Source organism: Eretmochelys imbricata, chromosome 1 (genome assembly GCF_965152235.1).
Source record: "Eretmochelys imbricata isolate rEreImb1 chromosome 1, rEreImb1.hap1, whole genome shotgun sequence".
Lineage (NCBI taxonomy): Eukaryota > Metazoa > Chordata > Testudines > Cheloniidae > Eretmochelys > Eretmochelys imbricata.
This window is the reverse complement of record NC_135572.1, coordinates 107,920,422-109,073,854: the sequence shown is the minus strand read 5'-3', so window position 1 is coordinate 109,073,854 and position 1,153,433 is coordinate 107,920,422. Positions and strand designations below refer to the sequence as shown.

The 1,153,433-nt window shown below is 41.9% G+C and overlaps 2 protein-coding genes across 4 annotated transcripts; one reads left to right on the top strand and one right to left on the bottom strand.

Moving 5' to 3' along the window:
* Positions 1–129,359: 129,359 nt before the first annotated feature.
* Positions 129,360–160,669, top strand: IRS2 (insulin receptor substrate 2). Of its 3 annotated transcripts, XM_077813359.1 has the most exons (3): positions 129,360–132,892; positions 149,962–150,007; positions 158,294–160,669. In XM_077813359.1, the coding sequence occupies exons 1-3, from the start codon at positions 129,472–129,474 to the stop codon at positions 158,319–158,321; spliced, it is 3,495 nt and encodes a 1,164-aa protein (XP_077669485.1). In that variant the 5' UTR covers positions 129,360–129,471; the 3' UTR covers positions 158,322–160,669. The 3 variants fall into 3 exon arrangements, with proteins under 3 accessions (XP_077669485.1, XP_077669504.1, XP_077669495.1); XM_077813378.1 differs by lacking the exon at positions 149,962–150,007; XM_077813369.1 differs by lacking the exons at positions 149,962–150,007; positions 158,294–160,669 and adding an exon at positions 133,838–135,789.
* A 304,636-nt stretch (positions 160,670–465,305) lies between these two features.
* Positions 465,306–939,851, bottom strand: MYO16 (myosin XVI). The gene is made up of 34 exons (XM_077807065.1): positions 939,596–939,851; positions 897,792–897,862; positions 892,614–892,757; positions 851,496–851,604; positions 833,025–833,149; positions 821,162–821,287; positions 781,695–781,770; positions 768,984–769,137; positions 755,136–755,286; positions 741,907–742,017; positions 736,390–736,455; positions 731,706–731,833; positions 714,796–714,901; positions 706,665–706,782; positions 687,568–687,715; positions 645,100–645,211; positions 638,377–638,494; positions 637,498–637,569; positions 636,759–636,900; positions 624,119–624,191; positions 602,655–602,807; positions 601,870–602,070; positions 592,313–592,388; positions 587,864–588,039; positions 582,665–582,745; positions 582,210–582,415; positions 547,775–547,877; positions 534,774–534,870; positions 527,938–528,184; positions 525,760–526,067; positions 521,180–522,379; positions 499,867–500,025; positions 493,932–494,023; positions 465,306–465,539 (listed from the first exon to the last, which is right to left on the bottom strand). The coding sequence occupies exons 1-34, from the start codon at positions 939,819–939,821 to the stop codon at positions 465,306–465,308; spliced, it is 5,709 nt and encodes a 1,902-aa protein (XP_077663191.1). The 5' UTR covers positions 939,822–939,851.
* Between the last annotated feature and the right edge of the window lie 213,582 nt (positions 939,852–1,153,433).

Sequence of the window (1,153,433 nt, the reverse complement as noted above, 5' to 3'; positions counted from 1 at the left end):
GCTTAACTTCTGCTCAGGCCTTCACATACTGACCAGTGCTTTGGGTGAGGGCTTCTATTATATCAGCTATACACAGAGGGCAATTTAATTGCTGCTTCTGTGTAGCCTGAATGAAGGGTGCTTAGCACACCCATCAGCTTTACCCAGGTCTGTAACTGATGATAACCATTTATACCTGCCAGCGTAATAGGTATAAGAAGCAGTCTCCAGTACTGCTCTTCACAGGCAGGGGAAATTTCTGTGTTGCAGAATAAATGGCAATTTCTGTGCAGTTGCCCATTTGCCTAAACGCTTCTGCTAGTTTGAACAGAGTCAAACGTCACAATACTGAAACTGGAGATAAATGTTAAAATTAGATTGGTAAAGTATCATCTATTTGTTTATCATTAAATCATATAGATCAATTATTGGTCCTTGTATGTCATTAGACTTTCTCAAACAAACATTTAATTAAAACCCCTCCCTTTAAAAGAAAATCTATAATAAATATTTGGATTCAGTCTCCCCTCTGTTACACACATGCAACCAGTTTGTCAGATACCATGAATTTGAATTCAGCAGAATAACCCTCGCCCCTTCCAATTCTGAAGATCTTTCAGATCTCACTTAGGGTTGCTTTTTTTAAAGTTTCTACATCTGACTCTTCTATAACTACAGAAACTATGATTGTTACTCTAGTGTCATTGTGGGATAGGGATCAAATATGTGCATTATCTGGAAAGGAATTGGAAAGGAAACATTCAGTCTTAGAATAAAAAAAGATTTTATATTTCCACATACTAGTAAGATTATCCAACCATGGAGGAAGGCACTTCTAATGCTTCACTCTTAAATCTCGTTTATTGAGTGCCTGTATTGTTCCCTGCAAAAAAACTTAAAAGTTAAAGATTTTTAAAAGCACGTCTGTATTATGTCATGATGCTTTTTTTAAATTAAAACCAAATGAGTAAAAAGGATGACTTGTTTAATGAAGATGGTCTTGAAGATTATTTATCGATTCATCTTGACTTCCTGGTTATGAACAAATATCTATTATTAAATATGAGTTTGTGGCTAATGGTTTACTTTTGGAAAGGTAAATTTATATGCCAGGATGCAAAGGTGAGTGTCCTAGTGAGGATGTTTTTATTCTTTTTTCTTCTCATAGTACCTATGGGTGAAATCTTGGCCCCAATGAACTAATCACACACACAGAGACACACACAGAATTCTCTGGTCGCTTTAAATTTGTTTTGCACTGTGTAAGGACACTATTCAGCTCTGATATAGTGCTTTCACCAGTGGATCTCAAAGCACTTTACAAAGGAGGTCAGTATCATTATCCCCATTTTACAGATGGGGAAACTGAGGCACAGAGATTAAAGTGCAAGGTGACTTGCCTGAGGTCACCCTCAGGCCTGTGACAGAGCTGGGAATAGTACCCAGGTCGCCTGTTGAAATTACAGATGTTTCAATATGGAAAATTCTGTAGAAATGCATTAAAGTACTTTGAAAGTGGAGGGATTGTAGTGAAAATTGAGTAAGCTTTCTGTTTACACAGCAGGTGATCACAGTGACCATAGCTAGCCAGTCTCTTATGTAGCTCATCCATTTCAATTGGGAGATGGCTACTGGCACATATCATCCACCAGCTTAGACTTGTCTTCACCTTTTAAATGGTAATGGGGTATGATGCCATCTCAGCTCTGTTCTAATAAATATCCATCAGGATATTACTTAAAAGATTCTTCCGTTCATAATCCCCCCTAAATGCTCACTGTCATGACCAATATTTCAATAGCAAAGCCATAACAAAATGTACAATATTCTACAAGGGTGAGTCAAATCAAGTAGCCCAATTCATTTCTGTTACCCTATGAAAATGATGAAAGAAAACATGAACAGTTCACAGAACTAAGGAAATCTAGGGTTCATTTTTATTGCATCCTATGTGAGTGCTAAATAATTGTCAGTGGTGCATCATGTCCTTAGCATTCTGGGCCCAGATCCCCAAAGTTATTGAGGCATCTAATTCCCACCAAAATCAATGGGAGTTAGGCACCTAAATGATATCTTTGAGATATGCCACACACCCTCGCTGTGTGAACATGTGGAGCTAAAGAATGTGCCATTTCATAAACCCTGTAGATGTGTCACTATTGAATAAGAATTATATTTCATTATATTTGAGAAGGTAAGATTAATTGTAATCCATGGCTCTTACTACATGTCTTGTTCATGTACTGTTTGTTTCTTCTAAAAATGGAAACACTAGTATGCCATATTGCTAATAATCTAGTTTTTTTAATTCATTTTATGAGTTTAACAATGTATAACAATTACACAGAGGATACAGCAAGGACCAGTTGGAGTTTATAGATCAAACAATCACTGAAAATAACCTTATAACTTTTTGTAAGGGGACTGGTGCCCCCTTACTAACATTCAGTGGGGGTGTTTTGGTTGGCTAGCTCCCAGTACTAAAAGGGAAGGGTCTATGGGAAATCTGACAGTCCCCAGGATCAATGGGGAGAGGCCAATGCTCCAGGTCAGCCTGAATGACAGGGCGGGCAGGCTAATCAGAGAGTCAGGAGGCCAGGGAGGTCCCATCCTCCATGTGATCTGGATTTGCCTGGGTCAGAGTGGGGCCGAGCTAAGGAGAAAGCAGAGGCCCAAGCTGAGCTGGGGAGCAGAGCTAGGCCAGATCCAGAGAGAGCAGACCCTGTCCTGGGAGCAGAGCAGCAGCAACCAGAGCGGCCAGAAAAGCAGCCCAGGAAGCAGGTCAGTGCTGGGAGCAGAGTCACAGAAGCAGCCTGCAGAGTAGACCTGTCCTGGGAGCACAGCTGCAGCAACCAGAGCCAGAGGGGCCAAAGAAGCAGCCCAGGGAGCTGGAGGCAGAGCAGCAGAGACAGAGTGGTGGAGCTGGGGCTGGAGCAGTCCGGAGCTGGGTACGGTGAGCAGCTGGGGAGATCGAGGGGGACCCTGAGCAGCAGGCCCAGCACAGGGAGACACCTCAGCCAAGAGGCTCTGCAGGCCAGGCTTGGATCGTAACCCCAACAGGGTGGGGGCAACACTGGGAAAAAGGGTCCTACCACTTAGCCTGACAGCGTGTGGCCACCACCAGAGCAAGTGTCCAACCCACAGCATCCCTGCAGCACAGCCAGGGCCTGAGAAGGAGGCCTGGGACTTACAAGGAACAGACTGTGAACTGCCCGGACATTCCAGAGACGCTGTTTGTGATGTTCCCTGCCACAGAGCGGGTTGATGTGTTTCCTTTAACCTTTCCCATTTCCCCTTATTCTTTTTAAAATTAATTGTTGATTAAATAACTTGCATTTGCTTTAACTTGTATGTAATGGTCAGTGGGTCAGAGAAGTGCCCAGTGCAGAGAGAGTACCCCGAGAGTGGGGACACCCTAGCCCCTGACCTAGGTGACCACAGCAGGGTTGGGGGTTGAGCACCCCAGGAATCCTGGGCCCAGCCTTGTTGGGATTACGAGGACTCTACCAGACAGGAGAATGGAAGGGGAGTCCTCAAGGGCAGGGAGGACACTGGGTAAAGGAAGTGGGAGTGAGGACCCAGATCCTTTTGCTAGCCCACTTCACTGGGGTAATGCAGAAGCCATTCCCCCGGTTACATTTTGCAATGTAACTGCCATATGGGTAATGTCTTCACAAAGTGTCACTGGAACAATGTTTTCCTTAAGTCAATCATTTTTTATAAAGAGAATAGTTGCTACCAAAAGATAGCTATCACTTGATTAGTACAACAGTAAAACAATAATATATATAGCTATTTAACAGCTAAACCCTGGCCAATACCCTTTATATTCTGTACTATGCAGCAAACTGGACCTAAATTCTGTAGCAAGACCAGGCCTGGTGACAGAAATTCCGGGCCCTAGGGCCAGGACCGTCCCTCGGGGGACGGGACCCTGAGCGGAAGTGATGAATCCGTCACTTTTGGAACTTTCCACACAGGCCAATCACGCCAGCCCGTGGGGCCACCCAAAGCATGGGACCTGGAGCAGTCTCACATGCCAAGGAGTCCTGTGGCCAACCTGCGTGATTTAAAAGGTCTTGGGACTCCCGGCCGCTGCTGCTACTGTGGCAGCAGCTGGAGGGGCCCCCGGGCCCTTTTAAATCACCTGGGTCCCTGGACAATTGCCTCCTTTGCCCCTCACCCCCCCCCCCAGTGGCAGGCCTGAACAAGACTTGAGGACTTTGTAGCATTCTGGTGTAGCAGATTAGAAATTCTAAGGCAGTGTCACTTGACAAAGTGGTTTGTAATTGCATTTATTTTCATATTTAATCAATCAGTGCAGGAGTCCCTGTGTTATTACTTTTGATATTAAGTTCAATGGAATTTAAACTACCACCCACATTTTCAACTCTTATTCGTCATCAGGACAAAAACCTATGGACTATTAACTTACACACAACCACCTGTCTTCACTTTCAAGGCCCTTCATGGACCATCTTCACCCTACCTATAATTTATTATACGCTAGCAAGATGTTGACTCTGGCCTTCATTCTGCCAGTGATTCCAGCCTTCATCATCCACTTGTTATGTACATTTCCAGCAAGATGAAAGTGTTAAGTTTTCATACAAGCACTTTCATACTTACTTCCATGCTGCCCCTCCCAGCAAACACACACAAAATTACTTCCTTGTCTTCCTTCAGATCATTCCTTAAAACCCTCCTTTGTTGTAATGCCTACAAAAACTTGGCTATGGTTAGGCTGTTGGCATGCTAAGACCTCTGTCTATAATTCTGATCTATATTGTCTCATTGTCTCCTTATACTCTCCCTTCTGTTTCTCTGAATCCATCTGTTCTCTCTTGCCTTATACTTAGGTCTGGTCTACACTATAGACCTATATAGGTATAACTACCTTTGCCCACTTGTGGTATCTTTCCCCCCTATAATGTAGATATCTGGTTGGGTAATTACTGTTTTTATATATATTAAGCATGAAAAGATTTTGGAAGGAACATATTCCCAGGTCACATTAAGTTATGTCAGCACTCTCTCTGTTCTTGAAATGCAGTGTGTTGGTGGAGTAGAAGAATATTTTTATGAATAGAATTGGAATGATTCATCTGTTTGGTGTTTTGGAATGTGTTGATTCTATGGTGCTGTAGCTCCATGTAAGTAAATGAGCACCTTGCAAACTTTTTTATTTTAAATGTATTGTGTAATAACTAACTTATATAGGTCTGGATTCTCCTCTCACTTGTACTGGTGTAAATCAGGAGTAATCTGGGTATGGGCCAGGTTTGGCACAAGATCTGCTGCCTATCCTACTCTTCTGATGAGATGATGTGAGGGGTTGGTTCTCCATAGCAGGATCCATGTAGAACATTTTCCCCACAGTGTCCTGTCCCACAGGTTCCCATGGGAGGGTGTGATCTAGGAATCCAGGGAGACACAGAACATAAAGCCTTGTAATTTTATATTTATAAATGATGTGTTTATCTTTGTACCTTACAAAAAAGCCTTGATCAGCCTGTGCATCTATATTCCTACAAAACCTACTTTAAAATCTTTAAAAACTTTAAAATCTTCTGCTGAAATCCCCTGTTAATTCATCTAGTTCTTATCAGCATCAGCCAGGAACAATGTAGGTGCCATGTTCAGGAGAAAAACATGTTTTGAACTTAATCAGCTTGCTGATCAAATTAGTGATATTTGGATCCACACAATGGATGCCAGATGTATTTTTTATATACACCATGTACCTCCTCTCTCCCCCCCTCCCCTTTTTTCTTTCTTCCACATTTTATAGCACATATCTTAATTTCAAGTATTTTAAGTGTTGAGAGACAAAGTATTCTTACAAGGCCATAACAGAAAATATTTCAGGCTTCCTGGGAAATCAATTTATTTTGTACAGAGCTGAAATCCCTTTATTCTGCATCTGATTATTTCAAAACTTCGTGCTTAGTTGGATCATAAATAAGGTCGAATGCTACAATTATATTTTTTATTGTAAGCCGCAAATTTCAAATATTAGACCAGATTGTGCCAATACTTTTTAAGTAACACTTCCTCCTGAGATCAACAGGGATTCTGAGCTAAACTCCTGTGGCGCATATATCCACCCTTATTCATCTTTACTGTGAATAAAGGTGGCAGCTTGGGCCCAAAGTGAATTTGATATCAGCAGAAGCTCTTTGTATAGAAAATCCCAATGTAACAAGGTTACACATGTATAATATTTAGGAATTTTTTTGTGATTGTCAGTGCACATCTGTGTGCATCTACCAGATTTCTAACATATAGCTTTTACATTTCCAGCAAGGTGAAAGTGAAAGTGTCTTGCAATAAAGTCTCAAGACAAGCAGAAAAGCCAAAGCCAAAATAATTGGACAATCTAGGCCACTTTTCAATATTTCACTGTGAGGAAGACAGCTATGAAACCATAGATTTTTAGACCTGTAGCTTTTTACGGTTGCTAAAGTATTTTAATGAAGAGCTGAGTAAAAGCCTGGGGCGAATAAATTGTTATGAAAAATCATTACTGAGCACATACAGAAGCCAAATTAAAAATAGTAATATCACCACTGTATTAAAGTCATATTTTGAGATTACTGCAGGCAGCAGTTCACTTATTTTTTGCCTAAGGACCAAATGCTGTTTCAGTATGCAGTAAGCTCCAAACAGGTGCTTATACAGGTTTGCAAACCAGCTTTATAAGATGTTCCCATATTCTGGAAAGCAGCAGACCTTCCTGTTTTCTCTGGTAGAATTTATTCTTTCTGGAAGCCTAAATAATCAGTGCAGGGATCTGTATACAGGCCATTTCCAAAGTAAGAGTGGGTATATAAGAACATGGCAATCAAGGCTTCTGAATCTTAAACTCTGCCTGGAAATCACCTTTATGGCTTCTGCTTTGTGTAGTGCTGGGGATTTCTAGGAAGGGGAAGCCAACTTTTAGCCTGCACAACCCCTGCTTGGCACAGGTGGGTGCTTATATGTAATGTCTTCCAGAATTTTGGCTAAGGTATTGGGCACATTTTGGTTTGTCACTTGTCACCTGTGGCAGGGTACCAGGGCACTACTTTGTCCCCAGAACATAAGGGGATAGTTTTCGGTTTGCCTTCCACAGCTGATGTGGAGAAGGAGTACTAAAAAGGGTGGGTGGAAAGGCAAGGAAAAGATAGCACGTGGGAAGGCAGGGCTTCACAGACAGGTGCCCAGACTGGATGAGCCCCAGACTGAGGAATCTTGTTGTCCTGTTTTCATATGGCAACTGGTTCTGCTTATTGTAATAGCAGTAATCAGCTGGAGGAAAGGCCTAGTTTATATTTGTTGAGTCCCCCACATGTCCTTTGTCACCCTGTCACACAGTCCTGGTTACAGGCAGCAATGTTTTATGCTGTTACGATGAGTCACCAGACGGCACTGTTACACAGTCTTACAAATTCTGTTTCTTCATGCCGGAGCATGGTCCGACTTTGGAACAATGCTGAGTGGTTGGTTGTATGATACACTTTCTTGTGCGGAGAGCTGTTGCAAGCAGCAGAAGAGTTAGGTCTCTTCAACAGAGTCAGCTCTTGGGACACAGTTGCTTCCTGGGAACTAGGCATTTGGGTTTTGGCTGAGATTGACGAAATAGGGGATTTCCTGCATGCAGTTAGTGCCCAAATTCTGTGCAAGGACTGGTGTTTACAGTGAAAATTAAACAAGTTGCTCTAAAAATATATCCTGACTCTACATCACCGATTTGTCCTCCAATGGAGAGCCAACCTGCAATGCCCTGGAATCTGCTGCTGCTTGGCAGAAGGCGACAGTACTAAACTCTAAGGGCAAAACATAATCTGAAGGCTAAGACATTACTATGGAGAAAGTGCAAGGAAAAGCAATCCACTAGTGTGCTACAGTGGATTCAGTATGTTTGCGGAGGTCTTTTGAGATCACCCAGGTATCAAATAAGAGAGACGGTCTGATTACCTGTCTGTATCATGCGACCGGCATTATGGTATCTAAGTGCATTCAAAATTACAAATAGGAAAACAGTCTCCCCATATCTTGCATCATGCTGTGAGAGTGTATGGTAATGGGGTTTTCTTTAAGGATTTTATTTTTGCAAGAATAAGGGCTTTACTGTGTCTCTTGGCTAAGCAAAAATGGAGTGAGTTGCACACGGCCTGTATATTACCCGAAAGTTGCAATTGGATATGGATATTTTTCCTTTGACTGTTGGAGAGTTACTGTGCGCTGCTGAAAGGCTACTCTTCTACCCCCGGAGGCAGCTAAATTTCAGTGATTGGATTTAAGTTAGTCCTGTGTAGACCTCCCTGTGTAGACACTCCCGTCTGGAGTTTTGTTTTAGGTGAAGGCACTAAATAGCTTCCGCAACAGCCCAGTAGTAGCAGCTGTGAAAGTAACCTGGCAACTCATTCTTGCCATTATTCCTCCCTTGCACAGGAGGCCAGGGTTCAAGCCATGCAAGGACTTTCTTTACTCCAATGGGAAAGATGATACCACAGTTGTGGAGTACTATTTGTACTAGGGAAGGTTTGGTATGCTCCGGTACAAAGGGAAATGGATAGACAGATCACCTCAGACTCGTGGGAGCACTAACTTCTGGTGGCTTTCCCTGCACTAATTGCACTGGTTTCAGAAGGGAGCATGCTTCAGAGCAGTTGCTCTCTGGCACTTTGTCCCTGCACCTGTCCCTATTCCCCTACCCAACCCTATGGGATATGGAATCAGGACTACAGGGAGATGACATAGTGGGGTCTTCCAGGAAAGGAGTAGCAAGTCATGTTGCCTCTACTCTTTCCTTCCACTTCTGTTGGGGCTGCTGTGGCCTCTTTTACTTTCTTCTGCCCTCTGCCTCCCAGCCAAGGGAAGCCCTGGAGCCTAGTCTGTAGTCAGTTTGTAAAGTCTGAAAAGCCCTTCAGGGGCAAAGGGGCTGTGTAAGTGGCAGCCATAATTATTCCCACACCTGAGAAGGTACCCCAACAACAACTCATCTTGTTCAGAAGAGCCATTGAATTAATGGGTGGCTAGATGGTTAATCTTAGCTACAATAAATATTTACAGTTTCATTCAGTCCAGAGGTGGAAAGGAAGGGGGGACAAACTGCCAATGAGGGCAACTGTATCAGCAGGGGCATTCACCGATGAGGTGGGTGGGCAACATGTCCACTGCCAGCCCTCCTGGCATTTTGGCCAAAGGGAGGCTCAGCTGGAGCCCTGCTGGGGAAGTTGCACAGGTGATAGGTTGAATCAGCATGTCTCCTCTCTCCTGGGTGCCCTAGTCACACGCTCCATAAGCAGAGTTATAGGCTATCTCCAGGCCCCATAGCAGAGCAGGAATCCTAGTCCGCTTGCACTGCTGTAACCCCCCAGCTTTCAGGCAGGCTCTTTATTGGAAGCCCATAGCCCAGATTCTGCTCATGGGACTAAGAATATAAAAGGAATTCTGTGGATACAGGATACGGTAAGTAATGCCCCCATGGTATTGAGATGAATGTGTTCTGTCTGCCAAACGTTAGAAAAGAATTTCTTTTGGGGGGGGGGCACGCTGCCCTCAGTGCACAGCCATCCACAGGGCCAATTTGGACAGCATGAATAAGGTGGCTGTGATAAAGGCAGCATAATGTAGTTAAGAGCTAAATTATAATGTCATCACCATGAGATCCTGGAAACAACAAACATGATTTCTACACTACAGTTTGCAACTCCTACTGAGAGGTAAGATCAGAGAAGGTATTAAACTGGATGAGAGCTTTCATTATACAGTCCTCTTTCATCTTGTCAGATGAAAATACTTGATGAAGATTTAGGTGTACTGCATAGCTAACTTTTTCTGAAAAGAAGAGAGGATGTCTTGCTTTGAGACTGAAGTTTAGTAAATATATATTATGAGTTTTCCAGTGGCTTTGTCAATTAAAACATAGAGTTTATATAGAAATCTGAAATCTGTAAATATTTCTGTATTTGGTGTAACACGAAGGTAGATGGCCTGTTCTTGTATTAGTACAAGTAATCCTTTCAGTAATGGCAAGGTTACATAACTGCAGAGAAATGTAAAGCTGATCTGTTTGCTCTAACAAATGTAATATTGGTACTCTGTCAGATATGACTCAAGTAACACAACACTATAGCTATATTGAGTTGTGTGTCACCAGAAGTGTTGTTTCATACTGTATTTCGTTACTTGCTGAGGGAAGGAGAGCAGCAAAAACGGTTTTGTGAGCTGTGGGTTTCCATTCCCTTTGACTTGGATGTACTGTAATATGAGGTGACTGGCTTTCTTATGAAAACACTGCACCTGAGTAACTCTGTTGTTCCTAGAAAAGAACTTCAGTGTAAACAGTGCTCTTTACTGTAAGCACAGGCAAGGAAGGTAATGAGGTCATAAAAATGAACATCAGAGAAAAGGGGTTCTTGGTGGTTGGTTTTTTTTAAGCTATTTATTTAGGAAGAGTTAACGAGTGTACATATCCTTGCCATGTAAATATCAGAGACAAAACAATTACAACAGTAGAGAAAGAAAAATCCTTTTTTAAATTAAAACCCCTTTTTTCGGATCTGACAACTGTATTCGTGTATGTCTCTTTAAAAAAAAAAAAAAAAAGGCTAAGTGACCAATGTGAGAAAATTAACTTCCCCACTCTACCTTGCTGTTGGTTTTCCTACAGAGGAGCCCTGTCACGGGAGACCTGCCATTGTTCCGGCTCTTAACCACTGCAAAGCCACTCTACTGCTGGAACCCCTCAGCCTCATGACAATCCAGAATCTATTTGCACTTTTGGTTTTCTTTACTGGGTGCTTGAGTCAGCTGCTATTTTAATTGGTATTTTATATTGGATGTTTTCTTAAGTTTCATTTTGGAGGGAAAATGCCTCTCAATTTTTTCCCCACCCACAGTTTTTTAAAGTGAATTTTATTCTTTCACTCACAGACAAAACTGTGCAATTAATGTTTATCCTTGGGTACCTTATTCTGGGGCATGCAACTCAACTTGCAGTCAGTGCTGCTAACCAAAAATGGCCCTTCAGGCACTCACATTTCTTCTTTCTTTGCCCTAACAGAAGCTTTCTCGCCTTCACAACCCAGACACATACTATGGATTATTACACCAGCTTCTAGTTCATTTAGGTGTTTTTGAGACCCATGTTACTATAGCATCTGTAACATTATTTATCTTCAACACCAGTGTGAGATAGGAAAATACTACATCCTCTTTTTAGAGTTGGGGAGACGAGGCTCAGCGAGACTAAAGTTATATCTACACTGTGGTTTAAAACCCATGGCAGCTAGTCTCAGAGCCCAGGTCTACAGACTGGGGCTTGTGCTAAAAATAGCTCGGTAGATGTTCAGACTCAGGTTCTGATGCTCACCCCACTCCCTGGCTTTCAGAGCTAGAGCTCTAGCCCAAGCCCAAATGTCTACACAGCTATTTTTAGTGCTATAGTGTGAGCCCCAGTCTGCAGACCCTGCAGAGATTCACTGCTGAGGGTTTCTGCTTGCTGTGTAGACATACCCTTAGTGACTTGCAGAGGATCACACTGGAAGACTATAGCAGAGCAGGAATTGCAGTTTCCTCTCAGGGCCTTAAACACAAAATCTTAGCCCATCCTTCCTTTCAGGGCAGTATGATAAGACAGCCTCACTGGGGGCAGACTGTGCCTGGTCCTTGCCATAGGTATGGAAGATGATTCAAGGAGATCCCCATTCTTACCCCCATGTGCCCTGCAAAAAGGCCACAGAGTCAGCAGTAAAACTTAAACCCTCTGAGCTTAATACCGCCGTGTAAAACCATTCTTACAAGGATACCCTTAAGCTTTTGCAAAAGGTTAAATCACAGTCTCAAAGCAAACCTACTTCACATCACCATTAATGGATTTAGGTCCTAATCCTGCTGTTGGATCCATGCAGATGGCTCCTTGAACACACACAAAGTCCTTTGAAGAGTTTCCCCCCATGCAAATCTGATTTCAGAGTCTCAGAAGGGTGCATTAGAACTAGACTCTGGTACAAACTCATTAGAATGTGGATATACATTGTATAACTGAAATAAGAAAGAAGAGTTCTGTTTTCCCCCACCAGTGTTTTTACTTGGGGCATTTGACAATTCTTTGTGGATATTTAGTCTTGCTGTTCCCCTGTACAGTCACTTAGGGTATGTCTACACTATGAAATTAAGTTGATTTTATAGAAGTCAATTTTTAGAAATCAATTTTATACAGTCAGTTGTGTATGTCCCCACTAAGCGCATTAAGTCAGTGGAATGCATCCTCAATACCATGGTTGGGATCAACTTACTGAGCGGTGCACTGTGGGTAGCTATCCCATAGTTCTCGCAGTCTCTGCTGCCCACTGGAATTCTGGGTTAAGCTCCCAATGCCCGATGGGGCGAAATATTGTCGAGGGTGGTTTTGGGTATATGTCGTCAGTCCTCCCTCTGTCTGTGAAAGCAACAGCAGACAATCATTTCACGCCATTTTTCCTGGGTTACCCGTGCAGACGCCAGACCATGGCAAGCATGGAACCTGCTCAGCTCACCGCTGCTGTTGTGAGCATTGTAAACACCTCGTGCTTTATCTTGGAGTATGTGGAGAACCGGGCTAAGAGACGCCAGCACAAGGGCAATTGTGATGAAGTCGTGGACACAGATGTTCCTGAAAACACAGGCTATGGCTATTGGGACATCATGGCGGCAGTGGGGCTGGTTAATACAGTGGAATGCCAATTCTGGGCCCGGCAAACAAGCACAGACTGGTGGGACCGCATAGCGTTGCAGGTATGGGATGATTCACAGTGGCTGCGAAACTTTCGCATGCATACGGCCACTTTCCTTGAACTTTGTGAGTTGCTTTCCCCCACCCTGAAGCGCAGGAATACCAAGATGAGAACTGCTGACAGTTGAGAAGAGAGTGGCGATAGCCCTGTGGAAGCTTGCAACGCCTGACTGCTACCGGTCAGTTGGGAATCAATTTGGAGTGGGCAAGTCTACTGTGGGGTTCTGTTATCAAGGGTAGTGACTCTGGGAAATGTGCAGGTCATACTGGATGGCTTTGCTGCAATGGGGTTCCCTAACTGTGGTGGGGTGATAGATGGAATGCATATCCCTATCTTGGGACCGGACCACCTTGCCAACCAGTACGTAAACTGCAAGGGGTACTTCTCAATGGTGCTGCAAGCACTGGTGGATCACAAGGGACATTTCACTGACATCAACATGGAATGGCCAGGAAAGGTGCATGACGCTCACATCTTTAGGAACTCAGGGCTGTTCGAACAGTTGCAAGAAGGGACTTACTTCCCAGACCAGAAAATTACCATTGGGGATGTTGAAATGCCAATATCCTTGGGACGCAGCCTACCTCTTGCTCCCATGGCTCATGAAGCTGAACACAGGCAGCCTGGACAGTAGTAAGGAGCAGTTCAACTATAGGGTGAGCAAGTGCGGAATGGTGGTAGAATGTGCCTTTGGACATTTAAAAGCTTGCTGGCACTGTTTGCTGACTAGGTTAGACCTCAGTGCAACCAACATTCCCATTGTTATTGCAGCTGGCTGTGTGCTCTATAATATCTGTGACAGTAAGGGGGAGACGTTATGGTGGGGTGGGAGGTTGAGGCAAATTGCCTGGCAGCCGATTTTGAGCAGCCAGACACCAGAGCGATTAGAAGAGCACAGCTAGGTGCACTATGCATCAGAGGGGCTTTGAAAACCAGTTTCATGACTGGCCAGGCTATGGTGTGACAGTTGTATGTGTTTCTCCTTGCTGCAAACCCGCCCCCTTTGTTGATTTTAATTCCCTGTAAGCCAACCACCCTCCCCCCTTTGATCACAGCTGGCAAAGGAAATAAAGTAACTATTGTTTTGAAACCATGCATGCATTCTTTTTCTTAATTAAAAAAAAAAAGAGAGATAACTGACAAGGTAGCCCAGGTGGAGTGGGGTGCAGTGCGGGAGGAGGGAAGGACAAGGCCACATTGCTTATTGTAGCCACACTACAAATCAAAACTGTTTGAATGACAGCCTTCTGTTGCTTGGGCCATCCTCTGGACTGGCTGGGTACCCGGAGCCTCCCCGCCCCACGTTCTTGGGCGTCTGGGTGAGGAGGGTATGGAACTTGGGGAGGAGGGCAGACAGTTATACAATGGATGCAGCAGGGGTCTGTGCTCTTGTTGGCTTTCCTGCAACTCCACCAGACATTTCATCATGTCCGTTTGCTCCCCCATTAGCCTCAGCATTGCCTCCTGCCTCTGCTCTTCGCGCATTCATTTTAAAATTGACCTAACGCGACTAAATGTGACCTAACCCTGTAGTGTAGACCAGGCCTTAGTTTCTCCTCTTGTCTGAGAGTCTTTCACATAGCAACCAGGGGAGGCAGTGTTTTTTTTTTAAAAAAAAACAACCTTTTAAATAGAAAAATGTTGTTGCTAAACCACAAAAGTTGACCGGGGTACACAGGGACAGCTGGTGTATCTGAAATTGTTTTAACGAAAGGTGTTGGGAACATTTTCAAAAGGCACCTAAGTAACTTAGGAGCCAAGTCCCATTTTCAGATGCTTAGAACCCTAAAGACTTGTCTACAAGCATGGAAAAACACACTAAAGTTTTTAACTCTAATTGCCCTATATAGGCCTCACTGACCGCTAAAAGTTACCTACTTCGCGCTAATCCCACAGGGTCTACATGGGGCAGTTACCACACAGCACTTTACACCCTCTGGCATGCTTTGCTCACCATGTGAACAAGCCCTTAGCCTCAGTGGAAGTCAATGGGACTTAAGAGCCTGAGTTACTTTTTGAAAGTGTGATTTAGGCTCCTGAATCACTTAGGTGCTTTTGAAAAATTTCCCCATAAACATTAAGTAGGCCACTCCATACTTTAAATAGCAACTTCTTACCTTCTTTTATGGCTTCTTGGGCCAGGTCCACACTACAGATTTACATCAGTTTAACTATGTTGCTCAAGGGTGTGAAAAATCCACACCCCTGAGCAACTTAGTTATACTAACCCCCCAGTGAAGATAGCCCTATGTTGACAGGATGCCTCCTCCCATTGACATAACTATTGCCTCTCGGGGAGGTGGATTCTCCTAGCGGATTCTCTCTCTTCACTAAAGCGCTGCCCTTGGCTTCTAAGTTGCACCACCTTAAGGCCTGATTTCCCCTCCCAGCCCCCATCTTGCACCTTAGGTACTAATTTACACCTGTGCAAAAGAAGTGCAAAAGCACTACCAAATCCAAATGTGAGCGTTTTATAGCCACTTCATGCTAGTGTAAGTGACTACACAGATGCAAGTCAGTGGGCATGGGGGTGGACCACCACAGTCTAAGGGCTGGTCTACACTACGAAGTTAAGTTGCCTTAACTATCTCACTCAGTGAAAAGTTTCACACCCCATGCAATGTAATTAAGCTGACCTAAGCCCTGGTGTAGACACCACTAGGTCAACGAATTTCGTCAATCTCGCTACTGCTTCTCAGAGAGAGATTTACTGTAGTGACGGAAGAACTGCTTCCATCACTGTTGTGGCCCAGCTGCAGTACTGTCGAGTTTCTAGTGTAGACATACCCTAAAGGCATGTCTGTACTGCTCCACAGTTCAAACTAAGTGTGAATAGCAATGTGCACGAAAAATGCTTCACTTCTAATTCCCTTGTGTGGATCCTGTAGGCACAAATGTAAAGGTCCTGAGTTTGCACTAATGCAGCTGGGACATTTAAATTTTTACCTGCAGCGTTCACACTTCGGTCACTCCTGTGCATGTTGCTAATCACACACCCCTATAGTCTGACCTGTGGGACAGCGTAGACATGCCTTTAGACTTCCTGTGGTAAATTCTGTTCCCATTGAAATCAATGGCAAAATCACCATTGACTTCAGTGGGACTAAGATATGGCTACCTTATTTCCACTTACCAGTGAGTAAGTACACATTATCTTGGGGTTTAGTTCAGTATCTTTTCACTACTATTAATCTTCAGGCTCTATTTTCTTTAAAAAAAACAAAAACCAAAATGTGCTTAAATTGCACCCATAAAATATGCACATGTGCAACCAAGAGATTGTTCATGAAAACAAATAAGTACACTGTAGGAAAAAACATAACTGTGTTCAAATGTATACTTGTGAGTGGAAAAAAAACCCCAGCTGGTTGTGCAGGTGCATATCTTACAGATCCAATTTAAAATTCAGTTCTAAAAATGCCTCCTCCTACATTTTTCTGTTGTCAGCCCTGCAGAAGTAACACAGATCTGACAGCATGAATTGTTTGTCTGGTTTTGTTTTTCCTGGTTTGGAAATCAGTGACAGAACTGTCCAGTTCATGCCTGGTCTACACTACAGAGTTAAGTCGATGCAAGGCAAGGTATGTTGACCTCAGTAGGTACGTCTCTACACTAAAATTTTGCTCCTGCCAATGTAACTGCCCCACTACGCTGACTTAACTCCACCTCCACAAGAGGCATAGAGTCAAGTTCGATGTAGTTAGGTCGATGCAGTGTCAGTGTGGACACTATGCTGCTTACATTGATTGTTACTGGCTTTCAGAAGCTGCCCCACGCTGACAATACAATTGGCACGAGTGCTCCTGGTGAGGACGCTCACCACTGACACAAAGAGCATAGCGTGGATAATTGATTTAATTTAATTAATGCGGTGGCAGCGTGCCGACCTACCTCAGGTCAGCATAATTTATTAGTGTAGACATCCCTTTAATTCTGCCCTTATTTACTCCTGTACAACACCACTGAAGACAATAGGTCTGTGTAAGTGTGAATGAGGGCAGAATTAGCAGACAGTTGGCTTGCACATGTGTGAACCAGGGCAGCATATGAGCTGCAAATTTTTTTTTTTTTTTTTTACTGATGATGCATAAGCCAGAAAGAGCCCAGCTTGACTCTATTTGCAGGACTGGCATTTAGAGAGAGAAATCAAAAGCTGAGCATGTTTGATCTGGAATCACTGATGCACAATAAATATGGATCCCCAAAATCCCATTATTACAGTGACTTTATAGAGTAAATACCATTTGAGTACCCTGTTAAAAAAATATTTAGCTTCAAATCTCTAGCTGGTACATATTGTGATGGCTTGTAACTGAGAAGGCTCTAAAACAGCCTGAGATTAAGCAAGATGACTTAATTGCTAGGAATTACAGTGCTATTCCACTGAAGCTTTGAGTCTACAGGTGTCCTATGAGTTTATAAATGGAAGCGCAGTGCAAGCAAATTCACACAGACTCCAAGAGCCCAAACAAAAAAGAAAAATTAGAATTAAGGTTGAAAATACATATCAGAGACCTATTGTTAAAACCTTTACAAAAAATTGTAGCTATCAGCAATGAATTAGTAAAATCTAGGAAATTCTGAGGTGAAGTTAAATTTATAAAAAGAAAAAAGGAGGACTTGTGGCACCTTAGAGACTAACCAATTTATTTGAGCATAAGCTTTCGTGAGCTATAGCTCACTTCGTCGGATGCATGTAGCTCACGAAAGCTTATGCTCAAATAAATCTGTTAGACTCTAAGGTGCCACAAGTACTGCTTTTCTTTTTGCAAATACAGACTAACACGGCTGCTACTCTAAAACCTTAAATTTATAAGAAACCAAAGTGCATGCTTCCCCTATCCCCCTGCTTTGCTTAATATTTTCCCATGAAACTTTGTTAACTCTGCCAGGTAATAGCTCTGGGCTATATCAGTTCATTCCATTCCGATCACTCATTCCTTCCTTGCTTATTCATTCGCTGATCACTCATCCACACCATGCCCATTTCATACCCACCCACTAACTACCCACTTCAAAATTACTCACCCACCCAATGATTCAGAGTGCGTGCAGAAGTCCTGCACTCTGAAGGCTGCCCCACTTCTATTGCAGCTTCTAAACTCCATGGGGCTTCCTCTCATATGCTGGGGGTGGAAATCTTGTGACACTCTAACCAGGGTACTCACCTCTTGAGCACTTCCTACAGCTGCATGCAGTACTGCAGGCCTTTTGCCACTGTGGTGCCCCCTGTAGGTTGTCAACCTCACTTGACACACCTTCAGTCACTCAACATTATAGCTCGGTCATGCAGTCAAAAATTAGCCCCTTCCAAGGTAGTGAAACTCCAGCAAAACTGTTTATTTGCCCTCACCAGGGTCTTCAGACCTTCACTTGGGCTTCCCAATGAGCCTTCTCCCCCTTCTTGGGGTTTACACCACTTTGCCAGTGCCTGATGTGGGAAACTCAGGCCCACCCACAACTCCAGGTTCCAACCCAGGACCCTATAAACAGCAGCCACATACTGCTCACTTCAATTTGTTCCTATGACTTCCCTAAGTCTCTTCACACCTGGCCCCTTCACCTTCACCCCTTACTTCAAGGTTGAAGTTCTCAGGTCTTCTCTCTCCCAGCGTAAGCAAATACAACCAGAACCAAAGTGTGGTTATCCCTTGAGTTCCTTTGGTGTGGGCCCTGGTCCCCAGCTCCTGGCTTGCAGCCCCAGTCCAAGTCAGGAACTGAGCTGCTAAACCCCTGCTAAACCCCTTTTATCTTAGCTTGCAAGGCTCTGATTGGCTGCTTCTGTGAGGCCTCTCTAGTCAGGCATGGAAGACCCACCTTCATTGCTCCTTTCCTCTGGTGGGGTATAGTAAGATCCCAGGACCTCCTGTAGGGAGCAGCAAAGGCCAGAAATACCCTGTCACAGGTGCTAAGGAGCCATGCAAGGCTGTAGGAACAGTCAGGATTCAGACTTGAAGAGAAGTGAGGATCCATGCAGAAACTCCTTATTTAGCATGCAGAGTTTTTAATCCTCACGTGTTCCCATCTCTGCAGATCTCATCTTGAGAACCTCAGAAATTCTTTGCAGAATTTAAATGTGGAATTTCCCATGTTCCTTGTGTTCCTCGAGGCCAGTGGCTCTCTACTAGGGAACTTATGATGTCTGTAATGTGGACAGGCAACAAACCAAAGGGTCATGAAAAGATCTGGAAGTTTGCATGATCCTAAGTTGTGCAGGAGAAGTGCTACAGTCGATGTATGGGACTCTTCTCATGGAATCACTTAGAACTCTTGCTTCTATGAGGAAGTAGGTTGCATAGATTGAGGTAACCTTTCTATTACTAACGGTTACCTTAATCTATGCAACCCATAGAAATTTGGCTCTTGAGTGCTCCATCCTGTTGTGCTGAGTATGGCGAGTGAATAACTGTCCATTGAAACTTTTTTGACAGAAAATTGTGTTTTCAACTAAACATTTTTGCAGAAAGTTTCTTTCCTTCCTTCAAAAATTTTCAACTTTTCAATGAAAAACTGAAAACCAATCTTTTTGGATGAAAACAATGAAAAAATTTGGGTGGGTGTTTTGGGGGTTTTTTTAGGTTTTTTTGTGGATGAAAAGTTGAAAATTTCCACTGATTTTTTTTTTTCGTGTGTGTGACCAGGTCCAAAAGTCCAGAGAGGACGCTAATCCATACAGAGTCTGGTGATATTTGATTTATTTCTTAAAATCCCATGTCCCCCACACAGCTGATTACATGAGAATCTCAGCTTTTATTTTTTAAGAAAGTAAGTTTCTAGCCTTTGTTTGCAGAAAAAAGCTTGAAAATGTTATCCCCTAAATGCTTGAAAACCAGAAGGCAAATAAAAAGAACCCCAAATTTACCATTTTTAAAAATATCATGATATTTAAGCCAGTCTTAGAATTTAGGAGCCTAACTGATGATTTTTTTGAGTGCTGCTCAGGTCGGTAGTGCCAACCCCTAGATAAAGCAAAGGGTCTCCAGCTTTAGGTAGTAGTGCAGATGTTTTTAGTTAGCCTTGGCTGTCCAGAATGCAGCTTCCTCAGGGGAAGGAGAAGCCTTGCAAGTCCATTTGCCAGGAGTGCTGAAGTAGGTCTTAGTAGCCTCTTCCCAGTGAGCTTGAGGTGACAACAAGCTCTCCTACGCACTATAAATGTGAAGTATACTCCCACCCCAGACTCTGGAAAGGTATCACTCTTTCCCAGACACTGGAAGCAACAATGAAACCCTAAAACAGTAAGGGCTGATACTTCTTTTTTTCAAGGTCCAAAGTACAAAATTCCTTTAAACATCTCAGATTTAGTCCTGTACTGTCTATTTCTCTGTGCCTCTAAACCTTACCAAAAAAAAAAAAAAAGAATTTTAAATTTTGATGAGCACATATATTTCATATCCTACATCCCAAAGAACTTGTTCAAATAACCTAGGCAAAGTGATTTTTTTAAAAAAATGTCTGCTAGCACATTTGAACCTGAAACGAATTTCACTGGGAATCTTAGTAAAGGGGCCAAAAATCAGAATGGAATGAAAAGACACAATCTGAACTATAGACTGGCCGCTCCCTTCATAATTCATTTCTGAAATAGAAAATATAATTCACACTTCTGAATCATAAAACTGTCTGCACCACAACCTTTTGAATAATCAGGTTTGCTTAGAATCAATTTATTGAATGACTGAAGCAAATATATGTCCATCATAGTCAATGTTATGCTATACTTCACATCTGTTGACAGAAGAGAGAACTCACATTTACAGATTTAAAATGCAGGCTTCTGTATATTTCCCGGTAAAATGTATATTGAGATTTGTGATTGCTTCAGCTCATAAATATGCTGATGAATCACTTCAAGGGGCCACGGGCAACATTTAAAGTTGATTTATAGATATATAAAAATAGTTTAAAAAGCATCCTTAAAAATAGCAAAGTAGATTAAGCTCATACATTTTCCTCAGCGTGGTGGCTGTGTTACACGTAGCATATACATGTACCCTGGAGAAAGGGTAATTAGCCACTAGGCACAAGCCTCTTGTGGAGGCAATGGGTGTGGGGTCGAGTGCCAGCTTTACCTAATACACAAACACTATCGGTGCCTTGGGTGGCAGAAGGCAGAAAAATAAACTAACTTCTTCCTGTATCTCCCCCTCTCAGTAGGAGCACCCTTCTCTGGCATTTGCCTGTTTCCTCCTCGGTGTCCTCCCTCCATCCTGGGTAGTCACTGCACAGCCTTACTCCCCGCAGCCTCCCAACTGCCACACCTTCTGCCTGTCTCAGCACAGACTCAAACTGAACCTGTGCTCAGCACCTAATTATTCTGAGACTGCACCAGCTAGAGTAAGCTGAGCCCTTGGCCCCAGACAAGCTGCCTACATCAGGGGCTGCAAGAAGGGTGACTAGAACCTGTCACCTGAGGATTTATCTGTCCATAGGTAGATGGATCCACCAGGTTTCTGGCTCTTTTGTACCGCTAGAGCAATGCAAATCTGCTGTGTTTAGCACAATGGTTGGGTTTTTTTTAAATGTTACATAATTAATTGTAAAACGTAGTGCCAAAATGTTACATTAAATAACCCTATAAAATAGTAAAGCATAGGTTAGAATATTGCAGTTTGCCTGGGGCAGCAAAATGTCACAGCCAGTTCTGTTAGAGCGCTGTGTAGGGAAATTCACCACAGAAGTCAGTAGTATGATAAATCACATAATAGCTTTGTGAAGTGTGCAGAAAGCGAGCAATGTCCAACTGATACAAGCGTGGCACAACTCTTACTAGACCAGCCAGGAGATGTGTCTTGTTTAGCTCACCTGGTAGAACTGCTGTCTATCGACTCTACATCTGTGCTGCAATAAACAACCTATGGCACGGTGTGGGAAGATCTCAGAACCCAGCTTCTAGCCCAAACATCTACACTGCAATTTCTAGCCCTGCAGCCCAAGCCTCGTGAGCGCAAATCAGTTGACTTGAGCTCTGAGACTTGATGCTGCAGGTTTTTTGTAACGGTGTAGATGCACTGGGGATTTAAGATTTAGGATTTAAGAATAAAATGTAGTTGTGGATTGGTCCTGCTTTGAGCAGAGGATTGAACTAGATGACCTCTTGAGGTCCCTTCCAACCCTGACATTCTATGATTCTATGATTCACTGAGGGTCCCAGTTTAACTGTTGACCGAGATAACTGCACACTGTGAGTTGCCACTAGATGAGGACGCTGCCAAGTCAAGACTGGTCTCTAACCCCTGGTTGGCATATGTAAATTGCTCCTCAGTGACCATGGCATTCAAAGTCAACAGACACTAATGTATATTTTAATTCCCTAGTATAAATTGTGGGACATTTGCAACCAATTATTTGCTAGGATTTAAGAATAATAACCTACTTCAGCACTTTCATAGTTTCTTTTTTCTGATCTTTCCTAAAATATGATATTGATTTGGTTTTGGCCTTCAACAGTTCAATTTTTATTTTTTATTTGACATCTGGCAGAACAAACTGGCTGCTGCTACTTCATATATGACCGTAAGAAAACCTTTGTTTCCCAAGTGAATGTTTTACCTCTCACATACATGCTGTAGTATTAGCAGACAGAGGGCCTGATTCTGCAAGGTGCTAAGCGCCCTCCATCTCCATTGCCTTCACCTGGAGCTGAGGGCATTCAGCACCTTGTGAGATTAGGCCCATAATTGTGAATGGTAGTCACTACGGATTGGCTATTGCAGCACTTACTGGGAGTTTTGCTGAGCCAAAGACTGCAGGAATGAGACCTATATTTACACTTCACTATCTCTAAAATCTGGACAGTGATTCTGACCTCCTTTGTTCAGCACTTTGCTGTATAAAGAGCTAGGTAGTATTATTTTATTACTATTATGGGAACACAGGTATAAAACCAGCAAAAGTGAGAGTAGAATTTGGCTCAGTTTCCAGCTTAAGAAAAAAAAAACAACAGAACCTGAAAACTGTAATCCAATGAGACATTCCTTAACAGTGCAGGTGATGTGGTTATTATTTTTTCTCCTTAATGAAAAGAATTCTTCAACTCTTACACTTTATTATCCACCTTTCTCCTTTTAAAATCTAAGTTATGACATGTTGACAGGGTTTATATGGGTTCAGTAAATGCATCAGCTTTAAATTGTTCATGTTCTTGTTGGTATTCTCATGGCATTGTAATCATAATTACCTTTTTTTATTCCTTCCTGTTGATAATCTTGACATGTGAGACGAGGACAACAAGTTCCAGAAAGTACAGTTATAGCCTATAGGCAATCTTTTGACACATGAAAGACAGCTACAACTCATTCAAATTAAAGGGGAATGGGATACAAACTCATAGGTAACTTGCAATTCTGTATGAACAGTGTCCTCAGGGTTGGTAATATTTATTTTTTATGTCTTATTTATTTGAATTTTCTGTTTTGTAGTAGTATTGAAAATGACATTCTCCTAGTGTGTATGCAGTGCTAACATTATGAAATTACTTTATAAATACTTTAATTTAAACAATCACTAATTATCCTAACTCAAATCGTGCTGCAAGAAAGATATTGGGTTTCATGTCTGCCCAGGCCAGAATAAAGAGAAGGCTGAAAGACAGGTGGCTGGCTCTAGGATTCAAGCGAACAATCCCACAATGGCTAACTGCTTCAAAATGGGTTCTGTCTCTTCCCTGCACTGAGGATCTGCCGAGACAATTATGCATATGTAATGGGTTTTTCTATACATATAATTTTTCTCCCCCCCCCCAAATTATGGGATCTGTCTTAACACTGGAATCTAAATGAAGAATAGTTTCAGTTTTTAACTGATCCAAATATTCATGATTTGAATCGTTTGGTGTATCACAAGAACTCTAAATCGTGAATTTGGAGATTAAAGGCCATATATTGCCTTTGATTTTTAGACAAAATTCTCATGTTTTAATGGGATTTCCATGCATGGACTAATAACAGGATATCATAGACAGAGAATTATCGAGAATTCTCCCTTCTTCTAATACATGTTCTTTGAGAGACTCTTCCAATGCCCATTAAAGTCAATGGAAATAGTTCCACTGACTTCAATTGGCTTTGACCAGGGCCTGCATTTCTCTTTTCTCTAAGAAACATCATGTTTGGTCTCAGTGAGTTAACTGCAGAATCCATGGCAGTTCTAACTTTGATTTAAATCTATTATCAACAGATAATCAGAATGAGAGATGAAAACCTCTGGATCAAATTCTCCTCTCAGTGGCTCCAGTGTAACTCCACAACCATACTGTGACACTCTGTGCCCCAAAGGGACACTCTGCACCCCATATTCACTATGGTGATATGATTATGATATGTTTTGTATGATACACCTCGTAAGGTATCATTCTAAAAGTTTTGATCTGTTGAACATCAATATCCTATTGGACTGTATGTGTTATCATTGTATGTGAAGTTATGACATTTTGCTATGGATGTATTACTGAAAGATAATACTATTGAAACTGGTTGAAAGACTCTGAATAAACATGGTTTTACAAAAGTTAGGTCGTGCCAAACCAACCTGATCTCCTTCTTTGAGAAAGTAACAGATTTTTTAGACAAGGGAAACGCAGTGGATCTGATTTACCTAGATTTCAGTAAGGCGTTTGATACCGTGCCACATGGGGAATTATTAGTTAAATTGGAAAAGATGGGGATCAATATGAAAATTGAAAGGTGGATAAGGAATTGGTTAACAGGGAGACTACAGAGGGTCCGACTGAAAGGTGAACTATTAGGCTGGAGGGAGGTTACCAGTGGAGTTCCTCAGGGATCAGTTTTGGGACCAATCTTATTTAATCTTTTTATTACTGACCTCGGCACAAAAAGTGGGAGTGTGCTAATAAAGTTTGCGGATGATACAAAGCTGGGAGGTATTGCCAATTTAAAGAAGGACCGGGAAATCATACAGGAAGCTTTGGATGACCTTGTGAACTGGAGTAATAGTAATAGGATGAAATTTAATAGTGAGAAGTGTAAGGTTATGCATCTAGGGATTAATAATAAGAATTTTAGTTATAAGCTGGGTATGCATCAATTAGAAGTAACGGAGGAGGAGAAGGACCTTGGAGTATTGGTTGATCATAGGATGACTATGAGCCGCCAATGTGATATGGCCGTGAGAAAAGCTAATGCGGTCTTGGGATGCATCAGGCGAGGTATTTCCAGTAGGGATAAGGAGGTTATAGTACCGTTATACAAAGCACTGGTGAAACCTCACCTGGAATACTGTGAGCAGTTCTGGTCTCCCATGTTTAAGAAGGATGAATTCAAACTGGAACAGGTACAGAGAAGGGCTACTAGTATGATCCGAGGAATGGAAAACCTGTCTTATGAAAAGAGACTCAAGGAGCTTGGCTTGTTTAGCCTAACCAAAAGAAGGTTAAGGGGAGATATGATTCCTCTCCTTAAATATATCAGAGGGATAAATACCAGAGAGGGAGAGGACCAATGTGGACACAAGAACAAATGGATATAAACTGGTCATTGGGAAGTTTAGACTTGAAATTAGATGAAGGTTTCTAACCATCGGAGGAGTGAAGTTTTGGAATAGCCTTCCAAGGGAAGCAGTGGGGGCAAAAGACCTATCTGACTTTAAGATTAAACTTGATAAGTTTATGGAGGAGATGGTATGATGGGATACCATGATTTTGGTAATTAATTGATCTTTAAATATTCATGGTAAATAGGCCCAATGGCCTGTGATGGGATGTTAGATGGGGTGGATCTGAGTTACTACAGAAAATTCTTTCCTGGGTATGACAGGTTTCAGAGTAACAGCCGTGTTAGTCTGTATTCGCAAAAAGAAAAGGAGTACTTGTGGCACCTTAGAGACTAACCAATTTATTTGAGCATGAGCTTTCGTGAGCTACAGCTCACTTCATCGGATGCATACTGTGGAAACTGCAGAAGACATTATATACACAGAGACCATGAAACAATACCTCCTCCCACCCCACTCTCCTGCTGGTAATAGCTTATCTAAAGTGATCATCAAGTTGGGCCATTTCCAGCACAAATCCAGGTTTTCTCACCCTCCGCCCCCCCCCCCCCACACACACACACAAACTCACTCTCCTGCTGGTAATAGCCCATCCAAAGTGACCACTCTCTTTAAAATGTGTATAATAATCAAGGTGGGCCATTTCCAGCACAAATCCAGGTTTTCTCACCCCCCCACCCTCCTCCAAAAACCACACACACAAACTCAGGCCCTACGCTACCAGCACTCCCAGCTACCTTCGAGACACCACTGACTTCCTGAGGAAGCTACAATCCATCAGTGATCTTCCTGATAACACCATCTTGGCCACTATGGATGTAGAAGCCCTCTACACCAACATTCCACACAAAGATGGACTACAAGCCGTCAAGAACACTATCCCTGATAATGTCACGGCTAACCTGGTGGCTGAACTTTGTGACTTTGTCCTTATCCATAACTATTTTACATTTGGGGACAATGTATACCTTCAGATCAGCGGCACTGCTATGGGTACCCGCATGGCCCCACAGTATGCCAACATTTTTATGGCTGACTTAGAACAACGCTTCCTCAGCTCTCGTCCCCTAACGCCCCTATTCTACTTGCTCTATATTGATGACATCTTCATCATCTGGACCCATGGAAAAGAAGCCCTTGAGGAATTCCACCATGATTTCAACAATTTCCATCCCTCCATCAACCTCAGCCTGGTCCAGTCCACACAAGAGATCCACTTCCTGGACACTACAGTGCTAATAAACAATGGTCACATAAACACCACCCTATACCGGAAACCTACTGACCGCTATTCCTACCTACATGCCTCCAGCTTTCACCCTGACCACACCACACGATCCATCATCTACAGCCAAGCTCTGCGATACAACCGCATTTGCTCCAACCCCTCAGACAGAGACAAACACCTACAAGATCTCTATCAAGCATTCTTACAACTACAATACCCACCTGCGGAAGTGAAGAAACAGATTGATAGAGCCAGAAGAGTACCCAGAAGTCACCTACTACAGAACAGGCCGAACAAAGAAAATAACAGAACGCCACTAGCCGTCACCTTCAGCCCCCAACTAAAACCCCTCCAACGCATTATTAAGGATCTACAACCTATCCTGAAGGATGACCCAACACTCTCACAAATCTTGGGAGACAGGCCAGTCCTTGCCTACAGACAGCCCCCCAACCTGAAGCAAATACTCACCAACAACCACATACCACACAACAGAACCACTAACCAGGAACCTATCCTTGCAACAAAGCCGGTTGCCAACTGTGCCCACATATCTATTCAGGGGACACCATCAAAGGGCCTGATAACATCAGCCACACTATCAGAGGCTCGTTCACCCGCACATCCACCAATGTGATATATGCCATCATGTGCCAGCAATGCCCCTCTGCCATGTACATTGGTCAAACTGGACAATCTCTTCGTAAAAGAATAAATGGACACAAATCAGATGTCAAGAATTATAACATTCATAAACCAGTCGGAGAACACTTCAATCTCTCTGGTCACGCAATCACAGACATGAAGGTCGCTATTTTACAACAAAAAAACTTCAAATCCAGACTCCAGCGAGAAACTGCTGAATTGGAATTCATTTGCAAATTGGATACTATTAATTTAGGCTTAAATAGAGACTGGGAGTGGCTAAGTCATTATGCAAGGTAGCCTATTTCCCCTTGTTTTTTTCTACCCCCCCTCCCCCCGACGTTCTGGTTAAACTTGGATTTATGCTGGAAATGGCCCACCTTGATTATTATACACATTTTAAAGAGAGTGGTTACTTTGGATGGGCTATTACCAGCAGGAGAGTGAGTTTGTGTGTGGGGGGGCGGAGGGTGAGAAAACCTGGATTTGTGCTGGAAATGGCCCAACTTGATGATCACTTTAGATAAGCTATTACCAGCAGGAGAGTGGGGTGGGAGGAGGTATTTTTTCATGGTCTCTGTGTATATAATGTCTTCTGCAATTTCCACAGTATGCATCCGATGAAGTGAGCTGTAGCTCACGAAAGCTCATGCTCAAATAAATTGGTTAGTCTCTAAGGTGCCACAAGTACTCCTTTTCTTTTTCCTGGGTATCTGGCTGGTGAATCTTGCCCATATGCTCAGGGTTTAGCTGATTGCCATATTTGGGGTCAGGAAGGAATTTTCCTCCAGGGCAGACTGGAAGAGGCCCTGGAGGTTTTTCGCCTTCCTCTGTAGCATGGGGCACGGGTCACTTGCTGGAGGATTCTCTGCTCCTTGAAGTCTTTAAACCACGATTTGAGGACTTCAATAGCTCAGACATAGGTGAGAGGTTTTTCACAGGAGTGGGTGGGTGAGATTCTGTGGCCTGCGTTGTGCAGGAGGTCGGACTAGATGATCATAATGGTCCCTTCTGACCTTAGTGTCTATGAAAAAAAAATAATAGGGGGGGAAATAGAGTTGACGTATAACTACCCAGACATCTCTGGGATATAAATATGGAAAACATAAATTTTTCAATAAATTCTTGGACTGTATTTAGGACAACTTTTTGTTTGAGAAAATGGAAGAAGTAACTAGGGGGACAGTCATTTTAGACTTGATTCTCACCAACAGGGATGAATTGGTTTGCTTGGTCCTGTCTCACTACATGTCATTGGATTTGATAACCTCTTGAGGTCCCTTCCAGCCCTACATTTCTATGACACTATTATTCTAAAGGTCGTATGTCCATGACTTCACTGGAGTTACTCTGGATTTCCATCAGTATACATGGAATTTTGGCCTCACCTCTCAGTTTTAAACTATTAGCAATGAAGCTGTGAATGATAGCCATGGAAGTGACTAATGCTCATATGCCAGTTGGCTTTTCTGAATTAGAAGCCAGCACAGCATGCTGACCTTCTGTTAATTTACCAACAAAAATGTAAACAATGGAGTTTGTGATCCAAGGCATCCCAGGGATGGGAGCCACTGGAGAAGAATTTGTTGGATATTTTATCTTATTTATAACCTCCCATGTCATCTAAAGAAATAAAACTGTCTTTCACTTTTTTTAGGCAATTGCTTTCATTATTATTTTTTTTAAACAAGACTCTATGTTCAATGTACATAGTATTTAAATTGTAGTATTTGAACCTGAAATGTACAGTTCTTAATAACAATAGCTGTATATGAATATGCATCATGAAAGTTTAATTTATGCAGTTTGTATCACATACATTCCCTAATGAACTCAAACAATATTCAGCTGTATACTTTCTGTATTTGGGGGAAAACAGATAATAAAGGCTTCATCATATGGTCATAACAATTTTTTCTCATTCCACACTTATTTCTGGGGGATGTTAGACAGAAGCTACTAAGGTTAGACATTTTTTATATTAGCAGGTTCAGATAACTTACATCTAAGAGTCTTAAAAGAGCTGGCTGAGGAGCTTGTTGGACTGTTAATGTTGATTTTCAATAAGTCAGTAATGTTGTGCCAATTTTTTAAAAGGGTAAGCAGGTTGACCAGGGTATTATAGGCCTGTCAGCCTGACATTGATCCTAGGAAAGATAACGGAGCAACTGTTATGAGACTTGATTAATAAAGAACTAAAGGAGGATAATGTAATCATGCAAATCAACATGGATTTGTGGGAAATAGATGATGTCCAACTAACTTGATATCTTTTATTGATGAGATTACATGTTTGGTTGATTAAGGTAATAGTGCTGATGTAATATATTTAGACTTCTATAAGGCATTTTACTTGGTACCACACAACATTTTGATTAAAAGCTAAAATGTAGGGCTGTCAATTAGTTGCAATTAACTCACTCGATTAACTCAAAAAAATGAATTGTGATTAAAAAAATGAATCGTGATTAATCGCACTGTTAAACAATTGGATGTTTTTCTACATTTTCAAATATATTGATTTCTATTACAACACAGAATACAAAGCGTACAGTGCTCACTTTATATTATTATTTTTTATTACAAATATTTGCACTGTAAAAATGATAAAAGAAATAGTATTTTTCAATTCATCTCATAAAAATACTGTAGTGCAATCTCTTTATTGTGAAAGTGCAACTTACAAATGTAGATTTTTTTTTTGTTACATAACTATACTCAAAAACAAAACAATGTAAAACTTTAGAGCCTACAAGTCCACGCAGTACTACATCTTGTTCAGGCAATCGCTCAGACAAACAAGTTTGTTTACATTTACGGGAAATACTGCTGCCTGGTTCTTATTTACAATGTCACCTGAATGTGAGAACAGGCATTCGCATGGCACTTTTGTAGCCGGCATTGCAAGGTATTTATGTGCCAGGTATGCTAAACATTTGTATGTCCCTTTATGCTTCAGCCACCATTCCAGGGCACATGCTTCCATGCTGATGACACTTGTTAAAGAAATAGTGCATTAATTAAATTTGTGACTGAACTCCTTGGGGAAAAATGGTATGTCTCCTGTTCTGTTTTACCTGCATTCTGCCATATATTTCATGTTATAACAGTCTTGGATGATGACTCAACACATGTTCATTTTAAGAACACTTTCACAACAGATTTGACAAAATGCAAAGGAAGTACCAATGTGAGATTTCTAAAAATAGCTACAGCACTCGACCCAAGGCTTAAGAATCTGAAATGCCTTCCAAAATCTGATTGGGACGAGCTGTGGAGCATGCTTTCAGAAGTCTTAAAAGAGCAACACTCAGATGCGAAAACTACAGAACCCGAACCACCAAAAAAAAGAAAATCAGCCTTCTGCTTTGGATTGTTACCAAACAAAACCTGTCAACAGCATGGATACGTGTCCTCTGGAATGGTGGTTGAAGCATGAAGGGACATATGAATCTTTAGTGCATCTGCCACGTAAATATCTTGTGATGCTGGCTACAACAGTGCCATGTGAACGCCTGTTCTCCCTTTCAGGTGACGTAAATAAGAAGCAGGCAGCAGTATTTCCTGCACATTTTAACCAAACTTGTTTGTCTGAGCAATTGGCTGAAGTAGGACTGAGTGGACTTGTACGCTCTAAAGTTTTACATTGTTTTATTTTTGAATGCAGTTATTTTTTTGTACATAATTCTACATTTGTAAGTTCAACTTTCATGATAAAGAGATTGCACTACAGTACTTGTATTAGATGAATTGACAAATACTATTTCTTTTGTTTTACTGTGAAAATATTTGTAATAAAAATAAAAATAAAGTGAGCACTGTACACTGTAGTCTGTGTTGTAATTGAAATCAATATATTTGAAAATGTAAAAACATCCAAAAATATTTAAATAAATTGTATTTCTATTATTGTTTAAGAGCGCGATTGTGATTAATTTTTTTAATCACTTGAGAGCCCTACTAAAATGACAAAAAATTAACATGGCACACATTAAATGGATTAAAATCTAGCTAACTGATAGGTCTCAAAATTTAACTGTAAATGGGGAATTGTCATCAAGTTGGTGTGTTTTCAATTGAAGCTAGATAAGTTCAGACCGGAAATAAGGCGGAAATTTTTAACAGAGTGAGTCATTAACCATTGGAGCAATTTATCAAGGTAATAAGTTTTTCTCCATCACTGACCATTTTAAAATCAAGATTGGATGTTTTTCTGAAAGACAATCTATAGGAATTATTTTTGGGAACTTCTATGGCCTGTGCTACACAGGAGGTCAAACTAGATGATCACAATGCTATCTTGTGACCTTAGAACCAATGATCTATAAGATATAAGTCATAAAGCAAGTATGGACCCAAATAAGCTCCCACTGAAATCAATTGAAAGATTTTCATTTTCTCCATGGAAATTGGGTCAAGAAGACCTGTGTAAACAATAGGCTAAACGTTTTCTATATCTGTTGTATGAGAATGTGATATAAAAGATTTATTGGCAAGAGTCTGAAGGATTACATTACTTTCAAATGGCAAAGCCACACAAGTAGTTTGTAGATTAGCCCAAATGAGTGCCAATAAATCTGTTATTAAAGCACAGGATGCATGTTTTATAGGAAGACTAGTTTGTAAATGTTTTAGAGAGTTCTAAAAACATTTATTGATACTGATCCTTTAAACTGTCCCTTGATTTGCTTAGTATCATGAATATGTTTGTGTATATTATGTATATCCAGTAAGTCTCCAAAATAATTTTTCAACTAACTGCAATAATGCATTTTTAAGGTTCACGAGCTCCTGATGATATTACTATGTGTATATATAGAGAGAAATAGCAGCCTGTAAGAAAAAAACATTCACAATTGGGTATATTATCTGAGTTCCTAGTAGAACATGCTAACTTTGGCTAATTTTTTCAGAAACTAGCAGTGTGAAGTCAAGCTTCTAAATCCATATTTAAGTGACCAGTTTTACAAAAGTGCAGAGCACCCAGCAGTTTCCATTCAGATCAATGGGAGCTTCTGGGTCCTCAGCACCTCTGAAAATTAGGCCATTTACTTAGGTGCATAAATAAGTTGAACAATAGGTACCAATTTCTGAAAACCTGATGTATTTTCCTTCCCATGGCTGCCCCACAGTTAGGCTAATGGTACTTTCTACTGTTGTTGGCTAGTGGTGATATCCTTTAGTTCAAATGGTAAATGCCTGTGGTTTTTTGAAGTTAAAGGACCAGTCTGTGTGATTCATAGTACCTGTCTATAGTCTGCAGAACATTAATCTATTTCAGCAGTTTAAAGACTATGTTGTGATACACAAATATATTTCAATATACTGATATACTCTTACTTTCTTAAACACTTGCATGCAAACAATGTGAGGTTTTGTTGCAGTTTTCAAAAAAGAGAAATCAATTGCTTACCTATTGTAGGGTTTTTGAGGACACCATAGCACAGTTTAGTACAAAGGAATCAAGCACTATCCACTGGGTATGCCTTCAGGTTTAATGCTTAAGTACAATACTGTGTAACTGATTCCTTTGTTCTAACTTGGGCAGTGAAAGAGTCTATAGGCATGGGACATGCTGTAATATAGTAAGCAATTGACTTAATATCAAATGATTCATTCTCTACAGATAGAATTCTGGAACACAGCACGTAATGTTCCCAGGATTGTAAAAGTAGCAAAAGTTCTGAGGCCAGAAAAGGTTTCAAAAGTAAACACAAAACTGTTTTAAAACAGGATTATGAAGTGGCAGGGGTTTGCATCCACTGTATGCATCCGATGAAGTGAGCTGTAGCTCACGAAAGCTTATGCTCTAATAAATTTGTTAGTCTCTAAGGTGCCACAAGTCCTCCTTTCCTTTTTACGGATACATACTAACACGGCTGCTACTCTGAAGCGGTGGGGTAACCACTTCACATTTAAGGTTGCTGTGACTGAAGAAGAAACTGACCCCTGCCATTTGACAGGCGTGTACCTTTTATAGCCCTGGCCTATGTCATGTGACTGAGTCCAGGCAAGAGTCTTTCAGCTGTTCTGTGTGCCATGCCTTTATTACAGTTGCACTTGAGTTTCTATGATGAACCCAATTCTGCCCATTCTAAAATCCATGAAAAATAATATCTGCCTCAAAATTGCTACATTAGGTCTGTGGCATTTTTCCTACCAAATTTTAAGGGAAATGCACAGGTGATCCTTCAGTTATGGACTCTATAAAAATAGAAATGTTCACCAGAATTCAAAGGGTGGGGGGGTATGTCCATTTTTAGCAAAAAAGGTGAGTGATAAAAGTTAGTTTACTGGACTAATCTAGCTGAGATCTAACACAATTTGAAGAGTAATTAAATTCACTTTCATTTTAAAAGCTATTAAGATTTTAAACAGTAATATCAAAATGGCTCATCAATCCCTAAGAGCTTAAGATAGGTTTTGAAGCTGGACTTATTTGTTACCTGCTACAAGATTCCCAAAGAATGTATTGAGGAAGGATTTGTTCTCAATTACATAAAAAGGTTCCATATTTCTTTGCCTATTTCTCCCCCCCGTGATCCTTTTAAACATATTTGCAAAAGTAATGGACTAGTGCCTTCTGAGATTGCCCCGTTGGTTATCATATTTTTCAAGCTTGCACTTTCTAATAGACTAGCTCATAGTCATCAGCAAACCAAGCATGGCTATTTAGAGTGAGGTAACAGACAGATCAGCTGAAAAAGCTCTGCAGAAATGACATGCTTGTTGTCAGAGAACCTAGTCACATTGCCAGTTTTCATAAACTAACCGTGGGACCTCTTGGTAGCAACTGGCAGAGGGCATGGGGGTGCCTAAGGGCTACAGGGATCCCCGGGATCTGGTCTCTACATAGTAGTTCATCAAAGAGAATCATGTAAAGTCTCCTGCTGAAAGCCAGTGCCACGCTGGTCCTCATAATCGCTGTGAAGTTTATGTACAGATAATGTGTAAGGAGTTGTGTATATACTGAAAATTATGTTCTTAAGATCGGTGACTTGGGGTTGGTCACCAAAAGATCAGAAACAGGTTTTTCAGGGAAGAGATGTTTATCCGGCTACATGTAACCTGACTATTGTATGGTTCACAATAGGTGCCCATTTACAGTCTGACCCAAATGCTATTCATGTGATTGCAAAGTCTCTAGGGGAGATTCTAGACAGGAAAACACAAGCAGAGGGGATTATCCTGTTTACAAGTGATGACAATGGATTTCTATACTATGACTGGAGGCCCAGACTCACTCTGTATCTTTCCACTGAGGAGGGAAGAGACGGTGTGATTTATCCCATGAATGGAAAGTCACAGGCAAGCCTAGCTGTAACATGCAGGATTTTGAGTGAGCTTTGGCTCTGTGACATGACAATGTCTTTTTAGTTAAGCTGAGGCTCTAGAAAGTGTGTTATTTTACATGCCACCATTTGTTTCCATTATTTCTACTTGCTTCTCGAATCTTTTTGTTAAATAAACGTTTGTATTTAATGTAAACATATCCAAGTGCTATGTGTTGAGTGGAGCAGTGATCCTGAGGTGCAGCTTGTAAGCTGTGTATTATTCCTTTGGCAGTAGCAGATCTGTGAATACTGTGAGTGTCGAGTTAGTGTGTGCCTATCATTAAACTTTAATGAGAGAGTGGGGCCTGCAGAGGCCTGGAAGGTAGTGTTTGTGTTGCCAGAGGCTGGTAGTTTGTGGGCTGACCCACAGCATGCACAGACAAGGCGTCCTCACACTAAGGGCAGATGGTAACAAGGTGCCCCACAAACCTAGATATCTCCAGAAAGCATCACAACTTGAAGATTAGAGAAATATGATCAATAGGTAAGTCCTCCAGTACAACAAAATCCAGAAATAATTCCCTTCCATGAGTTCTAGGTTCTGCCACCCTTACTCACATTGAGTAGCATCTTAATCTGCAGGTCCTCTTTGGTAGGGAATGGAGGAGTTGAATAGGAATCTGTACATATGCTATTGAAAACATAATTCCTATAGGCTTTTTTAGGGGGCTGTTTATTCAAAGAGCTTTATGTGTCAGCTGATGCAAACTTACACCAGTGGAGGATGTGACCCTATAAGGTAATATTTTCTTTGTTGTAAAGGTACCTTATTAGCTTCTGGCCATTTAGTTGTAATAAACCCAATCTATAAAGATTACAGAAACCCTGGACACCATGGTCAGGATTAGTGCAAGACTGTTTTTATTTCCTGTTTATGCACTCTTACTTCCTTGCTCTATCTCCCCTAATGGCTACTTTGAAGAGTGTCTCTAATTGACAACTAACACCACATCACCCTTTCTGAAGAAATGGGTGACAAAACTTTTATCCAAACGTTTAATTAAAGCACAGCATATAACAGGAATGACATATCAACACAAAACAAGAATAAACAGCCCTATCTAGAACAGGAGTGACTGCCTGAACCTTCAGTCTTGTGTTAGGGATCTATTCTGTCCTTTTAAGACATTCTGCTACTTGTCCTCTGACTTTCTTGAATTCTCAAGATCTTATGTAATACTCCAGGAATTCAGGAGGCTGTTTCTAGCTGGATATCTCCTTGCAGGGAGAGGAACTGGAGGACAGACTCGTGGTTCTCTGTGGACATATCCACCAGGTGTTGTTCACAGATTCAGTCACAGGCTACTGACCAAGGTGCGTTAAATGTCCATCTGGTGACACAAGATGAAATTGGTTCTGACAATGATTAAATCATAGAATACCAGGGTTGGAAGGGACCAGAGGAGATCATCTAGTCCAACCCCCTGCTCAAAGCTGGACCAATCCCCAATTTTTGCCCCAGATCCCTAAATGGCCCCCTCAAGGATTGAACTCACAACTCTGGGTTTAGCAGGCCAATGCTCAAAACACTGAGCTGTCCGTCCTCCTGATGCCTTAACACAGTAGGATTATGGAGTTCTGGCACATCTTGACATTGTCTCATTTTCTTGATAATCTTTTGCCCAAACAACCTCTTGGATTCAGAACTCTCAAGGATCTGACTATGGTACTTGTCAAAGTCCCTCTTCAGATGTGTTTTATATTGATCTTCTTTCTTCTGTAGTCTCAAAGTCAGTCAACAAGGGCTTAGGTGGAAAGGGATGGTTGGGATAGTGGACCTCAACTGCCTTCCCATCAACGTTTCTGCAGGGTGGAAGCCATTTGCTAGAGGTGTTGACTGGTATATTGATGGGGAAAATCAAGATGTGAGCATTTAGAAAGGAGTTATTTTATTGTCTTTACCTCATGTTCTGCTTCACCATTTCTCTGGGGGAAACCGGGCATTGGATGTGGGAAACTGTAGGTACCCACAAACCTCTTAAAGCTCAGAGGAAAGCTGATGACTAATCTCACAGATGACTTGCTCTGGAATCCCGAAACAGGCAAAGATGGGTTTTATCATCTCCACAAGTGCACTTGATGTGATGAGCAAGCTGGCAACATCAGCGAATCTTGAGAAATAATCAGTCATCAAAAAAAGATAGTATTTTTAAGCTAGAAAAGGTCTGTCCTAACTTTCCGCCGTGGCCTGTCTGGTAAAACAGAGGGTAGTAACAGTTAAGGTGGATGGTTCTTATGAGAGCACAAACATCACATTTCTCCACTCTGCTGCAACTGTTTGCTCAGCCAGGGCCACCAAACAGACTGTTTAGCTCTCCCCCTGCATTTTGTAATCCCTCAGACAGTCTCTCAGTGATTTTCTGTTGCACTGATGCAGGGATAACAAGTCTAGATCCTTTCAACAACAGACTGTGGTTTATGGTAAAATCCTCAGAAACAGCCCAAGATGTTTCTAACACCCCAAAGTTTCCAACTTTGTTTTGTCCAGCCCTCTTTGGAGCAAGTCCTGACTTAACTCAAATAATTCATCTGCCTCTCTGCTGCTTTTTCAGTTCTGGAAGGTGTTTTTCTGTGATTGCTACAGCATTGCGTACTACATCTACAAAACCTCTAAAAGCAACTCCTCCTGTTTGCTTTTGCTGTGTGTATCTGGGATCAGGGAGGTGGAGAATGCATCAGCTTTGGTGAGATTCTTCCAAGGTACATGAGCAACTGAAAACTCATTAGACTCATTAGTCATGAGATTCATTAGAAAACACTGCAGCTCTCTACCACCACATTCTACAGGCCATTACCCTCTGATCCAACTGAGGGTTACCAAAAGAAACTACACTATCTGCTCAAGAAACTCTCTGAAAAAGCACAAGAACAAATCCACACAGACACACCCCTAGAACTCCCACCAGGGGTATTCTATCTGCTACCCAAGATCCATAAACCTGGAAATCCTGGATGCCGCATCATCTCAGTCATTGGCACCCTGACAGCAGGATTGGCTGTCTGGCTATGTAGACTCTCTCCTCAGGCCCTACACTATCAGAACTCCCAACTATCTTTGAGACACCACTGACTTCCTGAGGAAACTACAATCCATTGGTGATCTTCCAGAAAATACAATCCTGGCCCCTCTGGATGCAGAAGCCCTCTACACCAATATTCCACATAAAGATGGACTACAAGCCATCAGGAACAGTATCCCCGATAATATCACGGCAAACCTGGTGGCTGAACTTTGTGACTTTGTCCTCACCCATAACTATTTCACATTTGGGGACAATGTATACCTTCAAGTCAGTGGCACTGCTATGGGTACCCGCATTCATCCACAGTATGCCAACATTTTTATGGCTGACTTAGAACAACGCTTCCTCAGCTCTTGTCCCCTAATGCCCCTATTCTACTTGCACTACATTGATGACATCTTCATCATCTGGACTCATGGGAAGGAGGCCCTTGAAGAATTGCACCATGATTTCAACAATTTCCATCCCACCATCAACCTCAGCCTGGACCAGTCCACACAAGAGATCCACTTCCTGGACACTACGGTGCTAATAAGCGATGGTCACATAAACACTTCCCTATATGGGAAACCTACTGACTACTGACCACTGTTCTTACCTACATGCCTCCAGCTTTCATCCAGACCACATCACACAATCCATTGTCTACAGCCAAGCTCTAAGACACAACCGCATTTGCTCCAACCCCTCAGACAGAGACAAACACCTACAAGATCTCTATCAAGCATTCTTACAACTACAATACCCACCTGCTGAAATGAAGAAACAGATTGACAGAGCCAGAAGAGTACCCAGAAGTCACCTACTACAGGACAGGCCCAACAAAGAAAGTAACAGAATGCCACTAGCCATCACCTTCATCCCCCAGCTAAAACCTCTCCAGCACATCATCAAAGATCTACAACCTGTCCTGAAGGACGACCCATCACTCTCACAGATTCTGGGAGACAGGCCAGTCCTTGCTTACAGACAGCCCCCCAACCTGAAGCAAATACTCACCAGCAACCACATACCACACAACAAAAACACTAACCCAGGAACCTATCCTTGCAACAAAGCCTGTTGCCAGCTGTGTCCACATATCTATTCAGGGGACACCATCATAGGGCCTAATCACATCAGCCACACTATCAGAGGCTCGTTCACCTGCGCATCTACCAATGTGATATATGCCATCATGTGCCAGCAATGCCTCTCTGCCATATACATTGGCCAAACCGGACAGTCTCTACGCAAAAGAATAAATGGACACTGACATCTGGAATCATAACATTCAAAAACAGGTAGGAGAACACTTCAACCTCCCTGGACACTCAGTTACAGATCTAAAAGTGGCAATTCTTCAACAAAAAAACTTCAAAAAGAGACTCCAATGAGAAACAGCAGAACTGGAATTAATCTGCAAACTGGACACCATTAACTTAGGCTTGAATAAAGACTGGGAGTGGATGAGTCATTACACTAACTAAAAACTATTTCCCCACATTAATTTCCCCCTACTGTTACTCATGCCTTCTTGTCAACTGTTTGAAAATGGCCATCCTGATTATCACTACAAAAGTTTTTTTTTTCTGCTGCTCATAATAGCCCACCTTAACTGACTGGTCTAGTTAAGAGTTGGTGTGGCAACCCCCATTTTTTCATGTTCTCTGTGTGTGTGTGTGTGTATGTATATCTATATCTATCTATCTATCTTCCTACTGTATTTTCCACTGCATGCATCTGATGAAGTGGGCTTTAGCCACGAAAGCTTGTGCTCAAATAAATTTGTTAGTCTCTAAGGTGCCACAAGTACTCCTCATTCTTTATCTTAGATGGTAACTCCTAGGTTTTCTTTGAACTTGGAAGAGTGACTAGTGGTCTGTGGTCAGTTGGGTCTTTATTCAATCCCACTCTGACACCACATAGAGATTACAGAGACAGGACACAGTAGTTGGGGTGAACACAAAATTGCCTTTATTTCCTGTTCACACTCTTACCTTCTTGATCAATGTCCCCTAGTGGCCACACTGCATAGTATCTGTAAACATTCACAACACCACACAGTCCTGCTTACAGAGGTACACACAGTTCTCAATTCTTACTGTTGTTGATGGAAACTAAGGGTACTCAGCACCTCAGAACACTGAACCTATGTTTTAGCAACTAAAATGACCCCTTTTATGCTCATTCCATACTTACTAGTAACTTGCTCTTACCTTATGCCTTGTTAGCTTCGTGAATCATACTAGGGAAGCTGTGAACACTGCCCTGGACCATTAATAAAATAGAGAGTTTTCATTAGTATTTTAAGATGGGCAGTGATGAGCCACATTCAGAATGTTGGGTTTTTTTTTAAACATTGTGTATCTTGTGTTGAATCTGCATGAGCTAATATTATTTTATAGCTACAAGTTGTAGCAAAAGTACATCTATTTAGACAGTTTTATTGATTTTCCTGGTTATAAATTTAGATGCATAGGACAGCCTATGCTTTTTATAAACTTTACAGCTTATAAGTTGTTGGAAAGCTGGCTTAAATCCACAGCTTCTATGTACTTTAGTAATAATTCTCATGCTGCTGTTCTGTGTATCAGGGAGTAGAATTTCTGCCAAATGTCTCCACAAAACAATTAATTTATTTCACGTTAACTTCAGTTGTTCTCTACATAAGTTTAGATATAGCCTTAAACTATGCAGTCAACATTGCCAATGATGTTTGGCAGCCTCTAATTGATTTGTTTATTTATGGAACTCTCTACTTTCCTACAGATTGCTCTCTCTCTCTCTCTCTCAACAATGTACTTAAAACAAACTATTTTGTCTGAAATGGCCCCAAACCCAACCTCTAGCCCCATTTGTTTGGCATAACTGATCACTGGGAATTGTAGAAATAATTCTGGAGCTGAATATATTGAAACCTGTTTTTTTTTTCAGTGACAAGTAATTTTCAGTGTCTCCATTTGAGTGCTCAATTTGAGACACCTATAAAGGGTCCTGATTTTGAGAAGAACCTTCTACACTTTCTGAAAGTCAGGGTCTGTAAGCTGTGTCAAGTTAAGCACCTGGAAATGGAGATGTTCAAAATCACTAGTCACTTCTGAAAATGTAGGTCTGATTGTTCTAGCATTCTGGAGATCATCTTGCACTGTTTTTTTCCAGCATTAATATTCAAATAAACTTTGATCTTTCAACTCGGTGTCCCACTACACTACTTAGTTTTAGAGCAAATGTTCTTGGGGTCTCCCCTATAATTATGAACGTGGAGTTTAGAAATGATAAATTGTGAAGGGGCTGGCAGGATCAGTGAATTGGTAATGTTAATATAGAACTTTTCATCCCTTAGCAGTGGGATTAGATTAAACTAAAAATGATAGGGACCAACATTTGTTAGCACCTGCTGGGTGCCTTTGTGAAATTAATTTGGCTGTCTGGATTTGAGATTGTAAACTCCGTGGGATGTGAATCCTCTCTTTGTTATATGCATGTATATTGTCTAACTTCAGGGCCTCTGGATGCTAATGCAATAATTATCATATAATTAATCATGTTATGTTATATTAGTGCCTCAGCACAACCATGATCAAGGCCCCATTGTTCTAGATAGCGTACAAACAGTAGATAGTCTGTTTTCCAGTGGCAGTTGTCCATATTGGGGTGGAGGGTGGGTCTGATCCTGTAACTGCTTACTAGTGGCCATAGAAGTCAAGGGGGCTTCTGAAATTAGGAAGCACTGTGCTAGGAAGTGTTTTTTAGGAACGGGCCCTGAATAGGCATAAAGGCTGAAATTCTGTACTGTGTCTCACTCTCCTGTAAGGAGAGTTTGTTCTGTCAAGTTGTTGAGGCACACTGGCAGGGTAATTTGGGGAACAGGGAGGCTTGAACTGCCATTGTCCATGCTGTACCTGTTTTGTGGCTAAATAAAGGACTTCAGTTTCTAGGGCTATGTCATCTCCACCCCATTCACAAACACTAAAGCTACAGTTAGACCAATCATAAATCTTGACTTATTTTTTTTTTTCAGAATAGCTTTGATAGGTCGAAAAAGACACTATCCCCAAATGGGATATAGAGAAAGACATAAAGAGTGTCCCCACAGAACAGCTAGATTGTGAATAGTAATGTCTCCTCATGCCTGGTCACACAAAAAATACAATTATCCTCAGCCTGTAATAGAAAAAGTACCAGGACAATTAGAAATGAGTAATTTATTGACATTGATTCTCCTCACAAAAGGATGTGAATTGATAGCTTTTTTCTGTCAGCCGGAGAACCTCTGCATAAGGCCCAGTCCCTAAAGGATTTGGACAACATAGTTCTAACTACATCCTAATTAATACCGTTAATAAACTCATTAGTCTCTATCTGTGGATTTATAGGACACTTGCAACATGACTGTTCATTATGAGAAAGCTGACACGAATAGATGAAATAATCTGTTTGCAAGTCTATAAGAGATGACAAAAGCATAATGTAAGCTAATGACATTTTACCAAAGATTTTTACAGCTGTATGATTAATATAGTAAATGAGTGCATGTTTTGAATTACAATTTTACGTGTTGTTGATACTTGTGCTAAATAAAGAAATTACAGATGGGTCACTCAAATGTTGGGTGGTGGAGTTGTTTACTTGACATACTGATGTCATTAAATGATTAGTCCAGATCACTGGGTAATCATGTAGACTTTTTACAAAGACGACTCATCTCTTTATTGAGTTAGTTGCTAATTCAATCCCTGAATTCATTTAGTTCCAGGTCTTTTTTAAGCACAACACATTTAAAAGTCCACACATGCATTTGAGATGCTTGCTACTTTTTGCGTGAAATAAAAGCACAAATGCAAATCCGATTTTAGGACCTGGTCCAAAGCCCATTGAAGTTGATGGAAGGACTCTCAATGACTTAAGTGATCTTTGGATCAGGTCTTTAGTGAATTGTTTAGTACTGGATCTACTTGTATGATATGAATGTTATATGAAATATACATACGATAGGCTATGATTTTCAGAGCTGCTTAGGGAAGCATTTACATTTAATGGAAACTGAGTACAAAATCTCTTACAGGGGCTTTGAAAATTTCAACTATTGGTTTAATCTCAAAAGTAAGATAAATACTGTATTGGTTTTGGCTGGTTGAAAGATAGTGCCATAGGTACCATGAGAATAATGTCTATAAATAAACTCTTTCTGTTAAGTTATTGCTATGGAACCATAGAGATAGCATTAAAATTCACTATTGTTCAAAAAGATAAAATCAACTCATTTCACAAAAATTAGGAATGAGCTGTACTCAAACTTCTTTTTGGGGTGAGCACTGTCAATTCAAGGCAGTAAGACCAACAGCTAGATGCACAAGGGGGATGTCAGCACCCACCTCCAAGTGAGGGCCCTGACCACTGGGCTGCAAAGTCACTTTCACTCCTTCTTGTTGAAACGGATCTTTAATGGCCCACAGCTGGGCAGATTGTTAGTGGTACCAGTGAAAATTCAGAAAGAATATGCTTAATGCATAGTAATTTATTTGAGAAAGAATCACACAAGCAGTAAAGGTTACATAATACGCATCTCCCTGATAAGCCTCAATTCCCCAAACATAAACCCTCAGTAACTATGTTGGCCTTATACAGTATCCTGATTGACAAACAAAGCAGGTATAGCTACCAGTGCTAGATGGAGACTTATTTTTTTCTTCTTTTCTTTCCCCATCTCAGGCACTTGGTCTGTCAAATGTCCTCCGAAGCAGGGTCTTGGTTACCCCAAGGCTTCTGTCTCACGGCATTATGGACCTCTTCAGATGTTAATTGGGGAACTAACTAACTAATTTACTCTGCTTAGCATTTATACCTTTTGTTCTCAAAGGAGTCACATGTCCCAGAAATATGCCCTGTGGGCATTCATTACTGGTTTTCTCTAATTAATATTTTAGAAGGGGACTGCAAAATGGAGACACACCAAAGCTCAATCAACATTTACTCTCTCATCAGTCACTCACTTGAGCTCTTAGTGTGATGCCATCCGAAAGGGTCATTTTGACCTGGGTCATCCTGTAGCAAGCCCACTGATCACATGTTTTTACATTTTCTTTATCTGGTGAGCTGGTCCCCCGGCTGATATATTCCAAAGTTCGATGTCAAAACATATGTGCAAATCGAGCCAGCTAAGCACTTCAGTAAATTTCCACACCATCTATCTAATGCTAAGAGAATCCCGCTCCCAGAATCCTCTAGAAAAATTCAGATGTACCAAGCCATACCAGACTCATGTTTATCACATTCATTCATATCAGCCACAGTAATTCATAATTTAGCACCATCCCAGCACCTCTCTGTCCCAATGATTATTTAAGTACTGTGATGGGATCCCTGGGGTGCAACCCGAGAGGGTGGGACTGCTGTTCCCCCTTATCTCTTCAGCCTGGGCTGTCTCTCACAATGTCTTGCTACTGACAAGCAGCAAAGCCCTCCAGGTGCTGTGATCACTCAGCCAGCAGCATGTGGAGCCCCACAGCCAGCTCAATTGCATGAATGCTCCCAGAGCCACTCATGAATCACACAGAGAAAGGCAACAGCCAAATTCCCCCAGCTCCCAGCCTTGTACCCTGGGGATATACCATCTTGCACTGCTCAAGGCCCTTTCTTGAGCAGTGCAAGTTTATTAATTGGTTCTCCACTTCATTAATGGAAAGTGGACATACACTGGCCTTTGAGACCTGAGCAGATTTACCAAACACTTCAGGCAAACTCACTGGAAAAGATAAACAGTAAAACATGTTTATTGATTACAAAAGATAGATTTTAAGTGATTATAAGTGCTAGGCAAAAAGTCAGAGATAGTTAACAAAGAAAACAAAATAAGCACACAATCTAAATCCTAAACCTGTAAGACACTAGGCAGTATTTGGTTAAGCAGTTTTCTCACCCTACTGGATGTTACAGTTTATAATACATAGGTTTCACCCTTGAAACCTGGGCCAGTCTGTTCCGTTGGAGTCTTCAGTCTTTTCCATCTCCTTGTTGCTTACACCATAGGTGGGGGAAGGAGAAAAGGTCGAACATGGGACCACTGTGTTCTGTTTTATACCTTTAGTCCATGTGCTGGGAGAACATAAGTCTAGGCATGTCTGGTGGGCATTGATGCATCACCAGGCAAGGTTGAGCAATTCCCCTGTTGTGGCCTTGTGCAAGTGAGTCATTGGGAAAAAAAATAAGTACATCAGAAACAGGAAGCCTGCTAAACAACCAGTGGGACCACTGGACAACTGAGATGCTAAAGGAGCACTCAAGGATGATAAGGCCATTGCGGAGAAATAAAATGAATTCTTTGCTTCGATCTTCACGTTTGAGGATGTGAGGGAGATTCCCAAACATGAGCCATTCTTTTTAGGTGACAAATCTGAGGAACTGTCCCAGATTGAGGTGTCATTAGAGGAGGTTTTGGAACAAATTGATAAACTAAACAGTAGTAAGTCACCAGGACCAGATGGTATTCACCCAAGAATTCTGAAGGAACTCAAATGTGAAATTGCAGGACTACTAACTGTAGTCTGTAACCTATCATTTAAATCAGCTTCTGTACCAAATGTCTGGAGGATAGCAAAAGTGATGCAATTTTTAAAAAGGGCTCCAAGGTGATCCCAGCAATTATAGGCCAGTAAGCCTGACTTCAGTACCAGGCAAACTGGTTGAAACTATAGTAAAGAACAAAATTGTCAGACACATAGATGAACATAATTTGTTGGGGAATAGTCAACCTGGTTTTTCTAAAGGGAAATCATGCCTCACCAATCTATTAGAATTCTTTGAGGGGAATCAAAAAGCATGTGGACAAGGGGGATCCCGTGGATATAGTATATTTAAATTTTCAGAAAGCCTTTGACAAGGTCCCTCACCAAAGGCTATTAAGCGAAGTAAGCGGTCATGGGATAAGAGGGAAGGTGGTCTCATGGATTGGTAACTGGTTAAAAGATAGGAAACAAAGGGTGGGACTAAATGGTCAGTTTTCAGAATGGAGAGAGGTAAATAGTGGTGTCCCCCAAGGGGCTGTACTGGGCTCAGTCCTATTCAACATATTCATAAATGATCTGGAAAAAGGGGTAAACAGTCAGGTGGCAAAATTTGCAGATGACACAAAACTACTCAAGATAGTTAAGTCCCAGGCAGACTGCGAAGAGCTACAAAAGGATCTCTCAAAAGGTGACTGGGCAACAAAATGGCAGATGAAATTCAATGTTGCTAAATGCAGAGTAATGCCTATTGGAAAACACAATCCCAACTATACATATAAAATGATGGGGGTCTAAAATAGTTGTTACCACTCAAGAAAGAGATCTTGGAGTCACTGTGGATAGTTCGCTGAAAACATCCCACTCAATGTGCAGTGGCAGTCAAAAAAGCAAACAGAATGTTGGGAATCATCAAGAAAGGGATAGATAATAAGAAAATATCATATTGCCTCTATGTAAACCCATGGTAACCCATATCTTGAATACTGCATGCAGATGTGGTCACTCCATCTCAAAAAAGATGTATTGGCATTTGCAAAGTTTCAGAAAAGGGCAACAAAAATGATTAGGCATATGGAGCGTCTGCCAAATGAGGAAATATGAATAAGACTGGGACTTTTCAGCATGGAAAAAAGATGACTAAGGGGTGATACGATAGAGGTCTATAAAATCATGACTGATGTGGAGAAAGTAAGTAAGGAAGTGTTATAGACTATAACAGGGTTCAAAAAAGAACTACGTAAATTCATGGAGGATAGGTCCATCAATGGCTTTTAGCCAGGATGGGCAGGGATGGTGTCCCGAGCCTCTGTTTGCCAGAAGCTGGAAATGGGTGACAGGAGTGGATCACTTGATGATTATCTGTTCTTTTTATTCCCTCTGGGGCACTTGGCATTGGCCACTGTCAGAAGACAGGATACTGGGCTGGATGGACCTTTGGTCTGACCCAGTATGGCCGTTTTTATGGTCTTATTGAACTATAACTCCTTGCTGGACAATGGCTGTTGATGGTTGTTCAACACCCGCCCTGGTGTTGATTAGCTCTCTTGTCCTTGTCTGTGGGGATCTAATATCTGGGCAATTTCCCAACTCGCGGCATATTTAGTGACAAACATGCAACAAATCTCATAACTTTGTGTGCACTAATGATGTACATATTGAGATAGAACAATGGCTTTCAGCAGATCATAACCTTTCCCCTGATACCTCACATGGCATGCTTTATGTGAAATATCACAATTATATATAAATGATAAATATGGGGGTTACAGGGCACTCCCCGACATATAGAGTGTCACAAGAACTTCATACAACATAGAGAAGATTGAACAGGAAACACTGTGAAAGACTCACCCCAAAATATCCTCTTATAGCCACTGGTCAATACACTCATCCATAAGGTGGGAGACCTGGGTTCAAGGTGGGAGACCTGGGCACCTGCTTTGAATCAGGCAGCATGGGAATTGGGAACTGGCTATTAGGTCTAAGAGGGACTTCTCCTCCTCTGGCTGTTTTTTGTGGCGGGGTAGGCATATATGGAGCACACCCATGGGCAGCGGGTAGAAGAGGCCAGGAGAGGCTAAGCCTACCCAAAGAGGATGCAGCGCACCTCCCCCTGGAGGCGCACCAGGCCACTGCCTTTGGAGCGCTGCTACCTGCACTCTGCCCTAAGGCCCTGTTCATGCTCATCCTCTTTGCTCATGGTCCCACCCACGTCGCTCCCCTTCCTGTCCCGGTACCACCTCTTCCTCCCGAGGTCTCGCTCCCACTCCGCCTCTTCCCCTGTGGCCACACCCACGTTACTCCTCTTCCCACCTCACCTCTTCCTCCAAGGTCCCCACCACCTGCTGCTTGTGCCTCTCCACCCCTGATGGGCAGGGGGGGGCCTTGCAAGAGGGGACAAAGAGGCACAAGCAGCAGGGGGGTGCTTGGGGGAGGGGGCAGAATGGGGTCTGAAGTGGAGTGGGGGGTAGAGCATGGGTGGGACCTCGGTGGGAGGAGGCTGAGCAGGGGTGGACCACAGGCCAGAGCAGGGAGCATGGCCCCCCACTTCTAGGGAGCTTCCGGCACTCGCGTCCAGCCTCCCCAAATGGGGGAGTCACACACAGCCCGTGCATACCTACCAGATCAGGCCTCACAGGCAAGACGGGCAGGGGAATTCCTAGTTTGTGAATCCTGACGGGGCTTAGGCATGAGTTAGGTGGCATCCGGACTTAGGCAGCTGCATGCATGCCCATTGGCACAAATCTAGGCACCTAGGGGACTGTACCAATGGAAATGTAGGCCCCTAGTGATCTCAGGTTCTTAAAGGGTTAGGTGACAGCTCAGTGATACTTTTGTGAATGCCAGTGGTGCCTAAATGTTGGAGTTAGGCACCTAAGAGTCAATTCGGCACCTGGGTTCCCCATGTGACTCTACTCTAAAGTGCCCAACGTTACATACTGTGCACCGGAAAGCTTGTGTATGGGTTCCCTCCCACCCCAGTGTTGTTCCATATGCTAAGTATGTAAATGTAACTGTCTGTCATTCTGCTGCAAATCCTGGTCTAAAATTCAGTTTTATACAGGCAAAAAATAGAAGATATCACTTGAGCCCACATGCAGTCTACTTGGTTCCTCTCAGAGAAGATCAAATTTTAGGTATTTTTTGTGATCCAGCACAATATACAATAAAAAAATCTTTAAAAATTAAAAAAAAATCAAATATGCAGAATTCTAGAAAACTCAACTTAGCTGTATTTTAAAACAAAACATTAAACCTTCTTTATAACACTGTGGTGTTTTCTCATCTTGATCTGAAAGATTTACATGCATAACTCACATTACTGCTGAAGGGACTGATACTCGCAGATCCCCATGCAATGAGCTAGGAATATATATGTCCCTAATATAGCCTTTCCTAAGAGCCTGTGACACAATGATAATACACATGACATTGTCATCAACAGATCAGAATCAAAGCATTTTTGGGATAGACAGAGCAGGTGTGGAGCAAGAGACCTTGTAGATTTATAATGGTATGTAGGATGTGGAAATCACCTTCTGGTAAAATGGGACAGCCTAGAAAACATTTTGTATTGGAGAATAAAATGTTAGGGTAAGTCGCAGTAAGGCAGACAGTGCCGCAAACTCATTAACATGGCCAATACCTTTTACCTAGGTAAGAGGCCACAGTCTCACTTTCTCTCTAGCACAGTAACATAATTGTATTGAAGCCAGCAGATTAGCAGCTGCAGTAATTGAGTCTACCGGCAGTAAATGTATGGAAGCTGAATCACTCATCCATTAAAGAGGGTGACTACCCTACCCATGTTTCTAGCTGAGGAATAGCTCAGATTGCACTGACAGTAATATGCTTCATTATACAATTATATTTACAATTTTGTTCATGAGATAAACACCTCATTTTCATGAGAGTCCCAGGGGAAAAGCAATCATCATTGAATGTTTATTCAAGCAGATGGTTAGGTTCAAAACAAAACAAAACAAAAAACATATGGCTCTCAGAATGACCCCAACATTCCTAACAAAATCAGCTGCCAAAAAGATCTGGCCTGTCAAAGTCCTAGAGCAGGAAAGCTCACTACTCAACATTTTTGCCAGTACTTTTCTGTCAAAAGCCTCCTGGTCAATGATAGCCATCTTAACCACGTTGTAGTCCTTTGCTTGCTTCTCACTGAGAGCTATGGAGGCTGCCTGAGTTTCCCTTGTTAAATAGGGTGCTAGCTATAGGGTCCACATTCCCTTATATTATCCTGCTCCCATAGCCATTCTCTCAAAGATGACCAAAAATGCATCATCTGTGGTCGCCCTTGTGATGGGTTCCCTGAGGCACAACCTGGAACTGGGGTACAACTGAGCCCTCTGGCTTACCGACCTGGGATCCCTCTCAGATCCCCAGCCTTGCACCCCAAAGCTGTGCCATCTTGCCCAGGGTCAGAAACTTACACTGGTCAGGTTTATTACCCAGTTCACCACTTTTACAAAGGAAAGTGGATGTGCATCAGCTCTGGCAACCTGAGCAGATTTCCCAAGCACTTCAACCAAAACATACTGTTGTAGGTAAAATACAAAACAGATTATTAACTACAGAAAGAGAGATTTTAAGTGATTATAAAGTAGTAAGTATAGAGATCAAAGTTGGTTACCTAAGAAATAAAAGTAAAATCACAATCTGCGTTCTATAAGATAGTGTGACAGGGTTGGGCCAGATGGCTATAGGAGAGTAATTTTTTTTTGAAGCAAAAGATGTTTTTTTTATTTGCATAACACACTTACAAAGTAAAAACAGCAGCATATGCAATGTGTAACATAGCAGCCAATCACAATTGTTTTTTCATTAGCTTCAGGGGAGGGAAGTGTTCAAGCTTGCCTGGGCCCAGAGCAGGGGGGCTTCCTCGACTCTCGTGGTCTTCCACCCCCTCGAGTTACCTGGCGCCACGCCCAAGTGTCACCAACAATTCCTTCCTCTGAAAGCACCCAACAAGAGGGGCAGGCTGTGGGGTGGACAATCCGGGGGGGGGTGTGTGTACACCCACGTGTGAAAGGACCCCTCTAAGTTGGTGGTATCCGCAGCAGCAATGGCTGGGGCTGGGGTCCCTTACTCTCTCCCCCAATCAAAGGGTCAAACAAAGGGACCTGGACGGGGACACCGAACAGAGAACCTCAGACAGCGCCCACCGCTCCTCAAAAGCATCAAGGGAGTCGGTGGATGCCGCCCAGAGGAACTCCGCCCAGATACGTGAACGGACCGAGGATCGGAAAATGACCCCCACAGTCACAGGAAACTCCATCGGCCAACCTCCTCTCTCTGGTTTTATAGATGGCCATTTTAGCCAGGGCCAGGAGGAGGTTAACTAGGAGATCCCGCGACTTTGTGAGGCCACGGATGGGGAGTGCATAAATAAAAAGGTGAGGGGACAAATGCAACCAAAAACGTAATAGGAGATTTGTGAGGAACTCCAAATATACGTGCACCAGGGTTTCCCTCACTCCACAAAAGGGACAAGTATCTGGGACGGGGGTGAACCACTCCAAGTACGTGCCCGTGCTCACAGCTCCATGAAGGAGCCGCCAACTGATGTCCCCAACGGGCCTCGGAACCAAGGTGGAATATAGGCTGGCCCACCAGGGCTGCTCACCCTCCAAAGGTGGCAGAAGGGCTCACCACTTTGTGTCGTGGTGGGACACTAGGGTGAGGGCGTGAAGGGTGTGGAGCACGAGCGTGTATAGATGTTTCCTTGGCACGGTTTGGAAGCGTACCGGCTGCAGTTCATGCAGCTGGCTCGCAGTGAAGGGGTGAGGGGGTCGATTGGGTCTGCGGGACAGGGGTCCAATTAAAAGGTCCGGCAGACCTGGGGTAGAAGGTGGGCGGGGCGTGCCCTCGAGCAGGACTCGGTCGAGGTAAGCTCAAGCAGAGGGCGGCAAAGCAGCCTTCGCCTCCTGAAGTACGCGCCGGGGGGTGCAAGGTCTGGAGAGCCCCATGCGCCAGGCAAGCGTCAGGGGATCCAGCCAGTCTCCCCGGTTGTAGTCCAGGAGGTCTCCGACTCTCGTGACTTCTGCCAGGATCAAGCTCTGGCGCACCGAGCGGGACTCCGCCACCTGCACATGGAGCTGGGGGTTGTGTAGCAGGGGCTCCACGAGGAGATCTACCCCCTCGGTGGCCACCACGGACCTGGTCATTAAAAACAGTTTCCAAGTCCGGAGGAGGTCCTGGTAGAAGACCGGCAGCCCCGAGAGGTCTCGCGGAAGACCTCCCGGCCGGAGATAAAAGAACTGCCGGTCATATTGGAGCCCTCGGATGCGACGCAGGATGGCGTGTGCCAGTGTGCTCCATGCCGAACTGTCTGCACCATAGAGGAGCCTCTGACCTGGAGGTGGAAGACACGGACCTGAGTGTGTAGACACATCAGGCCCTGTCCTCCTTCCTTCAGGGGTAGATGAAGAACCCCTACAGGGGCCCAGTGCGTTCCTGACCAAAAGAACCCCAGAACTGATGTCCGGAGGTTGGTCAGGAAACCTGGGGCTGGGACCAGGGTGTTGAGCCGGTACCAGAGCATGGACAGGACTAGTTGGTGAAACACCAGCGCTCTCCCTCGGAGGGAGAGACATCGTAGTAGTCCTGTCCATTTCCGGAGCCGCTCTATCACCCCGCCCTCTAAATTTTCCTAGTTTTCTGGTGGAGAGGGATGCGTGGCAGAAAGGTAAATGCCGAGGTAGAGCAGCGGACCCGCGCTCCACCAGATGGTCTGAAGCGCGGGTGGGAGGGAGCTCGCCTGCCGCCAGTCTCCTACCGCCAAGCCAAAGCTCTTGACCCAGTAGACCTGGGCGGAGGAGGCTGCCGAATAGATGGCCTGGCAAGGCTCCACCCACATCAAGACACCGGGGTCCTGGATCACGAGGAGCACGTCATCAGCGTACGCCGACAGGATTAGCCGCAGCTCCGGCTCCCGCAGCACCAACCCTGTCAAGCTCCTGCGGAGGAGACAGAGGAAGGGCTCGATTGCCAGAGCATACAGCTGGCCCAAGAGGGGGCACCCCTGCCATACTCCTCGCCCGAAGCTGACTGGTTCAGTCAGTGTCCACTTGAGCTTAACCAGACACTTTGTGGAAGTGTACAGCACCCGGAGAAAACCCACAAACGGGTCCGAAGCCAAACGCCCGCAGAGTGCTCAGGAGGTACCCGTGGTCCACTCTATCGAACGCCTTCTCCTGATCGAGGGACAGGAGGGCGAACAACAGACTGTCTCTACACCCGAGTTCCAAAAGGTCCCGAACCATAAATAGGTTATCAAAGATACTGCAGTCCGGGACGGTGTACGTCTGGTCTGGGTGGATCATGTCTGCCAGCACAGACCTTAGCCGCAGCGAGATTGCTTTCGCTACGATTTTGTAGTCCGTGCTGAGGAGCAAGACGGGACACCAATTTCGTACATCGCGGAGGTCCCCCTTCTTCGGCAATAAGGCAAGCACAGCTCGCCTGCACGAAAGAGGGAGGACCCCGCTCTGTAAAGCCTCAGCCCAGACGGTGACTAGGTCTGGGCCGAGGATGTCCCAAAACACGCGGTAGAACTCCACAGTCAGCCCGTCCATGCCTGGAGACTTATTAGTGGGCATATGACAGAGGGCTTCCGAGAACTCGGCCAGAGTGAGAGGCAACTCTAGCCGGTCTCGGTCGCTCACGCTGACCATAGGGAGCTCCTCCCAAAGCACTCTGCAAGCACTAGGGTCGGTCGGATCCAGGGAGAAAAGACTTGTGTAGAAGACTCGGGCCCTCCTGCACATCTCTGCCGGTTCCGTGAGGGGGGTGCCATCTTCTGCCAGGAGGCAGGTGACGTGTTTCTTAGCCCCCCTCATTTTCTCCAGGGCATAGAAGAAGCGGGAGCCGCGATCCATCTCCTGAAGGAGGCGGATGCGGGATCGAACAAAGGCGCCCCGGGCCCAATGGTTCTCGAGGGCACGGAGCTCACCCCGCTTCTCCCGGCACGCTCCACAGAGTAGCGGGTCTTCGGGGCTGACGACCAGATGTCTCTCCAGCTCTAAGACCTCCCATTCCAACTGCTCTATTGCCGCATTTCTCCGTCGGCTGGTGCCCCGGGTGTAGTCGCGGCAGAAGAGCCTGGCACGCACCTTCCCCAGGTCCCACCATCACCGCGCTGAGGGAAAGGTGTGCCGCTGCCCTCGCCAGGCCAGCCAAAATTCCCAGAAGGAGGTCATGAAGCCCTCATCCTCCAACAGGCTGTTGTTAAAATGCCAGTAGGCCGGCCCTGGCCTCTCCACACAGAGGGAGGCTGACATGGTGGCTAGGTGATGGTCAGAAAATGGGGCCAGCCGAATGCTGGAGGAGTGGGGTCGTGAGAGATGGAAGCGTGATAAATAAATGCAGTCCAACCGGGAGTGGCTCGATCGATGGGCTTTCACCCGGACAAAGGTGAATGTGGAAGCGTCAATCCGGGTGGTGGTCACGCCAGGTGTCCACTAGGGAGTGATGTTCAACTATCTCCCGGAGGGTGTCCGTGGCGGCCGGGCTCTGCTCAGTCCCCGAGCGGTCTCGCTCCTCGAGGGTGGTATTAAAATCCCCTCCTAGGACCAGGCACTCATGAGGATCTAAGGTGCCGAGGAAAAAGGACACCTGCTGATAGAATTGGAGCCGCTCCGGACCCGATGTCGGGGCATAGACATTAACAAGGTTAACCACAAGCCCCTCTATACGGACCCGGAGATGCAGCAGGCGACCCGGCACGGCCTTGGCGACCCCTAGCACCTCAGGCCGTAGGTCGGGGGAGAACAGGGTTCCCACTCCAGCCTGCCGAATCGTGGAATGGCTAAAGTAGACCCTGTCCCCCCCCTCCAGCCGCCAACTGTCTTTGGCGGTCAGATCCGTAAGGGTCTCCTGCAGGAAAATCACGGAGTACCCTCCTTCCTGAAGGAAGGAGAGCACCTGGGACCTGAGGAGAGCCATCCTACAACCCCGGGTGTTCAATGTTGCGATGGTGAGAGGTGTCATGGGGGGGACCGGGGGGGATCCTCACTGGCAGGGACGCTCACATCCCCCAGCGGGCTGAGCAACAGTCCTTGACCCATCCCGTAGGTGAGTAATTGGTCACAGAAGACGCGGACCTGCCAGTAGGCCGCGGCATCCTGCTTCCCCGTCCCTTTACCTTCCCCCATGAGGGCCCTTGTGGCCAGGAGGATTTGAAAAAAATCCCCCCATCGCTGGAGAGCAAGCTGTACCTTGTTGCGGGAGCCACGGACATCCTCTAAAAACTTCCGCAGCTCTCCTTGCAGCTCATGGGGGCGTGGGGTTACGGTTTCCCGGTTGTTCCCCGGCGGGGCCCTTGGTGCAGCCCTGTGGTCCACTAAAATGGACAAGCAGGGTGCGGACCCCCGACGGGGTGCCTGATGGGCTGGAGCTTCTAGGCCCGCCTCAAGCTCTGGGGCGATAGGGGGCAGCGGAGGGAAAATAGCAGCTCCTAATGGGTCGGGGCAGGAGAACACAAAGGCCGCTCCCTGGGGGTCATCAGTTGGGAAAGGGAAGGAGACATCCCCGGGGGCGGCAGTGATATTGCAGGAGGTAAATTGGATAGGGGCAGAGGCGAGGTTCTGGGTTTTGGGAGGCAAGCAGCTGGATGGTGGCGCCTCCCGATCAGGCTCAAGGGTTAAGGGGGTGGAGAGGGAGCTTTCAGTGACACTGGGCACGTGGTCTGTGGTGGATTTAGCGGCCACAGCATCGGGAGGTGGATTATCTTCTGTAGGGCCCCCGCCCAGGAAGGAAGTCGATTGCTCCACACCAACGGGGAGTGCCCCTGGCGACTCGTGCCCCGGCTGCGTGGCGCCGGCTGTCACCTGAGCAGGCTCAGTGGTCATCAGCGGGTGCCATCAGTGGCTGGGTCGGTGGAGGAGTCCAGGGGCTCCTCGGAGGTGGGAGCAGAAGCAACAGTTAAGGGGAGGGAGCATGGGGAAAAGAGGGGTGGAGTGAGGTCGCCCAGATCAAGATTTGCTGGCAAAAGGTCGTCATCCCCCTGGGCGACCGGGGTCAGATCTAAGGCCTCAATCTCCTCGAACATGGAGGAGAGGACACTTTCCGCCGCCCCGGGGTTCTCCCCGCTGGCATCCGCCATGACAGTTGTCTCAGGGTTCACGGGGGCTTCGGGTAGCGTCAGGACAGAAGGGGCTTCCTCGAGGGTCTTGGAGGGGAGGGTCTCCCATGACACGTCTTTCCCGGCTGACACCGGTGGATGGGACACACTCGTGGGCAAAGCCGGAGGCTTGGCATCGGTGCCCCCCTTCCTGGTCTTCCGGGGGGCCTCCACCTCAGGTAGATGAGGTGGAGCTTGAGCCTTCCGCTTGCCTCGCTTCCCCTGGACTAGGGCCCAGCCCTCCATGGCATCATCTGGGGGCTGGTTAGCAGGGGTCGTGTCAGGGGGTAAAGGCAATGGCTCAAGGACTTGGGGAGGGAACGGTGGGGCAGCATAAGGGAGGGAGGATTCTCCCTGGGGAAGGCTCTCTCCCATGCCTGGTGGTATCTCTGCCACACCCTCCTCCATAGGCCCTGCTAGATTGTCAGCAGCAAGGGTGGGGCTCTCCCACTCGTCTGGGTGTTGTAGGGAAGGTGCTCCTTGGGCCTGAGCAGGAGTAGCGGTGGTCCGAAGGGGGGGGGTGGGGCGGGTTCGGGTACCAGGAGGCCAGCGGCGTCGGCAATGACGGGGCCGATGCCCTGCTGGGTCTTGGGGATCCCAGGTGCCCCTCCTTGCCGGGCTAAGGGGCAGTCCCTCCGGACATGCCCCGATGCCCAGCAGAGGTAGCACCGGGCTTCCGCCATGGAAAAGTACACCCGGTAACGGGTCCCCTGGTGGGGGACTAGGAAGGACCCTTCGAGTGCCACTCCATCGCACGCCGCCGACGGCAATAAAAATTGCACTTGCTGGTGGAAGGAAAAAATGTGACGGAGGGTGGGGTCTTTGCAGCCCAACAGGAGAGGGCTGATAACAGAAACAGGTTTCCCCAGGGTGGAAAGGGCTGGTAGCAGGGCAGCATTGGGGAAAAAAGGAGGGACAGAGAGACAGGAGGGACAGAGGCAGATGCCCAGGTCCTCTAGTGGCTCTAGGGGGACAAACACCCCCCCCACCACCAGGCCCCTGTCCACCGCTTCCTGGGCGGCAGCCTCCGATGCTAAGAAGAAGACTACCTTCCCGTACATTTTGGAGGCTGCCACAATGGCTGAGGGCCCCACTACCCTCACCAACACCCGCACGTAGGTCTCCACATGGGGCGAGGCGGGCACCAGGAGGCCGTGCTTCCTTGTCATGGTGGGAAAGGGGGTCCGGCCGCTATTGATGGTGGCGGAGGCGGTGGGTGGGAGAGATGATGAGGCGGCAGGCGGGGGGGGGGCTGCTGCCGCCCGGGCATACGTCCTGGGGGCTGAGGGAGGGACATATGCAGAACTGGTGGAGGGGGCAGTGGGGGAGGATGCCGTGGTCAGTGGTGGGGTCGCAGCAGTGGGGGTGGCCCCTGCCATGGAGGGCCTGGTGGTTTTAGCGGGGCCCTTCCCCTTCTTGCCCAGCCTTTCCCACCGGCTGGAGGGGCTTCCCTAGAGTCTGGGGAGGCGATGGGCATGGCAGCGGTGGAGGTCACCCCGATGCCCTCCATTGCCTATGCCCCAGGGGAGCGGTGGCAGGTGGTTAATAGGAGTTGGGGTCAGATAGAAAGGGACAAGCTGTGGGGTGGGCAATTCATGGGGGGGTGGGGCACATAAACCACCATACGCTTGTCCAGAGAGTCCTATTTGGTTGGCTGGTGCTTCTGGTCCACGCAGTGGAATCAGGGCGAGCAGCTGAGTCCAGAGGCAGATGTTAGATAGCCAGCAAAGATGGCGGGGGGTGGGGCAGTGAGGAAGGTCATAGTGTGGGGATTGGGAGGACACAGATGGATTGGGGGGCAGCTCCGTGCCACACCCCCCGTGTCCCTGCAAACACAGCTAAGACACAGTCAAAGCCTCCCCCCACACGAGAGCACAGTTCGAAAGTTACTCAATCTTAGGCCCCCTCCACGGCGATTTGTAGATTCCCCAGGCGGTGTTCCTCTGGTGGACAGCTTTTTTTCCGTCTATTCCGGGTTTTCTTTTTTTCAGCAACAACATTCCAGAAATGCCGGAGTAAGAGATAAGAATCCTCTTGACCGAAAACGGGTCCGCAGACAAACAGCAAGCAGCTGGGTCTGGGGGCTGGGTCCTTCACTCCCCCGCTCTGGGGAGTGGGCCGGCAGCCCCCCCCTCCTCAGGGGGGAGTTTCAGCTGAAGCGGCAGCAGCGTCCAAGGGCAGGCGGGCGGAGGCTAACAGCCGGCCGGCAGCCGGCCAGCATTCTAGCAACAGCAGGAAAGAAAAAAAAAACAACAACAGAAAAAACAAAGGGAGAAGAAGAGGGAGGGAGCGTCTGGCCTGGTCGGAGGGGAAGTCAAATCAGGGGCAAAAAGCAAGAAAAGCCCAGGCCAGAGGGCAGCAGTAGGAGAGCAGGCTAAGTAGGTGCCTTTTCCCTGGGTAAGGTAACAGGGAAGGTTCCAGAACAATTAGGAACCTTCTGGAGACAATTAAGGCAGGCTAATCAGGGCACCTGGGTTTTAAAAAGTAGCTGACTTCAGTTCGTGGTGTGTGCGTGGGGAGCTAGGAGCAAGAGGCACTAGGAGCTGAGAGTGAGAACACGGACTGTTGGAGGACTGAGGTGTACAAGCATTATCGGACACCAGGAGGAAGGTCCTATGGTGAGGATAAAGAAGGTGTTGGGAGGAGGCCATAGGGAAGTAGCCCAGGGGGTTGTAGCTGTTGCACAGCAGTTCCAGGAGGCACTCTAGACAGCTGCATTCCACAGGGCCCTGGGCTGGAACCTGGAGTAGAGGGTGGGCCCGGGTTCCCCCCAAATCCTCCCAACTCCTGGTCAGACACAGGAGGAGTTGACCTGGACTGTGGGTTCATGAAAATGGCCAAACTGAGGGCTGCCGTGAAGCTCCAAGGTGAGCAAATCCGCCAATAGGCGCAAGACCCACCAGGTTAGAGCAGGAACTTTGTCACACTAGACAGGATTTGAATCAAGCATTCTCTCACCCTGATAGATAATACAAGCAGGCTACAGTTCTTCCATACACAGGCTAGAACTCTCCTTCAGCTTGGGACCACCTCTGCAGCTCAGCCTTTGTCCTCCAGACCTGTTTCCAGGTGTTGAGTTGTTTGGAGGACTGAGGCCCAGTGATGATGTCACTTTCCCTCTTTTATAGCTTCTTCCAGCTTGCTGGAAAGATCCCTTGAGATGACATGGGCTAAGCAGTCTCCATTGTCTATGTGCTATCTCTGAGAAGTCTCCATTGTAAAGGTTCCTGGGCTAGTCCTTTTGGGAGTGTGGATTTGCACCTGAAAGGCTGGTTGTGGGTGTGCCCAGCCTCACAACATATTTCAGTAACACACACGTAGCAATACTTCATAACTTCCCATACAATGATAGCGCACACGATCCAAGAGGATATTAATGTTCAACAGATTAAGACTTTTAAAATGGCATACTTTGTACAAAACATATCATAATTATATCACATTGGTGAATATGGGGGCTCCAGGGTGCTGCTTTGAAGCACATCATGCCACACCCCTGCATTCAACTGCCGATCCTCACTGCAAGATGTATTTTGTAGAAGTCATTGCTGCACCTGGACTTGCTCTCAAGTAAAGTCCTGCAAGCATTTTTGTTGCTCGGCCTGCAAGGACTCTTTCTCCAAGTGGTGGGACTATTGGAAGGTCTGCATAGTCTTTTGCATGTCCTTCTGCTGTTCAACCAGCCACCATACTTTTTCCTCCGTCTTCTGGCCTGCTGAACCTTCACACCGGCTCCCATTCAGGTTCTTTGTCTGTATGAATAAAGGCAGGCTTCTGGACAAGCCACCATTTGGACACCTTCTCTGCTTCAGTCTTCTTTGCTCTCACACAGGCCACTGAGAGACCTTCCTTTTGTAGATACCACTATAATTTATTTACAGGGCTTCACCTCATCACCTTTTACATACTCATGCAGGCATGCTATTTACAGAGTCATTCAGCTTAACTACCCCTTCTCCCAAAGGGTGGGAAAGGTCTCTCCATGCACAGAGCTCCCTTTGTTTGTTTGTTTGTTTGTTTGCTTGCTTGCTTGCTTCTGAGTGGTTCCTGCACCCATACCCCGTGCACTTCCTTCCTGTGCTCTTTTATCCAGTCTCCTTTTTAATAGGCTAATTAGCTCATTAGCTGCCCAGCCCCAATCTGATCTGGTAATCAAGAACTCCTCTCCTTATTCAGGTCCTCCCTGGGGGCCTAATTGGTTAAACAGTGACCAGAGGGCTGGTCCAGTTGGTGATTCCTAGCACTCTCTCACATTCTTCTATAGGATGGCTTCCCCAGGTGGCAAAGAGCTGGTACAGCCAAACCTGCCGCAACATTCCTGCCAGTGTTTGACAAAAAGGGGTGGGAATATGGTCAGAATGTTTCTTCAGGCTCTCTGCTGCAAAAAACATAAGGAACATAAATTAGAGCAGCCTCGATTTGCTCTAGAGATTATGCTGGGCACCGTTCTAATTCCCAGCGGGGTCTAGAATCTGGGGAAACTGCAAATGTAGTGTATTGCCCTCTTTCCCCCACTCTGAGCAGCACTGAGCTCATCTCAGCCAGGGCTCAGAATCAGGGCTACTATTCCTATTGCAGCACTAGCTGATGTGATCACATAAACAAGAAAGTAAATGGGGGGAGGGGAGAATGCAATCTTAATTTTCTTAATCCATTAGAAGCATCAGACAAAACCGAATGTTTTTTTTTTGAAAAACAGGAGAACAAGTGTTAAACCACAAAGGAATTTAAATTAAAAAGTACTTGGCAGTCCCTTTTCAGAAAGTACAACTGAAAGAACTAAATTATGAATGGCCTAGCTTCTCCCAGGGTTTGGGTTTAAAATTCCATGGGTCTAAACTGAACTGCAGAGCCTCATCCTGGAGAGTCTGCTGAGGAAGGAAGAGGGGTAACCGTAGAAAGTAGCCACAACTCTCCAGGGGAGGACCAGCACATCCCAAAGGAAAAGCACAGCTTGGTGCACTCACTGCCTTAGCTTGGGCTGGAGGCCACCCCTTCCTGTGAACTGCAAGAGAGGCTGATGGCTGTCTTCCTGCCCTCTCCTGAGGCAAATTTATTCATTTGGACCTATGTGTTCAAAGGTAATTTACAATCATCTTTAAGTAAAGTAGCATTGATGTGCCATCAAATGGACTATCTTTGCTCTGCTGATAGCTGGTCGAGCAGCATCCCTTTATGCTTCCTCTATCCACTCCCTGTGGAAACCGTCTCCCTTGCATTCACAAATGTACAAAACACAGCAGACAAAAATAAGAAAGTGAATGTATTCGGCAGCATTATCACTGACTCTAGCAGGCATCTCCACTTCCCCTTCAGCTTTCAAAAGGCACATTTTCTGGTCTGTTTTTATGCATTAGAAATTTCAGGAATGTCAAGCAAAGTCCACTCCCCACACCCCTTTTTTTTTGGTTGTTGTTTTATTGAAGGAGACTTGGATGACTCAGAAGCATGTATTAGCAGTTTCTTAGCCCTTACATGCAGAGAGTGTTGCCCTTAAGATTTAATTAATCAGGTGTTAATAAAAATTACAACAGGAGTTTTAAATAATCTAGATGAAAATCCCTTCCCCTCTCAGTTAGGCTTGATTTCCTTAGCACAGGTGATATAAATATTTGATTAGTTCTCCCATCATCCATAGGGTCTTCCAGAGGAGACAAGATCTGAATTTTTAATGTAAAATACAAGCAGAATCGCCTCTATATTAAAAAATAATGCTGAAAGACTTTATTTATTCCTCATAAAAAGATAAAGGACCCAAGATGCTTTCCTTTTCAGGTCACTTAGGAGTGATGTGTTAATAGGTAACATGGGCCCAGCAGATAAGGTGAACCACTCACAAGGGAAGTGTTAAGTATCAGCTCCAGTTCTTTTTGTTTGTTTTTATCCAGGAACATCACTGGGAGCAGGGAGCAGACATGAGCATTAGACTTGAATACAAACATATTTGCAAGAACTGATGCAAAGGCCAAAAGTAAAACTGGGTTAAAAAAAGAACTAGATAAGCTCATGGTGGATAGGTCCATCAGTGGCTATTACCCAAGATGGTCAGGATGCTCAGGGCAACCTTAAACCTCTGACTAACAGAAACTGGGAGTGGGATACAGGGGTAGAACACTCCATAATTGCCCTGTTCTGTACACTCCCACTGAAGCTCTGGTACTGGTCACTGTCAGAGACAGGATACTGAGCAAGATGGACCACGATCTGACCCAATATGGCAGCTCTTATGTTCCTATGTAACTGTGACTCTAAAATTCTTCTGGGACATTTTTTGACAGTAGATCAGATTCCAGATATGTAGAGCAGGAGTAGGCCTTAAAACTACATACTTAACATGGCAGATTTCTGTTTCTATCATTGTGCACCTACTGGTTGCTATATTTTTATGCTGATTAGTTTTCACTGACCTATAGGCATAGAAAATGGCATTCCTTTTATAGGAAAGACCAATAACATTTAATATAACAAACTGTTAAGACCACAATGCTTTTTCCCCCCATTGGTGACCATAGTGTCTCCCAGCTCTCCAGGCGTGAAAAGCTACTCAATTAACACACTATGCCCAGCTTCCATTTAGGGCCTGTCTACACTGGAGGAACTTTCTAACCAGCCTTAAAAGAAGTTTCAGCTAAACTGATTTTCAGTCTACTTAAAACAGCAGTATAGACTTAATTTTAGGAGTCTTAAGTCTTCACACTGATACAGTAAAAATGCATCAGACTATTTAAGCTACCTAAATCTGGATCTACACTATGGCTCTAACGAGTCTGAAAATCAGTTAGGCTTAACTCCCTTAAAGGTGATTTAAAAACTCCCCCAGATCAGAGGAACCCTTACGGCTTTCTGCCCTCAGATAGATCTTCCACTGAGTCACTGGGGGCTGCATCTAAGCATAGAATTTGGTCCTTCATTTCTGTACCTGTACAAATCACAGCAAGCCATCTTGCTTACAGAATGTTTGTTCTTTGTTCGTTTGATGGCTTAGCTGAACTTGTTTCCTTTTCCTTGCCATTTCCTTTGCTAATTTTGCTGAGACGCTGTTGAGGCTGCTGTCCGCCCCGTCCGCCCCCCCCTCCCCCGGCTGTCAACTATAAATGGACTGGTTTCAGAGTAGCAGCCATGTTAGTCTGTATCCACAAACAGAAAAGGAGTACTTGTGGCACCTTAGAGACTAACAAGTTTATTTGAGCATGAGCTTTCGTGATGCATCCGATGAAGTGAGCTTTAGCTCACGAAAGCTTCAAGTAAATTGGTTAGTCTCTAAGGTGCCACAAGTCCTCCTTTTCTTTTTATAAATGGACTGGTTAATCTAAAGTCATTCAGATACTTATTTGCAAAGTAGCAACTCCGGAAGAGAGCTGTATTTAAATGTGTATATAAAAGAAATCCACTCTCTCATTACAGTGCCAGAAAACCTAAGCATAACAAAAGAATGTATTTGGAATAGCGATCAAGGCAAGTTAAAACCATGTTATCATTAAGGAGTGCTTAACAAAAAGCAGTGGGAAGGACAAATAACATCTTACTACAGTAGGTGAGCCGTGGCTGCCTGCTCTCTGAATAAGGAATTGTTTGTACGATTCTTGTTTCTTTGTTAGAATCCCAGCCACAGACTGAATACACCCTTTATGGATATTTCCATGGAATGTATATGTAAATATTGTGTAATTCATAAACATGCTGGATTATTTATTCAAGCCCTCATCTCTCAGACGTCAGTTAGCTTCACACTCCCAAGCTAAAAAGAAGAAAGCAGTAGCCAAAAGAAGTGTGGTGCAATAAGTAAGCAAAAGACACTTATCATAAATGGGAAAAACACTTTTAAAAGGAGAATGCAAGGAAGGCTGCTGCAAATTCGACAGCCAGGCACAGCGTTCACACTCAAACCAGAAATCACATGACACCTCACTTGTGTTGTTAAAGATGTGTTACAAATTGAGAAATATTGCTAGGCTTTCCGATGGCATACATCACTGTAATAGCTGAGTGCTTTACAGACATTACTGAATTATATTCACAGCTCCCTGGTGAGGTTTTGAAAGTACTACTGGTTTGCCAGCTGCATAAGAGAAGGCAAGGACACTTGGTATGGGTTTTAACCGGGCCGCAACTTTATCAGTCAAATTGCATCGCAGGTTCCTGTCGGGGGGACAGCCCAGTGCAGTCACTTGCACCCCATTGATCCTTTGCCAATTCTTGGGGGCTTCCACAGCAGAGGAGCCAATCATCACACTAAAAAGAAAAGGAGGACTTGTGGCACCTTAGAGACTAACCAATTTATTTGAGCATAAGCTTTCGTGAGCTACAGCTCACTTCTTTGGATCCATCCGATGAAGTGAGCTGTAGCTCACGAAAGCTTATGCTCAAATAAATTGGTTAGTCTCTAAGGTGCCACAAGTCCTCCTTTTCTTTTTGCGAATACAGACTAACACGGCTGCTACTCTGAAATGAATCATCACACTGGGAGGGTCTCTGGGAGCCTCCACTAGCATTGTTTCCCCTGTCCAGGGTTGAGGCAGGAGGGGACCTTGACTCCCAGCCAGCACTGCCATCAAGTGTATTGGCTGGGTGGCCCCTGGGGTAGTGCCTTGACCCAGGTTTGCATTTGTCCCCAAGGGGTTAGGCATGATGCCCCCATGTCGTAAGGAGATGTCCTTGGGATGCCCACTATGTTACCTGTTTGGAACTGGAGCCTAAATCAGAGAGTTCCTGCTCTGGGCACCTGCCAAAAGGTGCAACAACTAAATGACTCTCATATAGGTCAAAACTGTGACCTCTGGGCGGATGAGAATTCCAGCCCTCCAGCTACCCAAATCCCAACCAGCCTCAGCCAATCTGGTGGTAGGGGGAAAAATTCCTTCCCAGCCCCAACAAAGCTACTAGCACAGCCTGAGTGACCTAGATAAGGGAGAGAGAGTGAGTAGAATGCTGGAAACCAGCAAAGAGGACATGGCTCTGAGCACATGGCTCTTATCATGGCTTCAAATCTCATGCCAAATCCTGCAAAACCTTATGGCTCCAAATCCCATGAGACCCCTAGCTTACCCCAGAAGTCCTCTGGGGGCTGGAAATCTCACAGCACCCAGGCCATCTTGTTCTTTTGCCCTCTCCCATTGTGGGAGTCACCCCCCCTTAGGGTTGGGGCCCTCTATCCCCAGATGAGGAAGAGAGGCACAGAGAATTTAAGAGACTTTCCCAAGGTCACATTGGACATCTAGCAGAATTGGGCCCAGAATCTAGTTCTCCTGAGTCCCTGCCCAGACCTGTTACTACATGACCATCCTACTTCAGAGTACCTGTGTTTAAGGAATAGTCTGCACACAAAATTGCACTGGTTTAACTAAAATGTGATTTTATACTGACTTAAATCACATTAGTGTAACTTTGGGTGTGGGTTAGCTTTCCTCTGTATGTTTAGACATGCTCACCTTTTAAATGACCAATATAATTTTACTTAAACTCGTGCAAGTCTGTTTGTGGACAAGCCCTAATAAGAAATGTGTGCAATCTTATAGCATGCAGGTTTATATTCTAAAGAACATGTCTGGGAACAAGTCAGGCCAGGTTTACTAAGGGCACGTTCTACAGTGTAAAAACTCTGTCCACGGACCTAGGTAAACACGGTTTGGTCTTGCAGCATAAATGGGACCAACCCATGTTTTAACTGTGTCCCTGGAAAATAACATAGCACTGCTCATTCTAGATAACCCTACACTAGCCTTTTTTCTTCAAATGTCCCCCTGCTGCTCTATCAGTGGTGGCAGCAGCGGTGTGAGCACGAGAGTAGACTAGCCATCTGCATTGTAACTGTGTTCTCCAACCCAATCCTAAAGGATAGAATGGAACTGGAAAAGGTTCAGAGAAGGGCAACAAAGATGATCAAGGGTATGGAATGGCTAAGGGGGGATATAATACAAGTCTATGAAATCATGAATGGTATGGGGAAAGTGAATAGAGAAGTGTTATTTACCCTTTCATACAATACAAAAAGGAGGGGGTCACCTGGGGTCGCCCTGGCAGTATGTTTAATACAAACCAGAGGAAGTACTTTTTCACGTAATGCACAACTAACCTGTGGCACTCATTGCCATAGAATGGTGTGATGGCCAAAAGTATAACTGTGTTAAAAAAAGAACAAGATAAGTCCATGGAGGATCGGTCCATCAATGGCTTTTAGCCAAGATGGTCAGGGATGCAGCCCCATGCTGAGAGGGACTCTAAACCTCTGATTACCAGAAGCCAGCAGTGGAAGACAGGGGTAGATCACGCCATAATTTCTGTGCCCTGAGGCTCTGGTACGGGGCAGGATACAGGGCAAGATGGAGGATGGTCTGACCTAACATTGCAGCGCTTATGTTCTTATGTACTCAAAGCAGGTCTAGACAGTACATTGGTTAAAAAACTTTGGTGGCTGCCTGTCTACACAAGTACTCCCTGTGGACCTGCATCAGGGATAGTGCAACAGTTGGCAATCTGAAGAAGAATGCTAGAGACGACATGACTTCTAATGCTGACTGAAGCATGATTTGGGAACAGGGATAAAACACAATTATTCCCTGTCTATACTATATAAGACCAAACCATGTTTTCACTGTGCTAGGGGAGAACGATGTTATAATCAGGTCTCTTGCACAGTTGTTTTTCTAGAGGAAGTGGACATTCAAGGTTTGTGAACCACACAGACAGATCAGGGCTAGCTGATGGTTTTCTAAGACAGGTGTGTGAAATTCATGTTTTTGCATGGTTTCAGGTTCAAGGGATAACCAATGAAGATCAGCCCTGAAATTCACTGAGTGCTTTTTGGGTTCACCTGAAACTGAAAACTTGGCTACACTAGAACAAAGTGTTATTTTAAAAAAATTGCACTAGCTAACTCCATTTGAAACACCATGGGCCTACTGTAGATGGAATTTAGCACCTTGAAAACCAAGTAAGCTAGTTGAGGTGGACCCTAAATGCTTCCCTCCAGCCCATCTTTATGAAGCCAATGTGAAACTGGAAGGATAAGGACCCATGATGACTGAAGCCAAAGCTCATAAAATTAGCCTGTCACTCACTCAAAGGATCTCAGTATTTATCTAAAAAAGCAATATTAAAAACTGAAAGGAAATACGATCAAATATTGCAGTTATTGACTGCCATTTGTAAATTAATTTTACTCATTTCTCAGTGCACACACTGAACAGTTGTGACCTTTCATTGTCTGCAAGATTGTCTAGTGCTTGCTGAAAGGCTTGCTTTATTCATTATTGGGCACTCAATGAAAAAACATGGAACCATATAAATTTTTGGTGTTAACAAAGATGTATCTACATGCAATTCCATGGGATTTTGCTGTACTTTAAACAGCATTATACTTACTGTTAATAACCTCATACTGTAAATTGTTATACGTTATGAAGTAGGCTTTTTATGTAGGACAGAACTCCATGTATAAACTTCTGTATCTTTGGTGTCAAAACCAGATTAAAGTGACTCCAGATAATGCATACTGTTGGCTAAGGAATGCAGAGCTAAAGAAGGGGATGTGGAGATAGAGGCAGTACAGTGTCAAGTCTGTTACTTCACACAGTTTTGCACAGAAAGCAGTCTGATTAAAAGCATGAATTTAGCAGCCAGGGGCTCTGTAGGAAGTTCAAATGGTAACAATGATCAGTGAAGCGAATAAAAAATGTTTTTTCCATATCTCGAAGTGGTTGGACAAAAAGTGATGATTAAGTGACTCTGATTCATCCCATCTTTAAGTTGAGAAGTTCGTTGTCTTGGACAGTATTGAATATCCTATGCACTGATAATTTTTATGTTAACTTTAGAAGCCAAAACTTTTGCTGATTTTTACAGAGTATCTATTTTTCCCAATATTAATTTGCCATAACAAAGCTTAAAATCAGACTGATGATTTTAGCTATAAATGCAACTATATTCCTTACTGCTCTTATTAAAGACCAATAGCTTTTTTTCTATTTTACTAATGGTATTGCATTTTATGGAAATAAAAGGGTTTATTCAGCTACCACACTAGGTTCTTGTTGGTATACGACTGGCATGCAGCCTGGACAGATGACAGTCTTTGAAAAAAATTATTACTCTGGCAGGAACACTTTCAGAAAAGTTGATTTTGGCCTTTTTCTACACAGAGAGGCCTGTTTTCAAAATAAAATAGTAAAACGGCATTTGTTGTTCTGAAACCAATTTTCTTTAATAACATGGCAGCGTCTGAGATTGCACAAGAATTGCTGAGGAAAGGAAAGACAGGCGAAGTACAGCCATCAGCTGAATATAGGGTAGGTTTACACTTACAACGGCATGTATAGTACCGACACTGCACACCCCCCGGCCTGGGTATAAATAGCAGTGCAGACGAGGAGGCACAGCTTGGATCAGTGGTCTCCAACCTTGTTATGTCCAAGATAACTTTTTGAATTTAAGGGCAACCCAGGATCTACCCAGCCCCTCTCTGAGACCCTGGCCCTTCCCCGAAGCCCCGCCCCATTCACTCCATTTCCCCGCACCTCCATCGCTCGCTCTCCCCACCCTCCCTCACTGTCACCGGGCTGGGGCAGGGGGTTAGGGTGCGGGCTCTGGACTGGGGCCGAGGGGTTCCCAGTGTAGGAGGGAGCTCTGGGTTGAGCCTGGGGCAGAGGGTTGGGGTGCTGGATGGGGTGAAGGGTTCCAGCTCTGGGGGGGGAGTTTGAGTACAAGAGGGGGCTCCAGGCTGGGACAGAGTATTGGGGTACAGGAGGGGGTATGGGGTATAGGCTCTGGGAGGGAGTTTGGGTACAGGAGGGGCCTCCGGGCTGAGGCAGAGGGTTGGGGTGCAAGAGGGGGTATAGAGGGCTGGCTCTGGGAGGGGGTCAGGGCTGGGGCAGGGGTTGCGTTGCAGGAGGGGGTATGGGGTGTAGGAGGAGGTGTGGGTTTCTGGCTCTGGGAGGGGCACAGGGCTGGGGCTTGGGGTACAGAAGGGGGTTCAGGGTGCAGGAGTGGGTATAGGGTGCTGACTCTGGGAGGGGGGTTGGGGTGCGGGCTCCCGCCGGTTGGCACTGACCTTGGGCGGCTCCCAGTCAGCAGCGCAGTGGGGCTAAGGCAGGCTCCCTGCTTGCCCCAGTCCCACACTGCTCCCTAAAGGGGGCAATGTGCCCCCACGGCCCCTGGGGAGGGGACACGTGGCTCTGTGCACTGCCCCCCTCTGTAGGCACCACCCCCGCATCTCCCATTGGCCACAGTTCCCCATTCCTGGCCAATTGGAGTTGCAGGGGCGGTAGTTGCAGGCAGGAGCAGTGCACAAAGACCATGTGGGGGCATGCTGACAATTCTGGGAGTGGTGTGGAGCTGGGGCAGGCAGGAAGCCTGCCTTAGCAGCCGTCCTGCTGCGCCACCAGAGAACGCGATTGACTGGGAGAGTGTCCAGGATCGACCAGTCAATTGTGATTGACCACTTGGTGATCACTGGCTTAGATGAGTAGAGTGAAGTGCTCTACATGCCTGAACCCTAGGGGATATACCCTACATGGCTTTCTACACACCCAAGCAGTGCCTCTTGCATCTATTCTGGTATTTTTAGCAGTGCAGTTTCCTGCTGCCTCCTCCCGCTGGAGCCTTTCTTTGCTGCCTTCCCGTTCCCCCTACCAGAGCCTGTCACTGCCATTGTAGTTGTACACTGCATGAGTGTGGATGCCCCAGTGCCTGGACCCCTGCTGCAGCCCTGGGACTGGAGGAGATCTCACTCCCTGCCACAGCCTCAGGGCTGGGGAGCTCTCACTCCCTGCTGCGGCCCTGGGGCCATGACGGAGGGGACAGAGCTTCTCCAGTCTTGGGGCGGGGGGTGGGGAGAGGCAGAAAGGAGCAAACAGGTTGTGGGGTCACAGTGGGTGGGGAGGAATGGGGCCAGACTGTGGATGGAACGGGGGGGGCCAATAGGGGAAGGGGCAAAACAGGGTGGGACCATGGGCAGGGCCGCAGGCAGAAGGGGCGGGATGGGGAGGGATTGCAGGCAGAACAGGTGGGGAGGGTGCTAGCCCAGGGCCCCATGAAACCTTACATCACCTCTGGCAAGGGGTACTGCGACAGATGTGTTGGGGGAGTTTGACGAAAGCATGAAATGGTGTTCTGTATTGGCTGCGGGTGGGTGTGTGTCATGCACCGATGTACTCAGACTGCCGTTCTATGAGGGACTTGAGCATCTCTGTCCAGTAGCTGTATCATCCACTCCTGTCCATCTATCATCCCTTCCTGCCCTGTCTCCTTCCCAGGCTGTACAGCCTGAGTTTTTCATTAACTGTCTTCCTCCATGTTCTTGTTTTGCTACCTGCTGTATATGTTGACTGCAGCACTTCTTGAAACATATCCTCCTTACTCTTCCTGGTTTGCCTCCTTATCTGACGGAGGTGCTCTGCCAGTGTGTAGGAGTTGGTCCTCAAGGGCACATCTAAATAAGACAAAGAAAAAATGAACAGAGATGGTACTGAGCGTGCACTCAAAGCCAAGAATGACAAAAGTTACACATACACCTCTTTCTCACTGTCCCTTGGCTAGCACACAGGTCAGCGAGACCCCCAAATATGGTGAATTCAGTGGGAGGCTGGGGAAGTGAGGATTGGGAAGGGGCAATGGGCAAGAAGGGACAAAGGGTCTGAGTGGCTTGTGAAGAGGGTCACTACATGCACCTAGGAAGAATATTTTGAATATTGGTACCCTTTTCTACAGGCTGGAGTAACCAAACCCAATATCTCACTCCTGAGGGTAACCTAGGGTGCATCTTCTGCATGCATGCAGCTTCAAACCAGATCAGTACGATGCTCGCCTGTGTGCCGGTTGGTCCCTGCAGAAATAATTGCCGGTTGGAGCAGCAAAGTTTCCTACAAGAAACAAGGCAGCTCTGCCACCGAACTTTTGGCAGAGGATTGCAGAGTAGCTACATGAAAGTTTCCTAGAGATGTCTATGGAGGATTCTTGGGAATAGCCAGTGTGCATTAACAAACTTTTCTCCTGGGCCTCCACTGCATAGCTGCATAGATTCTGTTCTTAATTTCTATCCCGTAACCCTCCTCTACCATATAACAAAGCAAATGAGACCTCAATTTCTTATCACTGTGCAGTATCAAAGCAAAATGTGTGCCTACCAGAGCTTGCCTCTCCTGCTTCATGCTTGCCTGAGCTAGAGTGCTGGGACTGGCTAGATTCCTCCGGGGTCAAAAATAGGTCCCGGCTTGCCATACCACCAGATGACCGCATTGCATAGCCCACATCCACTTCCAACTCCACTTCCTTATCCACCACTTCGTCCTCAGGGTTGACTCTGTTGCCTCCAGTCCCCCCAAAGAATTCATAGGCTCTTGGTGGTGATGGGGGGATTGCCACTGAGGATGGGGTGAAACTCCTCTTAGAAGCAGAATGCTTTTGGTGCTGCGCCAGAGTGATGGGTGGCCTCCCTTGCCTTCTGGAATGCCTGCCTCAGATCCTGGATCTTAGCACGACACTGCTGCATGTCGCTTCTCCTGCATGCCATGAGCAATCTGCCTGTAGATATCAAAGTTGCTACGGCTGGAGCAAAGCGGCAACTGCACAACCTATTCTCCCCACAGACCCAGCAGCTCCAGCATACTCCATGCGGGAGTACATCTGTTGCAGAAAGCCACCATGGTCAGCTGCGAAGATGTTGTGTGAACAGTCCATGTTGAGCAAACAGGCAGAGGAATTTCACAAATTCCCAGGCCTTTAAATGGGGGAGGGACATATGCCTGGGTACCTGCAGGGCAGCTGAGAGGAAACGGCCGCCCAGAGCGGTCATGATGGGCATTGTCAGACACCTCCTGGAGGCCAATTAGGGCAACATAAGCTAGCTCAGTGTCTACACTGACACTGCGTCATTCTAAGTACGTCGCAGAAAGCTCTTTGCCTCTCATTGAGGTGGTTTTATTTTTTTGGCGTAGCAGGTGAGTTACATCGGAGGGAGGAGTATTTTAGTGTGTACACCTCAACTGTTTTGTTAACAAACGCTGCCTTTTGTTGACAAAGCTGTGTGGTGTGGACAAGGCCTTAGAGAGCTTACAACAATGCAGCTGCGCCACTGGAAACTCTCTAGTGTAGCCATGCCCTAACTCAGAGAGAATAAGAAGTGTTTACCTGGGAAACAATTGCAAATGCATAAGTTGATGTGGTTGGATTACAGCTGTATGTGGGGGTGTCAGAAACAATATGCCAGCAGAAAGCAGTCAAACTCAGAAAAGCCAGGCGAAAGCTGGAGAATCACTGGTAATGTGGCTGTGGCAGGAAGCCAAGAGAGAGATGGCTGCTTTGGGGCAGAGTACTGGCTGGAAAAGCAGGCTTGGAATTGTAAACAAGGAAACGGCCTCCTCTTGTTTGTTTCTGCCGTGTACATTCTTTGTAAATAAACAGGATTGCACCAAAGAAATATCTGACTCATATAATCTGTTTCTCCTTCTAACAGACAAGCCAGCAAGGCCCTGAATATTGGCTATCTGCTCAGGCTAAAAGGGGCAACAGTACGATCACAAGGCATCGCCCTATTGCCGGTGCTTGAGAGCAGCAAGTGCTCATTCATTGCTGTGCAAACTTCCAAACATCTTGACTCCAGGAAGCGGGGCATTAAGAAGAACATCCAATATCACAGTGTAGGCAATACTATATGTTTACAACATTCAGAAAAGCAAAATTACTTCTTCATGTTAATGTTATTTCTTCATGAACACAGTTGACCAGATTCTGTTTTCATGTCTACGTGCATGTCTTCCACTGATTTCAGTGGGAGGATTGTCCAAATAAATGAAAGCAGAATTTGGCCTACTGAGTATAAATCAGTTCAATGTTTTCTATCTTTCTGATAGAGATTTTCTGTAACTCTTTTATTAAAGGTGAAAGCTTTCTTTTGCTAAAATTTATATTGGAACATAGAACAGGTATATCATTATTGGGCACCCATGCTTCTCTCCACACCACTGGCCCTGAGAACGGGTGGGATAGCTGACTGAAGAAGCAGCCTGCACCTCCCTCTCCATTCTCTCTAAAACAGAGTACAACTTGTGCACCCCCTTGTACATGCCTTCCCTCAGTTCCTGTAGTGTGATAAGTGGAAGGAGAGAAAGAGGCTCAGGTTTCAGGGGGGACCTAGTTTCGGTGTTACCAGGGAGCTCATAGATTTTTCAAGCAGATATCAAGCTGCTACCAAACTGTAGAGCCTCAGCATGTAACACTGTCCATGCAGCATAACTTAATAATACTTAATAAAGATTTCTTTTCTCTGCCTTCCTGCCAACTTATTTATTACTACTGAAATAGTTCCTACAGGATGGGTCTGACATTACCTCCCTCCTGCCACCGCCCCCTCTCTCCCCCCCGAGCAGGCCAGTGCATCCCAGCACAAGCTAGTCCATACTTTGAGCAACACTGCAGCCCTGCCCCATATACAGATTTTACCCTCTTACTCATATGGACTTCAGTGGGACCACTCATGTGAGCAATTACTCACCAGTGTGAGTAAGGGGATTGTAACCTGACACTTTGTGCTTTTATGCAAAGTTTCCTCACTGTCTTGCATATTATGTTACCCTCAAAGTTTTCATTAATTTTGTGAAACTGAATTTTACAATTGTAGCCATTTGAAAATAAAAGGGGTCTGAATAGTTTGAGGGGGCATAATCTCAAACCCTGTGTCCATGTGGGAGAGGAGCGATGTGGTGGAATTAGAACACTGTGAAGGTTGCAAACGTTACGTTACGTTATGAAATACCAGAATTAAAGTTGCCTGTGCAACCTTAATCCTGCCCCTTTGTGCGTATTCATTATTTGATGGTCTTTATCCACATGATCTCATACTATTTTTCCACAGGACCTTGCTTCATTCGGAGCACAGGACAGACATGCTCTGGGAATGATTCAGGGTTGTGTAGTGAAGGAGTCTGTTCTCTGTAGGACTCTTGCCACATGTTGCACAAGTTGGAAGATGAGTAAATATAATGCTCCTGAGAAAGTATTGAAAGAGAGATGGGAGACTCGTCACTGACCTTGAACTCTCTGGGTCAAGGATATACCGACAGTGTATCAATGGGGATATACGGCCATACCCAAGCGCCTGGATAAGATTTGAGGTCTTCTGCTGGGAAGAAATCTCAGCTGTGTACATTCTTTGTACCCAGCGCCCAAGTTGGCCTACCCCATGGTCTTGGGGAGAGACTGGTCAGAGTTCCAGGAGATCCTGCGGGACCATGGCCAACAACATTTGGGAGGGGAAGAAGCAGGATCACTGAGGGAGGAACTATTTGGCCACCCTTTGGAACCTGACCCCAGAGAAGAGCCATCTAAACCCCCTGACCTGCCCACTGAGTCCAATCCAGGCATGGAGCACCTTGTAGAAGATGCCCAGGTGAGGTTTGAGAGTGACAGGGACTTCATCCAAGAGCAGAGGGTGGACCAGTCCTTTACTCAAGCTTGGGAACAGGCAGCGACCCCAGACCAGGAAGGGGACAATACGCCACAACCTCCCCAGAGTCCCTGGTTTGAGATCTGGGAAAACCGCCTCTACCGAGTAGTGCAGGAACCCCAAACACATGAAGTTATCCAACAGCTCTTGGTTCCCCAGAGATTACGCTGGAGCCTCCTGCAGCTGGCTCATGCAGTACCCTGGGCAGGGCACCTGGATAAAGAGAAGACCCTCCAGAGGATAGCACACTGGGTTTTTTTGGCCTGGCATACACCAGGAGGTAAGGGATAATTGTGTCTCCTGCTCCGAGTGCCAGAGGACTGGACCGAAAGGGGTACCACTGCCCCTCCCCATAGTTGGCATATCATTTGAATGAGTTGGCATGGATTTTGTGGGACTACTAGAGAAAAGTCAGACAGGAAACCAATTCATCCTCGTACTTGTTGATTATGCGACACACTACCCCGAAGCCATCCCCTTACGCACAGCTACAGCCCCTAACATCGCGACGGAGCTAGTGAAGATTTTCACTCGGGTCAGGATACCCAAAGAAATCCTAACCGATCAGGGCACCAATATGTGCTCCAAATGGATACCTTAGCTGTGCCACCTCATGAACATTCAAACCCTCAGGACTTCAATGTTCCACCCATAAACTGATGGGTTAATCAAAAGCTTTAACGGAACCCTCAAGTCAGTGCTCTGCAAGTTCGTAGGAGATGATTCCTGACATTGGGACTCATTGTTGCCCATTCTACTGTTCACTGTGCAGGAGGTCCCCCAAGCCTCAACCAGGTTCTCCCCATTTGAGTTCCTCTATGGGAGACAACCTTGGGGCATCCTCAACCTCCTGAGAGAGGACTGGGAGACGCAAGAGACACAGGTCCTGGGAATTACTCATTATATGTTATGACTCTGTGAGCATCTCCAGGCCTTGGGTGCCTTTTCTCAAGAGAACTTGTTACGAGCCCAGCAAACCCAGGAGCAACAATACAATGAAGGGACTAAGGTACACAGCTTTGAGCCCAGGCACCAGGTTCTATTATTATTTCCCTCTACCAAGTTGAAGGTATTAGCCAAGTGGCAAGGCCCCTTTGAGGTGTCTCACTGGGTAGAACTAGTAGATTATGAGATCGGTTTGCCGGGGTGATGGAAGGAAGTATGCACATATCACGTGAACTTTTTGAAAGCCTGGAAGGGCAGAGAGGCCTTATTCATCGCACCTTCACCCCATGAAATGAGAACAGTTACAACGTCTCATACAGGACTTCCCGGACGTCTTGTCAACATGCCCAGGGCAGACCAATATCATAAGCCACCAGACTGCAACAACCCTGGGACAGAGGGTGAAGATGATCTTTGGCCCTTCCCCAGGAAGATGTGGGATGCTGTCTTCCAGGAATTGGAGACAATGCTTGAGATGGGAGTGGTGGAAGAATCTCAAAGTGAATGGCAAAACCTGAATGTACTGGTCCCGAAGCCAGACGGGGCCATCCAATTTTGCATTGATTTTTGAAAGGTCAGTGCTCTCTCCCGGATCAATGCGTATACGATAAAATGCATCAAAGAACTCCTGAAATGACACAGGGGAGCCAAATATTTGTCGACACTGGACTTAACAAAGGGGTATTGGCAAATACCCCTGACGCCAAACACCAAAGTGAAGACTGCCTTTCCCACACCATACCACCTCTTCCAGTTCATAACAATGCCCTTTGGACTACATGGAGCAGCCGCCAGCTTTCAGCGGTTGATGAACAGGGTACTGCAGCCTCATAACCGATACACAGCGGCTTATATAGATGACATTGTGATTTACAGCAGCAGTTGGGAGGACCACCTTCAGCATCTGGCCAGTTTTCAAGTTTTCAAGGCCCTTCAGGAGGCAGGCCTCATAGCCAACCCTGCAAAATGCCATTTCGTGCAGGAAGAGGCAACACATCTTGGGTATGTAAGCAGAGTCAGGATGAGCGCTACCCTGACATCTGGTGGTGAGTTGTGGCGGGTTGTGGAAAAGAACTTCAGAGGATGATCTCATTTGTATACCCACCCCACCTAGATGGTCACTTTGGCTGCTGTGGGATCCCCAGTTTCTCTTTTATTGGGTCAGGAAGAATAAAGTGTTATTATCCTGATTATGTGAATCAAGGAAGGTGGAAATGTACTTGGCTTTTTATTATGATGGATGGACTCGCCATCAACTAAGTAGCACTCGCTAGGCAAGGGGCATGGGTTCCAAAACTCAGTGAGTGGAGAGAGGTTGGGGGATAGGTATTTGTATTTTGTGGTATGGGCCTGTTTTGAGGGCCCTAAATGCACCTCTTCTATGCTCCACTGTATAATAGCAGAGCTAATTTTGATTCTGCTAGGAGTCTGGTTATAGATTGCTGAACTGAATTCACTTTGGGCCAAGGGTGCACCAGCACTGGGGCTCTGGTACTATGAGCTGAAATCAGTGCATACTGTGTTAAGTAGTAAGGGGCCTGAAGATATATTGGTGAGTGGCTTGCAGGATGGCTACCAGAGAGGAGCAGCTGGTAGAGTGTCTTGCAGGATGGCTACTGGGGAGGAACAGCTGGTGGAGCGGCTTGCTGGACGGCTACTGGAGAGGAGCAGCTGGCGGTGAAGGCTGCAGTAGAAACCCATGGAGAGGTGGGGCAGTCAGCTGTCGGAGCACGTAAGGTACCCCTTTACTCTCCCTGCCCCCATTTCCACACAGGCTGGGGTGGGGGGGAGGTTAAAACTCTGTAGATGAACTTTTGAACTCTGGACTCACCAAGGACAGAGACCGAGACTTTGGGGTTGCTGGACTTTGGGGACTTTGGGTGACTTTTGGGTTGCTGGACTCAAGAACCAAAGGCAAAGGACATGGCCCAATTTGCTTGGGGTGGGTTTTTGCTTATGGTTTGTGTTATGAATCCTGTTGGTGGTGTTTCCCCAACGTAATGCCACATTGTTTCTCTCTGTTATTAAAAGGCTTTTGCTACACTCAGACTCTGTGCTTGTGAGACGGGAAGTATTGCCTCTTAGAGGCGCCCCGGAGGGAGGGTGGTATATATTTATCTCAGGTCACTGGGTGGGAGCTCAACCCAGTTTTGAATTGTGTTATTGGGACAGAATCCCTAGATACTGAACCCAGCCCTTGTTGCTGCCAACTCTGACGGGCAGAAGGGTTACAGGTATATAGTGGGAGGAGGCTAGTTACAGCTTCTGATTGATAAGGTGCAAGCTCTAAGTTATACCCGACGCTGACAATGAATAAGCAAGTACACCAATTCCTGGGATTGGCTGGGTACTATCGGCATTTCCTGCCTGGCTTTGTGACAATAGCAGCCCCCCTCTCTGACCTGACCAAAAGTTCCCAACCCCGGAAAGTGCGGTGGTCCAGTAAGTGTGAGGAGACATTCCAGATCCTGAAGAAACGGCTAGCCCAGGAACCAGTCCTCGTACATCCAGACTTCTCAAAAGACTTCATACTGCAAACAGATGCCTCAGAAGTGAGACTAGGGGCTGTCCTATTCCAGGAAATCAACGGGGAAGAGCACCCCATTTTATATCTGAGCTGTAAGCTGTTCCTTGGGGAGAAACACTATTCGACGATTGAGACGGAGGCCTTGGCAGTAAAGCGGGTCATCGATGCCCTACGCTACTACCTGCTTGGTAGCACCTTCACACTGATTACCAATCATGCTCCCCTCCAATGGTTACACAGCACGGAGGATACCAACTCCAGGATTATACATTAGTACCTCTCCCTCCAACCATATGACTTCTGCATGTGTCATCGACCTGGTAAGGCTCACGCCAACATGGACTTCTTTTCTAGGCTGCAGGGGGGCGGAAGGGACACAGACCTTCCACCGGGGTCCCTCTTAAGGGTGTGTGTGTGTGTGACAGGGTGTACATACCCCACATTGGACAAGAGAGGGTTAACCCCACATTATGGGTGGCAGAAGTCCTGCCCCTCAGACCTTACTGGGCATGCTCCAACTGCTGCCTCAGTACAAAAGGGAGCAGCCCAGCCTTATTCTAGGCTGACCACCAAGGGGAGAAGACGCTTGGTGGTGGCTTCCGGCCAGGAGCTGCTATAGCCACAGACTGCAGGAACCAGAGAACCAGGGGACCAGACTGGTGAACTGCTATCTCCAGCGGACTGTCAGGAGTTGGACCCCCAGGGAGTTACCCCCTGCAGGGAACCTGGAGACCCCAGTGCTGTATGGACTGCTACCTCAAGAGATGCAGAAGGAAGTGGCCCAGGGAGGTGGAGGGAGTGGTATCTACCACCAGAGCAAAGTCAGTGTGTTGCGGTAGGATTCCCCACTGACTGTGTGGTGACTACTTCTGCTGCTGACAGGGCCCTGAGCTGGGACCCAGTGGAGAGGGAGGGCCCAGGTCCCCCTACCCAGCCATCACCCACCCCTAGGTGGTGGCCCACTTCCCTGACTCCTAGGGCAGCCACATAGACTCTGGCCACAAGGATGCACAGCCCTGACTCCAATGGCAATTGGATAGACTTTGGCCACTGGGCTGCCATATTGACTCTGACCTCTGAGCCATGTTGCTTTCAGCCTAAAGACAGTCCAATAGACTGTAATGGGTGGTGTCACTACCCCAACCCACCCCTAAGGAGGACGGGGTGTGCATACCACGCAACACATGCTAATCTCAATGGAGTCTCACTTATTGTGTCTCACTTTAAGTGCCTTAGTTTACTTCCAAATCATACCTTTCTATCACTCCTAATCTAACTTACACTGGTTTAGTGTAGGTACTGAAATTAACATTACAATACTAATGATAAGCAGCTTCAAAGAGAAAGTGCCACTCGTGACAGCTGGAAAGAGATGGAGTGAGATCAGATTAGATGTAAAAAGCCACTTGTATAGGGAGGATAATTGTTTTTCCTCATCCTGAACTAAATAAAAAACTACCTCACTTTATGTATGATCTTTTGGAAAAGATGCATGCATTTGTAAAGAGGGTATTTTCCACCAAAAAAAACATCATGCTGTTTAATAAGTGTTCAAATAGTTATGTGCCAAATAGTAATTTGCATGACAATCTGATTTTCTTTTTATTTTAAGATGCCAAATCAAATGAATTTTGGCAAACATTATGGAATCAGAAGAAGAATTAAATTTTGTATTTGAATTTTTTTAAATCCAAGAAAATATCAACTTTTTTAATTGAAAGAAAATAATCCTTCATGGGATAAAGTGTTTGCTTGCGTTATTTGACATTTATTTTCTTCTTGTTCATGACATAAAGCTCAATGAGTGGATGTCGCTGGTCTAGAGTCTCCCATTACTTCTCTACTTCTGAGGTATGGGTTTTAGCTTCTGAATAATTAATAATAATTAGCCTATTCTGAGTTCCAATCCATTGTTATAATATTGATAATTAGTACCTTTGTCTGATGTGCCTTCGTGTTAGAGAGGTCTCTTTTGTGAATCCAGTCCCATGTTCTTATTCTTTTCCAATAAAATTGGCAAACTTAGTTTCAAAAGGTATTTTAGATTCTGCAGAAAAAAAGCAAAATGAAAAGGTTAATTAATAGAATGCTCAACAATCAGTCATCTTCAATTAAAATTTAGCTTTAGTCCGTGTAGGCATGCAGTCACAAATTTGTCTCAGTTTCTGCACTCCGAGGACAAGCTGCATGCATAATGCAAATCTTCCCTACTTCTCTTCCTAATATTAATATTTATTCCTGAAAACTCTCCTGGTAGCTAAAGTTCCATATTTTATTTTCAAACAAAAATTCAAGGTTGCAGTTCTAGACTCTTCCTTTCATTTCTTTCCTTCCTTCACCAAACACTTTGGGGGACCAAGGACCCAATTATACAAATTTGTCAGCCCCGGAATACATTGAGCAGCCTTACAGAAATCCATGCTCAAGGCTGAAAATAAATGGCAAAAACTCAAAAAAAATCCTAACGGACAAATCACCTGACTTCAAAGAGAGCTGCTAGATGCTCAATGCTTTTGAAACTCAGGCGACTTATTTAGTGACCTTAATATGTATTTCGGAGGCTAATTGGTTTACAAAAACCAAGCCAAAGGCTCCTGTGGAGCCCTTTCCACAGCGCTTGTCTACCTCTAGTAGACATATGTGCATGCATAGCACAATCTTCCTTATTTGAACTATATCTTAGAGTTTTGTACTGCCACCCAGTAGTATCTGAGCACCTTTCATGTAAAATCAATAGTGATAGAGAAGTGACTAGTGGGCTCTTCTCTTTCTGGGTGTCCAAACTCTGCTTGGGGTAGGGTTTATTTTTGGTTTTTGTCTCAAGGTTTTTTGAGTTTCTTTGGGGGAGGAAAGGGATGTGTTTGGGTAGAAAGGGAGAGTCAATATTGTGTCATTCTTACTATGGTGGGAAGTCTTTTTCAGAGAGGAAGGATTTGCAGTTTTTCCTGCAGATGGCCAGATTTGACTCAGCTAATCTTGTCTGAAAGTTTGTTCCATAGCTGGATACCCTCAATAAAGAATGCTTTTTCTCCACCTCTTATGCAAGTCGTCTTGGGTTTTGTGATGTGCATTGTCCCAGTTGTGGTGGTGATTCATAGATTGAAATTCAATCTTTAATATAGCTGGTGCTTGATCCACTTAAATGCACTGATGATGGACCATGATCTGAAACTGGCATCTGACACTGACTGGGAGCCAGAGGAGTGCCTTGAGCACAGGCTTGATGTGATCATGATGGCCTAGAGACCATGGAAGAGGCTTTCCAAATTGACTGGAACACCCAAAGGTACCTCTCTTATCAGTGACATCTATTTCAATACCAAAGTGCATTTTTGTGCCCCTGCCCCATTCACTTCTGCTGTTGAACTATTCAAAATAATATTTCAAGAAAGGTTTATATGGGGGAATATATTGTTTTCCTTTTCCTTGTAGTTAAAAAAAAAAGGATGGATAATTTTCACTTAAATATTCCAAATATTTCCCCTTCAAGAACACACCAAAGGCCTTATTCTCCGCTGCCTTTACACCTCTGTAAAGTGTTGGCAGAGAAGGAAACTACTACAGTATTCTGACATATTAACATTTTACTCCCACTTTGCAGTATAAATGACTCCACGGGATACGGGGCAGTTGACCACCTGTTCCAAGAGCCCAAAAAGGGGAACCTTTTAGAATGTTATGAGCAAATGAAAACAGAGGATGAGAATGGAAACATATACAAACGTAGCTTGCAGTTGCTCCCGCTATAATTCAGATTTTCTACTTTCTTGGGAAGAGAATCTTTGGATATCAAAGCATGGACCCATCTCTAATCCCCTTTTCTTTGGGGAAAATTAGCAATCTAATTTAGACAAAATAAGTAATGGCTTCAGCTGCAGCCCAAGTGTCAAACTTTACCTGTGTATCACTTGAAGTTCAGACTGCTTTAGATACCATGGGCCTGAACTGCACAGAGCACAAGTCAAGGGGGAAGTGGGCAGAGGTGATTTAGGGTCCTATCTAAAACCCACTGTAGTCAGTAGAAAGTTTCCCATTGACTTTGCCTTATTTTGGATCAGGCCATTGAGACTCAAGTTTGCATTCCTTTGCATCCTGCTGCTGTTCTCTGATCCCCATCCCCTGTAACGGGTAGAGCGCTCTGAGGTTGAACTATTGCAAGTTTCGGGGCAGGTGTTAGATTGCTCTTATCAAAAGAGTTGCCATTCTGTGCTAATAGTGGACCAAGGTGTTTTTTACTCTTTTTACTATCTAGGGAAGACAGTGGTCAGTCACAGAGGGTAACACTATTTGCCATTACTGTTTCTATGATATCCGCTCATGTGAATGGGCCAAAATATTTGAATGATAATTAGATAAGGTACATGTCTGGGTGACTGAGCTGTTTGTCTAGCTTGCCTTTTATAAATATGTGAAATATTTTTGATCAGTTCATTATTTAACTTTTGACAGTGAAACAATGATCTAAACTGTGCTTATCTATGTTAGACACAATAAATGGATTCAATTATTTATTTTAATACACTGTGATAGTTACTTATCACTCCTGTGTGTTATGACATTCCCCATCTAAAAGGTTGTTTTGAAATTCAGACACTTTACTGGCAAGTTCTGGATTGAAAAGAAATGTTATATTCTGTGGGTAACTATAGCTGAGATTCATGAGACACAGTTATAAATCAAAATTAAATAAACAATTTTGGTTAGCAGGTAGAAGTTCTACCCCATGCTCCATAACCTTAATATTGATATTTTTTAATGTTGTCTCACTCTCTTTGACTGGCTCTCCTGCCGTGATCTGACAGTTTTCCATTTCTGTTTGGGCTGTGTTTCTCAGCCACTCCATAATGTGTTTTTCTTTCCATCAACACTGATTACTGTACAGTAGAACCGTGGGAAACTTTTTGCCCCAAACGCCAAACCTAGTCATGTTAACCAGGGTTAACAAACCTGTTAAAATTCTGAGCCAGATTCATGAAGGGCTTTCAAAAAACCTTGGGCCAATTTTGAGTCAACAGGATGAGTTGGGGTTTTTTTTGTTTTAGTTTCGTTTTGTTTTGTTTATTGAGTGGAAACCAGGTGAAAAGCAACATTTTTATTCAGAGCAAAACTCAGGGATTAGAATTCTACCAGTTCAAAGATCTTTGTAGGAATCCTTATGAACTGAATCTACTGAGTTGTCTGATCTCTTCTGTACAGTCTCTCTTTCCCCAAAATAACTAGAACAATGTTCCACATTGTTTCTAGTGACTATGGCTATGTAATGGACTATGTGAAGGAAGCTTTGTTTTCCTCCTGTGTTGAACCAAAACAAATGCTTAGTTGCCAAATAGGAGAATCAGTACACAGCTAATATTATTCCAAAGTACATTTCTGAGTGACATTTTGAATCATGTATTCATGCTATTGTGTCTAATCCTCTTCCAGTCTCTAATTGTGAGTCCCTTTTTGTGCATGTTAAGTAGTTTTTCATCTTGACTGAATTCTAATTTTATCTGAACTTTTCCAATTATATATGATAATTGTATAAGAAATAATTTTGCATTCATTTTGGAACTAGAACATAGCTTGAACAAAATATGTTGGTTTCATAAATGTACTTTCTGAATTATAGAAAAATGTCTGGTTTCAAAGTAAAGTCTTCTTTAAAAAAGTAACACTTTTTAATTTCTGAATCGTAGAGTAGCACATTCATTTAGAGCCATAAAACAAAATCTACTTTACAGAAATATATTTTTGTATATTTCTTTGTGCCAAATACAAATTTTTGGCAATATTCTAGAATAATTTTAATGCACTACTATGCAAAAAAAAATGACTATTTTTAATTTATAAAAGCGAGAATATATAATTCATTTTTAATTTTAAACAATTTTAAATGTCTCTATTCAACAATGGATTATGCGCATAGTAAAAGGTGTTTTAAAAATTGCAGAAAAGATAGTCTCATAATTATTTATCATATTGGAGGTGAGGTACAGTGAAACACAAAATATTACTTAATGGTTCAAGGGGTTAGTTGTTAAATTATTGAAAGTATAAAGGAAATAATGAATATTTTAAATCCATTTTAAATGTAATTGACCATTATCTCACCAATTATCCTGGTTTGCTACTATTTAATAATGTGAAATTCAATCTTGCATTAGAAAAGAAAAACATCTAAGTCATCAGCTGCCACACATAATTTACATTGGTTTTCAGTAGAGATAACTTGGTGGGGAACTGGGCAGAATGTATTGTTTTGATTAATTCTGAAGCTTTTGTAACATTATTGCAATAATTTAACTATGACAGTAATTAAAATATCTGTTGGCAAGTACATTATGTCTTAATTTGAGTTAATTGTAGCAATATTGAGACCTAAATTATCTTTTCTTGTGAATAAAGCTCAGACTGACCTCAGTAAAATGACAATGAGGAAAAGATTGGCAAGTAACTAATACTTCTAATGACAGCAAATATGAATGTTCTAACATCTTCCGGGTGACATACGGCAAGATGCTGCATTTCAAGAACTCAGGCAGCTCACATAGCCAGTTTTGACACTAACAAAAGTTAACTAAGATACCCAGACAAGTAGATGAAATGTGTTTCTAGAAGATTCTAGGGCAAGGCAATTATGACAAACTAAATTACAGTGCAACAGTAGCGGAAAAACAGACTAGAATCTGAATTATTTTCAGCTGTTAAATAGTAATTTAAACCCATTATTAAATAGCAATGTTAATTTAAATGTATTTAGCCCATTTCTTTACCATGTAAATTACAACAATGAACAATTTGTGGTCATTTTTAAAATCTCTTGAGACAGCCCCATGCAGTGCCAAGAGGCCACTCCAACTCCACATACCTGCTATTTGGCTACTCCTTTGGTGAAATCCTAGCCCACTGAAGCCAATGGGGATACCCTTGGCTTCAGTGGAGACATGATTTCAATTCTTGTACCTTAAACCTTACAGAGAACAGGACCTTACAAATCACCAACCTAATAAAGAACCCACTAGCTAAGGAGCAGTAGCAAAGACTATGAAAAAGATCCAAGAGATTTCATAAATTCCAGGTTTTTCGCCCTTTGTATTTTGCTTTGATGTATCTATTGCTGTTTGAATCACCAATGGCTGGAATGACACAGTAGAGTTCATTCTATACTGTTCCTAAAATGTCGTGGTGGAGTGGCTGATGTAGTAACATGAGCATTTTAGTACTAAGGGCTTGTCTACACTTGGAAATCTATCTACATAGATAGTCCAGAATAATTATTCCAAAATAGCTATGCTGGTAAATTTTCCAGTGTAGACAATCCCTTAAATGGGGCTTGATTCACCACTTCATTATGTGATGTACATTTAAAAGTTAAAAGCAAAGTTATGAATTTAAACTTCTAGGCTCGTCTTTTGAAGTGCCGTGCAGGTTTCTTTTGAGGGTGAGGACTGATGGGTCAGATATAGAGCAATCGCTTTGTGAACAGTGTTCACCCACAGCTGATAGGGTGTCTTTGTCTTTTATCATTTTCCTGTGAGTTCATTCCAGAGGTTTTAACTACAAAGTAGTTATTGGGGCATTTAGTGCACCGGACAAGGTACATACACCAGATGTGGTGTGATAGGCATGAGTAGGACCCATGGATCTAGAAAGGTGTGTTGTGGGGGATGTTGATCATTGTAGCACCGGAGATAGGTCTGCAGGTTTTGCATCTCTTGTTCTGGCAGGGTCTGGAGCCACTTTGAGTTGGTGTGTCCTAATCTATGAGAACCTTGTTTCTGATGATGAACTTGGAGAGATTTGGGTGGGGGTGGGAGGTTGTCTGAAGGCCAGAGGAGGTGGTTCTGGAAAGATTTCTTTCAGGATGCAGTCCACATGGAGTTGGGTTAGTTGTCTGATGATATCCTGTATGGGTTTCAATGTAGGGTGGTAGGTGACAACTAAAGCTGTGTGGTTGAAGGGGGTTTTATTTCTGTATTGAAGCAGGTTCTCTCAGGGTATTTGGGTGGCCCGTTCCATGATGTGATCTACTTCTCTGGTAGAATGTCATTGTTGGTGAAGGTGGCTTTGAGTGTGCTAAGGTGTATATTCCAGGCCACTTCACCTTGAATGGTCCCTTGAAATATGTGTTAACTACTTATTCTAAACAATCTGTTCCACCTTGTATTTAGCTGTGGCACTCTGAGTGAGTTTCCCAGACCTGAAGAAGAGCTTGTCTCTCATCAACAGAAGCTGGTTCAATAAAAGATATTACCTCCCCCACCTTGTTTCTCTAATATCCTGGGACTAATACAGCCGTAACAACACTGCATACAACAAAGGAAGATATCTTCAGCTAGTCAGTCTGAACTGTACTAATCAATGTGGATGGCTGGTGGGAGGGGAAAGGGGGAGACTGCCACTCAAGGATCCCCTCTTCCCCCCAAATTCCCAGGGGGGAGGGAGAACATGAAGCTTCAATCCAGAGAATCCAATCCCACACATAGGTAAAGAGAGGGAGCATCGTGTACCTAATGTGAGGGAGGAAAGAGACACGCCCCCCCACCCACACACCTAGAAACTCCATCCTCCAGTTGGTGATAAAAGAGGAGATCCTCCACCAGCAAATTTCCTTCCATCTTTTTGGTGTGGGGGGAGGGGAAAGAGAGAAACTACACCGCATGATCAGGGGAAAGTGAGGTACAACCCTCTCCTCAGGCTTCATGTCTTACACCCTTTCAGCCACAGGATCCCACACACATGCATACAGACACAGTCACCCGGGCTATCGCCACTACCTAGTCCCCAATTTTCCCCTTGCCAACCATTAAACCCCATGTCTTAGCTTTACAGTTGCCAAGGCAGCCCAGCAACACTTATTCCCTTCTTTTCCCATCCATGGAGGCGGTATGGGAAAGAGAATGAAGATAGTTGTGGGAGAAGCAGGGAAAAGGGCATCAAGGCTGGCATTACCAATGAAGCTAGAAGAGGAATGCAATAAAAGACTGTAGTTTGGAGAGGTTGATGGGAGAGAATTATGCAGAGCTTTGAAAGTAAAGCCAAACCATTTAAAATTGACAGCTTAGCTAAATATGAGCTAGTAAAGGGATTCAAAGACCAGGGTGCTATGGTCAGATTACTGAGCAAGAGAGAGATTCTAAGTGCTGCATTTTTGATGTATTGTGGGGTTTTGTTGTGTGTTAAATGGCCAAAAATGCTTTTGGAAACTCCTAAGTCCCTATGTAGGGTAGGAAAACGGATCCCATCTCCCCCAGCTGTGTTAACAAACATGTTATAATTAGAGGAAGCATGTTTTGATTCCACATTTTTAAACACCACTTAACACCTTGGGTAGACAGGCTTTAGGAACTTTAAAAAGACCTTTGTTGGTCATAATTTACCTTTAAGAAAGACTGACACAATTTTAAATTCTGTCTACTTTTGGTGTTGAGTGGTGTTTAAAAATGTCTGAATCAAAACGTTACATAACATGGCTTTTAAAAAATGTCTTTCCCTTATCTACACAGGGTTTGAGAGGATCCAAGCCTGGTCTACAGTTTACAGAAAGAGTCAAGGCTTGAAGACTAACAAGGCACATTTTCACTAACAAATTAGGCTATGATAGAATATGCCTTGAGGAGGCAGCTGACACAATGTTAAGTATGGCAATCCCTGTGTACTCTCAGTGGTTAAGATTGTGTAGGTTACCACAAATCCAAAGTCACGTTCTAGTACAGCATAGTATGCTAGGGAAATTGTCACTACTGTGACAAAAGCATTTCTGCAGGCCATCTACAAATGCTCCAAGGGCTACATTCTGAAGACCTCTGAGGTAAATTACCCGAATCATAAGCAGAATATCCTCGCTAGAAGACACAGTGAGTCCTATGAACATAACTGCAGAGCAACAGGAAAGGACTATTAAAGCACTGCAGGAGAAGGTTAATGCTCTTGAGGGAACAATATGAGATTCTGATTATCACTACAAAAGTTTTTTTTCTCCTGCTGATAATAGCTCATTTTAACCAATTAGCCTCTTGCAGTTTGTATGGCAACTTCCACCTTCTCTGTATGTGTGGAATATAATCTTATTACTATTTGTCCCATTTTATGCATCCGATTAAGTGGGCTGAAGCCCACGAAAGCTTACGCTCTAATAAATTTTAGTCTCTAAGGTGCCACAAGTACTCCTCTTCTTTTTGAGATTTGTGGGTCTTCCAGAGGGGCTGGAAAAAGGGAGCCTGTGGAATTTTTATCCACCTTGCAGCCAGTGTTTTTGTCTCTGTCCCCCGGATCAGAACTTAGATATTGAGAGAGCCCACTACTCCCTAGCCCCAAACCCCCCTCCAAATGCAAAGCTGCAGGCCATAATTGTAAGATTATTTAAAATATAATATTAAGGAACTAATTCTTTAAAAGCTCTGTGAATTTAAAAATCTAGAAATACGCAGTCCATTTGCCCTAAATATATACTTATAAGAAATACAAGAGCTAAACAGGGTAACGAAGCTTTCAGTTTAATAATGAATCTTTTCAATTCCCCAACTGTAACAAAATCTGATCTGCTAAAATCCTATCCAAGAATAATTATTGTTGCTGGTTATGATTCACCAAATTACTGAGAATATGTTAGTATGGGTCTGTCAGTTGTTTTTTCAATAATACTAGTTCAGGAGCTTTTCTTTAGATTTTATTTTTTTTAATTTGTTGAAATACATGTTATGTTTTACATAATGTTATGATTTGCATTGCTGATGTTATGACTGGGCTATGGCGTTCATACTATAATCCTGCCTGGACAAGGCTCTATGGGTCAAAGTTTATGCAGAATGTTCAGCCAATGAACCCTTATCTGCAAAATGATCCAGTTATGTTAGAATAAGGTTATTTAAACAATTTGTATAACTTATATATCAACTACAGACTTGTTCTTAAGTTATACACTAGCCTCCTTCCCCCTTTTCTGTTGCTGTTGTGAATAGTGCAGAAGCCATGCCCTCCCTTAACTTTAGACTATTTCTTTATAAATTTAGAGGGAATCCATTTATACCCAAAATGGGTCTTTTTGAGGGTGAGGTGGGGAGAATGAGTGAAAGGCACCCCCTTCTAAACCTCCTGTTTCTGCTGGATGAGAGTTACATATTTTTAAGTCAGGTTTCAGAGTAACAGCCATGTTAGTCTGTATTCGCAAAAAGAAAAGGAGTACTTGTGGCACCTTAGAGACTAACCAATTTATTATCTAAGGTGCCACAAGTACTCCTTATATTTTTAAGTGATCCTCGGTCAGTTTTAACCACTTTGTTTCTTTTTCTTAGTTTTTCTATCTGTTTCCCATATTATACCTATCTTTTGCCTTTCCTAACCTGCCTTAACCTCTCCCCTTTCCCCTCCCACTCCTGCCCTCAGGACAATTAGGGGAAACCCAGATATACCATTGCTAAATCTGGAGCTACCAGTGGCCCAAGCAATGACACTATTCAGGAGCCTGATAAAGAGATTTGACCTAAACACTTCTTGTGGCTAATACTATAAATTGGGTTTCCTGGAACATCAGATGGGTGAATCACCTGATAAAAGAAAATACTTATCACCCATCTAAAAGCAAGATAATATCTTCCTACAGGAAACCCACCTTAATGACTTGGAAGCGGAGAAATTTAGGAGGGAGTGGATAGGGGAAGGGAGGGATGTTTAACCATTTCTCCTCCGCAGCCAAAAGTGTAGGAGTATTGTTTCTCAAAAGACTCAGTTTACAAATTCTAGATATAAATAAAGATGACAAAAGTAGATTTTTTTGGGGGGCTGGTGAAGGCTAAGATCTCTGACTCTCTATATAACCTGATGAATATATATTGACCCTTTTTTTTAGATAAGTTTTTTCCAAATTAATATCCTATTAGACTCAATCATCATAGCATGAGATTTTAATGAGGTGTTGGAACTTATTTAGACAAGCCAGATCAGCCCAGCACACACAATCACGTGCTAGAAACATTATAAAAGATTATATGGAAGAATTAAGGTTAAAAGACGTATGGTGATTGCAGAACCCTACAATGAAGGATTTTACTTTTTTCCACTTGACAAATGACACATTCATGAATAGATTTTTCTGATTTCTATGAAACAGGTGGACTCAGACTTGATTTTATTATTGAGCACTATCATGATATCTGATCATGTACCAGTGCTACAAGAGTTTTCCCCACCTGAGACAGATCGGTCTTGTAAAAGATGGAGACTGAACTCTCTTTTGAAAAGGAGTACTTGTGGCACCTTAGAGACTAACAAATTTATTTGAGCATAAGCTTTCATGAGCTACAGCTCACTTCATCAGATGCATCGGATGAAGTGAGCTGTAGCTCTCAAAAGCTTATGCTCAAATAAATTTGTTTGTGTCTAAGGTGCCACAAGTACTCCTGTTCTTTTTGCGGATACAGACTAACACGGCTGCTACTCTGAAACCTCTCTTTGGAAAGATATACATTTTCCGAACTATGTCACAAAAGAAATTGTGACATATCCCCGATCCATGCTGGGATACACTTAAAGTTTTTATGAGAGGTAGGATCATTTCCTACTCAAGGGATAGGAAGAGGCTAGCCAGGCTCAGCTTCTGGAATAAACCAAACAACTAAGCTAGGGATTTAGAATGTGCAAACTACCCCTCCCCACAAAATCTAAAAAAATTAATCAGTCTTGGGTATGAAATAAATAAATTGACTTCAGCACAAAGCAAACTTACTTTTTTTAGACTCGAACATACCGGCAGTCAGGGGAGAGAGAGCAGGGGAAATTCTTCCATACAGATTAAAAGCGAGAGGTCAAAAGTCCCAGATAGTATCATTCAAAACTGAACAAGGACAGGTTATTACTTATCAAAAAAGAGGTCAGTGATCCATTTTTGAAATTCTATCATGCTATTTACAATAATGATTCACCACCTGACCCAGAAGAATTGAATTTTCTGAAAACTCTTAACTTCTCAAAAGAGCAACATGCCAGGCTGGGCTCTCGCTTGCAGAGGAAATAATCAGAGCCATGGAGAAAATGAGTCTGGGGAAGACCCCTGACTCTGATGGCTTACTGACAGAATTCTATCAAAGTCCCAAAGAAATTCTGGCTCCTAAGCTGTTATACATTTATGAAGATGCCTTAAAGAAAGGTACTTTACCTCCGATGAGGGACGCCCTACTTAGTGGGATTTATTTGAAAAAGGCGTGATTCAGCTAACACACGTCAGTTGATTATTGTTATGGCACTCCACCAGCATTCTAGAAATTCCCACACAATCATTTCACTTGACGCAGAGAAAGCCTTTGGCAGAGTGAACTGGCAATATTTGTTTCTTACCCTGGATACATTTGGGTTGGGGAAATCCTTTATTTAATGGTTGAAGCTGTTATATTCCAATCCCAACTCTCGCATCCTAATAAATAGCACAATATCCCTCCTCACTTTGATCTGTTTCGGGGAACTGGACAGGGATGATCCCTCCTGTTCCCTTTAGCATGAGAACCACGTTCAGTGTTATTTAGGGAACACCAACTATTCAAGGGATCAAATCAGGGTCTCAGGAGACAAAAATCCACCTATATGCAGATGATATCCTGCTATTTTTTTTAAAGTCCAAATCAACCTATTCCAAATATCCGACGGACAATAGATAACTTTGGCATATTATCTGGCTATAAGATAAATTGGATAAGTCAGAAGCAATGAAAATCTCATTGGATTTAGTTGGAAGTGGCTTTCCTATGAGGACATGTAGGTGGCAACAGATAAACCTCAGGTATCTTGGCATCCTGTTCCCCCATGAAATTAAAAACATAGTCAAGGTTAACCTAGCGCCATTAATCATGCAGTTAGCAAATTATTTAAGTAGATGGCAGGCACTAGCTCGCTCCCTTTGTGGAAAAATAAACACAATGCCCTTCCTGGGAGACTTTTTATTCAGAATTCCCTCAATATCCATATTCCTCCCTTTTATTTTACTAAAATCAACAACAGGTTCGGGTACTTCTTGTGGGGTGCTGGTAACAAACCCAGAATCTGCTTACAAAGATTACAGCTCCCTATCAAAACAGGTGGTTTTAGATTTCCCAACTTTAAAACTTTACCATCAGGCAATAATTCTTTGCCAAGCACCACAGTGGCTCAGTCTTTCGTGCTGTAGAGCCCTTGACTGGCTCTGGCTGGAGCCCACTGCCACTCACCAGAGAGGGGTGGAGAGTGCTGGAGAGGAGCAGCCAGGCGGAAAATGCCAAGCTTTTATATGCACCATGCAGGTTCCCAGCCTCCCACGGTTCATCAGTAATCTCCCTGGGGAGTCCAAGGGACCACGGAAGCTGATTATCAGATACCACCTCCTCAGCCGTCTGGGAGCCTGCATGGCGCATAATAAATAAGCAAAAACTTTCTGCCGAAGCCCACTCAGCAGGGAGGGGAAGAGGACCACAGCCCAGGCATCCGGCAGCAGGGGTGGTTGTGGCTGTGCCAGGGGAGGCTGAGCCTCTCCTGGCCTATTATACACGCTGCCATATTTCAAACCAGGGACTGTAGCTCATTTGTGAATATAAGTTTGCTTGCTTTAATCTTGTAATAACTCTTTCATTTGTTTTCTTAGTTAATAGATACGTAGTTAGTTTACTATAGGATTGACTACAAGTGTTGTCTTTGGTGTGAGATCTGAGGTACAAACTGACCTGGGCTAAGTAACTGGTCTCTTGGGACTGGGAGCAACATAAATCTTTTGTAATCTTTGGTGTATAGCTACCATCTATCCCTAAGACCAGCTTGCCGGAGTGGGGAGATTGACTGCATTGTCGGTGACTCAGACTGCTGTACTGCTTCAGGAGATCCCATTTGTTAGTGGGTTGGTGAAATACAATTATAGAACACACAATCAGTGTGCGGTCTCTGCCCTGCTTCTTAACTGTCTGCCTGAGGTTGGCACTCATGGTCATGAATGACTCCAGACAACATGACACAGACTTGTGGCCCAAGAGCCTCCGGCACATCTGAACTGTCATGGAAGGCTGAGATGGGAGACTGAGGGAAAGGTGGTGAATTACCTGAAAATGGTCAGTTGACAAAAATGCTCTCAAACTTGTAGAGTCTGTTAGGGCCCCTATGAACTCAATTTTCTGAGAGTGAACCAAATTTCCCAGTGTTTGGGATGAGACTCAGATGCTCTCAGTCAGGGCAATGTAGTATGCACATGAGAAAGAACTTCCTCACTGGATCTGTCCCTTAGTAGCCAGTTGTCCAGATATGAATTCACTTCTTTCTGAGGTACCCTATCACCACGACCATACATTTGGTTAAAAACCTGGGGGAAGAAGAGAGGCTCAGAGGAAGCACCATGTCCTGAAAATGGCACTTCGCCACAATGAACCAGAAGAATTTTCTTTGGTTTGGCAAAATCGCCTCATGAAAATAGGCATCCTAAAGGTCCAGAGCATCAATCCAGTCATTCTGAGACAACTTGGGGAGGATAGTTGATAGGGTGACCATTCAAACCTCATGTACCTGATATGTTTGTTGAGGCCACGAAGGTTGAGAAGGGATCTTACCCCTTCTTTGGATTTGGGAACCAGAAAGTACTGGGAATAGAAGTTCCAACCCTGGCGTTCTTCAGGAACTTGCTCCCAAAGCCCTAGAGAATGGACCTGCTTGAGGAGCAGTATCTTGTGAGGGGGTTCCTAAGGAGGGAGAGGGAATGAGGAGAAGGAGTGGACAGGAACTGGATAGCATAGCCTGATCTGATGGTGTGACACGCTGTACCTCAAAGTAAGCACCCTGGCATCCCCATATTCACCACTGTCATATAATTATGATATGTTTTGTACAAAGTATGCCTTGTGAGATATCATTTTATAAGTCTTGATCTGTTGAACATTAATATCCTCTTGGATTGTATGTGTTATCATTGTATGGGAAGTTATGAAGTATTGCTATATGTGTTAGTGAAATATATTGTGAGGCTGACAAGCGCCCACAGCCAGCCTTTCAATTGCAACAAAGGAGGGCTCAGGCAGTGTTATTGCCCTATCAAGAAAACAATCCACTATCACAGAGGTGCCTTAGAGAAGGCACATACGCAGTGGAGACTGCTTGACCAACAGGGACTGACTCACCCCCACATCAAAGCAGCTGGAAGAAGGTATAAAAAGAGAGACAGTGACATCATCATCACTTGTCCTCCTTCCCCATCCCCAACCCCCACAACTGGAAAACTGTCTGAAAGAAAAAGACTTGGAAGTGGGGTCCCAGGATGGAAGGGTGTCCAGCCTGTGTATTGAGGAATTGTAACCTGCTTATACCATCTGTTAGAGTGAGACATTGCTTGATTCAAGTCTTGCTTAGTCTGTTAAAGTTAGAATTAGACTGCAAATGTATATTTGTTTCTTAGGTAACCAACTTTGATCTCTATGCCTGCTACTTATAATGACTTAAAATCTATCTTTCTGTTGTTAATAAATCTGTTCCATATTTTACCTAAAACAGTGCGTTTTGCTGGAAGTGCTTGGGAAATCTCAGCTCAGGTTACAAAGACTGGTGCATGTCCACTTTCCTATGAATAAGTGGAGAATAGGTGATGAACCTAAACTGGTCAGGCTTCTGACTAGTGCAAGATGGTACAGTTCTGGGGTGCAAGACTGGGGAGCTGGGGGGAATTGGCTGGAGCCTCCCTATTGATGGTTCATGTATCTTAGTTTTGGGTGTGGAGGAGGCAGAAAAGTCTCCACTAGACCTGAGTGGTCTCAGTTGGTCTTATGTGACCTTTTTCCTCGGTGCATTGGACAGGGAAGAGTTCCTCCCTTTCCTCAGAGAGGCGCTGGCTCCAGAGCGTGAAACAGCAACATGGGTGACCTCTGATCTGGCGAAGGCCTTGGTGCCGAAGCAGGCCACATGGCCTGTTCAAGCAAGTGCTGCTTTAGGCGAAGGTCCCTAGCTTCTTGAGTCTGTTTCATGAACAATCTACAAATTCCACACCTCTCCTTGACGTGGACCTTGCCCAAGCACTGCATGTGGGGATCATTGTTGGGGATCGCTCCCCTGCATGATAGACAATGTTTAAACCCTGGCGAGGTTTCCTCCCTGGAGGAGGAAATAGTTAACTAACACTAAATCCAGCTAACACTAAGGGCACTAACTATACACAACTTGAAAAACACTAAGAGATAGTGAGGTTGAGAACCACACAGAGCTCTGGCCTACAGCCACAGGTGGTAAGAAGGATATCAGGGGGCTTGGGGCAGTGCAACCTCATATAGCCAGGGGGGAGGCTGTGGCCACAACTTGTGAATACCACCCTTCTATGGATACTACTAAGCAAAATTCTCCAGCTCCGGTGCCATGGGTGAGCACACACCTAAGAGGAATACACAGATGCATGTACTTACGGAAAAAAAGGGTTAATACAGAACTACCCAACATTGAGTGTAGTACTTTTTGTGACAGCAAATTATAATCTGTAGTTTGTAAAAACTTCAAGAACATTTTACTACAGGCAGAATGAAACTTCCAGCACATCTCCCAGAAGTCCACACCATAACACCATTTTTCTTTCTCTTTCATTCATTGATTTTGGTCACAAAAGCTACATGGTGTTGTTTCTCTTTCCTTTCTGGATGAACATAACTCTTATAACCCAGGGGGAGATTTGGAAAAGCAGCTGAACCTCAGAATCTCTCAGGAACAGGAATTTAAGGCTATTATATTTTCTTGACAATTTTGCAAGGCTGGACTATGAGTACATAATATAAATTATAATTATTTTTATACAAAAATGTAAAGTTTGTAATGAAATGGCTTTACATACACTCAAACATTTATTGTACTTATAATATGAATGTATTTAAGATAACAGTATGACAAAGAAATTAAACAGTTAATAATCTAAAACTACGTATAAAGAAATTATTCTCCAAATCATGCAATTATTGATGAAATTAAAATACAACTAGAACATTGTTTAAATGGGTTTTGTTTGGCTTGTTTTAACAGGGTATCTTGTTGCAAACACAAAAAAATGTAAAATTTAAAGTTTCAATTTCTTCTTACAGATTTAAGATGTGACTAATTTATATCCTTCTATAACAAAACTACAGTGGAATGGATGAGCCATAAATTACTCATTTAAATACAATTTAACAAATTGTAGGAGAATAACTTTTTTTACTTCACCCAGAAATCACTTTGGCAAAAACGTTCAAAAGGCTGAGGTTGGAGTTAGGAGACAAATTCCCCAGTCTGCACAAACAGTTCAAAATAAACAGTTAAAATGACCACATATAGCTGGTGGAAAATTGCCCTTGCACAGAGGAACTCTCTGCTGGTGGTAAAATGGCAGAGATACCCTCATAGAAACCTGATCTTGTAGGCCCCCTCTGAACACCCCTACCGAATCAGGCCCCACACACGACTTGGGCAGCTGAACACGCCTGTCTTCCCCTAGTTCATGAATCGTTCTGGTGCTTAGGCAGAACATAGGCATCTGGATGCCTAGAGGGAGGCAGTAGTGCATGGGCTCAGAGACAAAACATAGGTGCACTGCCCATGGAACTTTTACCCTGAAAAACTTGGGTGGTGAGTGAGCTTAGGCACCTACAGAGTTTGGCAGAATCACAGTGGAGCCAAAATTGTGAGGTAGGTGTCTAAAACAGGGACTTAGGCACCTAAGTACTTTTGTGGATTTCCCCTCCTACTCCCCAAACAAGGGGCCTGTGTGCTCTTGACCAGATCTCTGCTGCCAATTTCTCTCACCAACCACTGATTTCTTCTTCTGCCTTCTCCCCATGTTCGGTGGCTGCATTTACATAGCATGGTTGGTAGAGAGACTGGAAGTGCTCTGGAACGAAAGTGTTATGTAAATGTAAGATTATTTTTAGTAGCTGTTGTTATTAAATATTATGGCAGGATGCCAACATGATAGCAAACTTGTGCATGCAACAGCAAGATGATATTTTAAAAGCGGCTGCACGATACCCATTCTGATTCCCTTCTGAAAGATCCACAGTAAAACCATGCAATGCCTTGTGAATAACTTTAGTGATTCACTCCCATGTAGACCTCTTATTTTCCAATGCAAACATTGCATAAGGCTAACACAGTGCTCTTAAACATAAACCAGCCATAAACCAATTTCACTCAGATTATGTCTGTGTCATAAATAAGGCTCTGTATCCACTCAGTTCAAATCAGCCTTCTTAAGCAGGCTTACACTCGTTAAATCCTGTCTATGACCTCAGGCAGCCTGTTCTGAATGCATGACTCTTGCATGTGAAGAGAGAGGCTTGGAAAATAACCCTGAACTGAGCTAAGGATAAATCTATTTGGATTCATTACGTCTCCGACTTCTAAACCCACCTGTCTTTGCAAATAACGCTTGTTTAAATATATTTTCAGAGCCTTCACCTTTACATATGAAAAACAAATTGTGAATAAAAATTTTCATTAAAGGAAATTTACCTGAAACAAGAAAAGTTTAGTCACATAAACAGTGTGGACACATCTCCCATATTATTTTATACAAAATAAATGTTCAGTTGTCTTCTCCCCATCACCACACACACATTTTCTTCACGTCCTTCTTCCTCCACCACTCCTTTTCAGTTTCATGATTTTAGTTCCTGATTATGTGTATGTTTTGTGAGTATACCAGGGTATATGACTATTCTGTGAATACTGAGTGACAAGTCAGCATGCAGATCATTTAAGATGCACATTTTGTGTTTGATCTTGCACTCACTGACCTCTAGCCATTTTGCTGTTGACTTCAGTAGCAGTAGGATTTTGAGCACTGTGCAAGAATGAAAATTATGACACATAAAAGGGTAAATAATATGCGGGGGATTATGACCATTTTGTACTGGTGAAATAAATGGCTATGAAAGTTCTCCCCTCTAAAGTTGACCACAACCAGTTAACATACGTCTAAAGGTGTTGAACACTGCGTATACTAGCCTTTTTAGAAGTATTCGTTAAGATGTTTTAGCTAGCATGGTTTTAAACACAACCTATTTTTCTACTTTAGATATGGGCTAGGAGATTCACTGATAAGACGCCACTCTAGAAGCTCTTCACTTGTGCCCCTGACTTAATCATGCCTCTGTCATAAATTTTGAGTACCTGCAGCAGCTGTTAAGCATCCATGGATATTTGTGAAAACATTGCTTCGGCAGCCATCCCCATACAACAAGACCCAGTGATGGGAAGTTGAAGCTAGACAAATTTCCAGCTGGAAATAAGGTATACATTTTTAACAGTGAGGGGAATTATATAAGAATGGGCATAGTGGATCAGACCAATGGGCCATCTAGCCCTGTATCATATCTCTGGTAGTTGCCAGTGTCAGATGCTGAAAGAACAGAACAGGGCAGTTTTGAGTGATTCATTCTCTGTCATCCAGTCCCAGCTTCTGGCAGTTGGGGATTTAGGGACACCCAGTGTACGGGGATGGATGTCTGACCATCTTGGCTAATAACCATTGATGGACCTATCCTCCATTAACTTATTATTTTTGAACCCAGTTATACTTTTGTCCTTCACAACGTCCTGTGGCAATGAGTTCTACAGATTGATGTGTGTTGTGTGAAGGGGTACTTCTTTATATATGTTTTCAACATACTGCCTATTAATTTTATCAGGTGACCCTGCTTCTTGTGTGATGTGAAGCGATAAATAACACTTCCCAATTCACTTTCTCCACACCATTCATGATTTTATAGACCTCTATTAGATCCTTCCTTAGTCATCTCTTTTCGAAGGGTTTGTCTATACTAACTGCCTGATTGGCAGGCAGCAATCAATCCAGCGAGATCAATGTATCGCATCTAGTCTAGACATGATAAATCGACCCCCGAGCGCTCTCCCGTCGACTCCTGTACTCCAGCGCTGTGAGAGGCGCAGGCAGAGTCGACGGCGGAGCAACAGCAGTCGACTCACCGCAGTGAAGACACCGCGGTGAGTAGGTCTAAGTACGTCGGCTTCAGCTACATTATTCACATAGCTGAAGTTGCGTAACTTAGATCGATCCCCCCGCAGTGTAGACCAGGCCTAAGATGAACAGTCTGAGGCTTTTTAATCTCTCCTTGTATAGAAGCTGTTCCATACCCCTAATCATTTTCATTGACCTCCTCTGCACCTTTTCCAAATCCATCTTTTTTTTGTGATGGGGCGACCAGAACTGCATGCAGTTTTCAAGGTGTGGGTACACCATGGATTTATATAGTGGCATTATATTTTCTGTTTTATTATCAATTCCTTTCCTAATGGTCCCTAACTTTGTTAGCTTTTTTTCTATTATCTTTTTATTTATTTATTTATATAGTTTATATACACATAAAAAACTATACATAAACTTCTCATAATACATAAACTTCTCATAATATATTAACCAATTGCTGCCTAACCTGAGCTATACTTGCAACTTTTGATTATATATATATATATATAATCAAAAGTTGCAAGTATAGCTCAGGTTAGGCAGCAATTGGTTAATATATTATGAGAAGTTTATGTATTATGAGAAGTTTACATATAGTTTTTTATGTGTATATAAACATATATACATAATATGAATGGCTAAAGTAGAAATCAGTTATTTGTATTACACAATTTACAAACAAAATTTGTTTATAAAAATCCAACTAATTAAAGAAAAATTAAGTTAAGATAAAGAATAGAAGCAAAATTCAGGGACAGAGACGGGGAAGGAAAGAAGTGGGTAATGAGGCAGGGTCCCTGCATAGCATCCCATATGTCTGATCATTTTTCTTGGGTATTTCTGTTACAGTATATAATTCTTTCCATGGTGGCCAAGCTTACGATATATATGCGCCAGTCTTCAGCTGTTGGTCACTTCTTGGCTTTCCATTATTGTAGCACTAGTCTTTCAGCAATTATTCGTGCTCTGCTTAGCCATAAGTTCTTCAGCTTTCTCCAGCTTCCAGTTAACATTCATTAGGTTTGAAATTACATCTTTTGCTTGTAACACTATTTTATTTTATAGAAAAAAATTAACTTTCCAATTAGGTTCTGCCCAAAATATACAGGTGTAGGAGTATTCTCAGAGCACATGGGCTAAATTAGCACCTGCTGAATCATAGAACCAACAGGTAGAGCTGGCATTGGGGCCAAATTATAGGCGCCGACTCTGTGGTGCTCCGGGGCTGGAGCACCCATGGAGAAAATATGGTGGATACTGAGCACCCACCGGCAGCCGCCCTTTAAGCTCCCCTCCCCCCCTCAGCGCATTCTTTTTACTTTCACTTTTCATGAGCCATAAATATCTTCCAAGTGACTTTATGGTTACTCTTCATATGAATGTTCTTGAATACATCACACACACACTCCCTCCCCTGCCCCCACCCCCAGTATTTGCCTAAGGCCTTGTCTACACTGCCCCTTTACAGCTCTGCAACTTTCTCGCCCAGGGGTGTGAAAAACACCCCCCCCGATCACAGCAAGTTTCAGCGCTGTAAAGCCCGTGTAGACAGTGCCCCAGTGCTGGGAGCTACGCCCCTCGTGGAGGTGGGTTTTTTAGAGCGCCGGGAGAGCTCTCTCCCAGTGCTGCACTGCGACCACACAAGCCGTGTTAAAGCGTTTCTGTGACAATGCTTTAACGTTGCCAGTGTAGACGAACCCAGATAAAACAAAACTTAAATGTTACCTGATAGCAGGTGATAAAGATATAAGTAAGATTAATGAGTGAAGCAATTTACAAGCATAAACTCATTGTTATAAGTTCAACACCTATCTTAACCATACTAACAGGTGAAACAGACTGGTTTCCAGTAACAAATTTGTCAGTGTTTGGCTGAGGTCTAAAGGCTTGGCAACTGCTGGCCCCTGGTTTGCCAGCATCACAGTCCGCTGGGCCACAGATGGTCCAGTTTCCAAGGTTGCCTTTTCACTCCCTTCAAATGTGGCTCAGGACAGGTTACTGTCAGACTCGTCACTCCTAGTCTGTCTCCCTCCACTGGTCCTGGACTCCTTACAGTGGTGGTCATTTCTGGAAACTCTTATATTCAGTGTTCTTAGTCTGGCTCCTACCAACCAGGTCTGTTGTCACTGATGCCTCCATGGGCAGTGAATGGAGCACCCCTTTGGGGAGGCTAACCCCTGGCTCCACTCCTTCCATCTGAGCCCTCCCCATGGCCAGAGCTATGAGACCTCCTGCACCTTCCTCCTCCCCATCCCTGCCTGGAGAAGCCGGGAGTGCTGCCCCTCCCGGCCGCAGGAGCCCCGGGCTGGCCAAAGCTCCAAGCCTCTCCTCCCACCCACCTAACCCTGCCCAGCGGAGCCTCAGGCTGGCCAAAGCCCCGAGCCCCCCCTCCACCTGCCTAGAGGAGCCCTGTGCCAGTTGCCTCCTGGAACACACACTCCCCTTTCAGCTGGAGGAGCCCCGGGCTGGCCAAATCCCTGAGTGCCCCCACCCAGAGGAGCCCTGGGCCAGTCGCAGCCGTGCCATGCCTCCCATCCCCGGACCCAGCCCACCCAGGGGAAAAGTGTCAGTTAGAAGACACTTTTGATATGTCCCATGCAGGCTCCAGATTGGCTGAGGAGGCAGTATGTGCTTCCTCAGCTGCCCCAGAACCTGCATGAGGTATAATGAATTAAAAACTTCACCGCCAAACCCCACAACCGGGGGTCCAGCAGCCATGGTCTCGGCAGCGCCAGGGGAGGCAAAGCCTCCCCCGGCCTATTATACTGTCACCCATGGACGTCTCCCTGAAGGGCTGGGGAGCGCATGTGGGGTTGCTGAAAGTTCAGGGTCTGTGGTTAGATCCAAAGATCTCTCTGTATATCAACATACTGGAGCTTCAGGCTGTCACGGAGTCCCTGGGCGATGCTCTGGAACGGCTCCCTACGAAGCCAGTCAGGACTCTGGGGAAGTCTCCTTTCTGTGAGCAGACTGTCTGCAGGACACACAGCTCACACAACTTCCACCTTCCTGGGTCTGACCTTGGAGCATTCAGCATCCTCTGCCCCTCCGTGCGCTTCCCACAGTGAGTCCGCCCAGGCGCGGTCCTGGGGAAGTAGAGGGTCCTTCACCCCAACTCCGCAGTCAGACGGGACTCTCAGCCAGCCAGTAAAACAGAAGGTTTATTAGAAGACAGGAACACAGTCTAAACCAGAGCTTGTAGGTGCAGAGAACAGGACCCCTCAGCTGGGTCCATTTTAGGGGGCAGTGAGCCAGACAACCCTGTCTGCACTTCACTCCTCGTCCCCAGCCTGCCCCAAACTGAAACTCTCTCCAGCCCCTCCTCCTCTGGGCTTTGTCCCTTTCCCAGGCCAGGAGGTCATCTGATTCCTTTGTTCTCCAACCCTTTAGCTCTCACCTTGCAGGGGAAAAGGGCCCAGGCCATCAGTTGCCAGGAAACAGGGTGTTGGCCATTCTATTTGTCCAGACCCCTGCACACACCTGCCCTCTAGGGCTCTGCAATGATCATACACCCTTATTCCCCCACCTAGATACTTAAGAACTGCATAGGGGAAACTGAGGCACCCCCACACTATTCAGAGGAAACATTAAGAACAGTCCTGCTTCGTCACACAGGCCATCTTCTATTCCTTGTCATGCCTTTCTGCATACCATACAATACCAGGCAAGAGGGAGCATGGTCCAGGGTGCTTTGCCAAGAGGTAATCAGACTATGGCTGTTCTACATGGAGGAGAGTATCACTCTGATAGCTGATCACTTACCTGGGGCTCAGAATCATCTTGCGGACCGTCTCAGGAGGAATTTTTCCCTGAGTCACAAGTGGTCCCTAGAGATGAGCATCCTCTGGGTCATCTTTGCAGCGATCATTACACGTCATCCCAATCAATACACAGGTCATCCTCAGGCTGAAAGCAGATTGGGTCAAGCTCATCCTCATTGCCCAAGGCAGTGTTCATTCTCTGACCTTCTCATGCTTTCAATTCAGCCTCCCATATCCCCTTTCTCTCCATCCTAACCTACTCACACAGAATCACAGTCACACCCATGGGTGGCTAGCCCCCTGGGCCCCACCTCTTGCCCCCTGCCTGGTGCTTCTGCTGGGGCCCTGGGTCAGAGAGCTGGGAATTCCCCTGTCCACACCGTGGCTTCTGTGAGGGCTCCGTGCTTCTGCCATGCCATGGCAGATTTCTGCTGGGTCCTATTTTTACAGGGCCCCCAGTTGCCCGGGGCCCCTGAGCATGGACCCCGTAGGTCCATTGGATAAGCCATCACTGAGAAAATGGCATTCCTGGTTGCGCTAACATCTGCAGGGAGAGTCTGTGAGTTGCAGACTCTGATGGCAGATCCTCCTTATACACAAGTCTCCAAGAAGAAAGTGACTTTACAGCTGCACCCAAAATTTTTGTCTAACGTGGTCTCATGGTTTCATTTGAACCAGGCCGTATATTTACACACATTGTTTCCTAAGCCACATTCATCTCAGGGGGAAGCAGCATCTCTGTACATTAGATGTCAGATGATCTTTAGCCTTCTATCTGGACAGGACTAAACTGTTTTGTGCTTCGCCTCATCTGTTTGTGTCATATGGGGATCATATGAAGGGGCAAGTAGTCTCTTCAGAGAAGATCTCGAAATGGATAACGTCATTTATCAAGTTTGTGTATGGAATAGCTTTCACTACGCTTCCTGCGGGGGTGTAAGCTCATTCTACAAGACCACAAGCTATGTCAATAGTGTGCCTCAGGGCTTGTCTACACTACAAAACTATGTTGACTTAAGTTAGGTCAACCTATAGCCACTGCAGTAATTAAATTAACTGTTGGTGTCCACAGCACCCTCCTTCTGCTGGTGGTGCATGTCCTCATCAGGAGTGCTTACACCAACTGAAGTGGGGCATTGTGGGGCACTGACAGTTTGAGTTTGAGGCACTGACAGTAATGCAGAGCTCACAGCTGGAGCCCCACCCTGGTCTTGGGGCTGACAGCCCCTGCTGTGAGTCAGGCAGGAGCTCAATTTCACAGCAGGGAGCCTGTGGATAGTGAAATTGACATTCTTGTCAGTTTCACGGGTGCTATTATTTCACATTTTATGACTGGCTCTGGCTAGCCTGGCAGGGCTCTGGGCTGTCAGCCCCAGCAGCGGGGCTCTGGCCTGTCAGCCTGGTCAGGCTCCAGATGTCAGTCCCGGTGGTGGGGCTCTAGCTGTGAACCCCATGCAGGGCTGACAGCAAACAGGCAAAGTAAGTAACGCAGTGTCTATACAGACACTGCATCACCCTAACTACATCGACCTAAGCACTACGTCTCTCGTGGAGGGGGAGTTATTAGGTTGCTGTAGTGGGCGACTTACATTGGTGGGAGCACCATTCTTATGTCAACCTAACTCTGTAGTGTACATCAGACCTTAGTGACGTCTCAATAAGGGACATTTCCAAGGCTGCCATGTGGTCATCCATACATACATGTAAGAACCATTATGCCATTATTACAATATCCGGAGCAGATGCACACTTTGGGAAGGTGGTCCTGGAGTCCTTATTTAAATAGACCCCGAGCCTCACCTCCTATGGGTACAGCTTGTAAGTCACCTAAGTGGAATACACGGCTACATCTACTCAAAGAAGAAGAAACGGTAACTTACTGTCACTCTTGTTCTTTGAGATGTGATGCAGCCCTGTATTCCACGACCCACCCTCTGTCCCCTTGGCATCAGAATCTAGTCTCTGGGCATTTGGTGTGAAGGAACTGAGGGGGTCGGTATAACCCCACCTCAGATAGCTGGGGAGGGGCTATGGCCATGATGGGTGAATGCCAACCCTCTACGGTTACTGCTTGGAAAATTCTCTGGCTCTGGTGCAGTGGGCACGCACACACCTAAGTAGAATACATGTCTGCATCACATCTCAAAGAACCACAGTTACACAGTAAGCAACTGTTTCTTCTGATGCATAAAGATTAATTGATTGCATAACTAAAATTAGTGATTGCTTAGATACGTGTGATCATGACCTGATTACATTAATTATGTGTGCTCAGAATATATTCCCAATTAGTATTATAAAAGGCTACTTTGGTTAAAAAAAAATCCCAGTTTTTTACAACAAACAAAAAAAGGAGAAGTTGATATCAATTAATATAATGTATAAGTTAAAAATGCACTCAATTGATAGGGGAAGCTAAAGGTAGCAATAAAAATCTATGACCAGTAGAGTTAAGGACAATAAGTAATACTATATTTTGTAAATATATACAGAACTAAAGGAATCCTAGTAATAGTATGGGTCCATTTGTAGATAAAGATGGTAAAATTGTCAATAATAACGGAAAAGTAAAATCTTAATAAATATTTATGTTCTACATTTGGAAACAAAGTGGTGTAGTCATATTTTACAGTGATAATGAAATAGTAGCCCAACAGTAACTAAAGTGGATGTTAAACAACATCTATTAAACATTTTTAAATCAGCAGGACCAGATAACTTGCACCCAAGAGTTTTAAAAGAATTGACCTAGGAATGCTCTGAACCACTCATGTTGATTTTCTATAAACTTGGAATACTGGTGAATTTTGAGATGTCTGGAAAAAACTAATGTTCTGATATTTTAAAAGGCTAAACAGGATGACCTATGAACCTATGGTTAGCCTGACTTTGATCCCATGCGAAATAATGGAACTGCTGATATGGGTCGCAGTCAATAAAAAATTAAAGAAGGATAACATAATTAATGTCAATCAACAGGATTTTTTTTGAAAATAGGTCATGTCATGACAAAGAAACTTGATTTTTTAAAATGAGATTACATCTTGATTGATAAAGATCACTGTGTTGACATAATATCTTTTGGACCTTTGTAAGGCATGTACTTTGTACTTCCCCCATGCCAGGGGCTCTGTGTGTCTGCATATCTCTGACTCTTCCCCCATATTAGGAGCTCTGTGTGATTCTAACTCCTCCCCCATGCTAGGGTCTCTGTGTGTCTATGACTCCTCCCCATTGCCAGGGCCTCCGTATGTCTCCTTTTTCTCCCCTCTCCAGACTATGCTTCTCTCCCTCATCCTAGAATGGACAGATTGATGGCTGGTGCTTTCTCTCTTTCCCGCTCTTTCCCCCATTATGAAGTGTGCTTTGGGGAATCAGTGCACTAGGGTGGAAGTAGTAAAGAATGAAGCCTCCTCTCCCTCTGCCATCCCATTGACTAAGCAGCCGACAGCCGTTAGGTGGCTCTCAATACAGAGAACTTGGACCAACTGCAAGTGCAAATGTCTTTTCCAGTTTTCCGATTTTCATCAAAATCAATAGAGATCTGTCCACTAATGCTTAGAACATTCCCTCAAATTTTGCATTGTGTAGATGTGCTGTTCAGAATGTATTATATTATATCTGGACAGACAGTCAAACAAAGAAAAGCCACCAAGTTAAGTATTCCCTCTAATTTTTCCCACGCATGTGTGGCATGAATTCTCCCATTGACTCAAGTGTGGTGTAGAGACTGCAATAAGGCGACCTAAGCTACGTTGACTCCAGCTACATTATTCATGTAGCTGGAGTTGCGTAACTTAAGTCAACTTAACCCTGTAGTGTAGACCTGCATTAAGTAATAACTAGACTGTTCCTGACAGGTGTTTGTCCAACCTGTTCTTGAAAACCTCCAATGATGGAAATTCCACAGCCTCCCTAGGCAATTTGTTCCAGTGCTTAACCACCCTGACAGGAAGTTTTTCCTAATATCCAACCTAAACCTCCCTTGCTGCAATTTAAGCTAATTGCTTCTTGTCCTATCCTCAGAGGCTGAGGAGAACAATTTTTCGCTCTCCTTCTTGTAACAAACTTTTATGTACTTGAAAATTGTTCTCATGTTCCCCCTTCAGTCTTCTCTTCTCTGGACTAAGTAAACACATTTTTTTCAATCTTTCCTCCCAGTCTTGTTTTCTAGACCTTTAATCTTTTTTGTTGCTCTTCTCTGGAATTCTTCCAATTTATCCACATCTTTCCTGAAACGTGGAGCACAGAACTGGATACAATACTCTAGTCGACCCAATAGGGTTAAAAAAATGTGAAAACATTGATTAGTGAATAAACAAATAACAATGAATAAAAATGAATAATGAATAAATTTGAGGAAATCACAATTCTGCAGACAGAAAAGTAGACTAAATTTGTCGAATAAATTATCCAGCAGGAAATAGTCACTCATCTCTCGTGAAGTTGGACAATGACCATGAGGAGGTCCCACCAGAAAACAGTGATGGAGTGGGGCTCCATGCCACTTCTGGGGCTCAGGAGCAAGAGCTCTTCTAATTGCTTATTTCTGTCAGGGGATGGGAGGTGAGAGCAGCAGGAGCAGTGAGAGCCCACCTACGACTTTGCATACACCAGGGCCGGCTCTTGGCACCAGCTCAGGAAGCTGGTGCCTGGGGTGGCAACTCAGAAGGGGTGGCACTCCATCCGTTCTCGGGGTGGCACTCCTACTTCAGCAGCTTTTTCATTTTCCTTTCCTCAGTGGCACTTCGGCGGCAGCCCCTCGGTTTAGTTTTTCTTCTTCAGCGGCTGCTTTTGCTTTTTTTTGCTTCACTGCTTGGGGCGGCAAAAAAGGTAGAGCCATCCCTGGCATACACTAGGGATTTTTGCATGGATGTAGCTTCACCTCCTGCACAAATCCCTAGTGTGGATGTTGCACTAGTGTACAAGGTGATTTGAACCAGCAAAGCCTACCCTAATTTCTATGTAGCTATAGGAGGTGATTTCCTCTGCAGTTATTTAAAATATAGGATATAAATGAATTTACTAAAGTTAATAAATTAACTGACTCTCAGGGCAAATTTGATTCTAAATTTAAACAATGTAAAAGCACAGTTTTTATTTTACAGAATTTTACAGGGATGGTGTCCCTAGCCTCTGTTTGCCAGACGCTGGGAATGGGAGCCAAGGGATAGATCACTTGATTATATGTTTTATTCATTCCCACTGAAGCACCTGGCATTGGCCACTGTTGGAAGATAGGATACTGAACTAGAGGGACCTTTGGTCTGACCTAGTATGGCCATCCTTATGTTCTTAAATGTGTGGAGTTTTTAAATTAATTCAGAATTCAGACGGAAGCAGGGTTTTTTGTTTGTATGTTTGTTTTAGTACAGGGATCGGCAACCTTTGGCACGTGGCCTGACAAGGTAAGCCCCCTGGCAAGCCGGGCCAGTTTGTTTACCTGCTGCATCCGCAGGTTCTGCCAATCGCAGCTCCCAAAGGCTGCAGTTCGCTGCTCCAGGCCAATGGGAGACAGAAAGTGGAATTGATTATTAATCATAAACAAAAATGAAACAGAATAATCTACTTTTATTTTTCAAGTTGAGAAGAATGTAAAAAGAAACAGACAACATTAAGAGTAATAATTAAACTTGATTTATAAAATTATTTCGGTTTTAATAATTTAAGAAGTTAATAACATAGTTTATGTTAGGAAATGTGTTTTGTGTGTGTGTGATATTTTTAACCTGGTAGTATTCCTTTAAATATAATAAATATGTGAAAGTGGCTAAGGGCACGTATAAACTGTCATGCAGTTCAGACTACAGGGGTGTGAATATCAGTGCAAACTAAAATGTTGCACCGGAACTCCCCCGTGTGGATGATGCAAACTAAAAGGTTCCTATTTTGCATTAACGTTGTCCTATTTGAAGGGGAGTACATTAATGTCAACTAGGAACCTTTTCGTTTGTGCCTGCAGCATCCACTCAGGGAAGTTACAGCATAGCATTTTGTGCGCATTGCTATTCACATCCCGGTAGTCAGAGCTGAGGGTCTGAGCTAAGGGTTTTTTTCAACCAGATTACCCTGCAAGAAAATCCAGAGCCTTTACCCACACCTGTTTTTTTGTAAGTGTTCAACAGACAGTTTGACAAGCATCCACTGACTTTTAAACTCTCTGATCTTTCTACAGTCAATATGTTGTGGTTGTGTAATTTACACTCCTGGGATTTAGTTATATGTTGAGTTGAAACTGTTCTGGAGGATGGAATCTGGTGGGCAGATACACCAGATGGAGAAGGCAAAATAAAGCCCAGTTCAGTTACAGTTCAGTCCAAGGATCTTTCCTCCAGGCTGGCTTTACTGTCACTAAGGGATATTTTTATAAAACAAAGAAACTCAAAACACTTGGTCCCAAAAACCACAGTCCTTTTCATCTTTCTACAAGCTAGGAGGGAAAACACACTTTTCCTTCTGGGTAGCCATTTCTGACTATCTCCTAGGCTCTAGACAGGTCTCCAGAGAGGGGCTTCTCATAGGGTCTAACCTCAATTCTTAATTCAGACTGAGCCAGCAGCATTCTTTTTATATAGTCTCCAGCAGTCAGTCACATGACTCTTAGTCAACTAATCCATCTCTGTCACATGCCCTGTCTGAAGACTACAACTCCCAGCACCCCCTGGACTTAACTGCGCTATGTTCCTATAACAGTGTACAGGACGCTGCTCCATCGCCAGAAGCAATACCAATCCCACTTTTCTATGATAGCTCATAGTGGTTTGAGCATTGGCCTGCTAAACCCAATCCTTGAGGGGGCCTTTTAGGGTTCTGGGGCAAAAAAAATAAAATAAAATAAAATAAAAAATTGGGGATTGGTCCTGCTTTGAGCAGGGGGTTGGACTAGATGATCTCCTCAGGTCCCTTCCAACGCTGATATTCTATGTTTCTGTGATGTTATCTGAGTTTCTAAACTGTTCCAGATTATAGTACATCCTCTTTTATTACATAGCCTAAACTAATGAAGGAGGGACATTTCCTCCTCCCTGGAGGTATCTGGGGACAGTATTCTAAAATGTTCTACTCTGAACATATCAATAGTGCATTTTAGAAGTAAATTCTGAAGAATCAGAGAGGTGAATGGAGGGCAATATTGAAAGATAAAAATACTTACAGGTGAGCTGAATCACCTACAAACATGTTCCAGTTACATCATTCAGTACAATAGGTTCCATTAACAACATGTTCATATTCCATGACTGGTTCTTTCTCTTCTGCTAATAGTGCTGTCAAATGTATCTTGCATAATCAGCAGTTTAAATGAAGATGCACTCTTCTCCTGCATTCGATTTTCTGATCTTCTTTAATAATGAAAATGTAATGTTCACATTAACATTGCATTAAGTTTTAGCACCATTTTGTTTTATGTCTATGAGCATACAGTGCATCATGCATGAAACCATTAATTTTTGTGGAAATCACTTTGTACTATTAATTATATTATAGTATGTCATATTATGCTATTCTATATGGGTTCTTATACCACACGCATCACTGTTGTATTTAAGTGCCTTCAAAAAGAGCGGTAAGCAATGTGACTACATGTCTGTCACATGTTGGTTCTTCTCTCATCCTCTCCATAAGGGAGAAGCATGTGCAGTGGAGTATCTCATGTTAGTAGGATTTTGGCGGGGGAGGGGCAAGAGTTGGTTTTGTTTTGTTCTATATTAATTATTATTAGTAGTAGCAGTAGTATTTAGCCGTTTAAATTGCTACTTAACCATTGCAATGGTTGGTATAATAAGGTGTTTGGAAATAACAGTTTTTTCCTCTAGTGTCATGATAGTTCACCCTTCTGTTTGTAATAGTGTTTGTCACTGAGTAGGCTCTGTAGTCAAGTCATCGCTCACGTGGCTTCCCTGAACAACTGACTGTCCTGCAAAGCAAAGTTGTTTTTTTGCTTTGTCACATAAGTAGTCTATATTATGGGCAGGCTTGGCAGAATTTTATTTTTATTTTTTGTCCAATTTCAATTATTAATATTGATTTTTTTTTAATTTTTATTGATTTTTTTTCGTTTTTATTGATTTTTATTTTAAGGATTTTTTTAGTTTTATTTTTAAAGCTGCTGGAAATTAAGGAGGATAGGGTTGGGGCTGAGGTTAGGGCAGCACTCACAGTGGGGCTGCAGGGAGCTCTCTGCATGGCCAAGGGGCTCAAGACACTGGGGCACAAGTGTAAGGGAGGCTGTGGTCCTGGCCCTGCAAAGCAGAGACCCCTGGCCAGGGCTGCAAGGAGGAAGATGAGCCCCCAGCCATGGGGTGCTGCTGAACAGTTCCTGCCCAGGGACAGCTCCCCTCCCACACTCCTGGCTGGTGAGTAAGGGACAGTGGAGCTGCAGAGGGCTCCCTGCACTGCCAGTGACACGCAATCCCTGCAAGCGCAGAATGGAGAAGACTGCAGTCCTGGTGGGACATAGCAGAAGCCTCCAGCCAGGGCTGCTCAGAGAAGGACAAGTCATGGCTGTGGAGGAAACCACCCCACTAATGAATGGTTCCTGCCCTGGGATAAAACTGTTCAGCAGTGGGATGGCCTCCTCTGATGCTGGGGGCTCGACGTCCTCCTGCTCCTTGCTGTCCTGGCCAGGGTCTCCGCTCTGCTCTGCCCTGCCAGGCCCACAACCTTCCCCACATTTTCACCTACAAGGATTGGGTGTCAGCAGCCACATGGAAGCATAGCAAGCTCTTTGCAGGCCTGCTATCATGGGAGTGAGGGAGCCGGGCCATGACAGCAGGAGTGCAGAGGGCTCCCTGTGGTGCCACAGGGCCGGTGACACCTGATCGGTCTTAACCATTACTGATCGATATTTTTTTAATTGATTTCAGCAAGTCAGCTGAAATTGTCATTTACTGACAAATACTGATATAAATTGAATCCTGCCAAGCCTAATTATGGGACAATTGCTCTGTTTGGACCTGAGGTGTGTGCTGCAATTATGTTTCAGGCTTGATGAAATTCATTATCTTCCCCTGCATTGACATCTCCTGTAAGTTGATCATTACTTCTGTTTTCATCCTTCAATGTCCTCAAGGGCATATTCAAAGTACTTGTAGATAGAATTGGTCAATGTTTTTTTTAAAAAAAAATTTAAACTAAAATACTTTTTAAAAATGTATGAAAATTTTGCAATCCACCCTCCCATCTTTGGCCTTCACCCACACCTCATTTTTTGGCCAGCTCTAGTCCTAAATGTGTTCTAAAGTGACCTATGAGGTTGGATGCTGTGAACTGAGGCTCTGTGAATGCACATCATTACTTAGTTGCTCTATGACTAAACTAGTTGCAGTGTCCTGCATTTTAGTCTGTACAAAAAATCAGTTACAATAATAATAATAGGCTATTTTCCAAGGTTGATCTGGCAGCAAGAGTATGAAAAGATGGGCCATAGACTTTATTTGTCCCCAGCACTAATGCTGAGTGCACATCCTTTCCTCAAACAGTTGTTGACCAAACTGATCCAGAGTCCCATAATGCTCTGTGGCTAGACCAAAGGTGAAGTGGAAAACTGCTGCTTGAGAAACTATGGTTATACGTAATGCTAATGCTGCAGTGGTAGCTTTAACATATAAGAAATGGAATTGTACTAAAGACTGGGAAACTGGCTCTCACAAACAGATGTAGCCATCAAAACTAGTTAAATTGCTTTTTTGCTGTAACTACAAGTGTGACTGAATAAGGTGTGTTGTGCAGATAACAAAGTGGCTAGTAGTGAACAAGTAGGATATGTCATATCTTGTCAGAATGTTTTGTATTCATCCTAAGTTGTATAACCATGGATTGTATTCATGTTAAGCTTTTCCCAGAATGTTTTTTATTTTTGCTAAGTTGTTTAACCCAGGGGAAATGTGAAGTGTTGTAATTTCAGTGCTAGGGGCAGAAACATACCGAAAAGACAGGATAAGATAGATGATCTAGTTGATGCTAGAAGACATACACTCTGTACCAAGTATGGCTAGTGTTCATCTCTAAGCTTTGCTGACTTCTGGTATGCTATGTTCAAAACAAGATAGGATACTGGTAAGAACTGGTAATACATGAACTGTTCTATCAATTATTAACAAGTATGATATTTAATACAGTTTTAGCTCACACTTTGGGACAGACAAAGACTAAGCACTGCATGACTGTCTTCCAGACTGGCTGGTAATGTATTGACCTTTCTTTATAGTGCTGATCTATCTTTGATTAATACCCTGATTAAGCATAGGTTATCTGACATCTTATCAATAAAATAGTTGAACCCTAATACAGTGTATTAGGCTTCAATCTAAATAAAGTTAAAATATTCTTTATTAAAACTTATTCATAATATTAATATAAAAACTGACAAATGTTGTGGTTTATATTTAGCAGTATAGAGTTGGATTCACAAGGGGGACTTAGGCTGAGTGCTGGAGCACCTAACCTCTAGGCATCCCTGCCACTAAGTAGAATCCACAGTCCTGCATTAGGGGTTCAGGCTCCCTATACAATGCATGGGGAGAGACAGGTGCTTAAAAAGTGATTCAGAGAATCCAGCAAACAGAGCAGGGAGCCACATAAGCTAACAAATAGGAAATTCTGAGGAGGGGGATGTGGTTTAAGCCTCATCCACCAAAAAGCTTTAGGATTAGGAATAGGGTGATCACACGTCCCATCTTGGCTGGGAGAGTCCCATTTTTAAGCCCTGTCTTATTTTGGCAAAAATAAGCTTTTGTTCTTTTTGCTCTTGTCAACTGATCATCTGGGGTATGAAGGCAATTTCATGGGGGAGCGAGTGGTGACATGAGATACAAGGTGGCAGGACTCGAGCAGTCAGACCTGAGTGGTGTGGGACTTGGGTAGTCAGCCCCAGCCCCAGGCGGCACGGGGCTCAGGCAGTCAGATGCCGGTGGTGTAGGACTCGGGCAGTCATCCCCAACCCTGGCCAGTGCAGGACTCGGGCAAGCAGTGATGCCAGGTGACTTGGGCCAGTCCTGCCTTGGGGTGGGGGGAACTCAGGCCAGCCCAGAGTGGTGTCCAGTGTTCCCTCTAATTTTTCCCACCCATGTGCGGAATGAATTTTGTTATGTGCGCCAATATGGAGGTGATGTGTGACACATCACCTCCATATTGGCGCACATAATAAAATTCTTTGTTGCGGGTGGGGATGAGGGGTTCGCAGTGTGGAAGGGGGCTCAGGGGTGGGGCAGAGGGTTGGGATGCAGGAGTGTGAGTGCTCCAGCTGGGGGTGCGGGCTCTAGGGTGAGACCAGGAATGTGGGGTTTGGAGTGTGGGAGGGGGCTCCGGCAGGGACAGAGGACTCCCCCCAGCTCTCTCTCCCTGCAGCAGCACCTGTAAGGATAGGCACCCTGGCCCAGGCCCCAGCAGGTCTGGGCGGGGCTGGGTTTAGGTCAGGGGAAGGGTGCCCTGACCACACCTGGGTCCCGGCCGGGCTGAGCTGCCCTGCCCATATCTGGGTCTGGGATGGGGTGCTCCAGCCGTGCCTGGGTCCGGCCCGCGCTGTGCCACTCTGGCCACATCTGGGTCTGGGCCAGGCTGCACCGCTCTGACCACAGCTGGGTCCGGGCTTCCCTAGCCATGGCTGGGCCTGGGCCAGGCCACTCCGGCTGTGCCTGGGTCTGGGCCGCCCCAGCTACGGCAGAGCCAGCAGGTTGGGGACTGGGCTAGGTTGGGGCTGGGGGAGGGGTACCCCAGCCGCGACAGGTTGGGGGCCAGGTTAGGTTGGGGCCGTGGGAGGAGCGCCCCTCCCCTTCTCGGTCCCTAGCCACTGCTGGTACCTGGGCAGGTTCACTGAGCGCCTGTGTGGTGCTAAGTAGGCTTCTGCGTGGCCATGCGGCTTACAGGGAACTTAGGTGGTGTCCCATTTTTACTTTGGGAAATGTGGTCACCCTACTTAGACATCTAAGTCCAGGCCAGAGAGAGGCACTTCCCTGCACTTGGGATTCATAGCCATGAAGCTTGTCCTGGAGTTAGGCACCTAAGCCAGGTGAGTCCTTTCTCAAGAAAAAATGAGGATGCAGTACCACGTTTATACCCAATAGCCCAGTGCATCGAGCATTCCCCAAGAATGTGGGAGACGCAGGTTCACCCACCCCCCACTTGGCTTGACTGCAGTAGGAACTTGAACCCAGTTCTCCCCATGTGTGTGCTCTAAACTGGGGTTATGGGGCATTATGGGCGGAGGGGCTATTTCAGTCTCTCCTGTTGAATCTGTTCCACTTTTCTTAAAATATGTAGATATTCATTACAGCAGGGCCTGGAATCTGGGTATCCCACATGCCAGGGTACCACCCACACCACTAGGCTATAAAGTCAATCTTGCTCTAGCCCACTGAATATTTAATTATTTTATCCAAAGTGGAATGCTTTTAACAGGAGAAATTGAGAGAGATTCACATTAGAATAGATTAGGGCATTCTCCTGGGAGGTATGAGACCTGGATTCAAATTCTTGTTTGTTTCAGGCACAGTGAGAATTTGAACTTGGGTAAGTGCTCTAACCATTGGGCTGTGGAGTGTAAGGGGCACATCATCCTCTGCATCCATTTTGTGTTGTAGTCAGGCCATTTGTCCAGTTTTAAGCTGGACAATCCTGCTTTTCTAAGGCTTGTCTCTGTCCAATACTGAGACAAAACCAGACGTGGAATTGTAGGGGGACACCATTTTGAAGAATGTGCGAACTCACTACAGCGCACTCTTCAAAATACTGTCCCACATGTGGCCATGCAGCTGTGGGTGGGCCCACTCTATGCCCAGAAGTACTAGAATGTCCAGTATTCTGGGGATGTATAAGTGGCCATGCTATTGTGCAGTGTTTGATCTGTTAGACACACTATTTGGCAGCCTCTGAGCACATCTACTAGAATGGGCCCCACGAATGAAATAGGCAGATATTAGGCTCTGAGCTGCTTGGTGCTGTCAAGACTGAGCTGGTTGTGCGCACGCCTGTCAGCAGAAATGGGGGCACCTAGGGATTTTAGGTGCCTATATTGTTTGGCAGCTGCTGAGCCAGGGTTTTGTGAATGACAGTGGTACCTAAATGTGGGACTTATGTGCCTAAAGGGCAGTTAGGTGCCCAAGTCCCCTCGTGAATCCCACCCGTAAGGCATTTGTTGTCAAGATTCAAAATTATGTACTTTATATAAATCTAACAAATAAATATAATTTTTATTGCAGGTTACACAAACATTATCATTACTTATTACTATATAGAAAATGACAGGTTTCAGAGTAGCAGCCGTGTTAGTCTGTATCCGCAAAAAGAAAAGGAGTACTTGTGGCACCTTAGAGACTAACTAATTTATTTGAGCATAAGCTTTTGTGAGCTACAGCTCACTTCATCGGATGCATTCAGTGGAAAATACAGTGGGGAGATTCCAAATATACAAAATATTACTCATAGAAAGAAAATTGTAATAATCGACCGTATGAACATAACACTTTGGGGGGTTGCTGGTGGAAATATCAAGTATATTTTGTCAATATTTTTATTTATGTTTAAAGCAACACAGTCAATGTAAAATTCATATTTCTGCCTGAAAATTGTACATATACACATTTTTCAAGTAACACCTAAGGTTACGATACCCGAAAGAGGTTAGAGAACACAGTTTTCTCTTCTTTTCAGTTTGTTTTTTTCAGTTCAGTTGTTTGTGTCAGTGGTACGTCTACTGCTTTTTGGCCACAAAATAAAGCATGCATTAGTATTTATTTATTTATTTGTTGTCCTCTACTAGCTATAATATCAGTTCTTGGAGTTCTATTGTGCATTCCATAATCATGGAAAACTCTCATTGGTCAAATATAGTATTACTTGTACACCTAAGATTTCCAGTGAGATACATGGAAGTTATGGGGGCATAAAGAATGTAGGGGCCAAATCCTGTTTGCCTTATTCAACGCAAAACTTACCATTGAAATTTAGTGTGAACAAGATGAGCAAAGTTTGGCTCAGGACTGGGCCAACTGATTCCAATATTATATTATTTGTTATGTAGCGTCTAGGAACCCCATTCAAGCCTCAGGTCCCATTGTGCTAGACACTGTACAGACAAGTAACAAAGGGCCAGCCTGTGCTCCAGATAGTTTGTATCTGCATGTTGAACATGATACAAGAAGTTGACAAAGCTGATAAATGGGGTGGAGAAATGGTGAGAGGATGAGACTACATAATAAAACAATTAGTGTGTAGCAGGAAAGCCAAGGTCACAGCTCACCACTTGCGTAACAAATGCCACAGACATCACTCCGTAGGCATCTTGGCAATGTGAGGTTTTAGGAAGAAACATAAAAAAGAAGGTGGCAGCCTTACAAATTTTGCCAAGGAATTTTTCCCATGCATACGGGGCAGCATGAGAGAAAGCACATAGAGGTTGAGGGAAGAAATGGAATAACTTTTAAGTGGATATTTGGAACAGGCTTTCCAGACTCAAGTTTTAGATGGAACATCTCAAGTTTTAGATGCAATTGAAGGATTATTTAAATATCAAAACACAGTATTTACATAAAAAATGCTGAGATCAAAAATGTGTAAAACTTGCTATTGTAATGAGGGAGGATGGGTGAAACATTGAAGCTCATGGGCACGACATTCAGGACAAATGAAGCAGTTAGCTCCTTTTGGACATAAGACAGCTGAAACAATAAGGGCCACCACCCAAAACACAGGCCACATGCAAGACTGGTCCGAAGTGGAGCTATGTGGACAGAGGGGTTTCAGTGGAATCTGAATGCAAATGCAGAGGGATGGGTATTGTATGTGTCTGTGAGCAGCAGCTGCCAGAGCAGGCAGCAAGAGGAGCATTGATAAGGCAGCTGTCGCAGGTGACTGGCCCTTTTAAGAGGAGATTGGCTCAGCCATACCTGTGCCATAATTAATTAGCTGCTTCCAAGCCTGAAGGGGTGGGGCTAATGGAGTCAGGTGATAGTTTAAGGGACACCTGGGCCTTTGAAAAGGGCTGAGAGAGATCAGTTTGCCAGTGATACCACAGGGAAGGCCCTGAGTAGGGTCTGCAGGAGGCTGGGTACTCCAGAAGAACCAGCCTGGGGGCTCAGTGCCCTGTAGAAGAGCAGGGAAGGACACAAGGACTGAAAATGGTACTCCAAGGGAATCAGAGTGGGGGGCCCATTCCTCTATACCAAAGTCAGAGAGACCCACACAGGTAACCCAGAAAGGATCTGGGAACAGACCCAGAGGGCAGGCTGAAGGGAAGTCCCCAACGAACAGAAGAACCTTTTTGTTTGTTGGGACTTTTCAGTTTTGTTTCTTGCTACCCCAGCAAGGGTTAGGTTTGTTTATGACTTGGCCAGAGGGCTATGCCACACCTCACCGGTGCGTGGAGCTGAGGAGATGGAAACTAAGGCAGGCAGTGCCAGCAGTGCCATGTTTGGCCAGCAGAGGGAAGCACATGGCAGTCAGGCCCCAGGAGAGCTGCCCTGAGAGAAAGGAAGAGAGGGAGCTTTTGGAGCAGAGTGCTGGCTTGAAGCTTGGAACTGTGAGGAAAGAAACTGCCTCCCATTTGCTTCCTACTGCGACATTGTACATTTCTTTGTCAATAAACAGGCTTGCATCAAAGAAATGCCTGACTCCATCACAGAGTTCTCCTCCTAATCAAACAACCCTCAAGACTTAGAATACTGCACAACTCCTCAGGTCCAAAGGGGTAACAATATTAACTTCCTAGGTCTGTGAATATTGTATTTATTTTTGTATAAAAGTAAGTAATGTTTAAAATTATTTGTTGACATGGAAATATTCCTGCTGACTTGAATGGAAGCATGATCATGTCCTATATATGAGGAATTTCAACTAGCAAGAATTGTCTTTCAGAAGAGTACTTTGTTAACACTTTTCAGTGTATGGATATATAGTTCTTCATAAATAAAAGAAGGGTTAAATAGAGGCTAATCTCTTTCCTTACTCCCAGCCCTTCCCTACATATTCATGTCTAGTTTACAAAAAATGTATATTGAGAAAGAGACTCTAGTACACCAAATCACACCTGTACTAGTTGGAAGGACTCCTGTAAATAAAGAGTGCAGAAGCTGGGCGTTTGGAAGACTCATTGCCAGCTGGTGGCAGCATTCACAAGAGTGGTTCACATTTTCTCTGTTATCTTTAGGTCAGATTAGAAAACCAACTCTTGAAAACAGCCACCTCCTAAAACAGGTCTGGGAACTCCACGTGAACACCTACTGGGCAACTAAAGACTTCCTGTTACCTGCAGCCCAGTTCAATTACACACGGCGAGGCAGCTGTCAAGAGTCAAGAGGACGCATGTCCTGCTCTTTACCTCATCCACGCTGAGTGTGGGCAAACCGCGGAGGGGGAGAGGGATGATCGTGATCAGACACAAAAGAGGAGGCGGTGCACCAAAAGCAGTTCTCCGGTTCCCACCTTCCGTTAACAATCGTGGCTGCTTCTATTACACCCCCTTAGCCGCAGGCAGATCTAGCTGCATGTTACGTCCGAGGCGTATTTAGTTTCGTGTGATGACAATCTTCAGTTTGAGGGGCAGGCGAAAGCTATTTTGGGCTGAGCCGGCACACAGAGCCAGTTTCCAACTCAGCGACAGAAGCACATACGGCATCAATGCGGTCATGCAAGACGGGAGCATATTAAATTACAAGAGGACGTGCGTTCGAGATGAAAGAAAGATGTTCCAGGAAGAAAATCCTGGTGTTACGATTAACTGACGTAGATTTGGCTCCAGTGTGTAATTTTCACATCAGCCTTGGAGGATCTGGAGAGGAACAGGTCCTTTATAGCACAGCATTCAAAAAAGCTCTTTTTACTTGTTTGTTTTGTTCTTAGAGTCTGTGAATTTCCTTAGGTCACTTACATTTTACTTTTTTATTTGTGAAAACAAACAAAAATCCTCCATGGAAGATTATAAAATGAATTATTTACACAAGAGACTGAAACTGCACTGAATTGAGAAAGGTTTCAGAGTAACAGCCGTGTTAGTCTGTATTCGCAAAAAGAAAAGGAGTACTTGTGGCACCTTAGAGACTAACCAGTTTATTTGAGAAAATAAACACACATTTTTAGATTATAGTTTGTCCTTTCCAGTGCCTATGTTGTAATACACCATATTTATTAACCTGATAGAATACAAGCGCACACATTATTTCAAGACAAATTATGAGAAAGGGGCAAAGTTGCGTGAGCACATAGTATAATTACATATGTTCTATGTCAGGAGAGGGGGGGGGAGTGGAAGACATAATGGAGCATAGAGACCTATGAAAAGGACAGGGAGAGGAGGTTGAGGGGGAAAACCGCCCCACATAGAAAATGATGCCCCCCCGAACAACAGTTCGTTGCACTAGGAGCGAGATCCAAACCCTATTTAAGTCAAGGAGAGTCTTTCCATTGACTTAATGGATTTTGGGTCAAAACCTGTGAGAATATGTATTTATGTTTGTGAGAATGGACATGTGTTGATAAAAATATATTCTCAAAACAATCTTCTCCTGTACAAATTCACTACGTATTGCACTAAATTGTATTGCTGCAAAACATAGAACTATATTCTTTCTTTGTTTTCTTCCGGATAGTCACATGCATCCATGTATGAATTACTGAGTTATGAAGCTTCAGATGGGTAGCCGTGTTAGTCTGGATCTGTAAAAGCAGCAAAGAGTCCTGTGGCACCTTATAGACTAACAGACGTATTGGAGCATGAGCTTTTGCGGGTGAATACCCACTTCGTTGGATGCATGTCATGCATGCATCCAACGAAGTGAGTTATGAACTATTTTAAAAAAATAACACTATGGTTGCAAATATGCAAATACAAAACAGTATCAAAATTCCTACTCACGAAAAGTAATGAGAGAGAAATAATACATGATCATGATTTTCTCAATTTTGTTTCCTTTTTCCAATATGGATTTTCTGTATGAGAATTTCAGACAGATGTATTTTTACCTAATTTGTGATTATTTTTTTATAATTTTACAAATAATTAATTAAAAATGTGTAGTGGTTGCTTAAAGTACAAAGCTATTATAATTCTAATCACCGGAACAGGAGGAAAGAATTGCCACATACACACAATCTCTGTATGAGGAAGATTACAAATTTGAAACTTATTACAAGAATGGCCTTAAGTCAGAAAATGTAGAGAGAAACTTCCTAATGGGGAGTTGAAGTTGACTTCACACATTTATAAAAAAGTTCAAGGACATCAAAATAGAAATCAGTTTGTTCTTTTGTTGGAACAGATAACTGTGGTTCTGGTAGTATAAGCGAATGTTACTGATGCACATAATAATTCTCTGTCTTTTTTCTCATAGCTTGGCTACCATCTGCTTTAAGATCCCGACAACAGGTGAGAGGGCAACAGTCAAGCCAACATCCCTTACAACGGTTGTTCCTTATCCTTGAATACACAGGTATTTAAAAATGAGATCTATTTGGATTGAAATTCAACGTGTATGTGCATCCAGTCTTTCAGAAAGTGTTTGCAATAGCCTGACTGTGACCCTTGGGTAATATTTAAATATAGTTACATTTACTTAGGGCCTGAGAACCTAGGAGCCGCCCTTTGATGGAACTCTAATCAAAGTTGAGTTCTGCTGCAGTGGCCTGGCAGAATCAAGCTCTTTCATAGATTGGTCAATGTAGCTGTATATACTTTAAAATTTTTTTTGATAAAGCTAATGTCATTTACCTGATTAAATACATGTATCAATATTTAATTGCTATACAGTTAAACAATCTGCAAAGGCAAAATTCACCACTCACTTCAGAAGGAGTTTTGTCTGCAAAATGAGATGTTGCTGATCTTTTTGTCATTATTTATTATCCATAGCTATAACTAAACAGGTGCAATAGTTGTATTTGGAATATAAACAGATTTTTGAAAAACTGAATTGTCACATTTCTACTTCTGGAGTATCAGGTTGGTACAACAGCCATAGATAGACTAAGGAAATTTTACTGAATCCTAATATGAGGGTCAGAATCGAGGAAGGAAACTACAAATTTAAAAAAAAATCGGTACCAAGTTAATTGATTAGATTTGTTCATTATGAACAGAATACCACTGCCTGGTATTCTATAAATATATAACAAGGCAAAAGGTGAAATCCTGGCCCCACTGAAGTCAATAGTGAAACTTCCACTGACTTTAATGAGTCAGGATTTCACCTAAGATCTCTGCTTTGAATAGCTCACAATATATAAAGTTCCAATCCTGTACTGAGAATCCAAAATCCCTGCTCCACAACCACTGAGGTCAATAGGGCTCTGGGGCAGGCACAAGGGTCTGGCTGCATGGACTATGTCAGCTAAGTCTGAACTAAACAGGACCACTATTTTTAGGCCAGGTCTACACTACAAACTTTCGCTGGCATAGCTATGTCAGTTAGGGTGAGATTAGAGGTGTGATTTGTGACTGATAACAGTTTTTGCCAGCAAAAGACCCTAGTGTTGATACATTATACCAGCAAACGTGCAGTTTTGCTGGTATAAGTGCATTTCATTTGGAGATGCTTGGAATAAGCTACGCCAGCAAATGTGCAGTTTTGCTGGTATAAACAGTATCCATAGTAGGAGTGCTTCGCTAGTGTAGTATACAGGGATAGCCACACCAGCAAAGCATTCCTACACTAGACCTGGCCTTATTACGTTTAGATGAAGTTATCATGGGGTAAAGGGATGGGGCAGGAGAGGTGTGACAAAAGAAGGGGAAAGGAAGAGGTGAAATTAGGAGTGAAATTTTTCTTTCTTTAGCAATGAATTACTGCCACTGAGTTGCCTTGCTCACAGATTTTCTTTTCTTATTTAAATGTAAGTAATGTAATTAACATGCATGGAGTGGCACTGCCTATCATGCTGATCAATATTGACGTATTGTTTCCTTGTCCTCCCCTGTCTGTCTATCTGTTGTCTCCTGACTTATACATACATTGTAAGCTCTTTGGGGTGGGGCAGTCTTTTTGATCTGTGTTTATACAGTGTCTAACACAATGGAGTCCTGGTCAATGACTGGGACTCTTAGGCACTACCAGAGTACAAATAATAGTTAATATTTAATTACTGGTTGAAAGCAAGATGAAATAAGTGAGTTTTGAGAACAGCTGGTTGGACATTTTTGAAATTTCAATTAAAAACAGAAAAATTCAGGGAATATTTTTTACATTTTAACAAGCTCCTGTTTTGAGGGCCTGTAGAGAGGGCACATAATATTTACTATTGTCTCCCATGGAAAGGATACGGTATCATGTATGGTGTGAATTTAAAGTGCAATAGTTATAGTGGTATAACTCCTCAAGTGGATACTCTTATTCTGAAATGAGCGCTTTTTCTGGTTTAGCTTATATTGATTTGGCAGTGGTTAAAACTAAGCCAAAAAAACCCTCTTAGGCATGGTCTGTACTACAAAGCTTTGCCGGCATAGCTGTATCAGCTAGCAGTGTGGAAAAAAATCCCCCCCTCTGGACGACATAATTATGCTGGCAAAACCTACAGCATAGATGCAACTATACCTACAGAAGAGTGCTTCTGCTGGCAAAGTTAATGTCATTTGGAGAGGTGGGGTAACTATGCCAGCAGAGCTCCTCCTTCTGCCTTACACTTCATCTCCACCAAGGGATGCTGCCAGCATAGCTCACCAGCCAAGGCTCTGTAGTGTAGACAAGTCCTCAGACTGTCCTCACGGGGAGCTATACTACAGTGTTTTAACTACTTGTATAATTATACTGGTATAACTGAAACTTTCCCATATAGACAAACCCACAGGCACAAAGAAGCTATAGGAAGGCAAGACCACTGCAGAGAAGCTAAATTAATTCTTTGCATCACTGCAGATTATGTGGGGGAGATCCCCACACTTGAGCCATTCTTTTCAGGTGACAAATCTGAGGAACTTTTCCAGATTGAAGTGTCAAAAGAGGAGGTTTTGGAACAAGCTGATAAATTAAACACTAAAAAGTCACCAAAACCACCCAAGAGTTCTGAAGGAACTCAGATATGAAATTGCAGAACTACTAACTGTGGTATGTAAACTATGGCTTACATCAGCTTCTCTACCAGAGGACTAGAGGATAGCTAATGTAACACATTATTTTTTTTTCTTTTTTTTTTTTTTTTAAAAAGGCTCCACAGGCCATCCTGGCAATTACAAGCCAGTAAACCTGACTTCAATACCAGGCAAACTGAAATTATAGTAAAGAACAGAATTATCAGACACGTACATAAATATAATATGTTAGGGAAGAGCCAATGCAGCTTTTGTAAAGGAAAATCATGCCTCATCAATCTATTAGAATTATTTGAGGATGTCAACAAACGTGTAGATGAGGGTGATCCAGTGGATATAGTGTACTTGGATTTTTAGAAAGCCTTTGCCAAGGTCCCACACCAAAGGCTCTTAAGCAAAGCAAACTGTCATGGGATTAGAGGGAAGATCCTCTCATGGATCAGAAACTGGTTAAAAGATAGGAAACAATGGGAAGTAATAAATGGTCAGTTTTCACAAAGGAGAGAGGCAAAGTGTGGGGTTCCACAAGGATCTATACTGGGACCAATGCTGTTCAACATATTCATAAATGATCTCAGAAAGGGGAGTAAACAGTAAGGCGGCAAAATTTGCAGATGATACAAAATGATTCAAGATAGTTAAATCCAAAACTGACTGTGAAAAATTACAAAGGGATCTCACTAAACTGGGTGACTCTGGGCAACAAAACAGCAGATCAAATTCAATGTTGATAAGTGCAAAGTAATAGACATTGGAAAAAATAATCCCAATTATGCACACAAAATCACGGGTTCTAAATTAACTGTTACCACTCAAAAGAGATCTTGAGGGGAAGGATTGCTCAGTGGTTTGAGCATTGCCGTGCTAAACCCAAGGTTGTGAGTTCAATCCTTGAAGGGGCCATTTAGGGATCTGGGGCAAAAATTGGGGATTGGTCCTGCTTTGAGCAGGGGGTTGGACTAGATGACCTCCTGAGGTCCCTTCCAACCCTGATATTCTATGAACTCTATGAGTCATTGTGGAAAGTTCTCTGAAAATATCCACTCAGTGTGCAGCAGGAGTCAAAAAAGCTAACAGAACATTAGGAAAGGGATGGATGGATAGATAGATAAAACAGAAACTATCATAATGCCATTATATAAATCCATCATAAGCCCACACCTTCAATACTGAGTCTGGTTCTGGTTGTCACATCTTAAAAGAGATATATTAGATCTGGAAAAGGTACAGAGAAAGGCAATAAAAATTATTAGGGGTATGGAACAGCTTCCATACGATGAGAGATTAAAAAGAATGAGACGGTTCATCTTAGAAAAAATGATGACTAATAGAGGATATGATCAAGGTCTATAAAATCATGAATGGTGTGGATAAAGTGAACAAGGAAGTGTTACTTACTCCCTCACATAACACAAGAATTAGGAATCACCCAAATAAATGAATAGGCCACAGGTTTGAAACAAACAAAAGGAAGTGCTTCTTTGCACAGTGCACGGTCAACCTGTGGAACTCATTGCTATGGGATGTTGTGAAGGCCAGAAGTATAACTGGGTTAAAAAAAGAATTAGATAAGTTGATGGACAGGTCCATCAATGGCTGATAGCCAAAATGGTCAGAGACGTCCCCTCATGCTCTGGGTATTCCTTAACCTTCAACTGCCAGAAGCTGGGCCTAGACAACAGGGTATGGATCACTCAAAATTACCCCGTTTTGTTCATTCCCTCTGATGCATCTGGCACTGGCCATTGTCAGAAGATGGGATACTGGGCTAGATGGACCATTGGCCTGATCAAGTACAGCCATTCTTATGTTCTTAAGAGGTAAAGTGTGGCATGACGAAAAGGCTCAGAATCCTGCAGAGAAAGAAATGAAAACCACCCATGTAATTTTAAAGCAGAGATGTTTGTTGCTACAGTTTGTTCCTTGAAGCCAGTACCAATTATATCATATTTTTCTCATGGACTCTTGGACTAGCGCTTCCCGTACCCTGCACCAAAGATATATATTGCTGTTTCTTGGAAACCTACTAAGTTAAAATCCACAAAGCAAAAATAATTAAAATAGAAAAAATATTTATTGAATGTCACAAGTCAATCAGCACCAGAAAATTAAAAGTTATTACTGACATCTAACACTTACATAATTATAAAAAAAAATATAAAAAAGTAGCAATTTGTTATGCGGAAGTGTGAGATAAAAGGAAATTTCCTTCTTTTTATTGTTTTTGTTGCATCTAAATTGTTTAATAAACATTGATTCTGCTGTTATAATTAATATTTTCATTATTAAAATATGTTCATAATTATTACCCTTTTACAAATGCCAACTCTAAAGATTTGTCTGAGACCCCCAAATAATTAATATTTCATAACTTGCTGAAAAAAAAAATTCTACAGTTTCAGAGAAATAGTCTTCTGTATTTTTATAGATTTAAACTGTAAACCTCTTACTCATATTGGTGTGGAGTTACTCAGATAAGTACCAATTTGAGTAAAGGGTTCATAATCTGGCTCATAAAGATTAAAATTAGAAAACCAACCATTCCTGACTTTGCATAAAAAACTTTCCTCATTAAGGACTGTAATACATAGAAAATAAAAAATACCTTGCACTTCTACAGCATTTTAAACCACAGATCTCAACTTATTTTGCCAGAGTGGGTAAGTATTATTATCTCCATTTCCCAAATAGGGGTAGTTGAAGCACAGGGGTTCCTGGTTCTTGCCGTTGGTCATATGGTGAGTCAACAGCAGAGACTTCAGCGGCCATCCCTCTCTCTCTCCTGGAAGGTAATATCTCCGGTCTCCAGCAGCTGCCCTTCCCTTTTGCTGTGTTAAACATGTATTAATTTAAGCAAAAAACAACAAACAAACAGGTAAGAACCTTAATACTTAAAATGTGAACACCCAGTCTCCGAGGAAAAGGCGGTTCTTTTAAAAAAGCTCTCTACTGCAACCTGAGCCTGCTGAAATTTATAGCTGAGTCTCCCCTATTTCAGGTACAGGTATTGATTTCTAAATGAGTTATGACCGAAACCAAGGAGAATTTAAAGGACAGAGACTCTTCCTTAAATTTCTCTTGCATGGCGTGTGTATGGTGTAGCTTGAGCTATACGCTGTATATACTCTTGTGTGTGTACGTGTAGGACTGGGTCTAGACTGGCGGAGGGGATCACAAGCTGCTAGAGGAACACTGGATTGTTTTCGCTGCTTGCGCCCGCCCTCTGCCCTGCACTATGGAAACTATATTTTTTCAACTTTACATTCAAAACAGATGACTTCAGCTGCATAATATACAGACACATGAATGTCCCGATGGCATTCAGAACAGAAAATTAAAAACAAGGATGTTTGTCTGACCTCCTGCTCCCTTCTCCTCCCAAGGATATGCAAAAGGGAGACAAGCTTTGTGAGTGGGTCTAGGAAAGAAGAAGATGCGGCTGTGATTAAAAACAACCTGGGCTAGAGGTTTTCAATAAATACTTTTTTCTTTATCCCAAGACTCTTATTATGACTTTCCCCCTTTCCACCACGGTGTGTTTTATGTTGCATGCTTCAGAACGAGCAATGCTTTTGTTTTCCTCTATCACAGGGGCTCTACGTACACCTACCCACCACGGAGCTTGTCTGGTCCCCCTCTGTTTCCCCACCCCGCACTACACACCCAGAGACAGTACAGCTCGCCAGGCCCCCTCTTCCCCACCGGCCCCTCAGATCGTCTCTGGTTCCCACTCTGTTCCCCACCGCTACCGCCCCCTCCCCATTACACACATCACTGATATTCTCTGGTCCCCACTGCCCCCTCCCCATTACACACATCACCGATACTCTCTGGTTCCCTCACTGTTCCCCACCGCCTCCTCCCCATTACACACATCACCGATATTCTCTGGTCCCCACCGCCCCCTCCCCATTACACACATCACCGATACTCTCTGGTTCCCACTCTGTTCCCCACCGCCCCCTCCCCATTACACACATCACAGATCGTTTCTGGTTCTCACTCTTTCTCCACCCCCTACCCCCACACCCTACAGCTAGCCAGGCCCCCCTGTTCCCCACCGCCCCCTCCCTACATACACGCATCATAGAGCTTGTCTGGTTCCCCCCCCTTCCCCACACAGAGAACTGAGATCTTTGCGGGTCTTCGTGCAGCCACCTCCCCTCCCATACACACACACAAAAGGGGTGCAACAGGAAGGTAAATCACCTCCCGCTTCTACAATGCCACCCCCCCTTCCCTCCCATGTCTGTTGTACAAGCAAGGGGCATATAGATCCCGGCGTTTGTTGCTAGTTGTGCGTGTAAAGTCCAGTGAGATGACTAATTTTCGTTCTCGTAAACAAGCAGGGACCTCTGCTCATTGAAAGCCGTTCATCAACTGGGGCTTTGCACAAACAAGGGTGACTTTAGAGCCGGGATCCCATCGCACACAGATCAACCGTAAAACGTAGCCGTGGAAAACAGAGCCACACAACATAGGAATAGGGATTTGTAATGGTTGGAAAAACATGGACTCGTGCGCGCACCTTCGCCACAAGGAAAGCAGCCTGCAAAGCAAACACACACTGCAGCCGCGGCAGATTTCCAGAGTGTAAACACGGGGGGTGGGGGGTGAGGCTGCTACACTCCCCCTTCACAACTCATTACTTAATTGCCTCGATGTGCTCTAATCCCCCCGTGCGGCTGGCTTTGTTTCGCAAGGAAACACGAATGCTGCCCTTATACACAGCAATGCAAAACACAGCGATCAATTAATTTACTTAATTAAAAAATGAACAGCACACCCCCCCCCCACACACACTCCTCGTTCTTCACTCTCCAGGTGGCATTTCTTCGTTACACAGACCCAGCAACTATGGGGAGAAGGCAAACAAGCCCCTGATCAATGACAAACTAGCAGAAACAGCTGGCCACCCCGCTACCCCCTCGATTCTCCGTTACTTTGTGTAGGGCCGGGGGAGCCAAGAGCAAACGCCCGGGAGGAGGACCCAGGAGGTCTGGACTATGTTGTATGGGTTCAGGGGGAGCTAGCGGGAGGACTGGGCAGGGAATGCCCAGTGATTTAGGGAAGGCGGCTAGGAAGGCTCTGGATCCTGGGAGGGGAGAAGGCGGGGTGGGAGACTCAGCCAGTGCACCGTGAGGGAGGCAGTGGGGGCTGAACTAGCAAGCTCCGCAGTGTATGTGTCGGGGGGGGGCACTCCCCAAGGGAACAGGCACTCTCTAGCGTGGAGGCAAGAAGGGGGATCGGGGAGGGCAAGTCCCGATGTGGTGGCCCCCACAGAGGGGTGTCTGCGGCACGCATAGAAGGCAGAGAGAGCGATTGGGGGCGGGGGAGAGGGAGATGTTGGCTGGGGCCACAGAGGGCCCAAGACCGCTTGCAGGGGTGCGTGGAGCCGGAGAAGCCCGCTAGGACGGCAAACTTCGGGGTGTGTGTCGTGGGAAGGGAAACAAACCCCGGGGAGCCCTGTTGCCTGGGGGATACAGGGAAAGGACCAGGCAAGGCAACAGAGCTTTATTGCCATGACGAGCTACACAAACGTTACCAAAGCATGAAAACTAGATTCCGCTGGTACCTGTCCGTCTGTCCAGGGCAGGACTTCTTACTGCCTGGGCTTTGATCCCAGGCCCATTAGCATTAGCCGCGTTCAAGCCTGATGTGGGGCGGCCGGTTTGGCGGTGGAGGCGGCACCTAAAAAGGCGGCCGGTTAGATGGGGGAGAGGGCCATCTCTGGCACCCCCCCCCTCTCCTTTGGCCCATGCTGCAGCTTCTTGATTTTGAGGAAACCTGCCCATCGCTCTCGATCGCCGGCGGAAGGCTTCCCCTCCTCTGTCACACCTGGCGCAGTAAACCCCAGCCCAGCTCAGTTTCCTCCGTCACGCGCTCGGGACCCTCTGTCCCCCCCCCCCCCCTTTTTTTTTTTTTTTTTTTTTTTTTTAATTTCCCCCTCTAGCGTACGGTCTCTGGCTCTGCACTGGGCGCGAAGCTGCGGGAGCCCGCCCCCTTCCCCGCTTGGCGAGGTGGCCCGCTCATGTGCTCGCTCGGTGACAGCGGGCTCGGCAGCCCCCCGGCCACCTCGCGCTCCTGCCTGGGCTTCACGGTCGCCTGGCGTTTTCGGCAAGCTCCCGCACGTGTGTGTGCGGGGGTCCGGGGCCAGGGGAAGGGGGCAGGCGAGAGCCAGCGTGCGTAGAAGAAGGGAGGGTGTGTGGGGGAGACCGAGAGAGAAGAGGGTGGGACGCGCGAGCCACCCAATAACAACCCGCCTCCCTGGGCTCGGCGTCCTCCCCCCATCCCCATTGGTGCATGGCGCTGTCCTTTCCCCGGCGCCGCACCCAATCCCGTAGGAAGCTGGCGGCGGATTGATGGCCTCGCCCCCCTTTACTCTGGCTTTCCCCTGCTCCCCCCTCCCTTGGCTCGGTGTGTGAGCGTTTCGGCAACCCAGCGGGTCACGTGTTGTTTTGCTCTTTAGTTCAGCCCTTGGTGCGCAATGTGTTACTTACTGTGAAACTGTTACCGAGGCAGGCGGCGGCGGCAGCAGCGGCGGCGACCAGCTCCGAGGATCCGGAGAGCAGCAGCGCTCAGGGTCTAGAAGGACTCGGGCAGCAGCAAGCCCTGCCTGCACGGAGGAGCCAGGTCGGCAATAGCACCATCACCGCCGCGCTTTATACAGGAGCCGGAGATCACAGCGGCTCCGGGGACCAGGGGATTAGCGCCCCCCCCCCCCCGCCCCAGGGCGCTCGGAACTCAGCCCCCCTGCCCCGCGCTCTGGGCTGGGGATGGCGAGCCCCACGCTGCTGGGGCTGCTGAACTCCCCTCCCGGTCCCAACCTCAACAACAACAACAACCACCAGAGCGTGAGGAAATGCGGCTACCTGCGCAAGCAGAAGCACGGGCACAAGCGCTTCTTCGTGCTCCGGGGACCCGGCGGCAGCGGGGAGGAGCAGCCGGGGGCGGGGGGCGCCCGGCTAGAGTACTACGAGAACGAGAAGAAATGGAAGAACAAGTCGGGGGCTCCCAAGCGGGTGATCGCGCTGGATTCCTGCCTCAACATCAACAAGCGAGCGGACGCCAAGCACAAGTACCTGATCGCCCTCTACACCAAGGACGAGTACTTCGCCGTGGCGGCCGAGAACGAGCAGGAGCAGGAGGGCTGGTACCGGGCCCTCACCGACCTGCTCAACGAGGGCAAAGCCGCCTGCCAGGGTTCCCCGCTCCGCCACCTCTCCTCGCCCTTCTCCTCCGGCAGCGCCGCCGGGTCCTCCCTCGCCGGCGGCTGCGAGGACCTCAACTACGGGCTGCTCGCCCCGGCCAGTGCTGTCTACCGGGAGGTCTGGCAGGTGACGCTGAAGCCCAAGGGCCTGGGGCAGAGTAAGAACCTGACCGGGGTGCACCGGCTCTGCCTCTCCGCTCGCACCATCGGCTTCGTGCGCCTCAACTGCGAGCTGCCCTCGGTCACGCTGCAGCTGATGAACATCCGCCGCTGCGGCCACTCCGACAGCTTCTTCTTCATGGAGGTGGGGCGGTCGGCGGCCACCGGGCCCGGCGAGCTCTGGATGCAGGCGGACGACTCGGTGGTGGCGCAGAACATCCACGAGACCATCCTGGGGGCCATGAAGGCGCTGAAGGAGCTGTCCGAGTTCCGGCCCCGCAGCAAGAGCCAGTCCTCCTCGTCCTCCTCCTCCGGGGGCGCCGGGGGCCCCGGAGCCTCCTCCACCCACCCCATCACCGTGCCCGGCCGCCGGCACCACCACCTGGTCAACCTGCCGCCCAGCCAGACCGGCCTGCTGCGCCGCTCCCGCACAGACAGCCTAGCGGCCGGGGCCAGCGCCGGCACCAAGGGCAACCCGGGCCGGGTGCGCACGGCCAGCGAAGGGGATGGCTGCAGAGCGGGCTCGGTCGCCTGCAGCCCCATGAGCCCCGGCCCGGTGCGGACTCCCTTGAGCCGCTCGCACACACTTAGTAGCGGCGGCAAGTCGGGGGGAAAGCTGGGGCCGGTGCCCCCCGGGGGCGGCCTGCAAAATAGTCGCTCCATGTCTATGCCCGTATCGCACTCGCCCCCTTCCGCCACCAGCCCGATCAGCCTCTCCTCCAGCAGCGGGCTCGGCTCCGAGCCCCCCCACCCGCAGCGCCTGTCCAGCGGCAGCGCCTCCGTATCGGGCTCCCCCAGCGACCCCGGCTTTATGTCCTTCGACGAATACGGCTCCAGCCCGGGCGGCGACCTGCGGCCCTTCTCCACCGCCAGCAACCGCAGCAACACGCCCGAGTCCATCGCCGAGACCCCCCCGGTGCGGGACCCCGGGGGCGGCGCGGACCTGTACGGCTACATGGCCATGGAGCGGCCCCAGGGCGGCCGGCTCTGCTACCGGCCCTGCCCGGACTCGGCGGGGGACAAGGGCCCCAGGAAGCGGACTTACTCGCTGACCACGCCGTGCCGCCAGCGGGCCGCCCCCCCGCAGGTCTCCTCCGCCTCCCTGGACGAGTACACCCTGATGCGGGCCACCTTCGCCGGCAGCTCCGGCCGCCTCTTCCCCGCCACCTCCCCCAAAGTGACCTACACCCCCTACCCCGAGGACTACGGGGACATCGAGATCGGCTCTCACCGCAGCTCCGGCAGCAGCAGCACCAACCTGGGGCCGCCGGCAGGGGGCGGCGGAGGAGGGGACGACGGCTATATGCCCATGACCCCCGGCGTGGCCGCGGCGTTGGGGCCGGGCAGCCGGGGCGGCGCTGACTACATGCCCATGAGCCCCACCAGCGTGTCCGCCCCGCAGCAGATACTGCAGCCGCGGGCCGGGGCGGGCGGCGGCGGCTCGCCGGGGAACGGCAGCGGCGGCTACAAGACCAGCTCCCCTGGGGAGAGCTCCCCGGACGACAGCGGCTACATGCGGATGTGGGGTGGCTCTCGGCTGTCGGTGGAGAGCTCGGACGGGAGGCTGAGCGGCGGGGACTACATCAACATGTCCCCGCACGGGCCGCCCGCCGCCTCGCTCACCCCGCCCGACTACTTCTTCGCCCCGGCTGCGGGGGCCGGCGAGCCGCCCAAGGCCGCCTACGCCTGCAGCTCCCTGCCCCGCTCCTGCCCCAGCCAGGAGCCGGCCAAGGACAGCGACCAGTACGTCTTCATGAGCTCCCCGGGCAGGCTGGTCCCGGAGCAGCCGGCCTGCGGCGTGCGCCCCGCCGCCCCCTCCAGCCACACGGTGCCTTCCCCGCTGCGGCACAGCCGGACCGAGAGCTTCCTGAGCCAGCGGGGCCCGCGGGCGGTCCGGCCCAGCCGCCTGGCCCTGGACACCCTGCGGACGCTGCTGCCCAGCATGCACGAGCACCCGCTGCCGCCCGAGCCCCAGAGCCCCGGCGAGTACATCAACATCGACTTCGGGGAGCCGGCGGCTGCCGACTCGCCGCCCTCCCTGCCGGCCGACAGCCCGGCCTCCTCGCTGGGCTCGGGCGCCGGGCGGAGGCGCTCCCCCCTCTCCGACTACATGAACATCGACTTCGGCTCGCAGGCGGGCCCGGTCTCGGTGGGCTGCCTGGAGGCGCTCTCCCCGGAGGCCTGCGCCAGCCGCGGCCGGCCCGAGGGGCTCTACCTGCCGGCGGCGGTGGGGGTGGCTTGCCTGTCCAGCCCGCCCGACGGGGGGGATTACACCGAGATGACCTTCGGCATGGCCGCCACCCCGCCCCAGCCCATCGCCCAGAAGCCAGAAAGTGCCCGGGTCACCAGCCCCACGGCCGGGGTGAAGAGACTCACCCTGGCCGGGGTGGAGGCTTTCATCCTCTCCAGCCCGCCCCCGGACCCCAACCGCGGGGCCAAGGTCATCCGGGCGGATCCCCAGGGGCGCCGGCGGCACAGCTCGGAGACTTTCTCCTCCACCACCACTGTGACCCCCGTGTCTCCTTCCTTTGCACATAACCCCAAACGGCACAACTCGGCCTCGGTGGAGAACGTGTCCCTCAGGAAAAGCGAAGGCCTGGAGGAGGAGCAGGGCAGCAGCCCCATGTGCCGGGAGACCTCCGCTGGCTTCCAGAACGGCCTCAACTACATCGCCATAGACGTGGTGGATGGGAGCCTGGCAAACCGTGACAAAGTCAGACGCAAAGGCAGGCACGCCATGAATGGGGACATCAATGGAGTGGAGACCAGCGCCTATGCCAGCATAGATTTCCTATCCCACAACCTGAAAGAAGCAACTGCTGTGAAAGGTGAGCAGTAGGTCGCTTTCCCAATGTGCTATATTTGTATTTCTAGGGAATGTTGCCGTTTTGGGAGAGGTTTCTCTCTCTCTTTCTCAGCTTTGTAAGCTTTCCAAATAAAATATCTATACACAAGGAAACACTTAAATTAGTGAGTGTGTCCTCTTCACAGGAGCCCAGACTAGTGAGTACACAGTTCTATATTTTGGATATGCTGCAGAACTGCAGTTAGAACATTTTTCAGCGCGTTTGCTTAAGAGTTTATAAAGCTTTATAAAAGACAGCGAGGGAGCACATCAGATTACCGACAGATCCTTGGCCATCTATCTGAAAGAGTCAAAACAATATGAGGGTTACATATTGTTTTGCAAATTTTGTTTAAAGGCCTACCCAACAGCTAAGGGTAACTACACTGCAGCTGCTGGTTGAATCACAGTATCAATGGCCAGTGGGTTGGTTTGCTTTTTAAGTGGATAGCAAATGCAGGCTGCTTGAAAACAAAAAGAACCCTAAATAACCTAAAGCTTAATATGAGAGAGAATTTGTGTTTTAATCATGTAGCTGTTCCTTTCCACAGGTGCTAGTTGTGCTATAGAAAACTCTTCCTAGCAAGAGGGAAAGTCTGTGTTATAATTGGGGAGGCCAGGAACAGACAATATGTGAAGGTTTAAAAGTTAATCATTGAGACACCGCAGGGATCCTCTTTGCTATTGCACCAGGGCATTTTTAACCTGTATGTACCTATAAACTGTAGTATGTATTTATCGTCTAGGATGCTGAAATGACAAGGGTGAATAACCCACTCTAGGTTTTACTTCCATATTTATATAGTTTTCATACAGATAATCAGTTTTAAGTAAAAAGTGTCCATTTCTGACAGCCACTTGTAGAGATTTTTGTTCCACTTATTATTGGCTTGTTGATTTTGAAGAAGAAAATGTTCTTTTTTTATAGGAAGTGCAGAAAGATGGAAGAGATGAAAGTGGAGAAAGCTTTGAACCTAATTGAGAGGATTGTTGACTGAAATGTCAGAATTTTTACAAGATGAACACACTGAATGGTTTCAGAGTAGCAGCTGTGTTAGTCTGTACCCGCAAAAAGAAAAGGAGGACTTGTGGCACCTTAGAGACTAACAAATTTATTTGAGTATAAGTTTTCGTTAAGGACAGAGACAGACTTGTCAGTTATCTGTAGTTTTGCTTAAGCTGGCTTCAGGATTTACATGGTTTGGCATAAATCAGCGTGAATGCTACAATTATTGATTCCATTGCCTTATATAAAGAATGTTTGGCTGTAGCCTGTACATTGGAGTTATGTTCCAGTAAAATCTTGAGCTCTCTTGTATTTAGTTGTAAATTGAGTTTAACAAGATTTGAGTTTTGCTTGACCTACCTACAGCCCCCCCAACTGCATAACAAACCCACATTGGGGAAGCACCACTTCTACAGTATCCTCCAAACTGCTGACCCTAAGGGAAAGGGGTGAGGGGAAGGGAACTCTGCCTAGGGGGAAAACCTGGACTGGATTGAAATGCTCCCAGCATCCAGATTGGATTAAAGTGTGGACATTCCATTCATTTAGCTAATAAGGGGAAACTGGCGCTGCATCTCTGATAAAGTTAACAAAAAGATAGTATAAATATAGCAAAATGAATTTAGAGAATGGTGAATGGTGGGAACCATTTAATTCTAGTAATTATAAAATATCTGAAGATTATTCAGATACTTGTTTTATTTTAATATTTTCTTTTACGTGTGGGCTTTTCCTCCCTTTTTTATATGCATGTAAATTGCAGTGAAGATCAGCATCGCTGGGTGTTGAGCTGAATGTAGGAGGCACAGCTGATGACTGTTTCAGCCATTCTGTTTCCCTAAGGTTTCCTTGTTTCCCACACGTGCATGCCTGTTGCATATAATCACATTCACTCTATTCAGGAAGAACTGTAGCCAATTTCAGGACAAAGAGATAGGAAACACTTTGCATAACTGTTGATGAGTGTTCCAGGTCATATTTTAAAGTGGAGGCTGTATGTTACAGATATTTTTAGTGAATTAATTTGAACAGAAAGAGCAGTGTGATTAGGAAAGTGCAAGAATATTACCTTAGTAAGGGAATGCATAAGTACAGTAGTGGGCTATTGAGCGGAGCCATTAATATTTACAACTCCTGAGCTCTATTTTGGTTTTGTTTACATAACCACGTTGAAGTTTGTTTACAGTACTACTACCCTATTACTACTGCTGCTACTTAAAGATCACTGGTACTGTTCACAGTAGCATTCGAGGTTCTAAGAACTTTAATTTGTAAGATTAACAGGATTTTCATATTTTATGATGAAATACACATGTAGAATTACAGAAATATATGTATATGTATTAAGCATACTAGGTACTGGTTTAACTCTCATTTCTTATTTTAAGTCAGTGGCAGTTCAGAATGATTTGGCTAAACTTTATTGAAGATTTTTAATTGATGTTACTATATACAGTTTACCATGGAGGTAGCCTGTATTAGATGTGATGAGAATTGTTTACTTTTCTGTTTGTACTAATTGTTTACTAAATCACTAAAGCCACTGAATGGGAGCTAGCTTTATCCTTTCAAAGCTATGGAGAAATTAACAGTTTGGAGCAATTTTAAAACTGCAATGTTTGCTGCTTTAGAAAGAAGTAACATGAAGAACTCTTGTAAAAAAAACAAAACAAAACAAAACACCCCAAAGTTAATTCTATTTGGTTTATTTGGAAATTAATATTTCAATGTAAAATCATAGTCAGTTCAAATACTTCCCCATATCTATAGATATATTTTATTATGTAAGTAAATGTTGTGTTTGAGTTTTTGTCCCGTTAACAAAGAAAATTAATTATGTGACTTTAAAAATAAAGATGCATTGGTTTTCATCAGTAACTTGCCTGGCTGCTTTAAAGACTAGTGTGGTTTTTGGAATTTTGAACCAGTATCATCCTGTTACAACGAGAGCAAGCTAACAAAACCAAAATAGCTGAAAACAGAAAAATAAAAAGGTCATTCAGAATTTATCAGTTTATTTAGTTCTACTTCACTCTGAAAGTGTGCAGGCCTGTGAGAGTCTAACAAGTACTTGCCTTTTTCTGAAATATAAATAAAATAGTGCCTTTACTAGACAGCTGGAAACTCTTTTGTTGCACACTGATTATCAGTTAGCATTCAGCTTTCTAAGTATGAAATAACAACCCTTTGCAAAATAACATTAGTTCAGACAAAATTATGTATTTCCTTGCTTATGTAAACATTTTCACCCAGTTCCTCCTTTGGTGTAAATTGTTTATTGCATTGGAGCTGTGCTAAATTACACCAACTGAAGATCTGTCTTTTGGGTGAAACCCTGGCTCCATTGAAATCACTAGTAATTTTGGCTTTAATAGGGTCATGATTTCACCCTGTGGTTTTTGTTTTTGTTTTTATCCTGAAATCCTTAAGCAAAATTCCCATTAAGTTCAGTAGTAATTGTGCTTGAGTTTTGACTTAATTGGAAGTTTTTTGCCTGGTTAAGGATATTACGATTGGGGCCATTATATTTGTTTTATTCCAAAAGCAACATGTTTTCTGGAACATATTAAAGTTTTTCCAACTAGTGATGTTTTAGTTTTCCAAAGTGTGACAGCAGATACATGAGATTGAGGTCTGTTGGCTCCCCCCCCACTTTTACTTCTTCTTGATTTATTAAAAAAGGTCTTCAATTATAACCTATGATACATCAGTTTTAAATGATCATAAAGCAAGCTAGTGGTCTTTGAGAATAGGTAAAATGCTGTCTCACTAGCTCATAATTCTTGTAAGGATTTTATGATTATACTTAAACAGTACAAAAGTCATATCTAGATAAAATTCACACATTGTTAAAACTGAAACCCTGATTTCCTTTTTCCCTTTGTGCTCAGTTTGGACAATAAAACTAGAGAAGTCAGTTTCACTTTTTGATTCTTTTATACTGATTGCCACAAAGTTTGGTTCAGAATCTGCAAGGAAATGTTTTAATTGCCTGTATAAAAGTAATCTTCTAATCAAAATGTCTTGTTAATTTTATGAAAACATTCAAATACAGCTTTGTACATCTTTTTTAAAGCCTAATTTTTTTCGTATAAATTAGTACTAATTTATACGAAATTTATACTAAATGTGTAAATTAGTACTAATTACAAATGTAGCATTTGCTCTTACTGATCTAGTGCCATGCAGTGGGTTATATACCCCAGAATGAATAGATTCAAGAACTGGCCTACCTATTATATCCGATATGGCTGTGATTATAAATCACTTCACAGATAAAATTTAAGAGTTCCAGTTTCACCTTAGATGCTTGTTGGAAAATGTGGTACTGCTCTTTCAGATTCCATTCTATTAGAGGTAAAATGAAATGATTAGATATCAAATCTGGCAGCATAACCTATAAAATACAAACTGCAAACTATAAGTTTTGTAAAATTAAATGACAACTTTTACTTTTTTAAAAAAATTCATTTTCAATTGTTTTAATTATATGGATGTCAGATTTTTAAAAATGAGATAAAACACCAAAACCCATAAATGTATTTGGCTTTTATTTCTTATTATAGTTTAAATTATATTTAGTTGCACTAAACATTTGAAGATTGTCATGGTTACTTTGAATCATTTAAGATAAATAGTTATAGACTAAGTTGAATGGTGGGTTTGTTCTAACGTGAACCAGTGTAGTCATTGCTCAAGGCAGAGGAAATGCTTAGATTGATGATTGTTTCTGATAATTTGATTTCTTTCAAGATAGCTGCCGAGACTAACATTCACTTGTGTTGTAAGTAAAATACATAAAGGAATGTATTAGGACATATTTTGTATGAATTCCCCCCCTCCGCTATAAGGAGGAAATAATGTTGGATACTTTGTGCTGGTTTTACCATTTTTTAAAATATCATTATATTGAAATACTGAAGCTGGTTTAAAAGTTGAAACACGGCATGCGTACACTGTAGTCAATTTAAGTAATGGATCTCCTTCCCCATTAGGAAGTTAAAGTATTGTATATACAATCCAGGTATTTTCAGTTTAAGCCAGATCTTCTCAAAAGCAGCAAGAGCACTTAACAAAATGTCTGTCTTTTCCATCTATCGAACAAATCCTAAAGAAATGCTTAACTACTTTTTAATTTTTTTAAAGACATTATGCCTCATGAAGGTATGTGTGTGCATATACATACTTCACTTATGGACTGTATTTGTGTTCATGAGTGCACCTATTTTGTGTTTTTGAAATTGTGAAGACAGCATTTTGCTGAGTTAGTAGATTTTTCAGTATATTCGCAAAATGCATAAAATAAATCATCTAAAACAAATAGACAAAGTTTATCAAATAGACTTTTCTGTGTAGATTCATTTAATATTTAGTTGTAATTCTTTAATTCCTCATGGGATTTGCTTGAAAATGAACTCTTGAATTCTATCTCTAGGTCTGACCCTATGCTCATTGAAATCAGTAGCATTCACTGATTTCAGTAGTGCAGTATCAAGCTCTAGGTTCTCACTTTGGTACCCACAGCCCTGGTATCTGAGTGCTTATTTTTCTAAGTTTCACGTTGCTTCTCTGAATTAAAAAAAATAGCTATATTATTTTTTTTGTAGCTGCTTCTCTGTATGTGTTTTTAAGGTGGTCACCGGGGGCAGACTTGCACTAGGTAAACACAAATTCACATGAGTTGTAGGTTTTTCTGACCATGCAGCTCTATTAAAGCAAAATTCTTAATGAATTTAGTGTCTTTTTTCTTTTTTTTTTGGTGTGAGCAAGAGTTTCAGGATTAGTTTCTAAGGGCCTGATTTAAAGCTTACTGAAATAAATGGAAATTCCCCCTCCCCCTCAGTTCTTTATTCTGTCTGCATAAGGATAAAATACTTAATTGACTGGTAAACTGTCATAGCATGTATAGTAACTTTCTTTTTAGTTTTCCTGAAAGGTAGACAGGCATCCTGCCCCTAATGTGTAGACAGCTAGACACTGGTGCTTAGCATGTTGGTGGATAGTTTCTAATCAATATGCATGATTATGTGGAGACTAGTCTGCTAAGTTGCATATTTATTCATGTACACGCAAATGTGTTTCTGTTGGTATTGTAGATGAAAACGTACAGCTAAAAATAGCTTGATTTAATCAAAAGCGGAGAAGTTTGTTTTAAACTTGAATCTAATGGGCAACAATCTGGTTGGAAATACCTTTAAAGGAATACGGTCATGGATAACAGGCCCACAGTTTATCCTGTTTTTTTTCCCCCATATCAGTTTGTAAGGTCCATATAATTCTTTTTCCAAAACAAACATTTAAAATCTTTTTAGCGAAATGACAGTCGTCCTGCGCTATGTGGAAATGTACAAAAAATGCCAGTGTTTGAATGCAATGAAGGGTAAATGTGTTTTAAGGATCGATAGCTTCCATTGTTGTGTGTGGTGTGGTGCGGTGCAGTGCTGTTGGTCCCAGGATTTTAGAGAAACCAAGTGGGTGAGGTAATATTGGACCAACTTCTGTTGGTGAGAGAGACAAACTTTAGAGGAGAGCTCTGTGTAAGCTCGAAAACTCATCTCTCTCACCAACAGAAATTGGGCGAATAAAAGATATTGCCTCACTCACCTTGTCTTTCTTTTAAGGAAACAGATAATGATTTCAAGTTTTCGAGTGGGGAAATACTTTTGAAATGAATATAAATACCTCTGTGAATTTTTTAAAAACTATTGATAAATTATTTTCTTTTTCAGTTACAGATCTTGCAAGAGTATGTTCTGCTTGGAATTCAGATAGAGTTTTCACTGTCCTTCAAGATATTTTCTGTGTTAGATTATTATTTGTATTACAGTAGTGCCTAGACTAGAGTCTCCAACTGAGATCAGATACTGCACATAGATATCCAAAGAATTCCTACCCCAATGTGCATCCAATCAAACCAACTAGACAGACAAAGTGTGGGGGAAAGGTTTTGGTGAAGTATTAGTACTCTTCCCACATCATGGCTAATTCCAGTAACGTTCCTAAGAAATAAGCCATTAACTCAGTTGTAGATAAACTCATTAAATAGCTGACACTTAGATTTGCCTGTGCATAGGTAATTAACAGTTCAGTCATTGGAGCTGTAGTGTCTTTACCGGAGTTCATAATTTAACAAGTTCTACAGTTTTAAAAAAAGTAGCTCGTGTGTGTGTGTGTGTGTGTGAGGCACATACACTTACACAATAAACAAAGAATAGCTGTCCCATATAAGTGACCCATAAGAGTATTTTATTCTAATAAACAGCATATAGAAATAGTTAAACAGATGAAGAAAAACCCATATAACATCTACACTGCGAAATACCCAGTTATGTAATAGTTTAGGAGTGAGTCAGTGTTTTGTTTACAATCGCTTCAGCATCCTAGAAGAGAATACTTCCTTCCTGGCAGATGGCAGCCCCAGGGCCATGCACCTGCTATTACAAGCAGTACGCTGTAGTAACCAACCCCAGCCTCACTGTTGACAATGGGTTGTCAGCCCACTGTTGGGCTCACAGCCTAAAGAGAATAGGGAACATATTTGTCCTGCAACAAGGGACTGAAATATCTTAGGAAAGACAATAGAGATGGTACACTAAAGAATTGTACTACAGTCTAAAATATCCTTCTTGTAGAAGATGTGTAGTGAGCCACTTTAAGACAAATTATGATTGAAGATCATGAACTGTGTCATCAGGGAGAGGATTTTCTGTTCTCTCATCCAATAGAGTGATTTCCCACGTTGGATTTATTAGCTCTATCTAGGCAGTCAGAACACTCTCATAACTTAGCTAAATGTGCTTTTGCAATGCATCCGTCAGTAACCTGTATTACCCTCACCACCTTGTCTGTCTAGTAACCTGTAGTGGAATTCTTTTCAAGAGGATAGGGTTTTCCATGTGGAATTGTCTAACTTATTGTGGCTGTGAGGAGGCTGAAATAGTTAAGTACAGTCAACTCTGATACTGTTATACAGATCCACCAAAAGGTGTACTAAAAAGTAAGAATGTCTATTTCATTATACCTTAATGCTGTATTTGTGGCTGCAGAATACAGCAGAATCTCTGGGTCTTTTGAGTTGCAACACCATCTGTTACAATCATGTCATTGGGGCCATCTTCTGTTAATTTGACCGTCATTAACTTCTCTTATGCATTAAAGTTTTTTGTTTGTTTTTGTTTTGAAGATGGAGGATATCTTTAGTTTTAGTGGAAGGCTTTCCAAAGAAGAGGGTGTCCTTTTTAGTAGGCCAGGATATTCTTGCTAAATTTAAAAACTATCCAAATGTTACCCTAAGTTTGTATAGTATTAAACAGGATTATATGAGACACAGATTAGACATTGTTGAGAAGCTTGTTTTTGTTTGAAGGGGTAAGAAATGGAGGCTTTAATGTAATGCCAATATAGCAAATTTGCTGATACCAGAAACAGAAGAAATGTCTTAGAAACGGTAGAACATACTGACAGACTTTCCATTTTGTACAACTTCAAGTGATTCTTTAACAATATTTATGTGATTAAATGCTATGGTGATGAGTATAGAATATGAAATGTTCTGCTTTCACTTGGTGTTAATTTCTAAATCTGTTTCAGAGATATAGGCAATCTAAAGTTGATCTGCAATAATACTGTAGGTATGACTTAAGACAGAAACACATCAATAAGTAATTCCAGTAACAGTTGTAAAATCATGTCAATGAAAACTGTTAAATTGGATAGAATAAAATTTAATTAATCTTAGGTTTGCTTCTCTGATTCAGTTCTCCAGGGAGTGTATTTTTAAATAATAGCTAATGCAGTCATTCTGTAGAGATTAACACCTCTTAAAATTGGTTCTTAAAGGATATATTGTCAAACTATTTAAGGTGAGAATTTGGAGGCCTTTTTTGACAAAAGGTTGTATACAGCCTGATAGGAATAGATTAAAAAAATCCAATGAAACACTTTCAGGGGGCAGTTAAACTTAATTGTCCAATGGAGAAGACACAAACTACTTTTGTGCCATTGCTTGAGTACCAGAAAGTAAATGTGACTCGGCTTTCGTAGTTCAAGACAAGTGAAAATGTGAAAAATAAGCAAGTATAATAATTTGCCACATGACACTTGAATGTTGTTTAAACAGCAAGAATAAAACCAAAATTGTCTTATGGAAGTATATGATACTTGATATGATTTATGAGGTTAACAGTGTATTGTGTAATACTTTCACAACAGTATTGGATTTATTCAAACTATTATGTTTTCTGCAGTGCTTGAGTTATGTATCTAAGTAATTCTAGAGGAGGAGCAGTGATGTTTTTTCCTAATGCAATATCTTCTTTCTCGTGACTTGGAACTTTTTCAAAAAGGCTGGTGAGAAAGTTTTGTTTTCTTTCTCCTTATATGATAGTACTAGTAAATATCCATTAAGCAGTCCTTTGTGGTGTTGGTGTTTGTATCTTTTGCTGGCCCACATTTCAGGGTAGACTGTTTAAATGGATGAACAATTCTTGTTGTTTGCAGTGTTGTATTTGTATTGGTCCCAGGATATTAGAGAGACAAGGTGGGTGAGGTAATATCTTGTATTGGACCAGCTTCTGTTGATGAAAGAGAAAAGCTTTTGCGTGTACATAGAGCTCTTCTTCATATCTGGGAAAGGTACTCATGAGTGTGTCACAGCTAAATACAAGGTGAAGCAGATTGCTTAGCATAATGAATTAACACCCCTTGCAAGAGACCTTTCAAGGTGAAGTGGGCAGTTAACACTTCTGCAACACTAGGACAGAGGAGTGTTAGTGAGGTTACCCATCGTTGCAGTAAACCATAAATCCAGTGTCTTTACTGAGTCATAGTGAAGTTATGAATTTAAGCTCCAAGTTCATCCTCTGAAGGTGTTGTGCAGGTTTCCTTTGAGGACGAGGACTTAAGAGGTAAGATATGGAGTGATTGTTTTGTGAAGCACGTTTGCCCATGAGTGATAGGGTGCTATTGTCTTTTATCATTTTTTTTTTTGAGTTCTTGTTTACACTTTTAGGCTGTGGACTCAAACTCCTTACACAAGCAGATTTTTTCCACTTATGGTGAAAAGAAGGTTTTCCTGCATGAGAAGTATTGGATTGGGCCACAGCAGATGTAGTAATCCTTATGAAAGGCAGCTATTCAATTGTATTGTACCATTTTAACTCTTCATACAACATACAGATTTTAAAATGACGAAATTGCTTTATTGGGGATGTCTTGAGAAAATATTTCTGTCCAAATTTTAATCCTCTAAAATGCTGGATATATAATAGATATGATGGTTACAGCTGCTTGGCGTGACAAGAAGGAAAAGTCATGGGTTTGTCATAGCGGAAAATGCAAAACTCACATTCATTTTAGAAAAAAGCCATGGTGCTCTAGTTGATTAAAATTAACTCGTGTATGAAATGATGAGAAAGGTAAAATTGTTTTTATGAATGAAATTGTTTAAAAGTATTAATTATTTTAACTCATAATTTTGAACCATTTTAAGCCTATATTTCAGCTTATAGACTCAAAATTTGTAACACTTTAGGAAGGAGTCTGAGTCAGCAGTGAACTGCCAGGACTTCTTACACAGGCCCTGATTTTTTTAATAAAAAATCCTTTTAAATGTTGGGTGGCTTTGATTCCTTCTCCCCCCTCCCCGACCTCCCTAAACCAAAATGTTTCTTCCTGTTGAAGTCAATGGGGGAATTCCTCTAAAAAACTGATGGAAATCAAGTTTGTTAAAAGCATACAGTCTTAATATTAGTGCTACCAGGTATCATAGAGGAATGCAGGGAAAAGTTTGTGAATGAACATAAATATGCTGCACTGAAGCAAATACAGTTTCTACAATTATCTTTATGGAGTCATTTATAAACTTATAGTGCCACTACTGTAGCATTAAGAACTTTATTCAAGCATGCAGAAATGAACGGTAGGATGGTATTTTTTTTCCTCATTGTATTCACTTATAAAAGGAAATTTGTAATTACAATTTTATTTGAATCATTAATATCAAATTAAATGTCTGCCAAAGTAGCTAAATAGATAGTTTTGTACGATTTGATGACAGAGGTACAGTTGTGGGCTCCAATGAAAATTTTAAACTAAATAAAATTGCTAATAATCAGTTGTTGAATGTTGACCAATAGGATGTTTTCCAGATACACACACCGCTACAGTTTGATTCAACGCTGCAAGTCATTTATGGAACAAGTCTCATTTTAACCATTTGTGGTTGTACATTAGCATGAACACTGTAGAGACAATAAAATGAAAGGTACTTAATATATGGTAATATTATGTCATATGTGTGTTGTAAAAATAATGACCATACATTTTATAAGGGGGTCAGAACCTGGTTAAAAGAAGTCAATAGGAGTTGTTTCAGAGTAACAGCCGTATTAGTCTGTATTCGCAAAAAGAAAAGGAGTACTTGTGGCACCTTAGAGACGAACCAATTTATTTGAGCATAAGCTTTCGTGAGCATGCATCCGATGAAGTGAGCTGTAGCTTATGCTCAAATAAATTGGTTCGTCTCTAAGGTGCCACAAGTCCTCCTTTTCTAATAGGAGTTGTGCCATTGACTTCAGTATAGCTGTGATGTGGCCCTAAATAAATAAATGGACAAAGTAACATTTAAATAATTTTATACCTGACTTGGAGGAAAAAAACCAAAAACAATAGACAAAATCCTGCAGCCTGGGAAAGAGCGGTGAAGGGGCCTAATTGCAGCAAAACTCATGCAGATTTTGTACATAGGGAGGAGCATGTTGTGATGAGCCTGTGTAAAGTATTTCTGTACCCTTGTGCTGTCCCATGGCAGCCTAAACAACACTTGTGGGGAAGAGGCGAATAGGCGAAGGTTCAGCGAGGCAGCGTCTGGTGAATCTGAGAGTAGATCCTAAGAGCAAGGGCTTGCACGCTGCATCAGAGATGTTGTTGCAGCCTTTAGGCTGCGGTAGGGCTATGCCAGTGCTCTGTCCCCAAGTTGAGAGAGCAGATTCTGTTTCTCCCACATCTACCCTTCCTTACACACGGCTCTTATTCACACTCTGCTCTGTCTTAGCACAGTGATGAAGTTACCCATAGTATGTTTGAAAATCTTTTTTGAATTATCTGCATTTGTCTTGTATTCTCCAAGACTTGGGCTTGAATTCCACTTAATGAGCTTCTATAAGAGTGACTACTTCTGACTAAAGTTCATACAGTTACATACATATACAGTGTACTAGTTGTCTTCTTAGTTAGGCACAGAATAAGTAGAAGTCTTAATCTTTTCCTTGCATCCTCTTTTTTTTCCCCTGAACCCGAATAATAGTGCTTTTTTCTTCAGTAGAAGAATAGCTGTATGTTACTCAGGTATAATGTATTCTAATTCTTATTGTAAAATTAGCTTTAAAAGACAGAGTACTTTATAAGTATGTTTGACAGTTATTCTTTGCTCATCACATAAGTGATAGAGTTAAGCCTTGTATGTGTTCTTAAAAAAGGTGTGACAGGAACAAGGGCTAGATGAGAAAACAGCTGTTTTTACATTGTTAGGAATGTGGACAGAAGGGCTCTGGAGAATGACAGTACTGGCAGTCATGCCTTTAGGCACAGCTAACAGAGAGGAGTTTTTTCTTTTGGTATGTTACAAACCTTTTAGTAAACAAATAAAGGCTAATAACTTAATAATAATTTTACGAATATCTTTTCTCCAAGCCATGTTTTTATTTGTTGATCTGCGTTAGTTACATTACTGTTTCAATTTCTAGATTTGTATTACTGTTTAAATTGTTTTGCTTCTTTATTTTAAAATACATGCCACATTTGGCAGATTTGAAAAAAAGGTTATTGTGGTCATCAAAAAAGTTATAATTCACATTATATATAAACAAAGCAAATTCTTATCCAGAAACAAGAAATGAAATATTGTCAGTACATAAAAAGCATTCAAGTAATGAGAGATAATTTGATCTGACCATTGTTACATTGTATTTATGTTAAGTGGTTGTCAGCTAACAGGAAATACTTGGCCAAATTCTACTCTGTTTACTCTGTGGAAGTCAATGAGAATATGTGGTATGTAAATCAATGCAGAATTTAGCATAATGATACTTAAGTATCAGGATGGACCACATACGCATATGTCTTCTGATTTTAATCCTAGAGTTACGCTAGTCACTTGGGTCAGATGCTGTGCACACAGCTGCCTCTGGAACTTTTCATCACGAACATGTGAATTTCTCGTGGACTGTGGGACCTTTCTTATACTCTTCCTTAATTTAAACAGTTTTGCACAGTCTTTTTAATCCATCTAGGACAGGGGGTTTCTGTCTTCTTCTTCATAGCATGGGCTGAATGATTGATAAAGAACATGGGCCATTTCCCCTCCTATTCCTGATTGACTGAGGCCATCTCTCAGACCATTTGTGGTCACACAACATCCCCATGGAGCTATAGCAATGTCTCACTCTCCTGGCATTATTTTCCCATTTGCAATGTTGCTGTAGCCATGTTGGTCCTGGGATATGAGAGAGATAACACGGGTGAGGTAATATCTTTTATTGAGCCAACTTCTGTTGGTGAAAGAGACAGGCTTTCAAGCTTACACAGAGCTCTTCTTGAGGCCTCAAGCTCAGTGGAGCTCAACAGCGTGTCTCTTTCACCAGCAGAAATTGGTCCAGCTAAAGATATTACTTCACCCACCTTGTGTTTCTGTTGTTTGTCCTTGCATTTTAATGATGTTTAGCAACTGGAAATAGGGAGAGCTATCACCATGTGACCAGCCAGCTCTCACTACACCATGTGTGGTCTGCAAAAAGAACAGGAGTACTTGTGGCACCTTAGAGACTAACACATTTATTTGAGCATAAGCTTTCGTGAGCTACAGCTCACTTCATTGGCTGTGTGGTCTGTGGGCCATGAATGTGGGAAATTGTGAGCTATGGGAACTAATGTAGTTGAAGCGTACTCATACGTTATTATGTATGATTTTGAGGAATGTTTTTGCACTAGATGGATTTCATCCAAGTTTTCTATCAGTTGTATTTGTAAAAAGTAAGGCAAGCAGGAAGGCATTTCTGTGATCTGTTGCCAGAAATACAGACCGATTTCTTGTCTTGGTTGTTTTGGATGACCTGTCAGTTAGGTGGAGGCATTCATCCAGTAGCTGTGCTCAGAATTGCTGTGCCCTCTGTGTAAGGAGAACTGGCCTGCCTCTTGGTGCTCCAGCTTACTCCTCTGCATATGAACAGGCATCTTGAGACTGCTGCTGACGTATTTTGCTGTGGGAGCGGGGTGTTCGGGGGAAACATCAAGAGACAGGGTGGGGTTCTATACATAAGATGGGAACATTACAAGAGTAACACTTATTCACACTTTTCTTAACAGGTCTTCTTCTGGAAGACAAACCATATTTGGGTTACCTGATGGCAGAAAACTCATGGGCCTGTATTTGGGGCTCATGAACACAGAATACAATTAATGGGTGGAAATTTCCTTTTCCTAGCCAACTTTCTGAATGACCAAGTGACCTTAAAATCCTTGGGGAATCCTAATGTAGGCTTTCTACAAGCGAGATAGCGTTTATTACAGAACTGAATAACATCAGTTTTAGTTAAGTCTTGAATTGTGAAGCCAGAGAGAGTGGGTGACTGTAATATCCATTAACTTAACTTGCCTAGTATACTCCTCTTTCAGATTTTAGTATATGTACCTGTTTTATTAGCCTGAACAGTATTCTCAGGAACACACTGCTACTGTGTCAGGAATTAATTCTATGTAAATGTTCAGTGCCTTTAATTTTGCTCACTTTCACCAGTTTTAATAAGATTGGCCAGTTTAAATGCAAATGTGTCTATTTTTGGCTAACAGACTTGAAATTGGTCTGGTGCTTGTTGCATATTTGCATCAGCTGGAGATAGCTAAGTACTTCTGCTTGACTTGGATTGTACTGTGTCTAGTTAGCATATATGATGTACTGTATTTGTTCGGTAAATGTGAAATTAAAAAGGATTTGTGTATTGTTCCTCTGCTTGCACTGTTGTGTGCATTCTTTTAGATTATATTTCCTGGTCAATGCAATACATAAAGTTTGCAAGAGTGTCTGGCTCTTAGACCTTTGAGAGAACCTTATGCTGTAAAGACCCCCTGACATTCAGAAAAATTCTGAGAAATATGTATGTTGCAAGATATCCCCTGCTATATATTGTCAGTGGCTTTTATTCCTCTTTTTTTGTATGTTCTTGTCGCTATGATCATTTATAAAACCGAATCCTTGCCTTATGAGACTTCATCTACTGCTTATTTCCCTACATGAAGTTATAGTCCCTTGATGTGACATCCCAATAATTTTCATGGCAACCAGTCGTGGTGCCCCAAACTACTGTGACAGGGTAGGATATCTGCAAATTGATCCATTTTTATAAGAGCTCTGTACTGGGAACTCCCACTGAAATCTCAGGGAGTTCTTTCTGTATGCTGAGTGGTTGTGGGATTGGACGTGAACTCTTACGTAATAAAGATCCTATTTTTATTTGTTTGTATGGATCTCATCCTGCCAATAAAATAAAATGTTAAAAAGAAATACTTAGGTATATCTCCATATTAAAAATTAAATAACTATCTCATACAACTGGAAGGGACCTTGAAAGGTCATTGAGTCCAGTCCCCTGCCTTCACAGCAGGACCAAGTACCGTCCCTTATTTTTGCCCCAGATCCCTAAATCACCCCCTAAGGATTGAACTCACAACCCTGGTTTAGCAGGCCGATGCTCAGACCACTGAGCTATCCCTCCCGCACCATAATCAGATTTGTTGCTAAATAGAATAGTTTTCTCAAAGCATTGTGTGAGGCATCCGTGGATCTTTTTAAGATACTGATATCTTACAAGCATGTTTGCTCTGGAGCAAATTACAGTAGCCAAAAAACAAAACAAAACTAGAAAACCTTTTAAGTACAGAAAGAAACACATGAAATAGTACATTACATGGCCCCAGAGCTCTATTTTGGGCTGTACTTTAGGTAAACATTCACTGACAAATCCTGTATTTACAGAAGAAAATGCACTATGTTATGGATTTGTACTTTAGGACACACATAATACTAGGTTCTTAAACGTTAGTAAAATATCCTCCCCTTTCTTAAATAACGTTTAAGTTTTGAGAGGATTACTTTAGTCAAGTAGCTATTTTCATAGTTAAACAAAGGGTGTTTTTTAAAGGAACTGGACTTTTTAGATACTGATCTCACAGCTGAAAACTAGCACATAGAATATTTGCTGCTGTTGTTTGAACTGAGATTCCTCACTTGACTCCGACATTATTGCTCCTTGGAGTAGGTAACTTGGCAACTTTATATTCTCATTCCTTAACTACCTTTGTAAAAGTGAAGCTTTGGAGTCAGTTCGGTCTAGCAGAGCTAATGAATATGGGTTTGCTTCACTTTGTCTCTTCAGGAAGCTATTAGGTAAGAGGATTCGAGATGCATGCAGTGCAGCTAGGAATAATCTTAATTCCTTCAATACTGCTTGTGTGCTTTGCTTGAGATAGTGGACTGTGGATAAGACATTTTTTAAGATTTTAAAGATTGGTATTGCATTTCTAAACTACTTACCAATTTGTTGCCTCTGTTTTTAAAGGATATATTAGTTTGTCTTCAAATGTGACATGTAATGGGGTATTTATGGTGTTAATGTGACAACCTTTCAACCCTTAACAATATAATAGCTGCTGTATACAATACTACTGTATATAAATTTCAGAAGAGATTCTCATCTGTTGTGGATTCTTCTTGTAGAATCGTGAATGATATCAATAAGCAAATTATTGATATTCCTTTAACAAAATATTGCTTTAAATATAAGACCTAAATGCTGGCATACTATTAGACTCCAGAACACTTTTTGTAGGCATTATTTTTGAAAAAATACAGTTGAGGTGGGGGCAGGGAATAAGGGGATCTATATTGTAAATCAGAAATAAAAAATGTACTCGTCAGATATACAGTTGCTTTGGTTATTAATCTTAAATAAATTCTGATAATATACAATAAATTTTTATTTACCTGTTCACAGAAAGAAACAGGACTAATGCCTACTTGGGAGTTAGGTTGGAGAGCAGGTGAGTAGATGTTTTCAGATATTTTCATGGAGATCTGAAGCACTGCTGAAAATTGGCCAATAACCACTGAGTCAGTCTGTTTTCAATTATAGGTGTGCAACATTATTGAAGAAGAAATTAATGACATTGCAAACCTGTAAATGAGAATAGAATTTGTCCTCAATTGTTTGGGTCAGGAATGCTTTTTATAAATAGAGAACTCTGCGAGCCCCACGGTGCATCTGATGGCAGGAAAGAAACTTTAGGGTGAATTCAAACTGAGGAGGTACTGTAATGGTCAAGCAAATAGGATACCTAGCATCCGAGGCTAAAATCTGGCTCAGGTCCTCTTTTATGGGTACTGTACTTTAAAGTGTTATTAATGTCTGTCTCCCAGTGGTTTAATAATAGGAGTAGAACTTGTTAACTTTTGATTTTGAGTGGTGTGGATTAGATTCAGCACTTGTAAGGTAAATTTATTAGATGATGATGATCTAAGTAAGCACACTAAGGTCTGGTCTACACTAAAAAGTTAAGAATTCTCCCATTGACCTAGCTCCTGGTTTTTTGGAAAGGTGACTGGACTGCGCTGACTGGAGAACACTTCCTGTCGGCATAGGTAGCCATCTACACTGAAGCACTACAGGGGCCATCTTGACAAGGGGAAGAGTATTTTGCAGGAATGCTTAAACATTTGGACAAAGCAGCCTCCACGTTTTTTCTTGCATCATTGTTTCTATATTTGAAGGTCTCACAAGATAAAACAGTTTACTGAATATTCAATATATGTACCAAGTACTGAGAACCTATTAGATCAGTAATTGAAACTTATGTGTTAATGATATAGCAAGGAATAGACCATTTAGTTTTCACTTTCTTTTTAATTTCCTTACACTTTGCCTGGGAAGCCTGCCTTACAATTTTAGAAACGCTGTATTTTGAGTGAGGTAAATTCTGAGATTGGTCTAACTGGAGTGGCTTTTGGTGGAAAATATAATGGCAAGAATTCATGGGCAAAATAAACAAAGTAGTAAGCTTTGTCCAGACATATTGGAAAACTGTAGACATTTCTCCCTCTTTTGCACAATGCTGTGGGGCATCTTGCATCCTGTATAATCGAGTTTCCAGTAAACTGATAGAAACCTTTTCATTTCAACATATATTATATGGTTTTGATGCCTCCATAATTCTGCAAAAAATATTGGCCAACTTACAGAGATTTTCAACCCAAATCTGCAGAATTGTTCAGAAATGTACAGTAATCAGATGTTTATTTAGCTTCCCCTTTGTGCACTTTGATTCTAGATCACATACCTTTGAGGAGAGGTTGCAATCCCATTTTCTGACTCCCTATAGGTAGAATGGAAGAAGAAGAATATTCAAAGACATACATTGCTATGTCTGTACCTGTCAGCCCAGTAAATAAGCTCTGTCTGCTCAGTTCCCTATAGGTTTTCTTTGCCCCTTCTTCCTAGAAACATGTAGTCTGCAACCTCATGTCCAGCTTCTTCTCTCCTTCACTCTTCCATTTTCAGTCCCAATCTAAAGAAAATATAAGGACAGGACAGAAAAATGAAGAGTACCTCTTCTATTACCCTTTCCTATATGGCTTCTGTGTTTATAGAATTTTGCTTCCTCCCCTCCCTCCCCCCCTTCAGTCAACTTGTGAGATTATTTCTACCATCTCTTTGGGGTTGACACAGAAGGACTTGTGGAAACCAAACTGACATAAAATTGAAACCATTTTTCCAGTGTCCTGTTTTTATGTCTGCAGTGATAATAAAATCGAGTGGTAGCTCGTAAGGTGGGAGGCAAATGCAGTAGTGATGGTCATCAACCCCTCTTGTTTGTTTTTGATGTCTAAATTCTGTAGAGACAGTGTTTCTTTGGCTGGATGCCACGTGCTAATCTTTGTGGTGGCATATTTCCTATATAGTTTCCACCTCTGTTTCTTCATGTTCTGTCCCTGCTTCGTGGTTGTTTCCAGTTCAAGATCAAAGATTTGAAAGATTTTTCTGATGATTTGCTTGCTTGCTGTATGAGAAGTGACTTGATTTTATTCAGTTTCATTTAATATGTTAAGCAGGCATATATCCAAGCTGCAGGAGAGAGAGGGTGGAAATAACGGAACAAACTTCCTATTGTACTAAGTAGGCTTATTTTGACTAATTTATTACATCCATTCCAAGTTATTTAGTAATAGAAAATAGCAAAATCTCTGAATTTGAGAGGTATAGTACGAGAACTTTTTTTAACTAATCTGGGAAGTACAAACGTGTAAGTTTTTTTTGTTTTTTTTTAAATCTACACCTATCTTTTTTTATGGATGTGAGAAGTACCTATCAAGGCCCAGCATGTTAACTATAAATTCATTATAATGATATTTTTAAATCATTCTATAATTTATATAGAATTATATTTTAACGCACAGGTACTCATACTTGGAAGTCTGTGAACTTCTTGACAAATAGATACCGAAATACCATTTATACCAAGCTTAGAACTAGATTCTGCAAGAACCTAAGTGTAGCACTTACTACTATGTGTATTTCCACTGCAGGATCGACCCATTATATTGCAGTAGAAAATTCGAGTGAAAACAATCACTTTGTATTCTCAGCAAAGTGAGGCATGTAAATTTTTGAGCCGAGAAAGTTCATTTTAGTTAAAGAAATTAGTGTTTAAAATTTCCAGTTTGTACTGGGGGGGGGGAAACAATAAAACTAAGACCCAAAATTTGTCCTCCGATACCTGTGTACAATTCTTATTACTTTGGTATCTGCGGGTAGAATTTAGCGCGAAGAGTGAATTGTAATGTGTGTGCATGGCCTCAAAGAATCCTGGTACCCATCGTAGCCTCTAACGTATAGTGTCCACTATTAAGTGTCTGAAAATAATTGTAGTGCACTTGCAGGTGGCAGCACACAGCAGCTTTTCCAAGTTGTGCAGCAATGCGTTTCCCACTTCAGAAGACAGAATCTCTTTGTGTTTATATTCAAGCAATTAGGTTTTTTGTTTTGATTTAAAGTACTGTAACACTCATTTTAATGTAGATACTGGTATCTGCATAAACCCTGCTCTGCTTATTTAAAAGCCTGATTGGTGTATAGTTATAGATACAAATTCTTTATTTTGATTGCTATCGTGGGTCATAGCCTGTATTCACACAGTGCCCATTTTCCCCTAAATTTAAAAAGTCCATATTTAAATGACATTTTACTGTTTTCTTAGTAGAAGAACAAACCCCCAAAAGTGTGTTCGTTTGAGCAGCTTGCCTCAAATTATGTCCAAACATATACTTTTTTTTTTCAAAAAAGTTATCACTCTTTCATAGTTAAATTGTTTTTCCTTTGAAATATATATGTGTAACATCAGATTGATGGTGGTTGTGGACACTTTAAATATTTTGCACTAGGGGAAATGTACGTTGCTTTGGCAAATAGTTAAGCTCTAGTCTTAAATCTTTTCGTTTAATCAGGGGCCAAAATTTCTTTTCTTCCATGTGTAGTCTCATTAAATCCAACTTGCAGAGACCCCCTACTTAAGTATGTCTAACTATAAGCACATGAGTAGTCTTGTTGAATTCGCTTAAAGTTAAACAAAGTTAAAGTTAAGTAACTTGCTGAAGAAGGGCTGGAGGAAGGTCAGGGTTTGGCCCCTGATCTATATTTCTATGAACTAATATCATGGGGGGAGGAGTGATAAATACTGATCAGAAAGTTTAGACATTTGTTTTCATTTTCGTCCTTCCCTTCCTTTGAAATAATGTAATTCTAATACAGCGTGTCCGTTCTTAATTTATTGTTGTTTTTTATTTTGTATTATAGTAGTGTCTTCAGGCTCCAGTTCAGATCAGGGTCCAGATGTGCTAGGCACCATACAACCACAGAATACGAGACAGATCTAGCCACAGAGAGTTTACAGTCTATGGCTTGGATCCTACAAACACACACGTGCTTAACTTTACTATACTATCATGAGAAATTTCAATGATTTCAATGGGACTACTTATGGTGGAAAAAGTTATTTGTTTGCAACATACCTGACAAGACAGCTGAAGGATAGGAGGGGAATTAAAGGTACAGGAAGGTGAAGTGACATGTCAGAGGTCGCACATGAAACCAGTGGCAGAGTTGGGAATAGAACCCAGGTGTTCTAACTCCCAATCCAGGGTCCTGTTCGATAGATCACACTGCCTCTTGAGTTAATTTATAGGTTGTCAGTGACCAATAGCGTGTTTTGTATTGAGCCACATCAATAACTGTTCATTTCTATGCATATCAGTTGATGAGAATTATATTTATCTTTAGAACTTTAAAGACCTAGTACACTCTTATTCACTGCTTACAGACTGCAAATTAATAAGCAGATTGAATTTGTTTTAATTGGCAAGCCATTATTTCTGTACACATGGTGTTTGATAAGTCGCAATACTGAATTTTTTCTAGCTAATTTCATGTTAGTATTTATGGCTTTGTGCACTCAAGAGAAGCATTAAATGCAATTTGAATGAGTTTTGCCTTTGGTAGTTTTGGAAACTCTGATCCTGTAATTGCGGATCTCTTATTGATGTGCCCCAAAACCATTTGAAGTAAACAATTTAGATAAAGACAGTAGAAATTATATCAGATTTTGTATTTTGATAGATTTTCGTGTGGCCCTGGATATAGGGTTTATCGGCCTACTTCTCCAAATATTGTATTTGTTTAATACATACATAGACACACAGATTGGTCTGTTAAACATGCATGATTCGCTTCCTTTATGCAACATGCCCTGGTTTGGTTTACTGTCACTGATTATGATTTTTGTTTTGTTTTTTTTCCACTGGAAAACATGCAGCTCCTCCTGCTGTGTGTTACTTATGGAGGACCATATCTATGATGCTTTGATTAAGGTGTTTAACATTTTCTATTTCTGGAAGCAATCAGGAATCTATCCTGTAGCTTGCAAATTTTGGCCCAAAGTAAGCAGAGTTCTTGAACGTGCACCTAACTTTAAGCACCTGTGTAGTCTCATGGAATTCTATAAATGCTTAAGTTAAGCACATAGTTAAGTGCTGCTGAATTGGAGCCTATGATTACATACAGCATATTAATGGCCAAAGTTAAATTTAATAGATAGTACTTGTCAGGAACTGGCACCTTTATTTTAGGCAAATAGGTAAATGGCTTCCTCTGAATCTGCAACAAGAAGTTTCGTGTGGATCTCATGGCAACACACGTAACAGTGATTATTTTTCCTTTCCTCATTAAAAACCTGATCAAAAGCCCATTGATGTTAATGGAAACCATTTCACTGACATTACTGAGCTTTGAATCAGGCCTTAAGACCCCAGTTGAACAACATACTTAAGCATGTGCCCAACTTTAAGCATGTGAGTAGAATCATTAGCCACGTTTAAGTACCTTGTTGAATCAGGGCCTACAAGCACTTCAGATCATTGTACAAGTACAGTTTCTTATGGGTCAAATTCCTAAATATGCTTTTAAGTAAGCATCCTTAACAGGGCAATCAGATATACAGCTTACTCGCTGTTTGCATTATGATATTCATTAATACATGTAAACTAAACTGAAGTTTACAAAGGTTTATTAAAAAGTACAAAATAATTTAAAAGCAATATTTTTTTCAAGTAGTACAAAATCTAGACAGTGATAACTTCTAGCTCTTAACAGCAGCTGCTGTATTCGATCTGACCACTTAGACCAGCATCTGGTGTCTGGAAGCAGCTAGTTCTAGATGCTTCAGAGGAAGATGCGAGAAAACTCATGGACAATTTTTTGGAATAATCTGCCCAAAGCAGAAGTTTCTTCATCATTGGTGTACATATATCCTGAAATATGAGTGTTTATGCTCCTTTGTGTACAAAATTCCTAACTACTGTAACCAGGGATATTCTTCTTATCCATATAGGCTGTAGACATTTTGAATCCTTTTAAGCTATTGGCCTTAATTATATTGTTGCCTTGACGAGGAGTAGCCAAAATTCAGGCCTGGCAGGATGTTTTCTGCTCAGATAAGAGATCAATGACAGAGTCGTGCTATTTTTTAGCATAGTTTGTTTATTTACAAAGTGTACACGTAACACTTCTTGCTTCCCTAAACAGCAGTAGGAACAAAACAGCATGAAAGACAGTCTCTTTGCAGAAGCATCTGATCAGACCCTTGTGCCCTATCCCAAGAAGTGACTCTCTTGACTCAGAGTAGCTTCATGTGGGTTCTTAATACACCCATTTACTTTATTTAATAACGTCTGTGAACATCTTTGCTTACAAGACCCTGAAGGTGAGCTATTACACTTTGATCATAACATTTTCTTGTGGCTATGAGTTCCACAGGTTAATTATGCATGATATTAAAAAAATCATTTTTATCTTTCAATTTAAAGTTTCCTTGTTCTTGTACTATGAGAGAGCGTAAATAAGAGCTCCTCACTTATCCTGTATGTGCCAATCGTTAATTTGCATGTCCCTTCTAAAATTTGTAATCCACACCCAGATTGCTCTTCTTCCTCCATAGTAAGAACGTGTGTGGGTTTGTTTTGTTTGTGTTTAGAAGCTAGACTGTACTAGCCTTTTTTAAGGTTCGAAGCAGAGGTCAAAATTTTTGAATATGGGGGCATAAACTTAGGCTCCAAGTCCGTATCTGGACACCTAAAAAAGAATCCTGACTTTCAAAAGGGCTGAGCACTCAGTAGTTCCCATTGATTTCAACAGGTCACTTTTCTTGGATAAAATTGGTGAAAGTAGGTTTCCACAGCATATTGGAAAGATGTGTCAGCCTTTGATCTGTGTACTTTTGTAACAAGCCGTGGTGTTTGATTAATCAGGAATCAATACAGAGAAAATCCAATTATATGAATACTATACAGTATTTACATTTTTGTTAATTATCCAGATTTCATGTATAACTTGTTATGCATTGGCTTTGAATTTGATTTTACATGCCGAAATTAATAAATACATGATAAAGTACACTGACAACTACGTCCTTGATCTTATGTCAATACTCAGGAAAGCTAACAGATTTTTTTTTGCCTTTGGGATTGCTAGATCCAGGCCTGTTTTTCTGAACAGCTATATAATTGTTCCTTCCTGGCAAAGTGCAAGCACCCTTTAATTTTTGGCAAAAAATTTGCAGTTCACCTTCAAACTACAGATTCCTCTGAGCTTTTAAAACTAAGTTTTAAAACTAAAAATAAATTTAAAAAAAACAGGCACCATAAGGAGAACCTAATGTGAATACAATTTTGCATTCATATTATCTGATCTTGTGCTACGCGTACACTATTTTGTTTGCATGTAGAATTTACAAGGTCTCTGATTTCTGTTAATTGTTATATATGCTCAGCTACTATAAATAATAACAAGCTAAGAACAATTTATATTTAAAGTGACACATCAAGGAAATGTTTTTTGTTTTTTTAACAGCCACAATAAGAAACCTCCTAAAGTTGTGAGTTAAGAAATATGACAGTGTTGCTGTGTTTGAGTGGTACATATCTTTCATTATTTCTTTATAGTAAAAGAACCTGACACAGTTCAGCTAGATTCTTTAAAACAGCATAAAATGGGATTTTAAAAAAATATACGATATAATTTTGGTTGGCTGTTTCAGGCAGCTGTTTAGGCAACAGCCATTCATTCTGTGAAAGATAAAGAGGAAGATAAGTTTGTTTTGTTTGGGGATTGGGCAGGTTGGCCATTTTCCTTTCCAGCTACAGAGTTTTTGGTCTTCGTCATGCACAGTAGATTTCTTAGTAACTGAAATAATTAATTCATATGATTATCCATTATATACTCATTTATCTTTTGAGAAGACTTGCCCTTCGTACAAAATAGTGTCTGAATAGTCTTGTTTCTCACTGTCTGGAAGTAGACTCCACCAATTAGCTTCCAACTAGATGGAAAACTTTTGTTTCTATATATTTTCTAGAACTTGTACCTTGCTATTAATACAAACCAGTGCTGTTCAGAAGGAGGGGGGGGGGGAGGGAGGAATTTTTGCTATTTCCTCTCCCATTTTCCTCCCCAAATCTCGTTTGATGTCTTGAACAGTTATTATTGGTAGTCATAAAAACAAAATAGTAGTAGGTTAGAAAACGTGCCTTATCCCCTTTTCCTCTGTGTAATCCCATGCAAGATATGTAAGCATATTTTTATAGGTAATTTTCATTTCGATGATACTTTTGTTGTCATTAAAGCCTGACATAAAGGTAAAACAATCTCTTGATGGTTTTTAAATCAGTAACTTGATTTGTGTAACAGTATTTATTGACTTGTTTCATTTTGTTTTCCCCTCCAGAGTGAAGGAGTTAGTTTTATCACCATGACCTCAAACAACAGAGTACAACATTGAAAGAAGCTGCTTGGCTAATGTTTTTTTTAAATCGAAGCTGCTTAAGGTTTACTTTATTTTTTGTTGTTGGTCCGAAAGGTTGCTTAATTTTCAAAACAGTTATGGACTGTACTGGACAACAAATCAGCAAGGAAGGGAGAGCAACCTGCCTCACTCATTTCCTGTCATTGACATCTACAGTATCATTGTGCTGCTCTTTTGACAGACTTTATTCAAGATATTCTCTAGAAATTCGGAACTTTTCAACCGGCCTCTTTAACTTATGGCCAATGCCTTCATTTCCTTTTTCTGCAAAGACTCACTGTATTTATTCTTCAGCATATTAAGGGATTCTGCAAACACCTGCAAAAGCAGTAAAATCTGGTATTTACTGGCATAAATTCAAGCCTACCACGGTACTACCTCAGTTCAAAGTAAAGCCGGATTTGTATTGTTGGTGTATAACAGGACCTCCTTTATCACTATGCTGAGTATCTCTCAAGAACAGTCTTCAGCCTTACTTAACTTTTTAAAGTATACAGCTGCTGGTTGGTTCTAAATCACTAGCTGCAGTGTTTACTTATCAGACAAAGCCCAATGTGGGCACTGAAAAGTCTAAAATGAAATGAAACTTTGTGGATTGGACTTTGACGGAAGATTCCAAATAGTTATAAAGGGTGTAACTTAAGCAACGTAAGTTAAAATAATCAAACTGCATTGGAGGGTATCTCTTTTTACCTTTGACACTTGTTTAATCCTCTCTAAGTAGGTGTTTATGTAGGTACTTCAAATTGCAAAAGCCTTTTCTGCTATTTACAAACTCATACTTGTCAATTAACCCTGATCTTCGCTGCATGTCTCCTAACCAAAAATCCACACAGGCATGCAAGGATGATGATAATAAGTATTGGGCAGATTGAAATGTTAATTCTAATATATTACTATGCCATCCAGAAAGTCCTAATATTTGCCTCTGACCAGAAAAGTAGCATTCCAGCTAAAGGCATCATTAAAGGGAAAAATGAAAGTTGCAGTCAGTTAGCCAGAGTTCTTTACAAGGATGCCCATGTTTTTTAACATTTTCAGTATTCTGAAAATACTAGTGATGTGTGGTGGCCTACAGTTGTTGCACCAGACTAGCAGAATGATCTGCCACCTTGTTGCTCCTTTGATAAATTTAATGAAGAGTTCATATACAATTGGTTTTTAAGGGTACCTCCCCAGTGCCTGCTCTGGTAATCATGTAAGTATTACACTAAGTCATCTGAGTTGTGTGTGATTTTTTTTCTCTTTAATTCTCTGTGATAAGTGGAGAACCTATACATCACTATAAACAGAATGCATTATATATATCTCTATATATTTTTCTTTTGAGGAAGACAAGAGTCAATGTCTTACAAATATAATGGCAATGCAAAGTCTTCCTGCTTACATGCTGAACTTTTAGAACACAGGATTGTATTACAAGACAAAGATGAATGTAAACTAATTCCTTTTCCACCCCGCAACACAGGGTGTAATTTTTTTTTCCCTGTGTAATTTTCAGGGGTCTCGCAACACAGCAATGCATAGGCTGTACAATATTGGTCTAAGATCAATTTAAATGTGCTTATTTGGTTTTTTAAAGCCCGTTAAATGTTTCTAAAATGTTCTAAGTTAGTACTTGTTCAGTTCTGAAACTGAAACAAATACAATTATTGACGTTTGCTCTATGAACCCCCTGCCCCCTAACAATAGCACTGAATGTGGTACCTGCTGAATGCAATGTTTTTACTTCTATTTTGAAGTATCCCTCTGTACCAATTGTAAAATCATGCCACTATAACAAATGGTTAATATTCATACAGCAACTTTAAAAAAAAACTTGATGATGTACTCAGTTCTCCTCTATCCTGTATATTTCACAAAAGGCATATGCAATATTTACATTCTTGATTTAGTTTACAGAATGGAACCAAAATGTATAAATGTTATGTTTGCTAAAACTTCACAATGTATATTAGGTCTTTGTACATTTTGCCTGATTTACCTTAAATTTAAAATATTTTTTGCTATATAACCTCTATAGTTATTAAGCAGTGTTTTAATTTTGGTTACGTATTGTTTATGGATATCAAGATGTTAAATATATTTCTTGCTATTGTGATATGACAAGAGACTTAACTTATCTTGCTGTGTCTTCCAATGTACACGCTGTATATAAGGATAAATGTGATGCTGCTGGAGACGAGAATAAATGGAACTAGAGTAGTGTATTGTATTTAGTCTGTATTGATCATGGATGCTCTCCTTAATAGCCATATGCAATAAAATAATTATTTATTAAAGGAATAAAGTCTTTGAGGGCCTGCTTTCTGCAGGGTTTTTGTTGGGATAAAACCACTTTATTCTTGTTCCTTTAGCGTGAATCAACCTTTCTATGATTAAATCTTACTGCTCTACAGACACTCACTTGCCTTTCTGTTAACAGAAATAATAACTATGAAAATCAGTAAATGACTTTTAGTCATTTTTTTTTAGAATTATACAGGTTTTTTAAAAAAATTAGTATCTTTTTAAGGAACAAATTTTGCCCTCAGCAGAAGTGTAAATTAGGGCCTTTAGTTTTTAACTCCTATTATAATCTGATTAGGTTGTGAAACATTTTCAAAGCAACTGAACACATACTAATTTGCAAGAGGGGAATGTTTTAACTTTGCATTCAACCCTTGAGCGCTCTGTTAATGCTCAAAGAGGATGAGGCTCACTGGAAGGTGGTGAACTATGGGAGCCCCTCCACATGTTTCCTTTTAGGAGCAGACATACGCTGATTATCCTCTGCTATGCCCCTCATGTAGTTGTCTACACGTGTGGTCAATGAATATAAAACATTATCTAGAACTGGTCTCTTTGCTCTCTTGCATGCAGGGGCTTTGGAACACGGTAAGAGACTCCCCACTCTGGCAGTACTGGCTGTCCTAGGTTTCTGTTCTCCAGTATTATGCAGCCAAATAATGGCTGCGCTCTGCGTAGTCTCTTCTATGTTGTGCAGACTGGTATGGAGGGAGCAGTCTGAGGGGATTACAACTAGCACGTGTTTGGGGGCAGGTGGGAGCATGAAGGATTGGAAAGGTGCCTGCTATGATGCTCTGACCCATAAATAGCAAGGGACTTGTGGCAGGACATTCTTGGTTATTTATTGAATTACGGTCATGTCTAGAGAAACTGACTGAGATCAGTGCTCCATTATGCTAGGCACTGTACATATACTTACTGAGAAATTGTCTCCGTCCTCAGGAGCTTACAAACCAAATATAGATAAGTAAAGGGAGAAAGGAAAAACTTATCCCCATTTTACAGAGGAGAGCTGAGGTACAAAGAGACTCTGACTTGCCCAAGGGGAGGCAATCTAGTGGAACTAGGAAATGAACCTAGATTTCCAGTCTCACTGCAGAGCTTTAACCACACAGGGTGAGAACCTGCAACTTTAACCAGTACAGGGTGAGAACTCCAAGGCCCTGGACCTTGCTTTCTGCTTGGATTCAGACTTCTAATACAATATTCAAACAAGTACCTATCTCTATGTGCCTTAGATGTAGTTATAAAAAATATCAATCACGTCAAACTAGCTGCTTTAAAACCTAGCAGCTAACCCGCCAGCATTCCCCAGCAAACCAGAACTTTCCTCCTTGACAAATGTCAGTTCCCAGCTTGCCCCTCCGCCCCTCCTTCCCCCAAAGTCTAAGTAAACAGAGCATGCCCTGAAAGTCAAACATGGGCTGGTTCACACTAAGGGTGGAGGAAGGGTCCAAAGCCTGAAGGCCCATCTCAGAGAACATTTCACTGAGCACTCCCTCTCTTCAACTGAAGAGACTCCAGCATGGTGGCAGTATGGCCTGGGGACTCTCACTCTCTCCCAAGTAAGCAGGTCCCAAGCCATTTAGAGCTTTATAGGTTAAAAGAAATAACACCTTAAGCTCCATCTGGAAACCAATAGCCAGCTAATACGGATTCTGTAGCTGTAGTGTCCTCCTGGCAAGACATACCCCTTATGAAATAGGCCATTGCCTTCGCCTCAGCTAGAGCATGTTAGAGCAACCCATTTTTGAGGTGGCCAAGGCAGGGATCATGATAGCAACGTCTGCAAGCAAATGAAAGCCTCCAGTAGCAACTGGAGTTCCAATACAACCCCCAAATGGTGAACAAGAGTTACAAATAGTGGGTATGCTCCCCAAAAGATAACCTGCTATAATTTCCAGTCATGTTTTCTCACCTAGAAGCATCATCTCAGCCTTATGTGAGTTGAGGTTCAGCCAGCGAGTGCTGATCCATACCCCAACATCCCCACACAAATGCTGGCCCAGGTATTCAGCGGCACTGGCAGGGTCAGGTGAGAGAGAGAATAGAGCTGGATTTCATCAGAATACTGTAAGCACCGCAGCTCGTCCTTCTAACCTTTCTAATGATACCATATGTATGGAACCAAAAGGGAGAGAAGATGGAACCTTGTGAAACTCACCATGTCAGCATCCTTGGAAGAACTACTCCAGCCTCTGAGAATGCTCAGCAAGGAAGAAGCAGAGCCATTCAAGAGAAGCCCCTTCCACTTTTATGGACTATGGGCATAGTCCATAAAATCAGTATAGACACCCAGGGCCAGATTATCTGCTGTGCTTAGTTTCTGCTGAGCACACACAGTGGGAATCTGTCAAGGGGCTGGTTATGTCCCCCTGATTCTCTGACCCAGCTAGTTCAGAGCTGCCTAGGCACCACTCTTAATTGCACCATGTGACAACAGTCCCTGAGGGGCTATTTGCCAGCTGGGTATAACTGGAGAGGATTGCACTTTGGCTACAAATCTTCTCTGCCTCTCTTCACCCTGAACATTTTCTCTGCTTAGGAGTTTGTGGCTACACCAGCTGTATAGCTACTTGTGGTCCATTACAGCAGGGATATTTCCCAGCTGAGGAGTTACATCCGGTTTCCACTTCTTTTGAGCTACCTGAGTGGCTTGAAGAGAATGTCGCAGGCCTGAGAATCTGGCCCACAGTCTTCATCCAGTGAATGAAGTTAAAGTTAGTTAACACTTGTCCAAATCCTCCTAATTCCTTTTTAAAATAATATCCCCTCCCAAATGCTGTACTAGTTTCCTTGACAATGTTTTGAACTAAATGACAATGGTAGAGTCTCCCCAGACATTTTCTGGGATGCCTTAAAGGCATGCATTAAAGGTATGGTAATGAAATACATTACATGATCTAAAAAATCCACTTTGACAGAGCAGCTATTGGAAAAGAAATTAAAGTCTCTACAACATCAGTCTTTGACAACCTGACTTGGAAGCAGATATTCAAGAGACCTCAATTCAGTTAGATTACTTACTCTCAACTAAAGTTCAGCTCCTATGTTCAACCACCCTTCTCTGAATTTGGTAATAGAGGTAAGCAACTGTTAGCCAAATAAAGCTGACCGTTCCATACTTTTAATTCAGCACTAGCAATTATACATGATAACAAAAAAGGGTAAGTGTTATGACAGCCTTTCCTCAGATTTTTAAGAATGTCATTCCCCCAATAGGAAAGGAGTATTTGTGGCACCTTAGAGACTAACCAATTTATTTGAGCATAAGCTTTCGTGAGCTACAGCTAAAATTTATGCTCAAATAAATTGGTTAGTCTCTAAGGTGCCACAAATACTCCTTTTCTTTTTTGCGGATATAGACTAACACGGCTGCTACTCTGAAACCTTGCTATTCTCAATAGGAAATTCCAGCATAGCACAAATGCAGGTTTTTTTTGGTTTGGGGGTTGTTGTTTTTAAAGAAAACTAGGCCTCGAACAAATTACAGAAGAACACAAATTCCAGTTCAAAGATGAAATGTGAGTAAATGACTTGGAAACTAATAGTGGGACTACCTACAATAGTGGGACTACCTGCATTCCACTGGTCTTAGTGGTGAATTTTATAAAACCTTCAGGGAGGTCCTTTCTCATTGTATCCTCCAGGTGTTTCAGCATTTTCCAGGACAAGGCAAACTTCCAAATGCATGTCAAGAGGCAAGCACTGAAAAAGGACAAGTAACAGAGGGTGGTAAAGCAATTTTGCAAATTAACCTGTACAGCAATATACTTGTGAAACACCTGTCTTGCCAAACACCTGTCATTGATCTTGCCATCATTCCTTCATATTCATCTTTCTATGTGGCAGATCAACGAAGCACAAGTCAGGAGAACTCTAAATATCATACACTGCTGCAAAAGGGTGAACCCTGAGGGCCATATCCTGAGCTGGCATAAATCAGTAAAAGTCCACTGGAGTTACGCTGATTTACTCTAACTGAAGATCTGACCCAGAAGAAGTTGGGGTTTTTTTTAATCCATAGATGAAGAAAAGGTTTTTCGTTGTGTGTTATGGGGTGACCTTTTTGAAATAAGTGAGAAAATTAACTTCAGCCAGTGATTTATTTCTTCTGTCACACTATTCCATTACACATCAAAAGTCTCTAAGTATCCTTGTTCTTAAACGGGATATACTCAGAACCTTTTGCGTCAAGATGCAGAACCTGACATGGCTGTCCATTGTCTCCAAAGCTGCACTGTTTTTATATGATACTCTGGTGCACCTGCATGAAATTGGCAGTTCTGTTCAATGTTTCAGCGCAGCAGTCAAGGAATTGCCATGTCAACGTGGCCAAAACTCCAGCAATGCATTTAGCCAATGAATTGATAAAGCAATCCAATAGTAACTTCCATTCTAGATGGTCCTTAAAGATTTTAGATATATGAGAATTCAAATTTCACCTGATTTTTTGAAAGTGAGAATGTTGAAGGTAGTCTGCTTTCATTGAATTTTAGGATTAAGCCTTCCAAGGTGACATAACCTCTTTTTATCTCTGTTGGTTGCATTAACTCTCTTCAGGTTTTACCAGTAATTGTTCTAACTGGGCATAGGAGAGAACTGAACCATATCTGTGCTTCATTTATCTTGCAAGGCAACAAAACCCAGGATCCGTCAATTCTAAAGAAAGAAGGACAATGGAGGATTCAGCTTCCCTAGCTAGAAATCACAGGAGTCAGCAGATATGGCAAGGCACGTTTAAGAATACTTCAAAGAAACACAAGATAATACATCATCCCCATGGTAAAACATGCTGTGACGATGTGACTCAGCAGGGAGGGGGGAGTGTTGACCTGGGAATGTGCCCTGGGCATGGGAGACCTGAGAGCCTGTCACCTGAGCCGGGAGGGGGAGGGGGAGGGGGAGGTAACACCTCTGCCCAGGAATGTGGACGGAGACTGCAGCAGGGAACCTGCTAGGTGGGTTTAGTTTTCAGTTTGGGGCTGGGGAGAGGAACACAGGGAACCCCAGGGCTGGGGTCTAAGCTCCCTGCTTCCCCAGAAGGACGTGATTGAGGGGTCCTGGTTGTACCCACAAGCTCTGTTGTGGACTGTGTTCCTGTGGTCCAATAAACCTTCTGTTTTACTGGCTGGCTGAGAGTCTCAGTGGATCCCAGGAAGAGGGGTGCAGGGCCTGGACTCCCCCACACTCCGTGACAACTGGTGGTAGCGGTGGGATCTACTGCACCCCGTGAACGGCGCTTCCTGCAGTAAGTGACTGGGGAACAGTAAAACAAAGGGGAATTGACGGGGACCAGGCGTGCTGAAGATTCAGAGAGAGACGGTTTCGGGGGGCGGTTAACCCCTGGGAATGTGTGACCAGAGAGAAGGACTTTTGCAGTAACAGGGTCCCCCGGGGGATTGCAGCGAGCGGTCCCAGGGGCGGAGGAGTCTGCAGCTCGACCCTGGCAAAGAGGTGGTGACCTCAAGAAGGACTGGCACACTAAGGGCTTTTCCTGGAAACCGTGGAAAGCTGCCCGGCCTGCAAGTGGCCAGCAGGGAGATGTACGCTAAACGCCTTAAGAGCGACCTGGTGGAGCTGTGCAGGCAGAGGGGGCTGCGCATCGGGAGGTCCACCAAGGAACAGCTGATTGCCCAGTTGGAGGAGAGGGATCGCTTGGATGACCCGATCCCTGTCCCTGAGGGAAGCCGCTCAGCAGACGCAGCGTGGGCCCTGGGGCCTGACCGGGCTGGGAGGGGTCAGACTGCTGCCGAGGACATCCCGAGACCCTTCCTACCTATGTCTGGGGGAGGGGTTGGGGGAAGCCCAGCGAATACCGAGGGCACCCTGACCCCAGCAGCCAGCAGGGGATCCTCCCGGCGGAGCTCCCCATCCCTGGAGCTGAGGCGGCTGGAATGGGAGAGGGAGATGAAAATGAGGGAGCTGGAGGATCATGAAAAACAACGTCAACATGAGGAGAAACAACGTCAACATGAGGAGAAACAACGTCAACATGAGCAGGAGGAGAAGGAGAGGGAACGTCAGGAGAAGGAGAAACAAAGACAGCACGAACTGGAGCTGGCCAGGCTGAGGAGCAGTGGGGCCCCGGCTGTGGTGAGTGAGGGGGGACCCAAGACTGCAAGGAACTTTGATAAGTGCTTCCTGGCCCAGCGTAAGGAGGGGGAGGACATAGATAGCTTCCTGACGGCCTTTGAGAATGCCTGTGAGCTGCACAGGGTTGACCCTGCAGACAGGCTCCAGTTCCTCACCCCCTTACTGGACCCCAAAGCCGTGGAGGTGTACAGCCGAATGACAGGGCCGGAGGCAGGGGACTATGAACTGTTCAAACAGGCCCTGCTCCGTGAGTATGGGCTGACCCCTGAGATGTACCGGAGAAGGTTCCGGAGTCAGCGTAAAACGCCTGAGGTCACCTACCTACAACTGGTCAACCGGATGCAGGGGTATGCCCGCAAGTGGACAGCTGGGGCCCGAGCTAAAGAGGACCTGCTTGACCTAATTGTACTGGAGCAACTGTATGAACAGTGCCCTTCCGACCTGAGGCTGTGGTTGGTGGACAAAAAGCTGGAGAACCCCCAGCACGCAGGGCAGCTGGCCGACGAGTTTGTGAACAGTCGGTCAGGGGGTAGCCGGGAGGAGTCCCAAAAGAACAGGCCCCCCCCGATGCAGAGAGAGAGTCACCAGGGGGCCTCCCAGCGGGGAAATAGGGAGAACCCCCTCCCAAGGGGGACGCCTGGCGTCGGGCCCCTCCGACCTGCTCGAGGGGACCAACGTGACCTGAGCTGCTATCACTGTGGCCAGAGAGGCCACGTACGGTCCCAGTGCCCCAGGCTCAGGGACAGACTGAGCAGACCCAACCTACCCAGGGTTAACTGGGTAGGGACCCAGCTGGACGAGGGGCAGACGACCCAGGAAAGGGGGCCTACCAGTTTACCACCTGCTCAGGAGGGAAGAGTACCCCAGGCCAGCTCCGCCAGAGGGCTGGAGGCTCTGGACTCAGGGTGCTCGGTTTACAGGGTGGGCGCGGGGTTGTCCCTCCGGAGAGAGTGCCTTGTTCCCCTGGAGGTGGATGGGAGGAAGGTCAATGGATACTGGGATACGGACGCGGAGGTGACGCTGGCCCGGCCTGAGGTGGTGGCCCCAGATCGGGTGGTGCCCAACACCTACCTGACCCTGACAGGGGTGGGCGGGACCCCATTTAAGGTGCCCGTGGCAAGGGTACACCTGAAATGGGGGGTCAAGGAGGGCCCCAAGGATGTGGGAGTACACCACCATTTGCCCACTGAAGTTTTGATGGGGGGAGACCTAGAGGACTGGCCAAGCAAGCCCCAGACCGCCCTGGTTGTGACCCGTAGCCAGAGCCGGCGAGGGGCACTGCTCCCTGACCTCGGGGAGGGTACCGCACCGGAGGCGCAGGACTCTTCCCTGGTGGGGAGGGAGCGCCGAGGGGCACGGCTCAGAGAGGCTGAGGCCTCAGACCTGGCCACTGAGGGGGAACCGGGCCCCATCCCTTCCCCAGCCGCTGAGTTCCAGGCCGAGTTGAGGAAAGATCCCTCCTTGCGGAAGCTCAGGGACCTGGCCGACCTTGGTGTGGTACGGACCATGAGGAGAGGCTGCCAGGAGAGGTTCCTGTGGGAGAAGGGGTTCCTGTACCGAGAATGGGCTCCCACAAGGGAAGTAGAGTCCTGTGGGACCAGGAGGCAGCTGGTGGTCCCCCAGAAGTATCGCCGCAAGCTACTGTACCTGGCCCATGACATCCCCCTCTCAGGGCACCAGGGAATCCGGCGCACCCGGCAGAGGTTGCTACAGAACTTTTACTGTCCCGGGGTCTTTACCACGGTCCGGCAGTATTGCCGATCCTGTGACCCCTGTCAGAGGGTGGGGAAGGCCCGGGACAAGGGGAAAGCGGCTTTGAGACCTTTGCCCATCATAGAGGAGCCTTTCCAGAAGGTGGCCATGGACATCGTGGGGCCTCTCAGCAAGACGACCCGGTCGGGGAAGAAATACATTCTGGTGGTGGTAGATTTTGCCACCCGCTACCCCGAGGCAGTGCCCTTAGCTTCCATTGAAGCAGACACCGTGGCCGATGCGCTCCTGACCATTTTCAGCCGAGTAGGGTTCCCCAAGGAAGTCTTGACAGACCAAGGCTCCAACTTCATGTCGGCCCTGCTCCGGTGCTTGTGGGAGAAATGTGGGGTCCAGCACAACTGGGCCTCAGCTTATCACCCCCAGTCCAATGGGCTGGTGGAGAGGTTTAACGGGACGCTAAAGATGATGCTGAAAACCTTTATGAACCAGCACCCGCAGGATTGGGACAAGTACTTACTTCACCTGCTGTTCGCGTACAGGGAGGTGCCCCAGGAGTCTACCGGATTTTCGCCTTTCGAACTGTTATATGGCAGGAGGGTGAGGGGCCCCCTGGACCTGATGAGAGACGAATGGGAGGGGAAGGCCACTCCCGATGGAGAGTCAGTGGTGGAGTATGTCCTGATCTTCCGAGAGAGACTGGCTGAACTCATGGGCCTGGCCAGGGAGAATCTGGCCAGAGCCCAGAAGAAGCAGAAGGTCTGGTATGACCGCACGGCGCGGGCCCGTGCCTACGCCACCGGGGATCCGGTGATGGTTCTCATCCCTGTGAGAAAGAACAAACTACAGGCCGCCTGGGAGGGCCCTTTCAAGGTCGTCAAGCAGCTCAATGAGGTAAACTATGTGGTGGAGCTGTCGAACCGGGCGCACCACCGCCGGGTGTACCATGTGAATATGATGAAGCCATATTATGCCAGGGGGAATGTGGTGTTGGCCGTGTGTGGACAGTGGGAAGAGCAGGGAGATGACCCTTTAGTAGATCTATTCCCTGAGACCAGAGCTGGTTCCCCCCTGGAAACAATTCCCCTCTCGGATCAACTAACCCCTGCCCAGCAAGCTGAGGTCAGGGGGGTGCTGCATCCGTACCGACAGCTGTTTTCCAACCAGCCTGGACGCACTAATCTGACTGTCCACCGGGTGCAGACTGGGTCGCACCCACCGATAAGATGCTCCCCCTTCCGAGTCACAGGGAAAACTGCTGAGGACCTGGAAAGAGAGGTCCGGGACATGCTGGCTTTGGGGGTGATCCAGCCATCTGCCAGCCCTTGGGCCTCGCCGGTGGTGCTGGTCCCCAAAAAGGACGGGTCGGTCCGGTTCTGTGTGGACTATCGGAAGCTCAATGCCATCACTCTATCTGATGCCTACCCCATGCCCAGGCCGGACGAGCTCCTAGACAAGCTGGGAGGAGCTCGGTACCTTACCACCATGGACCTTACAAAGGGCTACTGGCAAGTGCCGCTGGATGCAGATGCCCGGCTGAAATCGGCCTTTATCACCCCTCTGGGGCTCTATGAGTTCCTGACCCTGCCTTTCAGCCTCAAGGGAGCGCCGGCCACCTTCCAGCGCCTGGTGGACCAGCTCCTGAGGGGGATGGAGAGTTTTGCCGTGGCGTATATTGATGACATCTGTGTCTTTAGCCAGACCTGGGAGGACCATGTGTCCCAGGTTAGACAAGTGCTGGACCGACTCCAGGGGGCTGGGCTGACTGTAAAAGCGGAGAAGTGCAAGGTGGGGATGGCGGAAGTATCTTACCTGGGCCATCGGGTGGGGAGCGGCCGCCTAAAGCCGGAACCAGCCAAGGTGGAGGTGATCAGAGACTGGCCCGCTCCCCACACCAAAAAGCAGGTCCAAGCCTTTATTGGGATGGCAGGATACTACCGAAGATTTGTGCCCCACTTTAGCGCCATAGCCACCCCCATCACTGAGCTATGCAAGAAGGGGAAGCCAGACAAGGTGGTCTGGACCGAGCAGTGCCAGGAGGCTTTCCGGGCGCTGAAGGAGGCTCTGGTCAGTGGCCCAGTCCTGGCAAACCCAGACTTTGACAAGCCCTTTGTGGTGTTCACCGACGCCTCCGACACGGGACTGGGGGCAGTGTTAATGCAGGAGGATGAAAAGGGGGAGAGACACCCCATCGTGTACCTGAGCAAGAAGTTGCTACCCCGGGAGCAACACTACGCGGCCATCGAGAAGGAGTGCCTGGCCATGGTATGGGCCCTCAAGAAACTAGAGCCCTATCTCTTCGGGCGACACTTCACCGTCTACACCGATCACTCTCCCCTGACCTGGCTGCACCAGATGAAAGGAGCCAACGCCAAGCTCCTGAGATGGAGCCTGCTCCTGCAGGATTACGACATGGACGTGGTCCACGTGAAGGGAAGTGCCAACCTGATAGCGGATGCGCTGTCCCGGAGAGGGGGCCCCGAACTTCCCCAGGTCACTGGTCACAGTGACCCCGCTCAGTTCAGTCTAGAAGGGGGGAGAGATGTGACGATGTGACTCAGCAGGGAGGGGGGAGTGTTGACCTGGGAATGTGCCCTGGGGATGGGAGACCTGAGAGCCTGTCACCTGAGCCAGGAGGGGGAGGGGGAGGGGGAGGTAACACCTCTGCCCAGGAATGTGGACGGAGACTGCAGCAGGGAACCTGCTAGGTGGGTTTAGTTTTCAGTTTGGGGCTGGGGAGAGGAACACAGGGAACCCCAGGGCTGGGGTCTAAGCTCCCTGCTCCCCCAGAAGGACGTGATTGAGGGGTCCTGGTTGTACCCACAAGCTCTGTTGTGGACTGTGTTCCTGTGGTCCAATAAACCTTCTGTTTTACTGGCTGGCTGAGAGTCTCAGTGGATCCCAGGAAGAGGGGTGCAGGGCCTGGACTCCCCCACACTCCGTGACACATGCATGCTTTATTCTTTCCACTAGTTGTTTTTGTTGTTGTGTTGTGGACACAGTACAAGGAGTACCCCATTGCCCATTTATACCTGCACTCCTCACTGTCCAGCCTACAGGATTACAGATTGGTGGTAATGTTCAGAAACCATATGTCTCTTTGGATTTTCCTTCAGCGCTCTATTGCCATAGATTAACCAGTACTGCTAGTGATTATTAGCCCCAGTTAATCTATCTTTTGATGACTGTGTCTTATTTTCTTAATCTTGGCACATAAAGTAGCAAGGTGCCTTGTCAGTATATGGGATGCTGTTAGCGAGATGAGCACTCTGTTGGTAAAGTTCTCCCAAGCAGTTGTTGAACTAACCAGTTCCTGTCTTCTCCACCATGACAGAATCACGGTGGAGAAAGCTCCCTCTTTGTTGGTGAATATTATGCAAAGCGCCTAATTAGACTTGATTCTGCACATGACATCCATAGTCACATCTTGGCAGGTGTCAGTGTAGAGAATGTCATGTATTTTGGGTGTTCTTTTTTGCCAATCCCAATGTGACTCTCTTGTACTTATCCCCTTAAATAGACGATCCAGAGGAAAAAAATTATATTGTATACATGAAATTCACAACAGACCCCTAAGGCTTGACACCTCTTAGAGTACAGTACTGACCTTCATGCCTCAGAACTAAAGCACTTCTTGTGGCATCTCTATTAGTATATTCATTTAGTATATCACATTAGTACATTTGAATCAGATTGAGTATGTTGTACATGGGTGAGAATATTCGTAAAGGTCTTTTTGAACTGCTGTCTAACTGCGTTAATTTGAAAGGTGGTACTATGGTGTGAACAATTTGGATAAAGAAAGTGTGTGTGTTTGTTTTTTAATATCCCCTATATTGTATTTTAGATTTTTCATGAACCTTTCCATAGAGGAAATAAAACGCCTGGCTAACGATTGAGTGGAATGCATCATTATACAAGAAACCCCTTTAGCCTGTATTTTGGTGGATACAGAAGCATAATATAAACAAACCCCGTGCTTTCCAGCCACTGAGATTCAAGAGATAATGGCATGCATCGTCCGTTTGTTTCACCTCAAGACGCTTGCTCTTAAATGAGCTGTATTAGTAGGGTTTGTCACAAAACATCAAACTCTACCTCCACTGATTCTTTCTGCCACTGTGCTCTACCCACTGAAAGGGCAAGCAAAGAATCCATGAGGTATTTTAGTGCATTCCTCAAAGGAAACTGCTAAAGTAAAACCAGCCACTTACAGTTCTAGTCTAGCAGAGAGAAAAGACAAGGCTGCATATATAGCTTCCCCTGCTGTGTGCAGCTCCAAGGCAGGTCACTTGCTGCTAATGTGTGTCACACAGCAATCATTTAGATTGTGTCTGCCTCATTTACAGCACTAAAGCGGCTTTATCAGCTGGTTTGCTGTGCTTTCTAGGATCCCTTGCTTAATTTCAATGTATCGCTCCTTAGCAAGAAACCAAGAGTTTGTTTACCTCTTAAAATAAAATTTATTAATATTTTTCTTTTCTAGTTTATTTTGGTATCATTTATACTGTGTAAGCAATTTTGATTTACTAGTACATGGGGGGTAGGTGATGTGTTAGTTTTATCACTATTATATTGGTGACTTTTTGATTGTTTGTTTTAAAAATAAGTAATTTATTGCTTCTATGCAGTGTTGTTGTAGCCATGTCCAACCCGGGATATTAGAGAGACAGAGGGCGGGCGAGGTAATATCTTTTATTGGACAAACTTCTGTTAGTGAGGGCTTGTCTCCATCTGCAATTTACAGCACTGCAATGTTCTTGCTCAGGGATATGAAAAACACCCCCCAGAGCGCAGCAAGTTTCAGCGCTGTAAAGCGCCCGTGTGAACAGTGCCCCAGCACTGGTAGCTACACCCCTCATGGAGATGGGTTTTTTTAGAGCACTGGGAGAGCTCTCTCCCAGCGCTGCGCTGCGACCACACAAGCCGTGTTAAAGCACAGCCGTGGCAGCTCTTTAGCATTGCCAGCATAGACTAGCCCTGAGAGACAAGCTTTCGAGCTACACAGAACTCTTCTTCAGGTATCGGAAACTCGCTCAGATACCATTCAAAGTGAAGTGGCCCGTTAACACCCTTGCAGACATATCTCCACTGCTACAATGATCAACACCTCCCACAACACACCTTTCTAGATCCATGGGTCCTACACATGCCTTTCACAACTTGCGGTGTACCTCATCTGATGCAAAAATTGCCCCAATAACAGTTGTGTGGGTGAAACCAGACAATCGCTATGCTCTCAAATGAACTCACACAGGAAAATAAGAGAAAACCCCCCTATCAGCTGTGGGTGAACACTGTTCACAAAGTGATCGCTCTATATCTGACCTATCAGTCCTCATCCTCAAAGGAAACCTGCACAACACTTTCAAAAGATGAACGTGGGAGTGGGAGCTTAAATTCATAACTTTGCTAGACACTGAAAGTCACGGTTTGTTCAACATCTTTATCAGTGATCTGGATGATGGGATTAATTGCACCCTCAGCAAGTTTGCAGATGACACTAAACTGGGGGGAGAGGTAGATACACTGGAGGGGTAGGGATAGGGTTCAGAGTGACCTAGACAAATTGGAGGATTGGGCCAAAAGAAATCTGATCAGGTTCAACAACGACAAGTGCAGAGTCCTGCACTTAGGAAGGAGTAAAAGGTTCCTTTGCAGGTTGCAAAAGGCCAAAAAGGAAGGAAGAGAGCAAGTTAACTCAACACTTTGGCTAGCTTGGTCCAAAGATAAGACGCTGGCTCCAGCTCAAGGCCACAGCACACAAGTGACGCTCGACGGCCTGGCAAGAAAGATGGGGGGAAGGCACGGGGGGCGGGGGGAGCCTGGATTCCAACTCCAACCAGCCGCAAAAAAAAAATTCAACTGCAAAAACCTGCAGCAGCCGCAAAACCAAGCAAAACAGTAAAGGTCAACAACAACAACAAAAACCCAACAACTAGTGTAGCATCCCTAAAGCCAGGATGTTTTAAAAAAAACAAAAAATCCACAAAAGGCCAGCTCGAACTGGTACAAAAAGCATGGGGGGGCAGAAGACCCAAACCAAAACGCCCCCCAAAAACCCTAAGGTTTAAAACCCTCCCAAAAGCTAAAGCAAATTGAAGATTGGCAGCGGACCATAAACAACCTGTGAGCACAGGACAGAACTCCCATCAACCCCTCCCCCTCTTCTTCTTACGTTACACCCAGGTCTGGCCAGCCTCAGGTAGTGCAGGTGTAAGTATAAAAGTGGACTAGGGGTTGGGGCACTAACACTTCCTTCCTCTGAGTAACATGGGAAGCACCCATTACTCTCCGCTGTTGTTTTATTATTTTATCAATAAAGCTTTAAAACTCAGTTGCTTGATGTACTCCGTCATCTCCCCACCCCCGCAACGATTGTGTTGCCTCAGCCTTATCACCTGATGCCTCAGGCAAATTGGTAACAAAAATCTTTCACAGTTTTGGTGGAGAACCTTTTATCCACACTCACACCTTTAACCCTTCCCAGAATACTTTGCAATGCCTACAACAGCGTTAGCAACATACAGTGCTGATCTGCCTTCCCAGGGAACCCCCTGGGGGAGGGGGCCATGGGGGTGTGACATTCCCCCCCTTGACCCTAAATCAACATTTTGTTGTGAGGGGTTACTACTTAGGTTTTTACCCTTCCTTTAAGTCACTGGGCAAGGGTTACTGTTGGTTTTTTACATAAACAGAAATACAGCATGCACAAAACTGTTAGGAACGCAACAATTGCATACACTAGCCAGTAGTGGCTTTGGCTTTATTAGTAACATAGCATAACATGTTTTTTTGTTGGCATAGATGCCCCACTCAAATGGCGGTGGTAAAGGCAGCTTTTTTAGATTAAATGTGTGTTGTAACACCGTGAAAGAGGAGGCATTTGTTTGGAAAACGGAAAGTTGCTTTTGGGTGTGCGCCAACTGGGAGAAACACATTGGGCATTATTTATGAAAAAATAAATAACTGTTCTCAGTGGTGGAAGATGACAGAACAAGAAGCGATGGTCTCAAGTGGCAGTGGGGAGGTCTAGGTTGGATATTAGGAAACACTGTTTCACTAGGTGGGAGGTGAAACACTGGAATGGGTTACCTAGGGAGGTGGTGGAATCTCCATTCTTAGAGGTTTTTAAGGCCCGGCTTGACAAAGCCTTGGCTCGGATGATTTAGTTGGTGTTGGTCCTGCTTTGAGCAGGGGATTAGACTAGATGACCTCCTGAGGTCTCTTCCAACTCTGATATTCTATGATTCTATGGTCTTAATAAAGACACTGGTTTTATGGCTTATTACAACAATCTGTAACCCTCTAACCTCCTTTTTTGTCCTATGACTGCAGGAGTGTTAATGGGCCTCTTCACCTTGAACGATCCCTTAGCTCAACACATATTGTATCTGTTCAATTTTATATTTAGCTTTGACACTCACAGTAGCTTTCCCAGACCTGAAAAAGAGCTCTGTGTAGTTCAAAAGCTTGTCTCTCTCTCCAACAGAAGTTGGTCCAATCAAAGATATTACCTCACTCACCTTGTCTCTCTAATTTATTGCCTGTTCTCTAAAGCCATGTCTACACTACCAGTTATGTCGGCAAAACTTATGTCACTCAGGGGTGTGAAAAAAACACACACACACCCCGAGCAACATAAGTTTAGCCGGCATAAGTGTTGGTGTAGACAGCACTATGTCAATGGGAGAGCTTCTCCCATCGACACAGCTAACACCGCTTGTTGGGTGGGGGGTGTTAATTATATCAACAGGAGAGCTCTCCTGTTGGCACAGAGCAGCTACACGAGAGATCTTACAGCGACACAGCTGCGTCAGTTCAGCTGTACCACTGTAAGGTCTCTAGTGTGGACATAGCCTAAGGGTTTTTTATTTTTAAATCACTGGGCCAAGTTTTGCTTATAGTTGTTGAAATCAGTGACATTGCATGGTTGTGACCGAGAACAGAAGTAAACCCACCGTCATTGATTCTACCCTCAAGCTTTCTCTAAAGCCCTGTTTACTTTGGCAGAATTAGTGCTTTTTATCTCAGTAACTGCCAGTCATGGTGACACTGTAATAGGACTAGCAGCAGTACAAGCACTAATGCTGTAGACTGGGCCAAGGCATTTCCACACCGGGTCATGAAAACATGATCGCCTGAGCAGGTTTAGACTGACATACTTGTAGAACACTTGCACTGTTGCTATAGCCAGTGGAGCTGCTCTTCTGGAGAATTACAGGTTTGATTTTTGCTAGTGTAGATAAGGCCTGAAAGGCTAGTCAAATACAGTAATAAGCGATTATCAGATTCTAGTAGTTTGCAAAACCTTTACCTATATTATCGTTTTACCTGCAGAGGGCCCAAAACTGTTGTGTAATGATGACTTGGCAATAAAAATAGCAGGACTCTTTCTTTCTGTCTAGTGGTTTTCTGAAAAACGTTCTCCATGGTTTTGTCTACAAACTTCCCAGATGTGCAAGTATCAAAAGGACTGCATTTGCCCACTCTGGGCTATGGATTTGTTTTAGAGCAGGAAGTAATGGTTTGTGCAGTATGCAACATTAGGATGGCCAGCTTTCTAATTTGTGAAAACTGGACACTGAGCGCCGGACCCTCCCCTGGCTCCACATCTTCCCCCAAGGCCCCGCCCCTTGCTCTACCTCTTTCCATTGAGGCCCCACCCCCCACTTCTCTTCACCCCCCCCCCACCATCACTGGCTGCTCTCTCCACCACCCTCCCCTGATAGCTGAGCAGGGCTGTAGGAGTGGAGGATGAGTGGGGCAAGGGAAGGGGGAGCCGTGCTGTGGGGGTGGGGTGGAAGTGGGGCAGGGACGGGGAGGGAGAGTTGCGCTCGGGGCAGGACAGGGGAGCCACCAGTACCTCTCTCCACCAGAGCCATTGCTGAGTGCTCACTGCTCCTCCAGGCTCCAGCCAGCAGCACCTGTTCTTCCTGCCTCCTGGTGGCGGAAGCCAGTTAGTGCCAGTAACCAGACTTCTAGTGTCCAGTCAGCAGTGCTGACCAGCATTGCCAGGTTCCCTTTTCAACCAGACTTTCAGGTTGAAAACCGGACACCTGGAAAACCTATGCAACATATTAAAAAGCAATCTGTAGCTCCCTGTGTTTTAGTGAGTCGGTCAGGTTAGTAGAGATCTGAGGCCAGACAGTCAGCATATTGCAAAGAATTACAGTGGTTTTCATTTGGTTGTTTAAGAAGAATAGGTTCACACACAGAAAAGAGTTACCAACCCTCCTGGTTTCGCCGGGAGTCTCCCGGAATCAGGTCCTATCTCCTGGAGTCTACTGAAGCCAAACCGGAAGATTTAGGCCGCTAAAAGTCCAGCACCGCAGCAGGGCTAAGCCAGCACTTCCCTTCAGCCTCTGGGGGAGGACAGGGGGTTCCGCGTGCTGCCCCCACCCCGAGTGCCGACTCTGCACCTCCCATTGGCTGGGAACTGCAGCCAATGGGAGCTTCAGGGAGCGGCACTTGCAGGCACGGGCAGTGTGTGGAGCCTCCTGTTGGCCACTTCCGGGAGCGGTGTGGGGCCAGGTCAGGTAGGGAGCCTGCCTTAATCCCACTGTGCTGCCGCCAGGGAGCCGCCCGAGGTAAGCGCCTCCCAGATAGAGCCTGCACCCATCATCCCCTCCTGCAACCCTGTCCTAGCCCAGAACTCACTCCTTCACCCAAATTCCCTCCTAGAGCCTGCACCCCAACCCCCTACCCCAGCCCATCTTCTTCATCTTGGGAAGAAATTGTTTTAATTATTTTCACAAATACATTCAGCATCAGATTTTGAGAGAGTGCTGATGAATAAATTAAGAAAGAATTATATTTAAGTGCAGTGCACTATCAATAAAAGGCTCTGTGATAAAGCTCCTTTTGCTATGCAGCCACAGTACTCTGACTTCTAATATTTATATCAACAACATTTCCTCATGCAGGACAGAAAAATCCTAATTGAGTGGCTCCCTTGACAAGAAGAAAGGCTCATCTAATTATCATGTCTGTTTGCTCTATTTTTAAGGTAGCAAACCATTACGTGGTGACATATTGTGGTCTTTCCTAATCTAATTTGATTGATAGAGTCCAAAACAGTTTTTATGAATAGAAATATAAGAATGATAAAAATATTGTATTTTCCAGCCTGTTCCACACCCAAGATGATTAGCACATTAATTTTAATTTATCAAGAAAATCCAGAATACTTTGATAAATAAAATAATAAATGTTCCAAAAATATATAAAATAGCTATGTCTACCTGGTCATCTTTGGTTAACTTTTTTAAAGCTGCCTCCTAGGTAACTAGAAGTGCTAGTCCCCTAACACACTCAGAGTCCTCTGAATATGGTCCAAAGGCTACAGAGCTGTTTTGCAATACATTAGACCTACCCTGATATTGGTCCATATTGTGAAGGCCTTCAGAAAAACAGAAGCTAGCCTTCAGCTCTGTTTCCTCTTCCCCCATTACACTTAACAGGAAAAAATTATTTTTGTATGATCACAGAAGCCATTATGGAGAATCCAGTGACAGCTCCATAGTTATGGAAGATATCCTCTCATCTATTTTTATTCTTCATCTTCGTTCTAGTCTTTACTCCTTTTCAGCTGTGTCATGTTTTTCACCCTAAATTATTGATGTATATTGTCACCATCTCAATGTAGTTTTTCAATGAATATTTTTATTCCTGAACATTTTATCTCCTGTGAAAGCAGACTATGAATGGCATATCTCTGTACTGTAGTCACACCAATTTGTGATGGGGCAGCCAGTTGGATATTCCTGATGTCAGTTCTGCTCCTTACGTTCAGACAATGCACATTAATAGCGTCTTGCTTGCCTGCCATCATGCCCATCTGTTGGGTTGATTCTATGCCCATTTACAAGTCAGTCAGATTAGGGCATAAAAGCCAAGGGAATGTGAGTTTAGAAAGGGAGCCTGCATAACATTGCTGGCAGAATTGCTTCAGCAAGAACCCCAGATGCCTCTGCTAACACTTATGTACCACAAAAAGGCTACAATAAGCAGAAGAAAGGAAGTCATGGAGTTGTTTCCCACGTAACAGTTAAAACAAACTGGGTGTCTGCAAGTATTCATCTTGAGAAATCCGTTCCAAAAGGCGTGTACTATAAGGTTACTCTGTATGAAGAAAAGTTCATAGCACAAGCTCCACGATGACTCTCAGAAAACTTGAGACATACGGTATACTTGCACTGGGAACTGAGCTGTCAGCTGAATGGACATAACTTGAATAGGCTAATAATGGGATTTACACGTCCTTTACATTTAAGATCTATACAAGATTTTGCATTTTTGTTCTGCCTGGGAAATACTCCTGATTATTCAGGGTATAGATTCAAAGATAAGAACACCTAAAATAGATCTTTTCTCTCTTAGCTGTAATCAGGTGGTGTAATGAAATAGATTAACACAGTGTGGAGTTAACCATTGTTGTCCAGATCTTGAAAATGCCAGATACATGAATACTGTCAGTCCTGTGCCATATGTATGTGTTTTGCTTCAGTTTGATCAGCTGTGGGGATGTCTTACTTGGGAGCCCAACTATGATGTCTGTTAATGTTCTTTATGACCATGCTCCTTTAATTCAGGCTAACAGGCTTTGGATTTGTGCCCATTTATGCCAGTGGAGAATCTGTCTCATTGTCATAATTCTGGGCTATCCTCTATATTTAGGTATCAGGAGAGAGGTGACTTCATGGTGGCAGGTGGGAATTTGTCAAAATGGAAGCCAGAGAAACAGCGCACTGCAGCCTAACACTTTCAGGTGCTCTGTACTCACAACTCTCCCGGATGTTAGTGGAAGTTGAGGATGTTCAGCACCTTGCTGAAAGTGCCTCATGACCTAGAAAAAATTTCAAAACCGCCAAATTGACTTAGGAGCCCAAGTCACATTTTCAAAAGTGACTCAAGTATTTATGCATCTAAATCTCATTGAAAATCAATGGGCTTAGGCTGTGATCTTCTTGGCTCATGCACTATCTCTAATAATAAAAACTCTGCAACTAGAATTGAGTTGAAATAATCTATTTTATGATGCACAGCCCAGAAAAGAACCCAAGTCACTCCTATAGCTGTTCTACAGTATGCACAGAGGTATGAAGTGGTTAGTGACATGTTTATTTTTGTCACTAAAATGACCTGGAATACCATTATGAGCCTGATCTACTGAGTAAAAAGGTACCATTTCTGACCATAACTGCACTGTAAGGATAAGGGATAGTGCTTGTATGATGGAGAAATTAACCAGATGAGAGAGAGAGAGAGCAGTTAGAGATAAAGGAGAAAAACAGAATGAGAGAGTTAATGAGGGAGGTTAAGAGTTGGGAGAGAGGTTAAAAGTATGTAGTAAGAGAGAACACTCAGAATCTGAGACTGTGGTGAATGAGCAGAGGCAGTTGAAGGTGGGAGATATGTGGATGGACAAGTGAGTAGTGGGAGAAGAACTCCATCTGAATCACAGCACTTTTACCCCTTGAAGAAACTCCCAGAGAGTGTTTGTTTGAGGAGAACAGAAGGCAGAGGAAATTGGCTAGGTACTGGAGGCACAGGAGCTGATCAGAAAGATTAAGGAGAATTATTTTGGAAGGAAAAGGGCAATGTTAAATAAAGAGAAAATGTATAAGCACGCTGCAACATGGAACAGAATTGAAAACTTGGATGCCAGAGGAAATCTAGAGTTAGTGGGGATGACAAAGAAGGCAAAGGTTGGAGTTGAAGATGGAGACTATGGAGTTTGCAGAGCATATAGAGAAAAGAAGGGGGATGGATTGGATGGATGGATTGAAAATGAAGGAAGAACATATGCTGAGCAGATAGATGCAGTGTTGTAACCAAGTTGGTTCCAGGATATGAGAGAGACAAGGTGGGTGAGGTAATATCTTTGATTGGATCAACTTCTGTTGGTGAGAGAAATTAGCTTTTGAGCTATGCAGAACTTTTCTTGAGGCCTGGGAAATGTATATTTAGCTGTGACACTGAGTACATTTCCCAGACCTGAAGAAGAACTCTGTATAGCTTGAAAGCTTGTCTCTCTCACAATAGAAGTTGGTTCAATTAAAGACATTAGCTCACCCACTTTGATGAGCAGATGGTCAGGGGGTAATGAGCTGAGATAAAAGGAGATGAGGCAGCTATCAGAAAGCGGGAACTCAGAGATTGAGAGAGCAGAAACTGAGCAGTGTTTGGTGAATACCAGTCAAGAGAGTAATCATAGAATGAATGAAGAAGGTGGCTCAGAGCTGGAGGTAAGCTGAGGTCAGGAAATAAGACACTGGTGTCAGATGGGTCATCAGCACTGAAGCTGGAGTCACCTAGGGTAAAGTTAGGGGACTGAGACAAGAGGAAGAGGCTAGACATCAAAGTCGAGGAAGGAGGAGGCTGAAGATCAAGGAGGATGTCAGATGACAGAAACATGAAGGGATAGCAGAGTTGATGGTGTTGACATTGAAGAAAGAAAAGGTGTGGGGAAAGGTGGAAAGCAAAAGGAGAATAAGAGGATCCTAAAATCATCACCACAGTTTTCACGGCAGGGAACATAAGTGTATCGGATTTGAAGCTGCCCTGTAATAATTTATGAATACTGTATGTTGTCCTGATTATTGGGATGCTGATTGTACAAATATATTGGGTTAACTCAATAGAGGGTTGTCTGGACTCAATAGAGGGCTAGCAGGAAGGAGAAGATGGCTCCAGATAGCCCTCTATCAACTGACACTTAAGAGTCATGAAGGGGCAATGCCAGAACAATTGGCTGTGAGGACTGTGTGGATCTCCTGCTGAGCCTACAGGGCTGGTTTAATAAGGAAGGTCAAAGTCCATGAACATGGAGGAAAAAAGAACTGTATCAGGGTTTAAAGAGGCACACTGGACTTAGGGCTGGTGTACACTGGGAACTTACATCAGCGTAGCTATGTCTCTCACACACATAGCTATACCAACCTAATCCCTGTATAGACAGTACTAGGTGGATGGAAGGATTATTCCAAAGACCTATCTACCGCCTCTTGGGGAGGTGGATTACCCATGCTGATGGGAGAACCAGTGTTGTCCACACTGAAGCACTACAGCTTGCTGTAGTGGTGTGGCTGTAGCATTTCAAGTGTAGATAAGCACTAGGATACAGGACCCAACTGGAGCGTCTGGAGAATCTGGGTCCATCTAGGTCAAAGGATGATATGGTTGTGAGGTGGTGGGCTCTGGCTCAGAGCTGAGATCCAGAGGGGCAGAGAATGTTGGTGTTCAGCTAGTGGAATGAAAGGAAGAGTAGAGTAAATGCATGAAAAATAGGAGAAAGGGAGAGGGAACGGAAGAATTAAAGGGGTTGGGGGGAGAAAGGGAACAGGGAGGAGAACCAAGCAAAGAAAAAGAAAGGCCAAAAACCAGGGGCAACTATTCTGGAACAAAGCATTAGTGAGGAGTTGAGGGATAGTTGGGACAATGTTGCAAAATAGCAGAGAAATCAAAACAGAAATGCAAAAAAGGATAGAATGTTGAAATTGTCTCCTGCAGTACAGAAAATGGCAGGCAGTTCAGAGACAAGAGGAAAAGAAGGGAAAGTTCATAGTTAATGCCACAAATATTAAAATACAAGCAGGCTGGTTTGTGGAGTCTTCCTTGTCATTAATACAGTCATAGTGCATTGTGGCAGAGTGAGAGGCCAAGATAATACCCACCCTCCCCTTTGCGGTCTTGGTGCAGGGAAGACAGGTGAGCAAGTGAGATTTCAGATCCTGGTCTTGATATCTGTATGACCAGCCCCTGCCATTTTCTCTAAAAGGTATTTCTTCGTTGGCTGATATTTTCCCTAGGGTGACGCAAGTAGTGCTCCTAATTGTTAGTTATGGGCACAGCCTTATATAATACTATAGCTACTATTTGCTCAGTAGAAGAGAAAATAATGAGCAGCTGATAGATAGAAGATTTAAAAAACAACAACAAAACAACCCCTCCCCCAATAAAACACCCAAAAGTTCATGTATGTATTTGTGGGGAAATCAGATAGTTGGCTGGAACCCGGGCTAGACCACCCTAGGAAGGGTGTCTTGAGTGTCTTTCCCAGCAACAAATAATCAATTTGGTGAATAAATTCTTATATTTCACAAAGTATTTATAGTCCAATGAAAGGCAGGGAAAAAGGGAGAACAATGAAAGTTTATACTGCAAATATTTATTTCTATTGTTGTAGTGATACTTTGTAGTAACATGTCCCAGAGAATATCAAAGTCAAGAGATTTACAAAAAATAGTGTTGATAATCAAGTGAACATTTACCAAGCACAATATTTTAGTGCCAGTGTGCCACAGTTCAGGGAACAAAGTAGCAATCAATGAAAACAGCCTTTTAAATATGAAAGCCTAATTCCTCATCTTCTCGTTTTGTACACTCTACACATATTTTTTCCAGCCGTTTATCTCCTGCTTTCTGGTCCCAGAAAATGTATGTTTTGTCTTATTAAATATTATTCAGAGTTTAGGTGGGAATAACAAATATGCTTCCAAACAGATTTTACCTCAGTTTCGGAAATGGCGCTGAGTACAATTATCTCTGTCTATGCTTTTCATCCAACACTTGTTCAGCAGCAATTCAGCTGTACACATTACCACCACCATTTTTCTACTTTAAACCTGTGTAACAGCATGCTGGTGGTTGTATCTTTTGCTCTTTGCACAGCAAATGTAAAATATATACTACGCTTGCCCTTTAAAAGTCCAGTGCTGTTGTCTTCTTATTTCAGCCAACAACATGTGATTGACAGTCTACCAGCTATGACAAGGCATTCTGGAGGATGTAGTTCCAAGAGAGATCATGGGAGTTGTAGACTACAGCAAGGCATGATGTCCCCAGGTTCTGGGTTTGGATCTCTGATTTAATGTAGTTAAAATATTTACAGAATCACATGGTGGCAGAGAATTCTCTATGGTCAACTCATTGAGGTGGCTCATACGCATTGTTTATCCAGTCAAGTTCATGGGATATATTACATGATATATATTGGAATGGAGTATATTTACATGCTCCTGATACAGTAGTTTGTATAATGGTTCAATAGGGGCTAACCCGTTCTAGCTTGGGCCAGTTTGCACTCCATTTTCATTCTCTTCTAGCGCATGTACCACAAGCATTCATATCTGTCCTAGTACATTTTTATAGGATTGCATTGACCCGGTGAAGCAACAGATCTGAACATTTACTGGGGAATTCATTCCTGTACTGGTGCTGAGCCTCATGCATGGAGTTGGGATGGGGATGGCTTGTGCCTCCCCTGTTGTAGGAATGCTGGCCCCTGGTCGAAATGACAACCCTGAAAACTGCCCAAACTTGAGCTCCAGCTGCAATGACTTATATGGGCCTCTCTGTTATGGGGGAATAGCCAGGTCATAGGCATGACCTAGATATGATTCTTCCTTCTCACAAGGCTCCTACAGGAGGTGGTGAAGAGCTGGCTATACTTGCTGTGCTGCTGATATAGGTGGATATTTCTCGTGAGTGGGGTTTTATAATGTGGCTCTAAGGCAATAGTAAATTTCCCCTGGAGTACCCAGACTGTTAATATTAGAGCTTCCTACTTCTCTCTCTCTCTTTTCAGAAATGAAATCAGGTTAGCATAAGTGTCTGAGGTAATACTGTGATGGACCAGAAAGATTACAATTTGACAGTATTCATAAATTGGCTTTATTTGCAAAGGTGCCATTTACACTGTGATAAACTTATTTCCCCCCTTGTGTTTGTAGAATGGGTCTCTGCAGCAGCTTACACAATACCTCTGTGAATGAGGTAACTGCATATGAGGCAAGGACTTGGAGACTAATTCTAAGGAACAATATGTGTCACTCTGCACAAAAAAGGAAACTCTCCAAACATTGCACAATCTATTACTTAAAAAAACCTCCAACAGTCCTGTATTTAGGGAAGTTACCAGGGACTTTATGGACTCAAGTAACGGCTCTGACAAATAACAAAGAAAACAGTCCCTGTTCTGGAGAGTTTATAGCCTAGGTGACAGGCAGGATGTGGAAACAGACAGATTGATGGGGGAGTGGGTGGGAGGTATGGTAACAAAATGAACTGTGTTTATCAGAGGTATAGAAGGCTTCGCACTGTGTGACAGGTGTGAGAGGGGAATATGTCCACTGCAGATATTTGACAAGTTCTATCACAGAGCTAAATTTTGTGTGGACAGCTATGGACATCATGTAGAACATCAGAACGGTGCTGGTTTTGCACAATTGTACTAGCCTACAGGCATCCCAGATATGAGGGAAACACTTTAATATATAAAGCAGCAGCAATAAGTTAAAATAAAATTAATTTATAAGACCCATCATTATTATCAGCACAGAGCTTGTGAAATACTGGGACACTCTATGTATTCCTGCTAAAGGAATACAAGTACTTTTATTTTTGAACGGCTTCTCCTGGCACGCTAAAGACCTCTTATTTACGCAGACAAGGGGAGCGAGGCAATATCTTTTATTGGACCAACTTCTGTTGGTCAGAGAGAGACTTTTCAAGCTTACACAGAGCTCTTCTTTGGGTCTGCGTAAGCTCGAAAGCTTTTGTCTCTCACCAACAGAAGTTGGTCCAATAAAATTATATTACCTCACCTACCTGGTCTCTGTCATATCCGGGGGCCAACACGGCTACAACAACGCTGCATCTTACTTACACACACATGAAGTGGCATTACTAGTTTTGTGTTTGGCAATCAAAGGAAATGTTTTCAAAGTGTTACTTTTTGTTTGCCATTCCATTTTGCAAAATCACTCAGGAATTCTCTGTGGTGCAAAGGCAATCATTTAAAAACATTTCAGGAAAAAATGACAGGAAGAAAGGCATCTAATTATTCTTGTGGTTCTCACTTTCTCCATCATTTTCCTTGCTCTTTCTTTGCCTGTGCTGACAGTCACTAATTTATGCCTTTAGATTTTAGGGAAAAGCCTGCTCCTATGCTGGTCAAGAAGCCAGTATTATTTTCTATCTGTAGCAAGAGGCCACATGTGTAACTAACTTCCTGCCTGTATATTTGAAATCACCAATATAATGCATTTAGTCACCAAGCTCTCAGGGGCCCTGATACAGCAAATCACTTAAACACAGTGCTTACTTTAAGACCACAAATAATCCCAGTGACCAGGGAATCCATAGTATGAATATGATTCAGTGTGCATATTTCTGTCTGCAGTGTATGAAGAAATGAGGGTTACATGGAGAACTGGTCAAAATGTTTCATTGCAAAGTGTTTTTATTATTTTTAAATGGCTTTTCAAACTATATACCAAAATGGTACATCATTAAACATTTTTAAACCTTTTGTCCAAAGGAAATGGGAAAAAAAAGTTTCAGTTCAAATTAAAATGGAAAAAATTTGGTTTTCACTATTTTTGGATTTTTTCCCCTTCCTTTTCCAATGGAAAAAAGGGAGGGGAAAAAAAAAGCAAAACTGAGCACTAAAACTATTTTGTTTTCATTTTTTATTTAATTTTGACAAAAAACAAATCCAATGAAAAATTTCAAATAAAATGACATTTTTTTTACAGCAAATACCATTTTTTAACCACTCTTAGGCTTGGTCTTCACTACAAACTTATCTCAGAAAATCCACCCCCGAGTGATGTAGTTATTCCAATCTAACCTCCAATGTCAACAACGCTCTGTTGATGGGAGGGCTTCTCCCTACTGACTCTCGGGGAGGTGGAGTACCTACGCTGATGGGAGAAGCTCTCCTGTCGACACAGATAGCATCTTCACTAAATGCTACAGAGGCACAGCTGTGCTGCTGTGGTGCTGTAAGCGTAGACAAGCCCTTAGTTGCAAAGTAAAAGTGACACAAAAAGAGGGAAAATGGCTGGCCCCAAGGCCCAGGGCCCTTGTGCCAGAGCAGGTGCTCTCATTTGGCCAATTAAAAGGGCGGGGCAGAACCTGCAGGCTATAAAGGACCAGGGAGCAACCCAGTGAGTCAGAGCAGCGCAGTGTGAGAGCAGGGAGACTGGAGGAGGTGCTGTCTGAGGAAGGCTGAAGGGAAGACAAGCAGCAAGTGGAGTTTGGTGGTTGACATCTCCAAGAGAAGCAGCGAAACAGGGAGAGCAAAAGAGTAATAAACCACATTGATGGACTAGAGGATAAGCTTGCAGAGAGTTAGTGGGAATTCTGAAAGGGGAAACGGAGGCAGGTGTGCCTGTCATTGTGGCCTGCTGCAGGAGGTTGCTCCAGGTTGGAGCTGCTATGACAGTGGGTTTGTGGGCTTTTTTCTTTGTGATGTATAAAGCTGGTCTGGGCAGTTAGGAATACCTGGTATGATCATTCCCACAGAGAGGACCTGATTCTCCACAGCAGTAATGGTCATATCAGATATTCCTAACCTTTTGGCTTTCTTTACAGACTGTTACCCATTCTGATATGGTAGCATTTTACACCTACTTTGCACAGCTATAAATGACTACGTAGGGTCCAAGGTAGTGGAGAATGGGGCCAAGAATCTATTCATACTCTCTTACAGTATGTCTGCACTGCAGCTATGGGGTAGATTGCAGATTGAATGCTATCTTGGGTACGACTACACACTTAGCAGGGAAGCCACAGCAGCACAGGCTTCAGTGTGGGCTAGCTGTCCCAGTAATTATCCAGAGTTCCCAGTGGGCTTGTACTGCTGTGGCTTTCCTGTTCCAGGACCTGAACTAATTCTTGATGCAGTGTAGACATACCCTTAGATACAGATCTACATCAGCAGCTGTGTATAGCTGAATGGTGTGTCAAGGAACCACAGTGGAGCAATAGTGCCATAAAGAAGATTCCCAATTTCAGTGCATAAGAAATGGAGCTGTCAGTGAAGAAGTATCTGGTATCTTTTGCATCAAAAGAGCCAGAGCGAGGTGTAAGCAGACTAAGCAATTGGTTAGGGCACCAAGCAATTCAAGGGGGGCCCCCCTTTTTGCTTTTTTAGTATGTATTGTGTGATGGGGGGCACCCTGCTTAGGCCCCCAATGGGCTAGCACTGCCTCCGATAATTGTTTTTTGGCACTGGAGATTTAGAATACATGGAAATAGATAATTGATTTGAACCTGCACTGATTTAAATAGGAAATCCTCCCATGAAAGATGTGCAGGATCAGGGAGGCCTGGGGCCCTTATTTTTTCCCTGAGGAGAATGGATAAAATTCTGCCCAGTTTTAGCCATCCTATCCACTAATTCTGCCCTGTGCATTACCTTTACCTTAGGTGGGTTAGCACAGATGTGAGGGTAGATTTGGTCCTTTGTATATATTCATGGTGCAGTTCAGGTGCACCAAGCAAGAATTTCCCAAGTTCTCCTTAAAATCCGGAACTTGCTTATTAGTGACATTCATCTTCCCTAGCTGGGTCAAGGCAGCTCTGATCAAAGCTACCTCTGCATTTTTTTTTTTTTTTTTTAAAGTATTTTCTGAACTCTGGTATGGGTGACTGACCTTTAGAATAAGCCGCAATACTGGTGCAATGCAGCTAGGAGTACCAAACCAGGGGCTGACAGATAAATGAAAAGTGATTGGCTTGGCTGAGGTATACCTGTCACATCAATGCTGCCCGTGCTGCGTGGGGTTCACATATTTTTCTATAAATCTGTTATATAAATTGCTGGGGAGATTTGCATCTACAGCTCTGTGCTTCATAGACCTCCACCCTCATATTTAAAGATACTTTGTTCCTTTCCCCCTCAGAATGTTCGCTCAAGGGAGGGTTTATGTATTAAAAAAGTAAAATCAAATCAAACAGCAGTGGCTCATTCTTTAAAGTACACAAAGCAAAGGCTATCTCTGTCAGCCACAGCAGAAAGTCAGGTGCATGCTGACAAAGAGAAGATTATGAAAGTATATCCCCTACAACAGGAGATTGAGGGCTTTTTTTAAAGCAGGAAATGGGGTTTTAAGGCTACAGGCTTTTTTCCCACATAATTTTTTCCTTAAAAATGTTAATATGAAAAATGTAGCTTCCTTTGCAAAAACTTTTTTACTACAATCCAGATTATGGGCAGGATTCGGAAAAAGGTGCTGAGCACTTACAGTTGCCATGAAATCAATAGCCCTGTGGGTACACAGCATCTCTGTGGATCCAGCCCAGCGTCAGGATGATTCAGTAACCAGAAAGAATTACTCCTAGATTACCATTAACGAGCAGTATGTTCGAAGCTCTAGATCCATTGGCAAGTTTGATATTACCCTCTAGTAAAGCTATTTTGCACAGTCGTATCAAAGGGCATTTAGCAAATGGCAGGATCTGGCCCACTAATGTGTACTTTGCTGCCTCTTGGAAATTAACCTTCATCTTCCTTTCCTGAGTTGATCAGATTCTCTGATTTATCTTTGGTTCCTGAGCTCTGTGCTAAATTATGTTATGTTCCGTTAACCTTTGTTATGCCAAGTTGTAAACAAAACCAGTGCAAAGTAATACAAAGGGACATCGTGACCATCAAAGCCAGGTGCTTTTTAAAGAAAATGGCAAAATATGAAAGCACTCCATTTTGCATCTATGCTGGTATGTATCAGATGGGTGTTTTGGTGCATAATTATACTCATTTCTTATTGCTTTATTCTGAGATTTTTGTTTTTGTTGTTCCTAGGCAGTCATGTTATTATCCAAGGGACAGAGCCTGGCCCCCTCTCTCTCTTTCTCTTCACTTCAGTGGTGTCAAGGAGACAGAGCTGCCTGAACAAGGCAGTTGGGAATTCCCCTAATGTAATGGAAAGCCTTGGGGGGCGGTGGGTAGCTAGCTCTGTGCCACCCGCCCCATCCTCACGCACAGGGGACTTTGCTGGGTGAGCTGGGGTTAGGAGGCAGTGGACGCTGTGTGCTGGAGAGATCTGGAGGGTGGAATGGTCCATAGGGGACTGCTCTAGCTAGTATAATTTAGAGCATCCCTAAGACTGCTTTAAATTATGCCAGAGGGTGGCTTGACTTATTGTTCAGACCAAGGATCCAAAGAGCAGAAAGATGGCTTACCACCTTTTATCTGCTCCCCTGTGGGTCCTTTGATGAGCACAATCTAGCTTCTGACCCCTAATTTCTACCAGATTGCAATGTGAACACAAATTTTTGACACAGACCACATCACACACTGAGATTTTTGTTCAATCAGACCCCATTCCCCATATTTGTCTTAATAACAAGAAGTCTTAAATGCATGTGAATAATTTCCCATTGGTTAGACTCTGGTGCAGTTTCATTCTCTGTTAGCTCTCATTGCTATCTCTACTAATGGAAGTCTCCTCGGTGGTGGTTGTTGTTGTTGTTGAATGACATAGTGAGCAGCCTTCAGTGAAGCCCAGCAGTAGATGTAGTAATTGTTGTCATGGAGCCACAGCTACACCCCAGCTTCGGAAAAGTTTCTTGGAGGAGCCCTTTCTGAGTGCCAGACCCCACCAGGGGGCTCGTTGTTCCTTCAGGGCAGCTAACGGGGCCTTCTGAGACTGAATCCCTGGGGCTTCAGCAATCCTGCTTCATGCTCTGAGTTTTGGTCAGTGAGTCCAAATGAGATATACTCCTGGTAGAGACATTAATCTTCAGGGATTAATGCACTTCAGCAAGCATTCACAGTGACACTCAAACAGCATTGTCAAAATAGTAGTGTTTATTAGTCAACTGGACCACAGCATAGGAAGTGCTTAGATTAGCAAAGAGAACTGAAGGTTAAAGCATAGTCCAAGTCCATTCTGGTTAGCAGAAAGCCCAGCCAAGCTATAGTGAACTCCATGTTCAGGCTCTCCCCTCAGCCTGACCTCTGCAGTCAGTTCCCAGGTAAGAGCCCTGACTCGTTCCAGTAGCCAACTCTTATCCCCCCCCCACCTCACACCTTCCCAGTCCTTTGTTCTCTAGCTGGGGGACTTTGCTCAGCTTTCCTGCTAAGCAGTGGGGAAATCTATCTTCCTCTGGGTTGTAGGTGCAAGGTCTGAATGTCCTGGTGATTAGGTTTTCCATTATCTTCTCAGATTCTCCATTTATACAGGGTTGGCCTCGGCCCATCCATGTGAGTGACTCATTCAGACTCAGACACTAGGTGACATTCCCACCAATGTCTCTTAGCCTGCCCTTTGAGCTAACAGTCCTTTTTCTCCCACTGGGTAGCCATGCACAATATAGGGGAAATTGAGGCACACATAGGGGTCATAAAAACATGACAGAAAATTCCTACTTCATCACAATCATATTAAACTTAGACCTGAGTACAGGAGTGGTCTTTATATAAGGTTACAAAGGCCTACTACTGCATGGTACTTTGTGCCCTTGGTTCCCATTGCATGATTTGAAGGTACAGTAGTATCACTAAGGAGGTGTTTAGCACCTCCCAGGATCAAGCTTTATGGGATAACAACCACATTTATATTCTTTTACTGGAGAGGTGCACTGGCTGCATTAATTAAACATGGCTAAGCTGTTCTTATAGCGCAGAAGCTGTTCCCAGATTTGGGATGAATAAGTGTTCATCATCATCATCACATGTTCTTGCTTTGCAAAAAGAATGCAAAATATTTAGCTTATAGAATTCAATATTCATTTTCTCTGTCTAGCTAGACCTATCTAGCTTCTTCCGACAGAAACCAAGAGCTTGGGAGGATTTACAAGAAAATGATATGAATAATAATGTTTGTTAGAAAAGATAAACACATTAGGGATCTAGACCCTCAGGCTTTAGGATATAGGTTTACCAATATCTATCTGGAATTCAGAAGAGACTTCTCCTATACATAGATTATTTCATGTCTGTCTTGCACCTTTTTCTGAAGCACCTGGTATTAACCATGGTCCGATATATAGTAGACTATATGGACCACTGGTCTGAGCTGATGGAAATGCCTGTTCTATTATGATTTATCATTCAAGCACCCAGAAATATACAAGTCGTCATACACAACAATGGTATGGTCCCCAATTCTAAGAATTGTATAATCTAAACTTGTTTACCACAGGATAACTTTGTGCATTAGCTGTACCTCTGTAAAAACATAGTGGAGACATGGCACTGTAGTTTCATCATGGGGTAACTAAGCAAGATCAACCATGGGTTGGGGGAATAGTGCTGACCTTGCCTAGGTACCTTGTGGAAAACAACACGAATGCCTTGTCACTTAAGGTTTTACAGCGAGTTAACTTGTTAATTATCTCGCTCTGTGTGTGTGGGCAGGACTGGGCTGGGGGGAACTATGTGCTGTTGAAGACATAGCCTAAGACCGATAGGATAAGATGTTAGGAAAGGAGGGCAGAGAGAGAAGTGGGGGGGAAAGAACGATGAAAATTGCTGGCCAGCTTCTTCCAGGAGAGGGTTACCAGAGAAGGACTGACAATATTTCCACAAAAGCTTTAAACCAATCCAAAGGTTTCTCTATCAGATCCCTATTTTTGTATTGAATTCTATATGTGTTTAGAGAAGCTCTAGAACCCTATTCGTTTTCATCCCAATTTAAAAATCGATAGGACTGTTCTATAAGAGGTTGTAAAAAATGAAAGAGGCCCAGTGCACAATATTTTTCCTGTAAGTAAAAGCATAATTGTCTGCTCAGCTTGAAGAAATTTTTTTGCCTTTCTTCCCAGGCGCCAAAGACCGTATATAAGCACTTTTCTATCTGTGACTACGACTTTTGTCCTTTTGCCCTTTCCCATAACTCACCACTGACCCTGAAGCAGGTTCCAAAAATAATTGGGGCTACTTTATGGAATCAATAGGAACAGCTGATTGCTTGTTATTCCTTGCAGGGTTGCTTTACTTCCTTGTTTCTCACTGTGCTCCAGTCCTATGGCCTTTTTTTTGTTTGTTTGTTTTTAAATGAACACAACTAACCAAGTCAGTCGTCTGTCTGGTGCATTTTTCTTTTAGTCAAAGAGAAATTCAAAATATGTGTATGTTTTAAATTGACAGGGAACAAAAAGAGTCGCATTGCTCCTAGACAGTGTCTGGATGGAAGGCACCAGAGCAGGGGACTTTCCTGCCTATAGTTGCGTTCATTTCCCTCTTTGAATCTTTTCCAAAAAACTCTCCTGCTAGGGATGACTGACTTTTACAACTAGTTTATAAAAAGCCTGATCTTGCAAAGTACAGAGCATCCTGTGCTCCCCTGGACGTCATGATATATACTGGATACCTGATCTGAACTTCAGTCATGACGACAGCGATCGTTGAGAGACCCGTCCCTGTGATGGTAGGGGAGGTGCTGGTCAGCAAAGATATATTTCAAGGGTGCGTCTACACAGCCCGCAGGAGCAAGCCTTCCACCCCGACTCCATCGTTTGGGGCTAGTGGTGCTTGTGCTAGCACTCTATAAATAGTTGCATAGACAGTGTGGCTCAGGATGTGAAATTGTGGCTCAGGATGGCGTTTGGACTCTGAAGCAGGGGGAGAGGGTGGGCTAGAGCCCGAGCTGCAGCTTCAAAGTCCTGTCTACATAGCTATTTTTAGAGCGCTAGCATGAGGCTTTCAAGCCCAAATCTGTCAACATGGGCAGCGAGGTCTTATTCTTGCAGGCTGTGTAGACGTACCCTTTAAGAGCAAAGGAGAAATCCTGGGCCCATTGAAGTCAATGAGAGTTCTTAACTGGAGCCAGGATTTCACTGCAGTGATTTGGCTTTTGAGTGTACTGGGTTGCATCAGATGGTAGGTAATTTCACATCTTTTCCTGGGCGTTAATATCTCTAGATTCCATACAAGAATGCTCTGCCCTCTTCCCTTTCAACCTGCATCTCCCTACAAGCTACTCACGTCAAAAACTGCTTATGGGTCTGATGTGAATACACCAATTAGACCAGCACAAATTCTGAGCCGCTAGTCAGTTTGTCTGCGTATGCTGGTAAGTTTTTATTTAAAACTGATTAAATAAAACATCAAGCCTGACAGCAAGTCTACTTATCATTTTGGCCCCTAGAAAAATAAACTGGACTCTAATTTCATTATGACTTTGCATCAGAATAATTTCATTCAGATTTATGACCTGAACTCATGTATATGTATTCAAGATATTAATCTTATCTGTCATTTAAAATGAATGTCTTCAAATCGGGTGCATGGTATATTTCTATTTGTACAGCAAATCTCCAAACCAATTCTTTCTGGATAATTAACAGATTTCAAACCAGTGGTGCAGTTATAATAATTTGTTCCAGAGTTCAGATTCATACTTGATTGACTTTAATATGTCGCAATAAGTTATATAATTTAGACATAATAAAAGCTTAAATGAAAGTGTCAATTTGTTCAGTACCACATCGCAAACTAGTGTTTTAGTATATCTCTTTTCTAAGGAAATTTAACTGGGGGGAGTTGTAATTTGGCTATCTGCCAAATATTCTTATGGCTATTTACAGTATACAATTCAGCTTGAAACTGACATAAGATATTCTCTAATATGCATGTCAGATTTGCATACAGAGAGAATGAGACATTTTTAATTGAGGAGGCCAAGCTCATGCTTGTAATTCCATCTGAATTGGTGGAGGAGTAACATTAGACATGACTTCAGCTCAAGGACTTTAAGTGTGAATGTAGAATCAAATATTTTTGTAGAGGAATTCCTTCTTCTAAAGAAGCCATGTAGATTCTGGACACATTGTTGATCATACATTTTAGATCTATTTCTCTGTCATGTACACAGGCATGTTTCTAGCTAAACTGCCAGATCCTGCAGAGAGCTATGTGGATGTACACCTTGCTAGGCAGTGTGTATCTACATGGGACAACGTGCCTTTGTTGGGAGAGCATTCTTCAACCTTGCATGGGCAACAAAGTTTCTGTCCTGTCTACTGTACACCTGTAAGGTGAAATCCTGAACCTATCATAGTCAATAGTGTGTAAAGAAGAAGAGATATGACTGTGGGTGGTCTTCCTTACTCCCAGTCCTTGCAGTAAAATTCCAATGCTCAGCATTCCCTTATTGAAAACTCCTATAGAAAATATTAATGTCTCTACACTTTATTTTGGACCATCTCTTAAAATACTGTACCTTTGATATAGAATTCTATAGCATGGCTTGAAAATATTCTAGGAGCTTTTACAGTCATTTCTTTAGAATCTTGTTACATTTTGATATTGGTTTTGTTGGTATTAAATTCTAAAGACCTATTACGTTTCCATAGGGTTTTTGTTTATACGTAATTGCTCTTGAATTCTGAGTAAGAGCTCAGATCCTCAAAGGTATTTAGGTGCCTAACTCCCATTGATTTTATGGGGATTAGGTGCCTAAATGCCTTTCAGGATGTAGACCGAGTTATTTACACAGCAAAGGTGCTGGTGCTGACCTCTGTTAACCAAATTAATCTCTGGCATAACTTCTGAGCTCGAGGATTCAATACATCTAGACCTATTGTGGTCAGGACAGGAAATCAGTATCTTGCCCTTGTACATATGAACATCTTCACTCTATTTTTCTCAGTCCATGATCTGTCCCCTTCTCCATAGAAAAGGAAGAACAGTGGTGATGCTCCTGATGGTGGCAATATATCAGAGGGCTAAGTTGTCACATTAACCTGTGCTGGTGGTCCGAGCCACTCTGTATTAGGGGCCAGATTGTGCCTTCACCCGAAAGGCTGTGAAAGTGGAGCTCTGAGTCACTGAGTACAAATAATAGATAAAATAACTAATTAAGTGTATCCTGAATACAGCACCACTGAAGTGCAGCCCCATCTAAGGGACTGGCTGGCAGAGAGGTAGGGCACAATGTGACCTGTGGTGCCTGGGGAAGCCTCACTGAAAATCCCAAGGTCAGGGCAGGCTGCAAAAGGGAGAGCAGATACTCCCAAGACTGGTGGGTAACACTGAAGTTAAGCCTCCGAACCAGTCACAAACTGTGCTTCTGATCCCCCCACACTGGTTATCAAGAAGCAAAAAAGAAATCTTACAGCTCCCTTTACTGCATTCTAGTTCTCGGCTCCCAATCAGCACCTAGGCCCAGTTATTTTAAAACACTACTGACTTATACAAAACCTTCTTCTGACCCCGAAGGCAAGGGGGGCAAGTTTGTATAATTTTTGATGGTGCCCAGAACGGGTCCAAGTCCCTCCCCCCCACACCTGCCTAAGGCTCTGGGAGGGAGTTTGGGTGCAGGGTCTGGACTGGGGCAGGGGGTTGGGTGCAGCACTCACCTTGGGTGGCTCCTGAAAGCAACCTGCACCCCCCTCTGGCAGCAGCTCCTAGGCGGGGGGCCAGAGGGGTCTCCGTGCACTGCTGCCCACAGGCACCGCCCCTGCAGCTCCCATTGGCTGCAAGTGGCAGAGTCAGAGCTCGGGACGGGGGCAGCATGTGGAGACACCCCCTCTTCCCCCCAGGGGCCGCAGGGATGTGCCAGCAGCTTCTGGAAGTGGAGCGGGCAGGCAGGAAGCCACCTTTAGCCCTGTTGCCCTGACGGTGGTGGTGATGGTGGCCCTGGGCCCTTTTAAATCTCCCAGGGGAGGCAGGCGGGCCTGGGGGGGCTGCTCTGGGGGAGGCACATGGGGGCGGCAAGCTGGGCCGGGGGACAGACCAGATCCCGAACTTTGGTGTAGCCAGGCTCCAGTGCTCTCATATTGGTGGAGCATGGGCACCATGGGCCCATACAATTCACTGCCCCTGCCCGAAGGGTCAGCCACATTACCCGTCAGTGTAGGTTTGGATCTCACCCAAAATACCATGCTACCAGCCAATCCTTTAGTGTCTAAAACTAAAGGTTTATTATAAAGAAAAAAGAAAGAACAAGAAGAGAGATGCGAAATGGTAAAACAGTCACATACATACAAAAACTTCATAGTCCATATATCAGGTTTCTAGCAGTATTGGTGAGTTTGCTGGCTTGAAAGTCCCTCTGGAACATGTCCACAGCTTGGATGGGTCATTCAGTTTAGAGCTTCTGTTTGTAGCAAAGTTTCTGCAGAGGTAAGAAGCAGGATTGAAGACAAAATGAAGAAGATGTAGCTGCCTTTTATAGTCTTCTGCCATACGGCCTTTGTTTCCAGCACAAGCTGCCCAGCACATGGCTTGGAAGGGCATGGCTATGTAAGCAGTGTCAGGATGAGCTCCACCCTGACATCTGGTGGTGAGGTGTGGCAAGTTGTGGAAAAGAACTTCAGGGGCCGATCTCATTTGCATAGGCACACCCACCACGCCTAGAATGAGACCATAGGTGCCCAAATGGTCACTTTGGCTGCTGTGGGATCCGCAGTGTCTCTGTTATTGGGGCAGGAAGAATAAATTGTTATTACCCTGATTATGGGAACTGTGCTTGGAACTGTACGTGGCCTTTTGTTATGATGGAGGGATTCACCATCAACTAAGTAGCACTCGCTAGGCAAGGGTCATGGGCTCCAAAACTGTGTGAATGGAGAGAGGCTGGGGACAAGTATTAATACTTGGTGGTATGGGCCCCTTGGTGAGGGCCTTACATGCTAATTGCACTTCCTCCTCTCTCCACTGTGGAATATCAGAGCTAATTTTGATTTCATTAGAAGTCTAGTTATAGGCTGCTGAGCTCACTTTGGGCTGACAGTGCACCAGCACTGGGGCTCCCCCTACTACAAGCTGAATTCACCTAAGAGCTGAAATCACTGAGTGTTGTGTTAAGTAGTGGGGGAGCCTGAAGATATATTGTGGAGCAGTTTGCGGGACGGCTGGTGAAGCAGTTCGACAGGGAGCAGTGTGTGGATGGCAGGAGCTGCTTGTGGGCCGTGGAGCTGAGTGAAGGAGTTCGTGGGGCGGCTGGCGGAGCGGAGCGGAGCGAAGGAGTTTGTGGGGCGGCTGGGGGAGCGGAGTGCAGCTGAGCGAAGGAGTTTGTGGGGCGGCTGGCGGAGCGGAGCGTCGCTATGGAGCGGTCAGCTTCAGATCATGTAAGGTGCCTCTTACCCCCGTCCCATTTCCACCCAGGTTGGGAGGTAAAGCTCCGCAGATAAACTTTCGAACTCTGGGGCTGCCCTTACCAGGGACAGAGACTTTTGGGGCATTGGACTTTTGGGACTTTGGGTGATTTGGGGTTGCTGGACTCAAGAACCAAAGGGAAAAGGGCATGCCCCAATTTGCCTGGGGTGGGTTTTTTTTGCTCATGGGTTGTGTTATGAATCCTGTTGGAGGTGTTTCTCCAACATAATGCCACATTGTTTCTCTCTGTTATTAAAAGGCTTTTGCTGCACTCAGACTATGTGCTTGCGAGAGGGGAAGTATTGCCTCTTGGAGGCGCCCAGCGGGGGTGGTATATATTTGTCCCAGGTCACTGGGTGGGGGCTCGAGCCGGTTTGCATTGTGTTATTGGAATGGAACCCCTAGATATTGAACCCGGCCCTTGTTGCTGCCAACTCTGACGGGCAGAAGGGTTACAGCTACACTTGCAGATGTAGAGCGCTGTGAGTTAAACCCGTCTTCGGAGAGCGCAGTAGGGAAAGCGCTGCAGTCTGTCCACACTGACAGCTGTAAGCGCACTGGCGTGGCCACATTTGCAGCACTTGCAGTGGCATTGGGAGCGGTGCCTTATGGGTAGCTATCCCACAGAGCACCTCTTCCCATTCTGGCGCTGTGGCTTGTGGGAAGGGGGTGGGGAGTGAGGGGCATTCTGGGTCCTGTCCCAACACCCCGTGATGAATCGGTTCGTATCCCAGCATTCCCTTTGCTTTCATCCACATTTGGCACCATCTTTCAATGGTTTTTGTACTGCACACTCTGTCTTCGAACGAAGCCCAAACTGCTGAGGAGTATGCTGACGAGTCTTGCCAGCATGTCATGTTTGGCAGTCGAGTTATTCCTTATGATCCAAAGTGACAGTGAGGGCTCCGACGATATCAACTCGAGTAATGCATATGACACGAGTTTGCTTGTGGCATTCACGGACATGCTCACCACTGTGGAACGCCACTTCTTCCCAAGCCCAGCAAGCACTGAGTGGTGGGATCACACTGTCATGCAAATCTGGGATGGTGAGCAGTGGCTGCAGAACTTTCGGATGAGAAAAGACACTTTCATGGGACTGTGTGAGGAGCTCGCCCCCACTCTGCGGCGCAAGGACACGCCATTGAGAGCTGCCCTGATGGTGGACAAGCGGTTGGCTATTGCAACCTGGAAGCTGGCAACTCCAGACAGCTACCGAGCGGTTGCTAACCAGTTTGAAGTGGGGAAGTTGACTGTTGGAATTGTGTTGATGCCATTAATTGCATCCTGCTCAGAAGAACCGTGACTCTGGGTAATGTGCATGACATTGTGGCTGGCTTTGCACAAATGGGTTTCCCTAACTGCGGAGGGGCGATAGATGGTACACATATTCCAATTCTGGTACCAGCCCACCTAGCCTCCGAGTATGTTAACCTGAAGGGGTATTTCTCGATGGTTCTCCAGGCGCTTGTGGATCACCGTGGGCGTTTCATTGACATTAACACAGGCTGGCCCGGAAAGGTGCATGCCACACGCATCTTTTGGAACACTGGCCTGTTCAGGAAGCTGCAAGCAGGGACTTTTTTCCCAAACCAGAAGATCACCATAGGGGAAGTCAAAATGCCCATTGTGATTCTTGGAGACCCCACTTACCCTTTAATGCCATGGCTCATGAAACCCTACACAGGGAGCCTTAACAGCAGCAAGGAGCGGTTCAACAACAGGCTGAGCTGGTGCAGCATGACTGTGGAGTGTGCTTTTGGCCATTTAAAGGGCTGCTGGTGCTCTCTGTATGGGAAGCTGGACCTGGCTGATGATAGCATCCCCTCAGTTATATCCAGATGCTGCAACCTCCATAAAATTTGTAAAGGAAAGGGTGAAAGTTTCACTCAGGCATGGAACTCGGAGGTTCAACACCTGGAGGCTGAATTTGAACAGCCAGAGAGCAGGGCTATTAGAGGGGCCCAAGCGCAGGGCTGCAAGGATTAAGGATGCCTTGAGGGAGCAATCTGAGGCTGAAAGCCACCAGTAATGTCTGGTGCCCTGCACGGGAGTGAATTGCAGTGGTTCCAATGTTAGTAGGAATCTGTGTTTGCTACACTGACTTGCAGTGCCTGTTTCTTTCCTGGGCTATCTTTTACTTTATGCAATAATAAAGAATGTTTTCAAAGCCAAAAAATCTATTTATTGAAAAGAAAATTCATTTATTGAAAAGAAACACAACTGCTTGGGAAACAGAAAGGGCAAGGGGGGCGGTGGGGAACAGTACAATCACAGATTTGCGTATGTCCTGTTATCATACTCAGCCTTCCTGTCTGGAGTGCTGTGCAATGAGTGCTGCACTTCAGGATGGCTATGCTGTATGGTGATGGGGGTTGAGTGCAGAGGGTAAGGGTCGTAGTTTTCAGGGCTGGGTGGTGAAGCTACAGGTGTTGGAGGCAGCTAGTGGCGGTAAGACCTCGGATGTTGGGGAAAGTGGGTTGGAGGTGACATGGGGGCACAAGGACTGTAGGGGGAGTGGCGGGCGCAGTAGGGCTCCGCCTGCATGGCTATGAGTACCTGGATCAAGTCCGCTTGGCGCTCCATTAAGCTTATCAGCCGATCTGTGCTTTGCTGCTGGAGCACCGCGCTTTTGTGCTGTTGCTCCTCATTCTGCTGGCGGATCCTCCTTTCACTGTCCCGCCACTCCTGCACTTTTCGATTTTCATTACTTGAATGCTGCGTTACTTCAAGCAACATGTCTTCCTTGCTTCTACATGGCCTCTTTCTGATTCTTTGGAGTCTTTCGGCCAGTGATAACATGGGCGGCTGAGATCTCAAGGTTGCATCTGTAAAGGCAAAATGCAACACTTAACAGAGGCAGCATTGTTCACACCAGACAGAGCAATGATTCCCCTGTACTTAAGAGCAAGCACAGTCAACACAATAGCATAATCTGCCCTTCGAAAAGCGAGCGCACATAACCCACGGGAGCCCCAAAATGGTGAGTAAGCACAGGGTCAAGTGTGACTGATTGTTTCATGGCTGTACTGTCCTCTGGGTTTCTGTGCCTTGGGGAGAGCCAACAGCGGCAGGGGGCCCCTATACTGAACACTATCCCCACATTTTCCACAGGAGTTCATCCTGGAAGATATTTCACTGCTGAGGGTGACCTGGGAAGCAAGGGAGGGTCTTCTACTGCAATGCGGATTCCGCCCTGGCCCCTAGGCAGCTTGCCTGTGTGCAGCCATGGTCCCCCCACCCCTCACGGCACAGTGGCGTGGACAAGTTAGCCTTACTGGGACAGGAACACAGTGGCTCTCCTGATAAACCTGCACAAGCTCATTGCCCAAGTTCTGGATGAGACCTTTGAGGAGATCACTGAGGCCAATTACCGCGATGTGAGAGAGAACATCCACACCCTATTCCGCATCTAGGCATGTATGCAGCCCTAACCCTCCTCGCTCCAAGAGCCCGCACTGAATAACTTCCTTCCCAAAATAAAAGCCGCTTACCGGGAACCTCATCTGGTGTTGTCCTTCTCCAAGCACTAGCCATCGCAACTGGCTATCTTCTTCCTGGCTTGAGAACAGCTCCTGACTGCATGCATCTAGGGATTCCGGGATGTCTTCCTCCGCCTCAGCACCCTTGCTCCTCATCCTCCTCCTCCTCCCCCAACCTTGTTGAACTGGGCTCTGAAGTGTCCACGGTGGTACTTGGAGTGGAGGTGGGGTCGCCCCCAAGTATTGCGTCCAGCTCTTTGTAGAAACGGCAGGTCACAGAGGCAGCACTGGAGTGGCTGTCTGCCTCTCAGGCTTTGCGGTGGGCATTCCGCAGCTCCTTCACATTAATCCTGCACTGCACTGTGTCCCAGTCATGGCCCCTTTCCAGTGTGGCCCTTGATATCTGCCCAAAGGTATCGTAATTCCTACAGCTGGAGCACAGCTGGGGCTGGACAGCTTCCTCCCCCGAAACAATGATGAGGTCCAACACGTTGCCACTGCTCCATACTGGGGCTCGCCTGGCACGTGGAGGCATGGTCACCTGGAAAAGATTCGCTGAGAGCACTCCACGCCTGGCTGAGCAAACAGGAAGGGGATTTTCAAAATTCCCAGAGAATTTAAAGGGTGGGTCTGACGGTTGGTCACCTGAGGTCCGGGCAGTAGAGTTCAAAGTGATGACCAGAGTGGCTAGCACAGGCATTGTGGGACACTTCTGGAGGCCAACCAGAGCACTCTAACAGACCAGGACATCCACACTGGCGCCATGGCGCTCCAGCGGGAGCGCAGCAAACGTTATTCCACTCGCTGAGGTGGAGTACCAGCAGCGCTGTAGCCGCAGAGTCAGAGCGCTCTACGTGCCTTGCCAGTGTGGACGGGTAGTGAGCTAGTGCACCCGCGGCTCCTTTATTGCACTGTAACTCGCAAGTGTAGCCAAGCCCTAGGAAGCCTTTTCTGTCCATAGGCATGCCCATGCATGCCTTGCTGAGTCATAAGGTGTATCCTCTGCCTTCTCTCAATGGGTCAGTTGTATAGGTGATGGCCCTTAATAGGCCATCAAGCAAGCTAAGCAGTGCTGATGACCAAACTGTCTGGGAGTGTCACCCAGAAGCATAGCCCAAGTTTGAAATACAGACATACATACATATCTATAATTCATAATACAGAGGTGATACAAACATATAAATGAGATTATCATATTTGGCAAATCATAACATTTTTGCAGATATCTTACATGGCATATCTGGCACAATTCGTTGCAATTTTACAATATTAATATTCATAATATCCTCATGTGTCCTCCAGATGCCATACAGTGTCACACACAGCACGCTGCACCACCTTGTGTCAACCCTCCATGCGTGGCCCTTAATACTTACTTCAGGGAAGACATTTGATCACAAAATAAGTGGGGGGAAAAAGAAGCTACATTTTCTTTGTGAAGAAGCAAGTGTTCACCTCAAAACTATGAGTCACAGAGTCTGGTTCTGATCATTGATGTTGGGGTACGGCTGGAGGAACTCCACTAAACCCATTGGCATTAGGCTGGTATAAAACTACCATGAGATCAGAATCAGCCCTCCACACTCCACACACACACACATTTAAACATCCGCTGAGCCAAGACTGTCTATATTTACTACAAACATAATTTATAAGATACTGTACCCCAATCTACCCTCTCCAGTGATTGGTCCAATGACATCAATTAAAGGAAGGAAAGTTATTTAGCATTCTTTGCTCAGAATAGGTCTGCGGCCTTAGGACCTAAAAACAGATTAATCTACAGGTCTAATGGTGAAAGAACAAAATTCTCTATCTTTACAGGCATGCTATTTCCTTTCTAACACTAAAAATAAGTTCTTGTAACATGGGAAAAACTGTCTACTTTATACCGCTGTACACCCTAATAGAAATCACCATTCAAGCTATCAACCTACCTGCCCTGTACAATGGCAGGAAATTAGTGGTGAGCTTTCTTTACTTTCAAGATTTTTAACCTAAGTGACAGAGTTAAGATCAGTAGTTTTTTTTCCAAATTCTTACTAATGATTGGTTGGAACAATCCCCTCTGCCCCGGTGTATTTTTGCGTGGATCCTACAGTACAATAAGGCAATTTCTTCATTTTGTTTTAACCAAAAAGTAACATAACTTCCTTATAATTTAATTTTTCAATGGTTTTTAAACTCTAGAAATCCTTTCCTTTCTTTTTTCCAACCAGCAAGAGTGCCCATTTTGCCAGGGTTGAAACCATCAGCTTTCTTCACTGTGACAATTAAGCTGTTCTGTGATTAGCAGCAGGTCATGCAATAACATAGAAGACATTGCACAGACTATTTCTCCTTTTCTCACTGGGGTAGTAAAGTAACCTGTCCTGTCACCAAGGACAGCAATCTCTTACCAATGCATTTAGAAAGTCACAGACGCCTGATGATAAACATAGATCAGTGGCCCTGGAGAAGATGCAATTGCCATAAATAACATTTGTTGTAGTAACTTTTAGCTTATTGCAAACAGCCATTTGGAGGAAAGGATTAGTTCTTGCATTGGAAAATATTCTTAATGAGCCTTTTATATTAATGTCCATTATTAATGTACTTCTAAGTACAGTGAAAGAAGAAAACAAGCAGCTTCAATAGGAAAATGAGTTCTTAGGGGAAAGAGAGTAGGGAATTGTGAATTAGGTGCTCAGATATTATAGAGATGAGTGCCAGAGCAATGCCAATGAATGAATGAATAAACAAACACACACAACATGTGTTCATTGCACAGATTTATTTCCTTGGTGGGTATTTACTTATGAGGAGTTTTATCATACAGCATAGTTTAGTGCCATATACTGTTGAGTTACAGCCATAGCCATTACAGCACAATATATAAGTTTATATCAACATTTCCCAGCTAGAACCTTGTTTTCCAGGATTCTATAACTTAGTTGTAAAACTTTCCCCTGAGCTAAATATTGACCAAAGTAAACCTCAACCTAGGAGCAATGTCTTTTAAAAAAAAAAATGAATGTTTAAACAACTTGCTGGATTTTCCACTTGCCAGCAGATCGGATGACAGTACTTTGGTACCATTCTTTTTAACATGGGAAGATATTTCTATCCCTCTTGCTTTCTCCATCTCAGATACTCTTCATAACATTAAAGACACCTTCTCTCTTGCTAATCCATCCTCCCCCTGCATGTTTGTATAGTTGGCATCAGAGGAGTTGGGGCTTGTGCTTTGATACCCTGGGAACCTCTTTCTCATGTGGGGAGCTCCACCGAGGTCAGTAATGTCACTCACATGGTTAAATACGGATTGACGGGATCAGGCCCTTGATCTGTTCAGCTCTGCTCTTGCTGCTGCTCTTGATTCTCTGGCAGCAGCATAACAACACAGTTATTGATCACACTTTTGATGGTTTTCCCTATCAGTTTGCCTGTTCATGATTTTTCATCTCATAACTGTTGCTGATTGTCCAGTCTGTCCTTTGCCTTCCCACAGGCTGTTTTTTAACAACAACGAAAACCCAGCTATAATGAATGAAAATGATTTATTCCTTTTATGTTTAATTATTGGACTGTGATTTCTTCTCTGAAGCTTGGTGTGTTAACACATGCTTTTTCCAGAGGCTTTCCAATCTGCAATTCCCACTCCCATTGCTCCACTGAGAATTATAATTACCACTGTAGTGTTGCTTCTCTGTTTCTTTAAATCTTCCATATGCCATGGGCATCCCTTTTGCATCAGGTTGCATCATGTGATGTCAGAGCGTGAAAGAAAACAAATCACATTCCCTAGTGCAAATACAGAAGTAACCCCAAAGGGCAGTGCCAACCAAAGTCAGTGGGAATTTGGCCACTGATTTCAGTGGCAATAGGCCTGAAAAGAGTATATCAGAATTAGTCCTGGGAAGGGAATTTACTATTTAACATTTAACGTTTGAAATTTTCTTATAAAATAAATAAATCCCCAATAGTAGTAAATAGAATATCATAAATTACTCAAGGCCTTCACACTTCAAGGCCTCCACTGTGTCCCATCTTATGGTGGGAGTGGACAGCAAGAAGGGGACACTTGTAGCTCCTGAGAAAATTCCTCTCTGTGGTGAGCCTTCCAGTGGGGAGTCCTGGCAGGTCAGACCTGAGCTGTGGCAATGTGGTGGGGACAGATGCAGGGGACTGGGGATGTGGAGGGGGGACATGGGTGCCGAAAAGTAGAGAGAGGAGCAGGAGAGGGAGCAGTTACAAAGTTTCCTCTGCATTTTGTCAGTGACAATAATATATTTCATCCAGTGGGGAAGAAGCCAGAGGCTCCACCCCTGTCATTTGCCGATATCTGAAAATAGACCCAGTTCTTGGGGAGATCCAGAGATGTCCAGGGGCTTCTCCTACCCCCTGTAGGAGCCATGCCACCAGTAGGTTTTCCTACAAAGTTGTCTCAGAGGACTTCTGAAGGGAGCGTCCACTCTGCAGTGGGTGAGGCAGTGCCTGATAGCTAGGGCCCTACCAAATTCGTGGTCCATTTTGGTCAATTTCACGGTCATAGGATTTAAAAAATAGTAAATTTCATGATTTCAGCTATTTAAATCTGAAATTTCACACTGTCATAATTGTAGGGGTCCTGACCCAAAAAGGAGTTGTGGGGTGGGGATGGGGTGGTTGCAAGGTTATTGTAGGGGGAGGAAAGGGGGGTTGCGGTACTGTCACCCTTACTTTTGCACTGCGGCTGACAGTGACACTGCCTTCAGAGCTGGGCAGCCGGATAGTGGCAGCTGCTGGCCAGGAGCCCAGCTCTGAAGGCAGAGCCGCTGCCAGCAGCAGCGCAGAAGTAAGGATGGCCTGGTAGGGTATTGCCACCCTTACTTCTGTGCTGCTGTCTGCAAAGCTGGGCCCTCAGTCAGCAGCCGCCTCTCTCTGGCCACCCAGCTCTGAAGGCAGCAGCGCAGAAGTAAGGGTGGCATGGTATGGTATTGTATGGTATGGTACTGCAAAGCTGGGCACCCGGCCAACAGCCGACACTCTCTGGCTGCCCATCTCTGAAGGCAGCACAGAAGTAAGAGTGGCAATACCATGACCCTCCCTAAAATAACCTTGTGACCCCCTTGCAACTCCCTTTTGGGTCAGGACCCCCAGTTTGAGAAACACTGGTCACCTCCATGAAATCTGTATAGAGTAGGGTAAAAGCACACAAAAAGACCAGATTTCACGGTCCTTGACCTGTTTTTCTGTGACGTGAATTTGGTAGGGCCCTACTGATAACACAGCCTGTCATGGGGAGAGTGAGAAGACACAGACCCACCGACCCCTGCTATGAACCCCTTTCAGTTGCGTGGAGCAGGAAATCCAAAGAATCCTAATGCCAGGGCTTCTGCGATTTGGGAGGGGAAGCATGTGGCAGAAGTGCAGGTATGAGCTAGGGTTGCCAAACCTCCAGGATTGTTCTGGAGTCTACAGGAATTAAAGATTAATCTTTAATTAAAGATTATGTCATGTGATGAAACCTCTAGGAATACATCCTACCAAAACTGGCAACCCTAGTACGAACACAGGACCCAGACATCTCAAGATTGGATGTTTTTCTAAAAGATATGCTCTGGTAGTTAGTTGGGTGAAGTTTGATGGCCTGTGCTATTTAGAAAATTACACTAGATGACTACAATAGTCCCTTCTGGCTCTGGCATCTATGAATCTCAACTTTCCCCACCCACAGACCTCAGCATACAATATCTACAGTCAAAAACAAACACCAATTTCATCTATGGAATGACCAGCAAATGGACACTGCTGTGGTCCTGCATAAACCCTACAAATCTCACATTCACCCTGAGCACCACCCTCTTCAAAATATATAAACAACTCTCTCCCTATATACTGCATTTACTGCCTCCCTGGACCCCAGCCTTTGTTTTCTTTGCTGTCAGTGGCTCCCTTTCTGAACTGTCTTGTCCCCTTGTATCTGGAGGCTAGATTAACAGCTGGTAGCCTGGAGCGAATTTACAGTGGTCCTAATAGCATGGATGCCAAATCAGGAGGCCCCAAGAGTCATGACAACTAGATAGAAGCTTCCAGAAAATCAGGTCATATAAGCTGCAGTCGTTGTGAACCCCTGCCATCATCATAAATGTATAGTTGCATAGTTTCCTAAATGCCTCAGTGAATGTATATATTGTAGTATTATTATTTATTATTTTCTAAGCTATTGGCTCCAGAGCTATTATTTATCTATGTAGGAAACAACAGAATTTGTAATAATTGTCAGCTAGCTATTTCTAGTATTACCACTGTCAAGGTTCCTTCCCCACTCTGAACTCTAGGGTACAGATGTGGGGACCTGCATGAAAGACCCCCTAAGCTTATTCTTACCATCTTAGGTTAAAAACTTCCCCAAGGTACAAACTTTGTCTTGTCCTTGAACCCTATGCTGCCACCACCAAGCGTTTTAAACAAAGAACAGGGTAAGAGACCACTTGGAGATGTCTTCCCTCAAAATAGCCCCCCAATTTGTACAGGTGAACACAGACCCAAACCCTTGGATCTTAAGAACAATGAAAAATCAATCAGGTTCTTAAAAGAAGACTTTTAATTAAAGAAAAGGTAAAAGAATCACTTCTGTAAAATCAGGATGGTAAATACCTTACAGGGTAATCAGATTCAAAACACAGAGAATCCCTCTAGGCAAAACCTTATGTCAAGGTTCCTCCCCCACTCTGCACTCTAGAGTACAGATGTGGGGACCTGCATGAAAACCTCCTAAACTTACTTTTACCAGCTTAGGTTAAAACTTCCCCAAGGTACAAATTAATTTTATCCTTTGTCCTTGGAATATCCACTGCCACCACCAAACTCTAACTGGGTTTACTGGGAAATGTAGTTTGGACACGTCTTTCCCCCAAAAATCCTCCCAACCCTTGCACCCCACTTCCTGGGAAAGGTTTGGTAAAAATCCTCACCAATTTGCATAGGTGACCACAGACCCAAACCCTTGGATCTGAGAACAATGAAAAAGCATTCAGTTTTCTTACAAGAAGACTTTTAATAGAAATAGAAGTAAAGGAATCACCTTTGTAAAATCAGGATGGTAGATACCTTACAGGGTAATTAGATTCAAAACATAGAGAATCCCTCTAGGCAAAACCTTAAGTTACAAAAAAGATACACAGACAGAAATAGTCATTCTATTCAGCACAGTTCTTTTCTCAGCCATTTAAAGAAATCATAATCTAACGCATACCTAGCTAGATTACTTACTAAAAGTTCTAAGACTCCATTCCTGTTCTATCCCCGGCAAAAGCAGCGTACCGACAGACACTGACCCTTTGTTTCTCTCCCTCCCCCCAGCTTTTGAAAGTAACTTGTCTCCTCATTGGTCATTTTGGTCAGATGCCAGCGAGGTTACCTTTAGCTTCTTAACCCTTTACAGGTGAGAGGATTTTTCCTCTGGCCAGGAGGGATTTTAAAGGGGTTTACCCTTCCCTTTATATTTATGACACCTTAAATTACAAAAAGACACAAAAACAGGAATATACATTCCATCCAGCACAGCTTATTTTACCAGCCATTAAACAAAAGGAAATCTAACACATTTCCTAGCTAGATTACTTACTAACTTAACAGGAGTTGTAAGGCTGCATTCCTGATCTGTTCCCGGCAAAAACAACACACAGACAGACAGACCCTTTGTTCCCGCCCCCCTCCAGATTTGAAAGTATCTTGTCCCCTCATTGGTCATTTTGGGTCAGGTGCCAGCGAGGTTACCTTAGCTTCTTAACCCTTTACAGGTGAAATGGTTTTGCCTCTGCCCAGGAGGGATTTTATAGCACTGTATACAGAAAGATGGTTACCCTTCCCTTTATATTTATATGACAACCATTATTATATTCCCTGCGGACACTCTGACAGAGATTTTAATGGTTGTGAACCAGCTATTTCTGTGCTCACAGTTATGAGTGACTCTCCACAGAGGAGCCAAAGGAGTTTTAATGGTCACAAATCAGCTCGTTCTGGGTTCATGGCTTATTACAAACTCCAGACAAATGCCAGTGAAGTTTATCATGTTCATAAACTGGCTATTTCTGTCTTACAGTAATTATAAACTCCACCAAGAAACTGAAAGACTTGGCAATGGTCACAAGCTAGTTCTCTCTAGGCTTGGAGCTATTATGAACTCTGATAAGAAGCTAAGGGAGTTCATAAAGTTCACACACTGGTATTTCTATGGCTTATGACAAACTCAATATAGAAACCAATGGAGTTGCTAATGTTTCTCAGAAAGCCGTTCTCCAATTCACAATACCACACTTACTGTATAACAGAGGTGCCCAACCTCTGCTGTACTGAGAGCCATCATGGCAACTTGCCAGGAGTCTGAGGGCTGCAACTCATTTATATATGCATTTACATAAATTTACATGAATTTTGTGTCAATCTGTATTCCCCTAGTGTCGCAATGAGCAATATACTGGTGTGAATAAATAACATATATTTGACTAACCCTAAAGCTATCTCTTTTTTTGCTTTTGCTTTTCCTGCCCTCCTTCCATTTAGCTTCCTATTGCCTCCTCCTTGGTTGAACTGAGCCCTTAGGCAGCTCATTTTCCTATCCCAATTTTGGCTAGGCACCAGGAAAGCAAAGACACCATCCTATTTTAATCAGATAAAAAAGAACCATAGAGCTCTGGATTTGACATACTGCTGACACGGCACACTTTGTAATACCCCCGCCCCCCATGGCGTCACATACATATTGAGCAGGTCAGGTGATAGAACAACCCCTTACAGATCTCCACAAGTGAAAGTCTCTGCAAAATTCACAAGGTTTACCTATTTTTTAAAAAAGTAAAGGTGATGGATCTATTTGTATTTAAAACAACTCTTAAAACAGAGCAAGCCATTACAAATATTTTAACTCACTAAATTCTTCGTGCAACAGAGTCATTGAATCTCCTTTGCTACAGGCTCTGTTTGGTGTTAATGGACTTTGATGCCACTTTGTGCCTTTGCCTTCTCTTAAAACGCACAACGTGTTTCATTATTTCTCAATAGAGCTTTCAACGAAAGGCACTATTTTTTCAGGTAATGATCTATATCAGCCATGAACTTGTATTTTACTTCCTACTGAGCACTTAAAGCCACTAGCAGTAAGATGGGAATAGTCCCACTTGTTGTTTGAGCTACATTTAAATCTTCTGTAATTTTGCCCCAGTCAGGTATCAGGTAATCTGCTTTTCCCACTAAAGGCTCAGTCCCGGTCTACACTTAAAATTTAGATCGACTTAGCTCCTTTGCTCAGGGATGTGAAAAATTCACACCCCTGAGCACTGTAGTTAAGTCGACCTAAGCCCCAGCGTAGATACAGCAAGGACGATGGTAGAATTCTTCCATCAACCTAGCTACAATTGCTCAGGTAAGTGGATTATCCACATCGAGGGAAAAACTCCTTCTGGCGATGCTGGAAGTGTTTATACTGTGGGCACTACATTCTCATAGCTGCAGCTCTGGAGCTGTGCCGCTGTTGCACCAGTAATGTAGACATGCCCTCACTGGCACACAAATCGGCTACAGCGTACACATCAAAAGTTCTCAGTGTTTTTTTCTAGTCTAGGGCTGCATCTACACTTAAAACGCTACAACGGCACAGCTGCAGTGCTGCGACTGAATGGCTGTAGCGCATCAGCATAGACACTCACTACTTTGATGGGAGGGGTTCTCCTGTCTCTGTGGGCAATCCACCTCCCTGAGGGACAATAGCTAGGTTGACTGAAGAATTCTTCCGACTCCCTAGCGCTGTGCACACCATTGGTTAGGGTGGCTTACACAAAATGGAGGAGGAGGAGGAGCTCCTTCATAACTTTTAGCCTAATCGCTAGAGTACTCACCTGAGATGTGGGAGACCCATCTCAATTCCCCATCTGAGGGGTAGAAGGAATTTGAACAGGGAGCTGCCACTTCTGATGTGGTGTGTCCTCAAGTCTCTCCTGTTGAAGCTGGGTCTTAATTTCAGAGAAGATCCTGGGAGAAGCAAGAGAAATGGACAAGTAATAACTCCTATTTACCTATGTAAAAGTCATGAATCGCTGACAGAATCTCCATCCTGGCTTTCTAAAATGCATGTTTTGGTATGTTAAGCCAGTTAGAAGATAAAAAGACACAAATGTCATTAGTTTCACTGCCAATTGTAATCATGTATAATTAACCAGGAAACCTGAATAGGTCTATGTGCACTGGTGTGCTGATTTGGATGAGATAATACAATAATTATACTTAACCAGCACCTTTGATCTTACGATCTCAAAGTGCTTTACAAACATTAATTGAATCTCACAAAACTCCTGTGAGGTGGATAAGTTTTCTCCTGGTTGTCAAGAGGGGTAAATTGAAGCACAGTGAGATTAGGTATAATAGGGAACAATTCTGCATTGGCAGGGAGATGAGCCCAAGGCCGTAGAATCATAAGGCAAGATTGTGCTAGGTCCCATGTGGGTGCAACAGGCTGTGGAGGAGAAGGTTATACGCCTTTGTGCAAGAGCCAGGCAGTAGTATGCTCTTTGGCTGCTGCAGGTACCTCCAGAGGAGGCTTGGAGGGGTGGAAAAGGAATAGGCCCTTTATACTGCTCCTCTCTGGACTGGACAGCCAGCAGAGCATTATGGGACCAAAGGGAAACAGAAGTAAAATTATTTTCAAGGCTGGCACAGTGGCTGTGCTCTAGGGTTACCATACGTCCGTATTTTCCCTGACATGTCCGGCTTTTTAATTCTTAAATCGCCATCCTGGAGGAATTTTTAAATATCTAAAAACGTCTGGGAAAATAGGGATGTATGGTAACCCTAGATGGGAGCTGCCGGAGCCACGGAGTGGGGCTTGCAGGCACCGGCAGCATGCAGGGAGCCCTCTGCCCCAACCCAACCCAACCCAACCCAACCCAACTGTAAGAGCCAGAGGGACCTGCCGGGGGGTGAGGTGGGGAGTCCCGATGGTGCTTACCTGGGGCAGCTCCTGGGAAGCATCCAGCAGGCCCCTCTGGCTCCTAGGGTCGGGTCGGGTCGGGGAGGTGGAGAGCTCTGCAGTTCCAGCAGCTCCCATTGGTGCTTTTCCCGGCCAATGGGAGCCATGGAGTTCGTGCTTGTGGCAGACGCAGCACATGGAGACCCCTTGGCTGCCCCTGATCCTTGGAGCCGAGGGACCTGCAGCAGGAGGGGTGAGTAGGCGAGCAGGGGGTGGTGGCGAAGAGGTGAGTGGTGAGGGATCCAGTGGCTGGCGGGTGGGTGGCCGGGTGAGGAGGCAAGTGGAGGGTGAGGAGGGTGAGGAAGCGGGTGGAGAGCCAGCGGCAGGCGGGGGTGTGTGTGAAAAGGCCAGCGGCGGGCAGTGGAGGTTGAAGAGGCGAGCGGTGAGGGAGCCAGCAGCGGGTGGGCGGGGGTGAGGAGGCAAGCGGCGAGCCAGCGGCAGGCGGGGGTTCTCGGGGTGGGCATGAGTGTTTCTGGCAGGGGAGTGAGGAGGTGAGTGGCAGGTGGGAGCAGGCGAGTGGTGTGTGGGGGACTGAGGAGGGATGCAGCAAGCCAGCGGTGGGCGGGGGGTGAGAAGGGGTGCGGTGGCAGGGCCGAGCAGGGAGGGACAGGGACCTGGGGCTGAGTGGGGGCGGAGAGTGGGAGGAGCAGGGATGGACTGTGGGAGGGACCGATAGCACCCCAATGTGAAGCGTCCTCTTTTTTGAATCTTCAAATATGGTAACACTACTGTGCTCCTCCACTCCCCAGAGCTCCAGGAGATACTGTGCCTGCCTCAGGCACCATGCTCTGCAATCTAGTGTATCTCAATACTGCTTCCAAAGTGGAGCTGGGTCTTAAGGGCTTTGTCCTGCAAGATGCTAAGTGCTCTCAGTTACAGTGGAAATTCAGGATGCTCAGTAATGTGCAAGGTTGAGCCCTGTAAACACATTAGAGCCTATGGATTCTTTCCTAATTTCATTCTGTTCATCCTAGTTATTTCTACACATTAAGGAACCTTTCTTGAAACTTCTGCTATGCACCCTGAACCCTAACGAAACCAGTTATCAGGAGGGAATGTTTCTCCGACTGTTGTCTTCCACAGATTTCCTCTCCTGGGCCATGCGGGGGAGGAAATTCAGTGATGATAAGAAAGACCCCTAGGGATAGTCTGCAGGGTTCGGCAATGCACTCTACAGGGGTGTGAGTTCTAAAGTGCACAAATGTGTTGTGCATTATGTGGTCTGTGTTGATCATGGGTTCTCACAAGAAATTTTTTAGTGGCCTTAGAATGCAGCCACCAACTCTTGCTGGTGGCCGCTCTGACAATTTTTCCTAAAATACTTAATTAACTTTAGGAAAAACAAATAAATATGCACATATCCATATCCAAATCATTGTCATTTATTTATGTAGGGTTTTTTCTGACTCAAAAATAAAAATAATGTAGAGTTGTCTCTATTCTTTACTGGATCTAAACAGATGCTTTGCACAGTCTTCTCTTTTTTGTTGTTTCTTTGGTTTTTTGGTTGCTGGTTTTTTGTTTTTGTTTTTTTAGACTTGCTAGCTAGTAAGTCTGCTCCTGTGAAAACTGATATTTGTAGGGTTGTTAATATCACTTTTCACAGCAGACTTACTCAGCCCTGGCAAGCTGGGGGACAAATTAAGCTCTGAATGGAGAGGTGGATAGGGAGGTAGCAGGGGCCAGGGGCAATGGAGGGCTGGGGAAGGCAGCGCCCATGGGCAATGTTGTGCGGGAGGTTGAGCCTGGGGCCGGAGCCCGAAGCCCCATGGCTGGGGGATGGAGCTTGAACCCCCGCGGCTGGAAACCAAAGCCCCATGGCTGGAGCCTGCGGCCCAACCCCCCAGGGCTGAAGTTGGAGGCCCAAGCCCCACTGTGTTATACCAATAAAATAAAAACCAGCAGGATCTTATTAAAGGGGAAAAGGCAAAATACCACATTTATTGTGAATACAGAAAGAATCATAGTAAGCAGTTAGTTATAGCTATAACATTCCATTCAATTTCATATTTATTCACACATTCATTCATACACACACACACACACACAGGTTCTACAAGGTTGTTATCATAATTACCAGCCTTAGAGTTGCTCATGCCAAGCCACTGGCCAGGTGGCCTGGACATGAGGAGGGACCAGGGCCTCATCAGATGTACATCTGATGCTCCAGGAAGTAGGTTTGCAGAATCAGATCCCAAAGTTCTCACTTTCTAGAGTCCATTTTTATAGGAATTTCTTCCTATGCCGGTCTATGGGAATTGCTTCATCATGCTGTCGCTGAATCAATCAGCAGATGTCACATTCCTGATGGCTCTGTGCTGCCAGGTGTTATCTTGTTCTTTGGTTCTCCCATTCTTGAGGCTGGCACCTCCCTGATCATTCAGTTATTATCCACACCAAGCATCCATCCACGTACATCCTCTATCTCTATTTTAATCACAATTGTTAACAAAGCGAGATGAATACAACAAAAGGGTGGGGAGTCTCTGGGTGCTGTTTCTATTGTTACAGAGTATTGCTTTGAGTCTCTCTCTGTGTGAGTAGTTGTTGTTACAAAGAATTGCTTCGAGAACAGACTCTGTCTTAGAATGCACTAACACAATTAGCAGCTTGCAAGTTTCACACATAGAGGGAGAGAAACAGTACCAAAAACCAAGAGACCTCTTAATTAGTAATACCCTGGAATTTAAACTATGGGGAATCAAGCTCATTTGTGATTTTAATACAGAACTTCTTTAATATGATCCAACAACTGCCCCTGGGAAAGAGGGGAACTCACACTGGCTGCCTGTTCCTCTGGTGTTTGTGGCTTCAGAGGGGGGAAGGCCCAACCCCCAAGGATGGCCCAGGAAAGGGGTGAATGCTTTACTGCCCCCACCCCCTTCAGTCACTGCCCTGGAGGCTGTGGCCGCAATAAAAACCCCTGGTGGCTGCATGCAGCCATGGTGGCCACATTTGAGAAATGCTGGTGTAGATCCTGCTAGTGTGCTTTCACATAGTGCTGTTTGAAACAGTAGTGAGTTAAAGCACACTAGGGAACCTTTGGTGTGCACCAGCGGGGCCTATATGTACCAACTGATGGTCCACATTAGTTCACTCTAGCAATCACACCCTGTAGAATCCATTATCCCACGGTGTAGTCAAGACCTTAGTTTAAAAACTGGGACACATGGCAATAGTCCTTCATTTAGAAGGAGCAACTACTAATTGCATTGAACTGCAGCCTATTGTTATGCATTTTGTTGCTACCATCACTGTTTTGTTGGGGTTTTTTTAAAGACATTTTTCTTGAGGGTTTCTGAAAGGCAAGCAACTTCTCAGGCTGTCTACACTACAGCTTATGTCAGCAGAACTTATGTCACTCAGGGGGGTGAATAAACAAGCCTCCTAAGCAACATAAGTTACACCGACCTTAACACCGGTGTGGCCAGTGCTATGTTGGCAGGAGAGTGTTCTGTTCTTGTGATGCCATTGAGTTTTTCTCATTTTGCCAGCAGTTTTCATTCTTTTCCCTTTAGGGCCAGAGCCTTCACTGGTGTAAACTGCTGTGGAGCTATGCTGATTTGCACCAATTGAGGATTTGGCCTTATAAAGGCTAGGTTTTGTTAAATTGAGTGTTAGCATAAATATATTTATATACATTACTATCATCTCTGTTGATTAGGAAAAGCCCCAAATAGGCAGTCACTCAAGAATAACTTCCAGGGAGATGCATTGCTATTAGACGTATTCTGTCTACGGCTTTGTCTACACTGAACTTTCGTCGGTAAAACTTTTGTTGTTCCAGGGTATGAAAAAACCACACCCCTTGGGTAACAAAAGTTTTACTGACGAAAAGCACGGGTATGAATAGCGCTCATTGGGGATGGAATTTTTTTGTGGGCGAGAAAGCTCTCCAGCTGAAAAAGAGCAGCTACACTGCAAGTCTTTTAGCAGCACAGCTGGTGCGTAGTGTAGACATAGCCTAAGATCCACTAGCTGGTAAGACCCACTCTCTCTTAGAAACTTGGAGGTAAAGAATGCTGTTTACTGGACTGGTATTTGATTTGAGGAAGAATGAAATCCCTACAGAAAATGACCCTGGTGGACATGCTGTTCTGTTCTCACAGTTATGTGTTCGACCATATTCAAATGAGAGTGTCATCACCATGGCATCACTACTAAGAGGAGATCAGAGAGGTTTACAGAGCATTTTGACACACAAAATAGCTAATCAGCTGGGCAGCCTCAGAGTGCCCATGATCAGTTGTAGCAGGTAATGGGATTACTGCCAACAAGAAAAAAAGGGAAAACAAATGGAAAACACAGTTCACAAACTGGGTACACAAGCGCTGCCATCAGAATTTTGTTGATATATTTTTCATAATCATCAGACTCTTCATGTTTCAACAATTTCACTAATTATTTCATCTTGAAATAATTAGCATATGGGACCTGATCCTGCAAGATATCCAGCACCTTAATAGGCAGCACTAAAACCCTCGTATGTTCACGCTTGAACTGACCAGCTGAGTGATTTGGAAATAATTCCAGCGATGAGCATTGTGCAGCATTATGTTTTGTTTCTTCCTGTTAACTGCTGTCTCTGTCCCTGCTTGGGAAAAGCAAGAAGTACAAGTGCGAAATGTTCAGTATTAATCACCTCGCCTGAGTCTGATGCAGATAATTTGCTTGCTCAGTCTAAGTGCTGGCTAGACTGGTTGTCGCGTGGCAACTCCTGCTAGCCGATTAGAATGTTACTGATTGCAGTTTATGTTATGTAATTCTCCTTTTGGCACTGGCTTACTAACTGTATGATGTGCGAACAGGACAGGGGGTACTTCACAATCTTTGGGCAGTTCCAAAGTTTCTGTCGCCTGGGCTCATTTCATGGTGCTGCTGGTAGGTGCCTGACCTCCTCCTCTTGGTGTGCAAAAGAATAAAGCTTGGTGGTGAGCTTCACTGAGACAAGGACTTTACCACACTACGGCAGTGGCTACCACACTTGAACTCACAACTAATTCACACTAACACAAGCAAACAAATGAAAAACAATAACCATAAACTTCATGTAAGGATTTGATTAAAGAGAAATACACAATCACTACAAATATTAAATATTTTAAATGACTAGATATATTAATAATGTTTTTTAATTACTACAGGCTATGCTGGCAAGCATACTAGGTCACATGACAACACACTCCTCCAAAGTTCCTAAACTTTCCTAATGTGTCTCCCCCCCTCAGGTCTGTCTGTCCCCCACGTCTCAGGTACCAGGTGGTACACGTGGAGACACATTGCAGGCCTGAATGGAGATGCTATTCGAAACACATTTTATTATGCTGGGAATTGGCAGTGTAGTTCTTCATGATCCAGGCAGATGAAAGACCTACGTGACAATGTGCCTTAATGGCGCATGATTAAACCATAGCTATCTATCTAACTACAATACAGGTTACTCACTCAGGTTCCTTTTCTGGCTGAGGGTGAGGACTGATGCAGGCAAGCAGCTCCTCCATGGGGATTGCAGAAGAGAGACTAGCCACCTGCCCATAGGCACCGACTCCGTGGGTGCTCTGGGGCGGGAGCACCCATGGAAAAAAAATGGTGAGTGCTCAGCATCCACCAGCAGCCCCACCGACCAGTTCCTCCCAGCACCTCCTGCCTGCCATGGATCAACGGTTTAGCAGGGTGCAGGAGGTGCTGGGGGTAGGGGGCGGAGTGAGGGGAAAGCGGCAGAGTGGGGGCGGAGTGTGGCAGGGGTGAGAAGAGGTGGGGTGGGGCCTTGGGGGAAGAGGTGGAGTGGGGTGGGGCCTGGGCAGACCGGGGGTTGAGCACCCCCAGGGAAATGAAAAAAAACCAGCGCTTGTGCTCCTGCCTCCTTCTGGAGCAGAGCTGACAGTCTTTAAAGCTTGGAACCCACAGGTTCAGTTGGAAGCAGGTTGGGTTTCTGGATCCAAAATCCCAGCTCTGGGCTGGGCTGGCTGCAGGCAGGGCAAGCAGGCTGTAGGCGTTGGCAGGAAAGACTGGCTGTCTCCTCCTGTTGCTAGCAGGCTGGTGGCAGGAGGAGTGGATTGTCCCCTCCTGAGGCTTTTCTGCAGGCTGAGGTTAGACAGGCCAGTTGGTGGGCTTGGAAATGCTGTACTGGCAGGTTGTAGAGAGATCTTCTCTCATCTCCACTCCCTGGCTGGTCTCTGCTGAGGGGAGGGAAAGCAGGACTGTTCATAGCCTAACTCCTGCTTTCCCAGGCATGCAGTGCTCTGCTCAGGGTCACTTAAAAAGGAGTTTTTCAACTAAGGACTGGGGGAAAGCTGACAGATGCAGACAAGCACACAGTTCAGATAGCCACATCACTTGGGGGAGAATTTGTTAAAGGAGATACTCTATATCTAGTAAAAAGGAGAGGATAGAAGTAGATAAATTAGACCAAGGAACTGAAGGGAAACAGTCAAACAAAAAAGAATCCCATTTAATTACCTCACATGAAGGCAGACACCTAAATATTGACAAATTTTATAAGTGCTTTAATACAAATGCTAGAAGTCTAAATTCTAAGATGGGTGGACTTGAGTGCCTGGTATTAAATGAGGATGTTGATATAATAGGCATCACAGAAACTTCGTGGCATTATGATAATCAATGGGACATGGTAATATCAGGGTACAAAATATATAGGAATGACAGAGTAGGGAGTGCAGATGGGGGTGTGGAACTATATGTAAAAGAAAGCACAGAGTCAGATATAGTAAATTCTTAAGTGAATCAAATTGCACCATAGAATCTCAATGGATAGAAATCCCATGCTTGAAGAATAAGAGTATAGCAGTAAGAATATACTACTGACCACCTGACCAGGATGGTGACAGTGATTGTGAAATGCTCAAGGAAATTAGAAGGGCTAATAGAAAATACACTAATAATGGGGGGGTTCAACTATCTTCATCTTGACTTGGAACACGTTACTTCAGGATTGGTTTCAGAGATAACATTTCTAGACACCATTAATGACTGCTTCTTGGAGCAGCTAGTCCTGGAACCCACATGGGGAGAGGCAATTCTCGATTTAGTCTTAAGTGGAGCAAAGGATCTGGTCCAAGAATTGAATATAGCTGAATATAGCTAAGTAATAGCAACCATAATATAATTAAATTTAACATCCTTGTAGGGCAGAAAATACCAAAGAAACCCACCACAGTAGCATTTAGCTTCAAAAAGTGAACTACACAAAAACAAGGAGGTTAGAAATTAAAAGAAACAGTCACAACAGTGAAATGCCTGCAAGCTGCATGGACACTTTTTAAAAACACCATAATAGAGACTCAAACTAAATGTATACCTCAAATAATAATACTTAATACTTAATCATAAAAAACAGTATGAGGACCAAAAAATGCCACCATGGCTAAACAACAGAATGAAAGAGGTGGTTAGAGGTAAAAAAGACATCATTTAAAAATTGGAAGTCAAACCCTACTGAGAAATATACAAAGGAACATAAATTCCAGAAAGTGTAAAGGTATAATTAGGTAGACCAAAATTTTTTTTTGAAGAGCAACTAGCAAAAGACACAAAAACAAAGACCATTTTTTAAAAGTATGTCTGAACATAAGAACAGCCATACTGGGTCAGACCGAAGGTCCACCTAGCCCAATAGCCCGTCTTCCGACAGTGGCCAATGCCAGGTGCCCCAGGTGGAATGAACAGAACAGGTAATCATGAAGTGAACCATCCCCTGTCTCCCATTCCTAGCTTCTGGCAAACAGAGGCTTGGGACACTTCAGAGCATGGTTTTGCAACCCTGCCGATCCTGGCTAATAGCTCTAAACCTCTGACTACCAGAGGCTGGGACTGGACATCAGGGGATGGCTCACTTGATAATTGCCCTGTTCTGTTAATTCCCTCTGAAGCATCTGGCACCAGCCACTGTCAGAAGACTGGACACTGGGCTAGGTCTGACCCAGTGTGTCCATTCATATGTTCTTATGTTCTTAAAATGCTTGCAGTCTGCCTGGCTGTCTTCTGCTCTCTAACTGGCCGCTGGGGGCTGCTGTAGTCTCCCCTCCTCCCACAGGTTGAGGGGTGAGGGTTGCCAGGGTGACGGGGGTGGGGGCAACAGTGCATCCCCCTACTCTTCCCTCTTTTGCTAGACCAGTCAACAGCGCAGGACTGTCGTGACCTGCAGGGGCCTAAAGACATGCCCGTTCTGTTGGGGCAAAGCCCCTTGCAAGGGGGTGGTGGGCTACAACTGTTTATATATTTCGGTGGAACAGTTAATGTCAGCACACTGACAGAAATAATGTCTTGTAATAAAAGGGGGAGCTGGAATGTTTGGGTTTATGGGATTTTTAATTACTTTCTTGTATAACATCATCAATTAATAAAAACAGAAGCAGTTTTGCTGTTGGTGAGAAGACACATTTTTATTTTTGTCTGAGGAGGAAGACTAGTAACAGCCAATTGAAAATGAATAAGTTAATGGATAAGGAGCTGTAGTTCCGAATTTGTACTTACGTGTCAGTAAATACATTTTCTTAGACATTTTTTTCTTATTGTTTTACAATGAGAAATAAAATCTCAGCATTGGTGCACTGCATAAAATATTTCCCTTGTGACTCTAATGTACTCTAGCTAGTCTGGATTGCCTTCTTACACATATTGCAAATTAATGTGCACTGCAGCTCTGTATTACCAGAAGGCTAACCTATTCTTTTGCAGGTATTTCTATTGCTTCAATTATTGTAGCATCTGAGCACCTCACATTCTTGAATGTATTTGTCCTGGCAACACCCTTGCGAAGTAGGTAAGTGCTATTGTCCCCATTTTACAGCTGGGACTATTATCTCCATTTTAGTGAGGGACAGGCTAAGGGCACACAAAGTCTGTGACAGAGCAGGAAATTGACCTGGGTTTCCCCTGTCCCAGGCTGGTGCCCAAACCACTGGTTCATCCTTCTTCTCTCTTCAGTTCTGGTATTTTTAACATACCTATCCCCATGGTATCTGAGCATAAATGACCAAGGACAAGATTTTAAAAAGTGACCAATGATTTGGGGTATTGCAGTTTTGGTACGCCCAATTTGAAACACCTTAATAGGGTCTGTTTTTGCAGAGGCAAGTGTCAAAAGAGTTAGTCCAGTGGTCTGATTGCTGATACTGGACAGTGATCTGACAGTGATGTGTGTTATACCTCTAAAATACAAAAGTATTAATGTAAAGTCACCTAGGCAACAAAACTCTATTACTAAATGAGATGCTGTAAGTGAACATAAATGATACTGCATTGCTGAGTTATTTAAAGCCAAGGGGGGGGCTGTTGTAACATAAATGTCTGATAGATACATTTCAGCAATAGCTGTATGTTAATGCATGCCACCCAAAAAGATGTGAAGACAAATGCTGTCTAAAATAAATAAGAAAATACCTAAACATGAGGAGGTGGATCAGTAATTTAGTGGGGTCTTTTCAGAACAAAGGGACTTTCTGAAGCCTTAGTGGAGTATCACCTAGAATTTAAGATCTCTGGTAGCAATTTGTTGTGGGGGCTCACCGTACATAGAAGTGATTAAGTGGAACCAAAGACATCAGCAGTATAATAGAAACCTCTCATGAATAAGATGCAATAAAGCATTTTACTCCTACTGTGCTGATTAGGTTATGAAGTTCAGTATAATTCACAAGGTTCAGCTCTCATAAACTCACTGTCTTCAGTATGAAGGCTTGTTAAAGATGAATAGCAATCTATTTTACAGCTAATCCATATAAATAAAGGGTTAATAAAGTCCAAGTTGCCACAGCTTATTTTCTCAGTTGTTTTCTGGGGCTTTTCATGTCAAAGAGAATTGAGTTGAAGATGGAAATGATCAAACAATTTTTCTGTGAAGACTTTTTATATATGTTTTGGACAAAATAACATGCTCAAGTACCCAGGTTTCTAAGGGTACGTCTGTACTGCAATAATATACCTGTAGCTGGCCCATGTCAGCTGATTTGGGCTTGTGTGGCTAAGGCTGTGGGGCTATAAAATCGCAGTATAGACATTTGGGCTTGGGCTGGGGTCTGGGACCCTTGCCGCTCGTGGGGCCCCAGATGCTGGGCTGCAGCCTAACCCCAGATGTCTACCCTGCAATTTTATAGTTCTGCAGGCTAAGCCCGAGTCAGATGACACAGGACAGCAGCAGGTGTTTTATTGCAGTGTAACCTCCACCCCCTCTTTCCACAAAGAAAGGGAACCATGCAGAAGCAGGGATGGCTTTAGTATCAGGAGAAGGGGAGTCTTTGCTTCTCCAAGGAATGCCACAGTGGTCCTCTGTGACAGTACAAAAGTTTTCAAGCATTCCCACTGCCTGGTGGCCAGGTTCTCCCTGCTTCTAGCCATGCCACAGAAACCGGGAGAAAGGTGAGTGGGTCAGGGATCGCTCTGGCAGCTGAACAGACACAATGTGGTGTCCCTTTCTAGTGAGGAGGCAGGTGGTTCACGGTCTTGATCAGAAAGTTCATGGAATGCAGAACAGCTACGATGTGACTCTCTTTCCCTGTTCCTTTCCCACTCTTTGCTGGATGAAGGGGCTAGGTTTCTTGACACAGAGGAGCCTGGTTTGGGGATGAGTGGTCATTTGCAGTGATTCACTTCTCCCCCTCCGTGCAGGCTCAGTCTGCTAGCTTAGAATATAGTCTATATCCATTCAAATTCCCTCCCAGTCCTGTCAGCATATGTTGGCAAATTTCTGGTGCAGCAGAAACTCCAGCTGGTTGTTAAGGTTCAATAGCAGCTAAAATGTTCTTGGTCCACCATCATAGCTCACCAAGCCTCTCCAGTTAGCAATAAGAAGAGGGATGACAGGAAGCACAAACATTTCTCAGGCATAGACTACAGAACTGGAAACCACCTCCTTTTTGCAGGCTGGTAGTTTCAAAACTACAGTGTTCTCCAACTGATGGCCAGCCTGAGAAGAAGAAATAGAGAATCCTTAATGTTGCCCCTGAAGCAAATTCACCTCACAGCCCATCAGCCCAGTCACACACTTTAAGATATTAATTTTTTAAAAACCATTAGTTCATCCTACCTGCCATTTTGGGCAGGTGCTCTTTTCTGGGTGAGCTGTGAAAGTCATCTGAAGAAACAAGGATAATGAAACAACCACATTCCTGAAATGCTGAAATGCTCGTGCCCTTCAACAGCAAAGTTATGTTACGTGCGGGGATTTCCTACCCACTTTCCAAGGAAATAAAAAAAAGGGAATGCTGCTTTTGTGACTGCACTGGCAGGACCATCAGCGGAGGGGAGCGAACCCATTCTGCCTGAGGATCAGGAGCAGCTAAACAGGGACAGCAGGGGCAGATGAAGAAGGACACTGGAGGACCTGCTTATTGGCATCCACAGAAAGAAACAAGAGCAGTTTGACTTTCTGAGGGAAAGGGAGGCACAGACTATTGAGTGGGAGCAATGGGGTATGCAGTGGGAGAAATGTTTCTTCCAAAGGCAGGAGAGATTAATGGTCAGATCCCTGGAGCAGGACTCATGCTTTAGGGAATGGGAGCTTGTTCAATAGGGGCTGGGAGTGTGCCCTGTAGCTGTCCCTGATACAAGTGGAAGAGATTCAGCTCCTGTCTCCAGCAATAGCCAGTGCCAGTATCCAAGAGCTGGTACTTCCTCCTCCAGCTACTCCTCCTCTGCAGCTGCAGTCCACTGTGGTGAAAGAGTGCATGATTGTCCCCCACTTTGGTTTTGGACCCCAACAATCGGTGCCTTGAGTCGCATAACTCTCCAGGGAAGAGAACTGCAAGGCTCTCTCTGTCCGTCCCAGAACCACCCCTAGCACCAGGTACATGTGGATATAAGTAAGCCAGAGACACAATGAAAGTGCAGTGTGCATGGATATAACAGGTAACTTTATTAACTGTGGCCAGGGGGAGGGAAGGGGAAGGAAAGGGCAGATAAACATCCCTCTGGGTTTGACAAAACAGAGAACAGGAACAAAGTGAAGTTATTGTGCCATCACATACTGAACAGTGCTGACGCAGCCCATTCGACACCCTCTTCCCCTGCTCCAAAAATGATGCCCACTTTGAACCATGGGTGTATCATGGTTAACAACTGGTAAGTGCCCTTATTTCCTCACCCAAGCATAATCACCAGAAACCATTTGTAAAAGCCCCGCCCAATCCCTTCATCAACAGTTCTTTACATCCTTCAAGCACTGAGTAAACTGTGGTCTGGCTAACAATTCGGAGCATTAGCACTGGGCACAGACCCTCCTCAGAAAAATCACAAACCTAAAACTGAAACACAAGTGAGAAGGAATGTTCCCTCTTGTGGTTTTACTGCAGCTGCCCACGGTGTGGCACTTTGTTTGGGACCAGGCTGAAGTCACCCCCTGCCCATCCACAAGATGTAGGCACAAATTTAATCCCAGGTTTTCCTGGCTCGCTGTGATCCAGCACCAGTATGAGCATTCATTGGATCAGGCTATCTCTAAAAGCTTTGCAAGCCAGTCCTGTCCTGTGCCCTCTCTGTTTTAAAGTACTTGCCTTTAGTCTCTCAAAAGTTATGAAGGGTACATCATGCCACAACAATTCACCACTGGCATTCAGCCAGGTCTGTAGGCATCTGAAAGGACATTCCACTGTCACCATGAAGCTGCGTAGTTTGTAGCTGAACTCTCATTTTGCTGGGTCATTGGTGTCAGGGTAGGATTTCATTAGCCAGGGTAGGAGTGGGGATGTGGGGTCCCCTGGAATAACACTGGGCACAGAGACACTGTACAGCACAGAGACACTGTACAGCACCACATCGTTTCTGGGGAGTAAAGTCCCTTCCTCCCACTTCAGGTACGGTAGTGATCTCAGCAACCTGGCATTATGAACCTTTCTTGTGTGTCCAATGTCAGTGTTCATGAACCCACCTTTGTGGTCCAAGAGTCCTTGAAAAATGAGAAAATAGTACCCTTTCTGATGCTCTCGGAGCGAAAAGTATGGGGATGTGGGTGCTATCAATGGCACCCACACAGATTGGAAATCCCATTGTCTGGAACCAGAAGTTTGGTTATGGCGACAAACCATGGGTAGATGAGCGTGTGTGGATAGCTTTGCACACCAACACCACCACAACCCCAACAGTGAACTTCCCTGCCCCAAAATGGTTTACAACTGATTGGTAGCTGTCCAGCATTGCCAGCAATAACCACCAACTTCAGCACTAGTATGGATCTCCAGAACTGAGTGTTTTGCCACTGTAGGGTTGAGGCCAGTTCCTCACAGAGCTTCAGGAGAGTCTGCTTCCTCATCCTGAAGTTCTCCAGTGAGTGACTGTCAGCCCAGGATTCCAAGATGATGTGATCCCACCAAACCACACTGGTTCTCCTGGTCCAGACGCAGCAGTTCACCCATGGACATACAGTCTCCTGTGTCTTTGTGTCATATGGTGTCAGTGGCCCTGATCACCTGTCTTTGGCTTGTGAGAAAGCCCATTCACCCAAGATTCTCATGTACAAGATGGTCAGGTACTGCAGTGCAGACATGTTTATCCTGCAAGAAATAGCAGGAGCAGAACCACATAATCAGACACTTGCTCTATGGATTCCACCAAATTGGGCAGAAGGGAGCAGTGAGCGGGAGCTGCCATCACCAAATGTGTGAAGGCATCTGCACTACCACCAACACACAGCAAGGAGGATCCTAGAGTATCTCCTGTAATACACAGAAACCTTGGATATCACCCCTGAATGTTAGTGCTAACCTCATGTACCAAAAAGGGAAATGTGGGACTGGGTATATTCAGGTCCAGAATGCGTACCCTTGTCCAGCACAACATATCTGGGGACACAGCCTGGGTATGGGGTACAAGGGTGAGCATACACAAGGCCCATTACTCTGTCCAGACACCAGTGTAGACATAGCTATAGAGGTTAGATGACCTCCTCAAGGTCATGCCTGAAGTTAGCAGCAGTTTTTGGCAATAGAAATTGTGAAGATTTGGGGGATTAGTCTATACAGTTTATGAATTCTGGCTGATCTTATGAAACTGCTGTGTCATTGAATACCTCAGCGTATGTGGAGTCAGCCATAAGCTATCATGGCTGTGTCATGTCCTGGATCAGGCTCATTGGAGGGTTGTTAAACCTTGATGGCTCCCATTCGAGTGGGAGCACCATAGGACTGTGGGTTGGCGGATGCCTAGGGAAACCAGTCTAAGCAATTTGGTCTGCAGGGCTGGGGTTTAGAACAGTGGAAAGCTCACATGTTAATGCTGCATCTTAAAAACCACGGCACCTGAGAAACCTGGGGGAACTCAGAGGGACTTACAGGAAGCTTGGGCAGAAGAGAGGAGCATACTTTTGTGGAAGAGGGGTCCTGTTTAACTGCAAGACCAGCTGAGGAAGATGGAAACTGGCTGCATGGGAGAGGGAAGCACTCCATGATTTGGAGGAGAAGCCATGTGCAGGTGGATGGATCCTAGATTCTTTAGTGGAGTCTGACCTAAGCCCAAAGAACACCCAAGAGTGGTGAAGAAACTGAGGCAGGGAAATGTGCACAGATGTGTTATTATTTTGTCTAGAACTGTGCATTTCTTGTCCTAGCTAAAGTAAAGAGTGATTGGTTGTTGGAACTTTTACAAAGCCTGGGTGTCTGTTTGCTTTCACGCTCTCATGTCCCTGAAAAGGTGAATTGTAAACCCAGAGTGCGCACAAGATTGGAGCTCTGGGAAGGGGTGTGCTTAAGGTACAAGCACTGGTCCTGGGGGCCTAGGGCAGCTGGAATGCATGGACCCATTTCTGTGAAAGGGTAAGAGCCTGTGTCTAGGAAAGCGGCAAAGAGTCCTGTGGCACCTTACAGACTAACAGACGTGTTGGAGCATAAGCTTTTGTGGGTGAATACCCACTTCGTCAGATGCATGTAGTGGAAATTTCCAGAGGCAGGTATATATATGCAAGCAAGAATCAGGCTAGGGATAACAAGGTTAGTTCAATCAGGGAGGATGAGGCCCTCTTCTAGTAGTTGAAGTGTGAACTCCAAGGGAGGAGAAACTGCTTTTGTAATTGGCTAGCCATTTACAATCTAGGAAGTATGCCAGAGAGGCCAAGGAAACAAATGGTGCTGCTGCTTACTGAGACCAAGGGAAACTTAACAGCACATGGGGCTAGTCAGTGTGTTGGGACCCAAATGCAGCAGCCTGATGAGTGCCTGGGCTGGGTGACCTCTACCAGGATTGTGTCAGAAACCAACTATCTTGAGCCCTACTCCTAGGCTTTAGTGACAAAACTGTCATCCTCCTCTACGGACCTGATTGAAACATAGTGAACTCAGTACACAGACGACCACTCATTTCAGCGGGCTTTGGATTAGCATTCACTGTACATATGCAGTCCATATGTCTTATTAATCTGTGGTTAAGGGATGATTGCATAACTCATGAATAGTGGAATTTGAATGAAGTATGCTAGTCAATCCCTAAAAAATTGGCAATTCACTCTCCTCACACGAGACCAAATTTCGGCTGGTGAGGCTCATATGCGCATGCTACCAAGCCTGTAGCTAACTGTGGAAACTCAAGATAAGAATTTATCACCCCAGATTCTGGCCAGCTCTGCAATGCAGAGATGCTGTTTCTGTGTGTCCCAGTGAGAAAAGCTGTAGAACAAGGTCGTGAAGCAGTCAAGGGGGACAGGGAATATGCTCTGCTTGAGAATACACCGGCTTTTTTTGACCTAGCAAAGACCATTATGCATTCTTAGTAGAAGTAGACTATGCAAACAGGATGCACATGGAGTTGCTTTTAGACAGCATACTCTCCTGATCATTGCTTTTGCAGCATATATGTACTCCATTTGGGATTGGTTATGCTAGTCCTCTCAAGTTTGCAGAATTGGGCTCCTGTTTTCTTCACACAATGTTACACAACATTTTCAGTCTTATGCAGTGTTTCCAAACCGAGTGCTGCAGGAATTTCTTAAGCCCATATCCATGAAATCGCCCAGCAGGACCATGTCTCATAAATTCACCAGATTTTTACAGGCACTTTTTTTTTATTATTATTATCACCTGGGGATGATTTTTGGAAAGCAGATGATCATGAAGCTTCCAGCAAATGCTGAGGGAAATATGCTAGTTCATCTCACATTTTTAACGAATACTTTGAAAAAAATATTCAAATATAACTGCATTTAGTGACATTGTGTGGAACACATTTTATTATTCTGAAGATTTTTAAATAATATACAGCATCCTTTTTCTGTTTGAATCAGGAATGAAGAGGTGAAGTAGTGTGATAGAAAATGTGAATGAAGCAAAAATATCAAATAACAGATTAGTTTTTTTTTTTTAAAAAGTGATTTACAAAGCAAACATTTAAGATGTACTAAAGGAGAAGAACAGCTTTATCCTACACTCGAATGTGTTCAGGGTAGGGAGGTATAATGATCTGCTGTTTCTTTTTTGTTATTTCAACATAAATGTGGGTTCTTGGTGAAGAATTTTAATAACATTTAACAATATTTGTTGTCTGTACTGGAAATATACAGGCCTGTTTGCAGGTTGAAGGAAAATATTTAGATCCTGGAAGACACCAAAAATAAAGAAAAGAGTGAACACTAAAGCTAGATCTATCTCTCTGTACAATTTTTCTGGGGAATCTACCATTCTTATGCCCTCCCTCCTGAAGTTCTTCAAATTCTCAGTAACTCCGAACTCTGTGTAAGCAACATGAGGTTATTGACACACATCCCATGACAGTGAACCAGAACTACTGGCACTGGAGGAAACAAGAAAGCATGCCTGCCAAAGTACAGAATAAATACTGCCCTTACACTTCAAATTCATCATGACACAGGAAGGTAGCTAATGGCAACACATTCTCTAACTCTCTCACACTTGCGCTCCCCAAAGTTCAATTGATCATTTAATACCTGTAAGTTAGTACCTGGTTAGAGCTTTGTACTATATGTATAACCCACATGGCTGCTGCATGCCATGAAGGGAAACAAACTGGATACAGCTGCAATGAGGGTGCATAGGAGAGAAAGGTGGCTTTGAGCAAAAGTTTCTCCCCAACATTCTGAATGGATGCCTCTAACCTTGTCTCTCAGGGGGAAAACATGGCTCTGTGGATTCAGGAGAGAAGCCAGGAAGAGAAGGAGTTAGGGAAAACCTGCTCCAGCCAATTTGTTCCCTCTTGCACAGACTCAAGAGTATGGGTCGATAACCCCACAATTAGTGCCATTGGCCAGTTTGATTAATTTAGAGACTAACAAATTTATTTGAGCATAAGCTTTCGTGAGCTACAGCTCACTTCATCAGATGCACACTGAATGCATCCGATGAAGTGAGCTGTAGCTCACGAAAGCTTATGCTCAAATAAATTTGTTAGTCTCTAAGGTGCCACAAGTACTCCTTTTCTTTTTGCGAATACTGACTAACACGGCTGCTACTCTGAAACCTTTGATTAATTTGTTACCTTCCACACCATTTTCCGCAGGAAATAGTTGGTCCTTAACAAACTGATATTTTGTTTAAATTTGGCTTTTTGTTTAGATTTGGGACCTTCACATTACATCAGTGATTTGTTGGACACTTTTTTAAAGAAAAGGAGAAAAGGAGAAAAAAGAAAAAATGGAAGGGAAGCGGAGGAAGAGAAAAAGGATAGAAAAGAGGACAGAATACCTTAGTTCCCCCACATCTTATTTGTTTCCCTCTCATTCTTTCACCAGTCTTCCTCCCCAGTCCTCCAAGAATTTTCCTACCTCCTCTTCTCCCAGTCTCTGTCAGTTCCAAATATTTGACCTCAACCTTCCTTCAAACAACACCTTTATTTTGCTTCTGCCCCCACTCAGTCCTCTAAAGCACCTTTCTTTCGCCCCATGCTATCCCTTTCATCTCAGCTCCCTCTATCACTCAATTTCTGTCCTTTATCCCTTCCCTCTCTCTGTAACTCTCCCTTTATCCGTAGCCCTTGCTTTTTGGCAGCTGCCTCTTTTGGTGGCCCTAAAAGACATTGTTCTAAGCACTTTCCATCTTCAGAGGTGGATGGGGTGCTTACATGATCTCTGATCAGGAGAGAAAGGACAACAGTAACACCATTCTTCAGCAGCTCTCTGACTGTTCTCCATCAACAAATCAGCTGTTCAGTGCAAAGATGACTTTGGTATAGCTGTTCTTCTGTTCCTAAGAGATGTCCACTTCACAGTGCAACTACTGATTGTCAGGCTGGCTGGTTAGGAATGGGTGAGAAGCCACCAGACTTTACAATTCTTGGATGTGACTGGGATCTTAACTTTATGGTGCAGGTTCATCTTTGCTACAATAAAATGACTGTCTTCTTTGTATGCAGATCATGCATGTAGTCATGCAAGATGGACTTCATGCAGAACAGTTTAACCAGAGTCTTGCCTTGAGGGGAGAATGTTTTCCAAACTGTGTGTATTCATTCTTTTATTCATTTAGATCTGTGTTTCTGTACTAGTGGTTAGGAATAAATCTTTATATTGTACTCAGAGAATAATAACAGAGGTCAGAATGCTGTCAGCAAAGTTTATTATGTACATTATTTATACACATATAGAGATCTTCAAACAGGTACATAGCCTGCACCAGTAAAATCCATCTATATGTGTGCAAGCAGGTAATTAAACATTCAGTACATTGTATATGTTAATTTTATTTATACTTTTCAAGGAAAATATGACACCTCTATATCATCACAAACAGCATGATAGAATAAACACAGAAAGATATAATAGTTCTACTGCACAGATAATACATTTATCTGCATTATCATACACACTCTCTTCCAAGCATTCAGTTGATCAGTGAATACCTGTTAGCATGGGTTAGAGCTTAATACAATCTTTATATCCTAAATACTCTACTGCATGCCTCAAGGGAACCCCTCCTGGTGTTAATTGTCAGGTTGGGGGTGGATTAAAAAGAAAGGCAGCCATTCTTTCTTTGCTGTCTAGAATGGCCCCCCAGAGACAGTTTTCAGAGACAATCTGTAACTCTTGATGGTGGTGGTGGTGGGGCATAATTTAAAGGATGGGGGGAGGGCATGTGACCGCTCTACATGTCACCTTTGGCCCCTTTCCCACTCCCCCAGCATCTCTCATACACGCTTCAAGCCGGCACCACATTGCCCCCATTCTCCTCACAGCTGCTTCCCCACTTACGTCTCCCATCATCTCCCCGCTGCAGGCATAGCACATGCCAGAGCAGTAACAAACTGCCAAACAAGTAACTGTGGCTGCAGGTGAGGAAGGGAAGGGACTCAGGGAGGTGTCCTGCCAGACTGGTCTTTCTCAGGTGCACCATTTCAGATTTGGTAGGGGAGAGCAACTTTAACACAATTCCATGGGCTACTTAGGCACCTGAAAACTGTTTTTTTAGGTTTTTTTTTGATAACTTAGAAATTAGCTGACCGGAGAACTATATCTAATTCCAATATAAAGAAAGCAAAAATATAGAAACACAAATGAAAGCCATATTTTAAATATATATGTAAGTTTAGAACAATCAGGAGATAATACAGCAAAATATTACCAATCCCAAACCTTGAGGTGGAGTCAGACCTGTTCGGCAGCGTCCTCCCATTAAATCATTAAGATCCTCGTTCAGCTCAGTCGGTGGAGGGCAGGAGCCTGTGCTTTGGGAATGGGAGGAGTCCATTTCAATCTCCATGGCCAGGATAAAGTCCCATATGAGGAGGGGGTGCTGCAGTCACTGAGGGGCGTGTTGCTCTCAGGGGAGAATTCTGGATTTGGGAATGACAGATCCCATGTCAGACAAGCCCGAGCAAAAACTGTGGAAGTTATGGTGTGGAAGCACTTGGTGCAAAGAGATTTCTTACGCTGATGTCAGAAGTAAGATCTGAACACCTGGGTCTGAGGCAAGCTATGTCTATCTAGGCAAGTGTGTAATGAACAGGGTGGTGTGCATGTGCACCCTGTACCACTCATGGTTCCCCTGGCGGTCATGGGCCCTGTACTGCTAACAGGTAGCAGAGATTCTCCGTTAGCTCAGGCATCAGCTTCCTGTGCTTTGGTGCAGGCGACGGGGGTTCTGCCCCAGCCACAGCTGTGAAGCTCTCCAAGGCGGTTGTGTGCAGCACAGTGACACAAGGCGGTTCCCACAGGCTGTGGGACTGTCACAACAGAGCAGTACCTCCCTGCGTTACTCCTGCACCATCCCGGGGCCCAGTGAGCTGCTCAGTGAAGTGAAAACTTTGTTACAGACTAGAACAGGGTCAAATAGAAGCTGGCCGCTGTAATCTGAAATCCACGTGTGAATGACAGGGCCACCATTTCATCAGCAGCTGTGAAAAATGTGCGTTGCCAGGTGCCTCTGCTGGAATTCCAGCCTGGGACTCCCCAATCCCATGGAGCTGAGCACACATGAGTGCCTGAGGGTGGTCGCCGCCACTGGGGCTCTCGGAGGCCTTTCCTCCTTACCCAGGCAGCTGTGCCAGGGTCAAAGGTTTGTCAACAGCCAAGGGGCAGAGGTTTTATATACTTTTTTATACATTTTATACTGCTTTTAATTAGACTTGCCCAAATCCAGGCAATCAGCAAAAATAAACAAATAAAATAAAATAAAATAAAAAGTAAAAAGTAAAAAAAATTCAACTGCCCAGCTGCAATGAAGAATCTTGTTGCTTCTTCATAAAATATTTCCAAGAGGACTACGCCTGCACGAAAGATTGCTGGAGTGTTGGAGACTGTTGTGGGCTTGCTGTTGTGGACCATGTGGCTGATCTCTTGGGATTAGAGGACCCTATATGTGACGAAATTTGTTTTCAGTAACTACCCATCATAGAGTCCAGTGTCTGGGTTGTGAGGCAAGGACTGGAATGCCTAAGGAGGCTGCATTTCTGACTTCTTGTTAGCCAGTGAGGTGAGACAGAAGTTTATTTTTGTACTGGCTTGGTATATCAAATGGAAGAATAGCCACGAGTTTGGGATGAGTGTGCCCTATTTCTCAGCAGTTTATCCTGAATCTGGTATCCTCAGCTGTGACCGACTGAGGCACGGTGACAATACCCCTAAGTAAGACCATGTCTATTATATTAAGATTGCTTGCCAATATAGCTATACCGGCATATTATACTGGCAAAATGCTCCTAGTATGAATGCAACTATACAACTGCATCCACACTAGGGTCTTCTGCTGGCTGCAGTCAGAGATCACACCTCTTTACACCCCGACCAACATAGCTATGCTGGCAAAAGATGTAGTGTAAATCTGGCCTTCGGGTTCATATTGTATAGTGTTCCCTAAGAACATCATGGCATTAGTATTATCATCAAATCTCTAGATTTCTCTTCCAGCCCAAATTTGTTTTGTTAATCTCACTAATAGCCTCAAGAAATTCTGAACATGAATCCTGATACCGGCAGTGACTTCACTTATAACTGACCAATATTATAACATCATCCTTTGACATACTTCCTGGGATGACTTCAGAACATAGCTGTAAAGACTGCTCGTGGACATCAAAATTAGGGTGTATTTCAATACAGCGTTAGTCAAAGCCAGATGTCCTAATCTTAGCAACTACCTTGAAAGTAAATTCTCAGACCAATTTTTACATAAAAACATTTAGGACTCTGTAATTTTCGTCTTTGTAGAATTTGCTGAAGACCCCCCTGGAAAGTAATGAAAGGATATTTTTCATTTTGTATGAAGTCTAATAAGTGATCCTACTTATAGCAAGTAACAGACCAAGTTACACAGTTTTCTTTTTATTAGCTGACCTCGCAAGCTAATAAATTCTTCCTGTATTTTTCTGCTACTGCCAATTTGCAGCATACAGGAAACTAATCTTGTACAATAACTACCTTCCTGTACTCAGTTCCTAAATGGAGTCAAATGGATTTGGTGGCGGAAGAGCTCCCCAGCAGTTCCTGTGAAACAGTGCTGAGCACAGCAAGAACTGATAGAGGCTGTTTGCTGTTATTGACTTTGACGAAGTAATTATGTTCTCATTTGGCTGCCTAGCACTTAAGAATAATAATAATAATAATGATATAAAAAATCCACTGTACAATGACTACAACAATTTCAACATCAAATTGGACATGAGATATGTATTTTTAATATGTTAAATATATAGCTGTTGCTTTTTAAGAAGGCAAAACTTGTTAGCAGCCGTCATTTACTGCACAGAGGTCTTGGACGCTGCTGCTGTAAAATTTCTTTCCAGTCACAGATGACGATGGTCAGTAATGAGTTAATAATGGAATTGTATTGTCATTAGAGAATCCGCTGCTGTTTTTAGAGTTAAAAGACCATTAATACATAGCACACAGCAAATGAATCTTGATCTCTTTCTAGCAAGTTCAGAGCCAGGCATTTTGCATGCGCTATTTTGCATGCACACAACAGGCCTTATCCTGCACCAATTGAAATCAGTTGCAAAGCTCCCATGGACCTCCGTGGTGCAGGATCAAACCCTAGCATGATGTGTACCTTGCCAGATGGGCTCCTGTCTAGCCAGGTATACATGCAAATTCTGTCTATACATGTTTGGTAGTATACGTACAAAACGGTTATTCTTACTTTTCATTATGTGGGGAAAGGGCCTTTCAGAGTGAGCTTTCTGCTTTGATTCAGCCAAGGTAATGGTCTGGTTGATATTAGAGAGACAAGGTGGGGGAGGTAATATTTTTTATTGGACCAACTTCTGGTGGTGGGAGAGACAAGTTTTCAATCTTACACAGAGCTCTTCTTCCGGTCTGGGCAATTAAGTCAGCATGTCACAGCTAAATACAAGGTTGATATGGCAATGAAAGTGAAACACAGCTTTATTTATTTAGTTATTTTGATGAATTGTCATTAAACATTTTTACAACAAGCTACAAATTCAGGAAAAATAATTGAGTGACATTTGTGGAAAATGTGTTTGATTATACCATTTCCCCACTGGCTCTCACTTATGTCTGACTCTCGCTTCATTCACACTTATAGAAAATATTAAATACTAAGTATTGTTCATACATTGTTCCCCGGGGACAGCGGGGACATGATAGCTTCTGTGCTGTGGCTGTCATTATTGTAAAGCATTTATGAGAAATCACACATGCTATTCCACTAAAATAGATTCACTTATCTGCAGCAACCTTTATTAGGGCTGAATACCAGATCTAGTTGTCAGTACAGCTATTTGGATAACACTGGACAAAAAAATAGTGTTCTAGAGGTGGACCTTTTAATGTGTGATTTAAAATGACATGTGGACAGTGGGCCCAACTTCAGAGCTCAGTGGTTAGTTATAGTGCTACTGCTAAATGTTGTGTTTTGTCCACTAGAACGGGCTCTTGGGATTACTATTGGATATATTTGATTGTATCCTGCCCCTTCACTGGTTACTGGTTATAAGCTTTCAGCATAAGGACTATCTCTGTATGTGTTCATACATGCACCTAGTGCATCCGGGCCCTGATACTGATTGGGGCCTTTGGGCTTTACTGCATTATGACAATCATTTAAAAAAAAAAATCCAGGGACATTCCCCCTTCATGGGTGTTATTCAATGCTTCTTTTTATCTTTATTCAGTGTGTGGCCCCCAGGCCTTAACGTTCTTTTAATGCACGTTTTTTATGTAGTTTCCTCACTGCCTAGACACCAACAGCAGGAGCATTGAGAGTAGACATGACAGTCTCACTGCTTCAGTCCTGGTGCAGCTCCCAGAAACTGAGAGCAGCGATTGCTGGGAAAACCCTGTTCCGTCCTTGCAGCTCTTGGATGCTCAGTAGCTGTTTGGGGATGGTGCTTGAACAATTCAGTTAAAGGTCGGAGGGGACGGAGCATGTTCAGTATGGACAGAATCTTCAGAGAACCCGCTAAACTATAATGATGCCACTCAGCATGTGTGAACTGCAATTTTTCAGTGGCTTATAATGTGGCCAAATCTGCGTGCATGTTTTATAGGGATGACAAAAGTTGTGTCTGTGACACCAAGGCAACATCCTTGCCAAATTTCAAACCTTTATTCTGGAGTATGGAGGCACCAGAGCTTCTCAGTAAAATGGTTGTTAAATAAACAAACAAACAACACGGTCAATGTCTATATCTATATCCATGTTCTTTGTTTTGGAAGTGGCCAAACCATTTTAGCTGAAACGTTCTTAAAAGAAAGGTAGACACCCAGCATGGAAAATTTCAGCTTGAATCATTAAAAGTTTTGCTAAGTTATAAATAAAGTAACTGAAAACAGCGTCTTATATGGAAAGTGTCAGGCAACCTTAACAATAGCTGGTATTAACGTCTTTGCCTATATCTATATAGTGCTTTTAGGTGTAGGCGCACATATAATAAATACACACCTGTCAAATTAAATGTACGTGTGTGCAAGATGTTACATATTTAACTTTCCCTTTCGGCAGTATATATTTACTTGTTGTTTTTGTCTTCATTGTTCATTGCATTTTCTCTATATGTTTTCAAGTGCTACAATATCTTATTTGATGTGAGCCAAACAAGAACAGAACATTATGTTTTAAGTGGAACCCTACCCGAGAAATGTATTATTCTCATCATTATCACATTTTTAGACTTAGAGAGTACCGGCCTGGAATGCTATTTTAGTGGTTTATTTTGATTTTTGGAGTCACTTTCACACGCACTACTACCTAGCTTGTATGAGTTATTATTTTCAAGAGAATAATAGTGCAACTGACTGCTTTTTGGTTTGAGTTAATCTTATTTGTTCCAGTGAGCAGTTTTAGAACAATGTAGGTAAATTTCTTCCTGCATAGCTGAATTTCCAAAACAAATCTCTGCATATTCTGACTAAAATTATGATTTAACTCAATGGCTCCCCACCAAATTTACAAAGATGTTAAAGTTCACCATTTTTTAGGCATTTATTTTGGTGCATTGGCATGGCAATCTAGGTAATTCTACTCACTTCAGTTGTTTTACTCCAGATTAACAGCAGTGTAACTGAGAAGAGGATCTGGTCCATGTACAATCTGGCAAAGATTTTAATCAAAATAAATAAAAAACAATTAAATAAAAGTCAATTTAATTATTTCCTACCTGTCTTCTGAGCATCTCGCAGTTACAGTGATCAGACAGATCAAAAGATCTCACGAAAAGCAAAAACACTTCAAAAAGAAAAGGAGGACTTGTGGCACTTTAGAGACTAACAAATTTATTTGAGCATAAGCTTTCGTGAGCTACATAAATTTGTTAGTCTCTAAGGTGCCACAAGTCCTTCTTTTCTTTTTGCGGATACAGACTAACACGGCTGCTACTCTAAAAACACTTCAGTGTTGCAACCCAAAACCTCTCTCTTGGAAACACAGGGTATGTTTACACTGCAATTAGACACCTGTGACTGGCCCATGCCAGCTGACTAATGCTCATGGGGCTCGGGCTAAGGGGCTGTTGAATTGCGCTGGAGACATTCAGGCTCAGGCTGCAGCTGACTCTCCCACCTTGTAGGGTCCCAGAGCCCTGGTTCCAGACCAAGCCTGAAGGTCTATGTAGCAATTAAACAGCGCTGTGAGCCCAAGTCAGCTGTCACGGGCTAGCTATGGGTGTCTGATTGCAGTGTAGACATAACCACAGGGTGGGGAAGGGAAAAACTCTCATCTAATCCTGGTGTTTAGTTTCAGATTAAAATTGCGCAGTCTGGCTCTGAATCTTCATTGCCTTGTACCTTGTATTGCAAAATTGCAAAAATAAGTGAAAAAGGCTACCATTTTTATTTGGTACAAACTATACACAGTGCAAATGGAGAATAAGGCCCCATCTCTTCTAATTGACCCTCATTTGCAGGCAGCAAATATTAGGCAGAGGGACAAATCTGCAGTTTTTTCTCTACATTAATTTATTTTTCTCTCTCTTCTTGACTACTGAAACCAGACTCATTCACTTGCAGTCTTCTGGAACCTTCTGTGAATTTAGCAAGTTGTCTGTGTTAGAAAACTGATCTGCTTTAACACAGCAGGATAGTCCTCATTTGGTCTTTGAGTCTGTTGGTTTGGAGTTAAGCTAAATTAATACAATTTTGCCTCCCTAATCTGGAGGTCACCTAAAATATGCTGCCCATTGTAGGACAGCATAGTTTTCGGGTTTTCTCTTTCGCTGGTAAATATTCATTTCACACAGGGGTTTTTTGGGGTTTTTGTGCCTTTCCTTTTCCTATTCCACCCTGCAAGGATCTTTTTTTCCAGTATCCTGATATGAATCATAAAGGAAGGTTTAGAAGTTTTGTTTCTGTATTTCTAGCTCTTTTCCAAACTCGCTCATATCTCCTGTATTTGAAGTGAAAACCTGGCTCCATTAAAGTCAATGTCAAAAATTCCATTAAAGTCAATGGGGCCAGGATTTCAATCTGGATCTTGCTGTCGCCTTGAGGTTTGCTCAGTTTTGTTTGTCACTTTGTGTATGTGCAGGAGGTTTTTGTGTATGAGGGAACACAATATAACAATGAGTGAGCCTCAAAAGTTCTGCAATTTAGTTCATTTCAGCAGAGGCTCACAAAATGCAGATGTTTTTGATTATTACCTGAATGCTGGGTTCCTTAAGGCCGAAATCCTGACACCAGCATCTAAGCCAAGTAACTGGACTAAGTGCTACTGCTAGAGAGACACCAGAGGAACAGGAGGAAAGAGTCCTGGCCACAGACCAGGGAATGGCTCCAAACTAATGGTTGAAGCAGCCTGGTATAATGGTATAAACTAGAGCATATGGTAAGAAAATGCACATAAACTTGCAACAAGTTTTATGGTGTAAATTCCTGACCAGAATATGCCCAACCTCTGAGACAACAAAACACTTTCCAGAAACAAAAGAATATTAACTTAAATTCTGTGTGTTAATGCAAATGTAGGCTAGGTGTTATGACTTTCTGGAACCAGTGTAGCAAGCTCTGAATTATGCATGAAATGATTAATGCCTGCTAATTCACAGCATACAAATGCTTCTGGCAACAGCCACATAGTGCTGGACAGAGAGAGAGATACTAAACTCAAAGAAATTACCCAGAAAAGTCCATCATAACCCAGAAATCGAAAACCTAAAAAACGCATTGCTTTTCCCCATCCAGAGCACACGAGCTAGCTAGAGCCTTTCGAAAAGAAGCTTCCTATTACAGAACCGAGATTCTACGATCTTGTACTATAATAGATTACAGTATAAATGGATTACAAACCGCCAGCCACAGAGATAAAAATCTTGCACACTCAACTTTTATTGAGCATTTTAGCTGGTTTTGTATGATCTTTTCACCTACACAATGCATAGGTCCAGTGTGGTTTCCCTCTTTCCCAATGACAAACTCCAGTAGGTGCAGGGAAGCACTGAAGAAATCAGGTATGAAAAGTACAAAGATTAAGGTTTGAACAGCGAGGACTGTCATATACGTTAGCAGAAAGATTCATGTTTAAGCTCACTTAGTATGAGTTGTGCAAAATATTTGCAATACAGTTTGAAAAACCTCAACATATGAGCATTTTTGCATGTCATTGCAAGTTTGAAATGGGTCCCATTTTCACATAATATTCATATTAAAATGGGATCATTTTCGGTTAAGTTGGGCCAATTTTCAAGTTTAATTTTTTTCTTAACCTTGCAGGCAGATTACTGTTTTGTGAAATTTTAATCGAACAGGAATTTACTGAAATATGGGAAACAAAATTTGGGAAAATGTAATGGAAAAGAAATATCCTCTGAAGTTTGCACAGCCCTATCACTAAATCTTTACTACTCTCTTATAATAAATATACCAGGTCTCATTCATGACTACATCACTGAAGCTCTATGCCAGCTGTAATGGAGTTACACAAGTTACGCAAGTTAGATCAGTTTAAGCAGTAATGTAGACCAGTAGTCAGTTACCTCATCCAGAATAAGGCTGTCCTAACACAGTGCAGGATCTGATTCTCTTCAACATTAGCCCTGTGGACAAGTGCTAGCCAGCCCATGAATTTGGAGGGGCTTGATCATGGCAATTCAAAGACAGTTGCTGACAGGGTAACATTCCTACTTGCTGCCTCTTATTATTGGCTCTGAGCTTCTGCCTCACATGGCTTGATCCTGCACAGCACAGGGGCGGAGTGTTGAACATATAAGTGAAAATTTGCTCAGTGTAAAAAGTGGAAAGAAGGGAGCATGGAGGAACTCAATGAGCACATTGGTGTACAGTTGCCAAGTTACTCCTGGCCTCATTAGGATGATGAGGGTCTCATGAAAGCCCATGTCTCCTTAGTCACACTTGGGTTTTTTGCTCATGAGCTACACCCAGTGAATGAAGGAGCAGGCATACAAGAGCTTGAAACTTAATGCCACCCAGAGTGGATGAGTATACCTAAGATTAGACTTTACTTGCACTCATACTTTGTTTGTACTGGAGTGGAGCTACCATGCACAACGTGCAGTGCAGTGCTTAGGACCAAAGCCTTAGTTAATAGAAATGGAAAAAAACCCACCTCCTTAATTTCTCTTACTGGTGAGCCCTTACCAATTGTCACTCCATATGGGGGGTGTATTTTAATAATTTCTTATGTATGTAGCATCCCTTCCCTGTACCATAGAGGCTGTGGAGTGCCATTTCAAGTAGGGAGCCATTGAGTCCCTCCCTTGCCTAACCATCCTCTTCCCCTCTCAGGTGCCCATCCTCACCAGCAGCCTGATCCCCTTGAGGCCATGAGCCCCTACACCCATCCCCTCAAAATCTGACTGAGTGACATTGGGACCTGGCACACAGGGTTGCAGTGCCGCTCAAGTTTGAATACTATAAAAGATGAAACGTGTGTTTCCTCAGTAATCCGCAAGTACATTTCAAGCTTAGAAAAGTCAAGGAGACTCGTTAGTTCTCTTTGCAGTTATATCCATAAAACTGTTTCATTTTTTCTCTTCATAGGAGATGTATAACTGTTCCTGAAATGTGGATGTTACCTCTGTCCCAGTTGAAGGAAACTACAGGGTTATGCTTGCCTTGTTTTTTTGCTAAAGTTTAGCTCTACTGTATAAAAATACAAGAAAAAAATTAATTGAAAATGTAAAATATATCATGTAGAAGTACTCTTCTTGCACTAGTTTAATTTTCCTAGTGCAATGTTCCTTGCCAGCAACGGATGCACTAAAACTTGTTGGCACCAAGAAGTTGTTATTCGCTGGTGTATGCCAATTTGAATTGACGGGATCTGTGGAATACTCAAAACAAAGACTGGGCTCTGTTTAGCAGAAAGCAGACATGGACTTCCACACTGTGTAGTCTGCAGGTCTCACTTCCATACTCAGCCAAGCTCTTCAGCAGGAAATTTTGCCAGGGCATGGGAGCCTTTTTTCTTTGTTTGGAGAGATTGCAGGTGCCTCGTGATGTAAATAACTGTTAAGGGTGGAGATTTCATTAAAATACTTGCTTTTCTTCCTTATCTTGATTTGCCAGAGCCCAAAATCTCACAGCACAAGAAGTATTTTTTAATGATCATTTTCAAAGTTAATCCAGCGCAGAGCAGGAGGAGGGATAGCATATCCCCTTAACCATAGACTCAGCTGTTCTGCGTTGACTGCTGTTTTGACATTCTTGGATGCAAATCCATCCCTTAATGCTCAAACGTGATGCACACACTGGTTCTCTGACATGCCTATGCCTATCACCATCAGTTGGAGTGGCATTATGCCCACTCATAAAATTTGATACCAACTTTAAGAGGGCATAGGTATCAACGAAATATAGATTTAGAAAGATAGCTAGCAAAATGCTACAGATGTCATTTTAGCTTCAAGAAATTCCTCTTGGTGCCAAGCAATCCTAAACTGGGTCCACACGTTTTAGAACAAAGAAGCACTTCACTTAAGTCTTGTGGGCACTGGATTATCATCAATGGCTTTTTATCCTGAACATCAAGAAAATAAGGTAAATGCCTCTAATTCACCAAAGAATGATAGCATGCTATACATTTATTCTTTCTTGAAAGACTCTAACACAGACTATTAAGTACAAAACCAAACAGACAAACAAACCCTGCTGACATTTTTCACTGTTGCACTTGATTATCTGACCTGTTCCTCTTTTAAAGTCAATGGATTTTCATGCCACTAGCGTTAGGGTGTGACTTCACCGTCAACGTTAAAGTGCCGGCTGCGGCAACACTTTACCGTGGCTGTGTGGTCGCGGCACCAGCCCTGGGGGAGAGCTCTCCCAGCACTGTAAAAAAATCACTCCCATGAGGGGAGTAACTACCAGCACGGGGAGCACAGTGCACTGTCTACACTGGCACTTTACAGAGCTGACGTCACAGCACGCAGGGGGTGTTTTTTCACACCCCTGAGTGAGAAAGTTGCAGTGCTCTAAAGCGGCAGTGTAGACAGGTCTTAGGCAAATACTGGGAATGGGGGGAGAGAGAGGGTGTGTGTGTGTGAAGTATTCAAGAATATTCATATGAAGACTAACCGTTAAGTCACTTGGAAGATATTTATGGCTCATGAAAAGTGAAAGTAAAAACAATGCAAATATATTTTGAAACACTTTGACATTTCCAAATGGAACTTTCTGTTCCTTGAAAAGGTTTTATATTTTGACTATTCAATCCAATTCAGGACAAAGCCAAATTTCAAAATAGTAGATTTTCCTGTGGGTCAGAAATTGTGGTTTTGAGACGGCTCTAACTGGGGCCTATAAGACATGCATATGTTACCACAGGCCTATCAGCGTTGCCCCATGCAGAAGTTTTTGACCATGCATCTGATACGGAATAAATAACAAACAATAGTAATAAATATTTCTACCAGTAAACAGCAGTCTGCAAACACAAGAAGGCAAAGACTCTGCTCTGCTGAATTTACATTCAAATGTGGTACATGGGAAAACCACACAGACAGAAGCTAGAGGAGATCAGTGTGGAGACCAGCATTGAAAAGCTTTGTGAAAAGTGGGTTTAATGGGTCGATTTGAAGGTGTGTTATGGATAAGAAGTGGGAGACAGTTTCAAGCACTGAAGTGAGAGTGGGAAATGAAGGAAATAGTTAGGAAACAAGACTGGGAAGAGGATGCCCAAGAGAAAGAGGTCACAGCAGTACCAAAGGGCTTGGCTAAACTTGTGTAAGTGGGGGAATAGTCCTGCTATTGTGGGGAACTTTCCTGGCTTCTGCACTACCCCGGTGAAGTGGACTAGCGAAAGGATCTGAGTCCTCGCTCCCACTTCCTTTACCCAGTGGCCTCCGTGCCCTTGAGGACTCCCCTTCCACTCTCCTGTCTAGCAGAGTCCTTGTAACCCCAACAAGGCTGGGCCCAGGATTCCTGGGGGGCTCGACCCCCAACCCTGCTATGGTCATCTAGGACAGGAGCTAAGGTGTCCCCACTCCGAGATACTCTCTCTGCACTGGGCACTTCTCTGACCCACTGACCATTATATACAAGTTAAAGCAAATGCAAGTTATTTAATCAACAATTAATTTTAAAAAGAATAAGGGGAAATGGGAAAGGTGAAAGGAAACACATCAACCCCGCTCTGTGGCAAGGAACATCACAAACAGCGTCTCTGGAATATCCGGGCAGTTCACAGTCTGTTCCTTGGAAGTCCCAGGCCTCCTTCTCAGGCCCTGGCTGTGCTGCAGGGATGCTGTGGGTTGGACACTTGCTCTGGTGGTGGCCACACGCTCTCAGGCTAAGTGGTAGGACCCTTCTTCCCAGTGTCGCCCCCCGCCCTGTCAGGGTTACAATCCAAGCCTGGCCTGCAGAGCCTCTTGGCTGAGGCGTCCCCCTGTGCTGGGCCTGCTGCCCAGGGTCCCCCTCGGTCTCCCCAGCTGCTCATCACACCCAGCTCCGGACTGCTCCAGCCCCAGCTCCACCACTCTGTCTCTGCTGCTCTGCCTCCAGCTCCCTGGGATGCTTCTCTGGCCCCTCCGGCTCTGGTTGCTGCAGCTCTGCTCCCAGGACAGGTCTGCTCTGCAGGCTGCTTCTGTGACTCTGCTCCCAGCACTGACCTGCTTCCTGGGCTGTTTTTCTGGCCCCTCTGGCTCTGGTTGCTGCAGCTCTGCTCCCAGGGCAAGTCTGCTCTCTCTGGGCTGTGCCTCTGGCTTTGGGGCTGCAGCTCTGCTCCCAGGACAGGGTCTGCTCTCTCTGGATCTGGCACAGCTCTGCTCCCCAGCTCAGCTTGGGCCCCTGCTTTCTCCTTAGCTCGGCCCCACTCTGTCTGACCCCGGCAATTCCAGCTCACATGGAGGACGGGACCTCCCTGGCCTCCTGACTCTGATTAGCCTGCCTGCCCTGTCATTCAGGCTGCCCTGGCACATTGGCCTCTCCCCATTGTTCCTGGAGACAATCAGTCTCAGGGTCCTGATTTCCCATAGACCCTTCCCCTTTTAGTACTGGGAGCTAGCCAACCATAACACCCCCACTGAATGTTAGTAAGGGAGCTTGCAAGTTATAGCGCATTAAATCAGCCCCAGGTGCTCTAACTCCTGAGGTGTCCACACTGGCAAGGCACTCAGAGCGCCTGGACTCTGCAGCTGGAGTGCTCCTGGTAATCCACCTCCACGAGAAGCATAAAGCTGAAATGCCCAGGTGTCAGTGTGGATGACATGTTGCATTACTGCACTGTGATTGGCCTCCAGAAATGTCCCATAATTCCCTGAAGTCAAGTGGCCACTCTTGTCATTATTTTGAACTTGGCTGCAGGCATGGGGATATCCCCTTTCAAAGCTCCGTTTCTGACAGCCGGCATGCGTATCTGCTCCGGGACAAAGCAAGCCTTTCCTGTGGAATGCTGCTGCTGTGAGTGTGTGTGTGAGAGAGAGGTGGGGAGGAGGGGGGCCTGCTGCTGCCTGAACTTACAAGACAACATGCTAACACACTCTCTGCCCCCCCAAACACACTGTATCTCCCCACGTACACACAACACACTCCCTGTCACACTCAACCCCCCCCGTTTGGCTGCAGCCACTTGCACACTGGGATAGCTACCACAATGCACTGCTCTCTGTGGCGTTGCAAGAGCTGCTAATGTGGCCACGCCAGTGCACTTGCAGCTGACAGTGTAAACACACGGCAGCATTTTCCTTGCCACGGTCTCCAAAGGCTGGTTTAACTCCCAGCGCTCTACATCTGCAAGTGTAGGCATGCCCGAAGCAAGTGGAGATGGATGAAAATGGATGAATTTTAGCAATATGGTAAAGGGAGATACAAGAGAGCTTATTAAAGGCCTGGATCATGTAGGCAGGAAAGAAAGAGGAGGGGGGAGTCAAAAAGGATACAGACATATCCCAAAATTATGAATCTAAAATTCACAAGGAATGTAAATAGGCTTGTTTCCTGAAATCCAAGCCCTCATCAAGAGGATGAACTTGAAAATGTTTCAATTCAGCCAGTTGTTCATATGGAATTTAAAAGTATTAAGAGCTCCTTAAAGGACTCTTTAGTGGTGTCATTTGCTTAGCCTATGAGGTCTTAAACCTAATATTTGCATGCATGTCACCAGGAACACGCTAGCTACGTGAGCCGTCAGTGCAGGCTCCTCAGGTTGGCTTTGCTTGCCTTTTCTTGGGTCAGAATTTGACCTTTACCTGCTCTTGCAAATTGGGTCTGAATCTGCCTTTACATGTCAGGTTTGCTTTCTCATTGGTCTAATTTCTGATACATTTACTAATGTTGAGTTGTATCTTATGCCCCAAGTAGTCCCACTGAAATTAATGGGGCAATTCCTGAAAGAGGCACTACTCAACAAAAATAAGTCTGACCATTACAGATGTCATCAGCCTCCACTGAAAATCATTGTCTCACATGTGGTATCCTATATTGTATCCAGAGGGTGAAGTTCTGTTCCGGTGAAGTGCTGGGATTATACTCAGAACTGGAAGTATAGAGGGGTAATGTGGCACGGAGCGTTTCTCTACTGAGTTCTTATTTAGATTTTACAGCAGGTGCTGATTCCAGAAGTCCATGGTGCTCACACAGCTGAAATCTGCCCAAAACATATATAGGGCTCACAAACCTCTTTTTATCTTAGAATGGGAGATGAATGCAACATGTTTGAATGCAACTTTTATAACAAGAGACCTAATTAGAACAATTAATTAAAAAGCCCCGGAGACAATGAAAGAGACCTGTCTAATGGAGAGAAATTATGAGGATGAATCAGTGACCTATTTCATTTTATCCATAACTGAGGCCAAATCCTGCCGTTCATACTCATCTTGAGCATGTGTAATGCTTCTCAGGTAGTCCCACTGATTTCATCCTGAGCAAGGGTGTCAAAATCAGGCCATATGGCCCTGATTCAGCAAGTTATTGAAGCATGTGAGCAGTACCACTGATGTAACTCAGACAGTTCAGGTGATTCCCTGCTTAAAGATATAATAAAGACAGTCCCTGCCCTGAAGATCTTATAATCTAGGAACTGCTTCAAGGAAGGCACATGCTTAAGTACCTTGCTGAGTCAGGGTCTATTGCAGTAGATATATTTTTAATTTTCAACAAGAAACTAGAATCAGTATTAATTTAAATTAAACGTCCCCAGAAATGAAAGGCTCAGCTACTATGACAAATGCCTGTGTCAGAAAAGAAAGAAAGAAAGAAAGAAAGAAAGAAAGAAAGAAAGAAAGAAAGAAAGAAAGAAAGAAAGAAAGAAAGAAAGAGAGGACACAATTTGTTGCAATGCTCACAACATTCTAACCCTGTCACTCACAGACACATGCACTGGCTAACATTTTCTCGGTGATGTTTGAGGGAAGCAACTGTGTAAGGAACAGAATTATCAGAAAGAACAAAGCCAACAAGCTATGGACAGGGAAGATAATTAGGACAAACTCCCACAAGGGTACAGTCTTTATTGTTTATCACTCTAGGAATAAATTGTGACAAAGACATTTGTTCAAGCAGCAAGTGGGAGAAAGCAACAACTCTATGCATATTTACAACACTCCTAATATGTAATCTTTATGAAGGGAAAACAGCAACAACTCTAGAGCAATTAAATATTGATGATGTTGACAGATGTCTTCCCTCTTAAAGCACTAGCAGAAATGTCTGGAAAACATAGTTGATGACTGACTTCCATTGCTCCCTGCCAGAGTAGCATGAAGTACATCTAAGGGAACAGGTGCCATTAGCCTGGGATTATGTCTTGTTACAGTCTATTTGCTTATCTTTGACCCACCACATCCTCACAAGGCTGTGTTGAAATAAGTATCTGCTTTAAACTATTGTTAAGCAAGTTTTATTTGACAAAACTGTCTATCAACGGAAATATTTTAAAGGTGCATTTACTCACCAAGGAACGAGCACAGAGTTTAAAATGTATAACTTCCTCATCTGAAGTTGTTTACAAATAGAATTGCATCCTCTGCATTAATTATTCTGTTGTAATGAGAATGGAATCAATATGAATCCAGCCAGGACTGTCTTGGAATAGTAGTGAAGATCAAATGATTGCTTTTTAAAAAGTAGTGTATAGCTTTTTGTGACAGTTTGTATAGAGGGTTTTCTATAACAATTGGAATGTTATTATTTGTGATATAAAAAAGTAAGATTTTTATATTTGTCTTAATACTTATGAAGGGGAAAAAACCTTCTGAATTATTCCTTTTAAAACAAGCAAACAAGAAGACTGAAAGAGATACGGCATTCTCAGGCTTCTCTCTATTAATGAGAGCTTTGTGCTTTTTAACAGCCAGGCACATTATAAATTCCTGTTTAAAAAAAGAACTGTTCATTACAACTCAAAAAATCAAGTACTAACGAAATATCCCAAGAAGCATATATCCCAAGAACCAAGCTACAACACATTAAATTCATTATGCCAATCCCAAATTTAATTATATAAATAGTGCATTTTTAAAGTCTGAAATACTTATTCATGTTATAGTAACTACCAAAGTCAGTGGGTTTGGGTCATAGTCCTATTGGGCAGTGTTTCTTATGATAGCACAATATTTTCTGTCCTATTATCTATCACTTTCTTAATTATTCCCAGCATTCTGTTTGCTTTTTTGACTGCTGCTGCACATTGAGTGGATGTTTTCAGAGAACTATCAACAATGACTCCAAGATCTCTTTCTTAGAATCATAGAATCATAGAATATCAGGGTTGGAAGGGACCTCAGGAGGTCATCTAGTCCTCAAAAGCAGGACCCATCCCCAATTAAACCATCCCAGCCAGGGCTTTGTCAAGCCTGAACTTAAAAACTTCTAAGGAAGGAGATTCCACCACCTCCCTAGGCAATGCATTCCAGTGTTTCACCACTCTCCTAGTGAAAAGGTTTTTCCTAATATCCAACCTAAATCTCCCCCACTGCAACTTGAGACCATTATTCCTTGTCCTGTCCTCTTCCACCACTGAGAATAGTCTAGAACCATCCTCTCTGGAACTACCTCTCAGGTAGTTGAAAGCAGCTATCAAATCCCCCCTCATTCTTCTCTTCCGCAGACTAAACAATCCCAGTTCCCTCAGCCTCTCCTCATAAGTCATGTGTTCCAGACCCCTAATCATTTTTGTTGCCCTTCGCTGGACTCTCTCCAATTTATCCACATCCTTCTTGTAGTGTGAGGCCCAAAACTGGACACAGTACTCCAGATGAGGCCTCACCAATGTCGAATAGAGGGGGACGATCACGTCCCTTGATCTGCTCGCTATGCCCCTACTTATACATCCCAAAATGCCATTGGCCTTCTTGGCAACAAGGGCACACTGCTGACTCATATCCAGCTTCTCGTCCACTTTCACCCCTAGGTCCTTTTCCGCAGAACTGCTGCCTAGCCATTCGGTCCCTAGTCTGTAGCTGTGCATTGGGTTCTTCCGTCCTAAGTGCAGGACCCTGCACTTATCCTTATTGAACCTCATCAGATTTTTTTTGGCCCAATCCTCCAATTTGTCTAGGTCCCTCTGTATCCTATCCCTGCCCTCCAGCATATCTACCACTCCTCCCAGTTTAGTATCATCTGCAAATTTGCTGAGAGTGCAATCCACACCATCCTCCAGATCATTTATGAAGATATTGAACAAAACCGGCCCCAGGACCGACCCCTGGGGCACTCCACTTGACACCGGCTGCCAACTAGACATGGAGCCATTGATCACTACCCGTTGAGCCCGACAATCTAGCCAACTTTCTACCCACCTTATAGTGCATTCATCCAGCCCATACTTCTTTAACTTGCTGACAAGAATACTGTGGGAGACCGTGTCAAAAGCTTTGCTAAAGTCAAGATACAATACATCCACTGCTTTCCCTTCATCCACAGAACCAGTAATCTCATCATAGAAGGTGATTAGATTAGTCAGGCATGACCTTCCCTTGGTGAATCCATGCTGACTGTTCTTGATCACTTTCCTCTCATGTAAGTGCTTCAGGATTGATTCTTTGAGGACCTGCTCCATGATTTTTCCGGGGACTGAAGTGAGGCTCACTGGCCTGTAGTTCCCAGGATCCTCCTTCTTCCCTTTTTTAAAGATTGGCACTACATTAGCCTTTTTCCAGTCATCCGGGACTTCCTCCGTTCGCCACGAGTTTTCAAAGATAATGGCCAATGGCTCTGCAGTCGCAGACGCCAGTTCCTTTAGCACTCTCGGAAACAGCTCGTCCGGCCCCATGGACTTGTGCACGTCCAGCTTTTCTAAATAGTCCCTAACCACCTCTTTCTCCACAGAGGGCTGGCCATCTATTCCCCATGTTGTGATGCCCAGCACAGCAGTCTGGGAGCTGACCTTGTTCGTGAAGACAGAGGCAAAAAAAGCATTGAGTACATTAGCTTTTTCCACATCCTCTGTCACTAGGTTGCCTCCCTCATTCATTAAGGGGCCCACACTTTCCTTGGCTTTCTTCTTGTTGCCAACATACCTGAAGAAACCCTTCTTGTTACTCTTAACATCTCTCGCTAGCTGCAGCTCCAGGTGCAATTTGGCCCTCCTAATTTCATTCCTACATGCCCGAGCAATATTTTTATACTCTTCCCTGGTCATATGTCCAACCTTCCACTTCTTGTAAGTTTCTTTTTTATGCTTAAGATCAGCTAGGATTTCACCGTTAAGCCAAGCTGGTCGCCTGCCATATTTACTATTCTTTCGACATATCAAAAGTGGTAACAGCTAATTTAGACCCCATCATTTTATATGTATAGTTGGGATTATGCTTTCCAGTGTGCATTACTTTGTATTTATCAACATTACATTTCGTCTGCCATTTTATTGCCCAGTCACGCAGTTTGGAGAGATCCTTTTGTGGCTCTTCACAGTCTGCCTGGGTCTTAACTATCTTTAGTAACTTTGTATCATCTTCAAATTTTGCCACCTCACTGTTTACTCCTTTTTCCAGATCACTTATGTATATGGTGAATAGGACTGGGCCCAGAACAGACCCCTGGGGGACACCACTATTTACCTCTCTCCATTCTGAAAACTAACCATTTATACCTACCCTTTGTTTCCTATCTTTTAACCAGTTACCAATCCATGAGAGAACCTTCCCTCTTATCTTACTCTGTGTAAGAGCCTCTGTTGAGGGACCTTGTCAAAGGCTTTCTGAAAATCTAAGTACACTATATCCACTGAATCCCCTTGGTCCACATGCTTGTTGACCCCCTCAAAGAATTCTAGTAGATTGGTGAGGCTTGATTTCCCTTTATTAAAACCATGTTGACATCCAGCACACATGTAGGCTTTTCAAGCAGGCTCTCAGATAATTTCCTGATGTTATCTGATAGTGTGGGGAAAGGGAAGAGAATGAAGGAACATGGAAGGGCCAGATACAGAGGCGTGACAATGCAGCAACATTTACATGCCTTAATTCATGCAGAACCACACTTTGCTCTGTGAAGAATCCCACTGAAGTCAATGTCACTACTCATGGAGCTGGGTCCTAGCCTGTAACATGATGAAGGAACAGGAAAAAGTTGGTCACATTTCTGGAGGGACCTTGTTCAGAGTGTTACCAAAGAGCTCAGGAATGCCAGCTGAGTCTGCTAGCTCTCAAACCATACAGCTTCCATATGTAACACTGGCCCCTCAGCATAATTCATAAAGAGCTCTTTCTGTCACAGACCTAACTGAGCTCCCCCTACTGGACACTCACCAGGTTGCTGTGTTTGGACCTATGCACTGGACCCATGTTCATGCTTTTCCGCTCCCCTGGGTCTGGGTAGGCTCTAGCAGTATCTCTTTCTTTGGCATATCTGGCAAATTTCCTGGGCACAGACTCTGTGTCTGTTACCTCTTCTCAGAAGTGGGACCTTGTGGTCCAGTCACCCTAGGCCCCCGACGCCAGAGCTGACCTCCTCCAGACTCCCTAGTAGCTTAAGGATATCGTTTTCCAGAGTTCTAACCCAACGGACACTCTGGTTTACTGTTCTCTTCTCCAGGAACATGTGACAGTTGACGTACATAACACGAAAGCTTTGCAAAAGGTTCCCAAACCGATCACTCTGTACTTTAGAAAGCACAGTACACAGATCTAGACAAAACAATAACATACTTTATGCCCCTCCCATGTCTCAGTTTCTTCTCCTCTCTGGAGCATTATTTGGGTGTGGGTCACAGTCCTCTTGGGCAGTGTTTCTCAACCTTTTTGATACCAGGGACCAGTTTGCTGCCTTCCTAAATTGTGTCAGGGAAATCTCAGGGAGTAACACTACTCTGGGGTGTGCCCAGGCTCCTCCTCTTTCTTCTTGGAACAGCCTTGCTTTCTGTTCCTGGTCTCTTCTTCTCACTAAAAGGCTGGTAAGAGTGTCCTCTGGAAAAAAAATGTACATAACTCTAGATGAAGCAATTTGGAAAGCAGCAGCTATAATTGAGATATCATCCCAGTTGCTGTAGCTCTTTTTAAAATGCTGTGAAACTGATGACAGTTGAACATGATACAGGGCAGTAGCCTCCCCAATGCTTGGTGGGGCATTTGACGCAGAGAAAGATGTACAAATCTGCAGATTTGTATTTTTAAATATCTAATTGATTCATATAGCTCTTACATCTCTATGATCTCTACATTATAACAACTCGTCTGCGTACATGCCCACACCTACAAATTGTAATGGTGAAAAAAAGATTAATTGTATTGCAAAAGTCTTTGAGAATTTGCTGAACCTCTGTATCATTGACATAAATCTTTTCCCCAAGTGCCTTGACTATCATTAACTTGAAAAATCAGCCAGGCAAAACCTTTATGAGTGGGTTCATGAAAATGGAGATACATATTTTGCAAGTACAGTATGCAGCAGACATCTGGCAGCAGGCAAAAACCTGCAGCATGATATTACACATTCTGCAATAATGCTTCATCTCTTTAGGATGATATTTATCTGAAGCCATGTATTATAGATAGCATGGCTTGTTTTCCTGGGGAGTGACAGCCTAATGTGAGGAATTGTTTTCATTTGCAGGTGGCTTTGAATTATGCAGATGAACTAATTTCCTTCTGTGGCCTCAAGGAGAATTCCTCAGCTCTCTCTTTTTTTCTCCCCAGGAATTCAGCATCCAGCATTCATTTAAATACACTTCAATTTCAATAGCAAACACTAATGGCATTTGTTTCTAGCCTTTTCTGCACTTAAGATCTTCTGCTATAGAAGAGATTGGGAATCCGCAGGCTGATAGCTAAAATATACATCCGAAAGGTTTGAGTAGATTTTGTTTTATGTAAGTGTTGTAGTCTTCACACCCAGCTTTCTTTGTAATCAGAGACCAGTTCTTCAATAAATGGCATGTTATTTAAATCCTAGCTTGTTTAATTTTGTCAAACTTTATAAATGTTTCCAGGGCCAGGTCACAAGCCCCTTGAAATTGAAGGCAAATCTTCCCATGGAAATCAGGGCCTGAAAGACTTACTCATTCAAATAAACTAAGTTAAATTAACAATTTAGGTGAAAAAAACCCTGAGTGTAGTTGTGGAATCTGCACCATGAAGAGACTTGCATTTTTGTCTGTTCTTTCCATGTTTATATTTCTTTTCTGCTCAAGGAAACGAGGACCTCCGCACTCTCATGATTCATGTAAATCCCAACTCTGTTTTCATTGCTAGACACCCCTCCCCCACAAATAGTGAGCAAATATGAAAAAACTTGAGGTGGTTTTATGAGGTATGTAATTGAGACTATGCTGCAATTTGAAAAAATCAAGTTTCTCAAGTAAAATCTGATTTACTTGGGAAGTCCTAAAATAAACTTTATCCCAAATTACTTGAGGTGAAAGCCTCAAATTTATTAATGTGAATTTAACTAAATTGCATTAAGGCCATTTTAATTCTGAATAAGAGTGTCCACATAGAGCTTTAATTCAGCTTAACTAATCTATTTGAAAAATTAATTCAGATTAACTTTCCTGAGTATCCCAGTGTAGTGAGAGAACCTGGATTTGTGCAGGAAATGGCCTAACTTCATTATCATGCACATTGTGTAAAGAGTTGTCACTTTGGATGGGCTATCACCAGCAGGAGAGTGAATTTGTGTGGGGGGGTGGAGGGTGAGAAAACCTGGATTTGTGCTGGAAATGGCCTAACCTGAAGATTACTTTAGATAAGCTATTACCAGCAGGACAGTGGGGTGGGAGGAGGTATTGTTTCATATTCTCTGTGTATATATAAAGTCTGCTGCAGTTTCCACGGTATGCATCTGATGAAGTGAGCTGTAGCTCACGAAAGCTCATGCTCAAATAAATTGGTTAGTCTCTAAGGTGCCACAAGTACTCCTTTTCTTTTTGCGAATACAGACTAACACGGCTGTTACTCTGAAACCAGTGTAGACAAGCCCTTAGATTTGTTATTGAAAACAAAGGCAAATTATTATGTACGAGTGTATTCTTGTAATATTTATGAATAGTTTGAAAGAAATACACCATTAATCAAGCAACTGCACCAGTTTACCGGCAGATACAGTCAAATACTGCAGAAATATTAGTCTAAGAAATGATTTGACATATACTGCTGTTATTCATCAAACAGTGTATTCAGCTAATAGCTTTCGACCAGCGATAGAGTTGCTCAATTACCATAAACAATTATTTATTGAACCAATTTTCCCATCAATTATAGCAATACTAACCAAATCATGTATTCACTATTCAGCCAGCTCTATTTATCGGGCTAGGGCCCTGATTTTACAATCAGATCCCCACAGATGCAGCCCTGTATTTAAGTGGAACCCCCTAGAGATTTGCATGTGTGGAGAAGTCGCCTATGTGGCTCTGGCTGCAGGATCTGGGGCTCTGATCTTAGCTATGCCAGTTGGTTTACTGTGGGAGCTCTACCTGTAATGGAGGTTGGGCTGCTCTAAACCCCAGCACTCCCTTATTGGTTAGAGCATGCACAGACGAATGCGACGTGCAAGCACAGGCTCATATTAAAGTTATGAGATGGAACAGTGAGTACCAATGGAAAAACCCAAAGGATCAGTACTGCTGTGAATTTCCAGGATTTCAATCATGCATATGACTCATGTGTATCTTTATCTGTAAAATGGCTTTCATGCTTTTTTATAAATAACTGATAGCAACTAATAGAACAATATTGTGACTAGCCCTGATGCGGATGTGCAGGGGAACAGCAAAGAATAAAGATTCCCCCCACCACCCCTCACTTATACATCTGCATTAGGACTATCTGGATTTTAGCTCTGGGTGCTGGGAAAAAGGCAATACCCATGAACCAGATATCTTCCCACATGGAAATTGTGAAGAGCAAGGATCCCCTCCCAATGTGCTGGCCTGTGGAGCTGGTTGTCTGTGCGGGAGAATTAAGCTGCCTTCTGAAAAGACCTAAAATAAATTAGTTCCCCAAGTGTAACCAGAGTGCCCTAGGGCTCCTCCTCAGCAAATGCAACATCTCTCATTCAGTGATGCACATGCATGCCCAGATCCAGCAAAATACTGAAGCACATGCTTAACTTTAAGCATGGGAGTAGTCCCCTTGCAGCATTGCTACCCCCAAACATTCCAAAATCAGCACTCAGACCCTCAGAAATGAGAACTTAAAAATCTTTTGATTTTTAAGCCAAAGAAGCAATGTGGGGTTCTTTTGTTTGCCTTCTGGCTTGGGGGTCTTTAGGTTACACTCTGGTCACACATCTAAGCTTTTCTTCACGACCAGAGAGCTAGAAACTTACTTCTCATTTGAAATGAAAGCTGAGATTCTCAGGTAATCACCTGCCTCCAGGAAGTGGGGGTTTAAGAAGAAAATCAAACATTGAGAGACTTGACATAAAATCATAAGAGTTGGCAACACTGCATCGACTGGCCATATTCTTTAAATTAAGCATGTGCTTAAGTGCTTTGCTGTCCTGGGGCCAGAATACACAATCTAATCCTATAATGACTTGGGATCATTATTTTAAAATGTACCAGAATAGCACGTTTCTACCATCCATAAACAATGATGCAAATGATTATCATCAATAAGATACTGTCATCCTAACGCTCAGGTAGATATCTAAATAAATATCTAAAAATTAGATATTTATTTTGTGTTCAAATAAATAAACCAGATAAATTTTTGGAGGTGTGTTATTTAAAAATACCAGAATCTGTTACTGAAATTGTCACCGATTTGCTTACTAGCAAAATACAGGAGGTCAATACATGACTTTGCCACTCTAATTCTTAGAGAGAGATAGACTACTGCCGCAACTACTCATATTCAGTATAATGTAAGATGTCTGTCAGCATCTGTTCTTTGGTTTTTAGAGGTCAAGGAGCATGACCTAAAACATGCAGCAAGGTCTATTAAGCACTATTGATTTTTAAAGGCACCTGAATGACACTGAACAGATGGTTCTGAAACACCTGGGGTCAGGTGAGAAAGCAAACTCCAGCTGAAAAGAAATCAGAAAATTTGTTAAATAAATAAGTTAAGCACCTGAACAAATTATGCTACTAAAACACTTCTTTGTGAGCTAACATATAACAATGACATTTTTTTTTTCTTAGGAAAATTTTAGAATCAGTTTGTAGGGTGTCAACAAAATAATATTACTTGGAACTCTTCGGTGTACAGGATTTCAGAATTGTGTGACTGGAATGTATTGGTGTTTGAAAGACTGTTTAATACAGAAACCATCTTCCATACTGGAGTCATTTCAGACCTCACTAAGGCAAATGCTTGAACAAGACACAGGAAACAAAAACTGTATTCTTTCGACCTAAGCTATTTTATATAGACAGAGAAACTCCTGGTAATTAAGCAGTCGTGTACTGTTAATGCATTTGATGTACAACATAAAAGTGTACTTTTATCACAGCAGAATAGAAATAAATATCATTATTATGTGTATTTGCATATATTTCAGTTAAAAGACAGAAGAAAGCAGAAGGATGCTGCATTTATAAGCTCATAATCCTCTTTATCCACAAGACAGGCATAGCTAAATCTCACACAGTACTGATCACAAAGTAACTAGCTTACAGTTACCATTACTACGTGGAACAGGAAAATTTTAAAATGAAGATTGATCTCTCTCTTTAATGCCCCTCTACATGTACTGTCAGCTTGTGTGTATATTTATCAGCTGGAAGTCATGTCTGATTCCAACAAGCCCTGCTGTACTGTGGGCCAATTTAAACTTTGTAAGTTGTTTGTGAAAAGTTCAAACACTTCAAAACACGTGCTACTGTATGACAAGTACAAAGGTCCTAATGTCCTTGGTAAATTATTAATCCTGAACTGTCATAAACAAAAATATTCTGTATTTTTAGTAAACAGATCTGTAAAACAGAGCAGCAGCATGAGCTGGAGAATTTAGGAACTCCTTAGTTCTACCCCTATCTCTGACGCTGGAACCTGGGGCAAATTACTTCACCTCTCTGCCTCAGCATCCCCATCTGTAAAATGGAGGTGCTAATACCTTACACAGGTTGCTGTTAACCTTTAGTAGCTAATGTTTGCTCAGCATTATGAACATGTTAATCCCTGTGTAAAAGGTAAGTAGTTATTACTGAGTGCAATAATGTAATACAGTGCAATGTAATAGCGCTTAGTATGCAAAGGGAACTTTATCTGCAATGTACTATTCATAGGGAGAATAAACAACAGCTTCCCATGTAGTACTGGTTCATTATTGAACAAATGAACAAAACAAAGTCATAGACAATGAGAGCAAAAACTTGAGTAGTTTAATTAGTCAACCAAATGTCAAGAGGGCTTTTTAGCTCCCACATTTAAAATTTGCCTTCCAAAATGTTTTATGTAAAAATGGCTCTGAATTACAAATTCAGATAAAGCAATCCCTTTCACGCCTAGTGTCCTTCCATTCTCTCACAACCTGATCATCTCCTTAATCTCATGTTCACTTTGCTTCTTTCCCTTGCACATTTTACCCCTTCCCTCTCCCTCACTTTTGTTCTTTGTCCTGTTTGGCTCTTTCCAACAGAACACTGGAGTGTCGGTGGATCTTATTCAGATCACTAAATAAGGCAGTCGTCGCAGGGGCTATCCATATCTCTAATCATGCTCATCTTCTGTCTCTGAACACCTTCTGTTTGTGCTATTTAATTTTACCACCAAAGGACCAAGTCCCAGGGTAGAGTATACACTGATGTACACAGTGGTTTTATAATAGTTTCAGTATAACTTTCTATCCTATTCCTTGTGCATTCTAAGAGCTTGTTGCTTTTTTGACCAACACATTTGAGCAGAGGTTTTCATTGAGCTATGCTCAGTGATGCCTAGCTCTTTCCTCTTCATGGTTAATTTAGGGTCAGATGAAAATTTCCTTAAAGTTTAGGGATTTCCAAATTGAGATAAGCTCTTGTCTAATTCACAGGTGGATTCCAGACTGCAGTGGCCTTTCATTAACATTTTCCTGGGGCACCATCAGTTACCCTCCCATTGCACTGGACAGTGAAACAGTTCCATGTCTGCTTGCTAATCAAAGCCAAAGAACCTTTTAGTAGAGTAGGTTATTAGTGGGATAAAAAACATAAAAAAGCAGAAGAAAATGAGAGTCCATAGGAACTGTTATCCTTCCTGGAAATGGTATGAAATGCAGTGGAATTCAGACTCTTGATTGTTCTTAATCATTTTAGTTTGAGTAAATTAAATTAGGGACAGTGAGAACTGCTGGCCAGGCAGTCCTGGAGAACAGAACTGGTACAGCAGAGGCCACAACAGTGTACGTTTCTTTCTTTATGCTGCCTTCTCTCCAATACTGTGCATCAGTCCTGAACTGGGTTGACCTTCTACATTGATGAGAGACTCCATGTCCAATCAATCCTTTGCACACTTTACTGACTATTCCAGTGTGTCAATTTTACTAGCTGTTTGTGTAATGAGGACATCTACCTGCTCACTAGGAACTAAACCGAGGCTATCAGTTCATTTAATGAAACCCACTAAATAGTCATCAGATGATAATAATTGTCATTAGTGACTAGGACTTGAGTCAAACCAACAACCTAGGCATGTAAGACGACATCCACATCTCGTTAGCTGTCACCCATTTCTAAAAGTGCTTATTGAAAATTCAGGCCACAGGTTGGAAACACAGACATGGCAGCTAAATTTCCTTGATGTGCCCAGAGATGAGTGAATTGTTACTCATTGCTAGGATAATATCTGTGCAGGGAAAGGTTTCAGTTTCACGATTAAGTGAGAAAGCTGAAAAGACTCGACTGAAAGATGATTTGCTTTATGATTTGTGAAGAGAGGGTTGTAGAAGAAATTACTTATTCAAAGTCTATGTCAAGAGTATCTCTTTGAAGATAAGGTGTTTTCCACGAATGCCCTATATATGTTCCCAATATAGAAAAAATAGCAGGTTTCCTTTCTGAGGTTGCTTGCAAAATGAAAAAAGAAGTCAATGAATCTTTGTGTAATGTTAAGGTAGCTTTTAACTTTTTCCTTATATTTTAATGTGCTTTCTCTCCAGTACAATTTGCCAGGCTCTATGTGCAGGTAACAGTAAATTCAAGGGAATTTACCACTTTTCTATGGAGTTAAATGTATAAAACAACCTTGCATAGAGAAATTGTAAAAACAAAATAATCTTTCCTTGTACTAAGGGAAAGAATGACACATGAAAAATCATGCTGCAGAGAAAGACATTGCCAGTTTTAATTAGAGGTGGGCCAGGATGGCCAAGTTCTGCTTTTGGCAAATCCTCAATTGCCTTGCCATTGGCAAAAACAAAATCACACTCCAAGTTTGGTTAAAAGCTATTAGCATAGAGTAATAGGGGCTATTTTACACTTTCCAGGTTTCCCCTTGCAACAATTCCAAGCTTTCCTCCTGCAAATAATCTGGTCCTGTTTCTAGGAACACAAAGTGAATACAAATGCTAAGCGTGTGTCTGTGGGACCTGTCTTGTTGGCTTGGATTTCCAAGCCCGTGCTTTGAGTATTCACACTTCTATGGACACTCGGGCCTCACAACCATGCTGGCGTGTCCATACTGCACTACGCAGACCTGAGTAAGAACATTAGTTTCTTGAGGGAAGAAAATGGAAGCAGATGGGAGTGGTTAGAAGGGTCTTTCAAGTGGAGGGGAGAGAGGAGAAAGTGGGTGAGAGAAGGAAGGGTTTTTTTTAGAGAGGAGGGAGGTCAGTAGGTGACAGAGGACGCATTGGGAAGCAGGAAAGGGAAATAAGAATATGGACATATCAGAGCTCATGAAGAAAGGAGAAGAAAGTACATAAGAACAATGTTTTCTTGTATTTCTTCCTCTTCAAATCCTGACAGTCCCTTGTGACAGAATCTGAACAGAAGCTAAAACACCAGGAGAAAGCTACAGCTAGTGCTCTAAATCAAAACACCCCTAACTTGAAGGTGCTGGCATTCTGGTCACTGCTAGGCTATTATGTTCCTATTGGTTTCCCTTCCTATTTCTTTTTTAATGAATAATTACAAACGGTATTGAGAAACAGTATAATCTTGAACAGTACATGCTTGGATGGGCACCGGGAAATCCTAGCTTCTAATCCTGGCTCCTGCAGAGACCCACAGCATGGATGTGATGGGGTCTACAGGCCTCCCATGGAACCAGGAATGTGAATAGTGCAATACTGGGCTAGGGAGGCCTGTAGGGTGAGCAGACAGCAAGTGTGAAATATCAGGATGGGGATGGGGACGGGGAATAGGCGCCTATATAAGACAAAGCCCCAAATATTGGGATTGTCCCTATAAAAATGGGGACATCTGTTCACCCTAGAGGCCCAGCTCCTCAACAGGTACAGGGAATGTTCGCAGTGGAGGAATAGTTTAAAAGGACACTGGTAGCCCAGGAGAAAAGGGAATGAACTGTATGTGGTACCAGGAAGCAAGGCTGAAGCTGAGAGCTGCTCACAGAGTGGCAGCAACTTTGTGAAGACTGTGATAGCAGCAGGGACTTGGGTTCCCCCTCTTTGGGAGCTGAAGCCCTGAGAGAAATGATCTAACTGAACTGGACAGAGAGGCTGAGGGGAGTCTGCTAAGCCCACAACCAAACAGCAAACTGAAGAGCTCCAGACTAGTAGGTAGTGGGGTAATGTAATTTGGGGTAGTTCAGTGATCGGGCTGGACACTTTGAGAGACCCCTCGGGCCCTGGGTTGGGACCTGGTGGAATGAGTGGGCCTGGATCCCCCTACATTGCCTGCCTCCCCCCCGCTTTGTAGTGATGAGCTCTGGGACAATTGGAGGTGATTGAGGGGGTGATTTGAGGCCACTGCTATTGGGATGATAGTGGGCCCCTGGGATGATTAGGCCAGCAGAATCTGTAAGGCCACAAGCTGACCACTAAGCCAGCTGGTCACTAGACCCTCCCACTACAATGGTCTTCTCCATGTCTCTATTTTCCCATCTTTCAAACAGGGATAACCATGTTTACCTACTCAGAGAAATGTTGTGAGGATTAGTTAATGTTTGTACAAAGCTTTCAAAATGCTAAGTAGGGTTATTATGTTTCTTTTTGCAAGAAAACATTTCCTTACTATGATCAAACACTTTCAACCACCACCCATCAACCAGTAGTGACTCACCGTCATCATGAGCCAAGGATATTATGTTTACTTCTGCAGGTTTGTTTGCAGAGAAAGAACAGTCTATAATTCTGAATGAGTCTGGCTGACTGCCCACTCCAGTGCAGTCAGAATGAGAAATGGCAAAGTCCAGGGGTCAAATTTTATGGGATCAAATTCTCTATGAATGTAGGTAGTGGAGCTGGGCAGGAAAGTGAACTGGCAAACTGAAGCAAGCAAATTCTTTCCGCTATCAGGTTTCAGACTTAAGCAGAAATGCCATTTGGAACCAACAGTCACAAGTAATTATTATTATTTATGGATCAAAGGCAAAACAATTATAGCAGATAAGTTAAGTAGCATGTAGATTTATGTGTGTGTGTTTGGGGGAAGGCTTTCAGATGAGACCTTCAGAACTGACATGGCCATAAAAGATCCCAGGATACTTTCGGTAAACTAGAGGTTTGCCCTGATGTACTTAGTCAAAATATTCCCATGCACGATAATTTAAGGATATGTCTCCATTTGATCTGGAAGTGTTTTTCTAGCTTAGCTTTGGTTGAGCTAGCACGCTAAAGATAGCTGGGCAGCCACAACAGCAATGGGACGGGATAGCCATCCAGAGTACAATCCCACCCAGGACCCTGGGCAGGTAGCCAGCCCATCCTGCATCTCCACTGATAATTTTAGTGCTGCTAGCTCATATTGTAACCCTAGACACCCCTATATTCACACCTTACTGAAACAATATTGTACACACTATGTCTTGTGAGACAGCATATGAAAGCTAATCACATGCTGGACACTACAGTGCAAATAAATGATGGTCACATAAACACCACCCTTTACCGGAAACCTACTGACTGCTATTCTTACCTACATGCCTCCAGCTTCCATCCAGGACACATCGCACGACCCATTGTCTATAGCCAAGCCCTAAAACACAACCGCATTTGCCCCAGTCCCTCAGACAGAGACAAACACCTACAAGATCTTTATCAAGCACTCTTAAAAGTATAATACCCACCTGGGGAAGTGAGGAAACAGATTGACAGAGCGAGATGGGTACCCAGAAGTCACGTACTACAGGACAGGCCCAACAAAGAAAATAACAGAACACCATTAGCTATCACCTATAACCCGCAGCTACAACCTCTCCAGCACATCATCAAGGATCTACAACCTATCCTGGAAAATGATCCCTCACTCTCACAGACCTTGGGAGGCAGGCCAGTCCTCGCTTACAGACAGCCCCCACAACCTGAAGCAAATACTCACCAGCAACTACACACCACACCACAGAAATGCTAAGGAACCAATCCTTGTAACAAACCCTGTTGCCTACTTTGTCCCCATATCTACTCTAGCGACACCATCACAGGACCCAACAACATCAGCCACACCATTGGGGGCTCATTCACCTGCACATCTACTAATGTGATATATGCCATCATGTGCCAGCAATGCCCCTCTGCCATGTACATTGGCCAAACTGGACAGTCTCTATGTAAAAGAATAAATGGACACAAATCAGTCATCAGGAATGGTAACATACAAAAGCCAGTAGGAGAACACTTCAATCTCCCTGAACGTTCAACAACTGATTTAAAAGTAGCCATCCTTCAACAAAAAAACTTCAAAAACAGATTTTAAAGAGAAACTGCAGAGCTACAATTCATTTGCGAACTTCACACCATTAATTTGGGCTTGAATAGGGACTGGGAGTGGCTGGCTCACTGTAAAAGCAATTTTCCCTCTCTTGGTATTGACACTGCCTTATCAATTATTGGGAGTGGACCACATCCACCCGGACTGAATTGGTCTTGTTATCACTGGTTCTCCACCGCTAAGGTAACTCCCTCCTCTTCAAGTGCCAGTATATCTATGCCTGTATCTGTAATTTTCACTCCATGCATCTGAAGAAGTGGGTTTTTACCCACGAAAGCTTATGCCCAAATAAATCTGTTAGTCTTTAAAGTGCCACCGGACTCCTCATTGTTTTTGTGGATACAGACTAACACAGCTACCCCTCTGATACTTGACATGCTGCTTATTAATATAATTGTAAAATGCGTATGTTAATACTATATGTGAAGTTATGATTTCCCTCTGTATGATGTTGCGAGAACATGTTGAAGACCAGCTAGCTCAGCCTGGGTAAAGGTGATAAATAGATCTATCCTCGCCAAAGAATGTGGGTTTACCTCAGTTTACATATTAGTAGTTAACAAAGCTATTGAGCTAGACCAGTAGGGGTTATACTGTTCCCCAGAACTCGAGAGACAGAATTAACATGTCTCCAGCACCCCAGAGAGACACAGGCCTTCTTGCCTCATAAGACAAAGACAATTCCTTTGGGAATACAAGGAACACTAGAGTGCAAATAAGTGACTCCATCTTTATCCTTCACCTTAAGAGGCAAAGAAACTAAGCGATTTGATCTCTGTGAGGGGTCCTGACAAGGCTGGCCAATAAAAGCCTGGAAAGGAGACTGTGGGTAAGAGAAACCATCTTGAACAAAGAGTGTATCTTGTTCAGGAGTGACAGAAACTCTCTAAACGTGTGGGGGGGGGAGGGCGAGGGTGCCTGAATCATGGCCCTGCTCCCCGCACCACCTGTTCCCCTGAACCCCTGCCCTCACACCACCTCTTCCCCATGAGACCTTCTGCCACACCAACTCTTCCCCCCAAGACCCTTCCCCCTGCTTGCTCCTCTCTGCCCCCTCTCCCCATTGCTTGTCCTTATTGCTGGTAGAAAGTGGGAGAGTCCAGCCACCCTGTTCCAGTGCTCCGATCTTGTTAGATTAAGTTTTAGACTTTTGCTGCAGGTTTTCCCTTTTATTTTGCTTGTAACCATCTCTATCTTTATCTCTTTTACTGGATATCATTTAATCCATGCTCTTTTGTTAATAAACTTGTTTTCTTTTACTATAAACCATCAGTGAACTTAATATTTTCTGTGAATGCACAGTGATAGGGGCTGTGCATTGCAGAGAAACGTCTCTGAGGAACTTTGGGACTGGACTTCGCTGATTGTTACGTGCTAGGTGAGGTTTGCGCTGGGGAAGCCTTGGGGAGTTTGCTGATGAGGAAGACAGACTGGTGTGGCAGGGAGCTGACACAAAGTCTAATCTCCAGCAAAGCTCACCTCTTGCTGAGGCAGAGAGGTAACACAGTGACTCACAACTCTGGATAGTCCCAGCAGCGTGTTACACACACACATCTACCCAAGCCAGAAACCACAGCTACAGCTGGAAGAGTGGACGTGTCCATAGTGTTAAGGCCAGAAGGGTCCGCCATGGTCATCTAGCCTGACCTCCTGTGTAACCCAGGCCACAGACATTTAATTCTATGTCTAACTCCCCCATGCATCTACATCAAGATTTGAACTCTGACGCTTCAGCATTGCTACCCAGATGGCTATCACGTGAGTTACAGGCACTAACTAACAATGACATCCTTAAATGTACTGTCTCCCAGCTGACACGTGAGGTGGAGGCCCCCCACAGCTCCCAGCCCCCACAGGAGCAGGGGAACCCCTCCACAGCTGCCCTGCTTCAGGTGGTGTGGGGACCCACAGATCCCCATTTTGTCACGGATATTTCTAGTAAAAGTCAGGGACAGGTCACGGCCTCCGTGAATCTTTTTTTTTTTTTTGCCCGTGTCCTGTCTGTGGTTTTTACTAAAAATACCCGTGACAAAATCTTAGCCTTACTGAGAGTACTTACCTTCCATTGTAAAGCATTTTGAGGCCTATAGATGGAATGCACTCTGCAGAGCTTATTATTACTGTTACATATGTATTAAGTTAGAGTTGCAGTATAGCTGCTATAGTAAGGGTTCAGTACAAGTGTAATGCTAACCCTGTTTTCATACGCTCAGAATCGTGTCTGTGCACATGTACACACACACGCTTAATCTCTGGAGAAATTTGGTTTCTGAAAGTTTGAGAAAAACGTGTTAAATGAGGGAGTTGATTATATGTTGAGTTAAATGAGGGAGAAACAGGTGCATGTTTCCCATCTAAGAACGTTCTACAAAAACTATTTTTATAGGGTCATAGCAAAAAAAACAGCTGAAATTTGAAACTGAACACCTGACATTCTTGGACACGGTCCTCATTAAGTAATAACATCTTTGCATGGCATTTGGATGTTGTGTGCTGAATATAAGCAATAGCCTATTACTTTAAATCTGGCAGTGTATATTTAAATGCCATGCCATATAAAGGTGCGCACAGGCAACTTACTATGCAGCTAATTCATGCACATGTATTTAAATAAACCATAGAAAATGGCCTCTAAAGTCTAAAATACTATCACAAACACTGTTTTAAGGTGAAAATCTTTCAGCCCACTTGAAAGTTAGTATTTTCTAGTCCTTTATATCATGCAAATGTTCACATATTACACTTCACTAATTGCGGGCAGGTCTACACTTAAAATACTGCATCGGTGCACTGCTGCAGATGCGCTGCTGTAGTGATTAAGTGAAGAAGCTTCTATGCTGACGAGAGAGCTTCTCCTGTCGGCATAGTTAATCCACCTCCCCAAGACGTGGTAGCTATGTTGATAGGAGAAGCTGTCCCGCTTACATAGCACTGTCTGCATGGGGGGGCGGGGGAAGGGAGGGGGGTGAGGTCAGTATAACTACTGTTACCAGATTTGCCCGTTACTTTGGGGTGCGCTCATTTATTAGGGTTACTCTTCTGGGGGATGGGGGGAGTTCTGTAATTCTATCCGTGTGCTGCTTGTGTCACTTGTGTTCTCGTATGGAGCTCTACTCCTCCCTTCTGCAAGTCCCCTCCCAGTGGAGCTATGCTGCAGGACCTAGGTTCCTCAGGGCTGGGTTCTTCCAGCCCCAGAATCAGATGAACACACACACATTAACAGAGCGCGTCGGAGAGGACCGGGTTAATCAGCACTCCCAAGCTGATTCCTTCAATGTCCCTGGACTCAGCAGGCTCGGTTGAACAGCATCTCCAAGCTGTCACCCTCCTATGCCATGGGTACTGCACCTGAATAGGGCATGCCTGAGCAGGCTGCCACCCTCAGATGTCCCAGGTTCAGCACGTCCCTATCCCCACTTGCACATTGCAATTGTTCTGGCAGTAACCCACTTGATGAGCAAACCCCACAGGATTTTTGGGTGCTGCAGGGATCTTTTAGCTTAGGTACGAGGAGAGTTGCTGCAGAATGAATGGGTAAGCCAAAAAAACACCCAAGGGGGGAGAGAGAGAGAGAGAGAGAGAGAGAAGCAACCAGCTTAACCATGAAAGTTATTTATTGCCAGGTAATAACCATACAAGGGGAGCCAAACAAACAAAACAGTTATAATATTAAATCTAACTTATATTTGATTATAAAAGTCAGGGTTAGAAAACTATAACTGATCACACAAGTCAGGGTCAGAAGGCTATACCTACAGAGAGAGAGAGAGAGAGATGGGTTCTCACCACTCAATGAAGCTTGAATCGATTGGGGTTCCCAGGTGGTGGTGGTAGCTGAGGGTCTGGAGTGCTGGAGACAGGCAGAGCCCCTAGCACGATCAGTCAGGAGAAGATGAAGTCCCAGTGGAACTGATGCAGATTTTGGATCCAGGCATCAGAGCACTTACTTGAGCATGGGTAGGGATTTTTGTAGGGAAAGAACAATGATTCAAGGGAGAACACTAGATTTATTTGTGGGTAAACTGATGGCTCAAGGGATATACCAAAGTTGTTTTGTTCAGGCTATACAATAGGAACTGATTACTCCTGGTTATGGGCGGTGTTCCTTCCAGGGAGCTCACAATACAATTAGGCAGCTTCAGTATTTTCTATACCAATAAAGGATTTATTACTAGAATTGATCTGATAACTACTGAGCTCGGTGTGTGCAGGCATGGGTTCATTAACATCTGGAGCAGAGATTCTCCATCATGCAGTGCTTTCCTGGTCCCAGAGTTCTTGCCTTGGAATTTCTGTTCTCCATTTTGTATGCTAATGGGAATGCCTCCCTGTCCCATCTTCGATAAAAATGAGGCTAGAGGAGTTTCCTTAATCCTGTCATCCTTGTCCGGAGGGGTTTAGGTGTATCTCCCACTGCCTTTTCATTTTGGTAAGTCTTTCTTCTGATTGGCTTTGGTTCAAGCAGAGGCTGGGGTGGGGGGGGGGGGGGGAGTCTTTCATAGGTCAGTCAGGCTGGGTACTGCGCCCTGGTTCCCCAAGAACACAGAGCCGATAAGTAAGACTACGTCACTCACGGGTATGAATTTTTCACACCTCTGAGCAATGTAGTTATACTCCCATAGGTCTGTAGTGTGACCTGGCCTTAGAGAGACAAGGTGGGTGAAGTAATATCTTTTGTTGGACCACATTCTATTGTAGAAAGAGACAAGATTACATAGAGCTCTTCTTCATGTCTGGGAAAGGTACTCAAAATGTCACAGCTAAATACAATGGTGGAACAGATAGGGAGTTAACACATGTCACAAAAGACCATTCATGGTGAAGTGGGTAGTTAACACCTCTGCAGTCATAGGACAAATACATATCAGATGTCTTTGGGGTAGATACCTGTGCCACTGTAGGGCTTCAGTGTAGACACTCATTACAGCTAAGGGAGAGGTTCTCCTGCTGGCATAGTTAATCCCCCTGAGGTGATATTTAGGTCAATGGAAGAATTCTTTTGTCAACCTATCACTGTCTATGCAGGAGTCTGGGTCATCTTAACTATAGCAATGTCTACACTGAAGCACAACAGTAGCACAGTTGGAGTAATGTTACTGTAGCATTTTTAATTGTAGACAAGCCCTGTGACACTCGGAGTATCTTCCCCAGACCTGAAGAAGAGCTCTGTGTAAGCTCAAAAGCTTGTCTCTCTCACCAACAGAAGGTGGTCCAATAAAAGGTATTACCTCACCTACCTTGTCTCTCTCTAATATCCTGGGACCAACATGGCTACAACAACATTGCAAACAACTTTATTAATTTGTTTAGTTATCTGGATTTTACAGTACTAATATTAGGCTATGATGGCTTCAAATTACTTGAACAGCTATGAAATTTAAAATCCACAGTTTACAATTTCACATCTATTAATAAATGAACTGGCACATAAAACGTCTTTTTTAATAGAGACCATAAAATATACAGAATGTGACCACAGGGCTGCATTACTGTTGCCAGCACAACGGAGCTGCCTTAGCTGTTGGAATTTCCTGACTTTGGGGTGATTGATCTTGCACCCTTAATCTTACATGAATGCTATTTATGTATGTGTTTACATGCAGAGAGAGAGAGATTCATCGGGACTGATTATGACTTTATAAGTAATGGGTTTCAGAGTAACAGCCGTGTTAGTCTGTATTCGCAGAAAGAAAAGGAGTACTTGTGGCACCTTAGAGACTAACGAATTTATTTGAGCATGAGCTTTCGTGAGCTACAGCTCACTTCATCAGATGCATACCGTGGAAACTGCAGCAGACTCTATATATACACAGAGAATATGAAACAATACCTCCTCCCACCCCACTGTCCTGCTGGTAATAGCTTATCTAAAAGCCATTTCCAGCACAAATCCAGGTTTTCTCACCCTCCACCCCACCACACAAATTCACTCTCCTGCTGGTGATAGCCCATCCAAAGTGACAACTCTTTACACAATGTGCATGATAATGAAGTTAGGCCATTTCCTGCACAAATCCAGGTTCTCTCACTCCCTCACCCCCCTCCAAAAACCCACCCCCATACACACACAAACTCACTCTCCTGCTGGTAATAGCTCATCCAAACTGGCCACTCTCCAAGTTTAAATCCAAGTTAAACCAGAACATCGGGGGGGGGGGGGTAGGAAAAAACAAGAGGAAATAGGCTACCTTGCATAATGACTTAGCCACTCCCAGTCTCTATTTAAGCCTAAATTAATAGTATCCAATTTGCAAATGAATTCCAATTCAGCAGTTTCTCGCTGGAGTCTGGATTTGAAGTTTTTTTGTTTTAAGATAGCGACCTTCATGTCTGTGATTGCGTGACCAGAGAGATTGAAGTGTTCTCCGACTGGTTTATGAATGTTATAATTCTTGACATCTGATTTGTGTCCATTTATTCTTTTACGTAGAGACTGTCCAGTTTGACCAATGTACATGGCAGAGGGGCATTGCTGGCACATGATGGCATAAATCACATTGGTGGATGTGCAGGTGAACGAGCCTCTGATAGTGTGGCTGATGTTATTAGGCCCTGTGATGGTGTCCCCTGAATAGATATGTGGGCACAATTGGCAACGGGCTTTGTTGCAAGGATAAGTTCCTGGGTTAGTGGTTCTGTTGTGTGGTATGTGGTTGTTGGTGAGTATTTGCTTCAGGTTGCGGGGCTGTCTGTAGGCAAGGACTGGCCTGTCTCCCAAGATTTGTGAGAGTGTTGGGTCATCCTTTAGGATAGGTTGTAGATCCTTAATAATGCGTTGGAGGGGTTTTAGTTGGGGGCTGAAGGTGACGGCTAGTGGCGTTCTGTTATTTTCTTTGTTAGGCCTGTCCTGTAGTAGGTAACTTCTGGGAACTCTTCTGGCTCTATCAATCTGTTTCTTTACTTCCGCAGGTGGGTATTGTAGTTGTAAGAAAGCTTGACAGAGATCTTGTAGGTGTTTGTCTCTGTCTGAGGGGTTGGAGCAAATGCGGTTGTATCGCAGAGCTTGGCTGTAGACGATGGATCGTGTGGTGTGGTCAGGGTGAAAGCTGGAGGCATGCAGGTAGGAATAGCGGTCAGTAGGTTTCCGGTATAGGGTGGTGTTTATGTGACCATTGTTTATTAGCACTGTAGTGTCCAGGAAGTGTATCTCTTGTGTGGACTGGACCAGGCTGAGGTTGGTGGTGGGATGGAAATTGTTGAAATCATGGTGGAATTCCTCAAGGGCTTCTTTTCCATGGGTCCAGATGATGAAGATGTCATCAATATAGCGCAAGTAGAGTAGGGGCTTTAGGGGACGAGAGCTGAGGAAGCGTTGTTCTAAATCAGCCATAAAAATGTTGGCATACTGTGGGGCCATGCGGGTACCCATAGCAGTGCCGCTGATCTGAAGGTATACATTGTCCCCAAATGTGAAATAGTTATGGGTAAGGACAAAGTCACAAAGTTCAGCCACCAGGTTAGCCCCGATAATGTCACGGCTAACCTGGTGGCTGAACTTTGTGACTTTGTCCTTACCCATAACTATTTCACATTTGGGGACAATGTATACCTTCAGATCAGCGGCACTGCTATGGGTACCCGCATGGCCCCACAGTATGCCAACATTTTTATGGCTGATTTAGAACAACGCTTCCTCAGCTCTCGTCCCCTAAAGCCCCTACTCTACTTGCGCTATATTGATGACATCTTCATCATCTGGACCCATGGAAAAGAAGCCCTTGAGGAATTCCACCATGATTTCAACAATTTCCATCCCACCACCAACCTCAGCCTGGTCCAGTCCACACAAGAGATACACTTCCTGGACACTACAGTGCTAATAAACAATGGTCACATAAACACCACCCTATACCGGAAACCTACTGACCGCTATTCCTACCTGCATGCCTCCAGCTTTCACCCTGACCACACCACACGATCCATCGTCTACAGCCAAGCTCTGCGATACAACCGCATTTGCTCCAACCCCTCAGACAGAGACAAACACCTACAAGATCTCTGTCAAGCTTTCTTACAACTACAATACCCACCTGCGGAAGTAAAGAAACAGATTGATAGAGCCAGAAGAGTTCCCAGAAGTTACCTACTACAGGACAGGCCTAACAAAGAAAATAACAGAACGCCACTAGCCGTCACCTTCAGCCCCCAACTAAAACCCCTCCAACGCATTATTAAGGATCTACAACCTATCCTAAAGGATGACCCAACACTCTCACAAATCTTGGGAGACAGGCCAGTCCTTGCCTACAGACAGCCCCGCAACCTGAAGCAAATACTCACCAACAACCACATACCACACAACAGAACCACTAACCCAGGAACTTATCCTTGCAACAAAGCCCGTTGCCAATTGTGCCCACATATCTATTCAGGGGACACCATCACAGGGCCTAATAACATCAGCCACACTATCAGAGGCTCGTTCACCTGCACATCCACCAATGTGATTTATGCCATCATGTGCCAGCAATGCCCCTCTGCCATGTACATTGGTCAAACTGGACAGTCTCTACGTAAAAGAATAAATGGACACAAATCAGATGTCAAGAATTATAACATTCATAAACCAGTCGGAGAACACTTCAATCTCTCTGGTCACGCAATCACAGACATGAAGGTCGCTATCTTAAAACAAAAAAACTTCAAATCCAGACTCCAGCGAGAAACTGCTGAATTGGAATTCATTTGCAAATTGGATACTATTAATTTAGGCTTAAATAGAGACTGGGAGTGGCTAAGTCATTATGCAAGGTAGCCTATTTCCTCTTGTTTTTTCCTACCCCCCCCCCCCCGATGTTCTGGTTTAACTTGGATTTAAACTTGGAGAGTGGCCAGTTTGGATGAGCTATTACCAGCAGGAGAGTGAGTTTGTGTGTGTATGGGGGTGGGTTTTTGGAGGGGGGTGAGGGAGTGAGAGAACCTGGATTTGTGCAGGAAATGGCCTAACTTCATTATCATGCACATTGTGTAAAGAGTTGTCACTTTGGATGGGCTATCACCAGCAGGAGAGTGAATTTGTGTGGTGGGGTGGAGGGTGAGAAAACCTGGATTTGTGCTGGAAATGGCTTTTAGATAAGCTATTACCAGCAGGACAGTGGGGTGGGAGGAGGTATTGTTTCATATTCTCTGTGTATATATAGAGTCTGCTGCAGTTTCCACGGTATGCATCTGATGAAGTGAGCTGTAGCTCACGAAAGCTCATGCTCAAATAAATTCGTTAGTCTCTAAGGTGCCACAAGTACTCCTTTTCTTTATAAGTAATGTAAATCAAGTCAGTGGAGTCACACCTGTGCAAAACTAGTTTAAGTGAGTTCAGAAGCAAGCCCTTATTATATAAACAAAAACTAGAGCACTATAAATATGAATTTACTTTCAGATTAATCAAATGGATTGTTAACGATAGTTATTAAGGACATGGATTCACAAGGTTCCTGAGCAAGCCAGAATACACTTATTCCTAAAAGAAACAGCTAGCCTGAGGCACCTTTTCAAATTTCAGTGAGCTAGGCAAAGAAATTATTTTCTTCAGACTGTTATTTTTTTTTTTTTGCTTTCCCTTCTGGGAATGAAAAACAAAACAGGAGAACAGTTACATGCTGGTTAATGGACTGTGCTGTGTCCCTAGATAAATATTCTGCACTCTAGAAAGGAACGAGCTGGTGTATTGAAAATGGATTCTCCCTGACCCCTGTTATCTAAAAGGAGGGCAGTGGTTTCTAATTAAAGTTTGCGCTATAAAACATACGAAGTTGCAAATGAACAGTGAAAGGAAAGTCAGAAATGTCGCTCTGCACTGCAGCCTGAACGGAAGGCAAGGAAAGAAGAAAGGCACCCAAGGCGGCCTATGCAATGAGAACCGTAAAGTGGGAAATGGCCAAAGGGGAAATAATAATGGTGTTCCCCCATCCTACGGAAATTCAAAACACAACAGAAAAGGGGGGTGGGGATAATAACAGGATCTTTACTGTGCATGAGAAAAGAGGATTTTATGTTGGTTGCACCATATAAGGATATTTGCTTGTGATTAGCTGCTTCTCACAGTCAGCAGATGATTGTAGATTTCACAAGACAGGATTTCAGCTTAACCTCTTTTTCCAAAGAGGTTGCTCACTGCAGTTTGCAAAATCAACTCATCTTGAATAGACACTGAAACCTGTGGCCCTCCTGCTATGAGGAGAGGATCTCTGCCTGAGATCGTCCAACCTTTTTTGTCTTCGGATGGAGCTGATATTCCTTTTCAGCTACATTTTGATCATTTTCTCACGTGTCACTATAATTGATCAGAAATACCTTGTGGGGCAAGAGTAATTTGCATTACTCCATTTGCAAGAAGGGACTCTTGGCTTATTGGGGGAGGTAGAAAGAAACCCACTGGGGAAAAAAAACTATACTAACGATGTGAAGAAGTTTAATCTAAGAACTGTCCTCTGACTTTTAATTCTGCTCACCCCATCTAGAGGATAAGCATGCTCATTAGCTGAATTAGTTGCTTTCTATTTCAAAAGAACACCATGATCATTCTGTGGGTGGCCATCATGCATCAATAAAACAGAGACAGTAACAGCTCTGCTCTTCCAAAGAATAATTGTTACTCATAAAGAATACATCATCTAGCAGGTGGAATTTTTTTAGTGCTGTCTGGACACAGTGGTTCTACATCAAGTCAGTGACATATAGCACCTTTTCTAAAAAGCATATTTACACAGTTGTCACTTGTGCGTAGATATCTGCACACTACTGTTTGTCAAGTCTCCCCTTCCTCCATTCACTACCTCACCATGATCATGGTAATAAAAATAAATAATCATTATACAAAATCAGGTACACTATTTATTTAGACATATCATTCCAGGATAGGCAAAATATACAATATACAATCCTGGATGCAAATCAACATCGTTACTTGAGGTAGTGTCTGTATCACAAACATGATACAGAAAAAGGTCCAGTACCACAGGGTACTTGCACATTCTCTGAAACAAATGAAATATTTGGAAAACAGGTGGGATTTAAAGTGTTGCTTCAAGGGAGACCTTACCAGTGCTCCGTAAATATATGGGGAGTGGGAGGAGGACCTCGTGCAAACAATATAAGCAATCGTCATTTGGAATTGTGTCGAACAAAACAGAAAGCAGGAAGAACAAAAATGGGTTTACATATTTAATGTTTATTGATTTTTTACTGGGTTTTAAGATGAATTGCTCCAGGATGAGACTACAGATTTGAAAGGATTACTCGAAAGTGAGCTGTTGAGCACCCCCTCTTTTTTCACTTTCGTCCTCGGCTTTTATCCCCTAAACTGTGCATCCCCCTAATTTTAAACAAACAAATGTTTGAGGTTCAATTTAATCTGAAACAAAAAAGCCATAGATACAGCTAATATAGTTAGGAACAGATTTTTTTCATAAAAAAACCTGTTTATCCACAAATCTCCTCTAGAAGACATTTGAGGATATGAGTGAGTATAAAAACAAACAGCTAAACTACTGCCTTCTGCGGGGAGTCCGGGTTATTATTTTTCATAAAAAAATATAAGGAACTGCATCTTATTGACTTAAGATTGTAAATGCCTCTTTTAGTGCAGAATTTTGCACAGAATGTACTGTGTTTGTTACTGGAAAATGATTGCAGGCTATGATTTAGTGAATGTAATCACTGTACGGTTCTTGGAAAAGCATAACTTTTCCATGTACATTTAACACCTTCTTACATAACTGGGTTAGCTTTTGCCTGAACAGGAAGCTCCTGATAGACACAGATTTTCAAATCTCACAGTGTCTTCTTGTAATATGAGCAGAGCATGTTGAGAATGGCTGGAGTCTGCCTGCCTCCCAATGTTCCAACAAGTCCCTCTGTGGCAACTACACAGTGGCCCTTCCCATTTCAGATTTAACGGACTCTGGGATAAAATACCCAAAATGCAACAGTCAAATCTGGTTTCTCCATTTTCACATGAGAGCCCAGGAGATTGGTAATTTTAGAGGGAAAGTGCAAGTCTCCTGGCTGGATCCATACTGAGTACTGGACGGGGATTGCAGACTGCTAGGACTCTCCTCAAGAAGATGCATAAGCAGGGTGATGAGGACAGCCCTTTTGTGCAAAGGATGTAATTTCAGGGGGAAATCACTCAAGAATTCTGGCTATAATTCAGACATGCAGCCAGACTATGTTGCTCTAAATTGGACACAAATGCCAGAAGAAGGATAGGTTCCTGGGGAAAGGCACTGGATGGTGCTTTAGCAGACCTGGGTTCAATTGCTGGCTCTCTGCTACAGACTTTCTGTGTGATCTTGGCAAAGTCACTTTCTTTCTCTGTGCCTCAGTTCCCCTTCTGCAAAATGAGAACAACAAAACTTCTCCTGTCTGTCCTTGTGTATTTTAGATTATCAACCCTTTGTGGCAGCTACTGTTTCTCATTATTTCTCAGTACTCAGATTGTTGGGGCTTCTCTCTGTTACAGTAATGCTCTGTGTTACTGTAATAGAACTAAACACTCCTTTTGAAGTTCATCCATCCCTACTTGTGAGTCCATGCCAAGATAAATCTATTTTTCTCCTAGCAAGATTCCCATATCTTTACTTGAAGCCCTTATACTATATCCCACCTCCTTACCCCTCATCCCAATCAGTTGACATTCCAGAGTGGAGTTCATCTCCCTATATTTCTCAATTGTTTGATCCTGCTCCCGAACTTCTCCTGATTATTGTGATTAGCCTGAGAACAGAACAAAGGTTGTAGATAGAAGGGAATGTAATGAGGGACAAATTAGAATTAAAAAAGGATCTTCAGATGGGAAGCATAGGTAGAGGCAGATCTGAGGCTAGTTCCTTGGAACTTTCTTGCGTGAGTTGATGCAAATAGGTATATGTTAAAAGAGAGAGAGAGAGAGAGGGAGAGAGAGAGAGAGAGAGAGAGCACTAGTGTCCTGGGCAAACTATCAGAGTTGAGATTAGGTCTGGATAAATACCCAAAAGTCTAGATGCTTCTCTGAAATTTATATAAACTATGTAAACTTGAACTGGAAATCTCCTAATAAAAAACTACTGTCTTGTAAATTCCTAGCTCTTCCTGTTCTCTGCAGGATGAAATCCACAAACAAAGTTGCAGAATAATGAAAGAAACTCCCCCTCCGTCCCCAACAATCAGTGATCTGACCAATTCAGTCTAAAAAAATGTGTTTTGAGTTCAGGGCTAGAAATGGGAGAAGTGTGACGTTATCTGTTTAAAATATGACCATATAGATCATTGTTGCAACCACTGTTATATATTTGCAGCAAATATTGTACAAAGTTTGTCGAGGGAGGTGTCTTTGAAAAGGTTGTGATTTGCTGGTTATCTGTATGCATGTATCATTTTTGTATGTGAAGTTATAAGTATTGGCTGTATACTTGGATTTCAAATGTTTGCTCCTGGGGGAACGCCCACAAAGTAATTAGCCAGCACATCTTGGAGGGACTATGCAGATGGAGTGGCCCATTTGCATAGTCCCGAAAGAACATTTAACTGACAGTGGACCATGGGAGACGTCCATCTATACTTAATGGAATATCCTGCTATGAGTAGGCGAAATGCATGGACATGGGACTTGTCCGTGTGACTCCAAACTCCATCTTGTTGCTGTAATTTTCCACAGTAAGAACAATGGGATGCCCCCCACATGAATAAAGACTATAAAAAGGCAGCTGCATCTTCTCCATTTTGTCTTCAATCCTGCTTCTTATCTCTGGAGGAACTTTGCTACAAACTGAAGCTCTGAACAAAGACTGAATGACCCATCCAGGCTGTGGACGTGTTCCAGAGACTTGACTTAAGCCAACAGTTTATTCCATCACTGCTACAAGTCTGAACCAAGAACTTTGCCATTACTGTATGTAATTGATTCCTTTAACAAATTTTAACTCTCATGTTTCTTTCTTTCTTTCTTTCTTTCTTTCTTTCTTTCTTTCTTTCTTTCTTTCTATGAATAAACCTTTACATTTTAGATACTAAAGAATTGGCACCAGCATGTTTTTTGGGTAAGATCTAAGTTACATAACGACCTGGTGTGTGGCTTGTCCTTTGGGATCAGAAGAACCTATTATTTGATGAGATTGGGTGTAAAGAACCACTCATCTCTGAATCCAGTGTTCTTGGTGGTGTTATAAGAACTGGAATGCCTGAGGAAACTGCCTTTATGTTTTCTTGTTATCCAGTGTGGTGAAACAGGAGTTTATTTTTGTGGCTGGTTTGGTATATCTTATAAAACCACCAGTTTGGGGTTGTGTTGGCCCTATTTTTCAGCAGTTTGTCCTGGATTTGGTATTTGGTATTCTCAGTTATGAACCACTAAGACACGGTTACAGGAAGGTTAGGGCTGGAGGCAATGTTTGTTATGGGAGCCAGTCTGCCCATTCATAGTAAAATGTGACTTAAATATTTGTTCATTTTTTTGGTGTCTAAAACAATTGAAAGGTTCCATCATACTTTCCTTTCAGATGGGAAGTCTGAATTTCAAGACAGTTTGGATCATTTCCCTTTACATTCAGGACTTCATTTATTTATATCTTTACATTTTCTTTTCACAGCAGAGGATGTTTAACTTGGGGGTAAAAAAACCATAAAAAGATAGCTTGACCCTTCCCCCACTTATTTGTGCATGCATTTATTATATGCTTAAAAGGCATTAACAAGAATACTGCTGTGTGTGCAAGTTTCTGAAGTCTCTTGTTTTGTTGCATAGTGCACAAACAAGTCATTTAGGAGAACAAAGTCTGAAAATGAATCATAAACGTGTGGTCTTTTAGCACAGTAGAAAATGTTTTTTGAAAACTCTCTCTGGTGGATGTGAAAACAGATAGCCACTATAGGACTAATGCTTAGGAGCACTAGCTAGAATGTAGAGGCATTTCAGAGGTGATTTCTGAGGACAGGTGGACAAAAATTTCTGTTGACTCTGTGCCAAGGATAATAACCTCATGCCTTAAAATATAACAGCAAAAAAATTTAGACTCTATTGAAAGGGACACAAGTAAACAGCTTTGTTTATCACCTCATTAATAAATGCAGTATAAGGGAAACATCTACCCAATGTAAAAGTCCTATGAAGTCTCAAATGAGCTGTCATATGATTAAACAGGAATGAAAAAAATATCTAGTTCAAAAAAAAGAGATCCTTTGTTAAAAAGAGGTTTGTAAAGGTGTTTGGGTTATTATTGGAGATTGGCACAAACCAAATCCCCATAGCTAAGCACCTCCCAATCCGGAGGGAGTTTGATTCTCAACCAACTTGAACTTTGCCCCTATGTACATAATGGTTCTAAGACAAAACTGCCAAATAAGAAGAGTCCTGAAATTTGGGGATGCTCACATCTGGCTCCAAGCTTTGGGTTTGATGTTTAAAATATGTTCCCAATATAAGAGCTTTTCCCTAAATCTATTAATTATGAGGTGGAAGACCTAGATTTAGTCCCTAGCTCTGCCACAGACTTCCTGCGTTACCCTGGGCAAGTCATTTAATCTACCCCACACATCACTTCCCCTTCTGTTCAATGGTGTGATATGGGCCATATAGCTACCTACATGGATTCACCTTTTGATATAAACCTGCCATTGCTGATAAAAAATTTTAACCCCTTTGTTTCTGAATTTTTCATCGGGACTAAAGGAAAAAGGAGAGAAAAACAGTGGCAGCCGGGAGCAGGTGCAGGAGAGAGCAAGATGGAGCAAGGGGAGAGAAATGGAAGAGAGGGAATCAAAGCAGTGAGGGAGAGAGATGTGGGAGAGAAGGAGTGAGCAGGGAGGAGAAGATCCAGCAGGAGGCACTGGGCAGGCAGGGAACCTGGGAGGTGACTAGTTGGCAGGTATTGAGCTAATGCAGTTGTGCTAGGGATTTGATGAGGGGAGAGGCAGATGTGCCTGTTAGCATGTACTTGGGGTAGGCTGTCTGCAGGTAAAGGGATGCATGTGAAACGGAGGAGCTCCAGAGCTGGCTGAAAGGGTCAGCTGTGTGATCAAAGGGTTTCAGCCATAGGTGCCCTTTTCTCAGTTGTTATTGTTATTATTTAGTTTTCAAGTGTCCAAAACATGTCACACAAACGGCTACAGAGCCAGTTCCTGCCCAGCCCATTGTACAATCTAAATATAACATGACACAAGCAAGGGCCATAAACAGGGACAGCTTGGGGAGGAAGGGTGACAAAAATAAGAGTAACGTTACTCAGCCTAATGGGCCAGGCACATCTCTTGAGAGCTGTGTTAATTTTATTTCCAGCTCATCCACACACATTTTTCCTGGGTGAGACAGCAGAAGTGAGAGTTTGGGACGGATTCGAATGAGGCAAGTGAGGTCACTTGGTGAACTGGGTTGGGAAACATTCTCAGCATAAAGGGCAGCGTGGACAGAGGCACTGATATGTTTGTGAGAGGAGCTGAAAGTGATACAGATTCACATCTTTGGCAGCGTGGAGAAAGGGGGAAGAGGAAGTAGATCTGGACAAAGATATAGGCAGTGTCTGGGTGAATCCAGGCCATAAGTTTAAATTCAATATGTTGTTCAATGGGCAGTCAGTGAAATGGCTCATGGATGGGTCTTCAGCTGTCTCAGAGATCGGCATGCACAGCTGAGAGCTTGCCAAAAGTTACCTTTGTGCTCTTCCAAACCCTGAGGCTGGCTTTGCATTTTACTTCTGTTTCTTTTTTTCTAATTTCAACAAAACAAATGAGATTTAGTATATTGTGTTTCAGGAGTTAAGAGACCCGTGAAACTGGAGTTAACATTGCAGCACGAGCAGGTTCTGAAGCTCAGATACTACAGTGATGAAAGTGGCATAAGAACCTGAATAGAATATAATAAAAGACATGTAAGATGATACAGGCATTGTTAATAAAGAAGAAGAGTATATTTGTGACTAGAATATTAATATTTTCATTGTATGTCCAAACCAGGGCCAGAGTTCATTCCAATTTCACTTATACCAGTTTTGCACTGGTGTACCTAAACTACCCCTACTTTGCATCAAGGTGCATCAGATCAGAACCAGACTCAAGGCTTTCAAAAGCAGGTTACGTTTGAGCTGCAAGCTCATATCTATCTCAGTAACAGGTGATTCTGAACACTCAGCTGGAACACCCTCCACTTGTGGAATATTCAGATTTGGAGCTGGATTTCAAACCCCCAGGTTAGTGAGCGTTTGGATTCAGGGTTTGCATTATGTCCACAATAGAGATATGGGGATTAGTCCTTGGGTAGAGTTGACGCTGGATACAAAGAGGGAGGATGGTAGCGGGCACAAAGCAGCTGAATCTGGGGCAGGATCTGATCTCAGGTATACCTGAGAAAATCTAGAATAATTCCATTTACTTCATTACAGCTAATCTAGATTTACATCAGTGTGTATTTGAAATCAAAATCTGGCCCATAACATTCACAACTTGGGCTCTGTGTGGTACGTGGATGGCGCTTGGAAGCTCCTTCCCTTTCTCCTCAATTTTATCCCTGGGATTGCTGGAGTGACCCTGAGCCTTAGTTCTCACTTCTCCATTTTCTAAAACTCTCTTTTCTTAAATAATCCCTTGATCCGCATTCACATGAAATTGCTACTGACCATCTGAACCAGTAAACAAGTACAGCAGGCACAAACAGTTGCTTTTTAAATTTTTTTGAAGGAAACTACTAGCTTTAACATATAAATGACAGTATATATAGCAGATTAACAGTGTATTAATACATGAATTCATTTAGAAATCATAAATGAATTTGCTCTAGAAAAGAGCATGTAGATTCCAAATATCGAACTATATCATCTTTAATAATTGTTTACACTAAAGGAATCAAGTAAATTAATGAACCTACACAGTTAATTTTAAGAGAAAAGTATTTATATACAAAGCTTTATGCCAAAAGCACATTCTATACAATTAAAAAAAGCACTATGCGAATGATGCAATGTAATTATTAGTGATGAGAGATAACATTCCATATTATGGTTTTTTTTTTTGTGGTTGGATGTAAATTAATGGGAATTCCTCATTACATGTGAGGTTAAGATTCAGAATTGCAGAAAATCTAATGACATAGGGCCAGAGTCTGATCTTAGTGACAAAAGTGTACATCTGAAGTAATTCCACGTTAAGTAAATGATGCTACTACAGATCTAGATCAGTGTAACAAAGATCAGAATTCAGCCTATAATCTCTTCTCTTGCTCACTAAAATGATTCCCATTACCATTAGTTGCATTAGGAATGAAATCGCCACGAGAACAGGAAGGAATGACTTTCCAGCTTGTAACCCAGCAGACAAAAGAAAGGCGGAGGGAAGGAGTGGAGGATCAATAATAGCCTAAGTGGGCAGCGTTTTATTATAGAGAAGGCTACGAGGTCTAGTACATATGGTGACATGGGGGATGGGCAAGGGGAAGGAGTGCATTCAAGATTATGGCTTATTTCTGCTTCCTTTTCTATGTACCAGTAAATCATTGAACAGATTCCTGCATTTTGTTTTATATTTGCATGTTTTAAAAGGACTTAATCCTGCAGTATCTATTCAGGTAAAACTCCTCTTGACTTCAGTGGGTGTTTTTCGTGAGCAAGGAGAGCAGGGTCAGGCATGTAATCGTGTTATTGTTAAGATATCAGTTAACAGACTATTTCTCTTTTCCTATATTATTTAGAAAATATTTGAATCTTGTGACCCAGTTACGAGGCACGCAGGGAACTGCTAAATAAGGAGGATCAAATTTTAAAAAGCTACTCACTCTGCCATGAGCAATAAATATATAAAGTCTATTGCAAATATTTTTTTAAAGGAAAGCATCTAAATTAAATCAGCTTTTGAGACATCATAACCTGTGCAAGAACTATTTCTGTGGGCTTTGCTCAGGTATTGCCACTGCAACTCATTTAATATACACATTTAACATAAGCCTAATGCCTCAGTGGCAATGCCTTGCATGACACGTGGGAGAGTCAGGTTAGAAAATGACTGTGTTTCAATGTCCCTGGGCTGACAGAGGCTGAATTTTTTACAGATGGGATGATTTGGTCTCCAGGGAGAGGTTATAGCCTTGTGCTGCTCTTAAGAATCCTTTAGAAGCTATAAATGCCATGTGTGCAGCTCCCGAAGAAGCAAGGGAGCGGTAAGAATTTCATTGAAGGGGCGGGTGGAAGGCAGCCCCAGAATAAAGAGGAGAGGTAAAATTCAGAGCTTTTACTGCAGCAGGCCTCCCTCTCCTCTGTCCATATTTGTTAGGGATGTAGTCCTGCTTCTGCTTGGAGGAGGAACACATGGTTGGTGCTCATTATTTAAAATGAAGAACGAAAAATGTTAAAATACAGAATCCTTATTTACTGCAACTCTGACCACATCTACTTGCCACAAAGGCAACCCATTCCATTCTGAATTAGAAACAAAGAGCAATAGACCACAACAATCACTGGAGCCAGATATGACGTGACCTTAAATATATGTGACTGAGAATGATGGTAGCAAAGCATCCCTCATGGGACTGTTGTAAGGCATCATCGGTTATTATTGGTACAGTGCTTTGAGTTTCTCAGATAAACATGCTACATTCTATAAGTGCAAAGCACTATCAATTTGACAATGCAGAAAAAATGGCTAATATATTATTTTAAATTAAAATCCCATTTAACTGTAAGCATTGATCATGTGATGGGCTTGAGTCTACTTTTATTTACAGGGGTGTTATTTGGGAATGATTCAACTGAAGTAAGAGAAGTTACAGTGGTGTGGTGTATGTGAGATCAGAACTATGCTGAATAGGTTTTTAGTTAATTGGATTAGTTATATCTTTTTCAAGACATTAAAATATGCAGAATTAATTTTAGCATGGAATATTTGAAAAACAAGTATAGACATAATGGGCCACATCTTTCAATGGAGCTATGCCAATTTATATGAGTTGAGGATCTGGTCCAAAAGCAAGAGTAGATTTCGAGTATAATGAGTTATCCATTGTGATGGAGATACAGATTGTGATGAAATATCAGGTAGATGTTTCATTTGGTTGAGCAAAAGTAGAACTATGCAGCAATTTATCTCTCACAATAATTAAATTCTGCTTAATGAAAAATCCCTCATCATTTTCACCTGGATCAGGGATTGGTTTATTTATATTGGGGGAGGGGAGAAATCTTTTCAAATGAGGATTAAAACGTGTTAGGGGGAAGGGTGTATTTTATTCTGACTGCTGATCTAATTGACAGTAATAATTGAATGTACTGGTAACAAAAGAAAACTCAAAAACAAACCCTACCGTTTCCTCTCCTCTCTCTTGCTTTCCTCCTACTTTCTCTCCTATTATGTTGGCCTTCCACATCCTCTTCTGTTACTCCCTTCCCCATGGGACATTTATCCTATAGCCCTTGCTGCTCTTCTCATTCCGTGCACTCTCTCTCCTGCCCCTGTCCTCCAAGGTATGCTATAGTCTCACCTTCACAACACAGCCCTGGGAGAAAGTAGACATCACATGCACAGCAGTTCAGGGAGCTGATGTTCTCGCCAAGTGGACCTGGGGCATGAATCTGCATGACTTTGTAACTCTGTACGTTACTCAATTTATCTACTTTGGAAGGAAGAATTCAGTGAACATTGGGGTCATACAAACCTATTCAGCCAAGAACTTGGGAGACCAACCCAAGTACTGGACCACTAAACCATACTCTCTACCTTGTTTGAGAAGGCTGCCCATGAGTGAAAGTCTCTTTACCGTAGGTTTGCACCCAACACCTTATTTCCAAAGATGATCCAAAGGTTTTATAAAATTCACTGTCACTATGTCAAGAAATAAGTGTTTCACTGTGAGGTAATTTGTACAGTTCTGTGAGATTCTGCCAGTAAAAATGATGAATGACCACAAGGATACTTTGGGCTTGTCTACACTTCATGGAAGATGATTCCTATGCTGATGGGAAAGGTTCTCTTGCAGGGTATGTACTCCACCTCCCCGAGATAGAATAGAATTCTCCCATTGACCTAGCACTGTCTACACCAGGGGTTACAGTGGTTTAACTGTTGCTCAGGGGTATGGATTTTTCACACCCCTGAGCAACGTAGTTATACTGACCTAATTTCCTAGTGTAGTCTTAGAAATGAATGTGGTGTAGCAGTTGTTAGAATCAGGGGGGTCATAGAGAAAAATACTTAGTAAGTCTGAAAAATAAACAAGCATTGTCTGAAAACATTAAAGAACAGTCCTAAATACCAATATTCTGGAAAATAAGAATAACTGTCAGAAATCCCTCTTTCTTCCTTCCCATCTCCTTCCCCCATCAGATAAAAAGCCAATTTTATCAGAGAGTTACATTAAGACTGAGTCTCAGACCACTTAAAATCAATTTTTACCTCCATTGCATAATTGAAAAACAGCCTAACCAAAATCACTTCTTGGATTCAAATGACGCTAAAAGTAACTCAATAATACAAGTGTTGGGCTCATGCTTCATGCCTGACTTTTCCCACAGAGGTGTTCGCATTCAGTGTAAAAAGCTTTCTCCAGGTAACAGAGGCCAAGTACATTTGATTTCATTTGTTTTCTGTTTCTTAGTTCTAAAACACGTGCCTTCTTTTTCAGCTTGATGCCTTAGTAACTGTTAAGACGTAGTGCTTGCATGAAGGACCTCATCAGCACCCTTGGAAAATATGATGGGTTTCTTTGGCATTTAGTACTGGTCTTGTGTAGTCTTTGGTAAAATACCAAGGACAGATATTTAGTCTTTACCTGCAAAAGTCACCTAGACAACAAAATTATGATCTGTATGTGGGAATTTTTCACAGACTAAACATGCATAAATTCTGGCTTTATGTGTTCCTCCCTGAATACTATTTTGTTTTCCAATGGAATTAACAAGTGTTGGTAGTTTACATATCACACTAAATATCTAATTACATGCACTAATTACCTCTGTTTTAATTTTTTTCCCAATAGGGCTACTGAGATAATAATAGTAATTTTTTGGTATTTTTCTCAAGCTTTGTTGTGACTTGACAGGCCCTTGGGCTGCATGAAGATTAGGGAATTACATTAATTTCTTTCCATCAAAGTAGGTGTATTTTTAAATGAGAGCCAAACCTGGCACTAAAAATAGCCATACTGTGTGTTTGAGTAAGAGGATTTTCTAGCATCTTACATTTTCCTGCCCTGTGAAATAAATCAAATAAGTTTGTTCTAGCTCCTGATGTTCTCCAGGATATTTCTGTAAAAGCTGGCGATTTCCCATTGCTTTCTTGTGGCACTTCAGACAAGTGGATATAATCCTCTCTTCCAGAAGGTGGAGACAGGACAGTGGTCACATCTGTCTCCCTAATGGAGGGAAATTGCTGGCCCAGTTACTTCCTCTCGGCTGGCTGTTAGGATTTTTTGTTAAGCCAGGATCTTCAGAGCTGGGACCAAGACCTTGCTGGTTAGTGAGTTTGTGAATGTTTTCCTGCTGATTGATTTTAATCTCTGCAATACTTTTCCTTTTACAGATAGAGTAACAGACAAGTGCTGAGGAGTGGGTTAGAGATTAGAGAAAGAGTTTCTACTTCTTTCCCAGTTCAGGGCGATGCAATTCCATCCAGAAGATGGTCCAGATGCTGGTCATCAGATCGTGTCACCTAGACTCCTTGCCCCCCACCTCCATGACCTGTGCAGTCATGAGTTTTCTTCCCTCTGACCTTGAATTGGGGACCAACGAGGACTCGAGCAGTCTCTTTGAAGCAGTGGCTACCCTTGTAACTAGTATTCCCTGCATGAGGCTCATTTCAACTGATGCCATCATGTCTCTTCCCCACTTTTTCATTGAAGACCCCAATTTTTGTACCAAACACAGACAAGCAGGGGGAAGTCCAATCTAGCAGCTGTGGGGACTCTGCGAGTTGGTTCCAGGACAGCGTGAAGTGTCCTCTTGTCCAGGGTGCTCTGAAAAAGGGCAGTCTGACATAGAGATTTGTGTTTGGAGACCACAGCAGCTATGATGGCAAGGAGGGTGCAGTAGAAAGCCCAGTTTTCAATGGCTAAGCCAGGATAGGCAGGGATGGTGACCCTAGCCTCTGTTTGCCAAAAGCTGGGAATGGGCGACAGGGGATGGATCACTTGATGATTACCTGTTCTGTTCATTCCCCGGGGCACCTGGCATTGGCCACTGTCGGAAGACAGAATACTGGGCTAGAGGGACCTTTGGTCTGACCCCGTATGGCCGTTCTTATGTTCCTTCAGTTGGGAGGATTCTAAGGAAGCCCTCTCAGAACTCCATATCTTTTCCCTACAGGATTAAAACATTTGCTTAGGTCCCACCTGAATGTTGTCCACACCAAAGTCATCAGACCGCTGGTCAGAAAAACTAAGGAGGCCTTTTCCCCTCAAACAAGGGCTCAAAATCTGATTTGGATCTACGATCCTAGGGACTATGCCATGGGTTCCTTGCCCAAACAATGTTCCATGTCTGAGAAAGAGCAGATCCTCGTTGATGAGGATTCAGAGTTTAATTAAGTCAAACTCTTTGGATAGACTTTACCCAAAAATTTTAATGGAGTTTTTTAAATTAAAAAAAAAATCAATTTCACTTTTTTTTTGGTCAGGGAAAAATAATAATTTTCTGACCAGCTTTAGATGTCTGTCCCATTGTTTCACTGGAACGCAGGTGACATAGGAATTTGGGATCATCAAGAGGAGGCCTTCTGGCAATTTGGGCCACCCCCATATAAGGCTTTGAAGAGGAGAACCAAAACCTTGAACTTGACCTATTCTTCTTTAGGGAGCCAGTGAAGACACTAATGCTTGGGGCAATGTGATCCCAGGAGCTGGTATTACTGAGATGTCAGGTAGCCATGATTTGAAATAATTGCTGCCTTTTTAAGGTCAGTGGTTTCATACCTTAATGCAGAATTATAACAAATAAGTCTGTTGCCCACAAATCTATTGCTTACCCAGATTAATTCCAAATCCATCTGATGAGGGAGCCAATCATCTTCTCAGCCACAGATGGAAAAAAAGGGAGTTTCTCATAGCAATAGTAATTTAGGCTCTAGAAGTGGTGAGGAGTCCTGGTGAACACCAGGGTTGCAGATTTTGTGAAATAATTATCACATGTTGCCCAAGTTATATTTGTATGTGACTTCCTTTAATATGTGCTTTGATAAAAAAAAACTGTTTTCACACTCAGGAAAGCTAATGGCTATGAAAGTTAATGACAAAACTTCCACTGACTTGTGTAGAAGCCAGATCAATATTTGTATGTTGTTTCAAATCAGTCCTGCATGTTGAAACACATCTTATAATTATCTAATTATAATGGCATTTCTTCCAACCACAGAATGTTATCTTAATTGCAAAGTATGTAGTTACAATACATTGCTAGACCTTCATTTATTTTTGAATCTGTGACTTACAGAGGAACAGTAAAATTGTTGTACAATGCTCCCATGCATCTATCACAAGAGAAATGGCCTTATGTAGTTCTATCAAAGTTGACAACTATCAGCTTTGCCACAAACGACTTTTAGACAAAATTAGGAAATGGAAAAAGAAAGAAGAGCTCTTAGGAACTTGTCATCACTAAAACAAACTGCACACATTTTAGATATCTCAGTTTAACAACACATTTAAATAACAGACGTCTAAGCTTCACAGCAGATGAAAACCATTAAAAAACAATCAAAATAAACCAAGTGCTCAATCACGGGAAATAACCTCTTTTTTATTCAAAGATACAAGGTTAAGGGTCTGGCTACTCCTCAGACAAAAAGCCAGAACTCCAGCTGAAAATGTACAGAGTCCTTTCAAGCGCTATAGAATCAGGGTTATGCTATTAATTATGGATGACAGGGTAGGGTTTAAAACAAATAGTTTCAACCTCACTTTTAGGCTCACCTCAAGATAGTTTTATTCCCAGTGATGAACACTACTGTCTATGATCCTGCAAGATTAAAAAAACAGAAGGGCTAGTACACCCCAATGGCAATGTTGACTTTTGACATTGACCTTCACAAGGCATGATTGTGAGCTGCTCTATTATTTAATGACAGGCAATAGTGAGAAGGCACTTTCTGGAGTTAGTATAAGGTTTCTTGAAAAGCTAAGTGCAATGCAGATATTGATACTGGTTCTCCACCATCTTGCTCCTTGTGCAGCTATTAACATGAATATAATAAAAATGAATGCAAAATAGATGTAAAGCTCTACCATTGTGATCTGGTTGTACTTTATACCCACTTTATGTAGCTGTAAAGGGATTCACAAGGCACAAAGCCATGGAAAATCAGGTCCATTGCGTAAACCTATGGAAATCATGTAGGTTTACACCCAACTAGAGCTCAAACTTTACTCTTAGTTAAACCCTTGAAGTCCCACTGAATTTGACCCTATCTGTGCTATGCCACAGGACCATCTCCATATTATCTACTACTTCCTGGAATTACGTTACAGCATAGTAGGTAGGTACATGAATAAAAGAAGGTCTACCAGCAGGTAGGAAAAGGCTGTAGTTATTATTATTATTAGTATATATTGCCATCATGTTTAGAAGCCTCACTCTAAGACCCTATGTTCATTATTCTATGCACTGTATAAATACAATGCAGATAAGTACAGTCTTCTACTATGCAATTTTCACTTCTTTTTGAGGGTATAACACACAGAGGAAATATTAAAATATTACAAAGAGGTGGCTGAGATCATTATGCTGGCAATGTGACTTACTTTTGAAGAAGTAGAACAAATCTCAGTGGATTCCACATGAAGTAATAGCTATTAGAATCTGACGCTTACAAGAAAGAACCCATGTATATCCCCTCTTGTATTAGAGCAAACTACAATTTGGGGAAACATCTCAATAAGAGAGCAAAACTTGTGAAGAGAGGAAGAAAGCTATCAAGAATACAAGTAAAAGATAACTAAAGGAATCAAAGATTACTGCTAACATTCTGCAAGTGGTTTAAGTGTGACAATGTATTACTTGAGCTAGTCCCATCAGTTGGAATGAAACAAGGTATTAATAATGGAACGATCTGATGCAGTCTAGTTTGATCATATTGCCTTTCTGTCCTGTGCCTAATCATATTTATTACAAATGTGTGAATTCTTCTATGAGCATCTTGTAGGTCTGGCCCACTGAGAATGGTCATAGCAATTAAGATAATTTAAAGTAAGGATGGTCCAAGTGACTTTTTGTTTCAAATTGTAACTCCATTTTATTTTTTTTAAAAGGTAAAAAAATACCAAGAAACGAAACATTTAGTCTGATCTGAAGTAAGTCAGATTTTTTAATGTAAATAAAATGGAAGTGGCATTAGAAACAAAAAAATCATTTTGACTCAAAAGTCACAATCTTTCATTTCAAAAATGTCAAAATTAAATGCTTTCACTTTTTTAGTTTTTTTTCTTTTTCGAGATGAAACAACATATCATACTTGACATGAATTTGTGAACTGTTTTGTGTGACCAGAATATGCATTTTTCGGAGAAAAAAAGAGTTTCATCTGAAAAAATTTCACCCAGCTGTATTTGTTTCCAAACCCTTATTAATCCTCAAAGGCCCATCTACTAAGGGTCTTTTGCTAGTTAGTTGTGGAGCTAGTGGACAAGCACAACCCACGTAACATTTTACAGCATAGTCAGATTTACTCATGTGAGCACTTTGGCTCACAGCTGCTGCATAACCGTTCTACATAAATCTGCTTCCAGGCTAATAAGCTGGGGAATAACCCTGGAGAACACTCAAAAAGAGCAGTGCACAGAATAAAATGGAGAAACACGCATGCAGATGAGATCAGCAACAAATCTACAAGTTCATATAATCCAAACAAGCAAGCTGCACACAAACCAAAATAGGAGGAACAGAAGCCAATGGCAAAAAAACAACAACAACTGCTCAGGTCTTTGGCTGCAGCACAGCGCAGCACACTATATATGGCAAATCTAAACCATTTATAGTACTAGTTGTTCAGTTTCTTGAGCGTAACCCCCTGAATATTCATCTGTAATATTAGTCTTGATAGATATCCACTCAATGACTGTTCACGTTCTCTGGGGGCCCTGGTGACTCAATGCCTCTTCTAAACTATTGATTCCTTCTCCTTACCCCTCATTCCAACATGTCTCTATCCATTCATTTTCCATAGACTGCAGTGAGTAGTTGCTGTGCTCTCTCTTCTGAACACCACTGGACCCTCAAGACTTGCTACCTTCATTCTCTCTTGATCCATCAGCAACCTGGAACTTCTCCCTGTCTCCATTTCCCTCTTTCCATCTTCCATCAAAGCAGTCTCTGGCCTCCTCTCTCTGTACCAAAGCATCTACTTACAGAGCCCCTGTCATAAATATAAAGGGAAGGGTAACAACCTTTCTGTATATAGTGCTATAAAATCCCTCCTGGCCAGAGGCAACATCCTGTGACCTGTAAAGAGTTAAGAAGCTCAGCTAACCTGGCTGGCACCTGACCCAAAGGACCAATAAGGGGACAAGATACTTTCAAATCTTGGGGGTGGGGGCAAAGGCTTTTGTTTGTGCTCTTTGTTTACGTGGTTGTTCCCTCTTGGGACTGAGAGAGGCCAGACAGGAATCCATCTTCTCCAACCCATCCTAATCCAAGTCTCCAATATTGCAACCAGTATAGGTAAGTCAGGCAAGGCAGATTAGTTTATCTTTTGTTTTGTGTGAATTTTCCCTGTGTTAAGAGAGAGGTTTATTCCTGTTTTCTGTAACTGTAAGGTTTTGCCCAGAGGGGGATCCTCTGTGTTTTGAATCTGAATACCCTGTAAAGTATTTTCCATCCTGATTTTACAGAGGTGATTTTTACCTTTCTTTTTTTAAATAAAACCCTTCTTTTAAGAATCTGACTGATTTTTCCATTGTTCCTAGATCCAGGGGTTTGGGTCTTTGATGATTTTGTAACCAATTGGTTAGGATATTATTCTCAAGCCTCCCCAGGAAAGGGGGTGTAGGGCTTGGGGGGATATTTTGGGGGAAGACGTCTCCAAGTGGGCTCTTTCCCTGTTCTTTGTTTAAAACACTTGGTGGTGGCAGCATACCGTTCAAGGACAAGGCAAAGTTTGTATCTTGGGGAAGTTTTTAACCTAAGCTGGTAAGAATAAGTTTAGGGGGCCTTTCATGCGGGTCCCCACATCTGTACCCTAGAGTTCAGAGTGGGGAGGGAACCCTGACAGCCCCACTAATCCAGGTTTTCCCTGCCTGTCCTTCCGGTGCCACAGCTATCAAATGCTTCATCTCGACTGGATTTTCCATGTTACAATCAAAATGCTGCTGCCACCACTTAGTTTGGGGTCTTGGGGGCGAACACTATACCTGGCCTCCTCCTTTGCTAGCTGTATTTAGTGAGGATTGGTTATAGACACAGGTCTGACATTGCTCAGTGGCTCTGCACTCTCGATTGTAACCAGGATTTTCAAGCCATTTCACAACATATTCTTACAAATGTGACAGCAGCCTTTTATCATCGTGTCTGTTTGTACCAATATAAATCTGGTTTTCACTGTATTCGATTACAGCCACTTATTTTCTATAGCATGGAATTTGGTGTAGAAGAGCACAGGCCAGGAGCAAATTTTTAAATTAATTTAATTATTATAGAATATGTATTCAGCACCTACTATGTGCTAGTTACTTTCTGGAATATGTAAAATACACAGATCTCACAGCTGTGACAATCAAGAATAACTCTACTGAAGTAACTTGAGCTATGCCAGTGTAAAAAACAGCATGAGTGATGTTAGAATATAACTAGGGCTGTTGGTTAATCGCAGTTAACTCTCATGATTAACTCAAAAAAAATTAATTGCAAATAAAAAAATTAATCACGACTAATCACAGTTTTAATCGCATTGTTAAACAATAGAATACCAATTGAAATTTATTAAATATTTTGGATGTTTTTCTATATTTTCAAGTATATTGATTTCAATTACAACACAAAATACAAAGTATGCAGTGCTCACTTTATACTATTATTTCTGAGTACAAATATTTGCACTGTAAAAATGAGAAACAAAAGAAATAGTATTTTTCAATTCACCTCATACAAGTACCATAGTGCAATCTCTTTACCGTGAAAGTGCAACTTACAAATGTATATATTTTTTTTGCACTCAGAAACAAAACACTAAAACTTTAGAGTTTACAAGTCCACACAGTCCTACTTGTTCAGCCAATCGCTCAGACAAAAAAGTTTGTTTACATTTACAGGAGATAATGCTGCCCACTCTTATTTACAATGTCACCAGAAAGTGAGAACAGGCATTTGCATGGGAGTTTTGTAGTCAGCATTGCAAGGTATTTACGTGCCAGATATGCTAAACATTTGTAAGCCCCTTCATGCTTCAGCCACCATTCCAGAGCACATGCTTCCATGCTGATGACACTTGTTAAAAAAATAATGCATTAATTATATTTGTGACTGAACTCGTGGGAGGAGAATTGTATGTCTCTGTCTCTGTTTTACCTATATTCTGCCATATATTTCATGTTATACTGGTCTCGGATGATGACTCAGCACATGCTGTTTGTTTTAAGAACACTTTCGCTGCAGATTTAACAAAACGCAAAGAAGGTACCAATGTGAGATTTCTAAAGATAGATACAGCACTCGACCAAGGGTTTAAGAATCTGAAGTGCCTTTCAAAATCTGAGAGGGATGAGGTGTGGAGCATGCTTTCAGACGTCTTAAAAGAGCAACCTTTTGATGCGGAAACTACAGAACCTGCACCACCAAAAAAGAAAATCAACTTTCTGCTGGTGACATCTGACTCAGATGATGAAAATGAACATACGTCTGTCCACACTGCTTTGGATTGTTATTGAACAGAACCCATCATCAGCATGTACGCATGTCCTCTGGAATGGTGGTTGAAGCATCAAGGGACATATGAATCTTTAGCGCATTTGGCATGTAAATATCTTGTGATGCCAGCTACAACAGTGCCATGCAAATGCCTGTACTCACTTTCAGGTGACATTGTGAACAGGAAGCTGGCAGAATTATCTCCTGCAAATGTAAACAAACTTGCTTGTTTGAACGATTGGCTGAACAAGAAGTAGGACTGAGTGGAATTATAGGCTCTAAAGTTTTACACTGTTTTGTTTTTGAGTGCAGTTATCTTTTTGTACATAATTCTACATTTGTTCAACTTTCATGATAAAGAGATTGCACTACAGTACCTGTATTAGGCAAATTGTTTTTTACAGTGCAAATATTTGTAATAAAAAATAAATACAAAGTGAGCATGATACACTTGGTATTCTGTGTTGTAATTGAAATCAATATATTTGAAAATGTAGAAAACACTCAAAAATATTTAAATAAATGGTATTCTATTATTGTTTAACAGTGCAATTAATTGCACGATTAATGACGATTAATTTTTTGTCACGCGATTAATCACAATTAATTTTTTTAATCATGTGACAGTCCTAAATTAAACCCTTGGTGACTGTTCCAATGAGAAGCAATCCAAGCACAGACAAGTTTAGTCAAGGCAAGGGATGGCAGTTAAAGAGGGTAAGGGGCTGGAAGCAATTAAATAATATGGCTGATTCGATAATTTATGCACACTTTATAGTGGTTATTAATGTGCTTACAATTTAAAAAAAATCAAAACTGTACTTTATTATAAAATAATAATAATAATAATAGTAATCAATATTAATTAATTAATCAATGAAATCTGCTAACCTGCATGTATCCCAGGGACGTAAGATAACTTTGATTTCAAAAATTAGGCTTAGTAAATGGTTATCCCATAATGGAGTCTAACTCAAAAGTCCTGCATCGTTTCTTTGGTTTTCTTTCATGAGGTAAATAATCATCCTTTGCATGAAAAATATTTTTTTTTAAAAATGCACCCTCTTCAAAATTATTAAATATCAAAAGCATATTTCAATAAGGTTTAGTTCATTACATAAACTAATGCAAATTGTGAGATTCAATGTTAAGACAAGATTGTCAGTTTCAGCTTTGAATTTCCAGACATTAATTAGTTGGGGTTATAATCTTAGGAGTCTATTCTACCCTCAGCATGTGCATGTAACTGCCATTATTTTTAATATGAATCAATACATGAGCACTGTGGAGAGGATAATGGCCTAAATGTTTCTTAACCATGACTTTGCTAGGCTTTTTTATTCTCGTTAATTCCCAGATCTATTGTGCAGTGCTTTGTTCCCAAGAACAGGCTACTAAAGGCACACACAGTCTGCAACTCCCACGCTTCTCTCCATAAAAGCTACCCAAATAAATCCATTTGCTGTTATCAACGAGAATAGTACAATTACCCAGCTGACATTTTAGCTCCTGTTCCCTTTTGGATATGTAGTACACTAGTTTTAGTTCCATGTCGCTAACTGGAAAGTTTAGTAAATGAGTATTTTCAGGCAAAGGTGCCAAAATGGGGCTCAATTCTGCTCCCATTGAAAACTCCCTTGGCAAAACTCTGACTGACTTTAGGAGTGTAGAATCAGGCTTCTCTCTTGTTCGTGGGAGTGGCAACAGGATGCCAGTTGTGTAATAAGGTCATTCTCCTTTTAAAAAGCATTGTATATTCCCAGACCTGATGTTCTAAGACTTACAACACTTAAGTCCATTTAACAGAGGGGTGAATGCCTGCATCCCTAGCAACAGCTGTATTTATGGATGCCTTAGTGTTTCCATTTTTTGGTCATTGATCAGGACATGCATGTGAGTGAGGACAGATGTAGGGGTGGATTTTAAATGGCAACTTTATGAAAATGTAACATTGTGGAGAGGGACACTATCTGCCCCATTCCCACCATACCAGGCATTAAGGTGGGTCCAGTGCAGGATTTACAAGGCAACAATCACATAACCCATAAACCCAGGGCAGTCTTTCCACTGCCTACCCCCAGGATTCAGTTTGCTCTGCTGAATTCTCTCACTTTCCTCGCTGTGAAGGGGACAGAAGGTACCAAAGAGGGACCAGGGTTTGCAAGAACTTCAGATCTCCCTTTTTCCACAGACCTGGACCAGCAAAATCTCATTTCTCTTATTTTCTGGTTGCTGGCCCTTTGGCCTTTTCTCCACACTGGATACTGGTCACAAATTGCGATGACCGAACATTCATACAATTCCTACCATTAAAATTCCTAAATTCTATACTTATTTAAACTAACTGTGTCTCCATGATACTATGAGGAAGGTGAAAAAGCCACTAGGCCACAGCTAATTTGGCCCTGGTAGGAAAAATTCTTCCCTGGCCCTTTAAATAGTGATTGGTCAGACCCAAAGCAACCTAAAACCACAGTTTTTATACTACTAACCAGAGTGAGTGAGGGTTCAGCAAAAATTTGGCCAAAAGGCCTGATAAACCCTGGTTCAAGGGTTAATTAAATTATTTTGGGAAGCAAAAGCCCATCAGCTTGCATCTCTCTAGCTGGCATAGCACCCAAAGGGCCTACCCCTGCCTACGCGCCTCCTTTTATCTAAAATCTGTCTGGCACCGTGCAGGTCCAATTAGGTTTCCCATTCATTAAATCAGTGGGTGGCATTTGTAGCTTTATGCTTAAAGGCTAAATTATCAATGCTCAGTTTCTGCCCAAAGATGAATATTTTTGGAAAGTCTGAGCAAAAATTTTTCAACTACATTTGCGTATGAGCAGTGTGTAAACTTGAACATTCCCATTATTTAAAAAAAATATATAATTATTGTCACATGATTTTGAAAAGCTCTAGTGATGAAACAATTGGGGTTAGAAAATTGTAATTTGTCACGTAGGCTCTTTGAGGAGATGTGCCTTTGAGCCTTCTCTGGTGGACACTCATTTTGATTTGACTTAGTTCGTTTATTATGATACTGTAGCACCAATCTTAAATGTTGAGCCTTTGAGAACTGGACTTAGTATACACACAGTGTGCTTAGTATGATTATTTTTAGCACTTTTGGCAACTTTTGGTGCTATAGTTTACTCAAGTGTCTTTGAAGCAATTTTCTCCTCAAGGCCATGGATAGATAGATCCTTGACAATCCCTCTTTTAAAAAAGAAACCAGATTTTCTGATCTATTATTGGAATAAGGATGATGACCTTAAAAAAACATACCCAAACAAACAAACAAAAACCCCATTATGTTAAACTCTCCATGGCACAATGCACTGAACCACCTTGCCCCCCTCCCACCCATCATTACTAAACCTGACACTATATTATTGATAACAAAAAAAAGCAAACAAGTCACATCTGAAAAACTGAATTGTCACAATCTTTTCATTATGAATCTTTGTTTTTCTGAGTTTATAAATCAGTTGCTGACATATTTCAAACACAGTCTCAAGTCTTTTCCCAAATCTGAACACAAAGTTTGATTTTGTTGCTTTCAGGCTATTAAACATAAAAGAGATAGTTGTTACACTGTAGGATCAGACAAAACAGAGACTGAAAAAGACCTAGCAGATAACTGTGTCTATCCCCCCTGCAAATTCGGGTTTTAGTGGGAACTGGGAAACCATTAGTAGCTAATGTGATCTAATCATTTTGATAAATGGCTTCTGCAAAACTTCTGTCTTTTTCTTAAAGATCTGCAAAAGGAGCCATTCCAATCCAATGACTCATAGAATCATAGAATATCAGGGTTGGAAGGGACCTCAGGAGGTCATCTAGCCCAACCCCCTGCTCAAAGCAGGACCAATCCCCAACTAAATCATCCCCGCCAGGGCTTTGTCAAGCCTGACCTTAAAAACTTCTAAGGAAGGAGATTCCACCACCTCCCTAGGTAACGCATTCCAGTGTTTCACCACCCTCCTAGCGAAAAAGTTTTTCCTAATATCCAACCTAAACCTCCCCCACTGCAACTTGAGACCATTACTCCTCGTTGTGTCATCTGCTACCACTGAGAACAGTCTAGATCCATCCTCTTTGGAACCCCCTTTCAAGTAGTTGAAAGCAGCTATCAAATCCCCCCTCATTCTTCTCTTCTGCAGACTAAACAATCCCAGTTCCCTCAGCCTCTCCTCATAAGTCATGTGTTCCAGTCCCCAATCATTTTTGTTGCCCTCCGTTGGACATTTTCCAATTTTTCCACATCCTTCTTGTAGTGTGGGGCCCAAAACCGGACACAGTACTCCAGATGAGACCTCATCAATGTCGAATAGAGGGGAATGATCACGTCCCTCGATCTGCTGGCAATGCCCCTACTTATACATCCCAAAATGCCATTGGCCTTCTTGGCAACAACGGCACACTGTTGACTCATATCCAGCTTCTCGTCCACTTTCACCCCTAGGTCCTTTTCTGCAGAACTGCTGCCGAGCCATTCGGTCCCTAGTCTGTAGTGGTGCATGGGATTCTTCCATCCTAAGTGCAGGACTCTGCACTTGTCCTTGTTGAACCTCATCAGATTTCTTTTGGCCCAATCCTCTCATTTGTCTAGGGCCCTCTGTATCCTATCCCTACCCTCCAGCGTATCTACCTCTCCTCCCAGTTTAGTGTCATCTGCAAACTTGCTGAGGGTGCAATCCACACCATCCTCCAGATCATTAATGAAGATATTGAACAAAACCAGCCCCAGGGGCACTCCACTTGATACTGGCTGCCAACTAGACATGGAGCCATTGGTCACTACCCATTGAGCCCGACAATCTAGCCAGCTTTCTATCCACCTTATCGTCCATTCATCCAGCCCATACTTCTCTAACTTGCTGGCAAGAATACTGTGGGAGACCGTGTCAAAAGCTTTGCTAAAGTCAGGGAACAACATGTCCACTGCTTTCCCCTCATCCACAGAGCGAGTTATCTCGTCATAGAAGGCAACTAGGTTAGTCAGGCATGACTTGCCCTTGGTGAATCCATGCTGACTGTTCCTGATCACTTTCCTCTCCTCTAAGTGCTTCAAAATTGATTCCTTGAGGACCTGCTCCATGATTTTTCCAGGGATTGAGGTGAGACTGACTGGCCTGTAGTTCCCAGGATCCTCCTTCTTCCCTTTATTAAAGATGGGCACTACATTAGCCTTTTTCCAGTTGTCCGGGACCTCCCCCAATCGCCATGAGTTTTCAAAGATAATGGCCAATGGCTCTGCAATCACATCCACCAATTCCTTTAGCACTCTGGGATGCAGCGCATCTGGCCCCATGGACTTGTGCTCATCCAGCTTTTCTAAACAGTCCTGAACCACTTCTTTCTTCACAGAGGGCTGGTCACCTCCTCCCCATGCTGTGCTGCCCAGGGCAGCAGTCTGGGAGCTGACCTTGTTTGTGAAGACAGAGGCAAAAAAAGCATTGAGTACATTAGCTTTTTCCACATCCTCTGTCACTAGGTTGCCTCCCTCATTCAGTAAGGGGCCCACACTTTCCTTGACTTTCTTCTTGTTGCTAACATACCTCCACTCAGGCCAGAGCTGCACTAACAGACCTATATTGGTATAACCACGAGGATTGTGAAAAATCCCATGTAGACAATGCTGTGTCAACAGGAGAGCTTCTTCTGCCAATTTAGCTACTGTCTCTTGGGGAGATAGATTAACTACGTGGCATAGGAGCATCTTCACTTAAACGCTCCAGGAGCACAGCTGCATTGGCGCAGCTGTGCTCATGCAGTATTTTAAATATCAACCTGCCCTTAGATTTAAAAACAATTACCTAGCTACAAATTTGCCAAGGAGATTGGCTACCTTCCACATTTCAGGTAAATAGGTGTTGTATTATAGACTCTATGAAAGAGTTTACAATCACTGAATTGGCTTACAGAGAAGTCCCCAGCTGTAAAAGTTTCTTCTTTTCCTAAACTTTGTTTTAAATATACCACATATGATATTTATGTGGGTGAGAGAGACATTTCTAAGCAAAGTTTCTCACACAGACTGTGTAAATCAGACCAACTCAGAATGTTCCGTCTCTGATTGGATTATGTATTCATTAGAAACTGACTTGATCAAGTGTGAGCTGTGTGTTAAGTGTACCCAGCATTCAGCGGCTTGGAGATTGATTCTTGTCATGCCAGTCAAACCTCCCATGTGAGTGAAAACATACATATCCTGCTATAGGACAATGATCAGAGCAGTGAGTAACTGTGTTTTTCCCCACACAGAATACCTGCAGCTTATACCTGTGCAAATCCTTACCCACAGAATATCTAAACTTTAGTCCTATTCAAATCCTTATCCCAAATCTACCTGGAACAGAACATTCAAATTAATTTTCTGTGTGTAGTCTAAGGAATTAACTGCCCTGCCCCCTAAACAGAGTTAATGCAGATCAGATAAGACAGTGGGAACCCCTTCTTCTACCAGGAACTAGTTGTATAAAAGCAAATAAGGTTGACTCATTCCAAATTATTGGCTAAATGAATGGACACGGGATCTGAAAAAAAATTCCATATTGAGTCATGATGGTGATTCAAGCCAAGTTAGAAACAGAGCTTTACTCTCTACACAGGATTGGATTTGAGGCTATAGTGATGAATCTTTAACTTTGTGTTTTTCACAAACCAAATTGTTCTAACTTCGCATATGAACGTAATTTTGATGCTGCAGATCCTCCACATATGGAGAAATCAAAAGCTAAAATGTAGGGGGAAAGTGCTTTCTCCCCTTCCCCAACTAGTTTGCAGATTAATTAAAGCATTCAGTAAACTGGAGATGGATTGGTTTGAATCTTTTCATGCATGTAGAGCTTGCTATGAAAAAGGGATGCAAGATATTTGAACTCATTCACTTTCTCATTCACCTTTTCCTTGCAATTCTTACTGTTTCTACTGCATTTTGGGAATAAAAGGAACCTCATGTGGCTAATTTAATACCTGTAAATTATTATAGACGATTACATAATCTATCTAGTGGCTATGCCAGATTCTGCATTCTTTCTTTCCTGAACTAGATGCAGGAAGAGATGGGGGGAGACAAAGGTGGCCCTAAGCCTCTAGACCAGCTAAGGGTCTGCTCAGCCTATGGGACATTCTACAGTTCTTTCACTGATTATAATCGTGGATGTTACTTGTAATGATAGCAGGAACCAGGGTTCAGACTGAAGCATGATGTTACAGTGGGTGAGATCTATGAAGGGACTTAAGTGCCAAAGTATTTAGGGGGATCACACTCAGTGTCCTTTAATATGTAATATATATGCACAAGAGGAAAGGGTTTAACTTTCACATGCCAGTTTAACCTCTTCATTTCCTAATTTTTGAGCACTTAACCATGCAACCTGAATGTTCCTTTAAAACAGGTTTTGAAGGACTAGCCGGCAGTTTGCTGCCCTGCTGTTACGTTCTTAGATCACCATAGCAAACCATATGTAAGCATATTGATTTAGCTTTAACTATTGTATTAAATTCTGTTTCTATTAATTTCTGGCTTTCATTTGTATTTCATTACATATCAGTTACAGGAAAGTGGGGGGTGTCTATCCTTCTATCTGAGCATCACACAATTGTGTAAAAGAAATAGTATGTTCTCCACTCCCAGAACTAACTAGAAATGGCTTTGAGTCACAAAGTTCTGACCTGAATACCAACTTCATTGGTAGGATATTACTGAGGGATGAATTGAGGGATATTCAAACTCTTGGTGTTTGTACAGCTCATTATAAAGATGTTAGAGAGCTGTGAATTTCAGATCAGAATGAAAATTTTACCAAGATTCTGGAGTGTTGAGATCTAAGGAGTTGGTTTAGGCTCATCTCTAGCAATAATGGACTGGCTCAAAGCACCCTCAGTTACAGTTAAGTGTGGTGGGGTTATTGCTCAGTAGACCTGATGTATCTAATCCTCTACCAATGCACATGTAGGAAATGGAAGAGGATGCTGTGGCAGATAGAAGAGGAAAAGACAGAAATTTGCATGAGAAACTATAGGAAAAAGATATTCTAATCAAATATTTTTAGAGGCGAAGAGGATGATAGAAAGTCTATCTTATTACTGGTAGGTTACTAGTACTTATATTAAGAGTTTAATATAGTTCTCTGATGATATACTGGTATAGATCGGTATCAGACAGGCTTCTCAGAATGTTGTGAGGTTAGGCAAGAATTCAGGAATTCAATGAGATCATCATTTCTACTTCTGAACATTGTGCACCCTCAGTACCCAAGTATTTCAGCTCTGTCCTGAGCTCATTTCCTTCAAGTACAGACAGATTTTCTTTAATTACTCAAATATTATTATTTCAGCTGAGAGCCCAGTGACTTGGTCCTTGAAAATAAAACCCATATAAAATACTAAGCCTGGCCAAAGATGGGAGCTTTGGGAAAGAGGGAGTAACTATAGGGGCCACCAGGGAGTGTGTTGGCAGGGAGAGGTAGGATTAGAAGGTGAGAGAATGAGAGCGTTGCAGAGTAGAGATCCACTTATCTAAGAAAATAATGAAGTACCACCTGTCACAGTTTCAGGGTAATTGAATCTGTGTCCCTCCTCTGTGGTCACTCCAGGAGCACCCACTCAGGTCTCAGGTCACCAGTCATCACCTGTCTCTGGGCAGAGACCCTTGTCCCACTCCATTCTGACCAGGGTTTTAAGGTTGCTCAGCTCCCTGCTCTGCACTGTGATATCCCCAGCAAGTCAGTCTTCCCAAAGGCTAAAGCCTGAGCGTTGCTTTCTTTCCAAGGGCTACGAAAAGTGTGTTGCCAGCAGTTACAAGTCAACACACAGCTCTTTCTAAGCAAGAACATATATTCTTAAGGTAAAAGCATTACAGAGGAAGTACACAGAAACAATAAACAAGTTTAAACACACACTATACATACCAGGAGTAACCTGTCTTTCCAACCCTTCTAAAAGGGTTGGGCCCCATCCCTTGAGCAGAGAGTCCTGTCCATTTTCTGGATCAGAAAGTAGGCCCTGAGTCAGTTTAAATTCAGCCTTTTTATATCAAAAGCTCTTTCTCTGTTGGCCTCTGGAAAACCCAGTTTGAACTGGTATATGCAAATCTCCCCTAGGAGAGATCCCCAAAATGATTCACCATACTCACGCCTCACTGTTTTTGGTTCCTAGAGGAGCTGTGCTAACTCTCCTTCCTGGAGTTGCATACAATCCCTGGCCCACAGTGATACATAAAATTCATACAATATAGTCCCCAAAGATATTGCATGTGGTTCCAATATCTCTCATGCCACCAGTGGAAACAGTGGGCATTATTTCCATTTTGGGATGCTGATAAATTTACAAAAAGTAAATTTGCCCCCTCCTGCACCCAAACTCCCTCCAAGAGCCTGCACCCCCTTCTGCACCCCAAACCCCTGCCCGCTGGTGAAAGTGAGTGAGGGTGTGGGAGAGTGAGCGATGGAAGGAGGTGGGATGGAGTGATAGGGGGCATGGCCTCAGGGAAGGGGGCAGGTAAGGGCCATGGCCTGGGGAAGGGGCATGGCCTCAGGGAAAAGGGTGGGGCAAGGGCTGAGCAGGGGGGTTTGAGGGTCGCCGAAAATTTTTAAATCAAAATGGGGATCCTCGGGTTGCTAAAGTTTGAGAACCACTCTTGTAGTACATTGGTGAAGTACTGTGGTTATGAATCTTTCACTCAGAGGCAATGCATGTGGGAGTATGCGGGATCACCTGCCCTCCCCCCAGATTTGCAGCTTGGCTTGTACTGAGCATGCTCACATGGACTGAGCATGCTCAGAAACACTGCTGAATCCAGCTGCCCTGTCTCTGCCACTTCCGTCACCCCCCCATCAGCACTATTCAAGTCATCTCTGCTTTTACTACATAAACAATTCACAATGATTTCCATAAACAATAAGACAGAATTATTTTCATGGTGATTTTGACCATTTCTGCTTATTTGCTCAACCCTTGTAAATACTTTAAATGTGGGAAGAATGGGATCACCTCCTTTTGCTTCTCTTTACAGTTCTAAGAAGGCATGGAGACAGCACAAAAACATTGTTACCTAAAGCATCCACATTTCTAACAGGCATGTGTTGACTGATTCAAGGAAAACATTTCATGCATGCGCTGGACCAAGCATAGCAAGTTGACCAACACATTTCAATCAGAGAATGTCTTTTTCGAACTTCACACTTTAATAGCACAAACAGGCACTTAAAGGTATTGAGACATTGATAATGGCTATTACCTACCAGTAAATTGTAGGTGTTCTTTGTTTTGAACATCTTTCTTCTGTATCCTGTTCGTATCTCTTTACAGCAGTGCCAGCACGTGAAACAAATACCCAGAAATGTTTAATTATTGAAGCAGAAGAAGTGCTTTGGAGGTGTAATTTTGCAGCATCACAGGAACTACTGAGAACAGTCTTACACAGATTTTTTTAAAAAAAACAACAACCCTTTTCACTGTACTCGCTATCCTATTCAAATAAAGCAAATCTATTTTCCTTTTGTCTTTGTAACGAAAAGTTACTCTAAGAATGACATGTAGTTCTGTGACCTGTGCAGTGTGTGATGGACCCCAGAGCATCACTTCAGAAATCCAAATCTTAGTAAAATAGAAATATAGAAATTAATTGCTATTAAAAAAAATAATCGCAATTAATCGCACTGTTAAACAATAGAATACCAATTGAAATTTATTAAATATTTTTGGATGTTTTTCTACATTTTCAAATATATTGGTTTCTATTACAACACAGAATAGAAAGTGTACAGTGCTCACATTATATTATTATTTTCATTACAAATATTTCCACTGTAAACATGATAAACAAAAGAAACAGTATTTTTCAGTTCACCTCATAGAAGTTCTGTAGTACAATCTTTTTATCATGAAAGTGCAACTTACAAATGTACATTTTTCTTGTTACAAAGCTGCTCTCAAAACCAAAACAATGTAAAACTTTAGAGCCTACAAGTCCACTCAGTCCTACTTCTTGTTCAGCCAATTGCTCAGACAAACAAGTTTGTTTACATTTACAGGAGATGCTACTGCCTGCTTCTTATTTACAGTGTCACCTGAAAGTGAGAATAGGCATTCGCATGGCACTTTTGTAGCCCGTGTTGCAAGGTATTTATGTGCCAGATGGGCTAACCATTTGTATGCCCCTTCATGCTTCGGCCACCATTCCCAGAGGACATGCTTCCATGCTGATGATGCTCGTTAAAAAATAATGCATTAATTAAATTTCTGACTGAACTCCATGGGGGAGAACTCTATGTCTTCGGCTCTGTTTATCTGCATTCTGCCATATAGTTCATGTTATAACAGCCTCAGATGATGACTCAACACGTTTGTTTTAAGAACACTTTCACAGCAGATTTGGCAAAACGCGAAGAAGGTACCAATGTGAGATTTCTAAAAATAGCTACAGCACTTGACCCAAGGTTTAAGAATCAGAAGTGCCTGCCCAAATCTGAGAGGGACGAGGTGTGAAGCATGCTTTCAGAAGTCTTAAAAGAGCAACACTCAGATGCGGAAACTACAGAACCCGAACCATCAAAAAAGAAAATCAACCTTCTGCTGGTGGCATCTGAGTAAGATGATGAAAAGGAACATGCATCGGTTCACTCTGCTTTTGATCATTATCGAGCAGAACCCATCATCAGCATGGATGCATGCCCTTATGGAATGGTGGTTGAAGCATGAAGGGACATATGAATCTTTAGTGTATCTGGCATGTAAGTATCTTGCGATGCCGGCTACAACAGTGCCATGCGAATGCCTGGTCTCACTTTCAGGTGGCATTGTAAACAAGAAGTGGGCAGCATTATCTCCTGAAAATTGTAACCAGGTTTGTTTGTCTGAGTGATTGGCTGAAGTAGGACTGAGTGGACTTGTAGGCTCTAAAGTTTTACATTGTTTTAATTTTCAATGCAGTTATTTTTTGTACATAATTCTACATTTGTAAGTTCAACTTTCATGATAAAGAGATTGCACTACAGTACTTGTATGAGGTGAATTGAAAAATACTATTTCTTTTGAGTTTTTTACAGTGCAAATATTTGTAATAAAAATAAATATAAAGTGAGAACTATGCACTTTGTATTCTGTGTTGTAATTGAAATCAATAAATTTGAAAATGTAGAAAACACCCAAAAATATTTAAATAAATGGTATTCCGTTATTGTTTAACAACGCGATTAATCGTGCGATTAATTGTGATTCATTTTTTTAATCGCTTGACAGCCCTAATAGCAAGCATAAATAAGTGCATCTCCGATGACACTTGGCTTGGGCTACAGCAGTTTACACCAGCTGAGGATCCGACATGATACTTTTATGTGAAAAATCTCAGTTGTTTATTATATATTCTGTGCTCACCCTTTTTACAGCATATGCTGGAGTTCTAGTGGATCAATTGAGGACTATGCAGCAGTGCACATCCGTGGGCGGGATTTTGCACTTAGTGGCAATTGCATCTCTCCCTAAAATTACATGGTTTAAATTTTGAAAACTGTATGGACATCCCTATTCACTGCTAATGCTAGCAATATACTCTTTTCTTGTTGCGTTTATTTTTACAGTTGAGAGAGTGATCTTTTTCTATGATTTTTTTTATATCCTCAAAATGGCCAGCTTCTTGATGAAAATTCATCTGATTAATTACTTATGACGGCAAATAATTTCTCATTTAACAACAGGCAGGTATGACATCTTAAACACCACACATATGCAAATACATAAGTAGCGCTGGTGGCAATATCTGTCTGCGAATTTGGAACTTCCATTGGTCACGTTACTGACATGCAGTTAATTCTCGAACACACAACACAACAACTTCAGTAATATTCAGATTGACATCATGAAAATAAAGTTGGCAGAACATAGGGTCCTGTTGCTAAGCAATATTTGGCAATACAACACATGCACATTATGGCACTCATGACACCCCAAGGAGAGGAGATGTTTTCAATTTGATAAAAATCATCATTTCAGGGGAGAAAAACAGAGAAAATGGAGCGGACCAGTGTCATGGGAGCACTTCCAGCCACCATATCCCCTTGTGGCCCTGCGGATACATTGCATTCAGCACCCCCTTAGGTTTCTTCAATCAGTTATTGAGACTAGATTGGTTCAAAACATGTACCGTTTTCCTGGGGTCTGAGTAAGTCTTTCTATGAAGACTAACTCATGTCATTAGTCATCCCAGTTCACAGCTACTCTGGGTCCATATAAGATTCCCTGTCTGCTCTTTTGCCTCTATTCAGGAGGCTCCCTCCAGCCTTCTTCCTGGAACTGGGGTTGTACTTTAAACAGTCACTTTCTCTTAAGCCAGGACTTCCCAGCTCTCCTTCCTGAAGCTGGGTTGTAATTCAAGCTAGCCACAGGGTGTTAGCCAAATTCTCCTTCCCCAATTCCTCCTCAGGCTCAGAGGGTGCACCAGGCAGCCTTCCCCTGCTGGTGTCTGCCCTGCTATGAAAGGTGAACCAGCATGTACTAGTCCCCCTCTCCCAGCTCATCCCCAACTAGTTGAGAGGGGAGCCTTGTCCTGCTCATTCTGCAGGGCTCCTGGTCCCAGGCCCTTAAAAAAGCAGGAACTGACTTCTTCCCAGAACATTACTTATTCCCAGGACCACTTCCTCTCTACCAATACCTTTGTTTCCTAGGTCTCTGCATATATCGGAACATCCCACAATCTTAAAGGGCCATGACACATGACTGGGGTGGGCAGGCTGACCCACTAGGCACCACCACCACCGTTATGGGGGCAGGCTACGCTGTCACAAGCAGTGACAAATGGGGTGAATGGATGAGACATATGGATATATAAGGCCAAATTCTGCTAACAGTTACACCAACATAAATCTAGTCACTCCATCGACTTCCCTGGAGTTACTCTGAACTCATTGTGGTGTAACCAAGGCCAAAATCTTCTGAACACCAACAAGCCTGAGTATCTCTGTGGGGATTTTAGGGAAAAGAATACTCCCCTTCCTCCACTGTGTTTCTAACCTGCTTCTCCACCACTTCCATGCTACAAAGTAGGAGGAGGGGCAAAACTGGCCTTTAACAAAGAATTTACCAATTGAGCTAGAGCAGAGGGTCTCAAACTGTGGGTCAGGACCCCAAAGTGCATCGCAACCCTGTTTTAATGGGGTCGCCAGGGCTGGCAATAGACTTGCTGCGGCCTGGGGCTGAAGGCGAAGCCCAAGCCCCACCACCTGGGGCCAAAGCCAAAGCCAGAGGGCTCCAGCCCTGGGTGGTGGGGCTCAGGTTACAGATCCCCCACCTGGGGCTGAAGCCCTTAGACTTTGGCTTTGGCTCCCCTGCCCCGGGGCTGTGGGGCATGGTCTTTGCCTCCCCCCATCCCCCATTATGGGGTTGTGTAGTAATTTTTGTTGTCAGAAGGGGGGTGTGGTGCAATGAAGTTTGAGAACCCCTGAGCTAGAGTTCAACCTGCTTTTGGTGTTGAGAACATTCCCACAGTTATTCCCCTCCCCCCCATTCTAGAGGGAAGTTTATTTATTTATTATTAGTTGTATTACAGTAACATCTAGAGGGCCCAAACTAGATAAGGAATCCATTGAGCTACGGACTGTACAAAAACAGGATAAGAGGCACTCTCTGCCCGCAAACAATGTACAATCTAAGGAGCCACGCCAAATGAAGGCAAGTATGTGGGGGAAGCAGAGCACGGAGAGGTGAAAGTCACACAGGAGGTCAAAATTAAGAGGATTCTGATTTACTGCCATTGACGCTGAGGTAATTTCCTCGCAAATTCTCTGGACAGAACCCTGCCAAAGCTGGATTTTTTTAAAGAGTCACACTTCCTGATCCTGGAACAAGGGCTCTCACCTTAAGAAAAACCCAACCCTTAGACTCATTAAGTGACTAATCTACTGTACTGTCATGGCCTCATCATGCCCACTGCTCAAACTGCTACTCTGACATGGCTGATAATAATTGCGAAAAAGCCAAAGCTTTATTTTTGTGTTACTCTTTTCATTATGAAGCTATATTTTTCTGAGTTTAGAAAGCAGGTGTGACACATTTCAAACATCATTTCAGCCTGAAAATTAATTCTTTTACAAATGCTGAGCACATTATTAGGTTTGGTGGTTTTCAGATTATTTGGGCATACAAGACAGTGAGTAAAATCCTGGCTCCAGTTAAGTCAATGGCAAAACTACCATTGACTTCAGTGGGGCCAGGATTTCACTCACAGTTGTTGCATTCTGAGATCATAGAAACTGCAGAGAGAAAAAGACCTATCAGATCATCAAGCCCATCTCCCTGCAAGTTCTGGATATAGTGGTAGTTGGGAAGCCATTATTTCCAAAGTAAGCCAACCACATTTGAAAAATGCTATTGCAAAACGACTGCCTTTTTCTTAACTAGCTATAATGGGAGCCAATTCCCATTCACTCAGGGGTTGGTCATGCAAGTTGCTGAGCACTCTGGCTCCAATCCAGCAACATGCTTATGCACATGCCTAACTTTAAGCATATAAATAGCTCCAGTGAAGCCAAGGCCTACTCATGTACTTAAGTGTGTCGCTGGATCAATGCTCCATGCCTTCCAGGACTGAATCTTGAGCACGTGATACACATTTGAAATGAATTTCTTAGCTACCTGTGTCCCTAAAAGACCAGCCAGCTGTCTTTCAGGTAAATATGTAAACGTGTTTATGATTAGTGAACTGGCTGTAGAAAGAGAAGACCTCAGTCATTAATAGTTTCCTCTCCACCTTACCCCAGTTTGTTTTAAATATACACGGTACATTATTTGTATGTGTGAGAAAAGTGTTCAAGTCACCCACTGTGTAACCCTAATGAAATCAGTGCGTTCTTTCTATGACTGGATTCAGTAGCTCTTTATTATATACTTATTTCCCTAGGTGTGTGTTATTGGCTGTCAGAGCTGTGGGTTAAATTTACACCCTGTTGAGCTGCTTGGAGATTCAGATTGTTCTCCTAAGCAGATGGACACATATATACAGAAGTACAGCTCAGGCCTAGTGATTGCTCTTGCCACTTATTACCAGGAACAACTTTTGGACAATAAAGGAAGGTAAAAAGAAAATCATCTGTGAAGCTTTTACTTTAGATTTTAATTGGGGAACATATAAGGAGATATAAGAAGCAGAACTGTGTTCTCTAACATTGTGAGAGCACTTGTGAGTACAACATTGTCCATATAGTAATTAAGCACTACATACTTTAGGTCCTGGCCTGTTCATTTCTTGCTGACTGATTATGTCTGCTGTCTGTGCCTGTGTCCCACAGGCTGAGAAGTGTGCTTCCAGTCTGATTCATCCTGCAAGTTGTCCAATTTTCGATCTTCCTCCTCTCTGCCCTTGGTAGTAAAAGGCCCTCCAATGGGTCTCTACTAGTGTGTGGGAAAGTGTGTGACAGCACTGGCCCTTATTGAGTTACCTAAGAAGCAGCTTCTCTGTTCTGTAAAAATGCCTTGCCTTATGTTTGAGTTCACACATATCCCACTTACATTTTCCCCATCCTTCTGAATTTTCCCTGTACCTTGTGCACCTTACTGCTTCTTGAGGCGGTGGATTACCTATGTCAATGGGAGAATCCTTCACATCAGCACAGGTAGTGTCTACACTGAAACACAGTTGTGCCACTGTAGCATTTTAAGCATAGACAAGCTTCTAGGCAGCTGCCTATGTGACTTATGTCTAAAGCAGGTCCTGGACTGACCTATTTTTGATCACACACTGAGTATCGGCACCTCTCCTCACTGCTCATTTCCCCTTCCCTCACGCCCTGTTGGCTGCCTCTCTACCTCTGGTTCCCAGATTCCCCCTCCGCTGTGCTGAGCACAACTCCCAAGACAACTGCAGGTGGCAGAAGCTGAGAGTGCCAGCTGCCTGCGGCTGAATGGAGCTGGCAGTGAGTAGGGGCAGGAGTCACGGAGCAGCTGCCTATCACACAGTCTGGGGACATTGACCAGGGCACCAGTTCCTTGGAACAAGTCCAAAACTTTGGCCTGCCCCAGCTCAACAAAAAGTACCGGCAGCTTTTACCGGTGGCTTCACTTCTCTGCCTCAACTCCCTCTTAATAGGTGTATCAATGTAGGAGGAGAGGAGACTTGTGGCAGGATCTCAGAGGGTATGTCTATGCAGCAATTAAATGCTCATGGATGGCCTGAGTCAGCAGATCTGGGCTCACAGGACGCAAGCTGTGGGCTTTAAAAATTGCTTTGTAGACTCACCCAGGGTCTGGGACCCCACATGGAAGGAGGATCCCAGAGTCCGGGCTCCAGCCTCAGCCCAAACTGCAATTAAACATAAACATCCACAAACCTGAGTCAGCTGATCAGGGCCACCCACAGCTGTGTTTTATTCCAGTGTAGATGTACCCTTAGTGCCTCTGTGCTGCCTTTGTGTTCCTGTGGCCAGTTCTCTGCTTGCTGGCTTTAGCCCCACCCCTTCTGCTGCTGCTCTTCTCCTCCAATCTCTGTTGGCCACTACAGTTGCTGCACCCACCTTCTCCCTCCACTTCCTGGGAGCCAATCAGAGACAGACACAAAGAAAGTGACCACCTTTGAAACTCAGACCCCGTTTGATTTTTTCCACCCAAAGTGTGCTGCAGGTTGAGTGTGGTCATATATACAGCTGGAGATGATGTGCTCCCATGGGGTCCCACCAGCTGGGAACCATTGCTGTACGTAAAGATGCAAAAAATAAACCAAGGCCACAGAGGTAAGTCCCATATTAGATATTGAAATATCTGATTATACAGTTAACTGTACAAGCTATATAGCGGTACAGCTATATACAAAGAGTTCGTTGTCTCTGGCTAACCAAACTCCACTAGTATTTAACAACAGTAATAAATGGATTTACAAAGCAAGGGTTTTCTGGGTAGATGCATAAGAACAAAAGACTAAATAGTTCAGAATCATAGTAAAAACAGGTTTGAGACTGAGTTGTGGCCATGCTCTAAAAGGGGAGAGAAATAAACTGTAAAGAACGAAAGCAAATATACCCTCTGAAAGAAAAAAGAGCAGGCAATAAGGTTGCAAAACTCAAAGCTCAATTAAAATCTCTCTGCTTCACTTATCAAATTTCTCAAATCAATTTTAAATGGAGTCCTGTTTCTAGGACCTCAATGAAGGAAAGCTGTAGGCCTCTCTAGGACTGCAATTTCAAAAAATCTTGTTTGCCATCCATTGGATAATAAGGATACAGATTCTCTAGTCAATTGATTTAGGTGGCTAATGAGTTTGGCCTGAGGCATGAGAGCTGTGAATCAGGACACTGCCTGAATAAAAACAATGAGGCTTCCAGACATATTCTACCAGAAATTTTCTCTACCTGACTCTTTAGGATAGACTGGGCTGTTTAACCTCTAAAATAAAAATGGAAAAGGACAATGGAGTAAGCAGATAAAAAGCACGATCTCCTAGTATAAATATAAACTCTATTAGCCCTTACGCCAACCCAATGCACAGTTGTACTGGCTTTCTGTATCTTTGTCAGAACCGGCTCTAGGCACCAGCAAAGCCAGTACGTGCTTGGGGCGGCACAATTCCAGGGGCAGCGTTCCTGTCCCCCCACCCCCCCCTTTTTTTTTTTTTTGGCTTGGGCAGTTGCGCTCTCGGAGCTTGGGGCGGCAAAAAACCTAGAGCCGGCCCTGATCTTTGTTCCATTTATCAGACAAAAGCTTTATTGCTTGTTTATCCCCATTCCACAGCAGTCTGAAAAAAAGCAGAATTTATGCAAAGTTCAGCTCCTTAATAAGTGATCGCTTCCTCAGTCTCTTTAAGGTCCTCAGGACCACAAGCTCTGTCTGTCTATGGAAAAACAAAATCGTGTGTTGAAAAGTGTAATACTGCACTGTAAGAACTCGCTTCCAAAGTACACATGCTCAGGGAGTCAAGGTATAAGAAGCTGCTATCTTTGGCCAGCTGGTGAATATGAAAAATGCTACATTCCTTCCACTTCTTGGACTATTTATATGTGAGGAGAAGGGGTCAGGGTTCATTCTTACTAGGGAAAAAGTGGCCTACATGCATCTCCAGAGTAAGTAGTGTGAGAAAATCTTAGTTAAGTGATATAGCTGAGACAATGTGGATGAAGGAAAGACATGTAGAAAGGGTTTTATAAATAGTAAGATCACACTCAACATACCATCTATTTTCCTGGTTAACTGAGCAAGTCATAAAGCCAGCTGGGTGAAGCTGATAAGTCAAACTGCACCACGTAACTAACTTCTGTAACTTTCATAGATTCACAGATTATAAGATCAGAAGGGACCCTTGTGATCATCTAGTCTAACCTTGATGAAGCACTGGTGGGAGACTCTCTGGGACTAAGGCTAAACACCTTCAACCATGGAGCTCCCTAAAATCAGAGACCAAGACAAATCTATATCTTGCTACTTTCTGGGCAAAAATGTAAGACTCGTCTCTTTGTGAAGTCTTCCTGTAATACTGCTGTTTGCAAAATGGCCTGGCACTGTTTGCCGTAGAGGTAATCAACAGGATAATCATACTTAAGAAACGGGCATAAATCAGTGTAGTAATGGAGTGTATGGTCTTCATGGATACATAGATGTTGTGCCTAGATACTGTAGTGAAGATTGCATTATAAATGCCTAGATTAATTAGATTAGCTAAATAGACAGCATTTGGTTGCAATGAATCAAAAGTTCACCAGCCACATCCTCATGTTAATCAAAAGTTTTCATTGTAAATTTCAAGTTCTTCTTTCAGTTTCTGAACTGGACAACATCCAGTCATGGAGGATAAATACACTTTCTCTCTGTGTCCGGATGTTTCATGGGAGGCATGTGTGCCTCCAACCTAGTCAGCATGGAGTAAATCATGAAGGCAGTATCTCCACAAATTACCACAGAGGGATGAGAAGTGGGACAGCAGAATGGGAAAAACCCTTTAATATATATCTCCAGTGGTCTAACAAAACCCATCATCGCCAGCAGGGAAGGATTAAAATTCTGGTTTAGTGCGGGTGCAATGGAATTTGGAAGGAATAAATCATCCTGGGCAAGATTCCAAGAGAATTCATAGGAAGAATGCCGCAGGAATAAGCGCCTGTCAAAAGACAAGAGCCTAACAACAAATTGATTCAGCTGTAAGTGCCAGGAGGGGCTGAATAAAGAGGAAAGTCTCTATCTCTCTGGGTGAAGCTACTGCCATAGGTCATGGGCCGTGAGCAAGATCTTCAAAGAGGGTAACCATTTGTAGCCACAGAAGTAAGAATATTCCTCTCGGTAACAGAGTGCAGCCTATCTCAGGAGAAGAAAAGAAAAATATTGAACTCCCCTCCCAACAAGATCTTGAAGCCCAGCAGAAGAGACAGGTTTTCTGATGAAGACTTAAAAAAAACAAAAATGAGATCACTGGAAAATATAACATACGGACTCCAGGGGATCTGATTCTGTGGAGCTGGCCAGAAGCTGGAGGTGGTCTTTATGGATTAAAATAGTTACTCCCTGATTTTAGAATTATATGCCACATTAAAGACCTTACCAACCCAGGCCCAGGGCAATTTCTTATGTTGCTGTGGAGAGAGACGAGTTCCTTGTAGAAACAAGCAATACATGAGTCTTTAGATTTGGACAAAAATCAATAAAAACAGCATGCACTTTATTTTATTAGAGAATCAACAACCATTAAAATAAAAATAAGGCCACCCAGCGGTGGCAACAGTGAGTGGATATTAATCCCTCTGTGAGAATCATCAAATATAAGTATCCATATGGGCCTGATCCAAAGCCCACATTGAAAAGACTCCAACTGACTTCTCTGGAGTTTGGATCAGGCCCCAGATATCAGTCAGGAAACATAAAATTTTCCTTCAGCATCTCAAAGGCATAAACACCAACATACCCAACACATCAACAAAAAGGTGTTTGTTAAGTTAGCATGGTTCGCATTCCAGCAGTAATGTTGGTACTTATAAAAAAAAAATGACCCAAAATCCCCCAAACCAGCCATTAGCAATAGCAGTAGCTATCAAAACAAAAGTGGAATGTGCTTGGGTTGGAGGCAAGGGAAGAAAAGGAAGGTCAACTACTCAGAAAACAGTTTGTTAAATGGGCCTAAGATACAAAGACCCTCTGGAATGGCCTACATACCTAGTTATGTAGTTATGCTGGACAAGGAAATGTCCACAGCCCAAAGGCACGAAGGGCTGATGTGTGATAGAGCAGTGGGAAGGTGAACTGAAACCCCCAGTAAATTTTGCATACCAAAGTTTCTATTCCAGACTTTTTACATGACTTTATGTGAACCATTCTCTGTGCCTCAGTTTCTCCAACAGTAAAATTAGGATACTAATTTTCTCCATCACAGAGATTTCAGGAAGCTTACTATGTTTGCAAAATACTTTCCTCAAATAGAAAGAGCTATGGAAGTACAAAGTAGGAAGGATGGACCAGTGGATAGAGTTCTAGCCTGAGCCTTGGGTTAAACTCACTCTTCTGCCACAGGCTTCCCATATGACCGTGGGCAAGCCACTTAGTCTCTCTGTGCCCCAGCTTCCCATCTGTAAAATGGGGACAATAGCACTTTGCTACTTCATAGGGGTGTTGTTGTGAGATTAAGTACATTAAAGATTGTGAGGCACTCAGATACTCTGATAATAAGGGACCATATAAGTATCTCTGATAGATCTGAGTTCTAATAAACAGAAGAAGCAAATAATGTACCTGGCTTAACAATAACTGAAACTCAAAGGAAGGAAGGGCAGGAATCCTAATGCTAACAGTGGACCAGGTGTAGTAGGCAGAAGTGATTGAAATAGTGGGTAAACGAACACTCTCATAAGTCCTCTCTCTGTTATCCACAATACACTGCAGTACAATAGTGTGTTCTTCTCTTCCTAATAGTTTCTTGCAAGGTTTCAGAATAATAAGACACAGAGCACAAACAATAGCAAAATGGTATATAGCCCAAAAACAAATTGATTCCCAGTATGAAATCTGAGGACCCCTCATAGCCTCTGACATCAGCCCAAGCCCAAATTCAAGCATTGAAGAAGGTATTGAGTATACATTTCACAGTAATAAATGTACAAGTGTAGAGCAGTTACACACACTACAAAGTATGTACAGCAAGAAATTAAATTAATGTCATATAAACAATGCTCCAAAGCAAACCTACTGTAGAACATCACTCACTACCTTTTGTCTCTTTTTCTCTCAGCCTCTGCAGCAAATCAAAAGGTGGGACTTCTTGTGATAGGATATCTTCAGCGATAGAGAATACGTAAGTGCTCTCTATTCTGTTTGCTCTACTCCACAGACTGTCTCTCAGTCTTCCAGAACTGTTTACCAGTGTGCTGGGGCTGCACTGAATAACTCTCTCATCTTGGAACTCATGGGAGCCTCTCTGATGAACAGCATCCAAGATTCTAACTTTGTCATCAAAGCTATGTAGGCAGATGATTAGCACGGGGCTTATCATCTGCATCAATAGAGTGGGTTGCTAAAGATCAATGAGCCTGATCTGTTTTCAGTCTGTCTTCAGTCCAAAAACTTCCATTAGCCAAAATGCAAATAGCTCTGTTTAATTCCTTCCATCCCTTCAGCCAGACTAATGTTCCAGAGGGATTACCTGTTTTTTTAATTTTCCTTTTGCTTGATTCTGAGAGAGACATGTCTTCCTCTAGCATGTCAATCCATCAAATACACTTAAGGGTGGGATCCTTCAGATCAGAAGCTCTTGCTTCACTGTCTGCACTTAGAATCATAGAATCATAGAATATCAGGGTTGGAAGGGACCCCTGAAGGTCATCTAGTCCAACCCCCTGCTCGAAGCAGGACCAATTCCCAGTTAAATCATCCCAGCCAGGGCTTTGTCAAGCCTGACCTTAAAAACCTCTAAGGAAGGAGATTCTACCACCTCCCTAGGTAACGCATTCCAGTGTTTCACCACCCTCTTAGTGAAAAAGTTTTTCCTAATATCCAATCTAAACCTCCCCCACTGCAACTTGAGACCATTACTCCTCGTTCTGTCATCTGCTAACATTGAGAACAGTCTAGAGCCATCCTCTTTGGAACCCCCTTTCAGGTAGTTGAAAGCAGCTATCAAATCCCCCCTCATTCTTCTCTTCTGCAGGCTAAACAATCCCAGCTCCCTCAGCCTCTCCTCATAAGTCATGTGTTCTAGACCCCTAATCATTTTTGTTGCCCTTCGCTGGACTCTCTCCAATTTATCCACATCCTTCTTGTAGTGTGGGGCCCAAAACTGCACACAGTACTCCAGATGAGGCCTCACCAATGTCGAATAGAGGGGAACGATCACGTCCCTCGATCTGCTCGCTATGCCCCTACTTATACTTATACTTCACTTGTCCATCACTAGTAAGCAGACCTAGCAATATTGATTTTGAAAAAATAGTTCTTGCTTTCTCCTGTGCGTATACATGTACTATTTCTGCTCCCTTTCATGAGAAGAGTACTTAGATTTAGTGTAGTTTTTTTGGGGGAAAAGTTTTGTGTGTAAATATATTTAGATTTATTAAAAGTGCCTATTTGAGATTGTAGATGCCTTGTATATCAAATTTGACCCAAACAACTACAAAATGATGTAAAAAGTGATTGTGAGTGGAAACCCTGAACAACTCCTAATAATAATAGTATTGCCGAGCAGCATATGTAACAGTCTATTTTAAAAAACAGTCCTTAAGGTATCTAATATTTTTATCACTTTCTCACTGTTTTTCTTTCCTTCGGGATTTTACAGTTTCTGAAATGATAGCAGGTAACCAGTGGAAATATTATTTTATAAGATGTTTTTTCCAAACAATCACTTGTTTTAGTGGCAGTGGGATTGCTCCAGGGTAAAAACCTGGAATGCTACTAAACCCAGTAAGTCTCTGTGGGTGAAATTCAGCCATCCAAAGGGCCAATGCAAAACTTGTGTATCAGTTAAGTGTCTCGGTCAGTTTCTCTGTCACACACACATCTGCTAACGCACATGCCCACAGATGTAAAACAGCCATAGCTAGAACTGGAGGCTGTACAAAGGAGTAGTTGCGGCACTTAACACTGGAAAGCATTTGGAGATGCAATTTATATGTTGACTCTGCACAAAATATTGTATCTATCATTTACTACATATCAGCTCTATGTGGCAATTATTCTATACAAAGAAACCCCCTTTGAACAACATAGATGTATGAACAGATATCTTTATCTGGATTAAGAAATAACTAGCAATCTGTGTCTATACACTACTGGAAAATGAAATGTATATTTAATATAATATCCTCTCCATAATGATCTTGGTAACCATTCGAAAATCAGTGTAGAGATGCTTACAAAGTGAAAAAGTGATGGTTTCAAAACATTGTGTAATAACACTATATAAAGATGCACAAGGAAGACCATAAGCTATATATATGATGAGTCTATTCTTTAATTATACCAGAGATATTAAAAGCAACCACCCACATATTTGAGAGTTGGGGCACATAAATGTATCCTGTCAGCGTAATAAGACAAATTCTCCAAATTTAAAACATAAATGTCAATGGGCCAGATTGTGAACCGCTTACACTGGTTGTTACCAAGGCTGCTGGAAACCAGTGTGTGACCTGTGTGTTGCTGGCAGGCTGCTGGGGTCAGAGCTGCTGGACCAGGGCTGCAGCTATATGCTGACACTCAGGGTGTGACCTCCATGCTGGTAGGCTGGTTGTGAGTGGCTCAATTGGGAGCAACTGCAGCAAAACATTGTGAGGCACCCAGGATTACAGGGTAGGCGGTGACAACCCCTCGCAGGTCTGGATTGCATTTCTGACTCCCAACTGGACTGTCACAGATACATTGGATTGTCTTTGGAAATTAACATATGTCTCCAGTTAAAAACTGGTTTCAGAGTAGCAGCCGTGTTCGTCTGTATTCGCAAAAAGAAAAGGAGGACTTGTGGCAACTTAGAGACTAACAAATTTATTTGAGCATAAGGTGTCGTGAGCTACAGCTCACTTCATCGGATGCAGTGAGCTGTAGCTCACGAAAGCTTATGCTCAAATAAATTTGTTAGTCTCTAAGGTGCCACAAGTCCTCCTTTTCTTTTTTCCAATTAAAAACTGTTTGTTTGGAAAACAAGTTTTGCATAGCTAAAGAAAATGGGTTCAGAGATTATTGCCATATTAAAGATACAGTAGGAGTGTTTTTGTATGAATATTCCAAACATTTTAAAGAGTGAAATTAACAATCTTTGATTCATGAGATATAAAATCAAGGGTCTGAATGCATGTGGGACTGCAGACCCTCTGGTACTTTCTGTGAGAATAGTGTGCTAATCCCATTGTCCAGGCCAAATTTCAGTTTGAAATGAACCAAATGGGTTATTATATTCTTCCTGCTCAAATTCCCTCTGCAGCTTTAGCTGGAAATGGTTTTCTTCATTTCCTGTGCTAGACCGTTGGGTTGTGCTGATGTGTGCTGCTCAGAAGATGCTAGGTTCTACCTCAATGGGTGCTGAACTTCAGTGATGACTAGAGGTTTTTATCTTGATGTCCTGATTCAGGGTCAGGTGATGCTCCCTCCACCCAAGACCTGCATCCAGAAAGACCTCCCATGTGTGGATGCAATCCCTCCTGCCTGGAAGGAGGCATCAGTGACTATGTTCTACTTTCACCCAGACCTCACAGAGGGCCCTCACTGTGTCAAGGGATTTTTACAAAGGGAAGTGGTGTGCAGTTGATTTTTACAAAGGGAAGTGGTGAGTCAGTAGTGAGCTGAGGGAGAAGTGGATGACCCTGGGTAGGGCTTTGTCCCCTGCTGGCATCACAAAGATCAGAGCAAAAGGAGAATGTACCTCCACACTAGGGGTACCAGGGCCAGCAGGAATGAGGGTCAGTATAGTTCCAATGGAACCATTTTCAGGGAGCAGGAGGAGAGAGGCATCAGAGACCCAGAGCTGACATGAAGGTATACAATCTCCACATAGATGGCCATGGCATCCCACTGGTTGACCAAGGTTTATAGGATTTGGAAGCCAGCTCTCCTGTTTCTGACAAGTTAAACCTTGCCCCCACACCAATATAAAGGAAACTCCTCTTGGAAATCTCATGTAGTTTCCTGGCCCCTAGTTTTTATTTAGTCCTTTATTTAGTCAGACAAGGAATTTAACAGAGAAAAGACTGAATAAGAGTAGAGTAAGATGCTCATGATTTGGCTCACAAATTGATAATGCTCTTTGAGATCCATTTTAAGAGGAAATGCACTGTGACCCTTCACTGTTCTTATATGGCCCGAACCAACTCCAGACTTAAACCAAAGAATGGGGCCCTTAAAGGAGTTACATCCATGTAAAAATTATGTAAGCAAGAGGCGACTCAAACTCTGCATGTGTTCTGCTAATTCAGGAAGTATGTTACTTGCAGGGTATGTCTTCACTGCAGAGTTAAACTGAGTGGCCAGTGTGATATACTGACAATATCTTGTATTATCCTGAACAAACCTTTTGGAATTAAGATAAACTTAATTGAGTTAAGGTTACTGAATTAGGGTTAACACCTTGGGGTTACACTGTATTGTAATGCAATTGCATATGTGTTATTGTGGCACTGTATGTACCTTCTCTAGTAGGAAGGGGGATGCTAATGTACTTCTCCTTTATCAACCCTTTGAACCTCCCCCCCCCCGGGATATATGCATAGACTAGTTCAAACTGGATTTTCCAGGGACCAACAGACAAAGAAAGGGGTTTTGGATACATAGCCTGTTTTTAAAGTGGCTCATAGCCTTCTTCCTGATCCAGCAAATAGACAGGAGCCCTGGTCGATGGAGGTCCCCAGTCCTTTGGGAATGACTGGAAGGACTGGGTGTTTGTTCTTAGCTGGAGATGTGATGAACTGGTAACTATAAGGAATCCCCTTGGGTGGGGGATTAAGAAACCATGCTAGGCTTGGGGTTAATTCTGGTAAGCTTATTAGCATGTGTGTAGGTTCTTTTATTGTTTATAATTTTTTTTCTGAAACGCTTTGTACCTTAAGAATAAAATAGATTATCACTCAAGTGATTTAGCCTGCATTCTCACTGCACAGTGGCTGGGTTACCAGCCTGAGTGAAAGCGGCAACTGGGCCAGATAGCCTGGGTTGAAAGCACCACCAAACTTAGGTGAGAGAGTTTTGTGTGTGGACAGGAGAAGGGTTAGGGGCGATACCCAGATAAAAGCCTAATTAATATGCAGTTAAGACATAACCCCAGAATATTAGTTAATCAGAAAATCTGTGTCTTCTATCAGAATGGACCCAGACATTAGATTTGACAAGTATCTTTTTTCTCTTTTTCAAAGGAAGAAGTTGGTCTAGTTATCAGGGTACAGGACTAGCAACCAAGACTGTCTGAGTTTTTGTGCAGACATTGCCACTAGCTCCTTCTGTGCCTGAGTGATGTCACATTAATTTCTATGTCTCAGTTCCTCCACCAGTTAACCCCCCAAAATATGTATTTACCAACCCTACAGTGGTGATAGGACAATTAATTAGTAAAAGTGTGTAAGTGCTTTGAAAATGGAAAAACTATGTCAATGCCAAGGATTGTAACCAATTTTTCAAATACAGGCACCTGGGTCCATTTTAGGCACCAAAAGTGGCCTAAGGTTCATAAGGCACTAAGAACACTCAGCTTCCATTATCTTCAGCCCCCGTGAAAATCAGTCTAGGTTTATTTAGATGCCTAAATAAGGATTTAGTTGCTTAACTGTAGCCACCTAAGTTGAAAAATTTGGACCTATAGTCATTATTATTATTTTAGTAATAATTTAAATACTGTTACCTAGCTTATGCTGGGTAAATATATGTACTTCTTTGCTCTTTTAAACCATACAAGAAGATTTCGACTTAGGAGGAAATATTTCTGTTATTAACTAACAATTGAATAATATTAATGCCAATATTAACAGTCCTATAAGGGAAAGCCTAGGATTTGCCATGCTTGCACCTTTTCAGGCATCAGAATGGAAACCTTGGGTTGATTACACAGATCACTGTCACATCACTATAGTATATTTTACCCTAGGCACAAACTAAGTTAATATTTTATGAGGTGTTTATCAGCACGCAGAAAAGTAATGTCTGAGGCAAAGTGATGGAACTGTCATTTGTGCTCCTTTGAGAATCTTAAAAGTAAATAAAGTTGCTTTAAAAAAAAAAGTGAGAGCGGGGCTCTGTGTTCCTGGAATTATTCCCAGGACACTCTATCCACAAAAGCACATGTTGTTATTAGCTAGCTGTAATAGAAGTGTAGCTTTTGGACAGCAACTGGGTGCTCATTTCATAAAATTGAAAAACATACCTTTCATCAGGTCATAAAGAAGGGAATTTAGTGGAAAGCTGTTAAAATCAAAGCCTGAGAGCACACACAAAGAGAGATTTATGCAATTAGCAAACTGAAGTAGATCTTTTTATAGAAGGAAATTTCCATATGTGTAATTATTTAATTGCTTTGGAAGGGTTAGGTAATTTAGTAATGATATAGGGCCTTATGTGGTAGATTTCCTGAATTCTAGGTGAAGAATTAGGTCCAACTCTTCTTTTAGATGAGCTCCTTTGGGAAGGAAGAAGCTTGGTAAAGTCATAACTTTGCGGGACACTAAAAATCATGGTCTTAATAAAAACACTGAATTTATCACAACAATCTGTAACCCATTAATCACCCTTTTTGTCCTAAAACTACAGGCTTGTTACTTCCTTTGAAAGGTTCCTTAGAATATGCGCTAACTAACTGCTTATGCTAAACTATCTGTTCGATCTTGTATTTAGCTGTGACACTCCTTAGTACCTTTCCCAGCCTGAAGAAGAGCTGGGTGTAGCTCAAAAGTTTGTCTCTCTCACCAACAGAAGTTGGTCCATTAAAATGGTATTACCTCACCTACCTTGTCTCTCCAATGTAACCAATACTTTCTGCTTGGAGTACTCTTCATGAGAAATCTGTAGGTGTTTTAAAGGGTTTGGGAGTTTCTGGTTGTGACATACCGAGGTACAATCCAGACTAATGAGCAGCTGTGTCACTCCTGCCCTCTATCCTACGGTGCCCTTTACACTGCTTTGCTGCTGTAGCCTCCAGGCTGGATTGCTCACACACAGCTTCCAGCATGCAAATCACTCCCAGCTATGTCTCTGTGTGTGTTGTAGCCAGCCAGCCACACCTTGGTTCCTACCAGCCTGAGTTATACTGCAGAGTAACACCCGCACACTCCCCGTCTTAGATTCCCCGCCCCCAGAAATGTATGTCCTGTACTGCCCAGCCCTCTCCTGGACAATACAAGCTGACATAAAGTCTGTTATTGCTTTAATGGAAATAATATGCACATTACTTGCCACTCCAAATGGAGTTTCCCAGACACTTCAATTTAAACACACTGCATTAGATAAAACCAAAAACAAGTTTATTAATGACAAAGAGCTAGATTTTAAGTAAATAGAAGTGATGAGACATAAAAGTCAGAAGTCAAAAATGATTACAAGAAAATAAAGTTAAAAAGGTACTGGAGCCTAACTTGACAAACTATATCAGATTCAAGCTAAATTTCTCATCATATGCTTTCAGAAGTCTTATTTCATAGGCCAGGACCCCTTCTCCAGTCCATTGCTGCTTCCTGTGTCCTTTAGAGGCCACAAATGCAGTGGGCGGGGGAGGGGCATGTCTTGGGGTGTTTGTCTCTCCTTTTTATAGTGTCAGTCTCCTTCTTGAAAAACATTTCCAGCTGAGATTCAGGAGACAAAGAGTCTATAAGGAAGGATGTTCCCTGCTGCTTTTCCTTACGTGGTGGAGCATCCTTTGTTTCCTGTCCTGCTTGATGACTCTGTTTACTGCTAAAGTGCAAATTCAGCAGACTACAAATTCCTTTGTTTGAGACAGACCTGTTTGCCAAACCCAGTTTGGAATATGTGCTAAGAATGCCATAGAGTGGAATCTTATAACTTCACGAACAATGTTTCCCCACACATATTACCAGGCCAATGATGACCAGCAAATTATGAGTTTTCAAATGATACCTTACAAGGCATACTTTGTACAAAAATAGTGTATAGTGGGTGGGCATGGGTACATTCTGTCACAGTGGTGAAATTAGCAGAGGAGCGACATATTTACCTCTGGGCATCATTACATAACCACTACGTCTGTGTTGTTCTGTATGTAGAGGGCAAAAGCTGACTGAAGAAAAAGGAGATGAAGCAAAGAATTTCTTTGATAATTTACCAGTCAACAAGAAGTTAGTTTTGTTGTTAAATTGACAGGTGATTGTTGATGCAAAACAATGCATGCACAAACTGGAAGGTAGCAGCTGGCCGTTGACTTGTATCTCTTGGTCCCACCTCAGTGAGTACAGTCTGATTTCAGATCAGGCAATTTAATTTCTAACACCTAAGATGACAAAAAAAGTCTGTTATTTGGTGCTAAATTTCCATTTGTTTACCTTACTTCTCCTCATGTAATGACACTGGCATCAGTTATCTTGACACCCTTTTTGGTCTTGGCCTGCATTCAGCATTTGAAATTGAGTTGCCTGAAGGATAGGTTTCAGAGTAATAGCCATGTTAGTCTGTATTCGCAAAAAGAAAAGGAGTACTTGTGGCACCTTAGAGACTAACCAATTTATTTGAGCATGAGCTTTCGTGAGCTACAGCTCACTTCATCGGATGCATACCGTGGAAACTGCAGCAGATATTATATACACACAGAGATCATGAAACAATACCTCCTCCCACCCCACTGTCCTGCTGGTAATAGCTTATCTAAAGTGATCATCAAGTTGGGCCATTTCCAGCACAAATCCAGGTTTTCTCACCCTCCAACCCCCTACACACAAACTCACTCTCCTGCTGGTAATAGCCCATCCAAAGTGACAACTCTCTTCACAATGTGCATGACAATCAAGGTGGGCCATTTCCTGCACAAATCCAGGTTCTCTCACCCCCTCACCCCCTACCCCCATACACACACAAACTCACTCTCCTGCTGGTAATAGCTCATCCAAAGCGACCACTCTCCCTACAATGTGCATGGTAATCAAGGTGGGCCATGTCCAGCACAAATCCAGGCTCTCTCACCCACCCCCCTTTCCCCCCCACCCGGGACATACACACACACACACACACACACACACAAACTCACTCTCCTGCTGGCAATAGCTCATCCAAACTGACCACTCTCCAAGTTTAAATCCAAGTTTAACTAGAACGCCTGGGGGGGGGGTAGGAAAAAACAAGGGGAAAAAGGCTACCTTGCATAATGACTTAGTTATGGGTAGAGACTGGGAGTGGCTATTTTATATTTGGGGACAATGTATACCTTCAGATCAGTGGCACTGCTATGGGTACCCGCATGGCCCCACAGTATGCCAACATTTTTATGGCTGATTTAGAACAACGCTTCCTCAGCTCTCGTCCCCTAAAGCCCCTACTCTACTTGCGCTATATTGATGACATCTTCATCATCTGGACCCATGGAAAAGAAGCCCTTGAGGAATTCCACCATGATTTCAACAACTTCCATCCCACCATCAACCTCAGCCTGGTCCAGTCCACACAAGAGATCCACTTCCTGGACACTACAGTGCTAATAAACAATGGTCACATAAACACCACCCTATACCGGAAACCTACTGACCGCTATTCCTACCTACATGCCTTCAGCTTTCACCCTGACCACACCACACGATCCATCGTCTACAGCCAAGCTCTGCGATACAACCGCATTTGCTCCAACCCCTCAGACAGAGACAAACACCTACAAGATCTCTGTCAAGCTTTCTTACAACTACAATACCCACCTGCGGAAGTGAAGAAACAGATTGATAGAGCCAGAAGAGTTCCCAGAAGTTACCTACTACAGGACAGGCCTAACAAACAAAATAACAGAACGCCACTAGCGTCACCTTCAGCCCCCAACTAAAACCCCTCCAATGCATTATTAAGGATCTACAACCTATCCTGAAGGATGACCCCACACTCTCACAAATCTTGGGAGACAGGCCAGTCCTTGCCTAAAGACAGCCCCGCAACCTGAAGCAAATACTCACCAACAACCACATACCACACAACAGAACCACTAACCCAGGAACTTATCCTTGCAACAAAGCCCGTTGCCAACTGTGCCCACATATCTATTCAGGGGACACCATCACAGGACCTAATAACATCAGCCACACTATCAGAGGCTCGTTCACCTGCACATCCACCAATGTGATATATGCCATCTTGTGCCAGCAATGCGCCCTGCCATTTACATTGGTCAAACTGGACAGTCTCTACGTAAAAGAATAAATGGACGCAAATCAGATGTCAAGAATTATAACATTCATAAACCAGTCGGAGAACACTTCAATCTCTCTGGTCACACAATCACAGACATGAAGGTCGCTATCTTAAAACAAAAAAACTTCAAATCCAGACTCCAGCGAGAAACTGCTGAATTGGAATTCATTTGCAAATTGGACACTATTAATTTAGGCTTAAATAGAGACTGGGAGTGGCTAAGTCATTATGCAAGGTAGCCTATTTCCCCTTGTTTTTTCCTACCCCCCCCCCCAGACGTTCTGGTGAAACTTGGATTTAAACTTGGAGAGTGGTCAGTTTGGATGAGCTATTGCCAGCATGAGAGTGAGTTTGTGTGTGTGTGTCCCGGGGGGGGGGGGGGGGGGAAAGGGGTGGTTGAGAGAGCCTGGATTTGTGCTGGACATGGCCCACCTTGATTATCATGCACATTGTAGGGAGAGTGGTCACTTTGGGTGGGCTATTACCAGCAGGAGAGTGAGTTTGTGTGTGTATGAGGGTGAGAGAACCTGGATTTTGCAGGAAATGGCCCACCTTGATTATCATGCACATTGTGAAGAGAGTTGTCACTTTGGATGGGCTATTACCAGCAGGAGAGTGAGTTTGTGTGTGTATGAGGGTGAGAGAACCTGGATTTTGCAGGAAATGGCCCACCTTGATTATCATGCACATTGTGAAGAGAGTTGTCACTTTGGATGGGCTATTACCAGCAGGAGAGTGAGTTTGTGTGTAAGGGGGTGGAGGGTGAGAAAACCTGGATTTGTGCTGGAAATGGCCCAACTTGATGATCACTTTAGATAAGCTATTACCAGCAGGACAGTGGGGTGGGAGGAGGTATTGTTTCATGATCTCTGTGTGTATATAATATCTGCTGCAGTTTCCATGGTATGCATCCGATGAAGTGAGCTGTAGCTCACGAAAGCTCATGCTCAAATAAATTGGTTAGTCTCTAAGGTGCCACAAGTACTCCTTTTCTGAAGGATACTGTTGACAATTGTGATTCATTCATGACCTAAACTGCCAGTACTTGATCCTTTTTCTCTAGTCATCATACACTTCTGAGGATGGTAACAATCCTCAGATGCCAGCTTTCAAAGTAAAATGGTTTTCTGTCTGCTAAATTCAAGTAAGTGTTTCTGAAGATACAGATGCAAGGTCCAGGGCTGATTTATTCATCACACAATTTAACTCCCCAAATACATCTTAAATGTATCTCAAAATCTAGAGGTGAGCCTATGTGATGATAGAGGAAATATCAGAAGGTGGGATACCTTCTTTCTTTTCTTCTCCCATCATCTTAGATTCCCTTTAGGTTTCTCTCTGAAATTAGTCCATTGGGCATGATTATCCTCTCACTTATGCTCTGATCCAGCTCCCACTGAAGACAATGGAAAGACTCCCATTGACTTCAGTGGGAACTGGATTAGCACCCTATTCCAGTATAAATCAAAAGCACAACCCACATGTATTGTCATTGTGAGCACTATAGTGAAGGCTGTGTCAGCAGCTGCATTCCAAAGCTAACATATTACAAGATTTATAACTTTATGGTAAAGTTTTTTTCCAGAGTAAAACTTAGCAACAAAGAGAGTAGCCTTGGTGAGCACGCTGTTTTCCTTCATTTTTTTAAGTTAAGGGATAAAACAAAATTAATAGTGGTTTCCGGCTTGTTTTTTTTTTGCTCTCAGATTATAAACCAAGAGTGTTTCCTAGATTTAAACTTTGAAAGTAACTATCTAATAATAACAGGTTTCGTGACTTCAGATGATTTAAGGGGAACAGGTTATTTCATTTTCAAAAATAGCTGCTGCCTGCATGTAATACCCAATCTGGAGAAAGATTTTATGAGGAGAGTTAGCACATAGTTATGGGCAAAATTCTCCTCTCTAATCTGCATTGTGGATATCTATTGTGTATGTGTATTCTTCACTTTTTCTGCATTCAGACTTCCATTTTGATATCCAAGAAAATTTTACCAATGAAACAAACTCAGAAAATGCAATAGATACTTCCAGTGTGGATCGGACAGGGCAATTTTCCCCTAGATATGTGCATGGATTAAGTTCTTGGATACAGCAATCATAATTTGATGGTGTACCAGGTTAATATTTTTTCACTTTTAGGAGTGCACTAAAAATGTACAGTTTCATTCATTTGTACACATACATTCATATCAGAGACCGTTCTTGCATTTTACAATGATGGGGTTGTTTAGTTTTCTTTGAGGTACTCTGCAAAAGATTTAATTTTTTTCTCTGCTAATCATTTGTCCTGGCAACCTTTGTTCACTTGAGGAGGGTTAAATGCAACTGCCTTTGGAGACTAGATTGCCCAAAAGGGAATCCCCAGAGTTCATACCTGCCTACTCTGGGGAGAAAAAGAGACCCCCTTTTAACTCATTTAAAATATACTGAACTGGAAGAGCTTCTTGGAGAGGTTGATTGCAATAAAATCTCTCCCTTGTTTTACCTTGTGTCAGAATGCATTGTCATCACTGTATTCTGTATCTACATTCTGAAGTTTAACATGAAACATTAAAAGGGCATTTTTTCCCTTTTAGTTGATTTGAGTGGCTGTGGAGGGCATCAGAGGGAGCTATTCAAATGACCAGGCTGTGCAGTCAGGGAAAATACTGGTCACAGCAAGGGCATCACCCAAGTGTCTTGGTTTGAGTAAACACCCTTTGTCTGGTCCTCCATTGCCTTACTCCAGAGCAAAATGAGTACAAAGGGAGTGTAAAATGATACTAAATGATAACAGCAAAGTTTTACACTCATTTTGCACAGGGGTAAATAGTTACATAAGGGCCAGGCAAAAGACAATCAGGTCTCCTGCCTGGGTTTACACACAAGGGGCTTGTTTTGTTTTATATGTATGCAAAACCCAATATCAACCCAGTTAGAAAGCTTCTATCTCTGATGTTGTCTCACACAGTATCTCCTCAACAGGGCTAGATCCGTGGTGGGAACTGCAAACCGTGGCCACCGGGAGCTGCAGGGGGCTGTGCTTGCGAACAGTCAATGTCAGCAAAATGTCTCGCGATCCGCAATCAGATTACCCTGATGGGCCATATGTGGCCCATGGGCTGCAGGTTGCCCACCACTGGGCTAGATTGTGCCTTTAAGGTGAATTAGAGAGACAAGTTGGGTGAGGTAATGTCTTTTATTAGACCAACTTCTGTTGGTGAAAGAGACAAGCTTTTGAGCTTACACAAAGCTCTTCTTCAGGTCTGGGAAACATATCAGAGTGTCATTGTCACAGTTAAATACAAGGTGGAACAGATTGTTTAGCATAAGTAGTTAACATATTTCAAGGGATCATTCAAGGTGAAGTGGTCCGTAAACAACCCTACAGTCATAGGGAGGAAAGGAAGCTGGGTGGGGGTAGTTGGTTAGTGGGCTGTAGATTGATGTAATAAGTCATCGAGTATGGGTTGCAATATGAGGTGGTAGGTGACAACTAGGGGTGTGTGGTTAGAGGAGTTTTATTTCTGTATTGGAGCAGGTTCTCTCAAAGTATTTGGGTGGCCTGTTCCATGATGTGATCTATTTCTTTGGTGGTGTGTCCTTGTTTAGGGAAGGTGGTTTTGTGTATGTTAAGGTGTAAATTCTGGACTTTCTCCTCAGAGCATATTCTATCATACTCTGAGTGCCTGGCTGTAGGTAAGAGATTCCTTGGTGTGTTTGGGGTGGTGGTTACTGGATCTATGAAGGTATGTGAATTTCTTGTGTAGAGTTGTCTGTAGGATTCCATTGATGAAGCTCATTGTGGTGTCCAGGAAGTTGGTACTGTCCCAGGGAGTGTCCTTGAGAGAGTTGTTAAAGTTGTGGTGAAAATCAAAGAGGAAGTGTAATGAGGCAACGATTCACCGGTGCGGCACCTCCTGCTGGTAGTCTCGGGAATTTGCTCTTTCCAGCCCAGAGCACCCTCTGCTGGCTGGTGTCTCGCCTGCTGCTGATTCCCATGTCCCTCCCGGACCCCGGTGCCCCTTTACCTTGGGGTGCTGCCCCCGGCAGTGCCCCCTCGCTCTGGGTCTCCCCTCCTGGGGAACCCCCACCTTCTATCCCCACCTTGCCTCAGTGACTACTGCCAGTCAGCATCTAGCCCCTGTTCACTGGGGCAGACTGCAGTCTGTAAACCACTCATCATCAGCAAGGAGGGTTTGGACCTGCGGCCTTTGCCTAACCCCAGGCTACACCTCTGTAGCCTCAGTACCTGCTTTGGGCTTTATCCAAGACCTCAGCCTGGGGAGTTGCCAGGCTGGAGCTCCCCAACCCCTCTTACCTTTCCCCAGCACTGCTCTACTCAGGTACCCTGCTCAGCCCTAGGCAGCCAGGTCTGCCTCTCTCCACAGCTAGAGAGAGACTGCCTGAGTTCCTGGCTACCAGTCCTTTTATAGGGCTTCCCCCAATCAGCCTAGCCTATTGGCTTCCCGGGGCAGAACTGTCCCAGGGCTGTTTTAACCCCTTCAGGGCCGGAGTGGGTGACCACCCCACTACAGGAGTTTAAGTTATCTGCCCAGAGGATGAAAATATCATCAACGTATCTCAGGAATATAATTGGTTTTGTGGTGATTTGTCCAGAAATTCTTCTTCAAGGTGGCCCATAAAGAGATTGGCATATTAGGGGGCCATCTCAGAACCTCTGACTGTTCAAATGGCGTGGACAAAGTGTTTGTTGTTGAATATAAAGCTGTTATGGGTGATGATGAAATGGATGAGTTTCGCAATGTGTTTGGAGTGGATATCTGAGGGCTGTCTTGTAAATATTTGAGGCTGGCAGCAATGCTGCCATTGTGAGGGATATTGGTGTATAGGGAGGTGACATCCATGGTGGCAAGGATGGTGTTCTGAGGGAGGTTGTTAATGTTGCAGAGTCAAGTGGTTGGAGGGTGGTTTTTATGAGTACCAATATTCCTCCTGTAAGAGTGCTGTGGCTGGATATGATTGATCTGCCTGGGTTCTCTTGTTTGTGTATCTTGGGAAGCATGGAGAAGATCCTTTGTAATGGGAAGTACAGAGAGGAACTGCCTTAAAGGAAGCATTGGGAATCATTCTCCACTAGAGAGGTATAGTGCCTCCCAGAATTTCTCATATGTCCTGGAATGCAAATAATTTGCTGCAGCCCTTTAAAGTATGCTATACACTCTCCCCTGTGCAGGAAACCAGCTCCCTTGTCTGGCATATGGAGGGAGAGAAAAAGCTATGGTTCTACCTACCTATTACCCACCACACCCAGCCCCCTTTCTAGTGAGTCATTTCTTGGGGGAAGCAACCCTGTAGCCGTTCCTGTGCTCCCCTGAGTGCAGGGGCTGATTCTCTAGTCCTCCTTTATGCTGGCCATGCAAAGGAGAGTGAGTGGAAGCTTTTTACTCCTTCCCACCCTCCACTGCACAGCCACATAAGGGCTAGATTGTGCCCCTGGTTTAACTTAATTCTGCAAAAAGTTACTTTCATTTAAACTGAAGCGTAGTTGATCATCCATCTAAACACAAGCCAGAGTTGCTCAAGGCCATGAAAGGTCAGATTTTTCCTGGCAGTTAAAACCAAAACAATAGTAAAAACTCAACTAGCAGTAAATCTCTACTCTAGCCACTATAAATACCTATGGGAAAGTACACCAGCAACAGCTACAGTGAACATTTTAAAACATTGCGACCCATTGGAAATGGGCCAAGATTTGCTGTCAATTACACCCATGCAGCCACTTACAAGTCAATGGCACTGGGCTAGTGTAACAGATAAGAGTATGGCCCATCATCTTTGCAATACACCATGAGCATTTAGTAGGAAGATCAATGCTCAAATAAATGTGTTAGTCTCTAAGGTGCCACAAGAACTCCTTTTCTTTTTGCGAATACAGACTAACATGGCTGCTACTCTGAAACTCCCTCTGAATGTGTCTGAGAGAGTTTTGATGGCCACACATTCCTGTTAGCTGACTAGCAATCATCTGCTTTCAAAGGTCTCATAATTTACCCACCCTTTTTTAAATCATTTTTTTAAGACTCCAGGTGAAACTCAGTACATTTATTTTTCTTTATTTAAGCTGAAGATTGTGTCATGCATTCTTTCCAGTTCTGACATTAAAAAGAAAATGATGAATGCTGTCATTACTTTCACAGAGAAAAGTGGCGTGAGGAGTTCTCCATTAGCCATCTAGCCTTTGTATTCCTGTGCCTTTTTGTGCCATTTGATTAAAATTTGCCATTATGAATATGAATGCCATTATTTCTTTCTAAAAGGATTATTGTTATGACTATTTTTCATCTGCATTGACCTTGTCCTCTATGTGACTGTGACTTCATTCTATATAATTACATCAATATATGAAAGTGGACAATGGAATTAGAACCCTGAAAAAGAAAAATGCTTATGGTTTATTATTTTTTTAAATATAGCAGCTTAATTCGAAAATTTTTTTTTTAATTAATGACGTGACAGGCTGACAAACTGCTGACTCCCTGTTGAAAATCTTTTAAAAAAAAATCTGGTGGGAAAGCTCTGTTTTTGTAGCAATGGGTCTGAGTTCTCCACTGTTCATGTTTGCTTCTGATCTGCAAATAGTAGGATGCTATTTGCAATTGTAAAAGTTCATTTTGTGCTACTTCAGAGTCTTCATTGCAACAGAGACACCAATCTGGCTGAATAAAAGCTCTTTCTTCTCAGAGAAATATACACAGCTAAATCTCCTACAATTTCTTTTGTGAATTAATTTTTTTTCTCTTTTACATCTCTATAGATGGTTTCAAACAATGCTAAAACATGGCAGAATGAAATGATATAACCAGACTAGATTCTTACCTGCTGAAAATTTACAGACCAGTTCAGCTGGGAAATCTACTTCTGCAGCTTTGCATTTCCACATTCAGTGTAAATTTATGAATGGAAGAGTTTCTCGGCTGTTCACATTATTGCTGAATAGCGCATATACACTTCCTGCTGCTAATTCATAACCTAAGCTTCCTAGCTTATCAGAGCATGAACCACACTTACTGCAATACAACAAGCCTGAAACTAGGCAATATTTTCTCCAAACTATTTTTTATTTAGAAGGTACCTCTTTCTAAAGTTAAAACTGGGGAAGATAATTTCCAATAGGAATTCAAAATCTGTTTGTCTTCCCAAACAAATAAAAAGGGAATGAAAGTTAATACACATACTAATTCCCAGAGTCATCCACATAAAAGTTAAAAATTAAAAAGTGAGTTCAACTTTGCTGGATGCTTATTTAGAGTTAAATGGGTAGCTCTTAATCAGTGTCTGTGGAGTTCCTAAAATGATGATGATCCTCTATCCCATTTTAGTTTGTTAATTTAAAACTTTGTTTTGAATTTTGTTAAAATGATATAGGGAAGGAAAGACAAAAGCTATCAATAAAGCACTGCCTAATCCTATTTCCTTGGATTATTTTTATTTTTCACATCACATAACACTGTGCAATACGACATAACCTGATCTAATTTCCACCCTAACCCTTTCAAGTGAATAGCATATCGAATACTACATTACATTACTTTATCAGCATGATTTGTATGTGGCACAAACGTTATATATGTGAATGTATTGTATATATTGTATTTGTATGTATATGTATTGTATTTGTATCAGGGCACACAATACATTTAAGAATGCAAATGCACTATAGAACTGATTAGACTTTATGAGAATTCAGAAATAACCTATTTTTAAGAGGATGTTAGGACTGCACGATTATACAGTCAAAAGTCAGAAACTACCAAAGTTAAGGTTGCTTGTACAACCTTAACTCTGCCCTCTCGTATGTACATTACATGATCACGTTATTTATAAAATAATACAGTGTAATATCACAACTTATTTTATCTTCTCTTGTACTAGCTGAGTGAGAAAACACATGCAACATTTTCTGTGCATGCTGGGTATGTGCTTTTCAGAGACTCATAACTGTCAATTTTCATAATTTTCATAATTTTCCGATGAAGTGAGCTGTAGCTCATGAAAGCTTATGCTCAAATAAATTGGTTAGTCTCTAAGGTGCCACAAGTACTCCTTTTCTTTTTACAAATACAGACTAACACGGCTGTTACTCTGAAACCTGTCAAAATTTTCATAAGAATTCTCAGAAACATTTTTCAATAAAGGCTATTAATCCCAGTCTCTCTTTCCATAGATCTGTTCAAATTTATTTTATTAAATTGGATATGTGAGGGCTTTTTTCAACCTCAAATGATTTTCCCCCTCAAATTTTCAAAAATAAAATCACTCTCAGACAGAGAAAAAGCCTGAAAAATATAGACCCAAAAGACATAAATTCTGGAATAAATTCTGTCAGGAGAGGAAAAAAACCTGTACGACCCCAGAGGGCTCCCCTGCATCCCTTACCTGTAAATACAGAAGGCATTCCTGAGTGTGTCAATGGACATTGTGGGTCCAATGCCACGCCCCACTCAGAAGGGTAACAAGTATATCTTAGTGGTGGTGGATTTTGCCACTAGATCCCCTGAGGCGGCTGCTCTGTCCAAGATAAAAGGTGAGACAGTGGCAAGAGCCCTGCTCACTATATTCAGCAGAGTTGGCTTCCCCAAGGAGATTTTGTCTGATCGGGGGGCAAACTTTATGTCACAGTTGTTCAACGAGCTATGGAAGGTGTGTGGCGTGAAACAACTTAAGACTGCCCCCTATCACCTCCAGGCCAATGGGTTGGTGGAAAGGTTCAATGGGACGCTAAAATCCATGCTGGGAATGTATACCAAGAAAAGAGGCCGAAGTTGGGACGAGAGGGGTACCCCAAGAGTCCATGGGATTTTCTCCATTTGACCTTCTATATGGAAGAAAAGTGAGGGGACCTCTTGATCTCATTAAAGACACATGGGAAGGGTTCAATGAGATGAGGGAAGAACTAGTGACCGAGTACGTTCAAAGGTTCAGGAGGGAGTTAAAGGACGTGATGGAAGTCGTTCAAAACAACCTCCAAGACAGTCAGGCCAAACAAAAGGCGTGGTATGATAAAAATACTTGTAAATGCACTTTTGACTCCTATTTGACATAGGAGATTTGGTGATGGTACTCAGCCCTGAGAAAAGGTTCAAAATGCAAAACTCCTTGAAGGGGCCCTTTGAGGTGGTAGAAGTGGAAAATGAGGGCACATATCAAGTTAAAATGCCCCACGATGATACTGTTCCCCAACTGGTACATGTGAACCAGCTTAAAGCCTATCATAGTAGAGAGGCCAGGGTAAACATGATCCGTTGTGTCGAAGGGGAAACTGAGGCACACCCACTCATTGATATGATGGGTGAATGCCAAGATGGGTTAACTCTGGAAAGTATTCAAATCTGTAATGAATTAACACCAGTTGAAAAGTGGGAGGTGTTGTCAGTGCTGCAAGGGTACAGCGAGGTATTTTCCACCCGTAAGGTGAAAGAGCAAATTCGTACAGAGATACAGAATTAAGGAATCTGACAGCTCGTGGGCATCCCCTGTGGTCTTGGTTCCCAAAAGGGATGGCGCTGTAAGATTTTGTCTGGACTATAGGAAGCTTAATGCTGTTACAGTAGCAGATGCGTACCCCATCCCAAGAACTGATGTGCTGAGCCAAGCCAAATACCTCAGTACTTTTGATTTAACTAGAGGTTACTGGAAGATCCCTTTGGAAGAGGGGGCACAACAAAAATCTGCTTTTATCACTGATATAGGGCTCTATGAATTCACGGTGTTACCTTTTGGTTTGGTAAATGCTGGTGCAACCTTCCAGAGACTGATCAACAAAGTATTAAATGGTTTACAGAACTATACAAGGGCATACATAGATGACATTGCTGTATTCAGCAACACCTGGGAGCACCTGGGGGTTGTGCTATCAAAACTCAAGGAAGCTGGTCTAACCATAAAACCCTGCAAGTGCAAGCTAGGGGCAGCCAAAGTCCCTTATCTAGGACATTGGGGTGGGGTGGGGTGGCAAAATATCCCCCAACCCTCTTAAGGTGGAAGCCATTGTAAAATGGCTTGTGCCCCAAACTAAAAGGCATGTCTAATCCTTCATAGGCTTGGCAAACTATTACAGGAGGTTTGTGTGTGTGTTTGGGTGTGTGTGTGTGTGTGTGTGGGGTTCAGTGGCATTGTATCCCCAACCACAGACTTGTGTAAAAAGTACCAACCTATGAAGGTAATTTGGTCAGAGGTGTGCCAGAAGGGTTTTGGTAAGGTAAAGGCACTCTTGGCTGCAGAGTCTGTGCTGGCCAGCCCTGACTTTGATAAGACTTTTGAATTGTGTGCTGATGCATCTGACACTGGACTGGGTGCTATGCTGATGCAAACAGGGGAGAACAGCAAGAAGCACCCCATTGCCTTCCTAAGCAAAAAGCTGCTGCCTATTGAGCAGAATGACTCTGTCATAGACAAGGCGTGCTATTCCATATTGTGGGCTGTTAAACAACTGAGACCTTACCTCTGTAATAGGAGGTTCAAGATTCTAACAGGCCATTAACCCCTGATATGGCTGAACAGAACCAAGGGCATAAACTCCAAACTGCTACCCTGGAGCCTGATCCTGCAGGAATTTAACATGGAGATTGTGCACATTAAAGGGAAGGAAAACATGGTAGCAGATGCTCTGTCTAGAAAAGGGGAAATTGGGCATCTTGCCTTTGCATTGGTCAGTGACCAACCCTCTGGCAGTAATCACAGGGGGGAGATCTGACATCACACTCCATATTCTTTATGAAAATATGCTTATGATATGGATATGACATATCTGAGATATACTTTATGCAAGAAGGCTCATGTAAGATGTCATTGGAAAGGTTATGATTTACTGAATGTGAGTATCTAATGTGTATGCATGTATCATTTCTGTGTCTGAAGTTAGAAATATTGACCATGTATCTGTATTTCAAATGTGTTACTTTGGGTGTCACCTACAGCTAGTTCTTCAGGTACAACAATGAAAAGCCAGACAGGGCTGATGGCCCATTAGCAAAGACAATAGACTGTGAAAGGGCTGTCTTCCTGGGGACGCTCCAGACAGCCTGCGAGTAATGGCTGCCACAGCTCTGCAGAGACAAGGGTCTGAGTCACCTGGTACTGGACCTCTCCCAACTTCCACCCCCCTGTTGGAATGCCAGTGTTTTTCCACTGGAAGACAAAGAGTTGCCACCTTACACAAGAACTATATAAGGCAGGGAACTGACATCATCATGGGTCTCCTCTGCCTCCGCAGCCAAAGACACACAGAAAAACACCTGGAAGCAAGAACTGAACTTGGGGGAGAAGAGTTGAGCCCTAGCTGAAAGGGCGTCTAGCTTGCGAGTTAAAATATCTGAGGTTTCAAGCTGCAGGCCAGTGCAGCTGCCTTTCAAGACTTTCTTTAATCTGCCTGTAATAATATCTAGGATGAGAAATTACTATTTGTAAACAATTTCTTTAGTGAAACAAGCTTAGTTTGGTTTCAGAGTAGCAGCTGTGTTAGTCTGTATTCGCAAAAAGAAAAAGGAGTACTAGTGGCACCTTAGAGACTAACCAATTTATTTGAGCATAAGCTTTTGTGAGCTACAGCTCACTTCATCGGATGCATTCACTGAATGCATCTGATGAAGTGAGCTGTAGCTTACGAAAGCTTATGCTCCAATAAATTGGTTAAACTTAGTTTGCATGTTTTGTTTCATTGGCTTGGTAATCTGCTTTGTTCTGTCTGCTATCTCTTTAACCATTTAAAATCTGCCTTCTATAGTTATTACATTTATTTTGCTTATTATTAACACAATTTATGTAATTTCTAACTGGGGTGGGGGGGAGAAGTCATGCACATCTCTCTTCACATTGAGGAAGAGGGTGAATTTTTATGAGCTTGTGCTGTGCAGATTTTTTTTTATACAGCGCAAGATGGTATTATTTTGGGTTTATTTCCCAAAAGGGGTGTGCACATGAGTGCCAGGTGAGTCCTCTCACACAGACCTGACTTCTATCTGTGTCTGTAGCGGGGTGTGGCCCTACCTGTGTAAGTGTGTGCTGCAAGAGGCCAGAGAGCCTAATTCAGCAAAATAGGGAGAGGGAACCCAGGTTGGTAGAGCAGAAGAGGCTCAGTTAAATCCCAGTACATCAGGCGGCATTTTGGACGGGGGGGTCCAACCCATCACAGTCAGAATCAGGCTCACAGAGTGCATCACCTCCATTAAAAAAAGCAAAAAAAAAAAAAATTAGCAACCACCAAACATGGAGCTAAATTCAACTCTCAGTTACAATATTGCAGATGAGGAATAATGCCATCAAAGGCAATGGAATTAGTCTGATTTTATGCTGGTATAACTGACAGTGGAATTCTTCCCTTTTGCTATAAATGGAATGATCAATTGACAGATACTATTGTTAAATAATACATTATGATTACATGGACCTCATCTGGAATTCTGATTTTGAACCTGTGATCTGAAGTCTGTGCCTGATTCTCTGCTCTCTTACACAAATGTAAATGCGGAGTAACTCAGTTTAAATCAGCAGTATTATACAAGTGTGAAACCAGCACAGTAAAATAAATAATATTAATCATATTTAGCTCCACAGATCTCAAAGAAATTTACAAACAAAAGTAAGTATCAGTGTTCTTGTTTTATAGATGGGGAAAATGAAGCTTAAAGAGGTGGAGTGACTTAAATGAGAGGAGAATCAAGCCCTCAGTCTTATGAAAGGTCATACTGAGGTCTCAATTCTTCACTGCCTTGCACCTGTCATTCACACCTATAATTGCAATGCCAGTGTAATATGCGACTAATTCAGAATGGTAGCGTTTTTCACCCCCTTTGCACAGGTACAAATGTCTATGCACGCCATTGGAGTATCAGGTCCTCAAACCCATATGGAAAGACATATTTGGCAGCCCAGCTTCTCCTGCACATCCCAACAAATTTAAATGTTACCCGTGGCATGCAGCTGGCCAACAGAGAATGATTCTCCAGTGGCATAGAGTCATTTATGCATTTCCCATCAAAAGATGTACCCTAGAGATTGCCAGCTTCCCTAGTGATCCTCTTGAAATTCCTTTGGGTCCATTTGCTGCGAGCAAGTTAGAGCAGTCTCCATTTAGCTCTTTGGAAAGTACCAGACTGTTCCACCGTTAGAAATGCACTGATAGGGCTGGCAAGAACTGATAACTCTGTTATTTTATGGTACACTAGAAGTCTTACAGAATAAAGGTAAGTCTTTCAATCAAGTCTTCAAATCTCCTACAATTCTGAAGCGCTATGTTCTGACTGATGGGAACTTTTTTTCTTTCAATAGATTAAAACATTACACAAGTTTGTTAAATAATGAGAACAAGATTATGACAATACTGAAATAATTCTATGGATGTGTGTGCATGTGTTTGTATTATTATTAGTCATAGGCTGGGACCCCACAGTGCTACGTGCTGTACAAACACAGAACAAAAAGATGGTCCCTGCCCCAAGAAACTTACAATTTAAGTATATTAAATGACCTCAAAAAGGCACCTAGGCCCATGTTTTTAAAGGTATTTAAGTGCCCAAATAGGTATTTAATGAGATTTTTGAAAACACTTAGGTGCTTACCTCCCACTAAACACTTATCTGCATCTTTAGGCACCTCAATACCTTTAAAAATCTGGTCCCTCATAAGTTACATAAAATGCCATAAAAGTACACACCAACAGTAATAGTCACTATAAAATTAATCTCCATTTTTGTCAGCTATAAATTAAAAGATCTGGTCTTTTAAAGAGGCTTCCCAGAATCAGAGCAGTGCAAAGGTGGCTTTCATATCAATGCAATTACATACGTACAACTACATCAGTGCAAAAAACCCTCCATGTAGACAAGCCCTTAATAATGCTACCTTTGTTCTGAAACAATTAGAGTTTACAATCACTGTCAAGGTTCCTTCCCCACTCTGAACTCTAGGGTACAGATGTGGGGACCTGCATGAAAGACCCCCTAAGCTTGTTCTTACCAGCTTAGGTTAAAAACTTCCTCAAGGTACAAACTTTACCTTGTCCTTGAACCCTATGCTGCCACCACCAACCGTGTTAAACAAATAACAGGGAAAGAGCCCACTTGGACATAGAATCATAGAAGGTTAGGGTTGGAAGGGACCTCAGGAGGTCATCTAGTCCAACCCCCTGCTTGAAGCAGGACCAATCCCCAATTTTTGCCCCAGATCCCTAAATGGCCCCCTCAAGGATTGAACTCACAACCCTGGGTTTAGCAAGCCAATGCTCATATCTTCCCCCCCAAAATATCCCCCCAAGCCCTACACCCCCTTTCCTGGGGAAGGCTTGATACAAATCCTCACCAATTTGCATAGGTGAACACAGACCCAAACCCTTGGATCTTAAGAACAATGAAAAAGCAATCAGGTTCTTAAAAGAAGAATTTTAATTAAAGAAAAAATAAAAGAATCACCTCTGTAAAATCAGGATGGTAAATACCTTACAAGGTAATCAGGTTCAAAACATAGAGAATCCCTCTAGGCAAAATCTTAAGTTACAAAAAGACACAAAACCAGGAATATACATTCCATTCAGCTCAGCTATTTTACCAGCCATTAAACAAAAGGAAATCTAACACATTTTCTAGCTAGATTACTTACTAACTTAAGGAGTCATGAAGAGCATTCCTGATCTGTTCCCAGCAAAAGCATCACACAGACAGACAGACCGTTTGTTCCCCCCCCCACCAGCTTTGAAAGTATCTTGTCTCCTCATTGGTCATTTTGGTCAGGTGCCAGCGAGGTTATCTTAGCTTCTTAACCCTTTACAGGTGAAAAGGTTTTGCCTCTGGCCAGGAGGGATTTTATAGCACTGTATACAGAAAGGTTGTTACCCTTCCCTTTATATTTATGACAATCACAAACTAGAATATTCCCCATCAAGCGTTGCCATCTATATCAGTACAATTATAATAAACAGTGTGGTACTTTCCAAAGACCTGTTTACATACACCAGTCTATTACTAAACCCTGACAGCACCGGGCCAGATTCCCTTATGCACTCTGGATAGCACATTGCACCATGAGTAGTTCCATTGCCTTCACTTTGAGTCAGGTGTTCCATACTCTGACCCATCATCTTTTAATTTTAGATATTTTTGTGAACAACACTAAGAGAGAATGGAGTCACTTCACTATTTAAAAACCAAGCAAACAGCCAAAACTTCCAGTACTTTTACTGCTTCCTGTACTTTACTTACTTACTCCAAAACTTCCAGTAGTTTACTCACTTACTTTTACTGTACTAGACCTGCTAAATCCTCTGCACTTTAAACTAATTTAAATGTACCAAATAAGTCGTTGCAGTAAAAGCAGCAGCAGCAGCAGGGAAATAACCTTTTTCTTAGGAAAATCCAGAAGTTAATTCATACAGGTGATTTCCAGTGTCTGTTATGGAAATTAAATATAGTAAGTTGTTTGTTAACATGAGCAGCAAACATTTAACAATTACAGCCTGTCATTTTACTGTAAATCATTTTAGTGTACATATACTACAGTAGCTCTCATTAAGTTAGCTGAATACTCTCAGTGATACAAAGAAAGCTGTCTGTGTTATTCTCTGTGAAAACATTACTATTCTAAAATGCTGATCTTCATGGCAAAAAACAAGCACTAATTGATGAAGACTGAGAAGAAGCAGTATTTTCCCTAATTTTCCATAATAGGGATTCTAGCACTTTCCTTTGAAGCTTCTGGTACTGAGCACCATTAGAGAAAGATTACTGGACTAGAAGGTGCAATAGTCTGTTTTAGCAATTACTGTTTCCTCATTGATATTTTAAGTTTCAGAAGTCCTCTCAACTATATGTAATTGTGGAAATCATTGGTGATATCAAATCCCTATGCAAGGTTTAGTCCTTTTGTTTCATACCAAATGCTATTTTTGCTATACTGTTAATGCTTTCATGCATGATACACAGAGGCTGCATATTACATAAAATCAGGTAATATTAAAAAAGTACGTGCCCCTCCAACATATTTTTGTTCTGCAAATGCCAGTTTCAACTTTAACACATTACAAGCTTTTTACAGTAATAGCTCCTAGCAATCTTGGGTCTTTACATGTCCCCATCATTTTGGTATCTGAGGGCCAGATTTGTAAAGGGATTTATGTACTTGAACAGGCAGATAGGTGCCTAAGTCCACCATGTAGGCACCACTGACATTTTCAAAGCCTTAGTTCAGTTGTCATCTAACCCTATAGGTATCTAAGTACCCGTGGTGCCGAAGGGCCAGATTTTAAAAGGGATTTAGGTGTTGCTCAGCTGAGCAGAATAATGCCTAACCCTGAGGAGGTCTGCCACCTTGTGAAATGTTCAGCCCCAAGTTAGGCAGCTCTGTGCTGCCTTGGTGCCTAGAGCATTCATGGGAATAGAAAGGGATGTTCAGAAGCCAGTCAGCCGAGCAGGGAGCTGCTTAAAGTAGCCAGGAGTGAAATCCTGAGAGGAGGAGCAGGTAGAGAAGAGGTGTTTAGGTGCCTTGGCGGCTGATCTGGTGTGTCTGGTTGACAGGCCAAAGGTAGGTACCTCCCTCAGGATCCTCAGCCTTGAACTTTCTTCTGGAGTTAAGCCGCTGACCTAGCTTAGGTACCTAGGCAGCCCATTTCCTAGCAGCTGAAACACGCTCTTTCTTTCTTTCTCTCTCTCTTTCTCACACATGTGCTCCACACACTTTATACCTATCTCATGCTCAACCTATATTTCCCAATGCCTGGCAGAAATGTACACACCAAGGGGGGACTAGGTGGGGCCTCAGTGGTAGCTCTGAAAATGCCAGCGGCACCTACAGGGTGGACTTAGGTGCTTATCTGCCTCTTTAGATGGCTAAATCCCTTTAAAAATCTGGCCCTAAGTTTCCACTGGTCCACATTTTCAAGTGACAAAGCGCTGCTGCCACCCCACGGCTCACAAGCTGCCCAGACCCTATCTCAAGCTGAAGTCCCAGAGGCCTCAAATCAGGTTTTTTAAACTAGGCAGGGGAAATATCTGTCTTTCTAGCAGGGCCTGGTCCCATAGGCATGCTCTGAGCATGCCTAGGACCTGATATCTGTCATCCCCCACAGCAGGCAGGCCAACAGGGGGTGGGAAGGGCAAGCACAGCATCCACACTAAAGAAGCTAGAGGCACAGGGAAATCTAGGGTAAGACTGAGCCGGAGAGAGAGATTGTTTCAGCTGCGAGGGCATAGGCTAGTCGTGGTTGAGGATCCTGATTGGAGAGAGGCACCTATCCCTGGCCTGTCAATCAGTGGCAACAGTTCAACTGCTTAGGTACCTAAACGCCTCAGTATTTCACTCCTGGCTAGTTTAGACAGCGGTTGGCTTCTGAAAATCCCTTTTTTTAGATACTTGACTCTTCCCAGGAACTCTGTGGGGAGCCTGGAAAGCATCTAGCTGCCTAACTCATTCACTGGAGCAACTCCTAAATCCTTTAAAAATCTGGCCAGGTGTAACTCATAATCCTTAATTTAGCCTCAGTCACCCTTGTGGGGCAGGGACATACTATCTCCCTCTGTTATACAGATGGGAACTGAGGCCCAGAGAGATGACACTGCACACGCCTGATGGCGGAGAGTCAAATACATACACTGCACACCGGAGTAGTTTGGCAGTGAAGACAGCAAGGCACTGCATAGGTGAGTTAAGACATCCTGAACCCTGTGGGTATGTAACCTACACAGCTCTCTATACCACAGGCACCAATTTTTCAAAGTGCCAGGGGGTGCTCGACCCCCGGGTCCATCTCAGGTCCCCCCCACTCCACCCCTTCCCCCAAGGCTCCTCCCCACCCTGCCTTTTCCTGCCCAGTTCTGCCCCCTCCCGTGAGCGTGCTGCATCCTCGCTCCTGCCCCTTCCCTCCCAGCCTCCTGGACGTCGTGAAACAGCTGATTGCGGTGGGAGGCACGGGGAGGGAGTGGGAGGCACTGACCTGCGGGGCCCACCAGCGGGTGGGAGGAGCTCAGGGATGGGGGGGAGCTGATAGGTGGCTGCCAGTGGTTGCTCAGCACCCACCATTTTTTCACCCTGGGGGCTCCAGCCCCAGAGCACCCACGGAGTTGGCGCCTATGCTCTACACGCTCCCCCGCCCCCAAGCAGAGCCTCCTCCCCCACCCCCACCCCTGTTTACATGGCTGCTTTTAGAAGTGTAGTGTCCCATTGCTGGAGCCTTTCCTCAAATCAGGGAAGTGGGGAAAGGCTCTGGCAGCTTCCCCCCCGCCAGAACCTTTCACTGCCACGTGTAGCTACACATTGATGTGAGTGTGGAGGCAGCTTGTTTTTCATTGTGGCGTGTGGCTATATGAACCCTACACACTGCCGCAACTGGCACCTTAAGTGTCTTGCCCAAGATCACACCGTGTCTGTGGGAAAGTAGAGAACTGAACCGAACTCTCCTGAGCCCCAGGCTAGTGCCCTAACAACTGTATCATGCTTCCTCACTGATCTATGTATACATGGCACTCAGACTTCCGAGACACTCAGGCTATGTCTACACTACCACTTTTGTTGGTAAAACTTATGTCGCTCAGGGGGCGTGAAAAAAACACAACCCTAACCAACATAAGTTACACTGACAGAAGCGCCAGTGTGGACAGTGCTATGTTGGTGGAACGTGCTGTTCGTTGGGGGTGGTTTTATTATGCTGATAGGACAGCTTTCTCCTGTCAGCATAGAGCAGCTACACGCTAGATCGTACAGCAGCGCTGCAAGATCTGTAGTGTAGACATAGCCTGAGTCGATCATAAATGCTGCCTTTAAAACACCATGCTCAGGAGAAGATCTTAAAGCATATAATAAAAATTATTTCGAAGAACAGTCAAGTAGCCCTACTCCTCTGTAATTGTACTTGGAAATACAATGTCAGAGACTGCTTATGCTGGAAAAAGTTAATCTGGTCTTCATTTCCCTCCAATTTCTAAAAATAGATTAGAATTAAATGTCATGTACTTTTGGAATGTGTGTATTTGGTAGCTAACAAACTCACTATTTATGATCTCGGAATTCTTTCCATGGAAACTATTATAAGGCCACTATTATCATCAAGCAGCAATTAAGGCTGGTTCAGGAGTGTGTCGGTATTTTAGAGAGCCATTAGGGAAAGGGCAGGCCTGTAGCCTTAAAATTCCACTTGTCCTGCAGAAAAAGAGTGTGTGTGTGTGTGTGTGTGTGTGTGTAAAAATGTATAACACATGCATTATTTCCCAGGAACTCAGTGGCATTCAATGTAATTCATCTTGCAGAGCCTCTTGTCCCCCCCCCCACCACCATAGCACAGGGGGCACTTTTAAGTACCCTGGCTGTATAGTCATAGATGGTATTTTAAATCCCTGACAATATTTAAACTGAAATTAAGGCTCCAATCCACAAGATGCCAAGTGCTCTCAACTCCCATTGAAGTGAAGGGAGTTCATCGCCTTGCAAAATTGGGCCCTTTGTGTAGTGAAAAAGGGTCAGCTTCTCAGTTATCTCAAGGCCCCTTTATACCTGTCTGGGAATATAAAAGAGCCTTAAAGTGAGTATAACTGTACTGTAATCGTAAGATCCCCTTAGATTGCCAGAGTGGTGTAAAGGGGCCTCAGTGTAAATGAGAATCAGGTCCTCAGTTATTAATGTAAGCTGTCCCTGTGGAAAGCGCTGATATTTACTCATATCCTAATCGGAGAATAGAGCATTTATAGCACTGTAACAGTTTGTTGCATAGAATAAGATTGGGGATGGATGGATGCTGATTGAGAACAAACAAAAACAAACAAACAAACAAAAAGTTTGTGTAAAGCATCAGAACTGGATTTGGGGAGAAAAGTTACTCCAGGGATATAGCTTATGAGTTTAATTTAATTTAAAAAATGCAGCCAGGGAAAATTTAACAATTTGGTTCGGTGTACAAAATTAATGGGATCAACAGAAACTGCCTGGAACTTTATTGTTTATACTATAAATAGGTACACTTAAAAAACTTAAAGCTTCTCTGCTATTGAGTACTGTAGTTAAAGATGAGAATGGAAAAAATACAGATTTTTATAAATAGGCACAAATATTAGGTGTAATAAAAGTTCTACTTTCTAATAGGATACCTGAGCCAATTATTGTAAAAAGCATGCAGAATATATTTGGGTTTACCCTCCAAAAGGCGGTGTGCACTTGAGTAACTGGGCAGTTCCTTAGCTGAGTCTTTCCACACAGAGCTGATCTCAGCATTTGTGTGTATAGCTGCAGCTGGGAGTGTTCCTACCTGTAAGTGAGCTGGTAATGTGCAGCCTGAAGCCTGGGAAAGGGCTTGGCAGACTTGCTTCACCAGTGGTGTAAAGAGAGCCCAGGCTGCTCAGTCAGGCAAGCTCAGTGGTACCCCAGTTTCAGGTGGCACCCAGTGGGGGGGAACCCGTCACATAGACTTTATATTATATATTACTTTAATATGATTATATACTATATTTAATATGTATTATTTTATGTTTTGACATTATAAACACAAAAATATATGATAGTATTGAAGTGAAATGATTTGACATGATCAAAACAAAGCATTTTGATGTTTCAGAATGTCCATTCCTCAAGGAATTTAGAAATGTAGACATTTTGTTCTGACTGTGAACAAAAATCAATTCAAAATGTCAAATTTTCTGCAGGACAGAAAGTCCATTTTCCAATCAGGTCTACAACTAATACTGTACCATGTATTGAGCTTACATAAGCTTTCTTCTGTTTGAACAGCAGCTGGACAATGAGGGACAACCCACTTATGCAATACTCTGAACCACATGGCCAAAGCATGATTAGCATTTAGAACAAAAATATGAAGGGAGAAGCATTGAGTTCTATCCAATTCACATTCTGAAGGCTTTCTTCACAGTCCCAAGGACTAGAGCAGGGGTGGCCAAGCTGAGCCTGAGAAGGAGACAGAATTTACCAATGTACGTATCCAAAGAGCCACAGTAATATGTCAGCAGCCCCCCGTTAGCTCCCCAACCCGGCTCCCAGCACCTCTCGCCCACCGGCAGCCCTGCCGATCAGGGCCTCCTGCTCCATCCCCGCACCTCCCGATCAGCTGTTTTGTGGCGTGCAGGAGGCTAGGGGTGAGGAGGGGGGAAGGAGCGAGGGCACGGCAGGCTCAGGAGAGGGGGTGGGAAGGGATGGAGTGGGGGAAGGGCCTGTGGCAGAGCCAGGGCTTGAGCAGTGAGCACCCCTGGGCCCACTGGAAATTGGAGCCTGTAGCTCCAGCCCCAGAGTTGGTGCCTATACAAGGAGGCGCATATTAACTTCTGAAGAGCCACATCAGATGCATTCCGATGAAGTGAGCTGTAGCTCACGAAAGCTTATGCTCAAATAAATTTGTTACTCTCTAAGGTGCCACAAGTACTCCTTTTCTTTTTGTAAAATAAGGATATAACTGATGCCTTGGTGGTCAGCCAAGAACGAAAGACTTTCCTTTATACCCTTGGATACTAAGCCTAATTTCCTCAGGCACTATTCCTTCTTGAAGTCTCCTGCTCTCTCCCTTGATAGTTCAGAAACTCATAACATTTAATCAAGACCATTAGCAAAACAAGGAATAACAATGTTCTTCTTTCTTAGCTGTTACCTTCAGAGCTTCAGTTTCCATACTAATGCACACAACAGAGACCCTCTCTTTTTGCAAACAGCAATACCTATTTTAGTGGCCTATATAGCAATACCTGTTTTAGTCAGAGTACCAGAAAGTCACTTTACAGAGGGGCTGATTAATTTGCATTATGGCAGTTAGGCAGTCACTGACTAAAGTCAGGTTATTTTCATTTTCCTAGTTAACTTTTAGTGTCAGTCTTATCAAACCCTTCTCTGTATCCATAATTTCCCCAAGCTGTGGTTTTAAACTTATAGGGTGTGGTTCTGGGCTTTTTTTCCCCCACTTTTTTTTTACTTTTAACTCAATAGAAATAAATTATTGTTTGTCTCCATTATTATGTGAAGAAACTATTGTCATATGACCCCTTTTACTTGTCTAGGCTAGAATATCATCCAATTAGAATAACTCTCCTTAAGTGGCAGTTGCTCATAGTGCAAATAATTTGGCCATTTTTGCCTATAGCATTTCTAGAGGAGAGGGGTTGGGGGAGGTAGAGAGATGCAAGAAGTATAAAGACCATCCCTTCTGATGGATGAAAGCCAATGGATGTATGTAAGTAGAGGAGGATTGGGAGTGGAATTTTCAAAACAATTAACGGAGTAAGGTGCCCATCTCTGACAGAAAATCAATGCAGTTGGGTGCCTAACTTCTTTAGATGCCTTTGAAAATACTACTCAAGATACATTATTGATGGCTACTGTCAATGCCTCCTAGAAAGAGGCACAAATGAGCTGTCACACAATATTGGCAATCTCAAATATTCCCTAAGTGGGTAACCGCCTCTGATCACTCTTCTGGAATCTTCTTATGTCCTAGCTCCCTATCAGTCTTTTAAAGGTGTGTTTTGGAGATTGCATTGGTTTCTTTGGCTGACCTCCTGCTCCTGACAATGGACAAGAATCTGCCTCTATTCTGTCTATAAATAGGCTTTGATAGCACTGAAATTGTTAACTCACCTACAAACACTGGCTGGAGGGGATGGTTGTTCTAGTAGCCTTGTTCCCTCTGATAGAAAATATCCCAGAGATTGATGTTAAGTTCATCCTCTGTGATGTCTATCTTATGTGAAAATCTGAGGAGTATTATTCTGTTACTGCTGGGGGACTTCTGCAACAAAATATTAAAAATTCTGTGCACAATATTTTAAAATTCTGTAAAATTCTGCAAATTTTATTTGTCACTATAACACTATGTAATCACGCCAATTTCAATTATTTTGGTAATTTATTTCAAAATACCTGTCAGCAAGTATGTTTGTAACAACACAAAAATTTCCCCAGGAGTAGAGAGTTAAAGAAATCCCTATTACAACCCAGTTCCTGTTTCTCTGCCCCCTTCCCTCCACCCCCCACCATGAGCCCAGCAAGGGACCAGACATCCACAACCCCTCCCCACACTTGTGGGCCCCCCGAGCCAATAAAGCTGAACTCCCTCCTCCCCAGAGCCCAACCACGGTCCCCCCCCAGCCCACATAACTGCACACTTCCTCCCCGCTCCCGCCCCGAGCCCAGCAGTGCTGGGAACTGAAGCTGCCAGGAATCAGTTACAGGGGTGGGCAAACTACAGCCTGAGGGCCACATCTGGGCCTCCAGATGTTTTAATTTGGCCCTCGAGCTCCTGCCTGGGGTTGGGGATTTGCCCTGCTCCGCACAGCTCCTGGGAACAGTGGCATGTAACCCCTCCGGCTCCTACACGTAGGGGCAGCCAAGGGGTTCTGCACGCTGCCCCCGCAGCTCCCATTGGCCAAGAACCACGACCAGCGGGAGATGCACGGGTGGTGCTTGCAGACAGGGAAGCACACAGAGCCGCCTGGCTACGGCTCTGTGTAGGAGCCAGAGGGGGACATGCCACTACTTCTGGGAGCTGCTTGAAGTAAGGCTGCCTGGACCCTGCACTCCTGCCCCTCTCCTGCATCCCAGCCCCCTGCCCCAACGCTGATCCCCCTCCCACCCTCCAAACCCCTCGGTCCCAGCCCGAAACACTCTCCTGCACCCCCAGCCCCTCATCCTCAGCCCCACCCCACAGCCCTCACCCCCAGCTGGAGCCCTCACCCCTTCCCACACCCCAACCCCCAGTTTTGTGAGTATTCATGGCCCACCATACAATTTCCATACCCAGATGTGGCCCTCAGGCTAAAAAGTTTGCCCACCCCTGCTCTAGCTCCCTCTCCTCCCACCAGCAGCATCTTCTATGTGCAAGCTGGGCTCTGCCTAGTCCACTGGCCCCCAGTGGCAGCTAGCAGCACTGCAGCCCATTTCTGTGTGGGAAAGGAAATTCTGCACACACAATGTTAATTTCTGAAAAAATCTGCATTGCTCAGTGGTGCAGAATTCCCCCAGGAATATTCTGTAAAATGGTCTGTTCATTTATATTAGAAGTTGCTAAGGGACAGAGATATGGTTTGCAGTGTAATCAGTATTCTGATAACATTCAGTTTTATGTCCCTCTTTTATCCAATCTGAATAGCGCAATCTCTAGTTTCCTGGTGCTGCACTGAGATAGAGGTTCTCATAAGGAAAAGTTGGCTTTAGATCACTGTAGACAGATCATTAGCCAGAAGTGGTGCAAATATGTAGGGGAAGCCTCTACTGGAACTGGCAGAGATCCCATCTGTTTCTTCTATTAAGAGTGGAAAAGGAAATTCTGAATCTAGAAGTCCTTTTAAGATTCTTTGCTTTTTTGAAGTAACTATAGTGACAAAGACTGTAGGAAAATTCCACCCCCAAATTCCATCTGTGGCATTCCTTTCTCTGTGATGCAGCCTTCAGCATACTTCTCCAGGCCTTCGTTATTATTTATTGACAGTAGTGCCCAGAACATTTTAAGTGCTGTACAAGAGAAAGCATAGTCCCTACCCTGAGGCGCTCACACTCTAAAAAGACAAGGCAAATAGACAGACACTTCCAGGACAAGTAGACAGACATGGCACCAAGGATGCCATTACTGGTAGAATGAAGAGGGAAAGGTAAAGAGAACAAGAAAGGCTAAATTGGAAGGGACATGTATAATCTGTCACATTTGCCACTTTAGTGCAAGGTGCATTGTGATGTGATTTACACAAGATAATTCTTGAAAACCACCTGGAAGCTTCATCAGCTGCAAAACACAATGGTCTGCTTCCTTAGTGGTCTGCACAGCGCTGGGCATTTTCCCCTTCTGCTCTGCATGCTGCACTGGCTGCCTGCTCATTTTCAAGTGTAATTCAAACTGACTGGAGTTATGAAGTCCAAAATAGTCTGTATTGTGGATAGCTACAAAACTACCTGTCTTCCTGTGTTCTTTCCTGACAGTTAAGGTCAGCTAAGGAACTCTAGCTAAGAGTTCCTAGATCTGAACATCTGGGGCCTAGTGGCAGGACATTCGTGGTGGAGGGTTCGTAATTCTGGAACACGTTTCCGTTATTGGTTGACCAGAAGCCAAGGTTATTGACCATCAGGGCATGAATCTCTTTATGCAGGTCTTTAATTAGAGAAGGCTGGATGTTGGTTATAGCTATGTATAAATGAATAAAATTGGGTGTTGTCTTTGCTTTCTGTAGGGGGAATTGTATGTATTGGTTTTAAATTATTTTGAGGACTAGCTTTCAATTGACAGAATGTTATCACTTTCAAATTGTGGTCTTAACTGATGTAAAATCACCAATTGGGCTAAACAGTGCATTCATGTTTTTGTTAATTAATTAAATAAGCACGAAGAGGCACAAAACAGCTGACTGAAAGTGTTCCCAGAATGCACCACCAATGTGTCTTCACCCTTATGCTCAAGGACTACCACTAGGGGTCAAAAGGTAAGTCACTCTGCAAAGCCATTCACCCTTGGCTGAAGCTGCCCCCAAAGACATCAATTATTGCTAATTCCGCTGGGGGGAAAAACTGTCCAAAAGGAACTGGATTGAAACCAGTGAGCTGGTTTCACATCCATTTGTAAAAACATTTTTGTTTAACTCCATTTTTTTCCTCTTCAATAAAACATAAAGCAGTTGTAAAAGTCAAGCCTTCTGATTTTGCCATTTTTCTGTGAATTAGGATGCCCGAGTAACCTTGATGGGCATGTTTAAGAAATATACTGTGGTGAAACTTTATGCTAATTGCCATCCCCATCCAGGATGGGCATACTGGAAACCCACACTTGCCTTTATTTATTTATTTTGTTGTTTCCTCTTCTACAAGACAGAAAGAACAGTCATGAAATCATCTTGTGGGCTTATCTCCTGAGAATTGTTTTCTTCACTTAGGAAAGAATATGCTTTATCACACAATGGGTTTTCTAGCTTTGTGAGGAAGCACGTCTTATGTCAGAGTATTTATGTTTTAAGGTGTAACCTGAATCAGTGTAGGAAAAAAAGAAACAACTTTAGAAAATGTTTGGTTTAAAAATTTTATTTGAGCTCAGTGAGGTGAGTTCAGTACATAATAATAGGCTGTCTTGACAACAAAAGGCTGGATCGACATAGAACATGATTGGAATTATGCATGGCATTTATAATGAACCTCATTATGCAACAAGGAAGCCTAATTCTGCCTGCAGTTTGCAGTCTTATTAATATTCAGTACTGATGTCAGCATTGAACAATAACTGCCCCCTCCACATGTTATAGCCAGAAACAACAAATAGAAACCTATTTTTTGGTAGCTTTCACATTTTCAGATTTTCTGCGGGAAGAGGGTTTTTGTCATTGTTGTTGCTTTTTAATTAAAAAGAGACAACTGGCTTGGACTTTCCCTTAAAATTTGGCTTCCTTCAGGAAAAAAAAAATAAAGTAAGGTTATTATAATCCCTTCTCTGTACTGAAAGAAAAACATGTATGACAACTACCAACATCTCACCAAGTTTTATATTTATCAACCATAAAATGCACTTTACTGTACCTATTAGGCTATAATTTACATCAAGGAGGCTCTGTTATCCCTTTGATAGAATTATATTGTAGTTGGAAATACTATATATTATTCTGTATATTGCTATGGATTTCCATTTTGATTGCTATTATTGAATGTATTGTAGCATTTCCAGTTGCAATGTTGGTTTTAGGAGTTTATTGATCAGCTATAAATGTAAAGGTGATTTTTCTTTTTATGCACCCATGTTCTGAATACCTTTTGAGCTGCTATTAAATACTATTCCATAATTCGGTATTAAATAGTTCATAATAGCAGCTGGAAGCTGGCCAGTAATGGGCATGTTTATTTGCTAAAATAAAACATTGCTATGACACTATTTGACTTTGGAGTAGACATTTTATGTTGAATTGGGAACATGTTAGCAAATGGGAGTCAAATAAAATTCAAGATTTAAGACGATTCAGATTGGCATGTGGCGGAGTTATATGAGCACAAAAAGATGGGGAAACAAGTTTGCACATAGACGAGCTGATCATCTGGCGATGAACTAATATTTACTCAGATTCTTTTTAGAATACAATAGTACTAGTCAGTAACATCTCAGCATGCTGGTTACAAGCAGCGCCCATTAAAATAAAAAGACAGACATCTCGGTTGATCTCACAATTTTTATGTATGCCTGACTTCCATTGCAATCTATGGGATTTTTGCATGCAAAAGGACTGCAGTATCTGACCAGCAGTACTTTACAAGCTCAAAATAACTATTGTATTTAGCTTACACTGACTTTTTAGTGACTTAAACAAAACCAAAATTGGACACTTTTGTTCCAAAATAGCGCTGACATACAGACTTCCACAAAGATAATAAAATGTGTGAAATCAAAGGTACTTCAGTGTAAGTTTATGTCGACAAGTTTTTACAGTGCTGTTTTCCCTTGACCTACACCTCTCATTGTCTCTCAGATTGTAATGGTCTACCCTTTTCTGTTAAAAGATTAAGTTCTAAAACAAGAGGAGATTAAAAATAAACTGGCATAGATCTAAAAGAAGTTTACAATCATTAGACTTGGGATAGCTATTGAATCTGAAAGAAAATAAAAACCTTCAAATTTGCCTGGCTTTCAGTTTATGGGGCTTATAGAAATGTAGATTTCCTACAAAATGTATCACACTGAAAAAAACATTCATCAGTTGAACACTGAATTTCTGGAACTGCCTGGATCTCTGGGAAAATGCTGAGGCAGCATCGCCATTAGCATAGCAGAATGTTAGATTAACAATTGAACTGTCTGAGAAAAGCTGGGCCAATTCATTAAAAAAAATTCATATAACTTTTATGAAAACAATGTGTATATCGCTTAACCTATGCTTATTATTCTTAGGTATTTGTATTGCAGGAGCAAGTCAGGGTCCCAAATCAGGACTGGAGCTCCATTGTGCTACGAATTGTGTAAAGACCTAATAAAAGACAGTCTTTGTCGCAAAGAGCTTGAAGTTTAAATAGCCAAGACAAAGCATGGTGGGGGGAGGATGCAACATATACTCAGAATAATGGGTAGCAGACATCATGTCAGTTCCTTTAATAACATTTATAGTGAGACATGATGTGAACAAGGGGAGGAGGGAGGGTGTGGGCGTTAACAGGAGCATGGGAGTGGGAAAGGAAGGAAAATATGAAGGGAGTGTATTAGAAACAGACAGAAGAGGATGGAGGGGAAAGAGCATGTAGCTGCAGCAAAGAGGCTGTGAGGGCAGGAGGGGCAGAACGTTGGCAAAAGCAATTAGGCAGCAAGGAGGAAAAAATATCCAGAAGCAAAACATAAAGGGGAAAAGAAAGGTTGGTCAAAATTCCAGAAATTCCACTAACACTGGCTGCTTCTGCTCCCACCTCCTTCTGGGGGAGGAGAGGAGGTCTCTTGGCTCTCAGGGGCTGACTCCAGCCACAGTTTCTGTCTCCCCCAGTGCACGACTGGTTGTGCAGTAGTGTCATGAACCTCAGATATGTGTGAGCCCTATACTGTCTCAAATCTGTTATATTCCCTTGCCGTATATATTTGTCATCATCTCTTGTAATGCTTATATGACAAAATGGCATTGTGAATAATGCTTTTTATCGTTAACCAAAAAGTAGTAACTAGCATCTTGAATTTTGAGTTGGGATTTCTTACCTGGTGGGAATCAAATAGTTGAAGTCGAATAGTATTTCCTCTGCTACTTGACTGGTTGAAGTTATCCCGTGTATTCAGGAGGCTCATTAGAAACCATTTTTGATTTGTTGTCTCAGAGGAACTGCTGCATTTTATGTGCTTTCTCTGAGTCAGGCAGACTGATAAGCCCCCCACCCCCGCTGCTGGAAAAAAAAATCAAACCAAAGCAGGTTTTTGTCTGGTGTCTGTCACATTCCAAAGGCATGGGGTTTCCCTAGCAACCATCTGCCAAGACTTAAGTGATCAACATCTACCCCAAATCCTTGTGAGTGAGTGGCTCTGTGCTGATCCTCCTGGGGGATGTGATGAAAGGCAAAGAGCTACCTGTCTCTTGGATTAGGAGAAAGCAGACACTAAAAAGGTGGGCAGGCTTATCACCAATGCCAGAGTCACAGAAGGAGGGTGGGCACATGGAAGTAGTCTTTACCATCCCCACATCAGATAAGGGTATAGGAGCTTGTTGATGGAAGGGGGAGCGCAAAGACTTTGGAGCATGATGTGTTCCTCCATACGCTTTGGATACTTATCAAACTGAACTTTATGTGGTTCCCCCATTGATATATTTAGATGAGGGCGGTTTGCTGCATTCGTCTGGGTTCCATTGCATTCATGCAGCAGTTTGCACATTTCTTTGTTTACTTCATTCAACAATTATTTAAAGGGGATGACCAGGCCTAGAAGTATGTCTAACTCGGTTGCTCCTGACTAATTTTGTAATTAGATTGTTGCCCCTTTTCAACTTAAATGACTAGTTGAAGTTCAGGGCCTTGGGGATATTCCATCTGGAGGTAGAAACTGATGATGGAGTCTAGTTTTTTCTTTGATGCAATCTTGCTTTTTTATAGGGAATGTACAAGGTTTTGTGTCTCCAAACCTAGGAGAAACCAGAAACAAAAAGAAATAGTTGCTTAGCTTACAGCCTCATGCCTTGTTAGCCAACACCAGACTCAAAGAATCTCTCTCTCTCTAGCTTTTTCCAGGGCCAGACACTGAGCTAACAGGCTGCTACTTCGCTTTCTTGCATTTTGCCTCTGTCTTTCTTTTTCTGTTCTCTTCTCCCTTCCCCCAAACACACACATTTTACCCACAGCAATACTCAGCAAAAGATCCTCTACCCACCCAGGACTTGTCTACAATTACTGGGGGATCAACAAGCGGCAATCGATACATTGGTGGTTGATTTAGTGGGTCTAGTGAAGACCTGCTAAAGCGACCGCAGATCGCTCTCCTGTCGACTCCTGTGCTCCACCAGATCAAGAAGAGTAAGGGGCGTTGATGGGAGAGCGTCTCCCGTCAACATCGCATAATGTGGACCCCGCGGTAAGTAGATCTAAGCTACATTGATTTGAGTTATGTTATTCACGTAACTCAAATTGCGTAGCTTAAATTGAATTTCCACTGTAGTATAGACAAAGCCCCAGTCTAAAACTCCTGTGCAGGTTCACATAACCCTTTTGTTTTAGGTGGGGGTTTGTGATTAACTTTACCTTACTGTTATGCCAACTGAAGGGTGTGTTCATGCTCCTCCACCTCACTGGGTTGTGTTTTAACTCAGCATACAACAAGGTTTCACCCAGGTCATAACAATACTTTTTAGGGATCATCATTACTCTAGTAACTGTTTGCCTACAGTTCATAGGTCACAAGAATTAGTAAAGGTTTGGGGGCACTGTGGGATCATGTAGCAGGTCAGTTTATCTGCTGCTGGTTCTACTACTGATCCGTCTGCAGATGTCATTTGTGTGTGCAATTGGGTGTACTTTTTGCTCCAACCTCTGCCGAATCTTTTAGCTCGTCTCCTACTGGTGGTGGTTGCTGCTGAGGGTCGCTGATCTTTGTGTCTTGTCTGCCTGACCTAAATTTCACTGTATCCAGCCCAAGTCCCTCTTGCTGAATGCAAAGGTGGAATAATGAGCTGCTCAGTTTACTGCAAATCTCATTAGCAGACATGTGGAGCAGCATGGATGAAGCATTTCTCCTCACAATAGACACAGCCTGTGAATCAGCCAGACTACACAGGAGTGAGCACTCATGGGGTCAGTTTTAGGTAGAGAAAAAGTGGACAGGAAGAAGGGGTTTAATAACAGCATCGATCATTTTTCCTCTATCTCCTTCACTCTCTCCATGCCTACAATACACAAAAGAATAATTATAAAGGGGCCTTCCATTCGTAGTCTGGGAAATGAGGATTTTTTGCATGTCTGCATAATGCAAAGCTGTTGAAATAACTGTTGCCCTGAAATTCTCTAACAACTTGTAATGTATGGCTTTGAAATCTGGAAAGCTATTGTCAGTTAAATTAATATTTTCGTTGGGACATTAATGTTTTCCCGATGACGTGTGTTCTATTCTAAAAGGAATAGCTCAATCTCTCCGTTCCTCTGTCTGAAGTGGCCATTATTATGATTGCTACTCAGTTTTTATTCAATGGGAAAGTAAATATCTACGTAAGTTAGCATGATAAACTTGTGTATGTTGGCATGAAAGTAACAGCTGTCAATTACAGTACATCCAGGTCTTCAGCAGCTTTGCCATCTTCCATTAAGCAGTGCTTTAACAGATATACACGTACGTACATACACATGCAGAGAGATTTTTACGTTAGAACTCAAAAGTATGGGCCGGTTTCTCCAGTCTGCCAAGTTCACTTTGTGCTGTTTAAGCAAAGCAATGCATAAACAGCGAATTTAAACTAGATGGAGAATTCTACATGCATGCTGGGGTAGGGCTGGCAAAGATGGCTCTGCTTTGCCACCTCCTATGCCGGAGCTGCACTGCCAAACATAAGGGAATTAGTACAGGGACATGTCTGAGGAGGAGAAAGGAGGGCAGCCCCCATGGTGAAGTAAGGTTCCAATACAGCCTCTTCCCTAGTGCTGTAATGTCCCTAAAGGAGCTAACACCAGTTGCATAAGTTAAAGTTACTCTCTGTGGCAGGAAGGCTAAGCTAGTGGTTTGAGTCCTAGCATGGGACTCAGGAGGACTACTTCAATTCCTTTCTTTCCTATGTGACTTTGGATTAGATGCCTAGGCATGCTGCTGCTTGGTGGAATTCACAGCCCTGAGTTAGGTGGCCAAGCCAGATACCAAAGAAAGGGATCATTAGAAGCCAGCATGGTGAGTGGGAAGCCACCTAAGGTAACCAGGAGTGAAATGGAGCGGAAAGGGGTGGGATTTAGGGCCCAGCTCCACAAAAGTGGTGGGTTAGTTAGTTACCTAACTCCTGTTGATCTGGGCATTAGGCCCCTGAACGGCAGGCTGGATGTAGGTATCTATCTTCACCTGGGAGTCTCAGATATGAACCCTGTCCTGGAGTTAGGTGCCTAAGTTAGGGTTACCGTATTTGAACATTCAAAAAAGAGGACACTCCACATTGGGGTGCTGTCGGCCCCACTCACAGTTCACCCCTGCTCCGCCCCCACTCTGCCCCAGGTCCCACCCCCTCCCCACTCGGCCCCACCATGACACCCCTCCTCACCCCCTGACCCGCCGCTGGCTTGCTGTGTCCCTCCTCAGTCTCCCACTCACTGCTCGCCTCCTCCCACCTGCCACTCACCTCCTCACTCCCCTGCCAGAAACCCCTATGCACACCCCGAGAACCCCGCCTGCCAATGGCTCGCCGCTTGGCTCCTCACCCCCACCCACCCACCACTGGCTCCTTCGCCACTTGCCTCTTCAACCCGCACTGCCCGCCGCTGGCCTTTACACACAGCTCCCGCCTGCCACTTACTGGCTCGCCACCCACCTCCTCACCCTCCTTCCTGCTGCTGGCTCCCTCACCGCTCACCGCTTCACCCTCCCCGCCCACCACTTGCCTCCTCACCTGCCCACCCGCCAGCCACTGGCTCCCTAGCCACTCGCCTCTTCACACCCCCTCCTGCTGCAAGTCCCTCGGCTCCTAGGATCAGTGGTAGCCGAGGGTTCTCCACGTGCTGTGCCCGCCACAAGCACAAGCTCCGGGGCTCCTATTAGCCCAGAAAAGCGCCAATGGGAACTTCCGGAGCCCTCCGCCCCCCACCCCGACCTGACCCGACCCTACCCTAGGAGCCAGAGGGACCTGCCGGATGCTTCCCAGGAGCCGCCCCAGGGAAGCACCGCCGGGACTCCCCACCTCACCCCCTGGCAGGTCCCTCTTAGGGTTAGGTCGGGTCAGGTTGGAGGGGGCGGAGGGCTCTCTGCGCGCCGCTGGCACCTGCAAGCCCCGCTCTGCAGCTCCAGCAGCTCCCATGTAGGGTTACCATACGTCCCTATTTTCCCGGACGTTTTTAGATATTTAAAAATTCGTCCCGGATGGCGATTTGAGAACTAAAAAGCCGGACATGTCCGAGAAAATATGGACGTATGGTAACCCTAGCCTAAGTCAGGTCAGCTCTTTCTCATGAAAAAAGAGAAAGACCCCAGCCGCATTATAGCCAGTAGCTCAGGGGTTAGACAAGCACAAGGGCACCGAGCTCCTTGGCAGGGCCAGGACTGAGGTGGTTTGTGCGTGCCCACTGGGGGGAAATTTAGGCATTTATGGGGATTGAGGAAGAATCCTTCTGTCGACCTAGCTGCATCTATAGTGGGGATTCGGTCAATCTAACTAGATTGCACAAGGCATGAACTTTTTCACAGCCCTAAGCAATGTCGTTCGGTCAACCTAAGTGTTAGGTGTAGAAAAAGCCTTAAATAGAAACTAGAGATGGCTGAATTTTACTTCTGTGAAAAATTTTGAGGTTTTGGAAAGTTTTTCTTCCCAAATCATAAGAAAAAGCCAAAACCGTGTGTGTGTGTGTAAAAAATTCTACAATATTTCATTCTAGAAACACTGAAATGGAAACCTTTTGGTGTTTCCAAAATGAAATTCGCTCTCTGGTTTCTCAGGCTTCTCTGGAGCTCTGGCTCTGAAGCAGCCCAACAGGCAAGTAGCCGCAGCACCGGGTACCCCGCTATAACAGAAACCGGGAGCTGCAGCTAGCTCCCTGTTAGCTCCCCAGTCTCCATTCAAAGGCAGTGAGCTGAGCCTAGCCGTTTTATCTAACTTTCTCTTTGAATGGTGAATAATACACTTTTCATATGTATGGTATCATTTCTATGCCTAAAGAAGGTACAATTTAATAAACTTATTTAAAGAATTGTTCCCATAAAAATGAGAAAAATATCTTTGAGAAAAATACGGACTTTGTCCATAGTTTATAGTGAGCAAATTAGGTTTATGGGTCAAATTTTTCTATCAGACACATGTGGTGCATTACCTTACATCTCAGAAAAGCTATTAGTGCTCTTACAGTATGTACACATGTGCACCAGCAGATTCTTCTACACGCAGCAATCTTTTCCCTTTTAATAAATAGCAATGCAAGAATTATTTGCTCTTTGGTTTTTAATCTGTAAGATGCAGTTGGCAGAACTGCTTATCACAGGATTTTATTTTTAGTTTTATGGAGATTTGATTATAGGCAAACGAAGAACAGCACATTACATCAAGGATATATGTGTGGTACTTATGGAAATGAAGGATTTTAATTCAAGGGAATAATCTTCTTTGCTAACCAAAGAAAGAAAGAAAGAAAGAAGAAACAGTTATAAGTCTGATTAAGTGAAGCATCAACTTTCCTAACAAAATGTAGGTTAAACTAAAATATGAGTTGAGCACTGTCTAGGTGCTAGAGAAAATAAAAATATAGAAGGCCTGGGCCATGAAATCTGGATCCAGATTTGACTAGAGCATTTGCAAGGTTTGGGGCACTTCAGATCTGGGATTATGTGTCACGCCCTTTACCAAATAGAACCAAGCCACAAAGTTCTGATACACCTCTAGATCCAGATTTCCAGAATTCAGGGGATCCAGGTTTCCACATGTATAAACCAAACCTTGAATGTTTGTTTTTGATAAACAAATTCCTCTTTAATAAACAAAATTGCTCATAGAGAGGTGGTTACAATGGAGCTGTAAAGCCACAGAGGAGAATGCCTCTGATCAGATGTAAAACAGATAAATAAGATGTAGCCTTGTGTGATAACAAGACAAAGAATCCGATCCAATACAGGAATAATTAGAGTTGCTGACAGCTGTGCTGCAAATCATTTCTCAAAGCCACTTTTTAAACTGGCAATGATTTAAAAACATGGCATTTACTTTTTCTGATTCTTTCCAACAATTGATAGTGTAGGTTACAATTTGCACGCAAACTAACAGCACCTTCTTTTAAGATAACTGATGTGGCCAGAGGAAGAACATTTATTGTCAGGCTGCAGTACAATATATGAAGAAAAAATATCCCTACAGAGCTGGAGAATGAACATGAGGCTGTTGAATGATGATTTACCCCTGGAATAATCGCTGCCAGATGCCCTTTCAGAGTACGCAGCTGGAATTAGAATTCCTGAGGAGGAATCCTAAGTGAAGGGCTGCAGCAAGGTTGGTCTTTCTTTTCTATTTTTTGTGCTGGAGAACAAAAAAACCCAGTCTCTCCCTGTCTGGACAGAATGGTACTGTCCCAGACAGAAAGGTCCCCACAGGCCAAGCTATTCATGTAGCACTACACTGCTGAGAGTTCCAAGCTATGACAGTGATAAGGAGCAAAACAGGGAAACAACCGCAGTGCCCGCATGACAATTAGCACAATACGGATTGGATTTGCTAGCCAATGCTGCAGAAAGAGAGAGAGAGAGAGAGGAAATAAGGATTAGAACTGCACCACCCACTATCTCAAGTGTTCCACATGAATCACAAGCACATAAAGCAATACAGCAAATAATTCTTGCACCAACGTATTTCTTAAAATGAAAAAAAAATAGCTTTGTTCATTATTTTGCCATATTCAAAATAATTTACTCAGTAAATATGGGAATACATTAATTGAACATCTGTAAAGTTCTTTGGCTGGCTGACCCTGTGTGTCTCTTTTTCAGCTTCTTTCTGTTTGTCAGAACCATATTATTTATGAAAAACCAATCCTGTATTCAACATTGCATGTACAGCAAAATGCATTTGTTTTAATGGTTCAGTTCCAGATAGAAAAATCACTGAAAATGAGAACTATACAAAAAATCTAGTAGCTAGTGATGAAATAAGTGTATTTTCTGATTTGCCAGTAATAAAAACATTCTTCAGGGTATCATCTCAATGTGATGTGTGGGGATTTATGCACATCACTGCTAGTAAAAGTCATGGGAGTAATCCATGTAAATACCTGTGTGCTGAGATGAAAACGGGCTGCTTAGTATTCACACTGATATAAAGCTCCTGTAAAGGATCATCATTTCTCACCAGTGTAAAGTTTTCTTTTCTTTTTTTTAATCACCATGAAGCATCATTTATTTTACAAGTGATTCTTTAATTCTAATTTTGGGTTCCAGTTGGAGAATTTTAGTGAGATCCAAGTTTAGAAAACAGAACAATGATTTTTCCACAGATGTTTAAGAACTGTTGCCAAGTAAATATCCCAGCAATGATCTCTCCATTATGTTGCTCTATCACCTGTTTAAAACAAACAATCAAACAAAAAACACCCCCAGCACACGCACATCTCTCTTTTTAATGAAAACACACCCATTCGCAGAGTTCAACTTCATCAGCACAGATGTCCTGTGATCAGACACTTGAAAACATCCCTCAAACATGGGTTTCTCAGTCTCTAAAACCTCTATCCACAGCATGTGAAAGACTCAGTAATCATTATTGCCTCAAGGTAAATATAATGTCAAAACACAAACAACACAGAGAGTCATATACCAGGAAGCAATACAAATCACCACCCTGCTCCCCCACAGAAAATAATGGTACATAAGGGGCCTCTTGGCCCCTTACTAACACTCAGTGAGGGTGTTTTGGTTGGCCAGCTCCCAGTACCAAGAGGAAGGGGAAGGGTCGATGGGAAGTCAGGACCCTGAGGCTGACAGTCCCCAGGAACAATAGGGAGAGGCCAATGCTACAGGTCAGCCTGATTGACAGTCTAATGAGGGAGTCAGGAGGCTCATTTGGGGTTGGGGCGGGGTCCTCCTTCATGTGAGCTGGAGCTGCTGGACCAGAGCGTGGTGAGCTAAGGAGAGAGTAGAAGCCTGAACTGAGCTGGGGAGCTGAGCTGCGCTGGCCAGAGAAAACCAGAGAAGCAGCCCAGGAAGCAAATTTATGCTGGGAGCAGGGCCACAGCAACAAAAGCCTGAGAAGCAGCCCAGGAAGCAGGTCAGTGCTGGGAGCAGAGTCACAGAAGCAGCCTGCAGAGCAGACCTGTCCTGGGAGCAGAGCTGCAGCAACCAGAGCCAGAGGGGCCAGAGAAGCAGCCCAAGGAGCTGGAGGCAGAGCAGCAGCAGCGCTGGGGCAGTCCGGAACCAGGTGTGGTGAGCAACTGGAGAGAGCGAGGGGAGACCCTGGGCAGCAGGCCTAGTACAGGGAGACGCCCCCAGCCAAGAGGCCTTATGGGCCAAACTTAAAGGGGGATCATACCTCGACCGGGGGGTCTGACGCTGGGAAGAAGAGTCCTGCCACCTAGAGCCTGAGGGCATGTGGCCACCCACCAGAGCAAGTACATCAGAGGAGATGGGAGAGCATGGTGAATTTCAGTCCCGGTGAGGAGAGTTGGAGGTGTCTCCATTTGGAGCCAATCACAGCTTCTTTCTCGGTGCATTGGCTAGTTTGGGTCACATGGGCAGCTCTTTGTTTCCACACCTCACAGGAGTTGATGTATAGCCACCCTCTGCCAGCTTTGGCCTGCTAAACCCAGGGTTGTGAGTTCAATCATTAAGGGGGCCATTTAGGGATATGGGGCAAAAATTGGGGATTGGTCCTGCTTTAAGCAGGGGGTTGGACTAGATGACCTCCTGAGGTCCCTTCCAACCCTGATATCCTATGACATAAATATGACATAAGCTTGCAGGACAGAGAACTGAGCATAGATTCCAGGTTGCTATCTGCCACTCCCTCCCCTTACATTTACTGTTTCTGCATTTTTCTCTTTCTTAACCCTTTAAGACAAATTAGAATGGCATTAGGAGCTGGGTTGGATTTTAAGGACCGGTGGAAATGTTTTGATATGATTCTTCTCTCTCAAATTGCCTCTCATCTTCCTCTTTTCATCCTCTTCTGAGCTAACTGACACACAATAGATGAAACAAATGAGTAGGCTCTTTGTGACTCAGAGCATCCCAAGGAAAAAGAAAACAGACATATTAATTTGCTGTGGGAATCTTAAGGACTGAAAGAATTTTTTATGTATGGAGAAATGTATGGTGATTGATTGAACATACACAATTTCAATAGAAACCAATTCATCTTTCATGGATGCTTGCTGAGTTGTGGTCATAAAACGGACAAGTATGGGCCACAGTACCTAAAAGTAAAGTGTTTGCATTATAATCAAATGTACCCACTGTGACACAGAGCCCCACTGGTAGTGCACCACTCTGTCAGCCACTCGTGAAAAGAAGAGCACATATTTACTCTGATAATTTTTATGATAGTCAGATGGGGGCTCTCTTTTCCTTGAGACATAAAGGGGGGGGAAGTGGGCAAGATGGGATTGTACTCACTGGGTCCAACCGTAGTCCCAAACCCTTTTTAGTGGAAGAGCACTGAGTCATATTCCCTACTTTTCCTCATATCCTACATGCAGAGATGACCTGTGCCTGCTGATAGTGGAGTTGGGGGGGGGGGAAAGGAGGGCAGAGTGAGGGCAGCCAGCTTCAGCAGTGTTACTGAGCATGCTCAGTCTGTGTGAACATGCTAAGTACAAGCCAAGCAACAAATCTCGGTGGAAGGGGAGGGGCACATGACCCTGCATACCCCTCCCCAATGCGGCGCTTCTTCCTACATGAGTGACTGCAGGTGGTTGGGCTGTGGATGCGGACCCTCAGCCTAGTGAGGATGGAATGCTTGTTCCTGTGTCCACAGACCATTGAAGCTGTATGCTTTACCCCAGAACTTGGCCCTTAGGTTCTGCCACACTGAAAATAAAGTTCATATTGACTCCTGAAAAATTCAAGTTGGACTCCCTTTAGAGACTGGAGCCTGGTCTTCACTGAAAAGTTAGATCGACCCAGTTACATTGCTCAGGGGTATGAAAAATCCACACCCCCTCAGCAACATAGTTAAGCTGACCTAAACCCTGGTATAGATGTAACCTACACATCTCCTGGGTGTGGTGCTCTGTCCCATCTAGTGGCACTGAGACCACTTAGAGAGAGATTAATGAGTCTGCTCTACAGCCTTAGCTAACAGCCAGTTGGCTTTTAGCTCATGCAGTAGAGGCTCATGCACTAAGCTCCAGAGATCCCAGGTTCGATCCCGCCCGCTGCTGACCGGGGTCTGCTGGCGTTACATCAACAGTTGTAGGTCAGTGGAAGAATTCTTCCAGTGATCTAGCTGTACTGCTTCTCAGGGAGGTGGATTACCTACACCAACTGGAAAACTCCTCCCATCGGTGTAGGTAGTGTCTGCACGGAAGGTTTATAATGGCCGCACTGCAGCTGGAGCATTTCAAGTATCGACAAGCCCTGAGACAGGCACTGAAGCAACTGTAGTTTAGTCACAGTTTTATTTGAAAAAGACAAGCTACATATTTACTTAGATAATTTTTTTCTGAGTTCCTTAAGGTCTGATCCTGCTTCCACTGGTGTCAATGGCAAAACTCACCTGGACTTCAGTGGAAGCAAGATCACCCACTTAGTCTGCATGATGTCCCGAAAGTAAATATTTTAAATAAAATAAATATTTTAAGACTCGTTATCTGAGATATTTAAATATCTAGTAAAATGTGCATGTAAAAACTAGCTTTTATTTATATGAACTGTCAAAAAAGTTATTTTCAAATAGGACAAAATGTAAGAAAAAAAAAGTTGAAAATTGAATGTCCATAAATAAAAATGATCCTCCCCCCCACACACACACTCTGGTACAGTATGTGCTGTTTTGTGATGCCTTGGAAATATGGCTGGGAATGTTCAAAACATAAAGCTGCAAACAAGGAGTGGTCAAAAACCAGCAAACAAGGAGTTCAAGAAACGGCTTGTTCTAGTAAAACAAATATCCATTTAATAAAAAGGTAAATTGACAAATTGGTCTACTTGAGTCCTATTTCTGGAGAAGCCATATTAGGCCCAGTTGCTAATGTGCTATCTGTTCATTGAAGAATGTTACTATAGTTACAACATCCGTTACAAAAATATTCTAGTAACATGATATAGTGGCAAAACAATGCAATAACAAACAAGTCTTTTATGTTTCAAATGAACACTTGGACCCTTAAAAACTTATAAACAAATAGTTTTAAAAAATACCAGTGTAAAAGAGTAATTTTTCTCTGAAAAACAGCTCTGTAAAAACAGCTCTGTTCTCTGTGTACATCCTGTGCCTTAGCTACTGACTTTAGCGAGATTCTGCCCAGAGTTACACTTATGAAATACAATGATTTAGTAGTTCAGAGGATTGCACAATGCTTTTGACTTCTTTTTGCACTATATAGTCAACACAGCTAAGAGAGAGTAAGCTAGATTCCATTCATTTTTGTGCATCATCAGCACAATTAGCTACTCATTTCCTGTCATTTATATCTGTGCCCACCATTAAAAGGTGTAATTCAGTCTGCAGGACCTTCCTGAATGACTCAGCATGAGCAGGAAAAAAATCCAGCTTGAACTTTCAGACCCCAGGCTAAATATGCAGGACCAGCAATTAGAAAAAAAAAAAAACTCTGTACTTATAAACTGAACACATTTGATATAAAATTCACTAAGACAATTATTATGTAATCAAACAATGCCATTTGCACAAGGTAACATTTCATCTAACTCTGCCTTATATGAAGACATCCGACAGAGGCTCCCTAAGTCTGAAGGATCTCTCTGTTCCAAATTAGATCCCGTGGAGTGCCTAAGCTACTCAGCAGTAGAAGCTGCACTCTTGTCCTAGGGGATGATTTGCCTGGAAGCAGCTTTGCAATAAAACAACAGTGTAGTTGTGCCCATAGGAATGCTGTGGGTAGATGCAATGGGCTTGCCAAGCTCATGGCAGAATTTAATCATTTTCCACCTAAACAAAAACATTATTTTTTCCATCTTTTTAGGAAAGAGAATCCAAAAGTAATAAAGCCATTCTTTAAAAACTTGCTACTGGGCTAAGTGCCTCTTCCTTAATAGCTTCCGGCCTAGAGTTGGCTTAGTGGTATTACTGCAGACTTATACCAGTGTAAATGAAATTAGAATTGGGGGCCTCTTCCAAGTCCTGACTCAAGGTGTCAGAGTCATTGGGCCCAAATCTGAATGCTCTTACACTGATGTAAACCACAAGGAACTCCACCAAAGTCAACAGAGTTACATCAATCTAAAACCAGTTTGAGATCAGAATCAGGAAGACAGACCTTTTCCATCTCTAGATTCTACTTTATCATCCTGTGCAACACCTTACAAATACTGGTTGCGCCAAAAACACTATGTTCCTGAGTGCTTTGCCCATATCTGAGGAGAGGAAGTGAACAAGAGGTCAGCATTTCTTTCTGGATATCACAACATTAAAAAAAAAAAGAAGTGCTTTGCTTACTTTTTGGTTATCCAAATTCCACTTGTATGAATTCTGGGAATATCCACTATTCAAATATCCAAATGCTATATTCTTTAATAGACATGTCAACACAAGTTATTCAAATGGATGAATGATTTTTTAAACAAAATTAGTGGATTATCCAAATCCAAAATGGCCAAATTATGTCTGAAACTGAATTTGTTATCTAAAACTTCACGCGGCTCTTCATTCTCATTTTAAGGAGCTTCTTCTGCTTTCCTTGCGATATCTTCACACCCTGTGAGAGCATCACTCTTTCCTGATATTCAGCTTTAGAAGATATTTACCTTTACTCAATTTCATTGAAGCTGGTAGCGAGCCTCCCAGCCCAGGTAGATAGACTCATGCTACTGGGGCTTGAGAGAGCAGCTGCAGCAGAGACTTGGGCTAGCCACCTAAGCTCAAACCCTTGAGGTCCGGTGGGCTCGACAGCCCAATCTGCCACCTGAGCTGCAATGTCCACACTGCTAATTTTAGCTTGAACTTGAGCCCTCTAAAGCAAATTTCAACCTGAATAGGGAGGCTTGCTCCCATCTGCAGTGTAGACATACCCTAAGTGAGAGAGTGGGTTCACAGAAAAAGGGCCTTTGGAGTGGTAATTGTGTGGCTGGCAACACGTTAGCCAAAGATTTTCAAACCTTAAGTAAATTTCAGATTGGATCTGGTTCAAGAGATTTGCAGAAGTTCAGTCTGGTTCTTATTTTATCTGAGCCAGTTAGTCCATCCTGTAAAACCCTAGTTAACCTGTTAGCCTGATTCTATTATCGTATTTACAAGTACAAATTCTAAGTGTTTGGGAAAGTCTCCCTGAGCTAAAGCAGTGGGTGAAGCAAGGGCACTGAGAGGAGACACCAGGGCTTAAATTCAGCTGGAGCTGTCCGGAGCAGAGCTCTGGTAAATATTTTCAAACCTCCAGGGCAGAAGCCTTGAGCTCCAGGAAATATTCTGTGAGAATTTAAGCCCTGGGAGACACAAATGAATGTATGCATGAATGTATGAGTGGAGACACAAAGAGCAATACTGATTTCCAAGTTTCCCCCATCACTGAATGGGTATATATTTTTGTATAAAGCCTCAAACCTGGGGCTTGAATTTGAGGTTTGCTGCATTTGTAGATTTGTAATTGCCTTGATATATTTGTATAGGCCATTCTTTCTAATTAGCCTTAGCTACTATGAACTCATTCTATTTTACTAACCTTTAACTGTATTTTTTTTAAACTACCCTTCTCTTTTCCCTTTTTTGGAGGGAGAGACCTCAATATTGATACAAAAATTATATCAGTAAAATTGTTATAACTTATTTTTTAAAGTCATTACAAACTTGTTTGCATCTTTACTGAATATTCAGATACAACTACAAGAATGTTATATTTCCAAGCATACTGGCTATAACACTACACATGGTTAGGCTAATTATGTTACAACATGTTGAAGCGAATCAAGCATTGTTTGCAGTGATGTCGTAGCCCTGTTGGTCCCAGGATATTAGAGAGACCAGGTGGGTGAGCTAATAATCTTTTATTGGACCAACTTCTGTTGGTAAGAGAGACAGGCTTTCAACCTTGCACAGAGCTCTGCTTCAGGTCTGGGAAATGGTCCTGAAAAAAAATATTTCTTGAACCCCCTCTTCTCACCTTCAAACAACTCCCCAGCCTCAATAGTCACTTGAAATATGTTTTAACTACTGATGCTAAATAATCTTTCCATCTTATATTTAGCTGTGATACTGACTATGGTTCCCAGACCTGAAGAAGAGCTCCAATGCTTGTCTCTCTCACCAACAGAAGTTGGTCCAATAAAAGATGTTTTTGTCACCTACCTTGTCTCTCTAAAGCTAATCAAAGAAATTACAGAAGGTTTTTGTTTCTAGCGCCCAACCACAAGCAGACAAACCATGTAAACACTTGTAGGAAGAAACCAGACTGTGAAAGGAATGCTAAGTTGTGTTAGCATAAATCTACAGATAAAGTGGACCTATACAATCCTCCCATTTCTTTTCAAAGAAAAAACAAAGAATGTTAGAAATATCCTTATTGAAACTGATCATTTGTAAACACACTAAAGTCTTCATTCTTTAAACTTGGAAAACATTTATGGTGAGAAATGTACAGAAAATACTGGTTACTTCTAATTCATGTTTATACTTAAAGGAGAAAACATTTGTTGTTTCTCAAATGCTTAAGACGACATGGGTTTCTTTTAATATATTTATTTGCAAATATTTTGTATTGAAATGCAAGCCTTCATATAATAACTCTCTGATATCATTGTTATTTGACGAGTAAGAGGTATTATATACAACTATAGCAAGGTTATTTGATGCTAGACTAATTACTAATGTAAGTAGATATTTAAACATAGAATATTTTTACTAGTGGGGAATTAATGAATTAATTACTGGCAATGTTCAAGCAAGGCCTCACCCAACACAAGAAGACAGGAAAATCATCTTTCCAAAAATTGCCATGTATAGTCAACAAGTTAGGCTAACAATTTTGTAAGACTTACTTACTTTTAACAGACTGTTTTGAAAACTAAAAACTCTTATATAAAGAACAGGAGTGTTTGGACTTTTTGAAAATATAATTTCATTTCCTGTCAAACTCTAATAAAAGTAAAAAAAAACCTCAGAAAATGGACTGAATAAAAGAAGGCATTAAAACTAATTTTAAAAGTTATCTGGAACTTTCCTGCCACAAAAACAACAAAGAGAATTAAAGAAATGTTGGATATTCATTAAACAGACTGCATATTCAGGAGCTAAAATTGTCACCTAAGCCAACCCTGAAGGAACGGAGCCAATGAAAGAATGACAGCACCCAACTTGAATCTTACCAATCATGAAAGAGGTGTGTTTTCCTACAATTTCATGAAAATAAGAAGAAGGGTAGAAAAGACTCTGAAGTGAGCACCCCAACTCACACCTCCTGCTGTTCTGCTCAGACAACAAGCACTTTCACAACTCATTCCTTCCATCTCTAGAAGCAAGCTGCCACTGACTGATAAGAAACACAGAGAAGCCTCAAGAAGAAACCAACCCAGGAAAACTTCTCCAAGACTTCAACATGAATTGGGGAGAGGAAGTTAGCTAAAACACTGGCTTAGGGATTAGAGTTAAAAACCCTTGTAATGATTTTGTTGGGATATTGAAGTGCAGTTGTAACTTAAAAGACTAACAGTTTCTCCTGTTAATCACCAAGTGGTTAGACCTTGTGTTCCTGGGGAGGAGACAGAGGATATACAGAGAAATAGTGGGATTTAATTGGATTTAAAATTCTTAATGTTGGCTAATTGGCCTGTTTCAAGACAGCATGTTAAATGGCTTCTTTTCAGTAACTGATTTATATATTTTCTTTGGTTTCATAGTTAAGATTGCTTGGTTTGACAGCTCTGAACTGGCTTATTTTTTTTATTAATAAACAGGTCCACCTCCCCTAAAATAATTTGTGTTTGGTCATTTGTGGAATTTCATATTTTCTTTTCCTTTCTTTAATAACAACAAAATAAGCCTGGTTTAATAATTGTGATTATTTTGCTTGGTCTTGATCTTGGTGTCCCCTATGGCATGTAAAATAAACACTCGTGATTAAATAGTGGGAGTCACATCCCTGAGCTGGCAGTAAGACAAACAGTTAGTCAGAACCGGCTGGCCTACTACCATTTCTTCTTTCTAAACTAAATATTTTTAGTAATTTTTAAAACAAAATTACTTGGCATCCAACAATGTAAAACTACCCCTTTAACTCCACACCTTTCAGCCTTCACGGACTTTATATTCCTGTTTGTTTCTTCCTCTAGTCTCCATTTACAGTGTAAGTTCTTTTCTCTCTCCTTCCCTCCCCACTCCCCAACACCTTTAGTTTTTTGAGCAGCCTCTTGTGAAGCTACTTTTCAGCCACTTCTTTAGCCTTCTGAAACAGGACACAAAGGGGTGGGCTGTCAGTAGTGGAGACTGAACTGTGGATGCCTGCATCTAAAAGCATGAGCCTCAATTGCCTGAGCTAAAAGACCTAGCTTTTGAAGTTGCAAACTCAAACTGCTTTGTGATCCATCCACTAGAGGGGGACACAAAGCCACACCATGTAAGTGTAAGGTACATGTCTATTCTGTTTTTAGGGAACCACAGTCTGATGTGGTTTTGGGTCTTGCCCACATGCTCAGGGCACTGATCACCATATGTGGTGTTGGGAAGAAATTTTCCCCAGGGTCAGATTGGCTGAGACCTTGGGGTTTTTTCGCTTTTCTCTGCAGCATAGGTCATGGGTCATTTGCAGGTTTAAACTAGTATAAATGGTGTATTTGTAACTTGAAGTCTTTAAACAATCATTTGAGGACTTCAGTAACTCAGCCAGAGGTTATAGGTCTAGTACAGGAGTGGGTGGGTGAGGTTCTGTAACCTGCAGTGTTCAGGATGTCAGACTAGATAACCACGATGGTCTCTTCTGACCTTAGAGTCTATGAATCTTTGTGTCTATTCAGGTATTTCAGCATTTTCCCTCACCTGTAGACTTTGATACTTCCTCCCTTTGTACCATGTTCTCACATATTTAGTTGAGCTGCCCTGTTGGACACTCACCAAATTGCTGTGAGGGGATCCAAACACGGAACCCCATGTTACCCCATGACCTTACCTTGCTGGGGAAGGGCAGAGTTTAGGCACTGTTCCTGGATTTGGGACTCTAGTACAGACCTGGTGTTTGACACCATTCCTGGCAGTGGAGACCCCAAGGTCCAATTGCCTTGTCCCTGAAACTCGTGCCATCTCTTCCAGCCTTCCCCAGCAGGTCTTGGATCTTCCCCAGAATCCAAAGGTGTGAGTCTTCTGGTTTACAATTTACCTCATGAGGAGTATGCAGTAGTGAAAGCCATCAGACACACAGACAGACTTTACACAGGATTCTTAAACACCATTACTCTTAACTTAGTAGCGTAAGAAATACACAAAGCTGTACAAAATAACAAACACACCTATGTGCATTGTCCTGCCACTGGTTCCTCAACACTTGGAAGAGTTCCTTGGGCTTGGGTAAAGTACCCTGAGGTCAATGGGATCCTTCCCTTGAAGTTCAAAACGTCTTTTCAGAATCACAGAGTCTTGCCAGCTCAGCTAGCCTTCTCTGACATGGGCTGGTGCCATAGCTAAACTGGATCTCTCCCATGATGGTAGTACAAGTTTTGAACTAAATCAGAGTTTCAATTCAAAGGCCATTGATGAGTAAATGTGATGCAGAAATGATGTGCTTAGCCTTTGGAAAAGGAGCAGATTGGGAGATGAAAAGTGCCAATCATAATTCATCCCTGTTTGAATGATCCATAGAACAGCACTGATGGGAGCCTCAGAGAAGCCAACATTTTTTGACCCAAGAAAGAGTCACACTGATGCTGCTAAGGGCAATTAAGAGAGCTATACCTATAATGCAGAGAACAGACAGTGGTCAAATGAAGAGCTGGCCAGTAGCCAATGCTTGGACCCTCCCTGAAAGCAAAATGATTTATGCATAGGACTGGCTGGAAAACAAGAATTCTATTTCATGAAAAAGAATTTAAGATTTCACATTTGTTTTCATTCTGCTTTGGAATGAAAACAAGACCTTTCCATATTTTTCACAAAACAAAATAAAACAAAACAAAAACAAAAACTCACCCCACAGTCAGAAGGAAAAACAGAGTCCAGGGTAGTCTGTATGCCAGTGATTAGACCACTCTTCTGGGGTGTGGAAGACGCAGGTTCAAATCCTTACTGTGTCAGATTTGGAACAAGGATTTGAACTTGGGTTTTCCACATCCCAAGTGTACTCCCCTAACTTCTGGGCTATTAGCTATTCTGGGGTGATCTCTCTCTCATTTTGACCTGAGAAACCTCCATGATGAAAATGTAGTCAAAACCGGTACATTTTCATGAAAAGTTTTAGTTTTGATTAATCATCATTTTCTGATGAAAAAATCTTTTGTCCAAAAATTCTTGACCAGTTCTACTTATGCACATATATTTTTCTACATTTCTCTAAAAGGAAATAAAGAAGAAGTATGTTCTAGGCTATGAACTACTACCTTTCCATTTGAGAGGTATCTCTGTTTTCATGTAGAAGATCAGTAACACTTGGATGTTTTTGTGAGCTCAGCAAAGAATAAAATGATTTGGACATTGGCACCCTTTTACACTAATTGGGGACTTTGTTTAGACAAATGGGTGTACTGAAGTGCTAAATCTGTACATGCTCGTTAACCATTTGGTATCCAGAATTCCTCACATTTCTAAAAAATCTTATTTTTCTAAACCAAGCACCTACACATAGTCTAGCCATCTGAACTTTGTGAAATCTAATGGCTAAAGGATATATTATATCATAGCATATATTAGGTGTGCACTTTCCAGTAGAAATAGAGAAATATCAATGCCTTTGTACAAGGCACTGGTAAGACCTCACTTGGAATCTTCTGTACAATTCTGGTCACCCAAATTCAAGAAAGATGAATATAAACTGGAACAGGTGCAGTGAAGATCTACTAAGATGATCAAAGGAATGGAGGACCTATTTTATGAGAGGAGATTGGGAGACCTTGGCTTGTTTAGTCTGACAAAAAGACAGCTGACAGAGGATATGACTGCCCTCTATAAATACATTGGAGGGGTGGGGGGAGTGGAGGTAAATACCAGGGAAGGTGAAGAGCTCTTTAAGCTAAAGGACAAGGTTGGCACAAGAACAAATGGATATAAATTGGCCATGAACAAATTCAGGCTGGGGGTAAACAACTTTGTTTTGAGAGAAAGTTGGACAAATGTAGGAATCCAATTGTAAGGGTTGCCTGTGATGGTACAGGGCAGAGCTCAGCATCCCTGGGGATCACTTCTAGTTTATGTTTTATGTTCTTAAAAGCTCATTCTTCGGCATTTCAGCCAGTCACCAGCAGGGGTTAGGAAGAGATTCTCCCCCACCATGTATTCTGAAGGGTTTTTGTCTCGTTTAAATCTCCATCCTCTGCAGCATCAGGAATGGCCATGGCTGGAGGTGAGATACTGGTCTCATTGGGCCAGAGCTCTGAGGTGGCACCAAGCGTTCTCTCACTCAGGTACTTGGCTGGCAGGTTCTTGCTCACAGGCTCAGGGTCTAATTTATGGCCATATGTGGGGTCGGAAGGAATTTTCTCCCAGGTTGGATTAGCACTGACCTTGGAGTTTTTTCACCTTCCTCTTCAGAGTGTGAGTGCAGGTCACTTGGCAGGATTATCTCTGTATATCTCACTTAATCTTTTCCTTGCTATTGCAGGGGCCTCAAGCAGTGGTGCACCTCAGTCCCTCCTATTCTTCCCATGGCACATAATGGTCTAGTATCCTGTGCTCTGTAATACTTTGGTCTAATTTTGGTTGTTGGGGTTAGAGTGCGGGTGGTGTTGGTGGCCTTTGATATACAGGAGGTCAGACCAGATGGTCTGGTGGTCCCGTCTAGCCTCAAATTATGACTCATCATATACAACCAAATGGGTCCAGTGACACTCAGCGTATCCCAGCTCCCTGATTCCCCCCACAGGGAAAGAGGCAGCCATGGAGCTTTTAAAATACAGTCAGCTCCAGCTGTGGTCAGTGAGGAGACTGCTAACTCTAGAGAGATTCTCAGAGACCTTAGAAACTCTCTTTCTCTGTCAGTCTCAAGAGTAAATCCTAGCTGATTAATTAATTTTAAATTACATAAAAGAAACTCGGATATGTTGCATTTTTACTCTTCTTTATAGTAGATGCTCTGATCGGAATTCTATAGAACACTTTAATTGTCTTTTAACAAACATTGGATAGATACCTGCGTGCCATTAGCGTCATGCCTCTGATTCAGAAAAAAGATAAAAGTGATTTTTCTGGTATTCCCTTCCCCCTCTATCTGCTCTATGTTCTCTTCGCATAGGTCCATTGTTATACAACTCGCCTTGATTTCTCTAGCAGACCTTTTTGATGGAGTTAAAATGACCACTGGCTCTTGAAGGTAGCTATGAAAGTTTACCTGTACTTTGTTACTGCCATGAAAGTGCTATATGTTCATCAGAACATTGAGAAGAATCAGAACTGAGACAAAGGTAGAACACACTAAAGAAATACAAATCTATTAAAGTCCTCCTTTTTTTCTCCTCAGAAAGAAAAAAAATATACAGCTCCTAGACCGCCATTTATGCACAATGTGATCTTGACCTGTACATATCTATTCTCCATTTTCCTATTATTAATTACTATGTACCTCTCCTAACCATATCACTACAAGTAACATGGAAAAACAAATCTCAATAGCTGGATGTTTTTCTTTTGTTAAAGGGGCAGACTTACTAGAGTATAAAAAGGAAAATTATTATTTACAAGTGAGAAACTAATTTTTCACTACTCTAGATTGGAGCAACAAATGATTTCATTACCTAAAAGCTAGTTGTACTATACCCTTAAGAATATGTTTATGGGCTTATTGAAAGTGTTTTTAATGTTTCATTTTTCCACCTCTAGCTTTGCAGTGTTTTTTTTTTTTTTTGCTCTTTTATGAGTAAATGACCCTGATGAAAGCAGAAAAAAGGAAGCAGGAAAATAGTGTTCCAGCCAATAATAAAAAAATCCAAACAAATACAATATAGTGACCCTCATATGAATCTCATCAAATGAATTGCATCAAAGGTAGATGTTACAAAGGTAGATGTTGTTACCTTCCTTTTAGAGATGAGCAAAGTGAGACACAGAGAAGTTAAGTGACATACTCCAGGTCACAGAGCAAGCCAGTAGCAGAGTTGGAAAAAAGACCCCAGTAGGTGTACAGCCAACATAGTGATGATGAGCACATGTAAGGTACAGAGATAATCTGGGTGTTGTTCTGATTCCTGGTCTCCTGCAACTAGACCACATTGCTTCTCATTAGCTCAAACTTTCAGTCATGCTCTTCTCTTTAGTTCGGATGACCGTTATTAATTGGATTCAAAAATCCTAAAAAATGGGATAGGGTGAACCACAAAAGGTCCAAAACCTTTGCCTAAAAGGAAACTGAAACCAAAACATTACAATTGCTTATTTCCCGTTACTTTGAATGTGCCTCCTTACTTTTAGCTGGCAGCAAAGGTACCAAAATATAGCAAGAGAGAAGAGACTGTTCTTACTATATTTCCATCCAGGCCAAGATCAGAAATACTAGAAACTTCATGCAAGTGTGAGCTTATCTGATTTCTAGTTCAATGTCAACATCAAAGGTCTGAGAAAAGTTTGGATAAAGTTCATATTATCACCTAAACTTTCGGGTACTCATCTGAAGCATACTTCTAGGTTCATCCATGAGCACCAAAAATAACTCAGTTACTTTATCTCATTTCAAACCTTTAGCCAAACTGGGTCAGCAAGCACTCTTCAGAATACTCCGTGGGGAATTCATTGGTACATTATATCTAATTATGTTTGAACCCACACTACTTCCTGCCATAACATCTTTTCCACAAGTGTTTCAAAACCAGCACCGGAGCAAACAGTATCACAGCATCAGAAAAAAATGACTCTCTGGTACTTGTTCCACACTGCAATGCAGAAGGGTAACTTTCAGGAACGGTATCACCATCTCTAGGGATACACTGGGTCTCAGATTACTGGGAGCTCCTGGAATCAAAGCACAGAGACTCAGTATTGGGATGTACAACATTACATCTGTACTGCATGAGCAGCCACTGCTGACCAAACTCCCCAAATCTTCTCTTAAACCCTGACTCTGCACCATTGAAGTCAAAGGGATTTTTGCCATCGATTTCAACTGGAGCAGGAGGAAGCCCTTGGAGCTCACTTCACCTGTGCTCTGCATCTCCTGTAGTCATTCACATGCGTGCAAAGTGAAGGCATTCTATTACCACTTCATAGCCATTTCCCCCATGCAGGCAATGGTGAACTAGCCCCTTAGCTTTCACTGGTGGGGATAGAAAACCTGGGATTTCTTTTAACTGGGCCAGTGTCCTCTGTTGTTGTTCCGAAGTCCTCGTCAGGAACTGGAGGACATAACAGGCCAGATTTTTCCATGCAGATTCCAGAGTTCTCTTATTATGATTTTATCCTTAGGGTTTCACTCTGTCCCCCAGCCGTATGTGGAAGCGTTGATTTTACCTGCAGGGCATTTCAGGCTCTATGATGCACACACACCTATCACTTTTTATATTAAAATATCAACTGCATATCAAAAGAAAGCTGGGTTTCTTGCCTGTCCCAAATACAGACTTGTAAGATGAGTGGCATTCGGCCCATAATACATTTTCATGCCAGAAGATGGAAAAGTTTGATGCTTTCTTCAAAGCTACCACATACTATGGCAGAGCTGCTTGGCTGCAAGTGCAAACAACAGGTATAAATAACATCATCTGCCTTGGAAAGCGAGAGCATGAGAAGGCGCTTTTGCTCAGGGTTGTTTTCTGTATAACAGCCTATGAGCTCTGGGTATTTTAGTGCTCTCTGTATGCTACTGTAGCCAATCGGAGCAGAGAGAGATTACACTGAGGAGGTAAACAAGTTGTTTACAACTCAGCAGGGCTGCCAGTGAATCCGACTTATATCAGCTGAAAGGCAATAACAGCATTGGACACTGGGCTGCTGATGGGAAAGGAGCCCCCGAGCTGCCAAGCTCTGGCTCCAGAAATGTCTGTGGGTTTTCAATAACAGGAAATCACGTGTGCTGTCATTATCAGCTGCTGAGAGAGAGACAGATGCACCCAGATCAATATCAGTGTCCAATATCAAAGACATATTGTGATTGTACTGAGCATATTGAACTAGGAAGAACAACAAAACCATTTTAAAATGTTGATGGCTGGCAAAAATCCCAAGGGTCTCTCTTTTCTGTTCTCCTCCCTCCCCGCTTTTAGAGGCAGAGGATCCAGGCTTCACAGTTATTAAAGGAACTGAGAGTTGTTTCTGCCTGAAGTTACTTTAATAGTTATTGATCTAATTAAACTATGTTTGTTTAGGGGTTTATGGAAAGGGGTTGTAAATCAGCAAAGACAGCAATAACCGTCCTGACCTCTTGTAACTGTAAAGGGATATCTATTAGTACAGTTTGGGAATCAGCATGTTTTCCAGTGCAATTGAAACCACAGTAAGTCTCTGGGGTGCACAGCAATTGTGCTACCTTACTGGCTTTTCTTAGAAACAAGATTGGAGGGGAAGAAAAATATATGAATATACATGAATGTGCCCCTACACCAAGATAATAGCTCTCACGACTATTATCGTACTAGCTTTATATGAGCAAAAGATTCATTTTGTAATGAGTTCTGTATTGCTTGCACTTTGTTTCACCAAAACAAATTACAATTTAAAATGACATGTTTCAGAGTAACAGCCGTGTTAGTCTGTATTCGCAAAAAGAAAAGGAGTACTTGTGGCACCTTAGAGACTAACCAATTTATTTGAGCATAAGCTTTCGTGAGCTACAGCTCACACAGCTCATGCTCAAATAAATTGGTTAGTCTCTAAGGTGCCACAAGTACTCCTTTTCTTTTTACAATTTAAAAATCAGACAAACCATCTGTAATGTAATACAAACCATACACTAAGGGAAAAGTCCTACTTCACGCACAGATGCAGCCATCACATAAGATGCTATTTAGATGCTATTTTAGATTTAAAAAATAACTGGATGTTTTAAGCTTTTTTCTATTTTCTCCTTTCAAAACACAGCAGGATTCTGGTCTGAAGGCTTCAGTCTCAGGATGCCCACTCAAAATCCATAGCTAGCAGCAGCAGAATACAGCTTTCCAAGTGGGCCTATCCTGCACTGACTTAACAGATATACTCTGAGATACATGGAATGACTCTTTCAAAAGAGACATTGCATGTTGCTTTCCCCACACCTTCAAAACATAGTGCGATCTTATGTGAAACAAGAAACCCACAGCTAGCTTTCTTAAAGTGAACTATCCCTTCCCCTCCCCAAAAAATTGCTACGCTGTTTAAGAGCTGAAGGTTAAAGATCTGTTTTTCTTTTCACAGTTCTGATGGATGGAAGCTAATGTGCTTGCTTTATGCTCTACAGTTCATAGTACAGGCTGTGCGTGGGTGTATGTTTGTGTGTGTAAGCTTCCCACATAATCCTGCATATACTGATAAAAGCCCTCTATAAGGATGAGAGGTGGCTTAGCTTGAATGCTAACAGCCACACATATATTTCTCTCACGTGTAAATCAGCTACTTCAATGGAACTAAACAGGGGATCTGGCCCCAGGATTTCATGTGGGTCTTAATTCAGGTTAGAGAGCTGCATTTGCCTGAGACCTCCCAAACTCACAGCAGTGACTACAAGTTTCAAAAGCTCTGTTTTTTGATGGCACGTTGTGAAAAAGCGGCCTAGCTTTCAAACTCACAGGATAGTTCAGTGATGGGAGCATTGGCTAGAAGCTATTTTCTTTTCTGTTGAAAAGTCTTCAGCAAGCAAAGGGTTACACTAAGCCATTTTCAGTGCTTGCTTGGGATTGTTTACTGTTTTTCACACAACAGCCTTGCTGCATGTTTCAGGTGCCTGAAGGAGATAGCCTCTGGAGCATCAGTCTCGTCTGGTAGGATAAAATAGACGAGTCATTAATGTGATTCTTCAGATCCCCATAGGGAGATCCAGAAATGCTGCAGAATAAACAAGCAGAGGAAATAATGAATGAGAGCAAATCAGAAAGGCAACAGAGCATGGTAGTGCCTACAGCCCATAGTAAACAAGTGCACATGCAGCTCTGGAACCTCCCCTTTCTCAGCATGATTAGACCAACAGCCCTAGAACAGAGTTATCCACTGAAAGAGATTACAGTCTTGTCTAAATCCCTCTTTTTAACTTGCTCCAAGCCTGGATTCTGAGGCGCTCGACCCACGTGCTCTGAATTCATCATTCTATTTTTACAACTGTCTGAGAGCCATGGTTTCCTCTGGCAGATCCACTCTTAATGCTATTACCTAGCAGAGGAGAAAAGAAACATAGACACTAAAATAACTGTGTATAATAGAAATAGATGGCAAAGACATTGTAGGTCATGTAATCCATGACCCTGCCAGCCAAGCTTGTTACCTACAGAATATATGAGAGTGCTTTGTACAACCGTTTCTATATTTATATATTATAGTCTCCATTGCAGACGGAGATTTTTCAGTGAGAGAGTTTTTTTTCTTGACCAATTAAACACACTTACACATTCACTGTGAGCCAAATTTCCTGCCGATGTAAATTGGCACGCCCCCGTTAACGTCGATCAAACCATATCTGTTTACACCAGCTGAGAATTTAGCCCCTTCTCTCTCTCTCAATATTTTTTGCCTATTTTTTATGGCACAAAAGGTTACTCCCTGGAATACACAAATGAAAAACAAGGTCACTGGTACTGAACTGAATAAAACAATCTTACTGTTTCCCAGAAAAAGAAAGACAAATATGTTCAAATCACTGTTTCTTGCTATTTTTTAAAATTTGCTACCAAGTTTTCTCCTTAGCATAGCATTAATATGAAAGTTGTTCAAGAGTCCTGAATGACCCGTTGTGGTTTTAGGTTTCATACTATTTCCATTTATTTCAGCCAAAGGAGCATATCTTTCAGGGATTGTTTTTAAACTCCCCAAATATTGTAACAAATCAATGGCCATCTAGGAAAGTTATAGACATCATTCTGCTGCACACCGGGGCCACAGGAATAAGGTACTCAGATCCTTCTCCAAATGCTTAATCCTGCATTACCGGAGTAGGGAGTTTTGCCACTGACACAAATGGGTACAGGAGTAGGCCTCAAAGCACAGCACCTGCCACTTGCTATAACTCAAGTGTCATTACTTAAATGTTAACATTATAGGAACTAGGATACATAATTGAGCAGGTCTGACTCTGTCCAGTAGAGGGCAGCGGTACACAGACAATAATTTGTTATATTTTGTCACTGAGACCAGAATAGTTTAAAAACAAAAGAAAAAAATGTATTGATCTGTAGGGCAAATGGAAAATATATTATAACCAAGAAAGTATTTTCAAACAAAGATTGTGGTGATTAAATATGAAATAAAGTTACGTTTCTGACAAACAACGATAGCCAACAAATGTATAGATGACACTAAACTAATATTGTGCATCACAATAAATAAATACAATATTGCTACTGACTACTACACATTATACATTAGAAAATTTGACCTATGAGGAAATGTTAACTGGGAAAGTTTAGTCTTGAGGAAAGCAAATTGAGGAGGAACCCAATAACTGTTTTCAAATATGTTAAGGGATGTTGATAAAGAGGATGTTGAACAATTGTTCTCCATGTCCATTGGAGATAACACAAGAAGTAATAGCCTTAATCTGCAGCAAGGGAGATATTAGGAAAAACTTTCTAACTATAAGGGTAGTTTAGCGCTGGAATAGTCTTCCAATGGAGGTTGTGGAATCCCCATCATTGGAGGCAGAGGCGATGCATGGGAGGAGCACACAGGGTCATGTCCGTCCAATGGAGGTTGTGGAATCCCCATCATTGGAGGCAGAGGCGATGCATGGGGGGAGCACACAGGGTCATGTCCGTCCGCCCCCCCCCCCCCCCCAAAAAAAAAAAAAGATTTCTGCCAGGGTTTGCCAGCCCTGCTTGGTCATATGGTGTGGCTAGGCCCCCTCCCTGCCTGGCAGATGCCACAGCCTATGAGCTGCAAGCTGTGCCCCACGGGGAGAGGAAGGAGCAACAGCTGGGAGCTGCAGGAAGGGGCTGCTGCTTTCCAGGAGGGGAGACTGAGGGCAAGGGGAGGGTCTGCCTGAGGGTGGGGTGTGACTTGAGCTGTTCCAGGGGTGGCTGACCCCTTAATTCCCCCCCACCCCAGATCAGCAGGTACGGGTCATCGCTGATTGGAGGTTTTTGGGAACAGGTTGGACAAACTCCTGTCAGGGATGAGCTAAGTTTACTTGGTCCTGCCTCAGCACAGAGGACTGGACTTCATGATCTCTCAAGATCCTTATAATTCCATTTAATAAATGACCCCTATGTTTGGGGATCCCCTTTTCTCCTTCTTCTTCTTCTGCTCTTGTGTCACTAATTGAAGAATGGTAGGGTTGTGAGGTTAGATGTGTACAGATAGTAGTTGAAGCCATGTGAGTGGGTGAGATACACCAAAGAAAAAGGTGTAAAGTAAGGAGAGGAGGGGACGAAGGGCAGAGTTCCGTGCTGGCCCATACAAAGTGGGAGGGGAGGGAAGAGGTGGAATGACCACAGTGATAGGACGGGAACCGGGAGAGGACAATATTTTGAAAGCCCAGAGATGACAAGATTTCAAGGAGGGTCTGACTGACCTCTGAAAGCAGCAGAGAGGTCAGGGAATTTGAACATGTAGCAGGTTCCTTGTGATTTAATGACAGAGGTCATTAGAAATGTTGGTGTGAACAGCTGGAATGGAATGAAAAGGACAGAACCCAGACTGACAAGAAGAAATCAAGGCAACAGTGGTAAATAGGAAGAGAAGGTAAAGTTACAGGGACATGTGGCGGCAAGCATGAGAGGAATCTCAGTGTCAGTGATGGAGGGGAAGAAGGAACTGATGGGAAGTTGGCGAGAGTGAGAAGCAGGGGAGAGAGAGAGATCAAAGCAGATTTTGTTCGCCTTCTGACTGAAAAGTTGTCATGGTCCTGCACAGCCAGGGAGTTGAGAACTGAAAGGGTGGAGGGTTTAACAAGGTAGTTAGAGGTTGAAAACAGGTGATGAGAATTGTGACTGGAAGCCAAAGAAGGTGGAGAAGTATTGTTCGGCAAGTAAGGTGGCAGAACTGAAAGAAGGGAACAAATTTGTAGTGGAAATAAGCTTTTCCTGAACTTTTCCTGGAGGCTTTCAGTGGCACAGCTGATGGATAGCAATAAAGGAAAATATTGCTGAGTCCTTGAATATATTTCAGCTCCATTAAAAAAAAAAAGGGAGCAGAGTAGTCAACAGTTTGACTCTTTTTACATTCATTTTTATCTTTTAATAAAGAGACTTCTAGCCTTTTAAATTTCAGTTTGTAAAGGCACTCCAATGAATCACTTAATCACTTTAAAAGAAAAGGAGTACTAGTGGCACCTTGGAGACTAACCAATTTATTTGAGCATAAGCTTTCGTGAGCTACAGCTCACTTCATCGGATGCATTCAATGGGGACACCATCATAGGGCCTAATCACATCAGCCACACTATCAGAGACTCATTTACCTGCACATCTACCAATGTGATATATGCCATCATGTGCCAGCAATGCCCCTCTGCCATGTACATTGGTCAAACTGGACAGTCTCTACGTAAAAGAATAAATGGACACAAATCAGATGTCAAGAATTATAACATTCATAAACCAGTTGGAGAACACTTCAATCTCTCTGGTCACTTGATTACAGACCTAAAGGTCGCAATATTACAACGAAAAGACTTAAAAAACAGACTCCAAACGAGAGACTGCTGAATTGGAATTTATTTGCAAACTGGATACAATTAACTTAGGCTTGAATAGAGACTGGGAGTGGATGTGTCGTTACACAAAGTTAAACTATTTCCCCATGTTTACTTCCCCCCGCCCACACACACACCGCTTCTCAGACGTTCCTGTTAACTGCTGGCAATGGCCCACCTTGATTATCACCAGAAAAGGTTTTCTCCACCCCCCCTCCCCTGCTCTCCTCTGCTGGTAATAGCTCATCTTAAGTGATCACTCTCCTTACAATGTGTATGATAACACCCATTTTTTCATGTTCTGTGTGTATATAAATCTCCTCACTATACTTTCCACTTTATGCTTCCGATGAAGTGAGCTGTAGCTTATGAAAGCTTATGCTCAAATAAATTGGTCAGTCTCTAAGGTGCCACTAGTACTCCTTTTCTTTTTGAGGATACAGACTAACATGGCTGCTACTCTGAAATTAATCACTCTAGTAGCTACCATGTAATGGCTCTTACAGGCACCTGCTCACATGCTATCCATGTTCAAAAATAAATCTAAGAACAAACTGCTCCCAGCTTCAACTGGGTGACAGGTGTGAGTTCTGCTTTTACAAATGTCTTGTCACTATCTTCAGTGCTGTTTATGGCCTTCAGATTGAGGAAAATATGCAATAATAACTTGAACCCATAGCACTTTTACATTAATCTACACTCATTACATAAAATATAATACCAATAAATTCATGAAACAAAGTCAACTAAAATAATAAAATAATAATAATGTGATAATATATATAAAATTGTTGAGAGTTTAGTCCTTAAGTGTCTAATGTCATGTTGGTTTGGGGGAGACAGGGCCTTACAGATTTCTGTCAATTTTAAGATTAATACCTTTTTGTTTTCAACTAGTATGAAGACAAATATAGTATCTCCATCTTTTAGATGTGCTTTTCATGATACCTAGGAAAATCTTTATAAATCTCTCTTACTTTAAAACCCACTTGCTATTAGAGACACTACTAATAGTGTATGAAACTGGGTCTTTTAATAGCGTCATTACAGATGTACTATTGGCTCTGAATGTAGTATTAGTTCAGAGATATACACTGAAGTAAATTTTCAGAATGTATTTTCTCTACATGCCTGTGCTTTGCCTGCATATTCACTTCCAACAGTGTAGCAACTGTGCATGCAAGTGTTAGAATTTGCCCTTTTAAAACTTATTAGGGGCCAACTGGTTTTGCAGGGTTAGAGTCTAACATTTGTGTGCATACAGGTGCTGGAATATATAAAGCCTGTGCACAAGAGACAGAGGCTGAAATACTAAAAAGTGACTTGTGATTTCTGGATGCCCAGCTTGAGACACCTTAAAGGGAACTGATTTTAAGAACCCTTTCTGAAAACAAGCCCTTTTATGGTATCTCATGTTGGGCACCCAGAAACTACTCAGGTTAGCAAGAATTTTTAGTATCTGTACAAGTGTTTGCATCTACCAAGTACAATGTGCAAAGCAGAGGAAATGCACTTCACTGTATCAAGTCAGCCATTTATATTTAAAATCACTAGGAGTGGGATTCACAAGATATTTAGGCATCTAACTGCCACTTTAGGTGGCAAAATCCTACATTTAGGCACCACTGGTATTCATAAAATCCCTGCTCAGCTGGTGCTTAACACCATGGGTGCCTAAAAGCCAGAGACATCTAATAAGGGCTTGTCTTCACTAATGGGGTAAATTGACCTAAGCTATGCTACACCAGCTATGTGAATAACATAGCTGGAGTCGACGTAGCTTAGGTCGACTTACCCCAGTGTCTTCACTGCAATGCATTGATGGGAGACGCTTTCCTGTCAACTTCCCTTACTCTTCTTGAAGAGCTGGAGTACCGGAGTCAACCGGAGAGCGCTCTTCTGTCGATTTAGTGGGTCTTCACTAGACCAATTTAACTGACACCTGCTAAATCGATTGCAACAGCGTCAATCTCCCTGGTAGTGAAGACAAGCCCAAAGTGTCCACCAATTAAATCCCCAAGGCACCTACATTTTGGTGGCTGGGCATACACACAGCCACCTTAGTCCTGACTGCCCAGCATCTTGGTGCTTAACTCACAGCAGGGTTCATAAACTAGGTGTTTCCCTGCCTGTCTTGCCCTTGTGGTCCGAGTCACTAGGCATACTCAGAGTATGGACAAACCCACAGAAAATGGGGGTGGGAGGAGGCAGGGAGAGAATGAGGATGTCTGTAAATCCCAGTGGTTAGCGCACTCATCTGGGAGGGTGGTAATCCAGGTTCCAATCCCCCTGTTCCAATGAATATTTAATTATTTATTTGACTTGGAACAGCTTCAGCAAGAGAGATTGGAACACCCTGCCCCAGAATACCCCATGAGCCAGTTGTCAGGGCATCCTCCTGCGAGGTACAAGAGCCATATTCAAATTCTTACTCCACATCAAGCAGAGGAGGGAACTGAACCTAGGTCTCCTACATTCTATCTGGGTAAGCACCACAGCCTCTGGGCTAAAAGTTATAAGATGGCACCACCACCACAACCATTTTTCTTGCAAAAGACTGAACTGGCTTGGCACCTACCTCCAGGAGTGGATTGTGAATCCCGAGTGGAGATGCTTATCTCCCTCTAGTTTGGACTTGGGCATCTAGCTCCCTTTGAGGGGCAGGGCTTAGGCCACAATCCTCTGTTTGCCATTTGTTATTGTGTTATACCAATAAAATAAAAACCAGCAGGATCTTATTAAAGGGGAAAAGGCAAAATACCACATTTATTGTGAATACAGAAAGAATCACAGTAAGCAGTTAGTTATAGCTATAACATTCCATTCAATCTCATATTTATTCACACATTCATTCAGACACACACACACACACACACAGGTTCTGCAAGGTTGTTATCATAGTTACCAGCCTTAGAGTTGCTCATGCCAAGCCACTGGCCAGGTGGCCTGGACATGAGGAGGGAGCAGGGCCTTGTCAGATGCTCATCTGATGCTCCTGGAAGTTGGTTTGCAGAATCAGACCCCAAAGTTCTCACTCTCTAGAGTCCATTTTTATAGGACTTTCTTCCTATGCCAGTCTATGGGAATTGCTTCATCATGCTGTTGCTGAATCAATCAGCAGATGTCACATTCCTGATGGCTCCGTGCTACCAGATGTTATCTTGTTCTTTGGTTCTCCCATTCTTGAGGCTGTTGGGTGGATTCCAGTCTGCCCTCTGGGGGTCCTCTGGTTATTTCCACTTGACGCCTTCTTCAGCCGATGGACACTGGATTCTTAGGCTGGCACCTCCCTGATCATTCAGTTATTATCCACACCGAGCATCCATCCACATACATCCTCTATCTCTATTTTAATCACAATTGTTAATACAACAAAAGGGTGGGGAGTCTCTGGGTGCTGTTTCTGTTGTTACAGAGTATTGCTTTGAGTCTCTCTCCGTGTGAATTGCTTTGAGAACAGACTCTGTCTTAGAATGTACTAACGCAATTAGCAGCTTGCAAGGTTTCACACATAGAGGGAGAGAAACAGTACCAAAAACCAAGAGACCTCTTAATTAGTAATACCCTGGAATTTAAACTGTGTGGAATCAAACTCATTTGTGATTTTAATACAGAACTTCTTTAATATGATCCAAAAATTGGCTAATTTGTTGGAAGCATTTTCGCCATATTAGTTCTATCACCTTGTTGTTTGTCCTCCATATTTGTGTCCTTCGTCGTAGTTAGTTTGGTGCCCTTTCTCTTGTGTAATTTTCCTGATTGGTTGCTGCACAGGCTTAACCTGCCTAGCAACCCAAAAGGCAGGAAAGTACCCCCTGACTCTAAACTAATCTGCAGAGTGATAGTGAATCTATTTAAGGGGGTGTCACCCTCCCCTTAGTGCTGTCTGCCCATGTTCTTCTGGTTTGTGTGGTCTCCAAGAGTCAAGACACCTTCCAGGCCTGAGATACCGAAGACCTTCATCCCTTGGGTCTTACCTGGTTTCAGTTCCATTGATCTAGCACGTTCGTGTCCCCTGTGAGGCTCTCTCCATCAAACTTCACAGTTGAAGGTCTGGATCTGAAAGCCAAAAAGGAGAAGCAAGCCATTAAACATCATACCATCAGGGTTCCTGTTCTCCAGAACAGTAATACTGTCTTATTTGTTATATGCCCATAGTTATTGTAAGGGTTTGTGGGATCTGGGCTTCAAGCCCGCCTTGGAATATAAACCATCGAGCTGTTATATTCAGTTTTGTTCTGTTTTATATACATTGCTTCCCTCTCCCACTATTGTATATAACCCTTCAATAAACCACTTACCTGTTTTGCACCCTTATCATTATCTCCCTATTTATTTTAAGTGACCCCAGATGATAGATGCTGGAGAGGTGACGATCCTGTCTTTAGGGGTAGGGTCTGCTAAACAACTAAATTTGAACTGTTATGAGCCCACCTATCCTGTTACTACACAAAAGCATATAACAAACTTAGACAGCTCCCCACTCAGTGTGCTGGCTTTTGTGAATCCCATGCATTGTGTAGGGAATCTGGGCACCTAACTCAAGGCTGTGGATTCCACTAGGTGGCAGGGCACCTAAGCTCCTCCTTGTGAGCCCCACCTCAGGCTCCTCCTGACAAGCCTTAATTATTCCCCCATCACATTCTTCTACTTTGCCTATTAATACATTTCCCTTTTAAAAAACAGCACAAAAAGAACATTAATACACTACATGGTGAGGCTCAAAATTTGGTTCAAATTTCTTTTTTTAAAATTCTCTGATTAAAAGTTTAGGTGGGTGACTGAATACAACCTGCAAGCATCAAATCATGCATCAAAGCAGGTATGTGCTCTGCTACTCTTTCAGAAGTTAGAAATTCTGATGGATTATTATATCAGTTGCTATTTTAAGGGGTCTTACATTATTAAAGCATTTTGAAACAAGGAGTGGAAGTTTTACCATTGATTTCAATGGGACAGGATTTCATCCTAGGTTTGGATGTACAAGTTCATGGGTAAGTTATGTCAAGATAGAAATGGATCACGGTGACAGTCCTTTACTCAGTAAAGCTTCCCGCAGCCCCCATTGGCCTGGAACGGTGAACCACAGCCATTGGGAGCTGCGATTGACCGAACCTGCGGACGCTGCAGGTAAACAAACCATCCCGCCCGCCAGCGGATTTCCCTGATGGGCCATGTGCAAAAGGTTGCCGATCTCTGCTGCAGACTTTGCAAGCTAAAAAAGGTTTAAAATAACCTTTCAAGACAGGTGTCCATGAGCCACAGTTGGACAGCTGGCCCATAAATGAAGTCAATTTCACCCTCGGAGCCCAATAAATCTCATTTAAAGATGTCAGGTATTGCACACACACTCTTAAACCACACTGTAAAAATATCACAAATCTACTGGAGCAAGGCGAGGGCTGTGATTGCTGTGTGAATGAGATGATATGCCTCATGGAAGTGCAACTCTAACTATGAATTACTTAAAGTTCTACCATGTATTGTTTTTAATTCTAACCTTTTCATTCTAAAAGGCAATACACACTCAAAACACAGATATGTGTCTGCAACCTTAACTTCACATCAATAAAGTACTGTTTGCTGGAGAATAATAAAAGCTAGCCTATCTGGCACATGGATCAACCTAAAAGAAGGAAATCTGGCTAAATTGCACAAGATTTATATCTTTTTCTTACCAAACTGTGTGTGTGTGTCTGGAAATGCATCTCATTGTTAGGACTCCCTACATGCCCAGAATAACTGTCCTTAAATAGCCAGTGATCTTCATATCATTAATTTCCTGTTCTGAAAACTGAAATGCCCTTTAATTATCCAGCTGTAGGAACACTTAAGATGGTACTAAATTCTGCTTAAGTACAGTCTCCTGCCAAAATGGAGCCAAAATATATAATTATGTTGGCATTAACATTCTATAGCTGTGTGATATCAAAGCTGCACAATGGCTGGAACATTCTGTGAAGGGCAACATTGTCTGGGTAATGTAGCAGAAACACTTATCTAAATAGCGTGCCCTCCTGTACCCTCTGTCAGAGTGCCAGCATATTAGTCCTATTATCAGCCTGCAAATACTATAGGCTTCCACATAGTAAATGTTGCCAAAAGAAATGGTCTTCCCTGTTACAGGAGCAAATGTCTATGCACGTATTTGAAACTGAAGAGTAATTAGATTACATTGTTTCAAGCTGACCCTTGTGCAAGGAAATATTCCTGCTGGCTAATTTACATTAATACACATCCCGATCTTTTTACTGCATGTTGTGTTTAGTTCACAGGTCATGCATTTTCCATAATGGATTCTAAACAGACTATTGCAGACAAGTAAAGAATAGTTGAGGTGACCTCTCTTAATATTATCTGTAAAAGCAATACTTGAATCCCACTCCTCCACCCCCAAATTATGCCTTTTCACTTTAGGTTATTATTTCAAAGAGTCAGATCATTGTTTATTGTGGCAGTTTGAACCAAACAGGTTAAAAAATATCTATCAGGAAGTTATTTAATATACTAGCCTCCCTCATTAGAAGCATGCTGCAGCCGTCTGTCACTATGTGCAGCTGTCACTTCCATCTATTAAAAAAAGGATTCAGGTATTATATAGGAGCTTAAAAAACTCTAAGTACTATTAAGGAAATATATTACAAAATACAGTTTTTCTGCTCTTAATTTAAGATGTTATTTTCAGCATTCCCATCGACATTGTGCAGTAGAAAGCATCTGCCCAGTGCAGCCCATGGAGCTGAATTCATAGAAGAACATAAAGATGATCTATTTATTATTGAATCCATCATGTTAAAACAAATCAATCAGTGGAAAGAGAAGATAAGAGCTGAGGAGTTTAAGTTTTGCATGTAAAACTTATTTTTTCTTTAAAATTTTATTTATTTTAAAATATTGCATTTATAACATTCTTAAGTATTGAACTGCAAAATAAAACCCAACCAAACTCCAATTTTAGAAGTTTTGTTGTAATCCTCCAGGTTTGTAGATGTCAATAAGCTAACACAAAACACTAATGCTTTAATAGTAAATGCCTCCTGTTTGTGAAATACATTTGCCTGATCCTTCAAACTCACCCTCACACTCCTATGTGGGACTCATGTGAGGAAGGACTTTTCTCGGGAATAAGTATGGAACAGAAGCCAATCTGCTAATTCCATACATTTCTCAGAGGTTGTAAGGAAACAGGGTTATGGAGCAAGGAAGCTCACTGGCCCACTTGGTTCTTCGATTAAAACAGAAGAAGCAGGGACACAATGACAAATTTATTTACAAGAAGAGACTCTGTTTCTCTAAATTAACGAGAAATTACATGCCAAAACGTTTGTTAATATTATATTATGCTTGAGATTTTACACACACAAAGTCATGAAATGCAAAGTTTTGAATGGCACAGCAAGTTTAACTTGGCTCTCGTGTGAATATATACTATTTGGTAGGGAAGCATACTTACCTACAGCTTCAAACCTGCTCTCACCTAAGTCAACAGGAGTTGTTCTACTGATTTTATTTGGGGCAGGTTAGAGTTCTTAATACACAACTGTGTGGACAAGTTGTGGGTGCAGCTTTTTCCACATTCAAATGTACAGTATTGCTTTTCAAATCACAGGGGAAAATGAATGAGGTGGGGGAAAGGAAAGGAGTAACAGAGATAGACAGTGGGTTTACAAAAGCTACAATCCAACTTACCCAAAAGCTTATTGTCTGTTCCCATACAGTGTACAAGTTAAGGGCCTGCCTATGCCAACACTTAGGCCAAATCTACACTACAGCCCTGTATCGGTATAACTACATCGCTCAGGGGTCTGAAAAATCCACAACACATACTTGTACCGACCTAACCCCCGTTGCAGACAGCGCTGTGTCAGCAGAAGAGCTTCCCCTATCGACATAGCTATTGCCTCTTGGGGAGAGGGACCAACTGTACCGACAGGAGACATTCTCTCGTCAACATAGTAAAGTCTTCACGAAAGTGCTTCAGCACACAGCTGCCCCACTGTTGCAGTGTACATGAAGTCACGCCCTTACTCAGGAGAGCAGTGACTTTGATAGAAATACATTTATTTGCATTCAAAATGGGCATGTACAGCTACCTGTTTGTGCACACTTCTCTTACTAATATTTTTAATGGATCAGCATGTCTAAAAATCCCTGTGGTATACTAATGAAGTGTAGATAGATCTGTAGGATTTATGGCAGAAAACTTAGGTGATCTTTTCTACCATTGATATCTACAAGTCTGCAATGATTTTATTATCAGCATCTCAAATGGAAAATGTACGTCCAAACATACATGTGAAATCCAATTTGTGATTTAATACAAACATGCTTCTGCTTTTTCTTTTTACTTTTCTACAAATATTCATCCAACCAGTTTTTATTCACATGACTGGAGAGGAGCTCTTATTTGTTTGAATATGGATATTCATGCATGAACACATATATCTGTGTGCAAACAACTGCAGTCATACTAGGAGCTCTTATCTGGGCAATCTGTACATGCTGGTTGTGTGTGTTTGGGAGTGATGTTTCTACAGACAGGAAGAGAAACAGGAGAATGAGAATACCATTGGCTTTCAAACAAAATAATTGTACCCGAGTGATCAATCAACATGAGCAATAACAACTAGGAGAGGTAGAAAGATACAAAGGGGAATGCTCAAACAGAAAAAAATTCCCTCTCCTGATATATTTTGCATGTATTCCAGTCCCAGAATGTGGAGCAAGATATCTGTACTACATATATTGAGGAGGTGTAAGATCAGCCTCCAAGTACAACTGCCCTATGGAGCCATCTGTATGCACAGCACAGTGCCATCAGAATGTGATGCCATCACAACCAGAACAAAGTCAAATAGTGGAGAGCTATCAACCTCAACATCATCAAGAATGAAGGGAAGTGGGGCCACAGCTGTTGGTTGGTGGAACATGATGAGACTATTTAATGTAAAGTTAGCTAGACAGCCAATAAGTCTGTCTTGTATCTTTCTCTCCTTGTTAGGGCAGGGCGGGAATGCAGATACATTTAAAACTGAGATCCACTGGTGTTGCTGAATACAGGGCCTCATTCTGATCTTAGGCTGGAGGGTGGGGGGGTCGACCTAAGATACGCAACTTCCGCTATGCTATTCGCGTAGCTGAAGTTGAAGTATCTTAGTTTGAGTTACCTGGCTGTCCTCACGGTGGCGAGTCGACCGCGGCGGCTCCCTCATCGACTCTGCTTACTCCTCCTGCCGAGGTGGAGTACAGGCGTCGATTTGGGGATCAATTTATCACGTCTAGACGAGACGCGATAAATCGTCCCCGATAGATCGATCACTACCAGCCGAGCCGGTGGGTAGTGAAGGCGTACCCTCAGTTACGTCAATTTTCATCATGGTAACTCTCCTGATGTATGTGGAATTATTCCTGATTTACACTGGCATAAGTGAGTTCCATATCCAATGGATGATTTATGCCAGCTGAGGATCTTGGCCTACACAGAGTCTCTTTGCACATCACCACAACCACCAACTCTGCCCTGCCAAAGATGCCCTCCTTGATGCACCCTTTCATCAGATTATCCTATAACGCTCACTGTGCCTTCTTCTACATCACTCCAATATGTAGAACACCCATCCCACATCTGGCCTGCAAAGATGCTATCCTTTTAAAGGCCACTTCATTTTTTTAACAGCAAAATAATTAACCATTGGAACAACTTACCTGGTGGATTCTCTATCACTTAAAGTCTTTACATCGGGAATGTGTCTCTTTCTAAAAACACGCTATGACTCAACCAGGAATTATGAGCTTGATACAGAAATTATGGGTGATATTTTTTTGGCCTGTGTAATGCAGAAGGTCAGACTAGATGATCATAATGGTCCCTCTGGCCTTCAAGTTAAATGAATTTGATATTTATTCTCATTTTGTGCAACAGCCAATGTCTTCTTGTCAAGCAGGCGAATAGGAGTCGGCAGATGTGTAGGTAAAATTAAAGAATACCACAATCTCAGCACAGATCAGTGTCATGCTCCATTACAAAACTATATCCTATGTGTTCTTCATTAATCAAAAGACATACCTAGCAAGTGCTTTTGACAGCCAGATATTCAAAAGACCCTGCACAAAGAGGCTGTGTGTGCTTTGTTGATGTCTTCTGAAATACCAGTGCCTAAAGTAATATTCTTAAGTTTGTTGCACTGTGCTGATGGTGTCCTTTAAATGCACAGCACTCCCTAGCCCTTATCCATGTTGACTTTATCTTTGAGGTCATGAATAATTGATAAGGTGATAACACTCTGATTTTCATAATAGTAGAGATATAAAGGACAGTGAAAAGAGTAAAGAAGTTACACTTCCACCTATCAATGGCTGTATAGTATTATTTGTGTTATTCATTATTACTAAATGAACTAGTATAACTTTAAACCCTCAAAACAAGCAACAGCAAACTTAATTAACTTAAATCCTTCAAACGTAAATAAAACAAGTTAACAAAATAGCCAAATAGATAAAAGGAAGAAAAATAAAAAGCTGAACAGAAGTACCTTCAAGTCTGGATTATGGTTCTATTTTCCAGGAATCGTAGTCCTTTCTTCAAACAAGTGACAGACCATACAGTACGTAATCATTGATTCTAAAACAATTAAATCTTCCTTCCTATAATCTGCTATAGTTGGGTAGTATTGAAAGGGAGATGTTTCAAACCCCAAACTGTGTCATTATCAGATCTGGGTGAAATACTCATGAGAAAATGGAGACAAAATATGCCAGGTGTTGAGCTGGTGGAATTTGTGGAAAAGCAGCATTTTACAAAAGATTTCCATTACAAGAATTTTTGAAGACTAAGGACATTTTATGAGGCAGCAATGGTGACTCTCTAGAGGCCATATGGATACAGGGGTGGGAGCCAGGAACTTAGGGGTCAAATTGTCTGCTGTCACAAACACCCAACGGAGAGTTCCTATCAGAAGGGAACGCCTAGCTAGTACAAATACCCACTAGGCAGATCCTGCACCTTACCCCCACACCCTGTGAATGGGCTACGTCAGAAGGAGGAGGGGACATGTCAAGAGCAAGGAGGGATGGCGTGGAACAGAAGTCTGCAACGCAATCTTCCATTGGTGTTGACTCCATTTAGGACCATATGCCATAGGCACAACTTGGAGCATATCAGCAGCTGCTCTAAGCTACATAAAGGCTGTGGCTGGCACTGGCTCCTGATACGCTCTCACTTCTCTCCTCCCTCTACCCCCTGAAGGCCGATGGTGCCACAGCAAGCACAAATAAGCCAGGTTCCCTAGAGTACCAGAATCATGGCCTATCCACTAGGCCACAGTGCCTTCCAGATATCTGACAATCTCTGTCATTTAGCATCCCCATCTGTACAGTGATATCAATGATATACCATACGTAAATTCCAAAACCACACAGGATTTGAAGTATTGCTAGGCATGTGTACATACGTATTGGCATCCTTGTATTATAGAGGAGAAAACAGATTGCATTTATTGCGTTGATGCTTGTTCTCTTGTATTATCTTGCACAGCTGCCTCTATAAATGTGACCCAGCAAGACCCTGCAAAAGCTGGCTATTTTTTGAATGGAGCCCACCTGGGTAAGGTTCTCTTTTTCCGCTTGAAAAAAAAGAAAGATTTGCTTCTGATCCTCGAATGACATTTGAGGATCTGGGAGCGCTGCATAGTATGGGGCACTGCATCTAAGGAAGGCCTAGAGAAGAGCAATAACAGCAAGCTACGATCCAGCTAACCAAAGCCCTGGGAGAAGTTAGCCAAGCAATCCTATTCAAGAAATTTGAAGAGATGGCCAAAAGGTTTGTATGCATTATCAAACTGACCCACTCACTCCTAACTGTAATGCATATTCATAGGTTTGTACTGGTTCTTATTTTGCCTAAACAGCTTCACCCACCCCATATTTTAATGCAAGCAAGAAAGCACACAACACATAATGTCTTGACTTATCTGAGGTTAAAGTATCCACCTAAGCACTGCAATGAGAACACCTTTTGCTTGGCATGTTAATGCTAAGAGATATTTTCTCTGGGCTTTATGTTACCTGTTTGCATTTCAAGATACTGCAGGTGTATAGACAGAATGGCAACGTATATGTTTGGAAATGGAGTTTAATGAGTTGCAATTTCATTATGAAAAAGGAACTCTGTACAGTTTATTAAAATTCCTTACAAATGTATTGCTTTCTATAAATTGGGTTCTAAGAATAGAACCATAGCATTTGGAACTAGAAGAAAAGAGGCATTTACTAAGCAAGTGGTGCTACTGAAGTCCTGGGGACTAGGTATGGTTGTGTTTGCAGGTTTGGGCCCCGGTGTCCCAAATCTGCTATTCTTGTTAAAGTGATTAGTTCTTATTAGTCCCACAGAAGATAGTGGACTAAATCTTGAAGTCTTTACTCAATGTTTAATCAGTCCTCACTGAAACAAACCCTTTGGGAAGTTAAGGGGAGTTTGCTTGATTAATGGTGGCGTACACAGTGTTGCCATAGCCGTGTTGGTCTTCTTCACTCTGTATAAGCTTCCAGGCTTCTCTCTCTCACCAACAGCATATGTGCAGAAGGCTTGTAAGACCAGGCCCCTAATTTAGAATGAACTGAAAATTAACAGAAAGTTGACCGTTTAAAAAATGTGGATAGACTGAGCCTGGTCCAGACACAATTCAATGCTGTATCTGTCATGTTTCAGTATGTTATGGGAGTAACGTAACAAGCTGTGACTGATGTAGCTTAACAGAACATTTTACAAAATGACACATTGAGCTAGATTCATTGAACGGATAATGGACAGATGGTTTTCATTTGCAGAATTTTATTAGCGATGTGACATTCTTAGTCATTAGTTGTTGCATTTAAAACTTTATTAAATAGTGATAATTTTTGCTTTCCATGTTTTAACACCACAATACCAACACTATCATTACAGTTGACAAGCCACTTCCATTATAAATCTCTATTTTCTGGGAAGCTATAACATTCTGAAACTTGGGCTGAAAGTTTTCATGCTAATTCTCCACACAACATTTATTTATTTTAAGGGAAACTGGCAAAAATAATGTGGGCTGATTTCAGATACCTCTATGTGAAAAATATAATGTTTTCCTATTAGTTAGGGAATGTGGAGGTTGGGTAACTCAAAAAAATGTTTTTCTAAAAGACTTCATAGCGCTATCAATTGAGACCCTTCTAAAAATGCTTTTGACCTATTGGAATGATTTTTGTTTTCAAAGAGACACCTAAGAAGCCAGACAAAATATTATGAAATATATCTGGGTTTTTTTTTTTAAATTGAGCCAGACAGGAATTTCTTCCAAGCTGACAAACATGATTCAAACCAAAGACCTGTCTATAGTTTTGCTCTCCCTTACCTTTTTAAAATTCCAACAAAGTTCAGAGCTGAAAACACAGAAGATAGAGATATATTCACCTTTTACATTTGTATGCCTTGATCTTTGTAATTCTGTACATTTATTTCAGTGATTAGATATTTGAATAATTCAAATAATTTGCATTCCTGGTTCTCTGCATGTCATTTCTATATTACATGTACTGGTTTCTGGTGTCTATAGGAAGTGTCAAAATATCAAGACCAATGTCTGTGTGGAGAAGTACCTCCAAGGACTGAGGTGTTGCTCAGGTCACTCTGTGGGAATGCTAAATAATTCATATGGACAAGAGGGATGAGTTATTGTGGAAACAATAATTATGAATTCTGTTTTTTAAAATCAAACAATAGTAAAAAAGATGTGTATTTAAAAACAATTAAACAGTAAATAAATACATAGTAATTAATTAAGGTTTATTCTGATATCCAAATGCATACTTGCCTTTTATAGGGAAAGAGTTTCTGGAGGATGAGTGCACATTTAATAAAATACCTGTGTAATCACTCGATACTGCAACACAATTTGTTAATTAGAAAGCACTGTTTTTCTATAAATCAATCTAAGTACTTATGTGGTCCCCTCGCTTTGTATCTGATTGCTAGATAAAAGTAAAAAATATCACTAGAGCTCTAAAATCTGAAATGAGATAAGTAATGAACTGGCTTCCTTCATTGAAACATGAACGTCCATTATTCCTTTGATGGCTAGTTGTCCACTGGTGGATTCAACTTCTCATAGACATTCCATTATTCTTGTGCATGTGTAAATACTTCACAAGGTTTATTTATTTAATTTACTTATTTATTTTAAGGCTTAGGCCTTTTCAGGGGTTGTGAGCATGCACAGATACTGCTGGACATTCATTTTGAGGATCAGATTCTCAGCCCCACTCAGCTTCCTTTGTGTCACTCAGGTGTAGCAAAGGGAATGGACACCTCCCTCAAGTCTCCTATTAGGAATGCTCCACTGGCCTGGGGAGTCCCCAATGGGTATAAAGCTAATAGATCTGATTCTTATGCTTCCTTCTCTGTACCCCCTGGCATATGTACATAGGGCAGGGATGGGGAGTGGCCAGAGCAGTGATCCCATAGTGATCAGAGCCAGCTGATGCAGCTTTGAGCAGCCCTATGGTTGCTCTAATGAGCACCCAAGAGAAAGTAAGGGATCCATAACTGACTCCCTGACAGCTCCCCCTCTCTGCTGAGCCCAGCAAAAAGACGGATGAAGCAGAAAGTCTGGTTCTAATTCCTGCATTTCACTATATCATTGATTCTGGCAGATTAACAATACATGTCAGGGAAGGAGAGCATTCCACCTTACCAGGAATATCAAGCTGTATCCAGAGAGTTTACAGTTATTTCAGTATGGTCCATTTCACACACAGCACAATTTGAACTGGTGTGGCAGCCTGAACATATTATGTTTGCAGCTGTGAGAACCAGGTGCAGGAGTGGACTCAGTTCAGAGGATTAGCATATTGTAGTGAGGATGTACTCACTCTCCATAGGGGGATGAGGTTGGTGACGAGCACCTGCTGTCCCCTTACTCTGTAGCTCACGAAAACTTATGCTCAGATAAATTGGTTAGTCTCTAAGGTGCCACAAATACTCCTTTTCTTTTTACTCTGCACTGTCTCAGTCAGAGAGTGACACTGGTTTCACCTTTATGGAGAGGCTGGCACAGTCATCTTCAATGAGGTGTCTCACTGGCAACACTGCAAAAACAGTCTGACAATTAAAACCTACATTAGAAACACAAAAATCTGTAGGAAAACAAAACCCCCAGGTAAAGTAAGAGGTGTAAATGTAATTGTGTAAATGCTACCTGCTACCCAGGCCTAGTGCTGGGGTTGAAACTTGCCCTAGGCAAGCTGCAGAATATGTCTGTCAAGTTACAAGTCATTCACACCACAGAGCAACCAAATATTTTCCTGACCAAGGCAACCACCTGTTTTCCCTTGCAGCAGAGGTAAGCTTGCTGTGACATATTTTTATTCATACAGAAAGGGCCATTGTACCACAGGCAGAACTTTGATATCTTATATATAGAGTAAACCTTTAAAGAAATAAATGGAAACTTTAAAGAGAATGCAATTTTGCCATTTTTAAAAGATTTAAAAACTTTTTTTAACACATTTTGGTGCATCACTATTTTCTCTGTCAGTTATCTGTGAGTGACAAATCACCAACTTTGTTTGGCTTTGGTTTTGTTGGCAGTTGTTTTGATTTTTGGGAAAAAAAATAGAAAATACTTACTCTGTGCTTTTATTATTGTCATGCAGCCTGAATCTTTGAAATTCAGGTTGAATGGCATTAATCTTAATTTTATCCACAGAGTAATCCCAAATCTCAACCCTTCCGGAGGAGTTAGTGTTTTTGTAACATGCCTGTCTCTCCACTAGGTGTAGCTGACAGTGACTACAAATTTAGTTCACATATATTACCGAAAACCCATCTGAACTACAGACCCAGCCAACATATGATATGGTGCTTCACATTAATCCCCAGATAACATCAGCATTTTCAGCTGTGGAAGCTCCACAAGGTTGTGGATCCAAGCACTGTAGAAAAAATGGCTTAGTTAGAGAGAACAGCCTGCCACAGGAACCCCCAAAATACTGTTCACACACATGCGCACACACCACCTTGTGTATTAAGGTTAAAGTTGAAGAACATGCTGTTGGCAATAAATGTAAACGGCAACAGTAACAATAACTAAGATGAACCTTTGCTAAGGTAGCAGGATCAAATTGCTCTAGTCATGTGGATGATCCCTTTCACTGTTAGACTGATGATTTCTGTTATGACCGTCAAAGATATCAAGTTACATGTCAGGTGACAGAGATCACTATTTCAAAAAAAATATCCCAGGAAAATGGAACCCCCAGTTCCCTAGCAGAAGGTACTTCTCCAGCTTATTAAAACAAGCTAGATACAGTGTTGCACGTATTTATTGTAATCATAACCAAACAATAGTTTCTTAAATTGCATTTTCTGTTCATGAGAAGTTAGTATCAAGTCTTTTCTCTAAAAAGTTTAAATGTCACGACAATAATATACAATCTGTAAAATTATCCCATGCTTTTGGATAGACAACTAGACATAGTGGTTGAAAAACACCTCCATCTGCCTGTGTGCCTGGCAGTCTCTGGAGAACGACGCTGAACGGCTACACTAGCACCAGTTGTTCAAACAGTCTGTTGTTGAAAATTCATGTGAGGAGGGAGCTGAGAGTGCCTAGCTAATCTAATAGTTTCCTCCAGGATTTTCCTCACCAACATTTCAAATTACCTCAAATTTAAAAGGTTAAAAATGGCTTTGAGAGGACTGCCTTGTTTTTTCAGAGTATCCAAGCATGGGACAAGCATTTTATCTTCGCAGAAGGGATACAGGCTGCTCCTGAAATCCCATACACGAACTACAAAGAAGGTTTGTTAACTTCAGCTAAACATTAGTAGGTGGTGTTTTGTATTCATGCAGTTGTTTAGATCACTGGTAAAATGTAAGAGCTTTTCAGAGCTAATCCTGTCAGCCATAGCATAAATGTGAAGGCCAATAAGATTAATAGGTAACTGAGCATCACATGGTTAAGAAGTGAATAGATTATGAAAGGTAGGAACTGACATAGATGTGATTCTAAGCTTGGTCCAAATGTCCCAAACCTGATGAGCCCTGTAATCAATCTTGTTTGAATTTTGCATAGGATTTCATTACTGCTCTCGTCCACAGAGGACAGGGAAATACATGCTTTTGCAAAAAATGGAACACAAGGAACAAGAATGAGCAGAAGCAAGCTGTGCTGTAGAACTCAGTGTTGGAAAGCTCTCTATTTGGCCCTCAAACTAACGTTATGGACTTCATGGAACCCCTGCATAAAACAGTTGTTAAATTGTGAATGTGGATATAGGCCTCAAGAAGTTAACTGGCCAAAGGTCTTTCAGGAGAATCCAGATTCTGTAGGTGTTTTCCAGGTAGGTTCCAAGCATTGTTTACTCAATCTGTAGTTTTTGCATAGCTCTGGAACCAGCCCAATGAGGAGTTGGGTTTAGTAAGGTCAGCCATTTGAATTAACAGAGCAAGCCGCTGGGGCTTCTACGACATGTTCTCAGAAACTGACACACTTTTGGCAAAAGCCATAGCAAAGATGAATTCGGCCTGTGGTGCCAATCCTGCTAAGTTAATGAGTTGAATCGAGAACTGAAGAGATCTCCATGACAACAATAGTAATGTAAAAGCCGTATGTCATTGATATAATGCTACCACATAAGCTCTCTACACTCTGCATATATATAGGGAAATATTTACATGTAACCATGAATGGTAATTCCCTAAAGTCTGGGTCAATAGATGACATGGTGGTTCTGATTTTCTGTCACATAAGCATTGTGTATATTGGGGAAAAGCATGTGTTTGAAAAAGTTAACTAACAATACCTTTAGCATGGTACCTTTAGCATGAACTTGTCCTAAGCCAGGCCCAACTAACACATTAAACACAACTGTCCTTATCTATCCTAGTTCCTAAGTCATTTTCAACAGCATGTGTAGTTCAAATGCTAGTCAACATGTTTTCATGTTTTCTAGCATGATGCCTTTTCCCCCAGTAGACACGATCATAACATGATCTTTTGCCCAGTTCATAGAGCAAGGCAAATAGCCCTGTCAGCAAGATATTTTTGGGACTAGGGCAAACAAGAGGGACGAAATATGCCATGGCAGCAACATTATCTGAAAATGTATGCCTGAACTGGCCCTCTGACAAATTTCCAAGCAATTATTAAAGTTTGTCAAATCCTAAAGTCATCCTTTTCTCTGTCCCTGCATGTAAACTACTTGCTCACACCTTAATCATTTCCCAGCTACAGTTGATGCTAATTGTCCTCTGCATTAAGTTCATGCTGTTATGCTGTGCACTGGGCAACCAAAGCACCCCTCTGAAGTTGTTGGGTGTGATAGGTGCTTTCCTTTCAAGATAAATGAAGGAACAATTAAATGATCTTTTGATAGCTGAAGCAAAGGAAATAAGACCACACGCAAGCCTGGGCAGTGGTAGGCCATGTGGTCCAAATAATTTCTTGGGGGGTCTGAGAACAAATGCAAGGGTAGGGGATTGATTGGATTGCAGCTGTGTGTGTGTGTGTGTGCGCACACGCGCGAGTGCACAAGAGAAAGAGCAGAAACACCTCAGAAGCACGCATAGAAACAGCAGAAAGCTAGAAGACTGCCAGGAGAGGACTAAGAAGATGGCTCTCAGAAAACACCTATAGAGAGCTTTTTGGGCAGAGTGTTAGCTGAAGGAGGTTTGGAACCGTGAGCAAAGAAACTGTCTCCTGCTGTTTGAGTCCTATTGTGTTCAAAGGAACAGAACTTTTTACAATCCTTGTAAATAAGCAGAACTAAATCAAACATCAATTTCTAACTCTAACATCAATTTCTCCTCCTAAGGAAAACAACCTGCAAGACCCCACTGTGACACTCTCTACCTCAAACTAGCACCCTGGAACTGACATATTCACCAGGGTGATATGATTATGATATGTTTTGCACAAAGTATGCCCTGTGAGATATCATTTTAAATGTCTTGATTATTGAACATTAATATCCTCTTGGATATTAGTGAACTGATTACGCTTTATTTTGTAGGGGAGAAAAAGAAGGGGAAACACCATTGTTAAGAAGGATGCTACATAAATATACATTTTTGCTGTTGACTTCAATAACTGGATATAGCCAGTCATAGAATCAGACATAAAGAGTAAGTCTGTTGCTTTCTCTGTGTAATTAGTCTCTAAGGAGCTGAACTACCCTATGTATTACTCTTATGGGCTATAGGATGAGTTTTATTTTAGTGTTTAGGTATCAAACAATTTTATACTGGTTTTGTAGTTTGACATAAAATTAAAGAGTGACTTCATTATTTGGAGAGAAGTTTCCACAACATTACACCAAATTCTTCACCAGGAAGAAACAAAATGTAATCTGACTAGGATTTAGGCATTTAGTCGATAAGTTGAGAAAGTTTGACTATTTTTAATGTCATTTTTAATTAAATTTAATTTAATTAAACCTTCCACTAGCTGTTAATTTTGTATGGGATTTTTGCTTTTACCCACAAGATTTTTACATTTTATAAGTGTTGCCATGTTTCCAGCCATAGGCGTCAACTCCCTGGGTGCTCCAGGGTTGGAGCACCCAAGGGAAAAAAAATAGTGGGTGCTCAGCACCCACCAGCAGCCCTGCGGATCAGCTCTTCCCCCTCCCTCCTAGCACCTCCCGCTCACTGTGGTCAGCTGTCTAGGAGACACCAGGGGGAGGGGGAGGAGTGGGGGCAGAAAGAGGCGGGGCAGGGGTGGAGTGGGGGCAGGGCCCGAGGCAGAGCATTGTTCGAGCACCTCCTAGGAACTGGGGAAGTCGGCACCTATGTTCTCAGCACCCCTGCATGTTCACCATCCCCCACACAAATTTCCTCCCAAGTATGTTGGTTTTGAGATTCATTCCTTGAACCATTTATCTGAATTACTGGCCAAGAACTACATTTCCTGCAAAAAGCAACTGAACATTCAAGGGAAAGATATAGGTTTTCTCTCCTACTTTATCAGTTGTTTACTGCTTTAACTTTTTAAAAAAATAACAGTTGTCCAATGCCACTTTTGTAAACATTTGGAAAGATCTAGGGCCAGATCCTCTGCTGATGTAAACTGTAATAGCTCCATTGACTTCAGTGGAGTTAGGATATTTTATACATGTTAAGACTTTGTTGCTCAAGACTTGTTAACACTACAATTTTAATTTCATGTTTTTCATTCATTATTCTGCATAACTAACTCATTTTTAAAACCATTTTTGATCACTTACTAAAGAAGCAATTAGAAGCAGAAAAATGACCCTACCAAATAAGCTACTCAGCTCCATGCTCTTCTTTACTTCCCTCTTCTTAATTGGGTGAATCATTTCACAATTTTACCTGCACTATGATGACAACAGACACCTGTCCTTCATATCTTCGACTGACTCCTCTCCCTGGACTCCTTTTTACTTGTTTAAAGCACAGGACCTTTCTTTCATCTTAAATTTCTCTGGAACACCTCACAGATAGACATCTCCCAACCTGGCAAGTGGTGTCTCTGTCTCACTTGTCTTCCTTTCTACTCCACTATCTTCAGCACTATGTTCTACTTTCCAAAACAAATAGACTCCTCATAAATAAGCATGACCATTTCACCTAAGTCCTAGGATGTATCCCAGAAAACCACTCCATTGTTTCCTGTCCCGCTAGAGTAGGGGTTCTCAAATTTCATTGCACCCCAGTCCCGCTCTGACAACGAAATTACTACATGATCCGCGGTGGGGGTAGAGAGAGCTGGAGCCCGAGCCCCGCTGCTCTGGGCGGAGGGAGAGGGAGCCCAAGCCTGAGCCCCATCACCCCAGGTCGGGGCGGAGCTCGGGCTTCAGCTTCAGTCCTGGGTCCCAGCAAGTCTAATGCTGGCCCTAGCAACCCCATTAAAATGGGGTCACAACCTACTTTGGGATCCCGACCCACAGTTTGAGAACTGCTGCCTCAGGGAAACCAGATAGGGTGGACAACTTTAATCATAGACTCCTGCAGCTGGCCACAGGTTTGTTAGTGTGGTGTTAACTGAGCATTATCAGAGATAATTGACTCTGTGGCTGGAGTCCAGGGGAGTCCTACTGACTCTGGCCATGAGGCCGCGCTTCCCTGCAGCCAAGGGGAATCCTACTGACTCTGGCCATTAGGTCGTGCTTCCATGCAGCCAACGGTAGTCCAGGGAGCCCTATGACCCCACCCTTGGGCCACACAGCCCTGAGGCTGAGGGCAGCCATATTGACTTTAACCATGGGGCTACCATGAGCTTCCCCCACCCAAGGGTGACAGGGTGTACTTGCCTATGACAGCATTTAAAAAAATATTAATGTCCTACTTACTGTATTACTGTGGATTACTGCTAAAGCTAGAGGCCTTGTGGATCTCGATCATGGTCATAAGTCTTTGAAAATCAGGTCAATATGTTGTCAAGGTGATACGGAGGAGTTCTATCAGATGCCGATTTGTAAGGATTTGCGCAATGTTTTGATTTTATGAAATTCCTCACAGAGTACAGTGATTCACAGCAGTATGTTATGCTGAAAATTGAAATGAGTCGCATGCTAGCCTTCTTGAGTTCAGGATACTTCATTCCTGGCCCTTGCTTCCAGAACTCAACTATAGACTGTGATTTCTGCATCATCTTTAGAGCCTGATCCTCCTGGAGTTCCAATAGTTCCATTTCTACAGTACATGTTTCCGTAACCATGATTTGGGGAATCGGACAGTCATACTTGATCACATCAACCATGAATGGGTTTACAAGAAAGGCAAAGCAGGATCTCAACTTCTGCAAGTCTTCAAATCTGGCCCAAAAGTCATCAAGCAGTCCTTGTAATTTACCTCTGTATTCCTTGAGTTTGTGATCTTCTACTTCAATTTAGAGAATGGATTTGCCTTACTCTTGAGATGGGGAAAGTGGTTGAAGTCTCTTGACACTATCTCTTTGCAGAAGCTTTAACTTGTTCTGGAAGCTGAAGCATGTAAGTAAGGTCAGAAATAATCTTATCCTTCTTTTGGAGTGCCAAGTTGAGAGTGTGCAGATGTTGCATAATATCAGTAAAAAACATCAAATTTTGCATCCATTGCTCATCTTCCACTGGTGGATAGGACTTTTTCTTTTCTTCAAGGAAAGCACTGATAGGCTCCAACAGTCCCACAAACCTATTTAAGACATTGCTGGTTGATAACCACCTCACAATACAGTAAAAAGAGATGTTAGGTTTGTCTCCAAGATCCAGCTTGTTGATGAAATTTTTGAACTGTTCATGAGTTTTCCCTTTCAGATGAAATTGACAATTTCTAGGACTGTTTTTGTATCATTTTCATATTTGAAGTATGTCAGTGAGATGTTCACAATGGATGATGCAGTGAAAAGGGAGAAACTCTGGAAATTTGGGATCATTTTTCAAAAGTCTAATAAGGCTACTTTCCCCTCCCGCCACCATTGCAGGTGCTCCATCCTTTGCAACACTGACAAGTTTATCCAGCAGTAAACTGGTGTTTGTCCATGCTTTATCAAGTGCGTTTTTTATGTCAACACCACACGTTGTTTCTTTTAGTGCCACTGAGTCTAACATTTCTTCTTTTGCAATTACATCCACAGAAACATAGCAAACAAATATCGCTTGTTGTGGTTTATCTTGTATATCTGCTAGGCTGAATGCTAGAAAAGTCTTTAGGTCGTTTTGCATCTTGCTTACAATATCAGCACTGATGTGGGAGATATACCTGTCTGTAGTGTGGTACGAAATTGGAATTGTTGAAGTTTTGTATTACTTAGACCTAAAATTACAACAACTTCTGCAATATTCCTCTTAACAAATTCTCCAGAACAATATGCACAATTAGCATAAGCGATATTCCATGACATAACAAAAATAGCTTCAGTCGTTGTGTTAGCTTCCTTATCGAATGCCAAAAGTAGTGTCTATTGACTATTTAGGTGTAATTTTAATGAGGTTAGCTTGTTTTTCCTTAATTCTGATTCAGGAGGATATTTAGATTAAAAGTTATTCTGATTCATTTTGTAGTGGCATTTCACATTGCTCGCTTTGTAGTGAGTGAACAACGCATTGCAGATCAGGCACAGGGGTTTGCCACCTTTAACAGTGAATACAAAATCTTCCTCCCATTCTGGCTTAAAACTTCGGTTTTCTTCTTCATACTTGCATTTCTTACAATTTGAAGATGCCATCCATGAAATTAATATAGGGTTAACACTTAAATCTAAAACTATTCAAATGTGACTTATGAACAGTAAACACAACCTATATTCTGCAAAATGCAGGGAGATTGTGAGCACACAAGGTCTGCACAGCACAACGTCTGAATACCAAACAATGCAATTTCCTGATACAGTGCGCATGTGTGAGCTTCTCTTTCTATCCGTCTCTCTCACACTATCAGGTTCACCAGCGCTTAAATTCTCTTGAAGTATTTCACAGAGCCTCTGATGCCCCACCCCACCCCATTCTCTGCCTACCAGACTGGGGAGGGGAGCTCAGAGCTTCTGCCCTGTGGCGGTGTGGTGGGTCAACTAGCCACAGAAGCCCCTAGCCCTCCTACCCCGCCGCAGGGCAGAAGCCCTGAGCTCCCCCACGCCCCACATCTGGTAGGCGGAGAAAAAGAGGGCATGGGGGAGCTCAGTGAGCCGCAGTTTAACTGTAAAAGAGCCGCGTGTGGCTTCTGAGCCACAGTTTGGCCACCCCTACTTTATAGCCTGGAGTTTCAGGCACTCAGCTGGGATTGGGGTGGTGAGAGAACACCTGGGTGCCAGTCCCTGCTCCAATGAATAATTATTTACCATTACCTCCTTCTCCACCTTCGTGTTGTGAATGGTGCCCGAGTCTCCTTTTAAATCTAGCCTGAAAAAATCATGGTTTTTTTAATGTAGAAATGAACCACTTTAACATTTCTTACATTTCCCCCCCCTTTTCGACTGAGACAATTGGCTAAAATGAATATTTCAGTCTATCAGTATTTTTTGTAAAAAAAAAAAAAAGGTTTTGACTGAAAAATTTCGCCCAGGCATTTCAATTACATTACAAGGTGCCTAAATGTACAAATAATAATAGAGGCATAGAAACAGAGCGTTCTCTTAAAAAACCTTTGCAGTGTCTTCACTGTATAAATCATGCCACAGATACATTTTCCTTTGGGCTCACGGGAAGGAAGGGAGTCTGGTTCTTTTTTTGTGAATCTAGCACAGTAGAGTACCTCATAGCTGTATTTAGTGTCACAAAATGTTCAAGATGGCTGATGTTTCTTTGTGAATATTTAGGGTCACTTCATTAAGAAACAGCGTTTGAATTCAAGGGCTGAGTATGTGTCTAAGTGTTTAATTATGCCGGTACTCCAACAGCACAGGGATGAACACAATGTAAGAAAATTCTGAAACTGATTAGAATTGGTACCGTCATGTCCGATTAAATACTAAGTACTGTACATTTGCTAACAGAATTGTACATCTACAACAAAGTTACTGAGCACAATTCTCTTCCACTAACCTTCCAATATTATTGTTGAATATTAGGGATTCGGTATAAAACCTGAGAATATTATTTTCAGCCTCTTCTGATCTTGTCAGATATACTGATAAATATTCTGGCTCCTGCTATTAGAAGAGAGGGAATCATTCATTCTCTTGGCAGTTTGCTGAGAACACAGAGTTTTACAGTACATAAAAACACTCATAGTTTGGTTTAATTTACAACAGAACAGATAAGGCAACAGAACAGATTAGGTCATGCTTCCATCCAGCAAAGGGTAGTCCGGGGAGCCCTATGACCCCGCCCTTGGGCCACACAACCGTGAGGCTGAGGGCAGCCATATTGACTTTAACCATGGGGCTACCATGCCCTTCCCCCCCTCGAGGGGGACAGGGTGTACCTGCCCACGACGGCATTTAAAAATATTAATATCCTACTTACTGTATTACTGTGAATTACTGCTACATAGATTTTTGTAAATACAAACAGCAAATATACAAATTTGGCCCAGCTCTACTCCTATGAGATAGACTTTCTAGATACAAACAGCAAATATACAACTTGGAATCTGAGTGTTTTACACATGGTGAGATAAAAGCTATAAAGGACTCTGATGTCAAGAGCCTTAATTTCTCCCAACTTGTGAAAACTTTCTCCAAAGCAACACTTGTATCTGTCTGGGTATTGCTCTCTAGCACTTTCCTATGCACTAAATCACTGTAGTATCTAGACAAAATTATGTAAAGCAACATACAATCCATATAACTGTATTCATATCTCTTCCTTTTGTTATGTTATATATATTTATTTGTTAGAATATTTCTTACTTCTCTTCCTGGTAATGATACCAGGCCAGTCTTCAGGGCTGTTACCAAAGCTTTTATAAAGAAGTGAATCTTATATTTTATTTGGGAGATTTGTACTTTAATCCAGCAACAATATTCTTATAATGTTATCAAAAATAAAGTGTGTCATCTTGGCAAAGAGCAATCTTTATAAACATAATATTTAATTTGCCCCTTTCATCCCTGCTCTCCCCCCCCAAAAAAGATAAAAGCATTCTTAAATATTAGTGGGTTCAAATATTGAATAAGCTTTATAGCAGGATCCTATTTATAACACTGGGTTATTTAGGTACAGTTGAGTGAAATCTTTTACCTGAACTAAAAAGGATGGGAATTGACATCAGTCTGTTTTAGGGTTCATATTGCTTTGGTGAACCTGTTGTATTAGATAATTATTGGCATGAACAAAACAATATTGCCACCCCCATGAATTCAATATTCATGGGTTACATCAAAACACACACACAAGTTAGGAGGTGTATATATATATACACACACACACAGGTCAAGTCTATTGATTTTTAAATTCTTAGACAGAAGCCCCCAATCCATGTGTATGTGTTTGTGTATTGGGTTGAAAATTCAACCTGAAATCTACACAAAAAACACACACAAATATCAAGGATCCTTTGGGGAAAAAATTAAAGACACTTAGGTGCTATCACATTACACTTCTATGTAAATTTTATAGGACTAATTTGCATATTTGGAAATAATTTATATAGCATCTTAAAAATCTGTGAAATAAAAACCTGTGTGAGAATTTAGTACTGGTGAAAGCATTGGAATGAGAATCTTGGTCAATGAAGTCCTCCAATCACATATGGGGAAGCAGTAAGTCAAACTTCCCCCTCACATTGCTCTGCCAGCACACCTCAACCCTGATCTGAGGGTCTTCCTCTAAGAATAACAAGAGTAGTTAAGTCTTGTGGTCGTCCTGTTCTTGGCCTTTCTGCAGAGTCCACCAATGAGTGCAAAGCCTGGTGGAGAGAGTTTGTGATACAAGAGCTGCAACTGGCATTCACAAAACTCATCTTTACAGAGCTAGTCAAAAATGAAAACCTATTTTTGTGAAAAAATCAATGTTGGTTTAATTCTGAAGTGTTCAGAATAGACTAATTTCATTTTTCTACAAAAACTGAAAAAAGACAGACAAACATTTTCACGAAAAATTACCTTTTCGAAAAGACTTTTTTCTTTTTTTCAAAAATCTCCCAAAATTTCAACTTGCTCTTACTCTCCCTCCTCTTGGTATATTAGATTTTTTAAAAATACATGACTCCCTCTTACATTAGCACTAGTTATGGGGATGAATGCTTCTGGATGCCTTTTACCCATAGCCAACAGTTTGAATCCAGGCAATATATTGTAGGGAATGAAGGTCATTCCCATCTAGTGGATGTTTGGTGACTCTATGTTTTTCCTACATAGAGCTGGGCAAATAATGGATTTTTCAGTTCACTGGCAATTTCAAAAAGCCAAACATTTTTTGACTGCAATCTTCATTTTGACAAAAATCAGAATGTTTCCTTTAGATTTTGATCATTTTAAAATATATATATGAATCTTTAAAATAAAATGAAAGAACATTTTGAAAAGTCATTTCAAACTGAGAAATGGAAATGGTTTTGTTTTAAAAAAAACAAAACAAAAATGTTTTGATTTTTTCAAAATGTTTTTTTTTCTGAAACAAATAATTTAGCAAAGTCAACACAAATGCACAAAATTCTTTGGTGTCACTAAATCCGCCCTTTTTGTGTGTGTGTGCCAAAAACCCATTATGTATGGAAAAATTTTGCCCAGCTCTACTCCTATGAGATAGATTTTGTGGATCTCATATTTCTTCCTGTAATTTATTAATCATTATAAAGAAATATATGTATTTCCAAAGAATTTGTAACAGCTATGCACCTGATTTAATTATACAAATAGGATTTTATTTGCCCCTTTCATCCCTGCCATCCCCCTTATCTTAGTTTATTGTACAAATGTAACACTGTCTTGCATTGGAAGAGTAGGACATGCCTGTAAGGCACTAAGTCATCAGCACATTTAAAAACATACTTAATTTTAAGTCAACGAGACTCAGGCACAAGCTTAAAGTTAAGCACATGAGTAAGAGCTTTGCTGAATTGGGGCCTAAGTGTTTACAGGACTGGGACTCTAGGCTCTATTCACATACAAATCTGTGGACTTACTGTACTTGTGTGCATAAAGAATGCTTGAGCACATCAGGGTTTGTGGGAAAGGTCCTTTGCTGCACTACAGTCCATTGCAAACAGTCCTACCTTTTACTTATACCACTAACTATCTCTCACTTTTAAATCTAACAAGAACTTTTGTTAAGGTAATTTATTTTTAATAGGAACTAAATTGATGAATATTTACAGTACTTTCCTTACTGGAAATTATCATCAACACTGGTAGAAACCTAGCAGATCATGCCTTGGGTTTTGATTGGTAGAAAATCTGTCATTAACTCAGCAAAATTACTAATTTTCCAGAACAGCTGCTCAGACAGTCTGCTATCATTTAAAAAAAGATTATTGCTATTATAAACCATTGATTATGGTTTATTACAAAATTATTACTTTAAATCAATTATCACAGTTAACAAGTGATTTCTCAGGGATTATTATTACCTAATTATTAAAAATCTGAGTACAGATGGCATATGCAATTCATTATTATTTATTGCTTTTACAAGCACAGATGGTGTAGTACAATCAGTAAGACTAATAGACAATGATCCTTTGCTGAATATAATTATCAAATAAATGTGTCAAATGATTTTTCCAGTTTTTCTAACACGCTGCAGAATAACTTAATGGGTTTGATTCTTCAGACCATAGTCATATAAGTGCAATTTCATTAAAAAAAATTTCTCAAGACATTCCCAACCCAATTTGTGGACTCCCAATTCCTGTGCTAAAGTTCTGATACCCATTCCGACCTAACCTGAAAATCACCTAAGAGTTAATTTAATATGAGCTGTGTGTAGACTCTGCTGGCAACACTTCTGAAGGCATAAAAAAATATCAATTCCAGCAGTATAACCAGAGAAAAGAAAAAGAAAGCTCAACAGCATTTGAAGGCAGAAGATTTAAGAAGAGTATGGCAGCTCCTTTAAAAAAACAAAAGATACAAAAGCCACCACGGCAAAAGACAAAAAGTCACATACCTTATAAACTACTAAGAGGAGTAACTTACTGCAGTGAAAAGATCAAAGGTTTATTTCAGCAGCGGAGCATAAAGCACGTTACACCTTCTTTCTTTCCTCCCTTTTTATCCCTGAGACCTGACTGAATGGAGGACAATAATTATGTAATTTTACTAAATGTCTAGTCAGATTAAAGAAACAATGCACATGAACTGGGAGGGAGGGATAGCTCAGTGGTTTGAGCTTTGGCCTGCTAAACCCAGCGTTGTGAGTTCAATCCTTGAGGGGGCCATTTGGGATCCGGGGCAAAAATTGGGGATTGGCCCTGCTTTGAGCAGGGGGTTGGACTAGATGACCTCCTGAGGCCCCTTCCAACCCTGATATTTTATGAACTAAGATCCTTTTACTTGTAAATACATTTGAACTCTATTCGCTCAGATTATATCTCTGGGCCGAACACATTTGAGCAATTGTTTGTCACTGTCACATTCCTTCTCCCAGCCACGTATGCAGCGCCCCCACCCCTAACCCTACCCCTTTCTTCCCTGCTGACTCCCTCTGGCCCTCATTTCTTTTAAAGGTGCAGTGCCATATATTATCACTTAGTGATACAAATGCACAAATATCCATCTATATAGAGCTGGGATTTTCAAACCTAAGGGACATAGGCCCTTCATGTACAGCTACAATTCTCATGATCCTACTTACTCCTATGGATTAGCCCATGTAGTCATCAGAATACCCTACAACAATTGCATATAATCAGAAGGTATTTTTTCCATTCAAATTTAGGTCATTCTAGCTGCTAAAATACATCATCCACATCAGTTTAGAATATCCTGTTCACATCTCACAAAAAGCAAACTACAACTAAGTTTCATTGCGAAAAATACTGAAATTCTTATGTTTCTAAACATAATGGGAAAAATAAAAGATAAAACAGTGGGATATAATTATTTTAATGTTTATTATTAAATCCCAGAGCAAAATATATATAATGGCTAACTAATTCTTTCAGTTACATAGCAATAACTCTATTACCTATTTTTATCTATTATTTTGAATTATATCCAAGCTGGAGTTTGTCATGGTGAAGTTCCCAACATATATTTATATAGATAAATATTAAAAATGCAGAGTGATATAATAAGACAAAAGGTAGACAGATAACTCAATATATTCCCAATCAGAACAGATGGTATTTTTACAAAACACAAATACATTTCAATATGTCAAAACAAAAGAGAGAGAAAGCAACGCAATCCAGTATTTAAATATCACTACCCAATTTTGTCTACTTTTTCAGAACATTCACTGATGGGGAATCTGTAACATAAATTTGCAAAGCCAAACATATACATTTAAACTTGCTCTTAAATCCCTCTGAGGATAGATTCACTAATGTCAGATATTTCTGGGGCTTGATTCATCACCCAGGAAATCAATAGAGTTGAATAGCACACTATTTGCAGTGTAAAATACTATTCAAAGTGAGTAAGGGTGGCAAATTTAGCTCTTAGTATGTATCCAGATTATGGGCTAGATTCTAAGATTTTACCACAGAAGAGAGAAGTCCCTGTGACTGTCTCTTATACATAGGCTTGTAAGGATTAGACGTTTATTGGTAAATGCCAGTAAATGTCAATTTCACCATACACACAAACCAATAAACAACTATTTCCATCAATAATAATCCAAATTTACAGATAGAAAAAGAAAGAAAAATGCTGCTTGAGAATTTTTGTTTGATTCAAGGATATTTACTTTGTATATGTTGACTTGTAATGTTCACAGTTTGTGTTTCAACAGATATAAAGCTTTAACTTTTAAAATCTCAATAGCTACCATCATTAAATAATTATTGTTTGATTCTCTATAGTCTGGCCCTCCCCTTAATTTCCTACAACTGTGAAAATTTAAAAATGGATACTTTTTTTAAAAAAGGCTTAAAATAAACACTGATACATTTTGTTGAAATTGTAAGAATATAAAAAATTGAATTCTGCCAAAGTTTACTTGTACAGAGAGCAAGAGGTAGTTAGGGAGGCTCCTTCCTGCCCCGCTCCTGCTCTCTGTAATGTCTTCATCTTCATTCTCTTCCAAATTGATTACAACTATTGGTTTTTTTACTCTACTTGTTTACAACAAAAATGGTATAGATTCCACCTTATTAATTAAGACGTTACACACCTGTTCTTATCTAGCTTCCAATTATTTTTCAGGTCACAAAGACATTTGATGCACCAATTATCCATAAAACAGATAACTAGCCATGCTCACATTTGGCAAGCTTTAACAGAATCTACAGCTTGTTTTTGTCAGTTCTTACATCACCTCTCCACTCTATCCTTAGAAGAGAATCAAGAGTGTCATAATACTAAGTATTAGCATTACATACTTTTCAATTTAGCAGTACCATGTAAACAGTATAGGGATTCACTATTGAGTCAAATTTAACCAAACTTGGTAGACATAAGTAAGCAAGAGTATGCCCCAATCCTACACCTACAAGTAAAGAATGATATAAAAGCAGCATCTTCACTTAAACTATTAGGTGCTAAAACTTGCAAAGTAGAAATCCAAGAGACTCCGCATCCCTTTTCTGAAACAGATTACTTGCTTTTACTCTGCTCCCCTCTGAACTCAGAAGGTTCTCAGTTCTCATGCAGATCAGGCAGAAGATGGCTAATTTTTCCTCCCAAAATGTCTTGCTTCAGGGGAATTCACATCTCACAGACTTACAGAGCTCTTGAATTCTATAATCCTCATTTTAATTCTCTTCCTCAATGTATCCTTTCATACATGGGCATTTCATTCTATACATCACAAAACTCCCATTGACTTCAAAAGGAGCTGATCAACTCTCAGGTAGGGATTTTCTTTCTCTTTTTCTTTTGGAGTGGAGATGGTAAAATTTTCACTACAGAATGGGACAGATAAGATAGCAAAAATTCCTACTAGGATTTCTGAAGAAAAGTGGATACATCTGAATATAAACCCCTCAGAACCTCTGCCCCTCATACAAATTGGGACAGTAAAAGGATGCTCATATGTTGGTCTCAACTCTGGATCGATTGTTAACGTGCCCAAATGTGCTTTTTTCAGCTTGCGTGTGTTAATTATAAGTGGATTCTACATTGGACAAAAAACAATTTCCGATGGTATACAATGTCTCCATTAGCCTATTTTGTGAGGTTTTTTTATTTTTAGCTTCCTCTGGACTCAGTCACTTAGGCACGGGGGATGATGCAGCAGTCCCACACCACAGTTAGCACGGAGTCACATTCTATTTCTGGAAGCCTGAGCTCCCTTATACGGGGGAGAGAACATTTGCTGCTATAGTCTTTCAGGGGATGTAACATACACGCCCTTGGGAGGAAGGGTGCAGGGGGAAGAATGCAGAGCTCATGGCTTTTCCTCCACACCTCTCCCTTTGGAGTGTCTTGCATCCCAGGAGACAAATATGCTACATCTACACTGGTGATCAGACACAGGTCCAAGTGTGTGGTCATGCTAGATTCGCTCTCCCAGAAGCACAGGTTTCAAGGCATGTATGGGGCAAGAACACTAGCACACCCAAGGGGTGCAATTATGAATACACCTTGGACTGTGGCATGGCCCTGTATCTGTGCCACTGCATAGTATGGATGGGGGTAAGGGTATCGGGTCCCAAGTTCAATAGTTTTTCAGCCTCGTTCCCACAATGTACTGACCCTTTCCTGTAGCACCCTTCTCCAAATCTATAAAGGTCCCTCTCCCCCCATTCTCCCACCTGTAGTAGTGAGCTGCGCTGACCACTTCACAACAGTATTCCACTGCACTCTTTTTACCACTACATCTAAACATCGAACCTGCTCTGCCAGCTGCTGCCTGGTCAGTCAAGCACACCCGGGTACTCATCAACATGTAGTTGGATTTCACTGTCCTCCACGACTTCTCCAGCAGCACTAGCAACTTGCACCTGTAGTAGGAAGTTTCAGAGAGGCTGGTTCACTGGACTCTGGCCCAGTGCTGGGATTGGATAAGGCACGTGAGGCTCTGGTATTGGAGGGCAAAAGACTGAAGCAGTCACTCCAGAAGAGGTCCTCCAACAAGTTCCTTCTTCCAGGAGCTGAACTGTGTGCTCTCTAGGGCTCCTGGGACCAATCCTGAGGTGATTTGTGACCACCTCCTCAATCCCACCAGTCTCGTCATCTGCAGGATGCTGATGAAGGTCAGGGCAATGTAGCAGCAGGGAGCAGAGAGCAGGTGGCCTCTGAAGAACTGAAGGAAAAAGAGCAAGTTATCCTGCACCTCTACCCAGAAAAGCTGGCTCAGCAAGCCCCTCCTGATGAGCCAGTGCAGGACCCCAAAACTCATCAGGAAGTGGAACCTCAGGCTGGTAAATTAAGCACCCACCCTCTCTACCAATATCCCCACCCTCTATCTCTGGGGCTGCTTGCAGGACTAGAAGGTCACCCCCTTCTCTTCCACCTCCCCCACCCTTTGGTCCCTGACCAAGACAACTAAAAATTCAACATTTTATTGGATTATCATGAACCATTATAAATCATTTGGCAGAAGCTATAGAGCAGATTATTACTGAAATATCATATTGTCCCTGGGTCTGTGTCTTTGTTGGCCAATAGGCTGTCAGCAAAATGGGCTGGGGGAGGGAAGTTCTGGGAACAGGACATATTTGTACAAGATTAAAGATTCTCACAAGTTACAGCTGTTTTCTGCTCCCTCCAAGATCACAAATTTTCACTACAGTAACCCCCCCCTTTACCAACGGGAGCCATGCAGAAGCATAGGGCGGGAAGGAGGGGGTTTAGTATCAGGGCCTGTTACCTATGGGAAGCAGAAAGGGAACCTTCGCTTCTCTGAGGAACATCACAGAGATCCTCTGTCACAGTACAAGTGTTTTCAAGCTTTCTCATGCCCCAGTGTCCCAGGTTTCCCCACTCAGAGCCATGCCACACTAGCCAGGAGAAAAAGAATATGGGGATCTGCTCCACTGGTTGAACAGACAACATGTGGTGTCCCTTTGCAGTGGAGAGGTGAGTGGCTTGAGGTTTTGATTGGAAAGTTTGTGGAAAAAGGTACATTTGCTGTATAACTTTTTCTTTTCTCGTTCCTTCTCTGCTCTTTGCTGGCCGAAGGGACTGGATTTCCTGATGCTTTGGGGCTGGCTTATGACTCAGCAAATAGTCATGTACATTTTTTGATGTATTTTTCTCTAAACACACTCACAGACTCCCACTTGCTAAACCCAGCAGCCAAACCCAATCTCTTTTCTGCAACTTTCTTATCATAACCTCTGGTTAATCAGTTTAATCACAGGCCCTGTGACCCTACCCCCAGCATGTTTGGAGCCAGCATAGAGACATCTTCCCCAAACTGCAGGGTTCACAAAAGGTGCTGAGACTCCCTTTTGATGGCTTAGGGTATGTTTACACAGGGAAAAAAAAAAAAGAACCACAGCTGCAAGTCTCAGAGCCCAGGTCAACTGATTTGAGGTCGTGGGGCTGGTGCTGCTGGGCTACAAATATCAGCATAAACCAGAGCCCAGGCTCTGGGTCCCTCTCCCTTCGCTGAGTTTCAGAGCCTGGGCTCCAGCCTGAGCCCAAACATCTACACTGCTATTTTTAACTCTGCAGTCCCAGCTCCATGAGCTTGAGACAGTTGACCTGGGCTCTGAGACTCACTACCATGGGGTTTTGTTGTTGTTGTTGTTGTGTAGACATACCCCATGGCTCCTCACTCCCTGTGTGTTTTAAGTGGTGCATAGTGCCTTCTGTCAGCCCTCCACCGCAGAGGTAAATTCCACTCTGTGCCTGGAACCAGCAGCCCTTGTCAGAGATTTTGCAGGACCCTGGGCATAAGAATAGAAAACATAAGTCTCTGAGAAAATTTCTGATAGATGATTAGCAAAAGATACCAGTGTCTTTCGGGAATCTGCTATTTTATACTCCCATTGCAACTGTTGCATTAAGTTTGTAACAACAGCTCCACCACCTTTTGAGAATGTTTTCATCTTTGGTCAGATCCTGCAAAGTATCTTTTTCCTGCACCAAAGAAACTTTTACAGATGCCTTGGCACAGGGACAAACTAGTTTTCATAATAATAATAATAAGAAAGAAAATCTCAGCTTTCTCAGAAAAAAATGTTTGAAATGTTTATGGCTGTAGCAGTGGCTGCTCTATATTAGAAAGTCAGCACTTCTTGTCAGCACTAAGATGGAAAGACTTCAAGAATCGGATGTGATTAGAAAATAAGCCCATCTTTTTTTATGGTGCAGGATTTCTGGAAAGACTGCTCTCTTCCTGAGCAACTTCCAGCAGTGAAGACAGAAGCAGCCAGTATCATGAAAACTGCTTCAAGCAGGGTCTCAAAACTTGGTAAGTATATATAATCAACATTTATATTAAAAAAGACCCCATAAAACAACACAAACATAAAGACTTCTTTGAAGTACTTTTTCAAGAGTAAAATTAATAAACTGAATTCCTGGCATACGTACGCATTTAACATTGAACATTTACTTTTGTGCATGTGAGTGTGTTTAGAGAAAAATGTACATGACTATTTGCTGAGTTTTCTATAAATGAATTCACATCAGCGGTGCTGGTTCCCCTTTCCACAAACATCTGTTGTGATTAGGCATCTAAGTATTAGTCGCAACTAATTCACATGAGTATATTTGTTCGTGCTCAGTCCGAGAACAGAACAGTATCACGTGATTTGTCTGACCAGTCACAACTAATCAACACAGCTGGAGTTCTGAATACGAGACATAGCATAAACACGGAAGACCATTCATGATCAACGATACTTTTGATGAAACTGTGATCTACAGATATTCTTTCAGCAGAAAAAAAGAGGTGTACATGTATCAGAAACATTATCAGTTACCCTTTCTTAAGACCAAATTTTACCCAGGGACCAAGGTGCCCAGGGGCATCCTGTTATTTTAAACTACCATGGAATGTTGTCCTCAATTATTATAAATGTACTTCTTAACAATGAGGCCTTAAAATGTCTTAAAGTTGTACTGGGTCTGTCATTACTGGATGGTGAAATTTCATTAGTTTGTAACAATGTTTTAAGGGCTAGGAAAAGCTTGTCTAAATAAATTCGTAATGCTACTGCTTCCTTTGAGAAAGGCAGAGAAATTATTTTTTAACAGAAGGAATACCAATGTGATAGAAGAGTATTTTTCAGTCAGGGAAAACTGCATGACTAGTGAGAACACTGAGGGTATGCCTATACTGCCAAGAACCGTGCACCCAGTCTCAGAGACTGGGTCAGTTGACTCGGGCTCATGGTGCAGGGCTAAAAGTAGCAATGTAGACATTCCCACTCAGACTGGAACATGGGCTCTGAGACCCTATCCCTTCACTGAGTTTCAGATCCCAGGCTCCAGCCCGAGTGGGTATATCTACACTGCTATTTTTATCCCCACAGCCCAAGCCCTGCAAGCACCAGTCAACTGAGCTCAGGCTCTGAGACTCAGTGCTGTGGGTCATTTATTGCTGTGTCAATGTACCCTGAGAGGCTTGCTGGGAATGGGAGCAGAGTGGTGACTCCCAGACGTTGTGTCACTGGCACTTCAGGTGGTAAATGGCAGTGTGGCTAAATTCAAGATGTCAAAAAAGTCAGAGGGCAGAACAAAATGAATCCTTTCCAGCATGGGAAGTGCACAGAATCCTTCCAGGCACATGAACCGTGCCCTTCATGTGCATTATAACATCCCTGTGAGCAGCAATGTGTACACAAAAAAAAGAAGAGCAGGAAACATACAAGAAAATACTGCATTGTATGGTTGGTCACCGCCTGCTCCCTGTTTGCCAGCTAGAAAGTACTTCTTTAGAATTAGCCAAATCTCTCCTCCAGTGGTTCGCCATTCATGAGTGACTGACCCACAATGCTCAGCCTACCAATGTCTGACCCTATTTGTGCTTGGATTTATTAGGCCAGTTCTGACACTCCCTGTAATGGAAACCACCTTAAGCTAGATGATCATGATTCTGGCCTTAGAGTCTATGAGTCTATAAACCTTTGGCTCTGTGGACAGTGACCTGGAGATGAAAAGGCATTGTAATTTTGTGGTGTATTATACACTATACATAAAGCCTAGCCATTTAAAAAAAAAAAAGAGGCTCAAAAGACAAAGTACATGACAAAGAATTACTCCCATTGGGCCAACAGCTCTGGACGCACACACACACAAACACACACACACACACTTCCAGAGTTCAGTCTGTCAGAAACACTTGACCGTTGGTTACAGATGCAAGTTGAATGTGTACTAGCAGGAATATTTTAAAGTTTTCCTCAAGCAGAGGTCCCTGTGTGCCATGTTCTGTAGGAGAAAAAACACCCGCAATGGTTTATGTTCCAATATGCTCTTTGAACAGCAGTGGCATCAGTGCTTGTTCTCTGTCTCTATACCTTTATAATGAATGTTCAACCAGGGAGAAATACTAACTACATTGAGAACCTGAGGCCATGTAAAACAATGTATTAATAGCTGACCAAAGAAAGACTGTTAAATATATGAGTTTTCTGTTCTCTGAAGCTTTACATTTCCGTAGAGTAACTAAAATACAAATACAAATTCTACTAAATATAGCACACTTGTGGGATGTTGACAGACATATTGTGTTATGTAGCCCAATGAGTAAGAATTGCCTACCTGGTTTGGCTTAGCTACAGTAATCCAGAATCTCAGGCTATGGATCTAGTTTGGATTCAGAAAGGTAGTTTCTTAGTATAGAGTATATTTAACAAGGCATCTTTATATCTTCTGGAGATGAAAACATCACAAGGTTAACTGGATGTTCGTGAAAAATACCTTCAGATCTCTTGGCAGTTCACTCCCCACAGCTAGTACGCTGTTCTTGTTTCTAATCTTACACAATAAATCTATTGGCCCATATTCATTCCTGGTGAATTTCCACCACAGCTTAATTAGCTTATTATTTGGGGGAGGGGGAGGGAATGTTATTAAAACATGTTGATTGTTGTTCTTCAGACACAGAAGATAAACTTTGGAAATGCTTTTTTTTGCCCAAAAACATGCTGTTTTTATCATTATACAGTGTTCTAAAATACTTTATTCATTTAGCTTTTATTTAAGGCTATACAAAGCATAATGGTTTCAATTAACATGGTTCTGTAAAAAAAAATCCAGAGGGCCAGGTACTCAGGAGTTCACAAAGGGAAACCTGGATTCAACCCTGTCCTAACCACTAGACCATCCTTCCTCTTGGGTCAGCCAAACTCCTTCCATCACACAAATCCCCTCTCTCCCTTCCAACAACTTTCTCCAGTTACTCATTTCCTCTCACACCTTCTCCAGTTACCAAAGCCCCAGCCCTTCTGATCATTCACTCCAAGAGGCCCCCCGGAGACAGGATATATGAGGAGGTCTTCTGCTTCTCAGCCCCTCAAAGACTCAGGGAACCACCACATTCCTAGAGACAAATCCAATTCCTTTTTAATAGCATTACAAAATTAATGGCTGAAGGCAACATGGATGTTTACTGTTCTGAGTTTTAGTGTTTGCTATGGTGCTCCGTGGTTTAGAGGCGCACACTGTGACACACATTGAAAAGTGGCAGATAGACTGTAAAAAAAAAAAAAAAAAAAAAAGGGTTGTGATAAATGGCAGAGAGGGCGTCACATGACTCTGTGGATCACTAAGGATCTAGAAGAGGGAATAAATGCCATGTTAATGAAATCTGCAAACGATACTAACTTGGCAAACATCAGTGAGGGGAGGTAAATCATAGAGGAAACAAGGGCAACCCCCCCACTCAACAATGAAATTCTACTTGAGAAAATCATAAAATGCATGTGACGGGAAATCCTCTGAAATCTATACTGTAAAAACTAACATGTCAGAGAGACATAGTTCAAAAATCCTGTCTACAGTACAGCGTGCCATCATTTAATAACTATATTGCTAAACAACCGTGTTATGGTTGGGTCCCTCAGGATAGGCTGTTAGGTGTGACAGCACACAGCAAATTAGATGCACATTTGCAGGATAATATAGCAGCAAAAAATCAGTAATCATGTCACAAGACAGGGAGGGAGTATTCTCCCTCTCTCTGGCTCTGGAATGACCATACATGGAATACCAGTGAAATATTGACATATCTGATGGTCTTCAGAGAAGAGCAATAAATATGGTTAGAGGTGGAGGGGCAGGCTTGAGTTAAAATATTCAACGTGTATATCTTGACTAAGCAGCAATTCAGAAGGGACATGATAATGATATACAACTATTTGAAGGGTGTAAACGTCAAAGAGCAAGAGATGGTATTTAACACAGTGAGCCAGATAGAAGGGTACTGCATGAAAAGAGGCATAATGAGATGAAATTAGGAAAGCAAAAATATTGGTTCAATGTCAGGGCGGTTGTGGGGGGGACACACCCCTTCCTACAGTGAGATCTCTAAGAGCCAAATCCAACTTCCAGGGAAGTCAATGGAAGTTCTAGTGATCAAGCCATTAGTCTGTGGAATAGACTTCCAAGGCAAGTGGTAGAAGCACTACTTCTGAGCGTGTTTTTAAAATTAGACTTGACATGGGCATGTCCAGACTGTTGAGAGAAGAAGGCTCATGTGCAGGCTGAGGGACGTACTGGCCGTCGCTTCCAGCAGCTCCCATTGGCCTGGAGCAGTGAACCACGGCCACTGGGAGCCGCGATCTGCCGAACCTGCGGATGCGGCAGGTAAACAAACCGGCCCGGCCCGCCAGGGGCTTTCCCTGCACAAGCGGTGGAACGAGTTTGGGAACCACTGGCCTACATTAACCTATAAAACAGGACTTTGTGTATAAAAATCTGTTAATAAAGGCCTTACCGGCTATATTGCCACCTCCTACAGAAGGAGGACAGACTTTTTACTTTGAATAGAGTCTCAAATGGCTTTTTTCTTTCTGCTCCAGTATATGGTTACAACTTAGAAACTGAAGAAAGTTAAAAACCTTTGGAGAATTGTTCAGCTTAAATATCTAGCATACAGTACCTAGTGACTTGATGCAGTAATATAAGGTGAAAGGCAGAGATGATGTGGGTGTAAATAGGGGTGTAGTCAGTCTACATAGTGAGGCTTTGTAGGGTTATGGGATTTTGGAGGAAGTTAAGTTGTTGTAATGTACACATTGGCTGCATCTATCCTAGCACGTGTTAGTACCAATTCTTCAGTACCAGTGCATCAATATTGCCAGACACATCAGTATAGCGTTACTGTAGAGACAACTTGGATGTTTTTACAGTTGTCATGAAAACCTGCTCTGCACCTGATGCTAATTACACTAGCACTTACACTGCTGCAGTTCATTGAAATGGACATTCAATTTGCTAGTGTGGATGCAGCCTCTGAGGAGGCCAGAAGAAGGTGATAATTGCATAAATTCAGCATCTGATCCATTGCTGATTGAAGTCAATTGGAATCCTTCCTTTGATCTCAGTGTGTGCTGGATCAGGCCCTGAAACTATCTTCTGGTTCCCTTAGGCTATGTCCTCACTCGATGAAAAGATATGTTCTTGAATCAAATTAGCTAATCAAGTAAATTCTTAGTGAAGCTCAGGCAGCTTGTAGTTTTCACACAAGTTAGAAGGTTGAGCTAAAGACTCAACTTTCCCAGAGAAGACAGGCCTCTAACTCACCTCTGTGTTTGGTACTGTGTATCCTTACCTATCTCAACTTATACCTTATCTTTTCTCCCACTGTTAAATTCTCATCCCTCCCCCCACTATTTGCTTTATCAACTTCATAACTGTAATATTAAAGTTATTAGAATATGGTACGGGATTTGGTTTTTTATTCAAGTTACTATACCATTATGCATTCGTTTGAAAACCATAACAAAACATCTCCCATTAATGGTCATGGGACAAGCATATCAAGTCCACCCACACTGAAATGAGAAGGAAGTTACACCACAAAAAGTATACATTCCCCAAAGTAGGTTGTAAGGGGTAAAGAGTTACAGATTATTATCTTGCTTTCATTTAATATTTTAATCAAGCTGGCTTGAGTCCCACAATGAAATAAACAACAAAGACAAAATAAATCCCTTCACCACCAAACAAAATACAACAAAGATCCCTCTTCCTTTTAATGGATGTCCTGTTACCCTCTATCGGCTGATTCATCAAGCAGCATTCAACACAGATTGGAACACAGCCATCCCCATTGCAATCGCCAAGCACCAACTCAGCAGCTACCCTTCCTTCCTTTGAGAACTTTGAAGCAATGACCCAGAAAGCAGCATCACTCTCTCCTTTTTCAACAGGAAGAGCAGAGCCACTCCCCCACTCATAGGCACCAGGAGGAGAGATGCTACAATACCATCCCCCCTCTTCCCATACTTGGTTTATCCCAATGGCAACCCCATTTCCCATCACTCTGAAATGGAGCTTTGCCACCTCTGCCTTTTCTCACAGCACGGCAACAGCATAGGACTCGGGATGTCAAACAAATTTCCCAGCTATGGACATTTGGTGGGCCCTCATATCTTCATTAACAACTTGATTTAGTGTAGTCCTCAGAAGAGTTGAGCAGTCTTGCTATTCTTTAAGTTTCTGGTGCACCCTAGATCAGTGTCTCTCAACCTTTCCAGACTTACAGGAGTCTTGCATACCACGCAAGAACAGTTGCCAACTTTAACACAGTAAATAAGCACCCCGACTTTCACAATAAACCAAAAATCGAGCTAATCCCATTTCAAAACAAGGCCAAAACAAGCCAATCCCTAAGAACCCCTCTCCCCCAGCTAGATCCCCCCGGCATGCAGTCTGGGACTGTGGTGGACCCGCTGTGCACCCCTGACTCTCTCCCCCTCTTGCCCCTGCTTGTCCCCCTTGCCCCTGCTTGCCAGGAGCCAATCAAAAAAAAGCTACATCAAGCCAAAAACTTGCCAAAAAGCGACTCACAAGCTAATTAAGCCAAACCCAAGCCCAATTTCTGTGTTTCTCGTGGGTTTGGCATGTCTGCTCCCAAGTTTCACCTCTCTTAAAATCTACTTGCTTACAAAATCAGACATACAAATACAAAAGTGTCACATCACACTATTAATGAAATATTGCTTATCTTCTCATTTTACCATATATTTATAAATCAATTAGAATATAAATATTGTACTTATACTTCAGTGTATAGTATATAGAGCAGTATAAACAAGTCATTGTCTGTACGAAATTTTAGTTTGTACTGACTTCGCTCATGCTTTTTATGTAGCCTGTTGTCAAACTAGGCAAATATCTAGGTGCGTTGATGTACCCCGTGGAAGACCTCTGAATACCCCCTGAGAATCACTGCCCCAGTGTAGCTAGTTAGGCTGACATTCCCTTGCAACCCCCAATACAACTGAAATGCAGAAAGTCCCACAAATGTGTTGTATTTGAGAGCTCTGACCTTGCCTAAGCTGTTTAATCTACAGAATACATTTATATAGAACATCTGAAATTCTGTAGGTGTGTCTCAATTGTTAAATTGCAGGTGCTAGTTTTTTGGGTGTCATTTTCTTTGGAGTCACATTTTAATCTGTGCATATTTTTTGTGTATTTGCGAACATAGTTTTGATTCTTTTAAATTACAATTTGTGTAAACCTGTTTATTGATATCCATATGTACTACTCTGGCAGCCACTTGGTTATGTATGGAATAAGATACCTTTTAAATCTTTGAGAGAGAAAATGCATATTATTTTCTGGTACTGATGTGTAGATGGAGTTTCTTTGAATAGGATTGTTAAATGAAGTGAAGGAGAAAGAATTAGAAAGGTATCTTAGGGATAATGTATTGACATCTCAAAAGAGTACACTTTCACAACAGGAATTGTACTTTCTTCATTTAGGGAGTTGACCAGTGAATGTTTTCCTTTACATGAACCATCAAAGTGATTTGTGCAAAGAGAAAAATAATCACTTGCAAAAAGAGGCATGCTTAACTATTTTTAAATGCCAAAATCATACATCTCCTTTAATTGTCAGAGGGTGACAGTCAAGCAAGTTAAATCTGATTTCAGCCCAGGCACTACTTTCCCTAAGAACTGTTTAAAGTTTGTATTCATGACAATTAATTCTTGGGAGTAAAAGCTCTTTCTCCCCAGTCCTCTCTGGTGCACTCCACTAGGATGCATAGTTAAGGGTGTGGAAATTGCACTTGGTGAATATGAGGTTTGGTAAATAGGAAACCTGAGGAATTTTTCCTTCTTTTAAACAGTCAAGCACATTATGTGCTTGTATTTGTGCAAAGCAAACCCACAAATCCCATCCTGGTACCGTACAGTGGAAAGTCAAATGGATTTGTTAGTTGCATGCCTTTCCATAACCTTTTGCTAACATGGTTAAAATAGAAAGAAATCAAACTCAAAGAATCATTCTTAAGAAAAAGACTCAGATAATCAAATCTACTAAGAAGGATTTATCATCTGCTAGTATGGCCTTTGTGATTAGCAATCACAAGGATTGAGGAAAATGCTGTGATAAAATACCTGTTATGTTAACAAAATACAGCATCTATTGTAACGGTGATACCAAAACATTCATTTTGTTTTGGGCAGTTCAAGCAATTCCCACTCAGTAAACATGAGAAAATAGAAGTCTACTCTGGGTTTTTGGTAACATCAGTAGCATGAAGTGTTGGATCAATAATGAAAACAATTAATCAAATAATTTATTAAAAATATGGTGAAATTCATCTGATAGATTCGTCCAATATGATTTTGCTAACTCTGGTAATGCCATATGAAAATGCATATACTGAACAGCTCTGTATAGCTCAAAGACTTGTCTCTCACCAGCAGAAGCTGGTCTAATAAAAAGATACTTCTCACCCACCTTGTCTCTCTTTACCAAAGGACAGCCCATACACAATGTGTTTATTATGGTATATTTACTGAGGGTGGATTATAAAACCCAGACCTCCCAGAATGTTGTAAAGACCATAAAATCCACAATGTATATTATTCACTTTACCCCTGGGGGGAAAAAATGCCCTGTATTACACTCAAAATCCATTGAAGTTAATAGGATTCTTTTCACTGACTTTAGTGGGCTTCGGATCAGATCCCCCCAAAAGGATGTATTTCAGAAAGAAAGCATTGGGCCCCCATTATTGTTAGCTATGCAGTTAAGCACGATGTATCAAGGATTTTAATTGAGCTAGTAAGGGCTTGCCTATGCAGGAATACTCAGGAAAATTAATCTGAATTAAATTTTAATCTGAATTAATTCTGAATAAAAGTGGACACACAGGGGTTTAATGCAGTTTAACTAACCCACTTTAAAGTCACATCTTCACTTAATTTGGATTAATTTTGCTGAGCATCCCTGTGTATAGAAGAGTCCTAACTCTTATTAAGAAGTTGGGAGTATTTGTATATGAATGAATACCATTTGAATTAGTTTCATCCACTAGAACAGGGATCGGCAACCTTTGGCATCCGGCCTGCCAAGGTAAGCCCCCTGGTGAGCCGGGCTGGTTTGTTTACTTGTCGCGTCCACAGGTTCGGCCAATCGCAGTTCAAACTGGCCACAGTTCACCGCACCAGGCCAATGGGGGCTGTGGGAAGCGGCACAGGCCAAAGGACGTGCTGGCCGCCTCTTCCCGCAGCCCCCATTGGCCCGGAGCTGTGAACTGCGGCCAGTGGGAGCTGAGATCAGCCGAACCTGCGGACGTGACAGGTAAACAAACCGGCCCGGCCTGCCAGGGGGCTTACTCTGGTGGCTGCGGGCCAGAGATTGCCGATCCTTGCACTAGAATTAGAAATTTGGGATGTTATTTTCAACAGCACTGAGTGTTGGCCTGGTCACACCCATTAATGTCAATAGGAGCTTTACATTTTGACTTCAGTGGCACTTTTAAAACTACCACCATTAAGTTTCTATACAGATTTTTTCTTGTTTAAAATATATAATGGTCTTGTCAAACATAACACTATTCTGTGGAGCAGTATAAAGAAATGCATGAAGATAAAATACCTTTACTACTTACTCACTGGATAGAGGGCTAGAAAGTTAGCCCTGAGATTCAGATTTTGTGCACATACAAATATGTTTCAATGAAACTCAGCTTTACAAACCACAAACTAAATCTTTGTTTAGATTTCCCTCTGATTTCTTGCGTGTATGTTATTGCCCCTCTTCCCCTGAAGCAGCTTGCAGCACTTATATAAAAGGGACAGCACAGTTTGTGATTGTTGCATACTAAACAAATGTTGCAGAGGTCATCTTTTCCCTTGCTGGTGAAAAAACACCTAAAGGTAACATTACCTCACACATGCCAAAGGGCAGCCATAATTTGGTCCTATGTTGCTCTGAATTTGTATAACAATAAAATCATATGAAAAAATTAGATTATTTTCACTAATGTACTTTTATATACTTAATCCAAATTGAATTTCATGTGTTGCTGTATTGCCCAGTCCTTTAATGGGTTTAAGTCTGTCCGGAGATTCTCACCCTCTTTCATGACCCTTACTGACTCAACCATAGCATCAATACCAAATATGGGGCCAAATCTACAGCTGGTGTAAATTACTGTAGCTCCATTGATTTGCCAATTTACACCTACCAAGGATTTGGGCCTTAAATTCACTGACCGCTCCCTCCTGTGAAGCATTAAATAGCACTGTTTCCAACATCATTCCTCAGAATTAATCACTATTCACTTAGCAGCAACTAGTCATTACAGCTGCTCGCTTCTTATTGCTTAACTAGTAACGCTGGTTGGAGAAAAAATGGGGAAAGTTTTTCGCACCATTTTTTCAGAATTCAATTTTTTTACCCTCATAAACAAAGCAGTTTTAAATTCTTTATGAGACTTTGCGGCTTATCCCATGATTATTCATTTATTTATTAATCACCTCTCTGATTGCTCATCAACAGCATTTTAAAAGCCCAACTAAATTCGGTTACGTCATCTTTCGCGACTGTTTTACTAACATTTTCAAAGAATTCTAGCACAGCAGAGATGCATGTTTTCCTGTATGTAAAGTCTGCTAGACTAACATTATACTAATCCAAGAATTACACCAATACCTTCTAAATTCAGCCTTATAGCACAAAATCTGCCATAGATACAAATAATAATATTTTCCTTTTCAAAAGGAAACAGCCTCTCTCCCCATAAGGCAACTGGATGCTGCCTAATAACAGTACAAACACAATAAAAAAAGGTTATGCCCTCTGGAAGCATGAAGATATGCATAAGGTCAAACACGGGAAAATAAAGCTGGTGTAGGATTAGTGGTCAGTATGTAGCTGGTTGTTATATTGGGTATTGACTCCGCTGTTAGAATGTCAGTGTCTCACTGTCGGAGGAAACAGGGCTCACTTCCCGAAAGGAAGCAGATATGTCCATGCTCAGGAAACCATTCCTTGATGTTGACAGTCTTGCTAGCTAAACACCCTATGTCTAAAGGCTTTCCTTTTTAGAAAAGATTAATGAGCACAATAACGAGCTGCTTCAGCACAATCTAGAGTCTTCAGGCAGCTGAACTCTTTGGGCTCGATTCACAAAAGGATTTAGGCATGAAACTGCCATTTTAGGCACCAAAATCCCAGAATCAGGCCGCACTGGGATTCACAAAGCTCCTGCTCAGCAGCTGGTGAACCTGTAGGTGCCTAAATTTTTGCCTATATGCCTGCCTCTGTGCACACACACTGCAGCCCCATGTCAAGTATCCACACGCCTTACCCTCAGAGTGATGCATGATCCATGGAAAGATGGGAATTCCTCTGTCTAACTTGTCTGAAGGGCCCAAGCCGGTTGAGCATGCTCGGAGCCCACCTGTTGGATCAGGACCGTACAGATGAGCTTGCACAAAACCAAAGGAGGAGGAGCACTTTCCTCATAACTTTTAGTCCAGTGGCTAGGGTTCTCAGCTAGGATGTGGGAGACCAACAGTTCAAGTCCCCACACTACCTAAGGGGGAGAAGGAATTTGACCAGGGATGTGCCACAACTCAGGTGAGTGCTCTAGCCACTGGGTTATGGGATGTTCTCATATGGGGGCTTCCTCAGTCCTTCCTGTTCAAGCTGTTCCTAGGGTTGCCAGATGTCTAGTCTTCGCCATTAAAAGTCCAGTCGGCGGCGCAGCTGGGGGCTAGGGCTAAGGCAGGTTCCCTGCCTGTCCTAGCTCCCCGCGGCTCCTGGAAGTGGCTGCCAGGTCCCTGAAGTCCCTAGATGCATGGGCGGCCAGGGAGGCTCCATGCACAGCTCCCGTTGGCCAGGAACAACCAATGGGAGCTGCAGAGACGGCACCTGTGGGCGCAAGGGTAGCGTGTAGAGCCTCCCTGGCTGCCCCCACAGATCCCACTGGTCGTGGTTCACGGCCAATAGGAGCTGTGGAGCTGGCCATTGGGATGGGGGCAGTGCACAGAGCCCCCCTGGTCGCCCATGCTTCTAGGGGCTGTAGGGACCTGGTAGCCACTTCCCAGGAGCCATGGTAAGCGCTGCCGGGACCCTGCATCCCAAACCTTCTCCTGAACCCCAATCCCCTGCTCCAGCCCAGAGTCCCCTCCCACACCCAAGCTCCCTCCTGGAGCCCTCACCCCCCAACACCCTGCCCCAGGCCCCTCCTGCACCCCAAACCCCTCATCCCCAGCCCCACCCGAGTCCACACCCCCAGCCGGAGCCCGCACCCCCCTCCTGCACTCCAAACCCCTTGGCCACAGCCCAAAGCCCTCTCCTGCACCCTGAACCCCTCATTTCTGACCCTACCAAGAGCCCACCCCCTCAGCCCATACCCTTTCTGCACCCCAACCCCCTGCCCCAGCCCAGAGCCCCCGCCCACACCCCAAACCCTTGATCCATGGCCCCACCCAGAGCCTGTACCCCCAGAGGGAGCCCTCACTCCCCTCCATAATCCCAACCCCCTGCTCCAGCCCAGTGAAAGTGAGTGAGGGTGGGGGAAAATGAGTGATGGAGGGAGGGGGATGGAGCGAGCAGAGGGGGGGCCTCAGCGAAGGGGCGGGGCCTTGGGGCGGGGCAGGGGTGTTTGGTTTTGTGCGATTAGAAAGATGGCAACCCTAGCTGTTCCACCATGGGAAAATAATTTAAAAAAAGTTATTGGAGCAGCAGACTGGAGCCTGGGTCTCTCACCCACCTGAGTACACTACCCAGCAGGCTACAGAGTCATTCTCATGTTTGCGCATGCTCTCCCTCCGGCCCAATGATTCTCTTGTTATGCAATGAAGACCCCTCACCAGCTAGCAAAGTCGGGGAGCTGCCTCCTGTGCTGACTTCTGTGAATCCCATTCTGAGGCACCTATCTCTCCCCATGCATTGTATAGGTGTCTAGGCACCTAACTCAGGCTTTATGAATCCCAGTGATTTTCTAGGCATCCAATATCACACTATTACAAAAGTGTATTTCCTTGATAGAAATCTCCCTCTAAGTCAGTTTTTCTCCCCTAGCTCCTCCCAGGGTTCTGACTTACTGCACTGGATGATTGCTTACCTGCCATTCTCTCTCAGCCGAAGTCGTTAAACTAGCCCAGTACAGATTCTTAACAACGGCAGTGAAGGCAAGTGTTTCTTGTCTTCTTGCCAGCAAGATTGCCTGCCATGTTTTCAACCAGATCCATTTATGATCTTTATCTGCTGCTGTTAATTAGCTCTGAGTACACCTTTATATCTCAATTTCACCTGCTTTCAGTGGCGACAACAGCTGTTTCTAAGGCCAACAGCTACTGGAAGGTTTGTGACAGAGAGCTGTAAGTTGGGGTAAGCATAAGTATTTTGTGCTTTACTCCTCTCCCTCCCTTCTCCTTCCCCCATTAGAGGCTGTGTTCTCAAAGTATTTTCAGGAGTGTGAGTTCAGGGTGAGAGTGGGGGGTTGTATAGATGTTGTTATAAGGCTTTCATGTTTTTGTTCGGTAGCTGTTTGCAATGCTGTTGTAGTATGTTGGTCCCAGGATATGACAGAGACAAGGTAGGTGAGGTAATATCTTTTATTGAGCCAACTTCTGTTGTTTTGTCCAGTAGGACAGATTGGGAGAGTGCACACTCCTTTTCTGTTGTTGTTTAGTTGTGAGAGTTCTTAGTTGTTTTTTGGTGGTTTGTTGTATGTGAGGGGGCAATCTGCCTGGCGTACAGACTAGGAGGGAGAGTGAGGGTGTTCTGGCTCCCTCCCCTTTCTGTTTTTGTTTGTGACCTTGCTGATCTAAGCAGGTTTTCCATGAAACTGGAACAATTTCACTAAATGGAAATAAAAATGTGAAAACCTCCCATTACTGTTTTCAAATGTAATTGTAAATTTTTGTGCTGGTCTAGTTGTTACCATCCACAGCCTGCACAATTCTTTCCTGGCCTGTCACGCTGATGTGGCCTGTGTAAGACCTGGCTGGATGTGGATGCTGACCCAGTTCTTGCACAGCTGGTTCTGGCCACGTACAGTGTGACCCACTAATTTCATAAAGAACGAAATGTGGTGGTGAGAGTAACTGATTTTAATCTTGCTTACGGAACACAAGATGGCCAGCCAGAGAAATGAGTCTATTCAAGTAAATTGCTATTTCTTGTAGAGTGGGTGAGAACATTTTATAGTTCTGCTGCCACCACATTACACGGATCTCTCGTGTTGACACTTGTATAAATACTTGAATGGCCAGAGAGAGAATGACTTGATAACCTAGTAGGGCGGACACTCAGATTCAGTGCCCCTCCAGAACAGAGAGTCAAACCTGGGTTTTCCACATCACATCTTAGTGCCCTAATCATTTTTGTCTTAGGAATTTGTGGTGGTTGTGGGGGTCACCACCACCTCCTCCTTGGTTTTAAGAATCTAGGCGTTCCTTTCCTTTTATTAAAAAGGGTTAAAAATGCCAGAAAGCAAAACATTTAATTCAACTCAAAATTATTTTTTTCTCACACGCTGATTTGCCAAAAATTCTGAAAAATTCGAGTTTCGGTTCAATCTGAAGCAATTTTTTAAAACTTTTTTGGAACTACCAGCAAATCAGTTATTTGTACAGCTCTACCCCCATCTCCACCCTGTCCATAGCTCTGAGCAGTCTTTACACTCTGGAAAACATAAAGATTGCCCTTGTAGCTGACCATCTTATCACTGGCACATGGTGGGGAAGATTGATTGTATCCATCTCCACTACTTTTACGTAGGTAGAAAGGACCGGCCAAAATCTAACCCATAATTTATCATCAATTAATAACAAACAACACTTCTATACAAATACTGGCATTTGAAAACCAAAGATTTGATGAAAGGAAAACACAATCCCATCCGATTCCTCTTGTGGCAAACACTTAGAAGGGAAAATGCTCTTAAGCCATTTGTCACTTTTAGGGTGACCAGACAGCAAATGTGAAAAATCAGGATGGGGGAGGTGGGTAATAGGAACCTATATAAGAAAAATACCCCAAAATCGGGACTGTCCCAGTAAAAAGTTTTTAACTGCTGGGTGCAAGTCTTCTCCCTTGGGCAGTCAGATATCTGTGACCTCCCCAGCTCATATGCTCCCAAACAAACTGGGTCAGCAACAATGTAATAACATACACAAGCTTTTATTTTAGTCAAAGGCTTTCACACAGTGTCTCCAATTCACCCCTAACTTAAGTCTATTGAAGTCAGTGGAGTTAAGTATTAATTTGGCCCAAGGCTCTTCTGTTGCCTTGTGATATTCTTGTGATCATTTATATTAGCAATAAAAAGGTTTACTTTTCCCCATTTAGACAGCATTTATATTATAGGATTTTTAACATCTTCAAATGCTAGAATAGCTATAATTCATGTCTGGGATAGGGATTTGTAAAGGATTTTTTTGTGTCTGTTTAAGAATTGTGGTTGGTCAGGGTTTGGCTCAGCGTGGCCGTGAAAGATCCTCTGACACTTTTCATAAAGAACAGAGGTTTGGCCAAACTTGCCACACTGTGAATCATTCAGTACATGGGTCAGTGGCATAGTCTGCAGAGCTGTCAAATATCATTTATCTTATATGAGACCATTGCATTTGGCAGGCTCATCGCACAGATCTAGTTCGGCACTCATCTACTTGTCCCAGACAACTACAGAAACCCAGCACCCCCACTCATCCCTAGGGAACCCAAACACCCTCCCCTCCTCCTCAGCCAAAGCTAACTAACTTTGTGCAGATGCTTAGACCACCAGTGATTGGGCCAGGGTGTGCTGACCATGAGCCGAAGTTTCTGGTCATATGCAAATTAGTTCACTAAATAATTTGTTGTCATGAATGGCGTGGCACAGGATTTGGCAGCTGAGTAGCTAGAGAGCTCAGAGGAGGCTAAAGTTTGAACACACAGATCTTTGCTGGGCTTTCAAGTGTCCTGGTGTAACCAGAATAATACAAGCTTGGAAAAAGGCCTTGGCTGCATCCTTTCCATAAAGCCATACGGCCTGTAAACAGAGCTATTGTACTTCTGGGGCTATCCAAATGAATGAGCCAAAACCACATTATAATAAAACCCGACCATTGTTTTAATGCTGCCAGAGCCCTCACAAGTGCCTGTTCCCTGAGAAATGACTACAGGCAGCACCTCACCTCAGGGACACTTTCTCTTTCACTTTGCATTCCCATAAACTCTAAAACCACATCCAGTTTCAACCAGAGAGGAAAAACCCTTAAAATCCACAACAAACAGGGCAGCTCTGATATTTACCTGAAGTTTCACAACCAGAGCTGCTGGAACAATTTATATAGTAGGGGTGCTGAGAGCCATTGGACCAAACTGTAAACCCTGTACATAATGGAAACCACTTGAAGACACCCAGCACCCCTAGTCCCAGCACCCGTGTTCAGACACAGCCTGGCTTTTGTTCAGTAAAGTCCCTTTCTCCCTTCTACAAGGGAGTAACCCACCCCTGTCTTTAAGGTGCTGAACTTTGCTGGGCTCAGGTGCAACTAATGAGCTGGGATTGTACCCCTTCATGAACGCCCCCCACTGAGACACCCTAGGCTGTTGACTAAGGGCTGGTCTACACTACGGACGGAGATCGATCTAAGTTACGCAACTTCAGCTACGTGAATAACATAGCTGAAGTCGATGTACTTAGATATACTTACCGCGGTGTCTTCACTGTGGTATGTCAACAGGAGACGCTCTCCCATCGATTCCTCTTGTGCTTCTTGTTGAGGTGGAGTAACGGAGTCGACGCTAGAGTGATCGGCGGTCGATTTATCGTGTCTACACTAGACACGATAAATCGACCTCCGCTGGATCGATTGCTGCCTGTCAGTCTGGCCGGTAGTGTAGACATACCCTAAGATCTCATTATCGGGGTAGCACCAGGGCAAGGTGCAGCAGGGCAGTGGGGTGCCCCCTGAAGGGGGCCAAAAGACATGTGTAGCACTCCATGTGTAGCACTTCATTAAGTACTTTAGAAGCTACCAGGGAATCTAGGGGATTTAAAACCAGAATCTTAAACCAGTAGCCATTTCCTAGGGTAATTAAACATGCACCTTCTGTTTACAGAATGAAGACTTGTTTCCCACATGTTCCAGTTTGATTTTCTGTTTTTTTCTTTTCCTTTTTCCGTGTTTTTTTTTTAAAGACTAGTGTGCTAAAAATAGCTCATGCATTGTTTTGGAACATACAGTACTCTGCTTCACTATAACTCTGCTTTAAAACTGCAGTGTGGTTGGTCATGACCCTGGGCAGAAGGAAAATTAAGACCTTTGCATGTGGCATACAAAAGAGATCTAGATTCAATCTTGTAAAGAAAAACAGCTAAACATTTATGTGATTACCAGGAACAGCATATTCCTCTGTACCCATGTGCTTCTGGATGCATTCCAAGATATTAATAGCAGGAATGACAGGGCTGTACATTATATTGTTATTTCCTACTTGGAGAGAACAGAATGTTAGACTGTGAGAATATGACATGGAAACTATGTGAGTTGGCTGCACTGTTCTATTTTATTTACTCCTTCTTAAATCTTTCTTTCCTTTTGTGCTTTTGCAATCACTTTAAAAAGGATTCACGTTTTACTCAAGAGGAGGAAAACAGAAATTTCCTCTTAGGATCATGGGCCATTTAATCCAATATTTTGTCCTTTATCAGTTACAGCAGCCAATGATGCATTATATGAAGGATTAAAACTTGCATTACATTTCTTCGCCCAGTTGGTGATCACTTTTTGCCAATGAGTATGAATATTGATAGGCTTAATTTTTTATCTTAATTGGATAACTGCTGATATTACATGTTCATATAAATCCTTTTCATGTAGATCTCATTAAGCTACATGGTTTGCAACAATAACATGCTTCAGCTGTGGGTTTCACAAGTTAATTATTAGAATTATTTGTAGTGAATAATTGATTCACCTAAAAGGAAGTCAGATACTTTGAAGAGCCTGGTCTAGAAACCTAGGCAGAAAAGAACATCTCTGTTTTTAATTGTTATTACAACCTGGCCTAGTAACCTGCTGTATGATCATCAACCTATTATAAGTAGATCCAAATGATGGGTGCCACATGCTTCCAAGTCAAGTGGGTCTGGGCTGAGTCTAGTCGTGTTCCTAGCTCTGTGTCTGTAGGGCATAGTCCCAGGTACAAATGTCTTATCTAAGCCCTGCCTTGGGTCATGGGCCTCTGCAGTCCAGCTGCCCCAGACCCTGGAACCAGTGTTTCAGACCTTGTAAGCTCCCTAGTTTCCAATACACAGTCCCTCAGAGTTTCACTTAGCTGTGAGCTCTCTGTCTTCTATTTCAAACCCGTCAGGGACAACGTGGCAGGAACGCAAGGAACACTGGCTTAGCAAAGGAATTTCTTAAATACAGAAGTTTTACTCTTAAAAAAGCACCAGAGTTACAGATCTATGCAAAATACAAAAGTCCTGAGACTTAACTCCTGAGTCCGATCTCAGATGTTCTGAGTCAAAGGTCTTGTCAGTGTTTCAGGGTAGGCGGAGTCCCTCCTGACTTCTTTCTCACTCTCCAGACCAATCTCTGTTGCATGTGGCAATGACTGCTGCACCCTCCCCCACCATGCCAAGCACTCCTTCTTAAATACTGTCTGTTGCTTTTTGCCATGTGCACCACTGAAATGCTTGTCCCTTCGCCCCTTTCTGGGTTCCTGCATAGAGAGTCCATTTTACCTCAATTACCAGCCCATCCCAATGGAACAATCAGAGTCAATGGCCCCAGATTGTTATATTGAAGGAGGAATGCTGAGATGTCATCCGTGAAGTGTCAGACCACTTTCCTGGGCAAGCATAGCTGACTGGAATGCAACATAATAACTTTGCCTTGGGCAAGATTAGATGTGAGTTCAGCACACAGCACAAAATGGAGTTCCTAATCCAAAATGGAGGTTACATTACAAAATGGAGTTCACTGTCTGACCCAGACATATCCTGCTCTGTAACAATGGCCATGCATTGTCTTGACTTTTGATTTTTTTACAGATTTGTTTGTCATTCAAAATATAGATGCATGTGTACCAATATTGATCCCTTTGCAGGTGCATGTGTACTCATTTTGATCCGTTCAAGCATGAAGGACTGAGTGTGTTCATTATACTTTATTAGCTCCTAGAGTAATGGCCTTTAGAGTTAACCTCACTACCTGGGTACTGCAGTTATTTCATAGGGATAGATCATGGTATGTGTGGTACCACACTGTGGTAAGTACCAATGTAAATAGCAACCACTGAATTAACACATAAGGGCAGTCTTCCTTGGACAAACTTTTCCAAAAGCAACTAATGGAACTTTGGCTCCCAAGTAGCTAAGAGGCTTATGAAAATATTGCCCACCCCCCTTAGCTTTATAAGAGCATGGTAAACTTCTATTCACATAGTTTTATCAGACATATTTCACAGATTCTGGTGTTTATGGTGGTGAAATATTTAGAAATCCAGAAATATAAACAGTGAGGTATATTTGTGCTCGCTTTTTTGCATGAACATTATACCTGAGTGCCATAAGATAAATTTTTCAAAATGGCAATGGTAATACATCAGAAAGCTGCACAAAGGGCTGGGAAAGTTGCAAAATCAAACGAACACCAAAAGCCATGAAATAAATTCTTTGCCTGGTTCATTTCTACCATCCTCCTCCAAATCTTTTCTCAAGCAAAGCAGAAAGAAGTTTGACAAAATCCCTGGCATATGTAGCCTATCTGCAGACAACAGATTGTCTGTGTCTAGACTGAGCAATAATAGGCCACTGCAAAATGGTGGAAAAAAGTCAAAGAATATTGACAACTTGTGGCTGCAGCTATGCTGGGTGCTAAGCTAAGGTTGCCATTACAAACCAGAAAATAACTCTTCTTGTTCTCTAGCTATACTAAGAAGTTGCCACACTGCATATGCAATTTTCTCTCTTCCCCATGTGCGTGTACATTATAATATGGTCTTTAATTACCTGATCAAATGTATATTCAGGACCAACTTCTGTCTGACTCTTACACAGAAGTACAATGAGGAGAAGGATGCTGGAGAAGAAAGAAGAAATCCATTCCCCCTATTGCACAGCTTGAGAAAGACAAAACAGAATTGCAGTCCCTGTACTCAGAGGACTTCATTGACTGCTCCTATCTTGCTTCCTCAAGGAATACACAGCACGACAAAAGGGCCCTGACCCTCCACCCATGAAGAAATGTAATTGTAGGTATACTCCATCTGTGTGTCAAGGAGTTCAGAGAGGTGGATTTTTTTAAGTATTCAACATTGCATTCTAAACATAATATTTTATGCATAGCCTGTACAACACATAAATAGCAATGGGGCACAGTGTCCCGATATTTCCTAAATCTGAGGGCTAACTGTATTTTACAGACCTTGCTTGTCTGATAGCTATGGTACAAGATGGATAAGGACTTGAACCCCTAAATGATCTTGTTGATCTATCAACCCTATTTCCTTTTCCTTATCCAAGGATGAAAATTCTCTCATCTTCAGGATATTTTGTCAGCAGTTGTTCCTCCACTAACAGCCACATCCACAACCAAAATAATGTTTTTTAAAAAAAGAAACATGAAGACAAAGAGGAGAATGTCTGCTGTCTCTGACCCGGCGGTGATGTGTAAAGTTGTGCTATAGGACTCAATTTCAAACAATTTAAATATTGATAACATTAAATAACCATTGTCTGCTAATACCAGCCTTTGGCTTTCAGACTCTTTGGTGCCCAAATTCTGTCCATCTGTTCCCTGAAGCTAACTGTCTGTTGCAACATCGAGACAGATTCAATGAGTCAGGTGAAAATCCTTTCACAGTGTGTACAGCACCCCTTCCAGGTTTAATGTTTACAGGCACAATCTCCTTTTCTTATGGGTAGAAGCAGGTGTCATCCATTAGCATGTTGAGACAGGACCTCATATTTCAACCAACATGGTATATTTCACCTTTTCTTTGCTTGGAGCCTTTCCACAACAAGCTATTTGGAACTCATTTGCTAGTAACAATTTTCATGATTATTTCAAGAGATATTCCCTTCCCAACCCCAAAACACACAAGAAGAGGTGTAATATGGGAGTTTCAAACTTTCCTCTCATGCACTGTGGGTTGCTCCATTCCAGATCAAACACTGAACTAGACTTAATCCAGAGCAAAAATACCAGTAGGTTTCTCTTTGTGAGTGAAAAGTGAATCTCTTTACAAGAGATTCAGTTAAAACAATTTGGGGATGGGTGTTCAAATTCAAAGAAAGAGAAAGTAGAGAAAACTGGTCATATTAAATATATGTTAGGAAAGACTATATTTAATGGGGTTTTTGTTTGTTTGTTTTTAAAGTGGAGTGAATTAACTGACACATTAGTTCTCTTTCCTGGCACAGAAGTGGTGCTATAGCTTTGAATCACCAACCCTGATACACAAGTGGCATCTCCATCACTTGAGATAAAGCAATAGTTACAGTAACTTTTAAGAGTTATCCTCTCTGTGGGGCACGCACTGGTAGCAAGTGAACTACAATGATTTTGTTTTCTGCATACTACAGTTTAAATTTCTAGGATACTGCTGTTTCCAGAGCAGCTGCCATTTTGCGAGGTAGATTGTTGCAGCACATTAAAGAGGCAACATACACTGTACTCTCTAATGGAGCCTTGACTGTTGGTTCTATTTTGTTTTGTTGTTTCTTTTAATCTAAATATAAATAACTCTCTGAATTCTGTAAGCCTTTAAATTAGCATCTCACATCTAGGCAGGAAGGGTTACAAATGGTACTGGATTCCGCTGAGTTAAGTCAATAAAATAATAGTGGCCAAGAAATCAGAAGGAGTTTAGTGCAGGCATTCCAACTAGAAGCCTGAATTTCAAAAATGTATGGAAGGAACAAATTATTTTTCCCCTTTAAACCTAGAAACAAATACTTTTTATGTTTGAAATTGTAGGGCTGAGTTTTGAGAGAGTGTTGAGTGAAGTAAAAAGTGCTTTATACCTGGCTTTGTGTCTGTAAACACCTATGTGGATGCACAAAAAGGCATATTTGTGGGCGCAAGTACAGTTTTGCAAATGCTTTGTTACTTTTCCCCCTCTAGCACTAGAAAATTGAGCCCTTGCTCTGTGACTGTCTTTGATTTTAAAGAGCATAATTTTTAAAAACTAAAGTGTTTTATAGTTGCTTTTTTAAAACCAAAGATTTTCATTCTTGAGCACAGCAGAAGATTACAGATTCCGAGCTTCCATATTCCTAAAGCAGTCACTTGAGTCTTGTATTATGACTGTACTTACTCCCACTGTGAAATCACCCCGAGGGGCCCCCTATGCATGATTTATTTAACAAACGATGCATTTATGTTTCCTGTAAGACTGTTCCATTAGAAATACACTATTTTGCCATTTAAATTAGCATTGGGCCCAAGCAATGAATTTGGAGCTGAATTCCCCCAACAGGTGAGGGGTTTTGCATCTGATATTCTCCTGCAGACTTCTCTGTAGAATGACAGGCCAGAGAAACAAAGGTGGAAATTTGCAAAGCTGCCTAAGGGTATACCTACTCTGCATATTAAAGCAGAGCCTGTGTGACCCATACCTGCAGACTCCTTGCCAAGCTCACACTTCAGTGCCCACACTGTATTGCTATGCGAGCCTCATTACCCATACCAGTGCATCCATACAGAGCTATTCTGAGATGAGTCAGGTGCTGTGGCTTTTTGGCAGGGTGTATCCCAGAGATCTTAGTGCCCTTGCGAGCTGTAGCTACTCTAGGGCTTGTTTCACAGTGTGTTGTGGGAGAACTCATCTGTCCATCCCGCAGCACTTGACCACCAACATATCCAGCTGAGCCATTTCTGGGGCGTGTGTGCTTCCTGCAACCAAAGCTAGCAACATGGACCAGCACTGGTGGAAGACCTTCTCCTGCTCACACTTTCACTCCTATTTTTGGAATCCGGCACACCATCTGAGAGATGCTGGTGGACATTTCAGTGGCACTATCTGTCCTATCGAAGGCACCTTTTGAAGGGTGTACAGACATGGCATCTGCAACCCAGCTGATAGTGCCCTATGCCGGTTGCCAAAACCACAATTCCCCCTATGTAGATCAGGGCTTCTGGAGCAGGGCCACAAGCACAGACTGCTGAGATCGCATTGTCATATGGACCTGGCCTGACCAGCAGTGGCTCCAGAACTTTTGCATGAAGAAACAGATATTTCTTGCGCTGTATGAGTAGCTTGCCCCAGCCCACCAGCATCAAGACACATGTACAAAGGAGGCCATCCCTGTCCAAAAACAGGTCATCTATAGCCATCTGGAACCTAGTTGCTATAGGTCCACGGTTAACCAGTTGGCAAGTCAACTCTGGGGGTTGTGGGAGTGGTGGTTGGTGAGGCAGTCAGGACTGTGGCTTATCCAAAGGTGGTGGGCATTAGCAGTGTTCCTGAAATAATTTACAACTGTGAGGGAATGGGCTTCCCAAAATGCCCAGGAGCTATCAATGGGACTTGTGCCCATTGCAAAGAATGCATGAGTACATAAACTGGAACGGGTACTAATTCCATTGTTATGCAGGGCCCGGTTGACCAAAGAGGCAGGTTTGTGGATACCAATGTGGTAAGTGATTTGAATGCCCAGTTCCCAGTGGGCAGCTTTGAAAATATCAGCTGATGTGCAGACCTGAACCATCCCAAAATATCAAGGGATGCAGAGCCAGTGTTCTAGTTCAGTCCCCTGTCTAGGGGGGAACACAGGAAATCTCAAATTGCTTGAAGGACCTCACAAACTTTGAAGCACTCAAAGATTCAGTAATTTCTGGTGTCTGTGTAGATGATAAAATCTCATAGGACAGCACTTTCTTAATAAGGCTGACTTCACTTTATAGAATCATAGAAATGTAGGACTGGAAGGGACCTCAATACGTAATCTAGTCCAGTGCTCTGCACTGAGGCAGGACTAAGTATTATCTAGCCCAGTGGTTTTCAAACTTTTTTTCTGAGGACCCAACTGAAGAAAATTGTTGAAGTCCATGACCCAATGGAAGTTGGGATGGGGGGCTGGGGTGTGGGAGGGGCTGAGGGCTGGAGCAGAGGGTTGGGGTATGGGGATGAGGGCTGTGGGGTTGGGCCAAGAATGAGGGGTTCAAGGTGTGGGTTGGCTGGGGCAGGGGTTGGGGTGCGGGAGAGGGTCAGGGCTCTGGGTGCAGGCTCTGGGCTGGGGCCAGGGATGAGGGGTTTGGGGTGCAGGAGGGGCTCTTGGTTTGGGGGGGGGCTTAGAGGATTGGGGCAGGGGGTTGGGGTGCGGACTTACCTCCAGCTGCACAGCCAGGGTGCAGAGGCAGGCTCCCTGCCTGTCCTGGCACCACGGACCACGCTGCACCCTGGAAGCGGCTAGCAGCAGGTCCGGCTCCTAGGTGGAGGTGCGCAAATAGCTTTGCGGGACCCTTGCCCGCAGGTTCCCGGCCAATGGGAGTGCAGAGCCAGTGCTTGGGGCGGGGGCAGCGCATGGAGCCTCATGGCCCCCCCTTCCTAGAAGCTGGATCTGCTGCTGGCCGCTTCCAGGGCACAGCCCGGTGTCGAAACAGGTAGGCACTAGCCTGCTTTAGCTGGGCAGCACCGCCGATGGGACTTTTAATGTCCCGGTTGGCGGTGCTGACCAGAGCGAGCCACTGCTTGACATGCTGCGACCCAATACTGGGTTGCAACCCGAAGTTTTAAAAATGCTGATCTAGACTGTCCTGATAGGTGTTTGTCTAATTTGTTCTTAAAAACAAGTTATGAAAGAAGGATGAACATGAGGGTACAGGCTGTCACAGATAGATACTATATTGCCCTTTTCCAGTCCTCTGGGACCTCTCCCATCTGCCACAATTTCTGAAAGATAATTGCTAATGTCTCAGAGATCTCTTCACACAGTTCTATAAATATTCTAGGACGTATTTCATCAGGCCGTGCCACCTTGAAAACATCCAACTTGTCTAAGTAATTCTTATCTCATTCCTCTTCCATTTGAGCCTCAGACCCTACCCTACGTATACTGATGTTCACTATGGGAGTCCTCCTATCACTGCTAACCTTGTGGGTGAAAACTGAAAAAAGAGCATTTAACACTTCGACCATTGCTGCATTTTTTCTAATTGTCTTTCCCTCCTCATTGAGTATTGGGCCTACCCTGTCCTTGGTCTTCCTCATGTTTCTACTACCTTTGTAAAATGTTTTCTTGTTACCCTTTATGTCCCTAGCTAGTATAGTTTCATTGTATGCCTTGGCCTTTCTAATTTTGTCCTTATATGCTTGTGGGATTTTTTTGTATATTAATCCTTCATAATTTGACCTAGTTTTCACTTTTTGTATGTCTCTTTTTTGAGTTTCAGGTGACTGAAGATCTCCTGGGTGGTCTCTTACCATACTTCCTATCTTTCCTATACCTTGCAATAGTTTGCTCTTAATAATGTCTCTCTAAAAAATTGCCAGCTCTCCCAAAGAATTTGGAGCATCTGGGCATCTTTTTTGAATCATCAACCAGGAATCCATACATCATTAAGATTAACTCATATCTGCATTTAGTAATCTCTTCTGCTACATACCAGAGAAAATACCGCTTTTTAAAAATTTTACTTCACTTTATGGAGACCTCCTGCATGACTCAGTCCTGTCAGCGTGATGGGTCATGGTGTCTTCATACATGACAATGAATAGATTTAGGCTATGTCTACACTAGCACTTCTGTTGGTAAAACTTTGTCAGTCAGGGGTGTGAAAAAACGACCCCCCTGACTGACATAAGAGTAACCAACAACAGGATTGGTGTGTATATCTGCTACAAGGGAGACCTTACAGCAGTGCAGTCTTACAGCTGTAAGGTCTGTAACGCAGACATAGCCTTAGTGAGTCGCTTGCCATTTAAAATGAACTTAAACAATTCCCTGTTACATAATATTTAGCTGGGGAAAGAACCCCATATACAACAATAAAATGTTTCAATTATGATATCATTCGATATTTACCTGGAGATTGGACACCTATTTGTTTTTGTGAAGTGGAATTTTACTTGGTACTTTCCAGCAAATAAATACACACACAATGGCTCAGTCTTGGCAGTGGGATCATCATGAGGCTACTTGTGGAGAATCAGCTTCAGCAAGTGCTAATCCAGAGAATTGAGATAGAAACAGGGTGGACTAATTAACTAGCCATGAATATTTATCTGTCCTTTACAAAATATTCTTATCATGTGCAGGCCATGGTAACCAGAAGCTGCCACTGGGGTTGGCATAATAACAGGAGGGGTGTTCCTTTCACTCGTCCTTCTCTACTCCCTTTTCCTCCTCCTCCTTTTATATTTAGAATGACAAGATGACAGGCAAGTCAGTATCAGGCAGCCAGCAGGTGGGCAGCAAGAGATCAGGACAGCAGGAGGCCCTGTATTATACATCTTGATATTCAATGTAGCCATTAAAGCTTTCAACACACACAAAATCTATAGGAAAAAACTGTGGCCCAGATCCTCAGCTGGGGTGAATCTGCATAGCTCCGCACGCTCATTGAAGAGGACATTGCCATTACCAGCTGCATGCTTAAGTCTCTGTCTCACTCATTCACTCTGACTCATTTATTTTTCCTTTCCCCTCCCCTTTACATGTATAATATTTGTACAAGATTACTCTATACACCAATGACATGTAGAACCAGATTCTTACGCCAGGTTATCCATAGGGACACTTTAAGGATTCCTGTTGACAGAGGTAGGGTGACCAGGTGTCCTGGTCAAAAAGGGAGCCTGGCAGCTCCGGTCAGCGCCACTGACCAGGCTGTTAAAAGTCCGGTTGGCGGTGCTGCGGGGCTAAGGCAGGCTAGCCCCTACCTGTCCTGGCTGGCCAATGGGAGTGGGGCTGGAGGGTGGAGCCTGTGGGCGAGAGTGACGTGTGGAGCCTCCTGGCCGCCCCTTGCCTAGGACCCGGACCTGCAGGCTGCTTCCGGGGCATGCACAGCGCGGTGCCAGCCAGGATAGGCAGGGGCTAGCCTCCATTAGCGGCTAACCGGGACCTGCCTTAGGTAAGCCCACACCCCAACCCCAGCCTAGAGCCCCCTTCCACAACCTGAACCCCTCATCCCCGGTCCCACCCCAGAGCCTACATCCCCAGCCCAGAGCCCATACCCCCTCCTGTACTCGAACCCTCGGCCTGAGCCCCACCAAACCGAGAGCCCCCTCCCACACCCCAGCGAAAGTGAGTGAGGGTGTGGGAGAGTGAGCCACGAGTGAGGGGGAATGTAGTGAGTGGGGGAGCGGGGCCTTGGGAAGGGGTGAGGCGGGGCAGGGCCTCAGGAAGGGGGCGCGACTAGGGTGTTCAGTTTTGTGCGACTAGAAAGTTGCCAACCTTAGACAGAGGTGAATCCTTGAGTGGCGCAGAATCAGCAATGACGAGCTGGCTCTACACCACCTACTCCAGGACTGTCTCCCTGTTGGATGTGGGGGAAATGGCAGTGAGGGGAATGCCAGGTGCAGGAGGGAGCAGAGTGGAGTGCACGGCTCTCTGCCTGATTTTTAGCTGATGTGGCAGTATTTCCTATGGGCCACTCTAAAATATGCCAGCTACTATTTAGGATTCGGGAGGAGGCAAAAAAGTCTGTCATCGAGGGGTGGCCAAACCATGGCTTTTTACAGTTAAAGTGTGGCTTGCGGAGCCCCCCCCGTATGCTCCCAACCATTCTCTGCATACCAAGCTTGAGGAGAGGGGGGCGAACTTGAGGCTTCTGCCCCTGCAGCGGGGGAGGGGCGAAGGGGAGGGCTAGGAGCTTCTGCCAGAGACAACTGGTGCCTGCTGAGAGTGAGGGGCACAATTTAAAGGCCCCCCCAACAGCTTGAGTCACGCTCCACCAGGCACACGCCCTCTCTTACCCTCAGCAGCCCCTGCTTGCAGCTCCCAGATGTTAGATCCGTGTGGAGAGGCAGTGAGAAACAGCTGGGAGCTGCAGGGCGGGGCCGCTGCTTTAGCTCCATGGGGAGAGGCAGCAGCAAAAGCACCAGCTCTCTCTGAGGATCCCAGCTGTTTGCCGCTGCCTCTCCCCATGGCCGCAGCTCCCGGCTTGCTAGCTCCAGCAGCTGCCGTGCAGGGAGCGGGCCCAGGGGCACCATGTGACTAAGCGGGGCCAGCAAAGCCTGGCAAAAATCAGTGGGGGGGCACATGGCTCCCCCGTGTCTCCTCTGGCTTCTGCCGAGGGGTAAAAGTAGGCCGGTACGGCATACCGGTAAAGAGTGGCTGCCAGCACCGGCCTGTACGCAGCCGACACTAAAGAGCTGCCGCGGCAAAGGACCCCGCTTAAAGCACCGCCAAGGCAGTGCTTTAACGTCATTGCCCCCTTTGCCCTTCCTCCCCCTGGGGCTGCTTTTGGTGAAAAATTATTTTGTTAAAATCCAATATTCTACTGAAAAACAATTTCAACTACAATTTTTCAACCAGTCCTAAGAGACATGCCTATTGAGTGAGTTCCAAATTTGTGGTGATGGATCTGCAAAGCAGGGGACTACAACTCTCACCAGCACCCTCCCCATCATAGGCATTGACTTCCTCTCTACCCAGGGGGTGCTCGATCCCGCCTCTCCAACTCAGGCCTGCTCCCCTCTTCCTGCCCCTCTCCCCACTCCACCCCTTCCCCCAAGCCCTGCCCCCCCTTCCTGTCCCCACTCTGCCCAAGGTCTCACCCCCACTCCAACCCTTCCCTAACCCCTCACCCCACCTCTTCCTGCCCTCATCCACACTCCACCCCTTCCCTCAAGGCCCAACCCCCACCCTGCCTTTTCCCACCGTCCTCCCCCCAAGCACACCCCATCCCTGCTCCTCCCCCTCCCTCCCAGCACCTCCTGCACCCCCGGAACAACTGGGAGGGAGGGGGAGGAGTTGATCGGCAGGGCCACGGGTAGGTGGGAGGCGCAGGGGGGAAGGGTGGGGGAGCTTGGCTGCCAGTGGGTGCTAAGCACCCATTAATTTTTTTCCTTGGGTGCTCCAGGCCTGGGAGTGGATGGGTCATTACACAAAGTAAAACTATTTCCCCATGTTTATTTCCCCATCTCCCCCACTGTTCCTTAGACGTTCTTGTCAACTGCTGGAAATGGCCCACCTTGATTATCACTACAAAAGGTTTTTTTTCTCTCCTGCTGGTAATAGCCCACCTTAAGAGATCACTCTCATTACAGTGTGTATGGTAACACCCATTGTTTCATGTTCTCTGTGTATACAAATCTCCCCATTGTATTTTCCACTGAATGCATCCGATGAAGTGAGCTGTAGCTCACGAAAGCTTATGCTCAGATAAATCTGTTAGTCTCTTAGATGCCACAAGTACTCCTTTTCTTTTTGAGGATACAGACTAACACGGCTGCTGCTCTGAAACCTAAGGTTTTGGGGTACAGAGTAACCTCAATAATTAGAATACGTTTAAACACGTTCTGTTTACCTGTTGGCATTTATTTTAAAGAAAATATAAAAGATGTTAAGTCTTAGTATTTGGCCCTATATCAGATAAGTTGATTAAAAAGATGATAGTTTAATCTTGGAGTATTTGTTGCCCAGAAGTTCTTAAGCAAGATAATTCAGCAAATTATTATTAAAATTATTAAAAAGAATGAAGGGGCTGAAAAAAGCTACTGCAGTAATAAGACCAGTTGCCCTTCAATTCCTTGTAATATCATCCTGTTCCTCTGCCTCATTTACTTAGTCATTGAAACTCATTTACTTTAAAGGTTCATTAGCTTTCCAGTCAACGTGAAAGATGTGTTGAGATTAGAAATTCAAGAACATCTGATAAAATTAGACCTTAAATCTATGTCTACACTACAAAACACTCATGGCTGGCCTGTGCCAGCTGGTTTGGGCTCACGAGGCTAGAGCTAAGGAGATCTTTATTTGTGGTGCAAGCATTCAGGCTCAAGCTTGAACCTGAGCTCTTGGACCCTGTGAGGTGGGAGCGTCCCAGAGCTCAGGCTGCAGCTCAAACCCAAACGCCTACACTGCAATTAAAAAGCCCCTTAGCCCAAGCCTCGTGAGCTGGAGTCAGCTGGCATGGTCCACTCATGGGTTTTAAATTTTAGTGTAGACATACCCTTGCTGGCACAAGTGCCCCAGTATAGATTGGACTGAGAGTTTCTTTAAACATCATTAAAAAGTATTCATTCACTTAATACTTCCATGAACTCATTAGGTTACTAAAATACTAGATTTCATATACTTTTTGTGGTTACAGAATATGATAATAAAGTAAAGAAATCCACACAAATGCCTCAGTTGCCTATGTGACACTTGTAAATAAAAAAAAAATTAATTTATCTTAGTCATCCCATGAACCTTTGGTGGGACCCCATCTTTCTATTCAGGGTTTGCCTCCAAACAGTCTCTGCTTCCAGCTATCTCCTGGTCATCCCCCCAGCAGGGGCTCTGCCAGTAAGCAAACTAGCTCAGTCTCTGGGCTGCAACCAGGCTTCTCTCACATCAGGTGAGGTAGAGCTTTAGTCTCTTTCCTGGGCACCCCTGAACTGGGCTAGGTCTCCTCCTTTTAACTCCCTTCTCTCCATGCCTGACATTTGCTGAAGATGTAGTGGGGAGGGGACAGTTGGTTTCACAGGCTCTCATTAGCCCTCTTCCTGCCACTGGGAGGCGGAGGAGGGGGCGAGCTATCTGATCCATCACAGATTTATTTTTTTTAAATGCTCTAGTTCAAAAGGAATTATTGTACGGGAGTTCTATGGCCAGTGTTATACAGGAGGTCAGACTAGATGATTACAGTGGACCCTCATGGCCTTGGAATCTATGAAAAGCAATAAGACAATGTAGATATCACTTAATACACTCTAAATGATGATAAACAGGACATTGCTTCAGTGAGATTAGTATTCTTGAAACATCAGTATATGGCGGAGAACCTGAGAAATGCTTGAAGCAGCTTGGGGGGAAAAAAACAATCACCACCATGGATCTTGAAAATCTTCACAAACAAAAAGCTTTAATAAAAAGAGCTAAGTGTGGTTCAACGAAACACCCAAAGCAATACTACATGTTTTAGAGTTGTTAAATCCACAGACTTGTGTGCCATATCTAGAAACAACAAGTTATGGAACCCAGCCTGTTCTCAATACCCTCTAACCCTTCATCACTTACTTACAACCCAGCAGATTTATAACACATAGCCAGCCTTAACAGGACCCCTTAGAATTAGCAAACATTTACCCACCCTTCCTTCCTCTGGTCATTGCAGAGGTCCCTGAGACCCTACCCAACACCTAATTTCAGTTCTGCTGATATCCTACCCCTCTTACCAACTATACCCATCTGTTCATAAACAAAAGCTTAACAACGTTTAGATGTAGAAAGAAGAAATAATTACTGAAGCATTCATGAAATTACTTGAAAATGCTTAGAAAAAGCATCCCCCCCTCCATTTACAAAACATGGACTTCACGGTTTGCTTAGACAAGAGAAATATAAATGTTTATTTAAGAAAAGTGCTAAGGACAACAGAGAAGTGTTAAATAATCAGTATAGTTTTGCTCTGGGTCACTTAAAAAGTCTCTTTTAAGTGTAAAATGGAACAGTTCATCCTAAACACAGTGACCTAGGAGAGTGAGTTTGTGAAAGGGTAGAGTAGGGGCTATATGTATTAAAATTCCTTACTACTGAGTCTTGGGAGAGATCAAAAGAAAGAACCTAACTGCAAGACTAATTTCTCCTTTCTAATTACCTTCGGCCTGAAATAATAGCAATTTAGGTAATTTTACCTTGGGGTAATGTGGTCAAGAAGTTCTCTTGGAGCTGAAAGAAGCTTCACTGTTTGATACTTGCCGCGAGACTCCATTTTGGGTCAAGTGGAGAGCACTGATTGGCTAGAACCTACCAAGAGTTGGGGCTCAGAGATCATAAAGCCTAAAGCACTCTCTCCAGTTTCAGAGTTTACGGCAATTGAAAGTCTGCTTTTTTCTTAAGGTGAGTAGTCTAGTGTAGAAATGCAGTAGAGTGCAGGAGCTCATGTGAGCCTGGAATACAGAGTAGCTGAGATGCTCGTACCTGTTTAGAAGTTTTGGGTACTGCAGAATCTTGCCCCAGTCTGGAATTTTAGCTCAGGAGCTTGTTCTTGTCTTGACAGCTAGTAGGATTACTGTTAGAAGCTGCCTTGCCCTTAATGAAGGGATTTGTAAAGGCGCATTCATTTCTTATGAAACTCTACTATTTTTTGTAACTTAAACTAACATGCTTCCTACAAGAACTTAAGTTAAAAATCACATGTAATCTCTGTTGTAGTGGATTTCTGAAACTTGCTGCTCTTTCTTCCTTCACTGCACTTGGGAGACCCACATTTCAGTGCTACCGCTGACAGAACGGAAGAACAAGGTGGCCAGTTTCCTGACTCCTCCTTGTTTCATGGCTTGAAAAGGGAGGGAGCACCTGATAATTATTTTTCCCCCATCCCTGCTTTCTCTTTATATCCTTCTGTAATGAGCATCTACTTAATCCCTGTTACTATTTATTATGTTTTAAATAGGGTGACCAGACATCCCATATTTAAAGGGACAGTGACGTATTAAAGCCCTCCTGTAGGTGTCCTGACCTTTTCTTAAAAACAGGCAAATTGTCCTGTATTTCCTGTCTTCCCCTATCAATACTGGTGGGGCATGCTGCTGGCTGGATCCTTGTTCGCCAGCCAGCCAGCCACCCACCAGCACTGAGTGGCGGGGTCCAGTGGCTGATGATGGGGGTGGATGTGCAAGGCTGGTGGCGGGGTGAGGATGCAACACGCGGGGCTGGCCGCTCAGTTCAGCTGATCTGTCAGCTCAGCCCCTGCTGCGTACCGGCTCTCGGCCAGCATGGCCTGACCCCTGTCCTGTTTCTGGCTGGCACTAGCTGCGCACTGCGAGCTGCGGTGGCTAGTGAGTGAGGGAAGGTGCCAGGCAGTGGTTGGTTACGTGTCACCTCTGCTGCCCACCCATCAGCTCTTTATGTGCTCCCCCTCTTGCTGTCCTCTCCCTGCTTTGCCCTGTCACTGCCCCCCCCCCACCCTAGCCCCGCTGCTCCTCCATATCCCACCCCAGCAGGGCACGTACCACTTCCTTAGCCGTGCGGAGAAAAAGCCCCTGCTTGGAGCGCTCAGCTCACAAACAGCCTGGCCGGCAGGCTCCTTCTTCCCCTACTGCCTGTGGCTGTGCCGGCACCCGGGAAAGCCCCAAACTCTCTGGTCTAGGACACTGACCAGGAGGAGCCGAGCCCTGTATGTGTCAAAGCCCCACACAGCACGGGCACGAGAAGCCTCTCTGGCCCTCTGGAATGTGTGTGTGTGGGGGGCGGGGAAGCGATTTCCAGCCTGTTCATGCCCCGAACCTGCAGGCTCCACAGCAGCCCCTGGGGCAGGGGCTTAGCACCATTTTCACCCGCCCCCCCTGCCCTGGGTCCTGCCCCCAGGGAGCATAGGGCTGCTCCATCCCCTAGGCAGCCTCCCCTACTGAGCTACCTCTCTGGCCGTGTTTGCTGAAGCCCCTTCAGTCAGGTTTCCTGAGCCCTGGTGCACAATTCATCCTTAGGGCTTAACCCCCTTCTGTCTGTGCTGTAGTGGAAGTGGCTGGGTTATGTCAGTGGCCCAGCAGCAGCCTGGAGGTGTTAGCTGCCTTTTGACACTGTGCGGGCAGGAAGGGAAAAGCTGCTTCCAGCCACACGGTGTGGGGAAGGTGGGAGAAGAGATGAGCTCTGCAAAGACATGGACCAGGTCATCCCTTCCCCCCGGTTTTCCTTTTCTGCATCTAGAAGTAGCTCCCGTCCCTTCCCTCCCGCACAGTGCCAAAAGGCTGCTGCTGGCCATGTTCTGGTGTGAACCCTGGCTGAAATCTAGGGAGGGGGGCATGTGACTCTGTGTGCTCCCCCGCCCCAGTGTTGCCCTGGGAAGACACAGCACCCAGTACCAGGAGAAGCGGGTCCGTCCCAGGGGCCCAGCCAGGCATGGAGGGCGGAGAGCGCTGGACAGGGAGAGTCGGGCCGGTCGGTCACCACCCCGTGTGACAGAGGGGTACGGGAGTGTGTGTGTGTGTGTGTGTGTGTGTCACCCTTCCCCGTGTGAACCCTAAAGCCTTAAAGATAAGAACGTAAATTTAAAAAATCCAGTTACGCAGTATTTCTTTTTAATGGGGGCTCAGTCAACTTGATGTTAATTTGAACATTTGTACTGCATAGTTCTGATTGATTGCCATTGAACTCGCTTGAATAAGAGTAATTTTACCAGGTGTCCCGTATTCAGCATAGGGAAATATGGTCACTCTAATTTTAAAGCTGTTTATATTATTAATCTTTAAGTTCCTCATTACCCACCCCTCCCTATATTTCAAAAGACACTTCTTAAGAAGATCAGCAAAACAAAATTTGGGCTTTTGATGTCAAACCACTTAGGAACCAAGATGGACTCCCTTCTCCCCTAGTGTATTTTAAAAAAAATTTCAGATAAAACAAAACATTTTGGGCCTAGTTCTCATTTACACTAAAGCCCCTTTATTTTGGTCTAACATCATTTACATTTGCACCCACTTAAAAGGCCCTTTTACACAGCCAGAGTGGCGTAAGAGAAGAGTTAATCTCTTAACTTTAATTGCCTGCATTTTCTGAGTTGTACCAAACTACCATGAAATGAGATACTGCATGAACTTTTTTTTTTAGAAAAACTGGTTTCTACCTGAAGAACCTAGAAAGTGGGTTTTAAAATCAGGCATATACTGAGGATCCTACTTCAGTCTTAACTATGAAGAGCAATTACTATTACATAATATGGCTTCTGAAAAAAACGTTAAAGGTGGGCATAATTACACTCCCCTATGCCTACCTCATATGATATCTATCTATTCTTGTTATTTGGGGACACACTGCTTTTCATGGCACAACTCTTTTCCAGATTGCTTACACGAGCCTATACAAAATCAGTGGGAATTTGTGAGTAAATCAAGCAGGGCTTACTTAGCCCTATGCGGGTAAGAATGGAACTGGGAATTGGGAGTACTCTAAAGATAGCATTAGACAATGAAGCACCTTTGCTGGAGAATTATGCACAGTCCTCATAATTCTAAAGGAGTTGACAATATAGAACTCTCTTTGGTCTCAGCTTGCAGAGTTTTTTGCTTGTTCAGAGGGAAGATACATTGATTTAAAATATTTCAATAAAAACAACATTTTGCTATGGGCAGCATCTCAAACTGCAACCTGAAGTCATTTGTTTACTGCACAGACTGGGCAAGCATAAGCTTTGCCATGCTGTGCTGCATCCATGACTTGAAAATACTTCCTTTAAAGGGTTGTATGCAGTGTTGTTGTAGCCATGTCAGTCCCAGATATTATAGACACAAAGTGTGTGAGGTAACGTCTTTTACTGGGCCAACTTCTGTCACCAACAGAAGCTGGTCCAATAAAAGATATTACCTCACCCGCCTTGTCTCTCCTTTAAAAGGTGTCATGCTCAATCTTCATGCCCATTCAATCTTTGAACTCGCTGGTGAGACTTCCAGTCAGGGATGACCATTGTGAAGGATTTTTAAACAGGTGTGTGGACTGAAATTACTAACCCATCTCACGTAGACCTCCAAGCAGCCAGGAAATAGTATTAATATATGCCGATGTATTTGCAGAATTGAATGTGATGACAAAGAGTGTATATCGCACATTTCAGAAATGTTAGTCTCAAATATGTGTGGCTAGTTCAGAAACGAGCATTTCTCTACCTTGCACTGAAAATACTGGTTCCTGAAGAGGCTACTTCAATATCAGAAAGAAATGGGAACAAACTTTGTCAATCTTTCCCACAGCTTGTTGGGGTCAAGTGACTAACTCTGAGAACTCATTATTACCTCTACTGAAAGAACTTCTCTTGCATCTAATGAACAGTTAACTCATCACAGATTCCTCATTTAAATGCAAAGAAGAGACTCCTACACATGATCTTATGGATCTGGGGTATTTACAACTGGAATGGGTCAGTCAGTAATGCAGAAGTTACTACTTTTCTTTTGATGATTGCCGTTAACTTTGTGTAACATCTGTCCTGCATTTTGAATATCTCTGTGGTCTGGGTGGTTTTTTACTTTTCTTTTTTTTTTTAAATTGTCTTCCCCCTGACAGAAAGTATTTAGTTATTGATCACGCTTTATTCTTCATAAATTAAATTATATTCTGCAAAGGTGGTGAGCTGGGCTTTGTTGGTTCAGTATCTATGGAGAAAAATACTAATTCCTTTGGTTTGGTTTGATTTCTTAAACAAATAATTGAGCCCAAGAAATCCTGTCCCTTCCATTCTACCCCATCCCCAAAATATGTGGTGACTGGAAGTGTATTTCCATACTCCTACTTCCCTTATGCTATTCATACTCTAACAATATTAATGACATTTTGAGGAGTCCACTGAATATGCTCAGTGAGTCCCAGGCTCTTCCTGACAACAGGAGAAGCAGCTCCAGGAATAGTGGCTATTAGTAATTTATTAATCTGAGTGCCATAAAATGTTAGAATGCATTATGGGCCTGTTATAAGGAAATCTCCCTCAGTTCCCGGCTGACCAGGATGCTCTGTCACCCTAATCACAGTGAGGAGAAATAGAAATTTTTCAGCAGAACTGGAAAACTAAATCTTTGTCCTTATTTTATTCTTGACCTTTGAGGAAAAACGCCCATAGATGTCAGTGTGAATTGCTCACCATGAAGCAATCTGTTTATCCAAACGTAGGATTAATGTGTTCGTAAAAACTCACTTTCTGGTTTTCATTTTCTTTTCACCTTCACTTCCAATTAATGAGTTGTAATCTTTTGGCATCAGTATAAAATGGAACAGAAGACCTGTCTTCGTCTCATTATTTTGCTGCCATGAAGAAGGTACTATACAATGGAAAATGATTTTCCATCTCTCAGTTGGATTGGTCATTGTTTACTGGAGGCTGTTCTGTAACACGGTGACCATCTGTTGGTAAGCAGTGAAAACACTTAATCACGCAGGCTGTTACTGTTAAAATGCCATAATCACATCAATGATTGCTGCAAGGTATTAATATTAACTTTTCTCACTCACAATAATTACATCTTTAGAAGGCCAGTTCAGCTCTCAGTGGCACTGGTATAATTCCAGAGTAACTGCACTGAAATCAAAGGACAATCTGGATTTATAATGGTATAACTGTGGTCAGATGTTCATCCAGACATTTTATAACACAAGAATGTTGGGAAAGACTTTGTTTTGAATAAATTATTTTCCTCATAATATTCATGGTTCCAAATGAATTTTTTTATTACAGTTAATAATTCAAAAGAATTAACACAAAAGCTATTTCTATCACCACACAAGGGGAGGGTGTAGTTATTATGGGTGGTAAATATTCTAATTATTGAGCACTGTAGTTTAAAGAAGTGCACTTTATAATCACGGATACTAATTTTATTTTCACAACATTGTCTCATGTTTAAGCACATTCACTGGAGTTGTAGTAAAGGTATCCGCATAAGAGACTGCCCACACTATCAAACCCCAGAATTATATCTGGATGTAATTCAAATAGAAATTCACATCAGTTTATCCTAAAGGATAAGCCTTAAAAGTAGCTATGTGATTACAACTGTATGTATTATTTTTTGTATAAAAGGAAGTGGTACCCTGAGGATGGAGAGAGAGCAAGTGAAGGTCATTTTCTGTATCAGGGTGGGAAACCATTTCTAATTCAAGAAAACTTTTTGTATCATTTATTATGTCCATAGGCAACAATTACTTTACCCATTAAAAGGCTAAAGTCAGTTAATGATTTAATAAATTGCAGACAAGGGGAGGGGATGGGAAAGGCAGAAAAAGTGACTGGGGGAACCTCGTCTTTGGAAGAGTTGTACCTTCAGTGAGGTGCTGAGTGTCCTCAAATCCATTAGCTTCATTGAAGTTGTTCAGGACCTCCCAGAAGGGCACTCTGCACATTATAGGACTAGGCCCTGGGTCAGTGAAGTCACAAGTAGTGTACAATAGAAACATTTACTTTGAATTAGATTACTCTAATGTCAAACTTTTTGCATACATAGAGGCCAGGCCAGTTAAAAGTGAGATCATATTTTTCCAGGAATACTTGAACAGCCAGGGCCATCGGGTATCATTTTGCCAGATGCAAGCTACATGTCTTTAGACTAGGGAAACAAACGGTTAATATATTTAATATCATGACAACCGGTTTAGATCTCATACAGTTCCAAACAAAGCATTTCATGGTGTGACATTGCTATAGCTGAGGGACTGCATAACAAACAGTTTTATTTGATGAACAGACCATTTTCCCCCTTCCCACTCCCATTTGGGAGCTTTCCATGGACAAATCACAAATTCCCCAAATCTGTGCATGAGTCACTACTTTATTTGTATATTCGTTTGTCTAAATAAATTACAGCCTTTGGCAACTTAGCTCTTTGAATACTCGTTATTGACCAAGCGTGATTGGTCACTAGCATACTTATAGACGCGGTTGGTGTGCAGTGATAGTTCCATACCACAGTTATCCACGTGTGCTGCTGTTGTCCACCTCATCCCACAGAGAGAGTGCCCAGTGGATTTGTGCAAGAAATTTAAAAGGATCATTTAAACTATTTTAAACCAATAATACAGCAACATGCTTTAATCAAAATGAAAATAGTGCTTAGCAAATATGCCCCAGAGAGATTAAAAATATTAATAAATCACACAGTATCAGCTCATTTGCATGACTATTGCACTCATTTCTTACACTATTGCTATACCCTAAAATAAATTATGATCGGAGATATTTGCTGTTGGAATCGTTAGATGATACCTAATCTGAAAATAGCAGTGCTAATGAGATTTACTCTACACTGTATGACATTTAGCTTTTCTCACATGATGATGTAATGTAACATAACATGAGCATGTGCCATGAAACCAAGGTCACAACTTAAAATATATTCTTCCTTTTGGCTTGGCTACTCATGATCAACTTGTAGAATACGTATCTAGTCCACTGCAAATTTGTGACCAAGAACCTAAAGATTTCAAAGTATCTTCATTTAATTCAGTGCCAGCAAAGCATATTAACCTGTTAACAATATCTGGATAATAGGTGTAATATGATTTAAAAAATAATTTACAGTCCTCAGAAATTTAACCTCATTTCTTGTTTAGCTGCAGAAAGCATTTTTGCTTGAGAGATGTAGAATTCTGGATGGATTATTTTTATTATTATTGCTTTTTGACAGTTGACTAATATTTTTTCTTTTCATTTGATTTTATTATCTTTTCTTATTATTTTTCCTTACAGCATAACTGGTTGGTTAGGCAAGACTTGTTCATGTGGAAAGCGTTAGATGCCGGTTTTGTAGGCAGTGGAACTTTCAGCAGGGGCTAAATCCTGAAGCTAGTGGGAGTGCTGCAAAAGCAAGGACTGGAGCATTTAGTCCAGTTTTCCAGGTGTGAATCAGTGTCTACATTACATGAATGAGCTCTAAACTGAAAATGTATAGAATTACCTGGTGTATGAAGGTGTGAGCTCCTACCTAAGACCCCTGGTGTCAGAAAAGTCCTTAGAATTCTCCTGTCTCAGTTGAACTAAATGCAAGTAGTTTTCATACTTCTCCACAACTGGTCAGAGAGTGACATTGTAAACTCCAGTGAGAGGAGTTTGTTTGTTTTTCTAGGTGCATGGTGAGTGTCCATGGCAACTACTGAGGTCTGGGAAGGAAAATAGAATTATACAGAGGGGAAAAGCAGGCAACAAGAAAGAGCCTTTGGGCCTCATTTGAGATGAACTACTTGGGTCACTGCCAAAGGTAATGAATTCATTGACATAGGCTTTTACTAAGGATTGATAAGTGTGAGGGACAGGAAGCTCAGATCACAGTGTGGCCTCAATAGGTGAGTGTCCAATTTACTGATTATCTAATTTTCATTGTGTTTTGTTAAAATGCAAAAATAGGTCTAAGTCCATATTAAGGGCAAAGGGGCTGATCCTGCAAACACTTATGCATGAGTACATTTAACCCTCTGAGTATTCCAACTGTAGGAAATAAGACTATTTAGGGGAAGAAACTTGTTCAAGTGACTTATCAGATTGGAACCAGCAAGTCAGATTTTAGCGCCGCGCATCCCCCCATGAGGCTGCTTAGTGCAAAGCAGCCACAAAGCTGGGTTAGCTGACCAATCAAGGAGTCTGCCAGTGCAGGAGAATCCACAGGTAGTGTAGGGCTAGTGTAGCGGTCTCTATTTTATCCCAGCAAGTCCCCACCCCTCCCCACCGAGTGGTCCTATGGAGGACATTCCTGGGGACAGAGGGTGTAGCTGGAGAATTGCTGTGTGAACCCTAGCGGCCAGAATTAGTACAAGGAATACACTTTCATTATTTTTTCTTCAGAAACTTTTCAGTTTTCTGATGTAAACTGTTTGTCCTGCCGACCAGTGCTGGGATTGGGCAATAACCATTTGTAGTCTTCACCACTATAAATAACACTGCATAGAAAATGCCAACGTTTTGGTTATGTGTGCAGTTAAATAGAAACAGAGATAAAGAAGATTAGAAAAACTGAATTAGCTATTGGACAAAATGTTTTTTCCTGGTACAATTTCAAGACTGGCTAATTTTAATGGAGCAATGATATAGTCTACATTGGTATGGCAGATAGTAAAACAAATTAGAATAAACAGTACAGTGAATGATAAACAGGGACAATAAATAAGACTTATAAAATGTATCATGATTATTGTGCTCTAGCTAATAGCTGGATAGACATTCATAAGAAGTCAGGAGGCCTTGGGTTTTAATTGGTGATATTTTAAAGGAAAAAGTCAAATGCTTCGAGAACAAACTAAAATAAATCCAATCACAGGATTATTTTCTTCGTTTACAGAAATGCCAACCCCTCCAATTCCCTTTAAAATTATGGAAACAAAACACTGATTTGTTTGTGAAACATCATATGAAAATAAGTTTTTGGGTCTCTTTGAAATATTTAATATTCCCTTGGATTTAAAGCATGGCATAGATTAATAGATTCAGAAATTATAAAGCCAAAAGGGAACACTGTGATTATTCAGTCTGACCTTCTGCATAACACAGGCCAAAGAAGTTCCTGTTTGAACTACAGTATCGTTTAAAAAAGCATCCAATATTTATTTAAAAATTTCTACTGATGGAGAATCCACTACAGCACTTGGTAAATTGTTCCAGTGGTGAATTAGAACACACTGGTAAAAATATGGGCATTACACCTAGTCTAAATATGTCTAGATTCAAATTCCAGTCAGTCAATCGTGTTATATCTTTATCTGTTAGATTGAAGACCCCTCTACTACCAAATTTCTGTTCCTCCATGTGGCTACTTATAGGCTGTGATCGAGTCACCCTTTAACCTTCACTTTGATATGCTAAAGAGATTGCGCTTCTTGAGTCTTTTAATGAGGCATGTTTTCCAATTCTTCTTCTCTGAACCCTCTCCAATTTACCAATATCCTTCTTGAACTGTGGAAACCAGAACTGGACAAAGTGTTCCAGTATCAGTGGCAGCAATACCAAATACAGGGGTAATATAATTCCCCCACTCCAAGTTGCTGTTCTATCCAAAGATCATACCAGCCCTTTTGACATCACCAAGAAAACATTCATTCATGGAGCCATTTGTGGTGTCACTAAAAGGCTTATCCACATGTGGAATGAAAGACAACTTATGCTAATGATCTATTTCTCACAATCACACGATAAACCAACAAGGGGATTTCTTTATTTCTTCTGAAAATCAATCCCCTGAATACACAAAGAACAGCAAAAATGGAAGAAAAAAATTTCTTCATACTCCCTTGAGTTTTGTTTGGATACTGTAAAATATTTAAGCTCAGATGGTGTTTTTCTCAAAAAAAGTATATATTATATAATGTGTGTGTATACACCTACACAGAAAGAGAGAGGGGGCAATGAAATATATTTAATACTGTTCTGGAACAGTTCTGTTCTGGAATTCTTTGCATCGGTCTGAGGATGTGAGAGAGATTCCCAAATGTGAACCATTCTTTTTAGGTGACCAATCTGAGGAACTGTCCTAGATTGAGGTGTCATTAGAGGAGGTTTTGGAACAAACTGATCAACGAAACAGTAATAAGTCACCAGGACCAGATGGTATTCACCCAAGAGTTCTGAAGGCACTCAGATGTGAAATTGCAGGATTACTAACTGTCATCTGTAACCTATCATTTAAATCAGCGTCTGTACCAAATGACTGGAGGATAGCTAATGTGATGCCGATTTTTAAAAAGGTGACCCCAGCAATTACAGGCCAATAAGCCTGACTTCAGTTCAGGCAAACTGGTTGAAACTATAGTAAAGAACAAAATTGTCAGACACATAGATGAACATAATTTGTTGGGGGAAGAGTCAATTTGTAAAGGGAAATCATGCCTCACCAATCTACTGGAATTCATTGAGGGGGGTCAACAAGCATGTGAACAAGGGCGATCCAGTGGATATAGTGTATTTAGATTTTCAGAAAGCCTTTGACAAGGTCCCTCACCAAAGGCTCTTAAGCAAAGTAAGTAGTCATGGGATAAGAGGGAAGGTGCTCTCATGGATTGGTAACTGGTTAAAAGATAGGAAACAAAGGGTAGGAATACATGGTCAATTTTCAGAATGGAGAGAGGTAAATAGTGGTGTCCCCCAGGAGTCTGTACTGGGCCCAGTCCTATTCAACATATTCATAAATGATCTGGAAAAAGGGGTAAACAGTCAGGTGGCAAAATTTGCAGATGATACAAAACTACTCAAGATAGTTAAATCCGAGGCAGACTGTGAAGAGCTACAAAAGGATCTCTCAAAACTGGGTGACTGGGCAACAAAATGGTAGATAAAATTAAATGTTGATAAATGCAAAGTAGTGCACATTGGAAAACATAATCCCAACTACACATATAAAATGAGGGGGTCTAAAATAGCTGTTACCACTCAAGAAAGATATCTTGGAGTCATTGTGGATAGTTCTCTAAAAACAGCCACTCAGTGTGCAGCGGCAGTCAAAAAAGGGAACACAATGTTGGGAATCACTAAGAAAGGGATAGACAATAAGACAGAAATATCATATTGCCGCTATATTAATCCATGGTATGCCCACATCTTGAATACTGTGTGCAAATGTGGTCGCCACAGCTCAAAAAAGATATATTGGAATTGGAAAAGGTTCAGAAAAGGGCAACAAAAATGATTAGGGGTATGGAATGGCTGCCGTATGAGGAGAGATTAATAAGACTGGGACTTTTCAGCTTGGAAAAGAGACGACTAAGAGAGGATATGATAGAGGTCTATAAAATCATGACTAGTGTGGAGAAAGTAAATAAGGAGGTGTTATTTACTCCTCATAACACAAGAACTAGGGGCCACCAAATGAAATGAATGGGCAGCAGGTTTAAAACAAACAAAAAGAAGTATTTTTTCACACAACGCACAGTCGTGTGGCACTCCTTGCCAGAGGATGTTGTGAAGGCCAAGACTATAACATGGTTTAAAAAAAGAACTAGATAAATTAATGGAGGATAGGTCCATCAATGGCTATTAGCCAGGATGCAGTTTGCCAGAAACTGGGACTGAGCGACAGGGGATGGATCACTTGATGATTACCTGTTCTGTTTATTCGCTCTGGAGCACCTGGCATTGGCCTGTCGGAAGACAGGATACTGGGGTAGATGGACCCAGTATGGCAATTTTTATGTTCTTATGACTCGTAGGTACAGAATTTAATTATTGGAATTTAAGATTTAACAGGCAAATGAGAACTTATTTTTGGCTTCTCAGAACATTTCAGATATTAGCAAGCTTTATAGAGAGGAAAATAAGGTGATTATTGGGGACCTGAATACTGTATAGAGCAGAATTAAAAACTACAGTGAATTTGGCTATTACTATCACTTCAGTACTATGCTACACTCTATTATGCTTTCTCAGCTAGTTAATGAAATTCTTTGTCCTACACACAAAAGACCTGCAATGTAATAAACTTATTAATGAACATTAGTCAACTTCTTTGAAGACCTAAAAAGGATCACTGGCAAAGAAGGGAGAATTTAATTCACTTATTCAACAATAATGTTATTGTTTTGTAAAAAAAAAAAAATACCAAGTTTTAAAAGGCTTATCATTTCATGCTATACACAGTTCTTTTGGAAAGATTCGTGCATGTATTTTTCTGGACATCTACATCCAATTTTTAAAAGTGGAAACAGGGTATTGCTTTTAATCCATACTAGGACTCTAGCTTTAGAAAATAAAGAAGCACTGAATGCCATTTCATGAATAAAGAGGAATGGTCATAAGCTTTAAAAATTCTCTCATGCCAATAGGTTTTTCCCCCCCAATATTTATTAATTTATTTATTTGTTTGTTTTCATTTACTCTTGTTGACTTTAGACCCATGCTGGGAACTTCATAAGCTGTAAAGCATGTGTCTAATTCTTAGCATTATGTACTGTACCAGTTGTCAATTTGCATGAAGTTCAGTTTGCGTAATTGTTTTATGTGTGAAACAATCAGGCACAATGTGGAGATAACTTGCTTTATTGCAGTATAAAGTGTATTTCAGATTGTTCACTGGAAACTGGCGGCACAAGAATGTTCACAGAGTTCAATCTATCCCTTTAGAATGTTGAACTCACAATGCTTTTTTTGTCTAAGCTACTTTGTAAAGTACAAGAGAGAACGACATACGCTCAAAAAACATTCTAATTGGCTGGTGCCTATTCCACAAGGGGGATTAGTTTACAAGCACCATACAGTTCTGCTAAAACTACTTTTCGACATTTCAAAATGTCAATAGTATGTTTTTCCAGCCCTGTAAACATATTTTGATCCATCATATAAACTTTAATATTAGTTTTAAGACACCTCTGGGGATGTGGTTATTTAAGCAATAAGACACGGTAGGGTGTGAATTATGGTCTAATAATTCCACACCAACTGCATTGTTAGGCATGAGGCCAAAGGCCACGGGACCACTGGACACAGTAGGTGTGAATTATTACCTTATAATTCACACTCTGGAGTATCTTAATGCAATTAGAGAAATCTTTTAAACATGGTTTTTATTGCATTTTAAATGCATCGTCTGATAGCCTTCCAACATTAAAAGCTGTTCATTGTTGATACTGGGCTCACTATCAATCAAAATATCTCCATATTATTTGTGGTTTGTTTTGCACTTTTAGACTGTGGTTACACGCTTTAAGGAGGAACCCCAGAAGCTACCTTTCTGACTTCAGATCCTGAAAATGCAATCAAGAACCTTCCGCATCCAATAGAAATGCAGTAATATGCTTGTATTACCCTGTGTACAATAGCAGAATGATTACATCAGTTTTGTATCAATTTGTTAAATGTAACTGTATCAGTGAAACAGCTTATAATGCTAGGCTAGCATCTTTTCATTTTCCAGGCGCCGTATTAGCATGTTATAAAATTCTTCAAGGGTGAAGACTATTGCTTTGATCCTATCTCTGCTCTTTTAACAGAGATTGACCACAGCTCTAAGACAGCTTTTAGGTAGGTTTGTAGATGGGGTCGCATAGTTTATGTCCACCTAACACCATTTTGAATTACATTCAATAAATGTATTTTCCTGTCTAAGTTGATAGTATGGATAGAATTTCAGGCATAGGTATTTGAAGGACATATCAGAGGGGCAATAAGCCTTAGTAATTTGAGCATGGAAGCAAAAACCATGGATTTCTGCATTATAATCTTGGCTTTGGCATAATTGATCTGTGGTTGCATGTCATTGCCACATCCCCTCATGAGCAACATCCTCAGCTGGGGTAAATAGGCCCAGCTAAGTATTACAGTATAGTCCACACAGAACTGGCCTAAGGGATAACTGCAGTCCCTTCCCTTACTTGATTATCCTGAATGTTTGAATCTCTAGTAATACAGAAGACATAGTTCTGCCTAGGCAGCTGGACAAAAGGCTGGGGCTTAGGGCTACAATTTTAAGAGCTCCTCCCTAAAAAGCCCATACCAAACAAAAGCAAACATGGGATTGCATTTTAGCTTCTCAGCTAATCTGAAATTTCTGTCAAGTGGAGAGAAAAACCTTTCCCCTCACAGCCAAATTAAAAACTGCTTGTCAAAACACCTCCAGCCAGAGACCAATGTTTAACTTAGCTTAAATTTTAAAATGTTAGTTTAAAATATATTTAAAAAAATATATACATCCCCTTTCCCCTATCTCCCTCATAGGATTGAAAAAGGCAGGCCAGCAGGAAGAGTGTCTCACATTAGCTCTAGATAGGCCAAGGACCTAAAGCAAGCAGCCCCTGACAAAATCCGTTTTTTATATATGTGTGTGTTGATATATAAATTATGCCATTTTAATGGCAAAGAAATATTTCAGAGACTGCCATACAATAGCTGACTAGCTTCCAGCAGCATGTTATTCTCATATTAGTATCATTGCTCAGAGAACTCATGTCCTCCAACCAGAATCTCCAATTTATGAGACCATTTTATTACATGAAATCTAAGGTATAAATGAAACATGCTTTGTACCACTGTAGGGACATAATCCTTTAATACACCCATCTCCATGAAGCCTTGTGGCTTAGATCAGTAAATCAAAGTTGTACTTTCATACCTAGTTACTATTATGTATCTTTCCACTGACTCCTGACCTTATACGTAATCAGCTATGAATTATAACCAGACTTAGAGTTTAAATGAGTACATCATTTTTTCACATAACCCAGGATGAAATAAGTTTCAAGATGAAATTAAAAGAGTCCACTCATTCAGAAACACAGGGGCATAATAAAGCAGAGCTCTCTAATTCTTGAATGTGAACAGCATTAACCATCACTGGCAAATGACAGTTTTGCAAGGGTTTCAAGATCTGACTCTAAGGTTGACATTGCCAGTGCTAGAACACCACCACAGTGCTGAAACTTTAAGTACATTATTAAGGATAAACCATGAAAAAATAATACCAGTACTGTATTTATTACCTGTATTCTGAAGAAAGAACAACAGCACCAATTGCATAAAGTTGTAAAATACCAGTAATAAACATGTATATAATTATCATGTTTGCAATTCCAATAAAACACAGACATCTACAAAGAACTATTATGTATGTATAGGTAATATAATAAAACCATTCATTGAGATACAAGAAACATCATATTATTGGATTATATAAAACAGCTGTACAGTGTGCACACAAACTTCCCCAATCTCTCCAAATTGTTTGCCAATTACGTCTTCCTATCCTCACTCACTTAACACAGAATTTGTTCATTGTCCATGGGAGAGCAGTAGGTAACTATCTTGTATTTTTAACCGATGTACTTATAGTGCAGTTTGTCCCCATATATAAAAAAGGAAATAAACACACATATATACACACACACGCACACACACAACAGATCTATGTCACTCCTGCTTCCTGTGCTCTTGAATGGATGCTTGTAGAGAATCCTGCACGCATTGCAGGGGCAGAAACCTGCTGACTCTGCAGATTGAAATCGTTAGATGGTTTTACTTCTAATACTCCACACACAAACCAATTGAAATCACATAGTGGTATCCCAGATCCCTGAAGACAGTCTGTTGCAGGGTGTATCCTCTGCCTTCTTCAGCAGAGTTGGCTTTTTACAGGGAGGTGGGGGAGGAGCTGTGATTCTTTGCTCGGTGTTGTGCAGGATTTTCTGCCAGTCTCCTCTCTCTTCACACAGCTTTCGCCTCCAGTCCAGGAGTTCCTGCAGCGCAGCGCTCTCGTTCTCTGAAAGTCTGAGCTGGTGGATAACCTGTTAATGAGAAGGGCAAGAAAAGAAGAATGCATCTACAGTCAATTATATTGATAATGTAAAATCATAAAGCTTACACTGGATGCTTTTCAGTACAGGAACTCTTGGCCTGCTGCTAGATCCACAAAGTGATGTAAGTGCCTAACTACCTGCCACTTTAGGAATCTAAGTCCAACATTTAGGTGCCACTGAGTTCCTCAAAACCTCCACTTAGCTGTAGCCAAACCCTGGAGATGCCTAAATTTCTGCCAGTGCACACACCTAAACCTTGGCAGACTTCACAAATTAAGCATTCCCTGCCTATCTTGCTTGCAGGGCCTGATCCAGCTGGCATGCTCTGAGCACAGCTAACCTGGACAAAAGGAAGAGTTAGTGCTGCTCCCCCACACCTCTTTTATTCAAAGGCCAATCGATAGAACACTGTCCCAGGAAGGTAGAGACCAGGTTCAAATCCTCATGCTGCCTGATTTGGAGCAGGACTTGAACTCAGGTCTCCCATACCCCAGATGAGTTCTATGCGGTGTTCTGGGGTGGGCTCCATCGCTATCTCTTATTGAAGTTGTTCCACTTTGGGTAAAATGTATAAATAGTCATTGGACCAGGCAGAGAAAATGAGGCTGACTCTATAGCCTGGAGTGGAATTACCAGAGGTTTACATCAGTGGAAATGAGTAGAATCAGGCCCCATGTGTTCTGTTGGTCTGTAAAGCACTCATGCACACATGGCATTGTACAAATAATGACTTTCAAAATATAGCCAGGAATTGGATTCATAATTGTTATTGTTATATTGAGGTAACTACTCCCCACTATACAGATTCTATCAATTGTTGCTGAATACACACACACAGGAGCGGATTCAAAACTTATCCTCACATCATGAATGGAAATTCTAAAACTGCTTCAATGTGACGAAGCTCAGTCTTTCTAGATGGTCAGTAGCTGGCTACTGCTCTCATTTCATTGTATACCCAACTGAACAGATGGGTGGCACAGAACATTTGCTATACATAAAGCAAAACATCCTCAGACATTTTGATGTATAGAACAGCCAGAGTCCCTCCTTTGACACCCCCCCAACAGTTTTAGGCTTAAACAAAGTTTAACATTTCAATGCATAACTGTTTTGTAGCTCATTGCTACCTAGATGCGATCTTTCACACTGATAAATTCTGGATGCTAAAGTTTTGTTAATCTGTTGTTTTACATCCTAGTGATGCTATTTACTGAGCCTGCTAAAAGGGAGTGAGCCGGTATCCGTTGGATTTGATTCAGGTAGCATCAAATACCACCAATCATTCTGGGTAAATTGGTGTCCCATCCTGATGTGAATCTATAGATTTACCAGTGAGTATGGAAAATGGTAGTTCTTCCTCCCCAAATTGCAAAGCATATCACCTTAGGACAAATTCAGCCTGTTGTAAACAATGTCCAACTCTCTATAAAACCACTTATAGCAAGGGCACCTTGATACGTAGGAAATGTATTGGGGTGATCTACTGGAGGTGAAGGTGATACTCTTCATGCTATATTTGAAATGGGAGAGACATCTGCCATCTCTCTTCTATTCGTAAGAAGTATATGTCTCTCCCAAAGACACTTCTCACCTTAAGCTTTAAGAATAGATATTTTACATTGGAAATAAAAGAAAAGACCTGCATTGGCGACTGCCTCCCAAGAGTGTCCAATTTGAGAGTTACAGAACTCAAGTTTGCATCCTGACACAGCGAGAAACTTTGAAAAAACACTGTATAGATGATCCAGGAATAAATGCAAAATATTTAGGCCTATCCACACTGGGAAATGGACCATATTTTTAAGCACTTCTCTTTAAAATGTTATCAGGCAATATAGCTGTGCTCACAGCAGTTCTTCTGTAGTCATGGCCCTCTGCAGCTGCCCAGGGAGCAGGATTTGCCCCTAATCATAGGTGCATGAAGAACTACATGTAATCTGCTTAGTTCCCTGGTGATCCGTAATACTACTTGTCATAGATACGTATTAGCCTTATAATCTCTCTCAATCATATTAGGCCTAAATCAGCTATAACTATAATATCAGTATGTCAAATCTCACAGATTTACTCAGTCCAACTCTTGTGCACATCAGCAAAAGGTTTACTTGTCTATGACCTGCGTAAAGACCTCAGGATTTTGCCTATGCTTCATAACTAGGCTTGGCAGAATTAGATTGCAAATTTTTTTTTGGACAGGTAATATTGATGCTTATGTTTAAGCATTTTTAATTTTTAATATATATTTACATTTTCACAGTTGAGCAAAATTATGGGTTTTAAGCTTTTTTTATTTTTATCTATTTAAATGTTCATCATTGTGGTAAATTATGAAGGGTCAGACCATATTTAGAGACAGTAGATACTGAGATATATACAGTGAAAGCTTTATAATGGTTTAAACACAAACTGTCAACTAGCATATGGACAAGAGTGATCCAGTGGCTATAGTGTATTTGGACTTTCAGAAAGCCTTTGACAAGGTCCCTCACCAAAGGCTCTTAAAAAAGTAGGCAGTTATGGGATAAGAGAGAGAGAAGGTGCACTCTTGGATCAGTATTTGGTTAAAAGATAGGAAATGGAGGGTAGGAATAAGTGGTCAGTTTTCAAAGTGGAGAGAGGTAAATAGAGGGGTTTCCCCAAGGAGTTGTACTGAGACCAGTGTTCTTCAACATATTCATAAATGATCTGGGAAAAGGGGTAAACAGGGAGGTGGCAAAGTTTGCAGATAATACAAAATTACTCAAGATAGTTCAGGCCAAAGCTGACTATAAAGAGTTACAAAGGGATCTCACAAAACTGTGTGATTGGACAATAAAATGGCAGAAATTCAGTGTTGACAATGCACATTGCAAAACATAATCCCAACTATACATACAAGATGATGGGGTCTAAATTAGCTGTTACCTCACAAGAAAGAGATCTGGGAGTCACTGTGGAAAGTTCTCTGAAAATAGTTGCTCAATGTGCAGCAGCAGTCAAACAAGCTAACACAATGTTAGGAATCATTAGGAAAGGAATAGATAATAAAATAGAAAATATTGCTGTGCCACCACATAAATCCATATTATGCCCACACCCTGAATACTGTGTGCTGTTGTGCTTGCCCCATCTCAAAAAAGATATACTAGAATTGGAAAAAGTATGGAGAAAGGCAACAAAAATGATTAGGGGTATGGAACAGCTTCCATATGAGGAAAGATTAAAAAAACTCAGACTGTTCATCTTAGAAAAGAGACAACCAAGCGGCGATGTGATAGAAGTCTATACAATTGTGAATAGTGTGGAAAAAGTGAATAAGGAAGTATTATTTATCCCTTCAAGTAACACATGAACCAAGGGTCACCCAATGCAATTTACAGGTTTAAAACAGACGTAAGAAAGTACTTCTTCACACAACACACAGTCAACCTGTGAATCTCATTGCCAGGAGATATTGTGAAGGTCAAAAGTATAAGTGGATTACAAAAAAGAAAACCAGATACGTTCGTGGATGATAGACCCATCAATGGCAACCTGCAACCCCATACTTTGACTGTCCCTAAACTTCTGACTCCTAGAAGCTGTGACTGGACAACAGAGGAAGAATCACTCAATAAATTGCCTGGTTCTGTTCATTCTCACATGCAGCTGGCCCTGGCCACTGTCAGAAGACAGGATACTGGGCTAGGTGGACCATTGGTCTGATCCAGAATGGCCTTTCTTATCATCTTGTGTTCTAACATCATATGTCAAAATATACAAAGTGAATATCCTTAAATTAAACTCTAATAAATTCTCAGCAGCATTTTTCTTTGCCTATCTGTAAATTTCAATGATCACCGAAAGAAATATTCTTTTAATCTGTTTGTGTGTGTTTGGTGAAATCAACGTTCACCAACATTTACTGACAAAAATCTAAGCCTTCCAAGTCTATTCATAACATTCTGAAAAAAAAAAAAAAAAAGCAAACAACTACCTGGCTAAAGAGGAGCTTTCAACGTTTTTTTTTAAAGTTATGCCCTGTCCATGCTGGAAGACACTAGCCAGAACAGCAAAGTTACCCAAATTAACTAGAGGACATTTTAAATAACACTATAAACTCAATAAACATTTTGTCTCAGTGTTACAGAGATTATACCTTCCTCCACTCTCATATACTCCCGAAAACCAGCTAAAGATTGAATCCAGATGATTTACTGGAAAATAAAATGCTCAACATATATCATTAAAAGGATATTGCCGATCCCTTGAGGTACCCGAATTTACCTTCCATTTTCTGTGGGGTTGGGTGCATTCAGAGAAAAGAAGCACATTTTAAACTTGGTGTAGGTCATATAGATACAGGAGTTGGTATCACTGTAGCACAGGATTGGAAGTGATATTCACATAAGGACTAATTCCTATTGACGTTGATGGGCTTTGAATCATGGTCAAAACCCAAATTGACGAGACAGGGTACATTTTATTTTCTTTACTGTTACCATTCATATCTCTGAAGACAATAGCAAGCAGTTCTGCTATATCACCCAAGGTCCCCTTTTAAGGACTGAGGAAGGTAAAGAGGGCGCAAAGGCTTTTAGATCAGTGTTGAGCATAATGCTATAACTGGTGCTAGTACATTTGAGGAGGAAGTTGAATTAGAATGTCAGCTAAAAGCTTTCATTTAAAGAGCTTCAATAAATAAATAAAGTTGTACATAAGTGGTGAGAGTTAAATGTATTTAATGTCAAAGTGGATCCTTTAAAAACTCCTCCTAATGTGCTATCAGGTGTGTTAAAATTATTAAATTCGATGGCATTACTTTAATGAAATTTTCATCTTTGAAAGGTACATAGAAGTGTTTGAACTGAGAAGGCTTTGTTGCTATTCGGTAACTGAGAAACAAAGACACACAGGTGCAGGGTGAAAAGTAAGTACAATCTGACTGCACAAAGAAATTGACAAATGCATCCTATTTATAGCATGTAGAAACTGTGGAAGCTTTAGGATACTGGCACCACGTGTGCCTGTTGTAGTTAATGCTGTGTCAGCATTTTCATTATACACCCCATTTTTCACTTTACAAAGGCCATAAAAATTTGGTCCAGGTTGCAAACGGATATACATCTTTTTTATTTATTTATTTATTTATTTATAACCAGAACTGGAAAAAAAAATCTGTTTGGCCATTTAAAAATTGTACACGTATCTTTCTCAAATCTTTAACCATTGGGAGACTGAAACATGTATACATCCACCCGTCTAAACAACCATTTGGCTAGTAGCCTGGAAAGTATTAGTATTTTAACTTGTATGGACAAACAAGCAATGCAATAGGAAGTGAGGAAAATACACAAGGAACCTTAAATCTTTTTATGGATTCGTTAATATACTTAGATTTGGGTGAACAATTAAGAGAATAATCTAATGGATACATTTTCCTCTTTTCTGTTCATGAATTGACTTCTGAAAAGCTAACAATTTGCTCAAGTTCATTCATTTTATAAAGAGATTTACTGAACCATTTCTGTGAATGATTCTTAGCCGGTAGCATAACATTAAAAATGCAAGCTGTGCTTCTCAGTGATGACGGAATACATATTTTGCTAAGGACAAGCAGAGGAGGACATAGGGGATGGGTAAGACCTTATTATTGTGTCTAAATATAGGGCTTGTCATGAAAATTGAACTGAGAAAGCCTGGCGTATCTATTGGCAGGACAGAGACTGTACCAAGTTTAGACTGGGATTTTAAACAGGACCTAAGGAGTTAAGTACCCAACTCCCATTGAAACTCAATGCTCAATGGGAGTTTGGCAACCTAGTCTCTCGGGCCCTTTGTAAACCTACTTTGCATCTTAAGAGAGAGAGAGTTGGGGGTTAAGAGTGGGGATGTGTGTGTGTGTGGAGGGGGAAGGGTAGAGGAAGAGGAAAACAAGGATACTTACAGGCCTGGAGGGGGACTGTGTTAGGGAGACAAATGGCACGTGAAGAGTGGGATCTAGGGGAAGGATTCCCAGTCCCTGAGTCCCAATCTTTTTGTCCATTAAAGTCTCCCCCTGCACTCCTGAGCTCAGTTCCCTTGGCAGTGCTGCCTCACTGGACAGCAGAGCCAAGACAGTAGTGCCATGAAGACCCTTTCAAGCATTCGTGCCCAGACTAGCGTGCAGCCCAAAAACTTTCAAGAAGCAGTGATAGTTGTGGCCAAGTCATCCACCAATGAGAAATCTTAACACAAGTCCAGTCTCTCTTATCTCACCGACACATTACACACAAAGTAGAGGAAGAGGAAGGGTGATGAGTGACTGTGTTCCTATGACAGCAAAAAGGCCTTAATTAAGAATGACCAGAACTAGTGACTTGGTTCTGTCTATAATCATGATTAGCAGTTATAACAACACTTGATAGTTTATCTTAATTGTAATCTTCAAATGGTAGTCTACACACAAGACTTTAGTGAGTTTTAACTATGTGGAAGATTCTGTTATTCTATCATTAAGATCATTTGGAACAAAACAAAAATAATAAAAATGCCAATGAGGGCAAAAATTTTTCAAGGACCCATTTAAATTTAATTTTAACTCAAGTAATTTAGAAATTTACATGTAAATTATCAGATACTTGATTCTGTATTTAAAGATCAAGTGCTTTAATATTAGGGATAAGTTTTATTATTCATAAATAACAAAGAGGTTGAATCCTTGCTTTAAGTCTCAAGCTCAATGCAGCCTTAACTATAAACCCATGGCCAGTGCCTCCAGAATAAACATAAATGTCTATTAAGCTCAATTTTGTTCATTTGCGTAATTCTGTTTTTTAAAATTCATTTAACAAAATTCAGGTTTTTTTGGGTCACTCTCTCTTTGGAAGAGTTCCGTTTTTGTTAAATAATTCACACAAGTATGTAAATCAATTTGTTGGTCATTTTTCACTGTACTGTTTTTTTCTATTGATTATTCACCTGAAGGTAAAAAGAGGCATTTAATGACATTTATGGAAATTAAAACAGACAAATAATTCTACATGCCCAAATAATAACAGCTCAGTACTCTGAAATGCAAATTTAATTTCAGTAATTTTTGTATGGGGCTAGTAAAATACATTAATAAACACACATAACCATTACAGAAACTGGCATTTTGCCACAGTGTAGTTTCTATGGTCAAAACTGAATGTAAACATGTGATCCATAGACATTTATATAAAGTAACTACAGCTTATTTTACTTCTGTAAATACATTACCGATTATGTTCATTTAATGACTTTATCTACCATGGTGTTCCTTTAAACTAACCATCAGCAGATTCTGGCCATTACCATAGTTTTGTTCTTCCTCCATGAGTATTTTTACATTATTAATAAAGTCAAACTCACATAATGGAAGCCACAAGGGGGATTAAATAGCAGAAGTATCTAATGGTGGCTTTTTTTCCTCCTTACATCTGATTAGTTTTTAAAGATACTCACAAAAAAAACTAAACATGTTTTATAGTAAGAAATTATAATTAACATTTAAAAAGCTGAATTTCCCTGACAGACATTTCGTAGATTTAAAGCCAGAAGGGACCACTGCAATCATCTAGTCTGACCTCCTGTGTAACACAGGCCATAGGATTTCACTCAGTAATTCCTGCAGAAATTATTATTCCTAAAGGAATTATTCTCCCTACTATGTTAGTGATTACTAGTGAGCGGAATAACTTGTGGTTTAATCTTGCATGTCATGCCTCTCTCTCACAAGCACCTGTTTCCAACTCCTTCTCCTTAATCATCCTCCTTAGGGTATGTCAACATGGCAATTAGACACCTGCGGCTGGCCTATGCCAGCTGACTTACGTCCACACAGGGTTTGGACAAAGGGACTGTAATCAGGCTCAGGCTGCAGCCTGAGCTCTAAGACCCTCCCACCTTGCAGGGTCCCAGAGCCTGGGCTGTAGCCCAAGTCCAAACATCTACAAAGCAATTAAACAGCCCCTTAGCCTGAGCCCTGAGAACCCGAGTCAGCCGGTACAGCCAGCTATGGGTTTTTAATTGCAGCATAGATATACCCTTAGTGCCCTGAATCCCTCTCCAACTGCCAGATATGCCTGCAAACCTCATGTGTGTCCTGATCTGACTATATCCAGACTGTAGTACCCTCCCGTCTGTTATCTATACTTGACCTCCTTTCAATTGCTCATGGTTCTTGGTTTCAAACTCCTTTCACCCCAGCTGCAGAGTTTTTTCACAATACCCCCAAAGAAGTATTCTGATTCTCCTCCCAGCTGGAAAACACTCCTTTTCTCCAGACACATTTCCCAAAATCCTCCTCCAGCTGAGAAACCCTTCCGCTATCTACTTCCAGAAACACAATCTCAGCCTTAGCTGCGGAACCCACTGCAACCTGTCCAAGAACTAGGTCTTGCCCTTCTTGCCCAGGTGTTACTAACCTGAAAAATAGGAACCAAACTATGGGTTAAATATTTTTAAAAACTGCATTTAAAGTTAAACAGAAGTAAAAATACCCCTTCCCCCCCACCCCCACAAGATAACAAGGATATGTTAAAATCCCTGTTAAGTAAATCAAATCAATATGTTAATCTGGGTTTCACTGGGAACCCAGCATTGGTAATTTAAGGTCACAGTGAGGAGCAGAGATCAGCTATGATAAATGAGTTTACATGCTTCAGCATTCCATTTCAAATAGAAATGTGCCACTGGGACCCAAGCTGAATCATACAATTCTCTTGTGAATTTTGGGACATGCATTTTTTAAATACTGTCCCCTTGGACTCAATAACTTGATATTGGATCTGCATCGGAGAAGTGATCTCAGTTAATCATTCCCACAAACTGTTGATGACTTTCAATGGTTTCACTGGAACAACATATTTTGTAATATACAAGATTCCTCATAATTTAAAATCATAAATGATAAATGTATTAATTGAAAAGGGATGAATAACTGCCAAATGCATGAGGCTGGATACTTACACTGGTATAAATCTGGAATAATTTTGGAAGGATCAGTGGAGTTATACCAGTTTAACTCCAATGTGAGAGGAGAATCAGGGGCATAATTAATATAGACTGTGAATGAGAGCAAAATCTGTCCCTTTATGTTTAAATTGCATGTTATTAAATCACATAAGAATGTTTTACACCATGATTTTCATACACCAGACATACTAAGCTAGATTTCAAACAAATACTGTATAAATCACTATCACAGGAAGTCATAACATAGCTGGATATGGAAAAGCACTGAATAATCTTCTGAACAGTAACAAACTTTCTATTTATGCAGTCTAAAATAAGGATAACAACATGATATACTTCTGAGAATAAGTGATTGCTATAAGGAGCAGGAAGGAATACTACCACATATGAACGCCATTTCATATATGTCTGGGTGCATTATGGCAGGTTTCTCTTTCCTTTTAAGCACCAAGTATTGGTCACTTCTAGAGGCCAGTTCCAACACGGCAAATCCCATGTCCTGTCCTAAATTCAGAAAATAACCATTCTTCCCTGCTTCCAGCTGTTATTGTCCTTGGGTCTGATTCAACTCCCATCCAAGTTAATAAAATAAACTCTCTTGGACTTCAGTGAGTATTGGATCAGATCCTTTGTCACCAGTGAAATTCACAATTCAGTGTTCAAATATTATAATTTAATATCAATGAATGATCCAAATATTTTATTTTAAATACATTTGTATATATTTTTTAAAAGTGTACTTTTAAGTATAAATTGGTCTCTGACTAGTGAAAGCACACAATAAGATTGTTTGCTCATAATGAATTTGGTCAACTGTAATACTGGTGTCAAAAGTTTTCAGACAGGTGATGTTTCACAGGACCACAATTAGTAAAAATATAAATTTAAGACAAAGCCTCTCTACCAGTACAATTTTATGTCAAGTTGTATCTTATAACAATTTTACGCAATAAAGAATCTCTATTCGTTTTCTTACTGGTACTTTGGAAGTGTTAAAACTTTAATATGGAAGTACGTTTGTTCTTTTTCATACATAAAATATATTTGAGTAAATAGCTAGGTAACTAGCTTGATTTATTTTGGAAAAAACATAATTTTGCTTCTGAAGAAAATGTGTTTGAATTTCTTTTTACATCCTTTTCTGGACTGTATTGCTTTAATGTTAATCTCTCTGTCTCTCTGTAACTACTAGTCAGTTAATTCCTTCTGTACTGGGACTAAAATGAGTAGTGAAAGCATTCAGCATCATGAGGGATCAAACTCTACATTATTATTATAAAATTATAAAATAATTTTAATATGAATAATTTTCTTATTCTGGCTGTGTTCACTCCATGTCTGATCCTAAGAGGCTCTGCAATTCCACTGAATTTAGTGACAAAAGGATCTGATTTTTCAGTCATTTGTCTGTATACTTTCTGCATTACATCCATGATGGACAATAAAAACATACTAATCAATTTCACTTTTGATTCTAGTTGGCTTCACTTTCTTGTTCTCATTCATTAGCAGGAGGCTCCCATGTTGCCTTAAATATTTTTTTGGAAAACTGGATAAAAAAGCACAAAATATATTGTTAACACAAGAATGCACACACACTTTTGGAAACAGGCACTGAGAAGCAATTTGCCTCAGAGAGAATGATAACACATATTGACAAAATGACCTCCTAGGATATAAAAGGGGTGCATGCCCTGAACAAGTTGCAGCATATTCCCCTATATGCACCATGTCATGGCTCCCTCTCCTACTTCCTTTTGGGAACTGCATGTCCCCAAGGGAGGATGGATGGAGCAGTCTCTCTGCTTTTCTCTGAAACAAGGATATGCAGTTCTTCCTGGCCCTTACATGGGCTGCAAAGAGTGGTAGGATGGAGAAGAAAGAAAAAAAACTTGGGCCCCGCTCCCCTACTCTACACATGTTAAGCGCAAGGTGCAATCTGGCTCAAAGTAAATACTCATAATTGTCATATGTTCTTCTTCTTCTATGTTCACTGCATATGTTCTTGCTCTTTCTGATTATCTTCCACATCCCAGTCCCACATAAACCCTCTCCCTGCCCTATGACACCCTTTACAAAGAACGTTCATAGTTTGGAATATAAACCACAATATCCAAGACACCAGAAGAAATGTTAACTATCCAAGTCATGGATATCATTCATCTTTTCACTCTAGAACGTTTATGTTACAGCTGGGGTGATACAGAGTTCATCTGTGACATGCGAGGATAACAGAAATTCAAGCCACTGAAAAGGTGGTGTTGCTTTTGACATATTTCCTCTTTATTTCTCAGGTAAAAGACTGTATGACTATGTGGGCCAGCCCACCATATAGTGTCAAGCAGGCCAGCTTGTAGCCTATGGGGATAGGTATTGTCTACTTATGGCATAGGTATAGGCTGTAAAGCAATGAGCATAGAGGCCACAGGCAATAGCTTAGCTAAACTAATCAAGGCATGAGGCCCCAGAAGCCTTAGCATAAGCAGCTAACCCAGCATAACCCTAGATCATAAAGAAATGGCAAGATAGAATGCTGTAATGATTAAACTGCTGACAGGTAACCACAAAATGCTAGTTTATACCAGCTTGAGATATTTTAAAATTAGGGACATCAGCAGATGTCCGACCACAAGAATACCATGGCAACTAATTGACGTCTATGCTATCTATGGGAGAAGGGTACCTGAGGGGAAGGAAATACAAAAAGAGACAAGGGGATGAAACCCCTACTGAATAATGCATTAAGCATAGTGGCAACAGTATAACATTATAAAAGTTGTATGCCTGTGTGCCTTGGGAGATATAACTCTTGGGAGCTGCCAGGATGATGGTGATGAAGAAGAAGAGGATGATGATGAAAATAAGGATTAACACTTCAGGTACTTCTGTGATGAGTATATGGATAGTCAGATGCTCATCCTGTCTTATTTCCATCTACCTTGCTGGGTTGGAGTGTTTGTAACTTTACTAACACTGTTAATAAAACTATTACAAATATAGAAGGATTTCCTAAGTGTGAATTTTGCAACCGTGCATGTCGGTGTTCCCAACTGAACAATAATTCTAATAAGGCTGGGCCTGATTTTGGGATAAGAACCTTCCAAAGCTCAGAGTGTTAATTGGGAATTCTTAAGTAATCAATATAAATCATACACAATCAATAGATCAGGCAAAACGCGCCACTGATTTCAACGGAGTATCATTGAGGTTCTGGCTCTTGATATAAAGGAACATAGTTTTCAAAAGGATAATTTTTTAGGGTGCTTTTTGTGCACCTATATTTTACACCTACAGTCTCATCCTGTAACCTAGATCATTTGACCCAGAGAGCTTCCATACAGAGTGAAAGTCTTTTCAGTGGTCAAACAATGACACTGTGTTTTGGCCAAAAAAAAAAAAAAAAGTGATGTGTAAATTCCAGGAATATTACAGCTGTGATAAGCCCACCAATAAAACCAGAAGATCCAAGTATATATTTATTTGTATGACTGCCAGGCTGTATTCCCTGACCAGGTACAAAGAATATCAGAAAGAGGGAAAGCATGTGACAATTACAAAAAAGTTGGGCCAAATTGTTCCTGACTCTTAGGGAAAAAATTGAGTTGATAATGGAGAATTATTACTTACTATGAGTTATAAGTATAAAAGCTAACATGCTCATTGAATTCAATGAAAATGAGTAGTTTGACTAGAAGTTATGTCTGGTGGCTGGACTTAAACCAAGATATTGTAAGAATGACTAGTCAATGTATACTCTGTAGTCACGAGCCAGTTCCATGAGGTACATATTCTTTCTTACCACAGCTTGTGAACTCTGGCCTACTGACAAAACGATGCTATGGTTGATGTGATATTCCCAAACAATTGAAACATGGATCCCCTGCAGTTTGTTGAGTTTTAAAATATAGGTGCACAAAAAGCACCCTAAAAAATTATCCTTTTGAAAACTATGTTCCGTGCTGTATGCAGCAACTTCTGTTGTCTCCCTGTCTGTGATTAGGCCCTCCTCCCTTCACATGGGGGGTCCTCTCAGATCCCAGCACGTTTCTCACGGTGAACCCAAACACCACTGCAATATACACTTCTTCTTCCAGGTTGGTCCTTTCTCAGCCACTTTCCTCAAAGCTGGATTTCTTTGATCCGAATATAAAATGGTCCTAAGGGCCTCCGGCAGGTGGTCACCAAAATGTCAGAGTGTGGACATAATAGCAGATAAACAGTTTCCTTCTTGTTTCTGCTGGGGTAAAACGTATCCCAGCTTAGAATATTTGTTTGGGTATGTAGTGATTTTTAAAAATGTCAGTAATGTGCTCATAGTTCATATTGCCCGGTTCTTGAGGGAAACATATTTTTCAGGACAACAACTGTCTTGTTTCTCAACCAGAGTAGAGTAAATGGATCATTTCCTGCTAATGACTTCAGTGTAAATGGCATAAAAACACTGCTACTTGTTTGTACATAAACTTAAAAATCCTTATCTCTTCAAAGTGGAATTCATTCATTTTTCCATTGCCATTTATTCATTTTTTAAAACCTTCTTTTTCTTCTTTTCTTTTTAACTGAATGCTTCTTCTTCCTTGCTACTTAATTGATCACCTCCATTTTGTTGTTTCAAAGGAACCCTTCAAAGGTATCCCAACTAAATGGACCCCATTTTCATTGCCATTTATTTTCTGGTTATGTCATCAAAAATCCAATCAGACACTTTAATTTAGCTACAATCCGTAACCTGTGTGTCATCTTTGACTTGGATGTTTCTCTAAGTCCTCATATCCAGGCTATGTGTAAATCATGCTGATTCTTTCTTTATAACATCTCTCGTCATCTCATGTCTCAGTTACTGGAATGGTTAGGAACCACAAGGAAAGGGATAGATAATAAGATAGAAAATATCATAATGCCACTATATAAATCCATGTTAACCCACACCTTAAATACTGTGTGCAGTTCTGGTCACCCCATCTCAAAAAAAGATATATTAGAATCGGAAAGGCAATAAAGGCAGAGAAGGGCAACAAAAATGACAAGGGGTATGGAACAACTTTCATATGAGGGGAGATTAGAAAGACTGGGACTGTTCAGTTTAGAAAAGAGATGCATAAGTGGGTATTTGATAGACGTCTATAAAATCATGAACATTGTGGAGATAGTGAATAGGGAAGTATTATTTACCCCTTCACATAACATACAAACTAGGGGTCACCTGATGAAATTCTAGGCAGCAGATTCAAAACAAATATAAGGAAGTACTTCTTCACACAGTGCATAATCAACCTGTGGAACTCATTGCCACAGAATGTTGTGAAGTCCAAAAGTATAAGTGGGTTCAAAAAAAGAAGTAGATAAGCTCATGAAGGATAACTCCATCAATGGCTATGAGCCAAGATAATCAGGGATGCAACACCATACTCTGAGTGTCCCTAAGCTTCTAACTGCGAGAAGCTGGGACTGGATGGCAGGGGACTTAATCACTTAATAAATTGCCCTGTTCCGTTCATTTCCTCTAAAGCATTTAGCACTGGCCACTGTTGGAAGATAGGATACTAGGCTAGTTGGACCATTGTTCTGACCAAATATGGCCATTTTTATGTCCTTCTCTCTGACTTTGACAAATCCAATCTTGCCCTGCTCATATCCATTCAGAATTCTGCTGCAAAGATCATTTTCCTAGCTTTGACTATATTACCCCCCTCTTTGAATTCCTGCACTGGCTCTCCCTTCTTCACTGCATCAAACTGCTTGTATTCACTTTCAAGGCAATTCCTTACCCTGCCTATCATCTCTCATTCACTGGATGCTCACCTCTGATCAGTTCATAATGCCTTCCTTCACTGCCCACTTATTAAATTTCCAAACAAGACCCTCTATGCTTTCTCCCATGCTGCTCCACACACTTGGGAGGAACTCCCCATCAGTGTCCACACAGCTACCTCATTAGCCACCTTTAAAGCCCTCCTCAAAACTCTTCTTTGCCTATAAACAGTTTGACAATAGTTAGGCTGCTGGTGCGCAGAGACCCTTACATACCATGCTGACAAATACTGTCTCAGTGTTTACTTGTAGTTGTATCCATTTGCTGTCCCTTGTCTTATACTTAGATTGTAAGCTCCTTGGAGCAGGGACTGGTTTATTTGCTCAGTGTTTGTACAGCATCTAGCACAAGGGGTACTAGCCCATGATTAGGACTCCTAGGCCCTACAGTAATTCAAATAAATTAATAATAAATAATAATAATAAGGAGAATGACAAGAAGGAGAAGAGTACAAATAACAAGAAGGAGAAAAAGAGGAAGAAGAAATCATTCAAGTTTGCTTCCATTGTCTGTAATGCATTTCTATATAATGGACTGGAGCAAAAGCTTAGAATCAAACACTGAATTTTGGGTGTGTTTGTGTGGATGAGTGCCCTTTTTGACAACAACCATGGATTGAACCTGGAGCACTCCAGAGCTAAAACATAGGCTGGTACAGCTTGAGCTAAAGCTCTGTAACTGGCAACTGTAGCACCTCAAATCCTCTATGGATCAGCACAGAAGGGGCCCTCACTCTCACCAGTGGGTTACATTTACAACATATTTGGATTGAATTTTGCACTTCTGTCCATCTCTGCATATAGACACAGAGTGTAGCTAGTACTGCATGGATATATGAGGAGAGAAGAAGGAGGAAGTAGTTTTCATTACCTTCACGTCAGCACAACCACAATTCCACTAGCTGAACGTGAGGACAAGAAGAGTCAAGCACTGGAAGTGCAGAGCTTTCTCTGTTAAAGGATATAGCAGTTGTTGCTTCCAGGGACTCCTGCTGGCAAGGAGACTCTCCATATCCTGCCCTCCCAAAGCCTCAACATGTGCTGTGGCTTAAATAGTCATGACATTTCCCATGATGTGTGTACACCATTGGTTCATATATAACATACTCTGCCTTATTTAACTCTCTGAAGTGTTTTGCGATATTTTTTTGTCTGAAAAGCCCGATAAGAAATAAAATTATTGTGCGTTATAACTCTTCATTTTTATCTGAGTGTGAGATTACAAAAAGATTTCTTTGCAGTTACTGTCGAAACAACAAACTTGAAAACAATTTATGGTATTTCTCGATTCAGATCAATGATACATAGGGTATTATATGTCATCTCTTGGATGTTGTATGTCTATAAAGGTGTTAGTGATTTTTTTATTACAGACCAGATTTGCTCGATTGCCACATTTTTCTTCAAAGATGATCAGAGTTTTCTGCCAGCTAATGGCTGAACTTGACAGACATTAATAATGAATTTTAGAGCCTTTCATTTAGAGCAGTGACAACAGGCTAAGGGTAACAACTCACAGCAGTATCCAGGATTAATTTTTTTTAACTTCTGAACATTCAACAAAAAGAAGTGATTGACAACAAATATTAAATCAAGTATGAACAAATAGGGCCCTGGAAACTATAATGAATATGCAGTTCTTTCTGAGAGGATAGACTGCTGAAAGCAATAAGATTTCACAAAATAAGAGCTATGGCTTAAGCTATAATGAAACAATAAATACATTCTTAACAAATGTGAAAATATGTTTTCCCATTTTTCATTGTCAGATGTTGGCTGCTTTTTTACTGCTATATGCCAAATAGTGCTGTGAGGTTTGTTTGTTTTTTAAATAGACGAGTAGGAGTATAGATTCTCTAATTCAGAAATTGGTGAAAAAGCAGCCATCATTATTGGCCTCACTGACTTGAACACTGGTGACAGAAGAACCAGACATTTCAAAAAGGGGTAATCCAAAATCTCGTGGTAGGATGTACACTTCCCAGACATTATTCTATGTAGCAGGCTGGTTGGCTACTAATAGCTATTTTATTTAATGTATCATTATGGATCCAATACTGGAAACTGATAAATACCCTCAGCACTCACTGATGTCAAGTGAATCAATATTCAGGGCTTAAACCAATCTCCAAAAGAGGTTTCACAGGTCTTGGTGGCAATTCTTCTACTTTTCCCCTGCTATGGTGGAACACCCAAACTTTGTGGCACATTTCTAGGAGCCTCTGTGTTATGAGAGAATTGGATCTGACATAACTCGCAGCCAATCTGGCCTTGGCTTAGGCAGACAGAACAACGGCAGCTGCCGTGTGTTACTAACAAGGGCAGATTCATGAGGAGGAGGTGGTGGTGGGGGCGGGGGCGGAATGTGAATAGCTGAGCTTGAGTCTGGGTGCCTGTGTTTGTAAGTTTCTTGCTCAAAGCTGCTTTGCCGATAAGTAGAAATTATGAGTTCTTTGTTGTTGCTAAGGAAACCCCAACCTATTAAAAGTTACTATGAGTGCTTTGTTTTCAGTTACCTATACAAGAGTTTAATGAGTGTGCACACTTTGGAGAAGTTTGGGAGAAGTCTGAGAGGATTTCCATGAGCTAGGAGACTGACATCTAACACCCCAGTAGCTAGGAGAAAGGCTGGCCACTGGACCGTGCTGCTGAATCACTAGATACTGCCTCAGACTATGGGTACCTATATCTATCTGGGATGCTTCTAGACTATTGCTAGATTTTAATGTGTGCTTTAAACTCAATGAGAAAGGATTTTTGGGTAGAAGCACTCTTGGTGTACCAATCATTTATCAGACGGAGGTGCTGTGTCCCCCACTGATTTATTTCTTGACACCGTCTGGAAAACAGGGACTAGTTACCATAGCTTTGGGTTCAGATAACCTGGGTAACAACTAGGTTGAGATTTAATTTGCATAGTTACTCATATTATAAATATAAAAGGAGTACTTGTGGCACCTTAGAGACTAACCAATTTATTTGAGCATGAGCTTTCGTGAGCTACAGCTCACTTCATCAGATGCATACTGTGGAAACTGCAGAAGACATTATATACACAGAGACCATGAAACAATACCTCCTCCCACCCCACTCTCCTGCTGGTAATAGCTTATCTAAAGTGATCATCAAGTTGGGCCACACACACACACACAAACTCACTCTCCTGCTGGCAATAGCTCATCCAAACTGACCACTCTCCTTACAATGTGCATGATAATCAAGGTGGGCCATTTCCAGCATAAATCCAAGTTTAACCAGAACGTCGGGGGGGGGGGGGGGTGGTAGAAAAAAACAAGGGGAAATAGGCTACCTTGCATAATGACTTAGCCACTCCCAGTCTCTATTTAAGCCTAAATTAATAGTATCCAATTTGCAAATGAATTCCAATTCAGCAGTTTCTCGCTGGAGTCTGGATTTGAAGTTTTTTTTGTTGTAAGATAGCGACCTTCATGTCTGTGATTGCGTGACCAGAGAGATTGAAGTGTTCTCCGACTGGTTTATGAATGTTATAATTCTTGACATCTGATTTGTGTCCATTTATTCTTTTACGTAGAGACTGTCCAGTTTGACCAATGTACATGGCAGAGGGGCATTGCTGGCACATGATGGCATAAATCACATTGGTGGATGTGCAGGTGAATGAGCCTCCGATAGTGTGGCTAATGTTATTAGGCCCTTTGATGGTGTCCCCTGAATAGATATGTGGGCGCAGTTGGCAACGGGCTTTGTTGCAAGGATAGGTTCCTTGGTTAGTGGTTCTGTTGTGTGATATGTGGTTGTTGGTGAGTATTTGCTTCAGGTTGGGGGGCTGTCTTTAGGCAAGGACTAGCCTGTCTCCCAAGTTTTGTGAGAGTGTTGGGTCATCCTTCAGGATAGGTTGTAGATCCTTAATAATGCATTGGAGGGGTTTTAGTTGGGGGCTGAAGGTGACAGCTAGTGGCGTTCTGTTATTTTCTTTGTTAGGCCTGTCCTGTAGTAGGTGACTTCTGGGAACTCTTCTGGCTCTATCAATCTGTTTCTTCACTTCCGCAGGTGGGTATTGTAGTTTTAAGAATGCTTGATAGAGATCTTGTGGGTGTTTGTCTCTGTCTGAGGGGTTGGAGCAAATGCGGTTGTATCGCAGAGCTTGGCTGTAGACGATGGATTGTGTGGTGTGGTCAGGGTGAAAGCTGGAGGCATGTAGGTAGGAATAGCGGTCAGTAGGTTTCCGGTATAGGGTGGTGTTTATGTGACCATCGTTTATTAGCACTGTAGTGTCCAGGAAGTGGATCTCTTGTGTGGACTGGACCAGGCTGAGGTTGATGGTGGGATGGAAATTGTTGAAATCACGGTGGAATTCCTCAAGGGCTTCTTTTCCATGGGTCCAGATGATGAAGATGTCATCAATATAGCGCAAGTAGAGTAGGGGCGTTAGGGGACGAGAGCTGAGGAAGCGTTGTTCTAAGTCAGCCATAAAAATGTTGGCATACTGTGGGGCCATGCGGGTACCCATAGCAGTGCCGTTGATCTGAAGGTATACTTTGTCCCCAAATGTAAAATAGTTATGGGTAAGGACAAAGTCACAAAGTTCAGCCACCAGGTTAGCCGTGACATTATCAGGGATAGTGTTCTTGATGGCTTGTAGTCCATCTTTGTGTGGAATGTTGGTGTAGAGGGCTTCTACATCCATAATGGCCAAGATGGTGTTATCAGGAAGATCACCGATGGATTGTAGTTTCCTCAGGAAGTCAGTGGTGTCTCGAAGGTAGCTGGGAGTGCTGGTAGCGTAGGGCCGGCTACCTCAGCTCTCGTCCCCTAACGCCCCTACTCTACTTGCGCTATATTGATGACATCTTCATCATCTGGACCCATGGAAAAGAAGCCCTTGAGGAATTCCACCATGATTTCAACAATTTCCATCCCACCATCAACCTCAGCCTGGTCCAGTCCACACAAGAGATCCACTTCATGGACTCTACAGTGCTAATAAACGATGGTCACATAAACACCACCCTATACCGGAAACCTACTGACCGCTATTCCTACCTACATGCCTCCAGCTTTCACCCTGACCACACCACACGATCCATCGTCTACAGCCAAGCTCTGCGATACAACTGCATTTGCTCCAACCCCTCAGACAGAGACAAACACCTACAAGATCTCTATCAAGCATTCTTACAACTACAATACCCACCTGCGGAAGTGAAGAAACAGATTGATAGAGCCAGAAGAGTTCCCAGAAGTCACCTACTACAGGACAGGCCTAACAAAGAAAATAACAGAACGCCACTAGCCGTCACCTTCAGCCCCCAACTAAAACCCCTCCAATGCATTATTAAGGATCTACAACCTATTCTGAAGGATGACCCAACAGTCTCACAAATCTTGGGAGACAGGCCAGTCCTTGCCTAGAGACAGCCCCCCAACCTGAAGCAAATACTCACCAACAACCACATACCACACAACAGAACCACTAACCCAGGAATCTATCCTTGCAACAAAGCCCGTTGCCAACTGCGCCCACATATCTATTCAGGAGACACCATCAAAGGGCCTAATAACATCAGCCACACTATCAGAGGCTCGTTCACCTGCACATCCACCAATGTGATATATGCCATCATGTGCCAGCAATGCCCCTCTGCCATGTACATTGGTCAAACTGGACAGTCTCTACGTAAAAGAATAAATGGACACAAATCAGATGTCAAGAATTATAACATTCATAAACCAGTCGGAGAACACTTTAATCTCTCTGGTCACGCAATCACAGACATGAAGGTCGCTATCTTACAACAAAAAAACTTCAAATCCAGACTCCAGCGAGAAACTGCTGAATTGGAATTCATTTGCAAATTGGATACTATTAATTTAGGCTTAAATAGAGACTGGGAGTGGCTAAGTCATTGTGCAAGGTAGCCTATTTCCCCTTGTTTTTTTCTACCCCCCCCCCCGACGTTCTGGTTAAACTTGGATTTATGCTGGAAATGGCCCACCTTGATTATCATGCACATTGTAAGGAGAGTGGTCAGTTTGGATGAGCTATTGCCAGCAGGAGAGTGAGTTTGTGTGTGTGTGGGGGGGGGGGTGAGAAAACCTGGATTTGTCCTGGAAATGGCCCACCTTGATTATCATGCACATTGTAGGGAGAGTGGTCACTTTGGATGAGCTATTACCAGCAGGAGAGTGAGTTTGTGTGTGTGTGTGGCCCAATTTGATGATCACTTTAGATAAGCTATTACCAGCAGGAGAGTGGGGTGGGAGGAGGTATTGTTTCATGGTCTCTGTGTATATAATGTCTTCTGCAGTTTCCACAGTATGCATCCGATGAAGTGAGCTGTAGCTCACGAAAGCTCATGCTCAAATAAATTCGTTAGTCTCTAAGGTGCCACAAGTACTCCTTTTCTTTTTGCGAATACAGACTAACACGGCTGTTACTCTGAAACCTGTCATTATAAATATATGCATCTTAGGTACATTATAAAATTCTTTCAAATCCCATTTGTCTTCCAGGGAGATATACCAAAAATACAAAGGCATGAATAAATAAAATAATGTACTCACCTCAGAGTTATGTGAAACATCTTACTGATTCGATTTCATTGTCTCTCTCCTCCAGTCTCCTTATTTTCTCGTTTATCCCTATATCATTTCCCTTTTCTGTCATTTTAATCTCCCCTTTGTTTTCTCTTCTTGATCTCTTTTTTATTATTCTTGCTCTGTCTCTCTTCCTCCTTTTCTTCTTTCCTAATCTTCTTATCCATATCCCCACATCTCTTCCCGCCTCTCTTCTTTGCCTTCCTTCTCAGTCTTTTTGTCCTTGCTACAAGCCACCTTGTTTGAATCATCCATTGTTTGGTTCCCAGCTTATCCTCACAGTTATTTCCCCACTGCTTTTGCCCTGCCCATCACTTTCCATCTGTTCTTTATCTCCAAGTTGTTCCCCTCATCTACTTTACAGACTGTCCATGCCGCTTTTTATGGAAACTTTTAGCCAGCCTGCTCTTTCCTCTCCACTGTGTCTCTTTCTCTTCATCTCCCAAGCCACAGATCAGGGTAGAAAATGGTAATAACAATTATATTAAAAATACAGACAAACAATTCACAATTGTATAGGGAAAAAAATCAGAAAGGCCAGCCCACCTTCATTTTAATGCAGGGTGCCTGGTAGTACTTGGCAAAACTTTCTGGATGAAACTTTTTTTGTTTTGTGTGTACAGAAAAATGCAGATCTAGGTTGAATGAAACATTTTGTGACATTGTGTCGATTTTGGCTAATTGTTTTGAATGAAGTGAAAGACATTCGGAAATATTAAAATGAACCATTTTGACGTCATCAGAACTAAGTGTTTTGGTTTTCTGAGCTAGATTCACAGGGGAACTTAGGTATCATTCATGGAGCAGGAGGCAGCAGTGGACTCCTTATATCCAAAAACCCAGCCAACATTTTATGGGGGGACTCTCCTGTTGAAGCTCTCCCACTTTGAATGTTTGTTTCTTAGATTCCCTGTGCTTAATAATGTTAACTTTTCAATAACTGTGCTTTGGGATCAGTTCCTGGAATGTCACTAAACTGAAAAGAATACATAAATCTCACCTTGGACACCCCGATCATGATGCTGCTCTGTGCAGGGCTGGTCCCTCAGAGTATGTTATCGCAGAGGCAGCAGTATTTCCCATCTAAATAAGGCTGTAAGGTAACTGAGAAGAGGAAGCATCTTTTGGCTTTCTCCTCCATTTTGGAGAGCTTCTGTGCCCCTTGCCAAGGTGCCTCGAGTAGGATGGGAGCTCTATACTGTGGAGCCACGCACCACTGAAAGGCCCAAAATATCTACCAAGAATTCACTTGAAAAGGAGAATAGGTTAAGATAAAAGAAATTTTGAGTTAAGTCTGAGAAAGGAAGAGATTCCAGTGCTCTGTCTCAAAACAGCAGTGACTGGAGATTGCATGTTGAAGCTGCCAAGAGGCAGAACAAATTAGGTTTTTTCCCAGAAGGAAATTAGGGGTTTACCTAGAAGGGAGAGGCAGATCTCTCTTCTGTGACTGACAGATCTGATCCCCTCTTCTGATGAGCTTGAGCACAGGAAAACTTTTGTTGGAATGGCAGACTTGGACATAATGAAAAAAATCATTTCCTTCAAGAGTAGCTTTACTGTATAGCTTTAGTTTATATTTTGAAAGCTTATCTTTGCAACAGAATGGGCTAGAAAGCTTTTCTATTAAATAAAAGATTAGACTAAATGGAATCTTGAATCCTCAATTAGGGAAAAAATCCTCATCGTTGTGCATTAACACATATTTTTTTAAAAGATGTAGTATCTGAGTAGATTCACCCACATGGAACACCTTCTCACCAGTCTGTTACTGGCCTCTCCTTTGGACCACTGATCCTTAGATCTATGACACCCAATCCAGCCCACCATATTGTTTAGGGATGCAAGAAGGATGAGATTAATGCTACCGCACCAGACCCAGTGCAAAGGCACGAGCCATTTGTTTCTATCTGGCATCCACTTGCTATGTATATATTCTACTGAACCTGGAAACTTATGACCATGCAGTCACAGAACTGTAAAAGGGCAGTAAAGGTAACTAGTACTGTAAAGTAAAGTAATTAGTGCTGGCTGAAAAAAGGTAAGTATGTTTTGTGAGGTTTTTTTAAAGAAATATTTTTCATTTCTTTTGAAGAAAATTCATTTTTGATAAAACATTTTGAAACAAAATTTCACTTTGAAATTCATTTTCTTTTGGTGAAATTCATTTTCTTTCCACTCTCCTATTTTTAAATTTTCTCCCTCTTTTCCAGTGTGTGTGAGAGAGAGAGAAAGTGGGATTTTTCTGACAATTCTTAAATGTGAAATGGCCTGTCAAAATTTTTCATTTTAAATTTTTGACAAAATCCAAAATATTTGGATGAAAATGAAATTATTGTCAAAACCCTATTGTTCAATTAAAACAGTTTTTGTCAAAAATTGTCAACCAGCACTAGGGATAATCATCTGAGTAACTGATTTTAATTTTATGGGATATTTGGTGCTAATTCTGAATTATATGAAAACTTCATTATTATTTAAAATTAAAAGCCTCTGGTGCTTTACATGTTATGCTCCTGTAAAAGGACTTGAAATTTGCTCTTTAATGTGTGTATATGTGTGTTTTTGTTGCACTGAGTGTAGAATGTACCATGAGCCACATTACTATAACTTCATCTGTGATATATCAGAGTCATGAGATTGTGTGACATAAGTGAAATTAACTCTTCTCACCTCTAGAAGCAATTCTCAGTACGAGATTTAAAAAAGCGTAAGTATAAAAAGACCCCGCAGGCTAATGAATCAGTTTCCTTTAGCTGAAGTGACAGAGCATCTGCCAAGACTCTGTTTCAGTCCCATGTATGCCTCTTCCTATATAGCAATTAGGATCTTTACAGATCTGTGCAACAATCTTTGTCTGATTACATGTCTGTAAAAGAATTGCTGTTAAGTGATAAAGTGAGGCTAATGAAGTGAAGCGTGGTAAAATGACTTACCCTAGGCTCTCATATTGCTAATGTCACCAGCAGTGTGCTAAGAAATGCCAATTGTAATTAAAACAAATCATTGTCAAATACATTTCATAGCGTACTCATAATGAGGAATGCTTTTCACAATGTGAATTTTCTCATCTCTCTGCTGAGAAAAATGAACACAGATTTCTTTCAGGAGTTCTTTTCTTGGTAGCAAAACTGTAGCGACATTTTGGGATGCATGTATTCATTAGAGCAGATTCTATTGGAAAAGCATAAAATGCAAGCCCACTTTCTGTGGTAGAGGTAAGATATCTTCATCTTACTGAAGTTGTATTTAAGATTGCACTTGTAGGTATGAGTTTTGAGAACATGAAATGGAATTTATTTTGGAGACAAGACTTCGGTGAGTGTGTTCAAGTTTATGATATTTGGGTGGCAAGGCATTTGTGTTTGGTGTGGATGTAAGCATTGCATTAACCGGTGAGTTCCTTGATTTTTAGTGTTTTTGTTTATAGGAAGTGCACTTCAGCAACATTACCTTACATTCCTTAACCACTTTACATGAAGTAGCATAAATTAAACAATAATTTCAAAGTGACCACGGTGCAACATTTACTCTCCTTTTGTAACAACTGATATTTACGGTGATTTCTGTACTGTTACATGAACAAATAACAAAGCTTTTACAAAGAGATGGCCTAGTGTGCAGGGGTCGACGCTGCTCTAAAAATGATATCTGTGTTCATTACAAGTATATGCCCTTGTGAATTTATCTTACATAAATCTTCAGGAATGCCAACTAAGGAATGGGAAAGAGAGAAGTAAAATCTGGAATAACCACTCAAGAATTTACTTCCTATTGACAAATCAGCATATATGGTTTCTGGAGATATTCTGCTGTAAGAAGAAAGTTTTCTTCTGATTTTTTTAAAAAGATGAGAATCTTGATTTCGGTTATCTCTTTTCTTTTTTGGAATTGGTTATACCTGTAAGGCACAGACTTCTGCTGTAGGCAATGTGGCGGCATACTGCAATCTTTGGCCCAGATCTGCAAAGGTATTTCTGTGCCTAAATCCCACTGGAATTAAGGGGAGTTAGGTGCCTAAATACCTTTGAAAATCTGTGGCTTTGTTCCTCAAGCAACTACAATACATTGTGAAGCTCTGGAGATTGTGGCTACTGCACAACCTTATTATAGGGTGCAAGGTATGTGGCCACCTGTACCAGAGCAACTCTGGTGGTTGCTCAGGGCGGGGGACGATAGGGCCTAAGCAATACTTTTGGAGAGGCTAATGTTGTTTTTGAGTGCCAGCATGCCATAGTTTTTGCGCTCTGAGACTAAATACTGCGATTGCCAGAGCCTTTGCACTGGGAATAGAAAAGAATGAGGATCTTTAGACCACCCAGATTGCATACCTATGTAGGGCCTGGCAGAACCTGTTGTTTTTCAAGACTGACTGTGATACTAAGCGTGAAATCCTGGCCCCCAGGGGCAGCGGGTAAAATAGGCCAGGAGAGGCTTGCCCTCCCCTGGCGCTGCCACCGGACCTCTGGTTGCGGGATTTGCGGGGGGCCAGTTTTTGCTTTATTATGCCCCATGCAGGTTCCAGGGCGGCTGAGGAGGCAGTATGTGCTATTCAACTTCCTGGGTTCATCAGTAGTCTCTCTAGACTACAGGGAGGTTACTGATGGACCCAGGAAGCTGAGTAGCACTGCCTCAGTGGCCCTGGAACCTGCATAGGGCATATCAAAAACTTCTTTGGACCACAGTGAGATGGGCAACCGCATGTGAGGAGGGACAGGCCAAAGCCTTTAGGAAGGAGAAGAGAGCAAGGGGTGTTGTTGCCCGGTGGAGCCCATGGTGTGGTGTAAGCCAGACATAGCAGTGTCATGCCTTGTCCTGCCCCGCCCCATTCCTTGCCACTATAGTGATGAGTATCACCGCCTGTCACGCGGGAGACAGGACTTCGATTCCCCGATGGGGAAGGCGATGCCTTCTGAATGGGGAGAAAGAAATGCTTTGCCCAGCCAGCACATTCCTCACCTCCTCCTTCTATGGCAACTTCTGTTCACACCCCACAGTGCTGATTTTCACCCCCAAAGCGACAAATAGCCAGCAAGGCCACCCCTGCCTGCATGCCCTAGCGAAAGCCTCTACATCGCCTTCTGCCACTGGGCCCAGCTTCAAGGTCTGCACGTTGGGGCACGTTTCAGCGTCACAAAGGGAAATACTCTGGCCAAGGGCATGAGGACAATCGCTCAGCCAAATGGGGTGGCAGCTGGTCAAGGGGCGAGGAAGAGAGAAAAGCAGACAGGCAGCAGGCTGGCCTCCTGTCTTTTTTCCTTTTGTTATGATTTTTACTGTGACAGTAAGGGGGAGACTTGAGAAATACCGATGGCTGACGGTGAGGTTGGCGGCTACCCTGAGAGCACAGAACTGAGCATTTCCCACTCTGTTGCTATGTTATCCGGCAGCTGGCTGTGATCATATAGTGTAGGGATTGGCACTCTTTGGCCTGCGGCCCGCCAGGGTAAGCCTCCTGGTGAACTGGGCCTGTTTGTTTACCTGTCGTGTCCGCAGGTTCGGCTGATCACAGCTCCCAATGGCTGCGGTTCACCGTTCCAGGCCAATGAGGGCTGCGGGAAGGGTGGCCAGCACATCCCTCGGCCCGCACCACTTCCTGCAGCCCCCATTGGCCTGGAACGGTGAACTGCATCCAGTGGGAGCTGTGATCAGCCAAACCTGCAGATACGACAGGAAAACAAACCAGCCTGGCCCGCCAGGGGGCTTACACTGGCGGCAGTGGGCCAAATGGCCGCGGCTCATTGGCTGGGTCGGTGGCGGGGGGGAGAAGGTTCGGGGCTTCGGCTGGCCCAAAACTCTTCTGAGCAAGGGCGGGGGGGCACTCAGGCCTCTGGCCAGCGCGGGGGTCCTTCGAGCAAGTGGGGATTCGTGGCTTTAGCTGCAGGGGAGGGGCAAGTGGTCTTAGGGCTCTGGATTGTGGGGTGGGCGGGGGAAGAGGCAGAGCTGGGGGCTAGCCTCTCCTAGGGGGGCTCCACCTGCCAGACATGCTGGGCCCATTGAACTCATGGACAAAACTCCCATTGACTGTAGAGCCAGGATTTCACACAGTTGTTTTGGATTGCCAAAAATAAAAAACAAACTAACAATAAAAATCTTATACATTTAGAGAAAGCATATCCCTTACCTTTTAGTACAACATTTTGAAAATTGCATCGTCTAATCAGATCTTACTAATGAGGAAATTCCTCTCTGCTCTAACATATATTCCCCTTGGACTTCATTTGGCAGTTACAGCAAGATTTTTACAGTCTCAGATAAAACATGGCTCACAATTCTATTTTTTTTTTAAAAGACAGGATGAAACATATGAGGCTTACAAATGGAAATACTAATTCTATCTGTTAAGTAAGGTAAAAATAATGGCTTGAAGGCCTAATGCCTGAATAGAATTGAATAACTGGAATGCAAAGTGTTTCAGGTTTTGTATAAAATACTGAAGAAAATAATGAAGAAAATACATTACTCCAAGTTCACCATTCTTCCCCCACATTTGTTTTACTTAATGTACTTTAAAGTTAATTTTATGTTGGTAATACTTTATATTAAATTCTGTTAATTAAACACAAATATTAAAGTAACTAATGTGCAATATTTATACTCCTTTTGTACCTAATGATATTTTCAGTGACTTCAATACTGTTGCATGAAGAGACTATATAATTATTCATTTTGTCTTATGAAGCTGATTATTATTCAGGTCTTTCTGGTGCAACAGTGAGTATCTTGGGAGAGATCAGTGTCCTCTTTCCCCCAGGTTGCTGAGTCAGATTGTCTTCCTGAAAATTATACCCTCACAAACCAGCAATTTAAAGTGATATAAACTTTGAATTGTGGCATTAGAAACCTCCAGGAAGATCATCTCTGCAATGAAAAAACTTGAAAAGTATACTCATAATTGTATTTGGCTTAATATAAAGAGAATAATTTAAGGGAAACCTGTATTTTTCAAAGCCAACACAAACATGTGAATAGGGAATGCTTTCAGTATGCAGTCTCTGTGAGCATTCTTATTCATTTCAGCAGTGTATATTAGACCATCTTTAAAATATTTACCTGACTAGTGTGGCTCTCCCTGTGCCTTTGATTTGATGAGCTTGCTGTAGTGTTGGCTGACAGTCTTGAATATTCATTTTCCTCCAGTAAACCTAAAGCAGAATAATACTAACTTATAGACTGACATTCATATAGTGCCAGACTTTCAGCCAGAGATTGAAAACACTTGACATTTTTTACTAAATGAGTATAAAAGACACAAATATGATGACATATTACTATACCCAGGCTTACTGAAATTTTCCAAGAGATAAATTGTTGTTATAACTTATCAGCTACAAACAATACTGTTGGTGTATGTGCTACTTTACAGAGAGAACAATGATGCTGGAAAAGCTTACAATATAGATTATGCTGCTTTTACACCAGCCAGGGATTCTCCCTATGTCAGAGGAATCCCTGGTTCCCTTTCAGAACAATTTCCCATCCCCTTTGTGCCCCTGGAACAGTGCAAAGGGGACAGAGCAGAGGGCCAAGACCTGGCTCTAAATGAATTTTCCAAGATCATGTAGGAAGTCTGTGGAAGAGCTGGGCTTAGCACCTTGATCTCCTGAGCCCCAGTCCAGTGTCTTCACCATAAGAACATCCTTTCCTCCAGAATCAAGCTCTAAATTATGTTTGTACACTGCACTCTTCGCAAATTTTTGTGTATTGTATATAAAAGGCATGGTATCTTTAGAGAAATAATCAGAGGTCCAAAATGTAATAAAGCATAAACTAAAATGAGAACTTGTAATACATTGAGTGTTTTGCTTGTGTAAATGGCCCGGGAACCATTCTGTCTTGCAAACTCCTACTTGCCCAATCACCAGAGGTGATTTTTTAAACAGATAAAAAACAACTCTTCTGTATGTGGATATTAATTTTCGTGAAACAGAGGTAATTGATAAATTATCAGAATTTTTTTTTAAAAAATAGCTAATATTCTACAATCTATATTGATCTGACACCAGTTCTATACTGATGGCTCTTCAGTGATTTAAGGGGAGTTATTCCTGATTTATCTCAGCATATATGATTAAAGAATCATCCACATTCTTTTAATAATGTATAATGCTATTTCGAGTGGGCACTGTAAGAGCTAATGTAAAATACTGGTGTGATTCAAGAACATCATCAAAATGAACTAAAAATATTTTCTTAGCCACTAATGGTTTTTTGAAAAGAATATTGTAGTATATCTTACACATTAGGACACTGTTAAAGGATAGCCTTGATCTAAGTCCCAGGCATCAGTGATTCATCTGTTTATTTCTGTGTAAGGTACTTAGATAAGATGTCTTATCAAATAAGCACAGTTTCCATGTACACTGAAGTTCAAAGAAGTACGTCAGCATGGACATGGAAAGCAGAGAGCTGGTGGAGTTTGGAAAGATTAATGGAGTTGTAGATTACATTCTGAAAGGTTTCCTTTACATACACTTGGGTAAATATTAGGACACCACAGCTGTGCACTGAATAAGACCTTTGCTTAATTCAGCACAAAGTTGGAAACATCAGTTTAGCAGGGACACAACCATTAGAACAAAAGTTGCTTAAACCAGAGGCTCAGGTCTGAGCACAAATCATGGTCTCTGGGTTGGATTTTATTGAGGAGCCTCAGGGTTAACCCAAATTAACACCAGCTTTACAAAAGCATCCGTATTTGTCTCCTTCCAAACACTTTGACAGGCACTAAATTCAAAAATATGAAACCCAGAAGTCTATCCATACAGGTTGGCTCCTATATTTCCTGAGACTTCCTTGCTCTAGTTTTCTGGTTAGTACAGCTCTCTTTTCTCTCTCAACACAGCTTTCTTCTATGCCAGTGTTTCTCAACCGGGAGAAAGTGGGGGTCACATCAAACTTTCTCGGGCAGTGCAGCGAGCCTTCTCACTCACTCACGAGGTCACAATGCCACTGATTCAAATTTGGCTCAGTCACCTCTCTTTTGTGTTGGACGGGTGCCTGGGCTAAATTCCAGCAAGTAGTGTTGTGAGCTGGTATGCACAGTTGCAATGCTCATTAGCACTCTTCAATGATGAAATTGAGAAATACTGCTCCGAAAACATTATAGATATTAAAGTATGTGCTTTTAAAAGTATGTGCTTTTCCAAGCCTGTTCACAGTTAGACAGCAGGATCAAAGGTATGATTTATTTAAAGTAGAATTCCCTTTATTGGAATGAATATATTAAGGGCTCCTGTTCATCTAGATTACATTGGGAAGTCCCATTTTGGAGAGGACGTTTCAAGGGAAAAAAAAAGGTTAGGAGAGAGTGTGACTCAAAGAAAGGTAGAGACCCCCTGTCATATGGCATTGATTCTAAGGCCTTGTCTCCACAGGAAAGGTTTTTTTCTTACAGCAGTACTGGTAAACCCTCCTAGCGGAGATGCAGCTTATAGCAGCAAAATAGCTTTTATCAGTTCCCTGAACAAAATAAACTATTCTGGCAAAAAGACATCTTTGCTGATATAAATGAGTTTACAGTAGGGCTTTTGCTAGCATAGTTATGTCGGTTAGAAATGTGTTTTTTTTTCACACTCCTAATCTCACAGCTATGTTGGCAAATCCTTTAAGTGTAGATCAGGCCTAAATAAGCAACCTCTGGAGCTGCCACTGAATCCTGGTTGGAAATTAATACTTGACATGCCTAGCTCTTGTTTAGCTTAGGTTATGTCTTCACTGCAGAGTTAACTCGACTTATCTACACTTGAGTTAATTTCTCTCAAGCTAGCCTACCTCAAGAGTGGCCACACTGCAAAATAACACTTCAACCTATGATAGCAGCACAGAGTGGTTGTGTCAGCAGCTTATGAACTGTGCTAATTTGAATGCTAGCCTACACTGCCTGATGAGACAGCCAACTTGAATTAACAACACCACGGAACTCGAGTTAATGTGTTTTGTGTGTGGCTAGGACTTGAATTAGGGGTGACCCTTGTGTTATAACTTGAGTTAGCTCTCCAGCGAAGACAAGCCATCAGAGGGGCCTCTTCCTAGGGTGGGGCTGACTGCAACATAGTTTGGGGATTTGTCTCCCGAGTTCACAAAAACACCTGAATGTCCCACCCAGTATAGTCAGTTTATTTCATAGTGGTTATAATTAATCATTTTTCTTAATTTGTTATTCCCAGCTCTCTTCTACCACATTTTAATTAATATTTGGAAGGGATGAACAGTAAATTTCCATACACTGAGAGTCTATCAAGTCCATACACTGAAGTCTATCAAGATCCTGGATATATTAGCCCACTCTTCAGTACTTGAGCACTTTCTTCCATGAACTCTGTTTTTTTTATTATTAGGACCTGGCACCTTTCAGCTGTAGGCCATGAAGTGCAAGATGGAATTTCTGCTTATTGTCTGTGTTGAGAAACATTTATGTGATTCTTCCTGTTAAACTAAGAACGTAGGTCTGGAGGGTTAGTGCTTTAGGAAATGTCACAGTTCTGTTGTGGTACTCTGCTGTTCCATGCTGATACTGCAAACACTGAAGGAAGGCAAACTAAGAAGGAAGGGGATTACAATATATAAAAATGAAAAACTTCCATTAAAATTCCATACTAATTCAACTTAGCTTCTGAATGTGATACAGCAGTCGTCTGTTAGGAGGTTGTGCCAGTCAACTTTTTAGCTGCTTAGTAATGGTTTTCTAAGAAATTCATAGGATTCCTTCATAAGTAAGATTAAAGTCTTGCAAAATGATTAGTCTTTTGAGTATAATAACTTTAAATTTCTTTTATTACACTACATGCGTCAGAGGAGTGGTACGGTCACTTCACTCTTCATGACAGCAAAGGACAAGATTTTATTTAAGAAATTGCTTCAGTATTTGATTAAATGAGTAATGTATTCACCTGGATTTCTACTTCTAACTATGGAAATCAGAGTGCTGGTACATCTCAGTACTTGGTAGTTTTTATTTATAGTCTAAATATCATATATTTAATAATGCATTTTACGCCTTATATTCCACAAAGGTAGCAGAGTTTGGTGAGCAGTAAAAGAAAAAAGTAAGTCCATATTTTAAAATGGGATAATTCTTATGGGCATATTCTCAAATGTCATCATTCTCCAAAGACACCCAAGAAAAGACAGACTTTAAAACACTGAAGAAGCTAAGCTGTCATAACTGAAGGACTTTTCTACATTTTTTTTTTTTAAATAGATCATCTTTGGAATCATGGATTCCTTTAATCCTTCTTCCAAAGTGTTCCAGAGGTTTTTCAATTTGTTAACTGATGTAACCATCATTATGGCTGGAAAATAAGAATTCTGTTTTGTAAAAAAAATAAAATAAGGTTTTGGAATTTGGTTTCATTCCAGTTTATGGAAAGAAACTGAAACCTTTCCATTTTTTTCATAAAAAAATCAGACAGAGAGACCCACCCATCCCACCCTGTAATAGCCAATAACTTGGGCACTCATCACTGATTCAGAGCAGAGATTTAAATATGCGTCTCCCACCTCCCAGGTAAGTTTCATAAGCAACAGGCTATTCTCTAGTGGGATGGGTCTCTCTCTCATTCTCTTCTGCTGGAGCTGTTCCACCTTGTATATATAATCAAATATTAGTTGGACCAGAATGCTAGAGATTGACTCTGTGAATTAGGGGTTAGGGTACTCACATAGGATGTGGGAGACCCATGCTCTTGTTCCTGCTCTAGAGCTTGGAGCTTCCACATCTCTCCTGATTAACATTCTGTCAAAATTGATCTGTTTTGCAAAAAATTTCAGTTTCAGCAAATCAGCATTTTTGAATGAACAAAACGGTTGGAAAATTCCCAATTCGCTCTAATCATTACACTTTTCTGGTCACACTATATATTAAGGTTCTATTTATTAATAATTTTAAAAGGTTGATAAATTATTAATAGATGTTATAAGCATGTTATCAATGTGAGTAGTGTATGGGTTATTGATGGTTATAGCCCATCAATAGACATTATAAATGGTTACAGGCAAACTATAACAACTGATTAATCATTTACTAGAGAAATTTTTAATAATTTATTAACCCTTTATAAACTATTCAGACATGTACATTTAATATATAAGATGTGACTTCATTTCTTAACTGTCAATAGTAAGCAAAATTAAAAGCCCATTTAAAAGATCTGGGGATTTAGGGCTCAATCCTGTAAAGTGCTGACCTCTACAATCCCTTCAGGCCATTAGAAAATACTACTAAAACCCTAGATGGATAAGAATCTAAAGCCCAGTCCACACATAGATTTTGTACCAGTATAACTATTTTGGCTCAGGGTGTGATTTTTCCCCTGAAATATTTATACTGATACAACTTCCAGTGTGGATAGTTATACTGGCATAGACGTGCCCTACAGTGGTATAGTATGTTCTCCTTTCCATACGGGAATGGGCTATACTGGTATGAGCACCTTTATCATGATATAACTGTGTCTACACTAAGGGTGTTGTACTGATTTAACTATCAGGTACAACTTTTGTGTGTAGACAAGTCCTAAATAGATTAAAATGAATGGGTTTTGGGCAATTAGTGCCTTGCAGGACCTGGCTGTCACTGCCTAGGTGCTTGTAAATTTGTATTGTTTCTTCAGTGCCACTTACAACCACACGTTACTCAGCTTTAATTAGCAGGAAAACCTGTACCAAGAGAAGAGTATGTTTTCCATTTTCAATCCACTTTACATTGATTAGAAGAGCAGAAATCTCAATTCTCAGTTGCCCACGCCACGCATATGAGCTAGTGAGCTAACTACAAATTCCTCAACAAAGGCAATTCTGTGTCATTCACACTCAGTTATTATTGAAGACAGGCTTACCAAGTCATAAATACCAAGTTAAGCCAGTTTTTGATTGATATTTTGCAACTCAAAACGTTCTAGAGTTTGACTATATCTTAAAAAGCTCATTCAGAAAACCACTTCAGCAATTTTATGTTAGAATGTTTTTCAGATTAAAAACTGCTTACCATTTGAGACTGAATTTCCATTTTCAGCAGTTACGGAAGTGGACAGTGGATTAGACGATTCAGTTCCATGGTTGTTTGCATTTTTATCTTGGGTTTCTGATCCAATTTCTGATGTGTTGGGATCTTCTCTGCTTGTCAAGTTCATATTAGTTTCAACACCTGATATAAATAAACAGCCGGTCAGCTTTTCACTGAATAGTGTATTTCTCTCTCTTACACACACACACACACACAAACACACACTAACCTGGTATCAACTAATCAAATTGCATTTTAACATGAATGTTAAGTAAACCCTAAACCCACTAGAAAACTGATGAAATAATAGAAAGGGGTTTCTATTAGTGATTTTTCAGGCAAAGACAATAATCAAATACAATCTAAAGTTTATAATAGCGAAGAATTAACTGGGTTTCATTTGTGCTGTTTCTTTTCATGAAAATATCAGTTTACAAAATCAAACACAAGCTTTCCTCCTTCTACAATGCATGATAATCTCTTGCTCTGAAAGTTCGTGGCAAACATACTGCCTATATTTTAGATTCAACTCTATTCTACATAGGTTCTTATACTGTCCTTACTACTGCACTATCTCAGTATATTACACTAGTGCATTAAGTGAGGTGACTAACAACTATCACATGTGGTTTCGTCTTTCTCTCACCTTCTCCCAGGGGGAGAATTTCAGTGACCTTTTACACAAAGCCAAACAAATGGCAAATACCCGTTTTCTGCCATGACAGTTCTTTAAGAATTCTTCCTCCTAAGATAACCAAGAAAAATGCACAGAAGTCCAGCATCTTAAAAAAGTAGACACAAAACTGTCACAGACATAGTTCTGAATCTGTCCCTCTAATATCATTCTAATGTCTCACATCCTGGATATAAGGCTCCACTGCCTAGCACCTTTTGTAGCCATTGACAACTGTGCAAAGGAGGTACAAGTACTACCAGATCAGAACGGTAGCCTTGCTGTCCTAATGTGGATGATGGTAGCTGGTGCAAGGCAGTGGAGAATCAGGTGTCTCATCTTTATCATTCTGCTTTTTCCACTACGGTCTGCAGAAACAAACATAGGTACTGCCTTGAAATAATGTCAATGCACTGGACGGGAACTTAAGATAATTGGGTTCAACTGCTGCCACAAACATTTTACGTGCTTATAAGCAAGTCATTTAATCCATCTGTGCTTTAGTTCCCTCTGTAAAGTGAGGATAAGAATAGTTACATTTCCTTGTCTCACTGTCTTGTATATTTAGACTGTAAGCTCCTCAGGGCAGGGACTACGTCCTACTATGGGCTTGTGCAGTGGCATTGTACTGATCTTGGATTTGGTCCTTTAGATGCTACTATAATAACAACCGCCATCACCAGGGAGCAAAATAAGTGTACACAGTTAAAGTGTAACCTCATAAGCCTCCTTGTCCTCCTCCTCATCAAGTCAAATCCCAAAGCGACACAGCCTCTTTACAGCTTGAGCCCCACCCGGACTGATCTCCAGCTAGGTCCATAAGACAGCCTGGCTCTGACAGATAAACATAATTCTAAAGCCCTGGGGTATGGATCCATGCCTTCCCACAGATACTTTCATTTCTCCCCAAAAGACAAATTATGTCTATAACACATGTGCACATTGAACCCCTATGCAAATGTAAGGAAAACTGAAATTAAGGTAACTCTCTGTTCATCAGATATGTCTCCGGCACTCTCCCATATTAGATGATTTAGGAAAAAGAGCTAGAGCCTCAGCAGATTCTGACTTGCATACAGTAGAACATTAAAGAATGTGAAGTAAATACTTGACTTAGCCTTGGTAGTAGCAGGTTGGCTGTAAAGTACAGCTACATATTATAGCTTATATAAAATTTGTCTGAAAAAGAAACTCCACAAATCTTTAGCTGTCAATAGTCAATACAGTCGCCTATAGATCAGGAATTGGCCACCTTTGGCACCTGGCTCGCCAGGGTAAGCCCTATGGTGGGCCGGGCTGGTTTGTTTACCTGCTGCGTCCACAGGTTCAGCTACTCGCAGCTCCCACTGGCTGTGGTTCGCTGCTCCAGGCCAATGGGGGCTGTGGGAAGCAGTGGCTAGCAGATCCCTCGGCCTGTACCACTTCCTGCAGCCCCCATTGGCCTGGAGTGGCCAGTGGGAGCTGCGATCGGCCGAACCCGTGGACACAGTAAGTAAACAAACAAGTCCAGCCCGCCAGGGGGCTTACCCTGATGGCCTGCGTGCCAAAGGTTGCCGATTCTGCTATAGATCACCATAAACCACCTACATAATTACTATGCCTCCTATTACATAGAAAGTAGAAAGAGGTTGAATGGGGTCCTTATTTTTCTTGATACCCAGAAGATTTAATGAGTGCCCCAACAGCTGCAATTCATATGAGAAATTCAAGTTGACAATGGATTTTTGTATACCTATTTTGCAAATTTTTTTTTTCCAGAGGGCATGTAGAGAGCCACGTAGGGTTTATACCCTAAGATTCTAACATGTCTTTACTCTGCTCACTAAGCAATGCCTCACCGTCTACCCTGTTATTTATACCCATGCTAGGTGTCTGTATTCTACACACTGCTGTAAGTGTAGACATAGCTAGTGAGAACCACATTGGTATCTGAAGTAGTTCTGTCTTCTCTACTGCAAGCCTAGGTGAGGGGAAGCAAACCTAGATTTTACCTCACAGAAGTCTGGGTTATATAAATGAACTTCTGTTTATTTTATACATGTATACATCTTCCTTGCTTCTCAAGTTCATATTAGTTCTCAGTAGTAGGGTCCAGTGATCCAATAGAAAAAACACCACCAAGTATATTGGCTGATTGCTAGTAATGGAAATAAAACCCTACAGTGAATAGCTATAGTGCATAAATATTGGACATATATTGTTGACTTATTTCCTGCTCTGTGAAATAAGGTGAGTTTTCTCAATAAGGTCATTCTATGGATAGCATAACAAATAGGTGTCTTTTTTTTTTTCAAAATACATCTATTACATAAGCGGTTGCACTGTGTAGTGGCATCTTGAGATGGGTATACTGCACATCATGCACAATTAAATATTAGGTTGAAACTCACTTTAACTTCACAACATCTTGATACATTCCTACAGTAATTTGGAAACTACTTTCTATATATATTACTATCAACTTTCCTCTGTCAGGTATCCCTGACACAACCATACTTGTGCACCATTCCTCCACCTCTGTCAACTATCTAAAAACGTCAACATTTTTTTTTTTTTAAGAGAAAAGAATAAAAAATATATATGGCTTCTACAGCTGTCACTATGCTAGTCAGCACTATTGAGTGTTGGCTGTTTGTTCAAACTCACTCTGTTGCTCTCACCATAAGTACACTGAAACAGAGACTGGCAACATCTTAACTTGATAACTAATAAACAAAAGCTTAATGAAGAGTGATATTGACACTGATATTGGGAGAAGCCAGTTAGGAAGAAGTGTGGGGTGAAAGCATGCCAATAGGCAGTTTATGGCAGGCAGGCAGGATCAGAGGCTTCAAGAGTAGAAGATTTTAAAAGAAAAACTTCCCAGGTTCTATGTTGAATAAGAATATTTTGAACATTATTAGACTTTGCCAGGAATATGACTGAGTGTTCAACTCTCATGGTCAAATTCTGCCCTGACTTACACCTGGCAAAATCTCACTAAAGTCAAAGAGATTGAATGGGTTGTAAATTGGGGCACAATTTGGCCCTTACTTGTGGCATGGTGGAGAGTCAGAAACATTATCACACTCTGTATGTTTGTAAACCACTGGAGTATTTTTTCAAATGTAACAAATACGATACACAGTAGAGTCAACTCATGAATTCCCCCTTCACCCGTTATATTCAGAGTTCCTGGAAGAGATGACATTTGGAGCTCATGACATAATCATGAGACAAAGAGTGTAATAAAGTCACTCGCTCTCATATTGGGGAAAAAAAGTTTGTATATGCCAATCATGGAAATGATTAACTACTACTGCTTCTTTTCTTTCCTTTTTAATGTGAATTCCTATGAGTCAAAACACCAGGGGGCTAAATGATCCTTCTCTCTTTGACAAAGAAAAGATTTCCCTATTTTAGTTGAGCTGTAAATATTCAAAATATTCTGTTATAAACCATTTACTCTCTTTGCATGAGCACAGATGTAAATTTCCAAACTCTATATTTGTTTTATGAGTAGACACATACTTAAATTAATATTGTTACCATCAGCTTACATAGCTAATCACACATCCTTCACGGAAAATGGATGAACAGAACCTACGGGCCCAATTGGCCTGCAGACACAAGATGTATATTGACACATATTGAAAGATTATATGGTAATTAAGTGGGAAAACAAATTAAGTCTGCTCTCTTACTTAAATAAACTCAAAACCAGAATTTAGCTCAACTGTAAGTGTCAACATGTATGGGGATTTCCACAGAATATCATTATGCTAGCAAGATTCACATGCTCATGTCTTAGCTAATTGACTGTGTTTTTCTATTTCTGAATCCATATCTTTCCTGCAGAACTACTCTCTCGTGGACTGACTGCCCATTCCTCCCTCTAGCGCTCTCTTTAAAAACATACTGCTGCCTTCCTTCCCATAACTCACCTGCCCTTTCCAATTGTTTATCTTTCCATGGCAGTGGTTCTTGAGTTCAGAGCTCTTTTACAGGCTGATCAAAAGCCCAGTGAAAACAATCGAAGGCTCCCATTGACTTCAATTGTTTTTGGGTCAGGTTCATACTTCCTCTGCATGATTGGTGCAGTGTCGCCAAAGTGCTATGAGAGCTGTAATATGGGTCATTAGGCAGAACCTTTCAGTACCCACTGCCACAGCTCAGAAAAAAAAGAAAAATCTGCCTCTGAGGGCAGGTCTATACTACCACTTAAGTCCAAACTGGCTCCATGTCGGCGGGAGATGCGCTCCTGCTGACATAGCTACCACCTCCCACGGAGGTGGAGTAATTGTGCTGATGGGAGAGGACTCTGCTGTTGGCACAGAGCACCTTCACCAGACGCGCTACAGCAGTATAGCTGCACCGATGCAGCTGCGCCAATGTAGCACTTCTAATGTAGACCTGCCCTCAGGTGGAGAAGGTCAAGAAAGACTAACATCATTTAAAAAAAAAGAAAAGAACTATTCAAATAAATGTGATTAGTAGTTTATACTGAAAACTGTTTCCTTTTCATAGAAAATGGCCAAAGTCCAGTAATGCTTTCAGTCTGCAGATTCAGCCACCAGGGGCGGCTCTACCAATTTTGCCGTCCCAAGCAGTTGCCGCCGAATTGCCGCTGCCGCAACAGTGGTGGAGCTGCTGCCCAAAAGCCGCCGTGGCGGGAAGAGAAGTGGAGCTGTCGCCGAAGTGCTGCCGCGGGACACGGACTGCTGCCCCATTCTGAATGCTGCCCCAAGCACCTGCGTGGCCCTGTCAGCCATAACAGCCAAAAGTCATTTCATCTTTCAACCCTGTGGAGTAATGGCTACCCACTAAAACCTTCTCTCTCTCTCTCTCTCTCTCTCGACATATATTGGAGTATATATAGCAATTTGATACTTGAAGAGCATTGTTTCCTTATGTGCCAAGATCATCATGGCCTACTGAAACACAGTACAGTAAGCTGTAGAGTAAGGAGCCATCTTACTGCCATTTTTATCTGACCTTGAAAATATTAACAAAATAATGTAACCCAAGAAGAAAACTGCTAAAGAATAAGTATGGCTGTGGTTGAGCTAAGTAAAGACATGGAGAATATTGAACATATAATGGTGAAATGCTTGACACTGGAGGCAGAAGTTCGCTCTCTAACAAAAATATCATTTAATGCTGATATTAAAAGGCCCTACTCTGTCCCATGTTTCAGTGGGAAGGATATTTGATGAGACCAGCTAAGGGAAAAGCAACCTGATTCCTGGGAGGAGGAGGGGGAAAGGAAGGGTCAAGATTGTCTCTTTCACAGCCTTCCTCCTCCCAGAATGTACATGGAAATTATGCATTGGCCATGCTCCAGGGGGAAAGAAGATTAATTCAAATGGTTCCAGCCCTTTGCTGAATATAAATCTCTCACAGGAATGCAGCAGCCATCCTGCTGCTGTTGCTGCCCTGCCCTAGATTGGAGTTGTTCTTTGAACTGTGTTTCCAGTTTGGGAAACTGTTCCCCCTCAGGGCAAGATTGACAAGGTGTCAAGTAGTGGTTTGTTTTTGTTTGCCTTAGCTTTCTGGAGGCCCATTTTCGGGCTAGGAAGGTGTAATGACAGAAATGTTAAAGTTGTAAATTTATAAACGTAATTTCACTGCAACTTGTGGCTGGTGTCCAGTGCAATGAGAGGCTCAGTGGGGCCAACTGCCAGAAGTGAACATATTAGCCTGTATGAAATAGTGAAGATCTTTAAGGCTTCTCAGACCAAAATACACCTGATGCAAATCCTGAATAATGTCAAGCCAGGGACTGAGGTTGGGATGCAGAGCCTTTTGCAGAAAGTATAGGGAAGCAGGACTTTTGAATCTCTGTCTCTTCTGTGGTGGTTCATAGGGCCTCTGATGTAAAAAACTGCTGAGCCATATGTCTAGAGCTGACTGATGGGCAGTGGAATTTACTCTTAGCGACAGGCATATATATCCCCAGCGAGTGGAGGATAGCCCTGGAGTCCTTAAGGGCATGGATGGACTCATCTGTCTTCTGGTTCAAGAGGTGTGATTCATCAAAGGGTTGGTCCTCAATGTTATTCTGGATCTCCCTAGGGACCCTGACGCATGGAGCCATGATTCCCTGTGCAGGACGATGGCGGTAGCCATAGCTCTAGAGGAAGTATCAGCAGCATTACCTGCAGACTGTAGAGCAGTCCTGGCTATCAGTTTGCCTTTGTCTATCAGAGCTTGAAAATGAGCTCTGTTCTGCTGCTGAAGGCTGTCAGTAAACTCTGCAAAATAGACATAGCTCAGGAAATCATATTTAGCCATTAGCGTGTGTTAATTGGCTATCCTGAACTGGAGGCTAGGTGATGAGAAGACCTTTCTCCCCACCATATCCAGGCATTTGCCCTCTTTATTGATAGGAGTAGACCAGGAATCTTGTGGTCAAGCACATTCAGAAGCTGCATAGACCGCCAGTGAGTTGGGAGTTGGGTGAGAAACTTCCTATTCCACTCCTTTGGCTGGCATGTAATAGCATTTCTCCACCCTTTTCGGGGTGAGAGCATGGGTGACAAGGGTGTGCCAAACTGTCCTAGCTGGCTCCAGTATGGCTTCATTAATGGGGAGAGCTATTCTGTTGTGTTCAGGTGTTGGGATGATTCTAAAAAATTGTGCTGGGAGTCCTGGATCTTCTTGAGAGGAATCTGAAGTTCTCCAGCAATTCTGTGGAGCAAGTCCTGAAACTGCCTGAAGTCATCAAGGATGCGGGGGTACGTAGAAGTCACTGCTTTGTCTGGGGATGATGCTGGCAGCCTTGCTGGTTCCAGCAGAACCACTGGATCAGGAGCGTAATGTTCCTCCTCCTCTTCTGCTGGATCCAGGGACAGATCTGAGCATCCCCTTAAAGAGGAGGCAAGGGGTGACTCCCTGGTAGATCGGATTGACTCTGCAGGGGGGTACTAGTCCCCAGTTCCCCAATATAATAGGGCCAATAGGAGGAGTTAATAATAGGTCTAGTGCGAGGAGTCAACAGATGGTCATGGGGGGCCCCCATGGCATGGGGTACCAGCAACTTCAAGACAGATGATGCAGAATTTGCTCTCAAACCAGTGCAGGTCTTTTGGGTGGTGGTAGGGGAAGTACTGTCAGTGCCATTGGAAGGAAAGTATATTCTGTGTATGGGATAGGTGATAAATTCCTTCCAGTGGTCAATTCCCTCAGAAGTGATGTTAGTTCCCTGGAAATAGAGAGACCCAATGGAGGAGGGGTCCAGATCCAGGAGACTGCAAATGTCCTGTGAGATAGCAATGGATTCAAATCTCCCTGTTGTGGGAGGGGTTCTGCTTGTTTGAGCCACGGGATCCAGTGAGGAGGGAGCTACTCCAAGTTGACGGGATTGAACTTCATCAATGCCGATGGATCCCTGGGTTTTAGAGGAGCCGGAGATGACAGCACCAATGGAACACGGTCTGGTACTGATGGAGCCCAATGCTTATGGTCTTTCTTGTCATGCCTCTGGGATTTAGGACATACTAAGTCCTCATGAACTGAGTTGATGGGCTTGCTCACAACTGAATCCAACTTCTTTGAAGTGGATTTAGAGGAAGACTTAGTCTCATGCTTATATCTTTGTCTGTTTGAAGCTGCAGGCAGACTGATACATCTTATTCTCTCTGAAAGAAACGTAGCAGGCTGAGGACTGTCAGGACAGGATTTCCCCAGCATATCAGCAGGTACTGTCTGCTTCAACCTCGCAGCTGCCACTGCTGATTAATGATTAATTGATTTATTTCACCTCATGAAGCCTGACTGCCCCCCTACTGCCTATTCTGCAAGTTGTAAGGAGGGACTTTAAAGCAATTATCTGAGGGGAGAAAATCCCATTGCTACTCCTAGGACAAGCAGCAATGAGCCTGCACCATCCCTCCCAGAGTCCCCATTTCATAGCTCTGTCAGTGAGACTACCAGACTGCAGAGTGAGGTAGTGAAGAAACAGCGTTCTTCCATGGAGCAGTTTAGGGTGAGCAAAAGAAAGACCACGTCTGGCTTGCTCATTGGAGAAGCAGCTGCAGAAGCTTAGTAGCATGAACACCAGGAAGTGAAGGAAGGGGAACTAGGCCATAAAGAATCATAATCAGCAGGCACCACTTTGGCCGCCCCTCGAGAGAGCAATATTTCCTTGGTGCACAATCGATCAGTCAGGGGGCAGGAGACAATGATAATAGTAAGGAGGAGGAAGCTGTGATTAGCACAGCATCAGTTACTCCAAATTCTGATCCAGAGACTGATCCCTCAGCAAGCTACTGCCTGGACACCATCAGCTCCTTCTAAAAAAGTTTTCCCCACTACTACTTCAGTTCTGGAAAGGATGGAGTTTGTTAATCATAGCTCCTAGATAGGGGGGATGGTCACATTCTCCCATCTCTGCTGGATATGGTTTTGGTGTACTGCATTTCTCTCAGAAGGAACTGTCCTCCAGCCCATGCAAATACAATCTTCCAACCCCTCCTGGAAAACACATTAAATATACATCCTCCCGAGTTTGGCAACATTTCAAAGTTGATGTTGCAGACAGTACCAGTGCCATCTGGCAACTCTTCGGATGTAGGGACAGTTGGAGCCATGACCTGAAAATGCTGGGGACATCAGAAATGCTGAGTCACTCACATCGACACATCACAGAGCAAACATGCTGCAAGAGGTTATCTCAGGAGAAAAGCAAGCAGGCACCGGGGTCTACTACAGAGTAGAGGACAACACCATCAATGCTTTCCATGATTTCATCAGCTAAGTACAGCAACATCACTCAGACTACAGTGAAGTGTTATGGGGCGGCGGGGGGGAGGGAGGGGAGGGGAGAGTTTTTTGCAACAGAAAAGCTTCAAAAACAGACTCCATCAAGAAACTGCTGAGCTTTAATTAATATGCAAACTAGATACTATTAACTCGGGTTTGAACAGAGACTGGGAGTGGCTGGGTCATTACACATATTGAATCTATTTCCCCATGTTAAGTATCCTCACACCTTCTTGTCAACTGTCTAAATGGTCATTTTGATTATCACTACAAAAGTCTTTTTTTTCCTGCTGATAATAGCTCATCTTAATTAATTAGCCTCTTACAGTTTGTATGGCAACTTCCACCTTCTCTGAATGTATTGTGGCAAATTGCCGGCACTACTTGGACGGGTCTCACGCTTTCTCTTCTTGGGCAGGGTTCAGGGCACCGTTTCTCGCCCCTGAACTGGGGTATTAACTGCCCCACTAGCCTCCTAGTGGAGGGGAGTGGAGAGGGAGGGACCCGGGCCTGCCCTCTACTCTGGATTCCAGCCCAGGGGCCCTAAGGATAGCGGTAAACCGCTTGAACTAGCAGTGACTGGCTTCAGGTGCTCTAATTGACTTCAGGTGCTTTAATTAATCTATAGCAAACTTTCTTCCCTCTACAAGGAATAAGGCTCCCTTCTAACACTCTCCTGCTGCCCTCTGGCCATCCTGTATCACAGTATATCTATCTATATCTATCTATCTATCTATCTACCTATCTATCTATCTGTCTATCTATATCTTCTTACTATATGTTCCATTCTATGCATCCGATGAAGTGGGCTGTAGCCCACGAAAGCTTATGCTCTAATAAATTTGTTAATCTCTAAGGTGCCACAAGTACTCCTATTCTTTTTTATTGAAACTTATGTAGAAAATGCCTACTAGTGGACTTCCTGTTCTGGGTCAAAAAGGGTTAAAACACTTTGTTCAATATTTCTGATAGAAATGTTTCATAAACATTTCTAACAAAAACATTTCAATGACTCAGAAACAAATTCCCCTCCCCTCATAATTTTTGTTTTATGGAGAATCTCAAAATGTAGAGATTTAATTTCAAATCAAAATTAAAACAAATTTTGAAATCTCAAAATTCTCCACAAAACAGAATGATCATTCTCTGCCCAGGACTAATTATATGGCACAAGACCACTTAACACCATTGTAGGCTCAAGTAAATACCTAGCATGCCCTCCTGCAAAAAGAAACTTAAAAGTTAATAAAGTTGTGGCCTGCCACTTTAAATCTGTTTCACTGTTTCATTCTCCTTCGTGTCCTGATCAAGCTAATAATGGCGCTACAATAACTTTAATCCCTTAGCAATGAAGTCATGCCATTTTTATTACTAAATATATGCATTTTATATGTTAGGACTTTCTGATGTTGCTGCCACAAATGACAGCTTGTTTCAGTTAATTTTTCTTTACTTGTTCTCTCCTCCCCCATGTTGCTGGGCAGGTGACATCAATGCACCTCTGCTACGATCAACAAGTGTATGACTCCTGAACAATGCATTCACTGGATCTGCATCTTGGATTCAAGTTTACCTCCATATGCCATTTACATTATTGATTATCTGAAAATATGTTGTTTACATTTTAAAGATTCCAATCTCATGCTTCTCAGTTACAAGGTGATTTCCAGAATCCAGCAATAGGGATGGAACAGTACTCCAGGCTGTTAGTTTCACTTTCCTATGAAAATAACAGGCTTGTAGATTGCCACCTGAATTCAATGTTACATGTTGAATGTTATTACAGTTTATCGGCTTGCGATACACCGTGGTGTGGAGGTACAGCTTAGTTATTGTGCTCCTGCCGTAGAATGGATGTGGGAGTTAAGGGAGACAACATAATTCAAAACAGAGAGAAACTTAAGAAAGGTTAAGTGTTATATGAAACATGAGGAACTGAATGAAACTAACTTGGAATGGACAATTTAAAAAGTGATTAGAAAAGATTGTGCAGCCCTCCCCCCTTAACTTCTTCGTCTTGAGACAATAATTATAGAAAATCTCTAAAGCCCCAATCCTGCAATGACTTATGCATATGTTTAATCCTAGGCATGCAAGTTTAATGATATAAGCGGGTCTAAATGAGCTCTCCCCTGACATCTAGTGACAAACTGGAGGAGGGGGTGAAGACTTCAGGAGCGGACCAAGGTCTGAGTACCCACCCTCTAGAAATCAGGGCATTTAAAGGTTCCTCTAGTTGGGCAACCAAAAATTGATGCACTCATAATCAAAATCACTTTTAAAAATGTTGACCTAAGTATGTGACTGGAATTAGGTAAATTTGAATGTGGAATACCATACAAATGTACAGGTATTTTAATACGGAGCTGAGAAATTCTGCAAAAATACTCAGAGCATTCACTCAAATTTCAAAATCAATTTGCTTTGGGAGCATTTACACACACCCTTTAGGAGTTTGTTTTCTTTGACTATTGCATCTATTGAGCATTACCAACAAGAATGTTCACACTAACCTTTCAGTAATCTCAGAAGTGAAATATTTTATCTGTGATAGACACTGCTTGACACAGCAGGTAAGGAAAGTTCTTCCTACACCCATCACCATTGCCCTTCCATAGAGGCTATTAAACAAGACAGCCCGCATCCTTTAAAGTTAGGAATATGCAAATATGTTGTGTAAATGTGACAAGAGAAAATTCAATTCAATTCTGCTATTAGGCTACAATGGCCTAATTTTTTCTGGGAATGATGCCTTGATAACTGTGCATGACCCAAAAAGGAAAAAAAAAGCATAACACTGTCTAAAATTCCCAAATCACAATAATCTGTTACCTCTCTCTGTTGGTTTCTTCAAGACCTTCTACAGATTAAAAGAGAAACACTGGAGGTCAGGGAACACCACAATACCCTGGGATTTATGTGATTTATTGCATGTAGCTAACAGTTCCAATTTTAAATATTTTAAATACTGACTATCAGATCCTCAGAGTGATCTGTTTATGATCAATCCAAGAGAAAAAAACAAACAAACAAAGGGTATATTAGAGAGGTATAGAGCTATGAGGATCCCTCTTTCCCTTCATTTCTCATTACTTTAGTCTTCCTAGCTTCCCCATTCCTCACCCTACCGCTATCCCAATTAAAAACAACAAGAAAAAACCCAACATCAACAAGGAAATATGTAACTAAAGATGTGATGCCAGTTTTTCACCATCTTAATGCACTTGTATGTTACATCCCTGTGCCCCAACTCTTTGTCTATTTTGCATCTTTTCGCGTGAAGACTCTCCTGGACAATGTTTCTTCTCTATGTTTGCACAGCACCCTGCACAATGTGCCCCCAATCCCAACTGCAGCCTTTTGGCCATGTCACTATATAAATATTTATTACTAACGTTAATAAAAATATATTTCTGGAATTACAAAAGGTTCATGGAAATTCTTTGAGCAAGAAAAGAGGCTAGGCAGCAAGTTTCTCTGGCCAACTTCATCCCCCTTGTGCTCCTCTAGTAACACAAAGGCAACACTGCTACCTAGCTAGAGAACGGCCGTAGCATGGAGGAATTTCCAGCATGGAACTGGTGTTGCTAGCTCCTATGTGACCTCCTCAGTAATCCCCTGTTTAGGGGGTCCATGGCCAACCAGTGTAGGGCTAATTTAGAAGTGACTCCAGCATCAAAGAACTAAGAGCAGCTCTCTTGATTTCTCCCACTCTGCTGTATCTAGTAGAAATTGGGCACAGCAGCCCTAAATTTGTAGAGTAAATTACTCACTTGTGAATTATTCAGCTGTATCCACATATTTAATCTGAAGATTAGTCACAGAAAATATCTGAGTCAGACTGAACTGTGTCAGGTAATTAAGCAGATTTATATAAGCAGGTACTGATTTATGCCAAAGAAGTATTTTGAAGCTTAATTTATTAATATTTTAAAAGTGCTTTGAGATCCTGAGCTAACTAATGCTATATAAGTGCAAAGCATCATATTATAATTTCCTCAGTACTCCTGGATAAAAGAAGATAAAAGGTGACAGTATATCTTTCTATAGTGCTCACAATTTGTAAATTCTTGGTTTTTGTTACAAAAGAAGGAAATCTATTATATTATAATGTAGGAATAATGAGATGCAGATATGAATATTATCTTTATTAAGTTGCTTAAGAGGAAAGGTTGAGTGGCTTAGAGGATAAAGGACTGGGATTTCATCTCTCAAACCCCAGAGGGAATTTAATTTGCAATCCAGTATAGAGCTATGTTAGCTACCAACAGTAGCTTACTTTAATTTGCTCATAGTGGGGAATTATTTACAAGCTATCAAAAAATACCCTCCTCTGACAGGACGTTCCTTTACAGAGACAAGAACCAAGTTGCTATTTTCCAAAGCTCTACCTAGCATATAACGCATGTTTGTTTGCTAAGATCTAGCTGGAACTAGGATGCCAAAATATCTGCAATACCTGGGGGCCATTAGTTGCTCCCTCACCATCATTGGATAATTATACTGGATAGCATGGAGCTGCTCATTCGCATGTAAGATTATCTGGGAAATGTCTGACTCAGGAAGGGGGTAAAGAGGGAACCCAAAATAGGTAACGGATGTGAAGGATGTGGGAGATGCCCATAACATTTTATGAATATTACATGTCTATCTGATTGTTAATGTGTTGCTTGCTGTATGATTTCAAAGGGGGTAACTCAGACATGAGCTGGCCTGCACATAGACAGGAAAGCAGACAAACACTTCTCATAGCCCCCTCTGCCCCCCATTTATTGGTAATTAAAGGACAATGCAGAGAGCCAGCTGCATTGAAGTCTATCCCCAACCCATTTCTGGTGGGGCTGCAGAAAGCAGTTTAACCAGGTTTAAGAGATAAAAGAGCTTTGGGACTAATAAATGAACAGCCTTAAAACACAAGGGGAAGACACAGGAACTGAGTGGAAGCAGACTGCACCCCAGTTCCTAGAAGTGGGAGTGCCTTGATAAGTTATGCTTACCTTAGCTTTAGGTAAAACAGTTATCAGTTTAGACTGTTGTGTTAAAACTGTTTGCTCTTGTAATGCTCTGTCCTACCATTGAGTTTAACCAATACTTTATTTCTGAAAGACTGTTTGGGCTCACTGCATTCATCATTAGCTCCCAAAGGGAAGATTAATGGGGCTCAAACTCAGTAGAACTTGCTGAGGAATCATGATCAGGATACTGAGCCTGGGTCCCATTCTGAGAAGGGGAAAATCATGAGATTTCTCCCCAAAACAGATGAAGAAAAGAGGCCTGTCACCTGGATAAGGACACTTGAAGAGAGGGAGTCAAAGTTGCAGCTAGCCAGAACTGTGACAATGGGTATTGAAACTTTTACCTTTGAAATCAGTAGCATAATCTAGATAGCAGCGATGGTTTTGTGGTTATGGCACTTAAGTGGGACTCATGAGGGCTGGATTCAAATCCCTGGTAGGGTGACCACCGGTCCCAAAATGCAGAGTTCAAGTCCCGGTCCTGGGCTGAATGACTCTGGGATAGCATTTGTCCCGAATTCCCTGCAGTGCTGCTCCGCACCTGCCCAAGGCTCAGGGGTGGTGCCTGCCTCTTCCCAGCATGGGCGATAGAGGTGGGGCTTACCCCCTGCACCCAGCCATGAGGCTCTGCCTCTGCTCCTCCTCTTCTCTCAGAGGTTCCACCTCCTGGCCAGACTGGAAGGAGCCAGGCTGTGGTAAGAGCTGCTCAGGGAGGCCAGGACCTTCCACCTGCAATGGGTGGCACTCTCAGGAGGCAGGGACATGGGTTGGGGGCTGCTCTCGGGCACTCCAGCTCCCCACCCAGGACAGATGGAGAGTTTGGGACTCCCCACAGCGACCTGAGCTTCTGGGCGGCTCTTACCATGGCCTGGCTCTGATTTCCAGCCTGAAGAGGGGGTGGGTCCTCAGGGGGAGAGGAAGAGCAGGGCAGGGCCTCGGGAAGAGGAGGGATGGGGCCTCAGAGAGGGCAGGGGTGAAAAGACTCTCCTGGCTATTCATTTCTTGACCTCTTTGTTCAAACTACCAACCAGGATGCTAACCAGTGGTTTTGTGACATGGACATTTGCCTGCTGTGGACTGGATTGAGACTGCACCAGCTCTTTTCACATAGACCACGTAACACCCAGCAGATGGGAATAATTTTCAGGGACTACTGAACTGGGCTGGATTTATATTAGTGTTATTATTCCTTTGTAGCACCTAGAGGCCTCAACTGCGATCAGGGCCCATTGTACTAATTTATGTACATACTGTTCACATATCAAGAGACGATTCCTACCCCGAAGAGTTAACAATCTAAATAGACAAGACAGTAGGGAACTGAGGCACAGAGTGGTTAAATGACAGACCAGAGACTAGGGTGACAACCCCTTTTTAAAGGCAAAATCAGGACACATGCAGGAGCCCTGCCCTCCAGGTCAAGACTGAGGCAGACTGTTGAGATTTGCTTGCACTGCCTCTATTGTACTTCTGGGAATAAAGAAAGAACTTTAGTCTCCAAGGCTGTAATCTAGTACCTTTCACACTTGATTTTAAAAAAGTAAATGAACTACTATGGAGAGCTCCAAAAACATGCCTTGCTTTTAGTGAGAACCCTGGATGAAGTTTTGGCCTTACTGAATAGCATAATGTCCATTGACTTCAAAAGGGCCTGAATTTCACCCTCTATTTTGAGCTGAAGTCATTGATTGGATTCTACTCTCTTCAGTGAAGAGAATCACATAGTAGTAAACTGAAGAGCACTGCTCTGGACAAACCTTTTAATTTCCATGCACACATAGCATCGCCTACAATAGATAATCCATTTCAAATAAAGAGAATCTGGGGAAAGAGAGGAACCTTGGAAGAGCTTAAAATACACTAAAAAGAATAAGATATTATAAAAATACTAGACAAGCCAGGAAGTTATGCATTTTCCAATATAGTCCTTCAAATTTTGCAAAAATCAATCCACTTCCTTATGTTGCTATCTTATTAAAATGCACCAGAGGTTAAATGAAAGGTAATATTTATAAAGGCTGTTACAAGAGAAAGGAACTGAAGATGTGCAGTAAACTAAAATGTGAGCTGCGAAAACACACTGTGTATATTTGTCTGTGTCTTTGACACAATAGATCCTTTTTCTCATCATCAATTTATATGTAACGATTTATATGTAACTGCGCTTAAATTTATACAGTAGCTTTTATCTAATAAAATATTGATTTTAAATTTTATGGTATATCTTCCTTGAACTTTGATCTTTCATACTTAGTGCTGTCTTGATGAAACATTTAGGAGTCCAGTATTTTCCATGTGAAAGGTAAATTCAGAGCCGCTAGCTGGCAGGCTTAGGTGATACACTTAGCCTCGGTTCACAGGATACCTGAGCTGATCTCCATCTTCTGATCACAGGTGAGGAAAAATGAGTTTGTAGAAATCTCTAAACCTGAGACAACCTTTTGTGTGGATCATAAAAGCCAATTTGCAGTCTCTGTTGAAGTGGGCCTACCATGCTGCACTAAAAGGGAAGTGCTTAGGTGCATTGAGAATGCACTTCCACTCTCAATCTAAAAACCACTTCTGAGCCAAAGGCATAATGGTGAGAGAAACCAATTAAATTTGCTCTCCATATAGGAAAAAAGCCAAAATATTTTCAATGCATTTTGTCAAATGTGTGTAAAGACTCTGACGTCCACTTTAATGACAATTACTAAATATATTTACTTAATATCCCCTAATTTAGTTTGATTCTGCTCTATTATAGTAGCATAAATTAACCCCACCAAAGTCAATGGAGCTGTGCCCATAGAAAATACAATATACAAAAAGTGAGAGGATAATCAAGCCAACTATACATAGTTTTTCATTATGTTTGAAAGTAGGAAATCAGACCCAATTTAAATATGCCATGAATATTTACACAAACGAAGCTAATTACTGGGACAGATATGGGTTCAAAGTTGGAAAAGAGGATCATCCATTCAATAATCCCAGATTTTAAATTAACAGATTCTGGTATTAAACAAAATGCTGACACTCCCCACAGACTAGGACTATCCAAGAAGGACAGCCGGCACACTACTCTTTTTGGAGAGAAGCTGCACTGCATATTTTTTTTTTTGGTATGTGGTTGTTATTAAATTTAAAAAGTAACATTAAACCAGATGACCAGACTCCACTTTTGAATCAGACATTAAAAGACCTGCCAGCTGCATTATTAATATAGCTAAAGTAACTGCTGACATCAAGATGAACTCTAAGAATTCATAATTTGCACGCACACCAGTCTGGAGCATCACTATTCTGTAGAATAAAATAAATTAACAAAATGTCCTAAACCTTTTGCTCCTTGTACAAGGTGAATGATTGAATAACGATCTGTAAAATATTATGGTCTCAAAAATATGTATGTAAAGTGACAAGCTTCTGGCTCAATTGCATCAGGTACAATGGACTTTGCTCTGCAATCTGAAAGCCTGGTCACCAATTAGGCATTGTGTGTGTGTGTGTGTTTCGTTGCAACCCCTCTTGCATTAGATTGGAGACTTAAATTCTTCTAAATGGAGAAACATGGTTGCATTATCCAAACTCATGTCTTCTAGAAAACATAATAATGAAAATCTGAACTGAAGTCTTCAAATGAAAGCAAATTTTCTCTACGATACAGCTAACCTACTGAAATATACAAAATACAGTTTTGCATTCAAGATATTGCCATTGAATTGACATTGTAAACTCATCTTCATATGATGTACTATCTAGTCATTTTCTTTAAACTATTGGAATGTGAAGAAAAACATTTAAATTTGTAGTGTAAGAACTGACTGGTAGAAGAAAAATAGACATTTCAGAGAAAACTTGAGGAACTGCATAATCTGCTCATACATTTTCTGCATTTTTATTCCCTGATTTCTCACAACTACAAGATATATATTTTATTAAAACAGGCCATTTGTTTCTAATTCATCTGCTTCTGACACAGGTTGTTTTATTTTGTGGGCCAGTTTATCTGTGAAACTGGAGCAATAGCAAAGTAAGCATTAAAAAAACCCTATCTTCCCTTTGTGATCTCAGGGTAATGTTCCATATTTATAACTGTTTATTGAGGAAGCAACATAGCCAATGACTGTCATAAAATAGGTACCTGAGCTGGAAGAAATACCTTAAAACAGCCCACAAGGAATCAGCAAACTACCACGCATCACAACTTGGGGTGGTGTATGAATTTTTTACATTTCTTTGAACCTGAGCTATGAATAGTTTCTTTTAAATATGGTTGAAGAGGTGGGCATAATGTTTTATTTTGGCATTATTTTGCTTTAAAACAGGCATTGTTTGCAAAAAGTTGTGAAAATGAAAAACATGGGGATTCTCCTGACTGTAGTACTTCTGAAGAATAGTACCAGTGAACACATTCTCTCTCTCTCACATAGAATCATAGAATATCAGGGTTGGAAGGGACCTCAGGAGGTCATCTAGTCCAACCCCTGCTCAAAAGCAGGACCAATCCCCAATTAAATCATCCCAGCCAGGGCTTTGTCAAGCCTGACCTTAAAAACTTCTAAGGAAGGAGATTCCACCACCTCCCTAGGCAACGCATTCCAGTGTTTCACCACCCTCCTAGTGAAAAAGTTTTTCCTACTATCCAACCTAAACCTCCCCCATTGCAACTTGAGACCATTACTCCTTGTCCTGTCCTCTTCTACCACTGAGAATAGTCTAGAACCATCCTCTCTGGAACCACCTCTCAGGTAGTTGAAAGCAGCTATCAAATCCCCCCTCATTCTTCTCTTCTGCAGACTAAACAATCCCAGTTCCCTCAGCCTCTCCTCATAACTCATGTGTTACAGGCCCCTAATCATTTTTGTGGCCCTTCGCTGGACTCTTTCCAATTTATCCACATCCTTCCTGTAGTGTGGGGCCCAAAACTGGACACAGTACTCCAGATGAGGCCTCACCAATGTCGAATAGAGGGGGACGATCACATCCCTCGATCTGCTCGCTATGCCCCTACTTATACATCCCAAAATGCCATTGGCCTTCTTGGCAACAAGGGCACACTGCTGACTCATATCCAGCTTCTCATCCACTGTCACCCCTAGGTCCTTTTCCGCAGAACTGCTGCCTCGCCATTCGGTCTGTAGCTGTGCATTGGGTTCTTCCGTCCTAAGTGCAGGACCCTGCACTTATCCTTATTGAATCTCATCAGATTTCTTTTGGCCCAATCCTCCAATTTGTCTAGGTCCCTCTGTATCCTATCCCTGCCCTCCAGCGTATCTACCACTCCTCCCAGTTTAGTATCATCCGCAAATTTGCTGAGAGTGCAATCCACACCATCCTCCAGATCATTTATGAAGATATTGAACAAAACCGGCCCCAGGACCGACCCCTGGGGCACTCCACTTGACACCGGCTGCCAACTAGACATGGAGCCATTGATCACTACCCGTTGAGCCCGACAATCTAGCCAACTTTCTACCCACCTTATTGTGCATTCATCCAGCCCATACTTCTTTAACTTGCTGACAAGAATACTGTGGGAGACCGTGTCAAAAGCTTTGCTAAAGTCAAGAAACAATACATCCACTGCTTTCCCTTCATCCACAGAACCAGTAATCTCATCATAGAAGGCGATTAGATTAGTCAGGCATGACCTTCCCTTGGTGAATCCATGCTGACTGTTCCTGATCACTTTCCTCTCATGTAAGTGCTTCAGGATTGATTCTTTGAGGACCTGCTCCATGATTTTTCCGGGGACTGAAGTGAGGCTGACTGGCCTGTAGTTCCCAGGATCCTCCTTCTTCCCTTTTTTAGAGATTGGCACTACATTAGCCTTTTTCCAGTCATCCGGGACTTCCCCCGTTCACCACGAGTTTTCAAAGATAATGGCCAATGGCCCTGCAATCACAGCCGCCAGTTCCTTTAGCACTCTCGGATGCAACTCGTCCGGCCCCATGGACTTGTGCACGTCCAGCTTTTCTAAATAGTCCCTAACCACCTCTTTCTCCACAGAGGGCTGGCCATCTATTCCCCATGTTGTGATGCCCATGCACACGTACACACACACATACACACACACATCAGTCTGGCAGTTAGCCAAGAAATTGAAAAGACCATACTGGTTCTCCAGAGATGTTATGCTGAGTAATTTGTAGATCTGTTTGTGGTCTTTTGTTTAGAATGTAAGTATTTTTGTAATTTAATTCTATACATATGTTCTCTTAATAGTTGGGATCTTAAAATAATCTAGTTATTATTATTAAATACCTATATTTCCATACTTCACAGAGCCTCCATCAGGAAGAGGACCACATTATGCTAGGTGCAGTACAAACACAAAGGTGGACAATATCTGTGCCACAAAGAGCTTAAATTCAAGAGGATAAGTGGCACATGGAGGACAGGAGAGTGGGAAACACAAAAACCTATGCAATGTTTGTGTAAAAATATACATTTTCCTCCTTTGCTTTGTACTATACGAATAAAAAAAAAGTATCAGATATCTCAGACTGCCCCAAGACAAAAATCATTACCTAGCCTACCTTAGCCACAATCAGTTAGCAGAGTTCATGTAGGTGGTGGCAGAGTGGGACTTGGAGAGGGAGCTGATGGAACAAAGGGAGTGTATTCACTGCATAAGCATGAGTGTGGAAGAAAGCATGAGGACATTTGTGGGGGAAGTGGATGCTGGAGGCTGGCATAGTTGGTGAAGGTGCCGTTCTGACAGTGTGACCGAAGAGTTACTTACCAGTGCTTTTCAGTTCACTTTTAAATTTAATACCATAACCAAGAGAACTGGCACAAATATTGAGGTACAGATATTGTCAACTGAGTTTATGCAGAAAGAACACATAGTAAGGTGAAGCATTCCAATCAAGCTTACCTTCAGGCTCCCTAATCTTTCTTCCTGCCGCAGACTTTCGAAGCATACTCCGTCCTGAGTTGAACAAGCTAGTTAACTCATCAAGGGGACTGGTCAAGGGTCTTGAGTTTGTAGGGCTGTATGGAAGTGTAGATGATGAGTTGGAGTTTGATTTCCTGTGCTCAGCTCTTACCACCTTTACTGGGGAGTAAGGCAGCTTGGAGAATGGGGAAGATGAACCTCCAACTTGAACAGGACTTGGTCTCTGAGGTACTTTTGATGGATCTGAGTTTGTTCCTGTTTTCCCTGTATTAACCAGAAAAGTAGCACAAGTCTCTAGGGGGAAAGTAAAATGTGAAGAAGGTCGATAGGAAACAGATGGGGGCATAGGAGGAGGTGGGGGAGGGAGAGGAGGAGGAGGAGTTGAAGGAGGAGATACTCTGCTTGAAACATTAAATACAGCCAAACCTGGGGATGAAGGCCTTTCATTCTCCCCTTTCTGGTTTTTGGAATACTGTGGGGATAGAGGACTTGAACCCTCTGACTGCACAGGGTATTTTAGATTTGTTTCCAGGACAGGAAGCTTTTTCACTTCTAGTGGTGTTAGGGGTGATTCATCAGAAGCAGGTGAGCATGTTACAGGGGTTGGAGGAAACACAAGAAGTGGGGGCCTATGGGGAAGCAAGTTTGGGAAAGGGGCTGGAATGTCATAAGAGTCTTTATAGCCCAAGGCTGCTTGATTATTTGCATCAAGTTCTTCAACTGGTACAGAGTTTTTGCTCTCAAACAACAGCGGAGGAGATCTGGTCACTAATGGAACCATCCCATTACCATTGCTGCCTTCTTCCGGTAAAAAATATTTCATCTCTTCATAAACAGACTCTCCTTGGTCTGGGCTTTCTGGTTCAGCAGAACTATTCATCATAGCATTCCCTACCATTTCAATATACACCGGCTCAGTTTCCTCCTCTTCCTGTGACATACACAAACTCAACATGCTGTGATGTGGACCATCAGCAGAAGCTGCTCTTTGTATTGTCATAATGTCATGACCACCTGTTTTAGATACTACATTTGAATGTTTCACATCCCCAGGCTTTTGGCCAGATATCTCTTCATAAGAGCCACTGAGCTTTGTGTTGGGACTTCTTTTTGGCTTTCTGGGAGGAATCTTTTTCATGGTGCTATAATCATCACTGTGTGGCCTTGGTCGGGTCAATACTGAAAGGGAAATATATATATATTAACAACAGATCAAGGTCTTGAGTCTTCTGCAAGGTAACGGCTTACAAAGGTTTTGTACTTAAACCTTAATTCGATAGCATTCAAGGTATTGTAATGAGCTCTGGCCAAAAGCTAACCCACACACATATGGAATAAGAGATAAGACTCGGGACTTTCTGCTTCAAAAACCACTGGCCTCTATCATTGGAGGTGAAGAGATGGAATCTTGCCTTGCTATCAGTAGTATTAAAGTTTAGTCATCAAAGTAATCAGTAATACTGGAACATGAGGGAGGACATTCTCTCAAAGGTTTAGAGCTGGCATAACCAGGTTGTAGTTACCCTCCTCACAGCCTGTGGTGCAGGAGGTGAGGAGGGGAAGTGGATGGCATGCCAGGGGCTATCCTCCACTGGTAATTGATCCCTTAGAACCCTGACTAGCTGTCACCAATTAGAGTAGCCCCAGGTTCCACTTGGGGTAGAGAATCATGGAGCTATAGCTGACTCTTTGGACAGTCCTCCAATCTGTCATTCCCATCAGAACTTGGGCACAGTAAAGAATCTGCTCTGATAATTTCACATTTATTTAGCCCATGTACCTTCAAAGATGCTAGGTGACTTATAAATTAGTACATATACACTTTCCCTGACTTTCTGAGGAAACTACAATCCATCAGTGATCTTCCAGAAAACACCCTCCTGGCCCCTATGGATGTAGAAGCCCTCTACACCAACATTCCACACAAAGATGGACTACAAGCTATCAGAAACAATATCCCCGATAATGCCACGGAAAACCTGGTGCCTGACCTTTGTGACTTTGTCCTCACCCACAACTATTTCACATTTGGGGACAATATATACCTTCAAGTCAGAGGCACTGCTATGGGTACCCAGATGGCCCCACAGTACGCTAACATTTTTATGGCTGACTTAGAACAACACTTCCTTAGCTCTCGTCCCCTAACAACCCTACTCTACTTGTGCTACACTGATGACATCTTCATCACCTGGACCCATGGAAAAGAAGCCCTTGAGGAATTCCACCATGATTTCAAAAATTTCCATCCCACCATCAACCTCAGCCTAGACCAATCCACACAAGCGGTCCATTTCCTGGACACTACGGTGCTAATAAGCGATGGTCACATAAACACCACCCTATACGGGAAACCAATGACTGCTATACCAGGACACACCACATGATCCATTGTCTACAGCCAAGCTCTAAGATACAACCACATTTGCTCCAATCCCTCAGACAGAGACAAACTCCTACAAGATCTCTATCAAGCATTCTTAAAACTACAATACTCACCTGCTGAAGTGAAAAAACAGATTGACAGAGCCAGAAGAGTACCCAGAAGTCACCTACTACAGGACAGGCCCAACAAAGAAAATAACAGAACACCACTAGCTGTCACCTTCAGCCCCCAACTAAAACCTCTCCAGCGCATCATCAAAGATTTACAACCTATCCTGAAAAATGATCCCTCACTCTCACAGATCTTGGCAGACAGACCAGTCCTCACTTACAGACAGCCCCCCAACCTGAAGCAAATACTCTCCAGCAACCACACACCAAAAACACTAACCCAGGAACCTATCCTTGCAACAAAGCCCGATGCCAACTCTGTCCACATATTTATTCAAGTGAAACCATCATAGGACCTAATCACATTAGCCATGCCATCAGGGGCTCGTTCACCTGCACATCTACCAATGTGATATATGCCATCATGTGCCAGCAATGCCCCTCTGCCATGTACATTGGCCAAACCAGACAGTCTCTACGCAAAGGAATAAATGGACACAAATCTGACATCAGGAATCATAACATTCAAAAATCGGTTGGAGAGCATTTCAACCTCTCTGGCCACTCAGTAAAAGATTTAAGGGTGGCAATTTTGCAATAGAAAAGCTTCAAAAACAGACTCCATCGAGAAACTGCTGAGCTTGAATTAATATGCAAACTAGATACCATTAACTTGGGTTTGAATAGGAGTGGCTGGGTCGTTACACATATTGAATCTATTTCCCTAAAGTTAAGTATCCTCACACCTTCTTGTCAACTGTCTAAATGGGCCATCTTGATTATCACGACAAAAGATTTTTTCTCCTGCTGATAATAGCTCATCCTAACTAATTAGCCTCTCACAGTTTGTATGGTAACTTCCAACTTATCTGTATGTATGTATATATATCTTCTTACTATATGTTCCATTCTATGCATCCAATGAAGTGGGCTGTAGCCCACAAAAACTTATGCTCTAATAAATTTGTTAATCTCCAAGGTGCCACAAGTACTCCTGTTCTTTTTACATATACACTAACATTAACATAAATAAAAATTGTCCTTATTTAAAAGAACCATTTGATTGTAGATAAATGATTCCTCCCTAGCACTGCTGGATACAGAAGGCCCAAACACTGTGCAACTGCTGCAGTTTCACTGAACTGGGATAGAAAGCCTCAAACATGGACTGGAACTCTCCATCCCTTAACTGCTTCTCTCCCCTCTGGAGCACAAGGAGCGGTTTCAGAGGTGGATGGGCCAGAAGGAGGATAGGAAAGATGGAAATAGATCTGACATAGACACAGCAACCTAAATTATCAGGCAAAGAGGACATGCAGGGCCTCTAGCCACCATACTAGTGGCTACAGAGTGGTTGTACATTATTTCCCACCCTGATTGCAGCAGAGGAAGGAACTGCTAGCCTCTAGGCAAAATCTGATTACTCAGGCTTAACAACGGAGAGTGAAAAGCATTTCTTCCTCTTTAATTTGAAGAAGGCAAGGGAACAAGACTACTTTAATCAGAATTGCAGTTTACACACTGAATGCTTTGAAACATTTGTGGACTTTCATTCTATTTCAGTATGATCTGCGTACCATTACATCCAAGTTCACCACATGTGAATTCTCATATAAGTCACTTAACTCACAACTAAAGTGACGCTCTCTGGTGTGGTTTATTCTTGTGCCTTCATATTAATGTGGAGAGAAAGAGTAGATAATTTAGAGCTAACCTGGTAAAATTCAACATTCAAAATGTTCTACTTTAGCTGTCAAAAGAATTATAACACTGTTTAAAAGGTAAAATAAAATAGTTAATAGGGCAGAATGGCTAAAATTGACACAGCTCACTTATCTCCAGGGAGAACTCTGTAAATAGGTTTTTGTTGTTGACAAACTAGGAAATTAGAACAAATGAATAGTTATTTTCTGATTTAGAAATTACTGATAAATTGGCAATTTTATTTACTGCCACTGAAGAAATTCTAAGGAAATGAGACTTTATGAAGGCATCTGAAAATGTTTTAAAGATTCAGAGTCAAAAGATCAATGTTTGTATGGGTTACTTCCTTTCTGCCTAACCTTCATTAGCTGTTTCCTTAGAAGCTGCCGACAGGCAAGCGCTAACGGCCTCGTATGAAGCGCTCAGTCGTGTGTTGGGGTCCCTCTTTGGTTTGGGAGGAGGCTGTTTCCTTGGTGATGGCAGGCTATTACTATCATCCATGCTGAACACAGAGTGCAGGGAGGGGGATCTGATGGATGATCCAGCCACAGAATGTACCAAGACATCCACTGCCATGGGGACAGGCACAGAACTGGAATGAAAATGCTTAGGCGTTCGGCAGCCGGCAAAGCTGTCCTCAGAGACTTTCCCACCCCTATCTTCAGCTCTGAAAACACAGAAAAGATGCCCAGATGCATTATTCAAATGATAACAATGAACCTGTTCATGCAAACATAACAATGGCTTTTTGGTAAACAATCTTCCAACACCCCTGGTGTGCCTAGAGGGTGTGTAGTAATCTTCTGACAAACAAATCCAGATCAAGCTGCTAGCATTCTTCCATTTCCTGTGTTATGATAAAAGAGGACACTGGATCTTTTTCACCCAAATACAGCTTTCCTCAAGCACTTTCATATTGTTGATCAGACATTCATTGAATGAATTGTTCACACTTTGATTGTTAAGCACAATCAAGAGCTAGGATTTCAATCTGAATGATCATTTCTGGGAAATGCATTTTAATAGAAAGTTACTGAGGCAGCAAATGCTGAACTTTCACCACTGTTTTCTAAAAAAGACAACTAGAAATTCTGCTTATGAAATGCAGATCTTTAAAATATTGTAACCTTTTAACAGATGAATTTGGCTTTGTGTTATATCCTACCAAAACACCAACACAAGTCTTCTTGTTTAAGCTTTCCTCTATTATCATTTTGAGCACAACTGTGGATTTTTCTAACTTATTGTAGTGATTGTACTTAACATCTCTGCAGTTTCCATTATATACTGGAAAATAACGTTGCTAGCTCAATTCCAACAAGCTGGTGAAAATGAGACCTCCCCCCCACCCCCCTGCACCAAAGTCCTTCAACCTTAAAAAGCAAGAGTACTTAGATTAAAAGTAACTGAAGACACCTTCCAGATGTCTAAAACCAGCCTTGTAATACAGTGTAGTAACGTACTGTAGTAACTAAAAGATGGCAGTACAAGAACTTTACAAACAAGCTCTCCAGCATTTGTTTCTATAATTGTATTTCTGCATGGCAGATCACCAGCAGAGCTGGATTCAACTACAGGATATAGCCAGCTGCCCATGTAGTACATGAAATAGCTAAAGATGAAAGCTTGGTGCTCAGTGGATAATTTGTTTTCAGTGTAATGTTTAATTACAGTCTTTCCTACAAAGGCATTTCCTTCAGTATTTAATCACTGGGATATCTGAAGTTAATTAAACAGACCCACTGTCATTTTTACTTCAATAAAAATCATCTGACAGAGTCAATGGAGGCAAGGGGGAGCTGTTTCTGATAAGATACAATGAGCTGGAATCAAGCTTCTGTGGAAAAATAAACATTCCTATGATCAGTGAGTTATAGACACAGATAATAAGTTTCTATTACAAAAACCACCTCTCCATGCAGGTATCTGTACAGGGATGGATGCTAGAATATTTGCTAGATTTGCTAGAATAGGTTCATTGAACTTCCAATTAAAGCTAAATGTTAGGCGATTTTTTAAATGAGAAGAAAAGATCCTCTTGGCAATCTATTAGGCACATTTCTCAGTCTGGACTTCACTGCCTTTTTTATGCCTTCATAGCTGTTCCTGTTATCTTGGCACGTATCCAGCTGAATTTTCTAAGTTAGAGTTATTATTGTTATTATTATTATTATTATTATTTTATTTATTTATTAAAGTCTCACTTAAAATCTATTTCACTTATACTGAAACACTATTTATTTTTAAATGCTAAAATGTCTGACAGATTTAAACAATAGTTATTGTATGTGCTGGTGCCTCCTGAATCTGATATCTTGTACATCGTTGCTTTATGCAGCTAAAATTAATTACCTGATTTGGCTTTACAAACTAGAAAAGTATTTAATGAAGACCCAAGAGTCATTTAAGCATACATTTAAAGAAGCCAGAGTCAAGTTTACATATGAGCATTATTACTGCCGTGACTAGCATGGACTGCACTGAGAACTTTAGGAAAACTGATTCCTACAGTTAGAGAAGTTGCTTTCCCTCCTTACCTTTTGGGGGCTTCTTCTTGCCTGTTTCTAACCTCTAACTTTTCCCTACAATAAGCAGCATTCATTTCATTGCGGAGCTGGTCATTTTCCCGAGCAATGTCAGAAGCATTCTGAATGACCAAAGCATCATATGCTTTCAGCCCCATATCCTCTGCATTCTGCAGAAAGCCTTTGATTGATGTGACCTCTTGCTGTTTGATGCTCATCTTCTGTAGCAAACGCTGGCGAGCTAGAAATCCTCTTACAACTGCCATAATGGAAGAAAAAAAGATATAGATCAATGAAAGATAGAATTCAACAATGAATAACTTAATATTATTGTGCATTCAGCTGTAAAATGGATAGTGTGAATAAATATCTAGCAATATTCCTTTATAAAAGGAGAAAGAAATATTAGGCTTTCTCTACCAATTGCATACCAAAATGGACAATATGCATTTTTTGCTCACTAATAACAATGCCTAAACTGAGGCATAATAATAAACTCATTTACCAGTTTGAGTTACCATTACTCAGTATTTAGTTTCACTGGCAATTTTTCTCCCCTTTGCTTATATCACACTATGAAGCTTACGCTAGGGAGTGTGAGAGGAGAATATTATGGCACAAATTTAAAACATCATTTGGCTCACAATGTGCTAATTTTCTATATGATAGAATGTACAGTTTGTGAACTTCCTCATAGTGGAAACAATGTTGGCACCTGTCCGATTGTAAAAGAGATAATAGCCTTTTCTTACATTCATTCAATGTTTCTCTCCTTATTATGTACAAAAATTAAACTCTTAGTCTCCCAACCTATGACAAGAGATTAATAAAAACTGTCTAAGGGGATAGAGTCTCTGGGTTCCATATATTATAAAGAATGTATATTTACATTCTTTGTAATGTAACAGTATCATCCTTTGAATACTAGAGTTTTCCATATGGACATCTGGATACAATTGTTATTTTAGATATATGTTGTTCCAAGAGAGGTGGGTGGATGGAGTTATTGGCCTACCTATGGGGGCAGTAATAATTGAGTATGTGATGTGGCTTAGTAGGAAGAGTGAGCGAACTGTATTGTACTTTACTTGTAATTTTAAATAATCAACAGAATACTCAGAGTTTGTGGGTGGATATTTTATTCTAAATCAAATTGTATATATACACACACAGTACAAGGAACAGATAGCGTAGTGTGCATAAAGGTCTATTTGCATGAGTTTGGGATGATCACATTACACATGAGTGATGAAGCCATAGGAGAGTTATACACGTCATTTAAAATTATGTTACTAAAATATTCATACTACACCACCATCATGTATATTCTACACACATGTCACACTTTACAAGAAACAATTTCACAAATGTTTTAGAGAATTTTAAAAAGTGCTTGGACTATTTCATAAGTCCTTCTGCCTGAAAATCATGTGCATTAGTTCCCCGTAGTAAAAATGTAAAGGATTCAGGGAGAAAAAATAAAATAAAATACATATATTTAAATGTAATACACCCCTACAATCACCAAATAAAGTTTTTCTTTACATTCATGAAAATGTCACAAATTAAAATCACATGTATCGTCTTTTTCCAGGGTTAGAAGTGCAGTGTGTCCCACTAGGAAGCTGTTTTAGGATTATTTAACTGATGCGAGAAATATTTAGGTGATTTTATCACTTTGACTTTCATCTAGTAAGAACACATATCCACACTGAGTCAAATCTCACTCATCTCCTTCACGCAGTTAGTCCCATTACAGCCACCGGAAATATTCCTGTGAGTAAGGTGAGCAAAATTTGACCACAGCCTTTATTCAATGTTGAGGTCAAGGGGAAAAAACACCAAAACAATGAAAAATATGATGTTAAGGTTTTAAGGTAAAGACATGCCAAAAATCTAAAAAGCATAAGGCTTTTTTTTTTTAATTGCACAATTGAATATTTAGCTCTTAGGAATGCCATAGTATAAAATGAAATAGAAAACAGTCATGCTAAACTAATCTACAGGAAAAATGTGTTCCAGGGATGTAAAATGTTACTAAATAAAATAAAGAGGATAAAGCTGGGAGCAACATAAGGTATTTGCTATCACCTTCCTTGTCCTTGTTTATATATTTATAATTAGATTTTCTTAGGGATGCTCAGCGTTTAATTGCTTGAAATGCAGGAAAGGTTAATGTGAATATATCAATATTCTCTGTGTCCAAAATTCACTGGGGTTTGAATTGACCCAGTCTTATCTATTTCAAGCATGTTTATAATGGAGGAATTTGAGGGTTTACATTTCCATTATTGTAGCCAACCATGTCTCAATCTCTCTAGCCACATTTTATAATAAAAGTTGACTTCTTTAACATCAGAAATATTAATGAACTAACCTTATTTAGTTCAAAAGGAAATTATTGTAGCCAACCATGTCTCAATCTCTCTAGCCACATTTTATAATAAAAGTTGACTTCTTTAACATCAGAAATATTAATGAACTAACCTTATTTAGTTTAAAAGGAAATTAATAGTGAATTTTCTTTTGACAATTTTATGAGAGGCTTCATATTTGACACACACATTACTGAATCTGAACTCATAAAATGCTGGTGTTGAGGAGGTAATGAATTCATGCACAGAACATAATCTAGGAGAGTTCACTGCTCTCAAATACACAATATTGAAAGAGCTTAATGATACAGAATTGTTCCTTCACCTGCTGTACTTTCTGAAACATATTTTCAGAGCAAATGGGATATTTGGTAAACATTTAAGCAAAAAATCCTAAATCACCTTGAAGAAAACACCATATCTCTAAAGCTCTGAAACCTTTTTAACTTTGTTTTAGATATTTTTGTTTTATTTTTTTAAAGATAAATAAAGCAAAAGTGAACCAATGGCAGAGGATAAGAAATATATTTGTGCTGGATAAATCTCCATTATGATTGTTAGCAGGACTGACAGAGGATGGGAAACTGAAATTGACATGCTGGTCATAATATTTTTGATGAAATATGCTGTTTCACTGAGGCAGAGATGTATCGGTTTTGACTAAGTTCATTGAGAAGACAGAGAGAAAGACTTTCTCCACCCACACCGCCTTCCACAAACTTTCTGAATTGAACAGATCTGGTTTCAATCCAAAAACGGACATTTCAACAAAATTCTGTCTTCATTAAAATGTTTGAGAGTTTTTGTTTTCATTCCAATGCAGAACGAAAACAAATTTTGAAACCTCCAACTGGAAGCAAAATACAAGTGTCATCTTTTGGCAGGCTCTACTGTTCATAATGTAGTCCTTACTGCTTTGCTTTCCTCATTTATGTTGGCCACCTAAAATATTTGAGGTCCTGAATCTCCAAGGCCAGAGGTGTACCTGATTCTTGAGGGTTCCCTTTGGTACAAAGATTGATGTGTGGAAATTGTGGCAGGTTGTGGATTTGGCTTCCATACACAGACACATTAATTCATACTTTGGCTGGATCATGATGGAAAAACTAAAGGATAATTAGCTTTTCCCTCAGTCCTCCAATCAGTTCTGTAGTTGATTCAGAATGATCAGAACTGCTCCTGGGTAGCTGCCGTACTTGGACACTGAAGTACAAGTGTACTGTGATAATCTGAAGTACTTGAGCTCACAACTTCTGGTTTATCTGGGATGGGTCTGGTGGCAATTTTCAGGGAGGGATACTTGGCTGTTTAAGTTGTTTACCTCCTTTCTCCACTACAGTCTGGGCTTGGTGACCTATCAACACATGATGAAAGACTTACCTGTTTTCTCAGGCCTTTGTTGAAGGCAGGGTGGAAAATTACTGAGGGGGTGACTGGAAAGGTTTGGATGGATGATGTATGGGATGATGTATAAGATTTTTGTATGAGGGCTGTTTTTCTTTTGGAGAACTCTGAGGTGCTCTGTTATAATATTTTATGAAAATGATATACATTTTATACTGTGCTTTTGAATCTGAGATAGGCACAATGACTACATTTGAATAAATAAATGTAAAACTTCACTTTACCCATTTCAAGACTAGATTACCTATTAGAGATTGTCCACGTCTACAGATTTGAGTCTGTTCTGTACAATCTAATGTCATGACTGGTATTTGATGCCGTTGCATTATGCCCTTAATCAACATGTCATAAAGAAAAAGACATGTCTTTAGCTTCAAAAGATCTCTGGCTTGAAGTACAACAAGACTGATGTCCATCAGCCTAAGAGTACCCTACCCCTTGTGTGGCTGTCAGGAGACTCGGTGGGATCCATTTATTCTAGGGGAGAAGGGCCTATGTAAGGTCATGTTGAGTCATACTGCCTCTTGGGGAGGAGCAGAAGGCATTCCAAACCTCTCAAAGCTCCTGGGCTTTCAGTTGTTACATAATTGCAACTACACCTATTTGTGGAGTACAGTTTACTTTGCAGGCTGATGCACGGGTGGGGGAAGTCTGCCTGGGCCTTACTCAAGCCATCTGTGGGACAGGAATGTTCTTTATTCCATCAGCTTCCTCAGACTTCTCCACACGTGTGTAAAGACAGGCAAAATCTGCCCCATAATAGGTGAGAGCTTTCTAAATACTGTTCCTGAGAAAGTGAATTTTTAAATGGAAGTCAAATCTGGAGGCTGGAAACAAGAGGCCAAGAAACTGAATTTTGTGGGGAGCTAAGGAAGCATCCATCCTCCTTATTTAGGATTAAACTTTGCAGATGTCTTATAAACCTCATTATTATGGCAGCTGAGGAAGGTCTAGTTTGTGGTGAAGTGGAATATTAATGGTCATTGAGTTCAAACTAGATACAATAAGGTGCAGATTTTCAACTTTTCTTGGTAGTCAGCATGAGAGAGAAAGCTGAATGAACCAGTTTTGCTTTTCTAATGCAGATAAATGTGTGGAGGCAATCGGGCTAATTGCATTTAAAGTTAGACATGTGCTTCAATACCTTGTTGAATGGGGCCTGTGTAAACTAACATCCTCCAAAACCTGAAACATTATTAATTCCTATTATTATTTCCACACAGATGACTTTGTTCCCCTTGCTTCAAGTGTTCTCTCTCTTTCCCCTGCTTTCTCTCTACAACCCCCATTTAGTGAAGAACAGATCGTTAAAGTGATAGGTTTTTTAAAAATAAATAAATATCCAGGACATTTTTTAGCCAACTACGTGACAACTGTAAAATCAATACATACTTCTCTCTACTGAGTCAGCTTTTTTTAAAAAAGTGTTAATGTGAATTGTTGATGCTACAAGCCAACTAAATACATAATGTATAGCGTGAAGGAAGCTGCTTTATACAAAGCAATATTCGCATTTGAAATAGTTATTTGAGATTCTGATTGGAAATAGAACAGAAACTACAGGAAATCAGGAGACAGTCGATAGTATCTCCTTCAAAAAGTGTGCCAAAAATGTCAAAATGACCTTAGTAAAGACACCAACATAAAAGTCAAAGAGAAAAAAAACAAGCCAAAAGAAAATATGTAAGATACAGCAAATGAGAACAAAATAAAGACAACCAACACCCTAAATTAGTAGCATTAAAAGTAGCTGTTTTATGGATGAAAGATATATGTAAATATTAAAAAAGTTTGCATCTTCTGTTTGTTATAGTGGGGAATTAAGAGTGATATTAAAAACACTTAAATCCTAGAAATATTGTCTGCTCTTTAAAAAACAAGAAGCATTGATAAAAAAGAACTGATAAAGGAGCATTTAGTTTTAATTGCAGCCAACAACTAGAACTCAAACTGGGTTTGTCAGTCAAAAGGTGCACTTGTTAACAATGTTAGTCTGGACTTCTAAAAAATCTGTAGTCGGTTAGTTGGAGGTGGAATTGTTTGGAAATCTGTCAAATGCTGTCATAAATATAAAGGGAAGGGTAAACCCCTTTGAAATCCCTCCTGGCCAGGGGAAAGCTCCTGTCACCTGTAAAGGGTTAAGAAGCTAAAGGTAACCTCGCTGGCACCTGACCAAAATGACCAATGAGGAGACAAGATACTTTCAAAAGCTGGGAGGAGGGAGAGAAACAAAGGGTCTGTGTGTCTGTCTATAGTCTGTCTTTGTCGGGGATAGACCAGGAATGGAGTCTTAGAACTTTTAGTAAGTAATCTAGCTAGGTACGTGTTAGATTATGATTTCTTTAAATGGCTGAGAAAAGAACTGTGCTGTATAGAATAACTATTTCTGTCTGTGTATCTTTTTTGTAACTTAAGGTTTTGCCTAGAGGGGTTCTCTATGTTTTTGAATCTAATTACCCTGTAAGGTATCTACCATCCTGATTTTACAGGGGGGATTTCTTTATTTCTATTTACTACTATTTTTATTAAAAGTCTTCTTGTAAGAAAACTGAATGCTTTTTCATTGTTCTCAGATCCAAGGGTTTGGGTCTGTGGTCACCTATGCAAATTGGTGAGGCTTTTTATCCAACATTTCCCAGAAAAGGGGGGGTGCAAGTGTTAGGAGGATTGTTCATTGTTCTTAAGATCCAAGCGTCTGCGTCTGTAGTCACCTAGGCAAATTTGTGAGGCTTTTTGTCCAGGAAGTGGGGTGCAAAGTTTTGGGAAGTATTTTGGGGGGAAAGACGCGTCCAAACAGCTCTTCCCCAGTAACCAGTATTAGTTTGGTGGTGGTAGCGGCCAATCCAAGGACAAAGGGTGGAATATTTTGTACCTTGGGGAAGTTTTGACCTAAGCTGGTAAAGATAAGCTTAGGAGGTTTTTCATGCAGGTCCCCACATCTGTACCCTAGAGTTCAGAGTTGGGGAGGAACCTTGACAAATGCAATAACTAATCAGGGAAGAGAAAACTCCCATATCACAAAATGCTCTTGCACTCAATGTACAAAAATTATAGTTCTGTAATTGTTACCTTTTTGACAAGTTATAATTTTCCTCTGCAGCTGAAGGCACAAATCATTGAGATGGTCAACTTGCCAGTACTTTAGAAATACTTTTTGGACTCCTATCTAAAATACAAACAGCAGAGAAACCTTTACCATCAAGAAAAAAAAGGGCAAAATGATAATAGATAAATAATGATCACACATAAAGCATCTAGCAAATGGTTGAGATGAGATCAAAAACTTAAAATAGTCACAATACCTGTATCTGGTGCTTTTCCCTTCCATTTATAAGACCACAAGGAAACACCTTGCTTTTGAAACTTTCCGAACATGCACAGACAATACAAAAAATCCTTAGCAGTTCTTTTTATGTACCTCTTTCAAAGATATTTCTTTCTAGCAGCCTTAAAAAATCTGCGTCTTTACAAACAGTGATTACTGAGAAAACAGGAGTAATGATTAAGTAAGAGTTGCCTCATATGCTATTTTCTTCTCAGGACTTTTGTGGAAGAAGCATTTCTTTGCTACTTAGAATTTTAAAGAAGACACAAGCACTCAGTGAGCTATGCTTAACGATGAAGAATATAGCTCCTTTTGCTGCTGGGATTGCTATTCAACCTGTATGGTTAATAGGTGTATTGATTAATTTGTACAAGTCTGGCAATAATTGCACAAATTATTCCAAATTTTACTTGTTTGTAGCCTACAGGCCTGTTACACCAGTGCAGCCCCATTGAAAATATTTTCTGTGGGGATGCCTTTGTGTGACTGACAGCAGAATTTGAAAAAACAACCTTTGTACAAATGGACAAAAAAGCTCAAATCATCATAAGCTGACAAAACACAGAAGATATTGCAACTTATGTTGTGCTTTCTTCAGAATACCCCATATACGCAGCCAAGGTTACAGAATTAGCATACTACTATACTGCTGTTTGATTTCAACAAAATCTACAGTCAGTTAATAAAAGCATGTGCAAAACTCTGATTAAATAATTTAAACAATGATTCAGTGCTGGACATGCCTAAAACCAAAGTAAAGAAATGTCAGTACGCAATGATGAAACAAACCAACAGTTTCAAATCTCCCATGTAATCCAGTATGATATTTCCTGTAAAAATTCCTAAATATCTGGAAGAATATGATATTCACAAAACCAAATTTACAGTTGTGGTGGCTTCATTAACTTACACTATGTTGCTTGCTTTGGTTTATGTGTGTGTTGTGGGAAGGGGAGGTCCAAAATTGTCAAGATTCACTGTTCATGCTGTAGATACCGCCTAGCTATTCATTTGTTTTGTTTCATTATGTTTGTTGCATTCCCAGAAAGTTTCAGAGGATAGTTGCTCAATGTTTATTACTGCACAGTGTGCTGTCTTTCATTTTTGAAATTGCTCACAATTTTTGGCAGGAAACTGGTGTGACACTTTATACAATATCTACTCATTGTAGTATAAACCTGAGACACAGGTATTAGCAAGGAAATGTGCACACTTTCTTCAACTAACTGTTTTCTATCTGACCACTACTCACAGATATATGTCACTGATAATAATGAACTATGCTAAACTATTAAATATAAATCAAGTCTAGAAACTTAAAACCAAATTCAGAAATGGTTTAGGCCATTCTTCCATTCCTGTGACTTCATGGAGATTGGTGTTTCAGACCAAATGTTCAAAGTGGCCTTCAGTAATTTAGCTCCTTAATTTTGCAGATGAAAATGAGAGGTGAGTTATCTAAATTCTGATTTGAGCATATAAATGTTAGTCTTCTATCTAATTTCACCAGTGATGGATAGACATTGTAAAAGCAAAGACTCTTTTCTAAAATTTCTATCTGTTTCATTCTCATGCACAATCATCATAGTAAATTAAGCCTTTTGAGGGAGATGGGAACTACATTTCACCAAACCTGCTTTAGTAAGAAACCTACAGAAAATCTTAGGCCTTGTCTACATGGGAAAATTCTTCAGCATAGCTATTCTGGAATAATTATTCCACTATAGCTATTTTGGAATAATTGTCCCATGTAGATACTCTACTGCAGAATACAAGTGATTTTATTGTGGAATAGTTACTCCTTTCACAAAGCGGAATAAAATTACTTTTCATTTGCAATAGAATTTGCAGACTCATTTCTCCCTACCTTTTACTATACAAGTATACTTGCTTATACAAGCAAGACTGCCCTTTCCTTGAGCCACAGAAATCCAACCACCACTTCCTTACTCAGCCAAAATGATCTTATCATGGTCTCTAGTGACCTCTTTATACTGCAGTCCATGAGGCCATTCCTCTATGGGGCTATCCTTGATTTATCAGCTGACTTCGCATAGTTGATCTCTCCCTCCTCCCCAAACTTTCATCATTCTATACCTGCCCAGTTCTCTTAATTCTCTGATTTGCACCTTTCGTGTCTCTTTTGGTTTCTCCATTACTCCTTGGCCAGTCTCTACTGCCTTTCCTTAGGGCTCTGTCCTCAGGTCCCCTCTTCTTTTTTTCTCTACTATTTTCTGGATAACCTCAAATGTTATCATGGCTTCAACTATCATCTCTATGCCACTCATGCCCACATATCTCTCTCCACAAGCCGTCTCTCTTCTCCCACCACATCAAGTTTGCCACTAAGTTCTATGGGTTGTCACTAAGTTCTTCATCATCAACTTCTCAAACTCCACCCCACCAAGTCCCACCGCCCCAAACCCCTGTTCTTTTCTTCTCTGTCCCTATGGGCAACACATTTACCATGCTGTTCTCATTTCTTGCCTTGATTACTGCAACCTCCTTCTCTCTGGTCTCCCTGCTTCTCACTCCTTGACTCCATTCATCCAAAATCCTTCTGCTAGTGTTATTATCATTATTTATTATTTGTATTAGAGTGTTTCTCAGAGGCCCCAGTGTTGGGCATGATGACACCCCTTAAAATCACCTTTTCCTTCTACTCTGATTATGTTACTTCCTCTTTTTACCTTCTTTCTAAGGTTTCCACTAGCCTTCTGTATCAAATTGAAGCTTTTCATTCTCAGTTTCAAGGCTCTGCACAGTTGTGTGCCTGCTCTGATTTCTGCATATTACCCCCATAGCTCCACACAACTCTTCTTCCTAACCACCCTCTAAGCATCTTTCTTTCATTCTTTTCATGCCTGTTTCCATGCTGCTATAAAGTCCTCAGGGCAGGGATGATCTATTTTAAATTACCATGACATGTACAGGATCCTAACTACCAAAATATTTAAAATAATAATGCAAAAATATAGACCCTTTCCTGTGTTTATCATTTTCACTTCAGCGGATATATTTTTGTTGAAAAGATGAGTATTACCAACAGCTGATGCTAAATGATTTGCTCTCTTTTTCTACAAGCAAATATCTGACTGACTGAGTGGACTAACGCTTCCTCAAATTTGTACATCACTTGTATTTATTCAACACATTTTTGTTTTTGCAATTTTTCTTTTAGCCTTTGGATTGAACATGAAAAATTCACTTTGAGAATTTAAAACTCTTTATATATGAAATTTGTTGGTTAGTTGCACTTAGTCTCATAAGAAACACAGTATAACAGAGCATTGCCAGCAGATCGAGGGACGTGATCATTTCCCTCTATTCAGCATTGGTGAGGCCTCATCTGGAGTACTGTGTCCAGTTTTGGGCCCCACACTACAAGAAGGATGTGGAAAATTGGAAAGAGTCCAGCGGAGGGCAACAAAAATGATTAGGGGGCTGGAACTCATGACTTATGAGGAGAGGCTGAGGGGACTGGGATTATTTAGTCTGCAGAAGAGAAGAATGAGGAGGGATTTGATAGCTGCTTTCAACTACCTGAAAGGGGGTTCCAAAGAGGAAGGATCTAGACTGTTCTCAGTGGTACCAGATGATGAAACAAGGAGTAATAGTCTCAAGTTGCAGTGGGAGAGGTTTAGGTTGGACATTAGGAAAAACTTTTTCTCTAGGAGGGTGATGAAGCACTGGAATGGGTTATCTAGGGAGGTCAGGCTTGACAAAGCCCTGGCTGGGATGATTTAGTTGGGGATTGATCCTGCTTTGAGCAGGGGGTTGGACTAGATGACCTCCTGAGGTCCCTTCCAACCATGATATTCTATGATTCGATGATATTCCCTGACTGGATGAGTTTATAATTAGATGGGAAGCTCAAAGAAGCCTATGGAGCTTTATAAGTGAATCCAAAAGGGACACAATCATTACTGAAGCAAATTCATTTTTAAATTTGCGTAAACACTATTTACAATTTTTTGCAACATGTGACAACTCTACTGACAGTACACCTTTAAACAACGTCTATTGTTGGCATGAAACATGAGATTACTTTAGTTTTAATTGAGCTTTGTATAGATCTACCTTTGAAATGAATCTTCTGAAGTTAATCTAGAACATCTATACTCACTCCACAATGTACAATGTTGATGCTCCGTGAGAGGGAGAATAATGAAAATGTTTGGATTTCATACATCAGTTATGTGTCTCATATAAAACCAGTTTTGAAACTACAGCCTGTCTTCATTTTGGTCTGCTCTCTAATCACATAAAGTTTCTTGCTTGTCAAGGGGGACAAAAAGGTTAAAATGTTCTCCAAGACACTCACTTCTGAATACTTTCAGGACTACAAAGTGCTCTCATCTGAGATTGAAATTTTAATGACATTCAGACTCTTATAAATGTAAACCATCTGTGAATTATAGTCATAGTTATTTTAATTAGAAAATCATTAGGGTTTTAATGTTATTTTTCAAAATGATACATTTTTAAAGATTAAGTAAAATTGTCATTGATGACTACCAAAGCTTCAATTACTGCTATTTTTTTTTTTTAAAGAAAAGGTGTAGGATGCAGAAGTACAGACATTCAAAATTACGGCATGGTCGCTGAGATGGAGTGTAGGTGGTATAAAGGCAGTATTAGTTCATACTTAATAGGTGTCAAGGGAATCTGTGAAGCTATTCTTTAGTTTAAAAAAGGCAATTTGTGGGAGTGCTGTGTGTTTCTGGCAGTACTTTCAAAATAGCTACCCAGAAAAGACAGACAGTTATAATATAAAGATATTTTACACAACACACATTTTCGCAGTACATTAATGAAATGTGAAAAAAAAACCCAAACTAAACCTATTGTAAAATTTGTCTTTTTGTGGTATTAATGTCTGTAAAACCATTATAATGACATACACAGTTACAGGGCACAGATATAAGAACTGAACCATTATTCGTAAAAGCACTAACTTTCTGCTTTATTTATGAGCTTTTTCCTACACATTTTTAAGGCCTTGTTCCATTGAGTCTGGCATACTAATGACCTCTGATTCTGGCATGAACCTAATAAGATGTCAGTTCTGCAAATGCTTATGTATGCACTTAGCTTAAGGCACACGAATAGGCCCATATTCACATGAATAACAATAAGCATGTGTTAGTGTCTCAAGAATTGGGGCTTTAGAGTGTCCTCTCCTTGCTGCACTTTCGTTTCCTCTGGCCATGTACGGGGAAAGGTCCTGAACCAGGAAATGTCTGGGGTTTGTTGGGAAGCAGCAGCTGCATGGTGTGCCAGAAGATACACAGAAGCTGGAGGCAGAGAGAGACCCTTAGGAACTGAATGCCGAACAGGTTTTCACTGCCAGATATTACAGCTGGGCACAGGTCTCTATGGGACTTGTGGGGAGCTACCTGAGCTTGGCCTGGAAAACTACAAGATCCTATTTGCTAGAATAGAGACTGAACTGGAGAGGGCACTCCAGGCTTCAGACCTGAAGAGTCCTGACTCTTGATTGGACTGCCCATGGACTTAAACAAGAACCACTGTTGCTTACTTTAAATTCTAACAGTTTAAGCCACTGTACCAAGGGTAACTGCAACCTTTCCATTTCCTGCCAGCCTTAGTAAAGTACCCTTTCACTTAGCCTTGTGTCTGAGGGATTATTGGGACACACCAGGGATAGTCCCTAAAAGGCTTAGCTGCTGAAGCACCTACTGTGTCTACCTCTGAACCTGGTGTGCTACTGACACCTTGAGGGTTTGGTTTACTTCAGCACTGAGCATCCCCAATAATTACAAGTGCTTCAAAACAGACCGACAGTTGTTACCTGAAAATGCTAGAAATATGCAGAGGGACCAAAAAGAAAAAATATGTATGTGTGTTGAGACAGACATACAGACAATGAGAGACAGCAACAGTTGGGAGCTGAAAGCCTGGAAGACAAAGCCAGATAAATAAAACAGCAGCTACATAGGTATGTGCTGCATGGGAAGAAAGAGATAAAGAGGGAATGAGAAGTACGTAGAGGAGAAAGGAAGCTAAAAGAGGAGGATTGCAAAAGCTTGGCTTGGGAGGAAAGGGTCAGGGGACATGTAATCAGAGAAAACAACTTCTGAAGCAAAGAGTTAGGCCGGGACAAAGATATGGGCTGACATTTAGACACAAGTGCAATATAAAACAAATAAAGAGCTTTCAAGTCTTTAGATCTTAACCAGATATATAAGGAAGAGACGAAAAAAGAAGAAAGGAACAGAACAGAAACACATTCAAGAAGCAAAAAGTTAAAAACAGGAACCTCAGTAGACAGAGCATAAGAGCACATGTGCACACCTAGATCAAAATGAAAGACCCATCCCTTAAAGATCTCTCAGTCCAAGGAGGCTGTGACTAACATTTTTGTTTGTGTCCATTTATGTCACACAATGCAAATACTTTTTTAGTTGGCAAAATAAGGGTCCAATTTACTCCTTGGGTTCCTCCAGCAGAATCTTGCTGTGAGAAGTCCATCTGGAGGGTGGGATGCAGTAATGCTTGCCATGTTTGCTCTTCCAGGATTCCTGGAGCAGGTTGGCTCAGGCCAGGCAGTCAATAGGGCTGGCCCGGGATAAATAAATGGAAAAAAGGGTAATTAAAAGGAAAAGTCACAAGAATAAAATGCCTCAAACTGCATTGAAATTATTTAAAAACACCATAATAGAGACTCAAAATAAATGTATACCCCAATTTTTTTTGTAAAAAGCCACTAAACAGCAGAGTAAAGGAGGTGGGTAGCAGCAAAAAACCATCCTTTAAAAATTGGAGGTAAAATCCAACTGAGGAAAATAGAAAGGAACATACACTCTGTAAGTCAAGTGTAAAGGTATAAGGCAGGCCAAGAAAGAATTTGAAGAACAACCAGCTAAAGACACAAAAACTAAGCAACAATTTTTAAAGTACATCAGAAGCAGGAAGCCTGCCAAACAATCAGTGGGGCCACTGGATGTCTGAGCTCTGAAGGAGCACGTAAGGAAGACAAGAGCATTGCAGAGAAGCTAAATGCATTCTTTGCATCAACCTTTGCTGCACAGGCCATGAGGGAGACTCCCACACCCCAACCATTCTTTTTAGGTCACAAATCTGAGGAAATGTCCCAGACTGAGGTCAATAGCAGAGGTTTTGGAACAAATTGATAAATTAAATAGTAATAAGTCACCAGGATCAGGTGGTGTTAAGGTTGTGATGAAACATGCATTTCTTTGTACCTGATAAGAGTCATGGACCAAATCCTGCATTATTTTAAATTCCTCTTTTGACACTCTGCTGGTGCAAAGTGGACTTTAAGCAATCCTAAACAGGCAGTGGGGGATTCCACTTGCATAAGGATTTAATTTTTTTAAAAAGGCTGAGAACCATAACATTTATAGGTCTTCCAAACTGGAGAGGGTAGTATGTTCAGGAACACTGTGGGTTTCTGCTATACCCCCAATAATTTCTATGAGTAAACCTCCAGCAGCACTGAACTCCTGGAAACATGCTGAGGCAATTGTTCAGTACCTGACTCTGAAGGAAGAGAATCAACCACACTGAACTACCAGTACCATTTCCTGCACAACCTAACATTCCTCTGAATTCTCCCACCAACATACCAATCCTGTTCAATTCTCCTCAGTTTATGAGATCTAAATGGTATAAGTGTTTAAGGGCATCGGAAAGAAAGAATCGCTGAGGGCTCTGGAGAAGGTCAGCTAGAAGTTACACCAAGGGTTAAAGTATTAAGCTAAAACAATGCTCCCAAAAAGCAAAAAAAATATGATTTCTGTTTCTTACCCAAAATAGTATTTCTAATATTCAAAGGTAGAAAGCTCATCTTACCCTGCTAGACTAACCTTTGATAACTACACCGTGCAGTTTTAAATCATAAAACACTTTTTTGGGAATAAAAATGAAAAGTTAGGATGGAGTTTGCAAAGATGCAAACAAGATCTGTATAAAATGACAGAAAAAGGATTAACTGCAGGCTACTGATGTCGGCCAATCAAAATTTAAAGTTGAGAGTTTTGACTAGAAAACTCAATAAGCTATTATGTTAACTCCACCTTTATTGAATTTATATTTGCAAGTTCAACTGTGTGGGGAATGATAATCCAAATAAATGAAAGTTTCCTTCTGTCATTATGTAGTAGAAGATTGTTTGTACCATATATTTGTCTCAAATATTGCTAACAATCTCAAGCTGTACATTGTGGGAGTAGTGTGTTTTGCTTAGTAAATATTGTGCAATATTTTTTAAAAATTGATTTTTTTAAAAAAATGAAAATGATAAGAGAATGTGAGGGTTAGAAATCTTTACTAGTGGAATGTGACTAAGGGCTGAAGACCAATTGGTTGTGTTCCACTAAAGTGGATAGTTTGATGGCCTCGGGGTACTTTTATTGAATTTGTGCCTGAATTTACTGGGTCTGATTCTTCTCCCACTAAAGTCAATGGCAAAACTTCCATAGAATCATAGAAATGTAGGACTGGAAGGGAGCTCGTGGGGTCATTTAGTTTAACCCCCTGATCTGAGGCAAGATCGAGTGAATTTAGACCATCCTGTCAGGATGTTTGTCCAACATGTTCTTAAAAACCTCCAGTGATGGGAATTACATAACCTTTGTTGGAATTCACTGGGAGTTGGACTGGGCCCATCATTTGAAATCTCAAAGAAGTAGGAATAGTGTATATTGGTTTAGAGATTTTTTTAGGGCTGTCAATTAATTGCAGTTAACTCACATGATTAACTCAAAAAATTAATCACAATTAAAAAAATTAATCGCGATTAATAGCAGTTTTAATCACACCGTTAAACAATAGAATACCAATTGAAATTTATTAAATATTTTGGATGTTTTTCTACATTTTCATATATATTGTATTCTGTGTTGTAATTGAAAAGTGTATATTTTTTATTAAAAATGTTTGCACTGTAAAAATGATAAAGAAAATAAACAGTATTTTTCAATTCGCCTCATACAAGTACTGTAGTGCGATCGCGTTATCATGAAAGAGCAACTACAAATGTAGATCTTTTTATTACATAACTGCACTCGAAAACAAAACAATGTAAAACTTCAGAGCCTACAAGTCCACTCACTCCTACTTCTTGTTCAGCCAATCACTATGACAAACAAGATTGTTTACATTTGCAGGAGATAATGCTGTCCTCTTCTTATTTAAAATGTCACTAGAAAGTGAGAACAGGCACTTACATGGCACTTTTGTAGCCAGCATTGCAAGGTATTTAGTGTCAGATAGGCTAAACATTCGTATGCCTCTTCATGCTTTGGCCACCATTCCACAGGACATGCTTCCATACTGATGACTCTCATTAAAAAAATAATGAGTTAATTACATTTGTGACTGAACTCTTTGTAGGAGAATTGTATGTCCCCTGCTCTGTTTTACCCGCATTCTGCCAAATATTTCATTTTATAGAAGTCTCGGATGATGACCCAGCACATGTTCATTTTAAGAACACTTTCACTGCGGATTTGACAAAACACAAAGAAGGTACCAATGTGAGATTTCTAAAGATAGCTACAGCACTCGACCCAAGGTTTAAGAATCTGAAGTGCCTTCCAAAATCTGAGAGGAATGAGGTGTGGAGCATGCTTTCACAAGTCTTAAAAGAGCAACACTCCAATGCAGAAACTACAGAACCCAAACTACCATTAAAGAAAATCAACCTTCTGCTGGTGGCATCTGACTCAGATAATGAAAATGAACATGTGTTGGTCTGCACTGCTTTCGATTGTTATCGAGCAGAACCCGTCATCAGCATGGACACATGTCCCCTGGAATGGTGGTTGAAGAATGAAGGGACATATGAATTTTTAGCGCATCTGGCACATAAATATCTTGCGACGCCAGCTACAACAGTGCCATACAAATGCCTGTTCTCACTTTCAGGAGACATTGTAAACAAGACGCAGGCAGCATTATCTCCTGCAAATGTTTGAGTGATTGGCTGAACAAGATGTAGGACTGATTGGACTTGCAGGCTCTAATATTTTACATTGTTTTATTTTTGAATGCAGTTTTTTTGTCCATAATTCTACATTTGTAAGTTCAACTTTCACAATAAAGAGATTGCAGTACAGTACTTGTATTAGGTGAATTGAAAAATACTATTTCTTTTGTTTTTTTAGAGTGCAAATACTTGTAATCAAAAATAAATATAAAGTGAGCAATGTACACTTTGTATCCTGTGTTGTAATTGAAATCAATATATTTGAAAATGTAGAAAACATCCAAAAATATGTAAATAAATGGTATTCTATTATTGTTTAACAGTGTGATTAATCGCGACTAATTTTTTTATTCGCTTGACAGCTCTAATTTTTTTTACTTGATATATCAGTGTGCTAACAATGTTTCCTTTGCAGTAGGCAGCTACAGCTTGTTGTATGGCTGCACACTGCTCAAGTATGTATTTAAACTGAAAAGAAAGCCCTATCAAGGCAACAGCACAGAAAAATGATGTGAAAATGTCTTTTGTTAATAAGACTGCACTTTTACAACTCACATTTCATTTCAGCAGTTAAGCTAAGTGCAGCAGTAGAAGTGCTTTGTATTGTATGCCAGCTTTAATAAAAAAGCTCCTTTTTGTCCTAGTATAATCATCTCCCGCTCAACTTACCCAAATAACAAGCAACCTTTCATAAAACTATCAACACTTTTCTAACAAATACTTTCCTTTCAACATGGAGGCTGCTGAATCAAGCATACTCAAATTGGATGGCATGGCGCATTCTAGCAATAAGGTTAAACAATTTTTCACCCTTCTGCTCTGAAAAAAGTAGTCCAGAGTGTGCTTATTCTTCCTCTACCACTGAATTTATAGGCAACCCTTTTTCTTGTGGTCTCATATAAAGTGGGGGGTTATTTCAGATTTCCATTACTTTCTTCTACTTTTTCATAGTTCATTTGGATTATACATTTATCAATCAATCTGCTAGTGCTCTTCAGGGAATAACAGGCAAGAATGCCGGGGAGGACTTTGCTTTGACTTATTCATGAACTCCTACATCAAATAAATTTTCTATTCCAACACTGATTCATTTGAAGTAATCACTGCTGGCAATAGGACAGACTAAATTGGTTATACATGCACCCCCTACCTCTGGTGTGATTTTTTAGTGATGCAGTACAAGGTGACTCCTTTTCTCAAGGCTTTGTTCACTGGCATCATTCTGTATTATTAATTCTTCATTTTCTTTTCTTTCTGCTTCCCCCCCTTGCCTTTTAAAGATTCCTCTACTGTTGTAGCACAGAGGAGGACATCCATGACAACTGCTGATTGTATAAGCTTCCTCTTTTAGACTGTTATTTAAAGTTCAACTTTCATGATTAGTCAAACAAGTCAAAAAATGAAAAGAGGGATTATGTGGCACACATTACTCACTGATGCTGGAGATGTGGATTCTTGCTTTTATGTCACCTACTGTGCTGGTTAACTCTTGTACTTACTGGGCCTTCACCTACAGCAAACTCACATTTTAACCTTATACTCTGGTTATTTCTCCCCTTCAGGCATGGACACCTCTCTGTCCACTCCCCATAGCTCACCACTGTTTGGGGTATGTGCATGGAGGGAAGGTCGTTTATTTGCCTCAGCGCATCTTCCTTCCCAGTGCTTCTAAGCCACTGAGTCATTACTTCTCTTTAAATTCACCTTAAAAATCTTCTTATCGCTGCATCTTATTGTCTGCATTTCTCAAGTATTTTGTGATTCTCTGATTTGAAGGACATTGCATTGTATACTGTTGTATTTTTGCACAATTCACTTTTCAGCATGTCACATTACCTTACAGCTGGGACATCAACAATGTTTTAGAGATCACAAGTTTCCCTCCCTTTTACAGCAGAGATCCTGTTTAATAATTCCCTTTTTGCATTCCTATCTTTTAGGTTTGTTTTCAAATGCCAAGATCATTGTTCTTGAATTGCAGGCATTTACTGCTGGCCACTGCTTTTTAAATTCTCTTGTTCTAGCACTATTTCTAACTCCCGTGGAGTTCAACTCCACAGACACGATGCAGTGCACTTTCTGACTGGACTACAGTATATAATTACAATTCCTCAGCATTTTTCCACCTTGACACTTGAAGCTCCAAATGACATTGTGAAGGTTAGTGGCACACTCAGCTAACATACACATTAGAGGGTGCTTTAATAGAGATCCCTATCATAAGGGTGCAGAAAGGCACTTACGACATTCAGGCTGAAGCTGAGTTAAGAAATCTGTCTGGGGAAAGTGAAACTATTGAAATGTCTTTGTCTTTTGTCATGTTTCTACCTTTTGGTCTTTCTTATATAGGAGATCAGATCATATAACCTTCTTGCCTTATAACCTGTGAATCTAGCCCAGATACTGTGCTCTGGTGGCAGCCATGCACAAACATTTGATGGGAGAATATAGACATTTTTATGTAATTGGAAAAGCTTTAAGCAATAGACTAATTTACAAAGTATGTACACTTAATTGAGCACCCTCACTCCCAACAAGAGTGCTTACTGATATTTCTACACATATCAATGATCACAGCTAATGATGTTCCACTAAACTCAGTAAATCAGACTATTTCATTCCAAAGAATACGTGTAATGTCTTACCCACAGCAAAACATCAAAAGAATATATTTTTGCAAAGAATCTGGTGACTCCCACAATTGAAATTACTCCTCTTGCTTGTTTAAAGACCTAAACTGATATTTTAGTTATTTTATAAGTCACAAACCTGCCACCCTTGTAATTTACACTGCTGAAGAACAAGACGACATTTCTCCTTGGCAGATAACTTCTTTTTCTCTCCCAGTGCTGTATCAGACAAGTTCTTATACCTGCAAAAATCAGCAAAGGGATAGTTGCACAAGCAGGTAGTTCACAGGTGTATCCTAAAGTTACAGAGAATTGTAAATGTTGTCTATTGCAATTGTCAGTTGCTATCTCAGTTTCCACATAGTTTAGTGTTCTAAGCACTGAAATTGCAGCCAGCATTCCTGAGTTCAAATGCTAGAATAGAAAATGTCTCTACAGCCTTTGTAAATCCATTTACTAGATCTGCAGAAATGTCTATGTACACAAGTTTTAAACTGCTAGATGCATCCCCTTATAAACTCCCAATAATGACGTGTATCAGGTGACATTAAAAGTAGCATTTACTTCTTGCATGTTCTCTTGGAATTTCATCTAAAACTTACTGCAGTGGAAAAACTCTGATTAACTTCAGTGTGCTTTGGATCAGGTCCTGGGAAGGGAAAATATTATTCCAGCAAATCTCACATTAAAAGATGGATATGTAGTAAGAATTCATTTGGAAGTGACATGTTTAAAAAGTGGCTGGGTTTTCTACCAATCTCAAATTAGTATATTTTTTTCAACAATTTGAGGTTTTGAAAAAAAATGACTTATAGTCAGAGACTCAAGGAACTCAATCTGTTTAGTTCATCAAAAAAATTGTCTGTACCTATTTTCAAATGATTCCCAGTCTATGAAGTTTTTATTTAGAGATAAGCAAACTGAATTAGCTTGATTTTACATGTGGTATAGTATCTTGTTAAGCACATGTTAAAAAAACACTTCTGTGTCAAAATGTAAAAGGACAATACATATCATTAATATATCAGATGGCTCCCATTGTGAATGCTGTGTAGTTGTAGCCATGCCAATCCCAAGATATTAGAGGGAGACAAGGTGGGTGAGGTAATATCTTTTATTGGATCAAATTTTGTTGGTAAGAAAGCCTGTCTCTCTCACCAACAGAAGCTGGTTCAATAAAAGATATTACCTCCCCGACCTTGTCTCTCCTATTGTGAGCTTCAGGTCACATTATTGTCTAATATAGTGTTTCCCAAACTTGGGAAGCCGCTTGTTCAGGGAAAGTCCCTGGCAGGCTGGGCCGGTTTGTTTACCTGCTGCGTCCACAGGTTTGGCCGATCGCGGCTCCTACTGGCCGTGGTTCGTCACTGCAGACCAATGGGGGCTGCAGGAAGCGGTGGCTGGTACATCCCTCGGCCCGCACCACTTCCCACAGTCCCCATTGGCCTGCAGCAGCGAACTGCGGCCAGTGGGAACCGCAATCGGCCAAACCTGCGGACGCTGCAGGTAAACAAACTGGCCTGGCCCGCCAAGGGCTTTCCCTGAACAAGCGGCGTCCCAAGTTTGGAAAACCCTGGTCTTGGTATCCTCTAAAGGCAAGTGTTTTTATTTCCTCATGGACAGCAGAAAACCATGGTTTTTTTTTGTCACACTCATTATAGAATAGCAGATAATACTGCACAAATATTGAATTGATGGCACAGGTTTATATATGGACGCAATTCAATTTACTTGGAAACATCAAGACCTATCCAGACTTTGCCTCTGTGGAAATGTAACCTGGGAAGCCTCTGAAGTCACAGAGGTTATTCCCTGTACACAGAAAGGTCTTCCCTCATAACTGCAGCCTGAGTCCAGCCTTATGCAGACACACAAACGTGACCCAACTGATTAACATACCATACAGCCATCAGGCTTGGGAGAATGACGTTGAGGGACCTCATGAGCATGCTCAGTGCTCCTCTGACATCCTAACTTGGGGTGGGGGAGGAAGGATATTCAACCAGCCAAGGAAAAAAAGAACTTTTAAAAAGGCTGGGTGGCATATCTTTGATGGCTCCAGAACAAAGCTATCAACCAGACAAATTTAAGGGATCCACTAGATCAAAACCTCCCACCACTATAAGGGTAATTAGGAGGTGAGAGTCCTCTTCAGCTTGGAGGCACCCTTCCTGATACAGTGCCTGAGGAAACAGGTTAGACAGCTGGTAGCAGAGTCACTCTCTTTATCTCCAACTCCCTCTCCCCCACCTCCCACTTGCCCCCAGAGATGAATCTGGATGGGAGAACACCCCATTTCCCTAAATATATGTTTGTTTTGTCAGTGGTTTTGTCAGGAACCTTGTGAATCCATGTTTAGCTCTGTGTTCCCTGAGTGCACAGCTCCAGAATTCCCAAACGCAAAAAATGAGCAATGTGTTTTGTTCCTTGCGAAGCCAGCTGACCAGTCTGGACCAAAGAGCAGCCACCATACATGGCACTCTGGGGTTATTGCAACTCCTCTCAGTCCCTGTAGTCCTCATAGCTCTTCTTTGCAAGCAGTGGGTTTGTTTGTTTGTTTGTTTGTTTGTTTGTTTTGGAGGCTTGACACTGTTATAGCAGTTTCAGGAAGCTTGTAAATATGGGAAACTCATTCCATTAAGCTCTTCACAGATGAACACATCAACCTATCATTTTCTCCTTCACTTCCTCCTAAGTGCACAATTGACAAGATCCAAAATGATGATGTTCTTGGGATGGAATATTCTTCTGGGTGTATGTTACAGCACAGTAACCTAAAGTAGTATTCTCAAAAGCAACTCACTATTCTATTTACATAGAGCTTGCACACAGACTGTGTCTGTAATTGTAGCTCTACACACACACAGTAAGTCTTCACTCTTTAGAAAACACATTACAGACTTGCTTTCAATGGCACCACTTATGGAATAAGGTACTAGTCAACAGGAGCAAGAGTGGCAGAATCTGGCCCTTCCACTGCAACAGAAAGAACACACAAAATGGAGCACACGGGGCACAAAAATGAGGAAGCCCAGCTCAAGAGCTTAAACACACTGATTAGACTTGCTTGAGCTATGTCTGCGAACATTTAAAAGTCTTCTACAAAAGGATAATTCTTTGTGCCACTTTCCCCCCCCCACTTCCTTCTCTTTTATAGCTAAGAAAAGTGGAACTGAAGTGATGAAGTTGTCAGTTTTCTCTGTTATAGTCACACATATTAACACAATCCAAAGGTTTCAATTATAAAAAACTTGCTTCAAAGCAACTCTCTAGATCATTTCCTTATGGGGATTTAAATAAGGAAACTCCAGCATGGCATGCAGTTGCTACCTGGTAGCTAAGTTAAGTGATGTATTTTTAAATAACCAAACAGTTGGGAGTGGGGGGGGGAAGCAAAGCTGCCACTCTAATTCTTCAAGCTGCCATTTCATTCTCTCTTCTTTTTTGGTTTAATATATTCCGTTTGCCAATTTAACATGGCATTGTTCTACGGCTTCTATTCAAAAGATAAATCATTGCAGAAAAACAATCAAAATGAATTTGTTTCCCATGTTTATATTTAATTGCATTTTAAAAGAATGAATTACCATTATAAAACAAGAAAAGCAGGTAGCGCTGCATTGCTGAATTCCAGTGATCCCTTCCCAGGGCACACTCTTTCTCCTACAGCTAGTATTGATCTGGACACCCAAGTGACTGAGGACAGACACAGGGATGGATTTTAAGCATCAGACTGCAATGTCAGCAAAATTTAATATTGGAGAGGGGCACTATCTGCCCTGTCTCCCCACACCAGACATTTAGATGGGTCCAGTGTGGGATTAACAAGGCATCAATCATATATCCGATAACTGAGGGTAGACTCCCTACTGCCTACCCTAAGGATTCAGCTTGCTCTGCTGAACCCTCTCACGTTCCCCCTTCTTCCCTCCCGTAAGGGACAGAAGTTATCAGAGACTCTGGTCTGCCAGAGCTACATGTCTATTTTTTTGCCGAGACCTGAGATTCACCAGCAAAATCCCGTGTCTTGTATTTTCTGGTTGCTGGCCCTTCAGCCTTTTATCCACACTGAACACTGGAGGTGCCAGTGAATAGCTTGCTTGCATCCCCCACCCACATGGCCTTGTATCTCATGCTTACTTAATCTAAACCCTACCTAATTCAATGCCTTATGTTCTGAAGCCAAAGTCTGCCCCAGCACCTGACAAGTGCACTCCATCATCCCAGAAAAACTCAGGCCTATTGTACCATATGTCCCTGTTCTTCATCACCAAACCACTGGCTTTCATAAAGACTCTGGTAACCTTATGGATCACATTCTTGTATGGTCTATCCATGCAGGCTTGGTTGACAGCTGCCTGCCAAACTCACCTTGCAAGCATCTCCAATCAAATCAGTCTTCTATTTGGCTAGGATTGCATAAACAATTCCACATCTCTATGAATCCTAATGCTTAAACTGAGTCCCAAGCATGTTCCAAGATTATTCTCACCAAGGCATTAATGCTTGAATGGTTGGGGGAAGAGACCCAGTCGGATTGCATCTCTCTGCTTGGCCAATGGTAATGAGGCACTCAGGGGGAGGAGGGATCTATCCCTGTATACACTCCACTTTATCCTAAAGCTGTCTCGCAGCTTGCAGATCTAATAAAGTTTCCTATTTGTTAAATCAGTGGATGGCAATAGATTGATGTATCACATGCCGGGATTACTTCTTTAGTTTGTTTGTTTAACTAGCAGTCTTCACAGTCAACACACTATTTTTCTGTCAGACATGAGCAAGATATGGTCTTTGTTTGTAAAACTTTTCAATGTGCACTCAGACCTCAGGAGTATTATCTATTTGTTTACTTATTTATTTTGGAAGATGGGAGGGATGGATAGGATTTGTATTGGAAAATCTATAATGGACTAGCTGGCATTTCTCAGTGACCTTTCTACTGTGAAGAGAATCTCTATTCTAGACCAGTCCTTTCAAAGGAATAGTATAGAAAAGATGTTTGGAAAAATCATGACGTAATAGAGACCTTGTAAAAATAGCTCCCAATAAGAAACAGGAGGGAACATTGGTGAAGTTTAATCATAAAAATTAAAAAAAAAATCACTGGGTCCTGATGTTATTCATCCATGGATGTTAAAGGAATTAACCATCTAATTTTTTAAAATTTATGGAGAACTGGAGTAGAAAATGCAAATATAGTATTCCAATTTCCCAGAAAAGGAAAGAACAATTATTCTGCCAATTACTTTCTGACAAATCTAACATCACTCCCTAATTATATTGCTGGAATAAATATTAAAATAAATTAAAAGAACAAATAAAGATCTTGGGGCTTAATAGATATATGAGAAAAAAGCATCATGAAATCAAAAAGAACAAATCATACCAGATAAACCCAATTACTTTGTTATTGTTCTTTTGTTTGGTTGGTTTCTGATAGAATTACAAAAATAATAGATGAAGGGAATACAAGAGATGGAATACATTTTGTTTTGAGACTGTTTCATGAAAACTTAAAGAAATAGTTAATTTGTTTTGGAGATGCATACACATACATGAATTGCAATCTGCCCAATAGTCTGGAAACAAAGAGTAATAACAAATGACAATGTAATAAAGTTTTGAAGGGAGATACCTTTTGTAGTGGTGCTAGGCTTTTAATATTTTAGTTATTGGCTTGGACTGGTACTGAACTGCATAGGATTAAAAAGAAAGACCTGTAGAGAAGTCAAAATTAAGGGCAGGACATAAAATTGTGCTCTGTTTGGAAAAACTGCAGTCTATTTTAGATAGGAAGATATCTCGAAAGCAGTAATGCTGAAAGAGACAATTAGGCAAATTGACAAGATATCCCAGTTTTATCATGATGTTGATGTTTTTCCATATGATTTCTCAATATCACAGAAAAACTTATTTTATAACAGCTGAAATGTCTGATCTATCAACTTTGAGCAGTCCAAATTTTGTTCTTTTTTAACTACAAAAAAGGGGGAGGGGCATATCTGATAACATCTAACAGTATCTGAGGTGTGTAAACACCAAAGATGGAGAACATTTTTTTTAGGATGGCATAAATGGGACATCACTGGGATAATGGTTCAAATTTAAGGAAAAAATTAAGACAGAAAAAAAAATTAAGACTACTGTCAGATCAAACTTTCCATCTATTACCCTTGTCTTGCAATGACCTTCATGTGGATCCATTCCTGAATCCACATGGAGCTCAGGTGCCTATGAAATCGACTAGTCTGAAGAAGTGTTCCAAGGGAAATAGTCACTTGGGACATTTTAATCTAAACTGGATGAAAAGTAAAAAAATATAGCAAATAATTACGTAATAAAATAATCATACACTGGTGTAGGGGTGGGCTCATGGCCTTTTCCATCTCTAATTTTTATAATTTTATATTAGGCTTCATCATCAGCAACCATCACAAGACATCTGAATTTCAATCTCTGGAGAGAAAAAATAACTAAGAAGTGTGTCTTAATCGTAGAGCATCAATTCATGCACTTCATGTAATTAAGCAAGGGTTTCCTCATCTCAGACAATGTGACAGCAGAATAATACATGGAATTCTAAAGTATATTTCAGCTCTTGGGATTAGTAAATTCAACGTTGCAAATAAAAATGAAATCATAACATCTGCTAAAAATTTGCATTATAAAACTTTCACATCCTTTTACTTAAAGCTGACATTCCCTTTTCATCTTGATAATGCAACATAAATTATTATATTTATTAAAGAGATTGGCAAAAATGACACATTACATCAGAAATGTCCTAGCATAAAACATACATACAATCAGGTGGGCGAATAAAAATCAAGTGCATAGCTTTGTCAAAATGCTGCACATGTAGCTAGGATGAGAAGAAACGTAGAAGAAGATAATGAAGGGAACTGAAACTTATAACATATGGGTACAGTGCTCACATGATGCACCTTTTATCCAAAGACTTAAGTACAATTCCAGGAATAAAGGAAACTCTTGAAATTGCAAAATACTTCTGTAACAGCCGTATTGCTTCTGTTTTACTAAAGAGAACAAATTAATTCTCCCTGATCAGCACAGGGGTGTGGGTAGCCTGGTGTGACAGGGTGTATAAACCCCTCACTGGACAGGAGGGGATTAAGGAGCAACTCTGGGCTAAGGAGGCCCCAGCCCTCTGCCCGTGCTGAGCATGCTTAGGTTGGAGGCAGGGTTTGAAAGGCAGTCAGAGAGCTAAATCAGGGCCAAGGGCTGGCAGGCCAGGAAGAAGGATGTGCTCTGGGAGCTCCAGGGAAGGAGGTGAGCTGGGATGCAGATGGAGTTAGGAAGTCACTCAGAGAAGTGGACTTGAGGCTGACACAAGGCACCACCCGGTGAGCAAAGTCAAACCAGCGTCCCAGGGCTTTGGGTTGGAACCCGGCCGAGGTTTCCCTACCCCACCCATGAACTGCACTCACAAGGCGGAGTTGCTGCAAAGAACAGTACACATTAGGCAGAGCTGTCACCTATGAACTGTATCTGTTAGGCATAGTTGCTGCGAGAAGCTGAACCCACTCGGTGGACTTGCTGCCCAGAACTGTACCCACTAGATGAGGCTGTCGCTGGAGACAAACCATTGGGTGTAACTGCTGCCTTGGGCCCTAACTGCTAGGATGGAGACTCTGCCTCCCACCCACACCTGGCTTTGGGGTTAGTGTCAGGCACAGGCTGAAAGTCTAGGGGCCAATTACCAAGGAATCAGGCCAGGTTGGAATCCCAGGAGTTCAGAATCAAGAAATAAACTGGAGGGCAGCAATCAAGAGTCAGTTACCAGGAATCAGGCTGAATCAGGATACCTCAGGTCAGGATCATGAGACAGAACTGGAGGGCAGGAATGAGGAGCCAGTTATCAAAAGTCAGGGCACGTCAGAATACCAAAAGGTTAGGATCAGAATACAGGAACAGGTAAAATACCAGACCAACTGTCCATGAGATGGAGCGCCATTGGATAGACAACTTGCTGTTTCCTTGTCTGACTTAAACAGGGGCTGTGGCCGAATCAGGAGCAGTGGTGCTCTCCCATTCAGAACATATAGGTGGATCTTGTGCCCCAGTCTGTGCCTGTGAACTGCTGGGTGGAGGATTGGAGTGTGATGACTCTTCGAATCCCCAGGAACTCACATTCAAGACCTGCAGAGCCTGACGTCCCTCAAAATGTAGATTGACTGTTTTGAGCTATTTATTAAGAACTGGCCTAGTTTGATGACAATTTGTGACAAAATAGATGGAACTATCACAGCCAAAGTGGTCAACATTGGACTAATGAGAAGTGTAGAAGATATGCTGAATATGCTGAAACCTATTTCCATAGCCGTGGACAAACTGCATTAAGATTGCTGCTGAATTGCTGATTCTGTTGAAATTTGGAAAGAACTTCAAGAGAAACTAAAGAAAGAAATACCTGACAACAAAGTTACATTGCAGGCAGTGAAGAAGTGGAAGGATCAAGCACTTACTCTACCTCATTTTCTTGCCAATATTTTCAACCGAAAGTACGAGGATAGATGCCTAGCTGATGAAGAAAAAGATGCTGCTAACAAACAAACAACGAACAAATTTCAGGGCTGGAGGTGAAGCAGTACATGTTTGCTGAGGATGTTTTAAAGAAAGCCACGCCACTGAACTGGTGGAAGTCCCTAGCTAAGCACCTGGAATCAGCGTTTGTTGAAGTGCAAAACTAACTTTTCACAGCAGTAGCGTCTTCTGCAGGTACAGAAAGAACATTGTCTTCATTTGGACTAACTCCTTCAGTTTTGAGAAATGGATTGGAAGTTGAAAAAGCAGGAAATTTGTCTCTCTCTTCCAGTCTATCAATAAAAAATGATGAGGGAGGGGATGAGATCCACTAATTTTAAAAGTTTGACAGCCTAAGTAACTTAGGTGACTGTCTCATTTTCAAGAGACTTAGACAAGTAGGAATATAAGCTCAAGTTACTTTCACTTAGGCATATTTGAACATTTTCTGAGGCTGACCTGATATAATCAATTAATTCATTGACTAAAGTTAATCCCTCCATTTAATAAGTCATTTAGTTGTAAATGTGAAATATGTTTTGATAAGAGAAGTTTATGTATCCAGAACATTTAAGATGGTTTTATTTAATAAAAATAAGGTTTTTATGCTGTTTTGTGTGTTTAATTAAATTCCAGTTACCATCCTAATGCAGCTTGACACAAATCTTGAGCAACAACTTAATTATCTAGTAAACAGAAAATGATCCATGATATTGTTTAACATTCTAAAATGTGCAATTAATAAGAATCTGAAAATATTAATGATTTAAAAATGATATAGTTATAGTTTACCCTCTTAAGTAGAAAAAAAATGTACCACGTCTAGGGTAAAGGCTCTATTTAGTTGTAAATCAACATGTTTTAATGGTTATATCATCTGTAAGAATACACCTTTCTTTAGAAAATGACTGAAGTACAAATGGAAAAGTTGATTAAAATCCATGATTTAAATCTAGCCTTTGCACTTGGGGATTTAAACATGATTTTAATCGCTTTGACTTAAATCAATCCACCCTGCAACCAGCCCTATTCCAAAGGAACTCACCTGTGGCTCTGTAAATATTGAGATTTAACCCCAGATAGATGGACCTTTCCTTTAGCTAACCCTCGCTGGTGCGTGAGCACACCCCACACAGGAGTCATACCAGTGAAGAAGCAGTAGACTGCTGCATTGCTACCAAAATACACAGATTGTAGAACAAATTTAGGATTCCTGTCAGTCCACTAGACTTGATATTGTATAGCATGGAGCTGATGTGAAGTGGTGTGTAATGAAGCTCATCACGCTATTCTCTGCTCCACAATTATATTCTCAAGGCAAAGAACATAGAAACACACATCGGGTATTCATTCTAACCTGTGCATTGAATCCTCTCCTTCATTACTGTATGCTGCCTCATTACAACACACAATGGGTAAAAGACAGGTCTTACTTAGGACCAGAATCTGCAGCTCTGACTCTTGTTGAGCGGCACCTCACTCTGTGAGTGAACACGCTGGCTTCAGTGGGACTACTTGAGGAGATAGATACTACTCCATGTGAGTAAGTGGACCACAATCTGGCCCTTTATCAGTTGTTATTTATTATACTGTGCCACAGAACAATCGGGGCTTGATCTGAGCTGACACTATGCCTCCTGATACTCATCTGTCCCTCTGATCAGCTCTTTTCTGTCCATCCATGTACATTTCCCCAGCCAGGACAGGCCATGTGCAGCCTCACCCCCACTAGTAGCAGCTCATTAGCTGTCAGGGTAAGCACTGCCTAGTCAATTTGGCAGGCTGAGGCAGGCACTACTTAGATTTTTGTGTGTATCAAAAGCAGAAAGCAAAAGCACTGAGAGGGAGGGAGGCCTTGACCTTGACAAAAAATATTGTTTCTTAGGATTGAGCATTGTGTTCAGTCTGGGTTGAGTTCCCTTTTCTTCTCTGCTTTTATTGTTCTCCACTGCTCGGTCCCTTTTGCTCTATATATTTGCGTATATCAGCCTCTAGTGCTGCAAGGCTGACTCGCCCATAAGCACATGTAACCCCTAAGGAGATTACATAGATTCCTGGGACTCTGTCTGCTGGCAGCTCAGGGAGAGGCACACTGTCCCTGGTAGGGAGGGGGAGCCAAGGCAGACTCAGAGTGCGCCCAGCAACTGATGGAGAGTGAGAGGCCCTCCCAGGGAGAAGCCATTTTGGAGTCACCCTGGAGCCAGTGGAGGAAAGGGCAGGACTGGCTGTGTGGGGAGCTGGTGAGCTGGTGCATGCAGGGTTCCCCCTGAGAACAGGCCTCTAGGGACCTGACAGCAGATCCTCAGCTGGGTTTTTCCTTCCCCACTGATGATGCCCTTGTAGCATTTGCTGGGAAACATCCCAGCCAGGCTGAGTTTGCCCTCCGGCTCCCTAGGTGAGACCAGTCACCACATGGTCAGCTCTGCTCTGGCTGCTAGTCCAGGGAAGCTGCCTGCAGAGTGTGTGTCTGGAGGCTGGGCTAAGAGGCTACAGTTTGGATGTTAGTGTAGTTGTGTAACCTACACATTGAGCCCTGCACCCCTCTGTGGGACCGACGCAGCCTGATTCCTGCCTGAGGAGGATCCCTGCCAGCAGAGAGCAGCCCCTCTGCAGAGACTGAGGAGTCCAGAGTCATCTTCGAACCTGAGGATCATTCATGGAGTTTGCGAGCGCACCATCATTTGGTTAGTTAGTCAGGGAATTTTGTTTTGGGGACCCCCACTCCCTGAACTGTGTCCTCAAGCCAGAGAATACGGGTTTGAGGATGTTATAACCTGCTGCAAATTACACCTGTGGAGGGATTTACCATCTTCTCCTACTTGTGAGTCCTTTGGGCTGTACTGAAGCCAGTCAGCCACACTGCTAAACCACTGTAAAGAAGAATTTGTGGTTATAGGTCATCAAGGGCCGCAGCAAAGTATGCATACCAGCGGGACACTAATTTTACATTTGCTACATCAAGTCACAGGTATTTGCAGTGTGGGCACCAGTGACCCTAAAAATAGTGTTTTACCCTGTTATGTTGTATTTGTCTCCTGTTTAATATAATTATTGTGTTGAATATATTTTTATGTGTTTGTATTATTTCTTGGAAGTCTCCAACTATCTGGCAAGTAAATTACTCTGTAGTTAGAATTTTCTGCCCAAGCTGCCCTGGTGACCCAGCCACGGAGGAGCGAGGGGGTGGAGGCACTGCCAAATCATTTCATAGAAAAAAAGAAAGAAGATACACCCCACTGAGTGGGTGGCGGAATCCAAAAGAACCCAGACCTGTCCATCAAAACCTGTACGTGGATTGGCATTAAAGGAGGTAACCAGGTGGAGACGGGGTGCTACACACAGAAATGCAGATAATCTCTCCAATGCAACTGGTGTTTCAGGTAGCAAGGAGTTCAGGGCAATGAGGAGATCCTTTTTAGGCCCTTCTGTCAAGGTTCCTCCCCTACTCTGAACGCTAGGGTACTGCATGAAAACCTCCTAAGCTTATCTTTACCGGCTTAGGTCAAAACTTCCCCAAGATACAAAATATTCCACCCTTTGTCCTTGGATTGGCCGCTACCACCACCAAACAAATACTGGTTACTGGGGAAGAGCTGGGGAAGGAAACGTCTTTCCCCCCAAATACTTCCCAAAACCTTGCACCCCACTTCCTGGACAAGGTTTGGTAAAAAGCCTCACCAATTTGCATAGGTGACCACAGACCCAAACCCTTGGATCTGAGAACAATGAAAAAGCATTCAGTTTTCTTACAAGAAGACTTTTAATAGAAATAGGAGTAAATAGAAGTAAAGAAATCCCCTCTGTAAAGTCAGGATGGTAGATACCTTACAGGGTAATTAGATTCAAAACATAGAGAATCCCTCTAGGCAAAACCTTAAGTTACAAAAAAGATACACAAACAGAAATAGTTATTCTATTCAGCACAATTCTTTTCTCAGCCATTTAAAGAAATCATAATCTAACGCATACCTAGCTAGATTACTTACTAAAAGTTCTTAGACTCCATTCCTGGTCTATCCCCGACAAAAGCAGCATATAGACAGACAGAGACCCTTTGTTTCTCTCCCTCCTCCCAGCTTTTGAAAGTATCTTGTCTCCTCATTGGTCATTTTGGTCAGGTGCCAGCGAGGTTACCTTTAGCTTCTTAACCCTTTACAGGTGAGAGGATTTTTCCTCTGGCCAGGAGAGATTTTAAAGGGGTTTACCCTTCCCTTTATATTTATGACACGCCCCCCAAATCTCAGCTAGGGTGAAACACTGGCTGGGATTTCTTCCTGGAGCTCTAGGAAAAACAGAGTTAATAAGACACATGCATCTCTAAATATACTACCAAGTACATAAAGACTAACAATATTTTCCACATCTCAAGGACGATTTTAACCAGTTGATTCCGGGAAACTTTCACGGGAGAGTGCATCAGCCACTTTGTTAGAAGCTGCTGAGATGTGTTGGATGTCGAAATCAAAGTCTTGGAGAGCTAAACTCCACCGAAGAAGTGTTTTGTTAGTTTCTTTGACGGTGTGAAGCCACTTCAGTGCAGCATGGTCGGTTTGCAGTTGGAAACGCCGTCCCCAAACATAGGGGCGTAGCTTTTCCAGAGCGTAGACAATGGCGTAACATTCTTTTTCACCAACTGACCAGTTGCTTTTCCTCTCAGACAGTTTTTTGCTGAGAAACACTACAGGGTGGAATTCTTGATCAGGTCCTTTCTGAATTAAAACTGCTCCCTCACCACGCTCGGACGCATCTGTCGTTACTAGGAACGGTTTGTCAAAGTCTGGGACCCTTAGTACAGGGTCAGACATGAGTGTCGCTTTAAGCTTGTTAAAGGCCTTCTGACACTTTTCGGTCCACTGAACAGCATTTGGCTGTTTCTTTTTGATTAGGTCTGTCAGTGGGGCGGCGATTTGGCTGTAGTGCGGTACAAATCGTCTGTAATAACCGGCCAAGCCTAAGAAGGATTGAACCTGTTTCTTTGACTTTGGGACAGGCCACTTTTGGATAACATCCACTTTGGCCTGTAGGGGGCTGATAGTTCCTTGACCCACCTGGTGTCCAAGGTAAGTCACTCGGTTTAGGCCTATTTGACACTTAGCCTTAACAGTTAGTCCTGCCTCCCTTATGCGCTCAAGGACTTTTTGTAGATGTTCCAGGTGGTCTGCCCAGGAATCCGAAAATATGGCCACATCGTCAAGATAGGCGACTGCATATTCTCCTAATCCTGCTAGAAGACCATCTACAAATCTTTGGAAGGTGGCGGGTGCATTTTGCAGCCCGAAAGGGAGTACATTAAATTCATACAGCCCGAGATGTGTGGTGAAGGCTGACCTTTCCTTGGCAGATTCATCTAGTGGTACCTGCCAGTACCTCTTGGTTAAGTCCAACGTAGAGATGAACTGGGCCCGTCCCAGTTTCTCTAATAGTTCATCTGTGCGTGGCATTGGATAGTTGTCTGGGTGAGTTACAGCATTTAGCTTACGGTAGTCCACGCAAAAACGTATTTCCCCATCTGGTTTGGGAACTAAAACCACTGGAGATGCCCATGCACTTCCAGAGGGGCGGATTACACCCATCTGTAACATAACCTGGATCTCCCGTTCTATAGCAGTTTTAGCTTGAGGAGACACCCGGTAAGGTTGGACTCTAATTGGATGAGCATTACCTGTGTCAATGGAGTGTTCAGTCAGTCCTGGGGTGGCTGAGAACGTTGGCGCGTAGCTAGTGCACAGCTCCTTGATCTGCTGTAGCTGCATACGCTCAAGGGTCATGGAGAGGTTCACCTCTTCCACACCACCAGCACTTTTCCCTTCGTAGTAGACACCTTCAGGCCACTCAGCGTTCTCTCCTCCCTGGGCTGTAAACTGATAAACCTTTAATTCTCTGGAATAAAAGGGCTTTAGAGAATTAATATGGCACACCTTAGGCTTTCGGTTGGAGATGGGGAATGCGATGAGATAATTAACAGCTCCCAGGCGCTCCTGGACCGTGAATGGCCCTTCCCACAATGTTTCCATTTTATGGCCTGGAGCGCCTTTAAGACCATGACCTGGTCTCCTACTTTGAAGGAACGCTCTCTGGCATGTTTATCATACCAGGCTTTTTGCTCTTTTTGAGCATCCTGTAAGTTTTCTCTAGCAAGGGCTAAAGAGGTTCGGAGAGTGTTTTGTAGGTTGGTTACAAAGTCCAGAATGTTAGTTCCTGGAGAAGGTGTAAATCCCTCCCATTGCTGCTTCACCAACTGCAATGGCCCCTTAACCTCACGGCCATATACAAGTTCAAATGGGGAAAACCCTAAACTGGGATGTGGTACAGCTCTGTAGGTAAAGAGCAACTGCTGCAACACTAGGTCCCAATCATTGGAGTGCTCATTTACGAATTTACTTATCATGGCCCCCAAAGTTCCATTAAACTTCTCCACCATGCCATTTGTTTGATGGTGGTAAGGAGTGGCAACCAAGTGATTTACCCCATGAGCTTCCCAAAGGTTTTTCATAGTTCCTGCCAGGAAATTAGTCCCTGCATCTGTGAGGATGTCGGAGGGCCAACCTACCCTGGCAAAAATGTCTGCTAGTGCCTGGCACACACTTTTAGCCCTGGTGTTGCTTAGAGCTACTGCTTCCGGCCATCGGGTGGCAAAATCCATGAAAGTCAGTATGTACTGCTTTCCTCTGGCTGTCTTTTTCAGAAAAGGACCCAGAATATCCACAGCTACTCGCTGAAATGGAACCTCAATGATGGGGAGTGGCTGGAGAGGGGCTTTGACCTGGTCTTGGGGTTTTCTCACTCTTTGGCATACTTCACAAGATCGGACATAGGTAGAAACATCCTTGCCCATTCCCTCCCAGTGGAATGACCCCCCCAAATGGTCTTTGGTCCTGTTCTCCCCAGCATGGCCACTAGGGTGATCGTGGGCTAAGCTCAAGAGTTTGGCCCGGTATTTAGTTGGAACTACCAACTGTCTCTGAGGATGCCAGTCTTCCTGATGTCCATCAGAAAGAGTTTCCTTGTATAAAAGTCCTCTTTCTACAACAAACCTGGATCGATTAGAAGAGCTGAGAGGCGGTGGGTTGCTCCGTGCCACCGTCCAAGCTCTCTGGAGGCTTTCATCTGCTTCCTGTTCGGTCTGGAACTGTTCCCTTGATGCTGGAGACATCAGTTCCTCATTGGATTGGGGACCTATGCTTGGTCCCTCTGGAAGCGATGTAGGGGATGGAGCTGTTTCTGTTGACTGTGAACCGCTTTCCGCTGGTGCACTATGTTGGGATTCTGGCTCCAGCTGAGCCTCTTGTGTAGGGTTATCGGTTGCTGCCGGTTCAGGTTCGGTGGGACCCTCTGGTGTTGAGGTTGCAAGTACTGGATTCAGTGCTGGCAATGGGTCTGCTGTTGGTTGTTCGGCTGGTTCCGGTTCTGGGATTGGTTCCGTCTGGGTCTCTGGCACTGGGTCCACTATTGCTGTTGCAGACATTGGCCTGGGGTCCGGGTCCATCACCTCTGACCAGGTCCTGATAGAAGTTTCCGGAACAGAGCTAGGCCTTACGGCTTGTTTAGCCTGGCTACGGGTGACTATTCCCACCCTCTTGGCCCGCTTCACATGATTGGCCCAGTCTTCCCTCCAACAGCATGGGGATGGGATAATCATCATAGACTGCAAAAGTCCACGTTCCTGACCAGCCCTGGTACTGGACAGGCAACTTGGCTGTAGGCAAATTGAAAGAGTTGGACTTGAAGGGTTGAATCGTCACTTGGATCTCTGGGTTGATTAAATTGGGGTCCACTAAGGAAGCATGGATAGCTGACACTTTTGCTCTGGTGTCCCTCCACATGGTGACCTTCTTCCCGCCCACATTCACATTTTCCCTCCGCTCCAAGGGTATCTGGGAGGTATCTGGGCCTGCAGACCTCTGGTGTGATCCCGATGCAATGAACTGTAATCTGTTGGGGTTCTTGGGGCAGTTGGCCTGTACATGCCCCAGCTCGTTACATTTAAAACATCGTCCAGCTGACGGGTCACTGGGGCGAGGTGGGTTGCTGGAGAACGGGGTGGTGGGACGATAAGGGGTCTGGAGGGTTCTTTGGGAGGTATGTGGGGCTTTGGGCGGCCCCCGATGATAGGGTGTGGTCTGGGGTTGTCCCTTCTGGTCTCCGCTCCCACTGCGACCAGTTTTCTTCTTCTCGGCCACCTCCACCCATCTGGCTCCAATCTCTCCTGCCTCAATTACAGTTTTGGGCTTCCCATCTAGGATGTATCTTTCTATTTCCTCAGGAACACCCTCTAAGAATTGTTCCATTTGCATTAGGAAGGGCAAATTTACTGGAGATTCAACACTTGCTCCTGATATCCAGGCATCCTAATGTTTCACAATGTGGTAGGCATGTTGGATAAGTGACACGTCTGGTTTCCACCTTAGGGCTCTGAACCTCCGACGAGACTGCTCGGGTGTTATCCCCATTCTGACTCTCGCCTTGGATTTAAACAGTTCATACTTATTCATGTGTTCTTTAGGCATTTCAGCTGCCACCTCAGCTAAGGGTCCACTGAGCTGCGGCCTCAGCTCTACCATGTATTGGTCAGTAGAGATGTTGTACCCAAGGCAGGCCCTTTTGAAGTTTTCTAAGAAGGCCTCAGTATCATCGCCTGCCTTGTAGGTGGGAACTTTCTGGGATGGGGAGTGGTACCTGGAGAAGGATTGCTAAGGTTTGTTGGTATATTCTGCTGAGCCTTTATCTTCTCCATCTCCTCCACATGCTTCCTCTCTTTTTCCTTCTCCTCCATTTCTTTGGCCCTTGCCTCCATTTCTTTGTCCCTTGCTTCCATAGCTCTCCTGTGAGCAGCCGCTTGGTGTTGTTCTGCCTCTTTCGCTGCCTCCCTTTCTTTTTCCTTCTCCTCCTTCTTCAGCCGCATGAGTTCTATCTGTCTTTCATGTTCCCTTTGTTTTTCCTCAGCCTGAAATCTGGCTAATTCCAGCTTTTGTCGAGTCGTGGATTTTGTCATTCTAACCTCTCTGTTTTTAACTAACTTTACACCCGAGGTTTAGAAATAAACAAACAAAACTTGGCTGTAAAATTCTGCTGTGCTGGAACAGAATACCTATTCTCTGATAGTGATTGTCAGCCTACAGAAAAGGACAATTCCCTTGTCTGTGCTCTGGTCCCAAATCAAAGCAAAAAACCTCCAACTACTTGGACACCTGCTTACCAGCAGCCTAAAGGAAAAAAAAATCCTTTTCAAACTTGTGCTCCTTGTAAAAAATCAAAATCCTAAAAAAAAAACCCTGCCACTTTTGTCTCCAGGCAAATGGGTAGAACACCTCCCCCCCCCCCGTTTACTTTTAGGGAAAAAAAAAAAAACTCTGGGTTGGAAGACTGTGAATTTCCCTGCAGAAGTTAAGTACCCTGCCTCCAGGCAAAGAAAACCTGCAATTTACAAAGATAGTCCCCTTTTGTCTCTGCTTGGCCACAAAGCAGAGAAAAAACAAGCTGCTTTCTGGACTTCCTTTCCAAAGGAAAAAAAAATTCCTTTTTAAAATCTGTATTTCTAGTTCAAAAAATCTCAACTGGATCTCAAAATGATTTCAGGTTAATCCCACCACTATGCCACCCTGTCAAGGTTCCTCCCCCACTCTGAACGCTAGGGTACAGATGTGGGGACCTGCATGAAAAGCTCCAAAGCTTATCTTTACCAGCTTAGGTCAAAACTTCCCCAAGGTACAAAATATTCCACCCTTTGTCCTTGGATTGGCCGCTACCACCACCAAACAAATACTGGTTACTGGGGAAGAGCTGTTTGGAAACGTCTTTCCCCCCAAATACTTCCCAAAACCTTGCACCCCACTTCCTGGACAAGGTTTGGTAAAAAGCCTCACCAATGTGCATAGGTGACCACAGACCCAAACCCTTGGATCTGAGAACAATGAAAAAGCATTCAGTTTTCTTACAAGAAGACTTTTAATAGAAATAGGAGTAAATAGAAGTAAAGAAATCCCCCCTGTAAAATCAGGATGGTAGATACCTTACAGGGTAATTAGATTCAAAACATAGAGAATCCCTCTAGGCAAAACCTTAAGTTACAAAAAAGATACACAGACAGAAATAGTTATTCTATTCAGCAGAATTCTTTTCTCAGCCATTTAAAGAAATCATAATCTAACACATACCTAGCTAGATTACTTACTAAAAGTTCTTAGACTCCATTCCTGGTCTATCCCCGACAAAAGCAGCATATAGACAGACAGAGACCCTTTGTTTCTCTCCCTCCTCCCAGCTTTTGAAAGTATCTTGTCTCCTCATTGGTCATTTTGGTCAGGTGCCAGCGAGGTTACCTTTAGCTTCTTAACCCTTTACAGGTGAGAGGATTTTTCCTCTGGCCAGGAGGGATTTTAAAGGGGTTTACCCTTCCCTTTATATTTATGACACCTTCTGAGACCCTGAGAGCAAAGGCTCCTCTTGAAGTCTATCTGTGGTTCTCTCCAGAGCACGCTTCTCTTTGTGCACTTCAATAACATTGGAGGGAGGGTTTGTAAGAACATAAGAATGGCCCTACTCGGTCAGACCAATGGTCCATCAAGTCCAGTATCCTGTCTTGCGATAGTGGCCAATGCCAGATGCCCCAGAGGGAATGAACAGAACAGGCAATCATCAAGTGATCCATTCCCTGTCACCTATTCCCAGCTTTTGGAAAACAGGCTAGGGACACCATCCCTGCCCCCCATGGCTAATAGCCATTGATGGACCTATCCTCCATGATAAGGATGCTTGAAATTCCAGCTTCACTAAGATTTCTCTACCTGTGAAAGCTATAATAGTATTTATAGCTTATGCAGTCTGTACACACCCCAGTATTCTTCATGAAGTGGTGTAGGAGAGAAAAAACATCTGTTTGTGTTAAGGGGACAGGAGAGAAGAGCCTAGCATTTGCAATACCAGGGAGGCACGAAAGAGGAGGAGAAACTGAGAGGTGGAATGGCCTTGGAAAGGGTTGCAGTTATGTGTATGTAGTATTGAGTCACATGCTGGGAAAGTACTAGCAGTTAAACTGGGAGTAAACCAGCATATTTTGTTCCGGCCATGGGGAAATATATTGACTTAATCAATGACTGAACAATTGTTCTTTTAAAGCTATATTATTTAAGAAAATTAGTCTATTCTTGTCAAAATTTGCTCCTTAACCAGGTAATTCTGCTGTCTTACATATTTGCATTGCACAAACTAATGTAAATGGATTTATTTCTTTAAAATGTTTTTCTCTTAGCTGGCCTGTGTTTTTTTATTAATTTAAGAAGTTTATTCGCTTAACAGGAATTTGCTTAGAAGCATTTTAATGTATACAGATTTGTAGAGACAGTAGTGGCTGATAATACTTTCTTTTAAAGGGCTTATTCCTTTGTCAGACATTTAACGAAGCTTCTTACTACCATATATAATTTTCTGTGCATTTGTCTTTGTCATTATCTGCTGCCCACAAATTATGAGGTAGTTAAGAATCATATTATCATGGTAGAAACATAAGGGGGCTGAAAAATCTTTTAACTTTGTTCGTTGCTAGTTTCTGACAGAATTTGGACATTTTTGGGATATGAGTCAAGAACTTTTGATTCATTTGTCTTAGGTTTAAATTTGATTAGTTTACTATCTTTCTAATCTAGGTATTCATACGGCACCTATTCCCATACTATCTTGGTGCTGTGTCCTCCTGTTGGGAAACAGCATGAGTATTAAAATTCATGCATGCACAAAATGCATGGAAATTATAAGGATACAGCAGGATAACAAAGTTATTTATTCCTTTAATAAATATTTGGTTAACCCTGAGAGATGGAAAAGTCAATTTCTAGTGGATATATGGGAATTGGGCCAGGATGTCAGTCCAGAGATATCAGGGTTGGCACTTAATAACTCTGTAACTGGAATTAACTTTTTAAAGTTTTTCAGAGAGATTGTATTTAAAAGGAGAAAAACCTCTAGAACAGTAATAACTGTAGAACTGGATTGAGCTATGTACAATCCAATAAAACATGATCCTTATTAGGAAAGAAAATGTAAGGATATAAAATTTCTTCCTCAGACCCACTAGGTTTGCTGAGAGAAACTAATACCTTGAATAGTCTAGAAACCAGTGTATTCTCTGGAGCATAAATGCAATATATTCCCTGTGAGATACTCCACTAAGTAAGTTTGCACATATATTTCATACCAAATAAAAGAAAAATAACACTGAAATTATTTAAGTCACGAAGTAAAACACCCAGAAGTTAAGAACTGACAAAACTGAAGTTGCCTGTACAACCCTGTGCCTATGTATTACAAGACAGGCTTTTGTATGATTACCCCGATTCTGCAAAACATTTAAGTGTGTGCTTAACGTTAACCATGTGAGTAGATTAATTGACTTTAGCAGAACTACTTGACTGCTTAACGTTATGCACATGTACATGCTTTGCTGGGTCAAGGCTTCAGTGCACAAGCTAGAAGGAGCTCAGTGAACAAGATATTTGTTTAATATTTCTTTTGATCTCCATCATTCTGTGTTTAGCCCCATTCCTGATTTGCCATCAAAATCTGCAGTGAAATTTTTTTTATTTTCCTTGTACGTTTTTATATACACTCGTCTCTGTGGTGTCTGTGCACCCCACAAATATTAACGAATTTACCCTGACAAGACATCCCTGAGATCAGGACATTCTATCACTGCCATTTTAAAAATGTGGAACTGCTTGCTCTGTGACCTTGAGAACTGCTGATTCCATGATCTGACTTTAAAAGCTGCTTCTGTTGCTCCAGTCCCAGAATGTTGTTGTCTATTGCATTAGCCTATGTTAAAATCCATTAATTCTCTTCCTTGCCATAGGAGAATCTGACACTTCAAGTGGAGGTTTAGCATAGTGTGACAAAGTTCCTCCTCTACCTTGGTAGGTCCTGTGCTTATTGGCGGATTTTGCTCGCCTCAGAGATTCATGGCAGCCCCTATTTTGGCCACTTTCATGGCTCAAATGTGCCGTTCACTCAGATAACCTCATCACTGGCCAGCATGGGAAAAAAAGAGTAAGAACAATCCCCACAAAGAAAAGGAGTACTTGTGGCACCTTAGAGACTAACCAATTTATTTGAGCATGAGCTTTCATGAGCTAAATTGGTTAGTCTCTAAGGTGCCACAAGTACTCCTTTTCTTTTTGCGAATACAGACTAACACGGCTGTTACTCTGAAAACAATCCCCACAGTTTCTGCTGATCCACCATGTGGGTTGGGGACCAGCTCAGAGATCTTCACCTCTGGTGGAAGCTCCTGTGTTGGGTCAGGAGGTTGGGAGGTTTGGGGGGAACCCGGACCTGCTCTCTACCCCGGGTTCCAGCCCCGGGCCCTGTGGACTGCAGCTGTCTAGAGTGCCTTCTGGAACAGCTGTGCGACAGCTACAACTCCCTGGGCTACTTCCCCTTGGCCTCCTCCCAACACCTTCTTAGTCCTCACCACAGGACCTTCCTCCTGATGTCTGTTAACGCATGTACTCCTCAGTCCTCCAGCAGCACATCCTCTCATTCCCAGCTCCTTACGTGCACATCTCACTAACTGGAGTGACAGCTTTTTAAACCAGGTGTCCTGATTAGCCGTAATTAATTCTAGCAGCTTCCCAATTGGCTACAGCCTGCCTTAATTAGTTCTAGAAAGTTCCTGAGTGTTCTGGAATAGTCACTGTTATCTTACCCAGGGAAAAAGGACCTGCTTAACCTGGCACTAATATATCTACCTTCGACCACTCTCTTGTAGCCATCTGGCCTGACCCTGTCACAGTAGTTATAAATGCATATTAGGTATTGTCAAATACCCACACAAAGGACTACGTTCTGATATTTAGATCTGTCTTCAGAGAACTGCTGGTGTAGTCACTGTCCCTCAATCCATTACAAGTCTTCAGAGGGGAAGGCAGCTCTATCCCCAAAGAACTGGAGAATTCTTCTTCATGGTTGCTGTTGGTTCCAATTACTGACTGAAGCTAAGAGACACCCCAGATACTTAAGTGACGGGGTAGCTGAGAGAAACGTTTACTTAGACCATGTCTATGTTACATAGTTTTGCCAACATAAGGCAGATAACATCGACCTAACTATGGGGGTGTACACACTGTCACTTTAACTCGCCTAGTAAGCCAACATAATAATACCACCTCAATAAGAGGTGTAGAGCTTAGGGCGATTTAGTATGAGCGACGCAGTGTCAGTGTCAGTGATGCATCTGATGAAGTGAGCTGTAGCTCACGAAAGCTCATGCTCAAATAAATTGGTTAGTCTCTAAGGTGCCACAAGTACTCCTTTTCTTTTTGCGAATACAGACTAACATGGCTGTTACTCTGAAAAGTGTCCGTGTAAACACTGCATTGCTTACATCGACCTAAGTGGCCCCCAGGAGGTATCCCACAGTGCCCACCATGATTCCTCTGGTCACCATTTTGAATGCCGCTGTCTTGCAGCCAGGAACACTGATGAACGCCCCTCCTCTGTTGAAACCCCAGGAACTACTGAACTTGCTCTTCCTATTTGCTTGGTGTGGAGAACTCACCTAGCAATTGCGCAGCTGAGCATGCTGGCTCCACACAGCAAAGATGCTTCTACCTGGAGTACATGAGAGGTGGTGGATCTCCTGCATCTTGGGAGGCATGGCTCTCCCCCAGCCCCATGAACTTGCTCGGGGCATGGAGGGGAAGGGCTATGATAGGGACATGCAGCAGTGCCGTGTAAAACTCAAAGAGCTGAGACAGACATAGCAGAAGGCAGTCGCCTCTGGTGCAGAGCCACAGACATGAAGCTTCTACAAGGACGGGGCTAGGGTCAGGTTGGTGGTGAATAGCCCCTCCATTGAGTTCCTCTTATAGCCTTGTGTTCATAACGCACAGCACAATACTGAAGAGCAGTGAAGGCTCTATGCTTTCTAACACAGGTGACTGACTCACAGGTTACCAGGGCAGTTGAAAAGCAGCTGGAAACCTATTAGGATGCCCATGGCATGATAGGAATGAGAAACATACATCATGTGACGCTGAACGTGCCCCCCATGAGGCACTGCAAAACCTTCCCAAAACACCGTGTGGCCAGCTGCACAGTGGGATAGCTACCCATGATGCACTGCTCTGTGTGTCAATGCAAGAGCTGCTACTGTGGACACACTCTGCCAACACAAGGAGCAGAGTGTGGACATGCAACTGCGGTTTAATTGCACCGGTAGCTGTACATCAACGTAACTTAACTTGATTTAACATTGTAGTGTAGACATAGCTTTACTGTAATCTGATGACATGATAGTCTTCTGATTATACTGTTTACACATGTGAACCTCCCTCATCACACATCAATTCCTTTCTTCCCTGCAAGCATTGTAATTGGAGATCTGAAAAATATTTATAATGAAACCAAAACAGACAAAATAAGAGCCCATATTCAGGCCTTTGGGGAAAATATTAATTTGGGTTGCAAACACCTAGTTACTGTATTTATTTAATTTTGGGGGTTATACAGGAGTAAGAGAGAATGTGGGAGACAGCTAATTTAAAGACCCTCACACTGGATAAAACCAGATCCTGAGGTTATTTTAATCTCAGAAGCATTATATGTTTAACTGACTTTTTAAGTGTGCTCACAGGAGTTACAGGACCAGAACCCAACCTCTGCTACTGCCTCCTGGCATTGCTCCATTGGCACAAAGGGGTGCACTTAGGGATTTCCCCTGGCCTGACCAAATATCTGAGTGGTGTAAACCCATCACCACTTCCCATCTCACATCCTAGTGTAGGGGATGTATCAGGAAAAACAGAGTATACTCAGTTGTGGAAATTCCTGTCTGGGTAATAGTCAGAGGGCTCTAACAAGCCACTGATAATTCAGAATAATTTAAAGATTGCTCAGAATTATGCCAGAGTCAAACTGCTTCCTGGTGCCACACAGATTGGGTGGGGAAGCACAAAGATGTCATACAGCCAACTTTGTCCCCAGCTCAAGTCCTGCGAGAAGCACAGTTTTGGTGAATCTGAGGATTGGGGCCATACTAATGCAAGTACTGTGCCAAAGTCAAATAAATGTAGCCTTTCATTGGATCTGTCCAGGGTGCTAGAGATTTTCACCTTTCTATTCTATTTCTCAGTTTGCTCTGTATGAGATTTTTTTTCTCTTTAATGTACATTGGTACCTGATGAGCCCATGACTATACATTGACAATGTGCACCTTCTCTGTGAGACCTCCCAACTTTAAATTGTTTTCCCTTTTCACTAAGGAAGGCATTTTGGTAGAGTTTGTTGCTTCCTGAAACTTCCTTGTCTACTTACAAAGAAATACTCTCACTTCCAGACTCGCTCAGATTTAGCTTTGCACAAGGCATCCATAGTCGAGGTAAATTTGTCTTTGTCACATTTCTAATTTGTATTTGCAGTGTCCACAAAATGACTGTTTCAACGTTTTTGACTTGCTCTATCTTTTCTGCTGACTCAACACTGATCTCATGGAAAAATGTATATGAAAGCTATATTTCAAGAGAAGAATGCTTATTTTATTTTGTCAAACAAAAATGAATCTAATATCAACACAAATGAGAAACACCAATTCAGTTTCTAAATCTGTGACACCATATTACATAATAGACCAAATCTAGATTTGGCCTAACTTTGCATTGCTTCATCTTCGTGAATGGAGCAATGTCAATTTCTCTCATAAGGATTAATGGCATCTTAATATAGGCACTAGTCTTTGATCAGAATTATTTTTTAACATCATACACTAGGGCTAAAATAGGTCAGCCAATCTGATCACCTGTCACTTTGTAAGTGTATTTACTACATAATTCTTACTAATGTCCTGCCTAACCTGTTCATTAGCGTCTGCAGACTGTTCTGCAGTTTCCTTTCTTCATAGAAGGTTTGGGGTATATTTAGATCAACATTTCCTGCTAACACAAAGCTAACTTCTCCACTTTTTGCACATCCAATATATTTTTTAAAAAATACCCCAATAATTTCCTTCTGAGGAAAAGGAGAGAGGAAAAAAGAAAGAACTGTGTATGAGAGACTAACAGTCAGATCCCTGAGTGCTCTTCTGGAAGGTGATCAGATGCCACAGCGGTGAGGGCTGGAGATGAATCTGAACAGAACTGCAGATTTTAAGTTCAGTGAAGTATGACTTCTACAGGGAACTTCAAAACTGCAGTCAGATTAAAAACATCACACTGTAATTAAAATAGTCATTGTATGTATTCCCCTGTACCTATTGCCATGATTACCACAAGAACCTATTATTCTGACATTTTATCCTCATCACAATATTTGCAATAATAACTAATTAGTTTTGTCATCTTTTAAAATTGTCCTTAAGAATGAAATAATCAAAGTGTTAACTTCTCTTGAATAGGTTTTATTTTTTTAAATAAACAGCTTTCTGAAACTCCAGCCAGTGACTAAATCTTCTCCACTTTTGAAGGTATTTCTGGTAGAATCTTTCCTACTATTTAGTAATATCTGTTGAATCTTTGCAGAACAGGTTGACTCTAACCCCATGAACCATCAAGGAGCCATGCTTTGAGATAGAGAATGCTCAGATTGGGATGACTATCATTTTGGGAGAGGAGCTGAGGAGTGATTGGAAGATTCATCGCTGGACAAAGAACTAGGTGAAGCAGGTAAGGAAACCACATCTGCCTCGAACATGTCAGGGCTATTAGGATAACTCTGGACTTATCCTGTCTGATTTTGTTTACCATTCTGAGAATGAAAGGTGCTGGGGGAAAACACATAAAACAGCATCTTCATCCAAGTGAGGAGGAAGGCATCCCCCAAGGAATTGTGACCTAGATCCCCCCTTGAACAGAATAGATGGCCTTTTTTGTTCATAGCTGGGGTGGAGAGATCCACTTCCAGAAACCCCCAAGTCTGAAATATGTTGAGAAGAACATGGGAATCCAACTCCGATTTGTAGTCTTGGGGAAAAACACCTGCTGAGAGCATTGTCTGTGACATTTTACCTGCCTGGGAGATATATTGCTGAGATTCCTATGTAATGTTTTATGCACCAGTTCCATATCATAATTGCTTCAGCTCAGAGGGAGAGGGATCTTGTTCCTCCCCTGCCAATTGATATAAAATATACAGGGCACGTTGTCTCTCATGACTTTGATAGACCTGTGTCTGATGAAAGGCAGGAAATTGGAGAGGCATTTCAGACCTCTCTGTGCTCAAACAGGTTCATATGGAGGATGGTTTCTTGGGGTGACCACCTGCCCTGTACCATGAGAGCACTGAGGTGTACCCTTCATCCTAACAGAGATTCATCCATGGGTATAGTTGTTAGGCTCTGGTTCCAGGCAGTCAGGCCCAGTGATTGGAGAGGTGGTTGAAGCCAGACAGAGGGTCAGAAACAAGTTGGGGGCTATGCTAAAACTGGGGTCTGGGAACAGACCTTGGCTCAGAACTGAGTCAGAATTCATAGGCAAGCCCAAACAGTGTCACAATCAGAGTCCAGATGTGGGCCACAGTTGAAGCAGGGTTATCCAAATCTGAAGATAAACCAGATCAATATTGTAGTCAGAGTCCAGATGCAGGCCAAGGGTTGGAGCCAGGTTGGAGTCAGTCCGAGAGTCTGTGGGTCAGGAGGTGGATGCAAGGCTGGAGTCGGTCAGTAGTAGTCATGGCAACTAAGTGAACAGCACTGGGCTGGCTGCAAGTTTTCCTCACAACAGTTATCATTGGTATTGGCTGGAGGAAGGGAACACCCTCTCCTACATTGTGATGAGCCTTTCAACAGTCTAGAGAGAGCGTTTTCCCTGTTAAGGAACTGACACCTGTTTGTCTAGGTCGTGCCTGTTTGGCGAGTAAACTGATCTGAACCATCCCTAGAACCAGCAAAGGCATAATCTCACATGTTCACAAAAGTGCAAGCCATCATGGTATTCTCTGCAAACAATTTCAGTCCATCAAACAGGAGATCCTCTACCATATTCTGGAAAACCAGGATGTCCTGTGCAGGTATGTGCAGCACTGAGAGCCTCCAGAAGAGATATTCTGGCCAGGAACTGCCCTTCAGTAGTAGTACCCTGAAATTGTTCCATTTGGTCTGGAGGAAGGTGTTGAATAAAGGGAAACAAATTCTGCATAATTTGTAAAGTTTTATTTGGCCATCAGCACTGGGTAATTTGCAATGAGGAATTGTAGAGTGATCAATAAGTAAGAGTTTCTCCCCAGAACATCTCTGTCATACAGAGTGGACTTCTAGTCTCTAATCATACAGGGTGGACTTATACCACTATTGTTTGCTCCATTTGTTCACTGCATCTTCCAACAGAGAGTTGTGTGGAGGGTGAGAAAGTAGGAACTCCAAGTCCTTGGTGGGACATAATACTTTTTATCAGCTCTCTTACTTGTCGATGTTACTGCAGCCAGGGTTTGCCAGATGTTTTTTGCAGGTTCCAGCAGAGCCTCACTGATAGGAAGGGCAACTCTGGAGGTGTCACAGAGTGAAGAATATCCAACAGTTTATGTTGAGATTCTTTAATCTCCTCAAGAGGTATCTGTAGGGAGTCTGCCACCCATTTAATGAGGTCTTGAAACTGCCAAAAATCATCAGCCATAGATGGAGGAGGAGGCATTACCACCTCATCTGGTGATAAGGAAAAGATTGTTGTTTGAGGGGTAACTTCTTTGTCTGCCTTAGCTTCCTGATCCTTGAACATTTCCTCCTGTTGCTGAAGAGGAGAAACTTGAATGGCCTTGTCATCCCAATGGAGAGGAGCGGGGCCCTGGAGAACTGTCAGCAATATGCTGCCCATGAATCCCAATATGGCTATTGAGGACCATATGGGGGAGGGGTGGCATCCAGATTTGCTCCCACCAAGACTGATGAGGTTCCCACACATATTCCATGTCTCTTTGAGACAAGGGGTTTCTGCATGGGTACACAGAAGAATACTGGACAGATATTGATAATAGTGAAGGTAGGTCTTCATCATTGTCCTCTTTTTGTCTCTAATGGGGGAGTTCCAACTGAAAGGGGAGGTGACGGTACCAGGAATGTATAAGTGTCTGGAGACCAAGTGATTCTCATTACTGAGAGAATTGGTACCTGCAAGCAATGGAGACTGTGGTTCAGCCGCCATTGATAAGTTCTTTAGGTACCTAAAGTCTTGCGGTCCTGAGTGGAGTTGAGTCGTGGTACTAATGGCCCAGTACGTTTGTCCCTACAGGACAGTACTGTGGATTTTGAGTGCTTCTCAGACAGTGCTGACATAGCTGAAGGCTAGTCTTAGACGATACCAAAGAGCTCAGTGGAGTACTGGGAAAACGGTTAAGTCTGACAGTACTGATTTTTTATGTTTGCTCTGACCATCTCTGCAAGCTGGTACTGGAGTCTTCTCAGTGCTATGCTTACTCTTAGAGGAGCTATGGGATTTTCATGACCTGTTGGTACCAGAGGAGCCCTTTGCCTCTACAGTACTGAGCTTGAGAATGAAGTCTCTGATGCCCCTGACCTCGCTGGAGAGCAAGGCCTTTTTGAGGTGGATTTTTTAAGAGGGTAGTTAGAATGCCTCTTCTTAGGATCTTTAGAGGTAGTCTCTGACGAAGTCTTTTCTTTTAGAGGAAATCTCCTTTGTAGGAGAATGTTGCGCCAAGCTTGAAGAGGTGCTGGATAACCTTGGAGACGGATATAGGGGGGCGTTCTTCTGACCTGACTCTGAAGCAGGGTGAAGGGAGCACTCCATCTTTAACAGTTGTAGCTTGATTTCCCAGTTCTTCTGTGCCCTGGATTTGAGGGCTAATTAGAAGTTACTTCTGTGAGACATGCAACTTCCTGGTCAGCAAATGCACATAGAGTGTCCATCGCTGACTAGGATAGCCTCTTTACACAAGAGGCAACATTTAAACCCTGGTGAACCAGCCATGCCCCTCACAGAGAGGATTTCCCCAAAAGAAATAAAACAGTTTCTCAAATAACCAGTAGCTAACTAACTACTACTACTAACTAACTAGCTAACCTAAAATAAACGAAGTTAGATCTAAGTCAGCAAGCAGCCAAGCTACAATGTGGGCATGCTAAGCTCCACCTCAGGCCAAGGTGGTTGAGAAGGAACTGAGGGCATTCACTCACACAGCCTGATGTAGCATTTTGTGGGGCATGAGGATACCAGCAGTGCAGGCGTGGGCTAAATGGACACTGCTAATGAATATCTCCCATCAAAGGCACACAGCACATGTGAAGTGAAGCACCCCTAGGGACACTATTCGAAGAATCCATTCTTCCCAACTAAGATCACCTGAGGATAGTCTCTTGAAAAAGGGGATTGCAATTTATAGAAGGGAGACTGTCTCAGAGGCTATTTTGGAGTAAAGAGATCAGAAGCAGAAATAGTCAAGAATGGGTAGGAGGAAGAGGAGAACTGAGTCCTGGAACTGTGAAAAGACACTGACCAAATCCCAAAGGCCTCTTGGAGAAGTGAAGAAGCAGAGGCAGGGATTTCTTAACTTTGGCACCCAGAAAGATAATGGAACAAATAACAAACCATCAGTTTGTAAGCAGCTAGAAGGTAATGTGATAAGTAGCAGTCAACATGGATTTGTAAAGAACAATTCATGTCCAGTACAAAGCCTGGCAAATGTCCACAAGGGGGAGCTCACCCAGGCTTGTATTAGGCTACAAAAGTGCCACATAAAATTTGTACCTGGGGAAGGGAGGTTCCCTTTTAGCTTTAATTTTGTTAGTTTCTAATCCAAGCTGCAAAATGTCATTTTAGAAAATAATTTGAGAAAAATGGGGCCATAATAAACTGGTTTCAAATAATTAACGAGAAAACAGGAGCATGTTACTGCCTCATCCTAGCTGAACGTACTTTAACAGCCGTATCCTTCTGCCTCAGTGAGAAAGAAACATAAGGTTGGCTCATTACTTTGGATAGGTCCTTGAACATCATCACTATTTTAAAACATTTATACCCCAAATGGCTTTTACAGGTTTTCCTTGAGCACCAAGTGAGGTGAATGACATGAAGCTCAGCCAGCTTCCATTTCATTAATTGATACAGAGAAGTTTGGGCCTAGGGAGTGCTGCTAACATGACTGGACTCTTTCCGTGCCTCAAAACTTTTTGTCCCTGTGATTCTACTCTAGTGGTTCTTGGATATTATGTATGTTCTGCAGTTGCATAGGAGACCAGCAAACATCAAGTCTGTTACTCAGTTCCGAGTGAAAGTCTGGTTGGACATCATCTGTCCGTAAGCTGTATGGTACGATGTGATTGTTAACGCTTTAGAAACTGAGCCAACACTGCAGGCATGTTCAGCAGAACTACTGCAGCAAGAGTTGGCAAATCCCACAGTAATCATATTTATCATTTGACAATTATACCTGTGCTGTTTTCACAGCATTTAATAGTATCTGACCTTATTCATTCACATTTTTATTACATATTCATTGGCAGTAACTGGCACTACTTCCACTTAACCAGAACTTCCAGAAGATTTCTGTCCAGGTCAGTGGTCCTTGGTGATTCACTAGTTTATTAACAGGTAACTTTTAATTCTATATTCCAGAAGCTGAAGTGATTAAGCCAAAAAAATAATAGTATTACAGCTAATGACTGAAGTATCATTGCTCAGGAAGCAGTGTTCTTGTGTAGAGCAACCTTTCCTTAACAATGTCCTTTCTTCAGCTAAAAAAAAAAAAATTACAAAACGACTCATCACATACATTGGAGACTACTTATATTTATTTGTAGTTAATAAACAATAAAACAAATTAACCTAAATGCAGCCCAGAAAAATTGAACAGTACCTTCTTGCTAATATGATACCCGTTTGTCCTGTTACACCATTCCTTTTCCACAAAGGCCACTACTTCATTCAATCAACCAATTTATTTGCCCTTAGAAAAGCATTCACTTTTTAAACTTACCATTTAACCAATTATTTATCCTGGACATATCACCCAGGTTACATTACTAGAGACTAACAAAAAAAAATAAATAAAACATAAAAAATAGTCCCCCTAAAATGGGGCTGAATAAGTGGTCTAAGCAGCAGTGTGATATACCATCAAGTTGGGACCCTTCCCTCAATTACTTTTTTTGTAAAGTTCTTTGAGATCTACTACAATTATCCTTTGCTCCTTGGACTGGCAAAGGCTGGGAGCACTGTAGAGATATCAGATTCAGCCTTGGAGGAAGGAGAATCCCTCCATTTGGTAACAATTGCTGCTGAACACACAACTGTATTCATTACAACTCAGCCAATCAAAGAGTCACTGCATGTACTCTTTAAGAGTGAAGGTAGGGGATGTGTTAATTTCTCATTCCTTTGGTCTCTGAGAATGACAGATCTTCTTGAGTTTGACGTGTCCAGTTAAAATGTTTGCTTTTAGGCCTATCTACCAATCATTACAACCTAGTTATTGTGGCTTTGTAGGGTGGCAACCAACAAATCTCCAGCATTTCTCAAGGCCTCTTCCAGCTCATTATCCTTCTTTTACACAGGATGCTTACACTGTACCCCAATGTAGAACAGAAGGCTTTTCCCTCAAATTCTCAGCCTGGTTCCTTAAAAGCTGCAGACATACTGGGCTTCTCTGCACAGAAACTGGAACCAATAGCTACATTGGTTGTAATTCACAACTTTAGTTATTTAAGTGCAAGCCTCAAGTGTATATAGATATTTATTTTGGATTAAGAGTGCCCTAGTTAGATATAACAAGTTGATTTTTACCTCCTACAACATGAAGGAGAACACACATTTGTGATCCGATATATGCACCTTTAAACCCATTGCAGACGAAGTTGAGGCCAGTTGCACACAGAGGCCTAGATGCCTTCCCAACATTCTGATCCAATGGCACTGCAGTAAAAAACCTTCCATAGAAGAATGAGCGTGCTCTGGAGCTGGTCCTAGAGGTCTAACACCATCCCAGATTGCACCCCAATCCACTATTGTTGCCCAGAGGGACCAAAATCATAGAGCTACCTGTCCCATGCTAAGTAGGAAAATAGCCAGAATAAAGAATCCTGTAGATATGGAGAGGTAAGTATTTCCCCATGGATAAGGCTAAGTTTTTGTCACCGATATTTTTAGTAAAAGTCATGGACAGGTCATGGGCAATAATGAAAAAACCATGGAAGCCTGTGACCTGCCCGTGACTTTTACTAAAAATACCCATGCAAAATGGGTAGCCGGGGGGTGGGGGCAGGCGGGAAGAGCAGAGCTGGGAGCTACAGGGTCCCTCTCTGCTGGTGGCTCCAAGCTGAGGGGCTCCCCTTTGCCTCCCATGGCAGCCCAGAGTTCTGGGTATGCCCTCTGCTTCCAGCTGTGGCTGGGAGCTTCCAGGGATCCTCCCTGCCACCCGCTGTGGTCAGGAGCTCTGGGGATTCCCCCTGCCCTCCGTGGTGGCTGGAGCAGCAGGGGTCCCTCTTGCTGCCGGGGGTGGATGGGAGCAGCAGGGATTCCCCCTCCCACCAGGTCCCCCCTGCTGCCCGCAGGGTCGGAAATAGTGGGGATCCCCCTTGCCACCTGCAGTGGTCGGGAGCTCTGGTGATTTACCCTACCCTCCGTGGCGGCCAGCAGAGGTGGGGGTCCCTTTTGCCACCTGTGGCGGCTGGGAGCAATGGGAATTTCCCCTGCCACTGGGTCCTCCCTGCTGCCCACGGGGTCGGAGGGTTCCCTTTGCTGCCGGGTCCCCCATGCCACCAGCAGCAGCTGGGTGGCCAGGAGCTGTGGGGCTCCTCCTGCCATTTACAGTGATCAGGAGCTGCAGGGGTACCCCCCAGCTCCCTGCAGCTCCCAGCCGGCACTGGCTGAAGTCACAGAGGTGTTTGGAAGTCATGGATTCCATGACTAAATCCATGGCCTCTGTGACTAAATCACAGCCTTATCCATGGATACCAAGGATATTACAAGGGTGATTTGGTACAAATGCAAATGATGACAAATACACATGACACTTTAGCAAGGTAGATGAAGACCAAGGTCTGATCTAAGGAGCTTATGTTCCTCCTCCAATTTCCAAAAAAATAAAATCTAAATACAATAGGACAGCGCAAAGCATGCAAAGAAGATTAAGCATGGGCCTGTGACATGTACTCCATGCACTCAGTAGCGGCTCCCTCTCCCTCAGTGCCCCCCATCCCGCACAGCAGGTTGGTAACACTGAGGTTAGCAGGCAGCACCTTTTTGCAGAAGAGTAGGGTTGGGCTGTTTTTTCTCCTATTTGTTGAGCTTGCAGAGTATCCTCAAACTAGCAGTTACTGTAATCAAAATAATTGTTTCAAAATAATGATTTTAAATGTACTCCCTTCTCTGAGTAAGAAATAATATGCTACCTAAACATATGAAAAGATGTCAAATTTCTTTTCTTGTATGTCTTTTGATCAGACCACATTCAGTTTAATCTTGCTGCAGTATTAAAAGAAGTTTGTGAAAATGTAACAGAAACAGAAATATACAAAAACCAATGACTAAAAGGGAGGAAGAAAAGTGATGGCTTGGCCCCAAAAGTGTTGGTACATTTCTGCTTTCCTCCCCTTTGCCACACCTTTTCAAATATTCCCTTTTTTTCCTGATAGCAGCAATGAAATGTGGATTTACGGTATAAACACTTGTAACCCCCAACCACACTGAGCACCAAAATAAACCAGCACTTGAGATATGAATACTAGATCTCACAAGAGCCCCAATAACAAACTAGAAAATGATGATGAAAGTGATGTGACCATTTCCTCTTTTTAACCAATTTAAAACAGAAATTACATGGAGGTACTATGCTAATGTTTTACGCTATATAGTGATGCTACTACAGTTCAATCATTTACATATTTGATCAGTCAGTAGTTCATAAATAAGATTTATCTATGCATCATGTGCATGGTTCCTTCAATTTAAAGAACTCTGCTCTATGCCAGCTCAAGTAATTTTTCTCTAAAGAAAATCTGAAAGGCTCATCAACAAAACAACAGTGTAAACATTTACACAATATGACAGAAGGCACTGTGCTGTAGGTAATAAAAAGCTTTTATCAAACTCAAAAGAATTTACCTTGACAAGAAGTCAGTGAAAGAGAGGCGTACTGGATAACCATGCCGTATGATTTTCACCATCTCTAGGACACCAATATACTGCAGCTGGGCAGACACGTAAAAATTATCAAAAGAGTCTGGCAGCTTAGAGTTATTGGGTTTGATACAATGAACAGAATGAGGTGTGCAGTTCTGAAGCTTTCCAGTAATATCTGAGAGTGATTTCTGTGGAGAGAAATAAAACCCAACAGATTCTCAAACAGTCATTTGTCAGAAGTGAAAGAGTTGTATAACATAAGACATATCTACCTTTTTTAAAAAAACGTGTATCACATAATATTCTTAAAAAGCTTGACCTGAATGCATAAATTGCATACTCAGGCAAATAATATTTCTGCTTGTCCTTGTAATCTGTAGTTTCATTTTGTGCTTAAAACTCTTCTATACATCTTTGTCCAGCAAACATTTACTAACCCTGAGCTGTGTGGCCAGAGTGAGTGGGCCCCCTCGTTCCAGTCTCTGAAGAAATGTGGAAGTTCCTTTCTTTTTCAACAACTGTGGGTGAAAAAAGTGTACACAGAATATTGTTTTCCCAATACAGGCAAAGTATTATAATTTTCCCTGGTAAGGCAGTTCACTAATAGAGGCAAATATAAAGCTGTGTTTGAATCATGTCATATAGCAACAAATCACTTGAGGCTAGATTTTCAAAAATACCCAGGAGAATAACTAAATGTCCACAGAAAACTGCACAACCAAGGCTATTAATAAAGTTTTGATTTCAAAAGTGGACATGTACGATTGTATGTGCAAAATTCCATTTGAAGACAGCTTGTAAATGTACTGTTACACTGAAGGTGAGTATGTGTGCACATGTAAAATCATTCCTTCTCAGAATGAGGCAAAGTAAACATTTTGTTATGGCATCAGAGCTTCTAGATTTAGCATAACATACAAATTGCATATCATAATACTTCTTTCTGCAAAGACCTCCTTCATCACTAGATGGTTTTTGAATGGCTGTGTGTATGCAATCAACAATTCCCAGGGATAATGGTAAATTATGAATGAAAAAGTCCCAATATTCATGTCTGGATTATTTTTTCTCCTGTTGCAAGGTGAATGTAGTTAAAACATTTCTTTTTTTAAAATCATGTAAAATATGGTTGGTATGAGCAGGTATTTCCTGTACCACCAGGACCAGTAATATCTACGAAGAAACAGGGAAAACAAAACCTTTTAATAGTGTCCACTTTGTATCTTTGAGAGAATACTGTAAAGATGAATTATCTTAAGAAGAGCCGCAAGAAGCTGGCTTCTTCTGTTGAGGTTTCTAAATTAGAACTGGCAGATAATTAGATTCTAATGCAGGGGTTCCCAAACTTTGTTCGCGGCTTGTTCAGGGTTAGCCCCTGATGGGTCACGAGACACTTTGTTTACCTGAGCGTCTGCAGGTATGGCTGCTCGCAGCTCCCAGTGGCCGCGGTTCGCCGTTCCCAGCCAATGGGAGCTGCGGGAAGTGGTGGCCCAGGGAAACGGCGTGGGCTGGGCCACCACTTCCCGCAGCTCCCATTGGCTGGGAATGGCGAACCACGGCCACTGGGAGCTGCGAGCAGCCATACCTGCAGACGCTCAGGTAAACAAAGTGTCTCGCGGCCCGCCAGGGGCTTACCCTGAACAAGCTGCAAACCAAGTTTGGGAACCCCTGTTCTAATGCCAGGTCTACACTAGAAACTTACATCAGTATGACTATGTTGCTCTGGGTTGTGAAAAATACACACCCCTGAGCGACACAGTTTTGCCGACCTAACTCCCCATGCAGACAGTGCTATGGAGGGTTTCTCCCATTGACATAGCTAATGCTTCTTGTGGAGCTGGAATAACTATGCTGATGGCAGAAGCTCTCCTGTCAGCATAGTAGCATCTTCACTGACATGCTACAGCAGCGCAGCTGCACCAATGTAGCTGCGCCACTGAAGCATTTTAATTGTAGACTTTCCCTAATATTTCACCAAGAATATAGAAATTAAGATACTTATTCACATCCATGGATACTTATACATATCTGTGACAATCTTTTATCCTTTGACCCTCTTTCATTTCTATTTTTCTTGTCCACTTGGCCCATAACTCCCTTTGTCTCAGAGTTGGTATGTTCTAGCCAACTCCCATACTATCCAGTTGTACCAAAATGCATGTGTACATACTCATCTAAACACATCCAGGTCAAACCCCGTTTATAGAAGAATTGCATTGCCCCACAACTTAATTACCGTGCTGGACACTGCAGCTGTTTACTGTTTTAAATCTCACACAGAGTGGAACAAGATTTGAAAAAAAAAAATTCATCTCCATCCTCACATAGAGACTGGAGGTCTGTAGAGCCCTGATCTCTTAATAACAACACTTAGCACTTTTATAATGTTTTTCATCCATAGATCTTAAAATGGTTTAGAAATGTGGATAATTAACTCAATTTTATGCAGGCGTCATCTCAGTTTTACAGATAAGGGAAACTGTGGCACACACACAAATTAAGTGACTAGCTCAAGTTCACTCACTGATTCAGTAGCAAAGCCAGGAACAAAATTCTGGTTGCTTAACTCCCAGTCTGTTGTGTTACACCCATGGCTTTGCTTCCTCCCTCTGGGGTTAGGGCTACTGGAGAATAGGGAGGCAGGAACAGAAGATGAGTTTTATCAAAACTATCCTAATCTTGAACAGTTTCTGCTTTGGATTCAGAAATAAGGGTTGTATCAAATTATGTCTTAATTCTCCATATACACTATAAATCTCCTTTCAGCTCTTCACAGACACCAAATTTGGCTTTGACAAGAATGTTTTATATTTGAAAATCTTGCACCTCTGTCAGATCTACATGAGAAAATGCGGGTGTCTATCTCCATAATTACTGTTAGAAGGAGAAACCTACAATATGTTTCTACTTCCACAAATTTTAAAGTTTTAAATCCCAACAACATTGTAAATGGTGTATTTATCCCAAATATGCCTACAGTGGGGTTTCTTGCATATGGATGGTCTAGGTTTACTTGGTCCTGTCTCAGTGCAGGGGGACTGGACTTGATGACCTCTTGAGGTCTATTTCAGCCTGTATTTCTATGATTCTATTTGCAGACCAACAGTTAAATGAAGCAAAACAATCTGGAAAAGTAAGAATGAAGAGTCAACAGTGATAAAAAAAGCTTTAGCTAGTCAAATACTGTATATTTAGTCTTCCGGTTCATAAAAGCTGCTGTAAGGCTGATCTATGCAAGGGAAAGGTCAGTGTGTAGAGCAAGGCCAAAAAAGTCTGCATCAGGAAGCTACTAAGGGGCTAGAAGGAGAAGAACTGATGTGAGTACATGAGAGTTGTGAGAGTATGAATAATAACTTCCTATTTTGGCCTTATTTGTCTCTTCTGTGCCAGGAGACCACACAACCTGTAGGAGTTTCACAGCCTTCAGTCTGTAGAATAAATTTGTTTGTAGCCCCACTGGGAGGAGGATGAGCAGACATCAGGTCTACCATGACCTACTGTGCATTCCAGAATTATGACCTGATTTCAGATCCAATTGTGTACTGGACTGGTGCACTATCCTCTTCACCAACACCACAGATAATGCTGCAAAGGAGCACATGACTTTCACAGATGTCCCCAAACTCATTTTGTGGTAGCCTGCTCCAAATCAATGAGGAAATGTTGCCTGTGGGCATACAGATATAGGCAGGTGAGTGGGTGTGTTTAGAAACATAGGAAATTAGCTAAGCCTGTGAAAGACCTAAGTCCAAAATGAGCTTTAAGGCAGAGAGGAAGTGGGAAGCAGCAGGGGAACGGGAATCACAACTAACACACCTCAAAAGACATCACCTAACTAAAAATATCACCTCCTACTACCTCTCCTCTCCTCCCAAACCACAACCCACCCATATTTCCTTCTACCAGTCAATGGCATGGGCACTTCTAACCATTCCTATCTGAATTACATCTCCCAGGACTATCCATTCCCACACATGAACACCTCCTGGCTCATCTCTTCCCACTGCCTACTGTAATGAAACAAGTCTCAAACAGCTGCCAAAGCCCTCCCAAACACATGAGGAAATCACCCCTCTCCAGTTAATAAAACCTTATGAGCATTCCCTCTTCCCTTCTCCTGCATGGCCTCTTCTGCTCTCTAAGCCCACCACCCTCACCCCCATGATAAACTTAAGAAAGATGTTGTGGTTACGGCTTTCAAAATGGGGTAATTTTGTTTGTAAGGAGACAGATAACTCCTGTGCCCAGTTTTTCTAAATAATAATGAATTAATGGATACAGATAACTCCTATGCCCAGTTATTCTGAATAATAATTAATTAATACTCTCCCTGCATAGATTCTGTAGGCTATGTGTTGGAAAAAAGGAGGAGATTATGGTATGATAACACATTCTTAAGGGTCTAGGGTTCAAACCAGCACCACTGAAGTCAATGGCCACATTGCTATTGACTTTACTGAGAGTAGGAGTAAACTGTTGTCATACTCATTTCCAGGGGCATTTATATGAAATACTCCCCTTAGTATTAATTGGCGTTACATGCATAGATCTTCCCACAAATAGATGTGATAGCAAACTCTGTAATCCTGGGGCTGGAATTGAGTTTTTACAGCTGTATGTCAAAAGACAAAACTGTGCAACTCAATAGGCCTAGTGATACACCTGCTCCCGTTTGGGGAACACCTTTCCTGCTTTTCTAGATAGAGATAATATTCCATGATAGCATCAAACTTGGATTTAGCAATTATGTGACTTCTATTTAAAGGTAATGCTCCAAGTTCTTAGGTCCACTAAACCCTTCAACATAATTTGTTTTCATTGATTTTCACTATTATAAAATGGCAATAACTTTACAAAATATTTTGATTCAGTGAGGAAGACAAAATGTTGTCCTGCAAGGCACACTGTTGCAATTGAACAATTGATTGTTCTGGACAGCCTCCCAATTGTTGTGGTTTCCTTTTGTGTTTTTAGTTTTGGCTGAAATCAGGTAATGGAAGTGAAGACCAATTCCGATACTGAGGGATTTTAATTTCAGCTCAATAAATTTATATTGATATATACAAAGGCCTACACTACACAGTTCTCCTGCCAACTCCAACCATACCTTAACATTGTCTACTGTTCTGTTCATCTTTAATTTTTATGGTATCAACAATCAGGCAGAGAATGAGAGTTTAACCAATATACCACATATATGCATGAACATTAAATTATTGCTTGTCAGCCATAAACCTCTCAAGTGATGAATACCAACAGATTAAGGAAGATGAATTTATCCCTCCAAGTTTACTGTCCCTTAAGTTATTTTACATTCATTATGACAGCCACATAGGTGAAGCATCCAGTGTTCCACATAATAATTTTATTGGCTGTAATATTGAACTCACTGCTATATTGTCCAGGGAAGACAGTAGATTTCAGAGATCCTTCAATCAAGAATAATATTGTATAGTTTCCTTAGTTGCTTTGGAATCAGAATAGTGTGCCTGATTATTTCAATAAGTAAAATGTAGAATGTTGCCTGGAATTTATGGGGCTTTCTGAAATACCCAGTTTTATTGGACATTATAGTCAATGAAGAAAGGTGTTGCTCTAGTGTCCTTCAAGGGTGAAAAAAAGTTCCAAACTCCTACCTTACTGAGCTCCATATATTTCTTTGCTTCTCCTCTTGTGTAGGTTACTGATGTTTTCTTATTGAGCAAGGCTGCTTTGGATCCTCTAATTTTAAGAGAATGATATGGAGGGACAAGGGATCCTGTCTGTGTCAGTTTAGACTGGAACAACTGATTGATGACTATATTTTCACTAGCTGGGAGAAAAAGAAAATTAATGCACAGAGATAAGATACAGGTGAGAAAATCACATACACAGTGAAAGGAACAGGACACACACAGCAGGAGACAGTATTAAACAAGACGATGCATAAACTGTTTCAGATGAACAGCCTATTAAGTTCTGCATTTATGCATTGTTAGTTATTCTGATCCAAGTCCAGTGGCATTCAATTGTCCAGGTTGTCAGTCATCAGTGATGGTTTTAAAATGTACTTAAGTCAAAATATGCTTAAATTGAACTGAGTGGGGGCACTAAGCAACACCAAATAAAGTTTAGGATTTAGTGTTACAGGTCTGTCTAAACTTCAGTGTTTGGGTGATGATTATTTTGGATGTTTTGCTATATTCTGGACTCCTATTTAGTTACTGTATCTTGCACCTATGTGACTTAAATAGCATAAAATGAACATATGCTGTAAAAATGGTACGATATTTTGTAGCATCCATATGTATGCTAGGCATTTCACAAAAGTCAGATGAAGACACTGTATCTGAGACAAAGAAAAATAATCTGACATAACAAAAGTGGGAGTTGTGACAGATGTGAGACCTGGGAAGCAGACAATCCTGAAAAGACTATTATACTGAAAGGTGCCAGAAAGGCATGAACTTTTTAGACAATAAGTGTGATCCTGGGTTAATTGGTTTCCTGGGAAATCCCTGGGTGATGCTTAATGCAAAATTTATCAACAACAGTTATGCCAAAACCAAGCTTTTGAAGCTTTGGTCCCAGAAAAAGGGCCAGTTACAGGATGCCAGAGATTAAAGGCCTAAACTGTATAAAGAACCACCTGAACTGTCCAAGATTGTTTTTGTTCTTGATCTGAAACTTGATATCCAAAGAGCAAACCTATTGAGAGGTTTGAAAGATGGGCTCCTACCAGACACCTATGTTAGAGGTGGGTGACCTCTGATAAACTTTTACCATGTGTGTAGAACCATTTCTTGTTTTTTATGTTTTCTCTGTGATGCTTTTGCCCCAAGAATAAATGTATATGCTTTGTGAAGATTGGCTAGTAGCTGGAGTACACTGTCGCAACCCCTGGAGAAAGAGCAAACCACACGTGTTGAACTCTGGTCAGATCTGCTGGGGAAATCACTGTGAGAAGCAGAGCGACTGTAAGCCTAAATTCCTGGAGGCAGAGAGACACACATTTCTACCCAAGAGAGGTGACAGGTAGGGCCTGAACCATTAAGTGTGTGCCTTTGAGGAAACCAAAGAGAAGGAAGGTGTCAAAGGTGCAGTTAACCCAGAAACTATGATGGGTGATAAACAATAAGGGATGGGAAAGAGAAGAGAGAGTTGTAGCAACCTGATTTCACAGTTGTTCATTTTAAACATGTGCATATTATAGAGCTTCAGGGTGGTTTTTAGTATGTGTACCAAATAAGAGCAATAAAGGTACTATCTATTTTTGACTCACTTATTGTGATAGCACAGAAGAGATGAATTTTCAAGGGAGATTTAAACAAGAGGGTACTGGTTTAGCAGGTAAGTGTAGGATGTTCCATAAAGGGGGACGGCATGACAAAACATGAACAAAATATGACAAAGAAACAATGAAAACTGAACTTCAGTGAACGTCTGCTGGTGAGTGTTATGCTAGTCACAGGCTGAGTTGATTCATATTCTAAAATTTCTCCTATAAGGAAAAGAAGCCAGCTGGGTAGACTTGGTAATGGCTTTGCTTGGAATGGAAACTAAGCACCAAATTAATCTGTGAGCTGACTGAGGGTTGAAAATTTAGAATAAAAGCTCAGTTGTCCTTCCATGGGACAAATGACAGGTCAGGTTGCAGAACTAACATGGAAGGCTAGAAAATGATTGCATTATTAATTCTTAAGACAGTGTGTGGGTGGGGAGCAAGAAGACGGGGCTTTGCAAGAAATCTAGTTTAAGATTTTAGAAAGTGACATGAGGATATACAGGAATGTAAATATACAGGAATGTAAATATATAGTAGAATGCCAAAATAAAAACTAACTGCTAATTCTTATTAATTTCCCTCATTGCTGTTATTTATTTTATTTATTTAAATACTTCTTTTCAGATGCTACGGTGATAGAGTCCCTATATTTATCATCATGTGCTATTTGCTTTACAGTAGCACGTTGGAGACCCAATCAGGAGTCTATTGTTGAACGTGCGATACAAACAAAGAAAAAATAAATAAATAAAAATGGAGCCACTGCCAAAAGAACTCACAATCTAGGACTATGACAAGACCTAACGTGTTGATGAAACAGACAGACATGCAGTAGGATGTCCGATTGAGGAATGGAAAGATGAGGTAACAGTAAAATCATAATATTTAGCATAACAAGCAGTTGTTCTAGAGGTTGCTCTTTACTCGTGACAGCCTGTGTAAATTAACAGGATAATGGCTCTGTTTCCCTTTTGTTTCAGAGACTATTACAATTAACATAACAGTAATCATATATCTAAGGAGCAATAGAGTCTAAAACAACTCCCTTGACTCAGTAAGACCAACACGACTCTCTGTTCATAGTGGGATCCAAGGGGATGACCAGTAGCCCCAGTAAAATAAGGGTGTGTCCAGTGCCATCATCAGAAGCAGTAACAAGATGTCCCCCAAAATTAGAATCAACATAGTCTATGCTAACAAGTCTTTGTGTTTGTTTCTGTGTGTTTGTTATTTTAGGTGCAGGGTAAAATTTTCAAAAGCCTCAAAGTGATTTGGGAGCCTAAGTTCCATTTTCAGAAGAGACTTAGGCTCTTAGGAGTGTGTGTGTGTGTGTGTGTGTCTGACGAGCCTAAGACTCACTGAAAGTCAATGGGAGTTGGCATTTAATTCACTTAAGCAATTCTGGAAATCCCACTAGGCACTTATCTGCATCTTTAGCTGGTTAAATACCTTTGTAAATCTGCCCTTAGGAGCCTAAGCTTCATTGAAAGTCAATGGGATTTAGGCTCCTAAGCGCCTAAGTCACTTCTGAAAATAAGAAGAAGGTGCTTTAGAAAATTTTACATTTAGTCCTCTTCAATGAGTTGGATCTATTGATATTTGACTTCTAAATTATATATACTCACATTAACTATTTCCAAGAATTTATATCTAATCCAATTTCCCCTTTTTCCCTGTAAAAGGACTGCCTCAACTGGATCCCTAATGTAGTAATGAAAATGCAAGGAGAGACTATATGATAGAAAGGAATAATGTTCGCGCTCTTTTACCTTTGAAATATACTGTATGTTAAATACATTTCTTATACTCACTGTATAGCAGCAGATCATCATACAGGACATGGAATAGTATAATACAAAATAAGTTCAAACAACAAAGAACTAGAATATTGCTAAAACTATAATCAATAGGAATATATTCGAGATCAATTCTTTATTTCTTTCTTCATCCATAATATTATTAAAGGCTCAGATTTTTGTCAATACTGTTTGCCTTTGAAATGCAGCAATAACTTTATCAGAGAGTTTAGCTAATTTCACTGTATAATTGCTAGGAAGTCAATATATTCTACTAGCAGTGTTGATTCTGAAGGCAAATATTACAACAGAAGACCTCTATTTCTGTGGCATAAAATATAATAGATAATATTTTAGCTGAAATACTCTGCAGTGGTTTAGGGAAAGAAAGATAACATCTGCGGGAAGATAAACTGTCAAGTTTCCCGGAGGAAAGTGGATTTTTTTTAAATACAAAGGTAAACATAAAATGACAAGAAATTTTTAACTGTCTAATTATAAATCAGTAATGAATAAACAAGGATGTCTACACAATTATTACTAGATGTACAATTATAGGATAGGCACACTGAACCAAATTTACAGAATCCTTTTACTCACCTAGACACAGTATGTGTCTATTTACTGAAAAATACAAGAACACCCACAAAATGCCATTTTAGTAGCAGTTCTTGAGTCATTTTTAATAATTAAACAAATCCCGCTATAATTGGTATAACTTTAGAAACCTTAGTTTTTTTCATTATTCTTTATAAAAAATCTTTTCAAAATTCATACCATTAATGTCACAGAAATGTGTTTTACATGTACAGCTGCTAAAAGCCTGTTCAATTAAAGTTTTGATTGGGCTTCAAAATAACTTGTATACAATGTATACTATAGTAAGAGTATTATTATTTCTGGTATTTAAAATGAAACGTTTCTTTCAATTATTAAGTTGTGGATGACATATTTTATAAAACTATGGTACTGATTACAAAGTTAAAGCATAATGTGGCACATTCGAACAACAAAAAAGCACTTACTTTTCATTACAAATAGGAGACTTTGTGAAAGGGAATCCTTATTTTTTTCAATAGCTCCAACAGTTTCATAAGTCACCTGAAATCAAATATAATGGCATAATTAGTAATGTTTAAAACTGCGTTTAAAAATCTTTCAGCTGTAAAGTCAAATATAAAATTATAGTTGTAGCTGCACAGTTATGGTTGCAACCAGACAAGCCCTGTTTCTACCCTTCCCCCAATCTCACCAATAATTTTAACTAGAATTAGTTTGGCCTTATTTATTCCGTCTCTGCAAAGCATGTTGAAATGAAGTCAAACTGATTTTGAGATACATTCACCTTAAAATTATTCAGATTCAGGATTTTGACTGATATCTATCATTTCTTTGTGTCCCAACAGATCAAAACCAGCTTGTTGCTATGCTTTCAAGCTTTCCACAGAGTTAAATGCCCTTGACGACTAGCGCGTAGGCTGCATTTGAAGGAAACAGTTTGAATAAAGCACTATGGTTAATATCTTTTGTACTTTTGCATGTAATTGTAAGTAAGTGTGTGTGTGTGTAGCTTTGAGACCTTGTGGGGAGATGCAGAGTTATTCTGTTGACATGCTAGACAGCCAGACAAGGTTCGACTCATCAGAACCAACGAGTCAATGAGCTCATTGAGGCTAGGTGGAGGGACAGAGAAAACTTGCGCCAGTGATTATATCCATGCTACAGCATTTTAAATTTACGAAGTGCTTCACAGTCATTAGTTAATCCTCACAGTAGCACTGTGAGTTAGGACATTGTAAGTATGATTTCCACTTTACAGGTGGGAGTCTACAGAGAATTATGAATACAGTCCTGCTTCAGGTTCTTTTTACTTATGTCACATTTTTAAAGATACAGAATAAAGATAACCTCCAGTAAAAGGGTGGATTTTGGAAAAAGACCATATTGTGTGTGTACATTATGTGATGGAACAGCACAACAGGCCTCTGGTATCACATATTTGTTACCTCATACCTGGACTACAGAAATGAAATCTCCCTGGACACGAAACTCACAGACCTTAGGAAATTGCAACTAATACAGCAGTGTTTCTCCTCAGCAACAAAAGTTACCATGAGCACTTCAAATCTCTCCTTTGATCACTATACTGGTTCCCCATTGATACGTAGATCAAATTCAAGATCTTGGTCCTATTCTTCAAGGAATTCAAAGGCCTGGGCCAATAATCTAAAGCACCACCAGAAGTGCTGTGCTGAGGACCCCAGACAACAGTTTCACTCCTCTGGCACATTGGAGTTGTCTACTGCATAGGAAAAGTTTTGCTGTGCGGGAGACAGAGCTTCTTGTGGCCTGCCCAAGACTCTAGGAGCAACTCCTACGGGATCTAAGAACCACAATAAACCTCCCCACTTTTTATTCCAAGGACAAAATGCACTTCTTTTACTGAGTGATCAACAAGAAAAACACATAGTGCTGCAGACATCCACCTCCCACAAAATATAAAACCCAACCAAAACAAAATCAGTCACACACTATTATTCCCCCAGGTAGAGGAAGAGAGAAAAAGGAAAGACCCACATGTGATGGATGCATAACAAAGCGGAGGACAGTGATGCAAACACCACCTTCCCTCCCTCCGGATGGATCCATTACTCCTGGAACACAGTTGTACATGCCGGTGGGTAAACTGAACACAAAGTGGTTCTCAATGAAGCCTTAACATTTGCGTTTCTTGATTTTCTGTATTCAAATTTCCAAATTTAATTTTGCATTAACATCAGTTTTAATATTTCATCTCATATTACATGAATGTTCATAAAATCATAGAATCATAGAATATCAGGGTTGGAAGGGACCCCTGAAGGTCATCTAGTCCAACCCCCTGCTCGAAGCAGGACCAATTCCCAGTTAAATCATCCCAGCCAGGGCTTTGTCAAGCCTGACCTTAAAAACTTCTAAGGAAGGAGATTCCACCACCTCCCTAGGCAACGCATTCCAGTGTTTCACCACCCTCTTAGTGAAAAAGTTTTTCCTAATATCCAATCTAAATGTTGAAAATGCTAAAATGATTTCTCTCATATCTAACAATTGTAAGTAGATGCCAAACCATGACTAAGGCTGCAAGCAAGGCCTGCATTAACAATACACCTTGGGTACAATTTTGAAAGGTGCTTAATGTGAGCTTAAGTCCCATTTTTAATATTACATAGACACTTAGAGTCTCAGTCCCAGTGTCATTCAAAGAAATTTAGGCTCTTATGGTACTTAGGTACTTAGTAATACTGATCGGTAAAATAAGTTGCTTTGATTAGGTCATTTGACAATTATGTAATGCTGCACAGACAGTCCTCAGGCTTATGACACAATTGGTTCTTGAAAGTCGCATCTTAAGTCGAAAATGTAACTCGAATTTCCCGTAGGAACAACGTCGGATCGAGCATCGTAAAGTCAAAACTGACATTGTAAAGTCGAAACACGATGACAATTTATAAACGTATCTCGAATGTCATAAAGTCAAGGACTGCCTGCCTGTATTACTCATGAAAAAAGATTATATGACTTGGATCTATATAACACGTTATGTTAATTACATCATTTGACAATCATAGAAAAGGCCTGACAATAGAACTGCGTGCAATTTCTTTTTTTTTATGACAATATAATGTAATTCTCCAATGGCACCTCTTATGAACAAGCAGTATATTTACTAAACTATTAGTATAATTTAAGCACACTATTAAATGCTTTTAGTGTTCTTAATGTAAATGTTCCAGCATATTTGTCCATGAAAAATAATTTACAGAATTTATTTTACAAATCCATAATATCATTTCTTAATTGAGAATGTTAGGCTTTAACTAAATTAGAAGAAGAGTTGTTATCCATGGTTATAGTAAGTAAAGCAGGTGGAGATAATAAATTATCATTATATGTCTGCACAGAAGTGAACAAATTTGGGAACCTGGGGTACTGATTTAATTCAGTACTAAATGATGGATTGTTATTTAATAAGACATCTCTTATATTACCTGTGGTACATAAAACAATTATTAGGAATCTTATTTATGATGAAATTACTATTCTCCCTTACAGAGTATGTCTACATAGCAAAAACAACGCTGTGATAGCAAGTCTCAAAGCCCAGTCTGCTGACTCAGGCTTGCAGGGCTTGCGCTGCAGGGCTAAAAATTGAAGTGCAGACATTTGGGCTTAGGTAAGAGACTGGGCTCCGAGACCCACTCCCCTTTCCGGGTTTCAGAGCTCCAATCAAAGCCTGCATGTGTACACTGATATCTTAACCCCACAGTGCTAGCCCTGAACGCCTGAGTCAGTTGACCTGGGCTCTGAGACTTGCTGCTGCAGGTTTTTTTTATTGTTGTGTATATATATATATACCCACACTTTTTCTTGCTGCCATGGTAAATTAAGTCGGTGCTTCAACTCACTAAAGAGTGATTCTGTAAAAGTGGTCTTATGGGGCTTCATATGTACTATCTCACAGTGATTCTAGTTCACATGTGCTCAGTTCATAAGTAAAAAGATGTTCTACTTTTTTGCCAGCCTTGTACAGTCAGTCATCTACTCGGACAGTGCTGCTAGCTTTGAATGTCAATTGGTCCACTTCTCTCATAAATCTCTACACTTTCAAATTTCTATACTCCTTATGCATGAAATATCCTCCCTAGACTAATAAAAAATTAGTCCACTCCTTCTTCATATTCATTCCTCAGCATCAACTTCTGCTGTGATGCCTACAAGAAATGGCTACACTGAATCGTTGTCAAGCACAGCTAATGTTTTTTAAAATAACTGTAAACTGTTCAGAACCATTGAACTGTGTACATAGCTAATCTACGTAACTGCATGCCCCTATCCTCGTAACACCTTTTCACCTTCCCCACTTCTCTTCTACTGTTTATTACAGTTGTTTGTTGCATCTTATTTCAAACTCTTTGGTGCAGAGACTATCTCTACTTACATATTTGAACAGCACCTAAAGTAATGGGGATGAGACCCTGTTTGGGGCCGTTGGGTGCAAAACAATATAAATTAAAAACAGTCATATGTACAGTACCACATGACATCTGGTTTCAGTAAAAAGAAATGTTTGGGTTGAGTTTATGTTTTAAAGTGGGTTAAGTTCAGAGGGGAGGGGTTTTTTTTCTTTCTTTATTTTCTACAACCCAGATAGTCTACCCTTAAAGGTTTTCACTATTTTTAGTGCCACAGAATCAATAAAGGCCAAAACAGAACCTGGGAACTAGCCCCTTTAAAAATGTAGGGAAAGTACATATCTGAATTTATGACTCAGGCCTTTGATGGACTCAAACCAGAACCCCAAAGATAATTGGGAAACAAGATCAGGATTTGAACTTTGATCTGACTCAAAGTGCATCTGCATTCAAATCAGTTAAAATAATGACTGACTTTTAATAATGAGATATAGTGTAATAAACATATTTTGCATTGTTTTGCTAGTATTACATTGTTGTGGTTGGTTATCCACATTATGTAAAATTAATTTAACATTTCATGCTGATAAAGCATCTCACCATGATACTCTGCAAGACATTTAAGATGTAGACACTAATCTTAATTTGCAGTTAAAACATTTAAATTCAGTTAATGGTAAAAAAGACATTTATCATTTTGTATAATTTAAATGAACACACTGAGTGCAGATATCAACACACTGGGCCCTCATTGGTACTTTATTTATTACTTTCCTGCCAGAACATAAAGATGTAGTTAAAAGAAGCTATCAAGTCTTTGATGAAACAGATCACTTAAAAGCTTGAACCTATCAATCTCTTTAGTTTTCTTTCTAGAACCTAAACCTTGTTAAGTGAACATTCTTCATGTAGTCTATGATGATTTATTCTAACACGCTGATAGAAATAATAGACCATGAAGAGGAAAATCTATTTAGCAGCAAAAATTGGCTAGGGGTTTTGTGGGGATTCTTTTTTTTTTGCGGGGGGGGGGGGGAAGACCTGTAAATGAACCTCCAAAACCAGGTCTGATATAAAAAAACACAACTAACTTCTCTCTGTGAAAGACAACATCTTTGTCAAATAACCTTTAGTGGCTCAGGTATAACTTAGAGTAGACTGATTTGATTTTTATGTCTGGGGATTCAGCCTGGGGAAAAAATAAAGAAAATAAAAGCTTCCCTATTGATTAATCCCTCTATCTGGTCTTTTGATTTAAAGGTTCAGTTTCAGAGTCTTCCTGGGCTGTAAAACTGTCTCAGACAAGGCTCCCATTGGTGAAGGTGAGTTGACAGTTGAGAGAGGTATTTTTGACACACGCATACTTGGGAAATTGAACAGACATTGATCTGCACTAAAAGGACATTATGTAAACAGCTTTAAAGAACAAAGAAGCTGGTCTTTTGGTCTGATCAGTTTATTACAATTCTGTAGGTCAAAACTGTGGTAAGGTATGTAATATCAAGAGATCTATCAAATTTGTTAATGTGTTCATAAATTTAGGCTGCATAAAGCTTGAGCTATAATGACAAACTGTTCAGATAACATGGATAACATGCTGATAGAATCTCTCAAGTATCAGTATATTAAATATCTCTGATGGTTTAAGATGTGGCTGTTAGCACAGTACTAGGATGATATATTTCAGATTTACTTACTGGTACGTTAACACCATTTATAATAAAAGATATTTTGAGCCCTGGCAAATGTTCAGAAATGGAATACTATCCTTTCGCCCTAAAAAAATCACTTCCATCAGCAAGGCTAACAGACTCCCCCTCTCCCCCGCAAATCAAATAAATGAACAAATGTAATTTTATATTGTATTATTATAGGTGGTTGCTTCTGCACTTTTTTCTGCAATATCAGACACGCATCTGTCAATACCCTTGTAGCATCCGGCAATGTTTTCTTCACTGAAATCAGCCCAACAGTCTCACAACAAATACACTGAATGCATAAACCAAGAAAAGAACTCAGAATTTCTGGCACCAGGGCTGCCAAGCCACCTGCCACCTAGGGCCCCCGGTCATAACGATTCCCTGTGAGGGCCAGGTTGAAGTATTAGCGCCATTTGTTTGTTCTGTACCACGGGGTGTGAAGAAGCCATTTCACTCTGACTAAAAAATATGTGGCTACAATAATTTGAGCTACCTGAGGACATCAGGCTGTCTGCCTTCTATTGTTCAACAGACTTGTACCCACTGTAACTTTCTACTAAACACACAATGGTTCTAGACACACTGACTGAATTTAAGTGGGTAACCTTAGAGTTGAAAGCGCCATATTCAATTATCAAATGCCTTTATACTGATCATTCATTTTCTACCCTCTGAGCTTAATTCACCTGTCATTTACACGCATGTCAATCATGAGAAACTTCATTGAAGTTAAGGGAGTTACATCAGAGTAAAACTAGTATAAGTGAAATCAGAATCGGGCCCCCTTATTTTACATGTCGGGATCTCCAAAGTCAATGAGTCATCCAATTTAATTGAAGACTATAACAAGGGCTATCAAAACCTGCCAAACTATTCTGATACTTTTTTGTATGAAATTCTTATTTTGGATTTCCAATAAAACCCGATATATTTAAAGGTCTGATTTGCTAGCAATTTACACCATAAAGCACTTAACAAAATATAGTAACAACAGAAGCTTAAGAACAGCATCAGCAAATGTAAAATCCCTAAAAAATTCCTGGGGGAGTGTGGAAGAGAGAGGGTGTTCTATTTTTTAAATGAACCCATTAGGCTATGTTAGTTTGGAAAAATCTGCATTTTATGTACTTACTTATTAAACAACTATTCTTCTGTTCTTAGAAATGATACCCTATGATAGTGACATAATGATCCCACGAGAAATGAAAAATGCAAATTTATTTTTGAAAAATGCTCAATCACTATTCAAATAGGGAAGCTTTAACATTTCAAAAGGATCTTTCTCTCTTTGCAAGACAAGAGCCTCTTACCCTCAGTCAGGATTATATCAACAGCTTGTCAAGACTTGCACACACGGGGCCAGCTGCTTAGCTGGTGTACACCCTGGAGTATCTCCACTGAGTTTAATGGAGCTCTGGGGAGTTACATCAGCAGAGGCAGTGGCCCATTGTTCATACTTTAGATTAAACATCATTAATGGTACTGGGGAAAGGTCAAACCAAAGTCTCTTTAATAAAATGAAATTCTAAGGAGAAAACACAAATGAATGAAAGGTATACCATTTACCACTCAAATCCTAAGTTTTGGAACTAGGTACCTGAGGCTTTGATCTTAATTAATGGTCCTATTGAGTGTTTTGTAAGAGGATACCACAAGCACGTTACTCCCTCCCCCTGCCCCCATGTGGTTTTTTCAACGTGCTTATTGTTCTTGTTATGAGTTTAATTTTCATTCCTTAACTGCTTCACTGCTGCTCTTTCATGCCAACTTGTATATTGTTCTGGGGTGCGGCAGCATTCTAGCACTATTCTCACATACCTTTATCATTACAATAGAACACTGTGTCATGCAATCTACCTAGCTATCATAGTTATATAGCACATATCTCCACATTATCTAAGCCCAATATGTTTGCTACACTGAGCAGTACTGCAGGAGAATGTTGCTCTAACTACCTGGCATGATGAAGAGTTATGTGTTATGCACTCTTGGTGAAAAGCTACATTTCTCTTGGGGGGGTGGGGGAGAGATGCACGCACAATATAGTATATACGTTCTAAGAGTTATCTATTCAACATCATTTGTAATTAAGTACAGTAATCTGATATCCCAGTTAACCATGATTGTACAGGTAACCTAACCAATTATAGTGAAATTGAGGTTTTGATCAGTTTTTATCATTGATCAACTTGGCTGTGTACCAAGCTTATCTTTCCTGTCTTCTCCCTGTCCAAAAAGGAAAGAACCTAGGGCATAGTTGTCTGATATAACACAGGGCGTATAGAACCTAGGACATAAAGCTTATATATCTACACACACACACACAAACACTCACACACACACTCTACATACACGAATGTAGTTTATAAAGACTATCTTTAAACATAGGGCCTGAACCTGCAAGCCGTGAAACTGCTATGGGAGTTCCATGAGCAGATGGGTTTGCAGCATCAATGGCAAGAAAGGGAGAGAGAGAGAAAAGGCCAATCTAATTAGACAGAAGGACAAAATCCTGCAATTCTTATTCTGTGTCCTTACATGATGATTTCATTTGGAGTTTTGACTAGATAATGACTGTATGGTTTAAACCATTGATTCTATACACTACATTCAGAGCACAGAGCATCAGCAGCATATCAGAATGAGCCTGAAGAAGGATTTTTGAAATTTCCTTTGGGCCAAGAAATTCTCATATTGGCCCTGTACATCGCCATCTTGTACTGTGGCATATTAAATACCAAGAGAAAACATAAGGGAGTATAAAACATATTTTCCGTATCTGCAAAAAGAGAAGAGTTATTGTCCCACTGTCAGAATAGTGCCTGGACTTTTTTAAAAAAAATCTGATTTTGATTGTTGGGACAGAGGGACAATGTGCAGACAGAGATGAAGGAAGAGAATTAATGTAAGAAGAGGGAGAAAGAGTACTGGATTTCAAAGCCAGTCAAAATTTTCCAAATTATGATTTTTGGTTGGAAAAAATGTGATTGATGTATTTTTCACAAAAGTTGCCAAAAATTCATCCTGTTTTTTGACCAGCCGGAGTGAAATTTCAAAAAAAGCATAATATTTTGCAAAAAGAAAAGGAGGACTTGTGGCACCTTAGAGACTAACCAATTTATTTGAGCACAAGCTTTCATGAGCTACAGCTCACTTCATCGGATGCATATTTCGGTGAACATTTTCACAAAAAGAATCGTATCTTTTTTTATCTAGACCTGTACAACACGGTAAGGGTTTTCAAAACTTCTCTTGGGCCAAGAAATTCTCATAGTGGCCCTACCAATCATCACCTTGTACTGTGGCATATTAAAGATCAAGAGAAAATAAAGGAGCAGAGGTATAGTCTTTCTAAGTGGCTCAACCCCTCCTCCGCCCACGGCCCCGCCCCCACTCCACCCCTTACCCCAACCCTCCACCCCGCCCCACTTCGCCCAGCCCCATTCCATCCCCTCCTCCAGTGTGCCCTGCCCTCACTCCTCCTCAACCCCACCTCCGGCACACCGCTGAACAGCTGATTGTGGAGGGCAGGAGGTGCTGCGAGGGAAGGGAAAGAGCTGATCGGCGGGGCCACCAGTGTGTGGGAGATGCTGCGGGGAGGGGAGGAGCTGATCAGGGTGCTGCCAGTGGGTGCTGAGCACCCACTATTTTTTTTCCATGGGTACTCCAGCCCTGGAGCACCTACGTAGTTGGCACCTATGTAAAGGAGTACAAACTAAATCATTTATTTGACAGCCTATGAATTTTGAGGTATTAGATGCTTTCTAACAATGTATTGTCAGATAAACTGATTTGTTTGTAATGGACTCAGCTCTTTCTGTTAGCTGTCAGAAGTTGTTAGTTCAGAAGCTTTGAAGAATCTCTTTTGTCCTTACTGCCCTTTCCCTTAGCCTTATATGATTAATTACTCATTTCTCTCGACTCACTTACCCGTCCAGCGTAATGCATAACAGTGAAGGAAGGACTCTGATCCTTTGGTGCAACATTGCCATTTCCATCTTTTGTGGAAAAATATACTGCATTTGTGTCTGAGGTTTCCAGGTATGATTGAAGGCGTTTAGAAAGATTCTGTTCTATTGACCAAATGGATTGGCTTTCTTCATCCAGCATTGCCAAAAAACCTGATGGCTTCTGAAATGAAAAAAGGATGATCTTAGATTTCTCTGTTTTTACTCATAGGCAGAATACTATTCTTCCATTTACAGTAAAATGTCTTGTTTATTAAACAGAATTGTGTATCGCTATAAAAAAAAAACTTTTGGTTAAAGTCTGCTAAGCACATCAGATCTACAAAAAATGCAAAGATTCACATTTGATTTACTCTAAAATTGTGATTATCACTAATCTCTTAAGAAAACAGCAAGAGATTATGCTATTTCATAGAAATCATACTCCAGAAATCAATTCCAAGGATAGAAGAAATCTCCATGGTCACAACAGGAGTCAGAGTTCTGTGGTAGTATCTAGGGACTGCTATATAGACCCTACATGTGGGGTCCAGTGGATCAGCATAGGCAGTTAACCTCTGCCAAACCTCTTTCCCCCATACTGGTGCACAGGGCAGTTATGAAGGCCTCCTTCTATGAACTCTTTGTCCCTGTCACCTTCTCTAGAGACACCTAAATCAGGAACTGCTAGCCTGGATTTTTATTAGCCTAACACACACAGAGCATGTGTATAAATATAAATGGTGTGTAAATGGGTTTGAAAACTACCTGAAAGAAAAAGTCCAAGGATTCTGTATGGTTACCAGGAGAATATGTTGTTTCCATAGTAACTCCCTCCTGTACACATTCTGCTTCCTCTTGTAGAAAAAGCACTTCATTGATATACTGGTGTATCTTCTCATTGATCATGTTGACACACAGCTATTGTAAAAAGAAGGAAAAATGAGTAATAGAAATTTACAAAATAATTTATCGATACAGGCTTTACTCTGTGTCAAATATCAAACTTGATGAAACGTTGATGTACAGTGTGTGATCTCTTGTTAAACCAGAGATTAGGAAGGCACTGGGGAAATGTACATTGTAACTACTATTAGTACTAAACTGAGAGGAAACAGTTCTCTGTTTATACCGATTATTGTGAATTCTACATGTTTGTCCAAATTTTACCAGTACTCTCTGATATATTGGTGTATATCTCAAGTAATTCCGCTTATTAAAGTGGAGTTACACCATATTTACATAAGACACCACAGTGAGGGGAGGTAGTGCATCACAGGACTCCAGTGGCCATACTGCATTATGGGAGATGAAGCCTGGCTGGAGAACCCAGCAAATAGAGGAGAATGGGGACATGAGGCAGCCAAACTGTAATTCTGACAGGGCAATGCATCAAAATATATTCATTTCCAGCTGAAAGTGATTGGGTTTTGGCAGAAAATGGAAAACTTAATTTCAAGTATACAGCTTTTTGACAACACACAAAGAAATAAATATTTTCTTCAGAAAGCACACACATTTTGCAAAAAAATTTGTCTAGCTGAGAAGCCAAATTTCAACTGAAAAATAGTTCAGACGTAATTTTTTTGATTGGACATTTTCCAAGACTGTTTTTTAAAAAATAGAGATATCAGCCTGTGGAAGAATAAATATCCGATTACTTCATGGAAGAGTGTTTCTTGAAGTATTTTATTCAAATTAAGTAGAAAATAGTCATAACTATTGTGTAAAACAATGCTAAGAAAACAGACGGTTGGAAGAACTGAATTATGAGGAAAGATTAAAGGCTGAATGCATCCAGTCTCTTTTCAGATTAGACCTTAGTCACATGTTTTTTTTGGCTAGAAACTGTGTCATCCAGGAATAAAGGATGTAAAAATAGTTCCAATCAATTATGTTTTTTTTAAAAATGACTAAAATATGTAGTTCAGTCTTGAAAGTACATGGTTTACCATTAAGATCAGCAAAAAGACTCCAAATGATGGACATTTCAGAACAGGTTTTGTACTTTAAAACCTCATACAATTGCACTCTGCTTGCAGTCACTTTTCAGTGAAGCTGTGTAGCACGACCAATAAAAAAATCCAAAACAAAAACAAAAATCAATTTTATAATTAATTGAGTGCATATCCAAATACAGAATAATAAAAAGAAAAGTCTTAAATGCAACCATCTATTTTTAGTGATATTTCTCAAAATTAATCAATTTCACAACTTTTTCTCAAACACTTAAAACTGAAACTAGAAGACTGAATTACACAAACAAGCAATACATTTAGGAAAAGATACTTTTTTATATAACTTTATATAATATGTTTTATCCTTCATTTTCAGAATTCTAATTCCAATTACAGTATCATTCTTCTAGAAAAATTTTAACATTACTTTAAGAGACAGCTATAACATTAAAAAAAATCTATCTTTTGTTTAACAGAGTATCTGAATCCTCATCATGAGAAAAATGTGTGCCACTACACATTCATGACCAGACACCATTTAATTTTACACAAGAATATTTTTTTAAAAAAGTTAATTTGTTAAAGTAACTTGTCACGAGTTCAAGATTATAGAATCAGGTGCGGAAGGGATCTCAACAGGACATCTAGTCCATTCCCCTGCAGTCATAGCAGGACTAAGTATTAACTAGACCATCCCTGACAGGTGTTTGTCTAACCTGCTCTTAAAAAATCTCCAATGATGGAGATTCCACAACCTCCCAATTCGTTCCACTGCTTAACCACCCTGACAGCTAGGAAGTTTTTCCTAATGTCCAATCTAAACCTCCCTTGCTGCAATTTAAGCCCATTGCGTCTTGTTCTATCCTCAGAGGTTAAGAAGAACATTTTTTCTCCTTCCTCCTTGTAACAGCCTTTTATGTCCTTGAAAACTGTTATCATGACCCCCTCAGTCTTCTCTTTTTCAGACTAAACAAACCCAATTTTTTCAGTCTTACCTCAAAGGTCATGTTTTGTAGAGCTTTAAACACTTTTGTTGCTCTTCTCTGGATTTTCTCCAGTTTGGCCACATCGTTCCTGAAATATGGTGCCCCGAAATGGACACAATACTCCCGTTGAGGTCTAATCAGCACGCATTAGAGCAGAATAATTATTTCTTGTGTCCTGCTAATACATCCCAGAATGATGTTCGCATTTTTGCAACAGGGTTACACTATTGACTCATATATAGCTTGTGGTCCACTATGACCCCCAGATCCCTTTCTGCAGTACTCCTTCTTAGGCAGTCATTTTCCATTTTGTATATGTGCTATTCATTATTCCTTTCTAAGTGGAATAGTTTTCATTTGTCCTCATTGAATTTAATCCTATTTACTTCAGACCATTTCTCCAGTTTATCCAGATCATTTTGAATTATAATTCTATCCTCCAAAGCACTTGCAACCCCTCCCAGCTTGATATCGTCTGCAAACTTTATAAGTGTACTCTCTATGCGATTATCTAAACCATTGATGAAGATATTGAACAGAACCAGACCCAGAACTGATCCCTGCAGGATCCCACTTGTTCTGCCCTTCCAGCATGACTGTGAACCACTGATAACTACTCTTTGGGAATTGTTTTCCAACAGTTGTGCACACACCTTATAGTAGCTTCATCTAGGTTGCATTCCCCTAGTTTGTTTATGAGAAGGTCATGCGAGATCATGCGAGATCAAAAGCTTTACTAAAGTCAAGATATACCACGTCTACTGCTTCCACCCAGTCCTGCTTGTTCCCCTGTTAAAGAAAGCTATTAGGTTGGCCTGACATGATTTGTTCTCAACAACTCCACGCTGACTGTTACTTATCACCTTATTATATTCTAGATGTTTGAAAATTGATTGCTTTATTATTTGCTCCATTATCTTTCCAAGTACAGAAGTTAAGTTGACTGGAAGTTAATTCCCCAGGTTGTCCTTATTTCCATTTTTATAGATGGGCACTATATTTGCCCTTTTCCAGTCTTCTGGAATCTTTCCCATCTTCCATGACTTTCCAAAGATAATCACTAATGTCTCATTCTCTGAAATGCTTCTAGTTCCACATGCAGGGCCAGTTAGACAGGCAGAAATGCAGAGTCTGAATGCGTGGCTGAGACGATGGTGAAGGGAAGAGGGGTTTAGATTTATTAGGAACTGGGGAAACTTTTGAGAAAGGGGGAGTCTATTCAGGAAGGATGGGCTCCACCTAAACCAAAATGAAACCAGATTGCTGGCACTTAACATTAAAAAGGTTGTAGAGCTTGTTTAAAACTGGACCACTCTCAAAACTGGGTGACTGGGCAACAAAATGTCTGATGTACAATACTTGAGTCAATCATAAAAACCCAACATGCTATTCTGTGAAGGCTTTCCATATTTCCACAGAACACTGGAGGTTAGAGGAAAACGATACATTGCAATGTTTCAGAGTGGTAGCCGTGTTAGTCTGTGTCAACAAAAATAACGAGGAGTCCTCGTGGCACCTTAGAGACTAACAAATTTATGTGAGCATAAGCTTTCGTGGGCTAAAGCCCACTTCATCAGATGCATGCAGAGTGAATTTTACTGATCAATACATTGCGGCATATTACAGCGACAGTTCAATTTTCAATGGTAAGACACTGCAAGTAGAAATGTGTCATTCAGATCCTCAGACCTGAACTTATGAGAGTGGATTCTGCTCCAGAAATCAAAAAGGAAAGTAAGTTCAATTGGCTACATATCAAGAAGCAAGCTCTGATTGCTGTAGATGCGTCCAATTGGTACAGACACACTAAGCATAGAGAAAGAGTAAATTCTGACTCCTTAGGTGATTCTAGTAAGCGTTGGAAGCGGAAACATAAGAGAGGAGAGGCGGGGGGCTGCAAGTGAGCTGATGGCACTGGACCTGAGCAAATAATTAACTTGGGGAAAAAATCAGTTTGTTTAGAACTGAAACTGAGGGATTTTGACTTTTTCAAAGTTTTTTCCTCATTTTTTATTTGGCCAAAACTAATTGCTGAAATTCCCAAATATTTTCAGTCAGTTCAAAACTGCATTTTTAGGCAAATTTACTATTCTCCAAAAAAATTTTCCCAACTCTAGTTTTCAGCTCCATTATACTGAGAATGGTTTTCCACCATACTCATGCCAGCATAAATTAGAGCAGTACAAAGGCTCCTCTATATTACAGTGTCTAATGACACCTACCAAGGGACCATTAGGCCAGCCAGCAATTTTTGAAGTGAAGGGCACTCTAATCATGCTCCCTACCATCCCAATATGTCTCTTTCAGAGAGTGTAGGGAGAATATTAATTGAAAAGTTTCAGAGTGCAATTTGACAGTTAATGTAATAATTCAAACAGGTAAAATGTAAATAATACACTAAAATTAAATTATACTAAACAAATTCTGCTAACCCCGCCTCTCCTACTGAGTGCTATACCAAACACAACACTAAACAGTAACATATTTTCTAGTCAAGTACACAGCAATGACAGACCATGTAAGAGCACACATTATACAAACATCTGCATCAAACTTAGAAGGAAATGTAACAGTAATATGAGAAACTAACATCATTAAAATTATCCATACAGTAAATACTACATAAACACCTTTAAGTGCTCTTGATTTGCTTCACTTTTGCCTAAGCCACTTAACATTAACTATGGTGCTTCTTTTCATTAAATTCTTATTCTTTTATTATTTACATGCTTCTATTTGGTTCCATCATGTGCCTCTTCAGTATGAGAGTCCCCATTTCTATACAGGTGGCATCAAGATCTATGTGAGATTCCAGGGCCACATGAGTAGTATCATTGAGTTACTCTGTTTTCATCAAATATCCCAGACCAGATGTCTCAAACTTAGGCCATGTCTACACTTACCAGTAGATCGGCACTGCTGCAATCGATGCAGTGGTGTCGATTTAGCGGATCTAGTGAAGCTCTCCCGTCAACTCCAGTACTCCAGCTCCCCAAGAAGAGTAAGAGAAGTTGATGGAAGAGCATCTTCTGTCGACACAGCACGGTGTAGACACTGCAGTAAGTCGACTTAAGCTACGTCAACTTTGGTTACATTATTCATGTAACTGGAGTAGCATAATTTAGGTCAATTTACCACAATAGTATAAACAAGGCCAACTGAAGTGTATCTTCTCTGAGTCTCCTGGTAGATAACAAGTTCCCACCCTTTATGATCTTTAATAATGATCACTTAAAGTTCAGAACAAATATACTGTTTATTGCTCACACATTTTTACTGAATCAGACTAGCTGTCCACTTCTACTGCTAGGAAATGTTTGTGGCTTAGGTTTGAAGTTGGAAAACTTACAAAAGGGAAGAAGGTTAAGTACTGCAAGAATTATAGGAAACCAGAATGGAACTCTTTGTTTCTACACTATTAAACCAAAATAAGTATCTTCTATGTCTTTTTCAGTAACTGGTAAAATTTGATGGTACTTAGTAAAGTAAATCCTCAACTCATCACCACATTAAAAATGTATCCTAATTGGAAAGTCTCACAACCATACTTTGGTGGCAATTATAGCTGACTAAATAGCACAACCTATAAGCGTTCCCCAAATCCAAAGGCAAGTGGGAGACAGAAATGGTTCTGGACCTCAGCTAAGCACTATAATTTAATTAAAACTTTCCCAATCACTTGTTCTTTATTTTATATAAGATAACATTTGAAAAATATTGCCAAATAACTCGGAGATTGTAAAAAGAAAACTTGATGATTGTCAATCAACTTTAATGCTGTAGAAGTAAACCACTTGAAAATCTCTCATATTCTCTGGTCATGCAAGAAGATTACCCTCTCTGAAAATGCATATACAGCATGCTGAGTAAAGCTTATGGCTGTTTTATCAACCCATCTATCAAGCTGTGTGGTATCGGCCTCAATGAGAAAGCTCCCCTGCCAAGTCTAACTGAGAAAGGTGTGATCTAGCTTGAGTAAAAAAAAAAGTAATCCTGAGATACAAGGCAGAATCTTCTACTTATTCAGCATGGACTGAGAAGTTATTTTGAACTTGAATGCAGACAATCACTCATTACTGCAGAAAATATCTTGGTGATTTCTTCTCTTGTCCTGGCCACTCTAACAAAACAAAACAAAGAAGCTGAGGGCAAAGACTCCTCATAGAGCTATGCTTGGCACTTATGAGACGTCCACATCATTATGTATAGAACTAGCTGCAATATTTTCAACTAAATGTACTTTTGTTGAAATACACAGTTTCATCTGAAACGTTTCATGAATGTATATAAAATTTGACCAAGTTTTTGACAGGAAGGTTTCTGAAGTCCAGGATGGACTCTGTTGTAACTTTGAATATATAAATAGATATAGGAGTGGGGAAAGAGAGAGATTAATCAGATTATTTTTGGTCCTATGTGGAATTAATTTTTTTGTTGTGATCTTCAAAAGTTGTTGGGAAATGGAATTGTCATTCTCCAGCCAGCTCTAACTATATATTTTATGTATTCCATTAATAGAATCAGTTTCTAATAATTTATTTGGAATTCCTGTATTAGTCTTTATTTGTTATGCATTTGTCTTAGTTTTGTATTCATTATTATTGCTTTATACAGCAGTAGTGTCCTATATAATAGTTTGTTCCTTATATTCAAATGAAATAAAATATACCTGCCTTCAGACAACCATATATTACGCATCATTAATACCTTGTTGCAGTAAGTAGGCATATGCTCCCACTGATGCCAATAGCAGAAATCTATTATGATCTCAAAACCAGACTCTATGCCTGGTGGCATAAGAGAAAGATATATTTTTCTGCATTGTAAATCCCATTAGGTTTGTTTATTTGTCACAAAAAATCCTTAAATAAAGGGTTTTTAAATCCTATTGTTACTATGGATGTATAAAATAGAATAAAGAGGTACCTATCCCACCCAGACACATTATAGAAACAAAACAATTAATAGTAGCTTGCACCCTGAGATTCAACAGAAGCGAACCCTCTACAAAACAAAACTTTTCTCTCTTCTGTGCAGATTCAACTCCCATGTTAAACAATATCCTTATAGTCCTTTGGGGAAACATTTCATCTTGCTCGGAAATCATGTTGCTCGTGGTGTCATTTGCCATTTCACAGAAACATAAAATCGTGTGAATGGAGGGGACCTTGAGAAGTCATCTACTGCAGTTCCCTGCACTCCAGGCAGAATTAAGTATGATCCAGACCATCCCTGGACAGGCGTTTGTCTAACATCCTCTTAAATATCTCCAGTGACAGAAATTCCACAACCTCCCTAGGCAATTTATTCCAGTGCTTAACCACCCTGACAGTTAGGAAGTTTATTTTAATGTCCAACCTAAATCGCCCTTGCTGTAATTTAAGACCATTGCTTCTTGTCCTATCCTCAGAGATTAAAGAGAACAAATTTTCTCCCTCCTCCTTGTAACAACCTTTTATGTACTTGAAAACTGTTCTCATATGGTTCCCCCCCACCAGTCTTGTCTTCTCCAGACTAAACAAACCCAGTTTTTTCAATCTTCCCTCAGAGGTCATGTTTTCTAGATCTTAAATCATTTTTGTTGCTCTTCTCTGACTTTCTCCAATTTGTCCATATCTTTCCTGAAATGTTGTGCCAGAACGGGACACAATACTCCAGTTGAGGCCTAATCAGCGTGGAGTAAAGCAGAAGAATTACTTCTTGTGTCTTGCTTACAACACACCTGCTAATACATCCCAGAATGATATGCTTTTTTTGCAACAGTGTTACACTGTTGACATATTTAGCTTGTGATCTACTATTATCCCCAGATCTCTTTCCACAGTACTCCTTCCTAGGCAGTCATTTCCCATTTTGTATGTGTGCAACTAATTGTTCCTTTCCAAGTGGAGTACTTTGCATTTGTCCATATTGAATTTCACCCTATTTACTTCAGACCATTTCTCCAGTTTGTCCAGATCATTTTGAATTTTAATCCTACCCTCCATAGCACTTGCAACCCCTCCCAGCTTGGTATCATCCACAAACTTTATAAGTGTACTCACTATACCATTATCTACATCATTTATGAAGATATGAACAGAACCAGACCCAGAATGGATCCTGGCGGGACTCCACTGGATATGCCCTTCCACCTTGACTGTGAGTCACTAATAACCATTCTCTGGGAATATTTTCCAACCAGTTATGCACCCACCTTATAGTAGCTCCCTTTGGGTTATATTTTCCTAGTTTGTTTATGAGAAGATCATGTAAGACAGTATCAAAAACCTTACCAAAGTCAAGATATACCACATTTACCGCTTCCCCCCATACACAAGGCTGTCAACGAAAGTTATTAGGTAGGTTTGGCATGTTTTGTTCTTGACAAATCTATGCTGACTGTTTCTTAGCACCTTATTATCTTCTAGGTGTTTGCAAATTGATAGTTTAATTATTTGGTCCATTATCTTTCTGTGTACTGAAGGTAAGCTCACTGGTCTGTAATTCCCTGGGTTTTCATTTCCCTTTTTATAGATTGGCACTATATTTGCCTTCTGCCACTCTTAAGGAATCTTTCCCATCTTCCAAGATTTTTCGAAAATTATCACTAATTGCTCCGATATCTCCTCGGTCAGCTCCTTTAGTATTCTAGAAGGTATTTCACAAGGCCCTGGTGACTTGAAAACAACTAATTTGTCTATGTAATTTTTAACTTGTTCTTTCCCCTCTGATCCTACCTAATTTCCACTGGCACACACTATGTTAGATATCCAATTACTATGAAACTTTTTGGTGAAAACTGAAACAAAAAAGTCATTTGCCACGTCTGCCACTTGCACATTTTCTATTATTGCCTTTCTCCCTTCATTGAGTAACAGGCCTACCCTATTTGTGGTCTTGCTCAGGTTTCTAATGTATTTGTAGAATGTTTTCTTGTTACCCTTTATGTTTCTAGCTAGTTTAATCTCGTTTCATAACTTGGCTTTTCTAATTTTGTCCCTACATATTTGTGTTATTTGTTTACATTCATCCTTTGTAATTTGATCTAGTTTCCACTTTTTGTAGGATTTTTTTTTTTTTTTGAGTTTCAGATCACTGAAGATCTCCTGGTTAGCCAGGTTGGTCTCTTGCCATAATTCCTACTTTTCCTACAAAGTGGGATAGTTTGCTCTTGTGCCCTTAAAAATATCTCTTTGAAAAACTGCCAACTCTCTTGAACTGTTTTCCCCCTTAGAGTTGCTTCCCAAGGGGATCTTATCTACCAACTCCCTGAGTTTGCTAAAGTCTGCCTTCTTGACATCCATTTTCTTTATTGTGCTGTTTTACCTCCTACCATTCTTTAGAATCATGGACTTTATCATTTCATGATCACTGTAACCCAAGCTGCTTTCCAGTTTCAAAATTTTAACCAGTTCTTTGTGCCAGAAATATAGTGCAACGGAAACAAAATATTGTGTTAAGCTTCTAATATAAATATCAGTGACCTGCAGAGTGCTCCAGCAAGGAGCAGAATATTTCTTTACGTTATTTTGAAGACAAATGAATTACAATTTTGTTGGTCATTTCCTTTCTATGGTATTCCATCCATCACAAACACAATCTAGTTGGTAAACCGAAGTTTCAGATAACTTATTTTATTTCCAGATATGATGTGCCCGACATAAAAAAAAGACATATTTTAATGTTGGGTACCTAGTATACACTTTGATATGTCCACCTTTCAAAATAATTGGTTTCTTGGGAGGTTAGACATGTCCTAATAGTAATTAAGCAACAGATCAAAGCGATTGGGTCGGCAGCAGAGAGAAATGGCCAGGGCAGTAGAGAGATGGTGTAGAAAGAGGTGAGATAATCAGATCCAAGTACAAGGTAAAGAATAAGACATTAAAACCTTATTGTGAACATAGGGTGGTAGATCTTGACTTAAATGACAAATATTATTTTTACCCTGTTAAAGACCAAAATGGAGCTCTAAGCCACTTGTTACATTTGGAGTGAGGGGAGTGAAATACTTGCAGCTGCTCCTTGAGGCATTGTGCTCATGGCCACTGTATTGTCTCTTATCTCCCACAGCAGCAACAGCATTGTAACCATTGTGCACCCTGTCCCATTCTGCTGCCCCAGGGCTTGCCTAGCTCTGCTGGCTGATGCAGAGGCTAGCAGGATGATGGCTACACCACTGCTTACCTGTGCATATGGGCTCTGAAAAAAAATGTGGGAATTCTTGCAGAGCTGGGCAGATAACACTATGTCACTTGTTCACACGACCTCTAAAGAATTACACGTGGATCTGCCATACACTCTGTAGTAAAGCCAATGCATAATTGGTAAAATATAACTGATGTTCTCTGTTGAGTCATGTAACATCTTCTCTTTTTACATCTATCTACCGACATAATATACAATGAATTTACACTCTTAGATTTCCAGAAACTAGCTGAGGCAATTGGACACGTAATCTAAAATAGGTTTAACGACTGTATTGACTAAGATAGGTCACATGATTGAATCCTAAAACACTAAAGTCTCAGCGAGCTGTAACTGAAGAGGAAACACACTGAGAAATGTAATTTTTTTCCCCACTTATTGGTGCATTTATGGTGAAATTCCTTTGAAATTCCGATTAGCCTGTGCAAGACCTTCTATGCCACTTAAATTCCATGTTGTAACTATGAAGGGGGAACCTGAATGGAGCAGCCATGAAGGTAGACCTATGCATTTCCTGCATGCCTGAAGATGGCTCTGAACCGACCCCAAACACACAGGCTGATGAAAAGTGCAGCACGATCCAGAGAGGAGTCACAGGACCCATGTTTGTCCTGTGACCCTAATGCTCCACCCAAGTGGTGGTGCAGCACAGTCCAGGGGATAGAGCATGGGACCGAGAGTCAAGACATCTGGATCCTGTGCCTTGTTCTGTCACCTGTTGTATAACCTTGGGCATGTTCCTTAACCTCTCTGTGCCTCTACTTTCCCATCAGTGACATGAAAGTTATGATACATACCCTCCTTTGTAAAGCATTTTGAAGTCTGGAGATGAAAAGTGCTATTCAACAACTAAACAACATTGTTATTCCAGTCTATTGCCTGGATTAGTGGTGCAGGAGAAAGGAAGGGCTGTGGTACAATACATTTGTCCTAATCTCAAATTGTGGATGATGATTTCTCCCTTCCCAACCTCTGTATAAAGCCCTGGTACTCAGGGGCGGCGAGTTATATGGGCCTGTGGTGCCCGGGCTCCAGGAATATTCAGGGCCCGGGGGACGGGCTCCACCAATTTTGGGGGCCGGATCTCTCCCCTGGCCCCACCTGCCACCCCTGCGTGACTTCCCCAGAGCGTCTCCTGACCCCACCTGCCGCCCCCAGGTGATTTAAAAGGGCCCAGGCTGGGGACCCCTAGCTGCCGCTGCCACTAGCACCAGTGCAGCGGGACGAAGGCAGCTTCCTGCCCGGCCATTCCATGCCGCTCCTGGAAGCGGCCAGCAGGTCTCTGTGGCCCCTGAGCCCCTGCTCAGAGGGGTGTGCGGGCCGCTTCGGGAGCTGGCACTGCCCGAGGTAAGTGCTGACAATCTGACCCCCTCCTACACCCCAACCCCCTGCCCCATCCCAAAGTCCATACCCCACACCCAAATTCCCTCCCAGAGCCTTTGGCGGAGGGTGAGGGGTGGGACTTGGACCCGTTCTGGGCACCACCAGAAATTATCCAAACTTGTCGCTAGTGCTGGTACTCGGACTTTAAACAGGTAATGTGAATCTTACTCTTGGAGCACCATGCCTGGTTCTTCTGAAGCTTTTTGGGCTTCTTGGCAACAGTGTAGGAAACAAATATTTTGGGAAAATGGCATAAATAATAACAATAAATAACCTCAGCCACCCTCCCTCCCATTGCTTCTTAGCCCTGGTCTACACTAGGACTTTAGGTCGAATTTAGCAGCATTAAATCAATGTAAACCTGCACCCGTCCACACGATGAAGCCCTTTTTTTCGACTTAAAGGGCTCTTAAAATCGATTTCCTTACTCCACCCCTGACAAGTGGATTAGCGCTTAAATCGGCCTTGCCGGATCGAATTTGGGGTACTGTGGACACAATTCGACGGTATTGGCCTCCGGGAGCTATCCCAGAGTGCTCCATTGTGATCGCTCTGGACGGCACTCTCAACTCAGATGCACTGGCCAGGTAGACAGGAAAAGAACTGCGAACTTTTGAATCTCATTTCCTGTTTGGCCAGTGTGGCAAGCTGCAGGTGACCATGCAGAGCTCATCAGCAGAGGTGACCATGATGGAGTCCCAGAATCGCAAAAGAGCTCCAGCATGGACTGAACGGGAGGTACGGGATCTGATCGCTGTATGGGGAGAGGAATCCATGCTATCAGAACTCCGTTCCAGTTTTCAAAATGCCAAAACCTTTGTCAAAATCTCCCAGGGCATGAAGGACAGAGGCCATAACAGGGAACCGAAGCAGTGCCGCGTGAAACTTAAGGAGCTGAGGCAAGCCTACCAGAAAACCAGAGAGGCGAATAACCGCTCCGGGTCAGAGCCCCAAACATGCCGCTTCTACGATGAGCTGCATGCCATTTTAGGGGGTTCAGCCACCACTACCCCAGCCGTGTTGTTTGACTCCTTCAATGGAGATGGAGGCAAGACGGAAGCAGGTTTTGGGGACAAGAAGATGATGATGATGATGAGGTTGTAGATAGCTCACAGCAAGCAAGCGGAGAAACCGGTTTTCCTGACAGCCAGGAACTGTTTCTCACCCTGGACCTGGAGCCAGTACCCCCCGAACCCACCCAAGGCTGCCTCCTGGACCCGGCAGGCGGACAAGGGACCTCCGGTGAGTGTACCTTTTAAAATACTATACATGGTTTAAAAGCAAGCATGTGAAAGGATTAATTTGCCCTAACATTCACGGCTCTCCTGGATGTGTTCCCAAAGCCTTTGCAAAAGATTTCTGGGGAGGGCAGCCTTATTGCGTCCTCCATGGTAGGACACTTTACCACTCCAGGCCAGTAACACGTACTCGGGAATCGTTGTACAAAAAGCATTGCAGTTTATGTTTGCTGGCGTTCAAACAACATCCGTTCTTTATCTCTCTGCGTTATCCTCAGGAGAGTGAGATATCATTCATGGTCACCTGGTTGAAATAGGGTGCTTTTCTTCAGGGGCACTCAGAGGTGTCCGTTCCTGCTGGGCTGTTTGCCTGTGGCTGAACAGAAATGTTCCCCGCTGTTAGCCACGGGGAGGGTTGAGGGGGTAGCCACGCGGTGGGGGGCGGCAAAATGCGACCTTGTAACGAAAGCACATGTGCTATGTATGTAATGTTAACAGAAAAGTTTACCCTGAAAGAGTGTAGCCTTTTTTATATTTTACTGTTTTATAAAATGTGTCTTTTTAAATACCGCTGTCCCTTTTTTTTTCTCCATCAGCTGCATGTGTTTCAATGATCACAGGATCTTCTCGTTCCCTGAGGCTAGTGAAGATTAGAAAGAAAAAAAAACGCACTCGTGATGAAATGTTCTCTGAGCTCATGCTGTCCTCCCACACTGACAGAGCACAAGACGAATGCGTGGAGGCAAATAGTGTCAGAGTGCAGGAAAGCACAAAATGACCAGGAAGAGAGGTGGCAGGCTGAAGAGAGTAAGTGGTGGGCTGAAGACAGGGCTGAAGCTCAAATGTGGCGGCAGCATGATGAGAGGAGTCAGGATTCAATACTGAGGCTGCTGGAGGATCAAACCAGTATGCTCCAGTGTATGGTCAAGCTGCAGCAAAGGCAGCTGGAGCACAGACTGCCACTACAGCCCCTGTGTAACCAACCGCCCTCCTCCCCAAGTTCCATAGCCTCCTCACCCAGACGCCCAAGAATGCGGTGTGGGGGCCTCCGGCCACCCAGCCACTCCACCACAGAGGATTGCCCAAAAAACAGAAGGCTGGCATTCAATACATTGTATTAAATTAATTGTATTAAAGTGCTGTGTGGCATTTTCCTTCCCTCCTCCACCACCCCTCCTGGGCTACCTTTGTAGTCATCCCCCTATTTGTGTGATGAATGAATAAAGAATGCATGAATGTAAAGCAACAATGACTTTATTGCCTCTGCAAGCGGTGATCAAAGTTGGGAGGGGAGGGTGGTTAGCTTACAGGGAAGTAGAGTGAACCAAGGGGCGGGGGGTTTCATCAAGGAGAAACAAACAGAACTTTCACACCGTAGCCTGGCCAGTCATGAAACTGGTTTTCAAAGCTTCTCTGATGCGTACCGCGCCCTCCTGTGCTCTTCTAACCTCCCTGGTGTCTGGCTGCGCATAACCAGCAGCCAGGCAATTTGCCTCAACCTCCCACTCCGCCATAAACGTCTCCCCCTTACTCTCACAGATATTGTGGAGCGCACAGCAAGCAGTAATAACGGTGGGAATATTGGTTTCGCTGAGGTCTAAGCGAGTCAGTAAACTGCGCCAGCGCGCCTTTAAACGTCCAAATGCACATTCTACCACCATTCTGCACTTGCTCAGCCTGTAGTTGAACAGTTCCTGACTACTGTCCAGGCTGCTGTGTACGGCTGCCAGCTGTGTACGGCTTCATGAGCCACGACATTAAGGGGTAGGCTGGGTCCCCAAGGATAACTGTAGGCATTTCAACATCCACAACAGTTATTTTCTGGTCTGGGAATAAAGTCCCTTCCTGCAGCTTTTGAAACAGACCAGAGTTCCTGAAGATGCGAGCGTCATGTACCTTTTCCGGCCATCCCACGTTGATGTTGGTGAAACGTCCCTTGTGATCCACCAAAGCTTGCAGCACTATTGAAAAGTACCCCTTGCAGTTTATGTACTCACCTGCTTGGTGCTCCGGTGCCAAGATAGGGATATGCTTTCCCTCTATGGCTCCACCACAGTTAGGGAATCCCATTGCAGCAAAGCCATCCACTATGACCTGCACATTTCCCAGGGTCACTACCCTTGATATCAGCAGATCTTTGATTGCGTGGGCTACTTGCATCACAGCAGCCCCCACAGTAAATTTGCCCACTCCAAATTGATTCCCAACTGACCGGTAGCTGTCTGGCATTGCAAGCTTCCACAGGGCTATCACCACTCGCTTCTCAACTATGAGGGCTGCTCTCACCTTGGTATTCATGCACTTCAGGGCAGGGGAAAGCAAGTCACAAAGTTCCATGAAAGTGCCCTTACGCATGCGAAAGTTTCGCAGCCACTGGGAATTGTCCCAGACCTGCAACACTATGCGGTCCCACCAGTCTGTACTTGTTTCCCAAGCCCAGAATCAGCATTCCACAGCATGAACCTTCCCCATTAGCACCATGATGCATGCATTGGCAGGGCCCATGCTTTGAGAGAAATCTGTGTCCATGTCCTGATCACTCACGTGACCGCGCTGACGTCGCCTCCTTGCCCGGTATCGCTCTGCCAGGTTCTGGTGCTGCATATACTGCTGGATAATGTGTGTGGTGTTTATCAAGGAGAAACAAACAGAACTTTCACAACGTAGCCTGTCCAGTCATGAAACTGGTTTTCAAAGCTTCTCTGATGCGTACCGCGCCCTCCTGTGCTCTTCTAACCTCCCTGGTGTTTAATGTGCTCCTAATTGCCAAAGTGAGCTGAGCGGCCTCCATGCTTGCCTTCGTATGGCGTCCGCACAGAAAAAAGGGCGGAATGATTGTCTGCCGTTGCTCTGATGGAGGGAGGGGCGACTGACGACATGGCTTACAGGGTTGGCTTACAGGGAATTAAAATCAACAAAGGGGGTGGCTTTACATCAATGAGTATTTCAGGCAGGACTTCACGGAGAGTTCCAATAAGAAATGGTGCACCTAAGTAATTGTTCTTATTGGAACAAGCAGGTTGGTCTGGCCTCTGATTGATACACGGCTAGATTTACCTCGCTACACCTTCTCTGTGAGTGACTGCAGTGTGACCTAGAGGAATGAGTCCCCTAGACGGGGGAGGGGGGGAAGCAAATGAGTACAAAACAAATCTGGTCTATTTCTTGTTTTGATCCACTCCATCTATCTTTTACATCTTTGGCTGGCAGCAGACGGTGCAGGACTGCAAGCCATCCACATCTCATGGCTGCTCGGCAGAAGACGGTGCAGTAGGACTGCTAGCCATCCTCATCTCTTGCCTGCCTGGCAGAAGATGGTACAGTAGGACTGCTTACAATCCGTATCGCCTGCCTGCTCACCGTAAGATGGACTGACTGCAGGACTAAAGAGAATGACCTGGTCAAGTCACTTCTAATGTAGTCCCTGCACCCATGTCTGCCCGACGTGGCCAGGAGCACCTCGGACATGACGATGACGGCTACCAGTCCTACTGCACCGTCTGCTGCCACAAGGCAAGGGGTTGCTGCTGCTGTGTAGCAATACAGTACCACATCTGTGAGCACCCAGGAGACATACGGTGACGGTTACCTGAGCGGGCTCCCTGCTTGCCGTGGTATGGCGTCTGCATAGGTAACTCAAGAAAGAAGGCGCGAAACGATTGTCTGCTGCTGCTTTCACGGAGGGAGGGAGGGAACGGGGGCCTGACGATATGTACCCAGAACCACTCACGACAATGTTTTAGCCCCATCAGGCATTGGGATCTCAACCCAGAATTCCAATGGGCAGCGGAGACTGCGGGAACTGTGGGATAGCTACCCACAGTGCAACACTCCGGAAGTTGACGCTTGCCACGGTACTGTGGAAGCACTCTGCCGAGTTAATGCACTTAATGCACTTAGAGCATTTTCTGTGGGGACAGACACACTCGAATATATAAAAACGATTTCTAAAAACCCGACTCCTATAAATTCGACCTAATTTCATAGTGTAGACATACTCTTAGAATCATTGGCTGTGTCTTCTCGATTGCACACTCTTTTGGGCAAGGAGAACTTTCTACTTATGTGCTTGTACAGCTTCTAGCACAGTTAGGCCTCACTCTTAACTGGGACTTTTGGGGGTAACAGGCATAATAAATAAGATAATATTAAATACTCCCAGGGCAAAAGTGGATACCTCCAATATTTAGGGGGAGTAAAATGAAAACAGAACAGAACAAAACATAAAAGGACAAACTGTAGAAGTGAGGGAAAAATGAGAGTCTCTTACCTTTCACTGAAAAGTGGTGCTACTGTTATTCCCAGAATACTGCTACTGACAGAGAGGGTCACATGACCATATAAGCTAAAAACATGCATCGGGACATTTTTAAAGGAGTTTTTAAGTTTATGGAGCAAATTATTCCATGATTCTCTTGATCTTATATTGGAAATGTAATTTCCAGTGAGCAGTAATGCTCTTAGCCTGTGTCTTCTTGCGTTATTATTACACTATCAGTTTTTGAACTTGTGATGCAATGGTTTTCTACTATTAACCTCTACTGCAGTTACCATTAGTTATTTATGTGCTAACATTGTTCCAGAAAGAATGACTTGACCTACTATTGAGAAGATTTATGTGGTTTAAACTATTGATGCTAAACAAATACAAGTGAAACAGCATACCCAATACTGATTTTAACGTTGAAGCTTTCTTCTTTTATGTGATCTGAAAAACTCATCTGCTAGTTAGTGCCCAGTCATAATCATCTTGCTTTCAGAAGTTATCAAGCCGGATGGAAATGGCAGAGTGGGAAGACTGGTGGGAGGCCCAGTATTGGGTTTGCTTTTTGTTTTAGAGTATTTCAGGGCTAAACCCCTTCAAGCCCCTTGAGGGAAGGGACAGTTAGCTAGTTGGCTGGAGTCCACCTCAGTGAACACTGGAGACAGAGACTTCTTCCTCCTGGGGAGACCTCTGGTCATGTTGGGGTGCCTGAAAGGTTCACAAGGAGTGCTGCTCCAACCATGACTCTACCACAGGGATCGGCAACCTTTGGCATGTGGCCCATCAAGGAAAACCGCTGGCAGGCCGGGACAGTTTGTTTACCTGCAGCATCCGCAGATTTGGCCGATCACAGCATCCAGTGGCCGCAGTTTGCCATTCCAGCCCAACAGGGGCTGTGGGAAGCGGCGGCCAGCACATCCCTTGGCCCACGCTGCTTCCTGCAGTCCCCATTGGCCTGGAACGCCAAACTGCAGCCAATGGGAGCTATGATTGGCTGAACCCACGGATGCAGAAGATAAAAAAATGTCCCGGCCTGCCAGAGATTTCCCTGACAGGCCGCGTGCCAAAGGTTGCCGATCCCTGCACTACCACATTGGAAAATTCTAAAAGTAAGGGAAAATGGTTTGAAAACCCCTTTTCACTAACCCTGAGAAATATAGTCCAAGAATGTTTGGAAATCAGAACTGTAGTTTCACTGCTTCTGCTGACTAGCTCTGCACGAAAGCATTTGCCTGAAACCAACACCATTTCCTGGATTCTGCAGGGACTGTAGTTTAGATACCCGAGAACTAAGAAACTGCTACCTGATTACAAGTATGAACGTCAACCAGGAGGAAGACAGGGTCTCCCTTCTTCTCTGGCACACTCTGAAAGTAGAAATAGCCCGATAAAGGCACAGCACAACTGTGTGTCCTTCAAGTTATGAATGTAGTGGAAGTAGTGACTTCTTTCCTCTGGCCCACAGAGTTAACGATGCATCCCAATCCTGGAACTAAACCAAAAGAAGATACTTTGTGGGATCAAGAAACTGGGAGAGTGGTGAAGTCTGATTTAAAAAATCCTAGTTTGAGGTAATTACAATAATTAATTTTTACCTGGATCTGAGTCTTCTTATGTGGGCTAAGATCCTAGAAGCTAATATTTAGAGGCATGATCAGTAGCTGTTTTCCCACTTTTTCTCAGACCAGAGAAATAGCTGAGTTGACGAGGAGGCCAGAAATAATTTTCAGAACATTTTCCCTGATTTCAGAGAAGATGATCCTTTGAAGGCAAGTAACTAGCCTACTACTGAATGGATCTGTAAACTGGATTGCATCTTGCTGTCATCGCCAGCGGCTCCAATCAGGATTAAGCCCCCATTGTACAATTAGATAGGAAGATCTGGTCCGTGTCTTTTAATATAATTACTTTTATTGCTTACTGCTCTAATGTCTCGATTTTTATAGAAGAAGTTGGTATTTGCAGAAGTGTAAATTACTATGTAGCATAAAGAAGCTGGAGATTGATTCAAACAGCAATACTGTCACTGTATAATGCATAATTGGTTGTGAGCATATAACTGTAAGTGGATCACCAGCCAGGGTAGTCAAAACAAAGTCCAAACTCACTTTCAATTCCACATCTCTTTTCTCAGAGCCAGTTTTAATAACAGACAGAAAATACAAAAAGATTCAAAATAACACAAAACAGTGGGTAACAGACGCTTGCCCCACTTTCCACAAGCTGGATAAGTAGAGAACACACACTTCCCACTAGATAGTCTTTCCTAGCTACCCTCTAGGGCTCCTACCCAATCCACAGAGAAGGATTTCCCTCAGAGTATTTCCTCAACCCTCATCTTCCCAAGACCAACGGAGAAACCTTCCTTTTTTCTACTCTCCAGCTGACCTGCCATCATGAGTCCTGTTTACACGCTACAACTCCCAGCAGTCCCTGATCTTAAAGGATTCAAGAGCTGTAAAAGTCACATTGGGATGTGTGCCTGCACCCCAAGACCCAGTGCTCTCTTGCAATAATCATGTCTGACTACGTGATTTGAACACTTACTACAGTGAACAAGAGTAGGACAGTACCCCTTTAAAACAGTTTATGGCCTTTCAATAGCAGTCACAATGGTGTTTGTTTAGAAGCTGTCAGTATCTATCCAGGGCAGCAGGGCATATGTAGCTTAGGCTTGCCTGGTGTGTATATTTAGTGAACACAATTATTTGGGTCCCTGTGTGCCAGTATGGTTCCTACATGTTATGTCTGTTGTATACAAAGCAAAACATACAACACCTAGAAATCACTACTTGGGTTGAAAAACCTACAAGGGGTTTTTCAATTCTCATATGACTGAAGTGTGTGTACTATGTAGAAAAAGCAATAGATTGGAATATTTAGATAGTATACATTAATATACAGGCTGTTTAATTAAGGTATCCCTGATGTTTATTAGAATCTCTTTAAAATTCTGTCTCCTTTCAATTTTAATATCTCAAGTGTCCATTTGACTTGATACTATGGACTGTGCTTACAGATAAAGGTTAAGGACGAGATTCTGCCCAGCCCTTAAACAAGTGTGAAGTGGGTTGGGGAGATGGAAGGGAGTAAGAAGGACCACCTCTTCTTGTGCAGTCTGCACAAGGATTGGGGGGAGTTGTAATCTCTGCATTTAGAGAAGCTCAGGAACTGTTTCCTAATAACTCCCCAAGGCATACTGAGCCCAAAGATGTCATCTTGAGGTTGGGGAAGGATGGGGAGTAGGTTGAGTCATGGTTCCACCATGCTGGTTAGCAGAGATTGCTGACCAGGGAGCGGGGAGGAGAGTATGAACAGGTCAGAAGCCAAATTGGAGGGAATCAAAGAGAGCTGGAGAGAAAGTTGAGCCATCCATAAAATAAAGAATTTACTGGGGGGAAGAGAGCAACCTCTACATTTCCACTGATTTCACAGCATAATAAACCCTTTGGCTTTTCTTGCTACTGAAGTAACTTCCCTTCCTGCTACTTCTTTAATTTTCCTTTGCTGCTGCAGTACACAATGAACAACTGAACAATAACAGACATCTTCTTTCAGTTCTGCAGGCAGAGGTCATTATGGTTTGTAAAACATTCAGTTCTGAAAATCTTTGGATCCAACAAGTGATGCTAAAAGGTGAACACATAGTTGTACAATTTTAACAAAGTGTTTGATTTTAAATGGATTTTTAAGCATTCAGAATGCTAGATTAATTTATTTTCAATGGTTTTAATTCAGCTTTTTAAAAAGTCACGTGCTGTAATGTCATACAGAGGTGAATCTGCCAATAATAGCACTGAACATAATGTGATATTTTCATTCTATTCTTTATCCAAAGCGTCTGCAGACCTCTTGATCTTACTTCTAATCCAGTCTACTATCCTCCCACTCACTGACCTAGTTGAAGTATCAGTTCCATAAACAAGAAACCAGACAGCAATGAGTACTTCTCTGAAAATATTTTTTAAAGCAGATACTATTGTTCTCTCAAGTGATTATGTTAGATGTTTACTAGATTCTTTTAACTCTGCAAAGCCTGAATTTTAATTCAGAGCCACAATGGTAGAATGGGAAGAATTTATTTTAAGAGCAGTTTTTCTCCTGTGTATGACATTGTTTTCAGTTGGGGCAAATGCTTGTTTTGGCTCAAAATATAAAAGCAGATAAACAGAATTTATACTTGCAACCAATCCAGCAAAATAAAGCTTCTTACCTGTTCATATGTATTCTTTTGAAATTCCTCAAACCCAAAGATATCCAATATTCCAATTTCAAATACCTGGTCACTGAAACAATAAGATAGTACAGGTTACAGGTATTCAAGCAAATGGAACATTTATTGCTCCTGTCTATATAAGTTTTGTTCGAGGATGCAAGTACTCCACCCACTACAAGTTGGTATGGTGTACATAAACACTCCATGTACATGATAAAGCTTTGTGACAAACTGCACTAACTTTAACTGTCTCATCAGCACCCTACCCCATTACCCATCTTGCACAGGAATTGTAAATATTCCAAAGCTCTAAGCAGTTTTAATAGCCACCATTTAAATATAGAATAAAATAAGTCCAAAAAATGTTTCACTTGTTTACACTAAGACCAACATTTTCAAACATTCAGGAGCCCATCTGAAAACTCAGATGTGAGATGGGCAGCTAGTGGGAATGGGTAGGTGTTTGGATGCACTCAGTTGCCCAAGCATCCATTTTTCAGCAGGATTTTTCCAAAACATCTGTACCTATTTCCTGTGTGCTCAGTGCAGAGTGGAAATGCCAAATGGATGCATATTAGCATAGGAAAATTCTCAACTTATATATGCTAATGGCACTTGGACATTTAGTGAGCTGTGTGAAACATCATTTTCAGCCACTGTTGGAGATTACCCAAACCTACAAGATTTTAGTCTGGTGCTAATGACAGTGCAGACTAGGAAGCTCAACTGCACAGATCTAGACATTGACAACACCATTATAAAAACAAACAAAAGAAACCCCCCCAAACGCTTGTGGACATACTGCCAGGCAAGCACCCACCAGCTGTATGTGGCAACGTAAAACAGAAGCTGTGGGCTCAGGGTGTAAACCAGGTAACAGTTAATAGGGGCAATGGCAGGATGTAAGAGTTGTGGTATGACACCAGATCTAGCTACCAAACCTATAAACCCTGGTGCATACAGCTATCATACTCATAGCACAGGTGTGTCTTTGATTTCTATTGGTTGCATTTCCTGTCATCGGTCCCCTCTGAAGGAAGTGTGAACCATACACCGGGACCGGTACAAATGGTAAGTTCACCATAATGTAGAATTCCTGAATAATTTAATGCTGGGTCTGCCTACCCATAGAGAAGCTCGTCTTTAACCCTTGGGCTCTTACGTTTAGGAAGCCCTTTTAGGGTTTAGCATCTACACTGTATTTTAAAACCTGCAGCAGCAAATTTCAGAGCCCAGGTCTACAGACTTGGGCTTGTGAGTCTCATGCTCAGGCACTAAAAACAGCAGTGTAGCAGCTCAGGCTGGAGCTTGGGCTTTGAAACCAACCTTCCCTAGGCTTCAGAGCCCAAGCCCAAATGTCTACCTAGCTGATTTTAGTTCCACAGAGTGAGCCCTGAAAGCCCAAGTCTACAGATCCAGGCTCTGACACTCATTGCTGTGGGTTTTAAAATGCAGCGTCGTCATACCCTTAGACACAAAGAGGATTTACTGATGCCAATATTGTCCCTGATGGGTCCTCGGAAAAGACACGAGCATTGATGCCAAGTGGCAGGGATGCCAAGTACTCTGGCTGGAGCAGAGGACATTATTGCTCCAGGTCAGCCTCCACAGCTTCCTTCATGTCATCACATCATAGAGGTACTGGATAGATTCAGGGGTAAGCCTGTATCTCTGTATGACCTATGGCTCAGGAGGGTCAAGGAAGGCCATCTGAGGATCATAGAGCCTGAGAGGAAGGAAAAACCATCTCTACTTAGAGCCTCGACCTCTTTTCTTCACTATCCTTTCCCTGAGTTACCTCAGAATGTATCCAGCTCAGTTAGTTGGGCTACTGCAGCCTCTTCCCACTCCCAGTTCCACCAGTGAAAACTGTCACTCTAAACCCTGCTACATGTATCTCTAATCCTTTCACCTCCTGCACCCTGCCTCTCCTGTCCTCTAATCCTCACTATCCTCCTCTTTCCCGACGCCACTTGTGTACTCCTCAGTAAAACCTGTCTGTCTGTCTGAAATTTTTATTTGGGGATTCTTACACTGTGTGCTGTCTGTTTCAAAGGTGCACAGACTTCAGAGCAGCCAGTGAGGAGCTGATGTGTGAATATCTTCCTCCAGTTTGTGTACCCTGCCTTAATCTGTCCAGTTCAATTGCCCAAGCCACTGGGCATTCAGACAACTTTGAACATTCTTAGCGGTGGCTATTTTCACATATCAAAACATTTGAAAGTGTGGAACTTAGGTAGGACACAGCAGGCTACCTCCACCATTCAACAGCTGTCCCTCTTACTTGAGCTTTGTTTCCATGATCAGCATTTGGGCTTTAGCAGAACAGACATCTCCTCTCTCTATAGATGAGGCTGCTCACATAAAGCTACTTGTCAGCACTGCATATCATCCCCATTAATCAAATATGTATATTAGCTAGTTAAGCCAAAAAAATAAAGTATAAAATACTAAATCCTCAATTGGTGTAGTTCCACTGAAGTCAATTCAGCAGCATCCATTCACACCAGGGGAGGATCTGGCCCTAAATTTCAAAACAGCACCTCCTTACTTCAACCCACTCCCCAAAAAACCTCTTACATTCAATAAAACAGCAGAATTATCAACCTCCTTGCTAACATTCTGAGCCTTCCTCAGAGACAGGCAAAGCATTTTTAAAAGCCTTCCTCAGATGTCATACCCCAAAAGTTCCCATTCATTTCTGAGGAGTAGTAGTTCAGTACTAGCATTAACTCTGCTGATCATTGCAAGACTGACTATATTCTCAAACGAGAGGGCAGAGAGATGCATAATAAATCTAGACTAGACTGACTTTGCTGGGTGGGAGAGGTTATCATGAGATCAATTAGCATATATGAGGAAATTTCTTCACCAAGAAACAGAGAAATATCACTGGCTACATTTCTAATAATGCAACCCATTTTAATTTTTTGCTTTAAAAATGTAAGCTTCAGTCTCATGTACTCATGATTCAAGTCTCCATTTGAGCAGAGATACACCAGCCTTGTACTCTCTGTATTTTCAAGAGGAACAGATGAATCATCCCTAATTTTTATACTTTGCATTTATTCACAAGTTATAATCGCAAACAGCATGGGTCTACATTAAACCCAGGGAGAGTTACACACACCTGATAGGGGGCAGAATTTGGACCACAGTCATTTTCAAAAGGAACATCTACCATCTTCCTTGAAAATACTGTCTATTCTCTTAAATACTTAGCATGTTATCGTTTTAGTAAACACATTTGAAAGTTGGATGAACACCAGAATGCCTTTGCTATTTCTGGATTGTCAAACATCCTCTGATTTACCTTTATAGTATTTGCAAAAAGATGGGTTCTCCCATGCCTTTCCCTCAGTTAACCTACATACAATATTGTCCAAAATATACCCTATTTCTAGGGTTTTCAACAATGGAATCCTACAGACAACTATATGTAATAAACACAAGGATCACCACAACTACCTTCACAGATTCAGTAAACATTCCAAACAAGAAATCTGTTGTCTACAGCCAGGCGTTTAGATACCACAGAATATACTCCGAGGAGAAAGTCTGGGATATACACCCTAACACATTTAAAACCACCTTCCCTTAACAAAGAGACTTCACCAGAGAAGTAGATCACATCATGGAACAGGCCACCCAAATACCCCGAGAGAAAGTGCTTCAATACAAGAAAAAAAAACCCCACTGACCACACACCTCTAGTTGTCACCTACCGCCCTACACAGGAACCCATGTGGGCTATCATTAAACAATTACATCCTCTATTAAATGGGGACCACATTCTGAAAGAAATTTTTTCCAAACCCCCTTTTCTGGCCTTCAAATAACCCCCAATCTTGACAAGCTTATAATCAGAAGCAACACAACTTCACAACAGACCAGAACACACAACTCAAAGTAGCACCAGACCCTGCCAGAACAACAGATGCAAAACTTGTAGATATATCTCCACTGCTGCAATGATCAATACCCCCGACAACACACCTTTCAAAATCCATGGGTCCTATGCAAGACTATCAAAACATGTGGTAGACCTCATCCAGTGCACTAACTGCCCCAAGAACAGTTATGTAGATGAAATGAAACAATCACTACACTCATGAATGAACTCACGTAGAAAAATGATAAAGACAAAAATACCATATCATCTGTAGGTGAACACTTTTCAGAAAACAATCACTCCATATCTAATCTGTTGGTCCTTGTCCTCAAAAGGAAACCTGCACAATATCTTCAAAAGACAAGTCTGAGAGTTTAAAATCATGGACTCAAAAGGACACTGGATTTATGGCTCATTACAACAACCTTTAACCCTCCTTTCTCCTCTGACTGCAGAGGTGTCAGCAGCTCACTTCACCTTGAATAGTATTTTGCAACATGTGTTAACTCCTTGTGCTTAACAATTTGTTCCGCCTTGTAGTTAGCTGTGACACTCTTAAGTATCTTTCCCAGACCTGAAGAAAAGCTTTGTATAAGATCAAAACCTTGTTTCTTTCACCAATAGAAGTTGGTCTAATAAAAGATATACCTCACCCACCCTTCCTCTATAAATTTCAAGACAGATAAAGTAGATAAAATAATTCTTCACCTCTCCCAGAAAGCCTAATACCTTTCCATGTAACTTCCTCTCAGAGCAATATCCGGGGGCATGCTTTCCTTGTTTCACCCCTGTGTAACCCTCTCCTCAAGGCTCCCTCTCCTAAAGTCCTATGTTAATACTATTAGACAGAGTCTTGTCACTGCCTGTGAGATTTTCCTTCTGATGAATAAGAGAGTTCCATGACTTCCTTAACCCCAGCAGGGTGGTAGGTCCCTACAACAACTGGCCATAGTAATGATCAACATATCCCCATCTGAGGCGTCCAAGGACCATTGCTGTACCGCATCTCCAGAAATCCCCAAGGAGAAATGGGGTCTGCTATCTTGAGCAGCATAGTTTTAACTAAATCATCTTGCACTTATGTTTGGACACACCTGAAACCACTAAGCCTTATCCCAATCCAGCTTCTAGCCTGACTGGCACAGAAGATCTTCAGAGGATAGAGCTGGCCAGAAAATAATAATTTTGTTTCACAAAAAATTTTGATGTTGTGAAAGTAGTCCCAATGTGGAAACTGTTTCTTCCACATCCCAGAAGCATGCCCTAACCATTGGGATACCGTCTATTTTTGACAAAAAAAAAAAAAAAATGTCCAAACTGACACATTTCCATGAAACATGTTGACAGAAAAAAAGTTTTGTCAAAATAATTTGATCAGCTCTACTTCAGATTCCTGGCCCTTGTGTCCTCAGTGAGGTCATCTCTCTCTCTCTCCACACCCGTATGCAGTGCAGTCACACTACATAAATCGGACTAGATTTTTTTCCCTTTTAATAAGAGTCACCTAGTCTGGCTACAAGAGGCTACATCAGAATAACTGCATCCCCACACTGGTCCTTAAGCCTGTCTTCCTGTCATCATAGTGTAGAGCTGGAACAATAGATTTGATTAAGAAATCCAGTAATTATCTTTGTTAACTTTTTGCCCATTTTCGTTAACTTAAATTTCAACAGACAATGTAATATATTAATTAAAATAATATTTTATAGTTGGCTATAAATTACTTCACTACATTGTGTGTGTGTGTCCTTATCCCACTCTAAGACTTTTCCCTCCAAGGAGAGGGTTGGGACATATTTTTCTTGCCAATCATACTAATTCCAGCAAAATTACTTTTCTTAAATTAATCATAACAGAGATTTCCACAGCAAAATAGAAAGATCTGTTCTCTCATGATTACAAATCAAGGGGAAATGCCACCAGAAATATAAAGGGATACATATTAAAAAGAAATAATTTTCTTTCTCAATAGTCCTTATTTTACTTTACTTTTTTAGGATTGCTCAACAATACTGACACTTAGACAATGTAAATATTGAGCCTTTCAAACGTAATGAGAAGTAAAACCAGTATCACAAAATAGGAATATTGGCTACAGAGACTTCTTTCTTTCAATAAGCAAAGTGCGTGCTTCTATATTACTAGGCCATGTTTAATTAAGGTAAGAAAGCAGTGCTTGTATTTGGATTCTGGATGGATTTGAAATTCAGTTACAATGTATTAACTAAGCTTTTTGGACAGTAGTAACTGATTATTTATTACTATTGTGATTGAAATATTTTTTCAGGCTTCACACACTTCATGGAATATGAGCCAATATTGGAAGAATTTTTGCAACTCCCCGATTACCCTGTAACTTTGGAATTGATTAAAATATGACACAGATGTGAACCACACCTGAGATTTCAATCTGAGGTTTCAATTTACAAAATAATACCTCAGTTATAATGCTTTGAAACATCCCCAGTTTTGCCTTTTTCAGAATGAGTTCTCTGTAATTTTTTCCCAGTTAGACTAGCAACACCTTTTGTCCTTGAGGTTGAATAGCTACGTTAAAAATAAACCACATAAAAACAGTTGCCAACTCCTAAGAGCAACTCATAGATACCAGGCTTTCTGAGTGATATTGTCATGGCAGATGTCATATCAGTGATCATGAGGTGCAGTTGACCCATTTGCAATTCCTGGGAGAGATGGACAGAATTCCCTTACAATGGTTCTGCACACTCATTTCAGAGCAGTCTTACAAGTCGATACTGAGTAACTACTCTTCTGCTCCTGAAGGTTTTCAGCTATGGAAATCTGTAAAGTTCAGTCAGATCATCCCTTTGGTTCAATATCTATGTAAAGCAATGAGGTACAACTGTGAGGTGGTATGGTTTAACATGTCATCACTATGATGGCACTCAGCTTTACATCTCCTTTTCATCTGACCCAGACACAGTCCTCTCCCTGCTCCTCCAACATCTGGCAGTGACCAGGATGAAAGCAAGCTGGTTTAAGTTTGATCTGGATAAAGCAGAAGTGATACTGATTAACAAGGGGAAGTACTATGAGGATTTGATACAGTATATAACCTCTCTAACTGAGGCCTAGTTTAGGCATATATTCCTACACATCCAATGCCAGAAGAGCAGTTCACCTTTGCCTACAACAATTATTAAAACATAAAAGTAAAGGTTGATGGGACTGACTTAGTGGGTCTCTAATTCTCTTGATTATTCCTCTGAGGCACTGTGGAGGCACTGACTTTTCTGTTTCCTCACTCCTCTGAGGCCTCACTGGTATATGCATATTGGACATGAGGAGTGGGGGAGGAGGAAGGAATCACAGACTCAACATCTGATGCTGCAGGTCCGTGCATGACTAGTACTGGGTGGTGAAGATTTTCTTCAACCACAGTATCCAGGTTGATTCAAAACCTTTCACAGTTCACTCAGTGCTAGGAAGGGCTAACTTTCCCATCTCTTGAAAGGCTAGATTTGTTCTGCAGTTTAAAAATCTGTTTTTGTCTTTTATGAGTAAGCACAAAAAACCCAACAACAATGCATACTGGGCCAAAGCTCAAAAATGACATTATGCCCCATACTGCATTACGGATTTTTATTTTCCAAATCATGTGGGGGAATGTTGCTTCATGCTGTGGGTTCGTGTTTTCAGTTGAAGAGTCCCCCTATGATTCCCTCCTATTGCTGAGCTCAGTGACAGATGAACAGAAATTTTTGTCGAGAAGGGAAAAAATCCTACTGATTTCTTCTCCAAGGCTGATAGCTATATACCTCAAAACTATCTTGCATGTGATCTTATTATAACTCAAATGATGCATAATGCATTGAAAGGAATTTTGTGATTGAGATTTCCAGTATTTTCCTTGTGACAAAACAAATGTTGCCACTGCTATATTCTGTCAATATTTGAAAAGATTTTACTATGGATAAAAAATTACACTTTTGAAAGATGCAAAATATGGTTTCAGAAATATTCAGAAGATGACATTTGAAAGGGAAATTGCCTATGGCTGACTTGACACCATGGATACAAAGCCATAATCAAAAGCTAACCTCATTTGCTAGTCTGCAGTGCCTCAAATATTTTGGCATTAGCCACATCTCCAGGTCATGAAACAGGGAGACTTTTTCTTTTGCTAACAAATTACTATAAACATAGTACCTGCTACTTTGTAAGGGGCATAGGTAGCAAGGCCAGAAAAAAAAAAACTAGGTTTTCTAAACCAAACATACTCAATTCAATATTTTTTTCACCAGTTAGAAAAAGATAAACATTTCCTGAGACTCTTTAGGCATTGCTAGTATCTGTGAACAGGCCCTCTTTCAGCTATGAGTCAGGACTTCCTGATGTCACATTAATACATTGTATATTGGTACTAATGTCAGACGCTCTAGACTTGACACTTCCAAAGGGTAATCAAATAATTGAAATTGCAGCAGTCAATGATATTTGTTTAAGGCTCTATTATCCAAGGCTCACAATCAGCAAGTTTGTTAGCAATACAATAAATCTTAGCAATACAAGGTCTTAAAAAACCCTCATGCATATGGTTTGTAAAATACAGTAGATAGAACAGAAGCATCTAATATACCTGAAATCAAAAAAGTTAATAAATATTATTTTTAACAATGATGAGCATTAACAAGCATTTGGAGTTATTTTTCTCTCGATACATTTTAGAACTCTAATCACACAAGATTAGTTTTCTGTCATAGTGCCCTCCTTAAAAACAATATCATACAGGACAGACAAAACTGTGAACATGAAAGTACCTTGTAACCAGCCTACATTTGTATTAATGGTTATAATTATGCTGGTTAATATAAAAATGGTGCTTTAGTTAGACAAAATTGTGAGTCACTATGAATGAACAAGTTCAATTTTCCGGAAGGTGAATAATAACTCTATTATTACATTGTCATTAAAACTGCTGCTGTACATTGATTTAACGGGCATTATCCATTCATGTGTTTGTCAGATTCTGGCAATGCTTTTATCTACTTTGCACCTAGATAGTATGTTCTTGCATCTACTCAGTAAACTTTTTTCCCCTTAGATCTAATGGCAATCACCCGTTTTGCTTCACCTGTAAACCAGCCATTAGCTGTTTCATTGTAAATGAAAAAATCAATATTAATGATCAAATTCTAGTAATTCCACAAAGAAAGTGAAGCCCAGGATTTTTTTAGTAATGCACTTTGATTTTCAATATATTGAGTCAGATGTTTCTAGCACGTTAGCATCTAATTTTATTGTTCTATAAAGTCTTGTTAAAAGAACTTTGTAACACACTTTGGGCCAAGTCTTATTCCAAAGCACACTGTTGCAATCCCACTGATTGCCCCGGTGTAAATAAGTAAAATTTGATCCGTAAACTGCAGATGTATGTGATAAATTGCATTTATTCTATCTCTTTGATTACTTCGCCTGCACTCTGCCCAGCTCCACCAAGACAACCGCTAAGATTCCAAACCTCTGAGCATCTTCAAACAGCTGCCATATTATAGTCCGGATAGATAGCACTGTCTTTCATTAAGGTTGCCTGACTATTAGAAACAACTTGACAAATATATCCTCCCCACCAAAATGTAGAACTCTCCCCAAGCATACTCAATTACAACTGGATGAAGTATAGGATGAGTCCTGTACAGTGACAGTTTAAGGTCTAATATCTTAAGATTGTGTTAGGGCTAGAAAAAAGAGCCACTGGGCATGAAAGACACCAGCTCCTAGCTTTAATAGGTCCTGAAATATCAAACCTTAAAATCACAGATTATGATGTACAAAAAAAAGCTATTTCCAATAATTTTAGAGGTTTTTAAAATGTGTTGTATGTTTTTCTCTCCCTGCAAAGCCTTAATAATTGGACTCATGGTAACGATGGCTGTCTACACTACAAGTTAAGGGTGTGTGATGGAATACACACCTGAGTTCACACCCTACACACTATTATAATAATCTTTGTCCAAAGTATGCCTTGTGAGGTACCATTTGAAAATTCAATTTGTTGATAAAATGTGAGGCAACACTGTACGTGAAGTTATAAGATTCCCCTGTATGCTTTTTAAAAAATGATAAGACTCATGTAGTACCATACTGGTCAAACAGACCTGTCTTGAACAAAGGAGTGTATGTTTGCCTTAATTGGCATTTAAGCTGTAAACAGAGTCACCAAGCAGGAGGGGATAACAAAGGATGTTCAAACAGGACGAAAAATCAGCAGGGAATATCCTGCCACACTGACTTTGTCTCCTGGTTCTCAGCTGAAAATGTTTTTCAAGAGAGGGACTGAAACCATAAAAAGGAGGGACAAACTGCCCCTAGGTATCCCTGTCTCTCTCCCCCTGTCCACGTCATTCTCCATACCTGAGAAGACAAAAGCAAACAGCTGTTGGACCCTTGAGGAAGGGTCCTGAGCCGAAAGCTTGGGCAGTAAACTGCTGGAGCATGTGGTGAGAAAGTTTGTTTTGCAACTAAGATAGTTTCTTAAATAGATATTAGTGAGCATTGTTTCTTTATTTTTCTTGTAACCATTTCTGACTTTTATGCTTCATTACTTGTACTCACTTAATATTTGTTTCTTTGTAGTTAATAAACTTGATTTACTGTGTTATCTAATTCGGTGTGTTTAAACTGAAGTGTCTGGGTAATTATTTAAGGTAATAAAATAGCAAATTATTCCTCTAAAGAAGTAGCAAATTTAATATATTTGTACTGTCCAGGAGAGGGCTGGGCAGTACAGGTCATATATTTCTGGGGGAAGATCCAGTACTGGGAATGGGCTGGGGTCACCCTGAAGTATAACTAAGGCTGGCGGCAGCCAGGGTATAGCTGGCAGGCTGCAGTTACGTGAAGACCCTTAGGATGTGACCTGCATGCTGGCAGGCGGTTTGCAAGCGGCCCAGCTGGGCGCTACTACAGAAGAGCATGCAAGGGTGGCGCAATCCCCCACTAGTCTGGATTGTGCCGCGGTATGTCAGAGGGTGTCATTCCCCTGCTTGTGTACACATACTGGTACACATACCAGCTGAGCCATGCCAAATACAAACCCATCTGCAACTGGGGGATATGTACTCAGCACAACTCAACTGTGCCTCTACTGAGCCACCCGCGGGACCATGGCTACACTGATAATTATATCTGAGCTAGTTCAACAAGAGCTAGTGCAAGTATGTGTACCTGAGCAAGGGAATTACATCCCAGCTCATAGTGTAGGCATAGCATGGGCCCAATTCATCTCTGTGCCAGAGCTGAGCTGGCCCAAGAAGCTCAGAGAGGAGGAAAGGGCAAAATATAGCTCTGTGCCACTTTGTGCCTCCCTCATCATGAACAGACCAAAGACGACTTCTGGCACAGATTAGAGCAATCTGAAGTTGCTCTAACTTGAGCCCAGTTGCATGTGGCTCTAAGGGACTGGTCCAGTAGAAGCATCCCAGGCGAAGTCACCATCCACCTTGGAATGCCTCCAGTAAATCCCCTGCACTGGCATAGAGCTGGGTATGCAGCTCTACTCTAGCCAGGGAAGCCCTTTATATTGGGGGAATTCCCTGATGCCCAGCTCTGGTAGCTTTAAAGCCCTTCTATGATATTAAATCTGTATGAAAGAGATGCAGAGCAATTTTGGCTCAGTGGCTTTACAAATGGATGGATTTTTTAAAAAACAAAACTAATATTTCTAAAATAGTATTTCTGCTGAAGTATGTGGCCCGGGCAGCCTGTCGGACTGTGGTATAAAGGGATTATTGGCACTTGTTAAAGACGACTCACAGAACTCACTTGTGGTTCACCACTTGTGAAGAATGCCAAACCGGCATGTATTTGGTAAACATGAAAAAGCCGGTATTTATCAGTGTGTATGTCACATTTTGAATCTTAGTTAAGACACATACATATTACAGTATAATTAGACTTCTTGTTTTAGTTTTCTGTCTGAATTCTGCTGAGATTTATTTTTAAGTTTTTTTTGTTTCTGAATGGCTCCATTAATGCATTTTAATAGGCATCCATGTTTTCCAAGAAACCATGTCAGATGTAATTTGTTTGAGTTTAGCAGATGATTACCTACAGACATGTAGAAAATACTCCTAAGGTTTCATTCAAAGAGAAGTGACATTTAAACATGTATTTGAAGGCTTTTGAGCTGAATTTTGTTTTTAATAACCTGCTCAACGTCATGAGATATTGAGAAGAATAATAAGTGAGCTTTGCATCAACTAAATGCCAACCAGACCACTACTTGTTAAATATCTTATCTGATGCCATAATGCCAACTTTTAAAATATTAGTAGTAACAAACACCATTATAGAAGAATATACAGACTAATACCAATAATTTACATGAAAAAAATAACATGCCTACTAACATAAAGCAGTGTCATATCAGAGCTGACCAACTTTGGACTCAGCTTAGAGCAGTTACAGATTTGGTTTCTATGCAGTTAACTATCTAGATACATAAATATTAGACACTGACTGGTGTAGAAATAATAACCTCTCTCTTTGGTCTGTAAATTCATTTGCATACAAGCACACAATGTACATTTTTTCATCAAGCAGTGATGGAATTGGAACACTCCATGAATGATCAGTAACATCACTAAGCATAACTGGAATGCTATCATGAAATGCTTTAATGATGGCTACATTGCCCATGTATCTTTTGTATGTTAGATTCTTTTAAATAGGGCATCAGCATGTAAGATTACCAATGGGATTAGTTAGCACCTGAGCTCCTACCTGCTGGTCTCATATTGATTCTGGAGATAGTAGTTGATTGTGTTCACTAAAAAACTAAATAAACGACTATACAGTGACTTTGCCAAAAGATCTTGGTAAAATTCTGCAATCTCTATAGTGTGTCTCCTCGTGATCATGTCTCCTAAGAAAGTAAACACAAAAAGGAGAAGAAAACATGATTATAAAGTGTATAAAATACTTTAAAAATACTTGTTCTCATAATAATCTCTCTGTCCAGCCTCTTCACTTGTCCCATTTCCAATGTCCCTGTTGTGTTCTAATTATGCAGAAAGACCTAGCAAGTCAAATAACAAAAGGCTCCCACTAACATACTTGGAAGATTCTCAGGTCAGGAGTGAACAGAGACAAAAAATAATTTGTGTGGCATACAGGCTCCTTTCTTGTTGCGGATGACTTATCTGCATGGAATTTCTTAAGGACACTCCTGCTGACACTGGTTTTTAGCACTAGGACCTGGTCTGTGACCTTGCTGCAAGGTTCACCACAGTTCAGGTCTATCAGCATCAGCCTCTGATCTGTTACTGAGCTGCATGTTACAAAAGGTTGCTGTAATTCCAGGCACAGTTTGATCTCCACCGAGATATCCTTGAGAGAGTCTCTTTGCTGGTTCATAAAAAATGAGAAACAAACCATTAACTCTTTTAGCTCTGACAGACACCAGAAGGACCTAAAAGCTACCAAGTCTGATTTATTAGAATGTGGACTTGGAAGAAAGTACCTTTGAAATACTGGACATCAGTTGTTAAGGCTGAAGCAAGTTCATCTGGTGATACCTGCAACATTCCTGCGACTAAAAGGAAAGAGTTGTTTTGAAATGAGAGGAACATGTGTTCAATTACTGTATTTCAATATATAAATAGATTTTTTTATTTCAATACTATTTTTCGTAAACAGTGAAAAAACCTACACATTAATGCAGAGTGAGCTGTCATAGCAGTAATCAAAATTAATGAACATGTAAAATCGGCTTACTATAATCAGGACTTTGTAAAGTTTAATGTATCTGTATATTAAATTACAGCTTTTTTCTGTCATACAGATTACACAGAACTTTCCCTAGGGCTTGGCAGGATCTCTTTGGTATTAGAGTTAAGGTATGCTGCTTATTGGTAATCTACTCATAAGCCACTTAGAGGAGATTTGTAAGTGACCAACAGGGCAACTTCAAAGCTAGGGAAGCTTTTAAGGCAAGGATTTCTGAACATAAGGAATTCTATTAAATGCAAATTGCTTAGATGTTGACATGCAGTAAAAGTGGATAGATAGATAGATAGATAGATAGATAGATAGATAGATAGATAGATATAAAAAAAAAGACCAAAGTACACTGTGCAATTTCTTTTTGAAAATGGCACCATTGGATATGACACTGAATTTGATAATTTGCCACAATAGCATTTTGCTTATTCCCATAAAAATCTGTAATTTATAAAGCATCAGAGTCAATAGGGTACTGTGTTTCCCCAGTAATTTATGAGTCTCCAGGATGCAGATCTCTGTTTGCCTGGAACAGTGTTTCCATCTATTGGTGAATCAGTGAAATCACTTTATTATAAGAGACAAAGTAGGCAATACTAGAAGGTCACGTTCTACTGACCTTGTTCTAGTAGCTGCAGGTCTGACACAAATGCTGTCTCAGCGTCTGTCAGAGCAGTAAACCGAATATCTCCAAGATGTAGAATTGCCGACAGAATTACAAACAGGTTCTCCACCTCCTGCACATTTTATACACAAATATAAAGAAAAGTTCGGCTGGGCATACAAATGAAAGAAGATGCTTTATACAGGAGTAGCATTTGTTCAACTAAAAACTATTCATTTATTATGTGAGGATTTAGGGTTTAGAAATCATTCCATGGCCAATACAATATATAGCACAATAAGAATTGTCTAATGCTTTTACTTTTGCATGTATGTAAATCAAATTAACTGATGAGATAAGAAATTTATTTAGAATATCATGAAGAAATAATAAAATGTCTTTAATGGAAGTATTATTTCTGCAAGAAATAAGCATTTCTTGCCTATTGAGAATTCTAACAGTGATAAATTCTACATTTGTGAATAAGCACTTTTTTTCCTTTTAGCCAGTCACATCCACAATCAAATAGTGTAGTTTTAAATTATATCAGTTTTGAGGCAGTGAAAGCTATAGTTAAGTTTGATTGTTTGTTAAATCCATTATGATATTCTGTTTTCAAATGTTCATAACTTTGGAAAACAATCATCTCTTGATTGTAATTTTCCAGATATAGTTTCTGCGATTTTTGTAAAAATGTTTTTAAAATTAAGCAAATGATGGTCCAGGAAACTGGATTGGAAAAAAAGAAAAAACAAGTTTCCCCATTATAGAAACATTCTTGTGAATCTTTAAAAAAACAAAAAAACAAACAACAACAACAAAAAACAGCCCTATAGTCAAGGCCCTTTGTACTATTCAGCAGATTGGATTTAAATTATGTGGCTAAGAAACCTTATTTACTCGAGAGAGCTACATTGCATTACTTAGAAAGATTAACTGATCATGAACTTATTTGATAAATCTGAAATAATTATTGAATTAATTCTTAGAAACCAAATCTGCAAAGACTTACACACGTGCTTTCCTTCACTCACAGTGAGTATCTTCAGCGCCAAAATATGCACTACAACATGTAAACATTTAACCAGAGCATCTTCTGCAGCAGAGACCAAATTAGCTTTGCAAACAATTGCCCAGAACTCTAAAATTTCTTGAAATTAACCCCAGACAGCTTTCCAGATGTTTGGAGAAACAACAGCACTAGTAAAAGGTGCTTCTCCCTATTGCTGCTTTCTCTACCAGAATGACCCTGGAAAATGAACAAGGCTATAATTTGTATTCTTACCTCTTCCATGAATGATCTGACTAATTTCTTTATATTTAGTGAAACATAATGAGGCACCACAAGGTCTTTTAGAAGTTGGCAAATATCATTACTGCCATTTTTCAGATTGGATAAATAAGGCACAGAGAATCTACATGGCTTGCTATAGGATACAAAAAAGAGTTTGCAGATGATCTAGAGTAAGGACACAGATCTCTTATGCAGCTGATCCAAGCCTTATATCCTAAACCAGGGATCGGCAACCTTTGGCATGCTGTCCATCAGGAAAATCCGCTGGCAGGCTGGGATGGTTTGTTTACCTGTAGCGTCCGCAGGAGATATGCTACTATAAAAAACTAATAATGCTTTCTGATATAATTTGAAATCTACAGATGGAAAAAGCATGATATCAGTGAAGAGGTTTATTAGCCTATTTTTCAGATGGGAAAACTACGACTCAGAAAGATTGACAAACACACAAGGACACTGGGAGACACTTTAAATCATGAGGATTTTGCATGGCTCTGGAAATCAAGAGACTGGGTTCTAGTCCTGGGTCAAATACTTATTTGCAGTGTCCCTAGACAATAATGATTCCCCATCTTTAAAACAGGGATATTAATAAATATTAATCTGCATCGCAGGATCGTTGAGGATTAATTAGAAATGTTTATGTAGTTCTTCAAAAAGATAAAGCACTGTGTCAGTAACTCTTATCTGTTCCCTGCAGCTACAAGGACCAGAGATCACTGTACATGGGTTTTTCCACACATATCAAAAGTGGTGTAGAGTTAAATTACGGGCCATGGCTGACTCTATACTAACCACCATATGACCTCCAGCATAAGAGGCATGTGTACAGTGCTGCAGTGCTTCACTGATCCCCAGCTGGCTGAATGGCTCCTTGAGGGCTACTGCAGCCAAGTGAAACTAAAGAAACCTGAGGCTCCTCTAAATTATTCCAGAGACCAGTTCTTCAGCTGTTCCAAGTAGAGCTATGGTGCAACTGAGGATCTGGCTCTGAGGAAAACTCAGCTTCGGATAATAAGGTGCTCTCAAATTTCCTCTACTGCTCTTAAAAGTTTGTCTGTAACTGTGTATTTAGGGGCTGAAACTCCCCTCCTTAACCAAACAAAAAAGCTAATGAAACTCATCCACATTCTGGTTTGTTTCCAGTGCTGAAACACCGGTACTACCAGAAAGTAGCTGTGAGCTGACCCAGCACTTCGTGAATTAGTATGACAACCAGTATGCACAGAAAGCAGAGAAAGCATGCCACTTTACTTCATAATTTCTCTGTCCAATACAGCTACAAATATCGTCTCTGTAGAAGTAGCTGTTTGGTTTTTTTTAAACTCAGACCAGGAGTCCTACACTGCTCAGACATTGGCACTGTGTTTTTTCTAGTGAGAATGGTAGGCAGGGAGAGTAAAAAAGGAGGGGAACTTAACTTCATATGTTAATGTGTGTTTTGTTTTTAATAGAATTTTTAGGATTTTAATTTGATAACCTGAACTTTTAGGATACAATGTTTAATTTTGGGGTTGAAAACAAAGTTGTATAATTTAAAATCTGCCAAGATGTTGAACTATAAAAAGCAGTTACAGTATTCTGCTTATTCCTGACGATTTCCCTACACATTTGCTATTCAGGATTCATATTACAAAAATGAATTCTACTGACAGATCCAGAGCAATCTGTGCAACATATTCTAGGATTGCACAATGGGATAAATGCTGGGCCCACCGATGATAGTGGAAATTTTGCTACTGATTTCTTTAAGACCAGGATTTGGCCAATCAAGAATAAAGAAAAGTGCAATTAATTGTACTCCACATAAGTGCTAACTATTAGTAGCAACCACACAAATGCTCACAGAAATACTTTCTTCATATTGAAAGTCTGAATAGGTGTCAAATTATAGCTGATAGTGGAACTGTAGTTGCTAACTTAACTAAGGAGTTGTAAGCAACGACATCATACTCCATCACCACAAGAGCCTCAGTCTAGTTCCCAGTTAGGTAACAGCTTCACCATGGTTTCACCAGTTTATTTCTTTATCGTTGCTGACAACTGTTGGTCTCTTTTTGTTAGAAATGTTGCCTATCTGTGACTTCATATGACAATCCAGACTATTGTCACATTAGCTTTTTTCTCAGCTTTTCCAGGATGATGTTAGGTACTGTGTATTTGTTTTTTATGTGTCTTCACTGGATTTTTATTATTTATTTGTACAGTGGTAATGCCTAGGGACTCCAATTCTTTGTGCTAGGCACTGTACACATGTGTAATATATGGAGAGTGTCACAGTCATCTGAGCATGCTTCTGATCTGAAAGGGGATTACATGGCATGCAAGAGTTTTCCCAAATCCAATCACCTATCACCCCTAGATTTCATTCTTCCCGTTTCTGTTTTCCTTCTTGACTGGTTTACATGGTTAAAGACAGACTTTGAGCTTCTCTCTCTTTAAGAGCATAAGAACGGTCATACTGGTTCAGATCAATGGCTCATCTAGCTCAGTATCCTGTCCTCTGACAGTGACCAGTGCCAGATGTGTCAAAGAGACTAAACAGAACAGGGAAATTATCAAGAGATCCACCCTCTGTCATCCAGTCCCATCTTATAGCAATTGGAAGTTTAGGGACACCCAGAGCATGGGGTTGTATCCATGACCATCTTGGCTAATAGCCATCAATGGACCTATCTTCCATGAAGTTATTGAATTCTTTTTCTTTAACCCAGTCATACTTTTGGCGTTCACAACATCTCCTAGCAACAAGTTCCACACATTCACTGTGCATTGTGTGAAGTACTTCCTTATATTTGTTTGAAACCTGCTGCCTATTAATTTCATAAGGTGACACCAAGTTCTTGTGTTATGTGAAGGGGTAGATAACTCTTCTCTTTCACTTTCTCCACACTAGTCATGATTTTATAGACCTCCGTCATATCCCCCCTTAGATGCCTCTTTTCTCAGCTGAACAATCCCAGTCTTTTTAATTTCTTTATGTACGGAAGCTGTTCTATGCCCTTAATCACTTCTCTGTACCTTTTCCAATTCCAATATATCTTTTCTGAGAAGAGAAGACCAGATTTACATGTAGTACTCAAGGTGTGAGCGTACCATGTATATATCTAGTGATATTAGGATATTTTCTGTCTTATCTATCTCTTTCCTAATGGTTCCTAACATTCTGTTAGCTTTTTGACTGCTGCTGCACACTGAGTGTTTGTTTTCAGAGCACTATCCATGACAACTCCATGATCTCTTTCTTGAGTGGTAACAGCTAATTTAGACCCCAACATTTTGCATGCTTAGTTGGGATTATATTTTCCAGTGTGCATTACTTTGCATTTATCAGTATTGACTTTCATCTGCCATTTTGCTGCCCAGCATCCTGTTTAATGAGATCCATTTGTAGCTCTTTTCAGTGTGCTTTGGATTTAGCCATTTTGGGTAATCTTGTATTGTCTGCAAATTTTGCCACTGAATCATTCACCCCCTTTTCCAGATCATTTATGAATATGTTGAACAGCACTGGTCACAGTATAGATCCTTGGGGGGACTTGCTAATTATCTCCATTCTGAACACTGCCAATTTTTCTTACCCTTTTTTTTTCTATCTTTTAGCCAGTTACTGATCCATGAGAGGACCTTCCCTCTAACTCCATGACTGCTTGCTCATCTTAAAAGTCTTTGGTGAGGGACCTTGTCAAAGCCTTGATGAATGTCCAAAAACACTATATTGATTGTAGCACACTTGTCCTCATTTTTGTTGACACCCTCAAAAAATTGATAGACTGGTGAGGTACGATTTTCCGTTACAAAAGCCATGTTGAATTTTTCCCAATATATTGTGTTCATCTATGTGTCTGACAAGTCTGTTCTTTACTATAGTTTCAGTCAAAGTGCCTGGTTTACCAGCCCATATTTGTCAGGATTGCCTCTGGAGCCTTTAAAAAAAAAGGGATTACATTAGCTGCCCTTCAGTCATCTGGTACAGATGCTGATTTAAGCAAAAGCTTACAAACTGAATAAATGCCCAAATAAATTTGTTAGTCTCTAACCACAAGAACTCCTTGTTGAAACCACAGTTAGTAGCTCTGCAATTTGAGTTCCTTCAGAACTCTTGGGTGAATACTATCCGGTCCTGGTGACTTATTACTGTTTAAGTTATATATTTGTTCCAAAAATTCCTTTATTGACACCTCAATCTGGGACAGTTCCTCATATTTGTCACCTAAGAAGAATGGCTTAGGTGTGGGAGTCTCCCTCACATCCTCTGCAGTGAAGGCTGATGAAAAGAATTAATTTAGATTCTCTGCAATGGCCTTGTCTTTTTTGAGTGCTCCTTTAAAGCTCAGTCATCCAGTGGCCTTACTGATTGTTTGGCAGGCTTCCTGCTTCTGACGTACTTAAAAAAAATTGCTGCTGTTTTTTTTTTCTTAAGCTAGTTGTTCAAATTCTTTCTTGGCCTGACTTACATCTTCACACTTGACGTGCAGTGTTGATGCGCCTTTCTATTTTCCTCAGTAGGATTTGACCTCCAGTTTTTAAAGGATGCCTTTTTGTCTCTACCCACCTCTTTTATTCTGCTATTTAGCTACAGTGGCTTTTTTTTTTTTCATTGTGGGTATATGTTTAGTTTGAGCCTCTATTATGGTGTTTCTAAACAGTCCCTATGGAGTTTGCAGGCATTTCACCCTTGTGACAGTACTTTTTCATTTCGGTTTACCTGGGTTTCTCATTTTTGTGTAGTTACCTTTTTTAAAGTTAAATGTTACTGGGGTGGGTTTCTTTGGCATTCTCCTCTCCCTACCCCTCCCCCCCCGCCATCCTCCCAACAAGGATGTTTAAATGTAATTACATTATGGTTGCTATTACTGAGCAGTTCAGCTATACTCATCTCTTGGACCATATCTTTTGCTTCACTTAGGACTAAATGAAGAATTGCCTCTCCCCTTGTGGGTTCTAGGACTAGCTGCTCCTTGTTGCTTTTGTTAGTTGAAGTCAAATCTTTCATGTCACTTGCCTGTAATTTTGCATGTCTAATTATTTATATGCCTTTTTCATACAGCATTTGGAATGTATACTTCATAAAATTAAAAGGGACAGGGATATAATCAGGAAGGGAAAGGTTCCCAGAGTTTTTTATAATTTTTTGTCATATGGGATTTGATTGTTTCTTGCTATCTGGACATTATGTAATTTAATTGTTCACAGGATTATAACTTGCAGCTGTTCTGTGAATCTTTAAGAATGAAAAATGTTTATATTGTTGGTGCAGTATCTAATTAAAAGTGATTACAATCACTTCCCTGGAGTGAACTATCGCTTTGTTTCATTGGCACGAAAAAGGGTCAGGCCTATGTTTTTCTGGGGGGTCTGTCAATATGAGTTTCTTATGACCTGCTTTTAACTAAGTAGAAGAGTCATTCTAGGCATGTACTATGTAGGCTTGCATAACTTACCAGGTTATTGAATCCAAATGCAGTTAGGGCTTGTTTTAGGACAGCTAATTTCTCTCTGTTGAGAGTGTTCACTGTTACTGATGTCTCCTCCAGTACAGTCTGGTTCAGATACCTGCATGGGGGAGGGGGAAACATATAGCCTTTATGAGGTTGGCACGCAATCAAGCTTCTGTGGTTAAAAGCCATCTTTTGCCTTCCAACCTAATGGATGTCATACACAAACACCTGTACATAATGTTCTTAAGTGTTTACAGGAGACTCAGTGAATCGTTCTCTCACCTCTCTGAGGGAAAGGCATTTGTGATAGAATGTGTTTATGTTCTACAATTCCCTAGGCACTTGCTTAACTACCCATTATTACATGCAGCTATTAGCTCACAAGATTTCCTTGTGACATTTGTGTGTATTTCGCTAGAACTTGCAAGGTACATTTCTGCCATTCCTGAGGAGTCAAGTAAGACTGCTTAATTTTCATGTGGCCTGATGGTTTTGCCCCCCTCATTTGTTCTCTTCAAATATTCAGCAGGGTTGAATTTTATCTGTAGCCAAGCAGAGCTCAGGCACAGTGAAAAAGAGAGGTTGACAAGGAGCTGATTGTGGCTCCCCAATTCTCAGATACCCACAGACAGCCCCAATGCAAGTTGAAGGTAAAGGGGATAGCTTTAATGTATGCCACTGAGATATTCTGCCAGTGGAGAATGGTCTCTGCCCTCCTCCTCCCCTCCCTTGACACACTCCTGCTTACCTAGAGTGCTCTCCCTACTTCCCCTTTTGCCAGCTTCTGGAATTCCTGGCTCTGCCAGCTTTTTTGCTGCCAGAGACTCCCCTACAAAGGGGTAATTCTCCAGTATAACTCTCCGTCTGCTTTAAGTTCACTTTGTGCCATTTGGAGGACTAGAGAATTCAATTCTTATCGGTCTGATCCCAAGTTCACTGAATGTCTAGGGACTGAGCACTTGAATTAAATGGGAAATGTAGTAAGACTGCGTAATTTTCTTGTGGTCTGATGTTTCCACCCCTCCGGGTAGTGTCTGATCCTTAGAAGTGCTGAGTACACACTTAAATAGTAAATGTGTTAAATGTACTGAGTCATAAGCACCCACTATAATATACCATATGCACTGAAAGGAAGTGTTAATGAATTACAAATATCTCTGCAATGTGTTACACACACACACACACCCCTCTACCTACCTTCTGGTGTAAAAGCAGACAATAGAAAACAAAAAGAGCCAACATACAGAACAAGACAAGCTATGCCACATGACAACTGAAATATAGTACAATATATTAACACAAAGAATAGCAAGCTAATAAATGTTCTTAGCAGTAACATATTGTGGCCTTCCTGCAACATGCATAGCAATACACCTAATCGCATCTCACTGCAAAATGAAAGGGAGAGACAGAGAATGGGTGTTTGCATTTTCACATTGAGCTGTCCCATGTCCATAACAAACAGACCTGGGGTGGTTTGAGCTCTGACAATTCCTGATCACATTCCTATTCCAGCTGGGATGGATAGGTCTCATCATGGACTCCCCATTTAGTCATCAGACTACTACCAAGGTCTGGTCTACACTTCAGTTAGGTCAACACAAGGCAGTTTATGTCCACCTGACTATGGAAGTATCTATACTTAAATTTTGCTCCTGCTCATGCAACTGCCCTGCTACGTCAACTTAATAACTCCACCGCCATGAGAGGCATGGAGTCAAGGTCGCAGTAGTTAGGTCAACACAGTTGATCTGCTGCTTATGTCAACTATTATGGCTTTCAGGAGTCGTCCCACAATGCCCCCACATAGATAGTACAATCAACACAAGTGCTCCTGGTGAGGACGTGCAACGCTGACATAAGGAGCAAAGTGTTGACACACACAAGCGATGTAATTACTGTGGTGGCTGTATGCCGACATAAGTTAGGTCGACTTAATTTTGTAGTACAGACATGCCCTTAGAGAGCTCTCACAAGAATCGTGCTTTGCATGAGTACACAGCTTTTACAGTTAGGTGTAAGAATTAGTTTTGCTTCTCTAACCAATCTCACTGGGGGTTATGACAGACAATGAAAAGACTTATGAGAAAGCATGATGTGGTGAAATATACGGATGTAATAGCAATGCAGATTTACCCAATATCTGGGGTTTTTAAACTTGGTTCGCGGCCCTGGTTCCCGCAGCTCCCATTGGCTGGGAATGGCGAACTGCAGCCACCGGGAGCTGCGAGTGGCCGTACCTGCAGACTCTCAGTTAGACAAAGCTTTTCACAGCCTGCCAGGGTCTTACCCTGAACAAGCCGCAAACCAAGTTTGGGAACCCTTGCCCTAAATGGAAATTGGGAAACTTGTTTCAATGGGCAGCCGAGAAACATGGATGGAAGAAAAATGTGTATGGAGGCACAGTACTTCCTACCAACAGGATAGATCCACCAGTAGATCTTTCTAATGTATAACAGACCTTACACCACTAGGACTGGATTCTGTGAAGTACTGACTTAACACCTCCTGAGGTACTCAGCATCTTACAGAACTGGGTCCTTAGAGCCAGATTTTCAAAAGGGATCACCACCCAGCAGTCCTCATTGAGAATTTATTACATATCTTTCTGCATGGTTGGCACCTTATTTTCTCTCTTTTGCAGAATGGTATCATATGCCTTTACACATTCAGGCAATATGGTTAATCAGCTCTTTTTAATGTTTTGAAGAGTTAATATATGAGCTTTCACACAAATACTTTAATTAAAATTGCCAACTCAGGGTCCAGTCTTGGAAGGGGCTGAGTTTTCTCAATCTTCATTGACTTGTGCTCAGTATCTCCCATGATCACACATTTTGCTGAGAGTTAATCAGATGTTGAGTACCCTATGAGTGAGATTTTCCAAAGTGCAGTGTTGGCCAAATTCTGCTCACACTGACTCCAAAGATAAAAATCATATTGACTTCAATAAGAACAAGGTTAGGCCAATGGCAAGTGCTTTTCAAAATGACACCCTAGGTACCTACTGGGACCTGCCAGCCTGGAGAGACTGCCACTCTCCCACTAAGGTTCTGACACAGTTGTGATCAGAACAGGCACTTGATAAGGAGCCCTCTACATTTAAAAAGGGGGGCAGCTGCAGGCAGGACATTTTCTGAGATGTGCTGAACTCTGGAATTTACTCCTCTACTTCTTTGGCCTAAAATAGCCAATTTACTGACTTTTAGAACATGATGCAAGACCCATCCATTTCCCAAGATATATAAGGAGGACTGAAAGGTGAGAATTGCTGGGAAGGAATGGATTTTTAGTTTAAAAAAATCACAAAGCTGTAGTCACTATTTTTAAGTGTCAGACAGTATTTTAAAATTGTGTTAAGACTTACAGCCCTGGGTGGACATTATATAAATCCAAACAGCAGAGAGATCCTGCTATGTTTACTTGCCAAAATAGTCACAAATCACATTTTGTATTCTTCAACCTGCCCCAGCTGAGAAACAGTGACAAACTGGAAAAGATATTCTTCTGGTTATAAAAATACTCGCCCCCCCCCCATCCCACCCCCCCGCTAAAGATGGATTCAGGATGCAAATGTCTTGAGACACTTTGCAGATCACTTCTACCACATAACTAGACTTAGGACCCAATTCATCACTATGATACTCCAATTATAAGCTGGTGTATCTTCAGTGAAAACAACACAGCTACAACTGGTGTAAAACTGAAGTAAAGTGGTAATGAATCAAACCCTTAGTGTTAATGTCATACCTCACACTACAGATACATAATTATTTCATAAAATGTTAACATTTTTGAATATTTACAATCATTCTCATTTATAGAAAACTTTTTTTTTGACATTTCAGTGACGGGGATGGAATGACATTGCTGCTGACAAAGAGGACTCTTTGCAACTATAAATGAATAAAAATTTCCACTACAGGCTGCCATATAGCATTCAGATATTAGCCTTACTTGCCTTTTTGTTACTATAAACTACACTCTGTCATAGCTCTCATACATTTATTAAACCCTTCACTAATACTAGAGTGTTTATGTGTTCCAACAACAGTTTCCTTTGAATGTAATAGGTCATATTAATCTTAGGAAATAAGTAGATATTTTTTCAGTAAGTAAATATTAGGCCAGATCCTCAGCTGGTGTACAGGCATAGCTTCTTTGAAGTCAATGGGGATATATCAATTTACGCCAGCTGAGGATCTCGCTCATAAATTTGAATACGAAGAATAAAGTTTTTACTATCCATAGTACCTTTCATCCAAAGATCTCAAAAGGCTTTACACACATTAAAGCGTCATAACCCACTAGAGACAAGTATTATCACCACTTTAAACTTGAGGAACGGGAGGCAAGGAGAGGTGAATTGATTTGCCCAAGGTCGCACAGTGAGTCAGCAATAGTGCTGGAGACAGAATGCTGAACTGAATCATTGCCCTGTGCTCTAACCACTGGGCAATTCCTCCCTCACCGCTGTCAGTTTTAGTTCATTTTTTTCACGGGGGAGGGGACGGTCTCTCCTGTGGATACAATTTCAGCTTGCAAAATTTGTGCTGACAGCTCACTGCAGGCAGAAATTGAAGTACTTTTGTCTTCAAATACCTGACTGCATACATGGAATATGCTTCCAATAGGAATAATGATTTCCAGTCTTAGGCTCCATACGCCAGTAAAATATATCCCCTGTCCTGAGAGGAAAAAGAGTAATCCCTGGCTTCAATACAAAGTAGATAATTATGTGCCCACGACTTTACATTTCTGAATACAGAATGTCATCTCATTGCAAGACCCCCACTGTTCCCTTCTTTGTGGGTCACTACACATTTGCCACCCCTCTAGTTTTGTTATTATCAACAACTTTGGTTGTTGCCAAAGCTTACTGTGTGAGTTGCTGAAGAATCACAGTTAATGCCTTCCACCAGGTCCTAATTAGGTCTTGCCTGATATCATAGCACGGCCCATCTGGTGAGAGTAAGGAAGGCAGGGAAAGGGACAGGCACCCCCCGCAGGGATAGTTCTTTTTAAAATAGATCTGTTATGTGGGGGTTGGGAGTCCCGGCCTTTGAGGCCTAATGGAATTTGTCGAAGTATATTTTTTAGCCAACTCAGTGTATTAAACAGGATTAACTGCCTGTGACACATGTGGCAATTTACTGCAATATCCTTGAAAAACCTTATTGAATTAAGTTTAAGTATCTTTGGAGTACATTGTAGTAGATGCAAAGGTTATGTATTATCATGGGCTCAGATTGTATGCAACCTCTCTAGAGGGGAGATGTAGTATGAATCCTGGGTAGTGTTATGAACTTCAAAGGACTATATTGAACTATGTGCCAGACAAGAATGGACTTTTGGGACAAATGGTGTCAAGTGGTTTCCCTGAGAAATCTTTAGGGGGAGGTGAATACAAATTCCCCACCTCTGGTTATGCAAAAACCCCAACCTTTTCAAGTTACGACCTGCGGAAAGAGCCACTGTCTGCTGATTACCTGTTCCCAGAGTCTCAAGACCAAAAGTCCAAGCTGTATAAATGAAAAACTAAATTATTCATGGGGGGAGGGCCGGATGTTACTTCTGAGCTAAGACTGTTCTGAACTGGTAACCACAAAAATACCCTTTGTGGGGTTTGAAGGACTGACTCCTATCAGAGCCCTTGCCAGAATTGGTAAGCTTAAAAGTATCTGTGCAGATTCTTTTGTGTTTTTAATGGTTTTTCTGTAACGTTTTCACCTTAAAAATAAGTGTGCTTGCTTAGAAAGAGCACTGTGATATTGAGCACAATTACAACTGTTTATAAGCCTTCAAAGAAGAAGCAAAGTGCAAACGCTGGGAATAGCACATTGTAGGCAGGGAACCTCACAGCCTGGAAAAACCCCAGTCAAGAGGGATTTCAGAGTAGCAGCCGTGTTAGTCTGTATCCGTAAAAAGAAAAAGAGTACTTGTGGCACCTTAGAGACTAACAAATTTATTAGAGCATTTTCATGAAGTTGATAGATTTCCACTCCATATGGCTAAATTCAGTGCCTTGCATAATGACAGGTTTCAGAGTAGCAGCCGTGTTAGTCTGTATCCGTAAAAAGAAAAAGAGGACTTGTGGCACCTTAGAGACTAACAAATTATTAATGCTCTAATAAATTTATTAGTCTCTAAGGTGTCACAAGTACTCTTTTTCTTTTTAGTCAAGAGGGAGAGAGACATGGGTCTCTGCCCAAGAGAGGTGACAGCTGAGAAATGGAGAGCCTAAAGTGGATGATCCTGCTCTGAACTGCAACACTGTCGAAGCTTCATATTTGGCATCAGACTGAGTTTTCAAAATTCAGTGGTTAAGCCCACTTTTGAGTTCAGATTCCTACCTGGAATGGCTCTCAGGAAATGTGGAGATGGGGCCCTCATGAATACCTAGATAGATAAAAATTCAGTGTGACCCTTGTGACTCCTGATCTATTATCTGAGAAATTCCGTCTTATTATTGTTACTGAAAATCTTTGGAAGGTTGGGGGGGGGGGGAAGGGGGAGATGAATAACACTGAGAATACTACTCAGATACAGCACTGGCATTGGAGTTTCCTTGTAACGTTTGATGTATGCAGGCTACATTTAGGAAATTTCTAATGTCTTGCATACGTGGAATTATTTAACATAGTTTCATTGCACATCTATGTGTGTGTTTACAGAACAGGTCTCAGACTGGCCGAACACACTGTGGTAGATTTAGAAATTCTTAAACTGAACCTTTTGGCTGATGGTGGCTGCTCAGACAAGTGATATTCACATCCAGTCTGTGCAGTTCTAATAATTAACTACTTTCCACTGAATGTCTGACCATCTGTTTAAATGCTATCATGTCAACATTTGCCCTGGACTAGTGTAACCAGAGAGATTATCAGCACACAGAAAAGTTTTAATTTAAGAACATGTGATCAACTGTTTATTTCAAAAAGAAGAAATTAGCTGATCCACAAAATGGGGTTTGTTTAAGAAGATAAACTGATCAATAATTGTACTACAGCACAGACACTGAGTAAAATATGGTGCTGCTTTAGACTAAAACAATTGCCTGAAAACTGAAAAGACTTATCTTTATCTTTCTAATCTTTTTCTAATACAATGGGTCTACTCTGTAACAATTTCAAACCTATTTCTACGCTCCCAAAATAACAGGTAGAATGAGCTATTCACATTATTTCAGAAATATTCCATGCTGCTGCTTTTAGGTATACATTTATCATAATATAGTTTTCCACATTTTATTTGAGAGAACTGGATTTCTGGGTTAAAATTTTCATATATAGATGCAACAAGAGATCACATAAATATATGCAAACAACTGCTATGTCTTTAAAGCTTGCACTTACAGATAAATCGAAATGCATGCATAAGCTGATAATTTAGTTATTATTAATACCTATATTGCAGGTGCTTTCCAAATACAGAGAAGATACATAGACAAGTGCCAGTTTATCTGTGCAAATATGGATTTTTGTGACACACCCACTGCATGCATTTGAATACTTGCACCAAATACTCCAAAAGAGTAGGGGACACATTATTGGTTAATTCCCTTTAAGATAACACTTAAGAAAAAAGATGTATTACAATCTTATAAGTTGAAAATGAAAATATCAAGGAGTGGAAACTAAGACCTTTTTTACACTACAAAGTTAACTCAACTTAAGTTACATTGATGATCATATGCCGCTTTAATTACGTTGGTTGTACACGCCCACACAATGCTCCTTGTATCAGTGGAGCACGTCCACCAGTGCTTTTGTATCAACAGAGAGAGCACTGCATTGTGGGTAGCTATCCTATGGTGCAGCTTGCCACCCTCTGCTGCTGGAAGATCTGAGAATGGATTGCAGTGCATCATGGGGATGTGCTCACCATCCTGTGATGCAGATATTGCCGTCCCATCATTCCATGGGCTTCCAACTTCATTTCCTGCCATCTTTGAACAACCCCTGTAAACTGTGCACCTGCCATCTCTGCCTGATATCATGGATCCTGAACTGCTGCCAGTCAGGTGATGAGCATTATGAACACAGTGTGGCTGGTCCTGCAATATTTCAGGAGTTGGGAAACAGAAAGTGAATCTGTAGTACCTGCCCTGCTCTATGTAATGGAAAGAAACATTCAAGATTGCTGCTGGCATTCAAGCAGTATCTTCACATGGTGGACCATCGACACTGAGCTCAGAGTCAGGAAACAGGCACCGAGTGGTGGGATCGCATCGTGATCCATATATGGGATGATGAGCAGTGGCTGCAGAACTTTTGGATGCGCAAAGTCACCTTCCTGGAACTGTGGGCAGACCTTGCCCCTGCCCTGAAAGCTGAATGAGAGCTGCCTTCACAGTGGAAAAACAAATGGTGATCATTGTGTGGCAAATCCAGACTGCCCACCAGTCAATCACGAATCAGTTTGAAGTTCTAAAAGGTACTGGGGGGGCGCTAGTTACGGTGATGCAAGTGTCCAGGGCCATTAATCACCTCTTGCTATGAAGGACTGTGACTCTGGGTAATGGGCAGAAAATAATTGATGGCTTTGCAGCAATGGGATTCCCTAACTGTGGTGGGGCAACAGATGGAATGCATATCCCAGTTTTGGCCCCAGCCTATCTTGCAACAGGGTACATCAATTGAAAGGGCTACTTCTCCCTAGTCTCGCAGGTGCTGGTGGATCACCAGGGCCTTTTCACTGACATCAATGTGGGTTGCTTAGGGAAAGTTCATGAAGCATGCATCATTAGAAACAGTGGACTGTATAGAAAGCTGAATGCTGGGACTTTCTTTCCAGACCAGAAGATTCCAGTGGGGATGTGGAAATCCCCATAGTGATCCTGGGATACCCAGACTACCCCTTACTCCCATGGCTCATGAAGCCTTACACTGGGAACCTAGACAGCAGCAAGGATCACTCCAACAACAGGCTTAACAGTTGCAGAATGACATGTTGACTGTATCTTTGGCAGCTTAAAAGCCTGCTGGCACTGCCTTTTTGGCAGGTAGGACCTCAATGAGGAAAATATTCTGATGGCCATAGCAGCCTGCTGTGCTCTGCATAACATTTGTGAAGTGAAGGGCAAAAGTTTCCCGGGGGTGGAGTGCTCAGGTGTATAGGCTGGCTGCTGATTTTGAGCAGCCAGACACATGGGCAATTAGAGGGGCTCATATCAGGGAGGTTTGGAAGGAGCATTTTGACAACGAATCCCAGTAACGTATCTTTATGTGATACATTCGGCCAGGCAATGTTTATTTGCTGCCTTGAATGACCCCTGTAATGCTTGCTTCCTGAGCTTTAATTATAGTGAGCAAATGTTCCTGCCTATAGCCATTGTGTTCAAATTTTAGCAGCAACTACTGTGTGGATGACACAAATGAAGACTCATTTTGTTTCAAAGACAACACTTTCATTAAAGGATAAAACACATTTTTTGGGGGGTGGGGGTTGCAAACAGGGGGCATGGCAATTAGGAACAGTCTCTCGGTTAGGGCTCTTACAGTTGTGTGTAACTTCTGCTTTCATCTTGAAACCAAGTCTCTAAGTGTGGAGTGAAAGGGGAATAGGCAAGGAATGTCTTGGGGGAGTTTGGCGAGGGCATGGAATGGCGTTCTATATTGACTGCAGGAGGAGTCATGCACGGATGTGCTCTGACTGCAGTATTATTAGGGACATAAGCCCTCCAGTAGCTTTATTATCCACTCCTGTGCATCTATCATCCATTCCTGCCCTGTCTCCTTTCCAGGCTATACAGCCTTAGTTTTTCATTAACTGTCTCCCCCCACGCTCTTGCTTTGCTATCTGCTGTATCTGTTGATTGCAGCACTTCTTGAAACATATCCTCCTTACTCCTCCTGGTTTGCCTCCTTATTTGATGGAGGCTGTCCATTGGTGTTGGTCCTCAAGGGCACATCTGCATAAGCCAATCAAATAATGAACAGAAAGAGTATTGTGAGTGCACTCAAAGTTTGTGAATAGCAGAAGTCACGTATACCTCTGTCTCACTGTCCCTTGGCTACCACACATGTCAGCGAGAGTCCCAAATATGGTGAGTTCGGCAGGAGAATGGGGAAGTGAGGGTTGGGAAGGGGAAATGGGCAAGAAGGGACAAAGGGTCTGAGTGGCTTGTGAAGAAGGTCACTACACACACCTAGGGAGAGTATTCTGAATATTGGTACCCTTTTCCACAGGATCAGGTAATCGAATCCGATATCTGACTCCTGAGAGTAACCTAGGATGGAAGGGTGCATCTCCTGCATGCATGTGGCTTCAGACAGGGTCCATGTGCTGCTTGCCTGTATGCCGCTTTGGTTTTCTGCAGAAATAAAAAGTTTCCTACAGCAGGGGGAGAAACAAGGCAGCTTTGCTAAGGAACCTTTGGCAGAGGATTGCTGAATACCTATAGGAAAGCTTCCTAGAGATCTCTATGGAGAAGTCCCAGGAAATCCCGTCATACGTTACCAAACTTTCCTTTCAGGCTCCCACTGCGTAGCTGCATAGGTTCTGTTCTTAATTTCTATCCCTTATCCCTCCTCTACCATATAACAAAGTAAATGAGACCTTAATCTCCTATCACTGTGCAGTATCAAAGCAAAATGTGTGCCTAACAAAGCTTGCCTCTCCTGCTTCATCCACGTGCCTGAGCCAGAGTGCTGGGACTGGCTAGACTCCTCCAGGGTCAAAAATAGGTCCCAGCTTGCCATACCACCAGATGACCGCATTGCATAGCCCACATCCACATCCACTTCCAACTCCACTTCCTTATCCACCACTTCGTCTTCAGGGTTGACTCTGTTGCCTCCAGTCCCCTCAAAGTATCCATAGGCTCTTGGTGGTGGGGGGGGGTTGCCACTGAGGGTGGGGTGCAGCTCCTCTTAGAAGCAGCACGCTTTTTGGTGCTGCACCAGAGTGATGGGTGGCCTTCCTTGCCTTCTGGAATGCCTGCCTCAGATCCTGGATCTTAGCACGACACTGCTGCATGTCACTTCTCCTGCATGCCATGAGCAATCCGCCTGTAGATATCAAAGTTGCTACGGCTGGAGCAAAGCAGCGACTGCACAATCTATTCTCCCCACAGACCCAGCAGCTCCAACAGATCTGGTGTACTCCATGCGGGAGGGCATCTGTTGCAGAAAGCTGGCATGGTTAGCTGGGAAGATGTTGTGTGAACAGTCCACGCCAAGCAAACAGGAAGAAGAATTTCACAAATTCCCAGGCCTTTAAATGGAGGGAGAGGCACATGCCTGTGTACCAGCAGGATTGCAGACTTCAACCTGTTGACCAGAGTGGTCATGATGGGCATTGCTGGAGGCCAATTAGGGCGACCTGCTGGAGGCCAATTATGGCGACATAAGCAAGTGCAGTATCTCCAAACATGTTGCGTCACTCTATGTCGCAGAAAGCTCTATGCCTCTTGTCAAGTTAGTTTTATTTTGTTGGTATAGCAGGGGAGTTACATCAGTGGGAGGAGCATTTCAGTGTGTACACCTCCACTGTTTTATCAACAAACACTGACTTTTCTCAACAAAACTGTGTAGTGTAGACAAGGCTTAAGGACAAAAAATTTGACTAGGCATGAGAGGCGTGTCCAGACCAAGTTTAGGCAAGAATTTGGGTACAAGAATGAAATATGATTTAGGATTGGGATCATATTTAGTGGTGCCAGTAATGTGCGGTCTCAGTCTCATCATTCTTCAGCTCCAAATGGCAGAAATCTCATGAGCGCAAATGATCTCATATTTCTGCCACCTTGAACTGTAAGCTTTCAAGAGCAGCTTCATCATGAAATTTCACCTGTTTGTGAACTAGAATCAGAAAATAAGCCCCTTCCATTTTGGATTTAACCAAAACTAAAACTGGAAGAGCTGGTCCAGAGCCAGGGATTTGAATTTGAAATAACTGCTGTTCTCATTTCTACCTCCATGTCACACTCACCTGAGACGACCCGATTCAAAGGGCTGGCTAATGGTATAAAGGGACCTTAGTAGGAGCTGAGGATTTTGTCCAGATATCTGTCTCGCAATATTGCAGAAAACTAAGAAAATATGATATTTAGCATTCCTACCAGCAAACAACTCTATTAGAACACCACAAGGAGATGATTCTCCAGGGTCACTGTCTGAACCGAAGCATGGGGCCTTTAGAAGAGATTTTTCCCCCTAGCCAAACACCTATTCTTTCTGTCAGTGAACAGGATGTAGAGTGGTCATTCCTAGTGGTCAGAGCAGGAGTCAGGAATTGAAGCCAAGGGTTAGAGCTGGAGTTTGAGGCCAGATATCAGAACCGAGGGTCAGAGCTGGTGAAGGAGCTACCACAGCTATGGGAAAATGCTTTAAGCACCGTTGAACTGCTGCTGCTGCTGCTGTTGCGCTTAAGAGCCAGTCAGGTGAGCTGCATGATTAGGCTACTTGGAGACTGGCGCTGTTGCAGGTCTGGTTCCGGAGACTTTCCTTGTAGAGGCTGGCAGGTGTTACAATCAGAATTTTTGAGAAAACTTGCTGGGTGATGGAAAGACTGAAGGTAACTGTACTGAAAACATTGGCTGTTGGTCTTGAAGCTTCAGTATTTCTGATTAGACGCTGCAATAAATGCTGAACAGGAAGATTACACAGCCGTTGGTATAGACTAAAGAGATTATTTCCTGAATTTCTTGTACTCAAAAAAACAGTTTAGCCATTTGAGATCTCAAACTGCTGTGATGCCTCTTGAACATATGAGGACTAAAAACAGGAAAAATGCCTTTATCCAGCTGATATGAAGTGACAAGAAGAATAGCTTTAGAATAGTAAGAAGACTATTTTGGAGGTATTGAATGCACTTGTGTAGGCCAGTTTATTTGGATGGGAAGAGTCAGAGGGTTATTTTAGGTGAGTGTTTCTTGAAGGAAGTGAGGTAACTTTGACCCAGTAACCATTTTTAAATTGTTGAACCCATCTCTCAGATATGTTTTCCCAATCTGAGAAAATGATTATTTCTGCCTCCCAAAGGAATTGGAGTGGTGACTGAGGGAAACCAGGATTTTGATTTGTTGGGTCATGAACTTCTTCCTGTCCCTTTGGTATTCTTGAGCTACAAGAAAGAGATGTTTATGGTTGTTATGATCTTCTGAGGAAGCTTTGAATGTTTTGGGTGGAAGTGGATTGAGTTTAAGAATCTGTCTTGTTTATGCCTGAGGGGAGGAGAGACTCTTAACAGAGTAATAATCTTAAATTGGTGCATCAAGGCCATTGCAAAGTCTGTCCAAATAGTAGGGTCAGAACGGTTAGTTTGTACTGGATCTTGATTGTTCTCTGGGCAAAATAAGAGAGTTTTTCAGGTCACTACTTCACCTGCCAACCCACAGATTTAGGAAAAACCTTGAAAATGTTAAAGGTAATGTCATCTAGAAAGGCATTAGCTAAAATAGCACAATCTGATTCTTCTTATGGGAGGATACAGCCTTCCTACCTTGAATCTGGGAAGCAAATTTTTGCTAATGAGCTCCAAAATAGCCCATGTCTCTTTAGAAAGCTTAGATAACATATTAGACCGCTGTCATGGAAGGTTTATCATCAGAGACTTTCCAAACACCTTTGATTCTTTCCTTTGACAAGAAACAACTCTTTCATTTTTATGGGAGTCAAGTTAAAAAGCTTTTAAGATAGCGGGTGGAACAGCATCCTCAGTAAAATCTATGACTTTCCTCAGTTGTTCGATTAAGTGACTCATGTTTTCTTCATTGAACTCCTCAATCTAACTCCAAAAGACGGAGGTGAAGATGAACACTTCTCCCTTAGAAACCTCAAGGGAGATATGCTTGGATATCTTTTTACTGAAAAGGTCTGCCAGCCTTCCTGGCATAAGGGTGGAGAACTTAATGCATAAGAGATCTATTAATTTTATGTTGTTTAGATCTCCATAGCTGGGCTGAGTGTGCTAAGATGGGGGATGGGGGAGTAGTTGGTAAAGGCAATGCTATTTTTCTCTATTTTTTTCTGTCATTTCCTGAAGAAGAAAAAAAGGTTGTCTGATGATTGTTAGCATCTGCTACTCACTGAGGCAAAGTGTAAACTGGTTCCTGTGGGGAGTTATGACTCCTTGTAGTGTGAGCCTATTCTGTCTTCTGGTTCATCTGCCTCCTTTCAATTATGTGTGGAAATCCATTGGGATATGGATTGCCAGAGCTCCCTGTGGAAATGGGACAATATTGTTTTTTGATCTAGTACTCAGGCAAAGTCCAATTTTTGCTAACAAATGGTCAAAAATGGTAGGCAGGGGAATTTTATCCGCAGACAGCGAAGGTACAAATAGTTGAAAGTAAACAAATAAAATAAATTTGATGCTGTCTCTTATTCATGTAATGAAAAATAGGGTTTTTAAAATCATAATTTTCCAAATCTAAGTCTTTCTAAAATGTCCTGTCAAAATCTTGACTGTAAATTTCTAAAATCTTGTGTACAACAAAATTAAACGTGACAGATAAAGGTAATCATGTTTTTTCAATAATTCAAAATAGCCGTAAAAGCTGGGATCCCTATTTTCTTTTTGTACAGGTAGAAAATTTCACTTGTTTTTCTACATATCATCTGTGACCACATGCAAATCTCTGACACACAATAATTTTCCAAAGACAGTTTACACTAACTACCCTGTCACAGAAATTCACAGGACAGGATGAAGTAATGTTTTGTTGTTTTTTCAGAAGATCTTCATTGTCCTTGATAAGAGCTCCTGAGAACCTGTCCCAACACACAGAGGTACCCAAATTCTTTGAAATTCTGCTAACAGACAGTAAATAAGAGAATTGATTCATTGCTTGTTTAGCATGCCCTAGTTTATGAGTCTCTCGGCTTTTTAGGCCAAAGGTAGGAAAGTGCACCTGCAGTTCACCGAATAAAAAAAATCTTGTTTTATCCTAGAGAAGAGCATATCTCTTTGATTAAATGGGTTCAGATTAGCCTAAATAAGTCCCTTCATGCACATGTGGACTTGAAAGGGGTTTTATTACAACTTGATCTTAATTAAAATGGGTCAGTAACAAGCATATCCTACCTATGCTAGTTTCCATGAAATGTTGCAGCTAGTTGCATTGATTGCTCTAAAAATAAATACGTGTGTGTAATGACATAACAGAATACATGATTTCAGGTCACCAGGACAATGAAACAGATCTAGTAAAGATTATTTTTCATGACATATTTCTACAGTGTGAACTAGTACTGTGTGTTCATTCCACATGTGAATAAGGCTCTGATTCAACAAAACATTTAGGCATATGCTTAACTTTAAGTCCCTGCTTATATCTCATGGATTTCAATGGGCAATTAAAATCCATGGGACTTAAGCAGGAGCTTAAAGGTAAGCATGCTTGGTGCTTATGTGGATAAAATGGGAAGTCTCACATGCCTGTGATGCCAATATACAACTTTTGTTCATCTACATATTATACATGACAGGAGACACTAAGATTTCCTTTGACTCAGTATTGAGAGAGAAGAAAGCATATCTTGTAGTTAAAAGGGTAACAGGGAGTAAGAAGACCTTGTTTTATTCCCAACACTGCCACGGATTTCCAAGGTCATCTTGAGCAAATTATCTAACCTCACTTTCTTCATCCATTAAAAATAAGAATACTTTTGCTACCTACCTTATAGAGGTGTTGTTAGTCTCCATTAATTAAAATTCATAAGTTGCTTTGAAATCTCCAAGAAAAATCTGTACTATGTAAGTGCAACGTATAATTAAATAAGCAGACACCCTCTCTGGGGCAAGAAAAATGTGTGTTGTGGATCTCATTTGACTTTATTTCCTATTAAATACAGTGGTTACCAACAAAAAATTCAATATTATTCCACAATTAGCACCTTTAATTTCTATTCAAAGTGAAGAGAAAAATGGAATATCTCATTATGTGGCAACTCATGGCAAATTGTAAAATTTTTAATGCTTACCACTATATGAATAGTATGCTAAGAGGAAGGCAAGCAGTTTCAGGCAGATACAATAGTCTTATCTCCTGTCCTAAACAGCTGGCTAATATTGCTGAATGCATGAGGCTGTTGCTATGTCTCTCTCTGGCCACATTTTAGCTGCGAGTGAAGTTATTCCCATAGATATTTTACTAAATCCTGAAGACTTTCATGGGGGAAAAATGAGCTGACTTTGATGACTGACTTTGATGGCAGTTTTGCCTGAGTAAAGACAAACAACTTCATGGTTTCACACACATTTTGTTAAGTGTTTTCAAATATACTAGGATAAAAGGTACTGTGTAAGTGTATGATATATCTAAAAAAAACCAACCTACCAATCCACGCCACATTCACGAAGTCACAGGATAACAGATTACAAACAGTTTTTTTTTCTTTAGATCTATCATGTGAACAGGAGGGGACAATGTACTCTGTTTTGTGGGGAAAAGCTGCCCTGCACTTAGTACTGTTTGATATGTAAACAGAAATGAGATAAGGACAAAACAAAACAGTTGACATCAATAAAGCCGACAATAGTTGCAGAACATGATAATGGACAGCTTCTGGCTTTTTTCTTGCAGGGAAGGGGGAATATTTTTACTGTCTCTTCCTTTGTTGTCATCTTTCCAACCTAACCTATAAATAAGTCTTACATTCTCTGAACCAAGTTACCTTGTAGCACTGAGGTGAAATTACTACAAATTGTTCATGTGGCACCTTAGAGACTAACCAATTTATTTGAGCATGAGCTTTCGTGAGCTACAGCTCACTTTCACGAAAGCTCATGCTCAAATAAATTGGTTAGTCTCTAAGGTGCCACAAGTACTCCTTTTCTTTTTGCGAATACAGACTAACACGGCTGTTACTCTGAAACCTACAAATTGTTCAGCGATGCAAACCTCTGCTAATGACTAGAATAATAATATGCTATTGCACAAAGCTGTCATTTTAAAATTAATATAACCCTGTCAATGTTAGAAAAAATTCAAGATAAAATTAATAAATTAAGCATCATGGAAAGCTTTTTGAATTTTGTGATGTCCATTGTATGGCTCTTGCTTTCATTATTCTAAAATCAGCACATAAGAGGCCAAAACATCTGTTTGCAGTAAAGCAGGTTTAACACAGATAGCCAGTGCACTGTTCAGTCAATAAAGTTCTGCCTTGATATATACACCAGGTAAAACCTCCAGTAAATCTTTAAAAGAAATGTTCCATTACTGTGGATTTATGTTAACTCTACTGTAAGAGATTAATGATTAATGCTTAACTACAGCTGGACTCGTACTGTAACCAGATGCTATAGCTACATGTAAACTGAAGAAATTGGGTTTGATCTTTATTTTTGTACAAAATACCAAATGCCTAGGCTAAGATATTTTAGCCAAGCATACTAGTAGTTTAACAGATGCTATAGCTTCCTTTGAGAAGGGAGCCAGTTGTTGGATAGGTCTTTTCTATTTTTAATAACTATTATGTTCCTAAGAAATATAGGCAGAAATCTTTTTTTTTTCTATATATCAAGTTTTTGAATGGTGCTAACAATGCTTCCCAAAGAAAATTAATGTTGTTTCAGAAGCAGACCACAGCATCATGAACTTCTTTTGAAGTGTGATTATATCTATGAAATAAAACACAAAATTATGTGCATTAGCGAGAGAGAGATCCTACAGAGAGAGAGATCCTACAGAGAGATCCTATGTCAATTGTGTGTAACTCCTATTCATGTCCATGGAAGTTTTATAATCATTATATGAATGATACTATTACACCAAATCCTGCTTTTAGTGACTGAATTTTACACCTGAAAAAAATTACTCCAGATGTGTATAACTGAAGCTTATATTAAATATATGCTTTCCATTGTGGCCCTACTGAAAAGCCTGATAGACACTAGGAAATATGCAATGAATGCTGCTCAGCAGGTGCAGAAAAGGAGGTTAGTGCCTGCAAGTGCAGACAGGACCAATCTATGTTCAGCATTGTTTCAGAAACCGGTTGAACTTTCTGCTTCAGCTTGGAGTCACTTTGTACTTTTTGTTTAGGTTTGTTCTTTTTCAATAGGTTACCTAGTAGACATAATTAAGTTTATTAGGCTCTTCAGAGTTCACTTCTTATTTAATATTTAAGATAATGGTTCTAAGAGTCAAATCTAGTGTACCACATCTAAAAGTCAAAAAGTGAGTAGGATACGCTAGTCAGAACTTTCTTCAATGCACAATTATAGTGGATTCTTTTTTTATACTTTAAATCAATCCATGTACTATCTGATCATTGTACACATACTACACACACAAATAAGCAGATAATATAACAGACTTATTTAACAATCTTTAGTAAATACATCAGTAAAAATAATGAACTCCGCAAATGGCTCAAAAATTAACCTGTACGTGATATTTTTTCACTGTAATTAATTAATTAGCTCACCAGTGCTGAATAGAACCGCCACCGCCGCCTCCAACCAAAGCAAGGAGAATTCTTCTTAACACTGAAGATGATTTTTAACTTGTTTCATCCTTCCAAAACAATTACTTTTCATAGAAGAAGGATCTGTGACATTAAATCACCCCTTCTGCAGCACCCCACCCTTAAATAATTTTATATAAAGGGCAAAATACTATGATCAGTGAGCTATATTCTACCAGAAATAAACCATTCCAGGTTATGCATTGGAGCCTTGATTCAGGAAAGCATTTAAGAAGCATGTTCTTAAGTCCCATTGACTTTGAATGAGTTCCACCAGCATAAAGGGGAACGGACTTTCCTGAATCAAAGCTTGGTAGTTTGTTGGTACTCTTCTCAAGTGGTGCACTGACAGCTGAACAAATAGACTACCAAAGGCATGCCCTGTTGCGTCTTACTGTTATAACTGATACTGTATTTACATACAAGGATTTGTATTTCGTGAACATTAGAAAATTGAGTCTGAGGTAATCGTGACTGAAATCCTTAAAGTACAAAATTTAACTTCAATAACTAACTTGAATAACTAAAAAAATCGGAGGGGATCACTACAGCTACACGGTGTGCTCTATAATTCTGTAGAGAGGCCAGGTTTGGCTCAGACTGCATTGTCTTCTTGGGAAAAAAAAAATGACACACAGAAGAAGAAAGATGAGGACAGAATAAATTATGCCTCATAGCAGCCCTTTTCCTTTTACTTACATGAATGGGAAGAAAAGAGAGAATATTATAATTGCATGTTTACAAAATAGGCTCCACAATAAACTCCACAACCACATAATATGATAGTTTGTTTCCTATTATTTCAGTTTATTTCCTCTCCACTGAGATCAACTTAATATCATAACATAGTTTTAAAAATAAACTTTCACTAGGGTAAGTCTTTTTTGTTAGATGAGTTTTCACGGTGCTATGCTCATCTTAATATCCTTCCTGAATCAGGAAGGTTGTTGAAACAGGAAATTCAGAAGTGGAAATATGGCAAACATACCTGCAACTGCTTAAAACAAGCTGATCTCAGAAGGGCAGACTGCATCAGGGCACACAGGGGTAGTAAGGAGACGGTAACAAATAAAAAAGCAAATTGATTTCTAAAAACAAATTTGATTTTTTTATGTGTGACTGAGAACAGTGGACAGCTGACTCAGACATATGGTTATAGGATATTTAAAATGGTAAATTTCATGATTTCATGAAATTTAAATCTGAAATGTCATGGTGGTGCAATTGTAGGGATCCTGACCCAAAAAGGAGTTGTGCGGGGGTGGGGTGGGGGTGTGTCACAAGGTTATTGTTGGCGGGTTACAGTGCAGCGACCCTTACTTCTGCACTGCTGCTGGCGGGGCGCTGCCTTCAGAGCTGGGCACCTGGCCAACAGCTGCTCAGCTCTGAGGGCAGCACAGAAGTAAGGGTGGCAATACCATGACCCCCTAAAATAGCCTTGTGACCCTCCCTGCAATTCTCTTTTGGGTCAGAACCCCCAATTTGAGAAACGCTGGTCTCCCCCCATGAAATCTGTATAGTATAGGGTAAAAGCACACAAAAGACCAGATTTCATGGGGGGAGACCAGATTTCACAGTCTGTGACATGTTTTTCATGGCTGTGAATTTGGTAGGGCCCTAATCATACAAAACTAACGATAAAGAAGCGCTCAAAAATAATAGGATGTCAAGGCATGTTTCTTATAGCAACAGAAGTTCTTAATCAGCTTGTACATCATACAACATGCAGATAAAAGGATTAGAAAATTATGTCCAAGATAATCATTACTGAGATCCTGAAAGTGCAACATTGAACTTCAATGGCCCATCAAATCAGAGGGGATTGCTACAGATACCCTATGTCAGGGATCATCAACCTTTGGCACATGGCCCATCAGGGAAATCCACTGGCGGGCTGGGCCAGTTTGTTTACCTGTAGCGTCTGCGGGTTCAGCCTATTGCAGCTCCCACTGGCCGCAGTTCGCCATTCCAGACCAATGGGGGCTACGGGAAGCGGCGGCGAGCACATCCCTTGGCCCACACCGCTTCCCGCAGCTCCCATTGGTCTGGAATGGCGAACCACAGCAGAGGGAGCTGCGATCAGCCAAACCCTCGGACATTGCAGATAAACAAACCGTCCCAGCCCACCAGCGGATTTTCCTCATGGGCCGTGTGCCAAAGGTTGCCCATCCCTGCCCTATGTGCTCCTTTGAGTAGCAGAGAATTTTAATGACTAAAGTTAGTGCCCAAATTTTTTCTAATGTATTATTCTCTGTCTAGCTAAAATGTCCTATTGAATGGTATCTTTTATCACTTATTTTTAACCTGACAAGACAACACAGTTTTTTTTTTTCCAATGTGTCTCGCACTATTCTCAGTCTTGGCAATCCCCAGTTTAGCCAAGCAAAACAAGTCATGAATCTGGCATCGATGTAAGCCGGTGTCAAAATAAACATTGTAATTACTGTTGAAGTTTAATATTAAGCTGTAACACACCAGTGTGGTGTACTGACATATACCCAATGATTTGGTTTCATTAGACATTTCCCAAATATTAAAGCAGAAATTAAAAGATGCCAGTCCTTGTCAGAAGCCATAAATTATGTTTCTCTATAACTGCTATTACAAATGCTGGTTGTTCATCAGCTGGCACTTACAGAAGCAGTTTTGCCTCTCCAGGAATTGACACCTCCTCCTCTATTGTTGGGAGTGGACTACATCCACCCTGATCGAATTGGCCCTGTCAACAACTAGTTCTCCCACTTGTGAGGTAACTCCCTTCTCTTCATGTGTCAGTATATTTATGTCTGCATCTGTAACTTTCACTTCAGGCATCTGAAGAAGTGAGGTTTTTACCCACAAAAGCTTATGCTCAAATAAATCTGTTAGTTTTTAAGGTGCCACCAGACTCCTTGTTGTTTATGTGCCAAGACGCTTTAAGCATTCCAAGCCTTCTGAGCCATTTTGCCTCTGCTTATGAGCCAAAGTGAACTGAAACTATGACTGGTGAGTGTTGCTGTCTGCTCTTAAATGTCCTGTTTTATTTGATTGATTTTGTTCTGAAGTAAGCTAAATTACAAAGCCTACAGTCATACCACATTATAGTGTGGTCCCATTAGATACCTCAAGCTAAGCAGAGATGAGCAGAGTCAATATTTGGGATAGAGGAGTTCCAAAGAACACCTAGGTGATGATGATTCAGTATGTGACGCTCTGAGGCTATATTGAACTGATACCCCAAAACATGATACAAGGGCAAGGCCGATGGAGGTGCAATCTTTTAGAAGGCAGCTAAAACTACTTGTGGTTATTAGCACTCTCATAGCATTTTTCACAAATATATGGTTGGTAAACCTAAGTCCTGGCCAAAATCCAACTTAGGTAATTATATTCTGACGAAACAAAATCCTTTGCCAATTTCAACTGGATTCAAGGGGGAATCCCTGGGTGGCAAAGAGCTGACATAGCTGGCTTTATGCCACACCACCCAAATCTCAGTGTAGACAGCATGATGGGGAAAGGGAGTTCCCAGAGGAAGAGTTAGGGTCAGAGCATGCTGTGCTCTGGTGATCCTGGCTGACTTCACTAGTCAGTGTATATTACAGCAGCACTAAGGTTCTTCTAACTTAATCAAGAGGTCCAAATGGGCTTTGCAGATCTGGATACAGGGTGAGTGCAAATAATGGTGAGAGATTCCCCCCTCTCCTGATCCAGGAGCAAGTGGATGTTGTTCAACTTCTTCATTAATGATCTGGATTATCGGATGGATTGCACCCTCAGCAAGTTCGCGGATGATGCTAAGCTGGGGGGAGAGGTAGATATGCTGGAGGGTAGCGATAGGGTGCAGCGTAACCTAGACAAATTGGATGATTGGGCCAAAAGAAATCTGATGAGATTCAACAAGGACAAGTGCAGAGTCATGCACTTAGGATGGAAGAATCTGCTACAGGCTGGGGACCGACTGGCTAAGTGACAGTTCTGCAGAAAAGGATCTGGGGATTACAGTGGACGAAAAGCTGGATATGAGTCAACAGTGTGCCCTTGTTGCTAAGAAAACTAACAGCATATTGGGCTGCATTAATAAGAGCATTGCCAGCAGATGGATGGAAGTGATTATTCTCCTCTATTCGGCATTGGTGAGGCCACATCTGGAGTATTGCGTCCAGTTCTGGGCCCCCCCACTACAGAAAAGATGTGGACAAATTAGAGCGAGTCCAGCAGAGGGCAACAAAAATTATTAGGGGGCTGGGACACATGGCTTACAAGGAGAGGTTGAGGGAACTGGGCTTATTTAGTCTGCAGAAGAGAAGAATGAGGGGGGATTTGATAGCAGCCTTCAACTACATGAAAGTGGGTTCCAAAGTGGATGGAGCTTGGCTCAGTGGTGGCAGATAACAGAACAAGAAGTCCCAAGTAATAGTGGGGGAGATCTAGGTTGTATATTAGGAAAAATTATTTCACTAGGAGGGTGGTGAAGCACTGGAATGGGTTACCTAGGGAGGTGGTGGAATCTCCATCCTTATATGTTTTTAAGGCCAGGCTTCACAAAGCCCTGGCTGGGATGATTTAGTTTGGTTTGGTCCTGATTTGAGCAGAAGGTTGGACTAGATGACCTCCTGAGGTCTCTTCCAACTCTAATCTTCTATGCTTCTATGATTCTATGGAGCTCAGCAAGGCCCAAAGACTGGGGCCTTTTATGCTAATAACAATATCTTAGGCAACCTACTCCATACTAGAAATAGATCTAAAATAACTATATCATACTTATTTTTAGAATATTGTTCATAATATAAATTGCAGAAATATATTATTGCCTTAGGTTTGACACAATGCAATACATAAGTGGTTCAGATGCTGGGTCCACATGTGAATTGACCCCACATGTGAGACAGTTAGCATCTAAATAACTTTTAGGGACACATTTTGTACTTATAGTAATGGCAAAAAAAGGTGCTTTAACATTTATATAAGTGAACAATCACATTCACTGTTCAGTTGAGGCTTTTGTAGTATTTCACACTAAATGTAAAGTAAATCTCATTACTATCCCTCTTGCCTCCAAAACCACCTTTGGTGCTAGACCCATACTAAGTATGACTGAAACATCACGCTTGCTGAATAAATCTCATGTCTTGATTTATTCAACACTAAGGACCAAATTTAGCCCCAGGATAAGCGGGTAACTTTCACCGACCTCCAGGATCACTCTCTTACAAAGAGCTGAATTTGGGCCAGATAATTCAAGTTATGAGATATTCAAACAAATCTCCTGAAAAAGAAAATTCTAAAAACATTTGGTTCATGTTACATTTGTTTTTGTACTTTTCTTTCTTTGTTTCAATCAACCAGTTCCAAATAATACTTCATTATATGTTTAGTGTTCTGTTAAACACATGGTCTACCCTGAGTATCCTAGCATCTGTACAAGCACTGGTTCTTTGAACAGAATTCTTCTTTTTTTTAAACTTAATTACTGAGTTGTGTTTTCTCCCTCTTGAGTTAAACATATTTTCTTTTTTTTACCTCTCTCCCTTTGTCTTTTATGCCACAGCCAGATTATCCTTTTCTTATTTTCTGCATGTGTTTCCCCTATCACGCTGAGAGAAAGAGAGAAAGAGAAACAAAGGCTCCCTGAATCAAAGAAATAGAAAATGATACCATTTCAAGCCAAATGAAGCAGCTGGCATGTGTATGGAGTGAAACAAAACATGCTGACGCAGAGGGGTGAGAACCTACAAAGTAATAGGATAGAAAAGTTAGTGGCAAATCTTGCAATTAACACAAAGACTGTGTATCTTATCCAACATAATTTCCCTCATTTTGAAGAGCAAAAAGTCACCAACAGAGTAGAGAGCACAAGAGATTACCAGCTCCCAGAGTTCTTATAGGATACTATAGAAGGGACGACAATCTGCCGAACTATAGGGATTTTTGTGCTCCCCTACCTCCTACACTCCACCTCTCCATAAATACAATTAAATCCAAAGAAAACTGTTCATTGGTTCATTATATGTAGTTCTAGATCTTAAACTCATCAGACATCTGAGAGAGAGAGAGAGAGAGAGAAAACATACTTATCAAAAAGAGAGGTAATAGAAATGATTTTCTGTACATCTTAGAGCCTGCAGGGGAGTGTCATACATAGCAGGCCCATTATTTTCTTAAGTGATCTCCCATATTTTCTGTTCAGTCAGTATGTAGAAAGGACTGTTGATATAAGATGAAGGAATATACCCAGGGGCATAAGACTTTCAGATTTAGACTTGCAAACAAAGCAGAATTTCTATATAATTTATCCTGAAAGCCAGATAAATAACAAGTCCACTTGGACCAAGGACAAGGATGCCAAACTAGTCGCAGGGTTATTTTACTACATAGACTTCATTTAATAAAACTTGTTCTTGGTCTTCATATAAAGTAATGTTCCACCTATCCGAAGAGCTATTATTTGTTAAAGACTCCCTTCAAGACTAAAGTAGTAATAGAGTAGCATAAGTATAAATATAATATACTAAGGGAATAAAAAAACCCAACAAAGAACGAAAGCTAAGGCACCTCAGCTTTAAACTGATATACTACTTTCTTGACATACGGAATATATAATCCCTGGAAGCAGGATGAGCCAAAGTCTTGCCGCTTTCAGGGCCTGATTTTCAAAGTTGGGTGCATGGCACTATTCACATATATTTATATGATCCTAGTTTAAAAGTATCTGAATTCACTATGTGCAAGTGCATATCAGGCCTGATTGAATTCCTGGAGGTGGGCGGGCACAAGCCTGCTCATGTCTAAAAGCTCCTCCCCCAGGCTGTGGGAGTAGCCACTGGACCCAGGATCCAAATGAATATGGGGGACAATGAAAGAGCAACAGGGTCAGGAATGGAGATCAAAGGTTCAAAACTAGGGATCCAGAGAGGGATACCAAGCAGAGAACTCCAGACAGTGCCCACTGCTCCTCAAAGCTGTCTAGGGACCCAGCAAATGTCGCTCAGAGGAACTCTGCCTGGACACGTGAGACAAGGGAGGAACGGAAATAGGCCCCACAGTCACAGAGCACCTCCCCATCTAGCATCCTCCTCCTGGCATTGTAAATGGTTACTTTGGCCAGTGCCAGGAGCAAACTGACGAGGAGGTCTCGCAACTTTGTGGGCTCACAGACAGGTGTGCATATATGAAGAGGTGTGGGGAAAAGTGAAGCCAGAATCTCAACAGAAGGTTCTGGAGGAGCCGGAATAGGGGCTGCAACCTGGTGCATTTCAGATAGGCATACACCAAGGTCTCCCTCACACCGCAAAATGGACAGGCATCAGGGATGGGGGTGAACCGTGCCAGGTACACGCCCATGCTCATGGCTTCATATCAGGAGCCACATATCAGGCATCAGCTTGTGCATATGGTTAGTTAGGAACATGACTGACCCAGTGCATGGCTATCTTTGCAAATAAGTTAGACACATACAAATGTATGCACACAATGGCACATAATTAATTTTGAAAAGCTGACCCATAATACCCATTATAACTCGTTTATGCCTTTCTTCAATAATAGAGTAATGCCATGATCCATCGACATTTCTTCCAGGATTTCACTACCAATATGTATCTCTCAGGAGAAGACGGCCTGCAGAGCAGTGGTTCTCAAAGCCGGACTGCCGCTTGTTCAGGGAAAGCCCCTGCCGCGTTGGACCGGTTTGTTTACCTGCCACGTCCGCCAATGGGAGCCGTGATAGGCCGAACCTGTGGACGCAGCAGGTAAACAAACCAGCCTGCCCCACCAGGGCTTTCCCTGAACAAGCAGCGGACTGGCTTTGAGAACCACTGCTGTAGAGGATTATTAGGTAAATTTTCAGAGAGACATATGTTATCTTTAATTTTGTACACTAGGTATTACTGTCTTTTTGCTCTGTGTTTGTATAGTACACAGTACAATGGGGTTCTGGTCCATGACAAGAGCCCCTAGTGCTATTGTAATACATATAACCATACAGTCATGAGTTTACCAGAAAGTGAGCAGTTGGTCCAAGCAGTGACATGTGAAAGTCATACAGAAAATATGGGAGATCACTTAAGAAAATAATGGGCCTGCATCTCCTCTCCTTGGGCCTGATTATCAGCTTCACCGAGCTGCTCAGTAGTAGCTCAAAGAGAGCCCATTAGCATCTTAATCCTGTTTTGATCATAATCATAGCTTTAACTAAGGTATTATGCAAAAATTATGGCAGATGAGTGTAAGTAATGATCTGTGCAGTACTGGAAAAACAAATTCCAGAGTTTGGTACCTTAATTTGGCCCTTCAGAGCACATCCTCAAATTTACTCAGATACTGGAGCACACACAAATGGAGGGATGAAAAAAGAAGAGCTGATTAAATGCCAACTCTTGGTGAAGGTTTGGGAAGTAAATATTAAAATATTAAACTACTTGTACACAAATATGCTTCTTAGGGGCCTGATTCTGCTCCCTCTGAGTTACCAGGAGTCCTTCCCTATAGCCGTGACTGGACAAAGCATTTAAGTGCATGTTGAGATATTCTGCTGAATAGGAATGGACTTAAGCACATGCGTAACTGGGAATTCAGTGAACTGCGACTTAAAGTAATCACTTTCAGAAAGTCAATATAAGGGGCAAAAAAGCCCAAACTTTGTTAAAATTAGTTATATTTATAGATGTCTACACACATCTAAAAATACCAACTGTAAAAATGTTCATATTTCTGCCAAATGCAGATACAATTAGTATTGTCAATCAATAGCACTTTACTATATGAAGATATTTATTAATACAACATAAAATACATTTTCCCTGCCATAACCCCAACAATGCCAAATGAGTTAATCATGATTATTGCTACAATGAATAACAAATAAATCATATCTATTGGCCAATTACTGGGATGAAGCATTGCCTCTGGTGGAAGGAGTAAAGTGAGAGAATATGTGAGATGCTTGATGACAAAGCTCCAAGTGGTTAATGAAGGCTACATTTTGGAAAAGAATGTAATAAGGAGCTACAGTGGGAAAGGGAAAAAATGTTAACACTAGTTCCGTGGGATCCTCCCCTTCCATGGGATCCCATGACAGAATTCAAGCTGCACTCTGGTTCTTATCTGCTTTTGGCAGGCCACTCTCAGCCCTACCTCGCTAGAGTCTTTTGGTTTCTAATGTCTCAGGCCCAGATCCACAAAGGGATTAAGGCCTTGTGATACTCAGTTTTGCAATGCCTAACTTTCAGTTACCTAGAAAAATAACAGGAACAACACAGCGATCCACAAAGCCTGGGTTAGGCACCTAAGCTCCCTATACAATGAATGGGAAGAGACAGGTGCCTCAGAATGTGATCCACAAAAGTCCCCACACATCTATCTAGCCAACGGGAGATGCCAACCAGAGGGGTATGTCCTAAACCCTGCCCCTCTCTCAGGATTATGTGCCTAAGGGTATGTCTACACTGCAATGAACAACCCACAGCTGGTCCGTGTAGACTTCCAGTCTCAGGCTGGAGCCAGGGCCCTGGGATCCTCCCACCTCACAGGGTCCCAGCATCTGGGCTCCAGCCCAAATGCAGAAGTCTACACTGCAATGAAATAGCCCCTTATCTTGAGCCCCTGAGCCCAAGTCAGTTGGCACAGGCCAGTTGTGGGTGCCTAGTTGCAGTGTAGCCATACCCCAAGTCATGGCTCCAAGGAGGTGCCTATCTCTGCTTGCAGTACACAACAGGGAAGCTGTTTCTTGTAAGAATGAGTCACTTACCTGCCTCACTCCACACTAAATGGGGGTAGGGGTGAGGAGGTGGTGGTGCTACCCACCTTATAACTTTTAGTCCACTGGTTACACCACTCACTTGGGATATGAGACACCCAGGTTCAATTCCCTAGGGGAAGAAATTATTTGAATGGGGGTCTTTCATCTCTTAGTGCTCTAACCACTGATCTATGTGATATTCTGATGTGGTGCTCCCTCAATATCTCCTGCTGAAACTATTTCACTGCATGTAAATAATTACAGAGTCATTGGGCCAGAGAGAAAAAGACTGACAATGACTCTGTAGCCTGGTTGTTTGTGCATCCAACAACAACAGAGATGGAAGCAGTGCCCCTGCTACAATGGTCCAGTCCCCCTACTGCAATGACTCTTCATTTATCCAAAGCAGAACAGTTTAAATAGGAAAGACTGAAGGAGTCCCACATCAGAATATCCCACAGGTCAGTGGGGCTCCAGAGAGATGGGTGACCCTAACTCAAATCCTTTCTCCCGCTCAGCCAGAGTGGGGAGTTGAACCTGGGTCTCCTATATCCAAAGGCTGAAAGTGTAAGATGGGTACCTCCTTCTCTGGACCAGATTTTGAATGGAACCCAATCTAGCAGGCCTACTGAATTGGCTCCTGCTAGGGCTGTCAAGCCATTAAAAAAATTAATTGTGCCATTAATCGTACAGTTAAACAATAATAGAATACAATGTATTTAAATATTTTTGAATGTTTTCTACATTTTCAAATACACCTCTACCCCTATATAACGCGGTCCGTGGGAGCCAAAAAATCTTACCGTGTTATATGTGAAACCAATTTATATCGAACTTTCTTTGGCCCCCCGCTCCTTGTCCCCTGACCACCCCCTCTAGAGACCCCCTGTCCCTAATCACCCCCAGCACCCAACCCCCTACCCAACCCCCCTTGCTCCCTGTCCCCTGACTGCCCCTATCCACACCTCCGCCCCCTGACAGGCACTCACCAGCAGCGGCAGAAGCGGAGCAGCCTGGCCCCCGCCCACTCCACTAGCTTCCAGCTACGGCACTCCGCTTCCCACTGCCAGTGAGTGCAGGGAGGTTGGGGAAAGGACACCCACAGCACTCACTGGAGGCGGGAAGCAGAGCGCCAAGGCTGGGAGCTGGCGGAGTGGAGCGGGCTGGGGCTGGGCTGCTCTGCTTCTGCCGCTGCCGGTGAGTGCGGGGGGGGGGATCCCCTCCTCCAAGCCCCCTCCCCCAAGTGGCATGGCTGGGGCTGGGGCGAGGGAAGCAGAGTGGGCTGCTCCCAGCCCCCCGCTAATCACCCGGGCCACTCTAGGCCTGCGGGGCCCCTTTACTGCATTGTATGCGAACCCATGTTATATCAGGTCGCGTTATATTGGGGTAGAGGTGTATATTGATTTCTATTACAACACAGAATACAAAGTGTACAGTGTTCATTTTATATTTATTTTTTAATTACAAATATTTGCACTGTAAAAAACAAAAGAAATAGTATTTCAATTCACCTAATACATTCAATCTCTTTATCATGAAAGTTGAACTTACAAATGTAGAATTATGTACAAATAATAACTGCATTCAAAAACAAAACAATGTAAAACTTTGGCACCAGGAAGTCCACTCAGTCCTAGTTCTTGTTCAGCCAATCGCTCAGACAAACAAGTTTGTTTACATTTGCAGGAGCTAATGCTGCCCGCTTCTTGTTTATAATGTCACCTGAAAGTGAGAACAGGCATTTGCATGGCGCTGTTGTAGCCGGCGTCGCAAAATGTATATGTGCCAGATGCGCTAAAGATTCATAAGTCCCTTCATGCTTCAACCACCATTCCAGAGGACATGCGTCCATGCTGATGATAACTTCTGCTCAATAACAATTCAAAGCAATGTGGACCGACGCATGTTGATTTTCATCGTCTGAGTCAGATGCCACCAACAGAAGGTTGATTTTCTTTGGTGGTTCTGGTTCTGTAGTTTCTGCATCAGAGTGTTGCTCTCTTAAGACTTCTGAAAGCATGCTGCACACCTCATCCCTCTCAGATTTTGGAAGGCACTTCAGATTCTTAAACCTGGGGTTGAGTACTGTAGTTATCTTTAGCAATCTCACATTTGTACCTTCTTTGTGTTTTGTCAAATCTGCAGTGAAAGCTATAACATGAAATATATGACAGAATACGGGTAAAACCACAGCACAGGAGACATACAATTCTCCCCCAAGGAGTTCAGTCACAAATTTAATTAACACGTTATTTTTTTTAACAGGCATCATCAGCATGGAAGCATGCCCTCTGGAATGGTGTCCTGGAAGCACGAAGGGGCATACGAATGTTTATCATATCTGGCACATAAATACCTTGCAATGCCAGTTACAAAAGTGACATGTGAACATCTGCTTTCACTTTCAGGTGACATTATAAACAAGAAGCGGGCAGCATTATCTCCTGCAAATGTAAACAAACCTGTTTGTCTGAGTGATTGGCTGAACAAGAGGTAGGACTGAGTGGACTTATAGGCTCTAAAGTTTTACATTGTTTATTTTTGAATGTGGTTATTTTTTGTACATAATTCTACATTTGTAAATTCAACTTTCATGATAAAGAGATTACACTACAGTTCCTGTGTTAGTGAATTCAGTGGGAGTTGATGGTATTGTGCACCTCACAGGAGGCATTCAACAACTCTCAGGATTGACCATGTATGAGACACAGAACCACAATGGTCACATAAACAGTGGTTTCCCTTAAAAAGTCAACATTTACTAAGTTACCGCATCACAGAATCTAAGATACCATAATTGCCTGCTAAGTACAGGGAAACTATACTTTTGAAACTTAGTATTTATTAACTAACTTTAAAATCATGACGGATGTATATAATATATGCACATTACCACCTACGTTTTCATAATTGACTGACGAATTTTAGATGCCCAATTTGAGAGGTCTTAATGAAGGCTGATTTTTGCCAAGTGTGTGCTCAACATTTTCTGAAAATCAGGTCCCTTTTAAATGTCTCAAAATGGAGGCAACCAAAATCACACATCACTTTTGAAAATTTAGGCTGGAAGTTTTTAAAAAATAGTTATATTTGAAAAAATATTGGTGATTTCAGGCTGTACATTATTAGTAGCTTAATTCTGAGTTATAATGAGCTCTGTTTGTGAAACTAACTTTTGGGCAACTGGTGTACACAGAAATACCATTTACAATGTTTTCTTATCTTTCCAGAGAGAGCACACTACTTAGCTTGGGTATGTGCAAATTATACACACCAAAGCAGAACACTAGGTACTGCAAATATTAGAGATGATGCTATATGCAGTTATATGCATCCAGTGCTTTACTAGCTTTTCCTATTTAGTTAGACTTAGTAATTTTGCACCTTGACTAGTAAAATCTCCTCTTTTACATCCTTCCTCTTTTTCTCTCCCCTATAGTCTCTCCCTCTTTGCTTTTGTCCCCCCTCTTCAGTATTCTGTTCATATTCTGTTCTCATTCCCATCTATAAAGCATTGCACAACTCTGTTGCCACCTACAACTAATTCTCTGATCTAAATTCTTCCTTCTCACTCCTGTTGTTCCCAATGCTCTGCCCAACCCTCTCCCATCACTTATGATGGGACCAAACAAAAAGCCATATTTCGAATCATTTCAAATCAACCTTAAAACCCCACCTGCTGTGCAAAGCAGGTGGGTGCTAATAAACACATCTAATTCCACTGCTGTGACTTGTATCATTGCACTGTGCTCTTACTGTTAATGAATTGCAAGGTCTTCAGGGAAGGGGCTGTATTTTGTGTAAGGCTACGATTTAGTCACATGTATTTTTAGTAAAAGTTATGGACAGGTCACGGGCAATAAACAAGAATTCATGGCCTGTGACCTGTCCATGAGTTATACTAAAAATACCTGTGATTAAATTTTGGGGTGGGGTGCTGGGAGGCGTGGGGGGTTGCTGCTGGGGGACCACAGGGACTGCTGCTAGGAGAGGGTGGCTGGGGCCAGCGGCACCAACTGCTGTGGCCAGCAGACTGTGGCTGCTCTGGCTGGCTTCCCAGGGATAACTGCTCGGGGCCATGGACCACTGCTGTTCCAACTCCCCGGCACCACTGCTGGGGGCCGCTGGAGCAGCAGCTGGTGTGTCTTTCCCAAGGGCCACTTGAGCAGTTGGCCCCGGAACCAGATGCTTGGGCGGCCCTGGGATCAGCCACACTGGCCCCTGCAGAAGTCAAAGAGGTCGCAGAAAGTCACAGAATCCATGCCTTCTGCAATCTCTGTAACACACATGGAGCCCTAACTATGTATATTCTAATGACGACTGGGAAAACTTAGTTTGCCTGATTTCAGACAGAAACAAATAATTGGGGGTTTGAGAGTTCAGTCAGAACTTGAACGTTTATATTCAACTTAAGAGAGACTATGAAAAAAGGAGCAGAGCTGGGGAAGAGACAATTCTATCAAAAATAGATGCAGCATATATATTATATCTATTAAATATGTGTATAATATGTACACTATATATAAAACACTGTTTGTGCCAGTGTGCCTTCAAGGGTGTATCCACCAGCAAAATACAGTGGTCTTTAGTTAAGAAAAACAAATGTTGCTCTTTAAACTGAGTCAGAAAGAAAGAAAGAAAGAAAGAAAGAAAGAAAGAAAGAAAGAAAGAAAGAAAGAAAGAAAGAAAGAAAGAAAATCTGATTTTCCTCCCCAAAACACCTATATAAATCAGGAGTAACTCCACTGAGGACAATGAGGTTACACTGAAATGAAATCAGCTTGAGTGAAAATACAGTGAGACTCTACAGCATTAAGTTATACAAAGGAAGAACTAGCAAATTGTGAAACCTATAAAGTCTCATAAAAATCTCTAATTCTCTGAGATACAGAACCGTCATCCTTAATTCCAACAACTGTAACACATAATGTTCATAGGTAGCATTATATATAAAAAAACCCTCCACATAATAGTTTGATAAACTAATAATAAAAGCTACATTTTTCATTAGATTGGAGTCAGAATCTCCATTTATCTTGGACACAAAGTCAAGGAGAAGACTTTTTAACACAGTGCTCTAAAATAATTCCAGTCAAAGTGGAACGATTTGTAGAATAATTCCAGTGATATCTCACTTTTAAAATGAAATTTCTAATGGACATTTTGTAGATAAAGATGTATGCTGCTTCGGGATAATAGGGGAATGATGTGATTTCAACAATTGCTTCTGTACATCTGACCACATAAGTCACATTACTTTAAAATAATTCTTATCTTGTTTGAAATATTAGGTGTAGTTGGGTTTATTCATGCTATTAGTTCAGGCAAAACCTACTAAAAACATTTATCTTAATGTATACACATCTAAGACTACGACAAAAAGGTTAATAAATACTATATTGTTGGCAAAGCTCCAAGGTGGATAAAAATGGTCAATTACCTAAGATTCAAATTAGGGAAAAGGGAAGTGACAAATAGTGTAGGCAACTACAGTGTGTCCACCTGGGTCATGGGACATGCAGCAAGACATACAAAATGGAAATGGACACAAAACTAGGAGGGCTGGTTGATATTCAGGTGTAGGGAAAATGGTTTAAAATATATGGGGTGGGTGGATTAACAAGTGATTTATGCAATTTAATGCATGAAAAAAGTAGGTTGGGCAGACTATTACAAAGAGTTTTGTTTGTTTATGAAATGCTTAGAGGCAAAAGAGTTATTAGAAAACTCTTGCCTTGCTTGCTTGCTGTACCCTTAGCAGTTGAAACCTGAAGGAGTATACACTTTTTATACTCTCAGAGTGTCCTGCATCATGGAAAGTTGGGTTGAGTGGCTCCAAAAGCACTGCCTTCTAGAAGATTCCAAATTTGTGTGCCATAGGGATGCACTTATCCCATCAATAGGGATACTCATGTGCAATTCTAGAATAATCACCACTTAACTTCACATTGTTCTAGTATTCTTTAGAAAAGAGGGGTGCCGAATACACACAAAAATTTTGAGGCATGAGACATTCGGTCAGCCAAAACAGTGCACTTTGAAAACAGTCTCTTGTGCTCTTTTCTAAGCCACTCATTTTCCTTCACTGCTTTTTCATTGTCGTTTTTGACAAATGAAGTTTATCATTTAAATTGGAGGAATGATATTCTCAGTGATCAAGCAAAGAAGTGATGATCAATTCAGATTTTAATGACTAATCCAGTTACTTCATTGCAGTAGCTACTTTATACATGAAGTTAATGTGAGATTTTCTTACTGGCACCAAAAAATCATAAGAGGAAATACTGGTTAGGAAATGCCACATAGTGACATGCCTTTTCCTGATAGATGTGAGCTGCATAGTTACTAATGTGAGTGAATGTAAGTGTATATGCATTTTCCCACTCTTTAATGCCTGTAAATTGTTTATTATTGCACATATAGTTTTTGCACAAGTAGTGTAGCTGATTTTAAAAGATAAAAGGTGGGGGAAGGAGCAGACATCAGAGGGGAGGACTTAAAAACAGCTGTCCAGCAAGCATTCCACTGAGGCCACCCACTCAACTCACACATACTACCAAACAGCCATAAAACTGTAACTAGTATGGACATTACCAACATGGTTTAGACTGAAGTTGGTGATCTAGAGTTGAATAGCTTCCAAACCTGTCACCAGTCCCTAATCCATCCAGTATCCTTTCAAACGATGATTCTAATATACATATTTAAATGGAATATGTCAATTTCTAAATGCTAATATACCTGATCACTTAAAGTAGATTATTATTTAATAACTTCAAATATGAAAATAATAATATAATTATTACCCCATAAACATTTAACAATTATCCTCTTTCTGACCACTGAGACTCTATAATCAGCTCTGACTCTGTCTAAATCATAGTGCATGTCTATCTACACCCTGTTTCAAGCTTCTTTCCAGGCCTTTTCTTAATGCTCTTTTTTTGTCCACAATAATCATACCTTTTCCCCCTCAGTATGAGCCAAACTTTCTCCCTTCAGTCCTTAGAACACACTTCCTTCACCAAGATTCCCACTGCAGATCAAATGCATGCTGATCTGCCCCGACACCATGTCTCTTCATTCTGTAAATGTCCAATGTAGCTTTCATGTCCCTCAAGGAAAGGACCTGTCTTAACTATGAGATTGTAAAGGATCATGCACATCCATAGGACTAGAAAAGAAACACGTATAATAATTAGCGTACATTTATTTTAACTCACAGTACAATAACTTTCTTAATAAATCTAAATTCAATCCATACCCAGACACAAAAGCAAACACAAAACAGGACAACCTGAAATTAACCTTTAAACCATTTATCATTTACTTTCATTAAAAACCGTAATAAACTTCTATAGTTCTTTTAAAACAGACAATACCAACAGAGAGCCTGGACATTCCAAATATAGCCCCCGCCCCTAATTCAAATGCATGCAAATGAGGTCATTCAAACATCCTTTATTCACCCAGTAGCAGCATCTTGAGAATCTCTCTTCACTCCTGACTCTCCCCTCTCTGTTCGGTCTTGCATCTCTAATACTATTGCCAATATCTCAGCATAGACATTCTGCCACCAATTGAAAGTTATCTGGTTAAAAACAGAATTTATTTTCCCCCTTATTTGTCCCTCCCTTTTCTATCACTGCTATTAGTTACACTTTCATCTCCGTCACCTAGGCTCACAATCTCAGCATCACACTTGCCTCCTTTATTTATTCCCCTCCACCTTCCAAGCTGTTTCCACAGTTCATGCTTTTCATTTCCAGAAATTGTTTTTCATCAGCATTCCTGCCTATAAAATCCTTGTCCGTGCCTTGGTCATCTCTGACATTGCCTATGGAAGTCTTTTCAAATCTTGCCTCCCGTTTCTCTCTTAATTCCCACCCACTCAGTCCATCAAAAATGTGAATGACAAAATCATCTTCCTCACTTCCTCTTCATCTTCATCAAAGCATCACTCCCATTTTCTAACCTATTCATTAGCTTCCATTCACTTATGCATCATTTCCAAGTTCCCAGCCCTGACAATTAAACTGGTGCACAATTCCAGCCCTGGCTACATCACAGGTCTTATTGTTCTGACTCCTTATCTCACTTTTTCCACTGTGTCAGATCTTCCTGCCTATCTGCTTCTTTTGTCTCCTCCCACGCTCAGCTTTGTACCTTCTGACATGTAGTAACCTGTGACTGGAATAGTCTCCCATCCTATACAAAACTACCATCATTCAAAGCCATCCCTAAAAATACATCTTTCATGATCCTTTCAACATCACTCCATCAATTGTAGCGAGAGAGTGAAAGGAGAAAGTGTTCGAAATATATATATATTTTTTAAAGAAGTGAAAATCTACAACACTTAAAAGCTGGTTCATAGCCAATTTCTTCTCTAGTCATTTGCTATGAGATTCTGGCCCAGTTGAAATCAATGGCAAAAGTCTCATTTCATCCCAGAGTTTCTTGTTTGTACCATCTATTAACCTCATAAATCAGCTTCTCAGAGAAGGAACAACAACATGTCATCCATGCCAGATGAGGAAGCTTAAAATAAATTAATAATATTTTTTATTTCTTTAAATAAAAATGTTCATTTTTATACTGAAAATCAGGAACAAATAAGTGTTGTTTTAAAGCCTTTCCTACTCATCGTGCTTGATTAAATCTCAGTGGGAACAAAGGCGTAGCCAGTGACCTTAACAAACCGTGGATAATCTTGAGACTGTTCAGTCTTCACTTTAATGGCTGCAATTTTAAACAAATTAAGAAAGGAACAAAAGTCAGACACAAACCATTTCAACCAGCTGAGCATGAACTAAAATTCAGTTTCAAAGGGGATTTTACCTAATTCAATTTGTTATTAGTATCATGCTTACACATGTTTAAAGAAAACATGACAGATTCAATCATTGGTGTTACCAGAATGATATGATCTCATCGAAGTATCAGTCAGAAAGAAGAAGTTGATGATGGGCCAAATCCTGCTTGCCTTACTCATGCAAAGAGTGTCATGATGTTAAATTAATCTCTTGTGTAACTGTGGCAACCAGGATGAACCTGGCTAACTGAACTATTCGTGTGTAACAAAAGCATAATACGGACCAAAATGTTTCTTAACAGTGAAAACGACAATCTACTGTATATAACTTTAGCAAAGCTTTATCAATAAAAGTAACTTTATGTATATATTCTGCTATCAATTACTTCTGGAGCTGGATATGATGTACAAGTGTAACTTCGACAGACCCCAGTCGTCAGTGGGCGGGATTGAACCTGGGACCTCAGTGCATGAGCCTCTACTGCATGAGCTAAAAGCCAACTGCTCTTAGCTAAGGCTGTAGAGCAGACTCATTTAACTTTCTCTAAGTGGTCGGGGTACCACTAGATAGGATAGAACACCACACCCAGGAGTGTGTGGGTTACACATGTATCTATTTAGAAATATTACTTTGTTCTTTTTGAATATTGATCCGCTATTGATGAGATAATGTTTTTGTTCGTATGAATCTAATTATCCAGGTCTTTGCTGAGTTGTTTCTTGCTGGAACTCCTTGCAAAGTAAATGCAAACTGTGCTATTTTCTGAATAAACTCAGTGATTCCAAACAATTTTTGCTAAAGAGGAATAAATTAATGCTCTCAAGCGCAGCTAAACAATCTTTTTTGGTCTTAAAAGCCTTTAAAGGGTTTACAAGAAAAAAAATTAGAAGACAGATTTCACTGATTTTTCCCCTTTGAAATGATCTTTCTAGGGAAGCAATGTAGCTCCATATTTGTTTCAAAGTTGCTGTACTAGCTCATTCTATCTGAAATGTGGCAACATATTTAAATTCCAAAAGAGTAAGGAACTTAAGGTGTTACCAAGCAGTGCTACCATAAATATTTGTGCTTAAAAAAATCAGTGTAGATAAAGGTTTTCCACCAGAAATGAAAATTACATCATCAGCCTCTTTACAGGCCTGAAAATCTAGGACAGCTGTTTTATTCAAGTGTCAGCCAGTATGGAAGATGCACAAACTGTCAGAAAATGCCAAGGAAACATTCAAACACTGAGACATCAAAGGACCCATTTCTGATTTTTTTAATTATTATTGTTCTTTATTTTTTTGCTGTTATCTAGTTGAAGCTGTGAACAGATGACCAGTTTAAGAGGGAAAAAAAAGGAAGAGTTACTAAGCCTAGAGTAACTGTGATTCTTCAAGTTGTGTGGTTCACATGATTTCACTCTTGATGTGCATGTGCCCCTTGCACTCAAGATTAGATTATTCTGAGCAGCAGTGTTAGCTGGGGTTTTGCCTGTGTCCTAGATGTCCCTGTCCCATGCTGCCCAAGGACATAAAGCGTAAAGGAGGCTCAGCTGTGCCTCACCTTCTCCACCAATACAGAATCCTGGAAGAGTAAGACTCCGTAATAGTGGAATGGAGGACGAGTTGTGAAATCCATCTGGACAACACATCTTGATGCACTACAGTTACTGTAAGGTAAGCCACTGCTCTTTCTTCTTTGAGTGACTGTTCACATGGATCTCACTCTTGATGATTAAGAAATAGTTATCTGTTTCCTTGGAGGTAGGTATATGAAATCTTCTTTAACAATGACTGGAGGACAGACCTACCAAAAAAGGCATCTGCTCTAAAAGCATCTACCAAAAAATAGAGTCTTGTAAATGTGTGGACTTAGCTCCATGTAACTGCCCTACAAATTTCAGAAATAGGAACAGTCTTGAAACAGGCAGCAGAGGCTGTCTGAGCTGTACATAAGAACATAAGAATGGCCATACTGGGACAGACCAAAGGTCCATCCAGCCCAGTATCCTGTCTACCGACAGTGGCCAATGCCAGGTGCCCCAGAGGGATGAACCTAACAGGTAATGATCAAGTGATCTCTCTCCTGCCATCCATCTCCACCCTCTGACAAACAGAGGCTAGGGACACCATTCCTTACCCATCCTGGCTAATAGCCATTAATGGACTTAACCTCCATAAATTTATCCAGTTCTCTTTTAAACTCCGTAATAGTCCTAGCCTTCACGACCTCCTCAGGAAAGGATTCCCACAGGTTGACTGTGCGCTGTGTGAAGAAGAACTTCCTTTTATTTGTTTTAAACCTGCTGCCCATTAATTTCATTTGGTGGCCCCTAGTTCTTATATTATGGGAACAAGTAAATAATTTTTCCTTATTCACTTTCTCCACACCACTCATGATTTTATAGACCTCTATCATATCCCCCCTTAGTCTCCTCTTTTCCAAGCTGAAAAGTCCTAGCCTATTTAATCTCTCCTCATATGGGACCCGTTCCAAACCCCTAATCATTTTAGTTGCCCTTTTCAGAAACTTTTGTAATGCCAGTATATCCTTTTTGAGATGAGGGGACCACATCTGTATGCAGTATTCAAGATGTGAGCGTAGCATGGATTTATATAAGGGCAATAAGATATTCTCCGTCTTATTCTCTATTCCTTTTTTAATTATTCCTAACATCCCGTTTGCTTTTTTGACTGCCGCTGCACACTGTGTGAATGTCTTCAGAGAACTATCCATGATGACTCCAAGATCTTTCTCTTGATTAGTTGTAGCTAAATTAGCCCCCATCATATTGTATGTATAGTTGGGGTTATTTTTTCCAATGTGCATTACTTTACATTTATCCACATTAAATTTCATTTGCCGTTTTGTTGCCCAATCACTTAGTTTTGTGAGAGCTGTTTGAAGTTCTTCACAGTCTGCTTTGGTCTTAACTATATTGAGCAGTTTAGTATCATCTGCAAACTTTGCCACCTCACTGTTTACCCCTTTCTCCAGATCATTTATGAATAAGTCCTAGGGGAACACCACTAGTTACCCCTCTCCATTCTGAAAATTTACCATTTATTCCTACCCTTTGTTCCCTGTCTAACCAGTTCTCAATCCATGAAAGGATCTTCCATCTTATCCCATGACAACTTAATTTACATAAGAGCCTTTGGTGAGGGACCTCATTAAAAGCTTTCTGGAAATCTAAGTACACTGGTTCCCCCTTGTCCACGTGTTTGTTGACCCCCTCAAAGAACTCTAATAGATTAGTAAGATATGATCTCCCTTTACAGAAACCATGTTGATTTTTGCGTAACAATTTATGTTCTTCTATGTATCTGACAATTTTATTTCTTACTATTGTTTCAACTAATTTGCCCGGTACTGACGTTAGACTTACCAGTCTGTAATTGTCAGGATCACCTCTAGAACCCTTTTAAAATATTGGCGTTACATTAGCTATCTTCCAGTCACTGGATACAGAAGCTGATTTAAAGGACAGGTTACAAACCATAGTTAATAGTTCTGCAATTTCACATTTGAGTTCTTTCAGAACTCTTGGGTGAATGCCATCTGGTCCTGGTAACTTGTTACTGTTAAGTTTCTCAATTAATTCCAAAACCTCCTCTAGTGACACTTCAATCTGTGACAATTCCTCAGATCTGTCACCTACAAAAGATGGTTCAGGTCTGGGAATCTCCCTAACGTCCTCAGCCATGAAGACTGAAGTACAGAATTAATTTAGTTTCTCTGTGATGACTTTATTGTTGTTAAGTGCTCCTTTTGTATCTCAATCATCCAGGGGCCCCACTGGTTGTGGAATGAGCTCTACTATGGGTAGGTGGATCTAACTTGGCTATCTTCTAATAAGTTCTTATAGAGTGGACACCTATTCTGATAATCTTTGTGAGGGTAGTGCCTGACCCTTAAGTCTATCAGCAAAAGCCATAAACTGTCTAGGTACTGTATGTTCCTGAGCGTTTTTGTCCTGTTAAGGTACCATGACAATACCCTTACTACATCAAGTGTATGAAGTTTAGCTTCCACTGGGGTTGAGTGTGGCTTGGGGAAGGAAGCTGGGAGATGAATAAATTTGTTCAAATGGAATTCTGTAACAACTTTGAGACAGAGCTTGGGATGAGGCCTAAAGTGACTGTCTTTATGAAACATGGCATAAGGGAGATACTGCCATGATGGCCTGTATCTTCCTTTCCATTTGAGCTGACATAATGGCTACTAAAAAGTCAGTCTTCATTGATACATAGTAGAAGGAATAGGTTTGTTAAGGACTCAAAGCTGGTACCCATCAATCCTGTTAACAATATACTGAGGTGACAAGAAGAAGGGGGATCCCAAACTGGGAGGAAAAAAAAAAGCCTGTAAGGAATCTAGTCACTGAAGAGTGAGAAAATATAGCATGGACCTGGACAGGAGAATAATGTGCAGATGTTGCTGCCATATGAATCTCATGGAACTAACAGAAAGTCCAGATTGTTTAAGGGCTAATAAATAGTCTGGTAGAGCTAAAATGGGTGTTGTTGAGGGTAACAGCTGGTACTAAGATGATCAGCTGGTTTGGGTTCTCTATAAGTCAGTAGCAAGACAGGGTGTGAATCTAGAGTGTACCAGTTTGCCGCACAGTACCATTCCATGTGGACACTGCTAAAGTGCAGTGAACGTGCTGGAGTGGAGTCTGGCTTGCTACTGCACTCTGGGATGTTCAGTGGACCGTGTAGCAGTATCCACAGAAAACATTACCGTGTGGCAAGCTGGGGTGTTGTAGATTCACACTTTGGCTTGCTGCACAGCAACTTGCCATGTAGACAAGCCCTTCGTCAGTCTAGCTGAGACTTTCCTGCTTTGGAGCAGAATGGTCCGAACTTTCCCTGAACAGCTTCTTTTGATGACTGTTAGCCAGCCAGCATCCAGACTGTCAGATGTTTGGAATGTCAGATCTGACTGTTGTGCTGTGAGACTGTGTTGGGCAAAGAGGCAAAATAACATGGGGCTGTGCTGAGTGCTTCACCAGATCTGAATGCCATAACTGCCTGGCCCCTGCTGGGACTCTCATGTTCATAGATCCTGCATCTTGCCTCAGATTCTTCAGGACTCTCAGTATCATGAGGATCAGGGTAAGGTATACATCAGTCCCAGAGTCCAGGGGAGGAGAAAGGGATCTGACGGGAATCCTTTGCTGGAGGTCTCTCTGGAGCAGAACACTAGCATTTCTTGTTCTGGTCTGGGACAAACAGCTCTAGAAATGGTTATCCCCTTTTTCAAAAAAAATCTAGGGCACAGGCCTGGCCCCCACAGAAACTTAATGCCAAAAGAATCTGATCTCATATGCCTGGGTTGCATGTACACTGAGAATGAAACCCATGTGGACAATCACTTAAAAAAGAACAATAATTTTAAGCAAACATCTTTTCAAAATGAGGACTCTGTGTTCAACAGAAGTTGAAGGTGCTCAGCATCTCTGAGGAGTAAGGCATGAAATAGAAAAAAAAATATTAGCTCCATAGCAAACATGAAATTGGTCTCCTACCTGTGTGCAGACAAATTACTGAGGTACAGGCTGTACTTTTCTTCAGCCGACAGCCCATCCATCAACAAGTAAAAAACAAGAAAATTGCTCTGGTTGAGAGGCTGCATGACAACACGGGACTTCTCCAGCATGTACGTATAAATCCTTGCTGATTAAAACAAACAAACAAACAAGCGAATCATTAAATGGATTGTTTTTGACGTAAATTAAAAACCATTAGCTATCACAAAAGATGGAAAATAGACATTTACGCCTTATATAAGGATCTAATAGTACAAGATGAAAGACAAACATAAATTTAATGCAAGAGCCATAGTCAAAACGCTGCCAGTAAAAACCCAAGAGGTTATAAATATAATGGGTGAAATCCTGGCTCCACTGAGAGTTAATGGAAAAACTCTCTATTGGTGAGCTTGGTAATATTGGTGGTCTTATATATTTTGCTTATCAGAGGAAACAGTAGTCAAACCCTTGAAAGAGGGAGAAACAGACCAACTATAATGTAACTATAAACCTTCCCTGAAATAAGAAAAGAAAGAAACTGAAGTTAAAATGAAATGCAGATATTATCTTTTATTGATTATGCACTTAAAGGAAATGCACTCCAAAAACCTTAACTCTAAATTAAACTTGTTTTGTATACAGGATAATATCAGTACTGTATATTCGGTAAAGTATGCAGCTAGTTTCAACATAAACTTCAGTGCAACATAAGCATTTAATAACTACTGATAAAGTATTTATGACAGATGGTATGGATCTGTAAGTGTTTATGACAGATGGTATGGTCCCTAATTCACAACAGAAATTTAGCATGTAGATGTGGGGATGGGTGTTGTGTTGAAGAAAACCCCAATCTGTTTGTCTGAAAAGATGATACAGAAATTGGCTGGGGCAGAGGTACGCAGACTGCTCTGTGAAATGCAGCATCTGGGCTGGATCATTGAACCTTTAGAGGACAACCAATGAGCATCATTAAGGGACTTTGTGTCCTCGCTGAGCCATCTCCTAGAGTGGGCAGTGAACCAAGACCCTACTGTGCATATACAGAACTGGATAAGACTGGTGTGGTGTGGGGTGTGGCAGGCCTAGTTCAAAGGAAACATGTCTGGACATGCAAGCTGACCCAGAAGGATGGATTAGGTAAAACAGATGGTCCGCAAGCAGGCTGACTAAAGAGTAGTCAGAGGAGAGAACTGCTTTTATGAGATGTAAACTAATCATTCACTTCTTTGTCTTCTCTGTAACTATTCTGAGAATGACTATTTATTTTGCTCATTCGAAGTGTAAACCTAAATACAATAAGCACTGTTTCTTTTCTTTTAATTCTATTTGCTCTCTCTTTTTAATAAATCTTGTCTTGGTTTTGCTTACTGGTGTATGAATAGTTGGTTCCATACAAACATCCACGAAGAGAGGTGCAGAAAAGTAAAGCATTTTTGGATACTACACCTCCTTCTCAGTCTCAATCAAGGGGCATAAACAAAGGTGTCTACTCCCAGTAAATTGGGTTGCTATTAGGCTGCAGTAGATGAACATATGGGGAAAAGTCAAAGAAGGTGAGAGTTGAGTGGGGTGTTGGTCACAGTGTGCATTGTAATGGATTTAAAGCTGCATATGTAACTGTTCTGACTGTGTGTTTTGGGTATTGCACTTCTGCATTTCTGGAAGTCCTCTGTCTCCTACTACATGGTTTTCAAAGCTGGTCCGCTGATTGTTCAGGGAAAGCCCCTGGCGGGCCGAACCGGTTTGTTTACTTGCCACGTCTGCAGGTTCGGCCGATCACAGCTCCCACTGGCCGCGGTTCGCCGCTCCAGGCCAATGGGGGCTGCGCGAAGCAGCGCCGGCCAAGGGACGTGCTGGCCGCCCTTCCCGCAGCCCCTATTGGCCTGCAGCGGCAAACCGCAGCTAGTGGGAGCCACGATCGGCCAAACCTGTGGCCCGCGGCTGGTAAAGAAACTGGTCCAGTCCGCCAGGGGCTTTCCCTGAACAAGCGGCGGACTGGCTTTGAGAACCACTGTCCTAGAAGCAGCCACCATTTCTGTTCAACTTAGATATAACCTCTTACAGAAGATATACACATTGGATCCATACATGTACTGTCTTGCATCTTGTGCAGTCATTTATGTGCAAAGGGAGCGAAAAGTAGTTATAAAATTATTCCATTCTGATTTGAAAGAATTATACACCCATTTTTTCACAAGTGTAAATGATTGGAAAAGGTGCAAGGCAGTGGAGAATTGGGCCCATTGTACTCTCATGGAAACTCCCCCTCTCCTTTTTGTTGTTTTCCTTTAAAGTCATTTACACTGAAAGTTTCTCATTGTATATATAAAACGTAATAGTTATAATGATAAGGATTTCAGTGCAAAAATTCCCACTGGCGGTGCCAAGCTTTGACTTCATCTCTAACGCTGCCATTAGCAATCAAAATCACTATCACAATTTTTTCCCTAAGAAGAGATGTTAGGACAGATACTTCAGGGCTGTATGGCTGCTTTGTGCCACACGTGTGACATAATCTTGACCTAAAGCCATGATTTTAACCATTCCACAGAGGATGAACCCACTGGGGTCATACAGCCAGCACAGGACATAGAGCCAGCATGTCAGTCATCTAGCCTACTGTTGGTACAGTAAGAAAAAGGGGACAATGGTGGAAGAAAGAGATGTGTCTTGAAAACCATTATGCTGATCCTGGCCTGTGTTTTGGCCCCCCATTTTACTGTTGCTGCACAGCATTTACTGCAGATCTGCTACTCTAACACAGATCGACAGCACAGGGAATCTGGCCTGAACAGAACGGCCCAAGAATCAGAGTCATTACGTGACTGCGGTTCCACCAAAGTGGAATAGAAAATATGAATCTGATTAATTAATAAGTTAAACATTCAGTGATGCCGAACACTTGTACATGCCAACATTATCAGGCCTTATTTAGGCAGTCAAAACTAAAACCAACCTCATTCAACAACTTTAAGAAATCCACTTAAATAATGATAAATGTGCCTATTAATCATCTTGGTTTGCTCATCTCCAGATATGGGAAGAACTGTTAAGAACTATCAGGTTTCTGATCAGCATGAATCAAAAACATCATCCTCTTAATGCAGCTTAATAGAATTCAGAAACAAACCTAACAGTGCACTATTCTTCTATAAGGTGAAATATGTTTTTTTAATCTGTGTGTGAAATAAAATGTATAAAGTTAAGAAAATATAATAGAGTTCTAAACCAAAGATGTACTGTATTATTTTTGTCCAGTAGAAATTATGCCTATACACAGCGAGGAAATTTCCACTCCCTTTCATAGATCACTTGACTTAGTCAGTAGCTACAAAGTCAGCAAGCAGACTCTGTATTGTAAGTGTGGACATTGGGTCCTTTTTTCAGCAATTCATTCTTTGAAACTGCATCTCTCTCTCTCTCTCTCAAAGACCATGCTGTCTTCAGCAGAGCTGTTTCAAAAGACAAAATAATGTTTGATGGATTAGAGCTGAACCATTTTGTGAGAATATATCAGAGAGCTGTTTTGGCTCCACTCTCTTCACTTTTTGTATAACAAAAAATAATACTCTGAAAAGTGGTTGAGACCTGAAACCATTTTTTTTAGCCAATCACCAGTACTCGTAACACACTGTTTCCTATGCTGTAATGACAAACATTTAGGGGAAAATAAATTCTGCTTCATCTCATGAATCAGGCTGTGTCCTTATGCTTTAATTCTATGGAACTTACTCTCAGAAATAATGGCTTTCTTTCTGAAAGTGAGGCTTGGGAACAGGGAAGTAGGAAACTGTCAGACTTGATTTCCTTGGGGCTTAACTGCTGACTTTCTTTTCAGATTTCTGAGAAGCTGAATACCCTGGCTTACTTCCTTATATCCATGACAGCCAGGTGTCAACTGACTCAGGAAGACATTTTTTCCGCCAACATACTGAAATGTCCACGTTGGGTCTCAATTAACTTCTGGCAATACTAAAATCATCTGGTGTCATTTCTGTGCAATCAGTCTCTTCAGTGACTAAGGAATAAATATAAACAACTACTATAGTCTATCAGGCCAGCTCCAACTTCCATTAAACATTTAACATTTAATTTGCTAGAAACATTTAATTTGTTGTTCTTTGAGAGTCACCCGGATGCATTCCCACTTTTGGGACCTGTTCACTGGTGGTGGTAAGTTTGCGGCCAAGTGGGAATGCTGTAGCCATCAAAGAAGAAATAGCAGTTGCTTCAGATTATAGTTAGCATATTCCCAGAAAGGTAATACACAGAATGATGCTCTGAGAAACAACAGTAGGGCACCTGAGCAATTTTAGGAGGTCTTCCCAGTGTTAGACAGGGCTTGAGGGGAGCAAGAAGAAACATTTTGGGATTGCATTGCTTTGGGGAAGGTGGAAGTTCAGACTGTGAGGTCCATTAGGCAGCTATGGAACTTTAGGACCTCACCAGACTGTAATTTATGAGTGGTCCTGGACTCCTTACTTACATTAAACTCTCACAGAGCAGGATCTAGGAGTAGCACTTTCTACCACTCCACATGACTGGTAGACTGCTTACCATCCTGGAGCACAATGACGACCTTCATTATACATGCAGCTGGACTATAGCAATGCGATATCCATGGCATGAACCATTAATCCTTCAGAAACTCTGAGTACATAATGCTGCAGAACATCTCTTCAACAACATGGGCTACCACAAGTGCATCAAGCCTGTCCTCTGCTTTCTATACTGATTTTCTATTGAGTCAAGTTCAAACTCTTGGTCCTTATCTTCAAGGCACTCAATGACTTGGACCCAGCATATCTAAAAGATCACCTAAAGCTTGGAATTATAGCCAGCATGGGTTTGTCAAGGACAAATCATGCTGAATGAACCGAATTTCCTTCTTTGACAGGATTACTGGCCTAGTGGATAGAGAGGAAGCAGTAGATGTGATATATTTTGTTTTTGGTAAGGCTTTTTTATGTTGTCCCACATGCTTTTTTCATAAGCAAAGTATGGAAATGTGGTTTAGTTGAAATGAACTATAAGGTGGGCGGAACAACTGGTTGAAAAACTGAACTCAAAGGGTAGCTATCTAGGGTTTGCTATCAAACAGGGAACATGTATATTGTAGGGTTCTGCAGGGGTCTGTCATGGGTCTGATATTATTCAATACTTTCATTAATAGCTTGGATAATGGATTGAAGAGTATCCTTATAAAATCTGTGGATGACACCAAACTTGGACAGGTTGCAAGCACTTTGGAGGACAGGATTGGAATTCAAAATGACCTTAACAAATTGTAGAATTGGTCTGAATTCAACAAGATTTCTGCAGCCTAGAGCACGGGTCACTTTCAGCTTTAAACTAGTATAAATGGTGGAATATCTGTTATGTGATGTCTTTATATCATGATTTGAGGACTTCAGTAAATCAGCCAGAGGTTATGGGACTGTTACAGGAGTGGGTGGGTGAGGTTCTGTGGCCTGCAATATGCAGGAGGTCAGACTGGATGATCATGGTGGTCCCTTCTGACCTTAAAGTCTGTGAGACAAAATTCAATAAAGGCAAGTTCAAAGCTCTACATTAGGAAGGAAAAAAAATCAAACAAACAATTACAAGTTGGGGAATCACTGACTAAGCAATAGTACTAGTGAAAGGGATCTGGGGGTTATAGTGGATTACAAATTGAATATGAACCAGCAATGTGATGCAGGTACGAAAAATACTATTGTTCCCCTCTACTCAGTACTGATGAGGCATCAGCTGGAGTATTGTCTCCAGTTTTGGTAGCTACACTTTTAAGAAAGATATGGATGAGTTGGAGAGAGTCCAGAAAAGTACAACAAAAATGATAGGAAGTTTAGAAAACCTTACCTAAAAAGAAAGGTAAAAAACACTGGGCATGTTTAATCTTGAGAAAAGAAGACCAAGGGGTGACCCAATACTAGTTTTCAAATATGTTAAGGGCTGTTAGAAAGAGGATGGTTATCAATTGTTCTCTATGTGCACTTAAAATAGGACAAGAAGTAATTGGCTTAATCTGCAGCAAGAGAGATTTAGGTTAGCTATTAGGAAATTACCCTTAAAGTTAGAAAAATTTAAGTACCAGAATAGGTTACCAAGCAAGGTTGTGGAATCCCCATCATTGGAGGTTTTTAAGGACAGGTTAGACAGTCACTTCTCAGGGATGCTCTAGGTATACTTGGTCCTGCCTCAGCATTGGGGGATGGACTAGATGACCTATCAAGGTCTCTTTCAGTCCTAAATTTCTATGATTCTATGTAGAATGTGACCGACAACTCTGCTTCTCAGGGAAAACAGAACTTTCTTCTATAAGGGTAAACCTCATCTGTAAGCAGATGGAGCTCTTTCAGAGGCTTGCTGGAAGCTGTTGATGTTTGGGTTTGGTAGGGTTATTTATTATGTACACACTATGTGATTGTATTACAGAAGGCAAGATCAAAGAAATGCACCTTGCTTTTCAATCAGAAGATGGTGAGATTTGTGATGGTCCTTGAATTTCCTCAGAAACTAAGAACAACCAGAAAGCTCACCACTTTCTGCTCCAAAATCACGGTGTGTTTCTTTGCCCTGCCTTCTCTAATATAAATTCATAGCAGTATGTATATAAAAAAAGATAAATAACCCTACCAAACACAAACACTCAATTGCATACACCATTCCTACCTTGGGGAGAAGATGAAAGAAAGAATAACCATGTGTGGCAGATGTTAGTGATATTACTTAATGTACTACAGGAAGACCTTCAGATACTATTGTGATGAAGGAGGTATAAGACCCTACAGAGAAGAGAAGAGAAGAGAAGAGAAGAAATAGGAATCCTGAATCTTTAAACCAACTACAGGATTTTGTTATTTTTTAAGACCCTGACTTATGAGGACTATCAGTCTCCATTTTTCAGCTGTGCACTAAGGCACATTTTTAGGGTGAAAAATGTCCTTTCTAATTAGGGCTGTCAGTTAATAGCAGTTAACTCAAGCAATTAACTCAAAACACATTAACTCTATTAAAAATTAATTGGGATTAATGGCCGTTTTAACAATAATAGAATACCAACTGAAATTTATTATAAATATGTTTGGATGTTTTTCTACATTTTCAAATATATTGATTTCAATTACAATGCAGAATACAAAGTATACATTGCTCATTTTATATGATTATTTTTATTATAAATATTTGCACTGTAAAAAAGATAAAATAAATAGTATTTTTCAGTTTACCTCATACAATCTCTTTATCGTGCAAGTGAAACTTCCAAATGTAGATTTTTCTTGGTTGCATAACTGCACTCAAAAACAAAACAATGTAAAACTTTAGAGCCTGTATCAGTGTGCTGCTCTTTTAAGACTGCTGACAGCATGTTCCACACTTCATCGCTCTCAGATTTTGGAAGGCACTGCAGATTCTTAAACCTTGGGTTGAGTGCTGTAGTTATCTTTAGAAATCTAACATCTAGCATTATGCCCCATATTCTTCATAGTAATATTATTATGAGTATGGCAAAATTATGATGTATTTTGTGCAAGATAAGGCACGTGAGATATCATTGGAAAGGTTAAGATTTACTGAATATGATTACCCTACTTGTATGCATATATCATTTTTGTATCTGAAGTTAGGAATATTGTCTATGCATCTATTACAAATGTGTTTACACTTGGGGAACGCCCACTAGACAGAATGCAATCAGTCTAAATGGCTAGCTGGGAAGAGCGATTTGGGAGAACAATAGGCTTCAGAAGATGCTAATCACCCACCTGCCTCAAACAGCCTCTGAGTTATGACTGCAGGGACATGTGACCAAGTCACCTGGTACTGGACTCCATGATACTACTAGTGTTTTTCCACTGACTCGGGGTGGGGAATCAACCTGCGAGACAAAGGATTCCCGCCATATGCAAAAACTATTTAAGGCAGGGCAGTGAAACCATCATGGTTCGTTCTTCACTGACTCCCTGCCCAAGAAAGAGGACTCCTGGAAACACCTGAGAAACAAAAGGACTGAACTAGGGGGAAGGGCTGACCCCAGGCTAGAGGGTTGTCTAGCCTGTGAATGGAATATCTAGAGATTTAAGCCGCAAACAAGTGCAGCTTGCCTTCAAGACTCTCTGCAAACTGCCTAGAACAACATTTAGGGTGAAAATTTGCTGTTCATATCCAATTTAATTAGTATATTAAGCTTAGATTGAGTTTTTGTTTTATTTGCTAGGTAATCTGCTTTGATCCGTTTGCTATCCCTTATAATCACTTAAAATCTATCTTTGTAGTTAATAAACTTGTTCTGTTTTGTCTAAAACCAGTGCATGTAGAAATCATAACTTGGGTTAGAAAGCTGTATATATCCCTCTCCACATTGAGGGAGAGGGCAAATTTCATGAGCTTACGCTGTACAGTTCTCTGTGCAGTGCAAGACAGCACAATTTTGGGTTTACCTTCTAGAGGCAGGTATGCACTCCAGTATTGGGTAATTCCTTAGCTGATTTCAGTGTCTGTGTGTTTCTGCAGCTGGATGAGTCCCTACCTGTGTGCTGGTGAAAATGTGAGACTGGGAGCGTCTGCAGTTTGTCGCAGCATTACAGGGTGACAGGGATCCTAGGCTGGTGGGTCAAGCAGGCTCAGTGATACCTCAAGTCCTAGGTGGCACCCCGAAGGGGGGGAACCTGTCACAGGTAGCTTCTTTGTGTTTTTTCATATCTGCAGTGAAAGTGTTCTTAAATTGAACAACATGTCCTGGGTCATCATCCAAGACTGCCATAACACAAAATATGTGGCAGAATGTGGGTAAAACCACAGAGCAGGAGACATACAATTCTCCCCCAAGGAGTTCAGTCACAAATTTAATTAAGGCACAGTTTTTTTTAATGAGCATCATCCGCATGGAAGCATGTCCTGTGGAATAGCGGTCGAAGCATGAAGGGGCATACAAATGTTTAGCATATTTGGCACGTAAATACCTTGCAACATCAGTTACAACAGTGCCATGCGAACACCTGTTCTCACGTTCAGGTGACATTGTAAATAAGCAGAAGGCAACATTACCTTCCTTAAATGTAAACAAACTTGTTTACCTGAGCGATTGGCTGAACAAGAAGTAAGACTGATGGGACTTGTTGGCTCTAAAGTTTTACATTGTGTTATTTTTGAGTGCATTTATGTAAAAAAATTCAAAATTTTAAAGTTGCACTTTCACTATAAAGAGATTGCACTACAGTACTTGCATGAGGTGAATTGAAAAAATATTATCTTATCTTTTTTACAGTGCAAATATTTGTAATAAAATAATAATATAAAGTGAACACTGTACACTTTGTATTCTATGTTGCAATTGAAATATATTTGAAAATGTAGAAAACATCCCAAAATATTTAAATAAATCATATTCTATTGTTTAACAGTGTGATTAAAACTGCGATTAATCACATTTTTAATCTCATGATTAATCACAATTAATTTTTTAATAGTTTGACAGCCCTATTTCTAATGTATATACTTATTTTATTCACATTCAGGGAAGGAACATGAAGCAGCCTTAACATTTGTTTCTCAGAATATTTGGGGCATGGAAATGAGCAAATTAGTCCTGTTTCTATTGAATAAAGCACAACTGTACTAAGTCGCCAAAATGAATATGAGATGTTATTGTTTGATGTAAAATTTAGGTCCTTTCTCATATGTTGAATCACTTGTGATAACAAACCACTGTATTACTTTGGAGGCTCTTACTCACTTCCTTCACATTGAATTATTGGCTGTAATTTTGTCAAGCATTCTCAGTTCTTGTTTCACCTCAGTGTGCATCTTCTATGATAATTTGACGTGAGTCAGACCTCGTAACAAAACATCTTTCAATAAGGTTCCTAAACAACCTAAAATCTTGCCGGTCGTGACCTAATTTTTAAAGTTTTGTTTACAAACCAGCTGCATTTGTCCCTGTTTGCATAAATGTCAGTTATAAAGTCACATCTCAAGAGAATCTGGTGCTTTTGATATTTACACTGTTCATTCATGTTTAAACAGTGCAAGAGACGGTAAATATTGCTGCAAATGCTCTTCCATAGAGATACACAAAATCACTGAGTGGGTTTTAATCTACAGATCAATACAATGGGCCTGATCCTCTTCTCACAGTTGAATAAATCAGGTGTAACTTCACTGAAAAAACTGCAGTAAGATGGCCTATTTCAACTTACAGCTACTAACAACAACGTATTAGCCACTTTTCCTGCTACATTCCTTGTCTTCTGGCACCTTGGCATGTAAATGATGACATCTTAAACTCCCTCAGACTCAGTAAGAGTCACTGGGCCAAAGTCAGAGGTGATGTGTAACCAGGTGTAAGTTACATATTAGTATATGTTAATGGACCTGATTCACCACCATATTATTCCAAACACTGAAATCAACTAAGTGGTATAAAATTGAAGTAACAATCCTGAATCAGAGCCTGGAAGTTTAGCTGCATGTAATTCATGGTGGAGAAAGCTGGTTCAATGTGTGGCCCCAGATCAGTCAGCTAAGAATGTGTATTCTGGGAAAACAAAAAACAGACCCCAGGCATCTCAAACTGAGTACTCAAAATTAGTAGAAACTTTTGACCTTAATGTCTCAGTGGGTCCATTCTGCATATGCAAAATGGAGATAATACCACCACCTCATCTCATAGGGTTGTTGTGAAAATAAATTTGTTAATGTTTGTGAAGCACACAGATATTGTAACGATGAGTGCCATAGGAAAGTCCATGAGGAAATAATAATTCTGTCTTCAGAGCAGGATTTGAATAGTGTGCAGTACATTTAAGGCATGGGGCCACACATTGAACTATAAGGATAAAACAAAATATATAATACAGTAACTCCTCACTTAACGTTGTAATGTTCCTGAAAAATGCGACTTTATGCAAAACAATGTTAAGCGAATCCAATTTCCCCGTAAGAATTAATGTAAATAGGGGCGTTAGGTTCCAGGGAATTTTTTTTCGCCAGACAAAAGACATATACATATACAGTATAAGTTTTAAACAAGTTTAAACAAACAGTTTAATATTGTACACAGCAATGCATGATTATGCAGCTTGGTTGAGGTGGTGGAGTCAGAGGGTGGAATATTTCCCAGCGAATGTCTTGCTGCTGAATGATGAACTAGCACTTGCCTGAGCCCTTAAGGGTTAATATGCTGTTGTTAATGTAGTCTCACACTCTACAAGGCAGCATGGACTGAGGCAGGAGGGAAGAAACACAATAGATGCAGGGCAGTAGTTGCAAACACTTCCCTGCAAAAACTGAACATGATGATGAGCCCACGCTATCCAGCTGGAGCGTACCGCTCCCTCCTCCTGAGAGCATATGCACGGCTGCACAGGTACTGACTTTCCAAAGTGCTGGGGGGTGCATGCATGAGTGAGAGACGTGCATTGTCCCTTTAAGTACAGTGACGCCACTACAAGTATGTTGCCCTTTTAGGCAGATCAATCAGTTCAGACAGGAAGCAACAGCTTCCAGCAAGCTCCCTCCATTCTGTCCCGGAGCCCTGTCCCCCTCCTCCGCTTTGTGAAGAGAGGGTACAGAGCGGGCGGCAGAGGCAGGGGGACATCCTGACATCAGCACCCCTCTCCTGCCCTCCCCCAGCAAGCAGGAAACTCCAGGGAGCAGCTCGAAGGCAGAGGGCAGGAGCAGCACGGCAGTGGGGGGAGGGCCACCTGAACTGCTGATGGGCAGTTGCCCAGCCACGGTACCTTACAGGGAATTTAGGGTAGCTGATGGGGGTGGTGGAAAGCTGCCGCTCCCCACTCCCCCCCCCCCCCGGTTCTAATCCGCATGAGGAGGGGCTGCTCTTCCTGCAAGCCGTGGACAAAGAAGGCAGCTGCCAAACAATGTTATAAGGGAGCATTGCGTAACTTCCCTAAGTGATCAACAACGTAACAACGAAACAACGTTAACTGGGACGACTTTAAGTGAGGAGAAAAGGAGTACTTGTGGCACCTTAGAGACTAACCAATTTATTTGAGCATGAGCTTTCGTGAGCTACAGCTCACTTCATCAGATGCATACCGTGGAAACTGCAGCAGACTTTATATATACACAGAGAATATGAAACAATACCTCCTCCCACCCCACTGGAGTTACTGTAGCTGCTTATCAGTGAGCATCTCCATTATTTGTCCTGTGGACAAAAACAGCATGGCTTGATCATGTGGTAGGTTGCACTCATTTCTTTGGGTGTCCTCTCCCCCCGGTACCTGCAGCAGTGCTGCCATCTTCTTCAGCTCCAGGTGCCCCTGCAGGCTGTCAGTCAGCCTATACAGGTCTTGTCTGCTTTGGTCTTCTGGCCAGGTCACACAGTCCAAACCCTTTTTTACCCTTCTGGGCTTAATTCTTTTTCCACAATCAACTCAGCAGGGTCCCTACCCTCAGTTGTGGCCACAAACAGACCCTACGATTTGGCTGTGGCCTAGTGTGATGGGGTGTGCGTTAATCCCACACTATGGGTGGAGGAAATCCCACCCCTCATACCATGCTGGGCATGCTCCAACTGTTGTGCTAGTAGAAAGGAGAGCAGTTCAGCTCAGTCTGGGCAGGCCACTGAGGAGGAAGCATGGTTGGTGGAGGCTCCAGGCTAAGAGCCGCTACAGCCCCTGACTGCAGGAACCAAAGATCCTAAGGACTCGACCGGAGACCTGCTACCTAAAGTTGATTGGTGGAAGTCAGAGTTCCAGAGAGCTACCCATGCCAGGGAACCCAGAGACCCCAACAACATATGGACTACAGCTTCAAGAAACACAGTAGGAAGGGGCCCTCAGAAGCGGAGTGAGTGGTATCTCCCACCCATGTAAAGTCAGTGTGTTGCAGTAGAATCCCTGCTGACTGGGTGGACTTGCCACTGACAGGGCCCTGAGCTGGGACCCAGTGGATTCGGGTGGGCCAGTGTTCCCCTACCACAGCCGCCACCTCCCTTTGGTGGCAGCCACATGGACTCTGGCCATTGGGCCACACTATCTTGAGTGCATGGACAGTCTGGTAGACTGCAACCATGGTGCCCTCACAACCCTGATCCACTCCCAAAAGGGGGACGAGGTGTGCATACACTGCAACACTTAAGCAGCATTCTTCCTCACTCCACAGGTTCCAGCCTGGAACTGTCTTGCGAGCAGCAGGCAGCTCCTTTTATTTCACCCTGCTAGGCCTTGATTGGCTGCTGCTGGTTGTTAGCCCTTCTAGTGGCTGGAGGACCACATCTCAATGGCTCCCAGGATGCCTCTCTAGGCAAGCCTTCAGATGAAATACTGGCTGCTCTTTTCTTCTCAGAGAACTGGCTCCTGAGGTGAGGTACAGCAGAGCATCAGGGCCTCCAGTAGGAGGCCACAAAGGCCTGCTACACCCTGTCACATGCCTCCCACTGCAGAAAGGAACCAGGGTGTTGGTCTTGTCCAAGGATAATATCCCTTCCTTTTTTTCCATGACTTTTGCCCTTCCCTGGGTACAATTCATTACCTGCCCATGCCTATATGGGTTCAAGCAGGGTGATCCCATTGACTATCTTCTATAGGGCTACTGGCCTATTTACCTCCTTTGATCATTTCTTCCAGCATGGGGGCAGTTCTTGTTTGGCTGCCTCAAGGAAGTCTGCCAGCCCTTTAACCATTTTTCTTGTCTCATCAGTGAATATGACAATACTACAAGTCATGTAGTATTCAGTATGTCATTCAAAATAAGTTGCATGTCTTGTAATTCTAGTCCTCCAACAGCATTGGCGGTAACCAACAGCACTGTGCAAGATGGCTTCTCTGCCTTTTTGGGAATGGCCTTCTGGAGACACTCACATGCACAGCCTTTGGACACAAAGCCTTTTTTATCCAATTCAATTCCATCTTAGGATTTCTAATTATTACCAAATCACATCTTTTTTCCTATGGCCTTCATTAAAGAGTTTATGAAAGCCCATTTCTGAGCCTCTTGGACCCACATCACATTGTGTGTGATGTTACCGGTTGGAGAATCATTTTTGTTGTTCTCCCCTGAAACGTTCACTTTTGCTTATAGGCTAGTCTTCCTTTCAGCTCCCATTTGATTAGAACTGTGTGTTGATGTTTCCAAATCTGTGGTCTCGGGGGGGAGCATCAGCTCCTCTTCTTGCACTGTGGCTCCTTCTTGGGCATGCCATTTTCCCTTGTTGGTCTGGCAGCTTTCCTTTCCAGAGATCTGAGTACTGCCTCAGCCTGTTTGTCTTGTGCCTGACATTCCCCAGAGCTCAATTCACCCAGAGGGCTGCCTTCTCACTTTCTAGTAATTTGATTCTTTTATCACTGGTCTTAACTTTTCATCAAGTTCCCTCAATTCCTTTTGTAACAGCAAGTGCTGTTGTTTGTCGCCCTCCTCCTTCATCCTCGGGTGGGCTGACTCTTGCTCTCACTTTATGGCTTGAGCCAGAACCTCAGTCCATTGAAGAGCTTATTTTCTCTAGCTCCTACAAGAATAGTGCATTTTGGCCCTCTATAAGGTTGAGTTATGCCATGACTTCCTCCTTGACTTTATCAGCTGCAGTGACCTTGTCTTCTAATTTTCTGCACTCTGTTAGTTGTTGAGATTTTTGGGTAGCCACAGAGATTACTGTATCACCACAGCCTCTATGGTTGACACAGCCTCTGTATTGGTGTATGGTGCGGTACTTGAATACTTACCCCACTCCCTTGTGGGGACGTAAGCTTCCTGGTCAACTGTCAGCAAGCTTTCTACTTCAATGTCCATGCTTGTGTGCTTATTACAACTCCCTGCTCTCTCCTGGATCATCATCCTCTGTCCTCTCAGTTCCTCAATTTGTTACTGGTTATTTGTTGAGCTGGTTATTGGATCAGAATGATTCTTGTAGCTGGGTGTTGAGGTTGTCCCATTTTCCCATGAACAATTCTTTCTCGCTCTGTTGCTGCTGAAGCCCCAGGCTGAGCATTATATTCTACTCTTGCAAACTGATCTGCTGGGTCTCCAGTGCCGCATCTGGTCCTGGAGGTCTTTCAGAGCCACTTCATGTTCCTTTCACTGACTTTGTAGCTAGCCCTGCACTTTAGAGACATTCTATGTAGCTGTCTGTAGATCCTGTTGCAGTTTCAGTTTATAAAACAGCAGAAATTTCAGCTCTTCATCCTTCCTCTGCTGGATCTCCTTGATCTTGGCTGTACAGTCGATCTAAACAGCTTCCTTCTCATCTGTAGTTGCTGGAAATTCTCTTGCTTCTCCTTTAGCTCTTCCTTGTCCAGCTCTTCTTGGAGCCAGGAGGTCTCAGCCTGATTTGCTACCTGCAGACTTTGCAGTTGCTCCTTTAGCAACCTCTTTTCTTCCTTTTCCATCTTCGATTTTAGCCCCAGTTCCAAAAGTAGCTGCACGACTGGCGAAGGACTGGTGCTTGAGTCTGGCTGTTGGCCTGGATCTCTCACAGTTGGTCATATAGCTTGTTTGCTCTCTTCTATTCCCGGTGTAGCAGCTGTTTCAATGTGGCACTGCACTATCCCCATTCTCAGTGTCTTTCACTTCTTCCCTTGGCTGGTTGATTAAACCTGTCTGGCTGCCCTTTCCAAAAGGCTTCCATCAATAGGTCAAGCCCTTGCTCCTCCTGTTTCAGTTCCCGGGAACTTGTCCTGTAAACTAGTTCCCTCTTCCCTTTATCTATCTAATAGCCATTTGCCTGGCATTTCTTGGACTCTGAGTCTATAGCTATTCCAGCCGCACTGCCCTCACCTCTAAAGGAGGGAGGGAAGATCTGTATTTGGACATTATCATATCTCCTACTGGCCTTAAACCTGTATTTGCTTTCCTAAACCAGTTATCCCCAGTCATGCTGCTGCTTTGCCTCTTTTTGATTTGAGCTCTGCTTCCCTGCTAAAATCAGGATTCTCTGCTCTTTTGTATTGGCCACCACTGTGATGGTCCATCCCAGTCAGGTGGTTTCTGGCCTTTGACACCTTGTTCAGATGTGCAGTCATCCAAAGCCTGGAGTATTTTAGCCATCATCTGCCCTTATAAGTGTTAGAGCTGCACCCTTAACTGATGGACCTCTCAGGTGCTAACTCTGGCTTTTTCCTGAGGAAGACCCTGCTCCCTTTTGAGCATTTCAGCCAGCCCTTGCATCTAGGTCCAAGTAAGTAATTTCTCTCACTATCTGTTACTAGCCCTATCTGCCTGTTGGTTAGTTACTAGGCTTGCACCCTTTGCTTGAATAATTTTACCAGGAAAGTCCACATTTGCATCTCTAAACTGAATAACTTCTCCATCATCTCATTAGTTTTCTTGCCCCATGTGTTCCCTGGGATGCTGGGAATTTTGGGACCTTCCCCCAAGTTTCCTCACACTAGGGTCCTTGCTTTCTTCCCTGCAAGTGCTGGGGTTCTTCTGAATGTTTTGTTTGTTTGTTGGGTTAAGACTCCTGCATCAGGTGCTTTAAACTTCTGAAACTCTCCTGCCCGGTGGCTAAAGGAGACATCACCATATCCCTGATAAACAGTGGGGACAGTGAACCGTGTGATAGAACCCGGTCTTGACTTTCATACCTTAGATTTGTCGAGTTACATTATTTCTCGTACCCCCATAGTGAGGTCCTCTCTATTTCCATTTCAAAATCCTTGCCAGATTATGTCTCTTTACATGCTCTAGCTCCCCACACATGAAACACATTACCTTTGGGACTTCACTCTTCTTAGCTCTGGGGCTAAGTCTCTTTAACAGCCATCAGAGTCTCTGGCATCTGAGAGCAGGCATCCTTTGTGATCCAGACCTCCCCTGGGTGCTTCAGTACTCAGCACCCACCAATAATTCCTTTTATCTCTGTTACTCCAGGGGCAAACCCAACATGTAGGTCCCTCTTGCCCACAGTACCTGCCCCATTAGCAGGACTGTCTGACTTCTTCTCCTTTGGTGTCTGTGATGGCTGGGCCTATCCGGACACTGTCATAGTGGGCTCCCTACCAAGCCTGAGACTAATGCTCCTGGACTTGTTGCTGCTGCTTCATCTGAAGATTCAAGATATCGGCGATCTCATGCTTGAGATGGGCGTAAGCATTGTTTTGTATTATGATCCCTTCTTGATGAAAGGCAGTCTTGCATCCTGCTTTTGGTACCATATTTTGGTGAGTTACACTCACTTCTTGGAGCAACCCCTTGTGTCCTGGCACAGTGGTGCCATTTTCTTCAGCTCCCTCTGTGCCCTGCGGGTCTTCTGTGGCTCAGCCCTTCCACTGGGTCACACAGTCCAACCTCCTTCCTGGGTACCACAAACTCAAAAAAAAAAAAGTTCCTTGCCCTTTAGCACCAATTATAACACAATAGTTTCTTACCCATCTGAGCTTAATTCCCTTTCCTCAATCAACCCAGCAGAGTTTCTCCTGCACTCCTGCCCTCAACTGTGGCCACAAACAGGCCCTGCCCGGGCCTGGTTCCTTTGACTGCGGCCTAGGAAACATCCTTCTTCACTCCGCAGCCTACAGCCAGGAACTGTCTTGCTAGCAGCAGGCAGCTCCTTTTATTTTGGCCTGCTGGGTGTAGACTGGCTGGTGCTGGTCGCTAGGCCTTCTAGCTGCTAGAGGACCAGATCTCCATGGCTCCCAAAATGGCTGCTCCCGGGATGCCTCTCTAGGCAAGTGTGGAGATTTAATACCAGCTGCTCTTTTCCTCTCAGAGAACTATTGCCTGGCATGGGGTGCAGCAGAGCACTGGGGCCTCAAGCAGGGGGCCACAAAGGCCTGGTATATTTGATCTCAGATCATGTAATTAAAGGCTGTATTGTATAATGCATAGGGAACCTTAATCTGGCATTTCCTAACTTCTGACTGCTTGACTTTGCAATCTTAATAATGTTATGTTAATCTAGGTGTGTGTGTTTCTCTGTGTGTGTGTGTCTGTGTGTGCTAGTTATACATGGAGTAGCTCTATTGACTTCAATTAAAGATACATGAAATATAGGATTTTTAAAACCTGGGTTCTACAACCTTTAGCTTTAATCTTACACCATCAAGTCAAAATGTGGTTTTAGTCCATGTTGACGTTTAAATCACCTTCTTTCTTCAAATCATCCTGCAGTGATTTATAAATGAAAAACCTTGCTTTACTCGTCTTAGTTTTAAATTTACTTCATAAGTATCATATTCCAACTGGAAAAAATCCTTTTAGTTACACACACCATGATATTTTCATCATGAAGGGAAAAGAATAAACCGTCTAATTTTACTAAAGGTGCAGTGAGCTCTCCAGAAGAAAATCAACTGAGATTTTTTGTCCTTATTTCTGTGAACTGAAATATACTCAGAGAATGTACTTAGGGGACTTCTCTGAAAGCACAGACCAATTTGGAATGTTACAAAAATGGATTATTTTGGAAACATGAGGACAATTCACTCTAATTTACCCAGAAGCTAGACTGTAGCTTTTGCCACATAGCTGTGCCACTCCAGAAGCTTTTCAGGGAATTTTGCCTCTGTCAGCCGCCACCCCAAACCCCGATTTTCCTCCAGCATTTATAATGGTGTTAAATATATAAAAATGCGTGTTTAAATTTATAAGGGGTGTTGCACTCAGAGGCTTGCTATGTGAAAGGGGTCACCAGTGCAAAAGATTGAGAACCATTCGTTCAGGAGATATTAAAGTACATACTATAACCCTAATTACCAATGCTTGTAATCTACGTTAATGATCCTTTACTTATTTTTAATTTCATTAGAAAAGTAAATAGATCATGTTATTTTTTTAAACCATAAACATATATAGAAATATAGTTTCCTTTGAAATATAGGAGGTATTCCACAAATTTTCCTTGTGTTTATCTGCCCTCTAGTGGTTAAATAGAACAGATAGCTTCTTTTTAATACTGTACTTATGATTCCCGCTACTGATTGGCTAATAATTACACAAATGCTACTATTTTTATAATTTTGTCTTCTTTGCCTCATACCACAATTCCACTTGTCTCATCTGCCTATTATGTCTGGTCTTTTGGACAATTAACATTTTGGGTCAGGGACCATCATTTTCTATATGCCTAGCATAATGGGACTCAGACGCGGAAGTCCTCTAGATGCAACCATAATATAAATAATACTTACCTCCAGTTAATACTTTTTTCTTCTCACAGAACTGCAGCTCAAAATATTTTATAAAACAGCTGGACAAATTATTCAGGGTTGTTTTAGCATGTCCAAAAGCCTCCAAGATACAGTTTACCTGCAATAAAATATAAAGGTAGTGAAGTGGCAATATGACAGGAAGTAAACAGGAAAGAGTTTCAATGTGTTTCAGTGGCAACTGTTGGGTGAATAGTACTTGAAATCAGGCCAGTTATTTGTGTGCCTATATAGTGCTTTTATTTCTGAAACTCTTTGCCAAGGTTCATAGGGAAATAAGGAGGGCTCAAAGGACAAAGCCTTTGTAAGAGAGACAAATTGGGTGAAGTGATATCTTTTATTGGACCAACTTCTGTTGGTGAAAGAGACAAGCTCAAAGGAAACCTGCACATTACCTTCAAAAGATGAGCCTGGGAGCTTAAAATAACAACTTTGTTAGACAGTAAAAATCATGGACTCAATAAAGACTCCAGATTACGGCTAATTTTAACAATTTGTAACCCTCTAATACTCCTTTGTCCTAGGACTGCAGCGATATTAACTGCCCACTTCACTCTGAATGGTCTCTTGCAACATATGTTAAGTCCTTATGCTTAAGAATCCGTTCCACCTTGTGTTTAGCTGTGACACTCTGAGTGCCTTTCCCAGACCTGAAGAAGAGCTCTGTGTAACCTCCAAAGCTTGTCTCTCTCACCAACAGAAGGTGGTCCAATAAAAGATATTACCTCGCTGACCTTGTCTCTCTCTAATACCCTGGCGCCAGCAAGGCTACAACAACACTGCAAAAAACCTTTGTTGACAGACAGTGGTAGAGATCAGGAGGTAGAGCCACATCCTAGAAATAAAAAGTCACTTACCCTAGTTTTACACTAACACAACTCCATTGGGTCAGGTTCTCTGATGTACCAGTATCTGCCGGTTGTGGCTTCCTGATTCTCAGGCTAGCTGCATGCCAGTTGTGGCCCTGACATGCTTTAGAGCAGCCTCAGAGATGATCTAAAGAACACCAGCAGGCTATGGCTCCCCATGTAGTAACATTTCAGCTATGTTCCCTCCCATCCCTGACATGATTGCTTGGGGGCTGCAATAGGGGTTGTCATAAACATAAAGGGAAGGGTAAACCCCTTTAAAATCCCCCCTGGCCAGAGGAAAAATCGTCTCACCTTTAAAGGGTTAAGAAGCTAAAGGTAACCTCGCTGGCACCTGACCAAAATGACCAATTAGGAGACAAGATACTTTCAAAAGCTGGGAGGAGGGAGAGAAACAAAGGGTCTGTGGGTCTGTCTATATTCTCTCTTGGCCGGGGATAGACCAGGAATGGAGTCTTAGAACTTTAGTAAGTAATCTAGCTAGGTATGTGTTAGATTATGATTTTTTTAAATGACTGAGAAAAGAATTGTGCTGAATAGAATGACTATTTCTGTCTGTGTGTCTTTTTTGTAACTTAAGGTTTTGCCTAGAGGGATTCTCTATGTTTTGAATCTAATTACCCTGTAAGGTATCTACCATCCTGATTTTACAAGGGTGATTCCTTTACTTCTATTTACTTCTATTTCTATTAAAAGTCTTCTTGTAAGAAAACTGAATGCTTTTTCATTGTTCTCAGATCCAAGGGTTTGGGTCTGTGGTCACCTATGCAAATTGGTGAGGATTTTTACCAAACCTTTCCCAGGAAGTGGGGTGCAAGGGTTGGGAGGATTTTGGGGGGAAAGACGTGTCCAAACTATGTTTCCCACGAAACCCAGTTAGAGTTTGGTGGTGGCAGTGGATATTCCAAGGACGAAGGATAAAATTAATTTGTACCTTGGGGAAGTTTTAACCTAAGCTGGTTAAAGTAAGCTTAGGAGGTTTTCATGCAGGTCCCCACATCTGTACCCTAGAGTTAGAGTGGAGGAGGAACCTTGACGGGGTACCACAGAAACCGGCTATGCTGGCTATGTGCCAGTTGGGGACCTCCCCAGATGGGAAAACCTAGCAGCTTTATGGCCCCTGTGCACCATTAGACTATCACAAAGGGGCTGGAGTGAGGGAGAGGATCTGGCTTATTGACTTCAAATAGAGTTACTCCTGATTTACACCAGTGTAAGAAAGATGAATCCAGCTCAGCTTTTTTTTTTTTTTTTTTTGGCAGCTCTCTATAAATGCATTTCCTTGATCCAACTTACTGGGCAAATTATTTTTTTAAACAATATATTTTGCAGAGTGAAAATAAGTTTCACTTTTCTCTCACACAAACAAATGACTGGTATATATATAACATGCAGTGGCAAATCCAGGTGCCATTTTTACACATTTTTAAAATATATTTGGTTAAAAAGTCTTACAATAAAAGTGTATTTTCTCATTTGGTTGAGCAAGGATTTGTGTGACTCCCTGTGAATTTAAGTCACTATATATCATATAGTTACATAGAATCATAGGACTGGAAGGGACCTCGAAAGGCCATCTAGTCCAGTCCCCTGCACTCATGGCAGGATTAAGTATTATCTAAACCATCCCTTTAGTATGTTTTTTTTTAACTAGATGGAGAGCCTGACTCAGAACTAATTTGCACCTTGCATTGTCATTTGCACCTTGGAAAACTTGGGTATAATGCACTACTACTATTTTACTACACAAAAGTGCAAGGCTGTAGAAAATCATGCCTAAGGATGTGTGTCTGTCATGGAAGTCATGACTTTCCGTGACCAGCGTGACTTCTGCAGCGGCCAGTACGGCAGGCCTGTGGGCCTCCTGAGCAGCTCGGGCAGCCCCTGGGCCAGCTGCACCGGCTGCTACAAGGGCAGTCTTGGGCCACTGTGCCCCCCACCAGCAGCAGCAGGAGTTTGGGTATGGGAGGGGGTGAGGACTCCGGACACTGCTTAGCTTGGGGAAGCGGCGACGTCCCTTGGCTCTGTCCTAAACGGAGGTGTGGCCAGTGGGGCTCTGTGCACTACTGCCACTCGCAGGCACTGCCCCTGCAGCTCCCACTGGCCACGGTTCCTGGCCAATGGGAGCTACAGAGCCAGTGCTCAGGGTGGGGGCAGCGCGCAGAGCTCCACTGGACGAGCCTCCGTCTAGGAGCCAAGGGACATGTTGCCGCTTCCGGGGAGCCATGCGGAGCCAGGTAGGGAGCCTGCCAGCCCTGACAACCCGTCCCCGCAGCAGCAGCAGGTGTCCTGCATTGTGTGCTGCTGCTCGCCCCCACCCCAGCGCCAGTAGTCAGGGGTATATAGTACAAGTTGTGGACAGGTCACGGGCCATCAATTTTTGTTCACTGCCCATGACCTGTCCATGTCTTTTACTAAAAATACCAGTGACTAAAACGTATCCTTGAAATATTACAAATTTAATTAGCTATTTGTCCAGTAGATGGCAGCAGAAAATTGGCTAATTTAGTTCTGTAACTTCAGCAGGATTACATCAAGGATGAATTTGGCCAAGTGAGACTAATTCCGCACTTGTGTAAAGACATACAACTCTACTGACTTTAATAGAGTTATGCATAGCTGCTGCACATATGAATTTAGCTCATCATGCTTACCAGTACTTCCTAAAAAGTAAATTAAAGTGAAAACCAAATTTGCCCTCCTATGTATGTGCTCATTTACTTTTTATAGAAAGCATCTTAACTGATCTGAATTGCACCTGCATGATTGTTGACAGAAGTTGGCCCAATGACAGAGACCAAGTCAGTGTCAGAGTCAGGAGCAGAACCCAAGTTTCCTGACTCCGATTCCTGTTCCGTAGTCACTGGACCATGCTGGTCATTTTCCCAGTTACTTATTCTCTGAGTCCTCCAGTTCTTCTTATTCATTTAATCTGAACTGTAGGAAAGGAAAAGCCATAGAAGATCTGATCTTGATTTTGAAATCATAACTGAGTTAAAATACAGGAGGAGGATTTATGGGCCAGGTCCTCAGGTGGAGCAAATCAGTGTAGGTCCACTGAAGTCAGTGGAGTTATTCTGATGTACACCAGCTTTAGATTTGACCCATTGTGTTTAACATAATGAACTAAGGCTTTGTTACTTGTATATAACTATGCTAGTACAACATCAAACAGGAGAATTTAAATGCACAAAACTGAAAAGTTACAGTTCCCTCTCTAACATTAACACAGTTTCATTGATCATCTATATTAAAGCATGTATTTTAAAAAGTATTGCCAGTGATTCAGACCTCTCTGTGTGATAACAGTGCAATGCAATAAAGTAAACACTGCTCTGAAAACTTTAATATTTGAATTTCCAGACTGTGGCTTTGTTTGAATGTATAATGCCTGAAGTAAATTCAGTTGTGCTTATTTCAATGTAATCAGATTTCAATACACAACTATTGAAATATGAATGTAGGTGTGTTTTCCAATAACCAGACATCAGTAGGACTCCTAACTCATCGGCATGTGAATATACAAGATATGTATCTGCACATCTGTAGCTTCTCATTTGCAAATAATCACTGATGACAATAAACACTGTCTATTTGTGTCAGTTGTACTTGGCCAGTGTTTCTCTATCTAGAACGCAGCATGAATATTTCAGAAAGAAAATAGTGTGTTTTGAATAACCTGTGTGTCAGTTTCAAATGCTATTGCAAAAAACCCCCCAAAATTAGCAAATATCTCATTTTTATTGAAGATTGTGCATATGACAAGTTTGTGTTCCAAAACAATGACAGTTTGAGCTCAGTTTAAGTGGTGATGGTGAGCGAGGGAGAGACTGACAAGTTTTTTAAAAGCAGAACATTCAGAAATCAGAAATGACTGCATGGATTGCAGATTAAAACATTTCAAATATTATTACTATGACTGTTCTTATTTGTATTCCCATAGCACATAGGAGCCCTCATCATGGTCCAGGATCCCATTGTGCTAGGCACAGTAAAAACACAGAACAGTCCCTGGTGCAAATAGTTTACAGTGTAAGAGAAGAGTCAACAGATGGATACAGACAGACAAATGGGGGGAGTATATGTAAACAATGAGACAATATTGGTCAATATAGTAGGCAGCGGAGCTGAGTCCAAGCATGAGTCATTTAGCCCAAAAGGTCATTTTGGAAACAGTTATAAAAGTCCAAAAAAGAATGGTTTAGACTGGAGTGTCCATCTGAACTTTAACCATCTGTGTTCCTGCTGTAACAGTATGATAGGTGAGTTGTGCTGTCCAGTTGAATGAAAACTTTGGATTTAGTATTTACTGTCACAGAAATAGATTCTGCTGTTAGACAGAAGTGGCCAGTTCCCATGCTTTCCTGTTTCCAAATAATCACTGATGGAAGGGTTCTCTATTTGTGTGAGTTGCACTTCAAACTTCAGTGAGGTTTTTACCCACGAAAGCTTATGCTCAAATATACCTATTAGTCTTTAAGGTGCCACCGGACTCCTTGTTGTTTTTGTTAGAGAATAGTAATGATAGTACTGTATGTATCACCAAGACACAGTGATTTCCCTTAAAACTTTCCAATTTTGTCTCCTATAAGATTACTTAAAAAATTACGCAGTATTTTTTATACTTCGCAGAAGGAATACCAGGAGGGAGAAGGTGGGTGAGGAAGCTTGAAAGCTTGTCTCTCTCACCGACAGAAGTTGGTCCAATAAAAGATATTACCTCACTCACGTTCTCTCTCTAATGTACTGGGACCAACAATGCTACGGCAATACTACATATAAGGAACACCACAGACACAGATGGAACCTTATTTAGTTATCAAAGGCAATAGGAATGTTTTTAAGGGAGAGCACTGTACTATAGACATTTCCTATATGTAGAAGCAAGGATGAAAATCAAAATGACCAAAAACCATATTAGCAAAGCTGGCTTCCACATGTGGGCAAGACTCACCAGCCAGACACCCAGGAAAGAATTCTCTGTAGTAACTCAGATTCCAAACCATCTAACATCCCATCACAGGCCATTGGGCATATCTACCACTGATAGTTGAAGATCAATTAATTGCCAAAATTAGGCTATCCCATCATATCATCCCCTCCATAAATTTATCAAGCTTAGTCTTGAAGCCAGATATGTCTTTTACCCCTATTGCTTCCCTTGGAAGGCTGTTCCAGAACTTCACTCCTCTGATGGTTAGAAACCTTTGGCTAATTTCAAGTCTAAACTTCCTGATGGCAAGTTTATATCCATTTGTTCTTGTGTCCACATTGGTACTGAGCTTAAATAATTCTTCTCCCACTGTGGTATTTATCCCTCTGATATATTTATAGAGAGCAATCATATCTCCTCTCAGCCTTCTTTTGGTAAGGCTAAACAAGCCAAGATCCTTGAGTCTCCTTTCATAAGACAGGTTTTCCATTCCTCGGATCATCCTAGTAGCCCTTCTCTGTACCTGTTCCAGTTTGAATTCATCTTTCTTAAACATGGGAGATCAGAACTGCACACAATATTCCAGATGAGGTCTCACCAGTGCCTTGTATAATGGTACTAACACCTTCTTATCTCTACTGGAAATACCTCTCCTGAGCCATCCCAAGACCGCATTAGCTTTTTTTCATGTCCGTATCACATTGGCAGCTCACAGTCATCCCGTGATCAACCAATACCCCGAGGTCCCTCTCCTCCTCTGCTACTTCCAAGTGATGCGTCCCCAGTTTATAACAAAAATTCTTGTTATTAATCCCTAAATGCATGACCTTGCACTTTTCACTATTAAATTTCATCCTATTACTATTACTCCAGTTTACAAGGTCATCCAGATCTTCCTGTATGATATCCCAGTCCTTTTCTGTATTGGCAATACTCCCAGCTTTGTGTCATCCGCAAACTTTATTAGCACATTCCCGCTTTTTGTGCTAAGGTCAGTAATAAAAAGATTAAATAAGATTGGTCCCAAAACCGATCCCTGAGGAACTCCACTAGTAACCTCTTTCCAGCCTGACAATTCATCTTTCAGTGTGACCCGTTGTAGTCTCCCCTTTAACCAGTTCCTTATCCACTTTTCAATTTCCATATTGAGCCCCATCTTTTCCAATTTAGCTAATAATTCCCCATGTGGAACCGTATCAAATACCTTACTGAAATCGAGGTAAATTAGATCCACTGCATTTCCTTTGTCTAAAAAATCTGTTACCTTCTCAAAGAAGGAGATCAGGTTGGTTTGACATGATCTACCTTTTGTAAAACCATGTTGTATTTTGTCCCAATTACCATTGACCTCAATGTCCTTAACTACTTTCTCCTTCAAAAATTTTTCCAAGACCTTACATACTACAGATGTTAAACTAACAGGCCTGTAGTTACCCGGATCACTTTTTTTCCCTTTCTTAAAAATAGGAACTATGTTAGTAATTCTCCAGTCATACGGTACAACACCTGAGTTTACAGATCCATTAAACATTTTTGCTAATGGGCTTGCAATTTCATGTGCCAGTTCCTTTAATATTCTTGGATGAAGATTATCTGGGCCCCCTGATTTAGTCCCATTAAGCTGTTCAAGTTTGGCTTCTACTTCGGATGTGGTAATATCTACCTCCATATCCTCCTTCCCAATTGTTATCCTACCATTATCCCTAAGCTCATCATTAGCCTCATTAAAGACTGAGGCAAAGTATTTGTTTAGATATTAGGCCATGCCTAGACTATCCTTAACCTCCACTCCATCCTCAGTGTTTAGCGGTCCCACTTCTTTCTTTGTTTTCTTCTTATTTATATAGCTATAGAACCTTTTACTATTGGTTTTAATTCCCTTTGCAAGGTCCAGCGCTACATGGCTTTTGGCCTTTCTCACTTTATCCCTACATGTTCTGACCTCAGTAAGATAGATTTCCTTGCTAATCCCTCCCATCTAGCACTCCTTGTAGGCTTTCTGTTTTTTCTTAATCACCTCTCTAAGATGCTTGCTCATCCATCTTGGTCTACAACTCCTACCTATGAATTTTTCCCCCTTTCTTGAGATGTGGACTTCTGATAGTTTTTGCAACTTTGACTTGAAGTAATTCCAGGCCTCCTCCACCTTTAGATCAACAAAGCACCTAAAATATTTCAATAGCTAGGGCAGGATCATGCCCTATGTAAGTATGCCTGTGGAATTCACAATTTCCCTCTAAGTAAAAATCTCTTTTCTTGGTCAAAATACATATTGATGCTATGTTCTGAAACAGCTCAAAATGCTACTTACATGTTTTACCTTTGAATCAAAGGTACACCTGCTGGAACTGGATCTGCATGTCAGGTGCTTCACTATTTGTTTGCAGGCTTCAGTTTTCCCAGAACCACGTTCTCCACTGCAGAAAGGAGGGAAGGGAGAAAAAGGCCACTGTTTAATTTTTTGTCTCAGTTTTATACATTACATTATTTACATGCTCTGTTATCCGTACTGGAGTGGACACTCCAGACAAATGTTAATTCCTAATAGAGGCATTATTAGGAAATAATATTATCATTAAATAATCTGGATATTAAATACTCATGAACACCACATAAAAGACAAACTGGCTCATAGTCTATGATTACAGACACTAGCCAGTATATGCACAATCATAGAATCATAGAATATCAGGGTTGGAAGGGACCTCAGGAGGTCATCTAGTCCAACCCCCTGCTCAAAGTAGGACCAATCCCCAACTAAATCATCCCAGCCAGGGCTTTATCAAGCCTGACCTTAAAAATCTCAAAGGAAGGAGATTCCACCACCTCCCTAGGTAATGCATTCCAGTGTTTCACCACCCTCTTAGTGAAAAAGTTTTTCCTAATATCCAACCTAAACTTCCCCCACTGCAACTTGAGACCATTACTCCTTGTTCTGTCATCTGCTACCACTGAGAACAGTCTAGATCCATCCTCTTTGGAACCCCCTTTCAGGTAGCGGAAAGAAGCTATCAAATCCCCCCTCATTCTTCTCTTCTGCAGACTAAACAATCTCAGTTCCCTCAGTCTCTCCTCATAAGTCATGTGTTCCATCCCCTAATCATTTTTGTTGCCCTCTGCTGGACTCTTTCCAACTTTTCCACATCCTTCTTGTTGTGTGGGTCCCAAAACTGGACACAGTACTCCAGATGAGGCCTCACCAATGTCGAATAGAGGTGAATGATCACATCCCTCGATCTGCTGGCAATGCCCCTACTTATACAGCCCAAAATGCTGTTAGCCTTCTTGGCAACAAGGGCACACTGTTGACTTATATCCAGCTTCTCATCCACTGTAACCCCTAGGTCCTTTTCTGCAGAACTGCTCCCTAGCCATTCGGTCCTTAGTCTGTAGCAGTGCATGGGATTCTTCTGTCCTAAGTGAAGGACTCTGCACTTCTCCTTGTTGAACCTCATCAGATTTCTTTTGGCCCAATCCTCTAATTTGACTAGAGATTTTCCACTTGTCCTCAGATTAGCAAAGAGACAGTCAAAAGTTGAAGTTCTTATCCTCTGTAGTGTTCTAATAGCAATGCTGTTACCTTTCCTTTTAATGAGCCCAACAATGTGATCATACCAATGCCAAGCTACCTGGGGCTTTGTGTTTGAAGGGGGATGGGAGTGGCAAAGGTGAGAAGAAAAGAAAGAGATGGAAAATTACAAGGAGAATGAGGAATGGAAGAGAAAGAGAATGAAGAAAAAGACAGCACAGCCCAAAGTTGGCTGACATATGGCACGCTGACATGCTAGCAATTTTCCTTTTGCTATGTTACCCTGCTCTCTATGAAAGCTGCAGAGTAAAATTTATGGCTCCCCAATCTCTGAAGTGCTACATACTCAGACTTCAGAGATTATGAATATAGTTTCATTTCATTCCTTGCACATGGAGAAGAATAAACGAAGAATGGGAGGGAAGTACTGGGCAAAGAAAACAGGTTATGGGATGTAGGAACAAGAAGGTGCGGAGGAGACAGAAGAGAAGGGGAAAAGGAAGTGACACCACAATATCAGCAAGGAAATAAACACAACAGAAATAAAGGAGTGGAAAGGAGAAAGACCAGGAGAAGAAAAATACAGAATTAAAAATCCATAGTATCACCAATATGCATGGATACTGAGGCAAGCCCAATTTGAAAAGCTATGAAGGGACCATGCAGAGCACACATTTCTCAATAGACAATTGAATCAAGTAAACTTCAGTTATGACTACAGAAAGGCGAGCAACTACATATACCCTCCCGCTTTACTTATCTATCAAGCTAACTTTAAAAAACTGTTTCTACAACAGCCCATGAAAATGTCATAACTATAATGGTTACGGCAGGTGATGAGCCTGTTGCCTATTGAGGGAACCATGTGACCTTCAGTCTCGTTCCTGGTGTCAATGGCAGATGAACAGAAGAGATTTTGGCATGTATTACTAGTTTGTAGAATACAACCCTTCCCCCTGCTGCCACTTCAAGCCTGGAGAAGACAAGGATACAAAAAGTGTGCAGAGGAAGAAAAAAAGAGAAAAGGGCTTTATAAAGAGTCAGGAACTTTGACAGGGGCCTCTCAGCCCATCTCTATGGTGTATGCACACAGATCCTGTACATATGACAATATTTGCCTAGTGATCTCCTGTCCTAGATGGCAAGACTGTCCTTTTCTCTGAATCTATGCAGAATGAGACTGCCTTTGCTATTTATGGTTTTTCACTAATTTAAACTATTGTTGTTTTAATCTTGTAATTTTCTATCATCATTTAGAGTCTGATCCTGCATTCTTTGTACACCCAAAGCTCCTACTGAAGTGGATGGGAGTTTTTGGCTGTGCAGGGGTTTCAGAAGCCTTGCATGTCTTCTATGCAAAGCACCTAAAATACTTCAGTAGCTAACATTTTTTTAAAAAAATCACCACTGAAGTCAAGGAGTTCATTGGCATACCTAATCTGGGTTTAACATCCCTGTGGGATTGACAGAGTAAAGTCTGCAACATAAATGCACTATCCAAGGCTCCAGTCATCAGCATTTGGTTTCCTCGAAAGTTTCTCCTGGAAAATCTGATGCTATTCAAGGTTGTTTTCTGAAATCTGCCTGGTCCCAGATAATTTAATACCCTGCAAGGTAATAATTTCTGTATTCACTAATGCATTAGTTTGCAAGAAAGGGGTTGGAAACAAAAAAGTTTCTTAATGAGACCCCACTGTATTCATTTTAATGATCTTAAAAAATCAGTCCTGCAAAAGGTCAGTGAACTTCTGCTAGTGGCATAAGCTGTATGGAAAGGTCAAAGTAATAGCCGTGCTAAGGACATGAAAACTCATGTTTGATTTACCAAGTAGCAGAAAGTGTAGCGGCATGGAGAGTCATTTAAGTGTTTCAGTGAATGTAAGTTTAATCACATGCATTCATGTTAACATAATAAATATCACATACAGGGATTTTCCCTTAGCAGAAATCTCTGTAAGGGGTGGAAGGGTTAACCACTGAATAGAACTCCAAGCTGTAGCAGGAACTGGTTCTGTGGGACAAAGGGACAAGCACAGTAGCAATAACGGCAGCTTTGAAACTGCATTTGCATCAGAAGAAGAGGAGAAGTTGCAAGCAGCACCACATACTCTAAGGTACATGGAAGCACAAAAGGTCTACTGGGAGTAAAAACAACAACCCCAATCCTCTCTTTTCCCCTTCCCAAACACCTCCTCCCAACAAAGTTCTGCCTTCTTTGAAAAAGCTCCAAAATAACCCAGACTGCATGTTTTATTTCAGTAGCCCACAATGTGCTAGGTGCAGTGCAGACACACAAAAGGCAAATGCTGCACCACAGAGCTTACAACCTAAAGAGCAAGGATCAGACAAACGTGCGGGAAATTATACAAAACTCTGTATAACCAAAGCTGTCAGAGGGGCACGAGGCACATGTCTCGTTTGTTTTTCTATACCTATATCTACATATAAAATCCATCTCTTCACAGTCATTGTATTTTTATTCTCCCTTTTCTCTTCTTTTTTATTTCTTCTTCTTGCCCGCTACCTCTAACCACTCCTGTTTCTCACACTGAACACTCTTTCTCCAATCTGGCTTCCTTGCTCCCCTCCCCACCCCCGATCTAAAGCTGAGTGTAAGAAGCTGATAGCATAGGGAATCAAAGCAACTACATAATTAGAAGACAGCCTCAATGGTCTCAAACATCTTTCTAACGTGTCTAAAGATATTGGTGGGTTTGCTGGAGATTGGGGCAGAGCCCTCATGTCTTTTCTTGTCTGTCTTCCCAGAGCCCTTCAGTCACTTCCTGCTGGTGATGGGATGTTGGTACTTCATGATTAGGGTCCCACCAAATTCACAGCCAGGAAAAAAGCACCACAGACTGTGAAATCTGGTCTCTCACTGTGAAATCTGGTCTTTTGTGTGCTTTTACCCTATACTATACAGATTTCATGGGAGAGACCAGAGTTTCTTGAATTGGGGGTCCTGACCCAAAAGGGAGTTGTAGGAGGGTCGCAAGGTTACTTTAGGGAGGTCGTGGTATTGCCACCCTTACTTCTGTGCTGCGTTCAGAAGTGGGTGGCGAGAGAGCGGCGGCTGTTGGCGAGGTGCCCAACTCTGAAGGCAGAGCCCTGCCAGAAGCAGTGCAGAAGTAGGGGTGGCAATACCATACCATGCCTCCCTTGCTTCCGTGCTGCTGCCTTCCGAACTGGATGGCTGGAGACTGGCGGCTGCTGACTGAGGGCCCAGCTCTGAAGGCAGCAGCGCAGAGTAAGGGTGACAGTACCCTACCATGCCATCCTTACTTCTGCACTGCTGCTGGCGGCGGCTCTGCCTTCAGAGCTGGGCTCCTGGCCATCAGTCGCTGCTCTCTCGCCACCCCGTTCTGAACTCAGCGCCACCGCCTGCAGCAGTGCAGAAGTAAGGGTAGCAATACCGCAACCCCCCCTACATTAATCTTGTGACTCCCCCCCCCCCACAACTCCTTTTTGGGTGAAGACTCCTACAATTTCAACACTGTGACATCTCAGATTTAAATAGCTGAAATCATTAAATTTACTATTTTAAAAATCCTATGACCCTGAAATTGACCAAAGTAGATCGTGAATTTGGTAGGCCCTAAATCATGATTCCTTTACCCTCATCTTTGTAGTAGGCATTTTTCAAAGGGTCAGTGACAATGCTGTATCACAGTGTTCTTAGGGGATAAGAAGCAGCCGTAGTGAGACATTATGTTTTACATAAGCCACGATTCCATATATGTACTTGGTGTTAGTTAGCATAGAAACCTACTTAACATAACAGTCACCTCTTTGTGGGTTCTGTTACAGAACAGACACCCCAATTTAGGGAGTAAGAGCACATTTAGTGAATGCTCCCAAACAGCAAAATGAAGAGCTTCTGCAGCCTGGACCTGAAAGGAATCAACTACACTACACAAACATCCAGTATTTTATAATCACCATTTCTGGCTAAGGACAGTTGTAGTAATGGTGGCACACTTAGTACTGTACCCCACCCTCTTTATTTGCTGTTTCATCCTTACGTTTCTGCCTTCACACTTACGTGGCAGCACTAGCATTCTCCCTTTATGACAGTACTACCTCGCAAATCCTCTGTCTTCCTCAATGCTATGGCCACTAGCAGAAAAAAACAATAGCAAACCTCAGGCATTACTTGTCCTCTGGTGCTATCATCTGGTTATTCTCTCATATCAAGACAAAATACAGATCCTCTCACTTCACCGCACAGAAGATCGATCAAGTTATCAGAAATAGGACAGCAGTGACTCTGCAGTCTTTTCCACAGCGGAGAATGCTAGTGAGCAAAAAGTTTTTCTGAACAATCATAAATCAAAGTTCTAAACAATCATAAATCAAATCAAGCAAAGCTTTAGATGTTAGCACCTCTGAAAAGCAGGCCCCAAGTAACTTGTAATCCATTAATCCCAAATCCTGGTTTAGGGGTACAATCCTTAAAATTTTGCAGCCAAATATTTGCACTCAGCAAGATTTAGCTGGTTGACTATGTCTTGAGATTTGAATACACTATTCTAAGAAATTATTATTCAGTTTCTTTAATCCCAGAGTTCATTTCCTAACAGTAGTTTCCTTAAAGAAGGGCTTTCCAGGATCAGTGGGCTTTTTCACCAAGTCTTTTCTAGAATTGGAGAATTCCAGGAAATGTTAAAATGTAACTAACACATCCTCCATATATATTTTTCAGTTTTTACAAAAAAACCACTACATGTCCATGTGCATGCTTCCATGCAGGCAATACAACATTGGCATAATGAAGACTTTCACCACAATGATATAAGAGCAAAAATACATCATCCTCTACCTCCCAGACAAAAATGTGAACAGATAAACTTTGCACCATGCCCTGAAGGTTAACAAAATCAGGCTTTGATGAGCCTATCATCTGGTTTATTTCTACAAATGTATGTCCAATAGGAAGAGCTGAAGGAGAAGGGGGGAAATCTAGCTCTGAATAGTTCATTTCTGAGCAAGCAGTATGCTGGAAACTGGCAAATCAAGAGAATTGCTGTTAGGCCATGCGGAGCAGTTTGTTTATGTACACAGGGATGCCCCTTGAATCCTCCTGAGAGATCTTGATGAAATTTCCATGAAACTGAAATCCTCTCCCAAAGGTTTCTAGGGATAGCAGACTTATTTTTTTCCTTAGTGATAGGACGCTTTCCCACGCCAGTCAGCAATAACTTCAGTGGGCACCATTGTAGTACATAGACTACCTGGGTAGCTTCAGGATGCCAGCAGCAACTGTGCCTTTGCTGCCTTTGTTACCCTCAAGAGTGAGGTATCAGCTCACACCACCATTACCCATGGAAAATGGTGCCAGCATTCAGTGCCATTGCCCTGTACTTATAGTTTCATGTTTCCAAGCAAATCTGTCTTCATTTCTCCCATCCGTGGCAGGTCACACTCACCATTGCTGGTGCTGCACAAGCATTTTAATTGCACAAGCATTTTAAATGCACAAGCACTCCAAAGCAGAAGTGTCAATAAACATATCTTTTTACAGCTTTATGGGACCAAGAGAAGGAATTTCAGTATTTTCAGTTTCACTTTCTGTTGTAACTCTCCTGGCAATGGTACCTCTGTTTTTTTTATCTGTAGCTGCTGCTGCTGCATTCATATAATTGTAAATCCAAAAATACTGCATTTATTTAAATGATGTTAATTCATATTTACACCAGTGTATAGATCACATTTCTGACCTATGTGTTGACTCCATTGTACGTAGAAATATAAATAAGCTTTTTGAGGAAATCTGTGGAAACGTCATATAATGGGTACCACTGTTCCCTGCGTGTAAGAGGCATATTTGCTACATTAAACATGGAACTTATCTGCTCTAGAGGAGAAGTTGCATTACTTCTACTTTTGATGTTCTCCTGTGGTTCTAGGAGATTTTAAATGTGTGGGTTTAAATTGCTCATCAACAAGAATTTTCTGGATACAAAAGTGGAAACGTCCTGTACACAGAAAAATGTCTGCTGCCCAATTGTGTTGTCATCACATGAGACAAACTCCTATTAATTTGAATAGGGGGGGGGGAAGAGGAGGATACAGCTCTTTCAAATAAATAAATAAATATCTGAATGCAGTGCTTATGAAAGCTACTAGGTAGACATACTTCGAGAATAAAGTACTCACAGAACTGCTGCAACATAGCAGTGACAATGCAAACCTCTGCACAATTTCCAACCAACGTGTTTCACTCCTAACCCTTTCAATCCTTGGCCTCACTGTTGTAAACAATAATGCTACCTCGTAGGAATGAGGAATCTCTATGTGGTTCAAGGTTTTGCAAACTTCAGAAATATTTTTCAAAACATTTGAGTTTCATAAACCAAATATGAGTTTTAATTAAAACCAACAAAATAAAAGACACTGCTTTACAAAAAGAAGAAAATAATGAAAAATATTTTTGTGCTACTTTGGGAAACACGACAAACATAACCAAGCTGACAAATAATGGGTGTCAATGGATTATACCGAGTACTGATGATGCACACATAAAAATTAGGGCTGTTGATTAATCGAAGTTAACTCACGCGATTAACTCAAAAAAATTAATCACAATTAAAAAAATGAATCAAACTGTTAAGCAATAGAATACCAATTGAAATATATTAAATGTTTTTGGATGTTTTTCTTCACTTTCAAATATTGATTTCAATTACCACACAGATTACAAAGTGTACAGTGCTCACTTTATATTATTTTTATTACAAATATTTGCACTGTAAAAATGATAAACAAAAGAAATAGTATTTCTCTATTCACCTCATACAAGTATTGTAGTGCAATCTCTTTGTCATGAAAATGCAACTTACAAATGTAGGGTTTTTTTGTTACATAACTGCACTCAAACAAAACAATGTAAAACTTTAGAGCCTACACGTCCACTTAGTCCTATTTCTTGTTCAACCAATCACGAAGAGAAACAAGTTTTACATTTACGGGAGATAATGCTGCCCACTTCTTAATGACAATGTCACCTGAAAGTGAGAAGAGGCATTTGCATGGCACTGTTGTAACTGGCGTTCCAAGATATTTACGGGCCAGATGCGCTAAAAATTCATATGCCTCTTTATGCTTTGCCCATCATCCAGAGGACATGCTTCTGTGCTGATGACGGTCTAAAAAAAATAATGAGTTTATTAAATTTGTCACTGAACTCCTTGGGGGAGAATTGTATGTCTTCTGCTCTGTTTTACCCACATTCTGCCATATATTTCATGTTATAGCAGTCTCGAATGATGACCTAGCACATGTTGTTCATTTTAAGAACACTTTCACTGAAAATTTGAAAAAATGCAAAGAAGATACCCATGTGAAATTTCTAAAGATAGCTACAGCACTCTACCCAAAATTTAAGAATCTGAAGTGTCTTCCAAAATCTGAGAGGGATGAGGCATGGAGCATGCTTTCAGAAGTCTTAAAAGAGTAACACTCTGATGTGGAAACTACAGAACCCAAACCACCAAAAAAGAAAATCAACCTTCTGCTGGTGGCATCTGACTCGGAAGATGAAAGTGAACATGCATCAGTCCGCACTGCTTTGGATCGTTATCGAGCAGAACCCATCATCAGCCTGGACACATGTCCTCTGGAATAGTGGTTGAAGCATCGAAGGACATGTGAATCTTTAGCGCATCTGGCATGGAATTATTTTGTGATGCTGGCTAGAACACTGTGATGCAAACGCCTGTTCTCACTTTCAAGTGACATTGTAAACAAGAAGCAGGGAGCATTATCTTCTGCAACCTTTTTTGTCTGAGCGATTGGCTGAACAAGGACTTCTAGGCTCTAAAGTTTTACATTGTTTTATTTTTGAATGCAGGTTTTGATTGTACATAATTCGACATTTGTAAGTTCAACTTTCACAATAAAGAGACTGCACAACAGTACTTATAGTAGGTGAATTGAAAATACTGTTTCTTCTGTTTTTATAGTGCAAATATTTGTAATAAAAAATAAATATAACGTGAACCTGTACATTTTGTATTCTGTGTTGTAATCGAAATAATTATATTTGAAAATGTAGAAAACATCCACAAATATTTAAATAAATGGTATTCTATTATTGTTTAACAGTGTGATTAATCAAGATAATTTTTTTTAATTGCTTGACAGCCCTAATAAAAATCTTTGAAAATGGTATTAAATTAAGTATTGAAGCTACTCACATAAAGAGATGTTTGACAACAGTGCTTTCTTTCTAGCCATCCATGGCACTGATGGGACATAAAGTTGTCTTACATTATTACATTTGCAGATCCATGTGATTCTACACAAAAAAGGTCCAGGTATTTGTCAGAGAGGGGCCTCATAAACTGATGCAGATTTAGGATGAATATTGCTGATCTGTCTATCTTAGAAGTTTAATTTTGGTTTTTAAAAAGAAATATATTTTTATTTCCATGCATTTCCATGCTGTTCATTACTGTAGTAGTAGGCAGAAATGGCAGAGCTATCAAACAGTTCCATATATGAAGCGTGTATGGACTGCATCTGGTCCCTTACCAATATGGAACTACCTAACATTAATAAGGTAGTTAATCCCTTAGACAGTTCGTTAAAATTCCTTTTTGCCCCAACTACTATGAACCAACATGCTAAGAAAGAAGGAGAAGATGGTTTTATCAGGGGAACCAATGGGTAATGTTAAAGTTTGCCCTGAATTTAATGTTAATGTTGATCTGAATTGTCCCACAGTTCACAAATGTAAGTGGGGGTTTCATCATTTGGGAAATATATTGGGACTCTGAACACCTTGATATAGGGAGGAAAACAAGCAACTATTAACAGGTGTAAGCAATTAACGCTGATAGACCGATCTGCTATTACCACATGTCATGACTTTTAAAAGAAATAAATATGCAGAAGTGGACACTGATGTAGGTTATGGTTGGTCAAACATTTTCCATTCAAACTGTTTTTTGACTGAGAACTGGATTTTTGACATAACATTTTTCTGATTTCCTTAGAAAATGTTAGCATTTTGTAAAAAAAGAGAACGACCCAAACTTGAAAGGTGCCTCATGGGAGTTGTGGTTTAGGTGCTTATACCCCCATTCTCTTCTATGGGCTGGGCTCTCTGGCAGAACACACAATGTCCAAGGACACCTATGATATACCTTCTTCCCTCACCATAAGCTCAGCCCACAGAGAAGAACAGGGGCATAAGGCACCCAAACAACTCCTCTGAGGCACCAAGGTGCCATTTTGAATAGAAATATTTCACGTTTCATAAAGGAGAAATACATTAAAAAATTTAGTGCAAAGCAGTGCAACTGCTATATCAAATTTTAATAAGGAGAATGGATTGAGAAGCGACATATCTAAGCAGTAGATATGTACTGCTTGTTTCTGTTCAGTTACGTACTACGTTATATGCAAGGTAGAATAGCTGCTCATAACCACAAACTGAATTTGTTTCTGTTGGGGAAACTTTGGTTTTTTGTCTGGACATTAAACAGAACATTCAAAGCTTTGGAATAATGTCTAAAATGAGCCCCATTTTTTTCCCTGAAAATTGAAACCACTTTTTGGAACCTGCCACTCATTCAACAGAAACCTATTTACTTTGAGTTTGAGACAGCCTGTGAAACATGTCATGTGTGTAAACCACCATCCCTAAGCATTTTATCAATATCTCCAACATGGGTGCTTTTCTCACTCCTTGTGAAGAAAAAAGCTACTCTATTTTTCAATGAAGTTCCTCTTCCAATTTCTTCCTCTTCATGAAGGTTTCATGAGTGCTACCAAAAGATTTCACACAGATTAATGCCATTTTCATTAGCATCTTGCAAGTGTTTAAAATGAATGAAAACAAAGGGAGTCAATGTGCAGTAGCCATGTAATTCATTATCCAATTGCTTGTCCACATGTCAGGGTGAAATGCACAATGTGTCCCTGAGTCTCTCAGAGTGCCTAAATGTCTAAGGACCAATATCTTTTGGAAATTTCAACAGGCCAACAGTAACATCTCAACGGAATGCAATGCTATGGCTCTGCACAGTAAAGTTTTTCCACTACTAGCATTAAAAGTAGATTAGGTATACACTATAGTTGTCATCTCAGATATTTTTTAGTGAGTGAAGTTTTGGGATAAATTTTGTTTATTTTCAGAAAGTACCAGAACCAGAAGTGCAGAATACTGAAAAAAATAGATTATTCTTGCACTATTTCCATTCATGACTTGAATGAGAAGTCATAGAAGTCTTGTTCATTTGAACTGCCAACCAACTTTGGCAAGAGATTCCAATAAGCTATAAATATGCACTAAATTTTTGGATGCTCCTCTGAACCCAAATTCTAAACACTTCCTGGTGTGCCAATTATTAATGCTAAAATCTATTCTGATACTACGTTATACACAGGTTGAAGAAAATCAGCTGGCAGATTGTAAACTCTTTGCGGAAGGAGTTCTTTTGTTCTGAGTTTGTACAACACCTAGCACAAATGGGATTCTGGTCCATGACTGGGCTTCTTAGGTGCTACTGCAATACAAATAATTAAGAATATTAAGAATAGCTATAAAAGTATTGTGTTTATATAAACATGCTTATTGTTATATAATATTGACATTGGAGATAGATGTAATCCTTTTTTTTTGCAACTAGAAATAATGCATCACTAAAATTTTTTAACCAGAATTACGTACTTTAAAAAATAAGATGCACAATAATGCATTAATGCTTTCTGATGATTAATTCTAGTAGAGAATAAGGGGTGATGAAACATTGAGAAAACAAAACAAAATTAGGTTCCCCAGTCTATCATTTTTAAGGGAAGAGAATCTCACTCCTTTTCAGATTTACACTGGGTTTATAAATGTGGCTTATTTAGTTATTAGGCCATTGGACATTAACATTACTGGTTGCTAAAATGGGTAACAGACTAAAATAATTCCTCTGATGTATGTGTTTTAAATGCTTTGTTTTAATCACCATATTAGACACTAATGTCCCATAGAAGAGAGGCTAAATTTGCTAAGGATGCTTGGCTCTCACCAAGACATCTATAAACTATTGTGTAGTTAGGCTTTCTGGATAATTCTAATGCTTATCTTGTCAGTTCTTAATGCATTTCTAAAGTCATGCATGCCTTGAGGGGAGGAGAAGGAGAACTTAAGCAAGCAAGAAAAAAACAATGTATTAGAAACTGGTTTGATACAGGGAAGTCCACCCCGTGGCTGTAATAAGCGCATAGTACAATCTAACTATATTTTAACACAAACTGCACCCTGCACTGTTTTTCCTCTATTAAACATTACAAGTCAGTGGAGAGAATAGAAAAAAAACAAACCAAATTATGCTGAATAAATGGCAAAAAAAAATCTACACACAATCCTACAACATTTGGCTAAATGCATCACTAGTGTAACATCATGCACTTCAATCGAGTTAACCTAAGGAAACGTTTGGCCATTTGCAGAGTGGAAAAATGGAAATATTTGCTCATAACACCAAACCGCCCAGGGAAGAGACTTAAGAAGCATATTTGCATGAGAAAAGAGATATTTTAAGAGAAAATATGAGGAGTTACAGAAAGCTAATTAAGCAGACATTGCAGATGAGCTGCAGAAGAATTGTCTCTTTTGCTAATTTGGGGGAGATTATGTGATGGAAAAGAGAGGAAATAGATGGTAGATCAGCAACGGGACCAGGCACAGGGGAAGAAGTAAACTGAAGCAAGACAATAGAGAACTTTAAAGGCCAGGGGAAAAGTTTTTACTGAATCCAAAAAGGAAAATATAGGGCCTAATTCTCATTTGCAATAGAGCCCCTTTACTACACTCTGTGAAGTGTAAAGATCCATTGAAGTGGATCCAAATTACAATTACACCCACTGTGAAGGCAATATAAATTAGCCTTAGCATAAATGCAAACAAGGCCCACAGTTCTTACCCAAAGAGTAAGGGTAATATAGGGTAGTGCTGGATTTTCGTTTGGTTGTTTTTTGTGGCTAGGGGTGTAAGTCAGTAAATCTCTTACTATGTGGATCCACAAATGTCTACCCTCTGGGGAGGTCAGAGGGCAGGAGCCATGGGAGTCACTGAAGCCCTCTGTTTATCCTCAGGCTGGGTGGAGGATTCCTTTCCTCTCCATTTTATTTATTACTATGTATTTGTATTCTGGTAGTAGTTAGAGGCTCCAGCCCCATCAAAGTTGTACAGACATATAATGAAGAGACAGTCCCTAAATTTAAGAGCTTGTAATCTAAGTGTAAGTTTAGAGACAACAGGGAGAGACAATAAAGCAACATGGGGGTGGGGGAGTTGATATACAAGGAAATATACTGATAGTAATCTGCACTAATTGAGCTGTCTAGCTGCATAAGGCTAGATTACATTTTGAACTAAACCACAGCTATAGAAGATAGACACTAAATTCACTAATAAAACAAGATGACGTGCTTGATGAGGGTGATGAGGATGAAAGAGTGTACAGTATGTGACACTATTTCCAGGTTTCCATAGTGTCTTCCAAAAATGTATTAGATTGTTTGATGTACTGCAGACAAAATAAAGCATTTCTGTAGCATGTGTGTTTTTTCTTTCTTTCTTTCCAGACTCTTCAGGAGGAATTCAAAAAAGGGTAATTTGGTCACAATAGTAGCGTCGCTTTATTCTTGTGTAACAGTAAGCAGTTAATGTGAGTACAACATGTTGACAATTGAAAATGCAAAGCAAAACATACGTGCTAAGTATTAATACTGTGGGATCTGTCTAATTTGCTTATCTACACATCCCAAACTTTGCACTCAAAATTGACAACCTCTCTTCACTCGTTAGTAAAGATTATTGTAGTAAGAACTATTACTAAAACACCATTATTTTTATAAATGTTCTATGCTGAGACTATAGCACATTGACATCAATAATTAAAACTAGACTAGGATCAGGGGGTAGCCATGTTAATCTGTAACCACAAAAACAACACTGGACTCCTTGTTGTAAAACTAGACTAGACTTGTCAAACAAATGAATATCTTTGCTTATTTTTCTTAATACATTTCACTAACTCATTAATTCCCTTTGCATGTGCAGACCCTTATGCCAGTCTGGATTACCATTTAAATTCAAGAGGACTCCACATGGTGATACAGTCTATCCATGTGAATCACTTTACGTGATCAGGGCTTCCTGCAATAGCTCTCCTGCTCGTTAGTACATATTAACAAGATTTTACTGTATTAAGCAATTACTAAAGACAAACCAAACAAGGACTAACAAGATCAGCATGCTTCAGACTCTGGGCTAGCTGCTTGCCTGTGTGGAGGGCTGATACTTTACTCTCTACTGCTACACTGGTACGTTGGATAGTTCAGACTACCCACCTGACCCAGAAATAGAAGAAAATATCACAAGGAGAACAAATAAAGGATTCCTGTTAACTCAGAAGCCACTGTCTGTGTCATTTTGGAACCACATCACTGATATTTTATTATTATTAATAATGTTAATGAGACTAATAAAGGGATTTCTCATGACCACTTGTGACCAGGAGAAATGGCCTTACAATAATTGTGTTTAGCTTTGGTTTTGGTTTATATAAAATGGGCATTAATTAACTAATTAAAGTAATAAAATTATTTAATTTTTAAATAATTTAATTAATTAATAAGATGAGTATTCATTAATTAAATATATGAATCTCGGCATTCAAACCCTGCTAATGATTCATGATGGGGGTTATATTACAGCTGCACATAGCAAAATCTAAACTGATTTCAGATAGGAAAGAACTTTTGAATATCTCTTCAAGTACTTCAGAAAATTCTCAATTCCTCCTGGTCTTTCAGGGTATGTCTACACTGCAATTAGACACTTGCAGCTGGCCTATGACTGGGGCTTGCAGGGCTCAAGTAAGGGGCTGTTTAATTGTGGTGTAGACATTTGGGCTGAAGCTGGAGCCTGAGCTCTGGGACTCCGCCACCTCATAGGGCCCTAGAGACCAGGCTCCAGCCAAGCCTGACCATCTACACTGCAATTAAACAGCCCCTTAGCCTGAGCCCCACAAGCCTGAATCAGACCGCGGGTATCTAATTGCAGCGTAGACATACCCTCAGTTATTGTTAAAGAAAAGAGAGAGCGCGAGTATTGTCCAATGACCCTAACTCTTAGTGTTAGGCTATCCAGTAGGTCATAGCTTTACAAATTATTTTTATTATTTATTATTATTGTTTTTATCTGACCCACCAAATCTTTCTCTCTTCAGCTTCCAGTTCCATACTAAACTTTGGATCCAATTAGAGTCCAACTAAAAGGTGCCTGAAATGTGTATATCTGTGGATTGCATTTGGATATAACATACAGACATCAAGTTCTAATGATCTCAGCAGAACACTCTAACATCATCCCTCCATCAGGTCACTGATATACTGTAACCTAGAATGAACTGGATCGGGGCTCAACATCCTGAGCTCTGCTGAACCACCTATTGCCTCCCTCCTTATCTAAAATTATCACCATCATCTGCTCTGTGGCTAAACCAGTTCTTTATTGAACTGAATATCTCTCCATTTATAGCATTTGCCAACATTATACATTAGTATCTTAATTTGGTATCTGACATTTTTCAAAATGTAAGTAGATTTTATCTATGGCTCCACCTCATACACTATTGTTGCCAACCTCTCAATGCTATTAATCTACCAGTTATGTCCCAAATGGATATGAAATGAGCGTTCATATTCTGTGGAGCTCTTCATCAAAAATACTGAATGCCAGGAAATTTCTTATTTTTATCAAAACGAATTATTTCACCTCAATAAAAATATAATTAAAGAGAATGTGAACACAGGATAAGGATTTTCTGCTGCTTCTGCGTAAAGGTCACTGTTCCCTGCACAGTTCAGTAACATCTCCATTCTGAATATGTTGTAAAACAGGTTTATGGTTTGTTTCAGCCAATCAGCAGTCAGTTTTTCCATAGAAGTACAGCTTTGTTTTAAAAACTGCACAGTATTTTTTAAATGAACACATATTACACACGTTTACTTAGTATATTCAGTGAAGCTCAGGGAATATACAGTGCTTCTACTGATTAGAAAAACATTGATCTATTAAAGTACAATTTAATGAAAATGTATACATGTGATTATGCCTATTCACTTACCTCAACTTTCATAACCATGAGGCAGTTTGATTAGCCAGTTCTGTCTAATGTAGGTATTTATATGGCCCCTAGTGCAAGCAGCCCCACAATCCATAAAGTATTTATAACTACAAATACTTCTATCCCCATTTTACAGAATGAGGAACTGAGGCACAGAAAGACTTGCTCAGAGTCACCCAGGAAGTCCATGGCAGAGCAGGGACTTTAAGCCATGTCTCCCAAGTCCTAGGTTACATCTGAGCCATTGGACAATCCCTCCTTTCTAGTTTGGATCCTAGTTCATAATCAGTTTGATATAACTAAAAAACAAAAACAATTTTGGACAAATCTTTGTTATTAAAGATGCAGTTGAATGAAGCTGATATTTCCCCAATAAAATTAATAACATTTAAATTGAATTAAATATTTTCTTTCACACTGTTATGTTGCAATATATGAGACAGATGAGTAAATCAATTGGAGGGGAAAAATAAAAAGGAAAGCTTGTCTGCAGAGTCCCTGGGGAAACATTTCAAAGGCATGAGTTATACATCACTTAATAGAAAGATAGATTTTCACCTGAGAATAAAGCATTGAGGACGTCGCTCCTGGAAAAGCATGTGGTAAGCCCTTTCAGCACAGGAGAATATATGTGGGGGAAGTGAGGAACACAGTTTGCCAGAGTCACTTAGGTAAAGTTGGGTGACCTGAAAAATAACTGAACATTAACACAGATGGCAAATTCTAACCAATATTGTTTCATCTCTTCAATTAGGGGCTTCCTTAAGACTCCCTGGACAATATAAACAAACTATTTGGGTTCCTTAAACTATTTGTAAAGCATTTCATTAAAGCAATAAATATATCAATATCACCACAAGAGTTCTATTTAAGACATGCTATTTTAATACTTAATTATAATAATGGTGGCCAATCATGCACATTTGGCCAATTGTTAAAAACCAGATAATATATTAAGTTACATTATTTATACTTCACATGATAATCCTTCAATGTCCTGGTTTTAAAATATTAAACAAAAATAGCATGGCTGCCCTCTGAAATAATAAGACAGAGATCAATGAAATTAGGTTACAAGTTAATTAATTTATTATATGACACAGCAGTCTCCCAGTAATACTTTATTTGCAATTTAGAAACACTTCTGCAATACACATAATTAGCAGCATGCTCTACTCTCATTGGCTAAAAATGGCAAAAAGCAGTTATCCTACTGTTAGCCTACATTCCTCTGAGACAAACCTGACATTTAAGGACTGTTAACTAATTAGAATCATAGCCTTCAGCAAAATTGGCTTGTAAATATCTATAGTTTAGCTCATTTAAAAAATGCTGAGCCTGACTTAAGTACTATTGTTATTCACTAACTGTATCTCTGTATTAGATGAGATAACACAGAGCTACTCACCTACCCTAGAAAGTGAATATTTCCTTTTTTCTTTTTGTCATGAATAGCAGAATATTTCAACAAGTTACAAACCACAGACTCGATCCTAAAAAAGCCTTGATATACATGACTAGTCCCATTGAACTCATGTGTTAAATATTTGCAAGATCAGATTCCCAATTAATAAATCAGACTTTTTATTATTTATATCCTAATCATTGTCTTAAAGAAATACTGCATATAGGTAGCAAGATGGGACTATTATAGTACTTGTTGCCTTTACAAGGGACTACTTCTACACTGCCCAGATGACACCTGTAGGTTCCTAGGAGCTATTATTGCTTCATTATTATAAATTGACACTGGCACCAAGTGCAATAACAGAAATCTGTGTTCACTAGCATGTACTTTATATTATCTGTGAAAGAAAAGTTTCTCATAAAATGATTTATTTTCAGTAATTAGAAGGTTACTAGAAATAAGTGTTAGAGGTCATTGGAGTATTTTTAAAGCTAAAGGCTTTAAAAGATTGTGAGAAGTGATTTTAAAAAAAGTACTTGTGAAATATTGCTGTTGTTGAATGTGATCTTTTCAGTACTTCATCAGTGGTTTAAAAAAAATACTGTCACCCCCAATGTTTCTTTCTATTTTTGACTGACAATAATTGAAAAAATAAGGGCAGTAACTAATTAGTCACATTGTGCAACATGTCAGCATATATAGTGGTTTATGAATTTACACAATCTATTTTCATTACATTAATACTCAGCACATCTAACAGTTATGGGATTCAATGTAATATAAGCTAAGGAGATGCAGAACATTTCTGTAATTAGTGCCAACCAACCATACCATCTTGAAATGCAATGGCAATCAGAAGTCACCACTCAAAATCACCACAGTAATCTTCATAAGAAAATATTTTCTCCGCATATTTAGATAAAAAATGGCCCCGTATTTCTTGAATATTTTGAGTTCAAAAATAAGAAAAATTTAAAGAAATAAAATTTGCTTCTTAATTATTCTTATTTCTATTGTGGTATTGCCTAATGGCCCCAAGACAGGGATCAAAGCTCCATTGTGCTAGGTGCTGTACAAACACAGAACAAAAAGACATTTCCTGCCCCGTGAAGTTCACAGGCTAAGTAGTTATTCACCGAATCAATAAATATTTTAATAAGGGTTAGTCTTTCATGGTTTTTTTTATACTACTCATATTACCAGGGTATTTATGAGCATGGTAAGTTCTTTCTCATTTCCCCTTGTTCAAAATACTTTTCCTTATTTTTCTTATTGATAACAGGTTTTTTAAGGGTTTAATGTCTCAAACATTTTTGAATAATTGGTAATTTCACTCTCTCCTCCTTTATGATTGGGTCAGCTTTTTCTCTATTAATTTGTTTTTCACTGATATGTTTGTAAAATTTCTTTATATTCCCATATGTCTACAATTAACATGGTCTACTTTTTGTCTGGCCTCCTCTTTCCCCGAAATAGAATCCATTTTGATTGCCTTGTTCTTCTTCAGTATACAGTAAAGGATCTTAGACTGCTCCACCATCTGCATCAGCTATTTCTTGTTTCATACCTAACTCTTTGTCAGGGGAATTGTTGCTTGTTGCACCTCTAGTCTGCCAGGATTTCCCAGCCTGCTTCTACAGTGGCAGATTTTAATACTTCCTCCTGTCTGGCCTTACTCAGTAGGATCATGATCCAAAGCCCAACAAAACCTATGGGAAAGATAGCCATTAACTTCAATGGGCTTTGGAACAGACACCAACCTACTCCTACTGAAGTCAACTGAACAGCTCCCATTGCTTGCAAAGAGAGCAGTATTGGGTCTTGATTTCTTAATTCCTCCATATCTGCTTTCTTCGCATCCAAAATACTGATGATGGTGCTTTCTGAGAATCTATTTCCTAACTGCTGAATTGCAGTGCTTTGTGGTCAATGATGTCCAGCTTCCCTCTTATTCTTACATTTTCAGAAAGTGCCCCTTTGCAGGTCCGAAGTAGATCCAGGATTATTCCTCCTCTAGTTGGAAGAGATTAGTTTATGTTCTTGAACAATGTGGTTGGTTCGTAGAGTTACACCGAGTATGGACTGCCTGAACGATTAAGTCCTTCATGATAATTTTGACATAAGGGCAAAAATCAGGTCCTGTTGACTTTTACCTCAAAAACAGGGACAAAATAGCACCAGCCATGTTATTTTGCCATTGTATTCTGACCAAACAAGAAATACCTGCATAATACACAATGACCATGCAGATAGTTTACTCTGTAAGAAGTGGAAGTAATTACAGTGGGCAAGCTCATAGGAGATCAAAGGGTTATGTGCTAAAATAGACAGGCTAACCCTTTACCTTTTGCCATACCCCATAATTCCAGCAGTGCACTTCGCAGGTTTTGGGAGAAGAGGCAGAGGCAGAGGCCTGATGTACAAACTCAATACATAACTAATGCCCAGGCCTCCCTCCCCTCCCCCTCCGGCCATAGATGCTACTACAAATTCAGAGTTCCGGTGTCTCCAGTGGGAGGGGAGAGGTCTTGGACCCGGCTTCCTGCTTCCCAGAACCCCTGCCATCTCCTCATTCTGCCTCCTCTACCTCTTCCTCTTTCAGGGTCACGCTAGGAGAGATGGCAGCTCAGTAAGGCCATATGCAGCAATGCAAAGTGAGGGGAAGAGAACCCCTTGCACATGCATGTGCCTCTTGGAATGCAACTCATGTATAAGGCAGGACCCCCACTGACAAGGAAACTGGAAAATGTAGCACATGCGGAGACTTCAGTTTTACACTGTTAATACCTGTTCGTTAACATGCTGTATTGTTGCAAACATTTCTGAGCTATGCAATGGGGTAGCCTCTAAAAACAGTGTGTGGCTCACCAAAGGGTTTTAGTGGATTTTGTGCCCCTGTACTACCTTAAGGTTGCCCAGTCCTATTCCAACAGGAAAGGGCTTGAGGAATTCCATATTCAGACCAAGTGGGTGATTTCCAATTTAAGGACCCAATTTTAATCTGCTGGCCCTGCCACATGTACTTTACGCCATTTGTTTCCCCCAGTTTACTATTAGGTCATACATGGGACATTTTAAACACTCACAACCTACAGTCTGCTAATGGTGATTCTGAATACTACAAACTCTCTGTAAATCTTTCAAGCAAAATTACTACATGTTTGTACAGTGCTTAGCACAAGGGCCCCCATCTCAATATAACAGAAATAAAATATAATTATAATAATAATAATAATAATAATTAATAGGCAATATTTAATGCTTCACACTGACACTGCATCTAAAATGACAGGGCTAGATTGAAACATGACATGTAAAACATAATGTAAATGTATGTTATGCCTACATTGCAAGAGTAACAATGTTTTGATACTGAAATGACAGACACCTTATCTATAAGTGGATTGGATTTCATCAAGTAAGATTAGTGAAAGAGAGCTTTGCCCAGGCCCAATTGAACTATCACTTTTAGGTACCTTTTTTCTTTTTTTTGTTGGTACCCAAATAATCCATGAATGAAATATTGTTCTGCTTGTTGTCACTCTAGCAAGATTTCTGTTTCACACTAGTAGCACTCAAGGAGAAGATAAGTAACAGGCAACATAATAAAACAAAATAAAAATGTTTATGGCCTGAAGGAGACATTCATAAAGATATGAACAAGACACTGTGCACCTTAGGCAAAATTAAAGGTATTGCTACTAATGCAAAATTCAAATAAGATGTTCCTAACATGAAAAGAACAGAGATATTGCTTATTTTTTTTTATTTTTAGTGCTTTGGGATCCACTGAAATAGATCTACATCATAACATTTTTAGAAGAAAATACTTACCATAGTGGAATAAATTGGAAGTTCTTTAAATGGATTAACCAGCAACAGTATATCTCCAACGTAGGTCTGGAAAAAATTATAATTTGTTTATTAAGTGATAAATTGGCTCTTTCAGGAAGTTAATGATTCCCCTCCAGAAAAGATTTTTCACAAAAGCATCTGAAATCCAGTAATCAACAGACGAATTGCGAGTTCATAGTTCCACAATTCAGAACCTTTTAAAATTCTTGCTCTGAAAAACTAAGATCCAAATTTACAATTCAGATTGCATTATTATAAAAAGTGTAATTAATACTAAGTGCTTCATAAAGTAAAATGATTAACAAAGGAATTGCATTGCATATATTATTGTAAGATTATTTGTTAAATGAATCTGTGATTCACCATTTGTTAAACTTAGCAAAAATGAGTGAAGTTCCTATTACACAACCCAATTCTTCCATCACCTTTTTATGGGCTAGACCATGCTAGTAGTGCTAGCAGAGTTAGATAAATTGAATGGGTATTAAAAAAGTTGTTACTGGGATAAACGACAGTAATCAACATAATTATGACAACCTAGATACATATAAATAAAAATCAAAATATTGACTCCACTGAAGTCAATGATAAAATTCCCGTTGTATACAATGGGGCCAGGATTTCACCCGCAATATGAGAACACACACTACATGAATCCACTGGGCTGCAGTCTCCAGTATATCCTGACCGCTTTTTGCCTTACTCCTTACTCAGCTCCCAATGGACTATAGCTAATGTCTCCACACATCTCCAGGTTCTTGACATAGGAGGCATGGCCAGGTTGTCTATTTACTGGATTGCCATATCAGCTCTTTGGGGCCACAAGCAGCCAGTGCAAGGCTTCTCTAGCTTGTACCAGAAAGCACACCAATGATGGGATGGCCTCAGGAACCAGGATATTTAAAGATGACTTTAAACCACCTTTCCCACCCACCTCCACCCCAGTTTTTCACCCACCAAAGATTGCCCATAACAGAATCTGGGACCATGGATTCTTACAATGATATTTAGTTTTTAACCTTGTTCATACATGGGGACAGTTGAAGAGTAGTTTCTATAAAGAATAATAACAAAAGAACATAAGAGCAAGCCAACTGAAACACATATTGGCCCTGATTATTTTAACACTATACTCTATAGAAAAATACAAATAAACACTGAATAATTGTTTGGTGGCAAGTGCTTTTCTAATTAATTCATAAAATTCTAATACCATGAGGTGCTTTGTCAAACTGATAATGACTGAAATAATAGCTGTAGTTGTTGAGGAAAAGTAGAGTTTAGTAATTTTTTTTCACATACTAAAAATAATGCGAACTTCTGTTGTTGGCTTTACATTGTATTAGAACATCAAAAAGTGTTTTTCAACATATTCTTAATCAAATAATTCAGTTACTATTGTGCTTTTAAAAGATTCTGCAAACAAACACTGACTTATTTAAAGAAAAATGCGTCAGACACACTGCTACCAAAACAAAACAAAACAAATGTGGATGTGATTGCAGAGCCATTGGTCATTATCTCTGAAAATGCATGGCGATCGGGGGAAGTCCCGGACGACTGAAAAAAGGCTAATGTAGTGCCCATCTTTAAAAAAGGGAAAAAAGGAGGATCCTGGGAACTACAAGCCAGTCAGCCTCACCTCAGTCCCTGGAAAAATCATGGAGCAGGTCCTCAAGGAATCAATTCTGAAGCACTTAGAGGAGAGGAAAGTGATCAGGAACAGTCAGCATGGACTCACCAAGGGCAAGTCATGCCTGACCAACCTGATTGCCTTCTATGATGAGATAACTGGCTCTGTGGATGAGGGGAAAGCAGTGGACGTGTTGTTCCTAGGTTTTAGCAAAGCTTTAGACACGGTCTCCCACAGTATTCTTGCCAGCAAGTTAAAGAAGTGTGGGCTGGATGAATGGACTAGAAGGTGGATAGAAAGCTGGCTAGATTGTCGGGCTCAACGGGTAGTGATCAATGGCTCCATGTCTAGTTGACAGCTGGTATCAAGTGGAGTGCCCCAAGGGTCGGTCCTAGGGCCGGTTTTGTTCAATATCTTCATAAATGATCTGGAGCATGGTGTGGATTGCACCCTCAGCAAGTTTGCAGATGACACTAAACTGGGAGGAGAGGTAGATACGCTGGAGGGTAGGGATAGGATACAGAGGGCCCTAGACAAATTAGAGGATTGGGCCAAAAGAAATCTGATGAGGTTCAACTTAGGATGGAAGAATCCCATGCACCGCTACAGACTAGGGACCGAATGGCTCGGCAGCAGTTCTGCAGAAAAGGACCTAGGGGTTACAGTGGATGAGAAGCTGGATGTGAGTCAACAGTGTGCCCTTGTTGCCAAGAAGGCCAATGGCATTTTGGGATGTATAAGTAGGGGCATTGCCAGCAGATCGAGGGACGTGATCGTTCCCCTCTATTCGACATTGGTGAGGCCTCATCTGGAGGCCTCATCTCATCCACCACACTACAAGAAGGATGTGGAAAAATCGGAAAACATCCAGCGGAGGGCAACAAGAATGATTAGGGGACTGGAACACATGACTTATGAGGATAGGCTGAGGGATCTGGGATTGTTTAGTCTGCAGAAGAGAAGAATGAGGGGGGATTTGATAGCTGCTTTCAACTACCTGAAAGGGGGTTCCAAAGAGGATGGATCTAGACTGTTCTCAGTGGTAGCAGATGACAGAACAAGGAGTAATGGTCTCAAGTTGCAGTGGGAGAGGTTTAGGTTGGATATTAGGAAAAACTTTTTCACTAGGAGGGTGGTGAAACACTGGAATGCGTTACCTAGGGAGGTGGTGGAATCTCCTTCCTTAGAAGTTTTTAAGGTCAGGCTTGACAAAGCCTTGGCTGGGGTGATTTAGTTGGGGATTGGTCCTGCTTTGAGCAGGGGGTTGGACTAGATAACCTCCTGAGGTCCCTTCCAACCCTGATATTCTATGATTCTATGAAAAAAAATCTAATAAAAAAAGACAAAGGAAACACGCAATGGCCTGAGAGAGAATTTTCCTCTATTGTCTCAATGTGTTTTGTGTTGTCTCCCGGTGGAAAGGACCAAACAATTATCTGTCACAACACAGTCTGCCATTTGCTTTTTATAATATTTAGATGCCCAAAAGGAAAAATCACTAGGCCCAGGCCCCTGGAGCCACTCTGTCACTTCCTTTGTGGAAAACTGCCATAAAGCCAGGGAAGGCAGTTTCTTAACCAATCACTGCAGGATTCCCCCCACACAGGGTAATTCTCTGATGCTATAGAAATGCTATAGTGAGTCCTACGCCACCTCTTTATTAGCTGCCAACTGTAAGAGGGTGAGGCCTGGGTTCTCTAACCACCAGCTGATTTCCATATGCCAAAAGGGCCACTTGGGGCTGTTGGCACCCACTGTGAACCCTGAAGGCTATTCTAATGTATGCCAAAGAACGGCTCTGCACCCAGTCAGTCCCAGGATCAGGAGAGCACATGGCAGGGACGGGGGAGGGTTAAAGATGCCTTTGCATCCATTCTCTGTCTCCTCACACAAGCTTCGCCACTTTCCAGGATCCCGCCCACTGTCATCAGAAAACCAGCAACCACTAGTAGTCCAAAATTATTTTAATGCCGTTCAAAAATATAATAGTATCAGTGATTTGAAACTTTCATTGTATTAAAGTTCTGTTTAATTGTTCATTCACTTATCATTAGCTCATTCTAAAAATCTATTTACATAAATAGTTTAGGCTTATCAAGGCACCCATATTTCCAGTAACATAAAGGTATCGGTTATTCCTTTTCCAATATTCCTTACAAAGCAGCTACATTCACCCAGTGTTCTGCACGGGAGTGTATAAGGTGTCTATGAAACACAAAACTAGGCAGCACTGACCTGTGACCTGAGACTATGCTGATTTAGCGTATCCCTTTAGCAGCCATTCACAGATGGGACTTCTGTGTTGCAACAATAAAATCAAATCTACCCATCTGCCCACCTGCCCCACCTCTCTCCACTAACAGGACGGCCTTATGGAGAGGAGATACAATAAAATCACCTGCCCTCAGAATGAAGCCCCACTTAGATCCCATGTTGGATAGGGCAGATGTAATTTATGCCTCTCTGTAACAGCTTCAGTGAGCATGGCAGTATGTGTGCTGTGGTGAGGAAGATCTGGGTTTGGAAATGGCCTCCAGGGTCTTTTTCCCTTCTGAGATAATGGAGCCCAGGTAAATAATGGATGAGAGGTTTTGCAGTTCTGATGGTGATCGCCACACATTGCACAAATGGCTGCTGTTAACCAGAACAGCACTGATCAATGGCTTTGAGATCACTATTGTGCTCTTGAACAAAACCAAAATAGTTAATTAGACCAGAAGGATAAATAAGAGAGCGGAGCCTTAGAACCCCAGGGTCAATTCTGAGAATGAGAAATCAGGTGAACTACTTTAAGAGTAAACCTACACTTGGCCCTGATTTTCATAGATGCTGAGCATCTGTAGCTCCCATTGACTTGAGTCAGAGGTGTGCATGCTCAATACCTCTGAAAATGAGTTAAAAAGGAGGATACATATAAACCAAAAAAGGCAGGAGCATAGATATAATCTCAGCATCTGAACGGCATTGTTACTACCAAGCAATATCATAGTACCTACAAATGTAACTTCTGTATTTAATTTCAGGTGTATTTACAGTATCTTGTTGTTTGTGACATTCTGGATCTCTGCATTTCTCTGGTCTAACCACACTCTGTCAATTCATTAGATTAAAGCAGATTCACACATTTCAAATTTACATGCAAATTACCTAATCAGCTGTTCAATAAGCTAGAAAAGGGTAAGTAGTTATGAATAGGGATGCCAGAAATATGCATATGCAGGTTTTACTTTTGAAATAATCTATGTCTGACTGGATTCTCCCTTTGTTTAACATGGCAAGAACAGAAAAATCTGTTGCATGTAAATCATCTTGTAATTATTTTACTGTGTCTAAATCATTAACATAACAATATCAAGAGAATTATTCATGTAAATTGTAGGAAAAAGTAACAGGGAATCAAATGCTGTATACTGATTTCTGAATTTGTTATCCAAATCTCTATTCCATTCCAGTTACTGTAATCAGAAGCCTGCATGAAAATTATGATTACATAAAGTTGAAGACAGAAATCTCTTGATAGTTTAAGAGGAAAGAGTTCACATGCCCCTATCACATTTTACCCACACATATTTTCTGGTAAATATACATATAGGCTCACCTGTGCATACTCGCTATAGCTTTTTTTTTTTTCTTTCTAATTTCAGACTTTCCAATTAAATTTGAGTAGTTGTAAATTTAGCACACACATACTCCTTCATTCATCTTAATATTAGTCAGCTATACTTGCCAGCCTAGTGTCTAGTAATTCTGCTTAGCTGGAATTATTAATAGTCCTATCCTATTTTCTTTAATTGCTCATGACTGAAGTTGACTGTAGGTAACTGAATAAAAATGCTGCAGTAAGCAGTTTCATAGCCACTCACATATATCTGATTGTTACTGAAACGTTTCTGAATCTCATAGAGCAGGCTGCTGTCTGTTAGCTCACTCAGAGTAGCCAGGTCATCATTTGGTGCTGGAGGCATTAACTTGACCTGGAAAATACAAATCATACATTAAAATAATCAAACTTCATAGCTGCTCATCCTGCAGTGTAATGCCCTAGTTTCAATTACAAGTGACAAACACTACAATTGATATAAATATTTATTGTGCATTAGGAAACCAAAAAGTTGTCTATATGTCTAAAATAACTCTTAATCCTTTATTTTAAGCAAAAGAAGTAAATTAGAAAGATTATCAATTTTAAGGCATATATTCTGTATAGGTTTAATGGGGACTTAAGTATATGGAAATGTACATGTATGTTATTTGCAATTCCTAAACCTGACAAGACTCCAAGTTCAAGTAGAACACTCCTGCCCTCTTCATTAACTATTTCTGATGAAGATGATAGAGAGTTGAAAAGTTAATGCACTTGTAAATCACATATCGGCTGCCACCAAACCGAGCTCCCATATTCCTGTAGATTCATCCTTCTCAGCATATGGAACTTAATACGCTTTTGAAATTCAGCTGCACAGAACATAACAGAGGAAACTCAATGAGAGACGGGAGTTAAATTGTCAGTAGGAGTGGAAGGTGGTCAGCATCTAATGTATGAGTCATAATGTTTTATTATTATTTATATCACAGTAGCACCCAAAATGTGCTTGGTGCTTTCCAAACACAGAAGGAGATAAGAGGCCTAAAGAGCTTACAATCTAAATATTATAGAAACAAATTCTGTTACCAAAAAGAAAATTGCTTATATGTTATAAAAGTACAATAAATCAACTATAAGCGAACTGCTATAAAATACAATAAAGGCTGATTCATTGTGCAGTGAATTCTACTATGCTCACAGTGCAGGTTGTATCATTGTTAATATCAGCTGACAAGTTTAATGTTTCTAGATGCCAGAAGAACATATAAAAATAGATAATAGTCACCTAGAAGAATTGTGTTTGAAGTGAACAACTGGCAAATCCACATTTTAACAAAAAGAAAAAGAAAATGGCATTCACAATGTTATTTCATCAGTAATTGACCAATGTGACCAGTGCAGAAACACTGAGGGTCCAAGCTTGAAGTTAATGGCAGTTTTGCCAATTACTTTAATAGGTGCAGTGTCTGGCCCTGGGAGTCCAGCGTTCTGTGTTCTTTTCCTAAATTTACAACTGATTCATTGTGTGACTGGGTAAATCAGTTAACCTGTATGTGCCTCAGTCTCTTCATCTGTGAAAAGGAACTAAATGGGACCTTTGTAAAGTGCTTGCAGATCATTGACCAAAAGGTACTGTGATTATACATATATATACAAAAAGCATTATAATTGTCATTTTAAGGCAGAGATAATCAGACACTGAGGCTACCCGCTGTGTTGTTGAGTAAACAAGATGAACAGGATTTGATGTTATATGTCTTTCCCCAGATGTGAACCCTTGGAAATAACACAATATATATATTTTTATCAATCAAACAATAAATAGGAGCACTAGATTTAAGATACCCAAGATACACACAAAAAGAGTGTTTGAAGGCACTCAGCCTTCAACTTTATGCCAAGCAAAAAACCACACGAGCCATTGTGGTGTTAGACAGAACCACCAAATCCTGCTGGGTCTTAAATAGTTTACCAACTATACATCTGTTAGTATAAAACAACTGAACTTACAAACATATAGCCCTTCTCTAGCATCACAACCAATTTCAGAATTGTAGAATATCAACTATGTAGCTTTTTACACTTCAGTTCACCTGAAAGATTCTCACAGGCTCCAGATTTGTGTCAAGAATGACAGCTCTCAGGACATGAGCACAAAAAGAAGTGACAGTTCTCTAAGTCTGGATTTAATAACAAAACTCTTTTTCTATTTTTTTCTTTATGCATTGTTGTTACTGCTTGCTTGAATCAGGGCATACCTCTTATGAGAATTTTTCCTATTTTTCAAACTTGTTATGCCTTTAGATATCGTACAGCACAATCACACACAGTACATACAAATGGCTCAGAGTGAACTGCTCTATTCAGTTCCTTGTCAATTCCACAACCAATCCTATTATTATCTTCACTAAAGTCCAGCTCTATTTGCAATGAATGAGCCACCAATTTAAATCATACACTTGACAGAAACCACAATTCAAAGCAAAAAAAAAAAATCTGAGAAATGTTAATTAGGAAGTATTAAAGGCCAAAAGGAAATAGGTATTGGGGATAATTTCATTTCAAATTAATTTTTTATCATTTCCTAAAATTAAACTGCTTACATTACAGAACTCACAACTGAAAGTATTCATATGCATTTAGCTGCATATGTGCTACATAATGACTATCATGACTTTTATAGAATGAACCAACATGCATATTTTCAGGGTCACTTCTGAGCAGAACTTATAACAAAATGCCACCCCAATAATGGATATATTGTCTTTGGGCTAAACTGTGCCTTTAGGAATAGCTCTGTGTAAGGGGCAATGCATAAGATGCACCCCCCCATGAGTAGCCCTGGGATGGTTTATGATTCAGAGATTCACAGTTCTTCCCCTGCTTTGCTCCCCTAGGGTGAGATGGGGTGACAAGTGGAATAATTTATAGCTGGCCTCAAGAGTGCCACTTAATTCCCTGCACACCAAACTGGCTCTGTAGAGTGACATGTGGGAAGGGGACAAAGCTTTGGCTCTGCTCACTCTATCACACTTTGGGCAGCATACAGCAGCATGTTAGCAACCACTTTAAGACTAGTCTCACTCTGACTCCTCATCATTTTCCCTCCATTCTTCAAAACAAAATTGTATGTGACGTAAGATTCCAAATTTCAACATCATTTGACAAGAAGAGACATTTTTTCACTAATGTGTCCCTTTTTTTTGATCAGTATTAGTAACAGGCAATAAATACTGACCAAAGAAAATCTCTACTGATAGGTTTCATCTACACCACACACCTCTTGTGACGGCATATAGGGTAAGTGTAGCCACACACAGCAATGAAAAGTAGGCTGCATCCACACTATGGAACTATGTAGCTATGCATGACAGTGAAAGGCTCTGATGGGGAGACTAACTCTGAAACCTGTCATTAAGAAAGTTTGTAGTTATGTGCTCTCAGACCCACAGAGAGGTTATCCTTTTCGCTTATAATTGTGGAGATCAGATTCCAGTGTAAGAGTTTGATATAATTTTTCGAGTTCTTATATTTTTATATCATGATTTTGAGATTCTATGTCAGGATTGAGTTTATTTTTTCACAATGATGAGAATTCAGTACTGTCCAATTTATTTTTAAATTATGCTTCCTCATTTCTGCTTTCATTGTAGAACTTTTCAATAGATACCTATCATCTTATTCATATCAGAAACAGGGCTGTCAAGTGATTAAAAAAATTAATCGCGATCAATCGTGTGATTAAAACTATTAATTGCACAATTAATCGTGATGTTAAACAATAATAGAATACCATTTATTTAAATATTTGTGGATGTTTTCTACATTTTCAAATATATTGATTTTAATTACAACACAGAATACAAAGTGTACAGTGCTCACTTTATATTTATTTTTATTACAAATAATTGAACTGTAATAAACAAAAGAAATAGTATTTTTTAATTCACCTCATAAAGTACTGTAATGCATTCTCTTTATCATGAAAGTTGAACTTACAAATGTAGAATTATGTACAAAAAATAACTGCACTGAAAAATAAAACAGTGGAAAACTTTAGAGCCTATGTGTCCACTCAGTCCTATTTCTTATTCCGCCAATTGCTCAGACAAACAAGTTTGTTTACATTTGAAGGAGCTAATGCTCCCTGCTTCTTGTTTACAGTGTCACCTGAAAGTGAGAACAGATGTTCGTGTGACAGTGTTGTAGCCGACATCACAAGATATTTATGTGCCAGATGTGCTAAAGATTCATATGTCCCTTCATGCTTCAACCACCATTCCAGAGGACATGTGTCCATGCTGAAGACAGGTTTTTCTCGATAACAATCCAAAGAAGTGTGGACAGACATGTTCATTTTCATCATCTGCGTCAGACACCACCAGCAGAAGGTTGTTTTTCTTTTTTGGTGGTTCAGGTTCTGTAGTTTCCACATCACAGTGTTGCTCTTTTAAGACTTCTGAAAGCATGCTCTACACCTCGACCCTCTCAGATTTTTAGAAGGCACTTCAGATTCTTAAAACTTGGCTGCTGTAGCTGTCTTTAGAAATCTCACATTGGTTCTGTTAGAGATGGAAAGAAGGAGCAGGAGGACCCAGAGGCATATTGAATAAATGGACTTCTTTATTGCGGTACTTGTTCTCCTCAACCCAATTGTTGAGTAAGCCCTGAATTAATCACATCACACTTTTTTATCTAAGTTAATATGTAAATACACACATTTACTCCAACACCCCCAAAACCCTTATTTGATAATATGACCGTCCATATAATGAATATTAATAGCTAATTACTGAATATAATTATACCAGCCCATTTAATGTTTACAGCATTAAGCATATTTTAGACATTTTTACCTTGAAGATTCATTCCTTTGCAGTAATTGTAGGAGCAAGGGGCCATGACCCTGAGCTCATTTATGTAGCTGGGAGAGGAAGGGAGGGAATCAGATAACATTTCTTCACACAAAGGGTATCCTTCAGACAACCATATTTCTTATGCAGCTATGATGCTTATCAATCCTTAACAAGCCGAAGGGAAGGGAAAAGGGTGGCAACTTTATCTATCAAGGGAAGAAACAGTGCTTGCCTGTGCCTCACTCCCTACTATCATGGTAGCAGTTACCCAGGTCTTTACGTAATCCTTACATACTCCAACAGATACCTTCTTTGCATTTTGTCAAATCCGCGTTGAAGGCGTTCTTAAAATGAACAACACGTGCTGGGTAACCATCCGAGACTACTATAACATGAAATATATGGCAGAATGCAAGTAAAACAGAGGAGGAGACATACAATTCTCCCCCAAGGAGTTCAGTCACAAATTTAATTAACACATTTTTTTAACGACCATCATCAGCATGGAAGCATGTCCTCTGGAATACCGGCCAAAGCATGAAGGGACGTATGAATATTTAGCATAACTGGCACGTAAATACCTTGCAATGCTGGCTACAAAATTGCCACATGAATGCCTGTTCTCATGTTCTGGTGACATTGTAAATAAGAAGCTGGAAGCATTATCTCATGTAAATGCAAAGAAACTTGTTTGCCTTAGCGATTGGCTGAATAAGAAGTAGGACTGAGGGTATGTCTACACTACGGAATAAGGTCGAATTTATAGAAGTCGTTTTTTTAGAAATCAGTTTTATATATTCGAGTGTGTGTGTCCCCACAGAAAATGCTCTAAGTGCATTAACTCGGCGGAGTGCTTCCACAGTACCGAGGCTAGAGTCGACTTCCGGAGCGTTGCACTGTGGATAGCTATCCCACAGTTCCTGCAGTCTCCGCTGCCCATTGGAATTCTGGGTTGAGATCCCAATGCCTGATGGGGCTAAAACATTGTCGCGGGTGGTTCTGGGTACATATCGTCAGGCCCCCCTTCCCTCCCTCCCTCCGTGAAAGCAAGGGCAGACAATCGTTTTGCGCTTTTTTTCCTGAGTTACCCGTGCAGACGCCATACCACGGCAAGCATGGAGACCGCTCAGGTAACCGTCACCGTATGTCTCCTGGGTGCTGGCAGACGCGGTACGGCATTGCTACACAGTAGCAGCAACCCATTGCCTTGTGGCAGCAGACAGTACAGTACGACTGGTAGCCGTCCTCGTCATGTCCGAGGTGCTCCTGGCCACGTCGGCCAGAAGCGCCTGGGCAGACATGGGCGCAGGGACTAAATTTGGAGTGACTTGACCAGGTCATTCTCTTTAGTCCTGCAGTCAGTGCTATTGAACTGTCTTATGGTGAGCAGGCAGGCAATACGGATTGCTAGCAGTCCTATTGCATCATCTTCTGCAGTGCAGGCAGGAGATGAGGATGGCTAGCAGTCCTACTGCACCATCTTCTGCTGGGCAGCCATGAGATGTGGATGGCATGCAGTCCTTCTGCACCGTCTGCTGCCAGCCAAACATGTAAAAGATAGATGGAGTGGATCAAAACAAGAAATAGACCAGATTTGTTTTGTACTCATTTGCCTCCTCCCCCGTCTAGGGGACTCATTCCTCTAGGTCACACTGCAGTCACTCACAGAGAAGGTGCAGCGAGGTAAATCTAGCCATGTATCAATCAGAGGCCATGCTAACCTCCTTGTTCCAATAAGAACAATAACTTAGGTGCACCATTTCTTATTGGAACCCTCCGTGAAGTCCTGCCTGAAATCTCTTTGATGTAAAGTCACCCCCTTTGTTGATTTTAGCTCCCTGAAGCCAACCCTGTAAGCCGTGTCATCAGTCGCCCCTCCCTCCGTCAGAGCAACGGCAGACAATCGTTCCACGCCTTTTCTCTGTGCGGACGCCATACCAAGGCAAGCATGGAGGCCGCTCAGCTCACTTTGGCAATTAGAAGCACATTAAACACCACATGCATTATCCAGCAGTATATGCAGCACCAGAACCTGGCAGAGCGATACCGGGCAAGGAGGCCATGTCAGCGCGGTCACGTGAGTGATCAGGACATGGACACAGATTTCTCTGAAAGCATGGGCCCTGCCAATGCATGCATCATGGTGATAATGGGGCAGGTTCATGCTGTGGAACGCCGATTCTGGGCTCGGGAAACAAGCACAGACTGGTGGGACCGCATAGTGTTGCAGGTCTGGGACGATTCCCAGTGGCTGCGAAACTTTCGCATGCGTAAGGGCACTTTCATGGAACTTTGTGACTTGCTTTCCCCTGCCCTGAGGCGCATGAATACCAAGATGAGAGCAGCCCTCACAGTTGAGAAGCGAGTGGCGATAACCCTGTGGAAGCTTGCAACACCAGACAGCTACCGGTCAGTTGGGAATCAATTTGGAGTGGGCAAATCTACTGTTGGGGCTGCTGTGATGCAAGTAGCCCACACAATCAAAGATCTGCTGATATCAAGGGTAGTGACCCTGGGAAATGTGCAGGTCATAGTGGATGGCTTTGCTGCAATGGGATTCCCTAACTGTGGTGGGGCCATAGACGGAACCCATATCCCTATCTTGGCACCGGAGCACCAAGCCGCTGAGTACATAAACCGCAAGGGGTACTTTTCAATAGTGCTGCAAGCTCTGGTGGATCACAAGGGACGTTTCACCAACATTAACGTGGGATGGCCGGGAAAGGTACATGACGCTCACGTCTTCAGGAATTCTGGTCTGTTTCAAAAGCTGCAGGAAGGGACTTTATTCCCAGACCAGAAAATAACTGTTGGGGATGTTGAAATGCCTATATGTATCCTTGGGGACCCAGCCTACCCCTTAATGCCATGGCTCATGAAGTCGTACACAGGCAGCCTGGACAGTAGTCAGGAGCTGTTCAACTACAGGCTGAGTAAGTGCAGAATGGTGGTAGAATGTGCATTTGGACGTTTAAAGGCGCGCTGGCGCAGTTTACTGACTCGCTTAGACCTCAGCGAAACCAATATTCCCACTGTTATTACTGCTTGCTGTGTGCTCCACAATATCTGTGAGAGTAAGGGGGAGACGTTTATGGCAGGGTGGGAGGTTGAGGCAAATCGCCTGGCTGCTGGTTACACGCAGCCAGACACCAGGGCGGTTAGAAAAGCACAGGAGGGTGCGGTGCACATCAGAGAAGCTATGAAAACCAGTTTCATGACTGGACAGGCTACGGTGCGAAAGTTCTGTTTGTTTCTCCTTGATGAAACCCACCGCCCCTTGGTTCACTCTACTTCCCTGTAGGCTAACCACCTTCCCCTCCTCCCTTCGATCACCGCTTGCAGAGGCAATAAAGTCATTGTTGCTTCACATTCATGCATTCTTTATTCATTCATCACACAAATAGGGGGATGACTACCAAGGTAGCACAGGAGGGGTGGTGGAGGAGGGAAAGAAAATGTCACACAGAACTTTAAAAGTTTACAACTTTAAAATTTATTGAATGCCAGCCTTCTTTTTTTTGGGCAATCTTCTGTGGCGGAGTGGCTGGTTGGCCGGTGGCCCCCCCACCACGTTCTTGGGCGTCTGGGTATGGAGGCTCTGGAACTTGGGGAGAAGGGCGGTTGGTTACACAGGGGCTGTAGTGGCAGTCTGTGCTCCAGCTGCCTTTGCTGCAGCTCAGCCATACACTGGAGCATACTGGTTTGGTCCTCCAGCAGTCTCAGCATTGAATCCTGCCTCATCTCATCACGCTGCCGCCACATTTGAGCTTCAGCCCTGTCTTCAGCCCGCCACTTACTCTCTTCAGCCCGCCACCTCTCCTCCCGGTCATTTTGTGCTTTCCTGCACTCTGACATTATTTGCCTCCACGCATTCGTCTGTGCTCTGTCAGCGTGGGAGGACAGCATGAGCTCGGAGAACATTTCATCACGAGTGCGTTTTTTTTTCTTTCTAATCTTCACTAGCCTCTGGGAAGGAGAAGATCCTGTGATCATTGAAACACATGCAGCTGGTGGAGAAAAAAAAAGGGACAGCGGTATTTAAAAAGACACATTTTATAAAACAGTGGCTACACTCTTTCAGAGTAAACCTTGCTGTTAACATTACATACATAGCACATGTGCTTTCGTTACAAGGTCGCATTTTGCCTCCCCCCACCGCGTGGCTACCCCCTCAACCCTCCCCCCTCCCTGTGGCTAACAGCGGGGAACATTTCTGTTTAGCCACAGGAAACAGCCCAGCAGGAATGAGCTCCTCTGAGTGTCCCCTGAAGAAAAGCACTCTATTTCAACCAGGTGACCATGAATTATATCTCACTCTCCTGAGGATAACACAGAGAGATAAAGAATGGATGTTGTTTGAATGCCAGCAAACATACACTGCAATGCTTTGTTCTACAATGATTCCCGAGTACGTGTTACTGGCCTAGAGTGGTAAAGTGTCCTACCATGAAGGACGCAATAAGGCTGCCCTCTCCAGAAACCTTTTGCAAAGGCTTTGGGAGTACATCCAGGAGAGCCACGAATGCCAGGGTAAAGTAATCCTTTCACATGCTTGCTTTTAAACCATGTATAGTATTTTAAAAGGTACACTCACCGGAGGTCCCTTCTCCGCCTGCCGGGTCCAGGAGGCAGCCTTGGGTGGGTTCGGGGGGTACTGGCTCTAGGTCCAGGGTGAGAAACAGTTCCTGGTTGTCGGGAAAACCGGTTTCTCCGCTTGTTTGCTGTGAGCTATCTACAACCTCATCATCATCATCATCTTCTTCGTCCCCAAAACCTGCTTCTGTATTGTCTCCATCTCCATTGAAGGAATCAAACAACACGGCTGGGGTACTAGTGGCTGAACCCCCTAAAATGGCATGCAGCTCATCATAGGAGCGGCATGTTTGGGGCTCTGACCCGGAGCGGCCGTTCGCCTCTCTGGTTTTCTGGTAGGCTTGCCTCAGCTCCTTCAGTTTCACGTGGCACTGCTTCGGGTCCCTGTTATGGCCTCTGTCCTTCATGCCCTGGGAGATTTTGACAAAGGTTTTGGCACTTCGAAAACTGGAACGGAGTTCTGATAGCATGGATTCCTCTCCCCATACAGCGATCAGATCCCGTACCTCCCATTTGGTCCATGCTGGAGCTCTTTTGCGATTCTGGGACTCCATCATGGTCACCTGCAGCTTGCCACGCTGGCCAAACAGGGAATGAGATTCAAAAGTTCGCGGTTCTTTTCCTGTCTACCTGGCCAGTGCATCTGAGTTGAAAGTGCTGTCCAGAGCGGTCACAATGGAGCACTCTGGGATAGCGCCCGGAGGCCAATACCGTCGAATTGTGTCCACAGTACCCCAAATTCGACCCGGCAAAGCCGATTTAAGCGCTAATCCACTTGTCAGGGGTGGAGTAAGGAAATCGATTTTAAGAGCCCTTTAAGTCGAAAAAAGGGGCTTCATCGTGTGGACGGGTGCAGCTTTACATCGATTTAATGATGCTAAATTCGACCTAAAGTCCTAGTGTAGACCAGGGCTGAGTGAACTTGTAGGTTCTAAAGTTTTACATTGTTTTGTTTTGGAGTGTAGTTATGTAACAAAAAAAATCTATATTTGTAAATTGCACTTTCACGATAGAGATAGCACTACAGTACTTGTATGAGGTGAACTGAAAAATACTATTTCTTTTGTTTATCATTTTTACAGTGCAACTATTTGTAATAAAAATAATATAAATTGAGCACTGTACACTTTGTATTCTGTATTGTAACTGAAATCAATATATTTGAAAATGTAGAAAAACATTCAAAATATTTAATAAATTTCAATTGGTATTCTATTGTTTAACAGTGTGATTAAAAGTGTGATTAATCAAAATTAATTTTTTTAATTGTGATTAATTTTTTGAGTTGGCTTTTTTATGGGTAGAAAAGCTATTAGGCTGTCCTAAAAGGTTTCTAAAATGTGTTTATCATAACTTTTCTCTCCCAAGGAGGCATGGGTTAGGAGGTCTGGTTTTACAGGTCGAGGAATAAAAAACAGAAATACTGAATAAAAATTTTTAAGATAGTTTTATGTTAATGTGTGGTATAGAGGGTCAATTCCTGATCCAAAGGATGTCAAGGTAGGTTTTTCACCAATACAGAATAATATGATGTTATGGTATTTGCTCTCATTTGGGATGCCACGCATAAGTAATGTAGCCATCCCAAATTCATGCTGATAACGCTTTTATGCCATAATACACTATCACGGACATGTATAAGCTACATATGCAGCTCACTGTGCACTGTTTTCAGAAGTAATCAAAACTGTGTGAGGGGGAAAAAAGGATGCACATCCCCAGGATATGCCATCCAGCCAAGGTCAAGGAGAAGAATTTGATGATGTTGGCCTATGAAGCAAATAAATGCCATAAAAGCTAGATTTAAACTCAAGCAGTAAAAAAGAGACACATATATATGAAATTCCACATGCATTAACTTCACAGATGAATTGATTGGGGGTTAAACACTTCCAGGGGATTTCCAATTTTGTTCTGTTCACCTCCTTTTTCTGAGCATACAGATGCCTTTATTCTACTTTTTCCTTCTTTCCTCCTGTGTCTGACTGACAAAGTGATCTTATAATATATATTTTACTACTGTTCTCAGTACCCTAAACTATGGAGACAGCAGGTCAAAACTGATAATCTGAACCATCACTGAACATTCTCAGCCATAGATATATTAGAAGCTAAATGCTATCTTATTTTTAATATTAACAATGAAGTTTTCTATTTACTCATTTGACAGTGTGTCTGCGTGTGTGTTTGGGAATATATAATTGTTCCCAATCTGTTTAGATGGCTTAATAACAAAACTTTAGTAATTTTCACTATATCACCAGAAGTCATTTTATTTATTTGTACCATTAATAAGGCAGTATGCATTCTATTTTCCATGCACAATATTTTTCCAATCACTACTTTCCCCTGCATGTTTTATCTAACATTACTGCAATAAAGAAGAAACCACTGAATATTGTACATTAGAAGTCCGCACCACATTATGTGGCCAACAATATGTGGAACAACAGTTCTATGCCAAGTCTGTTTTCAAAAGAAATGGCTTAATCAAACAAAAAGACTAAGCAGTTTTGCTTGTGGAATGTAACACACAACTCCATTTCATGCCAGAGATCTCAATTGTGTACTGGGAAAAATCTCCCCCTCAACTAATAAGAACAGAAATTGCCAACTATGCAACTATGGTGATTATTCATATTGCCTTCTTGATCTGGCATATTGGGTTCAGGAAATTAGTTGCGATCAAAAACCATATTTCAGCTAGAAACAAAAAAAAAAAAAAAAAAAAGAATCAAGGGCTCCCAGTTGCTCATCTGACCCCCATTTTCTTACATTTCATGACTTATGAATTTTATTTTATTGGATATGGTATTTTGTTATTTTCTATATTAACATTTTGTGCTTGTGTGTAAATCTGAGCTACTGTAACTTTTTGATTTCAAAACCAAAAATAGTGTTGTATCTTTCGATATTAAATATGTATGTTCCAAGCCTAATATTTTTAAAATCTTCTCTCAGATCCCCTGAGGAAGACCTAATCTTCATGCCATATTGCCTATAAATGCATGATATCCTTGACATGCACCATGTGAAATATCATGCTGGTCCATTTAATAATATATGAAGATAAAACCTGAGTAATGACTCTGCATATCGTAATGAAAAATTAAACAGAATATGATTACTTCCAATATAGGTTAGGATACAAACATTATGGATAAATTACACTGAATCCTTGTTAGATGTATAACATTTAAAGTCCTATGTTCAAAGCTTTTATTTTTAACGTAAAGCATTCTGTTACGGAAACATTTTGCCCGGATTCTTTAAAAGCAACTGCATTCAACAGAAATTTCAGTTCTCAACTTGCACAACAATAAAAATTATGTTATTGAGAAGGATTAGTGCTGAGTACATTATAGAAGTCAGAACTGCTTCATAAACACATAGTCTTCTTTAAAGGTGCTTGTGATCCATGATGATATCATGGAGACATTATCAGCAACAAATAGTTTGGAATGTACAGAAAATGTACAAGAGATTCTGAACAAACTATCTCTGTCTCTCAAGTATGTCAAGGGCACCCATCATTGTATTAATAAAGGAAGTAAAACTAGCTACAGTCATATAAACACTAATACTTGATTACACAGATTTTCACAATATTGTTATGAGCTGGGTGAAACCTCGTTATGGGATGTTAAACTGTGAACTCTTTAGTAAAGGGACTGCATAGTTTATGTGTTAATAAAGCACTGTCTATATAATTATAGCAAGAGAGAGCAGAACAAAATCATAGTTTCTTTATTTTTCTATTATTATTTGCACTTTGGTACCACGCAAAGGCCCCAAGGTTTTGAGTGCCTGACCAATTATTTAAAATTTCAAAACCAAATGCATCTGCTAATCACAACTATGTCCATGGAAAGCAACGAGAGAGGGGGTCTTTCAGGTAGCCTGATCCCAAGACATTCGGGTGTAATAATTTTGAGAATTATTATTGGAAAATGACTGTAGCCAAACTTATAGCATGAAATTGATTACATTCCTGTGTTTTCTTGTTCATCAGTTTTAAATTTCCAGATCCAAGACATTTAAGAAACTTGACATATACCTGTTCAAGTTTGGTTGTGTCAGTCACTGTGACATTGTCAGATGCGGTGTCTTGAGACTGCTGCTTACATAAGCCTTTTGTTGCATCTTTGAACATGGTGTCTTTCTCCAGCAAACTGTCTTGTTTGGCAATCGGCAAAGCCAGGGGATTGCTACAGAAAGAATCAATAAAGCAATTAGACTCCTTTTGAAGATGCCTGACAAACAGAAGATTGCTAAGACTGAGAGGTATGAATGTGAAAATATAATTCAGGTCTGAGACAGTTGTTCCTGATCCAAAAAGACACATAAATTGGATGAGAACTGCAGACTGTTCACTGGTCTATGCCAAAGATACATTGGTCTTGGCAAAGCACTTTGATTTAAAATTCACTTTTATGCAAGTCTGCTTCGGAAAAAAGCTAAGCAACCCAAATAGAATATGCATGAGGTTGTATTTGATGGTGCTAGGTTGGCAAATCAATAAGCAATCTGAAAGCTGAATTTAAATGTATGATTAACCTCCACAATAGTATTTTGAAAAATAATATATTTAAAAACAATTTAATACACAGATACTGTCATTGCATTAAATAAAATAAAAATTTATTGTTTTTTGATAAGCAAATAAGCTATATTTAATTTGTTTTAAAATCTATATATACCGTTACAGAACTAGTAATATAATAATATTTAAGGTGAAAAAAAGAAAATATCTGATACCTAAAATGACTGCCAACGTACTAACACTCCGCTGTATGAGCTGAAGCTCTATTCCTATCTCCGGGGCTTGGAGTTCCCCCCACCCCCATATTTACACTCCAGAGCACACCACACTTCTAAAAAAACCAAGGCTGGACATGATTTCAGATACGTCATGCACCCAGGACACTAAACACCAGCAGACACCTTGGAATACAGGTGAGTTTGAAAAATGCCACCACAGTAAGATCCAGCAGAGGAGTTACTGAACCCAGTTTCCCCTGTTTCCTGGATATGTCTCCTTTGACTAACCACAGTGAAGGTGAAGGTAACACGGAGGAAGGAAAACTACATGGAGAATAAAATCCTGGCCCACTGAAGTCAATGGGAGTTTTGCCATTAACTGTATCAGGGTCAGAATTTCACCTGGAGACTGTGTCCTGGCTACCCAAGAAGAAAGGAATGAATATTGACTCCCAACCCTAATAGCGGCCCCAATTATTATTCAGGACTGCACTTAAGCACCTGCTTAGCTTTAAACAGGTGCTTAAGTGCAGTCTTGAATAGCGGTGCACCTAAGCATGTACTAATAGCTTTCCTGAATCAGAACCATTTTTAGCAGTAATGTGATATTAAAACGTTAGTAAATAATAAAAGTGCCATGTTTATAGTAACAAATAATTTCAGTGCTCACCAACATAAATGACACAGTATATTTTACTCCAAGACAGCTCTAATTCAAAGTATAATCTTGTTAAGTATTTTCCAGAGGCCATATTTTGAAAGAGCTTTTATTTTTTCAGAAAGCAATGCTCCTAGTGCTGATGGTCTCACACATTTTTTAAAGGACTGGTGGGATTAGTAATATCAAAACCTAATTTTAAAATATTATTACATTTTATGCCAACTTCCCTTTTAATGAAACTTTTCTGGACCTTTTGGGTTGGAATTTTTAATACTTAGTTTCAGCACAAAAGCTAAACTTTTAATGGAAAGTTTGAGCCACATGACTGCAGGCATTTTCAAACTAATTTTCTGGTGTTTATTAGGAAAAAACAAACAAAACAAAACAAAACCCCTTGGTTTAATAATATGAATGTTTTCCTAATTTTACAAGTGTTCCCAATATATTCTGATTAGAAGTTGTGCTCAATTATGGTGATCATCATTAAAATCTTAATATTTGCTATTTGCAAGTTATTAATATTAATACGGTATTCCCTTTGTAAGTGTTCACAGCTCCAGGATCTTTCTGCTGTAACCTTCCTACTCCTCATCCCATCCCATCCCTACCATTTGTAGCACACCCAACCATCCTCAGACACAGCATGTGCACTTGTAGCATCATGTTTAAAATTAGAGTGTAAGCTCTTCAAGGCAGAGAGATGAAAAGAAACTGATTTAGGGGTTGCAGATAGAAGCTGACTATAGCAGACACCTTCAGGCAGCAAAGTGAAAAACTTCCCTCCACTCCTTTCGTGACGAATTAGGTATATTTTGAGTTTAAAAAGAAAATACCACAATAAATTGTGGAGGGTTCATTACAGTACATTTTTAACGTTAACGACATACTTTGATAATTCAGTACATATGAGTAGTAAGTAAACTGCAGGCTAGGTTCTTAAACAAAAGCTGTGTAAAATATATTGATTTATGCCTGCATGCCACACAAACTATTTGTATTTAAGAGACTTTAAAAAGCCTCTAGATAATAAAAGTACTAGTATATAACTTGTATTTCAACAAGAACGTGTCATGAATTCCAACCAAGGAAAGACAGGATAATATATCATACAAACAAATCTCTTTGATTTAGGTTCAGAAAGATACTGTGAACATTAAAAGAAATAGGCAACTTAGCTAGAAATATGATCTTTCCACCAAACAGTGACTTTTAGTAAAATACATCTATAAAAATTAATTGCAGGTTAGTCACAAGGCAAAATCCTATGTTAAAAACAGTGCAATTGAAAATCCAGTTATAGCACAGTAGAAAGAAGATCTCATGTTAATACAGGTGTGTGGTTAAGCATGAGCAATCATCTCCAGAATGCTGTGCTCTGCTACCAGATAATTAACCACAAAGGGAGTTATGTGGCTTGAGGCAAAAGTGAAGATGTATACTGGACACAAAGGTCAGTTATCAAGGGTAATCTACTTGAACTAGGTAGGGTACTGTTATTGGCACACATTACTGGAAAAATCCTAGTGAGCTATACAAAGAATAGTCATCTTAATTTTTAACTACATGAGCCATCTGTGTATTCGATTAATTTGTTGATTTTTATTTTTAAAATGGTCTGCAAAATATCACCTGAGTTACCAATTTCTAGCATTTTTAAACTGAAAAGGGACGCTTTGGAGGCTGACAGTCAAAGATATAATAGTGGTTTCACAGTGAGTGTCTAAGTTAGCATAGCTATTAACTAGGTAGAAAGCTGTCAGGGTAGAAAGTTTCTTTAAATACAGATCTAAACGCAGAAACAGACTCTCATATCTTAAAACCTCTGTTGGAGAGTATTTCTCGCCTGTACAATTTAGATCATCCTCATTGCCTGATCAAATTTTGGTTCTTCCAAACTTGAAAAATCAAGTAGAATTTGTAAACTCCACAATCCCAAAAAATTTAAGTTTAAAGAGTTTAAAAGTCTTCACCAGAAAAGCCTTCAAGCCTTAATTTCCATTTTTTTTCTTTTTTAAATGCCAGAGAAATTAAAATACAAACTGTCATATCAATGTAATATAATGTTTGAGTGTTTAAATTACAAATTTATATACTCCACCAGGAAATTAAAGAAAAAAGAAAAAAGCTTCCCATTGCAATGTTGACTCAGCCAAATTATAGCTGTTGTATTTTGTATTCTTGTGCTGATTTAAAAATGTGTTCATTATTGTGATTAATATTTATGCTGTAAAATATATGCCAGAAAACATACAGTATGTGCAATATGACTAAGTTAACATTTCTCTAAGAACCATTTCCTGACTTCAGAGTATTTATCTATCATCTAGTCAGTGTGAGTGTTAGGCTCATCTATGTAGTTAGTCAGTGTAACTACATTAGTTAGGGGGTATGGGTTTTTACCAATACAGTTATACTGATGTACGCCCTGATGTGGATGCAGTTATATCAGTATAAAGGTGCCTTATGCTGGTAAAGCTTATTTCATTTCCTGAACTAGAATAAGTCATACCAATTTACACACTTTTAAACTGGTATAATTCCATCCACTCTGGGGAAGGGAGGTTTGCTGCTTTAACTATACCATTACAGGACACAAGCCCTTAGATGAAGAGAGTACTCATCCTGTACAGTAACTGGTTCTTCGAGATGTGAGTGCCCTACTTCAGGTGCATGTGTGTCCCACACACCTTTGAGAGGGATTTTCATTAGCAGTGCCCATTCAGCCCGTGCGTAGGTCCTAGACATCCTTGTGTCCCACACTGAGGTTATATAGGGCTGTGCAGGCAAACTGCCTCATTTCCTTCTCCACCGCCAAGTCTCATAAGGAAAATACAAAACAGAGGGGAAGGAGGGAGGGTAGTGGAGCACCCATAGGGACACATCTCAAAGAACCACAGTTACTCTATAGGGTGAGTAACCTCTTTGTCTTCTCCTGAGTAGTACCTCCGAAAGGAGAAGGGAGCTTCGGAATTGAGTACATAACTGAGGAAAGAACTGAATTGCCAACTGCTGCATTCCATCTAGAGTCACTGATTAGGGCATAGTGCCTAGAAAAGGTATGTACCAAGGACCATGTAGCAACTCTGCCGATCTCAGATACTGGGACATTTTGAATTAACAGACATAGGTGTAGACTGCAACCTCATAAAATGAGCTGACACACCAAGAGGAGGTGGAATTGACGCAGCACCTTCACAAGTAATAATACATCCAGAGATCCATTTCCACAGTCTCTGGGCAGAAATAACATATCCTTTAGATCTGTCTGCAAACAAAACAGTCTAGAGGAGATTTTCTGAATGATTTAGTCCTATCTTGGTAGAAAGCTAACACCCTCCTGACAAAATCAGCCTCAAAAACTAAATAATGTGGTTCTGGAAAGAAAACTGGTAGATAAATAATCTGATTCAGATGAAACTCAGAGAATACTTTAGGAAGGAATCTGGGGCATAAGGAAATCTTGTCCTTGCAGAAATGAGGGTCTGCAATTAAGACCTCAATATCATCCACTAAAAAGGCTGCCTTCATCGACAAGCTCAATAATGAACAAGTTGCCATTGGTTCAAAGAGAGGTGTCATGACATTTTAAGAACTAAACTGAGGTCCCAAAGTGAAGTGGGGACTTTAACCTGTGGAAAAAAGCTTTCCCAGTCCTTTCTTGAATGGTACAGTTGTAGGATGAGCAAACAGTGAGAACCCATAAATTGTGGGATGAAAAGCTGTTAAAGCAACTAAATGAATCAACAACTTTCTGGACCTGACACCAGTGACTAAATATTCTCCATTTCTGAAGGCAAGTATTTCCGGTAGACTCTTTCCTACTAGTTAGTAATATTTGCTGTACTCTGCAGAACAAGCTGACTCTAACCCAACAAACCATTGAGGAGACACACCTTGAGGTGGAGCGTTCTCAGATTGGGATGCAACAGTTGATTGGGGCCCTGTGAGAGGAGTTGAGGAATGACTGGAAGATTTATCACTGAACAGAGAGCTAGGTGAACTAGGTAAGGAAACCATGTCTGCCTTGACCATGTCAGGGCTATTAGGAAACTCTGGCTTTGTCCTTTTTAATCTTATTCACCACCTGGAGAATAAGAGGTGTAGGAGGAAATGCTTCTCTACCCAAGGAAGGAGGAATGCCTCCCTCAATGAGCTGTGACCGAAGCCTCCGATGGAACAGAACAGGTAGCACTCTTCGTAGCTGTGGCGAAGAGGTCCACTTTTGGGAACCCCCAATATGCTGACAAGAAACTGGGAGTCCAACTCCCATTTGTAGTCTTGCTGAGAGCATCAGCTGTGAAGTTTTGTCTGCCAGGGAGATTAATTGCCAAAAATCTTATGCAATGCCTTATCCACCAGTTCCATAACTGTATTGCTTCGGTGTGGGTGGAGAGTGGATCTGACCCTTTCCCACTGGTCAATGTAAAACATGCAGGCCACATTGTTGTCGTGATTTTGATAGACTTGTCTCTGATGAGAAGCAGAAAATGAAGGCAAGAATTTCTGGATGTCCTGAGCTCCAGCAGGTTGATGGGGAGGGTGGTTTCTTGGGGCAATCATATGCCCTGTACCATATGGGCCATATACACTCTATCCCAACAGAGATACATCTCTAGCTACAGTTACCATTGGCACCAGTTGGAGGAAGGGAACTCCTGCACCTGCATTGTGATCATTCTTCCACGAGTCTAAGGAGTGTTTCAACTGTTGGGGAACTGACATTGGTTTGTCTTAGTCAGTGGTCTCCAAACTTTTTCAATAGCACCCTTCCCTTACCTGGTCTGCGCCCCCACCCCCCCGGAATCTGGGGTGGGGGAATGAGTGGGGCAGGATGGGGGAAGGGGAGTCATGCTCTGAGGGTGGGAGTGAATGGGGCAGGACAGGGGAGAGTGAGCTGTGCTGGGGCAGGACGGAGGAGCCACTGGTACCTTTCTTGCTGGAGCTACCCCTGAGTGCTCCCCCAGGCTCCAGCAGCAGCAGCAGCAGCTGTTGATCTTCCCACCACCCCACCCCCGGTGGCGGAGGCCAGTTACAGCAGGTAACCAGACTTTAAATGTCTGATCAGCAGTGCGGATCAGGCACTGCCACGTTGCCTTTCCGACCAGACTTTCCAGTTGAAAACCAGACACCTGGCAGCCCTAAGTCTGGGCTTGGGGCCATGGCTGGGAGCTGAGGCCAGGAGGGAACTGGGGACAGAGCAGGGCTGGGTGGCACTCCCTCCCCACCCCCAGGAGGGAGGGGTTTCCCATCGGTGAAGGGTACACCCCTTCCTGACAGGCAGTAGTTAGATCAATGAAAAAATTCTTCTGTCAACCTAGTGCTGTCTACACAGGGACTTATGTAGGCTTAACTATGTCTTTTAGGGGGGTGGATTTTTCACACCCTTGACCGACACAGTTAAACCAACCTAATTTTCTAGTGTAAACTACACTGTAATAAGAGCTCATGAGAAGGGCCCCTGAAGAAGAAACGGGGAAGGGTGATGCAAAGGAGGGAGGAAGGAAGGAAAAGTGGATGGTGTAGAGCCCATTGTTATTGCTTGCAGCACCACTTCAGCCAACATGATACATTCCAAGCTTGTTGGAAATCGGATAGACAGTTGCCAAACAGGGGCAGCTGGGCAAATAATTGCAGCTGACTGTCTAGAGAAAGGGGAGGGTTCAAACTGTCGACCATCTTGTCAAAACTGACATTTTTAAGAAGCCTGCTGTGTCAGATGGATTAAAGCAGTGGCTCTCAACCTTTCCAGACTACTGTACCCCTTTCAAGAGTCTGGTTTGTCTTGTGTTCCCTCAAGCTTCACCTCACTTAAAAACTTAAAAAATCAGACCTAACAATACAAAAATGTCACAGCCACACTTTTAGTGAAAAATTGCTTACTTTATCATTTTCACCATATAATTATAAAATAAATCAATTTAAATATAATTGTTGTACTTTCATTTCAGGATATAGCATATAGAGCAGTATAAACAAGTCATTGTCTGTATGAAATTTTAGTTTGTACTGACTTTGCTAGTGCTTTTTATGTAGCCTGTTGTAAAACTAGGTTAATATCTAGATGAGTTGATATACCCCCTGGAAGACCATTGAGTACACTCAGGGGAACTTGTACAGCTGGATCTCTTTCTCTGGAACCTCTGCCTCTTTCTTGGAGATTCGAAAGGTCTCTTAAACCCAGAGAAGTGCATTGGGCAGCATCTTTGGGCCATTTGCTATCTACTGAATTTCCTTTGTTCCCAGGGGTGTAGATGCCCAATGAATGCAATGTGGCTCCATAGTCTTGTAGTGTGTGGAGCGATTCATCGGTATTCTCCACGAACAACTTCAGTCCATCAGACGGAAGATCCTACTCTATTCTGGACTTCTATGAGGAAACCATGGAGACAGAGGCCCTATCCATCACCACTGCTGTGGAGATAGAACAAGCAGCAGTATCTGCAGCTTCTAAGGACACTAGTAACTGTCCCTCTGCAATAGTAGCCTGGAACTATTCCCTTTGGTCTGGAGGAAGGTGTTGAATAAAACAACATTTGCTCTTAGAGAACAACATTTGCCCCCTGAATACCAGAGGAACCCTTAGCCTCCACTGTACCATTCTTTAAGTGGAATCTTCCAAAGCTACTGACCTGTTTGGACAGTGAGGTCTTTTCAAGGTAGATTCCTTAAGAGGGGAGTTAGAGCTCCGCTCTGGGGACCTTTAGAGGAGGCCTCTGAAGCCTTCCCTTTCAGGAGGCATGCTGAACTGAGATAAAAGTGGCAGAGACTGATGTAAAGTGGGGAGGCGCTCTCTTGACCTGATTCCAAAGCAGGTCAAAGGGAGCACTCCATCATTAACAGTCACAGCTTAATTTCCCAGTTCTGTCTTTCCCTGGACTTGTGTGATAAACAGAAATTACACTTCTGTGGGATGCGTGACTCTGCTAAACAGTGAATGTGCATGGAGTGTCCATCACTGATTGGAATGGCCTCACAGCACGTGAGGCAGAGTTTAAAACCCACTGAACTGGATGTATCCCTCTCAGGGAGAAAGGGTTCCCATGCGGGAGGAAATAACGAACAATCTTCCAAAAAGAAGTCAACTATTTTATTAACTAACTGACAAAATGAAATTAATTTAAACTAAACTAAGGCAAACTGAAGTCACCAAAGGCAAAGAAGCCAAGGCAGACTCCATAAGGACACTCTAAGTAAGCTGTGTCTCAGTCTGAGGTGGTCAAGAAGGTTCTGAGAGTGGAGCTTTGGTGTGGGACATGAGGATGTCTAGGGTACATGCGCAGGGCAAATGTGCACTGCTAAAGAAAATTTTCTCTGATCAAAGGGACATGGGGCATACACACACTGGAAGTGCAGCATCAATAGTGACACTACCTGAAGAAGAAAAATTGAATTTCTTCTTAAGAGAACTTCATGCCTAAGATTTTTATATTTTTAGTAAAATGATACCAAGTACTGTAATCCTATATTTTGCCTTTTAGCTGAAACAAGCAAGAATAAATATTTATCATATAAAAGTCTGACATACAATGTGAAATCATCTTTTTAATTGGGTTATGCTCCAACATTCTCTTGCATGTTTATTCATGAGTGATAATGTTTTATCAGAACAATGAGAAAAACTCAGATCAGATGGTAATACAAACAGTAAAGGTACATCATAAACACATTTTGTAAATCCCAAACGACTTGAGGTTGCTGATACAATCTGAATATGTGGAGAGGGAAAGAGCACTTACATATAATCATTATTGGCATTTCTTGTAATTTATCTTCCTAATCTGTCTCTTGTAAATCACATATAGTAAAATTAGTCAATGGAAGAACAAGAAAAGAAACATATTCCAGTACAGGAATTATTGCTTCACAGTCCCAGGAGTTTAGCCAGCTGAGCCAAATGATTGCTCATCAAAATCATGTCTGCTTGGTAACCTAGCATAATACAAACACCCTGACAACAAAATTTTTCTCTTTAATTGAGGAGTACATATTGACCATCAATTCATCTCTTCATACTGTTCTGGACAAAATCAATGCTGTAATTGAAACCCAAATTGGACAAATTAAATTCGGTTGCTAGGGCAGGGACAATTGACAATTGGTTTCTAACACTGACTCCTTTTTTAATATTGTTCAAAATATGACTTTAACAGCTCTATTCAACTACACACTCTTCACCTGTTACAACAGAAGAAATATCTATATGTTACAGTTACAAAGTATTATTTCAGTTTACTCTTACAGATAGCTCATCTGAATCATACTACATATCCTCATAACAGAACATTAAAACTCAATAGGGTGCAGAACTGAGCATACAAAAGCAGGAAGGGAAAGATAAAGTTCACCCACCATTTGCTGTGGCCATGGTCTTGATTAAAGGAACAATTGCCAGATTATTATTACTTGTATTGTGGCAGCGCTGAGGATATATCTACACAACAAACAGCCAACTCAGGCTCACAGGACTGTGGGGCTGTTTCATTGCTATGCAGACTTCTTGGCTCCAGTTGGAGACTGAGCTCTGGGACCCTCCCATCCCTCCAGATCCTAGAGCCCCACAGCCTGAGGCTTGCGAGAACAATTCAGCTGGCGTGGGCCAGCCATGCATTTTTCTTTGCTGTGCAGACATGCCCTGAGACACCTCAATCATAGATCAGGGCCGCCATAGTACTAGGTGCTGTACAAACAGATTCTCTCCAGAGCCAAGATCTGCTCAGCATGCAAGAATGGAGGGGAGCGGATACAAGAGCCCATTACACCTCCCTGATTCTGATGGCACATACATGCAGAATAGGTTAGGGCAGTGTTGGGCAACCTGCAGCCTGCGGGCTGCACATGGCCCGTCAGAGCAATCTGCTGGTGGGCCACAAGACATTTTGCTGATGTTGACCGTCTGCAGGCACAGCTGCCCGCAGCTCCCAGTGGCCGTGGTTCACCTTTCCCGGCCAATGGGAGCTGCAGGAAGCAGCAGCCAGCACATCCCTGTGGCCCACACTGCTTCTCTCAGCTCCCATTGGCCAGGAACGGCAAACCGTGGACTGTCAATGTCAGCAAAATATCTTGCGGCCCGCCAGCAGATTACCCTGACGGGCCACATGTGGCCCGCAGGCTGCCCACCACTGGGTTAGGGCAATCTGGGGTCTTCTGTAATTTATGCCATCTGACAACGGTCTCTTAAGGGACTGTACAGGAGGACGTGGGGAAAGGACTGTTCTGTGCTCTAAGTATGCCAAGGCCAAGTGGGTCATCATCCAGATATGCTGATTCTGTGCCTGCTGAGAGATCTCCCACAGCAGGGGAATTTTCAGCTAGCCAGTTCCAGCTGCTTTCTTGCCCCTTTATGCTGCAGTAGAGAATTTGACACAATTTGTATTTGTAATGCCTGTTCTAATCCTGTAAACTTCTACAACACCAATCAAACTATGGTATCTGGGAACTTATAAGCATCAACCAAGTTATGGTATCTGGTCATTGAATGTTGTGAGAGAATATAGGACAAACAGAAGTGTGATGTTCCCTGCCCCTTCTGGGGTTAGCTTCATTATATTTTTGTTTAGAAAAATGTAATTATCCTCATGGCTCCTGCTACTGTGACTTGTCTTTTGTCAAAAGATGGATTTTGCACTGAAGGAATCAATCTAGAGCAGTGTTTCTTAACAACCAGCCCGAGGATTGGTGCCAGTCCCAGAGATCTCCCTGACACAGTTTAGGAAGGCTGCAAGTCAGTCCTTGGCATCAGAAAGTTTGAGAAACCCTTGTCTAGAGCACTGTCTAAACTCCTCTGGTTGGGTATTACACAGCCTAGGTCACAGTACCGAAAAGGACAAGCCTCCTGCTCCTGTGAATTATTACTAGATCTGCCCAGAGTGAGCCTCTGAGGACAAACATAGATCAATAGAAAGGGGGAAAGAGAATATAAAGTCAGGCAGTTTCATCTTCCACAGATGGTTCATCTTCAGAATCAGTTATTTTAATTTTTCAATGAATTTTTACAGGTATTTCTGGATGAAGGTCACATTCCACAATAGTTATTTTCATTATCATCGTACAAATGGTAACCATTGGAAATTTCTCAGTGAGTCACGCTCTTCCTCTACATTTTAGGAAGCAAGGGATGAGGAGAGAAGATCACACAGCCTCTGTGCTGTGTCCCAACCAAGTCCTTCAAATGTTGATAGCTCTGGAAGGCAGAGTGCAATCTGTGACACAAAGTTCCAGAGTACAGGAAATCTGAAATGAATGCATAATCTAATGATCAAGCATAACAAAAAAGCTGTTAGGAGAATAAAGAATGGGAGGCTGGTCAAGGGGCAGGAAGAGTCCAGGTCAATGTGCTACAGCTAAACTTCAGCTTCTAGTTAGCCTGTTTTTAAAAGTGCACATGGCCAGAAAAATTCAGTTCACATGCATGCACCTAAGTAGAAGAGGTGACTTCAGAACTTAGCAATATACCTTCTTGTGCATGCACAGAATGACAATGTTTAACTTTTTTCCTAAAGCATCCCTCACCTCCAATTTAGCATATTGTGCACTCCTTGCTAAAGACTATGTATGTAACAAGTTCCAAAATTTTGAATGTGTCAAGTTTTAAAATTCAGCTATTGTTCGGTTTCAGAGAATCAAAAATATTATTGGCTGCATTTGGAGATACTTTGATAACCATAGGAGTCATCTGGAAAACCAGCTAGCAAACAATTTTTTTTTTTAAAGAGGTAGGTTTAAAGGTAAGGTTGCCCTCAGGCCAGGCAACTCCATTTTGCTGTTTTTGAGAATGGCACATCACATAAAACTGCAGGATACAGGTTGAAAATTGTTTGATAAAAATGATTGGTATGTGTATAACTTTCACTTCAGTTCTGTGTTTATTGAGGATGACAAAACGAAAAATCATCACTGTTACAATAATGGTGTTATTAATGTTTTCACTGAAAACAAAAAAGCCTATCTTAAATTCAAGGGTTTGTAATGCAAAACCAATGTTTGACACTTTGAAAGCTGAACTACTTTATTATTTTAAGATTGTTAAGATTACTTATTCATTGAGCACAATGCAAGTTTTATGTAAAATGATTTTCTTATTCAAACTATCTTCACCATGAGGATTAGATGGGATTAGAACTTGTCTACACCGGCACTTTACAGCGTTGTGACTGCCTCACATAGGGGGTGTGAAAAAACACCCCTCAAAGCGCAGCAAGTTTCAGCACTGTAAAGAACCAGTGTAGACAGAGAACCAGCACTGGGAGCCACGCCCTCCAGGAAGGTGGGTTTTTTGGAGCGCTGGGAGAGCTCTTTCCTAAAGCCACAGCAGTGCTTTAACGTTGCCAGTGTAGACTAGCACTGAACTAGTGTTCAATCAAAAAACCCAAGACTATCCAGAATCCAGCTACATTAGTGATTGCTACAGACACATTCCCAAACTGGAATAAACGCTCCAGATCTACCATGTACTAAATATAGAATCTTTCCTAAATGTGACAGTGTAACATGGAACCTTGAATTTAAAGGGTTAACCATTTCCTGGTTATTGTCTGTTCCTTCCTGATTCTTATATAGTCTGTAAACTCTTTATAGAACATAAATTGTAACTACTACTAAACATCAGTGATAATATATACATTAAACTTTATTTATTTTATTACTCTATGTATAAGCGTTTTAGTTGTTTTATGTAGAAAAAAATGAAAAGATTATACAAACACACAGACAAAAGAGTAATGCTAGCAACCAGAAATAATCTTACACTTTTCTTTATAAATGATCTGCACCTTTTAAAAAATCCACACATTACAATGTCTGGAAATTAGCAATTAAGGGACCAAACCTGTTGCTCACTGCTATATAACCCCCCTCACACCCACCCAGTTTACACCACCTTTCCCAAATTTAAGAGTGTCCCCTTCTAAAATTTGCAAGAATACAAACAAAGATCAAAATCCAACTTTTTGTCAAGAGAGAGACTTGAATCTGTGTTCCACCTAGTCACTGAACTCTGAGTTCATTCTATGGAATGCTACCATTCTCTCCACCTCACACCTGAATTACCATATGTGGTACAATTCAGACTACAATCAGTAACTACCTGAAGCAGTCTTTACTTCTGTCCATAGGCGGTTCTGTTATTCTTATTCTCGGAGCATGACCCTGCTTCTATGGAAGTCAATGGTGGTTTTACCAGTTCATTCTTATCTATCTTAATGGGAGCATGATTGAGTCTAAAATGGTACCCCACAGTAATTCTCCTGAAATAACCCAGGAATTTTTACTGAGGAACATAACAATACATTAGGTTCTTCTTACCGTACCTTACAGCCTATATTGATTTACAAAATTAAAGGAAACTTAGTAGAGATGGGGAGAAACATATAGCAACTTTCTAAAATGAGGAACCTAATTAGCCCATCAGCTGTGCTTGCAATCTATGGGAAAATCTTGCCCCAGCATTTTATCACTTTAATACACTGAACAATAAAAAAAACTTACAGTTTATTGGAAAGTGCAGGCAGATCATGGATGATCTCTTCATATGGCTCCTCTTGTGATAAAGTAGAAACAGATAAAGGGTCTTTCATTTTTTCCTCCCAGACAGTTTCAGCCTTCAGCAGCATTTCCTCAATGAATTCAGAAGCTGCAATATCTAGATAGTGGCATAACAAGACTATCAGGCAAAAGAAAGTAGAACAGCAAAACCCTCCTTGACTCAAAACTCCAGATCAGATTAAGATTTAACAAAAGTGTATACCAACATTTTGTCAAAAGGACAAGCACTGCTCCTGATATTTATCAAAAATAGTGCACTAGGTTATTCAGAAAAAATAAATGTATGATGCCTTCAGTATGAAATTACATCATCATTGATTACAAAACTTCAAAGCCAGTCTCATTCTACTAGGAGCTAAACTATTCAATATTATGTGAACTACAGGAAGATAAAAATATTGAATGCCATAACTGAAGAATTAAAGAGATGGGGTGGGTGAGGTAATATCTTTTATGGGACCAACCTTTGTTGGTGAAAGAGAAACTTTTGAGCTACACAGAGCACCCACGTTTTCTCTCTAATATCCTAGGACCAACATGGCAACAAAAACTCTGCAAACAATAATTAAACAATGTTTTTGAACAGAAGAGAGTACTGAAAGCTCTTGGTATATTTTTCCCCACAAATCAGTCTGACACTTAAAATTGTATATTGATTTGCACAAACTGAAGTGCTGAAAGCCACTTTGTTTTTTGTGCTATCTGAATATTCTGAGTTAAGGTTTAAGTTTTCAGATAAGAGGCTGGCTTATGTTCACTCATTGCAACATTTCCTCAGAAGGTAAGGTATTGTACTTCCACAGAAGGATTTTTAATAATAATGCTTTGTTTAATGTACTAGACATTTCTTTAAAAAAAGAAAAGGAGTACTTGTGGCACCTTAGAGACTAACCAATTTATTTGAGCATAAGCTTTCGTGAGCTACAGCTCACTTCATCGGATGCATACTGTGGAAAGTGTAGAAGATCTTTTTATACACACAAAGCATGTGTATAAAAAGATCTTCTACTCTTCTACACTTTCCACAGTATGCATCCAATGAAGTGAGCTGTAGCTCACAAAAGCTTATGCTCAAATAAATTGGTTAGTCTCTAAGGGGCCACAAGTACTCCTTTTCTTTTTGCGAATACAGACTAACACGGCTGTTACTCTGAAACTAGACATTTCTTTGGTTCAGGGGTGGCCAGCCTCCTCAGAAGTTAATATGCGGCTCCTTGTATAGGCACCGACACCAGGGCTGGAGCTACAGGTGCCAACTTTCCAGTGTGCCGGGGGTGCTCACTGCTCAATCCCTGACTCTGCCACAGGCCCTGCACCCACTCCACACCTTCCTGCCCCCTCCCCTGGGCCTGCTGTGCCCTGGCTCGTCTCCCCCCCACCCTGAGCTTCCTGCATGTCATGAAACAGCTGATTGGGAGGTGCAGGGAGGGAGTAGGGGGTGCTGATCAGTGGGGCTGCTAGTGGGCAGGAGGCGCTGGGAGTGGGGGTGGAAGCTGATGGGGGGCTGCTGACGTATTACTGTGGCTCTTTGGCAATGTACATTGGTAAATTCTGGCTCATTCTCAGGCTCAGGTTGGCCACCCCTGCTTTGGTTGCTCCTCTTCTCCAGGGTATCTGCCTTCTTCACCTCTAATACTTTATTTATAAGTAAGGCTAAGATTTTGTCACATATTTTTAGTAAAAGTCACGGATAGGTCACGGGCAAATAAAAATTCATGGAAACCTGTGACTTTTACTAAAAATATGCATGACAAAATGCAAGCTGAAGGCAGGGGGCCTGGCTCCGAGCTGTGGGTCCTGCACTGCCTGTGGCTCAGAGCTGTGGGGTCACCCCGACACCCATGCCTAGGAGTGCAGCAGCCAGGAGTTCTGGGGGGCCCCTCCCTCCTGCAGGGCCTGGGAGCTCCAGATGTCCCCCCATGGCCCGCAATGACTGGGAGATGCAGGATCTCCCGGCCCCCCACAGGGGCTGGGAGCTGCAGAGAACCCCCCTGCCACCCACGGCGGTTCAAAATTCCTGGGGCCCTGCTGCCTGCAGCTCCCAGGTGCCACAGGTTGAAGTCATTGAGGTCTCTGGAAGTCACAGAATCCTTGACTTCCGTGACGTCCGTGACAAAATTGTTGCCGTATATATAAGGTGACTTATGCTGAGGACACTACTTCTCCTAGCCTGCCAATAAGACTCTTCAGTTTTTTACAGTACTAGACTTCCATTTTCTCATTCTATATTCTATATACATTCCAATTTCAAAATAATTAATTTCCTCATATCTACTCTGAGGACGTTTCCTTCTGAGACAATGACAGTGCTGCTCTTTGAGTCTAGTGGGCTAGAGACATGCCTCAAAGCAGCAGTACTATGGAGCAGAGTAAACTGCTTTTGCGACATTCTGCTTTTGCAACATTATTAAACATCCAGGGTTCATTTAGCAGCTGCTGCTGTGCCAACCTATATGAAGAGCAGAAGCAGCATGCAGCCATGTACCCTGGAGAAGCAATGGGCTAATTGGTGGGTGGAGGAAGAAGGAAAAAGGAAGACCCTCAGAGGAGGGGTAGAGGCAGTTTTTGCAAAGGAGCTGCAGAGCTGACCAGGGACGGCCATCTCTGCAAAAATAAAGGGTTGCAGCAAACTTGGAAACATGTTTCCCTGTGATAACTGAGCTGATCATGATATCCTGATCAGGGCTCACCGGTTATGGCCTGCCAATCCTGAGCATCTCTGAAAATCATGGAGATGAGCATCTGACATTGTAGCATCTAATTCTGGATATGGGGAGGTAGAGAAAGACAGGAACCACCAAAACCAAGTCTCCAAAGGAATAAGAAAATCAAATATATGCTAAAAATAATACTAAAAGTTATAAAGAAGACATTTGATGCATGGATCTTTTTATATTATGTTCTCAGGTTTTTTGGATGACTTTGGATTACATAAAGTATACAAGAAATGCTATTATTTTAAAATACATGTAAGCAGAGTCTGAATGAGCTCTCCCCGACATCTAGTGATGAGCTGCAGAAGAGCACTTCAGGGGCTAATCTTGTTTGCATGGGTACACCCACCCTGCCTATGATGGGCTTGCTTGCCCAAATGATCATTTTTGGCTGGTGTTGGATCCTTGTTATTGGGGCAGGAGTAATAAAGGGTTGTTATCCTTGCATGAATCAAGGGCAGCAGAAATGTATTTGGCATATCCTGATTGAGAGACTCACCCTCAACTAAATGGTAATCGCTAGGCAGGGGACATGGGTTTCAAAGCCCAGTGAGTTGAGAGTGGGTAGGGACAGGTACTTGTACCTGGTGGTGTGGGCCCTGCTTAACGGCCTTCGACACCATTTGACTTGTCATCTCTTCACTGTGTTGGGAACACTGGGGCATGGCCACTAGGTAACTCGAGGGGATGGAAGACCACGAGTGTCGATGAAGCCCCCTCGCACTAGGCCCAGGTGTCCTTGGCCCCCCTCCTGCCTGGAGGCACTCGCAGCAGCTCTGCGTGCTAGGCCCAAGTGTCCTTGGCCCCCCCGCCTGGAGGCACACACAGCAGTTATGCTGAGAATCTGCAACAGTATGTTGCAGAGTCAGACTGCCTGAAACTAAGCAAGGCCAAACAGGGGAGATATGGAAGAACAATGCTGAATAAAGCAGCTTTATGTATAGTTTAACAAATGATACAGAGAATCAGGGAACTAGCTGGGAACTGGATTGGCTGGCTATATGGATACTTGGAGCAGCTTACTATTGGATAAGTATGCTGGGAAAAAGGATGTATAAAAGCCTGTGTAACTTCCTGCTTTGTTGTACAGGATTTGAGATTCAAATCTCCCTGTACCTTTTTGAAGCTTCAAATAAACTTTTTCTGCTTCTCCACCCCGTTGTGATTATTGGGTGCAGCACACCGGGTAACGAACCAACTCAAGCTGTTGTTCAGCCTCTCGGCACTGGGTGCCGGCAACAGCTTTTGGCGTCCCTGGGTGGGCGACGAGGCTGCAATTTAGCCTTGCCCGGACCCCTCCTGGAGGTCAAGGATTGCGGCGAGAACCGACGCCCAGCGCGCACCGGTGAGTTCATCGGGGGCCTCGGAGGAGACGCGATTTGATCGACCCCGGAGGGCACAACGGTGCAACGCACTCATATAGTGGAGAAGCAGTTGTGGACGGCGGTGAAGAACCGGTCCCTTAGACGTGGGGGAGGAGCAGCTGCAGGCCACGGTGAAGAACCGGTCCCTTGGATAAGGTAGGAACCTTTTGAAATCCGGATTATATGCTCTGTTGGAACCTGGGGACGCCCAGAGTTACCCTGTAGGTATGGGACAGGGACAGAGCTCAGAGGTTAGGGCACGGTGTACGCCCCTAGAGTGCATTCTAGCAAACTGGAAGGTATTTGGTGCGGATCCGATGACTAAGAGCCAATTAAAACGATTCTGTACAGTTGACTGGCCTCAATATCAACTAGAGGACCAGGAGTGGTGGCCACCAGGAGGGTCAATTAATTACAACACGATCCTTCAGTTACTCCTGTTCTGTCAGAGAACAAGGAAATGGAATGAACATATGTATGCGCATTTGTTTCTGACTTTATGTACTCGACCAGATATTTTACAGCGCTGTAATCTGACTCCGACTGGTTCGGTAGCAGCTAATGTTAGTCCCCAGACCCCCACCCACACTGTAATGGCAGAGCCGGTGTCCCCTTCGGCCCCTACACCCACACCTTGTAAGTCCCCAATGGTTGGCTTATACCCCTTAATCACCGAAACTAAAGTCGCCCGGTCTGGATCAGACAGGCGTCCTGCCACAACTATGCAGGTTTATACTCATGTGCCCTTTAATCCTGTGGATTTGGCTGCTTTCAAAGCACAGGCAGGAGAGTTTTCCACCAACCCAAGCAGGTTTATATCAGTCTTTGAGGGGTGCCTCAGTAGTCACAAGCCGGACTGGGATGATTGTAACGTCCTCCTGCGAACCCTATTGTCTGAGGTTGAAAGACAACAGGTTGTGTCCAAGGCAAGGGAGGAGGCGCAGAGACGGTACGACCGGGATCGTATTAATGTCCCTGACCCGGATGCACAAGTCCCCCGAGCAGACCCCAGGTGGGATCCAAATGATCATGGGGATATGACCCACCTTACCTCCTATAAGGAGTTGCTTTTACATGGACTCCGTCACTCGGCTGTCCGACATAATAATTGGGCAAAGCCATATGAAGTAATGCAGGATTTAAAAGAAAGCCCAGGGGCCTTTCTGCAGCGTATTCGGGACACCATTCGACAGAACACTAATGCAGACCCCGATGATCAGGCAACTGAGTCAATTATTAAGGGAATTTTTACGAGCAGAGCAGCCCCTGATATTAAGAGAAAGTTACAAAAAAAGGAGGATTTAATGGGTATGACCATGGCACAAATTTTAGAAACTGCAAACCAAGCTTATAGTCTGAGAGAGACAGAGAAGGAGAGAAAGCAAGTGAGATTGATGGTAACAGCGGTACAGGCCGGCACTAAGAGAAGTGGCCGGGGAGGAAGGGGCCGTGGACGCGACCGTCCGGGCCTGCAGGAGAGACGACTGGGTCGCAACCAGTGTGCCCTGTGTCAACAGGAGGGACACTGGAAAAATGAGTGCCCAAAGAGGAAAGAAAAGGGAGGTGCCCCTATGATGGCGATGGTGGAGCAGGAATAGGGGTGTCAGGGGAGACGGACCACCCTACCCCCAGAACCCCGAGTAAAGATGCGGGTGGGAAGCTCAGAAATAGATTTTTTAGTGGACTCTGGAGCGGCCCGAACTGCCGTAAATCAGCCTCTTCAGTTGCCAGTAACAGATTCCCTTACTGTGGTGGGAGCCACAGGCAGGGACACCAAGTGCCCAGTGTATGCCCCAGCGGAATGCGCTTTGGGAGACAGGACTATATCCCACAAGCTGGTATACCTCCCTGAGTGTCCAACACCTCTGCTGGGACGGGATCTACTTTGTTGCCTCGGTGCCACCCTGCATTTTACTGAGGACGAAATAACCCTTACCTTACCCCCTGAGAATGCCTGGATCATGACCCTTGCAGTTGAGCCCTCAGCCATGCAAGCCCCAGAATGGAGTCCGTGGAAAGACCAGGTGTACCCCCTCGTGTGGGCATCAGGGATTCCAGGAAAGGCCACCCACCAGACCCCTATTACTATTCAGCTCATACCAGGGAAAGGCCCAGTGCAAGTAAAACAGTATCCAATCAAGAGGGAAGCCAGAGAAGGTTTACAGGAAACTATAGATCGATTCCTAATGTATGGTATTCTCCGGGAATGTCAGTCAGCCTGGAACACTCCCATTCTACCCGTGCAGAAGCCTGATGGCACGTATCGGCTGGTACAGGACCTAAGGGCAGTCAATGAACGGGTTAAGACTCTGCACCCTCTTGTCCCTAACCCGTACACCTTATTGGCTTCTATAGGGGGACAGTATACCCATTTTTCAGTCCTTGATCTAAAAGATGCTTTCTTTACCATCCCAGTTGCCACCCCGTCACAGGAGATCTTCTCCTTCGAGTGGGAGGACCGAAAAAGGGTTAAAAAGCAACTTTGCTGGACAGTGTTGGCCCAGGAATTTAAAAACTCTCCCACCCTTTTTGGCCAGGCTCTGGCCAGGGACCTACAGGAGTGGGATAATGAGGAGGCTCTCCTTCTGCAGTATGTAGATGATTTGTTAATTGCCACTGTGGGCCAAAAACCCTGCCTTAAAGCCACCGTGAGCCTCCTGAATTTTATTGGACTCCAGGGATATCGTGTAGCACGGAGTAAGGCTCAAATTGCCCTCCCAGAGGTACGGTACCTCGGGTTTCACATACGGCAAGGGGAGCGTCAGCTTTCAAGCGAAAGAAAGGAAGCTATCTGTCAAGTTCCTACCCCAAGTAACCGTAAGCGGCTCAGGGCATTTCTGGGTATGGCAGGCTTTTGCAGGATATGGATCCCAGAGTTTGGACTGTGGGCTAAACCCCTGTACGACTGTGTAAAAGGAGCAGATCATGACCCCTTCTATTGGACCCCAGAGGTTGACAGGACATTTAAAATCCTGAAAAGAAAATTGATGGAAGCCCCGGCTCTGGGCCTGCCAGATCTCTCTAAGCCGTTTCAGTTGTATGTACATGAACGAAGGGGGGTGGCCCTAGGAGTGCTTACACAGCTGTTAGGAGCATGGAAGCGTCCTGTGGCTTATTTTTCTAAGCAATTGGATCAGGTTGCAAAGGGTTGGCCGGCATGTTTACGGGCGGTCGCAGCTACTGCCCTATTGCTTGAGGAAGCCGAGAAGCTAACATTGGGAGGGGTTATGCAAATCTATACTCCCCATATGGTCCGAGCCTTATTGGATGCAAAGGGAGGGCTTTGGCTCACCCAGGCTCGGATTGCTCGGTACCAGGCTAAGCTGTTAGAGAACTCTGAAGTCACCTTACAGCCTTGCCCCTCCCTTAACCCAGCCACCCTCTTGCCAGAAACAGAGGAACAGAAACATGACTGTTTAGAGATCATAGATGTCCAGTACTCCAGCCGTCCGGATTTAAAGGATGTACCCCTCCCAAATGCAGATTATGAGTGGTACACTGATGGTAGCAGTACTGTAATAGATGGGCAAAGGAGGGCGGGTTATGCTGTTGTGACCCTCCATGACACTGTGGAAGCTGAAGGTTTGCCTGCTGGGACCTCTGCCCAGCTTGCCGAACTAATAGCCCTGACCCGTGCACTTGAACTGTCAAAAGGAAAGTGGGTCAACATTTTTACTGATTCAAAGTATGCTTTTGGTGTGCTGCATGCTCATGCTGGCCTATGGAAGCAAAGGGGAATGCTGACAGCCCAAGGCTCCCCAGTCAAGTACGGGCCCCAAATCCTCCGGCTCCTAGAAGCTGTACAACTCCCCTCAGAAGTGGCAGTGGTACACTGTAAAGCCCATCAAAGGGAGGATCAAGATGTGGCCAGAGGTAACGCCCGGGCAGATAGAGAGGCTAAGCATGCTGCCACCCTGCCATCCCCTCAGACTGAGAACGCCCATATGCATGCCCTTATCCCATCAGTAGGGGAACTTCCAACCCCTCAGTACTCTGGGGAGGAGAGACAGCTAACTGACAAACTCAGTCTCCGGGAAAAGGAGGGATGGCTCCATTCCCCAGAAGGGAAGGTCCTCTTACCAAAGGGCCTAATCCGGCCAGTGCTGCAGAAACTACATCAAACCACTCATGCTGGCAGGGAAGCACTTATCCAACTAATGGGAAAATACTTTATCACTTCCGGACTCCGACCCCTGGCTGCCCAGGTACAAGCGGACTGCTTAGTCTGCCAAAAGAATAACCCCCGACCGGGACATCCTGTGCCACCAGCTGCCCTAGAACCCACTCCGGGCCCCGGACAAGTGTGGCAAATAGACTTTACTGAGTTTCCCCGGACCCAAGGGTTCAAATATCTCCTTGTTATAGTGGATCGGTTCAGCGGATGGCCGGAAGCCTTCCCATGCCATAACTGCACTGCCAGGACAGTGGCCCTCAAGTTTGTTAAGGAGCTCATTCCTCGCTTTGGACTCCCCCTGTGGATGGAATCTGACAATGGGACACACTTCACGTCAAAAATCATTCAAAGCATCTCACATGCCTTACAGATCCCCTGGAAACTCCATACGCCCTGGAGACCGCAAGCCAGTGGGGTAGTGGAGCGTACCAATCAGACCCTCAAACGGCATCTCTCAAAAGTGTGCCAAGAAGCCTCACTGCGATGGCCTGATGCTTTGCCCCTCGTCCTACTCCGTATCCGCGTTCTCCCAAAGGGTAGATTAGGGCTCAGTCCCTTTGAAATTATGTTTGGAAGGGCATGGCCTATGAATGGCACCCCGGTTCTGTCAGGGGAATGGGAGTTGGGTAATGGTTTTTTGTCACAGTATATGTGTTCTCTGTCTGCTGTTCTCTTGTCTCTTCACAGGTATACCAAGGATTCCCAGCCTCTCCCCTTGGACTCTCCCGTCCACTCCTTACAGCCCGGTAACTCTGTGCTTGTTCGCACCTGGAAAGACGAGCCTCTCCAGGAAAGGTGGAAAGGACCCTATACCGTCCTGCTGATCTCCCATACAGCGGCAAAGATCGAGGGACACAAGAACTGGATCCATCACTCTCGTCTGAAGGCAGTACCTGCCCCCTCGTCAGCAGGACAGTGGACCGTCCAACCTGCTGACTCCTCATCTAGTGACGATCTCGGGCTAAAGCTACTGTTTAAAAGACACAAATAGTGGGCACCTTAATGCTAAAATGGGCCCACCCAGGTACTGGAGACCCTGGGTTGGGAAGACTCTGGTGATAATTAATTGGGTAACATTGTTATTCTCTGTATTGGTATTTCCAAACTGTGCATATCGGGAGCATAACTCCTTTGTTTCGCTTGCGCACCATGTTGCTAATTTAACGAACCAGACTGATTGCTGGGTGTGTGCTCCAACTCCACTATCCCCCAAAACGGGAATGCCCCTTGATATGCTGCCCTTGACTCTAGCAGAATTAGCCACCACCAAAGAGCAGGAAAGAACGGACTCACCGTTCTGGAACAAGACCTCTTTACAGCAAGCCACCTATCAGGACCAGGAGTATTCAGTTGCAGTACTCACTGAGGGAGTGTTATGTTTTACCCGAAACCAATCTGATCCCTATGGGCATCCTGTGGGAAAGAGCTCCTGTGTTATTACACAGTGGGCTGATGGGTATTGGATAAAGACCAACAGGGGAGGCCAACAGTGTGGGTGTAATGGTTCCTCCCCTTTTAGGGAAACACTTACAAATAATCTTACCACAAAAAAGGGGTTTGGAAATGTAACTTGCCGTCCAGTTAATATCTCCAATGTAGCAAGCCAATGGTGGGTTTGTAGTGGTCCCTATGGCGAGTGTAATTTGAATGGCACAATTAGAAATGCCCCCACTTGTACCCAATCAGGAGGATGGGATGCCCCCCTAGGGGCATATGAACTGTTTGGAAAAGCAGCCTTAAATATCCCAGGAATCCCCTTAAGAAATAGTCCTTACTGGGCCCTACAGGGTCACTATTTTGTATGTGGCCGAAAGGCTTACAAGGTACTGCCAGCCAACTGGACAGGTAGCTGTTATATAGCTCACGGAGTTCCTCATCTTTCCATAACTGCCACACTGCCCAAAGGAAAGATTAGAAATGCCCGAGACACCTCTGTTGAGTCATGAGAAAAGACCCTGCGGCGACTGACTAAGGCATTGGAGGGCAATATGAAGAATCCCCTCACAACCGAGAAGCTGGTAGGGTGCTCTGTATTGGGAATAGCGCCACTGTTTACCGGGCCAGCCCTGGCATGCATAGGCCGCTATACTATAAGGCTGCAGATGGTACTTGAGAAAGTGGCCTTAGAGTTAGAGGACTCGGTTAGTGATTTAGGGTCAGCAGTAAAAACATTAAATAAACAGGTACAGCAGCTCAGGACCTTTTCCCTCCAAAACAGGCTGGCTTTGGACTATCTCTTGGCATCCCAAGGAGGGGTTTGTGCCCTCATCGGGCCCCGATGTTGTGTATATGTCAATGATAGCAGTTATGAGATCTATGAAAAGGTGGTACAGGCTGAGGCCCATGCCCGAGCCGGAGCACAGGTTGCCTATACTGCCCCAGAGAACGATTGGTTGCAAACCTTGTTTTCAGGCTGGGGTTTGTCGTCTTGGCTTGGTGGTTTATTTAGCCTGCTATTGAAAATTCTCTTTCCTGTATTGCTTGTATTACTGGTATTATGCTGTGCGGTATCATGTGTCAGGGCCCTTTTGCAAAAGTTAATAAGTCATTCTCTTCAGGGCTATCACAAAGTGCTTATGCAAAGTCATATTGTAAAGAAATAAGTAGCCCAAGTGAGAAAACTCAGAGCCAAGGCTGTTGAGTGTTCTCAAAGGGGGGAGTTGTTGGGAACACTGGGGCATGGCCACTAGGTAACTCGAGGGGATGGAAGACCATGAGTGTCGATGAAGCCCCCTCGCACTAGGCCCAGGTGTCCTTGGCCCCCCTCCTGCCTGGAGGCACTCGCAGCAGTTATGCTGAGAATCTGCAACAGTATGTTGCAGAGTCAGACTGCCTGAAACTAAGCAAGGCCAAACAGGGGAGATATGGAAGAACAATGCTGAATAAAGCAGCTTTATGTATAGTTTAACAAATGATACAGAGAATCAGGGAACTAGCTGGGAACTGGATTGGCTGGCTATATGGATACTTGGAGCAGCTTACTATTGGATAAGTATGCTGGGAAAAAGGATGTATAAAAGCCTGTGTAACTTCCTGCTTTGTTGTACAGGATTTGAGATTCAAATCTCCCTGTACCTTTTTGAAGCTTCAAATAAACTTTTTCTGCTTCTCCACCCCGTTGTGATTATTGGGTGCAGCACACCGGGTAACGAACCAACTCAAGCTGTTGTTCAGCCTCTCGGCACTGGGTGCCGGCAACAACTGTGTAATAAAAGAGCTAATTTAGACTCAATTGAGAGACTTGTTACAAACTGAAGAGCTGAAATTACTGATACCTACGTCTAAGTGTTAGACCTGCTTTGGGACAGTGTCTCTGATGCAAGAGACTGTCCAGTGTGCACCAGCAGTGAGGCTCCCCCACTAAAGAGCTGAAATCACTGAGAGCTGTGTTAAAAGATGGGGCCTGAAGACATCTCGGCGACTGGCTGGCAGGGCAGCCAGTGGAGAGGTGCAGTAATCAGCCAGCCAGGCAGCTGGTGGAGAGGGCCTAAAAGAAGCCCTGCAGAGAGGTGCAGCAATTGGCCAGCAGCATGGCTGGCAGAGAGGCGCAGCAATCAGCCATCAGGAGTAAGGTGCCTCCTTACCCCTCCCCCCCCCACCACCCAGGGTGGGAGGTAAACTCTGCAGATGAACCTCTGAACTCTGGGTCTGCACTGTCCAAGGACAACAACTGTGAGTGGGGTGCAGAGAAGGGAAGGGCACATTAAAGGGTCTTTTGCTGGACTTAAGAACCTGAGGGAAAAGGACACTGCCCAACTTATTTGGGGAGTGGTCTTTTGTTCATGGTTTATGTTTACAAGCCCTGTTTGCAGTGTTTTCCCAAATTAATGCTGAGATATTTCCCTCCTTTTATTAATTTTTTTTTTTGCTACACTCAGACTTTGTGCTTGAGGCGCCCAGAGGGTGGTGTGTAATTGTCCCAGGTCACTGGGTGGGGCTCGAGCTGGTTTTGTGTTGTATTGTTGAAAAGGAACCCCTAGATACTGAACCCAGCCCTTGTTGCTGCCAACTCTTACTGGCAGAAGGGTTACATACATACTCTTGAATAAATCATCACCTATTCTATAACTTTAACAAGATCCTTTAAGGCATTGATCCTTGCATAATGCCACATCTTCATAACCCAAAGGCGAGAGGTGAAAAGCAACCCAACTACAGCAGTATCTCATGAACACATAACCTCTCAAAACTTCTTGAGTCAGTCTCTTTAAAATTACATGATGCATTCTTGTGGCGGAATTATGCAGTAAAATTTGCTTTGAGGCATTCACATGCCTCCAATACAACACAACTTACTCTTTGCATGGTGGGCTAAGCCAACAGTATACAGATGATGAGAGGGAAAAATAAAGGACTATCACATTTATTAGCACATAAATAACATTAATGGATCATCACCCACCTGAGGCTTTTTCATCGTTGCAGTTGAGAACACTGGGGTTTGCCTGATGCATCAACAGCAGTTTCACAAGGTTTGTCTAGAAAAGGACAAAAAATATTTTTGAAGTAACAAAAGTATGATGTGAATATCACAGTTACAATTCAATTTAAAAGGCCTCTTTAGTCAGTACTTCCATACCATGCGAAGCCGTAGAGTGATATGGTCCACCTGCCCCAACCAACCCTACAACCATTGTATATATTTCTAAACTAAGAGGTGCACACAATGTACACTTCTTACACAAACCTAGGATTTCTTCTCCAAATTTCAGTGTATCCCAGGCATACATACACTCTCCACATGCAGCAGTAATCCCTATCAGCAACGACACATTAACATCTCCCACCTGCCATGGCCCGGATCCCAAACATTCCACACATTTAACAATGGGCTTGTCAACACAAGGCTGTTAAAACAGACGAAACTGGGGAAGCTCTTGTGGCCAGTCACTGGAATAAAGCCCTTTTTGTGGACATTGCCAGGCAGATGTTTGAGAGAGGCACCAGCCAGGATATTGACCAGTGCCAGATAAAAAGCAAGGAGCTCAGGAGTAAATACATTAAATGAGGGACAAAAGGAGGCAATTTGGCACCATGTGACCTGTCCATTTCATGATGAGCTGGACTGGATCCTACACAATTATAGCACAACTCGTCCAAGACAGCATGTGGAGCCTGCTGGCTGCTCTCTCCCTCATGTCAGGGAAGACTGGCAACTCTCACCAGAGGATGAGCAGGAAGATGCCGGAAAGGAGCAGTCCCCTGAGAGCTAGGATCCTTTTGGGATCCAGAACCCTGATGCTGGGCCAGCTGGAAAGCCAGCTGCTGTTATACCTTGCTGCAATGCATCCTGATTCCTATCCTGCATCAGCTGAGCCTGAACCCAGCCAGAAACTCAGGCCAGTATCAAAGAGGCAGATTCTCCTGTAGGAAACTTTGCCATGTAAATACATCGTTTTACAATTTATTATTACTATGCTATATTGCTTTTCTACCTTCTATGCCAGGTGCCCCATGGCCACAGCCATTTTAGATGACCTTCTGAGTTTCCAGCTCCCACCTGCCTCTCTCCATCCAATGCTGCCCAGCCTACCAATACATGTTTCTAAAATGACGGCTGCTCTGTCCAGTCAATTCGCCTCTGTTTCATGCTAATGACACAACTATCAACAGTTTTCAGTGGCATGGAGAGCCCTTGCCCATCTGCCTATTTTCCTTTCCTCTTTCCTTGTCTGTCCTGCCCAATGAACAAACCCCATGTCCTAGTCCATTCACCAGCCCACAATGGAGGCTGGCATATGGCACAAGTGCAGCCTCTACCCTACCCCACTCCCAGCAGCACATTTAAATAATGGGGAAAAAACAGTGGTTAGAGGAAAAGACATTTGGCTAGTTTTCATAGTTTACATGAGGTAGACATTGACATTGCATGTTCAGAAAAGATACCAGTTACAAACAGTACTGTTCCCTGCTGAGGTTAAAATGTCCTCTAACACATGTTCTAGCTGGCAATCATTGCAGGACCCTATTTATTTTTTTCTGCATTCTCTGCATCTCTACAGGAGAAATAAAGCAGAATGTAAGACTGAGGAATTGTTCGATCTTGGTTCGCACATTATAAGGAATAGCTGCACATCCATCCCCACCGCAATATAGCTTGAAAGCCCCTTCCACTCCTACAGTACTTCTGCTCAATAACATCAGAGTGTGTCTCACTGGTCTGCCCTCTGCCTTTTTGAATAAGATCATTCCTAGTCACCTGCCTCACCCTAAAGTCATCGAGAGTCAGGACAGCGTAAAGGACATACAGAGGGGGTAACTGTCCAGTTCAACCCCAATGTCCCCCTATAGTGCCCTCACCTCCTCTGACACCATAAAAATGCCTCAAATGAACAAACAGAAGTTCCAAACCAAAACAGGAGCATAATTCCAACCCACCCCACTCCTCTAAGCTATTAACACACCGTGGCAAATACCACATAGAGCAGACAGAAATTCCAAGGCACCCCATGCCAACTCACACTCAGAGTTCTTACTATCCCTGAGGTTCCCCAAGACTGGGAAGAACCTTAGGGAGGTATATAGTCACATATGCATACTAAAAAATATTCTATCATGGCCTCTCCAAAATGTGAACAACAAGCAACTGTTTTTTTTTCTTCCATATTCCCACAGTCACAAGGACAAGGCTTCTATCTACTGTTCAGAGCCTGGCCAGCCTGAGGGGATTAAAAAAGAAAGACAGGATGAGATCTTTGGAGAACTCATGGCAGAGTCCTAGAAAAAGACCACACTGGCTTAGAGGTGGATGCGGTACATGATGACTCTGAGGGAGAAAAGAAATACAGCTTGTCCCAGGAGATCATGGCAGTGGCCAAGGACAGTGTGGCAGTGGCCAAGAAAAGCATAAAAAAAGATGGGGATGCAGAACCAACTCATGGACACTATCCTGAGCCAGGATGCTCTACTATAAAACATGTTCCTGCTAGGCCAGCAGGTCCAGTAGTCTCTGAGACAGGACCCGGCCATGTCCTTCAGCCTCCTGGCCAACACTGGCCAATAGGACCAGCAGCAATTCCTCCCCACTGTACCACACAGCACTTGTTCCAAAGGCCATACGGCACTCAGCTCCAACATTAGCCCATGAAAAACACTGGTTCCTGGAAGTCCAGGTCATTTGAGTCTTATAAAACACCTGAAATTTCTGAATTGCTGCCCAGAATCCCCTCTACAAGATGAGGCAGAGGGAAGATTTATATGCACCTGTAATTTTAAGCCTACACCACACAACCTTATTTTTTGCACTGTTTGCACTGTTGCACTTTCCGTTTGGTTTGCGCGGTTGTTTTCTTCAAAGGTTTGTCTTTTGTTGATTAGTCAGTAGATTTTTTTGTAAACGAATTTTTTTTTAAAAGAAAGGCATTGTTATGCATCCATCAGTTCAATTCATTTTTGTTTTGTTTTGTTATTGTTGTTTTCTAATAAAAACATTTAAAATCCATTTTGGTCCATTATGACTCATCACTGCATGTAACACCAAAAATCCTTTAAATAAAGCTAAAATAATTCATATGGTTTTACAAAAGTATATAGGCAACATCCTGCTTCCACCATCCATAAGCAATACTACATTGCTCACAGTCTATGCCAACTCCTCCCCTGCCTCCACAGATTAGTAACAGGATGTAGCTACACATGTTCAAGCATAAGACTCAAAATACGAACCATAGGCATCCCTGACAATATTCCCCCGGGGGTTAGCATTCTCTGCCTTGCTGGCTGCTTGAATGGCTTCAGCCTCAGCCTCTCCCGCATTGTTAAAGGCTTTCCTCCTTGGTCTCACAAATACTGTGCACAACACTGCATGCAGCTATAATGGTCGGGATGGTTTTTTTTCTGCTGCTTTCAAACATTCCCTAAGCCTTGATACCTGCCTTTCAAACAGCCAAATGCACAATCGATAACCATGAGGCAACTACACTGGAAATGGTTAAAATGTTCCTTTCTTCTGTCCCAGTGACCTGGTACAGCTTCATTAATCAGAACATCAGAGAATAAGCGGGGGTACCCAGAATAACCAGACCAAACTCCATATCCTTAATGTCCATAGTGGTCCTGGGGGAAAACAGTCCTTTCTCCATTAATTTATATAGAACTGAGTTCCGAAAGATCCTCAGCTGGACCCTTCCAGACCACCGCAGCAGGGTTATAGGCAAAAATGCAGGTGATCTGGAAGGGTCCATCTGAGGATGGACTTTCGGAACTCAGTTCTATTTAACTGCATTTTTGTCTATAAACCTGCTGGGGTGGTCAACCAATCCTTTGAGTACCAGGGAGAAACACCACTTCCTGTTTATAAATTCTTCACCCTGGCAGGGAAAAATGATAGGTATGTGGGTTCCATCAACTGCCTCCATACACTTTGGTACTCCCATGTAGGCAAAGCCATCAATAATCCCCTGAGCATTAATTATCCAGCTTTATAACATGGTGAGACAGTACCATATTGATGACACAACGGACCTGCATAAGAATGGCCCCCATGGTTGATCTGCTCCTGCTAAACCGGTTGGCTACAGGCAATGGCAACCTGCTTCTCTATAGGTATGGGACACTGCATGTTGGTATGCTGTTGCTGACGGTCTAGGGGCAGCTCTGTACAGATCTCAAAAAAGGTATCCCTCCCCAGCCTTACATTCTCTTGCCACTGCTGGTTTTCTGCAGAATTATCCTCTCCTGCCATTCCACATGGGTTTGCTGATCCAGGAACCGGTCCTCTTGTTCCAACAGAGCGGCATCCTCGTCCTGGTGCAACAGCTTCACAGCATTCTCCTGCTGCTGGAGAAGCCGGGGATGCTGCCATTGACTATTCTGCACCTGCCCCATCTGCTGAGTGGTGGAGCAGGCAAGGCCTACGCTGAATGTGTCCAGATCTGAATGTTGTAATACAGCCCAAGCAGCCTTTGTTTATTCATGATTGCCACCATAATGCTGCAGTGCATTTCTGGTCCATGCTGGCAGCATTTCAAAAACAGTGCTAGCCCTCCCAGAAAGAAAGCATGGGGCAGAGACGGAAACTTGAAAAAAGCCTGAACCCACATGGCTTCTGCTTTGCATCCCACAATTCACAAGGAAAACAATCCCATGATGCACATTGCTTAGCCGTGAACCAAAGGACCATGGGAAAACCTTTGAGAACTCTACTCCCTCAGTTCACATAAACCACCGCCATGTGTTCACACGATGCAAACTGAAAGTGGAACAGGCATCCCATGTGTATGCTACCGGTCTATACTGTGAGTTATCAGATGCACATCAAAAAGCTTCACATTAAACTCCCTGTGCAGACAAATCCTGACTCTGTACTGTCACTGCCAAACTAGGGAATTGAATCCTAACCAGTACAAAGGGGAAACTGTTCTTTATAGCTAAAAGAAATTGGGATATTTGTCTTATGTTTATCAGCCCCTTTGATAATAATAGTAAAAATTATCTTGACCCAATATTGTACTGTCAACATAATAATTTTTCCACTCATCTTGCAAGAGTGCTGCAAACAAATGTTTTTTTGAAGTTCTTGCCATTATACTGTATTGTAGCCTCTTGAAATATTTGTACAGCAAACACTGCTTGTACATTGTCTAGTCTGATAAATGGAATGATTAGAAAGAAAAAAGTAAGAAATGGCACTAAGAAGGGGTGGGGAATTTATAGAGCACATGGATACACAGCTGAAAAAAAAGAGAGGTCCTCTGGGCAGCTTGGAATATATGGTAAAAGGCACAATGCTTACAACGTAAACACAACCAGACAGTTGAGGACTAAATGAACAAAGGTAGATCAGACAGAAAAGAAAAGATTCTTTAGACCAGTGGTTTTCAAACTTTTTGTATTAGTGACCCCTTTCACACAGCAAGTCTCTGAGTGTGACCCCCCCATACATTAAAAATGGGGGGAATAATTTAATTTAATGAAGGCTGGGAAATGTCATCCCCACTGAGCTAATAGCTTGTGACCCCCATGTAACCACCTTGTGACCACCTGAGGGGTCACGACCCCTAGTTTGAGAATCCCTGCTTTAGATCAAACTAAGAAGAGATCGAAAGAAAAATGAGACCTGGATGGGATGCCAGTAGAAGACTAGTAGCATAGACAGAATTTGTCATGGAAGGAACAGTATGATGGTAAAAAAGGCTAGTGGCAGGGAAATTGTTCCAAAAGAAATAATACAAATATTAGGAAGACACAAACAAGTTAGTAAAAAAATAGAAAAATGGGAAATTACTTGATAAATGCAAAAATAAAATATAGTGTCTATTCATACAAAGCAGGCAAATATTGTTTATGGAATACTGCTAAAATAATTTCTTTCTAAAACTACTTCAGGCTCCTCCCCTTTCTAATTCTGGTTTTCCTTTCTGATAGTAGCAGCAGGGACAACAACTGTAAGAGCGAATGCCAAATCCAATTAGCCCTGCTCACCAGTTAGAACCCCTAACAAATCTTTGTGTGTTTTTCCGTTACAAATGACATCTACCATGCTTAGTCACTGAGCAGACTAAATCAGCCGCGTTTGCATAATCTCTTTAACAGTGATTCTAGAAAGAAGTAGCGGCAGTACTAAAAAAAACATTTATTTTATTCTATTTCAGTTCAGGAAGAATCGGCAGCTTCTGGGGTTAGACTAAATTTTGGTCTTGGGCCATGCTGTAATGTCAGTGCTTCTTGCTGTTTAAATAATTCCAGCTGGAAACCCTTGATGCACATCACTAAGACTAAGCGATGCAGGTCACTGCTAATTTCAATTACTTTATAACGCCTGCTCCTGGATAGTGAATGCCTGGCTGCTTTGGTTTGAAAATAATTCCGTTTACATGCTTTAGAAGGAAGAGGTTAAAATCCAGCTGGCATATCTCTGCATAGAATAGTGCTGCGTCCACAAAGGAATGGATTTCTACAATAGCTACAGTATGCCAGTCCTAGGAAACACACAGTCTTCAGAAAATGCCTCCTTCTGCAGATGTCAATTCTATAGAGACTATGACTAAAGTAGAGATAATTAACGTAACATGAATTGTAATATCTAATGATACATTAGAGATCCTACAGACAAAAAGACAGATAACTGTGGATCTATCCTTAGCAAATCAAATAATTTTAACCCTTGTTTTTCCTAATGTGGTTGTGCCAAATACTATACGTGAAAAGAATATCTTCATAAGGAATGGTTGTGTGCTAATAAATATTATTATAGAAATTATTTTTAAATGTACACTTATAAAAAGTACGAAGTTCCTCAAGGGAATTAACTCTCCCCTCCAGCCCATACTTCCTGGGGTGAGGTAGCAGGGTTGTTTCATTTGCTTTTGTTGGCAAATTCAGTCAGTTTTTCATTTGTCCAGAACACACCAAATTTGAAACTTGCTAATATACATTCTTCTCTTACTGAATAATTGCAATCTTGCATAAGTGAAACCCACACACATGCACCTACCTTACACTTGGGTGTAAGGAAAACAAAATGCATCCCTCAATCAGCAGTCAGAACACTGGGTAGTCCTATGACCCCCTTCACAACCACCACTCCAGTCCCTGGACAGAAACAAGTGCCACAATCCTTGTGCATCCTTTGTGGCCATTTGGCAACTGAATCTGAATGTCAATGTGGATCCAGTGGCCACACCTCTGAACCTTTCCCCTGGTCCACCCTCAATCCCCCATTTCATGTTAGTTAACACACAGCTAACACAAATCTCACTTCTAATACATAGACTGTGCACAAAGTCACCCATTGCTCTGCAGGGTACAGTGGAACAATGGGTTTTCTGCTCTGCTGAGAGCCTTGATATTGGTAGGTAAATTTCTCTCTATATGCAAGCCCCTAAATAAAATCAGTTTTCAGCCTCCACAGTCTTTAACCATTGCTTTGTTAAATATTATAAATGTTAAAGGTCAGATTTATTCTTTTAATAATCAGCTCTCACTACATGCATGAAAGATACTACCAATTATATCGATGTACAATGGTATGTATATTGAGGGAAATCAGAATATCTGAGTCTAGATCCATGTTGTAGATCTGAGTGGATATTTTTTTTTCTAAATTACTGAATATAAATATTTGGGGCTTGTCTATTTATTGAACTACTATGCCGGCAATCTAAGTTGTAAATCTCCAGCAAAACCAGCTTGCTGTGCAGTAACTCACTATCAGGATACTGCTATAGTCACTGAGTGTGGTTTAGAGCACATCTAGACTAGCGAGCTGACAGTGGCAGAGCTGTACTGATGCAGCTGTGCCACCATAAGATGTCTCGTATAGCTGCTCTATGCCGACGGGAGAGAGCTCTCCCATCAACATAAAACCAGCTCCATGAGTGGCGGTAGCTATGTTGTTAGGAGAAGCTCTCCCACAGACATAGTGCTGTACACACCGGGCTTCTGTCAGTGTCACTTATGTCACTCAGGGGTGTGTTTTTCTCACACCCCTGAGTGACGTAAGTTATACTGACAAGAGTGGTAGTGTTGACAAACCCTTCATATACTATGCTTTCAGGTACTATGCTTAGTCTGAAACAGCAGTAAGTCAAACCTCACTACAGAACTTGTAGCGTGCGGTAACAGGATCCACATGGTGAATTAGCTCTAGGACCCTCCACCCTCAGGCTCCAGCCTGAGCCCAAATGTCTTCAAAGCAATTTTTCAGCCCCCAAGCCCAACCCCTGAAAGCTCAAGTGAGCTGACACAGGCCAGCCCAAGGTTTTTTTTTAACCCTGTGTAGACATACCCTGCATGCACAGCAGGCTAGTACACTGTAGGATTATACCTCAATTTAGTGCACACTAATCCTCCATACAGACAAGCCCTTAGAACACTTTGGAAACACTGCTGGTCCCAAAAATATTTTTTTAAGTAACGGTTAGGTCTGTTCTGATATCCTTTGCTGGCTAAACTCCCACATAAACATTTTTGACATATTACAGGACTGCTGCAGTCCATTTCATGTCTGTATAATATTAAATAAACCACAGCATAGATAAGTTATATACAGAATGATTAAGAAGAGGTCTATTATTAGTATTCATATTACAATAGCATCTAACTTCCCAAATGAAACTGGGGCCTCAATTCGGGCCGAAGCACTGAATACCTATATATTCCCAATGAGTTTACAGTCTACTCTAAGTAGACCAGTCAGACAAAATGAGGGAGAAATAAAGTACTATTATTCTTATTTTAAAGATGAAGAATTGTGGCACAGAGTTTAAATAACTTGCCCAAGGTCATACGGGAAGTTTATGGCAGCACTGTGATTAAACCCAGATTTCGTGGGTCCTAACTTTAAAACCATTCTTCCACTCAATTAAAAAATATATATATTGTTTTATATTATTTGAAAAATTTTGAAGTCCACTACACCCCATTTTTATCCTTTAACTCAACCCAGTGACATACACCAGCAATCAGACCATCTCAGCAGAGACAGTGATATAAATTGTGTTTGTAGCCAGCCCAAAGTGGCACATAATATTACATTCTATTATACGAGGACACAGTAATCAATCTCATTGGCTCTACTTGAAACAATTACTTGAAATATATTTATATCTTTGGTGGTGAAAAGCCTCACAGGTTAACAACAACATCTCTAAATACATTCTGTATGCTAAAAGTGATTCATGCAGTGATGACACTGAAATATACTTGTGCTTCACCTGCATGAAAAAATACCTAGGCAGCAGAGTCTTGTACAGTTTAGTAATTAGCCTGCTTCACAAATCAGTAAGTAATGCATTAAAAGAATTTAATCCAGGAGTGATAAAGGAAATAATCAGCTTCTGAGGATGAGGCAGGAATAAGCACAGCATAGCAAAAGTCTAAAACAAACGATGTTTTAATCAGTTGCATAGTGTACAAAAAAAAACCCAAAAAACCAATTATAAAATATCTGACAAGATCTGAGAGTAACTATAGGCATTTTATATGAATGTACCTAAAAAAACATCATTCTTATCTGTGATTTTAAATCCTGTCAGTACAGTAGTATTGTTATATTTAACTTAGAAGACAAATCTATTATAGAAATAATATTGAAAAGCCAGTATAATGCTTATGAACAGTTTCATTCCAAGGTTCCTCTAAGTCCAAATAGAGGTATCAAATGCCTACTGTCGTTTACAATAGTTCAGGCCTGAATTGTACGTAAAAGCTGGGAAACATTTAGAAAATCTAATACATTAAAAGATATATTTAATTTTTATTGGTAATTAGAAATAAATATTTCCCTATAGTACTTGCAATCCAAATACTACTTTACGGTTCCAGTATTGAATACATGTTTACATAATGATAAACCAACCACCAAATTGTTGGGACTAAAAAAAGCTCCTAAGAGTTGGTTATTCCATAATTATCCAGTACAGGGTTTCTGGCACCTTTCCTTTGATGCATCTGGCTCTAGCTTCTCTTAGGCCTGGTCGACACTAGAAAATTAGGTCGGCATAACTATGTCACTCAGGGGTGTTAAGCCAACCTAAATTCCCATGTGAGAGCACTAAGATGATTGACAAACTCTTCCGTCAACCTAGCTACTTCCTCTCGGGAGGTGGATTAACTACACCAATGGGAGAATCCCTCCTGTTGGTGCAGGTAATGTCTACACTGAAGTACTATAAATGTGCTGCTTTAGAGTTTTAAGTGTAGACAAGCCCTGAGAGACAGGACACAGAATGAGGTGGACTACTGGTTGAAACTGGATAAACAATTCTTATGCTCTTGAATCCTCAAAATGAAAATGGCTAGTCAATTTTTATTGTCCAAGGCAAGCATCCCAAGAGACATCCAGTCTTCAGACTGACATTTAAAAAGAAACAGCAACAACCAATGTAGTGATATGGGTGATAAATAGATGATCAGTGTTATTTGAAATAGAATAATAGTGAATCATATCTAAATTAACTTGTCCTTGAAGAGACAACAAACTATATTTTCTATTGATGCTTTCAATACTATGGTACCAGGCATGTCTTGGTTTGATGAAGTGATCAGTGGAAGAAAGTAACCACTTCCCATTGCCACAGCCTAAATTAATTTAATTAGGGAGTGACCTGGCAATGCTATAATTACTAAGGTGCTTCTTCTAAATGTGAAGTTAATTTCCTTAAATTCCTTTTCAGAGCCCAACTATATATTGTGACAGGGTCGGGCCAGATGGCTATAGGAGAGTAACAGAAGGCAGATATATTAGCCCCAGGCTAAGTAGGTCCCTTTTCCCTGAGTAAGGTAACAGGGAAGGTTTTTTTTTGAAACAGAAAAGAAGTTTATTTGTAACACTTACAAAGAATTACCAAAGGAAACAAAACAAACTATGCAACAAAACAACGCAAACAGAAGGCATAACACAGCAGCTTTCAGGAGGGAGAAGTGTTCAGGCTAGCCTGGCCCAGAGCGGGGGGGCTTCCTCGACACTCATGGTCTTCCACCCTCCTGAGTTACCTGGTGGCCTAGAGCGGGGGGGCTTCCTCGACACTCGTGGTCTTCCACCCCCTCGAGTTACCTAGTGCCGCACCCAGTGTCACCGATTATCCCTCTCCTGAGAGTGCCCGGCAAGATGGGCACGGCTGCGGGGTGGATGGTTTAGGGGTGGGGGGGGTAGACACCCATGTATTATAGGACCCCTCCTAGATGACAGTAATGATGGTATCCACAGCGGCAATGGCTGGAGCTGGCGTCTCTCGCTCTTCCCCTCAATCAAAGGGTCAGACGGAGGGAACCGGACGGGGTCACCGAGCAGAGAACCCCAGACAGCGCCCACCACTCCTCGAAGGCGTCAAGGGAGTCGGTGGACGCCGCCCAGAGGAACTCCGCCCGGATACGTGAATGTACTGAGGATCGGAAAAAGGCCCTACAATCGCAGGACGCTTCATGGGCCAACCTCCCCTCTCTGATTTTATAAATGGCTGTTTTAGCCAAGGCTAGGAGGAGGTTAACCAGGAGGTCTCATGATTTTGTGGGGCCACGGATGGGGAGTGTATAGATATGTAACCCTTCTGCCCGTCAGAGTTGGCAGCAACAAGGGCCGGGTTCAATATCTAGGGGATCCATTCCAATAACACAATGCAAACCGGCTCGAGCCCCCACCCAGTGACCTGGGACAAATATATACCACCCCCGCTGGGCGCCTCCAAGAGGCAATACTTCCCCTCTCGCAAGCACATAGCCTGAGTGTAGCAAAAGCCTTTTAATAACAGAGAGAAACAATGTGGCATTATGTTGGGGAAACACCACCAACAGGATTCATAACACAACCCATGAGCAAAAAAAAACCCACCCCAGGCAAATTGGGGCATGCCCTTTTCCCTTTGGTTCTTGAGTCCAGCAACCCCAAATCACCCAAAGTCCCAAAAGTCCAATGCCCCAAAAGTCTCTGTCCCTGGTCAGGGCAGCCCCAGAGTTCGAAAGTTTATCTGCGGAGCTTTACCTCCCAACCTGGGTGGAAATGGGACGGGGGTAAGAGGCACCTTACATGATCTGAAGCTGACCGCCCCATAGCTCCATAGCGGCGCTCCGCTCCGCCAGCCGCCCCACAAACTCCTTCGCTCCGCTGCACTCCGCTCCGCCAGCCGCCCCACGAACTCCTTCGCTCCGCTGCGCTGCGCTCCGCCAGCCGCCCCACGAACTCCCTCGCTCAGCTGCGCTCCGCTCCGCCAGCTGCCCCACGAACTCCTTCGCTCAGCTCCACGACCCACAAGCAGCTCCTGCCATCCACACACTGCTCCGCGTCAAACTGCTTCACCAGCCGTGCCGCAAACTGCTCCACAATATATCTTCAGGCTCCCCCACTACTTAACACAACACTCAGTGATTTCAGCTCTTAGGTGAATTCAGCTTGTAGTAGGGGAGCCCCAGTGCTGGTGCACTGTCAGCCCAAAGTGAGCTCAGCAGCCTATAACTAGACTTCTAATGAAATCAAAATTAGCTCTGATATTCCACAGTGGAGAGAGGAGGAAGTGCAATCAGCATGTAAGGCCCTCACCAAGGGGCCCATGCCACCAAGTATTAATACTTGTCCCCAACCTCTCTCTACTCACACAGTTTTGGAACCCATGACCCTTGCCTAGCGAGTGCTACTTAGTTGATGGTGAATCCCTCCATCATAACAAAAGGCCACGTACAGTTCCAAGCACAGTTCCCATAATCAGGGTAATAACAATTTATTCTTCCTGCCCCAATAACAGAGACACTGGGGATCCCACAGCAGCCAAAGTGACCATTTGGGCAGCTATGGTCTCATTCTAGGCGGGGTGGGTGTGACTATGCAAATGACATCAGCCCCTGAAATTCTTTTCCACAACTTGCCACACCTCACCACCAGATGTCAGGGTGGAGCTCATCCTGACACTGCTTACATCCTCCCCCCAGCCAAGACTTTGTCGTCCCGACAAATCACACCCCCTTTATACCAACTCATTGGTTTCCTCCAAAGGGCCTCAGGAAGCCCACTTTAGCTTCCACAAGCCTGTGTGCTAAATGTATTGGCTCCTCACTAGTCACCCCAGGTGCATCATAAGTTAACCGTTTCACTGGTCTTATCACCCTGTCTCGTCTATTGAGAATCTCTGTTGCCGAGGTAGGGGGAACATCCTCTTGAGTGACGGATGGAGAGGCTTCCCTGGAGGGTCCCTCGGCTACTGGCGTAGGCCCCTGCACTCCTAGTTCTAACGCTGGAGGGTCCAAGGTGCCCAGGACATCCTCTACCTGTCTGTCCCCATTGTCCAGTAACCTGTGTGTGTCATCACAGGGGGGTCTCATCAGCAGCACCGGGGTATCAGAAAGGGGCCTAAATAGTTCCGCCATTGGGTTTAGGGCGGAAGAGGGAAAACTCTCGTTTGGTTCAGCTGATCGAGACTGAAATCTTGTCTCCATCCCAGGATACACCAGGGTTGTGTCTTCCTCCTCAGACTCACTCTCAGATGTGCAGAATAGGGGTAAGTTAGCTGCAGGGGGCCCACTGTCTGTGTTGGATGGCGGCTTTGGTCTAGCACCTCTGTTCTGCCCGGCGGCCCTGCCGTGGCCCATCTCATAAGGGGTGCTTACCAATTCCCCCACAGGGAGCAAAAGGTTTCTATGCACCGTCTTTATTTGCCCTGGACCGTCTTCAGGTTTGATCTTGTAGACCGGCAGATCTCCCAGCTTTTCCATCACCAGGTAAGGTATTGCCTTCCATCTGTCAGCTATCTTGTGTTTGCCAGCAATACCCAAATTTCTCAGCAGGACTCTGTCCCCCGGCTGGAGCTCCTGCAAACGCACTCTAGCATCATATCGATGTTTGTTGCGGTCTGCGTTCTTCCGAGCCGCAGCGGTAGCTAAGCGATAAGCATCCCGCAGCTTTTCTCTTAGTCGGGATACATATTGCTGATGAGTTTCATAGCTATCTCCATCCTCTGATACACCAAAGCACAAGTCTATGGGTAATCTTGGTTCTCGCCCAAACATCAAGAGATATGGGGTGACTCCCGTAGCATCGTTCTTTGTGGCATTGTAGGCATGCACCAGAAATGCGACATGCTGGCTCCAGGTTGCCTTCTGCTCTGGTCGCAAAGTTCCCAACATATCTAATAGGGTTCGATTGAACCTCTCTGGCTGAGGATCACCTTGGGGGTGATAAGGCGTTGTCCTAGACTTTTTAATTCCTGCTATCTTCAGCACCTCCTTCAGAAGGTGACTCTCAAAATCCCGCCCCTGATCAGAGTGTATCCGAGCCGGGAATCCATAGACTGAGAAATATTTGTCCCACAATACTCGAGCAACGGTGGTGGCCCTCTGATCACGTGTGGGATATGCTTGTGCATACCGTGTAAAATGGTCAGTCACTACTAGAATGTTTCCAACATTCCTCTTGTCTACCTCTACAGACAAGAAATCAATGCATACCAACTCCAAAGGTTTGTTGCTGGTGATGTTCTTGAGATATGCAGCCCTCGTGGGCAGAGTTTTCCTTTGAACACATCGAGCGCAAGTCTCACATTTCCTGCGAACATCTTCAGCCATTCGGGGCCAATAGAACCTACTACGAATAAGTTCCAGGGTCCTCTCCATCCCTAAATGCCCAAAGTCATCATGCAGGGCCCTCATGGCCAGGGCTCTGTACTTTTTTGGCAGTACTAGTTGTGCTCGTTGTTTTTGTAAAGGGTCAGTGGTCATTCGGTGTAGCACTCCCTGAATCAGTTTTAGTTTGGTCCATTCTCTCAATAGTAGTTTACCCTCCGGGTTAGGTGGGACAACCGCAGCTGGGCTTCGCCCCTCCCTTTTGGCAAGTAGTGTATCACGAATGTCAATATCTTGCCGCTGGGCTTCTTGCCAGTCAGCCACATTGAGCATGGGCAAAGGAGATTGGTCTAATGCAATATAGTTCACTGAAGCAGAAGGCATGCATTCAGGGGGCAGGCCCAAAGCTTCTGCAACACATCCCTGAAAGCCCTCACGGGCCTCTGGCTCTCGGCGACTCACACTGCAAATAGCTCTCACTCCATCTGTGGGTATCACAGCAACTTCTGGAGCCTGCGGACGCCTGGACAATGCATCTGCATCTACATTGCTTCTCCCTGATCGGTACTGAATGCTGAACTCATAGCTAGCCAAGGCAGCCACCCATCTCTGCCCTGTAGCATCCAGCTTAGCACTTGTTAACACATAAGTCAGTGGATTGTTGTCTGTCCACACCTGGAACTGAGCACCATACAAGTAGTCTCGAAATTTCTCAGTGATGGCCCATTTCAAGGCCAAAAATTCCAGCTTGTGGGTGGGATAGCGAGTTTCACTATCAGACAATCCTCGGCTGGCAAAGGCTACAGGTTTACATTTGCCTTCCACTTCCTGGTACAGGACTGCTCCCAGACCCTCCAAACTGGCATCAGTATGCAGGATAAATGGTTTGCTTGGGTCAGCAAAAACTAGGACTGGAGCATGAGTTAGGCAAGTAATGATTTCTCGAAAAGCCCTTTCACATCTCTCATCCCACCGTGGCCCAAATGGTGCAAAGGGGCCATTGTGTCTCTGCACAGGAGGCTTTGGGGGACCTCCCCTTATTCTTGGACTTAGATTTGTTCTTGCTGGACTGATGTCCCCTGGTAAGATCATTCAGAGGCTTTACAATCGTAGCATAGTTTTTCACAAATCTGCGGTAGTAGCCACTAAATCCAAGAAAGGTCTTGAGTTCTCTGTAGTTACTTGGATGTGGCCATGTAGTGAGTGCTTCTATTTTATCAGGATCAGTACTCACACCTTCTTGGGACACAATGTGACCCACATACTTCACTGAGGTTCTGCAGAACTGGCATTTGTCAATTGAAAGCTTCAGACCATAATCCTCCAACCTATCAAGCACTTTAAGAAGTCTTTCTTCATGCTCCTCTAAGGTTCTTCCAAACACAATCAGGTCATCCAAATAAACTAACACTTGCAGTAAATTCATGTCTCCCACAACTTTCTCCATGAGACGTTGAAAGGTGGCAGGTGCTCCAGAAATCCCTTGGGGCATGCGTTCGAACTGATAAAACCCTAATGGGCAGATGAAGGCTGTCTTCTCCTTATCTTCTTCTCCCAGAGGGATCTGGTAGTATCCACTTCGAAGATCCAACACAGAGAACCACTGGCTTCCCAGCAAACAGTCTAAGGCATCTTGCACTCGAGGCATAGTGTACTGGTCGACCACAGTACGGCTGTTTAGGGTGCGGTAGTCAATACACATCCGGATTTTCCCATTCTTTTTGCGGACTACCACAATGGGTGAGGCGTATGGGCTACGGGACTCTGTAATGATGCCATTTGCAGCCAGCTCCTGAAGATGATGTCGCACATCTTCCATCTCAGAGAGAGCAATCTTCCTAGATCTCTCCCTGAAAGGTCGAGAGTCATGTAGTCTGATATTGTGCTCTACTCCTTTTGCACATCCCACATCCCACTCATGCAGTGAGAACACCTTGGATCTTTCACAAAGTTTCTTCCTCAGGCGATCTTTCCAGTCCTCGGACACTGGTGAATCTCCGAAGTCAAACTTTGCTGGGTCTATTGTCGGAACTTGAGTTTCACACTGGGGTTTTACAATCGACTCAGGCTCAAAGAGGTCTGCTATCTTTTGTCCTTGCTTCACAACAACATCACGACTCGTTTCATTAGCAATCAGTATAGTCACCCTTTCCTGGGCTTCAGCAGGTAGGGTTATGACTCCACTGGGGACCAACACTCCTTCAGGGAGCTCTCCTCCCATCGGCTGCTCTATCATTGCTAACGTCCCTTTACTGCCTTTCAGACAGGTACTCATGACAAGCACTTCTTGCTCCGTCCTTGCAGGCACTACTAAGGGGGTTGTGCCCGCGTACTTCAGTGCCCCAAGCGGTAGCTCAGATGTGTCCCTTTTAGCGCTCTCAATTTTCCTATAGGCTTCAGCACAAAGCGTATGGATCATCAGGGTATTCAGGTATTGGTCCCCAGCCCGCCTTCTGCAGTAATCCGCGAGTACCTTGAAGAGACTGGAGTTGGTCCCTATCAGCACAGACACATCAGAAGTCCCTTTAGGGTCAGGGCATATTAAGGCAGCTGTGTCTACCTCTTCTCTTACCCCAGCAACCTCCTCTGGGAATTCCAGGTGCACTATGACATACCCTTGATAGGGGTATTCATCCATGCTGAGGCCACACAGGCCAAGGCCAGTCAGTGGCTGTATAGGCAGGTGCCTAAGCATCTGTTGGTAGAATGACTGAAATATAATAGTCACTTGAGATCCAGTGTCAAGCACTGCTTTACACTCCACCCCTTCAATCCTCACCGTGACCTCTGCTCGAGGCCCTATCAGTCCTGCAGGGATCCCAGCTGGACAGTCTTTTCTGGGGGAATCTTCAAATCCTGCAGACCTGGGGGGTCCCCGTCCCCAGACCCTCTGGCAGCTACCGGATCTCTCCCAACTGATCCTCAGCTTTCCATACACTAAGGAGGGGTTTTCTTCATTACGGCACTTGGCAGCACTGTGTCCATCCTGACCACATCGGTAGCAGAAGAATTGACCTTTTCCCCTTCGCCTGGGGGGGATGGTGGCTCTAAGTGCGGGCTTCTCAATCGCCACAGTTTGAGGCTTCTTATTCCTGGAAGTCTTAACTTGGTCAACGGTACTTTGCAGCTCAGCTATCCGTTCCGTCAGGACCTGCATTTGTTGGGCAAGTTCCTCTCTGGTGCTCACCATCAGTACACTGGCCGTTTGCAGTGGTGTTGTGCTGCCTGGCTCCGATGTTTGGGCTTCCCAAAACTCACTGGCAGCCTGCCTTTCTTCCTCCTCTCGGACCTCTTTTATCAGCTGGGAGTAACTTGGGGGATGTTCCCGTCGTTCTCTTAGCTGGAGATGAAGTACAATCGGGTTCTGATACTGAGTTCCTCTTACAATTTGAGCCAGTCTGGTCTGATCCATCTGCTCAGCAGTCACTGCTCCCCTCATGACAGCTCTCTGAAGCAGTCTCTCCAGTCTCTGTATGTAGGCTGAAGCCTTCTCGCCCTTTTGTTGTCGGGAATTAAGGAACTTACAGTAGCTGTCTTCAGGGCCCTCTACGCTCCCAAAGTTGTGTTCAAGGGCCTCTAGGCAGTCCTTCACACTGACCCCAGGGTCAATGAGCTTCAGGGTGCGAATCACATCTAATGCTGGGCCGCCAAGGCTCTCTATAAGGCATCTTCGCTTTTCTGCATCTGGTACAGCCCACTCTTGCAGCATTTCAGTGGTATGCTCTAACCAGGGTTCAAACTCCTCCTCCCCAGCAAATAATCTTAACTTACGACAAGAGTCTGACTCAGCATGGGGCAGCACAACCTTTTCCAATATTTGCCCCAGAGCTTTTGTCCAATCATCAGCCGAGGCTGCAGCCCCTGAGCTAGAAGCTGCTGAGCCAGGGCCCAACAAACCTGACATATTAGCCATTATACAAACAGTAATTTCCTCAAAATATAAGCACAAACAAAACAAAAAAATATATAAATCGTTTCCCAATGTAGTGGATCACTCAACAGGTGCTTGCGAGGGGTACTGACCCAGGCTATCCCGGACGAGCCCCCAAAAATGTAACCCTTCTGCCCGTCAGAGTTGGCAGCAACAAGGGCCGGGTTCAATATCTAGGGGATCCATTCCAATAACACAATGCAAACCGGCTCGAGCCCCCACCCAGTGACCTGGGACAAATATATACCACCCCCGCTGGGCGCCTCCAAGAGGCAATACTTCCCCTCTCGCAAGCACATAGCCTGAGTGTAGCAAAAGCCTTTTAATAACAGAGAGAAACAATGTGGCATTATGTTGGGGAAACACCACCAACAGGATTCATAACACAACCCATGAGCAAAAAAAAACCCACCCCAGGCAAATTGGGGCATGCCCTTTTCCCTTTGGTTCTTGAGTCCAGCAACCCCAAATCACCCAAAGTCCCAAAAGTCCAATGCCCCAAAAGTCTCTGTCCCTGGTCAGGGCAGCCCCAGAGTTCGAAAGTTTATCTGCGGAGCTTTACCTCCCAACCTGGGTGGAAATGGGACGGGGGTAAGAGGCACCTTACATGATCTGAAGCTGACCGCCCCATAGCTCCATAGCGGCGCTCCGCTCCGCCAGCCGCCCCACAAACTCCTTCGCTCCGCTGCACTCCGCTCCGCCAGCCGCCCCACGAACTCCTTCGCTCCGCTGCGCTGCGCTCCGCCAGCCGCCCCACGAACTCCCTCGCTCAGCTGCGCTCCGCTCCGCCAGCTGCTCCACGAACTCCTTTGCTCAGCTGCGCGACCCACAAGCAGCTCCTGCCATCCACACACTGCTCCGCGTCAAACTGCTTCACCAGCCGTGCCGCAAACTGCTCCACAATATATCTTCAGGCTCCCCCACTACTTAACACAACACTCAGTGATTTCAGCTCTTAGGTGAATTCAGCTTGTAGTAGGGGAGCCCCAGTGCTGGTGCACTGTCAGCCCAAAGTGAGCTCAGCAGCCTATAACTAGACTTCTAATGAAATCAAAATTAGCTCTGATATTCCACAGTGGAGAGAGGAGGAAGTGCAATCAGCATGTAAGGCCCTCACCAAGGGGCCCATGCCACCAAGTATTAATACTTGTCCCCAACCTCTCTCTACTCACACAGTTTTGGAACCCATGACCCTTGCCTAGCGAGTGCTACTTAGTTGATGGTGAATCCCTCCATCATAACAAAAGGCCACGTACAGTTCCAAGCACAGTTCCCATAATCAGGGTAATAACAATTTATTCTTCCTGCCCCAATAACAGAGACACTGGGGATCCCACAGCAGCCAAAGTGACCATTTGGGCAGCTATGGTCTCATTCTAGGCGGGGTGGGTGTGACTATGCAAATGACATCGGCCCCTGAAATTCTTTTCCACAACTTGCCACACCTCACCACCAGATGTCAGGGTGGAGCTCATCCTGACACTGCTTACAGATAAAAAGGTGAGGGGAGAAATGAAGCCAAAAGCGCAATAGAATATTTGTGAGGAGCCGGAAAAGGGGCTGCAATCTGGCACACTCTAAATATACGTGTGCCAGGGTTTCCCTCACATTACAAAAAGGGCAAGTATCCGGGATGGGGGTAAACCGTGTCAGAAACACGCCCATGCTCACAGCTCCGTGAAGGAGCCGCCAACTGATGTCCTCGACGGGCCTCGGGACCAAGGTGGAATACAGGCTGGCCCACCGAGGTTGCTCACCCTCCCAGGGTGGCAGGAGGTCCTGCCACTTTGTATCGGGGCGGGACACCAGGGTGTGGGCGTGAAGGGTGTGAAGCGTGAGTGTGTATAAATAATTCCGTGGTGCGATTTGAAAACTGACTGGCTGCAGTTGATGCAGCTGGCTTGCAGTGAAAGGGTGAGGGGTTTGTTGGGATCGGCAGGGTAGGGGCCCAATGGAAAGGTCTGGCGGGCCTGGGGTAGAGGATGGGCAGGGTGCGCCCTCGCGCAAGGCTCGGTTGACATAAGCCCGAGCAGCGGGGGTCAAGGCGGCCTTCACCTCCTGAAGTATGCGCCGGGGGGTACGAGGGCTGGAGAGCCCCATGCGCCGAGTGAGCATCAGGGGATCCAGCCAGTCTCTTCGGTCGTAGTCCAGGAGGTCTCCGACCCTCGTGACTTCCGCCAGGACCAACCTCTGGCGCACCGAACGGGACTCCGCCACCTGCACACAGAGTTGGGGATTGTGTAGCAGGGGCTCCGTGAGATCTGCTCCCACGGTGGCCGCCATGGACCTGGTCATTAGAAACAGTTTCCAGGTCCGGAGGAGGTCCTGGTAGAAGACCGGCAGCCCGGAGAGGTCTCGCGGAAAACCTCTCGGACAAAGATAAAAGAGCTGCCAGTTGTATCGGAGCCCTTGGAAGCGGCGCAGGAAGGCGTGCGCCAATATGCTCCACTTCAAACTACCTGCACTATAAAGGAGCCTCTGCAGGGCCTGGAGGCGGAAAACGCGGACCTGAGTGTACAGACACTTCAGGCCCTGCCCTCCTTCCTTCGGGGTAAATGAAGAACTCCAACAGGGGCCCAGTGCATTCGTGACCAAAAGAACTCTAGAATCAATCTCCGCAGGTGGGTCAGGAAACCCGGGGCCAGGGCCAGGGTGTTAAGCCGGTACCAGAGCGTGGACAGGTCTAGTTGGTTAAGCACCAGTGCTCTCCCACAGAGGGAGAGACATTGGAGTAGCCTCGTCCATTTCCAGATCCGCTCTATCACCCGGCCCTCTAAATTTTGCCAATTCTCCGGCGGGGAAGGGTGTGTGGCGGAAAGGTAAACGCCGAGATAGAACAGTGGACCCGCACTCCACTGGATGGTCTGAAGCGCGGGTGGAGGGAGCTTACCTGCTGCCAGTCCCCCACCGCCAAGCCAGAGCTCTTGACCCAGTTGACTCGGGTGGAGGAGACTGCTGAATAGATGGCCTGGCATGCCTCCACTCGCGCCAAGTCGCCCGGGTCCTGGACCACAAGGAGTACGTCATTGGCGTACGCCTACAGGACCAGCCGCAGCTCCGGCTCCCGCAGCACCAACCCTGTCATCCTCCTGCGGAGGAGACAGAGGAAAGGCTCGATCGCCAGAGCGTACAGCTGGCCCGAGAGGGGGCACCCCTGCTGCACTCCTCGCCTGAAGATGACCGGTTCGGTCAGGGTCCAGTTGAGCCTAACCAAACACTCCGTGGAGGCATACAGCACCCGGAGAAAACTCACAAACTGAGGTCCGAATCCAAACGCCTGCAGAGTGCTCAGGAGGTACCCATGGTCTACGCTATCGAACGCCTTCTCCTGATCAAGAGACAGGAGGGCGAACGACAGACCATCTCTCCGCCTGAGTTCCAAAAGGTCTCGGACTAGAAATAGGTTGTCAAAAATGCTGCGACCCGGGACAGTATAGGTCTGGTCTGGGTGGATCACGTCCGCCATCACGGACCCTAGCCGCAGCGAGATTGCTTTCGCTACGATTTTGTAATCCGTGCTAAGGAGTGAGACGGGACGCCAGTTTCGTAAATCGCGGAGGTCCCCCTTCTTCGGCAACAAGGCGAGCACCACTCGCCTGCACGACAGAGGAAGGACCCCGCTCTGCAAGGACTCAACCCAGACAGTGACTAGGTCTGGGCCGAGAATGTCCCAGAACACGCGGTAAAACTCCACGGTCAGCCCGTCCATGCCCAGAGATTTATTGGTGGGCATGCAACGGAGGGCTTCCGAGAACTCGGCCAGGGTGAGAGGCAGCTCTAGCCGGTCTCGGTCGCCCACGCTGACTGTGGGGAGTTCCTCCCAGAGCACCCCGCAAGCGCCTGGATCGGTCAGATCCGGGGAGAAAAGGCTTGTGTAGAAGTCACGGGCCCTCCCACACATCTCCTCCGGATCCGTGAGAGGGGTGCCGTCTTCCGCAAGCTCAAGGGAGACCCAGGTTCAGCTCCCTGTTGTACCTGATGCAGAGGAGAGGTTTTCATCCCAGATCATTCTGAATTAGGAAGAAGAGGCCAGGGCCCTAAAACATCTGGACAGACAGTGAGACACCCTCTCAAAAAGTTCTGGGTTTTTCCAATGTGAAATGAAAACAAATTTCAAAACCCCCAAGTTGCTGCAAAACAAAATTGCCATACTCCAGCCAGCTCAACTCTTGGGTCTATCTTCAAGGAAGGCAACCAGGAATTCTGTTGTCCTGAGTACAGCGTGGGGGGATGCCTGACTAGAATAAGCAGGTGTAACCTCTGAAGCTTAGTGTTAGCCAAGGCTGTAGCAGACTCGTCAATCCTAGATGGTCTAGGTGCCACTAGAGGAGGACAGAGCACCACACCAAGCAGGCATGTGTCACACTGGCTCTTGTTTGAGCTGCTTGTAATAGATAAAAGATGAGCTCTCTGTAAGCTCAAAAGCTCGTTTCTCTCACCAGGAGAAGTTGGTTCAATGAAAGATATTAGCTCACCCACCTTATCTCTGCAATATGTACAGACAGGAACAGGAGGAGTCAGAGAAACTACTGCCAATTGACAGCTTTGTATGTCCCTCCCTCATAAGCTCCTCCCCCAGGCAGACCCTGCTGCCTTCACTTCCCTATGTCCCTTCCTTAGGAGGGGCCAGCACTCGGCAGGCTGAGCCAGAGCCTGAATTTGCCTGAATCCAAATGCTACCCATAATACCAAGCCATGCATTCACTGGATGATTGTAGTGTGTGTAGTTAAGGATAGAAGCTCTACACACACATAAATTCTACCACATCTTTGCACACTAGCTCCCTATAAAAACAAGTGCAGAGCCTCCACCTGGAAAAACAGTTTGCAAACTGTGAATGGAGACATTTGTCCTCCCAGGAAATTTTACAAGAAAATCAAGAGTGACTCATTAATGGGAGCAATGTTTATGATGCAAGGAGCCAAGAAAGCATGCACATATGGGCAGGAAAAGCACAGAAGGTGGGTCATCCACCCTGAACAGCTTTACTTACAACTACTGAAACAAGGGGTAAAAAACTGAAAACAGACTGTTAAAGAATAAGCCCAGATAAACAAATGAAATGCAGCAGACTAATATTATAAAGCCCACCACACATTAAAGGTTAGCTAGGTTACATAGCTCAGTTACATAAACCTCAGGTTATGGTGCACAAATATTGTCCAGCTTGTAGCCAGTAAGGCCTGTTGACACAGATAAGAGACTCCAATAACAGGAGAGCAGACAGTATGCATGAAGCAGTGATAGAAAGAAATTCCTCAGGAACCACTGCAGGTGAGGATGTGAAGTCTGCTTTAAACTGTTATCAGATCATGTTTTGGTTTCTTTGTTCTCAGCTGGAGTACTTCTGAGAAGAGCAGGTTCAACTGTCCTGATAAGTGTCTCCCCTCTCCTGGTCTCTGGTCTGGTATTTTCTCCCTAAGCCCTAGTCTACACTAGGAGTTGAGGACGAATTTAGCAGCATTAAATCGATTTAACCCTGCACCCGTCCACACAACAAAGCCCTTTTTTTCGACTTAAAGGGCTCTTAAAATCGATTTCCTTACTCCATCCCCGACAAGGGGATTAGCGCTGAAATCGGCCTTGCCGGGTTGTATTTGGGGTACTGTGGACACAATTAGATGGTATTGGCCTCCAGGAGCTATCCCAGAGTGCTCATTCTGATCGCTCTGGACAGCACACTCAACTCAGATGCACTGGCCAGGTAGACAGGAAAGGGCCCGCAAACTTTTGAATTTCAATTTCCTGTTTGGCCAGGAGGTGACCATGATGGAGTCCCAGAATCGCAAAAGAGCTCCAGCATGGACCGAACGGGAGGTATGGGATCTGATCGCTGTATGGGGAGAGGAATCAGTGCTATCAGAACTCCGTTCCAGTTTTCAAAATGCCAAAACCTTTGTCAAAATCTCCCAGGGCATGAAGGACAGAGGCCATAACAGGGACCCGAAGCAGTGCTGCGTGAAACTTAAGGAGCTGAGGCAAGCCTACCAGAAAACCAGAGAGGCAAATGGCTGCTCCAGGTCAGAGCCCCAAACATGCCGCTTCTATGATGAGCTGCATGCCATTTTAGGGGGGTCAGCCACCACTACCCCAGCCGTGTTGTTTGACTCCTTCAATGGAGATGGAGGCAACACGGAAGCAGGTTCTGGGGACAAGGAAGATGATGATGATGAGGTTGTAGATAGCTCACAGCAAGCAAGCGGAGAAACCGGTTTTCCCGACAGCCAGGAATGGTTTCTGGACAGTTCTGAACCCTGGACCTGGAGCCAGTACCCCCCGAACCCACCCAAGGCTGCCTGCCGGACCCGCCAGGCAGAGAAGGGCCCTCTGATCAGTGTACCTTTTAAAATACTATACATAATTAAAAGCAAGCATGTTTAATGATTAATTTGCCCTGGCATTCACAGCTCTCCTGGATGTACTCCCAAAGCCTTTGCAAAAGGTTTCTGGGGAGGGCAGCCTTATTCCGTCCACCATGGTAGGACACTTTACCACACCAGGCCAGTAGCACGTACTCGGGAATCATTGTAGAACAAAGCATTGCAGTGTATGTTTGCTGGCATTCAAACAACATCTGTTCTTTATCGCTCTGTGTTATCCTCTGGAGACTGATATCATTCATGGTCACCTGGTTGAAATAGGGTGCTTTTCTTAAGGGGACACTCAGAGGTGCCCGTTCCTGCTGGGCTGTTCGCCTGTGGCTGAACAGAAATGTTTCCCGCTGTTAGCTGTGGGAAGGGGGGAGGGGCTTACCATGGGGAGGGGGAGGCAAAATGCGACCTTGGAACGAAAGCACATATGCTATGTATGTAATGTTAAAAGCAAGGTTTACCGTGAAAGAGTGTACCCATTGTTCTATAAAATGTGTCTTTTTAAATACCACTGTCCCTTTTTTTTCTCCACCAGCTACATGTGTTTCAAGGATCACAGGATCTTCTCCTTCCCAGAGGCTAGTGAAGATTAGAACGCAAAAAAAAAAAACGCACTCGTAATGAAATGTTCTCTGAGCTCATGCTGTCCTCCCACACTGACAGAGCACAGATGAATGCGTGGAGGCAGACAATGTCAGAGTGCAGGAAAGCATAAAATGACCGGGAAGAGAGGTGGCGGGCTGAGGTGAGTAAGTGGTGGGCTGAAGAGAGGGCTGAACCTGAAAGGAGAGGAGGCAGAATTCAATTTTGAGGCTGCTGGAGGATCAAACTAATATGCTGCAGCATATGGTTGAGCTGTAGGAACGGCAGCTGGAGCACAGACCGCCGCTACAGCCCCTGTAACCAACCGCCCTCCTCCCCAACTTCCATAGCCTCCTCACCCAGACTCCCAAAAATGTGGTGAGAGGGCCTCCGGCCACCCAGCCACTCAACCCCAGAGAATTGCCCAAGCAACAGAAGGCTTGCATTCAATAAGATTTAAAGTTTTAAACTTTTAAAGTGCTGTCTGGCCTTGTCCTTCCCTCCTCCCCACCTCTCCCAGTGCTTTTCTCCTCCACCACCCCTCTCAGGCTACTTTGGTAGTTATCCCCCTATTTGTGTGATGAATTAATAAAGAATGCATGAATGTGAAGCAACAATGACTTTATTGCCTCTGCAAGTGGTGATCAAAGTTGGGAGGGGAGGGTGGTTAGTTTACAGGGAAGTAGAGTGAACCAAGGGGCGGGGGGTTTCATCAAGGAGAAACAAACAGAACTTTCACACCATAGCCTGGCCAGTCATGAAACTGGTTTTCAAAGCTTCTCTGATGTGCACCGCACCCTCCTGTGCTCTTCTAACTGCCCTGGTGTCTGGCTGCTCATAACCAGCGGCCAGGAGATTTGCCTCAACCTCCCACCCCGCCATAAACGTCTCCCCCTTACTCTCACAGAGATTGTGGAGCGCACAGCAAGCAGTAATAACAGTGGGAATATTGGTTTCGCTGAGGTCTAACCTAGTCAGTAAACTGCACCAGCGCGCTTTTAAACGTCCAAATGCACATTCTACCACCATTCTGCACTTGCTCTGCCTGTAGTTGAACAGCTCCTGACTACTGTCCAGGCTGCCTGTGTACGGCTTCATGAGCCATGGCATTAAGGGGTAGGCTGGGTCCCCAAGGATAAATATAGGCATTTCAACATCCCCAACGGTTATTTTCTGGTCTGGGAATAAAGTCCCTTCCTGCAGCTTTTGAAACAGATCAGAGTTCCTGAAGATGCGAGCATCATGTACCTTTCCCGGCCATCCCACGTTGATGTTGGTGAAACGTCCCTTGTGATCCACCAGAGCTTGCAGCTCTATTGAAAAGTACCCCTTGCGGTTTATGTACTCGCCAGCTTGGTGCTCCGGTGCCAAGATAGGGATATGGGTTCCGTCTATGGCCCCACCACAGTTAGGGAATCCCATTGCAGCAAAGCCATCCACTATGACCTGCACATTTCCCAGGGTCACTACCTTGATATCAGCAGATCTTTGATTGCGTTGGTTACTTGCATCACAGCAGCCCCCACAGTCTGACGGAGGGAGGGACGACTGATGACATGGCTTACAGGGATGGCTTACAGGGAATTAAAATAAACAAAGGAGGTGGCTTTACATCAAGAAGAAACAAAAACAACTGTCACACAGAATGGCCCCCTCAAGGATTGAACTCAAAACCCTGGGTTTAGCAAGCCAATGCTCAACCCACTAAGCTATCCCTCCCTCCGCTAGTTCAGGCAGGACTGAATCTCCATTAAAGTTTTCAAGGTGCCCCTGACAGACCTCACCAAAACGATTGTTGGCCGTTGATTTCACGAAGGGAGGGAGGGTGGCACAAATGAATACAAAACAAATCTGGTCTATTTCTTGTTTTGATCCACTCCATCTATCTTTTACATCTTTGGCTGGCAGCAGACGGTTCAGTAGGACTGCAAGCCATCCACATCTCCTGGCTGCTCGGCAAAAGAAGTGCAATAGGACTGCTAGCCATCCTCATCTCCTGCCTGCTCACCATAAGACGGTACAATAGAACTGCCTGCAGAACTAAAGAGAATGACCTGGTCGAGTCACTCCTAATTGAGTCCCTGCGCCCATGTCTGCCCAGGCCCTCCTGACCGACCTTACCAAGGCGACCAGGAGCACCTCGGACACGATGAGGATGGTTTTCAGGCCTATTGCACCATCTGCTGCCACAAGGCAATGAGTTGCTGCTGCTGTGTAGCAATGCAGTACCATGTCTGCCAGCACCCAGGAGACATACGGTGACAGTGAGCTGAGCGGGCTCCATGCTTGCCATGGTATGGCGTCTGCACAGGTAACTCAGGAAAAAAGGCGTGATACGATTGTCTGCCATTGCTTTCACAGAGGGAGGGCCTGATGACATGTACCCAGAACCACTCGCGACAATGTTTTTTGCCCCATCAGGCATTGGGATCTCAACCCAGAATTCCAATGGGCAGCAGAGACTGCGGGAACTGTGGGATAGCTATCCACAGTACAACACTCCGGAAGTCGACGCTAGCCTCGGTACTGTGGAAACACTCCGCCGAGTTAATGCACTTAATGCACTTAGAGCATTTTGTGTGGGGACACACACAATCAACTATATAAAAACGATTTCTAAAAAAACGACTTCTATAAATTCGACCTAATTTCGTAGTGTAGACATACCCTAAGTAGTACACAGGATCTTAAGTCTCTCTGGGTATGTCTGCACCGCTGATGGCAGCAAACAACCCAGCATGGGTAGATAGCTCAGGCTCTCAAGGCCACTCAACCTCCTGGATCTGAGCTCGGGTGGCTAGCCTGCATCTCTGCCACAGCAGCAATGTCCACACTGTTACTTTTAGCATGCTAGCTTGAGCACCGCTAGCAGGAGTCTTGTCTACCTGGTCTGGGAGGCTCACTCCCAGCTTTGGTGTATACACATCCTCTGCAGCTGCTGATGGAGGGTAAGATACTAGCACTGGCTGAGGCCTTTATTCCTCACAGCATTCCCTTAATGACGCTCCCAAGCTTCAGTCTTACTCTCACCCAGTCTTTTTTCCTCCTTCCCCCTTTGGGACACACTTGTTAAAGCTGTAAATTCAGAAAGTTGCAGATTTTATGCAAATGATAAAATGTCCTAGCTTGCATATTCAATGGCTATGCATTACCTAATTTACATATGTTCCCAAGTATCAAATCCTTCCATTCCTCAATCCTGCTCCCTGTCCAAATCCATATATTCTCCCTGTCAGACCCAACATTTCCCCCATCCCTCTCCTTCTGGCTTCAAGTTTCTTCCAAGTTCCTTTGAGTTCTTGAAAACCTATTGTGCTATACAATGCTAGGTACTCTGAAAACTCAGGTTCTAGGTGTCTCAAAGTGGGCACCCAAAATTAGTGAACATTTTGACCTTAATTGTTCTGTGCTTCAGATCCCCATGTGCAAAATGGGGATATCACCACCCCTTCAGCTCACGGGATTTTGTGAAAATAAATTCATTAAAGTCTGTGAAGTACTCAGATACTATAGTAGTGAGCTCCATAGAAAAGCCCATGGGGAAAAAAGGGTCACTGGAGCAGGGTTGAATAGCATGCAGTAAATTAAACATGGGGCTGCCCATTGAACAGGAAGAAGAAAACAAAATATTGAATAGCTACTTATTAAGTGAACACCATCTATTCTGTGCTCTGAATGAAACTGGGTGTCCTGTGGGAAAAATAGTATGTGATCATGTAATTAAAGACAATCATAATACATAGTCCAAAGAGATTGGATTAAGCACAGGCCATCTTAATTCTGACATATCCGAAATTTTGATTTCATAATGTTCTTTAACTTTGTGTGTGTGTGCAATTAATATCTATGTTGAAGTGAGAGTTATTAATTAAGCATATCAAGGACAGCTTACTTATATTGATCACTGAGGTGCTGTGATGGTCAAACAGCAATATATAATGCAGCCTGTGTGTTTGTTAGCTTAATGTCACACAAATTAACATATTTGGTTGAAAGCCTTAAATTATTTCTTAAAAAACTGTGCCTGCACATAGTCTGAATTTAATGCACAGAAGTGTATGTCTGGTTCAATGTCACTTGTATTGTGTTAAACCCCCTCTGCCTGTCTTAGCATTATATGTTTACAATTAGCATTTGAAAGATGTATTGAAATCTTCTGAAAAAATAGTAAAAAGGAAAGAGAGAGAGAGAGAGAAAACACAGAAACCCAACAGTGGTTCTCTGGCTTGGAGGAAACCAATAGAATATAATCTGAAGGGAAATGCTGACACTGTATCTGAGGATCATCATGTTTGCTGAAAAGAAAAGACCTAAGGGAAAAGGGTGATTTATACCTGGATAAAATATTCTCTAGATTTCCTGACCATAAATGAAAGATTCCAACTTCTTGACAAGGAAAATATATATTCTCTGAGTAACTATACTCTATTCAGTTTGAAATACTGAACAATTCCTACTCCTTCGGGTTCAATTCAGTGAAAAATATCTTGGAATGTGTTTGCAGAAGCTCTGAAATTGAATTTTGGGGAAACTCTGCTTTGATATGCAAGCTAGTGGCAGTGTGAAACGGAGTATATTTTCCCCTCTTTTTTCTTCTTTTTTTAACTGTCAGGTCTGTTGTTACAATGTTGAAATATGATCATATAATGATCTATGTACATTTATTTCAATATGAAGGTTAGCACGGAGTTAAAGCAAATACAATGAAACCACAATTCACAGTGGAGTAGGATGATAAGTCAGTATTCATACCAAAAGTAAACATGAACAGGTAGTACAGCAATCTGTACTATCAGAAGTCAGCGAAAGGGATACATTCCCTGTTGTGGCCTAAAAGAAATGTTGAATTTGACAGGACTAAGCGGCAGTTCAATTTACGCTATTAGGCTAATTAATGGAAATTAATCAAAAAGATATTTAGGTGCAAATATACAGGAATCAATATTTAACCCACGGAAATGTGCATAGTGAATGCACAAAGGGGTGGGGGGGAGTATTTAAAGGATTGCTATTTCATGGGTAAACTTTTGAAAAAGATACATATAGTACAAAATTAGGAATTCCCTAAAAAAGAGGAACTAGACAAGTTAGCTTGCCATACTAAGTTTTCAAGCTTTATTTCTGATAAAACACATTTGCAAATGCACTTTGTGATGGTGTTCTCAGTAGAGTATGGAGAACTTCTATTTAACAATTGCATTATTCTAATTTAACATCATAGAAGTGTTGCCAACTCTCACAGCTTTATTACGAGTTTCTGATATTTAGTGAATTACTTAAAGCCTCAGCTCCGGGACTTTCATGATTATGTGAGACTCTCAGCTTGCATTTTCAAAAATAAGTATCTTTCCAGCCCTGATGGTTGCAGGGAAAAGCTTTAAAATATGAACCCTAGAGGTTCAGAAGCAAGAGGTCAAATAAATAGAAAGTTCAATAAAAAATAACTCCATATTTAATTTATTTATTAAATCTCATGACTTTTTTTAAGGGCCTTACTCATAATTCTTGAATGTGTGGGATTAGCAATACTGCAGTAACTGGAGTCCGTTGCAATTTGCAACATCCTGATCTGTCCAAGACAGCAGATGACTTTTATTCCTATATAAAAGTGACAACAGCGCCACACATACTGTATATACACCCACTGACAGACTGACGTACCCAAGTGGTTACCCTTCTCTCTTGTTTTTTAATATTTGGAGAAGCACTGTTTTAATCCATTTTATATAGTATGTTTAGCAGTGACTATAATATGTTTGACACTATTTTTCCGTAAGAACACCAGACATTCTTCAGGTATGTATGGAGTTATCAGTGTCTGATATTTCTTCTCCGGAAGTTATATGCAACAAACATGTTTGGTTTTGCTAATAGTGATACTAGGTAAAGCTATTAACTCCTGCTTCATGAAGCGTGCATATACTATTTTATCATTTGCTTTACTTCTAAGCAAGGTGAATAAAAGTTCTCTGAGCCATGGATTCTAAGCCACATGCAACAGGTGGGCACATTAGATCTGCTGGCATGCATTACACCATACTCTCACTGTTCCTGTATCTTGATTGAAACTTGGTGACCAAAAATAGCGTCTGCTGACAGCTTTCACTGTAAACTGTTTGAGGGTGGTTTCATGAAATATTGCCAACAATCTGGCTTGTTAGGATTTTGGTACCACTGTATGGAAATGCCACAGTATACAGTAACTCGTTACTGTGCATTCACCTTTTGGAGTTTAATAGTATTTAAATTTTAATTTGTTCTATACATTCATAGAACCCTTAAATATACACAGAAAAGACAATAGCAACAGAAGGTCTAATTCAGACTCTGATGACATTTCTTTTGCAGTAACAGGAAGCTCATGCAAGATAGAGAATCTGAGATTATAGATCAGCTATGGAAAGCTGTATACCTTTAATGCAGCTGGATTAGTACTTTGCTTCCATGTTTTTCATATGGTTTAGTTCTGATGTTATAATGTTTAGTTCTGATGTTATAACGATAAGATATTAGCTTCAAAGCCTCTTTTTCTAATCTAGCAGCATTCATCCATTTTCAGCTCAAGATTTTTAATGAGGTTCATGGTCTTTTTAATCTTTAATCACTGTAAATTCACATATAGAAGCTCATGCAATTTGCTCATTCCAAATTTTAAACCACATGATGCTTTCTTTTCTTTTCTTTTCTTTTCTTTTCTTTTCTTTTCTTTTCTTTTCTTTTCTTTTCTTTTCTTTTCTTTTCTTTCCAAGTATGGTTAACTAGCACAGTCTCTATCTTATTAAGGCTGTAGAAGTAACAGAGATTGCTTCTTCACTCCCATCTGGCATGTTATATGAGATTCCTAAACATAAGACTTTGTTTAAAAAAAGACAGGTTTCAGAGTAGCAGCCATGTTAGTCTGTATCCGCAAAAAGAAAAGGAGTACTTGTGGCACCTTAGAGACTAACACATTTATTTGCGCATAAGCTTTCGTGAGCTACAGCTCACTTCATCGGATGCATTCAGTGGAAAATACAGTGGGGAGATTTATATACATAGAGAACATGAAACAATGGGTGTTACCATACACACTGTAACCAGAGTTCTATTACCAGCAGGAGAGCGGGGGGTGGGGGACGATGACTTATCACTACAAAAGGTTCCCCCCCCACTCTCCTGCTGGTAATAGCTCACCTTAAATGATCACTCTGGTTACAGTGTGTATGGTAACACCCATTGTTTCATGTTCTCTATGTATATAAATCTCCCTGCTGTATTTTCAGATAATCAGAAAATATCATATTGCCTCTATAAGAATCCATGGTATGCCCACATCGTGAATACTGCATGCAGATGCAGTTGCCCCATCTCAAAAAACATATATATTGGAATTGGAAAAGCTATAGAAAAGGGCAACAAAAATGATTAGGGATATGGAACAGTTTCCATATGAGAAGAGATTAATAAGACTGGGATTTTTCAGCTTGGAAAATAGACGACTAAGGGGGGACATGATAGAGGTTTATAGAATCATGGCTGCTTTGGAGAAGGTAAATAAGGAAGTGTTATTTACTCCTTCTCATAACACAAGAACTAGTGGGTCACCAAATGAAATTAATAGGCAGCAGGTTTAAAACAAACAAAAGCAACTATTTCTTCATATAACGCACAGTCAACCTGTGAAATTTTTTGCCAGAGGATGTTGTGAAGGCCAAGATTATAACAGGGTTTTAAAAAGGACTAGATAAATTCAAGAGGATAGGTCTATCAAACGCTATTAGTCAGGATGGGTCTAGCCTCTGTTTCCCAGAAGCTGGAAATGGACAACAGGGGATGGTTCACTTGATGATTACTTGCCCTCTTCCTTCCCTCCTAGCACTGGCCATTGTCAGAAGACAGGATACTGGGCTAGCTGGACCTTTCGTCTAACCCAGTATGGCCATTCTTATGATCTTAGATGAAATTCAGTGTCAATTAAAAAATTACAGTGTAATTAAAAAATTGCATACAGCACAAGAAACAATTTGAACTGCTGTATGGATTCTAAGCAGAAATGGGCAATAAGCTTATATCAAACCCAGAACTTTCTTGAACTGAGCCTGGTTTGTAAGTTCCATTCATGTTATAAACTCAAGAAGAGGAAGTTTACACAGTATAGAAAATTGTGAAAGGTTCTGGAAAATCTTTCCAGGCAGCTGGCCTCCTTCTACGCTCCCAAATGATCTCTCCCACCAAAAGCCAACCTCACACACAACTTATAAAAAGCCTCATGTCTCCTTTATTTGCCAACACTGGAGGGCTCTATAGCCTCCTGTACCCTCTTCCACTGCCTCATAAGCTCAGTAGCCCTGTGTTAATGGGCACTGAACTGACTGGCAATTCATCTATCTTCTGTCTTTGGGAGAGAAGTGTGTCAAGCAGAGCCACTTCCCCATATAACAAGGCTCTTTTGGAGGGCCAGGAAGCTGGCTGACCTACTCCCACACAACAGGGAAATGGAAACCCTCTTTTCCTCCCTGCACTTACTCTGCGCTAAGTGCATGGCCAAGCTAGCATAGCAGTTGCTTGGTGGCTAGCAGTTCTCTTAATCATTTTGCCTGGCATCTTCAAAGATAGAACATGGGACAGAAGCTAGGTGGCACGCCATAAAAGGGAGAGAATTAATAGACCAGGAGGCAGCAGAGGGGTGAAGGGGTGAAGATCATTTCACTTTTCTGAAGAAGGCAACAATACATAGCAGTCCAGGGGCCTGGTCAGGAGTAATAGAAGAAGAGGTGAAATGTTCCCTTGGAAGTTTTAGCATTTGAAATCTTAACTGTTATGTAAGCCTGCAGGGGCTGGTTTACTGCCAGTCTCTCTCGAACCATCCTACAGAGTTCAGTTCACAAACACCACTGTGGAGAAAACTGCAGCATTTCCATACAGAGCTCTAGTCCTGAATTATTCAATTCTATCTTGCCAGGAAAAAAATATCTAGGTCATTGTGGGCAGCATAATAAAGATGTAATAAAGATTAGAGCACAGTGGTCCAAAAAGTTAATTGAGCCATAGAAAATGTTTCAGGATATATTCAAATGTAATATCAATGGACAGTGTTTCCTAATTTTGAATATGCAATTAAATTTAGGTCACTGTATCTAAAACAAAAACAGAATAGGTGTAGAAAAGATTATATAGAGATAGAAAAAAGTAATGAATGAGAGAATAGAGCCCTCCAAGTTACCTTAATCCATAATGCAGGGTGAAAATGAAATGAAAAATCTACATATTTAAAAATACAAAATATTTTAAAATAAAATGTTCAGTTAACTCATGGAACTCATTGCTGCAGCACATTATGGAGTTAAACAGCTAGTAGCATTCAAAGAAATAGACATAGTTTTATGAATAAGAATAGCATTTGTAAGCACAACAGCGAGGACAGAATTTGACAGGCTGTCAATCTCTGTGACTCAAGGCATAATATTACGATTGGATGGGGTGATGGTAGGGTACTGTAAAAGTGATGTTTTGTGAAGGTTTAAGGTTTCTTCTGAAGCATCCATTATTGGCCATTATCAAAGACAGGATACGGAACTAGAACGCCCATCTGTCCATTCTGATATGTTCTCAGAAAGCACAATGGAAAGAAGTCCTCAAGAAGAATTTCCAAGGTAACAGGTCTATGTTAGTTTAATACAGGTAAAATTCAGATTGATTATGCAAATATTTTTCAAAAGATGACAGAATGAAACACAGAACATTATGGACTTCTACGTGCACATTCAAGGATTAACTATGTATGTTATGACTACACTACCATATTTCAAGGTTTTTGTTTTTCCCATGTCTAAATTGAACTGTCTCATCCATTTAGATTCTAGGCTGCTATAAAATTAGTTTATCACCCCCTGGATTGATATTGCTATTCTCATTGTAAACACAAATGGTAATAAACATGTATCAAGCCAGAACCAAATGTGTTTGTGTACAGATCATAAAAGAACAGTATGCTGCTCACACACAGAGATTTATCACTCACATGAGTTTTCTAAGTGAGACTTTTAAACAAAACCAACCGCTAACATGTATTACAGAGCCCATTCCAAGAGAGTGGAGTTGTAAAGAGTACATTATAACATTTACTCAGCTCATTCCAGGAAATGCCATTAATACATTTTATTGCTAATCATAAACTAATTTCCCTTCAAAATTATTTGCAGTTGAGGCACATTAATCATGGAAGGTATTTTAACTGGGGTTGTCCTTAAACTGAAATATTTCTCAAAATGTTATCAATACTCATAAACCATCACATTACATAGACAAAACCCGACATTTATAATAAAGCACTCAGTACTGATCTCTAAATATCAGATGCATATAAATTCATACTGAGGGTAAAAGTTGTTTCAAAATATCATTATAAGAATGATTTTTTAAAAACAAACCAACCCTGATTGCTTATCCATTGGGTGAAATATTTTCCTCCACATCTAATGAGACTTTCTTGACAAAGCAATTTAAAGATGATTTGCTTGTAACCTCTTATGAACAGAACCCACACTGGGCCATTGTTATCTGTTAAGTCAAAATGGTAAATTATCCATAGTGTTAATAAGATAATATATTCAAAGTTGTTTTGTTCATTAACTATGCATGGGAGGAGTGAATGTGCTTTATTTGTTAACAGCAGTGAGTGTCAGTGCAATATTCCTCATTTGTTGTTCATAGATATATGGGGACAGGGACCATTTTTTGTTATGTGTTCATACAGTACTTAGTATAATGGAGTCTCTCACCCCAAGTGAGACTCCTGGGTATTACCACAAAAAATAAAATAAAATAATAATAATAATAATTAATAATTCCTTTGGAGTTATATGTGAGAGGATTGGAGGCCTTGCAAAATGCTAGAGCTGCAAATTGTGTGTTCTTAAAGTCAGATAATTTATTCTCCAGTTTAAGAAATTCTGGAAAACCATTATGTTTGCATTTCTTTTCTTTCCAATGTCTGTAAATTAAATTACTCTGAGCTGTATCTGAGCACATGTTTAGAACTAAATGCTTTCCAGCGTACACAGCCCAAACAAATGGGCTGTGAGCTGCAGTGGCCTATACAGGATAGAATTCTCCACCTCAGGCTATGGGGAGGAAGTGGAGCTGGGCTCTGAATGAAGCCCACCTCCTTCCTCAGACTTCAGAGCCTGAGCTCCAGCCAGAACCTGAATGTCTACACAGCTGTTTCTAGCACTGTAGAGTGAGCCCTGCAAGCCCAAGTCTGTAGACCCGGTCTCTAAGACTTGCCATCATGGGTTTTAGAATGTAGTGTAGATGTACCCAGGAGCAGTAGCCATCATAGCTGCTGTGCAATGCCCTCAATACCCTGTGCAATGCTGCTGTGTATGCCACCGCATAGATCCAAAGGACATGCACACCAAACTCATCTACAGGGAGCCTCTGCAGAGCACGGCTTTGTAGAGAACATGTGGGTTTCCAACAACTAGCTCCACTCCTTCTCCCTGTAGCAGATTCCCACCATTTCCAGTATGGTGATGGCTTTCAGTGATCCTCACTTGGACTGCAGGGTTCGTTCTTTAGAATGTTCTCATTGTTTTTTCTGCACAATATCAATTAATCCCCCACCCCCACCCCACACACACACACACCCCAGGCAAATTAAGGCATCAGAAAACAGAAAACAATATAAAATAAGATAAATCAACACTAGCACACACAGTTATCACACAAAATCCTCATTCATGCCCCTTTTACAAACAAATACTTATTCAGCTGAAAGATGGCTTATTTTGGGAGAGGAAATTTGGCTATGAATTTACCCTTTCAAAAATGTTCAAATATAGTGCAACCTTATGCACATAAATCCCAATGATCTTAGAACCTAGATATTGGAAAAAATATCCAACTACTAATACTTATGGTCACAGAGTTACAAGTATGATATATCTCAGAAGTAAAGGTTAATATTTTAAATTGAAGAATTAATTAGTCTCAAGTTCATTATTTTACCTGACTACTAATTTGCTTCTTGCCACGAAGGACATTATATGTTTGAACAAAGAGGGAAAAGGAGATGTTAGAAGCCATTTACATCTTGAAAAGGAGAACACAAACAGTAAAGGGACAGGTTTCAGAGTAACAGCCGTGTTAGTCTGTATTCGCAAAAAGAAAAGGAGTACATGCACTGTAAGTTAATAAGGAACAAAACTCTAATCACTGTGTAATTCGGAGTAACAAATCTTCTCTCTGAATGTTTCTGGAAACCTGAAGATAGATTATATAGCAAGTGGGGGCATTAATGTAGGTACACAATTTGTCAGATCAACTCTGTTATATATTTGTGACAAGTACTTGAATTGCATTTACAAAAATATTTCTGTCTTTTTAATTTTTTGGAACTGGCTAGGTGCTTGAAATGCAATCTGAAAATCTAGTACTGAATGTGAAGAATACGGAAACAGAAAGGGCTTTTTTAAATGAAATAGGCATCATATTCTTTCAGGCTACCTTGTCTAGCTTTCCTAGCCTAGAAACCAGAAGAATGTTTTTTTAAATAAATTGAACCCATTGTAAACAGTTTTATGCCCTAAAGAGACAACTGTCCTCCTTTCATATCTCAGCATGTACATCAGATCACTCATAAGTTTAGCTGTGTAAGTACATATAAATAACTGACATATCCATAACACTGAAACAGAAAAAAAGAGTTTACTGCTTCTATCAAAGACTGGATAGAGGTTGAACTAGATGCACTGAATTATCTCCATTGACTTTTAGTAATACAATACTCGTAGTTTCTTTTCTTAGCTTTTATATAGTGCTTTATATTTTCAGTGTCTTCTACACATATTTCTTTATCAAGCCTCACAATATTACTATGAGACATGTAAGTAACATTATCTCCATTTTACAGGTTGGGTCGCCAAGGAAACAAGTTTCAGAAGTGTCCACGAATTTCAAGTGCCCGAACTGAGAGACACCTAGGTGTCCAAAGGTTGAGCTTCTAATACTAGTTGACACTTTTGAAAATTTGGACCTAAATATCTTTGCTGATAGACACACAATGAGTCAATGTCAGAACCAGGATTAGAATTAAGAAGTTTCTGACTCCCAGTAGGCGACATGGATTTTTATTGATAGTTTTGAATAAACTTTATAAAAATAACAATCAGAAATGTAAACACGTCTAACTCCTGCATTATGTATGTAAGTGCATGGCTCTCTCCAACCCAAAGTGCTGGAACTGGGCATTAGAAATGGGATAAAATATAGAAAAGAAATCTGGTTCTGCAGCTACATTTCAAACCATATTTCGTCTGGCCATTCCTCCCCACCTTCCCGCTTTCCACCCACACCCATCCCACCCTCACCCCCACCCCAGACACAGCTGCTGCCAAGATTCCTCCCAGCAGAAGCAGAATAATCCGAAAGGGGGTAGGTGTACAGTAGTGGACCAGGAGGATTCATACTATAAGACACTTCCCATGAATCCTAAATCCAGCCCAGAACACCTTTCCACATTTCAATGAATAGAGGGCTCACTGAATGTCAATTTCGGAGGCTTTGAGGAAGCCAGGCTTCGAATGCATCAACTGTGTTGCTAGTCCTCTCGTGGATGCTCCTTTGCTATGTAGCTTTGCCTCGACTAAACTCTAGTCCATGGCACCAAAGTATGATATATGCAACAAAATATAGAGCACAAATGTTTGTTCTGGCTTCCCCCCATAAAATAAATAATTTCAATTTCAATGTAATTTTTGCTGATTTTTTTTTTTTTTTTTACTGAGGACAGCAAGTTGTTTTTTAATGACCTGTATCAGGTTAATAGTGTTATGATATTTATTTTCAAGTGATGCCTGGATTATTATATATTTTTCTTATTTTATACTCTATTTATCTAACCAAAACTATGTTCTTCTTTAATACATTAAAATATTCCCATTTTAAAATGCTCACTACTGAAAAAAGAGGCTACAACATACACTGAAAAGACATGCAGGAGAAAAATCAAACTTTACCTGTCCATATTTTGCAGCTAAATGCAGAGGGGTCCAGTACTGATTATCCACAACATTGACATCAGCACCATGATCCAGTATCAGAGATGCCACATCCTTGTATCCATTTGCACAGGCTATGTGCAGCTGTGAATAATACATAAGCAGTGTATTATTTTAAAGACTTTCTCAAGACATATGTGATTAGCAGGCATTTTAACTTCCCAAAGGTTTAACTTGTCAGGGGGAGGAAATACTCTTCTTTCAAAAAAGGGCAAATTATGAAAATAAGAAATGAAAAACCAGCATTTGAGAACAATATTCCAAACATTGCAGAAAACCAGTTTGATCAGAGGTTTTCAGTGTTTAGAAATTAAAGCAGGAAATATCAGAACAAAGGAGAATTCCAACCAATCATCATCAAGTGTCGCATTAATGATCTAGTCTGAGCCAGACTCTGCTCTTATCATTTATAATTTTCATCCTTTCTTTTCTGTTTACTTCATGTTTCCTATCCTTGCCCTCAATCCTAGGCATCAGCACAGGTTCCATGAGCCCAGGCAAATTCATACCTTCCAACAGAGCTCGGTCCATGGCCTAATTTACTTTTGTCAGAGTTTTAAAATCTCAGTTGGGAGATGATGATGCTTTACTGCTCCCAATTTAATTTATTAACACACAATGACACTAAGCTCACTGGCTTTGCAGAGGTTATGCTGGGGAAATCATAGTCACAGAAAAAGCCTCTATGATTTTACTCCACTGTATTTTTTTTTCTTTTTCTGGTCTCACCTCCCTGCATGTTTCAATGTTTAAAAGATTAGAACTGGGACTCTTGACCAGCCAGCTCCAAGATATATTAAAGAATAAAAATTATAACTGAGCTGAGAGATGGAGATGCTAGTGAAACTACTGTCATCTTGAGCAGCAAGGAGAGTATGGGATGAAGTGTTAAAGAATGGGGGAGAAAGGGAAAGATGAAGCTCAGAAAATAGCCTTACTTGTTAAAGGTTAATTTTGGAAACTAGAAGTTAAATTGTACAATTTTTTATTTCAATGCCTGGCTCCTGCGTGTGTTCTGCATTTATATCTCTACATTATTTTCATTACAGATGGAGGACGGTAATTAAAACAAATATAATATAAAATCAGACAAGACAAGTATATATGGACACACAAAAGCTAACCAACATGAAAGAGGTTGTAGGATAATGAAAATACTAGAAACTAAATGGATGAATAGACAAAAGTACAATGGAAGACACTGTATCAGGGAAAATCTGCCATTAGGGATTCCTCCTGGAAACTCAGTTTTTATGCATGGAGAATAAGAACATGTATTTTCATGAGGGATGTACTTCAAATGTCCCAAACGATTCAGGTTAGGAAATGGTGCAGATTACAGATCTGTGGTATTTGTTCTCACTCTGATATTTTCTATGGGTCCAAGCATCCACCTCTGATTCCATAAGCAAATGTCAGAGAAACCATGGGGCTGTATCCTGGAGTTGTGGGAGCGGAGCAGTACAAAATAGCTGTCCTTTCCACAGCCACAAGGAATCACTTCTGCCAGACCTCCATGTAACCAGGATTCCAAAAGATTCTGAGTAAACTGGACTAAGGAGAGAAGGGGAGAAACTACTGTATGTGGCCTTGTCCTCTACCGAGGCAATAGATATTCAACTGATATCTTTTCCTGAGTTATTTCTGCCTGAAGCAGCATTAAATGATGCAGGTAGGGAAGGGGGCTGCACTCAGGATTGGAAGGGCTGCCTATTGCAAAAAGGCTCCTGCAGTTACCCTGTGCTAGGGACGGGTGGGCCCAGAGTAGCTGCACAGAGGGGCCAACACTTAGCAGGGCTGGGACTGGATGCTCTCTTTCCCACTTATTTTTCTTCAGCTATGTCTATAATTTATAGATAGTTTCCATTGAGACTATCATAGATATAGAACTATATCAGAGCTTGTCGGTGGAAAGGTCTCCCATCAAAACACACAGTTTTGTCAAAACAGAGGGCTTTTTGGTGGGAAAATGCCAATTCCAATAAAAAGTTTTGATTTCCCTAGGGGAAATATGAACATAAAAATTAAGTTTTGTTTTGACTTAAAATGTGGTTTTGACCTTTTGGTTAAAACAAAACAAAATCATACTGTATGTCAAAATGTCAGTTAGGAATGAAAACTGTCATTCTGAATTGGCATAAAACTTCACTAGGGAAAACCAACACTTTTTGACTGAAACATTTTAAACAAAAATTTTTCATTTTGCCAACCAGCATGCTTTTTCTCTACGTACATGCACACACATATCTATATTCCTACACATGTATATCTAGGTGGCTTGAGTCACTCCATGAGAGCCCTACCAGTGCAGGCTGCCAGAGAGGTGCCAAATCAGGAAGTAAAATATTTGGATAATGAATGTGCAGAACTACACATTGTTTCCTAGTGTACTGCAATTTGCCTAGAACTCACAGTGCCTTTTTCCAGACTTGTAGTTTTCACATTGCTGCTGAGAAGTGTGGACTGAATATTTAAAAGAAAGTTATATCACTCCTGGGATGCTATTATTCTAGGCTGCTCTGATAAATTGGCCATGGTTTTGATGCAGCCTGTCATCCTGGTGATAGGTTTATCTCTTTGGTACGCCTAACTGTTATGGAATAGGGAATTTATTTGTGCCCATCTTCTAACTATGATTGACATTACAACTCCAGGCATGAAAACCATTCAATGAACATAAAATGTATTCAGTTGCTTATATGCAGAAAAAAAGTGAGAGCATGGGAAACAACAGCATGACAAAAAAAAAAAACACTTGCTGCAATCTTATTAATTCACATCCTGTAAAAGCTTTTTAGTTTTCCCTTGCATTTCAAAACAGTTACTTCTCAGCCATGAGCTACAGAGACTCTGGATGATATCACCATGAAACAGGCTTCCTTTTGCGAGCCAGCAATCGGATTTTTGCTCGTGTCTCTGTATAGATAGGTTTATCAGGTATAGCAAGAAGCCCATTACCAGAATTTTTTGACACAGACTGGCTGACTCCATATTAATGAACAGGGAGGAAATCAGTCTAACACAGTCTGTTGCTGAAACGTGCCTTTTGGATATTTTATCTCCCAGATCACAAAACAAAGGCTTTGCATAACATAATCTGCAACAAAAGAAAAATAGTCCATTCTGTATCTATTTGCTGTCAGACAACAAATGCAGTTCAGAAATCAAAGTCCAAATAAATGACATTCAAACACAAATATCCCTGTGATGGGGCGGCTGCCCGGCACTGAGATGTAAAGAATTAAAGCCACTCTGGGGATGCTGCATGGGAGGCAGCCAATAAGGAAAAGACTTGTAGTGCCATCCAATTAGGGGAAGTTTTGTTGGAGGAGCCAATCAGGTTGGCCCATATAAGAAGGGGCTGCTGAGCAAAGCAGAGGCAGTCACTCCCTGTAGTTTGAGGGAGGATGACTGGCTGATTAGAGGGGTGGAGCACCATAGACAAAGCAGTGCTGGGCAGGGTCAGCAGAGTAGGAGCAAGCTCCAGTATGACAGCTGCCAAACTGAGGCCCTGATATAAGAGCAGAGGAGAAGTGCTGAGGAAGTGGCCCAGAGAAGGAGATGGTGGAGTTGGAGGAGGGGGCAGCACATGGCTGCCAGCTATAGGATCCCTGGGTTGGAGCCTGGAGTAGTGGGCGGGCCCGGACTCTCCACCCACACATGCACTCTTACCCGCACTGGCCACTGAGGGAAGTGGCCAGTGCATGGTCTGCAGTCTGCCACTGAGATGAGTGGCTAGAACTGGGATTGCCACTGAGGCAAGTGGTTGGACTGAGGACTGTCAGTCCCCCGGAATGGGTGGGAAAGAACAGAGTGGGGCACAGCCAGAGGGCTGTGTCCAGAAGAGGACAACGTGGTCCGGGGAGTGATGCAGGTCCTTGATGCGGAGACAGGAGTGATGACCGGTGAGACACCAACTGAGGAGGATGCACTGGCAACCCTGAGCTAATTCCCAGGACAGCCAGCAGGAGGCACTGACGTGGTGAGTCAAACACTCACAGTCCCCTTTTGCCAAGTTTCAAGAGCTAGCCAGATTCCAGTGTTTGTGCAACAAACTAAAAGATGGATTATGTAAACCTTTTTACAGTGCATATTTGTTCTTAATAATAAAATGGAGGTTAGTTACTGTAACTGGAGGTACTTCAAGATATGTGGTACCTATCTGTATTCCACACATGGATATGCATGCACGCCATGCACCAAAATCCAGAAGTTCTTTAAAGTAGTGTCTGACCCACATATGCGCAGTAGCTTCTCTTGTGTTCCTGACTGGGGGTCTAATAGGTGGTGTGGGTTGACACCTCTCCAGTTCCCCTCCTTACCGCAATCCTACAGGATCTGGAAGAGAGGGGAAGAAGGGTGGGTAGTGGAATACAGATAGGGACCACACATCTTGAAGACCCTCCAGTTCCAGTGTGTAACTTCCATTTCTTCTTTGAGTGTTGGTCCCTAGGTGTATTCCACAAGCGGGTGACCAGCTGGCAGTGTTCAGAGTGCAGGAGGATGTGAGGAAGTCAGTAGCAGAGATTCTTGTAGTACGGCCACTCCTTTGGCCTCACCTGTGGCTGCAGATTGAGTGAGAGAGTAGTGTAATGCAAAGGTGTGGACAGAACTTCAGGTTTCCACTCTGCAGATGTCCTGTAGCGGAACATCCAATAAGGATGCCGTGGAGGCCACTTGTGCTTGTGTGGAGTGAGCTGTGATACCCCCAAAAGGGGGAAGGTGTGCTATTTTGTAGCATTTTAATATGCTGCCAGGTGTACTTGCAGTGAACTAAGGGCCTCTTCAAGGAGAGAAGATAGTCTAGAATGATCAGGATGCCAACTGTATGAGGCGGATACTGATGGTATTGTGCCCAGGCCATGAAGCACTGCCATTTGGCCCAGTAGCAGGATCTAGTGGAATCCTTTTGACTTTGGCTGAAGATTTTTTGAATGGGGTGGAGCACCAGCATTCTATGTCTGACACCCATCCAAACACCAGGCCATGACATGGAGTGAGTCTGGGTTGGAGTGCTTGATCAACACCCATATGAGTTAGGGTACCCTGAAATGGGTGGATTCTGATTGGTGGGCATGCAGACATCATCAGGAGTCTTGTGAACCAGACTTGTCTGAGCCAGTAGGGACCCCTGAGGATGACGGTGGCTCTGCCGTGACAGATCTTTCAGAAATTTGTGGTAGTAGAGGAATGGGAGGAAAAGCATCACCTTGGGAATTGCGGTCTATGGCTTCCCTGGAGCAATATATGGGGAGCTTCCTGTTTGTCTGGGACGCAAGGAGGTCACATAGGGGAGTGCCCCATTAAGGAAATATGTTAGCTAGAACAGTGTTGTATATCTCCCATTCAAGTTCTGTGGAGAAGCATCTGCTCAGCCTGTCTGCCAGGCGGTTGTGAATACTCAGGAGGTATGCACCTTGTATCATAATGCAGTTTGAGACCTCCATTCCAAAGTGTGACTGCTTCCCTGCAGAGAGGAGGAGATCTCACTCCTGTTTGTTGATACAGATCACTGGGGTGATATTGTCTGACATTATCTACACATGGAGTGAGCATATGAGTGGAAAGAAGCCCTTGCACGCAAGGCATACTGCTCTCAGTTCTAGTAAGTTTATGTATAGTCTGGTCTCTTTTGGGGTCAAAGTATCCTGAGCAGTGTGGTGACCAGGTGAGCTCCCCACCCTGTAACGGAAGTGTCTGTCAGAATAGTGGCCTTCGGTATGGGAGGGTTGAAGCGAGTTCCATCATGACCTTGTGTGGGTTGGACCACCATACAAGGAAGATGAGAACTCTGGTAGGAACAGTGACACTGGAATCAATGTGATCTCTGCTTGGTTGGTAGATTGAGTGGAGCCACGCTTGCAGACATCTCAAGCTTGGAGTCTGATGAATGGTGTCATGTAGCCATGTGGCCTAGCAGAGAAAGACACCTGCATATCATAGTTTGCAGTCTGCTTGTAATGTGTGAGATCAAGTTGCTCATTGCATAAAACTTGTCTGTGGGGAGAAATGCTCTCATGGACACTAAGTCCATCATCACCCATATAACAAACCCCTTAAGGTGGTAAGGAGATGCCAAAGAAACCTTATTTCTAACATGACTTCCTGGAAAGAGCAGCCTACAAGGAACCAGTTGTCCAGCTATGGGAACACCATATATCCAGTGTGTTGTATTTGAACAGTTACCACGGCAAACACTTTGATTAATACCTTGGGTGCCATAGCCAGCCCAAAGGGGAAGACACAAAACTGGTGATGCTCTTGACCAACCATGCAGTGGAGGAATTTCCTGTAATATGGGTGAATATCTATGTGAAAATACGTGCCCATCATGTTGAGAACTGAGTCACGTTCCTTCCTGCAGGAAGAGGATTATAGATGCTAGCATAATCATCCTAAATTTCAGCTTTCAAATAAATATATTGAATTGCCAAAGTTCCAGGATGAGTCTCCACCCTCTGTCTTTTGGGCGGGATTAGGAACTATGGGCTAAAGAACCCTCTCCTTTGGTATTGAGGCAGGATGTATTCTATCACTCCCTAGTGAAAGAGGGATTCCTCCTCTTGTTGAAGAATTAGTTGATGAGAGTGGTTCCCAGAGGGTGATCAGTGAGGTGGCTTGTGAGGAGGGTAGGAAAGAAACTCTACAGAGTACCCGAGATGCATAATCTCCAGAAACCAACTGCCCATGGTGATCTTGTTCCAGGTGTGGGCAAAGAGAGTAAGATGGCGTCCAAAGATGACAGGGGAAGAAGCAGGTAGCATCTGTGGTGGTGCATGGGTCTCAACTTTTATCTCAAAATTGGCCCTGGGCCTGCAGCTCTGAGGAGGCAGAAGATGTGGCAGTCCAGGGAGCTGGAAAAGAGGACTTCTTAGTCCTTTGTTATTTATGTGGAGATTTGGGTAGATGCTGGTAATATGGAGCATGTGAAGGGGTGCCTGTGGCCTAAACGATTGTCTCTGGTGTCCTCCTGGGGTCTGGAATGCAAATCCCTAGGGATTGCAGTGTGGGTCATGAAAAAAGAAAAGGAGTACTTGTGGCACCTTAGACTAACAAATGTATTTGTGCATAAGCTTTCATGAGCTACAGCTCACTTCATCGGATGCATGTGTGGGTCATGAGTCCTTTAGAGAGCAAAGAGACTTGTCTGTCTTCTTGTTAAAGAGATTGGACACATTGAAGGGAAGGTCTTGAATGGTGTTTTGGACTTCTCTAAGAAAGCATGACAATTGGAATCAGGAGTCCCTTCACACAACGAATCCTGTGGTCAAACTTCTGGATGACATATCTGGAGTCCTAAAGAGCTACAAAAAGAAAAGGAGTACTTGTGGCACCTTAGAGACTAACAAATTTATTTGAGCATGAGTTTTGTGAGCTACAGCTCACTTCATGGGATGCATGCAGTGGAAAATACAGTGGGGAGATTTATATACACAGAGAACATGAAACACTGGGCATTACCATACACATTGTAACAAGAGTGATCAGGTAAGGAGAGCTATTACCAGCAGGAGAGCGGCGGTACGGGGGGAACCTTTTGTAGTGATAATCAAGGTGGGCCATTTCCAGCAGTTGACAAGAACATGTGAGGAACAGTAGGGGGGGAATAAACATGGGGAAATAGTTTTACTTTATGTAATGACACATCCACTCCCAGTCTTTATTCAAGCCTAAGTTAATTGTATACAATTACACAAAGTAAAACTAAACTAAATCTCCCCACTGTATTTTCCACTGCATGCATCCGATGAAGTGAGCTGTAGCTCACGAAAGCTTATGCTCAAATAAATCTGTTAGTCTCTAAGGTGCCACAAGTACTCCTTTTCTTTTTGCAGATACAGACTAACACGGCTGCTACTCTGAAACCTAAAGAGCTACGTTCACCACCAATCTTCTCTTGTCTATAAAAGATTGGAAATGGGCTCAGCTTTTCATGGGGAGTTTATCTTTGAAGTCTGCAAGGCTGGTGTCATAAATATAAAGGGAAGGGTAACCATGTTTCTGTATACAGAACTATAAAATCCCTCCTGGCCAGAGGCAAAACCCTTTCACCTGTAAAGGGTTAAGAAGCTAAGATAACCTTGCTGGCACCTGACCAAAATGACCAATGAGGAGACAAGTTACTTTCAAAGCTGGAGGAGCAGGGGGAACAAAGGCTCTGTATGTGTGATGCTTTTGCTGGGAACAGATCAGGAATGCTCTTCAGAACTCCTGTAAAAAGTTAGTAAGCAATCTAGCTATAAATGCATTAGATTTTCTTTTGTTTAATGGCTGATAAAATAGCTGTGCTGAATGGAATGTATATTCCTGGTTTTGTGTCTTTTGGCAACTTAAGGTTTTGCCTAGAGGGATTCTCTATGTTTTGAATCTGATTACCTTGTAAGGTATTTACCATCCTGATTTTACAGAGGTGATTCTTTTATTTTTTCTTTAATTAAAATTCTTCTTTTAAGAACCTGATTGCTTTTTCCTTGTTCTTAAGATCCAAGGTTTTGGGTCTGTGTTCACCTATGCAAATTGGTGAGGATTTTATCAAACCTTCCCCAGGAAAGGGGGTGTAGGTCTTGAGGGGATATTTTGAAGGGAAGATGTCTCCAAGTTGGCTCTTTTCCTGTTCTTTGTTTAACATGCTTGTTGGTGGCAGCGTAAGGTTCAAGGACAAGGCAAAGTTTGTACCTTGAAGTTTTTAACCTAAGCTGGTAAGAATAAGCTTTGGGGGTCTTTCATGCAGGTCCCCACATCTGTACCCTAGAGTTCAGAGTGGGGAAGGAACCATGACGTGTAGGTATTAAAATTATTTTTGGCTTATAGAAATTGGTAACTACATATGCAAAACTGCAGACCTGTGGAGAATACCTTCCTCCCAAGAAGGTCCAGTCTCTTTGGGCCCTTTTCTGAGGGGGTGGATTTCTGGTGGTGTGACCAAATTTTTGTAGCTGCCTGTATCACTAGAGGATTAGGGCCAGGGTGGGGAAAAAAGAAAGTCATCTCCTTTAGGAGGAACAAAATAATGCCTCTTTGGTGTAGGGACACATGATGCTAGTGTGTGCCCAACTGTTCTGGACAGTTCCAAGATAGTCTTGTTAATTGGAAGGGCTATTTTGGTCAGTCCTTGTGGCTGTAAAATCAATAGGAGTTGGGGGTTTTGAACCTCTTCCAGTGGGACCCTGTCGCTGACGATTTACAGATAACTGCATAATCTAGAGAAGACAAAGAAGCCCCCAATGGAACAGGCAGTACCAGCTCTGGCTCTTCTTCTTTGTACACCGAGAGAACCAGATGATGAGAGGGAAGAGGAAAACGACTTCTGAGAGGAGTCTATGCACCTGCCCTGGAGGAGCCAAGGGCCCGGGTAGGGCCAGAAGACGGAATCCATTAGTCTTGGCAGCCTGCAAGGGAATCTGTACCACCTCTGTATGGAGGGTTCATATCCAGAGGGATGGTAAGCATAGCCTCTCGGCTATCTATCAGGGCTCCTGGGCCTTTCTGGAGATACTATCTCCTCCAATTCCTCCACTTATGAGGATGGTTCAATCAGTAAAGGTGATACCATCAGTACCGGGGTGCTCTGCCCAATGAGGAAAGCTGCTCCTGGGACATTGAGAATGGTTTCTGCTGAGGGGTAAAGACATCTCTCAGAAGTGAAGAGCCCAAAAGGAGTGGGGACAGCAGATGGGGAGAAATATATCCTCCGGTGTTACAAAAGTCTCAATGCGGCCCAGAGTCTGAGGAGTTCCCATGGGAGCACCAGAAGGACCCAGCTCATCCATCATAGTCAGTTGTACTTTGGCTAAATGAGGCATTACTGATTGGTGCTACCTGACCCGCACTGGAAGATGGGACCAGCAAGCACCTATCATTACATTTTGCTCCCACTGACACTGCCAGATCCCTCTTCTTTTGTGTCTTGCCCTTGACCCTGAGGGTCTTTGGTGCCAGTTCCATGGGATCCATTCATGACATCTCGACTGACCTGGACCAGCTCAGGGAGGAAATGCAATTTTTATGGACAGTCCTCTGCATGGATCTGTCTTTGCATGCATGAGAGTGCCCTCTTCTCTCATGGGGAGCCCTGTGCAAGGAGTCTTCAGGCTTCAGTGGCAGAGGCTCCACTCCAAGGCTCGTGCTTGGAGGGGTGCTGCTAGTTGGCTGAGTCAATGTACAGTGGGGAGGGGAAGGGAATCTCCTGGGCCTGGGTCAGAGCAGGGCCTCCTAGCTTCCTCCATCAGGAACTTAAGTCAGAGCTCTTGGGCCTCTCTAGTTCTGGGTTGGAAAATCTACAAATGCTGCACTTTGCAGAGATGTATGAATTACCTAGCAGTACAGGCACCATTGACATCACTGATGGAGAAGGAATGAGGGAAGGCGATGCAATTCCTGAATCCTGGGACTCTGGGTATAGTCCGAATGGGGTGGAAGGGGGAACTATCCTATACAGACTATACACTATAATAACTATGATTTACAAACTAGATAAAAGCTATTTACAATTAGTTTATTTTACAGGTTGTTACTGTAGGAGAACATAATTCTGGCTCAGGTCATGAGCCAATAGGAAGGAATTAGAGAGGCATTGACCTACACCCCCTATTATAACCTTAGTTGGAACACAAGGGAAGCTACTGCATATGTAGGTCAACAGGCACTGCTTTGTAGAACTTCCAAACTCATGTGCATGGCGCACATGCATACCCATGTGCAGAATACACATAGGGACCAACATTTGAAGTAAAGGATTTCAGCTGTGTCCAACTACATACTACTCTAACTGAGCTCCTTGATAATCCCAGCCATGAAGGTAAACACCTGCTGCTACTCATGTTCAATTAATTTTTAATTTATGATAGTTTAAAGACAACAGTGATATTTTAAAACCATAGAATTCATCAGACAACATTTCAGAGACCCTGGTTTTCTGATTTTAGATTATTTGCAACAAATATCTAAGAATATAAAGTCAGGAAATTCCATATTTGGATGCTGAGAACAAACTCCCTGATCTTCCCTCCTGGTATATAATGATACCAGAGATCTTACATGGAGATATACTCTATCATAGCAATATTTGGAAGCAATAATTTGATCTTATTTTGATACAATGAAACTGAACAGTTGAAATGGCAGCAATTGTGAAAAATAATGATAGTATAAGGCATGAATTTTGGTCAGTGACAGTTATTATTCATTCGAATAATTTACCTAGCAATGTGGTGTATTATCCATCACTTGAAGTCTTTAAATCAAGACTGGATATCTTTGTGAATGATATGCTTTAGCTCAGCCAGAAGTTATGGGTCAACCAGAAGTTAATCACTGGGTAAAATTCTAGGGCCAGTCTTTTTTCAGGAGGTCATATAATCATGGCTTGAAAATCTGTGCCATATCATATTTTTCTGCCTCCGATTTTTTTAAATTCCCATCACTTAAATGTCCAAGGGCTCATATAGATGCATATGTGCAATGTAGATGAAATTTTCAAAACTATGAGTAAGAAACACATCATTATGAAATAGATGCAATACTAACCTACTTTAAAATTCCAAATATTGTACAAACCAATATCTGGATCCTACTTTATGTAGCATGCAGACACACTGATTTCAATGGGGCTCTGCACAGATGCACAAGTGGGGCCACCATCCCCCATCCTGCAACTGTCTCTGTATAGGCAGACCCTTGTACCTGCACAGAGCCCCACTGAAGCCAAAAGCCTTAGATCCCAACTTGCAAATATTTATGTACTTCATTGAGACTACTCACGTGAGAAAAGTGAAGCAAATGCATGTTCACAGGATTGGGATCTGAATCAACATGTACTTACTAGTGTAATTCCTTTATCATTCTTCTGATTCACGCTCCCTCCAGCCGATATAAGTTGTTTGACATCTGCGAACATTGTCATAGGTCTCTGAATCTTCATCTGGCGCAGTGAGTTCAGATCCACACCTGTGCAGAAGAAAATAAAACATTTAAAGAAAAAAGGCTAAAATCTTCCAATTTATTCAGACCTTCAACTATGAATTCTTATTTTGTTTTGGTCTTTTGATTGGTAGGCACTGAATGAACAGAATGAAGGGCACGTCTAAATGTTCACTTACAAATGCCTCAGTTGTATAATGTCAGAGAAGATTATTCACTTCAAGTGCATGGGCCTGACTCTCTTCACGTCAGTGTAAATCATGAATAATGCCACTAAAGGCCATGAAGTTCTTAAGGTGTAAAATTGGTGCAAATGAGAAGAGAATTAGGCCTGATCTCTGTCCTGAAGGTCTTTCAATAGGAAAAGAGCAAAATTAGGATGGAGGAAAGGGGTGTGTGACAGGGTGTACCAGGCATTTAGTGCCCCCTGCTGGAGGCCCTGTCACCTCAGTGCACCCCACTCAAAACAGGGCAGGGGGGAAAGAACAGTGGGTTTAGAGCTCTAAGAGATCCCTTAAAATATCATCCAGGATCAGTTGCTAGCTGAACTGTTAAGAATTGGTCCTCCAGTGGCTTGAAGGATCAGGAGTGGGCAAAAGCCAATCAGGCCCAGCACACAAGGTAAAAAGGGCTGTCTGCCTTCCTCCAGGGGGCAGTTCTGGGGAACCTGGGAGAAGGGAGGAAGGATCTTCCCCATCTTAACCCAAAAGCCCTGCCTCATCAGGGCCTAATACTAACTGCCCCTTTTGACAGTCAGCAAAGTACCGTTTTGTTCATATTGCAGAACTTCAAGCCCAGATCGCCATCTCAAGTTGGGTATCAGTTTGCCTGCTGTAAAATGAAAGGAAGCTAGCTTTGTGAGACACTCCACTGGTTCAGGTGAATCCATGACAAGGTACAACAAAACTGTTTGGTGATGAAGTTGGCAATTAGTTACATTTTGATAATACAATATTAAATCAAGATACTGGACCTGATTCTCCACTGCCCTGCACCCTGTATGGTCATTTATACCTACAAAAGGAAAATATGAAATGAGCATACAATGTTACTCTTCTGTCGAGATACTGTTTTAACCCAATTTGCATGAATGTAAATGGCTACGCTACATGCCAGGCTGGGGAGAATCAGGCCCATTATTTCTTCCTACCAGCCTGCTCCACAAGGCGGCCTCGTGTTCTAAGTTTTATTTGCATATAGATATTCAAATAGTTCCAAATCAGGTGTGGAGTTCCAAATCAGGAGTGTTAATACTAAAAGCCAGTGGCCACATTCACTAATTCATATCTTTATACATTTCTCTCTCTCTCTCCTCATGGCCACTGCAGGACAGTACTGTTAAAGAAATATAAAACTAAACTGAAGAAAATTAGACTGCTGTATTGGGAAAATAAATCTCATATGTGGGCAAATCCTGTCCTCCTACATTAATGTAACTAATATACAGTTAAAAAAAATCCAGAATTAAACATTACACAGGTGGTTTATTTTCCACCATCAAAGTAAATTGATCCTGTTTTTTTTCTCTCTCTATCTATATCTATCTACACATTTTAATGAAGACTTTAGCTTCTATTTTGTGTTCAATGTTTATGAAATGTACAAAAATAAATTGCCCACACTTCTTTCCTTACTCATTTAAATAGCCCCCTTTTGCTCAACTGGGCCTCAAACTTGCCCTCATGGATAGGTGCTTATGGATCAGGACCCTGGACTACTCATGAAAGTCAAGAAAGATTTGACACAAAGGTATTCGCAATTGTAACTGTGGAACTCAGCACGTGTAGTACTATTTTATTAGCATTTGGAAACACTGCTCCAAGTAGGAATCTTTAACCATATCCTTTTTCATATATCCATTTTTATAGAGTTTTATGATGCTACTATTTTAATTTACATTGGCCTGAAGCTTGATATGCAGGATGTCAGCACAATTGCAATGTTTTCCTGTACAAAATTTGATATAATTTGCTAAGCTATAGTTATCTTCATAATCAGCATTCCTGGTAGTTAAGAAATGGTTTATGCATGCACTCCTTTTAATTCTAAAAGTGAAGGATGAATTTTCACATGTAGGATGTAACAATATTGTTTGTGGTACTGTATTTTAGCTGGTGCAGCATCTCACTGACTGAAAAGAATGAGATAAATCAGAGTTAGGTGATGTCTGACATAAGGTTTAACACCTAGAGACAAATCACACCAATCTTACTCATGCAAGTAGTCCTATGGCAGTCAATGAGACTATTTGCATGAGTAAGGCCAGAGGAATTTGGTCCATTAATGGTGATATTGTGCCAATGAAGAGCAATATGTGCTTACTTGCTATTGACTGACAGTTGTAGACAAGAATGCACTTTTAATTTTATACAGTAGTGAATACAGAATCTATGCATTATTTCTGTCAGAACAGGGGGTTTTCCTATGTCCAGATTTGCATTTCACAATCACAGATTAAACGAGCTCAATAAAATGTACAGGTACAATCGTATCCTATGTACTGTCAATTCCACTTTCTCTTCCTCTCATCTTTTCTCCATCTTGTCTTTTAACAATAGAGTGACTGATTGTTGTTCACCACCCAAATCACCTTCTTATCCCAATGACTTGACTCTTTTATAAACACCGAGGCTTAATTAGCCAAACTTTTATGGGGGCCTAAATAAAGTCCAGACCACCAATTATTATGTCACTTCATGGCATTCACTTCAAATGCTTTTCCCTCCAGTTCAACACACCTATAGATATGCAGACTGAAAGATGTTAGAGGTGAGGGGTGAAACATGAGTGACAGTGATAATGCTTTTTTTATTGCAACTGATCTGTAGTGCAGAGAGATTAATTGTGAAAAATGTTCACACATAATAGGATTGAAATATTAAGCTTACTACTGAAATTTGAATTTTCATTTGTTTCCTCTTCTCAGTTCCACCAGCAAACAATTATGATAAAAAATCTATTTCAGGCGGTTGTTAGTGGTTACATGCCTCTCAAGCCTTAATAAGAGTAGCAATACCAATGTAACAAATGTAGCAATTAACTAGAAGACATATATATCAGCCACTCCACCACCATCAATATTCATGGCCCCCAGACAAAAATATTGAGACAGTAATGTTTAATTACTATAATGCCTTAATTTCTTGCATTATGTAATGTTTAGTAAGCAATAAGAAGTTAGGGTTGGGGAAAAGTCAGATTTTTTTGTCTTTACAAATACTCAGGTAAGCTAAGTCTCCTCAGCCTTTGGAAAAACCTAGTTCACACTTGTCATACTAGGAGGCTCGCCACAGGCATTATTAGCATACTCACTCCCCATACTAATAACGTAATACCTTATCCTTTATATCTTACAGGGCATGCTTTGAATAATCTTATATCTTTCAAAAGGGCCTTGGAAGCATCTTGCAGCTGCAATTTTAACAGTACTCTGTAGAGGGAGGAAGCAGGAAAATACACTCACCAACTATATATATTCTAAAACAGACATTGTGATACTGTACTCCTATGCTCATCCTTTTTAGAAAACTATGATAAATTTTGTACAATGTATGCCTTCTGAGGTATCATTTGAAAACTCATAATCTGCTGAACATTGTTTCCTAGTAAACTGTGTGCCAATATTGTATGCAAAGTTATAAGATTTCACTATATAACGTTGAAAACCAGTTCAAGCTTAGAAAAGCAGGCCCAAACCAGTTACCCAGGAAACAAAAAACAAATCAACACCTCAGCCAGGTGTCAACAAAGTCAAGTGGACCATCTCCTAGTTAAGCAGCCATTCTTTATCAGGAAGAAGAATGTAAGGGAAAAATTTATATATTAGCAATGGAAAACAACTGGGGGTTCCTGAAGAAACACTGAAGTGGGGGAGGGGTCCCGGCCTGGAGGCTTCTAGCCAGTAAAGACTGTTCAAAGCATATGGTGAGAAAAACCTTTGCCTTGAATCCATTTAACTTAGCAAGCTAAATGGATTCATTAGTTTGTTTTATTTTTTATTTTCTTTGTAACAAATCTTTTATCTCTCATTATTTGTAATCACTTAATCTATCTTTCTGCAGTTAATACACTTGTTTTATTGTTTTATCTGAACCGGTGCATTAGGATTGAAGTGTTTGGGAACCTCCACTTGAGATAGCAAGGTTTGTGCACATCATTTTCCATTGATGAAATGACACTCTATGAGCTGGTATTTTCCAGGAGCTGAGCAGTATGAGCTGGGCAGTATAAGAGGCACATTTCTGGGACTGGGAAGTTTCTGGTGTCATCATGTATGTAATTCATGAGTGACTGACCAGAACATTCATGTAATTCAGCTGTAATTTTACATGTAAGAGGCTGTCTGTGAGCAGGACCAGGAGTGGTCGCTCGAAGAGCAAAGCAGTTTAAAAGGCATCGCAGGTTGGAGATTTGAGGGGACACAGCAGTCCATCCATCCAGATTGTACCTGTATGTGTCTGTGACATTCCCCAATGGATGGTGAAGCTGAACAGCAGAGGTTGTATTCAGCATGAGTTTGAGATGGCTATATTAGTCGCAATTAGCACATCCACAAGCAAGTGATTAAATCAAGATTGGATGTTTTTCTAAAATATATCATCATATATTTTAGGAATTATTTGGGGGACTTTCTATGGCTTGTGTTACACAGGAGGTCAGATCAAATGATCACAGTGATCCACTCTAGCCTTGAAATCAATGAATTGTGCAGGTTTTCACAAATGGATATCAGCCAACCACCTGTACCACATCACACCACACTGTGTTTTCTGTATATGTCACACATTTGTATCTTACAGATGTCTGAGAGTTTTAAAAATGGTATTAGGACTGTGGAGTGTTTCTCTCCCCCACCCCACCCCCCGCATCTTTGTCATGAGTCTGATTGTACAGATCTAGGAAGGATCTATTACAGGAAAAGCAAAAACATACTATAGCTTTCTGATTCTTAAAAATTACAGTTTTAAGGTCCAATATTTTGGGAACCTGCAGAGCTAGGAGTGAATGCTTCCCCAGGGAGAAGCTGGGAATATCCTTTATAAAATATACTTGCATGCACAATTTTATGAGGGTGGGACAATGAGACCCTCATAGTCAAGTTCATATATAAATGAATTGCTCCTCATTGATCAACCTCGTTATACAGGATAAGAATATGGTTTCCCCCTTTCACTCTCCTTTGCTGTGATGCCTACAAAAAACTTGACAACAGTTAGGCTGCTGGTGTTCTGAGACCCCTGCCAATCATGCTGACCAATGTCTCACTGTTTCTTTGTACTCCCCTGTCTGTCTGTATCCTTCTGTTGTGTGACTGTATCCACCTGTATTCTGTCCTATACTTATACTGTACATTTTTTAGGGCAAGGACTGTTCTATGTTCTGTGTTTGTACAGCACGGAGCACAATGTGGTCCTGGTCCATGACTGGGGCTTCTAGACACTATGGTAATACATATAATAATAAAGGGAAAAACACCTGTGTTACTCATGCAGTAAGATTTGCTGGCTGATTCATTGAATGACCCTCATGATCCCTTTCAATGGGAAAACACCATTTAGACATTCAGTTTGGTTGTGATGAGTGTCAATGAGGTTAAATAAAGGAAGAAAACAAAGCTGACATATACAGGGGAGCTAAATTCTTATCATTAATGGGATAGGTGGAAAGAAAATTATAAAAAAGAAAGGTACATCCCAAAATACACTTTTACAAAAGGAGCTACAAAACACTTTCATTGGTGTTAGGAGCTGGGCTCAACCTAGTTATGGGTTGAGTTAAAAGTTCTTTCAAATGGATATATGAATGAGTCCCCCATTTAAAATGTGTAGCTTATTACAACAATCTATCACCCACTAACCATCACCACCCCAGACTTCCCCCTCCATAAAATATAAAATACATGTGTACAGTGATTGACAATAAAAAGTCAGTACAGAATTTAACAACATTTACCTAAAATTTACCTAGGCCACTGTGGAGCTGGGCATAGAAACTGAGCGTCAGTGACTGGCTTTCCTATGGTCTCAATGCCCCCCGCTCTCCTGGTGCCCAGGCATTGTGGAGAAAGATATAGTCAGATCTGAAAACAGAGAGCTGGACTTGCGGGGAAAGGGGCAAGGTGACGGAGGCAATCGATTAAACCAAGGAACTTGGAGGGGGAGTCTGCAACTGGGAGACGGGTGCTTGGGTAATGGAGGAGACTGGGACTGACTGGTTAAGGAAAATTAGTATCATTGTTATGTTGGAGGGCGTTAGTGACTGCCAGCAAACAAGTCTGATCTATGGGCCATCACAGACCTCATTGAAACTGATGAGTATGCTAGCTACCTATCGGTCAGGCTACATGGAAAAAGCAATTAAGCTCCTTTATGAGTAAGATAGCTGAAATATTAAAAGCATTGCCCAATGCACTGGACCTCATGAACAAGAGCTGGATTTCACTGGCTGAACAAGAACTAATTCAAGGCCAATAAGAGGGATTTTCCCTTCGACTGACTGCAAACACATGGGGTGGGGCATTGATTGGTGGACCCGTGTGTACAAAAGCAGAAAACCAGGATAAAGCATTGGTAGCATGGCTCTGAGAAGAAGCCAAAAGAGAGAATTTATTTTGGGAAAACTGCCTCCTGTTGTTTGTTCCTACTGCATTCAGGGAAACAGGAATCTGTACATTCTTTGTAAATAAACAGGATTTACAAAGAAATACCTGACCTGGTCATCAATTTGTCTCCCTAATGTGAACAACCCAGCAACACCCTGAATATTGACTAACCACTTGGGCCAAGGGGCAACATTGTAATTTATTATTTATATTACCTTAATGTCTAAGAACAATGGCATGGACAAGAGCAAAAAGATAGTCCCTGCCTACCAAGAACTTACAAACTAAGTATAATACAAGAGACAACAAATGTATACGGACAGACAGAAGGGTGTGTACAAGGAAACAGTTGGACAATGTTGGTAGGAGGATAGGCAGTGGCCTCTGAACATAAGAGACCTAACTGTTATCAAGTGTTTTGTAGGCATCACAGAAAAGGACACATTTGAAGAAAGATAAGGAGGTAGCTTATGAAAATGGGACTGGGATGAGGAATCTGGGAGAGTTGGGGAAACTGAGACGAACAGTTCATGGTGGAGAAAGGGGGAAGACAGGGTTGGGACAAGGATAGGTTGGGGAGAAACAGGGGAGAAACAGGGGAGAAAGGGGTCAGAAATTTGGGGGAAACAGTGGGAGAAAGCCTGTGCCCATCAGAGCACACTGCTCTAGAGCCTGGAATAGAATCCAAGAATCCTGAGTCTCAACTGTCCTCTACTGTTAGCAAACATCTGTGAAATCCACTGGCAAAGTGTCTGTCTTATCCTCTTTCCAGTGCTAGTCCAGGTAAAGGATGACAATCTACTACCGCTCTCAGCTAAAATGTTAGCTCAAGTGACAGAGGTCTGTGCTGTGGATCTAAAGATTCTGACCCTGCTGATGACCCATGTGGATGTCAATATGATTCTACATGATCAAATTTCTGGTTGTTGTTTTTTTAAGTTTGCTTTTTTAAACACCTAGGAAATTACACACACACACACACACACACACACAGCTACATTAAAAGACATTAAGGTTGCAAATTCAAGCACTCATTTATTTGCATCAGAATCACAATAGAGGCAGGTCTTGAGGAGAGACTTGTAGGAGGGGAAGAGAGTGGCCTTATGAACCATTTTAGGAGAGGTATATAGATGTTTCTGTAAGAAATTGGAGAGGTGCAAAGATGGGTTGATGTGGTCAGAATAATGGGCAAGGAAGATTATCTTAATTTCTCCATGTGCTTAGAATAGGATATATGCATGGCTGAGTTCTGCACTGTGGTTTGGCTTACAATACCCCTTATTATTTGCTCTTCACATATGGATTTTTGTTCACATAAATATTTGAGGAACGGCTGGTCTTAATTTAAATACTGGACCTTACATATATACAAGGGAATCCACATGTGCAGTATATCTTGTATTCATTATTCACTAATCAATAAATGTTATCTTCTTGTCTGAGAAATTTTTCATCCAGTCATAGAGCAGAAACAATACCATGTGACTTAGGTAACCAATCACACCTCACAAAGAATAATCAAAGTGAAGAGTTTGAGAACAACCGCCTGGTTGAAAACTTTTCAGCCAAAATGTTTGTGGATAACAAACACATGATGAGCAACAAGGATCAGTTTGTAAATGATTCACACAGAAAAAGTAATCTAAATTAGAGTCTCTACTTACAACTGATAGTTCAATGAGCTGTAGTGCTAACATGGTGACATTTTATTCACTTCTAATGTGTCTCATGGGAGTATTGTTAGGATGCATTTTTATTAATAAAAAGCTCTTCAAGAGCCTTGCATGAAAGATGCTAGAGCAGTATTATTATCAGGTGCTGAATTGCTCAACTCCAACAATTTATTTTCAGGAAAACACTTGAGATAACATACTGTTTACTTTTTCTCCTTATTTGAATTGCAGGAACAGGGCTTTCCAATGAGACACATTTCAGTATTAGAACATATTGGCCAGCATGAATATTTTGTTTCAAGACAATGGTTTTGAATAAAGCAATATTTATTAATCAATATATTTGTCTGAAAAATGTTCATAACTGGGGATTGTGTGGTATCTTTCCCACACAAGTCTTCCAGGGCTTTCAGAGCAGACATTTCCAGGTTTCATGAACGATTTTAAAGGTTTTATTTTTTGACTTTTCATTGTGTTCCATTGTCATCTTTCAGACTAGAGCATTTTCTAAATCTCATGGTTCACCTGTCTTTTCTGCTTTGCTTTCTTCACTTCTGAACTCACTTTTCCCTGTTCATATTACTTATCTTGCGTTGTTCACTGCTGGTTTTAAAGAAGCCTTAATGCTTATTTGTGGCTTCACTTTTTCTGTCTGATGTCACAGGGTGTCTTCAGTTCAAACTTCTATACTAACTATCAGCTTCTCTTTAGGATTCTACCTGCTGTTTCAAAGCAGAAATAAAACCCCAACAGTTCTATCCTGTCTGCTCCCAGAGGAATGCCGCTGTAAACTAATTGCCACTCCAGTTTGCTAGCATAAATTTTGACAGATTATACTCTATTTTTTTGCAAAAACTGGACCTTATTTAGAGTTGGTGTCAGTGGAGTTAAATTACTTAAATGGAGTACCACTCACATCAGAATTTAGCTCTTTACTTTTTACATTGTGACCTTTAAAGGTCTTTATTTCCAGAGTTCAGGCAGGACTTTAAAGACCATTACCTTAACATTCAAAGTACAAGACATATGTATTATTCACACATCTGGAGTAATAATAAAAAAGACTTGTTAGGTACATTAAATATCTAATATTATCCAATGGCCAATATACTCAAACAATTTCTTTTAGCTTGTTCATTGCATAGAAAGTTCTGTTAAACATAGGAAAAACTTACATAATGAGACTAAAACATTTATCTTGCACATGTACTGTGTGGAAAGGTATAAAGCAACAGTAGTCTTGAGGTAGCTAAAACAATGATATAAATGTAGATATTTCTTTAAAAATAATTTCACAACAAATGCTTTTTTCCTTTTTTTGTTATAGCAGCTTGAGTGTGTATAAATTCTCATTGTACTATAAGCAGAAAGATATGAGTTTTCAGATATACAAGATAGAGTTCAAATTTGTGTTGCCAGTTCTAACAAACCAGTGCTTTGTTTTCTAAGATTATATGATGATGAGGAGGCATTTTGAATGCACAATTCTCTTAAAGGCTCAAGCCCAAGACACAGAAATATAAAAAGAATTCTCCTATTTTCAGAAACAAATTACACAGCAAATGTGTCACTGTCTGCCATGTGTCAAAGATGGAAGCAGCAAGTTGCATAATAATTTGCTACTGAGTTCTAGTTTCACCTATTTATATTTGAGTCATTTAATTGACAATGCAACTAAATACCATGAAAGGATGTAAGAAATGTAACACTTTCCAAGTATTAATATTTAATTCAATCTAAGGGAAGAAAATAAACATAAAGATCATACACCATATCAGAGTTTTACTGTTGCAAATTTTACTGGAAAACATTGTGCATAAGTAAACAGAAGGAACCTGTATGTGAAATGTAAGTAATAATAGCATCCCTTTTAAATGTATTTTATCAATCAACTTTAAACCAGATATTTTTAATGTGCCACTGAAACACAAAGTTTTGCTTTAAAATCAAACGTTGACATAATTATAAATGAAGATTGTGCTCAAGAAAGGGGACATGTTGGCATTCCCAAAGACTGAAGTCATCTCTTCATAAAACAAAATGAGACAAAGTCACAGTGAAATCTTTCACACACTTCCTAACCAAGAAACTTCAAACCTGTTCTGGAGTGAAAGGGTAGTCCTGTGTACGTCAGGAGTTTTCCTTTGTGTGTGGCTACACAGGACCCCATACTTTCAGAGGATCTGTTCTGTCAGTATTGCAGTGCAGAACACATTGAGCACCTCACAGACTTAACCTGTCATTCACCCCATGCCTCAATCCTGAAAGATCAACTTGGCAACCCAACCCGCACCACCATGGCAATGACTAGTGGACCAAGCCATTTGTGACAGGGTACAACAGCACTCCCTTGCCCAGACCCTAAAGAGTTAATGCTGCAACCAATTACACCTGAACTGTTAGAGGGAGCAGGGGAAGTATAAATGGCTGCCTAGGAGACAGCAAGGGTGAAACATCTGAATGTGAGCTGGAGCCTTGCTCACAGGTCTGTATGTGGAAACTGCTGGAGGGCACAGAATCCACATTCTCCCTATGCTCTAGGAAGCACTGTGTCCACTTAAAGCACAATGCTTCCCAAAGCTCCGACTGGGCACTAGAGTACCACCTCACCTCTCAGTTCAGGGCTGTGCCTTAAATGAAGCCTTTCACAACTGGAAGCACCTCTCCCCAAACAAAGAATGTTTAGGGTATCCAGAGGATGTCCTTAGGCAAGAGGAGTCTGCGTATTGCTTTCTTCAAGCAGTGATTAATTTCATTAGGCATTACAATGCCACTACAGTAGCTATAATTAAGCTGAGTTTTATTGTGACTTCTGTACAGGAAAACAGAATATGCAGAACATTTCAAATAAATGTCAGCCCTGTTATTTGTGTCTGAAAATCCACAAAAATGGGTAATATCCCACAGAATGTATGCCTACATTTTCAAAGCAGTTACCAGAGATTTAACTATTTAATTCCAACTTGTTTTAATAAGAGCTACATTGTTATCTATTTGTGCATTAGTGCATAATGTCCTGAAAAGTCCCTTTTTCAAGGAGAGATCAGTAATGAAAACTGGATTTGGAATGTGAAAAAATGTACAAAGCTACTAAACCTGCTCAGATAATTAAAGAAACAGACAGATACCATCTTGATGTCTTTGGAATCCATGAGTGTAGATGGACAGAGCTGAACAAACTACACTTTAGAGAAACAAATAAAACCATCATCATCTCCAGGAATGTGGATGATAGACATGAAGATGGTGAGAGAAGCAATACTGTTGAATGAAGCATAACAGGCACTAACTGAGTAAAAATCAGTCAATGAATGAATGATTAGATCTCGCTTTCAGACTACATTCTTCAAATTAAGAGTTACAGAATGCTATGCACCAACCAACAAAAAGCTAGATGAAAATGATGCTTTTTGTGATTTGTAATATGAGGTGTTAAGCAAGGTCCCAAAACATGATATCCTAGTGAATGTGGGTGATTGTAATGCAAAGGCTGGAAGTAACAATGATAGTTTGGATAAAACTATGTGCAAGTGCGGCAAAATGGTAAATAATTAGCAGAAATCTGTGATGTGAATAATCTAGTGATAGATGAAACAATATTTCCTAATAAAGAAATTCATAACATGACATGGAACTCCCCCAAATGGTACTACAAAGAACCACGTAGATCACTTCTGTATTTCAAGAAAGTTTTACAGCTTGTTGGCAGATGTATATGGGTACACAGGAACAGGTGTGGGAAATTACCATAATCTTGGTATTGCTAAACTAAAGATCAAGTTAAAGGGGAAGAAGAAAGTTAAAAGAAGGCCACACATCAACAGTGCACAATTTGAAGACCGAAACACAAAAAAGTGCTTTTCAGCTTGAAATGAAGAACAGGGTCAGTGGTTCTCCTGGGCTGAACATAAGAAAACCAAGACATTGATACTTTGTGGAAAAACATCAGAAAGTGATATCTAGAAAGCGCAAAGACCGTTCAAATAACAACGAAATATAAAAGGGAAAAATGGATTACTAATGCAGCAGTGGAAAAGAGAAGTGTAAAGCAAAACTTATCAGTGCTAACACATGTGAAGAGAGTAGCAAGTGGCAAGAAGATAGAAGCTCTAGACAGAGAGGTAAAAAGAAGTGCTGGAAGAGATAAAAGGGCATGTGCTGATAGCAAATATCAAGATGCTGAAGATGCTAACCAAAGATTTGACCTTACAACCTTGAATCAAACAGTTAACAGGAAACTTTACCAGTACTGGAGCCCTATTAAAGTACAAATGGAAGAACTCTTAGTAGAGAAGGAGAACAAAGGAAAAGATGGGCAGAGCACTGTCAGGCTGTTTTAAATAGACCAAGATCAAGCAAACTACTAGGTATATGTGATGAAGACCTACCAATAGAGTTTGATATTGATTTAGGAGTTATTACAATGGAAGAAGGTAGAAAAGCCATCAGTAAACTGAAAAATGTCAAAGCAGCTAAAGAGGATAACATTACTGCAGAGATGCTTAAAACAAGTGATGAAACGATCTCCAGACTCCCCTTGTGTTTTTGGATAGAATATGGAATGAAGAAAAGTACCCAACCCAGCAAAAGAACAGCCTTATAGTAAAATTGATAAGGAATGGTACCTTATCAACTGCAATAAGTGGAGAGGAATCACGTTACTCTCAGTGCCTGGGAAAATCGTATGCAACATTATCAAGAAACAAACAGAACTTCAAGAAAGGAACAAGCAGTTTTTAGACCAGTGAGGCCATGTGAAGGCCATATTGTTGTTCAGACATATTATAGAACACAGTGCGGAGTGACAAGCACTTCTTGTGATAAATGTTATAGATTTCCAGAATGCTTTTGAAGCATACACAGAGACAGTCTTTGGAAAATTGTGGCATACTGTGGACTACCAGCAAAAATAGTTATCAAGCATCTATATGATAATGACAAATGTACAACCAGAGAAGGTGACAGCGTTAGTCATTGGTTTGCAGTGACCACTGGAGTAAGGCAAGGGTGTATTATGTCCCCACTCTAATTTGCACTGGTCATTGATGATGTTGTGAAGAAAGTAACCATCGAAGAAAACCAAGGAATTTTATGGACAAATTTTATGAAGCACAATTGGATTACCTTGCGTTTGCTGATGACATTGTCCTGGTTAATTCAACACATTGCTTAATGGAAGAAAAGATCCAGCTTTTGGCAGATACAGCAAAACAAGCTGTTTTGCTCATTAACACGGAGAAAACAAAATATATGACTTTCAATGTCCCAAAAATTATCATTAGAATGGCCAAAGGAACACTAGAAGTAGTAAATCATTTTACCTGTCTAGGGAGTGAGATGTGCAATGTTAGTGACATTGTGCCAGATGTTAGGCAATGAATATCAAAAGCAGCCAACAACTTTCATAACCTTGAAAATATTTGGAGAGGAGAAAATGTATTTAAATCATGGTATCTTCAGCAAATCAGGGAATATTAAAAGGTAAAAAGGAAGGAGAATATGCATCTAATACGATTGATGTTATTTAGCACTTCAGGCCTTCCCCAAAGTAAACCTTGTTGTTAAAATGAACAGTGGAGAAGGGAGTTTGTTTCAACAGATTCAAGAGAAACTTCTCTGTCAGATCTCAGATGCTTTAGTCTTTTTGCTCAGTTTTTCCCTCCATCTCAGAAATTTTTTTTCAGGGACTTCTAGAAATACCTTGAATATAAAAATGAAAAACCTCATGAAATGTACTGTAAATATTGGAGCTAAAGAATATTTACTAAGTGTGTGTGTGTGTGTGTGTAAAGTTTGGAAACACTCTTTACAAATCCCTACTTTACGGGTTGGGAAGAAATTTTTCCCCAAGTCAGATTGGCAGGGACCTTCTGGGGGTTTCACCTTCCACTCTGCAGCATGGGGCACAGCTCACTTGCTATGATCATGAGGGTATATCTCATGTAACCAATTCCCTGCTATTGCAGGGGCCTCGCGCATTGGTGCGCCTTATTCTCTGTCTGTGGCACGTAAGAGTTGAGTCTCCTGAGGCTGTAATATTTTGGACCAGTTCTGGTTACTGAGGGAGTGTCTGTGTGGTGTTTAGGGGCCTATGACATACAGCTCAGACTAGATTATTTGACTTTAAACTTTGTGACAATGGCAAATAACCACCACTGTTTTATTACCTCCATTGATGGCCTTGTCTCTCATTATGGGACTGCCATTTTAATTATAGTCCCCAGCAGAGGTCCAATAATTGGACTGAATAACTCTGCTCTTCCAATATAAAGTATTTAGAAAACATTTTAATGGATTATGTTCTGATTAAAGATTAGCTATGAACTGAGCGGGTGATAAGATCTAAAAATAAAAATACACAAAACTTAGCTTACCATACCTTTAAAGCTCTCTAATTACAAATTTTTTCTATACCTGCAAAGTTAATTGTTCCAATACTACTTTGAATCATCAGACTGGGAAGACAGTAGCATTCAGTGTAATTTTTAACTGAGCCTTTAATTATATGTAATTAGAGGCCGTTATTAGAATATTTTCTGCATTCCACTGCCAGTTTCTTTTAATGCTAAAGTCAGATGGTATGATTCAATGGAAAACATCAAGAGAACATCTTAGGAATTCACTGATAGAATGGAGATAAGTTCAAGGCTTTTAGTGGTGGTGGTGCAGGGGAGAGGCTGTATTTGTGTCATTCACAAAATCACAAATTGAAGGCTGTGTGAACTTACTGTAGGTCAAAAGACCATACTTCAATGAGAATGTATGGCACTAATCAGAAAAAACAGCAGAGAGATTAATTTATGTATGTAATTAACTGCAGAATTCTTATTAACAAGTGACTGGGCCCAGGCTATTGGAAAAATGCATCTTTGGTAAAGGATTTTGACGTGGGTCTAAATCCTGACTTTTGCTTTGCTGACTGAAAGATGAGCACCAACTTGGCCTACTGTTAATTATTTTGAAAACACAAAATGGATAGCATTAATCCTGCTGTCTCAACCAGGCCTTAACATACAAGTTTAGGATAAATGTGTAAACGATGAAAATATTCTGTGATTATACTGCTCAATTTTTTTTTTCCATTTAGTGAAATTTGCAGTTTCAGGAAGCTGGGTTGTAGTATGATATGTATGAATCCCACAAAATGGTTAATCATCTCTTCAACAGTTGACAGGTAACAGTGCCCTGTCCTCAAGGTATGTTCAGCCATTGAAAGTGTTTGATATATAATGTTGTTATCACGTGTCATTGCTTTGTATGTTGTCATCACTCAATAAGATGCTATGGAGATTCTCTGAAAGCCATCTTAACTGGTCTCTCTAGCTTGGGAGGGAACACTCCAACTCCCTTTTTCATGTAGTTATGCTTTTTATTAAAGAAGTTACTTTTTCTCAACTTTCTCTAGGCCTGAATAGTGTTACTCCAAAAATAGCCTTTTGTTCAGAGCATGACAGGGGTGGGGGAGTTGGAATCATGCACTCTTTTCTTACAGCTCTTGTCATTTCACAGAAAGAGCAGAACCTGGCATCACTTTCATTCCCGGTGATTCAGTAGAACTCATGCTTCCCAGATTACCATATATCCTTTCTTTAATGTTTTCTTTTTTCAGTTGTCATTTTGATAAAGCCAGTGGACTGTTTAAATAGTTTGAGATGACAATTAAAAATAAAAGATCTCTAACTGCAGAATGAGTGCACCTTGGGATGAATATATCACAGACTGGGTCTGTGTACACACTACAGCTCAAGTCGGTGTAAGTTATGTCTCTTGGAATGTGAATAAGTCACCCCCTTGAGTGACATAAGTTACACCAACCTGAGCACCAGTTTGGTCAGCACTGTCGCCAGGAGAGCTTCTCCCGCCGACACAGCTACCGCTGCTTGCGGGGGCTGGAGCAATTAAGTTGCTTAGAGCAGCGGCCCGCCAGACAGTTTGTTTACATTTGCACGGCCACCCTCAGCTCCCAGTGGCCGTGGTTCGCCGTTCCTGGCCAATGGGAGCAGCGGATTACCCTGACGGGCCGCAGATTGCCCACCGCTGGCTTAGAGCATCTGTACTAGCAGCGTACAGTGGCACAGCTGCATTGGGAAAAGTCCTAGCCCTATTGAAGTCAACAGGAGTTTTGATTTCAGAGGGGCCAGGATTTCACTGAGTTGCAATCAGAGCCAGATGTATCACTGTTTAATTTTTTTCCCTACAACAACCTCCCACCACTCATCCAGAACCATGGTCTTCACGATAAACTCTGCCCCAGCTCTACATTTTGTCGTACAAAGACACTGTTCCATAAGTTGTCCTTGAATCTAGAAAAACTGGAATGCATCTAGCAAATCTCTTTGAAATGAGCACCAAAATATTTGCCATTTATATTTTATGTATTTCTCTTTTATAAGCAAAATAGCACACAGACAACCTGACTGGGGGGTGTGACAAGATAGCCAATATTAGTATGGTGGGTCCTGTGCTTTTCTTGGTGGGGGGCTAAGATGCCACCCATTGCCCCTACTCTTGGGGCCCCAGGAAGGTGGTAGAGGAAGGAAGCGGGGGAGGGGTCTGGGTTTGCTCCTCACTCTGAGTCCCAGCCCCACTCAACCCCTGCGGGTTCTTACCGTCTTCCCCCTTGGGTGGGGTACCTTCGGTCCTTGGACACTGGGGAAGGGAGTCTCCCTCCCCTGCTGGGGCAGGGTCTCCCTGGTTTTTCTGGCTCTCTGTTTTTTCAAAACACACCTCCAAACTCCAGTCCTCTCTTCTTCCTCCTCCTCTCTGACTGCCTGAAGCAGGGGGTTTTAGTAGGTTCCTGACAGGGCCTTAATTGGCTACAGGTGCTCCAATTAACCTGTAGCCACCCCCTCTACTCTACAGGGAATCACACCTTAATTAGCCTCAGGCTTATATATTTTCCCTCGACCACTCTCCCACTGCTCCGTGGCCCTCCTGTATCACAGGGGCCAGAGAACATTTTAATGAAGATCCATTGGAACTGGTAGTATAATAAGTAGAATTCATTCTGCTGTATAATATGCATGCTGAATGCAACTTTAGCCAAAGTTCTTGCAGCCCCAACTCTTTGCATATTGCAGTGCAATGAGGATTCAAGCAACTCATGCAACTGGCAAACACACATTAATCTAATTTTCCAACAAGAAAGTTCTTGAAATGTAAAAAATTGTCCAAGCAACAGGAAAACAAAATGATGGAAAATATCATGATATGTGAACCATTGGAAACACCACTGATTATATTTGTATACCCACACATTGGATATCATCTTCTTGTCAGTTTAATTCAGCTTTTCTCCCACGTGTCCATTGGTAGGATGCTTTGTCACATACATAAATTGCTTTAGATCTCACTGCAATGTGAATGAATGTAAGTGTAACAGAACTGACATATTCCAGCCAAAATATTGCTACAGATATTGCTGCAGATCTGATACCTACATTTGGAATTAAACTAGTGAATAACAAAGTATCCCTGATATACGATTGCTGTCATCTGTCATTAAACAATACAAATCCATGTAAAATATTCTATCAATGCAAAATTAAAAGTTTTTTAAAGTCATAAAATTTCATATACATTATTTCCATTGGGAATAGGTGCATGATCAATATTTTACAGCCTGTAAAAGAAGACAATCACAATAGCCTGAAGCTATGCTCCTCGCATTTGAAAGGGAAGCATAGCAACTACAAGTAGTTACTGCTGAATGTTGTAAATTCAGATTGTACCTGGATTTGACATGCCAAAATTGTTTGTTTATTTAAGTGGTTTACCTGCTAAAGTACCCTGGCCTGCTTCTCTGCACTGAATTAGCATTCTGGTGTCTCCATATAAATGGACAGAAGATCTGAGATGGTTACCATCGGAAACCATCTGCTGGTTTTCCAATTTCTCTCCCTCTCTCTAAATTCTGGTGCTGTGTGATATTCACACATAGTCAGCATTATTGTGATTGCACCCAAACCCACACCACTTCCGAAAAAAGCTCCTTTGACTTCAGTGCTGACTTACATCAGCTGAAGATCTGGCCTCTTGTACCTCCCTCTGCCCCCCAAAAGAAAGGGTAAAAAATCCAAAATAAGAGCTGACCTACCATTTTCTTCCAGGTATGTCAGAAGGATGCAGCTGGATTCCGTCCCTTCAATGGCATAATCAAGAGCAATGTTTCCATTAACATCCTGCAGCAGCACATTGGCCCCAGCCTAAAAGCAATAATTAAGAACATTTTATATCTTTATATCTAAAAGCTACAGTTAAAAAAAGTTTTCAAAAGTTGTGAGTACACCAATATTAGGGCCAATTTACTGTTTGTATAGGCAAATATGTAAAACTCAGGGGTCTTGGATAGTTTCCAGAAGTTAGGCAAATGTCTTTTGTTCTGGACAGCATTTTATTTCACATTGTGGATTCATTTGAAAATGAAGCTCCAAATGAAAAGTGAAGATAAAAACAGAACAAACAAAACCCACCTTTGTCACAAGGTTTAAACAATGAACGTGAGTTTGATGGTTTACAGTGAAATCCCTAAAGGACTGATGTCCATATTACTACAAATCCAACTCAAAATTTGGTATAAAGACAGATTGATTAAGAGAGGCCCAGGGATGTCAGGGGGAAATTATGTCAGAAACTATGAAGCCACACACTTCCTAGGTGGTAAGAACCGTGGGAGAATTTCATATTTTCCATGTTAAGGAGGATTAGTCACAAGTCGCAATATGGTGGCAAATCTAATCCTATTTTTACAAGAGATTTGTGCTATTCCATGAAAAACAATTATAATTGTATCACTGAGGAAAGCCTGATTGCAGTAAAGGGTCCTGTATCTTCTTTTAGAAAACATAACTTCTATTCAGTTTAAGTATTTCTCCCTGTGGCTTTATCAACAGCAATTCAACAGCTTTTTCAACAGCAATTCAAAACAAAAGTGACTTCTATTACATTTAATTACTTTTCCTTGCAGCTTTCATAGCGTTTAAGGCCAGAAGAAACCATTAGATCATCTAGTCTGACCTTCTGGATAACGCAGGCCATAGAACTTCACCCAGATACCCCTATATTTAGCTCAATGACTTTAGTGAGACTAAAACATTTCAATCCTGAGGAAACTAAATTATTGTGTGCCACAGGCAGAGAACAGGAAAGGCCAAGGTACCACCAATTCCTGAGGCCCCTGCAAGGGCAGGGAATTGATTATGTGAGATATGCCCAGATTATGCTAGCAAGCAATCCATGCAGCATACTGAAGAGGAAAGTGACCCCCCCCCCCAACTCATCGAAGATCACTGCCAAACTGACCTGTGAGGAAATTCCTTCCTGACTCCAAATGTGGTAATCAGTTTGACCCTGAGCAAGACATACCACCCAAGCATCTAAGAAAGAGGATTTTCTGCACCTCCTCAGAGCCCTAATACGCCCTGACTTGATGCTCTATTTCCAGCTGTAGCCAATCCCCAATGTTTCAGGGGAAAATAAAAAATAAACAACCCAAAATACATCTGGTCAATTGTGCATCAAGGGGAAAAAATCCTTCCTTATCCCTCCAGATGACCAGTTGAAGCCTGTGTGATAAGAGTATGGCTTACTCTTACTCTTATTAAAGTGATAGCTACAAACTAAGGACAGCCTCTCTTTAAACCTGAGTGGCAAAAGTGTACTACTAATGAGGGATTATTATTACTAGAAGACATGAGTTGTGCTCTGAGGAGCTTAAATGATAACGACATGATCCAATGCCCACTGAAGTCAACAGAAAAAAAAAAAACAACAGTGACTTCAATAGGAATTGGGGATCAGCTTCTGGGTTAGGATGACATTAGTCTAAGTGGGTGGGAATGGGAGGGAGGTTTATACAGCATGAAATGTTTTGAGCATTTTGTACACTGGTTCCATTAAAATACATATTTCTATTAAACTGTCTCAAAAGTATGAATCAGCACTAGGGAGTTGAGGAAAACACATTCTGAGGATGGATTTGAAGAAGAGGATTACTTTAAAAGATTGGCTAACCTTTATTTTACTAAAAAGAAAAGGAGTACTTGTGGCACCTTAGAGACTAACAAATTTATTTGAGCATAAGCTTTTGTGAGCTACAGCCCACTTCATCAGATGCATTTAGTGGAAAATACCTCTGCCTCTGCCATGTACATTGGTCAAATTGGACAGTCTCTATGTAAAAGAATAAATGGACACAAATCAGACGTCAAGAATTATAACATTCAAAAACCAGTTGGAGAACACTTCAAAGTCTCTTTGGTCACTCGATTACAGACCTAAAAGTTGCAATTCTTCAACAAAAAAAACTTCAAAAACAGACTCCAAGGAGAGACAGCTGAATTGGAATTAATTTGCAAACTGGATACAATTAACCTAGGCTTGAATAAAGACTGGGAGTGGTTGGGGTCATTACACAAAGTAAAACTATTTCCCCATGTTTATTCCCCCCACCCCACACTTCCACTGTTCCTCAGACGTTCTTGTCAACTGCTGGAAATGGCCCACCTTGATTATCACTACAGAAGGTTCCCCCGCCCGCTCTCCTGCTGGTAATAGCTCACCTTAAGTGATCACTCTGGTTATAGTGTGTACGGTAACACCCATTGTTTCATGTTCTCTGTGTATATAAATCTCCCCACTGTATTTTCCACTGAATGCATCCGATGAAGTGAGCTGTAGCTCACGAAAGCTTATGCTCAAATAAATTTGTTAGTCTCTAAGGTGCCACAAGTCCTCCTTTTCTTTTTGCGAATACAGACTAACACGGCTGCTACTCTGAAACCTGTCTTTATTTTACTGTACTTGTTTCACTATTCAGAATAATTTTGTATTTAGCACATTTATATTGGTTGGATTGTTTTTTTGTTTTTGTTTTCGATAGAACTAATGCACACTTTCTTATCTAAAGGGCTTATTTACTAAAAGCACAATTTAAAACCTAAAAGTACACATATTTTCCTGCATGAAACTGACATCCAAACAATGTCAGGCAACATTCACAAGAAAAAGCATTTATCTATACAGTACATATTTTCTTTCTAATTGGAGCTAAGTAAACCATGTTCCTTCTACACATTACAAATTAGGAAATGAAGGACATTTAAGTTAGTCTGAAGAATGTATTTCATTCCCTTGGTAAAGTGTAATTTCATAGAGGGAAGGATATAACATGGAATTCCTCAGATCCCATACATTTTATGGGACACCACTGCATTAGTTCACCTCTTTCAGAAATGTTTATGACGAACCAGTCACAAACAGGAGGTCAAGCTTGGTCAAACTTGCAGCTAGACAGATAAGAGATGTTTCAGAATTTGGATAATGAAGTAATTCTGAACAGCAGTGCACATTTTTAAAATAAGAACTTGACCCAGATGTACTTTAAAAAAAGTATTTAGATTACTGAACAATGAACACATTTAACATAAAAATATTTATAATCTTACATTACTCCTCTGATTAGACACCTTTATTTTAATGTAACAACACCTTCAGTTCTGAAGGGAAAGGAAGGGGAAGGAGGTGAGGGAGTGGGGAGACCAAGAGAAGCATCAATTACTGTTACCATGCTTATTCTGATTGCTGCAGACCAATAAGGAAGTAGCTGCTAAAATTAGATTTAACAGTGGAGGGTTTTGCAATATAGTTTATAAACTAAACACCAGAAAAATTCTAGTTCTTGCAGTTGTTAAACAATCATTTTTTTATTTCAATAATCATAAATGAGCGTTTTAAATTTTAGTAAAAAATAAAACCACCATGCACCTACTCTCATTCCTGATCCCAATCCTGCAACTGAATCCTCTAGCATAGACCCTTATTCCAGTGCACAGCCACATTAACTAGCAGGTCTGATTGAGGGGTCAACTTTAGTGGCATTCTACACTGGCACACTGGTCTGTGCTAGCAGATCCAATTGCAGGTTCAGGGACTTAGATGGTAAGCTCTTTAGGACAGATATCTCATTTTCCTTCTTCTCTGGTATTGCCAACAAAAACAGTCACTTATTCATACAGTAACTGTTGTTCTTCAAGATATGTTGTGCACATATACATTCGACTGCAGGTGTTTGTGTGCCCAGTGCACCCGAGTCAGACTTTAGCCAGTAGTACAGCTAGGCATCGCATGTGCCCCTGTTCTCCTTGTGTTCTCAGGTGAAGGCATAAAAAGGGTGTGGCTGCTACCTCCATTTCTGTCCCTTTGCACCACTGCACATAATGTCCAAAGTAGCGGGGAAGGTGGGAGCATCATGTAATGTATATATGTGCACAACACATCTGGAAGGACAACAGTCACTGTGCAGGTAAGTACCTTTTTTCCCCTTGGAGTGATTGTTCTCATATACATTTCATTGCAGGTGACTCATCAGCAGTTTCCTTATAGGTGGAGGGACTTCAGAAATTGTAACACCAACTTGCCAAAGTTGGCTTTGTCACAAGAAGTTTGGGTGTGAACAGAAAAAGTACATATAGATGACCACATCGCTGCCTTGTAGATATCAGCTATTGGAAGGTTGCTCAGAAAGCCTGATGAAGTGGACTGAGCCCTGGTGGCGTGAGCCATTATTCTCAGTGGAGGAGAGACTTTAGCAAGATTGTAGCAGAACTTAATGCAGTCAGAAATCCAATGTGAGGTTTTCTGAGTTGGAACTGATTGCCCTTTGGCTGTCTCAGCATAGGTTATGAAAAGCCTGGGAGAAGTTCTAGTGTGCTCCCAGTAGAATACCAAAGGTCTACGAACATCCAATGTATGAAGTGTTTCTTCAGCTTTAGAAGATTGGAGTTTAGGGAAAAACACCAGCAAATGAACAATTGATTCAGATGGAAAGCTGACTCTACCTTAGACATAAACTTAGGGTGTGGCCTAAGGGAAACCTTATCTTTATGGAAGTCCGGGAAAGGAGGATCAGTCAGAAGAGCCTGAAGTTCAGAAACATTCCTAGCAAAAGTGATCACCACTGGAAAAGTCATCTTCATAAACAGTAATGGTAATGAAGCTGTTTCCATAGGCAGGGACTGGGGGGAGGAGTGTCCTACGAGTTTAGAGAGGATCAGACACAGGAGGGTAAATGTTGAGTAGACTTTTCAAAAATTGAGAAAATGGGAGGTTGAGAGAAAATTCAAAACCCGTCTATTGGTGGATGTAGCACAGAAACAGAAGCCAGGTGAAGGCTCACAGAACTAATTGCAAATCCTGAGTGTAGTGGGGTGGCTGCCCCACTTCAGTAGGCAGGGGTTAAAAGCAGCCAAGCTAGGCTGATTGGGGAAGCAGACACAGCTGTGGCCAGCTCAGTCAGGCCTTATAAGAGGGCTGGGGGCCCAGGAGCTGGAGGAGTCTCTCTCTAGCTCTTGAGAGAGACCTGGCTGCCTGGGAGAGAAGGGTACTTGAGACAGAGCAGTGCTGGGGAAAGGGAGGAAGAGGTGGGGCGCTCCAGCCTGGCAACTCCCCAGGCTGTAGGCCTTGATAGAGGCCTATGCATGTATGGGGGCTGGGAGGAGCAGCCTGGGATTATCCAACCTCCTTGCCAATGATGAGTGGCCATGACAGACTGCAGTTTGCCCCAGTGAGCGGGGTCTAGATGACGACTGGCAGTAGCCACTGAGGCAAGGTGGGTGAGAGGGCTGGGGGTTCCCCTGGGAGGGGAGACCCAGAGTAAGGGGGTACTGCTGTGGGTAGAACCCTGAGGAAAGGGGCACTGGGTCTGGGAGTGAACCTGAGGCAGGTGAGCCACCGGCCACCAGGAGGCACTCTGAGTGCTGGAAAGCTAATTCCCAAGACAACCAGCAGGAGGAGTTGCACCAGTGAGTCTTCACATCGCTACACTGAGGATTTCAGGTGCAACTGATAATCCAGTCCATGTGACCTGTGTGTGATGAGGTGATAAATGTTGAGATTATGCCAAAATCAAAAAATCTCTTCCACTTTGCTGTGTACATGGCTCTAGTGGATTTCTTTCTGTTGCTTACCAATATGTTCTGAAACCCTCAAGAGCATGATTTCTCAGAAGAATTCAACCAGAGATCATCCAAACCATGACATGGACAGACTGAAGGTAGAGATGTAGAGACTTGCCTTGGTTCTGAGACAGGAGATCCTCAACTAGGACAAAGTTATCAGAGACCAGAAAGAAAGCTGATGAAGATCTGTGACCAATACGGTCTTGGCCATGCCAACGCTCCTGCAAAGGTTATGTGCTGTTCCAGTTGTAACTGTGATTCATCCACATTTATTTTCAGACCCAGACAGGAGAACGAGCTGGAGTCAGTGTTGCCACCTCAGATAGAACCAGTGAGCACTTAAATTTCTGAAGCCTCAAACTGGTACTGGAGGACTTCCAGAAGATTTTCTGAGAGAAGTCTGACACTTTGAGGTTTTATTAGAATCAGAATGTCTGGGTCACTTTGAGACTGACAGGGATGATGAAGCATGACATTTATCACTGGACTTGCATTTTGAAACAGAAGGAGCTGGAGGGAACTTCTGGTTGATGCTGAGTCCTCTGCTTCACGGTCAGCGCTTGGCTCTGACGCAGGACGCATCACCTCTTACATGAGGTGGACATTAGGATGAAAGTTCCTCTGTTTTCTGTCCTGATGTGGAAGAAGGTACAAATAGAACATTTGTCCCGCACATGATCCTCTCCCAGACAAATCAAGCAGCTCTTGTTCCTAATCATGGTAGGGATAACCGCCCTGCACATGGCACATTGCTTAAAACCTGGGGATTTTTTCATTCTAAAATCCTTCAGAATAACTACTAAACTATAATTAATTTACTAACTAGTCTATTACTAATTCTAACGCTACACACTAAAAGTTGTAGAGATGCTGGCTAACCTAATCAAATGTAATGGGGACTGCCAACTCTTGCCACAGGCAGTGAGAAAGAAATGAGAAGGAGGCAGCAGCCATGTCTTCACCTGAGAGCATGAGGAGAGACAAGGTGCATGTGCCATCTTGTGGTACTGCTGGCAAAAGTTCCCAAATCAAGTATACTGGGTGCACAAACACCTACAAGGGAATGTATATGTGTACAGTCACACAAAGGGTTCAAGATTCAAACAAGCACAAATCAGACCCCAGAAAGTCATGAGACTGGCTTAGAAATCATCAGATTTTTTTTTTTAAGTTGGGCCTGTTTATTTGCCTTCAGATGTTTGAGCCTTTAGGATTTATATTATCAATGTTTTGTCTGGAACAAGGACTAGAAATGTACATTGTTTTAAATTGAAAGCCAATATTCTGGTGTATTCACCTGACTCCAGGAGAATTACAATTATAGCACCCAAGAGAAAGCTACAGCCCTATGAGAAGCACCATCTGCCCAGGCAGGTGCCTTTGCAGGATTAAGTGAGTACCTGTAATCAGGCACTAACATTTGATAAACTTAGTTGCTTCTGGAGATGGCTGTTTTGTTTCTATGTTTAGCTGTGTATTTAAATAACTACAAGGACCTGAGATATGCACCTGTTTTGTCAATGTCTTATAAATCTAAATAAACATAAATCCCTAGGCCAGTTGATCAATTTTGTTTCAATAGTGCCTTTTCAGCTGTCTATAAGGAATAACAGTTGAAACAAAGGCACATGAATATTCACTTTTTTTGAAAGTAGTAATTTTCTTCTCCACTTCTCCTCCTCTCCAGCCCCTTACATGATTTTCTGGAGGGTAACCCCTTCATGACAGCTGTCTGAAAACAACTGTTGCCTAATGAGAGGCTTTCATCAAGGAACTAAAATTAATCAATATTATATATTCCAAATCAGGTTCAGCTCATCAGCTAAGTCCTACAGTTGATGACTGAAGAGCCCTTATCAGCCTTTATTTAGTACTTGCCTTTATAATTAGAACCTCCAGACTACCCTACTACAAAGCATATATGTCTAATCAGGCATATATGAGGTACTGGAAATGGATAATATTTTAAAATCTTTGTTCCCAAATATCCATTACATTTAGATTTAGTGAGACAGCTATTACATTACATTGGAATGAATAGAGGATTTGCTGGATGAATCTGGCCCTTGATCAAATCAAGCACTCCCCCAGCGGTGTCTACAATTGGATTGCTCCAAAGGAAAATAAGTTTTAATGCAACCCTTCAAGGCAATCAAGAGATTATTGGAAAACAAAAGACCTGACAACTGAGACCTCATATCCTTTGCTCCTCCACATAAGAACTGCTACATGGGTGTTACTGTAGCTTTAGAGATCGTAACACCTCAGTACATCAGCAGGGGGAGATAGATGATCATCAAGAAGTCCTACATGTCTCTGGAGGTCATGGAGCTCATTTGCATGAGCTATCTAGAAACTCCAAGTCAAATCTGTAGCTTCAGACCAGGCCTTTCCTTCTTTAGTATTGATCATCCCATTGTAGAGCTGGTTTTATAAAGTGATGCAGGAATGTTAAGAAGAGACATAGGGACAAGGAGGACTGCTGTATTAATCCTGAACCCACAGTGATGGGAAATTTATATGGCAGAAGTTGCGGGAGACAAGGCCTCCTCATTTCCCCAGTTGTAGTACCTTTTATTTGGCAACTACCTGAGAATTACACATTTCTTATGACCATGTGTGAGTCCCGACACCCCAAGGGGAAAACAGAGGATTTGAACCCCAAAGAGTAAGCAAACAATCAACTGATCATATACAATGTTACCGTGTATCAAAAAATTTTTGACTAAGGTTTTCTATGAAAGCTTGTAATGTTCTAAACTTGATGGTCATTATGAGATATGTATATAGACTGTGTTTATGAATCTATATATTCATCTTTGTAGAATACTGTGCTCATGACCTGTACTACAATTTTAAATGTACCTCACAACAGAGACGGGAGGGTGACCAGACAGCAAGGATGAAAAATCGGGATGGGGCGGAGGTAATAGGTAAGATAAACCCCCAAATATCAGGACTGTCTCTATAAAATTGGGATATCTGGTCACCATGAGGGAGGGGCACCTCTCAAGTCAAACGTTTACATATCAAACCATGGTACAACCCAGGAAATGATGGAACATTACAGTTAATAGGAAGACACTGAGACAGCCCCACTACCAAGTTGAGAGCGATTTCCTGCAGAATGTATCACCACAGTCTGAGAGAAAGAAAAAAAAATCCCTGAAAACCCTGTTAAAAAGGAAGAGATTTGAAGTGAAAGGTATCCAGAACTGAGGGTAACAGTCTCAAAGGTGGGGGGTTGTCTGTGAACTCTGGATCTCCCCTAGAGCTAAGGGGCACACTGGGAAACTATTCAAAGGCAATACATAACTGGTACTAGAAGATGGAATTTATCTAATATAGAAGTATAAAGCCTGAAGTTGAGTCTTTATGGTTATTTCCTATGTAATTTGTATGTGTTTGCCTTTCCTTACTATTTCATCTGTGAATCTGTGATTTTTCTGTTAAATAAACACTGACTATTTTTACCCCGAGCAGGTCACTGGTGTGAAAACTGTATGGAGTGTATGTGCCAAAGTCAACTGATAACTGGGGTGCTGGTGTCACTCCTTTAGAGGTGATGAACCAGAGGGGAAAAGTCCAACTGTCTGGTAGTTAAGAACTTGAGAAGGATGATTTGGGGGAGACTTGGGATTGGAAGGACTCTTGAGGTCACTCTGCAAGGAGTAACTTGGCTGGTGGGAGTCAGGGTGATACTTTTATGCTTGTGGGCAGGTTACTGCTGTCAGGGCTCTGAGCTATAGCTGCCCAGCCGTAAGACACCCCTGGTTACAGGGCAGCTGTTAACAGAACTTCTGACTGGTCTGGATGATCCTCAATATGTCACACAATACAAACCTGGATCAAGGTTTCCCCTATCCTTTCTGTTACTTCAGTTACGCACCCATATCCAGATGTAATGGTCTTAAACAATCATGTAATTATTCTTTAGTTACATTCAAGCATAATTCAACTGAGTTCAGGTTGCTAAGTGTTGCTTTGAAGGCTAAGGAGAATTGCTCTGCAAAGGTTAAAGAAAATTAGTCAAAATGCTTTTTAATTACAAGCCCTCCAAAATGTACCCTGATTTGGAATGTTGGCATGAATGTTATTTCTGTGTGTTCTTCTAGCTCAAAACCAGCTTGTTACTACCACTCATAACCACCAATATAGTTAGATCCCTTTGAAAACTCATGGCTACTCTAAATTAACCCGTGGCCCATAAGGGGTAATAAACAGAAGATACCAACTGCACTGTGCTCCAGCCTAGAGCCTCATCTGCCACTTGCTCAGCCCCTACCTTCGGCTTTCTCCACCCTGAAACACCCAGGAGCATTGACACAGCCGCTGTAGAGCTACAGAATAGGGGGAGTGCCCTTTTACAAGGAGTATTTCATTGGACCTGTTTCCGACTTTCTTTTCAGGCATCTTTAAAACATCAGAGAGACAAAAGGGGTCTTAACACTAGTTAAAGAGTATTGAAATCTATCTAATGAAAGGGCAGTGTTTTGTTTGTTTGTTTATTTTATTTAAAATATTTTTTTAAATGTTGGCCTTAGCAGCATATGTTTTATACAGCCTGCCTGGCCTGAGTGGCTCTCTGTAAAATCTGTATGGCTAATTTGATGCTTTATTAAATGTAGGGAGAGTATGGATAAGCCAAGGAGAAATTAAAACCTCCCTCCACATGGCTGAAAACCTAAAGAATCTTTGGAGTTCCAAAATTCTGCAGGATATATAGAAGTTGGGAACCCCGTGGAGCCTGTGAGCAGTCCTAAGGGAAGAAATCTTAGTGCAGCCAAGCATACAGATAAGGAATATGATGACCTTTTAAATTGTCTGATTATTTTCTTAACAAAGAAAACCAAACTCTTATGAAATGGGGAGTTTGGACTTTCTAGAGTGTGCACTGTATCGTAGATCAGGTTAGGAAAGGCATTAAGACCTGAGTCTCAAAGGTTTTTAGGCACCAAGAGATACAAACAGATGTCCAGTGGGATTTTCAAATCATCTAACATTCTTTGGCACTTTGAAGTTTCCACTAAGTATCTATCTGCATTTTTTGGTTCCCAAATACCTTTGCATGCATGAAGTATGCATTGTGCCTGATAATCTACCTAATAACATACACTTGCATATAGGACCTAAAGAGTAAAATCATTAACTGCTGTACTTTGGCATCTCAGTGGTGGCCAAAGTGGCTGAAATATATCAATATTCATGCAAACATCTCCTGCTCAAAAAAATAGGGCATGAAAATAACAAACACGTTTGTAAGTATTGTTCAGAGCTACATTTTCACTTAACTGACGTGCAGTTGCATGCATTAATCTTACTATACTATACTTACTTACTATACTAAGTGCAAAAACAAGACAAAAATTCCACTGACATTGCTGCAATAATTGCCCCAAACACTAGTGTATTGTTACTGCAAGACCCAGCATTTTGCACCAGTACTATAAATAGTAGTCTAATTTTTAAATTTTAAATTTAAATAAAATAAAATTTAAATTTTTAAATACTGGAATTTACTATACAAGATATAAATTTCTTGGACAGGGTATATATGTTTTTGTTTCATACAAATATTTCACAGTTAAAGACAGCAGCTGGGCAAATAACTGATTTTGCAGTTGGGCCAGCAAACCAAAAACTCAGAGAAAATACTTTGTTACTAACATTTTCAGAACTTGTCAGCAAATCAGAAGAGGCCGAGAGAGACAAAGAGCATGGTGTCCGTCCTTCTTTTATAACCTTTAACCTAATATATAAGGCATTTTCATGCATGAGGGAGACCCAGGTTTGAATCCCCACTTGGGAGCAGGAACTTGAATTCAGATCGCAACCCTGCGAAGTGAGTGTCTTAACCACTATGTTATAGGCTACTGTGCTTTCAATCTCTCCTACTGAAGCTGTTCCACATTGTATCAATTCTTAAATAATCATTGGGTTAAAAAGAGAATGACTCTTTATCCTGGTGATAAAGGCACTCACCTAGGAGGGAGAAGATATGGATTCAGATCCCACCTCTGACGAAACACACCGCCAACACAATGAGTAAAGTGTGCACATGCACAAGCAATGTAATAACTGCAGTGGCTGCATGCCAGTGTAATTTAGGTTGACATAATTTTGTAGTGTAGACATGGCCACAGTCACAGAGAAGATCTGAATGCACTTTCCTGCCCCCAAGGTGAAAGCCAGTTCTAACTGTGGATGTGTTATGATGGACCCTGACAGATAAACTAGTACTGCTGACCATCTGTCTAGCAACAACAAAAGAAGAGTTTCATCCAGTGATTTTTCTGCCCCTCGTTGCTTTACACTTGAGATTTTAGGTACATCAGTTGGACAAAAATAAACAAAGATTTCAGAAAAGACAAATTTAAGCCGAGTATAACACCATTGACATTACTAGAGTTTCACAAGGCATCAATATAGCCAAAAACATCCATGTCAGGCTACAGCCCTGTTCTCTAGCGACTGCATGTAGCATTCTGACTCCTCTTCTGACAGAGTTCCCTGACCTCCCTCCAAGTGCCTGACTTGGTGTTCAGTTTCCAGCCATGCTTTGTTATTCCACCCTAACCACCCTTAGGACAGCTAAATAATCATAGACTATCAGGGTTGGAAGGGACCTCAGGAGGTCATCTTGTCCAACCCCCTGCTCAAAGCAGGACCAATCCCCAATTTTTGCCCCAGATCCCTAAATGGCCCCCTCAATGCCCCACAACCCTGGGTTTAGCAGGCCAACGCTCAAACCACTGTGCTATCCCTCCCCCCTTAAGTTGCTTAGTCCCTACTCTCTGATACACAGGTGGAACCTCTGCAATCTTTCTCAGAACATAAATTTTTACCTTGCTGCTCAATTGTTCTCTATACGATTTACTTTAGATATTTGAATTCTTTGAGTAATTTATTCCTGTGAATATATGTTATTTAACACTTGTCTATAATTGCATATAATCATGAGCAAAACACTGTCCTCCGTTACTCATGATCACCATCACTGGCTTCATGAGGTTGTATAGCTGCAGCCAAGGATAAAATTTAGACTGACATATATAAATGACTATGAAATTAGGATGGACAGAGGAAAATGTAGTTTTGCCCTGTTAATGCAGCTCAGACTGAAGTAAAAAATCTCTCTGCTCTGCATTCCCCTCCCAAGGTATCATTTGCTATTATTATTATTTTCGGATGGTCCAGAATATGGTAGGCATTGTGCAAAATTAAGAGAAAAAATTATTTCGCTTCATAATATGGACAAATAAATGCAGAACAGACTGAGAAAAATTCTATTTGTTCTCTTCTAACCTAAAGTATATTTACATAGAACTCAGGTTTCCAAAATGTAAAGGGCAATTTATTCAGTAGCACTGTTCACTTTTTTCAATTTTTGAAAAATTGCATCATCATTTTACAAAATGTTTCTTTACATAAGCTATTAAAACTACATGTTACTAGACAAAAATATATAAATGTATTTACACTTTCGCCTCCAGTTCACCTATATTTTTAGTGTCATTCATTACAAGTGTTTGTGTCTGTGTGCATGTAAGTGCACGCACACACACATATAGTAAAATGAGCGGCAGGTCCCTAACCGTCTAACAGTGCTGTTCTGAGCTCAGTGGTTCAGGAGCCAAATTAGTGATTAACATTACCCAAAAGAGTCACAGTATGTGAATTTACGGTTTCATTTAACATTTATATGTATATATAATTCTCACAGCAAAATGACTGACCAAGTATTATTACTTTATCGACTACAATTAGTTAATAACATAGTAAAAGCATCCTGATTGGTTAATAACTAAGATTGGTTAATAATTAGCTCACACAGTGTTTTAATATCATGTGCTGCAACGAGACGCAGGAGACACATTAAAGAGCCACTTGTGGCTTGAGAACCTCAGTCTGAGTATAACTGATCTAACATATGAGATCTTAAGAGATTTGCAAAGGCCTTGTGATGTCCACAGAAGCTGTTCAGCAGCATTTCAGAGGGGAGTCTGTGGGTGATAAAACAGCTTTAAGCAATATTTAACACCCAGTCAGATTGCGAGTAGGAAAAATCAGTAGGACTTGCAGAGCCCTCCATAGCTCCACCCCATCTCCTTCCCAGTGGCAAAGCTTTGTAGAGGCCAGAACGTAATGCACTGAACTGTGCAAGTGTGGGCATTTCCCTCTTTTATTGCTCCTGATTGAACTCCAATAGTTTGACTCCATTCTCCTTGCAAAAGTGAAGGGGACAACATTGCCCTATATATTCTCATGATGCAGGTCATTGGTATCAAAAAATCATTCTTCACTAGCTCATGATGCAAAACCCAGCACTTAGAGTGGGGCTCACAAAAATAAAGGAATTTTCTCATGTTGACAAATCACAAAGAAAGAAAATTAAATAGAACATTAAATAAAAATGACTGAGCAGCTGCCTTCTCTTTGAGTGAATGTTTTACTTCCAACACATTTCAACAACAGACTTTGTGGAGGCAGACTATTTCACAGTTATCATCATTTTGCTACGAGAAGGCCTGATTAAAACCTACACTTTAGTGTATACTATTTATAGATTATTCCATTAAAATGGTATATTTTACTGACTGCAATCTCTTTTAACCCATGTTTACCTTCTATCGACTGTGGGTTAAAATCTAATGTACACATGTGATTTGGTAACTGTAGCCACAGAGCTCCTCATAATGTTTTTTGCTCTGATCTATAATATTTCTATTAAAGATGGCAGAAAATGCATCTAGTTAATGTGTATTTTCCTGAAATACAATAAATTGACCTTTTAAATAATGTGTCTGTTGCATTTAGATTCCAATTTACATACTTACATTTTGTTTTTTTTTCCTTTACCTCTATAGCCATGCCCCATTTTTGTGACACCCCAAATCCTTAGAATATCAATGACACAGATAATCCCCAATTTCAGGAGAGAGAGAGCTGGTGCTTTCCCAAGTCTGAATGGCTAAGAAGAGGGGACCGCCAAGTCCACAATGAGACAGCTGTCTTCTTTCCCAAAGCTGGCTGGCCCATCTGATATGGGACTAGAGGACTACAATGGAGTTTCATGTCTGCTAAATTCCACTGCTGTAATTCTCAATCCCTTCTTTCCTGGTCTTGACACAAGAACAGATCAGGTAGGAGGTTGCAAAGATGTTTTTAAGCCACTTTTGAACATCTTGAATTTTCAACTTAGCCCATGGCATAAATTACAGTAGCTCAGGGCTGCTCTAATGGGCTTCTTGGGGCTGTATGGCAGCTAAGAATAGCCTGAGTTTATAACGCTCTGGTCATACTTCCCATCCTAGGGAATGGATCTCCGCTAGTCCCCTTCCATTCCTACAGCTGTACACAGAATCATAGAATCATAGAATATCAGGGTTGGAAGGGACCTCAGGAGGTCATCTAGTCCAACCCCCTGCTCAAAGCAGGACCTATCCCTAACTAAATCATCCCCACCAGGGCTTTGTCAAGCCTGACCTTAAAAACTTCTAAGGAAGGAGATTCCACCACCTCCCTAGGTAACGCATTCCATTGTTTGACCACCCTGCTAGTGAAAAAGTTTTTCCTAATATCCAACCTAAATCGCCCCCACTGCAACTTGAGACCATTACTCCTTGTTCTGTCATCTGCTACCACTGAGAACAGTCTAGAGCCATCCTCTTTCGAACCCCCTTTCCGGTAGTTGAAAGCAGCTATCAAATCCCCCCTCATTCTTCTCTTCCATAGACTAAACATCCCCAGTTCCCTCAGCATCTCTTCATAAGTCATGTGTTCCAGTCCCCTAATCATTTTTGTTGCCCTCCGCTGGACTCTTTCCAATTTTTCCACATCCTTCTTGTAGCGTGGGGCCCAAAACTGAACACAGTACTCCACATGAGGCATCACCAATGTCGAATAGATGGGAACGATCACGTCCCTCAATCTGCTGGCAATGCCCCTACTTATACATCCCAAAATGCCATTAGCCTTCTTGGCAACAAGGGCACACTGTTGACTCATATCCAGCTTCTCGTCCACTGTAACTTGTAGGTCCTTTTCTGCAGAACTGCTGCCGAGCCATTTGGTCCCTAGTCTGTAGCAGTGCATTGGATTCTTCTGTCCTAAGTGCAGGACTCTGCACTTGTCCTTGTTGAACTTATCAGATTTCTTTTGGCCCAATCCTCCAATTTGTCTAGGTCCCTCTGTATCCTATCCCTACTCTCCAGCGTATCTACCTCTCCTCCCAGTTTTGTGTCATCCGCAAACTTGCTGAGAGTGCAATCCACACCATCCTCCAGATCATTTATGAAGATATTGAACAAAACCGGCCCCAGGACCGACCCTTGGGGCACTCCACTTGATACTGGCTGCCAACTAGACATGGAGCCATTGATCACTACCGGTTTTGCCCGACAATCTAGCTAGCTTTCTATCCACCTTTTAGTCCATTCATCCAGCCCATACTTCTTTAACTTGCTGGCAAGAATACTGTGGGAGACCGTGTCAAAAGCTTTGCTAAAGTCAAGGAACAACACGGCCACTGCTTTCCCTTCATCCACAGAACCAGTTATCTCGTCATAGAAGGCAATTAGATTAGTCAGGCTTGACTTGCCCTTGGTGAATCCATGATGACTGTTCCTGATCACTTTCCTCTCCTCTAAGTGCTTCAGAATTGATTCCTTGAGGGCCTACTCCATGATTTTTCCAGGGACTGAGGTGAGGCTGACTGGCCTGTAGTTCCCAGGATCCTCCTTCTTCCCTTTTTAAAAGATGGGCACTACATTAGCCTTTTTCCAGTCGTCCGGGACTTCCCCCGATCGCCATGAGTTTTCAAAGATAATGGCCAATGGCTCTGCAATCACATCTGCCAACTCCGTTAGCACTCTCGGATGCAACGCATCGGATGCAACATCAGTTGGAGATACCTGTTACACAGGAGCTATTTCAAGGATGTTGTTTCCTCTCCTTTTATGCCATTAGAGTAGCATAAAAGGACTGGGAAAGAAAAGAGAATACAGGTCTACAGAATTACAGTTTCATAGAGGGGCCTCTGCAGTAGAGGCTTCTTTCGCTGCCACCCCCAAGGGCTATGACAGACCTTTGATTAACAAGGTATGTTAGTTAATCAGAGTTGATAATTGAGACTCCAAGGTATCATATTTCATGAACAATTAGAGTTTCTTTCAGAAATGTGAATAAATATTAATGTTTTAAACAAAATATTCAGTAGCTTTCATTGTCATTCACAAATAGTTAAACATCCCATTTAAAAATAAACCATAATTGTTATGGAAACAACAAAGTGAGCAAACATACCTAGAGAATAACTTCATGATCTTAGTAGTCAATCTTGGCCTTTTGTAACCCATTCTCCCAATTGTCACTCTCGTCTATGTCAAGTCTAAAATCAGGCCCATGCCCTACGAAGACTTAAGAACATGAATAATCCATGGACTTCAATGGGACTATACACATGCATAATCTTCTTACATATAGTAAGAAGAAATATATATACATACAGATAAGTTGGAAGTTACCATATAAACTGTGAGAGGCTAATTAGTTAAGATGAGCTATTATCAGCAGGAGAAAAAAACTTTTGTAGTGATAATCAAGATGGCCCATTTAGACAGTGGACAAGAAGGTGTGAGAATACTTAACTTTAGGGAAATAGATTCAATATGTGTAATGACCCAGCCACTCCCAGTCTCTATTCAAACCCAAGTTAATAGTATCTCGTTTGCATATTAATTCCAGCTCAGCAGTTTCTCGTTGGAGTCTGTTTTTGAAGCTTTTCTGCTGCAAAATTGCCATCCTTAAATCTTTTACTGAGTGGCCAGAGAGGTTGAAGTGTTCTCCTACCAGTTTTTGAATGTTATGATTCCTGATGTCAGATTTGTGTCCATTTATTCTTTTGCGTAGAGACTGTCTGGTTTGGCCAATGTACATGGCAGAGGGGCATTGCTGGCACATGATGGCATATATCACATTGGTAGATGTGCAGGTGAATGAGCCCCTGATGGCATGGCTAATGTGATTAGGTCCTATGATGGTGTCACTTGAATAAATATGTGGACAGAGTTAGTTTGTTGCAAGGATAGGTTCCTGGGTTAGTGCTTTTGTTGTGTTGTGTGTGGTTGCTGGAGAGTATTTACTTCAGGTTGGGGGACTGTCTGTAAGCGAGGACTGGTCTGTCTCCCAAGATCTGTGAGAGTGACGGATCATTTTTCAGGATAGGTTGTAAATCTTTGATGATGCGCTGGAGAGGTTTTAATTGGGGGCTGAAGGTGACAGCTAGTGGTGTTCCATTATTTTCTTTGTTGGGCCTGTCGTGTAGTAGGTGACTTCTGGGTACTCTTTTGGCTCTGTCAATCTGTTTTTTCACTTCAGTAGGTGGGTATTTTAGTTTTAAGAATGCTTGATAGACATCTTGTAGGTGTTTGTCTCTCTAAGGGACTGGGGCAAATGCGGTTGTATCTTAGAGCTTGGCTGTAGACAATGGATCGTGTGATATGTCCTGGATGGAAGCTGGAGGCATGTAGGTAAGTATAGCGGTTAGTAGGCTTTTGGTATAGGGTGGTGTTTAATGTGACCATCGCTTATTAGCACCGTAGTGTCCAGGGAAATGGACCGCTTGTGTGGATTGGTCTAGGCTGAGGTTGATGGTGGGATAGAAATTGTTGAAATCATGATGGAATTCCTCAAGGGCTTCTTTTCCAGGGGTCCAGATGATGAAGATGTCATCAATGTAGCGCAAGTAGAGTAGGGGTGTTCGAGGACGAGAGCTAAGGAAGTGTTGTTCTAAGTGAGCCATAAAAATGTTGGCATACTGTGGGGCCATGCGGGTTCCCATAGCAGTGCCGCTGATTTGAATGTATACATTGTCCCCAGATGTGAAATAGTTGCGGGTGAGGACAAAGTCACAAAGGTCAGCCACCAGGTTTGCCATGACATTATCGGGGATACTGTTCCTGATGGCTTGTAGTCCATCTTTGTGTGGAATGTTGGTGTAGAGGGCTTCTACATCCATAGTGGCCAGGATGGTGTTCTCTGGAAGATCACCGATGGATTGTAGTTTCCTCAGGAAGTCAGTGGTGTCTCGAAGATAGCTGGGAGTGCTGGTAGCATAGGGCCTGAGGAGAGAGTCCACATAGCCAGACAATCCTGCTGTCAGGGTGCCAATGCCTGAGATGATGGGGCGTCCAGGATTCCCAGGTTTATGGATCTTGCATCACCTGTACCCATGGAAAAGAAGCCCTTGAGGAATTCCACCATGATTTCAAAAATTTCCATCCCACCATCAAACTCAGCCTAGACCAATCCACACAAGCGGTCCATTTTCTGGACACTATTGTGCTAATAAGTGATGGTTACATAAACACCACCCTATACAGGAAACGTACTAACTGCTATACTTACCTACATGCCTCCAGCTTCCATCCAGGACACCACATGATCCATTGTCTCATTTGTCTTGCGTACCCCCAAATTACACCTCTTTAAAAACTACTTGCTTACAAAATCAGACCTAAAAATACAAAAGGGTCACAGCACACTATTACTGAAAAATCACTTACTTTGTCATTTTTACCATATAATTATAAAATAAATCAATTGGAATATAAATATTGTACTTACATTTCAATGTATAGTATACAGAGCACTATAAACAAGTAATTGTATGTATGAAATTTTAGTTTGTACTGATTTGGCTAGTGCTTTCTATGTAGCCTGATGTAAAACTAGGCAAATATTTAGAGAGTTGATGTACACCTTGGAAGACCTCTGAGTACCCCCGGAGGTACGTGTACTCGTGGCTGAGAACCACTGGTCTAAAGGCTTCTATTTGCATCTATAGTAATTTCTGAAAAAACAGCTATATTAAAAATGTCATTATCATGCCATTGAGGTCAGGAATCAAATCCAATAAATACATTGAAAATATAAATAAATAAATTATATTGGTGCACCTTGTATTCACAATTGTGAAGGAGGAATTTATCATCAGTTCATACATAAGTAGAGTATTCCCAAATTATCTATCTGAGATTTTCTGTTTTAATTTATTTTTTTAATTGATACCTATGCAAATCTATTGCAGTTAACAGCCTGTTTAAATCAGACTTGTGTATTATGGCTCAACTTATCAGTTTGCTGTAACATTCCAAACATATTTGTCCCTTGTGATGTTTTTTCACCTTGATTTTTTAATAGAGACACTGCTGAATGGAATGATGAAAAAAATCTTTTCTGGAAATCCCAGAATTTGACCAAACTAAATCACAGACATTTTGTGTGTGTTTAGCCACCATTGATTAAAAGCAGAACACCACATAGCTAGGAATAATTGTCAGGGCTCTTATAGGCAAGGCCAAATTGCTGCAGTTTGCAGTTTTTTTGCTAACCAGAATGGGAGGAAGAAAAAAAAGTTAACAGGCCATAAAAATGAAAGGGAGGGAATGGACAGCTACCTTGGTTCTGCGATCCCCTGACATATAAGTTTTATTGTTGTTATGTCTAGAAATACTAAAAATGCTTTGCTAATAAGAGATAATAAGCAATTTTCTGGAGCTAGAAGAACTGGCGACTCACTAGGAGACACTATAAGTAATGTGCTTTGTTTAAGTTAGCCATAAAAAATTAAGTAAAAAAGTACACTTTGAAGCAGTTCCTGGAAGCAGTCCTGGGAGACTTTTCTCTAACACCCTAACCCCCAACAAGAAGGTGACTGGCCATTGGCGACCTGCTGTTACTCACTTCAGACTAACCCTCTCAGACATTGGGTAACTATTTTGGGGGTACTCTGAACCTATTACATATATGTGTGTGCTCAAGACCTAATAAAAAGTAATTTTAGGTGAAGCACTCTGGTTTGTAACAATCATTCATCAGATGGAGGAGCTGTGTCCCCACTGATTTATTCCTTATACAATATAAAAAACAAAAACAAATTAAGTTACCACTGCTTTGGGTTCTGAAAACCCTGAGAAACAGTCTCCCATTACATCACTTCTTGCTGGAATCAAACAATCATGCATTTTTTACCAAGTTCACCCATAAAAAAAAACTTTTAACTGATTGTACTCGATTGCTGTCTTCAAGCTAAATTAGTATGGAGTATAGATTTCCAGACACATTATAAAGATAAGGGATGCAATTTTCATTTACCCTAAGGCCATTTTACACCACTGAGGCAGAATAAAGACAGCCTTACAGTGGGAAGAAACAGTTAAATCCTCTTTAAGACCTTTTTCTACTACCAGAGTGGCATAAAGGGAAGTCTGAATATAAATGGTAATCTGGCCTAAGTACTGATCCTGGAAAATTTTCAAGAGATGTGATTGCTATTGTATGGCATTTGTAGATTTCAGACATCCTTTTCTTTTCTTCTCTTCTTTCTTTTCCCTTCTGAGTCCCTCTACCAAATGTAACGGGCTCAGAGCTGTGGGGGCAGGGCTGGCTGGAAGCTCCAGGCCCGGGGCAGAAAATGTCACAGAGATCAATGGAAGTCACGGATTCCGTGGCATAATCATAGCCTTAATTATAAGCTCTCTGAGGCAGGAACTGTCTTTTTTTCCCTGTGTTTATATAGTACCTAGTACAATGGGGTCTTGGTCTATGACTAGGGCTCATAGGCACTATGATAATACAATTTAATAATACAATAATAATAATATAAAAATGGTATTTTTAAAGCAATGAAAGTTTTGTGTGTAGACAAGGCCTATGACTCTGTGGTGTTCCCTACGTATTACAGTAAGGCAGAAGCAAGGAGAGCCAGGTGCCTAATAAGATCTGCATTGGCAACAATTTCTTTATAAAGCAAGGAAATTAACAGAAAAATCTTTGTCATCTTGAAGGTAAGATCCACATGCATATCTATGTAGGCATAGCAAAGAATATTACAGTTCAACAAACCAAAGCATTGACAAATACAAATTAGGACAGGTAAGAATAGACAGATAAGTATTCAAATATAATAACTGTTCAAACAATCTCTCCGGTAGATATATAGGTATTTAATATCACATTTTCCACAGAAACACCCATTTTTATTTAAAGACACACTTCCTTCCAACTTTCTGTGTATTAATTTAAATGTACTTAATAAAATATTATTTTAAAAATAACTATTTTAAGGTTGTCATTTCTCTTTAATTATGGGAAAGGTATTTTTAAATCAACTAATTGTAAGCAATTCCATACCATGGGAAGGATTTTGAATAGAGAGAAGAAGAAAAAAGACAGTCATGGCACATTCTACAGCTTGACAGGCATGGTCTGTTCCACTAATGCAGTCAGAAGATAAAAGAATTAGCACTGATGACTGAAAACTGAAGACTAACATTTCCACCTCTATTCAAGCACCATGGGGACTTAAACTCTCCCCATCAGCTGAAAGGCTTGTACAGAAAAACTCAGTTCTGGCCCTGAACTCTTCTGATAACAGTGAAGACGTACACTGTCTTTTCAATAACATCCTTGATGGTAAAATATACATCAAATAAAGCTAATCACAGACACGAGGGATGCAAAGTTAATGCCACCAATCCTAGGAGGAGAAAAATAATTATTTAAAAAATAATGTAAACTCCAAAAATATAGGCTTGCCAAGTCATTGACGTTTTAGTGCTTCAGCACCACTACTTCCAGGGGAATTCATGAACACCCTATTAATTCAGTATACATATAGATATACATGTGGGACATAACTAGTACCAAGTTGGCTTTAATGACTGCACTTAATATTTAGACAATTAAAATACGTCCCTCGGAAGTTCGTTGGTCGTTATCAGTTAATATAAATGCTTCACTATTTTCAGAACTAAATGAAAAACAAATTTCTTTGACTTAGCTTTCCATAAATAGGGTCTCCTCCTCTGCCCTCTGCCTTTCTCTCTTTCATATACAGACATTCACACACACACACACACACACACAAACACACCCATTCGCAATTCTAAAACCCTATAAATTAATCTAGTTATTCTGCTTACACTCTAGAAAAGGAGAAAGTGACATTGTTTTGTTATACAGTAGCAATTTAATTTTACAAACACCAACCTTACGAACCAGTTATACAAACCATTTTTCCCCCAAAGGAAAAAAAAAGATTAAATTACATAAAGAAAATGATGTAGATGTTGACAACCCAAGTTGACAACCCTTCATATTCAAATACCTTGAATACAATGTAAATTGCTTTGCAATGGTTTGAAGGTCAAGGAAGCACTATACTGCAACTTATTTACTGTATATAATGTAATTTTGAGAGGTTGAATTTTCTGAACTTTTTGATTGAACTCTCCTCAGTTGCTAATTAGTTTTTAAAATAGAGGTTCTACTTTTCTTTTCTTACTTACATATTTTTTTTCCATTTTAGGGTTGTCCAACAACAATCTTAAATAGAATCTGACCTTTACCATAAGCCTTAGCTGGAATCAATACTTCATCTTTTCATTCTCTCAAGAATAAGTTACTCAGTTTTTGCCTCCCTTTCCTCATATGCAAACTGTTTTATTCCATTTATTATCATAGGATATGTCTTCACTACCAAAAAAGGTGATTTTTTTAATTTGGGTTAGATAACCCACATTAAGTAACTTGGGTTAAAACAGTAGTGAAGACACAGCAACTCAGCTTTCAACTTGGGTTAGCAGCTCAAGTTCAACCCCAGACACTCTATAGGCTTTACCTCAAGCTGCTAACCCAAGTTAAAAGCTTAGGTGCAGTGTCTTCACTACTATTTTAACATGAGTTTGCTAACCCAAATTAAGAACACAGTTTTTTTAATTTTTGGCAGTGAAGATATATCCTTAGATGTCCAACCCTGTACTCTCTCCGCCTTAACTATAACAAACAGAATGACCAAAGCTGGTCATTATACTTCAAATGCTATCTAAACAATGTATTAAAAGAGCCTTGGACTTTACACCTGTTTTGATATAAGTCAGCATTTTTTTTAGCCTTTGTAATACTGCTGAGAGGGGTGAAAATGAGCATTTACAAAGGCAAAAGCTGTTATGGAGCAGTGCTAGCTAAGAATTAAAGTCATTTCACATTATAAACCTGATATTCAATCACAACATCCAAGTTTGCCAAGAAGAAATCAATACTCTGAATTTTTTATATGTCACATTTCACGATAAGGTAGATTTTTTTTCTGGGATGTTTGGGGGGAAACAGAAAAGGAGTTTTGAAGTTATGATATTTCAAAAATTTGTGTCATTCACTTTTTGAAAGATTTCCTAAAAGTTTTCAGAACATCATATATCCTAAATGGATTGCTATACAAACTCTTTTTTGTTGGTTTCACAGACCATACTGAGAAAGCTTTGGGGGAAGGAGAGAATTAAAGTGGGGGAGAAAGGAGAGATGGAAATGTGTGGGGAGGAGGATTTTCACAGATTCATAGATTCCAAGGCCAGAAGGGACTACTGTGATCATCTAGTCTGACTTGAACAACACAGACCAACCATAGAATTACATCAAAATAATTCCCAGAGCATATCTTTTAGAAAAACATCCAATCTTGATTTAAATGCGGCCAGTGATGGAGAAACAACCACAACCCTTGGTAAGTTGCACCAATGGTTAATTACTTGTATTGTTAAAATGTACATCTTATTTGCAGTCTGAAGCTGTTTAGCTTCAATTTCCAGCCATTGGATGGTATTATACCTTCCTCTGCTAGATTGAAGAGTCCATTATTAAATATTTGTTCCCCAGGTAGATACTTATACACTGTAATCAAGACACACCTTAACCTTTTCTTTGTTACACTGACGGAGCTCATTTATTTAGCTTATCACTATAAGGCATGTTTTCTAATCCTTTAATCATTCTTGTGGCTCTGGTCTGAACCCTTTCCAGTTTTTCAAAATCCTTCTTGAATTGTGGGCAACAAAACTGGACACAGTATTTCAGCAGTGGTCATACAAGTACCAAATACACCGGTAAAATAACCTTTCTACTTGTAATCAAGATTCCCCTGTTTATGCATCCAAGGATCTCATTAGCGTTTTTGGCTGCAGCATTGCACTGGAAGCTTACATTCAATTGATTATCCAGCATGACCCCCAAATCTTTTTCAGAGTCACTGCTTCCCAGGATAGAGTCCTCCATCATGTAAGTATGGACTACTTTCTTTATTCCCAGATTTATTTCAGATTCCTGGAATGGCAAACTGTGGCCAGTGGGAGCTGCGATCGGCCAAACCTGCAGGTAAACAAACAGTCCTGGCCCACCAGCTGATTTCCCTGATGGGCTGCATGCCAAAGGTTGCCAATCCCTGAGTTAGACAGCTTTTAATCCACTTGATGCAGGAGAAGAATGTTAGTGGGGAAAATACAGAGATATAATAATACAAAGAGCTTGTAATGGAGTGCACATACCCATCACTGTAGTGCCAGTTCTTAGGCTCAGAACTCCAGAGCGAGCATGAGAACATCAGGAAGCATTGTGCCTCAGCAACTCCTATCCGAGGCACAATTCTTCGACTGTACTGCAGAAGTGTGCGCTGGGGACAGGGAAGGATAAGGTGAGGTGCTGCAGACCTTAAGAGGATGTGCCATGGCCCATCTCATGCAATCAGCTAACTCTACCCCTTCCTGCAGTTTGGAAAACCTGGCTGGAAAACCACAGCAGCTCTAACAAAACCACACAGTGGATGCAGATACAGCCCATGTTAGACGAGGACACATCCTGGCCCTGAGGAAAGTGGATGAAAAGGAATAATGCCTTGCAAAGGGAATTAGGCAAAGTGCTTTCCCCACCCCAGAGAAGTTGCTCAAACTTCCTGCTGGAAAGGGAGAATTCCTACATGTGCTGAGTAAAGAAGTGATATAATGAGGAGATAACAAGAAAGTGGGTGAGACCTGGAGGGATGTGGAAGCTTTGTCTCTTTCCCTCCTTTTCTATTACAAAAGCAAACAAGAAGGCAAAGGTATGTTTGGGTAGTGTTGTAAGTGGGGTGGAGCGATAGACAGTGTTGAAGGATTATGTGGTAGTGGGAAACTATGTAAGATCCACAACAGAGCAAAGCTGGCTGTCTTCTTTAACTGCTTATTTCCACACTTAAAAAAAAGATGTAAAACTTTTGTAAATGGTGTGATTATCTGGAGAGTGCTTGCTGGACTGCACTAACACATGCTTTCAGTCTCAACTCTTTAACTGAAATGTATTTTTCAAAGTATTGTAAAAATAATTGGGGATAGCTCAAAGAATGCATTTGACCATTGTGCAACAGTTAAACAAATGGGATGCGAAGATGCACTGAAGAAGGCATAGAAAAACAGTTAATAAAACGTTATTATGACATTACATTAAACAGTACCATCTTTGGGCGATGCATTCAGTTTTATTCACGTATCCTTAAAATATAACAGCAGAAATTTAAAAGGTCAGGAAAAGGGCGATACATATGGCTGAAGTTTAACAGGATGTGTGTATGACAAGAGATTGTAAACTCTAGAATTATTTGGCAAGGGAAGGAGAATAATTACAAGGGGACCTTCAAAGGACCATTGGGGACTGAAACTAAATTCTAGTATTTCCGCATCTGCTCATGCACATGGGATTTAATCTGCAAGTCTTATAGAAAAACCAAACAATTCCAACACTGAACTCCTCTGATAACAGTTCAGAAGCACACAATTTTTTCAAATTTAATTTCATTTTAATGATTCAAAATTATGACAGATACAGTACAAAGTGATCAGTCTTTGTCTCATAATATGAGAACAAAAGGTCACTTGATGAAGTTAATGCCTGCTAATTTTAGAACCAAAAAGGTACTTCTATTTCACACAGGCGTAACATTTTGCTTCATATAGTGTAGTCTGTCTGTTGAATTTATTGCCACAAAAAGTCATTGAACTAAATACATTAGTTAGATTTAAAACCAGGGTGGGTTATTTTTTGACCATTGTTTATGTTTGTAAGTATGCAAACTAAGATCAATCAGAACTCATGTTGTAGGGCAGGGATTGGCAACCTTTGGCACACAGCCCGTCAAGGAAATCCGCTGGCAGGCCGGGACGGTTTGTTTACCTGCAGCATCCATAGGTTCGGCTGATCGCAGCTCCCACTGGCCGCGGTTCACCATTCCAGGCTAATGGAGGCTGCGGGAAGCGGCGGCAGCACATACCTCAGCCTGCGCCACTTCCCGCAACCCCCATTAGCCTGGGACAGCGAACCGCGGCCAGTGGGAGTTGCAATCGGCCGAACCTGCGGACGCTGCAGGTAAACAAACCATCCCGGCCTGCCAGCAGATTTCCCTGATGGTCCGCGTGCCAAAGATTGCCAATTCCTGTTGTAGGGCATAAAATGATCACCTGCAGGGGTCAAAAAGGAATGGCACTCATGTATAGCACTGCAAAATTAATTAGATGCATTATTGCCAGAAAAGTGAGGGTGGAAAACTTCCTCTGAAGATCAGCTATTGGCTATTGCCAGAGATGACGGACAATAAGTCTGGTCTAATGTGATATATCCTAGTTCTTAACTACATTCTTTCTTCATGGCTTTCATATTTTGGACTCCAAACAATGTAAAGGGATATCATCATTGAATTGATTATGATAAATTTCTTCTTCCCCTAGCAGGAGTGAGTCAGGCAGGGTGATTAAGAAGGTAGCCAGACACAGCTCTAAAGAGGAAAAGCTGCTCCTGAGCAGTTTCTAGCTCGTAGGGTCAAATGAACAACTTAACTGGGTGAATAAATGAGTTGTAGCAAAATCTGAACAACTGTTTAGCAACCTGGACTTCTTCCCATTCCCCCTCAAGTTGCTGAAACTGGTGTGGGTAGGCAGGAAGATTAGGAAGCAATGCTTCTGCTTCAAACTCCAGTTGCTAAGCAGCTAAAATGCACTGGTTGTACATCTCCAGTGCATATTCTGCTTCTCGCTGATTCCTCATAGAATTACTTTTGTTTTATAAAGAGGGGAGGTGCCAAATGACACATGGGGATAAATGACTTAGTTTCATGTATGTGACTGGATATTGCCACTTTGATACTGGTGTGTAGGTGACAAAAACTAAATGAACAGATACATGTGGATGATGTACATTAAAAAAAAAAAAGGATGTATGCTCTCTCCCTGCATGTGGGAAATGCTGAGACGTTAAATGGTATGTAACAAGTGACTATTGTATACAGTATCTAGAAGCTGTGAATATAAGTGCATTATGCTTCTGCAAGCAGCTAATAGTTCCAAAGCACTAAGTCAACTAATTGGCATTTTTGCAATGTGTTAAATTCACAGGGGTGATTAATAACCTTGAGATATTCCAAGACTTCAAGCTATGTGCTGTACAGCAGGTTAATATGCAGCCTGAGTAACACTCTCCTGATGCATGGTAATTAAATCTATTTTTCTCTACAAACAAGTCATTGTGTGAAATACCACTGTACTTAGAAAGCTTAGAATGCCATCTTAACTCAAAAGGAAACTGGATTCCAGAACAACATAGTGTAACTAGAGAACTAGCCCATCCAAGTAGACTCAAACTATGAAGTTACTGTGTCTGGGTAATGCATGAAGTACAGTACACTAAAAAGATTTTCTAGCCACAGAATGCAAGGCATATTTCTGTAACCACAATATCCTAATCCTGCTATAGAAAAATGATCATATATTATTTTCTTATTGATCAAATTTGATATGATCCCGTAATATATAGCACTCAATCAGTATGCATATCATATCAGTGATATGATTACAAGTTCATTTGCATGAAAAAAAAGAATTAGTCAACTAATATATAGGCATATAAACTTCTGCACTTTTTTTCTATTTCAAAAGGGCTACAAAGTATTTTATACGAAGAAATAGAACACAAATACTTAAGGGACATAAGAATACCACGTGGCCTCTCAAGGCCTTTCTCCCTAATTATGCATTTTAATAGGTTAATTTGCTGTTTTCATGGGTTTTATCAAATCTGCTCATATATTGCAATCTTATCATCATATGATAGGTGGACATATACTAGTTAATTCCCATCTCCAAAGTATGTTTAGTTTCCTCTTTTATCATTGTCTCCTTCCTCTCCTGAACCTGTTTATCATTGTCTGCTTTCTCTCCTGAACCTAACGCTTTATTGCTCATTCTCTCAACAGTTCTGTCTTTTAAACACCTTTTCTGAAAATAAATCCATCTTGAACTATTCATAGGCTAGTCCTTTTCTTTTTTCCATGAGTTGCCATATTCCATTTTTAAACCTGAACACAGTGCTGCTGATTAAAAGTGTAATAGTTCCATGCCACCAAATCATTCAATAGAATAGGTGCAAAATTTACATACTGTGGCTCCTGGGTCAAGAATACAGTTCTGAATATTATCAAGTTGCCTCCAGATTAAGTACTCTACAAAAAAACCCATAGACAATGCTTCAGGGAAAGATGTGAAACTGGTGTCAGCAGTTATTTTTGTTGTGTCTTAACCTAACAATGTAAGTACTACAAATACAGTCCAAACTCAGAGTTACGAACACCAGAGTTATGAACTAACTGGTCAACCACACACCTCATTTGGAACCAGAAGTATGCAATCAGGCAGAAGCACACACACACACACACACACACACACACACACACACAAAGTAGCAGCAGCAAATACTGTACAGTACTGTGTTAAACATAAACTACTAAAAAAAAAGGGAAATTTTAAATTCAAATTTTAAAAAAGATTTGACTAGATAAGGAAACTGTTTTTGTGCTTGTTCATTTAAACATTATGATTATGTACGATTATTAAAAGCAGCATTTTTCTTCTGCACAGTAAATTTTCAAAGCTGTATTATCTTAATGTTAAGTTGTAAACTTTTGAAACAACAACCATAACGTTTTGTTCAGAGTTACGAACATTTCAGTGTTACCAACAACTTCCATTCCCAAGAAATTCGTTATCCACCCCCCGAAAAAACCTTTCTCGCGGATCTCCATTGTTCTTCAATTTGAGTCTTTAATGCCTATGCTTCATTTCGTATCCCAATCTCATTAGTTTACATTGTTGTCCACTAAATTAAATTAGCTCCTCATTCTCAGAGACCAAGTCTACACCAGTTATTCTAAACTTAGGACTTCCGTTCCACTATACGTTTCTCCCCTCCTGTTAATTTAACTGAAGAAAGTGCAGAGGTACACGTAAACACGTGAGCTTTTTAATGACCCTTCTGTCACCTTCTTTATTATCTCCATTAACCCTGTACTGTTAACCTTTACCAAAACCATCTACTTTCAATCCATAAGCCACTTTTTTGCTGAAGCAGTTTTCTTCTCACTACCTTTACACACCAATCTTTAGGGCTGCGCATCATGACAAGCTGCCCTTGAATTTTTGATAAATTATATCACTGCTGTGTTTTCCTCTAGTCAGTCACTCATGAGTTCAAAAATTCATGCATATTCATTTGCTTTCTCTCTTCCAAGAATCCAAGATCATAGCCCCTTGTAAATGGCCTGGGACACACTTATCTGAAAGACCATCTCTCTCCCCACACTTGAATCAGGGAGAGGGGGAAGCTGCAAAGATATTCTCTGTGAGGGCCCCTCAGCTTTGGATATCATTTCCCCATTGCTAGTTATTTGTCCTGGTCTTTCCTTTTACAATGAGTGGATGGGAAGGCAATGATGAGGGATCTTAAAAACCTTAAGCATGGTGGGTTTTTTGTTTATTTATTGCTGCTGAGTTATTGGTGATTGCTATGTATAATCTTGATTAATGGTTGGAGGGGGTAAGAGAAGGGGGACAGAGAAGCAGTACAATCTATGCTTGCAGATTTAAGAAATTTTCAGGAGTGCCTACAGCACAGAATAAGCATTCCTTTCTTATGATAATGTTTATAAGACAAGGTAACTAAATACCAGTATATGGATGCACAAGGCCCCTCCTTTTTGGTCCCACTGGTTCAGGACCTCAGCATTTCTAACACTGAGGATCTCACTCACCTTACTGCCCACTGTAACTTCAAATGAACTGCAGAGGCCAACCACTTATCAGAGGCCAAAAATCTTTTCTTCATCCTTCCTCCACTTGACATCTTCCACATTAATAAGCCCTTCTGCCAATCCAGTATTGAAAAGCATCTTGATCATTATTTCTAATTGTTAAATCCTTCATACACCTTTAATAACAAGCATCTCTGACACACCAAGCTATAAAAATGCAGTACTTAGGCAAAACTGAGAGGCCCTGCAAGTATCTTATCAAAGGGTTCTGAAAAATTTAGGACACTTCCTTGACTTTTTACAAAATATATCAATGAGATGTTATTGATAACTATTTACCCATAATTTTACCATACTCACCATTAGTTTTATTATTCTATGTTTTCAATGGTATCCACAATGTTAAAACCAACCAGATGTAACAGAACATCCCACTTTTGTTTTTTGGTGGATTACTCCTATTGCTATTACGTGGAATTTGAAAACTTTCACCCATCTTCTCCATCTTTATGTAAAACTGGTGTGGTTTCTAAAGTTTTAAAAGGTCCATTAGCAGGTGAACTCAGCAATTAAACCATTCTTGTCAAAATACAATATGTTAGGAACTATCCAATGCACGCAGAGTATTATTTACTTTGAGTCACAGGTTTAATATGTACCTTCAAAAGAACAAACTGCTGGGCTACAGGTTTGCCTCTGAGTCATAAGAGTAAGGTGGTAACACAGATTCACAGCACTTAATTGTAGTGTCACAATACACTACATTGACAACTTGTGGTCACAAAGAATTCTTTGACATTTCCCCCTTAAATATGGGCCTTTACCCTTGTGTTCTGACATAATTCCAATATGAGTAATATATACATTCCACCAACATAAATTGCCCTTTGACTTAACGAAAGAAATATTCTTCTTCCTTTCCTGTTCTTATACTATTGTATACAGTATTTGTAATAAGTTTTAAAATGACTGTTGCATTTTTCTCTGAGGTGGCAGCATTTTGGTGATGGAGGGATAAAGGAATGCCTATACAGAGAGCAGATTGAAAAACAAAAACAACATTTTCGTGAAAGTTGTCACCCAGTTTTTCATCAAAATTGAAAATCCCTTGAACAGTTTAGTTGCAAAGCTTGCTTTAAAAAGGCTTTATTTTCAGTAAAAACATAAATAATAAAATCCAGAGCCTCTAGGTCTCTTCAAAACTAGATGGATCCACAAATTTCTGCAAGAGACTCATCATGCAAATGAGATCTATGAGAAGCTAACAGAAGAAAGACTGGCTAGGTTCTTGTCAGAATTCTCCAATACAAAAAGTAAGGGCATAGCATTCCTTCTTCACAGAGATTTCCCCTTTCTGACATCAGTGGAGAAATTCAGTTCCCAGGAACTTTATACCTTGCCTGAGGCTCTTTCCACATGTGTGACCTACTTAATACTCATATCCTAAACTGTCAAGACACAATATTCTTCTATCCAAATGAAATGTTTAGTGCCATATTCTTGGTGTGAGAGAAATTGGTAAATACAAAGGGGAATGGGTTTAGAAGTCTTCAAGCATTAGAAGTCTTCACATGTTTGTCTATATAAGATATTTATATGCAACTACCTTAACATCTGAGTACATAACAATATTTAATGTATTTTTCCTTAGAACACCCTTGAGAAGTAAGACATACTATTACCCTCCTGTCTTACAGATGTAGAGCTAAGGCACAGGGATACTAAATTAATTGAACAATCCCCCACATAGGAAGTTCATGGCAGAGCAGGGAACTGAACCAACAGCTCCTAAGTCACAGGCTAGTGTCCTAACTACTGGATCACCTAATATTCATATTACTCAGTAGTCTAATCTCTGGCACAATGTGAGCACCACCAGGAGTAGGATACAATAACTTAAGTTATGCTTTTCATAAAACAGAATTAAAAGCAAACTTTACTAAAAGATAGATTGGTGTCCCCCAATTTTCCTTTTTAATTGTTGTCCACTCTGTCAGTGTTGTTGTCCACTTTCTCCACTGGCACAACTGAACAATGTTTAGTATTTCACACTTATGCCTCCCTTCTCATACCTATTATGAGAAGACTGCCTATCCAATTAATGGACCACTGTTTTCTCAGCTTCTCTCACAAATACTGCTGACGCAAAGAATTAACTCAACCTCTAAATATCACTCTCAGGTTACCATTAATTACTTCCTATTCTTGACCTTCAATGGCCCTACTGTCTCCTGTCCTTTAACTTTCTTATGTTTGAAAAATGTTTATTTTTTAATTATATTCTTTTCTCTTGATTTCATACTACTACTTGTTATGAGGTTATTTCTTTTAATATTATTTGCTAATATTTTTCTTAGGGTTGATATTTCTAACAAGCTCCTCATTTTTTATAATCACCATGCACCTTTTAAACCCTGATACTATAACATAGAAACTTATACACAATCATTGTATACCTGGCTGGTATTCTATGTGATTTCATTCAATATATTACACAAATAATGAGAATTCTCAACTTCTGCAATACATTACTTCTGTATAATTATGAAACACATGTAGAATAATTACATCCACACACCCCTATGATCACATCATATGTCCTGCAGCTTTTCATATAAATTTTATACTGCAGCAAGTTTTGTAGCCCATGAAAGTACAAAGTATGTGCTGAAGAACTCAGTGTTTTCTTCTTATTTCCATTTTTTATCTTTCATTTAATCCTAAAGCAAATAATATTGTGATCACTGATCATTGTTTGCCAGGATTCATCCTATTTTGGTGCTTTTAGTCAGATCCATTATAATGCCACTGTCCGAATGGTGCTCTCAGTCACACTGAAGTCAAAAGAGTTGCATACATGGGTTGCAGAATTTGGCCTACTGTACATAATATAAAATGCTATTTCCAAATAGATGGGGAATTGACAGGGTTAGGGTTAGGGTTAGGGTTAGGGTTCATTAACGAGCAACGTGGGAACAAAATACCACAAATCAAATATATAGTCAGGTTTAAAATGCTCAACCAATATTATCACTGCAACCGAATCTGGCCTGTTAAATACAATACATTATTATGGTGTTTGCCAATGTGGAAGTGGTTTAAAAGTATATATTTTCAGCTTTCCTTACCTAAACAGGAGTATAAACCTGTCAGATCTCACAAGCTAAGCAAAATCAGAGTAGGTTTTGTAAGAGATATCCATAACACACTTAGAGGATGAAGGAAACGGTACTGTGGATGAAGGAAATGTGATTCAGGAGACAACATTCTCCCTTCTTAATCAGTATTGCATCACTCTTCCAGCTCAGTGCTCAGAATAATGTGCTTCTGGAGATGCTGCCTTTCAGATGAGATATATGACAGGACCATTTATGATCATTAAATGTCCCATAATACTTTTTTGTAAGAATGGGACTCTTAAGCTCAAAGTGCTCACCAAATTTCAACTTGAATAATCACATTCTGCCTAACTAAATTTCTTCTGTAGTTTCAATGAGATATGGTACAATTTACTTACTGTTTTAACCAGTTGTGTAATGTTCCTCTTGTGAAATTGTAGAGTTTCACTGCAGAGGATAGCTGGATTTTAATAATGGGCTACATGATTCCAATATTTATAGTCTGTGGGCCTTATTATCATTTAAAACTAATGCTCATTTTCATCACTCCAGCTGTTAAGAAGATCTAAAAATGGGTGTAAATATAATTTCAAATTAATACTTTATGGTCCCTTTACCATACCAGAGTGGTGAAAAAATGGTGAGCCTCAATGTAAAAGTTTAAAATGTAAAAGTTTTACCAATTTAACTATGTTGTTGAGAGGGGGGATTTTTTCACCAGTATAGTTAAAGTGTCAAAACATCCTAGTGTGCATTCAGTGGAAATGAATGCATCCAATGAAGTGAGCTGTAGCTCACGAAAGCTTATGCTCAAATAAATTTGTTAGTCTCTAAGGAGCCACAAGTCCTCCTTTTCTTATTGATTACATTGAGAACAATCTGCAAAGAGAGTTCACTCACTCATGCCAGGGATTGATTTGGCCAACTGTCTGTAAAACTATTTTATAAGAGAAAATGCCAAATCTGGTCATGGGCTTATGCAAACACAAATGTCATGCCCATTTTTTTTTTTTTTTGGTTAATTTCTACATACAGGTAGTATCAGAGTTCTGTGAAAAATATCCTTTAAACTGAGAGACTGTGCAGCAAGTAATAATACATTAAAGTCTTCTCTTTGGAGGATAAATCATATTCCAGTCTCATGGAAGCCTAAAAGGTACTTGACATTCTCTTTACACCATTCCTTCCATTTGCTTTTCAACTCTCCATTACTCATAAGTGAGATGGTCTGTTCTCATGGCAGAAGCAAGAAATCTTCAGAGCAGGAGGTCAACAACGTTGGAAGTATACCTGTTCATTCAGGGGGCACTTCAAAAATGCCCAAATGAACTGCAGTGTTGTTTGGTGTTCCACAACTCAGACAACTTGTTTAACATTGCAGATCTGCTCCTGTAAACCTAATGCAGGATGTTTCAAGCAGAACTCTGTCTTATATACTCACAAGCAGCTCAGTTTTCCCAAATTCTTTTTTAAAAGATATTGGATCAAATACAGCCCCAGAACAACTCCTTTAAAGAAAACAGAATCTTAAACACCTAAACCAAAACTGAATTTTGTCCATCAATTCCAAATAATACAACCCAGCTGAGCAAAAGCAACATTCACTCAGATGACAGATAGTGATTAAATTCCTTGTTTTTCTAGTAATGTCAGAAAAAGAAAGTATTAGAAAGAAATTGGTTTCTGCAATACATAACTATTTTCATGTGCCTATAAACAAAAAAAACCCTGCATAACTGACTGCTGCTGTGTATCATTCTAATACATTATTAATCATGTTTATTACGGACCATAGGAACCAATCAAGAATGAAGCCCCATTGTGCTTACTTGGGCAAGTTTCCCATTGACCTCTATTACATTTTTGCACAAGATACAAATTCAGGATTTGGCCCATGGTGGGGAGGGATTGGGCTATTTTCTTTTAATTTATTGCTTGTAGATGTCCTGCATATTCAATCTTTAAGAGAGAAAACGTTGCAATTGTTTTCTTATTCAAATAAATTAAAAAGGAATTTTAAAAAATAAAACAAAATGAAGGAATTCATGAGGTTTTATGAAGAGTTATTTACTCTTTTAACTGCATAGTAAATTTGTGGAATAACAGAAGTTGCCTGCAGCTGATATGGACATTATCCAGTCCCACACTACACATTAGACACAGACCTTGAAACACTCCAACCTCAAGGTAATGTAATTATTAATATTAGAAGCTCACACAAACATGGTTTGGGGATGTGAAATAAAAGCTTCCCTACAATTTCTACTTCCATTTTCACTTGGATGAAATGTTACTAAATGTATTATTTATGTCACTGTTCAGAAACTATTGCTCATCTAACAATTTCCCTCCACAAGATTATATTTATTATTCCCAATCCTGGGAGAAAAATAAGTGATTTATGTAGTGTGGGCCAAATTCTGCCCTGAGGAGTGCTGACTACATAGGAAGGGGGCAGAATTTGCCAATATATGTGTATATATAATTACAGAAATATTCTTGTTTTGTTCAACTATAGTACACATAGGAGAGCCTCATATGCTGCAACGTTTCAGAAGATGTACAAATGCTTTTGAAAAACAAGGTTTATAATAAATAGGGATCAAAGCACAGATGATGTGGGATACAAAAGAACTTTGGTTATAGACCCAGTTTGAAATAATGGGATTATATTCTATTGCAGTTCTAAGCAAAATCCTAGGGTGCAGAGGTGAGATTTTCAAAAGTGCTGAACACTGCCCTAACTCTGCTTCCACTGAAGTCATTAGGAGTATATCATGCTGAGCATTTTTGAAAATCTCACCCAGGGAGCAATGGCAGGCTTGAATAAGGAAAATATTGCCCTGCTTCAAAAAGACATAATTTCTCTAATGAAACAGATTGAGAATAGGATATTTGAGGATTTTTTTACCCCATTTCATCAGGGAATAGATGCTCTTGACTGTTCGTGACTTAGATTTCCGTACTTATACTGTAAATTAGTCATAAAGAAAAGAAAATACATATCTATTATTTGTATGGCAGTACAATGTGCTCACAATGTCTTAGGCCATGATACTTCAACTTGAAGAGCCCAACACAACAGGCTATGGAGAAAGGGTAAGCATTAGATACAGTCAAAGCTTGTGTTAATAAATGGTTGAAGATCATGAACCAGCTCATTGCTTCTGCAACACGAACTTATCAATTTTAGCCAATGTAGTGGTCTTCTCAAACTAAAGGAGGAATAAACAAGAAGGAATACACAACAAACAGTACTATCCTATACTGGTTAAGGTGGAGTGAACTTGGACCAAAATGTGCAAATACCGTCTGCCAGAGATTTCTCCGTATTTGGCAAAAGTAATGACAATGTTTATAGTGGCTAACTCCCACTCTATCATATCTGACAGCTGTGGTTTAAGAACATAATAATATAGTCAACACACAAAACCAGAAAATAGTATACATAATACATGTTGCACCTAATGGGACCAATCACAATCAGATGTCAGATGTAATTGACAGCTTGAGGAAAACAGCAATCATAAATGAATTCAGAAATTATAAAAGGCTAAGACTCACCAAGATTCTAAGAAATGATATGGTGAGACTCAGATCAGTGAGAGATAACACCAGTGGCTTGGTGAAAGCAACTGAAAGGAGTACAGGAGCTTTTGGAGCTCCCTACCTAGGGGAGCGTGCCCACTTTTGTCACCCATGATTGACTGTGTAAGCAGTGTCAGGATGAGCTCCACCCTGACTTCTGGTGGTGAGGTGTGGCAAGTTGTGGAAAAGAACTTTGGGGCCAATCTCATTTGCATAGGCACACCCACCCCGCCTAGAATGAGGCCATAGCTGCCCAAATGGTCACTTTGGCTGCTGTGGGATCCCCAGTGTCTCTGTTATTGGGGCAGGAAGAATAAATTATTACCCTGATTATGGGAACTGTGCTTGGAACTGTACTTGGCCTTTTGTTATGATGGAGGGACTCACCATCAACTAAGCAGCACTCGCTAGGCAAGGGTCATGGGTTCCAAAACTCTGTGAATTGAGAGAGGCTGGGGACAAGTATTAACACTTGGTGGCATGGGCCCGTGGGTGAGGGCCTTATATGCTAATTGCACTTCCTCCTCTCTCCACTGAGGCATATCAGAGCTAATTTTGATTCCATTAAGAGTCTAGTTACAGGCTGCTGAGCTCACTTTGGGCTAATGGTGCACCAGCACTGAGGCTCCTCCACTACAAGCTGAATTCACCAAAGAGCTGAACTGACTAACAGCTGAAATCACTGAGCATTGTGTTAAGTAGTGGGGGAGCCTGAAGATATATTGTGGAGCAGTTTGTGGGACAGCTGGAGTGCCTTGTGGACAGGCTGGTGGAGCAGTTCATTGGACGGCGGGAGCTGCTTGTGGGATGTGGAGCGGAGCAGTTCGTGGACCGGAGCAGTTCGTGGACCGGCTGGTGGAGCAGTGGAGCGGAGCCGAGCAAAGCAGTTCGTGAGGCGGCTGGCGGAGCGAAGGCCCCCTATGGAGGTGTGGGACGGTCAGCTTCAGATCATGTAAAGTGCCCCTTACCTCTCTTCCCCCCCCCCATCTCCACCCAGGTTGGGAGGTAAAGCTCTGCAGATAAACTTTTGAACTCTGGAGCTGCCCTGACCAGGGACAGAGACTTTGGGGTCATTGGACTTTTGGGACTTTGGGTGACTTGGGGTTGCTGGACTCAAGAACCAAAGGGAAAGGACACGCCCCAATTTGCTTGGGGTGATTTTTTTTTTTTGCTCATGGGTTGTGTTACGAATCCTGTTGGTGGTGTTTCCCCAACATAATGCCACATTGTTTCTCCCTGTTATTAAAAGGCTTTTTGCTACACTCAGACTATGTGCTTGCGAGAGGGGAAGTATTGCCTCTTGGAGGCACCCAGCGGGGGTGGTATATATTTGTCCCAGGTCACTGGGTGGGGGCTCGAGCCGGTTTGCATTGTGTTATTGGAATGAATCCCCTAGATATTGAACCCGGCCCTTGTTGCTGCCAACTCTGACGGGCAGAAGAAGGGTTACAACTGGATCCCCTGCTAGTTCTGGAAGCTCAGGTAGTAGGCAAGGAGTGCATTATTCCATGTGAGCCTTTAAAGAATATTACAATCATTTTGTTCAGATGCAGTTCATTTTGTTCATAATACAGTTATTTATACCATTGTCATTACTAGAATACTCTATATTAGGAGTGTGTCAGAAGACCATTTGGAAACATCAACACCCTACTTGCTTGACATGTTGTTCTCATGGAATGCATTATACCTGTACATCTTAATCTGCATTTTTTTCAGAGCTAATTCATTATGCTGGTTTTGACCTATAAAGTTCTAAATACATTAGGTCTTGGTTATGTAAGAAACCACTTCCCTTCTCAGAAGGTACCAAAGCAGTTGAGATCAGAAAAGTCACGCAATCTAATGTACCGTAATTTAAATGGGAGTGTCTGATGACAGGATATTTTCACTAAGAGAAAATAGTTCTTGCACTCAAGAACTCTTTCCACCTTGGTCTGACAGATTTAGTCTCTGCTGACTGTCAAGAAATACTGCAAAGCTCATCTGTCCTCCTTTCAAGAAGGGCTCTGATTTGAGTAAGCAGATGAGCTAACGGGGAGTTACATGGGTTATTTTCACTATTGGTTTATTCTCTACATTAAAACAGTGATATTCTCTGTAGTGTTTCTGGTAGTGTGGGGCATGCCCCCCAGATGGGGTCATGAAGCACTAGTTATGGGATGCAGACACAGACTTCTTAATTGTTCTTCAGTGTCTCAGATTTAAATTAAGAAAGTGAGTCTCTCTCTTGCTGTTAACAATGCTAAGAAATTTTTCAAAATTGCCCCAAGAGTAACTGATAGAGAGATGCCTGCCTCAGTTTGCAGACGGCCTGCAACAATAATTCAAAGGTGTAAACTATCTCATTTATTTCAATAGGTGCTAATTCAGATGCTGATGGCAATTATTTAAGGCAACGCTGTTAACTATTTCACTGCTTATGAACGCATATATGAGAGGAGAGGAACAATAATATTATGAAAATCTATATCTGCATTTTCAAAGGATGGATGAGGGCGTGAGAGATTAGTCAATGTGGTCCAAAATATGTGTGAATTAAGATGAGTAGGCCTTTAACACCACATGGTGGGGTTATAGGGTGGGCGCTATTAGTTTCATTTTTCCTAAGCGAGAGTCAGCTTTTAACAGTTTATGAAACCCTGCTCTAGAATAAGTTTTCTGGTGGTATTTGTAATACACAATAGCCTAGAGCAAGGGATGGATGAATTTCAAAAGGGTCAAAATAAACATTCCTATTATATAAAATTCAGGATTTTGTGTGAACATACTTATAGACCTGTAGAACTCAACAGGAGTTTTACATTTGTCTTCTTTGGGGTCAGGAATTGGCCATTAAAATAGTACTTTTTTCTTGCTATATATTATAAATCGATATAAGCAAGTAAAAAAAAAGTTAGATAACACTTTGGGCAATTTCGACATTGTCCCTTTAAACTACATTGTAAAATAAACAGCGACCAATATCCACGCAATACCTGCCAAGATTAAAGTCTGGAGCCTTAGAAATAGAAAAAGCTTAACAAGAATAAAGTGCTCGTCTATCATAGGCTGAATGTAGTGTCTGTTACACTTATTATACATAACATTCTTTCTTCCATAGATTCAAAGTTGGTTAGATAAATATTAAATTGCTCTTCCTTTCATCACATTCACAGATATCTCTTCATGAATACTGAGTGTAACTGAATGCCAAGAATACTTCTTGCTTTTGAGAAACAATTTTGATAGGACTATCTGCCCGCTTGGCCTTTAATAGCAAGCAATGGGGAGAAGAGAAAGGAAATTATCTGCTTGTCCCATTTGGGACTGACCTATTATCCAGATACATCATCTCCTAACCAAAACAAAACAAAAACAAAAAAAAACCCTTGACATGACATTTACACTGTAGTCACTTTACAGACCTGAAAAATTTCTTATGATAGACTCTCTAAATATGCTGCGCTCAGAAAGAAAAAAGAAAGAAAACCATGACGTATGGATATATTCTTCTCACTGATCGGATTACTTATATTATATGTTGCATTCACACAAACATTTCAGATCTCATACCTTTGCATACTATGTCTCGTTTTCAAGAACACAATGCACTGAATTGTTTTACTTACTACTAACAGTAGCAGGACAATATCAGGATTATCACATGCACAGGCTACATGCACTGATGTCCAAAAATCCTCATCCTGATGATTTACGTTTACTCCTCTGTCAATTAGAATTTCTGCAGCAAAGGTATTATCATAACGAGCACACTGAAAGAGAGAAGAGAAGATTACACACAGGGCTTAACTCAAGGTACAAGTGAATTTATCAATGAACTTTTTTCAAAAAAAGAACAGGAGGAGTTGTGGCACCTTACAGACTAACAAATTTATTTGAGCGTAAGCTTCCGTGGGTTATGAAATTTATTTGAGCATAAGTCCATGAAAGCTTATGCTCAAATAAATTTGTTAGTCTCTAAGTGCCTCAAGTACGCCTGTTTTTTTTGCGGATACAGACTAACACGGCTGCTACCCTGGAACTTTTTTCAGTTTGTGTTTATTCCCTACATAACATAGAAAGTGATCAGATAATATATTGAAGATTAAGCTTCCATTTCTGAAGGGAGCTGATGGATCCATGGAAATAAACTCTGTGACATGCAGGGAGTCCATACTATTAGTGTAGAATCCAAATTTACAGAAGGCTTGGCTTTCCATAGCTACACAGAGAACAAGATTTACCCTTGATTAAATTACATCATTACAAACCAGGGTTCTGATCTTTCCTAAGAATTTTCATATGGAACAAATTACAGATGGGACTGCACAGCTCCAGGCATAAACAATGAGCTACAGTGTCTTTTGCCTCTAGTTCATCTGGGTTTGAAAACAGCCCAGATGTGCAGTGACAAAAATAAAATAATTATTGCACTCTGATGTTTGTTCAGTGGCTTTTGTGAAATGAATTGGCATTCTTAGTCCACTTCGTGCAACAAAATAATCAATTGCAATTAGCTTTCTTGTTAGAGAGGGTGGTTGACTGACTGGGCATACCAAAGAAACAATTCTGTGCCTCCCAAAAGAATGGACAAGCCAGGTGGTAATTTCAAAAAAGCTTAGGGCCTGAACTCTGCTACCATTGATGTCAATGGGAGTTAGGTCAAAATTTAGTACTTCTGAAAGTCCCACTCTCAATTGCAGGTTTAAAGCACGTTAATATGGCAGTCTGGAAAAATGTGAATAATGCTCTTAATTCAGCATCTTTCACAATCTTTATTAAAGAAATAGATCACTTTTTGGTATAGTGGGGAGAAGACACAGAGGAAAAAGGAAATGAAACAGTTTTATATTGTAAGTAATTTTTGAATGACATTTTATGGTAAATATATTTTTAATTCAGTTCTTGGGTTAGCAGATTTCTCATGCTAATGGCAAAGAATCCTCCAGGATCAGCCTTTTCCCTTACATAAAGCAGATTATATCCAGTTAAATTTTAAAAACTGCTACGTAAATGATCTGAGTGAGCAAATCTTTAAATAAATGCCAAGTTACTTTTAAAAAAATCTTGAAATAAAGTTGTCTGATCTGTTTGTAGCATGACTGATCCTCAGATGTATTGGCACTGTGTTTAAAAGAGGGTCAAATCTGGGTCACATTGAAATCAATGCACATTTTGCCATTGTCCCCAATGGGATAAGAACTTGGCTGTAAATGAACTAACAATATTCACGAAACCGAGTCAGTAGCTTACATACTCGACAGTATATCATGTTTCTCCCTGCATGAAGTTTTCACTTCTCTTGGAATTGTGTGTTAACTTAGGTAGTGACAGGCCCCACGAGACCTACTGAATGTAATGAGGCATGATGCATTAAGCTCAAAAAACCTAAACGACAGTTCACTGAGAACTGCAGTTAAAAAGAGTTTTCCAGTTGCCACGTAGAGTAACTTAAAATCCTTAGAGAAGGTTCTCTTTTGGTTTTAAAATGTGAGTGGGACAGCTTGCTTACAAGCCACACCGCTTTTGGGCTGTTAATGAGGGCCAGATTTTCAGATCTAATTAACAGTTTTGAGATACTTATTTTTTTGGTTGTCCAACTTCACACACCTTAAAGGGGTATCATTTTAAGAGGGCAGTTGCTCAATACTTTACAAAGATGCCTCACGTTGGAAACTCCAAAACACTCATCACTTCTGAAAATCTTGGCCTAGCACTTTTGTTGTTGACTCCTAAATCACAGAGGGGCACGTGAGTAAAGACACCAACAGTATTACAAGGCCAGAGAAGAGAATTAATTTTTCTCTTCTCCTTTTTCTTCTGGTCTTCTGAGATATAAGACACAAGAACAACCAATATGAATGGGGTGAAGATGGGCAGCACTGCATTGGTCTATAGGCAACGTGGGTTTAGGATACAAAACAACAGCATACAGGAATGGCTAAAAATTGTAAAATTATGTTGGGAACGGAGTTGGAATTCCATACACAGAGTCAGAGTCTTGAGTCTAATAAGGTTACACTGTATCTGTAATATGCCAGTGTAATAATGCTGCTGTGTTCCATATATGTAAAATGGGAAACATATGTCTCTCTAAACCAAACTGAAATAGTAGTATACTTTTAGGAGGCCAAATTCTGCCTCTGTTATACTCATGAAGACATATTGAATTAATCAGGGTTACATTTGTGTAACAAACTTGGGCCCAAGTAACTAAAATTAGATGTTTTAGAACTAAGCCTAATGGCCAACAGCTATGGTAGCTGACCTGGAGCTACATACAGCCTTCAAGAAAAAGGGAGCATGAAGGCTGGGTACCTATTGTGGGACATCCTGACCCCACTGAAGTCAATGGAAATTTTGCAACTGACTTCAAAAAAGGCAAGATCTTTTTCCCTAGAAAGAAGTGCTGTACAATATTTACTGAACTTTCTTGATTTATCACAGAGATTACCAATTAACTGTGGGAAAACTTGTTTTTCAATAATCTTTCTTATTCTCCAAAATATGTTTTTGGCAAGGTGCACGTTGGCTGAAATTTTGGTTCTTACTTCATGGACCTTACATTTGAAAATTGAAAAGATTAAGGAGTCATATTGTCTGTCCACACTCATCTCTCCCCTTAAAGCATTCTTCTTCTGTAAGGCCTTTCAGTGATAACCCATCACATATACAGAATACTCTTAAAAAACAAAGCCAAAGCTTCAAGTTGTCCCTTTGTCCTGCACATCATGTTTGGACTGTGCTATTTGTGCATAACAAAGGATCCTGCTCTCTTACTCACACAAGAAGAACCCTACTCATTCTAAAGGGATAATTTGCACACACAGGATTTGGCCCTTAAACTGTGAACTTCGTGTGGCACACAGAGGCAGGTGGTCCTCTATGTCGACAAAGCAAAAATTGTCAACGCTCAAAAAAATACAAAAATATTTTCAAATCCAGCATAAATTTGAATCATTTAATACCACTTAGGGTTTGCAGAGCTCTCTCAAGCGGAAATATCATAAGACAATGTTTTTTTGTAGCACATGTCACCTTCAGCCCATGCTCCACCACAGGTCCTGCGTCCAGCCAGCACCAAAGTGAATGGTGCTGGCCAGGGAAGCAAAGGAGTGTGTGCTGTACATTACTAGAGCTGGTTGGGAATTTTCGGTCAAAATGTGTTTTTGACAGAAAATGTAGTTTCCACAGAAATCAAACTTTTCTGTGGGAAAATTTAAACAAAATATTTTGTTTCGGGTTGGTTCAATATGAATTTCAGTTTGTTGAGTTGACCCAAAATGATTAATTTTTAGTCAATTCATCATTAAGTTGCATTTCGTACAGTGGCTAATGGCCTCATTGGCATTGGCATTAAGGCCTCCATTTTCTCCTTTGGGCTGGGCTCTCTGGCCAGATTACATCTGCCATGATGCAATGCAGATTCCCCTCTGCACAGGTTCATATTGAACTGACTCAAAATGAAACATTTCACTGTTTCCAAATTGAAATTTTTCTAAATATTCCATCCCTTGAAAATTTTTGACAAATTCAACTTTTTCTGCAGGTTTGGGATTAAAACAAATGTTGCAGTATTGGAATTGCCCACTGGACAGAAATTCTGATTTTCACTCAGCTGTATGCATCAGGGTCATGTACAATGAGAGATAACCAACAGCTGCAACCCACAGGCAGAACCCCCATGTAGTTTAAAGACCACTACATCTGCAGGGGTGGATCAGGTACACTCTGTAAAGTAGATTAAGATGAATATGATTTATTTTGGTATTAGAGACATGAGTTACTAACTTCCTTGTCTGAATATAAAGTAGTAGCAGCAGTAATCATGGGATTGCTTCCACTAGATTTATTTGGTTTGCTAGCAGTAGAAATGTGTGATCAAATTCTGATTTTCAATTATACTGCCCTTAATTTGGGGGCATGTTTTTTATTGGCTTTTTTAAACACACTAGAAAACCAGGCAGGCTTACATGAACGTTTCACTAATGTTTGTGAACCTTCTGAAAGAATCTGGGCAAATTAATCATTTTGTATTCAAAACAGGCAAAACTTGTCATATTCTCCTGAGCATTGAGACATTTGACACAACCCTCAAAGCAAAACTCAGGTGCCCTGCAAATTTATGTTGGTCAAACCAGAAAACATGGTATGCATGATGGGGCCCAGCAAAATGAAATAGAGCTTCTTACAACCCTGCTGTGGGTCCCCAATTGTCCTCCTGTACCTCACAGTAACTAAAAGTGACCAGACACCAGTGTATTTGCTGTATTTCTCTCTCTCCCTTAATTACATGGCAAACACAAACCTGCTCCCTTTTCCTTTAATCACTTAATCTGATATGCAAATAACTATGGTGATCTAAATGCAGATACTGTGTTAGATTTCCATTTGTAGGAGATCAACAGTGAAAAAAAATCAAAAGGAAGGAATGACATCAGTTAAACTGAAGGTTAAATTATCTTTTTTCTACTCTGTGAAGGTTTTGAAATATTGCATTTCTCCATCTTACGAAGCAGGCAATTTTTCCTTTGCTCTTACTTACTGTGCAGATAATTTATGCCTAAAACATCTAACTGGATTTTGCTAGTAGCTGTCCTTACTTCATGATGCATCCCTACATAAGCCTTTTGAACGCCACGATGTATTTCATGTACACAGCTGGATGCAATTATAATCACTGTGGTGCTCCGTGTAGATAAAAAATTATTGATAAACCTTTGTGGTTGTTAATATGCTCAATATGCTACTCAGAATCTTGCCATATTTATCCACTGTCACGAACACTAATCTTCAATCACTCTTACCAGATGGAGCAAGGAGCCTCCTGAGGAAATAAGAGCATGAGGGTCTGCACCATCCTTTAGTAGCCGTAGCACTGAAATATCGAAGAAAAGAGAAGGAGAAAGAATTAATGCACCAATGCACTCAGCACTGAGATCTTAATAGCCTGATTTTTCATCATCTTCATTAACAGATTTAATAATATATGCAAACCTCTGAGATAACGTATGTAAAACGATCATGTCAGCATTTCCTGCCTCATTTATTTTAATGGTTAGGTCTGGCAGTTCAGGACCTTTGATAACTTGCTAACTATAAGCAATATCAAGGACTTCCCTAGAGCAGTATTTTTCAACCAGGGATCTGGGGCCCACTGGGGGGCCAGAAGCAGGTGTCAGGGGATCTGCCAAGCAGGATCAGCATTAGACAGGCTGGGGCCCAGGGCAGAAAGCCAAATCGCCATCACATGGGGCTGAAGCCTGAGCAACCTAGCCTTGCGTGGACTCCTGTGGCATGGGACGGGGCTGACCCTGTTTTTTATATGCAAAAAAACAGTTGTTGTGGCACAAGTAGGCCGTGAAGTTTTTTATAGCTTGTTGAGGAAGGCCTCAGAAAGAAAAAGAGAACCCCTGCTCTAGAGTATGATTGTGTTTCTGTAATTCTGAACACAGGATATTCCATAGCAAGGTCAAAGTCACCAGATTAGACCATGTTCATGTGAGTGCAGAATACAGTTAACTGATTTTATTGTATTTTGCAGAGTTCCCTGAAACCTAGAGGCTTTTTCGCTAAATGATTGAGATTAGTGTTCATAACTTATATTACCTGAAATTAATCTTCATGCCACAGTTTAGTGAAGTGCACTCCATTCAACCTCTACAGTTCATTGTCTGATCACTGACATAGCATAATTCCTGAAAAGATATTTGGGTATTCTGCTCAAGGTTACATATAACAAATTCCTTTGAAATGAACCCAGGCATTTAACTCAGAGCAGAAGATAGCCCTGCATATTGGTGCTCAGTCAGGATTGATAATTCTTTATTCTTTTTCCTTGGTCTCTATGGCTTTTATAACCTTTACACTTGGAATTCAGGAATTGACTAACTCACTCTATTAATGTTCATGCCAGGGCAGGACTGAATGATGAAAAGGCCAGACATTATCAGGGGAATTCACCCCTGCACTGCAACCCACTTGTGCTGGCTAACTGGCAGAAGAAGCCCACAATGACCTCACCCCTGAGAAATACCCTCAGCACAGAGGCCCTCTATAGAAGCACAGCTGGTTCCACATTCTCATCACGAGGCCATGGCCCAAGAGAAGTTATATGATGGGTTAGGGGTATGATGGGGCTTCAGCAATTCTGTGCCATTGCAATGGCCCATAGTAGACGAGCGCACAAGTTAAGACAGCTCTTATGGCTCTCAGCCCCTGAACAGAGGAGTTGCAAACCGTCTCCCTTTTTTGATCTGCACGGGAGCTTAAGCTTCACTCAATATAAGAGTTGTGAAATGCACAGAAATATTAAAAGCAGTCACTAAAAGAGGCTGTCACAGGTTCCACAGTGAACTCTCTGTGGTCCAGTAAGGGCACCCACTCTAGGCTCCCAGCTCCCCAGCAGTCATAGAATCATAGAATATCAGGGTTGGAAGGGACCTCAGGAGGTCATCTAGTCCAACCCCCTGCTCAAAAGCAGGACCAATCCCCAATTAAATCATTCCAGACAGGGCTTTGTCAAGCATGACCTTAAAAACTTCTAAGGAAGGAGATTCCACCACCTCCCTAGGCAACGCATTCCAGTGTTTCACCACGCTCCTAGTGAAAAAGTTTTTCCTAATATCCAACCTAAACCTCCCCCATTGCAACTTGAGACCATTACTCCTTGTCCTGTCCTCTTCCACCACTGAGAATAGTCTAGAACCATCCTCTCTGGAACCACCTCTCAGGTAGTTGAAAGCAGCTATCAAATCCCCTCTCATTCTTCTCTTCCGCAGACTAAACAATCCCAGTTCCCTCAGCCTCTCCTCGTAAGTCATGTGTTCCAGACCCCTAATCATTTTTGTTGCCCTTCGCTGGACTCTCTCCAATTTATCCACATCCTTCTTGTAGTGTGGGGCCCAAAACTGGACACAGTACTCCAGATGAGGCCTCACCAATGTTGAATAGAGGGGGATGATCACGTCCCTCGATCTGCTCGCTATGCCCCTACTTATACATCCCAAAATGCCATTGGCCTTCTTGGCAACAAGGGCACACTGCTGACTCATATCCAGCTTCTCGTCCACTGTCACCTGTAGGTCATTTTCCGCAGAACTGCTGCCTAGCCATTCGGTCCCTAGTCTGTAACTGTGCATTGGGTTCTTCCGTCCTAAGTGCAGGACTCTGCACTTATCCTTATTGAACCTCATCAGATTTCTTTTGGCCCAATCCTCCAATTTGTCTAGGTCCCTCTGTATCCTATCCCTGCCCTCCAGCGTATCTACCACTCCTCCCAGTTTAGTATCATCCGCAAATTTGCTGAGAGTGCAATCCACACCATCCTCCAGATCATTTATGAAGATATTGAACAAAACCGGCCCCAGGACCGACCCCTGGGGCACTCCACTTGACACCAGCTGCCAACTAGACATGGAGCCATTGATCACTACCCGTTGAGCCCGACAATCTAGCCAACTTTCTATCCACCTTATAGTGCATTCATCCAGCCCGTACTTCTTTAACTTGCTGACAAGAATACTGTGGGAGACCGTGTCAAAAGCTTTGCTAAAGTCAAGAAACAATACATCCACTGCTTTCCCTTCATCCACAGAACCAGTAATCTCATCATAGAAGGCGATTAGATTAGTCAGGCATGACCTTCCCTTGGTGAATCCATGCTGACTGTTCCTGATCACTTTCCTCTCATGTAAGTGCTTCAGGATTGATTCTTTGAGGACCTGCTCCATGATTTTTCCGGGGACTGAAGTGAGGCTGACTGGCCTGTAGTTCCCAGGATCCTCCTTTTTCCCTTTCTTAAAGATTGGCACTACATTAGCCTTTTTCCAGTCATCCGGGACTTCCCCCGTTCGCCACGAGTTTTCAAAGATAATGGCCAATGGCTCTGCAATCACAGCCGCCAGTTCCTTTAGCACTCTCGGATGCAACTCGTCCGGCCCCATGGACTTGTGTACGTCCAGCTTTTCTAAATAGTCCCTAACCACCTCTTTCTCCACAGAGGGCTGGCCATCTATTCCCCATGTTGTGATGCCCAGCGCAGCAGTCTGGGAGCTGACCTTGTTAGTGAAGACAGAGGCAAAAAAAGCATTGAGTACATTATCTTTTTCCACATCCTCTGTCACAGTCATCTCTTTTGGGTGGAGACTTGCATCTCTCTCCCTCCTGACTTTAGTTTTTCCAGGCTGCACAGTTCCCTGCATACACTGTGTTATTCTCAGCAAGCCAGACTCCCTAACCAGGCCAAGGTCTGTGCACTGCTAAGTCTCTGAAGGCTATGAATAATGTAATTGCCAGCAGTTATGAGTTATCACACAGCTCTTTCTAAGCAAGCACATTTATTCTTAAGGTGAAGGTAATGCAAAGAAAAGACATTAAAAATAAAATAACCTATGCACATGCTAAAGAACTTAACAGAGGCCACCCTAACTCCAACCTAGGACTTTAGGAAAGGGTTGGAAGGACTGATACCTGCCAAAGGTTGCCACATAAGAATGGCCATACTGGGTCAGACCAAAGGTCCATCTAGCCCAGTATCCTGTCTTCCGACAGTGGCCAATGCCAGGTGCCCCAGAGGAAATGAACAGAACAAGTAATCATCAAGTGATGCATCCCATCTTCCCTTTCCCCCACCCTTGAGCAGAAGGTTCTGTCCATTTGCTGTATCAGAAAGAAGGCTCTAAGTCAGTTTAAAGTCAGGCTATTTATCTGAAAGTCCTTTATTTGTCAGTAGTCTCTGGAGACTCCAATTTGAACCAGTATATTTGACCCTCTGCAAGTGGTGGTACCTCCTTGGAGGTGTTATAACCTCAGTCAATTTGCCTAATCAGCCTCCACTGTTCCTAGTTCCTAGAAAGCTACAGTCACCCTTCCCCATGGAAATGCATACAATGCCTGGAGCACAATGATACATAAACTTAACACAGTGAGATCTCCCAAATATATTGCAGGAAGTTGCCATCTGTCACAGAAGCAAGATGTGAACTCATGGTCTCTTGGCCTCCAGTTCAGTGTACTTCCCACTATGCAAGAGATGCTGATATGGACAGGCAAGCAAGACCTGGGAGCATGCAGAGTGCATTGGAGCATTCACAAAACTAGCAGGTCAGTGATTAATCTGTTCTACAGCATATGAGCAAATGGTATTTTTTAGAGGTGTGATAAATGAGAGTGCGGGGTAGCTCCCTTTTGTGGACAGCCAGCCAGTTAGCTATAGAATCCCTCTTGGTACTTGTTCTCTACTTGCTTTACCTGAAAAGCGTTAACAAGTCCACAGGTAAAAGGAAGGGAGTGGGCACCTGACCAAAAGAGCCAATGGGAGGGCTAGAACTTTTTAAAATTGTGAAAAAAACTTTCCCTTTGTCTGGCAGTTGCTGTTCTCCGGAGAGAGAGGACAGAGCAGAGACAGAGCTGAGACTATTCTGCAAAAAGCTTTTTGTCAGGGATGGAAATCATCAGATCATACCTAAAACTCCTCATTTGAACCCCAGATATGTAAGTAGATCAGAAAATGTCTAGAAAGACATGACTAGGTTTATCTCTGTTTATTTCTTATTGGCTTGTGGACTCTTCTCTGCTAACCCAAAATGGTTTTGTTTTACTTGTAACCTTTAAGCTGGACCTCAAGAAGGTTATTCTTGATGTTTAATTTTTGTAAGTGGGTTTTTAAAATCTAGCAAAAACCTAAGTATTTTCTTTCTTTTTGTTTTTAATAAAATTTACCTTTTTAAGAACAGGATTGGATTTTTGGTGTCCTAATTGGTTTGTGCATATGTTGTTTAATTAGCTGGGACAACAGCTAATTTCCTTTCTTTTCTTCCTCAGCTCTTCCTGAAGGCGAGCGGTGGGTGAAAGGGCTTGAGGGAAGAAAAAGTGCTCCTTCCTCGGTTCCTAAAAGGTTTTTGTTTGTTTGTTTTTGCACTTGGGTGGTGGCAGCATCTACCCATCCAAGGTCAAAGAGAAACTGTGACCTTGAGAGTTTAATACCAGCTTGGAATGGCCAGTATTAATTTTTAGAATCCTTGCAGGCCCCACCTTCTGCACTCAAAGTGTCAGAGTGGGGAATCAGCCTTGACTAGAGGTTTCTAACTTAGCCAGATCTTGGTGGTATTCCATGGAACACTTAGGCCTTGGCTCTCCTGCTATGTAATTTGAACTTCCTGCTACAAATCACAGAAGCACTAGAGTTTTTCAAAAATGGTCAGATGTGTTTTTTTGTTTGTTCAGTAGATTTTTTTTAAACACTGGCAATTTTTACTAGCTTTGTTTTCTGAAATGGCTGAGCTATTCTTGATTAAATTTTCCAGAAAAAAAATCTATCGGAGTCAAACACCAAACAGAAAATTTCAGCTAAAACAGTTATAAGTTTAATAACGTTATAATGAAAACAGGGATTTATAATGGGAAAGGATAGGCAACTTTAAATATAGGAGCAGCTACATGCTCCACCTATAATGATACATCTATTTTGGAAGAATCAAAAAATGACAGTTACAACAACAAATTCTACTCCGTATTTCATTTCAGGCTTTGAAAATCAACAGACAATCTAAACCCTCCTATAAATTCAAACCTGAAGAATAAAACCATCATACCTCCTCATTTGCTATTTTATTTGTTTTTGCTTCATTTAATTTAGTTAATTGCAAAAGGGCTTTGCTTTCTGGCAAACACAATTTTGTAGCTAAATACTCTTAGACTCTACTGTTGTTCTTGGCACTGCCACTGAACTGGGAAGCAGAACACTGAGTAATGTGAATTAAATGGACTGTGTTACAATTGCCAAGCGAAATGGAGAATATAAAGGAAGCATATTTATACTTGCCATAAACTTGGCAAAAGCAGAAGAATGAAGGGAATTATTAGTTAAATTGGAAAAGATGGGGATCAATATGAAAATTGAAAGGTGGATAAGGAATTAGTTTACAGGGAGACTACAGCGGGTCCTACTGAAAGGTGAACTGGCAAGCTGGAGGGAGGTTACCAGTGGAGTTCCTCAGGGATCAGTTTTGGGACCAATCTTATTTAATCTTTTTATTACTGACCTCGGCACAAAAAGTGGGAGTGTGCTAATAAAGTTTGTGGATGATACAAAGCTGGGAGGTATTGCCAATTTAGAGAAGGACCGGGAAATCATAGAGGAAGATTTGGATGACCTTGTAAACTGGAGTAATAGTAATAAGATGAAATTTAATAGTGAGAAGTGTAAGGTTATGCATTTAGGAATTAATAACAAGAATTTTAGTCATAAGCTGGGGACGCATCAATTAGAAGTAACGGAGGAGGAGAAGGACCTTGGAGTATTGGTTGATCATAGGATGACTATGAGCCGCCAATGTGATATGGCCGTGAGAAAAGCTAATGCGGTCTTGGAATGCATCAGGCGAGGTATTTCCAGTGGAGATAAGGAGGTTTTAGTACCGTTATACAAGGCACTGGTGAGACCTCACCTGGAATACTGTGTGCAGTTCTAGTCTCCCATGTTTAAGAAGGATGAATTCAAACTGGAACAGGTACAGAGAAGGGCTACTAGGATGATCTGAGAAATGGAAAACCTGTCTTATGAAAGGAGACTCAAGGAGCTTGACTTGTTTAGCCTCACTAAAAGAAGGTTGAGGGGAGATATGATTGCTCTGTATAAATATATCAGAGGGATAAATACCGGAGAGGGAGAGGAATTATTTAAGCTCAGTACCAGTGTGGACACAAGAACAAATGGATATAAACTGGTCATTGGGAAGTTTAGACTTGAAATTAAACAAAGGTTTCTAACCATCAGAGGAGTGAAGTTTTGGAATAGCCTTCCAAGGGAAGCAGTGGGGGAAAAAGACCTATCTGGCTTTAAGATTAAACTCAATAAGTTTATGGAGGAGATGGTATGATGGGATAACATGATTTTGGTAATTAATTGATCTTTAAATATTCATTGTAAATAGGCCCAATGGCCTGTGATGGGATGTTAGATGGGGTGGGATCTGAGTTACTACAGAAAACTCTTTCCTGGGTATCTGGCTGGTGAATCTTGCCCATGTGCTTAGGGTTTAGCTGATCACCATATTTGGGGTCAGGAAGGAATTTTCCTCCAGGGCAGATTGGAAGAGACCCTGGAGGTTTTTCGCCTTCCTCTGTAGCATGGGGCACAGGTCACTTGGTGGAGGATTCTCTGCTCCTTGAAGTCTTTAAACCATGATTTGAGGACTTCAATAGCTCAGACATAGGTGAGAGGTTTTTCGCAGGAGTGGGTGGGTAAAATTCTGTGGCCTGCGTTGTGCAGGTCAGACTAGATGATCATAATGGTCCCTTCTGACCTTAGTATCTATGAATCTATGAAAACCCCCCACAAATTATTTCTTCCTCCTCTCATTTATAGGAGCCCAGTGATTAAAGATCATTCGCCCGCCCCCACACAACACATCCCATTATGGGCTAAAGCTCAAAAGCTGGACTTTTTGTCCCTATCAGTACTAATGAACATCACAGAATGCCCTCAAAGGGGGATGGGGACATACTGTTCCCCTTATATTATAGCTGCCAGAGTCCTAGACTCCACAACACACACACACACACACACACACACACACTTTGAATAGCTTGTTCAGAAGCCTTGTAATAGTTAGACCACCAAAACTTCCTGGCACCTGCCCCGCTCCTATGCACTACATAGTTTCTTACTTCGCCTCTTCAGGCACCTAATAGTTGTCTTTATGTTGCAATTTCTATCCAAGGAACTTTACAAAAATGAACTAAGACTGGCTACAGCCTTCCAATATAAGTATAATCCTCATTTGCAAATGAGGAAAGTGACGTATAATAGTCCTTAAAAGTGGGATTTTCCCAAAAGTGCTCAGTGTTGGCCTAACTCTGCTCTCACTGATGTCAAGGGGAATTTCAGCACTGACTTCAAAGAGAGCAGATCTAGGCCAATGCTGAACACTTTTTGGAAATCACATTGTGACTCTGGCAGACCAGGTGCCAGGTCATGCCAAGGCCCCAGGGCCGAACACTGCAAATGCATAGCTGGAAACTGGTCTGGATTACCTGTGGGTTAGTATACTTAAAATAGATTTTAGTGTTATAAGAGTGTGTTTAGACTTTATGGAATGCTTGTAGGATGCTGCATGTATTAATATTACTTATAATATCTGTATATGTGGTATAAAGTTATACTGAGTGTTTTAATTGTAAACCTTTGTTACTGTGTAATTCACCCAACAGGAAAAAGAAGCTGTAATTAAGGTAAAGTGCTCATCCAGCACACAAGATGGTCCATTGAAGACAAATGAGGCATTGTGTAGCACCAAAGGACAGAGACCTTGTTGACTGCACTCCTAACTCCACCCTGGAAAGGGAGGCCTGTGCATGAACTCATCCCATCAGCTTGGATTCTGGGTTGAGGGGGGATAAAAATCCTTGACAAGGAGAAACTTGGTCTCTTTATGCTGTCTGGACTCTGAGGGGCAAAGATTCCGAAACATAAGCAAGAGATCCTCATGCTGTTGGCATGGGTCAGCCTCAAAGAATATGCAAAGCTGCTTATTATAGAAACTTTTATTACCTTTTAAAATCTACAACTGTAACTCATTTGTGTGTAAAAACAATGAGGTGTCCTTGTGGCACCTTAGAGACTAACACATTTATTTGGGCATAAGCTTTCGTGGGCTAAAACCCACTTCATCAGATGCATGGAGTAGAAAATACAGTAGGGAGGTATAAATATACAGCATATGAAAAGATGGGAGTTACCTTACCAAGTGGGGGGTCAGTACTAATGAGCCAATTCAATTAAGGTGGAAGTGGGCTATTCACAACAGTTGACAAGAAGGGGTGGAAATCACTTCTGTAGTGCTAATGAGGCCAATGTAATCAAGGTGGCCCCTTTCAAACAGTTGACAAGAAGGTGTGAGTATCAGCAGGGGGAAATTAGTTTTTGTAGTGACCCATCCACTCCCAGTATTTATTCAGGCCTAATTTGATGGTGTCCAGTTTGCAAATTAATTCCAGTTCTGCAGTTTCTCGTTGGAGTCTGTTTCTGAAGGGTTTTTTGTTGAACTAAAGATTTTTTTTTGTTGAAGAACAAAAAAGCTTCAAAAACAGGATTATCCTTCCTGCCAGTGAGTCAAAATACAGAAACACTTTGAAACATCTGTAATTCTTGTGACCACACAGTGAGTTGAAATCTCTGCAGAGATAATGACAATGACCATTATTGCTTTTTCAGCAGAAACCAACTACAGAGATTACTCCACTAACAACGTATATATTTGTTGCAGACATAAACCCAGTACAAAAATACACTTTAAGCAGATCACATTCATAAATATATGAATGATTCACGTACAAAAATGAGATTAAAGAAAATAATCACTTCAAGTTTTTATCCATCTAGCTTGCTTTCTTTTTCTTCATTATTGCTCTGTAGAGTCAGCAGTACTACAGAGATCTCACATCACAAAGACTGCAAGGGCAGTGGATGTGAACTCTCATGTAGTTTGGGTCAATATTTTTTGTCCTAAAATAGGATCAGCTGTTACAATCCACAACACACAAAAGCAACTGACAAGCCTCTACATTTTTTGTAAAGGAAATAGGATTTACCTCACTGTAAAGAAGAATAAACATCCCAATGTAATTCAGTTAGATATTCTCTGGTGATTGCTCTGGTCTCCCACCATGAAATCTGATCTTTTGTGCGCTTTTACCCTATACTATACTGATTTCACGGGGGAGACCAGCGTTTCTCAAATTGGAGGTCCTGACCCAAAAGAGAGTTGTAGGGGGGGTCACAAGGTTATTTTAAGGGGATCGCAGTATTGACACCCTTATTTCTGCACTGTCTTCAGAGCTAGGTGGCCAGAGAAGCAGCAGCTGTCTGCCAGGCGCCCCGTTCTGAAGGCAGCACCCCGCCAGCAACAGTGCAGAACTAAGGACGACAATACCATACCATGCCACCCTTACTTCTGCGCTGCTGCCTTCGGAACTGGGTGGCCAGAGAGAGGCGGCTGCTGATTTTGGGCCATGATTTCACGGTCCGTGACGCATTGTTCATGGCCACGAATTTGGTAGGGCCCTAGTTATGCAGGAATAAGTGGCACACAGATTTCTGACTCTCATATACTGTATGGGTGCACTATGCCAACCTAACCGATCCTCATGATGGAAATCCTATTAAAGCTACTGGGAATATTACCTAAGGATGAGATGAACAGGCCCTAAAGCAGGACGTTAAAAGTTACTTGAAAAGAAATATATAGATACATATATAGTCAACCAACCATATTAGAAAGAGAATCAAGATTTGATTAGGATTTTATGTAAATGCTGAGATCATTTTTTTGTCCCAACAAGTCTATCCAGTTTTCCATAGATGTAATTTAGATATTACACAGTGCACTATATTATTAAAATACATTACACATACGAACACACAATTTCTATTATTATCATCTCCTATCCATAGCCTTTTCCCATGACTTCTGCTCACTTCCACCTCCTGCTTCTATCCATACCTTCCTACACTGCTCCCTGCCCCCACATTTCTTAGCTCTGGCCCCACTCCCATTCTGTTTCTATCCACTCCCCCTAGACTGGCTCTGTGCCCCCTCCCTTTCTGTGCCTATTTCTCCCCCAGCTCCCCCCATACACACACTCCTCACTCTTTGCATTCCAGTCAGGCTGTTTCCTCCTTCTCCTTCATACTGGCTGGATCCCAGCAAGGGGAGCACTGAAAGCACAGGAGAGACAGTCTTCCTGTTCTCGGTTCTGATGCCTTATCCTTTGTAAGAAAGTCCTGCTCAGCCCCTGGGTCGTGCTCAGTGTAGATGGTATCTTTGGAGAATTTAGCCACCAAATTAACAAGTCTCTACTAAACTTGTGTGAACTGAGATTTTTCATTTAGTTTATAACAGACGAATTTGGGTGGATTTTCATGGGAACAGCAAAAGGCCCCTCCCTGACATCAATGTGACCCCCTGCCCTCCCTCTTCCTTAAAGAATGGAGGTGCTGGAGCTTTTCAATTACAAGATTATAAGGTTGTGAGTTTTTTTCACCGTGGGTGAAATAATGTATTTTCTCCTAATCTCATTCTTGGAAATGGCTGAAGAACTGTAGTTGAAACTGAAAAAAAAAAAAAAATCAGTTTGAGACAGACACCTGTCATGGAAAATTTCAACCTGAAAGATTTAAAGTTTGGCACAGTTAAAAGGAACTGAAAACAGGGTCTTATAATGTAAAGTGTTAGGCAACCTTAACTATAGGTGGTGTTCCCAGCTGTAATATGAGCCACCAATTTTTGTCAGACGATCCCGTGTAGAATTCTTTAAAGGTATGTGATAGGACTGAAGACCATTGTTTTAACTGGGTGAAACCATACTGAAGATGGTGGGCATAACTGCCGCCCTTCATTTAAGGTAGTTGTAAGGAGTCATTAAACTCCTTGATGGTACTAGGTAGCTGAAACAATATGACCACCACTCAAAACAAAGGCACCTGCAACAGAGTCATGTGGGCAAAGGGGTTTTGTTGGGTATTGTGTTAGTAGAGATCTGTGTGCCAGGCTATGTGTACTTATGAACCTTTCAGCGGCAACAGGAAGAAAGTCAAGGAAAGTGTGGGCCCCTTACTGAATGAGGGAGGCAACCTAGTGACAGAGGATGTGGAAAAAGCTAATGTACTCAATGCTTTTTTTGCCTCTGTCTTCACGAACAAGGTCAGCTGCCAGACTGCTGCACTGGGCAGCACATCCTAAGGAGGAGGTGACCAGCCCTCTGTGGAGAAAGAAGTGGTTTGGGACTATATAGAAAAGCTGGACTAGCACAAGTCCATGGGGCCAGATGCGCTGCATCCCAGAGTGCTAAAGGAATTGGCGGATGTGTTTGCAGAGCCACTGGCCATTATCTCTGAAAACTCATGGTGATCGGGGGAGGTCCTGGACGACTGGAAAAAGGCGAATGTAGTGCCCATCTTTAAAAAAGGGAAGAAGGAGGATCCGGGAAACTACAGGCCAGTCAGCCTCACCTCAGTCCCTGGAAAAATCATGGAGCAGGTCCTCAAGGGATCAATTCTGAAGCACTTAGAGGAGAGGAAAGTGATCAGGAATAGTCAGCATGGATTCACCAAGGGCAAGTCATGCCTGACTAATCTAGTTGCCTTCTATGATGAGATAACTGGCTCTGTGGATGAGGGGAAAGCAGTGGACGTGTTGTTCCTTGACTTTAGTAAAGCTTTTGACACGGTCTCCCACAGTATTCTTGTCAGCAAGTTAAAGAATTATGGACTGGATGAATGGACTATAAGGTGGATAGAAAGTTGGCTAGATTGCTGGGCTCAACGGGTAGTGATCAATGGCTCCATGTCTAGTTGGCAGCCGGTATCAAGTGGAGTGCCCCAAGGGTTGGTCCTGGGGCCGGTTTTGTTCAATATCTTCATTAATGATCTGGAGGATGGTGTGGATTTCATCCTCAGCAAGTTTGCAGATGACACTAACCTGGGAGGAGAGGTAGATACGCTGGAGGGTAGGGATGGATACAGAGGGACCTAGACAAATGAGAGGATTGGGCCAAAAGAAATCTGATGAGGTTCAATAAGGACAAGTGCAGAGTCCTGCACTTAGAACAGAAGAATCCCATGCACCGCTACAGACTAGGGACCGAATGGCTAGGCAGCAGTTCTGCGGAAAAGGACCTACAAGTTACAGTGGATGAGAAGTTGGATATGAGTCAACAGTGTGCTGTTGTTGCCAAGAAGACCAATGGCATTTTTGGGATGTATAAGTAGGGGCATTGCCAGCAGATCGAGGGACTTGATCGTTCCCCTTTATTCAACATTGGTGAGGCCTCATGTGGAGTACTGTGTCCAGTTTTGGGCCCCACACAACAAGAAGGATGTGGAAAAATTGGAAAACATCCAGCAGAGGGCAACAAAAATGATTAGGGGATTGGAACACATGACTTATGAGGAGAGCCTGAGGGAACTGGGATTGTTTAGTCTGCAGAAGAGAAGAATGAGGGGGGATTTGATAGGTGCTTTCAACTACCTGAAAGGGGGTTCCAAAGAGGATGGCTCTAGACTGTTCTCAGTGGTAGCAGATGACACAACAAGGAGTAATGGTCTCAAGTTGCAGTGGGGGAGGTTTAGGTTGGATATTAGGAAAAACTTTTTCACTAGGAGGGAGGTAAAACACTGAAATGCGTTACTAGGGAAGTGGTGGAATCTCCTCCCTTAGAAGTTTTTAAGGTCAGGCTTGACAAAGCCCTGTCTGGGATGATTTAGTTGGGGATTGGTCCTGCTTTGAGCAGGGGGTTGGACTAGGTGACCTCCTGAGGTCCCTTCCAACCCTGATATTCTATGATTATGATACAGCCAGGCTGCTGTAAGGTTTCCTGTGTAGGTGCTCTATGCTGGTGGAAGAGAGCTCTCCTGCTGGCATAATTAAACCACCCCCAATGAGTGGTGATGCACTCCCACCAACATAGCGCTGTCCACACCAACGCTTTTGTCAGTGAAACTTTTGTTGGTTAGGGGTGTGTTTTTTGTAGAGAGAGTTTTTGAGCTCGGTAGTGACTATAAAGGGGTCGGAACTGTGAGAAAAGAGAGGGTCTTCTGTTGTTTTATCCTACTCTGTTCAGGGAAACAGGACTTTGTACATTCATTATAAATCAACAGGATTGCACGAAAGAAATTCCTGATTCCACCATCAATTACTTCTCCAATCAAAAATAATCCACGAGACTTCCTCATATTTTGTCTAATTGTTTGGTGCATGTAAATGAGCACAGTTCAATTGACTTCAAGGGAGTTTCCCCCAAGAGATCATTTGATTCTCTGTTTATTATTTGTCTTATAGTAGTGCCTGAAAATACCAAACAATTTAAAACCTCATTGTAACAGACGCAGGAGAAAGAGTACATAAGTTCTGAAAAATATTTAAATAAAGTAATTTGATGTTGGGGTTTCCCAAGACAACTCAACATGTCCGTCACCTTTTGAGAGGCATCTGACAATGCTGATCAAGGTAATAAAATGAATCTCCCTCTCTTTTACTTGATTAGAAAGGAGCTTTTCAGAGGTATTCAGCCTTGTGAATCTCCCATTTCCTCATTGAGTACCTGGCTCAAAAAGCAGATTTTTTTTGGGTGGGGGCGGGGGCAGGGCTGTTTGTTTGGTTTTTGCACACAGAAGTAAATGATGACAACAAGCTTTACAATTTCAGGCAACACTCATTTCATATACACAATCTAACTCATGCATCTAGACCTCAGTGTTTGAGTCCATTGAACTTTACTGATAATATTATTGTATGTTTCTTGCCTCAGCTGATGCTAATCTTAGTTCTCACTGGAAAATGTAATGTCCCTTTCATTTTCTGTAATAACCACAATCCACATGTACTCATTATGGATGAAATTCACTCGAGTACACAGGGTTAGCCCGGATTTTATGCACTCTTTCAGCCCACAGCACAGAGGAGAATTTCACTCCTTATCTATGGGGATATTTTGCTTGCTAACTTAAATAATACATCTTTTAAAAATATTACAGAACACTTTTATTTTCCTGAGTACGTTATAATTTTTATAAGGAGGATTTTTGTAAAACAAGATTTCCCCTCAAAACCTTCCAAATATCTTCAAGATCAAAAACAATCTGTTCTTTCCTTCTATATTGATTCATTTTCCTACATGCCTATATGAGTTTCATTGTGATTTCTGTTACATAATGTAACATTTGTTAATACATGTACCATCCTCAAAATTGGCCTTAGGGACACCTGAAACAGTCACAAGAGACACCTAGGAAGAAGGAGCACTTGGGAATACATGGATTCTGTGGTCTCATTTCCCATAAGACTCTTTTCAAATTTTAAACAGCTGATAGGCAGTCTTCTGACCCTCCAATCTTCTGACACAATTTTTTTCTTCTCAATGATTAAAATAGAGACTCTGCACACAAATGTGTCAAGGATAAAGTGTTAATGCGGCACTGGAATATTCCCTTTTTCTCATGCAAATCTGTAAGAAGATAGCATCTCTGATCTCTTGGGCACCAGAAGGCCTGACTAATTATGTATACATTGTAAGATCCATATGGTGTGCTGAATGTACAATAGCTATAGAGCTTTCTGTGAACAATTCCTGTGGGGGAAAGACAGCAGCCATTTTGTTGCCAAAGTTGCTGGAGACAGTACAGAGGAAATACACACACTGGGCTTTCTAATGGAGATTTTGCTTTTAACTCTTCTTGCTGTTCTCCTTAGTTTACAGAAAGTAATTCAGACTGAAAGAAACTAGTTGCACATTCTGTATAGAAACACAGCTCCTTCTGGAGATCATCAGCAGTGACATTAAACAGCAAAAAACAGCACTTTCTCTTCTCCAACAGCCAAGCAAGCAGCATTTACAGCCGTAGGGCCTTGGCTCCCAAGAGGGTATCTTAAACTCACTCCCTGTGACTGTCCTACCCTGAGGCAGAATCAGTATTCTTTTTGCATTCATTCAACCTCAGCATCATTTCTATGCCCCAGCACCAATCCATTTTCACATTGTACCAATTATAAGAAGATGAGCCTGCAATATGTTCTGGTGCAGATGAATACTGATTTCATATGTTATTCTTAGGCCCTGAAAAGCCAAGGAAATCAAGCCAGAATTGTCATAAATCTTTAATGAACATGACCCTAAAACTATAATGAATTGATTTTTTTTTTACCTTGGCACACATATTATGATTGGTTTTAGAGAAATTTTAAGATTCAGGCAGTGTTATCAGTAGATGTAATCATCCAAATCATCCCACCCATTTGTTTTATTAATCTAACGTACATTCTATAGCAGCAGATTGCCACTAGTGATATTGCTTATTGCTGATGGTTTCTTTCAAACCTCCACATTTTGATTTCTATTATTTATTCACAGCAAGCATTAACACACTGAACACCCTTTTTGAGAAACTCATTCTTAATCTCTTGTTATATCAATCCTGGGACTGAGATGTGATTTCCGCAGTGATCTGTGGCAATGTCTGTCAAACTTTCTCAAACCGAGCAACCTTTTTTAAATTTTTGAATGATACAAACAAAAAAAACTCTTCCTTTATCAAATGCATTTATAAATTAAAGAAAATGATCAATGAAAAGAACCCATATGAAACAAGAGTTATACAAATTATGAACTTCCTGGAGAATGGTGGATGCGAAAGGGGGGAAAAAAAGCAGTTTTCCATGTTTACTGACTTTGAGAAATTTTTGCCTGGGAGGTAGAAGTAACGTTGATCTCTGCTAGGATACTGTCTTGGAAATAAAACAAAATTGCTGCCCCATTTTTCCTATGCTTATAGCTTGTAAATCCCATGCAGCCAGGAGTCAGATATTGATGGCCTCCGTGTAACTGAGACATTGGTTTTCCTGAATTTAAAATTGTGATGTAAACTTTGAATCAGGAGAAATAATGGCTGCATGGTGTTTCACTTGTTCTTTTATAACAATAAAATAAACTGTTTTAAAAAAGAATAATTTCACTGACTTGAGCTCCAACCTTATTTATAACCCCTATAGGTAGAACCCTTCCTTCGATGGCATTCCCTCTCCTCTATTTCCCAGGCAGCAACTGACAGTCTTTCCTCTGAGTGTTTAAGCAAGTAAATGTGATGAGTACCAACACTGTACTCATCACAGACCATGTATTGCCCCTGTGACTGGGTGCACTCCATAACGCCTGAAGAACGGGGTGGGGGTGGGGGGAGATAGATTACCTGATCTCCTTACAAAGAGATAACAAGGTTGGGTTTTGCTTTACTTGGCAAAGTTGAGTTCTGTTATGGTGGCCAAAGTTGCCCCTCTCTCCCACTTCTCTGAATGTAGAAGAGGTATGCATACAGCAAAGGAAGGTGGCAATTTCAAATATGGATTCTGGATAAGTCTGTGAGAAACAGGATTTAAAAAGGTTTCAGAGTAACAGCCGTGTTAGTCTGTATTCGCAAAAAGAAAAGGAGTACTTGTGGCACCTTAGAGACTAACCAATTTATTTGAGCATGAGCTTTCGTGAGCTACAGCTCACTTCATCAGATACATACCGTGGAAACTGCAGCAGACTTTATATATACACAGAGAATATGAAACAATACCTCCTCCCACCCCACTGTCCTGCTGGTAATAGCTTATCTAAAGTAATCGTCAGGTTAGGCCATTTCCAGCACAAATCCAGGTTTTCTCACCCTCCACCCCCCCACACAAATTCACTCTCCTGCTGGTGATAGCCCATCCAAAGTGACAACTCTTTACACAATGTGCATGATAATGAAGTTAGGCCATTTCCTGCACAAATCCAGGTTCTCTCACTCCCTCACCCCCCTCCAAAAACCCACCCCCATACACACACAGACTCACTCTCCTGCTGGTAATAGCTCGTCCAAACTGACCACTCTCCAAGTTTAAATCCAAGTTAAACCAGAACATCTGGGGGGGGGGGGAGGAAAAAACAAGAGGAAATAGGCTACCTTGCATAATGACTTAGCCACTCCCAGTCTCTATTTAAGCCTAAATTAATAGTATCCAATTTGCAAATGAATTCCAATTCAGCAGTTTCTCGCTGGAGTCTGGATTTGAAGTTTTTTTGTTTTAAGATAGCGACCTTCATGTCTGTGATTGCGTGACCAGAGAGATTGAAGTGTTCTCCGACTGGTTTATGAATGTTATAATTCTTGACATCTGATTTGTGTCCATTTATTCTTTTACGTAGAGACTGTCCAGTTTGACCAATGTACATGGCAGAGGGGCATTGCTGGCACATGATGGCATAAATCACATTGGTGGATGTGCAGGTGAACGAGCCTCAACAAGCTGATGCATATTGATTTACTAACTAAATGGACTCAAACAATTTGCATTTGAAACTTTCACCAGACATATATTCTAAATGATTAGTCTGGATATTTTCCATATTAATCCCTTTCTGGGAGTTTATTGTATTCTGTATTATAGCTGGTTTTCAAAAAATAATTAGAGACTGTGTCTACATACATGGACCCTAGATTTAAAATTACCTCGACTACGTCCTCACTGAGGTAGAGAGAAAGAGATATACACCACATTTATCTCGGGCAAAGTTACTGCACATGTATGTACACACACAGTTCTCTTCGCAAAGGGTGTGGTCACTTACTTGTATATCTCTTTTTGGATTAGCTGCTTCACTGACAGAACTCTGGCCAGATCAATTATGAGGAGAGAGTACAGGAAACTGTTATATTAGATATCTCATCCCATACACCTACCAGTAGTTTGTCTTTCTGCATTGATTGAATTAATGGGTCTTCCTTTTTCTGCTAGCATGTATTACCATCTCCAACTCTATAATGGCTAGACAAGCATTTCTGTCACAATCATATAAATACTATTATAAATTCAAATAGAATTTAATGCAAAGTTTCTGATATTCACAGAATTTTACCATATTTGTTCAATTTACTTTAAATTTAATACGCTCTCTTTTTCATGTTCATTAAATGATGGGCAATAAAACATTTCTATCTTAGACAACAATAAGACATCAGAACAACCCATTCTCTGTAGTACCGTTTCCCCACCCTGTTCTAGCTTAAATTCCAATCTACAGACGTCTCCTTTGCCACCCATTGAAGATTTTTCAAGACTTTCCAAGTTAACAAACTCAGCTAAAACAATTGTTCACTCTATTCACATTTTCAGCTGAAAGGATTATACGCTGTCTGATTCGCCTATGATTTATGCAGGTTCTCCACCAATATAACTCCTGTGGCTTTCATAGAATTACTCCTGATTTACACCAACGTGACTGGAGTCTTTTTTTTTTTCTGCTCCCATATCATATAAAGCATACCTGGTGTCAAGTTTACACAAATTGGTTTCCAAATAGTGCAAGCAACATAATAAGATCTCATTGTCCAAGAGTTTCTTAATTTGTTACCTTAAATTGCATTTATTTATGTCTTATTATACTTACTTGTTTGACTCTGAATAATTCCTTCACGCTCTTGATATTTACACACTTCAAATATTTTGTAGATTTATTGGGCTCCAGCCTACTTCCACTAATGTCACTAGAAGCTTTTGATTTGACAATTCAATGGGAGTAGGAAAGAACCCATCAAGTCACCTCTTATTCTTATAAACACTTTCCCTTGTCACTTAGAATTCTTATTATAACTCTTAATTTTGCACTCACAAGCCATTCCATCCAATTCACTGATCATCTTTATTTTTGTTGTCCAAACATCATCCAGTGTTTCAATTTATTTCCAGTAATGATGTGCCCATTAATAAAGATGTTTACTAAACCTAGGCCTAATGTTAATCCCCAATTAGCTGAATAGGCACCTTCCCCAGATTCAATATAATGCCATTCATTGCTATCCTTCACTTATACACTTTCAGACAACTCAGTCCCTGCAAGAGTGCTTAGATCCAATTTGGCCAATTTTGAGAATTGGATTTCATACAACTATCAAATACTTCACTAAAATCCAAATATATTACATCTATCACAATCTACATCTTTGGATTCCAGCCATACACCCTTTGGAGTCAACATCAAAACTTCCAATGATTTCAAATGAAGCAGAATTGTATCTTAAATCCATGTGCACACACAATACACAGGTAATCAAGTTAGTCTTATCAAGATTCCTTATTCTCTAGCAGTTGTGGCATTTTTCTCTAAATATTTGTAGAATTATTTTACAAGAGATTGAAGTTGGATTTACGAATAACTGTCAGGCTCATTCTTCATTTGGTTTTCAAAGATTGCAATCACATATATCAGGGATCGGCAACTGTTGGCACACAGCCTGCCAGGCTAAGCCCCTGGCGCACCGGGCTGGTTTATTTACCTGCCGTGCCTGCAGGTTTGGCCTACTGCAGCTCCCACTGGCCATGGTTCACCACTCCAAGCCAATGGGGGCTGCGGGAAGTGGTGCAGGCCGAGGGATGTGCTGGTCAAGGGATGAGAGGCCAACCCTGCGGACACAGCAGGTAAACAAACCAGCCTGGCCCGCCAGGGGGCTTACCTTGGTGGGCCGCATGCCAAAGGTTGCCGATCCCTGACATATATGGTATCTTTCCATTTCTTCCCAGCTCTCCATGATTTCTCAAAAGCAACTGTAAGATTGATCTTAAGTTTTTATGTTTTGGGTCTGTTTTATTCCAATGTGCACAAAAATGTGAATTACGAAGTTTCATGCCAACCCTGTGCCTCTTCATAGATTGTTCACAAACTAGTATGAGGTCAATCTCTCCGCATTGGTTTTATCATCCTACCTGCTGTGGTTATGGTGTAGGAAAAAAAGTTACTAAAAGGGAATGGGGTCAGTTATACCCCTCAATGTCAGTCAATGGGGAAAATGAAAGTACTACTTTCCAAGGTCTTTGGGGGTCTCTTGGACACCAAACATACAAAAATTAAAATAAAACATGATAGGCAAACCACTGCCTCTTCTTTCTTTAAGTATTCTCAAACTATGATGAAGACAACCTGCTAGTGTTGGTTTTGTGTGCAGCCTTTCATGTAGTTGAAGACCACTATCACATCCCTCCTTTATCTCCTCTTTCCCAAAGTAAACATACCCAGTTTCTTCAACCCTTGCTCATATCGCTTGCATTCCATCCCTTTGATCATCTTTGTCACTTGCCTCTGGATGCTTTCCAGTTTCTCCACAACCTTTCTATACATTGGTTACCAATATTGGACACAGTAGTGCAACTGAGGCCTAACCAGTGCTGAATAGAGCAGTACTATCACCTCCCATGACTTGCATGCTATGCCTCTGTTAATGTAACCTAAAATTGAATTTATTTATTTTTGCAACAGCATTGCATTGCTGGCTCGTGTTGAGGCTGTGATCCACCACAACTCTTAGATCCTTCTCAACAGTGCTGCTGCCAAGCCAGCTATCCCCCATTCTGTATTTGTGCCTTTGGTTTTTCTTCCCTAAGTGTTCCACCTTACATTGGTCTTTGTTGAACTTAATTTTGTTGTCTATAGCCCAGTTCTCCAATTTATCAAGATCCCTCTGAATTTTAGCTCTATTCTCCAAAATATTGGCAACTCAAAAGTATTGGCAACTTGATCAGTATGCTTTTGATATCTATATCCAGGTCATTAATAAAGATGTTAAACAAAACTGGACCCAGAACAAATCTCTTTGGAACCCCACATGAGACCTCTCTCCAATTCAACATCATTCCGTTAATAGTTACTCTTTGTTTGTGATCGTTTAACCAATTACGTATCCACTTAATGGTAGTTCTGCCGAGCCCGCATTTCTCCAGCTTACTTATCAGAATGTTGTGTGGGACTCTGTCAAAAGCCTTGCTGAACTCCAGGTATATCATGTCCACCACGTTCCCCCTACCCACCAATCAGTTACCCTGTCAAAGAAGGAAATGAAGCGGGTTTGGCATGATTTGTTCCTGGTAAATCCATTCTGGCTGCTAGTGATTACCCCTTCATCCTCCTGGTATTCACAAATTGAATGTTTTATACATGGCTCTAGTGGCTTCCCAGATACCAAAGTCAGGCTCAGGAGTTCCCCAGTTCCTCCTTTCCCCCTTTTTTAAAAGATGGGTACAACGTTAGCCCTTCTCCCATCTTCCAGGATCTCTCCTATCATCTGTAAGTTTGCAAATATTATTGCCAGTGGCTCCAAGATTTCTTCAGCTAACTCCTTGGATTGCTTTTATTTTGAGGCAGCAGTTATGATATATTATATGAATCTTTCAGCATAGTTTTTATCATCATACTTTCTGTGGTTTTTCTTTTTTAAAAAAAAATTACCAAAAGAGAGACCCCAGTTAACAGTTGCCTTGAGTATCATCACAATTGTCCAGCAAATTGAGTTTCTTTGAAGATAACAGTGCCAAAATGATTTTCTGGGAAGCCTACACTTGCTAGGAAGAGTTTCTGGGGAAGCTACAACTGTCCTATGCATTTTCTGGCAAGCCCACACTTAACAAATGCTGTTGCTGAGCAAAGACTCACTGTTGAGGAAAAAAAGAAGTGCTGAGTGTAAAAAATCTGTATATTCAGAATATATGTCATCTATTTGCTCCATTTGTTCAAAGCAATAGACCATTTACTGCCACCTTGTTGTGTTTGTGCCTTTTATATTGCTATTTGTTTTCATTGTCTAAACATGGGGCCAGTTAGACCCCGACACCTGTACAGTTGTAGCTATTTTTAAAATGTGTTTGATTCTGGGGTCAGTTAGCCTCCCAGCACAAGCACTGGTTTTGAATATAGGAAAATGTTTAACTTGCTTATAGTTTTATAGTTCAGTGATTACAAAAGTCAGTTTTAAATGCATCCCATGTGTCTTGTGCCCCCCCCCCCCCATTTTAACATACTTGGGGTCTCCAAGACCCCAATATGGAAATAGTTGGATGATTTTTGGTCCAATACAAGGGTTAAGGCTGTGTCCATACTACAGACTTCTGTAACTAGGTCAGTCAGGGATGTGAAGAAGTGTGATCCCTGACTGACATACCTGTGCCAGCAGAAGCTCTTAGTGTAGATGCAGTTATAGCAGCAAAACTTCACTTTTTTTTGGTATACCTTGTTTCATTCAGGGGTGGTAAAATAAGCTATACCAGTAGAAGCACAGCTTTGCCAGAATAAGCTGCATCCAGATTAGAAATGTTTTTTCTGGCATAGTACACCAGTATACCTATACCAGTAAAGGACTCCTTGTGCAGACATGGCTCAAGTAATCACTTTCATATTTGGGAATGCATATCACTTGGATCATTTGCTTTGTATTATGTTATCTAAATATTTTCTTACTGTATTCTGAAAAAAATTTTGTTTTAACCTACTAATCATGTTAAAACTTCTTGTCTTTGTTTTTCTCACTAAAGACAAAACTAAAACATTCAGTACCTCAGCCATTTTAAGTCATCTTTCACTTCATTCCCTTTATCAGAAATTAACAAGTATACTTTATTTTTAATTTTATTTGCTCCTGGATATTATTTGAAAGACCCCCCTAAGCTTTGTAAGAACTACCCATAGTTCTTCCCAGTAAGCGCTCACAGTATTTTTGTTTGCTTGTTTCCTGCCATTTACTATTATCAATATAGGATTTTTTATTTAACACCTAAGGGTACAAGAAATCCCTCATTCAAACTGGCTAGAATTTGAGACCCTTACCCACTGCTCCATTAGCCATTCCATTGAGGTTAATGGGAGTTTCATGGAGTTAGGTGCTATTCAACATGAGTAAGGGTATAGAATTAGTCCATACTTCATAGTGATCATTCCTTCCATTCTTCCTTCCTTAATTATAGACTCTTTTTAGGATTTCCCAGAGTTCTTCTAACCTGGTAGATTTCTACACTTTCTGCCTATGCACTTCGTTCACTAGATTTCTTTATTCCCATTAATCTGTTCTCCGAAAATGTAATATAATTGTACTACTGTATTTCCTAGAATGTATTCCTTTTTTCAGGTGAGTGTTAAACAATTCAAGCTGTTCATGTTCACTGGTCCCAACCTTCCCTATTTCTCTCTGTTTCAATCAGTTCCTCCCTACTGGTAAAAAGTAATGGTGGGTTCAACGCTTCCCCCCTCATACAGAGGTGGAAGAGAGAAAAATAAGGTGGTCATGGCATGGGAAGCAGTTCCCTGAAAGGATGCTTCCACCGCTTGCCCATTCCCATGCAGCTATAGACAACTTGTGCTACTGTTCCATGGCTCAGAGGTGGAGACACTCCAAAGGCTGAAGAGTGATTCTGGGAACAGCTGCTCTTCAAGGCATGTCTCTCTTAGGAACTAATAGGCACAGAAGAAGATATCTGCATGGAACTTAATGTTGTTTCTAGGAGAATTTTTCTTCCACTTCGATGCATTTTATTTCCTGCTTAGATGCGAAAAGCTATTAGCAGCTCAACATTTCACACAGTTATGCTACCATTTGGGAAAAGACAACAAGGTGACACCATAAAGGGTCAACATCCATATGGTAGATGCTTCCTCTCCATCCAGATCCCTGGGATTTGCATGGTTTGGAGGCTGTGGCCCCTGCTTCCTCCAATCCTTTCAAAGGGGCATTTGTCAGAAGCTCTGCAAGTTAATTGGCCCTCTGTCTACTCTTACTGGTTTAGCGGGGTTATTAACAGAATTTAAAAATAAGTGGTAAGTTTTTAAATCTAAAGTGTATTTACCTTTTCAAAGTAGATACAATATATAGTTAGAACCACACAGACAGGCAGGCTTAGTGGAAGCTTCATTGGAACTATATGTGCTTCTACTTGCTTTGAATTTGGCCCTCTCTACAATTCTATTCATATATATCTATGTTTCTTTAAACAAATTGTACAATTCCATCCCATGTGTAAACATACTGAAGTCAATGGATTTAAACCAGGGATGAATCTGGCTTATTGTGCTAAAATACATTGCAGTTTGCTGAAGGCGCCAGATGTACCCCTCCTTTGTGTCACCTTACTCATGAATTCAGGCACAGAGTCTCCAACAGATGCTTCTGATTTTAGGGAAACTGAAAGTCATATTCTTCCTACTTTCTATGGGCAAATGTTGAGATCTGAAAACCTATCACTAGATACCAGCAGTAGCTGTGTTTGTGAAATGTGAAGCACAGACCTTAGCTGCAGCATTAAGTCACTAAGCTGTCGTGTTTGCCTTTTGAGACTGAATTTAATCAAAACCCCAAACAGTGCACAGCATGAGAAATTACCTCCTGCAACCATTTCATTGTTGCTCATGTAATATCACAGTATTTACTATTTCAAGGTCACATATCGTACACTGTAATATTATAGTCAGCAAAAGGAAACAATGTAAAAAAGTGATATGCAGCCTCAGGCTGTCTGGCTGAAATCTTCATTGAATTGTGTACATGAGGCTTATATGGTTAAATGGGTATATTTAGAATAAATATCGTCCTCACTACTGACCTCTCCAGCTCATAGCCCACGTGCAAGTCATGTTAACAATCAAGCCAAATTATCCATTTTTTTAGATTCATTAACTGAATTTTTACCAGCATCAGTTCCTCCAATGTAATAACCTGTAACAGCTGCATGTATGTGCTCTCTCCCCCCCCTCCCCCCGCACTGTTCCTCAGATGTTCTTGTCAACTACTGGAAATGGCCCACCTTGATTATCACGACAAAAGGACACACACACCCTGCTCTCCTGCTGGTAATAGCTCACCTTAAGTGATCACTCCGGTTACAGTGTGTATGGTAACACCCATTGTTTCATGTTCTCTATGTATATAAATCTCCCCATTGTATTTTCCACTGAATGCATCCAATGAAGTGAGCTGTAGCTCATGAAAGCTTATGCTCAAATAAATTTGTTAGTCTCTAAGGTGCCACAAGTCCTCCTTTTCTTTTTGCGAATACAGACTAACATGGCTGCTACTCTGAAACAAGAAAAATCACTTTCTATTTCTTATGCCATATAACCTACGTACTTTATTCAGCTCAGGCTCATAGCTATAGATGTTGTATATTGTCAGCTTGATGTACAAAGGTCTTTAACAGCTACCGTTTTTTACATAAAGTTAAGGACACATCTCAGTGTGTTAAGAAGAAAATATGCTTTCAGCTGAAGTGACAGAAAAGAGGAAGATGACTAAAATATTGGCATGTTAGTTCTGCCTTGCATTTTTTGCATTTGGAATTGTTACTGGGGAACGAAATGTAGACAAAATGAGCTAAAGAAGGAGCTAAAGAAACCCCTCAAAACACTGAACACATATTCCTAGGTCTTTTCCTCTGACACACCAGTGCTTCCTGGCCATCCCTGGAGGAAGTATTGCAATTCAGGCTTAGGGAAGAAACAGAATAACAGCAAAAGCCCTGAGAGGAAAGGGCTAACATTCTTTTTAAAAATAATTTATTGCATTCCATTGATACCAAATTGTGTTCATTTGGTTTTAACTTCATAGCTTCCAAGGGAAGATCTCACACCCACAGTGGCCTCTAAGCAAATTCTGACCCATATTTTGTCATGAAGTCCATGCTGGTGGACCCCTGAGTCCACACAGAGCCCATTCCAGGATCAGAGACTCCAGTTCTTCCCATTCCATTTAACTGTCATTCGCCCAAATCACAATGCATGCCTACCCTATAAAATCTAATTGAAAAATTGAAACTATTTAAAAGTTTTTTAAAAATTGTTCTATAGAGTTTAAAAGTCTATGTAAAAAAAACCTGTAATTTCTATTGTTTTCCAGAGTCATTTAAACAAAATTATGATGGAGCAATCCACCACTGATGTGGAGAAATCTTAAGGGGAGAGCTATTAAAGGACTAATACAGACAAGTATTCCCATTACATTAAAACACTTTATTGGAAACGAGTGTGAAGTCTCAAAGGGTAAAATATTGCAGGAGAATCCAATGGCAAGGTGCATGAAAATCTGGTTTCCTCCTTTTGCATACTCTTATATTACAAAAGTACAGATGTGGGCACTCTGCTTTCACGGTCTTTTTAAAAAAATTATTCTCGTTTTTCTCAGGATGCAGGGGATGCCAGCAATAATGGATGCCATCTTTTATCAACTTTGTAAATTAGATGAAAGCAAACAATATGCATTTTAAAATGGCTAAAAGTAAATGTAAGAAAAAAGGAATATAAGTATATTTACAAGATGTGGGGCTCAAACCTGGGAAGCAGTGAGTCTGAAAAATATTGGGGGTCAGATGAAGAACCAGCTGAATGTGAGCTCCCAGTGCAATGCTTTTGGCCAAAAGAGTCAATGCAATCTTTGGATGCAAGAACAGGAGAATTTCAAGTAGGACTAGATAGGTTATTTTATCTCTGTATTTGGCACTGGTGTGACCACTGCTGGAATACTATGTCCAGTTCTGGTATACAGAATTCAAGAAGTATCTTGATAAATTGGAGAGGGTTTAGAGAAAAGTCATGAGACTGATTCAAGGCTTAGAAAATAAGACTCAATTTATTCAGTTTAACCAGAAGAAGGTTAAGGGTGACTTGACTTGATTACAGACTACAAGTATCTGTATGGGGAACAAATAATCAATAATGGGCTCTTCAGTCCAGCAGAGAAAAGCATATGATCCAATAATATGCAAGCTGAAGGGAGACAAATGCAGACTGGAAATAGGGTGTAAATTTAACAGTGAGAGTAATTAACCATTGGAACAACTTTCCAAGGGTCATGGGGGATTGTCCATCTCCGGCAATCTTTAAATCAAGATTGGAAGTTTTTTTCTTAAAGCTATGATCTAAGAATTATTTTGGGGAAGTTCTTTGGCTTGTATTACACAGATAGTCAGATTAGATGATCACAAAGGTCCCTTCATGGCTTGGAATCTATGAAATCTACGAGTGGACTTGTGAGTACAGCTGGTTTATAGCCTCACACCACATTGCATGGTGGCAGGAAGGCAGAATTGGAGATTCCCATTAAAGTTAATAGGCAAATTGCCAAATATGAGGTATTGATTTTTGTTTGGTTTGTTCCAACTCCACAGTATCATGTTTGTGTGATCACAGGTGACCTCTTACTTTCTCCTTGCCACACCAAGCTAAGGTAGAACATTGTTTATAATTATGGTAACAAAGCACACACAAAACAAACAAAAAATTATAGTGAAAGAGACCAGAATGGAATGATGGAAGGGATTGATTGGCTGAAGCCAAGGAAGTTGGAGACAAAGGCCTATGAAGCTGGGCTTCAGCATTAGACTTCATATCAGTTCAGGTCACTCTATACCTCTAGCAAAACTGGATCCTTGGAGAGGCCTATAATGATCTTAATGGATGGTACCTGTATTTTTCTAAGTAGAACTAATAAACTTTTACAGGGAAATTTTAAAACGATTTTTCAAAAAGTATGGGTATGTCTAACTGCACTTGGGAAGTGAGATTCCCAATATGGGTGGGCAGACTCGTGCTAGCTCAACTGAAGATAGCATAGCACAATAAAACATAGCATTGTGGGCATTGTGGCACTGGCAGCATCTCAAGTTAGCTGCCCAACCTCGGACCAGGGAGTTGGATTGGCTTGCACTCGGGCAGGTAGCCCGAGCTTCTACCAGTGCCCCAGTGTCTACGCTGCTAATTTTAGCGCATTCACTCAAACTGAGCTAGTACATTTCTATCTACAGGCGCGGGAAATTAGATGTACCCTTTACATCACAAATTCTTGATTCAGGCCCTGTTCCTATAAAAACTTACTCACATGATTAACTTTACAGACATTGAGTAGTCCCGTTGAAGTAAATATTATATCATAGTCCACTTATGAAAAAAGTCTGCATTTGAAAGTATATAGGCCACGATCCTAATAATTTCATTTAGGAAAACTAAATGAAAACATTCTTAAAATGATTTGAATTCTTGTTATAAGTTTCCTTATACAAATTCAGTTTCAAGCTTAATTGTTGATGAAAGTGATAGGGAACATCTAAACACTTCAGAAAATTAGATACTCTTCACATTTGGGGATCAGTCAGCAGTCTTTAAAAAGTCTGGGTGAAATCCTGACCCAACTGAAATCAAGAGCAAAACTCCCACTGACTTTTATGAGACAAGGATTTTATCCTATATAATCTATTATCTCTAATGTACACAAGTGTGGCCTACTTGAAAAGCATAGGCCAGCTTTAAAGGCTGAATTTAAGGTCTTCCAACTATCAGGCAAGGTGACTGAACACTAGATCAGGAGGGCTCTGAGTTACTACAGAGAATTTTTTATCAGGTGTCCAACTGCTGGGTCTTGCTCACATGCTCAGGGGTCTAAATGATTGCCATATTTTGGGTCTGGAAGGATTTTTTCCCCAGGTCAGATTGGCAGAGATCCTGGGTTGTTTTTTTTTTTTGTGTGTCTTCCTCTGCAGCATGGGTCATTTTCAGGTTTAAAGTAGTGTAAATGGTGGATTCTCTGTAACTTGGAGTCTTTAAATCATAATTTGAGGACTTCAGTAACTCAGACAGAGGTTATGGGTCTATTACAGGAGTGGGTGGGTGAGGTTCTGTGACCTGTAATGTGCAGGAGGTCAGACTAGATCATCATGATGGTTCTTTCTGGCCTTAAAGTCTATGAATCTAAAAGCTAGATGGCTTTTTAAAAAGCCATGCTACATTCTGGAGTCCCCCTTCAGGGAGGCTAGCCTCTGACTTTGCCCCTTCTGCTGGTGCCCCCCCCCCCCACCAGCCAGAGCCTCAAGACTCACTCTTCCCCCCCCGGCGGCTGGAGCCAAGAGCCCCCCCTTGGCCAGAGGAGTCCCAGGGCCATCTGGAGCCCTGAGCCCCCTCGTTCCGCCCCCCCATGGCCAGAGGAGCCCTGGGCCAGCCAGAGCCCTCCGAGCTGCACTGAACCTCCCCAGACCCCAAGCCGCCCTGCGGGAAAAGCTCTTGTTTCTTCTCTTGTGGGAGAAGTACCAGAACTTTTGATATGCCCCATGCAGGTTCTGGGGTAGTGGAGGAGGCAGTATGTGTTACTCAGCTTCCTGAGTTCCCAGGAAGCTGAATAGCAGATACCACCTCTTTGGCCATCCCGGAGCCTGCATGAGGCATAATAATAAGCAAAAACGTACACTGCCAAACCCACAACTGGTGTCCAGTGGTCGCAGCTGTGTCAGGGCAGGCTCAGCCTTCCCTGGCCTATTATACCCACCACCCATGTGCTACAACTAGACTGGAATTTTTAAAGCTGGGCAGTCTACAAAACCAGTCACAATGTTCATTAAGGACTTGATCCAAAGACCAGTGAAATCGATGGAAAGTCTGCCACTGACAATGCTGGGCTACAGTGCAGGCTCTAAGCTCTAGTGTTCATAGGTCTACACACAATGAAGTGTACAGTGCAGCCCTCAGGAACATTAACATTTTGTTTAACCCAAAATTGCTTATTAACCAGTTTTGTAAACCAGACTTATATATTCCTAGCTATTTCCTTCTAAAATGTGTGCTTTTCATATACATTCAAATTCATAAATATATATCTTCCATATTACAATTAAATAATATTTTACATTTTAACTATACTTTTTTTGCAAAACAAGAAAGTGCCTTATTGTATAGTGTGCATCTTGTACCTTTTTAGTGTATTTATAGAACACAAACCATGCACAGAAGACAAAAAGCACATCTGGAATCCCGTAGAAATTCAAATGTATTCAAATTTTATCTCCTTGTGATTTTATGATTGCTTTGAAATGGGTTACTTTGATTACTTAACATCTGTTACCCAATAACCAAAGGCTTTATGTTTCTCAGTGTTCCAACAAAAGGATGCCCTGTGTTGTTGAATTCATCACACACTGTGCCAAACAAATTTAACAGCTATGCTGGACCTACAAGACTGAACGATTGCTCTGGTTTGAAAGGTGCCTCTGCCTTCTGGGCATTTGAAACAGCCTCTTTGTTAAGGGTGGCCCAAGCTGGTTGATAGGATGCTTCATTTTTCCATAGGCAGAAAGGATTAAGTTACTAACATCTTGTCTGGTTGACAGTCAGCTGTTTTAGCCTTACACATAAGTATGATTTCCTAATGCAGAATGCATTTGTTTCAACAGCCTCAGATTTATTCAGTTACAGTATAACTATTTTTTTTCCTTTTTATGATCTCAATTCTGCAAAGATTTATGCATATCTATAACTTTACACACCATAAACTTTACTACTCACCATATGTGAACTTGAGCATGTATTCATTTTTTTTCCCAAGGATTGGGACCATGTATGTCACATTGAATGTGTATATGCATATATATCAATCACATTTGTTTTTACAATGGTTCCTCTTAAAATCAACATTTGCCAATGGTTACCAAATAATGGTGTCTGACACACATTTTTCTCCTCTAATTAGAAAAGAAACTAACTGTGGTATCCCAAATGGCAAACACTGGCATTTCAGTGGCCATTACTGCATGCATAAGTTAATTCAAAGAATTATAAAACCAGACAATTCTGAGTTAAAGTGAACTTAAAGAAATCCAAACATGTTAAGTTATGAAAATGCACATTTACGGCACCCAGATAAACTTAAATCTGCCCTGTAGTGACACAATATAAAGAACACATGATTCTGATCAATATCTTTTAGCGTTTTTGGTCCAAAATTATATTAAACTGATTCTTAAAGACCCATTTGATTTTTTTGTATTTTCTTTCCTTATATGGCATCACTACAGAATAAATTACTAACAGGTACTCTAAAACTCAGTTCCATTTTAATGCAGTTTTTATCTGGGACTTTTTTTTTTTTTTAATTAAAAGTTTATACATGAACATTAACTAAAAAACTCACACTTCACTGGTATGCTCCAACTCTACTCTAAAGCAGTGCAAAGCATTCACAGCATATTGGCCAGTTAAACTGGGTTTATTATTTTAGCTTTGTTCCAACACAGCAGCACAAAATAGACTAGAAGTATATAGCCCAGTTTCCCCCAGCCTCCTGTCCTCCAAATTTCCCCCTACCTCTTGCACCTCCCTACGTTCCCAGAATGCATATTCCAAAATATCTTTCCCTTTTGTTACACACACACACTTCCCTTACCACCCACCTATGCCTTTGAGAAGAGAGGTGTTTATGTCCATATTCTTGGTGTTACAGGAATCTGAGTTCAAATACATGTAAATTATTAACACTTGGTTAATATCACTTCTCCCCTCAGAGGCCGACCTGTACCTCCTCATTGTGGTGGAGAGGTGCAACATCTGAATGAGGGAATTGCTCATTGGAGCTATGCCATCAGCAATGAAGGCTGGTCTGAAATAGCGCCTTGGGCATTATGTGAGGTGGACAGATCCAGTGTGAACCCTGAAAATGATGGCTAGCACAAGTGGCGAAGATACAGGGCAGCAGCTGTGCCTAGCTACCCGAGATGTAGGAAGTTGCCAAGAAAGACTCAGTGGCTTGGGTCACACAGGGTAAAACCAGTACTGGTAGACCAGGAAAAGGTTTGCATTACTGCGCTTCCATCTCATCCCTGTGGAACAAGGTATTCTTTGGGACAATCATTTGCTCTTGCTTGTGATCAACATGAATAACTTAACGCTAAGCACCAGGCTTAAAGCCCCTGTCCTACTCTCAGCTGCAGATGCCCTGCTGGTGCTGTCTTCCCCTGGAGTAAACGTGATGGGTTCATGTCAAAGCCCCTCTGGGGACGTGTCCTCTGATGTCAGCAAGCATGTCTGCAGTATATCATGACAATGTATTCAATCATAGCTAGGATCTCCACCAATCCACCAAAATTGAAATCTGGAATGTTGTAACTATTTACAGGTGTGGTCATCAGCTCACTGCCTCACACAAAATGGACCATCTTGGCATATCAATTGCCATCCTAATGGAAGCAAGGCTGATAGAGAATGGGTGCCATGAGATGCAAGATTATTTATTTCCGTATTCCAGAGGTCCCAACCACTTATACTGGGTAGCATTACTACTGTGAGGTGACACCAAGTCCTCCCTGATAACTTGGGACGCCTGTGTCTTCTCAACTATTTATTGCACATCTTAAAAATTATTGTTATATTAGTCTATGTGCCAACAGAGGAATCAGCTGATTTAGACAAAGATTATTTCTACAATCAATTGGAATCGTTAGTGTGCACTGTTCCTCCACATGATAATGGCCAATGACCTGTTCAAGCCCAATCAGCAGAGAGCCAATACTGCATTCAGATTGCAGCTGCACAGGAATGGACCAAATGGCAAACGATTGCTGCAGTCAACTGTTCGGCTAAGTGTTGAAAAACAAGATCACATCTAGCTCTCATCCTATTAAATCAGTCCCTCCAGCCCCCTAATTGTTTTTTTGTTGCTCTTCCACGAATTCCATTAATTTTATCCACATCTGCTCAATTTATAAACATTAAAGGTGTGTGAACCTTTCATAATGAAACACAAACACAAAAGCTAGTCCTGGATTTCCTTACCAACATGAAACCCAGCCCTCGTTTGCTTAAAAGGGTTCACAGAAGTTCATACAAGTTTTGATGATTCCGGGTACTGTTTGAAACCAGAGAGTGAAGCAAGCAGCCACTGCCACAGTTGTTGTGGAGACTTTCGGGTGCCACAGTTGTTCAGGTGATTCCCAAAATAGTTCAGTGAATTCTGGGGAACATCATGTCTCAAAATTAAGGAAACAGCCATTGTTAAAGCAGCAGGATTCAGTGAATTAAGGGGCAAGATCTATATAGGGTCCCCCTCCAATTCCAATGATGGTAGATGGGGAAACAGATTATCCCTGTGAAGAGCGTGAGTGTACCAAGAACAGCTAACCACCACCTCACTTCAGAAAAGTGTGTTTGTGTGTGGTGGGTATTTGCAAATCATGGGCCAGCTCCCTGAGATAGAAGCAAAATGGAGAGAGAATACTTGGCCTGTTGAGGGTAAAGGTGTCCTTGGGAAGAGGGACAGTGTCTCCTGAATTATTGCCTCAGGTGAAAAAAAATATACAAAACTCAGCAGTTTTGTTCTTGAGTTTTTCTTGTAATTAAAATAATATATAGTTTGATGGATTCCAGGGCACCCCAAAAAAACGTAAGAAGGTTTCTACTAACTCCTCAGCTGAATGTGGTGCATTTAGTGAGACTTTAATATATAAATTTTCAGAACAACATGGGCTCTGATAACATTCAATTTTGCATAAAAAAATAAACAAACACTGTGAAAATCCCTTCATACCATGTAATTAATTGGTTAATGGTTATATTAGGATACAGCATATGCGTGTGCATGTATGATTACCCTGCTTAATTTAAAAGCATACACACTGCAATGAGCTCTGCATGGGTGCTCTGTGTGCTAAATGTGGCAGGGTCAGGGCTCTAGACAGTCATACCAGGGTTGAGATGTTCTATTATGGCCTATTAACCAGTGTCACTCAAATGAACTCTTTGGAGCCATTAAGGGTATGTCTACACAGCAAAAAACAAAACAAAACAAAAACACTGCAGTGCACCTTAGAGCCCAGGTCAATGGATTTGGGCTCATGCTACAGGACTAAAAGCAATGCAGTCGTTGAGGCTCAAGATGGATCCTGGACTCTGAGACCTGCTCACACAAGACACAGCACAATGTTTTTGCTCTTCGGTATGACAGATATTCTCTTTTATATATACTACAAAAGGTAATGCTGTGTCATATTTCAACACATAAAAATGAGGAGATTTTAAGACGTGCATGTACACCTTTTATTATTGTTAATAAAAGAGTATTAAAGTTGGAGAGATAGCCTTTGGTTTTTCACAATATAAAGTAGTTCAAGAACAAATGAAATTCAAGTGTTACTGTACATTAAAATGACAGATTACTGACAATAAAAGATTTACTACCTGAACACAATAATAAAATAACACAATCAATAATCAGCCCTCTCCGGTTGAGAAGATGAGATGTTTACAATGTCAAACTATTTCAATAAACTCAGATAAGTCTCCTGTAACACATTCTAAAATTGTATCACTGCCAGAGTGCACAACGAGCATCATGAACGTGCATGTTTCATGGACTTTTTTGCAGACATTCCATTCCCCCTCCCGCTCCCCAATTACAGTGATTCAGGTATAAGTGGGTGGAGGAAGCAAAGTATTTGCCTGGATTTGCTGACAATACACACTCCTGGATAATGGGCTGGCTCAGGGAGAAGCATCCCTTTTCTTACCTCTTGGCCACCTCATGTGGGGGTGAAGTATTGAGATTATGAGGAGTCAGGATACCCCTAGCTCCAGGGTAGTCAATTATTTTTTGTCAAATTCCAAATTTCTTGGTCAAGGTATAGTCAAGGTCCAGAGGCCAGAGAAAACAATAAAAAACCCAACAACAATAATGAGTAAATAAATTGATTTGGGCGTCCATTCAAAAGCATCTGGCAGTCCGGATTTGGACCGCAGTCCATCTTTTGACTACCCCTGCCCTAGCCCTTCCTCTGAGGTCTAATGGGTCTCTTTGCATGCTAAAAGGGCTCCTTGCTTCTAGAGATTTATACAGCTCCTCTTAAGGGGCAGGATACCATATTGGTGCCTATTCTTAACCTATCCCATGGTCACTCCTGCCTTGTGGTTTTTAGTATGTTGCTGCTGTTCACTTTCAGTGGCTGCTGGATTTTCTATTCTGCTCTGGATTCAGTTTTTTCAGGGGCCAGTATGGATTTGTTTTTCTCACTGAATGAACTGTGTATGCTCACACATTCAGTAAAAGTGTTAAATAGCCTGAAGGGTCTGACCTTTAGGGCATGTTGCAAAGCATATCTACTATTCTGCCTGGCTTTTGGTGAGAAGGGAGCTGTGAGAAGATGGGGAGTGGTGAGGATGTTAATTTTTAAATCATAGGCATCTCTGTTTAGGGGACTGAATGAGGGAATTGTATATTATAACAATTGCATTTCTAAATGCTGTGAAGAGCACTTACCAGAGTGTCTATCCGTAACTCTATCTGTTTCTGTTTTTAATCAAAATACATAATCTGATGCTCTCAAACAATAGCAAATATACATAATCACTAGGGTTGCGCGAAAGGTTCAGAAGAGAGTGGGAGGCGAGAATTCAAATCTGTCCAACAGACCACACTGAAATGTGGTAAAGTAAGGACAAAATCATAGAATCTCAGGGTTGGAAGGGACCTCAGGAGGTCATCTAGTCCAAACCCCTGCTCAAAGCAGGACCGATCCCCGACTAAATCATCCCAGACAGGGCTTTGTCAAGCCTGACCTTAAAAACTTCTAGGGAAGGAGATTCCACCACCTCCCTAGATAATGCATTCCAGTGTTTCACCACCCTCATAGTGAAAAAGTTTTTCCTAATATCCAACCTAAATCTCCCCCACTGCAACTTGAGACCATTACTCCTTGTTCTGTCATCTGCTACCACTGAGAACAGTCTAGAGCCATCCTCTTTGGAACCCCCTTTCAGGTAGCTGAAAGCAGCTATCAAATCCCCCCTCATTCTTCTCTTCTGAAGACTAAACATCCCCACTTCTCTCAGCCTCTCCTCATAAGTCATGTGTTCCAGTCCCCTAATCACTTTTGTTGCCCTCCGCTGGATTCTTTCCTATTTTTTCCACATCCTTCTTGTAGTGTGGGGCTCAAAACTGGACACAGTACTCCACATGAGGCCTCACCAATGTCGAATAGAGGGGAACAATCACGTCCCTCGATCTGCTGGCAATGCCCCTACTTATACATCCCAAAATGCCATTGGCCTTCTTGGCAACAACAGCACACTGTTGACTCATATCCAACTTCTCATCCACTATAACCCCTAGGTCCTTTTCTGCAGAACTGCTGCCGAGCCATTCGGTCCCTAGTCTGTAGCGGTGCATTGGATTCTTCCATCCTAAGTGCAGGACTCTGCACTTGTCCTTGTTGAACCTCATCAGATTTCTTTTGGCCCAATTCTCCAATTTGTCTAGGTCCCTCTGTATCCTATCCCTACCCTCCAGCGTATCTACCACTCCTCCCAGTTTAGTGTCATCTGCAAACTTGCTGAGGGTGCAATCCACACCATCCTCCACATCATTTATGAAGATATTGAACAAAACTGGCCCCAAGACTGACCCCTGGGGCACTCCACTTGATACCAGATGCCAACTAGACATGGAGCCATTGATCACTACCCATTGAGCCTGACAATCTAGCCAGCTTTCTATCCACCTTATAGTCCATTCATCCAGCCCATACTTCTTTAACTTGCTGGCAAGAATACTGTGAGAGACCGTGTCAAAATTGGCAGGGTGGAGTTGACTAACACAAAAAGTAATGATGTTTCATTGGCCAAGATCCTGCCTTAGAGCAGTTTTATGCCTAGTTACCCAAAGCCAGATTTCCCACAAAATCGAGGGTTCCCCCTGTGTACATTGCATTGGAGCTATGAAAGTGACAACAGCAGCTCCTTTGTTACACTCATTCGCAACCACCAGCTCAAGGGACTGCTCAGGTTCTCAAACATCAGACATCCTCATCAGCCAGAAATGTTCCCCTTTTGGCATTTGGATTCAAGAACAATTTAGAACAGCCCTCAGAATGCTGTCAGTTACACCAAGGATTGGACAAGTGCCAGCAGAGCCCCAGTACTGGGCTTAAAGCCCCCTGTGTATGTTTGCACATATAGAATCATAGAAGTTCAGGACTGGAAGAGAGGTCATCTAGTCCAGTCCCCTGCACTCAACGCAGGACTACATAATAGCTAGACCATTCCTGACAGGTGTTTGTCTAACCTGTTCTTAAAAACCTCCAGTGATGCAGATTCCACAACCTCCCTAGGCAATTTGTTCCAGTGCTTAACCACCCTAACAGGAAGTTTTCCTAATGTCCAACCTAACCTCTCTTGCTGCAATTTAAGCCCATTGCTTCTTGTCCTAGCCTCAGAGGTAACGAGAACAATTTTTCTCCCTCCTCTTTGTAACCATCTTTTATGTACTTGAAAACTGTTATCACATCCCCACTCAGTTTTCTCTTCTCCAGGCTAAAGAAACAAAATGTTTTCAATATTTCGTCATAGATCATGTTTTCTAGACCTTCAATCATTTTTGTTGCTCTTCTCTGAACTTTCTCCAATTTGTCTATATCTTTCCTGAAATGTGGTGCTCAGAACTGGACACAATACTCCAGTTGAGGCCTTATCAGCTCAGAGTACAGCTTAAGATTTACTTCTTCTGTCTCGCTTACAACACTCCTTCTAATACATCGCAGAATGATGTTTGCTTTTTCTGCAACAGTGTCACACTGTTGACTCATATTTAGCTTGTGATCCTCTATGACCCCAGATTCCTTTCTGCAGTACTCCTTCCTAAGCAGTCATTTACCATTCTGTATGTGTGCAATTGATAGCTCCTTCTTAAGTGTAGTACTTTGCATTTTTCCTTTTTGAATTTCATCCTATTAACTTCCCTCCAAAGCACTTCCAACCTCTCCCAGCTTGGTATCATCTGCAAACTTTATAAGTGTACTCTCTATACCATTATCTAAATCATTGATGAAGATCTTGAGCAGACCCAGCCCTGATCCCTGAGGAACCCCACTTGATATGTCTTTCCAATTTGACAGTGAACCACTGATAACTACTCCCAGGGAACAGTTTTCCAACCAGTTATGCACTCATATTATCTGTATTTCCCTAGTTTTTTTTTTTATGAGAAGGTCACTTGAGACAATATCAAAAGCCTTACTAAAGTCAAGATATACCACATCTACTGCTTCCTCCTAACCACAAGACTTGTCAAAGAAAGTGATTAGCTATTTGTTCTTGACAAATCCATGCTGACTGTTACTTATCGCCTTACTATCTTCGCGTTGTTTGCAAATTGATTGCTTGATTATTTGCTCCATTATCTTTCCGGGTACTGAAGTTAAGGTGAGTGGTCTGTAATTCCCCAGGTTACCCTTATTTCCCATTTTATAGATTGGCACTATATTTGCCCTCTTGCATTCCTCTGGAATCTCTCCCATCTTCTATGAGTTTTCAAAGATAATTGCTAATGGCTCAGATATCTTCTCAACTTCTTGAGTATTCTAAGATATATTTCATCAGGCCCTGATGACTTGAAGACATCTAACTTATCCAAGTAATTTTTAACTTGTTCTGTCCTTATTTTAGCCTCAGATCCTACCTCATTTTCACTGGCATTCACTATGTTAGATGTCCAGTCAATAGTAAAATTTGGTGAAAACTGAAAAAAAAAAGTGAGCCTTGGTCTTCCTCTTACTTCTAATGTATTTGAAGAATGTTTTCTTATGACCCTTTATGTCTCTGGCTAGTTTAATCTTGTTTTGTGCCTTCACCTTTATAATTATGTCCCTATATGCTTGTATTGCTTGTTTATATTCATCCTTAATTTGATCTAGTTTCCATTTTTTGTAGGACTCTTCTTAGAGTTTCAGACCATTGAAGATCTCCTGGTTAAACCAGAGTGGTCTCTTGCAATACTTTCTATCTTTCCTACACAGAGGAATAGTTTGCTCTTGTACCCTTAATATTGTCTCTCTGAAACACTTCCAACTCTCTCAAACAGTTTTCCACCTAAGACTTGCTTCCCATTGGATCTTACTACCAACTCCTTGAGTTTATAAAGTCTGCCTTCTAGAAATCCATTTTCTTTATTGTGCTGTTTTTCTTCCTACCATTCCTTAGAATCATGAACTCTATCATTTCATGTTGTCTTTCACCCAAGCTGCATTCTACTTTCAAATTCTCAACCAGTTCCTCCCTATTTGTCATAGAAACATAGAATCATAGAATATCAGGGTCGGAAGGGACCTCAGGAGGTCATCTAGTCCAAGCCCCTGCTCAAAGCAGGACCAATCCCCAACTAAATCATCCCAGACAGGGCTTTGTCAAGCCTGACCTTAAAAACTTCTAAGGAAGGAGATTCCACCACCTCCCTAGGTAACACATTCCAGAGTTTCACCACCCTTCTAGTGAAAAAGGTTTTCCTAATATCCAACCTAAACCTCCCCCACTGCAACTTGAGACCATTACTCCTCGTTCTGTCATCCACTACCATTGAGAACAGTCTAGATCCATCCTCTTTGGAACCCTCTTTCAGGTAGTTGAAAGCAGCTATCAAATCCCCCCTCATTCTTCTCTGACGCAGACTAAACAATCCCAGTTCCCTCAGCCTCTCCTCATAAGTCATGTGTTCCAGTCCCCTAATCATTTTTGTTGCACTCCGTTGGATGTTTTCCAATTTTTCCACATCCTTCTTGTAGTGTGGGGCCCAAAACTGGACGCAGTACTCCACATGAAGCCTCACCAATGTTGAATAGAGGGGAACAATCACGTCCCTCAATCTGCTGGCAATGCCCCTATTTATACATCCCAAAATGCCATTGGTCTTCTTGGCAACAACAGCACACTGTTGACTCATATCCAGCTTCTTGTCCACTGTAACTCCTACATCCTTTTCTGCAGAACTGCTGCTGAGCCATTCAGTTCCTAGTCTGTAGCGGTGCTGGGATTCTTCTGTCCTAAGTGCAGGACTCTGCACTTGTCCTTGTTGAACCTCATCAGATTTCTTTTGGCCCAATCCTCTCATTTGTCTAGGGCCCTCTGTATCCTATCCCTACCCTCCAGTGTATCTACCTCTCCTCCCAGTTTAGTGTCATCTGCAAACTTGCTGAGGGTGCAATCCACACCATCCTCCAGATCATTAATGAAGATATTGAACAAAACCGGCCCGAGGACCGACCCTTGGGGCACTCCACTTGATACCGGCTGCCAACTAGACATGGAGCCATTGATCACTACCCATTGAGCCCGATAATCTATCCAACTTTCTATCCACCTTTGTCTCCAATGCATTCCAAGAACATGTTGGATAACCTGTGCCCTGCTGTATTATTTTCCCAACAGATGTCTGCGTAGTTAAAGTCCCCCATCACCACCTAGCACTCCTGTGCTTGGGATGATTTTGTTAGTTGTTTTAAACAAAAGCCTCATCAACTTCTTCCTTGGTAGGTGATCTGTAGTAGACCTCTCCATGACATCATCCTTGTTTTTACCCCTTTTATCCTTACCCAGAGACTTTCAACAAATCTGCTTCCTATATCCACCTCAACCTTGGTCCAAAAGTAAACAGTACATCTGTATAATACAAGGCGACACTTCCTCCCTTTGTTCCGCTGCCTATCCTTCCTGAGCAACCTCTACTCTTCTATACCAATATTCTGGTCATGTGAACTATCCCCCAACAATGTCATAGTTGTAATCACTCACTAGGATTTCTAGTTTTCCCTGCTTATTACCCATACTTGCATTAGTTTACAAACATCTACATTACTATTTTGTTTCCCGCTCTTGTCTCTCCCTTTTCCCTGCTATGCCCATGCTCCCCCCAGATTCTGACCCTTCTCCCAGGTCTCTGTGTTTTTGACTTACACGTTTGCACCTATACACTGGCACGTACACACTCCAGTTGTGCGGAGCACTCAAACACAGCTCAGGATCTGGGCAATTATGCTGTCAGGAGGTTACATCACATCACCAGCTCAGAGGATCCAGAAGCAGACAGAGCCAATGTTTTAATCTCAGAGTTTCATAAAGCCAAGTAACTGTACATAAATGCTGTCACATCACAACAATCACCACCATCATTTTGGGGTCAGGGTTCATCAAGCACTATGGCTAAAGTCCATCCTCTTAAGAATCACCAATTCCTAATAACCATTTAATTGCTCCCAGCCAGAACCACATCTTTGAAGGAAGCTTATTTATTTAAGAGCTTTGTTTAAATACAGGGGAAAAAAATCTCAAAGCATCACTAAACAACTGGGTGCAATTCTATGGCTGCAGTATGCAGGAAGTCAGACTACATGATCAAAACGTTCCCTTCTGGCTTTAAAATCTATGATTCTGTAAACACCTTTATCCTACAGTGACATCCTAAGGCCTCCAAAGCACTATTTGCTTTCATCAAGGACATAAATTATATGCCATAATGCTTTATATTATATAATACACATTTACTCTATTGCGTATTAATTGCAAAGTACAAAGTACATTCTAGCTATAAATAGCTACTGTTATTGGAAATTAAGTCTAAAATAATGCCTCAAGACACAACGTAGTGCTACTCTGAAACTTTTAGCCACACAAAGGAATAAACCATGAGAGTACTGCTAAATGCCTGTGGTACCTTCTTTGTCATCATGATGTATGATTGCATCCTGTATCATAACAGCGAGGTTGAAATGAACTCGGTGATTCTTTCCATGTTTAAATTTTTTCACATGTCCTTCCTGTTTCTGAAAAGCTTTTTCTCTTTCATAATACGCCTTTATTTGATCACAGCGCATACGCTTCACCAACCGCTGACGCTGGCCTAAAGGGAGGGACTCCAGCAAGCACTGGTCAATTTCCATGTCATGTGTTCGAAAAACATTACATAGCTGGAAACAGCCTACAAGAAATGAAAGATAAACAAATTAGGGTCAGATAACACTGAGTTTTCAATGTTTAATGAAATTCCCACCAAACTTCTTGGGGTTCCTATTTAACTCTTTAGAAGTCTGTATTATGTAAGCTATCATCTGCTTTATGGAAACATATAATTAATTCCATCCATGTTAAAAGTATTTTCACTTTAAATGGATGCTTTAAAATGCATAAACACAAAAATTAATAGAAAGAGGTCTGAGAGTTCAAATATGTGAGACGGATGAGACATAAATAATTCAACGTAATACGAGTGGTTACCATTTGCCTACAAACAAGACAATATTATATAGTGAAATGCCAGTCTGATGTTTGTGCCTCCATCTTTGCATTTTCATCTTGCTTTGGGTTAGCAAATTCCTGTTACTCAGTGAGAAGAAAAAAAAATATTATAACTATAGTGATTTCATTAGCATGATATGGGTACTCAGGCAAATGTCTAGCTATTAAAATCAGAAAAACCATTATAGATTCATAACTATGTGAACGAGGTTTTTTTTGCATTGTATTTAGCTCTCCAAGTGGAATCTTCTAATAAAGTTAGATAGCAGGAACTGAAGAAGAAACAAACTGAAAATGTAACTATGTTTCGGTCAGTCATTCACTATGCACTCTGAAGTAGGATTCCTTCCCCCGCTCCCCAGGGTTAAATCTGCCATTTTTACCAGACGGTAAAGTTGGGAGGGATTGTAAAGTAACCCATGCTTACCCAATGCCGCTCTCTGTCCCACTCTAGCGGCCAGCCCCCCCTAGAAGTTTGTTTGTCTGCCAGTGGCTTTGGATTAACAAGGCTTGTTTAGCTCTGGCAGCAAAGGCTCGCAGTTTTAAGTCAGTGATCCCCAAACTTTTTACCTTACACTCCCCCCTTTACTCCTGTCTGTGCCTCCTCTCCCCCAGGCCTAGGAGCAGGGCTGTGGCTCCAGGAGGGGGAGGATGTGGACAGGGGCAAGGGGGCCAAGGCTGGGGCCAGAGCTGGAGCCAGGGCTAGGAGTGGAGCTGGGTGGCACTCCCTCCCCAGTCCCTGTGAGGGCTGGCCCAGGCCCCAACCCCACCCTCCTGAATGTTCCTCTGTGCCCCCATAGGGGGGTCACACCCCACAGTTTGGGGACTTCTGTTTTAAGTCCAGAGTTCAGTCCCTACGGCTGACAACCAGCCCAGGTGCATACTGTTACAGAAACATCAAGCATAAAAAAGTACTTTTTAGCACTCTTATTGATAAGTGTTTGCTCACGTGTTAGCAGTCATTTCAGCTAAAACGGAATGGTATAACAGTGCTTGGCATTGAGCTGCCAAATATCAGAAAGCAAAAAGAATAAAATATAGCTGCATGAGGAGACAGTTGGGAGTGAACACCAGTTGGCAAACTGAAATCTTCATCAACATTCGAAATATTTATTGAATGTTTAAGATGGAAAGAAACTGGAAACAAAGTGGGACACAAAATTTTCAAAAGCATTACTACTCTTGTTTGCCTCAGTTTTTCACTTGCCTAACTTCAGACCCTTTGTGCTAAAAGTTTAACTTGGCCTGCAATAGAAGAAATAAGGTACAGCAGGGAAAAGAATCAGTGCTGAATATCATGCTCTAATGCTAGTCAGATGAGACAAAGAATTATTGTCCCTCCACCACACATACACACTAAACATCAGAACTATTCCAGCTGGTTGATATCCCAGGGATTATGATTGGTTCCTACTGAATATAAGTTTAAGATTTTCTTGTTCTGTATTTTGTCTCTGCTTCATATAAAGAATCTAATTTGGACCAGATGGTTGCTTCCATGAGGACAAGTGCAGTATCTTTTCCTATTCAGTTTCAGATCATTAAGCTGAGAGGGGTTCCAGAGGCCTCTGGGGAACTATGGAATATAACCTGTGATTTAGATCTGTGCCCTTCTTTGCTGATTAAATCTAGCAGCAAGATTCCAAGGAAGACTTCAGCAGGTATAAACTATCATAGCTTCATTGCATCACTTGAACTATGACAATTTACACCAGCCAAGGATCTACCCATCTGAGTTCACAAGTGGCAGAGATAGTCATCTCAGCCCAAGATAAAACCTATGTTGGTTGGCTCAGGGAAAAAACTGACAGAGTGGTTTGCCTGATGGGTCTTGTTTAACCTTTGAAAGAAAGTAAGTAAATCTAGAAGTTCTCTTTGATCTCTTACTGTTTTTAGATGGCAAAGTGACAAGGGTAGACTAGAGTGGCCTCCTCTACTCCATCTCCATTTAGCAAAGAGATTGATAACTGGATGGATAATTGCAATGTCCTTGTCATTTCCAGACTAGACTACTCCAGTACAAGGGGGTGTAAAAGCACGGACCATCCACAAGTGCCCTTTTGCAGCCAGGTGTGGCACTTCAAGTGTCCCCTGTATTAATTTCTCCAGTCTGGGGGAAGCAATAGGTTCACTTTACCTGCCTGGGGCAAGCAGAAGTCAACACACACTAACAAAATAGTATTTTGGAATCTTCAGGGAATTTAAGGGAAGATTTAAGAAGTTTCTACTCAGTCTGTGCTAACTGTGATAACCTAGCCAAATTTGAGCAAATTTTCACAAAACCACATACCTGACACAAAAAGCCACTCTCTTGTCACATTTTGAGTCCCCACACCAAAGCAGGAGGGTGCAAAGCAACCAAACACAGAATCTTATAATTGGAAGTGCCAGGAAGATGTGAACTACTGTGTCAAGGTTCCTTCCCCACTCTGAACTCTAGATGTGGGGACCTGCATGAAAGACCCCCTAAGTTTATTCTTACCAGCTTAGGTTAAAAACTTACTCAAGACACAAACTTTGCCTTGTCCTTGAACCCTATGCTGCCACCACCAAGCGTGTTAAACAAAGAACAGGGAAAGAGCCCACTTGGAGAATCTTTCCCCCCCAAAATATCCCCCCCAAGCCCTACACCCTGTTTCCTGGGGAGGCTTGATAAAAATCCTCACCAATTTGCATAGGTGAACACAGACCCAAACCCTTGGATATTAAGAACAATGAAAAAGCTATCAGGATCTTAAAAGAAGAATTTTAATTAAAGAAAAAGTAAAAGAATCACCTCTGTAAAATCAGGATGGTAAACACATTACAGGGTAATCAGATTCAAAACATAGAGAATCCCTCTAGGCAAAACCTTAAGTTACAAAAAGACACAAAAACAGAAATATACATTCCATTCAGCACAGCTTATTTACCAGCCATTTAAACAAAAGGAACTCTAACGCATTCGTAGCTAGATTACTTACTAACAAGTTCTAATACTCCAATACTACTGTTCTGTTCCTGGCAAAAGCATCAGACAGACAGACAGACCCTTTGCCCCCCCCCAACCTCCAGCTTTGAAAGTATCCTGTCTCCTCATTGGTCATTTTGGTCATGTGCCAGTGAGGTTATCTTAGCTTCTTAACCCTTTTCAGGTGAAAGAGTTTTGCCTCTGGTCAGGAGGTATTTTATAATTCTGTATACAGAAAGGTGGTTACCCTTCCCTTTATATTTATGACATACCGTGAGTAACTGTATGTGAGCTGGGAATCACACCCCTAGCTTGCAGTGTAGACATACCCCAAGAAGACAAGTGACATACGAAGGGCAGGGAGACAGGGAAACACTCAAATATATATAATTTTCATTTCATATATACACACACAGAGTTATTTTAACTAGAGAAAGTAAGTCAACTACTCCCACCTGTCCCCCTCTACCTACCCATCATTAATTGGCTGATGTCATTTAAGCATCACAGCAGAGAGGGGCTTTCAGAAGGGACTTGAAGCAGGGGAGTATAGGGGCCTTATAGATCAATTCACATACATTATGTAATTTGTTGCAGATCAAAAATAATCAGACAAGAAAATATCTGAAATAAAGATAAGCTACGGTTTGATGCAGTGGTTTGATAAGGTCATCATGACTGTCGCTAGAAGATTGTACATTAATAACATGCTGACAATATTGCCTGCTATCAAATCCTTTTAGAAAAGCTTATTAGGTATGATTTATTTACTCAGATGCACTATGCCAAAGTCTCTAGAGTGCAGGATGGCTTTCAGTGTGTACCCATCATGTAAGTACTATATGTCCCTTTTGAATCTATAAGTGTGAAAAACCACCTGGAAATATGAAAGACCAACAAAAGGCCAAAATTATATTATTTTATATTTGTTAGAAACTAAAACAGGACAAAAGAAAGCCACAGTTATTCTAAAGCAATTTCAGTGGTATTCACTATTATAGAACTACTTCACTGGACATGGGACCAAATAAAACCCTTATTAAGGGTGTGATTACAACTACAAAATAAGCTGTTGATATAATTGTAGCACTTTGCTCACAAAAGCCTGAGTACCAATTTTAAACACAAATTATTGGCATGATCATGTACAAACAAAAAATTCCTGAGTAAATAGGATTGCATTGCACATTTGTCCTCAAGCGCAACAGAACACGGTTTCCCACTGGTGTTTGTACCTTCTACATCCAGATTTTCACCTCATTTCACAAATTTGCTACTGTGAGACACAGAAACAAATGCTGTCCTGATCTGGGAACAATGCTTTTTACTGCATACATAAGATAGCAAAGTTGCCTCCCCATGCCCCCTAAATAAAAACCTTTGGAATGAATTTCTGATTACAGTAACAAGAATCTAAATTTTGTTGTGACACAAGGTAAGAATGCAATATGTTGAAAACTACAAAGGCAATTGAAAACATTAGTCTTTAACTTGCAAACACTGACATGTTTATCTTTACTATTAAAGTCAGGGGGACTAGTCGCCTTAATGGGAGAAAAGTTAAGCATGTTGGTAAATGTTGGCAGGACTGGAGGCTTAAGATACAAATTGACAATAGTCTGTGTCTATATTGGAAAATGTTACAATATTTTAAGAAAGATTGTCTTTTAAACATACACCATAAGTCAGAAAAAAAGTATATACAGTCAGTAATGTCCCAGGAATGCCTGTTATTTGGAATGAATCTAAACTTAATTTTTCTAAGAAGACTTTGGGAAAAATCCAATTACCTGTGAAACATATACCCAGTGGTAAATTCAAGAAAAGGAAAAAAAACAATAATTTTAACTTTGAGGAATCATAGAATATCAGGGTTGGAAGGGACCTCAGGAGGTCATCTAGTCCAAGCCCCTGCTCAAAGCAGGACCAATCCCCAATTAAATCATCCCAGCCATGGCTTTGTCAAGCCTGACCTTAAAAACTTCTAAGGAAGGAGATTCTACCACCTCCCTAGGTAATGCATTCCAGTGTTTCACCACCCTCCTAGTGAAGAAGTTTTTCCTAATATCCAACCTAAACCTCCCCCACTGCAACTTGAGACCATTACTCCTTGTCCTGTCCTCTTCTACCACTGAGAATAGTCTAGAACCATCCTCTCTGGAACCACCTCTCAGGTAGTTGAAAGCAGCTATCAAATCCCCTCTCATTCTTCTCTTCTGCAGACTAAACAATCCCAGTTCCCTCAGCCTCTCCTCATAACTCATGTGTTCTAGACCCCTAATCATTTTTGTTGCCCTTCGCTGGACTCTCTCCAATTTATCCACATCCTTCTTGTAGTGTGGGGCCCAAAACTGGACACAGTACTCCAGATGAGACCGCACCAATGCCGAATAGAGGGGAACGATCACGTCCCTCGATCTGCTCGCTATGCCCCTACTTATACATCCCAAAATGCCATTGGCCTTCTTGGCAACAAGGGCACACTGCTGACTCATATCCAGCTTCTCGTCCACTGTCACCCCTAGGTCCTTTTCTGCAGAACTGCTGCCTAGCCATTCGGTCCCTAGTCTGTAGCTGTGCACTGGGTTCTTCCATCCTAAGTACAGGACCCTGCACTTATCCTTATTGAACCTCATCAGATTTCTTTTGGCCCAATCCTCCAATTTGTCTAGGTCCCTCTGTATCCTATCCCTGCCCTCCAGTGTATCAACCACTCCTCCCAGTTTAGTATCATCCGCAAATTTGCTGAGAGTGCAATCCACACCATCCTCCAGATCATTTATGAAGATACTGAACAAAACTGGCCCCAGGACCAACCCCGGGGCACTCCACTTGACACTGCTGCCAACTAGACATGGAGCCATTGATCACTACTCGTTGAGCCCGACAATCTAGCCAACTTTCTACCCACCTTATAGTGCATTCACTGTATTTACCTTATAGTGCATTCAGATGACTGAATCATCTGTTGTATACTGTAAAATGTACACAGGGAAAAGTAGATTGTATAAAGATAATACAAGAATTATTAAATAAGGATTTATAGGTGCAATTATTATCGGTATAATTTACAAAGCCTTGCTTTCTTTCTGATTGGTTTTTGTTGTAAGCATTGCTTTGTTATCCTCTGTTATATCTCCACATTTTGAAATTCCTAAATTATAGCCAATCAGCAATAGACAGTTCTTAATAAATCCACCCACTCTGGCAGTGGCTTTGAAATGAGAAGAGAAGTGGATGCAGCTGTTGATTAGACAAAGGTGACTTTCTTTTACATTGTTTGCACTGGTTTTGTATCTGTGTTGGTCTCAGGATATGAGAGACACAACGTAGGGGAGGTAATATCTTTTAGTGGCCAAACATCGGTTGCTGTAAGGGACTAGCTTCCAAGCTTCTCAGAGCTCTTCTTCATGTCTGGGGAAGGTAACCAGAGTGTCTAAGCTAAATACAAATTGGAACAGATTGTTAAGCAGGAGGGGCTCACTCATGCTGTAGGAGACCACTTAAAATTAAGTGGGTAGTTGAGGGATAGATTGTTAAGCATAGGGGGTTCCCTCCCCATTCCTGGGAGTTAGGGGAGCTCCTATTCCACATGATGTCTCCAGAGAATGTCATGAGCCACTGGGGCCATGTGTTGTGTCTATGGAGTGGTTGGGGAGGGAATTCACCCATCTTTCTTGCCCCATGTAGTATCTGCTTGTGGGTGGAAGTTGGACCAATGGGGCTACATATGGGGCAGAGGAGGTGCCCAGTTCAGCTCTCTCTTCCTGCCCCATGTGGTGCACACAGAGTGGGGCATGGATCACTGGGGCTATATGCTAAGTCCCCCTGCCATTGCTACGGCTGCTCAGGAAACTCCCAGGTCTTCTAGTATAGTGTGTGCTGCTGCTAATTTGGCAGTGCTGCTATCCCAGTTTCAGAATACTTTGTCTAGTTATTATTTTGTCAGGTTGCCAAAATTTTCCTCAGAAATGCAAGCAAGAGAAGAAAAATTGTGATGTTGACAGTTCATATCTTAGCAAAAGCTGAATGGATTTCATTGAACAAAGACAAGACACTTTCACAGCTTTAGGGCTATCCCTTTGCCAGATTCCTAGGTGTGCCGCTAACAATGGATATGGGAAAGCTTCAAAAAGAAAAGGTCACAAGAATCTATATAATGGTAAGTATTGGGCAACTTAAATATAGGGGCCCTATCAGGTTCACCCAAAATACATGGGTCAGAAGTTTCAAAATTGGGAGCCTAAAATTAAACACCTAAATCCATATCTCGGCAACTAAATGAAAGTGGCCTGATTTTCAGAGGGGTCAAGCCCCTGTAACTTCCACTGACTTCAATGTTCTGTCAACAATAGTTTATCATTCGTTTAAAAAAATAGCAACTAATCAAACCTAGACTTCTATATTGCAATACATTTGGGGGAATATAATATTACCCATGTATACCCAAAATGTGACTAGCTAAATGCTTAAGACGGATGTGAGAAAATCTTGAGTTAATCAATAAATGACATTGTAAGTACTGGATCAGCTCTGCAACGGGTATAAATCAGTGTGGCTCCTTCAAGTTCAATGTGCTAATTCACAGCAGCTGCCCCTTGGTAATTAATATAGGTCGGTGATGATCCTTGTTAGAAAACAGATTCTGATCATAAGATTAACAAACTCACCTTTTCAGCAATGTACATAATTGCTACACATGGTTACTTCACTCCATACATTTGCTGCAGCAGTGGTTTGCTGCTACCAAAAAGAAATTATTAAAAGTTCATTTATCATTGTTGCTGCAGCTGAAGCGAGTTTAGCTGGTGCAGGAGAACTGAAGTTACAGTGCCTGCACTGTAAAAGTAATTCCTGTGATTATAGGTGCCCTCTTTATAAATCAAAAGTTATCATACATCATCTTCATATCCTTTCAGTTTGAAAAAAAGTGCTTCTGAGCAACAGAAGCGGCAAGATTAGTATAAGTCCATCTCAAATTGCAAAGTTAAAGTCAGTATCAAAATACTTGTATTTAAAAATCTTTTGGTCAGTCTCGGGAAAATTACTTACAAGTTCAAGAGCAATTCTGTTGCATCTGTTAGGCTTTTGCTGAAGCACAGTGCTCTTAACCACCCACCTCGCTTCAACAGCTGAAGTATTTTGGTTAGGTCAGCAGCACTGTGTTCAGTTTAGTGAGATGCCTTTATTCCTTTTTCAAAGCAGATGAACAAGTGTTATTTACCTTCATGTAAAGAATTCAATTAAGCCATGTCTTCGGAGCAATACATTGCGTCTCAGCAAAGAAGTTGATCTGGCTCTCCTGTCCTTGGTTCTACAGAGCTCTTGTAGATACAATTACAAAGTTAGGCCCCTTCAATGACTTAATATACAAATCTTCCTGATTTTCTGCCAAACACATTTCTCTGCCTTTGCTGAAGAGGAATACTGAGCATGGTCAAGCGACCGTCCCCTTACAAAACCTTACTCCTGTATGCTTGTCTTTAGAAGCCCTTTGATGTGACTAGACTGGTAAGCAGGAGCTGCAATCAATTTCCAGCTTGATACCAAGGAAAATAGTACTTATCGGACACTATTAATCAACTCTACCGGCTTTCTAATAGACTCTATTATCTATCTATCAGTGATTCAGTGATGCTTCTACAACATTTTATAACAATTTATTACTTTTAAATCACCGAGTCAACCATTTGGGTTCTACCTTTGTAGAAGGAAATCTGAATAATAAAGAACCCAATATAATGGTGGGCTCTTGTCAAGGTTCCTTCCCCACTCTGAACTCTAGAGTACAGATGTGGGGACCTGCATGAAAACCTCCTAAGCTTACTTTCACCAGCTTAGGTTAAAACTTCCCCAAGGTACAAATTAATTTTATCCTTTGTCCCTGGATCTCCACTGCCACCACCAAACTCTAACTGGGTTTACTGGGAAACGTAGTTTGGACACGTCTTTCCCCCCAAAATCCTCCCAACCCTTGCACCCCACTTCCTGGGAAAGGTTTGGTAAAAATCCTCACCAATTTGCATAGCTGACCACAGACTCAAACCCTTGGATCTGAGAACAATGAAAAAGCATTCAGTTTTCATACAAGAAGACTTTTAACAGAAGTAAAGAAATCCCCTCTGTAAAATCAGGATGGTAGATACCTTACAGGGTAATTAGATTCAAAACATAGAGAATCCCTCTAGGCAAAACCTTAAGTTACAAAAAAGACACACAGACAGGAACAGTCATTCTATTCAGCACAGTTCTTTTCTCAGCCATTTAAAGAAATCATAATCTAACACATACCTAGCTAGATTACTTACTAAAGTTCTAAGACTCCATTCCTGGTCTATCCCCGGCAAAAGCAGCATACAGACAGACACAGACCCTTTGTTTCTCTCCCTCCTCCCAGCTTTTGAAAGTATCTTGTCTCCTCATTGGTCATTTTGGTCAGGTGCCAGCGAGGTTACCTTTAGCTTCTTAACCCTTTACAGGTGAGAGGATTTTTCCTCTGGCCAGGAGGGATTTTAAAGGGGTTTACCCTTTCCTTTATATTTATGACACGCCCCCCAAATCTCAGCTAGGGTGAAACGCTGGCTGGGATTTCTTCCTGGAGCTCTAGAAAAAACAGAGTTAATAAGACACATGCACCTCTAAATATACTACCAAGTACATAAAGACTAACAATATCTTCCACATCTCAAGGACGATTTTAACCAGTTGATTCTGGGAAACTTTCATGGGAGAGTGCATCAGCCACTTTGTTAGAAGCTCCTGAGATGTGTTGGATGTCGAAATCAAAATCTTGGAGAGCTAAACTCAACCGAATAAGTTTTTTGTTATTTCCCATGGTGGTATGAAGCCACTGTAGTGCAGCATGGTCGGTTTGCAGGTGGAAACGCCGTCCCCAAACATATGGGCGTAGCTTTTCCAGGGCGTAGACAATGGCGTCACATTCTTTTTCACTGACTGACCAGTTGCTTTCCCTCTCAGACAGTTTTTTGCTGAGAAACACTACAGGGTGGAATTCTTGATCAGGTCCTTTCTGCATAAAAACTGCTCCCACACCACGCTCGGACGCATTTGTGGTTACTAGAAATGGTTTGTCAAAGTCTGGGGCCCTTGGTACAGGGTCAGACATGAGTGTCGCTTTAAGCTTGTTAAAGGCCTTCTGACACTTTTCGGTCCACTGAACGGCATTTGGCTGTTTCTTTTTGGTTAGGTCGGTCAGTGGGGCGGTGATTTGGCTGTATTGCGGTACAAATCATCTGTAATAACCGGCCAAGCCTAAGAGGATTGAACCTATTTCTTTGACTTTGGGACAGGCCACTTTTGGATAGCATCCACTTTGGCCTGTAGAGGGCTGATAGTTCCTTGACCCACCTGGTGTCCAAGGTAAGTCACTCTGTTTAGGCCTATTTGACGCTTCTTAGCCTTAACAGTTAGTCCTGCCTCCCTTATGCGCTCAAGGACTTTTTGTAGATTTTCCAGGTGTTCTGCCCAGGAATCCGAAAATATGTCCACATCTTCAAGGTAGGCGACTACATATTCTCCTAATCCCGCTAGGAGACCATCTACAAGTCTTTGGGAGGTGGCGGGTGCATTTCGCAGCCTGAAAGGGAGTACATTCAATTCATACAGCCCGAGATGTGTGGTGAAGGCTGACCTTTCCTTGGCAGATTCATCTAGCGGTACCTGCCAGTACCCCTTGGTTAAGTCCAAGGTAGAGATGAACTGGACCCGTCCCAGTTTCTCCAATAGTTCATCTGTGCGTGGCATTGGATAGTTGTCTGGGTGAGTTACAGCATTTACCTTACGGTAGTCCACGCAAAAACGTATTTCCCCATCTGGTTTGGGAACTAGAACCACTGGAGATGCACATGCACTTCCAGAGGGGCAGATTACACCCATCTGTAACATATCCTGGATCTCCCGTTCTATAGCAGTTTTAGCTTGAGGAGACACCCGGTAAGATTGGACTTTAATTGGGCAAACATTACCTGTATCAATGGAGTGGTATGCCCGTTCAGTCAGTCCTGGGGTGGCTGAGAACGTTGGCGCGTACCTAGTGCACAGCTCCTTGATCTGCTGTCACTGCATACGCCCAAGGGTCATGGAGAGGTTCACCTCTTCCACACCACCAGCACTTTTCCCTTCGTAGTAGACACCTTCAGGCCACTTAGCGTCCTCTCCTCCCTGGGCGTAAACTGACAAACCTTTAATTCTCTGGAATAAAAGGGCTTTAGAGAATTAACATGGTACACCTTAGGCTTTCGGTTGGAGGTGGGGAATGCTATAATTAACAGCTCCCAGGCGCTCCTGGACAGAGAATGGCCCCTCCCACGATGCTTCCATTTTATGGGCCTGGAGCGCCTTTAAGACCATGACCTGGTCCCCTACTTTGAAGGAACACTCTCTGGCATGTTTATCATACCAGGCTTTTTGCTCTTTTTGAGTATCCTGTAAGTTTCTTTAGCAAGGGCTAAAGAGGTTCGGAGGGTGTTTTGTAGGTTGGTTACAAAGTCCAGAATGTTAGTTCCTGGAGAAGGTGTAAATCCCTCCCATTGCTGCTTCACCAACTGTAATGGCCCCTTAACCTCACGGCCATATACAAGTTCAAATGGTGAAAACCCTAAACTGGGGTGTGGTACAGCTCCGTAGGCAAAGAGCAACTGCTGCAACACTCGGTCCCAATCATTGGAGTGCTCATTTACGAATTTACGTATCATGGCCCCCAAAGTTCCATTAAACTTCTCCACCATGCCATTTGTTTGATGGTAGTAAGGAGTGGCAACCATGTGATTTACCCCATGAGCTTCCCAAAGGTCTTCCATAGTTCCTGCCAGGAAATTAGTCCCTGCATCTGTGAGGATGTCGGAGGGCCAACCTACCCTGGCAAAAATGTCTGCTAGTGCCTGGCACACACTTTTAGCCCTGGTGTTGCTTAGAGCTACTGCTTCCGGCCATCGGGTGGCAAAATCCATGAAAGTCAGTATGTACTGCTTTCCTCTGGGTGTCTTTTTCGGAAAAGGACCCAGAATATCCACAGCTACTCGCTGAAATGGAACTTCAATGATGGGGAGTGGATGGAGAGGGGCTTTGACCTGGTCTTGGGGTTTTACCACTCTTTGGCATACTTCACAAGACCGGACATAGGTAGAAACATCCTTGTCCATTCCCTCCCAGTGGAATGACCCCCCCAAACGGTCTTTCATCCTGTTCACCCCAGCATGGCCACTAGGGTGATCGTGGGCAAAGCTCAAGAGCTTGGCCCGGTATTTAGTTGGAACTACCAACTGTCTCTGAGGATCCCAGTCTTCCTGGTGTCCCCCAGAAAGAGTTTCCTTGTATAAAAGTCCTCTTTCTACAACAAACCTGGATCGATTAGAAGAGCTGAGAGGCGGTGGGTTGCTCTGTGCCGCCGTCCAAGCTCTCTGGAGGCTTTCATCTGCTTCCTGTTCGTTCTGGAACTGTTCCCTTGATGCTGGAGACATCAGTTCCTCACTGGATTGTGGACCTATGCTTGGTCCCTCTGGAAGTGATGTAGGGGATGGGACTGTTTCCGTTGACTGTGAACCGCTCTCCGCTGGGACACTATGTTGGGGTTCAGGCTCTGGCTGAGCCTCTTGTGTAGGGTTATGGGCTGCTGCCGGTTCAGGTTCGGTGGGGCCCTCTGGTGTTGAGGTTGCAAGTACTGGATTCAGTGCTGACACTGGGTCTGGTGTTGGTTGTTCGGCTGGTTCCGGTTCTGGGACTGGTTCCGTCTGGGTCTCTGGGACTGGATCCACTACTGCTGTCAGACATTAGCCTGGGGTCCGGGTCCATCACCTCTGACCGGGTCCTGATAGAAGTTTCCGGAACAGAGCTAGGCCTCACGGCTTGTTTAGCCTGGCTGCGGGTGACCATTCCTACCTTCTTGACCCGCTTCACATGATTGGCCAAGTCTTCCCCCAACAGCATGGGGATGGGATAATCATCATAGACTGCAAAAGTCCAAGTTCCTGACCAGCCCTGGTACTGGACAGGCAACTTGGCTGTAGGCAAATCGAAAGAGTTGGACTTGAAGGGTTGAATCGTTACTGGGATCTCTGGGTTGATTAAATTGGGGTCCACTAAGGAAGCATGGATAGCTGACACTTGTGCTCTGGTGTCCCTCCACGCGGTAACCTTCTTCCCGCCCACACTCACAGTTTCCCTCCGCTCCAAGGGTATCTGGGAGGTATCTGGGCCTGCGGACCTCTGGTGTGATCCCGGTGCAATGAACTGTAATCTGTTGGGGTTCTTGGGGCAGTTGGCCTTTACATGCCCCAGCTCGTTACATTTAAAACATCGTCCAGCTGACGGGTCACTGGGGTGAGGTGGGTTGCTGGAGAACGGGGTGGTGGGACGATAAGGTGCCTGGAGGGTTCTTTGGGAGGTAGGTGGAGCTTTGGGTGGCCCTCGGTAATAGGGTGTGGTCTGGGATTGTCACTTCTGATCTCCGCTCCAACTGCGACCAGTTTTCTTCTTCTCGGCCACCTCCACCCATCTGGCTCCAATCTCTCCTACCTCGATTACAGTTTTGGGCTTCCTATCTAGGATGTATCTTTCTATTTCCTCAGGAACACCCTCTAAGAATTGTTCCATTTGCATTAGGAAGGGCAAATTTACTGGAGATTCAACACTTGCTCCTGATATCCAGGCATCCCAATGTTTCACAATGTGGTAGGCATGTCGGGTAAATGACATGTCTGGTTTCCACCTTAGGGCTCTGAACCTCCGCAGAGAATGCTCGGGTGTTATCCCCATTCTGACTCTCGCCTTGGATTTAAACAGTTCATGCTTGTTCATGTGTTCTTTAGGCATTTCAGCTGCCACCTCAGCCTCAGCTCTACCATGTATTGGTCTGTGGAGATGCTATACCCAAGGCAGGCCCTTTCGAAGTTTTCTAAGAAGGCCTCAGTATCATCACCTGCCTTGTAGGTGGGGAACTTTCTGGGATGGGAAGTGGTACCTGGAGAAGGATTGCTAGGGTTTGTTGGTATATTTTGCTGAGTCTTTACCTTCTCCATCTCCAGTGCATGCTTCCTCTCTTTTTCCTTCTCCTCCTTCACATGCTTCCTTGGTTCCATTTCCCTCCTGGGGGCAGCCTCCTGTACCTCCTTCTCCAGCCCCATGAGTTCTATCTGTTTTTCATGTTCCTTTTGTTTTTCCTCAGCCTGAAATCTGGCTAATTCCAGCTTTTGTTGAGCCGTGGATTTTGTCATCCTAACCTCTCTGTTTTTAACTAACTTTACACCCGAGGTTTAGAAATAAAATAAACAAAACTTGGCTTTAAAATTTTGCTTGCTGGAATAGGATACCTATTTTCTGATAGTGATTGTCAGCCTACAGAAAAAGACAATTCCCTTTGTCTCTGCTCTGGCCCCAAATCAAAGCAAAAAACCTCCAACTGCTTGGAAACCTGCTTACCAGCAGCTTAAAGGGAAAAAAATTCCTTTTCAAACCGGTGCTCCTTGTAAAAAAATTAAAATCCTAAAAAAAAAAAACCAACTCTTGCCACTTTTGTCTCCAGGCAAATGGGTAGAACATCGCTCCCCCCCCCCCCCCCGGCCCGGTTTACTTTTAGGGAAAAAAAAGCTGTGGGTTGGAAGACTGTGAATTTCCCTGCATGAGTTAAGTACCCTGCCTCCAGGCAAAGAAAACCTGCAATTCACAAAGATAATCCCCTTTTGTCTCTGCTTGGCCAGAAAGCAGAGAAAAAACTAGCTGCTTTCCAGCAGCCCCAAAGGGAAAAAAAAGAATTTCCTTTTTAAAATCTGTATTTATAGTTCAAAAAGTCTCAAATTGATCTCAAAATGATTTCAGGTTAATCCCACCACTCTGCCACCATGTCAAGGTTCCTCCCCCACTCTCAACTCTAGGGTACAGATGTGGGGACCTGCATGAAAACCTCCTAAACTTACTTTCACCAGCTTAGGTTAAAACTTCCCCAAGGTACAAATTAATTTTATCCTTTGTCCCTGGATCTCCACTCACCACCAAACTCTAACTGGGTTTACTGGGAAACGTAGTTTGGACACGTCTTTCCCCCCAAAATCCTCCCAACCCTTGCACCCCACTTCCTGGAAAAGGTTTGGTAAAAATCCTCACCAATTTGCATAGCTGACCACAGACCCAAACCCTTGGATCTGAGAACAATGAAAAAGCATTCAGTTTTCATACAAGACGACTTTTAATAGAAGTAAAGAAATCCCTTCTGTAAAATCAGGATGGTAGATACCTTACAGGGTAATTAAATTCAAAACATAGAGAATTCCTCTAGGCAAAACCTTAAGTTACAAAAAAGACACACAGACAGGAACAGTCATTCTATTCAGCACAGTTCTTTTCTCAGCCATTTAAAGAAATCATAATCTAACACATACCTAGCTAGATTACTTACTAAAGTTCTAAGACTCCATTCCTGGTCTATCCCCAGCAAAAGCAGCATACAGACAGACACAGACCCTTTGTTTCTCTCCCAGCTTTTGAAAGTATCTTGTCTCCTCATTGGTCATTTTGGTCAGGTGCCAGCGAGGTTACCTTTAGCTTCTTAACCCTTTACAGGTGAGAGGATTTTTCCTCTGGCCAGGAGGGATTTTAAAGGGGTTTACCCTTCCCTTTATATTTATGACAGCTCTATTCTCTCATTTATGAGCTATGTCACGTAACCCACTGGAACATATGGATCTTGTGTGTCTTAGGTAAGAATCATTAACTGTCTGCTAGCCAATCCAACAAAAACAGTGCAATGATATACTCATGCACTGGCCTTAAATGCAATGAACTATGGATTTCAAATATGTGCAAAGGATTCTCTATGGGAATGAGTGTATACACATGTACATATATATTTTAAAATATATATGTATGTGCAGATATACACACATACAATATGGAAACAGGAGGAGGTCTAAATTCAAATAGTTTGTTTCACATGCTGCCTTTCCTAAATTAGGAAGCCCTATTACAGTGGGCAGCGCTCAGAGCTGCATGAATGCATGGGAAAGGAATGGGCACAATCTGCTCATGCCGATGCTTCTTGATCTGATGACTGGAAAGCTGCTGTCTCCACATGTTCTCTGCTGCTGTAGTCCTTGAACAGTCTCTTAGATGATGACACAAGAGCACACTCTGGATTCTCAGAATAAGCATAATCAATCAAGTGCTCTGTCCCCCCAAATACAAAAACCCCTACAAAAGGGAAACAAGCCCCATGGATTGTTTGATGGCATTGGAGTTTCTAATAGAAAGCTATTCCATAGTTGCCCAGTGACAGGAAAAAGAGGTACTAGACCATTGGTCTCTCACCCTACACCTAACCTGCATAACTGGGCTTTATGTAAGAGACAAAGCTGGATGGAATTCAGCACACAGTCCACCGGCACCCTCAAGATTATAATGTAGCCCCCTCTGTCAGTGCTCTTCCAGACTATAACTTCTGCCCTTCTGGTCCCATATGCAGGGGGTGTTGGGCGATTGGATTGGTTAAATTAGGGATCCTGTAGTACCCCAAGCACATCTCCAACAGCCCAAATCTAATTAGTCTATTTGGGACAAGGACAGAAGCCTCTTAAGGTATCTCTACACTGGCACTGTAAACCCAGCTAATGGACCTGGGAATCACAGCCATGCTAACGTGTCCATACTTCACTACACAGACCTTTTGACTCAGGTCTGCAGCTTGACCTTCATCCACACTGCAAAATGATAGGGCTTGGACCCAGTCACAGCAGGACTCAGGGTCTAACCTATCTCTCAGCAGGCTCCTAGGACTTGGATCCTGAGGAATTCCTGACCGAAGTCAGAATGTTGTGTATGTGGATGGAAGGGAGGCTTGGGTTCAAACCTTACCAGGTGTAGGGTACAGAATAGATATAGCCCTATAAAACAAGCAAAAGCAGTGAGGGCCGCACCACCAGTGTCCCTGCCCCTCTCCCCCATCAGTGAGATTAAAGTGGTGTAGTGTACTGTACTGCAGGTCAATAAATTTCACCCAGAGAGGAGGGAATTTTAGGAGTAATTATCGGCTAAACTACATGAAGGGAGTTTAATGGGCATTAATCTAATTCCCATTGGACAGGTATCTGAATGACAAAAAAACACCAACATCCCTTCTTGCCAGATTTATATCCATATTTACAGTGCTCAGATACCAGTGGTAAACATGGTATATCAATAGACAATACAGTGACCAGATGTCCTGATATTAGGGGCTTTGTCTGATATAGGCAACCTATTACTTCCCCCCATCCCGATTTTTCACATTTGCTATCTGGTCACCCAGACAAATCAGCAGGCAGAGAAAAACCAGTAAAGAAGAAAAACCTAGCTGCTCTCAAAAGGAAAAGATGTTTGTGCCTAAAAGAGATACAGAATTTTTAAAAGAACAGTTCATTCATAATTAAACATTAACGCCGTCGGAGTGTTCAAGGTATAACGACTTCAAGTTATTTGATCAGAAAACAATGGTCAGGTGAACTGCATTAACCTTGGCAGTTTAATTTTTCTCCTCACATTTTTTCAAATGTTGGTTTAAAAAAATGGTTAGAATAAAAAACGTGAGCAGACTGAGGTAGATTTTCATCTTTTACAGCTTTCTTCAGTTACTCTTGGGCAAGTGCACCCTGTCACAAGAGTAAACTGGATTCTAGGAGGTAAGTAGTGGACATTACATGCATAATTTGTTAGATTAGCACATCAACATTTGCTGTGACTTTCAAAGCCTCTGCTGAAACATAGTTTTGGAAGCTCTGGCTGGATTTTAATGTTTTAAATACCTCTAAAAATAATTAGATCATCAGCAAATAAAAATTAAGAAGCTTGAAGCCTGAAGTTCCAGTGGAAGCACAGGGGGTCTGGGCTTGCAGTAAGAAATCTTAAAGGATAAGAAAGAAGGGGGAAAGTGACTGCTAGGAAGTTTCTACTTTTAACCTACACAGTTATCAGCTAGATCTCTGGTCTTTTTTGTTGTTGTTGTTGTTATGTTGGTCACACTGGGAAAACTATGACGTTTCAACTAAACTGAATATACGGAATGTTTTCTAGCATTCAGTAAATAGAAAAGACTTAACACATTCATTTGTAATGCACACTGTCAGATGCAGAAAAACAGATCCCTCACGCACTGCAGAAATATTCCCAGGCATTTCAGAATGTTACATATGAATGGTTTGTAACAGAGGCTGAAGACAGTCAGAACTCACATATGTAATCAGGCTAAAACACTGAGATAGGTGGCTGCCATGGGTGAATTTGTAACTTTGAAGGATGAATTAATATGCATGGTGATGGGAACCAGAAATATTGTTGCTGGGCTAAGATGCTGAGTGAACCCACACTAAACTAAGGAAATTGAAAAAGTTGAATTAAGAAGGGAAAATGCTGCCCAGCAAGAGGCAGAAACAGTACCTGCTTCCCAGCAAAGAAACAATGGAGCAAACAAAAACACACAGGAGAGATCAAAATCAGCACAGAAGCATTTCATCATAGAGCTTCTCAGATGCCACTATTAAGACAACAAGCATGGTAGGGATCAAGAGAAGTGTCCAGGACACGGAAAGAGCTGCAGAAAATATAAGGAGGAGGAAAAAAGAAACATTTTTTACAGAAGCCTGCAAGCAGCAAAATAAGGCACATATGGTTGAAGACAAAGAAGATTTTCAGTATCACGCATCACATAAGAGCAGAGAAAACCAAAAGGAAAACTGTGGTTCCGAATTCTGAACATGAAGACTGGCAAGCACCCAGGAAAGAAAACCCTATGCCAAATGGATTATGGTTCTATATGCAATCTAATCTTTTAGAGAGATTATTGCAAAGTAAGACGAGTATCAATAAAAAAGCCTAGTTAACAGTACAGCCGACATAGACAAAAATTCTATGACAGTTCTAATATACAAGCCTGATGCACAGAATGGATAAGACAGAGTCTGTTAGGGACAAAATCACTTTAGAGGAAAAAAGATACTAGAGATTCCCATGACATAGTGCTTGGGGAGTGCTACAGCCCACTGGGATATTTGGATATGGATAGAGACCTCTTTAATGTTTTAAATTAAATAAATACTAATGGGAATTCTGTGATTATGGGATACTTTAACTTCCCGGATTATAGGACAAGTGTTACTAATAATAGTAGGGCCCAGATTTTCCTGAATGTGATAGCTGACAAATTGCTTCACCAAATAGTTACTGATCCAACAAGAGATGATGCCATTTTAGATTTGGTATCGATGAGTAGTTTTCACGAGTGAGGATCTCATAGGAGAACTGGTTGTATAGGACAACCTTGGTTTGAGTGATCATGAGCTAATTCAGTTTAAATTAAATGGAAGGATAAACAAAAATAGATCTGCAATTAGGGTCCTTGATTTCAAAAGAGCTAACTTTAAAAAAGTAAGAATTAGTTAGGGGTGTGGACTGGACCAAAGAACTTCATGGTCTGAATGAGGAGGCGGCCTGGAATAACTTTAAGTCAAAGTTGCAGAAGCTATCTGAAGCTTTTTCATTAGTGTATGAACACAGGGAAGCAGGACTGTGCTTAGCCTGTCTCTAATGAGGGGGTCACCCTCAGCTAAAAGGACCTCGTTAAGACAGGGGCTCGAATACCAGAGCCCTGTGAAAGTAAGTGGGGTTGGGACAGGTGTCCTAGCCAGGAGGTGTGGACCCTCCCACAAGGGTCCTCCCTGGACTGGTTTAACCTATTCCCACACACACATACACACACACTGTTCAAAGAAAGAGCTAAATAGGCTTCATTAGGAGCCTCTTTGTTATTTTAAATGCTCAATCTGAGCTGAAATCAGTTGTGGTAGGACTGTTTTTCTTGCCCTGCCTGCTAAAAGCTGAAAATTACTAAGAGACTAATGTGCAGAGGTCACAACAGAAAGGCAAGTGGCAGCAGAAAGTGACTGACAGTCAGCTGGCAGCAAGAGACCAGCAGGGCAGCTGGCGGAGAGGGCCAGAGCAGAGGCCCTCAGAGAAGTGCGGTGATCAGCCAGCAGATGGCTAGCAGAGACGGGTGGCAAGCGAGTGCCTGAGCAGCAGAGTGAGTAAGGTGCTTCTTTACCACCTACCCCAGTAAGGCATTTGGCACAGTTCCACATGGGAAATTATCAGTTCAATTGGAGGAGATGGGGATTAATATGAGAATTGAAAGATGGATAAGGAACCAATTAAAGGGGAGACTACAATGGGTCATACTGAAAGGTGAACTGTCAGGCTGGAGGGAGGCTATTAGTGGAGATCCTCAGGGATTGTTTTTAGGACCAATCTTATTTAACATTTTTATTACTGACCTTGGCACACAAAGTGAGAATATGTCAATAAAATATGCGGATGACAAAAAAATTGGCAGGTATTGCCAATACTGAGGAGGACCGGAATATCATACAAGAAGATCTGGATTACTTTGTAAACAGGAGTAGTAAAAATGGGATGAAATTTAATAGTGCAAAGTGTAAGGTTATACATTTAGGAAGCAATAACAAGAATTTTTGCTATAAGTTTGGGATTTATCAGTTGGGAGTGACAGAGGAGGAGAAAGACTGAGGTGTACTGGTTATCACAGGATGATTATGGCCTTAGACTCATACACTTTAAGGTCAGAAGGGACAACTGTGATCACTGAAGCCTTGTCTACACTACAGGGGTAAGTCGACCTAAATTATTCAACTCCAGCTATGTGCATATGAGTCTAAGGCCATGTCTACTCTTTCTAGGGATTGACACTAGTGTGATTGATGCAGCGGGGGTCAATTTAACAGGTCTAGTGAAGAAGACCCACAAAATTGACTGCAGAGCACTCTCTGGTCAACTCCTGTATTCCACTGGAACAAGAAGAGTAAGGTAAGTCAACGGGAGAGCGTCTCCCGTCAATGCAGCGCAGTGTAGACACCACAATAAGTCAACCTAAGCTATGTTGACTCCAGCTACGTTATTTAGGTCGACTTACCTTATCTTGTGTAGTGTACACAAGACCTAAGACTTATCTTTGATATAGTGTTCAGTTCTAGGCAGCAGTACTAAACTGGAGGCAGTTCAAAGAGAACAGCACAAAGGGTTATACAGCCTGCGGGACTGATTTAAGAAGAAAAGATTAAAAGTATTAAATATGTATAGTTTCAGTAAGTATTAGCTAAGGAGGGTCAAGATAACAGACACCAATTTGAAGGGTGCAAACAGCAAAGAGGGAAAGAAGTCATTTACCATAATGAAAATTAGTAGAGTTAGGAGTAATGGGTACAATTTAACGAAGCAAAATTTTAAGATGAGTCAAGAAAAAACTCCATAGAGTGAGATTTCTTAGCCTGTTGAATGATCTCTCATGGTAAGGGGTGAAAGCCCTTTTCCTTGGCACATTTAAAAACAGATTGGATAAAAATATTAATAAAGATACACTAGGAAATGATGGGCTGGTAGGTTAAAGGGCAAGATGACTTCCTAGTTTTCAGTCTCTCGATTCTCTGAACCTGGTTCTCATCTGCTGTGGCCCTTTAATGCCATCATACAGCAGATGGAGGGGGACCCCGGGGAATACCCCTGGCATAAGGGAATTCTCCACTTGGCACTCAGTAGGAGGAAGAGCTCTACTCTCTCCTCAATACCAGCTCGCATTGTAGGGGTACATACTAGGTGTAAAGATCAGGGGATGTGTGGGGTTTGGCTGGAGTGCAAAGTGCTCTGGCTATTCTCAGCTGCCCCTTGGATTTTTATGAATGATTGTAAGTTACAGTAACCTTTAAGCTGCTCTAACTTAAATCATGAGGGTAGGCAGGTTTCCAGATACCCTGATAATAGAGGATACAAAAATGGCTTAAAACCACCTCCTCAATCCTCCTTCTCAAACTTCGTTTGTGCCAGTGGGCATATGATTCTCTAGCATGACAGGATATGAACCTCTTTACAATGGACACAGATGATCTCCATATGACAGTTCATAGTGATATGTAACAATACACAAGGTATTCAGGGACATAACAACAACAGACGTGAACTATCACGGGGAATCCAACAATAAACCCTATGCTTGTGTATTGTGCCATCCTGTCCACATTTCCTGCCAGTTCCATTCCTGTAAAACAGCAAGAGATTAAAACTGACAAATTCCCAGCTCACTGAATCACCTTATGGAGCAGGAATTTTGTCAAATTTAGACCCATGCCACCATGCAAGAATGGATGTGCCACCATGCAGACAGCATGGATGTGATGGCCAAACTTGCATATGTACATCTGCAAATCACAACAGACCAAACAGTCTGTCTTTTCCACTGTCATGCCAAACAGCTGGAATTTTAATCCCGTAACAAAAATGCCCATCCAAATATTACAAGAAAATCTGTTACGGTGTTAAAATAAATATATACACACACACACACACACAGAGAGGAAGCTATCTACTTTGACAGTGTTCTTTTATAGGTATGTGTGTAATCAAAACAATCAGAGTGGCCATTTATTTTGTTTCTGACCAAACTAAACCTGCCTCGTTCAGTATCGACACAAATGCTATTTTCTTTGGAATCAAACTAGATAATCCTTTTCACGGTATGAGTTGTTTTACATATCTGAAGTCATACCACAGAACTTGTTTTTTATACTATTGTTTACTTTCTAAATGTATAGCTAATTCTCCTCTGGTTTCAAGGTAGATCTACTGTGTAATGGCAGGTCCCAATTACAGATTTCAGTTGACAGATTTGGGAAAAACAGTATTGATCAGTGCCTCAGCTTAGGTATGCAAAAAATAAAACCTGAAACTTGATTTAACATTGTAACAAAAATGGGTTATGTTTGTACCATTTCACATTCAGAAACATGGAGATATGCTATGCCATTTTCTGTTCTTGCAGTAATCTTTGCCTCAAAAATGACAGGTTTCAGAGTAACAGCCGTGTTAGTCTGTATTCGCAAAAAGAAAAGGAGGACTTGTGGCACCTTAGAGACTAACCAATTTATTTGAGCATGAGCTTTCGTGAGCTACAGCTCACTTCATCAGATGCATCTGATGAAGTGAGCTGTAGCTCACGAAAGCTCATGCTCAAATAAATTGGTTAGTCTCTAAGGTGCCACAAGTCCTCCTTTTCTTTTTGCCTCAAAAATGTGATATCAGAATCTTAATGATTCATGCATGCTGTGAGAAAGTATGTTACTTTGACCTTTACAATTGTCTTTCACTTTATCTTCTGGATAGTTATATCTCTTTGCTGTCTACAGAATCACTACCCTGCAAGGAAGACATAAGTAGCCTGAATACCAAAAAATGTGAGGTTTATGGGGTTTTAAGCATATTAAGAGTACATGTGTCAAGGTTCCTTCCCCACTCTGAACTCTAGGGTACAGATGTGGGGACCTGCATGAAAACCCCCCTAAGCTTATTTTTACCAGCTTAGATTAAAACTTCCCCAAGGTACAAACTATTTTACCTTTTGCCCCTGGACTTTATAGCTGCCACCACCAAGCGTCTAACAAATATAAAACAGGGAAAGAGCCTGCTTGGAAATGTCTTTCCCCTAAAATCCTCCCAAACCCGACACCCCCTTTCCTGGGGAAGGTTTGATAAAAATCCTCACCAATTTGCATAGGTGAACATGGACCCAAACCCTTGCATCTTAAGAACAATGAAAAAGCAATCAGGTTCTTAAAAGAAGAATTTTAATTGAAGAAAAAGTAAAAGAATCACCTCTGTAAAATCAGGATGGTAAATACCTTACAGGGTAATTAGATTCAAAACACAGAGAATCCCTCTAGGCAAAACCTTAAGTTACAAAAAGGCACAAAAACAGGAATATACATTCCCTTCAACACAACCTATTTTATCAGACATTTAAACAAAACAGAATCTAACGCATATCTAACTAGATTGCTTATTAGCCCTTTACAGGAATTCTGACCTGTATTCCTGCTCTGGTCCCAGCAAAAGCAACACACAGACAGAGAGAACTCTTTGTTTCACCACCCCCCCTCCAGCTTTGAAAGTATCTTGTCTCCTCATTGGTCATTTTGGTCAGGTGCCAACAAGGTTGTCTTTAGCTTCTTAACACTTTACAGGTGAAAGGATTTTTTCCTCTGGCCAGGAGGGATTTAAGGGTGGTTAGCCTTCCCTTTATATTTATGACAACATGGTATAATCTTTCACAAAAAATGCTGATGTCTCATGCACATTTTAGATTTTACAATGGGAATACAAAATGACAATGATAGAATATAAATCTATTCTGGGCATGACTGTGGTTTGCATGACAAATGTTACACATAGAACCTATTCTTATTTCAATATGGATTTTGAAATCCTGTGATTTTCAAATGTCCAACTAGTGGAAATTGCTTCCCTTACTGTTTATTTCATGCTGTACTTAGCCTAGTAAAAATGTAATAAATATCTTCTCTTTTAAATCTGCAAATGCTTTTCTAAGCAATGAATTGCAATTGCAGGCAAAAAGTGTTATACATACACTCATAATCTCTCTCTGTCTCTCTCTCTCTCTCTCTCACACACACACACTTTCACCGATGTGTGCCTAATTCATATTTATTCATCTCAATAAGCATTCTGATTTTCAAAAGCACTAAGCACCCGACAGCTCCCATGGAAGTCCATGGAAGCTGCTGGGTGGTCCACACTTCTATAAAACTTTTCATCTGAAGATTTGCAGAAGTGCAAGTATCATAATGGCAGTATTGCCAACCCAAAGCATTAAAAAATCCTGAGTTAGCTAGCACCTCTTCAAAGTATTAAATTTGAGATTCTTTTTATTTCTGATGTAGAGAAAAGCTAGAAAATATGATTCCAACCATGAAGGCTAGAAATTTCCTTTCTGAAAAAGAGGGAAAGCTGAGATTCTCTCATAGTCATATAAATCTAAGAGCTGGAGAAATCACCCAACATTGTGAGAGTCATGATAAAATTGTGAGAATGGGCAACACTGCAATTAATTTCCCTTGTATACCTCCTCCTAGCAGGGTTGCAGAAGTGCTGGGTGTAGTGCTGCCTGTAGCCAGCGCTAGGGGAGAGAGGAACTTTTGTGTTTGACTTTGTTGAATTTAAAACAACGTGGTCTTGCTTCATTCAATCAGATACCCACAATGCTACCATAATGCTAGTACTGACTAAAGCTTTCCCCTCTTTTAAACCACTGTTTTCACTTCTTATAAACTTACATTTTTTTAGCTGTCAAGGTGGGATGAGAAGTCCTTTGTGTTGCATTGTTATCTCTTTTCAATGTTTTTCATTTACTGAATGCCCAGAGCATTAGCTTGACACCCAGAGGTTTTTTTTTTAATAACTATGAAACAGACAGTATTTCCTCAGCCTTCCTACCCTCACCATAATTGGTGGTCAAACTGAACAAATAATTTGCAATTAATAGCTCATTCCAATATTGTGAAGATGAAGATTCAAACATTGTGAGTCAGATCCCACAAAATCATGATTGTTTTTAAACAAGAACTTTGGGGTTCACTTTATTGATCATCTGGTTTCTGATCCTTTAGAGTGTGCTCAGTTCATATCTTCAAACCTGCATCCATAAGGTCTAGAAATTTTTAAATAGAAGCTGAGTCTTCTCTTTCTTTTCCAGTGCCTTTACAAGAGTGTATGTGTACACACACATACACACACACACACACGGTGGCAGCCTACACACAGCGAATTTGTCTCAATTTTCTTATTGGACCACCCCTGGAGAGGAATCCCCTGCCACCTCTCCTAATCTCAGCAGCAGCTGACAGTTTCTCTCAGTCCTGCTAACCATCTCATTTCAGTAATACTCGTAACCTTATCCCAAAGGTCCCTCTGTCACAAGCGTGTCCAAGGAAAAGTAAGTTTTCCCTACAGCCATACTGTATACATGACTTAACTCTTTTACTGTGGAAATAAACTGTGGCACTAGAGTTAGCTGACATGATAATGATATTGTAAGCTACAGTGAAGAGAGGTCTAGTGGGTAAAGCCCTAGTCTAATAGCCAGGAGACCTCACTTCTATTCACAGATCTGCCATTGACCAACTGTATGACTTTGGACAAGTCATTTTATTTCCTTGTCCTCTGTTTCCCCATCTGTGGTGTGTAAACTGTAGAACATGTCATTTTTGCGGCACATCAGATATAATGGAATAAATGAATGAAATATTGGCTCTGGCTCAACCCTAGAAAGAGAGAAATCACATTAGTAGGAACAGGAAAAAAAAGCGCTGAAGAATTTGCCAATTATTTAACTTCACGGTGATCAAGGGCATTAGACCACAATGTCAGCACAGTGTGAAGCCTTTGGTCATCACTGCTCCTGGACACACAGATTGGTGGTTAGGAATTCCTTCAATTTTAGACTAACCAGGAAACCACACTCTTCCTTTTCAAATCAATCTATCAAGAGTCACACTTTGTACTTATTCAAATTAAGAGATTACAACTCGCTCTACTGAATGGAACTAGCACAAAAAAGGCTGAAGTTGTTGCAGCATGTAGCAGCACATTTCCTAAGCAACAACAGCTGACAGGAACATCTCACACCTGTGCTTCACAAACTGCACTGGCCCCCCATTCACTATAGAACCGAATTTGAAGTACTGATTTTAATCCACAAAGAATTTTTTGGATTGGGGACTGACTATTTCAGAGACCATCTCACCTTCCACAGCTTTCCCACATGGCTTTTTCTGTTGACATAGCTACTGCTTCTCATGGAGGCAGGAGTTATTAAGCCAACGGGAGAGCTCTCTCCCATTGGCTTAGAGCAGCTTCACTAGAAACACTCCAACTGTGTCACTGTAAATGATGTAGTGTAGACATAACTTGTCACACTTAACTTTTTAACACATAAAAATATACAACTAAGGTTCCTAGCAGTGGAGACAAAGCTAATACTTATTTTATCTGAGAAGGGAAACACCAAATTATGAAATATTAATTTTTTTACAATTTAAAGGCAAAATCTCTTGTAACATGTCAATTACTGTGATTGCTTTTCTCCAGCTGAAGCTTCTTTCCACCTTTTTAGATAGTAGGTGGGAATTGGGGGCTAGATGTCACAGGCAGTTACTGCACTACCTTTGCACCTTTGGAAAGCTGGGTTCAAATCCTGACTTGTCACCAGTAAAAATGAATTGGGTATTCTCTTCCTAGTTCCTGACATAGTTCCTGTAGGCTGTGTGATTTGGCCTGAATGAAAGTCTCTCTCTCTTGCACACACATACTTAAGTGAGATAAACTATTAAAACAGAGATGTTGCAGCAAGGGTGTGACTAGGTTCTGATATTCATATCTGCTGGTCATAATTTTTGCATATATTGATTTGAGCCAGACCCTTAGCTGGTGTAAATCAACTTAGCTCCACTGACTTAATTGGTATTTAGGAAACAAAGTTCAATGTATATTATGAGATTTGTGTTAGAGCTACGATATCTGAGAGAGTGTAGAAGCAAGGTGCTGCATAATTTGCAAAATTACATTAATTTTACAGTTGTAGGTCATACTATTCAGCATGAGAGAAGAATGGCACCCAGCAGAAAGCAGATGACATGTAGTATTTCCCCTCTAACACTGTTCTCTCTGCCAGGGATGGAATGTGGCTCACAATAGCAAATAGCCAAGCAGAAAACGATATAGCAACTGTCAGCAGGAACAGCGACAGCTCTAAGCAGCAAAGGTATTTGGTTACAAAATCAGAAGGCCAATAGTAGTGGTAGCATGAGCTGTTCAAGCAGGCAGAAAGGAATAATGGGTTTGGGACTTAGAGTGTAGTTTTTTGTGTTTTTTGTTTTTCATTTTGCTTTTGTTGGTACTTGTGTTAATTTTATTTAAAGTACTGGTTATGTGCTCCCTACCCTATGGAAGTGGGGGCTCACGATAGTTTAGCTTAAAACAGCATGATGGCAGACAGCAATTAGGCACCAGTAACTGCAGTGGCAGGCATCAGCATTGGCAGCCCTGGGCACAATCTGGGCAGAATGCAGAGACAAAGTGGTGGAGTGAATGGCCATGTAGTGTGTGTTTGGATGAAATCATGGATTACATCTCATTTTCACAGTCTCCCAATGACAACAGTGCATTTAATTAATGTAGGAATAGCCAGTAAAATACACTAATGCTACTGTGTCTGTCCAGTAAGAACAGAACAGCATTTGCCCTCCTACTCTCTTCCTTCCACCTCTCAGTCTGCAGTGGCTCTTGACATTTAGTTCAGAAATATAAATTACAAAAAAATGCCAAAGCCAAACAAACAGCACGAGCAGTTGCTAATGTGTTGGCTTATCTGTATCCATAATTTTCATTTTGTAAAACATTTCCCCTTTTCCCGATCCCTACAGAAACTCAGAATGAGCTCTGCACAAACATGTTCTGTCTAGTTCTCTCTCACACACAGAAGCCAGCAGCACGATGGATAAAACACATAAGTCACAGAGGACAAAGTCAGACTCTAACCGCTGATTGGTTAGGATGCTTTCCCAGAACCTGAGAATGATTGCATTGTCAGTACTGCCACCCTGTCCTCTCCTCTCTTCTACCCTAAACCCATACCTATGCTCTGATCCCAATTGTCTCCTAGCCAAAAATACCCAAACCAAAATTAAAAATAAACCCAGCAATACAATTTGGGATATTAGGTTGCAGAGTCATTATATTTGTCTCCTCCTCCCCAGTTGCAGACAGAGGTGAAGGTGCATTTCTAAAGCTATGTGGAGAAGCTAATGTAATAAAAGGCATCATCACTGCTCCAGGCAGCACCCATCACTTTCAAAAGTCAAACATTGAGGAGGAAAATTAAAAATATTTTATGTGGTAAAATACGGATTTACTAAAAGAGAGTTTATTAATGCAGCAAGGCATTCAAAATAATAGAAAATAAACTGTACTGTTATACATTCCCCACCACCCACCCCATATTTGCTAGTCCTTCATTGCTGTCTCCCTTGTCAGTACACCTAAGCTTCCAAGAATCCATCATTTGCCTACTCACCTCTATAAACCCCTATTGTTTTCTTTGAATTCTATTGATCACAGAATCTAGAAGTCTACTTTCAGAACTCTTCTATAGCTATATAGTCCATAAATTTCATTATAGGTTATAATTTCTTTACAGATTAAAGCCACAGCTATACTATTAGTAAAGAAATATCACAGTGAATAAAGGCAAATCAACAATATAGTTCTGACATCTTATAAATGTTTTGTTTTGCTGCAAAAGTCTCATTATTAAGCCCCCATGTCAAAATCCACAAACTGATTATTAGAAATCTTTATTAGAGTTATACAGAAAGAGTAAGTGATCTGTGCTCATGTGTATGGGCAGGGAATTTAAGTTTGTAAGTCTCATTAGTAACAGGGGGCCTTATACATAAATGCCACTGAATCTACATGAGAGGAGACCTGAATATTGAATTTCTCCTTGAGTTATAAAAGATAGTTTCAAGGTACCTTAATTCCATGCCAAGAACACTGAAGAATAACATTCTTCATTTCTTAACAATAATACACTATTTTAAAAATAGTTCCAGGAATGGCCTTCAGTGCACTTGTGTCAACAAAGACTATAATCCAGCAAGAAAACCTCTTTCAGCAATGTCCCATTTGTCATTACAAGACAGTGACATTAATACTAGAAGAAGTCTGAAGTTTTCAAAGTCCTTCAGTGGAAAATATCCAGAGCCAGCAAAGCAATTATGGTTGTTTGGAACAAAATGTAAAATGATAATTTCTTAGTCTGCTGTGACACCTATTATTTCCATTCACACATCGGATTTTTTTTTTTAAGAAATTAATTAGCTCAGAAAATACTATCAAACCTGCAACTATGAAAAAAGCACACCCTTGTTAAAGATACCAAAAAGAGATGATAAGATATTGCTCTGCACTGAACCAATACACTTAGATCCTAAACAGACTCTTTTAGACCTGCAGCATGCATGATTCAAGGGTAAAAGTTTATTTTTTGAGTCTGTCCCACAGAATGGCTGCATTTTGCAGATTGCAATACTAGTGGGGGGGACATAGAGGATTGATATATAGTAGATGATGTGTTTTAATTATGGCTTTATTTTCATTTTTATTAATCCTGTTGGGTACCAGAGACAGGGCTGTCCTTGAAGGTACCCATGACACAGACCTATGTCTGAGATGTTTCCTATCTTTGGGTGTTTTAAACAATGACTGTTTAAATATATAAATAAAAGAAGTTTGGAAAGCTAATAATATGGGCTCTAAAATCAGAGCTGAGTCACACAGTGAAGTTCTCAGTACACAAGAGAAAGAAGAAACGTTATATACTGCCTGCATATATTCACATGCAACTTAACAACTCCCTTCCATGACTATCAAACTGGCATCATGCAGTATCTGCCCCGATACTTTTTGCATAAGCAGTAAATACAGACACCTCACAAAACAAAACAGAGACAATTATAAAATCAAAATAACCATTTTGTTACTTACAGCACTTGATAAAATGGTAATGAGACATTCTTTCATCTCAGACTGTAGTCTTCCTACAGGTTTCAGCATTCTCTTCTGCTACAACTGTCATGCCTACAGAATACATTATTTAGAGCCTTTCCTCAGGTATCCAGTTTACCTCAGAATACGTTATTTAATGTAGCTTCTGTTCCAAGATCTTGCAGAGGCTTCTAAGTCATTCTCACCCAGCTGCTGGAGTTAAGATAAACCTCTGTGTGTCTTGAACCATGACTATTACACGTGCTATTGTAACACACTTGATTGACACTGCTCCTAATCCCACATCCCCAGGAATAGTAAGATTTAATTGGCGTGCACTTGCAGCCACATTCTTCCAGCACTGAGGTGTGCTGCTGCACTGCGGCTCTCACAGTCCTGTCAGTTAATGGCTTTTCAATAGCTTTCAAATGGCAGCTTGATGAAACTAAGCTTGATGAGTGAGCTCGAGTGAAGTAGCAGCACAAGGGATCTTAAACCTTATTTATTCATGTTGTCTGTGAGTCAAATGTGACCAGATTCTTAGCTGGTGTTCAAATGGGATTGTTTTTAGTTGCCACCAGTTGCTGTGTGAATAGGAAATTGATACAGGTTACCAAAAATAACCTTTTAGCAACACAGATCATTTTGTCAGTTTGTTCTAAGGTGAAAATGAGGACGTAGCTCACAGCCACCTCCAGACTCTCCAGTTTGTCTGTGGGCTTGTTTTAAACTAAAAATGTTTTTGTTTGTATTCTGTAACCTGCACTTATTTTGCCACTTCTTTGAAGACTGTAGTGAATTGCATCAGTATTTATAGTTGGACTATTTCTGACTGAACTGGAAGTCAGAAGAAAGGAACAGTAAGGTTTACCAATTGAACTCATAACAAATGTATGTTTTTCTAATCATATTTTAGCCATTACAATTCTAATTATAAGAAAAATGTCTAAGAAAATATAATCAGCTATAAATATACAATAAACTGCGTTAAGTGCAAATTAATGTCGATATATTTAGTTATCTGACCTCTGAATAACATGTTGACGCATACTGATGTATTACTCTGCATGTTCCGGGTTGTTTAAGGGCATACAAAAGGCAGACCTGCATTGTATTTTAAATGAACACTCAGACTCCATCACTGTTTTCACAAGCAAAACATGGACATCTGGCTACTGCCACTTGGCGAATACTATAGCAGCAGAACCTATACTAAAATGTCAACTAGTTGAATAGCAATTTTAAGAAAATTATGCCTGGAAAATATCACGGTACTTGAAGATGAGGAAAATGGTTTTGCTTCCTCTGTGCAACTCACCATTATTATTATTTCACTGAGCAAGCATCTTGCAAAGTCAATCTAATTGGCTAGCCACAAATAGAATTACTGTTTGTCTGAAATATTGTTACATGGTCTTATGCACATATGCCATTTTTAACAGATAAGTAGAGTACGGAGCAGGTCCACTTAATCAGTAATGATTACTAATTCAGATTTTATTAGCTGTCCTGTAAAGTTCTAACAAGGTGGACTGATATATCTTCAGACATCCAGTGATCAATTAGCAAGCCCCTTAGGTGAAAACTCAGTTCCTGACTAATGGCTAACTATTGCACCTCAGCTTTGAGGTGTGATCAGCATAACAATTGCTTTCCATGAATTACCGTTATTTCTTTTATTCCAAAATATGTTTCTTTAAAATAAAATAAAAATAATAACAGGGATAACAAAAGGAAATACCAATAAGTCCAATCAAAAACAACAAAGAAATTGCATTACCATGCAATCTTTCCTCCTAAAACTCAACTGTAGACCAAAAGAATCAAATTAATTCATTCTTCAGTATCTCTCTCACTCTCAATCAGTACCTGGACATTTTTGGTCCATATCTGTTTATAAAATAAATATCTATCTTATCTAAGAGTCAATGTTAGTCATAGTCCATGAGCAAATGGCAACAAATCTGACAAGAGATCCCTTTCAGCAATGATTTTGGTGGTGACATTCCTGATAGGTTCAACCATGGTATTATTGTCAAGTAGAAAGATTGTCTCTTCTAATAGCATCATACCTCTGCCAATCGACACTGACTAAAAGCAGTAAGATTCTGTGTAAACCCTTCAGCAAGATGGATGGGAGCAGTGCCAAAAAAAGGCCTTTGTCTTGAGACATAGAAGAATTACAGCTGTGAAAACACATCAGATTATGGCTTGGCCCAAATGTGGCAAAAATATTAGTTGGATCTTGTACATTTGTGAATCCAACATGTTTACATAAATATTATATTTGCCAAGCCAGAAAAATAGGAAGGGCAACTTGCTATTATCTGCTAAGGATAGACAGTGTACTTGGTGCTGTAATAAAAAAAGGAGGTACAGTCTCTGCCTAAAACAGAATACAACGTACAGGGCAGATTCTGAACTCAGTCACACTGCAAACAACTGAATGACTCCAAATTTACATCAAAGTAACTGGAAGCAGAATCTTGCCTTTTACAGAGAGACACAACATGCACTAGCCTCCACTAATGATATTTCCATTTTAGATCATACATATGTTTTGCTTTTAGTGTATTAGGTGCTTACTGAATGGTTATCACTAGCTTTATGAATTATAAGGGTTATAGGGTTATAAGGAAGAATTTAAATTGAGAGGTTGATTGCCTTCCACATTGCTGGTGAGGAGGAGTTTTGGCATAAATGTGAGGGCAGTCTGGAAGACAGCACAAAAATGAGAGTGAAAGAATCATAGAATCATAGGACTGGAAGGGACCTTGAGACGTCATCTAGTCCAGTCCCCTGCACTCCTGGCAGGACCAAGAAAGAAGGATCCCAAAGGAGTGGTTAGGTGAGAGTCATAGATTCATAGATACTAAGGTCAGAAGGGACCATTATGATCATCTAGTCTGACCTGCACAACGCAGGCCACAGAATTTTACCCACCCACTCCTGCGAAAAACCTCTCACCTATGTCTGAGCTATTGAAGTCCTCAAATCGTGGTTTAAAGACTTCAAGGAGCAGAGAACCCTCCAGCATGTGACCCGTTCCCCATGCTACAATGGCATAGTGAAGGCAATGAGGTGGAAACTGGGGATAAATGAGAACAGAGATGTAGAACTTTGTAGAGATGTGAAGAGCCTTGAGGATGAGAAGTGGAAGCTAAAATTGAGATAGAAGGTCAATGGAACCCAGGGCAGACATTTTTAAAAGGGAAGTGACATGGTCTATCTGGAGAGTATGAAACATGACTTTAGCTATAGCACTTTGGATAGGTAGGAGAGTACAGCTGCTTGGGAATTTTTCAACAAAATATCTGCAGTCAGAAAATGCTGATTCTTCAAAACCAAACATTTTCACAGAAGCTTGTCATTTCTGATAGAACTTTCATCGCAAAGGTTTCTCAGGTCCAGGATGGAATTTCTGGATTTGTCTGGGATGTGGCAGACCCAGTTTCAAGTCCTTGCTCTGAATTAGGCAGAGCAAAGAATCATAGAATCATAGAATATCAGGGTTGGAAGGGACCTCAGGAGGTCATCTAGTCCAACCCCCTGCTCAAAGCAGGACCAATCCCCAACTAAATCATCCCAGACAGGGCTTTGTCAAGCCTGACCTTAAAAACTTCTAAGGAAGGAGATTCTACCACCTCCCTTGGTAACGCATTCCAGTGTTTCACCACCCTCCTAGTGAAGAAGTTTTTCCTAATATCCAACCTAAACCTCCCCCACTGCAACTTGAGACCATTACTCCTTGTCCTGTCCTCTTCTACCACTGAGAATAGTCTAGAACCATCCTCTCTGGAACCACCTCTCAGGTAGTTGAAAGCAGCTATCAAATCCCCTCTCATTCTTCTCTTCTGCAGACTAAACAATCCCAGTTCCCTCAACCTCTCCTCATAAGTCATGTGTTCCAGACCCCTAATCATTTTTGTTGCCCTTCGCTGGACTCTCTCCAATTTATCCACATCCTTCTTGTAGTGTGGGGCCCAAAACTGGACACAGTACTCCAGATGAGACCTCACCAATGTCGAATAGAGGGGGACGATCACGTCCCTCGATCTGCTCGCTATGCCCCTACTTATACATCCCAAAATGCCATTGGCCTTCTTGGCAACAAGGGCACACTGCTGACTCATATCCAGCTTCTCGTCCACTGTCGCCCCTAGGTCCTTTTCCGCAGAACTGTTGCCTAGCCATTCGGTCCCTAGTCTGTAGCTGTGCATTGGGTTCTTCCGTCCTAAGTGCAGGGTCCTGCACTTATCCTTATTGAACCTCATCAGATTTCTTTTGGCCCAATCCTCCAATTTGTCTAGGTCCCTCTGTATCCTATCCCTGCCCTCCAGCGTATCTACCACTCCTCCCAGTTTAGTATCATCCGCAAATTTGCTGAGAGTGCAATCCACACCATCCTCCAGATCATTTATGAAGATATTGAACAAACCCGGCCCCAGGACCGACCCCTGGGGCACTCCACTTGACACCGGCTGCCAACTAGACATGGAGCCATTGAACACTACTCGTTGAGCCCGACAATCTAGCCAACTTTCTACCTACCTTATAGTGCATTCATCCAGCCCATACTTCTTTAACTTGCTGACAAGAATACTGTGGGAGACCGTGTCAAAAGCTTTGCTAAAGTCAAGAAACAATACATCCACTGCTTTCCCTTCATCCACAGAACCAGTAATCTCATCATAGAAGGCGATTAGATTAGTCAGGCATGACCTTCCCTTGGTGAATCCATGCTGACTGTTCCTGATCACTTTCCTCTCATGTAAGTGCTTCAGGATTGATTCTTTGAGGACCTGCTTCATGATTTTTCCAGGGACTGAGGTGAGGCTGACTGGCCTGTAGTTCCCAGGATTCTCCTTCTTTCCTTTTTTAAAGATTGGCACTACATTAGCCTTTTTCCAGTCATCCGGGACTTCCCCCGTTCGCCACGAGTTTTCAAAGATAATGGCCAATGGCTCTGCAATCACAGCCGCCAATTCCCTTAGCACTCTCGGATGCAACTCGTCCGGCCCCATGGACTTGTGCACGTCCAGCTTTTCTAAATAGTCCCTAACCACCTCTTTCTCCACAGAGGGCTGGCCATCTATTCCCCATGTTGTGATGCCCAGCGCAGCAGTCTGGGATCTGACCTTGTTTGTGAAGTCAGAGGCAAAAAAAAAGCATTGAGTACATTAGCTTTTTCCACATCCTCTGTCACTAGGTTGCCTCCCTCATTCATTAAGGGGCCCACACTTTCCTTGGCTTTCTTCTTATTGCTAACATACCTGAAGAAACCCTTCTTGTTACTCTTAACATCTCTCGCTAGCTGCCGCTCTAGGTGCGATTTGGCCCTCCTGATTTCATTCCTACATGCCCGAGCAATATTTTTGTACTCTTCCCTGGTCATATGTCCAACCTGCCACTTCTTGTAAGCTTCTTTTTTATGTTTAAGATCCGCTAGGATTTCACCGTTAAGCCAAGCTGGTCGCCTGCCATATTTACTATTCTTTCGACACATCGGGATGGTTTGTCCCTGTAACCTCAACTCAAAAATCAAAAAATTTCTAGAAAAGAAAAACTCAAATGTTTTTCTTTTCTAGACTGAAGTTGCAAAGATATGCCTTTGGGTCTTTTACATCCCAGGCAAGTGCCCTCACTACTGGGCTATAGCCTATTATGGGGCTTCTCTCTCTTTGAGATATTCCAAAAAGTCTTGTTCTGATGAAAAATGAAAACAAATTTCAAAGCCTCAAAAATTTTCTTAAAACAGAATTCTTTTTTCCCCGTTAGCCCTATTGGAGAGGGGCAGGGTGAAGCAACTGGAGAGAGGAAGTTACAGTACTCATGGTGGAAAATGACCCAGGCATAAACAAGGATTTAAAATGTTAAAACAAAGAGGAAGAATTAGTATTTTTGAGATGTAGTGAAGAAAGAACCAATGGGATTTTTGCAGGCAGTTGAAACTTGGCAAATTTCAGGTGATAATTCTAATGAGTTTGCAAAACTATTCATTTAGTCAACAAAGAAAGTGATGTATTGGTCATCTTGGATGTTTTTCTTTTCTCATATTGAATGTTTTTCTTTTCTAGACTGAAGTTAGGCAGTGAAAAAGGGAATTCTGGATACAGGGAGAAAAACATGAACAACAGTTAGAGCTCTACCATGTGAATAACCACAGCAAACATGGATCAAACCTAAATGCACCAGCACAGTGCAGTTTCTGAATATTCAAGGATATTGACACAGTGTGTCTAAACCCAGGCCTTGATCCAGCAAAGTCCTAAAGAACATGTTGATTTCAACAGGACTAGACACATGCATAAAGCTGAGCATGTGCTTAAGTGCTTTACTGGACTGGGACCATATACTGAACTGAAATCAAACCTGATTTCAAGTGTCTTGGAAGTTCAAATGTGCTGTTTTGAACAGTTTCATGAAAATCATAGAAGATTAGGGATGGAAGAGACCTCAGGAGGTCATCTAGTCCAACTCCCTGCTCAATGCAGGACCAACCCCAGCTAAATCATCCAAGCCAGGGCTTTGTCAAGACGGGCCTTAAAAACCTCTAAGGATGGAGATTCCACCACCTCCCTAGGTAACCCATTCTAGTGCTTCACCACCCTCCTAGTGAAATAGTGTTTCCTAATATCCAACCTAGACTTCCCCCAGAGTAGCTTGAGACTATTGCTCCTTGTTCTGTAATCTGCCACCACTGAGAACAGCCTAGCTCCATCCTCTTTGGAACCACCCTTCAGGTATTTGAAGGCTGATATCAAATCCCCCATCACTCTTCTTTTCTGAAGACTGAGTAAGCCCAGTTCCCTCAGTCTCTCCTCATAAGTCATGTGCCCCAGCCCCCTAATCATTTTTGTTGCCCTCCGCTGGACTCTCTCCAATTTGTCCACATCCTTTCTGTAGTGGGGGACCCAAAACTGAACACAATACTCCAGATGTGGCCTCACCAGTGCCAAATAGAGGGGAATAATCACTTCCCTCGATCTGCTGGCAATGCTCCTACTAATGCAGCCCAATATGGTATTAGCCTTCTTGGCAACAAAGGGCACACTGTTGACTCATATCCAGCTTCTCGTCCAATGTAATCCCCAGGTCCTTTTCTGCAGAACTGCCGCTTAGCCCGTCGGTCCCCAGCCTGTAGCAATTCATGGGATTCTTCCTTCCTAAGTTCAGGACTCTGCACTTGTCCTTGTTGAACCTCATCAGATTTCTTTTAGCCCAATACTCCAATTTGTCTAGGTCACTCTGGACCCTACCCTCCATCATATTTACCTCTCCCCCAAGATCAATGTCATCTGCGAACTTGCTGAGGGTGCAAACCATCGCATCATCCAGCTAATTAATGAAGATGTTGAACAAAAACAGCCCCAGGACAAATCCCTGGAGCACTCTGTTTGATACCGGCTGCCAACTAGACATCGAGCTGTTGATCACTACCCGTTCAGCCCGACAATCTAGCCAACTTTCTATCCACTTTATAGTCCATTCATCCAATCCATACTTTTTTTAACTTGCTGGCAAGAATACTGTGGGAGACTGTGTCAAAAGCTTTGCTGAAATCAAGGTATATCACCTCCACTGTTTTCCCCATGTCCACAGAGCCAGTTATCTCATCATAGAAGGCAATCAGGTTGGTCAGGCATGATTTGCCCTTGGTGAATCCATGCTGACTGTTCCTGATCACTTTCCTCTCTTCCAAGTGCTTCAAAACGGATTCCTTGAGGACCTGCTCCATGATTTTTCCAGGGACTGAGGTGAGGCTAACCAATCTGTAGTTCTCCAGATTTTCCTTCTTCCCTTTTTTAAAGATGGGCACTATATTTGCCTTTTTCCAGTCATCTGGGACCTCCCCCAGTCGCCATGAGTTTTCAAAGATAATGTCTTGTAACGATGAAAAACTACCTCAAATGTAGAAAACTAAATTCATGTTAAGAAGCTATTCACTGTGTTTAACCTTCCTGAAAAAAAGATTGCTTAGTTGAGAGCAAATTTCATGTCATGTGCAGATTTATAAGGTTTGATAATGGCACTGGAGATTTTTTAAAAATCTTTTATCTTTATCTTTTAAATGTGTCATGACTGGGCATAACTAGCACAGACATTTGACTTATGATATAAACTCTTTTACAGAAAAATCAGATGTTGCATCAGATTTGCACAATTCTTATCTCCTCCCTTTCATTTGAGGAGTTGCAGGGTCACAGCTTCCTTGTCTTATAAAAAAATACTTTTGAAATATTTCATACAATACTGTAGTAAACAAAAACATTGTCCAAAATGATGTTTTGTTACCTTTTGTTGTGCTAAAATATTGATATAGTGTACTGTATAAATATTTTGTTATTCTTTTAGTGTTTTCTGGTGTCACAAACAATTGACCTTACAGTACTCTTAACATTAGAGTATTTTATACACTGCATATGTATATATGGATATATGCAGACCTATTTGAAAGCAGTTTGAATAATGAGAAAACACCATAGCTGCTGTTTTAGAAACATGACAAAAGTTCACTGTTTGCACCATTTCCAATCAGCACAACAAAGCTTGATATTTTCCTTCACATGTTACAATTGCATTGCATTACTTATTTGTATAAGGCTGCATTGCTTCACCTGGCAACAAAATGAAAATTGCTTATGTGTTTTGACAAATGACATGAGGCAATCAGTCCTTTGCCACACTATCTATCCATTGATGACCACACCACAGATAATCTTTAACAGGACTAAGCTCCCCAGTGAAGAACTGTTCTGTGGATGAGCCATACCACCTATAGACGCTTGCCAGGAATCACAAATCTTGGGAGAGAGGCCAGTCCTTGCCTACAGACAGCCCCCCAACCTGAAGCAAATACTCACCAGCAACCACATACCACACAAAAGAACCACTAACCCAGGAACCTATCCTTGCAACAAAGCCCGTTGCCAACTGTGCCCACATATCTATTCATGGGACACCATCACAGGGCCTAATAACATCAGCCACACTATCAGAGGCTTGTTCACCTGCACATTCACCAATGTGATATATGCCATCATGTGCCAGCAATGCCCCTCTGCCATGTACATTGGTCAAACTGGACAGTCCCTACGTAAAAGTGTAAATGGACACAAATCAGATGTCAAGAATTGTAACATTCATAAACCAGTCGGAGAACACTTCAATCTCTCTGGTCACGCGATTACAGACATGAAAGTCGCTATTTTACAACAAAAAAATTCAAATCCAGACTCCAGCAAGAAACTGCTGACTTGGAATTCATATGCAAATTGGATACAATTAACTTAGGCTTGAATAGAGACTGGGAGTGGCTTAGTCATTATGCAAGGTAGCCTATTTCCCCTTGTTTTTTCCTAACCCCCCCCCCCCCCCCGACGTTCTTGTTAAACCCTGGATTTGTGCTGGAAATGGCCCACCTTGATTATCATACACAATGTAAGGAGAGTGGTCACTTTGGATAAGCTATTACCAGCAGGAGAGTGAGTTTGTGTGTATGTGGGAAAAGGGGGGGGGGTGAGAAAACCTGGATTTGTGCTGAAATGGCCCACCTTGATTATCATACACATTGTAAGGAGAGTGATCACTTTAGATAAGCTATTACCAGCAGGAGAGTGGGGTGGGAGGAGGTATTTTTTCATGCTTTTTGTGTGTATATAATAAGATCTTCTACACTTTCCACAGTATGCATCCAATGAAGTGAGCTGCAGCTCACGAAAGCTTATGCTCAAATAAATTGGTTAGTCTCTAAGGTGCCACAAGTACTCCTTTTCTTTTTGCGAATACAGACTAACACGGCTGTTACTCTGAAACTCCACATACAGTCTCTAATTGCACAGCCTACCTGATGAAAAAACAAACCACATATGATATTTTATGCAATGTTTCTCAACTAGGTCTGACCAAATCCTAGACAATTTGGTTTACGTGAGTTACATGAAACTGACTCAACAGGACCCCTTGAAAAGCATTGGAAACAAGCTAGCTACTGTGGCCCAGCAGAAGGTTTGGATTCTACTAAACCTAGACTTCCAAGAGGAATTCTCTTCTTCTCCTCTGCCTCCCTTCACCCACTCCTCTCCCTTCCTGTCTTATCAATAAGACTGCTTTATTCAGTGAGGTGGTGATCTTCCTTCCACTCCTCTCTCCCAAGGCTGAGGCCCCAAAGGAAAACGGAAGTGGGGAAATGCTTTTGCTTCTGCTCCCAGTGCTGCTAATCTTAGGTAGAGAAGCAGACAGGATCTGCTAAGGCTTGGTGTAATAGCTAGAATATTCAAGTGTGTAGCACCTTATGGGGTATTGTCTCCTTTTGGTCCTTGGCCTAGCAATGATAGGAGAAACACTTCTGCTGCTGCTGCCTGCCTTTTGGGGGAGATAGCTGCTGCCTTCCGGCATACCCTGTTGTGGCCCCTCGTAGCTCTGCAGGTGCATTATGCCCAGCATCCCCTCAGGTTTTTTTAATCAAGTACTCAGACTAGATTGGTTTGAAACATGTACCCCCTTCTTGGGGTCTGAGTTATTAAGTCTTTCTACAAAGTTTAACTCACTTTGTTAGTCACCCCAGTTCAAAGCCACTCTAGGTCCATATAAGAGTCCCAGTCTGCTCTCTTGCCCCTGTTCAGGAGGTCCTCTCAATCCCCATCCTGAAGATGGGGTTGCACTTTAAACAGTCACTCTCTCTTCAGCTAGGTGCCCCAATTCCCCGCTCTGGAGCTGGGCTGTAACTTAGGCCAGCTGCAGAATGTTAGCCAACTTTTCCTTCACCTGGCCCTTTCCACACTCCATATTACTCCTCAGGCTCAGAAGTTCACCAGGCAGCCTTCTCCTGCTGCTGTCTACCTTGTTATGAGGCAGGAGTCACATGTGCCCTTCTCCTAGCTCATTTCCAGTTCGCTGGGTGAGCAGGGAGCCCTGCCCCACCCATTCTGCAGGATTCCTGGTCCTGAACCCTTAAGAAAACACTAACTGATGTTCTCACATACATTACTTATTCCAGGACCACTTCCCTTCTACCAATATCTCTTATTTCTTAGGTATTTGCATACATGAAATCTTCCCAAAATCTGAAAGAGCCATGCAACATGACCGGGATGTGTGAACTGACCCCTAGATGCCACCACCCTTAATAGGGAAGACAACCCTGTCACATTCCTCCTACATCTCCAATGACAATTATTAGATTAAACGGGAAGGGAAGTGAGACACAGGGACGCTGTGAGGTAGGTCCTCAAACAGACAAGAGCACAGAAGGAAGTAAGGGAAAGCCAGGCCAACAGTACCCAAAGACACCAAATGGAAGCAGGAGATCCCATGATGTGAGGGCTGAAAGGAGGTGAGTGCCACCACGGTACAAACCACATCCTCCCAGCTCTGCAGCATGGATCCAGGATTCTAGCCATGCCTTTGGCACACCCACAAATGTTGCTTCTACCTGAATAAATTAGTTATCAATGCATGTATTCAACTTTCCTTGTGATATTACCTGTAAGGACACCAACAAGAAGATTTGCAGGGTTTTTGTTCAGGAAGAGTCTATGATGATGGATGCTGAAAGTAATGAGTTCAGATATACCTCAATATTGGAAACAGAACACCAGGCATCAACAATACTGGGCATTGGGGGAAAAGAACAAAATCTTCCATGTAGATGTCTGCCTATGCCAAGAAAAGATACCTGACTTCTCAGAGACTATAAGATGCTGTTCTTCCTTTATGAAATATGGTGTGGGGGGACAGAAGAAAGGTGTAGACATGCATTTTTATATGGAATGTTATCATCATTTTCCTGTAAACTTTGTAACTTAATTTTCATGACCCACAGTGGGTTGTAACAATTTATTATTTTCTCTATGTTTTATTAGAAAGTCTTGAAAGCCAGGAGAAAAGTTATGAATTGGATTTGGAGATGGATTAGAAGAAAGCCAGGGATGGTGATGGAAGACAGGGATGATATTGTCCTGCTCTGAGCTACTGAATAGCATTACCACTGCAGTCTGAAATATAGGGAGTAGAGATTTGGAAAAACTATAGCAGTTGTTAAGATGGGGAGTGATTAAAGCAGGAACAATTATTTCAAAAGCCAGCAAGGGTTTTAGTAAGTGAAGAAGGATATGACATGATCATCAGTCTCTTCAGGGACCTGGGGAGAGAAATGAAGATGGGATTGATACACGTAATTTCAGAGATACTTCTTGTACTAAGCACAAACAAAGAAAGGAAAAGATTGATACTGGAAATACTAATGGTGCAGAGAGGAGGGTTTGGGATTGACAGAACATTTAAACATTTTATGATGACATCCTGTTTGAATCTGACAGAAATCACTTTATCAGAAGAGGTTCTAATACCTAGATTCAAAAATAGCGGGGCCTGTTAGGTAGGCTTTAAAGTGACTAAGAAAAGTGGAGAAAAATAATTTTTCATTAACTCAAATAATCGAGTGGGTACTTTCAATATACAAAGTAAAGCAGTAGAGGGAGTTGTGCTGAAACAAAGAAGATAATTCACATTCTTAAGGCCTGCACAAAAAGAAAAAAAAGCATGAGAAACCCCCAAGAAGAAACTAGAAATGCTACTGAATGGATGGTGACTGGCATTTAGTCACCCTTGTGGGATAATTCACATACCTGGAATGTCAATACAGATGAAAATAGTCTGTATAGGACAGAAGCAGAAGAGAAGATGGAGGGGTAGTGTTATATGTCAGAAATATTTACAGCTCCAGAGAGTTACCTTTTTAACAATGAAAAGTATAGAGATGAAAATATTTTCATTTAGTTTCAAGGACTGAAAAGAAGAAATGTCTGTGCACAACTGGTACAGTTCAAGAATGAAAAATTCCTAGCTCAATTCTTGGGGTAATCAGCATCACAGGATATACCATTTTCATGGAGAACTTCAACTATCTGCATATCTGTGGGTTAAAATTATATATTATATATTATTATATATCTGTGGGTTATATTATCTATAGAAATAAGATGCTGATTGCCACCCCATCTATATAGCACTATGAAGCCTAGAATATCTGTTGAGTCAGCATGAAGCAATGAAAACAGTCAAGGCTGACGGTTCTTTTTGTTCAGAATATCGCCAGTTCAGTCATCACTGGGCCAGTGAGAACCAGATGGGATGCTGGAGTCCAAAGGTTCTATGGCAGTTGGAATTCAACAGTTGAGCAGAGAAGGTGGAAATAACAACTACGTGGGGTAACAAAGAGGTGGTTGTGCCTCCAGCCAGGGGTGAGCTCTGTGCACAAACTTTGGGGAACACGTATGAACAGCAACACTGCTCAATACAACACAAAGCATGGAAACAAGAGCCCACATTTAGGCTTACACACACCCCTACCTACCTTTACAAATTATACCTGTGCAACAGCATGGGCTTTCAGCTACTAGTATATTATATTATTATAAATATAACCCAAATATGTGTGAGTTACATATATATAAAATCTCCAGAGGGGTTATTCTTAAATTATGTAGAACACAAATTTATGATCTAAATAGCAAGGACTAGAACTAGCCAATAACCTAACCTAGATCTATTTTGTTCTTACTTTCTGAATCCTTCTAATGCAGAGGTCCCCAAACTGTGGGGCATGCCCCCATAGGGGTGTGTGGAGGAACATCCAGGGGGTGGGGGGTGCAACGGGGCCTGGGCCAGCCCCGCCAAGGGGCAGGGAGGGAGGGAGCACCGCCCAACCCCTCCCTGCCCCCGGCTCTGCTCCAGTCCTTCTCCCTGTTAGCATATAGATATTCAGGCCTGTCTATAAAGGCCTATACTCTAAGAATTTAGGTGTATTCTTATCACTTAGCTAGTTATAGAGGTATAAAAGAATCAAAATCACTGTCTGCCGGTGTAAGAGCCTTCTCTTACTGTGACAGTCTGAGGCCCTGTTCTTAGGCTAAGGCCTCTGGCTAAGCAGCAGAGGCAGCCATAAGCTGGGAAGCGATTGGTCACATCCTCAGTAGTCACATTGAAATAAGGTGCTATTGGGCTGTAAGGAATACAATCCTGATAATGCCTATCACCTCCAGAGACAGGAAAGTGCCTAGAAAATGTAAAAGGAAACTTAGTTTGATAGCATCCTGTCTGGCAAGAACTCACTTATCAATAGACACAGCTGGGAAACCCTTATGTCTTTATAGATGTAGTTGTGAAATCCTCATTTCTGTAAAAAGAAATGGAGTACTTGTGGCACCTTGTGTCACCTCATTTCTGTGTTGTTCTATCATTGTAGTCCCCATTTCCCTATTGTTTGTCTGTATAATCTCTGTCTGCTTCTGTAATTGTTTCTGTCTGCTGTATAATTAATTTTGCTGGGTGTAAACTAATTAAGATGGTGGGATATAATTGGTTAAATAATCATGTTACAGTATGTTAGGATTGGTTAGTTAAATTTCAGTAAAATGATTGGTTAAGGTGTAGCTAAGCAGAACTCAAGTTTTACTATATAGTCTGCAGTCAATTAGGAAGTAAGTGGGAGAAATGGGAACAGGGAATAGGGGTGGGGAAATTGGAATCATGTTTTGCTAAGGGGGGGAAATGGGAACAGGGAATGGGGGCGGGGAAATTGGTATCATGTTTTGCTAAGGTGGGGGAATGGGAACAGAGACACAGTTAAGGCTCTGTGGTGTCAGAGCCGGGAAAGGGGACACTAAAGAAGGAAACTGGAATCATGCTTGCTGGAAGTTCATCCCAATAAACATATAATTGTTTGCACCTTTGGACTTTGGACTTGTTGCTCTCTGTTCATGCGAGAAGGACCAGGGAAGTAAGTGGGTGAAGGAATAAGCCCCCTAACACTCCCAGCCATGTTCCTGCACCTGGCCCTATCCCCAGCCCCCGCATGGCTCCACTCCTGGCCCCACACCAACCCTGATCCTTGGCCACAGGCCATGGCTCCATTCCTTGCCTGGGGCCGAGGCCGGGGGGCAAGGCCTGGAAGGGAGCTGCACCTGGCCCGTGGGCCTGGCTGCCAGCCCCCAACACAGTCCAGCTCTAGCCCCCAGCCTCGGTCCCTGGCCACAGCCCGGGTTCTGGCCCCAGACCCACCCCCAGCTGTGTCACCAGCCTCGGCCCTCTTACTTCAGTCCACCCCCTCCCCCCTGCCTCAGAGCCACGGCCCCGCTCCGGCCCTGGTAGGGTGGGGGGGCACGGACAGCGGTAAGGGGGCATGACCTCAAAAGTTTGGGGACTGCTGTTCTAGTGGATTCCTTTAGATCTCTGTATCAAATGAAAACTTCTCAGCCTCTCTTTCAAGACCCTGCTTACATGTCAACTCCATTTGTTACCACATTCCCTTTCACCACCTTTGCTCTATTAATAAACACCATCTGCATCATTCCTTCTTCCTTTACTCTCTCCTTTAGACATTCTTTTTTCCATGCTGTAACTCTCCCCATGTACCTGTGCTCACCCCTCTTTTCATTCAAATCTTGCCTCAAACTCACCTCTTTCTCAATGTCTCTCCCAGTGGTAAAATGCTACACCAAATAGCTCTCTCAATCCTTTACTAAAATATTATTCTTAACAAAATCAGGCTAAGCTAGCACTTTCTGAGTCTCATATGGCACTTTTGTTATTGTCTGTCTATTGAAACTGTAATTGCTTTGGGGGAGAACGCAAGTTTTCTGTGTGTCTTACAGACATAAGCATCCTGTCAGAACTTAAATAACAACATATTATGAAGCAACACCTTGAACTGGGGCCTGATAACACTATAAATACTTGAAGGGTGAAATGACCAGTGACGGAAAGGAAGTATTTGAGATGGTCAGTGTGAATATAATTAGGAGTGATTAGATTAAATTAAATTAAAAGGAAGATTTAGGCTGAATATCAGGCAAAACTTCCTGGAATGACAGTGAAAAAGTGTGATAACGCAGCTCCTTCTGGAGACCCTCCTATGGCATGCCAAAGCATGAGAAAGGTGCCTACCTCAATTTCCCCTTGATCCGGCTATAAAAAGAACACATTCTCTCTCAGTGTCAATTCAAGAGCCCATCTCCGGGCTTAACAGATTTCTATACCTGTTTTACAGTCCCTCATGACAAAGCCATTATCCCCAAAATCCCAAAGTACAACAGATTTACAGCAGTTTTCTGTGCTTATCCTTCCAAAAATCCATCTCCAGTCTGTTCTCAGACTCTCCCTTCCCTTGTTCCAGGGCTCCACTTTCCAGGCCATTCACCTGAAAACTCTCAGATTTGCTTATTTCCTGCTACTGTCCCCTGGTTGCCCCAAGTCAGGCCTCCTACAAGGGAATTCCCTATAGTGTTCCACTCAGACAGGCATCGCTAGGTCCGACCCCTGCTCAGAGAACATCAGTTTAGGACCAACCCTTTGTTCTGGGCTCAGCTTCCTGCACCCTCCACTCAGACCTGCTGCAGGGGTCTTCCCTCACTGTTCCACTGATCCAGGCTTTCCTGTCTGTGAGTTCTATCCCTCCTTGTTCCTGGGATTCACCTTGTAGCATCAACCCTCTTATTTTAAGCTCAGCTTCCTCTTACCATGTTGTTTGGGACCCTCTCCACTCCCTACCCCCACTCCCACAGCATCAACCCTCTTGTTTGGGCCTCAGTTTCATCTCACCAATCTTGTTTCCCCCCCTCTGCCCAAACTCTCCTGTTAATCAGCAGGGGCTCCCCAGGTCTAGTCAGACCTTACCAACAACATGCATCACCTTTTATTTTTCCCCATGGTTCTCTGCATGAGCTCTATTCCTGTGCTCCTTTTTCTCCCTGAGTCTCTCCTTTCTTTCTCAGGCAGTTCTCACTGTCCTCTGTGTCTCACAGGCATGTCTCACCTGTCCGTTTCCTGGATGACTCTCCCACTGTCACTCTCTCCCCATTTACATTGCCTTAACTCAACTGGGACACAGCTGATGAGTCACAAGTGGCAGCGGACCCAGCTCCCTCTTACAGGGGATAGTCACCCTGTGACAAAGAGTCTCCCAAAAGATAATTATGAAATTCCTTTTTTGCTTTTGTCCATTTAAAACTGGACTGGACAAAAGGCTAGCAAACATACTGCAAAACTTTTCTTCACTGACAGGACTATGAACTGGATATCCTAATAACTTGTTCCCAGCTCTAACTTCTATTATCCAGCAGAGGCTGACTCATAGTCAGTATGAATTCTAGCATTATTCTTTTAGGGGAGATTTACAAAGTTACATGTGTGAGGAAAAAGCATTCATTGTCATTGGCTACTTAAAGATATCAACTTTGGGAACAATTACGATGGCCCTGTCTCTGGCCTCCCCCATAACCCCATAACTTTGATACAAGGATAATCATCAAAACAGAAACAGTGCCTTGGGAATCCTCCTGATATAAAGGGCTTCCTCAGGTGGCAGAGAGCCAACAGAATGTCTCTAAACTATTCTGCCTCCCCTGCTCATGGACCCTGGAATAGCGGCATGCAGGCAGCATGGCTATGGAAGGGAAGGGAGTGGGGAAGAAAAGGTAGCCTCTAACTAGTCTGGACTGCTGCAACAGCCCATAATGAGTGATTACAGGTAGCAGTTACGTTAGTGCACCCTGAGGCAGGAGACTGTTTTGGCCCTTAGCCACCTCCAGAGTCTGGGGGGCGACAAGGAAGGTGGCACAGCCACCTTTTTTCCCATCCCTTTTTCTCTCTCCCCATTTCCATCCCCTCTCCCCCCACCCATAACCTTTCAGGGCTTCAACAAACTCAGTTTGCAGCCCAGAATCAGGTCAAAGACTTTGTTAAGAAGAATGATAATCAAGTCAAATGTATATGATAAGGAAGACCTTTTCCCACAAGGAGGATACTGTGGTACAGTATAGCCAGAAGCAGACACACTGAACCCTTTATCTACTTGCCTTGTCTAAAAGTAAGCTGAGAGAGATGTAGAGTTGACTGCAATCAGCATGGAAGTAATAGAATCAGTATCTGATGTTGAAAATAGTATGAGGTATCTCAGAAGCTGATGAGAAATGGGTACTTGGTAGTGGAAGGAAAGAGGGGGAAATATGAAATGTCTATGAGAAATAAAGGAGCAGTAATGAGGTATGACAAACAAAAAGAGGACTATGGATACCAGCTTTTGGGGACACTCAAGCAATAGAGACTGAGCAATAAACAAAAAGTACCACCAAGACCAATTAGAAAGATAAGAAAAAGAATCTGATTCAGAAGTGAGGAGTCCATTATTAACCACCCAGAGAAGAGCATCTCAGTAGTACTATGAAAGGATTCATGGACAGATTAAAAGCAGACAAAGGGGCTGTGCTGAGAGGGGTGATCAGAAAAGTGAGGGGAAAAAATACCTTTCCTCGAATCTTTTAGGGAATAGAGGGGTCGAGATCAAATGAGATCATAGTGACTGAAGAATGGAAGGGAGTACATTTGAAAAGTAGATTGACAGTAGTTGTTTCAAACATAATAAAGTTTCAGTAAAGCTGAAATGTTTGTTGAAATCAGGGATAAGAAAAAACTAAAGGAAGGTGGGCTACTCAGCTCCTGCAAGCAGCAATAGAGATAGGTCAATTCTCTGTGTTTGGCCAGTTTTTGTTCAGACATAAAAATAAAGAGCAAATTCCTCAATATAGCAAAAAGCTGATTTACACACGAACAAGGAAGGAGTAAGGCTGTTACTGCACACTCCATTAGAGCTGTAATAAACACTAGCAACCTACCTACATTCAGTAAAAATGGAGCAGAAATGGAAACTTATTTTTATATACATTATAAAATGTACTGTATGGTACACATTGCATTCACCAATCATTTTGAAAACTTGTGGAATCCCGTATTACAAAATAAACATATTTGCTTCTTACAAGAATAGTTCCAGTCCCTTTTCAAGTAATAAGCAAAGTGTTTGCTTCAGAGGCATTATTTCAGAAAAACTCTGGGGAGGGCAAAGTGGTGTCAGCATATAGAAACTTACATGTAATTATATTATTTCCTGCGAAGTTGGGGCTGGGTGCTGATGGGGATAGAGAAAGTGGAAGACATACTCGAACATATAGACCTATGAAAATCCTGGGGTCAAGCAAAGGTTGAGGGGTACTGTCCCCCTTCCCCATAGTGAATGATACCCCTGTTTTAATTCTTCTGTTTCAACGGTCATTTGCTCCTTTCATTCAAATGATTTATTACAGAGGTACCTCCCACTATGATTTTCTTGATAGTATATTAATAACCGTGCTTCCTTTTTAAATATCAATAGACATCTGAAAAGAAAGTGAAGAAGAAAATGTGCATGTCCACACATACACTCACAAAATACAGTAAATGTGACAGAAAAGAAGAATATGAGTGGGTATGAAAGGTTTCATCTTGACTAGCTTTGGAGACTTCATCTGCCTTCCCCTCAAGAAGGTGGTCCAAGTATTTGAGGAGCTTAATGTGACAGAATACCTTCCAGTCATGCCAGGGAACTCATAAATTATTCCCCCTCCTCCCAACCAAAATACACAAAGCTCAGATCCTCATGGGATGCTGAAAATCCTCAAATGAGGAGGATGCCACAGAGCACAGCTTGGAATTTACTAGACACTGAACGTCAAATTGTAAACTGTTTTTAGATTTGCACCACAATATTCAGTGGGAGCAAGACGAGACCTTTAAAGTGAATGAGCTGTTATTATCGGGCAATGACTCAAGCTATAGTTTAAAAAAGAAGCAAAAATCACACAGTACACCAAGGGTAATTTGCATGTCATTTTTCATACATGTGGAACTTGGGTGTGAACTTAGAAACTGCACTGATCAACAGCTACAGAACTTCTTTGTTCTAAAAACAATTTTACCTGTCATTATCAATATATTTCTGTCACATGCAGGGACAATATAGGATCTTGTAATGCTAATTTGACACATTTGAATGTATAAAGTCAAGGGAGCTTTATTTTTTCCATTTCCTGACTTTGGGTCTAATCCTGGAAGATACTGAGTGGCCTTGACTGAAGTCAATGAGAGTTGGGAGTGCTGAGCACCTTCCTGGATTGATCCTTTTGTGATTTTAACTATGCACATTTAACACTGCATTAACACAAGTCTTGTATTTATTTCCCTAGGTTACTTTTAAAGGGGAAAAATCTCCGAAACTAAGTAATGTCAGCACTTGTTTATCCTAATTATAATCTTTGAAGCTAACAATTCATTAACAGTTCTTCTTTGGGAATGGGTTCTTTGCCCAGAAACAGTATCATGCTAGGCTGAATTCAAAAGTCAGCAGTACATTTCAAACTGAACTGATAAACTTATTTTAAACAAAAGAACTCATGAAAGCTTGAACAATGCAGAAAGCAGGCAAACTTATGGAGAGATACTAAAACCATGGGATATGGGATATTTTGTGTATGTCGATAATTTCTCCTCTTTCTGGTTCTGGAGTGGTAATGATTCCATAATTAAGGTAGCAGATGGGTTTCTCTGTAAAGCTGAATTTTCAAATCTCTTTAAAACATACGTGCACTGTTACATTGGCTTGAAAATTAACATATCAGGCCAAGGCATGTGGTAAAATTTGTGGTGCAAATTTGTGGTCATCTAGTCAAGGGTTTTCTAATATGCAGGCTATCCAAAATGATCTGATTTTAAAATTCAAGCCCTAGAATGCTTTTGTGCACAAAGGTAGGGAAAAAGGGGATCTGGAGAGATATGAAGACAAAACATGGCAAGGTCTAAAATATAAAAAGAAAATATTAAGGCTTGTTTTTGGCTCTGCGGAGTGAACCTTCATATAACTGCAAGCCACCCCTTGCTCAGAGCCACACTGGGCAAACTCCTCAGCTGAGCTGGTCACTGCCAGTTCTCTTCCACCTCAAAAGCCTGAGCCCTGCAGCTCTCAGATCTACTGCCTGGTATGTTTGAGGGACAGGCAGAGGGGCAGAGTTCACAGCTATAGGACTCTCAGGATTGAAGTTCCGAGCCCCCCACCCCCACCCCCTTCACCTGCCCAAGGGCCTGTGAACCACAGGGACTTCATTAGCTGAGGCAGCAGCAATTTGAGTGGGACAGAGAGTGGCACTCCTGTGAGCAAGTGTCATGGAGGGGGTAGGTAGAGATGACAACTGCAGGGATCTAAGGGAAGTTACTACGTTCCATGTTTCCTATGACACACAGAACCCAGCTCATAACAGGAGGAATAGGGTTGGGAAATGTTTTCATCAAAGCCATTCAGCTACCAGCTTCCCTTCCTCTCCGCTTGGATTCCCTCACCTCCCAAACCTATCAGAGGAACACATGGTCCAAGAAGAAACACTATCGCCAATGTCAAGCATTCAAAAGCATGAGCCAGGCCCCAATTTTTTTGCTTAAAAATCATGAGATAAAAAAGATGATAATAAATGAAAGGTTATTTTTATTTGCCCTTAGTTTGATAGCCTTTAGGGTGCGCTCTGGTCCCATTTTCAAGCTTTTCTCCATAATAATGAGGGCTAGAAACTTACTTTTTACCTTTTTTAAAAAATGAAAGCTGAGACTGTCACATTCACATGACTCCAGGAGCTGGGGCTTCAAGAAAGACACACACAAAAAATCACGAGTCAGCAATACTGATGATTGGGGGAACTGGTAGGTGCAGGACTGTAAGGTACACACCTCCCAACTCTGCTTCGCTTGCTGCCGCCTGACCTGATCAGGATGCAGGAGAAAGGGACCTGGAAGCTTTGCTTCCAAGAGCTCTGCAGCCCTCCTTTACCGCTCCCCCAAACAGACCAGGAAGTAGAGAGGGGGAAGAGACGACAACTGCAGGGCTCTCAGAGGTACAGCTGTCACACCCCAAGGCCCCCTCTCTCAGGGAGTCCCCTGGGAAAGCAGATCAGCATTGTATATTGATAACGCTGTTGCTAGCATTGCAAAGCATTTTGGGGAGGGTCAAAGGTATGTGAGTGGAGAATGGAAGATTCCTTTGCAGCAGTACGAGAGGCCAAGAGAGGGGGAGAAGAAAGAAGAAAGCAGAGAACGGATTAACTCAACACTGCAGCTAGCAAGCTCAGTCTGAAGATAAGATGCTAACTTCAGCCAGCTCAAGGCCACAGCACACTTCTGACTCTTGGCTGCTGGCCAAGAAAGAGGGGGGCCCGGAATCCACAGGCCAATCGTGAGAAAGGAAGATTCAACTGAACAGACACAGACCTGTAGAGCCAGCCCATAACAAGCGAGGCAAGTGAAGGCCAGCACAGAGGAAAACAAAGAGGACAACAAAGTCTAGCCAGTATGTTTTGGAGAAAGTCAAGGAAACCACAGTAAGCCGGTTTGGACTGGCACAAAGAGCACCAGGAACAGAGGTCGTGGAATGGAACACCCCAAAGAAGCCCAGGACTTAAAACCCTCCTGAGAGCTGGAGCAATTCGGAGAGCACAGCAGATTGTTGGACGACCTGGACCCAGGACAGCACTCCCATCCACCTTCCCCTCCACCCCTTCTTCTGATGTTACACCCAAACTTGGCCAGTCTGGGTCGTACGTGTATGAGTATGAAAGTGGGTTAGGGCTTGGGGCATTCACACTTTCTTTCTTCCCCTGAGTGACGTGAGAGCATTCCCAGCACTCTCTGCTGTTATTTTATTATTTTATCAATAAAGCTTTAAAATTTAGACACTTGGTGTGCCTCATCATCTCCTCCCCAAAAAAGATCCTGTGGCCCAGCCTGATCAACTGTGGCCCAGGCAGATTGGTAACGAAAATCTGTCACACAGCTGTCAGCCCTACTCCAATTGCTGCTGACCAGCTAGGAAACTCCCTGTGGCTCACAGGGTGGGGCAGCTGAAGGCAGAGCCAGGTTAGGAACTTCGCTCCTGAGAGTCTTCAGCTGTCATCTCTGCTCCTCTGCCAAGCTCCTAAAATATCAGGGGCATGAAGAGGTCAAACAGAGGGGCAGAGAAGAGAGCTACAGACTGTCAGCTACCAGCCCCACTCCTCTAGATTCATAGATTCCAAGGCCAGTATTGACTATTGTAGTCTAGTCTACTCTCCTGTATAACACAGGCCAGAAACCTTCCACAGAATAATTCCTAGAGCATAGCTTTTAGAAAAACATCCAGTCTTGATTTAAAAGTTATCAGTGATGGAGAATCCACCACAACCCTTGGTAAATTGTTCCAATGGTGAATTACTCTTACTGTTAAAATATATGCCTTATTTCCAGTCTGAATTTGTCTAGCTTCAACTTCCAGCCATTGGATCATGTTATACCTTTCTCTGCTAAATTGAAGAGCCCATTATTAAATATTTGGTCCCCATGTTGATATTTATAGATTGTAATCAAGTCACCCCTTACCCTCCTTTTGTTAAACTAAATAGACTGAGCTCCTTGAGTCTATCACTATAGGGTATGTTTTCTAATACTTCACGCATTCTTGCTGCTCTTCTCTGAACCCTCTTCAGTTTCTCAAAATCCTGCTTTGAACTGTGGGCACCAGAAGATGACACCACATTCCAGCAGTAGTTGTGTCAGTACCTAATAGGTAAATTAACCTCTCTAATTCTACTCAAGATTCCCCTGTTTATGTATTCCAGGATCAGATTAGCTCTTTGACCACAATGTCACTTTGGGACCTTATGTTCAGCTGATTAACCACCATCATCCCCAAATCTTGTTCAGAGTCACTGCTTTGCAGGATAGAGTCCCCCATCCTGTATGGTCTACATTCTTTATTCCTAAATATATACATTTACATTTATCCATATTAAAATATATATTGTTTGCTTGAACCTAGTTTACCAAGCAATCCAGATCACTGACCTGTCTTATTCATTATTTACCTCTCCCCCAATTTGTATTTCATCAAATTTTATCAGTGATGATTTTATGTTTTCTTCCAGGTCATTAATACAAATGTTAAATAGCGTAGGGCCAAGAACCAAGAACCCCTGATGATTCTCTGTTTACAGTTACATTTTGATACCTATTAGTTAGCCAGTTTTGAATCCATTTAACATGTGGCATTGTATGCCTACAGCAAACTGGTCACATCTCCTCAGATATGGAGGAGATCAGACTAGATGATCCCAATGGTCCCCTCTGGCATTACAGTCTATGAACTACCAGCACTACTGTACCTACCAAACACCCCAGCAGGCATGGAAGGCCAGGGTGTGTGAATTGTTGAGGAGGGGATGGGTGGGATAGACAGAGCTGTGTTAGCCTGTAGTGAGAGGCTGCATACAGGGGGAAGAACTGAGCAGAAGGGGTGAGGGTTAGAGCTCTTGGGGATAAGAAGCTTGGAGCTACAGAGGGGGGATCTTGAGTTAGCCGTCTCCATATAAAAAACACTTTTCCCCCAGTGAAGACATAGTGTCATAGACATTGCCAGAGGGTTCCTCGCTATGAGGTACAGTTAATGCTACTATGAGCTGCATTAACCTGGTCATATATATCCACTTGACTATTTATGCTGTATTATTCTATATGTACAGTAGGGCAGCTGCTTCCTGGTTCCTCAGCTTCCCATTCCAAAATGCCCCCGGAATCCTGCAGAACCACCAACCATACTAGGAGGCGGAATGGCCTTTGTGGACTTCAGGGGCCTACGATGGCTCCCCACTACTTCCCTTTTGCTGCTTTGGGGCCTGCTAATTTCACTCTTATTCATTCCTCTCCGCACTCCCAAACAAGGAAAGCAGAGAGCTTGTGATCAGTAACTATGTAATTTAATCAGAAACCTTTGTTAACCCTTCCATGCATTTGTTTTGTTTAGATCATTGCTTTGCATGGTACTGGGCAGAGAGGCTCCTGTCCTGTCCTCTTGTTGTAATTACTATGTTAAATTAACACAACCCTTTATCAAATAATGGACATATCTGTGGTTGAGTTGCTGCATCTCCTAAGACCTTTCTATCAGTATTCATATAAATAGATAAATAAATAAATCTTCCAAAGGAGACTTTTAAGCAAAGTCTGGGGACAAAATGTCTTTTGTAACTTTCTACTGTAGGTCTGTTGTGCATAGACTGGATTTGCTGGCATACATTCACAGACCATGATTTGAATAGGTAATGTCATGGTTCACCTACTACTCTTGGATGACCTAATTGTATTTATCCCCTTGTCGGAACACCCACAAAGAGCTGCAGTGTTCTCATCTATATGTATGACATAGTCAAGAAAATCAGCATGCATAAGACCAAGATTATGTTCCTTCTAACTCCTGTTCAGACTACCATGTGAGTTAGAAAAGTAATAATAGTCAATCAAGAGAGTTTATGTGAATATTGAGATTCTGAAAGGCAGCACATAAACAACAAAGATTAGATTACAGTGTTGTAGCCATGTTGATATTAGAGAGACTCACTTACCTTGTCCCTCTCAAGATTAGCTTAGATAACTAAACTACAATTTATGGTAAGGTAGCTATTGTTGGTAAACTAGTCAAAAATGATGTATGTCTTTCAGCTGATCTATGTTTCTTACTTTAACTGTGGACGTCAGAGATGAATGACAGAAACTTAAAAAGAGATTTCCATACCAAGGGTCTGTAGCACCCTAACTGCATAACTAATGATCACTAGAAGGTTTGAGCAGAAGTGGTATGGAGATAAATGCACTACATAGCAAATCAAGAGACATCAAGGAGTGCACTGGAGACCAAATGTCATTCCACCAATGAGCTAATGGAGATAGGACATATCACCTTACTATGCTTTAGTGTAGACAAGGCCATAAAATATATGCACATACCCACAATTTGTAGAATGTGCCCCTCTAGCCTCCCTGGTATGTGAGCAGTGTTATATACTGCTGTCCTATCTAAAACTTCTCACCTAAAAATGCAAGTTATATAGAAGTTTATCTATTACTGTTGGTTGATTTTAATAATTCCAGCTTTTACAGAAAGTAACTCTTATTTGATTTCTCTAGTGCAGTGTTTCCCAAACTTGTTCCTCCGCTTGTGCAGGGAAAGCCCCTGGCAGGCCAGCCGGTTTGTTTACCTGCCATGTCTGCACGGTCGGCCGATCGCGGCTCCCAATGGCCGCGGTTCGCTGCTCCAGGCCAATGGGAGCTGCTGGAAGTAGCGCGGGCTGAGGGACATACTGGCCGCCGATTCCAGCAGTTCCCATTGGCCTGGAGCAGCAAACCATGGCCACTGGGAGCCGTGATCAGCCAAACCTGCACACGCGGCAGGTAAACAAACTGGCCGGCCCGCCACGGGATTTCCCTGCACAAGCGGCGGAACAAGTTTGGGAACCACTGTTCTAGGGTGATGTGTCTCTTCACCTACATGAATGTCCTGTAATCCACAAGTACAAAAAAACAAAACAAAACACATCTTGAAGCATTTGTAATAGATAGTTTTTCTATTCTGCTCCCTGCTCCACACTCACTGAGAGCACAGCTCCTCCAGGGTCATGCTGTTATAGCCTCACTACTTGCCCTCATGCCCTGTCCATTCTTCTGTGAAAGATTCTGTAGATGAAAACTAAGCATAAACGGATGTGGGAATTTTCCTGGAAGTTTGCTAAGGGACGAGGCTCATAGAGAACAGCAATGTCCCATCCATAACCCTTCCACCTGGCCACATCCCACTCTTAAACTTTACTGTATGCTGTTCTCATAAAAAAGCATCCATAGGCTCCAGGGTATGGGAGAAGATGCTATGCTGTTACCCTGTCACACCCCTAGGGTCATAAGAATGTAATTTCTACTTTTGTTGTTCCGGTGACCACCACCTAGAGGAGGAAATTATATGGCCCTAAAAAAGCAAAAGTTAAATTCTTGCAAGTTTCTACAAAGAAAAAGCTATTGTAGCCATAAAATAATGACTGAAAAATCAGTATGATACCCAGTGAGGATATAAGTCATGAATTTAAGTGACTGTGGAATCAGAATATGAGCACACATATTAATCATGATGAAGTTAACTGTATATTTGAATAAAATATGGGGTGTCAAGCAGCTTCAAATATTATTTAAAATTGCTGGGTAACTAATATATTAATGGCAGCTTTCATTTCCAAGAAATATAAAGATTCTTTTACCACGCCAAGGGCTCTGAAGCAGCATGAATACTTAACATATAGTCAAGAGACGAAGAAAAAATCTACATGTAAAATGGATAGTCAAAATAAAATATAGGACTTGAGATTTTTGCTCTATTTCTCCCTTTCCCGTTTTGGAAATAAAAAATAGATTTGTTCTCCCCAAGGTCAATTAATGATTCAAAATACGTGTACTACCACAACGAATAATGTACACATCTCTGAAATTGTATACTTCACAAATGTATTGCTACAGTTGTAAATATGCTACCTGTAGCAGATTTACTAGCTATATTTTTCTGTAACTGGCAGAATTAAAAATACTAGGGTATTTTTAACACAAAAACTATAGAGTATGTTGATAGATTGTATATATTCATATTTTTTTTAGGGGAGAATATACCGCAAAGTACCTGGGGGATATCCTTGCCTAACTGAAGTCAACAACAGTTTTGCCATTGACTTCTGTGAAGCCAGGATTTCCTCCCTGCTCCATAGCTCTGTGGAGCAAGTGGAGCAATTTGCCCCAGGGTCCCAGGCCCCACAGAATACTATAGTATTGCAACTTTTTTTATGGAAGGGGCCCCCGAAATTGCTTTGCCCCAGGTCCCCTGAATCCTCTGGGCAGCACTGCCCACAGCATATGCTTTCTGCACCCATGGAATCCCAGCCTATAGAGCGGAGGCAGAGGAGCTTCTTCAGTTGTAGAAGAAGGAGGAGCCACTGTCACTGCTCCTTCATTCAACATCCCCTGCCTAGTTTCAGCTGTACTTGGTTCCTTTCGATTCACAAGGATTGAAAGAAACACATAGGCCCTAGTCTGTAAATTTTTGGTTTTAGATTTAGGATTAAATTTATTTTTTCATTCGCTCTCATTTGGGGATGGATTCACCTTTCACTTATTCCTGAATCTTTACACTAGTGTAACTTGATATGAGTCGGCTGTGTTACGGCAACTGGTGTAAGTGAGCGGAGTACCAGGCAGCTCATACCTGTGGTGTATAGCACTAAGGAATAGTGCTTGATCTGGAAGGTCCAAAAAAAAATTGCTACTATGTCTAGAAAAGGAAAGTTCCACAAGGCAACACAAAGGAGTAGATATCAACAAGAACCCTGCCAGGCTGGAGAATAATCAGAGTTCCAGGAGGAGCTAGTAGTGCCTTACATCCCCAAAAGATGTTGTCCCACATATTTAAGAGTAAAGTAAAAGCATACACACCTGAGCTACACTTCAGTGAATTGCATCAAGACTGCAAGATCAGCCCATTAGAAAGAGTTCAGCTGACAGGAAATGCTGAAGGCACATGTAAGGAGACTTTCAGAATGCAAAAGCCTTTGAAGTAATCCTATCCCTTGTTGGTTCAAATAATGACCTTCAGGACTGGAAAGGGATTTTGTTTTTTCTATCAGTAGACTCAGACTGTTTAAAATACTGCCTTTGTTGATTCAAAAGCTATATATGGATTATCCTGTGCTGGACTATTTTGCTGCTAGATCAGGAGATAATAGTAGTAACAAAAAAAAAGTCTTCTGTCATGCAATGACAAAGTATCAGTAGGGATTTCATTAAGTCACCATATATTTGAGAAGCATGCCTGGAAGTATTATTTTCAGTAGACTAGAGTTTGGATAATATTAAATCCAATAAATCATAGCAGTGAATTTAAGGCAAGAGTGGCAGCATCCACTCCAGACAGGATTAGGTGCAGTTTAAATGACACATAAGGCCTTGCACATTTCTTTGGTGGGGAGGAGAATGGCTGTAACCCTAAATGTTTTGCCTTCCATTTTAAAAAATATTCATGCATTGTCTTTAAGATGAGTTTGATTTTTTTTAAAGTGCCATAATGGAACATACTGTAAAAAATGCACTCATTTGGTGAAGTCTATCAAGTCAAATTCCCACCAACATCAATGGGAGCTGTGTGTGAATGAAGCAGGCTCAGCCTCTGAGATAACATTCTTTGGTCTGGGACAGCACTCAGCACATCAGCTGTCCTCACTAAATATTAATTCAATTTTAATCCTTACAATGAAAAGCATGCTTTAACACAATAAGCTAAAAGGGAATCTGAATCTTCAAAGAGGGATTTTATTTATTTTTAATGTATTATTCCTAAAGGACCTGATCCAAATGTATTTTTAATGTATTATTCCTAAAGGTCCCTGATCCAAAGCTCACTGAAGTCAGGAGCAGGTAATGTTTCCATTGACTGCAGTGGATCTTGGCTCAGGCCCCAAATTATTCCAGTGGTTTATTACCAATATTGGGCCTGAATAATATATCCTGCAGCTACTTACTTACATGATCTATTGTTATTCACATTTAGTTGCAGGCATTTCAACCATTTTTTTGTAAAAGTTTTGTTAAGAAGCTAGGGTTAGGAGGACTGCCTGAGGACTGGGGCAATGGGGCTCGATGGGTTACATTGAGGAAGGGATTTCATTAGATTAGAGGGGTTGGCTGCAGGAGAGGGGTTGCTGGATTGGGGAAGCTGCTGACCTTGAGGGGATGTTGCTAGTTTTTTGGGAGGCACATGTGTGCAGATGGTCACAGGGTTTGGGGAGAGGTAGGAGTGGAGGCCTGCCAATCCTGGTCCTGAGCTGGACCTAGCAGAAGGAGCAATCATTTTGTAACAACCCCCTTCCCTCTAGGAAAACAACTCCCTTGCTAGGCCTGAGACACAATTTTGCTGGAAGTCTTGGGGAAATTCTCAGAACTGTCTACACTCCCGGGACACTGGCTGGACAACTATCTGGGACAGCTATTGAAAACCGAGGACTGCCTTGGACAAACCAGGACTGTGGCGCTACTTACATGTGAGGGGTTGTAGAATGCCTGTCACGCACCCACCTCAGTGGGTGGGAAACTTGATGGGGCCAGCAGCAATTGGGACATCTCCAGTTGAATGGGGAGGGAAAACACATGCTGAGGGGATGGAGGAGTGACCTCCACTTCAGAGTCTGTAGCCCAGGGATCAGCAACCTTTGTCATGTGGCCCATCAGGGAAATCTGCTGGCAGGCCGTGACAGTTTGTTTACCTGCAGCATCTGCAGGTTCGGCCGATCACAGCTCCCACTGGTCGCAGTTTGCCATTCCAGGCCAATGGGGGCTGCGGGAAGCGGCATGAGTTGAAGGATGTGCTGGCCGCCACTTCCCACAGGCCCTATTGGCCTGGAACAGTGAACTGTGGTCAGTGGGAGCTGTGATCGGCCGAACCTGCAGATGCTGCAGGTAAACAAACCGTCCCAGCCTGCCAGCAGATTTCCCTGACGGGCCACGTGCCAAAGGTTGCCAATCCCTGCTCTAGTCCCTCATTGGCTAAACTGGGGAGGAAGGGAGCTGATTGGTCCCTCACCCTTCCTTTCATTAATTTAAACCCTAGCCTGGGTTATGTAAAGACTTTTTTTCATTGTTCCAGCAGCACCACAATTTGCTTTTGGGTTGGATTCTTTTCAGGTTCCCAGATCCAGAATGACAGGACAAAGAGGAATTGAGGTGGGCTCTGTACCTAGGAGAAGCAATACCCAGTGGGTAGATAGAAGCTCTGTGACCCACCACTTCTCATGTGTGTGTGGTGCACTCCAGCCATGGGTCATACCCCTTTCCCCAACCTGGGCAGCATAGCCTGCTCCAGGATCAGGAGCCCTACTAGGAGAAGGTTGAATGTGGCTTGTCCTCCCCAACACCATTCCTGCTCATAGGGATCGGTACATTTGGGTATACTGCCATGGTCTGCCTCCCTCAGTCCTGTTGCCTGGACCAGCTGTAATGTCACTGCTTCCTCCCCAAAATCTCTTTGCTCATGGGGGTGGGGGTGTGGGTGAGAAACATGTGGGGCTCCTGCCACAGGTGTTGGGATGTCTGACTCCCTGGGTTCTGTGGCTGGGATCAGCTATAATGTCACCAGGCTTCGCTCCTGTCCTTGCTCATGGGAGGAGGTGGCAAGGGACATGTAGGGCACCTGCTGTTGTCAGCAATGTGGTGGGTTGTCTGCCTGTCCCTGGAGCCGTTCATCTAGGATCTGTCAAGATGCTGGGTCCTCTTCCCCCGACTCTTCAGCTCATGGCAAGGGGCGCTAGGGACCATGTGCTTGAGAGCCACTGTGGGGACTGGCTCCCTGCCTTGCTGGGCTGAAGGGGATGGGGTGGGGTGGGGAGGTGAGGCAGCCCTCAACTGCTGGAACAGGACAGCAGCCTCTCCCTCTGCAGTTACAGCTGGGGTCAGTGGGGTGTCTTCTTGCTCATGCCCTGGAGGGACCCGGTCCAGCCTTCTTGAATGCATTAAGAGTTGTTGCCTTTGATGGGGCTGAGGATTCCTTTACACAGCTTTACCAGGACATTGCAGCTATCCCACTGGGCATGAGATTCTCCATTTCCTCAGGCCTTTGGAGCAGATGAGGACCACAGGCAAGACTCCTATGCAAATGAAGAGTTGCAGGAGGAGGGGAGGCAGAGATGAGATTCCCCCATCCCAACCTGAGGAGCAGACTAGGACAAGGAGATTGCAGTGAAGAGGAACCAGGACCCCAGCTGGGGCCATTCCCTTTGTGGCTGATATTGAGTCAGAGAGGTACATCCACTCCAGGTGGGACCCCAAATCCCTTATAGAGGAGGTATATGGGTTAGACTCAGAGTCTGAGTCTGGGAACAGCAAAGGTCCCAGCCTAACTGAGGTTGAACTAGAGGATGGAGTATCCATGGGCCTGCACCACTTCCCCTTGGCATGATGGTGGTCCAGTCTAAACCCCAGCTGCGGCTCACTAGTAGGATAAGGGGTGGGCTGCAAGGCTCAGTGCATTGTGCGAAGAGTAGCTGCCCAGCTCCTTCCCCCTTCAGCTATGAATCTTCCCTCTGCCCCACCAAACCCACACAAGGGATATGGGACAAATTGGCTAAATCAGGGGTCAGCAACCTTTCAGAAGTGGTGTGCCGAGTCTTCATTTATTCACTCTAATTTAAGGTTTTGCGTGCCAGTAATACATTTGAACGTTTTTAGAAGGTCTCTTTCTATAAGTCTATAATATATAACCAACCAATTGTTGTATGTAAAGTAAATAAGATTTTTAAAATGTTTAAGAAGCTTCATTTAAAATTAAATTAAAATGCAGAGCCCCCCGGACTGGTGCCCAAGACCTGGGCAGTGTGAGTGCCACTGAAAATCAGCTTGCGTACCTCCTTTGGCATGCGTGCCATAGGTTGCCTATCCCTGGGCTAGATCATTGGCCCTGGTTGCCCAAAGGCTAGGCAGCTTGCCAAAGAAGGATTTCTCCTGTTCAGTCAGAGGGGCAACACTGTCACAGGGTTGGGGTGATGGCAGCATCTCACAAAAGCTCCAGCACTACCCCTGGGGATTCACATGCCATACCCAATCTCTGCCAAGATAAGTGGGGGCAGGGGTGCCAAAGCTCTGGGATCTTATATGGGAACTGATAGGCCTCATGGGGTGCATTTATCAAAGGGGTAAAGGAAAAAATATGGAAAGGAGAATTTGTGGGGAACTTTTTTTTTTGTGAGGCTCAGGTGGAGGACACAGGGTAAAAGGGAAAATAAAGATGATGACGAACCCCTACAGTAACCAAGACCCTTGAGAACTGGGCTTTGGCATTTTGCATATACGCACGTATAATCTGTGAGAGAACCCATGAGAGAAGTGTTGCCTTATTCAAATATGAGGACTTAAAAGCAAGGACTCATGCTACATATAGAGGCACAGCATGGTTAAGACAGACTACGGAATTTAGTCAGGAGAATTACCGTTGGGTAAAACAAAACAGGACCTTTGGGTAGAATGTATGACTGCATATCATCCTAACCAGCTGGCTTTCACAGACAGTGGTTGCCAGTGCCAAAACCACAGGCACCAGTTGTTGGTATAATATCCAACGTTTATTTTGCATTTAATGACAGGGGTGTTTTTGGTCCCACTGCAAGTACAAACACCACAGTAGGAAGTGTACAGTGCCCTTGTTTGCTATGGGGGCAAAGGAAAAGGCCTAACAATGTGATAGGAACAGCAGGTCAACAAGAGCCCACTACTTCAGCAGAGCTGGGGAGTGAGGGAGGTAGCACTATGGAGAAGGTCCCTTCCCCAATTAACTTACAAGTGTTATGGATTTTTGTACGGAATATTCTGAAAGGACAGACGCAGCTTATTTATGGAATGGATTTTTGGCTGGTTTCCAAATCCCATACAAGGGAGTGAGGTGCTATGTTTGGGCTGAGAACTTAAAGTTTATTAAAGGATTTGAGCCTAAAGTGCAGGACAAAATTTTGGTAGAGGTGGCAAAGAAGAGAGTAATGGGACCATACTTGAGCCTTCCAATGGCAGACTTGGTATACCTTCCTTGGATGGTACCAAAAAGGCCAAAAGAGAAAACAGGATTACCCATCACTTGCCTTAGAACTGGGGCTCCTCTGTAAATGACTGTATCAACCCTCAATAATGTTCAGTTTGATGCCACAGCGGCCAGGGTTTTAAAGCGTGACCCTGATCCTATGCTAGCAAAATGTGGCATCAAGTCTGCATGCAAGTTACTTCCCATGCTGCCCAGAGATTTTAACTTGCTGGGTTTTCAGTTTGAGAAACATTACTATTTTGATAACGCCATGCCAATGGGGTGCTCAGTGTCTTGTGTAGCAGTTCCATGCTGCTGGGGGTTGATGAGACAGGCCTGCATAATGCAGTGCACCCTCTTGATCACCTCCTATTTGCAGAAAAGTTAGGGTCAGGCACTTGCACCTACTTACTGAAGGTGTTCCATGATTTGGCTGAGTGCCTTGGGGTCCCCCTTGACACTGAAAAAACTGAAGGCCCTACAAAGGCTAACATATACTTGGGAATTGAACTGGACACAGTTCAGAGTGTGTCTCTGCTGTTCAGAGAGAAGTTAGATATTGTTAGGGCATTTATAATGCAATCAAAGGGACCCAAAGGATACACTCAAAGAGTAAAGGTGGTCATGTTGCATTTAAGCTTCACATGCCAGCTGGTTGCCCCTAGTAGGGCATTTAGTTGCCATCTGTCAACAGCCCCTTCTGGAGTCCTGGAAATCTAATTATTCGAGCACTTATGCCCACCCTGGGAAGAGGATACTGGAAATGGCAATAAGTAACTAATCCTGTCTGTTTCTGATTCCAGGAGATATCCAAAGCATAGTTGATGTTTGGATTTGCAGGCACTCTATAGTGCATTGGAGTCACAAGGAGGATGCCCCTCCCCCAACCTAGCCCAGTCCCCAACCTGCCGTGGGCGGGGGAGGGGCGCTCATCTCCTGACCCAAACTAAGCCCTGACCTGGACCTGCAGTGGTTGGGGAAGGGGTGCCTATCCCAGTCCCAGTCCCGAAGCTGCCATGGCGGGGAGAGGCACCTTTCTCCCCCAGCCCAGTGTTGCTATGGGGAGAGAGAGCTGGGGGGAGTCCTCTCCTCTTGCCGTAGCCCCAGGGTAGCCTGTACCACAAACCCCTCATCCATGGCCCTACCCCAAAGCCCACAGCCCCAGCCAGAGCCCTCACCCCCCGTGCACTCCAACCTTCTGCCCCAGGCCTGAGCCCCCTCCCAGACTCTGAACCCCTCTGCCCCACCCCCACCACATGACTTTTGTTATGTGCACCAATATGGAGGTGATGTCTCACACATCACCTCCATATTGGTGCACATAATAAAATTCATTCCACACATGGGCAGGAAAAATTAGAGGGAACACTGTGGCAGGTGGATCGCAGCTGGGCTGCAAGGCAAAAGCTCTTTCAGTACCATCTGTCCCCCTTGCAAGGGTGTGGATGGTAGTATTCATAAGAGCAAGCTGAGTCCTCTAGGTAGGCTGAGGAGAGTCTACACTGAGTTAAGGGTTATATGGAAGGAGCCTTGTAACCCTCCTACAATGGAACCACTTAAAATGTGGGGAGATGATAGGATGATAAAATGATAGGAAGAGTACACAGAGGGTGACAGAGCAGTAGCACTCCTCCCTGTATTGAGTTTAATAAATTACAGCCTGCTGTTAAAAATCCACTCCTTTGTTTGTCCTCATACACCATCATGTCTACATCAACACAGCCAGTTACCCCAGTAATATCTAAGGTACCTGCTACCTTAAGTTTGACAGGCAGCTGCAGTCTAAGGCTTTTATGTTGCTATGCTGCTCTAACAGATAATGCAGAATAAAGAAGAGGTCCAGGAGAAATGGCGTCTATTTAGCACTGGTTTAAGAAGCTTTGAAAACTGACTTCCAAATTTTAAGAATGCAGCGAAAAAAACCATTGAAGAAAGATTTACAAAAGAAATGCAATGATTAAAAAAATTAGCTACCATGATCCATGGATTTCAACATAGTTTATAAACCTCCACAGAGGAGGGCATGTGAAATGAAACTGCACATCCACAATTATCACTGGCCATGCTGGCAAAAAAAGCCATCTTCACTCTTGATAAGACTTTTATGTGGTTCAAAGAACAATGAGAACTAAGGTCAAGGAAATATAAAAGCAGTCAAGCACAAAACAAGATCTGTGTTTATATAGCCTCTCACATCCTCTAAACAAGATGAGCCCACCCAAAACCCCCACAAACACCCCAAAAATACAACCTATCAAAAAGCCACAACAGTTAAAATTCTGATTGGTTCATCACAGGCAAAGGGTGCTTCTACTAATGACACAGGAAGAAAAATAAACAAAACAATTCATAAAAATTACTATAACAAACTGTAGTTTTAATGAGTTTGAGTGCTCATCTTTTAATGCAAGCCAGGCCTTTTAGCAGAAATAAAAGTACCATAGTGCCCCACACTTAAACTATCTCACTTTTATACTTTTCGGAAATTTCTTTTTTATTTGACCTTGGTGAAACTTACTTTTAAAGTGTTGCCAATTCAATTCGAATTTTTTGCAGCCTAGAAATTTGGTAAAATGTGAGGTTAAGAGATTTTTCCCCCCATACCGCCTTTGTCATAAATATAAAGGGAAGGGTAAACACCTTTAAATCCCTCCTGGCCAGAGGAAAAACCCTTTCACCTGTAAAGGGTTAAGAAGCTAGGATAACCTCGCTGGCACCTGACCAAAAAGACCAATGAGGAGACAAGATACTTTCAAAGCTGGAGTGGGGGAGAAACAAAGGTTCTCTCTGTCTGTGTGTTGCTTTTACCGGGACCAGAGCAGGAATGCAGGTCAGAACTCCTGTAAAGGGCTAATAAGTAATCTAGTTAGATATGCGTTAGATTCTGTTTTGTTTAAATGGCTGATAAAATAAGTTGTGCTGAATGGAATGTATATTCCTGTTTTTGTGTCTTTTTGTAACTTAAGGTTTTGCCCAGAGGGATTCTCTGTGTTTTGAATCTGATTACCCTGTAAGGTGTTTACCATCCTGATTTTACAGAGATTATTCTTTTACTTTTTCTTCAATTAAAATTCTCCTTTTAAGAACCTGATTGCTTTTTCCTTGTTCTTAAGATCCAAGGGTTTGGTTTTGGTCTGTGTTCACCTATGCAAATTGGTGAGGATTTTTATCAAGCCTTCCCCAGGAAAGGGGGTATAGGGTTTGGGAGGATTCTGGGGGGAAAGACGTTTCCAAGTGGGCTCTTTCCCTGTTATATATTTGTTAGATGCTTGGTGGTGGCAGCTATAAAGTCCAGGGGCAAAAGATAAAATAGTTTGTACCTTGGGGAAGTTTTAACCTAAGCTGGTAAAAATAAGCGTAGGGGGTTTTTCATGCAGTACTCTAGAGTTCAGAGTGGGGAAGGAACCTTGACAACCTTATAAAACTCCACTTCCAGCACGAAGTTTTATAAGTAGTATTAATAACAGCAAAAGTTCTCCCCTTCACAGCTCTTCTCACTGGCAACAGGCAAGATAGATGCATCAGAACAGTACTTCCCATGGGACCTAGTTATTACATTAACCAGATTAAAACTAGTTATATTGTCATTACCAACTAGAATATCTGCAGGAAGTCAATCCCTAATGCCTACCACCATTTCACCACTAAAATCCCCCCATTCCAGGTGGATCTTAGTCAAAGAGACAGTTGGAAACTTGGCTAGGGCCAGAAGGGTTATGCTTCTGCCAGCCAGTTTGTCCTCCAATATCCTTTAACCATAGTAATGTCAGATACTGTGTCATGCCAACCACAGCATTCCCAACCATTTACTTTTGCATTCTTAATAAATTCTTCACTACCTCCCAAGACTCAGTTCTAATGTAATTTAGGAGACCGTGTCCTCCCCCCATAACTTCTCTTGGGGCTAATGTGGTAGCATTAGTGCTAACAGAGTTAGCATCCACACTCACAGCTATAACATTGGCACTTATACTGGGTGCAGGTTGTGGGCCAGTTTGAATCTTTGGACAATTTGGCTTTATATGGCTTGGCGTTCCACACTGTGACAGATAACCAGCTTTCCTTTAGTATAACAGGTTTTAAACTCGGGTTCTTTTTTTTTAACAAAGTTAGGATTAGGTTTACCCTTAAACCCTTCATCCTTTTTAAATTGTGGTGAAGAGTGATTGTTTTTTCTCAGGGGCTTATTCCTTTCATGAGTCTGATTTTTGTACATATTTGTCTGCAATTTCTGCAGCTTGCAAAACAGAATTGGGATTTTTATTGTATATGGTAGCCCAGATTTCATCTGAACTAATCTTAATAACTGTTCTAGTGTAATTAATTGCAACTGTTTTTTGAAATCACCATAAGATTTTTTCCCCAGTAACCCACTTCTTAACAAAACCCAGTAATTTATGAGCACACTCCATATAATAAACATCATTAGACATCTTAAAATTTCTAAATTTTAACCTGTAAGTTTCAGAGGTAACATTAAATTGCTTTTATGTGTATCCTTATATTTTACATATTTCAAAGTTTCATCTGCCCCCATCTCATTAACTGCAAAAAGCTAGAAAGGTATTCAGTTTGGTCAGTGGGACAGGCATCTGCTGCACATCTGGAATCTAATGAATTTCACAGTCATTCAAAGGTAGCTAATTGTGGATAATATTCAGCTTAAACCTATATTTATCTCAGAGCAATGGAACAAAAGTGGGGGGAAAGGGTTGCTTGGGCTCAGAGATTTCAAAGTATACTTTCTTAATTTCATAGGTCCCATTGATTTTAATATTGTTTAAAATGAGACAATATTCATTGTTTACAGAAACACACTAAAATGCAAAAATATATTTCAGTACTCATGGTAAGTCTGAAGCATATTATCCCCAATCAGGGACAAAAGCTTCACTTCCGTAATTCTGTAAACATACATAAAAAGATTGTCAGCTTTTTGGAGCAAAGTATATGTTGAAAGATAATGGGATGGATATGTCAAACAAGGTAGTGGTGAAACAATCATTTTGAGGATAGCAAACTGCAGTCAGAGCACACCAGCTGCCTATGACTGCCATGCCCAAACTCTTTCAAGTCTGAGCTTTTGCAAACACTTTTTTCACCACTCATCAGCTAGTGAATAATGCAATGCCAAATGCTAAATAGTGGGAGCAGAAGAACGTTGTAGCCATGAAAGCTGAATGTGTGGGATCTTGTGATTCCAACGCAATCAGTCATTCTCATTTGTAAGAATTTAATTTTAGGCACCAGGATCTGCTGCCAACCAGCCAAAGATCTGCTGTTTCCTCTCTATGACACAGCTGGTCTCCAGGCAGCTGTCCCAGTATAATGTTCAGGAAGCTAACAATTACAAGTATTTTTAAAATGTGGGAGGGGAGACTTAAAGCATGCATAATCATAAACACACTCTTAAAGGCTTGCGTTAGCATTAGGATTATCTTGCTTCTCAGATACTTGAATGAACCTTAAGTTGGCAAGTTGTGTCATTAGCTTTTCCTGTCTTAATTCCTTTGTGATGATAGATCTTAGGTTGTCAGGTGGCTTACTATTTTTCACCATAATTTTTGCTAAATTACAATGTAATTCCCATCTACATTATTCTATACCAACATTAATGACAAATGAGTTAATCATGATGAAACCTTTACTGCTGGTCCTCTGAGTTACCTGCTGTGCTGATATCAATATCACATGAATATTACTTTCAAATCAAAGGAATGCTACAACATATCTAGTATATTCAGCTTCAGAGAAGATGAGCGCTGCTGAACATATCTAGAACAATCAGCGGTAATGTAGGGGGTGTAAGGGCCCTGCACAAGATGACAGCCCCCAAATATGCTTCCCACAACCTCCCCCCTCCCAAAGCCTGCCAGGGTTACCTTATGAATGTGCTTAATATCATGAAGACCACCATCTCATGGGGAAAATCCACTAATTGTCTTACCACCAAAGGTCAAGTTGCATAAGTGTAAATTTGATTAATGTCACTGACTACTTCACATACTCTGGATTTGTACTGTTGTAAATGTAGGCAGAATTTGACCCACTACTTTTATTCTACACAACCTAAGCACAATAGGTCCAATTCTTTGTTCTGGTCAAGTTGTGCTTAGGGGCAGAAAAAGTGGAAGTGGCAAATATATATGCCTATACCTCCCCTATTCTGGTATGATCAGAAACCTACCTAGACACCTGTGTGAATTAAAGTAGCCTCACAGTTACTCTTATCTGTTTGACTACCTATGGTCATGAAGGTGGATTCTGGCAACTGGAAAACATAAACCAAAAACAAGCAGAGTGCTGAAAGGTTCTGCCATGCCTTTCTCCCAGTCACTCTTCTAACCCATGGGGCTGCTCTTCTTACTCTCTATGGATGGCAGAGAGATTTTACTTCAGCTTTATTTCACGTGAGGAATTTCCCTCCATCTGGGGAATTCTCTATTGGCCAGACCACTATGGGCTTGTCTGTCCAATATGTTTCGGCCTACTGAATTCTTGTTGTGACATACTCCTGCTGGGACAATGAGGGAATGTTTTCCACTTTATCAAAGTCTACTCAGCTGAGATATTATATATCAACAAGCCTGTATTATAACAGTGCCAGAAAAGGAGCAAATGTAGTAGGTAATCATGAGGATATTTGATTAATCTCTTCTTAAATAGACATTCAGCATCAAAATAAGACTCTAATAAGAAGTTACTAGATCTAACGGAAGTTACTAGATCACAGGCCCTGGTTCTCATGGGAAACTTCAGTCACCCTGATATCTTCTGGGAGAGCAATACACTGGTGCACAGAGAATCCAGGAAGTTTTTGGAAAGTGTAGGGGACAATTTCCTGTGCAAGTGCTGAAGGAACCAGCTAGGGGCAGAGCTCTTCCTGAACTGCTGCTCACAAACTGGGAAGAATTAGTAGGGGAAGCAAAAGTGAATGGGAACCTGGGAGGCAGTGACCGTGAAATGGTCGAATTCAGCATCCTGACACAAGGAAGAAAGGAAAGCAGCAGAATATGGACCCTGGACTTCAGAAAAGCAGACTTTGACTCCCTCAGGGAACTGATGGGCAGGATTCCCTGGAAGAATAACATGAGGGGGAAAGGAGGCCAGGAGAGCTGGCTGTATTTTAAAGAATCCTTATTGAGGTTACAGGGACAAACCATCCCGATGTGTCGAAAGAATAGTAAATATGGCAGGCAACCAGCTTGGCTTAACAGTGAAATCCTTACTGATCTCGAACACAAAAAAGAAGCTTACAAGAAGTGGAAGATTGGACAAATGACCAGGGAAGAGTATAAAAATATTGCTTGGGCGTGCAGGAGGGAAATCAGGAAGGCAAAATCACACCTGGAGTTGCAGCTAGCAAGAGATGTTAAGAGCAACAAGAAGGGTTTCTTCAGATATGTTAGCAATAAGAAGAAAGTCAAGGAAAGTGTGGGCCTTACTGAATGAGGGAGGCAACCTACTGACAGAGGATGTGGAAAAAGCTAATGTACTCAATGCTTTTTTTGCCTCTGTCTTCATGAACAAGGCCAGCTCCCAGACTACTGCACTGGGCAGCACAGCATGGGGAGGAGGTGACCAGCCCTCTGTGGAGAAAGAAGTGGTTCGGGACTATTTAGAAAAGCTGGACAAGCACAAGTCCATGGGGCCGGATGCACTGCATCCGAGAGTGCTAAAGGAGTTGGCAGATGTGATTGCAGAGCCATTGGCCATTATCTTTGAAAACTCATGGTAATCGGGGGAGGTCCCGGATGACTAGAAAAAGGCTAATGTAGTGCCCATCTTTAAAAAAGGGAAGAAGGTGGATCCTGGGAACTACAGGCCAGTCAGTCTTACCTCAGTCCCTGGAAAAGTCATGGAGTAGGTCCTCAAGGAATCAATTCTGAAGCACTTAGAGGAGAGGAAAGTGATCAGGAACAGTCAGCATGGATTCACCAAGGGCAAATCATGCCTGACCAACCTGATTGCCTTCTATGATGAGATAACTGGCTCTGTGGATGAGGGGAAAGAAGTGGACGTGCTGTTCCTTGACTTTAGCAAAGCTTTTGACATGGTCTCCCACAGTATTCTTGCCAGCAAGTTAAAGAAGTATGGACTGGATGAATGGACTATGAGGTGGATAGAAAGTTGGCTAGATTGCCGGGCTCAACGGGTAGTGATCAATGGCTCCATGTCTAGTTGGCAGCCGGTATCAAGTGGAGTGCCCCAAGGGTCGGTCCTGGGGCCGGTTTTGTTCAATATCTTCTTTAATGATCTGGAGGACGGCATGGATTGCACCCTCAGCAAGTTTGTAGATGACACTAAACTGGAAGGAGAGGTAGATACGCTGGAGGGTAGGGATAGGATACAGAGGGCCCTAAACAAATGAGAGGACTAGGCCAAAAGAAATCTGATGAGGTTCAACAAGGACAAGTGCAGAGTCCTGCACTTAGGATGGAAGAATCCTATGCACCACTACAGACTAGGGACCGAATGGCCAGGCAGCAGTTCTACAGAAAAGGACCTAGGGGTTACAGTGGACGAGAAGCTGGATATAAGTCAACAGTGTGCTGTTGTTGCCAAGAAGGCCAATGGCATTTTGGGATGTATAAGTAGGGGCATTGCCAGCAGATCGAGGGACATGATCGTTCCCCTCTATTCGACATTGGTGAGGCCTCATCTGGAGTACTGTGTCCAATTTTGGGCCCTGCACTACAAGAAGGATGTGGAAAAATTGGAAAGAGTCCAGTGGAGGGCAACAAAAATGATTAGGGGACTGGAACACATGACTTATGAGGAGAGGCTGAGGGAACTGGGATTGTTTAGTCTGCAGAAGAGAAGAATGAGGGGGGATTTGATAGCTGCTTTCAACTACTTGAAAGGGGGTTCCAAAGAGGATGGATCTAGACTGTTCTCAGTGGTAGCGGATGACAGAACGAGGAGTAATGGTCTCAAGTTGCAGTGGGGGAGGTTTAGGTTGGATATTAGGAAAAACTTTTTCACTAGGAGGGTGGTGAAACACTGGAATGTGTTACCTAGGGAGGTGGTGGAATCTCCTTCCTTAGAAGTTTTTAAGGTCAGGCTTGACAAAGCCCTGGCTGGGATGATTTAGTTGGGGGATTGGTCCTGCTTTGAGCAGGGGGTTGGTCTAGATGACCTCCTGAGGTCCCTTCCAACCTTGATATTCTATGATTCTATGAATGGAGCTGTTTGAAGGTGGCAGACTTCACACTTCCCTCCCGCACTTTCTTCCTGCCAGACTTTTAAAAACGTTTTTACAGGCAATGTGGAATAACTTGTATGAGTCTATTGCAATCTTCTCATCATCCTGAAAAAAAAAAAAAAGTTTGTACTACAAGTGACCCACTTATCATGTTCTGGGTGAGTAGGTTTAAACAGACCACAAATATACCCTCTGGGAACCACTTTTCTGGCTTGGCTTAAAAGGGCCTTGTGCCTGGATCCTGTCTTAAAGAAAAGATGGGACCAAATTCAAAGGAAATGAGATTTTTTTAAAGAAGCCTGACTTGACCCAAAGACTGCCCAAGTAGCAGTTTCATAGCACTCCACAAACTCCCTATGTCATATTTCTTACTGTACTATGTGATTAGCAAGAAGTTATTATTCCTATAATGTCATGCCAGGTAAAGGGAAAGTAAGACAGTTCTGGCTTTTAAAAACATTGTTTTGACTCCTAGACCAAATCCTAGACAAAGAATCCTGCTAGTGTAGTATAAGTGTTTGGAGAAACCACATTGAATTAGCAGATGTGGTAGTATTTTAACCTCATTATAATGAAAACAAGCTGACATTCTGAGAAGGAAGAGCAGCACAAAAGTTAAATGAACTGATAGAATTGGTCAAAAAGTTGCAGTGCTGATTTAAAATAACTATCCCCCTACTCTACAAAAAGTATTTTTTTGGACAATTGAAGAACAATCCTTATTCCACAGATGTGCTGATAATACGAATATTGTAACCTATTATAGTGTACCATACCATTGCTGTATAAAAACAGTTAAGATACCTATGAGTACAATATAAGTATCTAGACAGACAGATGTAAAAGCAGACAAAGTCCCTTCTATAATTTAATGAAATAATATTGATGCAATTAGCACTCATAACAAAAGTGAAAAAGAAAGTATGTTGGATTGTTGACTATAAGAAACTATAAGAAGAGGAGGGGAAGAAAGCATTTGGCAAATGCTGAAACATTGGAAAGGAAAGAAATGTCTTATTTTTTCAATCTGCTAAGATTTAAAAATACCAGATAGCATTCATTTACTACATTTTGCATCATGTAGCACTTTCAAGACAAAACTTCAGCATAAGGCTGTTAGAGTAATAGTTTCCAAAGGCCTATTTAAATTTTCTTAATGGCCAATGAAGTTCTGCTGAAAGCACCAATAGGCAAGCTGATAGGAAGCACCTTTGGATCTGGGTGCTCCTCCTCCCCCCCCACTCCACACACACCTTCTTTTGAAGTGTGCATTAGATAGGGTACATGCTCAGAGATGCATAAAGAGCTTGGGCCAGTTTTAATGCTGACTATAGCGAGAGCTCCTAGGAGGCCCTTTCTTCCCACCCTGATCTTTACCCCTCTCTGCGGGTGGGCCTCAGGTTTGTCCCTCTTTCTGGTCCCTGGAGTCACCATGGTTTCAGTAGGTTAAGGACCTTGCATGCAGAGTGCAACCCAGTTGCTAGCTGTTCTTCCAGCCCCATAATAGTAGTTACAGGATCGCTGCATGGTCATACAGACACAGTTACAGGGAACAAAGATAAAGGTTACAACCATCTTATCTAAGGCTGATGAAATCTAATGGGTCAGAAGATTCTAATCATGTTGGTATACCAAATCTTTCAACCTTTGGTAGAAATGTTTTGCAAGGACAGTGTACAGTAATCAAATATCATTGAGGTCCTTTATCTCTGTTTCTTGCCAAAACTCAAGATGACTTGAGACAGGAACTTATGCAGAATATTCCCATCTGCATTGTCAGTTTGATATATGAACTCTCCTTCCAACTTGAGGATGATTTACAAATACGCTCAATAAAAAATAGTCACTATAGTATATTTTGAGCACTTTCCTGGATCTGAAAGATAAGAAAAATATGCACGCCTCATTTACATGAGGCCTCAAGTCCTACAGAAATATTAGGAAAAAAGAACACAAAATAAAAGCAGAGAGAAAAAAAGTCAAACCATTTCATTATTGCATCAACTTCAGCAATGACTTATAAGCACCATTTGCTGAAACAAGAACTTCTTTACTTGTCAGGTAAGATGAATGTTTCTGGAGCTCCTAGATTCAACTGAACCAGATTCCAGGAAGTTTGTAATACAAACTGAAACTTGCTAGCTGGTCACGCCATGGGTGGAGTGCTGGGAAAACAAATGTTTCTGAAGGAAAGATAAGGCAGTTCTGCATTTTTGTGCTGATTCAGTTCTATACCACAGCTGTGCTGGGAAGGGGTGAGAATCCTGGGAAGTGAACAAGGCAATGTGTTGATGGGCATAATACACAAAATTAGCAGAAATGTACAGGGGATGGAGGAGACAGATAGGCAGAAGATGAGATTTTTCCCTGTGGAAAAAACCTAAGTTTTCAACCAAAAAAATCAAAAATCAGAAATTTTTATCCAGAAATGCCACCATGGTGCCTCACCAGAACTCATGTCTTTATTATCTGCTACAGGCCAGGTTCCTTGACCAAACTGTCTCCCATGTTGCACCATGGTCTTTCCTCTTGATCAGCAACCACAGTATATCATGTGGTACACTGTGGGAGTCTATCTCCCACAAAAAGAAAAGGAGTACCTGTGGCACTTTAGAGACTAAGAAATTTATTTGAGCATAAGCTTTTGTGAGCTACAGCTCACTTGCATCCAATGAAGTGAGCTGTAGCTCACGAAAGCTTATGCTCAGATAAATTTGTTAGTCTCTAAGGTGTCGCAATTACTCCTTTTCTTTTTGTGAATACAGACTAACACAGCTGCTACTCTGAAACCTATCTCCCACAATTTACCATAGCCGCACAGTTTAGGTGGAGAACCTGACCCACAGAGAAGAATGGGAGCATGAGGAACCTGAACTACAAATCCCAGGAGATTGTGGGGAAACATTTCTGAATTGATTTTTTTTTCAGACAAACTTTCAGTTTTCAGATGTTCAGGTTTTGCAATTAAAAAAATTGAAGTTTTCCACAGAGCAAACAGTTTTCACACACAAAAAAAAAATCATTTAATTGAAAACCCAATTTTCTATTGAAAAATCATTCGATGGACAATTTTTGACAACTGTACTCAATTAACTATTGTAGGTGCATAGTTCTTAGCTGGTCAGCAGCAGTGATCACACTCTCCACCTGTCTAGCCACTTGTGGCTACATTGTTTCTTTGGCAAAACCCACAAGAGAGGCTTAATTGCTTCAAAAACTGAGTTGCCAGCACAAGCGTATTCCTCACCTGAATACTTACATGAAAAGGCTACTATTATTTATACAATTGTTGCAATAATAATGCAGATTGGAACAACAGAACCAAAACCCTCCACAACTTTGGAAGTTGGGTTTTGGATCTACTTCTGAACCCAAACTTCATGACTCAGGCCCATATCATCAGTTGCCAGCCCCTATCCTGTAATCACCTGTTTTCAAAGAATCATAGACTTAATGGTCCCTCCTGACCTTAATGATAGTCTAGTCTGACCTCCTGCACAATGCAGGCCACAGAATCTCACCCACCCACTCCTGTAACAAATCTCTAACCTATGTCTGAGCTATTGAAGTCCTCAAATCTTGGTTTAAAGACTTAAGAGTGCAGAAAATCCTCTATCAATTGACCCGTGCCCCACGCTGCAGAGGAAGGCGAAAAACCCCCTTGGCCTCTGCCAAACTGCCCTGGAGAAAAATTCCTTCCTGACCCCAAATATGGCGATCAGCTAAACTCTGAGCATGTGGGTAAGACTCACCAGCCAGTCACCCAGGAAAGAATTCTCTGTAGTAACTCAGATCCCACCCCATCTAATATCCCATCACAGGTCATTGGGCATATCTACCGCTAATAGTTAAAGATCAATTAATCGCCAAAATTAGGCTGTCCCATCATATCATCCCTTCCATAAACTTATCAAGCTTTGTCTTGAAGCCAGATATGTCTTTTGCCCCCACTGCTTCCCTTGGAAGGCTGTTCCAGAACTTCACTCCTCTGATGGTTAGAAACCTTTGTCTAATTTCAAATCTAAACTTCCTGATAGCCAGTTTATATCCATTTGTTCTTGCATCCACATTGGTACTGAGCTTAAATAATTCTTCTCCCTCCGTGGAATTTATCCCTCTGATATATTTATAGAGAGCAATCATATCTCCCCTCAGCCTTCTTTTGGTTAGGCAAAACAAGCCAAATTCTTTGAGTCTCCTTTCTTAAGACAGGTTTTCCATTCCTCGGATCATCCTAGTAGCCCTTCTCTGTACCTGTTCCAGTTTGAATTCATCTTTCTTAAACATGCACACAATATTCCAGATGAGGTCTCACCAGTGCCTTGTATAGTGGTACTAACACCTCCTTATCTCTACTGGAAATACCTCGCCTGATGCATCCCAAGACCGCATTAGCTTTTTTCATGGCCATATCACATTGGCAGCTCATAGTCATCCTGTGATCAACCAATACTCCAAGGTCCCTCTGCTCCTCTGTTACTTCCAAGTGATGCGTCCCCGGCTTATAACAAAAATTCTTGTTATTAATCCCCAAATGCATGACCTGGCACTTTTCACTATTAAATTTCATCCTATTACTATTACTCCAGTTTACAAGGTCATCTAGATCTTCCTGTACAATATCCCGGTCCTTCTCTATGTTGGCAATATGTCCCAGCTCTGTGTCATCCACAAACTTTATTAGCACATTCCCACTTTTTGTGCCAAGGTCAGTAATAAAAAGATTAAATAAGGTTGGTCCCAAAACCAATCCCTGAGGAACTCCACTCCACTAACCTCCTTCCAGCCTGACAGTTCACCTTTCAGTGTGACCCGTTGTATTTTCCCCTTTAACCAGTTCCTTATCCACCTTTCAATTTTCATATTGATCCCCATCTTTTCCAATTTAGCTAATAATTCCCCATGTGGAACCATATCAAATGCCTTACTGAAATCAAGGTAAATTAGATCCACCGTGTTTCCTTTGTCTAAAAAAACTGTTACCTTCTCAAAGAAGGAGATCAGGTTGGTTTGATGGTTTGTAAAATTATGTTGTATTTTGTCCCAATTACCATTGACCTCAATGTTCTTAATTACTTTCTCCTTCAAAATTTTTTCCAAGACCTTACATACTACAGATGTCAAACTAACAGGCCTGTAGTTACTTTTTTTCCCTTTCTTAAAAATAGGAACTATGTTAGCAATTCTCCAGCCTGAGTTTACAGATTCATTAAAAATTCTTGCTAATGGGCTTGCAATTTCATGTGCCAGTTCCTTTAATATTCTTGGATAAAGATTATCTGGGCCCCTCAATTTAGTCCCAACTTGGATGTGGTAATATCTACCCCCATATCCTCCTTCCCATTTTTCATCCTACCATTATCCCTAAGCTCCTCATTAACCTTATTAAAGACTGACCAAAGTATTTGTTTAGATATTGGGCCATGCCTAGATTATCCTTAACCTCCACTCCATCCTCAGTGTTTAGCGGTCCCACTTCTTTCTTTGTTTTCTTCTTATTTATATAGCTATAGAACCTTTTACTATTGGTTTTAACTCTCTTTGCAAGGTCAAACGCTACATGGCTTTTGGCCTTCTCACTTTATTCCTACATGTTCTGACCTCAATAAGGTAGCTTTCCTTGCTAATCCCTCCCATCTTCCACTCCTTGTAGGCCTTCTGCTTTTTCTTAATCACCTCTCTGAGGTGCTTGCTCATCCAGCTTTGGTAGACCCGTGCACCTGTAAAGAACCCCATAGATTTCAGTGGGACCCTACCCAGGTTATGTGAATATGAGTGCAGGACTGAGGCCTTATGTACAGAAGATCTTGGAGCATAAATAAGCCCTTTGTAAGGTATGCACCACCCAGAACACCCCCTTGTGTCAGGATGTGATACTGCAAGGAACCCTTGTCTCCAGCACCTGCTGTAGGCTGTCTGCCTCCAACTGGCTATTCCATGGCTTGGCCCTCCAGCCAAGTCACATAAAGTTCAGTCCTTCTCTGGGGTAACATGAAGGTCTAAAAGTTCATAAAACATCCCAATACAAAAAAGCCCCCCACCCCCATTTGGCTATTCTTCAGCCCATCTTTTGGGGTCATTCTTCAGTCTCACAATGTGCTCTATGTTCCTTTCATTGGACTTGCACTCCCCTTCCACAACGGCTGGTAGGGGAATCCAGGACCACCCTCTACTTTGGATTCCAGCACAGGACCCCATAATAAGCAGTTGTATCTGCTTCTTCAGATGTGCTGCTCCGCTACAGCTTGTGCTTCACACAGCCACCCTTTGGTTCTTAGGTTTCTAGTTTCTCCCTCAAGCATTCCAGCTTCTCCTTTCTCTGATGAACTAACAACTCTTCCACCTCTCTTGAGATGATCTGCTCTCTGTGGATTTCTCTTCTCAGAAGAGTCCTATTTTTGCTCCAGTCTCTCCTCTAGTGATTTCCCTCAGCTTCTTTATAAAGGCCAGGTGCCTAATGACCCTTACCTAGCTCTGGCCAGGAGTCAATCAATCAACCACAGTGAATTAATTGACTCTTAGCCTCTTGTCTAACAGGTGACTCAAGTCAGCCCCCTCATACTCTTCTATTTCATAGTATCATGGTACTTAGCATTCTGTATTTCAATTTAAATAATTTTAATCACTTTTTTGGCTTGAAAATGTTTATATAGATAGAAACAAGGGTGTATGTTTTATTAGAAGGGTGGGTGGGTGTATAGAGAGAGTCATGACAAAATTTAACGTATTAAATCAGTTTTTTTCTTCTCTCAGGCACACTCTCAGATTCACTACACAATCAAAGTTAACTTAGAGCAATAAAAAACAAAACAAACAAAAAAACAGGAAATTCATAGCACACCAGAAAACTAAGCAGCATGAAATCATACTCATCCTAGTCCAGTAACCTTCGGAATTCCAGAATAACTTGATAAAATTTCATGCCCCATATATGTCAGAAAGATTTTATAAGTTCCCAACAGAACTTTTATCCACTGAGATTCTTATCTCACTAAAGATATGAAACTTAAAGAAGTGGCTGAACAGATTTTTACCCTGTGACTTCCAACCCAAATTGTTTAGTGTGCCCAGTTTAACATTGTTTGCATACTGTGCCTCTCAAAAACAGAATATTTTCTTGACTGCAATACTTCAGGTGTCTGGGTCAGGATGATCATTTTCTTAAAGTGCTTGCTCTATTTCTATCCTGTTTTTAGGCATGTTCACCTCCAAACTTTCACCTGACTTCTATAGGAAGGAAGCTCCAAAAACTGAGTTAGGATTTTGTTTTTAAAAGATTCTCATTTAAGGGATTCCCACACAGCAGTATCAGAGGGATGGAAATCCAGTGGGAGCCAGCAACTCTGGAATACTAATCCTGCCTTTGCCAGAAAACTGCTACATGACTTTAGACAAATGACATGTGACCTCTCTATCACTTTTTTTTCCTGATCTGCAAAATGAGGTTAACATTCCTTACTTCACAGATCTGCAATAAAATTTAATTAATACTTGTAAAATACCTTAAATTCATAGGTGGGATTTTCAAAGGAGCATAGGGAAGTTAAAGCACACATCTCACTTGACTTACAATGGTATTTGGATGCCTAACTACCTATGTGATGCTAAGAATACGGATTTTCAAAGGAGCATAGGGAAGTTAAAGAATGAGACTCTAAAGGAGCTTTACTGATTCCCTTTCCCTCCTACTTCTAACTCAGTCTACCCCCTTCAACTTTGCAGGGCAAGACCCCTGTTGAATCTCCTCCTTTCCCCAGAAGGACAGGAGCTTGGGACTCTCATGGGTATACTATGTAAGTGTAACTCGGGATAGAATTAGGTGGTCAGTATTCAACAAGAATATATGACTAACTGGGCCCAATTCTGCCCTCTGTTACAGTTGTGCAAATCCCATTGAAGTCAGCAGTTCACTATTTTTATGGATAGCATCTGTATTTTCTATTCCAATCTTCACAATTCAATAATTAGATCCTATGGTGATAGTTCACTATAGAATTTTGAAAATAAATACATAAATACCCATATGATAGGTTAACCGTGCACTTTGTTTTGCCACAGGAAACACTAAAGTTCAAGTAGTGTTATCTTTGTTTTTTTCAAGTAACATTTTGGTTTTGTTTCCATACTCTTTATATGGTTATTTGGGGTTTAAGTTTTGTCCTGGCATAATTCGAACCCTATTTCATGTAATCTTTATGTGTATTATATTTAAACCAGAATAAGTGTTTTATATTATATATATTCCTGATGTCAAAAGGGAGATTTCTTAACAACTAATAATGTGTGTGTGTGTGTGTGTATGTATGTATATATATATATATGTGTATATATATATATATATATATGAAGAAATATGACATTTTTAGTTGTTAAGAAATCTCCCTTTTGACATCAGGAATTAGTGTGTCTACCTATTTTCTGTATCAGCCTAATATACCAGAAATAAGCAGTGAAAAAGCTGGAGAATTATCATACTGTACAAATGTTCACCAAAAAATTGACAAAGTTACATCACAAGTGTTTCTGTAATGGGATTCATTAGCTAGATAATCTGAAACATGTGTAGTGTCATAGTCAAACTTACCCTTGCTATGTGGATGGTTTCAAGTTGGTAGACTAAGATATAAAAGGTAAGAATGGAAGAGAATATATATTGTGTGTGTGACATTGCACCCCATATTCTTCACAGTGATATGATTATGGCATAATTTTGATGCATTTTATGCAAGATGGGTCATGTGAAATGTCATTGGAAAAGTTATGATTTGCTGAATATAATTATCCTATTTGTATGCATGTATCATTTTTGTACCTGAAGTTATGAATATTGCCGATGTATCAGTATTTCAAATGTAGTTACACCTGGGTAACGCCCACTAGACAAGATGCTTTCAGTCTCGATAGTGGGTGGGGAAGGTCCTATTTGGGGCAATGGGCCATTAGGAAATAATAACAGGCCTTAGAAGAAGCTTATCTCTCACCTGGGGAGCGTTCCTGAAAATACTACAGACAGCTTCTGAGTAATGGCTAGTATGACTCTACAAGGATGTGTGATGAGACCACATGTCTCTAGACTCCATCTTGGGATGTCAATATTTTTCCACAGACAGGTCTGGGAACCAAACTTTGGGAAGAACTTTGGGAAGCCATATACAAAAGCTATATAAGGCAGGGAGTGACATCATCTGGTGTTCTTCACACCCCACACAAGAAGACTCCTAGAAACAGCTGGAGGCTAAAGGGATTTTTAGCCTGTGTATGAAAGACCTGGGGATTCCAAGCTGTAAAGCAAGTGCAGCTTGCCCCTTAAGAATCTGCAGCCTGCTTGTATCATCTCTTAGGGTGAGAATCTGTTTTTCATATCAAATCTATTTAGTATATTAAGTTTGCATTTTTTGTTTGTTTGCTAATCTGCTTTGATCTGTTAGATTTTAAGCAATTATAAGTTATAGCAATCTTTTGTAGTTAATAAACCTGTTTTTGCTTTATTTAAGCCAGTGAGTTGGAGTAAAGTGTGTGGGAATCATAAATCAAGGGAAAAAGGCTATTGTATATTCCTCTCCACATTGAGGGAGGGGGCAAATTTTATGAGGTTGCGCTGTACAGTTCCCCATGCAGAACATAACGGTATAATTTTGGCGTTATACTCCAGAGGAGGTGCGTACCCGAGGAGCTGGGAGTAGCCTTCCCATGCAGGGGCTGGTCAGACAGCCTGCTTGTAACTGCAGCTGGGTGTGCCCCTACCTGTATGTATGCTGGTGAAAGTGCAGGCTGGAGGGCTTTGTAGCTTGTCACAGCAGTACAGCACAGGCTGGTGGGCAGGGGGCTCAGTTGTACCTCAGTTCCAGGTGACACCCGGGGGGGAATCCATCAAAGCATGTTAGGGGTTTTATTCTTTCACTGTGCATGCAACCCATGTGCATTGTGATGTTCATAAATGTGTCCCAAAAGAGCATGTAAAACTGAAATTGTGTGGGATACAATTATAACTGTGTCCCACAAGTTAAGTTAATATTTATTTAGGTTTTTAGAAAAGAAATTTAGTGGCTTCTACTTCCAAGTTTTATGAAAGCCAATTCTCAATAGAGTAACAGTGACCACCCTCGACAAATATGCAAATATTACACATCACCATAATGTCAAACAGCAGGAACATGCACCATGTGTGCAAGAAGAATGTAAAAGGAAGATGCAATAAATAAATTGTCCTACTAAAATAAACAAAACAATAACACAGAGACTCCATAGTCTCTGCTTTTTTAACAGGGGGAGGAGGAAGAGATGGCTGTTTTCTGAGATACAAATTTTGTCTGCTGGAGTTGTGGACACCATAGAGCTGGTTGATAGAAAATCTCTTTTCTCTCCCATAGAAAATTTTGTATTTTTGTAAATAATCTGAAAACCAAAAGTTTTCTGCCAAAAACTAAACATTTTTGGGTTTGGGATGAAAATCTGAAACATTTCAGTTTTCTGGTATTAGATTTTTCTACAGCTCACTGAATTTTCTCACAGTAAATACTTTACGAGTTTCCGTGAAAAAAACTGTTTAGTTAAACAACAAATTTTCCATCAAAAATCAGCTTTGATGAACAGTTTTTGACAGCACTAGTAGAAAACTGTAGCAAAGTGGTCATCAAAAGGTTAACAGTTTACTCAGAGTATTATGTATTGGGGCCATCCTCTGCCCTTTCCTTCCCAAACACACTTCCTGTTTAGTTAGTGTGTGTTTTTCCTAACTCTTATGTAGCCAAATAAAGCAGCACATTCCCAGCCTGCAATACTGTAAGTAAAGCATGCTTCTTGTGCACTGAAAGGTTCCTTTGCAACAAAACAAACAAACAAAACATTTCTTTTCTGGTTTCATACATAATGTATGCAAGAATGGTGTCTCCTGCATAATCAAGTAGAAATACTCTCCTCTTATAATTATACTGAGCATACGTACATTTTTTACTTGTTTGAAAGATATCCCCTGTACATATAATAGGAATATCACTAAAAATATTTGAAACTTTCAAGATAGTAAAAGCTTCTAAGTGTGCCCTTTGTACACATAACTCCTTCCATTTTTGTTTTGTTTTATAAGCCGTGCTTGCTCTTTGTCAGGCAGTTTCCTGCGTGTATTCACTTTGGATTATTGTCAGATTCCAAATTTAAAGAGGACTCTGTTCTTCCTTCCTTCCATGTCAGTCTGACCCTTATTTTCCTCCTTTGTATCTAGGGCCAGAATTTTCAAAAGAGCTCAGTTCCCACTTAGGCATCAATATAGTGATCAGTTTCCCAAAAGAGTTCAGCAGCACTGTGATGGGGTTTATGGACCTCATACCAAACCAGAGCAAGGCATGGAGCAATATTGGGACAGGGATCCTCTGCCCCATAACAGCTGCAGGGAATGCTCCAAGTGAAGGGACAATTTTAAAAGGGCACTGGTAGCCCACAAGGGAGAAGGAGTTAGAGTCTGATGCCTGGAGCTGCAGGCAGAATGACTGTAGCCTTGATAAGGCCACTCTGGGAGCAGTGATCCATATTTGTCCTCCTCCCACCCTTTGGTGCCGAGAACAACGAGATTCTCCAAAGAATGGGTTGTTCTCCCTTGGCAGATGAAGCAGATAGTACTAAGACTGTGGCCATGCCCCAAATGGAGGAGAGACAGCCCAGTAGGAGGTGATCCGGGGGAATGTAACTTGGGGTGGACCGATGAATGGACAATGCAACACCCCTTTAGAGCCCTTGGTTGGCACTCATTGGAGTGGCAGGGCCCAGGTTTCCTCCCCTCTTTTGTGCCAGAATCCAAGGGAGGAAGAGGAAACGCACAGGAGAGACTGAGACCCACCATATATGACCCAGTAGAACCCCAGCCATGGCTGCAGATTGAAAAGAAGTGTGAAGCCATTTCCTGACCACTAGGCCAGCTGGCTATCAGACTGACCCTCTATAAGCACTCAACACATTGAACTCTTTTGAAGATCCGGCCATATATGTCACAATGGAGCCTGCTGGATGCTGAATGCTTTTTCAAAATCTGGTCCCAGGTCTTTATGTGACTCTCATCACCACAGTACCTGACCATCTCTTAGACAGTAATGAATTTATCTTCACAACATCCATGTGAGGTAGGGAAGTATTGTTATTCCTATTTTAAAGATGGAAACTAAGACACAAAAAGATTAAGTAACTTTATAACAACAACAATATCTAGTTCTTCAATAGCACATTTTATTTTTGGATCTCAAAATGCTGTATAAAGGAGGTTGGTATCATTATCCCTATTTTATAGATGGGGAAAGAGGCACTGAGAGGGACGTGACCTGCCTAGGTCACACAAGAAGGCAGCAGCAGAGCTGAGACCTGATACTATGTCCACTCCCAGTGTCTCAACTAAAAGACTTCCTTTCTTTTCAGTCTGTCCCCACTTTTCCTCAGACTGTCCCCACTTTCTCTTCGGTTCTTCAAAACATCCAGAGAGAATTCATAATTCTGTGCATGGGAGATTAAATCTCAAAAACAAGAGTGTGAGGGAAGGAGTTAAAAGAATGCCCTCTAACACTGTTTATGTAATAAAACAATGTTCTTACTCAACAGCAAAGAAATCTCAGAGTGTAAGTTCATCCCGTGACAACTCTAGACTACTTGTGACATAACACATTGGGAACTTGTTCTCTTCAGCTGCACTGTTGCTGGCCTTACTATCCTCCCCTCCTCACCCCACCCCAGTGCGGTCCTCAAAACCAGACGTACACTTGGGACATACTGAATGACTCATATACCTGGGCACACCAGCTGTCTGAATCACTGGACTGCCAATCAAAGTTTCTTTCACAGCATTTGTTGTCATAGATTCTCCCATCCCTGATCTAAACTAAGGGATGAAGACACTAGTAGGACAAACAAGGTTACATAATTTTAAAAAACTACAAACAGCAATAGTTCTCATTAATAGAGCTGGGTGAATTTTTTTGGCCAAAACTTTTTTCACTGAAAAACATAGATTCTGCAACTAGAAACAGGAGAGTACTTCCTAGTGGTTAAAATCCACGGCAGCACCCTACCCAGAGGTAGGGAGTAGGGGAACCTAGGCCCTCTGTAATAGGCTGTTGGGGACACCTAAATCTGTGAGCTCTCTGACTCTGCAAGAGTGAGCTTTGCTGGAGATTAGACTGTGTGTCAGCTCCCTGCACCAGCAAACTCCTCAAGGCTTCCCCAACACAAACCTCACCTACCAGGTTACAATCAGTGAACTCCAGCCCCTGAGTTCCTCAGAGATGTTTCACTGCAATGCACAGCCCCTATTACTGTATATTCACAGAAGATATTAAGTTCACTCCTCTTTTATAGAGTCAGTTCATCACAGTTTATTAACTTCACTGGGGTAAACACACGCAGTACTGAGTTGGTTTATAGTGAAAATAAAACAAGTATATCAACAAAAGGATATAGGTTAAATTATACCAAGTATAAGGATCAAGATAGAGATGGTTACAAGAAAATAAAAGTGAATATACACATCTAACAGATGAAAAAATTTAATCTGGCAGGACACAGTCTTTGTTCAAGGTTGTTTCTCTCACCCACAGTCTCCTTTCCAGCTTTTGCTGGCCAGGATCCACCTTGGAGATCAAATTTCTTGGTTCCTTTGTCTCCTAAACTGAGGGATAATCTAGGGGTTCTTTGTCCCTCTTCTTTATAGTCCATTGAATATTTGAAATTCTGAAGTGCACCTCCAGTTCACGCTGAGTAAAAGAGCCATGAGGTCTGCATGATAAGGCTCCATGCTGGTTCCTCCCCTGTTGGTGATTGCTACAATGCAAACTGATCTGTTTCTGCAACCTCCAATATGCAAATGAATAACCAATAGACTGTGATTGCACCTGGATGGAGGCGTCAGCCTTTTCTTTGTCTGGTTAAAAACTTTTTTACCACCTCCCCAGATTTGTCTGGTTTGAACACATTTCAATTCCATATTTTCAGCACAACTGTAGAGTCCTCTGTGGGTTTATCGTACATATGCTATGTAAAAATATTAATAATCAGTGTGTTATTCGTTTTCCAAGGATATCTTACATGACACCTATTAGATATAGGTTATGACATTAGTGAGTCAGGGTACACTGAACTGGTCTGGTCAGCTAAAATTTACTGCCAGACACTAAGGAGCCCCTTTGGCCTCTGGCACCGGGATACTCTTAGGGTCATACCCTCCCACTCCACCAAGTTCTGACCCATGAGCCCTCATGACCACCATAAGGAATGTCAGATTGCAGGTAGTGAACACAAACACCCTCCCCAGGTCTCTTCCTACTACCCTGTTGCTCTTCATGGTGTGTCGTGGCCTGTGGTTGTCCCTTGCAACCCAACCCCCGGGCCTCTGCAGGCCACGGGTCCCAGCTTTGTGCAGCTGTGATGCACCCTCCTGGGGTAGTCACTCTATAACAGCAAATACAAGACTTTCTCTCTCCACCACCCACCCAGCTGTGCTGATAAGCCTCCCTTTTAAGCCTCTACTCCAACTTGAGCATGCCCAATAGGCCTGCCCAAATGGGGCTTTCCAGGCACAGAATTGTTCCTGTCTCCCTATCTTCCTAGTGTGGGCTTTGTCCACCCCATCACAGCAACACCAGAATATGGTGGGAATTTGTGTCAAAGACACTGAATTGGTTTGGTTGGAAAAAAACTTTTTCACAATTCTAAAAAAAAATCAAAAGGTTTCATTCTGACATTTTTTAAATGAAGCATGTAGCTATTGTGTGGTTCAAAAGTGATTTTTCTTTAGAAAATTTCCACCATTTTTATTTTTTCAAATGAAAAAAGGTAAAGAATTCAATGTAACTTTTTATTTTGGGTCAAACAAAATGCTTAAAAATATATAAAATGCCAGCAAATGGAAAAATCCAGAATTTGCTCATTAATCTATTTTTATTAAATGAATAAGGGGCCAATTTTGCATTCTTCAGACACCCGATAATCACTTTTAGGTGCACAAGGAATGCAGTAGTGTGCCCAGAGTTATTGAACAAATGGAGGAATTACAGTTCTTTGGTACACAAGACAGAAAAGAATTAATTTAACACTCAAAGTTGCCATCCCTATTTCATTATAGCAGCCAAGTGAACGTGATAGTGAACATCTACAGATACCCATGGCAACCTAAGGTTTAATTATAATAGTAGGCTCACAGCACAGCAGTGAAATTTGTCTCAAGGATTTCATTGCAAACCTTTATCTTCCAGAGACTTATAGCTCATTTAAAACATTCCTGTTTGGTTAAAACGTTGTATATGAATCTGATCCAGAAATAACATTTGATATAATGCTGTCAGTATACATGAAGTTTTGTCTGAGAGCAAAATTAAGGCTTTTGCTGATTGCCAGCAAAATAAAGCTATATTTAAGCAAATGCACATCCACCCACTCACATATATACATATTTGTGTACAATTTTTCACCACTATCTGCATGCTCTGTGTTCTACTAACACAGAGGTAAACATGTATTGTATATCAAATGAGCTCTTCTTAAAATATGCCTGACATTTTTTACAAATGAAGAGTAAATACTTCTTCAAACCCCGGTTACACAAATTGCCTTTAGCCTTATTTTCCTTGTTTTCCTTAAGCGTTAAAATAGGATTTTATCCCATCCCTGCTAATTTGTCTAGACTGAGTTCCAATATCAATAAATAAATGTAATACAGTTCTATGGCATCTTTCATCCCATGATCTCAAAATGCTTTGCAAATTATCTGTGGACCTGAATTATGTGGTGCTCTCAATGGGCATTTTGTTCAATCTAGCACCACAAAATTTGGCTACAAGTATTTAAGTCCTGCAACTCCCTGAGAGGCAAGTTTAATCACTTCACCCAACCAATGAAGTAGAACATAACAAGTGCTTAATACCACAGAACAACACTACATAACAGTAGAACAACAAGTGCAATCTGTTGTAGCCAACCGAAAAAGTATGGGGAAAGCAATTAGGAAGAATGTAATTACATGAGTTGAGATTTGCCCAGGACAGCATGGTTAAAACTCCTACTGTTACAAAAAGCACCACCATAATTTTAACTAAAACAAACTGGCAAGATCTCTCTTTTAGTATGATTCAAAAGAGAACAAAAGGTCCTCTAATACCATGCTGGGCCACTGATTTAGAGCAAACTCTAAAAGCTTAGACTGTAACCTACAGAAGGATCAACACCAGTTCCTGACATACCTAGAGGTTCTTTAGGAGTTCTGTCACAGTTAATCCTGATTTACAAGATCAGGAAGGACCACAGTATACAGTGCTAATACATTACATCTGTTGTAAGGTTTTGATCCTGCACTGAAGTCATTGGCAAAACTCCGATTGACTTGAATGCTGCAAGCTCAGGCTATAAATAGCTTTGAAAGAGTGGATGTGATTCAAAGCCTTGGTCTACACTACAGAGTTAAGTCAATGTATGGCAGCTTAAATTGACCTAATCATGTCAGTGTCTACACTACAATTCTGCTTCCGCTGGAGCTGGGGGCTCCAGCTATGAGCCCCCTGTGGACTGACAGCTAGAGCCGGAGCTGAAATGTGAAATAATAGCAGCCATGAAACTGACAAGAATATCAAGTTCACTGCTGGTAGGCTCCCTGCTGTGAAATTTATCCCCACCCCAGCTCACAGCTGGGCTGTCAGTGTCGGGGGCAGGAGAGGGCTCACAGCTGTGAACCCACTGCAGATTGACAGTTTGGCTGGCACCTTCCTGACAGCTGGGGGGGAGGGAGAAGCAGCTGTGAGCTGGGGGACTTGTGATATAATTGAGAGTTGACAACACGGTTGTCACACACTTTTCTTTTAGCACTGCGTATTTGTGCACAGTCACTCAGAAGGAGTTAACACAGGCTGCAAGCTGGGGGATATTTAGGCTGAGAGAAGAATCCTAATTAAAGCAAGCTCACCTGTGCAGGAACAGGAAGGGCTCCTATAAAGCCAGGGAGCTGGTAGCAGAAAATGGGCTGTAGGGAGGACAGCTGCAGTCACTCCCCTGGGACAAGGAAGAGAAGGAGATTTGACCCAAGAGGAAGGCTTGTTTAGCAGCACAGAGGAAAGGGGTTTGGCTAGAAGGATGGAGAATGAGAGCCTAGGATAGGCAAGGTAGGAAATAATCCCAGGGAGTACCAGGAAGGTTTGTGGTTACCCAGACCTTCACTGCTGGAGGTAAGACCCTGGAGTGGAACCCAGAGTAGAGCGTGGCCTGTGTTCCCCTTGAAGCCAATGAATGAGTGGCACAAACTGGTCAGTGATCTTCAAGATTGTCCAGCACTGTTTGTCCCAATCACAGAGGAGAATTACTTGTCCAGGGCAGTGGATTTAAGGACTGCCTGGGATGCTGTGGAGGACTTTGATCATACCCAGAAGGAGAGGACTCTTTTATGACTTGGTTGGAAAGCTAAGCCATGATGATGAGGCGCAGCAGCTCCTAAGGAGTAAGAAGGGGGCTGCAAACCAAGAGAGTGAGATGATGCGCTGAGGAACTGTGGGAAGAGGCCGTCAGGCTGGCAGAGCTAATCCCCAGATGCAGCAAGGAGAGGATGCCACCTAGCAGTGAGCAGAGGTACCGCAGAACATTCTCCTATTATAATTTTGTTTTATGTTCACGTTCAGCAGTTGCTAGGCAACAAAAACAAAGATGCTGGTTGAACGATCAACTGGCATAGTCTGATTCAAAGTAATTATCCAACTGACTACTGCCCCCCACCTACCCTTTATCTGTCTTTTCTAGTTACATGGTAAACTCTTTGGGGAAGGGACTGTCTGAGTATGTATGTCTATGGTTCCTAATACAATCGCACCCTAATCTTATCCAGTATTTCTAGGCACTGCCAGAATAATAATAATAGTAAAGAAAATCTTCATAATGTAAACCAAACTCATTGATGTACACGTTTATCTGAGTCTGAAAAATTGCACCAAAAGAAGTGTGAATGGTTCCCATTCAGCTCAACTGGATGTTAGCTCTGACTCATAATGGTAATGGAAACAGTGATATCTATTCCACTGCTAATTAGTTTAGAAGAACATCAAGCTAATATCTTTAGCAATCATACCTGGATAAAGTGGCAGATATTGGGGCAGGGTGCTGGTGAGCAGATGCTTTCAAGAGTGGCTGGGGTGTAATTAAGTCAATCCCCTTCTGCATGCCCAAAGCGGGGGAGAAGAGATACCACCTCTTCTTCCAGTCCTAAATACCTCAAATGCCTTCTGGGTGCCAGAAATCTGTTGTGAGGCATCTCATTTTGGCATCAGGAGTGGATGGAATGTGAGTAGTGTGATGGACCTTGGGAGAGCACCATTCCCCCCAACCATATATGACTTCTGCTTTAAAGTAATATTCTATTCTGAAAAGTGGCTCTGCACAAGTCACAAAGTGAAGTTCCATGTTCATTGTGTATCATTAATTCCGTAACAAATTTGCCCAGTTTATAGGAAGAAGATTTTTTTCTTCTAATGGCTAGTTATCTGTAGCATGCTAGCATGAGTCTGTCTACGTGGGCTGAGAGGCTCACTCCCAGCTCCAGTGTAGACATACCCAATCTGGTTCCTGCTTCTCCCTTGCTCCAGGAGAAAATTAATCTGTGCCAGCCCTTTTACTAATGCAGATTCTGTTGTGGGGGCCAGTCTGGTGGTGCTTGAGCAAAGTCTCTACTGACTCCTTTACCCACTCCAAGCTTATTTGTGTGGATGGGGAAGTAGCATTCTGGTTGCAGCTGCTCTTTCTCCCTTCCCCATGCAGGATTTGGTGATTCAGGGTGCCCAGTTGGGTTTAGGATTGACTCCTCAATATTGTGATTAATAAATGTTGTCTAGGGTTGAAATTACCACAATGACAAATAAAGAGAGCCAAACTTTCATATATGCATGGTGTAAAGAGTGTAGCACAAACTACATTCTGGCTTAAAATATTTCTTTTCATACCTGTTTAACCTTGAGTTATCATGGTGAATTACCGGTAACTCATTTTTTGGACTCTATTCAAATTTAAAACAAACACTCAATCTCCAGAAATGCAGCTGCTTTTCAACATCTTTGGAAATATCTTTTCAACAGTTTGGAAATATTTCACTATATCTGAGTGCCACTCTTGCAAAGGGACTTAGGAAAATTTCTGATTAGAAGATTTTTAAGAATGTTATTTTGACAGAAGTTGTAGGAAGGTTTTATTCTTACTCAAATCCCTGCCCCAAAGAAACCTGCAAAATAATATCATTTAAAATAAGAGTAAAGAGAAAATCTAGACTCTGTTTCTGTTAGTTGGACTCATGGTACCATCCCACGATAACTTTCTGACCGAGCATGTTTTATTTGCCAGTAATCTGGCAAATGTTGCTCTCTAAAACCTATCCTAGGGGAGTAAAAGCAAGCAAATATTGGTTTCTGTTCTAAATACAAATTGTGTTATTCTGTTTTGTGAGTTGAACTAAGTAGGGAACCAAAACACTCATAGGTGCTGGAATTAGGAGTGTGGGGGGTGCTGCAGCACCCCCTGACTTGAACTGGTTTCCATCATATACAGGGTTTTCAGTTTGGTTCAATGGCTGTCAGCACCCCCACTATAAAAATTGTTTCAACATCTCTGAGATCACTAGCACAGCTGGCTTCTTTATAAGCTGGATATATAACATGCTAGTACTTTAGACAAACTGATTTAGTCCTCAGCTTATTGGTTGTACTTGATAAGACCATACCAAATTTTAAATCATTTTTAAAATGTAATTCAATGTTGCCTCATTTCGTTTTAGTATTCTACAAATGTATTTTCTTCTTGATAACATTTTCAGTAAAACCATTGGGTACACAAAATACACAATGGCAATGAAAAAGAAAAAAGACAGCAAAGCACATCCACAGTATCAGCTTATTCCAAGCAAGATGGCAAATTAAAGCACTGAACCATTTACAAACAGCCTTCCCACCCACAACTAGAACGGATAGCCAAATAAATATGTTCTAAAACAGATTCCATTATCCTTTATACAAGCAAATAATATTCAACTTGAAAATAATAAAGAGTTCTCTTCAAACAGAAATGCTGTCCTTGCAGTTCATTTGCAACAACACTTTCCCCAAAACTAACAGTCTTTATCACCATTTGATGTTCCAATTGAATTAAGATAAACTAGAAAAAGGAAATCCTAATCAAAAGGCTGCTTGTATGCTATTTATTTCCTTTTCCATACTTAACAGAAATGTCCTACTGGCAGTATATCTTATGTGTGACATTTTAATCATTCTTTTCACAGGATATTTTAAAAATAATTTTAAAAGAGACAGATCCTGTCCTGAAATGTGATACTATCACTCACACAAAGATCACAGCATATTGCACTGAAGCACATTCAACCTCAGGATGATCAATGTATAAAGAGAGATTTGCCTTTCCTTACATCAGTGTGTTCTAAATATAAACCTGTTTTTAAAAACAGGACCTGTACTTGGGAAATCTTTGTGATGTCACTGCACATTCCAATTTAGTAGTAATCATCAAGTTTAAGACTGGTATTCAAAAACATGTCTTCAAATACAACTTTTGCAAATATTAGCTTGCAGCTGATGGCAGAATAAGGCTCCTATTTCACAACTTATTGTCTAGTTACTTTATTCCACATAGATTTTATATTAATAACAAATCATAGTAAACTAGATTTCTTTCAAAGATCTACATAGAAAGTATTGCCTTGAAATGATACATTTGAATATGTTCATTACTGTATATTTACATTTCTTAAATGCCTTACATATGTTGAAATATACAATCAATGACAGCTGAAGAATATACAGTGTTTATACTGAGGGGGGAAAAATTACCTCCGGTGCTATTTAACTCAAATGCATTTAATTTAAAGAAATCTTTCTAGTAAGATCTTGAAAGTAAGAAACAATGCACAAAGAAATACAATTTCCTACCAGAAATATTTTCCTGACAAATTTGGCTCCCACCTAGTCCTGTGTTCAACTGAATCAATTTCACACTTACTCACCTCCCTGTCTCTGATGTGGTTTATTCATTGGTTTGATATTGCCATAGCAACTCCGCAACATGGTAACATGTTAGCCAAGCTATTCTATTCACCTCCAAGTGTATGGTGAACAGCTGTCTGGTGTACATGCAGCATAATATTTTTATATATATTGATTTCTGTTTCCTGCTATTAACCACTATTTTAGCATCACCATTTGTAACTCTGTAGTTAAGGGTCTTTCATTATGACTTTTACAGCAGTCAATTTTCCACTAGTTATAGCTCAATTAGAAACATCAGCACTTACATCAAATTTACCATAGGAGATTTAAAGCCAGGGGTACATTGTGTGTGAATTTGAAACTAACTCACTTGACCATTTTCAAATAACTGGAAAAAACAAAATACACACAACCACTCCATCTCTCAACTCTGCCCCCTTGCAAATTTCATGGCTTCTACATGTTTTTATATTGCTGTCCCATGAAAAAAAATAAATAAGGGTCAGATTGTGGCTGGCACTTGTTTGCTTGGGTGTGTGTGAATTAAGGAGCCATTCCACCCAACTTTGTGTGGCTTGCAGAAGGGCCAGACATATTTGTAGTCCCTGTGCTCAAGGGAGTGCAGAGACTACTCCCTTTGTGCCTTCCTGTAGACTGGGCAGAAAATGACTGGCCTGTCATGATGAGGGGGTGATATGCTACATCCCCTGAAGGGGAGTAGCAGGGGTGAGCTATTCCTGTGTTAAGGGAGGTGGGGCCAGGGGATGCTCAGAGAGGATTCTGTCTTCCTGGCTACACAAGAGCAATGTGACACTTCACTAGCCCTGCTTATGAGCTGTGTGCAATTTGCTGAATCCAGCCCTAAATAAAACAAATATCTGGACCAAAACACTCTTTGCTGCAGCACAAACACGAGACCTTAAGGCTACCACAAAGTCTATCACATCTTTTAATATGCAAATCAGGGCATCCCCAGATTCAGATCCGGACCAGCGCACTAGCATGAGTGGGTGTTGAAAACATCTCACTGACAGAGTGCCTATCTGCACAAGCCAAGCTAACATGTTACACAAATACATTTACACAAAGTTTAAGCATAGTTGTATTTGAACTAGGTTACATAAGAGAATTTGGCCAGCTAGTTTGTTTCTAAAAGACCTAAAGGCTCAGTTTTTCCCTCAGATCCACCTGTGCAACTCCCACTGAAGTGAATAGAAGCCATGTGTAAATATATAAGTGAAGAATAGAGGCCAATGCCTCCTGGGGGCTAAAAATACATCTTTAATTCCAGTAACAGTCTATACTGCCCATCCAAACCAACTTACAACTTTTGCAGCCTCAACCATGTTTAAGCCCTGCTTAAACACGGTTGTTAAATACTATTGTTTGCCTCAGTCTAAGTGTAGGATTGCATCTGTGGGATAACAATACTGTCTCAATTGAAATTCAAGTTACGGTCACAGAAATTAGGGTTGCCAACATTGTATTTCAAAAATAAGGGACTGTTTTCTTAGCACCCCCGCCTCACCCTTTCTCTAGATATTATTTAGTAGTAGTAGTAATAAGAAGTAACAACCTACATTCTCCAGGGGTATTTCTTGCTGCTTTTTGCAGCACTCAGCAACTCCCAATCTTGCTGTACAGAGATGAAAAAATAAAGGACATCCCTTGTAATAAGAGACTGTTGGCAACCCTAAGTGATTAGGTTTCTGTGTTCTAAGATGTATCATCAAAACGTTACCGCACAGACTGGAAACAAAAAGCTTGAATGTGCTTTACCAGTGGAGCAGAAAACTGCATTTTTCTTTGTAGTTTATCTAAACTATAGCTTTCCCACCCCCCATGCCCAAATCTCAGTAAAAGCTGCTTCAGCTGATGAATCCACTGCCCATCAGACACACAAGATCTATATCTACTGCCTCTCGGACAGGGATTCTCAAACTGGGGGTCCCCTCAGGGGGTTGCAAGGTTATTACATGGGGGGGTCGCGAGCTGCCAGCCTCCACCCAAAACCCTGCTTTGCCTCCCGCATTTCTAATGGTATTAAATATACAAAAGTGTTTTTTAATTTATAAGGGGGGTCACACTCAGAGGCTTGCTATGTGAAAGGGGTCACCAGTACAAAAGTTTGAGAACTACTGCTCTAGTAAATCCCTGTTTCCTTCCAGTGCAGCCTCACAGATGATAGCTACAACAGAAACATTTAGTGTAGAAAGGGCACTAGAGCAGCGGTGGGCAACCTGCTGCCCGCAGTCCACATGCGGTCCATCAGGGTAATCTGATTGTGGGCCTCGAGACATTTTGTCGAGGTTGACCATCTGCAGGCATGGCCCCCTGCAGCTCCCAGTGGCCGCAGTTCGCCGTTTCAATTGCCACTTCCTTGAACCCTGCTTGGATCAATTCTAAACAACAGGGTGTCAAAAATGCAAGCAACCACTAGTGTGCACTAGTTATCCTACGTTTGCTCCCACTAGGCAAGTGGGACAATGCATTTGTGTGGTCTGTACCTGGCCTTGGGAACCAGGGACTCCTGAATTCTTGTGTTGACTGAGTACTTGGGCACAAATTCATCAGTAGAGCTGGGCAAAATGTTTGGACAAATACTTTATTTGCCCAAAAACGCACTTTTGGGCAGATCAAAACTATACACAAAATTGGGTCAAATTCGGATAATAGTTCTGGCCAAAAGAAAAGAAAAACTTGAAACATTTGGTTCTGAAATTTTTGAATTGAAACGTTTTGACTTTTCATTCTGAAATTATGTTTCATTCCAAAATGTATTTTTTTAGTTAAAAAAACTGGGGGAAATCCAAAATAAAATTAAAAAACTGAAATTTCACATCAGGTCACAAAACATTTCACTCTGGGTCAAATTAAATGTTTTGTTTGTTTTCATTTCAATGAGAAATACTGAAAAAAATCTGTTTTGGGTTAATCCAAAACGTTTTTTTTCTTCCAGATTTTTTTCAGTTTGGCCACTGAACTGAAAAATTCTTCACTCAGCTTTACTGCCGAATTCTAGTGCTGTTTCTTTCTTTGAATTTGGCACCCCTTTTTAGGGAGGGAGGGAGAGAGACTGACTGACTTAAAATGTTGGAGAACTTGTGGTGAAAAAGGAGATTTCATGCATATTGGTGGACATGTCAGTCATTCCAGTATTTTCATACAATTTGTAACCAAACATCACAAATTGTTGGATATTTATTACCAAAATGGCCCTTTGCTAATCCTCCTGGGATTTTTTAGTGGAAATGCTCGCACAAGAAAATGACAAATTAATCTCTCATCTGCTAGTAGCTGCTCAGCTATTGGTAGCCTCTCACTGGAAAAAGAGAAAAAGCCCAACCATTGAGGAATGGTTCAAAAAATATGGGAGGCTGTGGTTATGGAAAAAATAATGCACCAAATACGTACTCAGCAAAATAGAGGACAGATAGATACTTAGATATTTGGTTACCCTTCATTCAGTACTCGGACAAAGTACATTCACCTGCACAAAAACCAAAACACACCTATCCAATTTTTTTTTAATATTAACATATGAAAGACATACCTCTTCTGTTACAGAATCATAGAATATCAGGGTTGGAAGGGACCTTAGGAGGTCATCTAGTCCAACCCCCCACTCAAAGCAGGACCAATCCCTAATTTTTTCCCCAGATCCCTAAATGGCCCCCTCAAGGATTGAACTCACAACCCTGGGGTTAGCAAGCCAATGCTCAAACCACTGAGCTATACCTCCCCCTAAATGTTAAATGTGTGCATATAGGGATTTCACGCAATTTAATAAAATCATTAGAAATGACAGGTGGTGTAATGATGCTCACTATGGAACATGGTAATAGCCTGTTATAGAAAGAACTGATGACTACATTCCTATATAATATCTCCTTAAACAAAGGGTAACTGTTGTAATGATTATTTTGTTTCTGATACTTAAATGGCAAGGATTTGTAAACTTGTTAAAACTTCTAAATAAATAGTCCTTGAAAACAAAAAATAGAAACCCTAATGAATCAGCACTATTAAGCACAATGCTACTGCAAGCAGTGAAGTGATTTGTTTCCTTTCAGCTAAAGTTACAATACAGGCTTCCTGCCATACAGTTTGCAATATATTAAATCTCTCACAGAACAAATTTCATTTTCAATTCATACTCATTTATTTCTCCTTCCAAAATTAACAACTTTAAAAGTGTTGCCTAAATGACCATATTTTGCCTAATCTGACGGCCCTGCCTAAAGTGATGATAGCTGATGGGAATGCACCTAATTTAAAATGAATGTTCATGATGACAGACCCTGTTCAACCTCAAAGAACCATTGTAATGTAGGAACACACAAGCAGTGAAAAGCAGAAGAGTGGCATTAACTTTGTCAGGAGATTGCACTTGTCCTTATCATTGGCATGGAAGTGTGGCTAATGCAGACTGCAATCCCCTATCTTCCTCCAAGGGGGTGCAGACAAGAGTCAAATGGTAGATCTCCATGTACCACATCAGGCCCATATCCAAACAGTCAGTGATTCTTGGATTTTATAGATATATGGTGGTGGGGAGGAAAGGAAATTGATAAAAGGATTCCAGCACTTGATATCTCCATATACAGCAATTTGTTTTTAACATTCTCAGAACAAAGAGAAATTTGAGTTGTTCTTGAACACTGTTAAATAATCCTGTGAAAGAGATAAAGAACATGCAAAAAAGAACAGGAATGGAATCCAGATTACAACAGTGGTATTATTTCTGAATCTTCATCAGACGAACACTAAAACTCTACTGTTCACCTCCCCTTCTGTGCCTAAGGTCTTCAGTGTGGATGACAGCTAAAATGCTTATTGACTCAATCCAAGAAGAACTAATTAGAAGGCAAAATGCTAATAAGGAAGATTAAGCAAAGGAAATAGGTGTGAGTGTGATTCAACAGTCTCTTTAAGGGTCTCATCCTGTCCAGAATTGACACAGGTCTACTTCAGCAGCATGGACTCCAGAAGCATGAATACTGTTGCTATACTTCAAAGCTTCAGTCTTGTAATTGGATCTGCTAATACAGTCCTTGAGCTTGTGCAGAGCTCCAATGATTTTCCTTAGGACTTGTCTACATGGTCTGATAGTGCACGGCAAGCCAGGTGTAAATCAGCAGTGCACTAACCTGCTGCACACTAACTACCCATGTGGACCCTGCTTCCATGTGCAGAGTTCCATGGTGCACTCTGACACACTATATAGCAGGAGCAGGGCCCACAGTTTATGCATGGCAGGCCAGAAGACTGTAGATTTACCCTGCGGCTTATGTGCACTGAGACTGTGCAGACAAGCTCTTATTTTTCAAACTTTTGAGTACTTGTTTCTGTGTGCACAGTTTCTGCTTCCATGGAAGAAAGATTTGTTTTGATGTGGGTTTATTACAAGCTTCTTCCTCGCTAGGGCAGGAGGGTTGCGGGGGAAGGGAGAAGGGCAGTTTCTCTCTAGCACACAAGGCTGGTATTAGGGGGCATCAAGCAGGGCAACTGTCCGGGGTCCCTGAGAAGCTAAGTTATGGGCACACAAACATACCCCAAACACACACAGACTTTATTTTATGCCAGTCTTTAAAAAAGGTACCATGAAGTTGTTGTATTATTTCTGGGGAAAAAGCCATTTTTTAGAGTTATTTATCAGACTACTCTATTAATTTAAAGTTTCAAGAGCCCAAACAAATATTAATTAAAATAGGCTAGGCAAAATAACATGCGTGGCTTTAATGTTTTTTATTTGATAGTTTATATCACTGGGACACCATGAGAACTCCGATTTTATCTAAAGCTAGCAGTAGTGGATATATTACCTTTCAAACCACTACAACAGGTAACTTTCTGAGGCATGTATCCTCCCAGCAGAAATACAGCTTTGCTTATGGATCATTTTTCAAGATACAGACATGAGTCTCAGGTCTGTTTTGTATATGCTGAGTTTTGACTCCCTGCTAATACTTTCCAACTTCTCACCACAACTTCTAAAACACATACTAGAGTTGACAAGAATATGCCAGCCAAAAATCAGCCACTATTTTATGAGCTATGCTCTCACTAGCTGGTGCTATTGCAACAACAGGAAATTAGCGTGAGAAGGATGAGTAATTCAGACAGACAAAATAATCTGACAGTAAGTAAACTGATGATAATGTAAGTAATCAGGTCAATATCAGGAAATCTCTGAAAGAAGAAAGAGAGGGAACTCAAGTCAGTTCTTAGCCAACAAAGGCAATCATAAAGGCTCTGATTTCCATAGAGATGCTAATTTAGGCCTGGAATGTATTAACATGATGTAGCTGTTATTTTGATTGATTGCACTCTGTGTTCATTGAGATCAACTAATGTTACTCTCTCTGATGGCAAACAGATATTTGTTTATGATTATCTACCTATGAGTATCACTGCACAATCTGGTCCTTTTTAGTTCCTAACAAAAATCTTTTTTTGGAAAATTGCAGTCTCTCTCGGCAAGCATAACCCCTTGCTGAAATTTCATACATATTGAAGCACAAAAATAAACAATGTAATCAGAATTGACCCTCTGTAATGAAATATCAACATATAAAATAAGAGTATTAGGGAATGCAACAGATTTATTATTTTTAGCACATCTTCCTATGGGCTCAATCCAGCAAAATGTTGAACATCTGCCAGGAGTGCAGCATCCTCAACTCTCTAAGATTAGGAGGATCAAAATAACCATCACGTAACTAGTTTTAATGCATGTTTTAACCATACATGTGTTAGGATATGATTTGAAAAATAAATACTTTGGGGGGTCCAATCCTGCAAATTTAGATGCATATGTTTAGCGTTATTATGCAAATATACTGCTGATTTCAGGTCTGTTGCATAATGTTTATTCTTATATTTCAAATTACTGTAATCATGTTCTGGAAATTGACACATGTAAAGTTTAAGTGTTTTCATGATCAAACTCTATTTAGTTTTCTTTCACAGTTTTGTTTGTATTTAGATGTTAATGCTGTTAACAAATCACAAAGAGAAAACACGTTTGTCCCCAAAACCCTTTGCTCTAATAAATTTGTTAGTGTCTAAGGTGCCACAAGTACTCCTGTCCTTTTTGTGGATACAGACTAACACGATTGCTACTCTGAAACCTTTTAGTAGTAACATTCATGTTTAGCAACTGATAATGTAAAATACATTTCGAAAAGAAGAGTGAGTATTTTATCTAAATAAAACAATTTCATAGCTGTGTATATCTGGAAATAATAAATGAAAAGTAATTCTGAGAAGTGTGTATCCTAAACTGTTTAAATTTGACATGAATGATTAGCTGAGTATATTTAGAATCTACCACAGTCTAAATAAACACAGAAGAATTATTAGTTGCTATAACAACTATGAAAACATCCATGAAGAATAACTACCATTATCAGGCATAATTTTCTAAAAAAGCATTTGTACAGAGGATTCAAAAACACAATGAAACATAAAAGAAATAGGATCTTTGGCGTGTATTATCACTGGTTTCCCTACAGCTTCATTCTTTGTAAATCTAGCAAAGAGGCCTACTTAATACTGTCAATTATCAAATACAACAATACCCATTTTGATTTGTGCTTTGGATTTGACAGAACTATTACCTTGCTAAGTCCAAAATGTCAATGTTAACTTTGCTATAGCACAACTTGCTGAAGTCACATGATTTGAAAAATAGGGGATTATGGGTCCTATGGGTCCTATGCTGCAGGGCTTTGATTGTCCTCTTGGAGATACACAGCATCTCAGCTGCCATTAACCCCCATGGGTTGAAAGGTTCTCAGCATCTCTGTGTAGAAGCTCAGCAACTTCCAGGATCAGGTGCTACAACATTACATCAGAATAATTTTATCTGTATACTCCACTGCACAACAATTTATATTTTACTAGAATGAAAAGACTACTTACTGACAGTGGTTTCATCTGAGATCTATGGGCAGAGTGTGCAATTGAGAGCAAGCAACCCCTCCTCTCCACCCCCCACCTCCCCCCACTCATCTACCAGCCTGTCACAGGAAGTGCACCTTAGTCTGTGAGTAATCCCCTTGAAGGCAATGGGTTTACTTGTGAATGAAATACCCAATATGAGTAAGGGTGGAAGAATCCAGACCTTTATTTTTTCCTATTAATTCATTCAATTTTATCCCAGAAAACACATTTAGTCATTTATGAAAGAAAAATGTGTTTATTGTTTGTGTTTTGGAAATGCTTTACATTTTATTTTTAATGTATTTTGATAGCATAATTTTCTTTAAAATCACTTTCAGGAAATGTACACATTGCTACTTCTGTTATACAATTCCTTCTTATAGCTTATATAGTTAGGCAGCCAAAGCTGAAAGACTGTGCAACCAGAATGCTGTCAAACTACACAAAGTGAATAATGAACACTCTCTAGGAATTAATAATGAAACATGAAGGAGAAATTTAGTGATCTGAGGGGCTGATAAAAGTCTCAAGCAGTCAAATTAATGCAATGTAATTCCCTGCTTCAAAACTTATCACCCTCACCACAAAGTGAATATACATAAATATTTTTCAGAAAAGAGACAATGTATGAATTGTTTATTAATTCACACTTTGTTCAGCTAATTTATTTCTACTGTAAACAACACCCTCATTTATTCTCTGTCATAACTTAAGGTTTGATACATCCTTATGTTAAAAACAAACAAAACCCTCATAATACTCTGGTTGCATCTCTGTGTGCTATAATGGCAGCACAACGTCCATCACACAGCACAATTTTTGTTATGACAGTGGGATTTCATTGATCCATGCCTCAGCTGGTGCATATAAATACCTAAAATTGATTAGATTGATAAATGCAAGATCTTCATGCTGAGCAGTTACAGAATCAGACTATTCATTTTGACTGAAACGTCAGGCTCCAAAAAGATAAGCCAATACATGTGTATGACCAAGAAACACAATACATCTACCATTGTGCAGTGATTGAGACTTGCTCGTCAGCTCACATATCTTATTTCTGTGGTGTTAATACAAAGGGATTATTCTTTTCCTTTGTCTCCTCTAGATTTTCTGATGCAGTGAAGGTATTTGTTACCTATTGTTGACCTTGAATTGTAACTTATCTCCGTCCTTCTAACTAACAAACTCTCTCGGATAAGGGAAAGGAAATTCCGAGGAGTTCCCACTCAGAAAGTTATGGTGCTCTTTATATTAAGGCAAAAGACCCTCTTAATTTATTACATTATTTTATTTATATTTGACATAACTCCAACAGCAGAAACCAGACCCTGCTCTTAGCCACAGACCACCACACCCCACTCATCCCTGTAACCCATTGCCGCACCTTCCAATAAGGAGGATGACCTTTTTGACCTCTGAGGCCACCCTCCACATCCTTACACAACAGCAGCAGCAGTTCCCAGTGTAGAAGTTTCTTCTGAATTAGGCAATGCAAGGGCATAGAGAAGTGTCTTTCCTGTGAAAAAGTCAGTCCTCTAACCTTCTGAAGCTACCCCAACACTTGCAGCGGAGTGTAGAGCACCTACACTGCACGCCCCTTAGCACAGATTGAATAGCAGTGCAGACAGTGATGCACTCCTTTGTCAGTAGAGTACACACATGTCCGAACCTTAGGCTATATACTCTACACCAGAGGTTCTCAAACTGTGGGGCATGTATTTGGGGAGTCGGGCGTGGGGGGCAGAGGGTGTGAGAAGCTTTAGGAGAGTGGTGGCTGCTGGCTGAGCGCCCAGCTCTGAGGGCAGTGCCACCACCACCAGCAGTGGAGAAGTAAGGGTGGCAATGCCATACCAGGCCTCCCTTGCTTCTGCTCTGCTGCTGGTGGTGGCTCTGCCTTCAGAGCTGGGCACCTGGCCAGCAGCTGCCGCTCTCCGCTCTGCCTTCAGAGCTGGGTGGTGGTATATGTACTTGTGTAGCACTACTGGGGGGGGCGGAGATAAATAACTACAGACACAGAGAAGGGGGGCAGCTCCTGAAGTCTTTCCCTGCTGCAGTGAGCTGCCAGAACCTTTCTCCACCTCAGGGAAAGGCTTCAGCAGCAGGGAGTTGCCAGAGCCTTTCACTACTGGGCGTAGCCACACATACCCCAGATATCACTGCAAATGTAGACAAGCCCTGAGTTGCTGGACTTCTATGGAAGTCAGAGACATCCACACGGAAGCCCTATATCTGCACTGCTTCTTGTTGCCCCATCCTACAGAGTAGTAGAATGGATTTTCCAGGAGTCATGCAGCTGTTTCATGTACCTGCACCCTGTGTTCCTCCCTCCAACTTCCATGCAGATTGCTACAACTTCCAATGCCTCCCTAATGGTAGCTGCCTCTGAAACTGCCCTTTAGAAGGGCTTTTGCCACGTGATGTGGGACACTGTGAGGTAATGCTGTACTATTAAGTTTGATCTTATGCAGGATTCCCACAGGTGTTCAAAGACATGAGTGGAAGAAATAAATATGCTACAAAAGATGGCTTTGAGCTAGGCCCCATAAGTGGCAGATCCTTGTGGTGCAACCACAGGAGGCTCCTTCAGGATATGAGAAAAGAAAAGGAAAATTCTCCCTTCTGCATCCAGCCTCTGGATCAGATCAACTAGGTCTCGGTTCACTCAATTTACAGAAGACAAGGGGATGATCTAGCTTCTTATTTAACAGTCCCATGTGGCTTCTACCTTTTCTTTCATTAGAGCTAAATACTACTTCCTGTGAAGTGACAAAATCCTCATTGACTTTAATGGGAGCAGAAACAAGCTTCAGGGAAGCAGTTGTTTACTGGCCACTTGGTGCATCAAAAGAACTTGTGCTGGAATTTGATGAGTAGGGGACTGATTTATCTGCAATTACTATTGGCTGCTTAATTGTGGTGATGTTAATTTACACACTAAGCATTTATCCAACTTCTTTTGGTTTTCATTTTTAAAACTATCCACAAGACTTTTGATTTGAAGGCAGTGGGTTACCAAGGCAACACTCTCAGCTGGTCATTATCTAAACCTCCTTATCAGACATTGGATTGTGGATGATTTTTCATTGGCTAAACTTCCCTGTTCAGCCCATACCCTGATTTTAATATTATTTTCCAAACTCGACAAACCAAATCTTAATTTCATTGATTCAGGAAACCAAATAAAATACCATGAAGGTTTACAAATAAACTGTCCACAGGCTCCAGGGAATGAATATGTGTTACAATTTTATATGGGTATTTCCATTACAACAGAAATATTAGAAATCAAATAAGAAATGTTAATGTGGGGAAACTGAAGAACTTTGGGTTTTCAGGAAAATATTCTGTTATTTCAGTACAGTTTACAAAGGTAACTACATAGACAAATATCTTGGGTAGATAGTTGATTTTTTTTCCCCCATTGTGGAGAAGTTCTACATAGCCTTTACAAGCCATTGTCTATATATACTGATGTGCAAGACTCCCACTGCAATGTGATAAGAAAATGTTAGGCAACAAGCAGTAACTGAAGAAAACACTGATTCTGAGTCCAGTTGGAATTGTCATAAATTTTAAATTATGCAAGCACAGAATTACTTAAACAGAGCATCTGAAACCATGAAAGACGCTTGTTCCTAGAAAAACTTAAAGGACAATGTCAAAACATGTGATTAAAATTTCCAGTCGTATATCCCCTCAAGCATAAATTACCTACGCTATATCAGATTTGGGGGAAAGATATGTTCTGTAGAAGTTTTCATGTCAGGTTATTATGTAAGATAATCAAACAAATATCTTATGAATTGTATTCCAACCATCTTCAGAGATTAGAGAGACAATAGGTGAAATCCTGGTGCTGCTGAAATTAATGGGAGTTTTACCGCTGACTTCAATGAGACCAACATTGTCCTCAACTTCTTTTTCCAGGTTAAAACTATGACTTGAGATCTACCAAGATGCTCTATAAAAGATATAATATGTGAAAGCATAGTAATACCTTTACCCAATGATGTTTTTTATTCAGTCAGAGGTCAAGGCAAAGTTTCTCTGCTCCTGCTAACGAAAGGTCTGTTTCTAAAGAAGCTCTGCCCACAGCCTATTTATGCTAGGATTTGTGAAAGAGGAATAATTGTTTTAAGTTAATAGGACAAAAATCAAACTAGGTTTCTTCCAGAGATCATAGTCTACTGGAGTATTTAACACAAAGATCCAAGGTAAACCCAGAATGGATGTTGGAAACTTAATTGTTTTCCATATGTTTCCAGTGTGGCAAGTGTGTACAGTTACTGCAAAGCAGCATCAAGCCAAGAAATTGTAAGTAGTCCTGCCTCACTGACTACACACATATACGGGTAAAGTGCAAAGTGAGGGCCCAATCCTGCAAGGTGCTGAATACCATTATTAGTTACATTGCTGTAGCACCTAGTTATGGACCAGGATCACTTCCTAGTACAAGGAGCTGAAAGTGCTCGGTATCTTTCAGGATCCAGAGTAACAGCCGTGTTAGTCTGTATTCGCAAAAAGAAAAGGCTTTCGTGAGCTGCAGCTCACTTCATCGGATGCATACTGTCATGCATCCGATGAAGTGAGCTGTAGCTCACGAAAGCTTATGCTCAAATAAATTGGTTAGTCTCTAAGGTGCCACAAGTACTCCTTTTCTTTTTCAGGATCCAGTGTGATATGAAGCAAGGCTGCTTGCACACTGTTGGATGCAGGTTCTGTGCAGAGAATGAGGCAATGTTCCTTATTGCATTTTCTTCCTAAGGGCTGTTTTCCTCTCCAAATTCCAGCTTTCCAAGCTCAGACATTTTGGGGCTGCTGGAGCTAGTAAGAAAATGCAAAAGTTATTTTCACTCTCCTCACTCTCAAAATTTTTTTGAAAAATTGAGCAAAAAAAAAATACCCCACTTCTGGCCATGCCACAAATCTTGGAATGCAAATGCCTACGCAAATCTAACTATCCCCATGGCTGGTGTTAACTCCACTACGAATACTTATGGTGGGGAAAAAACGGATTGGGAAATAATAATTAAGGATGCCAAGGCACAGCATTGCACGGTAAAAACAAACCATCTTCCAAATGACATGGGATACTTCCAAGTGAAATCAGATACTTGGGTTCTTTAACACTGTACCAAATTCTAACACAGGGTAAGATCAACAGTTTGTGATCTAGCCCACAGCAAGAGGAAACATTGTTGAGCTACCCCTGGAGCTGTCATCCTGGTGTTAATTCCCTCCTGGTCTCCCTGCTGCTCTAGTAAGATAATACACTGCCACAGGTCTATACCACTGCAATTTATACACTCCGCTTACTGGCATAACTACACAGCTGGGTATGTTTGGGGGTGGGGAAGAGGGGCATTAAATCCAAACTCCACCTCCTTCTCCTGACCTCTCTCACTTCTCATGCATGAGGGGGGATGGAGCAGCTCTGAGATACCGGCTCCCCCTGTCTTCAAGAAGTTGTGTATGGCACACTGTGCAAGAGAGTCAAGAGGCACCATGCATCCTTTACTCCCTTGCTCTGGCCACAGGATGGCCAAAGTCTGACTCCCTGCCGGGACCTACTAATCTGCTTTCTAAGGCCTTGTCTACACTGGGATTTTTAGCCACCAGCACAGCTCCACTGATGTGAGCTGCACTCGCACAAACCCCTAGTGCAAGTCTACACTCAGAAATAGATCATATTTAAAATTAGGGGTCAACCATGACTTGGTAATAGGTTTTAAGTTATGTTACACTAGGTGGAAAGTCATGTTAACACTGCATTAAGCCATTTTCTAACACAATCTATTTTCCCAGTGTTGACCGGGCCCTAATACAGACACTTTGCACTAATATAAACACTGCCTTGTCCTGGTGCAATTTCCCCTGGTTCGCACTGGTGCAGCATCCCTACAGTAAGGATTTGAACTGATGCTGCTACATACAGCAGTTTTCATCTGACAGGAGCACAGGTGTCGTATTACACAGGAGGCACAACATGACAGCATGTAGTGCTTTAATAATTTCTTCCACCTTACCAGCCCAGGCACCATCAAATATTTATAAGCTATTTTGGATGACAATGCATTGAAAATTCAGTATGCTCAGCTGAGGTAGCCAACACTCAGAATAACAGTATGGTAAAAATAATGTTTGAAAATATCACATACCAAGTATTTCCCTGTTCACTGTTACAGTCTGTTATACTGTAAAATAAACAATGCACAGCCTACTTGCTCAGACTGCTACCTGGGTTTTGTAGAATTGGATACTTCAATGCATCATGAGCATGGACGTGACTGGCACATGTGCTAAGTTTTAAGTGCCATACCCAAGGGTATAGTCTCGTATCCAGGCATGGATATTTGAAGATACACAGTCCTGCATAGGAAGATAAGACTATAGCCCTAAGGGTGTGAATTCTTTAATATAATGGAAAGCTGAATAAGCAAGGTGACTGCTTATCTTTTCCCAAGCCCTGTTTGCCATACTCATGATGATGATAAATATTTCTAAGGTGCTCATTACCATGTGTGATCCCTAGTAATATCAAGAAGAACAGAGAATAAAAATGTATAGTCTACAGGGTAACCTAACACATACAAAAAAGACTCTGCATATATTAAAACAAATGTCTTTAAATATTTGCATTGATGTCACAGCACAAAACAGAGATGACATCTGAGTAAGTTGTAAAACACCCAGGACCAGATCTTGACATGCAGTAGCCACTTTGCACCACTGTGCTAAGTGGTTCTGACGAAGGGGCAAGGATTTCTGGCCCAGAGTGATCACTTCTGTGCATGGGGGATCCTCCACGGTCATTGAGCCTGCTTACAGGTTTCTATGCTACTCTCTTGCCACTTACAGAGATACGGATCATGGCCAGAGGGAATGGGGATATGGCTGGAACTCCCCACATTATGCTGATTCTCAGTCACATTTAACTGGGAGGCCTTCAGAGCTGCCCTCAGACTGCTCTAACTAATAACTAGGAACCAGCCCTACACACAGCAGCCCCAGGGTTTGGACAGTACCATGATGAACTTGAGGCCTCCACTTGCTTGGTGAAGTGGGTAGCTGTAGGGCTTCCTGCACAGGGCTTCAAACAACATAGTGAATGCCCTAGAGCCACCGTGCAATCATTTTATATGCACTTTCCATTATATCAGCGATCCTTAAAAATGTACCAACTGTACCTAAAATATGAAGGATTGCATTTTTAAAAACGTTTTTACAATGCAGCATTTTGCCTGTTCTGCAGATCTTGTGATTAGTTCTGTATGACAGCAGCTTTTACACTAAATCACTACTATCTACATTAACATTAGTAACCTTATCTATACAAGTAAAGCAGCATATTGATATGCAAAGTCTTTCTGCACCCCAAAACTCCATCATGACATCAACATTTTGCACTACTGAACCATTATGTTAATCCAAAGTGAGCATTTATTGTTCAGTTTCCTCAGAATACTATTAATGACATGACAAAAGAGAGGCAATCAAAGATAAATCATTCAAACTTCCCATTGGGTTTCCCTTCTATATTTCTGCCATTTGCACTGGCCACTATGTTACTACATATGTCTGAACACAAGGTCACAGCACACTCAAGACACTTGTGCCTTCTATTGTGATTGCCACAGTCCAGTACTTCTGTTCTCAAATGTATGTCTGCAGGGATGGCTTTCATTCACATAAATTGGAGGCAGCCAGCTGATCTCCCACTACTACATAAGCCCTTCTCCTCAGGAAATTTTGCTGCTAGTCCATCAGTTCACCTATCACCAGGCTTTTATTGTATAATATATATATATCACATATTTAATTACTTGTGAGTCAACATGTCCTATTCTGAGCAGTCTATTTCCTTGGAAAAACTGTCCTGTTAAGTTACTGTATACTTGCATGGGCTGTTTCCCTGGCAAATAATATGTAAAAAAAAAATATATATATATATATAGGGAACTTAAATCATGACCAAGGCCAGAAAAATGTAAACATTTCTATCTACTAAAATTAACAGTGGAAAAAGACAAAATGAACTATTGATTTAGGTTTCTGAATTAGCATTCTGAGGTCTGCAATCACCTTTCCCTAGCTGTGACCAAAAAAATTGATGGTCACTTATTTTGATAGCTGAGCTACATGGATCGTTAATGGTTGACTTATTAAATATGGTAACAGAATCCCAGATTAGTGCTTTCTTCGTAAGCACACCATTCATAAACCTGTTTTTCAATTTAAGAATAATCATTTACACATACAGTAACCACCCTAATATTCCTTTCTAGCTACAGTATTTCATTCATTATTTTGACATCACTTATGCCATCTACAAGAATATATATTATCAAATTGCAAATGGTTGCTCTGGTTTCATGTAGGACCAACAAATGCATAATGTCTGCTTTCAATCTTCCATTAATCATTTTCACACAGGAATTGATGCAGGAGAAAACAAGATAATAAGGATTGGATCTCTGATTCACTGTTATATATAGCGCTACACAATGTGATCAAAGGCTAAGGAAAAGCAGGGGTATTTCTTTAGCCATTCTAATCTTCTTCCTTTCCAGTGATCTCCATTTCTTTTAGGCTCTTGCAGCGTATACAATATGGGAAAGCGTGTTTATCTAAGAAATTTCAGTGAGGCAACCTAACAAATCTAGTACAGTATGTGCTCCTAATTTTTTCATGTTGCATACTAGCATTTATTTTGTATTACTACTGTGGGTCCCCTATCTGTGATGTGTCACAACACCTCAATAATGTTGTGACAGTATAGTCCTATTTTCTTTCAAGTATGGGATCCAAGGTAACCACTTGTTCTTTCAAGAACCAGAGAGCAAGTACCACTGGGAAGAACACTTCCCTCAGAGAAGACGCTGACAATATTTGGCATGTAGAGAATGAATTTCCCTTTTGGAGATTTACAGCAATACCTGTCATGCAATTGAAGTAACAGCCACAGTGTTTTATATGTAAGCACATCCTAATGATTTAGGAATACAAATTCAGAGGCCTAGGATGTGCAGATGAAAACCAGTTCACTTTTGTTCAGAACTGGAGAAGGAGTAATCCTGATTTTTAAAAAAAAACACTAAACGATTATGAAATTGAGGTCCAACCTGGATTTCATTATGCAGGCTAAACTCCCATCCACTTCTATGGCAGTTTTGTCGTCTTTCTCAGAACTGCTGGATCAGACCTGAAATATTTCACTAGTAATTATAAATAATAGAAAGAAATACAGTAAAAGATTGTGAGCTGCTCACCTACTATGGTGATGGAGGCTATCTAAGCAGATAGATAGCTAATCAGAAGTGAATCTATGAGGTTCTTCCCAGAGATAACAAATATCAAAAGCACCTCCTTCAAATATATTTATCAGTATCATGGATCCTTAATGAGAATTGTGCTGTTTTATATTCTTTTAAATATGTATAGGAAGAAATGAAGAAAGTGTTTAACTGTTAAAAACACAGAGGCCAAATGGAGAGCTGGCATGATTCTTCACTTCCTTATTCCATTTTTAGACAGATGTGATTTAGTTGACTTCAGTGGAGTTACTCCTGATTTGCACTCTCATGAATAAGAAGAGAATTGGGCCCAGTATGTCTACAGTAAGGTGCTGATATTTAATGTGGCCTCTCTCTGCCTCCATTTTTGAGAGTGAAATTTCGTGCCCACTATCACCATAGGCTACCTCTTATATCTCCAACTATATGATTTTCTGATGCAGTCAAACATGTCAGCTGCAGAAGTCCCTCCTCCTCATCTGTTTCTTTTCAAAGAATATTTTGTCCTTTGACAATCTATTTTCATAAATCGCTAAGATGGCTGTCCTCTTTTACTGTCTCAAAATGTCACGGGGGCGGGTGCATCTCAAGAGCGTCATCAACTCCTTCCTCATTCAGTGCATTGGCTCTGGATTCTGTGTGGGCACAGGAGATTTAAGAAAAAAGATGAATCATTTTAACGGTCCAAAACCTGCACCTGTGGAATGCAGCCATTCTGCATACACATGGGGATTTACAGGACTCATGGTTACAGTCCAATCAGATGTTGGAAACCGACCACAAGAACACATTTTCCTAAATTCTATATATTTCTTTAAAGGTGAATTTTTTTTCATTTTTGGCTGGAGAACTTGAGAGAAACTGGGATTCAAAATAAATACCATTATGGTAAGTATACTTCCTAGGCATTTTCCAGATGCCATAAATAGATGTAGCCCCATTAATTTAAATGGAGCTAAACTAACGTAATCAGTTGATAATCTGGCTATTTTACTCCAATTCTGGAAGGCTGTTACAAACTGTGTTTATCTGGCAACCAGCCTGAGAATGAATGGGTTAAATCCCTGCACTGGTGTGCTGCTCCATCTGTTAAAAACTGCATTAGCTGAAAGGTTCAGTAAAAAGAAGTATGTTGGGAGCTGTAAAGAGACAGCGGGAAACAGGCTGAAGGTTGGTTGGACTTGTGGGTTAGCAGAATCAGTCACAGAAGTGACACTTTCTCTGCTATGAAATGTATTACATAGCACAAGGTGGTTTTCTGGCTAAAACAGGTCATTTGTCAAGTAGTGAACATCTACATTCTGAAATTGTTCAGTCCATGCACCAGAATATGCTACGTTTTTCACTTTATTGGAGAGGCTTGCTATACACAATGAAATGCTGCAGCCTACTTTTAAATTTTTGGAAGCAACTTCCAACTTTAGTTTCCAACTTTGGAACTTTAGTTGTACTTTGATTGTAGTGAATTAGTCATGTTACTAAATTATCCAAAGGTTAATTCAACACTTTTTTAATGTAGAGTTAAAGCGTTCCTAGCAGTGGTTGTCGTTAAGAAGGCAACATTTAACCACAATTACCACAGACAGAGTTAATCAAGATTCTGCAGTTTTCTTCTCTGTAATTAGAATAGGAAATAACCAATGTGTCTCAAATATCCTGAAAGGTAAAGAAGAGTAAATGTTCACTTTCTAACAGCAACTTCCTTATGTTTGGATGACACTAAATAAATATTTTATTTTGTTAAGAAGATACTTAAAATAATATTAAGTATATAAGAGTGCATCTAAAAAACAACATATATTGATTAGTGTAATTTAATTTATGTATTCATTCATGGACAACATTTTAGAGGGAGTCAAAATCCACAAGCTGTCCCTCAAAGGCTAGATATTACTTTTAGATCTCCAAGATAGTTGAAAAATATGTAAAAGAACATAAATTGGCAGAGATTTCCCCTTGGACTATATAGCTGAGGAAGTTCCTGTGTGTTTATTCTAAAAGGTTCATGAAATATTTTGCAACTCATGAAATATAACAAACTAACATTTTTCAGGAGAATATGTGAATAATTAATATGCAGGAGAAATGTGCCCCTTTTGAGGGATATTTGAGTACAGGTGTATTAAACTTGCATGCCCTGGAAGATATAAAAGTATTCCAGTTCAGATATCTTTTTAACCAGAGATTACAGCTACTTCTTCCTACCCATACATGGTTCCAGTTTAGAGTTTGTTCATGTAAATCTCAGCTCAGAATGTAGCAATTTGGCAGCTCATTTTGCCAATCAATAGATTTGTCTGAAATCATTTTTGCTAAGGCATCACATACATGAAATACATTTAATGTTGCTTTTCTCCAAATTCTTGGAATAAACCTATTTTCCATTTGAATGCAGTGTGTCAGTTCTGTTTACATAAGAAGAAATATTGAAGCTTTTCTTTTAAATAATCAGCTATAATTAATTCTTGGCCTCTGGTATGGTTTCAGTGCTTTTAGCATTACGCCTTTAAAAGCCAGCAAAAGAAAAAGACACATTCACTTTAATTTTGTGTTTTCCAAATTGTTGTGGATCATAAGGAAAATTCACAACAATATTTAATACAGCAGTGTCTGCTTTCACTCGTCTGTCTATACATTAGGAAATATTTCTTCACCAATATATTTGGCAGTAAACACCATACTATGCTATTGAGTTCCTGGAGCTTCTAGTTCACTTGTAGCAGCAACATCGTGGCAACCAACTACAAATCACTAGAGAAAACAATAAACCAGTTCATCCTTGGAGTGAAACCAAGGAAGGCAATGGAGTTACATTACGGATACATTTTCTCCAATGTACCCAGTTCCAAGTTCCACCTTAAAAAGCAGAAACAGCCACAGAAACTGTGTGATATTAAATGATGAACTCCATGGTAAGGGAAACCTACATTTAGCGAGGCATGCTTTAAGCAAAAGGTGACTCACTGCAGCCAATGGAAATGAATGTGGACAGCCTGAAGAAACATTATTAAACCAAACAAAATATATAGAAAAGGTGTAAAATGGGTTAAACTCACTGAGGAGCTCCGAATAGTTTTAATGCATAAATTCATTAAACAAGTCATAAATGCACTGTATAAATTAATTAGATTGTGGGTACTCTATTAAATGCTATTTAATGAGTTAATAAGCTTGACAAGCAATGCCAAATTGTTTAAGTGCATGTGTGGACAGATTTTATTGTATTTGGAGAGTTGTGTGCTTGACAATATACCCAGTGTAATGCTTTGAGTATATGTATGGGCTAACACAGCGTATGTGAAGTGCCCTCTTACGTGTCTGGAGTGCACTAACAAGTAGGGAAGAACCTATGGGGAAAAGGTGTTAATTGGATTAAGCATAAGAGTCTCCAGTTTGTCAAAAGAGTACTCTGCAATTGAGATTCAAGAACCCCCCACCACCTAGGACAAGGAAGAAACTTCTCCCCAGCACATATTAGTGCCTAATTGAACATTACGGGGGGCTCCCAGGTTCCTCTGAAGCACCTGGTACTGATCAATGTCAGAGACAGGTTACCTGACTTGATGATCTATTATGGCATCTACTGTGGCTTTAATTCCCAGTCAGGGGTTGATGGATATGTATCTATAATATCACAGTTGTAGCTGCTAGAGTCTTTGTAAGCCCAGGAGAACTGGGGGAGCACATGCAGCCCGAGTAAATGCTTCAGCCTTTGAGAGGATGCAATGTGCATTCCCTGTATTGGCTCAGATCTACTGATTAGTGGGAAGGATGGGATAATAGCCCCATTTATCAAGTGTCACCACTGGACTTTGTGCTTGCTCTTATGGAGAACAAAGATTACTGCTGATTTCTGTACAGGGCACATTGTGTTCTCCATTTTCTCCCCCTTCATACCACAATCTATCCCCAGATCTCCATTTGAGAAGAGAAGAGTGTGGTTTTCACAGGAACACATTCTTCATGGAAATGTTATAAATATTGCTATTGCAATGTGAAGGCCAAAAATAGTCTGCATTCAGTTTTAAATATGATGCAGTTGCAGTGCATTAAACTATGTGTGGTTAAGTGAATTTAGCAATATACCTTAATCACAATCTTCCAGCAATGTAGCTGATCTACAGTTCACAAATAAATTACCATTCATTGTTTTAAATATTTTATTAAAAAGTAAAACTCTATTGAATGAATTGTTTAACCATGTAATGAGCTGAGCATATGAATTTGAAGGGTAATTTCTGACCAGTTAATTTGATTTCTCCAATTCCTTTAAAACCAATTTTAAAAAGGAAGTTTAATTACCCTTAGCAGCAGGTATAAACAATGGGGAAAAAATAATCTTGGATGCACTTATGCCCCTTTTAAAGTATTCCATTCCTTTTGAACATCCCAGGGAAGGAAATTTAATGTAATCTAATGACAAGAAAAACAGAACCATACCATTACTGAGGCCTTGAGAATCAGGTGAGAAACCTCTGTTGATGTCATAGTTTTCAACAAAACTAAATGAACACATAGAAAATTATTCTCCAACATCCTCCAGCGTATACTAACCTGAACAAGCAGGATCTCAACAACAGTGCTCAAACTTCATAAAATACACTGGTGAGACTATTTTGAAACAGTATCTTAAACAACTCAGCTACCAAAGCAGCATCAGAGAATGTCATCACACTCAGTTTACGGCACCTAAAGATCAGATACACATGAAGCTGCTCTGCATTATTATGGCAGCAACATTGACTCCAGAAGCCAAAATAACACAGATTTCATAGGAAGACCTCTAAGGAGAGAAGGTAAGATCCCAAAGAGTAGATTTCCTAAAGTAGTTTTTCCGTCAAAGATAAACTGTCCACTGTCGAGTTTATCCCAGACTCCTGGGTAGCACAAAGAAAGCCTCATCTTTTGATTGATTCTGTTTTTGTAATATTAAATTCTCAAAGCATTCTCAGGGCCCATTCAAAAGCTGAAAATACAACTGTGTCCCTCATCCAGGCTAAAGCGTTTGGACATTTTCAATTTATTTGGGTCTGTGGCTTTTGCTTGCTTTGTAGATGTGATTAAAACATAGTTAGGTCTCATCTACATTTCAAGATCAGAATGTGTTTTATCCAGGTCAAGGCACAGCTATATGCAAACAGGCCCTTGACACTATTTTATTTGCAGCATAAACTGATCCTTAAGGAGGAAGATCAAAAGCTGCTCAGTACTATTAAGGACTAGTCTATATAACAAATAGTTTAAAACCCTCATGGCTGAGATGACAGAGGTACCTCTTTAAAAAAGTCCCAAACTCTCCATCAAAACAAAGTCCCAGGTCACAAGCTCACTTCCTGTGCCAGTATTGGAGAACATTGTAAAGCACATTTAGCAAACAATATATTTAATAAAATTTAACCATTTACAACACTCAGCATTATTACTGATTTATCATATATACTTTATCTTAATATATGTCCCAGTTTTCACTCATTGCAACAGTCACCTGAAAACTACTTAAGTGAAAACATTTGTGATGTTGAGCCAGCGAGGGTAAGCAACCAGCAAGCTGCATGACCCAAAGGCAACCTTAAAGGACATGTTTCAGAGTAACAGCCGTGTTAGTCTGTATTCGCAAAAAGAAAAGGAGTACTTGTGGCACCTTAGAGACTAACCAATTTATTTGAGCATAAGCTTTCGTGGGCTACAGCCCACTTCATCGGATGCATAGAATGGAATATATAGTAAGAAGATATTTATACATACAGAGAACATGAAAAGGTGGAAGTACCCATACTAATTGTAAGAAGCTAATTAATTAATTAAGAGGAGCTGTTATCAGCAGGGGAAAAAAAACTTTTGAAGTGATCATCAAGATGGCCCATTTCTGACATTTGACACAAAGGTGTGAGGATACTTAACATGGGGAAATAGATTCAATTAGTGTAATGACCGAGCCATTCCCAGTCTGTTTGAACCTAAGTTAATGGTATCTAGTTTGCATATTAATTCAAGTTTCAGAGTAACAGCCGTGTTAGTCTGTATTCGCAAAAAGAAAAGGAGTACTTGTGGCACCTTAGAGACTAACCAATTTATTTGAGCATGAGCTTTCGTGAGCTACAGCTCACTTCATCAGATGCATACCGTGGAAACTGCAGCAGACTTTATATATACACAGAGAATATGAAACAATACTTCCTCCCACCCCACTGTCCTGCTGGTAATAGCTTACCTAAAGTAATCATCAGGTTAGGCCATTTCCAGCACAAATCCAGGTTTTCTCACCCTCCACCCCCCCACACAAATTCACTCTCCTGCTGGTGATAGCCCATCCAAAGTGACAACTCTTTACACAATGTGCATGATAATCAAGTTAGGCCATTTCCTGCACAAATCCAGGTTCTCTCACTCCCTCACCCCCCTCCAAAAACCCACCCTCATACACACACAAACTCACTCTCCTGCTGGTAATAGCTCATCCAAACTGACCACTCTCTAAGTTTAAATCCAAGTTAAACCAGAACATCTGGGGGGGGTAGGAAAAAACAAGAGGAAATAGGCTACCTTACTTTAGATAAGCTATTACCAGCAGGACAGTGGGGTGGGAGGAAGTATTGTTTCATATTCTCTGTGTATATATAAAGTCTGCTGCAGTTTCCACGGTATGCATCTGATGAAGTGAGCTGTAGCTCACGAAAGCCCATGCTCAAATAAATTGGTTAGTCTCTAAGGTGCCACAAGTACTCCTTTTCTTTTTGCGAATACAGACTAACACGGCTGTTACTCTGAAACTTGAATTAATATGCAAACTAGATACCATTAACTTAGGTTCAAACAGACTGGGAATGGCTCGGTCATTACACTAATTGAATCTATTTCCCCATGTTAAGTATCCTCACACCTTTGTGTCAAATGTCAGAAATGGGCCATCTTGATGATCACTTCAAAAGTTTTTTTTCCCCTGCTGATAATAGCTCCTCTTAATTAATTAATTAGCCTCTTACAATTAGTATGGGTACTTCCACCTTTTCATGTTCTCTGTATGTATAAATATCTTCTTACTATATATTCCATTCTATGCATCCGATGAAGTGGGCTGTAGCCCACGAAAGCTTATGCTCAAATAAATTGGTTAGTCTCTAAGGTGCCACAAGTACTCCTTTTCTTTTTGCTTAAAGGACATATTAGTAGAGTATTGAAATGGTAAACAGGACCATTCCTTGTAGATACTTAGCAAAGCCATGTTAAATAGATGAGAGTTCTGGAAATGTAGGCCTGTATTGTTAGAGAATTAAGAATAAATACTAATAGTGTTTGTCTGTGTTTACCTATATCTTGTTAAAAGTTTAACAATGTGATTTAATTATTTTGTAAATGCTAAAATTCTGTTCCTATCTATAATGTTTCATTACTATATTCTAGCAATTCAGAGATCAAAAGGGGTTATTAACATTTAGTTAGAACTTGTGGTGTAATAATGTTATTGTCTTCATTTCTCTTTGAAAGTTGTAGTAAACCACATGTGAATTGTTTGAATGTTTAATTGCCTTTTGCTAATAAATACAACTAGTTACTGGTGTTAAGCTTAGGAAACAGATTAGCTTCAAAGCAACAATGTGCATTATATACTCTTCATCCAAAGAAGGCCTGTTGGGGTGATTTGATGACAAAAGGCTTATCTGCTGAACTTCCGCTATAAAGGAAGTCGGCCTGATTCTGCTTTATCTCAGAACTGCTTAAACTTTATCAGGGAACGTTTAAATTGCAAAACTGAGGTTTCCAGGTCTACTCTGGATTATCCCTGCAATTTCTCATGGAAGAATTTGAACAAACTCTGCACATAGGCTACCTATTGGACTATAACCTTTTAAATTGATTCTAGAAGGATTTTTACAAGTCAGCAACCTCACCATCTCTGCCATGAAACTGACCTAAGAACTTTATTCATATCTGTATGTATAATGATCTTTACCCCATAGCAACTCTTTTTCTTTTCTTTGTTTAATAAATATTAGATTTAGTTAATAAGAATTGGCTGTAAGTGTGTATTTGGGTAAGATCTGAAATATTCATTGACTTGGTGGGTAATGTGTCCAATCTTTTGCGATTGGTAGAACTTTATATATGTTGAATAAGTGTTTTAGCAGCTGTGATCGGGTATACCTACCACACACCAGCCCCAAAAGGGTTAACTGTGCTTTGCAGGTTGAGGAAGCCCCATCCCTCTGACTCTGCTGCACATGTTCAGTCTGGAGGCAGAGTATAAAAGGAAGCAACCCAACTCAGTCTGGGCAGGCTGCTGAAGGGATAGGATGCAGACTCTGTCCAGTGATTTGCTACAGGGCCTGATTACAGAATCACAGCACACAGAGCTCCAGCTGGACTCCAGGCTGCCTGACGAGCCCAGAGAAGGGACTGTGCTCGCAGGAGCTATGCCACTTGAGGACCCCAGAGAGCCGGGGGGAACCGTGGAGCCGCACCAAGAGAGAAAGAGTAGGAAGCAGTCCTGGGCGCTTAGATGTTTCTCTGGTGAGTGAACTGGGGAACCAGTCAGTGTGTTTTGAGAGGATCCCCGCTAGCTTGATGTTGGTCACCCCCACCACTGCCTGGGCTGGGACTCAGAGAAGCAGGTAGGGCCCGAGTCCCACTATCCTGGGTGCCTCACTTCTTCAGTGGGCCAGTTGGCCACACAATCCCACAGAAGTGGGTTATGTTAAAAGAAAAGGAGTACTTGTGGCACCTTACAGACTAACCAATTTATTTGAGCATAAGCGTTACTAACTCTGGCCTACCTTATCTTCACCCATCAGCCCTCATTTCTGTGAAAATGGAGACGGGAAAGGTATCAGTAGCCAGCAGTCAGTGTGAACAGCAGCAGCTGGGAGTGCAAACTGGTACTTGTTTAATATTTAGCTAATATCCAGCAGCTGAAATTTACAAGTGCTAGTTTTTTAAAAAAAAAAGCTAGAGATTAAGAGCTTTTCAAATTAGAAAGAATAAATAAATGAAACTGAAGACATCTTGTTTCTAAAACAATTTTAAATGCTCCTACAATTAGAGGGTTTTTTAAATTATTTACATCTTTAATATAAAAATATGTTTAAAAGCTAGTTATACATTTAAGTTGTGCAATTTTACTAGCTTCTGGTGATGGAAGGCACAAGACCAGTCTACATAATCACATGCCATGCACATTAAGTTACCACAAATGTAATACAGAAAGTAAAATATATTAGCTGTTTTTCATGAACAACGTTTTGACTTATTTTCTATACGGTAGTTATGATTTTATGGAAGTGAATAAGATTGCTAATTAATAGTAGTTAATTTCTGTCTTTTAGACCACTTTTACATGCTTTTTTTGCCAAATATGTTGAATTGTTAGTGTTTTAGAGCAAACAAGACGAAGAATGCAAAAACATCACAAAGCAGCTATTAAAAAGCAGTACAACCATGCACTGACAGAGTATCTCCAGTTCAGTTGTTTTCCATATCCAGAACCAACTGACTGGCTCTTTATTGGGTTAACTGGACCTTGCGTGTGAGAGACAATGATGCCTCTCCATTAGCCCACATGCTGGAATAGAGACAGAATAGCAACTTTTCTGCATCTCCTTAATGAGGTAACCAGCCAATTCTTAAGCATGGATCCAGTGACCCTTCCCGTTCCACACTCAATCCCTAAATGCCAGGCTGTTTGGAAGCAACAGAATTAAGCCTAAATTGGGGGAGGGGCTGATGAACTGAGTGAAATTTTGTTTCTGCAAAATGTTCAAGTTTTAGTTTCATTCACACCTTGCCGAGAATGTCTAAAAAGTCAGTTTGTGAACACTGCTATTATCAATAGTGTGTTCATCTATATTTATATTAACAGCCTCTTGATGTTAATCTCCTCCCATGTCTCAGGCTTGCTTTTCAAATGCTGAAGTATAAAATTATGGGTGAGTGTCAAGTGTTTAAACATCTTTTGTTTCATGTATTGTAGCAGTACAAATAACTTGAACTGGGCAGAGAGCCTAGAATCTACCAAATAGAAACACGTCACAAAGTGGCAGCATTGGCACACACTGCACTAGTTCTTCACTGATGTACTGTGAGAGCAGATCAGAAGATATAATGGTAAAATACTAGATGGGTTATTTTATTTATGACAAAAGGAAGAATTAATGTGTTTAACTTCCCCACATCAAGAAAAGAATATTCTCCCACAATTCTTGCTGTATGTTAGTCTTTGTATTATCCTGCCATCCCACTACCAAGTGGTAACAGATGGTGGGAACTTACAGGTTAGTTTCTCATTGGAGAAGATACTAGAAGAACAAAGGAATCTGTGTATATTCCTTGAGTAACTTGATCTACAAATATAAATCAGCCCTGGGACAAAAGTGGTTATACATGGCTTCCAGGCAATCCCCTTTTTCAGGGTTCTTATCTCAAACACTAATGCCATGTGCACAGGGAAGAGTGCCACCTGAAGAATTGACTCCCGTTATGTGAAGAGAAAACTCCCTTGGTGCTTGCCATAGCTCTCCCAAAAGAAACTACATCACAGAATTAACAATACAAGCATTCCTTCAAGGACTGAAGAGTGGTTGTACATTCAGAAAGAATTTGTATGTAACAGTGTCACCTGGTGACTGACTCCTACAATAACAATACCATCCCTTTCAGTGTACAGTGAAGTGTGCTATGACTAGATGAAGGGAGTGAGTCACATACATAAACTGGTTCAAAGTAACTTTTGAGTCTCTCTCTCTCTCTCACTCACTGGTGAGCAGTTACTCACACAATAGTCCCACTAGAATCAGTAACTGCTCAGCAATGTAACAGGCTCACAATCTGGCCTGTCATATTTTTCTGGTTAATCCAGTAAAAATGGCATCTCCCTAAACTCCATGTTGCATTTTAATTTAGTATTTCCTACTCTATGTAATACAATGAATTGCTTAAATTAAAAAAAAGCAAGGATGAAAGATCTTTAGAAGAATACATTAATACCTAGAAATATCAGCTTCCTGGGCCTGAAGTCATCACACACAAATCAGCATCAACTGTCCCTCAAATACTAATTGTTTTCTTCTGTTATAATATTACTAAATTAGGTCCAGTAGTTAGACCTGAAAGATGGTAAAACATAGGCAGCCTTCCCACACACCTTGCGTTCCTACAGAGGGGCCAGGTATTATGGCCATCTTTTCATTCCCAAACTATAAGGACCTGGGAGTTTCCTAATCAGGCCTATCGCTAAGGGGGAAAGAGGTGGTGAAACTTTTTCCATAGGATCAATTCTGAGCACTAAGCAGGGCTTTGAAGAGGTAACATGAGACCACTGTTGAATACTAGCAACCCTACAAAAATCTTGTGCTGTGCCTTTATGAAGATTGTATGAAAATTAGTTGTATACAAAAATGTAAGGACAATTCTTTGCAATATTCACATGATTTTTTTTTAATTATTTCAGGTATGTCACATCCACAAATCTCTGAAGATTTGTTCATTTTTTGTTATATATTTTCCATATGCATGTGTGTACAGTATCCAACACAATGGATTGTGTTCTGATTGGGCTTTTCTGTAATACAAATTAATAACTGTTACCAACCCCTTAAACTTAAACCCAATTATTGTACAAAAAGCTTACATTTGTCTTTGTGATCATTTCAGATATCACATTTTCTTGCATTCATTGTCAACTAATAGATTTTCAAGGAAACTGAAAATAAACCGAATACATCATTCAAGAAATAATTATGGTGTAGTATGTTAATACCATCTATCTCAAAACACATGAATTATTTTTCAGTTTCCTATAACTGCCCTTATCTATTTTGAAAATCATATGTAGTGACATTTTAAAAGATTTTGGAGCTTCTAGACTGGTGCCATGTAGGGACTCCTAAATCAAATAATATTTAGCTGCCCTGTGCTGGAATTCTAATGAAAATATTTAGTGTGTTTTCACACTTACCTCTCTCTTTTGCCTGGACTTCTTCCTGCCACTCAAGAAAAGATTAAATATATTGGAGAGGAGGTTCTTGGGGTATAATTGGATAAAAGAAGTCTCTCTTGAAGTCTAATTTACGGGGCCTCCCAGAGTTATGTGATATAAGAGGTTCTCTTGAGGGAACAGGACCCAGAGGAAGGTTCTTGGTTGGAATGACATATGGGAAGGATGGAGCATTGAGGGTCTCTGTAATAAGCAATTTAGCACAGTATTATTGATCATGGGAGCAGAGTCAATGGTGAGAGTAGATGGGAGACAGGGAAAGGGAAAGGCCAGCAATGAAAGAAAGAGAAGCAGCTAGAGGGTATGTGGACATGTTGGGCCAGTCCAGGATGGAAATCAATGTTTGAGGTAGGGAGTGGAACCAAAGAGCAGAGCAATTTCAGTTTTTGCCACCCTTCCATTACATGGTGGTACTGGTGTTGTCAGCCTGTCTCACTGTGAATAGAAGGGATGTAACAAGGCTGTGGGCCCAGCGTACAATCCCACACTTGAAAATGATTCCTACATTACTGTTCTACTGGGACTTTTTCAGCTACTTTCAATGTGTTTGTTCAAATATGTTAAATTAAACAAGTCCATATTATAGTTCATTAATGTGCAATATCTGTCTAAAAGTTTAAATGGTTTTGAGTTAGAGAAAAGCAAAACACACAAAAACCCCAAACTGACTACAACCATTAAGTGATTCTTATAACTTAAAAAGGTCAAACTTTTTTTTTAATTTGTAAAACAGAACTGCATTCCTGAATTAAGGCTTTGACTGAGTTTTAGTTCAGATTGAATTAACTCTTACAGCTGGAAGTCCAGTTACAAATCTCTGAAAATAAGAATTCTGCTCCTAAAACAATTAAGGGGAACCCTAAGATACCTTTTATGGTGCTAGAGGCAGCATTATAATAAAGCTTCAAATATCACTCTTCAGTTATCGGTAAGGTTCCCTCAGAGAAACTGTATGCCAATTACCTAATAAAAATCATGGCCCAGATTCTCTGGTCCAGTTAAGCTTCACTTGAAGCAGGACTGGTGAAGATGAAGTGTAAAAATAGCTTTATGGTGCCTAGAACAATTTAAAGCAGCCTTATCACTGATTTGAATTGTTCCTGGCTACCTAGCTACCTATTCTGGCAGCCAAAGATTGCAGGAGCACCAAGGAACTATGACCACTTCCCCTTTCCTTCACCACAGTGGGCTTGTCTACACTACCAGCTGGATCAATAGGCAGCGACCAATCCAGCGGGAGTTGATATATTGTGTCTAGTACAGACATGATAGATCAACCGCCGATCACTCTAGCGTGGACTCCAGTACTCCACCTTAACGAGAAGCACAGGTCAACACAAGTCAACAGATCTAAGTATGTTGACTTCAGCTATGTTGTTCATGTAGCTGAAGTTGTGTAACTTAGATCAATCCCCCTTGTAGTGTAGACCAGCCCACTGTGACAGAAATAACAATATACTGTAATATCCCAAACCTTATTAAGTTATACCTTATTGAATTAAATTTAGTGCCTTTGGGGTCTATTATATTAAAAATGCAACTGTTTGTTATTATGAATTGTATGTAAGTTCTCTAGGGGCTTACCTACACTTGAAATTCTACAGTGGCACAGCTGCAGCTGCACTGCTGTAACACTTCAGCATAGGTAGTGTCTACACTGAAGGGAGGGGTTCTCCCATCAGTATAGGCAATCCGCCTCCCCGAGAGGCTAGGTTGATGGAAGAATTCTTCTGTCAGCCGAGTTCTGTCTGTTCTGGGGGTTAGGTTGGGTTAACCACAGTGCTCAGGGGGTGTGGATTTTTCACACCCCTGAGCAATGTAGCTGGTCAACTTAACTTTTTAATGTAGACAAGGCCTAGGTGACATGACTAATGCAATCTCTGGGAAGAATTAGGAACTTCAAGGAATTTGGGGGGACAATAAGTGTGAAGTGGATTTCCCAAGAAATACTTGGAGAGTGGAATTCAAATGACCCATCTCTGAGTCCATCCTTTTGAAGCTGTGCCAGAGCAGAAAGCCATTGTCTGTCTCAATGCCTATTCATGGTCTCTTCAGAGGCCCAAATTGGACACATGTGTCTCATAAACTGATGAGCATTCTTGTTCTCTGCAAAAGGGCGTTATGAACTTGAAACCACAGGAATACCCTTGTGCAGGGTTTTCACGGACTGCTCTCCTTCCAGAGTCCATGTTGGAGTTGGGGTGATCTCTGGTAAGTTTATTAGCAAGTGTGTAGTTTCTTTTATTGTTTTTAATGTTTTCATCTTAAGGATAAAATGTGCTTGCTTAAAAAGAGATGTGTGGTAACCTATACTTGTAGCAATTACACAGTGTACCATCTCTGAAGAGAAGGCAAAAGAAACCTGCTTAGGCAGCCCATCTTTTCCTGGGGATTTCACAGTGTCATTAGGAAACTGTGCAGCCTGGAAATATCCCAGTCAGAAGGGAAAGAGCCATGTTTCCACCCAAAAGAGGCAACAGCTGGGGACCCATAAACCTAGAATGATTGCTGGACCACAGAAGGGAAATACACATGCAGTTGTCCTGAACTGTGGCACACACATGTTAGGCTATAGGGATAGAGGGGCTGGGAAGAGTGTGATGCAAAATTACCTAGGAATGTCCCCTGCACTGGGTAATCCCCAGGAGAATTTGGTCCTACATTGCCAGCTTCTGAAAGGCATGTACACAACTTCTCCATATTCAGTTAGGTTTTGGTGATTGACTCTAGTAACAAATATGGATGTTAATTTTGTTCTATGATCACAAAGATAGATGTCCTTGGTGTGTGTGTGTTTATAAACACACACACACCAAGGACATCTATCTTTGTGATCATAGAACAAAATTAACATCCATATATATTACTAATCACTTATTTCTACTCTATATTCTCATAGAAATAAAATTGTCTATTAAAAAGTTGGAAGTCAGTGGATTTGATTTCCTTGAGGGTGCTTTTTCTATAAAATACCTTGCTCAAAGAAAATCATAAAATGAATAAGAACCTTAAGAATAATTAGATTGGTATGTTAAGTCACTAATGCTCTTTAAATAAAGCTCTGAATTAGTACACATAGCACATTCTCCATAAGCCAAATATAACAAACTGCTCAAACTTTCCCTTGCTATCTGACATCTCAGGGTATGCCTACACTGCACTCTAAGCTCAGGTCTGTGGGGTCCCAGTCTTGTGTACTCGGTATTTCCAAGCCCAGGCTTGAATGTCCACACTGCATTGTAAACCTGGTCTTACAAGTGCTGGACCCAGGTCTCACAGCTGTACTAATGAATCTGAACTATGCAGACCTTCCAACTCGGGTCTGTGGCTTGACCTTTGTCTCCACCGCAGAATGACAGGGCTTAGACCAGAGTAGAAGGGGGAGCAGTTCAGACTGGTGTATGGGGACAGCAGGGGGGCTTGGGTTTAAACCCGAGTTAGAGCCCATGCTTAGTTTGCAGCATAGACATACCCTAAGAGTTATCCTTATTCTAGCATAAAGCAGATGGAAAGCTGGTGTATCTAGCACTCTGAGAATAGCTCATTCATGGGGGAGCTTTCAGGTGGCATGGGCCTACCATAGTGATGCCCAGTGTGACATGGTTCGGTCACAGAGACCCCCTGGGGACTGCCACCTGATGTGCAGGAATTACCTCTGAGCCAGTTTTCCCTGCCAGCTTTGGACTCCAGAACCCTGTCTTGTTGAGCCAGACATGCTAGCCTGCTGCAACACAGACCCAGGTCTAGTCCACGCCCCCAAAGCTGCAGGCTTTAACTGAAAACCACTCAGCAGGTACTCCTGTCTCCAGCACCCAGACACCCAGCTCCCAATGGGATCCAAACCCCCAAATAAATCCGTTTTACTCTGTATAAAGCTTATACAGGGTAAACTCATAAATTGTCTGCCCTCTATAACACTGATAGAGAGATATGCACAGCTGTTTGCTCCCCCAGGTATTAATCACTTACTCTAGGTTAATTAATAAACAAGTGATTTTATTTAGTATAAAAACTAGGATTTAAGTGGTTTTAAGTAATAACAGAGAGAACAAAGTAAGTCACTGAGCAAAATAAAGCAAAACATGCAAGTCTAAGCCTAATACATTAAGAAACTGTTTACAGGTAAAATCTCACCCTTAGAGATGTTCCAATAAACTTCTTTCATAGACTAGACTCCTTCTTAATCTGGGCCCAATCCTTTCCCCTGGTACATTCCTTGTTAGTTCCAGCAGACATCCTAGGTGGAAAGCAGGGGTGTTCTCATGATTGGCAGCCCCCTTTGTTCTGTTCCACCCCCTTTTATAGTTTTGGCACAAGGTGGGAATTTTTTGTCTCTCTGGGTCCCCACCCCTCCTTCTAAACGGAAAAGTACCAGATTTAAGATGGATTCCAGTATCATGTTACATGGTCATATGTCACTGTAAGACTCATTCTTCATTACCCACAGGCTGGTCCATAGGAAGGCTTGCAGGTAAATAAACCATCTATAACCAATTGTCCTAGTCAATGGGAGCCATCAAGATTCTAAACCACCATTAATGGCCCACACTTTGCATAGTTACAATAGGATCTCAGAGTTATACGTCATATTTCTAGCTTCAGATATAAGAATGATACATACAAATAGGAGGAATATATTCAGTAGGTTATAACCTTTGTTATGATACCTTACAAGAGACCTTTTACATAAAGCATATTCCAGTTATATCATATATACACTCATAAGCATATTTCCACAAAACATATGGAGTGCAACATCACACCCATGCCATATCCATCCTGCCCACAACCAAATAGCCATAGCCAGGAGAACAGGGACATTGCCAGCTGCTGGAGATCAGGCAGTTGCAAGGGTATCCTGGCTATGACCTATAGGCCACAGGCAGCCAGGCATAAGATAAAGTAACTCCAGCAGCTGGGTTAACATGTTCAAGGAGCTTTGCAAACATCAATCCTCACACTTCTATGATGAGGGGTTTTTTTGCACACTATTATTATTCCTGTTTTACAGGTGGAGATAAATACAGAGTTGTTAAGTGATGTGAAAGGTCATAGAACAAATCAATGTCAAAATCTGGAGGAGAAGTCGGGAGTTGGTGGTGCTCAGTCCTGTGCTCCAAGCACTAGCGCACACTGCTTCTCTTTTCCTGCTCCCAAATAAATATCTTGTCATCTGGGTTTCCTTGGAGACATCCGTATTTTTAGTTAAGTCGATTATGGCGGTGCTTCTCAGACACTGTTTCCAGCACAACAGGAAATGATATGAACAAAGAAGGAATTCATGCTGCCTCTTATGGTTGTGAGGAGTTCCCCATAAACATGCCACTATACTATCCTCCTTCAAAATCCTCTTAAAAACTCACTTGAAACCCACAAAACATTTGACAAAGGACAGGGAGTGTGTGTGCTGAAACGACTGCTCATCACCAAACACAGTATATATATATCGCTATTACCAAGTCCTCCCTCTTCCAGTCCTTCTCCACTTACCTCAGATGCTTAGAAAGTAGGGTCTGTAGGGCAGTGACTTTCTTTTATTATATGTGTCTACAGCACCTAGCACAAAGAGACCTCAATCAGGGATCAAGCCACAAAGTGCTACTGCAATACAAATACTAATAGTTATAATCTTTTTACTGTCCATTTTAAATATTATTCCTCTCATTACCAGTTGAATCCATATTTATGCTATACGCATGCAATGAAATTATTTTGTTTTGCGGCAGCTATTCTCTCCCAAGATTTTGAACTCAAGCCTCAAAGTTACATTATGGAGAGTTCAAGAGAGCAACTGCACAGACTGCCAAATCTTCAAGACATAAAAAAAAAAGTTGTATTTTGTTTGATCTTTCTTTTGTCTTGTCATACACAGTGATAGTCAGTGTATCGATGGTTTCTGCAGTTATTGAATGCCTCGCCTTCTGCTTTGACCTTTAATTACCCACAAAAGCTATTTATTTCCACCTCCTTCAGGAATATTACCCTTCAATCATCTGGAATTTGGGTATCCAATATGGTACCATGTAGCTATTTATTTGTGTCATGGTTACTGGGCAAATTGAGCCTTACAGCCCCTTAGTCCCTTAGATGACAGGCTTGGCTTCCTGCACCTCACTCTGGGAGGAACCACAGGGTTTGGCTTCTCTTAGATTGGATCTCTAAGTAGCAGCCCCCTGTGTCAACCATAGTAACTCAACAGGCCCAGCAGCACTGGGGGCCTGTAAGCCCTTCTCCAGGAGCCTGTGACAGCAGCTGATTAAAGTCACTCAAAAACAGAATCCTCAAAACAAAATAGTTTTTTATTGCCAAAGGGGATAAACGTTTAAGAAATCATGTTAACAAAAAACAAAATAAAGAGTACTATACTCATATTTTGTTACCCAGGCATAACTTCATAGTTCAAGTAACTCCATCTTATTCCCATTTCTGGGTTGGGAAAGCCAACCTACTTGATTCAGTTCCTTTCTCTCTTTGAGAACAATGAGGAGTCTGGTAGCACCTTAAAGACTAACAGATTTATTTGGGCATAAGCTTTCATGGGTAAAAATCCCACTTCTTCTGATTCTGAAGAAGTGGGGTTTTTACCCACGAAAGCTTATGCCCAAATAAATGTTAGTCTTTAAGGTGCCACCGGACTCCTCATTGTTTTTGTGGATACAGACTAACATGGCTACCCCTCTGATCCTTTCTCTCTTTGGCCAGGCCTACACTCCAGACCTACCGGTATACTGGTATAACTATGTCATTCAAGGGTGTGAAAAATCCCCACCCCTGAGCAACGAAGTTATACCAGCCTAACCCCCTGTGTAGACAGTGCTATGTTTAGCAGAGAGCATCTCTGCCTCTCGGAGAGGTAGATTAACTACGCCGATGGGAGAAGCTCTCCTGTTAGCATAGGAGCATCTTCACTTAAGTGCTACAGTGGTGCAGCGACATCAGTGCAGCTGCGCCACTACAGCATTTTAAGTGTAGACCTGCCCTTTGTGTCTCAGTCAATTTGGATGTCCGCCTCAGCTTGATGACTACCCACTCGCCCCTCCTTCTCCTTCCCGAGACCAGCATCTTGAAGGTCTAGAATCCCCTTTGATCCTGTGTTTTGGTAAGGGAACAATAAACCATTCTGGCGGGAGCCAGCAAGGTACGTACTTCCTAATGGATGGCCCAGCCATTGTTATTTGTCTCTTTTGAAGCCCAAGTGTATTGTCCCATTTACCCTAAGTGTATAATCTTTGCCATTGTTTTATTTCCTGTTTTCTCCCTTAAAACCCTCCTTTGATTTCATTCCATAGTAAGTATGCCATATTCATAAAAATGATACAGATATTTTCTCATTCATCACAGCTTGGTTTTAGCTAGGAAAGCAAACTAATATTGAAAAACTACTAGCAGGTAAGAACACACAAAGCACAGTATAGCAAGGTGAATGAGAGATTGTTACACAAAAAAGGAAAACAAATAATGCTGCCCCCCTCCCCAGTATTCTTTTTATTAGGTATATTCTACACTATTCTGTATGTTCTAAAATGTTCATGACCATATCAAAGTACCCAAAGGTCAAGTTTGTCAATAATTTCAGGGTTTCATGTAAAACTTTTCACCTCCAAAATGCTGGGGATAAAAGTCATAGAGCACTGTTGTTCTCTTGTGTACTCATAACAAGATCAACTAAGAATGCATATGCATCAGTGAAACATGAATCAGAGTATCATCACTGAAGCTATATCAATAAATACTCGATAAATAGACTAACCATGTGTCATAAAAATAAAGGGAAGGGTAACCACCTTTCTGTATACAGTGCTATAAAATCCCTCCTGGCCAGAGGCAAAACCCTTTCACCTGTAAAGGGTTAAGAAGCTAAGATAACCTCGCTGGCACCTGACCAAAATGACCAATGAGGAGACAAGATACTTTCAAATGGGGGGGGAGGGGGCAAACAAAGGGTCTGTCTATCTATGTGTTCTTTTGCCAGGAACAGATCAGGAATGCAGTCTCAGAAACTCTGTTAATTTAATAAGTAATCTAGCTAGAAATGCGTTAGATTTCCTTTTGTTAAATGGCTGGTAAAATAAGCTGCGCTGAATGGAATGTATATTCCTGGTTTTGTGTCTTTTTGTAACTTAAGGTTTTGCCTAGAGGGATTCTCTATGTTTTGAATCTGATTACCCTGTAAGGTATTTACCATCCTGATTTTACAGAGGTGATTGTCTTACCTTTTCTTTTAATTAAAATTCTTCTTTTAAGAACCTGATTGATTTTTCATTGTTCTTAAGATCCAAGGGTTTGGGTCTGTGTTCACCTGTACAAATTGGTGAGGATTTTTATCAAGCCTTCCCCAGGAAAGGGGCTGTAGGGTTTGGGGGGATATTTTGGAGGAAGACGTCTCCAAGTGGGCTCTTTCCCTGTTCTTTGTTTAACACGCTTACTGGTGGCAGCATAGGGTTCAAGGACAAGACAAAGTGTGTACCTTGGGGAAGTTTTTAACCTAAGCTGGTAGGAATAAGCTTAGGTGTTCTTTCATGCAGGTCCCCACATCTGTACCCTAGAGTTCAGAGTGGTGAAGGAACCTTGACACCATGTGACCATCACCATAAAATATTTGGCTGTACACTCTGAGATTCTCATCTGATTTCTATGAAGTTTCTCTGGGAAGTAAAATGAAATAGGTATAAATTTAGGGCACTACAGTACTTCATTCTTAGTAAGAATTCACAAATTGAAGAAGCTGGATTCTCTATATGCAGAGCTGGCTATTTGGCAATAGACTACAGGAAGATCCTTTCATCTTACCGATCTGGAAATATTTTATCATTCGATATTTCATTCAGAAAGGTGCAATGACCTGTAGTTCCAGTATTAAATTGACTGATTCTTAACTTGCAGGCCTAGACCACTCCGTGTTAAACATCTCAAATGGTTGTTACTGCTGGCAGCAAGTGAGGATACGATGCTGCCAAACATCACTGAGTGCATCCCTAATTATTGCTAATTTCATGAGAGACTACAACATTGTTCTGTATTCATTAGCTGTGACCATCTCTGAGTTAACTGTAGACAGAAGACAAATTAGAAAAACTTGTAGACAATCATGTAGCAAGACCCCAAAAGTGCCTGGTGCAACAATAGGTTAGGGGTCTCTTTCCTGATTCCAAAATCTGACCCCCACCAGCACCAGTCCAGCCCCCTGCCTCCCTCCATCTCCCTCGCCGCCCCAATCCAGCCCCCATGTCCCCCAGCTCCTGCTCAGTTACCCCATAACCCCAATCAGCCCTCCTGTCCCAAAATTCCTGCCTAGCTTCCCTCCAGCTCCATCATGGCTCCCCTACAGACCCCTAAATTCTCCATGGCCCGCCTCTCTCCGCTCCAGTTCTGATCCAGCCCTCCCAGCCTCCTTCAATCTAGTCCTCTGCTCCCACGGCTCTCATTAAATTAGCTCTCCAGGTCCTCTTCTGTCCCCACTTCCCTCATCCACCCTCCTACCCACCAGAGGTGCCTATTTTCCAATGTGCTGGGGAGTGCTTGACCCCGGCTCTGCACCAGGCATTGCCCCTACCCCATTTCTTCCCACCCCATCCCCCAAGCGCACCCCACCCTGATCGTGGCGGGTGGGAGAGGCGCTGGGAGACACTAATCAGGGGGAGGGGTGGGCTGACGGTGAGTGCTCAGCACCCACCATTTTTTTCCAATGGGTGCTCCAGCCCCAGAGCACCCACGGAGTCGGCGTCTATGCTAGCCACATTTCAGGTCCCCACAAACCCTCCTTCAGTTCTCCCCTTCGGTCTCCTCCAGCTCTGATCTAGTCCCCAACTTCCCTCACCATGCCCTGTGGAAAGTTGCCAAAGCTTTCACCTTCTATCTCAGGAGGAGTGGGGGGGAAAGGGGAGCACATCTCCCATCTCTGCTTCCCTGTGTCTCCATGTCTCTGTGAATCCCCTGGCTCTGCAATCTCCCCCACCCTCATCTTTTCTGCACGTCTTTGCCAGCTGTTCACACCTATGGTCACCCCAGCTTAAGCCCCCCCCACCCCAAAGAGATAATAGGCCTCACTCTCCCACAGAAGCCCCTCTAATTGGGCCCCCATAATCTCATTGCCTATGGACTGTGTGCCCCTTGGACCACTGTAGCTATGCTACTGCATTTAGTTAGTGCAACTGAGATCTACTACACAGTGAGCTGACAGTGGATCACAAGCTCTTAGGATCAATTTTAACTTGTGCTGCCCTGTTTGGAGTCTGACTCCTTCAAATTGGCTTTGGACCACACACCTCTTTTTTTGGTACCAAGACAAGCATTTTGTATCATCTTTGCTTTGCCACAATGTTTGTTTCTTAGTGTAGCATCATACTAAGTAGATTTATCTTGTCTGCACACCATGTTACACAGGGATTCCTACTCTGCCTTCTGATTTTCACTTCAAGGTGCTATATGTTCCCCAGAAGCATGTAGCACACACTCCTCACTTGACTGTGTTGCTTTGAAATCAGGGAGCTATTTTAAGGAACATCATGCTTGACTGAAATAGAACAGTGGTTTCCAAGCACAGTGAGGCATTGCCATGTGTTGGTCATGCAGTTGCCTCAAACAAGTGTAAAATATCCAAATTTCAAGAAAGTTCAAGCTATATTTGATTACATACAATATATACTATACAACTTTGAGTCAGTCTATCCACCTGTTGACCAGATGGGCGATTATACTCATTCATGTTCAACATTAAGTATAATCCCACAAATTCTATTTCAAACATTATTGACAGGATTTACACACTTTTTCACAGTTTCACCACAAACAGACACCCTGTTCTGTGCCCCAGCTCTGCCACTAACCTACTATATCACCTTAGGCTTGTTTCTCCTCCACCAATTTACCTGCTTTGATTATTTAAACTGTGTGCTCTTTGGGGCAGGGACTGTCTCTCACTATGTGTTTGTTCAGAGCCTAATGCTCCAATCTCAGCTGGGGCTTCTTGGTGCTATTGTAGTACAAATAAATCACTACCACCATGGTGCAGAGTTCAGAGCTCTGCACATCCTACCATACAAGTTCAAGTTCTCTGAGCTGGGCTCCTGCTCCCTGTGCCAGCATGGATAGGAATACTGAGGAGTCAGCCTACTTAGCTCAAGCGAGGAGCCTCTGCAGTGACCCCACCATCCTCCCTCCCAGGCCAAATTCAAGACAGCAATGATAGGCTTTGAAAGGAGTCCTGGTCAGCTCTCCTTAGCAAAGGAATCAGAGTAACAGCCGTGCTAGTCTGTATTCGCAAAAAGAAAAGGAGTACTTGTGGCACCTTGTGGCATCCGATGAAGTGAGCTGTAGCTCACGAAAACTTATGCTCAAATAAATTGGTTAGTCTCTAAGGTGCCACAAGTACTCCTTTTCTTTTAGCAAAGGAAAGTCACCATGGGTCCAGGTCAGCCAGGAGGGAGGAAGGTAGGGTGACCAGACATCCCATTTTTAAAGGGACAGTCTCATATTTAAGCCCTCCTGCAGGTGTCCCAACTTTTTCTTTAAAATGGGCAAATTGTCCTGTATTTTATGTCTCCGCCCCATCAGTATTTGTGGGTCCTGCTGCTGGCTGGATCCCTGCTTGCCAGCTGCCCGCCACCAGCAGTGAGTGGGGGGGTCCAATGGCTGACGATGGGGATAGGGGTGCAAGGCTGGTAGCAGGGAAAGCTGCAATACGTGGGACCGGCTGCTCCCCTTGATGGTCCGTCAGCGCAGCCCCTGCTGCATGCCAAACCTTGTCCCATTTCTGGCCAGCACTGGCTGCATGCTACAGTGGCTGGTGAGTGTGGGCAGGGGCCAAGTGGCAGCTGGTTACATGTCGCGTCTGTTGCCCACCCATCGGCCCTTTAAGTGCTTCCCTTCTCACTGTCCTCTCCCTGCTTTTCTCCTTCACCACCCCCCCGTCCAGTCCCACTGCTCCTCCATATTCCCTCACCCCCCAACGGGGTGCATCCCATTCCCAGTGCTGTGCAGAGAACCAGCCCCTGGTCAGAGCACTCAGCTTACCAACAGCCTGGCCAGCAGGTTCCTTCCTTCCCGCACTGCCTCTGGCTGAGCTGGTGCCCCGGAAAACAGCCCAGAGCGCTGGCCAGGTGGAGCCGAGCCCTGCATGTCCCAATCCCCCCCGCCGCCCCACCCTGCAGTGCTGGCAGAGCAGCCATCCCACCCCTCAGCTAAGCTCTGGGGTGGCGGAGAGGAAATGATTTCCAGCCTGTTCACACCTGGATCCTGCAGGCTCCACAGCAGCCCCCTGGGCAAGGGCTTAGCACCCTCTTCTCACACACACACACACACACACACACACACACACACACGCTGCCCTGGGTCCTGCCCCCGGGGAGCACAGGGCTTCTCAGTCTCCTATGCACCCTCCCCTGTTGAGCGACCTCTTTGGCCCAGTTCCCTGAAGCCCCTGCAGTTAGGTTCCCTGGGCCCTGGTGCACAATGCATCCTTAGGGCTTAACCCCTTCCTGCCCGCACTGCAGCCAGGGGACAGGAGACGGCTGGGTTATGTTGGTGGCCAGCAGCAGCCTGAAGGTGTTAGCTGCCTTTCAACACTGTGCAGGCCGGAAGGAACAAGCTGCTTCCAGCCACAGGGGAGTGTGTGCAGGGGCGGGGTGGGAAGAGATGAGCTCTGCAAAAACATGGGCCAGGTCATCCCTTCTTCCACCCGCCCCGCCCCCCGTCCCTGAAAGCAGCTCCCATCCCTTCCCTCCCACACAGTGCCACATTGTGGTGTGAACACCGGCAGAAATCTGGAGAGGGGGAGCATGTGACCCTGCATGCCCCGCCACATGTTGCCTCGGAAAGATGCGGCGCCAGGTACCAGGAGAGGCGGGTCCGTCCCGGGGGCCCAGCCAGGCATGGAGGGTGGAGAGCACCAGGCAGGGAGGGTCGAGTCGGTCAGTCACCCCCACTGTGTGAGAAAGATGTACAGGAGTGTGTGTTTGTCACCCCTTCCTGTGTGAACCCTAAAGCCTTAAAGATAAGAAGGTAAATAAAGAGAATCCAACTACACAGTATTTATTTTTAACAGGGGCTCAGTCAACTTGATATTAATTTGAACATTTGTACTGCATAGTTCTGATTGATTGCCGTTGAACTCACTTGAATACAAGTAATTTTACCAGGTGTCCCAAATTCAGCATAGGAAAATACAGTCACCCTAGCAAGCTAGGAATAAAAATCAAGGGGGGTGGAGAATAAGTCCCCAAATTAAACCAAATAACTTATATTCTCTGAGGAGATAATACTTGGCACGTCTCATGTCCAAAGTGCTTTAAAGAGAGGTAAAGAGGGTCAACAAACGTGGACAAGGGTGATCCAGTGGATGTAGTATATGTGGATTTTCAGAAAGATCCCTCACCAAAGGCTCTTAAGCACAGTAAGCAGTCATGGGATAAGAGGGAAGTCCTCTCGTGGATCATTAACTGGTTAAAACATGGATCAGCAACCTTTGGCACACGGCCCGTCAGGGTAAGCCCCTGGCGGGCCAGGACGGTTTGTTTACCTGCCATGTCCACACGTTCGGCTGATCGCAGCTCCCACTGTTCACGGTTCACCGCTCCAGGCCAATGGGGGCTACGGGAAGTGGCGCGGGCCAAAGGATGTGCTGGCCGCCACTTCCCACAGCCCCCATTGGCCTGGAGTGGCGAACCACAGCCAGTGGGAGCCACAATCGGCCAAACCTGTGGACACAGCGGGTAAACAAACTGTCCCGGCCCGCCAGGGACTTACCCTTACAGGCCACGTGCCGAAGGTTGCTGATCCCTGGGTTAAAAGATAGGAAACAAAGGGTAGGAATGAATGGTCCGTTTTCACAATGGAAAGACGTAAATAGTGGGGCTCCTCAAGAATCTGTCCTGGTACCAGTGCTGTTGAACATATTCATAAATGTCTAGAAAAGAAATAAACACAAAGTTTGCAGATGACACTAAATTGCTCATGATGAAGTCCAAAATAGACGGTGAAGAGTTACAAAGGAATCACACAAAACTGGGTAACTGGGCAACAAAATGTTGTATGCAGTGTAGTTGTAGCCATATCAGGCTATTAGAGAGACAAGAGGGTAGGTAATATCTTTTCTGGACTAAATTCTTTTGGTGAGAAAGTCCAGCTTTCGAGCCACATAGAGCTCTGACCTGAAGAAAAGCTCTGTGTGGCCCAAAAGCTTGTCTCTCTCACCAAAACAAGTTGGTCCAATAAAAGCTATTACCTCACCCACCTTGTCTCTGGGCAATAAAATGGCAGATGAAATTCAGTGTCTATAAATGCAAAGAAATGCACACTGGACAACATAATCCCAACTACCTAAACAAAATGATGGGGGTCTAAATTCGCTGTTACTCCAAGAAAGAGATCTTGGAGTCACCACAGATAGTCCTCTGAAAACATCCACTCAATGTGCAGCAGTAATCAAAAAAGCTAACACATAATAAGACAAAAAATACCATAATACCACTATATAAATACACAGTACGCTCAAACCTTGAATACTGCATGCAGGTCTGGTCAACCCATCTCAAAAAAAAAAAAAGATATATTAGAAAAGTACAGAGAAGGGTAACAAAAGTAATTAGGGGTATGGAACAGCTTTCATATGAGGAGAGATGACAAAGCCTGGCACTGTTCAGTTTAGAAAAGAGATGACTGATGAGGGTTATGACAGAAGTCTATAAAATCATGAATGATGTGGAGAAAGTGAATAGGGAAGTATTATTTATCCCTTCACATAACACACAAACCAGGGGTCACCGAATGAAATTAAGAGGCAGCAGGTTTAAAACGAACAAATGGAAGTACTTTTTCACACAATGTACAGTCAATCTGGGGAACTCATTGCCAGAGGATGTTGTGAAGACCAAAAGTATAACTAGGGTCAAAAAAGAATTAGATAAGTTCATGAAGGATAGGTCCATCAATGGCTATTAACCAAGATAGTCAGGGACTCAAGCCATGCTCTGGTGTCCCTAAACCTCTGACTGTCAGAAGTTGGGACTGGACAACAGATGGTGGATCACTCATACATTGCTCTGTTCTGTGCACCAGGCACTGTCAGAAGACAGGATACTGAGCTAGATGAATCATTGGTCTCACTCACTATGGCCATTCTTATGTACATTATCCAATTAATTAATATTAGCAAGGGCTCTGTGTGGGTGGTATCACTCCTATTTTAAATAGGGGGAAACTGTGGCAGACAGCGAAGACTTGCCCAGGCTTTTAGCTGAAAATCAGTGTTAGAACTGAGGAGCTCCTAGCTCTGAGTGCCATGCTCACACCACTGGACTGCATCTTTCCTACAGGGGCTGGGCAGAAAAACAAAAATAATCTTTTGTAGCTGATAAGCTGGTGTGGGAGTAATGCAGTCATTTATGTATACTATTTTGATGGCTTGCTTCAAGTTGTGCTCTTATCCGTTTACTCCACCCAGGAAAAGGAGGAGGATGCTCAGTGCAATGTCATTAAACTAGAGCAGATTATTTAAGGAAGAGCATGTGGGGCAGATCCTAGACTAGTTTTTTCACCTCCACTCTTTTCCTCTAAGGCTATGTCTACACTGCGCTTTTGTTGTTACAACTTTTGTCAAGTTAGGGATGTGAAAAAACACATCCCTGACTGACAAAAGTTTTAATGACAAAAAGTGTCTCCATGCCTGTCCCTGTGGACAGCACTTCGTCGGCAGGAGACACTTTCCTGCCAACAAAGCTATCTCTCCTTGGGGTGGAGATTTTGCCAGCAGGAAAGCTCTCTCCTGCCGGCAAAGAGTGGCTACGCTGTGTACCTTACAGCAGCAGGGATATAGTGGCACAGCTGTGCCGCTGTAAGGTATTCAGTGTAGACATAGCCTAAAACAGTCTTTTCTCAACCTTTCTGATACCAGGGACCAGCTACTGCCTTCCTAAACTGTACCAGGGAGATTTCAGGGACCAGTGCCAGTCCATGGATGGGTGGTTGAGAAACACGGCCATAAGAACATAACATATGAACAACCATACTGGATCAGACCAAAGGTCCAGTTACCCCAGTATCCTGTCTTCCATCAGCGGACAGTGTCAGGTGCCCCAGAGGGAATGAAGAGAACAGGGAATCATCAAGTGATCCATCCCCTCTCGCCTAGTCCCAGCTTCTTGCAAACAGAGGCTAGGGACATCATCCCTGCCCATCCTGGCTAATAGCCATTGATGGACCTATCCTCCAGGAACTTATCTAGTTCTTTTTTTGAACCCAGTTATAGTCTTGGCCTTCAGGACATGCTCTGGCAAGGCGTTCCACAGGTTGACTGTGCCTTGTGTGAAGAAATAACTTCGTTTTGTTCGTTTGAAACCTGCTGCCCATTCATTTCATAGGTGCTGGAACAAGGGGTGCTGCCGCACTCCCTGCCTTGAAGTGGTTTCTCATGCAGGGTTGACAGTTTGGTTCAACGGCTCTCAGCACCCCCACTAGACAAATTGTTCCAGCCCCCCGAAAACACTGCTCTAAACTAGAGGCTCTCTCCCCACACAGCACAGGAGCCAGCCCCTGCCCGGCGGGGCGACATGGGTGACCCTCTCCAGCGCTCCCCCCCGTAACCTTAGCAACTGGCCGCTTTCACCCTTCTCCGGGCGGGCTCCCTCTGCGGCCAGCTCCCGCCGACCAGCCCGCTCTCCGCGCGGGTTGGGGCAAGGCGCGTGTGTGGGTGTGTGCGTGTCTTACCCTCAGCTTAAAGGCTCGCCCAGGACACAAAGCGCGACGCGTGTCACAGCACCGGCCGCTTCCCGAGGCTCAGGCGCCGGCAAACTCGCGGAGCAGCGAACCCGGCCGCTGAGAACCCGGGGCCCCGCGCAGCCCCCCGCGGCTCCGCGAGGCAGCGAGCGCGGGAACTTCAGCCGGGCACCGAAGCCGCCCCGCGGGGGCCGGTCTCCCTCCCCGCCCGCGCGCCTCACGCTCACCTCGCCGACGTGGGGGGCTCTCACCAGCCCGCAGCCTCCGGCGGGGAGACGCTCGCGATTGCCCCGGGTGTGGCCAGTGTCGTCCCAAGCTCCGCCGGCGAGGCACTTCTAGGCAGAGCGATTCCCTGGCTGACACTCAGCCCAGCACCGAGAGGGGGGTGGGAGGAGACGAGAGCGGGAGGGAGACACACACACACACACACACACACAAATTACAGCGGCTGAGTCAAAGCTAACAGCTGCTTTGCTTCCTCCCCTCCCAGCCGCGCAGCACTTCGTTCCCACAAGGAGGTGTGAGCGCGGGCGGCTCCGCTTGTGTCGGTCTCTGACACACACTTTCGCTTTCTGTCAGCGTTTCCCTCAAGCACAGACATCTCCCCCCGCATCCCCCCAGTTACTTCTCGGTCACATGCAGGCCGTTAGTTCTCCCTTCCTCTCTGTCACACACATTGTTGTGTGTTCCTCTCAGTCTGACACACACACACACTCGGCTGCCTTGCCTTACGGTTTCCGACTGTCCCTGCCACAGGGGCAAAAGCAGCAATGGTAGAAGCTTGAATGGAGACTGGCTGACCGCAGTTTTAATCACTGTATTTGCTGTGAACAGGATTAGATTGCATGGGCCTTTCCACAGCACAGCCTGTCTACACTGGTGTTCACACAGTTACTACCATCCGTGGATTTATAGCCCTGGCAGCAGTGCAGACATACTTATTTCCTCAGGTCTCAATCCCCCTACCACAACCTCTTTTACTTCGCTCTGAGTAACAATGGCAATTAGGATAAAGCCATTATTTCAATTGACTCAATACAATAAGGTGACAAGACCATTGCACAATAAAAACAAGAGGCAGAAAGTTAATGTACTTAACACTTGGAAAAAGCAAGTGAAGCGCAAATAGACTCCACTTAATCAGAGACTTTTTTGCAAGACTTCTGTACATTCTGCTAGAAAATATGCCACTAAAGCCTGAGAATGCTGCTTACAGCATACACACTCCTACAAATACACATACCCTTCTCCCCTTTGGATTTATCCAAATGTATAGTACAAATTATAAAGATGCGATTCTTTTCAAATGTCCTTGTCTCTTTTTCCCCCTTTGCATCAACTGCTTGAAGGAAAAGGGGGGGGGGGGGGGGAAATACCCATTCAGATTCAAACAATCTGGTTGCTGTTCAGCACAACAAAGAACTGGTTGATTCCCTGCCAAATTGACAATGCCAAACAAAAGGGAAACATTGGGAACATCATAGTTGTTTCCCAGTGAGATGGTACTTCTTAAAAGATATACAGTTATGAAAAAAATGCCATTACATTTCTCCATCCACATGCTGTAAGCAGCATTCTCATGCTCTAGTGCAGTGGTGCTCAACCAGGGTACGCATAACCCTGAGGATATGCAGAGGTGTTCCAGGGGGTACATTAACTCATCTAGATTTTTGCCTATTTTGACAACAGGCTACATAAAAAGCACTAGTGAAGTACAAACTAAAATGTCATACAGTGACTTTTTTATACTGCTCTATATACTATACTATATGCTGAAATGTAAGTACAATATTTCTATTCCAATCGAGTTATTTTATGGTTATATGGTAAACATGAGAAAGTAAGCATTTTTTCAGTAACAGTGTGGCTGTGACACTTTTGTATTTTTATGTCTGATTTTGTAAGCAAGTAGTTTTTAAGTGAGGTGGAACTTGGGATACACAAGACAAATCAAACTGTTGAAAGGAGTACAGTAATCTGGAATGGTTGAAAGCCACTCTTCTAGTGGCATCTTTCCTAGCAGAATGTGCAGAAGTCTAACAAAAAAAAGTCTTTATTATCAGGAGTCTATTTTTGAGCATGTCAAACAATTAGGCTATGTCTACACTGGCAACTGAACAACAAAACTTTTGTCTTTCAGAGGTGTAAACCCCTACCCCACCCCGAAAGACAAAAGTTTAGCTGATGACAAGTGCCAGTGTGAACAGCTCTTTGCCCGCAGGAGCACTCTCCTGCCAACAATGGTAACACCACTCGGGGTGGGGGAGGGGGAGTTTTTTGTCTGCAGGAGAGCTGACAAACAGTGGCTACACTGTGCGCCTTTGAGTGACACAGCTGTAGCAGCCCAGCCCTGTTACTAAAAGCTGCGTAGTGTAGACATAGCCCTGGTCTACACTAGGACTTTAGGACGAATTTAGCAGCATTAAATCGATGTAAACCTGCACCCGTCCACACGATGAAGCCCTTTTTTTCGACTTAAAGGGCTCTTAGAATCGATTTCCTTACTCCACCCCTGACAAGTGGATTAGCGCTAAAATTGGCCTTGCCAGGTCGAATCTGGGGTATTGTGGACACAATTCAACGGTATTGGCCTCCGGGAGCTATTCCAGAGTGCTCCATTGTGACCGCTCTGGACGGCACTCTCAACTCAGATGCACTGGCCAGGTAGACAGGAAAAGAACCACGAACTTTTGAATCTCATTCCCTGTTTGGCCAGCGTGGCAAGCTGCAGTTGACCATGCAGAGCTCATCAGCAGAGGTGACCATGCAGAGCTCATCAGCAGAGGTGATCATGATGGAGTCCCAGAATCGCAAAAGAACTCCAGCATGGACTGAACGGGAGGTACGGGATCTGATCGCTGTATGGGGAGAGGAATCCTTGCTATCAGAACTCCGTTCCAGTTTTCAAAATGCCAAAACCTTTGTCAAAATCTCCCAGGGCATGAAGGACAGAGGCCATAACAGGGACCCGAAGCAGTGCCGCATGAAACTTAAGGAGGCAAGCCTACCAGAAAACCAGAGAGGTGAACGGCCGCTCCAGGTCAGAGCCCCAAGCATGCCGCTTCTATGATGAGCTGCATGCCATTTTAGGGGGTACAGCCACCACTACCCCAGCCGTGTTGTTTGAGTCCTTCAATGGAGATGGAGGCAACACGGAAGCAGGTTTTGGGGACGAAGAAGATGATGATGATGATGAGGTTGTAGATAGCTCACAGCGAGCAAGCGGAGAAACCGGTTTTCCCGACAGCCAGGAACTGTTTCTCATCCTGGACCTGGAGCCAGTACCCCCTGAACCCACCCAAGGCTGCTTCCTGGACCCGACAGGCGGAGAAGGGACCTCCGGTGAGTGTACCTTACTATACATGGTTTAAAAGCAAGCATGTGAAAGGATTACTTTGCCCTGGCATTCGCGGCTCTCCTGGATGTACTCCCAAAGCCTTTGCAAAAGGTTTCTGGAGAGGGCAGCCTTATTGCGTCCTCGATGGTAGGACACTTTACCACTCCAGGCCAGTAACACATACTCAGGAATCATTGTACAACAAAGCATTGCAGTGTATGTTTGCTGGCGTTCAAACAACATCTGTTCTTTATCTCTCTGTGTTATCCTCAGGAGAGTGAGATATCATTCATGGTCACCTGGTTGAAATAGGGTGCTTTTCTTCAGGGGACACTCAGAGGTGCCCGTTCCTGCTGGGCTGTTTGCCTGTGGCTGAACAGAAATGTTCCCCGCTGTTAGCCACGGGGAGGGGGGAGGGTTGAGGGGGTAGCCACGCGGTGGGGGGGAGGCAAAATGCGACCTTGTAACGAAAGCACATGTGCTATGTATGTAATGTTAACAGCAAGGTTTACCCTGAAAGAGTGTAGCCACTGTTTTATAAAATGTGTCTTTTTAAATACCGCTGTCCCTTTTTTTTTCTCCACCAGCTGCATGTGTTTCAATGATCACAGGATCTTCTCCTTCCCAGAGGCTAGTGAAGATTAGAAAGAAAAAAAAATGCACTCGTGATGAAATGTTCTCTGAGCTCATGCTGTCCTCCCACGCTGACAGAGCACAGACGAATGCGTGGAGGCAAATAGTGTCAGAGTGCAGGAAAGCACAAAATGACCAGGAGGAGAGGTGGCGGGCTGAAGAGAGTAAGTGGCGGGCTGAAGAGAGTAAGTGGCGGGCTGAAGACAGGGCTGAAGCTCAAATGTGGTGGCAGCGTGATGAGAGGAGGCAGGATTCAATGCTGAGGCTGCTGGAGGATCAAACCAGTATGCTCCAGTGTATGGCTGAGCTGCAGCAAAGGCAGCTGGAGCACAGACTGCCACTACAGCCCCTGTGTAACCAACCGCCCTCCTCCCCAAGTTCCATAGCCTCCTCACCCAGATGCCCAAGAACACGGTGGGGGGCCTCCGGCCACCCAGCCACTCCACCACAGAGGATTGCCCAAAAAACAGAAGGCTGTCATTCAATAAATTTTAAAGTTCTAAGCTTTTAAAGTACTGTGTGGCATTTTCCTTCCCTCCTCCACCACCCCTCCTGGGCTACCTTGGTAGTCATCCCCCTATTTGTGTGATGAATGAATAAAGAATGCATGAATGTGAAGCAACAATGACTTTATTGCCTCTGCAAGTGGTGATCGAAGGGAGGAGGGGCGGGTGGTTAGCTTACAGGGAAATAGAGTGAACCAAGGGGCAGGGGGTTTCATCAAGGAGAAACAAACAGAACTTTCACACCGTAGCCTGGCCAGTCATGAAACTGGTTTTCAAAGCTTCTCTGATGCGTACCGCGCCCTCCTGTGCTTTTCTAACCGCCCTGGTGTCTGGCTACACGTAACCAGCAGCCAGGCGATTTGCCTCAACCTCCCACCCCGCCATAAACGTCTCCCCCTTACTCTCACAGATATTGTGGAGCACACAGCAAGCAGTAATAACAGTAGGAATATTGGTTTCGCTGAGGTCTAAGCAAGTCAGTAAACTGCGCCAGCGCGCCTTTAAACGTCCAAATGCACATTCTACCACCATTCTGCACTTGCTCAGCCTGTAGTCGAACAGCTCCTGACTACTGTCCAGGCTGCCTGTGTACAGCTTCATGAGCCATGACATTAAGGGGTAGGCTGGGTCCCCAAGGATAATTATAGGCATTTCAACATCCCCAACAGTTATTTTCTGGTCTGGGAATAAAGTCCCTTCCTGCAGCTTTTGAAACAGACCAGAGTTCCTGAAGATGCGAGCGTAATGTACCTTTCCCGGCCATCCCACGTTGATGTTGGTGAAACGTCCCTTGTGATCCACCAGAGCTTGCAGCACTATTGAAAAGTACCCCTTGCAGTTTATGTACTCGCCAGCTTGGTGCTCCGGTGCCAAGATAGGGATATGGGTTCCATCTATGGCCCCACCACAGTTAGGGAATCCCATTGCAGCAAAGCCATCCACTATGACATGCACATTTCCCAGGGTCACTACCCTTGATATCAGCAGATCTTTGATTGCGTGGGCTACTTGCATCACAGCAGCCCACACAGTAGATTTGCCCACTCCAAATTGATTCCCAACTGACCGGTAGCTGTCTGGCGTTGCAAGCTTCCACAGGGCTATCGCAACTCGCTTCTCAACTGTGAGGGCTGCTCTCATCTTGGTATTCATGCGCTTCAGGGCAGGGGAAAGCAAGTCAAAAAGTTCCATGAAAGTGCCCTTATGCATGCGAAAGTTTCGCAGCCACTGGGAATCATCCCAGACCTGCAACACTATGCGGTCCCACCAGCCTGTGCTTGTTTCCCGAGCCCAGAATTGGCGTTCCACAGCATGAACTTTCCCCATTAGCACCATGATGCATGCATTGGCAGGGCCCATGCTTTCAGAGAAATCTGTGTCCATGTCCTTATCACTCACGTGACCGCGCTGACGTCGCCTCCTCGCCCGGAATCGCTCTGCCAGGTTCTGGTGCTGCATATACTGCTGGATAATGCATGTGGTGTTTAATGTGCTCCTAATTGCCAAAGTGAGCTGAGCAGCCTCCATGCTTGCCGTGGTATGGCGTCCGCATAGAAAAAAGGCACAGAACAATTGTCTGCCGTTGCTCTGACGGAGGGAGGGGTGACTGACGACATGGCATACAGGGTTGGCTTACAGGAAATTAAAATCAACAAAGGGGGTGGCTTTACATCAATGAGCATTTCAGGCAGGACTTCACAGAGGGTTCCAATAAGAAATGGTGCACCTAAGTAATTGTTCTTATTGGAACAAGCAGGTTGATCTGGCCTCTGATTGATACATGGCTAGATTTACCTCGCTGCACCTTCTCTGTGAGTGACTGCAGTGTGACCTAGAGGAATGAGTCCCCTAGATGGGGGAGGGGGGGAAGCAAACGAGTACAAAACAAATCTGGTCTATTTCTTGTTTTGATCCACTCCATCTATCTTTTACATCTTTGGCTGGCAGCAGATGGTGCAGAAGGACTGCAAGCCATCCACATCTCATGGCTGCTCAGCAGAAGATGGTGCAGTAGGACTGCTAGCCATCCTCATCTCTTGCCTGCCTGGCAGAAGATGGTACAGTAGGACTGCTAGCAATCCGTATCGCCTGCCTGATCACCATAAGATGGTTCAATAGGACTGACTGCAGGACTAAAGAGAATGACCTGGTCAAGTCACTCCAAATTTAGTCCCTGCGCCCATGTCTGCCCAGGCGCTTCTGGCCGACGTGGCCAGGAGCACCTCGGACATGACAATGATGGCTATCAGTCATACTGTACTGTCTGCTGCCACAAGGCAATGGGTTGATGCTGCTGTGTAGCAATGCAGTACCACGTCTGTCAGCACCCAGGAGACATACGGTGACGGTTACCTGAGCGGGCTCCATGCTTGCCGTGGTATGGTGTCTGCACAGGTAACTGAAGAAAAAAGGTGCGAAACGATTGTCTGCTGCTGCTTTCATGGAGGGAGGGAGGGAACGGGGGCCTGACGATATGTACCCAGAACCACCCGCGATAATGTTTTAGCCCCATCAGGCATTGGGATCTCAACCCAGAATTCCAATGGGCAGCGGAGACTGCGGGAACTGTGGGATAGCTATCCACAGTGCAACACTCCGGAAGTCGACGCTTGCCTCGGTACTGTGGAAGCACTCCGCCGAGTTAATGCACTTAATGCACTTAGAGCATTTTCTGTGGGGACACACACACTCGAATATATAAAAACGATTTCTAAAAAACTGACTTCTATAAATTCGACCTAATTTCGTAGTGTAGACATACCCATAGTAGACAATGGCTCTTCAAAGGTACTGATGGTATCTCTTTACATGTCACTTGCTTTTTCCAAAGTGTTACAGTAACTTTCTCACTCTTATTTTTATTGTGCTCTTGTCACCTCTTTATACTGGGTCAATTGAAATAATGGATTTATACTAATTGTCATTGTTACTTAGGCCTTGGCTACACTACAAAGTTTTGTTGACAAAAGGCAGCTTTTGTTGACAAAACAGTGGATGCATAAACACTGCAATGCAACTCTTGGCACAAAAATGCCCTGTTTTGGTGACAAAATAAAACACAGGCACCAAGTTTGTAATCTGCCGGGAGGGAAGGGACTCCCCCTGGCTCCGCCCAGTCCCCGCCCCCACTCCACCCCTTCCTGCCAAGACCCCACCCCGCCCTGCTTCTTCCCACCCCCGCTCCACCCCTTCCCCTCCCAGTTCAGCTCCCTCCCCTCAAGTACGCTGCACCCTCACTCCTTCCCCTCCCCTCCAGTGCCTCCTGACACCGCAAAACAGCTGACCCACAGCAGGCGGTAGGTGCTGGAAGGGAGGAGGAGGTGCTGATCGGTGGGGCCCACCAGTGGGCAGGAGGTGCTGCGAGAAAGGGGAGCAGCACAGGGACCAGGGCAGAAGCCACACGCGAGCAGCATAGGGACCAGGGCGGAAGCCACAAGCATGTAGTAGATGTACCCTCGCTTCCCTGCTTACCCTCAGCAGTGAGATATCTGCTAGAATGACCCCCGCCTGTGGAAAAGTGTGGGAGAACTTTAGAATTTTTTTCCTAGTCAGTTTCACTGCAACCCTTGCAGAGTGAGTGCTCTTTTCTCCAGGTGGAGCACCACCCCGCCCCCGCAGCCAACACTCACTATGTTTTAGGAGTTCACAGAAATGTGCGCTTGCCAAGGGTATGTGAAAAGGTGATTGTTATGTTACAAAAGGTGTATTTTACAGATATATTTCAATGCTGTCTGTGAACTTAACAATCATGCTTCTGTGCATTGTTCCTTCTTCATCAGCAGATGTGGCCTTCAGGAACACCCCACGCATACTGGCCAAGCATCTCCGCCAGATAAGAAAGGGCCCAATACAAAGCAACGAAGACATGTTCCGGGAGGTACTGCTCTTCTCCAATGCAGAGAAAAGGGAACACAAGGATTGGAGAGAAGCCAAAAGACAGGACAGAAAAGAAAATTAGGCGTTTGTTAAGGTCGCTACTGAGCAGATGATTAAAGTCACAGAGGAGCAAATGCAGATGCTGAAGTCCTTAATAATGCTGCAGACTGAGCAGACGTGTGCCCGCCCTCCCTTGCAGCAGATTCAGAATGCTCTTCTGTGCCTCCCCAACTCCACCCACACAGTCCTTTCCACTTTCCAGGACTTCTTGATTTCCCCTTCACTCCACCCCCTTAGACAACTTTCAAAATGATAGCTGGACCTACACACAGCTCTGAAAGTCTGCCCTTCCCTGGTACCTCCTTTCCCACCAAGCATCTTTGTGTGTGTGTGTGTGTTGTTTCTTGTGCAATAAAAGCAAAGTTTTTGAACTGTAACTCATCTTTATTTGTTTCCTACAAATTGAGATAGTAGGAACTACTAATAATACACAGGCGGTTTAATCATTTGCTTACTGGAATGTAAGGCCCAAATTTCGCTATTACTTCCTAGGAAAACTACATGTAATATAACATTGCAGCACCAATCAGAGAGATATACATTACTGGTTCTCATTTTCAAAGTGTTGCCTCAAAGCCTCCCTGATTTGAATTGCCCCCCCCGCCGGGCCCCTCTGATAGCCATGGTTTCTTGCTGCTCAAGATCAGCAGCCAAGCAGTTTGCCTCAACACTCCACCCCTAAGCAAAGCTTTCACCTTTAGCTTCACAAAGATTATGCAACATACAACACGCAGCTATGACCACGTGAATATTATCCTCATTGTGGTCTAACCTGCCATAAAGGAATCGCCAGCGTGCCTTTAATCTGCCAAAGGCACATTGCACTGTCATCCCAGCACCTGCTCAGCCTGTTATTGAACCGCTCCTTACTGCGGTCCAGGTTTCCCATGTAAGGTTTCATGAGCCACGGCCGTAAGTGGTACACCGGGTCTCCCAGGAACATCCCCCACTGTAATCTTTTGGTCTGGAAAGAAAGTCCCCACTTGCAGCTTTCTGCACAGGCTGGTGTTCCTAAATATGCATGCATCATGTACCTTCCCGGACCACCCCACGTTGATATTAGTGAAACACCCATGGTGATGCACAAGCACCTGGAACACCATAGAGAAGTACCTGTTCCTATTGATGTACTCTGTTTCATGGTGGTCTGGTGCCAAAATTGGAACATGCGTGCCATCTGTCACCCCTCCGCAGTTAGGGAAACCCATTTCTGAAAAGCTGTTCAATAGTTCACTCGCATTTCCCAGAGTCACGGTCCTTCGTAGCAGGATGTGATTAATTCCCCTGCACACTTGCATTAACACAGCCCCAACGGTCGACTTCCCAACATCAAATGGATTCGCGACCGACCGGTAAGAGTCCAGAGTCGCCAGCTTTCACACAGCAATTGCCCCATGCTTCTGTACCGATAGGGCAGCTCTCATGCAGGTGTCCTTGGGCTGGAGTGCTAGGGCGGGTTGTACACATAGTTCTAGGAAGAAGGCTTTCTGCATCCAAAATTTCTATAGCCACTGCTCATCATCCCACACCTGCATGATGATATAATCCCACCATTCAGCGCTGGTTTCCTGAACCTAAAAGAGACGGTCCACCCTCTGCAGCTGTTCTGTGAATGCCAAAAGCAATCTAAAGTTGCTCCTATCCATATCACACAGCATGTCAGGCAACTGGGAGTCTTCTTCGGTTAGGAACTTTGCGATTAACTGCACTGTCATCTGCGATGTCTTCATGACAGTTATCAGAGCACAGGAGAGCAGTGTGGGATCCATCCCTTCACACACAGGTGCTGGGGTGCACAGCAAACAAGAGCTGTTGAAAAATGCCATGAAAGAAAGCCAGAAGCCCATGGAATGCTGGGACACAAAACAACGTATCATGGGATATTGAGCCCAGTCCCAAGATGTGCTGTGATCCGCTCCACATTCCCACAAGACGTAGAGGCAGAAGGTGTCGAGCTGGACTGTGGAATAGCTACCCACAGTGCACTGCTCACACTATCAATGCTAGTGCCCCAACTGTGGATGTGCTCTGCTGACAGAGGGAGTGAGTGTGAATATGCAATACCGATTTTTGTTATAGCACTTTTTGAGTGTCGACATAACTTTTGTAGGCAAAACTCTGTAATGTAGACAAGGCCTCAGATACACTAGGAGAAGTTGTGAGTTGTGTGTTGGGCCATATCTACACTAGAAAGTTTAAAACAGCACAACTGTACTGATGCAGCTCCACTGCTGTAAGATCTCCCGTGTAGTCGCTCTGTGCTGAAGGGAGAGAGCTCTCCTGTCAACATAATTAAACCACTCTGTTAGCATATAAGCTTGTTTGTTCATTGTTCTTCACACATATTAGTATAAGATATAAGAGTATCAAAAAGTCAAACCCAAAATTCTATCTCAGGCTGACAAAGACACCTGTAATGTGTTGCATTTCCCACAACCAGATGGGGCTTTTAGTACAATGAGAAAAGATAAGGCATGGAGCTAAAGTGTTACAGGGTATAGTGGGAGTGTAATCTATGAGTATACATTGGAAGGGGCCTGGCTCTTCTCTCAAGCCAAGGTCAAGCAACCAGTCAGGAGGGGTAAAGGGGGCTTGGGTGGGAAAGGTATAAAACACTAAAAGACCAAAGAAATGCCTATCCATGACCATAGCACAACCTCATTCCTCACTCCTCCCATGGGATATAAAAGAGGTGGGACCAAGACCCTAGACTTACAACCCTCCAAAATCGAACATGACCATAAATTGAAAGATGTGGGACTGTGGGCGTGCATTGCAAGTATATTTGGGCCTGCTAAGAAAGAGGAGATGGGAACAGGGAAAGTCAGTGGGACAACTCACATGAGTAAATTTAAGCACGAAGAAAGTCTTTGCAAGATAGGGGCCTTTGTCAAAAAAGGATCAAGTCACAAGTATTAAAACAAAAGTAGAATGATGGTGTCTAAAACCAATATTAGTTCATTGAACTGATATTTCTGCTTTTTGGAAGCAGAGAAACGAGACAAAGCTTAGGTCTGAGAGAAGTTGCCCATTTCCATAGAATTGATTAACATTACCTCTCCTTTTTGTGGCCATACATTGTTGCGGCGACTTGCAACTTTTACTGTCATTTGAAGTCCATCATAGTTCTAGTATCATAATACTTTGCATTTCTACAGCATCAGCAAGGATCTCAAAGTGCTTTACAGACATTATTGAGCTAAGCCTCACTACACCTCTGTGAAGTCAATTAGTATTATCCCCTTTTTATAAATGAGGAAAGTAAAGACACAAAGAGATTAAGTGACCTGGCCAAGGTTACACAGGACGCTTGTGGCACAGTCAAAAAGAGTACCCAAATGTCTTCTAGTCTAAGTTTTAATCTTAGAGCCATTAAATAAAAATGTGAAAAATATTAACAGTTGGCAACATTAGCAATTAACCTCATTCAAAAATTGAATAAAATGAAAACAAAACCGTGTCTTTGTATGTATTATGAACTTTTAGTTTACTTCCAAAAGGCAGCCAACACTGAAATAATATCCTAACAAATAATAAATTAATCAGAACTGTTCAAGTAAGTGGACAATATTTCATTAAAAAGGCAATATTGTTTCTGTTCCCAAAGCTGATACTTTCACTTGCAGCAAGATATAAAAGGCCAATTTCCCACTGGCCATAGCCTCCAGTATATATGAAGAGATCCAATTTTGTAGTATTAATCATTTTGCTAACATGAAAACATGTACTAATCATCTTTTGCAACCCCACGAGATAGGAGGAAGTAAAAAAAAAAGATTACTTCAAATATAAATCTGAGGTTGGTAATGTTCACTATAGAAATAAATTTCTGTTATATGCAAAAAGAAAAGGAGTACTTGTGGCACCTTAGAGACTACCAAATTTATTTGAACATAAGCTTTCATGAGCTACAGCTCACTTCATTGGATGCCTGTTATATGACTTCGGTACAATCAATTTTGGATAAAATTGTAATAGTTAGGTGGGATCACTCGGTGATGTTAACTGAATGCATTTTTTTTCTTATCCGACTCCAGTATAATCTAACAACAATTTGGATTGATTCCTATTCAACCTACAGTCTACCAAGGGATGTTACTGAAAATACATACTCTTTATTGATAGCTGTGAATCTAGGTTACTATTCTGCTTAGGACCTAACCGACAAAGAAGTACACAAGATAACGCCTTGCTTATCCCCTGGAGCATGCCATTTGTACAGTGGCTCAGCAGATAGAATTGTGAAATGGAAGAAATTTGTGATCTAGAGAATGGCAATCTAAGTAACATCCCGTTGGGAGCTCTGGTGCGCACTCTGAGGTTGGTAACAGGCTTTTGGGGCAGGATTTATACAAACATAGGGTAAGGCAGGAGGTGAGCATAGAGTGGCATGACAATTCCCCAGGCCGCTTGCATTTTGCAGGAGGATTGCAGTTTGAGCTTGCATGGAGCTTGTTTAAATTGTATCCCATGCTGCCGCTGAGGCTCACAGCATGTGCTTTGAAGTGAAAGAGGAATTTTTTCTTCAACCTTGACAGTTGCTGCCAATCTCTACTCACAGGTCCAAATGATTGCCACCTTTCCTAAAAAGGTCATTAGTCCTTATCTGGTTAATCTATCCTAATCTTTGTTACCAAATAAGTGCCTGTCTTGCTACCTAGAGAACTGCCATTCTCCTTATTGGGAGTCATTTTAGGCTGTTATGTGATACACGTGCCTATCGGAAGCTTGTTTCCAAAATGCTAATGCACACAGCACATTTTTCCCAGCAGCAGCAGGCAGGCCTCCAGTGCAATGGTGTGCCAATTCCTACATGTGAGACTTTGGCTGCCAGTGCCCACTGAGGCTGCAAGGTGGCTGGATGGCCCCCAATGTTACCATGGCTACACTATTTCAGGCCATTTTTGTGACCCTCCCTGTTGCCATATTTGGCATGAATTAGCTCATTTTTATGCTCCCAGTCCATTCCTGGCTATTTTGTACTCTTCAGCTGCATGTTCTTCTACAGCCAGCATTTTGATATTTCTGTACAACTTTTCACCTACTTCCATAACCTGTATGTTTTCTTTAATGTAGCTTTTTCATTGAAATCAAGTCAGACTAACACCAGACTGCTCCAAGGTCTATTCAGCTTGTATGTTATTCTTAAACATCACAGTTTCTTTGGTTTCAGAGTAGGAGCCGTGTTAGTCTGTATTCGCAAAAAGAAAAGGAGTACTTGTGGCACCTTAGAGACTAACAAATTTATTTGAGCATAAGCTTTCGTGAGCTACAGCTCACTTCATCGGACGCATTCAGTGGAAAATACAGTGGGGATATTTATATACACAGAGAACACAGAATCATAGAACCATAGAATATCAGGGTTGGACGGGATCTCAGGAGGTCATCTAGTCCAACCCCCTGCTCAAAGCAGGACCAATCCCCAATTAAATCAAACATTTAATTTAAATTAAAACATGAAACAATGGGTATTATCATACACACTGTAAGGAGAGTGATCACTTAAGATGAGCTAATACCAGCGGGGGGGGGGAGAAAACCTTTTGTAGTGATAATCAAGGTGGGCCATTTCCAGCAGTTGACAAGAATGTCTGAGGAACAGTGGGGGGATGGGGGAATAAACATGGGGAAATAGTTTTACTTTGTGAAATGACCCATCCACTCCCAGTCTCTATTCAAGCCTAAGTTAATTGTATCCAGTTTGCAAATTAATTTCAATTCAGCAGTCTCTCGTTGGAGTCTGTTTTTGAAGTCTTTTTGTTGTAATATTGCGACCTTTAGGTCTGTAATCGAGCGACCAGAGAGATTGAAGTATTCTCCGACTGGTTTATGAATGTTATAATTCTTGACATCTGATTTGTGTCCATTTATTCTTTTACGTAGAGACTGTCCAGTTTGACTAATGTACATGGCAGAGGGGCATTGCTGGCACATGATGGCATATATCACATTGATAGATGTGCAGGTGAACGAGCCTCTGATAGTGTGGCTGATGTGATTCGGCCATATGATGGTGTCCCCTGAATAGATATGTGGACACAGTTGGCAATGGGCTTTGTTGCAAGGATAGGTTCCTGGGTTAGTGGTTCTGTTGTGTGGTGTGTGGTTGCTGGTGAGTATTTGCTTCAGGTTGGGGGTCTGTCTGTAAGCAAGGACTGGCCTGTCTCCCAAGATCTGTGAGAGTGATGGGTCGTCCTTCAGGATAGGTTGTAGATCCTTGATGATGCGTTGGAGAGGTTTTAGTTGGGGGCTGAAGGTGATGGCTTGTGGCGTTCTGTTATTTTCTTTGTTGGGCCTGTCCTCTAGTAGGTGACTTCTGGGTACTCTTCTGGCTCTGTCAATCTTTGGTTATAACATCCCAGCTTGTGTGTTTGAGAAACAGGAGTTGGTGCTCTTCCCTGGTGCCCCGGGGGGATTACTTGCAGAGGAGTGACAACTGCTGTCTGTTGCTTGGGGCTTATCTCACTCCCTGTGGAGCCCCTTTATCATAGAATCCTAGAAATTAGAGATAATGGAGAGCTATTCTATCAGGGCTTCCCAAAGTGTTTTGTACTGTGTGTATGGATCACCTCCTAATGCAGCAATCATCTGTGAAAAGGCAGACGATACAGTTTGACAACTTGGAGGATAGGGTCAGGTGGGAAGCAGTGCTTTGAGGCTGGGGTGACATTTGGAGGCTGCGGGGTGGGCAGTTTCAGGTGGATTGGATGGAAGAGAGTTAATTGTCAGGGAGGAAAGTGAAAAGGTGCTGGGTGGCCACAGAATATAGAAACAGGCCTAAGGAGGGAAGGAGAGAGCTGGGGCTGGCAAGGAAATAAAGAAAGGCAGGACTAGGGGAACAGTATTTCAGGAAAGACAAAGTGCATGATTTGGCACCTCTGATTCTCAAACCTTGCTTCCAAGCCAGTTTGCCCACGTAGACACAACTGGAGCAGTAGACAGGCTGTCTTGAAGAAGATAAATTGACAGGTAAAGAAACATTTTCCTTATATGATGATTATGGCAAGTAGGGTACGTACTGTAAACACATGAAGTGTGGGGGCAAGGTAAAGGAAAAAGGGTGAGGAGACTCAGAATATACACATCACAGGATCACCACTGCTTGCTGTATAATATTCATCTGAAAGATGTAATACAAGGAAACTCCATTATTTTCAAAGAAAAGATCATGCAACACTGCAATAAGTTCAAGCAATGGGAAAGAAGGACACAGAGGGCTACTGCCCTTTCAGAGAGAGAAAAAATACACATATCTTTATTTACATATACATAACATAGCAGCAGCCTGACCTAGTTGGCTCCAATGAACCAGTGAGATGAGTTTCTAATCAAGGTTACTTAATAAAACATTATGAAAGTCAAGGAGAAAAAGTTAGTTTTCATTCAAATATGGATGATATTCACAGTATCTTTCCTACTGTCAATTCAAATTACAGTGATCAGATTTGTTTTTCAAATTAGACATCATCCTGCTATGATTGCCTTCTTGCTTCAAATCTATCAGCTAAAGACTGTCCTCTGTGCATTTCCCAAATACGTTTTCAGTCTCCCTAATTAAAATAAATCCCATTCTATCAATGATTAGTTCAGGGAAGTATGGTATCTAGAGACAGAAGTGATGCCTCTGAGGTAAAACAGGCTCAGATATAGTTAGTGAATTCATTTTAATATCGGGAATAGACTTTTAATTCTGAACATAGGCAAATTTAAGAGTAGATGTCAATATTTAAATCATTCTACTATATTCAGAGGTTTGCTCTCTCACCACCCTCTACTCAACAAAGCAATATTTCTACATAGTAAAGGCAGTTAGTCAGATGCTTAGCTGGTATAAATCAACACAGATCCATTTTATTCAATTCACTGATTTATACCAACTGAGGATCTGGTGCAATATCCCTTAGTACTCACAATGGGAGTCTGAGAGGGCAATTCCCTGGCTGAAGAAGGAGCGAGCACAAATTCTTTTGGTGAGTGGACAAGCTTGTTTTTCTGTTTGGTTTTGCTTTGGGCTGGCTCAGTTTACCCTGTGACCTGCTGGGAATTGTGTGTTTGGGGACTGTGGGGGAGTGGAGGCCAGAAGCCTACTAGCTGAGTGCAAACAAGCAAGGTTCTAGCTTTTTGTCCTTTGATCCTTGATCACCCTTGATCATCCTTGTGATCATCCTTCCCCTGAGTGTTAATGAGGGAGCAGGGCTGATCTAGGAGAGAAGGGCTTAAAAGCCAAACACTAAGCAACCAAGGGGAGCTTGAGAGGGTGTTTTTAGGGGGGCAAAAGAATAAAATCAGCATGGTTTGGAAAAGCCACATCAGCAATGCCACTACTGCTCAGGGCTTCTCCACCTGCGTTCAGACAAAGAACCTGACTATGGATGCCTCTACCCAAGTCCTGGTGTGGAACTGCAGAGACTGTGGCCTGAATTTCCCCATTACAGAAAGCCAGGCAGGGGAAACGATCCAGTGTGAGAGGTGCCTCCTTGTAGAATTTCTCAGGAAGCAGGTGAGAGAGCTACAGTAGGTGGCCAGGCTTAAGAGCATCTATGCACATGAATAATTAATTCAAAATATGCATATGGAGATCTCCAAGTTTAAGGAAGCAATCCTACTGGAGAGGATGTCAGTAGCAACACCAGGGGAGAAGGAAACTGATCCTTCACAGGTCGGAACCTAGCTGCTGGTTACTTCTGGCAGCAGGCAATGCTCCACCACTACTCCCAACCACTTTCCATTGAGATGAAAAAAAAAAAAACAATTTGCTGCCCTGGCATTGAGGAATCTCCCCCAAAAGGTGGAGGAAGAGAAGCCATGTACCCCCAAGCTTGGGAGGATGACAACCACCACTCCCAAAAGGAAACAAAGAGGGGGGAGTCAGTGACTCCTTTCTAAGAGAGACAGGGACGTTCAGCTGCCAGCCTAACATGATATCACAGGAGGTGGTCTGTCTGGCAGCAGCCTGTATCCAAGACATTATGGAAGGATTGCTGCAGATCATCCAGCCCTCTGACTACCCCATACTGCTCATCCAGGTGGGGACTAGTGATACCACAAGGTATTTTTGGTAGGCTCAGGGATATAACTACAGGGCTGAATGGGGTAGGGGCACAGATGGTATTCCAGTTAAGGGTAGGGGACAAAGCAGAGACAGACACACATCCTGGAGGAGAATGCATGGCTACATGGATGGTGTCACCAGAAGGGCTTTGGTTTCCTTGATCATGGCATGCTGTTCTAAGAAGGACTGCTGAGCAGAATTGGCTCCACTTATCAAGGAAAAGGAAGTATATCTTCAGATGCAGACTGGTTAATTTAGTGAGGCAGGCTTTAAACTAGGTGTGATGGGGCAGGAGACAAAAGCCCACACATAAGTCCAAAAGGTCAGAATCTGGGGGGAACATGGGCAATCACAGCTGGGACAAAAGAACTGGGAATATAGAGGGGAAAACTAATGAATATCTGAGATATCTGTATACTGATTCAAGAAGTATGGGTAATAAACTTGAATAACTAGAAATACCAGTGAATAATCAATTACAATATAATTGGCATCACAGAGACTTGGTGGGATAGTTCACATGACTGGAATATTGGTATAGAATGGAACAGCTTGTTGCAGGAAGGACAGGCAAGGGAAAAAAGGAGGAGATGTTGCTTTGTAAATCAAAGATGTATACACTTGCACTGAGGTTGAGATAGAATGGGAGGCAGAAACTGTTGAAAGTCTCTGAGTAAGGAAAATGTTGCTAGACATTTTACCGGGACAATAACGATCAGCAAATTATGAGTTTTCAAATGATATCTCAATAGACATACTTTGTATGAAGACTATTACTAAGTGGACACATGGATATGTTCTGTCACAGCACTGGAGACAGAAGGTGGAGAAAAAAGAGTAGGAAAGACGCTATTATAGATTTGATTCTGACAAACAGGGAGGAACTAGTTGAGAATTTAAAGGTGGAAGAATTTGGGTGAAAGTGATGAAATGGTAGAGTTTGTGATTCTAAGGAACAGTCACAGGGAAGCAGCAGAATAAAGGCAATGGACTTCAAGAAGGCAGACTTCACCAAATTCAGATAATTGGTAGGTAGGTCCCCTCGGGAGAAAGTTTAAGGGAAAAGAAGTTCGGGAAGTTGGCAGGATTTTTTTTTTAAAGAGACATTATTAAGGGCAAAAAGATACTTTATTAAAGACACAAAAGCAAACTATCCCAATGCATAGGAAAGATAGGAAGCATGGTAAGAGACCACCCTGGTTAACCAAGAGATCTTGAACAACCTGAAGTCATACAAAAAGTAGAAACTAGGTAAAATTACAAAGGATGAATAATTATATATACACACATATTTAACAAGCACATAGGGATAACATTAGAAAAGCCAAGGCACAAAACAAGATGAAACTAGCTATGGAAATAAAGAATAACAAGAAAACATTTTACTAAGTACACTAGAAGCAAAAGGAAGACTGAGGACAGGGCAGACCCTTTACTCAATGAGGAGGGAAAGACAATAACAGAAAAAGCATCAAAGGTTGAAGTGTCAAATGCGTTCTTTGTTTCAGTTTTCACCAAACAGGTGACTGTCAGATGATAGTGAACATCAGTGTAAACGGGGTAGGATCTGAGGCTAAAATAGGAAAAGAACAAGTTATGAATTACTTGGAGAAGCTAGATGTCTTCAAGTCAGCAGGGCCTGATGAAATACATCCTAGAATACTCAAGGAACTGGCTGAAGAGATCTCTGAGCCATTATCAATTATCTCTTAGAACTGGTGGAGGATGGAACAGATCCCAGAAGACTGGAAAAGGGCAAATATAGTACCTATCTATATAAAAGTAGAATAAGGATAACCTGGGGAATTACAGACCAGACAGCTTAATTTCTGTACCCAGAATGATAAGAGAGCAAATAATCAATTTGTAAGTACCTAAAAGGTAATAAGGTGATAAGTAACAGTCAACATGGATTTGTCAAGAACAAATCATGTCAAACCAACCTAATATCCTTCTTTGACAGGGTAGAAAGCCTTGTGGATAGGGGGAAAGCAGTAGATGTGATAATGGCTTGCTCTAATAAGGCTTCTGATGCTGTCTTACACAACAGTTTCTCATAAACGAATAAGGGAAATATAGCCTAGACAAACCTACTATAACTTGGGTGCACAACTGGTTGGAAAGTGTACACAGAGTAGTTATTAGTGATTCACAGTCAAGCTGGAAGGGCATATAGAGTGGAGTCCTGCTGGAATTTGTCCTAGGTCTGGTTCTCTTCGGTATCTTCATAAGTGATTTGGATAGTAGCATAGATTAGTGGTTCTCAAAGCCGGTCCGCCGCTTGTTCAGGGAAAGCCCCTGGTGGGCCGGACCGGTTTGTTTACCTGCCACGTTTGCAGGTTTGGCTGATCTCGGATCCCACTGGCAGCGGTTCACCACTGCAGGCCAATGGGGGCTGCGGGAAGCGGCGCAGGCCCAGGGATGTGCTGGCTGCCCTTCCTGCAGCCGCCATTGGCCTGCAGCGGCGAACCGCAGCCAGTGGGAGCCGCAATCGGCCAAACCTGCAGACGCAGCAGGTAAACAAACCGTTCCAGCCCACCAGGAGCTTTCCCTGAACAAGCGGCAGACCGGCTTTGAGAACCACTGGCAAAGAGTGTATACTTACACAATCTGTGGATGATACCAAACTGGGAAGGACTGCAATTGCTTTGGAGCATAGGATTAGAATTCAAAATGATCTTGACAAACTGGAGAAATGGTCTGAAATAAATAGGATGAAGTTCAATAATGACAAGAAAATATGAGGAAAGATTGAAAATATTGGGTTTGTTTAGTCTGGAGAGGAGAAGACTGAGGGGGGACATAATAACAGTCTTTAAGTATGTAAAAGGTTGTTATAAAGAGGAGAGTGATAAATTGTTTTCCTTAACCACTGAAGACAGGACAAGAAGCAATGGGCTTAAATTGAAGCAAGGGAGATTTAGGTTAGACATTAGGCAAAACTTTCTAACTATCAGGGTAGTTAAGCACTGGAACAAGTTACCTAGGGAGGTTGTGGAATCGCCGTCATTGGAGGTGTTTAAGAACATGTTATATAAACACCTGTCAGGGATCATCTAGAGACAATACTTACCCCTGCCTAAGTGCAGGCGCCTGGACTAGATGACCTATCAAGGTCCCTTCTTGTCCTATGTTTCTATGATTCTTAAACCTTACAAGAAAACTGGTTGTGTACAGTGTCTGAGAACCTCTGGGCAACTGTCATAAAAAAAATCACAACCTAAGCTGAACAAAATTAATTAAAAAGAAAAATATGTAAGAGCTGAAGGATAGTTTTGTAGCTAAAGCACTGGCCTGTGGGTCAGGAGATCTGCATTCCATTTTGGCTGTGCCACAGACTTCCTGCATGATCCTAGTCATATTATTTGGTCTCATTGTGCATCAGTTTCCCATCTAAAACTGAATTGATACTTTCCTCCCACCCTTTGTTTTAGTATCTATAAGCATTTTCATTATAAGCACTGTCTCTTAGGATATGTTTGCACAGTGCCTTGTATATTGGAGCACTGATCTTGGTTATGGCCTCTAGTCTCTACGTTTTGCATATAACTACTACATATTACTATTACATTAATTACTATTACTATTGCAGTTGGCTAAACCTGAAAATTAGTAATTGTAACAGTAGGTCCACTAAACTAGAACATTAAATGGATTTTAAAGGATTGCATAATATTGCATTACAAACATAAACCCCCATCTTGCAACAGACTCTGGGAGGGCATTTCATTAAAATCATTGGCTCCACTTACACTAAGTCAGGGTCCTCCACAGAGTCAGTTGCAGGATAAGGGCCATAATGAACTTCCGATAGTGTGATTTAATTAATTTCAGCAGGTCATTTTTTTTTACTGGATCTGTTTCATGAAAAATTTGGGTTTTAGTTAACCTTTTTCTTTCAGTTAAGAGTCAAAATTTGTCTTAATTTTACACCGGGGGGAAAAGAGCCCTTCATTTTCACTGAAGTTTTCCATAGAAAAGAAAACTATTTTCTGATCAGCTCTAGAATTCAGAAACCACGATATAGGCACATATGTACTGTGCACATTATGACAAACTCTCTCTTCAGGAATTAAATATATTTTACACTTAGCATTAGCAATGCTGATATTTTAATCTATTATGAGGCATATGTGGAAGCTAGTGCTTTCAATTAAAAAATCCCCCTTCCCCCCCAAAAAGGGCAATGTACTGTTACTGTAGTGAAAAAAATCACACATACTCTAGGTTAAATTAACCTTTATGTACAAGGGAGTTTAACAATACACAGAGCTGACAAATTCCTCAGTCAATTTATCCAAGCCGTTAGGTATAATAAAACATGACCTTTCCATTAGCTGAACCAGCTCACTGGCACTGCATCCAACAAAACAATCTCTGTGAGAACGTGGTGGTAGTAGAATTAAAGGGACATTGTCAAGATTAAGAGGTCCACACATTGGTTTACTTTTTTTCTTTTATCCATGTGCAAAATCCAATAGTACACATTATAAAACAAAACAAAACAAACCCTACTGTTTTTATAATAAAAAACATCAACCGATGCTGTAGCAATCTGAGGAAGCCTGAACCAACAAAACAGTGTCTTTGACTGATGGATAATTCACAAGACAGATGAGGAAATTATTTTAATTTAAATATTTAGAAGGGACTACTGTAAATAGTAAGTAAAATACGATTAGAAAAATTATGAAGACACCATGACCAGTGTTTTTAGCTTTTACAAACTAGTCTACATCCTTATTATTTTAAGGTAGGGGAATCCTGTAAAATCTTTTCCTGTCACTTATATTATTCTCCATGTTATTCTTCATGCCTTCTTGCTGTGAATGTGAGAAAGGAGCCCTGTTTACCAGCAAGTAGCAAATCCCGGGCTCCAGTTAAGCCAGCACTTCTTCCAAGCTCACCTTCTTGTTCTCCAGAATTTCTGTATCACTAAAAGCTCTCTGGCTGCTATGGTTCCAAAGAAAGACTTGATGCCATGGAGTGTAATGATGCAGAGATGTTATTCATTATGTTTATCATGAGAGTGCCCAGGAACCAAACAAGAATGGGGCCCAATTGTGCTCAGCTTGATACAGAGCAGTAGATGTCCACCTGAGTCCACAAAGAGCCTCGAACAGTAGCACCAGTGAACTTCCCCACTGATCTCAATTCTGTGCCAGGAGACTCCTATTCTTTAGCTGCTGCTCTGAATAATCCACCCCTGCAGCTTTTCTACATGAAAGATGGGGTGGAACCTGGGAGCAAGCAAATGTGGAGCAGAGTGGGAGAGCAGGCCAGGAGAAGGAGTAGCATGCCAGCAGGGGAGAAGCAGGAACTATTGAGAATGGTTCCATTAGGAGTTCTAATCCAACCACTCCTCATGTATATCATATTTTCTGCCCTTATTAAGATATTGCAGTTAGCTAGACCTGAAAATCTAGTATGTGGTCAATTTCCTAAGAATTATGAGGGATATTTTCAAAACCAGTTAAGGGATGTAGGAGCACCTCTCTCATTTACAATAGGGTTGAATGCACCCCTATCTTAGCTGCTTTTCAAAGTGTCTCTCCAAGATTTTAGGGCCAAATCCAGTAAAATTGAGCAAAGAATGAGTAAAAAGGGCCTTGTTCTGATAAACATACTGGACCACGTGGCATTTGAAGAAAAAAATTGCCAGCCTCAACATTTTATCACGGATAGATCTAATCAGAAAAGGTTTTTCTCTTCAAACACAGAAAAATGGAATTTTAGAGAATTTTCAGGGAAACACACACACGTAAACCACCCCACCCACCTTAAAGTTAGGGTTTTAAACTGAAAACTTTGATTTGGAAAAGCTGCCTCAGTGCTTCAGGGGTATTGTCATTAAACTGCCCCCATTCTTCCTCCATGGACTCCTTGGCCAGACTACTTCTCCCACACCATGGTCTCCCCTCTTGCTGAGCTACTACAGAGCATCATGGGAGTCACATGCCAGTAGTGCCCTATGGGAGATGTAGTGTGGCTGGAGACCCTATCCCACAGGAGAAAGATGGGGGACTAGGAGAAGGATGTGGGCATGACACAACCAATCTACAGCTCCCATGAGGCACTGCAACAGCATTTCACAAGCTAAATTTTCAATTGTTTTGGTGTTGGGTTTTTCAAGAAAAAAAGTCAGCTTTCCGTGGAAAGGAGATACTTCACTAAAAAAAAAAACATTTAGTTTACTCAAAACACCCAGTTTTCTGTTAAAAGTTAGTTTCAATGGAAATTACCTACTCATAGGGCTATATCACCTGTGACAATGAGCTGCAGCTTAGTCCTGTCAAATATAGGGAGAACAAGGCCAGCTGCTTTCCTCTCACATTGCGGTTGTATGCTTTGCATGAAGCCTTTAGCTAGAACATCAAAATGCTCACTTCTCCTACTGCACCCTGCATTTTGGAAAGCCATTTCACAAGTCTTCTCCACAGCCAGCACATTGTTGTGGAGGCCCTGTATGGGCTCAGTGCTCTTCAGCCTCCAGAACAGCACTTCCATTGCATTTTATCCTAGTTCACCTGCAAAAATGGCACCAGACTTAGACCTTAATGATCATAAAAGCAATGGTTCTCTCATATTACCCAGGCTACTTCACGGAGGTGAATTTGGGTACCTAAATGTAGACAGCTCAATGCATAATTGTGCATGTAAATACTTGTTTTTAGGTACCAAGTGTTGAGCTAGATGCATAAAAGCCTGGATCTTTAGTGCTGGGATGTTCTGTTCTAAGGGGCCAAAAGGAGTTGCACTTACAACTTTCAATAGGAGTAGGGTATCTAACACCCTTAGACCCTTCAATTTGTATTTAAACACATATATCAGATTTTCACTGGGGATGAATTAGAATACCAGTGTTTCAAAACTGGGTCCATTAAATCACCATACTATGAGGCTTTGATTTTGTTAGAGTGTTGTCTAATGTGCAAAAAAAACCTGTCTCTTTTAAATCTGATTGAAGTTTAATATTATCAAAATAATTTGAGAGATTCCATAAAGAAATCATTAAACTGATCTGAGAAAGAGACAGGTTTAAGCTAAACTTTTCTTGCTTCTTCCAGTACTATATGTGACACATGCTTCTCTTAACACGAAGGAATTGTAAACATATAGAAAGGAATCTAAATTATAAGCATCTTGAGGCAAGGATTGTCTCCTTCCATGGACTTGTTCGTGCTCCTATTGAAGTCAAAAAGAAACCCTGCATTGATTTCAATGGCACAGTCAGGATGCCCTGCTGTGTGTCAAACACACTGTAAGTGTTTAATAATAGATAGTCAGGTACCTGGCACATTTATAGAAAATAGTCAATGGAAAAAAATACTCAAGTTTTAGATTCATTTAACGGTAGTTATAAAGGTTCTTTGAAGACAAATCGGGAAATGCACTATAAGTTTTACCTACCATTATTACAGAAAGGATGCACTTCAGCTGGGCAAATACATATAAGAAATTTATTTAATAAAACAATTTTCCTTTAAAAAAGCAAGTTTGGGTATAATGCATAGTTATCAGTGTGAAAAATAAGAAGTGACAGACAGGGGAACCTTGCCTTTTAGCATGTTCTTAACAATAAAATCGTGCTAAGTAAACCTGACAATTTAACCTTTTCCTTAGCAATACTACAGAAACAAACAAACAAAAATACACAACCAGGGACATGGTGAAGTGAAAGGGTTAAGTCATGTTTAACCAGAATGTATACTTAGTTCTTTTTATCTCTCTGGGACTTGTTAGCACTCTGAATATCAATTCACTAAGAATGAATAATACCATGAATGACATCAGCTTCCGCCAATGTGCAAGAGGTTACTATGGTAATGGAGAAAGTTTTTCACACTACAAAAAAAGTACCATGCTTGATATATTAGTCAGGCAAAGAAAGCAGTCACATAAACTACAGCAGCTTTCTAATGAATAGTCATTTATGCAGCATGCATGTTAGCAGTTCTGTTGTGTTCTTCTGAACATCAGACCTTTGGCAGTTACATTGAAAAACTTGGCAGATTTACAAAAAGTGTTTAACGTTTTGTTTTCAGAACCTAGTTTTCCCTTTTGGAGCCCATGTCTTCAGCATATTCATAGAGTTTTTAACTTAATGCCAACAAGGGAGGTCTCTGTGGTGAGCTCAACTGCACTATCTATACTGAGAGAGCAGGAGGCCTAAACCATCCACGTCTACACTACCCGCCACATCGGCGGGTAGTGATCGATCTATCGGGGATCGATTTATTGCGTCTAGTGTAGATGCGATAAATCAATCCCTGATCGCTCTGCCGTCGACTCTGGAATTCCACCAGGGCGAGAGGCGGAAGCGGAGTCGACAGGGGAGCGGCGGCCATCAATCCCGCGCTGCGAGGAAGTGAAGTAAGTGATTCTAAGTCAATCTAAGATATGTCGACTTCAGCTACGCTATTCTCGTAGCTGAAGTTGCGTATCTTAGATCGATCCCCCTCCCCAGTGTAGAGCAGGCCTAAGTGTCTCAAAATAGATGATTTTTTTTATTAGTTGCAGAAAATCAGTTTGCAGACCCCTTGTATTTAGTTGCTCAGCACCTTTTCCATTAGCGTTTAATTCACAGAAACAAAAACAATATATAATATTTTATATAGTGCAAGAACTGGGAACCAAGGCTTTGAAATTCCACCAGTGTGATAGAGTGAGGTGCTCATTTGTTATGTCATGTCTGACATTCATTACTTTTATGCCATCAAAACACTGTTACCCCAGAATATGCTACTGCTCACCATGACTTAGAGTTGAACACAAAGCATTTGTGAAACATAAGTAAGAAACTATTGTTTTCCTATTTCTTCTTCAAAAGTAGAGTGAAAATGCCAGAATCACAAGAATACTTTCTTGTTCTTGGATATGATCTTATTCAGCTCTCTCTAATCTGCAATAGAAAGCACCTATCACCTTGGGTAACTGGTGCTTGGACAATATTCCCTTCTGCGCCAGTGCTCAGCTCACTGAGGAAGATGCAGTGTGGGAGCAGAGGGGAAGGTGTATCAGGGATCCAGTCACAGATCCCTGATTCTGAGGGTCTGGCACCAACATATCGCAGAGCTCCTGATTTGCAGCTCTACTTTTTGCCACAGACATGGCCTTAATGGACCCTATGCCAGAGAAGGATAAACATAGCGGAGCAAAACTCTACCACACTCTTCCACAGGCATTTCCCCTTCCTTCTCCATTATGCCCCCTGTACCATGGCTGAGGGATTGAGGGGGAGCCAGCAGCACACTTGGAAGCAGCAGAGAGTCTCAGTGCACTAGAAGAATAGGGCACCTGGACCCATATTACAGCCCCTTTATGGCATGTGGGTGGGCAAAGGGGCTATAAACTCAGAAGAGAATCTGGCCAAATATCCTTTAATTTTCTAGCTTTCTGAATGCAAATCAAACTGACTCTCCTGGGTTTCAGACTTCTCCAAAGTCTTGCTCCAGCCCACAGTCCCATCACTACGAAGTTAGAGAAGACTGTTCAAATCCCACGCAGATGCTCATCATCAGATTGGATATTTTCTATCTCAAGAGAGAGTTTTGAAGGCTGGTTTTAAGATAAATCATCTTTCCAGACCACTATGTGGCAACTGTTGGTCAAAGACAACTTTTTAATGGCAAGCACTCATATGCACTACATACTGTATCTTTGATTTAAAGTCTTGCAAGCAGGTGGGACAATCCATAAAAATTATGGATTTAGCTCTCAGTCACATGTTTGTATCTGAGATTTCAAAATAGTTTAGACAACCCTACTGTCCAAGATATGAACATCATTAGGAGCATTTTTTAGCCAGATTATAGGTTGATATGAAAAGACTGATCATTGCTAGGTCCGCACCTGAAAGAAGTGAGTGAAACCTTCTGCCCATAACTAGATAAAAAGGTAGATCCAGCTGTAGCTGCTACCTGCTCTTGACAGCAGCTTGGAGTACAGAGTCCTAGATTGTGCACTTGCCCCACAGCTGGCAGGCAAGCTTAGTGGGGCAATATCAGGTCTGCCATCTCTTCTCATTGTTTCCTTCAAACAACATCTCAGTGGGCTGAGTCACGAATGAGAGCTAGCCAGCCAGCTCACTCTCCCCTATAGCCCAATCACATCAAAATACCAGGGTAGGCAACTGACAGCTTGGGCTGCATCCGGTGATCTGGAGATCTAGAACTGAGTGGAGTTGATCAAACAGGATGGAATTTTCATGAAAGTTTTCACCAAAATGGCATTTTTCCTGTTAAATTTATTTTGATGAAAGACAATCAAAAATTCTAACTTTTTGGATTGCTCAACCAGCTTTGGTAACCAACATACTGAAGGTACTGGAAGCTCCATCTCCTCTCTAATGCCTTCAATGGCTCCATGTAAATGGGGAATTAGAAATAAAAGATGCAACCTTGTGAAATCCCACAAGAGCTCCCTTGGGGACGAGCAGCAATTGCCCACCTCTGCCCTCTGAGAATGCTTAGTTAGAAGTGCATCCCAGTCCATAGTGTTGATTCCTCTGCAAACAACAATCTCATGCTCAATGGTATCAAAGCCGCTGACATATCTAATATCAGCATGTGCACATAATCTTCATCTGCTGCCAGGAGGAATACCTGTGCCAATGCAGATAGATTCCAGTACATCCCTTGGTTGGTACCTAGACTGCCAAAGGTCCAGTGACAGCTAAGGCCACCAGATTCTCTGAGAGTTGCTCCACCAACTTTTCCCATAATAGCACATGCAAATGAAATAAAGGGCAATTGTTGGTCAGATTGTCAAAATTAAGTGATTTTTTTTAAACAGAGGTTGTACTGAGGATTTGTAAAGAGAAGGTGTCAGTCTGCACTCCCTTAAAGAGGCATTGACAGATTTCACCAATAAAAGACTCAATTCTTCCCCACAAGACTTCAGCAGCCAGGAAGGGCCTGGGTCCTAAAGACGTGGTAGATTCCGTGCCTCACCTAGAGTACCTCAGAGCACCATTGGCTGAAATTCAAGCAATTCTTCTACTGCAGGAGAATGGGGCTCACTGTTATTAATCTGCATCCTTTGATTCATTTGGAGTCAATTAAATCAAGGAAATATCCCCCCATACACACATGCTGACAATAACAGAATCACATGCACCTGAGCCATCATTGGGCCAATTCATGCTCAGTATTTAAACTAATGTCTTCAGTATAGCGTTAAAGACACTTCTACAGTATCCAATTTAGACAAATCACCAGCTGAGGAGAACTATTTATTATCAGCGTGCATGTACGCTTAGTTCATTGGGTCTTCGATAGAACATGAGGGGTCAAAATACACTGATATAATACAGGATTTATTTTACTGACTATAGCTATAGAGGAAACTGGAATATATCTTCTGGACTGTATAGGGAAGTGAAGAATAACCAGGAATTGGTACTATTGACAATACTCATGATCATTTATGGCAAAAGCACAAGAAGCTTATGGTAACCTGGTAATAAGCATTACCAGTACTGGGAGATGAAGAACGTATTTGACAACAGTTTTAGTTGTATTTAGTAGTAATAATTTCATTGTCAGTAGTTCCACAGAAAGCAGCAAGTAATAATTTAAGATTAATTAATGTTTCAAAAAAGAACAGAAAGGAAGAGTTTCACGGCATTCTTCCCACCTGTGCTGTTATTGTTACTATTAGAAGCTCAACTGCAGATGCTGGTTCCTGGCTCAGAATCAGACATTTCCCCCCCTTCCCCTCCCCCCACACACATACTTTTTAAAGCTAAGAAAAATGCAGATATTTATATTTTAGACTGACCATGGTTTTTCCTTTTGCAAAACTGAGGGATGTTTAGGTTTTCCATATTCCATAGCTCATGACCTCTACTGCAAATCTCTTTTTACTTCCGTTTGTAAAGATTATTTTATTTTGGTACAAGTATGGGAGAATGCAGTTTAATATCAAGTCCATTAAGCATACCACCAAGAGCTACAAAACTCTACATTTTAGTCTTTAAGGAAAGTTCAAAGCAGTGTGGTCCCATTTCTAACGCAACAGCATGTAAATTTAAAAACAGACAGAGGAAGCTCCAAAACTGGTAGTAGAACAGCACCAAAAATGTTATTTTATTTTTTAAGAGAATAGGTGAAAACAAGTATAAAAAACGTATTCTTGCGCCTGTGTTATCACTACGGCTGATTTACAGCACTGTGAGACTAGAATCTGTCCCACTCACAACTGACTGAAGAAAATATATCAGTAATGCTGATTTTGCTCTCACTTTACCTGATGTCTGTCTCTTCCATCTGTTCTCAGTGCTCACATACTGAATATTATGGGCCCAATTATGGGCCAATCCTGCAGCACCAAGCAGCCAGAGACCTGGTTTACTGATGCCCCTTGATTAAGGGGAATCCCTGGGTGGTGTAGAGTGCAGACACTCTATACCACCATTTCCTTCCTAGCCTCTGGCATAGAGGATATCTCCTGGAGAGAGAGACACAGCAGGGTTTCCTTATGCCTCATGATTCCCAGCTACTAGAATGGCCCCTTGACAACAAATGACATTGGGCATAATTTAGAGTTGCATTGAGACTGCTCTAAACCAGCCAGGGGACCAGACTAAATTGCTCCAATCCTAGGGCCATTCAAAGGTAAATTAGAACCACCTTTGACCTCCCTTTCCTCCTAGTGTCTGTAACCTGCAGCTGAGGATCTAGCAACTAGCTCCAGATGTGCTATGTTCTGTATATAACCAGTCTCTATACTGAGGGACTCACAAACATTAACTCATTCTCACAACATTCCATTGTGTTGTCCAGCTTCCCTTTCATTCTGCTCTCAGGTCCTTCCTCTTTCCACTCAGTCCTTATGATGGGATTGGGTCTGAGGACACACACATATACCTCAAATGAGGCAAGCTCATCTCTGAACACTAATAATAATGACTTCTTCCATCCCAAAGTGCTTAACAAACTAGATGCATTGAGAACTAACCTCTTGGGTCAGGAGTGAGAGTCAAGCAATGCACAGCACAACAAACCAAAGAATTGGGGGCAGGTGACATTTAAGTGTTGTGGGAAATGTCATGTCAAGACAAAGCATGTATTAGAGTGCCAGAGGGGGAGAGAGACCTCTGGGAGCTGCACGGAGGGAGACTGCTGAGTGTCTCTCTGTTGTCACTGCAGCCTGTGTTTATCATGGATGCAATGCACTTGGCTAGAAGAATTCATTCTACAGAAGCTAAGCAGAAAGCAGAGGATAGAATGAACTTCAGAGTGGGAACGGCTTATTCCTTCAAGGCTGAAGACTGGGAAGCAGGCAGAGGAGAGCCTGAAGGAAAGGCAGAGAAGAGGATGTGGGGAAAAAACTCTCAGGTGAGAAGAGGAAAGATCCAATGAGAGCTTGTGAACGGGAGAACAGAACTGGGGCTTGAGAATGGAAATGGAGGAAAAGAGTGTGGGAGACTGGCAATTTTCATGGAAGATCAGAAAGCAAATCTTATCCTTCCTACGAGAATGGGGTTTTGATTTGAATCTGAAACCCTGATATTACTGTTCAGCTTTAGCACATGTGGAGTTAGAGCTGGCTGGAAAATGGGAACAATTTTTAATGAAAAATTCCCCCCCACCCCCAAATGTCTTGCATTTTAAAATATTTTGGCTAGTAGTAATGTCACTGACTCACAGTTCAATGATGAGCAGTGCAATGTTGAGGTTTTTAAGCATGTCTTTTACTGTAGATCTGGAAGAACAGCAGATTTTTCAGTTAAGATTAAAAAACAAGTTTAGCGAGCATATAACAGTGAACTGGTAAGCCACATTTCACGTGCTTCAGTGCATGCCGTGCTTTGGAACTCCAGCACTAGACTGAAACTTTGTCCTAGTTTGAGTTTTTCAATAGGGATCATCTGTCAGCTCCTAGGTAATAATAAAGCAAGTCAGAAGATACTCATAGGTAGGTCCCTACCAAACTCAACGTCCGTTTTGGTCAATTTCACGGCCATAGCATTTTAAAAATCGTAAATTTAATGATTTCAGCTATTTAAATCTGAAATTTCGGGGTGTTGTAATTGTAGGGGTCCTACAATTGTTATTGGTGGGGGGGATTTGCAGTACTGCCACTTTTACTTCTGCACTGCTGCTGGCAGCGACGCTGCCTCCAGAACTGGGCACCTGGAGACTGCTGGCTGCTGGATGGGAGCCCAGCTCTGAAGGCAGAGCTGCCACCGTCAGAAGCAGTGCTGAAGTAAGGATGGCCTGGCATGGTATTGCCACCCTTACTTCTGCACTGCTGCTGGCGGTGCTGCCGTCAGAACTGGGCACCCGGCCAACAGCTGCCGCCCTCCAACCACCCAGCTCTGAAGGCAGTGCAGAAGTAAGGTGGCAATACCGTGACCCGTCTAAAATAGCCTTGTGACACTCCCCCCCCGCCCCGCAACTCCCCAATTTGAGGAACTCTGGCCACCCCCATGAAATCTGTATAGTATAGGGTAAAAGCACACAAAAGACCAGATTTCACGGACGGACACCAGATTTCATGTTCCATGATGCATTTTTCATGGCTGTGCATTTGGTAGGGCCCCATTCATATGCCTTAATATTTGAGGTTTAAAACCTCAAATAATAGAAGAAAAGCCTCTGAATAGAAAAAGAAGATGTATTAATTTCACTTTTTAAAATAGTGGTGTCTGCCTGACTGAGAACATAGGTTTCATTACTGAAACACGGTGGCTAAGCTACCAAGAGACCTTCCATCAGCACTGTCTGCAGGAGAAGATTGCTAATAGCTTGATCTCTTCCCCCCTGAAAGTTGCACCGGTGGGAAGACTAAAAATGAACTGATCCCCCTAGAAATGAGATCTTCAGAAGAGAGCAAGTCACAGCACGACATTTAACTAGATTTGCAGCTGTGCTGGATAATCTAGTTTCACTGTTTATGCACAGGGCATTTCTAGAGAATTAGTGCACTGATTTCAGGACAGAATTGATTTTTTTAGTAATAGTTTAATGTGGGTCAGTGCATTTCATATAAAAATATAAAAAGCTAAGGAAGATTTAAAGTAAGCTGCACAGTCTGTGTGTGTTATTGGAATTTACACTTCATTGCGCACCACTGGTCATGCAACTGCAGCTTCTTACCTGTGTGCTAGCTTAATCCCCACTTGCTTACCCTTCCCCCTCCTCCCCCAAAAAGCCTCTTCTTGTTTTCTCTGCCCTGTAGCTCCAGCTGTTTCTCCTGTGCCTCTCACTCCAGGTCCCTTGCCACTCTGGATTTCCTTGATCCATACAGCACTCTTTAGCCCCCTTGCTCAGGATGGAACTCTATCCCTACTATTCCCCACGCTTCCCATAACCCAGTTGTCTTGCCACTCAGCTGTTGATGATTGTCCCCAGCCTTGACAATTAGAGTCAAGGATGAAGGGGGTTAAGGTAGGTCTTCCATTTCAAAAGATGGTTTATCATCGTACTTTGGATCACATAATCCTTCATGAGTCTGTAATTTAACCAACCATATAACTAATCACTGCCACATCTGTACCAGTGAAAATGGTAGGTTGTATACAATCATGGGAAGAGGGGTCTAAGGTGTTACCCTGACAGAACAAGGTCCTTTAATCAAGAACAAGTGTAGCCCAGATATGAGGCTAGAGGTAAAATTTTCAAATACACCTAAGTGACTTAGTATGGGTGTGGTATAAATCAAAATAAATAGAGGGTAAAAGGCTTCTAAGTTCTAGGCATACATTCATTATAAAAATACATCCACAAAACTATCCAAATTGACAGCCATGTCAGCCTATAAAAACTCCTAGACCACCAACACTGAAGATCAACCCCTTCCTCCTCCATGCCCTCATTCTCTCTCAGAAAAACCCAGGGAGGAGAAATAAGCATTACAGTGTTCCTGAAAGATCAAATATGGATTCTGCTGGAGCAAAACTGAGCAAGTGGCAGAGACAAGGATCCTCCATTCAGAATGCCCTGCCCCAACTTTTAAACAAAATACAGTTAGAGACTATTTTCATGAGTGTCGCTGTGGATCTTAACTGCTAGGCTAGGACACAAGGAGAAAGAGCTAGTCCTTAAGGTATACAAAGCCCAAACTGTTCAGAGAGATACAGATACCTTGAATAGTATCTGGACATTAACTGGAGGACAGCAGAGGTGCAACATGTTTCCTGTGGGAAGCACTGCTCATAAGCACAGTGCTGCACTTTGCCATAGCTGAACTTCCTGAGCAGACTTCATGTGTAGCCCAGATAGAGAATATTGCATTCAAATGGGGAGTTGACAAGCCTGTGGTCAGTCTGCAAAGTTCTGCACCTGAAAAATTAAGTTACAACAACCTAGCCAGGTGTGGATGACAAAAATGACCATTCATGACCATTGCTGTTCTGTGAACATGCAAATGGAACTCAGGATCCAACAGGTTAAAACTGACCATGTGCAGATTCCTAGTGTCCTTTCACAGCCCATTACCAAGTCCTTCCCAAGGAAGTATTGTCTTGCAATTAAGGCTCTGGATCACCAGATTCAAATCCCATCTTTGCCAGACTCTCTGCATGGCATTGGGTAAATCATTTTAATTTCTCAGTCCATCAGTGTCCCTTGTGTAATATGTGGATAACCACTTTTCCTTTATCAGTCTTATCTGTTTGGATTGTAAGAGTTTTGGGGCTGGAGAGGTCTCTTACAACATGTATGCAGTGTTGAGTAGAACAGGGCCCTGATCTTAATTAGACCTGCTAGGTGTTACTATAATACAAATAATGAATAACATCCAAAATATCCAAATTGGCCTGAATACAGAAGATAAAATGAGATTTTTTTTTGGTCTGCAAGTGTAACCTTTGGGTGAGTTATAGTTTACTTCACTGCCCTTTTCCTAGTGCCTAAAAACAATTCCTATAAAAAAGCACATGGAAACCCAGAATTCAGTCACTGAGGATTTTCAGCAAGGATTGCACAGGATCACCCTCTCCACAATCAAATCCGAAAAGAACAAAAGGAATGAATTTAGTTCTTAAGCACCAACTTTATAAAATCTTATAATGATAAAGAAACAACAAATACCTTAATTTCAACAACATAAGGCTACTTCATAATCCACATACATTATCTTCACCATTATATATACACATAAATAAAAGAAAACTTAAGTCCCAACAGCTCAGTCCCCACAGAAACAAAGTGGAAAGTAACTCAGAGTTCCCAAAAGCTTAGTTTGAGTTCACCTGAGTCTCAGTCTTTGATCACCATGGAGTCAAATGCACTGCAACTATGCAGTTTCCTCTCGTCGACTCAGCACAGTGTAGACACCGCAATAAGTCAACCTAAGGTACGTTGACTCCAGCTACATTATTCACATAGCTGGAGTTGTGTAACTTAGGTTGACTTAGCCCCGTAGTGTAGACCTGCCCTCAGTTAGCTACTTTCCCCTAATGGAGTATGAGTCGGGCTACAGGGAACCCAAACTACCACACCCAATTCCAGAACCCTGTGGTTGTGGAGTACTAATGGTGCATCAGCCTAGCAACAGTGAAATGACCCAGACACAACTCATTCCTCCCCCACTTCTCTATTGCTCTCTTAAAAATATATCCCTCTGTTAAGCATGTGGGTTACACAAGCAAGCAGAAAGTGGAATGAACTTAGGAGATCTGTCAGAAAGGCCACCCATTAAAAAGGATTTCACCATTAATTACTTTCTTTTAATACAAGACTGGGAAAGAAACAAAATGTAATTGACAGGGTCTAATGAGTATATTGTATAAATGTACATAAGCTATTTCACTTTGTACTTCATTTGAATTTACTCTGTGTTATTAAATAATTAAGTTGAGACGAGCAGGGTTGAAAAAATAGAGACTTGCTAAATGAAAATATTTTTACATATCTATATAGATTTGTGAAAATAGCACTGGAGATTTAAGATTCTGACATTCCCTATTAACGTGTCTTCGTAGTATTACCATTGCTAAAATGAATAGTAATGCTATTTGCAGCAGCTTTAACTAAAAAGGAATGATCGTGTTAGCTCAAGCCTTATGAATAATGTATAAGGCTGCATTCAGCTTAGTCACCTCATCTTGTATTTGGTTAAAAACACAAAACAAAGGACTATACTGGGCACTAAACAGCAATTTCTCATTTTAGCTGCTGTATCATTACTTCAGAGCAATTGAAGACTAAAGAATGCAAAGCCATCCCATTAAGTGAGACTTTGAAGAGATGTTCTCATTCTCACATGGAGGCCAGTCTGGGATTTTTTCTATTTTTATTTTAATCTTTTAGGCTCTTGATGAATTTTTAATAGGGCATGGAAAAATCAATTAAATCTTTTCATTTGGATACAGTTACAAAGTTATCCTCTTGTGGGTAGCAAGGTAGAGCTAATTAACCAAAGAAAGCATTTTGTACTTTAAAATGGTGTAAGAAAAGATTATGTTCACAACCAAAAGATCTAATAGCTTTTAAAAATGAAGAGGTATTTTAAAGGCAATAGTGCATGGGTTGAATTATGATTTTAGTCTGAAGAAAGTTATTCAGAAAATAAGACAGACCATTAAAACCTCTATTTAAATAAAGTCAAACTGATCATTTTATTCTTGTAAATAAAGCCAAACTGAACATTTTATTCTTATAAAGAACAGTACCAGTTTACTACACCAAGATTAAAAAACAACAAAACAAAACAAACAAACAAACAAACAAGCCTACTACCTTACAATTGTGTTTTGGACCATGACTAATTAATAGATGTGGGCAGGAAACTGTGTTCCCATCCCACCAGAGTTTGAGATTTCAGGTGCTTTACTGGTCTCAGATCAGGATAAAAAGTCAACAAGCTCAAAAATTTTCATAAACTGATAATCTGAAAAAAATTCTGATCAGGTCACTCAAATATTTTGTTTAGCTAATTTGAAATATTTTAGCTAGCTTTTAGTATAAATTGAAATTTCAAAACAAAAACATTTTAAACCAAAAAATGAAACTGTTTTAAAAAAGTCAGAATGTTCGATTTTGACAATTTCAAAGCTTTTTTTTCAAAAAATTTTCATATTGGGAGATTGTCAGAACAGACCCTTTCCCATGGACAGTTTCTGTTTCAATGAATCTGTATTATGTGACAAAAGAGTGGGAAATTCCTGACCAAACCTGCTAATCAATACTGTAGTACTGTGTTTGAAAAATTCAGTCAGCCAGTCCTCCATAATGTGTAGGAAGTTTTCCTGGGGAAAGTGCCATTAGTCACTGAGGAATCAAAGGCTCCGTCTACTCTGGCAAGTTTTTTCACCAGAAGGCACCTTGTGATGCTGAAACAGCAGAGGTGTACACATTGCAAAGCCACTTTTTGCACCGAAATGCATCAGTTGCAGCGCTGTAATAAAAGCACCCCACTGAGAGTCATACGGCTTTTTGAACCGAGGCTTTAGGACTGTAATGCCAGTGTAGACACCGTGCTTGATTTTAGTGCTGTCATTGGTGTCCCACATGCCCATCCTGACCCTCTGGTCAGCAGTTTCAACACTGCTGCCCTGAAGCCATGTAAACAACCTTCTGCCCCTCCCACTTTAAAGCACCAGGAATTTTGAAATTCCCCTTCCTGTTTGCTTGTGATGCAGAGCTCACATCACATCTTCCCAGCTGACCATGGTGGCTCCATGCAGCAAACAATCTTCCACTTGGACCACTGCAGAACTACTGGATGTGATAAGTGTTTGGGGAGAGGAGGCTGTGCAGTCACAGCTGCCCTTGAGCCATAGGGTTTTCGATATCTAAGGCCAGATTGCGTGCAGCTTGCACAAAAAGGGATATGACTGGGACATGCTGTTATACGGAGCAAAGGTGAAGGCGCTGAGGAACGCCTACCACAAGGCGAGGGAGGCAAACCATCGCTCCGGGGCAGCGCCCCAGACCTGCTGCTTTTATAAGGAGTTGGACATTCTCCTAGGTGGTGACCCCACATCCACTGCAAAGAGCACCGTGGATACTTTGGCGGGTCTGCAGCCAGTGGAAAGTGGACCTAACCAGAGGAGGAAGTCATTGATGAAGAGGTGGAGGCTGAAGAAGATGTGGAGCCCCATGATGCGGCCAGTCAGGAACTGTTCTCCACTCCAGACGTGTCTAGCCAGTGTCTGCAGTCACCCTTTGGCAAGCCGGAAACAGGAGAGGAGACCCCTGGTAAGTGGTTTTACTTTGTAAAGTTCTGAAGTGGGTTGATGACAGAGAATGTAGAAGGCTGGCTTTGTTTCTGTGTGATGGGCATTTCCCCGCACGGCTAGGCAGTACAGCAGAACAGGGATTTGATGCACTCCAAGGTTTAACGGAAATCCTCCAGAGATATCTCTAGGAAACTTTCCTGGAGGTACTCAGCAATCCTCTGCTGGAGGTTCCTTGGCTGAGCTGCTTTGTTCCTTCCTCCATTGAGAGACACTTTTCCGCGCCACTCTGAAATTACTTGGGCAGGGACCAAAACTGCATACAGGCGAGCAGCATAGGGACTGGGGTGGAAGCCACAAACGTGTAGCAGATGCATCCTTGCTTCCCTGCTTACCCTCAGGAGTGAGATATCTTCCACAGTGACTGCCACCTGTGGAAAACGGTGGGAAAGTTTAGTGTGTTGCCCCCAATAAGTGCCCCATCATCTTTTCAGATTGCTTTTCTGCAATACAGAAGGCCCCTGCCCCTGATTTCATTCACAATTCTTGGGGTCTTCTGCCTCATGTGTGCTTACCTAGGGTCACCAAGAAAGTGATAGGTATGTTACCAGTTTTGTATTAATGTTACTGTTTCAATGCTCTCTCTGTGTGTAGTTCACAACAGCGCTTCTGTTTATTGTGAATTATGCCTCTCCAGACTTCACCTTGAGAACCAACCCTCCAACAGCAGCAGAGCCTCTGTGCAAGATAAGAAAACGGCTGAGATGGACCAAGGAAGATATGTTCCAGATGGTGCTTCAGCAGTCAGAGGTAGAAAACACTGAACACAAGAAGTTGAGGGAAAGGGAAAAGCAGGAAAGAGAAGAGAAGGATTTTTACAAAAGGGGTGCCACAGAGAGGCTGATTAAAGTTCTGGAGCGTCAAACCGACATGCTCCAAACTCTCGTAACACTGCAGACTGAGCAGACTGATGTGTGCCCACCCTCCCCTTCAGCACATTCAGAACTCTTTCCCATGTACTCCCCAAACTCCCCTTGCACATTCCTTTCTGTGTTCTGGCACGTCACACTTTCCTCTACAGTCCACCCCTTCAGACAGCTTTTCAAATGAAAGCTGGACCTATACTCAGCTATGAAAATCAGCCCCCTCCCCCCCAGTACCTTCTCACCCACCAACAATGAATATGTGTGTGTAAGTCCATGTGGTGTTGTTGTTTATTTGGCAATAAAAGCAAAAAAATTTGAATTATAAGCACTCTTTATTTCTTTCCATACGAGGTATGATACCTCATGGCACCTGCAAATCAACAGGCACTTTAATTAGTTCCTTACATTGAATCCTAGGCCTTAACAATCACAACTGCTTCCTAGCCCAGATGTAATTAACCATAGTAGACCCAAGCATAGCAACAAACATTACTGGTTTTCATCTTCGAAGCATTGCCTCGAGGCATCCCTGATTCTTATTGCCCCACATTTCACCCCTCTAGTAGCCCTGGTATCTGGCTGGTCAAAATCAGCAGCCAGGCATTGTGCCTTGGCAGTCCATCCCTGAGTAAACCGTTCACCCTTCCCTTCACAAATATTGTGCAGCGTACAACACGCAACTATAACCATAAGAATATTTTCCTCATTCAGGCATATAACCTGCCATATAGGCATCGCCAGCACACCTTTAATCTGCCATATGCACATTCAATTGATCATTCTGCACCTACTCAGTTTGTTGTTGAACCGCTCCTTACTGCTATCTAGGTTTCCCATGTATGGCTTCCTGAGCTGTGGCATTAAAGGTACACTGGGTCTCCCAGGATCACTATTGGCATTTCGACTTCCCCTGTGGTGTGATCTGATCTGGAAAGAAAGTCCCTGCTTGCAGCTTTCTGTACAGGCTGGTGTTCCTAAAGATACGTGTGTCATGCATCTTTCTGGACCACCCTGCTTTAATGTCAGTGAAATGCCCACGGTGATCCACAAGTGCCTGCAAAACCATGGAGAAGTACCCCTTCCAATTGATGTACTCTGTTGCAAGATGGTCTGGTGCCTGAATTGGAATATGCGTGCCATCTGTCACCCCTCTGCAGTTAAGGAATCCCATTGTCACAAAGCCATCCACAATTTCATGCACACTGCCAAGAGTCACAGTCCTTTGCAGCAAGATGTGATTAATGGCCTTTCACATATGTATTAATGCAGCCCCAATGGTTGACTTCCCCACTCTAAACTGGTTCACAACTAACTGGTAGCAGTCTGGAGCTGCCAGCTTCCACACTGTGATTGCCACGCGCCTTCCCACCAAGAGGGCTGCTTTCATTTGGGTGTCCTTGCGCCGCAGGGCTGGGGCAAGCTCAGCGCACAGTTCCAGGAAGGTGGCTTTTCACATCCAAAATTCTGCAGCCACTGCTCGTCATCCCAGACTTGTATAAGGATGTGATCCCACCTCTCTGTGCTAGTTTCCCAAGCCCAGAAGCGAAGTTCCACTGTGTTCAGCTACTCTGCGAATGCCAAAAGCAATCTAATGTTACTGCTTTCCAAGTCGGACACCATATCAGGTGATTGTGACTGCTGTTGCCTTTGTAACTTTAAGAATAACTCTACTGCCACTCGTGATGTGCTACTGAGAGATAGCAGAGCAGTGGAGAGCAGTGTGGGATCCATTCCTGCAGATAGATATGGCGGGGAAAGCAGAAAACAAGGGACCTTGAAAAATGCCACAAACTGAAGATGGAAACACATGGAATGCTGGGACAGAAAGCAGTGCATCACAGGGCATTGAGCCCAGACTTATGATGCACCTCAATCCCCTCTGCCTTCCCACAAGACCTAGCGGCAGAAGGGGGAGAGCTGCACTGTGGGATAGCTACCCACAGTGCACTGCTCTCACTGGCGATGCAAGTGCTGCAAGTGTGAACAGGCCATGCCACCAGTGGAAGACAATGTGAACACACAACAGCAGTTTTCTTTAAGTGCTTTTTTATCAGCGATGAACCTCTTGAGAAAAAACTCTGCCAGTGTAGACATACCCTAAGCTCTCTGTTTTATTTAAACAAAAGCTTCTAGCCCTCATGTTTGTGATGACTTCAGTCTGCTTAAGTCTGGGAGGTTAACTGATGTTACCTACCTAATTCTGCTGACACGCTACTTAGCTGCAACAGCATAAAAACTGCAGCTTTTCAGAACCCTGCAGGCAGCAGTGAAACAGAAAACAAGCTGGTTAATTTCATTCTGCCACTGACTGGCAAAGCAGCAAAGAAAGACATTGGAGTTATTCACAAGGGAGAGAGGTCCAAAAATGAAAGATGGTGATAGGGAAAAGAGAGAATATAACAGAGATATCACCAGAACTGTCTACTCCTGGATGGAATCAGAAGACTGGCTGAAAGATAAAGGAGCAGAGATCCCTCAGCTACTTTCTCTCCCAGGAGTGGGAGAGAGAGATTGCTTCTTCTTCCTTCTGGCAACCAAAGGAGTTTGAGGTAAGGCTTGAAATTTTACAGAAGAGGGAGCCTCTGAGCACATCACAGGATGCTTCCCTGTCCCAGCAACTGGAGAGAGGTGGACTTTTTACCTGAAGATTTCCCCTGGATAGTGTGGGCCTCCGAATTTTGAGTCTCCTAAAGAGAGTCTTCCGGGATTGGAACAAAGAAAGAAAGAAAGAAAGAAATAGACTGGTTGAATGGAGAGGGGAGGAAAGAGACATTGAAGACAAAATGGAGCGGGGAATCCACTTGCCTCTTTGTTAGCATGATGGCTTTCTTCTTGCCTCACTGATTGGAAGAATAGCAGTGATTTACTAAGTTCCATGTTAGAGGTGATGCAACTGCTTCCATCAGTCCTCCACCCTCCATGGGAACTGGCAGCATTAGCATCATAAAAGGGAACAAGAACATTCCTTTTAAGGCCTTTCTAAAGAATCAGAGCACATGCAATATCACGTTCCAATGAAGAATTGGATAAGGCAGAAGATTTAAATGGCCTTTTAGGTTTTGGTTTGGACAGGACCTAGACACAAAATTAATCTCTAAGTCATGTGTCAGATTCTGATCCATTCTCACAAGGCATTCAGATCTGAGATTTGCAGTAAGCTCCTGTGATGGTGCCCCCCATAAGGCTTTATAGAAATATGCTTATGAATGTATATATGACATTTTTGTGTTCAAAGTTATGAATATTGGGTGTGTACTGGCTTGATTTTTAAGTAGCCTTTGTAAGCATTTGGTCAGCTTCTTGAGAAAGGAATGTGCAAGTTAAGTGCCCAGTCAAGAAGCACTTAACGGAGAATGGATCTTGAAGACGCCAATCCACATCTGAGCTTTTCCAGGAATGTGGCTTGACTGGTAAGAAACTCAGTCATACATGGACCTGTGACTTACCCATGTGACTCCAAAACTCCATTTTGTAGCTGGATTCTACACAGGGGTAGGAGGGTGTTCACCCACAGGAGAAAGTCTATTTAAACCCCTGGGAGACCCCTCCATTTTGTCTTCAGCTGCCTAAAAAGAGAGCCTTTCCACCCCAAAGTATACCTAAAATAAACTGGAACAAAGGACAGTAACTACATGGGGTGTGAGTGATTGCTGGACCCAGACTAGAAGGAGACTAGTCTGTAAAGGGAAGCTTATTGGGTGAGGATTTTATCTGTATTCAGTTTTATTACTGTACTAGACTTAGACTTGTGTGTTTTGTTTTATTTTGCTTGGTAATTCACTTTGTGCTGTCTGTTACTACTTGGAACCACTTAAATCCTACTTTCTGTATTTAATAAAATCACTTTTTACTTATTAATTAACCCAGAGTATGTATTAATACCGGGGGGAGGGTAACAGCTGTGCATACCTCTCTATCAGCATTATAGAGGGTGAACAATTTATTAGTTTACCCTGTATAAGCTTTATACAGGATAAAACGCATTTCTTTGGGGTTTGGACCCCATTGGGAGTTGGGCATCTGAGTGTCAAAGACAGGAACACTTCCTCAGTTGCTTTCAGTTAAGTCTGCAGCTTTGGGGCATGTGGTTCAGACCCTGGGTCTGTGTGGGAGCAGACTGGCATGTCTGGCTCAGCAAGACAGCAAGGCAGGGAAAGTAGGGACAGAAGTAGTCTTGGCACATCAGTTGGCAGTTCCCAAAGGGGTTTCTGTGATCCAACCCATCACAGCTCCATCTCAAATGTTGAGTGACTATTTATTTTCTCATTTGAGAGTCAACTAAATTTAATTTTAAAAAAATCAATTATTAGATTGTGTAGGTTTGGGACAATTAATGTTTAGATGCTTTTTTCCAGCCTCATTAACAAATAAAGAAAACCAAAACCTAAGGTAGAATTACAAGTCACAAATGCCTGTGACAAAAAAGGACTTGAAAATAAGTGTTCAGCACTATTTCATATGTGCAGTGCATGTGCTTTGTTCCCATGCATTGCTCCTGCCTAATTTGGTATCTGGCAAGATCAAGCAACAAGCATTTTCTTTTTATTTGCTGAAATCTCTTTGTAATCATGAACTGACCTTTCATCTTCTTAAGTATCAAAGCAGGAGACAGAGTGAAGACATTTCCAGCAAAGTGGTGACAGCAAAAATACAGACTGCTTGCAGTGAAATAATCTAATATTTGCCAGTATTTCTGTTTCTTTTCACTGAAGTACTTTTTTCTGGCTAGCATGTATTTTTGTCATGGGAATGTACCTGAAAATGGGTGGGACTGAATGCACTGATGTAAAGTAGAGGGGAAGTGGAAGAAGTAGAATGGAGATAAACACTGAGACACAAATGTGTAGATAAATAGAAAGCGAATTAACTTACAGTCGGGAAACAACTTTATTTTAGAAGATAAACAGGAATAGTACAGATGGATAAGATAAGATAAGGAAAGATTAGAAAACATCTGCTAATATTTAGAGGGTTGACAGTGAGGACGGAGACATGAAAAGAGAGTGAAGGGCCCTCATCTGAAACGCTAAGACATGAGTGTGAAATAAACTCACTAGAACTCCTTGCTGAAACTTGTGTGAAACAAGCTTAGAGAGCTTCACACAGTTATACACATGGGACTTTTCATCTGTGTCCCTAGTTCAAATCCAGCCCAGGCTAGCAGTGATTAAAAATTCTTGCCATCTGACAGGTGTTCGGTAAGTTTAAATCTAGTCTTAGGGGACTACTGTCTATATCACATCAGTTTTTTACCATACCATATCTTGACAAGAGGAGCCAGTTGGAGAAGAAAACTACTGGATTCAATTGTATTTTCACTCTCAGAAATGGATAACAATGGTGAAGCAACTTGTGGAAGACAAGTGCCCTTATACTTGTTCTGTGCCTAAACTGCAATTTCCTAAGCCATCTGTCTCAGAACACTAACATTACTTGCCCCCTTCTCCCTAAACAAAACACAGTTGTAGTAAATTCATTGTATCTTTTGAATTTCATAGACTTTTCCTGCAGTTTCTTGGTTTCTGTGAAGATGGAGCAGTCTATGCCAAACTTGCTAAATTACACAGATAAAAAGGAAACGTTACTTTGTTTGAAAAATTGGCAAAAAGCCAAAATGTGACTTTTTGCTATAGCATCAAGTCCTTTTACATTGCTTTGGTGTTATCTCCTGGTTTTCCTTTGTAGCACCTCTACAGGTATCTTCAAATGTGTAAGTATGATTTCTTGCATTTTTGCCAAACATGCCAGAAATATTTAGGACACAGACAAATTTTTATTTGATTTGGAGAATTCCTTGCAGTGGTTAAAAATGTAGACAGTGCCAAGTCATTTAGCCTTTGATCTACTGCATCACGTAAGCACATGCTTAACTTGAAGAATACTAATAGTCCCAAAGTCAACCATGTGATGAACTACTTCTCTGAATCAGGGCCTCAAGTCTGAAATCATTTCATAAATAAATACTGAGACTCATGATATCTCTTTCTGTGTCTTCCAAAAACAGTGATTCAAAACACATATGCAGCATTTGGAGCAATAATACATAACAGTCTGGAAGTGGGTTAATCAAATAACCAGTAATATCTTAGCTGAACTACACAAAGGGTCTGTTCTGAGAAATTCCAACCCAAAGCTCTCAAGTATGATATCGATATTCATAAAAAAACCTCAAACCCTCCAGGATAAGAAGCTGATTTGACACTGGATTTGGTTATTTTGGTATATGGGAGTAACAGCTATAGGTAAGACAAAGAAGAATTTTGCTATTAAGGATTGAAAAACAGTTCCTCTCTGCTTTGACATCATTTTCTGATGATGTCTCTGGAAGACATTTTTTCTAGTAGTTGCATCATTTTAGTTTATTGAGTTAGTAATAAAATGATTAATCAAGGCTAGATAGAAATAAGGATATTTTAATGTGTTTTAAAACTTTAGTATTTACTTGCAAGGATATCTCCTAATGTTTTCCTAAAAGATGACACCCCCCCCCTCCAACATTTAGACAGAAAGGAGATGTTAGGAAGTTGTACTCTTCCCTCACATCTCACCTTTGCCACACTGTATACTCTGAAAGATTCACCTTCTTGTGACATTCTTCTAACCAGAAAAAGGAGTAGATGGAATACATGCATCTAGCTTTGGGAGTCATATTAAAAATAACAAAATGATAAATATAGATATTAGAGGTTTAGGTTAAATTTTTAACCCATCTAGACAGCTAGCATGATGGAGGGCCAACAAGAAAGAAAGAAAGAACATTCCCCCTTTGAAATTAGTGAAGTCCTACAGAAATTAAGAGATCGTGTAGAGGCATAATTTCCCCATTAAAAAGTTAAAGTGATTAAAAAAGTTAATTGTGATTAATAGCACTGTTAAGAGAATACCAGCTATTTAACTATTTTTGGACGTTTTCTACATTTTCAAATATATTGATTTCAATTACAACACAGAATACAAAGTGTACAGTGCTCACTTTATATTTATTTTTTATTACAAATATATGTGCTGTAAAAATACAAAAGAAATAGTATTTTTCAATTCACCTCATACAAGTACTGTAATGAAATCTTTTTATCCTGAAAGTTGAACTTACAAATGTAGAATTATGTCCAAAAAAATAACTGCATTCAAAAATAAAACAATGTAAAACTTTAGAATTTATAAGTCCACTCAGTCCTACGTCTTGTTCAGCCAGTAACTCAGACTAACAAGTTTGTTTACATTTGCAGGAGATAATGCTGCCCACTTATTGTTTACAATGTCACCTCAAAGTGAGAAGAGGCATTTGCATGGCATTATTGTAGCTGACATTGCAAGATATTTGTGTGCCAGATGCGCTAAAGATTCATATGTCCCTTCATGCTTCAGCCACTCTTCCAGAGGACATGCGTCTATGCTGATGACGGGTTCTGCTCGATAACGATCCAAAGCAGTGCAGACTGACACATGTTCACTTTCATCTTCTGAGTCAGATGCCACTAGCAGAAGGTTGATTTTCTTTTTTGATGGTTCGGATTCTGTAGTTTCCACATCGGAGTATTGCTCTTTTAAGATTTCTGAAAGCATGCTCCACACTCATCCCTCTCAGATTTTGGAAGGCACTTCAGATTCTTAAGTCTTGGGTCGAGTGCTGTAGCTATGTTTAGAAATCTCACATTGGAACCTTCTTTGTGTTTTGTCAAATCTGCAGTGAAAGTGTTCTTAAAATGAACATGTGCTGGATCATCATCCGAGACTGCTATACTATGAAATACATGGCAGAATGCGGGTAAAACAGAGCAGGAGACATACTATTCTCCCTCAAAGGATTTCAGTCAAAATTTAATTAACACATTATTTTTTTAACGAGCATCATCTGCATGGAAGCATGTGCTCTAGAATGGTAGCTGAAGCATGAAGGGGCATACAAATGTTTAGCATGTCTGACACTTAAATAGCTTGCAATGCTGACTACAAAAGTGCCATGAGAACGCCTGTGCTCACTTTCAGGTGACATTGTAAATAAAAAGCTGGCAGCATTATCTCCCTAAATGTAAACAAACTTGTTTGTCTTAGTGATTGGCTTTATAAGAAGTAGGACCGAGTGGATTTGTAGGCTCTAAAGCTGGGATCAGCAACCTTTGGCACACAGCCCATCAGGGTACTCTGCTGGAGGGCTGCGAGATGTTTTGTTTAAATTGACCGTCCGCAGGCACAGCCCCTCGCAGCTCCCATTGGCCAGGAATGGGGAACCGCGGCCACTGGGAGCTGCGGGGTCTGTGTCTGCGGATGGTCAATATAAACAAAATTTCTCACAGCCCACCAGCAGATTATGCTGATGGGCCACATGCCGAAGGTTGCTGACCCCTGCTCAAAAGTTTTACATTGTTTTGTTTTTGAGTGCAGTTAAGTAACAAAAAAAAATCTACATTTTTTAGTCACACTTTCACGATAAAGAGATTGCATTATGGTACTTGTATGAGGTGAATTGAAAAATACTATTTATTCTGTTTATCATTTTTACAGTGCAAATATCTGTAATAAAATAATTATATAATGTGAGCACTGTACACTTTGTATTCTGTATTGTAATTTAAATCATATATATATGAAAATGTAGAAAAACATGCAAAAATAGCTAATAAATTTCAATTGGTATTCTATTGTTTAACCGTGGGATTAAAACTGCAATGAATCGCGATTCATTTTTTTAATTGAGATACATTTTTTTGAGTTAATTGCATGAGTTAACTGCAATTAATCGACAGCCCTAGCTAAAACCACAGCATGTACTGAACATTCATTTTTAACTGGAATATCTACTTATATTTCTGGAACTATTGTCACTAATCCAGTTCATTCCAACACTGATACATCCATAATATCCAAATTCTTAGATTATTATTTGTAGTACAGCCAAGAAATGCAAATTCATGTTTTTCCCAGTCAGTAAGTGTTTTAATCTTAAAATGAAATTCCTACAAGAGATCAAATAGCAGACAGAATTTACAAAAAAAATATCCCCAACAGCTATATTAATATGCATTTCTGGCATATTAGATTTTACATTAAGAACATTTATAACTATTCAAACAATCTCTCTAGCATCAAGCCTTCAGCTATCAAAGGAAAAGATCCTGCATAAAGCAGATAAGTTCCACCAGGCCCTTATTTGTAAACATCGTACAGCTGCCAAGTGCATCAGAAGTCTCTTAAGTTACCTGATCACGTAGCTGGGAGTGGAATGTAGAACAGACTTTATCAGCTTGCAAACAGAATCTATGTCTTCCAGTCTACAAGAAATCTTTCAAGTATTAGCAATGGGTAGAGATAACATGCTATTCAAATACTGGAGATAATACAAAGAGCAATCTTTGACAATGTTTTACATATTGTAAATCCAATTTTTTTTAAAGGGAAGCAGTTTTCCAATTTTTTTCAGTCTTTCATTTTTGCCTATGCATGAATTCAGTAAAATTGCTTCCCCCACCCGTGACACACACAGTTTCCAAGTGTTTTGCAAAGTGGGAAAAAGAGTAAAGAGCAAGAGTACAGGCAAATATAAGTAGATATAAAGAAGTATAGTTTTTCAATATTTTGTCCAATGAAAAGAAAGTTATTCTTGAAAGGGGGACTAACAGGCAGCCAATTGAAGACAGTCAGATAGGTAAGATGTTTTGATAGTGACAACACACCAACTTTTCCTCAAATAGATACAATAATATTACCATTAGGAGGCAGCATGGAACAGTAAAGTAGGAGTCAGGAGAACTGGCCTGACATTCAGGCCCCACTGAAGGGAGCAGCAGCTCTCTCATTGGACTTCAATGAGTCCAGGATTTTACCCATAGGCAGGGCCAGCCCTAGACCAAATGTCGCCCCAAACAAGGAGTATCTTCAGTGCCCCCTTCCATTTGTTACACTTTTGAATACCTTATTTTTTATTGCATGTGTAGCCCATTTCATGACTTGGATGCATGATTTATTGATATTCCATGATACAAGGTAAAATACAAGTTTGGTTTATAATTGTAAAAATGTCTGCTCTGAACTTGTGAATTGAGTGGGGAAGAGTGGCTCCCCACACCCATCCAGGACTATCAAAAATTATGTGAGCAGTCATTGGACAAAATATTTGTTAATTGCCCCATCCATTCACTGAGAGGTACACACAGAAAACCTCATCCCAGTGGTTTGACTGCTGGAAGAGGGAAATAAAAATAGTTGACATGAAGATTGTTCATCTCTTCGCTGTTTGAACTCTCACTAGGGCTGGAGCTAAGAAACAAAAAAGCAGAGCTTCCCAGGGTCAACCTGGGTTGAGCCCTAAAATGACATTCAATTTTGACAGATTTCTACATCTCTGTCACCTTCTGAATCACAGACTGAAACTCATTATTGCATATATGTTGCCTGCTTTAACCTGGAAATAACTCTTATTTCTCTATTATGGGCATTGCCTTTGGTTTGAGGTCTAAGGTACCAATTGATCTGGGGTAAGTAACTGGTCTCTTGGAACTGGAAGCAACCTGATTATTTTGTGATTTTTGGTGTAAGAGACCATTTATCACTAACTCCAGCTTGCTAGAGTGGCAAGATAGACTGGAAAGCCTAAGGGGGCTGTCTGTGACTCCATTGAAAGACTGGTTTCAGAGTAGCAGCCGTGTTAGTCTGTATTCGCAAAAAGAACAGGAGTACTTGTGGCACCTTAGAGACTAACCAATTTATTTGAGCATAAGCTTTTGTGAGCTACAGAAAGCTTATGCTCACGAAAGCTTATGCTCAAATAAATTGGTTAGTCTCTAAGGTGTCACAAGTACTCTTTTTCATTGAAAGACTGTTACAGTGATCTAGGAGTTCACATTTGTTACTGGGTTGGCGAAGTCTAAGTATAGAACACACCACCAGTTTGGGGCCTCTGCCCTGTTTTTGGTAATCTGCCCTGAGGTAGGCACTCATGGTCGTGAACCACTCCAGCCAGCGTGACACTCACCAAAGCATCCCTTGTAGAAAAGAGACTAATGGCTAATAAATATTATTGTTACCACCATAGCACTTTACATCTTCAAAACACTTATACTAACAATTATATTAAACCCTCTATAAGGTGCGGAAATATTATCACTCTCATTTTACAGACACAGAGGGAAGGAAATTGGTTTTATCAAGGCTACTAAGCAAGCCCTTGCCAGAGAGAGGACTAGAACCACTACATTTCTGATACATTGATTCAAGAATATGGTGAGCAGTGCAGGCAGATTTTAATGCTCAACATCTCATATTCTTAACAGTTTCTAGGACTGCCAAAAAAGAAAAGAAAAGTTCCTTGATAAATTTTATTAAAGGACCTGCACAGGAAAATGGAAGGTTATGCTCTGCCAGCAGGATGACAAACATCTCCTCTTCCTCCGTAACCTCTGAGTTAATCTGTGCAGCACAAAATAAGTGTCTGCTTCATGATTGCAGCACTGCCTGTCTTGCTGGGGTTTCATAGATGGTGAAAGTCATACCAGCCACCAGATCTAATTTTGAAATCACTTCCAAATGTGATGCAAAAGTGGTTCGCAGGAGCCCAGGAGAATCAGATCTCCAACAGATCAGATACATTCTGATATGTTTCTTTAAGACCTCAGATAAAGCCCACTGATGTTAATGGGAGTCTTTCCATTGACTTCAATGGGCTGTGTAGAAGGCCCCTAAAATTGGTATTGGTTGACTGCATGGGGAACAGGGAATTAAGAATCTCATTAGAGTCAAATAACTTCAAAAAATAGCCAGGGAAACCACACAAGTAGATGCTTAGTCTAGGCCTCCCAGTACAAGCAAAAAACCTACTATGTTAACATGCAAGTCATCCCAGATGGGAAAGAGCAGTGTCTCTTGTAGAAATCATCTGGGTATTCTGAGTCCTTTTGAAATACTCTTTGAAGTGAGTGATCTTGCTTTCTGCTTTAAAAAAGTGTATCTTGTTCTATATATTTTCCTTTTTCTTGTCCATAACATTTCCAGCTAATCCCCCCTTTTAGTGGCTTCTGCAGCCTTTACTGGAGGACTGAGGGATCAGCAAATGTTCATGTGCTGCCTGGCTCGCTTCACTCTTTCCTTCTATTCCTGCATTATTCCCCTTTAAAATCTTTACCAAAGAGTATCATTTTACATGAGATTTCCTTGGGAAGTGAAACTGATCTGATGAGTTGGTTTATTTAAATATAAACAAATAGAGAGAAGACAGCATAGTCTAGTAGGTCACGGGCAAAAGGAAGACTCAGGAATTTCTCAGTTATAATCCTGGCTTTGACTTGCCTAACCTCACGTGGCAGGTCACTGACAATCTCTTGGAGCGTCACTTTCCCCATCTGTAAAATGGTCCTATCAAATACTTTCCCACCTCGCGAGGTGATCAGAAGATTAGCGAATGTGTATACATTGCTTTGAGCATACAGTATAAAGTGCTAGAGATATACAGCGTATTTTCAATGAAAGGAGATAGGCCAACTGGGATGCAGACATATTCTTTAGGAGATGAATGCTCTTAAAGCTCTGTGGAGCTTCACTGATGTCCTTTAAAAAGAAAGCTGAAGGTCAGAAGAGTATATGTGATCAGTTTGACATTCATTTCAGTTAGTTTTCCCTCCCCTCTGTCACCCCTTCCCTTTTCTAAGGAAAAACCCTGCTTCCCCTCTTGACATGATTTCCTACTGTATCACCAAGCAGCAGGGACAGCAGCAGTTTGGAGGGATAATGCCTGCTTGAAAAGCATATTCTATTACTACCTGAAACAGCAGCAGCAGCCTGAGATTGCCGCAGTTGGCAGAAGACCAGGAGAGAGCGACCTGTGTAGCTTCCCACTTCCCCCCTTCCTGAAATCTGGAGCTTGGAGAGAAAAAAACAGGGCCTCTGACTCCCATAGACCCTTACTCAGAGTGGAGGGGAATTTATTTCCTGGATGAGCTGGGGGATGGAAAGAAACAGAGACCCATTTCCTGTCTCTTTCCTCCTGATCAAAGACTGCCAAGAGGCACAAGTCATTGAATTAGGAGTTCAAATAGGTGGGCAGTGTTAGTGCTGAGCTTCTCCAAAGCAGGTGTTCAGATACCCAGGGGATGGGTGTGGTATAAGAACCTGAGCAGAAGAGGAGAAGAACTCCCTTGTTGCCCCAGCACTTTTTCAGAGAAGCAACAAATATCCCTAGCTTCTTCTCCAGTTTAGGGGTAGAGACACAACTGCTCTTTGCCCCCTCTTCTGCTGTGCACCTGAGGAAGATCTTTCAAGCAGTAGCCTGTTGGCTGTAGGCCGGTTGCTGACTTTAGTCCCTGCTGCTGCAGGTAAGTGCCTCCACAGGGGGTTGGGTTGTCTCTCTGCTAAAGGGGTGGGTCCCTTGTGAGTTGTCTTCAAACCAACTACAATTATCGGACCCAATTCAAAAGCATGTTACTTCAGTTTTAGGCCAGTGTAAACACACTGAGTTCACTGGAGCTACAACCAGTGTAAGACAGAGTGGTAAATCAATCACAATTTATTTTTATAGGGACCAACTGCTGTAATTTAAACTGACCCTTACTTTTCAATCAGGAAAGAGAGGGTTCAACATTTAAAATAGTATCCTTCAAAGCATCTTCTCCCCCCTGCACCCTCCTATGCTTACTTACATTTCCCAATGAAATCAATGGCAAATTATGTGCATACTAAGTTATCTTCCTTTTTTTTTTTTTTTGATAGACCTTCAAGCCAATAGTGACTCCAAGGAGCAGGGGATAGATCTCCTGACATCTCGTTATGCCTTGGAGGAGATTAGCCAGCCTTATTGATGAGAACTGTCTTCCAATGGTACAGAAATCTCTACAGAGACCACACAAAGGAAGATGTGACAAATGTAACAGGAATCTATATTCCTTAATTGCTAATATGTCTCCTTCGGGTAGCTTTGCATTTCATTCTTATCTTTATTCCCCCTGCACACAGCATGTTCAGTTTAGTTTCCCTAAAAATCTCCTCTTCATTTGCAAAACCAAAACAATATGCATCATCTACTTATGCTGTATATAATGAAAAGGCTGTAATGAAATTGAAGTGAAGGGTATTGTATGACTCTAACTTCCTTATCTATAGCGGGATTTTTAGTCTGTGGGGAGGAGGGAGAAAAAGAGCGCTAATAAAACAAGATTGCTTTGTTATTCATTTCCAGAGAAGCTGATATTGCTGGGCCTATTACCCATTTTGGCTTGAAAGATTTGTAAAAATATTGTATTAACATTTTTTCTCTCTTCAGTACCTGTGTTTTCTTCTCCGCAGTTGGTCATACTCTTGCAGGGTTTTATGGACTCTTGTAAATACCTCTTTCAGGAATTTCAAAAGAGATTCTTGGGCTTTCCTAACTGTGACCATCAAAGACTCCAACTAACTCATCATATCATATAATCCTTCATGCCATATAACCACCTTGTCTGGGATTTCCTTTGTGATTATGACTTATCTGCTTGCACGAAAGAAATTCTCTTTGATCTGCAGCTGTAGGATTACTGCAGCTTTACCTTGACTGATTTTTTTAAAACATCCATACGAAAAAAAACAACAACAAAAACCAAAAAAAAATTGTATTTCTATAGGTTTTCAGATTAAAAACTGGCCTGTGAATGAGCAAGATAGAGGGATTGTTGCTTATACAATAATATAACCTTTGGAATAGAACCCCATGCTGCGAGTATACACAGGAGAATGCTCTTTAACAACATACCTTGCTGAATATAGCAGGTAACAAGTGGAAATTCAAAGAAGCTTCCAATGAAGCAAATTTACAAACCTTTGCAATGTGTTTGTCTGCAATATCTGCTTTGTTCAGGGCTTTAATTAGAGGACTCAACATTAAACCAAACGAATCTACCCTTTCTAAATGTGGCAGTCTTAAATAAAAGACTTTCTTGTAAATCTGTCTCCCTCCCACGCCCCTTCAGCTGGGAGACATATACTGCATGTTTTCCACTTCCAGTGTATAATTAGTGAAATGTGGAGGATGCTCATATTGTTCAGGACCAAGATTCGTTTAGAAAACTTTTAAACACAAACCCGTTTTTCTGGGATTAGAAAAAGCTGTTTGTGCTGTAATTTTCAGTTAAACAGATGCCAATATTAGCTCTGAAGGAATATTGATTCATTTTCATTTGCCACTCTTGTCCACAGATAAATATTCATCTGTAAATATTTTTTTCTAATGAAGAGAAAGGAGACGAGAGTCTTGAAAAGGTGACATTCAGTAGCCAGTCAAGTGAGGTCAGACAAGCGAGGTGTTTTGATACTGATGAACCATCTACTCCTCTCCTTATAGCTACAACAGGCAGCATCATGCAACATGGATAGGAGACTTAGATTGAAAATCTAGTCCTTTTGAAGGGAATGGCAGTATACCCATTAACTTCAAAGGGGCCAGGATTTCACCAATAGGTTCTGCTATTTACAGCTCTGCCATTGATGTGCTTTATGACTTAGGTTAAATCCTTTCTCTTCTGTGCCTCAGTTTCTTTACTTGAGGGGATAAGGACTATCAACTGCATTCTTGTAGATCAGCTTACCTAGTGGCATCTTCCCAGACCTTCAAGAGTTGTCGTCCTGCTAATCTAAATCTCTAGGCTTCTGAACAACCAATATGGGGCAAATAAGACCTTCTTTTATTAATGTTCACTAATACAGATATCATGCTACTTATTTTCCTTTGTAAAGTGATTTGAGATCTACAAATGAAAAATTTAGCATTGAAAGCACAATGTTAAGTGTGTTTTTGAAAAAATAAATCAGGTAAGCAGAAATCTGAAAGATGCATTATAAAATCAATTTTGGAAAAGCCTCCAATTTTCAAATATATATTTAGATTTCTTTTGTATGCAAGTCTGAGGGGAGCTATTTCTCCCCACATATGGTATGCACAGTGCATATTGCTGACCAACGGTAATACACAAGACTAATATCAGTCTGCTCACTTCAGTACACACACTTGTCAAGTTCCCAAAATTTGTACTTGAAGTTTCATTTAGTGAGAAACAAAGAAGCAATAATAAGTCTGGCCAACATCTCGTGAGTGAAAAAAACATTCAGTTGAAAATGGTTTTTTTAATGAAAAAAAAAATAGATTTTTCCATGGAACTGTTAGCTATTTCAGTGAAAAATGTCAAAAAAGCCATAAATTTTTTCCTGTTAACAAAAACCAAGTTTTGAAAAGTGAAAGACTACAAATCATTTTGATAGCCCTTTCAATAAGCTGTTCTGATAACCTGGATGAAAAATTGATTAAAAAAATAATAAAAAAAATAGGCCCATGGCAAGCCCTGTGAAATGGAAATAAATTCACTTTTGTGATTTTTTTTTGGGGGGGGGGAATGGGGTAGCACCTTTAGGCATTACCCACTCTTCATCTAATTACATGAGTGGACTGAGTCAAGAAGGTATTTCTGTCATCATAGATTTTTCTATTGAAGCTGCAGGAGGCAGATACTGACTAGGTATACAAAAATATTGTTAATATTGTAAATAAAGCCCACTTGGTAAATCTGTTTTTCAGCTCTTGAGCCAGGATTTTAATGCAATGGGATATTTAAAGAGTATACAAACCCCACCAGCAGCACTGTGTGATTAGCTCAGCACCTCAAAGTGTGTAGGAAGAGCTACTATTCTTGTGGTGCAAATAAAATCCTCTGTAGAATACGTGTGGCGACAGTGCCAATTCAGGTGGGAAATTCTTGATAGCATTATCATGCTGTTTGGAGTGGCTCAGGACCATGAATGCCTACCTCAGACTGTCTAAAGCAGAGCAGACCCCCCAAACTGGTGATATGTTCTAGAATAGACTTCACCAACCCAGTACCAAGGGTGAACTTCCAAAGTTCTACAACAGTCTTATAATGGAGTCACAGACAGTTCCTTTAGACACTCCAGTCTATCTTGCCATCTAGGCAAACTGGACTATGTGATAAATGGTCACTTACACCAAAACAAAATATTTTGGGTTACATCCAGTCCTAACAGACCAGTCACTCACCTAGGTCAATTTGCATCCTAGATTTCACACCAAAGACAATGCTGCTAGGCAATTCTATAGTAAATTAACTAAAGATTTATTAGCTAAGAAAAAGGAATGAGAGATATTGAGAGGTTAAAGCAGGTAAAATATATGTACAAGTGAGTCACAGTCTATAATTCCAAATGGTAGCAGAGTTGTAGTAAGCTGCCAGTTTTCCAAAAGTGTTTTAGGGCTACCCAGAATAATTCTGGGCTCTCAGTCTTCTTATTTACTTATTCTATCCTGTTAGAACCCAAGCAGCCCAGAGATGAAGAATTTTTCCTTGTGTCCATACTTATAGCTTCTTCTCACAGAAAACAAGCTGAGGGCAGAGAGAGAGCGAGAGAGAGGAATGCATTTAGTGTCTTTGAACTCTGATCTCCACACACAGTGACCACTTGCCTTTAAATGTGCAAGAATTAGCACTTTCCTGTTAAAGTTCTTCATTTGCATTACACAAGGCTTCCTTCTCTTTTGATTGGTTATTTAGTTACAGGGGTATATAGAATGTAAATGTTTGCTATTACATTATAACAGGATATAGATGAGTGAAAACAATGCATGTAACCTCCCATTAGTTTTCATTAAACATAAACACCAAAACTTTCTTATACATTTAACATTCACTTTAATCTATACTAATACACAAGTGATTTGGCCTGGCTTCCAGCTGTAAATTTGTTAATTCTCAGCTGATGCCTAAGTATTGGCCAGAGCTGGAACTTGGCTTACCAGTGTCACAAACATAATTTGCTGGGGGCGTGAGGTTGCCTAAAAATGACTACTATGCAGTTGGAAGGGCTTTATTCACCCATACCGTTTATTAGGACAGAGTTCAGATTATCATGACACACCTCAGTGAGGGCATCCTATCCATCTGCATGGTGCTCATTGCAGGACTGGGTCTTAAATTGTTACTTGTAACAAGGTAAGTAAAATATTTTCAGAGAGATTTGTAAGTAGCTGTTGTATCTTGAAGTACTTGGAGGAATACCATTGTCACACTTACACTAGTCAGTGAGCTGATCAGTTATGCAGCATTAAGCCTCCTAGTTTGTGTAGCCTACTTCATCACATCCTTTCTCTCCGTCTCCCTCTGCCTTCTTCATTGCAGTCTCCTACACTTGGAATAGCCTCTGAACCCCAGCAGTCCAAACATTCCTTTTCATTCCCCCTTCAAATCCTTCCTAAAAAAAAAACAAAACAAAAAACCCCTCACTTCTTTGAGGTCCTCAAATGCTAACCTGTATCAGTAAATGCCAAGTCAAAACTGTATTTAAAAATGTTCTGTTAGCAAGAGGCTATGCCTTTCAATGCATCACTCTTGTTTTCCTTTTTGACTCAGGGCAGGAATTAAGTCTTACTTTCTTTCTCCTACATAGCTGAGCATGCACTGCAATATTTTAACACGTTACATACAAATCAGCAAACACAAAGCACGACACAAACAGATAGTCCAGTTTCAGGCAAATACCTGGATTTTCAGACTTCCATAAACATACAACTCAGATCCACCCAGGAAAGTGGATTATTGTGGATAAAAATTGTACTGTTATAAGACAATTTAGGAACTATGCAATTTCTAGCAAATTTGTGCAGCAAATGTTTATGTTCAAGTGCCGTACCACATTTCAGATTGGAAGACATGCTAAGTAGAAGATACCTGATGCTCATTTCTATTTATAGATATTGCTTACCTGCTGGGTCTGTAGCAGCCTATGCAAAAGAGTCTGATTGCAAAACACATAACATGAATGGCCTATGTCAATTTAAAGACCCAATTTTGCTTTTGGTTTCCTGGGTGCAACTCCCACACATTTCAGCCAGAATTATATTGCATAGAACTAAGAGCAGAATTTGGCCAAAGACTATTTATTCACATATTTAAAAGCTATGATTCAAATGTATTTAGGTAAGAATTCTCCAGGACTGTGCCTTCTCATGCTCTAATATCTATGGGACAAGGACATCTTTTCAGCAGGAAGCTGATAAGCTATTTGTTAGGCTTCTTGGTACTTGCTATCATGTTAGAACTGGATGCAAGTTTAATGTCCTTTTTAAACTTCAGGGAGAAAAGGATTGGAAGATTATATTATATCATTATTACTTCCTCAGTATCCAACATCCAGAACCCTGCATACATTTTATTGCCAGGCTTCAGATGAAGAATGATTTGATTTTGCTGGGCAAAATCCTTCACAGTGCCATATGCTCCCCCTGTGCTGCTTGGTGTAGAGGAAATACATGATAGGCACACAGAAATGAGACTGGGAAAGGGCTGCACAGAGGGGTAACATAGCTACGAGGCATACTATTCCCTTTCCATCTTCAGTCCATCCTCAGTGAATCCACATGTTTGGGGAAGCATGTGGTTAACAGGGTAGCAGTCTGAAAGATAGATGAAGTTGTCAACGCAGGTGTTATAAGCAGCATGCTCCCATTGAAACAAGGCTTAAGATATGCAGCAAATTGCTATGTTGGTTAATGTTGAATGATTTCACAAATTCTGGGTATAATCCTGGCCCCACTGAAGTCAATGGGAGTTTTGCAATGGACTTCGATAGGGGCAATATCCCACCCTTTGTGTTTTGCATGCACCAGTGGAGAGGGTGTGTGCTCTACATCAGTGCTACTCAAAGTGGTGGTCCACGGACCGGTGCTGGTCCGCGAGCCACCGGCTGCCGGCTGCGCGCACATTGGAAAAAAAAATTGCCGGTCCCCCACATCAGATAGCTTGAGAAGCACTGCTCTGCACTACAGGGGAAGTCAATAGCAGCTTGGAATATTTGCTAGTTTTGCCTCCAGTACGTAGGGCAAGTGTGGCAGAGAGGCATATGAAAGTACATTGACTGCCAATCTGGATGAGAATTTGAGGGTTTCTCACTAATCCTTCCCATAGATCTTTGGTCTAGTTACTTGGACACAGCAGATGCTACCAGCTGTTTCTTTTTGCACCACTGCTATCACTTAGGGGAGTGTATTTGCAGCTAACAGACCTGCACAGATTTCCCCCTTTTCTATAGGATGGTCTGTGGAAGTGGTGTGATGTAGTAATTGCTTTTAATTACTGGAGAGGAAGCATCAAAAGCAAGAACAACCTAATTTATATTAGAATATGTTTGGCAAAATTCCCTTCCTTCTCTCCATAAACTTTATTTTGTGGAAACAACATAAAGCATCATTCCTTAATTTCTCTCTGGGCTTAACAGTCATTTCTCAGAAGATCTATGGTAGGAGTTTTGTACAGTGAAAGAACTGATCATGTTGTCTACATCTCTCTTAATATCAAGCTACTTTAAACAGAATGTCATTACGTTTATTTATTTTAACTTGATGACAAATGGTATCTAATATTCAATTGTTACCCATATCATTTAATTCCAACACAAGATTTTTCTTTGGAGAATTTAGTAAAGAGTTCATATAGTTATGAAAAAGTTCCAGTACATATATTCTCTAGGGGTATTTAAAATTAATTGATGGTCCAGATGAGAATTGTGAGTTTTTACAGGACAAATACAAAAGTAGTATTAATACTTGCCATGATACTAGTAATTATACACTTTTCTTCATAGACAAGTACGTTTTGTACTAGCCTAAGAAAAAAAGAAAATTGGAGTTTCCGTCCTGCAGGGAATTCTGATATTTCAGCATTTGTTTTTGTCCCATGAGAGGACAAAGTCAAAATAGCATCATTTTTCACTGAATGAAAAGTTCCAAAAAATGTTTTGATTCAGTTTGACATTAAGTTGCGTCTATCTCATGTGCCATGGGAGTTGTAGTTCAGGTAATTCATACACTTGTTTTTGGGCCATGATCCTTGGCTGGACTACATCTCTCACAATGTACCTTGGTCTCCCCTCTGCCCAAGACATGGAGTGAATCATCGGAGTCACATGACTGCATTACCTCATGGGAGATGCAGTCTGGCCAGGGAGCCCAGCCCACAAGAGATCAGGGTCACGAAAGCACCCAAACTACAATGCCCAGGAAGGATTACAGCACCTTCGGCAGGTACAATTTAACTGAATCAACATCTTGATTTGCTTCAGCAAACCAGAATGTTGCAGTTCAGGACCAAACTACATGAAGTGAAATTTTCATTTAGATTTTCCCCAACCAAGAAACCAGGAAAAATTGGGGGAGGAGGAGAAGGTGGAATTGGGGGCAGGGAATCTAAATTCTCCTGCAGAAAATTTAGTTTTGCAGAAACTGGATTTTCTTTTAAAAAAATAAATTCAGAAAATATTCCCAACCAGGTCTATATTGTGCTTTCATGGCACCTGATGTGTGTGGTAGCAAATGTCATCCAAATTACCAGTGAAGAGGGAAGTTGAGAACGACAAGAGGCAGTTTCAAATCAGTTTTGACAAGTGCGTGAGTCATTTATACAAGTGATTGTTATTATTTTGCAGAAAGCTTAGAGCAAAATTCTCCTTGCTAATGTGTACTGGGCATCTCTTACCACTGCACATTTTTGTTACACATTGGGTAGCTCAGCATATGAAATTTTCATTGGAGATGGAAAAAATTAGAGGCATTGTTGGTTATATAGGAATTCCACTGGGTTTTTGTTTTGTGAAATTAAAAAGCAAATCGGTTTAGATTCAGAACAAGATCCCATTTTTTCTTGAAGTTTTTGTAAAAGCAAAATCGACATACTGTTCAATAATAGGCTATTTCATATGTGCATGCAAAACAAGCATTGAATGTGCAGGAAAGAAGGCGCTAGATCCCACTCCTAAAACTAAAGGAGTACTAGTGGCACCTTAGAGACTAACCGATTTATCTGAGCATAAGCTTTCATGAGCTACAGCTCACTTCATTGGATGCATTCAGTGGAAAATACAGTGAGGAGATTTATATACACACAGAACATGAAAAAATGGGTGTTACCATACACGTTGTAAGGAAAGTGATCACTTAAGATGAGCTATTACCAGCAGGAGAGCGGGGGTGGGGTGGGGAGAAAACCTTTTGTAGTGATAATCAAGGTGGGCCATTGCCAGCAGTTAACAGAAACGTCTGAGGAGCAGTGGGGGGTGGGGGGTGGGGAAATAAACATGGGGAAATAGTTTTACTTTGTGTAATGACACATCCATTCCCAGTCTCTATTCAAGCCTAAGTTAACTGTATCCAGTTTGCAACTTAATTCCAATTCAGCAGTCTCTCGTTGGAGTCTGTTTTTGAAGTCTTCTTGTTGTAATATTGCGACCTTTAGGTCTGTAATCGAGTGACCAGAGAGATTGAAGTGTTCTCTGACTGGTTTATGAATGTTATAATTCTTGACATCTGATTTGTGTCCATTTATTCTTTTACGTAGAGACTGTCCAGTTTGACCAATGTACATGGCAGAGGGGCATTGCTGGCACATGATGGCATATATCACATTGGTGGATGTGCAGGTGAACGAGCCTCTGATAGTGTGGCTGATGTGATTAGGCCCTATGATGGTGTCCCCTGAATAGATATGTGGACACAGTTGGCAACGGGCTTTGTTGCAAGGATAGGTTCCTGGGTTAGTGGTTCTCTTGTGTGGTGTGTGGTTGCTGGTGAGTATTTGCTTCAGGTTGGGGGGCTGTCTGTAGGCAAGGACTGGCCTGTCTCCCAAGATTTGTGAGAGTGTTGGGTCATCCTTCAGGATAGGTTGTAGATCCTTGATGATGCGTTGGAAGGTTTTAGTTGGGGGCTGAAGGTGATGGCTAGTGGCGTTCTGTTATTATCTTTGTTGGGCCTGTCCTGTCGTAGGTGGCTTCTGGGTACTCTTCTGGCTCTGTCAGTTTGTTTCTTCACTTCAGCAGGTGGTTATTGTAGTTGTAAGAATGCTTGATAGAGATCTTGTAGGTGTTTGTCTCTTGGTCAAACTGGACAGTCTCTACGTAAAAGAGTAAATGGACACAAATCAGATGTCAAGAATTATAACATTCATAAACCAGTCGGAGAACACTTCAAACTCTCTGGTCACTCGATTACAGACCTAAAGGTCGCAATATTACAACAAAAAAGACTTCAAAAACAGACTCCAACGAGAGACTGCTGAATTGGAATTAATTTGCAAATTGGATACAATTAACTTAGGCTTGAATAGAGACTGGGAGTGGATGTGTCATTACACAAAGTAAAACTATTGCCCCATGTTTATTCCTCCCCCCCCGCCCACCGCTCCTCAGACGTTCCTGTTAACTGCTGGCAATGGCCCACCTTGATTATCACTACAAAAGGTTTTCACCCCTCACTCTCCTGCTGGTAATAGCTCATCTTAAGTGATCACTCTCCTTACAGTGTGTATGATAAACACCCATTTTTTCATGTTCTGTGTGTACATAAATCTCCCCACTGTATTTTCCACTGAATGCATCCGATGAAGTGAGCTGTAGCTCACGAAAGCTTATGCTCAAATAAATTGGTTAGTCTCTAAGGTGTCACTAGTACTCCTTTTCTTTTTGCAAATACAGACTAACACGGTTGCTATGCTAACTCCTAAAACTGACTCAGTACATCCACGTGGAGTCAACTGCAAGACTGGAGTCTTAACCCTTAAGCTTGGTCTTCCCCCTGCTTTTTTCCCTGTGCCTTCAAAATTGAGTGTGCAAATAATAGCAGGCTCACTTTTGCATCTGTTTCCAACCACTAATTAGGACATTTGAATGTCTTAGTTCACAATTTGGCATCAAATCAGTTGTTTAAATATTTGATTGGGTAGGCTGTGACCATAATTTAGATCTACATATTGTGGACACACAAAGAAGGGAGCTCAGTGTTTGCAAATCCAGCTCCTACTGTTCCAGTATGTTATGGAGACTCTTTAGAATATTTCTACACAGGAGAAACTACTTATGGAAACTACTATATATTAAAGAAGTTAGAGAAATTCTGGAACTGGTAGTTTCCCTCAAACAGAAACCATGTAAGCACAAACACTATGTGTGACACAAATAACTAGTTAAACCAATGTAGCTGTATGTTAGCAGTCATGGAGATACAGATGCTTTCTAATAATAAACTAATACCTAAGCAGCATGCAGAATACAAAACCAAACAGTGTAAACTGTAACAGTATTTAAATACACCAAGCATCAGAGAAGGTTGTGTAACAATGGTCTTGAATTTGTGGGTCTCTAATATGAGTACAAAGTTAGTTTATATTCCCTAATAATGTAAAAGTATTTCGCAACACTCCCTTGAAGACTGGGACAAGAAAGGTCAAATCTGATTGTGGTGGAGGAAAATGAGACTTTGTGTGATCCTTTTACCACAAGGGATGCTCTGATCATGTGCACTGACCTAATTTAGAATAACATAAAATTAAATTCTTGCCTATCATGCCTGCCCTATCAGGAAAAGCTACTTAATGACAAGACCCTCTAGAGAGAATAGTCTCCAGGGGAAGGGGTGGACATATTTAGCGTATGTTTTTATCCATTTTCTAGCAGTCCTAGCAAAAGGAATGTCACTGGATAGCAACACATCTAGACCCCATCTCCCTGACTCAAACAACCCATGGGTTCTTTCCTCTACCAAAGGAACAGGGAGGCAAGCATACTCCAGTTGAAAAAACGGACAGGGACACACTGTCTGAACTCATTGTCCATGGACAGTCAAGATGCCATTACCACCAGGAGGCAACATGGGTGCTTCAGGAGAGAGTAAAAAGGTCCTTATGGCACATCTTGGAGGACTTTGAACAGGTCCACACTGCCTCTTCTCGTCTGGAGGAGGAGGGGAGTGCTGCTGCTGGTGGAGATTTAACACTGGTGCCTGTTGAGTCAGACCCTCTTAACTATTGGCAGCTGAGGAATGATATGTGGCCAGCATTGCACTGGCTGCCTGTCACCCGCCATCAAGCAGGCACTCTGAGAGCCTCTTTAATGCAGCAGGTGCATATGTCTCTGCCAGGAGAGGCTTTTCATTCATCCAGATTTATCCTGGTTTCCTCAGGAACACATCACAGGTGTATCAGAGGACAGTAGCAACAGGCAGGTGGAAGACGCTGAGGCCATAGCTTGACAGGGAGAGGAGGAGGATGACACTGCTGAAGGGATTTTTATGCATTAGGTCCCTGTGGTCAGGAGGCAGGGTCTCCTGCCTAGTGGTTAGCACCCAAGGCAGCAACTCCACCTAACAGGTGCAGTCCTCAGGTGATGTAGGGGAACCTGGGCCCACCTGCTCCACTGGGTTCCCACCCAGAGCCCTGGAAGGCTGGTTCAGCATCATTTACCCTGCAGGGCCTTGCCTCAGCCTCAAGTCAGCTTTCCTGGGTCACTTCCTACCTCCTGCTGCATCCCAGCTGGCTGTCCCTGTAGGACGCTGCCTTCTGGGACCGTGGCTCTGGTCCTGGTCTCTGGGAGCTGCAGCTTGTCTGTTTCCCAGCTTGATGTGGGTTCAGGTCTCATGCTGCTCTGGAGCTCCCAGAGTACATCCTTTTCCCTGGTTTGCCAGCCCCTAACTGGGGTGTCTGACTGTCTTTTAACAAGGGCAGAGGGGCGTGGCTTCCTGAGCCCAGAGTTGCTTCTTAACCCCTTGCAGTCCAGTGAGGGGTTTGCACACACCATTGGAGGTGGTGAAGGAGCTGAAGGAAAGACTCTCCCTCGTCTAACTTTGTTTTCACATTGTTTGGAACAGAGGAGGCTGCTGACACTATATTAGCAGTATTTAATTTTCCATGTGCACTTCTGACAAAACAGTCTACAGAGATTTGTCAACATGTGGGCTGGCACTGGTTGCAGTGTAGAAGTCACAGTATGGGTGGGCGGAGGGTATGTATGAGGTGTTTGAGTAGGTCCTAAGGAGGAGAACTGGAAAGATTTTTGGATCACTTGTAACTATAACATAACCCAAAAGTCAACAGTAGAAGTTATAGATAAAAATTTCCCATTTGTTTTGGAAAAACAGTTCCTACATAAAAAAGTGTAAAGATGAGTAATTGACTCTAGAATGGTTTCTTTAGATAGCCTTTAGAACAGTGGTAGGCAACCTGCGGCCCATCGGGGTAATCTGCTGGCAGGCTGTGAGACAGTTTGTTTACATTGGCATGGCTACCCGCAGCTCCCAGGGGCTGTGGTTCGCCGTTCCCAGCCAATGGGAGCTGCAAGAAGTGATGGCCAACAAGTCCCTGCAGCCCGCGCTGCTTCCTGCAGCTCCCATTGTCCGGGAACAGCGAACCATGGCCACCGGGAGCTGTGGCGGCCATGCCTGTGGATGGTCAATGTAACCACTGTCTCACGGCCAGCCACCGGATTACCCTGATGGGCCACGTGCGGCCCGCAGGCTGCAGGCCTACTTCCTCCCCCGCTCATCTACCCCACTAGGCCTTGGGTATTTTTAACTTCTGTATGTTTCTGAGTCCTTTCCTCACTATTTAAACCAACTCTCCTCTCACTCTTCCCCAACTAACTGATGCACTGAAAGTTTAAATCAAAATGGTCACTATTGGCCTGCGTGTTCTGGGTCAAAAAAGGTCAACGTTTCATTTCAACACTTTCTAAAAGAGGTGATTCAAAATGGTATTTCAGACTTTCAATACTGTGAAAATGTTAACTGTTCACCCCAGTTCAGGGCTAAACAAATGTTCACAGTCTCAATATTTTGCACCACAGAAATTCCATTTTCTGGCCAGCTCTAGTACTGGGTGTGGCCTGTTGATTGTGTGGAATCAGGCAATTGGCTGGAATATCCAGACTAACCACAATAAGTCTCAGGACATAATACATTACATGTGCTGCTATAATGAGGCTGTCCCACAAGCAATGCTCTACAGTCTCTCCTATCATGCTTGCTCACAACTGAATCATCCACTAATATGTAGAATCTTTCTCAGAGATAGAGTTAATGCTTTCAGCATTAACTTACACAGCAATTTGCAGTGTAAATTAAACCCTGTTCCCATGAGAGAGTACAATGCAGAGCAGCTATTTCCCGACTCACAAGATTTAACGTGGAAAGCTATAATGGCAGTTATGCAGTAGGAGGAGTTGCCTTTCCCTGCTGTGCAGACTCCATGGCTAGAATTATGTGCAATTAACACTTTTGCTCCTTTCTGAACCACAAAGCAAATGGGAATAAAACAGCCATTCGTAATTTGGTACAGGTAGCTTAGTTATGAAGATTATTATTGCATCAATACAGAAATGAGAGGCTAAACATCTATTTTGAGCAGTTTTGTTTCCTCTTCCCCTCAGTTACTTTTTCCATGTGCTATAATCATAGAGGAGGCGAAAAATACTTTTCTGGCCAATTTTACATAAGCTTAAGGGCTACTGAACTGGTTAAGTGTAAGATTCAGAAAGCACAATAGAAAAGCAGACAGAACGAGTAAAATATGGCAAAGATTGGAAATATTTCTTCGTTGCACTTAAAGTTGAAATTTATCTAAATTTCTTATAATTAAGAGTCAGTGCTACCTCACAATGCTTCAAATCACCAACAGACTGAATAAACCATAATTAATATAGGAATCAGTTATGTTACCTTATCTTGTAGCATGCTTTCAGGGCATAGTATTTCTACTTGAAGGAGTCTAATCCTGGTCATAAATTACTGTTTCAGTATATGCATCTTTGTTGCTGTAAGAATTTAGATATGTCACTCTATATTTGTGCTAATAATTTAATACAGCATACCTAACTTGTTGAGGATTAAAATCATCGGTAGCTCTCACGACAAATGCTTTCTAACTGTGGGTACACTTTTTTCCTGTAATTCCACAAGCAACATGTTGATGTATGTTTAATTATCATATTTTTATCTATACAAGGTTACTGAGCTATGCCTTACTGGTTACTGGAAAAAAATATCACAGATAACATCCTTCCTTGAATCCTACTTGATATGGACAGATAGCAGCAGGCACAGTATCTCTTTGTGGCACTTTGGCACGGTGTTAATTTTTATACTAACAATTTGCTAAATGTATTGTCACCGGTGATATTTGATGATTGGACCAAAAATGTTAGACTTGGTGTAAGTGGCTGAATTACTAGAGTTTATGCAAGATATGAACTTAACTCGTAGTACCTTTAAGATTGACAAGCTGATCTTTGGATTTGATGGCCAGGCAAGAAATTTCATGGTCTCGAGAAACTAAGCTTCTCTTTCTTTTGATGGGCTTAGTTTCCTAGTCTATATGCTTTTGCTTTCATTTTGAGACAGATGAGGAGATGACAAATAGTTCTTACTGATACTGTACATAGGCATTGTGTGAGAGCATTTTTGGACTCAATCACTAACTTCTCAAAGTAGTCTTACTTCTTATCCCAACACCAAGGGAGAAAATATTGTTTCATAACTCAAATCTAGAGACATGTGTTTTGGTAGTAGCCTTCTTGAAGCTTTTCTAGGCCTATTTTGTTTTTCTATGAGCTTCTCTTATTTGATCCTCACTTCAGAAATGGGATATGTCCTTGAGTGGCAATTTTGATCATCTTGCGGCTTAAACTTCCTGGAAGATGTACTAATATGAATTAATCTCAAAGCCTTTGTTACAAGATTTTGATGGTCCAATATTACATCTCACAAAGATTGAAACATCCATTATCTTCAATGTGAAAACATAACATGCTAAGTGATTCCACTCTAATACTCTAATACTGGACTTTTTGAAATATTGGTGGAAATTGTTAAAATCTTCAAAAGCTTTTTTGCAAACAATTTTTTTACCATTTGCCAAACAGTTCAAACAAATCGAAGGGGTTTCATGAAAGTTTAATAGCAAAACCTGAAATCATTCCTGGTATCTATGTGTAGTAACTCAGGGGATGTCCAAACAAAACACTAATTCATGGCAAACTGGGGGTGTAAATCAACCTCACACTAGCCTACCACTCACTAAGTGCCTACTGAAAGTTCCTTAGTGCACTGTGATCTACTCCCACTTTGAAACTGGAGTAGATTAAAGTGCAGTAGGGAACTTTTAATGCATGGCAACAGGGTCTACATGGACAGATAGTGCACAGTAGGTTAGCATGGGGTAGAAACTAGTATTCGTTTAGACAAGACCTGAGTCAGTACCAGTGGAACCTTGAGGCCTCCTTCATGTGTCTCAAATCTTGTTTGGAATCCTTTCTACATCTCATGCTGTGTTTTGTTCCATATAATCATAAAAACGTGGGGCTGGAAGGGACCTCAAGGAGTCATCTAGTCCATCCAGTGGTGCTGAGATAGGATTAAGTATAGCAAGACTATCCCTGACAGGTGTTTGTCTGGCTTGTTATTAAAAGCCTCCACTGACAGGGAATCCACAGCTTTCCTAAGTAACTTATTCCAATGCTTAACTACCCTTGTAGTTAAAGTTTTGTCTAATATGTAACCTTGATCGCCCTTGCTGCAAATTAGTAGTTAGTTACTTCTTGTCCTACCCTTAGTGGGCATAGAAAACAATTGATCACTACCCTCTTTCTAACATCCTTTAACATATTTGAAGATTATTATCATTCCCACCCACTCCTTGTCTGTCTTCTTTTCTGTACAAGAAACATTCTTTCAATCTTTCTTCATAGGTCATGTTTTCTAAACCGCTTACTTTAGTTGTTCTCCTCTGGATTCTCCAATTTGCCTACATCTTTTTAAAAGTGTGGTAACCAAAAAAAAAAGTGTGCAGCTAAGTCTTCACCAGTGCCAAGTGGAGTGGAACAATTATCTCCCATTCTTACACATGACCACATCCATAAGTAGATCTCAGAATGACATTTGCCTTTTTTCTGCAGCATTACCCTGCTGAGACATATTCAATTTGTGATCCAGTATAACCTCCAGATACTTTTACTGCTGCCTTACCAGTTATTCACCAGTTGGTTTGATCTGCAAATTTTATAAGCATACTCTCCAGTCCATCCTCGAAGGTGTTAATAAATATATTGGATAGTACCAACACAGGACAGACTCCTGTGGGAGCCTGTGACTGGTCATTGAGCCTGCCCATTCCACCAGCCTGGTCTCCCTCACCCTGTCCTGCAGTGCCAGGCCTTCAAGCAATCTCCAGCACACTCATACAGGTAATGACATGCCCAGCTGCAAAAAGACACGGACACTGAGATCAGATCTGTGTGGGAAGACTCAGTTCAGAACTGCCCAGTACTCAAGTGCACACCTCCTCTGGAGAGTAAACCCAGAATTGTATTGTCTTGCGCTGCACAGAAAACTGTATAGTGTAAGCTCATGAAATTCGCTACCCCCCGCAATGTAGAGGAAGATATGCCGAGCTTTTTGCCCCCCCCACCCCACTTACAAATTGCACAAACTGGGTTTGAGAAAATAAAACAAGTTTATTAACTACAAAGGATAGATTTTAAGTAATTATAGGGGATAGCAAACAGATCAAAGTAGATTACTGAACAAATAAAACAAACGCAAACTAAGCTTAATACACTAAAGAAACTGGCTACAAGTAGTAATTTCTCACCCTAAATGTTGTTTTAATCAGGTTGCAGAGATTCTTGAAGACAAACTTCTTTTTACTTGCAACTTAGAGTTCCAGATATTCTTTTCACAGACCAGACACCTTCTAGTTTGGGTCCAGTTCTTCCCCAGTTCAGTTTTAGGTGTTTCTAGCAGTCATCTTGGGCAGAGATTCAGTGAAGAACTGACCCTGATTAACTCAATTCCCAGCCTTAAATAGGATTTACATATGATGGGAATCCTTTGTTTCCCAGTTTGGTCTCCACTCCTTTTGTGGAAAAATACTAGCAGGCCAAGATAGGGTCCAGTACCCGGTGACATGATCACCTGACCCTGCAGTGTCAAAGCAGCATCCCAGAAAGCTTCTCGGGAAGGCGTGAAATTAGTATCTTCAAAGTCCTATTGTTGTTCTTAATGGCCCATCCAGGCTGATTGCCTACTGTGGGCATTCCCCAGGTACAAACACTTTTGTAATTGATACATAGTCCATGTTCCTAACTTCAGATACAGACATGATATTTGCATACAAATAGGATAATTGTAGTCAGTACATTATAACCTTTCCAATGATATCCCACATGTCCCATCTTGCATAAAGAATATCTTAGTTATGCCCTATTCATATCATAACAATATCTCTATGAAGAATATGGGGTGTACTGTCACTTGATACAGCCTCCCAGTGTGATAGTAACTACTCTTTGAGTATAGTCTTTCAGCCAGTTGTGCACCCACCTTAAAGTAATATCATCTAGACCACATTTTTTATCGGTTCCGTTTATTTCCGTTATGATACTAAACTGGGAGGAGTAGTAGATACGCTGGAGGGCAGGGATAGGATACAGAGGGACCTAGACAAATTGGAGGATTGGGCCAAAAGAAATCTGATGAGGTTCAATAAGGATAAATGCAGGGTCCTGCACTTAGGACGGAAGAACCCAATGCACAGCTACAGACTAGGGACCGAATGGCTAGGCAGCAGTTCTGTGGAAAAGGACCTACGGGTGACAGTGGATGAGAAGCTGGATATGAGTCAACAGTGTGCCCTTGTTGCCAGGAAGGCCAATGGCATTTTGGGATGTATAAGTAGGGGCATAGCGAGCAGATCGAGGGACGTGATCGTCCCCCTCTATTCGACATTGGTGAGGCCTCATCTGGAGTACTGTGTCCAGTTTTGGGCCCCACACTACAGGAAGGATGTGGATGAATTGGAGAGAGTCCAGCGAAGGGCAACAAAAATGATTAGGGGTCTGGAACACATGAGTTATGAGGAGAGGCTGAGGGAACTGGGATTGTTTAGTCTGCAGAAGAGAAGAATGAGGGGGGATTTGATAGCTGCTTTCAACTACCTGAAAGGTGGTTCCAGAGAGGATGGTTCTAGACTATTCTCAGTGGTAGAAGAGGACAGTACAAGGAGTAATGGTCTCAAGTTGCAGTGGGGGAGGTTTAGCTTGGATATTAGGTAAAACTTTTTCACTAGGAGGGTGGTGAAACATTGGAATGCGTTACCTAGGGAGGTGGTAGAATCTCCTTCCTTAGAAGTTTTAAGGTCAGGCTTGACAAAGCCCTGGCTGGGATGATTTAATTGGGGATGGGTCCTGCTTTGAGCAGGGGGTTGGACTAGCTGACCTCCTGAGGTCCCTTCCAACCCTGATATTCTATGATTCTATGATTCTATGATTTCTCCTTTGATGGACACTGGTGTTAAGGAATCATTAATTACAGTAACAATATTCACAGAAAGTGCATATACAACATAAATGGAGTGAAGAATAAAACTTAATTTTATGTTGCAAGCTCCAGAGCCATGCAACAAAAGTTTGTTTTCCAAAAATAAATGTTAAAAAAAATGCAGAAAGGGGGATGGCAATAACCTTTTTAGCTGGCACTTGACAGTGGTTCACATCCAGGTGTGTCTTGTACCCCAGAGATCCGACATAGTCCCATCAGTTATATTTGGTCCAAGTGCTCTAAATGATGCAGTAAGAAATGGAAGATTGGGTCCAAATATGCGAGCAGCCTCTTGTTCATATTCTGACCTATTCATGATGACATCATAATCTGATGACATCCACAGCCTCAGAAACAATCTGACATCATAATCAAAAAGGCTGACAAAGGAGGTGCTGTTGTCATCATGAATAGGTTGGAATATGAACAAGAGGCTGCTCGGCAGCTCTCCAACACCACTTTCTACAAGCCATTACCCTCTGATCCCACTGAGAGTTACCAAAAGAAACTACAGCATTTGCTCAAGAAACTCCCTGAAAAAGCACAAGATCAAATCCGCACAGACACACCCCTGGAACCCTGACCTGGGATATTCTATCTACTACCCAAGATCCATAAACCTGGAAATCCTGGGTGCCCCATCATCTCAGGCATTGGCACCCTGACAGCAGGATTGTCTGGCTATGTAGACTCCCTCCTCAGGCCTTACGCTACCAGCACTCCCAGCTACCTTCGAGACACCACTGACTTCCTGAGGAAACTACAATCCATCAGTGATCTTCCTGATAACACCATCCTGGCCACTATGGATGTAGAAGCCCTCTACACCAACATTCCACACAAAGATGGACTACAAGCCATCAAGAACACTATCCCCGATAATGTCACGGCTAACCTGGTGGCTGAACTTTGTGACTTTGTCCTTACCCATAACTATTTCACATTTGGGGACAATGTATACCTTCAAATCAGTGGCACTGCTATGGGTACCAGCATGGCCCCACAGTATGCCAACATTTTTATGGCTGACTTAGAACAACGCTTCCTCAGCTCTCGTCGCCTAATGCCCCTACTCTACTTGCGCTATATTGATGACATCTGCATCATCTGGACCCATGGAAAAGAAGCCCTTGAGGAATTCCACCATGATTTCAACAATTTCCATCCCACCATCAACCTCAGCCTGGACCAGTCCACACAAGAGATCCACTTCCTGGACATTACAGTGCTAATAAACGATGGTCACATAAACACCACCCTATACCGGAAACCTACTGACCGCTATTCCTACCTACATGCCTCCAGCTTTCATCCTGACCACACCACACGATCCATTGTCTACAGCCAAGCTCTGCGATACAACCGCATTTGCTCCAACCCCTCAGACAAAGACAAACACCTACAAGATCTCTATCAAGCATTCTTACAACTACAATACCCACCTGCGGAAGTGAAGAAACAGATTGATAGAGCCAGAAGAGTTCCCAGAAGTCACCTACTACAGGACAGGCCTAACAAAGAAAATAACAGAACGCCACTGGCCATCACCTTCAGCCCCCAACTAAAACCCCTCCAATGCATTATTAAGGATCTACAACCTATCCTGAAGGATGACCCAACACTCTCACAAATCTTGGGAGACAGGCCAGTCCTTGCCTACAGACAGCCCCCCAACCTGAAGCAAATACTCACCACCAACCACATACCACACAAGAGAACCACTAACCCAGGAATCTATCCTTGCAACAAAGCCCGTTGCCAACTGTGCCCACATATCTATTCAGGGGACACCATCATAGGGCCTAATAACATCAGCCACACTATCAGAGGCTCGTTCACCTGCACATCCACCAATGTGATATATGCCATCATGTGCCAGCAATGCCCCTCTGCCATGTACATTGGTCAAACTGGACAGTCTCTACGTAAAAGAATAAATGGACACAAATCAGATGTCGAGAATTATAACATTCATAAACCAGTCGGAGAACACTTCAATCATAGAATCATAGAATCATAGAATCATAGAATATCAGGGTTGGAAGGGACCCCTGAAGGTCATCTAGTCCAACCCCCTGCTCGAAGCAGGACCAATTCCCAGTTAAATCATCCCAGCCAGGGCTTTGTCAAGCCTGACCTTAAAAACTTCCAAGGAAGGAGATTCCACCACCTCCCTAGGCAACGCATTCCAGTGTTTCACCACCCTCTTAGTGAAAAAGTTTTTCCTAATATCCAATCTAAACCTCCCCCACTGCAACTTGAGACCATTACTCCTCGTTCTGTCATCTGCTACCATTGAGAACAGTCTAGAGCCATCCTCTTTGGAACCCCCTTTCAGGTAGTTGAAAGCAGCTATCAAATCCCCCCTCATTCTTCTCTTCTGCAGGCTAAACAATCCCAGCTCCCTCAGCCTCTCCTCATAAGTCATGTGTTCTAGACCCCTAATCATTTTTGTTGCCCTTCGCTGGACTCTCTCCAATTTATCCACATCCTTCTTGTAGTGTGGGGCCCAAAACTGGACACAGTACTCCAGATGAGGCCTCACCAATGTCGAATAGAGGGGGACGATCACGTCCCTCGATCTGCTCGCTATGCCCCTACTTATACATCCCAAAATGCCATTGGCCTTCTTGGCAACAAGGGCACACTGCTGACTCATATCCAGCTTCTCGTCCACTGTCACCCCTAGGTCCTTTTCGGCAGAACTGCTGCCTAGCCATTCGGTCCCTAGTCTGTAGCGGTGTATTGGATTCTTCCATCC

Coding starts and splice junctions, on each gene's coding strand:
- IRS2 (XM_077813359.1), top strand. CDS start 129,472: ATGGCGAGCCCCACGCTGCTGGGGCTGCTGAACTCCCCTCCCGGTCCC. Junction 132,893..149,961: donor AGAAGCAACTGCTGTGAAAG/GTGAGCAGTAGG, acceptor ACCTGTTCACAG/AAAGAAACAGGACTAATGCC. Junction 150,008..158,293: donor GGAGTTAGGTTGGAGAGCAG/GTGAGTAGATGT, acceptor TTTCCCCTCCAG/AGTGAAGGAGTTAGTTTTAT.
- MYO16 (XM_077807065.1), bottom strand. CDS start 939,821: ATGGAAATTGACCAGTGCTTGCTGGAGTCCCTCCCTTTAGGCCAGCGT. Junction 781,771..821,161: donor TAGCTGCAAAATATGGACAG/GTAAAGTTTGAT, acceptor GTCCTTTTCTAG/ACAAACCTTGTGAAACTGCT. Junction 588,040..592,312: donor TCTCCTATTTGTAATGAAAA/GTAAGTGCTTTT, acceptor TTTTTCTCCCAG/CTAGTGAAAATATAGTCATC.